The 1153433-nt window shown below is 35.1% G+C and overlaps 1 protein-coding gene and 2 pseudogenes across 5 annotated transcripts; 2 read left to right on the top strand and 1 right to left on the bottom strand.

The window, feature by feature from the left end:
* The first annotated feature begins 401603 nt into the window (after positions 1 to 401603).
* On the top strand, positions 401604 to 403047 carry LOC112321096 (tubulin alpha-1A chain-like; annotated as a pseudogene).
* Positions 403048 to 427208: 24161 nt separating this feature from the next.
* Positions 427209 to 1018894, top strand: LOC112321026 (cadherin-18). Of its 5 annotated transcripts, none has more exons than XM_053914028.1 (13): positions 427209 to 427275; positions 451623 to 451683; positions 788748 to 789232; positions 842399 to 842693; positions 862940 to 863059; positions 931521 to 931688; positions 942194 to 942381; positions 955027 to 955280; positions 966856 to 966992; positions 981731 to 981852; positions 988453 to 988570; positions 1009747 to 1009998; positions 1018226 to 1018894. In XM_053914028.1, the coding sequence occupies exons 3-13, from the start codon at positions 789005 to 789007 to the stop codon at positions 1018714 to 1018716; spliced, it is 2373 nt and encodes a 790-aa protein (XP_053770003.1). In that variant the 5' UTR covers positions 427209 to 427275; positions 451623 to 451683; positions 788748 to 789004; the 3' UTR covers positions 1018717 to 1018894. The 5 variants fall into 5 exon arrangements, with proteins under 5 accessions (XP_053770003.1, XP_053769999.1, XP_053770000.1 ...); XM_053914024.2 differs by lacking the exon at positions 427209 to 427275 and adding an exon at positions 549946 to 550087 and having other exon boundaries at positions 451629 to 451683; XM_053914025.2 differs by lacking the exons at positions 427209 to 427275; positions 451623 to 451683 and adding an exon at positions 651887 to 651979.
* Positions 1018895 to 1069006: 50112 nt separating this feature from the next.
* On the bottom strand, positions 1069007 to 1072182 carry LOC112320959 (RWD domain-containing protein 1 pseudogene; annotated as a pseudogene).
* Between the last annotated feature and the right edge of the window lie 81251 nt (positions 1072183 to 1153433).

Here is a 1153433-nt window from a genome sequence, read left to right as displayed (position 1 = left end):
CAGAATCTCTGAAAATTCTATTTGATAAAGATTGCACGGATGATGATGATGATATTCGGGATGTGTGTGTGTGTGTGTGTGTGTACAGTGTATAGTGTAGTATAGTGTAGTGTAGTGTAGAGCCCTGGGATGGCATCATTCGATGCAAAGATCTTTAGATTCTCATGTTAGTTTTAAGATAATGTATAACCCAAGTTATTTATACACACACATACACAACTTATCCATTAGGCTGTTGTAAAAAATAATATAAATATATTTATTTTTCTAAAGATCAGTCCATATCTAATAATTTCAGTCTTGTTCCTTTATTATACATAAGTCAAGATTTTTCATTAAATCTCAACAGGATATTGAAAGCTCCCAGCCCTGTATTGTGTTTTTGGCTTCATTGCCCATTCAAGTCACGTAGAATATCCTGCCATTTCCTGAAGTAATGTGTCTTCTACAGCTCCATGTTTTAGAAGGTTTGTTTTCCATTCCTGTAATACATCTACACCCTTATCTATGTATAAGCCTTCACATACTTCAAGGTGAAAAATAAACATTCTGTGTACAATTTCCTATCACACTAAGAACATTTAGCTGCTCAGCGTGCTGTTTGTCCACTACCCTGTATATCTTCACTCTGGGATGTACTATGTAATAGTGCCGTATATTTCTGGGCCTGCTTCAGTAGACACACACTACTCAAGTAAAAATGACTTTGATGAAATCATTGTGTTGTTAAAACTCTATTTTGGGAATAATTCAATGTATACAATTGTATGTACAGGTTTCAGAAAAAGTGATATAAAGTGAAAGATATAACAGGGAAAACTACATTTACAGTAAAAAAAAGAATATGTAAAAAATAAACCCATAAGGTAAAGTTTGATTTTTATAAATTTTTCAAATATTTTTTTTTCAAAAAGTGTAAGGGATCAATCTATTTTTAATGCATAGCTATAATTTTAAAATGAAATAAATCCAAGTGAATTTCCTAATTCAACTGCAAGACACATCACTTTCATAAATTTAAACTATGTTCTGTAGATAAGATGCATATTTTCAGCATTATAAGAGGGGTGTTAGAAAAGACTCAAGTCTCTTATTTTTGTAGAGGGGAAAGCCAGGGCATAGTGGAATTGTCAATATATGTGCAAAGACATTTCTAGCTAAAATAATAAAGTGCATCTTCTGTAATCTAACCCAACTATGTTGCACTTCTTCAAATAATTTGACATTGAACTTTCCTCAAAGCAACTTGACACACTTTGCAAGAATTTTCTTATTTTAAACATCTCTATCTACTACCAAAAGGAAAGAGGGTTGGGGGGGTAGAAGACAGTATATGGGGGATAAATGGTAATGAAAGGAATTTTCACTTTGTGGTGAGCACACAATATAATATACAGATGATGTATTATAGAATTGCACAGCTGAAACCTGTATAACTGGATTAACCAACATCACCCCAATAACTTTAATTAAAAAGGAAAAAATCTCAACTGGATTTTGACTCAGAAGTGTTATATACTGTAGGATATATCATGGAATGTTCCCTATTATAACCCCTTCTTTGACAATGGTGCCCTAATTATCAATAACAGTTGTGAAAGGACATTTTCAAGGTTAAATAACAATACACATCTGAATTCAGTATGTGTGGTTATTTTATGATGTATAAAAGCTATTATCCATGTCTTTGTGATATATCGTGGAGTCTTAAATTTGATTTATTTAAGGCATTCCATTTTATATGGAATTAAGGCATATTTTTAAAATCAACATAAACAAACAGAAGTGTCAAAGTTTCTGAAGACAGTGAGAAGAGAATGATTCCTGTAAGACATATCACCTGGATGTCTCACCCTGCATGTTTCTTAACCAGCAAAGCTACTCTAGACCGGGAAGTTCTGGCCAATGATTTTTCACTCCCCTCTTGAGGGAAATATCAGAAAGCTCATAGAAAGAAGCATTCCTTAATATCCACATTATAGTCCACAGCCTGATTGATCAAAAATTGGAGAAGATACAGAGATAAAGACTTCAGAACACCTACATGCTGCCTTCTAATGCTACCCCGGAAAAGAAAATTTTCAGGAAAGTGAGCGGTTGAAAAGTGTTGGCATATGAAATGGTATATGTTCACCTGATACCATCTCTCAGCAAAGTACTGATTCACATTTTAAATGAAAGTAAATAGAAAGAATGAACATCTTACAAAATTTTAATTTTTAGGCAAACATAGCAAAAACATACTGTAAGAATACATTATTATTCTTTTCCCCTAATTCATAATGGGATGCATACTAAAGCCACAGAAATGACATTAAGATTCTGAATTGTTAATTATTTGAAAGCATGATGAAAAGGACCATGTTTCATCATCTAATAGAAGTAGTTACTATATAAGGATTTTTATACCAGATGGAGATTAATAATTCTTACCTAACTAAACTTTGTTTGGATTAAATCAAATACTAATACATAATGGGCAATTGAGTAGAGTTCTTTTCATCTCTATTAGCTCTCAAGTAGAATATTTGGCCAGAGAGAGCTATAATAAGCCTGAAGTTCTAGGTGTGAATATCTTACAACCTAGTTTAACTATTATATATGCAACACACATTATCTATGCAACACACAACAAAATTTTATTTATAGGTTCATTTCCATATGATATCACAATTAAGTTTATTAGTAAGCCCTTATAACAAGTCATCAATGAGTAGAACATGGTAAACATTGTCATAAAGGAAATACCAAAATAGAAAAATTACTATTAATTTGATTGAGTTTTATAAACTCTTAAAAACATAACTTCTACTAAAAGCACATATATGCTTAATGACATAAAGAATGAATTCACAATTTGTTATTAAAAATCAGCACACTATGAAATTTTATGTCCCCAAATTTATTTTAGAATACATGCATATTTGCCTATATCTTATGCTGTATCAGTGCATAGATAAAATATTAGATAAGTCAATTATTGTATATATCTTCTTAAAAGCTAATATACATATTCCATTACCTTCTACCTCGATAACCCCCAGTGTAGAACTGCGGAGGTTTTTTTCTCATCACACCCTTCTTTTTAATTGCAGGACACTTTGCAGGACTTTACATTGCTCTCACAAAGCAGATCGTCTCCCTCGGCCTGGACTGCTGTGCCTGACTGGACATTTCTGTTGTGGGTATAGTCTTCTCACACCGGATACTGTTGTTTCCTGGACATCTCTCCAGTCTCCGTCTGCCACTCCCCTCGTGGCAACGGTGCACAGCTCTAGCTTTTCAGCAACATTATGCCACGGATGAATCTGCTGTCCTTCGTCATGACAAATTGACGAGGAAAGTATTGACACAGTTAACCACAGAAAACATTCTCATTGCTGCATAATTAGAGGCACCAATAACTAAGGTAAGAAACAGTTGAGAAAATATGTATGATCAATATTAATAATATTAGTAAAGAATTATAAAAGGCAACATAAACAGATACACACAGGAAATTCACAGATAATTAAATAACAAAAATCAATGAAAATAAAAAAGAATCATTCAACTTCAACCCAGCTAAATTTCAGGGATAGCATATTAAGAAATAAAATGTTCACGATATATTTTCTTATATTGATAGGTACAGTAAATATTTTTACAACACTCAATTAGGAGAGAATGGGGAAAAGGTTTTCCAGCTTGGTGTTAGTAATGGGAGTAATATAAATTTCTTTCAAAATAAAAATATATATGCATTGTCTATATATTTAAAAATTTAATAAGAAATAGTAAAAAGGTACAAATGTGTATATAAAGAATGTTCACTATGGTATTTCTGTAAAAGAAAAAGTGTAGAAATAGCTCTGAGTAATATAGGGATTAATATATAAAAGGTTACAAAAATATGTTCACACTAAGTATAGTATACTGACATTTCAAGAATGAGATATATTTTCATACACTACAGTTTTAAATGATAGTTTGAGCTAGATGAGTGTGTGTGTGTTTGCTATAGGAATCAATAATAACTGAAATGTAGCCTCTATTCCTTCCCAGATTTTGGTTTATCACTCTCATATATAGTTATATATGTATATTATCTCTACATATGTATTTATATACTTGTATGTATGTAAATAGTAGACATAATATCCCCTTCTTTAGTTTATTGTAATAATATAATATTAAATAAGAACTATAATAATATATAATAATACAGTATTACAAAGACCATATGTGTAATAAACTAAACAATAGAATATTAAAACTACTAATTTATACAAAATTTTTAAGACTTGACCAGTGTAGCTCAGTTGGTTGGGCATTGTCCCCAAAATACAAAGCATTGCTGGTTCAATTCCTAGTCAGGACATGTGCCTGGGCTGTGGGTTCAGTCCCTGGCCAGGCATGTATGAGAGGCAACCGATCAGTGTTTTTCTCTCCCATAGATGTTTCTCTCTGTCTCCTTCTCCCTGCCCGCCTCCCTCTCTAGAAATGAATTTAAAATCTTAAAAAAAATTAAGATATTAGGTTTACATAGAAAACACATTTGTGCCCCTTTCTTATTCACTATCATAGTAGCTATTCCTGAACTCTTTTATGTAGATTTGATTTACTGTTTGTAATAATCTTCTTTCTGCTTGAAGGATTGTTTATAGTATTTCTTGTAAGTTATGTATGTTAGTAACATACATTTATTAATGGTGACATTCCACCATTACCCGAAACCTGTATAACTTTTGAATAAATAGTTCCTTTCCTTTTTACCAAACTCTGGCCTTGAGAACCACAATTCTGATAGGGTGGGGGCAAAGAAGCACCATAGTAAAAAAAGACCCTGGGCAAAGGAGGTTTGTTTCTGTAACATTCTGATATAGATATAAATTATTTATTCAGTCAGTCTTGTCTTTTTCTTGTGCCTTTTTATTTGTACATTTTAATTTGTGGTGTTGTATTTCAGTGTTATGAGAATTATTTAGTATGTAAACATTTGTGCAGTTTTATGTATTATAGAATCTACTTGATAACATTTGAAAGTTTAATTTCTTATATTCAAATGTTTTATCCTTAAATCAACATTATTTGAGATTACTACTCCAGCTCTCCTTTCTTATACTCACAGTTTTCTGACTCATTTTTATTCTCTGTACTTCTTCAGCATGTACATATCTGAATATGGGATTTTTGGTCTTTATACCTAAATGGATCTACCTCACTACAATTATTTCTTTAAGGCGTATACTTGGTACTACTGCTATCATCTTACTTCATTCCTGTCACTTTCTTGGATTGCTACATACAATGCCATGTATTCTTCATATTCTATCTTCGATAGCATACTCATATTCTGTCTCAAGCATGTGTTCTGAGTTTCTTCTTGACTTCCTTCTCTCTCACCCCACTCACTGTGGTCCAGGTCCACTGTGTCTCTCTCTATCAGTCCTTCATTTCTCAGAAGGATTACTGGTATCTTTTGTTCTGCTTTTCTGTGTTCTGATGGCTTTGGAAAGTAGGGCTCTGCAGGCTGTTGGTAATACAAATTGTCAGATTTTCTCACTATGTTATTTTTTTTTAGTAATTGAATTGAAAGTACCGTGAAAAATTTATTCTATTCTATAAAAGAATGTTGAATAATCATGCACTTCAGGATGGACTCCTGAACCTTTGCCAGAGCAAGAAGCAATTTGATATTTATATCCTCCTGTTGTCAACATGCAACCAGAAACTTCTCTTTCCTTCTTATCCACCAAAGCAGAGGCGTGTAGAAAAAAACATATACACTGCTTTTTGGTTAGAGTGACAGTGCAAGACAACTCTATGGAGCTGGGGAGCACTTTGCTTTGAATGCCATATCCTCATTAGGATTTGTACTTTGAATTTTAGTATTCAAAGAATACTAAATTTTAGTATTCAAAACCAGAAATTGTTTCTGGTTTTTTATGAATATTCTATATTTTTTATTAGAAAAGATTGTAGGCCACATTATTATAAAAACATATTCAAAATATCTATGTATAGCTCAACAAAGTTTTATTTTCCATTCATACTTCCGTCTGTCGAAGTCCTGCCCTTTCTCCTTGGTAACATGGGAAGCAGGTCATTCTATTGTCTAGATGCAGACCCGGAACACCCAACTGCAAACTCGCTGCTGAGGGGCAAGAACAGGCAAGGAGATGTTGCACAATGGGCCAGCCCTTACAGGCCAAACTTTGAAGTGTATTATATCACAGGTGGTTATATTATACCAGTCAGAATTCAAGTACATGGTCCCTGGCCTAACTGTCAGGACGACTTGGAAGGTTAGATGTCTGTGTGCCCAAGAAGACCGTGCTTTGAATAATCTTCGTGTCTGTGACAGAGCATTTTGTTTATCAGATCATTTTATTTCTCGTTCCCACACAGATCATTCTTATCCTTCTCTGCCAAAGACAATATAAAGTCCCATCTGGTCACTGATTATTGCTCAGAGTCCCTGTCACTGGGAGCTATCAGAGCCAGATGTGACTCCCTTTTGCCTGGAGACCTACGAAGTTAAAAGGCAAATTATCTTCCCCTCTCCAGCACCCACACTATGCGTGAGGGGACAGGCATGGCTACACACAGTAATCTCTCCCATTTGGAAAGGCAAAGAATGGAATGCATATGCTATTGACAACAAAAACAATTTAAATTCCACTAGGAAGAGATTTTATTAAAGTTTCCAGGCATCACACTGAGAGTAAAGGAATTACCTTGATTAAACCCTGAATATGCTCACTTGAGGGAACTCTTTGTTTACTGTTTTTTGCAATCTCTGGGTCTGATCTCTAAGAAGTAGGTGTTTACTACTCTCCTTTTGTCATATCTGAACAGGACAAAAGGGCAATGTATTCCTTGAGGGTTTTTCTTTACAACGGGCCTTTCCTCTCTTAAAACAAAGTGGGCACCCCTATCTTCAAAAAAATCTAGAAGATTTAAAGTTTTCTTTGGATGAACTAATAGCTTCTTTGGTAAACCTGCGAAAACTGAGTAAATTTCTGATCCATTTCTCTCTACAACTAAATGCCCTTTCCAGGCACAGATCTTGATTTCACTTTACCTGCTTGTTTTCAGGCCCCGTTCTTCTCTTATTCTCTTATAGGTGAGAGGGTCATCTTTTTAATTTGATCTTTTCTTTTTCTGGGTCACCTTATTAGATCAAATTTGTTTTACAGATGTCTTTTTAAAACCCCATTTCAGAAATATTCTTACCCACTCTTGGAAAGCCTTGAGTCTCTAGAACTTATCTTTTTCTTCTTCTCATATCTTTGAAACATGTGTCAATGGCTACAAACACCTACCACATTCTTCCCTAATAAATCACATTTTGTAAGCATGACTTCTGCCTCCAATTTATCTTAGGTGACTTTTATATTTCCAGGCTTTTACATTTGTTGCCTTGCTGCACCTCTTGTAGTTGTTACTCTGCAGCCTGAGGTGTGAAAGGTAATACTGTGAGATATTGTTCAACTTTTTGGAAGTGCAGCACCCCATGTCTGTAACAATTTCTTTACTGATGATGGAATAGACTAGACCATCCTCTGGTAATACCTTGCCAAGTCCCATTGTCTTAATTCATTATGTATGACTTATTATTAAAGTTCCATTTGTACACCTACAACCTCCGAGTTGACAGTTTCGGCTTTTAAATGATGATTCTGTGAGTTCTTCATTCTTACAGCTGTGCCTTCTAACCCTGTTCTTCCACAGAACTATGGAAGGGGAAAAGGGAGAATAAGACATAGAATGTTTTGAAAGGACCAACTGGAAGTGGAATACTTCATTTTATTTTTTTACTCCATTGTTCAGAACTTAGTCCATGATCTCCATACCAACTGCAATGGAAGCTTGGGGACATTTTTTTTGTGTGTTTCCAAGAAGAGAAAACAGTGTAATGAATTCTCTTCCATACCCAATTATTGATGCACTTAGCATTGGACAGTCATCATAATTTTGTGCCCTTTTCTACTTCACTCAAAGTCAAAAATAAATAAATAAACCACCACATTCTTTCTGTCTCTAACGATCACTATTTATCCTTGTGAGAGTAGGTTTGCATCTTGTTATTGAAGTCAATTACATACCCCTTGGCCTCTATTCTATCTCTAAGCATTTTCTTAAATATGAATGAGTTTTCATAATTTCACTACCTTCTTTCATTCCTTTGTTTTCCCATTAAAATCTTTATTTTTTACCACACATTGCTTTTAGTAACATAAGCAGGATCAGTACATAGGTGTCATATTAAAGAAAATGTATAAATCTATTATTTTGCAAATTCTAAATAATCATTGACATGTAAGAAAATACATATGACATATAAAGTAAAACAGTGTAGAATTATATACTTTATTGTTCTATTTACTCAAATCTTATATATTTTTCCCCTTAGTGCCAATGATCTAAAAACCACTCAATTCTGCTGTTCACCAATAATAAAACCATGGTATTTACCCAATTCAACTCCTACTGGATTTCCTATTAACTATCCTCTAAAAACTTTTTTGGACCATAGGGGTCTAATTCAATGACATTCTTCCTGAAAACTTGACTCAGCTGGTTGAAATATATGCTTTCCCTAACTAATTAAGCCTGGCCAGTTCAGAAGCACGGTCACTTTAATTAGCTATCTGAGATAATGACCTTCTCTTCTCATTGTTACTTTCATTAGTTCTGAGATATTTCACTACTTGCATGACTTGACAGCTAATTTTTAAAAAATCTACTATATCGGCAAGAATTGCCACTTTCCTTCTTACTTTAGGAAGATAATCACACAATAAAGAACAATAAGTATGATTCTTTGAAAGTCAATCCATATTTTTCAACTTTATTCTACCGACAAATTCTCATCACTTCTCTAATAATCTTATCACACAGAGTGACACATTAAACTTTAAAACAAGATTGATTTTTGTCATAGATTTAATGACAACATCTTCACACAAATTTTTACTGTCTGTTGGGTTCCAAGGTGAGAGGAAAAGATCAACTGCCTCTTTGAGTATAAAATGTGAGTCCCTTAATGAAGATATATTTTTCTTTAGTGGGCACAGGAAAAAATTGCTTATCTTAAGGGTAAACATAAAGATAATACCGAGATACTAATTTTCTCAACACTGGCAATGATACCTTAATACAAAAAAAAAATTTCACATGGACAAAATCAAGGGGGAGGGTGGAGGTTGGGGAGGGAGGGGGGAAAAAAAAGAAAAAAAATTTCTTTGCACTGATGTTCTTATTAAGATGACATGAGCCACATCTATTAAGTAGATTTGATGACCATACAAGGAAGGTAAACACAGAATTGCTTATTGATTTCATTACCAAATGTTGAAATAAAATTAAAAACATATGGACAAATTCATCAGAAAAATATTTTAAAAATCAAGTTCCACATATAACTTCGACATATTCTTTCAAGTGACACGTTGCAATCTCATTTTGAGAAAATATTAATAAAATTTATTTAAATAGGACACTTTCTGCTATTTTAGATATTATAATTTTTAAAAGCACAAAGAAAAGTATCATTGTACTGCCTCTGTGCTTTCTAGGGAACTCTAGGAAAGTTCTATGTTTAACCTTTCTACAATAATTTCATAATAAAATCGAGTTCCTTTTAGTTTGATAAAATCTGACTTCTCTCAATTAGAAGTATATTATTTTGAATCTGTACAAACATTTTCTTCCAAGTTGTAAAATATGTTTACATGTTAATCCAGGTTCAGTTTTATAATTATCAAGGCACTATATAAAATTTTTTAAAAATGAGACTCCTTCAAAAAGTGAAAAACACAAAGAAAAATTGCCATTAAAGGTACTAAAATAGGAAGTCTGTCCAGAAAAAGTCCAGCCACTGTTAATATAACAAGAATGAATTGCAAGACACTGATGTAACCTGGCAGCCAGGGAGAGTGGACTGGAACATACATGTGTGAACAATGATGACTTCACTGTAATAGTGGGGTTGGTAGACGGCCTTGAGTGAGCATGTGTACTGTGTGGCTGTCACATTCAAAATGATTCAGCAAGTACAGCCACAAATCTGCATCAAATTTTGCATTAAGCTTGAACATTCCTCTGCAGAAATTATTCGGATGATTCAAAGGCACAGCTATGGGCAACTGGTGATTGGAAGCTTCATCACAACACGTCTGGTCGTGCATCACATCTCCTGCAGAGTTTTTCAGTGAAACATCAAATTACCCAGGTGACTCAGTCCCCCAACAGCCCAGATTTGGTGCCTGCAACTTCTGTATTTTCCCAAAACTAAAACCACCTGTGAAAGGGAAGCAATTTCAGACCATCAGTAAGATTCAGGAAAATATGATGGAGCAGCTGATGGTGTTTGAGAGAACTGTGTGAGGTCCCAAGCTGACTACTATGAAGGGGACTGAGGCATCATTGTCTTATGTAGAGGGTTTCTTGTATCTGGTGTCTTCTTCAACAAATGTCCCCATTTTTTCATATTGCATGGCTGGATACATTCTGGACAGACCTCATATAAAGTGTTTTTTTCCTTCTGCTGTCACTCAATGCTTGTAATGATGATTTAATTATCTGCTATTTAGTGTCATTCCAACTAAAGAAACTTTTTAGATTCAGTAGTAAGAACATTTCCATTCTTCTTTATATAATGCCAAATCATCTTTAAAAAAATGAATGAATTATATGAATGGTGAAAAATACTGCACAAAACTATCTCAGTTGTTTTTGGTTTTTGGTTTTTGGTTTTGTTTCTTGATAGGTGAGCATTTTACCTGCACTCTCTGCATTTGACTTACCAATAAGTAATAAAAAAACAAAGAAAATGAAAACAAACATGGGGCCACTTCTGAGTGTCTCTGAGTGCAACTGCAGAGTTGGCTTGTCTCTGAATGGAAAACAAATTGTAAAGATTATATTGTGATCAGTTATTCACTGGGTAGTATGAATGAATTTCGTTTTTCATTTCCAAGGGAATGAATCTCATAAGAGAGTAAGTAGTGATACAAAAGCAGCACTGTTTTTCGCTGAACCTACCAGGTTTAAAAACAAATTAAGTGGATAAGAATGTTCACAAGTATTTTCTAAGGCTGACCTTGTCAAACACCTCATAACTGGATTTCTGTGACAGAAACCTGCCAGAAAAAGAACTCATGGACATGGACAACAGTGCAGGGGTGGGGAGAGGGAGGATTATAAGGAGACTAAATAGTGATGAAAAAATACAATAAAGTTATTATATATAAAATTAATAGTTTCACAGTTATGTATATGTGTTTAATTTTGATTAATAGTGTAGTCAGCATGAATTCTACCCTGAATATTCAGCCTTCAGAAATGGATAATATATTAAAACTTCACTTTCATATGCCATTTACACACTGAGGCATTTTAATATTAGTTAACATAGAGTCCCATCGATTTTCTTTGGATTTCTGTGCGATTTCTGGAGAATAAGTGGTTCTGAGATAGAGGAACAATGCTGTTCTCCATGGTATTACTTGTTTCCCTCAGACATCTTTCTTCCGCACTGATGTTTAGTGATTTGTCCACACAGGGCACTGCTGATTTCCTACCCCTCTGTTCTCCTCTTTAAACCTGTGGTCTCCATGCCTTACCTCTGCCACTTCTGGGTGCATTAAAAATTGATCTTCCTTTTGACCCAGAGCCCTCACTTCTGAGAATATATCCAAAGTAACCCAAAACACTAATTCAAAAAACACAAGCACCCCTATGTTCATTGCAATATTATTTATAATCGCCAAGGTAATGGAAGCAGCCCAAGGGTCCATCAGTAGATAAGTGGATAAAACAACTAGAGGATATTTACACATGGAATACTACTCGACCATAAAAAAGAATAAAATTTTACTTTTTGTCACAGTATGGATCGACCTGGAGAACATTATGCTAAGTGAAATAAGCCATCAGAGAAAGACAAGTACCATATGATCTCACTGGTACATAGAAGCTAATGAACAAACTGAACTATGAGTCTGGAAATTGGGACAGACTCATAGGTGGAGGACAGGATGACAGCTAGGGGTTGAGGGGAGGTTAGGGGGTGGAGGAATTAAGCAAAAAAGAAGAGGGACTCCTGGACATGGATGACAGTGTGGTGACTGCTGGGGAAGGACATGGACAACAGTGTGGTGACCTCTGGGATATGAGGACTGAATGGTAGTAAAAAATACAATAAAAATTTAATTAAAAATATTCCAGTGACTTGCTCTCTTTGATCAGATCTCAGGTGTCTCTGGCCAGGCATACCGTGTAGCCATTTTCCTACTGCCATACTGATAGAAAAGTCGAGAACACTCCCAAATCTACTTTGGGGTATGGGGAGCACATGCTCTGCTCTAAGATCACCCACCTGCTTAGGCTCTGCCTCAGGAATCCACCAATGCCAAGAGTCTAGCTTGTCTCAGCACACAATGTATTTGTATCTAGACTTGGGCATATGAAAATGTATGTAACCATAACTCCTGCACATCTTTTATTTTAAGTCAAAATTTAGAATTATACAAGTCAAATCCCCAAATTGACTAATTCTATGGACTTTCCATGTCTTATTCCTCATTCTCTCTTTTCCTAGGGCCCTGAATGTTATATACAATATGTACAGGCACTAGGAATAAAAATACATAGACTGCAAAGAACAGGGTATGGGGAGACAGAAGTTACTATCTAAAAATATTTATATGTACAATAACTGCTTGGGGACATAGCTACCAGGAACCAATAAAATGGAAAATACTTTGTTTAACTTTAGTTTTTAAAATAATCAGGTAAAAGTGAGAAAAAAATGCAGCCAGTTAAATGAACAAATCTTGACTACACTCAAGGAACACGTATAAAGGACCATGGACAAGGACAACAGGGTGGGGATTGACTGTGGGAGTTGGGGTGCGCAGGGCAGGGTAGAGCAATGGGAGAAACATCGGGACAACTGTAATTGAACAATAAAAAATAACATAAAATAATAAAAAATTAAAAAATGAAATGAATAAATCTTTCTGTTTGTATGAAGATGGCAGATGTGGGGATTTGTTGTTCATTGGGTACAAAAAGTACGTTATACCAGATGAATAATTTCTAGGTGTCTGCTGTACGACATAGTGCCTATAGTTAAGATAGTGTTATGTACTTTAAAGTTTACTAAGTGGGTGTATATCATGGTGAGCATTCCCACCACTAAAACAGAACAAAATAAAAATGAAACCAATGGGATTCAAGACAACTTTGGGTGTGCTGGGTATGTCTATTACTTTGATTCTGGTGATGAAACCCTGGCTGTTGTCATAGGTCCATATTCATTAATTATGGGCACATTATATATGTGCAGTTCTTTGAATATTAACTATACCTTATTAAAGCTCTTAAAATAATCATCTGAGGAAGTTATATTGATCGTATTTTAATAACTAATATGTAAATAAAATAACTTGATATAGCCCAGACTATAGACAGATTTTGATGTGTTAGTTTTTTCTTCTTTATAAATGTGTTGCTTTGATAAAATAGAAATTTGAATTATAATTACTAGCCCCCAATTATATTCGACTTTCACATTTTATGAACATCTAAACTTAGCTTCAGGTCATACATATCTCTGCCTCTCAGATAGATGGGGTTATCTCATTTAGCTATAATAAAAGGACTTTGTTTAATTTCCCTGAGCTTTATAAAGTACAAAAAAATATTGTCATTCATGCTTGCTCTTTCTTTCAAAATAACTCAAAATTAATTGAACGTTTTGGCAATCTATTCATTATATTGGAAAATAAAGCATATGGATTAACCTTTTAAAATGTCAAACACTTTTGTTTAATTGAACCAGTTTCTTTCAAGATGTTAGTATGCAATATCAATTAATGGAAAGCACAATTTTGACCTTCCCAATGGTCAAATTAACATTTAAAATAATCTATACATATTGAGACATGACCCAATTTTTGGAAACACTATGTTACTGACTAATTCATGGAGATTAAATAATTATATTGGAAGGACAAAATGAAAATAAAACAAATTACTCATTTTGTAATTCAATATTTCAATCTTAGTTTCTAAATTACTTTTCAACATAGAAGCATATTCTTTAGATGCTATAAAAGAATGTTCAATAAATACGTCATTTAAAAATAGTCACTGATTTGTAACAGTCATATGACAATACTAACTAATTTTCTCAATTTACAACTTTTTGAGGGAGTTACTCATTATTATTGGCATATTTTAGATATGAAAGCAACTGCACACAAAACTTGAATAACTCATCAAACATTCACAGCTAGAAAGTGGTAGAAATGAGTTTTACCCTTATCCTTTGGCAACACTGAATTGTTACATGGTTAGCCAAATTTTGTTAAAGAATCTCTGATCTCTGCAAATAACCACACATGCATGCATAATGTGTGTCATTTTAAATGTTTGTGCATACACACATGTGTGTGCATGTGTTTGTGAGAGTTTGTATGGCATGTAGTATTGGTGATTCCGCAGGCCCTTTACATTTATTTCATTGTGCAATCCCAATAATTTTCCTCTTTGTCTCTATCCTTGACCCTGTTAAACAAAGGCAGTTCATCCTTCGAGTATTTCTTATTCTTACTAAAATACAAGTAAATTTTAATTATATAATAGTTCACCATATTGCTTTTCCAGCATCTCTCCTTGCTTTCCAGAAAATCCCAGGTGCAGAGGTGAGAAACAAATAAAAATGAGGTTGTGTTCATTCTATTTGAGTCAATATCTTATTTAATGCTGCAGATACTTCTTGATTTTTTACCCACATAAATATCTACATCTTTTATTTTGACACAGTGATAACTGAATGTTCTGTTATTTATAGCAAACACTGCTAACTGATACATTGTTTACCCTCCTTCTTAATCAATGTCCATTATAATGCAAACCATACTATGAGAATGTTTTTATCACCATTGCCTTCAACAATCCATGGCCCATTATAGGCCTTAAGTATATTTAAGTTAAATAGATAACAACATATCAAAAAAAGTTGAAATTCTTAGTTTATAAAATATAATTTGTAACCTACAGGAATTAATAATCTAACAAGAGTGAAAACATAATCTCCAAAATTCTAAATTAAAGCTCATTTTTTTTAGTTTATATCAATAAGCTTGTTCTAGATAAAGTATATTTTTCTCTTTAAACAATTGTTAAAAACTGAAATATAATCAATATATTTTTAAAATCCTTTGAAATGCAACACGTATCTGTCCCTGAGGATTCACATATAGCTTTTGTGGTGGGAAGAGTAGAGGAACATTGGTTGTCTGGGTAACGGAGAAAAATGAATACTCCCCAATCTCCAAATGTTCCCTGCAGTCCCTGGAAAGACTCCCCCTTCACTCCCCACTGAGATGCTGTTTCTGTCTGTGGAATGACTGTTATTGCCCTGACTCTTCCCAATACCACATTTATTTCATGCAAATATGCACCTGTTGGACGCAAACGTGAGAAGAGTGTCAAAAGCACTACAAAGAGCTCAGATATCCTCTCTGATTGACAATATAAACAGCAGATAGTCATGGCCTTTGATCACACATATAATTGTAATTTAGACAAAGAAAACAGAAAACAATTTGGACAGCATTAATCATACTATAGTACCAGTCATTAATAAAATACCTTCAGTAAGTAACACCCAAAAGTTCAAGAAAACAGTTTTGCTAAATATAATCCATTTGATTTTAATAAGACATGTAAATTTTCTTATATTATTCCCCAATTAAACCTGTCATGGAGCAGGGGTAATTTAGAATCATTCAAACACTGCAAAAAAAACCCTGAAATTACTGATTTAGTTAGGTTTATGTCATTTTCTTGATTAATTAATCTCCACTTATTCATTATACAGTAATCAAATGCCCTTGAAATGCCTTCTTAATTACTAAGTTACACATATAACTAAATTTTAATTTTTAAAGACATAATTGAATAAATATAAGAAGCAGATTCTCAATGTGACCATATTAAATATCATTTCCAAGATTTTTAGAGATATTTTCTTATAAAAAGTACACATTTTCTAGTGAAATGGGTTTATTAACTTACATGACTCCAATCATTATTTAGTTTTTACATGCCTGAGCTTTCATTGAGAAAACTAGAAGAGGTCTTGATTTTATAGATGTCTATTTGAGTATTTAAATAGACTCATAAACTATATAGTATGAAAGCTAGTTGCCTAGAAATACCTGTGTATCACATTATATGTTATCTATTCTGTTCTCCAAACCGTGGCACAAACATTGAGAATGGTGCCAGTAAATCTATGGTATAGAAGAACTTACAAATGAGAATCTGGTAAGTAGCTTCTCACTTTATTAACGTGATTTGACATTTAAGTAAATTGTGTGGGTCATGATGATGAGATTCTTGAGAGAATAACGTGTTATTTACAAGTCTCAAAAAATGTGATACAATCAAATTTGCTGTGTCATATGAAATGTATTCTACATTGCATACCTTATAAGCAAAATATTTATACTTTAGTAAATTTGTATATAATATGATCTCTTTCTTGTCTTTAACTTTGTTGAATAAATGTTTGCCAGGGCGGAGGATGCATCATTAAAAGTGTAGTTTATCCCACCTCTCTACTGTTCTGTGTATTTTCCAGACAGATAGGAAAGGCAATAGCGTCCATGGATTAGATGGGTTCACAAGTGAAGTTACTGTATAAATACAGCCAGGGTACTGTTTTAGAATGTTAAAAATTGTGTATTTTTTATTCTAAGGATTTTAGCTAAAAGTCAAAAATGGAGGACAATGAGAGATAACGGCAAGTTTCTAACGACAATATGGGACATTATTTATAGATAGCAAAACCTATCCAACATTCTTAACTCTTCAATATGTTTCCATTAAAGAATAGTACAAAATTTAAAGACATACTCATGAATGAAGGAATTTAGAGCAGTAACATGTACCACCCTAACTGGCACACTTCTTCATTAACCTAAATAAGGAATGGGGAAGACAATCACCAACACAAATTGGGGTCAGCTATGTGAGAAGAGCATGTGGCATCTCACTACCCAGAATGATAACGGGTGACTTGCAATCATTTGGAAGTTGCCAAGTACTAACATTGAGGCGGGAACTCAGATAATATTTTTTGTTTGCTTTTTGGTTGGAAGCTTCTTTTGTTTGCTCATAAGCTGCCATGACTGCCATATGAGACGTCACTAGAAGAGATGGGGAATGATCAAACGCTGTTGTTTTAGAACAGATCTTAGTGAATCTACTGTAATAACCCTAAAAGGAAGCCTCTTCAGAGAGTCTATAAAATCTCCATCCAAGAAGGCATTTTATTTTAATTTATTGGGGTGACATTAGTCAAAATTACATAGATATCAAGTTCAGATTTCTATAATACATGATCTGTATATGGCATTGTGTGCCCACCACCCAAAGTCAAATCAACTCTCACCATATATTTGGCCCCCTTTACCCTTTACTACCCTCCCAAGCCCCTTCCCTCTGGTAACTACCGTCCTCTTGTCTGTGTCTATGAGTTTCAGTTTTATATCCCACATATGAGTGAAACATGAGGCCATGTCACTTGGACCACTCTTGATCTTGTCTGACCCAGAAAGTTCTTTAAGGCTAAGGAAAAAGTTACTTGGATTCTTTGAATCAGTCTACTATGAAATAATCAGTTTTCTGAGGTTCCACATGAACTCTGGTTAAGATGGGGTTAGAGGTAAGAAAGGATGTCTTTGAAGTTTCATAGTATATCTTCTAGTCTCAGAAACATTGACAGTTTTAACCTGTGGTGGAATCATCTTTACTACACTAATGTCTGGAGAGTCTACGATTAGTGTACTGTTTTTAAGGTAAATTAGTCCTACTATGCACACTATTCATGGAATCCAGTACTTGTATCATCTTGAAGAGATTAGTTATTCATTTATCTGCAATTGATGAGTCTGAGTTATTGAAAGTAATTTGAAATTTATGAAATGCAGTCACACCAGACAATAGAAGGTACGAAAGCAGAAGGAACCCCATACTGATGGCTCCTCAGAGCTGAGGTTATTGGTCATTTGCCATATACATCCCGGTGAAGAGGTCCATGTCTCCCACCAAAGGGCCATTATGTACACTATATCCCCATTCCTCTTCTCTTTAGCTAAACAAACTTGGCACTCAGTAAATCCTATTTTGTCTCACAAGTTTGATCTTGAGTTGAAGTCTAAAACCAGAGCTGCTGGTCAAGCAGTGTTGGTCAAACATCCCCTCACTGCTCCTGGTGGTACCCTTGACTGCCTTCATGCTAATTCCCATGGAACACTCCAACTGAACCTTTTAAAGTGCATTATCATGCCACTCCTTCGCTCAGAGTCTTTGATTGTTTTCTATCTCCATAAAAACAAAAGCAACACTTGTACAATGGCCAGAAAGGCACTAAACCGTCTGACCTTCTTCCTCTCCCTCATCTTTCCCATTACTAGGTCTCACTCACTGCATGTGAGTCACATGGGCCTCAGCACTGCTGCTTCTACAGCACATCACACTCATTTCTGCCTTCCGCTCTGGCTGGCGCTCATCCATTTCCCCAGGGTGTTTCCCCAGGGTGTCCTTGGTCCAGAGACGCAAACTTCACTTCTTCCTAGCTTTTAAATATCCATATGAAAATTACCTTTTGGTGAGTATTTCCTCATTCCTCACATTAAAAATTGAACAACCTCCCCGAGTATTTTCTTTCTTTTTATTTTACTCTCCATGACATTTTTATTTTAATTGACTATATACGTTATTACTTTATCTTTTTTTTCACTTGCTAATAAGTAATGTCTACATGGGCAGGTATTGTGGAAATACCTAATGTTTCTAAAAAAATGACTCCAACAGATACTAATAAATAAGTATTATATCAAAATCTTCTTTTATATATAAAATATTTCAGCTACCTTCTGGAGTAGCTGAGACTTTAATTACAATTTATCAAAGTTATATATGAGAACAATGTATACCATATATAAAACCACTGACTTGATTTATAGCAATAAAAAATTCATGCCCTATAAATAGTTTTGTTATTCACAACTTACATGTAAGTGGGTGTTTTACAGTGAATAAACCGTTCCACATTATTTATCTATATTACTACAAAATAACCCTGAGTTAGGAAGAAAACATGCTAATATCACAAATTTAAATATTAAAGAATATTGTGTTTTAGGAAGACTAAATTCAAGCCAGAAGCCAGGTTACCTTACTCTCTGTGTTAACGGTCACAAACAAAACAGTATAATTTTCACCTTTATTGTGCTGTTTTTCAATTCTTTTTTTTCTATTCATTCTAATTTTTCTACAACAATACCTTTCACACCTATATTGACCTTGTTAATATTTATATTTCAGTAGATAGAAATATTTTTAAAGAACACTTTTGCAATTCATCAGATAATACAGATATGCTGCCTTTTATGCTTCAGTAACAGTTTATGGAGGGTTTTTTTGTTTGTTTTTGTTTGTTTGTTTGTTTGTTTTGCCATATCAGGATAAGATTTGTTCAAGAATCAGCCACCCCTGAAGCACAGTAAGCCCTTCTAAGGCAAAGACTATCTATTACATGTTCTTTAACCATAGCACTTAGCACTAAATAGCCAACCATAAACTCCTCCAAAACATTTATGGAAGTGAAGTGGCCAGACATATTTGCTTCTTTTCCCAACATATCACCTTGTTATTCTTATAAAACTAACCCATCAGAGCAAATACTTATGAAATTTATTTTCCAACAATTCTAAAAAGAAAGATTATTCTACTTTAATAAATGTTATTTGTGCCAATGTTTGGCCTAACAGTTGAAATTATAATCATAGTTCCAGTAGGACAATGCCATATTCAGATAGCGACAAATGAAATAAGAAGGTGAAATCTCTAAGAACAATGACCAGAGTTGAAGGCAAATCTTAAATTTTAAATGTATGCTTGAAAATAATTTAAACCAAAGATTGGACTAGTCATATTGGTATTTGCTGTTAGTATTCATACATACATACCAAATGTTCAGGGATATAGAAAAACCTCATAAAGATAAAGATTGCATCTTTCTTCTATTTGTATCTGGGAAGAACTGTTGATTTTTTTTCTTTTCTTTTTATCTTTGTTAAATTGTAAGAGTAAAGTAGATGGGACAGAGAACAAGAAATATATGTAAATTCTAACAGATCGTAAGGACTCACCATACAATTCTTTGATTGCATAATTGATTGTTAAGAGATAACACTAAATAAAGCATTTACTGATTCTATGCCAAATTTTGGCTTTATGTGTTAGAAACATAAATCCTCCAAATAAGACTGTACATGTATATGGGTAGGTAGATAGATAGATGGTAGATAGATAGATAGGATGTTATAAATAACTAATATAGACATTTGTGATTTTAAATGGTAGAGATAATAAAGGAAAATAGTATCCATATGAACATGACTGAACTGTTGATGACATAACCTCAATTGATTCTAAATGAAGTTAGAAAAACAAAACATTTCATTTAGAACATTTTCAGTAAACTCCTTTATGCATATGCTCTATCTTATTCTTAATTCACACTCATTTACATGCTTTAAATATTAGTTGATATGTATAAATTCTAACATATACTCATGGCATCCACCCACAATGGTAGAGGAAGGAAGCTACTTGTTTTTATGAAATGTACACATCTGGGAAATGTACTGTAATGTAAAGTATATTAGTAGTTGCCTAACCTGGGAAGACTGGAAGAATTGGGGAGTGGTAGTTAATACTATGGGGTTTTGTTATGGAATGATGGTGCCCTAAAATTAATATAGTGATTGTACAAATTTATAAATACAATAAAAGCAGTTGAACTGTACAATCTGAATGGGTGAACTATATGACACATATGAATTACATTTGTATAATGTATGGTGCAATATGAATTAAATCTCAATAAAACTTCTATTTTCTAAAACTTCCATAATATCCCAGTTTCTTTGAGAAATTAAGCACCTTCTCATGTTTTGCTTTTTTTTTTTGTAATGTATATTCACACGTGCATGTACGTGAGACTGACTTTGTAATCCGTAAGCTTATCAAGTCCAATGACTTATTTTCTCTTGCAATGACAGGGCCAAGAAAATAAGTTCTTCATCACTTCTACTACTGCTAGGTGTCAAGATTACATCTTTCAACAAATATATATATATACAGATATATAGACAGATAGATATAGATAGAAAGATCTAGATATACACATGGTCATGTTTTCTCTTTCTCTTTTCACTGAGATTGTTTTTCTTTATCTCTCTTTCTCACTTTATTCTTTCCTCCCTTCATTCCTTTTATTTTTTCTTCTTTCCTTTTTTTTCTTTTTTTTTTTTTTACTATTTGTCTATAACCTCCCATGCTTTTATCTTTCTAAGGTGTCGGGATTCTAATCCAGGGTAGTCTTTTCTTCCAGATAATTCCTAGCTTTACACTGAACCATGCACCTTCCCTTTTAGTGACATCAGCATCTATACACTGAAGTTCTATGGCAAATATTTCCTGTTAGATATAAGTCTGTGCATTATCTGACTGCATGCTGTCACACTGAGAGATGAATCACACAGTGGTTCATTTCTAAGTGACTTTTTGAATTCAGAACCTGGTCAGTGGAAGAGCAAGAAATGCCATGTGACCATGTGCTGGAGAACCGTCTGCTATGTTTTCTTTTGGGCAGTTCTGATTTTTTCATAAGAACATTACGAATAATGTCTATACATTTTATTTCAGCTACTTTCTTAAATAATTTTCTACTTTCAGAAATAAAGATGACAGTGTCTACTATATTCCCACAATTTTTAATGTTGAATTTTAATATGCATAGTTGAAAACACAGCTTTGTGTCTGGACATATTACTGAAAATTATTTTATTTTCATCAACAGCTCAAGTTCCTTGTTATTTCTAGAGAAAACTAACATTTGTTGTTTCCAATAAAAATAAGAATGTGATGTATCTAAATCTCTTTCACTAAGATTATATTTGTGAGGTGAATGGAATAACACTTTGCTTTTCCAATAAAATGTATTCTGAAATTAATTTATTGATATAGGTTGAATTTCTCTCCATAGTAAAGTTTGATTTACTTATTTTTTATTTGAAACAGAATGTCAGGATTTATCAAATATAATCAGATTTCTGGGCTCAAACCAGATATGCTGATTTAATAGTTTCAGGGTGAGGTCAGAGAATTTGCATCTCTAACAAGTTCCCAGGTGTAATGATGCCGCTCGTCCAGGCATCAGGATCTAGGAATCAGGAATTCAAAGATTTCCATAAATTACACAATTACCTCTCTAAGTAAAAAAAAAAAAATGCAAGTGTGCTAATTCTCCTTACTGAATAATTTGTTGTAAAGAATAATTTCTTATGCTGATTTATAAAATTGTAGAAAAATACTACTTTTAATTGTGCAGATTTTATTATTTAACCAATCTTTCTTTGTAGATCAATTTACAACTAAAAGTATAAATATAGATATACATATGTATAATATTTCTGCATGTATATATTTAGATAAACTCACACACTTATAGGTTTTTTAGGGTGTGAAGTTCTACTAAACACTCATCCTTTCAAAAACCTGTATTTTCTTTGTGATCCTGAAAGAGGCAGACACAAATTCTTTGACATTTAACCAAAAACTAGCGTGAACCCTTGGAATTAAAATATATTGGTGTTTAGAAATGACCTGAGATATCTGAAAAGAGGAAGCACATATAACAGAAGGAAATACAATCTTAGTGGCAGTCAGTACTTGGAAACATGTAGTCGGTGTATTTTGAACACCTGACCAACGTGAACTAGCCTATGAGGAGAAAAGAAAATATAAATGACAATCAGCAAGGACACTAGAAACAGACCTATAGGAGGTACAGACACTGGAGTTATCAATGAGATGAAATATGAGGTGAACATTTTGTTAGATGACTAAAACAGAAGATCATAGCAATATGCTAAAAGAAGCATTATTTCATTTTAATAATGAAATCAAGATTCTAATCTTGAAATAAATGTTACTTAAAAAAAGAGGAAATCTTTGAGAGCAAACTAGCACAAAAGAGAATAAATACTAAAAGCAGGTGAATATAAACAAATATAGATGATCATTGAGACAGGATCCAACCCCCCCCCAAAAAAAAACCAAACAGAAACAAGAACAATGGACATGGTAGCTATGTCAATAAATTTAAATTAATATGCCTGCATAATAATATCCTGTTCAATAAAATTGATACAGAGAATGCCAATCAAATATTAGGTTGTCCAAAAAGATTGTTTATTATTTTCTTGGTTTAAGATGGCATTAGTAATGCTTATGTGTTTTTAACTTCATTTGAAATGATTTTGTTAGATCGTATTGTGACAGTTGTCATATTAGCATGCATTTAAAAAAACTTATTAAAATTGGTGATTTTTTGTGTAGCCATTTTAATATTGAAGATGGAATAAAATATGCAACATTTTCAGTATATTATGTTTTATAATTTCAAGAAAAGTAAAAAAAAAAAAACAACTGGAACACAAACACACAAAGATCTGTGCAGCACATGGAGAAGGTGCTGTGACTAATCGAATGTGTCAAAGGCGGTATGCGAAGTTTCGTGCTGGAAATTCTCACTGGACGATGCTCCACTGTTGGGTAGACAAGTTGAGGATGATAGTGATCAACTCGAGACATGAACTGAAAACAATCAACATTGCACCACACAGGAAATAGACAAGGTACTCAAAAAATCCAGATCAGTAAATTTATTGGTGAAACTGAAAATATGTGTGTTTGATTTTATGGAAAAAAAATACAGGCTTTTTGGCCAATCCAATATAATTCAATAGATTGGACTAGATAATACATTTTATAATCCTTGCATTGTCCTGGAGAAAGTGAATCACCAAATAGCACTGGGTGTGACAAACTATGAACAACAGATAAACATGAAACACTAGAATAATAATGCAATTGTTATAAAGAAATACTCATGGTATGTTAGAAACTCTTCTTTCTAGGATACGTAGCCTCAGGCTGGGGTTAGTAACATTTATCTAACATTTGAGAGGCAATCATTTTGATCTTTCCTGTATGTGGTGGGTTGCATATTTTCATTTCCATACTAAAATGTAGTTCTCCATATATCCAAATATATGCATTAAGATGAACCAAACAAATAAAACCATATTATGTCTCACTCTAAGCCTAGGACCTCTGCTTCCTTGAATAAATATTTTCATCTTCCATGGTATAAATAAACAACAAAAACAAACAAATAGACAAGCAAAAAACTATGTTACAGCTGCCAGTATGAAGCCCCCCAAATCTTGTAATAATCCAGCCCTGTTCCTCCATTAATTTTATGTGCATCACTCTGGCCAATGTCAACAACATCCTCTATGCTTTTAGATAACGGCATTTTAGATATCTCACACCGTCTGTTTTCAGCAGCAGTCAAGAATATTCGCAGCTCTTTCCACCACAAACCATTATCTTTCCTGTGTCTTTGACAACCTAATTATCAGCTTATCTCTCTGGATGACAAAGATATTTCTCTTGTGATAAATTCATTCTCTAATGTCAATAGGACAATGCCCAGGCATACAATGTTGTAACTACATGCATACATGCATAAGTACATGCACGCAGTAATTTAGGAAGGACGATAAATAACTCTTTGACATCTACATTTGAATAGATGGCAAATATCATCAGTGAGTGCAATTCCAAAAATATCCAGTGATCATACTTTGTAATCTGCAACTTGCCTTTTCTGGAATTCCAGCATTAATGCCATTATACACTTAAATGAAGGAATCCCAAAGAAAGGAAATCAGAATCTTGAGATATACGCACTGCCAACTTCATTGCAGTATAATTCATAGTATCCAAGGATGAAGCCAAAAAAAAATAACAAATAACAAAAAAATCAAGGAATCATCTTTTATTCCTCTCTATCCTTCATGCTTCCACACTCATCTCCTATGTAGTATTATATATTCAATTTAATATACCTTATTTTTTCCAATTTGTATGTTAACATATGTGCATATTTCTTTTCTACTATAATAAGAACATTTAACATGAACTTTACACTTTTGTATAAAGTTTAATTGTATAATGCAGTATTGTTAGCTATAGGCATAACGTTGTACAAGAGATGCCTTATACATAGCGGAAATTCAACAAGAGTCACCCTGCAAACTGCAACTTTGTTGAATTCCTCCTTCTCCTTACCCCTAGATCCTGGCAACAGCCATTCTGTCTGCTTCTGTGAGTGTGAATATTTTAGATAATTTATGTAAGTGAAATCATACAATATTTGATCTTTTGTGACTCTTTCCCTTAACATAATGTCCTGTAGGTTCATCCACATTGTCTTATACTGCAAGATTCTCTTTCTTCTTTTTTAAGACTGAATATTTCCCTTTAACAATTCATATAATAAAGGCTTGGTGATTATGAACTCCTTTCACTTGACCTTATCTGGGAAGCACTTTGTCTGTCCTTCCATTCTAAATGAAAGCTTTGCTGGATAGACGGGGAGAGGTCAAAATGGTACAGGAAACAGAGAACTCAAAGAACTTGTATGTACAACCCATGGGCATGAACTAAGGGGTGGGGAATGCTGGAGGGTTGGGGGGTGCAGTGAAGAGGGTGGACAAATGGGAGAAATTAGGAAAACTATAATAGAATAATCAATAAAATATACTTTAAAAAAGACTGAATAGTTCAATGCGTGTATCCACCACATTTTCTTTATCAATTCATCTGTCGGTGAACACGTGGGTTTTTTCCTATATTTTGGCATACACGAATAATAGTGCATTAAGAAAAATTAAAACCAAAGAGATAGAAAGAATGTTGCTTATAATATGCTCTGTTTTATGACTAATCATCTGCATTTTACATGCCATTGATATTTACTCAGGTGCACCAAGCGCATTTTTAAACAGGACAACTATGTTGACTTGGTAATTTATTCAGCAGCATTTAACATGCATCCCATACCCTTGTTAAACACTAAGGATGCTGCACTGAACTACGGAGCTGTGGTCTCTGTCATCAAAGTGTTTTTTTTTTTTTTTAGACACGTTGGGCAAGAAGATATATAAGGTATGCTGATATCCAATTTTCACCAAAAACTCACCTTCAATAGCCTTAGCGGTCACGCTGTTCTTAAAGCAGACTTGAAATGATGTAGAGAAGCGGTGACAGATGAGATGTGGTTCCAGTTCACAGATGCATTATACAGTACGGAGCCATCACTGCTGCCACTGGGCCTTATGGGAAGCGCCAGAAGTCATTATCTAAAGGACTCAATTATCTCTGCTCCATGTGCTCCCAAATAATTAATGTGCATCTAACTGAAGAATCTTGTTCTTTTTCTATACCAAAAAAAAAAAAAATTAGGTACTTTTGGCAGGACAGGCTGACTACACTTATTTATTTATTTATTCATTTATTCATTTATTTTTTAGTTTATAACTGACTTCCATACTGCCAGGCAAGATATCTGGCAAATACTTTTTTATTGTTTTGTAATTACAGTTGTCCCCATTTTCCCCCATTACTCCCCCCTGCCCTATGCACCCCCACCTCCCCCCACAGATGTCTTTGTCCCTGGGTCCTGTTTGCATGTTCCTTGAGGACGCTTCACCTTCTTTCTATCCCCTTCCCCCCTCCCCTCTTGTTACTGTCAGTTTGTGCCTTGTTTCCATGTCTCTGGTTCTATTTTGCTTGTTTGTTTTGTTAGTTTCCACTTATAGGTGAGATCATATCTCGTTTGTCTTTCCCCACCTGGCAAATACTTTTAAGCGAAAAATTCCCTAATCAACATCACATAAGGAAGCCAATATTTTCCTAACTTTTCTGGCATAAAAATGTATTTGCTTTACAAAAAACACCATGTTTAAGAAAATTCTGCTGAAGACTTGTGAGTAGCTTAAATAATTGGACAGTGCTTCTCCTGATAATAGCTTCAAACACTCAGTTTGAGCCCAAGTGTTCAACTTCTATTATCTTCACTTAGTCATGGGATTTTATAATTCTGAGAAATGGATCATGTAATTTTTTCATCAACATTGTCAATGTGTCAGCACAAATATAAAATTTTGTAAATTTTGAACTTTTGATGAAAGGCTAACAACCTACAAGGAAACGTGTTGTTCCTTTAAGGGAGTCTCAAGGGGGGGCTACGTTGTTGATGCAGACACTCAGAACCAACAGGGCACAATCACGTCTATGTGATTCTTCTGACCAGCTCCTCTGAAGATGCCATGGGTTTTTGCAATGGCAATTGTTTCCATTGCTATTTTTATATAATGTTGTTAACATCCATTAATAAGATTGTATAAATTTCAGATACACAGCATTATAATTTGGGATCTGTATACTCTGTTGCGTGCTTACCGACCAAAGTCTAGTTTCCTTCCATCACCATACATTTGCCCTCTTTTACCCAGTTTAACCTCCCTGTATTCCCCTTTTTCTCTTGTAACCACCATTCTGTTCTCTGGGAAGATACTGTTTTAAACCTTCATTTTAGTGTCTAAAGTAGTAAGGAAAGGCAGAGTATAAAGATAGCCACCTTCAAAGCTTTGTCTTGCAAACTAATTTTTTTATTAGTTAATGAAAGTTCTACAACTGATTTCTCCTCATGACTCCCACTGAATTATAAGTCCTTAGACCAAGTACTATAAAAGTGGGATGAGATTATTATTACTGGCTTCAACTAATCTTGATTCATCCCCCGGGTCTCTCCTAGGGCTTTATCTTCTCTAAGATTTAGGCATCACTTGTTTTTCATGAATAAAATTGAATTGTGTTGCTTGGTATCAAAGGGAGGGCAAGTAATGATAATAGACGACGATGAATAGCACCTTTAACAAGCGAAACATACAGGAACTCCTAATACTTGGGGAATTTTTCCTCCAGGTTTACAAAAAATAAGAGTGAGTATAACGAAACACACACACTACACATAAAACCTCCAGGACTACTACTTAGGATGTGATATAATTAAGGATACTCATATGAAGACACATATTTACAATGATATATGCACTCTTCTGCTCATTGCAACATTATTCGTGGTGGCCAAGACATAACACAACCGAAGTGCCCTTCAGTAAAGATGTGCTATATATCACATATATACACACACGCTCTATGGAATACTACTCAGCCATTAGAATAAGTCAGACAGAGAAAGTCAAGAATCATATGGTGTCACTCGTATGTGAGATATAAAATTAAGGAAATCAGTGAACAGACTGGACAAATGAACATGACCTCATAGACGCAGACAATGGCATGGTGGTCACCGGGGGAAGGGGAGTGGGGGTCTGTGCGGGTAAGTGAGGTGTAATATGTGGTGACAAAGACCAATTTCACTTTAGCTGGTAAATGCACAATGAAGTATGTACGTGATGTGTCATAGAGTTGTACATTTGAAACCTATATCATTTGATTAACTAAAGCCATACCAATACATTTAATAAAATTAAACAGTAAATGTATTTTTTAAATGTATGCATGGCTATTTTTACAAAGCCATCAGTAAATCATCTGAGTGCCAGACCCTTGCCGCTGTGATCTCCCTAATTGAGTAGCACCCCTAACTCCTCATGATAATCCCAGTAAATTATTCTGTCAATATGGCAATTTCTTTTCTTTTCTTTCTTTTTTTGGGGGAACAGGGGCTTGTTGTTAGGTCACAATGGGCCAAAACATGGCCGTATGGCAGCTGTAGCTTTAATGTTACTGGGAGGTTGACTATGTACCTGGTAGGAGCATCTTCCAACTATGATCCAGAACCCTTATACTTTCAGAACATAAATTTGTACTTAATGGGGATTAAAATAGAAGAGTATGCCTTTTATCTTCATAAAGGGGTTTGGAACTTGTATAAATAATAAAGGAAAAACAATGATAATTGTGTAAATTTCTAATTCTTAACATTAGTGACTAATAATTTCCAAATTCTGCAAATGTTTATCAATTATGTATTTAAAAATTACTAACCAGAAAGAATATATGAACCCTATGTTCATAGTATCATTTTTACAATAACCAAGGTCTGGAAACAGCGCAAGTACCCATCAGCGGATGAGTGGTGCATTTACACACTGAAATTCTGTGTGGGTATAAAAAAGGAGCTCTTACCTTTTGTGACAGCATGGATGGGACCAAAAATTATTGTGCCAAGCAAAATAAGCCTGTCAGTGAAAGACAAATACTGTATGATCTCACTCACATATGGAATCTAATTAACAAAATAAACTGACAGACAAAATAAAACCAGAGACATGGAAACAAGGAACAGACTAACAGATCTCAGAGTGGAGGAGGTGGAGGAGTGCTGGAAGAAATTAGCCAATGAACATATACACATATATGCAAAGTCCATGGACACAGACAACCATGTGAAGGCCAGTGGAGAGTGCAGGGGCTGGGTGGAGGGGGAGAAAGGGGGAGAAAAAGAGGTCATCTGTAATAGTGTCAACAATAAAAAAGTCTTTAAAAAGTAACAAACAAAAAGCTTCTAGATGTGCGCCTCAGCACAGCTGCAGTAAGCAAAAGCAAGGTGATATTTTTTAAGGTAGAGCGTTATGTGTTTGTTTTGATTTACTTAAGATTTTTGAATTTACTTTTTCTACTTGCCCAACAGTGGCCATATTGTAATGTTTATATCTGTGGTTATTCACTACTCACTTGATTTTCATATATTTTGTTTATGCAAAGTAAAGACTTCCTATCATTTTTTTAAAAATGTGTAAAACATTAAAATGATTACAGTTTCCATCACTTGCTTTTTGATGAATCTGATACTCCCCTAAAACCATTTTCCCTAATGGTTTTCCCTAATGGGTTATAAAAATGATGAGTCCCCTTTTCAAGAAATACTAAATAAGAACAGTTCTTCTGTGAACACCTAACACAACTGCTTGTTTTGAAATAGGTACGCTATTAAGATTAATTATGTTTCATTGCCTTATGACACAGCCTGCTGTATCTCATATTTTAATGCAGAAAATTAAATGAGACAATTATTAGGAATATGATATCTGGGCCACCAGCAACAAAGATTTTGATTCAGCAGAACTAAGGTGACACTGTGGCATTTGGCCTCTTCAGTCAGCCTTTGAAAAGATATTGCAGTCACTTACAGGTGAGATCATATGGTATTTGTCTTTCACCGCCTGGCTTAATTCACTTAGCACAATGCGCTCCAGTTCCATCCATGCTGTCTCGAAGGGTAGAAGCTCCTTCTTTCTTTCTGTTGCCTAGTATTCTATTGTGTAAATGTAGCACAGATTTTTTTATACACTTATTTAGTAGTGGGGCATTTAGAACCTAATCAACAAAACAGACAAGCAAGCAAAATATAACCAGAAACATTGAAATAAAGAACAAACTGACAGTAACCAAGGGGAGCAGGAGGGGGATAATGGGGGAAAATAGGAGAAGGGCGATCACAGAACATGTATGAAAGACACATGGACAAAGCCGAAGGGGGTAGGTTCAAGGGTGGGAGGTGGGGATGGGTGGGGCAGGGTGAAAATGGAGATAACTATACTTGAACAACAATAAAAATAAACAAATAAACAAACAAATAAATAAATATTGAAAGTGACATTTTCATCAACCTACTGCTGAATCAAAGCTACGTAAGACTTCCTAAAGTCTTTCAGTGTCATCCCCGTTCACTTATATTTCTAGTATATCTTTGAAATATGACAATAATCACTAGTAGAGTTACTGTACATTGCTGGTCATCCAGCTAGCATTAACCCTCCTTTCCTCAGCCAAGTATATCCGCCCCTTACATATGCAGCCTATGTAAGGAGGGAAGTTCTTCACACTATGGGTCATATCACCCTACCACCCACCCTGGCCAATGTGTTTTATGACATCAGAAAAATCAAATCAATACATACCATTTCACAGGGAGTGATGTTGGTTAAACGAATGGGTCCAGAACCTTATTTCTAAAAATAAGAAATTTCCAAAAGGTTTGGGAAACAGCTTCTTTACCTTCTTAAAGATAATCATAGAAAGTAATAACTGGGCCGTCTCACATTTAGCCTGAGTATGCAGTAGGCACTCAAGTAAGGGTATGGGATTACAGAAGATCAGAGCTGGAACCCAGACTGATCACCACCACACATTGCAGTTTTTCAATACATAAAAATAAAATTCCCTTATGGTTTCTCATTTTGAATTGTTTTTTTTCACATGTGGTTAAAACCATTTTAATTGATTGAATACTCAGAAGATTCTGTAGTGTCCTCTGTGATAGCTCTTCAAAGGCCAATGTTAGATATGCAATTTACCATATAATATGTGATGCATAGCTCATAAATACTTCAAACACCATCTGTCCAAAGCTACTTGTACCTCCAAGCCTGCTCCTCCTTCTTGTCCCCATCAGGACAGCACATGACACATGAATCCACTTAGAAAATGGAGCCAGAAATCCCCAGATCATTTCTGACACTTTTTCACTTTTATTCCCTAAATCCTGTGGCATTTTAGTTAGTATTTAGCAACTAGTTTTACAGATAACGTCCTGATTTTTTATTTGCATCAGTACTATGATGTAAATACTCCTACAGTGGCTGATTTTAACTTAATAATATTGTTAACTTTCTCTTTAACCAATTCTAACCAAAAAACTTGAAGACAATTGTAGGGGTTCTCAGAGAGTAGTTCCTGGGTTAACAGCATCCAAAATGACCTGCGAACCTGTGTATGTTTTAGAAATGCAAATTAATCATCCCCTGGATGATTAATCCCCTGGATTTTTTTCCATCCAACTGGAAAAATATAAAATAAAATGAAACAAACCCACTGTGACTGAGATATGATAACCTGTGCTTTAAAATAACCCCTGGTGATTCTTCTTTGTGAACTGCTCTCTTAGGGAATGGTAAGCCCACAAAGACAGATAAAGCTGGGTTCTTTTTGAAGACAAGGAGGAAAGCTGTCATGGACCAGCAACACTTGTGTTGGATGATTATATACAAAATCAATTTCCTTTTGCAGTAACTCACTAGTAGTTTCTTTACACCAGTATATCAGTAAGTTTTCCAGGGAAGCAGAACCATCACAATACTTGTGTTTATATATGATTTGTTTTCATGGATTGGCACACATGCTTGTGGTAGTTAGAAAGTCCTAAACACATAGCTCAGGACACCAGGCTGGAAAAACAGGAAAAAAAATTGTAATGCAGTCTTGAGGCTGAATCTCTTCTTCTCTGGGAGAAAAAAAAAAAAAAAAGCTGCTGCTCTTAAGATTTTTGAACTGATTAGATGAGGCTCACCCACATTACTGAGCATAATTTCCTTTACAGACTTAGCTCATTTTATTGCTCTTTGCCTTATGCTTCATATACTTTTTTTCAAAAACTTAAGGGTAAGCCCCTCCACAGAAAAAGGTTATGCCTTACTTTACTGTGATCCTTTCTTTATTGCAGTGGTTTGGAACCGAGCTCACAGTACTTCTGAGGTATGCCTGTACCTAAAGTCAACTGATTGTCAATATTGATCATATCTACAAAATACCTTCTCAGCAACGTGTAGATTTGTTTTTGATTAAATAACCAGGACCATAGCGTAGTCAATGTGTCACATAAAATTAACCATCGCAGCCAGCTAGCACTGTCTTCATCAGTGGAATAATCTTACTCTTGCGCTCATCAAAAAAAAAATTATTATGTATAATTATATTATGTACATATGTATTTTAATTCTTATAGTGTATTAAGATCTTTTCTGCCTTAAGGCCTTATATATGGTCACCTCTACTTATGTTTATTTCTTTGCTCTTTCCCTATTTCCCATTCAATTCCTATTTCTTAAGTGTCTTTTTCTCTGAGAAGTTTTTCTAATTTTCCATTCAATTAGACACTTCATTTTATTTTTGGTAAGAATACTTTAATTATATATATACACACACACACACATTTATGTTTTTATTGTTTAATTTTACAACTACTCTGGAAGCTGAGAACAGGAAGCACATTGGTTTATATGACTTATATTTATTATTACCTTTAATTCTTATATTTAATGGGGGGATTTTTTTTGTCCTGAGGGAACTATCTTGTCTAAGACTAAGTAGTATGACTAACTGAGGTGATTGCTGAGGGCAACATGTTACAGAATGGGTTGTAGAAGAAATAGTTATGCAAGAGGGGGAAAATTGGGACAACTGTAATTGAACAACAATAAAAATATAAATAGTTGTGCATACCAGCTATAACCACATAATCAGTTACAGAAATGAGAATTGTAATTGTTATGAGTATTTTAATATATCTGTGTGTGTCTATAATAAGTAAATACCTTTACTTTCTTCTTTCTCTTTTCTCCTTATCTTATGACAGAAAATGTATTGAGTTTCTATCATGATATTTAAATATTGTTAGTACATTTTTGGTGTACACAGGATAGTTGTATATTAGATGACATGTGAACTTTATTTGGAAGCATGGCTCATATTTAGATGTTAAATATGATTTAAGAAGCTGCATTAAACTAGACAAGGAGTGGACTTAATGTTAGTTAACTTTATGTGAAACTTGACTGGACCACAGTGCTCAGATATATTTGCTCAAACATTATTCTAGATGTTTTTCTGAGGGTATTTTTAGGTGAGATTAACATTTAAATCATTGAAATACAGTAAAGTAGATTGCCCTCCATGTGGGGTGCTTCATCTAATTAGTTGAGGGCCTGAATAGAACGAAATAACCGACCTCCACCAACCTAGAAGAAATTCTGCCGTAGACGGCCTTCAGTATTGAACTGTAACGTCAGCTCTCTTGGGACTCCAGTGCGGGCTTACCTTGAAGATTTTGAACTTGCCAGTCTCCATACTTCTATGATATAATTCATTAAAATATATTGCTTTCTATCTATAATCACATCTTATTATTTCTGAATCCTTGAAGAACCATGACTAACACAGATTTTGTAATACAATGTTTTGTAAAATACCTGAAATTATTTATAGAATCAGATGTACAAATAGTTAAATTTCTTAAAAAGATTGTTCAATAATCCATTTAGATACTCAATGTGTTTGTAATCGAATGAAGTTTAAGAAACTTAGCTAGGATGCCTCTCTATGTAGCAGTCTATTAATTATAACAGTAAAAATTAAGTTGTTATGGGCTGAATTAATCCAGAATGTACAATCTCCAAGGTGTGATTTATCTATATAACTGAACCATTGGCTATAACCAGGTAGTCCCTGTGAAGTGCCAATGTATAGCAATTCTTCTTTGTGAATTTAAGAGCATGAAACCTGCATAGCCTACACCACAGTCCACTTTTGATTCTCAATTTCCTTATAGGAAGTGAACAAATTCATATATAGTTCCATTCAATTCTCAAGTATGAAAAGTATTTCACACAAAGGGTGTTAGGTAGAATTATAAAGAAAAATTCTAAATCTGCACAATTAGTGCTTGGGTGAGTTGAGTACATCTTAAAGGCAAATTATAATATTTAATCCATGAAAAATAAACATAATGGTAACAACCAACTTTCCTCTTCTTATGTTCTGCAAAAGTTACAATATAAACTCCATACGTATTCAACAAAGTTATGAAGAAAGCAATAAATAAGAAACAGATATATTTTGCTACTGCATGACTATTTTACATACCTATTACTTAAAAAAATTATAAAAAGTAACTCTAGCAGCTTTAAAGGCTCAGACCTCTTTCTATCTGAGAGCTAGAAAGTGATTTTCTTTCAAGCCACACAGCTTTCATAATGTCCCCCAAGGCAATGCCTCACATGTACCACAGACTGTACTAAGCCCTGTGGTCTAGGTTCTGTCCACCCAACTCAGTCATGCCTCTTCTTGTACAGAATCACTTCATCCCCATCACATGTTGCAAACCAATGATAATCTGTGATCTAGGGGAAACCAGCATGTCTTTTGAGACAATTTACAGTTGACAGAAATATTATTATACTTACAGTGAGGTTTGTATAAATTTTGCTCTCAAATTGTATTCATTGATACATTTCTAAAGTATGTGTTCTTGCTCTGTACACATTAGAAAAATGAATACATGCAGACAATAAGAGAGTCTGCTTTCTATGCAAAGCACTAGTGAAAGTAGTTCAGCATGTTTTTTCCACCAGTTAAAAATATACCGTTTGAAAGAAATGGTTTTCTTTTTATATAAATAATTCAAAAGAAAGCACAACTTTACAAGTATCTTCATTTACTTGCTTGTTTGACAGGCTATTATTCATCTGCACTTGTAATTTCTTGTTCTTTGTATATCTGTCACAGAGAATCCAAGAAAAGGTGACTATAGCATTACATGACTTAGTGTTTACTTAAACATAATGTCTCATAATATCAATCAATCTAGTTTATATTACTTCAAAAGTCAAAAGTCAAGATTTGTATTGAACTGAAAGAATACAAAAGAGATAAGCCAACAATAAGATTGCAAAAACAAATCTGATTATTTACTGAAATGTCTTAAGTTTTTGCATTCATGCAAATAGGCTTTCTTCTTGCCAATATAAATACCAATTCAATCTATAAATTGAGTGAACTTATTAGTCTTGGATAAACTTAAAATGTCTGTTATGCATTTCTTTAAATGTCGGGGGTCTTTAACGCAGCCCCCCAGTTCTGCCACGGATGAAGAAAAAGACTACCAAGAGGTGATCTGCTTGGGGAGGAAAGGTGGCCAATCTCTCAATGGAGAAGGGCCTTGATCCTTTCCCTCCATGGGCTTTTATTAGGTTCATTCGCATAGGAATGCAGATAAAGCTCATCAATCATTGTCAGCCAGTAAGGGTTAAACAATACAGGATTTACAGAGAACCTTGAGGGCTTATTCTGAGTTACAGCCAATTAGTTAGAGGGCCATAAAACTTTAGGTACCAGACTCACCTCATGTCTGGACCCTTATCTTTTAAGCTGAGGGTACAGATTAAGTAGGTTTCACAGGAATGTAAGTATTTTCCTTAGGCCTGATTCCCCAGGAATCTGCCCCTCCCAGCACAGGACTGCACTGCCCTCTGTTATTGCTTCAGGCTCAAGTCAGACAGGGAAGTAAAGCAGCCAAGAGATTAGGAGACTTCTTGCAGACAGAATGAGGACTCAGGCTATTTCAAAGCCGAGGGGCAAGGGTCCATCACCCCCTTTTGCCACAGCCCCCTGAGTCCTTCCCTGCGAGCTTATCCCTGGTGACCAGAGCCTGTCTTAGGTTGATCCTCCCTTGAGGATTCTTACCCGTCATTGGCTAGCTGGCCAAGCTCAGGGCCAAGCAGGGTGAAGTGGGCAGAAGTGGCACTTCTGCCAGGGAGATAAGCTTTGTCTCCTTAGTGGCTTATGGTCCCAAGTCTGACTCAGCCTTAACCATGGGGGGTTACAGCCTCTGAAACCAGGCAGGGCGGTTCCCAACATTTAAAGTCATTTTATAAGTAACATATTTATCAAGTAGTTGGTAGCCCCTTGCTGTTTATTGGAAAAAATATGACCATAAGGTTGGAAATGTGCCTTTTTATCTCTTACTTTGCTTTTATGTCAAAACCAAATAAATCTTTTTGGGGGGATTAAGAGGAAATTCTTATGGATCTCTAATTTATTTGACAAAGTGATTATGGCATCAACATAAATGTTAATTCGAGAAACCATTTAGAAAGGAGGTATTTACTTTATAATTTACATTTCTGAAATGTAAACTAAAATAAAAATACATATGTATGGGACATGTCTACATTCCTGTCAAATGTAGACAACACTTAAACTAATATATGTGGTATATAAATCTGGTGAAAGGAAATTACTGTAAATAAACTGATGGCCCCAAGTACCAATTCAATGCCATCAGGAACCCCCAATTTGGGGTGTGCTGAAGAAGAAAACTTTATTCAGTGAAAAGCAGCTCAATAATGATATAGCAGAGTTGGCTGTGAGGCAATCCTGGGGCTAGGTGGCCCTGGAGCCAGTGTCCTCTTCTCTATGAGCTCTGCTCTGCACTGGTTTGCTCCACTCTGCACTTGTCTGCTTCACTCTGGTCCTGCAAGACAGCTTAGGTGTTTCAGGTCCAGCCAAGGAAAGGCTGCATAGGTCTTTGGTAGAAATGAAAAGTCTGCTCTCTGAGTCAAAGGGGAGCTGGATTATATAGGCAGAAGTCCCTGTTTCTGGTTCCTGATTTGACCATCCTCATGCAAAGTAGAATCCCAAATCCTAGCAGTTTGATTGGTCTGAAAGGCAATGTTCTGATAGCTCAGAATGGAGCTACTCTGGTTGGTCAGGAAAGATGTTGATGGGGATATAGCTGTGCAGATTCAATTGGATGGGAAGCCTCAGTCCTATTGGTTCAAACAGGATTCCAGGAACTCCTCAAGGGCTGGCTCAGATTACAGAAGGACCGCACAGGAAGGCATTTCCATGCAGGAGGCAGGCAGTTTAGGACAGGCTTCTCCCTGAAGTGTGGTTTGTGTGAGAAGCTCCTGTTTGGAAACAGCTGCTAGGCTCTGTTTTGGTTTTGTTTTGTTTATTTTTTTTAAATTTAAACCCAATTAAGCCACCAGGAAACCTTCCTAGTAGGTATTTTCTCTCTTAGGATTCACAAAATCAAGAGAATACCAGACAATATTAAAAATAATTTAATGATTTCCTGGTTCAGTGTTTAGAACTTTCTTAAAATAATAGTAATTGTGATACTAACTATAATAAAAACTTCAATTATAATATCTTTCTATTTTACTCTCAAGTTTTAATTCTCTCAAATTTTAGTCTAAGTGTATCACAAATAAAAGGTTTAATCAATACAAATACTATCCCATCAAACTTGAGTGTTATGTATATGGGGCTACATGAATTAAATGATTTTTCTTTTTCTTTCTTACCTTATGTTTTATTTGGGAGAGTCCTAAGGTGGAAATGAGGTTTGTATTCTCATATAGAACACTTTTCTGCACCTATATTTACTCTGTCATTTAACACATAGTATTTTTATTTACTTTGTTGTTGATCAGGTTGAGCAAAACATATTCTTTAGCATGATGATGTGTTACAGTTTTGTAGAATCACCCAGTGAATCACCAAGCTTCTTAAGACACGTGCCATTTCTGTGAGGCATGACTCCTTCATGCTTTCTTTTATTTACTCTCCCCCACGTATCTATCATGATAGGTTCATTTGCTTGTATTAAAGTTTATAGCAAATGCGCCATGCAATATGTGCTGATTTCTTTTACTCTAAAGTTTTAGGGCAACAAAAAACAAGGCTTTTTCAAAACAGTTGCACAATTTTTCACTCTCACCAGGAATGTATGAGGCTTCAAGATTGACTACACCTTTCATAATACCAGTATTCCCTTCCATTTATAATTTTATACTTTTTCTTAGGTGTGTGCTGTAGAATAATATCGTGGTTGTAATTTTACTATCTGTAATAATTAACAATGTCAAGTATATTGTGTGATTGGACATTTAAATATTCTGGTTGTTTGCATGTGTTCTTTCTTTTTACTGATGTTTCTTAAATTATTTATTAAGTTGATTATTTTTTATTATTGACTTCCATGAATAATTTACCTATTCTGAGTACAAGACGCACTTCAGATATAGAAATTGCAAAATCTTTCACAAGTATGTGGCTTGTCATACACTTACTACTTTAATTTTGTTTTTTAGTAGTAGGAATTTTTTAATTTAGTTTAGCCTAACTTTATCTTTTAAAAAATTCCAGTGACATTTTAAGAGCTTGATTTCAATATAATTTACATAAAACAAAATTTATTAATTTTAAGTTTACAGCTTGTTGAGTCATCACCACATAACCCAATAATAAAACCGTATAACCCAAATCATGTAACTTAAGATCTATCATGTTTTTATCACCTCACAAAGTTACCTCAAACATCATACATCAGTCAGTCTACTCCAGACACCTACAGCCCAGGCAAAAAGTCAATCTGTTTTCTATCCCTGTAGTCTTATCTTATTTAGAAATATATGAATGTAGAATCAACAGTATTTCATCTTTTATCAGCTTCCTTCAATAAATTTAATTTAAAAAATTCATCTATGTAGCTGTGTTTATTAGTAGTTTGATCATTGTCGTGGCTGAGTAGTAATCCACTGTACCGATATACAACTTGAATTGACCATTCTCCCACTGATGGATATTTGGATTATTTCAAGTTTAGGGCCATTATGAGTGATTCTATTGAAATAAATTTTTGTAAACTTGTTGCACTCTATTTTCCCAACCATCCCCCCAAACCACATCTCCTGACAGCTGTCAGACTGCTATCTATCTATTTCTATCTATGAGTCTGTCTCTATTTTGCTTCTTAGTTTATTTTGTTCATTAGATCCCACATATGAGTGAAATCATATGGTAAGTGTCTTTCTCTCACTGGCTTAGTTCACCTAGCATAATGCTCTCCAGGTCCATTCATGCTGTTGCAAAGGGTAAGATTCCCTTCTTTTTTTTTTTTTTTTACAGCTGAGTAATATTCCATTGTGTAAATATGCACCACATCTTTTTTATTCACTCATATACTGATGGATACTCGGCTATTGTAAATAGTGTTGTGTATGGATTGAGCAAGAAAGAAAAAAAGAGTAAAAAAAAAGGTTTTGAATTGATCACTTCATTCCATTTATTCGGGAGAAATGTCACAAAGTGCAATGGTTTTATTATCAAACTGTAAATATATATTTAGCTTTCAAACTGGTTTTTATGGTGGTTGAACCATTTTGCACTCTTAGTAACAACGCATGTGATTTCTATACCTTTATCATTAATATTGTCAGTTGTTTTAATTTTAACCAGTCTTATGTTGTACAGTGATATCTCACTGATGTTCTAATTACCGTTTTCTGGGAGATTATGATACTAAACATCTTTTTACATGCCTTGTGGCTATTTGCATAGTTTCTTTGTGAAGTGTTTGTTAAAGCATTTGTTATCACTTAATTGGGTCTACCAGCTTTTATCAAGTTAAGAGCGTTGTAATATTTTTCATACTTTCTGGATTGCTTATTTTTAATTTGAACCAACCTGCTACTTCTGAGATAATGTTTAATTAGTCATGACGTGTAATTTACATTTTTAATATTGCTAAGTTCAGTGTGCTCATACCATGGTAAAGAAGACTGTATTGGTTGTGAGCGGCATTGCACAGTGGGTAGGTCTTCCCATAGTGCGTCTGCGTGCTTCTAATATCAACGTAACACACACCTTATAAAATATAGTGTGCATACCTTATAAGATATATTGGGAAGTAGTTTGACTTTCTCTGTATTCTGTAGAGTTGATATTATTTTTTCTTTAATATTTGGTAGAATTCACAAGTGAAAACACTCGGGTCTAGAGAGATTATCATGAAAAGGTGAATAATTGTAAATTCTGCTTATTTCATTGGTTTAAACCCACAGGGTGTCAAACTCATTTTCAGCGGGGTCCACATCAGCCTCACAGTTGCCTTGAAAGGGCCAAATGTGACTTTAGGACTGTATAAATGTATGTAACTGCTCCTTAACAGGGGTAAGGAGCTCGAAGCTGCCGCCAGGTAGAAACAAGGTGCAGGGCCTGATAAAACAAGATGGAGGGCCGGATTCGGCCCACAGGCCTTGTGTTTGCCTCCTGTGGTTCAAGGGAATATAAGTTCTCTATTACTTCTCTAGTCCATTTTGGGATATTATCACTGCCATTGCTTTTTGTGACTTTACATAGAATTGCACCAAATAGAGACAGAAATAGAGATACGGAGATAAAGATAGAGATATATAGACAAAGATAGAGAAGAGATAGATAGAGATGATAGATATAGATAGAGACTATAGGCTTTGATAGCCACACACTGGTTGAATGACATTTGGTTTATTTGGATTGATGTCAGTTTGCAGTAACAAACCACCACTTCTGCATATACTGTTCACGCTACAGACCGAATCTGGTAGAATATTGGAGGAGCTTAAAAGAGACTTGTGAATGCAAGGAAGTTTGAAACCACTGAATGTCTTCATAGATGCTAGCTAATAAAATACCCCTATTGTTTTGATGCAAAACTGTTTTTTGTGTGATAAAATTTCATGGAAACTTCAACTATACCCAACTAATAAATTTAAAAGATGTATTCCTGCATCTAATTCTATCAGGTTTTCCTTTCTAAATTTAGATCCCTGTCATAAGGTTATACAAAGGAAGACCAAACAAAACAGAATTATCTTCTTGAGGGTCAGCCTTGGAGTACAGGCTTCTCTGACTAGATGAGTGTTCTAGGGACCCACCTGTATCAGTGTACCAGCTGCCGATGTTATGAGAGGCTGTGTTTGGCTTCAGTGAATTTTTTGAAGACTCTTTTATTTTGTGTTTGTCCGTTTCATGATGGGTGATTTACGAGCACACCTTCCCACACCACACTGAGTGGTCAGCAGTTTTTGTCCAAAACCGGCATGACCCCCATGCCCCACCTTCCCTATTCACCCAGTCTCACCCTGAGTGACTTTAGTTTTTGTTTTCATGTTTTTGTTTGTTTAATGGATTTTAAAAAATCCTCAGAGGAAAATATTTTGCTGATGTGGAAGAGGTAAAACAAAAACTGGCAGAAGTTCAAAAACTATTTTGAGCAAAGGGAAAAAAAGTCTCAACAATTGTATTGCATCAAATGGAGAGTACTTTGAAGGTGACTGAAGTTTAAACATGTAAGAATAGCTACACAATTTTTTATAAATAGATTCCATTTTGGGGAGTCCCTTCTTGTATAATAGTTTATATATTCTTCTGTTTTGATCATTTTTATTTTTTTAAGATTTTTTTTAATTTATAGAAAGAGGGGAAGTGGGGGAGAAACGGAGGGAGAGAAACATCAATGTGTTGTTGCCTCCCATGTGTCCCCTACTTGGGAACCTGGCCCAGAACCCAGGCATGTGCCATGACTGGGAATTGAACTGGCGACCCTTTAGTTCACAGGCCCATGCTCAGTGCACTGAGCTACACCAGCCAGAGCATGTTTTGATCATTTTTATTATGAAACAACCCGTCTGTTTTTTGGTAATATTATTTGCCTTAAAAGCTGTTCTGTTGCATATGAATATACTGGATGTATGGTGGCACTGGGAGGTTTGCATGTCGTTTGCTGCGCTGCTGCAGCCTCAGTCTTAGACTGTGTCTCTGAGTTAAGAGGGAGATATCTCAGTGATTTTTAATTTAGTGTGTTTTTAGTTTTTACCATTTTCATTTGATTCTTTCTCACAGTTTCATATACGTGCTGAAATTTCCATTTTGTTATGCATGCTGTCAACCATTCTTATTTGAGCTTTTAATATAATATTCCTTAAATTTTATTTTTATTGGAAACATTTGACACACAGTGTTGTGTAAATTTATGGTGTGCCTAATGTTACTTTCATATATTAATATATTATAATGTGGTTGTCATTGTAATGATCCCATTATATATTGATCCCATTATATATTTATAGAACAATACAATTTTCTTTGTATTTTTCTTTGTATTGATTTCTTTGTATCAATGAGGAAAACATTAAACCTCTATGGCCATTTTAGTACTTGTTGCAAGTGTGTGCTCTTAAACATCATCAATTTACCCACTCTATCCCCTAGTAATTACCATTTCCTTTATTTTATCTGAAAATTACTGTCTATTATTTCCAAAATCTAACCTAATTTAGTGATGTTGATTTGTCTCTTGATATTAAATTGTTTCTTTGATTTTTTTCTATGTCCTTTTATATTAGATACTGGGCATTGTGTGTAGGATATTAATGACTGAGATAGGCATGCCTCTTTCTTCTGTGCTGTTACTGAGACAGATGCAATTAATCTAGGCGGGAGTCAATCTGGATTTTGATTTTGCTATTAATGAGATTAACTTCAGTAGAACTCTACCCTCTCATTTCTGCAGCATCACCTTGTGCATGGAGCACAGATTGGTTTGTGTTCTCAGTGTTAGAGGGTGTTTCCTCAATATTCTTGCTCCATCTTGGCTTTAGGTCTTCCCTGTATGCCCATATCTTGGAGCCTCTCTCCATGCTCTATGCTAGATGTGTCCTTATCTAGCAGGAAACCGTGAGTGCATGTTCTTTGGTGCTTGCCAGTCTAATGATGGCGGGCAGTACGCACATGGGCCCCGCCTTCCTGGTGCAGCCTCACGTTAGGCAGACTATGTCTCTGTGTCTGAAGAGGAGGGATTTCTCAGTGATTCTGCCCCATCCCCCAGTGAAAGGAGATCCCTAGATGATCTGAATTCAGAATAATTTTCTCCTTTTCTCCAGGGCCTAAAGTGTTTATTTTTTTAATTATTTACCTTCTTGGAGCTGTGTTGTCTTCATCAATGCCCTGAGAAAAACAGTGTTTACCATTTTTTGCCTTAAATTTAATCAATTATATCATATATCATAATGTATTGTGTGTCATATATAGCATAATATATTATGTACAATTATATATAAATAATATTTTTCTGGTGGCAATTGCTTATTCATATATCCTGTCAAAAATACGTATGCCAATACAGGTGTCACACCTCTCTTAGGAATTTTTGTATATCGTCAGATTGCAGGCTTATTGTTTGCCCTTCAAACTCAACTCTAACAGATTAAGGAAAGTCATTATCTTGAAAATCACCCCGATTTGTTATTGACAGAATTAATGCAATGCTCTTGTCAGCATTCTATTTCCTTGGGGGAAGCTAGAAGACCTATGTCATTATTTTTTAAATGAATGAATTTCCTGATAAATGAATGGATGACCCTTGATTTTTGCTATCTGTTTCATTCTGTCTCACTTCATTTTTTATTTTGTTTTTCATTTTCTGCCTTATTTTATTATGAATATATGTACCATTTTAATTGTATTGACTTTTAGCAATGTCGATTATATTAATTTTTAGTTGTTGATCTATAGATGACAAAATGCATCTTTATATCAACACAATACCACTCAACTTTTGGTAAAATGCAGAAAGTTTGAAATAATATACTTTTAAAAATGCATTCTATGCTAATTATGTTACATGTAATCAATATGTATGATACAAAAGTACTGTTATTTTGTTTGCTGCTTTATGTTGTTATGTTTTTACACATTTTAACAGGATTATATTTATAATATGTAGTTTTTATTTAATAAGTAACTAAAATGTGTAATTATATAAAATAACTCACGTGTGTATACTCTACCAAATATTTAGCATATCTAGTACTATTCATTTATTCCTGTATATCAAATTTATCACCTGGTGTCATTTCCCTTTGTCCTGCAGCCTTTCACCTAATTTTAACCTGAGGCTGTGGTCACAGTGAATTATAAACATGTATTGTTTCTATCCCTCATTTGAAGAATAAGTTTGCTGAATAAGAAAGTGTTTTTTGTTTCAGCATTTTGAGTATAAGGCTTTTTCTAATGAAGAAGAAGATAGTTAATAAGACCAAGATCCAAAATACTCTTGACTCATAAATAAAATTATAAAAATGATTTTAGGAAGAATTTTTACCTCCTGGAAATTTAAAGAAATATTATAACTCCTGGAAGTTATAATATTGTCTATCAATGTGTATGCTTAATTCAGATATTTTAGGAAATAACATATATACACACATACACACATACATACTCTCCCCAATTGTTTTTTTTTTCTTTTGAGGGATAGATAACAAAATATAAAATGTTTATCATAAACCAGGATACAGTTTAGAGTCTGCAATTTGCCTTTGAAACCCAAATTATGGTGTTACTGAGACACAATTATTGTGTAAAGTATGGGAATATTTGAAGGTAAGCCCAAGGGAGATACTAAAGAAAGGTCTCATTTGCATAAACAACGCTGTCTTAGAAAATGGATATAACAGACTGAGTTGCAATAAACAGGATTCACAAGCACTCTGACAAAATGACTAATTAAACAAATTTACTGTAATGAAGCAGTAGAAACAACAGCATAGATTCTACTTATACAGAAAATGGAAACTCAAGATGTGTGGCTCTTATTTTCCTTTATATATACTTTTCCAATGTCTAGAAATCACTTTCAGTCTGTTACTGTGTATAGATATATAGAAAGATCAATACATGTATATATGGTGTGGTATAAATATATGTACCCAAGTATGTGTTATGAAGTAAATGTTTGTTTGCCCACCCCAAATTTGCATGGTAAATTACTACCCAGTGTAATGGTATTAGAAGGTGTGGTCTTTGGGGTAAGATTGGAATTAGATAAGGTCGTGAAGACGGAGCTCTTGTGAATGGAATCAGTGTACTTATAAGTCACTAGAGAGCTTGATGCTCTTGTCTCTCAACCATGTAAGGAAACAACAAGAAATCAGCAGTCTGCAACTTGGAAGGAGGTCCTCACCAGAACTTGGCTGTGGGGGCAGTCTTATCTTGGACTTCCAACCTCCAAAGCCCTGAAAAATAAATGTTTGCTCTTATAAGCCAACCCATTTATAGTATTTAGTTATATCACTTTGAGTAGAATAAAACAATGTACATTAATGTACTTATAGCTTAAACTGATATATAGAAGGGGAAGAGAATTTACTAATAGCTAAGTACTTTGTAAGTATCTATTCCTTAGTCATCTATTGCCAGACTATTTTTTTTCTGACATATAGTTGACCAAGTAATTAAAAACAAAATTTTAATCAATAAAATGACAGTGGTACTAGACATTGTGCCCCAGAAATTAATTTAAATCAACCATAGGATCATATTTTTTACTAACTGATGAACAAAAGCATTCTTCAAAAAGAAATCGAATCTATAAGAAATGTATCTGTGACCAAAAACAATAAGCTCTTTTAAATTTAAATAAGATTTCAAAACTTGAAAAAAATAAATGAATAGTAGCAAATAAAATTAAACAAATATGTCATAAAATAAGAACAGTAAACATGGGAACCAAGACATTGAGTGTTGAAAGAAGGATTTCAAATTGCAGTCACTGGATTTTAAAATAGACATAGGAGTCCAAGTAAACCACAAATCAAATGTGAACATGGATAAATACATTTTCAGATATGCAAACTTTATGAAATATATCTCAAGACCCAGGCTTCATCAGGGTAATTGAATTGATGTCTTAGGTCATTCAAGCTGCTATAAAAAATACAATAGACTAGGTGGCTTAGACACAATCAACATTTGTTTCTCACATTTCTGGAGGCTGGGAAGTCCAAGGTCAAGCAGCTGACAGATTTGGTGTTTGGTAAGAACCCACTTCCTCACTGAGAGCCCTCTCCTCACTGTAACCTCACATGGCAGAAAGGGGCTAAGAACCACTCGTATTTTCTTTTATACGAGTATTAGTCTTATTCATGGTGGTTCCACTGCCATGACCAAAGGCTTTACCTCTTTTTATCATCCCCATGAGGGTTAAAATTTCAACATGGGAATTTTTGGAGCACATGGGTTGTAGCAAAATACATTGAACATTTTATTCACTAAATAAGGGAGGGATTTATTCTCTGAATAGGATACTACTCTCAATGCCCTGAGCTATCTAAGAATTTATTTTCAATGTAGACTATATAAATATATGTAATCTTAACCAAGATTATAGCTTATTGTAATCAGTGGTGTCCTATATATTTTTTTCAATTTAAAGCAATTACATTGTTACAGTAGCTAAATTTAGTTCTATATTTAAATTTCTCATGGACAAAACCAAGGGGGGGGGGGTGGAAGCAGGGGAGGGAAGTGGGGATGACTGGGGTGAGGAGAATGGTGAGGGGTAAATGCAGACAACTGTACTTGAACAACAATAAAATAATTTTTACAAGTAAAATTTGTCAATGGACAAGAATAAATGCAGCTATAATATCAGTCTTGCTTCCCACTGTGGCACTTTAGGAGGGCCCTTCAAGTATGTGATATTACTCTATGCTACAGTTCAATCATCATCCCATATTTCTCTTCTTTTCTTTGTACTGGTCCCTGGTTCTTGTCATCTTGCACGGATCGACTGTTTTCAAATCACCTATGAAATCAAAGAGTTGAAACTTCCATTCTTCCTCCCTACTTTTTCATTCATCTTCCACACACAAGTGCTGCAAAATATAGTTGGCAATGTTCATGAAAACAGATTCGTTCATGTTGCCAACTTAAACTGGACCTGTGTAGACACTAAACAACAATCACTAATTTCTATCATGTCTTCTGGAACAGTGTTATTGTCCATATAAATTAGTAGAGTTTGTCTGTTCAACTATGATTCACTGTCAATGAAAAGACATTCCTTAATCTTAAACGTTCTGCTTTCTGTCTTTTCTTTTTTTTTTTTTCATTTTCTGAGAGAGAGAGAGAGAGAGACTTATAATTTAAATCTGTACAATCTGAGCCAATGCAAAACATCTTTTCTGAGAACCTAGTCTATCATTTATTTTTGCTTCTTAGATTACCTCTCATGTTTAGTGCACCTCTCACAGGTGTCCTCAATTTCTATTAAACAAAAAATATAGCATTTCTCCACCATTGTAACTCCTTTTTTCTTCTAGTGTTAATACGAGGCTAAGAGGCCAATTTGCGTCATTTACCCAATTTTCTCTAAATCAACTTCAACCTTCTCTAATCCAACTTTATGTTTATGTCAACAGTTCTGGGTTAGTTTCTTGACATGCCTTAACCAAAACATTGATTCTTTTCTATCCATGGTTATTTATGACTGTTACATTTCTCAAATATAAGGATTTTATTTTCACACTTCTATTTTTCTTAATCACTTTATAATATATAACTGCAAGTCTTTCATAAAATCTTCTTTGAAATATTGTTTGTTTGCATTTTATTCTTTCTAAATTTACTTTTTAAAAATCTCTCTAATATACTTCCAGCTTTATCTATATTAATTACCTGTCTCTCATGATCCAGATTTAATATTATCAACTATGTGTTGCACTTCTGCTTTTATTTATTTATTAACACAGATACTTATTTGGCACTTTAGGTATTTAGTCTACAAAATAATTAAAGAAGTAGACAAAGCAGAGAACAGTCTCTACCATTGTAGTTTACATTTTAGTTCTCCACTGTCCAAGACGATAGCCACTGGTTATATGTGGCTATTTAAATTACAACTTAAAGTTGATCATTTAAATACAAATAAAGTTCATTTTCTCATTTGCTCTGTGTATACATTTCTTTTTGTCAAATCCATATGTAGTAGCACCTACTGTTGGAAACTGCCCTGTCTGGTTTCAGAAGCTATAACCCCCCATGGTTAAGGCTGAGTCAGAATTGGGACTATAAGCCACTAAGGAGACAAAGCTTATCTCCCTGGCAGGTGTGCCACCTCTGCTCACTTTACTTCACCTTGCTTGGCCCTGAGCTTGACCAGTTAGCCAATGACAGGTAAGATTCCTCAAGGGAGGATCAACCTAAGACAGGCTCTGGTCACCAGGAATAAGTTCACAGGGAAGTACTCAGGGGGCTATAGAAAAAGAGGGTGGACCCTTGCCCCTCAGCTTTGAAATAGCCTGAGTCCTCATTCTGTCTGCAAGAGGTCTCCTAATCTCTTGGCTGCTTTACTTCCCTTGCCTGACTTAAGCCTGAAACAATAACAGAGGGCAGTGCAGTCCTGTGCACTGGGGATTCCCTGGGGAATCAGGCCTAAGAAAAAATGCATACAATCCTATGAAACTTACTTAATTTATACCCTCAGCTTAAAAGATAAGGGTTCAGATCTGAGATGAGTCTGGCACCTAACATTTTATAGACCTTTAACTAATTAACCATAACTCAGAATAAACCCTCAAAGTTCTCTGTAAATCATGTATTGTTTAACCCTTACTGGCTGACAATGATTGATGAGCTTTATCTGTATTTCTGTGTGAATGAACCTAATAAAAGCCCACAGGGGAAAAGGCTCGGGGCCCTTCTCCTTTGAGAGATCTGCCACCTCTCCTCCCCAAGCAGATCATGTCTGGGTACACTTATTCTTCATCCGTGGCAGACAGGGGGTGTAGTAAAGCTCCCCGACAACTTACTATATCAGAAAGCCCAGATATAGAGTATTTCCTTCACATGGAATGTTCCTTTATATAGTACTACTCTAGCCAGAGGGGACACATAAGTAAATAAACTATTAAAAAATAATCTGTATCTTGAGGCATAATCTCTTTTATCATGGTGTTCAGGAAGAACTTTGTTGAATAAATGTTTGTGTAGAGACTTAATGAAAGAACAAGCTATGTGGATATGATAGAGAAGAGTATTCCAGATGAAGAGATTAGCAAGTGCACAGGTTTTAAGATATGAGTGTGCTTAATTTATACCACAAAGAGCATGGAGACCTGCATGTCTGAAGAAGAACAACAGGGAGAGAAGTAAAAAAAAAGAATTTTTGTATCAATAACAACAATAAGAACTGGTCAGAAGTAGAATATATTCTGAATGAAGAGTGAACAACCTATGCTGAAGGAATGGTTGGGAGGTCTGACTATTGACTTCAAGTTCATGGCCTGAGGAAGAAAAGGGTGTAGTACCTATCAATTTAAAGAAAGAAGGACTAAGATTAGCAAATTGTTATTAGAAGACTCCAATAATGAGATAGGTTTGGGTCATGTCAATTTTGAGAAATGTACTTGATATCCAAAGAAGTCAAATAGTGTTAAATATATATTGTTAGAGTTCAAGATTGAGATGAAAATGGAGGACCTGCCTTGGTCAAGTGATTCAGTTGGTGGGAACATCATCCCACACACGGAAATGTTGCAGGTTTGACTCCCGGTCAGGGCATATACCTAGGTTGTGGGTTCCAGCTCCGGTTGGAGGCACATATGTGAGGCAACTGATTGATGGTTCTCTCTAACATCTATCTCTCTTTAATATCTCTCTCTCTCTGTCTCTCTGTCTCTCTCTTTCCCTCTCATCAGTAAACAAAGACCTTCTGGTGAAAATGTTTTTTAAAAATGGAGGACCAGCTAGCTTATAGACAGATATTACATCAAGCTGTAATGGAAAATATCAACTAGGGAATTAATAAAATGGAGATATTAAAAAACTGAGCCCTGGATTTCTCCAAATTTTCCCCAAGATAACAAGAAAAAAAAAAAAGGATTCCAGTCCTTTGGACAAAATCAAGAGTGTGTGGTTTTCTGAAGCCAGATGGACAAAGGATATTAAGGAGGGAGTGAGAACCTGTACTAAATACTGCTAACAAATTTAGGAAACAGATACCGTATACCACAGATACCAACACTTGTCTACCTGTGATCCAGCTACACTGACCTTCCATCTCATACATACCCCCTCACGTACATTTAATAATCTTTTGTTCTTCTCTCACTCTACCCTTCTGAATTCAGTTTTTTAGGAAATTCTTCTTTAATCCATCTGATGTAGTTAGATTTTATATCATATATTTTTTAACACCGTATAAACTTCTCTAGTAAGGCCTTCTGAGAATCATATAGTTGTAGTCATAGATATATCCATGTAACAGTTCCCTTCATTTATATTTCTCTCTAGACTCTACTCTCCCAAGACACGGTATTTCTTGCAATATGAAGTATGGATTCTTAGTGTGTGATGCGGTATCTGGATATGATATGATTGAACTTTGCAATTTGGGGGTCATTGATGAACTTCATAAGAACAGGTGCTCTGGAATGAGTGTGAGGATGAGATTCTAATAGCAGTTACTCAACAAATCTGTAAGAATATAACTCATCTTCCTTATAAATTGTTTTGTCATCTACTTTCAGACATCAATGATTATATATTTGACATTTGCCTTTGTTTCACCTTGAGTCTATTCAGTTTCCAAGTAAAACCACTTACCAATTTCAATAGACTCTGTGTTTTCAAAACCATCACGACATTTCCCTCAGTTTTCTATTTCTATCGCTCTGCCATATGCACATCAAGTGCTCACCCTTTGCATTTCATCACCCTTTGCATTTTTTCTTGTGTCTTTCAGGAGAGCATGGACTCAGTTCATCATTTTACCTTGGCTGTATCAAAATGAAGTTTTTTATTTTGTCATTTTTATTAGAAAAAAAATTAATGTCTTAGGCCATGTCTCAAATGAAATATAATCCCATTATTCTTCAACCGCATTTTCCCATTGAATATACTCTCTAGTCCATATAAAAGTATATGCCATTTGAATTTTATGTTTTTCCAATAGTAGTAGCCCATAAACAATGGCTTCTTTTTCTCACCTGCCTCTCTCTTCTTAACCCAGAACAATCTGTTTTCTACCCCATAACTTCTCTGAAATAGCATTTCCAACATCTTCATTGATTTTTCCATCTGGAAAGCTATGGGTCAATATCCTTTTACTGGCCATCTCAGCATTTACTTCCTTTGTTGACTCTTTGGAAACAATTCTGTGACATCACAAACTGGCCTTTCTTCTAACATTCACTTATTCTTCCTTGGTCTCCTTTCGGCCTTACTCCAATCTCCTTGGGCAGGATTTTGAGGTTTATTTTTACTTTGTTGCTGCTCCCTAGGAAAGTTCCTCTACTGCTCCAACAATGATAATTGCCTTTGCAAATAGTGCACGCACTTCTATATCCAGTCTAGACTCACTCTTAGAATTGCGTAACTGCATCTTTGCTTGGATGTTTACTTCAGAAAACCTTATAGGTACCTAAAATTGAAATCATAGTCTTAAATATTCAAAGGATTTTATTTTCTGTTTTGAATTTTCTATCACAGTCAATATAACCATCCTGACACCCAATATCACAGTCCACTGACAAAGAGTAACCTTGGATAACTGTCTCTCTAATTTTGCTTCTCCACTATGTACTCTCCATTGAAAATCTTAAATGTTTCTTAAGTGAGTACATAGATACCTATCTCCAAACTACTTATTTGGAGCAATCATTAGCTCTCAACTTGTCCACTATAGTGACACTTTTATTTCCTGCCCTTTAAACCTCTTGTCCCTCCCAATTCTTCTTCACTCAACAATGTTTATTTCTGAAATAAAGCTTGGTAATAATTTTTACTTTTTATTATTATTATTTTTTTTTGCCCTGGATGGTGTGGCTGAGTGGATTGAGCACTGGCCTGTGAAACAAAAGGTAACTGGTTCAATTCCCACCCAGGGCACATGCCTGGGTTGGGCCAGGGTGGGTCTCCAGTAGGGGGCATGTGAGACCCTACCACTCACTGATGTTTCTCTCCCTCTCTCCCTCCCTTCTTTTCTCTCTAAAAATAAATAAATAAAATCTTTAAAAAATTATTTTTTTGTTCACATACATAATTCCCCTTTACTTTTACTATATAGAATAAAATAACTTAAATGACCCTCAACATCCGGGACCGGCTTATCTCTCTTATCTCCCTTACAACCTGACAGACAGCACTTGTCTATCTACCATCCAGCTGCACTGGCCTTCCATCTCATACATACCCCTTCATGTACATTTAAGGATCTTTTGATCTCCTCTCACCTTCTGAACTCTTTTTTAGGAAATTCTTTAATGCATCTGATGTAGTTAGATTTTATATCATACATTTTTAACACTATCTATCATAGCCTTCTTAGAATCATAAAGTTGCAGTCTTAAATATATCCATGTAACTGTTCCATTCATTTTTATTTCTAGGCTCTACCCTCCCAGGACCTGGTGTTTCTTATAATGGGAAATATGGATTCTTAGTGTGTGATATGGTATTGGGAATTATAGCACCACATAAATTATTTGTCCAGTTAATCAATTTATTTCTAACAACTAAATTATTACACAATATAATTCTAAACTACAATTCCTGGATTTATCAACTATATTCCCCTACAGATGCCATTTTCTCAACCTATAATAATACTGTATGACTTGCTCTTTCTGGAGATGCTTCAAGCTTCTGCACATTTTTCCTTCATTCTGTTCTATTTTTTGTTATGCCCTCTTGCCAAACTTCTATCTTTAGAAATTCTACGCAAATCTGAGAACCTAGCTTAAATGCTTTCTCATCACTATATTTCTATCCTTTTAGTTTCATAATTTAAAAAAATCTCTTTAAAGGCACTCATAGTCTATATTGTATTATGGTAACTTATTTGCTTTAGTTACTTTCTTGTAAACCCCAAAGGGTCTGTAAGCTCTTCGAGTGTAAAGACATTGATTTCCATCCTGTCCCTTTTTGTTTTCCATCCTGGCCACATCGAAGTCAGTGGTTTGATTGTAAAACCCAGCATTAAAAAAAAAATTAAATTGAAATGCTCAAGGTCAAAGAGGAAACAAAAGTATCAGAATCCAGGCCACCTCATGCCATGATATGTAGTACCTAAATCTGGCATAAAATTTTTTTTGGCAATATAATAAACCTACTCTGTTATTTAAAACCCAACTTTAGGTGGACATGAAAATTATAGGTGCATAACATTATAAGTTGTTAGTTATTTAACTTTATTTTAATTAAATTAAAAATCTAAACTCATCGTTATCTATTAACTTTCAGTTTGGCCAGTTGTCTAATACTTCTTCACTTGGGCATAATCTTGAGACCTTATATAACATAATTTTAATTAAGCTAAATAATGTTAAATGATGCAACTCTTTAGAATCATTTACAGTAAACCCTTAAAACATCAAATCCATTTACAAAATGACAGTAGTAATGCTTTTTGCATTTTACTTATCTTTACTTATCTTTTATTTATCGTTCCTAGCCATATGCAATAATGTACTTATTGACCTATATTTTCTATGATTATCAAGATTAATTATTTCTTGAATTGCCTGGCTAGAGATATATATTGTAATCAATAAAATTTAATGTTCATTTTAGAAAATCAACATCTAGTTATAAATTATGTAATTTTGGTGATACTTATAACTGAAAAAATAATCCCTTCTTTCAACTGAAAATAAGCTTTTGAAAATCCTTGTATTTGAGAAAGAAAACTTGGAAAAGATAACTATAACTTCTTGAATTGAATATAAACTATTTTTATTAATTTTTATTTGAACTCTAATATTCTTTTTTGAATCATTTAAATTATTATTATTTGGAAAATGTCTGAGAATGAGTAGAATCAATTCAAATTTTTATACAGAATAACCAGAATCTCACATACATAAGGCAACATGTCATTAGAAGACCAAAAGAATGCCAAAGAGGCTACAAGGTGATGATACATAGTTCACGGAAAATTTGTTCTCCCTGTAACATCGACTCCCCAGTAGGTGGCGAGACATCTCATTTATAGACATGGACACATATCCCAGGGGGTGAAGAAAGATTCCCTTAGGCAAAAATAAATCTGAAAGTGTATGAAATGTGAACATGATGATGTGAAGCCTACTGCTATGGAGTAAATTGTGTGCCCCCAAATTCATATGTTGAATCCTTAATGCCGAATATGACGATAATTGGATGGGACCTTTGGGAGATAATTACATTTAGATGACGTCAGGAAGGTGGGGCTTTCATGATGGAATCAGTGCCCTTACGAGAAGAAACACCAGAGAATGTGTTCCCTCCTTCTCCTTCTCAGGGGAAGACACAGCGAGAAGTTTGCCAGCTGCCAATTAGGAAGAGAGGCCTCACTAGAAAGTGACCATGCTGGCATCTTGATCTTAGAGTTGTCCTTTTTGGAACTGTGAAAAAATAAAGTATAAAGTTCTGTTGTTTAAGTCACCCGGTCCATCTTATGTTGTCATGGCAGCCTGAGGTAACTAATATAACCAAGAAGAGTCGCACACAAAAATCAGACGTGGTGTTTTATATTGCCCAAATAGTTTTAGAACCTGAGTACTGCTGACATTTTTATTAAGGATGTTTACCCATGGAAAAGCAATTTAGGTTGTATAACCAATGATCTCCCGCCAAAATTGTAAATTAAAGAAAAAAGAAATGTTAGTTTTAGTAATCAAACATCCTTTATTCTGTGGTCATTATTTGGTTGCTTCTTTAAGGTTGAAACCCACAAGTTAAAGTTATGTAATGTCTTTTTACTTACAGTAACATTTTTATTTCTTTGGAGTAGTAACATTCATTCTCATGGCAGATTCCACTGGTGGAATTTTTCAGAGTAAAAATGACCAAATAGGTTATGAAACAAAATATAACCAAAGACATTGAAATTAAGAACATTGTAACAACAGCCAGAGGGGAGTGGGGAGGGGATAGTGGGGAGAGGGGTCTATAGGAGCTACTATAAAGGACACAAGGACAAAATCAAGGGGGAGGGTAGAGGTGGGGGAGGGAGGTGGGACTGGCTGGGGTGGGGTGGAGGGATGGGGAGAAAACGCAGACAATTGTAACTGAATAAAAATAAATAAATAATTTTAATAAATAAATAAATAAATAAAATCCTTAAAAAAAAAAGAAAGAAAATGCATTGGGAATATTTCAAAATGCTAACTACTTAGAGCAAAGTTCATATAATTGTATAGCTGTAAGAGATTTCTTTATTCTTTTCCTTAATATCTTAAGATCAGAAAACTGCTTTAAAATAGTTTATAAATTGATTTAAAAATGTAGGAGAGGTAACTAGGTATTCTAATGCCCATCAAGTGTCTTTGCAGAATTACTTCTATGTATTATTTTGTAATCTTTTAAAAATTCCTGTATCATTATTCTCCTAAAATTGAATATAGACAAAAATATCTATAAAATCTTTTGCAAATAAAAACAAAAATTAGGTATACCGATTTGAATGTTAAAATGTGAAATATTTTTTAAACAATCAAAAGTAAAATAGTTGCATAGTTGTATCAGTGTTCTATCTTTTTAAGGAGGCAATCTGCTGATTATTTAATTGACAGAATATTTTAAACAATATTATGATATTTTCAAACATAATTTAAGCTAAATAAACATTATCCACCCAATTAACTACCTAATAATTTGAATAGTATGTAATACATTATCTGCCACTTAATAATGAAATCAACACTAATGAAAGCATTACTCATAGACTTTAGGAACCTGGAATATAGACATGGTCCCGTATATCTTAACTACATAAAGCATAAATAAAATGTTAAAAAACCTTATCGTGTCCAAGAACAAGATGCATGTTAATAAAAGCATTTTATATTCATACTTTAGTAAATAAATGTAAACTCATAGTATTTTAATTGTTTTCATTTTGAATGTAATTGCTCACTGAAATGCTGTATATTTCTAGGCATTTGAGATCAGTATTTGTTAATTGGAGTCTCCACTCCTCTATAGGCTGTACATAAGAGCATGGCTATCGAAAAGTTCTCATGAGAAAAAGAACTCAAAGCATAATTTTGACAGAAATAATGTAAGAAAATCTAAGCTAATAGAGATTCCCTTCTGAATTTAAAATATATATACCAGTATATATATATACATATGTGTGTATATGTATGTGTGTATGTGTATATATTATATATATATACATATATACACACACTTACTTATTCACATATCAATAAAGGTTGACTAGTGGAAATGGGACTGAAATATAGCAATTAATGCTTGTGCAATTGTGAAAGGAGACAGAAAGTGAATTTCAGAACACAGGTGTGAGAAACTCCAGAGTCACCTTCTTGTCCATCTGAGCAGCCAAACACACCCTCAACTGCAGAAGCTCAAATGCAGAGACAGAGCTGCCAGAGGAGGGCGTGTGTCTGCTGCCTCTCTGAGTCTACTTCCCAGAGCCCAGTGTGTTGTCATTATACAGGGAAGGCCAAGAAATTGAGAAGTTTAAATAAGTCAGCATACATCAGGCAAAGGAACCCTATTCAACAAAGAGAATGAACAAACCATAGCCAAATTTAATAATCTCGATGAATGTCATGTGCAAAATACTGAGCAAAAGCTAGACAGAAAGAGTACCTATAGAATGATCCTTTTTATATGACATTAAAGTGAAAAACATGTGTGTTGTGGCTGCAATGGACAAATTCACACGGACTACTGAGTCCTGTGGAGGAAAAGGGACAGCACGGCCACTCTCTCTAGAGAAGATAGACCCGACCCTTGCCTTGAGAGGTTTTTATTGCTTTCCTGGGCACATTACATTGAGGATGGTCCTCATTTACTATGCACAGATTCACTTTAGGTGGTTACAGAAAACAAAGGAGAGGATGTTGCTAATTACATAAAAAAGGAAGGATATTTGCAAATGTAAAGGGAAAAGTGGTTGAACTGGTTACACTGGTCCTTGGAAGGTTTAGCATAGATTTTAGAAAGTTGCTTTAAAGATATGCAGCTGCCTCAGTTCAGGGTGGGGAGTTTTAGCAAAAAGCAAAGCGGCCCAGGTACAAAGCAGGCTTGATTCCACACAGGAGAACCTGACCATGGGTGTGGGTCCTGTGTGCCGGACTCACTTTCTACTGGCCTGTCTGAGTGGGAGCTGGGCCCATGCCACACAGAACAGTCTCCTATAAAAACAGACAAAAATGTACATAATTTTACATGTCTGGATTGCTCTTATTCTTTTAGGGGGGGAGGGCAGCTCTAATCACAAACAAAAAAGGGATACAAAGGAGGCATTGGGGATCTGGTAACATTCTGTTTTTCCCTGTACATGTTCCCCACATGCTTGTGTTCACTTTTGGTAAATGTGCCACAGTGCAATTATATAATTGTGCACCATTCTGGATTTAGGTTATAAATTTAATTTAAACATTTAGTATTAAAGATAACCTTACAAATACCCTGAAAAGCCCTCAGAAACTACAAAACATGTAGTAAGTCTAGAACCACTAAGCATGAATTGAAAATGCACGTTTCACTAAAATTATGAATAATGTGGTGTTAATCTGCAATATAATACATGAAAATATAATTATTAGGACTCCTTGAAAGACATTTACAAATTACTATTTGAAATAAGCCTGTAGAGGAAAATATGCCTTTTTCCTTATTACAGTTATCATGACTACTTTGGGGTTCTTTGAAAAACTATTATAAATATTCAAAGCCATCTGTCTATTATCCATTTACTCAAGCATTTTGCCTCTGCAAAGTGAGAAAGGATACTTACTCTCTTTCTTAGTACCCTATGCTCTCTCTTCTTTAAAACCCTTTCTTTCTATTCTTTAGTTTGAATGCAAACTTTAATGACCCACACACTATTACCATCTAATTTAATTTAAAAAAGAGAAATCTCATAGGATCTGAACATAAACTAGGCAGAAGTCCTCTGACACAAGATTTACAGTGAACCTGTTTTCATAGAACAAATATCAACTTACCAACAGATGACCCGCCCACCCCATTCAATATCTGAGATTAAATAGAAACTTCCAGGGAAAACGTGACATTCCAAAAGTACCTTTTTGAGAATAGGTCATGAAAGCAGAAGTGGAGAAATTCAGAATCTTAGAAGAAGAAGCAGCTGTATATACACGATGTGCCTGTTTGTACATGCTTATGAGAAATGCCTTAGCAGACAATAAAAAATTGAATTTGCTCTTCTTTCTCCCTTTTTGCAAATATATAACCTGAGTGATTTAATCAGAATAGTCACCTACTAAATAAAGTGAGCTTCGAATTTCTCAAATTCTGATTGCTTAGCATGAATCTGAGTGAAGCATCTGTATTTTTACATGACTATTGGAGGTGGAATAAAAACAAAAAGTATGACCCAAGTGCACATTAGCAGAGGTTCAAACCAGTCAAATTTCTCATGTTAATGCCTTACATCTTTCTCAAATTATGTTTTAAAATTGAAGTGAGCTTTTTCCCCACATAAAACATAGAAACATCAGAAATGTATGTTCTTAAAAATGAGATCAAGTCTGATTGTTAAGAAAACAGTAAGATCATAAGGATACCTGGTAAAACAAATTTCAGTGGGTGACATGCCTTTCTTAGCAGAGATGGGACCGAGAAAGTGTTACACGTAAGAAACAATAGTGGAAAATAGACTTAACTACTATGAAATAATGTTGAACAAAAAGCTTAAATTTTATCGAATTATTAAATGTCAGTTATGGGCTAGCATAAGAGTTTAGAAGCCCTGAAAGTCCCAAGTATAAGAGCAGACTTTCAGCTACTTGTCAACCTTTTTCACAGAGCAAGTGCTCATGAGAAGGATTGGGAACAAGAAGATGGAAATACTGCACAGGATGTATTTCCTGCTGGTGATTGGAGGCAGATTGGAGACCCTAAAACAGCATGCCATTCAACAAACCCTGCGTGACTCTAAGGTATTACTTGGCTTCCCTGAGTAGCCTGCAGAGAAACCATCCACACCCATGCTGGGCCTTGATAAGATGAGAGAAGTAGTTCTCTGATTCCAGGGATGGGGCCGGAGCAGGGGTTGGGTAAAAAATAGAACCTGACCTGTCCCAGATCCTTCATTTTATGGAGCAGCAACTGTCATTGGGGACAAAAAAAAAAAAAAGTAAGAAAGAAAGAAAGAAAGAAAAAAAGATAAGTAATCAGGATCCTGATCCTATACATCAATAAAAGATCAAGACTGACTTCCACAGGGACAGTGGCAGTAAACTCTGAAGGGATGGAAGGCAAAATATTTCTGCTGCTTCTGGAAATATAGAAAATGTTTCTACCATAGACCCTTTAAATTGATTGCATTAATCTATGTACCCCTGAAGGTTGAGGAGGACACACAACAACTTCTGATTTGTGTTGGTATGAGACTTGCCACAGCTGAGAGAGTGCAGGGCAAATTCTTTGAGTAGAGACCTTACATTGAATAGGAGGAAGTGGTTGTTTGCATGGCAGGGTAGGAATGCTGAGAAGCCCAAGACCTGGGGCCCAAGGAATCAGGGCCTGCTTCAGATTGCATAGGAAGTAAGGAAACTGAAAAATCTTTCCGCTATTCTAGGTAGCAAGGAGTGCTCTGAGTCTGGGAGAGAAGCAAAAGCATAGAGAGAAAGCCATCTTCAACAGAAGTCTTCAAGGGCCTGCTGAAAGCTGAAGATGGAGCAGCAACACACAGAGTAAACCTCACACATTCTGGGCCATATAGGACACTAAAGCATTAGCGGTCTATCACAAGAGGAGTTTCAGATCTACACCTAATCCCCACCCAACTACAAAATAGGGTGATGCAACCCCTCACAGTGCGCACTGTGCTCATTTCTGGGCACACAGAGTATTTACCTCAGTTTCCCTCAATCTTATAAGACAAAAAAAAAAACAAGGATGTATGACATAGTCTGAAGTAATAGAATAGTCAATTGAACTGCACCAGATTTAAAAGTATCAGGAGCCTAAAATTAGTACAGACTTAAAATTAATTCTGACTTGTAGATAATAATAGAAAGGTGAGCAACACAAAAATGAACTGTTTCAGGGTTTCAGAAAATTGTGTGTGTGTGTGTGTGTATGATGAAGCAGGCAGGACAGAGGAAAGAATTAATGAACTTGAAGGTGTGACAATATAAACCTTATAAACAAAGCACAATTAATGAGTTGGAAAAATGAAATAAATTATTTAAAACCTATACAGCAATATCAAAAACACTCCAATATGTAAGCATTAAAGACCAAAGGGGAGAAGAGAGAGAGAGTGGGGCACAACATATATTTTAAGAGAACAGGATTGAGAATCTTACCAATGAGAGAGAGCAAAACACAAAACGTAGACTCATAAAAGAAGTTCAATAAGCTGAAGTGTAATAAATGAAATAAGAACACTTCCAGATACATCAAAATCAAAGTACTGAACACTTAAGTTTAAAAAATAATAATTTTAAAGAGAGCCGAAGAAAATAAAGACATGGCATAAAATTGGTGGTAAAAGAGGATAGTTGAATTCCCATAAAACAATGGAAGTCAGGAGACAATGAAACTAAATCTTTAACAATTAAAAAAAAAGACAACTTAGAAGTCTGTTTCCTGTGAAAACACATTTCAAAAACAAAGATAAACTAAATGACAGAAAAAAGTCTTTAAAAATTTATATCCTGTAAAATTATACTACAAAAAGTATTCAAAATTAAAATTTAAAGACAAACAGAATAATATAAAGAACAATGGAGACAATAAATTATTAGATACAAAAACTTAAAATTCTTATCTATATAGTAATATATCATTAAGTTTTCTAAAGTAAAAAATACTAATAAAAACAAGAGTGCTGGGAGTCACGGCCAGTGAAGTGTCCATTGTGCAGGTTGAAAGCTGTGGCCTCGTGGGCCCTGGTGATTTGAGGATGAGTCCTCAGTTTCCAGAGTCAATAAGACAAAGGAATAAAAGAAGGAAGTCATCTTAAAAGTATTGAGAATGAATAGATTTGAAAGTAGAATTGATTAGAGAAAGAAGATCTGAAAACCACTTTGTGATAATCAACAAATGGACCAGGGGTATTTTACTCTCAGTCTTTTGAGAATGCTCAAAGGATTGATGCTAATTGCTTGTCATCCAAGAAAAGAAGTACAGTTGAACACCAATATAAAATGATGAAAAAGTTCTCAGTCACTGATGATTTCTGAAGTCGTTATGATGCAAGTCAACAGTTTCTGAATTGTATCAAAATAGGCATTCCTTTTAGAATTGCAAGGTATTTTTGATAAAGAGGAGATATGTATTAAAGTTGAAGGTAAGAAAATAAAGTCTGTATGTCAATTTAGACTGAATAACATTCCTTCTCAGGACAGGAACACAGACTGGAAAATGCCACATTAAATATTTTCCGAAAGCAAAGAGTATCGAGGATGACAATACAGGTACTCTGTCTGCTGCCTCACTAAGTAATCTGTAACATTTCACTAAAAATACAGAACTGGTTAACCAACTGGAAAAGGATCATGTAGAAACTGTGTATTTCTCATAAGCATCAATGGCTATTCATTTTCTTCTAGGCACTGCCTGAGCTGCATCTCACAAATTTGGGGTAAGCCACATCAGAGACTTCATTGAAAATCAACATTAACAAATCAACAAACCACAAGTGCTGGCAAGTATGTAGGGAAAAGAGAACCTTAGTGCACTGTTGGTGGGAATACAGACTGGTGCAGCCACTGTGTTTGGAATTTCCTCCAAAAACTAAAGGTGGAACTGCCTTTTGATCCAGTGATCACCCTTGTGGGATTATACCATAAGAATCCTGGAAGACCAATTCAAAAGAACCTATGCACCCCAATGTTTGTAGCAGTGTTATTTACAATAGCCAAGTGTTGAATGCAACCTAAGTGTCCATCAGTAAATGTGTAAATAAAAATACTATGGTACATTTATATGATGGAATACTACACAGCAGAAAGAAAGAAGGAGCTACTACCCTTTGCCACAGCATGGATGGAACTGGAGAGCATTATGATAAGTGAAATAAACCAGGCAGTGAAAGACAAATACCATATGATCTCACCTATAAGTGGAATCTAATGAACAAAAGAAATAAATCAGTAAAATAGAACCAGAGACATGGAAAAAAGAAGCAAACTGATAGTGACCAGAGGGGAAGAGGGAGAAGGATACCAGGGAAAAGAGAGGGAAGTGTCTAGTCAAGGAACATGTATAAAGGACCTATGGCAATGGACAACAGGGTGGGGATTGACTGAGGGAGTGGGGGGTGGGTGGGGCAGCAGAGAGCAAGGGGAGGGGAATTGGGACAACTATAATTGAACAAGAATTATAAAAAAAAGAAAATAACAAGAATATTAAAGGGGCCCTCCCATTTCCTGGAAGTTCCAGTATTGCTAGATGAACTACTCACTTTGGAAAAAGCAAATTTGCAAAATACTTCAGTCATTAGAGACTCCATACAGAGCTGAGCGTTTTAGAGAAATTCCATAATTTTAATAGAATAAGTAGAAATTTGCACAGAAATGATGGTAGTAAGTGAACGTGCTGGACAAAATGGAGTAAAGAAAGGTCAGATTAACAGGATTTTTGGTCTAAGTGCTATTTTATGGTCTCCTGATGAGAAAAAAATTCTAAAAATAAGTACAATATAGCAAAATAAAATAAGACTGCAGCTGTTTTCCTGGAATTCAATACACTTTTCCAAAACATGACTAAGAGAAAAAATAGACTTTTTTGATTAGTAATTAATAAATATAAGGTATATTATAATAGCTAGATAATTAAGAATGTAATACTGTCTATATTAGTAGAATATTATTCTTTGCTGCCCTTAAATGAGCAAAAGTTTAAGTCAAGAATCTAAGAAGGACATTCCAGAAGCTTAAAGTGTCAGTTAATTAAAAAGACATATTAATGTGTATGTAACTTACAATAAAACTCCCAAATATATGAAAAGGAATCTAGAAAAATAATATAAACTTATAGTAACATAAAAAAGAAAATCAGAATAATGCTGCATAAATCAATACATAGAAGACAAAAAAGAGGAGATAAATAAATGAAAGAATCAGTAAAGTAAAAATGCTGTTTCTTCATAAAAATTAATAAAACTCATGACCCTATAGCTGAATGTTATAAAAAGAGAAAAACACAGATTACTAATGCCAGGACACCACCACATATCTTATAGATATTAAAATATTAACCAGGCCATGTTTTGAAGAACTCTGGAAAAGTATGTTAGAAGACACATACAACCAACACTTACCCAAGAAGAATGGACAGCATACTTTTAAGTATATTTAAACATTTAATTTATAAACAACTTCCCACCATATAACCAGTTTTAGATTGCCTCAGAGAAATTTAATTGAACATTTAGGAAGAAAGGATACCAATTTTACAGAAGCTTTCTCAGAAAGTAGAAAAGGAGTAAAAGCTTCCTAACTCAGTTTCTGAAGCTACTACATCTCTGATGGCAAAATCGCACAATGAATTTTCCCAAAAAAAGGAAAAAAATGAACCATATATGTTAGACAACAAAAGCAAGTCATTAAAATATTAGCTAATCGAATTCATCATTATAGTTAAATTAAGATAAAGCATTATCATGTGTTTACACCAAGGATTCAAAAATAAATTATCCTTTAAAAATTACTATTTCATAACATTAATGGATTAAGAGAGAATATTATGCAATCATTTCAATAAGGAAAGCATTGATAAGGTAAAATACTAATTTTTGATTAAATGCATTAGCAAATTATAAATGAAAGTTTTCCTCAGACTGATACAGGATACCAATAAAAATCACCTGAACAGAAATATTAGGAAGTATTTAAATTCCAAGTGATGCTGACTAAAGAAAGGTATGTTATATTTAAATACAGTATTTTTATTAGGAAATGCTATACACAGTTGAGATAAAATTTAATTTTAATATAATTTTATCAATCTATTGTCAAATTCTAACTCCTTTAGAAAAGTTTACGTATCCGTGTCCTATTTTATTTTATGGACTTATCATTTGTTTATTCAACATACTTTTGAACACTATTTTGATACTATGTATTCCAGCTGTGAATTAAAAATATAAATGGTTCCTGGATTAATCACATTAAACTCTGTTTTCAAAGTCAGTGTATTTTGGGAGAAGCTAGAATAATGTAGCATACTTCCCAAGTACAAAATATTAATACATGAAATCCTATCAATCCTGCTTAGAAACTCTATTCAAATATTTAAGGATCTAATCAAGTAATTATCTTAAATTAAGAAATTGGTATACTTAATTATTAATCTGTGGTATATTTAACAATATTCACTGTATCTTACAAGAATATATTAATTCCTACTTAAACACAATGTTTTCAAATCGATTAATATAGCCTGGCATTGTGGCTCAGTCGGCGGGACATCATCTTGCAGATTGGATGTTTGTTGGTTGGATTTCCATTCAGGGCACATGCCTGGGTTGAGGGCTCAGTCCCACTCAGGGAATATATGAGAGGCAACCAATATTTCTCTCTCATATCAATATTTCTCTCCCTTTTTCTCCTTCCTTTCCCCCCTCTCTGGTATCAATAAAAGAAAAAAACTCAAGTGGGTTATTTGAATATATGAACACAACAAAAATACTTACTTTCATAGACATTTACTATGACCCATGTTCTACATGCATTCACAAACGATCGCGGCTGTAGTCAGTAAAGCTCTGCTGACAAAGCCAGTTCCCAGGCGGGACAGTTTTGGCAAGCAGGCTCTAATTTGCAGCTCCTTGATTTAGAGTGTGTTCCCCTAATTTTCTTCACTCACTTCTTTACAGTCTGATAGTTTTATATAATACAATTTATGTGAAGTACTGGAAATTAAACATATTAAACATAAGCCCAGATTTGTATTTTAGGGTCATCAGAGAGCACGTTACTCTCCTATTTTGATGTTAACATACGTAAATGCTGACTCCCAGGCAGTCCCATGCTGCTAGGCAAAGCGTGGCAGTTCTTGGACCAGCTCTGGTCTGTGGATCATGCTTTGTGAAGGTCTGATCAGAGCCAAAGGAGTGACTCAGGTAGCTTTAGCTGAAGTCTATACGTCTACCCAACATTGAAGAAGTACTCTTTACATAGTGGGTTGTAACTTTTGTTTTTTCCTTTTTTTAATGAAACATGCTCGCAACTTAGCATATCAGCTCATTTTCAGGTATTGGTCTTCCCTTACACATTGATATTCACACTTATTAAAAAACAGCCTTGCCCAGCGATGGCAGTTTATCTTTGTCATTCATATATTTGCCATAGCTCTTATTTGTTTGTCTGCCTTCGCGCTCAGATTAATACCATCGTTCATCTGCCTGCCTCTGAACAGATTTACTTTGTACCAATATTGTAGCTTTTTCCTGAGCACAGAGCCCACACAGCCAGTCCACACAGCTGGTGCACACAGTTGTGAAGAAATTGGACTTTATATTCTTTTTTCCCTAATAAACTAATCTTAGAGGTGCCTATATATTTTTAAAATCTAATTATAAAGAATCAAACATTTAAGTTCCACTTGGTATTCCTTTCTACTTCTTTAAAATTATATTTGACTTTTGTGCTAACAATTACTCAATTGCCTGATTGGATAATTTCGATTTTTTTTCCTTTTGACCTTCAAAAACAAGACAGCCTGATTAGTGATAGCTGCAAAGAAGCATTCTCTGCAATTATGTTTTTATTAATCAAAGCATGAGCAAGACTCAATTTCCTCTTCTGTTAATATTTGGTGCCTTGTTTAAAGTGAGCAATTGTGTTATGAAATATGGTATTTTCTAGGCAGAATTAATACAATTGATTTATACTGTGATGACATAACAATGAGCGAAGTTGCAGTAAAGGGGAAGAAACTCATACAGTAAAATTATCTAAGAAAAGAAGTCTTTATTTAATTTTTATACCATTTTCAATTTTCATGAAAGTATTTAAAATGATTATTTAGAATAAAGAGTTTATACCTCCTCATAGATTGTTTTAAACAATAATTATAAAGTATGTAAAAAATTTACTGAAAAACTTTAAGGTAAATAATATGAGCACAGAATTTTAATCAGTGAGCTGTATAAGAGTTATATTTTTTAAAGTAGAAAATTACAAACAATGAGAATATAAATTTTTTTATAAACAGAAAAAAAAATTTAAAATTTACATTGAAGTCAAATTAAAATGAAACTTTACATAATTAAATTTAAAACAGAATTACTGATTTGAATTCATGTCATTAAAAATATTCTATTTTAGCTTTGTTAAGTAACACCAGCTTACCTAGTACCAATATTGTAGAATGATATTAAACACATTAGAGGGCCTACATTTTCATCAATAATTTTATTTCCATTAAAAATACCTAAATCTTCCCTGGCTGGTGTAGCTTAGTGGATTGAGCATGGGCTGTGAACCAAGGGGTCACCAGGTAGATTCCCAGTCAGGGCACATGCCTGGGTTGTGGGCCAGGTCCCCAGTGGGGGTCATATGAGAGGTAGCCACACATTGATGTTTCTCTCCCTCTTTTTCTCCTTCCCTTCCCCTCTCTCTAAACATAAGTAAATAAAATCTTAAAAAAAAAAAAAACTTCCAAAAAATATACCTAGATCTCTGTGGAGAGTACTGTTTCCATGAATTAGGATGAGGACAATACAAGATATCTCTTACATCTTTTTTTTTTAATTTTATTTATTTATTTTTAGAGAGAGGGGAAGGGAGGTAGAAAGAGAGGGAGAGGAACATCAATGTGTGGTTGCCTTTCACACACCCCCTACTAGGGACCTGGCTGGCAACCCAGGCATATTCCCTGACTGGGAATCGAATCTGGACCCCTTGGTTTCCAGGTTGTCACTCAATCCACTGAGCCACACCAGGCAGGACTCTTTCATATTTTAATACAGAAATAATATTATATCATATCTTAAACAGATAAGGTTCTCACTAACAAGGTATGGTAATTTGACTATCAAAGAGAATAATTATAGTAAGTTTAAAAATTGAGTTTTGCCCTGGCTGGTATATTATATATTAATACAATTAATATTAAAGATATCGAAAAAAAAAATCTAAAGTAAAAGACTCCAAGGGTTAATTCCTCCCCACTCCTAATTCACCTCCATTGAAAGACTTAACAACTCTTTTTGTAGTGTTCTCATATACCATAATTTTAAATTATATGCTTATACTGCAATAATGATTCATCCATTTTAAATACATATTGATTTTCTATTGTGGGAGATGAGAATTTATTTCTCTGGCCATGTAACACCCCTTTTCCTTTTCTTACTACATCAGTTGTTAAATCACCATTTTGTTAAATTAATATGCAGGGACTGTATTATTTTGATGTTAGAATTATATGTTAACACATGTTAGCTGCTCAGTATAGTGTCATTAAATTGCCTTTCATGTAAAACTTTTTATTTCTACTTTTGTGCATATTATTACTGATATTTTTGCTATATTTTCAAATGAACTCTCTACACTCTATTCAACCTCTCAGTCAAATTTGCAAACAGTCAAAATTATTGTACAACCTATAATTAGAGTTTGTTTTCTGGGGCTGACAACTCAATGCCACAATTTCTCCTGCTTGTCGTAAGGACCTGAGACTCAGTTGTTGGTATGGAAATGCTTGTCCTAGAATCCTGGAGATTCTCTTGCTTTCCCTGCTCTGAGCAGTGTCTTACTTTGAAGATGTTTTTGTTCTTCCATCCTTCATTCTGTTATTTGAATTGTCTTAGCTTCCTAACAAGGGTGCATGAGAGCTTGTGTGTTTGTGCATTGTTTTGGTTTTGTTTGTTTATTTATTAGGGTACCCATGCTGAATATCTCTTAACTTTGCTTCCAATGTGTTGGTTATATGACTGAATATAGGATAGTATAAGGTTATAGATTGAAAATTATTTTTTTCTGAGACATTATGACAACTTGATATCATATGAAATGAAAACCAATTCTTTTTTGATGCAACTTATCTTCCTTTTCCTATTGTTCTTTATTTTCCCACCCAAATGTCCATTATTCAATGAATAGATAAATAAAATATGATATACTCAGTAAATGGAATATTATTATTTTGTTCTTTCCTTGTCTTTTTATTCTTTCTTCTTTTAGTGTTATCTCTTCATTAAATCAGTGGTTTCAAAGTGTTAGAAATCAGCAAACATGAATGGCTTTTTGAGCACAATTTATGTGATCATTAGTGATAACTTGAGGGCCTTTTTATTAATTGATAAATGAATGAGAGACTATCACACCATAATGCCATAGTATTTCACACCTGAATAGGGTGTGAATAGGGTGGCTGTAATTAAAAAGACAGATGACGATATGTTGGTGAGATTGTGAGAAACTGGGACCCTCATGCTCGACTAGTGAAAATGTAAAATGATGAGGTGACTTTGCAAAAATCTGGCAGTTTCTCAAAAAATTAAATATATAAGTACCATATGACCCCACAGTTACTCTCCTAGATATTCAGGAAATAAAGATATATGTATATATATCCGAAGAAACCCAAAACATTAATTTGAAAGAATATTTTCACCCTTAAGTTCATTGCAGCATTATTTACAATAGCCAAGGTTTGGAAGCAGCTGCAGTGCTTATCGACAGACAAGAGGATAAAAGAGGTGTGGTACAAAAATATACACATATAATGGAATATAACTCAGCCATGGGAAAGAATAAAATCTTACCATTTGTGCCAGCATGGATGGACCGAGAAGCTGTGATGCTCTGTGAAGTCCATCAGTCAGAGAAGGACAAATTCCATATGATATCAATTACATGTGGAATCTAAAGAACACAATAAACAAACAAATTGAAACAGACTCATAGATGCAGGGAGCAGGCTTGTGGTTACCAGAGAAAAGGAGGTTTGGGGGAGTGGGTGAAAGAGGTGAAGGGGTTGAGAAGTATAGGGAACTGTTCCACACTTGGGAAATGTGGCCCAGCCCCACTCTGAAAAGCCAGTGGGGAGAGAGGTTTGACGGGCAGGACCCACGCCCACAGACAGGTTCTTCCGTGGGGAATCAGACCTGCATTGTACATAGGCTGTTATGAGACTTGCTTTTGCTAAAACTCCCTCACCCTGCATTAAGGCATGAAATGTTTACTGCGTATCTTTAACTTCTAAAATCTGAGCTCCCAAGTATGGAGCGTAACCAGTTCAACCACTTTCCTCTTTGATCTGTAACATCCTTCTCTTTGAAGTAATTAGCAGTATTCTGTCCTTTGTTGTCTGTAAAAGGTAATCACTTACAGTGAACCTGTACATAGTAAATGAGGACCATCCTTGATGTAATGTGCCCAGAAAAGCAATAAAAGCCTGTCCAGGCAGGGGCAGGCTCTCTCTCTCTTGGGCTCTCTCTAGCCCTCTTGCCCTCTCTCATTTAGAGAGTAGCCATGCTGAGGGCCGGGATCCGCATCAGAGAAGCACAAATTTCGTTGTTCAAAAACAACCACAAAGATGTAAATAAAGAAAGCACAGGGAATATAGTCAATAATATTACAATAGTATGTATGATGCCAGTTTGGGTACTGGAAATATTGAGGGAACACTGAAAAGCATATGATTATCTAACCACTAAGCTGTACACCTGAGTCTGATACAAAATTAAGTTGAATGGAACATAAAAGTATATACAAAGAGTTGATAGCAACATTATTTATAATAGCCAAACAGTAAAAACAAATGCCATCAAATGATGGGTAAATAAAATATTATATTTTCATACAACAGAATATTATGTATCAATAAAAACACAGTACTAATACATAAAAGAGTGTCAGTGGGCTTTGCAGACATTACACCACATGAAAGAAGTCAGTCACAAAAGGCCCATATTTTTTATGATTTTATTTATATGAAATGTCCTAATTGGCAAGACTATAGAAAGTAGATTGGTGGTTACCTAGCACTAAGCTTAAGGTCAGGGAGACTGCTAATTAGGGGGAAGTTTCCTTTTTGAGGAATAAAAATATGCTAAAATTGATTATAGTAATGATTACCCAATCCCGTGAATATACTAAAAAAATATTGAATTATACAATTGAAATGAATGAACTGTATGATATATACATTTATTTCAATTATATACATATATTTTATACAACTATAGGGATATGGTTTAATTCCAGAAATATGTCTAAAAATAACTATTTATTTGAGGTGTATTCAAACTTACTTGGAAATAACAGCTTTGTGTAATCTTGCATCACTTTTTCTAAATGTAATACATTATTTTACCTTATATGTAAATCAGTAAGTGTATCAAAAATGACCTGTTATATTTGTGCATAATTAGCCATATTAATGAACTCTCTTTTATACTTAAACACATGTGAGAACTGACCTTTCCTTCTGAGTGGCCAATTTAAACTAAACATATCACATTATTACTGAAATTCCTTGCAGTAATTAGATCAAACTTCTCATATTGATTCTACTCAGAAATGACCTGTCACCCTATCTTCATACAGTAACCTCTGCCTACGCATGACAAAAGCAACTTATATGAACTTTTGTACAGTGCCTTTTATATTGTAAAACATTATGAAAATGCCAGCGGCACCCTTTTCCACAGTGTACTTGCCAGCACCAGACGATAATTACTGAACAATAATGAGCCATAGCAACATTTATGAAGCTGTAGCATAATTAAAACAATGTTATTCAAAGCCTAGTTAGAATTTCAGAATGTTACGCCATTAACTTGACTGTGCTCTGATTACAGTGGTTTCCCCATTCAGTGTAGATTTTGAGAAATTACTAACATTTCATTGTTGTAATTGTGAGCTACAGTTTTTCATAAGTCACAGAAGCAACTGTTCCCTCCTTCTACATATAATGAGGATAAATTAATTAGGTTGAACCAAGTGGAAAACATCAATGTCTGTTTCTCGTCACCTTAGGAACTGGATTCGTATCTCAGAGTGAAATTGTTAGGGCCATGAGGAATAAATTGGCAAAGATACAACTATTGTGAAATATAAATAGAACTCACTTCTGAATGTCTTGAATGTGACATGTAAATAACTCAGCCTAAATATTGGGTAAGTCTGAGTAAACAATTTCTTTGTACATGAATTTTGACTTTTTGAGAACAAATTACTGATAAAATTCAAAAGCATGACCTTTTATATACTTGCATAGTGATTATGAGAATACAAAAGAGCCTATTTCATTGAATCTGCATGGGAAATTAAAAAAATGGTTGGAGTATTATGGGCTGAATTGGTTCCCCACCCAACAAGCTCAAATGCATATGTTGAAGCCTTAACCTCCAGTACCTCCGAATATGACTATATTTAAAGATAGGGTCTTTAAACTTGAGATTAAGTTAAAATAAGGCCGTTAGGGTGGACCCTACTCCAGTATGATTGGTGGTGTTATAAGAAGAGGGTGATAAGATACACATAGAGTCACAGGAGACACCCACACAGAGAAAAGATCTTGTGAGGACACATTGGGAAGGTGGGCATCTGCACAACGAAAGAACTCAAAGGAAACCCAACCTGTCAACACCTTGGTGTTGAACTTCCCACACCCAGAACTGTGATAAGAAAATAATAATTATCATGTTGTTTAAGCCACCTAGCTCTGGAATTTTGTTGTGGCAGACCCAGAAAACTAATATGAAAGGTGTTTGCCAAGAAGTCACAAAGTGGTTTTGCCAGGTTTGAATATATAATGGTTAGGGCATCTACCTGAGTAAAAGAGGAAGTGATGTTCAAATTTCTCACTGGAACGACATCTGTGCTGCAACATTTTACACATACTCATCATGTACCTTATTTGTTCAAGATGCTATCTGCTGACACTCATCATATATTTCCACTTCTTTCTGAAATCACTCTTGTGTTACTGAGAATGGAAGCTCAAAATCTACATTTTAGGGACTTGCATAAAGCTGGAGGTCTGGGCATAATTAAGGCTGTGTTCTTGATGCAGTTGTGTGAAATGCAGAAGGGAGAAGGACAGAGAAGGTTACATTTCACTAGCAGTGCCGATTTACAGATCATCTTGAGCGGATTACTCCCTACTAGAGCAGGAACAGCCTGTGTCTCCTAGTCCACCAGCTTCATGAGTGTGCGTGGCTCTATGTCAGTCACAGGGGTATCAATGACAACAGTAGTTTCTGGTCCTGGATTATGGCTGCAGTACTGTGTCATTATAGATGGGGTCCTGACTTCCATTCCTCTGGTCTCAGTAATGATTTGGCAAACATGAAAGTCCCTGTGTTGAATCAATTTCTTCTGGAAAAACCTATAATTATTTCTATTTGCTGCACTGAAGTCTGAATTTGTTCTGTAATTTTCTATTAACATAAGAGAAATTTTACCAGCAAAGGATTGAAGGAACTCTAAAATACTGTTTTAGCACTATCAAGCTATATTGGGAGAAAGCAGAAATATTTTAGCTGCTTCTCTCTGATTCACTGAACTTACTCTGAACGAAGGATAGATTGCTTGCTGGTTTCCTGTGGTGTTAAACATGCAGAATGTTTTCTGAGTCAGTGCCAGGAACAACGAGAGAAAACGAATGAACTAAAAGTTGAAAAAGTAAAGAAAGTGGATAATGTATTCTTTGATAATAAGACAAAAATAATATTAACAATTACTCTCCATGACGATGTGAATGTGCAGTATTGTTTACCTTCAAAGGACCAGTTTATAAAGCAAATATATTCATGTAAGAAAAACCCCTTTCCCTTCCCCAGGTGTGCTTTGCTTGTCATTTCTGCCCAGCTGGAGTGTCATTCACTGGAATTCCTAGTCCTCTTGGAATTTCCAAGATAAAGAATTCAGGAAACCATTATGCTGCTGCATTCTAGAGCACCCCCCTCAAAGTATAGGGTGCTGGGTTCCATCTTTAAGCTTCTACAGCTGAGGCAGAAGCATACTCCTTTGGTAAGCTCTTCAGGTTTTGGAAGCCTCATATACCATACTCGACAATGCTGCTCCAGCCAATTTATTATGTGGTCACAAGGCTCCCACTTTTGAAGGCCTATGTCAGAACAACAAAGGGCTCATGTCTAGCTTGCAATATAAGCAGTCCTGTTGCTGCAGCCATGTGACCTAACAGACCTATGATTTTAGAGGTATCTGTCCTGAAGACAGTGAGTAAATATTCTGGCAAACCCAATAAGAGAGATGCCATGCATGTCCCCAGTGTTTTGGAGCAAGGATATTCTATCTACAACCAAGTGTCAGTGCTATTCAGGGCATAGCACCTGGATGCTGTTGAGAACCTGAATGCCAAACCAAAGAGCATCAAGAGCCCATGTAGCCAAAATTTCCCATCCTGAGGTATCAAACCACCAAAACTGGAAAGTGGTGCATTAGCGAGAACTAACTAGTGACCCAGCAGTAATAAGGGAACATACTTCCAATGGCCAAAATTTAGTAAGGTATACATTTTTATTCCCATTCTGAGGAAAGAGGAGACAAATGATTTAAAAATGTAATATAATGAGTTTGCTAGCAGTGACAAAAAGCCTGGGTAATTGGTCAGCACCTACGAGTAGCAAGTTTGGACATCTAGTGAAAGGAGTTCTGGAGAAGAAGCATGTGGGTAGAGTAATGGGAATAGGCACAAAATGTGAGAATGTTTGCATTATATATTAATATCCATCAGAGATCATCATCTGTCAATGAGGCACTAAACAAGCCAGTGGACAAGACAACTCGGCTAGTAGATTACAGTGAGCTTCTATTCTCGATCACGTGATTGCTTTCAAAATGCACTATGAAGTAGTTAGAGATGGAGGCTATTAATAGTCCAAGGACATAAGTGAGCTCTCAACAAGGATTTGCTGGCAACTCTTGCTGCTGAAAATCTGATCTGTCTACAATAGAGATAAAAGCTGAGATTTTGATACAGAATCCTTTAAGGAGTTCAACAAGTCACTTAACCACTCTCCAGAAGCCAGTAGATGCATAGAGAGTTAAGTACCTGACTTTCCAACTTAAAACTTTGTTGTTAGCATCCTGGAGAGCTGGATTGAAGAGGCATTGAAACTGGATTGAAACATAAGAACAAGTCACAGGAAAATAATTCCCAAGCAAAACTAGCAGCTTCACAAATATTGCAAAAATTATTAGAAATCTCAAATACATGAGCATTTAGAAAAATTAATAAATATAAAAATTAGTAATATATATATCAAAAAATAAAAGAAAAATGCCATCTTTACAATAGTGTAAAATGTGTTTATAAGAGGAGATGGCTACATAAAGGAGCAATAAAAGGGTTTGTTGTGAAAATAACATGCTCTCTAACTCTTTAAATCTACAAAAAGGAAAATCTACTAAAGAGGAAATTAGAAAAATTTTATCACAGAATTAAGATGATAATCAGGAATAAAAGTCAAAACAATAAAGAGAGGGAAAGTTTTTAAAAGGTGAAATTAAGAATATGAAAACACCTTGAGGAGAAATAATGTATTGTTTGTAAGGAGTTCTAGAAGGAACAAATAAATGAAATGAGAGATACAAAGTATTTGATAAGAGAAAATGAACTCAATAAGAAGTCTTCAAAAAGTTATGATAATAAAAATTTATATATATAAAGAAAATTTAAAATATGATAATACTAAGTGAATACTGATAAAAAATGGAAAAATAAGATGATAAAGTCTATTTGAAAATTAAGGGAGAAAGATATAAAAAATATTACAATAAAAATATAATAACATATTTTTACTCTTTTACAAAATAAATTAAATGTCCAACTTCATTCACATTGTATATGTTGAGCCATAAAAATCTATTTTCACACAGGAATTTTATTATGAAGTGTTTCAAAATACAAAATGGCATGAGCATTGTAGATAATCAGAAACGTGCATTTTACTAGAAAAAGCAAAACTAAGGAGTGAACCTATTTTTTAAAGTTATTAAAATTAGTTGATTAATATTGATTTGCTTTACTTGTTTAATTAGCACAGTGAATTTTGAGGATCCATTTTGATTTATAATTTAAATATTCAAAATCTCCGGAGAAGCTTAAAGGAAAAGCCCAATGTAAGTGCAAGATAATCTCAGTAAGCCTATTAATCATGATATAATCCCATCCTCCTTAAAGTGTTCAGGGCCAGGATGTGCCAACTAATAAAGTATAGTCATTAATTAAGCATTTAAAATACTGGTTCTCTTCCAGCAAATAAGCAAGGTTTGTTGCTGTTATATAACTCTAAAATCTACAAAATTTCATATAGATAGACCTAAGGATACTTGCGTTCAAGGCTTTAAAAGAATGTTGTTATTACAGTATTCTGTCAATATTTGTCACAAGGACCCAAATGATTTATAATAAAACTCATGGAATTACAGGTGACCCTTGCACTCTGGTGTGTTGAAAATATATATATAACTTTTGACTCCTCTTAAATGTAACTACAATAGCCAACTGTATTTTTTAATTGAACTTATTGGAGTTACATTTGTTAATAAAGTCATATAGGTTTCAGGTATCTAATTCTATAATACATTATCTGTGCATCGCATTTGTGTTCACCCTTTAAATCTAGGCTCCTTCTGTCACCTTTTATCCACCATTTATCCTCTTCTCCCTACCCCTACCCCTTTTCCTTCCGGTAATCACCATACCGATGTCTGTTTCTATGAGGTGTTTGGTTTTTTTTTTCCTACTCCTTTCACCTGTTTCACCCCGTCCCCCAGCCCAATTCCACTATGGCAGTCGTCAGTCTGTTCTCTGTATTTATGAGTCTGTTTTATTTTGTTTATTTTGTTAATAGATTCCACATATCAGTAAAATCACAATAACAGTCAAATATGGACGAGAAGGAGGTCTTACAGAAAATATAAGCAGTCTATTAACACATATGTTGTATGTTATTATTTTATACTGTATTTTTATAATAAAGTAAGATAGAGAAAATAAAATGTTAAGAGAATCACAAAGAAAGGAAATAAATTACAGTATTCATTGAAAAAATTTGGATATAAGTGGACCCATGCATTTTATTTAACCTATGTTGTTCAACGGTCAGTTATATATTACAAAAATTCACCAGACACTGAATCTAGGAACTCATCTGAAAATTCACCTTCAATGAGAAATAATAGCAACTTGGTAGCAGTAACATAAGCATGTGATTGATGAAGCAAAGTTCTCTTTAAAAGAACGATTGATAATAAATGCAGGAAAAAAGTGAATTAGAAAACACAAACTTATTTATCTAACAGAAACAATGAGCCAATAGAACTAATGTCAATAAATGAAAGGTCCATGAGATGTTTGTAAGAAAGTGATCAGACAGGTCACAGTCAGCGTCACAAAAAATGGGACAAGCAGACAGGAGGCACCTTATGGCTTCACTCAGTAAAAATTATAATGTAACATTTATGAAGTTTTCTTGCCTAAAAAGGTAATTAAAATCTCATACAGCTTTTACATAGTAAGGGATAAAGCAGAAGTTACCAAAAATGATTCATCAGTGTATTGTTTTGTATAATCTGCAAAGTAAAAAAGAGAATTTTACATTTTTAAACAGTTGACAATATTAAAAGAATAATATTGTATGATGTAAAAATTACATGAAATTCAAATATCAGTGTCCATAAATACAGTTTACTGAAATACCGCCCAACATATTCAATTACTATCTAAAGTTACAAAGGCAGAGTCAGGCCTACAAAGACTAAAATGTTTATTACCTGGCTATCTCACCAGAAAGAAGTAATCAATCAAATATAAAATAAGGAGTATTCTATGGGACAAATGGTTTGGTTGGAAATATAAAATAATCAACATCACTATGGTTTGTTATCTGCACTAATAAAAGTGTTTCCCTTCTATTGAAATAATGAAATAATTAATGTATTGAAATAATAACATATAAATTACATGTATAAAAGTGAAATAAAGTTGTTACAGTTTTCAAGAGACTCATAAGATAACAAGAGCTTACCATGTGTGCCATAGCTGAGTCGTGGTTTCAACCAACGGATGTTTTTTAAAGACAGTTTTGGGTAGCAGATTAATTAAGAAATAACTGCAAATTTGGGGGGTATAATAATGACAAGGTACAATTTAAAACTACATAAAACCTCTGCAATGTTTAGACACATATAATAAAATAGGTGAAAAAGGCATAATATCTAGAATTTGCTTTAATTATCTAGTTCAAAAGGTATAACAAACAAAGAAAAATAAAAGTAGGGAAGAAGATTTAAAAAATTGAAAAAAAATTGATTAATTTTTGAAGATGGAAACTGAGTCATTAAAGTATTTACTCTCTTCCTTCATGTATGCTTTAAATTTCCATAATCATATATGTATAAAATTATATATATTCAATTAAAATAACATAGGATTGAGAGAAGTAGAATCTTATGTAAAACTCTGCTTCAGTTACAACTTTATATTTTTACTATTTTTCTCTACGACTGGGGATTTTATGAATGATCTACTTTGTGTTCTAAGTACCTAAGAATAACAGAATCAATGGTAGTCATGCCAATGGCAGACGTGAGCAAGTCTATTTAGTCTATTCTGACGAAGCTACATGGATGTCTCCTCTGGGGTAAGCTGCCAGATGCTGGAAATTAGAGTTTGTATAAAATACAAACTGTTATTGGGTTTTCATTCTTTGGCATTTAAAAGGATTTCTAGCACTTTTGGTTTTATTTATGACTCTAAATTCATCTCAAATTCTGATTCAAGAACTTTCTGCTTTCTCATGTCTTGCCATGTGTGATTTGTCTGGTGATTTTATTTTTTTTTTAATTTTAATTGTATTTTTTCATTACCATTTAGTTCCCTTATACCCCACTTCCCCCTGTAATCACTGCACAGTTTTCCATGTCCATGAGTCCTCTTTCCTTTTTGCTCAATCCCTCCAATCCCTAATTTACCCAACCCCTTAGCTGTCATTCTGCTCTCTATCTATGTCAGTCTGTCTCTATTTTGCTAGTTAGTTCAGTTTGTTCATTAGATTCCACATATGAGTGAAATGATATGGTATTTGTCTTTCTCTGACTGGCTTATTTCACTTAGCAAAATGTTCTCTTAAATATCACTCTAAAAAAACTAGAGCTTTGTACTCTTTCTCTAACACTATGAATTCTTGGAATCTTTAATTTTGAATTAACATACAATTATTTGATCTTCTTGATCACCAGTACTTCTGTTTAGATTTGTTTAACTCCCATGAAAAGATATCAGAAATCCTTCCTTTATATAAATAATGGTTTTATTCTATGTATCCCTACTCTTTCTGAGGAGATAGTTAAAAACTCAAATTCCCATAAATTTTGGAAGCACTATTTGATATACAAATTTGTGAGTAATACTACAACCCTGCTATATTTATTTAGTGAATCTTTGTAAATAGCAATATCAACTTGCAGATACTGTCAAAACTCTTTTATTATAAAATGTAGCATTATTTCCCACAAAAATTTTATATTAAAAATGGAAATTGCCATTGATATGTAGACTTTATATGAAATCTGTCTGGAAAATGTCCAGCCATTTTTAATATAATGAGAATGGTTTGTGTGACATCGTGTAAGCTGGCATAAAGAGAGTGGACTGAAATCTACATTCATGAACAATGATGGTTAGCCAACTGGAAAATGATCATGCAGAAATTTTGTATTTCTCATAAACATCTATAGCTATTCATTTTCCTCTAGGCACTGCCTGAGCTGCATCTCACAAATTTGGGGTAAACCACATCAGAGACTTCATTGAAAGCCAACATTAACAAATCAACAAACCACAAGTGCTGGCGAGGATGTGGAGAAAAGGGATTCCTAGTGCACTGTTGGTGGAAATGCAGACTGGTGCAGCCACTGTGGAAATTTCCTCCAAAAACTAAAGATGGAACTGCCTTTTGATCCAGTGATTCCCCTTGTGGGATTATACCCTAAGGATCCTGAAACACCAATTCAAAAGAACCTATGCACACCAATGTTCACAGCAGTATTATTTACAATAGCCAAGCGCTAGAAACAGCCTAAGTGTCCTTCAGTAAATGAGTGAATCAAAAAAACATGGTACATTTACACAATGGAATACTATGCAGCAGAAAGAAAGAAGGAGCTCCTACCATTCCTGACAGCATGGATGGAACTGAAGCACATTATGCTAAGCCAGTGAAAGACAAATACCATATGATCTCACCTTTAAGTGGAACCTGGTGAAAAAAAGAAACAAATGAGGAAAATAGAACCAGAGACATGGAAATAAGGAGCAAACTGACAGTGACCGAGTGGAAGAGAGAGAGGAATAACAGGGAAGAGAGAAGGAATAGTCTAGTCAAGGAACACGTATAAAGGATCCACGGCAATGGACAACACGGTGGGGATTGACTGAGGGAGTGGGGTGAGGAAGGGGAGCACAACGGGGGAAAAATTGGGGTAATGGTAACTGAATAACAATAAAAAAGAGAGAAAATAAAAAATAATAATTTAATGAATAGTAAAATTGATTTAATATTTTAACTATCCATTATAATTTATATGTCAATTATACAAATGAACTATAACATTTTATACTAATTATTAGTTACTTTCTTGATGAGAGGGAATAATACATATTAACTCTGAAAACATTATTTATTTAAACCCATCTTTATCACTTATCCGTCTTTGTCAATTGAGCCTTTTCTGTCATTTATGTGTTTATTTTCCTCCACATAGAGTTTGTAAGAAAAACAAACATTTTATTCTAGGAAATACCAATGAAAAGAATGTTTAAACTATCTTAATATGATAAGCTACAATATAAGTTGCGAACTAACAATAACTATAAAAATAATGTTATGAAGTTTTCAATTTACAGATACTAGTACTGTATGTGAAAAAGCCGAACTTCCCTTGGCAATGCAGGCGCACTTCCATTTTTCTATCTCATAAAATAACAATTAAATTCCCAAATATTTGGTCAGTGTGGGATACCCGTGCACAGACCCTATACCCAATTCTATAACTAAGTCTCAGGTACAATGTAATCACCTGCAAATTCACTTGGTTCATGTCTGCCTGCAAGTTAGAAATGCAGCAAACATCACCAGCTTCTACATCAACAAATTCCATTAACCTTTCCATGACTTGGAGCCGCCACTCATTACAAATCTGCTTCCCATAGTCTAGCCATTCTGAAGTTTATCACAAAACTCAGTCAAACTCCATAATTGCTTGCTTGCAACTTGAGAGAGTTCTATTTAAAATGCTCGTAAATGGAGAAGTTCCCATTTACCTACATTTCATTCAGGTTTCTGTTCAAATATCAAATCTAGTAAACGACTTCAGTGATAACGTTATCTAAAATTACATATTTTTTTGCAAAAATCTTAAACAATTACCCACTTTTCTTGATTTATTTTTCAATAAATCACTTGCACAGCATTATAATATCAAATGCAACATTTATTTGTTGATTATCCATGTTCTCCACTAGAATACAAAATCATTCATTGAAGACAGGGGCTTTATCTGCTTTGTGAACTTTTCTATTTTCTGAATCACAAAAGTGACTGATGAATAACAGGGGCTCTAAAAACACTTACTGAAGGAACAAATGAAAGAAACACTTAAGAGAGAGAAAAATCTTTCTACTAACCTTGGTTGACTCTGTATGATATAAAAATCTGCTTGTACTTTGTTTTATCACAGTTTAAAATTGGAGACTATCCTTCAGAAAATACTCCCACAATATGGAAACAAAGTATGTTGAAAAAGAGAGCAAAACCTGATGTTCAACTGAATAACATAAAAGAGAATTTACAGGGGGAGAAAATATAATATCATTGGCAGATAGTCACATTTATATAGATAAATGAAATAGAAAAGGTAGCATATTTACAATTAGAAATGAAATTCTTCTTATGAAGAATCCATGCAAATGTTATATTCCTGTATATAAAAATAATAATGCAAACAATTAACAGTAATGATATTATAGAGTATTAAAATGATGAAGAACCAAGGTACCATGAATCAGAAAGGCAGGTTGTGTCTGTGTCAGTGTATAGCTTGGTCAAGTCATGTAATTTTTATTTACATGTTTACATATTTGTTTGTTTACATATTTATTTATTTATTTTTAGAGAGAGGGAGAGAAGCATCAGTGCGTGGTTGCCCCTCATGCACCCCCTACTGGGGACCTGGCCCACAACCCAGGCATGTGCCCTGTTGGCAATTGAACTGGTGACCCTTTGGTTCTCAGTCCGGCACTCAGTCCACTGAGCCACACCAACCAGGGCAAGTCATATAATTTTCTGCATTTCACTTCATTTATTAACAAATCAGGGCTGTTAAAATAATTAAATGGGATCATTCACAGAAAGCACTTTTTTAAAAATTCTATACTAATTTGTTTCTTTTTTAAATATATTTTACTGATTATGCTATTAGAGTTGTTTCATTTCCCCCCTTTATTCTCCTCCACCCTGCACCCCCCACCCATCCACATTGCCCACCCTTAGTTCACGTCCGTGAGTCATAAAGTACTTTGAAAGAGACAGGTGGTAACTATTATCCAAAATCAATGATCTGCCCTTGTTACTGCCTACACAGCTTGCTTATGTTCCCAATTTCTTTTTTACTTAGATGTGGCCTTTTGACTAACTGTTAGCCAATTGAATGTCAGCCCAAATGACAAACTTCACTTCCAGCTGTGGTTCATAACATTTCCCAATACCCTTTTTCCTTTTCCACGTTGCTGGGAAGACAATGAGATGAGCCCTCGGGTAACTTCAGAAGCCAAGTATTGAAGACGGCAGGTTCTCTGTCAGCCAGAGTCCTTAAATGACTATAGGAGGAAGCTATTCTTGCAGACCCGTCCACCTCCTCACTGCTGTGATGTGAGAAAAAAATGCACTCGAAGTATTTTTAGTCCACTTCACAGTTGGGATTTTTGTTCAGGAGATAGTAAATAGCCTTAACGTAAAACTTATAAATATGGTCTACTGAACATAATAAATACTGGTCAGCTGTTGGTGTTAACAACTACTACATGCCAGAAAAGATTGCGTTTTTTTAACTAAGTTGTCCAAATAACTAGTCAGTCATTATTTATTTCATGGACTGAGATAACATCATGGAAATCTTTGTAAACAGTAACATCAATTTCCAGATACTGTCAAAAACTCTGTTATTGTAAACTGTAGCATTATTTCCCATGAAAATTTTACATTAAAATAAAAGTTCCCATTTATATGTGGATTTTATATGCTTAAATAGAATTTGGTGACTTGGTTAACTTGTCAGTTAAATGATTTATTGTTAAAAACTTCTGATTTCATGTCAGTTCACTGAGAGAGCAAAGTTTCACTTAGGTAACGTAAAGTAATTATAAATAGATTTTAAATGAATAATAAAACTAATTTAATATTGTAGCCATTCATTATAACTTATATGTCAATTATACAAATGAACTATAAAGTTTTATACTAATTATTAGTTATATTCATGATGGGAGGGAATAAGACATATTAACTCTGAAAGCATTATTTATTTAAATCCATCTTTGTCATTTTTCCAATTGAGCCTTTTCTGTCATTTACGTGCTCATTTTCCTCCACATACTTAGAGTTTGTAACAAAGAAACATTTTTTATTGTAGAAAATACCACTGAAAACAATGTTTTAGGAAAATAAGATAAAAAAGAGGCGTGTATAAAGCCCTGTGGTCAGGAGAAATTGGGACCGGGCAGCACCACCACATTTACTTATTAACTACATTTTGGTTTTCTGAAAATGATCTCAGTCTTTAATACACAAGGAAATTCACAGAGTGCCAGCGGTGTGTTTGCTGTTAGAACGCTGCACTCATTCAAGTGGAGTCGCCCTCAGTGTTTTGTGCGAGTGTCAGATGGCGTTCTGTCCTTCATGTAGCACAGCAGCTCAGAGTCACAGCTTGGTAACAAAGTTGTCAACGAGCATTAGCAGTATTAAATACATTTAGAGCAAAATGAAATTGTGCATATTCAATTATATAGCAATCAACTTGTCGATTTGTTTCAATACTTGAAAGCCAGCCCCAGCTTTCACAGATTAACAACACACCATCTGCACCCAAGTTTGGCACTAATTGACAGTAAAACAAACATTAAAGCTCATTTTCCAAACCTGCAAATTGCAACTTGTAATCAAATTCAAGGCAGTGATTTCTTGACACTTTAACACAATCCTATAAATAAGGTAAACTGAAGACTTACCATTTTTATCTTTGAGTTTTCTCCCAATTGATGGTAAACTTACTATATGGCATTTTTATTTCAAACTGTCTCCTATCTTTGTATGTGTGCATGGATGTACTAACACTGTTCTAAGTTCATCAAGAAAGAATGATGCATGTTTCTCCCATTAGTAGCAATCCCTAATTGTTCATCCCCTTGTTTCCATAAATAACCTTGAATATCTACATTGCTACTAATAGGGAAAAATGAACTATTTCCTTCTTATATTTCTATTGTGAGGGGGCTTCATTTCACCAGAATAAAAATGTGTACATCACAAGGTACAATTGAGAAAGACTAGGCATGTCATCTTTAAAATCAAGTGGTAGAACAAGTTCCTTCGCCTATGTTTCCAGGGAGGTTAGGACACCTTCAGCCAGGGCTATCCTTAACCTATGAAAACAGTAATGACAGAGGGGAGTGGGGAGGGGATGGCACGGAGAGGGGTCTAAAGGAGCTACTATAAAGGACACAAGGACAAAATCAAGGGGGAGGGTAGAGGTGGGGGAGGGAGGTGGGACTGGCTGGGATGTGATGGAGGGATGGGGAGAAAATGCAGACAATTGTAACTGAATAAAAATAAATTCATTAATTAAAAAAAAGAAAGCCAATAGAAGTTATAAAATTCAAAAAAAAAAAAAAAGAAAACAGTAATGATCATCTACTAAGTGCTAAATAAAGACACACCTAGAAGAAAAAAGAAATCTTTGGGGGTAAACAAAAAGGTGAATGCTGAAGTTCTAGACCACTGAAACAGAAAAGTCCCAAGTTATAGACTAGAAATTAGTGGGCAAGTATCAGAGTAGCCAAGCTGGGATGGGAAGCTATTGCCACATTACTTTCAAGACTCTCAACATTCCATTTGCAGGGTTAATCAAGGAGTCTTGAATCTTGGTTTGGAAGACCTCCCTGGCAGAAACAAGCTTATAGCCTATTCCTGGACTTTCTCATTTGATCAGAACGACTGACTGTAATTGAAGATTTATATCACTCAAAATGTATTTTTAAAATGCAAATGAGGCATGATAGTTAAAAGAGATCCATTGTCTGTGAATTAATTTGATCCATTTAAGTCTCTAACAGCACATACATTGCAGATGCGGTGTGTGTGGCCATTTAAATGTACAATTAAGAGAGAGAGTTGGAAGAATGAAATCTTACCATTTGTGACACCCTGGATGGACCTAGAGGGTATTGTGCTAAGTGAAATAAGTCAGTCAGAGAAAGACAAATACCATATGACTTCACGTGTACCTGCACTCTAAAGAACCATATAAATGAATAAACAAAACAGAAACAGACTTCATTGTTAGAACAGACTGAAGGTTGTCAGAAGGGAGGGAGATTAGGCAACTGGGTGGAAAAGATGATAGGATTGTGAAATACAGATTAGCAGTTACAGAACCATCATGGGCATGCCCAGTATACCATATGAAATACAATCAGTAACATTACAATAACTATGTGTGGTGCCAAATGGGCACTGGAAACCAAGGGGCATGATTTGTAAAGTATATGATTATCTACCCATTACGCTGTACACCTTAAACTAATACAAAACATTAAATTTAAAGTGTAATTGAAAAAAGTAAACTTAAAAAGAAAACAGAGAGAACTGGGAAGGAGAGAAAGGTAATTTGGAAGTCTGGGAAATTTTAAAGGGGAGAATATGCCTAAAAGCATCATAACAGAACCTGGGGCTACATGGCTTATTGTATAGTTTTAGAGGCTTTAATAAAGAAGTGAGATAATGTTAAACATAAAATGAATAAATACCTCTAAATGCATTTGGTCTCTTGAAATTTTGTCTAAAATTCAAATCGCAACGTCTCACACTGAGAGTTATAATGTGAAAGAGAGGAGATTCTGTCTGTCCAGAGGTGCTCGCCACCTTGCCACCTTGAGGAGCACCTTGGCCCACGTGTACAGGAAGAATACGACCATCGGACGGTTTGTAGCGGTCTTTATCACCACCTTGTATTTTGAGATTTCAAATTGTCTTGTATGTAAGCTAAATTGAATATGAATTATGCTAAATGTGTACAAGAATGGAAGGATCCAGCGTGAATAAAAATTAGATGAATTCTTAATATGCAGAACAGTTCTATACAAATATATAAACTGAAAGAGAAGGATTTGAAATATGAATATTGTTGAGAAGCTGAAGATTTTCAAGTGAAAGTCCTCCTAGAAAATAACTATATAAAGACAGATATCTGCCCAATAATAATTAGTTTTTGTGTTAACACAGAGATATTTTGAATAGAATATGTTATATGACAACTCAGTTTGTCCTTAAATTCCTACCATTGTCAGAGAGAGAAGGGAAACAATAGAGAAAGCACCCAATTGCTAAAACTATGAAGAGATTTTCTTCATAGTTTTACTAATTTTTTCTGTATACAGTGTTGCTTTGTTAGCTCTGCAGAAAAGATTTAATTTGAACAATGTTAACTTAAGATAGAAAAGCAGCATTGTTTAAACAATGTTGCAATAGCTTGGCATTTCTAGGTTTCCAGTTCCTTGCAAAAAAAAAAAAAAAAGTAACAGTACCTAGTAGAAGAAAATAGGAACAACAGAATGTAGAGGTAATGATGGGGCACCTGGAGGAGGAAAATGTGAAGGAAATGAAGGAAAGGTGACCCAGGTAAGGTGAAAATGTTGGTAGAATGTATATAACTCACCAGATATGAATTAATGTACCTGAAATATCTAAGTATTTACCCGACATATTATGAGATTTATATCAGAAATAGTAAGAGGTGGGCCCACAAGTAGATTTCATGGTGGGAAGGTCCCATCAGGACTTCACCCAGTAGAAAAAAGCCCAGCCTTGTGCCCCACAAAATGAACAATTAGACAGTTGTGGATGGGGCAAGAACAGCTCTGAGAGAGCCTGACATCCACTTAGAAACTTCAGAAACACAATACAACAACAGCAACAATAAAAAACCAAGAATAACTGCCCCCAAATAGAAGGAAGACAACTTTAGTTTGTCTGTGTCACCCCATCTCCCAAGCAGACACTCCTGTGCAAGGAGGGATTACTTCACCTAGACAGAGTTCCCCTCCAGTGCAAGCGGCTAGTTCCCTGCCCCCACCCTTCTGGAGAAGCACACAGTGGTTCCTCTTTGATTTCACCTAGGCTTGGTGGGGAAATGAAAGCAAGATTTTGAAGAGATATCTGCATTCCCATGCTCATTGCAGTGCTGTTCACTACAGTCAAGATGTGAAGTTCAACGAAGAGTTCTCCAAAAGATTAATGGGTAAAGATGTGAGATAGATGGATAGATAGATAGAAAGTCTGGCACAAATAATGTCCTTTGTAATTACAAACATTTTTATTACAAAATCAAATGCATGTAATTCTGTAACATAAAAATATCACAGTCAAGCACACCATTTTGGTATTTCAGGTGAAATGTTCAAAGTAAAACTACAAATTATTACACCCGTGTTACCATCCTACCATATCCTACCAACCACACTCAAGCAGGCCTTACTTCTGCTGGACCCTGGATATGTGTGTGAGATACATACATATGGTCTGTCCAGAGGTATCCAGCCATGTAATATGAAAATTATTGAAGAAGTTACAAGAAATTTGTACATAGGACAACGGAACCTCAGTTCTCTTCAAAGTAGGTACCTTGGGGCATCACACATCAGCTGCCCCACTGTATTTGCCTGAATCTTATAGATGGTCTGAAACCTCTTCCCTTTCAAAGATGGTTTTAGTTTTGGGAAAAGCCAGAAGTCACAGGGCACCAAACCTTGGCTGTAGGGAGGCTGAGTCACCTGGGTGATTTGTTGTTTTGCCAAAAAACTCTGCATGAGATGTGATGCATGAGCGGGCACGTTGTTTTGATGAAGCTGCCAATCACCAGTTGCCCCTAGCTGCAGCCTTCTGAATCATTTGAATAGTTTCTGTGGAAGAATGTTCAAGCTTAAGACAAAATTTGATGTAGGATCTGTAGCTCTACTCACTCAATTATTTTGAATGCGAGGCCACACAGAAGATATGCCCACTCAACAGCATCTACCGCCCCCAGTGACTAGTACACTGAAGTCATCTTTGTTCACACATGAACATTTCTCTCCACCTCCTTGGCTGCCAGGTTACATGGATGTCATGCAAACTGTTCTCATTATATTTGCAATTGCTGGATTTTCCCGGACAGATCTTGATGTATGTGTCGAGTTTAAAAACTGGGTTATTTTTTGTCTATAATCTATTAATCAAATTCCAATTAATAATGACCTTCTCAGAATTAAAGTTTTAGTGGAAGAAAACTATGCTTACTTAATTACTTATGCTGGGGAAACCACAGAAATGCATTTGTATGTATGTCAATGAAACATGATGTATATTTTCAATCGTCTGTCAAATAATACTTTTATAAATGGTGGGTTAAACAACCCAATTGTTCAAAGACAAAACAACATGGATAATTAGACATGTGAGCCAAGATCTTGTGTTTAGTTATCTGGAACTTCTTTATAAAAGGGACAAATAATATTGAATTTTATAGTAAATGAAAAAATCATCTTCACATACATTCTCCAGATTAAAAAGAGACTCCTTGATAATAGATACATTTATAAACACAAGAGATTAATTTATTATTTTGCATAATTGTTTTGAAAAATGCAGCTTGATAAATTAAACTCAATTATTCTTTCATAATGCTTTTTATTGTCTAGTTCCCCAAATAGAATTGTCTTGCCATCATTTTCCTAAGTACAAGTCAGAAATGAGTGTATATATTTTGACTCTCATTAGAATGTGGTTTTCCTTGGAAACACCCCTTCTACCCAAAACGTGTAATGAATTTCAAAAAGTGTAATGGAAGACTTATGGATTTTCCTTAAAACAAGTGAAATTTCTAGGTGTGCTTCAAAAAATGTATATATATATATGTATATATATATATATATATACATATATATATAAAAATAACATATATATATATATATGTTATTTTTATGACCAGAGCTTACCATATTTCTCTCATTCAGTCATTCTTTTATTTTGGTGCTGAAGATAATATCTTAGCTATGTAGAAAGCAAAGATATCTTTGTAATTTCTTTGTACAATTTCAGAGTAGGCAAGGCTTGGCTGAGTTATTTAACATTTCTGTGACATCTGATAGCTCCAGGTTTTGATGACATGTATGTTGAGGAAGATATCACATTTAATAAAACACAAACTCATTATTTCAGCATCAGCTTTTCTGACATTCATGTTAATAATGGTATTACTAAACCCCTGTAGTGACATCTCACGAAAGTTACATTTACAGTTGGTGGCCTGGCATCACCATGACAAGTCACCTTTACACAACCTTGTCAGGTTGGTATTTCCATGTTGACCTTGACAGGGCAGATATTGATAAGCACTTAACACCACCAAGTTGCAAGCTAGTCAGTGAATTCACACATGAGTCTATTCAAGCTAAACATGATTTATGGAAAGAATCACATGTTGACATGCCTTGCAGATTAGGTGACAAAAATCAGGGAAAGTGACTAGAAATGGAGTCACAAAAATGTGTTATTTTAACAAGTGTGTATAATAACACAGGGATATTCTTTAGTTAAACTAAGATATGTACTCTTTTATTTTTCCTTTAAATGTATGACTCTCTGTGTTTACTCTTACTTTTGTACTTGTAACAGAGAATAACTACAGAGAAAAAAAATCACTTCTCTTGTCTTGTAACACTACTTACCTGCAGCTGTTTTACCACACTCAGCTGTTTACCAAACTCAGAGTTTAGGTGGAACACCTGACTTGTTATTTGAAACTTCACATTTTTAAAATGTTGGTAAATAATTTTCTTTTTTAACACTGCACTGATTCTTTGAGCCAAACAAAATTCAACAACCTCTAAGGTTAAATGTTTATTTTATTAACTTTACAGATTTTTAAAATAAAATTAACCAACGCAAACGATAAAATTTAGTCCCATCAATCCTATAATTAATTCATTATCCTGTATACCAGTTTACCTCTATATGACGCATGCTGACAAGCAGGTCATTAATAATGAAAACTTGGAATTATTTTAAAATTAAGAAAAGTAGTTTCTTAACAGTTTTTGGACTTCCTTAAAGTTTTTTAAAATACATTTTTAAAGTTATAAGTGTATGTAAACAAGAAAACATAATCCTTACTTTATAGTATAATTTATAAATAATTTGGAAGTAAATCTAAGCTTTTAGTAGCCTTGAAGCTACAGTGGACAGTGTGTCCCTTTGCAGAGAAACTTTGAGATAAACCCATAATGGATCTGAGAATAGCTAAGCAACCACCTCAAGAGCAGAGGACTCCCAGCCCTGCAAGGCTTGACATTAACCTGATTACAACTATTAACGCCTCTAAAACAGAAAATGTTACTCAGAAGGTGGCTTAGCCAAATGCAGACAGATACAGTTGCAGTGTTAAATATTATAAATGTATTTTACCTCTTTCCAGGAGAGCAGATGCTTAGATATTAATTATTGACTATATGATTAGCAGAGCCAATTTTAAGGCTATACATAGTGTGAGAATAAGTGTGTTAGAGGGCAAAATTGGCATGTCTTGTTATTCGATGTTCTGGGGCTGATGCCCATTTGGTGAGTGGGTAAGAAAGACCCCGTCTTTGGTATTTGATTGGAGTCTGCTGCATGAGCTGCTGTCATACATTATTTGTTTTTTGTTTTGTTTTGTTTTGACAAAGACCCAGTGGTTCCCTTTCAACTTACCTCCACCTGACACCGGCAGTGACAGTAACCCACCCCGCAGCAGGCTGGTTGACCATCCTGCAGATTTTAGCTGAAGACCTACGGTACTGCCTCCAGTTTTGTCGCCCTCGCAAACCTTCTTGTCAGCTTGACTTCCATTCTCAGAATCTCCCCCTCTCCCCTAGGGCAGGGAAGGCCAGCTGGGTTCCTTTTGTAGTGCAGGTGAGGGTGCCTGAGAAGGGCTAACAACAGCTCTGCCCAGTGCCCCAGGCTGTTGTCCGAATATCCCAGAAATTTTCCTCTGCCATTACCCCAAACACAATCAAATGACCTTTTTCCATTTGAATTCACTTATTTTTTTAATACTTACAAGCTTTGGTTTTCTAGTTTCTCCTGTATCTTTCTACTGTTTTCTTTAAAATATCCCTCAGCCCATGTGGAATGGGCACCCCACTACATGTAGAACATGAAATAATAAAAATATAAAATAATAAAAACAGTATAATCTAGGCCACCAAACTTGGCTCTCGATATACAAAATGAGACCCAAAGCAGTTAGAAAAAAATATTTCCTCTCTGGAAAAATCTTGTTTTGAAACTGTGAAAAAAAAAAAACAAGAAATACTACTTTCTTTTATTTCTACTAAAACAGTCCTCATCTACTACCCTCCAATCACTAGAAAGTTGATCAAACACATAAAAACACAGAAGAAACATGTTATTTTTACATATTTAAAAATAGTGCTTTCATTTTATTTATTTCTTTCGATCACTTTTTTTGCTGTGTACACTTACTATCCACACATGTTATTTTAACACTCTACTTAACAGTAACATTGCTAGCTGCTCACCATGTCCAGTTACTGTGCAAAGCAGTAACATATTAGTTCAGTTAAACTTTACAATCATGATCTTATGTTTAGAAATGAGAAAAATATGGGTTAGACAGATGGATCAGCTTGCCTTAGACTGAAGAGCTTCTAAATGAGAAGCTGGTATTATTACCAGAGACAGTTAGTTGGAGCATTGGGTAGTCTGCCCCACTGGCCAAGATGGTGGCAGGGGGAGCTTCTTACACTGAACAGGTGGAAAGCGGAAAAGATGAATGGTTAGGACCTAGACAGCACAAAAAGTTTGGAGGGTAACTGGACAGAAAAAGAGTCCTTCCCTCCCTATCCTTATAAGAACCTCAGGCTTGAGCAGGAAGATGAAATGGTCTTTACGATGGGAGTCCACTATTTTCCCAGGTTCTGTGGCACCTGAATAAAACGTCTTTCCTTTTGCACCAGTACCTGCCTTGTGAGTTTGATTTTTGTGGCGGTAGACAGCTAAACTTCTGTCTTGTTCAGTTACGGTATGTAATGACAATAATTTTGGCTCCAGAGCCTGTGCTTTTCACTGTTATTCTATATCTAACATTTACATTCATATTGATCTACTATGTATCCATTAAGTATTTCCTACAGAAAAACACTTTTCTAGATATGTATGCTACAGTATCACTAAAGTTAATTTAACCAGTCTTTGAGGAGTTTTCAAAAAGCTGTTAGTCTAGAGGTCAGTAATGACATATGTAAGTGAATATACTTAAGAGCTGCAGGTGAACCATCTCCAAAGAGCTATAGATATACCACAAAATATATTTCTTCTTTTCTTCTTTTTTTTAAATTTATGATTTCTTCTTTCCTCCACTTTCTAGTATGTTTCACACATTTGACCTGAGGAAATTCACAGTCTTTGTCCTCTTCTACTAATTGCAGAAGGAGAACCAGAATTTGTCGATCAAAGTGTCCACACAGGTTTTGCAGGTGTCAGGATGTTCTGCTTCCAGGGTGATTGAGTGACACCCTTGACACCTCCTGGGTCCACCTTGTCTCAAAAATATAAACATTCACTCTCCTCCAGTTTTCTTTTCTTGACACGCAATCTGGGGATTGTTAAAGGAAAAAAAATGTTTATGACACTTGTTAAGATAGGAAGGCAGTTTTACTCGGGACTGGCATGAACAGGTACAGAGAGCACTGTGATGGGGCATGGCAGTACAGAAGGGCATTTGGGCTCAACTCTGCACACGACAAGGAGAAGCTGAAAGTTATAGGTGCGGGGCAGGGAGCAGTGGATAGAAAACTACTAAGAAGAATCATCAGAGATAAAGTTTTGGACCCTGGTTAAGTCAGCCAAAGAGAGTTATTTCTGAAGGCAGGCCAAGGTAATCAGATACCAACTAGGGGTGGTGGCAGATTAGGAATTTGGTCAATTATCAAGGGGAAACAGATGTGAGGACTAGGCAATCCTGGCTATAATGGGGCTCTTGAGGACATTCTCAAGGTTGAGACTTAGCTAAAAAAGAGCTCAAAGGAGCCTGTCTAGAGTTTTATCAAGGAGAGAATCTTCACTGGGATCATGGAGTCAATCAAGACTTGTTTTAGATGAATCTGGAATAGTGATTAAAAACACATTGTCTTTTAAGGCCCACATCTTGATTGGCCCTCCCCAGGTCATGACTGTGGGGAAGCCACCTCACCTTTCTCTGCTGGTTTCCTTACCTGTGAATGGGGATGACAGCTAACTCCTGACTGGGTCAAAACATTAAGAGAATTAATTTGTATGCTGTATGACCAGTGTTTGACATGCAGTAGGCGTGTTAGTATAATTTCACTACTATTGAAAATAAGTAACATTTTTATAATAAAATGGTAGAAAAACATGCTGTGTAACCAATAAATACATTGAGGAGATCTTATTATAATAATTATATGCATGTAAATGAACTGAAAACATATTCACATTCAGGTAAGACAGCTTATTGAAAAACTTTTTTAAAAGTTCTAATTTTGAAATAAGAATTGCTAATTGACCTTTTTTCTATTTTTTTAATATCACTGGCTTACTCTATATAGGAACATCAGTTTGATGCTTTTCTCCATGAGCTATTGTAAGATGTATCTAAATAATTCTTTCTTTTTGGCAACCAAAATTTGGATCAACAAAGAATAAGAAATGTAGGTAATAGCCCCAACATGAGCTATCAATCAGGTTCCAAATCAATTAGCAAATATCATTTGTAAATGTCCAGAGAGTTCTGAACTAATGCAGGAGAAAAAGTAGTAATAAACACACAGGAGATTTGAACTGTAAGATGAGCCTGCTATAGAACCCCGCCAATGCTATTCTGGAACAGCTGTGGGGTTTGGTTGCCCACCGCCCCAAACTATGACTTACAATGCAAGAGTTTGGCGAAAAAGGAAAGGGGTTGTTTATTTAGAGGTTATACAGATTTAGAATAATGGTGAACATCTGCCGTTAAGTCCCACTCCCTTTAAAACACTTGAAAACACATAATTCTGCTTCCTTTTGCTAAAACAGGCCAATTTCAGAATACACCAGTCAGAGATCCAATCTTTTAGAAAATCAAAAGTCTGCAGCTCAACATTCCCAGTCGTAGTTCAACTCCAAGCATCTCCCACGAATCCGTGCTTGGTGAGGCAGGCCCTCTCACAGCTCCCTCAGCTCTGCCACAGCCTTCTCCTTCCTACTCCAGACCTCATGGCCTGCTCTCACTCCAAACCGTGTGCCTTCCCCCTCACACACCAGACCTGGTAGCCGTCTCCCATCTACACCTTGTCAGACCTTGTGACTTCTTCTCTTTCAGCCCCTACTCATTTTAAACTTCCTATGTGACCTCCTATGCAGCCCCTCCTATCATGTGCCATTTCTGCCAGTTCCTCCAATCTTTTACTTTCTTTTAGCTGCCATCTTTAGTCAAGGCAAGAGTTCTTAGTGACACAGGGACATTTGGGGTGGGCATTTACCACCCCTGACAATGTCATGAGTCACTATACACTCACTCTTAAGGTCACATACACTTTTTGCCCTGGGCAGCAGTTCTCTTCTTTCCTCCAAGAAAGGCACAGCTTTTAACTTGCCAGTGTTGTGCAAAGTATCTTAAACACTATCATCCACTTCCCCCAATGGTTGTGAGTTACTTTTCCTGTTTTTAGGGGAGCCTTGCTCTGTACCCCATTACAAGCCTACTAGCATATCGCTAGAGAAAAGCAGTTCTTCTAGTCTTCATTGTTTATTTGTCATATAAGACCTGAACCTAATTCCTAAAATGCTGTTTACTAAACATTAGAATTATAAAATATCTTCAAAACTGTTAATGAAGTATGCCTAAGTATTAAGACAACATATTTTATCACATTTTATATCCTATCTAATTTCCAATTAATGATAAAAGCATAAGTAGGCCAAAATGTTAAGGATTGATTATTCAGAAACAATTGATCTCTTTTGAGTGAAATAAATTTTCATGTGGCTTGTGCTATGTCCCAGAATCATTTTTTTCTCATGTAAATAGAAATTTGAGTTACCTTGACCTTTTATAACAAGGATCAAATTATGCCAGACACACAACTGCTCCATCTGCTTCCACCTTCAGTTATAATAAGAGCTCCATTTAAATGTTTGTATCTTGGAGATTATTGTACTTCAAGGCAAAGAAACAGCACAAATAAATGAGATGTTGCTTTGCCCTTGCTGATTAAATCATGATTCAAGGTAACATTCAGGTGGCATTACAGGTTGTCAGAATAGCAGTGTGTCATACATTAGAAAGGAAAAAAAAACTTGCATGAAGGTTGTTTATTCCCCCATCCAATATAAGTGACAAGGTTAAAAGGAGAACACTGGAGTGTCTATGAAAATATATCACCATTTAAGGAATCCTATTATTAGGCACAGTGGAAGCTCTATCTTGGAGAAGCTTCCCAGACTGCGGGTAATTATCACAATCTAGCATGCTAATTGCTTTTCGATCTGCAGGCTGTGCTTTCAATGAGTCTTGTTGAGCACTCCTGGGCTACACCTAAACTGCTGCTTGATGAAAGCAACCCTTATCAAAGGACAACCTCGTCTGTGGCTATGAGTCGATAGGAAACATTATCCCGGGCTACAAAGTTTGGAAACCTTCTCGTCAAATAGACGTTTTCTCAAATACTGTATATTTCAGGGTCATTCCCAGAAATCATCTCACCCCCACGTCTATGAACAGTCAGGATACGGAGCTCAGAGGAAAGCAGTGAGCAAAGGGGAGCCGGGGTCTTTGTTTTTCTGTTGGAGGTTAATGTAAAGGCAGTTATGCTCTAAAAGCCTTTTGGAGCTTTAGCGTGCAATAAGATGTTTCCCATAACACGCTGGGCATTTGCGACAACTGAGACTGAAAATGAAGATTTTAAGAATTTATTTAGTTATATGTATGGATGTACATATTTAATGTTCACTGTGTGTGAAATGTGCTTTGCATGGCGTGAGAATCTAATTTCATACAGCAGTCCTATAGGTGTGAGATTCATAATTTTAGAATAAACTGACATTAAAAAATAAAAGAAAAGCAAATTTTCTAAAGTCACCTAGTAGGTGACAATGCCAAGGTTCCATTGCAGGTCTGTATGGCTTCAGCACTCATACTTAGTGTAAATTTTTTAAAAATTGCTATAGGAATATATATCCAATGGAGAATTATATGGAAGAGTGGTGCTGAAATGTACCAGTCTTAATGTGTCATTCAATAGTAATTATTTCCAATGTTCTCTTTATTTGACATACTGAAATTCAATTTAGAGAGAATAATCTGACTTTATCATTAAACAATAAAAACAATTAAATGTTGCTTTTAAAAATATAAGAAGAAATTTAAACATGCTATGCAATAAAATCTGTTCTAATATATAAACTTAAGGCATAGGGAGACAGAAACTATAGTATATATGTATATACTCTCTGTATAGTATATATACTAGCATTTATATAGTATATATGTACTACAGCACATATAGTATATATATACTATACAAAAATGTTATTCACTTAAGTTGCTGTGCTCATGCTAATTATGTTATATATATAATATATGTCATATATTATAAACTTAAATGAATAACATTTTTGAGTAAAGTTTGAATAAACTATAACTTTACAATGATTTTTTTCCTCTCTGGAGTAAATTTGTTTACTTAAAAATACTGGTACATAAAAACCACATGTTTACATGAAGACGTTGTGTTTATATATTTTTAGGTTAGATACTAATGCATTTTTCATCCGTGTGATGTACAGAAGGATACTGTGCTGATTGCACATTTGCTCTTATGTGTAGCACTGCTCAGTCACCACTGGCATCTGATAACCCCACCCAGCAAATGCCCGTGGTGACTTCCACTCATTAGGAGAGACAAACGTTTTCTATTCTCAAATATTTGATGAAGAATGGTGCACTATTCTCCTTACATACACATGTGTGTGTGTGTGCACAGATACAAGTTATAAAGAAGAAGGAGCCATTACATTCTCATTGGTCTGTGACAAACGTTCCATCTAATATATTTTTAAAAGCATCCCAATTCTGTAACACTCACACATCAGCCAATTTTTTAACATCTGGAGAGTATACTATGGAATGCATTACCATAATTATTTAGCCTTTTTCCCATTGGCACCTATACTATTTTTGACTTTCTATTATTATTCTATTTATTTCTGTTATTTGTGTAATACTTATTTTTATTATTTTCATCTTTCTGGTCCTACCCTTACTTTACGATTGTTTTCAGAGTCCCTGCCTCCAATTTACTGGGATTGTTGCAAAATTAATACAAATGACTTTTAATATTCTCAGCATTGGCGAGTGTATTAATAGTGGAACTTAGGGTTTGGCAAGTGTCCAATGGTGGCACCCAAACAACATAATGATCTGTGAAAATGGCTAGTTCAGTGCGGATGCACATGATTCTGGACCCCCTATCTTCCTGAAGGGTGCATTCTTCTGAGCGTAGCTGTTTGCAGACAATGTAGCCTAGTGTGTGTATTGAGATGTTCCATGACAGTGGTTTGAGAAAAGATTCACTCTTTGGAGCTTCTTCAAGGTTATAGAGATAAATGCACTTCTACTCCCCAACTGGAGAAACGCTTGCATTCCAGGATAAAGAAAGACACCTTGCCTTTGTCTTTCTGCCTCTGTGGGCAGGTCACCAGCAGCTCCATTTAAGGTCAAAGTTTCTGAAGTGGCGGTTGCCCTCCTGCATTGCACCCCACTCCATGTGTAGGTGTCTCCTGAGGCTCGCTGCACCCCCCTGCAGAGACTGGGGCTCAGGGAACTGACACAACATGTTGCTCTGATGTCTGCTTTTCCTGAGTGTGATGCACCGTCTTTGCCTCTGACCCAGAGGCCTCTTGTGTTCATGAGTGTGTGTACACACACACATATTTGTGTGTGCTATAGCAATAGAACCTAGGCCCTAGAATGGGAGAAGCAAACAAGTGCAAAGTATTTCACGATACAAAAAAGTGGATTTTTGTCGTGACCTTTAGCAAGTCCAAAAATTAGTAATGTTTTAGTTTTTGCATTTATAAAAAAAGATAAAGATGTTACCACAGGCAGATATAGTCAGAGCATGGGTCTGCCTGGTCACCTCAAAGGGACAGGTCACTCAGGAGATATGCAGAAAACGTGGGTGTACCAGGATACACGGGTCTCCCCTGATGCCAACCAGTTCCTCCAGATGTGCAGGCATTGGGTGGAACACTGGGAGGTAGGCTGGGTTGATGGCTGCTGCATCTCCAGGCTTCCTGATGGTGGGTCCTGCACCCCCTCCACCACTATAGTAGACTATCAGGGAGTCTCCCTCATTGGCCAAGATGGCACATGCAGAGGTTCTTACACCCAGCCTGCCAAAAGCTAGAAAGATGATTGGACGGGGCCTCAGTGCTCTCCGAAAGCTAGTAAAATCATTGGGTGGAAAAAAGCCCTCCCCTCCCTAACCCTATAAGAACCTCAGGCTTGAGCAGGAATGAGACACAGTCTTTGAGACTTGACACCACTATTTCACCAGGGCTGTAGCACCCAAATAGAATAAACCTCTTTCCTTTTGCACCAGCACTTGTCTCCCGAGTTTAGATTTTTTTTCTGCAGGCAGCTGACCCTACATTTTCCATTACAATTCCACAAAGTTTCTCACCTTGACATTTCGAAACAATGAATTCACACATAAAAGAAAAAGAGTGAACATGTACAATGAGTTTCTAAATAATAATGCATTATTTTGCTGCAGCTGAACAGAATAGTGACAAAAAATGTCACATCATCCAATATTGTATGCCCCACTCAAAAGACCAGAACTATTTTTAAAAAATACATTTTTAAGCAAGATGTTCTAATTCAATTGTGTAAGAAGACTTTTGGAACAATATCCAAGCAATGTCTAAGATTTTCAGTAAGAATCCTCTTAACATTTACTACTTATAAAATTAATCAGATCTCTAGATTCTGGTAATACGAAGCCAATTAAATCATCTGCTCGTGTTTGTAGGGTGTTTTACCCTCTGTCTTCTGCATTATCTTGCTGAAAGCAAAAGTCTGAGTCTTGTTTCCATATACTACTTATTTGTAGATTTTTGTCATCTTAATTTTCTTTAGGTAATTTTTTTATTCTTTCACTCATTAAATATACTTTGGAAAATATCATCAGTTGTATTCTTAAATCAAATTCAATGGGCATGACATATTCAGTGCTTACCTGTGTTGGTCTTTATGAATATTTAACACTGTTAATCAGGGAGGGAGCCATCTTCCCAGAAGGATGCTGACAAAGCTGCCTCTCAGAGAACTGTGGTTCATCAAAAGAAGAGTCTCCCGAAAGTCCATTAGATGTAATTGGGAGGTACAGCCTCTCCTACAACTTTGCCCAGCATCGATTTTGCTGTAAAAACAATGGGGCAATCCAACAGTAAAATGTATTTTCAACATGCTAATCTGTGTCACAGGAACTTCTCTAAATGCTGTGAGTCCTCTCTGCTAGAGAAAATTCAGAAGTGATTTCTGATTTCAAAAAAGGCCATATCTGTTTTTGGCAAAGCTTTTGGTAATACAGCTGTGAGCTCCAGGCTTCATGTAAATTATTTAACACCTTTAATCCATTTGAGTTTTATGAAAGATAAACTGAGTAGACTGCATTTGTACCCATGTGGAGAGTAGCAAAATACTAAGAAAAATAATTAAAGTAGGACAAACCTTATGAATGTTTTTTAGTACACAAAGAGTATATAAATTGTTAATTTTCTGCTTGCATTTCTGATTTTCAGTTGCTTTCCCCACCCCTAGTTGACAGCTTCTGTCACTTTTTTAAAAAATGGGTTCAGCATATTATGTAGACCATGTCTATATTCACCCAAGATGTTGTATCTTAAACTATCAAGGGTATCACATTGTGTGTTTTTTGTCTGAAACTTATGAAGTAGGAAGGTAAAAAATATATATAAAGGCTTATGCTGATGGATAGATATTTGGAAGCAAAGGCAATGGCTTATGGCAATATTTGGTAATAAATGTAAATACCATTTTACATATTTCCAAGAATCAGTCTTGCCTGACGTGGAGTGAAAGCTATTAGAATCCTCTCCTCATCAGAGTCCCTTTATGTCGGAGCATGATGAATTGGAAGGTATTCAGGACAGTTCCCCAGAAATGGGTATGAAATAGCAAATTTCAAATTTTGGGGCGATCTCATTAATGTTATTTTTCAGAATTATTAATCAAAGAAGGATTAAGAATGAAAATAGAAAGGGCCATGGTCACCTATAAGTTATATGTTAGAGTCGTATGGAGAGATTTAAATGAAGTGGGTAGAGAAAATGGAGACTAATGCCTGCATATTTGTTGAGCGGATGCATGAGTCATGGATGATTTGCACTCATAGGTTAATTCTTGAGACACCCCCTTGATGCTCCATCATACTTGGTTTTTATTAACCTTATTTTCTTCATTGCACTTGTCACCTGAAAAAAAAAGTTTTGTTTGTTTGGTCATTTGTATATCTCACTATTCTAAAGCATATTCAAAAACATTAGAAACTTCAACTCATTGATCACTCTATCTGCAGCACCTATGATAATATTAGGTATATAAGAAATCAACAACACTTATTGAGTGAATGAGAAAACTGAAGTAATAACAGATTTGAATAGGGCTTGCAAATTTCATTAGTCTTGGGAGCTGCAGAAATCAAATTATCTCTTGGCCTTTAAGATTGAAATGGGTAAAGTATGGGAATTAAAAGAAAATTAATATCTCAAAGCTAAAGTGATGCTTAATTAACTATATGTAATCAAGAAGATCAAGGGAAGTACAAAGATAAGAACTGAATTTGAAGGATCCTTTGTCACAAAAACTAGGAATAATTCCACAATAACTTGCAGAAACAGATTCAAGGACAGAAGATAAACAGCCATACATTCCAACTTAATAGAATGCAATTGTTGACCAAGCGAGCCTAATGTGTTGGTCCTCCTTACATATTCCATTCCTTATATACAGCACTGCTGATCTGTGTGGGCTCTGGATACCAGTAAGTTAGTGCATGGATGAAAAGTCTGACGTATGCTAGACTAATCATAGAGTGAAAGGGGTTAGCAGGAAGGCTGAGAAGACGGTGCTACAGGGTACAAATGCTAAATGGTAAGTACCTTCCCTTCTCCTAAGGGCACCAGAAACTATTAAAATTTTAACAGAAGAAATAATAAGAATGATTAACATTTTAAAAATTTATATCAAAATGTTTATATTTTGATCACAGTGTGGGGAAATAATTGGAAGTAAGCAGGCAAACAGATTAAGAGGTCATTATAGTCATCCTGGTTTGGGGTACTTATTGTTTGACCTGCAACTGTGATGTTGGGGAAGAATACAAAATATAAAATCCAAAGTAATCCTGGAGGTAAAGTTGACTGCAATTTGTAAGTGAATGGATGTTGGAGGAGATGAAGGTACTTAGGATAGGTGTTGGAGCCATTGATTAAAGTGAAATCATCCTTAAAATAAATAGATGTTATGAAGAAATGTGATGGATTTTATTTTGGACCATTGAGTTTGATTGACTCGTGTGATAACAATTTGGAACATGCCCTTGATAAAGAAGGAAAGAAGAAAGGAAGCATGAAGAAAGGCAAGCTGGCATGTAGGGTGAATATAGAATAGTTTATGACCAGTGATGGTTAAGAGGTCTGTGAATGAAAAAGGACTTTGTAATGAATCTGACAAGCTCAGTGGCTGAATGTAACCTCATCGGGTGATCTGATTACAAATGCCTGACTGGGCAGGTCCAGGTAGGTAGTCAAGCCAGGCCTATAAAAAGCTAACTGTTGGAGGGAACATGTAATCTTGTTAACTATCTTTAAAACCAATCATAGGAATTTCCTGCCTTGCTTTCTCTTCCTTAGCATTTCCTCCTTAACTCAAAATGTATAAATATATGTGAAACTCATTCTTCAGAGCAAGAGAAAGAAAATAAACAATGTAAGATGTACAATTACCCAAATGTTCTGCTTGGAATGATTTTCAAAAGCAGAAGAATATAAAGAGATGCCTATGGCTTGCAGGGTGGAGGAGAAGGAGATCGCAGTTTAAGAGCTGAAGCAGCAGGAAGTTGTAGGTTGGAATTCTCAACAGAGAGTGTAAGTAAGTTACTAAATGAATGCTGGAGCTTGATCTGAACTCAGTTGGTCTGGCTTCAGGGCCTGAGCTTTAACAAGTTGCTATGCTTTATATATACATATATACTAACCTACAGTTTGTTAGTTAGTTCAGCTTTGACAAGTACACTTTTCTCTTTCCAGTCTGTTGCTCATTTCCTAAATCCAGCCCTGTGTCATACCCAAATGCTGACAATTATGCACATCTTAAAACAAACTTACTCTGGGCCAAGTTGACTGCCCTCGTACTAGATTCATACTCTAATGATATCACAGATTAACGTCTCCAGAAGCATCCAGCTGCACCCTGTTATTAACTGACTGAAAAAGGAGCTAGACATTTGCAGGAAAAAAGAGATTTAAAGAAACTAATGTATAGCGTAAATTGAAAGATTCCTTTTGGAGAGTTACTTGTATATTTGTGGACATGCTGCCAATGATAAGCAGATTTAGAAGATAAGGAAGGATTTGGAAACTTACAGGTGATTGAGTAATGGTGAAAATAAATTAAAGATTTTAATTTCATGAGTTTCATTACATATTTTATAAACTTAGGGTATGAGAATCTGAGGAACAACATGTATTCAATGGTGTGAACAGCAATGTAATGGCCTTTAATGCCGAAACCATGAATAACTTATTTCTAACATTTTTTATTAAAGTAGACAGGACAGAGAAGTTTCATTTCATAGGCCATTTGCTCATATTCTGCTGAACTTAAAATTGAATTACAACACTTCACTGTGTTCCACATTCACCTTGAAGACCACTCAAAGCTTCGCTTGTTTTGTGATGCAAGGGCTTGCCCATATGATTTGAGGAGAGCCAGTCATTCCAATGCTTCCCTACTACTTACTGTTCAACTTGGCTAGTCCCCACTAATTTTCACCATCGACACCAATGAGGGAATGAATAAGACTTAACCACAGACAGAACTAAAGACTGGGCCTGTGGAGGGATGCTCCTGAAAAATGGATATTTATGACCCTCAGTTTCAGAGTAAACTCTCAGACTGTGCTAAGGATTTTGTTCATTTGCCTGTGCTATTTAGAGCGGTAGGCATATTGTATTTCCCCAGATGTTCTGCAGTTTGTCTCTTTTTTAAATCAACATGACTGTGTTCTACAGTAAACAAATTTTATTATTTTGAGAACCTTGAAATGAAGAAAATCTTTATAAAAATTGGGTTTATTCAATGTCATTTCCCACCCACAGCTAATGCTGTCGACGTAGTGGCATCATGCTCTTCCATCTTTTCTGTGCATCTTCACGTGTGTTGGCATGTTCACATGTTGCATTTGTATCTTCACATGTGTTTGCATGTTCATTGTTGCATTTGCACTATGTTATGTTAACTTGTTAATTGGAATTTAGCAAATATATTAGAATATTTTCTCCTACTAAATTAGCAAATCCTACTCATGTTTCCCAGATAAAAATATTGTGCAGCAGAAAGAGACTTGCAAACTAAATTACACAGGGAGAAGAAAGGAGCTTATTTATCTTTATACAGGAATCAAAATACTAATACAATTAAGTTGATAATATATAGCATATAAAGGTGGAGGGTTCAAATTCTGGAGCCAGAGTGCCTATACTGGGTTCCCCTCTACTAATGTGTGAAAGCAGACAAGTTACTCATAAGCCTCAGTTCCATCATGTGTGAAGTGGGTGTAAGCATTTCATCACCCTCTCAGTTTCATGTGAAATAAGTGAAATTATGTACATGGAAGCGCTGGGTACATTTCCTGGCATGGGGTTAATATTTAAGAAAAGTTTTCTATTATTTTTATTGTTTTCACTTACAACCTAAACAGAAACAAGCTTTCCCCTCCCCCCTGCTTTATTTCATATGCAAGCATAGTTCCATAACAGTGACACTTGGTCTAATTTACATGAGTCAGTGCATACACACAGTCCCCTCTGACCTGACCAAGCGCCTGCCTCTGGCTGGGCTGCCTTCTACTGGGAAGCCTCAGGATTCGTGCCGCCCCACCCACGTCTCTGCCTAGAACTCTACAGAATAGGTTCAGATAGTCCCCGCAAATCTTCCACATCTTTTGTCTATGTTACAAATTCTGTAGTCCACTTTGCCTGTTTCAAATCACCTTTCATGATGAGCCTCCAGAACATGCAGGTCTTCTTCCCCTTCTGGCAGATCGTGAGACTCAATAATGAGTGTTTAAAGTAACATATTCTTTGCATTCTTCCTTGCAGGCTGAAGGAGGCAAAATGTATTCTAATTATAGGAATATAAAATGCCTTTCCTCTTTCCTTTATTGTCAGATAGTATATTATTTAATGTCCATTTTTATTAATATAATGTCTGTCATAAATGTGGTCAATAAAATTCTATTTCAAAACAGATTAATTGAAGTGAAATAAATATAAATCTCTTACCATAAGCTGTAAAATTAAGTCCCCAAATCTGTTACAGTGTTTTTCTGCTGCCTGTAGAAATTGTGTTCTTTCACTAAGTCCCAAGGAAAGCATCCTGAGAGACCCACACATGGGAGGTGGTGGCATAGCAAGATTAGAAGACTTCCCCCAGGTTTCCATGTCCCATCTCTGTCCCTCCCGTGCAGTGGAGAAAGTGCAATCTTGTCTTCATTGGGGCCAGAAATAGGACTAACGTCCAGAGATTTTGTGCCATATTAAAGCTTAGTCCTTTGGAGCCTGCCGGGCTGCCCTGGGCCCCAGGAAGTGCTAGAGCCACATGGCCTGCAAAGAAAGAAGTGCACAGGGCAATCATGTGTTACCAAGCAAGAGAGAGAAGGGCCTTGTCTTTGTTTGGCTCAGGTTATATTATCGTGGGCTTGGGAAAGACCAGGAACCCTTCAAATTAACAATTAACTTTCTAAGCTTTTGTGAGCTTCTGAGGGGTCCACTTCCTAACCAATCAATCCCCTAGATCTTCTGAGGTTATATCTCATATCCAATCTGATCCTTCCCCAGGCTAGACAGACAGGCCTCTATGGTCATCATCTTGACTCCTATAGGGCATGTACTTACCTCCCCCTTTATTATTCTGTCCCCCCCCCCCCCCCCCGCCCACAATGATCTGCAGGGGATCCACCTGTGGCTCCCTGAGGAGTGTGTGAAGCTCTAACTTCCTGGGGAAGCAAGCAGGGTTCTCTGCTCCCCAGTTTATCATGCTTAATAATGTCTGGTTTCTTTTGCTCCTTTCCTAGGCAAACATATCCACACATAGCCAGCAGCAGTGTGCCACAAAATTTCACTGTTCTCTAAAAGACAAAACAATTATCATTTTTCATGTTTCATTATGATGGAAAACATTGTATCTCTTTGTGTCTCAATTTAGCTTATTTTCTTTTCACAAAAGTAAAAAATATATATGAACTTACATTGAAAATAAAGATGAAAAATGAAATATTTATTACTTTGATATTATATTAAAAATAGTGGCAGTTTGTGAGCAAATAACTTTCTGATCTTTTTTATAGATGTAGGCAGTTATATTGTCTTTTTTAAAACAATATCTCTATATTGTTAAACAATAGTAGTACAAACAATGGTAAGTAACCTACATATTTCCCACTAAATTTGACTTGATTATTTTTCCATATCAGAATTGTTCTATTGAATTAGTTAACAAAATATGAAATTTCATTCACTTTCATAATAAAATTTTAATGACCTTGTAAGCATTTAGGAGTTTTTCGATTTGTTGCCATTAAAACCACCACTATTGTGACCATTCTTTTTTTTTTAAGATTTTATTTATTTATTTATTGTTTTAGAGAGAAGGAAAGGGAAGGAAAAAGAGAGAGGGAGAAAGAGAAACATTAATGTATGGTTGCCCCTCACACTCCCCCAACTGGGGACTTGGCCTGCAACCCAGGCATGTGACCTGACTGGGAATAGAACCAATGACCCTTTGGTCACAGGCCCATGCTCAATCCACTGAGCTACACCAGCCAGGGCTTGTGGCTATTCTTGATGTAATTTTTTTCATTCTATAAGGTTCTTTGAGGGAAAAAAATACAATTAAAAATCTTAATGGACATGAAGATTTCTTTATACTCATAAATAAATACATATATATATGCATGTATAATGATATACATACATATATACATATGGGGGGGAGAAAGAACCAGAGAGTGTGAGAGCACTTTGGATGATTCAAAGAACTTTTCTCCCAAATGATGGATATTTCCTTATTTCAGTCAATGGAACTGATAGGTCTAGAATTTAGAGATAAGGAATGGTAATAAATCAGTCTTCTTCAGTTTTGTGAAAATCTATATATTTAGGATCCACTGAATTTACTTTAGTGCAGAGTACCTAGTAAATGAAATGTGGTCCAATAATGTACTTCCCACTTTTCCTCACTGATGTTGGATTGAATCAAATCTCTTCCTTTTTGAAATAATCTATTTCTAAACCTTAGCACATTATACTCTTTTCTCTATAACTTAAGTGACAGAGACAATTTTTCATATTTTTGTTTATTTTCATAAGCAATCCAAAGAATAATTTTAGTGATTTTTCACACTTGTAGGTGGATAGCCAACATCACAAAGTACATTTCATATCTTAGTAAAACTTGTTTCCATGAAATACTTGCATATTTTATCAAATGACAGTGACTACATTATATTTATAATGAAAGAAAAATCTTCCTCTACAGTATATATATATATTTTTTTACCAAATGGGATTGTGATATTTTATCCAATTTTAGTAAGGCAACTTAAAGAAAGAAAGGAAGAAAGAACTTTATAGAAATTACACTTTTCTAAATTTCCAAGGGGATTCTATTTTTCTTAGTTCCCCTTTCTCCATGATGCTAGCATTCGATTTAAGTAATTTGAAGAATATATTAAGAGTTTGTTGCCAAAGGCAGTTGGTTCTTATGGGCAATTAGGAAAATATTCTCTAATTTGATCATAAAGTATGCTACTATTATAGGAGGACAAACTATTCTAGAAACTATGGTGATTTGATGAGTGAAAGGTATACTGGACATAACATGGAGAAGTAAATGGGCTGTGAAGGGCAGAAGTAAAATTGCAAGCCACTTCCCAACTTATTAATGGCATCGCACTTTATTAAAACATAAACATCTGTAAGAGCCTGAGTTTGTGTTTAAAATGGTTCTCATAATTTCTTTTCATTTCTAGAATGGTTGTTCTATGTATCTCCAACATTTATAATACACAAAATCCAGGACAAATAACACCCCTGTTTTATTAGAAAATCTTTTACTATAAAATTATAAGCATGTATTTCTGTAGTATAAAAATATCAGACTCAAGTACACCATATGACATTTTAGGTGAAATGTTCAAATTAAGACTATAAATTATTATACCCATATTATCACCCTACCAACCACACTCAAGCAGGCCTTAGTTCTGCTGGGCCCTGTATATTTTCTTTAAAACTTTGAGATCATTCTTAATCTTCTTAACAAGTATGTAATACAACTAAAATCGTGTGAAATATGACCCAGAGTATCATAATGAAAGTAAATTAAAATTAGGGGTGGCCCAGTTACAAACTTCTAAATCAGACCAAGTTGACAGAATTTGACAGTTTCAGGTTAATTGAGGCTAGAAGACTATGCCTACCAGAATACACAAAATAAGGTTTACTTCGATGTTTGCTTTTAGTGTTAGGTTTTGTACAAAACCTAATCTGTCTTATTATAAATAATTGTGTTGTTTTACATATTTTGAATGCTGAAAGCCCTTTATGTAATGATCATATTATAGAAGGCTAAATATTTTAGAGAATTCCTTTTAACACGGGTGGCTGCTGAAGGCAATGAATGGGTATATGGGAATTTCAAGCTTTAGGGACAGTGACAGGAGATAAGCTGCGTACATTTGTGAAGAAAATGCAGGTGTGAACTCTGCCAAATGACCTCAGTGAGTGTAAAGGAAAATATTCCCACCTCATAATGCTTTCACTAAAACAAAGAAGATTACAGTGGAAATACACTTCTCTGCTTTTGGAATGGCCCTCCTTCCCCACAAGTTATGTATTTTAAATTGGGACAATTTGACTTTCACTTCTTAAGATACAGCAGTGTTATACTGCCTACATGGAATGGACATGTGGACTTTTACCCCTAATCATAATCCCCAAAGGGAAATTACTTTCGTGTTTAATTGGTCCATTAATAAACATAATAATAATGTTAATGACTATAACAATAACATTATTGTCACCAACTAACATTTTATAATTCTACTAAATCTAAAATATGATTTAGGATGTGAACAACATAGAATAAAAATCTGTAACAACAAGTTATTATAATTAAGAGAAAACAATTACAATTTGATTAGGAACAATAAGAGAGCATAATATAAGAGGATGAAGAAAGGATCTGGATAAACATTGTTACAGTAATAGATGAGTAGATGCTCTTTTAATCAACTTCCTACATTGCTTCATTGCCACAATTCACAGTCAATTTCCTCCCAGCAAATGCTCCCAGTGGCCAATTCTCCACCTCGTTACCTTATTTTTGAATGTTTCATTTCCCCACCAGCAAACAACTCTAGGGAATGGAGACTTGAGTTCATTTTTATTTTTTCATTAACCTTTGAATCTGTACCACAAGACATCAGTACAAATAACTGGCCTAAAATCCTACTAAGATTTTCCTTGTTTGCTTCCTTTTTTTTATTATTAGAGGTTAAAGTGAAGGGGGGAAAAGGGAAAGTTTCTTCCATGGCAAACCAATAAAATAGTTCACCATTGATTTTTAAATTTAGAAGATTTAGCTTAGATCTTCGCAGCATTATGTGATTTTTGTGTGTGCTGTATTGAAACACATCATATCATATCACTTCTCCACAGCCAAATTCCCTCTTTATAATTATTATTGATTTTATCTTTGTCTACCTTGGGATTTCATATACAACTGAAGTCTTTTAGAGAAAAGGCACTCTTCCATTTAAATAGACCTATGAAAATGCTTTATCATATTTGTTTTCACCTACAAACAAGAGAAAGAGACTGTTTTTACTGGACTCTTTCAGTGCTGAAAATTCAAGTTTACCTTAAGTATTCTTTTGTCAGAGTAGCTTACTTCTTCAACTACCACTTCTTAAGACAATTTTTAAAAGAAGACAAGATTTATCCTCCACCATTACAATACTTAAGAGAGAGCTAATATTTTCTCTACATCAACTATTTTCAGCATTCTATCTAGCATAAGAAAGAATGTGTCAATATGTGCTGTAGTAAACAAACATCGTCATAAAGAAAGGAGTGGAGAATGGAAAACCACTTTGGTTTCCTGAATATTATATCCAAAATAATGTAACCAAAAATCATTTAGTGAGCCTTTTCAATGAAGAACATGGGCCCAAAAATTAATAAAAGAGTCAGTCCAGTTATGGCATAAATTTTCTAAAAACATTAATTCCCAATAAATATTTTTTCATCAACAACAAGGAAAAAACATACATTCTATGGGACTATGGTAGATAAAATAATAGATTCCCAAAGATTCCATGTCTAAATGCTTGAAACCTGTAAATGTGTTGATTTATATGGTAAAGTGACTTTGAAGATATTATTGTGTTAAGAATCTTGAGTTGGGAAGACTATAATGGATTATCCAAGGAAGCCTGATACAATCAGAAGAGTGCTTATAAGAGGGAGGCAAAAGAGCAGAAAAAAATAAGTGATAACAGAAGCAGAGGTTGAAGCAAGGCAGTGTGAGTCAAGAAATGCAAGCACCCTCTAAAAACTGAGAAAATGCAAGAAAATGGGTCACTCTCCAGAGGGAATCCAGCCCTGCCAACAACTTGATTTTGAATTCCATCCTCTAGAATTGTAAGAAAATAAATTTGTGTTGTTTTAAGTACTGAGTTAGTGATGATCTGTCATAGCAGCAACAGGAATCTCATGCAAGAACAGAGATCACATTTGACATGTTCCCTATGGTTTTCTCAGCAGTAAAAATATTACTTGGTTTCTAGTAGGAGGGCAATACATATTTAATGAATGAATTAATTTGTTGACGAATAGTGGCTCTGTAATGAAATATTGTGAATCATGGAGTGTAGACTAGTACATGGGCAAAGCTCTTTCCCCCGCAACACTTGGAACAGGAGGCAGGCTTTGAAAGCTTTAATTCCTACCACTGTATTTGAGATCTCGACAGCCAGTGGTTCCAATAAGATAAACACTTGTTCTCATCCCTAAAGTTCAAGAGGAGGGAAATTGATCTAATGTAATAGGCACCTCTGCTTCACAAAATGATCCATGGTTCATATTCCTTTCTTTTTTATTCCAGCATTGCCTGTGAGGGCAAATATTGAAATAAGAATTATCTAAAGTTTTGTTCATGACAAATCTGTCAATTGATGCAGACTGTCCTCTGAGAACTTGACTGGGGCTGGTGAAAAAGTAGCAATTCGTGATCTCTCCATGTGGCCTGAACTTGCTCACGGCATGGTGGCTATCATCTGAAGTTGAACATCCAGACACAGGAAGAAAGCCAAATGGAAGTGATTTCATTTTGTATTAACTAGACTCAGAATATACATTCTGCTGGTTTTATCATACTCTACGGTAAAGATAATCACAAGTTTCTAATCAGACTCACAAGGAGGGAGAGCAGAATCTATCTAGCACACGTTGGGAATGCTAGGTTATCAGAAGAACGTGAGGGATGGGACATGTACCTATGTGCCATAAATGAAAGCTACAGTCAGAAATCCAGTGGAATGGAGGGAAAGAAAGCAAAAAGCAGGCAGTTTTTTTGGTGAAATGATATGATGTGGATGTTGAATATATCATTTTTGTGCACTTCTCTTAGAGTGGAATTGAGTGAAGTATCTATACCTATGTGACACAGGCTAGCTAAAGTCCCAAGGAAAGGGTAGTTATCACTAAAAGGAGAGATAGGAACCAATGCCTCTCATAATCTGCTGCACCGTCTCTATGCACATCTTGCCTCCTAGTGTTAGAAGACACCACTCCCTCCACCAGTGAGACAACCTACTGTCCAATTGAGTCATTACATTCAGATGAGATACTAGGATATTTGCGGGCATTTCTTTCTACCAAATAAATCATCCACCTATCATTCAGGACAACTATATAGTACTTGGAGTAAAAAAAAATTAATTATACTAAAATTTTCTATTTGGAAAAAGAAACAATGGCCAGGCATTCACTGGTCAAAGCAATAATAGTTTTCTAGACAAGAATTACAGAGTCTTCTTATCTTATGACTGGAGTATGTTTCTTGCTTAGAACTCATTTCTGCTTATTCAAATTTCTGTCCTTAGTGTTTTATTTCTGTGCTTTTTAAAAAATGTGTCCATGTATATCCTTCCTGGCCACATCTGCTTGGATATTAAAGAGATTGCTTTACTCAGGAACACAGTAGTTTTCATAGTCTGCTTCTGCTCCTACTGACTTGGGAGCTAGAGATTTTTTGAAGATAATCACACAATTTTCTTGGTAAAATCATTACTTAAAAACAAACAAACAGTGAACTTCTGGTTTAATTGCTTCAACTATACCTATGTGTTTGAAACCAGCTCCAAGGCTCTTTTCTGGAGATCATTACCAAACCTGTTCTTATGGGCCAGCTTTCTCGTTCAGCCAGTGTCATGTGCTAGTGTTTTAATCCTGGCTCTATCAGAAATATAAAACCATATAAAACAATAGGCATGTTTGGAAACAACACCCTTAATCTCATCATGGGCACAGATCATCTATAGATTTATTTGTTGGGCTGAGAATTCTTAGTGGGCACCCTTTTGAAAGGCTTCAAGCAGCCTGGTGATTTCCTACTGTTGGGATGATAAAACAACTGGCTACTCCAACCCAGTCAAATCCCATGTTTCTAAAATCCTCCTATTCTCTTCAAACTCTGATTGAAAATTGTCAATTCTTTCATGAGCTCATTATTTCTTGGAATAAGCTGGTTAAATGCAGCAATAAGCAGCTAACACATGGTAACATTCTGACTCCTTCCAATAGTCTTTTGCAGAGATGCAGGCTCTATAACCAAGTGCTTTGATCTTCCAGCATCAGAGACAGTATCTTAAATAAATCTACTACCTTCACCTTGATTGCAGTTTCAATTCCATAGATTTTTTAGGTTTTGGGAACAGGCAGGAAACTTGGGGTAATAAACACACAATACAATATATAGATGATGTATGGTAGAATTGTACACCTGAAACCTGCATAATTTTATTAACCAATGTCACCCCAATAAATTCAACTAAAAGAAAACTTTAAAAAAATAAAAAACTAAAAGAAATGTAAAAAAATCAATTTACCAATTCCTTATTGGCTAGAGGAAAGGTGAAGTTGTTAAAGCTAATAAATCCACTATTTTTGTGCCTGAACACAATACAAGCAATTGCCCAGTTACATTACAAATCCAAGAGTTCTGTGCTCCAAGAAGCAGTCCAGGGACCCAACAAACTGGCTGCGCTATCTACAACACACAGCTGTGAATGTCGTGCTCCCTCTCATTTGGGAGCAAGGTCCAGAAAGAGTGAGTCATGAGAAATCATACTTATGATGTTGTTATGTCTCTTTAGTAAAAACTTAGTCACGTGGCACACTTTGCCACAAGAGAGGCTGAAAAGTCTACTGTCTAGTTTGATGACCATGAACCTAGGCCTTGAACATAATTGATTTGGATGAGAGCCACTGGGCTGCTACTGCTGTGGATACAACCTATTATATATCATTTTTGCCAAGGAGCTGTCTCATATTATCTGCCTGAGTACATTAAATCAGAACTTCTTGAAAAGGGCACAAAATGATAACTATTTCTTCTATTATTTACAGTATATAGCAACAGTTGATTTTTCAAAAATTGCAAGGCCTCAAATGACTGGAATCACAGTCAATTAAGATTATAGGCTATAGAGGTATATTTCCTTCTATTTCTGTTTGCAAACATTACTTCTAACCAATATGATTTACCTTTTATACTCTTGTACTGAAGGAACTGAGGAGCAACCAAAACACAGCAATATTCTGATGTTTTAAAATCAGTTTTTCTAAAGCTATTGGTTTTGTATACCCAATGGACTACTTAGCAAATGGTTTTGCAATGACAGAAAATTGTCAATATTTTTCTAGCCTGCATTATCTCTCATACTGCTGGGAGTAGCCATATGATACAACCCTGTCCAGTGAAAAGTTTAAGTAGATTCCTGGTTTTCTCTTACTGGTGAAAACAACTTGGTGTGGTTTAGAACCACAACATAGTGTGGTTCTAAATCATTGCACTTAGTTGTCACTACTGGTAAATATTAGAGCATGCCTGTCTGTTCCTTGTGATTTTCACCTAAATTGCCACGTGTGCAGGATCTGTGCTTTGTGTTGTCCCTTCTGCCTGACTGTGGGCTAGCCCCAGGACTTGGGCTTACCAATGGAACATAATGGAAATGGTGTTGTGCCACTTCCTGACCTGAGCATTAAGAAGGCCTGGCCACATCAGTGTTTGTGCTTTCAGGAAATCAGAACCACCATGTGAGAGGTCGTCTGACCCTGATGGAAGGTCCCCATGGAGAAATCAGTTAGGGCTCTCATAGGGAAAGGGAGAGGACCTGAGATGACAGGGAGAGACAGAGCCTAATCGCTGTCAGCTAGCAAGAGAAACGCAGCCGTCCAAGTGACCAGTGGCAAGACAAGAAGAAGTGCCCGGGTTAGCCCAACCAGTATAGCACAATTGTGAAAAACCAGAAAGACTGTTGTTCTTTTAAGTAATTCAACTTTGTTATGGTGTGTTTTGTTATGAGAGTTAATCACAATACAGATGCCAGAAGAGAGATACTTCTGAACTAAAATAAAGAGGCATGGATTTAGAAACAGGGCAGTGCACAAATATTTGAAAGGCCTCATGGAAACTAATGCAATTATGAAAGGACGGGGAAAAATTATTGCAAACCTTAATTAAGTGGACCTGAGTTAAGCACACTATGATCAGCAGTTGCCTGCATAATGCAGAAGATAGAAAGTCTTCATATTAAACTAGAGGATATGACTTCAAAATTTGCAGACAGAATGTTGAATGTACCAAGTGGCTTTCTAGCTGCCTAGAATACAATACTGAAGGAGTGAGATGAACTGAAGAAGGAATTGTTAGTTTTTAAGATGCAATTTAGAGGCAAAAATGAAAAAACCTGGGCTTACTGGGTTCAAAAATAGTTTTTCATCTCTAGTCTCCTTGGCAAAAGAGTCTCAAAGTAAGAAATGCTATTAAGACAAATATTAAATCCAGGGCCCTGCCATTAAAAGTGGCCTCAAGTCAGGTGTGGTTCTAAGGGTCTTTGCTGATACTCAGAAAATGTCAAATGGTTATCTCATAGACTCTCTCAACAAGAACAACAAAATTACTTATAAAAATCTTAAGGATGTTCTTCCTAGACACTCCCTGCTAGATAATAGTTCTTGTGAGACTATTGATGGCATTGTACCAGAACACCCTGACTCTCAGTCCAAAGTACAAGGGCATGACTTGAAAAGAGATGTTACATGGTGTTGCTTCTGTGTAATGAAGTGAATTATTATTTAAGACCTAAGAAATACACAATTTTGTAAAGGAATTATATAAGCTTAAGAAAAAAAGTAACAGAAAAATAACCCCCAAATAAAAGAGGATTCAATTTCCCCAAATTACTCAGGCAAGAAACAGAATGAGAAAGAAACTTAGTGGAAAAAGGGGAAGATTTCTTATGAAAAAGAAAAGGGGGTTCAGAAAGTTTCAAGAAACATGGAACAGAATTGGGTCCCAATCAAGTCCCTGACAATATGTTCCTGTTTGGATTTCAAATTTTTAAATGGGCAGTTCCCACTCAGTGCCTTTTGTTTTATTCCTTTGTGAAATAAGTACCTGTTTTAGTTTTTTGGGGGGTTCTAGTCCCAGCATTGCATACTGTGTGTGTGTAGGTGAATTTGTCTACTTAGTTGAAAGCATTTAAATAAAGTAGAGTATTGTGACAGAAGACCTGTATGTGCAGTGATGATATCCCTGATCTCAAGTCTGACCTTGATTCCATAATCCAATGAGACATCTGGTGGTTTTGGGTAGGGTGGAATAAGCGAGTGTCTTTTAAATGGGGAAAATGTAAGTCATTAGGGGCAGGATGACATACCATGGCTACCTGTTAAATGATGACCCCAAATATAGTCTCCTATTTTTGAGTCTGGAGTGGGCCTGTGGTTATTTGCAGGACTAGAAAGTCAAGCTAGAACCATTAAAAGGACTGGCAGTTACTGCATTTGGGCATTTGGGCTCCTGGAAAACTTCAATGGCCGAGTAGAAATCTGCCTACCAGGAAGAAGGAATAAAGTGGTTGAGTCAGATGAATTGAGAGAAAGACAAAAGAGAGAGAGAGAGAGAGAGAGAGAGAGAGAGATAGCAAGGCCATCATGTGAGTTGAAAGCTAATCCTCCAGCTTTCAAGACCAGCATATCTTTTCATGTGACCTGAGCACAGTTGGCAACTTCTTGAGAATTAAGTCATTATTTTTATAATATAATATAATCCAATAATAATAATCAATTTTAAGACATTACATTTGAGTTAATTGGTTATGTAGCAGTAGATAACCACATCTTATTCCTTTGACCCTCTCTTTCTGGAGCCTGGATATAATACATAGTGATACAACAGCCTTCCAGTGACCAGGAGGCCACTTGAGTGAGGCTAAAGTTCAACACGTTGAGGATTGGAGGGGAGAGACCCAGAGAACCTGGGTCTGTGATATTATCATAGGGACTCTACCCCATTCTCTACTGTCTTCCTCTGAACTTCTCTTGTTTTGTAAGAGAAACTCCTCTTGATGAAGCATGTTGTCTATTTTTAGTAGATCACATTCTTAAAATGTGCCTAAACTGTTTTGTTAAAAGCTCCTGCTTTTGCCAAACATTAAGTGATGCTTGGCTTCCGCCTGTGAATATAACCTGCGTAACCTATTTCAAAAACATAGATTTCAGGATCCAGAAAGTAACCCAGCTATCAAAGCATTGCGTTAAGGCATCTGTCTTTTGAAACAGTAGCCCAGTAGTGCCAAAGAGGATAAAAATGCCTTTGTGCCCAGGCAGATTTGGTGAACATGCACATTAAATTATTACATTAGGACTCAGGTGATTAGGTGAAGCTTTGGGACTAATAATTTCTTCTTTTCTGTAGATGGAAATTAAGCTAGAACTGTATTAGTTTCACTTTGTTCCATTTTTTAACCTTATATTGTCACTTTGCTGCGTATACCAGCAGTGTAAATCCAAAAGGATTTTTAAAGTTAATGAAGCAGTATTAAATGAGTTCCAGTTAAATATGAAAAAGTTAAAATATAGTCATAAACTATTACATAGAAAAACTTTTAAAAATCATAAAGCCTAGGTTCTTTTAACATTATAGCTTAGCTTAATAACAAAAAAAAGATACCATTGAGAGCAAATATTCTATTAAAAAATTTAGGAAATTAGAACATTACTCCCCCAAAGGACTGTTTTTTTTTTTATACAGATAATATGGGTCAAGATATCTTATGTTTCTTAATTATACAACATTTTGCTTGTGACCAGATTTGGTGGAGATTGTGAAGTTGAAAACAGTTTACTAAAGTCAGGGCATCCAAATCATGATGAGAGTTAACATTCACCTGCATGTGAGAAAAACATCACTTCTCTTAGTCATATTCATATTAGGAATTATTTTGATCAGGCATTGTGATTTTCAATGAAAATTTTCAAGGCCATTGAAAAATCACACCATTTTTTTTCTGTGTCATTCTAAATTCTTCAGAGGATAAATAAGGGAAGTGAATGGCTCTGTTAGACATTTCTCAATCATCTTTAAATGGGTCATGGTTTTAAATAGGATTTGTCAAATTAGAAGGATGTGAACTAAATTATATCTAAGCTTCACTGTACCATCTGTTTAATGAATTATTTGCAGGGGGTCAGTGAGTCATGAAATTATAATTGCAATTCATCTTGGAAAGAATCGTATCAATGTATATTTTTCACTAAAGTTAAAGTCAAATACCAGCCTCAGAAAATACTGAAAAAGAGATAACTGCACCATAGCCATAGATATTCAGTGTCTATAGCAAATAAAAAATCCACTTATTAATGTCTCACATGTAGTATTGCTAAATCCATCTCATTTTTTATTTAGTTTCATGAACCTGGAGTTAGAACAAGGATATATGATTAAAATAATTAAGCCACTGAAGCATCTTTGACCTTTCAAATGGCCTGTGACATATTTTCAAATATGCATAAAACCTGTATTTCATATAGTTTTATTATAACAGAGTTGGACTTACTTATTTTATTTTGACTGGTTTATCTTATTTTTGATTTTCCATTTCTGTTTTACTCGTTACTGTTTTGAAATTGCACATTCTATTTTAAATATTCTTTAAATATACTTAAAATTTTAACATGTGTATTTGACTAAAATAATTCTTAATAATAAATTGCTGCTCTTCTTGTGAGCAATATAAACTAATGTTAATGGTTCACATTTTCTTACCCACCACTTTTCTAACACCTTTAATTACTGTATTTAATTCCATTTTTTCCATTATCAAATATTGACATTTTCTTAACCCTTTTTGAGATTCACCACCATTTTTAGAAAGTTCTAATCTCACCAATTTTTCAGATACATCACAGTATGATCTGTGCCTACTTTCCTCTGAAAGGAATTATGTTAAATAAACTTATTTTACTAAATATTTTTTTAGTGTTAAGCTCTCTGCTTTTATTTGTTTAATAATATTCTTATTTTCTTCTCAAGATTCACTTACTTGAGCTTAGGTATATAATTCACGACTGAGAGTTGTTTCCTTCCAGGATTCTTTCTAGGAAGGTATCTAGCTTTTATTCTTGAAAAGTCGGGTGCTACCTATCTGCTGTTCCTTAGCAGAAGGCTGGAATAAACACTAGATTTTAAAACATTTTCTTTATGTTTTATGCTTTATAAGTTCACCGTAGTGCATTTATATTTCTTCAACAACTGTTGAGTGTCAGCGAGGTGCTGGTCGCTATTCTAGGACCCTTGTGTATAGCAGTTTAGGGAGTCACTATGATGCCTCCACCTGAAGACTGACATCTCCCGTCAAATATGCAAATGCCTCAGCTGGGATGGCTTCATTATTGTCCCCTTTTCCACACTCTTGTCTTTCTAAACCTTTACTTAGATCTATTTTGAACATTCTCATTCTATATGCACATCTTTCAATTTCTTATTTATGTTATCCCATCCTTAACTCTCTGTGGTAAATCCTTCAATACATATCCTTATTTCTGTTATGAATTTTCTCTTTCTGATCTTAGAATGTTTTTATGATATTAATGTTAGATATTTCTTTTTTAATACAGTACTTATAGCTATAAATTTCAATCTGAGAACTACTTTAATTAGCTCTTGTGAATTGTGCCGTGTTGTATTTTCATTTTTATTCTTTTCAAAACATTTACATATGTCCATTGAAATTTCGTATTGACCCACTGGCTATTTAAGAGTCTGTTGTTTCATTTATATATATTTGCAAATTTACTTCTGACAATGATTTCTAACTTTATTGAGGATGAAGAATACTTTCAGTATAGTAGACTTAAATTGAAATCTCTCTGGTAATAAGCAAGCAACAACAGTAAAGATGGTCTCCAATTTATAATGGCCCAATGTAATTTTCCAGCTTTATGATGTTGTGACATCAATACACATTAGTAGAAACTGTACTTCAGATTTTGAGTTTGATTGCATCTAGGGCTAGTGATGTGCTGTATAGTACTCTTTCACAATCCTGGACAGCAGTGAGCCCCAGCTTCCAGTCAGCCACATTATCAAAAAGGTAAACATACGATACTCTACAGTGTGCATTCATTGTGTTAAATGATTTTTCCCAGTCGTAGGCTAATGAAAGAGTTCTGAGCATGTGGCTAGGCTAAGTTATGATGTTTGGTACGTTAGGTTTATTAAGTGAATTTTCAAAATTAAATATTTTCCATTTACAATGAGATTGTCTGGGTATAATCCAATTATAAATCAAGGTACATCTGTATGTATTGAAGAAAGTAATGCCATGGACTTGAACCAGAGGACAGTCTGTCCCAGGACTGAGCTTTGAAGGGGTCCATTATGGCTCTTCTTTTGGCCATGCTCCACCCCATAGGATAAGCATTTCATAAAATTGAGAGGAAAGAAATAGTTCAAGCTGATGACATCCATCTTTCAGATCATGCTATGGTACATAGGGACCTAGAAATTTTTCCCCAGAGGAATTTCAGCCTGCTTCCAGGGCTCGTGTTCCTCTCTTCCAGCTCAGTCTTTTAAGTGAGCCACATATACAATATGTGCAGAGGTCAAAGGGACCAAAGTGAAGCTGTTTTGCAGGGGACACAGGGGTTGACTAAGATTGGACAGGTCAACTGAGTCATCCAAATGTGTGTACACAAGGCCTCTTTGAGGACAATGTTGGGGGGCCAGATCTCCCAAAGACACAATATTCTGGTGATGACCTTTGAGGATCCAGATATTCAGTGAAAATCTGGCCATTATTAAGAAAGCATAGAGAGAGAACAAGCATATTTTATGTCACAGTTAAACTTGATTTGAAAATCTGAAGTATTGAAACACATGTTATACAAGTCTTGATTATTATTCTTGCCCTAGGCCTAAGAGTGCCCCAACCTGATTTAAATATTACATTAGATATGAGGAACAACCACATTAGATAGAAACTACAGTTTAAGCTCTACTTTTATAATAATATAATATACTCCATTTCATGTCTTATTTAGCAAGGAGCCCTTGTGGTCTTTGCTAATTCAGTTACAGTTGCTTATTCAATAGTCTCATTTTTTTTCAAAAAAAATGTATTATGTTTGCACATCAAAGATTTAGTTCTCAAAAACTGTGGAAGATGTATCTTCCTCAATATTTTTTAAAGATTTTATTTATTTATTTTTAGAGAGAGGGGAAGGGAGGGAGAATGAGAGGGAGAGAAAAATCAATGTGTGGTTACTTCTCACATGCCTTTTACTGGGGACCTGACCCGCAACTCATGCATGTGCCATGACTGGGAATTGAACTGGTGACCCATTGATGTGCAAGCTGGTGATCAATCCATTGAGCCACACCAGCCAGGGCTCTTCCTCAATATTTTTTAACTAAGTTTCTATAAATAAGACTGATTATTAACCATAAGCAAAACAAAGTTTCTGTTCAATCTATTTACAGCTATTTCATTATACCAATAAATACTTAACTCTCTCTCACTCTTTCTCTCTCTCACATACACCACATACACACACATTTCAAATGGAATCTTATCAATAACTTGATAATACAAATTTGGGTATTAATGCTAAGGTAGCTTAATTTGATTAAAAATATACAAAATCATTTTCTTTCCTCTGTCTCAATTATTTGAAACTCCTTATGGATAATCAAGCTGGTGATGTTTTATATGTGAAGTCCTGTATATTTCTACCACAGTACATTAACAGCTGTGATTCAGATGATCTTACGTATTATTAGTAAGCGACATTTTGTTAAATGGTACATGGGAAATTTCATGGAGGTACTGATCGATGTTTAGGTTTGGGGAAGCAGAGCCTAGAATAACATCTTAAGGATGTCTCAGATATGTTCATTTCCTTAGGCTGTTGGTCCATAACTGTTATGTTAACATGTAATCTGGAATGCCCGAGGTCCTTCCTTCACAGCCTTCCACAAGGGACTGAGAGTCATAATGAAACACATTCCTGAAGCCCAGTTATCATCTGATAATACTGTCATTAACACTTGTTATCACATAATTATACTGTACCTGGGCCATCTCAGACCCAATTTAAGAGAAGAAAAAATACTGCATCTCAAGGAAATATATGAAAATAAAGCACTGTAAGGAGTGCCTGAGTGATGGTATAGTGTCAGAGAGAATGATACATCTTGTCAACTGGCCTATTAGCAGTTTGGAATGGCAATAACCAAATCAGGTTCTCCCCATCCTTCCCCCATCCTTCACATATTAGTTACTTGTTAAATCTTCTACCTTCCCAAACTGGAGCAGTTGCCTCGGCAATGACATTTTTAGTGATGAGAGAAAATCATAATAGCTGTGGGTAATTGTTAGGAAGAATCGACACGACTCTGAACTTTATAGGTCATGGTATCTCTGTAGCCTGTGGGTATAGTTGCATTTTGTAAAAGATAACTGTGTCTCCCTTAGCATCTTCCTTTTTCCTATTTTTTCATCATATGTAAGTTTACAAAGGTCAGGTGTCAGTAGCATCTAGAATAAGAGCTTTTGTGGCTCACTTTGAAAGGTTACTTGAGAGAAGATCTCATGAAGCAGCAGTACCCCAAAGTGATGTGGGAATGAGGCTAACACCTCATTACATCCTAAGCCAGCTTCTAACACATTAGAAGTACAGGGTGCTGGATGTGTCTGAGGGCTTTGGTCTCTATCTACTAAATAGAAATGAAGAGGCATCTCAAGGACCCACTTGTACTTCTGAGGTCATGTGCACAGCACATCAAAACAATGTGAAGATTAATTCTGCCATAACAGTGCTATCATTGCAAAACAAGTTTCTCTGGTGTCAGGAGGAAAATAAATTTCTGAGATCCACACAAGAGAATAGGGTTCTGTGGTGAATGAACCTTAGTGATGATATAAAATTAATAGTGTTTCCTTCTTGATTTCCCCATGCCCATACATCCTTGTCTCTCACACCATGGAATGAGTCCAATCTTGTCTTAAGTAGGTCCAGTGTAAAGGCCATTGCCCAGAGGTTCTGCCCCATACTAACATACAGTCTATTCCAGCATGCAGCTAGCACAGCATATATTTCTAGCTGCAGTCCTTTGCTGGGCTGTAGTATTCAGGTTCTCTCCTGGAATCTACGTGTGGAGTCTGCATGGCCAGGGACCATGTGGCTGCTAAGTCCACATGGCTTGCAGAGAGAGGACACGTGAGTGCATGAGGCTAGTGCAGGTCACAAACAAGAGAAGGAGGGCTTCTGTCCCCATTCAATTACATTATCTTAGGTTTGACATGGACCAGGTGTTTTTTCTAATTGGCCAATGAAATTTCCAAGCTTTGGCACACTTTTGTTGGGTCCATACCTCCTAGGTAAACTGACAGGCCTCTTTGATCCTACACCTCCCTCTGCATGCCCCCCGTCCAAATCCTGTCCCAGAGGGGAAACAAGAAGACTTTTAATCACCTTGATGGATCAATGCTGTAATCTTTTTGACTGTGAAAATCTGTAGCTTCATGGCTAAGCACACAGGCTTTTGCGCTCCAGTATTTTGAGCTCAATAGCTAATTCCCTTTTCTCCCATTTTCTTACTAAATACTGATGGTAACAATACCTGAAACACATATTTAATTATTGATTAGAATAAGAACTATAATGCAAAATATTGCCTGAAACACCTATTTAATTATTGATTAGAATAATAACTATAATGCAAAATATTTGTAATAATGGAGAAAATGTCACAGAACTTACTTCTCTATTGACAATAATACTACACTTTATTGAACATTTCAAATACAGAAACTTTTAATTGGCTACTTTTTCTGTGAAACTAGAAATATTCTGGCATGTATTTTTCAAGAAAACAATGACATTCAGTGCCCTGCCAATTTTAAGATAATATTTTTATGATATCTACTTAGTTTTAAAAATGCAGTTGGCAATCTAAACTGAAGAAGTAGTTGGTTAATATAATAAACCATTTCTAGATATTTTAGCTGTGAATTACTTATGACAATTATAATTGAATCAATGTGAATGTTTATTGTTTGAATGTGAACTGATGACTCTTACTATTGCACATTTAATAAAGGAACACTTTTTAGTAAAGCATGGGCTAGATCTACTTCTGAGTTATGCTCATATTTTAGATTGTTATGATATTTGCTACAATTAATACATTTTCTTCTTTCTATTTTGTATTGTTTTACTGTTGAAACTATCCCCACCCCTTTTATCCACCTCCACGAAGCCCTTGCCCCTGCCCCTTCTCTCAGGGCGTTACCACATTGTTGTCTGTGTAAGATTTGCCCACTGAGATGCATTGCAAGCAGGGTTGTTTTCTTAATGGTGTGTTTATTGTTAGGATATGAGGATGAACATTAGATATGTTTGTAGAAGTTGTGTTCAGCAGTAGTTTCAGAGGCAAAAGCAGAAAAAGAGGCAGAGAGATACCGAGAAAGAGATACAACAACAGAAATCTGGTAGACATGCAAATGTGTTAGTAGTTTTTATATTTTAGTTTTTATTTATCTTCTTTGGGAAAACTTTAAAAGTATATCTCAAAAGAAATATTATTTATAATAATTCACTAAAAGACATGTATTGCAGATTCCAGTTTGTTATTTATCATTTAGCTGTATATCTGAAAATCATACACACACACACATATACACATACATAACTTCTCTAGCCAAATCAAAATAAACTTGAGCCTGGTAATCAATTAAGAATTTTATGAACTAAATTCTTCTCTGTAAAAAATTTCTAAGAATTTCTGCTTAACATTTGAAACATTATATTATCTATCCAGGCATTTGCTTGTTTCCTCTGCCAGAAAGTCTTATTTCACTGGTACTTCAACCAGTGAAATGTTTTTTATAGATTGTGCTGCTTTACCCACTACCGACTTTTCCCAAACAATTGGAAACAAGATGCTTCTGCCACTAATCAGAACTCAGTCTATACCTGGTTGCAATGATTAACACAAATAACTGAAAGGGCAATAAAGCCATGATATACTTATGCTGCTGGCCATGTTCCTCCCCATAGGACAAGCATCCCATAAGGCAAGGGGATAAAAATAGTTGAATCTGATGACATCCACCTTACCCCCTCTTCCAGATCATGCTTTGGTACACAGAGATCTAGAAGTCTTTCCACAAGGACTTTGAGACTGCTTTCTGGGCCATGTTCCTCTCTTCTAGCTCTGTCTTTCATGAGCTGCTACACATACGAGGTGTGCAGAAGCCAAAGCAGCCAAAGTGGAGTTGTTTGTAGAGGCCAATTGATTGACTGAGCCCAGACAGGTCAACTGAGTTACCCAAAAATGTGTACATGAAGCCTCTTCCAGGAAAATGGTGAAGGCGAGCTCCCCTAATATCCCCATATTCTGGTGCTGAAATTTGAGGAACCAAGATTTTGAATTCATATCTGGCCTTTGTTAAGAAGGCATAGTTGTCAAAGTGGGAGAACAAAGCACATTTTAATTGACAGTTGAACTTGCTATGTAAATTTTAAATATTGAAACACATGTTATATGAATCTTATCTGTTATTCTTGCCTTGGGCCTAAGAATGTTCAAGCCTGATTTAAATGCCACATTAGATATGAGAAAGCAACCACATTACATAGAAACTGCAATTTAGGCTCCACTTTTAAAATACAATGTCATATTCCATTTAATGCCTTATTTAGCAGGGAGCCCTTGTGATTCTTTGGTAATTCACTTACAGTTGCCTATTCACCAAGCTTAATTTGTCCCTGGTCTGGGGGAAAGTATTTTGTTTGCATATCAATTTTTTTTCTCAAAAAATGTGCAAGATATATCTTCCTCAATAATTTTTAAATTAGGTTATGTTAATAACACTGATGATTATTTATAAGCAAGACTTAAATATTTTATTTGATCTTATTTACAGCTATTTAGTTATCCTTATATATGCTTAAAGGCAAACACAAACATTTCAAATAGAAATAGAAATAAATGGCCTGGAAAAATCAAGAACCAAAATGGAAAATGATCAATAACTTGATAATATCCACTTGAGTATTAATGTTAATGTAGCTAAATTCAACTTGAAAATATACAAAATCATTTTCTTTCCTCTGTCTCAATTATTTGAAACTCCTTATGGATAATCAAGCTGGTGATGTATTATGTGAAGTCCTGTATATTTCTACCACAGTACATTAACAGCTGTGATTCAGATGATCTTACGTATTATTAGTAAGCGACATTATGTTAAAGGTACATGGGAAATTTCATGGAGATACTGATCGATGTTTAGGTTTGGGGAAGCAGAGCCTAGAATAACATCTTAAGGATGTCTCAGATATGTTCATTTCCTTAGGCTGTTGGTCCATAACTGTTATGTTAACATGTAATCTGGAATGCCCGAGGTCCTTCCTTCACAGCCTTCCACAAGGGACTGAGAGTCATAATGAAACACATTCCTGAAGCCCAGTTATCATCTGATAATACTGTCATTAACACTTGTTATCACATAATTATACTGTACCTGGGCCATCTCAGACCCAATTTAAGAGAAGAAAAAATACTGCATCTCAAGGAAATATATGAAAATAAAGCACTGTAAGGAGTGCCTGAGTAATGGTATAGTGTCAGAGAGAATGACACATCTTATGAACTGGCCTATTAGCAGTTTGGAATGGCAATAACCAAATCAGGTTCTCCCCATCCTTCCCCCATCCTTCACATATTAGTTACTTGTTAAATCTTCTACCTTCCCAAACTGGAGCAGTTGCCTCGGCAATGACATTTTTAGTGATGAGAGAAAATCATAATAGCTGTGGGTAATTGTTAGGAAGAATCGACACGACTCTGAACTTTATAGGTCATGGTATCTCTGTAGCCTGTGGGTATAGTTGCATTTTGTAAAAGATAACTGTGTCTCCCTTAGCATCTTCCTTTTTCCTATTTTTTCATCATATGTAAGTTTACAAAGGTCAGGTGTCAGTAGCATCTAGAATAAGAGCTTTTGTGGCTCACTTTGAAAGGTTACTTGAGAGAAGATCTCATGAAGCAGCAGTACCCCAAAGTGATGTGGGAATGAGGCTAACACCTCATTACATCCTAAGACAGCTTCTAACACATTAGAAGTACAGGGTGCTGGATTTCTGAATGTGTCTGAGGGCTTTGGTCTCTATCTACTAAATAGAAATGAAGAGGTATCTCAAGGACCCACTTGTAATCCTGAGGTCATGTTCACAGGACAACAAAACAATGTGAAGATTAATTCTGCAATAATAGCAAGGCCTAAACATCTAAATTTATTCTATTATTCTAATTTGTTATTAGAATAATAACTATAATGCAAAATATTTGTACTAATGAAGGGAATGTCACAAGCCTTATTTTTCTCTTGACAAGGCTACCATACAGTATTGGACCTTCCAAAATAGAGAAACTTTTATTTGTCTACTTGTCCCATGAAACCAGAAATATCCTAACATGTATTTTTCAGGAAAACAATGACGTCTGAGTCATGCCAAATTTAACTTAAGAATATTTTTCTCATATCTATCTATTTCTGATATGTATTTAATGCATTTGACAATCTAAACTAAGGGAGTAGTTGGTTACTACTATAAATATCTTTATGAACTAATTTCAGACATTTATCTGTGAAAGACTTAACATAATGACAACTGAATCAATGTAATCAATGTGAATGTTTCTTGTTTAAATGTGACCTTATGACTTTTAATATTACACCTTTAATGTAGTAATGTTTTTTAGTAAACCATACACTAGCTTTATCTTTGAGATATACTTTTATTTTAGATTGCAATGATATTTGCTATAATTGATGAGTATCTTTCTATTCTATATATTTTTTTAAAGATGGGGGTAGTATGTGGCCATTGCGATGGATTGTAAGCTGGGTTATTAATGGTGAGTATATTTGTAGGATATAATGATAAACATTAGATGAGCTTATAAAAGTTGTGAGTGCATTGTGTCAGAGATAGGGAAAGAGAGACATAGAAAAGGAGACACAGAAGGAGATTTCCGGTAGACATGCAAGTGTAGTTGTGTTAGCTGATTTTATATAGAAAATTACATATGTTGTAGCTTCTCCTTTTATTCATTGGAAAGATAATAAAAATATTATTGTTAATCATTATAATAAAAAAATACTTGTTACAGATTTCATTTCAAAAATTATTATGTAGGTAGTTGTATATCTGCAATTCTTGCCTTTCCATATATATATATAAAGAAGGTAAAATTTATATACATACATTATATATGTATATATATAATTTACCTTTCTATTGAAATTATAGTAAACTTGAGTTTGATAATCAATTAGCATTTTAAAAATTATAGGAAACTTGAGTTTGATAATCAATTAGCATTGTTTAAATGTGTTCTCCTCTGTGAGATGTTTCTAAGACTTTCCGCATGATAATTGCACCGTCACACTATCTACCCAGGTGTTTGGCTTCGCTCCTCTGCCCTCAAGTCTTATTTCATTGCTGCGTCAACACTTTGGGGCCAATACGTATTTTCACGGATTGCATCACACTGCCCTCTACCAAATTTTTGCCAAAATCAGACACAAGTCATTTCTTTCCCTAATCAGAACTTAACCATTTCTGTCACTAATCAGAATTTGGCTGCAAATTTTAATGTAATTTTTCTGGGAGCTGAAGACATAAGAGAGTATAATACAAAAAGTGACTACTCCCAGGGCCCAGTGGTCAAGAAAATATCAGGATTCCTGGAAGTTTTCATATGTTTAGGATCCGCTCAATCACAATCCCCAGATCATTCTGCTTTATCTTAATCCTGAGGTCTTGGTCCACAGCATTCTACAATTCTGTCCCCTGCTTCCCAGAGCTTTAATAATGAAGGCGATCCTTTTGTCATTATATCAGGACCTCCATCTGCAGTAGCAGCTTTTTACTCAGAGTCTATTTCATCCAATGTAAACATAGCTACCCCCTGTTCTCTTGTTTACAATTTGCATCTAATACCTTTACATCCCTCCCCTTACAGCCTGTGCATGTCCTTATATACAAAATGAGGATCTTGTGTATTAAAGAGTCTGAAATAATTCATCCTAAATAACCCCTTATGTGGGCCACTGGCCATCTAGTCTACCTGTATATTAAAGCAATCAATCTGTTCTTTTTGGAAGACGGCCCTCTTACAAGTACACAAATCACATGTGTTTATATTTATATGGTGTTTATATGGTGACTACATAGTTTTTGTTTTTATATATGCATACCTGTGTTGCGTGTCAATAGTTACATGTAGGAATAAGTAAATCATTTTATATTTGAATAAATGCACTACCATCCTTCCAGTTGTTCATAGTTGTTCCAGTTGTTCTCTGCCAGGAAAGAAACAGTGAGTTGTGGGTTGATCTGTGACAGCTCCTCACTCCCTCCCAGATTCATCCATTGAAGCCCTGTGCCCTCGCCTTAGAATTTAACCATATTTGGAGACAGGGTCTTTAAAGAGGTAATTAAATTTAAGTAGGATTGTTAAATGGATGTAATCTAACATTTCTGGTGTCCTTACAAGAAGAGATTAGGACACAGACAGAGAGAGACTCCACTGCACACACCCAGAGAGACAACCCCGTGAGGCCAAGAAGAGTGTGACCATCTACTAGCCAAGAAGAGAGGCCTCAGAAACAACCAAACCTGCTGATGCTTTCATCTGTTTTTTATGACCCAAAATCACATAATTTTAAGAAATATCGTACCAAATATATTGTTTCAAAAAGACCTTTAAAATGCCCAGGAAACGCTTACATAACTGGAAAAGATTCGTAACTAGTCCATGTGTCCAGCAAAAAAGCATTTCATTTGCCGACTTCCTCCACAAAAATACAGAGAACTCACAGGGACCTGGAGGCAGGCGTGTGACTGGCTCCTGGGGAGGCAAATGCCTCATGGATACCCGGCTGTTGTCAGTTCTATGCCTTCCCACTTGCTGTCCTGTTGTCCTCATTGCCCTTGCCAGGTGGTGCTAGTGGCAGTTGCTGCTCTTAGGAGGAAGTTGAGAAACCCACCACAATCCCTTCACCATGTCCTACATACTTTTCTAGCCCTGGGTAGCTGTGGATGACGGTCTAGAGGAAGTAGGTAGCTTCTCCAACAGCTATCCATTCAGTCCTGGGCATTGAATTCCCTCATCAGAGCATGGTGCAGAGCATGTGAAATATTTTACTAAGAAAATGAATGAACAGTAGACTCATGTGGATAAAACTATTATCGTATCCATAATTATTTATTAAAATCATACTTTTCTTATATCTTAAGACATAATTGGCATATAACATTGTTGACTGCCAAAAATAAATGAAATCTTACTTTTGAGATGTGAGAAAATATGAAAGACAAGCTCTGCGGTGGGAGCAGCACCTGCTGGAGGCGTGTGCCTCTCAGAGAAATGGCCCCCCGTTTCACCCCCATTTCAGAGCAAAAGAAATCCTCCTACAGTTACTTCAAATTTGATGCCCAGCTCAGGCATCCTGCTTACTGAGAAGTACAGGGAGCAAGAAGACAGGTAACAGGTAACTAATCGTGGCCTGCAGGGCCAGCAGGGCCAGGGCAGAGGGCCTCCCACTGCTGTGCGAGGTGCACAGACATCGGCTAGTTTTAGAGGTCCCTAATACAAGCGGTACATGACGTGCCCACACACCAGAATCACCTTGCTGGAAAATCTAGTTTTGTGTCTACACCCTGCACCCCAGAAAAATTAGGTATCAAGAAATGTGGAACAAAGTCAGGTAGTAGAGCTTATGCAAGTTTAAATGCTTTCCACAAATGACTTTCTATTTACATAATTTCCACTGTTACGCGTGGCATTTCTGATAAGGAAATATTTAACAGAAATATACTTCTTATGGATTTAGGCGTGACTATCAATTCCTTATCTGAACTATAACATCAGTGATTTTTTGTGTAATTATGAAAATGTCATTTGATGTAAATAATGTAAGATACTAATAGTTTTTTAAGTATAGAGTTTTTGCCAATGATTATGATTTTTTTCTTTACCCATTATGAAAGAATAGTTATATGAAATTGGAAGTTGTTATTTTCATTTTAAACATATTTTAGGAAATGGAAAGCATAACAAGTTTTTTCTCTTTCTAAATTCATCACAACATATTGAAGCTGAGATGAAGGAAGACAAATATTTGCTTATTTGTGTGTTCATTTATTCATTCACTCAACATGTTTCTAAATATTTTAACACAAGCATCAGTCCTTTCATAAGATAACAGTCTAGTGGCCAATAATCGCTGTTTCCTCTTGTTAATTGGATTAACCAAATGCTCCCTCTTGTTCTTATCTCAATATGTTAACTCTGTCTTACACCTTCAGAGGTAAAATCACTTAAAATGCCAGGAAACAGTTCTCAGTCAAATTAATCAGCCAATGACATTTTGTGATCACTGATAACTCGCTTATCTCTGTGGTGCATTCTGACCTTGATTTGTTCTCAACCTTGGTTGAACCTTTGGATAATGCCCGAAACCTACGAGGAAACACACATACAAAGACAGAGAGACAGAGAGAGAGAATGAGACTCTGAGTATTTGTATTTGTAGATATTTTTGCCAGAGTCCTCTGACAGCTGAGAACCACTTGTGTGTGGCTGGGACGATGCTGATAAACTTCACTGAACATTCTGTAGTTGCAGGTCAGGTAGCATATTGGTCCAACCGTGGACTTTCTGGTTATTATTACAGCTGTTAGTGACTGTTTTTATCCACTGAGTATGGACAACATGAGAATAACTGAAAGTCTTTTGATGTTATAACTACAGCATTTCTTTAAAATTACAAAACATAGCTTGACTACAGTAATTAAAATATTATAAAAGAGAATATTAAAAGGACTAAAAGAGAAAATATTTTTTTAACTAAGGTTTGGTCTTATAATTGGCTACATAGTAACCAACCAAATCTGTATGTCCACAGTAAAAGGCACCAGGAGAGGAGAAGGAAAAGCAGGCACTCGATCAAAGTAGCTTTAAGGAAATGCTAATACAATCCACCTGCAGATATTACACTTCTGGAGAATAAATAATCTATAAATAATCCCATTTCGAAACCATATTGTCAAGAACCTTTTGACCTTCATATCAATTCTAAAGGGAATGGAAAATTGGATTACACAGGCGGCGTGTTTACAGTAGTATTTGATCTCAACTACACAGAACACACCTCAGATATGATTTCAATATCAGAGTATCTGTGAAAGGCTTAACACAAACTCTTCTAAGAACTCTATTGAAAGAATTTCCCAGTAGAAAATTAGTTCAAAAATAAGTCAGCAGAGCATGTACTAAATCACTCTGCCTGGATTGGAAAAAAGAGAAAAAATGTGAATTATTCATAGGAGGCTTAAAAAAAAATCCAAAGTTTTGCTAAACATAAGACAGTGATAAGTTTTCATTTAATCAGCAAGTCATTAAGGAAGCTACAACTCCTGGTTCTGTCTTTTTAGATTGATATGACATAATAAGCTAAAATATTAAATTATAATAACTATATAGCTCTTAAATTACCATATTAAGACAAAAATAAGGATGAATACACTTATACATTAAATTACTGTTAAATATATGATAAAGCTTAACAAATTTAGGTTAATCTTACCTTTATGTAATTCAAAAAACTTTTAATTTCTGTGGCATTTGATTTCCAAAAGGTTGTCATGGCTCTCCACCTACCTACTATAATGGCTTTATTATACTATGCAGAACTTCATTTCTCCAAATTTTGTACTGTGATCAATCTTTTAATTACTATGTAGTTTCAACTGCACAGAGAAAAAGTTCGATTAATTCCATCACACGTCTAATACCATGTGTTTAACTGATCGCTCCCCCACGCCATATGTAATTATATGAAAGAAGTCTACAATAAAGTTTAAAGACCTACAGAAAACTGACAGAACTAACTAGACTCTAAATATTGATATTAATTTAACATATATGTTCACATATTAATGTTATATAAGTTATGTTGCTTAATAAAGTGCTTGGTAATAAATCAAAAACAAAAGGAAAACAATTGCTAGAAACTCGTGAAGAGGGCACTGAGACACGACACAAAACATGAAATACTTTCTTGGACTTAGTTACTTTTTTATGTAATTTCTTTCTTAATTGTGCGACGACTTTTCATTTCTCTCTCGGGCTGCAGTCAGAGAGAGAGGTGTGACTGTGAAGAACGGGCAGAGACATGTAAATTTGGCGGCTGTGCCTGAGGAAGGTGCAGAAGAATGCAGGTGGCCTCCAGAAGCTGGAAAAGTCGAGGAGGTAAATTCTCTTGTGTCGCCTCCAGAGTGGAGCTCAGCCCTGCCAGTGCCTCGTGTTTTGCCCAATGAGACCTATGTCAGAATTCTACAGAATTGTAAAATAAAAAATTTGTATTTGTAAGGTTGCTGTATTTATGGTAATTCATTAATGCAACAATAAAAAATGACACACATACCAGTGACTTAACTATTTAAAATTTTTGTATCTACATTCTAATTCATTATTATCTTTCAGGATCCACATTCCCAGTGGACCTCATCATCCAAACCCTCTCTATCTCCTTATACATTGTTCAGAGGAAGGAAAGTTTGGGACCTAATCCATTTAAGAGAAAGCTCAATCTGTGGAAAGCTTGATCTTGGTAATTCAGTCAAGGTCAGGACGTTTTGAAATGTAATTTTTATTATTTTTATAAATACACAGAACTTGCCCCCATGAAATTGGTATGTGATTTGAGAAAAAAAGTTTCCTATGAAGTGATTTTACTTACTAGGTGGCCATGTATGCATGAATTCACATCTTAAGTGAATTAATAATTCTGTAGTTACCTAGAGCCCATACAATATCTCTCAAAAGAATTAATTTTGAGATGACAGCTGACACATGAATAGTCATAAAACATCAAAGCTAAATTTCCCATTTTTCATGAAAATTTCTATATAAATTATTCTGACAGATTCAAGGAATAAAATATTTTATGTAAACATTCTTTGAGTTACTCTAATATAAAATAACATACACAAAAAACATGATGTATTGATACCGAACAGCAAGTGAGGTTCTGCTGCCCCCTGCACCCTTCTAGGCAAAATTCCAGGGGCGGAGGTTTGGTAAAAAAAGGAAAGGAGTCTTTATTCACGATTTTGGAATAACAGATTTCTACATGTATTAGTCACTTAAGCCTATCAAGGCTAAAATACTTTACTTTTTAGTTAGAGATCTAATCACTCAAGTTTGTAAATTAAGGTTCAAACATTTAACTCTCGAATTCCCTTATCATTACCCTTCCTAGTTTTGAATTACCTAATTACTATCAGACAAGGTTACAAACTGAAACAACATAAGAGAGAAAAGCTACACAATTTCTGAAGAATGACAGCCTTCTGCCTCAGAGCCAGTTCCCTCTAGAACATCCAAAGAAAAATAACCTTGCCACCCTATGCCAGGCCAGACCAATCCCAGGCTGCACCCAGAGTTCCTTCTGCCATTTATAATACCATACTTTGGGCCCTGGCTAGCGTGGCTCAGTGGACTGAGTGCTGGCCTTGAACCGAAAGGTCACCAATTCGATTCCTGGTCAGGGCATATGCCTGGGTTGCTGGCCAGTTCACTGGTTGGGGACTTGCTGGAGTCAACCAATTGATCTTTCTCTTGCACGTCGATGTTTCTCTCCCTCTCTCCCTCCCTCCTTCCACCTCTCTCTAAAAATAAATAAACTTTAAAAATAAAATAAAACAAAGTAAAATAAAATACTTTGGGAAATGCAGGCGGCTGCAGCAGGATCATCCAGGCGTCCTCCAGGAAGAAAAAGAGAGCAAGTCTCTGCCCTTCTGTTTTCAATCTCCGGCCAATGATTCCATGTGTTCTGGAGGTGTCCAGCTTCTCACCCAGTCCCATCCTAGACTGTTTACCATTGCTTTGGGCAACACCCTCGTACACCTCCACCCTACTCCTCACCAGTGATCGAATCAGTCTCTGTATCAGTACGGAATAATTGCATTCTTATATTTTTACCCATAAACATGGGTTTATAATGAATGTTTACCTCTCAACACTATGTTATAAGAGAAATAAAAGAAGACAGGAATTTAGGAGAAATATATATATGACACATATACATACATGAGGTCTGTCCAGAAAAATCCAGCCTTTGTTAATATAATGAAAGCAGATTGCACTACATTGATGTGACCAGGCAGCAAAGGAGAGTGGACTGGAATGCACATGTGTGCATAATGACAACATCACTGTACTAGCCAGTGGGGATGGTAGATGCCATTGAGTGAGCATGTGTACTGTGTGGCCATCACATTCAAAATGACTGAGCGAATAGAGCAACAAATCTGTACAAAATTTTGCATTAAGCTTGAACATTCCTCTTCGGAAACTATTTGGATAATTCAGAAGCCTGCAGCTGTGAGCAAACGGTGACTGGCAGCTTTATCACAACAGTGTGCCTGATCACGCATCACGTCTTGTGCAAAGTGTTTTTGTGAAACATCAAATCACCCAGATGTTTCAGCCTCCTGCAGCCCAGATTTAGCACCCTGTGAATTCTGGCTTTCCCCAAAATTAAAATCACCTTTGAAAAACAAGATACACCAGGCCATTGATGAGATTCAGGAAAATACAGTGGGGCAGCTGATGGTGATCGGGAGAACTGTGTGAGTTCCCCAGGTTCCTCCATTGAAGGGGACTGAGGCATCATTGTCCTATATACAGTGTTTCCTGTGTCTTGTATCTTCTCCAGTAAATGTCTCTATATGTCATATTACATAGCCGGATACCTTCTGGACAGACCTCATAGATACCCCTACTCAAACATGTAATTTATATATTTTTTTCATAAACATATAGTTATGTATATATAATACATATGTAATGTATAGGCAGTAGTTTATTTATTGCATTTGAACACTTCTTGATAACTCCAACCAAGTAATGCTGTGCTTTCTGTATGACTTCATAATTTTTGTTGTATGGGTTTTAGTATCAAAGTACTCTATATTTCAGTTTGAAATTATCACATCCATTGCTAGTATCTGACCATTTCTCTTAAAGAAAGAAGTCCCACACATTTGAATACCAAACCAACTGATAATCAATGTTAATATCAATTAATGCCTATTATAAAAAAGCATTTTATAATAAAAATATTTAAAAACTTGAACACAGATATGCAACTCACTCAAGAGAAATAAGTTTTATTTTTGCTAAGAAACTAATTTTTTAATATCTTCATTTTATTTGTAATGTCCTAATTTCAGCAAGGTATAAACATAACATAGAGATTTCTTCTATGTGAACATTGATAAAATAAGATGAGAAAATCGTAATTACCTCTAAACATTATGACAAGCTGCAAACAAGCATACTCATAAAAGAGGTTGTACAATTAAATTTGTAAAAATGTTCCAAACACAATTTGGCAGAAGAAAGATGTAAAGACTCCAAGAACAATTTATGATCTTCATTTAAACCTGAATTATTTCCAATAAAAGTCCAGTAATAAAATTAAAAATGTAACTTTTTAATATTTTTCTATTGCATTTGTTAAATTTTAGTATTCAAAAACAAGGAACAGACTGACAGGATTGGGGTGAGGGGAGGGGGAAGAGGGAGGAAAGAAGTATAAATGACCCAGGGACATGGACAACAGGGTGGGGTATGACTGTGGGGCTGGGGGGGGGGGGGGCAAAGGAGAGCAACACAGGGAAATTGGGACAGCTGTCATAGAACAACAATAAAAATAATACCACTGAGAAATTTGGTAACTTGCCAGGAAATATGCTGTGGTAAGTAAAAGTATTAGATTTGTCCCTGGATGAGTCTCTGTGCTTTTACATGTAAACAACCAAGAGAATACAGATATATACAAAAATTATCTAATTCATATATTAAAATTTTAGGGATTTCGATAAAATAACTAAGAGATAAAACACAAGTATAAGCATAGAAAACTATTAGAGTTCTCTTAAAAAGACTGCAATTGACACACTTAGGAATAAATTAAGATGAAGTACATAAGGTTTCTAAACAATAGACTGTTGTTATAAAAGAGAGCCAATAGGAGGAGACAAGTCCTTACTTTTGTCTAGAAAGAAGCAAACATAAATTAAGAAGAAGAAAACAATCAATGAGAGAGTAGGGAGTTCACTAGGTGACCCTACCTGCAGACCTGTGTTGATTACTTGGACTGCTAAGATTAGAACTCACCACAGATGAGAGAGGACCACAAACAAGGAACCAAGGCAATGCAGACTAAGGAGCGCCTACTATGGATTCACGAGCTGCACTAACTTGGTACATAGGTATAAAGGACAGACTGAATATGTAACAGAAGTCCTACCACTCCAATTTTTTCTTCTGTTTTTTGTTTAAAATCCTTGGGACATTTCCACAATGCCTCTGCAAAATAATTTCCCCGACATTGCATAACTGGATAACCTATACTAAATTACACAGAAGAATAAAATATATTTATATAGACTATTTCTATATGTAGAATTGTAATTTTCCAAACTGCCTTGTGACTGAAGATTAGAAATGGTGATTTGATTATCATCTAAATGGTCTACGGGGAGCTGGTGATAAGCCCAGCTGTCCAACAACACCAGAACCCCTAAATTATTAAAGGAGCTGTGTGTTTAGCAGATAAGGTTTTGGGTATTCTCTAAAGTCAGACTATCTATTCAATACATTCAAATCTAAACCCTACCATTTACCAACTACATGGCCTCCTGCAAATATCTCTATTATCTAAATTCCAGACACGCTATCATTTGAAAAAAATAAATATATGATGATACCCATCAGTTAAAATCACGGTGAGGATTATATAAAATAATCCCGGATAGAAAGGTGACAATGAATGTTACCTGAGAGAGACAAAGAAAAACTAAACAAACAATTGTAGCACATGAGAAGGAAAAACAAAAAATGCACCCCTACATCCAGTATACTGAGAACAAATGAAAAACGAGAAAAGACCTCTTAGTAAGGGCTTCCTAATTTGAGTTTCCTAGAAGCAGGGCATCAGATGCATTCACATACATACATTTTATTTGCACAGGATTCCATCAGACAAGGGCGATTACCTGAGTGAACTGGTGTCGGTCAGCACTTAGGCAGCTGGAGGTGGTCCTGTAGAGAACATCTAGGAAGAGCACCACTCGACCCTTCCCATTTTTATGTCTAAGGTGGGCTACAAAAAGTTGCCCACCTTAACTCAATAGTGAAATTTGATATATGCTCCAGAGTCTATCCTATGAAATACTTTTATATGTAATCAAACTTTCCCCTGGAGTTCAAAATAAACAGGGGGAGGAAACAGCAGGAGTTGGGGGAAGGAGCTAAACTTAAAACTAAAAACTCCAGGAGATCCTCAAATACTTTTGCTGCATTCAAAGTCATTTCATTGCAACGTCGATGAGATGCCTAGAAACTTAATTCTTGCTTCTATCAATTAGCCTATGGTAAAATTGTTTTTATTATCTCTGGTTTCCCTGAATGTCATAGAACCTATTAATGACTATTAAATTAGGAGTTACTGTATCAGATGTATAAGTAAATTGTAAATGTAATAACAGACCACTCAGAGAGGATTTTAGTGTTCAAATGAAAATTCATCTTAGTAGGATTTTTCAATCATTAAAATAAAAAATTAATTAAACTGAATTATATGTATTATATGTAAAGTATTATATGTAAGAGAAAATTACTAGTTTTCATTAGAATTAAAAGCACAAAACTCCAGTAAAATTAGTGAAAACATTCTTGATATGAATTGCACATACTGGGCTTTTTTGAAGAGTGGATGTAGTATCATTTTTTAATCAGTCTGTTTTAAAATTATATTCTTTTTCAAGTGGCCCATCTGGATGTTTACCCAGATTATGTTTCTTTGGCTTTCCTGAGGGATAATTATATGTGTGTGTGTATAGTTTTTCTTTCTATTGTTGTCTAAGTACAGTTGTCTGCATTGCTGGATCTTTCACATTAGAGTCCTGACTTAAATAAAAAAAAAATAACATGTATGAAACAACAACACATATGCAGGGTTCTATAAATAATATATAATGACAAATTAGCAATACAGCTACTGAAAATATTACTGAACAGTAGATTAGTTGATTTTCTAGTTAAATATAGTCCTAGTCAATGAGGGTTCCCAATTAATCCATAGCATAGTTGGTTCCATTTTTAATTTTCGAGGAATCTCCAACTGAAGTGCAAGTTGGTAGTTACAAAACAGTCAGAGGGATGTAAGGCACAGCTTAGAGGTTATGGTCAATAATATCGTGGTAACTATGTATAGTGCCAGGTGAGGACTAGAAATATTGGGGGAAATCACCTCATAAATTATATAAATGCCTGACTACTGTGCTGTACACCTGAAAGTAATATAAATAATATGTCAACTGAAATTGAAAAACATTAAATTTATATGTGTGTGTGTGTGTGTGTGTGTATGACCTTGGTCAGTGTGGCTCAGTTGGTTGAAGCGTTGTCTTGTGAACCGACAGCTCCTGGGTTCAATCCTCCGTCAGGGCATCTACAAAAAGACAATTGATCACTGTTTCTTTTTCATAGCAATACACAGATGATTCTTTCTCTGTCTCTCCCTTCCTCTTTCTCTTAAAGTAATAAAAAATGTCCTCTGGGAAGGCCATATATATATTTGATCCATGGTAATTTGTCTAAAATTAATTCTAATTTTAGACTCAATAATTTAAAAAGAGATAAATTACATATAGCATAAACTTTTGTACTACAGTGTTGGTGTGGTCTTAAACATAATTATGTAAAAGAAAAAAATAAGCTGGATTATAAAAATGTAAAAAAAAGTTTATTCAACTAAAAGGACTACTTCAGACGTGGGGGTAGGATGCTGGGGGTTGGCAAATGCCCACGGAGGAATCACAGGGAGTGGAGGACATTGGGGTAAAGGACGGACCCCAGAGTGCCACTGGGCAGCCATCACAGCACTAACAATAAGGTATTTAGGAAGTAGGCTAACAAGCTGTTGCCAGTGAGATGTTAAATGATATTAACTTGAAAGGGTCATGTGGAATATTATGCGCTCAAACGTGACAGTAAAGTGGCTCTTGTACTTAAGCAGCAGTGTAAAATGCCGTTCCTTTGCGTCAGCTCCTGGAGAAAATGATGTCTCAGCAAGAGTTCACAGAGAGCAGCGTTTCAGGTTTTAGGGAAAGTAAGCCGATGAAGCAAACAGGCAAGACAAGTCTATGTTTAACAAATTAAACCAGTCGTCAACATGCATCAGAGTATATTGTAGGAAAGAAAACCTTGTCCAAATTTGTCAAAGACCGCAAGTGGGGAAAGGGGTTTAACAGAAGAAGCATTGCGCATGACCTTGAGCTTGGAGCTACGGGTGTGGATAAGAGAACAAAGGGAGCTCAAGAAGAAAAGGAGCCTGGGCTGAGACAGTCCTTTGCCTTGGATACATTGGCCAAGTGTCCCTGTTATGTTTTTAAATTAAAAAAATAGAAGTTATAATTGCATACACTCATTCTTAAATGATAGTATATGAAACGCACGTTTCTTTCTTTTTTTTTTTTTATTGTTGTTCCACTACTGTTGTCCCCCATTTTTGCCCGTTGCGCTCTCCTGCCCCGCCCCCGACAGTGGATCCCCACCCTGTAGTCTATGCCCGTGTGTCCTCCTCTACACGTGCTCCTTGGCTTTCCCCCTACACGTTTCGAATCACAAGTCTGTATTCCATTAATCTCAGAAAAAAACCTCTGCCATCTCTGAAAGTCTAAAACGTAGGAGTTGCTCCAGTAAATTGTTATATGGTTTACAAAGATTTTACTGGGTTATTAGTAAAAAGAATTCAGTGCTTATATCACAATTATAAATATAGTTAAAATATTGGATAAATTCTGACATTTGTAAAGCAAAATATTAATTTAGAAAGGGCGTATGCTTTAGTGTGAAATACAGAGGTTTGATTCATGTTTTTGTGTATTTTTTAAGTTTTTATGACCCTGAATAAATACTTACATTTTTTTTGCATTCCAATTCTTCAACCATATAAAGTATGACTGATAAACTCTGACTGGCAAATATAATATTTGTATGAGATTGGATAATATACATACAATGCTGAACACAATATATGGTATAGAGAAATATTTAGTATTGAGTTATTGTAACTGTTGTCATTGATGGTCCTGTTTCAATTAATCATTCTCTAAAGATGAGATGACATTCTTTATTGCAAATTTATTTATCTTTCAAGGATAGGTTTTTAAGTGAAGAAGAGACTTTCTATGTAAGATGTCAACTTATTTACTTCAGATGTTTAAATAATATAGCTCAGAAGAAAATTTTTGACTCTTCACAGTTTTTACTGAACATATAAGAAAGTAGATTCAAAGTTTAATTGTCAAAAAAAGGCATAAAATGTATTAAAAAGTTTCATGAACATTCAGCTATGCATGCCATAAATATTTTCAGAACTAACTGGTTAGAATGGGCCCTGCAGCTGTAAAGGCAAGAATATAAAGACAACCTTTCCTCTGTTATCAATTCTCCTAACATGTTTAGTCTAACCTATCTTAACTTTTCACACATTAGAGTAGGAAGGGGTATCATGTTTAAATATTATAATTTTTTTCTCAAAACAAAGTTTGTCGGTTTAGAAAGTGTTCAAGAACATTCAAATAATAATACAAACCTTTCTATATTTCTTTGTCTTCTTATTTCTTCTCAAGATCCCATGACAATAAACATGGCTGCTTCTTTTTAATCCCAAGAAATATAAATTTTCCAAGCACAAAGGTCACAAAGTCTCCCTTCAATATTTCCCCCGGATGCTGAGTGCTAAATTGGTTTCCGAAAGAAAATTGCTGACATTAACCAAGCACCTAACTCGGTCAGTGATTGCAACATATTTCTATATGATGCTGTGAGGTGTACTAGAAAAAGGACTTTTCAGACCCTGAGATACTGTTGCTCTAGTCCCAGGGACATTGAATAAAATGAAAAATTTTATATTTGAACCCTCACTCTTGACTCATAGAACATGAGAATAGAGGAACAAGTTTCTCAGCTTCTCTACTCTTCAATAAATGCAGCACTATTATCTTTTCATCCTTTTTGTAGTCAATAAAGGTCAAAGAATAGCACACTTTGACACTTTCAAATGTTAGCCAATTGATCACAGTGCAAAGTATTTTTTATAGACAAATATTGTAGGTGTAAAGTCTCTTCCTTCTAAAATAATGCTTTACATATTTTCATCTACTTTGATTTTCCATTTATCTTCCTATAACTAACAATTTATACCCCTATTGATACTTCCTTACTGTATTAGGCTTGTGATAATATTTCCTTTGAAATGACATGATAGTTGTGTTAGGTGATATTTTCTATATGTCACAAAAGTTAGTGAAGCTTTTACAGGAAATTATATTACAGTATGAAGGGTATTACAGGAAATAAAGAACAGTAATAATTTCATGGATAAGTCAGATGACTGAATCACCCTCAGGAAAAATCAGTAGCTCTTGGTGCTCAAAAGCAATTTACAAATTGCAGCTGTATTGATGGTGTCTGTGGAGAGTGTCTTCGCATTTTCTGTATTTATTAATTTACTTTCTTTTCATCACGACCTCTTCTAGTTTAATAAAAGTAATTGCCTTTTGGAAGTGGCTAACTTACCTATTACAAGAATTATTCTCCCACCTACTTCCCCATTATTATCATGTCCTGGATATTCCCACCTTCTGTTTCCAGAACACCAGTCACCACAGTGTGACTTAACTCTCTCTTCTCTACAACTGTCCCTTACCTAGTTTATAGGGTCTTTTCACTCACGGTTTCAACTTATATACAACTTCTCTCGTGTCATGTTTCAATCTTAAATTATCATCTTAATACATTTTTCCAGCTTCTGTCCCTATTACCTGCTGATAAATCTAAGTTTCTCCCATATCTGACATCCAAATTACCCAGAATTAATAGTTATTCAGCAAATCACTACTTTTGCCAGGTATTGTTATAATACAAAAAGATATGGCCCTTAATATAGCAGTCTCTGCCTCACTGTATTTGCGATCACGGCTTTGACTAGTGCACTTAGATACCTGTCGTTGTTGTATGCAGAGCTCTGTTGCCAAACTATGCAACACCTAGTCAATAAGCTAGTGGCCCATTGAATCCAAGCACACAGGTGACCTAATAATCCTTGAGCAGAATGGCCAGTTTTTCATCCTCAGCTTTTTTCAATGGGGAGCGTGGTCATAGCCCAAACAGAAAATCTCCTATCTTACTCCCCGAACACATGCTTTGATTATAAAAGCTTGCAATAAAATATAATAAGGTGGTTGTTTCGACAAGCAATAGATTATGTGCTATTTTCTCTTAGTTTTATTTTTAAAAGTTCTGTTATTGCTTCAGAGTGGCTTTCTGCCTAAATGGATGCAAAATCAAATTACTTGACACTAGAGACTAGAAATATAAAAATTATATTTTAAGTGCATGCCCGGATATTATTCAAATGTTTAGCTTTCCCAATTCCTTTTCCCCCCTATATTTAAAATGTTTTTCAGGCATAGTACTGTTGTGACAACACTTGTCTTGTGAAGATTACAATCTGCCAGTGTTACTTTCAAATCTGTAACCCTATCACTGAATACGAATATATGCATGTCTCATTCTAATTTTACTTGTCTCATTCTCACTGCGGCACTGCAGGTTTAGAGGGGTAGCCTGGGGTGTTCAGTGAGCAGGGCTCAAAGCAGGCTTTGTCCACTGATGTTTAGTAAATTTCTTTAACCTTAAATACAGAGCTCTTTCTAAGTCTCAATCAAGTTGATTAAAATATATTATTGTAAATCCCTCATTTCAAAACTTCTAGCTTATTATTTAGTTTTCCCTGGTGATCACGTTTATATATTTCTAAGTTAAACATTCCTTTGTGTCCTGTGTATCAGGTAGAATGGACTATACTACACTGCAGTACTAAACAACCTCCAAATCCATACAACTGTATCCAGTGTAGGGGACTAAGTCACGTGTGGAGACAGCTGATGAAAACACCAGCATGACTCACGCCTGTACCACTTGTAAGTGCTTCTTTAGGGACCTTGAGCAAATCCTTTCTGCTAAAATGGCATTGGTCAAAAAATGACATAGCCTCATTTAAATTTAAACAGGGTAGGATACTGCTATCTTATTATTTTCACAAAGGGAAAAAAGTCTGAAGAATTTATGAGCAGCCCTAATATTTACATCATTGATAAAATTTCCATTTAAGATACTGCTAAAAATAGTTCCCAGAAGTATAGTATTCCTTTCAAAATACTTTTATATAAAGTGCTGGTATATTTATTCAACCAACTACAAAACATGTAATACTTCTATTTAGTTTGATTTTTTTATATTTTGTGCATCACAATGAGATTTTGTCAAATGGTATGATGAAATCAGTAAGCCCAAAGCCCTTGGCATTTCATTTTTTCAAAGGCAGTAGCCTTGAGGCGTACAGAATATAATAATACGGTCTTTAAATAACCTCTAGATCCTTTCCAAAGCTTTCAGGACCCTAATGTTCAAGTGGCTTCTCTATTCATCATGGCTACAGCTGGGGGCAAAGCACTCAGCCTCTCTGAGCCTCAGCCTTCTTCTCAGTTATTCGGTAGGAATGGTAAAAATCCCTACTGCACGAGTGATTGGAGGGTTAAATCAGGTGATTTCCATTTAGGCTAGAGCCATGTTCCCTAAAGTAGGTAATTGTACTTGACTTAGTGTCGTTCCATATGGAAAGTGGATTGAAATTGTTAGCTAATGTGCTATGAAATATGATCATTCCACAGACATTATTTTGCAAACCTCTTTCCCTTAACCAATGTCACCTCAATAAATTTCATTAAAAATTAATAAATAAAATTGTTTAAAATTAAAAGTCTTCCTTGTTACAACATGAAAGTAGTGTTGGTTCAACGTAGCTCCAGATTCATGCATGCGGATTAACTTATCTTTTTAGTAACTACAACATTTCCCATTGAAAGTATATAAAATTATTCTACCAATTCCTATTGAAAGACATCCTGATTTTGTTTTGCTCTTTTGCCACCATAACAATGCTGCAAAAAATATTTCTATATATTCAACTTTACATATTAATGCATTTATTTCTGAAGGATAAATTATTCTTGATTTCAATTGCTGGGCCATAGGGTGCATATCCTATTGAGCTTAACAGATACTTGCATTTTATTTTCTCATAATATTGCAATATATAATTACACTGTAGTATGTGAGATTCTCCAGGTTTCTGAAAATCCCTTAAGAATTGTTTTTCACTTTTATACCCAGAGACATAAAATTTTTACACTTTTGTATTTAATAAAGCAACATCATAATTTACCAGAGAGATCAACACAGTGCCTGGAATGCTATAATTACACAATGTATTTTATGAAGAACATATAATTTTATAAAACAGACAATAAATTATAAATATACTGCTTATACTATTTGAAGTCTAACCAAAAACTGGTGTGAATGTAACAAAGTCAAATAAACAAAACTATTATTATTATTAGCTAAACTTCCACTCCGTATTTACTTAAATTCTGATGCTGAGTTCACTCATTTACTGACTTGACTCAATATTCTATTTGATTCAAGATCATGGAACTATATTTTTTATTTTCTTTATTTTTTTTTACATTTATGGCACAGAGTTTAAATCAATAGAGAGAATGTATCATAAAATAATTACTATTTAAAAGCCTATATAAATGATACATATTTCTATCAGTTATCCTGCAAATTGTTAAACGGACAATTCTTATCCAGTCAAGGCTATGGCACAAAGAAAAGGAGACCCATCAATCTATCAAAAACGTAAAGTATCTCTTAAAATGGTCCATTAACTTTCTAATTCCATTTGCTATTGAAAATTCTCACATTGCAGATTTCCAGATGACAAATAATGAAAACTTTTAAATAAAGAAAAAAATTTCTATGTCTAATGATGACTTATACAATTGACTAATTCTTCTACATGGCATGTAACAAAATTTTATGAACAAAGAGAGTACATCAACTTTACAGTTATATATATATATATAAAATCTATATAACATATAATTATAATAACCATAATATACAATTGTTAACCTGAAAGTGATCTCCCACGTGTCCTACTCATCTTTTTTTTCTTCTGGCTTCTTCCTCATCCCAGTCCTGAAAGTAGCACCCACTTGATGCTGCATGCTCTTTTGTCTGCGTTATTATTATTCTTTTTTCTCCTTTCTTCTAGGTACCTCTATAATGTGAGAGGAAAAACACTCACCTCATCAAATCAATAATGAAATAAAAATAACGTAAATCAAAAATGCATTATAAATATTAAATTGCAATATTTTGTGTATATATCAGATTACACAGTTCATTCTGTTATTTAAAATGTTACTTAATATGAGCACAATATTTTATATGCATGTAAGCACTCAAAATACACAAGATTTGCTCTACAGAAAAAAAGTACAGTAAAATTTCTTCCATCCTCATCCCTACCTTTGCATTCTTTTTTCAGTCAAATGCTTCCAATAGTCATGATTATTAGACTTTGATTGTTGGTTAAATAATCAAATAATTCTAAAGATCAGTCTCTTTTTCAGTATCAGTGAATCATAAGGATCTGGCCAGCCCCACATTCTCTCCAAAAATAGGAGACTATATCAGAAAAAAGCTCACCCAAGGAAATTTCCATTAGGATATTATAAATTTGTTGATGCTGGTGAGTCAATACTTGATACAATTTTAAAGACTTAAAATTGTCTTTATTTTTTGAAGGTTTTTACTTTTATTTATTTTTTACGTAATCTTTATTGTGTTTTGTTTCCATTACCAGTTAGCCCCTTTATATCCCCTTCCCCCAGCAATCACCACACTGTTGTCCATGCAGTTAGATGTGGTTGAAACTCTCACACAAAAAGATCATTCTGAAATTAACTCAAGGCTATGTATATCACTAACTAGATGAGTTTTTGATAGAATTAAGATCAACCCAATCATGCTATTTGGTTAATTCCTTAATATGTTTAAGAATTAGTTGGAATTGAATAAGGTCAAAATAAACTATTGCAAATAACAAAACAAAATAGTGGTTAAAAAGGTAAGATGGAGTTCACATTTGATAGTGAGTGGGGCAGCAATCATAGAGCAATACCACTAACATCAAAGATCCCAACTCCTTCCACCATGTCGTTATCCTTCGCTTACAGCTGTTGCCTCCTAGTCCAAACATTTCCTTCTGTCCAAAGCCCTGCATTACATCTGCATCCACAAGGAATAAAGAACGGAGAAGGACACATAAGATCCCTTAAAAAGAAACTTCCTGAAAGTCACACATTTCACTTTGATATCATTATCATGAACTTAATTGCATGACTCAAATTATCAGTAAGGGAAGCATGGAAATTAATTTCATTCTTAAGTGGACATTTGTCAAAATAAATATTATGGATTATAACTCAGAATAAAGAGAAGAATACATGTTGAGGACTGCCAGCAGTCACTACAACAGGTGTTTAGGGGTGTCCTCCAAAATGCAATAATGTGTTGATATAAATTTTATTTTAACAATAAAACAGGAACAATAAAGGTACTTTCAGAAAGGAGTCTAAAGAAGAAGAATGACAGGATCAGAAGTGAAAATGACCTGATAAGAACATCTATTACCTGTTTCCATAGAAATCTATCCCACCAAATCCTCAAGAGAAGAAAAATAAGTCTCCAAGATTTAAGAAAACATTCAACTTAAGAGCCAATATAATTTTTTCCAAGTGGATTATTTTTCAGTGCAAAGTATATTTGAAAGCAGGATCAATTCAACTTCCCTTAATCTGTTAAGTATAACTTTACAATAAAATTTCTGAAAATAAAGCTATATTAAATTTTATAGATGTAATATTTCAAAATTACTTAAAGCAGAATATAGTTTGAATGATAAAACTATAAAGGGCTTGCTAAACAACTCAAGTAAAATGCATACTTTCCATAATTTAGGTATAGAATTTATCAACTTTCAGAAATAAAACAAGTTATTTCATTGTCTTTTCTACAGGAGTTTAATAGGTCAGTGGAACACCATTTAGCCAGGGGACCAGATTTCCTGTACCTGAGGAAAATCAGACAACAAAACAACAAAAAGTCTAGAATTGCATAAACCAAAATGGATTTTTTTCTACTTTGCCTCAGGGTGGGATGTAATAAACTGCCACTTTAATAAAGGAAGAACAATTAAATGTATAATACAGTTTTGTGATAAATAACTGTATTTTGTTGCTACTTGGCAGGAAGAAAGTCTGCTATGTATATGGGGTAGGGGATATTACTTGAGAAGATAATAAGTCTGCCATATTCTGACATTCTAAATTTGCAGGCTTTGTTTACAATTCTATAAAATCTTGATACCATTTACTCCTTAATTTTATAATCAGGTATTCCCTTTATAAACAGTAACAAAATTCAACTTAAGCCAAAGCCATTTGAAATTAAAGAGCAAGAAAAAACATGAGACTAACTGAGCTGTCTCATATATGTGAAGATGAGGCATGGGAATATCATATTCAGTAAAGACTTGAATTCAAAAAACAAAGAAATTTACAACTCAGTGAAAAGAAGGAAAACAGCTCAATATCATGTGCTGAGATGTGTATAGATATTTCAGGACAGAAGATAAGAATAATCCATATGCATGTAAAAAAAGCCCAATAAAATCCCCAAGGAAATTTAAATTAAAAATACAGTGATACATCACAGCACTACAATTATTATAACTAAAATGAAAAGCCGACTCTACTAAATCTCAGTGTAAAAATTAATTTATCACAAACTTAGTGCTGCAAAACTGAATGATCACAAACTTAGCTCAAAACAATGACCACTTATTATCTCCTGGTTTGCAGAGGTTAGAATGTGAGATTGGGTTAGCTGGGACCTATTTTCAGGATCTCACATGTTGTCAGTCCTCACCTGCAGCCCAGGCCGCTGTTCCGAGTTAATGTGGCTGTGGCAGAATTCATTTCTGAGGTTTCCATTTTCAGGCCACCTGTCAATTGGAAGTGCTCTCAGCTCCTATAAGTCACCCATATTTCTTGCCACAGAAGACCCTCCATTTTAAGAGACAGCAATGAATAATCTTTTTTGAAATAAATTCCTGTCACATTCATTAGGCCACAGAACTAGACTACATCTACTCAATATAATTTCCCCCTTTTCAAGTCAACTATGCCACAGAACATAACCTAGTCTCAGGAGTGAAATCCAAAATGTTCACAGTCCAAACATATAGGATTTGTACACAGTGAGTAAGGATCTTGAGGAAAGTCTTAGAATTTTACTTAAAACATACTATGGACTGAATGTTGTGTTCCCCAAGTGCATAGGCGGATCTCCAGTCCCCAATGTGAAGGTATTTAGAGCTCAGGCCTTTAGAAGATAATAAGGTCATGAGGGTGGAGGCTTCAGGATGGAATCAATGACCTTAAAGAAGAAACAAAAAGAACTTTCTTACTCTCTTTGTTCTCAGCCATGTGGGGATTAACTATGAATATTTGACATCTTAAATGAATTTAAAAATTGAAACTTCTATCCACAACATCAACCTTCTTCCTTTTACAACTATTCTATTTTTCAGTTAATATTAAACAATTTTAAGAATATTGTATTACATTGAAAATCACATTGTATTTATATATTTAAAGACATACTCCAATGATTGTTTTAAATACAATGTATTAAAAAATTAACAAATAGTCATTTCAAAGTAAAAGAGGAAATTTCTAATCTGTCCCTCTAGCCCAATTTCCAGAATTCATATTTTGAGACTTTATATGATACAATGAGATTATTCTTTATGGAATATTCTGTTCTTATTTATTTTTAAATAGAATATTATGGAATATTTACAAAATATAAAATTTTAAATATATTATCTCCTATTACATTAAAAAACTTTCAATATAATTTTCCTGTCTGTATTCCAATTCTATATGCAGAAAAATGTACGAGGTCAGTAGTGACCATGATTTTAAACCTAAAGGGTCATGTGATAAACAAGATAACTGCAAAGAATAATAATAAATTATAGGAAATAATGTTTAAGCCCTGACTGGTGTGGCTCAGTGGATTGAGTTCTGGCCTGTGAAACAAGTGTCGCTGGTTCGATTCCTAGTCAGGGCACATGCCACCTGGGTTGCAGGCCATGTCCCCAGTTGGGGCACGTGAGAGGTAACCACACATTAGTGGTTCTCTCTCTCTCTTTCTCCCTCTCTTCCCCTCTGTCTAAAATAAATAAATAAATAAATAAATAAATAAATAAAATATTTTTTAAAAGGGATATAGCATGATTTAAAAAAATAATGTTTAATTGCCTACTATAGGTACTGTTAGGGCAAAAATGATGTAGGAATATGCTGACATTAATTATACATGGAGAAATATTTTTTAAATCCCCCAGAAAAGGGAATCCAGTCAAATATAAGACTAGGAAGTAATTTATTTAGCCAAGGGTAATTAATACACAATAAAATCAATGATGCAAAAATAATTAACCCTCCAAAATGAATAGTTTTTACATTAAATTAAATTCTGTCATAACTCATCTATTTACAATTTGAGATATACATTCATTACCTTCAATTTGTATAATTCTTAAATACTTAAATTCTTAAATACTTAAATGTAACTTGTAGAGTTCAAACCAAATTACAAGGTCAGACTATAATCCGTGTGAGGGAAGAGAGACTTTACTTCTTTACGAGAGGACTAGCATGCGCTTACAGGGATGCGGGAATTGTTGGTCCCCACATTTTTAGGCAATACATCATCCATAACTTTAATCCCTTCTTTTCTAGTACATAGAACATTTTACAACTTTTCTGTCAGTTAGCAGTTTATTTATTTTTGTTTATTTTCACTCATTTAAGAATTCATTTAAATATGGAATGCTAAGTGATATCTTAAGTTCAAATTACATGTCAAACCTAATCTTTCTTTGTTGTTATTATTTTAATTCATTTTTAAAACTCATTTGCCTGTGCTGTGTTTAAAGCATTTTAGCCGTCTTGTGTCCCTGAGGACCATCACTTGGAGACAACCTTCCCCACTGCTTGCAGAATTGTTTCTGAAGCAAAATGTGATCAACCAATTATCGTTTAATATGTTTTAGGATGTTTCTTGATGTGAGCTTAAACTCCATTAAGTGTCACAAAGAGTCTTTATAAATCTAGTTCCAGCTAACTTTCCCCCTTTTTCTTCTCACTAAGCACTCCTTTAACATTCCACATGCCAGTTCCGAACCATTCTTTCCATTTGGTATATACCAAAATCAACAGGACTCCTTGATAGGTTGTCAACTATGGAATCTTCCAGAAAAATGTTTGTCTTCTTTTTTCAATGTGTTCACCCTTTAAATTATAGCTCCATTTTGTTTAGAAGGAGCTATCTCACTAGTTTTTTGCTAATCTCCCTACCCTGACAGACTTAAATGTCTTCTATACTTCATGTCCCCTTAGATATTCCACTATCATTGCATTTATTATGCCTTATGGTGATTTTTAATTGACCTTTCTCTCTCCTTTGAGTTCCATAATGTCATACACTGACCAGTACATAGCAATCTTCCTTGCATAGAAAATGATCAATGAACATTTGTTGCCTAATGTATGTGTTTGACTATTTTTAAATTATATAATACATTTGACTAAATATTGTAAAATATGTAATATAATTGAAAAATATGTTAAGAACATATTTTGTATTGAATGCATATTCAATATACATATATACAAAATATACATATATATGTATATATACATATATATATATACACACACACACACACACACTCATTATATTAGCCATGATTCTTTATGCATCTTTCAATTAAAATGTTAGGAATATTAAAGGCTATGCAATATGTAAAGCAATTCTACTGAAATCCTTTAGACTGAGAAAATATCAACATGGTGCTTTTGCAACAGTTTCATTCATTTTGTGAACAAGCTAAGTATGAAGAGTCTTTAGTATAATTTTTAATTCTACAAGCTGGGAACAGTACCCTAGGAGTATCCCTACTACATGAATTCTATATTTTAACTCAAGAAATGGTAAGTTACTTCTTCTCAAGATTTTGTTTTTGTTTTTTAAGCAGTTGTTATTGAGCTCACTAGACTAAAAAATGCAATAAATGTCTTCATATCACTGCCAAGCTATTCATATGTACCAGAGTGAAAAGACTGGTGTGCTGATTTTTTGATAGCCTAACCATTTTGTCAAAAAGTAGAAAGAACTGCCAAATCTGCATATCAAAATAAAACATAATTAGCCCTGATCTATTTTTTAGAGAAAATAATTTGCTTTTACAAATAATTGCATTTTAGCAAGTCTCAAAAGAAAAAGTAGTATATTCCCAGTTTACAATATCCTTTTTCCACTCATCTTGTGTTTCATCTTCAAAGCTGATCTTCAGTCCAGGCCTTTAGTGTTCTGGAATTGGATGTCATGTTGGGCTATGCAAGACTGCAGTTGACCCATGGCCCTTGACAGTGGCAGAGCAACAGGAAGTACCCTACATTTTAGAAAATGAAACCTCACAAACCATTACCTGGAAAATCAATGAAATAAATAGTCAAAAAAGGGTGAAAAACCAAGTGTGAAGAAGTGGGAAAGAAACTAGGGAACCCAATTGAATTTAGAGAATTGAAGCGGAACCAAGAGTCAAAGTTGGTAGTAATTTCCTGATGTGGTTTAAAATTGCACACAGGCCATTTATAGAAAAGATACAACTTTGAACTTGGGCAGTAAGATCATTACAAAGGGCAAAAAAATGACCAAGACAATTAATAAAGTAGTAAATACTAGCAAGAATTGAACTTTATAAAAGAGAGATGAGTCTAGGTAACATTTTAAGAGAAAAATGACTTAGATAAATGATATATCCTTTTCAAATTGAAATATAAGTAAAAGTACAATTTCTATTATGTATTCCATCAGTTTCATCTATTTCATCAATGTATTTTTCATGGCGTGAACACTTTCTTCAAATGTGTCTAGTGTTGAAAATACACATTTTAATTTATTTGAATGAAAACTAAAAACCTATCTAAATGTGATGTACACATTTGTAAAGATTTCTAACATAATTCCTAAATTTATACCATACTTTCAGCAAGTGTTAAGAAGACACTCAATGTGTTTAGTTATTTATAAGCCTAATTAGATTATACTTTAAATGTCTTCAAGAGAGTTCATTGTGAAAAATAAAATGCCAAGGGAAACAAATAGGACTCTGTCTATATTGTTAATATAAATGCTTTAAGAATTTTCCCTCCTCGCTGAGACACGTGACACTTATGAAGTTGTCAATGATACCCTCAACTTGCAAGCTCAATGCTGTTAAGTGTCTTGTGGCAAAGGAGGGCCTGGTCTCATGAACGAGTGTGGTCTGACAGTGGTGCTGTGGCCAGGGCTCCAGAACTTGCAGGCCTGTTGAGAGTTAATGGGCACTGGTTGCCCTGGAAGGCACGGTCTTTTACTAATCCAACAACCCTCAACTTAGAGTACACAGAAAGCACCTGCAAAATCCACTATAAATTCAGATACTCAGGCTTCTACTCCAGTTACTCTAATTTGATAGGTCTGGATTTTAACCTAAGAACCTGCTAATGTAAATAAGCACCTCAGGTAATTATAATGGAGTCATCTAGGGGTCATATTTACACTATGAAAACTCCTATAGTTTTTAATATTCTATAAGCTTTTAATTGTGATTCTTAATATTTCCACAAGTTTTGAAACTTGTCATTTGTATGCATAGGTCTTCTCTACAGGGAATTGAATGTACCCTTTTGTTCCCATACCTATTTGCATTGACTAAAACACCTGATACAAGTTACCACCATTTGTTTGGCTTTGCACAGGCAGTGATTGAGTAATGACGGTTTTGCATTATAGTTGGTTTCTGAGGAAAACTTTATATATCAGGATAGCTGTGTAAATCAAAACAAAATTTCCTTTAAGAAATAATAGCTGATGATAAGATTATGGCCTGTTGCTCACATTCTCAAATATCATCATTTTATAGACAATACTTACCATGATAATAAGTGCAATACACCTGTATGACAATAAAAGAACAATGTCAATCCTTCACTAGGGCTTTCTCTCTCCTAAAATTTTTTGGGGACCTGTGAGTCTAGAGAAGAGAGTGGAGTATAAGGAGGAGGGTTGCTCACGAATGAAAAAAAAAATACTGAATAGTTAATGGGAGAGATAAAGGTGGAAGGAAAACACAGAGGTGTCACCTGTGCTAGATGACACTGATTCTGGATCTTACGCAGGCTTTTACTTTATTTTTTTAAGTTGAAAGCAGCACCATAGTGGTGAGTGCGCTGCTTTGCTCTATAGATGTATGTGTAGCAGCTTTAACCCACATGAACAGCTCTGATTTTCTATCAAGGCTGCACTCTGCAATGTGCTTTTTCTATTTTATGAAATTCATTACGAAATACATTGTGAAGTTGAATATTTTTTCTACATTGTGAAAGATGACTCTCAGGTTCATCCTTTTCCAAATTTCATTGTCTTACACCAACAGATCCCTAATGCAGAGGTTGTATCACAATCAAGTGGTATGTCTGTGAATTAGTACTTTGTTAGTCGATCTGCATGGCCCATGCTGTGATGGCCCACAGTATTGAGTTATGGAATAGACTGAAAATGATGGTCGAACACAAGACTCTTATTTCTTACTAATGTGACTTCCTGTATCTTTTCAGATTGATCACCAATGGTGCTTACTGTAAATTCAGTTGTGACTAAGACATTTGATGTTAACTCTTCTTTGTTTAACTATGTCATTTGATCATAACACATTTCTTATCCAGGAGTATAAAATGTTCCTTTGATTTTTCTTATCGCCATAGCTTACCAAAGAAATAACAGGGCATTTTTCCTGATTTAAAGCAAGGCAACTTTGAAAATTGTACTGAAATATCTTGAAGTAAATGAGTTCATGGGAGTTGGTAGAAAAAAATAGAGAAATGTTAGGTTATAATATCTAGAATTACTAGATGTAAAGTGTGGATAGTAATCATATCCTGGTAGAGATTGCATACCTTATACAGCCAGGCTTAGTTTCTACTGAGTTCATGACTCAAATACCCCAAAACAGTATTTGTGTATAAGAAAGCATGGTACAAATAGAAAAACTTTCTGTTTTGACCTTATAACATCAGAAGTGCATGAAAGCAACATAAAATGAAACTTCCTTACACAAAAGCAGCAGTGCTTCAATTATCCACAGACCTACAGATGGGTGGTGTTCTTAGTCCGCATCCTCCTATTCCCCACTTCCACTGCTGATGCTCTAGACAGGTGGTCCCTGGCCCTGATCTGTGTTCTGGTGGTGGGCTTTGAATATGCTTTCACTGGTCTGCACTCAAATAAAGAAAATATGATGAGTCTCCCATAAAGATAAATTCATTCAATTTCTAAAACTTCTGGTTGTTTTGACATTTCGACTTTCTAATTTTTTCCTCAAAATTCAGGTTGATTGTTAGATAGCCTTTATGTTTATGTGTTTCTTTTGTGATTTAGCGTGATTTTGTTGCTGAGTACAGGTCAAAAATAATAATTAAATGCTATATTCAAAAATGTTTAAATTAAACTGACCCAATGAATTAAGAAATCTTAGCAGCTTTAGTTTGCTCCATCCATTGCCTTAAGCAGGGAAAGACAGTGACATAATTCCTTACACAGTTATTTATTTTCCTTTATCAAACAATCTGTTGCAAATGTGGAAAGAAAAGTGGACTCTTTTGTCTCACTTATCTTTGTGACATTTCATAGACTAATTTTAATTACAATATATTTGATTTGATGTCAAAATGCTCTGGTTCTTTTAAAATGTCAAATTTTAAAATGCTGACATTTTCTTGGAAAGAGCAAGAACTTGAATAAGTTAATTAGGAAGGAACTGGCCACTCAGAGATTCCGGTGTACAATGCAGTTCATTTCTGCAGATAAGAAAGTTGACCCTAGAGGGAGCACAGTCTTTTTTTTTCAACTCAGTGGTAGAATTACCTTCCAAGTAAAGCCTGATTTCACACTTCTTTCCTCTACTACCAGAAGACTGACCATATTTTCTGCTATGATATGAATCTATGTTAATAATCATATAAATTCTTTATAGCCATCTATAAAATTCTTGAGGATAGGAACTTGTCGTATGAAGTCTATCCAGAAAGTATCTATCAATATAATATGAAAAATGGAGACATTTATTGAAGATACAAGATACAAGGAGCATTGTAGACAGGACAACGATGCCTCAGTCCCCTTCAAAGTAGGTATCTTGAAACGACACAAAGTTCTTCCAATCACCATCAGCTTCTCTGTTGTATTTACTTAAATTTCATTGGTGGTCTGAAATCTCTTCCTTTTCAAAGGTGATTTCAGTTTTGGGAAAAGCCAGAAGTCACAGGGCACCATATCTGGGCTATAGAGGGACTGAGTCACCTGGGTACTTTGATGTTTTGCTAAAAACTCTGCAAGACATGTGATGCATGAGTGGGCATGATTTTGTGATGAAGCTACCAATCACCAGTTGCCCATAGCTTTGGCCTTCTGAATCATGTGAATAGTTTCTGCAGAAGAATGTTCAAGCTTAACACAAAATTTGATGTAGATTTGTTGTTCTACCTGCTCAGTTATTTTGAATGTGATGGCCACAGAGTACACATGCTCACTCAATGGTGTCTACCACCCCCACTGACTAGAACAGTGAAGTCATCATTGTTCATGCATGCACACTCCAGTCCACTCTCCTTTGCTGCCAGGTTACATAGGTGTCGGCAAACCATTCTCATTATATTAACAATGGCTGGACTTTTTCTGGACAGACCTCATATATACCTGTTTACCCAATACTTATTTCTGTGCTTGATACATAACCAACCTTGCACAGATATTTCTTGGTGAAGGAGGAAGGGACAAGTAAATATGGAATATTTTTATTCAAAGTAAGGGTGAGAAAGCAGTTGAGAATTTTACAGAAAATGTTTACTCAAAAAGAAATTAAGACTTGAACTTACAGAATTCATACCAGTTGAAAATATGTTCTTATAAGCAGTTTTGAAGAAAAAAATCATGTAACATTTAAAATGTAACCATTGGGAGATTATGGAGTTGTGAAGGAGGTATGGAGAGATCTGGGAGAGTCTAAAACAGCTTGCCGATGTTAATGGGATACAAATAAATAGATTGAGTGTGATCTTTATTATAGTTAGATAACAGGGTATATATTTTGCCTTTTTAAAGTGTATAAGGTTATCTTCTTAATTGTTTTACATAGTTTGTGGGGTAGCATAAGTATATAATAAAATAATTTATTTATATGATAATGAATTTATATACATTTACAAATACGAAGTGAATTAAGAGTGATAATTCCTCTTTTCTCCACACCTCCTTTATTTTCAGTGCTTTGCGGGGGGGGGGGGGGACATCAAAACATAGCTAGCAATTATACTTGTCAGAGAACTCATGAAATCAATCCACATTTGTAGCTAACTCCCAAGTAAAACAGAGGTAGGTCAAATTAAATCAACGTTAATTTTGTCTTTTTAATATAACTGATATTTAATGTGTTTTAATTGTGTATTTACATTGAATGTGTATTTAATTTTATCACCCTAATTTTTAAATGACTTGAACAGCAATAGAGAGAAAGAAAAAAAACTGTAAGAGAAAAACATTTGTTTCAAGAGCCAAGTAAAATGACCAAAATCTTATGACTGTTGACATTCTGTTAAGTGTAGGCTGTAGACATCCAGTGATCTGACACACAGAAGAATACAGAATTTGTAAGTGACATGACAAAGGATGCCTCATACTATCAAAATGTTGTGGTCAAGGCAGGAATGCAGACTAGAATTCTACCCCGTACCCTAATTCCCACCAGGTGAGGCAGATGGGAGGTGACACTGGAAAACCAGTACAACTAACAGTAAGTTTGAGATAGTTCCAGAATGACAGTACGATCATTAAATTTGGGTACAGCTTGTGACCTAACTGTGAATCTTAATATAAATGCAATCAGAGATGTGTGACGTGTTGATTTCTAAAGCTGCCGACATGCACAACCCACCCGATATCCAGTTATCACATTTTTCAAACCAGCTGGCCATCAGTGAAATTATTTTGTGTCCCTGCTGGGCCATAATGAAATGATTTTTCACTTGGTTTGAAACTCATGCAGATCCAAATGAAATTGAAACTGAAGTGAAATGTATAAGGTGTCTACCACAGGAGCCAGTGCCAATATATATTTTTTTCCTCCAGGGTGATTGCTAACTGAAACAGCAGGCTTCCCACTTGTATAATCTCAGTAGACCTATACCAGCAGTAGTTAATCTCACAGACTATTTGAAGGCGACTGGAGACCACAGTAAAAGTGAAGGGCTATTGCTAATTGTGTTGAAATGAGGGAATGTTGACTATAGATTTATTAGGTTACAATTAGTGTTGATGGTAGATATGGCTTAAATTATCCTGAGTCATATTGTCAGATTCAATTTTATTTGCTGTTGTGTTAGATGGTTGTTAAATGACAAATTAGGATCTTTGAATTAACAAACTAAAGTTACCAGGGATTTTATATTTTACTTTGAATCTGAAAAAGACACGACCTTAGAGAGTATTTGCTTTCATATATTGAAAAAGTGTGAGCAGCAGAAATTAGGAAATTTCCCTAGATATGTTAATCAGTGAGAAAATTATTTTGGACTAATGATTTATATAGTTTCTTAAATAAATGAGACAGGTATAAACAAGGATAATGACTTTAAATTATTAAAATATGTATGTTCTACATCTAACTTGCTTCCCAATTTTAAACAAAATGGTGCAGTTTACTCATCGTAACAGTCTTTCTTCCTCACCGTGACAGTTCAATAAAAAAGTATGAAGTATTTAGTTACTGTGTCTAATAACTAAAGTGTGGCTGACTTCGCCATCTCAGACTCTACAGACATTATTGGTTTGAAATGTGCCCCTGGTTTCAGTAGTTGAGGTACTCTTAGTTTTATTTTGCCAGAAGACACCAAATTTTATTCTTCACTGATAATATTGCTCCTCCTAGCAAGGGTGATGGTTTTATACAAGTACATAAACATTCTTTTCTCATCCTTTTTTATGATGAATATAATTAGGTCTGCTGTAAAACTTATTTTGAGAAACAATTTTTTTTCCTCAACAATTGATATCTTAGGGAATAATTTGAACATAACACAAATTTTGCATGCTTATGTGTGATTTCATTTCTGGGAATCAGTAAGTGGCTGCAGAAAACTGCAGACAGCTGAACCAAGACACCTAGAAATACAGAAAACAAAAATACTCACAGAAGCACACCACGTAAGGAGGAGCAGCACTCATCACATCTGGTGGTAAATTACACGCCTGATTTCACAGAACCTGCCTCCCATCACTTGGCAACAACTGTGCAGCTACGACTCTCTGGCAGCCATCTGGGGAGCCAGTCACCCTCTTCTATTTTTCCCTTCCCTCTCTGCCTCTCACACGAGGCTCCACTGTGTTCTCTCTTCTGTCTCTCTCCTTAGCTCTCTTTCTCACACTCCTTTTCTATTTACCTTCTGTTCTCTTTCTCTTGCACACAGTCAGGGCACTATTACATACACATCCACAAGCAAACTTCAATTAGTTTCAGGGTGAAGGTCATATTTATTTGCAGTCTTATCCATCTTGCATGCATATAATTGGGCTACAATTTTCATTAGGTGGCTATTTTGTTGTTGTTGCTAAGGAAATGCTGATGGCAATTTTGAATACTGTGCATCTAACCCTATTTTCCATAAACTCTGTGGCTTTTATTGCATCACTTTGTACAATGCAATGTGTTTTAAGAACACATGTGTCTTGGAAGAGTGGAAATGTTGGAAATGGTTATGTTACCCTTTGCAAACAATCTAATATTGCTTAAAACTATTCCAAATATTACCCAGGGGAGAGAAATTATTTTTATTATTCTGGTCAGGAAACAAATTTGTCCTCTGACCGAGAGGGATGCATTATCTCTATCTCCTAAGACTTTTCCTTTTAATACAAGCATCCTTGAAAGATTACTCTAGAACAGAGGTTGTCAATGCCTTTGAACAAGATGTATAGAATTGTAGACACCTGCTGAAGAAATTTCTCCCAATAATTTTCTCCCATAGGCAAGTAGAAGATATTTTCACCATGCTTTCCCTAGAAGACAAGCCGAGTACAGTGTCCCCCAGATTACAGTATCCTGCTACCCCAAGGAGAGTCTCCAGGGAAAGAGAGGTGATTGAGTGATCTTCCTGACTCATCCAAGGGTACATTTATCTTGAAAAACCAACCCTAAATTGGGTTAAGCCCCCTGCTACTGACTCAGAGGACCCATCTTGGTAGTGTCATAGAGTGTATTAGAGGTGGGCTTCTCGTATGCTAACAGGCCTCACAAGGACACTCCACTTAAGAATGTGGATTTAATCATCTGCCAGAACTATAACTCTCAGGCATACTAACAGTGGTGGCAGCTCAAAAAGGCATTTTTACTCCCTGTAGACATACTGTATGTGTTACCTAATTTGATTCATACCGTAGATTGAGTAGGGGTTCAGATTAATACGGTCTAATTTTATTTCTCCTTTATTGGCAATATCCCTGACATCTTCATGACTTGAGCTGAACACAAGACATAAACATGTCGGGCACTCAGGGCACCGTTCTATTTTGGGAGGATTTGTACTGACACCATCAAAATTGGCCGCTGTAAATTTCCTTGGCTTTTCCACAATAGTTAGGTAGCCACTCTTTACATGTAACATATAAATGTATGTGTACATATAAATGCATTCAGTACAGAGTAGCCCAGCTGTTTTCTGGGGTTTTGCTGTTACTGGGTTGTTTAAGATTAACTGCTGGGACTATATGTGTATTTTAGTTTAATAGGTGAAAGTTACCTTACTTCTCTTATGTCAGTATCTTGAGAGAATTACAGTATGTCTCCCATCACACTTCCTAAAATTAGTGGTGAATATTTACATGTTCAATTTGTTAATTTCACATTTGATTTGCACCTCTGGGTTGATAAAATTTGTTTACTTTTCTATTGGAGGGTACATTTTTTACGGACTAAATATATATTATATATGTATTTATATTAATATATATTTAAATCTGTCTTCCTACTTATATCTTAGAAATCATTCTCAGTGTGCTTTGCTTTTATGTGGATTATGTTTTATTTGATAGAAAATATATCTTCAATATTTAGTTTTCACATTTATGGTTTATTTTCTTTCTTAATGTATCTGGAACCTTATGCTGAGAAACCACTTTATGTTCAGATAACATATGAGTACCTTATACACTTGTTTTAATGCTTATCATTTAAATCAAGAATTTATTTTGGATTGGTAGTAGAGAAGTAAAAATCTCAACTAATCTTTCCATAAATATTTTAACTGAGGTCCTACCATTTATTATAAACTTATTGCTTCTTCCCATTTATTTAACAGTCTAGTAGTAAAAAAAAATTAATAACCTCCACTTCACCTAATAATTTGATGAACCACAATATATACAGTATGCATAGTATGCATGAAATAATTTGACCATTCTGGGGAAATTTTGCTTTTATCTCATATTTTACAATGACAATTTTGGCACCTCCTTTTGACCTGCAATATTTTATTACACTAGCCTTCCAGGCATTAATCTAAGTGATTCATTCAAGATACCCAGAAGTAATAAGAAGGAAACAATGTAACATAGAAATCAAAATGGAAAATTGTACAGAGAATGAAAAAGAGAGTGACTATGAAGTTGTATAAACCTCTTCAATTGCCATTTTTACATTTAAGTCATTTATCATTTTTAGCCCATCAAATACTTGAAAGTATTGAGATTGTTATTTGCATGTATAGCAGTAATATAATTTTGAAATAACTCCCAATGCATTTCTTTTCTTGGTAAACTTTTCTGTTCTGGTAGCCCTTTGGCCATTGTTGCCCAGGGCAAGCATATGGAATATGTCACTGGGGAAGGAGAAGGGTATGATGTAAGGTCTTTCCCATCAGAAAAGAAGTGAAGATAAAATGTCTTTCTGGTAGAGTTGGTGAAAAAGTGAAAATTGGAAAACCATGTAAAAAGTTCTTTTTAAAAAAAAAATCCCACATTTGCACCTACTGAGGATTTAGTGTAGTTAAGCAAAGGTGTTCAATCAGACAGCTGAGATGGCTGCGAGGAGCTGAGAAGGCCTAGAGAAGCCCCACTGACCTTATCACCCTGCTCCAGCTGACTGAAACCACTGTAGACTCTGCCTTGCAACATGCTGACCAGCTGCCTCCTGGACCCGGAACTGATCTGAACTGTTGGGACTTGGGTTTGTTATTCTTCAGTTCTCTTGTGTGATACTATTGCTAATCATTTCTCAGTGACTATTACTGTTATTGGGTTACTATAGATTTAGATTGAATCTACATTATAAAACTGGGTGAATAACATAGCCACCTGTGTTGACTCACTGTTAGTCCTTGGTGCTCGTGTTGCCTGTACTGCTGGTGGCCATATAGATGGCCTGGTACCTCCAGTCCGTGACAAAGGCTGGAGGTCGTCTTATAGGCAGGACCATAGCGCAAATACTCAAAGGTTAGAGTGTTGCTTAAGACAAAAGATGTGTTGATTTCACAGACATAGGTAGACAGATCAAAGACGGGATGGATTGTAGAAATGCAGGAATCCCAGGGCACATGTATTGTCCATGAATAATTGGTAAGTTCAGGGAAAAGAACGAACAGCCCGGGGGCTCACAACAAAGAAACAGATTATAAGATGCCCTGGAGAGGCCCTTAGTAGCAGATGGTGAGGACATAGGTCAATGCTCAGACACCACAGAGATGCGTTACAAATCAACATGCCAGTAAGAGGAAGCCGATCAGGCAGTACACCATTCAGTACGATTGTCTTTAAGACTCTCTGGAAAGAATTTAACAATCTTTAAGAGTCCCATTCTCGCTTTTCATTTTCTCCTTTAAACCTGTACTTTGATTTTCAGAGAGCTATATGTCTCAGTGTGAATAGGGTTTTCAAAAATAACACTTAAAGCAATAAAATAGTTTGTTGGAAAATGCACTTAAGGTAAAAAAAAATACTTTAGCATTTTTAGTCCTCATCCAAGGATATGTCTTTATTGATTTTAGAGAGAGAGAAAGGGAGAGAAAAAGAGAAACATCAATGTGAGAGAAACATCAATGGATTGCCTCCTGCACAGAACCCAACCGGGGAGGCCACCTGTAACCTTACTGTGTGCCCCGCCCAGGAGTCAAAGCCACAGTGTTTTGGTTTACAAGATGGCACAGCAGCCGGCAGAGCCACCTTCCCAGGGCAACTTTCCCATTATGACTGAAAGATGCAGTGCGTGTGGGCTCCCTACCATTTAAAAAATACACTGAAAATGTTAGCAATGAAAATAATGTTATAGTAGAAAAAAAGTCTATATTTAAGGAAATTTTGTTTAAAATAGTTATTGTATATTTACATTAATAAGAATATATGTAATAGATGTTATTGGTTAAATTCACTAAATGCTTAAATAATAAAGTTACCTCTCTACTTCATATTATACATACAATCAAAAAAGCTCAAATTTATTAAAATGTTAAAAACAAACACAATACGTAAGAACATTTAAAACATTATGTGTCGTTCAGGCACTCCTGCTCAGGTTATTAGACAGTTTTCAACTGTGTCTTCCCTGTCCAATCGGCTTCATAGATTGAGGTTTTTCTCCTCTTACCTTCACTTCCAGCCTCATGAGTGACCCCCATCATTTGAGGAAGGTGAGGATTTAGTATACAAAAGTAACATATAATGGTTTTGCTATGCAAATGTTATTGATCAGAGCCTAAGAAAATTGTCTGGGCAAGATTTCCTGGTCTCATCCAGTCACAATGGGCTGGATATTGATGACTGAGGATACTTATTTAATGATCTCTTGGCACTGAGTCTACTCTCACTCAGCAATTTGACCCTTAAAATGGAAAATTACTTTTTGCCCCTTAGAGATCTCTAATCACTCTATTTATTTTGCTATAGTTTCATTCATTTCTTAACCTCTTTTTTTCCTTTTAAATTCCGTATGTGTAATTGCTTAGAGAGAAAAACTCTACCTGTATTTCATGCATCTTTCTGCATAGTATTTGAGAATATTTTTAAATAATGCTGAAATTATAATTTGTAATTTTCGTAGAAGGCTAAGATTACATTTGTTTTCTTAGAGATTCGAAAATATTTCTCCATTTAATTTTGGTTTCTATATTGCATAAAAATATGAAGCATATTCAATTACAGAATGTTTGATATCATAGAATTTAAATATCAGTCTATAATAACAATAGACTTTTTTTATAATGTATTTTTTGTCATTTCTGATAAACCCAGTTACAGTATTTCATTAGAGGATTTGTATTTTTCTTTATTGAGACATGTGTTTATATCTTTTGTTTTCACGTTAATCTCCTGGAAGGCATTCTAGAATGTAGGTCATAGATTAGGCCTATTTGTTTGCTTTAGGTACCACCTTTGCTGTATATACTTCACATCTCTCAAGTCTCATATTCTGTTCTGTCAGACGTCTGACCTTGCATCTGCAAGGATGAATTGTCTCTATTGTGATATTCTGTCCTCATAAGTGAATACAGCAAAGTACCAAAATACAAGGGCACTATAAACGTAATTGTTTCCGCACAATAGCAAGTACTGTGTTGAAAATCAAATCAATAAGCCATGTTGCATACAATAGCATCAACAACATCAAATACTTAGAATAAAGTTAACAAAAGATGTGCAGAACCTGGAGATGGAAAATAGCAAACTTTACTAAAGAAGAAGGAGGCCTAAATAGAGTGATACACGATTTATATGCATAGGAAATCTCAGTATTGGTAAGGTGTCTAATTTTTAATTGATCTGTACATCCACTGCAGACCTTAATGAGTCTAAGCATATGGCAACCTGTGCTGCAGTGATCATACTTTTGGACATGCTGAAGAGAAACTAGTACATATGTCCACCTCCACCAAAATTTCAAGAATATTCATGGTTATGTTTTATGAAACAGTCAAAATTTGAATTAATCCAAATATCCATAGTACACAGAATGGGCAATTTCATTGTCATAATGTAGATGAATCTTGCATATATAATATTAATAAAATTGGTCAGAGGTGGAGGAAGCAAAGCAGTATGATTCCATTTTTATGGAATTCAAAACAATCAAAACTAACCTAACATGTAAGAAGGCAGAAGAGTAGCTAATCTTACGCTGAGGTAGGGGGAGTAACACTAACAGACAGGAGGACTAAGAAACGTTCTAGAGTTGAGGATGTTTACTGTATCTAGGTCCAGGATTGGTTATATGCTGATATTTATATGTAAAAATTTATCCATATATAAATGTAAGATGTTTACAATTAAAAACAATGAGAAAATAGTTCAGACCCTTTTTACATGCTATCATGTAAGATGAGTCTCAAAGGAGAGATTTGAAAATGTGCAATTTTCCAGGCATATTAGTTAATGAATTATAAGAACTGGTATTCAGGGTAGTACAATAAGAACCAACAAGTAATTGAGCCAGAATAAAGTATGTAAAGGATAGTGAATTAGTTCTGATTTCTAATTTAGAAAGATATTAGCAGATAATAACTAGGATTAGAAGGCATTTGAAAATATCTTATTCAACTTGGACCTTTTGCAGTGATAAAAAGTGGGAAATTTTTTTCATTAGAGAAATTTCAGGAGAATACTTGTAAGCCTCTGTTTGCACTTATAGTCAGAAAATTATCACCATCAATAGAACTATTCATTGTACATACAGAGTTTGTCCTTTATTTGCCTTCCATCTGCATTCAGTCATTAATCTGCATGTAATAATATGGCCCTTATGCTGGAACAGGATAAGTAAACTTGACATTTTTAATTATCGTACTGAAATACAAAATTAAAAAATCTTAAAACCGCAGGGAAACCATAGTAATAACACATTTGAATTCATGACATCTCACACTGAATCTCCTCCCAATAAATAGAACAACTTAGCCAATCAGTGTATCTTTACTCTCGTATTCTTCCAAATTTGTGTTGTTAATATAATTGTTAAAAAATACAACTTCGAAACCCTTTCTTCCTCACAAAACAAACCCTCCTTATCTTCTTGTACATCCATTTTTCTTACCTGGAAATGTAGAAAACTTTCCAGATAGAAGTTCAATATTCCCACACTCCAGGAATTCTCTGGCACTTCCATTAAGATAATGTTTCCAACATGCAAATATGGCCACTCTTATATTCTTTGCTGATAATTCACCTTACACATTACAATCATGTAATTGTACTTTATTTCATATAATTATATATTATTAGTGTGGTGACAGCCTGCTTTTTTGGCAGTAATAGTTCTCTGCCTTTGAGTGCTTATAGGACTGTGACCACATAGAGAGCTCATTTGGACATTTTGCTGCATGGTGGAGTCTCCTGGAGAATGTAAAAGAAGTTTGTTCTTGTTTCCCCTTACCTCTGCATCACAGGCCATGGAGATTCTGATTTCATGGGTACAAAGTAGGGCCTAGGCATCAGAGTATTTAAAAAGCCTATTGAGTTAATTCTAATATGAGAGAAAAAACAGAAATGTAGAGCATAGGAACACGTCCCAAGAGTGATATTTAAGGCCATTTAAGGTAAATTAGGGGAAACAATATAGCAATAACCTCCAAGACAGGCAAATCACTCTGAGAGGGATGAATTAATCAATCAGAATAAAGAGAACACATATTCAGGGGAAAGTAGCTCTCAGAGGAGGGAATTACAAATTGAGTAGGAAAATGAATATAAGTAATTCGAGAAATTGCAATTGTTACAATTTTTTTCTATTTACCAGTTAAGTCATGCAGTAGACTTTTATGAGACATTGTGATGATAATCAGTGATAATCAGAAGAAAATAATTTTCCTCACTTTCTCTAATTCACTTTTTGCCTAAGCTATGTCAGATAGGTTTTGGTTACTCGAAGAAAATCATTGCCTTGACCATTCCAGTGGAATTAGACAGCCAGGGAAGTACGAGAAAGTGCAGCTGAAGAATCCCGTGTGAATGTTTCTGCATGCCAAATAACAGCAGAGTTCAGGAGAAAAGGAAAGTGAACTTAGACACATCAAATTGAATGTTTCAAATAGCCAAGTTACGTTTGGGTTTATAAATTTAATGTTTTTTTTTTTAATTCAGCAGATAAAGGGCAAAAGAATGAAAATAGGAAAAATATGAGAGGGCTATTTTGCCAGGGCTGTAGGACAAATCTTAAGTCAGTTTTGAAGTTGATTTTGAGGAATGATCTGATGTAAATGTGTGTTCTAAGATGGAGTCTAACAGGATAGGGGAAGAGAAAGAAATGAATGGTTGTTTATCCTGTGTCTCGGGCTAACACTTTGGATTATAAACATCAGTGGCAGAGTTGAAGTTTAACTTGCATGCAGAACTTCTCCGGTCGGTGAGAGGCTTTAGGCTGTGTGTCTATGGGCAGTGCAGATAAAAGCGATTTTTGAGCTTTAATGACCCTCACATAGACTGAGTTCTGTTGATCGGACTGGATCACAGAACCAAGAAGTGTTAGATGTGTCTGGTTAATGTGTACACCCACTGAACATTTTATGTGCCCTCAGATGCATTTGCTTTGGGTTCTTTATCAGAAAGAAAAGCTAGTGGATTAAAAATTCTTGGAATATGCATTTGATTTCAACCCTCAGAAACACTGAACCTAAATATTGTGAGTGCACTCTGTTTATGCAATAGTGTAGGAAAAAAACAAATTGCTGCCCTACAAATTGACTCTTCCCTAAGGATATTATAATACAGGTTATTCTATTGTTTTGTTACACTATTCACTTTTTTGTTGCAACACAAATATAATTAGAATAAGAAATATAGCAAACTGTTCAAATGATTTCTTCTTCTACAAAAATAGCACATACTTTCTTTTAATGAAAATTATATAACCTTTCATTTAATACTTTGAAGAGGCATGCTGTTTTCTACCTTCCCTTAACAGTATTCCAAAGTTAACCTCTTTTAAAACTACACTGTAAAGACAATCCTCATGTTTCAAAAACTTTAAAAACATTTTAGATTTAGGCTATAATCAATATAGTCATAGATAGATGCTTTTTCCACCAGTGACTTTATTTTACTAAGGAATAGTAATGACATATGTCCACCTTATAAACTGGTACAAAATAAATATTTTCAAATGATTCAAGTTGTTTATTTTCCAGAGGTTTCCGTTAGAGCTGGTACAGTCAAACGGTATCATGTGCCCTCGCCACATAAAGTCTCGCCAGTGTGCTCTGCACTCTCACCCTCTCTTTCCAGGGGGTGGAGGGGCTGCTGCTTTCTTCAGGAAATGAATAAAGGCTTTTGTTAGTTCTGAAGGAAAACTCTTAGAAACTAGAGAGGCATTTTCTGGAATTTAAAATAAACTAGGTCAAAAGAACATTGAAGGAAAATGAAGAATAAAACCAATGCCTGAAGAACCAATGGCATGTGGAAGCTTGGTTGTAAGAAGTGGCTCTATTATTATGACTATAATACAAATAAAGAAATCGAGCTCTAAAACATTAATTTGACGAATTTCATAGACCTAGCTAGTGGTGGGGTGTTGGGAACCGCCCTGCCTGGTTTCAGAGGCTGTAACCCCCCATGGTTAAGGCTGAGTCAGAGTTGGGACCATAAGCCACTAAGGAGACAAAGCTTATCTCCCTGGCAGAAGTGCCACCTCTGCCCACTTCACCCTGCTTGGCCCTGAGCTTGGCCAGTTAGCCAATGATGGGTAAGAATCCTCAAGGGAGGATCAACCTAAGACAGACTCTGGTCACTAGGGATAAGCTCTCAGGGAAGGACTCAGGGGGGCTGTGGAAAAAGGGGGTGATGGAACCTCGCCCCTCGGCTTTGAAATAGCCTGAGTCCTCATTCAGTCTGCAAGAAATCTCCTAATCTCTTGGCTGCTTTACTTCCCTTGCCTGACTTAAACCTGAAGCAATAACAGAGGGCAGTGCAGTCCTGTGCTGGGAGGGGCGGATTCCCTGGGGAATCAGGCCTAAGGAAAATACTTACATTCCTGTGAAACCTACTTAATCTGTACCCTCAGCTTAAAAGATAAGGGTCCAGACCTGAGATGAGTCTGGCACCTAAAGTTTTATGGCCCTCTAGCTGATTGGCTGTAGCTCAGACTAAGCCCTCAAGGTTCTCTGTAAATCCTGTATTGTTTAACCCTTACTGGCTGACAATGATTGATGAGCTTTATCTGTATTCCTGTGCAAATGAACCTAATAAAAGCCCATGGAGGGAAAGGCTCTGGGCCCTTCTCCTTTGAGAGATCGGCCATCTTTCCTCCCCAAGCAGATCATGTCTTGGTAGACTTATTCTTCATCCGTGGCGGACTGGGGGGCTGCGTTAAAGCTCCCCGACAGTGGGGTCAGAATCAAGCCCTAGGCAGAATGCCTGCAGAATCTATGTCATCACACATTATGTAATTATATGTATCACATATAATGTTATATAACATTGATATGTAATATAAAATACAATACACAAGGTCTGTCCAGCCATGCAATATGAAAAATAGAGACATTTACTGAAGAAGATACAAGATATAAGAAACATTGTACATAGGACAATGATGCCTCATCCACTATAAAGTAGGCACCTTGGGACCTCGCGCAGTTCTCCCAATCACCATCAGCTGCCCAGTCGTATTTTCCTAAATCTCATCGATGATCTGAAATCTCTTCCCTTTCAACATGATTTTAGTTTTGGAAAAAGCTTTAAGTCATAGCATGCCATATATGTGCTCTAGTGGGGCTGAGTCACCTGGGTGATTTAATGTTTCACCAAAAAACTCTGCGGGAGATGAGATGCCTGTGACCAGGTGCACTGTGGTGATGAAGCTGCCAATCACCACTTGCCTATAGATGTGGCTTTCTGCATCATCCAAATAATTCCTTGGAGGAGTGCTCAAAATTAACGCAAAATTGGATGCAGTTTTGTTGCTCTGCTTGCTCTGTCACTTTGAATGCCACGGCCACCTATCCTCGCTCAACGGTGTCTAACCCCTCCCCCCTGATTAGTACCATGAAGTCTTCATTGTTCACACCTGCACAAACCATTCCCACTCCACTTCCTTGGCTGCCGGGTTGCATCAATGTCAGGCAAACTGTTCTCATTACATTAACAGTGGTTGAACTTTTTCTGGACAGACATCACATTGTGTTATATAATAATATATAATATAAATATAATGTTTTATTGACATATGACTTTAAATATATAATGTCATATAATAATATATATTATAAAGGATAATATTTAATAAATGTTTTAGGACATAGATTCTACAGATAGATTGCCTAGGGCTTGAACCCTGACTCTGCCACTAATTAGGTTTGTGATGTTGGGCAAATTACTTAACCTTTTGTCACTCAGCTTCCTTATCTGTATAAAGGCCAAAATAATAGAACTGCTTCATACAGCCATGGTAGGTACTGAGTTAATATTTCCGAAGTACTAGAATAAGCACACTCTGCTATAGTTACCATTGAAGAACATACATAGTATACAATAAAAGGCAGCTAATGTTTCAAGTGTTACAATTTCTCATCTGTTTCTCTACATTTTTTCTGTTTTAACTCTTCTCTATAGTATGGAGTTGTCTGATTTAAAAAAAAATAAGTTTTGGCCACATAGGCCATGCCAGTCATCAATAGACAGACAATATTGCTCCTGGGATAATGACTTCTTTAAAATTTAAGGTCATTGTATTTCTACTGGCTAGACTGGCCTCAAGAATCTAGCGGTGGTCTCATCAGTTACAGGTAGTGCCATGTTCTTCTACCTCTTTTCTCCATTTTACTGCAACAAACCAAGAACTCCTAAATTATAAAGCGTGGTGATTGCTGTGGGCAGGGGGCTGTGGGGGGAGGTGGAGGAAGATATAGGGGGATAATGTTTATGAAAGGGGACCTGACCTGGGGTGGTGAACACACAATGCAGTGTACAGACCATGTGTTGTAGAAGTGTGCCCCTGAAACCTGTATATGTGTGTAACTAGTGTCACCCCAACAAGTTCAATAAAAAGGGAAGAATAAATTATAAAAATAGTGGCCTGGCCCGGTAGCTCAGTGGGTTGGAGCTCATTCTCTATACCAAAAAGCTGCGAGTTCAATCCCCAGTTGGGGCACATACAGGAGGCAGTCGATATTTCTCTTCCACATGGATGTCTCTCTCTCTCTCTTTCTCTCCCTTCCTCTTTCTCTAAAAATCAATAAATATATCATTGGGTGAGGATTTAAAAATAATAATATGCAATGTGCATGTTGCTTGCAACTTATGTCCATTTTATAAAATAAATAATTAGCTATCTGCACTTAATTCTATACCTTAAAATAATGTTCTGTAATCCATCAACTTTGTATAATTTCACTAATAAATAATTTGTTAGTTCTTAAATAGCAGTACCCCAGAACACACATAACTAATAAATTGTTACTACACACACAAAATCAGTGGTCATTCATTTGTGAATTGCAATATGTAAATGTCTGACAGCCTAATTACTGGAAAATTACAGTTAAAACAATCTTTATATACATACTCATTACTGTAATGAAGTGGTTTGCCAAATAACCCACAACAAATTAGGTCTGTAAAGATAAAACTAATTTAACCGGCATTCATAAATCAAAAACAAGGATGACAAAAATTCAAGAAAACAAACAGTTCAAAACGATACTAATGATATCTTAACACTGATAATGAAGTTTCTCCCTAAAAAGTTGTGAAAATTTAAACCCTACGCAGGTGTTCATGTGTATGACCGGAACTGAGCGATGTCTCCAATGTATGTACTTCAGCAAGCATTCTCTAATATTGAGCAAATCTTCATTATTTGTGGATTCCATATTGCAAATTTGCCCACTCACTAAAATGTACATCTAATTCCAAAATTAATACTCATACTCAGGGCTTCAGAACAAGCGCGAAGCAGCAAAAAGTTTGAGTTACTCCAAGTTCTCATTACCAATAGGCAACCCCCTGCTTTCTTGTTTCAGCTCTCCCACTGTACACAATTGTTCTTTTCACAATCCACTTAATGCCATGTTTTTTTCTCCATATTTAGGGACTATTTTTTTTTTTAGTATTTTAGTGTTTAAAATGATCCCTAAACATAGTGCTGAGGTGCTGTCTAGTTTTTACTGGAACAAAAATGTTGTGATGAGCTTTATGGAGAAAATATCTGTGTTAGATAAGGGTTTTTAGGCATTAGTAATAGTGTGCTTGGCTGTGAGCTTACTGTTAATGAATCAGCAATAAGATATATCCAGAAAAGAAAAAAAAAAAAAAGAAAATGTACTGATCTGTAAATGAGATTGCTCTGGAAAGTGCTAAAATAACATCTTTCACGTGTGATAAATCTATGGGGAAGATAGAAAAAAGTTACACTTGTGAATTCGTGAGGTGATGACCAATTTAAAAATCTTAGTGCAAACCATTGCTATAAACTAAAAAGCCAAAGAAATTTTAGGTCACATTACCCAGGGTGAGGAAAATGTTAGTAGAAAAAGGATACTACTGATTTATTATTCCTGACTTTTTCCTGAATTGTATGCAGGAATTGTATGTATTCCTGCATAGAATTAGTTATCTGTAAGCACTATAAATATAATAAAAATCTCCTATAACAGAAATGCACGTAAAACGAGATTATCTATTGATCCATGATAGAAAATGTGAGCAGAAGCTTGCAGGAAATTAACTCTATATTCTCACAAGAGCACTGGCTCAGAATTTGTTAATTTTATTTACCCTTATTATTTCCTTCAACAGGATACTAGCTACTGTTAACATTTTAGAACACTATATTGTTACCCAAATCAAAAGGAACCATCATGACTGCTTGATACCAGGTATTAAAATAAGTATTTTATGTGTTTTGTTTGTCTCTAGCCACTTCCTCTTTCAACTTGTCATTGCAAATTACTAAATACCTGCTTGTGTATTTTAAAACAATTCACTGAGTATAGAGAAATACTTAAATGGATTATTCTTTTATTTAAGAACTTAAAATATTTATAAATTATCAACTCACAGGGTATAATTTTAGCTGTTTAAAATTTGTCTTTAATATTCTATATCCCATCCAATCGTTTGTGTGAGTGTATGCTTTCTCTAATCACTTATTTTGTCTTCTTGTATTTTGATAAAACTTTGTGCCTTTTCATACGTTAGATTTGTTCATGTTAAAAACATGGATGAAACTCAAGAACAAGCATCTGGGTAGAGAATAAAAAAAAGAAAAGAAAAGATCTTCCAGGTACAGTTCTGGTTCCTGTAACCTGAAGTCAGGAATTCCATGACTGAGTAAACTGAGCAGTGCAATTTCCACTTTGGTTTTTCTGAGCATCTGTTATCAAATGCTTTATACAGTTGTGCCATTAGTGATGTTTTGAGCATTTATTCCACAGACAATAGCCAGTCCTATGAACCTAACAACAGTAATCAACAGTACAGGTGGGGAGAGATACAAACTTGCTGGAATTTCAGTAGCTTGTCACATAGTCTGAACTTCAGAGAACACTCACTTCCGCAGTGTTGAGACGCAATTGGAGGGAGCACCTCAGAAACACCGAGAAGTTCAAACCTGAACTCAAAAGGAAATGACGTCATTGAGGGTCCAGGTGCAATCTAAGGCTCAGTCCAGGTCCAGGCAAATGTAGACTTTACCAGCCAGAAACCTGTTACTTTCGATATGTATATTTTATTGTTCAAAATTGTGTCAGAGAAGAAGGAATCTTGGGGCAATCGATGGAGGAAAACAACTTCAACTTTTGAGTCTATGACACACAATGATACTTTCTGTACATATCCCACAAATACTTCAGAACTTACTCCTCACGTGCAGAAAGTGGTTTGATGTATTGCCCTAATATGTGCTTACCCTAGGTGAAACCAACAGAGGCAACATATATTGAATATTAAATAATTATTTATTTACATCTTTATATTTTATACTAATTACTTTCCATTTTATAGTTAATTTATTTTACTTTCCATTTTGTAAGTAACAACAGAGTAAGATATCAATTCTACTTAAATAATAAATTACTAAGAATGCTATGTTTGTCCAAACTTTGTCTTAGATTCAAGAAGTCAAACAAATTAATCAAAGATTTGTTCAAGGACACTAAAGCTTTTAATTTTCAATAATATTTTCTTCTTAATTCTAACTAGTTTTAAGATAATAGTTATTTCCTAAACTTATAAAATTTTTAAGAATGAGACTTTTCTTAATCACCATTTATTTTTTTATAAGTACTTCAATTCTCATCACAGTTAAAACTATATCTTTGGCACTTCCTCAGAAAACTATGATTTTTGGCATGTTTTTGTACATTAGAGAGAATACTACAGAATTCAAATGTAAAGGTGTATCTTTCTCTTCATTTTCAGAATTCTGTGACAACTAGTATTTTGTGTTGCTTAGGGAACACCAAGGTGTCTCCTTATAGTTAATTCATTAATTTACTTTAAAAAATCTTTACCGAGTTAGGCAATGTACCATGCATTGCCCAAGGCTTGGAAGTCCCATCACTGAACAAAATCAATTGACAAATATCTCTGCCCTCATAGAGTTTTAATTTTGTAAATGCCACACACAGAGAAAAAAAGAGTAAACTGTGTGTTTTTTTAAAAAAAATTTAAAGTCAGGACAAGATGAAAGTCTGATTTATAGTATTCACTAGAGATCTTGAATAAATCAGTTTTTCAAAGACAATTACACTTTTTTCCTCCATGTATTGGCTATTAATGACAGTTTCATGATTTTTATATGAATGATTGTGAAATTTTCTCTTGATCACTTTCAATGTGTTGCATGTCTGGAAAAGTTTAAAACAAACTTTTTCCATAGATTCTATCAACTCATGAGTAAATCATGAATAAACATCTTCTCTTAAATAAAATACATGCACATATACATACATGTATGTTTTAAATGTACACATACATGTGTAGATATACAATAGAAAACATTTAATACTTAAAAATTGGATTTATTTTTGAATCATTACTTACAAATTATTGTCTTATGCAACTTCCTGTGCAAATACAAACATATAACTTCAATCTAATTTTTAATCAGTCACAAAACTTTTGTAACATCATGGTTTTAAAAATCTGATTATTTTTTATCTTTTCATTTACTCAAGAAATATAATTTAAATTATGTGCTATGTAAGAAATAAATATATTCTGGAAACTTCTTTTATGTGTTCACTTTTAAGAGCCTTTTTTCAGCATTGAAAACCATAATTGACAATTAATGCACTCGTAATGCTTTTCTTCAACCTCTAGTAGCATAAGTGTTCTTTTCCATGAATTATTATTGATATACAACTTACTAAAGTGGATGATGTGGGAAGGAAGACAGGAAGAAACCAAGTGAGGATAAAGTCAGAGGAACTGGTTTTAAGTATGGCAAGAAAAAAAAGTTTTTTCTTAGTCTTTATTGGCACTTAGCAGTTCGTTTTTTTTTGTTTTTTTTTACAAATGTGTCTTTGAGATTTAACACATCCAACAGTGAATACTGTATCTATTAAAAAGTTTTGATAAGTGGGAATTTTGAAAAAGACCTTCTCTGAAACACTTGGCTCCAGGTGTGTGTGAAACTGCTTATATTACACAAAAAAAGCACAATTCTACAACAAGAAAATCCCAGTGTAAGCAGAAGGAAGGAAGTAATAAAGACCAGCATGGAAATAGATGACAGAAACTGAAAAAAATAAAAATAAAAGAGATCAATGAAACCAAGAGCTGGCTCTTTGAAAAGATAAACAAGACTGATGAATCTTTATCCAAATTAATAAAGAAAAAAAAGAGAGGACCCAAACACATAAAATCAGAAATGAAAGAGGTGAAGTAACAATGGACATCACAGAAAAACATGATTGTAAGAAAATACTATAGACAACTTGGGTGAAATTTATAAAATCCTAGAAGCATACAAGCTTCCAAACTCAATCAGAAAGAATCAGAAAACCTGAATAGAACAATAGCAACTAACATAGTTGAGCAGTATTCAAAAATCTTCCAGCAAACAACAGTTCTGAACCAGATGGCTTCACAGGTGAATTTTATCAAACATTCAAAGAACTAACACCCATTCTTCATAAACTATACTAAAAAATTCAAGAGGAGGGAAGACTTCTAAGATTTTTTTTATGAGGCTACCATTATCCTAATGTCAAAACCAGATAAGGAAACTACAAAAAAAGAAAATTGTAAGCCAGTATCCCTGATGGACATGGATGTTAAAATCCTCAAGAAAATTTTAGCAAATCGAATCCAGCATTGCATTAAAAAGATCATACACCATGCCCAAATGAGATTTATTCTGAGGATGCAAGGTTGGTACAATATTCACAAATCAATGAATGTGATATATCACTAACAGATTGAAAGATAAAAAATCACATGATCATATCAATAGCCACAGAAAAAAATCAATATAATCCAGCAGCCATTTATGATAAAAACTCTCAGCAGAATGGGAATAGAACGATCATATCTCAACACAATAAAGACCATACATGAAAAAATCCTACAGCTAACATCATACCCAATGGGCAAACAGAAATTAGCATCTCTTCTTTATTATAATACATTAGTGAACACAGTACATTTCTTATTAAAAGTTCTGAAAACATGTGTATTCACAATTCTAGCACTTATTGGGTTCACTAGATTTATCAAGTCATTTAACCTTTTTTGGTCAATTTTCTCCCTTTTAATGCAGGACTTCAAAAGTATTTTCCCCACAGGGTTGTGGGTATTGAATGGGTTGGTATATGCACAAAAATTGTGAGTAGAACACGTAGCTCGAGCCTGATAAATGGGAGCTATGGTTAAGACGTTGCTCACCTATCTCTTGCCAATACTCAATGTAAAAAAAAAACATAGTGAAAATTCTTTTTAGATTAAACAGTTTAATCTTTGTTATTTCAATGCAGAAACTTTACTTTTAGGAGTAAGATTTTAGGCATTTGCTTTATTGCATACTTTATATCAACTATTATACTCATACCACAGTTTTAAAATAAACATCAGGTTAATGTCTAATAAGTCCCATGCAGTATGGAGATTTTATGTTTTTGTTTCTGTTTTTCAGTAAGCTAGAAGATTTATTGACTATGACATTAGTGTACCAACCACAATATAAAAAATATTACTATATTTTATTTGACTATAACAATAAAATTTAATTTTGTTGGCTGTTTGAAAGCTGGCTAAAATTGCTTTCAATGTGAGTTTTGGAACTTATTAGCCTCTAGAAAGAATGTGTGCAAATTTTTGTTGCTTGCATGTGATCAATCTAACAGCATTAACCATGTCTGATTCAGTGAAAATTGTTACTTAACTGATGCAAAAGTATGTGTACATTTCTTTGTCATTTCTTAATGAAAGAGTAACATTTAAGAACACAACACAATTCAACCAGTATCTTTATTAGGTTCTTGAGGTGAAGAATTGCCACTTGTCCAAAAATAATCTGAATAATTTGAGAGAGATATTGTTTTAGTATGGATCAACCAACAATCACAAGGTCAACACTTTTTGTTTAGGTGTTTCTATAGTGTAGCGGTTATCACATTATCCTCAACAGTTTTTAAACAAATACTTAAAATGTTGGCACTCAATTAAAGGAAAAAAAAACTATAATTGAAAACTAAATTTTAAAAACCTTATTGAAATGTGAATGTAAGGCTTTGAAAATGCAAAATTGTACTCTTGTAAGCTCTGATACATTAAGGAAACACTGTTATCTTTTATACTGAGTATTCTCTAGACACAAAACTTTTTAAAATTAAATTTAGTTTTTTCCAGTTATTTATGTATTTCAGTATAGTTCATAAAACACATATTTAACAAACATTTCCAGGAACTTGCTATGTCCTGAGAGTAATCTGTTTCATAAAAAGCATTTACTAAGCTCCAAACACTTATTGATTACCAGTTGAAAGACATAAGCATATTATCATAGATTTTAAGGGGAGAAATTTTCACAAGGTAAACACACAAGGAAAAATTACCCCGATCTTCAATTTCAAGGAAGCCTAAAGAGAAGATATTTCCCTATCAACAACATTTCCCCAAATGTAAAAGTTTCAATAACTGTCATTCATATGTGTTGTATGAATGTCAGCAACTTCAATTTTAGTCTTCATAATAGCCACAGCAACACTGCAAGTGTATGCAATAATATCCCTTGTTAATAGATGAGAACAATGGCATTCAAGTACACTCTGTAATTTACAAAGATCTCACATTAGTAAGTGAATGTCCAAAAATCAAATATCATGGTCTTTCTATAATTATAGTTAATATTATCAAGATTTTACTTCCTGGTGGATTTTCATACAAATGTCACCGTTGCTTCAACCCCACCAGTACTTCCCTTTTCTTAAAAGTGTTAGTTCCTTCCCCTCTCCTTTGAAGCAGAGTCCAAACAATTGATCTCCTGTAGGCCTTAGTGAGAATAATGTCTTGCTCTTAGCCTAAGAAAATTCTGGCAACCCGAACTAGAGAGTGAACACTTAGTATCTTAACTGAAAAACGTTAGTGGTGTCACAAAAAGTGTATTCTTATTGGTGATTTTCCAAAACATCATGTTCTAAGATGATCCATATAGATGGAAAGATTTCCTCAATTCAAATAATTGTTGATAAGAGCTCTCAAGTAAAAAAAAAAGCATAAGATTATTCTTCAATTTTGAATTATCAGCAATTGTTTTTCAAGTACCCTGTGTTGAATTTACATTTCTTACACAGCACCCTCTCTTATGTACACTTTAGAAAATGAATTCCCTCTAGTCATTTTTATTTAATTCTGTTCACATATTCCATTTGAGATATTAATGTATTCATGCATAGTGAATAGTACAGGTTCATGCATATTTTAAATTAAGTACCATGTCCCATTATCTTCTACACTCACTAAGCATATATTTCTTATTTTTCTCATCTTTTAAAACAGGTTGAGTCATGAGATTCCTCAACATTTATTCCATCCAATAGATAAAAGATAAAATGATCATGCATTCATTTTTTATGTAGCTGAATATTGTCATTTGAAAATTATTACCAAAGGCAACACTGAAAATGATATATGAATTTAAAATAATTAGAATTGTGAAATAAGGAGACTCCATGCCATTAAATGTAGCATATGTAGTAGCAAATAGGAAGCAAAGAATACTAAAATATATTACTAAAGTCTAGTACTAATTATCCTGCACACTATAAAATTAAATTCGGGAATCTGTTTCCTGAACATCATTTCTAAGTTATATTCTAGTCAAGAGAAGAGCACACACGGTTAGTAGTATCAGTTGCAGCCTTGTCTCCTTAATTAGGGAAGGTGTGCTGCCGATTCATTAGCATATGTAAAGGACTCCTGGCAGCAAGAAACCAAAGGAATTGTTATTGGGCAAGAAAAGGTAAAAGCACTACAACTTGAGAGGGCAGGAGACAATTTGTCAATTACAGGGAACAGCTATGAACCTGCAGGGACAGGGCAACAGCACCACGATTTGTACTGCATCACAAGGCGGGGTGGCTCATTTTGTACAAAGGCTTTAGCCTGCCTGTGGAAAGTGGCACACTTACACCCAGTGACACTTTCTCAACGTAACAATGATAGCCACCAACCACAGCAAGATGAAATGTTCTTTTGGCATGAAACATTTTTTTCTAGAATGCAATTGTTCATTCACCTCTGCCAGTATTATTGTGAAAGTTTCCAAAGCGCAGGGGGTTCCACAGGGAGAAAAATGTGTCCTTGCTTTAAACTGACTTCCTAGAGGGAGACACAGACTCATAGACTGATAAAGAACTCAAACTTCCAGTGAATATGTACGTACATGTGGTCTACTCCATACGACGGGTAACAGAAGCTTCCCCAGAGGAAGCGATAACTGGATTTTATCTAAGTGGGTTAGTAAACATTAATGAAGGGAATGTAGAGGAGAGCACTACTGATAAGGAGTATGGTGTGTACAAAATCAGAAACATGGCACTGTTTAAGCCAAATAGTAGGCTGTGAAATATTGTATTTTTCAGAGGTGTCTTGATACTACATGCATCTCCTCAGGGTATCTTTGCTGTCTTTCCCTGTCAAGAGATGGATTCTCCATCCCCAGCCCTTTGAATCTGCCTGAACCCTATAAATGTTTTATCAACAACCACTTTGCCAGGACTGGGCAGAAACTTTAATGACATCTTCCATTTTCTTCCTTGTTAAATACAGCAGCCATGCTTTGAGAAGCCATAGTCGCACAGAAAGACCCCGTGTAGATGCTCAGTAGGACCATCTCTTTACTGTTCCCCAATATCAGCTAGAACCAATTGACAGCCAGGTCAATAAGCCAGTATTTTCTGTGTCATAGAGAAAATCAAAGTAGTATGTCTTCTTACATCAAATATGGAATTTGATGTACTTTTTGTTATTTCTCTTTATTCTCCAACTCCCTATTTTCTGCTCTTTATTAATTTACTTGGGTGGATTGAGCCATTCGATATATGTATCATTTTTTAATAATAGGTCACCCTTCTGTGATAGGAACTGCATTTTTCCTACATTTGCATAATTATTAAATCCATACCAGTTTTTATTTGTTCCTAGTTTCCCCATTTTAAGTTAATTATTTTGATACATATGAGTTCATTGAAGTGATCAATCTGTCTGGAAAACCCTTGTTGTTAATATGTTACTATAATGAGAATGGTTTGCGTGGAATCGATGTAACCCGGCAGCCAAGGAGAGTGGACTCGAATGTGCACATGTGAACAATGATGACTTCACTGTACTAGTCAGTGGGGGCAGCAGACATGATTGAGTGAGCATGTGTATAATATGGCCATCGTATTCAAAGCGACTGAGAGAGTAGAACAATGAATTTTGCCTTAAGCTTGAACATTCATTTATGGAAGCTATTCCGATGGTTCAGAAGGCCACAGCTATGGGCAAATGGTGGTTGGCAGCTTCATCAGGACAATGCACCCACTCATGCATCACATCTCCTGCAGAGTTTTCTGGTGACACATCAAATCACCCAGGTAACTCAGTACCCCTGCAGCCCAGATTTGGTGCCCTGTGACTTCTAGCTTTCCCCCAAACTAAAATCACCTTTGAAAGGGAAATGATTTCAGACCATTGATGAAATTCAGGAAAATATGACAGGGCAGCTGATGGAGATTGGGAGAATAGTGTGAGGTCCCAAAGTGCCTACTATGAAGGGGACTGAGGTGCCATTGTCCTATGTACAATGTTTCTTATATCATGTGTCTTCTTCAAAAAATGTCTCTATTTTTCATATTACGTGGCTGGATACTTTCTGGACAGACTTCACATATATCTGACCTATTTATTAATTGAAATCTCTCCAAACTCACAGCACAGTGGCTTACCAAAAGTCAGCTAGCACTTGACCCTGGGCCACTGGGCTCCAGAGTTTGATCCTGTCACCACTGAGCTGAATGGCAGTGTTGTCTTAAAAACAAAACCAAAAAAAGAAAAACAAAATATAAATCAACATCTTGAGGGTCTCATCACCATTTGCACACACCCCCCCCCGTACCCTCTTCTACCTTCCAACATCCCCCTTTCCCTCTTTAAGAGGTTAGTATAATGGAAATGTAGTATTTTACATCCGGCCCTATAACAGTTATCACGAGATTTCTGAATCTCTAAGTAAGTATCTTTACTCATGATTTATTTTTCAGGTAATGATGGCAAATAATTTAATCTACATTTGCTCTCCCCTGTATAGAATTATTTTAAATGTAGTCTGATGAAGCAATTTACTGTGATACATTCAGATCCTGACACAGTCCATTGATGTTTTGCATGTGGAGGTACTTCTTTCAACAGGAAGTAAATGAAATCAGTTCCAGCTCTGGAGTTTTCTACTTAAAAAGTGCATTCACCCTATGCACTGTGGGCTCCCATTGATATATACGTAGGCCAAAGCTGTATTTCTACAACATATACGCTTGATTCCCGTATCATTTTACATAACAGAATAGGCTCTCCTGGACTTTGGATAACTCAACTGAATATTTCAGAAACCACAGGTATGTTAAAAAATAAATCTAATGAATGGTAGAAGCCAGACTAATTGAAAAGACAGTGCTACAGCATACGTTGTTTGTAGAAAAATCCAAATGGGACATATGAACTCCACCCTTCAATAACTCAGTAGAAATTCCAGTCTAGTCCCAGTGGAGGTGCAGGCCCTGTATGATGGCTCTTCACCAGGTCCCCATACTCTTACTATGATTTCAGCTCAGTGGAACCCCTAGGCCTATAGCAGCAGCTCAGGGAGTCTCTCGGTCAGAAATTCCCAAAGGTGTTGCCAGAGAAAATGAGCAAAGGACAGTTCCCCCACATAGTTCATCGGCAAATGTATTTTCTGCATTAAGAATTACAAAATTAAAGTACAAAAAGATAAAGCTTTTTAAAAATTGCTTTTGAATGTGAAAACTAATCAATGCATGTGAGCTAACAAGTGATGCAAGAAAAACATTTCAAGGTCACATATGTGGGAGAAGTTAAAGCACAGTGGCAAGACTTGTTGATGTGAAAAGAAATGATAGGCCCTCCGAGACATAGAGAGCTGGCTGGCTCTAGTAACAGCTGCCCCCAGGTCCTCACTAATCCTCCACGTATTTTATTAATTTATAAAACAAGCAGTCTGTCTTTCCAACTTCCCAACCTGTTTTCCCAGAGCTGCGCTGGGTCTGCCCCCATCCAGTCCATTTCATGAATCTTCCGGGATATTGTGCCCTTATCCTGTCTGATTCTTTTCCTAGATTTTCCCAGGCTAGGCTCTTCCCCTTTATGGTTGCCATTTTGGCTCCTCCTGTGCATGCCTCAAAGTTCTGCTTCCTCATCTGGCTTCTACTGTGCACGTGCCCGGCAAAGGGATTCCCCCCTCCAGGTTCTCCTTCCCCTTCCTGGGGTAATCTGGGCGAGTGGTCTGGGCAGTTGCCACCAGAGAGATTGGAAACTGAAGTTTCCTGCCTGCTCAGTGATTAACATCTCTTTGGCAGAGGATAAGGCTTTCCCCTAGGTGACTGTGAAGCTGTAGCTTCCTGAATTAATCGCACTTAGCCGGTTTTCTTCCTTCTTCTTTGTTAACACCTAACTAGCTACCGATGCTAACAAAGGATGTCATGGGTTACAGTTTTATAAATACAAGACTCTAGTTTATCAATAGCCAGCAGATACTGGGTGAAATTTTATAAGGTATTCAAAAGAAACAGGCTCTACGTGGCTAAAAAAATCTGCCTATTGGGACTGTTTTAGACATACTACTTGCAAACGTAAAATTTTTATTTTGGAGCCAGTGGACTTTTGAACTAATGAATCTTAGCCTGCAGTGAGAAATAAACAGCCCATAAACAGAGGTCATCTTTGGTTCATTATTGTAACAAAAGAGAATATCAACATTTAAAATCTTTTTAAAAATCTGATGATATAAGTATTTTAAATATAACAGATATTCAACAAGGAAGTAAAGTAAGGAATTAGAGGGTTTTTTTTTTAAATACTTTATAGTTGTTCAGTTACAGTGGTCTGCATTTTCTCCCACTACTCCCCCCTGCCCCTGCCAAACCTCCCTTCCTCCCCTTCCTTCCACCCTCCCCCTTGGTTTTGTCCATGTGTCCTTCATAGTAGTTCCTGAAAACCCTTCTCCCCTCTGTCACCTCCCTGCATCCCATCTGGTTATTGTTAGATTGCTCTTAATTTCAATGTCTCTGGTTACATTTTGTTTGCTTTTTCCTTTTGTTGATTAGGTTCCAGTTAAAGGTGAGATCATATGGTATTTATCCCTCACCGCCTGGCTTATTTCACTTAGCATAATGCTCTCCAGTTCCATCAGAATTAGAATTTTAAGAGTAATATAAGAAATAAATCTATTAGAGAAGTTCAGGTTATATGTTATGAATACTTTAGTAATTTTTTAATTTTCTATAAATATTAATTAGAATTATTATTTATAAAGCTTCTCTCCATACTCTGGCTCAAATATGAGCCCATATATCAGCCATCTACTTAATGTATAATGCTCAGAACACTAATTATAATTTAAACATGCATTATAAAAATTTAAGAGGGTCCATTTTTTCCTTTTGCTTTCGTTCATGCTGTATTAAAACTGAGCACAGTAAAATTAGGTAATAACTTTAGAACTGGAATAGCTGAATAAACTTATTCAAATATTAAGATTCACACATAGTATGTAATTGAGAAAAAAAGAAGATGCAATATATTGTCTCTGACATATTTTACAAATGCAAATCAAAGCCCAGTAGATCATTGAATATCACAAAATATAGTTTTTCAAATACTTAAAAGAACCAATTCAATTTGGAAATCTCTTTTTTGGACAAGCAAAAACAGCAAAATAACACATCAACAATACACAAGCCAATTTTTACACAATAGCAACAAATGTATAAGAGCAGATATAAACAGCTACTTTTCAATGAACTAACTTTGGTTTCATAGAAAACTTTGAATTTTATCCTAATTTTTATTTTCTCATGGAAAAATTTTATTTATTATCTGCCTGTATTATACATCAGATACTTAGTATGCACCAAAAGACGTTATTAGAACACTGAGCTGTTATCACTTATATTTAGTAACGAAGATGGAGCACTTCTGATTCAGCTGCACACAACTGCACTTAAGCCTTTTTAAATGACAGTGAAAAATGCTGAAATGCGAGTATTATTTGAGAAAAAAATGTACATTTCAATAGTTAATATCACTCTCAGCATCTCAAAATATTACCAATATTGAGATATAAAAAATGCTTTTGTGGCTGTCTATTTCTTATTAAATATATTTACCTATTCCTTCCTTCCTTTTCCTTCCTCCTTCCATCCTTCCTCCCTTCCTTCCTTCCTTTCACTCTCTTATCTCTTTCCCTACCTTCCTTTCTTCCTTCCTATTGTTGGGACAAAAATGTCCTCTACCCTTCTAGGTTTCTATGACTGGTATGATAATTAAATTATATGAGACAGATTAACAGAATATCAAAATTTAATTTTGTAAGTATGTGAGTTCATAGAAATATGAGAATCAAAGAAATTACCAAAGCAGTCAGCTCTTACACCTTTTAGACAAAGAAACAATAATTTTGTGAAGAACTGACAAGACAAAGAAACTCTGGTTTAGGTACTGATTAGGGAAGAAATTAAACAGAATTTGTTTACACTGCCCTCTTGGCCCTTGATTTTGCATCTATGGTGACAAGGACGTCCCTTTGCCTCCTGGTGTTAGGAGGGTAACTTTCACACCAGAGATTTATTTTCTGCTTTCAGGGGGACATAAAGGAGGGTCAGAATATCCTTCTTTTACTACTGTTTCTCAAATAACTTTAATTCAAAATAATCAATATACCAAAGCGGCATATTTTGGGATGGCCTAACCTTTACTCCATCTGTCTTTTTTCTTCCTCCTTCCCTCATTCCTTCCCTTCCTTCCTCTTTCCTTCTTTCTTCCTCTATCTTCCTGTTTTTACTTTTCTTTTGTCTTTCTTATTTTTTTAATTTTTGCAGGTGTCGACTATAAGAATTTTGTATTATATAGCAAATTAAAAATGTATTAAGATATAATAATTACCCAAAGTCCTTAATTTTTGTCTAAAAAGTCAATTAATAAAAAGGGAAATGGTTTCCCATCTGTCAAATTTACCATATATTGTAATGAAATACATATGTGAATAAAAACAAATCATTACAATCCTCTATATTGCAAAGAAATAAGCTTATGGTTCCAGAGTGAAAAAGTTTGCTTTTTTACTGAAAACATAGCAGTTACAGTATTACAGCAAAAAATGTGAAAGTAAGAAAAGAGAGAACTTTTTGTTTGTAGGTTTTTTAAATTAAGCTTTATTAGTTTATTATTACAAAGCACATGTGATAAAATCAGATCATCCATCAGATCAGAAAATAACTCTGCTCTTTCTGTTTTCTTTCATTTATTTGCCATGCATTATGCCCTTGTTCAGTACAACGCAGCATTCTCAAGATTTGCCTGTCATCTCTCTTACAACCTCCGGCGGTGGAGAGGGTGATAGATGAATGCTGTGCAATTTAGGCATTCTGATAGGATAGTGGAATAATATTGGAACAATTGGAGGGACAGAAATGATCTAGTAGAACTCATAAATTTGACAAATCTCAGACCTAACAAACAGAGAACTCTAGAATACACAGCAAAGCTGAGTCTTATGAAAAGTAAAATCACAACACCCAATCTTTTTAGCTACATTGAACTATTAAAAAACCTAAGATGACTGTTTTATAAAAACTACTGGAAGTTCTTGATTTTTTCTAAAAAATTATTTAAAAATATCTTTAGTAGCCAGATGCATATTGGCTTTATCAATCTTAATGCTCGGGTAGCATTCATACTAATATAGTACAAATAGATAAAATTCCACTACTATGTGCCTGAACTTTTTTAAGTTGGGGCACACAGTAGTGAACAAAACATTCATGTGCGTATGTATAAGTGCAATAGGTGGAAAAGAAGAATGGAAGAACATATACCAGGGATTAGATTGGATAATATTTTGTTATGGGCTATCTTGATTATAGGATCGATCTTAAATATCATCCCTGGATTCAACACACTAGAAGTCAGCAGGAACTTTCATTTCCTCCAGCTGCAGAAATGAAAAATATCTCCAACTGTATCCTGGGGCCAGCACTATCCCCAATTGTCAACAAATGATGTATTCCAACTATTGGTAGTACTTTATTTATGGAAAAGAGAGTGTTAAATAGAACAAAAAGGAAGTTGAATACATCTTTTATATCTCACATTTCTATATTAACTAGTTTGACTATTATAATTTTGAGACAATTTTCATGCATTACTCATATAATATTTAGAAATCAGCAAAAAAAAAAAAGATAAACACCAAAATGTGAGAGGTAAACTACAACCAAAAAAATGAAGTTTATTTGGCCTATATAAAACATGCAATATTATGATAACAATTTTTGAATTGGCCAAAAAGTCTATTTAGATTTTCCATAAAATAAAAGATACATTTTTCATTTTCACCAATAACTTTATTGATTTGGATGTTTTGTGTACATTGACTATTTCCCCACATGGTCGAATTTTGATGGCTCTCAATTAATGTCTCAATTTGATCACTATCAAGAACAACTGGTCTGCCTGACTGTGGAGCATCGTCCAGTGAGACATCACCAGCAAGAAACTTCACACACCACTTCTGGCGTGTTTGATACGTCACAGCACCTTCTCCATACACTGAGTAAATCTTTTTTTGTGTTTCCATTGTATTTTTTTACCTTTCTTGAAATAATAAAGCATAATATGCCAAAAATGTTGTGTATTTCTTCCATCTTCAATATTAAAATAACTATACAAAAATTAACCAATTTAGTAAGCTTTTTAAATGCATGCTGATCTGACAGCTGTCACAATACAATCTAACAAAATTGCTCCAAATAAAATTTAAGACAATTAAGTGCGACTAGAGTCAGCATACAGGAAAAACAAACAAGCTTTTTGTCCAACAAAGTATTATTTTATTGTATATCTTTTGAACACTCTTCAAATTATTTATACACTAAAGGAAGAATTCTTTCGATAGTATAATGTGTTGAAAATTTATGTGATATCATAGTGTTCTTGCCCTTTTCTAGAATGCAATCATTTAAAAGAAAAAGCCAAAACAAAGAGACAAAAAAAAAAACTAGCACAACATTGAGCCTCATTTTATGTTGTAAAAAATCTTATTAATATTGTCTTCTCCTGATTCGTCAACATTATTTACCTAAATGGTTGGGAAATGATGAATGGAGTATGAATCTCTTTCCTCTGTATAGGTACAAAGTCAACGGAAAGGAAGAAAAAATAAAAAAGATTGCCCTGGCTGGTGTGGCTCAGTAGATTGAGTGCTGGCCTGTGAACCAAAGGGTAGCCGGTTTAATTCCCAGTCAGGGCAATTGCCTGGTTTGTGGTCCATGTTCACAGAAGGGGGAGCATGAGAAGCAACCACACACTGATGTTTCTGTCCTTCTGTGTCTCCCTACCTTCTCCTCTCTCTAAAATTAATAAAGAAAAATCTTTTAAAAAAATCTGGTTAAAAAAAAGAAAAAGAATACAATAAGTTCTCCCTCATACCCCTCTGTTTTTTTTCTGTACAAAAAGTATCTTAAAATAACTGATAAATAATATTACATATGAAAATTTATTGCAAAATGGCTGGCTGTCCTAAATTAATTGATCATCTAATATTCTAAACAAATTTTAGTGTGTAAATTTGTGATATATCTTCATTATAGGAAATAGCTCAATTTATTTTATTGGATTAGTAATTCAGGTGTGGATAACCAAAAGTAAATTTGTGTTATAGATGTTTGCTATATAAATAATAAATTGTGACAGATTTTAAATTGTAAAGATAAGGTTAAGTTATATTTGTACAACTAGAAATAGTGGCTTTTTTTCTTATTTTGCTTTAGCTCTACTTTATGATAACAATGAAGCAACATAATGTGAGCAACATAAATGAATTAAACAAATGTAGCAATTTGTAATACAAAACTGGAATATGAATTTGAAATATTTACAATTGCCATTTGAGCTATAGGACATCCTTTATTATTAATGATGTTTCATGTACCAAAGACTTTCAAATTACTGAATTACTATAGATTTGTTACCATTACACAGGAACTAAAACAATGACCCTATATATATGAATCTATTTTAACTGCTAATATTCACTAAATCGGTCATCTTAACTTTGTTGATACAAGTAAGCAGTAGTTCTGATTCTTCTTTAAGTCTTTAAGTACTTCCTGAAACCTAGGGGTTAGTCTTAGCTGGAAGCAGAAATACTAATGGCTTCAAATATATAAATTTCCAAAAATTTTAATGATCTTTGGAAATTTTCCATGTATGCTATTTTGAATTCTCAGCAGTTTACCTCCCTTGTTCAGAGGAATTTTTATCCATTTGGAAGAATTAAGCCAGATGATCACATTTTAATTCAGATATTCAATGTGTTCTCCACAGATGTTTGGCAGTGAATTTATAACTAAATTGAAATTGTAATATGGGGAAATAAGCTTATGGTAATTTTATTGTTGAATAATTGTCACAGAAGCAAGAAAGTGCATAACATAAAAGGGCTGCTTCCCCAAAGAAGCAGTCAGACTGCAGCGAATGTTGGGGATACAAGTACCAACTGATGGTAAACACAGTGTCTGTCACTCATGACTTTTGTAACTTGGGTAAATTATGTTTACCTCTCGTATTAGTTTGCTATGACTGCTCTAACAAACTATTGCACCCTGGGTGCTGTAAGGGGAATTTATTTTCTTAGGTTCTGAAGTGCAGATGTCCAAGACGGAGGTCTGCAGGCGTGGCTTCTCTGGAGGCCTCTCTCCTCAGCTTTCAGGTGAAGACCTTTCACTGCATCCTCACGTGACCTTTTCTCCTGGTGCAGACAGACATCCCTGGTGTCTCTCTCATCAAACTTATTGTAAGGATCTCTATTGAAACATCATCCTTAAGTGTTATAATGTTATTTATATAAATAAATGTGATCTGTTATGGTTTATTATTTTTTTTCAAAAAGATATTGCTCTTGAAAGAAGAAAGCATAACCCATACTTGATAGTAGTTAAAGAAGAATCACTTTAAGACATCTCCTGCCAAAAGAAACTGCTATAATGCAAATTCATAAATTTGTAGCACTCCAACAGACTGTTAATCAATGATAGATGCTGTTAGAAACAGACCAATATTAGCAAATAAGATTATTGACTTAAAATGTCATGACATTAAGAGTTATTTTAAAGAAATGACATGTGTTCTAACAAAATGTCATTAACTGAAATAGTAATGTTGAATTAAACATAGCCATTGCTTTTATATAAGAAAAGTACATTATAAAAATTATAGTATTTCTTTTTCTTTTGAGTCATAACTCTTGTGATCATAACTCCTGTAAGATTAATTAAGTTGAATAATTAATATCAATTCTAGAGTTTCTCTATTCTGTGATACAGTAATACCAATATAAGGAAGAAAGCTATGGAAATATGAGAACAAATAAGAATTTTTACATATGGAATCTAAAAAGATGCAAAATACTAAAAGCATCTAAAGAGAAATTTATGTGTTTATCAAATTTTGCTCCAGTTTTGTTCTAAAATTAATAAAACCCATGGCCATCTGCTGTACGTCATGAAGCAGTGAAGTCATTTGAAAGATCACATATTCTTCCAGAGCAAATAAGTGTGCATTGCCTCCTGAGATGCAGAGCACAGGACTTCCTGCAGCAACAGACTCTAAAGTAGAAGAAAATATTCGATCAAGGAATTGTTATCTTTTGTTAAGTAACAGTTCTATATTATTTTATGTTTGTTTTATTATAATTAAAAGTATTTGCATGTCTAACTTAAAGAACTGAATTATGACAACTTGGGAAAATGTGTTCATGTAGACTTTTAAAACAGTTTTTAAAACCTGGTTAAAATTATTTTTTTTCTTTGGGAAAATTTTTCATTAATTGACATATATTATGTATAATGAAATTATATATTAATGAAAATTTTGTCCAAAAATTATATATATATGTATATATAAGGTTGGATATAAGAAATATAAATAAAATCAGGAATTTCACTCCACATTTTTATCATCTTTTGAATACATTAAAATAACTTTGTTTATGCATGATTAATACTATTCAAAGACAAAAATGGAACAGGCCAGTGAAAACAATATTGATGTGGCCTAAAATATTCTTCAATATGTTGTGTTATGGGTGTGTGTTCACTTGTCAGCTCTAAAATTTGTACTAGACACAGATTTTAGGTGTGCTCTTCAGTAACCTTGAGGTCTTTTACTTCTCTTTCACTGATCAGTCTGTGACTGGCCTGACAGAATGTCCTCACAACTGCTAGTCTCAGCTGAAATGTCCCAATTCATGCCATCAAGTTTGCTTCCTAAGCAGCCTCCATCAGGCCAATGATGGAACTCAGAAATGTGAGGGATGATAGAAGCAACATGGAAAACAAGGTGTATATTGTTTCATAAGACCGCTATAACAAAGTGCCACAAACTCAGGGACTTAAACAGGGGTTTATTTTCCCAGAGTTTTGGAGGCTACAAGTCCCAAATTAAAGTGCCTGCAGGATTGGTTCTTTCTAAGGGCTGTGACTGAGAATCTGCCCCATGCCCAGTCGGGTGGGCTGCCCACAGTCAGGTGTTCCTTGGCTTGTGATGTTACTCCCATCTCTGTCTGAGTCCTCCCTGTGTCTCTCTCTTTGTCCAAAGTTCCCCTTTTTATAAGGACAGCTAATCACATTGGATTAGTCCTTTCTCTAATGACAGCATCTTAACTTGGTCATCTACAAAGATCCTAATTCCAGATAAAGTCACATTCAGAGGTCCTGGAGGTTAGGACTTCAACAATTTGGGGGCACACAATTTAATCTATAACATAGGAAAACTGGAAAGATAATTATCCTAAGATTGGTTTGAGGTATATTTTTTCTTTCATACTTCAGAGAGAACTACTTCGTCATATTAATCATGATTTTTACGTTTTATGGTGCTTTGACATCTTGAGGTTGCCTACGTGCTGGGGAAAGAATGCACTTCCAGAGCAAAATTTTAAAGATAGTAAACAACTTTGGTAAGCCCACCTTTCATATACACAAACCAGTCAGTTCTGAATCTATACAACTTCCGCATCCATTACTATAGGGCTTGGCAAATACCACCTGAATGTGACCATTGTGTTATTCATGTGGCTACATTTCCACTTCCCAATAGTGAGTAGACTTTTTAAGAATATCTAGTATAACTAATTTCCCCTATATTGTCTCCTACTTATCAACTACCTGACTGGGTGGGTGAATTCAATAATTTGTTTTGTTGAGTTGAATTAAATAGAACTACGTCCATAACTTAGTTTAAAAATACTTACTAATTTGGAGATAAAATCACTTTTACTGAATGTCTTTCTTAACTAAGATTTTTGGGGAAATTACAAAAGAAATGGGTGAGATATTTTCCTGCGCCTCATACAACATTGCCAATATATCAGGATTATTGTCTTAATATTTTCATATGGCTCATAACCAATTAAATATTGAAATACCAGAGACATCTCAAAAAATTTTAAGCCCAGAAACCACAAACTTAAGGGGTTTTTATGTAATACTTAACTTATAATTACTATTTTTTTCCATTTCAAATCAAAGAGATGTATACACTAAAATCATCAGGAAAAAAATGGTACAAAAAATGTCATTTTGTCCCTGGCCCAGCAGCTCAGTTGGTCAGAGCACTGGCTCATTGTCCCAATATGCCAAGGTTGAGGGTTTGATCCCCGGTCAGGGTACATGCAAGAATCAGCCAATTAATACATAAGTAAGTGGAAAAACAAATTGATGACTTTCTTTCTCTTTCTCAAGTCAAAAAATTTAAAAAAACTAAATGTCATTTTGACAGACTTTACAAGAGTGAATTTATATTTTAAGAGCATCACATCTTCAAAATCCTGCATATGTATGTTTACTCAGGATCATAGTGGTGGAAAGTGCCAAATCAAGATAAATAGGCAGGAATCTTTCATGCTTTTTAGAATGAACAATCTAGAAATTTTAGATGGTATGAAAAATCTGTACTATTTTTTTAAAAAGCTTTAAAATAAAGATGTAATCAATCTAATAATAACCCAAGGATCAGCACGATCTCTGGACTAGGGTGGGAATGCGAATGAGAATCATAGGGAAAAGATGTTAGATTTTATAGGAGAGTTATACTCTGGCAGCCCCCAAATGTGTTTGTGAAAAAGATTTGTAATGTGGCCCCATGTAATATGTATGCATGTACGTGTGTGTCTACACACATATACATACAAAATAAGACATACTAAAATAAATAAATGTTAACACAAATATTATTGATAAATAAAAACGATTGTGACATATAGGTCGTTGCCACTCCTTAATATTTTTCATATTAACTAAAGATCTGCATTTCAGTGTAAATGTGACTTCACAATCATGAATACGAAATGAACACATTAAAACATAAAATCCCATCTGTAAATAATTTCTCTGCTTCCCTGCAGTTGCTCCCCACACAGCAAAGCGATGTATGACCTGAGGTGACATTTAACCCAACTCTCTGAAGGGTACTTCTGTTACCGACAGTGAGGAAAGGTAGATAAAGCCCGTTGTCAGTGGCTGAGATTAGACTTGAACTTGTTTGAGTTACCAGTTCTGGGTTTTTTCTACCATTTATTTTATAAAAGATAAGCATCCAGCTCATAGACCTTATGCTAGAACCCTCAGTTATGAGTAGCAGCTGACTGCTTGTGGGTGGTCGGGGCAATGAGTTACAGGAGGGTAATGTGTTGTCTTTATTCATTTATTTGTTGGTATTTGATAGAATTTGCAATTTGCAGAGTTGCAAATAGAAATAATGAATCATATTAATTAATAGACTTCATTTTCAAATTTATTCTCTGTGTCATGAGATTTGAGGTATCAGGAAATGTTGAAAAAGGATATATACGTACATACACATTTGTATACACATTAATCCGATGCAATATTTTCACAACATAGACTTGACTGTTTCTTTATTTTCAAAAACAAATATAAGACTACCAAGAGATAGATTATAAAACAGGTTTTAAATGTAAAGGAAATATTTCAAACCTATCATTAGCACATAAAATAAGAAGAGAAAAACAAAGATTTATTTTTGAAACATGTAAAGGTATGATCTCAACATTGATTTAATTTCTCTTGTGTCTAAAACTATAATTATTCATGTCTTTGGAATCAGTACTTTAGTCTGAAATCTGCCTATCACCAATAGAACAATAAAGTGTCATCTCACATCATGTCAACCCATAATTTTATGAACATTTGTGCACAGTTAATTTTGTTTGTATTCACTTAGAACTACCTGCTGGGTAGGGATTATCATGCCATTAAGGATATGCCTGATTTGCCAGTGTCAGAAATATCACCAACATACTAAATTCTCTCTGCAACCAAAGTACAATTAGAAATAATGAAAATGAAGCATCTTCATCGTTTCAAAGAACATACTTGGTAATTTTCAAGCACTTTATGTACCTGAAATTATGAAACCAATTTAAATATAAAACACATTGTTTTCAGTTTACCTGAATTTTGAGGGGTAGTACCAATGCAATTATGTTCACAAAGGAAGACTAAAAAAATAATAACTGATACTCAAACTCTTTTTCTATTTACTAATTTGCAAAGTGGACTAGATTTTTCAATAGATTAGATAGAATTACCACAATTCTAGGTCCTTGTTAAAGAGTTTTAAAGAAAACTGCCTAATTCTAATCTCTATTAAAAAAATTAGTTGGAGAGAACAATATTTCAGAATTATTGTCTCAAAACTATTGCTGCTGAACAAAGTGGAATTCAGCCTCTGGACACAAACATAACACAATAATTGGTGGGGAAGGAAAAAGGCTTTTATTAAAAGGTTGCTCAGTTTGAGGGGGTGGGGTGCTGAGGGTCCCCTCCTCCAAGCCATTCTCTTCTGCAAAACACAGAAATTCCTTTGTTCCCCAAAATACTGAAATCGAAACCTATGCCCAGAGACTAGCCCTCCCCCCACATTGTTATCTGTCTCTTTGGAATCCAAGGCTGCTACGCAAAGCGATCTCTGTCTCTGCAGCTCCAGGCTCCCCCTCTCTCTGGACTGTGCACTCATGGGGCCGATGTCTCCATTTCCCCCCTGCAGCTTTCTCCCTTTCCCAGGGCTGGGGGGTGCACCCCCCAGATCACTGAAGCCGGTCTCATGAGGGGCTTCTCACGCGGAGCACCAGTGTCCCAGGATGCTCGCCCCTCCGGGGCTGGTGAAAGTCCCGGCTTGTGTGAGCACCGCTCTCAGAGCAACAGAACGAGAGCAGTCCAGGACCCCGCCGTGCAGTGTGGGGCCGCAGCTCATGGGCCAGCCTCTAGCGAAGTGCAGGTCCCAAGTGAGCCCGCTCCTGACTGGGCGAGCCAGGCAAGAGACAGGAGTGGGGTCCAGTGCCCCCAGCTACTGCAAATGCTCCAGTCCCCCTTGACCAGGTGGGACAAGGGAAACACAAAAAGAGTATCTCCATACCCTAGTTTTAAATCTTTCGCCCCCAAATCCCAGATGAGGTAGAAGTATCCAAATTCCCAGCCGGTCTAGGCTGGTGTCCACCATGCTTGTCAGTCTGTGTGATGTCTCTGCCCTTCCTCCTGCCACCATGATCCAGAAGTGGATTGGAGGATTTCTAGCCTCATGCGGGGACACCACACCTCTGCCCTGGACAGGGCATCATGCATTGGCTTGTTTTTCCTCACCGAGGGGTGTGGGGTCATATGCCAGCTGCTGCTTCAGTCTGCTGCCTTGGGCACTTCCCAGCCCCACTCTGGCATTTCTTTCCTGCCCAGCTATCCCGCCAGACCTCCCTGTTACACTCTAGGTACCATATATCCACATATTGAGACAATTTACTTCTAAGAGGCTCTATGCCACCCTTGCCTGGGCCCAACATTTTAGTGTTACTCAATCAAATTGTACAGGAGGTTGCACTTGCCAAAAGAAATGAATTTTACATAATATGAGGGATGTACTGAGGACATTATTTCTTGGCTCAATGACCCACCCCACTTCCATTTGAATAGGGTTTGTACGTTTGTCTGTTTTGATAAACTTCCTCCATGTAGTAGGCTGGACGGCTCCTCAAAGATGTCCTCCCCCTTGTCCCTGGACCCACAATACCTGAGAAAAAAAAGAACTTCGCAGATATAATTAAACAGAAGGGTCTTTTAAAAAGAAAGGAACCTGGAATAAAATGGTTAGGCCCAATCAAATAACAGGAATCTTTAAAAGCAGAGAACTAACTCCGGCGGGAGCAGCAGAAATTCGGAAGAAAAGTTGGAAAGACTCAGATCTCATTACTGATTTGAAGACAGGAAAACAAAGTGACCAGGAGTGCAGGTGGTGGTAAGGAACTGACAATCTCCTGGATGACAGCCAGCAAAGATAGCATATGGATTTAAGCCAGGAAAAAAACTGCAAGAATTCTGCAAACTGAATGACCTTGGAAGTGGATTTTCCCTAAGAGCCTGGAGGCCAGGCCCGACACCTTCATTTCATCTCACGCAATCTACACGCAGCCTGCCTAGGAGCTCTGCTTACCTGTAGAGAGCTGTCTTAGTATGTTTGTGCTATTTTACATGACAAAGGCTGTGGCAATTCACTACAACAGCAATATGCGCTTCCTACTTTGCATAACAGGAGCAACAAGACCAACTACAGGCTCCTTTCTTCTGCTGGTTATAAAGATATATAATTCTAAATTGTATCATAGAAACTATGCAGACCTCTATCTGTAGTGTAACTGTCTCCTTTTTCATGTATCTTATTTTATCCCTAATTTCTTTTACAATGTAATTATGGTTATGTTTTCTTTATTAAAATTAGCTTTAAGTAGTAATGTCTTCTTTAGAAATTAGTCAAACATAAATATAAAATATAAAATTAATTTTGCTTGTATCTACTTAAAATGTCTTTCATTATGAAATATTTATATAGGTTTACAGGAATGTGCAAAATGCAAGGTAAATAAGTTAGGGTTAGACGTGATGGATGGTGATTGTCTTTCACAACCAGTATTCATTCTTTCTTTTGTGACAGTGGCCTGACAATTTCTTGGAATTTACCCTTCCTGCACTACGTGAAATCTCGGTGGTACTGTAGGAGCATATCCCTTATTACTTTAGTGAGGGGGATATCCTCTCAGCTCTCTGGCAGAATATAGATAACTACTCTTATATACTTAATTCTGTTTATTTATTTATTTACTTTCTTTTTTTTAAAAAGTTTATTTTTTATTGTATTTTTTCCATTACCATTTATCCTCCTTATGCTCTCTTCCACTTCTAGACCCCAACAACCCTCACACTGTTGTCCATGTCCAGGAGTTCTTTTTCTTTTGTTGCCTGATGCTTCCACCCTCTAACTCCACCCTCCCAGAGCTGTCAACCTGCTGTCTCTATCTATGAGTCTGTCTCTAATTTGCTTGAAAGTTCAGTTCAGTTTGCTCCTTGGATTCCAAATATGAGTGAGATCAGAGGGTCTTTGTCTTTCTCTGAATGGCTTATTTCACTTAGCTAATGCTCTCCAGGTCCATCTATTCTATCACGAAGAGTATTTTTTTAAATATGGATGGGTAGCATTCCATTGTGTAAATGCACCATAGCTCTTTTATCCACTCACCTACTGATAGGCACTTGGGCTGCTTCCAAACCTTGGCTATTATAAATAAATGTGCAATGAACATAATGGTACATATATTCTTTCAAATTAGTGTTTTAGGTTTCTTCAGATAAATTCCCAGAAATGGAATTGGTGGGTCATAAAGCAGTTCCACTTTAATTTTTTGAGGTAACACCGTACTGCTTTCCACAGGGGCTGCACCAGTCTCCATCACCGCTAACAGTGCACAAGGGTTTCCCTTTCCCCACATCCTCTCCAGCACTTGTGGTTTGTTGCTTCATTGATGATGGCCATTCTGACCTGTGTGAGGTGATGTCTCATTGTGGTTTTAATTTGCATCTCCCTGATTTTAGCACATTCTCTGACATGAGCCTTTTGAACCCATCCTCAATATTCTGCCAAGGCTGTTCTGGAAACTCCACTGAAACAGCCAGATGGGTTGGTGGGATTATCTTAGGACTTTGTGGTTGTTAATTGGCTTTACCCAAAAAATACTCATGTATCTGAATGACAGGAGGTTGTTTCATAACTTGTGCAAGGTACTCACAAAATAAAATTAGGTTCACACCTTTCCATAGAGACTGGAGAAAGGATATACCGTATATTTCGGACTATAAGATGCACCCCCAAATTTGGGAGGGAAATGGGGGTGCATCTTATAGTCCAGATGTAGCTTACCTGGCTCGCAGGTGGGGGGGGGGGGGTGCAGCAGTGGAGCAGCGTTTTTTTTCCTATTTTCCTCCTCTAAAACCTAGGTACGGCTTATGGTCCGGAAAATACAGTAGTCTTCTTTGATGATTACCGTTCAGAGTGGTGGCTCCAGATTCCAGAGAAATGCCATCCTCACTGCAATACTGACATGAAACTTTTCAAGCGATTTAAATCTCAAAGGCAAAAAGAATTTTTAACTAGTTTTTAAATGTAAATATATTAAGAAAAGATCTGTTAAAGGCCTGAATTTAGAAAGAAACCTATCTAACATTAAGTCAAGATGAGGCATTAAATTTATTTCTAAATATTTTATTCTTCTTGATGATATCTATGGTAAATGGAATTATTTTCTTAATTTCCTATTTGGATAGTTCATTCTTTGTGTATAGAAACACAAATGATTTTTCATCTTGCTTGTGGTATCCATAAACTTAGATATATGTATTAGTTCTAGCAAGTGTTTTGTTTTTGCTCTGTTTGGTGGAGTATAGGGTTTTCTTTTCTTTTTTTTTTTTAATTTTTATTGTTAATCAATTACAGTTGTATGCTTTTTCTCCCCATCCCTCCACCCCACCCCAGCTGAACCCACCTCCCTCCCCCACCTCCATCCTCCCCCTTGATTCTGTCCATGTGTCCTTTAAGGCAGTTCCTGTAAACCCCTCTCCTCACTGTCCCCTCCCCACTCCCCCCTGGCTATTGTTAGATTGTTCTTAACTTCAGTGTCTCTGGTTACATTTTGTTTGCTTTTTTCTTCTGTTGATTATGTTCCAGTTAAAGGTGAGATCATTTGGTATTTGTCCCTCACCACCTGGCTTATTTCACTTAGCATAATGCTCTCCAGTTCCATCCATGCTGTTGCAAAGGGTAGGAGCTCCTTCTTTCTCTCTGCTGTGTAGAATTCCATTGTGTAAATATACCATAGTTTTTTGATCCACTCATTTGCTAATGGGCACTTAGGTTGCTTCCAGTACTTGGCTATTGTAAATTGTGCTGCTATGATCATTGGGGTTCTTTTGGATTGGAGTTTCAGGGTTCTTAGGATATAATCCCAGCAGTGGAATTGCTGGGTCAAAGGGCAGTTCCATTTTTAGTTTTCTGAGGAAATTCCATACTGTTTTCCACAGTGACCTCACCAGTCTACACTCCCACTGGAGCATAGAGTTTTCTATATACAATATCATGTCATCTGCAAATGAAAATAATTTTGATTATTTTTTTTAATTTAATCTTTTTTTCCCTTGATTAATTGCTCTGGCTAGGACTTCCTGTATAATACCAAAGGCTTTTTTCCCAGACTTTAGGAAAAATATTTCTGTTTTTTATCTTTTAATATAATGATAGCTGTGGATTTTTCACACATGGCCACTATTATATTGAGATAAGTTCCTTCTACACCTAATTGTTTGAGAGGTTTTGCTCAAGAAAATGTGTTGAAATTTGTTAAATGCTTTTCCTGGAATCTTTTGGAGGTGTTGAATATGTTAATAGCATAGATTGTGGTTATATTTTCACAAAACTATATTTATCTCCAATATCTGATTTGTATACCTTAAATATGTACAGTTTTTGTACATCAATTATAGCACAATAAAATGGTTTACAAAAAACAGAACATTTAGTTGTCTTGGTTAACTTCAGCCGGGCATTAAAATCAGCTTCAAGTGTCTTTGACAGGATGTGAAATCTTGAATTTTGGGAGAGTTTCTCCAATGTCAATAAACTCACCCTTAATCAGTTTAAACTTCTCCTCCTCCCCTTCACTGCTCCAGAATCCTCACAGTCCATTTGCAGACATGTTCTCCTACCACTTTCAGCTACATATGCAGGTACCACAACTCCTCGGGTAAAAAAAAAAAAAAAAAAAAAAAAAATCCCTTTCTTCTTATAACAAGGACCATATTTACAGAGCTGGGCTGAGGCTTGATTATAGTTAATGTATAGGATCATATACTTATAGTAGTGTCCTTGAATCTGCACCATCATTGCTCATAAGGTTGTAAAAATGCACATTTAAACCCTATCTGACTTAACAATTGGAATTTCTGATGTTGGGGACTGGGACACATCATTTTAACCACCTTCACAGGTAACTCGTATGCACATTATAGTTTGAGAACCACTAGTTTAGTAATTTGGGCAGGTAAAGACAAATATCAAGGAGGGCAAGCATCATTTTGTTAGGTATCTACTTCAGGTGAGGTCTTTTTATCTTTTTCAGATAAAGGAAGGTCTCTTTTCTACAGGAAGAGGAAGGACAACATCTGTTACCTCTGGGGTCAAACAAATCTGTGAGTTCAGGTTTCTTAAGGACATCTACCCAGGTGTTCCCTGTCTCAGGTCTCAGGGTCTCGCTCCTTTATCATCAGAGTGGATACTTTATCATAAAATAGCCAATAGGTCTAAAAATTTACACACTTTTTTTGGCGGCTAATTTGTAAGAGAAAACTCTCTTTAAACAGGGCATTGGCATTCTCTGACTTGATGGTTGACCTACTTGAGCCTTTTTTTTGCTTTTAAGGCTTTGATTCCAATTAGAATCATCCAATTACCTCATCAATCCTTATACTTACTTATAATTGCCATTTTCAACATTCATCAACAAAATACTCATTTATTAAATGATGGCACGTGCACACGTATTCATTATATTAGCACTTTACATATCTGTTACAAATGTTGTTTTGCATGCATGGCTTATATAATGAAAAAAGTATTTTCAAAAGTGTTTGTACATCTTGCCTTCTTAGAAGTCCCTTTGAGGAATGTAGAAGCATTTTCATAATTTGCTTAAGCAATGCTCAGTGTTAGAATGAAACATTTTCATGCATGTATTTGAATTGAATATTTACTCCTCTAGATATGTAGAATATCAGTTCTAGGTCTAGACTTTAGCTTTTTCTTCAATTGGACTGTGATGTGTCACTGCCCTTCCTCTCTGATTGATGTAATAATTTTGACAATACTATCACTTGTAAATCTGAAGTTGATACTTGTTCCTAGTATCACATATAGAAAATGAAACATAGAAAACAAAATTAAAAGCACAAACATTTTAACTTTACAACTTCTTAATGTATTTCATATTGCAATTTTTGTTACCCTGTTCATTACAGAAGTAATATAAAACATCAGCCTCTCCTTGGTAAAATGTACTTTATAGTAATTAAAAAAATAACTGCATATAGTCAATGTGCTATATGTATTCTCTGTTGCAATAAAAAATGGCATTGAGTATAATTACAAGAATTAATGACTTGCTTTAGTGTAGCCTTAAATCAAGCAAAGCCCTTAAATTATTTTAATTGCAGCATCCAGTTAAAATATTTTGGTCAATGAGGCTTTACAAATTGTATTAAAATGTGCAAAAATAATTTTACTGTGATACATATCACACTAATACACATTTATGATGACTAACTTTAAAACACAATCTTCTCTTTAACCTTTTTTCTAAGTTATGCATTTATTTCTCAACTTTGAATCTAAGAAGACAACTTACTGTGAGATTCTCTTAACAATGAAGAAGTGAAAACATTGTAAACTCTTCTTTTTCATAACCTAACATGTTCTCCACTTACTGGGTCAAGCTACCTTTTCTGGAAATAGCCGCATTTAGTAGCTTTAAAAAGTACACATTTTTTATCTCGCAGTTGCCGTGGGTCAGGATTCTAGAATATTTTAACTAATCTTCCATTCGAGGTCCCACAAAGTTAAATCAAAATGCCGTCTTTCTTTATGAAGCATGGGGACCTCTTTCAGGAGCATGGATTGTTGGCAGAATTCACCTCCTTCTGGCTGTAGGACCAAAGTTCTCATTTTCTTGCTGTGGCTGTTGAATGTTCTTAGATCTTGGAGGCCTCACGTACTGACTTGCTATGTGGCCCAGAGCATGCTGGCTTACTTCTCTAAAGCCGACAGGAAAATTTCCCTCTGTAGTCAGCTGAGATGGTGTCATAGATTATATAACATAATCACAGAAGTGACTACATCATCATTTTTACAGGTCCAACTTACATTCAAGTGTGAGAACTACATACAAGGGGCAAGAATCTTGTGGATTATCTTAGAAGTCTGCCTGCCATACTGCTCCAATCTCATGTCAGCCACAAGCAGAAAATCATTTCCACTTGTCCTGAGAACGTAATTTTTGTTACAGTCCACAACCACCAAATTGGAAAATGGTCAGTTGTTACCTTTGACTAAAATTAAGATTACCAATACAAGGAGCAAGAGAGAGGCTGAATAATTTCTGAGAATTTCTAGTGATAGAACATTTGGTTTATTAAATCTCTGAATATTAAGTGTGGACCGTCCCCTGATACCGTGCTTTCTCCTGAGGAGGCTGATAGCACAGTACCGCCAGACGGTGTAGAGAGAGTCCCTTGCTGTGAATTAATGAACATGTAGTCATGGTCCAAGGTGGGTTTCAACTGTTAAAATTACAGAAATAGAATTATCAACTATTTTTATAACAATTTTAATGTCATCACTCAATCCCCAAATCTCTTTCACATATACACCTTAAAGTTGATACGTTTAGTAATCATAGAAGTTTGAGAAATATATTTAAAACTTTCACAATGCCCAATTTATCCTCCACATGAAGAAAATAGTCCCGTAGACCCACTAAATGAAAACCAGAACAGCAGACAGTCAAGGTCAAAAGCAGAGAAATGTTTCCTTCAATCTATCTTCTACTTTAATATGTAAGTCATTTGATGGTATTACAAATGTAACAAGATCTAGCCTGGGACATATTTATCAGGTGTGATAAATTGTGTTTGACCTAATACCACCCACTTAATACCTAACTTCATGCATTTCAATAACTTTTGTGATAATCAACCACCTGGGTAACAGTGGCACTCTTTCTAGCTGTCACTTTGGGGCATGAGTTAGTGTTTGTATACACATAAATCATTGCAGGAACTCAAGAAGACCTGAAGCAGAGAGCTGCTGGCCTCCAAATAGTCATATTACCAAATAAACCAAAGAAATACGTTAATTCAGTCCAAATAAAGGGATTTTACCTCTACCTTATTTGATTTTAACTGTTTTTTATTAATGTCTACCAAGACCGCCACTCCTAAAATTAAAATCACTGCTGTCAAAAGTGAAGAATTACTGTTATAAAAAAACCCCAAGGCTTATTTTAGTGAAACTAAAGAATACTACCAAATGAGGAACTAGCACCTTAGAATAAAGTATTGAAAATAGTGATTATAATTATAGGCTGATGTTGTTATATCATTCTTTATGTAATCCATTGAACCAAACATTTTAGAAATACTAGAAGTGGTTCTGAAAAGGATTAAATAGCATTTTATATATTTCAAGTCATTTCAAAAACTTGTTAAAGTCATTTTGAAATTTTTTCTCCTTTTCCGGAAGATATATATTTTTTGAAACAAAAAGTCTACATAATACCTCTAAATAACAACCTTTACTAGCTTTCTGAGAGAAGGTAAATTATATTACAAACAATAATTAGACAATTTATCTTCATAGTCATAACTTTTTCTATTCTATAATTTCTTTCTCAATAATCTATATTTCAATTTTAATTTTTATCTAGTGAAAATAAAAATATCCATTAATGACTAAAATGATCAGAATAAATACAGTTAATTTTAAAATTTTCTTTAAAAGATATAACTGGATATAAAAGTTTTTTTTACTATGTCACATTTAATTTCAGGTGACTTTTTACGAATGTTTGTTAAAAACATTTGACTATTGTTTCCACAAAACATTAGGCCTAGTTCAGTAAAACTGGATATTCAAATGTCCTTTGACATGAATTTTGATGATATTAGAAATAAGGGTATTCCATAAACAAAAGATATCATTACATCTCATACACTTAAGATGTTGTAAAGAAGATAATAACAATGATAGGTCAGAGTCAGATACACTAGATTTCTTAGAGGTAAAAATTTAGTGAAAAGGTAATAACAGCCAGATTCAAACTGGGCAGGTGCACTGAGTGCTTGGGTATATTCCTTCACCCTCTTGAGGCACGATGGACATGTAAACAGGACAAGAGAGGGCATGTCTGTAGGTGAAAAGGCAGAAAGCAGACACATGGTGACTAGCGCATCAGACACTGCTGCACTGTGTTCAGAATGTGCAAAGGACAAAACAGAAGAGAAGGGCAGTGGCTGTCACCCATGCATGGAGAATGCTGCTGAGGAGCTAGGTGGGCTCAGAGGCAGCATCGAAATGTGCAGCATAAATATGCAGACTCTGTGTTGAGGACACAGGTGAACACTTCCAGACAAACTAATGTAAAAAATGACTGGTAAAATTGATAGGAAAATGCTGGTCAATATCAAGGAATCCACAAGACATTCAGAAATAACCACACCCCATTTCCAGCTCCTGTCATGACACTGCATCACTTCTTCCAGCCCTAACAAAAATTCTGAGGACGGTCCTCTGGAAATCCTGAAAGGTGCTGGGAGGTAAATTCCTCCTACTGACATAGGTGTCCTGTTCCCCAATCGGCTTTTCATGAAGTCATCAAAGTGACTAGTGCCACCCATTTATAAAGTACTTGACCTCCAATTCATATATTTATTCATTCATGAGATAAAATGAATAAATGAATGCTAATTATAGTCCAGAATCTGTTCTAGGTGATCAAAAAATGAAGAGAAGATATCTTTTGGAACTTACATCTTGAACACTAAAACATAAAATGAACACTACACATAAAAATACAAAAATTACCTAGAAATAAGTGCTGTGAACAAAGAAAAATGTGGAGCAATTTAAGAAGAGTCAGGAGTATTGGGGAAAGTGGAATCAGTTATAATATTAATGAAAATATTCAAGGGAGATATCATTGAGAAGATAAAAGTCAAGCAATAATTTTAATGAGGTGAGCGAATTAGCCATGTGGATGTCCGAGAGCAGAGAACTCCAGGCAGAAAATAGGCAGTGCAAAAGAAACAAGGATGAGTAGATAGACTGCTGAAACAACAACAACAAGGAAGCTTCTGTGGCTTGAGAAAAATGAGGAGGAAAGTAGTTGGATATTGTAGAAAAAATGGAAATTCGATCCTGTCAACCACTATAAAGAATTTAAAATACAAATAGATTACCAAGGAATAGGATATAGAAGAAAGTGTTCCACATGAAATAGAAGACTTCGGATCTGAAATGTTACTGGGAACATCAGTGCTTTCTATGAGCAATAAAGTTCCGCTGTGTTAAGCTTTTGGAATGTTGTGATAATTCTAACCTGTGCTGACCATCTAACGAGGAATCTGGGGAGGTTATATGGAGATGGATTTAAAAGTAAAATTGGTATGGACTCGATCGGGTAAACTAAGTAGGGGAAGACTGTGGACTCGGGATAGTGGAGGGGTGGTTATTGAATGCAGGTCCTGAATGCCATTTGCAGTGCCCCACAGGTACTGCATTCCATTACGTCAGGCTGTGCTTTATTCACTACATGAAAACCCTGGCAGAAGGTGAAGTGACTGAATAGGGACTGTGGCAGGCAGGGTCACAGTCTCCCCGGGGCATCCATGTCCTAAATCCCAGAATGTATGAAAATTATAGGTTACAAGGTTAAGGAGTATTATTAAGTTTACAGGTGTAATTAGGTTGATAGTACGCTGACTTTAAAGCAGGAAAATTTTCCTGGATTATTTATCTGGGTCGGGCCAATGGCTATACTGGCTCCTTGAAAGTGAAAGGAGGATCCCTTTGTTGTATCTTCCTGTTTATGTTGGTATAGGCAGTGCTATTCTGACTGACGATTGCATTGCTTTAAACTGAGTTTTGTGAGGAACTTCACTTATAAAGTACATTTATTATTTCAGTTTTCCTGAGTCACAAGCCCAGGAATGGCCTAGCTTGCTCTCTCCTTGGGGTTTCACAGGGACACAATCAATTGGGTGACGTCACTATAGTTTAATCTAGAGACTTGACAGGGAAAGAGGACGCTTGCAGTCACATTCAGGGTGCTGGGGAATCCACTGTCTGTAGAACTCATGGCAGCTTGTTCTTGCCCCAGCAAAGAGCATCTGAACTCAGGGAAGGCTCACAGCTCTGTTTAGAGACATTCCAACTGATTAAATCATTTTGCCTCTGATAATCTGACTTTTGATTAATTTTGAATGGATAGATATGGGAACATAACCTAACCAAAGAAATGACATTCATAATATTGGCCATATAATATCACCTAAGCATGAGTACAACACCAGGAAATTAAGATCACAGGGGCCATTCAGATTATTGCCAACCACATGGTTCTGTTTTCATCTCCCAACCACGGAGGGTTTTTGGAGCTTATGTTTGTTACCGCCATTTTAAAATTCTAGGTAGCTATGTGAAAATTCATTATCCTTAACTATGTGATGTTTATAGTGAATCCTTTAAATCTAGAACTCCATTTCCTCATTTCTGAAAATTAGTTTGTAAGATTTCTCTGATAATTTCTATGCCTTCAATTTTTATTCTCTTTATTTTAGTGTCTCATATTCTTTTGTGTTCTTTAATAATCTAATGCCTTCATTTATTCTGATATCTACTATAATATTTCCAATTTCCAAAAAAGTATTTTTATTGGAATTTGACCTATTTTATAGCATCTTTGCATTGTTTCTGAAATGACCCCTTATATAACTGTAGAGATATTATTTGTAGTTTTTTATCCACTTTATTCTACATTTCTCTGAGTAACTTATTTTGCATTTGGTAGTTAGTCTCTTTTACTTAGATTTCTTCAAATGTTTAAGTTTATTTGGCTGCCCATTAATAATGTAGAGATAAACATAAAATATTTGAATCAAGGCTTTCTGATTCAGATGGAGTTTGTCAGACACTGTGCCTCACTGGAAAATTATAACTCTGTAACCTGTTTTTAACTGGATCACTTCCAATTACATGGTTTAAATTAATTTTAAAAAATTTATCTGATTTCACCTTTACTTTTTCTCATTCCTGTCAGAGAAAGTTCTGTGTTTTCAAGGATTTCTGTGATTAGACTTAGTTCATTGGGATAATCTAGTATAAGCTTCCTTTTTTAAAGGCCCTGCCTTATTTTAATCTCTAAAACCCCTTTTGTGGTGTAGTTTAACAGGTTCACTGGGTCTAGGAATCAGGGCCCAGGAATCTTTGGGAGATCATAATCTTATCAACCACAGGGTTGTTCGGCAACCTGGAAAGTAAACTTCTCATCTCGTACCTGTGTTGTACAAGATTGGCTGCCAATATTGGTGCTTTAGTGAGCAAAGAGCTTTAGAATTTTAATTAATCTCTTTGCTTTTAGTTTAATGTCTAAACCACATCCAATTTTGCCTGTTATCTCTGAATTCACACAATGTTCGAAACGATTTCTCCAACTTTCACTTTTCTGTGTTTCTGCAAGAAAGAAGCGGCCATCTGGATGTTCAGCGTTGGGCTGGAGATTCCCAAGTCTGCAGGGTTTGACAAGTTTTGCACACGCACACAGTGGCACACAATGAGCTCTCTCTGCTCTGCCAAATACTTTAGCTAGCCCTCATTTATCTTCTTTCCCGTTTCTGAAACTCTTGCTATCACTTTTCCTCTGATGTATTCTTCTTACGCACATTGTACTTATCAGTTAATGTAGCGTTATTTTACACACCTTTCTTGGTGAAGAGTTAGAGAGTGGCTATAACTGAATGTGTTTGAAGTTCAACTGAAAGTGCCCATTTGTTTTCAGATTCTCTTGATTTATTTTCATCAAGTGACATAGCTGCTCTCATAAATTTGATGTTTAGGTATGGTCCTAAATTTTATTTTTATTGTATAAGACTTATTCAGCTAAATGGTTGCTTGTAAGTATTTTGTTGTGTGTTCCTCCTGAAAATAGGAGAGATGTGTATGTATGTATGTATGTATGTATGTATGTATGTATGTGTTTGCTGTTTTTTCCTGATGCATAATAATGGAATTACATAAAAATGAATTCATAAAAACTATAGCTTATTTCTTCTTTAAATACACTGAGGATTTTTTGTGAAATTATATTTTGTTAGTGCTTATTTGAAACTTGAACTTCTATTAGTACTAGTAGTATTTCATTTATCGATTTCAAAATATATAATATGTGGTTCTTAATCACACTCCCTTTGTTTTGTAATAAGTTTCACCGTGATTATATCATATAAGTCTAGTTCCAGACTGCTAAGAATGTTTTTTCACTGGTTTCTTATAATCCTTCTGTTATACAGCCTTACATAACGTATTTTATTAATTCATCCTGGTATCACTTGGTCACATCCCACAATTGGAAATGTAGTTCAATATTAGGAACCAATTACCATAACTCATCATACTTACGGGTATAAAGAGAAAAACCACATCATCTATTCACAGTGACAAAGGGCATTCCATAACACAACAAAATATTATTTTAGCCTTAAAATCATAATTCCACTCAAAGTAGATTTTGATAAACAATATACTGATGACCGTCACAAATGTGCTTGTTTTTAATTCACCTTGTGCTTAAAAGGTAATATCCTGGTTGTGAAAATGCCTTCTTCAAAAATGTAAACATGGTATTTGAATTCCTGAAACCAACCTTATGTCTATAATGTTGGATAAGTGTCAAGCTTTGGTTATTTTGTGCATGATCATTTTTTGTCTTTGGATGATGTTTCAATTTCTTTTGTCATTGATTTTCCTAAATTTTACTGGAATATGCCTAGATTTGTGCATGCATTTTTGCAAATACTCAATTGCTTAGCAATCATTTTAATGTGATTTGATATATATTTTTTTAATTCTGTGAAATGCCCAGTTAATCTTTTATTATTTTCATTTCCTCAGGGACTCTGATTATATGAATGGCATTTTCACCTACATCTTTCTTATAACTTATTCTTTATGTCAATCTTTTTCTGTCTGCCTCTCTTATTGATGTCCTTTCCCTCTTCTGGAACAATTATATTTGTTTTTTTTTTTTTATGTACAGTCTCTTTTCTATCTATGTATTTAGCTATTTATATATCTAAATATTCTTGGGGGTGATATTAAATATTGCCACCAAAAGAGGACTCCTGTGGAAAAGATTATGAGGAAGAAAATGTAGGGTCCTCAAGGTAGGTATCACGTTAATGTCTAACCGAGATTCTCTTTAATCTTCTTCTAAAATGACCCTTCTGAAATCCTATGTCCTTCTATATTACTTTTTTGAGATTTAGTTTACTCATTAGTAATTATTACTGTCTAACATACTATATGCTTTATTCACTTACTATATTTTATTATGAGTTTCTACCTAATAGACTGCCACACCCATAAAGACAAGGTTATTTGTCTATTTGTTTGATTTTCACTGTTTTATCCCCAGCCCTTAGAATATTGATCAGCACATAGTGGGCACTCAGAAAAAAAGCTTTGCTAGTTTTAATACTTGAGTAAACAAGTTCGCTATATATAACCAAATTAACCATATGTAATGCTTTGGGACAACATTATAATGAGACTCGAGGATATGTACGGTGAAATATTTAAGACAGCTTGTGGTCAGGACTTTGGCACTCTGATAACCCTGGCTGGCATGTTGTTTCTTTTCTTGAAATAAAAGGAAAAATGAGTTAAATCAATAGGTGTTCATTTTTACATGCCAAAAGCAATACTTGGGGATATGTTCTTTTTTTAAGTGTTTTATTTATTTATTTTTAGAGAGAGGGGAAGAGAGAAAGTGAGGGAGAGAAATATTGATCGGTTGCCTTTTGTACCCAAGCAGGGACCCAACCTGCAATCCAGGCCTGTGCTCTGACCAGGACATTCAAAGTGGCATCCGGCCAACGGAGTTACACCTACCAGGGCAGGGATATGTTTTTAAAAATTATACATATTCACATTAGAAACCGATGCTCTAATCATACACACATTTACATATTTTTGTCATAAGAAATTTTATTCTTGCCTTTTCCAAATAACATTGAGATTAGAGAATAAATCTACACTCCCACTTAATTATTTCTGGTGTCAATCATTTCTCTAAATTGCTGAGACTTCCCTTTGCATGAATTTTGTTTTGTTTTGTCTTAATTTTGTGGCCAGAATTTCATTACATAGTAAGGTGAAGCAGAAAGACACTGAAAAAGGACATTATTGCTGCTGGGCATGAATTCTTTCTAAATATTAAACATACGAAAGCTTAAAATTTTAGCTTAAATATTTATCAAGCATTTTGTCATGTATTTAACTCATCTGAGGAAGACATTGAAAATGGATAAACCACCACATGTATGCTTACAATATATCTGAAAATTTTGAAGCCATATAGGGCTGCTTGAACTTACATCAGTTTTTGTTACATAGAAATTATTTAAATAAACTGATGTATGCATTCTTAGAATAATATTACAACCATGTACTGCCATAGTTTAATCAATGTAAACAGTTTTCAGGTTTACTTTATTTTTTAATTTTTAACAATGAATTATGATGAATAGTGTGAACATATCTGTGTGCCTGCTACTGGTCCTTTCTCTCAGAGGTAAGAGAATCTTGAAGTGAGTGCAATTTCTAAGTGCCCAGTGTTTTCAAATATAAATTATTTATGAAAGATTTCTGGGTTTCAAACCTGCAAATATGGCATCATATCACATACATAGGTATTGTGGGGAAAATTTTTTCTTCTTGAGGTAAGGTTATAAAAGATGTTAATAAGTTTTTGAGTAAATCTCAGGGAGTCTTTCTTTCTCTGTAGCCCTCTTTGTGATGCAAAAGACTGTCTGGGGTTGATATCCCCCTTCCCTAGCATTTTGAGACCACTGGATATTTATCCCCTGACATGCAGGGATGGTTACAACTTCACAATGACCCCCAAGGCTCTAAGTGACAGGCAGATGAGATTCATAATTCATGTAAAAAAGCACTCAAAATCGAGACCATCATGCCCATAAGCATTTCCTTGTTTTCTTCATTCAAAGACTCCTGTGGTACTAAAATAAGCAGGGAGCATGAAAAGCGGGTGGGATTTCCTCCTAGAACCAAGTCCTCTGGCTTCTATCCACCTCTCTGTGGATGAAGGAAAAATGGGGAAATCATGGTTTCTGTTCATTTTTTTGACGAGATCTTATGTTTATTTCCTTAATAAAGACTATACTTTTATCATGACATGTGTAATGATATAAAATTCATTGCTAGCTATGTTTTACAACAGGTGATGATTTCTTTTTCTTTTTTTTTAATAAAATGATTTTTCTAATATGATCGCTCACAACCAGATGGGGAAACTGTATTCCTCTCTTTTTGGAAATGGCAGAAGAGATCAATAAGGCCACCAGAGATGGAAGATATTCCCCATAGGAGCAAAGATAATCTCCTAAGAGGACTGATGATTAGGGTCTATCAGAGGTAATATGAGAGTGAGACACCAAGGAACATGGGCAGATGACCGGGAGAACATGTGACCAGGATGCCAGATACAAGAGCAGCCCTGCTCAGCTCTAGGAACAGCTGCTGGGTTAGTGGCTGTACTATTAGAATGTAAATCACAGCTTCCACTGAGCATCTGGTCATCCTGTTGCCTTCTTAATGTCACTGGGAAACACAAAATTATCTCCGGCCCATTGGCTATTAAAGTCATTCTTCTCCTAACACCTTGTGCAGCACACTATTCCCAACATGATGTCTTATCGTACACATCGCATCTTTAGAGTGGCCTTCTCGTGAGCATGTGGCCCAAAGCGGCCTCTTTCAGTTGTTTATATTCCCAGTGGACTTTCACTCCATGTTTACTTAGTTATTATTGTAATCCCTGCTATTATCTAGTGACTACCCAGTGGGCTCTCAACTCTCCTCTAACCTGCACTATACCTTATCTGTAGAAAACATAGAACATGTCCCCTTACCTATCCTAATATAACCTCTACAGATAATAAAACAAGTTGTCTATGCACAACTTCAACAATTCAATGAGGCAAAATTATAATATAAAAAAATAAAAGCAATAATACAATATGTATTTTAATGTGCAAGTGCTTTCTATTTTTTACAACAGTTGTATAATATAGTATGTAATAAGGGAGTGAGATTCCTGAACCCAATGAAAAGTCACTTGGACTGTGATGGCCGAAAGCTTATCCAAGCATGTTGTGCTGAGGTTCAAATGCTATGGCAATATGGGAAATGGTATGTGGTAATCAAATCAGAACAAATCAGAGAACAATCATTCCTCAATTTACTAAGTAACTACAATTCTAGTAAAATCTCTACAAAACATAATATATTTATTGTTTCTCTTTAAAAACGTAAATAATTTATATCCAAGAGAGAACATAAATTATTTCAAATGTTCCAGAAGCCACCTTCATGACTCTGGAGTCCACAGCACTCCAAGTGTAACAACCATTCCGATTCCTCAGAATAGTGGTGCTTGTATGAAGTGCTTGTATTTCATATAAGCACTGCTGACGTGATACCACAGATTGGTAGTACTTACATGTTCAACACTATGCCTATGTGATTTATGTATGTTGTTATGAGTAGCTGTGTTTGGTCTTTTTTATTATTATATCGTATTCCACTGTCTTTACTTATCACAATATATTAACCTGATGGATATTTTGAATTGCTTGCAGTTTTGGCTCTTATATATAAGGATGTTGTGACCATTCTTATGTCCTTATTAAATGTGTTGTGGTTCACATGAACACTTAGATGTTTTATTTGGAGAAAAGTTTCTGGTTCTGAGAGAATAAATATGTTTAACTTTAGTATATACTGCCAAAATGTTTTCCAAAATGTCTATGCCAATTTACATTACAAGCAATAATAAGAAATTCTGTTTGTTTAATACTGTGACTAACATTGGACACTGTCAGACTTTTAATTTTACCCATTCTAGTGGAGTGTTCTAGGATGTTACTGGGTTTGAGCTTTTTATGAAATATTATTTTCCAAATTGTTGCTTTTCTTTTCACTTTCTTAATATTCTTATTTGTAGGATAGGTGTTTTAAATTTTAATGCAGTTTAATTTATAATTTTAAAACATTTTACTAGTTTTCACTGTAAAATGTTAAAATTCTTTGTTCTTTAAGAAATTGCACTCAACAAATGAGTGCATCATCCGATCAATTGAGAGGGTTACGAGATTTTTCTGGAAAGACAGACATCTTTCTCAAAACTTCAGCATCAGATTCTTCCTGAGTTTCCAGTTTGCTGGTCTGCGCTACCGATTTCCAACTTGTCAGCCCTCAGGGGTGGGCAAAAGTATGTTAAATTGCCAGCCATCATTACCTAAAAAGTAAATCACATATAAGGATACAAAATGATATCAATAATAATAATAATGAAACAAATAATTCAATAATTGATTAATACTATTACAAGAATAAAATCCTGTAATAGTATTTTAAAAGTATTATAAGAGTCATGTCTTCATGGATGCAAACCTAATTTTGTCCACCTGTGTGTGTATATGTGTACACACACACACACATATCATATATATTCTGGTTCTCTGGAGAGTCCTGAGATGGATGTGTCTTGTTCCCTTGAGAGCAGAGGCTCATCACTACTCTTCTTTACCTCTGGAAGTTAATTCATTGTCATGTTCGAATAGACCACCATGACAACCTCCTCTTTTACTTTGGACTCCTTGTAATGTCAGTCTCTCTATATTTCCATTTTTCTTTTATTTGTATAATCTTAGAAATCTTAATCTCTCTCTCTCTCTGTGTGTGTGTGTGCCTCTCCCTCTCTCCTGACATTCAGCAACAAAAGCAGCTCATCACCTCTCAGCCACCCTCATTTTCCCCTGAGTTCTGTGTCACTTGTTAAAAGTGGGTGTGTGCAATGTGGAGCTAAATAACTTCTATTTTCTGTAACACTTTCTATCAAAAAAGGATAGGGCAAGGACTCACAGGTTAAGACAAGATAATTTATACTTTTTAGGAAGCATGTAGAACTGGGTCACAGTAGTTTCCTCAGCTTCTAAAAGTGATTTTCTATAAAATTTAAGATACTCTCACAAATGATGGCATTAGAAGCGAACTTTGCGTAGTTGCTGGGCAATCACAGAAAGGATACTCTGTGGAGTGATGCCGTCTTAACTGATAAAGGACAGTAGTATGAGAATGACTTAAGTTCCTATAAAAACATTGAGTCATTGTAAGATGCAGAGGTAACACTGCCAGTAAACTTAAATACTCCGGCTGCTCTTACTCACCGGAAGCTAAAAATTTTGACGGCATATTTAAAGACATCTGTAACAGAAACTATTTCTTGATTATAACTTTTGGTTGCTTTTTATATGATATAAAATATTGCTTATTTGCAATCAATGTTTTAAAATTAACATTTTATTTACTTCATAAATGCTTTAACAAAATTAATGTAAAATAATATTACTATATTTATAATCCAATTATAAACATCTTTATGTATATGTTGTTGTCAATTATTACAGATCCACAGAGGTAAAATAATTGAAAAATGCAAAGACTGCTGTGAAAAGTATCCTTAATTAAAAGTATAATTTTATTCTTCAGTTATAAATGCTTATTCCCCTTCTGAATTAAAGGTATGCAAATGAAATGTTTTGACAATTATGCCTCAAATTTCCACTGAGAAGTTTTACATCACTCTCAACTTCCTTCAACTTTCTTAGTTGAAAAACTTCCCTCAAACCTAAGGATTTGTAGCTAATTTAGGGCAGATGAAGTCTTCTGTGCACTTTAAACCTCATAGTAAACCCAATCGCATGTATTTATTTGGTTTCCTTTGTTTGTTGGTTGGCTTGTCTACTTCATTCCTCAGCTGTAGGCAATTTTCTTTCTTATTTCTTTTATATTAAAATTGTTAAATGTATGGAACAACACAGAACTAGCATTAATCATCATACACAATTCTAGCCCATGAATTTTAACTCCAGAGTGATAAGATATTTTGACCTCTTGTAGAGGTCAAACTAATCACTTTCCCCCCCAAAAAAAATCTTTTCATAGTTTAAGTGTTGGTTATAGGCTAGTGTATATATTCGTCATTCTCTTTTCATGTGTAAGTGCTGATTACAGGCAGTTGTATATATCCACCATTCACAGGTTTTAACACAAAACTCCGTAGTTTTAAAGACAGTGAGCATGATACTTCTACTTTTAATTGTTTTTTTCCCTTTAAAGAAAATACTTAAAATGGTAAATCACTCCATTGTCACTATACCGTATTTTGCTGATTATAATGCACACCTATGTTTTTGACCCAAACTTTGAAGAAAAGAAATCTTTAATTTTAATTTTTAATTCAGTTCTATTTATTTACATTCAAATATTTGCTTTTTGTATTATAAAGGGATTTTAGCATTTACTTTTGAACATATTATGGTACAACAAATTTTATGTAGCAAATAATTACAAAGCACAAGAACAGATACAAGGTACGAGAAATTTTACATTTCTGGCCAAGATAGAAGCATAGGTAGATATGTTTTTCTTCCTTGCACAACTAAAAAAGGGACAACAACAAATTTAAAAACAAAAAATTGCCAGAACTTCCATAAAATCAAACTGTATGAAAGTCCCACAACCAAGAAGTTAAAGAAGAAACATTCATCCGGGCCAGTAGGAGAGGCGGAGATGGGTAGCCTGGGTGATGAGGATGCCTGGCAAGGAGGCAACTGATGGAGTGGGCAGCCCCACATTTTCAAGAGGATAAAATGGGAAGCACAACTGGGGAGCAAGGCAGACCGTGTAAGCCAGGGTTCCAGTGTGGAGAAACTAAAGTTTCAAAACCTTTGGCTGTAAAAATCTGTGGGGGTTGCAGTGGTGAGTGAAACTCACAGAAGAGTTCATTGGAAAGACCCACAGGATCCTAGAACATACACAACCCAACCACTTGTTAATCAGCACCAGAAGGACCCTTTGGTTTGGGGTATCAGGGGAAGAGACTGAAAGCGGGGTGAAAGCCAAGCAAGTGACATTGTTCCTTCTTGGACCCCTCCTCCACATACAGTGCCACAATGCAGTAAAGAGGGTTGCCTCTCCCTGGTGAATACCTAAGGTTCCACCCCTTACAATGTAACAGGAGTGAGGAGACAAAAAATATGGTTCAAAGAACAGATTAAATCTGTACAAAAAGAACTAAATGACGAGGAGATAGACAATGTATCAGATGCAGAGTTCAGAACACTGGTAATCAGGATGCTCACAGAAATGACTGAGTATGGATGCAAAATAGAGGAAACAGTGAAGGCTATGAAAAGTGAAATAAAGGAAAATGTACAGGGAACCAATTGTGAAGGGAAGGGAACTGGGACTCAGATCAACAGTTTGGAGCAGAAGGAAGAGATAAACATTCAACCAGAACAGAATGAAGAAACAAGAATGCAAAAAATAAGGAAGGCTTAGCAACATCTGGGACAACTTTAAACGTTCCAACATCCAAATTGTAAAGGTTCCAGAAAGAGAAGAAGAAGGGCAAGACATTGAAAACTTATGTGAAAAAAACAATGAAGGAAAACTTCCCCAATATTGTAAAGGAAATAGACTTCCATGAAGACCAGAAAGTTCAGAGAGTCCCAAAGAAATTAAACCCAAAGAGGAAGACATATCATAATTAAATTACCCAGGATTGAAGATAAGGAGAGAATCTTAAAAGTTATAAGAGAAAAGGAGAGAGTTACTGTCCTGCAGCTGTTCAAGGCCAGGCAGGTTCACGCGGAATTTGGGCAGATGGAAGAATATAGGCAGAACTGTCAGGGTTTCTGGCATGCCTTTGTTCTGGGATGGGGCAATCCATGTGTGCCACAGCCTCGAGTCTCCCTGGGGGAGTCCTGACCCTATACATTAAGCGCACACAAAGCTGGCAAGGTGTTAATACTGACCTTAGTTGTATAACAGAGCTCAATTCTATGCATGCAGCCCTTACTCAAAGTTAGATGAACACTGCTGAGTTATGTTTGCCTGGAAATCCGGGTGACGGAGCCTGACTGACTTCATTTTCCCTACAGTTACCTACAAAGGAGTTCCCAGAAGACTATCAGCTGATTTCTCAAAAGACACCTTACTGTAAGAAGGGGCTGGAAAGAAGTATTCGAAGTCACAAAAGGCAAGGATCTACCTCCAAGATTACTCTATCAAGCAAAGCTATCATTTACAATGGAAGGGCAGATAAAGTGTTTTCCAGATAAGGTCAAGTTCAAGGAGTTCACCATCACCAAACCCTTATAATATGAAATGTTAAAGGGACTTATCTCAAAAAAAAGATCAAAACTATGAGCAGTAAGATCATAACAAGCACAACTATCAACAACTGAACCTAAAAAACACAAAAACAAGCCAAGCAAACAACTTGAAGAGGAGCAGAATCACAGAAATGAAGATCACATGGAGGGTTATTAGCAGGGAGGGGAATGGGGGAATGGGGTAAAGGTATGGAGAATAAGAAGAATAAATGGTAGGTACAAAATAGTCAGGGGGAGATTAAAATAGTATAGGAAATAGAGAATCAAAAAAAACTTATATGAACGACCCATGGACTGAACTAAGTGGGGGCAGGAATGCTGGGGGGAAGGGGTGTACAGGACAGAGGTAGATAAAGAGGGAAAAATGGAGCAACTGTAATAGCATAATCAATAAAATATACTTAAAAAATCAAATATCAATTGGAAAGAAATGTCATGTACCAGTAACAAATTTATAATATATACACATCATAGAAGGTAGATACAGAATTAGTACTATCCATGGATAATGTGCATCCTTAATTTTCCCTCCAAAAATTAGGCAAAAAAGTGTGCATTATACATGGCAGAATACAAGTGTGTATGTGTATATATATGTGTGTGTGTATATAATATGTATATATATATTCATAGATATATGAGCATGTGTATGTAGTATATGTAGTATAGTGAACATATAGCAGTTCACTATATGTGAGACCCCACATTTTATGAGTTTCTTGATCTTTTTCCTAGGTATGAGGTTATGATACTTGCCTCAATGTTCTCTCAGTACATTTTTCTCAGACCCTTTCTGTAACAAGTCTAAGGTATTTATTCCCTAAATGCACATTGAACATCTCATTTCCTTTCCACTTTGATAGACAGCACTGTTCATATCACAGATACTTTCTCTATCCCATGAAAGTACTGATTTTTCTTCTTACTTCTCACAATTCCAACCACTACTTCGACCTTTTAGTCTCACTTTCTCCTTCTCACATCTTGAAAGCTGTGATTTTCCCCTTTATATGTATAATTCAAGAGAAATTGAGAATGTGGAGTGAACTCTCAAAGTATATTTGAAGGGATTCTTAATAAAATGAATATGATATTAATGGTACCATCTGCTCTAAGTTCTGTAACATTTCATAACTATTTATTAGGTGGGATAGGGGGCACCATTATTTGTTTCAATGCAGGGCATTTCCAATAGTAGAAAAATCTCACTGCAGAATTACTGTAATCTTCTCCAGGAAGCAAACTAAAATAAAACATCTGAGTAAACATGGCCTTTTGGAGGAAAATTATCTACTTTTCTATAAGATAATGACATTCTCTTTATTCTCTTTTTCTATATAATAACACACAGTCAAGACACGTTCCCATAGATATTTCACACTCTCACTGAAGCCTGTGATGTTTCTAAAACCTGTGCACAATGCTGCAAATCAATCCATTTTAACATCAAGATGTTTCTTTCTTCCAGGAGAGGGAAAGGCGAGAGATGGAAGAGTAGTATGTGTTGAAGTAATTTGATGAAAACACAGACCACAGAAATGAAGCAAAGCGATTGAAGCTGCACAATGCACAGACTCACTGCAAAAACACATGCAAACCAATAACCAGATGCTTCAGCTGCTTTTAAAGCTGGTGCAAGCTGCAGCCTTTACACAATGCTCCTCTCTGGAATAATCTGATCTAACTGCACTGTGCTTCTTAGCACCATAAGCACCCCCAGTTGTATGCACCCTTTCTCCCAGCATCAGTTCACATCCATCTGTTACCTCGACTCCAGATATGTAGAGAGAAGCTCTCAGAAGAGATCAGGCCATTATGTGGAAAGACCACCTGGCTTATATTCTTCTGAAAATTGTTTGAATTTTGCAGAAAATTCCCTGATTTCCCTGTTTGATTGCAGCTCCACAGTGCACCTACAGTAGTCAACAGTTTACCTATTACTAGTATAAAGAGATATTTATGGCCAACTTTCTCTGTTCCTATAACCAGAGCTTACGAGTTATGGTTCGGGGAAATCATTGTGTCTCCTCTACTGAAACACTTACCAAGCCTTTTATAATCATTTATCTGCCGTGTCTTACTTTACCAACGGCTACTTGTAGAAGGACAGGCCTGAGAACACAAACTCAATTTTGTGTTCCATTTTAACTTTGATGTGGTAGGGGAAATTTGCCACTTCAATAGTCACGTCACAGTCTATTAAAGAGGCTTTGGGAGTTTTTCTTACTCAGTTGAGTCGAATGGCCTTTGACTTTGACTCTGTGTATGGGGGGAGTGACTCAGGAAGAGGGGGAGATATTTTGTAAATAGCATTTTAATATGCCACCAGGATTCTTGGCACTTACAGCGCCGATTCATTTCCTATCTCATTTATACTACAAACCATGTCTACTGTGGCTTGTTATGATGTATTTTCATTAATGTTTCTTCTTAGTTGGATTTTTAGTTGCATTGTTCTAATGGAAAACACCACTGCCTTTCCCTTGTAACCTAAAACAATAGGGAATACAGCCAAGAATTCTGCTTCTGCTGTCCTCTCAAAAACAGATGAACTCACTTCCATGTTGCTAGCAGACGTGGTCTGCTCTGGTCAATAATCGTTTCACTTTGCTAATCTGATTGGTGGATACAAAGATGCACAACAAGAAAATTTTCTAAAGGTAAACTAAAAAATGAAGAATATAGCTTTCAAGATTATACTACGAAAAGACCTGGAAAAGAAGTTTGAAAGGATGATTAAAGTGATTTCCACAGTAGCCTATATATCAGCTACAGTCGTCAATACTGTGAATTGTAGATAAATTTGGCTTGAATCTCCTATCCTGCAATTCAGTGAAATTCAGTGGTTGCCTAATATATATATTTTTTAATTCCTAGGGTATAAATTGTCTTGGAAAACCCTTACTTTGATATCCTGTTTCCATCAAATATCTCATCCTTATTTGAACCCACGTCCAGGAATTTCCCTTCCCTGAGCTGACCTAGAATTCAAAGTTTTAACCACCATGCATAATACCTATGATGCTTCTTCTGGTATTTTAGTATAGTAGAGGGATATTGTATAATTAGTTTAAATTAAACTTTGCTTCAGCCACCTCTACTCTCAAAAATTTATGTAATCTAGCTTCTCTTTCCTTCCGGTCTCTGATGCCATGTCATTCCTCCCAACAATCCCTGCAACTTTTTTTTTTCCTTATTCCTCACCCAACCAGACCTTCAAATCCCCACTCAATTTTACTTGCCACCATTTACCTATCTGCTTGGATAACCATAAATCATTCAAGATAAACATAGAGGACCCCTCCTTAAAACAAGATCTGTTCCAAAACTAGACAATCTCTTCTTGAAAATAATTATGTACCCATATTTTAAAGTAATAATATTTTTCCCAATATAAACATAATATATAATCATAGTTCAAAATTTTAATTCAATGATTCAAAAATCACTTGTTGAGTCTTTGCTGTGTGCTAACAATAATAATGCTTATTTTAGAAGATATAAAATATGAAACAATTTCTGCTCAAAAATTGCATATAGTCTTTTCAGAGAGTTAAAATACACATTAGGACAAGTAAATTTGCAGGGATATGTACCAGTAATACAAAACAATAAAGGTTTAAAGATACTATGTACTACTAGAGTTTAATAAAACAAAAATACAAAAATAAAAGTCAAAATAATAATACCAAAGGGATATATTTATTTATTAACTTACCCTTCCATTGTGTAGTCATTTTCTGATAAAGTGTTACTGAAGAAAATCTTTCTCCATAGATTAATGTTTCATTTATACAAACCATATTTCAAAAGAAAGAAATGTATTTTCAACAATAAATTAGTTGTATTTGATAGTTTTGATGATTCATACATAAACACATTATAACCACCTGCAATAAATTACTTATAAATGTAGAAGTATTATTACTTAATGAAATATACTTGTGAATACTCAAAAGATTAAACATATTATGAACTTTCAAAATTCAAATTCAGACATTCAAATTCATATTTCTCTACATTTGATATACTTTCTAATTATTAATAAGTGACTGTGGATCTTTTCAACATTCAAGTAGTTTAAAATAGCATATCTATTTTTTTATATAGAATTCTTTTGATCCATTACACAAGAAATGCTCACTTCATTTTTGTTATATTTGATCTTTGAACCTAGGACATTACTCATTGCACATTTGTATTTCCACATTGTGACTAGCTTTGAGTTTTGCATATAGAATTTTTCAATATAAAATTATTTAAATGATACTAAACATATGGGAGAAAATAACCAGTGGTTGAGAAAAGGAGAGAATCACATAGCTGATCTCTTGTTTTTCATTCACTGGTCATCTCCATTTTTATAATCAACCCTAACAGACCACAATGTAAAGCAAAACAATTGCTCTTTCTGACGCAGCAGTGAATCCCTGACACATTTTTTTCTGTGGCCTCTTTAAACTTCATTTTTCAGGATTCCTCGTGGTAATGCTCAGTGTCATTCAGTGGCTTATCTCCATGGATCAATTTTCAATTGTTTGCATACTGCACGTTTCTGCTTTTGTTCCTGTTACCTTTTTATTCTAAGTGTTCTTTCTTGATACTCCTGGTTGTCATAAGTGATTTTATGTGTGTGTGTGTGCATATATACACACACATATGTATATATATACATATATGTATATATATATTCTATTGAAATAAGTGTTCTAAATACCAAAAATTCAAGTAGTAAACAGTGAAATCTATACCTGTGTGTCCATCACAATTATCAACATCATTGTTTCCAAAGGAAAAAATGTAACTTTCTGCCCCTATCATCATTAAGAATAAAAATAAATCCACAATTAATCTTTGTCTTCACACTTATCCAACATTTAACAATTTATTAAGCCTTGTACATTTTATCACCTAAAACCTACTGGTTTTCCCTCATCTCCATCCCACAGCTAATACCTTTTAATATCTCCCCTATCTCTTGTTACTACTGAATATTCTTTCTAAAACATTGCTATTTTAGTACTAATATTATTTTTTATTATTATTACTTTTAAGACATTTTTTCAAAAACTATTTTGTTCTAAAATGATTATTTCTCAAGTATGATAATATAATTTTTATAATTTTAATTCTTCAATGGTTTCACAAAAGAAAGAGGAAAAGGTATAATATCAGGACTCAAACATACCCTGACCTCACTGTTTTCTCTCCTCTATCTCTTAAGAGAGAATGCAAAACCAGCCCTAATCGGCATTCCCCACCTTTGTCACCATCTGTCCAGGCATTCTTTAGCACACTCTTTGTTCTTTTTAAAACCCTGGGAGTCCACAACTAAGTTCAAATATTCTGATTGCTTTTGTTTTCCATTGAAAAAAAAATATTTTGGCTCAGGCTGGTGTGGCTCAGTGGATTGAGCACCAGACTGCCAACCAAATTATCACCCCTTCAATTTCTAGTCAGGGCACTCACGTGGGTTGTGCACTACACATGGATGTTGCTCTCCCTCTCTTCCTCCCTTCCTTTCTCTAAAACTAAATAAATAAAATCTTGTAAAAAAATAAAAATACTTTTCTTTTTCCTTTTGAAATCTTCTGACATAAGTTTTCACTCTGATCACCACGTCTGCACGTTCAACTTCTAATGTTGTGAGACTTTTCCATCATGATTCTTAGTGTTCTGAATAACATTTTATTGTAGAACTTATTCATTTAATAAATGCAATTCTATACAATTTATATAATATATATATATATTTATTACATGAGTTTATTTGAAAACAGAAGGTACCCTACTTATTTAAATACTCAGCTCCTCATAGGTTATTTAGAACATTATGGTATTTGTTATGATTTTTAGAATAAAGAAATTATTTTACCAGAATAATGTTTGTTTTAAAGTTCATTTTTTAACTTTTGTTTTCCTAGAAATAACCCCTTTTCCTTGGACAGTAATAAACCCTCCATGAAAGCTTTTGGTCCACCTTCCCATTTCCTTTGTTACCTTGATGAATTAAGCAACCGTCTCTCACTTCAATTCTCAAGTTGTATCTTTCAATCAGTTCGTTATCTTGTGTACATATTAGTATACTCCACCACCAATTATTAAAGTAACTCAAACTATGCAATATCTTACACTCTCTCCATGGCTCTCACACTTTCTCATCTCTCTCTTTTCCCATTCCTGCCAAATTTCTTGTAAAAAGAACCAATCTTTTCTTTCTACTAATCCTTTCAACCTCTCACACATCCAGGCTGCTGAGCGGAGCTCAGAAAATGTGTGCAATCTCACAGATGGATGCACCGGAAATTTATGGTTTGCAGGCTCAGCTTGGATCTCAAAATAGTTTAGCCAACCTTCTCCTTCCACTTAGTAAGGTCTCTGCTGTGCTTCACCTCAGCAGCTATTCTAATTCCACACACAATTTCCCTATTCCTTCTCCCAGTATACCCTTATAGTCCTCTTTACTCTCAGTGTATGGCTGCAGTGGTTATTAAACTTGAAAACTTCAGCTCTTTATATCTCCCATACATCCCTTTGATCCTCTAGTTTTAAAATATTTATTTTGCCTCCTCCCCCTGTTCTAATTTTATAAGCCATAAATCAAGGATCTGGGTTATTATTTTCTATTACATTACCTGCTGACTCCTGAAAACTCAACACTTACAGGCTTTAGACAGTTATTAGTTGTATGTCACTGGACAAGGTAATTAACTTCTTCAAGCTTCAATTTGCTTAGACGTAAATAGAATAATGCATATCCATAAATTATTAAATAAGATGATGTTTGTAGAATTATTAGCTTAGAACTTGTCATGTGCTGAGTACTCAATCCCTCACAAACTGGACATTATTTTATTTTCATTTACTGAATAACTAATATCCGTAGACACCATTCTGAAAAATATGAGGAAAAAGTGTTGGACAAATCCATTTTTCTTCATGGAGCTTGTATTGTTTTAGGAAATTGCATATAAAAACAATACATAATTAAGGAAGAATAGAATCTATAAGAGAAATAAAAACAAATGGAGGAAAATAAGTGTTCCATTTATCTTATCGCCCATCTTAGTTGAAAATTTAAAGTCTCACTAAGCTGCACTCTCCTTAGAAGATCACAGTGTTATTTAGAGACTTTATTTTGAAGGGATCCTCAACATTAGTTTATCCTACTCATTCCCGCCTTAGCACACTGGTTTACCCTAGAGCTCCTCACTCACTCTCAGCAGAGTCCCACTGTAGTCCCACTTACAACCTTCTGTACCATTGATTTTCTCAAAGCACAGCTCAAATTGCATTACCTACCCATTTAAAAAAAACATTGAGAAGTTTCCCAACTAACTACTTGTTCTCAGCCTAGCACCCAAGATCCTCTGTATTACTCCCTTCTTTTCGGTCATAGATACTTCCGTGCCCATGTTGCGGTCACGCAGCCCTCTTTACTCTTCCTTCAGCACTTCCCACCTCTCACTTCCTTTGATCTGTAGTAGTTTTATTCGATTCCTCTTCTCTCTGTTGCCTTTTTCCTCTTCCTTCAAAATCTTTTTTTTTAATTCTCATTGACAAAAATTTTTGCAAATGTCATGTTTCTTAACAAGGTCTTCCTGTTGTCCTACAGGAAGTCTGATCTTGCTTTTGAGTACTTGTTGCTCTTTGATCTAGGGGTAAAAAAAGTTTGTTAATCTCTCTCCTTTGTATTTTGCTTATTGGAGAACTCCTTTTCAAACCACCAGCTTGTAGCTGCTAAAAGACTAATTCTGAGGCAGTAGACTGAAGAGACCAAAGACACAAAGAAGCCTTTTTCCTCCTCTTAATTACTTCTCTATTACTGAGAGTACAAGATCTGATACAAAAAAAAAAAAATGCTCAACAAATATTTGCTGAACTGAGTCAATTAAATAAAGGAATTTAGCCTCTAATAAGTGTAACAACACTTGGCAATATGGACTCTAGTTGAGTGTAACTCCAGGGCCATACATACTTTATGGCCTTTTCCCATCTTCATCTACAAGACACGTTAGCACATGTTACAAGCTTTTATTTGTATTATATAATTTTGAAGGTTGGAGCTACAATGACTACTGACTGGAATTTAATTTCAACAGGAAATTGAGGTGTAGTTAAACATCCCTATACAATTTACTTTAATGACCACAGTAATGTTTATTATGAAGAAAAAGTAACTAAAATGTTGATCGAGCAAGCAATGTGAAAATGAGATCAGTAACCATCTCCAAATGAGTAAGTAAGAGAGACTGTATTTCTAGGGTTTGCTAAGTGTTGCAGGAGGTCATCAAGGGGATGCAGGTTGACCGTCAAGCTAGACATGGACAATCCAAGGTTCCTTACCGTGTCCCCGGTCCTTGGAATGTATGTTCTGCCCACTTTTCCCACAGTGGGAGCCATTAGCAAGAATACAGCCCCGAGAGAGCAGTGCATTATTGAGATCGTCTGGATGGTACCTGTCACTGAACCCAGTTGAGATTTCTTAATAAACTTCTAGTGCTCAGGAGGGAGTGTGTGGGGGGTGATCTATCCATCTTGCCTCACTCAAGGCAAACCTCTTCAGTTCCCTTGCTTATTACACTTGCCACCTACCAGTCTACCGTGGTCTCCCTCTCGGGTCTCTCCTTGCCCTCTGCATTGGGAGACAGTTTGAGAGAACCAACACCAAGTTGACCTCAAATGTTCTCCTCCTGGGAGCATGTGGAAAATGAAAAACTAGTTTGATTTGCAATACTTTGTGGGGGGTTTTTTAATTATGGTTTACCAGCAGTTGATCAGTGAACATGTCACTTTTAGAAGAAAATCTTAACCTTGAAAGGATGAATCAGGTGTGAAATGCTCTATTAGATACAGTGGGATCCTTTTGTAGATTTATGCTACAAAATTGAAAAAAAAATTTATACACTGAAGTCTGACTCAGGCTCTAGTTAAAAAATGTCTACAAGCATCACCCCTTTTTCCTTAAGAGAAACAAAAGCATAAATCATCATTTTTTTCTAGAATAAAATGAACAACTTATAACATCAATCAGTATAATGGGGTATTCTTTAATTGATCCAAGCCATATAGGCTACTGAAGGCATCACAGTTGCTAGCAAAAAGCTGTGCCAGTGTTTGCAGTTTGGCTCCTGAATTTCTCCTATATATATGAATTAGAGAGATTTTTATCATACATTCAACTCTGTAGTTATTTTAATTTTTGATGGATAGGAAGTGCAGGTGTGTAATTTTTAATTACTATCAACTAGGTAAGATGGGTTATATTTTTTTAAGTACAAAAATCTGCAAAAACACTAGGCTTGCTCTGTACCTCTGCTCTCTCAATCCCTATCTCAAAGGGAGATAAAATAATGAAAAATACTTGGCCAAACTGCTGGCAAAACTCTTCTTGTTTGTACCTCTCTTGGAAAAGACTCTTGGGACTAGCAGTGGAATCCTCGCTATTGATTGGCTGGTTAAATAGAGGACTATTAGCTTCAGATGGCTAGATTGATTATACAGCAGCTGCAGGAGCTGAGACTCAGAGCTGAGACAGCGTCAGGGTGAAAAGCAGAGAGAGGGAAACGCAGTGAGGAGGGAGGCAGTGCACGTTCCAGAGCATCACTCTGTGACTGCTGGTGCCGATTATCTTGCCTCGCTTCCTCCGTAGCTCCCTCAGTCAACAACTTACTGAGGTGCCTTTTCTCTGACAAGAGGATGTCAGCTCGAAGCCCCAGCCAGGAATAACAGACTTCACCTTGGAATAGTTCATCTCACTCCTGCATCAATAAAGAGGAATTTGAAAAGAAACAGAAATCAAGTCCTCCTTCCTGTCTGACTTTGATCCACAATTAAACAGAAACTGTTTCATGCTTCAGGTAAGGAGAACACATTTTTATCTCTGGATCCTTTTTAGTCATTCGTAGTAAAATGCATCCCAGCTTTGCATGGTTTGCAAACTGAGTTTGCAATGAGGTATTGAATTCAGTGTAATATGCAGGCATGTGGATTTAAAAATATGTTGATACATCTTTATATGAATATGGATATGTATTCCTTTTTATAAATATCACTACTTGATTTTAAGTTCATGAAGCAAATTCACTGTATGAAGAAGAGAAATAAAGTCCCCAGTAAAAAGAGCATTTTTGGTGACAACCTTAAAATATGTTCACATATATTGTTCTTAGCTGTTAAATAACTTTGAGAAATAATAGCATGCCATGAAATGGCCACTGCTGTGTTAATTGTCTCCTACTATATTTCATGCAGGCACAGAAGCTGCGATGGGCTTCTAAGTGATTGTCAGTGATTAACATTGTTATAAATCTGTCTTTTGATTGCGATCTTAACTCTGCAACAAAACCATGATGCGTCTTAAATAATGTAACATTGGACTGCTGTCTTCTTATGGCTAAGTTATTGATGGGTAGTATTTGGGTATAAGAAACTACTGAGCTGAGGTCAAGAAGTAGACTGGAGATATTAATCTATTCTAGAGTTTATAGCTAGAGCTGCAGTTGTATCAATTAGTGTTTCAAGTGTCATTGACACTACGTGCTGGTAAAGTGCCTGTGAATGTATAGAAACTTTGCACCTATTAAATTCTCTGCTGGGAATTTTATTTTTCTAGGAAAGCAATCGAGTGGACTGGGAATGCTGGTTTGGGCAATACAGTGCGGATGTAGTTGATTGACCTTAGGCTCCTAGGTCACAGATGTCACTTGTTAAAGAGACAACATTTGTAACAGACATAAAGGGTTTATGTCCTCTCTACTGGATTAAAATGGATTGTGGTGTGTTTAATGTTGATGTATTTGCTTTCGGGTCAGTGAGGAGGGATGTTTTATCCTACAAGCTTCTCTGGTTGTCCTCGTGACTAAAGTTTCCCGCATCACTTCTCTAATCAAAGATCATGCTGACATCTGTGCTAAATTGGCAAAACATTTTTAAATGTTACGCAATGTTTAAATAAGAACATGATTGCCAACACTCTTGGGAGCCAGTAGAGCTGAAGTTAGGAATGTCACATATTCTGAGTTGCTGTATTTGTGTATGTGTGTCACCCTTGTTGGGGATGGAATGACAACATGTTTGAAGAATGCATTTTGTGATAACGTTAATTGTTTTCTTTTAAATGTGAAACAGTGTTTTAATGCTGTATAATAATATACATAACTACTTAGATGTTTCCATTTTAATAACCCTATAAAACATAATTATTGTATTGTTATAACTTTAAAACTATAGCTGTGTAAAGGAATATAAATGTATATTAGAGAATATTGAATTTTTGTCTTTGAACTGAGTCATTTAAAAAATTAAGTATATTGTTTTTGAGTATTTTGTTTTGGGACATTCCCAATCTTAAGTGTCTATCCTATTTATACAACACAGTTTTCTTATAACATTTACTTATTGGCTATATAAGGTATATACAGTACAGAAAACTGCTTCTCAATTTCTTTGTGTGCTTTTTAAGACACATAATAGTTTGTCATGTATAGATGTAAACATCCATCCTTATTTTCTTCTATCTGTAGGAATGCTTGTTTTTCTTTAAAATATTTTAAAATAATATCTTAAATTACGTACCTCTAGCCCTTTGACATTCTTCTTAGCTCCCCCTCGATATCATTTTGATTCTCTTTTGTGTTTCCTTACAAATTCTGTCATCACTCCTGTAGGAGATGGGGGGGGGGGAAACCCAACTTCTTTAAATAATACCTCACCCTTAAAAAATATATCCCCTGCAGTTTAGATCAGGGCTCCTTAGCTCACATGCTCAAGAAAAGCGAGAGTCCTGGCCCTCACACACACAAGCATCGGGCAGAGTTTGAAATTCAGCAGCTTACTCAGTCAATTCGATTTAGGAATTGTCACTTTCCTATGCATTTCTGAAAGGGCTCCATTTGACCTGTTATTCAACCTTCCATTCAATCCCACAGTATCAGATGTCCGTCCTTATTACTCATGTTAGTCACAGTGAACCCACAAGAATTGAGGAAATGCAGCCTCTTCTGTTTCTATAGATATCTGAGCCATTAGGGGGCTCTTTCTTCCTACGTTTTACTCAACAAGCCACTGAGAGTGGTTAGAGAGCTTTCTTATTTTCCCAGTTTTTAACAAGTGGATGCTGCTTGAAGCAGCCTTCTCTACCCCCACAAAAAGAAACATTTCAGATCATTAAGAATACCTTATTTGTACAGGAAAGTACATTTATTCTATTTTCTAAATGTATCCTCTTTAAAAATTATTGTGTATCAATAGTTTTTGAAAATAACAATGGCTTGAAAAATTAAAATGACTGATTTCAGGCAAATGTAGAGATTGTAAGTTTTGCAACTAGCAACATAAGAAATGTTAAAATAAGGAGAAAAACTAAAGGGGAAAAAAAGCCCTTTACAATTGTCTGCAAATATCTTTGAACTGCACAAAGAGAATGAGTGACTCTGGGCTTACGTGCAACTTGCTTCCAGTAGAGAACAGCAGGCAAGTAAAAGAGAATATTATTGTTTTGCACAAAAATAGACATGGGCGGATTGAAAATACTAAGATAATTTCACTATCCATAAAATATACTTTTAAATTCCAATTTGTTTTTCTTCATCACATTATATGAAGTTTTCAGGAATACACACAGAGGTGATGCGAGAGGAGACTACTGGGGAAGGGGTGTTGCCTCTGTCCTTTCTGAAAGCCATGTAGATCCAAAGGTACTACAGACTCTTCAGAAACGGAGACACATTCCTCTCAACTCTGCAGGACTTGTCTGTGGATGAGTCAACATTTAATAAATTCCAAATGCAAAGGCAGTTTATTTAGTGGCTTCAAGCTTTTCATCAAATTATGCAAGCTCCATGGAATGGGAAAGGAGGGTCATACACCTTCTGAGAGAAATTTATTTAGGCAGGGCAGGGAAGGGGAGAGGTTCTGAGCAATGAATCATGGAATTTCAATATTTGGTAGAGTGGTGCATTGACTTTTCAGGGTAAAAGAATAATTGTTCAAATGAAATGGGAAAGTGAAAATGATACAGCCTGGTATTTTAAAAGTAAACATGCAAGTGTTTTAATTTTTTGTTTGAAAATTTGCATACCTTGCTAGTACTAAACTTTGAATGCAACTAGTATTATATATATATAAACATATACATAATTTATACATATGTAAATATATAAATATATACAAATTGTGTGGGAATCATCCCAAATCTACCTGGTGCAAACGGGAAGTTCTTTCTCATAAAAGTAGGTTTTGATAATATGAATTATTGAGTAATAAGACTTAAGTGGGAATACAAGTGCTACAGATTTCATTTAATCAGCCTAAAATATTTTGAGAATCCGTTGATTTAAACAGTATAAAATATTTTGAGAATGCTAATTTATTGAAACAGATATTATATTTTATGTTAAAATAGCACAGCACTGGAGATGGAAAAAGGTACTAAACTGGAAAAATAAAATAAAGCCCAGAACATGCAGTGACCATACATGAATTTTTTAATGTTGCAAAATTTTTTCCAGAACCAGATGATAAATATAACAATGTAAGTTAAATACTTATATTTTGAATTCAATGGTAAATAAGTGGAAATGCCACTGACATGGGACATTTCTCTACCTCATGTGGTATGGAGAGGTAGGCCTGTAGAGATGTAGGAAGTTGGGAAATTGGTAACATGTGGGCAAATGCTAATACAGTTGGGCTAATATCAAGTTTTCAAAAGAAACAAGGTAGCTCATTCCTACTGAAAACTCAACAGGAATGGATTCCTACTCAAGTGGATTGAGATAGTTGATGCTAATAATTGGAAAGCATAAATGTATTTACATTATAGTCACTGTCACTATTACCAATGAACAAAATTGGACTCTATTTGATCACTCATAAGCCTGTTGGTCTTTGTGAAACTGTCATTGCCTGGGTGAGAATGTGTATATATAGAGGCAGAGTTGTTTTATAGAATTTGCATAGCATAAAAACACATCAAGTCACTTACTGTGTGACATGATTTGTGCTCTATATTTTTTGGTTCTCACTTTAATAAATTATCCTCACTGTATCTAATTCCGCCCCTACCAATGACATACACACACATATACAGAGATGATGATTATTATCTCTACTTATTTTATATTAGGATCTGATCTTAGATTGATCCATATTACATGCTGCTTCTAATGGGCATTGTTCCCTGTCCATTGGAACTGTGTCTTGAGTCATGCGACTGACTCCTTAAACCTTGCTGTTTACTAAACTCCACTGAAGGAGAGGAATGTGGCACATGGTTACTGACTAATGGAAGAGAATGTATTAGACCAATTCATAGACTGGATAATGTATAAGTAGAAATAAGCATGCGTGTTAATGCTTGGTTACTAGATGTATAATGTTACTCATCTCCACTTACACTCAACCATGCTTGGCAAAAATAAAGGAAGTGGAAGATTCAGCAGTGAACCATAGCACGTAACAAATAACATTTTAGAGCAAACATGGCAGATGGGTGTTAAACAGCTATGATGTCTACAGTTTTTAAAAGAATAGAATTAAATTTTTAAATGAGTTTTAGTTTTACTGAAAAAATGAGAGGAAAAAACCCAGAATTACATATATGAATTCTGTCCAGAAGGTATCCAGCCATCAAATATGAAATAGAGACCTTGACTGAAGAAGACGCAAGATGCAAGAAACATTGTACACAGGTCAATGATGCCTAAGTCCCCTTCAAAGTAGTCACCTTGGGACCTCGCACGGTTCTCCCAGTGTCATTAGCAACTGCAGCATGATGTTCCTTCTGCTCTGGTAGCAGAAACTACAGAGTGAATTTTGCCATGACACATGTCATGCCAAAATCCTGTGTCATAATCTCAGACACGGTAGTTTTTGGAATCTCCAGATCACTGTCTAGTTTTTGCAACCATCAACCACCAATCTTTGTTGAGTGCAGCCCATATGTGTTCAACATTTTCAGGTGTTCTGCTCGTTGCAGCCCTTCCAGAATGTAGATCCCTTTCAACAGATTGTTGACCATCTCTGAAGCATTTGTGCCACACTTTTATTTGTGCTGCACTCATTACATCATCCACAAAAGCCTTCTGAATCATCTGAATAGTTTCCACAGAGGAATGTTCAAACTTAGTGTAAAATTTGATGCAGATTTGTTCTACTCACTCAGTCATTTTGAGTGCAATGGCCACACAGTACACGTGCTCACTCAGCAGCATCTACCACCCCCACTGACTAGTACAGTGAAATCGTCATTGTTCATGCATGTTCATTCCAGTCCACTCTCCTCGGCTGCCAGGTTACATTCATGTCCTGCAAACTGTGCTCATTATATTAACAATAGCTGGACTTTTTCCAGACAGACCTCATACTCCTTTACCTCTATCTCCTCCACTCTGCCAGTTCCTCCAATTATTAACATCTTGTATTAGTGTGGTATATTTGTTATGATGAATGAGCCATTAAAAATAAATTATCATTAACTAATGCCCATAGTTTGGGAAGTTTAGGGATCACTCTTTGCATTATATTTTCTATTGGTTTTGACAAATGTATCATGACATATATCCACTATTGTAATTACATATATTACAGAATAGTTTCACTACCCTAAAATTCCCATGAGCTCTACTTGAATAAGTTTTCTTCCCTCCATCTCCTTGAACCTCCATCTTCTTCTTCCTTTAAATATCTCCACTGTTTTGTCTTTACATGCATCCCGTATAGGAGGAATCATAGGGTGTGCAGTCTTTTCAGATTGGCTTCACTTAGCTATGTGCATTTAAAATTCCTCCATGTCTTTTTTTGTGTCTTGATAAGCTCATTTCTTTTTATTGCTGAATAGTATTCTATTGTATAGATGTACTGCAATTTTTTTGTTTGTTTATCTACTGAAGGAAATCTTGGTTGCTTCCAAGTTTCAGCAATAAGCAATAAAGCCATTATAAATATACTTGTGCAGGCTGTCTTGTGAACATAAGTTTTCAATTCATTAGGGTAAATAGTAATGAGCATAATTGACTATTCATATGGTAAGAGTGTGTTTAGTTTAGTAAAAAACCTGTCAACCTGTCTTCCGAAGTGGTTGTACCATTTCACATTTCTACCAGCAATGAATGAGCTCCTTTGCCCTATATCCTCACTGAAATCTGGTGTCAGTGTTTTGGAATTTAGTCATTTTAATAGGTGTGTAGCATACCTAGTTTCTGGGACATGCTTTTGATTGTTAATAGCCGTTTGTTCTACTTTGAGAATAATTATAAGGCATATTACGGATCTTCAGGAAACTTGTCCAGAACCATTTGGCAGTGTTTCCTTGACAAGTTGTTGTTTTCCCCTTTGCAGGACAGGATGCGTGTGTGTGGGTGGAGGGAAGGATGAGGCATTCCATTACTTGTAATATACATTTGTTATTCATAATACAGGTTCTGGCAGAACGAGGACATAAATTAGAGGGATCAAATAATTCACATTTGTGTAAATAGTTCACATTTGTCAATTATTTGATATTAACAATAATTTTATATTTTAAAACACTGCAATTAATTAAAGGACATAATTTAGTATATGTGGTTCCATATTGCACTTACTAACTATATTTCCCTGGGGCTAGAAATATCTGGCATTATATTGCTTGTAAGAGAAAATCCAAAATCCTTAGGCAGATAGAGATTCTTCATAATCTGGCCTTGACCAAAATTTCTGACAACATTGCTGATTGCTCCTACCTCAAGCTAAGCTGTATTTTCTCTGTCACCAAAAGTGCTTCCTCTCAGCTCTCAGTTTCTGCCTGTGATAATCGTTCTATTTTGATTAGTCTTCTTTATCGTCTCTACTATTTCAAACATTATCAATCTTTCTACAAATCCTTATTGAGAGTGATTCTACTGTTAATCACATAAGACCTTGCATTGTTAGGTGTGCATGTACTATGTCTCTTTTACATCCTTTTATTCAAACTACATAATTCAGAAAAGGAAAGAAAAATCTTCACATTTATTTTTTGAGTCCTCAAAGTATAATCAATGTTTATGCTAATTACTAATGCACATTAGTTGAAGGAATTAATCAAAACATTGATTCTTATTAATATAAAATATGTAATTTTTTTGCAAATTTTTTATGTCTACAATTTCCTTCCCCACACTTAGTTTCATTTAATAATGGCATTGCAGTTGGTGGAAGGTCTTGTGTTTCCGTCCTTACATAGAGCAGGTACTTACACAGCTTGGAGCCATGCCACTTACCTGCTCCGCATCTGCTTTCCTGTGTTGCGGCAGGTAAGCTAATATGTACATGTGCTTTAAAGATAGAAAGTGCTGTGGGTGAGCACAAGGACATTATGCAGTAGAGATTATCAAAAATCTCTCAAAACAAAATTTAAAGTATTTGGTGAAAGAAAGCATTTTAAGGCAGAAAATACAAGGTGAAGATTTTTTTATGCTCCCTATTGGGGCATTGAATTTTATTTAAAAGAGGTTGAAATAAGAGCCAAATAATTGAGCTATTTTACTAAGTAAATTTGGAAAGTCTCCTGAAGCAATACAGAGCTAAAGGTGCATCTGAAGCATAAATCAACCACCCGTCTGTGCATATATGTTCAGAGGTCCTACAAAATACCACTCAGAAAAGGTTTCTGAAGTTCTATTGTCTTCCGTCTGTCTCCTTCTCTGTGTGTTAGTATGAGCATTGACATACTTATTTCTTATAAATTCACTTACGTATATTATGTAATGCTCGTTCTTGATATTTATTTAATAATTCATATGTGCTTTTAATATTATTTTTTATAAAACTTAGTTGTTGGCTGGTAGAGGTACCCAGGGTATAATTTATACCATCTAGTTTTTGAATGCTTCTGTCATAAATCAATATAACTTTAACTTCTTTGGCTGGAACTGGAAAACTGAACAATTCATTGCTAGAAATACTGCTTGATAAACTGTTTCTTAAATCTACTGAGGGCAGAACACTGTGACCTGTAGCAGAAAAATTATCACTGAGAACATTAGAAGTTTTCCAAAATAAACCTCTGAAGCCCAATTTTGAAATTTATTTGATAGAGGAAAAAAGAGAATGGAGAGTTAAATATCAAATTCAAGTCTTTTTGTCTCTGAAGGTAGTTTTTAAAAACATTTTGTTATATTGCCTCTAGAACCTTAAAGAAAGGTTTTTTCGGGAAGGTGGTGGTGGTGGAGTTGGTGATGGTGTTTTTTGTTTTTGTGGTTGTTGCTTGTTTGTTTTTAAACATTTGTTAGCCTGAGTTTCATCCACTTTATCATAAGGAAAATAATGTTATTTATTGTACGGAGATGACCCAAGGTTTCAATGAGCTCCTAAAGGTTAAAAAGTTTAGAAGAGTGACTGATATAATCACAGGCATAAAAACAACAGCAATAATTATATTTACATTAAATTCTTCTCTATCCACAGTGCTCAGAAAACTGACCTAACATGTCTTCCTACTAACATTCATCTAGGAAACCTTTGCTGGGCAGTCCATAGGTGTGAAATTTTATTCTTATCTATTTGAGTGACTCGAAAGATGAATAAAGAGTAGATTAGGGGTTCCCAATCTAGGGCACATTGAATAAAATCATTCCTCTAATTAAAATATTGTTTTTTAATTCCAACTATCTCCCTCTATCCTCTAACATGGAGGGAGGCTGTTGAAACATTTCTCCTTCTCCACCTTGCTCCCTGTTAGGTTCTGAGAAGGAAGTAACCAGCACAGGTAGAAGGCAGGGTGATGGAAAAAGTCCTTTGTGGGGTTTTGTTAGGTCGTTTGCTGCTCTTGTCAGCACTACCTCAGTGCTCTTCACCTCAGCAGCAACAGTTGATTCAACTGGCATTTGCTTCCTGTTTGCAGCTACTTTAGTGCTCCCAGAACTGGACTCATGGTGCCCCTCACTGCGCATACCACTAAGGCAAGCTGTGCCTTTTTCCTCCTGCCAGGGGATCCTTCCCTATCCTTTAGGTTCTCATCTCTTTAATAAGCAACAGCAACTGTCATTTAGAAAACAAAATGTTTCAAACTCCTTTGCCTAAAAAAAGAAGGTGAGAAAAAATACCTTAATACAGTGTAAATTAAAGCTTTGCTCCTGTCACTGCTTTTAAAAGCATTTCTTTGAATATGAACGCTCATAGGAAAAGAACCAAGAAACTCTTCGTTCTCCTAGCATTAAGGGTGGTAACTGTTCCCAGTGTTTCCTGAAATTTTCCCCCTCAGTGTGTGCTTCTTGTATTTCCGTCTTCTGAGGTATATATTCAACTTTCCATTGAAAAATTGTGGTTTCTGTTTTCCTGACTGGATATTGACTGAGGAAAGAGTTGGTACTTAAAGTTGATACTGGAAGAATTGGTATCAAGAGGAGGTGGAATCCAATGTTGGGTGCAGGGAATTGGTTTTGTTATAGTAGGCAGTTAGTTAAATATTAACCAAAAAGAAGGGAACAGACCAATAAGAAGTAGATATCTGATTAAACCTGAGTAAGGTTTAAAGTCACCCTGGGGAGTTTGCCCTGCAAATGGGGAGGAGGAGAAATGGTGTAGAGGAATTTTCACTGAATGCTTGCACAGTAGACACTGAGATGGTGATCACAAAGGGGAGGAGCCACACCTGGGAAAATCTAGGGAAAAGGTTGGATAAGATAAGGATTTAAACCTGTGAAAAGCCAGGAACGATACTAGATAATTTGAAAGCAAGCCTGCTCTCTCCCAAGCCCATGGAAATAGAGGGCAGCTTAGCAAAGGCCCCAGTCTTTCTTTAGCAACCTTGCAGGCCAGAGCATAGTGCTGATTGTGGGCCCAATGGGAACAGAAATGAAGCTAGACTACTGGATCCTTGGATGCTAGGGTAATGGCACAGAAGGTCTGGGCCCTGCCTATTCTCCTGAGCTCAGTGGGGCAAAGTATGGGCCTGTGGCCCCAGAAACTGGATTTCTTTGGCAGTGAGACGAATCTGAACTGCCTGGTCATGGGTGAGACCTCAGGTGTGGCATATCTGGGTGCAGATGTCACAATGGCAACTGGCTTCTGCAGCTAGACCTGCCAGGGAAGTGCCTTGGGGAGCACGGTCACCTTTGCAAGAGGGCTTTAATAAATCTTGCCACTGTGGCTTAAACTCCTCCTTTCCAACTATCCCTGAAATTCCTTTCTCATGGCCCCATAACCCTATTCCCACACTGTCCCAGGGCAGACCTGCCTTGGTCCCAGCCTTTCTCTGGTGACAGTTTGGTCATGTTCTTGGCCATGAATACCTACTGAAATATTTGTTAGTGGTAAATAGGATAAAAGTACTCTATAGCCTGTATGGCTTCCCAATTAATCAAATAATGAACCGTGTTTCCTTGTGATGAAGAGCTTATTAAAGCAAAGCTCTGGAAGCCAAGTTGTAAATGTTGTTCACTATTTTTTTTTTATACTGATGATTACAGGACTATAAGACAGAATACTTGTTCTAACTGAACTTGGGAGTTTCCAGATAAAACAATCAAACATACCACACACAAAAGCTCATGACTTTAAGCTGTTCAATCAGATCATTGCAAGACCATCATAGATCTTCCAAGGCCATCTGAGTGGGTTTGAATTACGTTGAGAAATTTGATTTCCTGCATTTTGCTAAACCTCTCGTCAGCAGAAGCCATTTTTCCCTCTGTCTGAGGAGACTAGCTTCCCTTGCCTGAAGATCTCATAATAATTCATCTGATAGATTTGCCCTGCCAAGCTTGTCCATTTGCCTCAGATCGCATCCCCTCCCTTATCTCCTGACCCATAATTAGAATCAGAGCTCGTCTAGAACTCAGCATGCTCTAGAAGAATGCATGCAAAATCTGATATAAAAGGAAGCACCTTACTTCAAACTAATTGCCAGGTTTTACTAATTGCTATCAGCAAAATATGTGCGGTATCATACTCAGACAATGGATGGCAAAATGTAATTTACTTTAGGCCGAATTTATTAATATAGTTACATCTGACAGGGAGTCTGTATTTAATAGGTTTGAGTGCATATCTGAAAGTAGCACTAAAAATTTATTTTTTTAAGTTTACTGAAATGTGTATTCAATAGTGGCCTACATTCAAAAAGCTCAGAATGCCATAACTTATTTATCATAAAATAGAAAAATGCAAAGGCTTGAAGCAGTAGGATTTATTATGTGTGAACTGCCTCCCTAGGGTCTTCGCCTCATTCCCGCCGAAACTTTCAGAGGATACCCTCCTCATGAATACGCATTCAGAAACAAGTAGGAGGCGAGTGTACTGGACATTTCCCGTACCACTTGAAACGTTTCGTGGTATTGGAGATGTCACCATTCAATCTGCATTTGTCACCATTGTGTTGAGTTCCCTATATCAGATGGAAATATTCCAGACTAATAGAAGCCAGGTAAATTACTGCCAAGGCTAAGATGATGCACCACACAAACAGCAGGAATGAATTATTCATCAGGATCTTTTTACTTGAAGGGATCTTTGCCGTTAGCCAATGTATCATGCTGTTTCTACTAAAATTTTAATACATACAACAACAACAACACATTTATTGTCTTAGTGAGAAACTTGACTTGGATTTAATTATGGAGAGTCATGCATGACATCACTCCCAGTTCCCCAGATGAGGTCAGTTCACATATCTGTAACAGCTTGACGGACAGAAACGTTGGGTTCTCTTCAGTAAAGACCGGCCACCCTGCATGAAGTACACACTTTAAAATTTCCTTCGCACCTTCTTCAAAGGAACCTATAGTTACTAACTAGGGTGACCATCCAAGGAAAGTGGAAAAAAAACAAAAACAAATAAATTCCTGAGAAGTTACTTAACTGGCTGTAAAGTGATGCTAATTTCTGGTGACTCAGAATACCTGGTGACCTACCCAGTGGGAGGTTACGGTGCTCAGGTAATATGTGAAGGTTTGAACTACTTTTGAATCACAGTGGGCTCAGTTATTTTGTTATCACACTCTGTGTTTTTATTTTTTTCCCTAATTCATGAACGTATACTTAATATAATAATTAATTGGCTAATGGCAACGTTCTTGCATTAGATTTCTGACCCTTAAAGTAAAGATATGTCAGAAAGAGCCAAGTGAAAGTTTAGGAGAATTTTTTCCCTCCCAAATAGCAAACATAATACTGTATGTAGCAATGCCATTTTTTTAAAATGCAAGGCGCTGTGCAAAAGGAGAGAGGCAATGAAGAAATCAGTTAGTTTTTTGTTGTGCAATATGAAAAGGGATTCTAGAGAGCCTGACATTCACGCTGTCTCTGAAATAATGAGAAGTGCTCACAAAGGAATGTGGGGAGAGGAAGGCTTTCAGAACGACCATGGCAGTTGGAAAACGTGCGTGTGAACAGGTATGTGAGGTGTACTGTCTTTAAGAGGACTGTAATCCCTAGAGAAGAAGACAGGAACACAGATTACCAGACTACATGCACTATGCGAAGGAATACAGACTTTTTGGATAATAAATCTTCAGAGGTTATTAATCATGGAGTTAACAATCTGGTTTGCTCAAAAGTATAAGTTGTGATCATAAATATTAATAATTAGAATAAAATACACATACTTAGGGGCATTTTTACAATTGGAGAATGTTGGGAAAATAATCGGGAATAGCCTTCTCTACTAGCTTGTCCCATTTTAAATTTTAGTCTGAGTTAGGGTAGAGTTTCATTTTGTTTTGACTAACAAGAGTTTAAGGAGCTCTGCTGGGACCACTACTGTACTAAAGCTAATACAAATAAATGAGTTGCCTCAAGCAATAGAACTTCCTCAACATACCAGTTAGTTTTGGGGCATACTAAGTACAGTTTAGATCTGTCATGACCAGCTGTTCAGTTTAAACTTGTGACTGAGTATCAGAACTGCATCCGCAAAAGATACTCGAATCCAGTGAACACTAATCACAAAAATATTCACTCACATTTATAAAGTTTTCTCTTCCTCTTTATTTATTAAAAACAAATTGAAGTCATCAATAATTAAGTGGAGGAATGTTAAAGGCACATTATAGATCTAGATAGTGTATGCAAATAACAGATCTGTTCGGTGAAAGATGAAAACAGTGCTCAGAATGCTCACCCAGCAAAGAAAACGCGTGTCATAGTTTAACTTGCAAACTTTATGTATTCCCGTGTTTAGATGATGCATTTCTGTATGTGCTCTTACAAACATAACATGAGAAAATATTTCCTGCTGACACAACATGCTTTGGCCTCCCCCACCCTGCCCCGTTTTTCAGTTGTGTGGGTTTGCGGTAGAGTCACGTGCATTTTTACCGTCATACTAATAAATCCTATGCTAATGATCCACGCAGTGTGTAGTCAGACCTCGCTACTTTTGTGGTTAGGTTTTCCATGTGTTGAAGAAAACAGTGTGCTGGGTGGGAGGAGTTAGGATATCATAATAAAAACTTGCTACTCGAAGTATGACCCATGTGCCAATGGAACTGACATTAACTAGGAGCTGGTTAATAATGGTAGAAGTACTCCAGTCAACTGAACCACTATCTACATTTTCACAATATCACCAGGGGACTCCTAGGAATTGTAAAGATTGGATTGTACTAAATAAAATTAGCTATGCTATGATTTAAGCCTGTTTGTATTATTTTTATCAGGTTATACTAGTAGATCTTTCAATATTTTATATAAAGTATTCTGACTCGGATTAAATTATGGTAATTATGTCTATATGTTTCATATTATTGAAATGTTAACTAATAAGCTTATTTCACATTTTGTTTAATAATTGAGCTATTTAAAACTACTCTAAAGTATTTCCTTGAATATTCCCACAAACTGATTCTAAGAAGTTTCCTCAGGCATTTTTTTTAAAATGATATCCAGTATTCCTTGTGATAGCTGTAATTTTTGCTGCTCCTTTTCCCCAAGCAATTTTAAAATTCTTGATACTAACTTCTATTTCTCCTTCAAAATTTATTTTATATATTAACCATTTTGAGTGAAAAATCAATTTCCACTAAATTTCTTTACCCTTTAGATTTGTGAATGTTCAATGTAGGTCACCTATTTTCTATTATAGATTCTAGTTTTACATGACTGTCTTTCATCTATGAATTCTATAAACATTTTCTAAATTTTATCATAAAACATTTGGATATTGTAAAAATCATTGCCTCACCTTTTGTACATGAATGATAGACTCAGATTTGAGACTTGTCACATACAGCTTAGCATAATATAGAATCAATATTTTGAAATAAATATGTGATGTCATTTTGTTTTGAACTTTTTGAGAAAATGATAGATTTTTTGATAACTGGAATAAGTTGGTAATAAAGATATTACAAAATAAGAATAAATAATGAATTGCATACATTAACCTGTTCATCTATGAAACTGGAATTATTTATGAATTGTCTTTCACTGCATCTTTTACCTTTAAATCCTATCTGCTCCATTACTAATTCCTCCCTTCCCCCAAACCCTTGGCACCTGCTGATCTTTTTATTGTCTCCATAGTTTTGCCTTTTCAAAAATGTCATATATTTGGAATTTTACAATAGGTAGCATTTTTCAGATTGGTGTTTTCGCTAGTAATATACATTTAAGATTTTTCTATGTCTTTTATGACTTTTTAGACCATTCATTTTAGTACTAAATAATTTCATTTTCCAGACATACTAAACTTTATTTATTCCTTTACCTACTAAAGGATATCTTTGTTGCTTATAAATGTTGGCAATTATGAATAAAACTTCTATAAACATCCATGTGCAAGTTTGTATGTAGATGTATTTTTTAAATTCATTTGTTGTGTTATATGGTGAGAGTAGTTAGTTTTGTAACAAACCTCCGAACTGCCTTCCCAATGGCCTTACCGTTCTGAATTCCTGCCAGCAGTGGATGAGAGTTCCTGTTGCTCCACATCCTCGGCAGCATTTGGTGTTTTCAGTTTTCTGGACTTGGGCATTTTTAATAGGTGTGTAGTGATATCTTTTTAAAAATCGTTTTTATCTTCTTGTTTTAATTTTTCATTTCCATAACGATATATGACGTATGGATCATATGGTGTATGGATCATAGGACGTGTGGATCATTTTTACATGCTTATTTGCCATCTGTATATTTTCTTTAAGTGAAGTGTGTTAAGTGTTGGGTCCATTTTAAAATCAGATTGTTTGTTTGACAGTTGTTGAGTTTTAAGAGCTCTTTGTATACTTTGGAGAATAGTCCTTTATCAGATTTATGTTTTGTAAATATTTTCTTGAAAATTAATATAATTTTAGAATGTATTTTTTAGTTCATTTACTGACTTGACAAATTTTCATTGTGCACCTTTGACAAAAAGAAAACTTAATTCCTAATCCATCCCAAGCTTAGGCTAATGAAGGAGATATTTTCTTTAATTGTCAGCTCTAAAAGAAGAGTTATCATAAAGATCAGCTATTCCCAAGTGGGGGAATCCATCAAGACAACTTGCTGAAAGGAGCTGGTGGCAACGGAGATCTCTTTACTCCCACCTCTACTGTTGAATTACCTTTAACTCTATTTTAATAGATATTTCTGCTTTTGTTATGCAGGGTTTAAAATCATCAGATGATTCCTGAAATGTTATTTCAATCCTTAATTATTGTATGTTACATTCATCAAATTGTATTTGGCTTCAGGTTTCCACTGACATTTAATAAGTCATTACAGACGCAGTACAGCTGTGGCTGTGGATCCAGGAATTTGGCATATGGATTCTGAAAATAGAGTGCCCTCTATGACTAGCTAAAAGTCATGAAACTCCATAGGAAGATCTACTTTTCTAGGGCAGGTCCCTTTAAAAATCATGCCTGTCAAACAAGAAATTCAGAACTCTGTGACAGCCCTGGAGTCTAATGGCAGAGACAGGCTGAGTCAGTCCTTGCATTTTCCGTGATGACTTCTCACCTGCTCTTAGCAGCTGTTTACGGCTTGGTTCACTGGAGCACATGATGCTGAACCCAGCCACGGGTCAATAGAGTCATTTACAACGATCACCCCTCTGAGTGAAAAAGGTGATGAATCAACCAAAACTCCTTTAGGCAATAGACCTAGCAGGGGAATTTTGCACTTTAGGTAGTAACATATAATTAAATGAATCAGCAACCTGCACATGTCCCCGATTAATTTTACTACCTTTGGAGAAAACATGCAGCAAACTTTTAAATGTTTTCCTCCTTCATTAGGGATACTAGTAGATAGATAGCAAACTATGCAGAAAGCCTTTAAACCTTGACCTTGTAAGTATTTAGACAGTGATTTTCTTGATCTTCATATTACCAGGTTTGAGTCCAATATTACCTTTAAATCCTTCACGTGTCTATATGAAATTTTCCTGTTATATTGATCTAAGAAAATTTGCTATGTATGTAAGAAGTATGAAAAATGGAATTTTTAATACTTAAAATCATTAACTGTCTTTTGAGTGTGCACTAAGCGCCGTGAGCCATGGGCTTTATTTATACTACCTCATTTAACCTTCACAAGGAGCTGTGAAGCAGAGAATATATTTAGTCACATTTATTGAAGCTGGGTTGATAATAAGGTTAATAATGTTTTCAAAGCTGTAGAGCTCGTAGCTGGGTCAATTAAAAAGTGGAATATAGGTCTCTCAGCATTAAAGTTTGTGTTTCTAATTACTACATTATGAGCAAATAACGACATGACATTCATTGCTGGTTTTCATGAATTGAATGTATAATTTCTAAAACTAGCATTTTTAACTATTTTAAAAGTTTGCTAGATTTTATTCAGTATATTTCAAAATTGATGTATAAATGAAATAACTTACTATACTTTATTCACAAGAGTAACACTTATTATTGACCAGCAACAGTTAACATTTGGAATTCAGAGAATTCCAAATTCTCTGTGACAGTATGTTAACTGCTTATATGTATGGTCTGACTTAATCCTTATATTGACACTGAGGATGGGGTGTTATCAAGTTATAATGAGCTGTTGGCTAACAAATAATCTTCTTAAGTTTGAATATAGAAAAATGTAACCAGAATTACATGGTTTTGCTGCATGAAAACCCTATGCGTTTAATATAATGCTGATTTTTTAGAATTTTACATTACAAAATAATGTTGTATTTAGCACAATTGTGAGTGACTTCTGAGACAGTTAGGAAGGTGGAGTTTTTAGTTCTTTGTAGGTATTAATCAAATCGGCCCCTAACCAATGTTTCTAGCTTCGTGCAGAGGCTCATCAACTCATGTATTTATTCAGTGCCTATATAGACAAAGCCTGAAGGTGGTGTTGGGTGAAGTCACTATGTTTTATAAAATGGACCCTGTTCTTTTGCAGTCCATAAATATTTCTTAGACCTAATATAAGCACATTCAAATTCAAATTGTGCAGCCCTAATTAAATGAGTGTTTAGCAAAGTGCAACCCAAATTAAGGCATGATGTATGTTAAGTGAATTGAGTTTAGAGAGGAGAGAGATCACTTCAGGCTAATGTGGTCCAATAAGGCCATAACAGGCAAAACAGATGGACTATATATAAAGCAGATGTCAACTGAGATTTCCTGCTTCCTATTAATTTGATTTTGTTTGAAGTCAGCCCACTTTCCACAGTGTCAAGCAACGAGAGATGCGGTGACTTCTCTAGGAGTTCTATGAATTCCTCGAGACCCTCATTCAGTTTATGAAAAATCTCTTTGGCTCGTGGATCCTTTAGTCTTTATCTCTTTTTGAAAACTACACAACTCCTTCGCAGATTTCACAAATAAAATACAAATGTAACAACATTTTTTATGTCATGCTGTGTGGATAGTAATATTTAATGCAAACTTGAGGAGAGATTGGAGATGAGATGAATGACATATTGCAGGAACACTACAAACTAAGCATTGAATCACAGACTTTTCTCTTTGTACTGTTTTCAATCACCAAACCACAAGAAATTATACTCTGGCCCCTTCATTACATGTAATACCTGGGTTAATAATGGCTCAGAGTCTGTTCATATCTTTTGCTCTATAAATTCTCTATCTCCTTATTTCCTAATTTATTTAAAAGGATATATATATATTTTTTACTTTGTAGTTTGGAGTTATTCCTTCTTTACCACTACTCCTTGCAAGCTCTGGGCTAATCTACAATGTCTTTCAGAAGGCCAAAAAGTCTCCCATAAAACCAAATATACTTTCCTTAGAAAGCATTTGCATTTTATATCTATTATCTATCTATCATCCATCTATCGCCTTTCTATCTTTATCTGTCATCAACCTATTATCTATCTATCCATATCATCAATCATCTATCACCTAAGTTTTCCCTCTCTTTTCCCTGAGTTGAATTGTAAATGTGTCAAATCTTCCACCAAGTGACCATCCTTTCTTTTCTTTAAACAGTTCAAGTCATCGGAAACTGAATAAAGCATGTCTGATTGTTACAAAACTATTTATATGTCAAACCAAAGTCTCTGTCTCTGTACAATTCCCATTCCTTGGCCTTAGAGTAGTCCCTGGGTCCATGCAGCAAAGGTCAAAAGCTTCTATATGTTGTTTCCTCATTTGTTTAACTATCTTCATGTAAATATTTACCCTCGAACCACTCTCTTTAAACGTTCAAGCCTTCTTCCTTATGGCGCTTTTAAAATACGGTGACTAGAACTGAGCACAGTGGTCCAGGCACGGTCTTGTCGGTGAAGGATTCCCTCAGTGAAAATTTCTGAGTTATCTTTACATCTATTGCTGCTAACAGATATATCCCCAACATGTTTTTGTACAACTATTATGATATAAAATTTTCATTATTTTTTTTTTACTATCAGATTTTGCTCTTCAGTCTCTTGATGCAATTAGTTGTTAGCTGACATTGTTTGGATTTCTTTTCTTTCCAAGTCCAGTGTGTATCATTTTTACCTTCTCTATAAGATATTTCTCACTATATGCGAAGCAACGGAAAAAATAAACAGTAGGATATTTCTTGAGAAGCTGATAATCATGAGTTTTTATTTTGTGTCAACTATGGCGAGGTATATGAACATCCATGCTGTAGTTTCTTGAATTCATCTCTTATCTTTCTCACATTTTAATTCGGAAGTTCCAGTGAGTATTATTTGCCTTTCAAGATTCAAAGAAATGTGCTTGTTTTCTTTTAAGAAATAGGTTTCTGGCTCTGAGATACATTATTCATGACAATCACTCTTTTAATTATGAAGTAATATCTTATCCTGATATTCCCAAATCAGAAAAGTTACCAGAAAATGTCACCAATTGCCAGAGATAATCATATTTAAGAGAAAAAAAAACTCCAGCTATTTTAGAGAAATAGTTTTTTTTTTTACAAAATATCCTTAAAATGTCAATATTCATTAATTCTTTTACTACTCAAGAACTACTTACTTACTTTTACATTTCAGGCTCTAAAATATTCACCAAGTGCAAAATGGAATGGAGTGGGACAAACGGTGCTCTGATGCTTTTGAGGAGGCAAAAGTCCAGTGGAAGAAAAAGATGTGTAAATCTGTGATGACTTAAATACTAAGTGATGAATCTTAAGCTAGGGCTATGTAGAAGGTAATACAGGAATATATAGTAATGAGCACAAGGAAATAAGTAGGAAAAGGCAGGAATGGCATTTTTGGAAAAGGTATTTTATGTCGTTATATCCATTACAAAAGATTAGCAACCATTTGGCAGGGCAAGGGGTACCTAGAATTTGAGCTTTCCAAAGTGAATGACCCCTATGACAGACACTTAATAGCTTCATAGACTCTAGTGCCATGGTCCCTCTAACACACCTACCTTTCAAGCAAAGTCTGTCTAATTAAATGTGAGATATTGCAGGTCTTCTGAATGCTCTGATGGGTAGTTACGCATTTTCAGTTCGCAGTTTGTGAGGGCCAGATGAAGTACGTTGCGTTGTTTCTAGGTACTTCTGTGGTTTCCCTACAGAAAATGAGAGGGTCAGATTTTCTACTGAGACACAATATATTGTCTACAGCAGGGAAAGACATTTTGAAAGACACAAGGAGTCAGTGACTGATCATAATGCCAGATGATGAGATAAAGGAAAAAGAAGAGACAAGATAATTTCCCTATTTTTGGCTTGGGATATTAGATAAATGGTAGTACTATACACAGAAATTAAATATGAAAAATTTAAAAACAGTAGAGATGGTGGAATATTATGATTTTAAGATATATGCAGGCATATAAATGTGAGTTCAATAGGCCTTTGAGAATTTAGTCTGAGGCCTCAGGAGAGATTTGGGAGTAACACTCTTTATATATATAAGATGAAATCATGTGAATGGCTGATATTAACTGAAGGCAGAGCCACAGGGAACACCAAAATAAAAATGAGATTGTTCAAGAAAAATGAAATAATGTAGGCTGTGAAAAATGTTAGAAAAGCATAAGAGCATTTATAGTGGTCAATACTGGGAATCAAAAGGTAGAAAATTTGAGAATATGCCAGGTATTCACTGCTTTGTATCAAATTAGTCCAAAATATGGGTCCTTCAAATAGCACTTATTATCCCCGTTTCTTAAGGTTTCTCTGTGTTGTGCTTTTGGGAAAGGCTTGATGTGATAGAGTATGACGCAGGTGCAGTCACTCGGTGGTCAAAGCTGCAGCATCTGAGAAAGATGCTCCTTCTCTTCATTTAGTCTCACAGCCTCTCCGGAATCTCTTTGTATGAGTAGTTTGCCTTGCCTTCCTACAAGGCAGCTTCAGAAGAGTGGGCCACCTGTATAGTGGCCCAGAGTTCCAGTGATAGTATCCCAGATGCTAAGCTGCATATACTGCCTTTTATGACTTAACTTTAAAAGTCATAATACAGTGTCACTCCCATAGGACTCTATTGGTTACAGGCCCATGCTGATTCAAGTGAAGAAGATTGGATTCTACTTCTTGATGAGGGAAAAGGCAAGGTTCTAGAAGGCATTACATAGCCAAGATAAAGGTAAAAGCAGGGTTTCAGTGACTTTAGAATCGAATGGGCGGTGAGGAAGTGTGTAACAATTCCATTAATAATATGGAAGATAAAGTATAATAGGGTAGACTATTTAGAATGTTAAGCTTTCCAAAGATTAGCTTCTTAATATGAGAAGGAAAACCAGAGCTTACTTATATGTCGAAGGAAATTATGTAGAGCATGGGTTGGCAAGTTATTGCCCTGTGGTCAAATCTGGCCCACTGTTTGTGTTTGTAAATAAAGTTTTATTAAAACACAGTTACACATTTGAGCTATAGAAACAGGATTAAATAGCTGTGACAGAGACCATTTGGCCCACATAGCCCAAAATATTTACTATTTACCACTTTATAGAAAAACGAAATTCTTAGCCTTTGCAACAGCATGGATCAACCTGAAAAGTAGTATGCTAAGTGAAATAAGCCAGTCAGAAAAAGACAAGCACCAGAGGATTTCACTTATATATGGAATCTAATAAACAAAACAAATTAACAAACTGAGCAGACACAGACTTGTGCATACAAAGAACAAACTGACAGCTGTCAAAGGGAAGGAGGGATGCATGGCCTCCGTGAAAAGGTGAAGGGATCAAGCAAAACAAACAAACAAACAAACAAACAAAGCTCATAGGCACTGATAACAGTATGGTGAATAAACAATACATTATAAAAATGATGTACTACAGAATCGTATACCTGAAACTTATATTGATATAATTTTATTAACCAAAGTCACATCAATAAATTCAATAAACAAAAAAATAAAAAAGTTCTAAACCTTGATTTAGAAGAAATATAATAAAAATACATGGGAAAAATGACATGAGAATTCTGAAGGGCTGAAAAGCTGCAGGGTCCAAATAACTGTCCAAATTGTAACAGGATAACATCTGGTACACAGTAGCAACTGAAAAGTATTGTGAAATAATGAATGTGTGAATAAGAACAAGAGCATTACTGACAACTCAATCATGCTTTAGGAGGGACAGACAAAAAACATAATTACTGATTGCGATTTCTTTTCTATTGAAGTCTGGTGTAGAGGAAAATAATGGTATAAAACTGAGAGGGTGGCTATGTTATAATCCCTATTTTCCCTGTAGCTTAAGGTAAGTAATTTTATCATTTTAAGTGTGAGTAGGGACTTTATTTAGTTACACTATGAGACAGGCAACTTGAAGACAACAATGAAATTAGTGAGTTTTCCTGAAAAATATAAGAGTTTACTTTGTTCCCCTTGGGGAATTCTCACCTCAGTAGGTAGTCCGACCTTACCTGAGGCATTTAATCTGTACTATATCTTCTTATGAACCTGTTCGAAGTGGACCAAGATGAACCGATATTCATGTCATGTAGGTAGTGTTCACCTTCACAGTATGTTTTCAGAGCTAAATTACATAATTTTATACTGTGCCCAACAAATGTTAGCCATTGTTTCTGTATTTTTTTGTAATTTGTTGGAAATAGTTGATATAGCAGGTAGGCAGTATGACAGTTGAAGATTTCGAATGAAACTTTTGTCAACAAGAATGAAAAGAGGTACTGATGGAATTCCAAACAAACCTTGTTTACGGCTTGTCTTATTTAGGATAGAAGAGCAAATAAAAAGTGGAGAAAAAGCTAACAGATTGTGGAGATCATGAAAGGAAGAGGATTTGGAAATTACAGTATGTTGAGCACTGTGGATTAAAATATAACAGTTTGACATAAAATCCCTGTACATGTTACTGTTAGTCACTTACTGGAAATGATAAATCCATTCAAATAAGTAAATCCCAACTATGTTCAAGGTCAATAATAATTGAGATAAACAAATACAAATAAGTCATTTGGCAAAAATACATTTCTATACTTAATAGTCATAGGAAAATTTACTTTTAGATTATATTAACATGAAAGAAGTTCTTCTCTGAATTATTTGTCATGTTAGAACAGCCTCCAGCAAAAATGCATGATATTATTCCAATGGCTAGGAAACTGAGATTGCACTACCCCATGGAAATAAAGATTAAAAATGTGTGGGGCATCTTGTTTTGTCACAAAGATGTAAGAGTGCTCACAACATTTAGTGATGATGCCAAAAAATACTAAGAATCCTGCAGTGCCTGGGTCAGGCCTAGATAATTAAGAATTATCCTAGCAATTAGACTTGTGTTAAGAAAGACTATGTAGAGCCTATCATTATAAACATTAACATGATGTAATGCTCTTTTTAAATGAAAAAATAGACACGCCTAGATTAAATTTGAGGAATATATTCAAAATCACCATGTAATTGGAATATTTCCATAGAATAAAGATGGTTGTTTTATAAAGCCCTACAAATACAATAGCATTTTTAAAAATAAAAAAAAGTATATTGACAAGTAAAATTATCTGTAGGAAAACTGAGAGAAAGTCTTGATGGACAGAAAATATCTCCCCAAAAATAGTAAGGTAAAGGTTTCATTTTGAGAAAATAAAATTTCACTTGGAGTAAATTCCTGTGCAAAACCTTATTATCTGACATACAGATATTTTCTTAGTTAATTCCATATTTCTTTACTCTTTATCTCTTATCTTTTCATGAGATATTTCAAACCCTGATAATATTTGAGATTCTAAATGTTTTTCTTTTGTTTTAGCATTCTTTTTTTTTTTTTATTAATTTATTTATTGTTATTTAATTACAGTTGTATGCCTTTTCCCCCCATCCCTTCACCCCACCCCAGGTGAACCCACTTCCCTCCCCCCTCTCCACCCTCCCCCTTGGATTTGTTCATGTGTCCTTTATAGTAGTTCCTGTAATCCCCTCTACCCACTGTCCCCGCCCCCACCCCCCACCCCCGCCCTTGCTATTGTTACATTGTTCTTAACTTCAATGTCTCTGGTTATATTTTGTTTGCTTTTTCCTTCTATTGCTTATGTTCCAGTTAAAGGTGAGATCATATGGTATTTGTCCCTCACTTCCTGGCTTATTTCACTTAGCATAATGTTCTCCAGTTTCATCCATGCTGTTGCAAAGGGTATAAGCTCCTTCTTTCTCTCTGCTGCGTAGAATTCCATTGTGTAAATATACCATAGTTTTTGGATCCACTCGTTTGCTGATGGGCACTTCGGTTGCTTCCAGTACTTGGCTATTGTAAATTGTGCTGCTATGAACATTGGGGTGCACAGATTCTTTTGGATTGGTGTTTCAGGGTTCTTAGGGTATAATCCCAGCAGCGGAATTACTGGGTCAAAGGGCAGTTCCATTTTTAGTTTTCTGAGGAAATTCCATATTGTTTTCCACAGTGGCCTCTGTTTTAGCATTCTTAAACCCTGAATATGAAATTACAGTCAGAGGAGAAAAAAGTAAACAAATTTTGTTTGCAGGGGTTGTTTTTTATTTTGTTTTTGGTGTGTGTGTGTGTGTGTGTGTGTGTGTGTGTGTGTAGAGAGTGTGGGCAGCTGTTAGTGTGACTGCATTTTTTTCATATTTTGCTAGCAAATCTTTGACAAAGTTATGATTGTCTGATGTTCTTTGAAAACTCAGTAGGATATTTGAAGAACTCCCATTTAACTCATAAACTTACACATTTTTTTAGATCTTTAAAGCATATTAATTTTATTAGGGCTGGAATAGAATAGCACATTTTCCCCTTAAAAACCCTGAGCATAGTTCATAAATTGAAACAACTGAAAGTTTGGAGATGTGTGGAAGACACCATCTTTGGCCATAACAAGGTGGTCAGCTGTATTCAAGGGGTAAGATTCTGAGAAAGAAACAATGAGTGGTGTGTTAATATGGAGCTAAAGCAGAGGCACCTCAGGTTAGAGACAAGGATGAATGTTAGAGACAGAGCAGGTGAACTAAGCTGGGCCAGTGTCACTTTCTTTCTGTTTTCATTAACAGTGAACCGGAAGTAAGACAGGGGCTCGTGGCATAAAATGCAGAAGAGCAATTACAACCTTAACTTGGAGTAATTAGGCCAATTTCTTCCTTGGCAGGAACAGATGATATGGGATAGGGAGGCCCTTAAAGGCTTTCCCTTCAAAGGAGTAAAAACCTACTTACCAGATTTGACAACTCCTAAAAGTCAGGAGCTGGTTAAGCACCAAAGGTTATCCCTTAACAAGCTTTCTTCTAACCCAAACCTCTTAAATAAATAAAAGATTTATCTTTAGATTAAAAAACAAAACAAAGAAGGATTCCTTTAAGAATACTATTTAGATACTACTTTATCTCTTCACTAAGGGTTAATGTAAGAAAGAGATTTAAATTGTTACTAGTGTTTCTTTCATTCTTTTATTTATTCTTTCAGCATAAATTTACTGAGGCATGTATTAGTTTCCATTGTTGTTATAACTAATTACCAGAAGCTCTGAGTCTTAAAAAAGCACAAATGCGTCGGTTTATAATTCCAACATGGCTCTCACCAGATTCAAACCCAGGTAACAGCAGGACGCATTCCTCTTAGGAGACTCATTACAGGTTTGGCAGCTTACGCAGGCTTTTGGCAGAATTCAGTTCCTTGTGGTTGTAGGACTGGAGACCCCATTTCCTTTCTGTCAGTCCACTGAGAGCAGTTACTGTCATCTCTAGAGTCGGCCCACATGCCCCTCCACTGCCACCTTCCTCCACTTAACAGCCCGTGAAGGGAGGTATGGTCCTTTCACACCGTGAACCTCTCCCTCCTTCTGTTGTCACATCTTTCACCCTCCTGTCTTCCTCCTGAATTTTTAAGAGCTCATGCATTTAAATTGAACCCACCACAGTAATCAGGGATAATCTCCTTCTTTTAATGTTTGTACATTTTCTACCATCTGCAAAATACCTAATTGCCACTTAAGAGAACATATGCGCAAGTTCCAGACATTTGGACGAGGACTGCTTTGGAGACCATCCATCTGCTAACACAAGTCCCTGCTATATGCCAAGTTCTTTGCTAGGTATCACATACATCATGTGCGGGGAAAATTAAGATTTTTCACAACTAGGTGAGGCAGACAGGTATCAATGATCTGTCTCAGAAACATAAAATGGCACCTGAAATGAATCAGACAGAATAAGCTGCATTATATTTTGCTCTAATAAACTATTCTCAAATATTAGGAGCTAAAATGACAAGTTTATTCTTACTCACTCTGATTGCACGACTAGGTGCTCCACATAATGATCACTCTGGAATGCACACCGAAGCACCGTGGCAGGCACCATCCGAGCATATTGGGAAAGACAGAGTAGGGAATTGCGTATTGGCTTTTAAAGGATCTGCCTGAAGTGATGTCCGCACTTCTACTCACTTTCACTGGTCAGCCAAGTCATACATCTACACCTAGCTTCAACCTGGCGGGTAAAATGCAATCCTATTATTTGCCGGGGAGCAGAACCAAAAATACCTGGAGGTCACCATGATTTATTACTAAATAGACATAAGTAAATTCTCAAGAGCGAAGGTCCCTGTTACTAAGAGACGCTTTATTCCAGGGAGCTTACCTAATTCGATATGCCTGAGAAGCTTCCTCTAGGAGTGATGTTTTGAGCTGGGGCCAGAGGGGGCGTAGGAGTTTAGGAAATGAAAGCCTGACCGAGAGAGGAAGAAACTGCCAGTCAAAAAGGGTGAGTTCAGAGTTTCACTGGGTGGTGGGATGTGTCCTGGCAGTTATTCTAGGTGTTGGACATGCAAGCGTATAATACCTGGTATTTTGTAATAAAGATTTGTATTTTTAAGTAATATTACAAATAAGATTCTGTATTAATGTGTTAATCTAATTTAAAAATACTAACCATACATAAATCCTAATTAAATTCACTTATCACTGTTCTCCCAATATTTTGAAAAATAATATGAGACATTTTTAATAGGTTTTTAATGAAACTCTAAATTAATATTTTCTAAGGTCTCATCAGTGAATCTCTACATCAGATCACCTAGATGCCCATTTAAATGTATAACCTTGGCCAATCAATATTTGGAGTTAGATTAAGATATTAAAATTTTAGGTAGCTTTCCAAGGGATTTGTTCCACTCTAAATTTAAAAAATGCTGGTGTAACATAGGCAAATTTCCAAAATCCATAAAATATTTGCAAGATTGATTTTAGGGTGATAAATAGTTCTTTAATCTTGAGAATATACATGTGGACCGATATATGCTTTTTAATTTATGTTGGCCTGAAGAGAATTAATATGACCACATTCCAAAACATCTGGAAGACAACCTCAGTGCTGGAACTACCAAGTACCAAGTACCAAGCATTTGTTATGGACTGAATGTTGGTGCAGCCTCAAAGTCATGTGTTGAAATCTAAGCCCAACGTGATGGCATTTGGAGGGGGGATCATTCGGGGGTTACTAGGTCATCTGTAGGACCCTCACACATGGGATTAATGCCCTCACATGAAGAAACCATTCAGCACTTTTCCCCCATGTGAGGATGAGAGTGGAAGCTGGCAATGTGCAAACCGGACAGAGCTTTCTGCAGAACCCCACCATGCTGGTACCTTCATCTCAGACTTCCAGACTCCAGAGCCATGAGAGATAAGTTTCTTTTGTTTAAGTCACTCAGTCTGTGGTACATTGTTGGAGTAGCCCTGAATGCCTTAGAATGCTCACACTTACATCCTTCACAGTACTGGCCATAAAAAGTGTTGCACTAATTGTCGTAGATAATTTATATATGGCAAGATCACCTTGCCATATAAAAGGTTTATTCTTATAAAGTGAGGAGGAACAATAACAAAGAGTGAATGAGGACTCCCCAGTGGCATGAATCATTTCAAGAGGGAAAGGAACTGAGCTGGCAGCCAGCTTTGGTTGTGTAAGTATGATCTATACAAAAGTCCATGATATTTACACTTGACTTGGACTCCACAAAAACCAATTTGGGATCCACAAAACCCCATCCTTCAATTCCATTAATATTAACTTGAATTTGTTTTATAATGTTGTTGGTAAATTATTTTGTTAACATTCTGTACCATAGCATAGACAATGAGCATAATATGTTCAGATATAATTTTATATTTGAACATGGGTTATATTTAAACATAATTTAAACTAATTCTAGGACCTATGAGATTTATATTTTTCTTTCCCTTTTAAAATGGGTCTATGATAGGACAAAATTGTAAGAAATGTAGGTCTAGCATATTGTACTATTCTTTGCCTGGTTAAATGTATCTTATGTTTACTATACAAGATAAACATTTTTTTTCTATGAGTTGCTTTCGAGGACCTCGAAAGAACAGAATTAAGCACTTAAATAGAATTATTCACTACCAGTAGAGCAAGCACCTCGGAGCACTCTAATTACCTGCCTACTAGATTCTGTAGGTGCTGGGTATTATCCATTCGCTCATTGAAATCTATGCCCACACTCTCTTCCCTGTTCTTTTCCATGAAACATTGACGGGGAAGGATGTCATCAATGTACTCCAATACCCTCTTCTTTCTGGTTGGATGTGAACAATACAAAGCCCCATTACAAGAGCAGAGAGTGGGAAGTTGGGGAATTCGATGTGTTGATTTATTTGTTCTTCTACTTAGAGGTTCACCTTGGGCTGGAAGTGATTTTTGATCAAAAGGCACTGCCCTTCTTGAAGTTGTCCTGTTTCTAGAACTCTTCTTACAGAGTTCCTGTAACAGATCCCCCTCTCCTTACTCCTCCAAGCCTATGGGAGATACAGAACTGAAATTACTAACCTTGCCTAATTGTTTTGCTATACTTTTCCATGACTTTGTAAATAGTACTTTATTAAACACAAGCTCAAATTATCTTAAATTTACTTACAGGGCTTTAAATAATATACTTCCTAATGACAACCTCTTCCATTAAAACAAACAAAAACTCATAGACACAAACAACAGTATGGTGATTACGAGAGGGAAAGTAGAGTGGCAGTCAGCAGAGGGTAAAGAGTGCCAAATATATGGTGAGAGAAGGGGGTTTGATTTTGGGTGGTAAATATTCAATGTAATAAAGAGCTCATGTATCACTTGATACCTATATAATTTTATTGACCAGTATAACCCCAAATAAATTTAATTAACAAAACTATTACATTACTAGCACAGTGTGTGGAATGCATGGGCTCAGTAGATATTTCTGTGATGGATGACATCAGTATTAACTAGAGGCATTGATTAAATCAAATTTAAAATTCAGATCTAGAGAAGGACAATTCTATTAGCCACATTATTACATTAAAATATTTAACTTCAGTTTATGATTTTAACCTCTAGTTAATTCTATTATTAAAATTGTATATATTGCAATGCAAGCTGCCAAGTGGTCTTAAAAGTAATTGTGCTTTTAAGTTACTTTGCAAAGATGGTAGGTCTCTTGTTCTTTAGGTTGTGTATTCAACACTGGCATGCATTAGTAGTTTCTCAAACAAACCCTGTATGGGTTTTATTACGGTGGCAAGAACATAGCTATTTATAACTGACTTTTGATTACACATTGACATTAGTCAGATCCTTCTACTAAATTTGATGATATCTAGTGTTCAGTATTTAAACATGACCAATATAATGAATCTCAAAATAATCAAATCATTTTGTATGAAAGAATAACTGTCTTCTAAATACTTGGATTAATCAATAGACTCTAAAGGGAACTTCAAACGGTGGAAAATGTCTGTGTATTTATTCTTTATTTTTTCTCACTCAAGGGTATGTTTATTGATTGAGAGAAAGGGGAAGGGAGGGGAGAGAGAGAGGAGAGAGAGAGAGAGATTGGCTTCTTCCAATAAGCCCTCTGACCAGGGATAGAACCCGCAAGTTACATATGTGCCCTAACCAGGGATCTTACCTGCAAATTTTTGTTATATGGGGTGGCCCTCCAACCAAATAACCCATTTGGCCAGGGCATGTCTGTGCACTTTAAAGTTTGTAGATGTATAAGAAAGGTTTTGACCAAAGATGCACTAAAAAATGACATTGATATTTTATCTTCACCTCCTATATGTGTGAAGAAAATTAATCACATATGATAAATATGCTAAAGTATAATGAATATGTATTAAAAATAAAAACCTCTTCTACACAATTTTTGTGTGCTCATGAATCCTAATTAGATCTCCATAGCTCTTCATCCTGCTGATACTGTCTTAGATTAAAACAACTCGAGCTGTCTCCTGGATTACTGTAACAGCCGTTTCACTACTTTTCAGGTCTCATCCAGTCTTGCCCCGTAACACTTTTTGCTTTATGTAGTAACTAAGATAATACTTCAAAAGAACACATTTAATCTTCTTACTTTCTTGCTAAAATTATTTAATGCTTCCCCAAAGGCACAGGATAAAGTATAAACTACTTAATTTGTAAATACATAAGATTATCTGTTATTTGGCCCATGCTTACTCTGTAACCTACCATCTTTAATGTTTCTCAAGTACATTTCTGAGTGGTCCACACATACTGAAGGCCCTGCAGCTCCAAAGTAAGAGCTGACAGATGTTTTGCTATAACTATCTGGACAGAAAATAAAAATTATGAAACCCATGAACACTCAGTCTTCTAAATTGTGTATTTTACTGAGTAAGGTTATTCAATATATAGATACAGATATAGTGTAGATAATACAGATGTAGCTAGATGTATGATTATTTCACATAATAAACTTTTAACACTAAAATATGCAAACTCAAACTTTTAATAAAGCATCTAGATTTATTTAAATTTATAAAATACTTCATTTCCTTTTTTGTATTTCAACGGAACATTCACAAACTTCAGAATGGACTTAGAGCAGGTAAAAAACTTTATTTAAGTATCACTGTAAGTATTTTGCACAAATTTTATTTCTACCTGGATTTTCCTCTTTCCTCACATTACCACCACTACTACCATTATACATTACATACAGAGCGAGATCTCTTTTTCTTTTCCATTTGACCATTACATCTTAGTTGCAATTTTATTTCTCCAGTAAACTTTTCCTAAACTCCCCTAATGACTTCTCACTCTTTGCCCCATATTACTCAGTCTTACACCACTGCGGATCTGAGGCATGTTCTCGTGTTTTCCCATCTGTCTCTTTCTCCCCAGCACACTTAAGATTCTCAAGACCAGGACTGGGATCGTCATCACCAAGACAGGCTGGAGCCTACCTTGCTCATATCTAGGCACAGTGTAGTCAAAAGTAAAGGGTGACTATAAAACGTAAGGGACCAGTAACTGTATCGTAATTTCAGTTAGTAAATAAATTTCAAGAGTAGCTGAGTAGAAGGCTTTTGTTGAGCCTATTTCAGGATTCTCTAGTCACTGGACAAGCCTCAGTTGTGTTTTCCCTGGCATATTTGGAAAGAAAAGTTTCTGTGAGATGTGCATTTTTATGAAAAACTAATAAACCAAAAACTAATTTATGTTCACTGTCATAGGACTTGATGCTTGTGGCTTTTAAATAATTAAACATGAAATATTTGGGTCTATATATCTATAACATGTTCTTTCTATAATATTAGTCATTGCACAGTTTTTTTTCTTAAAAAGTATCCTTGAACATACTTTATAAATACACACACATGTGTGTGAACACATATACAGATGCACACACATAAAATATTAGTATTATACTTGACAAGCCTTATCTTCAATATATGAAATTACTATGGAAAGGGAAGTAATAGTTACTTAGATGACATTTTTATAATATGCTAAAGGCAATCTGTTTTTAAAAGAAGGTATTCATATCCATACTTATATCAAATAAAGTAATTTTCAAAAATATAGGTATTTTGAATTTTAAGCTGGTTATTTAAGAAATATAAAAAGGAAAATTAATCACTTCCTATATATTTGAATACACATTTTTTCCATCAGCTATAAAACATGCATTTAATTGGCACTGTCTACTTTTAATTAGTATATAATTTATAATTTTTACTTTATAATATCAATATATTCTAATACACATGAGTCTATTTTTCTATTTTTATATTCAATATAACAGCTTTCTTTTTCCCATTTTCTATTCTAGATCTGTTATACACAAGGAATAGAACATAATTAGGCATTAATGAAAGTGTTTGGATTCCTAAGAAGGAAATTGAATGATAGCTAACAGTAAATATGAGGTCAGAGACTGGAATTTTACTGAATTCCCCTCAGGCTTCCTGTTGGTCCAAGAGTAAGTTTAAAGACTCTGATTTGTTTGCAGCAGGGACGATCACGTCTTACCTGGGAAAATTGCCCACAACCTCTTCTCATGTTCAAAACGAAGCATCTTCACTAAGATGTTCCAGTATTCCATATTTTACCAAAATTTACACCCATTTTACAGTTAAGAGTGAAACCCTTTGCATAGAAGTTGATTCTGTGACCCTCTTAGATTTTATATTTGTTTTTAAGAATCCATTCTACGCGGCAGGCATTTTATACATAATGATCTTCCCTTTATAAATCATTTAAAATCTCACTTTCTGTTAGAAATCAAGTCAATGAGTCTAAATGTATAATCCACCAATAAATAATTTGGAAGTGTGTTGATTTTTTTTCTTCACTTTGGATAAAGGTAGGTTTCTTGTTTGTTTGTTTTGTTTCCTTATCTTTCCTCAGACTCACCTCTGTCTTTGATAGAAGGCATTTGTGGGATTCTCAGAATGCCTGCCCTCCATCAAACACTGGGAAATAACGTCAGAAAGACACGTGCCAAGGCCTAATACTTTATTCCTGTGGTTTATCAACGTCTAGCTCCTAGTACTGGCCAAGTGGGTATTCGCCTTGTAGGAGGAAGGGAAGCCTCAAACAAATAAAATGTTACCCCAATATGCTTGGTTAGAAAGGCTGGTAGCAAATCTTTACCTTTTTTTTCCTGTAATACCATTTTTTTAAACTACAGCTCATTTTGCATGTGAATTCTAGTTTTCTTTTTTAACCTGTCTACATATAATCTTTTCCAACTGTGTTGTGAGCTTGTGACAACTTCTCCAATTTGTAAATGTCCCTTTGAATTAGCATCTCCGTGTTTGTAACATGTTTGTGGGCAATCAAACCTGGCAGGACAAAGAGGGAAATTGCTTCAGCAGTAAACCTAATCACCTGTGAGCTGAAAAGTCTTGCACATGGTTGATCTTAATCATGCACAATGAAGTATTAATGCATATTTACTGAGAAATCCCAAGAATTCATTTCCTAGATATTTGAAAGAGAAGAAAACATGCTCTATATCCCTAGAGTACTTACAAAACAAACACTAGTTTTCTTATTCCAAGAATAGTTCCTTCTGAAATTTTTTTTTGCTATAATCAAGTTCTATTTTCTATTTTTATAGCTATTCATAGTAGAATCAAAGTAAATATTTAAAATATAAAAATGCATTTGTCTATGTAGATTGAGCTGTATTTAGTTGTTATATTTTCTTATTTCTAAAGGAATAAATGCTAAACTGAACCAAGAAGAGTGGAACAATAAAAGTGAACAGAATTGAGTATTGTGAAAGACATTTCTCTGAATTCTCTTCCATTAGAGAGTACACTTTTGAACCCATGTAGCAGTGACCAAGAAATGCTCATCCAAAATAGAAACTGGTGGGGGTGAAACATGAATCTGGGCACCTTTATATGATGGCCATTCTATTTCAAAGCAACATAAAATCCTTCTGTTCTATCAAAACTCAATTTTCATGTCAAAGGCATAAAAGAGTCTTCAGATTAGCAACTTTATATCCATGATTTGGGACAAGCTGTGGCAAAATAAGAAAAAATACTCAAGGAGGTATGTGAAAATAATTTTTAGTTTAGCACAAAAATTGTTTTTATAGACATATATATATTACCACAAAAGTGACATAAAACAAAATATTGGCATTGAATTGAGAAAATGCTCTTAGAATTATGGGAAAATTATAAATTTAAAAAATGTAAACTTCTAACAATAATGTGATACACAGAATAAAATGATTAATCAATTATTTTATCTATTACTCAGATTATAAGAACTACTGACTATCGGTGTAATTGTTTTGGAAACATGTTTATGAAATATGCATTTAACAAGATATATAAATTGGTATTTCTATAACAACCTGTGCTATATTTTGTAAAATTATTTACTTTATCAAAAGAGCTTAAGCTGTTAAAACAAATAACGAACAAAGTTTTTGCAGCATGTAAACATTTATTTCCCTAAGTGACTGAGTGCTGGAAAGGCCAAAAGAAGTTAAATTATCTTGCACTAAGTAATTTTTTATTCACCAGAAAAGATGATGTCACAAATATAATATTGGAACTATGAAATGTGTTTAAGGTAGAAAAGCTAAGAGCATAGATTTTCTGAAAAGTTATTAGGCATATTACAAGGGGCCCTGGCTGGTTGGCTGACTGGATTGAGCGCCGGCCTGTGAATCAAAGTGTCACTGGTTTGATTCCTGGTCAGGGCACATACCTGGGCTGGCCAGGTCTCCAGTTGGGGGCACATGAAAGGCAACCACACACTGATGTTTCTCTCCCTCTCTTTCTTACTCCCTTCCCCTGTCTCTCAAAATGAATAAATAAAATCTTTTAAAAAGAGACATACTTTGGGGGAAAGAAGGGGAAGGGTCATCAAGGAACATGTATAAAGGTCTCATGGACAAAGACAACGGGGTGGAGGAGGATTGAATGTGGTAGGTGGGGGTGGGTAGGGCAGGGAGAGTAATGGGGGGAAAGGGGGACAACTGTAATTGAACAACAATAAAAAAGAAATATTACAAATTTACAGTATTAAGAAGATAGAATTGGCATAGCAAAGCACAAATATACCGATGGAACAAATTAAAGAGCTCCGAACTAGAACCATGGAATTAGAATTGTACTATAATACCATAAATCATAATGGGATTTATGATATTGTGTTACATCATAATATAATATCATCATAAATCAATGAGGGAACCTTAAACTATTTTGAGGAAAGTATAGGAAAAAGTATCCTCTGGAGAATGATAATATTGAATCTATACCCTACATCTTATAGGAGGTTGAAATTGAGCTGGATTATGTATTTTATAGAAGGCAATTATACTTTCGTATGGTATATATTTATATAATTTTAATTATATAAACTATAATGTTAATAATAATTCTTGCCACATTACAAATACTCTCCCATTTTCTTGCCCTCTCTTATCTAATAATAATAATTGATGTTTATTTAGTATTTACTATGTACTGCTACTATTACCACTACTACTACCAAAAATATCACTGCTACTGATAATAATTGCTGTTATTTGACACTCTTTTTTGAGCATTTACTAAATTCTTATAGCCAACAAACTAACAGTGCAGTAGATACCATGAGAACTGTGTTTTGGGATAATCAGTACCTGGTCAGGGATGTAAAAATAATCAATGTGAAATCTTGAGTTTGAGGTTAGGATAAGGTCCCTGAACCTAATCACTTCACACTGTTGTTTCTCTCATGAGTCTCCTGTAAAGTAGAACAACACTTCCTGGCTGATTTATTTCTTTTAACCTGTTTACCATGGGGTGAAAGATCTATTTCTTCCTGTTTTATTTTACCTTAAAACTCACTCCAAGGAGGAGATGCTAAAATGTATTGCTTTAATTATGATACCTTCTTTTTAGAGAGAGAAAATTTTCTTATTTTATTAATATTCTGAATCAATTATTCTTAACATCAAGCTTGCTGAGTAGTCAAATTTGTTAACCACTGATAAATTCACCACAATATATATTAAGTATTCAAAAGTTCTTTCAGTCCCAAATAAAATTCAAGGCTGCAAAAATTTTATTAGTTTCTTTGATAATACTGTTGTGGTCTTCACCATCATATTTATAAATTTCCTACCTTGTTCTGATGTCAAATGGACTTTCACTCCTGATTTTGAACTTTTTATAGGAAAATAGTATTTAATCTAGTAGAGAGATTAGCATGCGCCTTGTACAAAATAACTCCTAGCCCCACTCTAAATGGCTATAAATTGGAATCAAGAATGTGAGAATAGAGTTCATTCTATCACCACTCATGCCTTTAATGATTAAAAGCTTTCATTAGGAGCCTCTGATGGGCAATAAACTCATATGACCAAGTGCCTTATTTTCTACCATGAATTGCTTTTATTGGAATGTATTTGACCTAGGCTATTAGCCATGATACTGAGGGTATCCTTAGAGTGAACGTAGCTTTATAGTTTGGCTGAATAATTTCATGGTTTAATTGCTGCTTTAAGGAACCTCAGAGCTGATTCTTCCTGGTGATCTAAATGTTCACAGTTTTGACAACGTTTGCTGTGCCACAGCTGAGTCCACTCTCTCTGTGTCAGGCTGAGCGTGGATGTGACACACTGCAAGCCCCTTTTTGTACTCATTCAAGTGTTATGTATAATGGAAGATATTTTTCCTTTTTATCACAGTGCTACTTGACTGTTTCATAGCAGCCTTAGTCTTACTTTTCTATAAAACAGAAGTAGTAATGAATGCTTCCCTTAATCTCAAATATTCACCTTAATGAGGACAGATTATTATTTCAAAATGTGATTACTGTATTGTAACAAACATATCAAAATTCTTGGACTAATAGAGAATTCTATGATATCATATGACATGATATATATCTCTTAAAACTCTTCCTGGTGCATAGTATTCAATATTAAACAGCTATGATCATGATGATGGTGATGATGATGATGATGACGATAATTACATTGAGTTTTGTTTGGTATGTGTTGACATGTAATTATAATCCCCAAGTTTTCAAGACTATTCTGCACTTTTGTTCTAAGGCTGGATTTCTTTTTTGATTTAGTACCACCTGGAATTTGATGGGTCTATTTGATATTACTTTTTCTCAGGTTAAGGAAAACAGTAAGTACCATGAGGTTAAAATCAGTGTTCTGCTACACAACACAAGTCTGTGTATGTATTTCCTCAGGTAAACATTCAAGTTTCGAGAGCCTGTCTGGCATGTCCACCACCTAATATGTTCAAACCAATGTGGGTTAATATCAGTACTAAATCTTCAGTGAAATTCAATGGATTTGTACTATTTTGGAGTACAAATAAACATAATTGGTTACAACAGTAAAATTCAGACAGTAAACATTTAGACAGTTTGATTTTTATTTTTTTATTTATTTTTATTTTTTTAGTTTGTTAGATTTTTTAATCAAATTAATGTTTAGACAGTTTAACTATTAAAATATCTAGTTTACTTCTTTCACATTTGTGATGAGGAAACAGGCTTAGGTAAGTAATTTATCTATGCTCACATATGTCATAAGGGGCAAAGTAAGGTCTCCAGTTAGAAAATTTTCAAGCTCACTCCAGTTTTCTTTCCACAAGAAATTGTTTCATCACTGTGTTTATTGTTTTACTAGTAAATGTGAGTGTGTTTGCTAATGGTGGTGGGGAATACTATATATTATATAGATTTAAAAACTATTTTTTCTGATACAACTCTTGTTTAAACACCAACAGAGTCAAACTCTTTGTTAGGTTTTTAAATGTACTTCTGCCTCTTTCCCAAAAGCTCACAAACCTAACCATCAACTTTCATTTCATTCAAATGTAAGAACAATATTCTACTGTTTTATATGAAAAGCCCATTGTCATAAGGTTTTATTACTCCTGGTCTCAATATAAAAACTCGTTTGGACTCTTTGCAAGAGACAGTATTAAGTACATTTTAGAAGCTTCAAGCTAACAATAATTGAGTGTAAGTGCAGTCAGTAATCTCACGGTTAAGATGATACTAAAATGACAGCATAAGGACCTAGAAATGAACCTGTTCTCTCTTTAGTTTTATGACAATAACTTATTTCAAATGAAGATAGATAACAGGAAAATTTATTTTGCATAAACCTTGCTCAGATGTTGGTGCTGAAAAAGTTTGATTATAAGATTGTGGCAATGTAGGTATGTATCCACTGAGTCCTAGATAGAGACTATCACACAGTAAGTATCAGCTTCACACAGTATGTTATTTCAAATTAGCTAACGCATACTATTTTTTCATCTCCACTTTCACTGAAGAGCTGATTTGAGATTTATTTATAATCAGTAAACAAAATAAAATGTCTTACTGTCACTGCTTCCATGCTCAAAGAAGGAAGTTGTGGACTTTGCTGGTCACGATTAACTCCCTGAAGGCTGTGGCTTCATGTTCCGGCGGTTACTCTGTCATTATTCTGCATGAGACACCACCAGGGCCACATATGCTCTCAGCCACAAAGCCAGGCAAGACCAAAAGGTCAAACTACTTAAGAGCTTGATAGTCCCTCATTCTGGCATGTGTACTGCCGGGAAAATCTATTGAAGTTACACGATTAAAAATGTTAACATAGATTTATTGGATTATGCAGTGGAGTTTAAGGTAAAAAAATAATAGACTGAAGTCGAGATGAAAGTGCCATTGCCTTTAAAGCATCAGCTTATCCAGGTGATAAATGTATTGACCAATAGCTTTGATTAATATGAAGTAGGAGGAGTTTTAAAATCAGTTCTCACCCCATGCTGCACCTCCATTCTTATTGTAGTTGGTTCTGTTTTGTGAATTGTGGATTTTGAATTTCTTTCCATTTCTTAAATTGACATTCATTTCCTCTGTATTGTAGGACAATGGGGCATTTAGTTCATCAATGTCTCTCTACCTCTCATTTTTATTGGCAAGTAAAGTCATAATTCAAAATGTTTATTGATCAAAAGAGGAGTATTTTCTACTATAAAATAGAATGGTCCACAAATTAAATTCTCTAAAACACAAAAACAGGACTAATTTCAATGTGCTATTGGGAAATTTCTGGACATTTAAAATAAGCCTGTTCCTAAACTTTTCTAAATTTTTCTAACGGATTTTCACTAAATATCGTGTCATGTTCCTCAGGTATAGAGGGTATGCTTGGGCTAGGATATCACACCTTTACTTTCCTGTGGCCAAAAAGGGCCAGATCTTGATAACAAAGGGCTATATATGTATTTAAAAAACTTTGAACAAACTTCCTTATATGCTTTGATTTTTTAGAAATTATTTTTTCTTAAAATTTTTTTCCACACAATGAAAAAGGATATTTGGCATTTTTTCATTTTGCCTGTTGGCTTTGGTGCCAGTTGAATTCTAAAGGGTCATTATTTGAATTATAAAGCATTTGCTTTTTAATCACTTACACATAAAACAAGTTTTACATCCTAAGGGTTTAACCCTCAATATTGCATCAGTGACATTTCTATTTATTTTAGTTCCCCTTTATAATGGTTTTATGATATATGTAAAGTATACATAATAAATAGATTTCAGTGCTTTCCAACAATAAAAACAATCCATTTTTAAAAGGATGTTAAGATTGTTATAAGAATTAATATTATAGTTATGGAACTATACCTCTGTTCTATAATCATTGTTATATTGTAGTCCCAAACATTTTACTGCAACTAAATATAAGTGCATGCATTTTTGAAAACATAAAGAAGGTATTATTTGACTCTCTATGACGTTCTCCCCACATTTCCTGGTATAAAGAAGCAGGAACTGAGAGCTAGGGTGACTGAATGGTGTGTGTGAATCATTATTCTTTATTCCGAGGTAGAAATAATGCTCAGAGTTTGAGTGAAAAGTCAGACTGAAATTTACTGAGAAGGTGCAGAGTCTGAATATTTGTGGGAGATTTGACAGTATAATGTCTAAGTTATTTAAAATGTCATAGACTTGGAGGCAAACATAACCTAAAGGATCATTCTATAGGGCTTTGTAATTCAAACTGGGCTGAGGTAAACAGTGGGGAAAATGTTTGCCAACAACTACTTGATCTCAGTAGTTAGAGCCTCTATGGGGCTGATTAAAAAAAATAGAAAGCAAACCTTAATGGTAGAATGGGCCATTTTTAGTGTTCCAGCTGTAAGGGCTTCATTCCATATGTGTCTGTGGACATTATTAAAATTTTAAATTAAATATTTAATAGTAGCTGCCCAGTAGAGTTACGTGTATGTACATACAAGTACCCACATACACACTGTAAAACAAATTAGAAAATACAGCTAAGTAAAAAATTCAAAAGGCTGCATATGTTTAAGAAAATATTAATATCTGCTAACTAACTGGACTAATTACTTGGCAATTACTAGTATCTTGTGAAATAGTAGTTGAGTTATAAAGTGGAACATCTTATTTTTTTAATTCTGTTTGAAACCTCTGTCTATTGGAGAGAGATATAATTATGATTAAAATGGGCACACTTTGTTTTTATTTCATGTTTAAACCCTCTTCACTATCTGACCAAGAATTAAGGTATGGATAAGTCTCATATAATTTCTTCCTTTTTCTCCATTATTCATCATTTCCAACATAACATTTCAGTTTGTTAGCAGTTCAGTACTCGGCTGCACTTACTGTGCTCATAACCACGAGTGAGATGGTGCATGGCTGGGTCTGTGGGCAAAGACAGAGTGTGAATGCTTCATGGGTAGCAGATGCAAAGGGTGAGGATATAATAAAAACAGACTGGTGGTGAGCCATCAATTAGCTAAATGATGAGCAGAAAACAATCTAGGCTTGCTGATGCCTTGTATTAGGTGGTAAAATGGAAAATGAACCATTGCACCATCTTGTCTCTTGAGAATCTGCAGCTATAACAAAATATATGTGTGAACACATTAGACATTTTTAAGCAAAACCGTACTGATAGTTATCAGTAGTGTTATGAGTTATTATAAGATTATGTGGGAGAATGAGAAATCCATGAGACGAGCTAAGGGTAGGTCAGTGCACAGCAGGTTCTGAGAGAGATCAGTGGTAAGGCAAAGAACAAGAGGGGGGTCAACATGTCCACCCTCCCATACAGCGTGTGACTGTTCAGGATGGAGAGGTAAGCAGCCCCCCCACCCTCCAATTCAGAGGTCATTACGTGCAGATTTAGACCCGTTTAGGCCACCCAAGGTTCCAACGCGCTGTTTTTATACAGAAGAAAGCTTTCCCATTTTCAAGCCCCTCCCCAGTATCCTCTATAGCTCCAACAATCAGAAATACATGTTCATTTGAACTGGAGTGAAGGCAAGAACCACCAGAGGCTGCCCCTGGAGTTTCCTGAACTAATAACAATCAAGTCACTCGCTCACCGCTTTGGGGGTTCTGTCAACCTCCTCTAAGCTATAAAACAGGTGACGTGCTGCCCGAACTTGCAGTGTCATAGGCTAACTCCACGGCGAACTCCCTTTATAACCGTTTCCTGCCTGTTTGTAGTAAGCACTTCATGTTCTTTCCAAACACTTCCCTTACTGTATTTTTCAGCTGTTTCGCTATTGGTATTCACTGAATTCTGAACTCTCTGCGGGATAGAGAATATGTTCATTAAACACTGAATAAGTAGATGGAAGGATTTTGCCAACAACAGTGAGATTTGAATGAGAGCGGAGAACGAGAGGCACAGGGTTCTTTCTGGGAGTTGACTGATGACAGTTTTAATTAATCTTTAATGGCAGAAAAGAAAAGGTAGAAATTTGCCAAATACCGTACAATTAAAAAATATAATTTAACATGTAATGATATTTTGGTGATTTGATTTATTTGTTCTGTTTCCTCATTGGAATTAAAGCTTAAGGGAAGTCGGTGATATTTTATTCATGAATAATATAACATTCTAAAAATTATTTAAATGTTATTGTGTTTTTACAATAATAAAAAACATATATATTATAATAAACATATGCTTTTACAAAGCAAGTCAGATATATATTATTTTGTTGAAGTATAAAATTATAGGAGAAAATAAATCCAAATAATATTCACGGCCTCTGCAACAATAAGTGAATAAACATAACTTCATGCCACAGCATTTATGAAGTCAGGAGACCATCTATGAGTGGAAAAGTGAGACTCACATAGATATTTATAATTTTAGATACTAATTTACTTGGATATTTGATTAACTTTAAGTTCCTTCTACTCAAGAAGTGGTTTATAACCCTGGGCATTTATTAGTATCATGCAGGAGGTTTTCATTTATTTATATTGTTTTTTTCTGATTAGATTAAATATCAGGGTTTTTTTTTTTTTAATTTGGAAGTGGTTCTAATATATAAGCAGGGTTGGAAAACATTGTGTTAGGAGTAAGGCAGTTTGGTTTTGTGAATAATTCAGATAAAACCACTTAGCTTTGCTCCTCTAATTGTGAATAGTACCTGTGACAGTTGTGTCCATGATTCAGTGCTTACAAAAAATGTGCAAATGAGTGAATGTGCAAATGGGCTGAATTGTACCCTCCATCATGGTTATTTGCATCTGCTTGTCCAGAGTCCATCCAAATTATCAACTATACCCGTTCTGACACAGGGCAGGTATGTCCTTCTTGAAATACAGCTTTTTAATTTATAGAAAGATAGCACTTCTCCTGAAATAGCATGCAAAATCAAAATGGTTCTTATTCATGACAACGTTTCAATTTTTAAAAAAGTGGTGCCCCAGGATTAGGTACTAGATAACTTCAAACTCAAAATGTATATTATTCCCTGAACATTTCAATTAAAGAGAATCCTCCATGCTACAAATTCAAAGCTTAAAACCTAACTAGTACTGTGCAAATCCAATATTTGCGCACTATTTGGGCAAATATTTAAGCAAATATTGCCTTTATTCAAAACTATGATAAGGTTTTTTTTTTTGGTAGTAGTTCAGGTCTTTGATATATTTAGTATTGACATCTCCATCACCTATTTTCATTAAAACAGCAGAATGGCATTCAGACTGGAAGCTAATTTTGCCCAAACATCCCTTCTAAACCAAAACTGCTACTCAAACCTTTAGATCTTGCAATCAATAAAAAACAAGGCTAACATAAATTATTTTCTCCACCTAATCAATTGGTTATTATATTATAGCAAATGTAGTATGAAAATAGCCACAGGAAAAAAATTTCAATCAGCATACATTGAAGGACATCTGTTTTTGCTTATAAAGATTAACTGTTACTAGAATTGTTCTCATGTGCTAAAATAAGTAAAAGTAGCTAACTAGACAAAATATATGAAACAATGGTTGTAGACATTGCAGGGTAAGCAGCCCAGGACACAAATAAGATGAAGTCTTTTCCAGGATACAGTGTAGAAATTGGCAAGCAAAGCACAGTCCAATTTTGTGGATGAATTAAAGAGACAGAAACTAGAATTTGGAGAAGTGAAAAAGGTTTGAATTTATGGTACGGACTTTGGAGGAAGATGATACACAGAGACTTCCAAAACTATGCACCTTGGTCTCAGAGGAAAAGATTGAAAGATTAGGAAAGAAGCATCAGAAATCAATAGGCAAAGCATTTCCTAAAGCTGGGAATAGTTTATAACCTCTGCAGTCAGAAGGGAAAGACCTCAGTTACATGGGCCATTGAAGAGACTCCTCAGGAGTCTCCTTAAAGTGAGAAGCAGACTAAAATCCCCCAAAATAATAATTCAAAGAGGGGTGGCAGCAGAGAAACAAGCAGGAGAGATGGAGAACCTGAGAGGCTTTGACCTGCCATTGATGACTTTGAAGATGAAACAAGGTGACCATTCATGAGTCAATAAATGGTGGTTGCTTCCAAAAGCTAGAAACAAACCCAACCTGGCAGATGGGAAGCAAACCAAAACCTCAGCCTTACAATGGCAAGGAACAGAATTCTGCCAACTAAATGAATGAACTGGTATATTCTCTGTGTTTTTCTCCTGTCTATTTCTGTGAGATGTAGTAATACATCCAAGGACTCGTTAATGAAGATTAATTTTTAATCTATGTACTGTGGACAGTATATTTTAAAGAAATTTTGCACCCCAAGTGGAAAAACATTCAGTGAGAGAATGCAATTTTTATCAGGGAAGTCTTATTGATCAAAAGTAGGCTATGTTCACAGCAAAGCACAAGACTTAAGGACAACACAATAAAAATGTTAATATATACTTACAGTAAACTAGTACAAAGATGTAAGAAGTTAGCCATCAATGATATACTAAATATAATTTGGTTTTTAGGTTTCATTGAGCAAAAAGGAAAGAGGACTCATGGACATGGACAACAGTATGATGATTCCTGGGAGGAAGGACATGTAAGGGGACTGAATGGTAATGGGAAAAAATACAATAAAGACAAAATAAAATATAAAATGAAATAAAAAAGGAAAAAAAGAAAAATAAAATATAATGCTGACATATATACATATACATATATATACTATGTATATATATATATATATGTGTGTGTGTATACACACAAACATACATGTAGAAGACAAAGAGAAAGAAGCATGATGTTAAATAATTAAAGGCCTGTAAGATATGGCATAAGGTTAAAAAAATCAATGCTACTTATTTATATAAATAAAGATGAATGATTGATTTTGATAAAACTTTTTTCTTCTTTCTTTCTTTCTTTCTTTCTTTCTTTCTTTCTTATTTCACTATTTTATTGTTGTTCAAGTACAGTTGTCTCCATTTTTCCCACACCACTCCCCCAACCCCAGCCAACCCCACCTCCCACCCTGGATCTTAACCTCCTTTGGTTTTGTCCATGTGTCCTTCATACATGTTCCTGAAAACTTCTCCCCCCTTCCCCCCTTTATCACCTCCCACCTCCCCTCTGGTTACTGTCAGTTTGTTCTTAGTTTCACTGTCTCTGGTTATATTTTGCTTGCTTGTTTGTTTTGTTGATTAGGTTCCACTTTGTTGATTAGGTGAGATCATATGGTATTTGTCTTTCATAGCCTAAGGTTACAACGCCTTCCTTCCTTCTTTCCTTCCTTATTTTATAAGGAGGTAAACATTTATTAAAAAACTGAATACGAATGAAGAATTTACTAATAATAATGACACTGAAATTGTACAAATCTTAATATAATTTAAATATTGACAGATCTATTTAGATCAACTGAACAATTTAATTTTCTGGTATGAAGAAAACTTTAAATTTTTTGAGAGACAAGGAAGAACATAAATGGTTTCTTCCTACTGTCCCTATGAAAACTGATAAGGACAATCATCTGTTTTCATGTTTTTGCACCTCTATTTCAGTATATAGACACAAATACCTATTTCATTTCAAAAATATATATTATTTGATTATTTCTTAGCACTTTCTCTTATGCACCTTTTACTGCCAAGCTATATTTAATCGAATAATATTTTTAACTGAAGGAACACCCATTCATATTGTAATTTTAATACATATACTAAAGGATAATCATAGCTTGCAAACCCGAGTATTAAGGCATACAAAAGTACTTCAGATGAAAAATTGTTTGAATTATTATTTTTATTTATATGTATTATTTACAAGGTTGTGTGCTGTAATCTTAGCAAGCAGGAGGAAGGAGTCAATTGAAATAATGTTTCACATATCCAGTATCCTTTACTTTATAAAAGTATGAAGACATAAATAAGGAGTTACAATTTCATGTGTGTGCCCCTGTGTGTATCACATGGATGCCCATTTCAAAATGTTAAATGGTATTTAGGACTGAAAAGTTTCTTGTATTCTATATAAAAGTCTGTGATTTTTTTAATGCAAAATTATCAAGTTTTTTTTAGAAATTGATAACATCAGCAATATACAATTTGATTCATATTAAATGCTCATTAATCATTCTTTTTCATTGTATCAACTATTACATGGATAATGCTGTGGAAAAAATTCCAAAGGTAAAAATGAAAATTAGATTAGGTCATCATGCAAATCAAAATGGCATACCTAGTTGCATGAAGAAAATAAGAAAATATTTACATCAACTTTTGCAAATTTAAAAAGGTAGTAAATAAAACATCTCAGTGAAAGGAAGGTACTCACCTCATGAATATTGTGAAAATTCATACAATGTAGATAATGCCCTAGGCTACACAACCAGAAATAGAAAACAAAATGTTTATTTAGACTTTGTTTCAATGTAGCAAACTTTTTTATTTCCTCTGCTCACTTGATATATACATTTAAATTAAGAAAATTTTATTCTGTGTAATTAAATAAAATAAATGAGTCAAAAAATACTGTTTTTCCATGCCTACCACTTTCCCTGTGAATGCAGAGTTCCATTTGTAGAAAGCCATTTTTCCTCACTTGAGGAGTTATTTATTTCCTAGGGATAATGGAATTCTCAAACTGGATGGCTTGAATGCCAGAAACATGATGTTCCACAGTTCTGGAGGATAAACTTTAAGATCAATGTGTTGGCAGGGTTGGTTCTTCTGTGGGCCATGGGAGAACGGGTTCCATCCCTTTCCCCTAGCTTTTAGTGGTTTGCTGGTGATCTTGGGATCTGACTTGTAGAAGCATCTGCCTTCATCTCCCCTGAGACCTCTCTGAATGGCTCTGTCTGCAATTCTCCCTTTATACAAAGACAACAGTCATACTGGACTGGGGCTCAACCTAATGACCTCATTTTAACTTGATTTTTTGTGTAAAAGCCCTTTCTTCAAATAAGATTGCATTCTGAGATACTTGGGTTAGCACTTCAATGCATGAAGTTGGGGATATACAACTTAACCGGTAAGATGGCATTTTAGTCTCTGATGTAAATAATTGCTTATGAAATAATATTAAAATAATACAAAAGAGTATGGGAATCTATATAATAATCTAGAACACTTGAATAGTAAGAATGAGATGATTTATTGTAACAGAGATATAAAATCTATTAGAAGACTTTCTAGAAGGCTTGAGATTTTTAGTTATTTGTTGAAGGATTTAATGGTAATAAATTGTCAAAAATTGTATTGGCAGAAAAAAGACATAGAAAGACATAGTTTGGACATACTGAAGCATGCTGTGTAAGAGACAACAAAAAGTGAGATAAAAATTATATGATCTTATTTTATGTGGAATCTAAAGAACAATTTGAACTGACAAGTGAAATAAACACAGGGGCATGGATGCATGAAACATTGACAGCTCTCAGAGGGGAACAGCGTTGGAAGACTGGATGAGAGAAGGTGAAGAAATTAAGGGAAAAATACATGTCTATATATATAACACATAGACACAGACAATGGTGCGGTGATAGCCAGAGGAAAAGAGGGAGGGGTTAGGTGGAAGTGAGCAAAGCAGAGGAAAATGGGAAGGGAAAAGATTTGCTTGGAGCCATGGGAGCAGATGTGGGATTCAGATGATGTTGTATTGATTGAGCTCTGCACTTGAATTCTGTATGGTTTTCTGAACCAATGTCACCCCAATAAACTCAATAAAAATGTAAAAATTATATTCAGATTTTCTTGGCCTTTGATCATACTCATATTCAGAAATACAGTCAAACTGCAGATCTCAAATGTTTCCCATATTGAACAATTTGGTCCTCAACCAAGTTGTTCCCAGGAAAAAAAGTCATGGTTGTTGAACAAATCTTTGCTTCTTGACCTGACAACCCTTTCATACTGACACCTGCAGGGTTAGGTGACAAACAATACGAGGAAGGTTAAATTCCTAATAAAACTACATAAATTTCCTTCAACATACCTAGTTCATACACATAGGTGTCCTCTCTCTCTTCCCCCTCCCTCCCTCCATTTTACTTCTCTCTGTGTATCTCATATACATGCAAACACCCTTTTTAAAAATTATAAGGATATTAGTATTTAAAAATTATGTTGCCTGCCTATGTTTTCATTATAACATTCTCTGATATGAGAAACCATTGTATATAAATTAATTTCCTCATTGAGATCATATTGAATAGTAGTAAACTGTAGTTCAATTTACCATTATAATAATTGTGATGTAAGGGTCCAAAAATGCATTCAGCTAAACGCAGACTTGCAGAAGGTCAGCACACAGCAGATTAGCAGAGGAAAAGAAATGACTGAAAACATGCCTTTTTCCTCAGACAGCATTTTCACAGATGTTCAAAACACTGATTAAAATGTCATTTCAGCTGATAGCAAAGAATAAGAAGACATTTGCAAAGAGAAGGCATGAGCAAACCTACTTTCACCAAACATTTTTCTAACATTAGTAAAAATTGATGTTTTCAGCAACATATCACTTGGACAGTGATCAAAACGAGATTGCAGAGAGTAACTACAGCCTGCACAAAGATGCACCATATTAAGTCACTGTGCAGAAAAATGGCCTTGACTGTATTAAACGAGGAATTTTAAGAATATTCTCAGTCAAATTTCTACATCTTGAGGTTCCATGTATAGGACTAAAAAAAAAGGCAAATTCATACATCAAAGAAGACAAAATGCAAGAACTTGATTCATTGGTAGCATACTAATAATTATCAAGTTAGAAGTCAAATATAACAGAATTATTGATGTGGCTGTGAGTGATCACATTTGTATTCCTCAGCTTGCTTTTTGAAATAGCTACAAATATGTACACATACATTAGAAATAAGATTTTTTAAAATCATGAATCATGTCTGTAATTGAAACACTTTATAAATATTTTGGACTTATCTGAGGACATCTGCTCAGATAGGAACTTTTTAAACATTAATTTATTGGTAATAAAAGGCTATGGAGATGGAGAGCAGGTGCTCTCTTGGCTTTAAGGAAGTGTACAACATTGCAGATTCACCTTATACTGTGTCACATTAATGTTATGTTCAAATTCCAGTGAAAAGAATATCCATCTGGTTCCCTTCGGAAATCCATGTATTATCTTCATCATAAATATTTGTGTATTGTTGCTTAAGAAATATGTTCAAGAGTAGTGAACTATAATTACACATAATACACACAAACCATAGTTTATTCAGTTGTTCTTACCTATATTACTTAAGTCCTATCAACATGTATTTATTAAGTAACTTGGATAGTAACTGCTGGGCAAACTAAAAGAGAGCATAAGACCTGATTTTTGGTTTGCTTAGGGCTCCTTTAAAAAAGTACCACAGCCTGACTGGCGTGAGCAACAGAAATTTATTTTCTCACATTTCTGGAGGACAGGAGTTCAATGGCAGATTTGGTTTCTGCTGAGGCCTCCCTCCTCAGCTTGCAGGCGGTTATGGCTTTGCCGTCACCTCACGTGATCATCTCTAGGTCCATGCATTTTCCTGGTGTCTCTCTTGGTGTGTCCAAATTTCATTCTCTCATAAGAACACGAGTCATTTTGAATTAGGGTCCAATCTGAAGACCTCATTTAATTTAATCACCTCTTTAAAGACCTTGTTTCCTAATATGGTTACACACTGAGGCAGTTGTAGGTTAAGATTTCAATATGAATTTTGGAGGGACAGTTCATCCCATAATACTTCTAAATTGTTCATAGGAGGAATCAACCACATTCAACATAGTCATCTATTCAAAAAGGTTCCTTTCTAGTTGTACAAGCAAAACAATGGAGTTTCATTAAAATTAAAAAGTGAGCATGCGTGTCTCTGTGTGTCTGTAGCTTACACTGTGTCCCACCCACGCTTGCCAACATAAGGACCTTGCTCCAGAAATCATCTTCTCAGGTTCCCGAGGAGTTTCTCCAACCGGTCTGTAACCTCTTGGCTCATACTTCCAGATAAGGATATTTACATTGTTGTCCATGTACCATGAGGATGTTATGTGGCCTTTGGTGGTCTCTGACTTCTAGAGACACTATAGATAAATGATTTCTGCACTGTCCCGTCTTCAACAGCCCTGATCAGCTCATGTAGACTTATGTTTATGTCTTCTTTTAGGGAATCAATCCATTTCTCATTTGGATGGCCTCTTTCCCTTCTGCCTTCTTTTTTTTTTTTCTGGCATTAGTGTCTTTCTGAAGAACCGTGTCTTGTCATGATATACCCGAAGTAGAATAGCTTCAGTTTTGTTATTTTTGCCTCCACTAATATTTCAGGCTTAATTTGCTCTAGTGCCTACTTCTTTCTTATTCTGGTTGTCCAAGATATCCACAGGGCTCTCTCCCAACACCATGTGTCAATTTTGTTTTCATTCAGCCTTCTTCATTGTTCCATTTTTGCATCTGTCCATAAATTGGCAATAAACGGGTGTTGATGGTCTCATCTTTGGTCTCTAATGACATATTTTTGTTCTTAGTGGTATTTTCTATTTCTGCCATTGCTGCCTTTCTGAATCTCAGCCTTCTGTTGATATCTCTGCTATGGTCTCCCTTTGAATGGATGACTGAACTAAGGTAAGGGGAATATTTAATGATTTTTATATTTTCATTGTCAGTATTAAAGTTGTATATTTCTTCCGTGGTCCTGATTTTTGTCTTCTTGACGTTCAAATACAATCCTGCGTTGTCACTTTCTTCTTTCTCTTTTGTTAGAAGTTGCTTCACATCATTTTTACTTTCTGACAGTAAGATGATGTGTGTCATTTGCATGTTTTAAGTTATTGACATTTCTTCACCTACTTTCCACTTTTCTTCCCTCTGAGCATAGTTCAGTTTCCAAGGGATGTATTCTGCATATGGTATATAAATAGGGAGATAAAATACACCTGTGTTTGACACCTTTGCCTATAGGAAAGCATTCTGTCCCTTTATACCCTACCCTGAGAGTGGCTTCCTGTCCACGAAGATAGGTTACCCATCAGGAAAATCAAATGCTGAGGCACGGCCATTTCTTTTAGAACAAATGATAGCTTTTCATGAGCCACACAGTCAAAGGCTGCAGTGTGGCCGATAAAACTTACCTGTATGCGCAATACCTTCCTAAATCTGTAAGTTCCTTAGAAGAAACGTACAAACAAGGATTATACTTTACATATTTTATGCCCTCAGCATGAAGGCAAAGTTAGTAATGAAGGGGATGATCATTTATTGAATATTTACCAATATTTAGACTTTCTGATTTAAATTATCTGCCTGATTTACATTTAAACATGCTTATTCATAAAAATCACTGGTCGAGGAAATTAAGTAAAATGTCTATTAATTAAATATATTCCATGAATCATGACATCTGCCTTTAGGAATAAAATGTATTGTTACGTCCGCTTTGATTGCTCACTGCCCCCTTTTCATATCTTATGTCATCTTGACCTCTTACAAAAAGGGAATCTAACCAAATACATACTTTTTAAAGCTTCATGCTTTATCTATCTATGCAAGACTTCAAACCTAATAGTTTTATACTAAACTGTTATTATTTAAGGGTATATTAAAATATAAGTGCTACTTAGTTTAGCTCCTTGTATTCTAACCCCAATCATATAGAAATTACCAAAAAGTAAATATTAGTTGTAATCAGATTATTTAGACATTGTTTCTAAAAATCACACAAAAATTTACATAATTTTTCTTACAATCAAAAATACGAATGTACTTTTTATTATATTATTTTAATTTAAATTTTATTGTTGTTCAAGTACAGTGTTCTGCCTTTTCCTTCCTCCTTCCCCCTCAACGCCAGCCGTCCCCACCTCCCTCCCCTGCTTCCACCCCTCCTTGGCTTTGTCCATGTGTCCTTTATAGTAGTTCCTGAAAACCCTCCCCCTTTTTCCCCCCATTATCCCCTCCCATCTCCCCTCTGATTACTGTCTGTTTGTTCTTAACTTCAATGTCTCTGGTTATATTTTGCTTGCTTGTTTGTTTTGTTGATTAGGTTCCAGTTAAAGATGAGATCATATGGTATTTTTCTTTCACCGCCTGGCTTATTTCATTTAGCATAATGTGAAATAAGCCAGGCAGTGAAAGACGAATATACTTTAAATTTTATACATTTTTGTTAAATTCCTACTTTTTACAAGATTACCCACTAAGCATTGAATTATACTCTGATGAACTTTCTACATACAGAATAATTATTCACAATTACATGATTTTTATTATTTAAAAATAAATAATTCATCAGCACCTTTAGGAGTAAACAACGCTGCAAATTGTGTTTCCTGTTTCTGCAGAGTTAACATGATTTTATGCCAAACTGAGAAGAAAGCAAGATAATACATCAAGATATAAATTATTATAAATACTCAAAAAACATAGACATACATTCCATATAAGTTCCTGATTTTGTGACAAGCTAATGAAAAATTAAATTAAAGAAGTACAAAGAAAATGTGACATATCAATGGTTCCGAATATGAAGTTTCTCAGTTTTAATATTGCCTTCTCCTTGCCTTGCCTTCTTTGCCCAGGTACTACCCACAAATCCCTAATGTTTCATCACTTTCTATTTCCCAGTGAAATGACAACTGCCTAATTGAAAAATGATTACTATTGTTAAGATAATGTTTCTAAGTAACTCTCTTCTGCTGTTTACAGTTTTGTTTATATTCCCTTAGAGACTTATTTTTTTCCTTGCAGTAAATTATCTCACTATATTTTTATTTGATTCTTAGCTGTATTTTCATTGTTCTTTACAATCTTTTTCAAATTATTTTTTCAATACTCTAGGATTTCTCCAAACCTGTTATACTCCAGACCATACAGATGGTCATAAAAGAAACAAATTAATGTGTTAATGAAAAGTTGCCAACAATGAATTTCCCCACAGATAATCCTACTTTTCATAATGTTCTGCAAAATGAAAGAATTTTAAATTATAAAGGAGACACCATTAGGAGTATTACAAACCTCTTAAAATTATCATTCACTGTTAAATATACAATTTTGTAGTGATATTATAATGATATCCCATATGTGAAAAATTATAAAAATGATAACTTTGCATGAGTTGAGCCCATTATGTTAAAGGACTAATGGCAAATTAACTGAAATGAACATGCTAGTAGTTAAAGTCACTCAGTGGCTATCAGTGTGGACCTCAATATGTTTAATTACTTTAATGCCAGTCAATTAGTCAGGCAACCTAGGTTCATCTATTTCCTGGCTCTAATGATGATAGAATTGTAAATATTTATATACATGAGAAAGTGAGAAGTCTGGAATGCCCATCAAAGGAAAACATGAAACTATCCTTGGTTTGCAAAGCAGAATTTCTGTGTACTTTGAGGAAACGGCTAATTTAGTATTGAAGAAGTCAATTAGCTAGTGCCCATTCTTTAAAGTATATTTGAAAAGAAGTTTTAAAGGTAGATATTCTTTAATATACTATTGGTCAATATTTTCTAGATTCATTTGATTCGCTAAATAACCCAAATGTAAAAGGTAGGACTTCCTAAGAATAAAAAAAGCTGGTAAATGGAGGTTGTTGGTTCTTATTCAACAGAATGAAATATATCATCAGTAAGAGACAAAGATGAGTATGTAGGTGGGATTTAAATTGTATCTTTCTCTGAGAAAGAGGAAAGGAAATGAAATATTGGAAAAGAAAACACAGTAAGCAGATGACTCCAACCAGTCGTCTGTTTGTAGTAAGCATGTATTAAGCTTGTGTCAAGCAGGCTTGCTTGGCACAAGGCTGATATATGACAAAAAGCTTACAGGAAAAAAATGGTCAAGTCAAAGAGTTCTACTACATTTCTTCAGCAGTTTTATGGTTTCAGATCTTACTTTTAAGACTTTGATCAATATCAAAGTAATTTTGTGATTGGTGTAAAATATGAATCACTTCATTCTTTCATATGTGAATATACAATACCCCCTGCGACATTTATTGAAAAGATTTTCATTTGTCAATTGAGTTTCTTGACTGCCTTGTCAAATACTAGTTGACCGTTTATGCTTGGGTTTATTTATGGACCTTTTATTCCATTGGTCCAGTTATCTGTTTTTATGCCAGTGTTACATTATTTTGATAATTATAACTTTATAATGTAGCTTTAAATCAGGAAGTGGGATGCCTCTAACTTTGTTCTCTCATCTCAGGATTTCTTTTGTTATTTGAGTTCCTTTGTGATTCCATATAAATTTTAGGAAAGATTTCTCTCCTTCTGTAAAAAATGTCATTGAAATCTTGATGCTAATTGCTTTGGAAGTATTGACATTTTAACAATATGTATTTTTCCAATCTATAAACACAGGATATCTTTCCATTTATTTGTGTTTACTTCAATTTCTTTCATCAATATTTTATAGTTTTCAGAGTATTGTTGTTTACTTCCTTACTTAAATTATTACTGATTATTTATTATTTTTATACTATTATATATACTGCAAAATGCTAGTGATTTTTGTATGCTGATTTTGTGTCCTGCAACTTTACTGAATTCATGGATTAGATTTAACATCTTTTTTGTTAAATATTTATGACATTCTAAATATAAAAGTATGTTGCTTGCCAATAGAGTTAAGTTTATTTCTTTCTTTCTAATTCTATCATTTTTTTCTTGCCTGATTGTTCTAGCTAGGATTTCCAGTATTATGTTGAATAGAAATGGTGAGAGTGGGTATACTTGTGTTGTTCCTAATCGTATAGGAAAAGCTTTCAAACTTTCATTGTTGAGTAAGATGTTAGCTCAGACCTTGTCAGATATGGCGTTTTTTGTGTTGAGATATATTCCTTCTTTGCCAAATTTCTTAACAGTTTTTATCTTGAATGAATATTGAATTTTTTCAAATGAATTTTTGCATCTATTGAGATGATTATGTGATTGTCCTCTTATGGTCTATTAATGTGTTGCATCACATTAACTAATTTGCATGTGTTGAACTATTCTTGTATCCCAGGGATAAATTCCACTCAATTATGGTGAATGATTGCTTTCACGTTCTGCTGAATTCAGTTTGCTGTGTTTTACTGAGGATTTTTGCTTTAAATATACTTTGTGTTCTTTTCGCTCTTCTTTTCTGGAATTCCCACAGTCCAGACACTTCTTCATATTATGATTTTTTTTTAATTTTTACTGTTGTTCAATTACAGTTGTCTGCATTTTCTCCCCACTCCTCCTCCCCACCCCAGCCAACCCCACCTCCCTCCCCACCTCCACCCTACCCCTTGATTTTGCCCAAGTGTCCTTTATAGTAGTTCCTGAAAACCCCTGTCCCCACCATGATCCTCTCCCCACTCCCCTCTGGCTATTGTTAGATTGTTCTTAACTTCAATGTCTCTGGTTATATTTTGTTTGCTTTTTTCTTTTGTTGATTATATTCCAGTTAAAGGTGAGATCATATGGTATTTGTCCCTCACCACCTGGCTTCTTTCACTTAGCATAATGCTCTCCAGTTCCATCCATGCTGTTGCAAAGGGTATAAGCTCCTTCTTTCTCTCTGCAGTGTAGAATTCCATTGTGTAAATGTACCATAGTTTTTTGATCCACTCATTTGCTGGTGGGCACTTAGGTTGCTTCCAGTGCTTGGCTATTGTAAATTGTGCTGCTATGAACATTGGGGTGCGTAGCTTCTTTTGGATTGGTGATTCAGTGTTCTTAGGACACTTCTTCATATTATTGTGTCCCATAATTTCTGTAGGCCTTTTTCATTCCTTTTTATTCTTGTTTTCTTTTTGCTTCTCCAGCTGGGTAATTTCTAATATCTTGTCATCCATGTCACTGATTCCTTTTCTGCTTTTAGCAGAAAAATAGTCTATAGATGAGTCTATATTTGAAACTCTCTACTGAAATCTTTAGTTCAGTTGGTGTATTTTTCAACTATTTTTAAAAAATTTTCTGGTGGTTCCAATTTCCACATCAAACTTCTCGTTTTGTTCATGCATATTTTCCTTAATTTTATTTAGTTCTCCGTTTTATACAAACACTGTATGCAGCAAAAAATATTTACAGACCTTAAGAAAAAAAACTCAAGAACAAGTTTTCTCTCTTTAAATGCTAATAAAATGGAGAGAAACTATAGATTCAATAGTACTTGTTAAATGTGAGAATCTGGGGCTAAGATTTTCAGTTTTATTTAGGTTACCTGACTCTACAAAACATATGAGAACATCTACATGGATTTATTGTGTACAATTCACCAAAAAATGAAAAAGTAATAAAACGGCTGAATGTGTTATGGGACGTTTTTGGAAGGAAAGATCATTTGTGACTGAACAGCAAATGCACAAGCAATCTCAGCCAAGGTCCCTTAAGGAGATGCATCTAATCTGGGCCATTCTTTTTAGCTTTTCGAACACCTTGGTTTACGATTACAGGAAGAAGGAAAGAATATAAGGGCTAATGGGGATATGCTGGGTTTTACTTTAAAATAGCTTAAATGAAATATATCAGTACATCATTATCATATCAATTATATATTTTTAGCATGCTACAGAAAAACTACAGGTGAAATTATTTTGTAAATATAGATACAAAAGTCCTGAGCAAAATGTGAACAAATGTAAGACAATGTATGGATCTTTCTCTAAGCATGAAAGTTACATTGTTTTAAGAAATCCAATGTAAGTCATTAAAATAAATGATTAAAATGGATTCACAAACATAGTAATTTAATACATAAAAATCCTTAACCACCTATAAAAATGACTTGGATCTAGTAATTAAATTGAAAAAAACTAACCAACAAAGAATATAAAATATCTAAAGCTAACCACCTTGTAGATTTGAGCACATTTAATAATAAAATGGTAAATGTATCCTTTAAATGAAAAATGAGATGAGATCTCCACAATCATCATTTCAGTGTTGCATGGGAAATCCTACCTATAATAAACAAATGGAATAAATTAATGAGAAATAAGTATAAGAAAATTATTTAAAATTACTAAATGTTGTGGTTATATTGAATAAAGAATTTTAGGAAACTTGGAACCTATAAGGTAAATACAACTTTATTCATAATTTATAATTTCACATTATTCTTCAGCTCCACCAGAGGTATACATGTAATTGTTCCTCCAGCAGTTTAAACAATGAAATATATTATGAAACTTGTTGTTTGTTTTTTTTTAGTATTGTAGGTTTTTTTAAAAAAAAGTTACTTGGAGTGTTTATTATTATTCCTTTCACTGTGAGAAAGATAACTCCATTTTTTTATGTTTTAGTACAGTTTGCATTTAGTTTCTTATAACTAGGCTATACTTTTGTCTATTGATGGGTTATGAATATTTTCTCTATTTTTAGAAGCTCTAATATATACTGGACCATTGCTGTAATATAAATATAATATAAAATGAAAGTATTTTCTCCTTGTCATTTATTATCATATGATTATGGTATTATCCATGCAAACTCCCTTAAACATAACTACATAGTTTAATCTTCTTTTTTGAATTTTGAGGACCTGAAATTCTCCTCAATCTGCCCCACCTCCAATTTAAATTCAGATCAGATTAATTTAGAATTTATGCTGGTGTAGAATATTAGAATAGATTCACTTACCTTTTTTAAGTGGCTACCCAATTATCTCAACATCACTTATTACATATATTAAGTCCTACTAATTTGAGATATTCTTTTATTTTTTTTGTTTGTTTAATTTTTATTCTTATTCAATTACAGTTGTCTGCATTTTCCCTCCATCCCTCCACCGCATCCCAGCCAAACTCATCTCCCTCCCCCACCCCAACCCTCCCCCTTGATTTTGTCCTTGTGTCCTTTATAGTAGCTCCTGTAGATCCCTCTCCCAACTATCCCCTCCCTACTATTCTTCTTTTAATCTCATAAATTGCCATGTATACTTGTTTATATTTTCATATTTTTCTATTGTCTTCCATTATATTTTATATCTATTTTAACAACACACTACACTATTTTAATACTTTTATTTACTAGCCATTATGTTCACTAATTTTTTTTCCAAGTTTTCCAGCTATTTGTGTTTTCCAACCTATTAGAGAAGAGGAACATAGTAGTCAACTTATAGAGCCTCAGGAAATAAATCCTGACTTTTTTTTTAATTTAAATTGTATTCAATTTATAACTTGACTTAAGTTATGACTTAGGGAAAATTGCTGTTGTTAAGATTTTGAGTCTTCTTATTCAAGAACACGATATTACCATGTAGTTATTTAAGACAAAATTTTGTGCTGAACCTAAAATTAATAAGTGAAGACTATCAAAGTCGGATTTCTCATTACCATGAAGAAGAAATTTCAAACAATTAGAACCACTTAGTGGGAATATATGACATTTTATAGGTACTTAGCTTTCTATTATGCAGGAAGAAATAGAATAATGCAATGACTGAATGACAATTATGAAAATTCATATATGACATTTTAGTTTATAAAGAATTCCTTAATTATGACTTTGTTTAATTGTTGAAGTAATTTTATTTTACTAAGAAAGGATCTGGGGCTTATTGAAAATAACTTACTTCCCCTAGGATGGCAGATAAAGTACTTACATAAAACTTTTGTATCTATCAACCTCATGCCCTTGCCAGAGGACCATGCTAAGTAATTCATGTTGACTTTTAAAGTACTTCTCACTTAAATATTATTTCCCAAAGCATGTACCATAGAACATGATGTCCTTATATTGTTAATAACTGTCCTTCAAATAAAATAAAGTTTGTTATAGTCAAAATATTTGAAACATACTAGGTTAGATCAGTTTCATTACTGTGGAACTTCCCAGGTAGTATAATTAAAAACACATTCATAAAACTATGTAGGTTTGGATAGTAAATTTAGAGAAATATTGAAGTAATTGGCATGTTTTGAAATTCTGAGCTTTGTGCTCATTAAAATAGTGTGTGTTCTAGGAAAACACATTATTATAACTGAGATGTAAATACATATAAGTGAACTAACTACATAAAAACTTTAGAGGAATTTTAAAGAATTTTGTGAGGCCCACTGTCCCCCTTCAGTCCCTCCACTATTTTGTTAACACTAATATGACATTGTTTTATTTCATGTTTTTTTTCCTCAGTAAGTTAAAACAGGCTTTAAGACACATGGCCAGGGAAAGTTTCCTAGTAACTTTCATAATAGCATAATGAGGCTTTATGCTATTGTCAAATGTGAGTAATACAAATTTTTATGTGTCTACATATTTTCTAAAAGAAATATAAAATGTTTAAGGTGACTAATTTAAAATTATACAATAGACTAAAATTTTCAAAATATGTATGCTCAAAATGCCTTTATAAAATAAATAAACTGTAGTGAATGTTAAACATTGGTTTAATATCTACTTTTTCTTTTGAAATAATATATATTGTTCAGCTAGAGTTTGAAAGTGCAGTGGTAAGAACCCTTTTTTTAATAATTGATGTTTATAAAAACTTCAAATATAGAATTATCTATACTTTTCTGCCAATATCAGTCATTTTTTTCAGCCTCCTTTCTTTTGCTATCTACTTTCACTACGGTGATATCTAAGCTTTCCCCAACTTAACTTTTTTCTTCTTTGAAGAAGTAATATGAATCTACAAATATAAGTATTTTCATGAAAATCTATGTCCAAGACTATATCTTCATTGAAAAGTTTTTTTAAAATGAATTTTAGATCTTCGTATTAACTTCATGTAAATCCCCCTTAATAAAAGAGACTTAATGTAACATTAAACCATTAAATAGATGTAGATAGATCTTCTATATGCCAATTACACTTATTGCGTAACCAGCCCCTGCAAAATGTAGGGGCTTAAATCAACTGAAGTCTACTTGATCTAGAGGGTGAAGTTTGCCATGCCTGCTCTCAGTGTTGTCATCAGGCCTTTGCTCACCCTGGATGGGGGGAATCCACTCCCAAGATGTCTCTCTCCTGTGGCTGGGAAAGCTGTTGCTGGCTGATGGCTGGCAGCTCAGCCAGAGCTGCTGTGGGAGCTCAGTATTTCTGTTTGTGAGGCACTTCACAAAGCTGCCTGGGCTTTCTGCAGCGTGTCTCAGCATTGTACCCTTCAGTCATATTCTATTAGTTAAACTGTCACAGGTCCAGTCTTATGCCAGTCTGCATGAAAACAAACAAACAAACAATCAAAAAGAAAATATTCACTTCCTGATGGAAAAAGTAAGGAAAATTTTGTGACCTTTTTAATCCACTTCTGATATATAGAGAACACAGAGATCTTACAAATACTTGTAAGAATCAAGTAAATAATTGTAGACAATGATAAATAAATCTCTATGTATTTGTAGACTTATGTAAGTGAGAACCATTGCTATCTTTAGGAGTATACAATAGGCTGACCCTGATATTTTTAGAAGTATGAAAAGGCATCTTCAAATACATATTTTTAAAGTAAGAAATAAAAATCTGTGGTATATTAGTTGATTTCTGTGTAACAATATTATCAGAAAATTAGCATCTTGCAACAACAAACAGTAGCTCACATTTACCCTAGGAAAAGGTTTAGGAGTAGCTTCGCTGGGTCCTCTACTGAAGGGTCTCCAAGGCAACAACAATCAAGGTGCCAGCCAGTACTGGGTTCTCATCCAGGGGTTCAGCTGTAGTAGGACCTGCATCCCCACTCACGTGATCGTTGGCAGAATTCAATTCCTTGTGGTTATATGACTCAGAGATTCCATTTTTTCTCTCTGTCAGTTTGAAGGTGCCTTCAACACCTAGAGGCCACCTCATTTCCTTTCCACAGAAGGCTTCTCGATATGGTTATTTGCATCCTCTGGTTAGGAAAGTAGTAAATCACACTAGTAAGATAGATACTAAGATCTCACAAACTTAATCACACAATTAATGATCATGTGTTTCGTACCACTTGTTTTCATACCCTTTATGCTAGAATCAAGTCACAGTTCCCACACATTCAATATGCGGGTTTCCATAAGGGAATGGGCACCACTTAGCAGGAATCATCAGGGTCACCATAAGATTATGTCCTCAAGTAAGATCCGGATGAGAATCTCAGTAATTCAACAAGTTCTTAAGGACTCTCTGTTTTGCTTGGTTGCCATGTCCTGTTGATTATTTTCCTAAATCACAGGTTGCTATTCCAAGGCCAACAGAGGCCAGCAGGTCACAAGGACTGGTAGGGTATTTCTGGTTGGAGAGTGTATTTCCAGCATGGACAGAGGATGCAGTCCATCTGCAGATCCAAATGACAGCTTTCATTCAGAAATATGGCTTTGGTGTTGCCAAAAACTTCTTTTTTTTTTTTTTTTTCAGAAGTGGAACTGTATTTGCTTGAACAATTTTGAAATGGTTTGTGGAACAATGTACAGAAAATGCATCTCCAAACCAGATTTGTTATGCTCTACTAGTTTGTAACCTCAGATTTATAAGATCTCTCAAAACTACTGCTTATTATACTACTATTTATCCATAGGCTTGTTATCTTCTGTGCAGTCTATTTCCCCATATTCTGGGTAGATATTTTTACTGATGACTTTGCTTAAAATCCCCTTTTCAGTCCATTTTTTTCTACCTGCCAGTTTCAATCTTTAAATTCAATTTAATTATACATCTTTTCCATTAAGACTTCTTGTTTTCCTTAAAATTATTTTGATCTCTATTTCTACTAAAGCTTAATTTCCATTTAAACTGTGAGGCTTATAATAATATCAATCTATTTTTTTATTATGTTCTGTATCATGTGATGTAGTTTCTATGCCTACTATAGGTGAGAAAAAATTTTGATTTCATGGAATCTATTTTAAAACTTACTCTAGGCAAATACTCAATGTATCTTTATAATTTTATTTATCACAAAGTCAATTTTAACTATATTATTCAATGTTGTATTATATGTAAACATGCATATAACTTTATGAAATGTGACCAACATTATAATATCTATACAAGTTTCATATGGCATGTTTTTAACTGATTTTTTAAAAAATCACAGCAATGAACAAGACATCAAAAGCTGAATGTTTTTATGTGAAACTTCCAGGAAATAAATAGAATCTAATTTTTGCTTTTGGTTACTTGACTGAACCAGTATTTTGACTTAGAGTGTCTCTTGTATATGAAATGAAATGATCGTATTCCACATCCAGCAACGTTGTTGTGAGGATTCAAAGTGTTTCCCATAGTTGGAGCTCAATAGTGTCAGCTATTATCATTATTATTTTAAAAGTCAATGAAAAGTGGAACATGCATTGAATTAAATATATAAGAGCCTCAAATTACTTAGTTTTAGGATTGATTTTCACTTATTTATAACATCAATATTTAAAAATATCACCGATTCATTGGTGGGGAAAATGGGAAAAAGTAATACACAAGGCTAAATCATTACATGTTTAGAATCTTGAAGTTCCTTAGTTCCCTGTTGCTCTTTCAGATATAGATACAATTAATGTGCACTTCCTTGTCACTCAGATTTGATTAATATAAAAGTAATAGTTGAGAAAGCTGATAAAAACTTCTCTTGTTGAAGCACTACCTTAACTTTAAATCTCTAATTGGCTTTCTTCGTGTGTGAATTCCTTTTTTTCCTTTTCTGAGATCTAGCATTGACCTTTTTCTCATAAAAGCCAAATTTATTCTCATTAACTTTAATTGTGTAGTTAATGTTTTTATTGAGGAGCCTATTAAGCTCCTCTCTGACATTTCTAAGATTACTTAAGGTTCTGAACTTGGCATGGAAAAATGTCAACCCATCAGAATACCCAATTTCAGTTTATATATGTATTATCCCTGACTGATTCTCTCATTTCTTTTAGGTAGTTTGTGAAACCAGTTTCCAAGACCCAGTTCAGTCATATCCTAAGATGTTTTCAAGGGTCTTTTCTGTCTTATCATATACCTTTTGCCCTAAGATCAAATTCATGAACGTAATTATCATTGAAATTTAAACACATCACAATAATTTTTGTTAGCTAATACTTGAATGCATATACATTCACAAAACGGGTTTATTCATGCTTTAAAAAACGATGTCCATAGGAAGCATGCATTTATACCAATTCCTTCCCTCTAATTATTTTTTGCCCCACTTCATTAATCTGCCCATTAAAACTAACTCATTCAAGAGTCCAGTGACTATGACTCCAACTCTGTCATCCTTGGCAGCACTGGGTTTTCTCTGGGCAGAAACTAATGGGTAAGTAAGAAGTTAAACAATGAGTCATTATGTTACACTTTCTTTTAATCATATATTTATGTTCGCTGTGTTGTGCATCTTCACCTAAAGCATCCACTTTGTTCATTTAGAAAAAGTAATTTACTGAACAATAAAACTAGTCATCCTATGAATAGTTTTTAAAAGGATTATGTGAAATATGGCAAGCAAATTTCCATTCTTTAAACATTCTGTCTTTTCTCTGGATAAGTAGTCTAATGCAAAACTACAGTTAGTAAGATTGAGGACCACCTGACAAGGGCATTTCTCCACAACAATGTCAGAAGTCTTTTCCTAAATCACATACTCCGTTTTCTCTTTTTTTCCTGCAAGGTTCATTTGAATTTCTAACTAAGGGCAAATACTATTTGTTATTTAATGTCATGATTTAATCCATTCTTTTTTTTTCTGATATGATAAGATTTGTATGTATGTATATATAAAGACACATTTTTTAAAAAAAGAAAGCTGACCTCATGATGGATGATTAATTCATATAAATTCAACTTGAGTGTTCTTTAATATTTTGTGAATGTTCATAGGTAAAATTAGGCTATTCTTATTCAATCTTTAAATAATTATATATCTATATGAATTTTTAAGTTTTTAGGTTTTGGTAACATTTCCAGATCAATTATAGAAATAGTAGATTATTTGGCAGTATAGATAAAAAGTCCAGAGCTGTATCCATCTGTACAGTGTCCCAATTTTCTATTGATATGGCAAGTAAGATAAACACAAATGAATATTTACTTTGAACACTTCTGTGATTATTTATATTTAAGAATTTTACTTATCTTAATGCTGGAGAGTATTTTGAGATCACATTTAATTCCACATTTAAAATAAAGAAACCGATACTGGAGAAATGGCTCAGGTCTCTGATCTAGCTGTTGGCACCGTTGACATTTCCGTGTGCTCTATAATGCCATGCTCACATTTGGGAAAGACTGAATTAAGTTGCCCAGAGCCTTTGAGATATGTGTGTCCTATGGTTGAATTATTACTCTAGGGAAAATTGAGTTTAGTGATGTTAAATTTATACCATACCGTTCTTCTCAAAACAAAAATATTAAAACTAGAAACTATTTCTTAGCTTAGACCTAGCTAATACTAAACATGTCTTTGTAATGTCAATGTTAATATTTAATCTACATTTGTTTAAAATTCATAATGATAATTTGTTTATATTTTATTCATTTTTCATATAGATGCCATTGGAATTGTGTCCAAATTTCATTTTATAATCGTACTACATTTGCATAGCAGTAGAGCCTTCCATTTCACTGAAGTTGTCACTACACAGTCAATTTTATTAACTGTGTGAAAATATTTACTTAATGATGCTTTAAATCCCATAAGGCATACCTTCTGAAAGAGCAGCACATGTTCAAAACATATCTCAGCCTCACAGTTCCTGGCTAATGAGTAACAAGTTTACTCTCCAGACCAGAGGCAGACCGTGCTATTTTTCCCCAGGTGTTCAAGGTAATTTAGAGGAGCCATGAGAAGCCCAGTTCCCCAGGTGCCTCTGGCCAATTTACTCCTGTAAATACTGCTAGAGTTCAGAGATGTCTGGCATTTAGAGATTATAATTTCTTTTCTTGAAGCTCAGCATTTGTTAGGAAAATGGGCAAGTGAAAACAGCTGAGTCATTGTTAGCCAATCATTTACACATGAGCATCAAAAAGCAATTTCTATTTTCCTAAAACTCATGTCATAATTTACATAATGGATGCCATCATACCTTCTAAAATGCCAAAGCAGTTCAATAGAAATAATAATATATCAACTGTTAGGAATTATTTAAATGTATTTTTCTAGAAAATTGCATCAGCACATTACTTGTGAGATTATCACACTGTGGGAAAGAATATTTATAAGCATTTTCTAGCCTTTTCTATTAAAATGTTTATTCTCTGCTTAATAAAGTCACTGAAAGAGTTCACTATAACACAGGGGTGTAAGGTCAGTATAAGTCAGGAAAATACATATCTGTATCTACTTGTATGACACTTTAAAACTCAACATATACTCACAGAAGTGACATACATAAAATAATTTGCAGCAGTATTTTTAGTACACATAAGGGGAATAAGCATGCTTATATGTTATTGGAAACATCCATGGCTCATATAAGTACACATTTCTGTAAGGGACAGACAAAAGTAGGTTTAAAGTTATAATACAAATAAACACTATGATAATAAATAATAAAAATAAAGTCTTTCATGTACTCAAAACTGTAACCCTACTTTTGCCCACCGCTGTACTTTGAGATGGTAATTTGTTAGTTTATAGCAAATTTATATTGTTTAATTTGTTGACCAATTTATCTATGAGGAGCTATTAGTTATTGAAGCAAGTAGACAGAAGGATCGGAATAGTTTGAAAGGCACCTCTACAACAGGAAGCTAGAGCATGTAATTAAACCCAGAAACTGAACTCATGCTAATAACACTCAGAAAGGAGGCCCACAGACCCAAACATTTTCAAAGATTCACACCTCCTATAAAGCCACAGCCATTTTATACTTGAAAAGAAATGAAAATTTAATGTAAACTATGTTTAGTAAACATTTTTTGTCATTTTCTAATTTTGAAAGTGTCAAGAAATCCAAATGATTATTAATTAACTTGGTTTAATATTGGCCTAAAGTCTTAAGGTTTAGTAAATATCTAGAAATTTAATTTCAGCATGTCATTTTTGATATCCACAACATTAAATGTTTTAGAAGATATCCATTATTACAAATTTAGTCAAACCTAATTTGATATATTTGTGATAACTTGTGGAAATAATGTAAACTTACCTTAGGGCTGGAATAGTTTAAAAATATAAATCATGAAAACTCAAACAAAAATCTTCTGTTAACTGAAGTATTGTGATAACATTATATTTACATGTAATAAAACTAGTGAAAATGTATAGAATTAAAGCAATAGCACTCTAATCTTTCCAGTCATCTATTTATAAGAGATAAAACATGAAAATTTTCAAGTAGTTAAGCACCTGCTTCACATATCAGAAATTATGATAAATGATCTCCAAAGTTTCCCAGAGAGGGGAAAGATCAGAGACAAATGGCAATAGACGTGAGAGGGCTTTGACTGACAGGAAATCATCACTGTGCACAGTTAATTGTCTTCCCTGTACAAGCATGCCTTGTCTTACTGTGCTTTGCTTTATTGTGCTTCACAAATGTGGATTTTACAAGTTGAAGACGAGACACTCCACCAGCAAAAAATTGTGACTCATTTTATTGTGACACTTATTGTAGTAATCTAGAATGAAACCCAAAGTATCTCCAAGGATGCCTGAAGAGTGAGGAGACATTTCTCAGAAGCAGGAAAAACCATTTTAACATACACACGCTGAGCTTGGAGGAGAGAGAGAGGATGCCAGAGTCATTGCAGCCGATGCAACAATTTAGGGCCTTGACATCTCCCTCAGGTCATGCGAGTGTAAAGCTCGTGTTTATTAATCCGCCCAGTATGGAAATAAACAATACAATTTTCCCACATTTAAATAATTCTTTTTCTTTTAGACAGATAAGACAGACTATTTTTTCATATGGTCTCTTTCATTGTTAAGCATTATTATTTTTTATATATATATTTCACCTTCACTGGGGAGGAGGGGGTGGTGTGTAAAAACACACACAGAGACAAAAACCAAAAAATGTGTTTCCAGTTTTGTATTACTATTTTGAATTTGCTCCGTATTAGTTGATTCCCTATTAGGAATATGAGAGTAAAGCTTTCACAGGGGCCTGTGTATAAGGGGAAAAATAATGTAGATCATTGCCGCCTCCCTGAGCCCTCTCTTACAAATCCCCTCTTTGCTTCCTCCCCACAGACTCACTGGACTTTACGCCATTAATTCAGACATGAGCACCAGCTTTTGCTTCTGACATTTGTTCTTCCTCCAAATTTCTGAATGGTTTACTGTCTTCATTCACCTTAAAATCTTTGTTCAGCCATCACCTCCTTCTCTGTTAGGCTAGTCAGAACAATGTCTCACCCCTGCCCAACCACCACCATCTGCAATCCCATTGTGCCTTCCGTCCTTCATTTTACCCTGTAATACTGGTCACTTCTAACATACTGTAAAGTTATTTCTTCATTGTCTTTATCACCCCCCATCCTCATTTCCACCCACAAAATGAGTCAAAACAACCTAAGGCCAGTGATACCAATTTCTGTCCCTGGAGAATAGTGTCTTCACCATAACAGGTATTGATTAGTGGATTGAAGAGCACAGATAATTTTTCTCATGCCACTCAAGAACAAATACAGGGAACAAGTTCATAATTCATCTCCTATTACTATAAAATGTTGCTCTCAAATAATACCCACAATTTTTTCTCATTTCTATATTTGATATTACCACAATTTGTCTGAATTGTATATTTTAAAGGATCACATATCCTATCATATATTTAAAATGATTAAATATTCTGCATTCTAGAGTTATTCATTTCTTGGTTGGCAGAATTTATTGCACTAGTTTTCTCCTGAAAAAGTCACCATGAGTATTTTATCAACTCACTTTTTCATGTTTTAGAAAAACAATAGAATTGTATATAAAATTTTGAATTCACACCATGTATAAGAAAACATTGTGGTTATGTCAGGTATACCTTTGTTAAAAGTAAATAAAAAGAAATGAAAAGAAAAACATCTCAGCACTATATTTTAATTTACAGTTTTTCATTGTAGAAACCTGAAGACAGACAGGTTTTTTCTCAGAGAAGTTGCATTTCTTTTTCATCTTTAAATGTACTATATCAGAAGGAAAATTCTTTGTGTTAAACATCCTACATTAATTTCTCTTGGTATTGTGTGCTCTTTTCATCATTAGATGCATATCTATTTTAAAAAATTATTTTATTGTTCAATTACAGTTGTCTGCATTTTCTCCCCACCCCAGCCAAACCCACCTCCCTCCCCTGCTTCCACCCTCCCCCTTGGTTTTGTCCATGTGTCCTTTACAGTAGTTCCTGAAAACCCTTCTCCCCACTGTTCCTTCCCCCCTCCCCTCTGGCTATTGTTAGATTGTTCTTAACTTCAATGTCTCTGGTTATATTTTGTTTGCTTTTTTCTTCTGATTTTAAAATAAATTTATTTCATTGATTAACTTTGTTTTTGCCTCTTTATTTTTATCTCATCTGAAAAATATTATTTATGCACATTTGGATCTTCTGTGTTTGTCATATTTATTTATTTCTAATGTTGATTTTATGTGTTTGTCCTTTTTAGTTTATGAATTTATATTTTGGGACTTATTTGAGTTACTTAGTCAAGTACTCTGTCCCCTAAACTTTTCAGATGTATTAGTAATTGCATTGTGGTGGTTGTTACTAATACACTTTAGTTCTATATTTTATTTCCCATAATTTTGTTTTGGTTTTTAGGTTCTGCAAGCTCAATAATCTTTCCTTTAGACACACTTATATTTTTGACACTTTTTACTAAGGAGAAATTATGTCATAAGTTTGTAACCACTATGGTGAGCTATTAGTATAAAGACTTTTTCCCTTGATAAGTTTTCTATGTGCTGTTACTTCTTATTTCTGTGGGTATATGTTATGATTGGAAGGTTTTCCAGGTTAAGCAGCATATGATCAGATACAGACATGGAAAAAATGAAGAGGTGGGATCTTGAACTCATTGGGGTTTGTCGTTCAATAGTCTGTATACTTGCAATATTATCAATTTGTCTCCGTAGCAGATATTAGGATAATCTCAATGCATGTATTCATTTAAGCTTATTTTTTCTTGTTGTTCCCAACTACTACTCTTCTGTACCATTGTCCCCTTAGTAGATGTGTGGTCACAGATAAAAGGAGTTTAAAATTTATACCATATAACTTAATTTCAAATAATCTCCTAAGTGTAAGAGAGAAGAATGGAGAGAGTGGGAGAGAACCCTGACTTTGACCAAGATTTTCCCTGGAAGAGCTTTTCAAACTGGAAGAGACAGTTGAAAAAAATTTTTCTTACGATTTTATTTATTTATTTTTAGAGAGAGGGGAAGGGAGGGAGAAAGAGAGAGAAACATCAATGTGTGGTTGTGTCTCGTGTACCCCTAGTGGGGACCTGGCGTGTAATCCTGGCATGTGACCTGACTGGGAATCCAACCAGAGACGCTTTGGTTCTCAGGCCGGCCCTCCATCCACTGAGCCACACCAGCCACAGCAATACTTATTTACTTAATTTGTTTTTTTAATCCTCATCCAAGGATATGCTTATTGATTTTAAAGAGACAGGAGAGGAGAGTAAGTAACTCCAGGCTGTTACTCGCTATGTTAACTGAAGCTCCCATCTATGTACGTATTTACTTCTTCTTGACTAATATTCAGATTTCTATCAGCTTGCCCATGATAACTGTATTCTATCTACTCAGTTTAAGGGCAGTTTTATTATCATAATTCCACTTTCTCTTGCTCTTTATTCTTTCATCATTTACCTAGTTGTCTCATCTCTTTATACTAAAGCTTTATGGTGAAACTGAATTAAATGTATACCTGGAGTTAGGAGAACTAAATTATGGAATTTCTGGGTCTCTCACTCTGGAAAGTCATATGACCTCTCTGGTTAGTCATATGACCTCTCTGGTTATCATTTATAAGAAAGAGGAAATAGTTAAAATTTATTGCCATGGAAGTCCAAGAACCTGCTATGATTTCTAAAAGTGATATGCCATGATGATCTGTGTTAATTAATCTAATGTTTTGATAATAAAAAAATATCAGGGAGGGTATATGCATGTAAGAAAGCCAAACCATTATCTTTTTGAAAAGTATTGATCTAAAAGTCTTTAGCGAGAAACAATTATATCACTAATAATATAAAGCTGTCTCAGATAGGTTGAAACATGTAGAAAAAGACCTTACTAGTTTGTGCTTAAAAACAATATTACAGTTTTCTCCTTAGACATTTCAGTAAAGTTGAGTATTTGTTGAGAAGATCACATGAATGATATAAGCATTAAGGAAGCCTAATAAAAGTTAATATTTTCAATTTCCACAGTAACCACGGTTTAGTTTGTCTTTCATGCTTTTTAGTTAGCTACAGAATTTCACATTGTTTCAAAAACAAATTGTCATGAAATATCAACCCAACTTCAATTAACTTTCAGAAAAACTGTGATTTTTTTCTTTCATGTAATCTAAGGAAAAACTATAAAATATAAAAATTATAGTCAGAAGGATCTGCAAAAATATTTTTTTTATCTTGAGCTAGGACATAGTATTGCAGATGTGTAACTGATTATTTGTAAATTGCATAAATTATTTAACAATGATGTCATGAAATATCAGTAATCCAAATGTTTGAGCTCTTACAAAGGACTATATTTATAAAGAAAGCATTCTGAATGATAAGATTATCCATCTAAAAATTTAAATAGGAATTATTTGTGTATTTGGACATTTTGCACACTCACTGTTAGAATATTCAATACCCCTACTAATTATTTTATTGTAGCCAACATACTATAATCTGCCATTTCATCAACTTTAAAAATAAATAAAATATTATTTTACAGTTGTTTTCATTTCATTTTGGGTACACAATACTATTAGCTAAAAGGAGGTGGGGATTTATCAACCAGATTTGCAAGATATGGAGTCAGTATTCAGTGATTTGACTTCTGTATACAAGAGGTAACACTGAAATAGAAACATGGAAAACAGAGTTTGTCACTAAAATTAATATAGGACACTTTAAACCACATTCTTTTTATTACTTTATGATGGCAACTACTTGCCACCTAATAAATACTTTCTGAGTGAAGGCATGTGTTCAGTCAACATCTTCCTTCTCCCCAACTGTTTTAGACTTATACAAACAGGATTTTTATTTAGAAATTAAGAACAACTAATTATACTACTTCCCTTTCCAGTTGTACTTTTAATTTGCTAAAAAATATGTATATACATATGGGTATGTGTGTATATATATTCATATATGTGTATACACATATATATACATACATACATATATTCATATTCGGGGGTACCAAATTACTTTATTTGAAGGAATGGTACAAATGAAAGGTAAAGTGGATGATTTGGTCCAAGATACAGAAAAGGTAAAGGTAACTCCAACGTGCACGTACTGCTTGGGTGACCAGGGAAGTCACCCCATGACTGTGGGAATCCAGTCTAAGGCTGTCTCCCAGGATGTGTTTGTCAAAGAGATACTCTTCCTTGTAAGATTCAGAGGTCCCCAACTGCATGAGCTGGCTACACGGTCACCCCATCCTCTGATGGATTTCACCTGCTCATCCAGGCACTGAGCTTCAATGGAGTCACGCACAAATGAGGGTCATTTTTTTTTTCCAGTGGCCAGTTTGTGTGAGTCCAGTAGTCACTGATTCACATTTTTTTCCCAAGTGTAATGCACCCTCCATTGCATTCAGCCCATTCTCCCAGTCATCATGTTCCGGTGTCTTGATATTCTGAAGGAAGATTAGGCCATCTCGCTGGTTCTGCAGCTACATCAGCTTCTCAGAGATTGGTGAAGAAAATATTTGGCAAAGTTCTTCAAAGCCACATCACCATGGTAAAATTAGTAAGACATGGACAAGTAGATGTAGGAAGCACCGAGTTCCAAGTTGATCTGGCAGTTGATGGCGACCTCTGAGTCCTAGGGGTAGTTCTTGTGCACCTGTAAAGTGGACTTGGTTGTGATCATGGGTGGCTGAGGACAGGTGGCTCGCAGCATTGGAGCAGTGGTGTGGCAGGGGCCCGGAGGCAGTCTGAGGGTGCTGTGAGGAGGCTGGAATGGGGGTTCAGCCCCCAGCAGCATTCAAGCATTTTTGAAGCAGAAAACCACGGCAACACTCACAGAAGAAAGACTGTATATACATGTATATTTAAACACACACACACACAACATAGGGATTGTATTTATTTTGTATACCAAAGCAGCGACCACAGAAAGAACACCAATGAACTTATTTAAGTTCTGAATCCAGCAGAGATGTTGTTTGTTTCAAGTAGTTTGGAGAAGAAATAGTTTTAATACATGAAAAGCCATCACAAAGTTATCTTACAATGGTTTTAATATCATCCTTTGCTCTAAATATTGAATGCTCCCATTATAAAATAAGATTCAAATTTTCTATATGTTACACATGCCAAATATATATAGCAAAAGCCTGGCTCACCTTGTCAGGAAAAAAATGTCTTAAAAAGATACATGAAAAAATTTCTATTGCTCCTCCTTGAAGCAAAGCAAAATATTTTTTTGTGTGTGTCAGAGAGAGGGGAAGGGAGGGAGAAAGAGAGGAAGAGCAACATCGTTGTGAGAGAGAAACACTGATTACCTGCCTTTTGTAAGGGTCCCAACCGAAGACTGAACTCAAAACCTAAGCATGTGCCCTGAGTGGGAGTTGAACCTGTGATCTTTCACTCTGCTGGATAATGCCCAACTGAGCCACAGCAGCCAGGGCGAGGCAAGGCCTTTTAACCTGATTGTATTATCGTATATCTATATCTATATCTATATCTATATCTATATCTATATCTATATCTATATCATCTATATCTATATCTATCTATATCTAATCGATATCTATATTTACGTCTATATATGCCTGGTTTAAATACTATTACAAACTTTAAAATTATATGTGATCCATAGTATTCAAAAATTCACCTAAGTTATTTTAATGACTATCAAAATTTAGAATCCTGTTAAAAATACTCTAACTCTGGAATATATCTTTTGAAATTATACTAACATGTTGAAATCTGAAATGGATAAAAATATCCCTTTTTCTGAAACAAAATATATGACATTTTCAGAAGTTCAAGGTAGAAGAAAGAAATGACATCTATGGAAATGACAGCCGATCAGACCACGAGAGATATGCCTTTGCTAAAGGCAAGTCTAAACCCGCTGAACTGCTACAATCTCTCACGTTCACGGTTGACATTAGAATCTTAAATTGAGTTTGAAGAAATGTATGAAAATTAAACATGCTCTATGTATCTTTATGCTATCAAATTCTGAAATATTGTCATGGAATATTGTCTGGGATATTGTCATGTGATTTTTTTAAAAAACAGTTTAGTATTTAATAAAATAGTACACATGTGGATACATAATTCATAATTTCCTATGCATAACTACTTAATGCATGATTGAATTAAATAATGGAAGCATTATGAAAATTTTCCTTAGAATAACTATTTCCACATTTTGAAGTAAAATAAGCCTTTTTATGTATTGTGGCCGTATACTGATGGAAGATGCACTAAGCTTTCAAATGCTGAAATCTGATGTTTCACGACCATGGAGAGAGTACAGCTATCTGTACATCTGTCTCTGTATCCTTGGCTATGCCTGCGTTCATGCCCATGTCCACATCATTTATACCTACTTCTGTATCAAAGTATAGGGAGGAGTTTAGATATTCAGTTCTCAAAAACACTTATATTTCTTAATCACTTATAAAATAAAGGTTATTTAAGTAGTCCTACGATGCTAATATGATATTATTTAATGTGTCAGGTACATAATTAAATATATATGCTATTACTCAGCCTCTCTTTCAGCTATTGTTTACAAGACCATAATTAATCTTCATAACATTTTTTTTACCTTTTCATACTATATTCCTTTTGCTCTTATACCTAACTGAAACTTCTCGGGATTTTTGAGTTGATGAATACTATATTCCTTTTGCTCTTATATCTAACTGAAACTTCACGGGATTTTTGAGTTGATAAAATGACTTAGAACTTCATTTTTGAAGGTCAGAGTGTTTACTATTGTAGGTTTATCTAGTCTTCCTCATTTGCCTTTACTATAGGACCTGACATTTTAAGGAGACACCAGGAGATCCCATGGGTTCTAAGAAATACACTTCTGTATAAATGATTGAGTTTTCATCAGAGATTATTTCCAAATAAAAGAAGTCATAATGTTAAGTGAAAAAAATACAATTTGTTTCAATAATAAAAAGATATTTCTCAGCAAACACTGTCTCCCCTCCACTTTACAGCAAATGGCAAATGCCCTGAAAATCTGAAGGAGCCATAGCAACTGCTCTCCCTGATTTCCTCTCTCCTTGAGACATTCAATCTACCACCGCTTCTTTTTAGGCATTTATTATATTTATTTCTTTCTCTGTAGGTCAACTGCTTCCTGTAAAATTGTTTCTTCATTCCTATGACTTCCCTAGTCAGCATTAAATAACTTCAGTAATTCCGCAAAAGCCAATTCCTAAATTCGAGGAATGGGAACTGATTGGCCAGCATCAGCCAGGTCAGGATTCCATGTGTGCTTCCCTTTCAGAAAGGCAAAGAGAAATTGTCAGCTTAGAAAAAGTGATTGAAATTCCGATTCAAGATAGCCTGCCAACAATAAGTATAAATGATTAATGATTGGAGCTGAAAGAATTACTTAGACTTACATAGAACCAAAATATTTAGCATCTGATCTAATACTTCAAAGGTAAATAAATTCTAGTTAGATTAAAGAAATACAAATAAAATTCATAAGACTATTAAAAGGAACCATTTTTTCAATCTTGCTTTAGAATTAAGAATAACTTTCTAAGAAGAAAAGTAAGACATCAAACAGATCTAGCTACACAAAAGTTAAATTCTCAATTTTATAAACCAACTTGGAGGAAAATCAAAACACAATGGTGCTTTTACAAACTTTCAGGATGAAAAGACACAAATTATGTGACAAGTAAATGGATAATATTCTTACTATTAAGTGACATTTATAAATCAATAAGGCAAAGTTTGAAGCAGATAGGAAAAAAGAAAATAACTTGTTTTGAAAAGCACAAAAAAACCCCATGAATGGCATATAATCTTATGAACAAAGTTTCCTCTTACCATTAATCTGAAACAAGTAAGTTTACCTGGTATTGAGATGCTATTATCAAGCATAAATAAGTACAGCTTCATAAAACATATTAATATGCATTTTTTAAAAAATTATATAAAATAAGAAACCGATAAGTGGAACCTAATCAACAAAACAAGTAAACAAAATATAACCAGAGACATTGAAATAAAGAACAAACTGACAGTAACCAGAGGGGAAGGTAAAGGGGATAATGGGGGGAAAGGAGAAGGTTCATCAAGGAACATGTATAAAGGACACATGGACAAAACCAAAGGGAACAGGTTCAAGGGTGGGAGACAAGGATGGGTGGGGCGGAGGGCTGTGGTGGGGTGAAAATGGAGACAATTGTATTTGAACAACAAACAAAAAAACAACAAAAGAAATTACATAGTTGTTGAAGCTAATAATTGATATATTTAACATGATACTTTAGAAATTTATTTAGAAAGCTATAGAAATATGTATGAACTGAAGAAATAATTTTAATGGTATAAAGGTGTTCTAAGATCATGAAAAGAAATGAAAGTTAAAAAGCTGTAAGAATAGTAAAAATTTACTTATAATAATAAAACAGGAAAAATTGTCAAAAACAGGAAATTAGTGAAGCTCTGGCTCATTCATGCAATGGAATGACATTAGAAAAAACCCTGAAGAGAACTATCGAATCACCTTGAAAAATTGAGGATCTTCAATTAAGTATAAAAGACCTGTCATGAAATAATATATATTATCACAATGTTATAAATTTTATAGAGTCTACCATAACTTTGAAAAGACATATATTAAAATGCAACGGTTGTTTGATTTATTGAGCATGAGTGACTTTTTTTTGTATTTTCATTGTTTTCTTTGATTTCAGTATAGTTGTATTAGGTATAACAATGCATTAAAAGCATAAAGATTCTATGGCATTAGGTAGCCTTGTTTGACTCTCTTCTTACATCACATCATACACAGAACCTTGACAGTTAATTAATGTGTTAATACCTACTTTCCTATAAAATTATAGTATTAGTGCTTACTGAGGATTCTAGTATAAATTATTATACATGGATTAAACAGTTTAAGATACACTGAATATAATGCCTATAATACAATAGGTATTTAGTACATAATATTGCTAATTTAAAAATATCATCTACATTACTTAAAAATGATGCAGATTATAAGAAGCGAAGAGCAGGATATAAAGCTCGATTCTGTACACTGCATTATACTTGTGTATTAAGAAGACACAGGCCCCTACTTAGAGATGTGTAGCACATAGAAGTACTGAGTCCAGAGGGTGTGAGTACTGCACTCTAGTTTGTGTTTATTGTCAGCAATCGTATCCCAGCAAAGGGCTGGATCCACTTCCAGGATGGAGTCTTTCTCTATGTATAAGCATATTGTACAGAAATCAAGACTCTGGTGAGAGGGTGTCGGCAACAGTACATAAGTGGAGAGAGGTTGGCTTTTGACAAATTAACAGGAGTGAGAGAGACAAGTACTATATGATTTCACTCATATGTGGAATCTAAAGACCAAATTAACTAACAAACAAAATAGAGACAGACTCATAGATAGAGAGCATGCTAACAACTAGGCAGGGTTGGCTGGTCCGGCCATGGAGCGAAAAAGCCAAAGATCTCATAAACACTGGTCACAAACAACAGTGTGGTGACTGCAGTAGGGGGTGGGTGGGGGTGAAAGAGGTATATGGGAGATAAATGGTAATGGAAAAAAAATAAAATGAACTATTTAAAAATAAAAAGTAAATAAATGTTAATGTGTACATAGATGTGAGGACAGGTGATTGGACTTTATTTCTCAGCAAATCCAGAAGTTCATCGGCTAAATGACAGTCTGAGAGAGGAGAGGAAAAATGTGTGAAAACAGCAGAAAAAGGTACAGAATAGTCACTTCACAGAATAGGAGATACTATAAAAATGACTTCCCTTAGAGTTTAGAGACAATTTCAAATGAGATTATATAGCATGGTTATGTGTTATTGTCTAGTCATGCCAATTCTCAGATTCGGGACAAAATCTATTTTTAATTCTTTGAGGAAGCTCCAAATTGTATTCTATGGTGGTTGAACAAATTTCCTCCCCCACCAAAAGTACACAAGAATTTCCCTTTAATGCTTACCAACTCTTGTTATTTTTTTTTGTCTTTTTGATCACAGCCATTTTAACAGGTGTGAAATTACATATTATTGTGCTTTTTATCTGCATCTCCTTGATGATTTGTGAAACTGAGCATTTTTGTATGCACCTATTGGCCATTTACATGTCTTTTTTTGAAAAATGTCTGTTTAGTTTGTCCATTTGTTTTACATATTTATTTTTAGAGAGAGGGCAAGGGAGGGAGAAAAAAGGGAGAGAATCATCAATGTGTGAGAGAAACATCTAGTGGCTGCCCCTTGCACACTCCTAACTGGGGACCTGGCCCATAACCCAGGCAGTTGCCCTGACCAGGAATCAAACTGGAAACGTTTGCTCTGCTGGATGAAGACCAACCAACTGAGCAACACTGGTCAGAGCTCTCTGTCCATTTTTTAATTGGACTTTGTTTTATACTTTTTAGTGAGTTGTCTGAGTTCCACATACATTTTGAATATTCACCTCTTATTCAATATATGGTTTGCAGATATTTTCTCCCACTCAGTAGGATACTTTTTCATTTTGTTATTTACTTATTTTATTGTGCAGAAACTCTTTAGTTCACAATGTCAACTAGAGAAATGTACTTTGATCTTATTTGTAATGAGAAATAGTTTTAAAACTTGAAATAAGGAAGTACCAGAAGCCAAAGGAATAAAAAGTAAATAAGGAAGAGTAATACTAGAACATTTAGTCATCACTCCCACCTAATGACAAATGTTTATTGTTCCTTATTTTAATAAATGGTGCTGATTTATAGACAGTATTCAAGCCAGACATTATTTTCCATGGCTTCCTTTCCCATCATATATATCCACTCCATCACCTATTTTTTCATTGATTTACTAAAAATGTATGTGAGAGCCAATGTTCTTGGTAGAGTAATAAAAATGACCTTGCATTCTCATGAATGGCAATTTTATCTCCTAAACATTTCTAAAACTTTTCCACTTTTTTTTCCACCTTGATACCATTACTCCAGTCCTAACCACTGAGTTTTCTCACTCAACCAACTACTATAACCTCTTGGCACCTGGTTTCCCTGCAATAACTCTTCACATTTATTTTAAAGCCACATCACAAGTTTAATTCCCAAGTCCTTCGTTTAGTTTATGAGAACTTCAAGAACTGGGGTGGATGGATCACATTTGAATATGAAGCACTTCTCAAACTTGTAGGAACAAATACAGTTTTAGTTACATGTTGAATAAAAGGTTGGCTTTAGAATTGGAGATCAAAAATTTTGGTAGCCTCTACTATATCATGCACAGTAGCCAGACTGACTTACATAATAATTGAATCAAATAACTCATAAGTGGGTTAATTATATTTCTCATTGTTTTGATAAATGACACTGAATTTTGCTTTTTTGAGTCCATAAAACTTTGCCAGGTTATTTTAATTATTTCATTTTCCATTTCACATTGTCCTACTCTTTTTCTTGCAACAAGACAAAATTACCTTTTTTACCAACCATCATTCTAGAATATTTTGAAGATATTTAATGATTATTTTATGAGAGTCAGGAAAGTAGAAAACATTCCTCTTCCCAATTTACCGGTAAGATTTTAAGTTGGATAGAAGAATAAGCCTGTTTCATCATCTGTCTATGAGAACAGGCATGATGAAAAACCTGAGCAAAGATATGCATTCTCCTAAAAAACTAAAACTCTATGCCTCACATAAGATGTAATCAAGGCAAATAATTCAATTAAGATTAGAGTCATTGATGATACATTGCTCCTTGCAGCGAAAGATAACTGACAACAATCAGAATGCCTGCGCCTATTTAGGACCAGAGAAAAGTAGAACATGGCTGTTGCTCGTATTCCCTAAGAGCTCATTGCAAAGACAATTTTAGTGATTGGAGAAACAATAAAATCCTGAAGTGTATTCCAATCATTAATCCTTATCCTGTGTGTATTTATTCAAAACTATGTAAAATAATTTGTTGGCTCTAAACATTATCTGAGATCTAATTTTATGATATCTAATGCATTATTGATATAGCAACAGAGAACTCAGATTCCAATAGCACTGTAAGTCTGCAAGACTTCATTGATTTTCTGGTAAAGATCTTCCTAAACTCATAGACTGGTAGAAATCATGCACTGCCCATTTCATTTCTGTATTATAACTTATGGCCTAATAAATCAGTTCACTTTCAATAATTACCTGGAATGCTATTTTTATTCTTGACATTCATTAGTGACTGAAAGTGAAAATGCCAAGGAAACAAATAGTGCCTAATTTAGAAGATATTTAAATCTTTATAGATTTCTAAGCATGATTAGAAAGTGGGAAACAGCCTTCCCTCCAGGACGATCAATACCAACACGTATTAGAACCCAGAAAACCAGACTTCTCATGGGCAGTGATTTAATACCGCTGCAAGTGTGACTGAAACCTCTGCTTCCTTGTATCTTTATTAGCAGATGTGGAACCCCAATTACAGAATTAAAAGCACATAGTACAATAGCAATTCACCTAGCCTGCAGTTTGTCACTTCAATTAACAATTGACATTTCAAATCATTGCTTCCAGTTTTAATTCCTCAAGTACCCTGTATTCTGCATTTTATTGTGTTATAGAGACTTGTAAAAACTGTATTTTTATTTACATAAAGGCAATATTGGAATTAAAATTAGATTCAAGACTGAAAACTGTATAGTAACTTTTTTAGTGGTATTCTATTACACTTACCCCAATTCCCCCCTCTTTTCCCTCCTCCGCCCAGCCCAACCCCACTCCCACAGTCAATTCCCACACCGGTGTCCATGGCCATCGATCATTTGTACATGTTCTTTGACTAGTCCCTTCCCCTTCTTTCCACCATTATCTCCCAGCCTCTTCTCCTCTGGCCACTGTCAGTTCCATATTTCCATGTCTTTAGTTCTCTTTTGCTCGTTAGTTTATTTTGTTCATTAGATTCCTCTTATAAGTGAAATCACATGGTATTTGTCTTTCATCAATTGGCTTATTTGAGTTAAAACAATATTCCCCAATTCCGTCTGTGCTGTTGCAAAAGGAAGGAGTTCCTTCGTTCTTGCTCCTGTGTAGTGTTCCATTGTGTAAATGTACCACAGTTTTTCGATCCACTCATCTACTGGTGGGCACTTAGTTTGTTTCCAACACTTGGCTATTGTAAACAGCACTGCTATGAACATTGGGTTCATGTGTTCTTTTGAATTGGTGGTTCAGGATTCTTAAGGTATATTCCCAGCATTGGAATTTCTGATCAAAGGCAGTTCCATTTTTAGTTTTCTGAGGAAATTCCATACTGTTTTCCACAGTGACTGAACCAGTCTGCATTCCCACCACCAGTGCATGAGGGCTTTCTTTTTATCTGCATCTTGGCCTTATTGTATAATAATTTCTCAGAAAAAAATAATTAATGATCAGAATATCAATAGTACGTTTACTCAGATTGCATAAACATAACAATATCCATAATTTGGCTTGTGGTTCAACAGAACAATATTAAAATGTTTATTAAAACTGATGAAAGAGTTCTTCACAATATTTTATTTAATTGTAAGCATCTGTAAACTATCTCTAAAAATCACATTAACCAATGATATGATTTGTTGCTTTATACATATTTAAGATGAGTATCGGCATAAAATTTTGAAAAAATGACATTATGAAGATGCCATTTACTTTTAAAGAACTATAGAAATGATCCCTGAAAGTATAGTCTTTACTTTTAAATTTGAGTTAATTTTTTAAAAACAGACATCTGTGGTTATATAATATTCAGGAATAAAATATCTCTGTATTAGTACTTATAGTTGCAGTCTTCAATAAGGAAAAGAAAAAGGAAGATAAAACTTTATTTCTGTTGGTGGCGGTGGTGTGGTTTGCAAATGTTTTGGATGTCGACTGTGCTGTGCTGATCAGAAACTGCCTCGCTTCCTTCTGCACATCTTTGGTCCTATCCCATCTCCAGAATGTACTAATCATTTCTGTTTCTCCAGGCTTTCCTTCATTTATGCCTCCCTTTGTGCCTATAAGCGTCACCGGTGGGTTTAATTTGTTCCTCTGAAATACAGTGTCCCGTTTACACTCTCTTGGCTAGTTTGTGTCACCTCGCCATTCCCACGTTCGAAAAGCGTAGCTGCACTCAGCGCTGCTGCTCTCATGGTCTGTTCTCTCATTGCCATCTGCACACCTGAGACTGCACTGTCCATTGCCACTGTACTGCAACTGCTGTCCAATACTCACCAGCGCCCAACCAATCAACGGACCTGCTGTCTCCTCTCCACTCTCCTTCCACCTTACTTGTATTATGTACAATATCAGACACCTGACTGTCTTATCTGAGTTTTATTAACTTCTTTCTTCTTCTTTGTTTGTCTTCATCCTGATTAAAGGTTTTACTTGTTCACCTTACAGTTCAGTGTAGTTATTGAAATAAAATCCCAAGGTTTTATTTCTAGCACCCTTCTTTTCCCTGTCTTCTCACTCCTTGTAGGCCTTCTGAATCATCCATGTTGTTTTGACAATCATCCCATTGTTGGCTATCTTTAAATATGTCTCCTTTTACCTGGGATTTGAAAGCAACCATATTGTGTCCATCAGATTTTGGCACATGGATGTGCCAAAACAGAACTCACAAGAACTTTAAATTCAAGATACTCTCATTATCATAATCCTCATGTATGTGTGTTCTCTGCTTCTGAGTGAGCTTCTATTATATCTTTTTATATTTTTCACTTTTCCATTCAGTTATCAATGTTCACATTTATCCTTTTGCATCCTTCATAATCACTTTAAAGGAAATAAAACACACTGACACAGCAGCTGGTTTGGTACAAATCCTCAGTGAACTAAGCTTAACTGTGTCAGATGAATGGATGATTATCTACTCATCCCCCTTCACTGATTATGTTGCAGTCACTTCCACTAGCATACATTTGACCCATTCACATACACTTCTTTAGTTGAACGCCACTGCTACTTATTTGCAAATATATTTAATGTGTGTTGCTGTGAGAGAATCACAGAGAAGGCACTACTCAAATTATGTATACTCACATGCAAATTTGGCTGTTTCTTTTCCATTCAGTTTGTTAATATCTACTTGGTCTGTTGTATACTGTTTATGCTCATAAACTTGACGTTCTTCTGTTTGAGGATCATCAGTTAGAATTCTCCATGGTAAATTAAGGGAAAACACAATTTGAACTGTTTTAAATACTGCAAAAATGTTACTGACTTTCATACATCCAAACAATTCAGCAAAAAGGTATAATGTTTGTACTAGAGTCTTATGATGCTGTCAGATTTTTCCCTTGGTTGTATAATTTCACTCATATTTGCTCTTCTCCTACCAGTGTATCCTCTGGCTGGTCTCCTTCATGTGACAGGGTAACAGCAGCCCTAGTCTCACAAACTGTAGGAGAGAGAATTCTATCACAGAAAATATAACCAAATCTGCTGCTATCTGATTAGACCAAATAGATGGCATTTCTCATTACGAAAGTTCCCTTTATTATTTCTTCTATGCCTTGAAGTGGGATCTTTCTTTACAATCTTACAAGCCTGATCTCCACAACGTCTACATTTTTCAGAATCACATCACAAAATCACATCATAGAAGCAGACAAATAAGTAAAAATAAGTTTAAATATATAATATCAGCAACAGAGAAGAAAATGTTCCCTCCTCCCCCCCCAAAAAAATAAATGAAACTTTTTAAATCATTAAACTCCTGGCTATATATATAATACATGTTTCCCTCCCCTATATTTTGAAAAGTTTTAAGTAGTGAAATTAAACTGTGTATGCCTTCTTTTTGTTTTGTCTTGTTTTGTTTGCTATATAATGTGCTTTACAACATAATCTGTGACCGGGAAAGCAGGCATTTCTTTGTTTATGAAGTTTACAAAAGCTCAAAACCAAATCAGGATGCAGTTCATTCATATGCAGATTTTTCTGGCAAAAGCCAATACTGCAGAAAATAAAATCCAAGTGTTTTTAATTCTGAGTATTAAACTGTTAATATTAAACTGTTACCACCCTCTTAAGTGTGCTCTATAGCATGTGATTCCATATAAGATTTTCCATATATTTTCAAAATGCAAATGATAACATCCCAAAATTTCAAAATCTATTTTTGGGCAGAAACAATGTAGTCATAATTTTTAGAACAATTGAGATAGAACCAGGATACTCAGTTCAAATTTTGGTTATATCCATTTCCTTGATCAAGTCTATCCAGGAAGCAGGAAGACAGGTTTGGAAAGAATGAGGACAGCATCAAGCTAAGAGAAAAAGCTTGAGATTTCAGTATTCCCCTTGCTTCAACTCTTGTGGTAACTCTAAACAGGTGTGGGAAATTTCAGTGCATTGCTTCAAGAGATTAGACCTTTCTAGAAATCCTCTCCATTCCATATTGTGCTGGACTTCCATGGCAAATAGATTTTAGCACAGCTGAAAAAATAATCATCGAAGGCACTGCTTATAGTAAACCTCTGCTCTTCTGACTTGCTCTCACACTTAGACTTGGAGACCCCTGGAACTCTCCCAAAGGACAAGGACTGCATTTCAAAGTGCAACACACCGTAACCCAGTGATGTTTAGCAAGTCCCCAGCCGACCCATAATTTGTCATTTGAAACAGAATAGCATAGTGGTTTAAAGCAAAGCTCTGTGTTCACACTGTCAGGGTTCAATGAACTTTTCTAATTAACTACTTGTGTAGCCCTCGGGGAGTTAATTAATTTCTCTGTGCCCTTTCTCATCTGTAAAATGGGATTACAATCAGTAGCAAATTGTGTGGGTGTACAGAGCATTAGATGAGTGGAAACATGTAAAGTTCTGATGACAGTGCTTGGCGCACTCAGTAAATATCAATTATCATGTTATATCATTTGAGCTTGTCTTCTTTGCCAGTCACAATTGTTGGATATAAGCAATTTTGTATGGCTAAACCCAAAATGTTTTGTTCATCTTTTTAACATGATACATTGCCTTCCTTCTAACCTGCAAGTCAAAACTTCAAAGTGTTCTTTTATAAAATAAAACCAGGGAACACTATTTCAATAAGTTGAATTTTTGATCCGTTTTGCTTTGTGATGGAACTTTAGAGTCGGTGGTCACTGTTTCATTCTCCGAGTTTGAAATCTGGCTGTATTTAAAGGGAGAGGTGTTCCCTGTGTCACAACAGTGGTATTACTTTAAGTGCTTAAAACATTGCAAATGTATTGCATTCCGCATAATGTTAGAATGTGTACACATAGTTCTACAGAAACTGTTCCAAATGTCAAGACATATCAATTTTGTAAATGTCAACCTGGCATTCACAAAAACTCAGTTCTCTCATAAAAGATTATCTTCTACTTCATAAAAAAGTTAGAGCATTTCTCCCTTTATTTCTTTCTCTACTAAGAAAAAAAATCTTAGCAGCAGCATTCTTTTTTTTTTATTGTTGTTCAATTACAGTTGTCTACATTTTCTCCCCACCCTATCCAAACCCACCTCCCTCCCTTGCTTCCACCCTCCCCCTTAGTTTTGTCCATGTGTCCTTTAGAGTAGTGCCTGAAAACCCTTCTCCCCAGTGTCCCCTCCCCCCTCCCCTCTGGCTATTGTTAGATTGTTCTTAACTTCAATGGCTCTGGTTAAATTTTGTTTGCTTTTTTCTTCTGTTGATTGTGTTCCAGTTAAAGGTGAGATCATATGGTATTTATCCCTCACTGTCTGGCTTATTTCACTTAGCATAATGCTCTCCAGTTCTATCCATGCCATTGCAAAAGGTATGAGCTCCTTCTTTCTCTCTGTTGTGTAGAAATCCATTGTGTAAATGTACCATAGTTTTTTGATCCACTCATTTGCTGATGGGCACTTAGGTTGCTTCCAGTATTTGACTATTGTAAATTGTGCTGCTATGAACATTGGGGTGCATAGGTTGTTTTGGATTGGTGTTTCAGGGCTCTTAGAGTTTAATCCCAGTGAAAAGAGAACCAACAGTATGGGAAAACACATTTGCCAGTTATACCTCAGACAAGGGTCTGATTTCCAAAATATATAAAAAACTCACATGACTCCACTCCAGGAAGACAAAGAACCCAATTAAAAAATGGGCAAAGGACTTGAACAGACACTTCTCCAAGGAAGACACACAGAGGGCCCAGAGACATATGAAAAGATGCTCAGCATCATTAGTCATCAGAGAGATGCAAATTAAAACCACAATGAGGTATCATCTCACACCAGTCAGAGCGGCCAACATAAACAAATCACCAAACAAATGCTGGAGAGGACACAGAGAAAAGGGAACCCTAGTACATTGTTGGTGGGAATGCAGACTGGTGCAGCTACTGTGGAAAACAGTATGGAATTTCCTCAGAAAACTAAAAGTAGAACTACCTTTTGACCCAGCAATTCCACTGCTGGGATTATACCCTAAGTGCAGCATTCTTTTTAGACATTCAATTTGGTATTTCAGAGACACTATCTGCAAATATATGTACTATAATGGTAAAACAATATATTTATGCCAATTTGTAATGTTTAAATGAGTCTCCTTAAATATTGATACATGAGGTCTGTCTGGAAAAGTCCCAGCCATTGTTAATATAATGAGAACGGTTTGCCTGATATTGATGTAACCTGGCAGCCAAAGAGAGTGGACTGGTATGTGCATGGATGAACAATGATGACTTCACTGTACTAGTCAGTGGGAGCTGTAGACACTCTTGAGTGAGAATGTGTACTGGGTGGCTGTCACATTCAAAATGACTGTGTGAGTAGAGCAAAAATTCTTCATCGAATTTTGTGTTAAGCTTGAACATTCTTCCATGGAAACTATTTGGATGATTCAGAAGCCCCCAACTATGGGCAAATGGTGATTGGCAGCTTCATCTCAACAACATGCCCACTCATGCATCACATCTTGTGCAGAGTTTTTTTGGCAAAACATAAAATCACCCAGATAACTCAGCCCCCCTACATCCCAGATTTGGTGCCCTGTGACTTCTGGCTTTTTCCAAAACTAAAATCACCTTTGAAAGGGAAGAGATTTTAGAGCATCCTTGAGACTCAGGAAAATACGATGGGGCAGCTGATAGTTATTAGGAAAACTCTCTGAGGTCCCAAAGTACCTAATTTGAAGGAGACTGAGGCATCATTGTCCTATGCACAGTATTTCTTGTATCTTGTATTTTCTTCAATAAATGTCTCTATTATTCATATAACATGGCTAACTACTTTCTGGACAGACCTCATAGTATCTATATGTGGTTTTTGTATAGCTCAGGGGAAAGAAGATTAAATTGTTTATAAGAGTTATAGTCAAAAGAAACAGAAATTGCCTCAGTGAATATTTTATGCATATAATTTAGGAAGTTAAGCAAAATGTTTTTGGCAATTACATGTGATGTGCTCGGTATTTTTTATGTTTTCTTAAAGTTACAATGTATTCTTCAGGTGCCTTACAACAAATGTATAATATGTCTATAAAAGAAAACTGAATGCATGTAATGATAATTCTTCTCAGTAAGTAGTATTATTAAGGAGTATCATGTTTTATTTATTTATTGTTTTTATTGTTGTTTGAGTATAGTTTTCTGTCTTTTCCTCCCACCCATCCCCACCACCCTGGCCCTCCCTGCCTCGCTCCCCTGTTTCCAACCCCCCTTGTTATTGAAAAGGGTGAAGGGATTACAGGTACAATTATAAAGAAGTATCTTATTTTAAAATATCTTTTTTTGTTTGCTCATACTGAGCAAGCATTGCCAGACACAGTAAAGAAAGCTGAATGGGAAAGTCTTGTGGGAATTAAGCCTTGGATCCACCACACACAAACAGAACAGGCACCGCCTACGGAGGAGTCAAACCCTTCTGTGGTTGATGCTGAAAAAGAGAGTCTTTTCACACAGACACAAAGCACTGTGCTTGAAGTCATTTCAGATCCTCATTGTTCTGTCAGGTGGTGATATTTGTTTTGAACCACAGAAACACAAGCTATTGTCTAAAGGCATTATGTGGTGAGTTTAAGTGTTTGTTTGTGTTGAGAATGAGAATTGGAATTTGTGACTAGGATGGACTTGTCTTTATGTACAAAGCAGTTTGATTGACATATTTGGTATAAGTCCACAGTGTTAGTTCAAAACAAATCAGGGTATATGTTTACACAGATGGAAGGAACTGCATTAAATCAAGTCTTAAAATACATTAAAATTTAACTATCTTTAAACACTTCCCATAACTCAGAATTTCTCAATTGTAATTTATTTCAGAACAAGGATTTTACTAAGGATACACATACTGCCATAATGAATCCTACGCTTTACAAATATGTAATTTGGAAAGCTCATTTGCTAACAACAGATAGCCTAATGGTAGGAAAATTAAGTTGGATCTTAAGACTTGACTCTCAGTTTAACCACAAACTGTTATATAATACATAGCTTTAACTAGATACATACCCTGCTCCCCAACCTAAAATGAGAATTATGGTATCTTCTTTTTAGGGTTTTAAGAAATATTAACAGGATTAAATTGAAACAAAACCTTATGCCCCCCCCAAAATCTTCTTCAATTCTCTCCATTTTGCCAAAATTAAAGTAGTATTATTTTTTACAGTAAATACTTTTTGTAATAAATCAGCATGGTTTTCTCTTGAAAATAAATAAATAGAAAGAAAGAAAGAAAAATAAATAAATAAATTCTGAGATGTTTTAAATTAAATTATAGTGGCCAGAGCATAAGAGACAAACAGCCGGTTCATAGCTGTGAAGCAGCTGATAAAAGACTGTCTTTTGGAATTTTGGATTAACTTCTAGGTGTTTATTTCTGCCATCATCCCCAAAAGAACATAGAAAGGCACCAACACACCTCAGGGTCCTCTGCTTCTTTACACATGAACTTTCAGGGTTTGTCCACACCCTATCCTAGGGAGCAAACACTTTTTCCTTGGACTCTGCATCTATCCCAAAGCTGCCTCATTTTCAGCTTCTGTCACCCTCTTTGTCTATAGCTAATGTGAATACTGTGGAGAACAGGACCGATAAAATAGCATTGGTCCAGTCAAGATAGCATAAAGTGGATAAAACAAAGTGGAGTCACTCATGTCAACCAAGATGGCTGCCAGTCAGCCATGACACTTTGGTTCAAGAGGGAAACTACCTAAGTCAGAGCAGACACATCTGGTGAGGAGGCACACTTAAGATACCTGCACATGTGACCAGAACAGCTGTGTCTACAGAGCAGGACCACCCATAGAGAGGCTACTGTGTAAATTCCACACTTGCCATCAAGGTTGCCAAGACAGTTATCAAGAAACCCAGAAGGTAGAGCATACCATTTTCAAGGGTGTAACTGAGGAAGGCTCCAGACCACTGCTGAGACAGCCAAGCACACACCAGAGTGCTGCTCCATGCCACAATGATCTCCCTTGTCATCTGCTGCCAGGGGCTCTGCCCTGCTGCACTGAGGGGCTTTGTCTGCCCTGCTGCCCACCTGGCTCTGGAGATCCTTCCTTGCAAGGTGCTTAGGGCTTCCTTGCTCACCATGCTATCTCCCAGACCTGCAGACTGAGACCCTGGGACTGGGGTTTGTTATCCCCCAAATCTCTCATGTGATGTTATCACTGATTGTTTCTGAGTGATTAGTATTGTTATTAGGCTAATATAGATTTGGATTTTGTCTGCATTAATAAAAGCTGAGTGAAAAGCTCAGTCACCTGTGCTAGCTCCCTGTTATTTCTCAGTGCCGGTGTCACCTAGAGGACTGGTGTTCATACAGTCATCTCAGTGCTTTCAGTTCTTAAAGCTCGGGTCAGACATCCCAGTGGGGACCAAAGCCTGGCTTATAAGAAAGACTATATTGTGAACATACATTTGGGACAAATACTTTCAGAAAGGCTTGCATCTCCCCACCCCCTTCCACTTGGTATGTAAAATCGCTCAACACCTCCAGGATGACACACATGTTTTGTTATCTCTTCACTCAGCCATGCTCCTGGTGGGTTGGATTTCATGCCCCTGGGCCTTGTCTATCTTGCTCGCAATGGCCTAATAAATCCTTTTTTTAAAGAAGACTTTCAGCCATGGTAGTTAGAATCTTTGGTTAAATCCTTAAGCCATTAAAAATATAGGAAGGTTAATTCCATTCAACTTACTTACTGGAAACTCCATATTAGTGTGAGAATATAGTAAGGTACATAAAATAAAGGACATATTAATTCTCCACTCATTAAAAAATATATGCAATGTCTGTTTAGTAAATGTTCAAAAGAATGCAAATATTTACATTTTGGGCATATTTACATGTTCCTTTTATTTAAATGCTATCTTTTCACCCTAAAATTTCACCAGATTTTGCTGAAGAAAGCTACTGAGGTTCCTAGTTCAAGTCAATGATATGTCATTTATATTTATCACTAAAGTTCACTATCTCTTTGTAACAAAAATATAAGAAAGCTGTTGGTTTTAGAAATGTAATACAAGAAGTAATTTGGCAGAACCACAATTACTAACTACATAATCATCAAAGAGTAAATTGTTTACCTCTTAAAGGGTAAGTCATATAGCTAAAGAGTTTTCTTACCTGTATAACAAAAATTTGTGCATGAACTGAAACAGATGAAAAAAGAAAGAATGTGTTTAAAACAGATCATTCAATTTTAGCTATGAATTTTTATACTCTAAGAAAGAAAACTGTCTCTATTTCTATATAGAAAGACATTTTAATAACATGTAAATTATATACAGATGTAAAATTAAACTACGTATGTATAATCTATCAATTAAAGTAGAATTTGTTTTATAAAATAAACAGATTCTTTTGATTGAATTTAAGTGTAAAAGTTCCACTATTCCTTTTGAATTTTGACTCCTGCTTAAGGCATATTCACCCAGTCTCAAGTGAGGATATAATATATCTTTTTATTCTCTACCCCTCTGCTCTCATTCCATTAAACATTAAGTCATATTGATTGTTTTTTAAATATGGCTCAAATCACTCTTAATGTTGTCATGCATGGTAATTTCCTACTTTAAACCCTAATGGACATCTCTTCCTTCTATTATGATAGCTTCTTAATTTGTCTCCTTGCCTTTGTCTTGCTACCCTTCAAATCCATCATGGAAATGAGGTCAAAGTGATTGCTCCAAAATGTAAACCTGGCTATGCTCTTTCCTTACTTACAAACTTCAGTGGTTTTTCCACTAAGTTGAAATTCCCTAATAAGATGTAGGTAGCCACATGTGATCCCCTCATGCAACTCTAAATGCAAGACCCAATGGCTGTTACTCAATTATTCAGTTATACTATCCAATATTTATTGAACTTACTCTCATTGTCTGCGCCAGTCATTGTTTCTGATGCTGAAAATAGAGAATTATTGGGATTTTTTTCTGCTTAGAGTTTTCTTCAATTTCTAAGTTTTGGCTGGTATAAGGGAGTCAACCCACAATGGGTCATCAGTTGTCTTGCATGTGTTTAGCAAGAATGCATCATTCTGACCACGGTCGACCTGAGACATTCGCCAGGGTATTCTATCAAGCAGACATAAAGAACAATAACCTTTTCACCTTGACAAAAAGTTGCTTTGCGTCTCCTTGCTATAATGCATTCAATTCCCTGAGTCAATGTTCCTCTTTAGTAACATAACCCAGTGGGTGCACAGTTGTTCTGGACTGAAAATTTATATGACCTGGAAATTCATATACTCAAGCCATAATCCTTAGTGTGAGGGTATTTGGAGGTGGGACCATTGAGAGGTAAACAGGTTGTATTAAGCCATAGAAAGTAGAGCCCACATGATAGCACTAGTGCCTTTATAAGAGGAGAAACACCAGAACTTTCTTTCTCTCTGTACCAAGAAAAGGCGTGTTAGCACGCAGTGAGATGGCAGCTGTCTACAAGGTAGGAAAAGAATTCCTCTACAAGACTTGGATCTGCTTTCACCTTTATCTGGACTTCTAACCTGCATAACTGTGAGAAAATAGATGTCTTGTTTAAGCCATCCCGTCTAGGCTATAGCAGCCCAGACTGACTAAGAAACAGTCATGTATCATGGGCCCTGTATTATCAGGGCTGCGTGGGAAAAATCACATGTGAACACGAGGCTATGCCACTGCTTTACCATGTATAATGAAGTACGTTGCTTCTGACCCAGGAGTCCCACGTCTTCTGCCACATCTGTGAAAAAGTAGCAAACTAGCCTCTTAGCTACTAAGTACTGTAATGTCACAGGCTCTGCCCAGCCCTTGACAGCAAGTTCCTCTTTGTTCTCATATTCTTCCTATGCTTGTGATAAAATAGTAGATACCTTGATCTTATTTCTGAAACATACAGAAGATGGCAAAAGTAGGTTTACAGATATTAGCAATAAATTAATACAATAATAAATAAATAATAGTACAAGAAGAATCTCTAACATCAAGTAAAATTGCTGATTGCCAAGGCACATATTAGAGCTGTAGTTTTAAAAGCTAATAAATAGATTCTTTTTATATAGGCCCAATTAACTGCCTGACAAAGCTTACCATATTTATTATTTATCACCCTCACTGCATACAAAAAGATCATAATATTCTTTTTAATAGTAGTCTGAATTTTTTGCCACATTTAAAACTTTTTTCTTCTTCAGTTAATAACTGATAATGGATACTTCTATGTATTACACACTTTTCTAAGCATTTTACAAACATTTTCTCATTAAATCTTTACAATTGCTATGGATCAGCTATTGTGTTTTTTTACATGAGAAACAGGTTTGAATAGACTATTCATTTGCCTGAGGAGACAGAAGCTGGTGACACCCAGCTGGGACCCAGCTGTGTGTGTACACACACATACACACACACATATGACTTTTTCCACAGATCATTTTATATTTATATATTTATTTATAAATATTGCAATGTATATGCAACTTTTATATATATGAATATATATATTTGTATTAGCATTCATTTTGATGGTAACTTATAAAAGGACCCTCGAGTTCCTCTTTTTCGGAGCCATTGAATTCAAATGTTTGTGTACATTAATCAGCCATTTCACCAATTGCTGGCACTTTTACTCTGCATGATCATCATTTCTCCCATTTCATTCCTCTGGCTTGCATTGTCAGAGGCAGGACCAGCTTTTCCTGTGAGGCTTCTTTCCAGCAACTGTCAATCACTGCTAGACCAATGAAAACTTGCTGAGCATCAAGTGCATTTTATTTAGTTTACTTTTTCAATTTTTTTATTATTGTTCAAGCACAGTTTTCTGCCTTTTCCCTCCACTCCTCCCCACCACCCCAACCCTCCTCACCTTCCTCCCTCATTTCCACACCCTCTTTTGTTTGTTTTATGTTTCTCCTTTTAATATTTTACGAATGATACTTTCAGAAGAGGTGACTTAATTCCATGACATAACTTGCCTTTTTCATAATGGAGCCTCCCGGACCAACTGCCATCAGATGGTGCCATTTATTACGGCATTGGACTCAACAGTAACTCATGCTCACAAATCACTCTATATCTGAGATGCAAATTTTCCAGCATCTTTCATCCAAGAGAATATGATTTCCATGATTCTTTTATTAAGATATTGGAGAGTTATGTCTTATTAACACTGTCTGCTTCTATTTTCTATCTTCACAAGTCAAGATATATGCCTTGTTTAACTTTATGTTTAGATGTTTTAATTCTGTAGTGCAAAATTATGAGAACTAACAACCAAGCAGTTTATGGCCGGTCTCCTTTCCTTGTGTTTCTGTGGTGTTGATTTCTAGAATGCCAGTAACAATGTTTTGCAGTGATGAACAAAGCACTTTACCAGGGCTACTGCATTCATTCTTTCAATCAGCAAATACCAAGGACTCCTACAATGCAGCCACTGTTCCAAGTATTGGCAACCTACTAATTAACAAGGTAGATAAAATTTCATTCACGGACCTTGTGCTCATCTCAGCTAAGATTTTGCATCAATATTCCCCTAAATTTTGGAACCTTATTATTGCAACTGGGTCTTTCATTTTAGTTATTTTTTGATGCTATGCACACAGTAAGCACCAGGAAAAAATTCACTTGATTGAATAGTACTTATGAATTGTGAACTTGTTATTGATCAAATATTTAGTTTTCTTATTTGTAATTCGTGATTCCTTAAAATCAAAATAATAGGGATAAAATAGTGCTTGATATTTGAAACTGAAGAAAATTAAGAGAATTTAGTACTCTTAGAGAATTCTCTGGACTCTGTCACAGAAGTTATAAGTTTGGAATCAGGAACAATCAATTTGGAATCAAAGTGTAACAATTTAGCCCTTTTTCATGTGAAAGATATGCTGTATTCATTCAAATCAAAGTGAAATGAATCACTTTGATTACTCATTTTGTATAATTCAAGCGCCTTGTTTGGAACTACATGCACAGGCACATACATGAACACGTTTACCATGCCTGTACTTTTTACACATATAGAAAAGTACCCAGACACACATGATAATGACAGTCTAGTTTAGACACTGATTCGGGTGCTTTTTCAGGTAATATGAATGTGAAGTCAAGTGGTTAGGGCTTTGTGTCTATTTTAATGTTAATTTTACCAATTATTTCCCACATGGATAACTACTTCCTTTTAAGTTATCTAAAGTTTTCTTTGGATTTGTAAATTAAAGGGATGGTAGATTTTGGTTTATGTATTTACACAGAGGGATAATTTTGTCAGAAGAAATAATGTTTACTTTTGTCAGGCCCCCATTTTTGTGTTTTAGGGGATCCTTTTGTTCAGACTGAGTAGCTTGACATTTATGATATTGTGTCAGAGGCTCTAACATTCCAGTTTGCTTCTCCTTTCATATCATACCAAATAAAACTTTAGAAATGTCCCAGACACACCAAACTCTTCCCTAGCTCTGCATCCTTGCCCATTTGTGTTCGTTTCCTATTTCTCCAAACTTCATTTCTTTTTAGGTTCTACTCTCTGCACAATTTCCAAAACTCTTCTACTCTGGGATTATGTTTTATCTGCAAACACACTGAAAAATACCTAACCATGCTGATGTCTTCTTGATGAAGTTTTGTTAACCAAGTCTCTGTGCAATCAGTAAAATGAAATATCTGATTTTTCAGAAAATAATATGCTTGCTTCTCCTAAATCTTGGAGGCCAGTAAAATGATAATCACCAGAGTATTATTGGAAATTAACTGGTATCAAACACAGGTATGGTAAGTTTAAGCTTTTCTATTGTGGGACTCTACCCTGAAAATTTATTTCTTAGTTCTGCAAAGTCACAGAAAAGTTGTGTAGAATGTTTGCCCCGTTATGGCTCTAAATATATCCACCTTTCTTTTCCTTCTTATGTCTCATCAAAGGGAGAATATACTGCATACATTTAGGGCAGAACCTCAGAAATGTGTCCTATCCATCAGAGATAAACATTCTGAGTCGGTCGGTGTCTTAAGGCATGACCCTAAATTTATTGATTGCTCACCCATACCCATTTACCTTTTATTATGGTTATAATCACTGTCTCACTTGTAGATATGCTCTAAATGGATTTTTATTATATTAGATTCTAAGAATTTATTCCAGTGTTTTTCCTCAAACTTAAATGGATAATTTACTCATTTTTATAATATATATTTAGACATTTATTATTTTAGCCATTAGAATATAATTATTAAGAAATATAAAATGGAAAAATAAAAGCATGTATATATTTGTAGCACTGTAATAGCAATATGTAGTAGATTCAACACTTTTGAATATTTTCACAACACTTACTGTTTTTCCATTTAATAGACAATGCCCTATGTCTTGCAGCCTGTCAAGGCCAGGCGGGTCCACTTGAGATTTGGGCAGATGGAAACAAAGTCGCAGAGCCGTGGGGATGCAAGACATCCCCATGCAAGCTGCAAGCTGTGTGTGTAGCAGGGAACCCCTAACACCTTATATACTTAAAAGAAACAAAGCCAGCAGAGAGCAAAACAGGTCGTATAACACAGCGAGTTTCTGCACACGCGAGCCCACACAAGGCTATGGGAATACTCGTCAGGCTCAATGTCAAGGCTAAGAGAACACCGCTTAGTTCCCCAGACATCTGGGTGAGGGAGCCAGATTGCCTCCGTTTACCCTACACACTATTTTTTGGAAGTATTTTTAAAGGCATATACTAATTTTCAAGTGTAATTTACCAAATTATTTTTAGTTATATCCAAGGCTTGCAATAACGAGTTGAGTCTTGAACACAGTGCACATATCAGAGTATAGTAACCAAGAAATGTAGATGGATTAGTTTATAAATCACATTGTTAAAAGAGTGTAAATTTTATATCACACCATGTTATAGCATCACATCTTAACAGTGTCACGACTGCACCATGAAAAATTAAGGGTAAAATGAAGTTGGATTATTGTAATATTTTTAGATTGTTGTTTGCAGTTCATTAAGGTTTTAAATCAATTTTATGACTTTGTCATTAATGTACTTGAAGATATTAGAAAAGACAAGGAGTAAGCTAAAAGTCAGTGCATTTCACATCACATTATGAACGTTTGTTTGGAATACGCGTGTGTGATGCATCTAAAATGTACTGTGATCTCTGACTAAGCAAGTCTGAACACACTTGATTCAGATGGCCTCCAAAATTTCTTCCAGAACAGAAGTCACAATTTGTGAAGAACATACACTTACTAAATAGTTTGCAAGAAGCTGCCGAAACACATCCTTCCCCTCATTATGGCTTTGCTTTCTTATTTATTGTAAAGATGAGGTTTGCTGATGAAAGGCTCTTGACAACTAACAAAACTACAGATATTTAGTTTGATGTACTAGTGCTGATAGATTATATGGGTTCATCAGTAGCTCCCCTAAGTTTTAGTTTTGATCAAGTATGTCTGTATTGTTAAACTTAGAAAGCTAGTACTATAGAGGGTTGTTGTTGGTCATTACTGGAAACACAATTAAAATGCACAAAATCAAGGGTTTTAATGACTTATCACCATTAGTTTAACACAATGTTGATAGAAATAGAAGATTTTAAAATGAGAGATTGCACTTAAATGCATGTCACTATTTTCACCTTATAGTTTGCTTATCTTGTTTTCCGCATTTTCACATATACCACCCCTCACACAGTAGAGGTTCATTAAATCCAGTTAAAGGAAAGCAGATTACTCTTACAAACCCATATTAGTTACAGAAACACAAATAGGCTGAGGTAAAAGGTTGAGATAAATATCAAGAGGAGAAATAGTCTAGAGCAGCAGAAAATAATGTAACAACTTCTGAGCTCAAGTTAATATCACTGACCGGAGTTCAGGACAATTGTTAAAATGGGGAACGTGAGCAATACTCTGCTTATCTATGCACTGACCTTGTAGTGACCCCATCCGGCTTTATCTTCCTGATTTTCAACTGATTTATGTTTGCTTTAATCCTGGCCCCTTGGTTTACAATACATGTCTATAAGTATGAATTTATTCGTTATCATCTTTCCCAGGTTTAATGAGAGTTTAATGCGAAGCCTTCTTTACTTTATGAAAAAATTCTGCAATTTGTGCCACTTTAACAGCTAACAAACTAGCTCTGCATTTGAGAATATTGATTGGCGATCCCTAAAGAAGTGTACCATGGATGCTGAGGCACTTGACAAATCATTCCCTACCTGTGTGTTCTACCCATTTCTTCCTTTTTCAAAGGGTGGTTCATGTTTCACAAATACAAGAAATGAGGCATTTTTTTCAACCATGAAAATATAATTGGCAAACTACATTTTGATCTATGTAATAAAACACTTAATTCATGTATAAGAACTATACATCATCATGCACTTTTGCCTGTTTGATTTGTTAATATGAAAACACTGACAGCACGACAGTGGAATTAACTGCAACTTTAAGTAAGACACTGAAAATAAATGGTCATGTCCATTTTATGTCAAGAAATACCTTCTAAACCTATTGGTATTTCAAGTGAAATGTATATTTTCCTTTTGCATTAGCATCTTTTAAATATTTTTAGAGGATAACATCTTTAATCAGATAGTTAATCAGCAACAGTATGAGAACATTCCATAGTATGTTTTTTTTTTATTATATACACAGGATTTTCAAATATATGTCAGTTTGTCTTCAAGAAATTGATGTTTTCCTGTAAGGTTATCACTTGCTCTATTAATTCTTTTTCACAAAGCATTAATCAGACTCATCATTATTTAAAAACTAGATATTTAAACTAGCTTTGATTTGCTTTGAATTGCAAAACATTAATTTCTTTTAAGCTTATTTACTAACAGAACATTGGATTCAAATGACTTCATTTTAAAGCTGATTTAATTTTGATGTAATTGATAATATCGGTTTCCATTGTAACCAAGAGACCACTAATGAGAAAATGCAAGGAAGAAACTCTTTTATTCTATATACTCTGAAGCATAAACTCACCCTACCCATACAGAAGAACATTAATTACTGTAGCAATACATTAATTATCTATTAACTTTCTCTCTTAGAATATGAAGTAATTTCTAATAATTTGTAATACAAAATAAATTATATTATTAATATTTTGTAAGTCATATACATTTTATTATTAAATCTTTTTTATTGTTTTTCTCTTACAGTTATCCCAGTTTTTCCCACTTTGCCCTCCTCTAACCATCCTGCCCCTCTGCCCACCCTGCCCCCTTCTCCCATATTTATCACATATTTTTAAAGAAAAAGTTTATCTTACTGAATTAAGTCACAGATAGTAATTATGACCAAATCATTTGTAGGGTCTCAGCAGGGAGCTATTTGGATTATAAAAATGTATTGATATCGAATGCCAGAATATATAGCCTTCATATTAAATACAGATATCTTCATTGCCATTACGTTTATCTCAGCTATTTCAATTGGGTCTTTTATTTTTCTTAAGAGATTTACTACTAGAATTTCTTGAGGTAAGAAACGTAATCTTGTCACCCTCTGAGCATCTGTCAATTTGTTAGCAAGAGGCTAAATGTAGATTTTGTGGCATCTAAGAATATTTAATTCTTGTGAGGTTTTTTTTTCTTTTTGCCTGTTCTGTATTTAGGCTTATTTTCTATAGGTCATCATTATTGCATTAGAAGTCAGTAAAATTATTATTTTTAATTTAAAATTATGTATTTCTTATGAATAATACTTTGTTACGAATTACTGTAGGGTTATAACCACTTCCATTAGTGACATATTTTGGAGATTTTGTGGTCACTCAGTTCTCTGTTACTAAATCCTGAGTAAAAAATAACAGAGGAAGATAAGCAAAGGTGACATCATAAAGCTATAAAAAATTACAAGAAAAACCCAGAAACACTTTTATTAAAGTAAACAAACGTGTGTCTAAATGTACACATTCACACGCATATATGTATATATATTTTAATAAATACTTGTAAACTATCATCTTCTTTTATTTTAGGCATCAGTTTTCAGGATCAATAAGAGTAGAGTGAAAGATCTACAGTGTGTTGCGTTCCTTTTATTGAACAATTATTTTTGCAATAATAGGTCTATTTATATGCATTGGAACAGTGAAAGGTAAGCTGTTGCACATACACATGGGCATAATAGTGGGAAGTTTGGTTTCAGTTTCAATTTAAGAATTCATGAATCAAATAATGCCTCACATTACAGTGCAAAAGGGATGGAAGGAGAGCTGTATTCCCACAACAGAATTGAATAATCTATGGAAGCAATTAACAGCAATTGTTTCAGGCAATTTGAAATGTTACTTCATTTCCTGGAAGTAGAGTGAAATGGATCTTTCTATTTCTTTCACTTCCTCTGGCCTGAAGTCCTTTATATTGATTAAATAGTACATCTGATATGGGAAAGGTATTTAAGCATCATAAATGTATATAATAAAATAGTTAAATTGTAAGGATAAAATTTCAGTTCAGTCAGTTGTAGATCATGCACTTGATCTAGAGTTGATTTAAAAATCTCTGAAAACAAAGAAAAATTTAGGCTAAACCTAACCAAAAGGCAATATTTAAAAAAGCCTCTTAAAAGGAATTTATTTTATTTTATTTTTTAAAAATTATTTATTGTTGTTCAATTCCAGTTGTCTGTATTTTCTCCCCACCCCTCCTCCCCACCCTATCCAAACCCACCTCCCTCCCTTGCTTCCACCCTCCCCCTTGTTTTTGTCCATGTGTCCTTTATAGTAGTTCCTGAAAACCCTTCTCCCCACTGTCCTCTCCCCCCTCCCTTCTGGCTATTGTTAGATTGTTCTTAACTTCAATAACTCTGGTTATATTTTGTTTGCTTTTTTCTTTTGTGGATTATGTTCCAGTTAAAGGTGAGATCATATGGTATTTGTCCCTCACTGCCTGGCTTGTTTCACTTAGCATAATGCTCTCCAGTTCCATCCATGCTGTTGCAAAGGGTATAAGCTCCTTCTTTCTCTCTGCAGTGTAGAAATCCATTGTGTAAATGTACCATAGTTTTTTGATCCACTCATTTGCTGGTGGGCACTTAGGTTGCTTCCAGTGCTTGGCTATTGTAAATTGTGCTGCTATGAACATTGGGTTCATAGATTCTTTTTGATTGGTGTTTCAGTGTTCTTAGGTTATTATCCCGGCAGTGGAATTGCTGGATCAAAGGGCAGTTCCATTTTTAGTTTTCTGAGGAAATTCCATACTGTTTTCTACAGTGGCTACACCAGTCTGCATTCCCACCAACAATGTACTAGGGTTCCCTTTTCTTCACATCCTCTCCAACATTTGTTTGTTGATTTGTTTATGTTGGCCACTCTGACTGGTGTGAGATGGTACCTCATTGTGGTTTTAATTTGCACCTCTCTGATGGCTAGTGATGTGGATCATCTTTTCATATGTCTCTGGGCCCTTTGTATGTCCTCCTTGGAGAAGTGTCTGTTCAATTCCTTTGCCCATTTTTTAATTGGGTTGTTTGTCTTTCTGGAGTGGAGTCATGTGAGTTCTTCATATATTTTGGAGATCAGACCCTTGTCTGAGGTATAATTGGGAAATATGTTTTCCCACACTGTTGGTTGTTTTGTATTTTAATGCTGTTTTCTTTAGCCATGCAGAAGCTTTTTATTTTGTTGAGATACCATTTGTTTATTCTTTCCTTTATGTCCCTTGCTTTAGGGGACATGTCTGTGAAGATGTTGCTGTGTGGAATGCCTGAGATTTTCCTGCCAATGTTTTCCTCTTTCCTGCATAAGACTTTTATGGTGTTACAACTTATATTTAAGTCTTTTATCCACCTCGAATTTATATTTGTGTATGTTGTAAGTTGGTGATCGAGTTTCATTTTTTTGCACCTAGTTGTCCAGATCTGCCAACACCATTTATTGAAGAGGCTATTTTTGCTCCATTTTATGCTCCTTCTCCCTTTGTCAAAAATTAATTGACCGTAGAGACTCGGATTTATTTCTGAGCTCTCTGTTCTGTTCCATTGGTCTATGTGCCTGTTTTCATGCCAGTACCAGGCTGTTTTGATTACAGTGGCCTTGTAATACAGTTTGATATCAGGTATTGTGATCCCTCCTGCTTTGTTCTTCTTTTTTAAAATTGCTACAGCTATTCGGGGTTGTTTATGGTTCCATATAAATTTCTGAAATGTTTGATCTGTATCTGTGAAATATGTCATGGGTACTTTAATAGGGATTGCATTGAATCTATAAATTGCTTTGGGTAGTATGGCCATTTTGATGACGTTAATTCTTCCAATCCATGAGCATGGTACACGCTTCCATTTGTGTCTTCCATAATTTCTTTCTTCAGTGTCGTATGGTTTTCTGAGTACAGGTCTTTTACCTCCTTGGTTATTTTCAAAATTCTCTCCAGTTTTTTCAAACCTGGACTCTTCACTGAGGCTCAAACTCTCACATTAACAAACACCATCAAGTAGGTTGATCTGATTTTCCCCCTAAGGCCTGTAATCTAGTCTAGTGTCTATTTTCAATAATTCAATGTGACCATCCTCTCCAAAGGTTTTAATGCACTGATTTAACCTTGTTTTTGACTGTTTTAAAGTTCAACAATTAGGCTAGATACTGGGAATAAAGTAGCTCCAAAACAAATGACCCTTCTCTCAAAAAACTGACTTCCTCATACTGATTGTTTAACCCAATGATTTTAATTAACGCTCCATGACCTTTTACTCTTCTTACATTCTTGTTTTCCTTTCTAAATCTTCTATTTGTTTATTCTCCTTCAAGTGGAATAGAATCTTGGGAGTTCTTAACTGGTCTTTCTAAATTTAAAAATCCTTACATTAAAATCCTTTTTTATCTATATTCCCTTGTCTGCCATATTTTTCCCTTCTATGTTTTATCTTTTCATTCAGACTTGCCAACTTTTTAAAATGATTAATCATAAATATATATTTAATCTTAGCTTTTCTATATTAATAGTGGTTGGATGTATCTAATTGGATATTCAATCTGAAACTTAACAGATGAAAATTTAACATGTTGAGATCTTATTTTCCATTCCTATGCCAGTCACTCTCCATCCCCTCAGACCATATGATTCATCATAAATTGTTTTGATGCTTTCTTTACAATATTTTATACTTGCTACCTCTTTCTAAATCTGCACTGTGTATGGTTTAGAGAAGGGAAACTTGGATAAAAACATTACCTGGAAAATGATGTTTGGGGTTGTATTTAACACAAACAAGAATTCAGTAGTGAAATGTGTTGCTTGGTTGGGTAAGCTAGAATGAACTAACATACAGACCTATATATACACAATGTCTCAAATACTCTGGAAGTAGCCTTCTCTCTCGTATTTGTAGGTTATCCCAGGCCAATAAATAACACTCTTCCCTGGGTAAACCAGGTCCTTGCTGGCTGCATCTGACAGATGGAAGAAAACATTTTATTTCCTTAAAAAGTCTTGATTCAGAAAGGGCTCATATCCCTTGTATTCCCATTTCCATGACTTGAATCAATGATGTATCTACATGTAGATGAAAAAGAAAAGCTGGAAAATATAGGCTAAAAAAAATTGCAACTGTAAAGAGCAGCTACGGGCCTGCCCCACACTGGAAATGGAAAAAGGCATTCATTCCAAGGTAGAGAAAATGGTGTTCAGATGAAAGTAGAAGGGATAGCGCAGGAGGGAAATAAAAGCAAATTCAGTGTTATTGAAATATTACTGGGTGGCTGTTGATTGAGAGAGATTCAGGGATTGAGAAGGTGCCATGGGATGCCACTACACTGTGAAAGGATGGAAATAATGAACTGAGACCTTAATTATTATGCTGTGCAATTGGAACCTAGCCTCTAAGTGATGGAAGCCCACTAAATAACGATATTTAAGTGAAGAAGCATAGTTGTTGTGGAAACAAAATTCTGTGGCATCTATAGAATGACGTGGTTTTAAAATAAGACTCTTGTTTGAAACAGTAATTTTCCTACAAATGTGGAAACCTCTGGAAGACTAATTCTTATTTATTTTATTTTTGTATTTAATTTAGAAATTAGCAAAGTGACTGTTACAAGTTTGCATCCCTCTAAAATTAATGTGTTAAAGACTTAAGCCCCAGAACCTCAGAAAGTGGCATTTGGAGATTAGACCTTTAAAGAGGTAATTAAGTTAAAATAGGGTCCTTATGGTGAGTCTTAATTCAATGTGACTGGTGTCCTTATTGGAACTGGTGATAAAATTCATACAGACAACATAGAAAGAAGAAAGGCCATGGGAAGACAAAAGCAGACGGTGGCCAAGTGCAAGCCAGGGAGACAGACTCCAGAATGAAACCTATAGACACCTTGACCTCAGTCTTCTAGCATCCAAAAGAATAAGAAAGTACATTTTTTCTTAGGTAAGCTGCCCAGTCTATGGTGTTTGTAATGGTAACCCTAGCACATGAATGCAGTGATATTAACTTATTATGAGTTCCACAAATATTTGTTACAGCCATTTAACCTAAATCCAATCTACATCAACTAGCTTTCCCTTTGCTCCCATCTGAGGCCCATAACAAAGGACTTTAACTTTCCTATCTATTACCGAATTATCTCTGTCTCAATGTCAAATTGGTAGTAGAGGCCAAAGAAGATCAAACACTAGGAAAAATTAATTAGTAGTTTAGGAAATTTGATTGTTAGTAATTAAGGGACTAACACCTTTTTTTTTTTCCAACACTAATTATCGCTATAACCTTCTGCCTGTTTCTTTTTTCAGTATGGTTCAGTGAGCACCACAATGACCAAGTGCGCGTAAGTGAATCAGGATGTGTCCCGAACAGCGCAGTATCGCTAAGAGAATTTAGAGCCAGTGTGTCCGGATTTTAGTTTGCCTCTATCACGTAATGGTTTCAAGTTTGAGTGCAGTTTAGGTAACCTTTGGAAGCATCCGTTTCCTTGGAACAAATGTGATTACTTTCACAGGGCTGTTATTAGAATTGAATAAAACCAGCCACTGAAAGTTTCTAGTACAGTGCCTAGTATATGAGAAGCTTTCTGGAAGACACTTTTTATCTTAAAGTTGTACTAAACTGGTTTTAAAGATTTTTCAGTAAAAATTGTTGTAAGTATATTTAGCTATTTAAAATATGAGAAATATGTAACATAGATAAATGATCACATGGCATATATTGCTTTTAAACAGGTTTCTTCATTGCTATAAACGTATAAAGAGAAGTGAATATAGAAATGTATTTTCATTAAAAAATATTTTTGTAACATTTGGTGTTTCTCCATATAGTATTTATACTTACCATGTGGTATTTCTTTTAAGTGAAAGTATAACATTATTACAAAATAGAAAATAAAAGCATCAAACAAGTTGGAAACCAAGAGAAAAAATTAACTAATAGACATGACCACAATTGCCAAGTTTAATCTCTGGAGGATCTCAACTTACATTTTGGGTGTTATTCTACTTGTCAATTTTATATTCACTTCTGGCTCTCCATCTGTTTAAGTTGGGTTTTTAATATGCTGAATGAATAAATAGATTGCTTATTCCCAATATATTGGGAATGAATTGTGTCTGGCTTCTTCACAAGCATGAGATATGAATTAAAGCTGGGTTACAGGGAGATATGTATATACTTGCAAGGTCCAAAGTACATAGATGGTACATTGTACACAGAGTGGGTAAATGGAAAAACGTACCAAGACCCATGCATGGGTGGTCACCCCTCTGCTCTCAGAGGGAGCATGATGCCCTCTTGGTTTCCCACCAGTGTTTGGGGATGGCAGCCATAGGTCAAGGTCTGCAATCGAAGACCCCGGTGCTGCAGGACAACCGCTCATCCACTGAAGCCATCTGAAACTCAATTTTACTCATTTGTAGAGGGCAATGCTGTCACACACCACAGGCCATAAATGCTGTATAAGGCAATGTAGTGCGTAATGACACGTTTGACACATAAAAGTGTCCAGTAAATTGAGTCTTTTATAATATGACAAGGATTAAGTACTAGTTTTCTTCATAGAGCACAATCAATATTTGTTCAATTTTGAGTTTAAAAAACACCTGGTGGTTTGCAACCAATTTATTGCATGCATTCTGTACACCCTTAGTTTGCTAGAATGAACCAAAAAATGTTTTTGAAACATTTTAATTACATTCTAATTACAAAATTGTTGTCTCCCTATTTATTTTTATCTCCCACATAAGGATTAAAAACACTTAAGTATTTAATTTTTCAATAAAATTCTGTGAGGAATGAAGAAATGGCACAAATAGGGAGTTCTTTATAAGAAAAAATTGTATCAAAATGTAAAAAAGAGGTTTCTTTGGAATGAGGTTTAACTATTCCCAAATTATTTGCTGAGCAAATACATACTGCTATTGTCATAACTGTTTCACATATTAGGCTTTATTTATAATATAGTAAAACATCTGTTGTACAATGTTACTTTGGTTTGTCTAATTTGCTATTTTATTTCACTGTAGTAGTTAAATAAATATCACACTTCATAAATATCCAGTTATGTTAAAGTCTGTGCAAAGTGCAGTTCTCATTAGCTCTGAGCAGTTTAGTCTTGCTCTCTTCAGCACATCAGACTGGTAGAAAAATATAAAAGCTACACTTCCCTTTGTCTCCCGTGCATATTTATGAAAGCTGAAACAGGTTTCAGAACCAGTGGAAGACAAAGGTCAAACATGACTAAACTCCTACAGTCACTCAACTTAAACCTAGTTTATCATTTCTATTAGAACTTTCCTTCATTGGATTAAATAATTAAATTGGTCAAGTTAGTGATTTAGGAAGTACATCTTGTACTATCTGTGAAAGTTGAATGCTGAATGGGTTTATATCTCAAAATAGAGGGAATACTTATCCTTCCATTTTTCTCTGCTTCCCTCTTTTCTTAAGCTACAATTCAAAGAGCGTGGTAAATTGTTTGATCTACCTTCTCCCCTTCTTAAATTGAGGCCTCCTTGGTAGGAGAGGAGCTGGGAAGCAGCCCTATAGCTTTTCTAACTTGCAGGAATGGAAGGATTTTACTGAAATTCTGAATGAAAACTGCAGCGAATCAGGGTCTGCAAAGGAGACGATCCCAGTCTCCCTGGAGAGGAAGGTTGGAGAACATGCTCAGAAAAACGAAGGGGAGTTATCAGTGAAGAGATAGAAGAGCGTTTGTATTATTTTATACTCCCCTCTAGAACATCAATATTTCATAGGCTTCTCTCTTGGGAAATGATGGAAGATTCTATCTCCACAAAGTAAAAATGTGCACAGCTCCCTTTCAGGGATTGCCTGTTAACACCTGTTGATGGTTAGGAAATTCCTAGTGCTCGCACTTTTCAAGGAGATTCTTTCTCATTAATTTTCCTTGCTTTGTTTTCCAATACATCCAAAAAACAATACAAAGGCAAAACAGCAAAACAAGTACTCAATGATTACATGTATTTGTGGTCCATTTTACATATATATATAAATATATGTAAAAAAAAAAATATATATATATATGTTCTGCATTATAGTGCATTAAGTAACAGCACTGTTTGATAGTTTCTGATTAGAAAAAGTGGTAACTTTCAATTAACAAGTTTAACACTCCAAATTAATACTAAATATTACATTGTACATACAGTTTATTCTTGAAAGACTAGGACTGGTTAAACAGTATTAATGTCTTTGAGACATGACCTTGTATACCCAACACTGGGCATTTATTAACAATTAACAGAAATTACTCATATACTTCATAAAAGTAATGTGAAAGGAACAACAGTTAAAGGATCAAGAGGAGAAAAATAGAAGAGAGCTAATTGGCAAGGGGGGGTGCTAGGTCTTGGACTTACAAATTCAAACCTTATTGAATGATATCATCATTTGGCTATATAATGGTATAGCATGACAAAATGAATTCTTTATTTCAGAGTTGTCAAGGATAATTTTATGGATTAAAAAAAATATTCTCAAGTTGTTCTCTGATTTTGCCTTGTCATACCCTTATCCCATCTAATTGTTTATAGTATCAGTACATTATGCAAAGGAGACTTGACTTTAGGTAAACGTGAAAGGCAAGGAAAGAACTTCATAGGTTCACATTTACAAGGAATGTGGTGAGATAATTATTTTTCTAAAATGGAGTTAGTTCAAAACACACATGTAAGCATTGTATAATGTTATAAAATATTAGACAAAATAAGCCTCTATACTTCTCTTTTAAGGGAATTGTATTTCTGTCCACTTGTAGTGTTATGTGGCCAAAGTTTTATAATTTTATAGTTAGCTGAGGCTTTCTTAAGAAATTTTAAAATTAAAAAATGCTAAAACATTTGCTTAATATTCATAAGGTATTTAAACTTATAGTTTTATTAAACATTACTCTGTGAAAATCTTTATGTCTATCTTTATGTAGCTTTTCAAAGATTAGGATTAAATTGTAATAGAAGAAAACAGGAATTTTTTGAAATTTTGACTTTAGTGCATTTTTCTTTTAACCTACTTAACTTGAGATAGTGAAAAAACAACAAAGGAAAGTAAATGTATGTGGACCTCACAGAAAGCTTGGCCAACCAATACGCCATCAAACTACTTTTAAAGACAAATTCTTGCTGAATTTCTGCATGAAAATTCAAGAGAAATTCAAAATAGAAAATCTCAGGCTCTCTATAAGCATACATTTGAGTGAAATTCCTCTCTTACTTTTCCTCCAAATCTTTCTGCTCTTATCCTTAATTGTAGGCAGTTATCACAATATGCCTTGTATTGAATCATCAGCTCTCTGTATATAAATCTGCCCACACAATCCAGGAAGGTAACATGCAGGAGAATATAAGTACATAAACATATTTCTATGATTTCTTTATTAGATTTACTTAAAGATGTCACTGAAAATTTGTTACTGTAGATTCACCCTTTGAGCTACCCTCTAAACCTAGAGGGTAGCCCCTATACTTTAGATGGTTCACTCAAATGCCAACGCCATTGTTCCTTAACTGGTGCCATAGACTAATTTTGATGATTTGCATTTTTAAATCAACTACTGAGTTCAGTTCCCTTTTCAGTGTAATTCGTATTAGAAGTAGGGACCCAGAACTGTGTGCAAATCTTGTACTATTCACAGCATGTGCTTACCTAAGGGAAAGGCATAGATTCTTCTTACTTAGAGAGAGAAATTCAGTAGAAAGAGCAAACTGGAAACACTCCTGTGGAGAAAATAGGCAGGATTAGAGGTTAAATGATGTCCACTCTATCTCTAATACATAACAAATTTTAAAAATTACTCATATTAGTTGTTCCAAGAAAAAACTACCAAGGATCAGTAATCACGAAATGAGTATGAGTAACACTAGTGGAAACAGAAAGTCCTAAAATTCTTGTTCGTAGTTGAAAATTTTCTTCCTTGTAGGTTCAACATAATGTATCATATTTTTAAATCTAAACTGCATTCCTCTCTATTTCCAAAATATTTCTTTGTGAACAATAAACTTTGCAAGAGTGTGTGCTGTATTCAGTCTATTCATCCTGCCTTCTCAGTGAGAGGTTTCTTTTGTAAAAGTAGGAAGCTGCATACATTCTGAGGCACGTTTTCTCTCTACTGTGAACTTTTATAAATTCTTAGGTAAACCTGTTGAACTCGATATAAATGGAACAAATTCAGAATCCTTTTAGTTATTGTACCAAAGCATCTGTAATGGCTTTTAACTTCTTTGCTTTACTGAATATAAACTGGACTATTAAATGAAAATCTTTAAAAACCTTCTGCGATATTTCATTGCTGTAGTTTTGTGGTTGCTTTACCAGTTAATGAGCAATTGCCATTGTCTGGGCACTATTCTAGTCAGTGCCAGCACTATCTCACTTAGTTACTCTCACAATTCAGTGAGATAGAATCTGTGCTAACCTCCCCCGACTGGATCCGGAAGGTGAGACTTTCAAAGAGCTAAATGATGTAATGAGATCGCAGACGGGGAGATTTTCCATGAGAACCCACACTTGAGAGTTCTGCAAATTGTTCCCAGCTTATCTCTCTGTAAGGGGTGGGGGATCCATAACATTAAAATTTATATTAGTGTTTAGTTTTATTTGAAATGGTACAGTAAAAATGCTGTATATCTCTTTAAAATGGGAATGATGGAAATTCTACCAGGAGTTAGAAAGTCAGAAAGGAAACATGTGTAACAGTTGGTGGAATTTTCTGGGAATATACTTAGGACTCACGTCATTGGCTAATTAATCCTTCAGAGTGACCTGAAATTAGGGTTTTTTTGACTTTTATAGTTTGAGTTACTATGAATCATATATATGTATACCTTTTGTTTCTTTTTAACACTTTTATTTTGTTGACAAACAATATTAATACATATTTATGAATGAATTAAAAAATTAAGTATGGAATGACAAAACATAGCAAAAATAAGAAGGATAAAAAGTGTAATAATTTCTCAAGTTGCTCTTTATCAAACTCATAAAATGCCTTGCCTGAGAATGATAATATAGCTAATAATTATTACTGCCAAGTGCAGTTCTTAGTTATTAATGTGAATTATCTAATATAATTCTCACAAAATCTATTATCTTAGTCTATTAACTTTGCTCTATTAAATAAGAGAGAAATGAGGCACACAGGCACCATGTAACTTGACCAAGGTCACACAGAAAGTGAGGGAGCTGGAATCTGAGACAACCAAGTCTGAGTTCAAAGCGAACAAAGCTCATCGCCACTAAAATACGTTGTCTAACATGTGATTAAAATGATCATGTAGCACATGGACATATCTTACAGAAATCAATACAAAAGTGAGTAGTATTATAATTATGATTGTATCCAATTTGGATTTTTGTCTCCTTGATATAAAGTCTGTGCACAACAAAATGTGTTATTTGGAGGAAAAGGCTTGTAAACAGCAGCCTAAAACCATTTTTTTTTATTGTTGTTCAAGTACAGTTGTCTCCGTTTTTCCTCCACCATTCCCTCCACCCCATCCATCCCCACTCCTCACTCTCAATCCTACCCCCCTTGGTTTTGTGCTTGTGTCCTTTATACATGTTCCTGAAAACCCTTCTGCCTTTCTCCCCCATCACCCCCTCCCACCTCCCCTCTGGTTACTGTTAGTTTGTTCTTAATATCACTGTCTCTGGTGATATTTACTTGCTTGTTTTGTTGATTATGTTCCACTTATAGGTGAGATCATATGGTATTTGTCTTTTATCACCTGGCTTATGATAAGATGCTCAGCATCATCAGTCATCAGAGAGATGCAAATTAAAACCACAATGAGATATCATTTCACACTGGTCAGAATGGCCATCATAAACAAACCAACAAACAGCAAGTGCTGGAGAGATTGTGGAGAAAAGGGAACCCTAGTGCACTATTGGAGGGAATGCAGACTAGTGCAGCCACTATGGAAAACAGTATCAAATTTACTCAGAAAAGTAAAAATGGAACTGCCTTTTGACCCAGCAATTCCACTACTGGGATTATACCCTAAAACCCCTGAAACACTTATTCAAATGAACCTATGCACCCCAATGTTCATAGCAGCACAATTTACAATATCCAAGCTTTGGAAGCAACCTAAGTGCCCATTAGTAATGAATGGATCAAACAACTGTGGTACATTTATACAATGGCATAGTACATAGCAAAAAGAAAGAAGGAACTCCTACCCTTTGGGACAGCATGGATGGATCTGGAGAGCATTATGCTAAGTGAAATAAGGCAGACAGTAAAACCATTTGTTTTTATCAAACTACTTAAAAACAAAAACAAATTAAGTCACTCTGTTCTTTAGAGTATAAAATGCCAGAACTCAAAATATTAGTAGTTAAAAATAAATTTCAAGCCAAATATGATGGATTTCATGAATTTCTTTTTTTATCAATGTAATAAAATAATATGCACGGTAAAACACAGCAGCTAAGTGTTAAAATGATAACATGAATAGCAAAAATCAGTTTTGTACTCCATCTCCAAATTGCTATACATTACAAGCAAGTACATAAATTCGTATGCTATTTATTGTATCTATTAATTTACTAATTTTAGACATCATTGGTCAACTTCTTGTGATAAATGAAGATATTAACTATCTTAACACAGATACTTTTGACTCTCATATGCTTCTCATAAATTTTCGGTTAAAGCTATATTCAAGGTTTTAATTGACCTGCCTATATAAATGGTTCCACTCTTAAGACTTGTAGCATATGTTATCATTCTTTTATCTGTAGGTTTATTTTTTATTTCTTTTATTCTGGAGTTAGTATTTACTTTATATCTTTTTCTTGATTTTCTATCATTATTAAGCTAAAGTTAAATTTTCATCTAAGGATATCTTAATACAATTTTCTTATATTACAAGCCAGTAATATTTGTCAGATGATCTGGTTTGTCTATTTCTCACATTTGTGAGTCATGGGACACACCTTCTAACTCTCTCCCACTCCTTGACCTACCCAGGATGCACTGCTACATCTGCCCATTTCACAGCAGAATTCTGGGATCCTGATGAAGAATCCCCTCCCTTTCTCCTGTTGTTTTTTCTAGTTCCTGGAACCCAAGTTTTCCTCCATCTTGATTTACTTTCTCATTTTGATGGAGCAGAACTTATAATATTTTTCTTTAAAATTGAACAAAATATCTTTTGATGTTTTGTAGCTCTGAAAAATCTTTGTTCTTTTTTCACATTTACATCATAGTGGTTCATGGAAAAGCACATGGCCTTCCTATCCCAGAGTCATTGGATAAGAGCTAACTTTTTCTCAGAGTTGCCTCTCAGAATTGTTCTTCATCTATAAAGTTCGGAAATCTCACAGTAATAAGCCTTGGCAGAGGATGTTTTTCTCAGTCCTGAAAAAAAAGTATTTTTTGAAAGATTTCATCTTTTTGTAGTTGGGCCTTTGGACTCCTCTCAGGCTGACCTTCATGGTCCATTGCCCATTGTACCTGCCGTGTTTTGTTTTCTAACTTCTGAAAGCCTAATGTCACAATCCAATCTGTTCACTGTTTTATTTGTTATTTATTTTTAAAATTTGCAGACAATTTTGGTCCTGCATTTACTACAGCTTACTATTTTTATTTTATGGATGATTTCTCTTTGTAGTACTTATACTTCTTTTAATTATTCTTTTATCTGTTTTTTTGCTATTTCTTTTGCATTGTATTTTGTGTTAGTACTTTATTTTGGTGATTATCTTTAGTGAGGGGAATTTTCCACAAATATCTGGTAATATTTGGATATTTCAATTTAATAAGAACTTCTTAAAACTTTCATTCCAAACTCTGACATTGTTTGTCCCTGTGTGAGTGTGTACAAGGCTGTATATGAGTATTTTCGAAGTGAAAGGTAGTAAATTGGTGAGCTATTTTATATGGTGACCAGGTGGCCAGCTCGACTTTTTGTTGCAAACCCCCATTTAGCAGCATCTGTGGCCTTTCCTCTCAGGTATTTTAGCTTTCATATCCAAGGATCCTTAAATGAACTATCTACTGGGTAGAAGTCTGCTGTAGAATATCCGGAGCCACATTGGAGAAAGGGGCTAAGGGTTGCATTATTCACTATTCACGATATAGTCCTCTACTCAAATTATCTGATTTTCATTTGGTATATTGCTATTCCTTTTATTTGCACTTGATGTTTCCTTGTCCAGCAATTCTCTTGTTCATCTCCTCCATTCTCTTGCAGAGATGGAAGGAGTGCAGTGGCTTCAGTGAGGGTTTGAGGTCCAATTGCTCCCATAAAATAACTTGCAAGCCAAGACCTTCCTTTGGCTTACCTACACTTCTGGTCAACATCCTGACTTTGGCTGTAAAAGGCACCTAGTCCTGGAGCTTTCTAAAGGCTCTGTGGTAGGAACTGGCAGCTTAACTCAATAGCTCTCTGCGCACACATAAGGTTAATTTTCCTCCATTGGGTTATGTTACCTTTTTTCCCCACAGAAGTTAATTCTTTCATTGTTTGCTAAATTTAATATGCCAGCAGACCTAATGTTAGAACAAAGGATGACTCCAGCATTCTTATCATTTAGGGAATTGTAAGGATTTTAAGAACTCTGTGCCAGGAGCTGGGGCAGAGACTCATATATACAATTTCTATTATTTTGCATATACCAGTATAAGTTTCAAGTCTAAAGATATTTTGCTGGTAGGATTCTCTCTTCTTCTAGGGTAGTCAGTCTTTTTCTATTAGGGCCTTCAACTGATTGAATGAGGCCCACCCACATTATGGAGGATAGTCTGTTTGTTTTTTGCTTTATTTTTATTGTTTACACTATTACAGTTATCCCAGTTTTCCTCCCTTTTTTCAGATGTTATATATTGCCATTACTGGGTCTCAAGCATTATATGTATAATTGAAGTTATGAGTACTTTATATTTTTACTAAAATGAAGTATATGTTTCAAATATTGGCTTATTTGGGGGTAAATACAAAGGAAATATGATAATAATTTTATTCTCTTGTTAAAACTTATTCCAGGTAAAGTCTCATATGAATTTGGCTGCAAAGCTACTGAATTTATAGTACACTTGCACTCTGTTTTTTTCACTCTATTTCATTATTTTGGTTATTTCCCAGTATGGAAGTCAGTTTGATATAATTAAACATTCACATTTCACTTTCATTTTAAACCAATGTCCTTATCTGTGAGGCCCCTATGGTAACACATGATTCTGCAACTTTTATTCAATTAGAATGTCCCAAGATCTCTACTAGATCACTTTAAATATTTAATCTTTAAAAGATGGTGATAATTTTGAATAGTCTAATAAAATATATGAATGGCAGAGTAGCCTTTCACAGAACTTCAGCTTCTATCTGGGAACACTCTCTATTGCTTCCTTTCAGAACTTAGTGCCAAACAAAACAATTCTTATGGGAATGATGTAGTTGACTGTGCTGACGGACATCCAAAACACATTCCTCAACCCCTCTTCCCATCCTTCCTGCCACCTTAAAAATTTAGAAGACAAAACCAAGCGAGTGCTTTCTCTGCCTCCACTGCAGTTCAAAGTGCAAAAGCATCCCCCTTCAGGTCAAGGGCATCTGCTTGCAGGCTTCAGGGAAAGCAGTTCCTTGTCTGATACTGTGAGCGAGAGAACCTATTGGCTGCTCCTTCTCCTCCTCCGCCTCCTATGGTTATGATGCATGAAGCTACATCTGCAGCCTGTACCAAGCAGATGACAGTGAGTGTGTCAAAAGCAAAGAGCTGCTACAGCACATCATAGAAAAAGGTTTGAATCATCGATAATAGTATTAAACAGTGCATGCTATCTTTAAGTTTCTTGTTATGTAGAGGAAAAAAACAGTGTTTTAGAAGATAGTATTGATGGGTTTTCTATTACTTGTTGGCAAAATATTTGAAAAGAAAGAGCAATAATGTCTCATTAAAAGAAATACACAAAAGCCCTGGCTGGTGTGGCTCAGTGGATTGAGTGCCAGCCTGCGAACTAAAGGGTCTCTGGTTCAATTCCCAGTCAGGGCACATTCCTGGGGTGCTGGCCAGATCACCAGAAGGGGGCGGTGAGAGGGAAACACACATTGATGTTTCTCTCCCTCTCTTTCTCCCTCCCTTCCCCTCTCTAAAAATAAATAAAATCTTTAAAAAGAGAATTCTCTTAAAAATACATAAAAATACATATAAGTAGTTAGAAGAGCATTTATAGTATAAATGTACATACAGAATTATTGACGTGTTATGTAGAGAGAGAAAGGAAAATATTTTTTATTGACTTACTACTGTTAGATAAAATGTGAAATAACTTATCATAGTTCTGAATTAATACATACTAAGAAAGAAACAATATTTTTACAAGGTATGGAAAGATTCCAGAGTTTCTTGTGGAGTATTTAAATGACATGAGAGAAGAAATTTAAAGTAATATTGATTTTAGTTTATGACTAAGACTAAGACATAGCACAAAGATCTCATTTATATTTTGTGAACCTCTATCATTTCAAGTAATATATTTTATTGAAGAATCATTGGATCTAAAAATCATTTTCCAAGTATTTATCAGGAAATACTATATATTTTACAGGAAAAGTTCCTGAGGGAATAAACAAAAGTTTAAGTGGTCTTATTTTTAGTATTCTAAAATCTCACTAAAATATATAAAAGAAAATAGATTTCAAACATATTGATATTTTCACTGGTTGGATCATTGCTTATTTTTGAATTAACTGTGAATATTTTATAAAGAATACATTCTAAACTCTTGTCATACCTAGTAGTTGAATTTATCCTTCAAAAAAGCAAGCACCACAAGTGTTCAAAAGGTTTCCATTTGCTTCCTGTGGGGCAGGTTAGAAAGTTCGGTGTGTTAGTAACCAAGGCTATTGAAAAGCCCCTTCAAAGGAGTCAGGTCACAGTCACCGTTTTATTGCCACCACCACTTCTCCAAGGTTCCTTTCAACAAACTGCAGCCATTGGAGGTGAGAATTCCCGGCTGATACAATCTGCTGTCTTGGATAACATTCAGTATTATTCGAAGAGTACTCAAAAATCACAAGAAACCAAGTGAAGAGAAACAGTAATTGCTGCTTTGGGGTAAAATAAAACCATATATTACAAGACAGTTTCTTGTTTAATTATCTCATTTCAGAAAGAAAGCAGATTTGTACCTTTTTTGCTGAAATACCAGTATGAGAGGTCTGTCCAGAAAAGGTCCAGCCATTGTTAATATAACGAGAACAGTTTACACAACATCCATGTAAACTGGCAGCCAAGGAGAGTGGACTGGAATGTGCATGGGTGAACAATGATGACATCACTGTACTAATCAGTGGGGGTGGTAGATGCTGTTGAGTGAGCATGTGTACTGTGTGGCCTCACATTCAAAATGACTGAGCAACTAGAGCAACGACTCAGCATTAACTTTTGTGTTAAGCTTCAGCATCCCTCCACGGAAACTATTTGGATGATTCAGAAGGCCACAGTTATGGGCAACTGGTGATCGGCAGCTTCAACATGACAACATGCCCATTCATGTATCACATCTGATGCAGAATTTTTTGGCAAAACACCAAGTCACTGTGTTGATTCATCCCCTTTACCGCCCAGATTTGGCTCTCTGTGACTTCTGGTTTTTCCCAAAGCTAAAATCACCTTGAAAGGGATGAGATTTCAGACCATCCATGAGATTCAGGAGAATACAATCGCAGCTGATGGTTATTGGGAGAACAATGTGAGGTCCCAGGGAGCCTTCTTTGAAGGGGACTGAGGCATCATTGTCTTATGTACAATGTTTCTTGTATCCTGTATCTTCTTCAATAAATGTCTCTGTTTTTCATGTTGCATGGCTGGATAACTTCTGGACAGATCTGATACACATATAAAAAATAAAAGGAGTTAAAATAGTGAATTTAAAGTGTAAGTCATGGAAGTGGATATGCTAGGACAATACATGTATACATATACATATATGCATAGTCATACCCATATGTGTGTGTGTATATATATGCATATGTGTGTATCTATGTACACTTACAGTCAAGCTTAAGTCCATGTTATAATTAGTTATTATTAGATATTTAGTTGACACCTTCATTTGTAATGGATAAACCCCTTGTGTTTTTGTAGGCTAAACAAGAAAAATAAAAGTAAAAACTCACCTGAGGGTTTTACTCAGAATTTCTGTATAAACAAATGAAGAACTATGGTCCAGTGTATTTACACAAAAACATTGTTTTCCAAATTTGTGCGCATGTGCGCATGCACATGTGTTTAACAGAAGCCTCTATGGGCCAAATACTTAAGAAGAGGCTAATATCCCAGGGAGGGGCTCCGTCACACTCTCTCGATTAAAATTAAACAAGAGCTATGTCATCTATGGAAAATTCTTAGCTTTCCTGTGTCTCTCCTTCTGTAATATGCTTCTAAGAAGATAACCTCTGTCATAAGTTTGTTGAGAAGATTAAATAAGATGACACAAGGACGGGCTTAAAAAGGAGTCTCAGATGTCATCAGCACTACTTAGAAGTCAGCTATGATTACTATTATTCTATAATTACTATTATCTAGGAGCAGCTGAACTGTGGTGTCTCTCCCTAAGTTGGAGACCTTAGTGTATCCTTTGATAAATGTTTGGTTGTTTGAGGTCAGCGTGGCCCCTCTTTCTTATCTGCAGGAACGCAATAAGATTGGGGCATAGGCAGTGCACCCTATCTAATTTCATGCTGTCTTCAGCTTTTTTGGCCAGAGAGGTTTTCATAAAACAAAACAGGCTGTGCATTCTAGGCTTCGTTTACTAAAACAGAACTTCCCTCTACTTATTAGATCTGAAGATCAAAATATGGAGTATATTCTGACTAATTGAGGTTCTACGATGGTGGAAATGGACTGCGAAGTATTATATAACTATGTTAGTGGCATAAATATACACACACACACACACACACATTAGTTTTATGGGTCACCCTCCATATTTTCTGAAATAAACTTCTTTTATTCTGAAGATTTGCTAATTACCATGGATAAAAAGAGATCGATAATTCCAAGGGAATGTGTCTAGAAAACACCATGACCGGTGTTGCCAACAAAACCAAAAATAAGTCTCTAGCTTCCTATTGTGTTTATGATATGTACTTTTGAGTACCAAAACAGCTGAATTGTTAACTATAAATTATGGCTTACAAATTATTAGCCAATTATATAGCATTGAAGAAAATCATGTAACAATGATCTACTTGTAGGCTGGCCATGTAACTAAGTTTAGGCCTTGAGTGTTGGAATTCAAATGTTTGTCATTCACACACTTCTGAGGAACTCATTTAAGATATGAACTAAAAGCTAACATATAGAATTGAATATTCTTCTCTGTTGTAACACATGTTGCATGTATAACCCTTCACTATAATGAGTATATTACTGAAAAAATTACTTTATTTTATGCCCTACCCCCTGTATGCTAAAAAACCTGAATCCCTTCAGCAGCCCTAGAATTATTTATTCATGTTTTGGAACAGGCCTCCAAATTATTTTTAAGTTTATTTTTATGTCATGAACATTGGGATGATATTACTTTATGATAAGGCTCCAATGAGTACAGAATATTTTATGCTAATATTTTATATATGGATTCTTATACCATGTGATCTACTATTATCTGTGCATATTTTAGTTTGAAAATCATTGAGATAGCCTTTTTCTTTTATATAATTTAGTGACTAAACATACTACCAAAGTCTGTGACTGGTGAACTTTATTATATTTAATTTATACAACCCTAATAAAATCCTAATAACTCTTTCATTCTACCGGACTGATTTTCATACTTGCTCTGACCTTTCTGAATATAGGAGTTTCCTATTAATTGTACATACCTTCCCTTCAATTTTCTCTTTCCCTCCAACTTCATTATTAGATCATGTGTTTTCATGAGATTTTTGAAATTTCAGAATCTTAAGATTTCCTAGAAGGAGGGTGAAATTATTAATAGTTTCATCATCTGACCAACCCTTCTCTCTACGTAGAGGTGGGTGAGACAGAGTTGTCTTTCACCAGTTGGAGGACGAATTAAGATTCATTTATAGATTTGTAAATTCACTTTTTATGATGTTACGATTTATTTTCTTACAGAAGTTACTATTCACTTCAATAAGATCCAGTCTATCCTTCCTTTCCATAATTGACATGATATTCAAGGATTCATCCATCTAAAAAAACTTCAGTATATGTACAGAAAGCATTATATATGATTGTGTTCACTTTTTAAGTTCATTTAATGCTTGATCTTTCTTATAATTTTTAAATAACCAGTTGCATTATTTCTTTTTCTACTTGGCTATTTGACAACTTATTAACATTATTTTTTGACTAAATTAAATAGCAGTTTTGAAGAATATACTTGAAAAAATAATTATTTAAAAAGAAATTCTGAATTGCCACACGAAGTGACATCTCTCATTTGCGACAACTTCAATAAAGGGAGAACATGAGCCTCTTGACTTTTATTCCAGAACTTACAATGATTAATTTGGGGGGGAGGGCTCCTTGGGGTTTTTCTTTGTTTTGTTAGTTGATTGTTTCTCCTTCATATGCATTATTTTTCCATTAACTTTTGAAAACATAGCTTTTCTTTCTAGGGATGTATTATTTACAAAACAACTCTCCTGAAACTTCTTGTTTATTACTTTTATATTACCTTTTTTTATCTCAGGCTATGTTATAACCATGAATGGTTGGGGGGAGCCATATGAGCAACAGGAATTTTATTTTAGGAGCTATAAAAATAAAATAATATTCTGTGTTGACTGTGAATTTTAAAATCAGGGTCATAATAGCAGGGTTGTTTTTTTTTTTAACAAAATCTCTAAATTCCAGTGAAAGTATGTATTGATTTTCAGGTCACTCTACAAGGAATATGTGTTTGTGTGCATGTGTGTATTTAAAACAGTTTATTTATTTTTCAATCACATTAATCCTTTGTACAAAATAGCAGGGTATTATCAGTAACAACTGGTATTTTTTCAGAAAGTAAGAATACAAATACACAGAAATACAGGCAATGACAAACGGTCTTACAAAACTATTCTTAGAAAAATCATGACATTTCAGCATTACTTCTTGTTCTAATAATTTTCTATATTTTTGAAACTTTATTTTTGAAATGAATTACTTTTTGAATCTATTCCTCTTTTATATGCTATGTCGTTGTGTAGAGTTTTAAATTATGCATATGATAAAAATTAATTTGTAAAATCCCCCAGAAACCATTTTAAGATATTGGGTGAGCTTTAGAAAATCAAACAAATGAAACTTCCCCTGAGGAACACATTTAGAAGACGCATTTCATTGGAATTACTGCGGCGTGAATCAGATAGTGGAAAATTGCATGTGAATATTAAGTAACTGAACAAAGTGCTCCCGACTGCCCAAGCCCCTGTTACTTTCATATGCCCTTGTCCCAACTTTGCAAGAATAAGTTACTTGCTTTGCTACAGCTGGGATGTTAATTTTAACTACGAAATTGAATACAATGTTTCACACCATGAATTAAACAAACCATTAATATAAGTTTTTTTATGAGTCTGTTTCTATCCATTTGAAAATATCAAGTAAAAAATAACAACTCAGTACAGAGTGCTGTACATACAATATATACTTCCATTGTAGCAGTACTTTTGTGGAGAGTTTTTTTTTTTTTTTTTTTTTTTTGCAGACATGTGTGTTTTCCTGTGTAAGAAATCTTATTCTCTGACTAAGTTTACCTTTCACATGTGAAGTAACAAGTGTGGATAGATCTCGCGTGCTGTGTGTCAGGCCCTGTTCCAAGAGCCCACGATGAAGAAGTGAGGGCAGGCTTCCTCTTCAGTCCCATTAGGGAGGCAGACGATGAAAGAATGCACAAAAGGTCATTTCACTTTGAGACATATTCTCTGAAAAAATCGGGTAGAGCTTGGATGATTAGTAAGCATAGATTGCAAATGCTTCCTGAGTAGATGACAGACACATGGTGGACAGCTGGAATTCAGGAAGAGTCTGTACAAAGTTTGTGAAAGAATTTTCCAGACATATGAGAAGTACAATCATCATGGGGGAAGGCAGAGGTGGGCAGTTTAAGAACAGAAAGCGCGTGTGAAAATACAGCATGTGAGGTGGTAAAAAGAGCAATACTAGGTAAAGATGGGGTGTACAGGCTGCGCCAGGTCAGAAGGCTTGGCAGATCAAAGCAAGCTGTGAGCATTTTGCCATTAGTACAATAGATGCCATGCTGTGTTTTAAGTAAAGGAGTAATGTGATATAATTTACCGTTTTTAATATCACTCTGGACAATATGTGAAAATGAATTTTGCAGGTCAATTCATTGAAATGTGTAGGCAGTAAGGAGGGCAATGAAATGGTCCAATTGAAAACTGATGGTTGTTCAGCTTTATTTCTTAGAAGAGAAAAAAGAAGTAGGTAATATGGACATTTCACAGATTGATCAGAACTGAACAGCAAAACAGAACAGAAAACAAAGTCTCCTAGTAGCATAATTTGATCAACTGGGTACACACATAAAAATTCTTAACAGAATTCTTGTCTGAAATATTCATGTTGGCCCATGAACATCTAGGAATCACATTGAGGAAACAGAACAGCAAACAGTGAAGACCTATTTAACCACCCTGACATCATGGAGAGCTTTTAACTACGATAAATACACCTATCTTACAAATCTGATAAGTGGACTAGGTGACAAATGCATGTATTATATACATGACAGTCATCTACTTAATTAAAGTAAGTAATGTTGACCACTTTATACAAGTGTAAACACAGGGGTGGGCAGAAATTGGCTGACCGTTTTCTATGAAACACAGTTTATTCTTCTACTATTATTTATTCTACTATTTATTTGTATTACAACTGTAAAGCTACTTTTGCCTACCTATGTATAATCTGCATTAGAAGTGTAACAACATAATTAGCATACAGTATTATTTTTAATCAATACTTCCAGCAATACTATTTCAAGGCAATTATAAATGACATTGTTTGGATATTGGCAATTCATAAACATTGTAAGAATTTTGAACACATATATTTCCCCAGAATTTTACCATAATATTTTGTTGAAAAATGTAAATAAATTCAAGGGGCACTTAACTCAAAGTCCAGTGTGAATGAGGGATAAGAACTGTGGTTGGATGGATATGGTGGCTGAAAAGAGTAAAGAATCTCACAATACCAGACTAAGTGATAAAGTATTTGTTAGTTTTGGTTTACTTACTTGTTTTTTAAAACAGTTTATTGGGGTGACATTGGTTAACAAGATAACATGTTATATATGTATAATTAAACATAACGAGATGGTATTTCAAGTGTACAATTCTATATTACATCATCTGTATATCTCATTATGTGCCCACCCCCTGAAGTCAAATTTCCTGCTCTCACCTCCATTTGACTCCCTTTACCCTTTACTCCCACTCCAGCCCCCTCACCTCCAGTAAACGCAATACTGGTGTCTGTGTGTATGAATTTTTGTTTATTTTTCTCATTTGCTCATTTGTTGCTCTCAGTTTTATATCCCACATATGAATGAAATCATAGGGATCTCAACTTTTTCTGTCTGACATTTAGATTATCGTTACCATGTTATTCTCAAGATGCATCCATGTTGGTGCAAATGACAGTGTTTCATCTTTTCTTATGGCTGAGTAGTATTCCACTGTGTATATGTAACACATCTTCCTTATCCAACCATCTATCAAAGGACTTCAGTTGTTTCCACATCTTTACTTGTTTTTGACAGAATTAGAGGTTTGTAGGAAGCTGTGTTGGTCAGTAGGAAGGCCAAAGGGCTTTCTTAGTTTTGGGTACATTGACTGTGATGCATCTACCTGGAAATATTTGTATTTAAAAAATAAAAAGAGGTAGTTGTCGATGTACTACTGGACACCAGGTTGAGTAGGAAAGTCGAGATTTGAGGTAAGGTTCTCAGGATTGTTAAGAGTGTTAAGTAATTAAATCCTAACTCTAATATCTGTTGAAATTCAGGTTCCTTCCCCCATGAAATCATGGAAATCATCAAACAAACATATGAAAATAATTTATTTTAAAATGATGATAGTTTCATAAAACAATTTAATCTTAAAATCATAAACCATTACAATAAGAAATCATCACGTGTATACCATAACATAGTTACTTGCCACCAGTGTATCCTCCCCTGTTTTCCTATTATAGACTGTGCTTTGTTTTTAATGATTCTTCTCCTTGAGCCTCTTCACAGATTTGTCATTCCTTCTGTGGAATGGACAGTGGTCATTCACTTACATCTCGATGTAACTGAACAGCCTGGGGTCTAGCTGTTTGCCACCTTATAACATGAAGCTTTGTGGGAAAAGCAGTAGATTTTTACTAACAAGTTTCCCAATTTGCTGGGGCTGTAAGCATCCTGCTCAGAGCCGACCTCATCTGCAAAGCACAGAAATTCACCTTTTCCCAGAAAAATTAAAGTCCAAATCCATGCCCTGACGTTCCCCATTATTGCTCATTTGTAGCCCAAGCTTGTTACCCAAGGGGTCTCCATGCCTCCAGCTCCAAGGTCTCTCCCTACATTGCCTTGTGTAGCTCTTCTCTCTCTCTCTCTCTCTCTCTCTCCACTGCCCCCCACCCAGGGTCTGAGGTGTGCTGCCACATCACTCCAGATGGGTGTACAAGGGAAGCTCCATCCATGGGGCCCAGGATCCAAGGCTGCCTGCACCCCTGGGGCGGAGGAAGATTCCCTGCACACCCTTCTGTGTGCTGCTCCCAGCCTCCATGTGTTGCTCTCAGGGCAAGAGAATGGAAGCAGTCCAGGACCTGGGAGGCTGCACAGGGTTCCAAGGGCTGGCACTAGGTAAGGCACACATCCCAGCACGGGACTCTGTCTCCAACAGCTGGCTTCTGACTGTGCCAGGCCTAAGCCCCAACTGCTCCCAACTGCTCAGGGCAAAGCAGAGAGAGAGAGAGGTTTCCTCCAAAGTTCTGTTTTAAAGCCCCCTCCCCAAACCCCATGCGGTATGAAGTGTCCAGCTTTTAGACCAATGTGGATCATACCGGCCATGTTTGTCTTGCCCCTCTTCTGGCCAGTGTGTTCCACAGGCGACAAAGTCTCCAGTCACACAAGCACACAAACGTCTCAGCCTGGGGTGGGAGTGTCTGCCCGCACAGCTCATGCAGGCACTGTACAACCTCTTTCACAAGCAGCATTGATGCTTTGCAGTAGCCCCAAGGTGTGTGAAGGCTATTAGACCCAGCACTGGTTTTGTTCCAGTGCCCGCCTCTCTGCCCCTCCTCCAGCTGGCTGCTCCTTTTGTTGCTAGTAGCCTGATTGGGAAAGAGTGCGGTTTGTTTGCCTCAAGCAATCTCCCTTCTCCTCTCCCTTCTTCTGGCTCCTCCCTTCTCCTGGAATGCAGGCTGCCCTGCCCCCAGCCTTCTGGGTGATGGAGGGTAGCCTCTGGTGCTAGATTGGGGTTCCTCCCACCTCTGCTCCCCAGCAGTCTGGCCAGGGAACCCCATTACATCATGATCTATTAAAACAATAAATTTAGTCTGTTTCCGGGCAGTGACCTTATCAGACTATGCAAGAAAGCGAATCTAGCACAGTGACCACCAGGTTGAAGTTGTTTGATACATATTTGCCAAGTAAGTTGAATGAATAAATGAATGAATTTCAAATGTCCATGTAAAATGACCCCCCCATTCGCAGTTTCCACCCTTTGGTTTTCTATCCTGCAATAACCTTCACATCTACTTAGTTAGGCAACCTCTGCTCTTGTCACATTTTATAACTTGTTACAATTTAAAATTTGTATGGCATTACTTGCGCTAAATCTAAAAAATTGGAAACTCTTAGAAGCTTATAGAAAACGAGTTGAATAACTGTTCTTTTAAATTAGTTTCTGTATTTATAACTCACTAAATAATAACTTCTATTGACTATTCTCAATAAGACCTGTATTTTTAGAAAGCAATATTTTCCATTATGAACCACTACAACTCAACATTTTCATTATGAATACAAGTAATTTGATTAGGAATGTTCTATAAGAAAAAAGTTATGCTATATAAATTTATAAGAAACATACATATGTAATGCATCTCTTTACAAAAATCAATATTAATATACAATTGCTTTGGTAAGTAATATCTGCATGGCTACTATAAAAGTACCTCATGGATATAATGTATGTGCTGATATACACAAATATGTGGATGAATAGATAGTAGTACTTTAATTTTATTCATTTTAGGCCATGCTTAATACAATTTAATTTAATTATTACATATAAAAATAGACATCCCTCCTGCTGTCTGAATATGAGTTTGCACTAAATTATAGCACATTGTGTATTTCACAGCAGAGTTTCTGGATTACATCTGTTTGAAGGAAGCTTTGCTCTGCAACATTATAGTTAGATAAGTTTGCTTGAAACTTACTATCTCTAAGGGTAGATTTCTTTGTCTCAAATGAAGAAAATAATTTCAATCTCATGAAATATTTGAAAAGATATGTCGGGGAGCTTTAACGCAGCCCCCCCAGTCTGCCACGGATGAAGAATAAGTCTACCAAGACATGATCTGCTTGGGGAGGAAAGGTGGCCGATCTCTCAAAGGAGAAGGGCCCAGAGCCTTTCCCTCCATGGGCTTTTATTAGGTTTATTCGCACAGGAATACAGATAAAGCTCATCAATCATTGTCAGCCAGTAAGGGTTAAACAATACATGATTTACAGAGAACTTTGAGGGCTTATTCTGAGTTACAGCCAATTAGTTAGAGGGCCATAAAACTTTAGGCGCCAGACTCCTCTCAGGTCCGGACCCTTATCTTTTAAGCCGAGGGTACAAATTAAGTAGGTTTCACAGGAATGTATGGATTTTTCTTAGGCCTGATTCCCCAGGGAATCCGCCCCTCCCAGCACAGGACTGCACTGCCCTCTGTTATTGCTTCAGGTTTAAGTCAGGCAGGGGAAGTAAGGCAGCCAAGAGATTAGGAGACTTCTCACAGACAGAATGAGGACTCAGGCTATTTCAAAGCCAAGGGGTGAGGGTCCATCACCCCCTTTTGCCACAGCCCCCCGAGTCCTTCCCTGAGAGCTTATCCCTGTTGACGAGAGCCTGTCTTAGCTTGATCCTCCCTTGAGGATTCTTACCCATCATTGGCTAACTGGCCAAGCTCAGGGCCAAGCAGGGTGAAGTGGGCAGAGGTGGCACTTCTGCCAGGGGATAAGCTTTGTCTCCTTAGTGGCTTATGGTCCCAAGTCTGACTCAGCCTTAACCATGGGGGGTTACAGCCTCTGAAACCAGGCAGGGCGGTTCCCAACAATGATATAAGAATGCACAATAAGCTTATAATTAAGGATATGTTTTCAGAGCTGAATTATTAGGACCTATTGTTATTATTAAACAGACCTGCTATTTATTGAATGGCTTTACATTATTTCTATTCCCAACATCCTAACCTTCAATTAATCTTATCTTGCGGAAGAAGAAATTGAGGGTCAGAGAGACTGATGACTTCCAGCGACTATATTAAGTAGCATTCAAATCAAAGACTGATTTGAACCAAAGAATTATTTTTTTCTCCATGTAATTTAATTTTCTGAAAGTAGTATATATCTGCATATATTATTTCATAATTTTATTAATTCTAACTTGGGCTTGAATAGTTATTTCCCACTACTTCTTCCAGTAATTCACTCTTTTTTCTCTTGTATTGCCGTTTTCAACTTCTCTCTATCTAGTACTGTTTTCCGTATGTGGAGTTAAATTAATTTAATATTTTAGCATAAATTTTGTGGCCTTTGACAAGAAGTTATATTGAATTCAGAAAAACAATAATAGAAGGGCAAAGAGAAATACTTTAATATTCACTGATTCAATTCTTAATTTTCTGTGCCCTTGGTGTTTGCATTGGTTCTTCCTTCGAGTACTGAGTTAGCTGTCTTGTTTGCTGTGATCAGTGACTTTTGTGTGGTTTGAGTGCTTTTGACGCAGCTGTCAAGCTTTTCCCCTGGAAGAATCTACTAATCTCCTTCGTAGAAAAAGCAAGGCTCCTGGTAATGTTCTCTGCTTCTGCATTTACTAGTATTGAAACTGTACTCTCTTGTTCATTGAACGTGACCATTTCATAGAATCTCTGAATGATATTTTATTAATAGATTTTAAACTGAATTATTTCAGAAATAATTTAATTAGTCACTTAAAATAGCCAGTATGTATCTGCATATATATTAAGAGAAAATGGAAGGCTATGTTGTTATCGCAGGATTATCATTCTAGTTTATAGTGGATACTAATGCATTTCCAAAACTAACATTGTGGAAATACCTTCATACACTTAGAAATAGTACATGTATTATTGTATTTTATTAAAAAATATGAAGTATTGAAGAAATAGACTCCAATTTTTTTTACATTACCTTATTTTAAACTGCACTGCCCAGTACAGTAACACATAGAAACAGTAGTGGGCACTTAATTGAAATGTGGCTAGTGCGACTGAGATAAGACATTTTTAATTTTATTTAATTTAAATAAATTTTAATGTATAAACTGAAGTCATGTAAAATATTTTTTCTGTTAATGCAGCTATTATTTTTCTAGGACTTCATTTTATTTTAGCTGTTGAAAATTTAATGTTCAAATTGAAATATGCTATAAATTTAAAATGTACATAGATTTGAATTCTTAATATAAAAACATAATGTACATTACTTTATCAACAGTTTTTATTGACTGTATATAGGGATAATAATTTTTTAAAAGATTTTATTTATTTTTAGTGAGAGGAAAGGGGAAGGAGAAAGAGAGGGAGAGAAACATCAATGTGTGGTTGTCTCTCATGTGCCCGCTACTGGGCACCTGACCAATAGCCCAGGCATGTGCCCTAACTGGGAATCAAACTGGCACCCTTTGGTTCACAGGCCTGTGCTCAATCCACTGAGCTACATCAGCTAAGGTGGGATGGTAATGTTTTGAATATTGTTAAAATTTACATAGTATCCCTATTAATTTCACCTGTTCTACTTTTGTAGTGTGCCTACTAGAGAATTTAAAATTGCTGTGGCTTGCATAATTTCTAACTAACAGATATTATACTATCATTGATATAAAGAGACCATTGATAAACCATCTCCCAACTTCAGTCAGACTTTTCAGGGCTACACATTTATACAAAAAATAATTTCTGGAAATTATCTTGTGGCCATCCTCTATGTTGAGAATTCACCCCTTAAAATAAAATAATGTATTATAGTCAAATGAAAAAGTAAATACGACCAATTCTTTCCCCTTTCCCCTGAGCCTTTCCCTATTTCTATGTCAGAACAATAATGCAAGCTTAATGAGCATGGGCTAAGGACACTTCATTATCCACTGGTTCCATGGGAATCCCACAGACATGGAGGTTGGCTAGCTTTTTAACTCATAATGCAGAAACCATTTTAAATTAATAATGGAAAATAATTGTATTCAGGTATTCACTAAAATGTAAAGAATAAACATGTTTCACAACATATCTATATCTAAATTCATTATAAAACTATAAAATATTACAGTAAATGAAAACAAGAAAAGTTATGGCAAGTTGGAAATTATTTTCAAATATATGGTGATGGCTTTATAACTATTTTTTAAAGAAAACTAAGTATTTCGCAATGATGTTTATTGAATGTATAAGGTAAACCAATCCATTAGATTATATCTACTTTAACAAGTTTGTGGACTAATTAATATGTATTTACTACATAATTTTGATAAGATGATTCATTTTATTTTTTTAAAGATTTTATTTATTATTTTGAGAGAGAGGGGAAAGGAGGGAGAAAGAGAGGGAAGGAAACATCAATGTGTGGTTGCCTCTTGTGCACCCCCTACTGGGTACCTGGTCTGCAACCCAAGCATGTGCTCTGACTGGGACTTGAACTGGCAACTCTTTGGTTCACAGCCTGGCACTCAATCACCTGAGCCATACCAGCCAGGGATGTACATTTTATATTAATATCTTTATATTAATCAGCATTTATTATGATCTGCTTTTAACTAGTAACTCTGTTAGTTATCATTGAGGCATGCTTTAGAAAATACAAATCGTATATCGGAAGCGATTTCTTTTGGCTTAATGAAAATGACCATGCTATCATTTCACCTTAAAACATGAAAAACTTTATAGTTTTGCTGCATATGCTGCAAAACTAAATTTTAAATAGACAGATTATAACTTTAATATAACAAATGATATTTAATTTTGACCTAGGATACAACGTGTAAAACTGGACGCTTGATTGAATTCTCAGGTTTGACAACTCAGTTAGCTACTGTTACAATAAATCAACTTAGTTTCAGCATCAGTAAGTGAATTTGAAATGAGCTGAAAAGAGGGAAAACACAAAGGCTCATCTCTACCTGGGGTAGAACAGCCTTCAGTTGCGAAGACCTTCCAATAACACATACTAGGCCATGGTGCACCTCATTTTGGTTTATGTACATTCTTCTGAAACATGTTATAGAATTTTATAAATAAATCATCAAGCAGATAAAAATGGGGCTTATTGAATTCATCAAATGAAATAAAATTAATTTTTACATTATTCTGTAATTAAATTTATTGGGGTGACATTGGTTAATAAGATCATACAGTTTTCAAGGGTACATTTCTATAATAATACATGATCTTTGTGCCCACCACCCAAAGTAAAAAACAAAAGCAAAACCAAAAAGAAAAAAAATCAACTCTTTTAGAAGTGTAGGGAAGAGGCGTCATCAAACAACTACCAGGCTAAACTATTTTTATGCAATGTCACTAATAAAGTTTGCCTATTCAGTTTCTTGATTATGTCGGCATAAAATGGTGAAGCACATATATCATGCCATATGCCCATTAGATCTAATATGTATCCATGTGTGTGTTTGTGTGTGTGTGTGTGTTTGTATGCATGTTTAAGATTTTCATGACTGCCTGGAGATCATTCTTGATGGTTGTTATGGTAAAAATATTGAATGTTGTACCTTTATAGGTAAATATTTTGGAGAATAATACATTGAATGGGAGGTATATGTTACTGCTCTATTTAATTGCTGTTTCAAGTGGAATGTAGAATCGAAAGTAATCAGAAACCAGAGAGGTCCTGAACCAAAACTCAGTAGATTCACTGATGTATAATTGAAATGATTTGTGTTTACTTCTCTGTAAAAGACAATATGTTATCTTTATGAATTTTTTGCAACACCCCCTGCTTGGAATAATACAAGCTGTCAACTGTATTTTTATCTAGAATAAATTTGTTACAAGAGAAACACAGTTCTTGCCAACACAATAAAAAAATTACAGATCAGCAAGTCTAGTAGCGTGCAAGCAGGGTTTATTAGTGATGCATTTTCATGGAAGAGAACAGGCCTTGTCAAAGTCAGGGACAAAGGCAAGAGCATCAGTTCCTTTGTCCTGAGGACTTACATAGTTGGCCGGATGGGGGTGAGAGTGTTACATATTGATTGGTGGGTAAAGGTGGCAGCATCTTCCCCTGGGAGAATGTGACTACCCAAACATAGTCTTGTGGGGGAGGGTCTGTTTCCCAGGATCCTTATCTTGTTCCAGGCCACATTGGGTCATCTTGTTGTAAAAAAAATACATGACAGGAGGCAATTAATTAAAGTTGAGACAGTTACCCAAAGTTATTTATGGGCTCTTTCTGTAAGCACTAGGGTTGTATTGTATGAGTAAAGTTAATATAAATAAAATTATATATATATATATATATATATATATATATATATATATATAACGATAGTGGTAGGCATGCCATTGGACAATTGTAACTTTCAGTAATGTATAAAATGTTAAAGTGAAAATCAGTATTATTAAATAAGAGTCTTCATCTAGTATGTTATATATAATTTATTTATAATATCAAATTGTTGAAAATAATTTGAATGTCATATATCATATTAGTTACATATAGTAGGTTATATACAAGAAAAATGGAATCTAAGCTCTTCCAGTTATTACCTGTGTGATCTTGAACTTATTATTTAAGCTCTTTGTGCTTCTGTTTTCTATCGTGTAAGAAGAGGTAGGTGGATATGTCAGGAACTTAATCATATGGCTTTTGTGATCCAAAAATAGTACTTTTCATTCCTTCTCTAACCAATCGCAAGATACACAGAAGGCAGAACTGAGGCCAAAATAACCTATTTATTTCTCATATGTGACATTACAGAATGAGGCTGATTTCTGTAGTCCAGTCGACAGTAATACTGAGTTTCCAATTTGGAGAGACATACCAACAATGTGGTAAATCTCAGTAGTCTCTCGGTGGGGGTCAGCTCATTCCCCCGTAAACTGATAGCATGACTGATAGGAATAGAAATGTGATCACCCCAGACTGGCTAGCTCCAAGTGGGAAGAGTGAAGTATAGACCCACTTACATTTTCACATTTTTTAAAGTTCAAGTGCACCAGTCAGGTACGTTGTACCTCCTCCCTTGGGGAATGAATGGATGATGAGCAAAACCAGTTCAGGAGTATTACTCACCTAGAACTCTCTTGTCTTGAAGGGAACATGACAGATTCAAACACACATGCATGTGTAAAATATTTCTTAGGTTATGTATAAAACCAATAATTATGGAATAAGTGAGATTTTAATTTTCCCTTAATCTTTTTCTGTATTTATAAATGATGTAAAGATGTTATTTTTATAATCATAAACAAAACACAGCCTCCACTTTGGAAAACATAAGTTAGATTGGGTGTGTACGAGATATGTATGTAGTTACAGTTTCTGCCACTTTCTATAATTATTTATAATTTTGCAGTTTCCATAATGTTTTTATTTAATATTATGGTGAGCAGTTTGCATGCACACACACACATATACATACATATCAGAAAAAGTCGGAGAGAGAAAAAACGGATTCTTTTTTACACTTTTCTAAAATATCCCACTCTTGATCTTTTGAGGTTCCACTATTGATTATCAGCAGGATGAAAGCTTGTAAAACTCTGTGAGCCATTGAATCTTCCCATCTGAATTAGCAGTAGGAGTAGAAACATGAATCATTCTGTTTCACATTCTGCAACGCCTAAGATCCTAGTTAGCATCTGGATTCTCAAAAGCCTGCCAGCTCCGCCTAAAGAGGTCCCAGGGTCCTCGTGCTCTCACAGTGCTTGTTATGAAGGTTTTGAAAATCATTCGACCTTAGTCCTTTGGAAGAGACAGAGAGAGGTGGTTACTGGAGCTGAGAACTCTTGGCTCAGGATTATTCAGAAAAACCAAGGATAGTCTCATTTTTCACAAGGGTCTTTGCGTTTGTTCCCTCTGGCAGGTGTGCTCATAGCACACTCATCGATGAGAATTCTCTTTTCTGAATGTCCATAGCATATAACTATGGGACCTTTCAAGTTTTCTGCATTTCTTGATTAAATACAATCTGAAAAATACTTTAATTGAATAAATATCAAATTACATACAATAAAAATAATGGCATTTAGTCTGGTCAAAGGAGTAATATACAATATATATGCAGCTTCTGACAGTCCTCTTCACAGTAGTAGGGTTTTTTAAAATTTTAAATACTTTTAAAATTAAAAAAAAAATTGCTAAACATTTTCAATGGAAGAATTTATCTCCCAGGTAATTGTTATTTAAATGTTCAACTGACTTTCATTTGAATTTTAGATCTATTATGTCATAGGTCAGTCCTTCCAGATGGTGACATTCTCTGTCACCTGCCTATCGGTTTCTGTAACCTAGTCCTGTGGATAGTGGTGTTATTGTTTCCCGATCTGATCAGGAAACTCATTACCTGTTCTACACAGTAGTTGAACGTTCTCATACTATCTACTGTGCTCACAAGTGTATTTCTGGTATTACAAATTACATTCTGTAATTGTGTGTCTTATCAACATATTTTCAGTAACTTGTCACTTTTCATTGATCCATAGGAAAACAAATACATCCACAAGCCCGTTGTAATACAATAGTAAATAAGGCATAGCATTTTATTTCAGTTGATCAACTAGAAACCAATTTCCATCCATGCAGAAACTACAGGAGTCTGGAAAACAGAGACGAAACAAAACAAAACACAAATTCCAGATTTCTACGTTTCTACATTCCAATAGTTTTGGAGAATCTCTAGCCATTTCCAAGTGACGCAGGGATACTTGTCAGCCTTTGAAAGCTCTGAAAAACATTCCTGAAGAAAGTGTTTTTTTGGTGTAGACTCAGGAAGTTTCCACAAAATATGGACAGTTACAAATAATGGTTAAGCTTTAATTTTTGACGTACTTCAATGACCGATGTTTAGATATCATTCTGGTTTGAACATCTTGCCCTCTAAATGGACTCAACGGTGCTAACTCAGAGAAACCAAACATAAACATGTTACAGGTATAAACTATTTCCTATCATCACACAGCATTTGCAACTTAACTCTACAACAGAAAATTGGCTATAATAGGGAGAAGGATTAATGCAACTAAATGTAGAAGAGAAAGTCATTAAATTAATAATATCCATGTGTTTAAAGAATTTTTACAGGCAAGGAAATGATAGTTCATGTGGAATGAAAGGTAAAACAAATGTACCTAGTGTGCATGGGAGAGTCCAGTTTATGCCTAATTATTGATGGATGGTCCAATATAATTGTTATTATAATTATTAATTATTATTAACTATATGACCACAGTAGCATTGATTGTGAAGGAATTGAATGCTTGTAAGAGAATGGGAAGTGAAGGGAAACTGCTAGTGTCTTGGTAGCAGTGGAGGAAAGAAGTCCCGAGTGCAGTTATAATACACAAAGCTGTGAACACACACCTGGCATTTGATTTATGAAACAGTGGAACCTGCACTGTTTGGAGGTTTGTCTTTATTGCCTGATCTTGGTGATATCCAAGGATGTTGCTCCTGCTGCTTCTCTCATGAGGTGCTCCTGATCTCACCCCTCAAACGCAGGTCCTCCCATTCACTTTTCTTTGAGGACAATTGATTTTCTTATGTATTTCCTCTGTGCTAACTTTTCTTACCGGACAATACTATTATGTTCTTCTGCCTATAATTCATTACAATGATTGCCATCCCTTAAATAAAATTCAACAATGATACATAATCTGTACTGTGGACGTTAGTGTCTTCCATGAGTTGGTCAGAAATTCTCCAGCATTTTGTACCTTTACCCACCAACAAAACCCCTTCCATCCATCTGCTGAGCATAATCCGTGTCTATTTTACCTGATATGGATTTGTCCCAGGAAAACTTTGCTAGTGCAAAGAAATCCATAACTCTCACTGCTCTGATGAGATAATTTCTAAAAGTTTAATTTGCCCACAGATAGCTCTACAACATCTAATAATTGACTAATTACTTGGTCAAGCTCTAGTAATTTCATTTTTGGTATTTCTTGTCATCTTAACTGGAATAAATTTTGGGAATGAGTGATTAAGTTTTGGGAATGCATAATATTTCACCCTAACAACGCATAGAGGCAAAAATTAACATTACTTCAACTGACATTTCTATTCCATTGTCTTCTATCTCTTATTTTTAATTATGCTAATGCAAATTCCTTTATTAGCACTTAGCATCAGAAAACTAAATTTTAAATTTATTTCTGCTAGCTAATCAGTAGAAATATTTTAAAGATAATTCTTTATTTTGAACAAGGCTTTCTTTGTGAAGTTGCTGTTGATTCTAATTTGGTTGAATTGGAAAGGTCTCTTCCAAACTACACAGTTCATTTAATTGGTTTTGATTTTCAGGGCCTCCACTGTAGTTGTTTTTCTCTCTGGACCCATTGGCCCATTCATTTGTTCTCTCTTTTCTTTCCTCTGTCTTTCTTTCTTCCATTTTTTCTTTCTTCCTTTCTTCCTTTCTTCTTTCTTTCTTTTTCTTTCTTTCCTTCCTTCTCTGCCTCCCTCTCTCTCTCTCTCACTCTCTCTTGCTTTCTCTCTTTTTTTGATATATCTTTGCATGCCAGTGTTCTAAGGGCTCAGCAAATACCATTGAAAAGAAAATAGGCTGGAAAGTAAACTAACATCCAAGTGAAACTTGCTGTTGGTGATGCAGAGGCAATAAGATAAATATAAATCCATTATGTAGTGTGTTGTAAGGTGGTCAATGATGTGAAAAGGGTACAACAGAGAGACAAGGATTCCGAGCATCATACAGGCAGAAGGGATACAATTTAAGTTGATTGATGTAATTATCCTTCCACTTTTAGACCCTCTACTCCCACCTCCACATCACCACATTCTTATTCTTCCTGAATGTTACAGTTTCTGCCCATCAGCTCCCACCTCCTTCTTTGTCTGATCTTTTGATATCATTTGGATGTTGTAGGGTAAATAGAGTCAGTGGGCTCCCACACTCAGATGTCTGAGGAACCAAGATAAGCAATGTTCTCATGGCCTTGAGATTGGGTATGATAAACGGTTCCCATAACATTGAGTGGGCTCACATGTGAAGGATCTCAATGTGTTATAAACTGTATCCTGGCTCCCTGCTGTCTTTGTCTGTATTTAGTGTATAAGGGGGAAGGGATCCCCACAGGGGGACACACAGAGAAGGGCACTCAGCTTGAAGAATAAAGGCATGTCAGACATCCCCACAGCTCTGAGACTTTTCTCCCCTCTGCCTGAATCCTGGGTCCTGTCCAGCCTTGAGAGGTCACAACACAGATGTGTACTGTATTAGTTTGCTTGGGACACTATGAGAAAATACCACAACCTTCATGGCTTACGTTATTGAAATACATTTTGTATATTTCTGGAGGCTGGAAATCCAAGATCAAGGTCTCAGCATGTTTTGTTTCTCCTGAGGCCTCTCTGCTTGGCTTAACGATGATTGCTCTCTGTGTCCTCAAAGGGTCTTTCTGCTGTGTATGAGTATTTGTTATCTTTGTGTGTCTAAAGTTTTGCTTCTTATGAGGACACCAGTGAGGTTTAATTAGAACCCACCCTAAGAACCTATTTTACCTTAATCACCTCTTTAAACAACCTATATCCAAATTCACCATTCTTTGAGGCTTTGATATACAGAGGTTTTTGGCAGTACACAGTTCAGTCCATATCTGGCCCCTTCAGTATGCCGTCAGTTGCAGGGAATTTGTGCTGGCTAGTGTGGAACCACTGTCCAGTCAATTCTCTACAGGACGAGTAGTATAGTCCCTCTGCCTTTTTGAACTAAATTATTTATCTGTGTTTTTATTCCATTATATGTTTTAACATAATTTATTTCTGTTATATTAGATAGCAGATGGATTTGTGCAAGAACCAGGAGTCGGAGGGAGGACTGGACATTTTCTACATAGACAAAATAAAAGCAATGATTAAAAAAGATACCTTTATTTCTCAACTAATAGCTGACTGTGTGTTTGGTGACTACATTTAACTCACTATAGTTTCTCTGTTTACGGTTGTTTTCATGCTTTAGGTAAAAAAGAAGCTAATACATAACATTAGCTAAAACAATACATAACAATACAATACATAACAAAACAATACATAACAATAGCTAAACACTGTGATCAAGAACACAAATTGGAATGCATTAAGATTTTATTGTGCACAAAAAGTGAGCTAATACCATACATATAAATATTTTTAATCTTCACAATAACCACAAGAAATATTTGTAAAGTGTCACTTTTCTATCAAACAATGCAGTGAGATAAATGTTATTATTTCAGTTTACAGATAGATGATGGAAGTGAAGTGTGGGATCTTAATTACCTCCAAAAATGTCATAACTTTAGATTCTTGAAAATAAATTTGAGCCCAAATGTATCTTATGTTAGAGTTTCAATACTTAGCTGTGGTGCAATGAGTTAAAAGATTAATTTCTAACACATTTTTGATTCATCCACCAAAACGTTATCAAATTGACAAATATATTTTAATAGATATCACCATGTAGATCCAATTATTTTATTTGTGTTGTTTCTTCTCTCATTTTGCAATGATATCCACTTTAGACATCACTCGGTAGAAGCCACACTCTACCTTCCACCGAAAGAAAATAATAAAACACTTGAGACAATTTATGGAGTTCAGATATTGGAACATTTTGCAAGTGTACCATCATATTACGTTGCTCTTTTCAGTATCCATCCAGGAAGGCAATTTTGCTTTAGTGATTGGGGTCACCACCTAGGGCTGGCAGGTTCTCCTCTCCCTTTTCCTCTCTACTTTTTTCATACTGACTCTTCAAAGCCAGGTATACTTTAGTGTTGATTTTCTATATTTGTATAAATACCATTAGAATACAGCTTCAATATTTTTATTCACAGATCTTTAATGGCTATATGCAGAATATGTTCTTTAAACTAAAATCCTCCATTCAGGCATGTAACTAATTTTAAAAATACATTAAAATAAATCATATTTATATGTGGCTTTATAAACATGGCATTAATCATACCTTTATTTCCAATTAACGGTAGATTGGATCTATCCGCTCACATTTTTGCTGCATATGTCTTGCTGTATATGACTGTTTTAGTATGTAAGTTCAATCTGTCTAGCATTCCCTGAAATCATAAATGTTTTATACTGTTTTGGTGAGAGAGAGACAGAGAGATGGAGACAGAGATGATGATGATAACATAATAGCTCTTTAGCAGAAGCTGAAGTTGATATTTGTCACTATTAGGAATTATTCATCTTCAAAGTGCCACAAAATGGGTAGGTAGCATATTCTTTACCAGATGATAAAAATAAGGGGCATCTATAGTTATGGGATCTAGCAATATGTTTGTAAATATCTATATTTGACAACTATAACAAAAACTAGGTAGTATTAGAAAAGTAATCCATTTTTCTCTAGAATCCTATATTGTAAGATGATTGATATTTTACAGTTTTTAGTTTTATTAAATAAATCAATATTGAATAATTTTGAACACAATCACTAGGTGTGCCCTGAGATTAATAGCATTTAATAATAGTACATTTGTGGAGAAGGCTGGAACTGGGAAGCATGTTTTATGTGTGTGTACTTGTATAAATAAGCCATTGTGGTGTTCACGAGGTCTTATTTGGAGATTTCTTAGTAAGATAATAACTTTTCTATTGTTTTTATATTAAAACAAGGTTATCTCAACCCCTTACTTAATGATTTTTTTACTAGGACGATCTCAGGCTGAATCACAGGCCCTGGTACTGAGAGCCACGTGGTCTCTCCTTGCAGATTCCGCTCCCCGCCCCCTGCCCCCCACCACCCGGCTCAGGTCTCACTCCCCTCCTGGCGGCAGGATCTCAGTTCAGTGTGAATGAATGCAGGAGGACGTTGCTGTCAGACTCTATCGCATATGCATTTTAGTGTAATTAATGCCAGAAAGTGTTAAAATTACACCCATATTGAATTCCCAGTATGTTTTATGGTTTTACAAACATTAATGGAACGTTGCAAACATTTGTTTTCTCGTTTGAAAAATTGATAAAATTATACAGAACTGCTGAGATGAATATGAAAACATAACAGAAGATAATATATGTTAAATAGCATAACCCACACCTAAATCAGTGCTTGGGCCTTATAAGGCTGCCCTGCCTCCTGTCCGGAGCCTGTGCCTTCACAGGAGAATGGTTATGTGTTTAAAAGAGTTAACGTAGAAGTGCGTTAACTTGTTGAAGGAGGATAAAGAGTTTGTGATCTCACACAAAAAAATGATGATTGCATTCTCAGTATAAGGAGCAATGGCTGCTAACTTAAAGGATTCAATTAATGATTGAGAAGTGACTATATTAGAAAGTAATAACTTGCAAACCTTAATATTAGTTGGCTCCTCTGAGTCATATAGCATCCTTTACTAGTAAGTTGGTTTTTCATGAGAAACATTCAGAACAATTTTATAAAGTCTTAATTCTCCTTTTTAATTTTTATCTTTAATTTTACTTTTCCCCATATATATTGAAAAATATAGAAAAGATAGACTATTATGTACATTGTGGTTTTTGTTGTGATATTTTTTAGCTCAAGCAAAACATTTTCTTTTATTCATTGCTCAACATCTTCGGTTGTCTTCAGTCCCAAATACAGTCCCACAAAATTGTTCTATGTAAAATAACTATTATCTTCTGTATTTATTCAATATTTTAATGATACCATTGATTTAACGTTTTAATATTTTCAGATAGCAATAACAAAGCTTGAGATATCTAAATAGAGTTCACTTTCACATTGACAGCCTACAATGAATTGATATGAAGATGTGTCTACACTAAGAAAAGAACTAACCCAGAATGATTTTTCAAGCTAAAATAATGTGTTAAATATATATTCTCAATTTTTGTTGAGAATTATATTTATACTTACGTGTCTTAGTTTGGATAAAAAGAATCAAGCAAAAATGAATAACTTACAGATTCACATGTATGAATTATTGTAGATGATGGGGCTCAGTATCTAGCATTCATATCCGAGGTGTTCTTTTTCAGTACAGTGCCAAAATTCTATTGGCAGACAAACATTATAATATGTGAAAGCTCTGCTCAGTGTGGCTCAATGTGTTAGGTGGTCATCAAGCAAAGCCAAAGTTCCCCAGCTGGATTCCCAGCCAGGGCACACGCCTGGATGGTGGGCCCAGTCTCCAGCTGGGGTGCACTGGGGAGGCAAATGATTGATGTTTCTCTCACACATCAATGTTTCTCTCCCTCTCTCTTTCCCTCTCTTCTCCTCTGTCTAAAAATAAATGCATAAAATATTTTAAATAGTAAATAAATAGTCAAAAGGTGACAGACACCTGTCACTTTCTCATAGAGGGAGCTCTGTTACACTAGGGAGGGAATTTACCATTTCAGAAAGAGCAAACTTTGTGTCTTGTTCCATGTGGCCACCACTGTAAGCACATGGCCACCAGTGATGTGCACAGACACCTAAAGGAACACTGTGCTTTCTCTTTTAGAACACCAGGGAAACATAAATAAATGCCCCTGCCGTATGCACAATTTTGCCACCCACTGTTTCAATTATGTACTGTCAACCGTGGTCTCAGAATATTAAATGGGGCATTCTACCACACTTTCTCTCATTGTGTAGGCATTGTAGTATCTCATATTATCACAGGAAGAAAAAAGGTAAGTGAAGTAGAGTAAGGTACTTTGAGAGAGAGAGAGTGAAATGAAAGAGAGAGAGAGAACCATAACATTTACATAACTTTAGTACAGTATATTGTTATAATTGTTCTATTTCCTTATCAATTATTATATAAATGAAGCTTTAAATGTTATCATGTAGGTATGTATGCTTAGGGTGAGGACACAGTATATATAAAACCACTTCCCTGAATTAACTGGTTCTTCAAACTGAAATAAGACCCATGACTTATTGACATAAAAAGTACAATACTGTGCTGAAAATTACATTGTGCACTGCTGTGATTCTTGTTAATATTTACATTTTTGCTATCAATAGTTTAAAATTACCAACAGATTAAGACATTAATGTTTTTATTCATCTCATATTTGGAGTTCATATTTTCATATTCACAATGCAATACTTTCTATTTACTGCATAAAAGTTTAGTTTCTCAGTCTTAACTAAAGATACATGTTTCTATTTATAAGTTGGGGTTATATAATGAGCAACCTGGATGAAGCTTCTTGTCACCTATTCATTGGTAACTTTTCTGCAACATAAACTATGTGAAATACATCTCAAGAAATTTGGGGAAAAGAGGAAATACACATAGACAAATAAATATTACCAAATGTATTCACTAATGTCCATGTTCTTTACTCAGACAGAGGGAATTTAGGTCCTTATTCAGTGTAAATTTGTACTCCTTTTAGACATCGTCATGATGATTATGTTTATTTAATACAAATTGAAGACAAATGTGAAAATTTAGGTTTTTAAACACAGTAGTAGAGGTACCTCTCTAGTACCTCTACAGAAAGAAAGGCTAGGAAAATAATCAGAAGAAGATTCTAAAATGATATCAAAAGAACAAGTAAGAAAGGAAATAATGGAAGGGACTAAGGGAAGGAGGAAAGAGAGGGAGAAAGGATGAGAGGGAGAGAAAGAGAAATGTTTTTAAGATAATTTTTCCCTTGTGAATTTGTGTCTTTTAAATTGTTTATGGTTTGGTTCATTAGATTAGATTTAAGTTCTTATCTGCTTTAGTCACCATTTTATAACTAGAAACTAGTACATTGTTGAAGCACAGTAGATATATACATGTAATCTGTTGAGGGTAGACAGATGGACGCCAGCTGGCTGCATGGATGAACTGCTGGACTTGCAGGTTACACTTAACTGTTTTTCTTGCTACTTTTTGTCATTCAGTGTGTGTGTGTGTGTGTGTGTGTGTACGCGTGCTTTCTTTGTCCCTGGCATAATTATCCACTGTAAGTAAAACAAGTCTCAAAAAAAGGTATGAATTTTACAAACTTTTTATGAATGTAGTTTTAGACATTGGTGTCTATTCCCAAACAATGCTGAAGCTAGCATAGCCCCTCCCTGTCCTCTCACTTCTTAGTCTAAGAGGTTTACTGGGAAACTTATGCTACTTAGAAAATTACTCCATGTTAGGACACCTAATAATATTTTTAAAAATCTGTGTATAAAGTTAATTTGATTATTAGATTAACATTGTCATTAATGTTGCTTTAGATATATTTGTTAAGTGCTATTGTTATTGATATTATCATATATGAAGTGCCCTTCAGAAGTTAATTCTTCATACAGTTTCCTCCTTCTCTGGATATTTGTTTGTTTAGTTTAACATCATCTGGGTTGATGATTCTTAGTTCTCAAAAGACTAGTTTATACTGAATTTATCTAAAGCATATTGGAAAGAACTAGAAAATTCAGGAATGTCTTCAGTGATTCCATAAGATATGTGAGAATCTTCAGTCACTGTGGTTCGTTATAAAATACCAGGGACTTCCTTGGTTGAATTCAAACCGCAGGGTGTCCCTCTAATATATTCTAGTCCAGACTTCCACTGCAGAGACCTAACTACCTTAGACCATGAGAGACCTCAACCTATAACTATTAGCCTTACGGAGCTCTGGCTAATCATTTTATTCACTCAACAGATACCTCCCTTCAAATTCAACCTCTGAATAAACTCATTCAACACTGACTTTGCTGTTTCTTTTGCAGATGCATGCAGAACTGAATCTCGGTTGAGACAATTGCATACAAAGAGAGGGAGTGCAGATTACTGAGTCAGACAGATCTTGCTTTTGAAGTAAAATACTCAAAGTAAAAATAGTACTTTTGGTGCAGTGATGGGGAAAGAGCTGGAATCTGGAGATTTATAGAGCATTTCAAACTAAGGGAACAGCATATAAAAAGGCTGCCACAAAAAAGGAGGGCGTGGATTTAGGGCCTGATGGCTAATGTGTGCTTTAGATTCTATCTTGATGGAAATGGGAAGACACTAAGTTGGTTTAGTGATGGGTGTGATATAATCAGTGTAAATTTCTAAGATATCATTTTGGCTGGAGTGAGGAAATGGATTGGAGAGTGACTAAAGTGGATGCAGGAATGAAAACAGGAGTCTAATCATAAACAATACAATATCCACAGCAATACTGCCATGTATACTTGTATTTAACGTTTGTCTTTTAAATATCACAGTGATCTACTGATGACGTTCTATTATTATTCCACTTTGACTAAATAGGCTTAACATATAAAATATCTTGTCCAAAGTCTCCTAGACACAAAAATGTTCATATGATAGAGTCCAGATATACTTTCAGACAAATTAGTTCAGAGAAAAACAAAACAGAAAAAAAGCAACAAAAAAAAATTCAAAATTTATTACTGGATTGAACTCTGTTGGGAAACCCTAAAAAAGCGAGAAAAAAAGCATATCAAAGTTACATATCACTTCGTAGTTATAAATCATAAAATTGTTGGAAATCAATTACATTTTCCATAATGTTTACAAATAACATTTCCCTAGGAAAAATATGCGGATGTATGTGTGTGTAATCACCACACAAATACGTTCATTGTTAACGGCTCAATTGAAATTCCTCCCATTACCAGCAGGCTTGATTTCTAAACCTTATTTGTGATCTTTTCATTCATGTGATTTTTTGCATTTTTTCTTAAATCACCTTGTAACTCTTCCAGAACCCAGACCTTTGCTTTTGCCACTAATAATTTTGTTTCAGGAAGCCATTTAGCTTAATGAGTGAGTGCACAGACTAGACTTAGACACTTTCAGGATATCCAGTCTTCTGATCTTGCAAACACTATCTTCTCTATACCTGCTTCTCACTGAATGACAGAAATTATCAATGCCACTGTCCTCGTGTATGTGGAAAATGCATGTAAAGTCTTTTAGAACATACCTGGTATATGCCAAGCACTCACTAAATGTTGGTTATTGAATGCTAGCTATTAGAAAATAGAAGCACTCTTGTATTCCTGTCACCTACACTCATGTGCACCTTTTCCCTCATTATTCTTCTCTTCCCACGGACATGAATCCTTTCTCCCATCAAATGCCAGGTGTGAACTCACTCCTCTGAACCCCATCACTTCTCTTGTTTACAAAAGCTCCCCTCCTTTAGGAATCTTCTGTGAACTGTACTTTCTCTCCTCTGTTTAATGGAATCTTCTTGTCATTAACATGTGAGCATGTTTATTGTCTTCTATGTTAAAACAAGCATAACATAATTCTCGACATTCTCAAGTTACCTCCTTATTTCCTGATCTTCATTTTAGGCATGTTTTAGAAAGGTTTGTTAGTAGATTATTCTCCATGTTCTTGAATCCCGGTCACAAGTGGTGCCACTCCCATCAGACTGCTTTACCCACCACTTGTCAAAACACGGTCTTCTCATTTCCGTCTTGCCAGACTCCAAGCCTGCCTCCCATTGCTCCATATTCTGGGGACTAGCAAATATGCATCTCTGCCTTACCTTTTGTCTGGTGTCTATGCTCACTTATAAGCTGTTTAATTGATATCATTACTTGGAAAGATGTCTCAAACATATTAACCTTGTGCAATAGAGAATGTCTGATCCACAATCCTCCTCCATCCTGCAGTCCATAAATTGTTCTACCCACCACATGACTCTTCAAGAAGGATCCTAGCCATTATTCTTGCTTCCATTTCCTCATGACAGCTCCTCCCACTTCTACTACCTCCACACCCTTCAGAAAGTATCCTCCTTCCTCTTTTACTCTCCAAAGAATAAACCCCTCTGATCACTACTTCTTCACCCTTCATTTAGGCCAGCATAATATGTTGCATGAATTGATACCATAGTTTTCCAATTCATTAACACTCCTGCTATCAAAGCCATTCCAAAACATTCTCCACAAATTTGGAAGAGTGATCTTAAATTATACGTCTGAACTTGTCATTCTTCTATATCTATCATAACAGTGGTTTACTGCCCTTAAGCTTCATGTATGAGTTCTCAACACATTTGGTGTGGTGTCTAGTACAAGTAGATATATTTTGTAGGTGTGAATGAGTGATTTCAATTATTTTATAATCACTTTTAGAAGTAGGGCTATGGAGAATGGTCCCATAATGCTAGATATAAACCTTAGCCCTTCTACCTACTGGTCGATTCAACTCTATGGGCTTCAGTTTCCTTATCTCTAATTCAGGGGCTTTCACCCTTTCTCATCTCACAGCACATGTAAAGTAATCACTAAAATTCCATGGCACCGAAACATTTATTACACTTTTTTGCTGATATGACAAAAATAGGATAATTTTGATTCATTCATACTAGGTGGCTATTGTGGCTCTTGTCATGTTTTTACTTGACGATCTAAGGGAAAAGAGGTCAGTGCCCCAAGTTAAACAGTCAGGCATTGCATGTGGTTAAAAATGCTTGCAGCACACTGGTTGAAAATTACTCCTCTAAGATCATAACAGTAGGTATGGCAAAGTTTGGTAAAATAATTAAAATAATTAAATTAACAGAAAAATCCATTGGCAAATGATGGTGCTGATGATAATGATGATAACGGTCCACCGATTTGTCTGGATGTAAAATTTTTATCCATGTTGTTTTAAGCAGAGACAGCATTGACTGCTTATTGAGGAAATCTTCTAATCAAATCTCAATTTTAAAAGATTTTAATAAAAATCAGAATTTTCATATCAAAATGATATTTTATTTTTCATTTAGTGCCCTAGGGCATTTATTTGCTTCTCACTTCCAACAGCAAATGATTTCAAAATCAGCGATGAGCACCGGGTTTATTATAACCACATAAGCAGACAGTACAAGAAGGTCTTGGCAACTCATGCACGGCAGAGAGTGGCGAAGTGCAGCACCTGATGAGATACTTTCGAAGTATAAACAGCCATTTTATTTGATTTCCCATCTCACCTTTTCAGATCTTTGCCCTGGACCTCTTTTCACAGTGGAATAAGGCCACGCTTGTAGTGCTTTATTCATCAGAAAAGAGGACTTAGTAACATCACATTTCACAGTAAGCAAACCAAATAAAGAAATTGGAAACTGGCATCTCCTAAGAAAAGAACAACAATTTACCTCCACAAAGATGTTAAGTGAGTCATCATTTTCCTTTTTATTGGGATAACATCTGTCTAAATTGCATTTCTTTCTTGTTGCTGGTTGCAATTAGTATAGGATATTTATAGTGACATTTGAGAGACAAATACTGCCAGCTTACCTTCCACACCCCTGCATATAACAGCCAAAATAATTTGGATTCAATTCAATAGTGACTACATTTCTTTTCTTTAGTTTTTTTTCAGCCACTTAAGCCCACATTAGGGTTCAAAAGACCCTCAGTACCTCCTCCCAGCCTCCATCCGAAAGAAAAAAAATCAATTTTCTGGTATTTCTATAGCTCTTTTTTGGTTTCCATAGCAGTCAAGGGCAAGCTGAGAAGGAGAGGGAAAAAAAAGAGATTTATTTCCAATGCTAGCAAAAGCTGAGTCCCAAGATAAAAGAAAAAGGCAAGCATAATGAGAAAAGAGAAAGTAAAAAAAAATAAAGCAAACTCCTATAGATCTGAACTAAATATGACCTTTGTTCTGAAAACCCAAAGAGTCATAAATTATAAGAGAACCAAGGACATCATCCATGTCGCTGTAGCTCTACCTACTGCTTGACTAGGGAGCTGAGTGACAATACACAGATGGAGGGCAATGAATTTATGAAGGTGCGTGCCAGATCCCAGGGTAGGGCTTGAAATGCGCGCTTGCTCTTGGCACGAGAACTGAGGTTTTGTTGCTCCGATGCCAGGACTGCACGCTCACACTCTGCCTGTTTTGTGCCAGAGTTAGAGGCTCAGATTTGAAAGCTAAAATTTATCAAGTTTTAGCACTGCCTCTCCAAAGCCGAACGGTAACAGATAAAAAGGTACATTTTTTTCCTTCAATTTAAAAGGAGGACTGCCACATTAAAAAAAAAAAAAGAAAAAAATCACTCTCCTCCAAAGACTTTGATATGAAATATTTCTTTGTCAATGAGTGCATCAAAAAGATGCTAGAAAGCTTTTTTTTATCTGCTTCATTTTTTCATCAGATTCCAAAGTCTTGTGTCAATTTCCTCAGACTTTTAGATTTAGTTATATAATTATTTTCTCTGTCCTAGACATTAGTCATATCCCTTGAACTTAAGAACTTCTTTAACATAAATAGTAAGTCATTCAAAGAAAAATTAAGGAGACTATTTAGTTTCTAGCCAGTTTTTCAGAAATGTGATTCAGTTGTAATTCAAAACCTCACTATTTCATTTTGTCTTGGTAGCACAAAACTGTTTTCTCATTTTTCGATACTGAAGCTCTAATGTGGATACATCATACTTACAGTATAAAAGGCTATAGAAACTTATTCTCTATAGTAAGAAATGCTTATAAAGTGCTCACAAGTTACATTCCTGAAGTTTTAAACTCCATGTCAGCATTTCTCATTTCCTTCTTCCACCATAGAATCATCCAAAGAACAATATAAAAAGGACTATTGCCCTGGCCAACCCCAAACCAATTAAATCAGAATCTCTGAAGGTAGTGCTTAGGCATAGATGATCTTTAAAGCTCCCCAGTTGATTCTAATGTATAGTTGGAGTTGGGAATCCTCTTGTATATAAAGGTCTATCCTTCGTTTTTGTGAAAGCAAAGCAAGGAAGTGCTGAAAAAGCAAAACCAAGTAAAGAATAATCCTAAACAAGTGATCTTAAAGAATATACATTACCTTTTATTTATTTTTATTTTATTTTATTTTTATTTATTGAATTTGTTGGGGGATATTGGTTAATGAAATAACTTAGATTTTAGGTGTACAGAATAATTCATCATCTGTATATTGTATTGTGTGTTCACCAACCCAAGTCAAGTCTCCTTCCATCACCATTTATGCCCCTCATGCCCTCTTCTACCTCAGCCCACCACCCTTTCCCTCTGGTAATCAGCATATTATTATTTGTCTAAGAGGGTTTTTGGAGGTTTTAGGGGTGTTGATTAATCCCTTTACCTTTGCACCAAACCACTCCACTCCCCTTCCTGTCTGACAGCTATCAGCCTGTTCTTTGTATCTATATTATTTTTCTATTTTGTTTATTAGTATTTTTTATTCATTAGATTTCACATATAAGTAAAATCATATGGTAATTGGCTTTCTCTGACTGGCTTATTTCACCTAGTATAATGTTCTCCAGGTCCATTCATGCCTTTGCAAAGGATAAGATTTTCCTCTTTTTTTTTTTACAGATGAGTAGTATTCCATTGTGTAAATGAAATGAAACTTTTTTATCTACTTACCTACTGATGGACACTTGGGCTTCTTTCAAATCTTTGGTATTGTAAATAACACTGAAATGGACATAGGGATGCATACATTCTTTCAACTTAGTGTTTCCAATGTCTTAGTATATATTCACAGAAGTAGAATCACTGAATCATAAGAATCATAAGGCAGTTCTATTTTTAATTTTTTGAGGTAACTCCATGCTGTGTTCCACAGTGGCTGCACCAGCCTGCATTTCCACTAACAGTGCACAAGGGTTCTTTTTCTCTGCATCCTCGCCAACACTTGTTTGTTGATTTATTAATGATGGTCATTCTGACAAGTATGAGGTGATATGTCATTGTGGTTCTAATTTGTGCTCATCTGATGATTCGCAATGTTGAGCATTTTTTCATGTAACTATTTGTCATCTGTATGTCCTCTTTGGAGAAGCATTTATTCAGGTCATTTGCCCATTTTTAAACTGGATTGTTTGCTTTTTGGTGTTGAGTTTTATGAATTCTGTATGAATTTTGGATGTTAACTCCTTATCAGATGTACCATTGGCAAATACATGCTCCCATTCATTTTATTAATGGTTTTCTTTGCTGTGCAAAATCTTTTTAGTTTGATGTAGTCCCATTTGTTTATTTTTTGCTCCCCTTGCCAAAAGAGCTATATCACAAAAAATGTTATGAGAAATGTTTGCGATTTTACTGCCTATGTTTACTTCCATGATTTATATGGCTTAGCATCTAACAGTTAAATCTTTAATCCATTTAGAATTTATTATTGGGTGTGTTGTAAGAAAGTGGTCTAGTTCATTTTTTGCATGTATCTGTCCAATTTTCCCAATATCATTTATTGAATAGAATGTCTTTACCCCATTGTATATTCTTGCCTCCTTTGTCAAGTATCAATTGACCAAAAAAGCATGGATTTAGTTTTTGGTTCTCTATTCTGTTCCATTGATATACATCTCCATTTTTAAGCCAGTACCATGCTGTTTTGATTACTATAGACTTATAGTATAATTTGATAACAGGTAGTATGATTCCTGCAACTTTGTTTTTCTTTCTGAAGATTGTTGTGGCCATTTGGGGTCTTTTGTGGTTACATATAAATTTTTGGAATATTTATTCTAGTTATGTAAAACACAAAGGACACCCAAATTGGAAAGGAAGAAGTAAAACCATCACTATTTGCAGATGACATAATACTATATATAAAGAACCCTGAAAATTCCACAAAAGATTATTAAATTGATAAAGGAATTTACTAAAGTAGCAGGATACAAAATCAACATTCAGAAATCGGTTTTATTTTTATAAAATAAAGAGAATGACCAGAAAGAGAAACTAAGAAATCCATCTCATTTATAATAGCATCAGAAAATAATACTTAGGAATAAATTTAACCATGGTTATAAAAGACATGTACTCAGAAAATTGTAAGACACTAAATAAAGAAATCTAAGAAGATGAAATAAGTGAAAGCATATACTGTGTTCATGAATAGAAAGAATTAACATCATTACAATTTCCATATTACCCAAAATAATTTGGAGATTCAACATAATTCTTATCAAAAGACTTTACCTTTTTAGTCACATGATATACTTTAGCAGCATGAGAAATAAGAATACTATAAAGAATCACCAGATTTTCTTGTTCAAACTTCACTTTGTGTTTCTTTTTTGTATATTTTTATAGGACCATTAGCATATAAAGAATATAATAACATAAGAGCTCCTTGTATGTGGAAAGGGAAACTGCATATGTGAGTATTGTCCTACAAACTCTCTACACAGTAAATCTGCAACTGGAAAATGGAATATAAAGTACCTTCTCTGCCTTGGTGTTTAACAAGGGCAGGAGGGAAACAGCACTCACTCAAATGCAGGAACAACATTCACAGGGGAAACTCAGCAGTAGGGCTCGTGTGGGTCCGTTCTGGGCAGCACACAGAGTTCCCACACAGGCATTTCAGATGGTGAGAGAGTAGCCTGCTCTGGAGCTGTGGGACTCTAAAGCTACACAATTAAGTAAATGTAGAGCTTTTCTGGTACTATCAGGGCTCTGACGTAAGAGCAGTATGGCATGGTAGATACCTGGTTCTAACCGTACCCTGACATCCCAGCACTAGAAGTTAGATAAAACACTAACCCCTCCCTTGGAATGATCAGACACGGGAGTTCAATCTTTTTGGTCAGAATATGTGATCTAGCCGACTAGTGGCAGTGTTTGCTATGTCAGAACTTGTGATGGAGAGAAATCTTGAGGTTTAGCCAGGATTGATTGTGTTAAGCCAAAGGTCATTGCTAGCTTCTCCCCCAGGCTTTATTTAATGCTCACTCTTTTCCTGGAATGCTAACTAGGAGGAGATCAATCTGAACAAGCTAACACCATCATTCAATCTACTCCTGTCATTCAAAGGAGAGCATCATGTCCACTGTGTTAGTCACTCTTACCATGTAGCTCTTGAGGGGTGTCAAGGCAATCATCAGAATCCCAAGAGACACTAGGAGCTGGTTATAATTGGCTGAGTATCACCCTGAGGGTATAGACCATACATACTTGAAGCTAGTAGAGGAGGGCGATTTTTAAGAAAAGTGTATGGGTATATATAGTCTAGTCTACGAAGTGTAACAGGAGTGTCTTTTTAGGTGAATTAGTAACTACAGCTGTGCTCCAAGTGTCCTGCAATTCTGAGGAGCCCCAAATATGCTGAAGGAAGGAAGAACCTACTTATACCACTTGTTTAGGCACAGGTACTAGGTGAATACCTTCTATAGAGTAGGCATTAAGTAAGAACACATGAGCCCAACGAAATGATGTTAGTTAATATTTATTGAGCATTTAAAATGATTAAGAAACCCTTTTAAATGTTTTCATTTAATAGCTCATTATTTCTCACTACAACCCTGTCAAAGAATTGTTATTATTATCCCACATTTAGAGCAGAAAATTGAGGAATTTGGTCACCAGGCAAAAGTTATGAGGGAAATAAATAGTAGAGCTTGATTTCAAATTATACAGCCAGGATTCAGACTCTCCACCACGGCTGGTTACCAGCAGGAGTGAACCACGTTCTCTGGACAATGAATTGTTGAGAAACACTAGTGGCAGTTGGAAAACTAGTTCGGGTGTTATTGCAATGGTGAACCTAACTTAGATAGGGATACATCGTTGGAACAGAAAAAAAGTGCACAGATTCAACATATATTTAGGAGGCTGAATCATCAAGACTTGGTGATTGAATGAATGACTTTCTATCTTGTGAAATGAGATAGGGTGCACTTCGATAAAGGAGGTGTGTATCTGACAGGTCGTGAGTTCTGTTGGACATAAGAAGTTTAAGGGGTCTATCACATGTCAGTTGGAGTAATCAAGTAGGTTGTTGTGTGTATTATTTGCATTTCCTCTGATTATCAGAGAAATTTCTTTGGCTGGATGGGTAAGTGGATATTTCAGTGAAGCTAGCAGAGGTCAATAGATTACAGCAAAGGAAAATAGAGAAAAGGTGTTTGGAGCACATCCCACATGACTGGCCATTTGGAACCCAGGCAATGGAAGGGCAACCCACAGTTCACATTGAGAAGAATGGTCTAGAGAAGTAGCAAAATGATGACTAGAACCAGGAAATCTCGAGTGTAAATGAGCTGGAACAAAGGAAAAATATATTTTTAATAATACAGAGAAATAAAAAATACAAAAATTGCTGGGATTATAGTTAGACATCATGACATTATTCTGGGATGCAAAAATACCTACATTTATAGTGTGGGTGTTATAGATAATACTGAAGTGACTGTGAAGTTTTTAAGCTGTACAGGTGAATTGATTTCGATCTGATTACTGGAAATCATTCAATTTTGCTTTAAAAAAATCAGAGACAATTAATTACTACTAATGGTAAAACAAATATGACGGAAATGGGAATACAAATTTTGGCAGCTAAACATATGTCTGTGATCTGATCATTTACATACATTTAAAGTTATGATTTGAAAAATAAAGAGTGTGTCTAAATATTTTGATGCATGTCTATAATGTTGGATTTTGTAGGCCTTTCCATAGAAAATCAGGCGTTAAGGTATATTAAGCACCAATCATAATTAATAAGGTCACTATAGATGTTCCTGAATATATCTTATAAAACTTGTTCAATTTTAGGGAGACACTTGTCTAAATGTTTATCTTCAGAAAATGTTCCCGGGTATTCTCAAGTCATTAAATACTTGCTACCTTATTCTTTACCAAGCATTTAATGTTCAGGTTTCATATAATGGAATGTTTTTTAAAATATCATTGTACTTGCACAATCGTATTATTAACATTATTATAAAGTTGTCTTTATAAATAATTACCTAGTATATATTATGGGTAATATTTCTCATTGCAGTAATAAGATCTAAATAAATGTACGTGGACTTGGTATCGATTTAGATATAGGTTGTCTATAGATAACTGTTGTCTAATAGTTAGTATTTAAAAGACACAGAGTTAAGAATTTGATACATGTGTGCTCATGTCTGGACTCCCAATTCTAAGTCCCTTAGGGAAAGCAACTCTCTCTCCTTTGTTTGCTATTCCTGTACAGACCAAGTCCATGTTAACACTGATGTTGCTCAACAGTTCTCTCAAATACGTATCCCCACCCACATGTAAAGTAAATATCCTTAAAGAAGTCCATCTATTTTTAATTATCTTTAAAGGTAAATAGTTGAACTGGGTGACCTATAGGAACCTTTCTAGGTCTAATTATTTTTTATTCCAATATATGTGCTTGCACATTCATGTAAGTCTGATGCTTGATTACTTTTCCACCATGACTAGATTATTTCAACAATTCTTTATAGAGGGCACAAAATAGATTAGTTTGTGTGTTATAAAAAATACTAAAAAATGAAGATATCTTGTAATGTCAATGATAGCCTGCTCTTTATTATGGAAGGGACAAGAAAACAGAATCTTGGAAAGAATGACTTACATGGGCTCTTAACCTCAGTACAGTGAAATATGAGCTATATTACCTTTGTGAAATTACTTAGTCTCTTTGAACCTTAGTGTCCCTATCTGCAAACTGTACATGGTAATGCCTAACTCAGGATGCTAGTAGAGACTATTTTGCAGGATAACTCAATCCTGTTCACTATCAGGTTACAAATGATGGTCACACAAAGTGATGAATGGAGCGATGTACCTACTTAACCAATGCTTCAGAAACTGAAAAAGGGAAACATTTCTTTCTGACTAAGATGAAGAAGAATCTGTCTTCAATTGGTCAGAGTTAGGCAGGCAGACAAAGGAAGGATGACTTTTCAGGCAGAAACAGCTGTCCCGCTCTGTGGAATGCAGTGGTATGAAAAGTTGGGAAGCAGAAACCATGGAGACAGCAGGGGATGATACCAGGAAAGGTAAAGTTGTAAAGCTGATCTGTTAGGCGCAATGCAGACTGTTAAACAGGACAGTGACTTAACCTGAGTTCACTGGAAATTATTTTCACAGTGGCTCTGGGACCAATCGGAAACGTTGAAATGGAAGACAACTGAAGTCATCCAGGCTAGGGGCGATGTTGGCCTAAACCATAAGGATAGCACTGGATTAAATAAAAGGTGGCCCAGGCAGACAACGTTGGACACACAAGGGAAAGCAAAGCCTCCCTTGATCACATTTCCTCAAAAAAACTGCATGGCCTAGTGTTGTAGCTCCTCTTTCCCCATGACCCTAAGCTCCCTTCTCACCCCCTTCTTTTGCCTTGTGTGACCTGCTAAAGTCCAAACCTAATCTATTCCAGAAACTTTTTATTTTTAGTTCTATGTGGAGAATGCAGGATATAAAAGAATAATTAAGATTTAAGGGAAATTTTTGAACAGTAGGTAAACATTATAATACTTGTAATATACATTATATTAATATACATTAATATACATTATAATAAACATCATAATATATAGTTAGCAGTTGACTAGGAAGGAAAAAATCCTCCTCCAGATCTGTATTTCTATTTTTGATCTGTAGTGTGTGTGTGTGTATAAAATACTTTTTACCTGGAATCACTATTGCAAATTGTGTAAAAATAAACTCACTATCTTTTCTCCCAATACATACTTTCCTTCTTTATTCTTTACCAAAGATGTATTCATCCACCCAAGTTGAAAGCAATGCCATAATACTCAACATATAATTTTCAAATCTAATTGAATGGTCCTATTCAGATAAGGCCAGAGAAGAGGAAATGATGAAAGTTTGCTATTTTGGAAGGTTTGAGTAAAAGGAAGGTAGAAAACAATAATTTTTAGCTGACTATTTAGTTCAGAAGCTTCCCTGGCAGTGTATCAATATTATGTTTGATTACTTTTTCCTCACATTATTTATCATCCACAATCTCCTTTCTATTGTTCCAATCTTATTTAACATTAGAAATGGTACTACAGTGTACTATGTACTTTGGTACAAGAAATGGTACAAATTGTACTTTGCCTTTTTTTGTTTCTTTGATTATGCTTCTATTTTGTTGTAAGTGTGGTGAATATTATGAATTATATGTACAACTCTCAAAAAGGAATCATCTCTGGACTGAAAAAGGAAATTTAAGTTAATATAAGTTTTTATTATTTTTACCTAACTTCATTACATTCTTTGATATTATTTGTGTGTGTGTGTACACACACACACATATATAGCTCATTTATTTTGGGGAAAGAAAACATAGTTGTAGTTTCCTCATTTATTAGACTATAAAATAGTAATTGATTTCCCTCATATTTTGTTGGTCTGCAGTCAACTAAATTATGTTTGAGCTACATTTGTACTAAACGTTTTGCTAGTATATTTTTACTCTATTTATTCCAGTAATATTTATTGAGTATATACTATAAGATATATTTATGTTTTAAAATTTAAACTACTTGATTATAATGTAAATAATCTAAAGCAATGCACATTAAAATAATTTGAAAAGGCTTGGCTAGATTAAGAAGTCTGTACACTGATAACATTAATGCTAAACTAGAAAATATAGATTCAGTACTAAATGCCAAAATACACCAAACCAAATCTTTCTTTTGAAGTACTTGCTTTTCTATCTGGCTTGTTTTATGAGGTAATATAAAATCAAGCGGATTTAGTTATCAGTTCTCAGTATGAAAGGGAAAATATTTCTGAATGAAACCAAATTCTTACCAAGTATAGACACCCTGGACATATTTGTTTATAGCTTTCATGTTTCAAATAAGATCATATATGAAATCAATAAATAATTACCTTAATATCTTATCTAGAAGTTTTAGCAATTATCTATTGAGGACATTAAATTTCCCCATTTAATATTTAGTGCAAGATTACTTTGCTTACCATCTTCTTTTGATTTAAAATGACTTCTTATAAGGTGCTCCTTAATAATATATTATTTTTTAGTTTTGAGTTTGATGACATACAAATTAATATTTTTATGTTAAACTAGCACAAAATACTTTTAGAATGAGTCATTCAATTTCTTACTAAAGTTCTTTTTTTGAATTGATAACATCAATAATTTTGACTTCGGAATGAACAATTTATAACCTAAGTTATACTGATGAAGAGAATTGTGGAACTAAAATTTGATGTAATTTCTCTGCTTTCTTCTATTAGTACTGATGTCTAGATCTTCAAATACATGTTCTGTACATTTGTAAACTTTAAAGTTTCTTAGTGTTTTATTGTGTGCTAATGTAGTGAAATAAATTTATTTATAATTAAATATTCTATTAGGATTTAAAAGCATCTGTCTTTGAAGGCATGTTTTGGATTTAAAATTCTTGTGGGTGGCAGGGCAAATAATATATTTGTATGTCCTGCTCTATGTTTCCTCATTTTATGTCCTATTCAGGTCTCTATACAATCTTTAGAGATATAAATGTGAAATAAAGCAATGGCAGTAATAATAATAATAATGTAAATTTCAAAGCAATCATCTCCAAAATGGCAAGCTTTCCTGACAAACAGAACTATGATGTTAGCATATTTAATCTGATAATCGTGTCATCTTGAGCATATGCCAAACGTCGTGACAAAGAGGATAAACAGGCTTTGTGCTTTGTTTGGACTCAGTTATACAGGCTATTCCACCCAGAGCGGGGATGCATCATATACACTGTCTTATTTAAAATCTTTTCGTTTGGCACCTAAGCCCTGAGGCAGAATTCCAACCAAATTGTAAGTAGGAATGATGCCAATCTAACAGATGAACATCAGGTGCCAAAGCCAAGAGTCCATGTTCACATAGCAAATGTGTTTACCCAGGGCAGGATTCCAGTTATAAATCTTTAAACAAATTCCGAAAAACTGTGCCAACCTGAAGAGGTTACCCCATTTTCAGTTCGCCCAGAACAAGGATTAACCTTGAATGTACTTTTAGAGATGCAACTTAGCCACAAATGTCTGTTATCTTATTATGTTGGAGAGAGACTAGGTAGTTTTTGATTTACATGTTTAATTGCTCAATCTCTATTGTTTATCTAGTGGCTTGCCATTAATCCAAAATCTTGTATTGATTTATTTCATACTAAATTATAGTTTATCAATAGTAAAGTGGCATAACATATGGGCTAATTTATAAAGAAAATGAGTAAGGATTTCCTAAATACTCCTGCAATATTTGCCAAAGCTATAAGTATGGCTATAAATTGGAATATCCATTTGACCTGAACAAGAGAGTAAAAATTAATATTTTATGGTTCATTTTATTCATAGAATACTATTGATGAAAAATGTCAGTGGAATAAGTTACAAATATTTTATTGCCTCACTATTGTGATTCTTAAGAGATATGAACATTTTAAAAATATATAACTAGTAAATGTTTTAAAGAAAACTATTCAGCAATCACTGTTTGATAAAATGTATTAATTTATAATCCTAGCTAAAGTTTAATGCATGCATACTAAATCCTGTTCAAATTACATCTGACTCATCAAGGTAGTTAAAACAATTAGGCATTGGTGTTCTATTTACACTAAGTTAGCAAATGAAAGGGACACCAAATTTCAAAGAATGTTCAGTATTTAAAGACTGTAGTTCGAAAAGAAAAAACATACAGAGGAGCATCATTCTTTGAGCCGTTTCCAGTGTGAGAACAAGAGCACTCAAAAGGCAGAAATCCTATATAAATAAAGCTTCCAGATGCTTAATATTCCATATGAAAGCCACATTCTAATATCTAGATTGTTTTACTAGATTGTCACAACTTAAGATATAATTCAAATGAAAACCTTTGTGATTTCACTAAATAAGCAAGCTATGCTAATTAATAGGAATATTAGACAAATATGCACAGAGAAAAATGTTTAATAATTTACTTCAAGTCTAAAATTGGGTTTTTATATTTTGTGCATATTTGTATATGTGTGTACATTGAAATGAACTCACACTAAAAGCTGAGTATTGAAATCTATTTTCTTAATTACAATATATCGGTACCCTCTTTTTATACAAAATTAATGATTTTTTTTAATGTTTACAAGAACTTGCAGTACAAAGGAGGGAATCTTCCAATTTACTGTTCATACTTGTCTATGTAATTATTCTTTACAAAGGATTGTGAAGGTTTATCCTTGGGTTTTATCCTTGGGTTTATTTTATTTTTTTACTTTTTTATCATTGTTCAAATATAGTTGTGATAAATAATATTTTCTGATTATAGTGTGTTATTTGTTTTGTGGGGAAACTCATCCTCAAGCACTGTTGGTGTGCGTTTGAATTAAAGTCAACTTTCTAGAAGGCAATTGAAAATACTGAGAAAAATGCATAACATTTGCATAACAAAAGACTTAATTAAACTATAATTCTATTGCATGAGTTTCAAATAAATAGTATATTTCAAGACATTTAGATTATTTACAATCATGTGTCTTTAAAAAAATCTTTGTAACATCCTTAATATATAGCTTAGAGCACAGCTGAATGTTTTCTGAGGTTCTGAGGCTGGAAGTGGTATGAAGTGACCAAATATTATTCATTTTCCTCAGTATTTTCAATTGCCCTCTAGAAAGTTGACTTTAATTCAAATGCACAACAACAGTGCTTGAGGATGAGGTTCCACACAAAACCATAAACACTATACTATAATCAGAAAATGTTATTATTTATCATCTGATAAGAAATAGAATGTTTTTTAAAATTTATTTTTTTTCTGTGATAATAAATAACTTTGAATTATTTGGACTACATTTAGTTTTAAAATTTGTATTATATGAATTATTATTTGAATGTAAGATTCAATGGCAGAAAGATTATTTTTGTTCAATTTTTATCAGTACCTATAACAAATTTTGTGACATAGGAGGCACTTATCTTCAACTATTTTGCATAAATTATCATTTCTTGTATGGTCATTTCTGTTCTTTATACACTTTTCTGTGAAAGTATTTGGGCTCTGTGTGTGTGTATGTGGGGCATTTAACTGTAAAGTTAACTCCTTGTCTGATATAAAAATAAAAGTTTCTTTTTCCCCAATTACCTTAAATGCATTCATGGCATTTTGCCTGCATCTTTCCTTCCTTCTCTTCCTCTCTCTCTTTCTCTCTCTCTCTCTATGTATATATCTCCACCATCTGTAATATTTTTCTGATAATATGTTAGGTAAATAGTTTCATTTTGCTTAATTTCTAACCTGTTATCTTGACACTACTTATGAGTTAGCTCTTTTTTCCACAAAATTGAGTTATGTATTTATTATATATATACACACACATAAAATATCTTGAAATTTTTGGTCATATTTCTTTTCTTTCATTTTTATTCTTTTTATTTTTTAATGTTTATGCTATTGCATGTGTTCCCACTTCTTCCTTTCCCAGCTCTTATATCAGCACTTTTTGTTCTGGTCTATTGATATGATTATTTTCCCCAAGCAGCACGTAATTTTATCTCAATTGGTAATGTACTTTAATATCTGAATGCCTAAACAGTCCTCTATACAATTGATTTCATCTAGATACTGTCTAAATCAGTAAAATTTGTAGATATTATTCATGTACCACATTTTCTTTATGCAATCCTCTATCAGAGGACACTCTGATTGTTTCCATGTCCTGGCACCATGAATAATGGTACAATGAACATAGGGGTGCATATAACTTTACAAATACATGTTTGCATAAATACCCAGGAGAGGGATTGCTTGATCATATGGTAGCTTTATTCTTAATTTTTTGAGGAATCTCCAGACTGTTTTCCATAGTGGCTATACCCACTATGGAAAAGTTTCCATTCCCATCAGCAGTGAATGAGGGTACCTTTTCTCCAGGACCTCTCCAAAATCACTTGTTTTGTTGATAATAGCCATGCTAACAGGTATTAGGTGGTAGCTGATGGTAGTTTTGATTTCCATTCCCTAATAGCTAGTGAGGTTGAACATCTTTTCAAGTATCTGTTCACCTTTAGCATTTTTTTCTTGGGAGAGTTGTAGGTTCAGGTCCTCTGTCTATTTTTCAATTGAATGGTTTGTTTCGTGTTAAGTTTTATGAGTTCTTTATATATGTTGAATACTAAACCTTTGTCAGAGCTATTTTTTGTATATATTGCCTCCCATTCAATTGGTTTCCTCTTTGTTTTGTTGTTCATTATTTTTGTTGTTAAGAAGCTTTTTAGCTTACTTTTTGCCTTTAATTCCCTTTGCATTTGGAGTCAAATTCAAAGAAGGTTCTCCATGACCAAGGTCCATAAGTTTATTACCTATGTTCTATACTATGTAATTTATTGTTTCAGATGTTATATTTAGGTCTTTGATCCACTTTGACTTAATTGTTGTACATGGGGACAAACTGTGGTCTAGTTTCATTCTTTTGTATGTTGCCTTCCAATTTTCCCAGCACCATTTATTGAAGAGGCTTTCTTTTCTCCATTGTATATTTCTGGCTCCTTTGCCAAAAATTATCTGCTCATATAAATGAGGTTTTATATCTTGGCTTCAAATTCTGTTCTTTTGATCTGTGTATCTGTTTTTCTGCCAATACTATGCTGTTTTGATTATCATAGCTCTGTAGTATAATTTGAACCCAGTTATTGTGATATGGTACATATACACAATGGAATACTACTCAGCCATAAAAACATGATTACATCCCTTAGTGACAACATGGATGAACCTTGAGAACATTATGCTAAGTAAAATAAGTCAGAAAAAGCTAAGTGTCATACAGTTTCTCTCATATGTGGGATATAAAACTGAAACTCATGAACTCAGGCAACAATGTGGTTGTCAGAGGGAAGGGGGTGAGAGGTGGGGGGTGGGGAAGGCCTAATGTATGGTTACAGGAGGTGGTTTGACTTTGGGTGGTGGGCACACGGTAAAATATACAGATCTAGTATCATTGAAATGTACACCTGAAACCTTTATGATATTATTAACCAATGCCACACTAATGAACTTACTAAAAACTATAAAAATAAAAATAAATATTTATTATAAACAAATTGTTCACCTTATTTTTCATTAAACATGTTTTGAGTTGTCTTAGCCATTTTTTCTTCCATAGAAAATGTTTAAATTCTCTACTTGTTTTTTAAACCAAAGTTAATGTTTTGGTTAGAAATTGAATGTGTTGAAATTTCTATTTTAAGTCAACACAGGGCACATTGTTTAAATGAAGTATATTTTGTACTTTGGGTAGGAAGTTAACTCTATCTATTGTGCTAGTCAACCTGGAGCATTACTTGAGTTTCACTGTTTGGACTGGGAAAGATTTAGAACATTATGTGCCTGTGTTTGCTCTGTGCTTCCCTCAATTTTCTATGTGTTTACTACATTGTAATTAAGGACTCACTGGTCATGAGTTATTTATAAGTATTAGGCTTGATGTATATCCATATACATGTATGTAAAATTCTAGATGCATAAACATTTAGCTACAAATATCTAAAAATAATTCATCTTAAGATATCATTTTCCAATAAAGAAAATGTATCATGTGGTAGATTTTTTTTCATATAACAAAAGTGATCAAAATCAAAATTAACAAGGAATAGCTACTTTTCAAAGCCTATTGTATTAGGCACAGGATAAGCAATCTTACAAAATAATTCAATGTCAAGCCAAACAAATGTAAGGTTTGTATGGCTAACCTATGCCTTTCAGACACGGGTACTATAATTGAGAGAGAAAATAGACTGCCATTCATGGACAGGACTTTTCTTCAGGGAAGAGGGGAAAGAACTGGAGAAGTCTGGAGTAGCCATTAGACCATGACGGAGGTTTGACCCTGTAAAGAAAAAGAAAGGAAGTGCAATGTGTTTCCAAGAGCATTTCAGCAAGTCTATCAGGCAGTGTTTGGGAAACGGTCCATCTTTAGTGAACCTCTCATGCTCAGTCTTTGCCTAGGAGCAGCCATAGGAAACATCAAGTGCATGTGGGAATGGGTTCTGGATCTCACAGGTCCGAAACTGGGCTGCTGGCCAAGTATGTAGGAGATCAGCTAGATATTCCATTGTGACACCCTGGGTTTTCCCTTCCAATCTTGATGTCACCACTAAATTTCATCTATGCATAATTTCTGATTCTTTACTGAAGGGTGGGTTAAAAAGCTCGAATCAACTGAGAATGAATATGTGATGATACACAACTAGAGTCCATCTACAATGTAAATAATGTATAGTTTAAATAAACTTAGCATAGATGTATTTAAAATATATTCCAAGGAAGGAGGATTCCCTCAGTTTTGATGAATGAATGTGATATTTAAAAGTAAAAGCTCTTCATGTATTTGGTTAACAAAGTGCCACAAACCATCTTTATGCTACATTTTTAAATGTTTATTTTAATGTATTATTGATAAATTTTTCTTTATCAAGGATTTAAAACTATCTCAAAAGCAATTCTGGATGTTCTGTGACAAGATATTTTAACTTCTGATAAAAATAATGTAGTTACATTCTCTTTTAAATAAGAATTCAAATTTATAACTCAAGGAAGCAGGAAATTAAGTGTTTCTCCAGAAAAATAACTATGTACAAACAATTTTTAAGCAAATTGACCAAGAAACGTTTAAGAACTAGTGAGTTCTAATCATGGTGGGCAGGGGACTCTACGCTTCCAGGGTAGGGCAACCCGTCCAGTTTCCATCCCCATTCTTCTGCCCTGTGGGAGAAGGGATGACAGGAGACAGGACTACTGGGGTGCCATTGATTCAAAGCACCAGAAAAGACAAATTATAGCTCTGAAGAGCCATGAACTAGTCACAGAAATGAATCGCCCTTGCTAAGGTGATAAGGGCTGACTGCTGTGTGATAAAAAGTTCCAGGGAGACTTTGTTGTCAAGAGCCTGAAGGTTGGGACAAACTATTAGGACAGCTTCTGACTGACAGCCTGAATTCCTGGTGAGTCTGAAGAGCACATTCTAATAAAGAACTATTTTTAATATCAAGGTGAATGAGGATGATAAACTAAATAAGATTTAACGTTAGTGTATTCCATATATGTTGTTATTTTCTTATGACCTTGTTCTAAAGTAACTGTCGTCTCTTCTCATTAATTTCCAATATGCTTAATTTAGTATATATTTTAATTAAACCACAACAAATGGTTCATAACACCCTATTGATAACTATGATAAGGGCAAATATCTGACTTACTGAAAAGCACTCTCTGAAAGGCACATACACATTTACAAACTGGAATCTCGAACACACAGAACTGTGCACTTAGAGGGGAGCTGCCAAAATCTAAAGAGAAAAATCGAATTGAAATTCTTCAGCAGAAGCTGGGCAGACTACTATGTTTGCACCACATATGTGGGACAGAAGTAGGTAAGCCAGTGATCGCGTACAAGGCCTAGATAAATTACATGACTGCTGTGTATGACCTTTTTCCCATTGATTAAGGTAAAAGAGAATGAATTGAAGGGGAAAATGACCTCATTACTCTTTGCAGTATATTTAAAGAAGAAAAGCCATGAAGGCTTATAAGAAGTTGCTCTCTCTTTAGTGTTCATAACTAGAGCTAATTTTCTGTAGTTTTATCCAAATTTGTAAATTGCAGCTCATTATAACATGAAAATATTCAAGAAGAAAAATGTTGGAACAGTGTAAAAGTATAAATTGCATCAATATAAAGAACATTAAGTTCCTATTTACATAGAGAAAAGTACAATATAAAGATAACTATGCATTTGTACACTTGAATGAAAGATTGATGTAGACTTTGATTGCATATTTTTTGATAATTGAATGCAGTGAAATATGGTGGAAAGGGCTTGGGTGTTGTAGTGACATTGATGTGGAGTTAAATTTTTTACTTACTGTGTAATTTTTATCTGGATTCTGTCAAAACTCTGTGATTCTCTAACTAAGTTTGTCCATCTCTGCAATGTGTATAATGATAACATTACTGTAAAAATTAGGGGGGATCTATGACATTTTTGAAGACATCAACAGTCATGTAGTAATTGCCCAGTAATTCTTGCCCTTCATAATGCTGAATAAGATTACATGCCTTTTTATAAGCTTATTTTAAAGTCACTCTCTTGTTAACTAAAACTTTGAACTTCAGTGCTATAAAAGGTGATGAGTCCCCTGTCACTGCTAGTCTAGTTTCTTTTAAAAAGATTACTTTATGGAACTTGTTCCATTTATTGACGTGCAGTTCTGTAAAAATTTGAAATATTATGGCAAAATAGCATCAAAAATCAATATATTATCTCACTAGTAGCCATCTAGTAGCAGCATAACTGAATAGCAGGCCAGTCACTGAGTCTCACATTCATACACCAGACCATTATATGTTGACACCACTAAATCTTATTCTACATTCACAAAAATTGAATTTTCATGCATCAGCTGGTCAAAAAAATATTTGGAGCTATTGCATAGTGATATCATCCAGCTAACATAGAACTCATAAATTTTACAATACTGGAAACAAATAAGATATGAAGCAATAATTAGGTGTGCTGAAGAGGCCAAATCCTCAGGCTCAGTGACATGCTTCGTGCTTCCATTTCTTCAGGCTCTTCAAGCCAAAATTTCTTTCCCAAGAGCCAGCTGTTGTATCAATTATTCAAACAGCTTTAGGAAAAGCTCAGAAAAATTTGTAGATGAAAGATCTGCGTAACATAATTTTAACCCTTAAGTAAACAACAGACTGCTATTGATGTTGTGATACTGCAAATACAATATTTTCTTGTAAAGGATTTTATATAATCTTATTAATTTGTTCAGCAAATGCTTATTGGAAATGTCCTGTATTCTAGGCATACATGTGATACATCAGTAAACAGTACGGATAACATCTCTGCTCTCACAGTAGAGCAGAGAAGTTCATATTCTAGTAGAGGTAGATAGAAAATAATCACAAACACCACACATATGCACAAACTCAGTAATATATGAAGTGCGCAATATTGGAAGGATATAATATCATACAATACAGAAGTGTGGTTTGGGTAAAAACTGTGTTGGGATTGCAACTTGAAATAGATTGGTCAGAGCAATCCTTACTCAGAAGTTAACATTTGAGCAAAGATTTGATGTAAATGAGCTTAAAACTCTCCATTTTTCCTTTTCCAAAATGAAAATATGTAGAAGTTCTTTGAGATAGTCTAAATTTCCTTCCTATTCTTTTATGTTCTTTCATCACATAGAAGTTAAAATTCTGCAAAGAAAGAGTACTTCTGAACCAAATACTATTTGTAATGGTTCAGGTAAATAGTTTAGTTTTGAAAACTATTAATTATTTCTCTTCTATTTTTCTTTACTTTTTCCAAATTCTAAGATAGCTGCTTATATATTATTCTTCTGTCAGTTTTGAAATGTCTGCCTCCACAGGGCTCATGCATAATAATCTATATTTTTTATGTAATCTTGTCGGGGGCGCTTTAACGTAGCCCCTGTCTGCCATGGAAGAAGAATAAGTCTACCAAGACATGATCTGCTTGGGGAGGAGAGGTGGCCAATCTCTCAAAGGAGAAGGGCTCAGAGCCTTTCCCTCCATGGGCTTTTATTAGGTTCATTTGCATAGGAATGCAGATAAAGCTCATCCATCATTGTTAGGCAGTAAGGGTTAAACAATACATAATTTACAGAGAACTTTGAGGGCTTATTCTGAGTAACAGCAAATTAGTTAGAGGGCTATAAAACTTTAGGCGCCAGACTCATCTCAGGTCTGGACCCTTATCTTTTAAACTGAGGGTACAAATTAAGTAGGTTTCACAGGAATGCATGTATTTTTCTTAGGCCTGATTCCCCAGGGAATCCACCCCTCCCAGCACAGGACTGCACTGCCCTCTGTCATTGCTTCAGGCTTAAGTCAGGCAAGGGAAGTAAGGCAGCCAAGAGATTAGGAGACTTCTTGCAGACAGAATGAGGACTCAGGCTATTTCAAAGCCGAGGGGCGAGGGTCCATCACCCCCTTTTTCCACAGCCCCCATAGTCCTTCCCTGTGAGCTTATTCCTGGTGACCAGAGACTGTCTTAGGTTGATCCTCCCTTGAGGATTCTTACCCATCATTGGCTAACTGGCCAAGCTCAGGGCCAAGCAGGGTGAAGTGGGCAGAGGTGGCACTTCTGCCAGGGAGATAAGCTTTGTCTCCTTCATGGCTTAAGGTCCCAACTCTGACTCAGCCTTAACCATGGGGGGTTACAGCCTCTGAAACCAGGCAGGGTGGTTCCCAACATAATCTCATATATCTAAGCCCATAAAAGTCATGAAATTTGGCAGGTTAACTCACAGCACATGAGGAATGCCCATAGCATGAAAACTTGCACAAGACAATTGTCCTGATTGGTTTTGTATATATTTGCAAACCGGGACAATACCTTAACAAAATATTAGCACCTTTATGAAGTGATATTATAGATAATTATTTGTTGGCATTAATAATCAGGAAGCAGAATACATTTTACATAAAAAAATGGAATGTTTGTTTCTCTTGTTTACTAACAATGATATAGTTGGAAATAAAAATATCTGGGAATTCGATTTCTCTGGATTAGATTACATGGAACATTCTAGAAATTATATGTTTTAAAATCACTATTATTTTAGCTTTTTGTTTACTTTTTACTGGGCATACCAAAATAAAGAGTTGGATGCCTTTAATGTATAATCAGTAAAAGATATTATTATGAAAAAATTATTTAACTTTAAAAGAAATTGTTTTCTAATATAAGATCAGTGTTAGAACAGATCAGTAAACAAGGAGACTCCTTTAAGGATTTTTGTTTTACCTTTTGAAAACCACTTCTCCAAATTTAAGAACCCAATGTAAGACCTCATTTTTTTTTTTTAATTTGGATCCTGATTTTACTTTCTTTTCCTAGGCTGTGTGAACTATATTGGAAGGATGTGTCAGGCTTGCTTGCTTGACCTTGGACAAACGCTCCGTGAAACTGCTGTGCATGATGCTATATGTACAAATGTGAGAATAGGATTTTGTATTTCATACTTTCAAGCTTTATTATATTGGCTTTAGCTCAAATTTCTTCAGAAAGGATCAGATGTTGAGTTGACAGTGTGCCACAAACACTATTTGTTTTATGTTAATAGTTATCTAATTTGATTTTGTAGCTTTAAGATAATGTATTCTGATTTATCTTTTCAAATTTAGACATCTGCAATGGAGTGTTACATATGAAAGAATAACATCTATTAAATTTATAGATAAGCAGCTAAACCATTGTATCTTGTAATCTTTGTATATTCCTGATGCTTGGTATACTGATATTACATCCTTTCCGTCTCTTCACTTACTAGGAATACACAGTCCAAGAACTTCTTTGCAATAATCTACTGTTTTATCTTTTATCTAATGCCTGATGGATCAAACACCTTTTTCTTCCATCAATAAGATGAAAAGATTTTCCATGTATTATACTCAATTTAAAGAAAGAAACTAGTTTATTTAGAAGATCGAGGCAAAAAAGAGATATATCCCAGAATATTCAATAAGTTCTGCATATTTAACAGAGTGCATATTACATATGAGCTTGAATAACATTTTACTAAAATTTGACCTTTTGTCTTGAGAAATGCACAATAGTATATAAAAATACTTGTCAGGTATTTTTTGACTGGTAGTGTTTGAAAGGTAGTGTTTGACTGGTGTAGATGTCTAAAATTTTGGTGAAAATATAATAATAAAAGAAATTAAAGATGACCTTTAAAGTTACTTTTGTTCTTTATGACACCACCAAACACTTCTATTCTTTTATATATAACACTAGTTATAAAATCACAATATATAAAAATATCAACTTTTAACTTTTTTCATTTTTGATAATTATATGATAGCTAATTTTAGTAACTAAGGTTTTCCTTTAAATCTCCAAAACACAATCTAACATTAGTATAGATTAAATATCTTCTGAAAAAAATCTATTTATTTATGAAAACTATATATGGTTTCTAGCATTCTAACAGTAAAATAGTTAAAGTTTCAGGGTACGTATAAATAATGAGTTTTTCTTTTGTTTGTATTTGTTTTTTGAGGATGAAGGACCACAGAGAATGGTTTCTATGCTCTCTGCCTCCAGAGAACAGTGGGCCTATGAGAGTACGTCACATTTAATGTTCTATAAAACACTTACATCCAGACACTAGCCATGCGCCGTTTAGTTCGTCTCTTTCTGTAATGGCTCCGCCCACTTTGGGTGGTCTTATACTCCATTGTGAAATCTTCACTTTGGTGAGCTGTTTTCTCACTATGGCCCACAGATTCTCTCAGTGCTTCCATTGCTCTCCAGTCACCGGTTCCCAGCTCCTTGCTGGAGCTCATTTTACATCAGGGTGGTTTCCTATGTTTGTCACAGCAAAGTGGTCTTCCCCCATACATGTGTTACCAAGCAATCTCACTCGTAAAATCCAACATATACTGATAAAGAAAAAAACATTTTGTTTTCAATGATCTCGTATGAAATGGCTTGATCATTTCATTCTTGCCAGTCTACATTTTGCATCATTATTTTCTTGTGTAGTGTAATTGTGTACAAGGCAATCATTCACCAACATGTTTATCTTTGAATATTATAATTAAACAATTAATAGATGTCTTTTGTTGTTGATGAGTTTTTTGCGGTATGCTATGTGATCTCATTTCATATTCAAACATGATGAAGAGGGAGGTTATTTGTCAAGAGAGTTATATAATTGGCCAATAGTAACACATTTATTAGTATGTCTAGTGTAGATGAAGAGTGGGTCCTTTTTTTACCATATAACACCAACAAGTTTTCATTTAAAAAAATAGTTCAAAAAGCATAACTTCATTCATTACATTCATCATTATGCTATTATATTTATTTTTTGGATCTAAAAAACACCCTTGCCTAATACAGACCTTAGAAGCACTGTGTCTCAGCTTTCTCATTTCTAAGATGGGGATTTGCTAAAAGTAAATATAATCACTTTTTAAATGTTCTTTCAAAATATAAAATAATATAGGAATGAAAGGTGATGTCAATATCTTTTTTTTAAGTCTGTTATAACATTTTTCCTGCATAAGTTTTAGTTGCTTGGTTACACACTTTAATTCTCTTTTGTTTGCTGAACAAATATTTATTGACATTCTGTACTATGTTTCAGAATAAGTTCTGGGGATATAGCAGTGAATAATACAAATAAAATTTCCTGTCCATTCTAGTGGTAAGATTCAGAAAAATAATGCAAAAAATCATTTGAAGCATGCTTATATCAAATGATAACATATGTAAAGAAAAATAAAGTGGCTAGAAGGCTTAGAGAGTGATAGGACAGTGAGATTTTAATTTTTAATAAGAAGAAACCAGAGAGGAACAGAGAGGGATCAAGAACAGTCAGGAAGCCGTTGCCCGCCGGCCAAGTGAGAAGAAATGATCTCACTGACCAAAGTGTCAGCTATGTCAGTGAGAAAGGCCAATTTTCAAAGGGTTTTGAAAATAGAGATGACAGTATGTGCTGCTGGATTTAATGCTGGCGAGAGAAGGAGAGGAGTCTGGGGTATCTATACAGCTTTAGGTCTAATAAAAAGGAAGAATGAAGCTGCCCATTACGGAGATATAGAAGGATCCGATTGTGTGCGCGTGTGTCATGGTGGTGGTGTGTGTGCGTGTGTCATGGTGGTGGTGTGTGTGTGTGTGTCATGGTGGTGGTGTGTGTGTGTCATGGTGGCGGTGTGTGCATGTGTTGTGGCGGTGGTGTGTGTGTGTTGTGGTGGTGGTGGTGTGTGCATGTATTAGAGGGGAGAATTGGTAGAGTTTCTTCTAATGATAAAATTAATCTACTTATTAGATACCCAAATGTAAAATGTGTACTGCCTTCCTTTACCCCTTAAACAGAGTTCAGGTTGTTTTTATTCCATACTTTTCATCTCTGTGGAAGCCATGACTCCTTCCTACTTTCACTGACTGAACTTACTTTTTAATATTTCTTATCTGAGTTATTAACAACTTCTAAATCGCTTTCTGCTTTTCATCATTACTCTATCCAGTTCCTCTTGAACACTAGTATCAGAATAATACTTTTGAAATGCAACAGTGATTGTGTCATTATCCCTCCCAAAGACGTTCAAAGATTGTTCTTTCCTTTCCCCACACATTTTCTGTCCTGAAACTTAATATATACCAGACCCTGACTCCCTGAAGATGAGTCTTTTAAATTCATTTGCTGTCCTTGCTCATCGCACATTACATTTTTGAAATTGAATTTTATCTTATCACAGAAATGACCGACATCATCCTTACTCTTCAATTCAGATTCATTTTACCAAACCTCATTTTATTCAGTATGTAATTCTAATTCTCTATCCTTAAAGACATTCTCTATTCCCTCTGACAATGTGAAGTAATTAATCTCTCATTTAAAAAAATTTTTCACACTAACTAGTTACATCCATAAGCTTTAAATTTTCTCCTTCCTATAAGTGACTGTTCCAGAGAAGATAATCCTCTGTACCCCTGACTGGCGTGGCTCAGCGTATTGAGTGTTGGCCTGTGAACCAAAGGGCTGCAGGTTTGATTCCCAATCAGGGCACGTGCCTCGGTTGCTGGCCAGGTCCCCAAGAGGGAGCGAGCGAGAGGCGACCACACATTAATGTTTCTCTCCCTCTCTCCCTCCCTCCCTTCCTCTCCCTCTGAAAATAAGTAAATAAAGTCTTTAAAAATTAAAGAGAATCCTTTGAGGTAGAGACGCACACTTTAGGATCAAGGCATACAAATTGCTGCTCAGAGCCGCAGCGGATATGACATGTCTGGCCGGTGCAATTATACCAGTGCAACGGATGCCGATACAGTCTTAAAATAATGAACCACTTGTCTTTTAATCTGATTGCCTCATTTGACTTGAAGAAATGATATTACATATAATATCAATAAGACAATATTACTTAAAAAATAGAATAGATATGTCAATCTCCTATGCAAGCACGTGTACTCATACAACAGAACACTATCTGTCAGTGTTGTTAACGGTTGTCTGTCTTGAGACAAGTGATCACACCTACTTTATGGAGGCAAAACCAGTTTTGGTGGCAGTTTATTTTTCTTAGATAACAGGCCTCATGGTCGAAGGGAAGCACACACTTAAGTGTTAGCCAGAAAGAACCTTTTATTACAAGAATTATTTTAAATATCTATTCTTATCACCGACGACTTAGTCTAAGAAGAGTAAAAATCAATGAACCCATCTAGGGATGGTGAAAAGACAGAGCAGATGTTATAGTTGGAGCGGTTGGGGAAGATGGAAAGACATTGTACTATTCTGAGAATAAAAAATATCCAATGCCCTGCAGTTCTAAATGTTACTAGGACCAAACGTGAAGTATGTAGCCTTTGAATTAGATTCCATGTTGAAGATTCTAACTTGAAAATATAAGAGTTCTGGGATTGATTGAGATCAAATTTGTTGGATAGAAATGAAATGTATAATCATGTTTAGAAACAAACTCAGATAATAAGAATGCCACCTAAATGGTGTGACTCAATCAAAGCAAACCTCATGCATTGCAGACTAGAACTTGTGAGCAGAAGGGCTTGCAGATGCCTGCCGTCCTCATTCTCTGGACTACAGTGGGGGCGCCCGCTTGACCTGAAGCCTAACTAGAAACCCTGCGAGGCTCGACACAGCAGGCTTCTCTGCCAGCAGGGAGACCTTATCTCTGTTTATAGAGCAATTTGACAGTATTCTCAGAAGACAAAAAATTGTGAATTTGGCACCAAATAGCCTGAACTGAGGTAGCAAATCTTTAAATGCGTTAAAGAGGATATCAGATGCATAGGACTTTGAGACCGCAGGGAAGGTGGGCTCAGCTGCAGTTCCTTCAGCAGGAGGGAGGGAGAGCTCCCAGTCTCAACTATCACATTGTCATGAAAGTGCCCCTGGAATCATTCTGGACAGTCCTGCTTGTCTGTCTAAGTGACCCGATGAATTGCAAGAGTCAAGGTCAGTGACTTGTTATCTTGACCCAGCTGCAAGAAGAAGGAGAAAACCATCGGTATGATAGAATATTTAATCTATATTAGGCCTTTCAAAGGAATCTATTTCACACCTTTATTGACCTCAACAGGTAAAAAGCCTTGCACATGGTCACACACTGATCATATCATAGTTAGAACTTTTGCCAGAAGTGAATCTTTTTGTTATTCCATAAAAGGAGAGAGAGAGAGTGAGAGCCAGTGGGAGAGTGAGAGAGAAAGAGAGAAAGAGAGAGGCAGAGAGAGAGAAAATACAAAAGAGAAGGTAGAAGGAAAGAGGAAAAGCTATTAGGGAAATGCAAATCAAAACTACAGTAATTACCATCTCACATCTGTTGGGATGACTACTATCAACAAGAAAAGTAAAAACAAGTGTTGGAGAGGTTGTGGAGAAAAAGGACCTTCAATTATGGCTGGTGGGAAAGTACAACCACTATGGAAAACAGTACGGCAGTTTCTCGAAAATTTAAGAATAGAGTTATAATATGACCCAGCAACTCCTCTTCTCCAAATCTACATACAAAAAATGGAAACATTTATTTACAAAAATATGTGCAACCTCAAGTTGACTGCAGCCTTATTCACGGTGGCAAGGCGTTGAAACAACTGAAGTGAACTTTGATAGGTGATCCGATAAAGCTCTGGTACACGTATACTCTGAAGTGACACCCAGCCATAAGAAAAGATGACATATTGCCATTTGGGACAACATGGGTGGACCGTAAGAATATCATGCTAAGCAAAGTGTCGGTCAGAAAAAGTTAACAACCACATGACTTCACTAGCATGTGCGATCTAAAACTGAAAGCAACAAAGGAACAAGAAAAACAAACAAGCACAAACTCATAGACACGGGAAGCAGTATGATGATTACCAGAGTTAAGAAGGAGTGTGGGAGAGGCAGTAAAGGGTAAAGGGGGTCAAATACATGATAACAGAAGATGATTTGACTTTGGTAGTGGGTGCAAAATGCAATACACAGACCGTGTATCATAGAAATATACACTTGAAACCTATATAATCGTACTAACCAATGCCACCCCAATAAATTTAATAAAAAGAAAAAATTGACTCTGTATAGGTACTTTTGAGAGCTAAAACATCGGCTTTTTCTCCAACCTTCCAAGGTCTTTTAGCTGGCTAATAATCTAATCACCAGACATGAATTAACAGGAAAAAATGTGTAGAGTTTATTATAGATACACATACTGCATGTATCATAAAAATAAGACCATAACACTTTGGGCAGTTGAGGTTTATGTGCCATTTTGAACAAAGAAAGGAGGGGGTGGATCTCAGAAATTTCAAAGGAAATTTATAGGTAGGTGAGGAAGAGCAGAACACATAGGGTATGTAAATTCCTGCCAGACAATCAAGAAATGAGGGGACACAGGTGATCTACTTAATAGGCCTCTGCTTGGAACCTACCTGTCTGCCATTCTAGGGTGGATGTGCTAAAATTCCTTCCTGGAGATGTTCCCTTCATGTGAATTTCTTAGACAGGAAAGGAGGAGAATCAAAAGTTCTTTCTGTGTCTCTCCTTTCTTAACAACCAGCTTAGAATCAATATCCCAAAAGGCACAGTTTCAGGGGTGATGAAACTTCGGTCCCCTTCTGTACTCTATTTTAATTATGTAGAGAAAAGACAAATAAACAGGAAGATTAGTCAGTTTCTAGAGATCCAGAATTTTATTCTGCTATGCCTGAATTTCCCAGAGTAGATAAATGTTAAAGGAAAATACTTTCTAACTTTAATCATTTCCTTATCTTTAGCTCAAACTTTTGTATCCCTAGGCCAGAATTTTCCAAAGTACACTTTGTAGAAATTGAGCTTTATGCTCTGCCAATATTAATAATACTTTCTTACTAAACACCCTGTGGAGAACTCCATAGGGAACTAATATTTTACTTATGAATTAACTGCCCAATTCTACTTATATGTCATAGCAACAATCCTCAGAACTTTACCTTTTGATTATTTAACTGTTTTATCCAAGACTATTACTTCAGCAACAGGTCTTCATTGGAAAATTCTGATAATTAATGTAAGCACTCATCAAAAACATAATATTACTTTTGGAGAGGTAATACAATTCTGGTAAAGTACAATAAAACAAATTTCTTTTATGACAAATATTGATTTATCACTTTATTTAAAAATCCTTTTTTGTTATCTTTAGTAAGCTTTTTTTTGGTTGTCCCTAATATTTATGCTATTTTCCTTTTTTTTTAAATGTTTATTTGTCTCAGCCCCTAGACTCTTCTCTACCTATCCCCACCCCTTTCCCCAGCAATCCCCACACTTGTCCATATCCAGAGGTTTTCCTCTTCTTCTCAGTCCCTTTACCCACCCCCTACTCCCAACAACTGTCAGGCTGCTCTCTATATGTCTGTCCCTGTTTTGATTGTTAGTTGATTGTTATTAGATTCCACATATGAGTGAAATCATATAGTATTTTTCTTTCTCTGACAGACTCATTTCACTTGGCATCATGTTCTCTGAGTCCATCCAAGCTGTTGCAAAGGGTAAGATTCCTTCCTTCCTTCCTTCCTTCCTTCCTTCCTTCCTTCCTTCCTTCCTTCCTTTCTTTCTTTCTCTTTCTTTCTTTCTTTCTTTCTTTCTTTCTTTCTTTCTTTCTTTCTTTCTTTCTTTCTTTCTTTCTTTCTTCTTTCTTTCTTTCTTTTCTTTATGTCCAAGTCATATACCATTGTACAATGTACTGCAGCTTTTTTATCTACACATCTACTGATGGACACTTGGTCTGCTTCCAGATCTTAACTATTGTAAATAAAGCTGCAATGAACATAGGATATTTTAAATTATTCTTGATTGTAGGATTGCTAAATTAAAATGATTTTTCATTATTTGTAACTGAATTTTAGTTGCAAGTTCTCTATTTATGAGAAATGATATTGATCTTAGCAAATATTCCTGCACAAAAATATTTAATATCTACCTTATGTCAATGGTATGTGCTATCTGAAACATGGATATATTGACTTTACAAAATGCCATTCACTACGTTTCTGAAAATATTATCGTATACGGGCAGACTCAAATTCAGTGATTGCTCTTTGTCAGCACTTTTTCCTAGATAGTATCTAGCAGGATGTTTAGGGTAATATTTGTTGAATTCCGTATCACTTATTTCTTTTAGTGCTCTCTGTATATTTTGGATGCATATATAATATGATCAAACAGAATCTTCCGTAAGTTGAAAGTTTTACGATGAAGATAGTGGAACTACCTGAAATTCAAAATGACTTCAAAAGAAATCAATCAATAATGATCTGTTATTTGAGTATTTTTGTTCATTCATTTGTTTCTGACATAAAACCCTCCGTATTCATTGTCTCTGATATGCATTATTTAAGACACACTGCATTTGTAAGCCATCACTGACTCCTTTAGGTGTGATTTCTGGCAATTAGATCCTACTTTAGAGAGTTGGAGTGGTTGCTGTAGCAGTGTAAATTTGTAGGGTTAGACATGATTTAGAGGTTAGAGGAAAGAGCTATTATGGTTTATTTTTAATAGCTATAAGATTTGTTTCATATGCCCTGGATTTACCAAAGATAAAAGCATATAATACATACTAATAACTCTGGATTTTAATTTTTTAAAGATTTTTGTGTATTTTTTAGGGGGAAGAGAGAGAAAAAGAGAGAGAGAAAAAAATCAATGTGTGGTTGCCTCATGTGCCCAACACCAGGGACCCAGCCTGCAACCCAGGCCTGTGCCTGACTGGGAATTGAACTGATGACCCCTTGCTTCTCAGTCCAGAGCTCAATCAGGGTTGAATTTTAAATTATAATTTATGTACAGCTATGCATCTATACATGTAATATAGTATACATATAACTGAGTTTCTGATTCACTCAAGTTAGTGTTGTCAATATAAATTAGGTTATGTCAATTCATACATTGTCCCAATACTCATATACAGAGAGTTATAGTTAATTTGATGGTATAATTGTCTTTTTTAACATACTCTTAGGTTCGATTTCAAAACCCAATTAATGAAAATGTATTTTTAGTCTATAAAAATACAGTTTGCATTGTGAGATGATTTGATTCTTTCAGATTTTTTTTGTTTAATCATGTATATCTTCTTGTAACAACACCGTTTGCAATTGAAGTTAAATTTGGATTTGGAGAGTTAAATGCAATATTCAAGAATATAAAGACCATTGGGACAGTCTATTTTAGAAGTGGCAAGTGGGATTATTTAATATATAAATGGTAACTCAAGCCTTCAAAGTAGATAGTGTCTCAGACTAGGGATTGAAAATTTGTTTTCGTGTAAGAATCATTTGGGGTACTTTATACAAATGTAGTTCCCTGTGTAATAGACACATGGTATCCCTGGCCTTCAAAGGACCAATCATAACTATGATGTAAAACACATCCCTGTGGATGAAGTTGAAAATCAATGACTTGGATGAGATTATATATGGTAATTGAAACTATGACTCAAAATGAGATCCTTAAATAAGAACATCTAATAAGCAGAAAGTAAAAAGGGTTTAGCAATGTTCCTGACATTTAAAGGGTGGGTGGAGGTGAATGAGCAAACACAGAGGACTAAGAGGTTCCCGTGAGGAAAGAAAATCCTTCAAAACAGCATTCAGGAACCAAGGGAGGAGTTTACAGCAGCGCTCAATGCTACAGGGGAGTGCTGTCGGTGTGCTAAATGCTGCTGAGAACCCCCATTTGTGTAACTGAATACTACCCAGCAATGAAAAGCAATTAAATTTTACCATTTGAGACAACATGGATGGTCCTAAAGTGTATTATGCTAAGTCAAACAAGTCAGACAGAGAAAGTCAAATACAGCATGGGGTCACTCATCTGCAGAACCTAAAAGAATCAAACAAACCTATAAACAAGACAAGGCAAAAGCAGACTACTAGAAATAGAAATCAAAAGCACGCTTGCCAGGAGGGATTGGGTGTGGACATGGGTGGAAAAAGTGAAGAAGGATGTAGTCAGTAATGTTGTGATGAATTTGCATGGTGACAGACGACCACTAGACAGAGCGAAGTGATCGCACTGTAAGGCATTGTATTGTACTCCCCAAACTAATATAATATTGTATACCAGACACGTAATTAAAAATAATATAATTAACAAAACATAAAATAAAATAAGGGACAATGCAGAACTTAACTGTATTGTTAGGACAAAAACCAAATTGCAAAGTGGGTGAAAGGTGATTGAATAGAGAATGTGGACAACAATGGAAAAGATTGGTTGTAAAGGGGAGGGAGTTAGCACAGGAAGTGGAGTTGTATCTTTAAAAGGTGATTTTGTTTTTAAGACAGAAAAGACAAGAATATTTCAATGTTGAAGTGAGTGATTCTCTGGATTAAGATAAAAGAGAAGGGAGGCAAGAAAGCAAAGGGGCATATGGTCATTATGGATAAAGGTGGAAGTGGAAAAATATTTATTTTTCTCTGATTATTATTTGTTACTTATTATTTATTTAATATCTAATACATGATGTATTACAGGTAGACTAAGGGAAAACTAAAAATAAAAATGAGACATTGACATAGGCCTATCCTCAAATTGGATATAATAATGTGTAAGAGATGTACCTGAATGAGTTATTTTGATATGATAGGGATTATAATATAGGGTATGGAAGAATTCAGTTCTAGATGTTGTGCAAGATGATCACAAAGAGGAAGGATTAAAGACTGGAATAATGGAGAAAGAAATGGAGTAAAGGCATTTATCAGATAAAACAAAATATTAATAAACAAAAATATACTATTTTTGAATATCTGGTCACTGTCAACTGAAAATTAGGAACTTTACATGTCTTATAAGCATTCAGTTCTTTGAACACTATGTGGTAGCTATTATTCCCCATTATAGAGAGGAAACTCAGGGTCAGAGCAAGTTATTGTTCAGGGATGTAGTATTTGAAGGAAAAATGCTAATTCTCACACAAATATAAATAATTACAAGATGAAGATTTTCTCATTAATGAGGGAACCAATGTTACAACTAGTACAAACAGAATTCAGGCAGCTTCTCTTACATCGACTGCCTAAGAGTCGCGCTGTAAGAAGCAACAACTTCTCTTTTTCCTCTCTGCCACCTGCCCGGCAGCTGCAAAACAGCAAACATGCATGAGTGCATCTGCATCCTCGTTGAGCAGGCTGGTGTCCAGATTGGCAATGCCTGCTGGGAGCTCTACTGACTGGAACATGGCATCCGGCCTGATGGCCAGATGCCAAGTAACAAGACCATTGTGGGGGGAGGAGATGACTCCTTCAACACTTTCTTCAGTGAGACAGGCACTGGCAAGCACGTGCCCAGGGCAGTGTTTGTGGACCTGGAGCCCACAGTCATTGATGAAGTTCGCACTGGTACCTACCGCCAGCTCTTCCACCCTGAGTGGCTGATCACAGGCAAGGAAGATGCTGCCAATAACTATGCCCGTGGACACTACACCATTGGCAAGGAGATCACTGACCTTATCCTGGACCGGATTCGGAAACTGGCTGACCAGTGCACAGGTCTTCAGGGCTTCTTGGTTTCCTAAAGCTATGGGGGTGGGCAACTGGTTCAGGTTCACCTCCCTGCTGATGGAGTGTCTCTCTGTCAATTATGGCAAGAAGTCCAAGCTGGAGTTCTCCATTTACGCAGCCCCCCCAGGTTTCCACAGCTGTAGTGAAGCTCCACAATTCCATCCTAACCACCCACATCACCCTGGAGCACTCTGATTGTGCCTTCACGGTTGATAAAGAGGCCATCTATGGCATCTGTTGTAGAAACCTCGGCATGGAGCACCCAACCTACACCAACCTAAACAGGTTGATAGGTCAAATGGATCCCTGAATGTCTATCTGACCAAATTCCAAACCAACCTGGTGCCCTCTCCCCGCATCCACTTCCCTCTGGCCACATACGCCCTTGTCATCTCCGCTGAGAAAGCCCACCATGAACAGCTTTCTGTAGCAGAGATCACCAACGTGTGCTTTGAGCCAGCCAACCAGATGGTGAAGTGTGACCCTTACCACAGTAAATACGTGGCCTGCTGCCTGCTGTACCATGATGATGTGGTTCCCAAAGATGTCAGTGCTGCCATTGCCACCATCAAGACCAAGCGCACCATCCAGTTTGTGGACTGGTGCCCCACTGGCTTCAAAGTTGGCATTAGTTACCAGCCTCCCACGGTGGTGCCTGGTGGAGACCTGGCCAAAGTCCAGCGAGCTATGTGCATGCTGAGCAACACCACAGCTATTGCTGAGGCCTGGGCTTGACCTGATGTATGCCAAGCATGGCTTTGTCCACTGGTACGTGGGTGAGGGCATGAAGGAAGGAGAGTTTTCTGAGGCCCGTGAGGACATGGCTGCCCTGGAGGAGGACTATGAGGAGGCTGGTGTGGATTCTGTTGAAGGAGAGGGTGAGGAAGAAGGAGAGGAACACTAAAGTTAAAATGTCACAACAGCGCTGCTTTTACAGGGAAACTTGTTCTGTTTTAGACATTGAAAAGTTGTGGTCTGATCGGTTAATTTGTATGTAGCAGTGTATACTCATATACAATTACTGGCCTGTGCTTTAAAACATGACACTTTGTTACAGACCCAACCAGTTCGTTTCTCTGATGGGTTTGAATAAAGTATTCCCTGTCTTACATGAAGGAAAAAAAAAAAGGTTCAAACTTCTGCACACATAAAGAAAGATGAAAATGTATTTATTGATGCTAAATTGGGCTTATGTGCTTATTTTTGTTTTGTTTTAGACAAATTGCTATTTTTTGTGGTAGAATGAATATCTCTTCACCAGATACAATGTGTATATCTTTGCACTATAGACAGCATGAAACCTTCCTTCCTGACCACCCCCCACCAATAGATCAGATAACTGGAAGACCTGCTTGGCAATGATTAATTTTCCTTTGTAGATCTCCAGTACTATTTTGGCTCACTTAGAAGTCTGCCACTTTTTCTCAGGGAGAATTTGACCATGTCTCCTGAAAATCTAAAATTCACAAATTCACACCGGGGCTTGAACTGACCCATTCCCTTATGCACTGAGGGGTGATGGGTTTAATTTCCCCCTGTAAAATAATGTATCGGAATATAGACAGTTAGTTTTCAACATGCAAACTTCTACTTCTAGAACTTTTGGTGCTGGCAAAACAAATAGGGCTGAGGAAGGAGCAGTGCTACCCCCTGTTTAATTAGCATGTTGCTCTGAGGGCTGTAATTGACCTACTGTCCATGAGTTTAGCTAGATAAGCATTTCTACTATGGAAGTTCATGTTATGTTTAAGTGAATTAAGATATTGAGCACAAAAATGGCAGATATTGTGAAAGAAAAATGAATTCTTTATCTATATTACATTTCTATTTAGTCCCAAGTGCTTGCAAGTAATTACAAAAAAAAGTGTTTAGAACAGCAATTGCTTACTATAGTGTTTAGAGAAAAATATAGGAAACATCTCAAATGCTTGAATACAAAAGATCTAAGCTAGTCTATTACCATAATGTTTATTGGATTTTGAGAAGAAGAGTTTCTCTCTGCACATTATGTATATCAAAAAGTCAAGGGATGAGAATGTAGTGAATTAGGTATATATATATTTTAATTTAAACAAGTCAGAAAACATTTTTTATCTGTATACTGTATTGAATGTCAAGCACATAAAGTAAACACAATAGTAATCTTGATAAAAGCAGCCCATGCACTGTTTAATGCCAAGTACATTCTCATGAAACACAACGTAACCATTTGCTTTGAAAAATTTAGCCCTGGTTGGTGTGGCTCAGTGCCGGCCTGTGAACCAAATGGTTGCTGGTTCGATTCCCAGTTCAGTGCATATGCCTGGGTTGCAGGCCACTTCCCCAGTAGGGGGCGTACAAAAGGCAACCACACATTGATGTTTCTTTCCCTCTCTTTCTCCCTCCCATCTCCTCTCTAAAAATAAATGAGTAAAATCTTTAAAAAAAGAAAAATGTACAATATTTTCTTAAAAGTAAATTCTCTATCATTTACATGAATTGTAAATGAAAGACCCAACTTAAGGACTAAAGAAAAAAACATTGAAATTGCACTCACAAATAGCACACTCTCACATAATTCTTAGCTGTACAAACCAGCAGCCCATGTAATATTAATACAAGGCACTGCATGCTGCAAACCTAAGTTTTATTCCAGTGCACAATACAGGATTAAAAATATGTCATTTTAGTGATTACAAATGGCCTTAAAACATGTGGATTTTCTCCGTGCTGGGCTTGTTTTCAAGTGCCTGATCCTTTTCATTCACCACATGAATTGCTCTGAAGTACTTACGCCCTCTGAGATTTAATACAGACGACGTGAAAAGTTTTCTGTGTCATAGCATGTCAGGCTACTTTTGTTTTGATCTATTCCGTTAATAGCATACTTCTTGTGGCACCAAAAATATTCTAAGAAAATTTTCATAGTGATCAAAATAAAGATCTACTTTTAATGTTTTGACATGCATGTTACAAAAGTCATGGGCAAATGTCTTGCAAATTGTCTCACTTACCCTATTTACTTTAAATAATTACCACAACACATGTCTTTTGAATAATTTCAAATTGTCACTATGAAAACCAAAACAAAGAAGTTAGAATTGCTCTGTCAAGCTACTTTGTCAATTCATTTGGTTGTTTGAGTAATTATTCTTGCCTCTCTGTCTCTGTTTAGAAACTCAAATTAATAACTTAGCTTTCATTTTACAAGGGAGTCTTATTTAAAATAATTGAAATTTACTGAGCGTATCTGTGCAGGGCATGATTTAGTACTTCGAATAAGCAAGTCAATTTAACCCTGACCATAACACTAGGATGGATTGCTAACACGGACACCGAGGAGGAAAATATGGAAGCTTCAAGACTTAAGGGCATTTTCCAACATTATTCATGCAGTTGTGAAGTTGCAGAGCTGGGCTTTGTTATTTACAACAAGCAATGATTTTTGTATATTAAATTACATACTATGGTATATGAGCAATTTACATAAATTGTTCTGGAAAACTTTAATTTTTGTTCCTTTTCTATTCTGGATAGCACTGGCTGTAACAGTGATTAATACTATAATAATCAGTGGTTTTAATGCATTCAGACTTCTCATGTGGACTCAGTGGAAATCAGTGGTTTCTGTTCAGTCATACCAGATACAGCACAATATCCTCAGATTCTCCTATGTCTGCAGCAGAAAGATGGAATCTACGTTTCACCCATATGATTTTTTTGTTGTTGTTGTAGGAAATGCTGTTCAGCCATGGGAACTTCATACATGCTTCCATAGTGAAAGTCTATAATCAGGCAGAATTCTTCCTAAGTCACAGAATCTCTATGTTGGAGTAAAAATAAATTTGGAGTATGGTGAGGTCTTTCTGGGAAAAGTCCAGCCATTGTTAATATAACAAGAATGGTTTGTGTGACATGGCTGTAACCTGGCAGCTAAGCAGATTAACTGGAATGCGGATGTGTGGGAAACGAGGACTTCACTGTAATAGTCAGTGGGGGCTGACTAGTTCATGTGAATGTAGATGCTGTTGAGTGGGCATGTGTACTGTGTGGCTGTCACATTCAAAATCACTGAGAGATGAACCTGCATCAAATTTTTCGTTAAGCTTAAACATTTCTCCATGGAAACTATTTGGATGATTCAGAAGGGCACAGCTATGGGCAACTGGTGATTGGCAGCTTCATCAGGACAACACACCCACTCATACATCACTTCTCATGCAGAGTTTTTTGGTGAAACATCAAATCACCTAGGTAACTAAGCCCTCCCACAGCCCAGATTTGGTGCCCTGCAACTTCTGCCTTTTCCCAAAGTTAAAAACACCTTTGAAAGGGAAGAGATATTAGACCAATGAGGAGATTCAGGAAAATACAACAGGGCAGATGATGGCAATTGGGAGAACTGTGTGAGGTACCACAGTGCCTACTTTGAAGGGGACTGTGGTTTCATTGTCCTATGTACAATGTTTCTTTTATCTTGTATCTTCAATAAATGTCTCTACTTTTAATTTTGCATGGTTGGATACCTCTGGACATACGTTGTATATGTCATATATATCAGATTAGTCTTAGAAGATAAATGTATGACACTGATGTACTTAGGATAAATTTGTGAAAACAGGGAATTATCTGTGCCATTTTGAAGACATGGGAAGAAGGTTGATAATTGATGTTGTTTGATTATAAGAAACTATTCTTTGGTCTTTTACTAAGTCTTTACTATGATTTTGAATACAACGATATACTTTCTTTTCTTCCCTTCCTCTAATGCATAGGAGACCATAACTATGATTATTTCAATAACACACCTAAAAGGAACAAAAAGAAAGAAATGAAAGGAATAAAAGAGGGAAAAAAGGAAACAAGAGAAAAGTGGATAGAGAAGAGAAAAAGGAAAAAACAAAGCAAGAGGAGATAAAGAAAGATAAGAAACAACATAGTCTTATTGTTACCATCAGTATTTAACTATACATTGATAAAAGAAAGAGAGCAAAGGAAAGTAGACATTCAGCTTAATAACATGGGAAGCATACTCCTGCTTGGTAGCCAGAAAGCTACAGCATCACATCCCAGCTTTGTGCTGCACTAAAGATTAACACTCCCCTCCTTTGCCCTCCAGTACCAGATTTCCAGGTGGGAGCAAGGGAGGGCGGGCAAATATGCAATAGAAGTCAAAATGGCATAGGAGAGGTGCTGGGCCAAAAAGACCTGTCATTCTGTCCTGGGGAAGCAAGGTATTTGTTGGGAGGTAAACCCATCCAAAGCCTGAAGTTTGGGAAGTTCATTTGTTCTTTGAAAAACACACCAAGGCCATCCTTAGCCCAAGATAATATAAGGGTAGGGGAACAGAGAAGTTGTCTCTCTTGCCCACCTGGTGATGCTCTCATCTTTTCAGTCATACACTCTCTTGCCCAAGAGCCCATGACCATGTGGTCTAGCAGCTACAAGGCCCTCAGCAAATGATAGGGCTCCAAGAGTACTAAGTTCTCTCTCCTGCTCATGACCTATACTCGCACCATGCACTTGTGCATCCTCTTTCCATAGTCATGCAGCCTTTGCAGCCACATGGCCAACAGCCACGTGGATTCTCCCCCCAGAGCAGCTAGGAATGGAAACATGTTAAGCTACCTGAATGGGGTCTGAGACTGCCTAGGAACTGCCTGTGAGTTCCAAAAAATTAAGTTTTAATATGAAACAGAAGCTCTGGAGAGGGGCTTTTGTCTTGGTCTTCCTGAGGGCTCAGTTGGTCTTTTTCTATGTCAGGACAGCAGGAGATGGGACATTGGAAACTCGGGAAATTCTTTATGCAAGAATTTCCACATACATAAACCATCTTGCCACCCCACAATCTCCCTTGTGTGGGTCCTTGGAATTCTTTCCTTGTGATCATGTGGAAGAGCCTGATTCTCACTACAGCAATGCAGGAGAAAGGAACCTTAAAATGTAAATTTTAATAATCATACAAGAAGAGAGAGAAGAGAGGAGAGAAGATTGTAATTTTTTAAAATTTTATTTATTTTCAGAGAGAAGGGAAGGGAGGGGGAATGAGAGGGAGAGAAACATCAATATGTGGATGCCTCTTGCACACCCCCCACCAGGGACCAGGCCCGCAACCCAGGCATGCACCCCAATCAGGAATCAAACCAGCGACCCTTTGGCTCACAGAGCCACACTCAATCCACTGAGCCACACCAGCCAAGGCAGATTATAATTTTTATATAACAATTAAATAAAGGCTTTTAAAAATTTTGACATATTTTCATCAGAGGGGATACATTTCTTCTCCCAAAGTTTCTTTACAGCTTTCTTTTGCATTGCCCCAAGCTAAAAGGGAGTGGGAGGCAGTTTACAGCTGAGGACAAAGACAGCAAATCCCAAGTGTTATCTTTTCCTTGGTGTCAGACAAGCTAATTCTGTGTAGAGTTGCAAAAGAAGTAGACAATTGCAAGGAATCAAAGAAAAGAAGGAGTTTGGGAAACAGTCCTTCATAAGGCACAGTTCCCTTCCCTTTCTCTACCCAGTTAGAGAAGTTTCCAGAGAAAGTCTTTCTATAACATTAAGTGTGATTCAACGCACAGAAATGAACAACCACTTGTTGACTATGCTGAACTATAGAACCTGGAGAATATGTTTGACATTTCGAGGACCAAAGACAAACCCAAGAGGAAAAAGGGGATGATAGAAATAGAGAAAATGCCAGTCTGGACTTCTGTGAAATATATACCAAACATCTCTGAGTTGCCATGGATTGCAAGTAAGCCACAGCTGGCTTCTTATGTGTCACCCCAAGCAGCTTCAAGAGGTTTCTCAGGTCACAGAGACTCACCTCCATGGTGAAGAGGGGCCTGCTGCAGTCTGCTGAATGAGATGAAACCACTCCTCATGGTATCATTGGATTGGTGGGGCGGGGGGTGGGGGGGCTAAAAATAACTTTTCTTCAATCTTTGAAATTCTAGCTGGGATAATAATGAAGTTAACAGAGTCAGATTAACAAGGGAAAATGTAGAAAGCCTATTATGTGAATGCATATTAAGGATGCCATATAACAATGAGAGCCAAAATGCGTTGCAGAGTTGAGGTTTATGTGTTGTTATGGACAAAGAAAAATGGGGGAGGGGGAGGATGTCTAAGACTTCAAAGAATGAAGGCAATTGACTTGTGGTTGAGAAAGAGCAGAACCCACAAGGCAGGCACATTCTTGCTGGATCACCTGGGATGGATGGGAACCAAGTGTGCTTTAGTCAATAAGCCCCTGCTTGGGACCTCTCTACTTACCATACTAAGGCAAACATTCTAAATTTTTGTGCTAGAGCAGGACTTTCTATCTGAACCTCTTAGGCAGGAAAGAGGAGGGTCAAACATTCTTCCCAAGTCTTTTGTTTTTTAATTACCAGCTTAAAAACCAATATCCCCAAAGACTGTTTTCAGGGTGGCAATACGGTGGTCCTCTTCAGGATCAGAGGCGCCAAATGTCTGCAGCAGGGACAGTGGACGTGACTGCGAGACAGAAGGAGGCATGGCTCAGCTCCCCTCTGCGATCTAGCAAAGATCCTCGAGGACGAAGGACCCTAGAGAAATAGAAGAATCTCAGGAGGAAGTCTGTGGACAGTGAGTGAACTAAAGATATTTGAAGTTGACTGAATTTTTACCTGAGTGAAACTTTAAAAATGAGAATGAATAGAATACCTTATATAAGTTTCCCTCTACCAAACAGAAATGGGCTCCAAAAAGTAAATTAGCTTTCTTTAGAGAAACAGAGTTTTAGGCTTCACATCTTATGTTTCTGACTATGCAATTCATCTCTGTTACAAACGTAACAGAGATGAATGTAACAAATGTAACATAGCCATTTCTTTTTGACTCATTCCAGCAATGCAAAACATAGTACTTTCTGTGTGAAAAAGCAGAAAAGATCTCATTTTTGATTTAGAGAAGAGTTGTACTTTGGTTTAACTCAATCATATGTCAACAAAAAAATCAAATAGTTTAATATTGGTAAAATATGGATGATTTTATGTGCCAAGTTAAGAAATGCAAATTTCATCTGGTAAAATAGGAATAATTGATGCATCCATCCCATGTGGAGAAATGCCATAATAAAGGATAAAATATATAACATAGCTAGAATCAGAGAAAAAACATAGCAGGACCATAAGAGAGTGCTAAAACATAGCAAATGAGTTTTCATAAGACTAACAGGTAAAGAGGGGTGTAGAATGTACAATGCTATTTCAAGGAAGGAAGCACCAAGCACAAAGGAGAATTTCCCGAGGTCCACTAGGCAGTGTGTGGAGAAGGAAGCCTGGAGGAAATAGGCTGAAAACTTGATGGTGGAAAAGCACTTTAGATACATTTTACTGCTTTAAATTCTAGTCTGGGACACTTGGATTATATATGGTCTTTTATATACAGACTTGTATGAATAAGTGCCAGTGATTGTGTTGAAAGTTTGTAAATAAAGTTTCCTTTGGGGAGAGTAAAACAGAAAGGATGAACATGATAATAAATAAAATAAAATAAAATAAAATAAAATAAAATAAAATAAAATAAAGTAAAATAAAATAAAAAACATCTATGCAACTTGTCTTTCTATTGTGCCTCTTTTGTGCTTGGTAAGGTTGAATTTTCCACTTTCTCCCTTTGAGTTAGATCACCCTTTTTCAGAAGTCTACTGGTACCACTAGAAACTAATAAGTGTCACAAAATAAAACAAATCAAACAGAACAATATTTACAATATTAATAGCACCTCCCTGGTCAATAAAGTTATAAAAATTGACTTTGAAATTAAATAGTTTTCATTATCGCACTTCTCTCAATGCCTTTAGTAAACTAATTTGCATTTTAAGGTCTAAGCAGAGACTACACCGCACAGTATTTTCCAAAATTATTTTAACATAAATTCAAACCAAATTATCTGAACATAAATAAACAATATTTTATTCATTTTGAAATAGAATGTTGAATGGGGTTATAAATTCTTGGAACATTTTCTGAAATACTATGTTGGAAACTTGCCGCCCCTTCCATCCTCCTTATAAGAGTATGTTCACATATGTAAGTCGCAATATGCTGATGAGCTGCACAATTCAGAATATGGCACATGATCCACATAATATGTAAGATTTTATTGTAACTAAAGTATGTTGTTGTCATCCAAGATCATCTTTTTGATGTATGTATAGAAACATATATTGATTGCACTCAATTTGTTTACGTTAAATTAGGCTTATTACTTGAAACACATGCTATTTCAATTGAGAAATTGTTTATAGACAATGAAGATTATCTTGTTCACGTAGATATTTGTCATGGTAAAAATAAAATATTTACCATTTAATTAGTGAATGTATAATCTTGAATTGTTCCTTTTGAAGGTCAAAACTTAGAAATGACATGCCTTTTTAAGATCGACAAACAAAAATATTATTCTCTAACATAACATTTAAATAGAGGTGTCTTCATTTTGGAATAATCACAATTACGCATCCGAGACAAGGGTGTGAAACTGCATTTACATAAATGCTTTGTTACACCCCTGTGAGCAAGGACTTATGCGTCTTTTAGAATCGGTCCTGTCTGCTCTGATGTTTGCGGAAATTGAAAGATGTGCCTAGAAATGTATTGATGATTACATGCCTCTCCAAAAAAGAAGATATTTTAAAAGCAAAAACAAAACTGTTTAATTGATTTATAATAGTATATCTCAGACAAATATAGGAGGTTAATAATTTATTATTTTATACTCTTAACAGAAAGTTCATTTTGCTGTCTAAGTATCAATTTTATTTTCTTGTTACTAAATACAGGACTGTATTCTGATGTCACCTATAGGATATTTTTGTCTCCACAAAACCTGGTGCCATTCAGAAAGAAAAAGGTTCCTCCAAGGTGTTAATAAGAAATATATGCTCAGTTCACAAACACCCAGCAATGGAAACACAGAATAGACAAAACTTTTAAGTGTTCTCTTTAAGGTAAAACACAAGCACACAAACTGAAATCTAAAAATATAAAATAAAATAAAATAAAAATGAAATTCTATTTATGCTTCTTCTCTCTCTTCTCTTTCTCTGTGCTTCTATTTGCTATCAAATTTCTTTCCTATCATCTCCTTTCTCTTTTCTCCTCTCCAAGGTCAAAATATATATAAATTTCAAAATTAAATATAAGGTTCAACTAATTCCTTAACCATTCCAAAGCCAAGAAAATTTTAATTAATTGAGATTTAATGAACTTAGTTTCTATTCAGAGAAAGAATTGCCTCATATTATTACCATGTTATTTAATTAAATTTAAGTAGTATGTGTTTTGTACAAAATAAAGTTGTTTTTCTTTTTAAGGAGATAACACTAGCCAGAAATGGAATAATTTTAATACCAAGATGTTAACATATTTATTTATAATCACAATATCATAATCATTTAGCTATAATGTGATAAGAACTAAAATTATTGTTTTCAGCTATTTCTTAACATCATCATTTTCTAGCTTTTTTAGTCACTTTCCTTGTGGTAGTGTACTTAATAGAGTTGGGAAGGGGGACATATAAGTGTGTAGGTTAAAGCAGAAACTGAGACAAATTTTATTTGTTAATTTTGTTTTTTTCTATACATGTTAAAATAATTACATATATGCACAGTGATATGGTTTCTGTCAAATTTAAAAAGCTGCTTTTATTAACAACTGTCTAGTTTTTAAGTAAATAATGTTCTATGATTAATGTTGGTTCGTGAGTAGAATATACATTACTGATGAAGAACAAGATTGTGAGATACTGTGATTTTTAATATAAATTTCTCAATGTTTATCTGTAACTTCATCTAGAAATTATTAGATTTCTGACTGCTGTGAGTATGGATTAGTTTATAAAATTCAACTTAATACACTCAGAAAGAGTGTTAAAAAGGACTAATATATATTTCTTAATATTCCCATCTATCCTAAAAGCTTAATCCCTGTGGAAATGAGAACTGTACTAAAAAAATAGGATTAATGTTGCTAGTTCTTATAAAGCACAATACCATAGAACATTTATCAGTAACATAGATAGACATATATGTTGATATCCCAAAGTTGGCAGTCCTTTAATTTACTCTTCTTAAAGATAACAGAGAATTCATAGCTATAATAGGAACTTTGCACTGAAGTTTATGTAGTATATTTTGAGATAAAAAAAAACTAAGACATAGAAAATCCAAAACCATTTATATTCTTAGTAACAAATCTAACATAGAGTCCCAGGTTTTGAATTTCAAGTCACTGGAGTCCCACAGTTCTAAAAATTAAGATAATTAATTAATAAACATATTCTCAGTCTATAACTAGTAGGGGCTCCAAACACAGCATTGTTGGGGGAGTTACACAGTACCCAGAAATCCTGTGAATTACATGTGAACAATATGACATATTTTGAAAAGATTCACATATTTCATCATATTGTCAAATGTATTCATTACACCAAGTAAGTTAAGAATTATTATCTTAAAAACAGAAAAAAAGATGGTAGATATATGACTCATATTACATCAATATTCAGGGGTAGGCTTCTTTGAATTATTAATATTACCTCAGAAAATACAAAAAATAAGTATATATATGTATATGCATACAATGAGAATATTCAGCAAGCTCTTTTATGAAATAAGCAATTTCAGCACAAATCCAATCTTCATTAATTCTTTTTTTCCTTTCCTTAATTGTTGTGCAATTACAGTTGCCCCCATGTCCCCCCCATGACTCTCACCTGCTCTTCCCATCTGCTTCTCCCACCCTCAGTCCTCCCCTCCTTCGTTGTCTGTGTCCATGGGTCCTTTATGCATGTTCCTTGATGACTCTTTCCCTTCTTCCCCCAATTATCACCCTCCCCCCTCCATTCTGGTTACTGTCAGTTTGTTCTTTATTTCCATGTCTTTGGTTATATTTTGCTCACTTGTTTGTTTTGTTGATTAGGCTCCACTTATAGGTGAGATCATATGGTATCTGTCTTTCACTACCTGGCTTATTTCACGTAGCATAATGCTCTCCAGTTCCATCCATGCTGTTGTGAAGGGTATAAGCTCCTTCTTCCTTTCTGCTGTGTAGTATTCTGTTTTGTAAATGTACCACAGTTTTGGATTCTGATTTGGATTTTGGATTCTTGTACTGATGAGCACTTAGGCTGTTTCCAGCATATGTCTCTTGTAAATTGTGCTGCTATGAACATTTGGGTGCATATGTTCTTTTGAATTGGTGTTTCAGGGTTCTTAGGGTATAATCCCAGCACTGGAATTGCTGGGTGAAAAGGCAGCACTCACACTACACTAGGAAGCCAAACAATCCAATTAAAAAATGGGCAAAGGACCTGAACAGACAGTTCTCCAAAGAGGACATACAGAGGGCCCAGAGAAATATGAAAGGATGTTCAGCATCACTAGCCATCAGAGAGATGCAAATTAAAACCACAATGAGATACCACTTCACACTAGTCAGAGTGGCCATCATAAACAAATCAACAAACAAGTGTGGTGAGGCTGTGGAGAAAGGTGAATCCTACCTAATACTCTGTTGGTGGGAATACAGATTGGTGAACCCACTGTAGAAAGCAGTATAGGTGGCAGCGGGGGGGAGCTCTGCCTGCAGGCCCCCACCCCCCAGCCGCCATGGATGAGAATAAGTCTACCAAGACATAATCTGCTTGGGGAGGGAAGGTGGCCGATCTCTCAAAGGAGAAGGGCCAAGAGCCTTTTCCTCAATGGGCTTTTATTGGGATCAATTTGCACAGGAATACAGGTAAAGCTCATCAATCATTTTCAGGCAGTAAGGATAACAAAGAACTCTGAGGGCTTATTCTGAATCAGGGCCAGTTAGCTAAAGAGCTATAAGACTTTGGGAAACAAACTCATTTCAGGCTTGGACCCTTATCATTTAAATTGAGGGTATTAGCAAAGCAGGTTTCACAGGATTTTATGTATTCTTTCTTAGGCCTGATTGCCCCAGGGAACCTGCCCTTTCCAGCACAGGGTCACACCCACCTCTGGCATTATTTCAGGCTTAAATTGAGCAGGGGAAGTCAGGCAGCCAAGAGATTAGGAGACTTCCTGCAGACAGAATGAAGACTCAGGCTATGTCAAAGCCCAGGGGCAAGGGTCTGTCACCCCCTTTTTCTATAGCCCCCCAAGTCCTTCCCTGTGGGCCTCTTTATGACCATGCCTGTCTTAGGTCGCCCCTCCTTTGAGGAATCTTACCCATCATTGGCTAACTGGTCAGGCTCAGGGCCAAGCAGGGTGAAGTAAAGTGGGCTGAGGTGGTGCCCCTGCCAGGGAGATAAGCTTTGTCTCCTTAGTGGCTTATGGTCCCAAGATCTCTGACTCAGCCTTAACCATGGGGGGTTACAGCTTCTGAAACCAGGCAGGGTGGTTCCCATCAGTATAGAATTTTCTCAAAAAAACTAAAAATGGAACTTCATTAATTCTATGTTTAAGATCTGTCAATTTACTTTACTGACTCAAGTATTAATGCAATTCAAGAACACCAGATAGATATATGGTGGTTTAGGAAAAGATGAACTAAGGCTTATTAATTTTAGAAAAGAAATGAATATGAAGATTACTTAAAACTAATCAAAAACAAAGATGCAAAAATAGGTCTCTATTACACTTGTGCCCTTAGCGTTAGACTAGCGGACAGGAGACTAGTTAAAAGAGAGATGGCCAAATGAGAACTATTTTGTGTAAGAATAACACTGGTTTAGTAAGGCAACATGTCAGGGTTGAATAAGTTTATAAAGTTAGTTGAAAACTTTTTTTTTCATAGTTAAAACTCTTTGTTATCTGATAAATGTATTAATTACATAACTTGTAGTCTAAGTATTCAAATTGAAGTCTTTTATCACGGCGTTGAAGTTAAGCAGGGCATTGTTTTATCAACACAAAATGATTGTCCAAGAATGTCAATATAATGATGCTGGCATGGCTCAGTTTGCTGGAGCATCATCCCATAACTGAAAGGAAGATTGCTGATTCGATTCCCATCAGGGCATATGTCTAGGCTGCAGGTTTGGGCCCCAGTCTCCGTGCGTACCGGAGGCAACCCATCAATGTGTCTCTCCCTTCCTGTCTCTCTATAAAAGCAATGAAAAAGTGTGTCTTCTGATAAATATATATACATATATATGCTTTATATATATATACACACACACACACATATATATATGTATATGTATATATACATATATATATATATAAATCTTCTAATCCATAGGATAAATTCATTTCTTTTGTCAACATTTTAAGTACCTGCTGTGTATAAGGCAATAGCACTGCAGATCACAACATTACATTAAACAAAATTTTATGAAAAAGAAGAGTTAAAAATGACATGAAGAATAGCTCAAATTTAGAAATATAAAAAATGGTGGTGAATAACCCTCAGATTTGGGGGAACAGCATGGTACAATTTTTAAATGGGAATGCGGTTTCTCAGGGTCATCTAGCCGTCTTCCTCACTGCAATGGAAATTATGAGTTCGGGAGTTAAATGATATGAATTTCTATTGGATCATTAATGGCCTGACAGCCACACAGAGACAGGAGTTTGACCTTGACATGGAAGACTTTGGAGAAGGCTGGAAATTGTCTGAGGAAGAGCTAATAAGGGGTATGAATGTGTGACAGCATTAGGAAGAGTAAAACTAGAGCACGTACGTTATCAAGTGCTGAATGGCTGCGGCGTCAATGAACAAGTGAGCAAGTCACACTTCCACATCCAAGTGCCAGAACCTAATAATTAGTGAAAAATGCAAAGTCAAATGATAATTCCCATGTCTTCTTGTCTCTAGTCTCTGCTTTTCTTTTAAACTCAAACAATTAAAAACAAGAAGTAATGTGGCATCTTGCCAACTTCATCATAGAAGCTATCAGAAAGAAATGAAAGAAATTCAAGTGGTGTCAGGTTATGCTGCAGAATCAAACAACTTCAAAACCTCAATGATTTATTACAATGAACATTTACCTACATAATGCTTATCACATGCCCATTGTGTTAGCTGAGAATTTAATTCCTGTGTTCTGCGGTTACCCAAGCTGAAGCACAGCCATCACCCTGTACGATGAAGTTTCTGTAACAGGAGGAAAGAGAAGAATACTGAGAATTAAGTACAAAATGCCACACCCACTCCACACACAAGGGACAAAACTAGTTGCACAGCTGCAGCTGTACACAAGGGAGTGGGGAAGGATAGTTTTACTACATGTTCAGTAAACAATGAGATAAAAATATTTCCTAGGTTTCAACAATGAGATAGACAAAACTCTTTGAAAGAAATATGACAGATAAAAGTATTTTTTAATTTCCAAGGTTCACAAATATATAAAATACTAATTTTGATTTCTGATGGATTTAGCAGCTCTCCTAAAGCAATCAAGAAAAGATGGCCTGATGTCATTATTTACATAGAAATTAGAAATTATAAAGGGGCCATGATGAATGTGTGGTTGTCACTGAATATAACTTATAAATGAACTTATTGACTGGGAATTTACTGAGGTCAAGAGAACCCAGAGAAGCCAACAGAAAGTCAAGGACAGATTGTCAGTGACCAATGTTTTGGGAATGAGGTGGAGGAATGCCAATAGCCAGAAGAGAAGAAAGAATAAACAGAAGAAAATGAGCTATACTTAGAAGCACATTGTAAATTAAAATAAGAGTTGCAAAAAGAAGTAAAGTGTCAGAGTGTCAGCCACTGAAAATGAAGTGGAACAAAGTAGAAAATGACATTGGAATTGTCATGATTATAATAATAACTAACAAGCAGTCAACACTTACTCTGTTCCAGACTTTACTTTTAGAGATTTCTAGGTATTAACTCCCCTCGCTCTAAAATTCTGTATGACAGATAAGGTACAGGGAATGAGGGGGAAAATGTTCAAGGTCTCATGAACAGTAAATTGCAGAGACAGGATTTGAACAAGGCACTCTAGCTGCAAAATCTTGTTTTGCTTTTGAATCAATGATTTATATTCTACTGTTGGTTGCTAGGCATTGCTTTTTTTTTCCCCCCAAATAAAACTGAGGAATCAAGGCTGGGTTGCAAACTAATGTTAATGGTAAATGAGGCATGAAAACAGCAAGTACAGTCATTGTGCTAGAGGAGTTTAACGATGAATTGCCACAGAGAGGTTTTGTGTTATTCAATAGAGGTTATGGTAAGGTAAGGTTGAGCTTTTTTTGGTTTTGTTTTTGTTTTTTAACCTGGATTGTTTTTTTCAGCATCACTAGCCATCAGAGAGATGCAAATTAAAACCACAATGAGGTATCATCTCACACCAGTCAGAATGGCCAACATAAACAAATCCACAAACAAATGTTGGAGAGGATGTGGAGAAAAGGGAACCCTCGTGCACTGTTGGTGGGAATGCAGACTGGTGAGGCCACTGTGGAAAACAGTATGGAATTTCCTCAGAAAACTAAAAATGGAACTGCCCTTTGACCCAGTAATCCCGCTGCTGGGATTATACCCTAAGAACACTGAAACACCAATCCAAAAGAATCTGTGCACCCCAATGTTCATAGCAGCACAATTTACAATAGCCAAGTACTGGAAGCAACCGAAGTGCCCATCAGCAAACGAGTGGATCCAAAAACTATGGTATATTTACACAATGGAATTCTACGCAGCAGAGAGAAAGAAGGAGCTTATACCCTTTGCAACAGCATGGATGAAACTGGAGGGCATTATGCTAAGTGAAATAAGCCAGGAAGTGAGGGACAAATACCATATGATCTAACCTTTAACTGGAACATAAGCAATAGAAGGAAAAAGCAAACAAAATATAACCAGAGTCATTGAAGTTAAGAACAATCTAACAATAGCCAGGGCGGGGGTGGGGGGTGGGGGGGGGGGACAGTGGGTAGAGGGGATTACAGGAACTACTATAAAGGACACATGGACAAAACCAAAGGGGAGGGTGGAGAGGGGGGAGGGAGGTGGGTTCAGCTGGGGTGGGGTGGAGGGATGGGGAGAAAAGGCATACAACTGTAATTGAATAACAGTAAAAAAAAAAAAAAGAAAGAATATACCTAAATACAATTAACAAAAAAGAAAAGATCACATTGAGGTAAACTTTGCAGAGCAACCATTATTTATCATGTACTTCATTATTAATTTACATGCATTTCCTTATTCAATTCATTGAAGTTGAATATCTTCCTCAATTTCCAGAGTAATTCATCAGAGTTCACATACAGATTCCATTAGCTTTCGAACCGATATCTTTTTTACTATGTCATGTTAGAGGGCATAGGGAGGAAAAAACTACTAGAGAATGAACACATGTATGTGTATAATATAGAAAAAAGTAGAAATAGTAGAGTAAAGCAATCAAATAATTATTTTTAATTTTTAATTATTTTCTGAAAATAAAGAAATGATACCAAGATTATGGAACTTGTGATGTGTTGAAATGGCAATGGTTATATGTGAAGATGCAAGCTAAATTAATAGCACTAATAAAACAAACACTGGCCACATTACAAAAGCATTGCAAACTTGCCTTGATTTCTTAAAGTAGATGGGGACAGCTCAGTGTGAGTTGAGGGAAATTACTACCAAGAAATGACAGAAGGAATTTCTGCTGTGCTTAAGTCTGTCATATATCGCATATGTGATGATAAGTTAATTTGTTTATATTTTATACCATAATTTGGGCAACAATATAACTGTCTTCAGCTATTGTCCAATAGGAAATATATACAGATACCATCTTCACAAAAGTTTACCAAGTCAGATGTGAGTTTTGATCTTATGTATTTTTCTCAATGTTTTCAAAATAAATATTTTTGTTGTTGTTAGTATCAAGGACACCAATTATTTTTCTATCCTTTGCAGATGTCATTTCAGTTGATGACACACCAGAGGAACTGGAACACAAGTGTTTCTTGCCTATTTAGACAGTATTTTGACCTAGATTGTAAAAGGAGTAGGGGCAGAGTTAAAGGGTCCAATGCCAAACCCCACAGGCTCTTTTCTGCCCCTTCCCTCTTTCAACCCTGAAGACACTTTCCTTTGCCAGTTGTGTGAGATGGAACATCATCCAGCAGGTCAGCCTGTCATTACAGATTTTGCCTCAGGAGCTTTGCCCCTGAGCAGTTGCAGTGTGTGTACGTACACACATGTTTAATTTTCTTATGAATGGCTATCATGCTGTGTCATTTAAATATGTATTTTATATTAGAGCCAACCCTCTCCAGTGTCAATAAATTAAATAATTACTCCAACTTTATTGTTCCTATGTATGAAAGTAATAGTAACCTCATGTGATGTATGGGGTATCCGTGATCATTGACTTCCATGTACAATGACTTTCACTGATCATTGACTTTCATATACAACCAAATGCTGGATCATAGAGAGAAAGGCATGTAATTTCCTCTGTCTGAGCACAATTGGCTGTGCATTCTAGTGGCTGAGGTACAACAGTGTTCTCACTACTCAAGGAAAAGGACTTAGTATGCCAAATTCTTCCTTTCTGATTTAGGAAAAAGATGAAAAATACAACTTTCTTGGCAAATTATTTGCTGCTTTCCAACACTTGTTTATTTAAGTATTTTCTTTCACAATATTTTAGTTATTTGTGGTGTTTTTATAGCTTATTAAATCATTGAAACCATTTCCCCTCTCCGTTTTCATTTCTATGCACAAACATAGAACAAAAATTCTCAATTTGTCCTACCAACCATTCAAACTTAACAGGTTTAAACTCTATAAATGGCTTGCTGTGAAATATAGTATGAAAATCAGCCAACAAAAGCAGCAGTCTTCAAAGATCTAAATAAACAAATACGGCCATTTATAATGGATACTGGTTTAAAAAGGGAAACATAGTCTTTTCATCCTAATATATAGTTTTTATCTAAAAAAACCCACAAAACCCTACTTAACAAAAGGCAATAGGAAGTGTTTTTACTTCCAAATTAAATAAATATGACTTTCCAGTGATGTTTATATGTTTAAAGACATGAATGTTTAAGGTTAAAATCAAATTGAGACTGATTATTGTGAAAAAGTAGTGATCAGATAAGTTGGACAACAACATCAAGGAAGACTGGCATTGTGAGGGATACACTGTGAGCGTTAGGGGAGTTTTGAATAATGACCACACTCTGTCCTATTTCTTGGTTATGGCTTGGGATATCCACAGTTTAATGTAAAAGTAAATACATATCAAGAGGAATGAATAATTGTTTAGTTCCTTTGTCACTTCCATTTCATAAACAATTTTTACCTTTCAATCGGTAAGGAATACAAGTACTTCACTTTAATATGTTAAGGCACTACTGCTTTCTAACCTTTCACACGTGTGAATTAGATAATGTCCTGTCCACACTGTTCTACTGTAATATGTATGGCCATTTAGGGTTTAGTTTCCTTTGATGTGCGAAAAATCTTCAAAAATTTTTTTGCATGCTGGGTATCTCCCATTGAGCAATTATCTCAGACCAGGCAGGCTGATATCATCTGTTTCCTGAGATACTCAGTAGACTACTTAGAGATCTTCTCACACCCTCTCTGTCCCCTGAGATATTTCTCAACACTGAAGCTCGAAATTCTTTTAAAATGTAAATCTCTTGATACCACTTTCCTACCCAAATCTCCACAATAGATTTTTCATTCCTCTTAGGATAAAGACTCCGTGTTATTTCTTACTCTCCTTAACAGTGTACTTCAGCCACACTGGTTTCCTACTTTTTTATTCATTTAAGTTGCAGTGAACCTCTTGTTTCAGAATTCATTATATTGTATGATTTAATGTATTTTAAGAGTATTCATTCCTAATCCCAAAGACAAGAATTGGACTCCTTTTTACATGTTCTCAAAACATCTTGTATTCTCCATATAAAAGTCACAATTGGTAGATGCATTGTAGGATGTTGAGTTGAGTCATTCATTTGCTGCAAGCAGGCTGTAAGCTCAATTAGGGTAACCACCTTAGTTTTTGCACATTCTTTTATTCCCAGTGTCAAACAAATTCACAGACAACAAAGTAATCTTTCTTAAATTAATAGCTCTCACACGTGCACATCATTAAACTTTATGTTCTGCAAAGTTTAACCAGAGAAAAAGTTTAGCATTTCTTATTGTGTTCAGCCTGATTTAGTAACCTGTCCATACACTGACTCTGCTCTTCCCTTATGGAGAAGTATTTTGCTTCTCAATAGAAGCTCATGGAAGGAGACGCACGAGAATAGAAAGTCCCCCGTCAGATTGTCAGAAAAACAGCAACCTGTCTCTCATAACCCATCCCTGGGTTTTCCACACATATGTCATGTTTATTTGGATATTCTCTGTTAGTGTCTTTTTTTTCTATACACTGTCTACCCTCCCTGCCACCACCCTTCACAGCTGCGGCTCAGTCAATACAGTTGCTATGTGTTGAGTCCCCTCAAACTACATGTTGAAGCCCTACCCCTCAGTATCTGTGAATGTTACCTTATTTAGAAATGGAGGGTCTTTGTGGAGGGAACCAACTTAAGGTCACAGAGTGAGCAGTAATCAAGGTAGCTGCATTCTCATAAGGACAGGAGACACAGAAATAGACAATCCTAGGGAAGATGATGGAAAGACATACAGGGAAAATGTGTGATGATAGAGGCAGAGAATAAAGTAATGCTCTACGAGATAAACAATTTTAAGGATGCTTAAAAAAAGGCATGGAACAGATTCTTCCCTAGGGCCTTCAGGGACATCATGGCCCTCTGACACCTTGATTTCAGCTTTCCAGCCTCTAGAAGTACCAGACGATAAGAGAAAATAAGTGCCCACTGTTTTTAAGCTACTCAGCGTTTTCTTTCTTTTTTGTCCTTGGAAGCCTTAGGAAATGAATATACTGCCATTGGCCTCTTCAACATGTACAATCATAATGTACGTAGAACCCTTTCGAAGGCAGTGGGAAATGAAATCACAGATGATTGTACCACAGCTTTGGAAAGGCAATCGGAGCACTTGGCGATCATTCTCTCTGTCTTTGACTAGAGCCATTTCTCTCCTTTATTGCTCTCCTTCAGCCACTTGCTCTGCTCAATTCCAATTACACTTAGTAGCAACAGTGTCTCCCTTTCTCAGACATGGGACCATCAAGTGAGAGCTCACTGCCTCAGTTTGTCCACATTCATTTGTATCTCCCATTCTCACAACCAATTGAAAGAAAGAAAAAAAACCTCATTTTCAGACAAAAGCTAATGCCTCCATCCATGTTCTGATATAATTTCTGCATCAGCATTAGTATCCAAATTTTGACCCTGGCAGAAGGTTTGGTACTAGCCTCCATATGCTTCAGCTGAGGAGGGCATTTGAGGCTTCAGAGAATTACTGAATCAAAGAGTTCTAAAAATTGGATACGATGACGTGACAGAGAGGAGGCTCCAAAAGAAACCGCAGGAGAATGGAAGTCAAATCAAGGACCTGAATTCACAAGCAACAACACTGGAAAAGCCAGTACCGCCAGAGGAGATATTCTGAACATAAGAATTTGCCCTGTGGTAAAATAAATAAAATAAAAGTTGTTCTGAAGAATGAGCACCTTGAGAAATTGCTTTGGACTCTTTTGCTTTGGGGACATAATATCATGAAAAATCAAATCCTCCTGCTTTGATGATTTGCTTTATATCTTTAATTATTTCCTCTTTCTGGAAACTAAACATGTTTCCTTTCTGCTAGGTCCTTTTGAAATAGAGCAAATCTATTTTAAATTCTCCCATCTTTTAAATAATAGATTTTAAAAACTATTCCCGCACACGAAACAAACCTTAAACAAACTCATGCTTATTCTAATATATTATGCCTTTCTATTTAGCCACATGGTTTTCTTTTATTCCTCAAACTTTTGAAGTATTTGTCCAGCTTCTTATGGCCTGCTGACTGACTTCTTTTCCTCTTCATTCTCCAAAGGTCTCTTTATTGTCAAACTCAATGCAGTTTCTGCTTCTCCCCTTTTTCTATGATTTACATAATCTTTGTCTACTTGGACACCCATCGCCACTCTCAGAGTGTCCCTCGTTCGCTTTGCCTTTCTGCCTTTCTCCCCTCCCCCCATTCTGACTTTCCACCTTCTTTCTGGTTGTCAGTCTCTGCGAATTCTCATCAAATCCTGTGGTATCAGTATTACTTATTGGCTAATGTTTCTCCAACTAATATTTCCAACACAGAATTTTCCTCTGAATTTAAAATTCATTGGTGTACTATTACCCAACAATGCCAGGAGTGGCATGCTCCAGACTAAATGTGCTTCCTTTCAAGAATATGCCTTTTTCGTAGTACAAATTGTATTCATGTATTCATGGCATGAATAAATATCTCTGAAAATCATACTTACTTCTTTATCCTTATCATCACTCTCCTAGTTCAGACCATGTTTTCAATCCTCCTTTCTAGTTCAATATTTTTCTTTGCATCTAGACTTGCCCTGAATTTATCCTATATTCTCTCCTAAAATTAGGATCTTATCAGGTTTTCACCTTCTTGAAATGTCTCAATGACTCTCATAAGCAGCACAGAGCCAAGTGTGGTTTCTTAGGATTACATACAGCTCAACGGAGCTGTGTTCGCATCTCCAATTCCTATCTCATAGCTCTTGCATCTGCTTTTCAACCTTTTTTGGCTATTGGACTTCTATCAGTTTTCCAAATTAGTCAGATTTCCTCAAGGTGTCATAGCTTTAAACATGTTACCTCTGCTTTGGCTGGCTTCCGAATTAAGCATTGTTCATTAGATTATCTGCTGAAACGAGCTTGCTTATCAAGATGCTGCTCAAATATCACCTTCCTGAGAATTATTAATTCCTCTTGGTTTGATGAGGTTTCTTGATTTGGGAACCTGAGTTATTACAGTTAATAATACTTTTGTGACTTCAGCAGTCATCTCAGGTTCAAGTCTAGAGGAGGCATTTAGATATTCATTGAATATAAAGGACCATCTCTGCTCTTCCTCGTCTCAGAGCTCCGCACACATATGGGGCTGCAGAGCTACATAATCACTATTGACACATTTCCTATTGTACCACACAACAAGCATAGTTTCTTTGATGTCAAGTCTGTGTGTTGAGCAGTGATTCTGAAACACCAGTGTGTATACAGATCACCTAGAGAGCTTGTTAACTCAGTGAACATGGACTCTGCCCCAACAGTTTTGATTCAGTAGCATGAGATGGGGCTTGCTGAGCCCTAACATGCTCACAGGGGCTTCTGTTTCGGGTGGTAACAGTGTAACTCAGAAGCACCGATGTAGAATACATTGAGAAGGAAGGAAGAGGTTATTTTGCCTTCCCTTTGGGGAACTGCCAAGCCGGACATTTGAAGTGCCTTTGTGCAATTATGTGACTTTTTGTCATCTTTAAACCCCCAGGATTAGATATGTTTATTCTAATAATCTTATGAGTATAGTAGTGATATTAGTTAGCAACAGAGTTAGCTGGTGAGCATATGAAAATAGAAACAACTACTTATGTATGCCTTCAAGCTTCTTTTTGCCTATCCTTTTTAAATGTATTGCAATTTTTTTCTCCTCTAGTGTTCTCAGTGATAGATCTTAATTGAACTTATAGGATATTGTATATCTAGTTTACAGTGTCTTCTTTTGTTGTACTACCACTATAATTTTAAAATTGAATAAATTTTAAAGTATATTGTTAAAAATATATTTTCTTCCAGATCTCATTTGATGTTACTACAACACTAGTAGTTTTAACAAGTTTGACACTTCTATGCTCATTTCACAAATGAGGGGACTAAGATGCACAGAGACAAAGATGCTACTGTGGCCCTGTGGTTAGACAGTCTTACAGTTGGTGCTGAGTCAGTGGAGGGCTGTGAAGTACACCGCTCATCAAGCATGATGGGTGTTCGTGAACATTTCTGTAGATCACAGTGGCCACAGCTCAGGCTGACACTGACACCTTTTGTGAGAACATTTCCAGTTGTGGAGAACAGAGCTTTTATAGCTGGATTGGCATCGCAGGTTTTAGCTCGACAAATTACTACTAACTGGATGTCATCAGGAGAGTGAGTTAACATCTCATAAGTAGTTCATGATTATCATCTCATAATTATCATTTGTAAAATGAAAACAAAGGCTGTCATGAATATGAAATTAATTACCATATAGATATTGTTTCCTGGAATACATCTTTTGTGCAGAAGAAAGATGAGCCAAAAATGGATAATTATGAGTAGGAAGGAAGCCAATTAATAGAGACTGGGATCTGCTAGAATGTTAAGAAAATTCGACAAGATGCAGGCTTTTGGAAAAGATATGCAATGAAATTCTTATAACATCGCTAAAAATAACATCACAAACTAAAAAACAGGCCTAATGAAACATAACACATGGCTAATATCCAGGAAAGTAAAACTGAGCTTAAGAAATGTGAAGAATCATTATTTTAAAAATATTATAGTTATTTTTAGATATAAAAGTTTCACAGAATTTACTCTGCTGAAAAACAAGCACTATCTTTGCTTTTTAAATGTAAAGAGCTATAGCATCTGCATGTATGTATGGTGTGTGTGTGTGTGTGTTTGTATATGAGTGCGTGTCTATGTCACACTAAAGGATCTGTTAAGATAAAAGTAAATGTTGCCCCTCTTACTATCCTTTGCTTACGTTTAGGTCTCTCATTCTAGATAGCGGCATTATATTGATGTCATGGCTTGCCATTCTCTGTGCCACGAAATCAGGATGGGCTTAGGCTGCACTTAGCATAAAAATAACAAAAGTGCTGATCACGAGATGGAAATGGCCCAGTGCCCATTATTTTGCATCACTGGTCACAGTGTTTTTACTCTGAATTTAGAAGGCACATACTTGTCTTTTATGAAAGAGCTTGATTTCCACTAAACTTCACCGCATTTTTACCTTGTACCTTTACTTCCACAGACACAAATGCTTGTAAATGATTTCTATTAGAGTTAAAGATTGCTGACGTCTGAAAAGATGCAGTGCAGTGAGATGCTGCAGCTGAATTGGTGCAGTTCATTCCTTTTATGTTGCAAAGTATATTCTTACAGGAATGGAATTTATGCCATCATTTTTTATGAAGGTTGCATGGCATTTGACCCACAGTGACAGAAAGAAATGATTACAGAATATCTGCAGTGTACTTCGCTGAATTTTAACAGCAGGTTCAGACGTGTTGCATTTCTGACCTTGTGAAATGCTTTCTTGCTTATGCAACGCTTCACACATCAAATGCACAAACTGCCGCGAGGGCTCCAGCTGCTTGCACAAGGATATATTTCTGAAAACAAATGTTGTTCAGGTCAGTTTCACAAATGCCATTTTTCTTCTATTATTCCATGACATGGGAAGTGCATGGTGTATTTTCTTGTATTTTAAATGTGGTACAGGGAAGTCATAACAATGATTTGTTTCATACGAATGCTTCTTATTCTATTAATGTTGAGAGAAATATCTTCCAGCTATCAAATCAGCTAACATTTGCAATCAGTTACAGACAGAATATTGCATCTATTATTAAGTTTATCGTAATTCAATATGTGTGTATGAGTCTGTGTATGTGTGTATATTAATGGTACACTATTTGAATTGAAAATCCAAGTATTTGAACATTGTAAACTCAGCAAAATTCTGAGGCTGTGAGCTTTTAATATTTGTATATGCTTGTGATATTTGCAATAGTTATATTGAGAATATATTCAAGACTTTGATAGAAACAGGAAAGTTTCCATTTATTTTCAAACACAAAAAACTAAAGCAATCATATATTAAAATCAGAGACACCTGTGGAGAATGAGGCACAGTTTTATCCTTCAATTCAAATTTGAATAAATAATTTTTAGGTCTTTCTATATGTCTAGCATTCTAAAGTGTGTGACTAAAAGACTAATCAATTGTGATCTGGTGATGATAGATCATAGATGAAGTAAGTTTTAAATATTATTTCAGAATTAGTCAAATTTTCTATAAATTAAAAAAAAGCACACCACTAATTGCATGATTTTGCCTAATACAGATACTAATCCACTTAGACACAGAAATATAGTTTATACACAATAACTCTAAGGAAATGTTCCAAAAAGAAAACAGGGTGAAAAATGAAGTCTTCATAGCTGAAATGAGATATCAGGAAGAAGTTTTGTTCCTTTAATTTTGAAAGGGACATAACTTAAGATGAGAAAATAAATCTGAAAAGCAATTTTTAAAAATATTTTATTTATTTATTTTTAGAGAGAGGAAGGGAAGTAGAAAGAAAGGGAGAGAAACATTAAAGTGTGGTTGCCTCTCACACGCCCCCTGCTGGGGACCTTGCCTGCAACCCAGGCATATGCCCTGACTGGGAATCAAACTGGCGATACTTTGGTTCACAGCCTGCATTCAATCCACTGAGCTACGCCAGCCAGGGCTTAAAAGCAATTCTTATCTAACCCAGTGATATTTAACCTTTTTCATCTCGTGGCACACACCAACTAATTATTACAATTCTGTGGCACTTCAAATATATATTGTATTTTTTTGGTCTGACAAAAATTGGTGAAATTTTGATTCATTCACATTGGAAAGCTATTGTTGTGTTGGCTGTGGTCATTTTTTAATTGGACAATCTAGGGAAAAAGAGCTCAGTGCCCCTGACTAAACAGTCAGGTATTCCATGTTTTAATAATTCTTGTGGCATGCTGGTTGAAAATTGGTGGTCTGCTCATAGAAACTATGAAGACTAATGCAGGCTTCAACCTGTGATAAACACTGTAGTGCAGGTGAACGGTTTTTATTTCATCCAATCGGCATCCTCAGTGCACAGCCACTGCAGTAGGTGTTCAGGGAATGCTCAATAGTCCCTTAACAGTTTCAATGAGCTGGATCGTGAACTTGGTCACTGGAGAGGAAGGCAAGAAATAAGGAAATATCGTGCAAGCTGGTCTGCTGAGTCACTTTTCCCCCTGGGATCCCAGGGCAGTCACTGATGTTTAGAGGAAAAGTGCCATAGATCTAGACAATTTTATTAACCCTGGGAATATTGGGAAAAGGTTAATGCACACCAAGAATTTGAACATTATCCAACTGAGCGTCCCCAAGAAAATAAGTATAACTTTTTCTAAGATAAAGTGCACCCAGAGAGGAGGTTTATATTTTATGTATTAATTTTTTGCATTGAAGTCTCATATGTTCTTTTAGCAATTGAAATATAGTGTGGTAATTTAGAGAACTAGTATCTTTGTACTTTTTTCTCACCAAGGAAACCATTATTTCTTATTTAGCATAAGTATAGAAGTAGTTATTGTATTTATCTACTATTATAAATGGCAGTTAAAAGATTTATATATCTTATTAATAACTACTACTGCCATATATTACAAATTACCTAGTTAAATGTTGAGCTGTCTTCATTAATATTAAGATTTTAATTTAAAAAAATACTTTATTGACAGTAGTGGCAAAATAAACATAGTTTAAAGATATCATCCCCCAAAACATATTTCTATTTTTAATACAGAACTGTATACCTGCGTGTAAGTGCTTGATCATGTACCTGTTTCTTTCATTAGACTTTGAGGTCCCTCAGTCCAAAAATGGTATGTAATTAATAACTATATTTTTAATACTACAGATAATATGTGGTATGTAATGGGTACTAAAAAGTAAATGTGTGTGTTAAAAATAGCAAATACAAATGTACAATGGGAAATGAAATAAATATATTAACATAACTTCATATGTTATTAAAAGCAATACCATTGAGTGTGCTCCATTGAAGAATTAAAAGAGAAAGTAATTTTCTTTATCTTAATGACCTAATTTAGTTTTCAGAATGTTCAATTTTTTAGATAGAGTGTATAAATGAAGATTCTTGGTTGTCATTGAGATTGATGCACATTAATTATAAGACAGTCTGCAAACTACCAGTAAAACTCCGTGTGAAGGCGAAAGTGCTTTTTCTCTGTGAGAAGGTCCAGCTGTAATACAAATGCACGAGATGCAGAAACACTTTACCTACAAAGAAAATCTTCTGTGATGACCTGGGTCTCTAATACAAAGTAAAATATACCACTATTCCTGCTTTATTTTCTGTATGAGTTTCTCAAGTAGCTCATAAAATTGAATTCTAGTGCAAAATTACTAACTATGTGCTGTCCGTGAGAATGAACATTGTACACCATAACCAGGAAACAGAATATGGCTCACTGGCCCCACGTGCAACTTGACTTCTAAACCTTATATTGCTCTATGAGATTCTACAATAATTAGTCTCTGATAATTGAAGTCATAAAGGTGTTAGTTAAAAATGTTAGTTAAAAAGAGAACTTGCTGGTTAGATCAGCAGGGTTTCAGAGAAGGTAGATCAAAGAGGTCGTCGGGTTGTAGCTGGTACTAAGTGTTGTAAACGCAGAACAAATTTAGTTTTCCTACAGACTAAGGTAATTGGTCTTTAGGGACTGATTGGCATAACCCACAAGAACAGTAAGACCTAACACAAATGTCAATCCTTCCTGAGGTTTCAGTGGGAAAGAAGTAATTCACAAGAGCACCATGATATGCATGTTGATTATTAATCTGCATGTTTCTGTCTCACAGAAAATCTATTATGATAAACCCAAGTTATACTCTTAATGATTTGTAATGGGCACAGAACAAGAAAATTAATTGATTAACCTCAATGGAAAATTACATCAAATGGTCCTTCTCTGATAAAGGCAAATAGAATATACATTCTGCAGTCTGAACATTTTTTTTTCCCCAAGACTTTTGCCTTGACTGTGTGGTTCAGTGCATTGAGTGTCAGCCTATGAACCAAAGAGTTGCCAGTTTGATTCCAGGTCTAGGGCACATGCCTGGGTTGGGGGCCAGGTCCCCCAGTGGGGGACATGTAACAGGCAACCACATATTGATGTTTCTCTCTGTCTCTGTCTCCTTTCCTTCCCCTCTCTAAAACTAAATAAATAAAATCCTTTAAAAAAACTTTTGTGGAAAAGCTAACTTAAAAAAATTCTTTAGAACTTTCTTTTGTTCTGGCTCCATAGTGAATCCAGTTTTCTTCAGATATTCTAACATTCATAGGGTTACACTGGTGTCTTTGCAATTGTTTTCCTTAGGAAACTATATGGAGAAACAATAATGAACTTGGCGATAATACATGACTGACGATAAAAATGTTTTGGAAAGTAGTGCAATCTGCACAGTCCTCTGTGATAATCACAATGAAGCCTATTATATGTTCATCTTTGCATTACAAGAAAAAAGACAGAAAACTTAACATTTAATGTTGTTTAATGAAGTTTTTCCAAACATTTTTCTGGAGTGTGGAAAAGTTGTTCTCCAGACACAGGATGACATCCTAAAAGTACAATGATTTTTTAGAACATTGTTCTTATAAGTCACTGAAGTTGTTTTATGCTTTTGCATTTATTAAAATATTCACATTCTGATCTTGCTAACTTTAATATCGCAAATACACATATTTGTAGATATTTATTAATAATAGTTTTATGAAAGTACAAGCAACATACTATAAACTACATACATTTAAAGTGTTCATTTTAGTGGTATCTGTGATTTGCACACATCCATGAAACCATTGTCACAAGCACATCTCTGTGCCCCTCTGTAGTCCCTGGGTCATGACCCAAGGAAACACTGCTCATATTTCTGTCACTTGATGACACTTGAATACAGTTATAAAAATTAAATTCCTGAAAAGTTTGATTGTTTTAGGGGAGGAGAGGTTCTGGTTTATTTTACTCATAATAATTGTTGTGCAATTCAAACACGATGTTTATTCATTTTCACTGCCAAGTTGTATTCTACTTTATATGTAGACATACTGCAGTTTGTACATTCATTCCTCGGTGGCCATATGTTTGGTTGGTTGTTCTAGTTTTGCACTAGTACAAACAAAATTCTAAGAACATTTGTTTATAGGTCTTCATTTAGACATATGTTTTCTTTCTTTTGGATTAATGCCCAGGAGTGAAATTTTTGAATCATACTGTAGAAATATGTTACACTTTCTAAGAAACTATTACAATCTTTTAGAATATGTTTTCACTATTTTATTTTTCTTAACAGTAGCATATCTTCACCAACACATGCCAGAACACAACTTTTTAATTTTAGTCATTCTTTGTGGGTAGTTATAGTTAGCTAATTATGATTTTAATATGCGTTGCACTAAGGATTGATGGGGATGCTCATCTTTGCATGTACTATTTTTCCATTTGCATATATAATTATGTGAACTGTCTAGTCAAATCACATGGCCATATTTTTTGCCCATAATTTGTTTTTTGATGTTCATATATTTAAGTATAAATCATTTTTTAGGTTTTTGTTTTGCAAATTTTTTCTCCAAGTTGGGTTTTTGTGTGTGTGTTCTCTTAGTGTCTTTTGAAGAGAAGAAAATTTTAATTTGTAGTCTAAGTTACCAACTTGATTGGTTGGTGTTGAACCTTTGATACACACCTACTTAGCTATATAACCTAACATCAAAAAAAGTTTTCTATTATGTTTTTTTCAAGGGATTTTATACTTTTACCTTTACCTGTAGATGTATAGTTGTCTTGAGTTAATTTTTTGTACATTTTGCAAGATATGAATTGACATTCTTGTGTGTGTGTGGATATATATATGAATTCTCAAATGTTCCAGAACCAATTGGCTAAAAGATTACCCTTTCCCACTGAACTTCCTTTTTACTTTTGTTGAAAATCTGTTTCCCTTATAAATGTAGGTCCATTAAAATTTATTTGACTTTCCTACATAAATACCACATAGTCTCTATTACTGTAGCTTTGCAGTAACACTTGAAACAGAGAGCTTTTATATCCCAAATGTGTTATTCTAATGTTGTTTGTTACTTGTGGTCCTTTGCATTTCCATATGAATTTTAGAATCATTTTGTCGATCTCTACCAGAAAAAAGCTTACTGACATTTTTACTTGGGTGAAATCTATACTCAGTTTGAGAAAGCTGGTATTGCAATAATTTTGAATCTTCTTCAACACAAACACACTATCTCCACTTACTAAGGATTTTCATTTCTCAGTAGCACCTGGAGCTTTATGCATAGATCATTCACATCTTTGTCATATTTTCCCTACATATTTCACCTTTAATGCTATAGTTAGTGGTATCGTAAATTTTTTAAATTTTGATTCTCATTTGTCCACAGCTACTATATAAAAATATGATTGAAATTGTATGTTGACCTTATGCGAAGATTTGCTAAACTTTCAGTTTCGGTAGCACTTTATATTTTCTGCAGAGAAAATCATTCCATTTGCAAATTTTTTTAAATCTGCTTCTTCCTTTCCCATTTATATAACTTTTAATTATTTCTCATCTTATTCTACTAGCTATAGTCTATAGTACCTTGTTGAATAAAAATGGTAAGTGCAAATATCCGTGCCTTGCCTGTGATTTTAATGGGAAGGCTTTCAGTCGTTTACCACTGGAATGTTGATGTTCATCTTTATTATTCTTATCCCAAATAGACACATAAAGTGTTCTTCATCAGAGATAGATGTGCTGATTTCCTAGCTCTTCCATAATAAAGTACCATAACCTCAGCAGCGTAGAACAAGACAAAGTTATTCTCTCACAGTTGTGGAAGCTAGAAGTTCCAAATCAAGGTAGCAGCAGGGCTATTCTCTCTCCAAAGGTTCTGAAGATCAATCAGCTTCATGGTTTTCAAGTTATGGTGTTGCCTACAATGCTTTGTGTCCCTTGGCTTATAGACACATCACTGAAAATCGCTGCCTTCTTAATCTAGTCACATGATGTTACTGATGCATGTCCCCATCTTTGTCTTTTTTTTTTTTTTTAAGACACTAGTCTTATTGGATTAGAACCCAGGTTAATAAATGAATCATAACTTTTTTTTTTCTATAACTTGGTTTTATCTGTAAAGATCTTATTTCCTAATAAGGTTACATTTTAGATGCAGGTGTTAGGATTTCAACTTTTTTTTTTTTTTTTGGAAAACACAATTCAATGTACAACAACCGACTTTTGCAAATGCTTCATTTAATCCACGTTATGCCCTCGTGCACCTTTAAGGTTAGCACCGTCTCAGGTTTGATAGTCCGTCATGGTAGCGACCTATTTACTCACACTGTCCATGATAGACAACTGACACCTCAAATAGATAAGCTAACAAATACTAACAGTTTATTTGTAATAACTATAGAATATGTATTTTATTGAACTTACATGGTGACTTTTACAAATTTTCACTTTTATCAAAGTTTGATAATTTGTAAACTCCACATATAAAACTAGTTGGCACCTTAAATTTGAAATATCAATGGATGAGCAATAGTGGTTCTTTATTATAGGTTTTCCCTGCTAAGTCAAAGTAGAGCATTCTTATGAAGCCTTTTCATTGGAACGATGTAAAGCAAAAAAGCAATTACCTTAGGACACATCTTGCTAACAGATGCACAAAATAAATCAAGATAAAACACAGAGGCTCACAGACACAGTTCAAAGCCGTAGTGGATTGATGCAGAGATTCTGCGTGTGGTTTCCGGGAAGATGCTCGGCCCTGCTGGGGGTGGAGGGGGGTTGTGCACCCCGCCTCTAAATGGATTGCTGCAAAATGAACACTGAATGTTATTTTCTCTTTGAGCCTTTTTTTGTAAAAGCAAAAATCTTCAGAATTCTTTTGATTAGCAAGAACAGGAACAGATGCAGGTTTTTGGCCAAAGTGAAAAGGTGCACAGCAAACTTTTGAAGAAAGCGTGGGGTATTTGTACTTAATTACATAACATCAGTTCACAGTAGTTACTGGTACTTTCAGTCAGTATCCTGGTCTCCAGTTCATTTTCTAAATATTTAGTTATATTGTTTCTTAAATTAAATTGACTTTATTTCTCTATCATTATCTGCCTCAATGGCATAGACATAAGAGCTCTTTATCCTGGGTATATTAACCCCAGAATTATTTAAATATCAAAACAACTGTATAAAACCAGTACAATAACCCACAAGGACAACAGGTTCTGAATCAGAAAGGTCTTGTTATATTAATTTTTATAAACAACATATTGCCTATCATAGGTCTGATATTTGTTGATTGGTCATGTTTTTATTTATTCATAAATAAAACATTGAGTTGTAGTTCCTCACATCTTAATACCTTGTAATTAACAAACCTTACATTAATTAATAAAACAGTTGCAAATATAACAATAGAGATGTTTATTTTCATTTTATTCTAGTAGGTGCTTTTCAAATGTACTTTTGTAAATCCCAAATGGTTATCAGTATATAGTAATTGTTTGCATTGAAATTGTTAAATTCATTCACTAGTTTATTCTTAGTATTTGTCTAGGTACCATTCACTTTATTGTACTTTCAGTAGAATTTAGGTATTATATTGAAAAAAATGGACATCAAGTACTATAAACAAAAATATTTACACCATTTATAATTTCTTGGAAATCCTTGCAATTTTTACTGTAACAAAATTATTTTATTTGCTGTAATTGTTGTTTATTCCCTATAAACAGGTCAGTTTCATGTAGGGTATGGAATATTCAGAAGTCAAATGATACAGTGAAAGAGGGAGAGAGAGAAAGAGAGAGCAAGCTTTGGAGTAAGACAGACCAAGTACTATTTCTAGTATGTTACCTTAACAAAATTATTTTACATTTCAGCTTCTTTTATCTTCTCTATAAAGAAAATAATATTATATGCGTTGTATTATTATTGTAGCATTCCATTTGATTCTACTCCAACCAACAGGACTTTGCTGCCCTGGTGATTTTCTCTTTCTTCTCTATTTTCTTTCATCCCATTGTTCTACACTATTTCCTTGAAGCATATAAAATGTTTTTCTCTCTCATCCAAGAAAATAAAATTTAAAAACTTTATCTGTCCCATCTAGATACTATGTTAAAATTTTCCCTTTAATCAAAACCATGCTATTTGAAACAAAGCAAACAAACAAAAAGGCATGTCTCCCAGTCTATTGGGGCTGCTGTAACACAGCACCAGGCACTGGGCAGCTTATCAACAAGAGAAACTTATTTCTTACAGCTATGAAGGCTGAGTCAAAGTCTGGGCCCCAGCATGGTCTGGTGAGGTCCTCTTCCTGGTTGTCGGATTCTCCTGCATTCTGGTGTGGCAGAAGGAACAAGGGATGTCTCTGGGGTCTCCTGTAAAGTCACTGATCCCATTCATGAAATGTCCACCCTCACAACTAATCACTTCTCAAAGACCTCAGCTCCTAATATCATCACCTTGAATGTTAGGTTTTCAACATAAGAATTTTGGAGAGACACAAACATTAAGACCACAGCATTCTACCCCTGTACATCTCCAAATTCTTGTGCTTCCTGCCTGCAAAATACATGAATTCCATCCAAATAGACTCAAAAGAGTTAACCCATTCTAGTATCAATTTAAAAGTCTAAGTTCAAATTTTACCTAAACATAATCTAACTCAGATATGCATGAGATGATTTATCTCAGGCAAACTGTTCTCCAACATTAAACCTGTGAACTTGAACAAGTTATGTACTTCCAAAATATGTTGATGGGACATGCATAAGAAGAAAAAAAAAAAAAAAAACCCCTCCCATTTCAAAAGAAAGTAATGGGAGAAAAAGAAGAGGATAACAGCCTGAGCAAGTTTAAAAACTTAAGCCCCACTGGAGTCAAGCTTCCTCCTTCTGGACATGCTGGAGAATCACTACTCCCAAGGCTTTGGGGGACACAGTGCTTACCAGCAGCTGCAACAAGGTGGGCTTACATACAGGTGTCCCTTCTGGTCTGGATCAAGGTGTGAGCCTGCCCCCATTCCTCCAGGAGATATTCATCTAGCAGAGGCACTTACAGTGGCCTGGCCTCCAGGTGAGACTTTTGCTTGGGTCATATGCCTGCAGCTCCCAATGGTCCATTCTTAGAAATCAAGGTGGAGGTAGCCATGCCCTTGGGCATCTCAGCTAGGGGAATGCCAGTTCCCCAAGGCTTTGGTTGCAAGCTGTCCAGCCTGCTGAAATTCACAAACACCATTGTATAAGTTCAAGGTGTACAAGGTGTTGGTCTGATATATTTATGCACTGCAGTATGATTACCTCTGTAGCACTAGCTAATACCTTTATCACATCTTATAATTACCAAGTTTTTGTACTGAGGAAATTTAAGATGAACTGTCTTAGCAACTTTTGAGTTATAATAAAGTATCATAAACTACAATCACCATAATGTATACTAGATCCCCAGAATTTATTCAATTTATAACTAGAAATGTGTACCCTTTGACCAACACTTTCTTATTTCCTCCATTCCTCACCCCTGATAACTACCCCTCTCCTCTCTGTTTCTAAGAGTTTTGCTTTTTCAAATCCCACATATAAGTGATATCACACACTATTCATTTTTCTCCGATTTTACCTCACATAATACACTTAATTATCATCCATTTTATCCCAAATGCCAGGATTTTCTTCTTTCTCATGACTGAATAATACTTCATTATATATATAAATAGCTATATATATATATATATCATATATATTATATGTATAATGTGATATGTATATATCACATCTTCTTTATCTGTTCATCCCTTGATGGACACTTAGGTTGCTTCCATATTGTGGCTGTTGTTGATAAGGCTGCAACAGACATAACATGCAGATACCCCTTTCAGAATGTGTATTCATTTACTCAGGCTATCTACTCAGCAGTGGGATTTCTGGGTCATAAAGTAGTCGTATTACTACTTTTTTGAGGAAGCTTGAAAATGTTTTCCATTGTGACAATACCAACTTACATTCCCAAAAATGGTGTACAAGAATTCCCTTTTTTCCATCTATTCCCAAACACTTATTTCTTGTGTTTTTGACAATAGCTATTCTGACAGGTATGAGGTGATATTTCATTGTCATTTTGAGTCATGTTTCCCTGATGATTAGTGGTGCCGAACCCCTTTTTATGTACCTATTGACCATTTGTATTGTTTCTTTGAAAAAATAAGTCTATTCAGCTCCTCTGTACATTTTCAATTACATTGTTTTTTTTGAAATTAAGTTGTATGAGTCCTTTATACATTTTCTGTTAACCCCTTTTCAGATATATAACTTGTAACTACCTTCTTCCATTCCCTTGGTTGCCTGTTTACATTGTTGATTTGTTCTTTTGCTGTGCAGACACTTCCGAAACTGAGGAGGTTACCCTGATGACCTCTGGACAACCTTTGGGGTCCTTCTTCCCTTGTCTTAAAGAATAGCACGCATTTGCATCCAAGTAACTCAGGGTTCCTTCCTGCAAAATCTAAGAAGTGCAACAACATTTCTGTCTCCTTCCTCTTCTACTCAAACTGGCTATTATTCTCCTAAAATGGCTAATTAAGTCTTAGGTTCACACCCAAACCAATTCCCTTATCAATTGCCCACTTGGCCACACCCTTAGTTTTCTCTTTCTAACTAAAATGCTTTCTTTCTTTCTTTCTTTTTTTGCAATATGAATAGGCTGAGAATATTCTAAAATTTTAAGCCCTGCTTACCTTTTGACTAACAGTTCCATCTTTAAGCCATTTCTCTCTTTTGGCATTTTACAAAAGCGTTCAAAAGAAGCTGAAACACACATCAACACTTAGGTATTTCCTCAGCCAAATATCCAATTTCATCACTCACAAGTTTTATCTCCCGCCAAACACTAGAACAAGAACACAGTTCAGTCATGTTCTCTACCACTTTGTAATAATGATGCCTTTTACTCCACTGCCCAATATTGCATCCCTCCTTTCGTCTGATACCTTTATTTCTCCCAACATTTTGTTCATGACAGAACAGAGTTCTCTAGGAAGACTGAAGCTCTCTGTAACTCTCCTCTTTTCCTTCTGGCCCTTCTCCAGAACTGCCTTTAAAGTCCATTTACGACAGTGTAGGCTTTTCTCTAGCATTTACCTCTGAATTCTTCCAGCCTCTGCCCATTACTCATGTCTGAAGTCCCTTCCACACCTCAGAGCTCTGTTACAGCAGGACCTCTACTTCTCAGTACCAGTTTCCTGTCTTGGTTGGTTCAGAGTAGGAGCTTGTAGGTTGATATATATGATGATCTGCTCCCAACTCTCAAACATGCCCCTCATTTTCTTCTATTGTTTTTCATTAATAAGACTTTACTTAATTATACAACAAAAATCTGAAAAGTAGTGATGGAAATCTTCCACCTTATGCTCTTTTCTATTAATTTACTTACTCTTGTATATTGTACCTCTAAATATGGCTCAAATATCTCCCTCTCTTCCTTCCAACTTTATTATTTAAAGCATTTTTGTCTGTAATATGACCATAGTCCTATTTTCCTGTCTTTATTTTTTATTTCCTGGAACTCAAATTGTTGCCAAAGGGAAATTTTCCGGCTGTAAACCCTGACTTGTTATTTTGCATAAAACATTCTCTATCCTGGCGGGTGTGGCTCGGTGAACTGAGTGCTGGCCTGCAAACCAAAGGGTCACTAGTGTGATTCCCAGTCAGGGCACGTGCCTGGGTTGCAGGTCAGGTCCCAAGGAGGGGGCATGTGAAAAGCAACCACACACTGACATTTCTCTTCCTCTCATTCTCCCTCCCTTCCCCTCTCTAAAAGTAAACAAATAAAATATTTAAAAAACAAACATTCTCTAGTGTTCTGTTTCCAAAAATAGTGATGTTGAAGGAGGGATCCATGTGCTCTGGCAGTTACTCGTGTCAAGCTATAGTGGCAGAAAGGTAAAATAATAGAATCTATCAGAATACTTATTTTCTTCTGTTAAGTTTTATTAATTATAATGCATAAATGTAATAGAAAGGTAACCTTGAATTTCTACGTAAAAGCTTTTCAAAACTAGTAAAACCCTAGAAAAATCTTGATACTTCCCTCCCAATAATGGATTAAGTCCATAGTTCTTTTGTTTTTTGTTTTTAAGAGTTTATTTATTTGTTTTTAGAGAGAAGGGAAGGGAGGGAGAGAAACATCAACATATGGTTGCCTCTTGAGCACCCCCTACTGGGGACCTGGCCCACAACCCAGGCATGTGGCCTGACTGGGATTCGATCCAGTGGTGCTTTTGTTCGCAGACCTGCACTAAATCCACTGAGCTACACTAGACAGGGCAAAGTCCATTGTTTGTAATTCCTACAGACTCTTGCATTCCTCCTGCACCTTATTGCCTTGACCAGTTTTAAATGAACTAGCATTTTGATTCTGAATGCTTCTCTGTCAAATAGAAATTGTATATGATAGTATATGTGCAGTTAATTATAACACTGAACATCTGTTCCTAAAGATATATATATATATATATTTTTTTTTTTTCTCTAGGGTGTCTGGTTTTTCTTCCCACAAAAGGCAAAACACAATTAGCATTCAAAGAGGGGAAAAATGATTTTTTTCTAATTCTTTGAACTTTTTTCTCTTGACTTTTAGGAGTATGATTGTATTACTGAACACCTGTTCTTTCTATATATTAATCAACAACAATGCCTTTCCCCCCCAAAAAAAAAACCCCAAAACAACAACCACAACAAAACAAAACAGTTGTCTTTTTTGTAGAGAAAAACAACTCTAATAGGGGACATGTTTAGAGAAAAAGAGCCAGTATAAAATATATTTATTTTTAAATTTTCCCATTACATTTCATCTAATGTAAATGACTCATACTTTTATGTTTTCTCAGCTAAATTTTGGGCATCTGTACCAATGTCTCAGACCAAACTGGTATGAGTTAGATCCTGTCTTCTAGTCACAGCAGGCTTCGGTTTTAATGTTCCAAATGCACCCTGATAGTAATCTTCCTTTCTTTATACCTTTCTTCTTATCACTAGGAAATCATTCTTGGGAGAACTAGACACCCCAATAGACTTTTCAACTACTGAAATGGAGAATTTAGACCCTGCCTGATGAATATCTCAGCTCACACCCAGGCTGAGCGTACACATACCCTTCTGCCTGTCAGACCAGCGCTTGTTGTGTGTCTCCACAAAGCCACGTGTTTTTTAATACTAAATATTTTTAATTTTTAAAATATAAAACTATTATGTTTGAGGTATTTTTAGAACAAACAGTTCATTGTTAAATATGATGAGGGATGCCCCAAGACAGAATTTATTTATAAAAAGTGTGTATTTATTCTTACATGTGTAAACTTCAATCACCTTCAAAGCACTCTCCATTTGAGGCAATAAACCTATTGACATATTTTTTCAGCTACTCAGAACAGTTTTGAACTCATTGAATTTGATGCCTTTTCATGCTTTTTTGTTTCACTTCTTCTGCATCAACAAAATGTTCCTTTTTGAGGGCTTTTTTCCGTCTGAGAAAACAAAAATAAAGTCACTTGGGACTAGATCAGGTGAATAAGAAAGAGGACATTGGGGTCATACTGTTTTTGGTCAAAAACTGCTGAACACCCAGAGTTTGGTGGGTAGGTATGCTCATAACCCACCCATCATGGAATGGGAAAAAGTGTTGAGTCTTCAAAAAAAAATTCACTGAAGCAGAACACAGCCTCTCACAGCTGGTACACTGACACAGATGGGTTCCTAGAACACTCACCTAGCAGGGCGAGCCTGTACTACCTGGGACCTACCCTCCACAATATAATTCCAGTTTTTTGGGGTCCCCCATTGTGTTCAATTCAGTTACTGAGAAAATGTTAGATAGCTAACAAGACCTCCCTATTTTATCATTTTTATTTTTCATGTCTCTTTTTAAATATGTTGTATAAATAATTAAAATAAACATATTACCAATTACCAGTTTTAATGATTTAAGGGAGGTTAACATCTTTCTTCCAGAACTGGCATAATAAAAGGTGGTGATAATTTTGATATTATAGTGACACATGTACTTTTAAATAAGTATTTTTATATTTAATTCACATCCACATTTTCCTTTAAAGACTATCATTCACAACTAAAGATTATGTGATGAAGTGGTTATATAATAATCATGTTAATATTTACAATTTTTACTCCTTGAGGTCATTTTAAAGCAGTTTTTGATAAGTACCTCTAAGACCTCTCTGTGTAAACCAAAAAAATAGGTCAAGAATATCTGTATCATCATTGGCAACATTGACTATTTCATTGAATGTGTGTTAATGCTTTGGTTGTAACAATTAAGCTGGAGAATTACCACATCTGTGATTAGCATTAAAACTTTTAAATAGCCCAAGCAAAATATATGACATTACAGTATATTAAATTAAAATATTAATGAGACTTTTATAAAGCATTATTTTAATTGATTACATTCTAGTATTTTGCTTTGTTATTAATTCTTTTTAAAAATATTTAGATTAAAAAAGAAATGGTTTAATTACTTGCCTCTGAATCAGTAGGGTTAATATACAACTGACTGTGCACAGCATTGTGTGTTTATATTTTTATAGTCAAGTAAATTAAAAGTAAAATAAAAATGACCTTTTTCTCATACAGCAGTAAATAATAAAAGACCTCAAATCTGATGGAAATGACAAAGTCCCCTTCTCTGGCATATGGGCAAACAGATGGATGTTTTTTTTCATACAGTGAAACATGAAAAATATCCAGAAAATACTAGTAACATTTATAGTAAAACTAGGATTAATTTCAAATATAACTACTATATTTATAAAATAACAGAGAATAAGAGGAAGTAACTAAGGGAGTAAGGGTGTACTTGTAATCCTTTAAAAATTATTAATTTCTGAAGAATTTTCTTGACATTTACAATTTTAATCACATAGATCACATCTTTATCTTATGTAATTCATAGAACAAGAAAACAAATACATGAATTCTTTTCTTCAAGCTGATTTATTTTTCTGGGAGTATAGTTTTCATACGTAAGGTCTCATGGCCCGAATGTCAGTGAGAAAATGTGAACATTGTGTAAATGTGGTGGAAGAGGAGGAACTGAATGGAGGGCACTCATGATGCCTTTCTATGGTCTTCATGTCAGACCCACACAGAAAGAAAAATTGGATTTAAAAGTGACTTCTGTGAACATTACTAATGTAATTCTCTACCTAATGGCATAAAATTTTTCTTATTTTCCCATCTTTTACATTCATTATCTCAATTACCTTATCTCTCCACTGAAAAGTGAGAATCAGTTTGACTAAAATATTTTGGAATTAAAATATGTTGTAAGATCTAGGGACATTTTCATGGAGAACATTGTTAACTGATTTTGTATGTACGTATGCCATCCTATTTGAACAATGAGAGTTTTAAAACATTACTTCATTTGGGTTAGTATTATATGTTCATTTTACCTTTATAGGTTATAGAAACTCAGTAAGAAAAAAAAGATAATAAGGAAAGCTATTGCCTGTCCTTTTCTTCCAGATAGAAAACAGAATCTACACAGTGTTCCTTACTAAGCAGAGAACATGCAGTTCTGGAAAGGATGCACAGTGGACCACTGCACTCCAAGATGCCTTGTTACTGTTTCTATGGCATCTTATTCCCACAGTGAGGGCACAGCCAGTGCGCCGTGCCTCAAGAAGTCAGCGTATCCATTCACTTCCAGTTATCATGAGTCTGGGCCCCCTAGAGTCTTCAAATTGAAGTCCCAAATATCTTTTGTTTACACGAATTATTTAAGCCACTCTTTACTATTTTAAAAGTAAAAACTGAGGCTTTTTTTAAAATTAATTTTTTAAATAACAGTTAAGTGTGGCATTGCTTACTTTTTCATTCAGAGATTTTTTTTAAAAGATGTTATTAATTTTTAGACAGAGGAGAAGGGAGAGAGAAAGGGAGGAAGAGAAACATCAGTGTGTGGTTGCCAATCACATGTGCCCCACCTGGGACCTGGCCAGCAACCCAGGCATGTGCCCTGATTGGGAGTTGAACCCATGACCCTTTTTGGTTCACAGTCCAGCACTCAATGCACTGAGCCACACCAGCCAGGGCTATTCAAAGAGATTTAATGTCTGGCATAATAGAAGGCATCTGCTTCTACTAGAAGCAAAGAAGAGTTATTGTATCTACTTCTTCGTTTGGTCTGTGATGACATGATGTTTAGTTGAAGCATATAAAAAAAATCTAGCCTTACTCAGATATACTGTTGAGAACGGCATTTTTAATTCTTTTTTTCAGATAATTGTGAGGGGTTTTTTTTATACTACATCAAAACTCAACAATTGAAAATTGTTTACCTATAAATGATTTTTTTAAGATTATGCATTGGTTATTTGAGAAATATTGATTTATTGAGATATGCATATCTTCTAAGTATTGGTAATTTTCATTATAAAAATAAAATTTGCTAATATTATTCATAAACACATCAATGAAGGCTATAAAAATTGAAAAGCTGTGAAATTCATTAGGATAAATACAAGCTTTCCAAAATTTTAATGTTTGCTTTGAATATCAAATCATTGGCAACAAATACTATCAGCTGTTTTTTGTTTTATTTTTTTTTGAGGTAACAGTTTCCGTTCAAAGAAATTTCTGAAGATAGTCAAATCTAACTAGTTATAGTTTGTCTGGTACTATGTCAAGTTAAAATGGTATTACATGGGGGAAAAACCTAGTTTAGTTCACAGGTCACAACTTAAACAACGACCTATAGATATTTCCTGGAAACAACCATCACACTTTAAACCCTAGCATAAATGTCTAGTGTGTCTCATGATTATGTCTTATTTCTGCACACAGAATACAAAAATGGTATGTACTCAAGGGTATACATTTATTGATATATACTTTTCTTTATCAAGATGTTTACCTACCTTGTTTTTTTACCATCAGTGCAGGGGAACGGTAAGTGTAATATTTAATTACCATGAAAATAATTTGGAACTCACACACCAAATGAGTGGGTTCTAGGGATTTCTAGAAATCTAGAGACCACACTTCAAGAGGTACAATCTTAATGAAATTCTTGTCACATTCTTAGTACCCTAATTTCTATGCAAATATATCATATAAAAAAACCATGAAATTTGGCATAACATAGACACTTTAATGAATAATATTGTACATAACATAATTAGGACTCTCAGTAATTATGTCTCTTCCAACATTGTGAAAACACATTGAAGAGCACCAGCTTAGTTATTACTTGGTGAGCCCTTTATGCCAAGGCTACTAAATCATTGTCATTTAAGAATATAATTAGCACATCTCATTAACTAACGAAGATAATGACCATTAAAATTCTTTCCCAATTTATGGTTTCTCCTTTATCACAATTTAACAACAATGTTCTTCCAGGGTAATAACAAAATTGGCTTACAAATGACCCTTATAGTAATGAACAAGCAGCACCTTGTATCAGGGAGCAAAGGATTATGTATTCATTGCACTAGTAATTATATAATATAGTGAGGTTCTATTGCTGATGACTTTCCAGTGTGACTCAGCTAAAATGTTCTTTCTAACATTATTATGTTGCAAGTACGAAGGTAAACCAGAGTATGGCTGTTTTTCTTTACCAATCTTTATTTACAAAATGAAGTCAATCTCTACATTCTGAGTGTTAAAGGATGAATTACAATGCTCGATACAAATAAACTATAGAAGTATTTCATATGTAATATGATCTTATTTATAAATTCAAATGTTCTATTCAAATGTCTTATTTTGATTTTCTAAAAATTGTTTCCTGTTTTTCTATATGAAACATTTTAAATTATCTGAAATTAAATAAAAAAAGAGTTCTACTGATAATTATTAACATTCTCAAAAGGATAACACAGAGAAGGAAAAAGATCTTTTGAGGTTGCTGAGATAAATGCATTTACATTTAGTAATACAAATCAAGCTGAGTCAGACATTCACTGATTCACTGATATCACTGTGACAGGTGGTTTGATCAGTTCTCTATTGCTGTGTAACAAAGTGCCACAGACTTAGGGAATTAAAACATCTATTTGTTTTCTCACAGCTTCTGTGGATCTGGGGCCCAGGCCTGGGTAAACTGGCTCTCAGAAGGCTGAACAATGAGTTTGGGGGGACTATAATCTCATCTGAGGCACAGGGCCGTCATATAAACTTATTCTCTTTCAGCAGAATTTAGTTCCATGAAATTGTAGGATGGAAATTTCCATCTTCTTGCTGGCCATCAGCCAAGTATCTCCCTCAGCTTCTGAAAGTGAACCGCCTGTTCTAACCAAACATGGTGGCAGAGCAAAATAAGCCTTTTTGGGATATTGATTACTTTAAGTATTTATTTTTAAGGAGCACAGACTAAAGAAGGGACTTTTACTCTCCCTTTACCTGCCTAAGAGAATTTAGATAGAAAAACCTGCTTAGGAAAAGGAGCTATCACCTTAGCACAATATACACTAAGTGTGGGAGACAGAAAGGAACCTAGCAAAGTCTCTGTATTAGATTCCCTTCTGTGATACACTGTTTCTGGATGGCCCTGCCAGAATTTGTTTACCTCGCTTGCTCTTTCTCATCTGCCTGTGAATTGTATACTTTCCCTTTGAAATCCTATACCCCTTCCTTCCTCTCCTTCATCTAGAAAGACATATAATATTCAGCTACCCAATAAGTAGTGTGTTGCATGTTCTTATAGAAACCTCACATATACATATAATGAATTTGATTATTTTCTCCTGTTAATCTCTCTCATGCCAATTTACTTCTGCAAAACCAAAAGGTGAATCAGCTTGCTATAAAGGAGTCTTACATAGCACAACATAACCGCAGACTGACTCCCATCCTGGACCTTGCCCGCACTCAGGTGGGGAGGGTTACACAGAGCCTTACTTACAGCAGGGGGCGGAACTGCCAACTCTGATGCTCAGCTACTTAAGAACTCTTGGGAACCTCCCCCGCTCCCCCAGTGTTTCTCAAGAGTTTCATTCCATTATCACATGAGCTCATAGTGCAAGATGTAAATCAGGTCCAGAGGTAGACATGAGGCCTGCATGTGATCTACTAGGCAGAGCTTGTAGGGCTTCTACAGTCTTCTTCATTTGTGGACCAGAAAACTAACAAGAAAGTCATCAGCTTTCAAAACTTACAATTTACAGTGCCAACACATGCCCAGGAAAACAGTTACAAACATGTTGATTTAGAAAATAGAAGGTAAACAAGGATAAGTGATCTATAAGAGTGTGAAGCATTGTGTGTCAAGGCCTTGGAGAAAAAGCTTTTGTGATTCTTGAGGTAGTGTCTTGGGCTTCTGGCTGAGAAAAATTTGTAAGGCGCATGTTTAATTCGTTGAAAATGACTTAGTGTGATTAAATACTCTGACATGTTGATCTCTCTGAAGTTCCAGCTTGAAGTCCCACAGTTACACCTACTATCTTTCTTTTGCATCATGCTTTCAGTAGCCACTTTATGACTTTTATCATCTTTCACCATCTGGAGAAACGGGTAACTCTCAAAGTCATCTAGTTCTGTTTCTTTGTGTTTAACAGTTCCTTCTACAATGTATCTTTCTCCTCTCACATTTTGATGTAATCAGCAGGCCAGGGTGGGGGCGGGGGAACAGGCAGAACTGTTGGTACTTAAGTTCCTCACTCACAAGCTCTATCCCCACAAAACTACAGGGCAGTTTTACTAGTCTTATGTCACTGGGTCACAGGGACCTCCCTCTGTCTAGTTTTTAGTAAAATGTTCCTCACTTCCTTCTGAACCCTCCCTGGTGGCATCTTCCAAATCCAGATAACCACCAGTCTGTTCAAGGGGATTTAGGATTTATTCTTTTCATTCCTTAAAATTCTTTAATGCACCACCTTCCTAGTTGCAAATATACTCACACTTTTTTTTCAAATAATTTTTTTGTTGTTGTTGAAGTGGCACCTCATATCCAAGTACCAAAACATGTATTAATTTGCTACGTTGTATAATAAGTCATCTCACAGACCATGGGTCAGGACTCTGGGCATGGTTTAGCTGTGTTCTCTGCTCACTGTTTCCCCAGCTAACATCAAGGTTTCAACTGGGGCTTGCTCTCAGCATTGAATGAGCTGGGGTTTACATTGATGACTAAAACCAGCTTTCTCTGAGACCTTTAGACCCCAAACCGGTCAACAGTCATCTCTTGGATATTCAAATACTTTAGTACCCTCTGTTTCTGTCTAACAGTTACGATATTGGGCATAATTTTGACAATACTAATAATCACCAGTATTTACATCACAGAGACTGGGCAGGATTTGAAATATAATTAAAAGCTAGTATAACCCTGATTACCACAGTTAATTTGTTTATGAATTGCTTACTGGATTTTTGCAGATGTGATAAAATATTTGAATTATTTATTGAGAAGTTAAACAGGGCATTAAAACACCCAAGTTATGTTCAGTCTTAGCGTTACAGACACAAGTTTTCGCGTGGCCCACTTCCCACTCTCCTATGGAAAGCTGTTGGAGTGCTGACTGAAAGCAGGGTGCTGTAGTGAAGATGGCCAACGAAGTGAAGGAGTGAATGCCTGAGGGAACAGTTGTGCCTCTCTCTTTTTCCCCTCCATCGAAAAAGGCTAGAATAAAGTGTTCTCTTGTATATGTGCTTTCTTACAATAATTTCTCATCTCCATAAAGCGCCCGTAACATGTCCTCCGCCAGCTGTTCATGCGTTGTACTCTCAGTCGCTGCTGTATCACCGTAACACTGGGATTCCCTCGGGGATGGGTACCATATTGTCTTCCTTGTGCATCCAGGTCAAGTCTTTGTGCTCATATATGTTAAGTTAAACGTAAGTGTTTGTTGGATAGACATGTGAATGAACTAAAATATATAGAAATGAATCGTTTTTAATGTTTAGAATTTAACATACTGATAAAGAACAGGGTGCTATAAATCGAAGGTAACATCTGACCTACCTGTGACCTCAAATGGACTAGTTGACTCTCAGGTTTTCTTTCCCGCAGATAAATGTGCTTATTTTATTCTCAGATTTACCATCCTGTCTCTGTCCCCCTTTAAAGGGCAATTTCACTGAAGAAAATGTTGTCAACCTCTGTTTTTACTTTCTCAAATTTTCACCCACTTCTAGAGCTGCATTAATTTAATTTGATTCACTTCTATACTTACAGCTGTATCAGCATGTATCAGTGTCACCGTTCCCTCTATAAGTGTGCATGGAGATACCTCTGTCCTGAAGTATTTCTTTCCCTTCTGCCTCTCTCTTTCTCTCTCTGTACACACACACACACACACACAAACTCATCTACTTTGCTCATTCAAGTCTCCTTCTAATCAATTGTTATTTCATGTAATTACTAGGGTTTTTCCATTTTAGGCTCCCTTGCCTAATAAAGAAGCATGTAATAGAGAACCTTTGTTAGCCGTGTGATTCTTACTCACCGTTTCCTCACCACTACCATCGCAGCCACTACAAGAAATGTAGCCATTTGTTCTCATATCTGCAACACCAATGACACATGTAACATTGGTGTCCTCTAGCTCTTTCTGCTCCCTCCCCCTCTTCCTTCATATACCCACCATGTACCTCCTTTCCACTGCCTGTGTGTATGTATATAATTCATCACCATATTTTATCCCTGAAGTAAATATATATTCTTACATATACTAAGGTGTTAAGAAGCTATAAGGATATATTATTCTAGAAAACAAATTATGAAAATAATATTTCAGAAAGAATAATCTTAAATTAATGCCCTGGCTTCAGAATAAAGACCAATCTTCTTATCACTATGCCATTTTTCCAACACTGTCTCTCATTTTTCTTTTCTGTGATGCTTCATCCATTTTTTCTCTGGCATTTTGGGAGCATTTTCCTCCTTCTATAAATATACATTTATAAGCATTAACTGTGTAATATTTATATATGCCTGCTTTATATTATGTCATAAATATTTCCCATGTTCTTAAAAATCTTCATAGACATAATTTTATTGGCTACATATGACCCTACTTTAAGTTTGAACATTTTACATATTGTTAAATTTTCTCTTTATCACCAAATATTCTCTAATGAACTAATATTCTCTAATATTCTGTGATGAATCTTTTTGTGGGTAAATATTTGCCTGAATTTCAAATCATTTCTCTGGGAAATGCCTTATGGATTAACACCAGAACACACCAATGTTTCACATTTTACTTACGTATATAACTCAACAGGCTCATACAATGCATTGTGCTGGGGGCATTCAATGTAACCTCCAGTATTTTGTCAGATATATGGGGTCCATCCAGAAGATCTCCAACCATGTAATATGAAAAATAGAGACAGCTATTGAAGAAATTATAAGATACCAAAGAAACATTGTACAGAAGACAATGATTGACCCATCAGTTTCCTTCAAAGTAGGTAACTTGGGACCTCACACAGTTCTCCCAGTTGCCACCAGCTGCCTCAGTGTATTTTCCTGAATTTCACTTATTCTCTGAAATCTTTTCCCTTTCAAGGTGATTTAAGTTTTTGGAAAAACCAGAAGTCACAGGGCACCAAATCTGGGTTGTAGGGGGGCTGAATATCCTGGGTGATTTGATGCTTTGCCAAAAAAACTCTGCAGGTGACGTGATGCATGAGCGGGTGCGTTGTTGTGATGAAGCTGCCAATCACCAGTTGCCCATAGCTGTGGCTTTTGGAATCACCCAAATAGTTTTTACAGCCATATCTCTTTTTTGTTGGTGGTGGTATTTTAAGATAGCCTGCAGAGGCCTTAGTTTTTGTGAATCATAATATGCCTGAAACTTAGAAAGTGAATCGAAATAAACTCTATTGCAGCATAACATAATTAACTTTGAAATGGTGACCATATTGTTAAAATGATATATTTCCTTTTCCAATTAATAGTGTACTTTTTATTATTTGAAGAGTGCAAATTTAATAATTGTTGAAATTATTTATAAAATAATAGTTGCATTTAAAATATTAGGCATGTAGAAATAGCTTAATATTTTTCTTACAATATTAAGACAACATGAAAGCAAAATCTATATCCTTTAGTAAGGAGAAAATATTATAAACCCTTTTGAGAAAGTACCTGACTGGATTATTTTCATATATCAGAATTTCTGCACGCAACACGGAAGATGGAGTTGTTATTCATTGGTGACCTCTCCTGGTTGACATAGCAGTTTTCAGCATGCAGTGCAAAGAACAATAGTACATTAATGAGTTTTAAAGAGTGAAGTCGGGAGTGTGTCTCATACTTAGGTCCAGGGCTGCACACATGGAGTAATAGGCTTTTTCTATGGAGCTTTTTCTATGCTAGCCATGGAAAAGAGTAGAAATGGTCAGCTGTGTGCTATTGACCATATTTCCAATAAGCCTACCTTATTTTTATTTAAAATTACTACTAATGCTTTATACTTTAACGTTAACTGTGTATTAGGCACCATGTTAAATGCTGGAAATGTATTATAACACTTAACACTCGGACCTCTTTCAAGGGCATATAATACTTCTTAGCCAGCTGAAGTAACAGTGGTTCAGAGAACGTAACTAAATTGCCCCAGATGGCACAGCTAACAACTGAGAGCTTTGAGATTCTAGTTGGGGTTTCTGTGTCAAAAGGCAATGTGCTAAACCAAAAATTTGGCAGTTCAAGCCACTCAATATTTTCTTCTTTGAAAAGTGTATTTGCTATTCATCTACCATTGTTTTCATGAGTCAGTTTCTTGATTGGTATGGAAAAATATATAATAAGTATGTTTAATATTATTTGTAACTATGCACAGTTTATATTACATGAGTTGTTGAAATTGTTTTTATGTATTTTTCCTTTTTTTTGCTTCAGAATCCGATCACATCGATATATAAGAAGAAAATATATCACCAATCATAAAGTGAATTATAAGGTAAATTTTCTGTATAATTTTGTTATGTTAAATATATAATAATATATTATAAATTGTGATTATATGGTTTAAAAAATATTCAATACTCAGATATTTAGAGGTTTGGCAAATCAATTTTCTTCTGTGTTTTGAAACCATTTTTTTAAAATATCACTATCCCAATATTTTCCATATTACATTTTGCAATTCTTTATTAAAGACACACTTTTCAAATGTCCTAGAAGCAGTAAAGTTGCATTGATATTAGGCTAATATTTATAGTTGTTTCTAAATTTTCTTTAAAAAACATGAAAGCTCAAGAACAAGACTGACTTATGCAAAATAAATTCCTCTCAATAAATATGTTATCATACTGACTTTCCATGTTTTAAAACTATTTCTAGTTGTAATTTTGTATATGTTTGTGCTTGCAATATGTATGCAGAGAAAAGTCAGATTACATATGTTTTAGTATTCACTCATACTTTTTACTAACATGGATCTCTTTCTTAGTAACGCTGATTTTGTTTTGTAACATACATGTACATTTAAACTTCCTACTCTAGAGATATAAATTTTCATGGCTATTTATCATTATTTATTTGTGTAAGTGTGTTTATAGATAAGGTTTATTAAAGTAATGATGCCTAAATTTGAATAATAGATGTAGATATTTTAAAAGTTGAGTTATAGATAAAAATGTCCTCTACCATTTGGGTGAGTGGTTAATATCATCTGATACAAAAGTGCCTTGCATTCTAAGAAACATCTTGACTACTTGAATTTCTTATGAAAAGATGAAATGTAAGAATGCAAGTGATAAGAGCAAAATTAGTATTTTTATTTATTCTGGAAATTACACTTCATTATACATATAGTATATAATTGCCTGGTATTTTAGGTAAGTGTATATATTTCTTATTAATTCTAGCTCATTTATACCCAATATCAATGAAGCTTTCTTCATTGTTGAAACTTTCTTCATTTCAATTTTGAAATATCCACATTTTCAATGTCTTCAACACTCTATATGTTCAAAGTCAAATTCTACTGTTTTGTATAGTGGGCTTATTATTTTAGAATGGCAAATCTTAATATGGATGTGTTTTTGTGATGATAAATGCAGAAACAGCAAACAAAATCTAAATGAAATTGTGTTCTATTCAATTCACTATATAAGGTAACATCATTTTCAGGGTAGGTTCCTCCTGCCTGCGCTTCACCACGTCCTTACCACCTGCATCATCCTGGGCGGGCACTCGGAACACTGCAATCTTGACTATGTTGGGCATTTTGTTCAGGAGCGACATTTTTAATCACACAAGTTCAGAATTTATTTGTGTTGCAAAGAAATTTGGTTTGAAAATGCCTTTTTTGATGCAGAAATATGCAGGAGTTTATACTGATTACATTTGTTACTTAAAGCCTAACATGTTTTCATTTGGTCTTTATATTAAATCTCATGTAAACTTTAACTCTTATAAGTCACTCTTAAGATTCTGTTATAAAATTCTGTTTCCTATTCTAATAGAAAATTCTGTTCTCTATTCTATAACATTTGAGGGCTTAAATATCAAGACAATATTTGTATATCATAAGTGAGTACAGACCTGGAATTAATATTCTTGACAAAAGACATTTTTGCTACTAATTCACTAGTATGTTAGCAATTTTCCTCTCCATCTACAATCTGCATTTTCTTAAATCTCTGGTTTAAAGCCAGAAGTGACCTACGTAAAAATATAGGATTACGTTTGGCAAGATTTCTCATATTCTACTTCTCTTCAATAATGTATAACTTTCTTCAAGCTTTTCTTAGAAAAACAATTTTTAGAAAGGCACATGTCCACTTTAAATTAAATATTTAAATGACTTTACAGTAGGATTCAAAATATACCTGTTGAATGTTTGGTGGAGTAAAACTACAAACCAAATTCTAAATTAGAAAATAATTAACAGTTGTTCCATAATTTAAAGTAAAATTATCCCAAGTTTGGTAGAGAGTCCAAGGAACTATTTTTATTTATTTAAATGAAATAAATGTGAGTAAATAATTGATGCATATTGACACTCAAGATTTATCTCATACAATTTCCCCTGGATTATTATTTTATTTTACAATTATAGAAAAATCACATAATGGATGTTTACTTGATTTAGTTATGTAATATTTATCCATCCATGTCCTACTTTCAAAAATGTGAGTACTAATGTAGGTCTATCCTATAAATTTCTATAAATGTTATTTTGTATAGTTTATATTAGAAAAATATAATCTATTTGTTGTATTTACCCAATGATACTTTAGGGGTTTTTGTATATTTCCATGTACCTTTCTTAGTACAATAAATAGTCTTATATGATTTATAACAAACCAAGTGCAGTATGCTATAGACTGTACAATTCTGTATTCATTAATATGACCACATGTTACACATTACATAGGACTAATATAGAATGCACACAATAAGTGATTGCTATCTGTCAACTCATTTACTCATCAAAATTACCTTATGATATAGGTATGATTATTACCTTCCAGAAGAACTGTGGGTAAAATAGAAATGGCATATTTTTTATAGGATTTTAGACAAGTATTTTAAAATATCAACAAAAATAAAAATAAAATGTGATTAGATTAAGTTCAAGATTTGCCTACTCTTATATTCTTAAATACAAAGGAGTAAAACTTAAATGATGCCAATCAGCTCGGGGCCTCTACCTACAATAGGTCTCCTGGGTTTGATTTACTTGTCTGTGGATTGACCTGGTGAAACCTCTGGTTTCTAATTGTAGTTGTTGAGATGCATATATTCTGGTTTGAAAAGAAGTAATTCTGGAAAAGCTCATCAGAGGCTACGCTGTTAAGAGAGAAAACTAACTTCAACATTTTCATAGCTTCTGCTTCCATTTGTTTGGACGTCAGAGTCCATGGCAAGGAGTCTGTGCTTAGATGTCTAGGATGAATTTTCCTCTTCTCAGGCAGTCATAGTAGGTTTATGGGCACTTCCCTCATCTGGAGTCTAGACTCAAGCTGACAGTTTAGAGGAGAGAATGTGATTATGTGCTTTCAAGTTTCTTTCACACATGTTGCTGAAGAGCATTATTTATGTTGCTTAGAGTCAAATGTTTGTCTCTATTGCTTACTCAAGTGTCATTAATTAAAACATCTCATAGAACAAAAAACTTTCTTCCAGTCTGCATTAAATCTATCACTTTAATATTTCAAATCTTACCAAAATCTTCAAATCCTTTAAAAAAAATAACCACATAAGGAAGATTTTTAATTCAGTGATCACACACTTGGATGCCTAACTGATATATATACCCAAGAAAAATACTTAGTATATATTTATAAATAAATAATTATATTTCCTGGAAGATAACAAAGTAAAAGAATTATTTCAAAAAATGAATGAATCTGTTGAAGTATAATGTCTTTGAGTTAACCACAAATGTCCTCAAATATTTCTTTGTTTCTTAATATTCTACTTTCTAACTTAATTAATTTCCTTTTATAATTTTTGACACTCTAACTTAAACTACGGAAATTTTTTTTCTCAAAAAGTACGTTTGATTTGCCTTTTATAAATGGCAAGTCCTTCTTGCCAAGTCTGTTGTCTTCAGAATCATAGTTAACTAACTGTATTGAGGAGGGGGCCCTTCACTCATTTGTGTTCATGTTCTACCTCTTTGCATCTAGTCTGAGTAAAGTACATGAAATATTGAGATAAAATAGGTTAGTAAATGTTAATTCAATTGAATTAAGGAATGGAAGTGGTGAACAGCTAGTTAAATAGAAGATGCCCCTTAAAAGGCACAGAAAATGTCTCAGGGAGCAGAGGTTTGCTGATAGATGAGGGAGAAACATCTGAGTTTTGACTTATTGGCATGAACTAGCTTACTGGATTAACAAATCGTGAGGCTGGAAGCATGGAAAGCATGGACTGTGAAGGAATCAGCTTTGATTGACAGGGCTTCCCTGGATGAGAGGAGAGGGAGAATACCTGAAAATGTGGGGGCTGCTGACCTGAGCTCAAGAAACAGAGCTGAACTTTCAGGTGTGGAGCAGCTGACTAACCTAACATATGATATCTCTGTAACTAAAGAGAAAGTTCCAAAATGCTGAGTATTTTCATTTTATGCATATAAACCAGATATCCAATGTAAACCAGGTATTAAGTGATTGAACTGCAATTTCATTTAATTTCATAATAATCTATCTTTATTTTCTCCATTTTATTGATGAGGACGCTAAATCTGGCTAGATTGTGAGTACTTCTGGCACAAACCCTTTGCTCTCAGCCATCGGGAACTCGGGGGCATGGACACTTTTATCCGTACAGGCACGTGCCATTGTGAAGGCGCTCTGGTACTTAGAGTCCTTGTTTGTTTGCTTTTTCCTAATTATTGTTTCATGATTCCCTTCTTTATATTTTTACTTCCTGCCTTCCTTCCAGTAAAGTGCTAGAACTTCTATTGCACAGCCCTTCAGAATATGAGCAGAATTTTGTTTCTTTCTGCATTTTTTATGCCTACAGTTTGCATACTTTTCTTGAAATTTTCAATAGATGTCTGGTTAAAAAGGGTTTCATGTGAATAAAAACAACAACAAGGGGTAGAAAAAAACCATACTGATACATAGGTCAGTTGGAAAACACATCTTCATTTGTAAGTGGTTCCCTAATCAGAGTATGCAATAACTGATATACACAATACTCAATAGTCACCTGAATGAAGTTTATAACATCTAGGAAGGGAGATTTATGACAATTTTGTAAAAGCATAATATGGCAAACTGACACATCTTCTGACTTATTTGCTGTGTTTAATTGCATATTTCGTAGAATTCACTGAAGGCCTAACTGTAGTAAGCATTTGTAATATGAAAATACCACCTTTTGTATTTAGCACCACTTTTATGATCTATGGATATTTTCATACCTCCATGTACTGCAGCTCAACCTTCTCAAAAGTTTTATAGTCATTGTCCGGTTCACCACCCAGCCACACTTCCCAACACACCACAGAAGCTCAATATCATTGCGTCCTCTCTTCTTAAATCTTGCCATGTGTGAACCAAGAACAGAGATAACGTTAGCTATTGTACATTAGCTAGCTCTTAATGCCTTCTGAATTTAATTCTGCATTGCAGTTAAGACGCAGAGCTCTCTGAAAGTAATCACCAAGAAACTACTCGAATACTGAAAAATTCTCTTCTAAAACTGACCCATGGAGGTTTTTATTGTGCTTTATATGTGTATATAGTTTTTTAAACAATTTTTCTTTTTATTTATTTACTTTTAGAGAGAGGGGGAGGGAGAAAGAGAGGGAGAGAAACATCAATGTGTGGTTTCCTCTCAGATACCCCCTACTGGGGGCCTGGCCCACAACCCAGGCATGTGTCCTGACTGGGAATCAAACCAATGACCCTTTGATCTGCAGGCTGGCACTTAATCTACTGAGCCACACCAACCAGGGCTATATGTGTATGTGTTTTTTAATGTGAGTTATGGCATGTTTAAAGAGGGGCCCATGACCGATCGCAAATCATGTTATTCAGCTTCATGAGGTTTTTTGTGTAATTACATCGCACACTGTGACGGGCACTGCAATGTAGGTTGGTTATCTCTCTGAGAGTTCACCATAATCTGATACAGTAGATACTACTATCCGCATTTCTTCAGAGAACTTATTGAACAACTCAATCTAGATCAAACGGGCATTCGCCCTTAGGTTTTCTGACTATAGTTTTAGAACTTCCTCTTATCACTCTTGGCTCTGTTTGGAATCCATTTTTTTTCATTTCTTTTTTTCTTTTTACCTTCTTTCCCCATTGCTCTGATTTCTATGTTATCTCAGAAAAATACATCGGTCTTAGACACATTTGTTTTGAGATTCAAATACTGGCATATTTATGGGGATATAAAAATATTTTAGGACATCTTTTGATATAGTTTCACTTATTCTAAACTAGAATATACTTCATCGTCATGCCATCTACTTCAACACTATTGCAAAAATAGTGCATACAGATTGTTTTGTAAAAAGTTAAAATAAAGTTGGTGGTCAATATAGCATGACTGCAAGTTTTAATTATTAAGCCTTCCCTGCCAGGAAAGCAAAAACCTTCGTTCAGAGCTGAAGACCTATCTACCAAAAAATGGGTATTTTTTTTCTGATTTAATGTCTCCCCTGGATACTGCTAAATCACCCTGTGGTATACAAAGACAAAACATAACATATTTAAGTTTTGAGGTTTCCTGTCAAACTGTTTTATGCAGTTAGACTCACACATTAAATCTGTAGCTTAAAGGCTGATTCAATTTAAAAAAGAAAAAAAAGAGTTCAGATCTCTCTCCTTTTCGGGGGCCTTCATTTGGGAGATTAACTAAGTTCTTCATTTATCCCACTGACAGAAGATTTTCCAAACTGGATGAAGAGACAATGATCTTACCAGTGACAAAATTCACTTGATGATAATGTAATGCATCATTTAAGCCATGGCGTTTCAACTAAACGCAATGAACTTTTCTTTCTTCAAAAGTTTTGAAAACCATGAAGTATCAAGAAACATCTAACATTTGCATATATTTATCTTAAGCAAACTTTATAATGTTTGCTTTTACCCAGTTCAAATCATGAAATTCTTTTTAATTTTTTATGCTTAAATTAATTTCATATATATGTTATTGTTTTACTATTTTGGTAATTGTGTGTTTGTGATCAGTCTTTTTTACATTTCATTTTTATTTTTTATGTTGTTCCTCTTTTTCTCCCTTTCCCCACCTCCTCCCAGGCCCATTCTTTCCCCTCCCCAAGCCAATCCCCGTATTGTTGTCCATGTCCATGGGTTGTCCAAAAACGTTCTTCAGTTAATGCCGTCACCGTCTTGTCTGTGACCATATGACCTGAGTGCTCCCAATCTTGTCTAATTTCTTACATGTTTTTAAAAGCATCAAAAATGGAGTTTTTCTTATTATTGTGGAAGTAGGCAATTTAGTTGAAAGCCTTTGCTTGTTCTTTTCCACTGTTGAAATGATGAAGCTGGTCCAATACAGATACATGTGCACACAGTAATACACACATACGTGGATGAGGAAACAAGACAGAACTAAACTATTGGATGATAATAATAATGTGAAGGACTCGTGTCTTAGCTTGGCTAGTCAAAACAAACTACCATAGCCTGGGTAGCTTAAACAGCAGACATTTATTTTCTCACAGTTCTAAAGGCTAGAAGTCCAAGATCAAGATGCCTCTATGGTTTCTAGCGAAGGCTCACTTAGTAACTTGCAGACAGAAAGATAGACAGCAAGCTTTCTGATGCCTCTAACCTCATCATGATGGCTCCAGCAGTTTTGTTGAAATTCATCTAACCCTAACTACCTCCCAAAGACGCTACATCCAAATACCATCACGTTGTGGGCTAGGGCTTCTCCATATGGATTTTGAGGGAATGCAGTTCAGTTCATTGCCACCAGTAAGAACGATTTGGGATAACTGGTCTCTGTCTTAAAGAGGGTAGAGACATTGATGAACTTCATGATTTTTTAAAGTCAAGTTTATTAACTCGATTTCAATGTGTTTTATAATAGTCCCATGTTCCCCAAAGTTTTTGCCCTGGCAGAGTGAATTCTTTATCTATTGCAGCATGTGTGGCTGAAGATCACTTTTTAATTACATAGAGTAAAACATGTTAAAATAATGGTTTTATTTTTGCTATCTTTTCTTCTTAAAAATATTAGTTCTCATATCCCTATAACATATCAACATAATGTATCTTTGTCTCAGGACAGTGTAGCATGTATAAACAGGTCAAAAGGAAATTACATTCCATTTAGCAAGATGACTGTTATAAAAGGACAATATTAGAGTCTTGATGGTAAAAATGGCAGAGGCTTCAGAACTATCGAAATTGCTAAAAGTATAGGCAACTTCTAAATAATATTGGGCACACACCCTAAACTAACAGAAAATAACTTTAATGACATTTTAACAAAACCCAGTAACTGTAATTTAAAGCTAACTAGACACTGATTTTGTTTCCTTTTTTAAACATATTATAGTTACATCTGTAATGAAGTTATGTTTATTTCAAATATGAAGGTTTAACTTATATTCCCAGGAATCTATTGCCTGAGGATTTCAGTTCATAAACTAATGAAACATATAGATCATTTGTGACAGTAAGAAAAATTATCAAATTCAACCCTCAAATTACTTTCTTCTTCTAGGCTCAGTCTGTGAGCAAGGGACGCCAATAGAAATTTCTTTATTAAAAAATAATGACAGATGACTCAAGTATTTTAATAAAATCATTTTTAGAATTGGTTTGTTTTGATATTTAGTCTTAATGATGGTGAATTTCTTGTGTTCATGTTTGACAAAATAAACTTTTAGAAGAGTTACTGTTACTTTTTATTAAGCTAATATTATCATTTTACTTTTTACATTCTATTACCCATTCTTTTATCACAATAGACATCTGCTGATGTGCCTTAAAAATTACTGCTATTCTTATCATTTAAATTCTCATTATAGTCATAGATATATTAAAATTAAGATATTAATAATATTTTGTCAATCTGAAATAAACAAACCGATATTTTTATTTATCCTTAATATTTTAATTTATTAAGGATAAATAAAAATATATGGAAATCAGAACAACTTTTTTTCTATTATGCAGACATTTAATTTTTTCATACTGTTCCTAGGTCTCACTTCAAAATTTGTAAATTGATGGGATTATCAAGTGAATTCTAAGGTAACTTAAACCTACTTTTATTGAGCCCTTCATGAAATTCATTGAATTTTGATTGGATACCACTAGGGGGAACTAAACTCCCTAAAGTCTTATTTATATATATTTATATATTTATATATATATATATACACACATGTATATGTGTGTGTGTATATTTGATTTAAAATTTATTACTTGTTATACAATTATGCAATTTTGATTTTAAGTTTTATATACAGGTGAGATTTTATATGTAAACGTATTTCAGCAAATTACTGCAGAGGCCATGGTGGAGCTCACTTATGCCATCAGTGCCAGAGGCACCTGAGTGCAGACCTGGTCGCTGTTGGCCCTGTGCTCCGGGTCCCTTGCTAGGTGCATGGAACTGTCATTTCACGTGAGTGACAGAGTTTTCCCACCCGTACTTTTTGTATCTCCTTTCCTTGTCTGTGTACATGTTTATCACATTTGTATCATTGGGATAATTTGTCCAATTATGCTTTAGGCTGGAAAGATTCTTTAATAATATTTTTCCTCTACTTGAATGGATAAACAAGATGAATTAAGGAAACATTTGCTCTGCGAGATTCCAGATCAACAGTGTGTAATAGAAAATAAGGCTACCAATCCCAAAAGACTTGGAATGATCAAAATAAATTTGTTAAATCGAATGAACCTGGAAATCATATAGAACATAAAATATAATATCAAAAATATAAAAACCATTTCATCCATAAGAAATGAAGGCATATGTAAGATACAACATACCAAGAAAGATCTAGTAATAGCTAAGCAGGTAACTGGGTTTAACAATATGGTCATCAGTCATCAGTGGAAAACTACAGTTTATTTTTGTTTATAATCAACAAGATGATTTAGACAGTTATAAATCCCTAAATTAGGAAGTCCAGTTTCTCTAGTCCCCGAAATAGAGATAGCAGATTATTTTTGGTTTGAACGTCAAAGGAGTCAGGAACATTTGAATCTGAGAAAGCACTTTAAAGTGTCACCAGTAATTTATAGGTCCAGACTCATCACTCTGATTTCTCTGTTTTCCAGCACCTGAGGGATGGAGAAGAACTCTGTCTCCAATGCCCTAATTCCTAGTACAGTAGACATCTTGGTATCCCACACTGATCTCCAAAGGTTTCTTTTATGCACTTATTATTTTGCAATTATTAGCAAAGATGTAAATGGAAATTCTTAGTGGATGGAACAACCTAGATCATAAAGAACTTTACTACCCAATGCATTTAGAATGACTCACCAGTTCTGTTTCATATTCTTAAAAGATATAATGGAGATGACTGATAATATCAAAGAAAAATAAATAGATGTTTATAACTGCAATGTCTGGAAACTAACAAAATTCTATCCTTATTCACAGCTAAGTACTATGAATAGTATAGTTTAAGTGTTGGATTCTACAGAAAATAAGTAATGGAAGTTAACACTGTAATTATATCATTAATTTATAGTGCTTTTCTCTAAACAAAATCTGAGACAATGAGGAATAAACAAAAATTATGTCAGTCTAGGCTCCTTGCCCAGAAATACAACCGTACAAAAAAATAGATAAGTAGTGGAGCAAACAAATTAGTCCAAAGAAAAGACAGTTGGAGAGAAAATAAGAAAAGACAAAAATTTTTACAGAATTAAGAATTAAAATGCTATCATTGTAATTGTTGGTAAATATTAATAAATGTGATGATCCCATCAGATTTACTAATGGTTTCATTTGGAAAATAAGATATGGCTACTGATATAGAAAAATAACTTTTTTAATGATAAAGTATTTCTACAAAACTCTATTAATGACCTAAATAAAGATTTTTTATATAGCATCAAAATTATCAATAATGGAGAAAATGTTGTTGAGTTCCTTGCCTTGTTGTCTGGCTGAAATGACCCCTAGTCTTAAATGGACAAGTCTGGGGAGCAGATCTTCCCAATGTGCTAATCATAACTGGTGCATATTTTTAGGGTTTCAGGGCTTTGCAGTGACTGAGAATATTCAGTGAGACAGAATATTAACTTGCCTAGGTAAGGTTTACATGAAGTTTTCAATCCAAATATAACCCTTTTCTGACTTCAGCAAGCATCTAGTTCTAAAATCTGGGCTTTTTAACCTGCAATCTGATTTTATCTACTTTTAAATAAAATTAAAGCATTAGGGCCTTGGCAGCTTTTTAATGTATTCCAGGTTTCTTTTCTCCCATAGACCATCCTCATATGGAAAATAAAAGAATATTGATCAGCTATCAGTCAGATAGTTTATCAGTGTGTGCTTGGAACCCTACATAAATACACATTGACCTCACTGACTTAAGTGCATATCCCGTGTCAGAAAATGTGGTGGTGCAGCTGATGAGAGTGGCGGGTGCCCACTCTGCTGCTGTCAGGGAGAGGGCTGTAAAGGCAGCCAAATCCATTACACTCATAGCCAGCCACACAGCTTTTCTCTTCTATTTTGAAGACCATATTTCCTAACCAAAATTAATATTCTGGGAGACAGGGGCAGATAGTGTAATAGTGTGACAACTGGAGACACAGTTAGCAAAAGGATGAATTCCAAAGGTCAATAAGAAATGACCAAAAGGTAGGAGAAAGACCAACCGAAACACAACTATTGGTATTGAAACAAGGACGGATTATTTCAAATCAGAAGATATGGTCAATTCTGTAAAATTCTGTAGGAAATCGATAAAGGCATGCTTTGATACACTGGAAATTATTGGATCTCAGATAAGCAATATCATCTAGATGATGAGGATAGTCAAATTTCAGTGCATTCATGAGTCAACTGGAAATGAAGTGGAAGGAGTGATGCTTGTCTCAAAGAAACAAAAAGCTGCAGAGAAAAATATGACTATCTTCTGTTTGCTTTTATATGGAAGAGATCTGAATACCTCTAAAGGCTGAGATGAAGAAACCAATAGAGGAAGGGTTGGACTCTTAGGAAAGAAACAAAATAATTGTTCTTTAAAAGATTTCTGAGATGTAAATGAAAAGAATTCAAAATGTAGTAGAGAATGGAGTGAAAGAAAGATTATGATAGACACTGTTGAGTGAGGATTGATTCTTAGAACCTGAAGGTTTTTATCGTCCTTGTGAAGTAGGAACTTAGCCCCATGCTGGTCATATGCTCTGGATTTGGACATTTGTGGAGAAGAGAAGAATGATGAAATAATCATTGTGAACAGTTGGCCAGAAAGCTGTCTAGGGAAGTAGAAAAACTCAGCACAGTTTAGAAAAGCCTAATTGATATTGGAAACCATAGATATTTAAATGCCCCTCTGAACTTGTATGACTTTTTAAAATTATAGTAGAAAGTTCAGATGTGTGGGAACTATATAAATAAAATGTTGACTATATCACATGCCATACAAGGAAAGAGAACAAAAGAGAACAAATATATTGACGTTGTTGGCAAGAGTAGGTTTGGATCTCACTAATTATGGTCTATGATTTGGAGAAGAGAGGGCTGCTAAATGGAGAAAGTATTGGGGTCAGGAGATTAGGAAATGAATGAATAAGAAAACAGTTGCAGAGTGAGTGAGACCTTGACAATTGCTTGTGTCTAGTCAGTGGTTTGCAAATAATGGTTTAAATCTCTTAGAGGAGGTTAAGGAAAAGAGTGTGTTTATGTGTGTGTATGGAGTAGTATAGTAGATGGATTCGGGTAAATCAGAAGAGTGACTGAGAGTGAACACATCTGAGAGTGCTGAAGAGCAGTGAATCAGACAGTGAATCAGACTAGGAAGGAACATTGGACATCACGTTTAAAGTGCCAGGTTGATAATGTGTGCTGTAAATTTATATTGAAAAATTTCCGCAGGTTCTGGGGCAGGAACAAACATGAACAGTAAATGCAAACGAAAAGACAAAATAGGTGGTGGTGGATAGAGAGGGTACAGAATGGAGAAGTAGTTTATTTGATGTACTAATTTTTTGGTGTGGAGAGTCTTAGGCTCCAGGGAAACCATCAAATGGTTACTGATGGGGAAGTTTGAATATTTAGATGACATGGCTTAACAGGTTGGACAAGGTAGTAAAGAATGCTGACCAGAAGCTTCTCAGGGCAAAGAGTGGCATTTAAAGAGAAGATGGTCTTCTGAGGAGTTCTCAAGGTCAAAGACATCATTGTACTACCTTAAAAATATCTGCACTATTTCTTTCTACAGTATATTCATAAATATACTACCACTAGTTTACTTTTGGGACTTCAAATGTTTTCATATGGGATGATTTGTGTTGTATTTCTTAAAAAAACATTAGTACAAAAATAACTTCTCTCTCCACTAACATTGTATGATGGTTGGGAAAGAATTCCAGAACTGAAAAAATTATGTAATATACAAAGTATATATTAAAGAGGCTTTACATATTAAATATTTTATAAATATTTTCTAGATTAACAGTATCAAAAATAAATAATAATTAAGCATGCATATTTGCTTGATAAATTTAATTATAAGTGCATTGTGTATGGACATAAAATGACTGTTTTAAAAAATAAAAATATTGATATTCCAAACATTGGTTACTTATTGAAATAATCACCTTAGGACTCATATTTAACTTAGTATAATTATGTGATATTTCTACATTTTTATTCCACCTATACAAGTAAAATGTACTAAATAATCATTATAAATACATAAAAATTAAATATAGGTAAGGATGCATATTCACAAAAGTTATTCTCTAATAAATTTACTAAATGTTCCATTTTTAGGTTTGAGGAAATTCCATACTGTTTTCCACAGTGTGTACACCAATCTGCATTCCCACCAACAGTGCACTAGGGTTCCCTTTCTCCCCAGCCTCACCAGCACTTGTTTGCTGATTTGTTTATGGTAACTGCTCTGACTGGTGTGAAGTGGTATCTCACTGTGGTTTTAATTTGCATCTCTCTGATGGCTAGTGATGTTGAGCATCTTTTCATATGTCTCTGGGCCCTCTGTATGTCCTCCTTGGAGAAGTGTCTGTTCAGGTCCCTTGCCCATTTCTTAATTGGATTATTTAATGTGGAATCATCTGAGATGTTTATATATTTTGAAGATCAAACCCATGTCCAAGGTACCATTGGCAAATATATTTTCCCATGTGGTCGGTTCCCTTTTCATTTGCTGATGTTTTCTTTAGCCATGAAGGAGCTTTTTAATTTGATGAGCTCCCATTTGTTTATTCTTCCCCTTATGCCTCTCTAGAGGACATATTGATGAAAATATTGCTGCATGAAATATCTGAGATTTTCCTGCCTATGTTCTCCTCTAGGACTTTTATGGTGTTGCAACTTATATTTAAGTTTTTTATCCATCTTGGATTTATTTTTGTGTATGGTGTAAATCGGTGATCAAGTTTCACTTTTTGCATATAGTTGCCTCATCTCCCAACACCATTTGTTGAAAAGGCTATTTTTACACCATTTTATGTTCCTGCTCCCTTTGTTGAATATTGATTGACTATAGAGCGTGGGTTTATTTCTGGGCTCTCTATTCTCTTCCACTGATCTACATGCCTGTTGTTATGCCAGTACCAGACTGTTTTGATTACAGTGGCCTTGTAACATAGTATGATATCAGGTATTATGACCCCTCCTACTTTGTTATGCAAGTCTTGGAATTGTCTTATTTTGTTTTTCATTTAAATGAAATAGTTGGTCAATAAGTGTCTTCACATAAGGTATTCTTAACAAATCCAGTGCTATTAAGAACTATTTAGTAGCTTGAGGTAAACCATACCATGTTTTTTTAATAAATATTTGTCTTAGGGATAGTCATTCTATTGAGGTGCTGGCTACTGGGAAAATTAGTTTATATTTCCAGTTTTCGTTTCCACAGCATTGATACGTGGCTTTAGTCAGGTAACATAATTTCTAGGAAATCATTATACATTCTCTGAAACTCACTAAAATTGCCTCAGTATACCATATTCTTTATCCCTTATTATTAGCCATTGTACCTATTAACTTTAAAATCATTCAAAGACAGAAAATAAAGAAGCTAATGTGGAGGGGAAATAAAAGATAGAGAAAGAATCTTCACAAAGATGGAGAAAGCAAGTACAAGTAGGATACAGGCAAAGACATAGTATATAAAATATGAAAATCAGGTCAATTAGAAAAATAAAACCACATAAAACTTAGAAATAATTCCAAATATAAATACAATCTTAATTAGAAAAATTTATTAAAAGTTACTAAATGTATTTCAGCACATATTCTTAATATATTCTAAAATAAAAGCATGTTTAACACTTATATAACTATAGTTCAATAAAACCCATATCTAAATTGTGTCTCTTCTACTGACATACCATAATAATTTAGGTATGTCAAGTAGCTTGAATCTAATTTTAGAACATGGTAGTAAATAATTCTCCTGGTTTATAACAAATTATAGTTTGCTATAGTTATATAAGGAGCTACAAGTAGTTATATGTTTGATATTAATTTATTGGTTTCCTGAACAGTCTAGTTTAAGGAATTAAAAAGGTCTGATACTTTTTCAAGAAGTGATTTTAGGTCTAATTTATACAGCATTTTTTCTATGTTTTTAAACTAACAATTCCTTTAAAAGGATAATGACTTCACAGTTGAAAAGATTTTCATCAATTCTATCAAGAATGAAATATTATCATTGCAATGTATCCATGGCATAAGTCACACCAATATAGAAGTGATTCATTTAAACAAATGATATATTAGTGAAGTTAACATACTGTTCATTTCCTTTTAATTATAATAATCACCAAAGATCAATTTTCAGCTGAAACTTCGATTGTCAAATATAATTTTGTTCTTATTCATGACAGCAACAGCTAATTTCAAATGTGGTTTTACACCCTTTCACTTAAAATACTTTATTTAGCAATGTGCATAAATCCAAAAATATTCTCTTAAGCATCCAATTTCTGCTTTCCAAAGACCATTGTGTTTGTGTGTATACATATGTGGAAGTAGATCTTGCTTTTTTTTCTTTAACATTTGCTTTTACTTACTTGCCTTTTGTAAAACAAATTTCAGACTCAATTGCTTTCTGTTGCAAGACATATAAAATACGTATAAAAAGAGATTATTGAATGTGTTCATTCTAGAAGATCTCAGTGTCTTTATTTTTCTCTCATCACTTTCTGCAACATTTTCTGTAATATCACTGATGGTTCTCCCTGCCTGTACCATGGGCAGATCCAATAATTTAATCACACTTCGAATTTTATTTATGGCAATAACAACTTACTTCCAGATATTTCCAAGAGCTCTTGACCACACCTTCTGTAGGCATCCATTTTGCCCACAGGTACTTCATTCATTCTTTCCACAGCAAATGCATGCTGTCCTATAGTCACAGCTTCTCTGCCACTTGACATCGCAGGAAACTCGAATGAACTGCTACTGCCTTCGGAATTCTCCATGAATGGAGCAAGCACTCAACTTCAATTCCTATCTGCTCACCATCTTTGTGGAAGACCCATGCTAAGCCCTTGCCAACACCTTGTGTTCTCCACTGCTAGGTAGTGTAGTGAACTTACAAGTCTCTATAGCTCAGCAAGGTCAGTGTGTGTCTTTGTGTGTATTTGGGGAGTATGTGGTGTTAGTTGTGGTGGAGATATTAACAGGATATAACTGAGATAATATTTAAATCATATCTCTTATCTACTATTTTCTGCATTCAGAAAGTAGATTATTCACTCATGCATCTATTCACTCAGCAAATATTTTTTGAGACTACTATATTCCAGAATCTTTCATAGACATGGGAATACAAGAGTGAACAGACCAAAGTCAATTTTGTTCTCCTTCAGTGAAGATGTTCTTCTAGTTGTGGAAAACTGTGAAGTGAAAGGTAGTGGCAGAAGCTGTTAATGAAAGACATCATAAGGTAAGAAGGCAGGTGGTGACTACATGGGGACACATTTTAATAGCATTTTCAGGGGTGATTGACTGACGAGGTGACATTTGAACAATGACCTGAAGGAAGAAGGGGATGGAGCTACCCAAGTAGGAGAGGGTTTTCTATGAGTATAAGGAGCTTTCTCCTTCAAGTAAAAGCTTTATTTTGCATGTTTAAGAAGTAGCTAGAAGAACATTGTGAGGCTGTGGACAGGGAACAAGGAGGAAAGTGAAGGGTAAAATTAGAGAGCTAGAGAACAAATGTGAATGTATGTTTATACAGTAGAGTGAGTGTTTGTGACAACAGAGTATTCAAAAACATTGCTATTTTTCTCAGTAAATGCTGTATAATCATTTCAAAACAAACTGTTGCAAATTAGGAAAATTAAACTTACAAGGGAAAATGTTTGGCAAGGTTTTATATCATAATTTGAAGCATTCATCAAATCAGTACAAACAACATTGTTTGTTGTTTAATTAAAAAAGAATGAATTTCATTATGTCAGCAAGGTTTTAACCAAAAATCATGTGTATAGAATATATTTAACACAGAAAGCAAACCAATATTAAGGATGTCTTACAAAGTACAATTTTTTGTAATAAATAAGAGCTTGAAATTAAAAAGAGGGAAAAGCTTAATGTTGCATGCTAATATGACCATTAACATCATATCTATGTTATGAATTTTGTTTAGAATATAAAACTAAAAAAAACCCAGTATGGGTATTCAAACATAAGAGTTCCTTCCACAACTAAAACTCAACTGTTCTAAATAGAATAACAATCCACAATTATTTGAACTAAAACTAATGTTACCTGCTCTACTATAAAATAACCCTAAGTTTTCTATTATCATGAAAAATATGTCTGTTAAATAAAGTTGTTCATTGATTAAACACTTGACCTATATTTCTAGAATCAAGAGTGGGGCAACTATCTGCCAAAGTAATTTCATATGTTCAAACTCAGAACTAGATTTTAAAGAATTCAAAAGTCATAAGCACCTAGTTAAAAGACTTCTCAATTTATCTCCTGTGACAGCGGAGCTCCTGCAATTTTGAAACAGAAGCAGATATGGAAAAGTTGAATAGTTTTTTCACCTTTCAAATACTTAATATGAAAGAAGAACATATCCTCTGGAATAATGATTTTGATCATTCAAATAAAAATTTGGTTAACTCTATGTTTTCATTGAGGAGTCACAGGAACAATATTTGTAATATATAACAAACAACCTTGATTAAATGATAATCAAAGGAGTTTGATTAAAACTTAATTTTTGTTCAGATGAATTATTTAGATAACCAGAATAAATCAGGGAGGAATTTACTATTTATTATTATTATTAATATTATTACAAAAGCAGCAGGCTTCTATATCATATTTCAGTTTTATATAATTTTATTTTACCTGTGAGATTTTAAAATCATCAAATTTGGGGATACATGATTATAAGGAAATCAAACTGCTGAAAGAGGTGTCATAAAAATGCACAATGCTAGTTACTTCTAGGTCATATCATTAAAGGAATAAACCTAGAAGCAAAATCATTTCTTTCGAAAATCATACTCTTAATTGTGTGATGGGCAAGCATGTTATGAAAAAAAAGGACTACCAAAATTCTTAGAAACCAAAACAGGTTAGTTTCATCTCAGTTCTAGAAAAAGTAATAATTTGTACTCCTGTTATCATGACCTTGTTTCAAGAGCTCTCCACTTCTATTTTTCTAAGTCATATTTCTAGAGACCATATTGCCTGGATGAAAACTCAGATTCTGCCCCCCACACAACATGTACAGTGTGTGGCAAAATTAGGTTTACAGTTGTTCTTATAGAAAATAATACAATAATTTATAAATAATAATATAAGAAGAAACGGTGTTTTGCAAAGTCAGAACAGTAAATCTACTTTTATCCCACCCTGTTGCTTTGGACGTGTTTTTATTAAGCTTTTTGCTTCCAATTTCTTCTGTACAATAAAGATAATCATTGTGCCCATAGCACAGAGGTGTTGTGAGGATTGAATGTGTTTATGCAGACAGTGTAGTATAATATTATATGTTACATAATTATTGTTTATGAAATGGCATTAGAATTTTTATTAGGAGTTCAGTGATCTTCTCTTTAGCAAATTCATTGGACTTGAGTTTATTTTCATCCTTTCATTGTCCTTTTAGTGCCTCTATGTCTAGATGTATGGTCTAGGCTCGTATTGAACACATCTACTTAGCATCATGGGTTTCTTATCCTATGAAAAGTGCTGCCCTGCACAAGGCCAAAGCTGCTCCCTCAAAAGTCAGTGGGTTTAGGGCAGTGCTACTCGTGACCAGCGGTAAGGCCAGTACTGGTGAAGGTAGCTTTAACTCAGTGCTGATGAGTACAAGAGAGATAATGAAGAAATAGTGAACAGTGTAAATGAAAATACTACAGTAGAGGATGACATATGTTGGGAAGCATAAATACTTCAATTTTATTTTAATTTGAGCTCCATGTGTGATAGAATATGGAAAAATGTTAGTAGGTATGTTGGGGTAAGATTAAAATAAAACTATGAATTTTTAAAAAATTATTGTTGATGATTCAGCTGCTATGATTGGTTTCCCTGATAGCAGAAGGGGAAGGTGTCTATAGGCAAGCATTGGGAATATTTGTTGGGAGAGTAAAGAAACTCAAAAAGAAAAATATTTTTAAAAGTTATGAACAATCATTGTAAGTTTATACAATTGGATGGTCACAATATTAGTGCAAAGAAGGGAAATAATGGGGACATATTTTCTTAAATATCATAATGAATGAGAATTAATTTTTTAAATCTATCCTGTTTTCTGAGAGTTACTGTTTGTCCTCAGATCCCTATTTTTAATTATGTACACTGATTTAGACAATTACCAATTGATCTTGGAATCAATAGCATTTTTTAGACTTTACATTATACTTAATCCATGAAATATGTTGTAAAAATGCAATCCTTGTCATAAATAAATTTCTATTTATCATATACATTGTCAATATTAACATAGTTACCCAGGAAACAAATAAATCAGATAGCAATATGTCATATGTATTGTAAGAAAATTGAGAGCTAAACCAAAGAACAGTAATAATTGGAACTGGTCTCAGTAAAATGGAAATAAAAATAATTTGAAGGCAGCAGCATAACGTTCATTAATGGAAAAGCAAACATAAGTGCATTGAGACAAAATGTTCTTTCCATAGCTTTTACAGTCAAAAACAACAAGGAAAAAGGGTTTGACTTGTTTTATACCAGTACGACACAAACAAAAATGTGAGTTTGTAATTAAGCGTAATCTAAAAGAAGATAAGGAAGATATCGAGGAACATATAAAATTATAGAAGCTGCAGATCAAGAAGTAAAACTATATTCTTTAAGTTAATTAATAATGCTAGAGCTTCCTGAACAGTTTTGGTTCATGGCTGTATTACTGTTTCAGTACTTTATGAAAGCAGCCCTGGGCCAAAAGCCTAATAGTTTTGTCCATTAAAGAAATGGGTCTGAACATCCTAAGAGTAGCAGACTGTTGGGTTTCTTACATATGTCCCGGGGCTTCTCTTGAAACTCAGAGTGTCTGCAAACCCGCTGCAGTGCTTCAGGAAACGTCAGCACAGAGCGCGCGCATCGGCTGGAAGCCTACAGAACTGCACGACTGCAACAGCCTCCGTGTTGCGCTTTCTGTCCTTGAGCTTTAACTCTGTCCGCGTTTGCATCCAGTGCCCTCAAAAGTATTTTTGCATCATGCTCCTGTCCTCTAGTAGTATCTGTAATGACTTCCCAAGTGCTTCTGGGATCAAATCAAAACTTGTTCCCGTTTCATTGGATTGACTCTAACCTCACTAAATGTATTTCCAATACTTATTTTTAAATGTGTACTTATGAGTCAGGCCAGCACCGTAATTTTCCCCGAAACACTTTGATTATTTTATTCTCTGCACTTTTACTGTTCCAAAAAAGTTTTCTTGTCTTTATGCCCTTCCTAGTAAAATTATGGCAAATTTAATATCAAAGTCAAGTTCTGCCTGACTTCTTGTATTGCTTACTCTCTCTACTAGAAAGAAAAGTCACTTTCATTAGTGGATTCCATGTTTATTTTTAAATTCTATAATATTTATTTGAAATTAATGTGCTTTGTACCTATTTTACATTTTGTGAAACAAAGTTAAGTATAGTGTTATACATGTACAAAGTACTGAATAAATACTGAATTGGCTAAAAAAAAACCTTTAAATCTCTGTGTTAAGTATGAGTTACCCTCCTGCATACCAAAGACTGTTTTGAATTCACTAACTAGTGTTAAGAGTTGTGTCCACCAAAAGGTATATTGAAGTCTTAACTTTGATAACTGAATGTGACCTATTTAAAACTAGTGTCTTTGCATATGTAATCAAATTAAGATGACATCATTAGAGTGAATTGTAACCGTATACGAGAGGACAGAGACACACAGGAAGAAGATGGCTATGTGACGATGGAGGCAGATTCAGTGGCAATGCACCTGCAAACCAAGGAAAGCAAAGGATAAGCTAGAAGAGACTAAGAGAGATACTCATCTGCAGGCTTCAGAATGTATGTTTATGGTTCTACTGGTGTCTCAATTTTAGATTTCTAGCCTCCAGAATTATGAAACAATAAAGTTCTGTTTTAAACCCCTCAGTTTGTGGCACTTTGTTAGAGCAGCCTTAGGAAACTAATACAATTTAGATAGAGGTAAACAGTGAAAATAAATCCAATTCACTTTGAATCATGAGAAAAAGAGTGCTTTTATGTTTTAATGAGACCCTTGTAAATATGTATGGTTTTACTTTTTGACATAAAATACCAGAAAGGAGTAACAATAATCACTTGATTCTGCATAGCACTTACTAGTTTACAAAGCACTTTCCATTACCATGTTTTTTGAGATGCTGAATATTACATGATATGTCACATATAACAAGTATTATCATATATTTTTGTATGTGAGCAGAGCCTGGGGAAATTTTAATATCCAATCACAGATATGTATATTCAGGCCACTTTTTCTTTCTGAAACTCTTAGTTTATAAGCAAAAGAGCCAGCAACTATATTCTGACTGCTGATTTAAAGCTTGATGTTTAATCCACTATACCTCAAAACCTCTTTTCTAAGGATATAGTTCATCTCTTTCACTCCTATCATTAATTTAAAAGATAATGTGTTCCCTTAATTATATTCAAGAAAGTCTGTGGGTCTGAAGAAATTTTTTTTTGATTTAATGAAATGTTTGGCATCATGTTTATCAAAAAAAAAAAAGATTTTCAGCAGAATATATGAACTAGTCATCTAGCCCTAGAATTTGGGCACTGCACTTCTAATCTTATATTTAAATGTCCCCTTCATACATTTATGTTACACCTAATACATTTTGCTTTCTAAGTATTCATATTATTTCCTCGCTTTCATATTTGCCAGAACTAAACATCATGCCAACATTTTAGGACTCAGAACTAGCAAACAGCAAGATTGGCTACAGGGCATAAGACAAAATCATGATCATTGATACTATGAGTGGCATCTGCGCAAAGAAATATTCTGTGTCTCCCAACTACAATTTCTTGAATCTGTTAAAGTTCATGTTGAGGTTATTTAGGAAGGTTGAGCTACTTAGAGTATTTGTATAACAATTAAAAGTTAATCTAGTGGAATTTTTTTTTTCTATTTGAAAAGTTAATTATTTCCTTAAGATATTTTGATTCATCATCTAGAAAGTTGGATTCATTTACTGGGAATTCTAGACATAAAAGGCTGTGCAATGCAGAGGAGGTGAAAACGGGAGACATGAATCTCACGCTTTGTTTCCATTTGTGATATTAAACCATGATCTCCCTGCACCAACATGGCTCACTTCAAGTACATAGAGTGGGATGCTGCTGAGCATCTCTATGGCTTCATGAAATCCATGTGTCAAAACTTCAGGTGACTAAACAAGTACTGCAATTCAGAGGATTTTGTGGATGAAGTTCCTGTGAGTTGAGTAAACAAGTTACCACGGTTCAGATCAGGAATGAATGTGGGATTCAAATCACCTACATTTACATTCTGATAGACTGTTCAGTACATATTCCATTGGAAATTTTCTTATGTAAGTATTGTCTTCTGTTCAGATCTATTTAATATGGATTGAATCATATACAAAAAGAATGTTGAAACCCCATTTTTGGTATGTTGCTGTTTTTAAGAATATAAAATAAGGTTGAAAGAATTGATTTAATTTTTCTAGAGCTGCACACTGAATATTCATTGAGAAACAGAACCATGTAATATGGGAGAGCAGAGGTCCCAGGATCAGATTACCTGCATTTTATTAACTAACAAAAGTAGCACATAATAGGAAGGTCCTGATATGAGGTCACGCAGGAAGTTCCAGGCCAAGCATTTAAAATAATGGTGGGCTCAGGGAAAAGGGGATTCCACCATGCAGCCAGGGGTAGTAAGGAGGAATTCCACCACGAGATCTGAAAGTTAGGAGGGATAAGCCATGCAGGAGGAGAAGTGGTAAGGAGAGAGCTGTTGGAGCTATGGAGGGACATAGCCAACCAAGCACAGATTAGAGGGAGATGCTTAGAGCCAAACTGAACAGTGACCAGGAATGCAGACTTCTGCTTCTCTGAAGGACATACAGAGAAGTCACCCATGGACTCCACCATGATCCAGTGGACACAGAACATGTTTTCCTGAATGATTACGTGGAGGCTGAGGACAACCTACCTCAGATCCTGACGGAGAGAGCTGATGCAAAAGGATGGTGACTCTGAAACCCACAAGAGCACCTTCCAGAGAGGATGGAGACTTCTTTGTGCAGCCAGCTTAAGAACAAATAAAGACATGGGGAACTTCTGGGCATGGTTGTAGTTTATAGCATTTTGGGGAGCAAGGGAAGTATTGAGTCTCATGGGAGAATAGGATTCTGAGCAGGAGTGCCCTCAGCACCTGCAAGGTTGGAATCCTGTAAATAAAAACCTGTTTCCTTCAACAGTAATTGTTGGGTCATTCATCAAGGCATCATGTGAACAGTCCTTGGTTTGCTCAGTTACCTATATATTTTTATATCTATATAAATATATAGATATATATATACATATGCATAAATATATACATATATGTATAAAACATTTGTTTATAGGTATCTTTCATCAGACTTGAAAGCAAGAAATGTGATATTTTGTGATTCTTATATTGTTTTTGGAAGAAAAACAAATTTTCAGGAAGATACATATATTTATTGACTAAAATATACTAAAATATTTCAATACACTCATCCAGAGGTATATATACAGCCAAATAATTTGGTCCTCATAATAATTTTATATAATTATTTTGCTGGCACTGATTTCATTTAATAAATTTTGCTCCCTGGGAATACAATATGTAATCTTACAGATAATTTTCTTAGACTTTTATAGTCAGTAAAATGTTAGAATATTCTGTAATCAATTACTCTGCAATGAAAGTCATCATTGACAGAAAGAAAACAGTATTTTTATTCACTGGGTACAGATATCATAGAGATATAATATGAATACTACAAATGCATTCAAATCGTGCATGAATTTATATCCTCAAAATGCTAAAATTCCTGTATTATAGTAAGAGTAAACAGCACATAATCTCAATACTGAATTTTCTAGTTCACTAAACGCTAGGCTGTTGATGAAATACAATGCTCAGGATATAGTGATAACTGTATACACATATTCCTGGTTGCTCCTGAATAAGACGTAGGCATCTGTAAGCTCTGTTTATTACCTATCTCAGAGTTTCCTTTTAGCATTGCACTTACACTTTGGGATCTCTGTATTTTCCATCATAATATAGTAGTTTGAAGTCACAACTATTAAATCTATTAACCATACCAACTACAGACTTTGAAAGCAGTGTGACAAAAATAAAAACTTGTAACTGAATCTGACAATCTTAAGTAAGGATAACAATCCTAGAGGGAAATAATTAAATCAGACTTAAAGTTTTGGTGATGAAATGCAAATCTGAAGTTGCCTTTTGATCTCTTAGGAGAACAAATGAAAGTAAGGGTGATGACAGAAGAAGAAAATTCCCTCCTAGCAACTTAGAATCAATGCTAGTTCATTCTAGATCTAACATAACACTAGTTAGATCAACTGAATCAATGCTAGAGTTCAGGGAGGTGGAAGTGTTGCAGAACTTACGTTTAAAATGCTCGAGAGGCAAATCACCCTTTTTCTTCTTTAACTTTGCTTCAAAGTTTCAGAATGGTATACAGTGCAAATGCAAAACCTTACAAAATGGAAGAGGTAATAGGTTCCATTCATAGTTTTTGCAAACTCACTCTTCTAGTCATCATCCCACTAAGAGTCATAATACTGCGTATCAGCTCAGTCTCTGTTTCTTTAGCAAACAAACTGACCCATCAGAAACTTTAGATTTTTACATGTAAATTTAAATGCTGCTTTTCTTTAGATTTAATTTGCCTGTGGTATTCTCTGCTTATAGTATTATTTTGGTAATTTTAACCATTGGTTAACCCTCAATTCAATTCAAGACAGAGATAAGAGTCTGTGAAAAGACATCAAGATGAGACAAATATAAGCAAGATATTTCATTTTATTGGAGCAAAGGGCTTGTAAGTAGCATTCCTAAAATGCTGTTACCAAGTAGAAGGTCCTGGATAGAATAACTTCTTGACATTTTGTAGGCATCAATGGTTACTCATTTTGAGAAAACATTTAATAGGAATAGGTGACCTTGAGAGCATATAAACCAAGTCAGTGTGTCACAAGTTTCCTTATTTTATTGTTTTATTTTTATTCATGATTAATTAATAAAATAACCATTAAAAGTCCTTAACTATTTAATAAACATGTCAGTACTTCAAATGTTCAATGAAGTTTCAGGCTTATAATATGTGAGCTATCCCTGCCATGAATAGTAGTGAAATATGGGTTGAAAAATGCAAAAGTATTAATTGCAATGGTAGAGATAGGGTGCTGTGGAAGCAGAGAGCATCCTGCAACTTACTCTTCTTGTGGAATGTTTCTCCTGGATCTCAAAAGATTAGTATATAGAGTAACCAAAAAAAAGGACATTTTATAGAATGCTACTATGGATGCACATATATCAGGATGTAAAGATATCACATGTAGCTGGTGATAAAAGACCTCCATGAAGTATTACCAACAGGAACTTTAAAAGAAGAACCCTTTTCTTCCCATCTAACACATTTCATCCACACTCTGTGCTTCCATTGGCCAAACCTAACAAAATATCCGAGGATAAAGGAGTGGGAGAAATTCAGTCTGCAGAGGGCCAGCCCCAGCCACCAAGAACAGTCAGTAGGGGGCAGGAGTGGAGCTGAGAGACAACACATAAATAGCTGGGTTTGGCAAAGCCCTGAGGTAAAATGAGTTTAGTCTTGGAATGGCTAATTTAAGATGAAGGATTTAGCAGACATTGGGCTTAAAAGCAGATCTATGTTTGTTTTGGTTTGTTTTATTTCATTTGTAGCCCCCTTGTCTCTCCCTCTAACTAGTGTTTGACTTCATTTCAATAACTTATTCTTTATGCCTCGGACTTCTCATTTACAACAGGGAGACAATAATAATATCTCCCCCATATAAACCTTACAGGAAGGTTAATATAGTTATCATCTGAATGGAAGCAGTGAAGATGACTTTAAAAGTATGAAAATGGATGACAGGTCCATGTAAGTCCGCTGATAATGATGAGATCACATGTCCACCAACACTTCAACTGTTGGTGTAAAGGAAAAAAAAGTATTATTAATTATCAGGAAAACAATTATCAGGTGATTATGTTGAGGGAAGTAAAGAGGTATACCTTAAGAAAAGGAGAGTTATCATTAGGCTTCAGTGATCAAGAATAGTGATTTGACAATCCAAAAAGAGTCCATGTGACTGGAAAATTATTGAATTATTTATGATATCGTTCTGAAGCTCTGTAAGTGGAATAGAAAGGCAAGTCTTTGCAATCGGCTGAATGAGAAGTTCTGGCAGTGAGAAGTTACTCAAGAGCCTTGCCCTTCTCAGGAACCTGAGAAAGGCTCCAGTGGAGAGCAAGCAGCCGATGACTCAGGAATGGAGTCCAGTGAAGCAATAGGCAAGGAGGTGGAAAGAAGGTGACTGAGAACTCTCTTGGAGAGACCAGCTTCTCAAAGTTGAAAATATTTATACGGCAGGTATTTTGGAATGTATTTAGCACAGAAAGTTGAGGCTTTTATGTGTGTGTGTGCCAAATAGGAAGTAACGCAGAGAAATAAAATGGCTGCAATAGCCTAGGTTGTAAGTTGGTTTGCAACTGGGACAAACCCATAAGCAAGGAAATGAGTGAATGGAAGTTTCAAAGATGGGCATTGTAATAAATCAGTGAGGACTGGACTTAAAAGGCAAGTCCCATTATTTACCCTCTGCCTAATTTTAAATAAGTTAGTATACACTCTCTGTGACAGTAAAAACAGAATGTTATTTTTTTCTGATGGTTATATAAAATACTTAGTACAGTATTGGACACATAGTAAATGGTCCATTTTGTAAAGGATGGAAATGAAGATGATGGGGATGATGATGGAAAAACAGATGATTAAGGAACTGAAATGGCCAACCACGATGCCAATGTGACTAGGAATACTATAGGTCTGCCGTGAGAATGATCAACATAAACAATTGGGAGTGGTCAGTGGAATGAAGACATTTCTGACATGAGAATCATTCTCTGACATTTAATTGGCTGGCTGAACGTGAATGTCAGATGTTTCTGTCTTCTGAACCACATTGTTTTTCTATGACTTTCAACTGGGATGCCCTAATTCATTACCATGCCAAGATAATTATATTTTATTAATTGGAGCACTTAGAAGATGTTACAAAATGAAGGCATATAGTATGGACAACAACGTATAAAAAGCATGTGCTTCACAATGACTTTTCAGTCAATGGCAAACCACATGTATGATGGTGGCCCCATAAGATTACAGTGGAGGTGAAAATGTCCCATTGTCTAGTGACATTGAAGCAGACCTAAAGTAGTTCAACACATTACTCAAGTGTTTGTGGTAATGCTGGTGTGAATGAACCTACGCCAGACAGCCATATAAATGTATAGCACATGCAATTATATAGAGTATGTAATATTTGCTATAGATGACTATGTTGGTGGTTTACGTGTTTGCTATACTATATTTTACATTATTTTAAAGTGTATTTACTCTTTTTACTTATACAAAAAGATTTCCGTAAAGCAGTATATTGGGTTACACTGGCAACAGCCTCATGGATCTGTTTTCTCTGTGTCTCAGTTGCATCACCCTTTATCTTGTGCTTGATGTAATCTTGCATCGTTCTGTTCAGTGACATGCTGAATAGGTTTGTAGTCTGGGAACAATAAGCTATACTATGTATAGACTAGGTATGTAGTAGGCTGTACCATCCAGGTTTCTGTAGTGCAGTCTATGATTTTCACACAATGATAAAATCAGCTAATGATGCATTTCTCAGGACAGCTCTATTATGAAGCGGTTCATCACTCTATACCAAACTGAATGCTGTAGATATTTGTTAGTTACTTCAATATGTGAAATTTTTAGCATTGCATTCTTATTTTTAATGGTTCACAGAGGATTATTAATACTTGGCATTTTTGCTGTTTTTATCCAGCTGACAATCTTTAGGTCATAAAAATTCTATATTCTAATTCTAGTTTCAAAATTTAGAATACTGGTAATTTTCATTAAGCATTGTTTCTTTTATTTTTTTTCCTTTTCAAGAAAAATCCCTAACATCTGAGGCCCAATGTATTTTATTATAAACAATCTCTTCATAAAACAATGCTAATTATTGCTATTTTGGTGTTAATATTAAAAAGTACAGTACTCTCAAGTTTTAACTTATCAGATTCTTGATCAGGGTCAAAATTAAAGAAAAAAATAAGATTTTTATGTTACTTTAAGATCGCACAGGAGCTGGTATGCGTTAGATGGTGACAGAAAAAGGACTATTTTCTTCCTTTACTTCCTGTTCATTTCAGACAAGAAAATGAATAACGATTATGGAATTTGGACCCAAAGTACATGTAGGAAGGACTCAGCCTTTTATCACTTATAAGTGTAACCCTGAGAATACCGTGTCTCAGCCCCATTTGTCTCATCTAATGTCTTAGAGACTTATGCCTTTTATAGCATGTCAGAATTTAATTTCCTTTTTTAATCTAAATTAGATTTCATTTTATGTATTTACACATTTTGTTTATCCATTTTTCCATGGACAGACACTTGGGTTTCCCCCACCTTTTTGGCTCTGTCGATAATACTGCTGTGAACAGATCATATAAATATCTGAGTCCCCACTTTCCTCTCTTTTGGATATAGACCCAGGGCAGGAATTGCTGGATCATATGGTAATACTATGCTTAACATTTGAAGGATCACCATATGTTTTTCCATAGTGGACGCACTATTTACAATCCCATGAGAAAGGCACAAATGTTTTAATTTGTCCACATCCTTGCTAACACTTGCTATTTCCCTTTGATTTAAATAGTCATTCCAGTGGATGTGATTTGTATTTCCTTGTGGTTTTGATTTGCATTTCCCTAATGATTAGTGATGTTGAACATCTTTTCATGTGCTTTTTGGATATCTGTGTATCTTCATTAGAGAAATATCCATGTTTATCATTATTTTTAATTTATTTGATTTTCTTTGTTGTTATTGTTGAGTTATGAGTTCTTTATGTGATACAAATATAAATTCCGTTTTACATAAGGAATGAGATAACATGTATGATTTGAAAACATTCAATCAATTCTGTGAGTTGCTTTTTCACTATGTTGCTAGGGCACATATTCCAAATTTGACACACAAAAGCTTTTCATTTTGATCGAATCCAATGTCTACTTTTTTTGCATTACTTGTGTCAGGTGTTATACTTAAGAAATCATTGCTGAATTCAATGTCATAAAGTTTTAGCCTTGCCTTTTCTACAAAGAACATTAATATCTGATTGAATTTAAGCTAACTTCTGGATATGGTATAAGGTAAGGGTCTAATTTCATTTTTTTGCATGTGCATTATTTTAGTTACTGTATATAAAATACACAGATAAGTTTACTACTAGCATAAGACTTAGAATTTAGTGGACGAGGGAGATGGTTAACAGAAAATGTGTATGCATGTGTGTGTAGTACGTAAGGTGGTGGATGTAATAAAATAACAAAACAGTGAATGGTATAAACAATGGCGGACACTGCTCTAACTTTTTAAAATATTTTATTATTTACGGTATTACAGTTGTCCCAACTTTTCTCCCTTTGCCCCCTCCATGTAGCCCATCCCTTACTTCCATAGCATTGGTCTAATGTATACAAAGTGGTAAGGGGTCATCTTCCCAGACTAAGTAATATTTGAACAGACACCTTAAGGAACTGAACAGTGAGCTTGAAGATACCCACAGAAGTGACTGAAAGTGTAAAAGTCCTCAGACAAGAATGTATTGGGTTGACCAAAAAGTCCATATGTTTTTTTTCCATAAAATAAAAGACGTATTTTTCATTTTCACCAATAACTTTATTTATTTAGATATTTGAGTTAGTCAGCTACCTCCCACATGATAAAATATTCTCAATTAATGTCTCGATTTGATCGCTATCAACTTCAACTGGTCTACCCAACTTTGGAGCATCTATCAATGAGAAATCTCCAGCATGAAACCTCACAAACCATTTTCGACACATTTAATCAGTCATAACACCTTCTCCGTACACTGCACAAATATTTTTTTGGCATTTCAGTTGCATTTTTTAATATAATCTTTATTATTTTTGTCCATTATCATTTATTGCCCTGAAGCTCCCCTCCCCCCCAACAATCACCACACTGTTGTCCATGTCCATGAGTCCTTTTTCCTTTTTGTTCAATCCCTCCACCCCCTAACCTCCCCTTCCCACTACCTGTCATCTTCGAAATAATAAACCATAATATGCCAAAAATGTTATTTATTTCATCTTCAATATTTAAATGGCTATAAAAAACTTCACAATTTTTGATGTTTTTTAAAAATGCATGCTAATGTGACAGCTGTCACAATAAAACCTAACAAATTGTTTTGCATGAAGTTAAAAACAACTAAGTGATACTACAGCCATATTACAGAAAAAAAACAAAGAAAAAGTTTAGCCAACCCAATAGCAGTTAGAGGACCACCAGGGGGCCCCATGTAGCTGTAGTGAAGTGAGAATGGGGGAGAATACTAAGTGATAAGGTCAAAGAACTAGAGGGTGTCAAGGTACACAGGACTTAGTAGTCATAGAGTCAACTTTGGCTTTTATACTCAGTAACAGGGCATACATTGAGCAGAGAAGTGGCATAGTATTTGTGTTTAAAAGAATCATTGAGAGTGCTATGTTTTAAATATACTAGGTGGGAGCAAGAGTGAGTATAAAATGATCACTTAGGATGTGCATGGGGTGTTGGCAGTGAAGGTGGTGTGAGACGATTTGATTCACTTCCTATTAACTTGGATATGGAGTAGGAGATCAAGAAAGGCATCAAGAATAAAACCAAGGTGTTTTACTTTGGGTGGTAGGGACACTATGCATTATATAAATCATGTATCATAGAAATGTACACTTGAAACCTATGTGACTCTGTTAACCAGTATCTCCCCAGTAAATTTAGTAAAAAAATATCTGAAAAAAAAGAAAGAAAAATAAAAGAACAAAACCAAGGTTTTGAGCCAGGGAAATTGATGGATAGTGTTGCTCTTTGTTGAGAACTTTTTAGTATCTCATGGGAAATCAAGCTGATAGAGGAATATAATAAATATACCAATAATGAAGTAAATTATGAGTAATTTGTGTTTTAAATAACCCCATTGTTGTAATTCAAATTAGTGGAGTTTGAATCTGGAGGTGAACTTGCAGTTTTAAGATCGAGTTCTTTGTTCTCAGGTAAGGGAGGCATATCTTAAAAATTCAATGAAGGACCAGAAAGCCTAAGTAAGTTGCACAAGGTCACACGCCTCTAGAGAATGGAGAACTCCTGATTCAAGGCAGTGTCTCCTCCACTAGGACACAGAGCCAGTTGCTTTTTCTAATTTAAATCCCATTGATTTGCTGACACTGTGATTTGTAAAGAGAAATTATTTTGCCGATTGACTTCAGCAACGGAAAAGAGAAAATTTAAAACCTCTTCATTAGACCAACTAATTATTAAGATGGCGAAAGTCCTCAAGATATTTGCTATATATTTAACCTATGTTCATTTCTAACAAAAATCGCCATGAGGTGTGAGTTGCTCTGACAATTATACTTGTGTCATCATTATTATACTAGCATATTATCTCTTGTGCAGAAGCAGTTTTAGCTGCCTTAAGGTTATGGAAGAGAGGATATATATATTTTTTAATTGTTGAGAAGAGATACAAAAATAAAACAAAGCAGGAGAGATTTACAGACCTGCTAATACGAGGAACAATAATGAATAAGGCAAGTACTTCATATCACCAATCACAGCAGGGAAGTTCCTTAGATGGAGAACAGTACTGACGGTGTGGATATAAATTAATAATTAAATCATGACAATTTCTTTTTTTACCTTGTGTCTCAGTACCCATCATTAAAACGCCTTCATTAAAGCTCTTGCACATAATTGGAAAATATTGTCCATATGGATTTTGAAAACTCTTGTTACTAAATTAATGTTCCCTCAAGCTAAAAGTGTGTTAGAAAGTCAGAAACTTTGAGAATATTCCATCATTACAGTGTCTTGGATTTCTGTCATCGTTTGTTCCCAAGGAAATAAGAACAACAAGCCAAGTTAAAGAGAAAACTGCATGTAAGTGAATCTTCATAAAATTCACTAACTACTATATTAAAGGAAAGCAAAGGGTCTATGGAAACACAGATAGAGAAATGGCTACTAGTGTTGGAGGATTGCACAATGAATTTTTTTCTTTTTGTTTCCATTTTTATTATTTTCCTTTTATTTCTGTTTTAATTTTTATTTCTTTTCTATTTGAAAAATATCTTTGCTCATTATGCCCAAAACTGGGATTAACTTAGAAGATAAAATATAAATATAAATGTTTCAGTTTATTAATATTATATTAATAAAATTAAATTATAATTGAAGTTATTTTTAATTCTTTCCTTTTTTATTTTTTATTGTTGTGCAATTACAGTTGTCCCCATTTCCCCCTCATTCCTCTCCCCCACCTTACCCACCCCCACCTCCCACATTCAGTCCTCCCCCTACCCCATTGTCTTTGTCCATGGGTCCTTTACACATGTTCCTTGATGACCCTTTGCCTTCTTTGCCCTATTACTCCCTTCCCACCTCCCCTCCGTTTACTGTCAGTTTGTTATTTTTTTAAACAGAAATAACACTTTATTTTGTCAGATCTGTTTTATTCACAGAAAATAGTTGTTTGAAACTAAATTTCTGACAAAATATTTAAGTAGTATTCTATCTTTGAATGCAAAGTTTTATATTTATGAAAGTGAGGTTATTTTCATTTCTAAAAAGAAATTAATAGTAATAACAATAATATCATTGTAATAACAGCTAATACTTGTACAGAATGTCACCTATTAAATAAACGTTTACATGAGTTCTTGTCTTAAGATCTGTTTCTGGAGAACAAAAGTTAAAACAAACTGGTCATAGTAAAACATAATTTATTTCCTGCTTTTTAATTTGCAATCTCTAAATACTACATTTATAACAGTGAGAAAATCAACTGAGCACTTTGCAATCTATTTAGTAATTTGAAACTTCCCCCCAAAGTTTGCTAGTTTGTTTTATCTTCACTGTAAGAACACTTCCTGGTTTGGGACATAAGGTATTCATGATGTCGCATCCTTTGGAGAGCTTGTGTAACCTCTCACTCTCAGTGTCGCCATCTATGTTAAAATGAGGTAATGGCACATTTGTTGCCAAATCATTTTTAGAACTAGCAAAAATTCCTGGAAGATTCTTACGTTTAGCATATGTTCAGTAAATGTAGGATTTGGCTACCACCCTGGTTCATATTAGTATTTTTTTCATTAACATGATTTTTGAAGCTCCTATTCCTTTAGAGTACATGCAATTAAGTACCCCTCGTATCACCTAAAATTCACCCTGCCATACATATATATTTATGTAGCTATTAGTTTCTCCAAGTTATATTATCACTTTTGCCTTTTGGAGCAGAAACGCACTAAGTCTAACTTGTCCTTTCTCTTTGGAGTGACTGTCAGCTCCCTTTTGAAAGATAGAATTGATGCTGCTGTGTCCACAGAGTCATGCAATTGTAAGAACACCTGATCTATTGTCACAAGAATCAGGTTGAAAAATTATTTCTGTCACTTACTTTTTGTCTTTAATGCCTCCATTTCCTCATCTGTAAGTGGTAAAAATACTCTCCTACCCTCTAGTTATTTTGTACAATTTGTGTGATTCCAGTCTATGTGGAAATGCTTTGAGAACTACCGATTACAATGCAGGGGAAGGTATTATTTTTATTGTCTGAACAAGCTGGCTATTTTTAAATATTTTTCACTCACAATTTGCCACCTGGTATGAAAAACATGGAACATATTTCTTTAGGACAAAAAAAAAAAGAGAGAGAGAGAAACTCTATTTACACTAATTAGTGAAGAAAGGTTTACTCTCACACCTGCTCTAGGTATTTCATGATTTTTTTTCCCTTAATTAGAACTTAAAAGAAACTACTTCATTTATCTTCAATTAGGTAACAAAGGAAAAGAAAATGGGAAAGGCTGTTGTATTAGCCAGGGTTCTCCAGTGAAGCAGAAATAACCGTACACTACATCAGATGGTGTAGCTCTAGTCCAAACCTAGAGACTAAGACCCAGGAGATCTAGGAGAGCTGATATTGGACAGTCCAGCCTGAAAGTCTATAGGCTTGAGACCTAAGAAAAGCCAATTTCTCAGGTTGAGTCTGGAAAAAAATCATCCCAGACTCGTGGTTTCCAGTTCTGTGAGTAAGGAGCATCTTCCCTGAGCACATACTCATTATTGGAAAATGCTATGGGAACCAATGCCAGAGTAGTAAAACATAAACTACAATTGCCAAATTGCTACAGCCTCAGTATGGACAAGTCTGAGAGCTAAAAAACTCCACAGTACTCACTCAAAAGTGGGCCTACACAATATCGTGAGATTTACCAGGTTTCCTCAGTAAACACTGAAGAAAAATTTCCTTATGCTTCCAATAGGGGGAGGAACCCACTCCTGCTGTTTCTCTTTCCATGGTTTCAAATGCCTGTACAGTCAACCACAATTTGGGAATATTAAGTGGAGAATTCCAGAAATAAACAATTCATAAGTTTTACGTTGCACACTATTTTGATGAAATCTTGCATGATGAAATCTTGCACCATCCTGCACTCTCCCATCGGAAATGTTCGGCATGTCCACGCCATACGTGCTACCTGCCTGTTGGTGACTTGGAAGCCATCTCAGTGATCAAATAGACTGGCATTTTATCTCAGTGTTTGTGTTGAAGTAACATTTATTCCATTTAATGATGGTCCCAGAACGCAAGAGTAGTGGCTCTGGCAATTCAGATATGTCAAAGAGAAGCCCTAAATTGTTTCCTTTAAGCGACAAAGTATATATCTATATGAGACAAAACATTGTATATGTAGGGTTCAATACTATCTTAGGTTGCAAGCATTTACGGGCATCTTGGAATACATCTCTTACAGATAGGGAGTTGGGGGGACTACTGTATGTCAAAGCACTCTCTGCTTCTTAACGGGGCCTGCCATTGGGAGAAGCTAATTAAGCAGAGCCTAATCTCTTAGGATATTATTAGAGCCTAACTCGCCTGGGGAAGGAAACTACCCCATTCCTGCAGGCTGTAGTTCCCCTACCCCAGCTAAGGGGGGGAGAAACACTTGTTTTTAATACAATATCATTACACTGGCACCCTCAGACATGGCATGCTTGGCCATAGATCTAAGAAAATATCTATAAGATCTATATGAAGAAAACTATAAAACTCAAAGACCTAAGTAAGTGGACGGATATATTATGTCCATGGATAAGGATAAATATTGTTGAGATATCAGTTCTTCTGCATACACCATGGTTCCACCTATATGACATTCTTGAAAAGGCAAAACTATTGATACAATAGAAAAATGAGTGGTTGTTGGGGGTTGCAAGTGAAGGCAGAGGGATGATTAGATCGAGCAGGTAAGATCTTCAGGGCAGGGAAAGTATTCTGTATGATACCATAACGATGCATACATATCATTATATATCTATCCAAACCCAATGAGTGAATGTACAACATCAAGAGTGGACTACAACATAAAGTGATTGTAATGTGTCAATGTAAGTTTATTAGTAAGTTCATTAGAAAGTTCCAATGTGCCATATTGATAACGTGAGAGGCTATTCATATGTGGGACATGGTACCTAGGAAATCTCTATGTCTTCTCCTCAACTTTACTCCGAACCTATAACTTCTGCTTTAAAAACTTGTATTATTTTTTTAAATGCAAAGCAATGTGCTAGCTCCATAGAGTTCTCCTCTACTTAGGGAAGCATTGGTTTTCTTTTTCTTTTTCCTATTCAGGCTTTACTTGATTGAACAAGGGTTTCCCCCACTGGGCTATCTGCTTTATTCACTCTACATATTTAAATGTTAATCTTACCCCAAAACACCCTCACAGAAATGCCCAAAACATGTCGAATGAAATATCTGGGCATCCGATGGTCCAGTCAAGTTGAACCATTGTAACAACTGTTGAGGAGAGAAAGAAAAACCAGCCATATTAATTGCAGTTGTCTACATAGAATAATAGGTTCTCATATTTTCAAGTTAACATTTTACACTAAATTGGATTAATATAGGAAACCATTGCATAACAACCCTATGATACAAACCAAATTTCCTGGTTCTCCTCTAATCCCCAGCATTCTGTCCCTAAGACACTGTGATGGTAGGACTTAGGTCAGAACAGGTGTGCCGTATATATGTCTCCTGTTACCTGCCAATGTGGGCACTGCATTTATGCTGGTGTTACGTATGTTCTGTAGGAAAATTGTGTCAATATTAACAGAATTCTAAAACTGACATAATTGTACATTTAGTACTTTTAAGCAAACAATAGAATAGACCAACCTCATGTTAAATAATTTGATGTTTCTCACAAGTCAAATATTATCCATCATGTTATTTTTTTTTATTTTAGTATGTTTATCTATTAAAATAAGAAATGGGGAGAAAATGCAAAATTAAAAAGTGAAGTACCAAAATAAATGTATTCTAAAATGATTTATTGATACTTGAAATGGCTCTTGTTAGAATAGCAGAGAAAATACAACATTTCTATTTATTTTTTATTATAAACTGATTTTTTTTCTAGGACCATGCAAACTTTTTACAAATTAATTTACGAGCACTTCTTAAGCTGAAAAGTTCATTTGTTTCCAAAAAGTAAGACAAGTTAATTTTTAGCTAGTGGAGATAGAATCCTTCTAAACTAACGAACTTTCAAGTCACCATTTCAATAACTTAATTAAAATAACCACATGAAGCAAGATAGGCCACATCTATCTTGTAAATTTATATATTGTATAAACTGCATTTAAATGTCTTCTAGGTACTTTTAACTCAGTATTTGTACTCTACCTCTCTTAGCATATATAGTTATTAATAAAGGAGGAAGCAAAGGGGGTGGAACAGTAAACTCAATATACTTGGAATCTAAATCAGATATTAGAACAGCATTCCATTAAGCTTACTAGGAGCCCATAGTATTTAAAAACACATTCACACACTCCAGGGGACTGCTGGCCCAGTACTGGATTACTGGAGAGGGGAAGAGAGCAGAATTCTGTTGGGCACAGACACAGTAGAAACCAAATGATGTAACAGAACTTTTTGACATGTGCATAGACTTCAAGATGGTTCAGGAGGAAGTATTTCTACTTTTGGACATGCAGAGCAGGCACTATAAAAGAGCAGAGCCTATCCTGGGAAAATACTGGGAAGGTAATCAGATTGGATAGAAGACCCAGAAACCCAGTAGGTCCTGGAAGGGGATTGGTCAGGGCCCAACTAATGCCTGGGATGGTGTGAATGGCTCCTTAGTCATTATTGAGAACCAAGAAAATATATGAAGGATTAATAGAAGCTTTGGAGCAGTTGCTGTTAGAGCCTGCCCACCTTCTACATCCCAAGGGTCTATTATTTCCCTTAACCACAATGAAATCTTGCCACCACATTTAAACTTCTCCACATGTGTGTAATTTGAAATTCCTTTCTCTCAGCACTGCAAAAGAACTATTTTCACCAGTAACACTTCCGTTAAATTAAAGGTAAAAAATCTGCAGAATTTACTGAAAGCCTCAGAAGGTGAAAATCCACAGTTCTATTGTAACCCTAAGGGACCATTAAAAAAGTAACTTCGGAAACAATAATTTGGTCTATGTAAGGTTCCAGAAACAACATATATTATTTCCATTAAAAAAAATCTATGCACTCTTTAGCAGCAAGGCTGATCAACAAAAATAATTTGCTTGGTAAATGAAAAATACACAAAGCAATGGTTGATTCATATCTTATGCTATAAAGGATTTTGAAAAATTGAATAGAAGAAATATACTGGTCAGAACAACATTTCTAATGGTTCTGATTATTTAGCAGATGAATCCTCAAAACTCAGTGGCTTACAATCTTGGTCTGGCCCAGAATGCTGCGGTAAAGTCAGAAGAAAGGATTAGCGTTATGGAGTCATTCAGGAATGTATGTTAAGCTTCATCCATGCTATGGCTCTTCTGTTTTCATCAGACATTAAGCTCAGTCCTGAAGCAAAGGTGGGGGCGGGTGAGAAGGGGTGGGGGGGAGGAGAGAAAAGAGAGATTAGATAAATAGGTAGGCAAATGGATAGAGATAGATAGATAGATGGATGATAGGTAGATAGATAGATACAGATAGATAAATAGATAGATGATAGATAGATAAAGGCATGTCCTCTCTTAAATTGTTTATGGAGATCAAAACCAATAAAAAAAATGGAGTCATTTTTGTAATCAAGATGGTTGCCAGTCAGCCATGCACTTTATTTTAAGGGGGGAAACTATTTAAGTCACACTAGACATACCTGGCAAGGAGACACACCCCACAAGGAGACACACCCGAGATATTTTGCACATGTGATCAGAATAGCCACGTTTTCAGATCAGGACCATGCATAGACAGGCTCCTGGGCAAATTCCACACTTGCCATCAAGGGAGCCAAGACACTAAAAGACCCAGAAGGTGGAGCACACCACTTCCAAGTTACAACTGAGGCAGGCTCCAGGCCACTGCTGAGACAGCTGAGCTCCACACACCAGGGTGCTTCTCCACTATGCTGATCTCCCTTGCCATCAGTCACTGGAGGCTCTGCCCTGCTGGACTGAGGACTTTGTCTGTCCTTCTGCCCACCTAGCTCCAGAGATCCTTCCGTGCAAGACACTGACAACCCCCTTGCCCACTCTGCTGTCTCCCAGACCTGCAGACTGAGACTCTGGGACTCGAGTTGGTTATCCCCCATCGGATAGTGTGTCTGTATGTTATATGTCTCTTAGATTGTTAGAGTGTGTGTAGGATATTAATACATGTTGATGTTCTACTTTTCATGAACCTACATTCAATAAAAGCTGAGTGAATAGCATCGTTACCTTGTGTGACTCTTCTCTATTCCTTGGTGCTGGGCAGCTCAGTAGGCAGCTAGCCAAGCAGGTGCCTGGTTGACTCATAGGAAAGACTACGTCTGACTTACAGGAAAGGCTATATTGTGAACATATGCTCATAGCATTGCCCCAGAAAGGAAGTGATATATATTTCTACTCACACTGCATTGATAAAAAATAGTCTCAAAGCCCTACAAGGATGCTAGGTGCATTGGAAAATAGACTTGTTTAGGTGTAAGCCCAGGAAAGGACTTAGGGAGGGAAACACTAACCCATCTTCACAACATTGATAAACCAGTTTGAAAGAGTTTCATATTCAATTATAACAAGAGGATCCATGTGTTTTTTGGTAATGATTAGCCTATGCCACAAATCTAAACTGGAGGGAAAAGTAACAGTATCAGTCAAAATAAGAAATTGTGTGTGACACTTTATCAAAAATAGCAGGAGGATGATGGTTGGGATCATTAGTGACACTTTTCGTGGCAGACTGATGAGTTTGTGGTTAGAGCACTTGAGCTTGAACAGGTCTCACATGGTCTCCTCCTGCTCTTCCCCCTTCCCTCTCTCCCCTCCTCTTCTTCTTCTTCATCATTCACAAGAGGACTAAAGTATATCCATAAGCCAATATTCCATTCTTAGATATATTGAACAAAAAGTGTCTAGACTATCTTGGTCACAAATATATCTTACTTTGATAGATATACAAAAATATTTTACACTGCTTTCCCAGTGCTTCATAGTTTGTAAAAATAGAGAAAACCTAATGTTATTGTAAATGCAAATCTTACTAATTGCAAAATAATAGTCAACAAAATACAAAAAATATATAAAACCATAATAAAATCATAAAAACTTCTTTAATTTCATCACTCACAGATTATTACTATTACTATTTTGACAAGCACTCATTTATATTTTCAGCATATGTTTGTTGTTGCTCAAATGGGATCATATTTTACAGAGTTTTGTACATAGATTGTTCTTCCTTACAAATTCAGATTGACATATTACTAGGTTAAGGAATTTTAATCAACATTTTTATACAGGTTCCATATTATTTCATCTCCTCAGGTCTTTAAATAAGCATATTTAATTATGTTAATATTTATTCTGTTAAAATAATTGAATAATTTAGCTTTTTCTAACTCATTTCAAATGAGTTAATTGTATATCTATTTCTTTTTTCCTGTTGTAATTTGAAGTATCTGTGGAGTGTGTGCATTTTCTTCCATGAGCTGAATCACACAAGGTGACACCATGTGTGCAGTGGTTGCTCACAATGTATGTTAGACTCAGTTAAGCCATCTGTTTATCTGACCCAGGGCTCGAGAAGGACTTCTGTAGAACTTCTTACTACAAGTCCATCTACAGATCCTTACTTAAATGAGCAATTACATGGTAATATTATTTGAAATTAAAACATGCTTTTAATAAGTATCCTGGGAAGTTGGCATTCACAGTATTGCATTTTTTAATATATTAGAATTTCATTCATAAAAAGAAAACAGCAAGTAGGACAGCAAAAGCAAATATGACTGGAAGGAAGACAACACCTACAAACAAAATGGGTGACAAGTCATTTTCATGAGCCCCCAAATATTAATGGTTTAGGATAAACACCAACAGCTATAAGATACAACTGCTAAAAACATAATTAATGAAAGGAAATCTGTGATGGCTTTGAGAGGCAGAGAACTGAAAATTGGCATGTACACTAAAAAACCCAGTGGGCAGTCCTAACACAGCATCTGAATGTGGTAATTAGTAAGAGCTGAGGCTTCAAATTCTCAATGAGAGCAATGGGACAAAGATGGTCAATACTGAAACCCTGAAAACTAATAAACCAAAGTGCTCTCCCAAGTTAAAGCTAAGGATTAGAATCCTAATGAGATAGGTTAATGACCAAATAATTAGAGATGTTCAGATAAAAGAATGAAGAACACCAGAATTTGAATCCTACCGTTTTAATCTTAGTGAAAAGAGAAATCTAGAATAGTGAAACTAGAAAAACAATATAGTTTTGGTCCTTTCTTTTTGAAGCATATAAAATTCCATCTCACTTAAAATTTAAGACACTTACAAAGGTTGTGACTTTGTTGTTTAAATTTATGGGAAAAAATAAGGAAGAAATTAATCTCCAATAAATGAGGAAAGTATTTTGGAAAGTCATGCTCACAAACAAAATAAAAATGTGTTATATTTCAAAATGAGCTAAGAAAAATAAATAAAAATAACATGTTTTGAGCCAACACAAATCAGAAAATAAAAGATCAGAAATTAGGTGACTGTAAAAATGAAATACAAGAAAACAGAAGTCAAAGAACTCAGTTAAGAATTAGACTGGGGATAAAACAAACTACATATAATAGACATTCCTAAAGAAGAAAATCAAATAAATGGAATAGAACAAATACTAAAATTATAATCCAAAACGATTTCTTGAAATTAAAAAAACAACAACAATGACAACTTGAAACTACATAATGGAATAATACTGTGAGTTCCTTGTAGATCAGGAGTGTCAAATTCATTTTCACTGGGGACCACATCAGCCTCATGATTGCCTTCAAAGGGCCCAATGTAATTTTAGGGCTGTATGAATGTAACTACTCCTTAACAATTAAGCGAGAGCTTGGCACTGTTGACGGGTAGAACCAAGGTGCTGAGCTGGATAAAACAAGGTGGAGGGCCAGATTCAGCCTTCGGGTCTTGTGATTGCCACCTCTGTTGTAAATCAAAAAAAATTTCCAACACTAGGACACAGTCTGTTAAAAAAATTAGAATTCAAAGTAAAAAAAAGTCTTTAGGGGCATCCTTAATAGGATATAAAAGGCTTTGAATTACAATTCAAACTGAGAAAGTATTAGACTAACAAAGAAAAGGAAAATATATAGTTCAATTAGAGAAATGATACAAACCCACTGAATAGGGTGGGCCTTAGGGCTAGGTAGGGTGGGTGGATGGATTAAGCAAAAAAAAAAAGAGAGAGAGAGAGAAAGCTCATGGATATGGACAATGGTGTTGTGGTCGCCAGGGGGAGATAGGGAAGGACATGGAGGCTGGCATAGGAGGGATACATGGATATGGATGGAAACTTGACTAGGAGTGATGAACATGCAATACAGTGTACATATGATGTGTTGTAGAATTGTCCATCTGAGACCTGTGTAATCTTGTTAATCAGTGTCACCCCAATAAGTTCAATAATAAGGAAAAAATCTTTTTTTTTAAGAGAAAAACATTATTTCTGTTTTGGTGGTAAGGTTATAATGGTAGTTATTATTGAAAAGAGAAGTTCTTGTAATTTAGAGATGCATACTGAAATATTCACACATAAATTAACATAATATTGTCACTTGCCTCAAACTTGCCTGCAATGGACACAAAGTGTAACTGCTGCACAGAAAAAGTAAGGTGGGACATGGGTGGAAAATTACCGAAGTTGTGTGCTAAGTCCATGGGAGTTCATTACACTCCTTTCTCTTGCAACTATTCCTAGGAGAATGATTTTGAATTATTTCATACAAAAACTTTTTTGAAACACAAATTGTTGTTTTTTCTGACTTTAAAACTAATGGTTATATCATACGTTATACTTTGATTTACTCCCCACAATGGATTATTTCTGTAGTAAATTTAATTTCCCCACAATGGATTATTTTTGTACATTTAATCATGTTGGTGGTAGTAATCCTTGATTGGATTTCTGTTCCCAAAGGTTTTAGTTACTACTAACTAAACTAATATCCTTAACAAATTGCTATTTCCTCTAAATTCAAAGTATACAAAGCTGCATGAAAATATTCTTAAAATATATCTGAATATATAACTCCATTTCTCTTAGTGAGAAAACCATGCATTATTTTTAATTTAAGTATGAGAAACCAGAAATTATTTTTGTCCAAGTCCCCATACTGTAATTAGAGTTTGTCATAATAGTCCATCGCCATGGTTTAAGCTATAGGCATATCACTGTAATTAGCGATAGTTCAAAATGCAAATCTGACCATTTCAGCTCCCTGTTTGTTTGCTGTGAGGACAGAGGTTCTTACCCTTGTTCTCCATCCTCTTCAGACTTCTCCAGACTCCCCTTCCCCACTCTTCAGCTTCAAGTCTTAAGTCGAGGTTGGTTTTTCGCCTGTGCAACAAGGGGCCTTCTGCCTGGACTGTTCCCTCCTTTCCTTCAGTTAGTTCATTCTTACACATTGGTCAACGCATAGTGTTAATATCACTTCCTAGGAAAATGATTTCTGAAATTTGGTTGGTATTTTTCTTGGTCTATACACTCATACCACCACCTTGTGATTTCGGCTTAGAGCAAATATATGCATGTCTACTAAATATCTACAAATATCTGTGACTTGCTTAGGTGATAAATTTTATGAAGGCAGAAGCAATAACTGTTTTATACTTCAATAGTTTCCTATTTTCTGAGATAACAGTCATATTAGGCATAATTTGCAGATTTGTTGCTTTAAGTATTTCTGAGTATCCCAGGTGTTTATGTTTTGTACTTCCATCAGATAACAAATGTTTCCTTAACAAAAATCATTGATGTCCCTGCTCTGTATTTCCTTTTAAAAATCTGCTTTCAGGTAACCCTTCTCACTCCTCACCACCGCCCAAACATTTCTCGTAGGAAACAGTGTCAGGTTAAGCAGAACTTACTGAATGACTTAGCTCACAAGAACACCTCTGTGGTATCATATGTCACACTTAAAATTCTGTCATTTACACTAAATGGATCCCAGGACACTCTAGAAACACAGTCTTAAAGACATTTCAAAATTGCAACCTGTAGAGTATACAACAGATTTGTTGAAGGAATAATTTAAAAACATACACGGATGCAAATAAGAATAGCTTAACAATAATGATGGAAGAGGACAAAGGCAAGCACCAGTGAAAATCTTAAACTGCTTAGTGTCTCAGAACAGAGATGAGAGATTTATACAACAGTATTGATGTAAAAGTTTCTACAGCCTTATTGGTCTTAAGTTGAAAAAGCATGTGATAATTTGAGTGGTCATGTTATGGTACAAGGTAAATGTTATAAACATTTTGATTCTTCTATATAGAGAGGAAACTCTAACTCAAATCAAAATGTTGAGAAAAATATGAATGCTTTTTGTCTTACTTTTATTGAGCTAAGACATGTTCACTGCATGCTTGATAATAGTTTCTGCTAAATTTTAGTGGGCCATTACATTTCAATTTTATGCATTTATATTTATTTAACACTTAAAAGTTTACCTGAATAGTTTAACTTGACCAAGATATAGCTGATTTAAAAGAGAAATGCATAAATGTATAATCAAAACTTGATTTAAACAGACACTAAAATAATTTATTTTTATAAATATTCATTGTTTAATGCTCAAATTATCAAACTATTGAATATAAGCAGCAGATTTTAAAGAATATGCTCCTCAATCATTTTGGATATAAAAATACTAACCAGTTTTATTTCATTCCTTACATAATTTTTCTCCAATTAGAAAGTTAATAAATTTGGAATTAGATGTTTTGCCCACTATTACTGAGTGTGATACCTCGATGATCTGTGTAGTATTTAATAACAGAGAGGATTACCTTTGGAATGGGTAAAGTGCCTGAGGCCACACTAGCTTGGAGAAGGATCAGGAGCTAAATTAACTCAAAACATTCTGAGGAATATAGAGAGAGAGTGACACTTGGGAGACCCTGTACTTCTGTAGTTGAAAGAATTTACTCCCAAGGGAAGGTTAAAAAACACTCATTATTATTATAGCTGTTTACGAAACTACTTTGTTGACATTAAACTGCATATAATTTATGGAAAAATTTTCATACACTCCATAGAGCATGAGCCAAATTAATGTTCTCTCCTTGGTTTTTCTCTCCTTGGCTTGAGAATTTATTGTAAAAATTTTAAAAATTCCTAGTTTTACCAAAAGTAGTTGAAAATACAGTGCAACTTTACATTTTATGTAGTAGTTGTGTAATTTAAAAGTAGATTATAATACCTTTCTCCTCAAAAATAAGGGTGGAGAGACAGCACCAAAGTCACTCCACTTTCTTTTGCGGTACCCTGTGTTTACATAGCATATTGCCTCACAATACAGTCTATATCATCTTCCTGAAATATCTTTTGCTGGTATTTGATCATGCACATTGAGAATTTTATATTATTTTCAATAATAATGAGTAATTTTTAAACATCTATTTCCTTGATTAGTTCATTTTAAGCCTTGATGTGATTGTAATTAGCTATATATTAAAGTATGCTACACTTCATCAAGTATGACCCATATTGACAGGCCCAGAACAAACAAATTACTAAAAATGTATAAAACTTTTGAAAAATACATCCTTGATTACTAAACTTGGAAGTCACATTGTTCATTGCTTAGCAGCCCTAAACAACATCTCTAACTGTGTCACTATGATAAAACTTCTTGCTTTGTGAAGCGATTTTACTGTTATGATCATAAAACATCATGTGAAGAAACTCACCAGTTAGCCAAGGACTTTGAAAAACAGTATAAAATAGCTCAGAAACTACCTTTAAAAATAAGTTTTGAAATAATATTGGTTCTAATTCTTGAAATAGAATATAGCAACCTATCATATCTATCATTTTATCATAATCTTGTAAGATAAGACTATAATATTTTTTTAAATTTAGGTTAGAATCCAGAAATATAAAAATGACAGCAACATAATATAAAATGCTACAAGTATAGGTAAATTATGACAATAAAATATTAAATATGGTACATTTTAGGAAGGTCTATAGGAGCTACTATAAAGGACACAAGGACAAAATCAAGGGGGAGGGTAGAGGTGGGGGAGGGAGGTGGGACTGGCTGGGGTGGGGTGGAGGGAAGGGGAGAAAATGCAGACAATTGTAACTGAATAAAAATAAATTAATTAATTAAAAAATAAAAATAAAAAATAAAGACTTATGAAACAGAAAAAAAAGAATATTATATTTTGTTTTTTTTCTTTTCCCAACTTAATTTGAACTAGCTTCATCAGAAATTTGGGATATAAATGTTGATTTTAAGTCCATTTACAAAATAGAAACTGCCATTCCTGTTTACTTGAAATGGTTGTCCCCTCAGTTATAGTTTGGTCTGAAAACTTATCTTAAAAGACATCAATCTTCCCTGAAGTAACTCCTACTTAGGGCTTGCCTTGCTCTGAATGGTAACTTTGTTATTCACGTGTTCTTTTCAGGTTTCCCTCTATTTCTGGATAGAAGTTTCAAAGATGTAAATCACTAGTGAAACTCTCTCTGTCTCTCTCATAGTATGGTTTCAAATTACATGTCAAGAATGTTTTATTACTCAAATCAGGAATGAGGTTATAAGGATATAAAGGAAGTTTAATTGTGAGACAATTTATTGCTGTATTCCATTGTTCTTTATCCACTCACTGGGAAGGGATATGGAAGGAAGAAAGGCAGCTGCATTTGAAAGATTGAAACAAGAGCTTTGTGTTGTGTTCATAAATTTAAAACAAAATGAGACAGTATATTAAACACAAGGTTTTTATTTTTAGTTCAATTAGGAATAAAACTTTTTAATGAAAACAGTTAATAATTTACACTCATTTCTTTGTGTAAAAATTACATTTAATGCTCTCAAAGAGTCACATCTAAATAAAAATTGTTCTGTGTTATCTCTGCACACTAAGAATAATTCTGCTCTTAGGCTAATTTTTCAACTCTAACTAGTTTATTTTATCTTAAAAAATGCAGATTGATATCAAGAGATAAAAAAAATACAACTTTAGTAACCATTAAGAAACAATGGGTAAATTACAAAAAGATTCTGGAAATTAACTATTTTTCAAAAAAGAAAAAAAAATCTGTTCTATATTGCAAAGGATTACTAGTATATATTTTTTAAATTGGCATGTTTCAGTATGGTAAAGACCATGGTCTTCAAAAGTAGTAGAGACATACTTTCTGCAATCTAGCCAAGGTTTAAATGCTATGTCTACCACTCAGCATCTATTCAACCCTCTATATATTCATTAACATTTGGACCTCAATATGGAGAAAATAATTATTATGTTGTTGGATTACTTATTAATATGTGTGAATCTATTAGTAGTTTTCAGCAAATGATGACCATGGCGACTTTTAGCATCATCAGTACTAAGTATTATGCATATAAAGAAACTTTTATAAATAGATAAAGACTACAGATAAATTAACCAATACCAATGATTTACATTTAGATAACTTGGTATAATTCATATAAAGCTCCATATGAAAAAAGGTAATTTTCAAAGAATATTGGCATTCTTTTTTATAAAAATATACATTTACATTTATTTAATGGTCTACTGTACAGTTGCACAGCAATCTATATAGCTGAGAAAGCTTTATTCTTCGTTTTCTACTTTGTAACTTGGCCTTCGCACTCACTTCGTGTGCTTCACTCAGAATTAGTTTCCTCTACTGGGATGATTGTTCATCAGTCTCCCCATAGGTGTCTAGTTGCTGCTGGGAGGTCAAGCGAGATGGAAATCTAGAGATGTCCCCCGGATTAGCAAAATGTGGCCTATGATATGATCTCTACATGAGCAGATATGAAGCAAGACGAAGCAGGATTGAAATTGCTTAAAATTACATGAACAAAAAGCATTACATTTTTATAGAAAAATAATTTGTCTTCATGACAAAGAAAAAACAGAGGACACAGACAGTTTTAGATTTAAAGAAATGTAAGAGACATAATACATGCCACTGTGAACATCAATTCTGATTGGAATAAGCTATAAAAAGTCACCTTTGAAATAATGAAGGAAATTAGAATACAATATCACATGATATAGTATAGTTAACTTTAATATTGTTAGGTATAGTAATGGCATTGCGGTGATGCAGGGAAAGCTCATGTGTCTATATAATGCTTATAAAAATATGGGGTAAAGTGAAATAAAGTCAGATATTTTCTTCAAAATACCTCCAAATGAATCTGTGAACAGATGAAGCAATGTCTTAAAATCTTCATAACGGTTGAATCTAAGTAAAAACTCTACAGAAGTTATTTCTCCTTTTATATTATTTAAAATATTCCTAATATCATTGAGTACAAATCATTTTTGAGGTTTGAAAATCATGCATTTCATTTTCATTTTTATCGGTCTCTATCATTTTTTAATAATTTTTATTGTTATTCTATTACGGTTGTCCCAATTTCCCCCCCTTTGCCCTCTTGAAAGAAGTAATCTTATCCTCTATCTCTAAGATAAGCCTGGAGTACATGCCATGCCCACCTTCCAATTAAAAAGTACTAAAAACATTGTGTAAAATCAAAAGAGAAAACCAAATCTTTGATTTTATCAATGAGCTGGCAAGAAAGCAAGAAATTCTGAGACCAAAAACTACTTTGAGGGAAGAAAGAAGAGAGGTAAATGGCCTTTTACGGGAACAAGCTTCTTTCCCTGGGGGCATTTAAAAATGAAACCTGAGCAAAGTTTCGTTTTTTATGTATTCGTGAAACTGGTTCAAGGCGGTCAGCTTCTCATGGGAATGCGTTTGTACCATTGGGACTTCAATTGATACTACGTCAGTGTAAGAGGGCACTAACTAAAAGGTCTTTTTCTCTCACCCCACACTAGATCAAAAATAAACTATCTACTTCAAAAGGAAGAGCAAGGTGGAAAGGAAAAAAAAATACAGTCATGAGAATTAGTAATGATGAGCTAGCTTCAATAATTCTTCCTTCTGAATCACTTGATCTGGTTAGTTAAAAACTAGTCTAAGTAAACACAAATCACCCCAAAGAGAGTCTGCATGCACAAACGTTGGATTAAGTTCCATGGAAACTGATTTCACACTTAAAAACACAAAGTACACAAAGAAATTTTTAAAATGAGAAACAGTAGAAGCAATTGAATGTTGAATCAAACTCCAATAGAAGACTGATGTTGAATTTTTAGAAAACTGAATATAAAGTAAGCATTCTCAGTATGTATAAAGAACCAAAAAGGGTAATTAAATCACAAGTAAATTGGAATTAAGCATTACAGGAGACTCTTTCACACTGCTTGCCTCAGTGTTTTATACCTCCCAGGATTCAGTCTTTGGGTAGCCATCTCTGACACTGATGCTGAGCTTGGCAATTTTCCTGCATTGTTAATGGGAAATTTGCAAATATATAAAGGCAAACATATGATAAGCACGTGAGCACTGGGTGTGCTCGCCAGGAATGTTCCCCTTTAAAATCCAGCCCCCCATGCTGTAAATAAGCTTAGGAAATACACATGAATTATGAAATGAGACACAGAAACCTTCAAAGATGCGTCAACACCAACCAAGCCTCTAGCTGAATGTCACCGTGTAGATGACCTCCACTATGTCACATGCATTGATCCCAGGCAACCCGCAGAATCGCAACAACTAATGACCAGTAGAAAAATCAATAGTTGAAAATGTTGTGAAAACCATCTGAGTCTAAGTATTGATAATATTGGTTCAACTCTCACTCTTGGGGAGAATGATTTTGGTTTAGTCCCTGAGACTAACTAAGGCTCTGATACATACTATGTCTTGGTGGTAGCCATTAAAATACAACCTTTATACTCTGATATTAAAATTTAAATAGGACATTTCTGTAGAAATAACCAATTTTAGTGTATAACAGTAATTAAATTTCTGTGTTAGAATTATGTAGCTCTTGTTTCAATATTTAATATGAGGTAATTATTTTCCTTTTCATATAGCGATTTTTTTAAAGATATCTGGAATTTCCTCAATTTTTTTTTTTAAATGGATCTGCTTTTTAACCCAGTGATTCCACTGCTGGGAGTTTACTCAACACACCAATTCAAAAGAATGTATGCACCCCTATGTTCATAGCAGCACTATTCACAATAGCCAAATGCTGAAAACAGCCTGAGTGCCCATCAGGAGCACATCAGTAGCACTGTGGTGCATTTACACACTGAAATACTAGTACTATGCGGCAGAAAGAAAGAAGGAGCTCCTACCTTTTGTGACAACATGGATGGAACTGGAGAATATTATGCAAAGTGAAATAAGCCAGTCGGTGAAAGACAAATACCACATGATCTCACCTATAAGAGGAAACTAATGAACAAAATAAACTCACAAACAAAATAGAACCAGAGACATGGAAACATGGAACAGACTGATAGTGGCCAGAGGGGAGGAGGGAGGAAGATAGTGGTGGAAAGAAGGGGAAGGGATTAGTCAAAGAACATGTACGAATGGCCCACGGACACAGACAACAGTGTAGAGGCTGACTGTGGGAGCAGGGAGTGAGCTGGGTAGAGGAGGGGGAAAAATTGGAACAACTTGAATAGAATAACAATAAAAAAGAATCAAAGTAAAACAAAAGAGTGCAACTGCAAAAAAAAGATATATGGGATTGGTTTGTTGAGACAGACATTTTTCATCCTTGTGTTATTCAGATTTTAGATAGAGCATTTTTTTTTTCCCCTGGTGTCTTACCTATAGTGGGATCTACATACCTATGAGCCTCTTACTAAAGAGTCTTTATTTTGAAATTATTTTTGTTTGCTAATACCAGTACCGCTTAAGGGTTTATCTCTAGAGTTTTTCTTATAGGTTTTTATTGAGTTTAGATGTGGCTCCTTACCAAAACTGTGAAAAGATTGTTTCAGTTGGAAGGAAACCTTTTTTTAATCTACTAAGGTGTTTCTTTGATGAATTGAACTATAAAGACTTGGTAGCAATTGTAAAAGAGAGGTCAAACTTATTCAAGATGCTATTTCTAGGTCTGCTATTAAACACAGGTTTAGAGTTATGTCAATAAAACATACACAATTATTATTTCCATGTATTTTTACAATAGGCTTTTTATGGTAGTAGCATTCATAATTTTGCTTTTACCAGTAATTATGCTCCTTTACAAGTGGTAAGTGAAATAGTTATGTATTATATGACTGCTAAATTGATGAGATTCTTGAAGAGAGGTCAGATTTAAACTGTACTGTTGCTGCCCTATGGATCTGAGACAGGAAATAGTGTTTTGGAGTTGTGAATAGGTTTGCCTTGACCATGACCAAGTTTTAGGAAGTAAAGGCAAAGTAAGTCAGAGTCATCAGAATACACAAAACAGCCTGCCAATTAAGTAATAGGGCATGTGCTTCAAGTTCATTAAAGCTGTCTTTTCACCAAATGCCCTTCAGTTTGCTTAGGTAGAATTAAATTCTTCCACTATCTTACATTTCAAAAGAAACACTGCTGAAGAATCTTATCTTTGCTAATGAAGATGTTAGCTTCCTGATCATTACACTTGGGTTATGACACAAGAGGAGACAATACAATTACTGGCAATTATTGTTCACTGATTCCACATGGGCAGAATCTAGAAAAATGTACAAAGTCATTCTTTCCATTTATTTGAATTATATTTTCTAATCCATAAGTCTTCAAATTAAAGTGAGTGTATTGGATTGGTCCATCTGTTTAATTCCAACTTTCCCACTGGTTCCTCATGTGTAGGAATTTTCATCCCAGGTCCTTCTGCTCAGAGGACAACTCTTAATCTTATTGGCAACAAATCCTATTCTCCCTGAATCCTATCTTTTACTTCCCTTAGTGGTCTTCAAACACTTTCATTCCTGTAGTATTCCCCATTCTGCTGACTTAGTCTTTTTTTCCCCCTTCAGACTTTAGTAATACCAGTCACTTTGTTCATCCAGGTTCACATTTCAAATCAGCAATAAACCAGTAGCAAACAAAGATATTAGGGATTTTAAAAAATCCCTAATACCAAAGAACTTTAATACAATCAAAACTTTTAAATATTCAGGATTGATTTTGTCATAGCAAAATTTTCATGAAGGATATTCCAATTGCTTCCTCTGCTTTGAACTGAAATGCCAAAAATTATCCCCACTGTGTTATATTACCTCTGGTCAAGCCTGGGCCCTGGATGAGGGAAAGATATTTATATCTTTGTAATTATGCATAAATATTAATAATTGCATGTTATATAATTATTTGAGTAGAAAAAAATCAGCCTTAATAATAAATTATTTTTTTTACTGTAGGATTCAACAAATGGTTTGACTAATCTGAACTATAAATTGTATATATCTGCATATAGGATTTTTAAAACTTGTTAGATTTATAAACAATTTTAATACAAACTTTTTGCTATTATTTTATGTACTTTGCTGAGAAAACTTTCACTTAGTTAATATCTCTGATGTTATTTTTACAGTTGTTACTCTTATAATCAGATTAAGACCATTTCATTTTTCTGCCCATACCCCTTCTAAAAACATAGAATATCAAATATTAATATGAGTATTCTTTATCAACATTCCTATTCTACCCATTTTAATCCTTTCCTTTTAGAAACTGCATAACTAAAACTCTGCAAAATCCAAGTAAATCATAGTTATAAAGTTATACAACCTTACATATCATTTAAAACATATAAATGATAAAGAGCAAGTCAGCAAAGTCTCCTTAAAGAAATCAACTTCTACATCAGCGAAAAAAATCATAATTATATGAGACATTCCATTTTATTTAACTGATTTTTAACCACATCACATATTAAGCAATGACAAAGCAAATGATCTGATATAAAATAGAAGCACTCAATGGAAATAGATATTTAAATGCCATTTATTATCCCTGGATTTCCCATAGGTCATTCATATCCCAGTGGGCATTATAATAATGGGGAAATAGTATTTAAATTATTCAAGGCAAAGTTTCTATTCTCCACATGCTTTTTTCTAGTTTATAGCAGTATGTATATGTTAGACTTACTGGCATTTTGAGTTTCTATAGCTATGTTTCTCCATAGCTCTATCCAAAATTTACATTGCATTGATTGTTTTTAATAGGTTATATTAAAATTAACATATAACATATAAAATTAACCTATAATGGGAAATAAAAGACAATGCAAAGTGGGTTTAAAGATACTTTAAAAGAAAAAATATATAAGCTCTAAACAAAAACAAAACTGAAAGTTAAACATGTATGTCAGTTTAATGTAAACATATCTCTCAAGATAGAATTTATCATTTCAGATATTTAGCATTTTATTAGGTTGGCTGAGAAGTCCATTTAGGTTTTTTCTGTAATTTTTTTTCATTTTCACCAATAACTTTATTGATTTGGATATTTTGAGTATGTTGGCTTTCTCCTGTTTTGGTTTCTAGTGGGTAGAGGCCAGGGATGCTGCTAAACATCTTCCAATGTGTAAGACAGCCCCACAGCAAAGAGGTATTTGGTCAAAATGTCAATAGTACCAAGAAACTTTGCAAACCACTTTTGACACATTCGATCAGTCACAGCATCTTCGCCATACATTGAACAATTTTTTTTTTTTTTGCATTACGGTAGCATTTTTACCATTCTTGAAATAATAAAGCACAGTAGGCCAAAAATGTCACTTGTTTTCTTCCATCTTCAATATTAAAGTGGCTACACAAAAATTCACCAATTTTTATAAATTTTTTTACATTCACGCTGGTATGACAGAAGCCACAATACAATCTAACAAACTTGTTTTTGAAAGATGTTAAAGACAACTAAGTCCACTTAGTACCCTTGTATGGAAAAAGCGAAATGAACTTTTTGGCCAACCCAAAACATGGAAAAAATGGGGACATAGAATCTTAAATAGCACTCAAATAATATAAATGATAAAGGGCAAGGAAGCAAAATATTCCTTCTGGAAATCAATGCCTACATGGACAGGGACTGTTAGTAAATGATCACTTTGAACACAAACCTGAAGAAAATTCAGTTGCTAGCCAAGGGGATATTTGGGTGAGAAATATTGTAGGACCAAGAAATGCAATGTCTGTGAGGCGTTCACAGATCAGCAAGAAGGCCATGATGACTGGGTGGAGTCAGCCAGGAAGAAGAAACGGAGATAGAGCGGGCTAAAGTGAAAGCAGTCATGGGTTCACATACAGAAGGACTTGGAGACCACGATAAGGACGTTGACTTTTAGCATGAACAAGAAGGAAAACTACTGTGCCATTCTTAGAAAGATGTGACATATTTGGACTGAATTTTCACAACACCATTCTTGCAGATGAAATTAGAAGCAGACAAGAGCTGAATCAAGGAGACCTGTTGAGTAAATCAGAGAAAAATGAACAGAGGCTTAGAGGGGTGGTGGGAGTAGAGGTAGCTAGAAGGTAGAAGTGATCAATTACAAATATATTTTCAAAGTAGAACCAAATGCATTTTCAGATGCATTAAATGATACTGAGGGTTTGTTTTGTTTGTTTCCAAAAGCAATAAGGAGGGAGGAGTGAGATGAAATATAGTTTTGCAGGCAGACCATTGGGTTTTTGAGTAAAAGAAAGACAGAATATTAAGTCTTGATATCTATTCCACAGTTGACTAAGATAAAAGGAAATATGATTGGTTTACTTTTAGATATACTGGTGCTAATATTTTTTTAAGTTATTAAAATGTAAAAGGCAAAAATGCTCTTGAAGGATATAGAAGGGACATACTTTACAAGGGAAGATAAAAATTTGGCAATTGATGTTAACTGATTAATAAAACAAATATTTTTGAGCATGTATTAAAAACTAGGTACTTTTCTAGGTGCCAGAGATATAACATTCAACCACTGAGAGAATATAGATTCTCTTCAGGGTGATAAGTACAAACAACAGTAGTTGTCATTCATAATAAATGTACCAGTCTATTATAGGAAGAGTGATGAAGAGGGTAAAAATGTGGTAAGAGTCTTTATACCTTTGTATTTCAGGTTGTCAGGGGGGTAGAGTAGAGTGTGTGCATCTGTGTGTGCTTGAAGCATCATATGATCTATAACATGGAAAGAAGCTATTATGGATTAAATTGTGCCCCCCACACCAAATTCCTGTGTTGAAGCCTTAACCCCAATGTTACTATATTTGAAGACATAGGGTCAACAGGGTAGAACCCTAATCTGAAAAGATCAGTGTCCTCACAAGAAGAAAAAGAGACAAGAAACCTCCCTCTCTGTCTGCAGATGCACAAAGGAAAGGCTATTTGAGGACACAGGAAAGGCAGCCTTCTGTAAGCCAGGAAAAGATGTATCACCAGAAACCAACTCTCCAGGCTCTTTGATTTTAAGCTTAACAGCCTTCAGAACTATGAAAAAATAAAATTACATTTAAAGCTTCCAAGCAGTGGAAGTATTCTGTTTGTTAGCCTGAGCAGACAAATATACAAACTCAACATTTTATATTACACTTCTACTAGTTTATTTCCTTTTACTTCTAGGTCATGTGTATCAGGCAGTATTTGATATACATAATAGAAACTAAACTGATGAATTTAGTGGATATAAAGCTAAGGCAGGAATTTAGATACTTACGCAAATATTGGAAAAGATAGAGAAGACAGATTTTAGGCTGGACTGTGTGAATACTTTCTTTCTAGCACCTAGAGTTGTTCTGCCAGAGAAGCTGTTACTTTTGAACTACTCGACACCAGAGAGTCTGGAAACCACCAATCAGAAGAGCCATGTTGGCTGCTGGTCCCCTAGCTGTCTATAATCTAGGTTCAGGAATGCCCAAGATCCCTATTAGCTCCAGGACGCTGATGCAATGCCAAATATTCTTGCTAGTAATTCGGAGGCCTAGAGCCCTCTTTCTCTCCTTAAGTTCTGAATTCAGGGTTTATGTAAATTGTTCCGATGGTCGAAAAGTACCTAGAACCTGTGTTGCAAAGGGGTCATCTAAACAAACCCTAGATGAAAAACAGCCTGAAATGCAGCTTTTGGATTTCTAGCCCTTGCAATTCACAAGGGTACATTTGAAAGTTGAAACAGAATTGGGTGTGGCATTCTATCATAACTACCTTCTAATTAGCAAAATTAAGTATTCATTATGAAATAAAAATCACTCCTGATTATTTTGTCAATTATCAGACAGAAATTTTTGGTAGATGACCTGAGGCAAGTTGATGTTTAGACTTAAAAAAAAAAAAATGTTTAGACAGGCTACTAGTAACAGTGCTCCTAATTTCAGTATTAAATATTCTCATGAGATGAGCAATAGGGTTGTCAGAATGCTGCTCTTTGTGAGGATATGTGGGGAATTCAAGTCTCTGCCTTATTTTCTACTGTTGAACTTCAAGAGAATGCCTTCTTATTAAAATCTGTTAATGTGTTAAAATTTAAGCAATTTTGTTTAATTAATCGAACTAAATAAATCACCACCTTGAGTACCTTTTCAATTGATTCCCAAGCAAATGTTGTAATTCTTCAGTAACCTTTGTGGTATTTTTGAAATAAATACTATGAATTGATTTGCCTTTCTCTAGACATGAAAATAAAACTACTGCAAGATGTTCTAATTTTGTTTTTACCTTTGTTTTTTCTCTACTGAGTGGGTTTTTTAGGGTATTCTACTCTGAATATTAAATTATAGATAACCTATGGATGGATTCCAGAGTTGTACGGATTATATTAAATTCTGTGCATTATTTAGTAGGAAGGAGGACCCCTCAGAAAGTGGAATTATCTTCTGGAGGGTGGGCGCCTTGTAGTACAGGCTTCCCCCACTACATGAGCATTCTGGGAACACATCTGTATCAGAGTACCAGGTGGCTTTGTTGCGAGAGGCTGTGTTCAGCTTCAGTGATTTTTTCTGAAAACTCTTTCAGCACATTTGCTCGTTTCATGATGGGTGATTTACAAGTACACCTCACAACACTGTGCTGAGTGTTCAGCAGTTTTTGATCAAAAAACTACATAAACTCCATGCCCCACTCTCCCTATTCACCTGATCTCGCCCTGAGTGATTTTTTTTTTAATTCCCACATGAAAAAAGTCCTCAAAGGAAAATGTTTTGCTGATATGAGAGAGGTGAAACAAAAAATGACAGAAGTACTAAAAGGCATCAAAATCAACGAGTTCAAAAACTGTTTTGAGTAGTGGCATAAACATCTCAATAGGTGCAATGCATCAAATGGAGAGTACTTTGAAGGTGACTGAAGTTTAAACGTGTAAGAATAAATGCACACTTTTTTTAAGTAAATAAATTCCTTTTGGGGGGTCACTCCTCGTATAAGTTAATTTTCTAGGAGAGGACCACCACACTTGTCAGATCATAACTTAATATCTATAATCCCAAAGATTTATACAAATAGGTAAAACTATTTCATCCCTTTTTTGCAACATAATTTTGCAATTGTTAGCTTCTTGGAAGTCAGTTAAGAGGAAACAACTTTTCTCTGAGCAAACTAATTGGTCCTTGGAGAACGACAACGGTACAACAGAACTTGGCATCGCAAGTGGCATGCTCCCACAGAGTTAACTGGAGCCTCATGCTGATCTCAATTCAGTACCAATATCTGCAGAACCGTGTTGTATTTATTAAGTGCATTTTTACATTTAATTTAATTTACATGAGAATTTCAGTAAACTAGCACTTTTTTTCAGACACTCAGAATTAGCCCTCAGTAAAGAGATAACCTCTTATCTTGTATTAACAAGCATTTTATTTTTTGTGGGACTTGAGATGGGGCGATAGATTATAAGGATTAAACAGCTGAAATTGCAACACTCACTCTGCAGCCGTAAGAGAGAAATTTAATCTTTAAGTCTACAAGGAAAGTGCTCCAAAACTCGACACAATTTATTTTATTTCTGATATCAGACTCTGTAAACAAATGTGCAATACAGCCAGTGAAAGTATACCAAATCAAGAATAAAATGTCTTAGAGGAATTTACCTGTTCATAGTGTCTTCATTTGCTCTTGAAGTTGATAAAAAAAAGTTTCACACCTACTCAAAAGGGTCCTTAGCACTAATGTTTGTTTGACTCTAATTTCTAACTTCTAGTTCCACACAATCAGTAAAATTTCCTGAATAACATTCTGAGTATATGCATAATTTAATTTCATCTGAATAGAGTCAATGGCTATTAATAAAATTGCTAACTGCTGACATATATAAAAAATATCTACTACTTAGGTTGAACTCACAAAATGCCTTATATTTTCAGGAATGATTCTACTGAAACTATCTCCGTATTGATTTATAAAAGTTAATGTCTTAAAGTACTATACATTCACTTGTATATTCGTAAACTATTAAAAGTGAGGAAACTTTCCAGATCTTTTTGAATAAGACCTCTTAGCTTTGAAGACAGGATAGAGTCTTCAAAAAAAAATGTATATGTAACAAAATAAAATTTAAAAAATCACAACCTCAGCAGAAGTAAAAGCACAACCAAATTACAATCTGTTGGGGTATTCTATCTTTAGTCAATATGATAATTTCAAACATATAACAATTTCGGACAAGCAGCCAAAGTGCAAAGCTTTAGGCATGCAATTTGGTTACTGGATCATAAACTTTCATTTAAATTTTTCCTTAGAGATGTATCTGAATCTCTCTAGTGCAGCTCTTACAAATGGCCAATCCTTCAATCTTTACATAAATTTTTTATTGTTCAAGTACTGCTGCCTCCATTTTCACCTCATCCTCGAACCTACCCCCTTTGGCTTTGTCCATGTGTCCTTTATGCATGTTCCTTGGTGGACCTTCCCCTATTTCCTCCCACTATTCCTCTCTTCCCATCCCCTCTGGTTACTGTCAGTTTGTTCTTTATTTCAATGTCTCTGGTTCTATTTTGCTTGCTTGCTTGTTTTGTTCATTAGGTTCTACTTATGGGTGAGATTATGTGGTATTTCTCCTTCACCTCCTGGCTCATTTCACTTAGCATAATGTTCTCTAGTCCCACCCATGCTGATGTGAAGGGTAAGAGCTCCTTCTTTCTTTCTGCTGTGTAGTAAGTATTCCATTGTGTAAATGAACCATAGTTTTTTATCCACTCATTTACTGGTGGGCACTTAGGTTGCTTTCAGCACCTGGCTACTGTAAATTGTGCTGCTATGAACATTGGGGTGCAATAGGTTCTTTTGAACTGGTGTTTCAGGATTCTTAGGGTATAGTCCCAGTAGTGGTATTGTTGGCTCAAAAGGCAGTTCCATTTTCAGTTTTCTGAGGACATTCCATACTATTTTCCACAGTGGCTGTGCCAGTCTGCATTCCCACCAACAGTGCACTAGGGTTCCCCTTTCTCCACATCCTCTCCAGTACTTGTTGTTTGTTCATTTGTTTATGATGGCCATTCAGACCGGTGTGAGATGGTGTCTCATTGTGGTTTTAATTTGCATCTCTCTGATGGCTAATGATGCTGAGCATCCTTTCATATGTCTCTGGGCCTTCTGTATGTCCTGCTTGGAGAAGTGTCTTTTTAAGTCTCTATGGTCAATTAATATTTGACAAAGTGGGCAGAAGCATAAAATGGAGTAAAAATAGCTTCTTCAACAAATGGTATTGGGAGGTCTGGACAGGTACACACACACCCACAAAAATGAAACTATCACCAACTTATACTGAACAAAACAATAAATTCAAGGTGGATAAAAGACTTAAATATAAATTGAGATACCATAAAAGTCCTAGAGGACAACACAGGCAGGAAAATCTCAGATATTCCACGCAGCAATATTTTCACTGATATATCCCCTAGTGCAAGGGACATAAAGGCAGGAATAAACAAATGGGACCTCATCAAAATAAAAAGCTTCTGCATGGCTGAAGAAAACAGCAGTAAAATGAAAAGGGAACCAACCATATGGGAAAATATATTTGCCAATGATACCTAGGACAAAGGTTTGCTCTCCAAAATATATAAAGAACTCACATGACACCACTCCAGGAAAACAAACAACCCAATTAAAAAATGGGCACATAAATATTTTTAATGTGCATACAAAGTCATATAACAACTGTAAAACTTAAAGAGTTATTATAAGAAGAAAACAAAGATGGTTACCCTTGTAAACACCACCTAGATCAATAAATAAAAGTATGGCAGAAAACTCTAAACATGTTCATGTGCCCATCCAAATCATAGCCCCTCTGTTTTCTCCAAATGCAAGTGCTTCCTTGACTATAATCACTTCCTATTGTTTTTTATGTCCACCCAAATTAATAGTTTAAATGTAGCTCTATTTTTTAAAGAAACCATCATCAATGTTTTCTACCTCTGATCTTAGAAGTCTGTTTCTTCTAATCATCTCCAATGCCCCTACACAGTAATGCTATGATTTGCTCTACACAGTAATGCTATGATCTGCTCTAGTATCCTAGAGATTCACAATGAAGCTATTTTTTCCCAGAACACAGGCTTTCAAGTAATTGAGGAGGTATCATAATGTTCCAATAATCTTCTGCAGATAAGATATACAATTTTTAACAATCAGTTCTTCTCAAGTTAGTCCCCAAACTATTTTCATGAAAATTACCCATATAACTCATTAAGAATATCTTTTCTTACACCTTATTCCAGATCTACTCAATTAAAACACTCTAAGGTAAGGTATAATCATTATCCTTTTTTAGCTTTTTTAACAGGTAGTTTTCACTTCTAGGCAACTAAAAATTGCATTAAAGAGCAACGATGAACAGAAAATCTATTCAGGAACTTACCTTCTTTTCATCTTAAATTTCTTTTTTCCTAATGATCTTTTCTAATCATGCTTTCTCCACTCTTTGATTTTATAATAGTTAAAGACAATGTTTCCTATATGACAAAGAAATAACTGAGAAAAATGTGAATGGGTCAGATGACATCACTTTGGTTAAAGTTTGCAGAATAGATTTTTTGAAATAGAAAAGATAATTCTTCAAATTTCTCCAACTTGTTAATGAGTATCCATCAAAAATGTGCCTGCTCACCAAGGACTCAAAAAAAGGAAATGACAGTTTTGGGGGGGATTTTCTGCACACTGAGTTTGAAATGGTTAATGGTATAAATAAATAACTCTTTCTCTGTTTCTCACCCTCATTTCTAGACATTGTTTTGTTTAAAAAGGCAGTGACTAAATTGATACAGTGTCAGTCATGTCACCTGTCGCTTAGGTGTACATCTATGCTCCTTACCCAGTGTCCCTCTTCAGGGAGTCAGACGAGGGGAAGGCATAAAGCCTCAGAGAATAGTGTCAAACAAAATGAGTATTGGGAGTGTTTCTAAAAGGACAACTGCAGTTTCAAACGCTGCTGAAAAAATCAAATAACATTAAAAGATAAAAAGTCTATAGGCTTTATTGATATGGGTATTACAGGTGTCCTGACCACAAGTTGTATTCAGATATTGATGGGGCAGTGACCACCTTAGAAAAGGACTCATGAGTCAATGGGAGATGAGGGCATTGTGGGAAATTTCAAGATAGACAACTGCTTTTAAATAGTTTTCTATGAAGATGAAGGCACAGATAATATTGCTAGATGAAAATAGATTTTATGACAATTTTTATTGTTTGTGTTGCCATCCTTATTATATTTACACTGAGAAGTATTTACTCCTTTTCAGATTTGATAGGAAGTATTATGTAGCAAGTAATCCTTTGAAGGTATTAGAAGAGATCATTGATTGTGGAAAGTTCTTTGTAGAAGTGGGGGATGGAGATATTTACATTATTGAAACTGGGAGAAACTAGGAGAAATTGAGGACAAATTCACATGGGTATTTGTGTTTGGAAACAGCAAAAAGCAAACTTTCCCAGTTAATCATTTTTTAAGATTATTTTCTCTATTAATTAGGAGGCGGAAGTGCTTCTTAAAGTGAGAAGATAGTAATAAAGAAAGGATGGATATTGAGGAGGTTGGAGGAGGTCTGAAATTGTTGTTGCAGAGTACAAGAGAGCTTCAGAATTTATTTGGAATAGAGTTTAAAAATTAGTAAATTTATAATAACAGTAATCTGTGTTGTATGACTGTTTTGTGGCAGCTTTACCATAAAGAAAGGGATGATGTGACTTATATAGATTGAGAGTTTGGATGGATTGAATAAACCACAAAATGGTGAAAACATCAAAATATTAGACAAGGACATTTATGCATAAATTTATTATTATTATTGCAACAATAAACTTCAATAGTATTTAAACAAGCAGCCTGAAAGATTGGGGGTAGAAAATGATTTTAGTGATTCATTTAGTGATTTTGCAGGTAAAATAATTTTTCCTCCAAGGTCTTTTTAATGAGGTAGAAGTTAAGGTGACTTAAACTGGGGTTGTCAGTGTTGGCTTCATCACCCATAGAGAAATTATGGTAAGGCATAAAATTGAAAATAAGAAGAAAAGCCTTTAGAAAATGAAGGAACCATGAAACAAATATGGGGGGGGAAGGTGATAAGGTCAAGTTTTAAGATTTTGTAAGATTGTTTTTTAAATGCAAGATCGGTTTCCCTTTTTTCAGTTTATTATTTGCTTACTTACTGATTCATTACCTTTGCATTATTCTCTGTTCATTCATTGCTTTACATGTGTTAAAAGAACTATAAAATGGTAATTGTCTTAAGACAAGAATGCACAAGGTTGGCAAAGACTTACTTCTTAATTCTGTGGTACAAGTCTTGAGAAAACTTAAAATTATCTGCAGAGAGGATCAAAGAGAAATCGTGTCTTCAGAAGTAAGTCAGAATTGAGTCTAAGCAAAGACATGGAGGACAGTCAGTGGGAATGTCATTATCTACCAATATTATTTTTGTGTGTGTGTCAATCTAATGCAGGGAGTTGGCTTCCCAAACCAGGGACTAGATTTAGTAGGTAGCTTTGCAATAAGTGATGGCACTGAGACAAAGTTCTCACATACGCAACAGGAGTGAAACTGGTGTGTCTCCTTCCAGACCCAGCCCAAGGCATCTCCTAGGCTTACTTTTCCATACTGTTTCCGCCTTTCGGCTGGAGTGGAGATGTTACCTGAGAACAAGTTAGAATTCATATACTGAATGTGACAGAGCTTTTGTCAGACTAGGTCCTTAAAACACTGCATGGAAGAGATCTAACACTCTTACCTATTCATTTGCCCAATATTGTTATATGGCAACAATTAAACATTAATTGTATTAGAGCAATTATAAGGTTTAGATTTAATTTTGTTAACATAGCTAACTTTATAAGTGATACAGTAGCTTTATTATATGTTTAGTTGTTTGTTTAATTGGTTAGTTGGATGGTTGGTTGATTTTAATAAAGAGTTTATTGAAGATTACAAAGCAGAATAGTTTGGGTTTCAGGGCAGAGTAAAAGACCAGACCACAAATAAGAAAGTACATACTAAAGTTTTTGTAAAGGTTACTTTCCTGAGTACTTGTCTTATACTTTCTATGTTGACTAATCAAAATGAAGGTAGGACAACTGTTAAATTAACAACACAGTTTCTGTAACCTTAGTGAAAATTGGACATAGTGTTTATGTCTCTAGGTTGTAAAATCACACACGGCCTGGTAAGTACAAGGACCCAATCACAGTTTATTTACCCAGGGAAGCTGCTAATCCCAGGACCTGTAAATCATGACATATTTTAAATTGAATGGTTTATAATTTGAAAATCAAAATAATTTTACTCTCTTTTAGTTAATAATGCCCTTTTTAAATAAAGGTAGACAATTATGTGCTTAAGCAGGACAAAGTAGAAAGGAAACCCTAAAACATTCTGAGAAATATGTGTGTGCATGTACACACACACACACACCACTCAAATACGCTCTTGCTTATTCGGCTCTCTTAGCCTGAACTATTTAACTCCGACAGCTGGCTGTTGGTCTAAGGGCCAAAAATCTCCTTTCCAAGTCGTGTACAGGAAGTTAAGAAGCTCACATTGGTAAGTTGGGGTTTTGACCTCTTATTTACTTGTTTTCAGACTTTGGTGACAACATTAAAAACAAATGTTAATTCCCCATTTTAATATCTGGTTACATATATTTGTTGGAAATCCTTCTGGACTTTGTTCCAAGTGCATAAGGAAAGTTCTAAGAGTAAATGACAAAAATTATTCCTACTCTGGGGTGAAATGCAGAAAAAGGCCTATATATAAAAAAAGAAAGAAAACAAGAACAATAACAAAAAAAGCCAAAATTTTTTAAATGTGGTTTTAAAATTTATATGTTCCCAAAACTTTAACTTTATATTAAGATGTGTATACTGTTATTACAGCTGGATTATTTCCAAATTTAAGATACTATGATACAAATGACAGAAAAAATGATTTTCAGAGGTTAAAGAGTTTTGTGATATTTAAATTTTCTTTTCTTCCATGTTTTCTTCTTTATGAATCAGTTTATCTCACCTTTAACACTGCAATCTAATACTTCTGATTGAGCTTGAGGGTATAAAACACAATCAATTTATTTCTGCTTAAAATCTGTGGCAATGCTTTGATGTAAACATTCCCTATATTTGCTTTTATACTTATGCTAAAAAATATAAGCAGAAAATAAGCAATCTTTGTAATACCATCTCCCTAAGTACTCTTCCTTTCGATCAACAGTCTTATTAAATATGCAGCATATGCAAATTATATCAAAACAATGACAACTTGTAAATATAATGCAACCATTTGTGTATATTAAAACTGAAAATGGATCAGAGGACATGTCCCTTTGGCAGTGTTTCCAAAGTCATGCTTTTTTTTTAACTTCGGATGTATCAAACTTTGTCACAAAGCCCGCAACCAGTGGCTCTTACAAGCAAGGGCTATAAAAATGTGTGCATACTTTTAGAACTAACTAACTAAGCAAATAAACAATACTTTTACTTTTCAGCTTTTCCTCAAAGAGGTCAAGAACAGTAATAATGAAGACTTAAGTTGTAGTTAACAATGCCTGAGATATAGAAATAAGAGTCTATATCAAAAGTTTAAAAAAAATATATTGCTCCTGATGACACTATTTTCAAAGAAACATTATCACTTCTTTGGAATAAATTATTAAAAATAAAACTGCTTTCAGAATATTGTAGTTAATACAGATTTAATAGTTTAACTAGCTTATCTTTTTATTTCTACCTTTACTAAAACTTTATATACACAATATTTAAATTTTAGGCTTACTAAGTAAGCTGTGGTAAATAAAATAATTTTATGTGCAGTAGAAATATTCATTTCTGTTACAGGCATTCATTTATTCATTTGTTCAACAAAATTTTTACTAAATACTTATATAATATTTTAATCACTATTTAAAGTGTTGGAAATAAAGAAAAAAATTGTTTGAAGACTTGTCTTCATAGCTTTTCTTATTGTTGCTCAGGTACAGTTGTCACCTCTTTCCCCCCCACTCTCCCATCCCCTCCTCCCACCTTTAAAGCCCCTTTGGCTTTGTCTATGTGTCCTTTATACACATTCCTTGATGCCTTAACTTCTAATGATATGCATAAAAATAAATGAGTAAAAATAATTGCTGTTATATTGTTTTAGTCAATACTGACCACATATTTGAAGGTGGTCTCATAAAATATGCAGCTGAATTTCCTGGAAGAAATGGAAGGATAGGTGGTTCAGGAAAAAAATTTTCCTTCTTCTTACTCTATCTGAACCCAAAATCGTTTTGAGAGAGAATCCATCTGTCATAATGTATATTTGCCTATTCTATGTGTTTCCACCTGTCTATTGTAATATGAGTCTTCCACATAAGTTTTGTAATTAACTGCCCAAATAATATTTTAAAATTTTACTTTTTACATTTTGCTGAAATAAATTATATAAATATATAAATACATAAATATATATATATAAATATTATATGTATATATATAAATATTATATGTATATATATAAATATTCCCCTTTGGTGACTTTAATGACATGGTATCTATTTTCTTTCCAAATTCCCCCCTTTAAATCACTGTACATGTCTCAGATATTGTCTCTAAACCCTTTTCTGTGACTGCCTACTAAACCTCAATCTATATTTTGATATTCAGGTTCCAATATTTCAAAAGGCTGGCTGGATCTTTTCAGAGGATAGCCTCAAATCTATCATCGGTCACAATCCAAACTTCCACATATAACCATTCTTTCTTCTGAATTCACTTTTAATATCAAAGTCACCTACTCAACATTAGCGTCATGCAAACTCTTCTATGTATCTTACTTTATAACTTTTATGTCATCAAGAACAATGGGTTTTTCATTGTACCTCAAATTTCAACTTCAGTTCTAGACCCATGAATAAAATGCTAATACAGGTGCCTCTTACTTGGCTATGTTAATATTCTCTTTATTTTTGTCCCTCCCTGTGGTGCACTTCAGTCCCGCCTTGTAGGGCCATCAATTCAATTAAATCAAATTTCGTAGTCTGATATATTAAGATGTCAGATACCCAGATCCAATTTCCTGTTTCTGAAAAACAAATTCTGATTGGGTGATAGGTTCATGAAATAGGTGTAATATTAATTATAAGCACTAAATTGGAAACATGCATACTTAGATTATAAATACAGGCAACTCAGAATTTCTTCCTGGAAATTCAGGATAAATTACATGGTAGAGCTGGAAATGAAAGTTGGGTGGGGATTTAAATAGTGGATAAATACATTCTAAATGCTAGAACAGTCAGGTGCAAATGCATTGTGGCATTCAAGTATGTGGACATTTAGTGAACTGTAATATGTTTGGAGTGAGGTTCAGGACAAGGTGTAGGCTCAGAAGCCCAGAAGCCCCTACTAGCTTGGCTGGGGGAAGTGGAAGCAGAGCAGGGCCATTGAGAATTACTTTGCAAATCTAAAGAACTTGGCTAGTGTTTTAGTAATGCTAATAGCTGTGCCTGCTGTGATAGGAGTCCAGGAGATGGGTGTATCTCTAACAACTGATGCAGCCAGGAAGTAGTCACCTATTGCCCCTGGGGGAGAGGCTTGGCGTCCATCCCTATGCCTCAGGGCCAAGTCTGCCTGGACTAACAGTGGTAGCTGAGAAAGGCAGGAAGAGACGAGAGTACTGGCAGAGCTAGCTGATTGAGGGAAGAGTTGGAAATGGGATTATGGAGGAAGATCCACCCCAGGATTAAAACCCAAGAGTGGGACAGCTATGCTATTTTAGCCATATGGGGATCTTGGCCATGCATCTTAGGAAGGAGACAAAAAGCAGGAGTAGCAGCTGTGCAGGGGTCTTGACCACAGTGTTTGAAAGGATGCAGAAGGACCCCCATGGGCCTACCATGAGGAACAGCCATGCCATTTTGGATTAAGAGCAGGAGCCTAGGTGAGCATGGTACTGGGAGAAGTTGAAATGTTAAAATGGAAATCTTCCTAGCTCAGCTACAGACTTCTGTTTCTTTTCCGGAGAGATTGTACTTCGTGCTGGCCTGGTTTGGCAAAGGGAGTCAGGACTGTGTGGGTGTTTCTTTTTTAAGAGACACCCTTAAATAACAGGGATATATAAGGATCCATATATTTAAGGGAGTGGGATTTAACAGAAAAATTCTGCCATTATTTTAACCTTGTACAACTTTGGAATAAATAGTTCCTTTCCTTTTCATAAGACTCTGGTGTTGGGAGTCACGGCTTTTTTTTTTTTTTGGCAGCGGGCAATAGAACCCAGTGCTTCTGTTTCAGAATGGCAGGCACTTGTCAGTGTTACAAACAAGGCAGAGTCTGAATTGGGATATACACTAATTATCTGTAAATTTGATTGAGAGATATGTTTTATCATGAGGGGATGAACAGAGTGGGAGCTGAAGGTAACAAAACTAATGCATCACAACAGGGGAGTTCCAGGTTTAGCAATGACATGTAAAGAGGTTCAAATTCATCAGTACCATCCGTAGAAGAAAAAGCTGAATATACTGCAATAATATTTGCTGGACTCATCAGAGAACTGAGGTTGCAGAGCACCATTATTCAGTATCTGGAGAGCCAGGCACATTCAGAGAGAACAGCTGAGATCTGTAGATTTGGAACAGAAGCTGCTGAAACTATTAACTATTAACTAATTGTAGTACTTAAATGGCAATGAGTTGCCGGAGGCTGCATATGGATAAACAGGAATGTGGCAAACACCTTAGGGCTCCTGATTTAGAGAAACCCACACTCTCATGGCATTTACACCCAAGGAATCACAACAGGTTTTGCTGGAGAAGATGAAAGAACAAAACTTTTGAAGATCTATGGTAGATGGGGTAGAAGGAGAATAGTCACTGTGAAATGCATCCTAAGCATCCAGCAGAACAATGACATACTGTCTAGGATAAAATATCTTATCTGAACTTTATACTTTCAGATGTAAGGGTTTTTCCCTCAATCCAACCCATTTCATGTTCCTTCCCATCCCAAAGGGAAAAACAATAAACATAATCAACAGTGGTCTCAGTTCCAAGAATATAGATAGAAAATGCCTCAGCTGGTGAGCAAAGTAGGAGACAATGGCATAAAAAGTTAAACCACCAAAGAAACCCTTGTCAAGTACATAACCCCAAGGCAAGCCCAGTAATTAGTTAAGATTTGATTGGAAGACAATAGAGCACTCCCTGTCCCCACACCTAACCACCACCCCACCCCGGACCTACTGTAATAACCAGGGATTATGGTGAAGACCTGCGAAGCACAGACTCTCAATGGGGGGAAACTAAGGAAAGCCCAAAGTGAAAAAGGTACATGAAACAATGGCAATAAATTTTAAACACCATGCGTCTATAGTTAAAGATGCAAGCTTCAACAGAGAAGTACAAGGTATGACAAAGGTGAGAAAAGCACAGTCTGAATTGACAAAGCATCCATCAAAAACAGATTCAAACAGAAAACTGATTTTAGAATCATCAAACCAATTATTTAAAAATAATAATAAGTTAGGGGTTCTAATGGGAAAAGAAAAAAAGGTCCAACAACAGATGGATAGTATAAGTAGAGAGATGGAACTTGTAACCATTAATCAAAAAGGCAATGTTAGAAATTAAAAATGTTTTAACAGACATTAAAAATACTGTAACTGATCAGTAGACTGAACATGGACAAAAAAAAAAAAAAAATCAAGGATCTTGAAGGTATGTCAGTGGAAACTTTCCAAACTGAAATGTAAAGAGAAAAAATAACAGATACACACACACACACACACATTTGATGTAGTGTTGTCTTCAACTTACTAGTATTTTGTTTAGAATTTATACATCTTTAGTCATCAGAAATACTGATCTTTAGTTTTCATTTTTTGTGTTATCTTTGCCAGGTTGTGGTATCCCGGTTCTGTTGGGCTTGGTAAGAAAGGAGAAGGGATTAAGCAAACAAAACATATCAGAACAAACAAAAAAACAACAACAACAGCAAAAGCAGACAAGGGTATGGTTGTTACCAGAAGGAAAAGGTGGTGGGCTGAGGTAGAAGACGGGAAGGGGGGCATAAACGGTGACGGCAGGAGACTCGATTGGGGTGGTGAACACACAGTACAATGTACAGATGATGTGTTATAGAACTGGACCCCTGAAATCTATAAAATTTTATTAACCAATATCACCCCAATAAATTCAATAAAATAGAATAAGAGAATGTTGGGAACATCGGTTTGTTTTGGAAAGGTATAACATAAAATTTACACTGAGGAAGATTGGTTAAGAATAAAAGAATGAAGATAAAAGAAGACAACTGAGCCTCTTCACTACATATTTCTTGATATTCACCAATTGCTTGTTTTTCTTGAATCTCTCATCATGGGCCTGCGCACTCAGAAACGTTTCATGGCTCTCAGTTATTAACTTAAGTGCACCTCGTCTTCCCCGTGATGGTTAATTTCATGGCATGGTGCCCAGATATTTGGTCTCTGTCACCATGAACATACAATTCACATGAGATTAACGTTTAAATCAGTAGAGTTTGATAAGGCATGTTAACTTCCATATGTCGTTGGGACTACTCTAATTAACTGAAAACCTTAAGAGAAAAAACATTTTTGGTTCCCCGAGGAAGAGGGATTCTGCCTGCAGACTGCCTTTCAACTGGTGCTGCCATATCAACTCTTCCTTGGGTCTGCATCTTGCCAGCCTGCCCCTAAGATTTCAAACTTGCCAGCCTTGCAATTACAGCAGGCAGTCTTTCAAAATAAATTCTCTCTCAATAGATACAGATATTTATGTCTATATATCTATCTATATCATCTATCTCTATTTATACCTATATATCTTTCTCCCCCCCCACCACGTTTTCTACTCCTTTATCTACATAACGAAGCAATACTGGATTACAGCTCTTTCCTTTTCATATCGAGTTTCCTTCAAGACAAATTCAAGACTATTTCTGAATCCCTAATTTAGACATTCAGATTTTTTTAGGACTAAAGCTCTTACTGTGTTAGCATTTCTCAGGAGTTCACTCTTGATGCAATCCACTATGACCAGTCTGTCATTTCCAAACTTGACTGTTAGGCTCTTCGCCTGCAGAAGGTCAGTTCTGAAAGAAGAGTTAATGGTCATTAGTTGGACAAGCATCCTGAAAAGTGTCCACTACGTTTTCATTGATATGATAGTCCAGCGGAAAATACTGCTGTTTCTCACAAATCTTTTAAAAATCCTTCACATTTATTTTCTAAAATTTCATACTTTTTCTTAAATTTTCTTTAAGTTAATACCATAAGTTATACTAGCAATCAGTAAGAAAACGTACTCATAATGTTTCTACGTGCTGAGTTACTGCTTGTGAGCTCGTATTTTGTTCTCATATGTTAGGAGGGTGATAAGCTGTCAAACTCTGCTTTCTTTAAGTACAGCATTTTGATTTACACTAAGGGTAGAGCAGCACATAGACAGTGAGGGTCCCCTTTAGGTGTTGGAAAAGACATGATTCATCAATACATGATAGCTTGTAAATTCATGTATATTGAAGATACATGTCCGAGCACAGCAGCACTGTAAAAATAAGCTCAGGAGTAGCCCGGATTTAGGTGGTTTAATCCTGCAGTATTTTACATATCACAGAGAAGCTCTAATTTAAATTTCCACCCTGTATATCTTATTTCTGATGAAAACATTTCTTTATAGTTCAGAGACATTTCAGTTAGGTTTTCTTAAAAATAATAGCACTGCATCTTTCTGTTGTCTTCAAAGAGCTTTTCTTCATATTATCTTTTATTTTTATTATTTTCATAATATCTTTGTAAGATGAATAGGAGAGTTATTACTATTACAGATGAAGGAAATTGAGGCTCAGAGGGATGAAAGTCTGTTTAGTGACAGACTTAGAAATGTCTTTACTAGCAAATGTATTTTACTGAGTAAATGGGGTGATGCTGAAATATATTTCAGGGAATGCCCATTGGAGAGAATAAATTGAGTTGATATTGATGTAGAAACAGCCAGTTGGAGACCATGATCATGGGGTAGAAGAGGGCAATCCCTCCTTCTCAGGAGAAGACTAAATATCCATAAATCAATTTCAGGACAGAGTGGCAACGTCAGAGATGATTTGAGCCATAGTCAATGTTTTGGCAAAGTTTTGAAGACTGGACAAAACAAATGTGATTGACCGTAGTGGTCTTTGTGAAGCGTATCCAGTACATGCTCATTGAAAAGTCTCAGGCCCAACAACGACAGAAGTTTGACCTGGTAGATTTTAACAAAAGTATATGCATGGCATGTGGGCACACGCAGCGATCTTTCTCATCCACAGAAAAGGCCATACAGAAATTTAAGGGAAAACATTCTGTAAGTAATTACAGGATAAAACAGATGTATGGTATGAGACTGTATTTTTATTTTTTCCTCCAAATAAAATATGAGTATGTAAAATTTAAATTGTGTGAAGAAAAGAGCAACCAAAAACCCACTCAAACATATTTTCTCCCTCTATACATAGTATGAATATTATTATAGTGTATGAAACTTTTATTTCAAAGAAAACATAATGTAGAAAATAGAAAATCTAGGCAACTTCAAAAAAAGTGTTGACATAATTTTAAAAAGCTATATCTAAATGCACACACACACACAGAGTTGTAGAGTTAAGCCAATACTTCATTTTCAGTTACATTTACATAGAGATTTTCTTGAACAAAAAATGCCCCCCTTCATAGCAAGCCATTTTTTAAAAGTATCTGGCACACTCCTGTGTTGCATGCAGGTGTATTGGTATGGGGAAGGTATGGGGGATAAAATTGTCATTTACTTATTTTTTGTGAGTGGAAACTCTACTAAAAGCTTACTGTTGACCAGAAGCCTTACTGGTAACATAAACAGTCCATTAACACATTTTTGGTGTTATGTACACTATACACTGTATTCTTACAATAAAGTAAGCTCCAGAATAGAAAATATGTTAATAAGATGATAAGGAAGATGAAATACATTTACAATATTTACTGAAAAAAAAGTGCATATAAGTGAACTCACACAATTCAAACCCATACTGTTCTAGGGTCACGGTATTTACATACTTGCTAACAGTGATTCATGTTAGCTCCCTTAGCAAGCAGAGTATAGGTAATAAATAATAGATTGCCAATCATTTTCTTTGTATTAACCCAATTTCTGACACCAGTGTTTTTGTTGAAAATTCCCACAAGTTACATAAATATGATCACTAGGTATCTAGCATGTATCCAGGAAAATTACAAATGGAATTTCATCTGTTATATTCTAATCTAATAATAACTTTCTCTTAAGCCTTGTATTAGATATTGCTAGGTGAGGGTAGCTATCAACCAAACTCTTCTGCTTCAAGGATATTTCCTTGTGTTTCTATTGTTTTTCTATTAATTAATTCCAAATGCATGTATTGAGCACTATCTACAGGGCAGGCACTACCCTCGATCCTTGGGATACATCGGTAAACACAGGGAACACAAATCCCTGCCTCTGCAGGTTTTACATTCTCGCATGCATTCACCAAAATGCAACTTGAATTCACACTTTTTTGTTACCATATGAACCTACTTTCAATGCAACTCTTTGTATAGATATAGCGTAACAGAGGAAAATGTATGGCTATATCTGAGCCCTAGAAGAAGCCAAGGATTTAGGAATTTTTCTGAATGCGATCTTTTTTAATCCTCATAGCAATTTTACTTTTTCCCTGAAGAAACTGGTATTCACATTATTTTGAAAAGCTTTTATTAGATTTAACAGTCAGAGCCCTTATTTTCTTAGTCCAAATCTGGTTTCCTCAGATGGAAAGACATGCTGTGGTGTTAGCACAATTATTTCTCTAAGATCACGAAGGAGCACCTCAAATATATTATTTTTCTATGTCAATTTAAAATACTCCATCTTGAACATTTCTTACGGGAAATTTATTATATAATATTATATTATATTAATTATATTCTATTATGCATTATATATATTCATTTCCATATATTCGTTTATATATTATACATAATTATATATATATTATATTCCATTTCAGCAAATAAAAATAATCTTCCTTATCATGACTGGACTTACACACTTGCTTTCAATTTCGTTCATGGGCATAAATGGGAGCTCAAAATATGTCTTGAACAATTTCCTTTTGGACAGTTCCCCCTACCAAACCTATGTTAGTTTAGATCCTTAATCATCAGGCAGCAAGATAAGACCAGACATGCAAGAGATTTCTGAGGGAAACATCTTTGAGGAGAAAAGAAGAAAGTTGGAGGTATGTGGGGAACTCCTCAGTCCAGGACACAGGTTGACACCTTGGGAAAGAGAAAGGAAGGGAGGTCAAGACTCTTAAGTTGCAGGGAGATTGTGAGGGAGCCAGAGTTTCCCACATTACTGGCCTGTTTCAGTAGCTGGCAGGTACTCAGGAAGTGCTGGAAGCAGATCAAAGACACCTTTTCCAGCCTTGTCATGGGGTGAATTTCAGATTGCAGCAGCTGAGCTGTGGACAATTAAATTCCTCACAGTGGAAGATCTGGGAGATCTTGAGGCAAGATCTGTGAAGCATCTCCACCACTCTTAACTAACTATGCACTGTAGTTTCCTTATATATGTTGTATATTTCTTACATACATGTATTACATGTATATTTCTTATACATACTTATTTTGTGGCAGTAAATTAGGCTGTCATCTCAACATATTTTATTAAAAATTCAAGTCGTATGCATATATAATAAAAATAAATATGAATACACAATGTAAATTCTATATTTGAGTATGTAAGCACAGATACAGGCATTATTTCATATAACTACAGTTAAGTTGTAAAAGCTCCTAATTTAAAAATGTTAAGGAACATAAAGTACTCTATAATAGGGGGAAGGGAAAAAAAAGTATCTATAATGATTAGACAGTAGTACATGTAATAATTTCCACAATTAAATACTTTATGGTATGAGAATAAATTCCTTTCAGATATATTGGAGGTAATACAAACCTCCTATTCATGTAGGATTAGAGGAATGTTTTGATATTCTCACAAGGCATGTTGCTATTTTTAATAGTTTAACATTTGCATTTGGTATATATTTTATATGTGGTATTTTTTGATATTTTTGGTAGAGATACCTAAAACAGTACTAATTGTAGGTGGAGATTAGTCTCTTTCATGTGTTTGTGAGGAAAGCTGTTGGGAACCACCCAGCCTGGTATCACAAGCTGTAACCCCCCACGGCTAAGGCTGAGTAAGAGACCTTGGGACCCTAAGCCACTAAGGAGACAAAGCTTATCTCCCTGGCAGGGGCACCACCTCTGCCCACTTTACTTCACCCTGCCTGGCCCACAGTGGGTGATCAGTTAGCCAATGACAGGTAAGATTCCTCCAGAGAAGGATGACCTAAGACAGGCATGGTCAGGAGGGGACCCTCAGGGAAGGACTTGGGGAGCTATAGAAAAAGGGGATGATGGACCCTCACCCCTTGGCTTTGACATAGCCTGAATCCTCATTCTGTCTGCAAGAAGTCTCTTAATCTCTTGGTTGCCTTACTTCCCCTACCTGAGTTAAGCCTGAAACAATGCCAGAGGTGAGTGGGGCCCTGTGCTGAAAAGGGCGAATTCCCCAGGGTATCAGGCCTAAGAAAGAATGCATAAAATCCTGTGAAACCTGCTTTGCTAACACCCTCAATTTAAATAAGGGTCCATGCATGAGATGAGTTTGTCTCCCCAAAGTTTTATGGGCCTTTAGCTATCTGACCCTGACTCAAAATAAACCATTAGAGTTCTTTGATGTTATCTATTGTTTGATCATTACTGCCTGACAATGATTAATGAGCTTTATGTATACTCCCTGTATTCCTGTGCAAATTAATCCCAATAAAATCCCATTGAGGAAGTTCCCTGGCCCTTCTCCTTTGAGAGATCCGCCACCTTTCCTCCCCAAGTAGATCATGTCTTGGTAGACTTATTCTCATCTGTGATGGACAGGTTGGGGGGCCCTGCAGGTGGAGCCCCCCCACAGAAAGCATTCCAAAACCCATGCATGGAGGATTGTGGGGTGGCAAAATGGTTTATTCATATGGAAGGTTGCCTTGGGTTTCCAATAGCCCATACCTGTTCATACCACCATGGAAAATCAGGGCCAGAAACAGTCAGTGTCCAGAAGTCCTGAGCCATGCCAAGGCCAGTTCAGTCTAGTCTTTCTCATTGTCCAGCTAGTGTAGCTTGTGTTCCCTGCTGTGATCTGTTGCTGTGCTGAGGTGTTCAGGCTCCCACCTGGAGCTTGTGTGTGGACACCACTCCGCTACTGGCTGAGTGTTTACTAGGGCCACACGGTTATGGAGAGAGAATCTGTGAGTGCATGGGGTGAGCGTGGGTCACAAGCGCACATGGTGGGGGCAGGGAGAGAGAGCATTTTTCCCTTGGGATAATATTAGCTTGAGTTTGTGATGAACCAGGTGCTTTTTCAAAATGAGCCATCAATTTTCCAAGTTTCTGAGGGCTTTTGATCTGCCCACCCCCTACTTAGACTGAAAGAAACTCCGCCAGTGCCTCCCCAACAATCTGGTACCAGAGGACGGAGAAGGAGGTGTATGAATCCCCATGGAGGGGCAATGGTACAATCTCCTTGGGCGTGAAGCTGGTGCTTCCTGGTGGAGCACGCAGGTTTATGTTCCTCAGTTTATTAAACTAAATATCTAATTTCCTTTGCCCCCTTTCCTTGTCAGTAGTTAACTACAGACAGTATCAGTAGTAGGGAATAAATTTAGTGAAATTCATTTAAATTCAAGCATTTAATAATTATTATTAAGCAAATAACATTTTGATATTGAACAGTCACATAGAGAAAGGATGACCATCAAGGAAACATATATCTGACACTCAAAAACTCTTTTGATTTTTAGGAAATAATTGTTTCTCTACATTTAAGGGAAGGATCTATTTGGTTTTTGATTTTTGTTTTTTTGACTACCTGATGATATAACCCGAAATATGACATTTTCTTGACCCTTACTGAAGAATCTCTATTTTTCCATGAATAGCATTCATGTATTATTCTCCAAATCCTTCATAAAGAACCGCAGTAAAACAGCAAGGCAGGCTAAAGGAAAGTGATGTTCTCAATTCTCAAAGGCATACATTTAATGACTCAGTTTAAACCAGAAGAGTGTAGATGTTGTATTTGCTGGTGACAGAGCTGCATACTTATGGATAGTGCTCCCTGAAGCTATGAAACTGGACACATGTGGAGCAGAATTGCTTTGAGAGGCTTATGCAACATGGAGAAAAGTACAAGAAATTATTTCATTCTTTCTACCTTTGCTTTTTTCTAATGAAATTCCTTTCTCTATATGCTTTGTGGTAAGAAGGGGAAGGGATAAACGATGCTGTTTCTAAGCTTTCTGGTGACAGCGCAGTTACAGTAATGACTACGGGCCCTATTTTTAGCTTGCATTTAGGGTTTTTAAAAAGTGCAATATATACTATGATAGCACTGATCTTAGCCAGATATTTTGATCTTCTGTTTAGTTGTTTTATTTTGAATTTTTAAGCTAATTTCACTTTCAATAACCTTCGGCAGCAGCTCACTAATAGAAGACAAATGGAAATTCAGCCTTGCTCTCCAGCATGAAGTTTTCAATGATTCTGTGTTCTGTATGATCATCAGAATTTTCCTCCAATTGCTGGAGACCTGCTGAAATGCGCTTTTAAGTGTAGGAGTGCAATATTATCCTTGTGTAGCAGGAAGAAAAAAGTGTAGCTTTTCATGTTTTTAGAGTCTTTTCTCTAGGGTGCTGATTGCAAGCTAATTGGTGATAATATCCTTCTGGTTGTGCTTCACACCTGCTTTACTTCCCCATTCTCATCTTTCTCTTCGAGGAGGAAGAATTTGCTGTTTTATAAGACTTGTTAATATCTATTATATGGATGCAAATAATAACAAACATTGTAACTCACATCATATTCAACAAAAGCAAGCTTGATTACAAAGCATTTGAAGTTATGAGTCTATGCTTTACACAAATTATAGTTTATTTAAATAAATATGAATAATTTTTGTGAATTGTTCATTTCACTTAATCCTTTTTAAAACATCACTTACTTGGAAACTCCTGAAACAGTTTTCAACATAGATTAAACATTAAATAAAGTTATAGTTAATTTTCTTACAAATAAATGTTTTCAGAAGCATTATAGAAACACCTGGGAGAATAATTCAAAAAATCTCAGGAATAAATCATTTTCCCCATTGCATGCACAGTGTGCTTTGCACAAATAAAACATTAAAAATCCCTGATTTTCCTTGCATATTACAGTAAATTAGGTGGTGGAGGTGGTGGGAGAGTATTTCCAGGTTTTCATTAGTGAATGCATAGACAAATTCAATGCAGTGAACATTCATGAATGTTCTGATGATATATCAACCACCTCTTTGTTTCCTGGGCAGTGACACTGAAAAATGATTCAAAATACTTTTCAAATTGTATATGAAAATCCAAATTTGCTGTATGAATGGCAATTCAGAATGGACAATGACTATAGCAGGTAAATGATTATCATTTGAACATTGCTGGTGAAATCCAAGGAAAACCAATAATACAAAAGCATTGAATAAAACATGCTTTGTTCAATTGAAAATTATATTTGCTTATAATTGCCTAAAGTTGATCTAACTACTTTTCAAGAAAAATGTAAGATATGTGAATATCATTCAAATTATTCTATGTAAAATGATCAGACAAAACATGGGCTGAGCGTGCATAGGTAATGCTAAAGGTTAGATGCTGTTATTCTGTAGTAATGAGAGACATATAACAAAAATTTCTAGCTACGTACCACTTGTGTAATTATATGATCAATAGTGGTATTTTCTCATATTATGTGACCTTTTTCTCTGCTTTATTTCCAACATCAAGCTCAGTGCCAGACATAGTAGTTGTTGAGAAATATTTAGTAAAAAGGACAAAAGTGCACTTAACATGCATCTTTTGCTTACAATAGTTCTCCTAAGTTTACAGATAGACCATTTGTATTAATGTATCTTGCCCTAGAAAAGTCAATATCTGCTCTTCTTCTCTAAACAATTACTGTACATTTTGGCTCTGATTTTCAACCCCTTCTTTAGTTCTTTTATTCATTCATTTATTCACTGGTTCTTTCAAGAAAGAAAAGTAAATGGTATATATATCATAGAGATATGATAGATGATAGATAGGCATAGATGATAGATAGGCAGATAGATAGAGAATAGATAGATAGGATAGATAAATAAATAGATAAATGTATGGAGTATTTCTATGGAGCACTGAAAGAGCCCAAACTCAAATTAGATAAGACATATAATCAGATACTTATACTGTAGTTAAGGTTCAAAGTATATTGAGTGAACCAATGATAGAATGATAAATTCAGTTGCTGAGTAGAAGGATAATTTATAGAGAAACCTATCATAGCTGTACTTAAGGTATGTTTAAGAAGGGCTAGATTGATATATGGGAGAAAATTAGGTCTTGAAGAAATCAGTGGAACAGGTAGAAAATACTTCCAGAGTGTTCCAGAGGGAAGTAGAGGCAAAAGCAAAGTGACTTCAGCAAAGGGAAGTTCTGCCTAATAATTAGATTGGTCCAAAAATACAAGATGGGGATTCAGATTTTTATGGACCCCACCATAAAATTTACAGCATCGGAATTGGGAGGTGCATGCAATAATGCTTTAGAATGAATGTGGATGAATTCAATCCTCTCCAACCTAATTTGAGATATTGGGATCCCATTTTGTAGAACAAAGCAGTGAGAAATACTCTTATGCAATATTTTAACCTTCTCTACTAATCATTTATTGATAGATTTTTTTCATTCAATAAATATACATTGCAGGTTTAGCATGAGAAAGGAGAAATTATTATTACTATTATTACAATACATATAACTGTCAATGCACTGATGAACTTGGTATATATAATTAATTCAAGCTGGCATAATTGAAAGAATAATTCTGACTGGATGATGTAGAAATATTTGCTTCCAGTATTTAAAAGATGGGTTATTAGGTAGTCTGGACCATTGGCCAAATGGTGACAAAAGTAAAGGGGAAACACATCTTTAGATACAGCTTTTTTTTTATTTTTAGCTTTATACTTTTATATTTTAACTTTTTAAATTGCTGTTCAGCTACTGTTTTCCCAATTTGTACCCCTGTTGCTTTCCCCTGTCACATGCACCACCCCGCAACCCACTCCCACAGTCAATGCCAACCCCGTTGTCCTTGTCCATGGGTCCTTTATACATGTCCTTTGACTTGACCCTTCCCCTTCTTTCCCCTGTATTCCCTCCCCTCTGCTCACTGTCAGTTTGTTCTTTATTTTCATGCCTCTGGTTCTATTTTGCTTTTTTCTTTGTTTTGTTGATTATGTTCCACTTATAGGTGAGGTCATATCGTATTGGTCTTTCACTGCCTGGCTTATTTCACTTAATATAATGCTCTCCAGTTCCATCCACACTGTCATGAAGTGTAGGAGTTCCTTCTTTCTTTCTGCTGCATAGTATTCCATTGTGTAAATGTGCCACAGCTTTTTTATCTATTCCTGTACTGCTGGGCACTTAAGCTATTTCTAGCACTTAGCTATTGTTCATAATGCTGTTATGAACATCGGGGTGCACAGGTTCTTTTGAATTGATGTTTCATAATTTTTAGTGTATAATCCCAGCAGTGGAGTCACTGGATAAAAAGGCAGTTCCATTTTTAGTTTTTTGAGGAAATTCCATACTGTTTTCCACAGTGTCTGCACCAGTCTGCATTCCCACCAACAGTGCACTAAGGTTCCCTTTTCTCCACAACCTCCACAGCACTTTTTGTTTGTTGATTTGCTAATGATGGCCATTCTGACTGGTGTGAAATGGCATCTCATTGCAGTTTTAATTTGCAGTTCTCTGATGGCTAGTGACATTGAGCATCCTTTCATATGTTTATATGTTCTTTATGTGTCCTCCTTGGAGAAGAGTCTGTTCAGGTCCTTTGTCCATTTTTTACTTGGATTGTTTGTCTTCCAGGTGTGGAGTAGCTTTATATTTTTAAACTATACCTGGATCAATATGATAGTACTTCTTGGCCATTTAGAAGTCTGGAGAGATGCACAAAATCTTTGAATGACATACTAAATTTCATTAGAATATATTCTAAAGTTGACATGGAGTTAGTTTAGGGCTCCCAAATATATTGAAAATTATATTATCATAAGAGGTATATTTAATCAATGTTTCAAAGCAACAAAACAACTCTTTTTAAAAGTTGAGATTGTAGTGTCCAAAAAATAGTATTTCTATTATAATTGTTTCTCTTTACAACTTGTAATAAACACAAGTAAAACTATTTGAATAGTTTTTAGTAGATCTATAACATTTTCGTGAACACTTTTGTTCACATTTTTAAAACTTATTTCAAACAAGAATCTGAATACAATCACATAATCACTTTCATGTCTTAAAATTATTTTTTCAAAAAAATACAATTAAATAAAAAATAAACAACTTAAAAAGTTCCCTATACTCCATTATTCTTAATGTAGTATATATTTTTCAGCTTGTCGATATACCACTGCATACAGGTGGCAATCATTTTTTTCAAATTATCTTAATACATTGATCCATTCTGGGAATTATTTGCATAATATAATAAGGCAGCATTACAGAGGAATTAGCAGAAGTTCCATTAACATAAACCCATAAACACCCACACACGCACACATCCTGTGGCCTCAAACTTAATATCAGAGGAGTAAAATTTATTTTTCCTTTGTTGCTGGTGGAGAGGGGGTCCAGGTGCTGCTGGAAGAAAAGCATTTCCGGGGACCCACATGGGAGGATGAGGTCTAGTGGTAGGGTTGTTTGGGTTTAAAATAAATGGCTGCCCTTCACTTCCCAATGTATTATCTCTGCCCCTACCACCATGTTAAAAGCCCAGCCTTGTCTTAGTCATGCACAGAAATAGGGCCAGTGTCCAGAAACTCCGTGCCATCCGTTCAGTCCCTGTGAAAGCCTACTCCAGTTCAGCCTTTTTCACCAGGCTCAGGCTTGGATCTGCACAGCTTTGAAGACTGCATGGCTGTGATGGACAGAGAGAATGCGCAAACAAGTGGTGGAGGAGAGAGAGAAAGACAGGAAACCCCTTTGTTAGGCTGATTACATCATCTCAGGCTTGGGAAGGACTAGGTAGTTTTTCAAAATAACTAATCAATATTTCCCAATCTTTCTTGGGCTAGTGCTGGTTCCTCACCCTAATCAATGCATTTCCTAAATCTTCCAGTGTTCTGTGTCTTTTATTCAATCCTATTCTTTTCCCAGGTTGAAATGACAGGCTTCTATGGTTGCCATTTGGATTTTATTGCATGTGTGCTTGCCTCCCCTTTATGGTGGTATTTCTCTCCACCCATGATTTGGGTGAGTGGACCTGTTCTACCCTGGGGAAATCAGAAAGCTGCTCCTTTCTCCTCAGGGGAGGGAGAGATGTTAATCCCCTTGCGGGGGAATGTTTCGATCCCCTTGGGAGCATCTGTAGATATAGCTTTCTAGTAGATTAGGATTTTTAATATCTGATTCCCTTTGCTCTCTTCCTTTTTTAATATCCAGCTACCTACACTAAAACTGTTACTTAAATAGCAAATGAAAAACCAAATGTAGTAGGAAAAAATGGTGATTGCTCCAATTACTTGTTTAAAGAGATTGAAATACTTTTGTCTTAAGTATTTTTACCTATTAAACCAAATCTACCTTAATGTATTTTATGAAAGGCCTTAAATTGTTATGGGATATGTATTCCAGAGCATAATCACCAGTTAATCAAAAGAAATTAGAAATATTTTAAAATTCTCAATAGCATCATATCTTACAATTCTGTTCACTACATTTCTAAAATCTCTCCCATTTTAATTTGCATTTATGTCTTCTAAGTCAACATATTTTGATCTTGTGGTAAATGTTGTTTATAACCTGAAGGTGATTTAAAAAGTACATCCTACTTATTGCTTAATAAACCTTCAATTTAGAATCTGTGCACTCACTTTACCTCCACTGGATTTAAACAAATACTCTATTATAAAGTTCAGATCTGACTGGCACAAATAAACAAGTAATCTTAATAAAATCTCTTTAAAAAAGCATTTTTTAACCTTTAGCTTTTTAGTGAAGCTGCTCCTCTGAAGTAATTGAAAAGAAATTAGTTATATTTCATTTTTCTTGGTTGTATTGTTTACTAACACAACATATTTTGTATAGAATGAGGTCAAATCAGATTACTATGATTTTAATTTGCAGGCCTATGTAGGAGAACTATGAACTGGGGGCTCCAGAGATAGATATGAGTATAAAATAGTTGTTAGTTATGGTTTAATATTATGCATATAAACTTAACTGTAAAACACATTTGATTAGGTGGTAACGTTGAAAAAAATCAAATCAAATACCTCTCACCAGTACCGTGCTAGGAAACTAAGCACTAATTATTCGTTTTCTACAAGTGAAAATGTTCTAGTAAAATCTAGGATTGTTTAAAAAAGTTTTATTTTCAGGTACAATTTAAGAGTGGTTAAACATAGTTTTCCTTTTTGAGAGGAAATATGTGGATTTCCTTGTATGTGTGTTATTATACACAGGTATAACCTTCTGGAAAAGTTCTTTGCCCTGCCAAATATGGTTTTCCAAATCTGTAGCAAAAAAAAAAAAAGAAGAAAGAAAAAAGAAAATCTTATCTTTCTATTAAATGCCAGTTTCTACCTGTGGCCTTCAGAAAACTGCAGACGTCATTGTATCTTCTTCCACTTGTTATGCCATGATGAATGTATCGTTCCTCTTTCTGCTACATTTATGCTAAGTTTTAGTCAATCATTAATTTCCTGGGATATTAGATAAGTAATTTAGAAAGCTAAAATTAAAATTCGTGAATTGTGCTTTTATTGGCAAAAATTTAAAGTGTTTTTCTTTCTTTGGGGTTTTAGTTTCATAATTCTACTTAAAAATAACAGTTTAACTGTGGTGCAGAAAGACGTGGGAGATGAAGACATCTGTACATCCAGACGTTTCTGGAAGAATTGAGTGGGTGCTTTAAAAATAATGCTTTCTCTTAGGGCTGCCCACAATTTATGAAAATATATCTGTAGTGATCTTTGAGACAGAACTCATTATTTTTTTTTCCTTTAAGACAGAAATACTACTACTCGTTGGAGTCAGTACTGGGAGAGGATGGGAAAAATGGGAGAAGTTCCCTCCACAGACTTCCAGTACTCACCTCTTTTCTTCCTCCTAATTTTTCCCAATTCTTCCTCCTAAAGAATCTAGCAGGGAGTAAGCAGTGTTTGGTCATAATATGAATAGGATTCAATCACTTAATTCAGCACCATAAGTTTTTTTTTTCTTTTTCTTCTCTGAACCAACATAAGCATCAATGGAGATTTAAAGAGTACAGCTTCAACATTTACATCACTGTACATTGTGTACACAAGGATGATTCCTTGACTCCTTTGACTCCAATAATCCTCATTTTCTTCTCACTTATCAGATTCTGTAATCTTCTTTAGGGACCCATCCCTTTCCCAATATGCAGCATAGCCCTGCCCTTCTCCTTTGCTTGAATATTTTCCCTGAAGACCTTGATGGATTTGATATATTTTTAGGTTCTGGCAGGTTCTAAGTTTGGGGGAGGATTCTGGTGCTCTATGTGCGCAGCAGGAGGAAGAGAGGGAGGCTGTGGAAGCTGCTGTTTCCCAGTTCTTTGTCTTAGTGATGGCTGCTGGTTCGCTCCTGAATTCACTATGGGCTGACACAGCCTGTCACAGGGGACGTAAATGTACTTTTGTATAACTTAGAATTTACTCACATAAGGAATGATATGTTACTGGTTAACATAATCTTTTTCTCCTCTCAGCAAAATAATTATTGAATATTTTTAGACCAAATCCAAGGCATTTAAAAAATGTCTTATTTCCTGAAAAAAAAAAAGTTGCTTTACCTTTTTGGACCTTGCCTTCATTCTAGAACAGAACCCATTCTTGGTGTCCTCAGGTACATTAGTGATTTCTTCTCGATCGCTTTTAGTGAATTTTTTCTCATTTTCTCGAATATGAACATTATATAATTCATGGTTCAGGATTCTGAATTTGTCTCATTCTTTCACTTTTTTTGGTGATCTCATACAGACGTGATTGACTTATATACCTTCTTTGTGCTGATGAATATCAGATTCTCTTTACAAAACGAGACTCATGTAATATCCCACCAAACCCCTCTGATATGTTGTCTAATAGGAATTTCAAGTGTAAACTGGCTTCCCTGCACAAATGTGAACACACACACTCTCTTTCACACACACACTTCTCTAAGCATGTAGAACATGCTTCTGTTTCCATTGTTTTCCTTCTCAGCAAGCAGCAATGGTTTCACTCCCATTACTCATGCTGAAAAGCCTGATGTTGTGTGTGAGTTATCTTTTCCCTCACACTGTCGTGGCCAATCCATCAGCAAACACTGTATGCTCTAAAATCAGAATATGTACTACCTCTTCAAGTAGTCTACACCACCATCATCCCTCAACTTGACTTTACAATAGCTACCTCATCTCCTTCCTCCAACTTGTGCCCTTCCAGGCTATTGTAGTCAGAACTCTCTTTCTAAGCTTAACCCAACTCATGTCTTTCTTTTCTAAAGCCCTGAAGGTCTCTAAGTGTGAAAGCCCTGAGTCTAGTGTACAAGACCTTGATCTCTATTCTCTGCTTCAGTTTCCTCACTTTGCATGGGCTTCCCTTCTTTCTCTACTTTCCAACTACTCTGTACTTCTTGATGTTCTTAGAACATTCCTACCTCTTGCTCTTAACTCTGTCAGAAATGACCTATGTGCAAGCATGTCTCCCTTCCTCATTTCTTCCAGTTCTCTAAATGTCCCAACTCCCTTGTCACTCTGCCCAGTACCTAACCTCTTTATACCCATAGTATCTTCCACCTTGTAACAGATTCACGTGTGCATGTATTTGTTGTTTATAATTCCTCTAATTGGAAGAAAGAAATATATTGGAAGAAAGGAACATAAAGGAATATATTCATGGAATATAAAACTTGATCTGCTCTGTTCTCTGACAAATCCAAACACCTAAGGATCTTTGTTCTTAATATTGTATTTAAATGGTTCCTGAATGCATTTTCATTAAGACCCTCTTTTTTAGTGGAAGATTTCTCTGGCTTTACCTTTGTCTGAAACTCTAATTGCACAAGTTTTTAGCAGATCTTCTAGTGGTTTTTCCTTGTTTTTCAAATTATTTTTGGTAATAGGTTAGGGTAAGAGCAAGGAGAGAAAAAATTGGTTAATGCCACCACAGGAATATTATATTGCTGGGCTGAAGGTGCAAATTAGGCTGAATTCCTATTTCTAAAGATCCTGGCAGGCTATATTTTAGGTAAATATTATGGGTCTGAATGGCTGCTGCAATTTCTACTCCTCTTGAGTTGATGAGCTAGTTGAGTATTCTGAATATGCTCGGGTCACCTTGAGCAAAGACCTCTCCACTTAGAAGTAATAATAACACACATATGCTTCTAAAACAATAAAAATCAGACAGCAACAACAAACCAATATGAAGCAATATAATTCTAAGCAGTCATCCATACTAATATAGATCTTAACCAAAGAATGGTAGGGGAAAGAATAAAGAGATTACATCAAAAACAAACACAGGAAAGTTTTCAGAAAACATTTTTAAAAAGACCTCTCTCTCTTTTCTTTTCCTGAAAGTTTTTCTCATTAACTCTGTTCTTCATAAACATCTCCCTGTTTCCCTGGATCTCCTTTCTCTACATGTCCTTAACTTCCTTTTGCACTTGGTCTTCTAGGCTACTCTCTTCAATATTTCCCTCAAAATAAATGTTATGATCATTGATATTCTTACTCAAGTTCTTCTCTCTCTTACTATTTTTATAAGAAATCTCAGGAAACCTTTTGTGCTGACCTTATTATTTTCTAGCTATCTCATGGGGTTGCAACTGCTAATAACATCTTTGAAATGCCTTTTTTGAAATACTCTGATCAAGAGCTATATAAGAAAATCATTTTCATTATTTTATTGTCATGCCTTTTGTATCACAGCTAAATTCTGAAACCAGACCCTTGGCATCAATCAGAATGCAATCAGTCTGCCAGAGACAGAATTGTGAAGTGGTTTGTTGTTTTTGTTTTGGGCCAGAAAAGAAATACTGCATTCTTGGAATACAAAATACTTTAAATAAAGTTGTAAACTGAAAGTATAGTTTCCTTAGACAGAGAAAAAGAAGAAAAATACTAAGGATGCATATGCTGACTGAGAATAAGAAGGTCCCAGCTTGGGACAAATGCGCGTAATTCCCCTTTCAGTAACTGGGAGCGCTGTGGACTTCTCACACTGAAAACAGATGCCAGTAGTTTATCTTCTAAATGATCCTATACGGTGAATTTTGACTCAGTATTTCTCAGAATAAAAATCTTTTAAAAATGTTACTATCGACTAAAACGAAAACTTTGTTAAAATATCAGTAGCATATTAGTAACATTTGTGTTCACTTCTGTTGTCAGAACAAAAGAATGAGTTCTTCATGAACAGAGAAGAAAGAAGTCCCCAGTGATTGTATGGTGTCTTATTTCAAGACAAAGCAGTTTGATTTTCATGAGAATTTTAATGAAAAAAAAAATCAATAGAGCCGAACACATTGGGGTCTCAGTCTCAGGGAAAAATTTTAAATGGTGTTTCAAATAATATTTACAGTACCTGCTCCACAGTTAAGTTTGAAATTCTTGTACAAATACAATTTTACCTTATTATAATTTCAGCTAACATTGTCTGGGGTGGAAGAGGGCAAAAGTGAAAAAATTGGGACAACTATAATACAATAACAATAAATTTTTTAAAAAAAAAGTTAAAATAAAATTTCAGCCAACACCAAAGGGTATACATGGCTATGTGCATGTTGGGAGAGAGAATATATGAATCATTGGAATTTTGATGAATGATTAACCGTTTTTAGTATTAACAACAACATAATTGAATTATACATATTTATTTACCAATGTCTATCATTATACTTTTGTCAATAAAGTAAAATTCTTCATATATTTGATGAATTACGTGACAGTGTTTGATCAAATACTACTATGTCAGTGAATAGTGTCATACCTTAAGAGAAAATATAGTTAGATAAAGTTATAGCCAATATGAATGGTTATGCATTGGCTGGTGTGGATCAGTGGATTGAGTGCTGGCCTGTGAACTGAAGGGTCACTGGTTTGATTCCTGATCAGGGCACATGCCTGAATTGTGGGCTGGATCATGCGACAGGCAACCAATTGATATATCTCTCACATATCAGTGTTTATGTCCCTCGCTTTCTCCCTCCTCTCTCTAAATAAATAAAATATTTTTAAAAGAAAGATTATAAAGTTTGAACATCTATTAAATTTTTAAGTATATATTTAATGTAAAATATATTTCCTTAGCTAAGATGATTTCTCTGACCCTAATGTATAGCTGAAACCCTTACTTGTCAGATAAAGAAGTCAGTATTAGTTATTAACTTTCCATGCAACCCCAGGTCATCATCTCTGACTTTACACTGTTAAGTAAGTAATAACTGTTATTCTATTAACTATGATCTCTACTGCTAGTGATAATAGGAAACAGAATCCTGCCTTATGAATCTGCTGATTATTTATAATGGCTACATTTTTATTTTAGCAAGGGGCACTATATAAGTCAGGTTCAGATATTAGATTGCTATTTCTGTGCTTTTGGTAATTATATTTTTTGTCATGTGTGGCTATAAAGTTCTTTAAAAAGTGGCTGTCCCAAAGTAGGTTCTTTATTAATCAGAACTAGCTGTTAAAAAATGAATCCCATATCTTTGTGGCTTACTCGACTTTAAATGTATTCCTTGCTCGCCTCTGATGGTGATGTACACAAACCTGCCTTCTCAACAGCTCTTCTCCAAGGGGTAACTCAAACATCCAGGCTTCCTTCATTGGGCACTTTCTTGACCCTGGACTTACTTCTCTGCTTTCAGCATTTGGATAGACACAGAGTGTACAAAATGATTTTAAGGGTCGGGAGTAGAGGAATTGTATATCTCTTCTGTTCACATTGCTTTGCCCAGCCCATTCTAACTCCAAAAAGGGTTGGAAATGGAATTTTCTGTTCTTGAGGAAAGAAAACTAGACTGGTACACATCAACCTAGTTCTATCAAAATAAAGGCAAAAATATTGTTGGGTGAATGAATCTACTGAGCCTGCTTCTATTTTTAAAAATGCCTATACATTAGGTAGGAGTACCTCAGAAACTTTGATTCAAGGTAGAATGTGCACTTAAGAAGAGAAAAGAAAATCTCTTATACAAAAGTAAGAAATTAGCTCTACTTTGCTTACTCCTTTCCTTTCTTTATGAAGGAAGGATAGTATTTCTGTATTAATACAATATAGGGAATTTAAAAATCACTATTATAGAAACTATAATTATGTAATAATATTCCTACTTGAATATTAACCATTTTACTAGTATTTGAGCAGTTGGAAGAAATGACTAAAAAAGATATTTTAAAAGACTGACCTAATCAAATTGTTAATTCCTAATTAATATAAACAGTAATATTTTTATCCTAAATTATGAGATATTGGTAGGAAAAATTTCTACTTACCCCTCCTGGTTATTTTGGCTGGTTAACTAAATTGACATGACAGATTAATAAGATAGAAATATGAGCCTCTTCAAAGGGACTAAAACAGGCAGCTTTTATACATATTACACAAATAAATAATAAATTTGTGAAAAACTGTCATGACAAAGATACTTAGGCATGGCTACTAATAGGTGAAAGAACTAAACAGGGTTTGTTTACACACTCTTTTCTGTCCTGAATTCCCCGTATCTGGCAATAAGGATGTCCCTCTACCTCTCAGTTCAGGGAGGTTACCATTCACATGAAATATTTATTTTCTGCTTTCATGGTGACAGAGAGGAGGGTCAGAGTGTCTTCTTTGCACAAACTTTTTCTTAAGCAACTTAAATAAAAATATGTGGTTATATCTCCTTGGGCAAGGGAAATAAAGGAAAGAATAAATAAATGGGACTATATCAAATTAAAAAAAGCTTCTGCTTGGCTAAAGAAAACATCAACAAAATGAAAAAGGAACCAACTGTATGGGAAAACATATTTGCCAATGATACATTGGATAAGGGTTTGATCTCCAAAATATGTAATGAACTCACATGACTCCGCATCAGGAAGACAAATAATCCAATTAAAAAATGGACAAGGGACCTGAACAGACACTTCTCCAAGGACATACAGAGGGCCCATAGACATACGAAAGGATGCTCAACATCATTAGCCATAGAGAGACGGACATTAAAACCACAATGAGATAACACTTCTCACCAGTCAGAATGGCCATCACAAATCAACAAGTAACAAGTGCTGGTGAGGTTGTGGAGAAAAGGGAACCCTCATGCATTGTTGGTGGGAAGGAAGAATGGCACAGCCCTATGGAGAGCAGTATGGAATTTCCTCAAAAAACTAAAAATGGAACTGCCTTTGATCCAGAGATTCCACTGCTGGGATTATACCCTAAGAATCCTGAAACACCAATTCAAAAGAACTTATGCACCCTTATGGTCATAGCTGCAATATTTATAATAGCCAAGTGCTAGAAATAGCCTAAATGCCCATCAGTAAATGAGTGGATAAAAATCTGTGGTACATTTACACAGTGTAAATTCCATTTACAATGGAATTCTATACAGCAGGGAGAAAAAACGAACTACCTTTTTTATAACAGCATGGATGGAACTGGAGAGTAGTATGTTAAGTGAAATAAGCTAGGTGGGGAAAGACAAATACCATACGATCTCACCTATAAGTGTAGCCTAATAAACAAAATAAACCAAAGAGCAAAATAGAACCAGAGGCATGGAAACAAGGAAGAGACTGACAGTGACCAGAGGGGATGGGTGAGAGGGATAAAAGGGTAAAGAAGGGGAAGGGTCTAGTCAAGGAACATGTATATAAAGGACTCATGGACATGGACAACAGGTGGGGATTGGCTGTGGAAGTAGGGGTGGGAGGTTGGCAGGGCAGGGAAGAACAATGAGGGAAAATTGGGACAATTGATTTAGAACAATAATAAAAAATTACATTAATATGCCAAAGTATCATATCTTGTAGTGGCCTGCCCAGCACACCATTAAAATCAAAATATAACAACAAAAAAATAGAAGTCAAAAGCACATGCAATTTAGTATTATATTCCAAATAACATGGTTTTCTTTATACATCTTTTTTCTCTGCTATGAATAAATAGATTTCATTAGAGAAAAGTGCAAATGCATTGTCAGTGTTCCAGATTCTTAATTCTTTTTATTACTCCACCATTACCTTGAATGTGAAGTTGAAGTAATATTAGTAGAAGTGATCGGTCTTATGTTTTATGTTCCATTCACAAAAACCCTAAGGGTCATTGAAGTAGCCCTCAAAAAGTATTTTGTGTTTTCAGAAGTGTCACTAAAATGGATTAATCACGAAAGCACGAGCTTATTAGTTAAAAGCACACATTCCTATAATTTGGTAGATCTTGTGAAATAGAAGCTCTGTTTAGACTATGTATCTATAGGTGATCCAATGTTAACAAAAATAAACAAGCATTAATTTTTGTATGTTATATACTTTGGTAGACAAATATTCAAATATGGGGTACAGGGAGGAGAAGGCCTGCCTGGCAGTTCTCAGCTTTAGTGCCGGGAAAGACATTATTCTCTTTATGTTTTCCAAAGGCATCTATATGGCAGCCCCAGACAGAGAAAGTCTGAATGCATGCAAGATCATGCTTCTTGTCATGATCTCTCTCCCCCCCTCTCTCTATCATACAATAATATTAAGAAATGTATGAAAGAAAGAGTAATTTCACTTTACTATGCTAGGTTCTTGGCTGAATGAGGCAGATTAACAGGAAAAAAAGGCAGATTAACAGAAAAAAAAACCATAACTTTAACAATATGTGTACTTCCTACATACATGGGGGATACCCAGAAAAACTGAGAAACTCACTGAAACGATGGAAGGCATCACCTTAAGTGCCATTTCCAGCTAAAGACAAGGGAAGATGTTGCAGGGTGTGGCAACCAGTTACAGAGGGACATCAGGAAATGAAAAATAAACAAGGTATGACTGTTACAAAGATTTAAGTCCGTTGCCTTCTCCATTAATAAAAGTCTTTAGTGATTTACTCATCTGTCTCTTCCTGATATACAAAGGGACACACCCTAACAAATTGAGATTGTTCTTATAAATGTAAAATTTCTCTTATGAAAAGGTAACTTCTACTCGGTTTTCAGAGTTTCTGCCAAAGAGGCATATTTTGGGGAGGCAAATTCTGCTCCCTTTCAGACACATACCAAAATGTTGCTTCATCTTCGAACACAGGTGTCTAGTTTCAAGGGACTTCACTTTGAATTTCTAAATTTCTAAAAGAAAAAAGAAGGAAGGAAGGAAGGAAGGAAGGAAGGAAGGAAGAAAGGAAGGAAGGAAGGAAGGAAGGAAGGAAGGAAGGAAGGAAGGAAGGAAGGAAGAAGGAAGGAAGGAAGAAGAAAGAAAGAAAGAGAGAGAGAGAGAGAGAAAGAGAGAAAGAAAGAAAAGGAAAGAAAGAAAGAACACTTAAACAAAGGTCTTCATTTTGTTCTAAATCTTTTTCTTAATTACCTAAAAACTTCTTGGAGGTAGAAAGGAACAAAGCAGTAAAGGAATAATCAAGTCTTCAAGAAAATAATCTGTTGTTGCAAAAACAAAACACTAAACTAACTGCTTCCTAAATTACCATACTAAGAAATAAGAAAAACTCAGCGGTCGTGCATCCTAGACTTTAGAAACAGTATAGAAGGACTCAGATCGTGGCTGGCTTGCCTGAGGGGCTCTGCAGACAAGCTGCCAAGCGAGGGGGCACTTGCCAAGTCTGCCAGCTGCTTTTGGCTGCTGGTTCAGCTCTGGCACTCACATCCTTCCTTCAGCCTCACCTTACTTTTTTTGTTCATATTGTGTGGACATTTCAGTCTATTGTTTCAAATGTATAGCTTTTATCAATTCAGCTCTTTTTTATACATAAATCTTTGCTCTTCTTGCTAGCATACCTATAACAAGAGCTCAGTTGCAAATGAAGAAATGTTTTGTTTTGTGTTTAAATATTACTATGCCTGTCCCCACAGATCATTTGTCTGTAGGAACCCTCTTTAGTCAAGAGATGTCTACTTCTAAACTCTTCAGTACCCCTGAACTCTTCCTTCAATGTTGTTTTTAGGACTAGTCTCAATAATCATTTCGAGTCAAATCTTAAAAGGCCAAGTTGTTCTATGTCTGTGTCATTATTTATTACAAACATACATACTGGATACATAGTGCATGTAAGCCCTGTTTAGGGCATTAGGGATATATCAGTGAGCACGGCAAACTCACTTCTGGACTTCATAAAGTCTATGGATGTAGATGGAAGATGAAATGAGTCATAACAGTTAATACTCACTACTTACTAAGTGCCAGATACAGTTCTAAACAATTAGTATGGTTTATATAATTTAATTCTCATTACATACATTTGTGGGCTAGAAAAAATTATTTTTCCTCCTACCACTTTCGAATTCTTCTGGCTAGACTAATAATCAAATAAACATGAGAGATAAATAGGAGAAAATGCCCAAATCTATTCTGTATCTTCACAGGGTGTTTCCATAAGAATCTGAGGCCTGAGGACAGATCAGACAATTAAGGCTTGTATGCCGTCTTCTGGAGCTAAGAAGGGAGGTGGTGGTAGGGAACTCCACAGGCAGAAAGGTTCAGATCAGCCACCCCAAGATGTGCCTCTGTGGTATGCAGATTACTTTGAGCCAAAGGCAATTTTAGCTTCAGTTTCAAGAGAAGCATTTGCCCCTCCCTTTACCTGCCTTGAAAAACTAAATTAGGGGCTTTGTCCATAATAAAAGACTATCAGAGATGACCTCTTTTAACTTATCTATAGAGCAGGGCAAACTTCTATTGTAAGGTTCTGTCCTAATCATCTGGCAATGGCCCTCTGAAGCCCCTGAGGCACATTACCTCATCCCTAGCTCAAGGGGTCTTATATACCACAATCCTCCTTCCTATCTCTGAACCTCTCCTGCTATTGGGCTCTGACTCTCTCCTGTCTGCACTGTTCCCTTACGTATATATGTACTACACTTAGTGATTTTCTCTTACTAATCTACCTCATGTCTATTTGATTATGAGACCAGCCAGAAAAACCTTGAGGGTAGAGGAGGTTTTGCTCCTCCTCAAGAGAGTAAATTCACGTGGAGGTAGGAAAACAAATGTTTGGTGAATAAATGTTTGCTGGGCCTCTTTACAATGGGGCATTGAGAGGATTGACCAAACAAGCCCTGGGAGGTTCTTCCCTATCACACTAGTTGACACCAAACTATGGTTCTCTGTGACAATAGCTTCTTTCCTGGAGCATCTTCTCTATCTAAAATTATTTTAAGCAGTTGGAGGGTGAGAGTTTTAAGACTTTTGTTTCTTAAAAATAAACCTCCCTAAAATAATCACTATCTCCACCCCCTCCCCCCAAATACCGTAGGGTGATAAATTCTGCTTGCCTTCATATTTCAGATTAATTTCCTTTACAAATGAGGAATGTGGGGCAGAGTATTTGAGTAACTTTCTTGAGGTTTGATATGTACAGAGTGGTTTTAAACCCTAGCAGTCTGAGTGCACCAACCAGAGAAGACTAGAGTATCACCTGAAAACTGAGATGTGTGATAAAGGTGATAAAGGAAGAAGTGCAGGGATTTATGAAGGTCACTAGCAGAAGGAACCAAACAATCTCATAGGGAATAGCTCCCTGGGGAAACACTGTTTAAGGGATTCACAGCAGCAGGGCCAGGTTAGCACTAGAGATGGAGACTAAAGTCAAGGGTGACTGCGGTCTGGATTGTGAGGGGGGACCAGGGATGAGTTTATGCATTTAAAATAAAGTTTTCAAAAAAGGAACTGTGACTGTTTCAGTGACTGTTTTGACATGGGGGCGATGTGTTAGGCTAAATTGCATCCTACCAAATTCATGTATTGGAGTCTTGATCCTTAATTTTTCAGAATATGTCTGCATTTGGAGACAGGTCTTTAAAATGGTGATTAACATATAATGAGGTGGCATGGGCAGGTTCTAGTCCAATATGACGGGTGCCTTTATGTGAGGAGGAGAGTAGGACACAGACACACACAGAAGGAAGACCATGTGAGGACACAGCCAAAAGGCAGCCATCTACACATCAAGTGGAGAGGACTCAGAAAAAAACTAAACCTGCCAGCACCTTGATCTTGGACTTCCAGCCTTCAGACCATTAAGGAAATAAGTTTCTGTTGTTTAAATGACTGCATCGGTGATATTTTGTTATGCCATCCATAGGTGTCTCCCTTCTGGGACTCAGAACAGAATAGAAATAGGGAAGTGAAGAAAAAAAAAGTACAACGACTTATTTATTGTGTTCCAGGCATTATTATAAGCCCTGTAGACCTAGCAAACTAATCAGACAAAAGTCTGCCCTCAGACTCAAACAGGGTCTTTTACACCAGTGTTCACAGAAGCATTGTTCATAAGAGCCGTGAGAGGGAAACCATTCAAATGTTCATCAACAGGTAAGCGGATCAACACAGGTGGTAATGCAAATAGTGGAAAATTATTCAGCCTTAAAGAAATAATATGCTGATAGATGCTACAACGTGCACCATGAAAACAAGATGCTAAGTGAAATAAGCCAGACACTAAAGTATGGACATTGCATAATGCCACTTATATGAGGTATCTAAAGTAGGCAAATTCGTAGAGACAAAGTAGAACAGAGGTTGCTAGAAGTGGAGGAGGGGGGAAGATGTGGAACTGTTATTTAACCAGTACAGAATTTCCATTTGGGACGATAAAACAGTTCGGGAGACAGATGGTGATGGCTGCACAACATTGTGTATACACTTAACGCCACTGAATTGTCCACTTAGAAATGGTTAAATGGTCACTGAATTGTACACTTCGAAATGGTTAAATAGTCATTGAATTGTACACTTCGAAATGGTTAAATGGTCACTGAATTGTACACTTAGAAATGGTTAAATGGTCAATTTCACATTATGTAAAATACCACAATGAAAAAAAAGTCTTCCCTTAAAAATGTTACTTCAAATGGGGAAAGCAGATCACAAAATACATAAGAGGAAGATAAATCTTGAGGAAACTCAAAGTAGTTAATTTTTTATAAAGTACATGTGTGTGTACGCACATGTGGGTATCAGAAGAGGGGTTGAAATTTTAGTAGAATGCCCAGGAAAGCCATTCAAAGACTTGATGTTAGTTCCCACCCTGAGGAGTTCTCTGAGTTAGTTAAAACTTGGCCCTCGACAAGGAAGGCAAGGAAAGATGGAAAAAAGAGGCAGGCCCCTCCAGATTGTCAGTATTGATGAGCAAGGGTACTTATCTACAAGGCATGCCTTGGGAAGCCACAAATGAGTAGCTCTCCATGCTGGTGCACCAGAATCCTGGGAGTTTAGGCCTTAAACAGGTTGCAATCACATATACTGCCTAGGTGGTTTCAATACTGCTCTCTCAGGGCTGAGTCCTTGAAGGGGCTCCCACATTGGGAGTAGTGGGCAGAACACACTTTCCAAGGGCAGGGGAGGGAGGTGAGGAGCCTCTGACTGCTGGGGTCCAGCTCAGGGGTCAAACTGTGCCATGTGCTCTCAATGCGCTGCTCAACAGCTGGGAAGAGTTTGCCCCAGGCATTGGAGCAGTTGTTAATGGCTCTGGGAACAGGAGAGGACAGTGCACTGTGCAGTGGAAGGAGACATGGCACAGTTAGAAATGTAACAGGGACCTAGAACACATGGGATCTTCAGAAAATTTTAGAAACATCTGTTTTTGTTTTGTTTTGTTTTACTCTGAAAGAAATGAGAAGTTATTTTGAGCAGTCATATTGCAAGAGACAATTGGAAACCCACTGATGTTATATCCTTGTATACTTCTTTACGAATGTTTGTATCCTGGTCCAGAAATGTTAATGTGTGTCCCTGTAAAGCTGGCAAGAGAGCAGGGTTGGCACTCATGTTTTCTGGGTCATGCCTATACAGTATATGCCATATTATTATTGCTCATTACATCACTCAGAGGAATTTATGCATAGCAGTCGTTCAATGAAGGTAATTTTTAATTGATTATGACTATGTCAAGCAGGTAATGTAATTTAACTTGCCTTGTGAAATTAACAGGAAACATGATTTTAAATATATCTATACCTAAATCATCTATATTTAGGTGTATGTCTATTCTATCTGTCTATATACCTATGTGTGTGTGCATATATATGTAACTCACATTTAGTAATATGTGCATACATTGTATATGCTTACCTTGTATTCATATATAGATATTTGTATCTATAGGAAAATTATAAATATGTATATAGGAAATATTAAGAGGTATATTTAAATAAATATTAACACTACAATGGTGTGCATATGTGTGTATCATACTTCCAGACTTACCTGTATGCACATTCATATATAAATATTGTCTAAGAGTGAGATCTGAGTGTTGTATAGTTTAAGGTGAGCCAGATCATTCTAGTTTGTGCATAGGGTTGTAAATACTCACCTGGGAGAAAAAAGATAGAAGAATAAAGGCTGAGGCTTTGAGAACCATAACAGAGTTAGCTATATTCAAATTAGTTTTCACTCTCCAATGAAATGTTTAATTATGTTAACATTTATTTGTCCAAGTTTTCTTTCTTTTTTGGCTCATATGTGCATAGTTACCATAATAATTTCTTCATTAAAATAGGGGACACCTTTTTTCATAAATATCTCAGTTGAAGTTTCTACCTTTCATCTACTTCCTATTGATTTTTTGTGTGTGTTCTTCTTTGAAAATGCAATCAGAAATGTTGCTTTTATAAATCCTTTAGGCCAATGATATGTGTGTCTGAATTACTTTTCAAGATCATATTTCAAAGTATTTCGGGCAAATTGTCAGTTTTGAAAAGCACTGCCATCAACTACGGCAAAAACAGAGAAGACTCAAATGATAGACAAGTTTCAGTCCATTGTGTACCCACAGGGTGGCAGTGGCTGTTGCCAGAACTCTTGTCTATACTGAACGGACTCACCACACAGCAACAAAGAAATGGGATTTGTTTCAAAGGGCCCTTTCTAAGGCATTGAATTCCTGGGATGCTCAGTCCAGGTTCTAGAATTTTGATTGAAAATATTACTAGTACCAGTTAGTGAGACAGTTTTCAGACACAAGCAGAGGTTTATGCTGATGTGTGTTGTACTCCACAACACTAAGAAAATCGTATTAGTAAGAACCAAGAGTTAGTGCTTTTTGCAGAAACCTGTTCTTAATCTTGCCCCCTTTTATTATGCTTGTCACAGGTGTTTTATAATATAATCTCTCCTTTCAGCAAAGAAAGAATTTTGACCCCTGTAAGAGTTCACCAACCATTTCCCATTCTCAATGCTTTCCCTATGGCCTTCCCTTGTTCTATTTTGGATTTTCTAGTTTCTGAACATCCACACATTTGTGTCTGCAGAGAGTCCAAAGTGAGTGCAATTAAGTTGTAAATCAAGTGAAAGAGCAGAGGAGTATCAACCTCCATTAGATCCAGGTGCAGGGCAGTTGCTGCTGACACAAACCTTATACAGTCCTGTTTCTGCTTGAGTCTGACACACGTGCTAACTTGCAGACCTTCTGGTTCTCAGGCCCTCAGCTCAACACATCACGGCCCATCCACAGAAGACACTACATTTTCTTCTGCTGGACTCCAGTGGGTGATGATGCCGTAATCTCTGTTGAGGCGTCCATTGATTTTGCTGAGAAGCCTTTTAGAAGTCAGGGAAGAAGGTAAGTCCTTGGGAACCACAGAACAAGGGCTTCAAGGGGAAGCAGAGCACATATCCAATGTCGTAAGTTATTACCACAAGTTCTTACATCCAGCTTAAATATCAACACACACACACACACACACTACAGATAATGCCTGAACACAATTCCAGTATAGTTCTTATGTTTACTTTGCCAAAAGTTTGTAAATAATGGAAGTAAAACCAATGAATCACCAAAGTAGTAATGAATAAAATTTATTGTGCACATACCACAAAGACAATTTGCAAGCCAGGAGCACCTCAACCAAAACATGGAAAGAAGCTAAGGAGTATATTGTTTTAAAGCATCTTATAGTGAAGAGGCAGTGAGTGACTCTATTCTTCACGGTAATTGCTTATAATATTAGAATCTTCTTAAATCATAGGGAATTGGTTAGTAGGTACCTGAAATCAATTCTGGGAAGCAATTTAAGTTTCTCTTATGATTTCCAGAGGCATAAACAAGAATTAACCCAGGTCAAGTTGGTCCTTGCACAATAAGCTTAATTAAGCTTTGCTTACATGACTAAACTGGTTTTGTGTGCCCAGGGAATTTGAAGGCTGGTCCGTGTCTGTTTCCTATTTTGCTAACTTCTAATTCCATTTACGAGATTGATGTAAAGTTTTATCAATACGAAGTGGAGGTTAAGCTGTTCCATTGGTAATCCCGCTCTTCTCTCATCATATTGGCTCGTTGTCTACTCCTCCTTGATCTTCATTTGTGTCTTAAATTGAACCAGCTCAGCTGTTTTTATCCATTTGGCCATTGGGATAGGAACTGCAGAAACTTCTCAGTCTTGTTTTCAATAATTAAAATTCCGCACTCATAACAGTCAGTATGGCCTGTGTTTCCATGGCTTCAGTTTGTGATTTTCCTAGCTTGTCGCTTTATGGATTATAACAACAGTGGAAATTAGGAAGGTCTCATATGTCCTTTTCAGGTTGGTTTGGGGCAGGTGCCTAAATTTACTGGGAGATTGATTCCTTTTTAAAATTTTAATTTGTTGATGTTCTGGAAGGTTTGTGAACTACCGCCAGGTTTACTAAATGAGATTATCCTTCACGTTACACAAAAGGGTTATCTCTGAGTCATTCTTGAACTGCTTGACAACAGTTCTTATTGGTTGCAGACATCTGGAATTTTATTCTTTAATGACACCAACCATATTACAGGCAGAAAGATCCTCGGATTTATATCAGCGGTCATAATCATATAAATATTATGTATACTTACTGATTTAGAATTATAATAAAATAAGTAATCAGTTCTAAATGTATTAAAGCATAGAACAAAATTCATACTAACAGATACATGACAGATATCCACACATACTTTCTTATCTCAGAGCAAATATGTGTGGCACTATGAGAGGAGCATGAGGTGCATTAGTATGTTAAGTAGCTTTGAAAGCTGGTGAATGAATAGTAACTGGAGAGAAGGAATCAGGAAATGTAGGCCAGGTGTACAGAGCCTAGGGCTAATTTTAGATGCTATGAAATTATGTTCTGACATAAACACCTAAGCAAAACTCATCATGTGACATGTGAGGAAACAGTGTTTACTAAAATCAGTATATGTAGTGGTGACAAATAATAAACTCCCAGAAGGAAAATCTTTTGTAAACATAGTTATACAGATGTAAGAAGATGAAATTAAAAATAAATCCAGCTGGCCCTGTTTATCTCAATTTCCTATGGGCCATAATTTTCCCTGATATTAGAAAAATGTTTAAGGAAGATTAATGTACTTCCAAGTAGATATACAATTTATACAGATAGAAAAATAACTCCTTCCTGAAAATAAAATTAATTTTAAAAGAATACCTTCTTATCAAGAGTGAAAAAGCTCTCAGTAGGTTGTTGTCTTTACTTTGGGTCATGTCAAAATTATAGGCACAACTGTTAAAATTTCTGCTTTCACCTAAGTCAGACTTTGTTAAAATGGCATAGGCATTGAAATGACTATTTAATACACTGTATAAATCTGTCAAAGCCAGAATTATTAATCTCTATAATCACCCAACCTGTGATTATATTCTCTCTTCAAAAAATTGAAAATCAGAGAAAAATGTCATTTTGGTATAATTGAGATTATGTTTATTCACAGAGTGTTTTGTTTTCTTATATGCTGCCAAACATCTGGATAAAGACTGAACATTTTAGCAAATAATTAGCATCTTTCTACATATCTAAATGTTGATTGCATTTCGTTTCACTCTAAATATTTGATAACATTTAGTTTTAGCTACAAAATATATATTCTGTGTCACCATTATCTTTGAAGTTATTTTGCACTCTAGCTTTAGATACTGTTAGATAAGTTAGGATCCTGTCTCTTTTGGAAAAAGAGAGTAAATATAGGATGGAATTTTAGAGTGGGAAGAAATAAAATAATGTTGGCCAACATTCATATTTGTGGCTGATAATTTTATGAATACAAATGCCATTTTAAAAAATAATGTGATACTTAATATCAAGTATAACAAGGACCTCTGCCTTCTACAATAAATGCCCTTTAACTTTTCCTCAGAAAAACAGCCCTGCCCTGGCTAGGTGGCTCAGGTGGTTGGAGCATCCTCATGTACCCCAAAAGTGTATGGGTTCAATCCCTGGCTGGGGCACGTATTAGAGGCAACCAATGGATATTTCTCCCTCACATCGATGTTTCTCTCTGTCTTTGTGTGTATGTGTCTTTCTCTCTAAAATCTATTGAAAAACATGTCCTCAAGTGAGGATTAAAAAATAATACTAAACTCTACTATCATTACAATTAAAATGAGAAATTTTACAAGGGACCAAGGGGCTACCTGTTAGTCTCATTACTGTGTAGCACATTCTTCGAAGTTCTACTGATTGGAATAGTAAAATAAAATAAATTATTGAATGTAAACATTTCAAAATGAAAGAAAATATACTTTGCTGAAGATATGACTTGTCATGCATATTATATAAAACACTTTAGAATATAGAAAAATGGAATGTGTTAGCTGCATAAAACAATTTTATATCTATTATAATTTAACCTAAAAATGAAAATGAAACATATATATCATCCCATTGATGTAGAAATAAAATAAAATAAATTGTAGTTAACTAGTTGGGATAAAATCCATATAAAATTATATAATGCAACAAAAAATTAAAAAAAGAAACACTTCATCAGAGTAAGTGAAAAGTAACTATGCAATATCAAAAAATATAAAGCTTACTATCACAAAAATTTCCCCAACTTAATATACATTTTTAATAAAATTAAAACAGTATTTTTTTCTTTAAACAAGATAATCTTAAATATATGTTAAATAATAAGTATTTGAAAACAACCCAGAAAACTTAAAAAGAAGAATGTCAATCAAGAGTTTTGTTTTATTAGTTATTGAAACATTCTACAAACCCACCTTAATGAAATGTGTACTATCTATCAAAAATCACACAAATAAAGCAAGGAAACAGAATAGAATATCCAGAAATTTATTATAATATACATAATTATATATAAGATAAAAGCCATTTTTATTTAGTGAAAATGGATAAATTGTGTAATAAAACTTGAAAACAGACTATTCAACTAGAAGTTTGCAGGCTTACATGTTACACAAAAACTGAAACAAAAATGTTAGAAAATCTAGGAGAAGGAGTCTATGTGCTATAAGGAAGCCAGTCAATCTTGAAAAATTAGGACTAAGGAATCAGGATGTCATCAATAAAAGTTATATACATGTATGTATATGTGTGAATATTTAAAATTATTTTATGACCATTTATACTATTGAAAAGTAGTATTAAGTTGGTAACATCACTGTCATACATGAGAATGAAAAGGAACTGCCATCTACAATGCACAAGAGCTCCTCTTACATTTAAAGCAACTTTAGGAAGCAGCATATACTTAATTTTTTAATCTACTATTTTTAATTTTTTTAAAGATTTTTAAAATTTACTGTAGAGAGAGGGAAAGAGAGAGAGAAAGAAGGAGAGAGCAACACCCATGTGTGGTTGGCTCTCGTGCGTCCCCTTCTGGGGACCTGGGCCCGCAAGCCAGGTATGTGCCCTGAGTGGGAATCAAACTGGCGACCTTTTCCTTCGCAGTCTGGCACTCAGTCCACTGAGCCACCCCAGCCAGGGCTGATTAATTTATTTTTAAACTAATAGATACATGCCACTTACATGTATAGTAATTGCCGATGTTGGCTTTATGCATTTTATTGTACTGTTATGTCATTTGTTTCATCAATTCATGTAAACTTTTTCTGTACTATTTTTACCTTCTTTTGAAATAACTTTATTTCTTTTATTATTTCAATAATAGATACATTTTGGTAAAAGAAAAATATAGCAGTTGAACTGGAGATACCAAAATAAATAATTAACTTCTTACAGTTATTATACATATCATTTTCAGGAAAACACTGATGTTTTAAAACAATTTATTCTATTTAGTGACTTTCAAGCTTTTTGATTATCTATTGACACGGATCCCGGCCCACAGGGTCCTGTGTTGTGACAGCAATAGACAAATACACATGGACTACCGAGTCCTGTGGAGGAAAAGGGATGGCGTGGCCACTCTCTCAAGAGGAGCACCCTGACCCTTGTCTTGACAGGCTTTTATTGCTTTTCTGGGTACATTGGGGATGATCCTCATTTACTATGCACTTTAGGCAGTTACAGAAAACAAAGGAGAGGGTGTTACTAATTACATAACAGAGGAAGGATATTTGCAAATGTAAAGGAAAAAGTGGTTGAACTGGTTACACTGGTCCTTGGAAGGTTCAGCATAGATTTTAGGAAGTTACTTTAAAGATATGCAGTAAATGTTTGCTGCCTCAATTCAGGGTGAGGGAGTTTTAGCAAGAAGCAAGTCTTAAAGCAGCCTAGGTACAATGAGGGCCTGACTCCCCACAGGAGAACCCATCCACGGGCGTGGGTCCTGCGTACCAACCTTGCTCCCCACTGGCTTTTCTAATTGGGGGATGGGCCACATTTCCCACACTTGGAACAGTTCCCCATAATCTATATATTTTAACCTCATATGTAGTCTGATAGTTTTATATAATATAAATTTATTCATATTTTTACATATATTTATGTTTTCTATTTCACTTCATTTATTGTTGCCTATCTCTACTTACTTCTGGTATACTTTTTCTTGATTCAAAGAAATTCCCCTATACTTTATAGTAATAGCTACTTTTAATTTGAAAAACATCTATATTCCATTTAACAATTAAAAATATCTGTGTTGGAAATAAAAGTATATATCGGCAGTTATTTTCTTTCAACAATTTAAAGATATTTTGGGTCTATATTCAGTTTTTTGTTTTAAATAACCTAAGGTTCTTTTGAAGAAATATGACTTTTCTGAAACTCCAAAGAAATATATATGTATATATATTTTCATATATATGTGTGTATATATATATATATATATATATATATATATAAATAAATAAACTTACCTTGAACTCTTACCTTGCTTTGGGTTTGAGCTGTATAACTAAGATACAGCCTGATGGCTTGATAACTTTGAACAGTTTTGAAGACTTCCAGCTATTTTTACTTAAATTTTTGTGTCTTTTATAGTTTACCCCACTTCATCTTGGATTCCAATATAATTATTTTTGATCTCCTCCCTTTAAAATATTGTTTTTACTCCTTTTTTTCTCTTGTTTTTAGTCTGTGCATTTTTCTTTAGTTTTTAAACAAATTTAAATTATTTTTGTTTCTGATTTGTATTGAATTTATTGATGTGGCAGTGGTTCCTTAAATCATATACGTTTCAGGTATACAATTCTATATCACATCATCTATATAGTGTATTGTGTGTATTATAGTGTATAGTGTATAATTATGACTTTATTGTTATCTATTTTTCCCTCTATGTCTTTCAAGATTTGCTTGATATATTTAGGTGCTCCTATGTTGAGTGCGCAAATGCTTACAATGGTTTTATACACTTTTTAAATTTCTCCCTTTATAAATATGTAGTGTCCTTTTGGTCTCTTACTATAGCCGTTGTTTTAAAGTTTATTTTGTCAGATATAAGTATTGCTATCCCAGCTTTTTTCATTTTTTTCCCACAAAATACTGTTTCCATTCCTTTACTTTTAGTCTGCTTGTATCTTTCATTCTGAGGTCAGTCTCTTCTAGAGAGTATACACATATATATATATCAGTCACGTCTTCTAGTGAATTCAGCTCTCCTATGTCTTTTGGTTAGAGCATTTAAGCCATTTATATTTAAAGTGATTTTTGATAGGTATTTATTTATTGCTATTTTATTCTTTTAACGGTATTCTTCTGTTTTTTCTTCTTCTTAAAGATTCTTTAAAATTCTACATCCTCTCAGAAACTTTCAAAATATTAGTCACAGTTACTTAAGGTCTATTACTAATAACTTCAATATCACAGTTCTATTTAGACCTGATTCTATTGTCTGTAAATTCTCTTGTTCTGGAATTTTTGAAAAATTACATAAGTCATGAATAATACTTCTTTCTAGTGAATATTTACTAACCACGCCTTTCTAATATTCAGCTACACTGGAGAGTCATTACTTTAATCCAATCAGGTACTGACTATTCTAACTCCAGGCAGAGCTGTAGTTCTTATAATACTTAATTTACATCTTGGCTTGATTGTTTCTTGTCCATAGAGCATGAAGTCTCAACTGAGAGCATGGGGCCTTTGTAGTTACGACTTAGAAATTCATGGGAAAATAGGGTTGCTTAGTCAGCCTCAAGGGGAGCACAGTGTTGGATATATAGTACCACAATAAAAAAAATTACAGATTTAAGTCAGTAGTCAAGAAATTAAATGTAAAATGATGTTATTACATACTCAGTACTGGATCTTATTTAAGGGTTCCCCACAGTGAATGTAATCTCAGTCAGAGTTAACATCTGTGACCATATTACATGAGCCATTCTTTCCATTTCAGTTTCATAAATATTAATTTACTTTCTTCACACGTTAGGACCTAGATATGAAAAATGCTATGTGAGTCATCAAGGGATGCCAAATGTAAATTAAACTGAATGTTATTTGCCAAATATAGTAAGCAACACAAAAATTAAAATAACTAGTTATAAATAATTCAGAGAAAGTATCTGTGGGGGAAATCATAAATGAGATAGACCTTGAAAGAAAACATAAATATTCCCATGATAATTCAGATTTTAATACAGAGAGAACTATTTACCTTCAATAATGGTATAAAAATATTTGAGTTCTTTTATTAAGTTCTTAAACATTTAAAATGTATTAGAGATATATTAATAACAGGCCATTTTGAAATTCAAAATATTTTCTTCATAGGCCACTTTTGTTAATTCACAATTTCAGCTAAAATGTTGTAAGACTTTCTCCTCCATTTATTCTTCAATGATAGTGCCTTTTGGTCTATTTTCTTGGTTCAGCAAAACATAACTTCCAAAGTCTATAAAACTACATGGGAAACAATTTTATGTCAATTTCAAGGGAAGTGTTATTTTTTCCACAATCAGAGAAAGCTAATTTTGCATTCCGTGGAGTCATGAAGAGTGACAATCTACAATACAAGGTCAATTGGGCAATATGTTTTTTAGCTCTCTGAGCATTGATACATTCTTTATGCCCCTGTTGACATATTCTTGTGGTATTTTACATGATGTAGCAACTTGCATTGAAATAGAAATGCAACCACCTTAATAAAAAAACCTTTTACAGTATGAGTATTTCAATCAAGTACAGTAGCAGAAAGAATCAATCTCTTCTTTACCTATAGTTCCAGGATTACATGGTGAAGCAGCAGAACAAAACTTCTTGATTTGACTATGTCCTTTCCCATAATTATTGAAACTTCAGCTCTTGGTCTTTTGCTTAATGTCACCAAGGAACTGTGATACTTGAATGTTACTTCTATTGAAAAGTTTTATTTTTTTAAAGAATCCCCTCCTGTCTTGATTTTAAGCAAAAACAATCAACATATTAGTCTTATAAAAGTACAAAATAGAGGATTATTACCGATTTATAAAATAATCTTTACAAGGTGAATCTAACAAAACATAGAACTATCTGAAGGTAATAAATGAATAAAGAAGTCACTGGTAGTCTCCTAATTCAAGTAAATTAGTGATTGCATAAAAAAAAGGAAGTCCAGAATTAAGGAAAAAAAAATCTCAAAGATAGTTTCAGCTAAGCAGTAATGATCTTAAACAGTCATTTTTAAGCCTTTACTTTATATTTTTTTGCATATTATAATCTAACTTTTAAAAAGTTATTTTGCCTTAATCTTTGTATTTATATTATGATCCTGAATTAATGAAGGCCATGAATATCTTTCAGTTTTTTATTTTATTTTAGAATTGGCTCCATGGCAGATTCATAAGTTTAAGAGGGAAGTTCATTCATGATTGGTCCACATCATTCCTTTTGGAATGGGTCTCCTAGAACGATTCAGACATACCTGTGTTTCAGTCCTCTGACAGATTCTTATGGTGTAACATTCACTATTTTCTATATTCACCAAGATTATTTTTATCTACTTTCCAAATACAATCATTTAATAAACACAAATTATTTTTTCCAAAGATCTAAATGAAACCTACATTGTTGTATCCTTTTATCACAGAGCCTTTTAAAAATAATTCTTTATTATTTCCTGTTTTCATATATAGATGTTTTCAAACTACCACACTCACTTAGTATCACCAGTATGTATGGTTGTACCTAAGGTCTATATTTAATGCACTGACAATTCAAATGTTTTAAGTATATATTTCAAAGGACTGTTGTTCACCAGTTACAAAAACTTTGATACTGTCCAGGTCACTTTGTTTAAGTAAACAAAGGAACATTGGAAAAAATAATGTCTCTTAAAGATTGTCTGTTAACTGCTCCAAGTCCTGATGATACTAGTAACAAGTAATGTTGCAACACTTATTTAATTTTTTAAATGATAATAAAATAAAGTGTTTACAGCCAGCAAAGTTTAATTACCATAAGTACAATATTTAGGATCCAATTAAGGATATTTGGCCACTGTTCTGCTCTAGGAAAGTTTTGTAATAATAATAATATTGCCATAAAGTAATATAATGGCAGACAATGGGGGTTTTCTCTATTGCTTACCCCAAATTCTCAATAATTCAAAAAATAAGACCAGATTGAAATGAGATACTTCTCTGGGGTTTTCATTTTTAATATTTATCTAGGTAAATAGAGATCATCCCATATGTTAGAATGAAATATTTATTCTAAATCAAAATGCCATATTTGCACACTTAAGTGCATTCATTTTCTTGGCATTTGATTTGTTGATCTTGAAAAACACTAATATTTATATAAAAGAAATATTTGTATAGGTTTTCAACTACTAAAATAAGAACCAAAGTGAGAAGAAAACGAGTGAGGTAATTTTCCAAGTTTTCCTCCCAAAAGTAGACTAAAGAATTTTGCCATTTGCCATTAGACCACGTGGTTAATATGTGGTTTAAAAAACCAGATAGAGAGATTCAGGAAAGTCTGCAAAGAAAATTCAAATGTTCTATTTTAATGTGGTACCATGTTGATTTTATACTTGAAATTATTTTAATCCTACTGTTGGGTTTGTTTTACCTGGTATATTTAGAACTAATGATTACTTGGTAATATTCTTCACTATATCATGGCTGTAAAATTTAAGATTAAAAAATAAGCATAATAGGTTGGGACATTTTTTTTCCCAAACATCTCTACAATTTTCAGAAACATATAGTAATTTGTCTCTCTTCTATGTTTTTATCTTACCAGGTTACCCAAAAAGCCAGCAATGTAAGCTGGGTTTTTGTCAAGTATTTTTACTCAAAAGCCAAGAGGTGAACCGAATCATAATAACTCTAAATGTCTCAGTGTTGGATTCAACACTACTTTTAGATCTTTGCAGAAAGGAGTGAAGGATAAGTAGTGAGCCGTGCAAGACTGGGATTAAAGAGAATAGACCAACTTCTAGCATTGTGATCACGGGCAATTTAACTCAGCTTTTGAATGTGCTTTGTTCATGTATAAAATTGAAATCGTCCTATTTGTTAGTATGCTTGCAGCTAAGTTACAGAACAGCCAGCTGAATAAAGTGTTAGCAGTAAGGAACTTTATTAACTCACAAAGAGGGAGCTTGGGGATACTCCAGACTCCTGGTTCAAGACAATCTGCATGCTGGCCTTGTTCCTCTCTAACTCTCCTGTTCTCATGCTTGCCCGTGTGCTGGGGAAGCCACTCAGCCTGGCTTCCCTCCTGGACAGAAGTTCCTGGCCAGCACCCTCCAGGACCAATGCTTCCTTAGTCACAGCCATCAAGAAAGAAAATACCTGTTTCTCTGGGTTTGCTCTTCAAGGTTGGGAAAGTATATTCAGGAAATCTGTACCAACACGCATTGCTACAGATTTTGACCAGAGCTGATTCACATAACCATTATAGAACAAGTTGCTGGAAGGGACTAGCACACCATGGTATCAGCCATACCTATCTTTTTGTCAGTTCAAAATGGGTGTTATGGAGTCCGTATTCTAATAATTATCAAAAATTAGAATATCATTTGTAATTTGTCAAGTTTAGTGCATGCCATAAATAGGTGTTCACCACATTCAGTGGTGCTAGCAGTGAGAAGGGTAATGGTCATGGTGTCGATTCAGCATTGGTTGAACTGTATTTTTCATCTATCTCTGAGTTATTTGCAAACCTTCACTCTCTTTTAGTGATACTTATTTTCTTGCCCATATATTAGAACAATCTAGTTGTGATATCTGTAACTTTGCCAAATTCCAGGCTCCTTGCATTATTATGGCAGATTACACACATAGGCTCTTTGCTCCTCATAATTATACTTAGGACACTTGCACTGTATGAATTCTATGGAAAAGACCACTATCCTGTTTACAGGGGTCTGTCCTTCATTCTTAGGTATTCATGACCTATAAGGGCTTTACTTTCTAACTTTAGCTTAATGGACCCTCACATACATTATTGCTTTCCCCTCTTTGTAAGTTTCTTATTTCCCTTAAATTTCCACCCAAAACTGAAGCAGCCTCTAATTGGACCATTTCATCTCTATGTGCTCATTGAGCATGCATGCAAAATCCTTGTTTAAATAATGTGAACCATGAATTTTCTTTGCTCATTAATTGTGTTATAATTGTATCTAGTTAGGAATTTATGACATGTTTTACTAATCAATTTGATTTATTTACCAAATTCCGACAAAGGGGGTGTATTAGTTTGCTAGAAGTGCTGCATGAAGTACAAAGAACTGGGTGCTTAAAACAACATAAATATATTGTCTCACATTTCTGGAGGCTCTAAGTCAGAAATCAAAGTTTTGGCAAGGTTAGTTCCTTCTAAGGGCTGTGAGGAAGAATCTGTTCCATGGCTTTATCCTAGCTTCTGGTAGCTTCATGCCTCCCCTGGCCAATAGATGGTGTTTCCTCAGTGTTTACACATTGTCTGTTCTCTACGTGTATCTCTCTTTACATTCAATTTAATTTCTTTTTATTGTTGTTCAAGTACAGTTGTCTCCATTTTCACCCTACCGCAGCCCCCCATCCTACTCATCCCTGCTTCTTAGCCTTGAACCTCCCCCTGATGGCTTTATCCATGTGTCCTTTATACATGTTCTTAATGGACTTTCCCCTATTTTCCCTGTTATCCCCTCTCCACCTCCCCTCGGGTTACTGTTAGTTTGCTCTTTATTCAATGTCTCTGGTTGTGTTTTGCTTTCTTGTTTGTTTTGTTGATTAGATTTAGCAATTTGATTTTTTTTATAAAGACACTAAACATAATTGCACTAGTACTAGCCTTCATGCCCTCATTTTAACTGGATTACTCTGTAAAAGCCCTATTTCCAAATAACATCACATTCCGAGATACTAGGGGTTAGATTTCAATACTGTATGTTTTTTTAAACTAGAGTTTTTAAACTTTATTTTTCAATTACAGTTGACATGCAATGTTATGTTAGTTTCAGGTGCACCACACAGTACATTTGTATACCTTATGAACTGACCGCCCCCACAAGGCTAGCACCCATCTGAGAGCACCCATAGTTATTACAATATAATTGATCACATTCCCCATGCTGTACTTTGCATCTTCAGGACTATGTGAGTAACTGGCAATTTGTTCTTTTTAATCTTTCACCTTTCTCACCCATCCTAACCCATATCGCTGGCAGTTCTCAATTTGTTATATGTATCTATATAGAGTTTTTTCAAGAGCAGGCTTAGTTTCACAGCAAGTTTGAGCATAAGGTACAGAGATTTCTCATATACCCCCTGTCCTCACACTTGCTCAGAGTCCTCCATTATCAAAATACCCCACCAGAGTGGTAAATTTATTACAAATGATGAACCCGTGTTATTGACTTATCATTGTTACCACAAATCCATAGTTTACATAAGGGGTCAGCCTTGGTGTTGGACATAGGTTTGAGAAAATTTATAATACGTGTCCATGATTAGAGTACCAAAGTATTTTCACTGCCTAAAAATCCTGTGTTCTGCTTGCAAATATATTCCTCCCCCCAAATACATCTTTTTTTGAGGAGTAGAATTCAATTCATGATAGGGGACAAATATTTAAGTTAAAAGATAAAAAATTTTGAAGAACTACTGAACTTGACATATTGTATATTATCTCATAGCATAAGTTTATGCAAAACAGATAACAATATATAGACAACTAGCCTTAAAATTGAAATGAATAGTGTTAGAAACTGCTACATGTATTTATCTTTATTTTTTATTTTTATAGATTTAAATTTTTTATTGTTATTCTATTACAGTTGTCCCAATTTTTCCCCCTTTGCCCTCCTTTGCCCAGCCCACTCCCCACTCCCACAGTCAGTCCCCACAGTGTTGTCCACATCCGTGGGTCACTCATACGTACTCTTTGACTAGCCTCTTCCCCTGCTTTCCACCATTATCTCCCTCCCCTGTCCCTTCTGGTCACTGTCAATCTGCTCCATATTTACATGCCTCTTCTATTTTGTTCATTAGCTTATTTTTGTTCATTAGGTTCCTGTTATTGGTGAGATTGCATGGTGTTTGTCTTTCACCACCTGGCTTATTTCATTTAGCATAATAATTTCCAGTTCCATCCATGCTATCATGAAAGGTAGGAATTTCTTCCTTCTTTCCACTGCATAATATTCCATTGTAAAAATATACCACAATTTTTTGATCTGCTCAATTACTGATCGGCACTTAGGCTGTTTCTAGCACTTGGCTTCTGTAAATAGCGCTGCTATGAACATAGAGTGCATAAGTTCTTTTGAACAGAACCAGGAAAGATTTCACAACTTTGCATATTAATTATAAATGATAATGTTTCTGTTACTTTTATTATCATTCATTTATATAGACACAGTGGGTAGACCTTGGGAATATCATGCTAAGTGAATTAAGTCAGTCAGATAAAGCTAAGAGCCATAAGATCTCAGTCATATGAGGGATATAAAATTGGATGTAGCAAATAAACCAACAAGAAAAATAAGCAAATAAAAACTCATAGACACAGGCAACAGTATTGTGGTTACCAGAGGGAAGGGGGATAGTAAAGGAACGAAGGGGACAAATATGTGTTGACAGAAGATTACTTGAGGCAGAGTGGGGGGCGCACACTGCCATACACAGATGATGTATCATAGAATTGCACACTTGAAACCTATATAATCTTATTAACCAATGTTGCCCCAGTCAAATTATTTTTTTTAATGTTCAATGATCTTTGAATTTTCTATTGGCCTCCTGTCCCCCACATGGGTTGCCCCACTTCCACTGCTTTTAACACCTCAGAACTCTGGTGCAGTTGCCGGGAGACACACTTTGCTGTCCACGAGCCCACAGGTGGTGCTCTTTTGGATGGACTTATGGAATGACTGTGATAAGAGCAGCGATACTTTTTCTTTGTTCTTTTGATTCCTCTGCTACCTTTTCCTCTTTTCCCTCTCCTTCTTTTCTTTTTATAAAATCTCAAAGATAGGACTTTATTTAAAACATCCACTAATATACTCATGATTTTAGTCCAAAATGCATATGTGATCTTCATAAGAAATTGCATTTATTGCTTTCAGAAATCTTCATTAGCCCTGGCTGGTGTGGCTCAGTAGATTGAGAGCCTGACTGTGAACCAAAAGGCCCCTGGTTGGATTCCCAGTCAGGCCTGCGTTGTGGGCCAGGTCCCCAGCTGGGGGCCCGTGAGAGGCAACCACACATTTGTCTTTCTCCCTCTCTTCCCCTCTCTCTAAAAATAAATAAATGAAATCTTAAAAAAAATCTTAACACTTTATTGATAACCTAAACTAGGAGAGACTATGGTGAAATCACTGCACTCTTGTTACCTTTGCGCAACCCCCTCACAACATCTGAATCTGTTGGTACCCTAGTGCTAGGGCAGCTCAGTCAACTATGTTTATGTAATCTCCAGAGCTACACCAGTGCCTCGCTCCTAATAAGTTAGCTTAATGAAATTCTGCAGGCTGCTACCAAACTAGATTACTCCACGGTTAATCATGGGATGCTTTGATTATTCAAGAAAAAGGTATTTTAAAAGCTCTTTCAACTTTTCTTTTTCAAGGAAGTTTAAAATAAAGAGAACATAATAAGTGGCTTAATGTCCAAATATTAGTAATTATTTATATAATAAAATGAAATAAAGGCCATGATTTAGAGGATAGTTTGAAGGCTGTGTGTGATTGTACAGCAAATATATATATATTTATATTATATATGTTATATATATTCCATTCATCAGATATATGCATATACACACGTACCAACACATGTTGGCTCTTAACAGCTTGTTGGACAACATTTCAGAAGGTCTAACCAACATTTTCAGACTATTGGTTTCTTCTCCAACGAATATGTTCCTTTCGCATGATGAGCCCTCATATGTGGCCACTTTGACTACACAGCAGGCGTCATTACAGCATTATAACACTACTAAATTGTAATAACATGGGCCAGTCTGGCTGCTATCTTCTTACTGACTTTCTTCCTTCATCACCTGCTCCCCGCCTTCCATGGGGAAGCTGGGGAAGCTGCCTGGGCAGGAGTGTTGTGATTAGGTGGGTCTTTCAGGTCCTCCAAATGTTTGATGAAATACAAAGAAGTGGAAGATTTTAAGTTTTGAGCCCTAATAAAAATCTACTCACAAACATGTAAATTACTGTAAGTTCTCCTGCACAGGCCCACTTTTAGTGACCAGAATAAAATATCAATCTAACAAAACCTACTATTTTAAACTGTTGAAGCAGTTTGCATCCCATATAAAATTAAATAATTGAAGAAAAAATGTAGTGACAGTGTTTTTTTTGTTTTTGTTTCTTTTGATTTTTGTGGGAAGGGATAAATATCCAAATATTTGAAGACTATTAATTTAAAAATAACTAACAATCATGTCCAGTATGGTGATAAAATATAACACTTCTAAATGCCCCGATTCAAACACATTTCCACTTAATAAGAGCTTTTGTAAACAAAGTTTTACTTTTGTAGCTTTAAAAGGCTGCCACAGTTCTATTTTTTCCTCCAAATTTTTACAAACATCTCATTCTTCCCACCAACTGTCACTTAAACTGAATTTGGATGAAAAGGTGTTTTGTTTTTTTTCTTTGACACATTCTTTCATGTTTGGAGTTGTGTCTTTGGTAAAAGCCTGTAAGTCAAAATCCTTGAGGGACTACTGCCATTCCAACCCGGGTAACTGATTTGGAGTGACCTGAAGTTCACTGAAGGGGTCCGTTCTCCTCAGCTCTGCACTGGCAGCTGGCTGTGTCATCCATCTTGTTCAGCTGAACAGCACAACAATTTGTCAGGACAACACCACAAACAGGATAGCGAGAGGTCACGGCTAGATTTTGAGGTTTTTCTGACAAGTGTAACATGCCAAGGTTTAGGTAAGTGGAAAACAGACCTTAAACTGAGGAATTGCTTTGTAAAGGGAATTTCGACCTCCGTTTTATAAAGTTTGAAGTTTCAGGGATGCAACCTGGACCACAGCAGTTTCCTACATAACCTCTTTATAAGATCCCTTACTATTATTTTAATGGACTGGGGATGCAATAGAGTGTTGATATCAACTTCAGTGTCAAAGGCACAGGAACAGGGTGTCATTATTATTAGTAGTGAAGACCTACTATACTTGAAACCACATAGGTGTTCGAGCAAGCCTGAAACTATGTACCTTCACATGTAACACTTATCTTTAATTAACCACAGTGCTTAGTTATTGCACTTGCTTTTACAACTTGGTCCAATTCATTTATTTTGGAATCCATTTGAAGACATTAATTGACTTTATTGTCTACTAATGTATTTTTAATTGCACATTATGTGAAAAGCTAAAATTTTAATATAAAATGTAATAATAGATTTTTCTATTATTATATTACATGAATTGTTAGTAACAGAGGGAAATTTGCATTAGAAAGATCAAAGACTTTTAATAGAGAAATAGAATAGGGTGTGTGACCCATATTCCCAACTGTGTATCTGTGTGTGTATATACATGAATCATTCCATTATTATTATTATTACTCTTATATTTAAGTCATTATTTGAAAAGAAGGCCTGATAAGCTGATAGCCAGTCCTCAGACTCTGACAATTTGAATACAATTTACTCAAACCAAAAAAGGCTTTATTATTTGAGGCAGAATTTAAGGTTCAGACCGTTTCTGATTTCTAAATGGTGAATTCAACCCAACAGCAATAGTCAATCCAAAAAATAGATTCTTAAGAATAATGTCTCTACTAAAGTAAAGAAATTGGTTTTACAATACGTATGGTGATACTTTTGTGGTATATAAGATAAGATTACTCAGGCATCCACCAAATCTCAGAAAAAATTCCATTTCAGTGGGCATATAGATATGCTTGAAAGTATGAGAAAAACAAATTTGTTAGTAGTATTATTTTTTCTCAGTATCTTTTCATTTTTCTCTCATTCTTTTTGTATCATTTTTACTTTTCTATTTGCAACAAATGTTGTATATTAGAAGCACGGAATACTCTGATACAAGTATTTTTGTGGCAAATATAGCTATCTTATTCTAGCATATACTGGTTTCTCTCTGCTATTCCAGACATTTCTAAATCTTATAATTAATCAAGGGGAATTACATAATCACCTGATTGCGAAGCTTGATCCCTATGACTCAGGAACATAAGGAAATCCCCTTAATTAAAAAATGAAAAAGTTTTGCTTTAAAATGCAGTTAAAATTTGCATTGAGAATACTTTGAATTGTCCTCAAGGGGGAAGTACATTTATAATAAAATTTATATGAGGACTTTTTTGATATGCGGAGCAGGATATGGTACTACATCCCTTATACCACTAGAAAAAAAGGGACAAAGAAAAGAAAGAGAAATTAATTATTTTTAGAAAAGTGAAGTAATAGGTCAGATCTCAAAATATGTTTTGCAATTAGCAAAATGTAAAAATATTAGTTTCACCTAAGAATATTTTTCTCAAATTTCAGATGACTGTGTGTATAAATTTCATGCTAGGATAGATTTAAGAAAAGTCTCAACTGACATTTCAAAAGGAGGACATATCAAAATTATCCACATAAATGTAAATGCATTGAAAAGAATCATACATATTCAGTAGTGCCAGAACCCAGAGTACGAGAACTACACAGGTATGAACTGGTAAAGATCGACATTTAGATCTGGTCCCATCTAAAATTTCTTAAGTAATAATTTTGCATTGTCTTAATTTTTAGAGCATTCTGAGGTTGATAACTAATGATTCTAAAGTCTTTTGATGTACATTTTTCCTAATAGCTTCAATAATGAGAAAAACATTGAAAACATATGTTTAAGAGCTAATGACCCAGTTTCTGTCATCCTCATATTAACAAAAGTATTAATGTCATTTCCTGACCCATCATCTGTGAAATGAGCATCCAGATGACTTCTAATGCTCTTTCAGCCATAAAAGTCTACAGATAATATGAAAATATTTTAAATCAGTTCTGCCAGTATCTCATGGAAATATGTATTTCAGTCAAAATACTAAATTATGTTACTTTTTAATAATCATAGGCCAATTTGACAAATTTCCTATTTGCTGCAAGAAATCATACTGTTTAAAGTTTGAAGATGTGTTGAATTCTCGGGAGTTCCAGATCATTTCAGAAGAACTGGGAACGGTTAACATAGCACATACACTCAAACTTCATGGTAGAGTTTGTGAGGAATGTTTACTTGGTTGAAGATCATTGGTTTGTATTAAAGTATCACTTCTCTATCATCATACCCTTCTTTCTTCTTTTCTAAATGTTTCTGAGTTCTCCGTTCTTGTGAAGTCCATTTCAGTTTTCAGTACAATTAGAGTAGTCTCAAGGAGTATTTCAAAGGTGTGAATGCTTAATCGTCCACTCTATTAAAAGTCTCATACAGTTACTGTCAACGTAACTGAATGTATCAAGCAATTTTAATCCCAATTACATGGTGGAAGAAAATAATGCCCTTTTAATTGGGGGGGGGGAACACAGGAAGATAAATCCATGGAGTGGGTCATTTAATGTGGCTAAAGCTACCTATTCTTCCAAATAGTTCCCTGATATCCATGTCTCAAACTCAGTTTTCACTTACTGGGTAGTTTTCCTTGAAGATCTTGTTGCTTCACTGTTCCCAGTTCATATTAAAATCTAAGATGGGACAGAGTACTTGAGGTAAAATCATGAGAGAAACAACCAGTAGTTGTGAGAAGTGTGGAACCTGTTATGTCACAAGTTAGGTATCCTGTATTAGTTTTGTGAAAAATATCAAGTTAATAAGGAGACATATTAGCTGGCAATTTGTTTTCTAAGGCTACTCGCAACTAAGGTATTGGCCTCAAGTTGGCAATTGACTTCTCTTTAGCATATAATAGGGAGAAAAGTATCTAAATTCTGAGAGGGTGAAATGCAGACCTGCAAGTCTTAGAAATATGCTGTCAAAAACAGCATGTGATTGTTTAAAATGTTACTGAGTATGAGAGAAAGAGATTGCAAAAGAATGTATGGCAAGTGTATGCAATTTACAAAATCAGTTTTTAACGTTCTATTTTTCCAAATAATTATAAAAGATTACAGGAACAGGACAGCATAATATTTCTCTTGCAGTTTCATATTAATAGTTATCAGGCACTCAGATTTCTAATTTAATATTAAAGTATTAGGAAAAGGTAATAATACTTTATTTTGTTGCATATCATGGGTTTGTTAATAAAGGAAAACAGCAATTCAATCATATGACTATATATGACAGGTTATAAGTCAATCAGATGGCTTTCTAGTGCTACATCACTATGCCTTCAATCCTAAGCTTATTTAAAAATGTGGGTTGGGGGGCACAAATACAATCATTTTGGGGAGTTCTATCAAAATTATAAGAAGTGAGTAACACATTTTTGTCTCAGTACCATTGGTTTAGCTTATGTCATTTGACTATTATTACTCTTGCTAATTTGGGGAGAAGGATTGTCCTCTCAGCCACCCTGAGGAAGGATACAGAACAAATTGCTTGGGATTTAAATCCTTAGCTAAATACTAATAGGATTTTTCATATTGTTTCAATAGCAACAGAGAAGAAAAGATAATATACTACATGAAGGTTAAAGATGTTTTCCAGATCTGAAATTCTGATTTGTATATAACTCCTCATTCTATTTTAAAGGGAAGATTTCATCTGATATATTTAAATGACCGAGACCAGTGATTTGCACTTTAATTTCAAATCTCAATGCATTTTGGATGTGTTTACATAGCCTCAAGAAATTATGATACCTTTATTCTCTAGACAAACCAGGATGAATAAGTCCATTACGTTTATTTACTAAGATGTTAGGAAAATGGGGTAAACGATCTCTTTAATATAGCAATTTCCAACCTTATCATCTCATGGTGCACATACATTAATTATTAGCGTTCTGCAGCACAACAAAAATATATTTTTTTGCTGACCTGACAGAAATAGGTATAATTTTGTTTCATTCATGCCAGATGTCTGTGGTCATTTTTTTTATTTGACAGTCTATGGGAAAAGAGGTCAGTGCCCTTGACTAAATAGTCAGTTATTGCATGTTTTAAAAGTTCTTTTGGCACACTGGTTGATAATTGTTGGTTTAATACCATTGTATGAGCTGGTAAGTGGTGTTTTATTAGAAGTTAGTATTAACTGCTAGACCAAAAATTGATTAAATAATTATTTTATGTTAAGTTACAGTTGTTACATGTTTTTAGGTGTTCTCCATTTCCTTCAAGATCTTAAATTATAGAATTTTATTTTTAATTTTTCCTTAATTATAGATAGCATACAATATTTTATGTTTCAGATGTATAACATAGTGATTTAACATTTACACACCTTACAAAGCGATTGCCACTGTAAATCGTATAACTGTACATAGTTAAGATATTATGGACTCTATTCCCTGTGCTATACATTACATTCACATGATTTATTTTATAACTGGAAGTTTGCACTTCTTAATACCCTTCTCCTTTTCCACCCAACCTCCCCACTTTCCTCTCCTCTACCAATTATCAGTTTGTTCTGTGTATCTATGAGTTTCATGTCTTTTTTTTTTTTAGATTCCACATGTACAATACTTATCATTCTCTGGCTGATTTATTTAACCCAATATAATACTCTCTAAGTCCATCCTGTTGTTACAAATGGCAAGATTCCTTTTTTGACTTGGTAACATTCCATTCTAAATATGCACCACCTCCTCTTTGCTGACTCATGTACTGATGCGCACCTGGGCTGCTGTGGCATCTTGGCTGTTATAACAATGCTGCAATGAAGCTAGGGGTGCACATATCTTTTCAGATTATTGTTTTTGTTTGCTTCAGATAAGTACCCAGATATGCAATTGCTGAATCCTACAGTAGTTCTATTTTTAATTTTCTGAGGAGTCTTCCATAGTCGCTGCACTAATGTCAAATCTCACCATCAATGCACAAGGATTCCCGGTTCTCCACACCTTCACCAACACTTAGTATTTGTTGTCTTTTTGATAGTAGCCATTCTGACAGGTGTGAGGTGACATCTCATCGTGGTTTTGATCTGCCTTTCCCTTATAATTTGTGATGCAGAGCATCTTTTCATGTGTCTTTTGACCACCTATACAATTTGAAAGAGGTTTAACTGGATATAAACAAAAGTAATGTTACACTATTTTCAAGTGTCTTGCTCAGTGTTTACAGTCTCTGAAAACTATTTACACATCAGAATTTGCTGCATCTGAATTTAGTTGCCTGTCACCTAAACCTCCGTGCAGACACATATTTCCCTCTTTTCCCTCCATCAAGTTAATCAGAGATAGGACCCTATCAAACTTTTGTCCACTTCTTAGCACTCGTTTTAGTGTCACACTCACTAATATCATTCTGATTAAGATTCCGGGTCAATTTTCTTTTATGATCAATGACCGTCTATTTCCCCAATACAATAGCCTCATTTTCGTTTTCCTCTAAGCTGACTTACAGTATATCCTTAAACTAGTCTTTTACTTTCTCTAGCAGAATGTCAATTTATTTCTTACCTTCTTACTCCTCAGTTTAATTTCTGACCTCAATTTTGTAATACACCTCAAAACTCTGTTCTTGACCATCTCTCCTCCTAGCTGTATAATCCCTGTGTGATCACATGTACTCCCACGGCTCGCACTAGCTTCTGCACTTGAGGACCTCTAACACTTTAACCCCTACCCGTAAGTAACCTGAAGGATCGCAGGTCAACCATTGCAAATATATATGGCTTATAATTTTCATTTCTTTTCCTGACATCAAACCTGATAAAAATTGCTAATGTACTTCCTCAAAGTTTCTCTGACTCTGATATTTGTTATTTTGGTGGATGGTATTGTATAACCAACATACCCCCACAAAACAATCTTTCTCTAACTTCATTCACCAAAATTACCTTCCTTCTTCTGCTTTCCTTTCTTCCTTCCACACCTTCCTTCCTTCCTTCTTTTTTTTTTCTTTCTGCTATATCCCTTTCATTCTAAAAACATTGGTTGATGTTAGCAGCATTTACATCTTTGAACAGAATTTTTTTGTAACTGCTATATATCATACTTAGTTCTAGACAACTGAAGCAAAAAAAATAAACTTCTTTGTCTTATTGATTTTGTTTTCATGTGAGGGAGATAAAAGTTACAACAAATGAATAAATATGCACTTAATTTTAAATAACATATGCTATGAAGATAATAAATAAAACAGTGGGTAGAGTGTGAGAAAAGTAGAGAACTTCACATAGAATAAGCAACAGGCTTTTCTGAGAAAGTGACACTTAAACCTCAGTTGTCAGAAGTGAACCAATACAAGAGTACTAGGAATAATAACATCTTAGAAGTATAGCATGTACAAAGGTCCTGAGGTAGGGTCAAACTTGGTATGTTTGGGGATAACATTTCTATTTGCCTGTTTTTAGAATGACAACCAGATTTTGCATTATCGTTCTATAACCCCTTGCAGCAGTAAAATTTAAAGCAATACTGATCAACAGGATGACAGGAACTAGAAACCAAAATTTCCTTTTGTTTTCCTTTTATTGAGCTCAAAGTCTCAATTCCATGTTATAGTTCTAGAGAATTTGCTGGGCAATTGAGTATTGAAAAGAGATTTGGAGTCCAAATTAATCGGAGTGATGAAGTTTGTTTAGTGAGCTTGGTTTCATTTCTTCATTATCATGGTTTAGCACTAAACTATCAATCAAATCAATTAACTACTATTTCTAATGAGTTATTAGACTATCAAAAACATTCCATTTGTGGCTTATAATTTTAATTATTTTAATGATGTGCTGCTCTATAAAAATATGCTGATTTGAAAAAGAGTTGTGTAATCAACCACTTGATCAGCAAGTCAAAGTAATTTCCCCAACATTCTCTTATATTTGGTAATAGATATGTAAAATATTTTAGTATTCTTTATTATACCTCTTTTGCTTTTAATTATAACAAGATTATAAACATATAAGGTTACAAAATAGTATACTTATTAACCAATTGTCACTTCTCAGACAAAAAGAGGTATTAATTTTCCAGATGTCCTTTAGACCTCTCTTTTGGAAAAATAAAAAATAGAGATAAAGCCAGACTCCATTTTTCTGCTCTTTCTTTGTCTATCATTTTCCTGGCCTTTCTTCAAAGAAATCACCATTAGAAGCTGTATTTTTTAATGCTGGACATGGTTTCAAGTCTCTGTAACACACATTTTATCCATAAACAGTATGTAGTATTGTTTTTGATTTTTATTTCTTATCCTCTGCCTTTTTCCACAGTCTTCAGTGCTTTTCAACTTGAATAATATACACTCTGTTTCATATGACCCATAACATGGGACTGAAACTTTGTAGAACGTTTGTTGTAAAGAATGATGCCTCCAAAAGCAACATCCTTTCGGACAGAAACACTGCTTTAGGGGAACCTGGCAACGTGGAAAGCACTAGGGATCTGTCTCCCCACCTAGACAGTTAACTAAACTGGCAGAACCTTGTGTAACTGTGCTGGGACTCTGGATTTCACTGCAGACTTGAAACTTCCAAAAGGAGGTGTGAAGTGTACATTTCAATTAATTCAGCTCAGTTTCAGCTCTTAGACCACTAGCACCCAAACATCCCCCACCACCCGTCCAAGGCAGACAGCTGTGCACATGTTTCTGCAGCCACGTGCTCACAGACTGTGGGTGGCAGGGTGGGTACAGAAGACGTTGTCCTCCAAATATTGGAGACGAGCGCTCTGACAACTTACTGCTGCTTTACATATTAGGCGATACAGACACAGAGGCATGCCCCCTTGCACTAGTACGTCTTCCCGTTGTTACAAGCCCCTCCCACTCTGGTTGAAATGACCTCCAGAGGATTTAAAGAACCACCACTCTCACATTTTTCGTCTTCAAGGAAAGTATCTCAAGATGCTGAAATCCACATCTGAAAATCCTACAGCAAAAATAATAACCAATGGTGAAATGCAAAGCTTTTCCTTTAAGACTAGGGGCAAGGAGAGGATTTCCAAGCTCACCACTTCTATTCTAGGTAGGATAATCAGGCAATAGATAATAATAATAAAAGTCATCCAAATTATCAATAGGAAGGCAGACCTACAATTATCTCTATTTGCAAATGATGTGATCTTTTAAATATTTTTAACATTTTATTTTGAATAATTTCACACATGGTATTTGTGAAAATAGTACAAAGAGGTCCTTGCACCCATCATCCAGATTCCCCCAGTAATCTCATATAACTACAGAACATTATCAAAGTGAGGAAACTGACATTATATGCCTTCTAAATGGAAAAGAAAGACAGACAAGAAAACCAAGCTTCAGTGTTGCTAAGAAGCTGAAATGAAGTAATCAGTGTAGAACAAATAGCTGGTACCTAGCACATGCTTGTGTTCAATTCATTTTAATTATCCTCTTCTTTTCCCCTATGTTCTTCTAGTCTACTTCCATTCATGTTATTGAGTTATAATAAGCACATATAATTATATGTAAATGTACATTGTGGTGATTTGATATACATATACATTGTGAATAGATTTCTACCCATCCAGTTAATCAACACATTTATCATGTGGTATATTTACCTTTGTTTATTTTTGGTGAGAAAACTTAACTGCTACTGTCCTAGCAAATTTCAACTATTTAATACATTATCAACTATCGTCACCATGTTGCATATAAAATTCTCAGAACTTATTTATCTTATAACTGAAAGTGTGTTTCCTTGTACCAGCTGCTCCCTATTTTCCTCACCCCCAAAGGCCCTGGCATCCACCTTTCTACTCTGTTTCTGGAAGTGTGACTTCTTTTTCAGATGTCACATAGAAGTGAGATCATGAAGCATTTTCAGTTTGGCTTATTTCATATAACATAATGCCCTCCAAGTTCATCCATGTTGTCACAAATTAAATATTTCTCTTATTATTAAGGATGAACAATATTGCATTTTACATGGGGGATATATGCACACATTCATACCTCGTGCCCTCTCACCACATTTTCTTCATTCATGCATCTGTCAATGGACACAGAGGTTATTACCTTACCTTGCCTATTGGGAATAAAGCACCAATGAACATGTGCATATAGATATCACTATGAGATCTGATTTCATTTCCTTTGGACATGTAACCAGAAGTGGGATTGATAGATCATATAGTAGTTCTGTTTTTAATTTCTTGAGGGGCCTCCATATTGTTTTATATAGCAGCTGTACCAGTTTACATTCCCACCAACAGTGCACAAGTGTTCTATTTTCTCCACATCTTAACCAGGACTGACTTTTAAAATTTTTTTAATAGCCATCTAATGAATATGCAGTGGCATCTCACAGTTGTTGTTGTTTTTTTTTAAATTTCCCTGATGATTAGTGATGTTGAGCACTTTTCCATATGCCAGTATTTGTATGTTTTCTTTAGAAAAAAATGGTTATGCAGAGGCTTTGCCCATTTTTAGTTATTTTTTGCAATATTATTCATCCTTAAAAAAGAGGAAATTCTGACATACACTACAACATGGATGAAACTTGAAGACATTATGCTAAGTGGAAAAAGCCAGGCACTAAAAGATGGACACTGTGTGACTCTACTTTTATACCTCACATAGAGTAGTCAAAATGACAGGGGCAGAAAGCACAAGGGGGGTTGAAAGGAGCTGGAGAGAAGGAACAAATGAGAAGTTATGTTTGAAGGGTCATAGAGTTTCAATTTTATAAGATAAAAAAAGGTCAGAGATGGATAATGGTGATTTTAGCACAGCGTTATGCATGTATTTAGTACCACTGAACAGTAGACTGTTAAGGTGTTAGATGTTATGTGCATTTTACAGCAAAACATATTGGTCAAAAAACAGCACTCCTTTTATGTCACGGCAGCTTTTCTTGCTTACACATTTTAGTCATTGCTTCTTCTAAGAGAACACAAGTAAGAACTTAGCTTGGATTCTGCTTTGAACGTGTGTATGAAGCAGGGGTTTACATTGTAATAAAATGTTTTCAAACCAGGTAAACGAACGCATTGAGAGGGACAAGGCTCCTATTTTGTTAGAGGCATAGTGCAGTCCTGGAAATAAACCCACAGCTTATTTTCTTCAGTTTCAGATGGTAGCAAAAAGGACCAAACGTATCAGAAAAGAAAACAAAAAATAAGAGGAAACTGTGTCAAAATAGCATCTAACATCTCTAGTTCATTTCTTATTTACTTAGAAACAAAATATATAATATATATGTGTTGATATAATGATAAAATGGGAATATTAATCATTAATGAGCATATTTTATTTAATTTATAGTCAGGTTAAAAATTAATTAGCCCTTGATCACTGGAAGACTTTCATTTAATTAAAATCACTAATGGCCTGAGCAGCTATCCTACAATACACTGTGAGGCTGAATTCACAATTAGTTTGATACTGAAAACAAGTATATAGTATCAATGTACTAACAAGTTTGTTTAAGGATTATCCATCATTAGCTGAATCTTACCAAAAAGTTCACACACAGATAAGTATGTTTATTATATTATGCTACGTGGATAGTGTTAATTTTTGATACTTATTCTGATTTTTTAAATTTTATTTTACCATTATAGTTGATGATTAATATTATTTTATATTAGTTTTCAGATATAGAGCATAGTGGTCAGACAATCATATTAATTTACAGAGTCGCCCCCTGATATATCAAGTACCCACCTGGTATCATAGATAGTTATTACAATATTATTGACTATGTTCCTTATGCTGTACTTTACACCCTGTGGCTATTTTGTAACTTCCAATCTGTACTTCTTAATCCCTTCGCCTTTTCTTCCCCAGCCCCTTAATCACTCCTTCCCTCTGGCAACTAGTTTGCCCTTTTTGTCTATGAGTCTGTTTTTGCTTCCTTGTTTGTTTTGTTCTTTAGATTCCACATATAAGTGAAATTGTATAGTATTTGTCTTTCCCTGTCTGCTTATTTCACTTAGCATAATACCCTCTAGATCCATCCATGCTGTTGCAAATGATAAGATTTCATATTTTTTATGGATGACTAATATACCATTGTGTATATGTACTGCAGATTTGTGTCCACCTGTGTATTGCTGGGTTGCTTCCCTGTCTTGGATATTGTAAATAACACTGCAGTGAATATAGGGGTGCCTACACCTTTTCAAAGTAGTGTTTGGGTTTCTTTTAATTTATACCCAGAAGTGGAATTGCTGGGTCACAGATAGTTTCTTCTTCTCCTTTTTTTTTTTTGTTTTTTGTTTTTTGTTTTAAGGAACATTCTTACTGTTTTCCACAGTGGACCACTTTGCATTTCTGTCAGGTGCACAAGGGTTCCCTTTCTTCACTCTGTGCTACAGGCCATAGTAATCAAAACAGCACAGTATGGGGTAAAAACAGACACAAAGATCGATGCAACAGGTTAGAGAGCCCAGAAATAAGCCCATGCCTATGTGGTTGATTAATATACGAAAAAGGAGTCAAGAACATACAACGGAGTAAAGACAGTCTAGTCAATAAATGGGTTGGGAAAATTAGATGGATGCATACATAAAATGAAACGAGATCACTTTCTTACACCATAAATAGGCATAAACTGAAAATAGATTAAAGACTTATTAAATACAAGATTCGAAACCACAAAACTCCGAGAAGAAAACATTTGTAATAAACTCTCTGTCATTTCTCTTAGCAATATTTTTTCTGCTGTATCTCCTTGGGTAAGAATTGGGTTTGATGGTGAGATTTTTCCCTTTATTTTTGTTGTAATTGTTTTTAATGGTATCTTCAAAACACACCATGCAAATCAGGGGGAAAAAAAAAACAACTAAATAACTATTGGGGAAAGTTTAAAGTGCCTGAAAGGTATCTAATATAAATTCAGATATTTGGTTAGGAATCGCATTGCTCCTTTCTTGTCAAATGAATTTAAAATAATGGTCAAAATATTATCGCTATGTCACTGTAACTAAAAATGCTTCTGAATATATTAGAGCACAATTACATGTAAATTTAGCCCATTTTTTGATGGACAATGTTGGTATAAACTGCCAAATTTAACTTGAGAGTATCAGAGTATATAATATTTTTTTCATATTTGACTGCTAATATTGTATTTTTGACACCAGTAAAATCAGAAAACTTTGAGAATCTCAGATGTTATCTTCCTTTCCTCATTTGCTAACTCTATATGGTTATAGTTTTTGCTGTTGCTTTTTTAAAATATGAAAAATGTAACATCATGTTTAAGTCATTGACATATTGCTAAAAAAACAAAAACAAAAATTACATTTTAGATTAAGTTTACATTCCATAGAGGGTGTTTTCTTGGTATTCTAGAGGGACTGAATTACACCAACAATCTTAATGAAAGACCCTTGAGTGTAAACTTGTCTGGGTGAATACATTTACTTTGGGTTTGTCTCATCCCTCATTTATTCTGAGGCATGAGAAGTAATTAAACATTACATAAAATAACAAATAAATTGAGCCCTGGCTGGTGTAGCTCAGTAGATTGAGTGTGGGCTGTGAACCAAAGGGTCGCCAGTTCAATTCCCAGTCAGGGCACATGCCTGGGCTGCAGGCTGGGTCGCTGGTGAGGGCCACATGAGAAGCAACCACACATTGATGTTTCTCTCCCTCTCCTACTCCCTCCCTTCTCCTCTCTCGAAAAATTAAATAAATAAAATCTTTTAAAAAATAAATAAATTGAAAGTTATGTATCAGTTACATGATTGAATAATTAGACATTGCTAAAGCTTAGTATTTTCTCTAGTGTCTATATGAGTAGTTGTCAGATGAGGCTGGACATCATAATAACTGCAGACAGGGAGAGAGAGGGTAAAAGAGAGGATGGGAGAAAGGGGGATCTCCATAACCCTTATTCCAAACCTGAGAAAAACAGGGACCCTGAGACTCTGCATTTAAAAAAAATGTCTTTATGTGCTTCAGACTAAAGAAAACCAGGGAAATGTATACTGACTCAGGACTTGAGCAATATTATAATTTATGTTTTAGTTTGGCCTTTCAGAATTAATTCTCAGTTGATGCAGATTTTGTTACAATATCTATGCTGGTCAGTTTTGTAATACTGGTTTTCCAGTATTCATCATCATAGTTTTTACATGTTTCTATAATAATGTATAAAACTACTTTGAAAATTCAATCAGTAAAATAGCTGCATTTTAAAGTCACCTCCAGTAAATTCCATGTAGTTATTTGATATATATATATATGTGTGTGTATATATATATATATATATATTTAAATAGTAAATTCATGTTAAGTACTGCAAGGATTTCCATTATATTAAATGTCTTCTGTTTAAAGCCTCAAGAAAATATAATAAATTTCTACTATCCTTCATCATTTTCAAAGAACAGAATTATGAATGTCTAATCTACTGTGCAAGTTATTTGGCATATCATTGTATATTTGGTTTAAGGAGATGACCAGAACACTATTTTTAAATTACATAGTTAAAATATTTGCAATCTTATCTTTGATTTTGCACTGAAATTTATAGACCAAATCAACTGTATCTATTTTATATAAATAGCAATAAGAAACCTCACACATTATATTTCCCAGATAAAAAGTTATTATACTCATACATGTTACTTCCTTTTTTTAATGAACAAAGACACTTAAGAATTTTTTAAAACTCATTTTTAACTTAGTAATAAAACAAATGTGAAAACTCAAATATTGATGAGGATACATTTCTCCAATATTTTGACAAAAACTAGGAACTCATAAACCTGCAGGAAGAGAGCATCATAGGTATAGCTGGGACAATAAACTACGTCATCTTCTCGATAACATTCACAGTACTGAAGTAAGGAGCGGCAATTTAAACAGGATCACAATGGAGGGACATGGGTTTAACATGGAAGAGCAAACTAGTTTCAAAACCAATCTGCAGAGTCTATTTCAAGCCTTCGGGGAAAATATAATTAGACTAAGTAAGAGAAACACAACGGAACATGAAAAAATGACTTCTGCTCATAAATGTAATATGTTCCAAAATTCGTTATATAAAAATATAATATAAAAAGTGTATTATCTGCAAGGGGATTTATTATGTGTTATTATACCTTGTATGGGTAGAAGATTTTACAATTTGCAAAAATGTTTTCATAGGAATTATCTGTGGATCCTCTCAACAGCCCAATGCATTAAGCTCAGCAGTTGAAATATATTTACACAGGTTCTGACAAAAACTAATGATCAGAGTTTCAATGGCTTTGTAAGGTTATATACCTGTAAACCTCAGGTGAGCAAAAGAATCAAGGTCTTTGGTTATGTGCTATTTTTCCTATAGTTATCTGAAAAAAAATCAAATACTAAAACTGGTAATTTTCATTTACAAAATTCTCTCAAGTAAATTGCATCTACAAATATAAAAATAAAATCACACAGAAATTTAAAGGACATATGATTTATTTCTTACTTGTAATAAATGGAATTGGGTTGTTTTGTTGTTTCATATAGAAGGTAAACCTTGGCTTCTAAAACAACAGCCCTGATTAAGAGCAAAAACCACAAAAATGGAATTGCTTTTTGACCCAGCAATCCCACTTCTGGGAATATACCCTAAAATCCCGAAACGTCACTTTGAAAGAATGTATACACCCCCACATTCATAGCAGTGTTGTTTACAGTAGCCAAGATCTGGAAACAGCCCAAGTGCCCGTCAGTAGCTGAGTGGGTAAAAAAGCTGTGGTGCATTCACACTATGCAGCCACAAAAAAGAAGGGATATCTTACCTTTTGGGACAGGTTGGATGAACCTGGAGAATTTTATGCTAAGTGAAATCAGCCAATCAGAGGAAGACAAATACCATTTGACCTCACATGTGGAATCTAATGAACAAAATAAACTGACAAACAAAATAGAAAGAGGGTCATAAACGCATGGAACAGACTGACAGTTGTCAGAGGGGATGGGGGCCGTGGGGGACTGGGCGGGAGAAGGTGAAGGGAGCAGCCAAAGAACAGATATGCAGAACCCACAGAACAGACAACAGTGCGGTGATGGCCAGAGGGAAGGTTGGGCAGGGGCTGGGTGGAAGCAGGCTACAGTTGGGGGAATGAGGACATCTTTAATAGTGTCAACAATAAAAATTATATATATATATATAAATTATATATATATATATATACACACACACACACACATATATATATGGCAGTGATGAGCCATTTTATTTGCCAGTGTTTCTTGATAAAATAAACTCATCTTTTGCACTTCAGTTTGTCCGTATATGAACTGGGAAAAATGCCATCAGGCATCTGTGTTACTTTCTAAACTCAGTAGGTAACTTCCAACCATGTGTTTTCAATTTACAAAGTCTAGAGATTGTCACTGCCACCCTTTGTGCAGTGTGGCTTCTGAGACTGTAAACAAAGGTTTAAAATAATGATGATAAGTAGTGATTGTTTTTACAATAGTACATTAAAGCCATGCTTAAGCTATAAATATGTTATTTTAAGTTATGTTTATGGATAATCGAACATACATTCTAATACAATATAAGAAGGATCCTGAACAAACCACATGCATGCTTAAAAACTGCTTTTAGTTTGTTGTAGCTATGTCTTTACTATGTATGTATGTTGGACTCTGAACTTTATGCTAAGTGCCACACTTACCACACTTGGTGAAGAGCACCAAGTCTAGTTTTAGGGACAGACAAGTGAATGAATATGCAACATGTATTCATGCTGCATGCTGACCCGGGGACAGCTTTGTGCTAGTTGAAGGATATATAAGGGATATATAAGGGAAAGTATGTGGTGTATTTGTAAATAAAGATATTTAGGGGTCGGAATGTCTAGTTCTTATGGAGACAGGGAGTTTTAGAATCTTGTTTAGTATGTAGCCCCCACACAGTGTCTGGTATGCAGAATTAACCAATGCCATTGCATATTTGGAAGACATCTCAAAACAATGGCCAAAGTGACTTTTCAACTGAGTTAGGACATCAGACCGGTTATTAAAATTCACTAGCCAAATGTGGTACTTATCATTGGCCTTGTGGCTCAAGCAAAATGTTTCTCCTTTGTGGCTCACGTCAGAATTTTGGATCCTTGGAATTTCTATTATTATATGTAATAATAAAAAATAAATGGATATGCAGAGAATGGCTGCTAACCCCACAAAAGCCTGCTTGCAGTCTGCCAGCACCATAGCTAATTCCTGACGTGCGGAGCTTATAAACTATGTTATTGCTGAAGAGACAATAAAGTATTTGCAGAATCATTTAATAAGGTGAAAATATTATGAAGAAAAGTAAAGTACTATGGGTCCTATGTTTATTTTTTTATAAGTGAATAATATTTTTCTGGTATAACTGAATAAACATTTTATGAAGCAATTGATCCAAAATGTTTATATGCTGATCAATGATACCTTGGTGAAAAATCATAAATAAAAAGTTCTTATTTGATATAGTATTAGACCAAATTCCATGGGCTTTGTACTACAAAATTATCAATTTAGAATAATATTAAATAAACAATGTTTTAAAACAATAAACTGAGAACATTGATCAGTTGTGCTTAATCTTTTGCAAAATAACATTTGGCTTAGCTATAATTTTTTTGTTTGAAGCATTTGCCCTGAGCATTCTGATTTCAATGTATTTGAAAGGATTTGGAATGTGTCAATGTGCACTATATCTATTTGTCATAAATATGTTTAAGTTAATAGGAAAACCGTTCTCTCTGTCTCCCTTTTTTTGACAATTGTCCCTATGTCATTAAAGGTCCATTTGGTTTAATCTAAAAACAAACCAAGGTTCTTTTCATTAGTTTACAAGCCAGGAAGAGGCATTTTCTCGTATGTTGGAAATTGCATATAATAAAATGTCTTCACAACCAACCTGGTTGTATGTCTCATTACTGCTTCGTAAGGCGTCTCCCAGGATGCTGCTGCACTTGCGTTTGATAGTATTTAAGAGAACCGATTCTTAGTCCCGTGTGCTTGGGCTGGATCTACTTTTTTTCAGCTATATCACATTAGGCAATTTATTTAGCGCCCAGGCCTCAGTTTTCTCACCTGTGTAATAGGGAAAATGACAGTGTCTCCATCATTGTTTTTGTGAGGATTAAATTAATGAACACACCTAATGGGTTTAGAGCAGTGATTGGCGTGTAATGAGTACGGTGACGTAACTTTATTCACTTGAATGTTCCCTCTCTCCCTCTCTCTCTCTCTCTCTCTCTCTGGTTAGTGTAGCTAAAGGTTTGTCTGTTTATCTTTAAAAAACAAAAAAACAATTCTTAGTTTCATTGATTTTTTAATTTTTTTTATTCTCAATTTTATTTATTTCTGCTCTGGTTTTTGTTCTTTCCTCCCTTCTGCTAACTTTGGCTTTAGTTTACTCTGTTTTTTCCAATTCCTTGAGGTACTTAGTTCAGTTTTTTTGGGGAGGTGAGTAATGTAAGCATGTATCACTTTGATGTCCCTCTTGGGACTGATTTTGCTGCTTCCCATAAGTTTTTCTACATTTTGTTTATATTTTCATTTGTCTCATTTGTTAAAAAAAATTATATATATATTTGTTTTTTTTCCTTTTGATTTCTTCTCTGCCTCACTGGTTGTTTGTCCAGGGGCTTATTTTTAATCTCCATTATTTATAAATTTTCCAATTTTATTTTTGTAGTAGATTTTTACTTTCAGAACTTTATGAGCAGAAAAGATGTTTGATTGACTTAAATTTTCTTAAAGTAATTTAATTTTTTTAAATGTTAGAGTAGAAGGGTTGAGCAAAAGGGAAAAAGGACTCATGGACACAGACAACCGTGTGGTGACTGCTGGGAGGAGAAGGCATAAGGGGACTGAATGGTAATGGAAAAATGCAATAACATTTTTATTCAAAAATATATTTTTTCTTAAACTTAACAATACTTTTTTTGTGGTCTAATATATGATCTATTCTGGGGAATGTTCCATGTTCACTTGAAAAGAATGTGTATTCTGACATTGTTTGATGAAATGTTCTGTAAAAAACTGTTAAGTCTAAATGGTCTAATGTATAGTTAAAATCTAATGTTTCCGCATTGATCTTTTGTCTGGATGATCTATCCATTATTAACAGTGGGGCAGTGAAGTCCCTTACTAATATTTTATTGTCAGGTATTCTTCCCTGCAATTCTGTTACTACTTACTTCTCTTATGTATTTAGGTGCTCTGAAGTTGGGTGTTACTTGTTTTATCAAAATGTATGATATTATCTATATTTTCCTGAAATCATATTCTATTTTTTCTCTTATTGAATTTATTAGAGTGACATCAGTCAGCAACTTCCACAGGTTTCAGGTGCACAATTCTCCAACACATCATCTGTACACTGTACTGTGTGTTCACCACCCAAGTCAAGTCTCCACCTGTCACCATTTATCCCCCCGTGCCCTCTCCACCATCCCCACCCTCCTCCCCCCAGCAGCCCCACAGGGCTGTCCATGTCCATGAGGCTTTTTTAAACAACTTACTATGGGTGCACTTCAATGCTACTTAAGGCAAGGTATTGAGGAGTTACATAGGTACATATTTCTTAAATGCACTATTAGCAAATGCTTTTTCACATTTAATGAGAAACAGAATCATATCAAATTCATATTTATCAAATACTGTATATTTGCCAGAACTCTGTGTATGTATAAAATAACCTAGAAATAAAATTTTGTGTGTTGAATTAATGACAAATGTGAATTAATTTTCTATTTTGAAGTACTCATTTTCTTTGTTTTACTAGGACAAAGTTAACTTTTGGAAAAAGTTATTTTTGCCAATTATTCCATAAAGCATGCCTCTTTACAGTTTTTATATTTTTAGAAACATTATTATATATTTAAAATAATATACTAAATATTACCTGTCTAGCTTTTGCTTATATAGAATTAAGCACAGAGAGTAGAACCTAAATTCCTATTAAATAAGTTTAATTTAAATAGACTAACACAGTATCTTTTTATATCAAAAAAGATCATTGAATTTTAAAAGTAACATTTTATATTTTAAACCTAATTCATTTTGCTAGAAACACATGCTTGCCTATACTGAGTTTATATTTCTATCATACATTCCATATTTTTTCAGAATTTGATAGTTAATATGAAGAATTTAATAGCATAAACTGGTATATTTCTGTAACTATGTAGTTATTAGACAAATATCAACTGCTACCTCTATTCGTGTTATTTTAATTGTGATTTTGGGAGCTTGATATGAGTTATAACAACTTCCAAGTTAAAACTGGGCAATCTTTAAGATAGTTACAACCAGTGTAGCTCTTTTGGAGTGCATTAACTCATGCTCCTGCGAACTAGACTTTGCTACAGCATATATTTTAGTTAATATAAAAAATGTTGATACGCTCACAAAAGGTTTTTTTCTGTCCTTTACAACATATTCTGTACAAGAATATTTGATTTGCATTTTTAAGGGATGTTTGGTTTTATACTATCATCCTTCGGTTAAGACAGGAAATTTGAGTATAGTATTAGAGAATGTTATTACCATGAGGAAAAATATTTACTCTCTGCCTTCCATAAATGTAGCCTTAAGTCATAAGACACATCAAGTAAACTTCAATAATAATTCTCCTAGGAAGAAAATAAACTTTTCTGCTTCATTATGAGGCCCTTATATAGGTCTACTGAGTTGGCCAAAAACTTTGTTTAGTTTTTCCATATGATGGCTCTAGTACTGTTTAGTTGTCTGTCCTTAACTTCATTTGAAACAATTCTGTTTGATTATATTGTGACATCTGTCATATCAGCATGCCTTTAAAAAAAATCAAAATGTTAAATTTGTGTGCAGCCATTTTAATATTTAAGATGGAAGAAAAGATGCAATATTTTGACATATTGTGCTTTATTAATTTTAAGAAAAGTAAAAATGCAACTGAAATGCAAAAAAAAAAAATTTGTGCAGAGTATGGATAAGGTGCTGAGATTGATGGAACATGTCAAAAGTGGTTTGCAGAAGCTTTTTAGTTTGATGTAGTCCAATTTATTCTTTCCTTCATATCCCTTGCCCTAGGGCATGTAACAGTGAAAATTTTGCTGCATGGGGTATCTGAAATTGTCCTGCCTAAGTTTTCCTCTAGGATTTTGTTGGTGTCATACCTTATATTTAAGTCTTTTATCCATCTTGAGTTTATTTTTGTTTATGGTATAAGTTTATGGTCTAGCTTCATGTCCAGATCTCACAACACCATTTATTGAGGAGGCTATTTTTACTTCATTTTATGTTCCTGCCCACTTTGTCAAATATTAACTGACCATACAGACATGGGTTTATTTCTAGGCTCTCTATTTTGTTCCATTGGTCTGTGTGTCTGTCTATTCTTATGCCAGTACCAGACTGTTTTGATTATAGTGGACTTGTTGTATAGTTTGATATCAGTGATCTCCCCTACTTTGTTCTTCTTTCTCAAAACTGCTGAAGCTTTGGGGGTCATTTTTGGTTCCATATATATTTTTGAAATATTTTTCAAAGTTTCTTGGTACTATTGATATTTTGGACAAATAATTATTTGTTGTGAGGCTGTCTTATGCACTGGGAGATGTTTAGTAGCACCCCTGGCCTCTACGCACTTGAAGCCAATAGCAGGAGATATCCAATACACTCATAATATCCAACTCAATAAAGTTACTGGTGAAAATGAAAAATATGTCTTTTTTGTATGGAAAAAAACCTTACAGACTTTTTGGCCAACCCAATAAAACTTAGAGGTTTTTTTTTTTTTTTTCATTATGATGCTCATGAAGTAACTTACGCTACTTCATCACGTTGAAGGTCATATTCCATGAGTAGTAAACTTAGGAAGTTCAAATAGGTACATACCTTTCCTGTTTTCTGTAAGATATGCCTTAAACATAGTAACTTAAAACTTAAAAATACAACTGTAATGTGCATATTTGTTTAGTAACTTGGTTGTTTGTGGAAAAAAACAGTTCTAAAACAATATTATTATTCAACATCCATATTATTTTAGGGTACAACAAATCCATCTCTGGCATTTGAGTGATAACCAAGGCAAGTGTATTAGAAACATGATTTAGGAGAAATTAGCATTATAGCCAACAGATTTCTGATTTAAGTAAATTTTTTTTGAAGATGCATATTTCTTATCTTAACAAAGTGTAGGCCACAGTTACAATAACCTCTCAATCTATTTTTTTATATCATGGCCTTCAAAAATGCTATTTATTTGAAAAAATAACTAGTCACAATAAATAATCTTAAACAAAACATTGAATTTTACTTATTTTAATTATATTACTTTGGTTTCAGGTATACATATATCTGAAATATGTTCTTACCTAAGTATCATTGTTAATAATTACTATGCTACTATAATTGACATAAGCATATTTTGAAGAATGTCTTGTCCTTTTAATTCAATCTTCACTTCATTTATAACAATACACCCACTTAAGAAAGGATATGTTTTCACTAATGAATGAGACCACTTCATTTTTATTCAATGTTGCAAGGGTTGTTAGCAGTGATAAGAAATCTATAATTAAAAAATTAAAAGGCTTAAGAATCCTGCAAGTTTGCATATATATAGTAAGCAAATGTGGTTTCAACATGTTACATTCAGAACACAAATATCATGCCTTTATCATTTAAAGAAAGCTAAGAAAAGAATATCTACCCAGAATTGCTGAAACAAATTAAGAAGATAAATAGAGTTGAGTTCCACATTCTCAAAGAATACAGGAGTCAATATAGGTGACTCTCTGTTTCTTTATGTGACATAAGATGTAATGCATGAAAGCTGTGTTATAAAAAGGTAATTAGATGTGACAAATACCATTTTATGAGAGCAGTCTTTGTTCAGGGGTTTGTAACCTCAGTGCCTAGAACTTTATTTGGCACAGTGCTTAGAACAAAGATATTGTTAATTTAACAGAGATATTTTTAAAATACATTAATGATGGGTGAATATATTAATAATTTATTAAAGAGGGTATATATTGATTCTTACATATAAATTCATAATTTTGTTACAGTAAGTTAAAACAAGAAATCTGCATAAATTATAGAATAGAATTTTTATATGAATTATTCCTAATGTACAATTTAAAAAGTATATTTACACAATGAAAGAAAGCAGAAAGAAAGAATGGGCTCCTACCCTTCACCACAGCATGGATGGAACTGGAGAGCATTATGCTAAGTGAAATAAGCCAGGTGGTGAAAGACAAATACCATATCATTTCATGTATAAATGGAACCTAATCAATGAAACAAACAAGCAAGCAAAATACAACCAGAGACTTTGAAATAAAGAACAATCTGACAGTAACCAGAGAGGAGGGGGGAGAGGGTTAATAGGGGATAATAGGGGGGGGCATCAAGAAACAGGTATAAAGGACACATGGACAAGCCAAACGGGGTGGGTTCAAGGGTGGGAGGCAGGGATAGGTGGGGCAGGGGGCATGGTGAGGTGAAAATGGAGACAATTGTATTTGAGCAACAATAAAAATAAAGTATACTAAAGAAAAAGATTTATGCTCTGTCCAAAGTTTGTAATTAATTCATGATCTTTCTTTTTTAGTTTTTAAGATTGTATGTGGGCCAGGTATTCATGGTACGAATTGATAAAGAATATAGTGATAAGTTATAATTTAATTCATGTGCCAAAGAAATGTTTTTGTTGCTTTTCATGTCTAGTGGGTTCTGTGATAAATACAGGGGATCCAGGCATTAATAAGACAAGGTGTTTTTTACCCTCATGAAGACATTTCAGTCCAGTGGCTGTCATTCACTTATGGGTAGCATCTTAGGTTTACACAAGGAAACGACAGTCAAGTATAGCCCCTACTTTATTGTTTGAGAACACGGAACTCAACTACCCTCTTTATCTTTCTGATTTGTCTCAGTAATTCTGGGCAGAGGATAATCTTTTCTTAGCTTCCTTCCTAAGAGGATTGAAGACTACCTGTATTACTAAATGAATGGGGACTCATAAAACAAAACAACAAAATGATAAATAAAGTGGAAATTTATATTGAGAGCAAAGGATTATTTCTTAAAAAACATCTCATCCATTCCTACATGTAAAAGTACCTACTAATAAATTTAGAGCATGTAAAAACCCTTTGGCCTCTAAATTTAGCATTAAGCGGAATGCTTCAACGTGCAAGCCTGGTTTAATGTTGGCAAAGATCCAGTCCCTTTCTTCCACAGCCAGCAGTGGCGATTGCTATATGATCTTAGAAGCAGGTACTTATACATTGCTGTCACTAGTATAAAGGACATTCTGTTTCAAGTCAGGCGATAAAAATGAAAGCCTAAATGTCGATTCCAATACCACCAGATTCCTTCAAAAAAGCACCTGTTTGTTATCTCAGCAGGGGATGGGTCCACACAGTTCTGTACGTTCACTGCATTCATTTTCTTCAGTCATAGGGACCCCATCTCTGAAACTGCAGTAGCTGAAATAAGGTAGGCCTTCCTGAAAGCCAATCATTGGGTTATTTTATTTAATTATTTTAGAAATGCATGCCTAGCCTGACTTTCTGAGCATGAGTGAAGAATATAAATACTTAGAGCAAGTAAAATACAACATATGCTTTTTATGTTGGAAACACTGATGTGGATGGAGTGTTTCCAAGCATCTTTCCAGAACTTATCTCATCTACCTATTGACAAAGTCATGCTTTTAAAACACTCTCTCTACCTGGCTTACATTTACACGCTGACTCCACAATTTTAAAAGTTTCATCTGAAAGAATAGATGTTTTCAGAATTCAGTGTTTGAGAATTTAGAACTCAGTTTGTGTGGCTGCCAAACTTGAACATAAAGATATTTAATAAATGAAGAATGTTTTGTGCTTGAGTTTACATGCAAATGACCTTGAACTGATCCCGGGGGGGGTTGTATATTTCTCACTGCTAATAAGTCAGAAAAAAGGTTTTTCATGTTTGTAAAATTATTATTCCCTCACATTTTAAAATATAGTTGGCTATGTAAAATAAAATCATAATTTTGTTAGGTTACAGGGAATATTAAAACAGAAAAGAAGCAGACTGTTTTCTATGTTGGTTGTTTTTCACAGAACTGTAGACGATGGTGTGGCATTTGAAGATCTTTAGAAATAAAAGTGATAGTACATGTGTCCATTGTCAGGGCTGCTATTCTAGCTGCCTCTTTGCAGGGACCTGTCTTTCCCTAAACTCTGACTTCAGATCCAGACTTAAATGGTTTACGCTTATATCACCTGGTTTGGCTCCATCTGGCCAAAGTAGATTAGATTAATACCTGACTCAAAGCGGTCAATCTATAACTAATTGATAACACATGAAAGAGCCAGACATGAACTTACCTTTTTCCCAAGGAATATAGGAATTGAGAAATTCAGACAATCTGATCATAGGAAATGCTGTATGTATTTTAAAGTACGCCACTGTCAGAGGGAGTCCTGAATGGCCATGAACAAGCTACGCTATGAGTAAGGGTGTACCGAAGCTATGAGGCAGCAAGAATTGTATGGGAGAAGAGAGATATAAAGTAGAAGAAAAGGGTCTTTAATTGGTAATATAAAAAGACCTTGAGCATATAAATCTACACACTCCTAATACAGAAATTTCTCACAAGGAAATAAAATGTCCTTGCATCAAAATAATGTTAAAGTTTGAGGCCTGCATGGCCATGCAACTGATCATGCTTCTAACACAGGGAAAAAAAGTATAAAACAGAAGCAGGAGAAAGACATTTATATATAGTAAATGCCACATACATGCCATTTTTGTGGAACATTTGAATTCATTAATCCTTTGGTGAAATATTTTCATTCTTTTATTTAGCTCCTATGTTGCACACTCCTATGTGACAGCCTTTTATTGAGCATCTACTATGTTTTCAATATTTGGAAATGTAACTTCCTGTTATTATGGAGTAAATTTTTAGGAGTGGATGATGCATAATAGACAATACATGTATTAAACACATAAAGCATATAGTACACTTCTTAGTTTCAGTTCTTCAGGCCACAGCCTCTGATATGGAAAATCATCTGTAGAAAGTGTATTTGGGTGTCCCCTTGGGCTCCACACCCACAGAGGAAGGAAGAAAGTAGGATTGGGCAAAAAGAGGAGTTGAATGGCACCAGGGGTCTCACAGGAGCTTTGGGACTTGAATGTCTCTTAGATAATTTTTCTACCTTGAAGCAATTGCCCAGACTTTTATTTCCTCACTTGACCCATGACCTGACATAGATAGAATGTGGGTGCCTTCTGGGAGGAAAAATGATCTGGAGCAAGAATATTCTCTTCAGCTCAGGACTATTTCTGTAGAATCCATCAGGGGCTATTGACAGCTGAAGAACTGGGGGATTGAGTGCTGCAGGAGGATCTGGATACCACAGCCTGAAATCCAGTACAGTATATTGCAACCTGATAAGTGCTATAAAGATAGATTGGGGTAAGGGAAGTCCAGATGACTAAGAGGTTTTTGAAATTTAAATACAGAGAACAGAGAAAGTGATGTTTGAGCAAAGAGTGGAATTAGGTGAGAGTGTTAGATGGATTGCTAGATGGAGAAAGTTTTATGCAGAAGGGACAGATAGGGCAGATACGCACCTGGCATGTTCCAGCAACACCAAGCTAGTTTGTCTAGAGAAGATGGTGGGAGGTGTTAGGAGATAACGTTAAAGGGGAAATTGGGGGAAATTCTTTGGGAATCTGTAGATAAAGGATATTGGTTGTAATAGAAATTTAAATTGAAATAGAAACACTGTAGGCTTTTGAGCAGAAGAGTGAAACAGTTTAACCTACTGTAATAACATCATTTTTCCTGTAGTGCTGAGAATGAAATGGATGGGGAGGAGATAAAAGTGACAGTGACGAGTACAAACTAAAGACCTGTTAGAACAGTAAGAATTGGTCATAGCTCATGGTGAGATTGGGTAAGAGTTGATGGTGTCTTACACTAGATCTATGCCTTTGAGTTTAGAAGGACATGGCGAGATTAAGTACACATTTTACAGTACAGGTAATAATATTTATTTTATTATTTGTGAGGAAAAGGGAAAAGAAAGGCATCAAGGTTGACTCCAAGATTCTCAATATGATTAACTGGTAAGATTCAATTAGCATTAACTGAAATAGACAAGCCTGGGAGAGTCAGGGTTATTTTCAGGAGATTGGGATGAAGATGGAGCTGAATATCCTGTAGAGCAGGGGTGTCAAACTCATTTTCACCCAGGGGCCACATCAGCCTCACTGTTGCCTTCAAAGGGCCGGATATAATTTTAGGACTGTATAAATGTAACTACTCCTTAACTAGGATCTAGGAGCTCAGTGCTGCCACCAGGTAGAATTAAGGTGCCAGGCTGGATAAAACAAGGTGGAGGGCTGGATTTGGCCCTTGGGCCTTGTGTTTGCCACCTGTGCTGTACATGATATTTCAACCATCAGACTCAGTGAATTCACCAAGCAATTACGGAATAATGTATGAGAGAGAGAGGGGGGGGGAGAGAGACCCGAAAAAGAGATAGTGATCAATGAGAGGTACATAATTTTCCTATATTTAAAATATCTCAAAAACTTGAAAATAACAGTTTAAAAATAACCAAGTGGTCTTAAATCCTCTTCTGGTTGACCATATCACCTTATTTTTCACAAGATTTTATTCTTGGAGACAATGAGAACCTGTAATGTAGACATTTATAAGTCCTATATATAATGCACTCATCTTAAAAATAAAAATCATGTACTACTGGTAAACCTATCCATAAATTATATGTATTTGTCCCCACACCATACCCAAAACAATATCTTTGCTAGTATGTCCCCTTCAAAATTATTCTCTTCTCCATGGTAGTCTCTAAAAATTTTAAACCCTGAAGCTTCTCATGGATGATGAGAAACTTCCTTATGTATCTGAGTGTGTGTGTATGTAGAAACATTACACATATCCAAGTAACATATTCAATGAGGTATATTGTTGATTTCCTGTGAAAATCATCAGGCAAAGATATTATGAGCTTTAAATATGATCACATCAATAGCTTTTCCTAGGTTTTGGATAGTAATAAACCCCTTCCCTAATCGCCTAAAGCATGAATTTTGTGAGGGCTGTAGAATTAAAGAATCTACACACTTAGTACAGGGGTATAGATACCCGTGTTACTATCATTGTTATTAATATATATTATATTTAGCATAAATAAAACTAATGATATTTGGAGCACCAAACAAATAGTACTGGCGGCACCCAAATTTCATTCTCTGGATTTTATTATGTTGTATCTTTGGGAACCTAATTTTATTCCAGCATCGATACCTACAGTGTAGGGGTCACATTAAAACTGAATTGTAGTAATAACAGCATTTTGCCCCTGATGGACACTGCAGGGCTCTGGTCTCACAGCAGTTCTGAGACACCACTTCTCTATCACTCTGGTTAAGAAATGACGAAGTTAGACAAGTTCTCTTTAAGGTTTCAGTCTGTGTAGGCTGCAGTCACTGTTCCATACGCAAGCCTGTTTAGCTGTGTCCAACTGTGCATCTCCCAGAAACTCAGGCATGGACTTGTGGACAAAAGTCCTTCATAATTTAATTCATTTTAACCTGGGAACTTGTATTGATGTGTTCAATCAACAGAAATGCTCCCCTTGTTAATGGCCCACCTAACGGAAAACCAGGAGTCAGAGCTGATTGAAGCCATGGCTCACCAATGAGCCTGAACACTATCTGGAATCTCTCTGTGGTCCACTTACCACATTTTGCTGTATATAATGGGCACACACACATTTGATCTCAAATTTCAGGAAAAAAATCTTTCATTTTAATGTTTAATTCAATTATTTATGTTTCGAAACAAAACTGATTATTGTATTCCAGGGTATTATTTTGCATACAGATATTATTGCTTTCTAGAGTTATACACTTTTAATGCATAAGCATAAGTAAAAGAATTAAAGACATTTATATAGCTATGGAATTAGTGCTACCGGTGCATAATGGCCAACCTTATTTTTCCCTCAGATATTTGGGGGGGAAAGTAAACATTTTACTTGGTAAAATATTGTACTTGTGTTTCCCCTGCATTGGGGTGGTGTTTCTCACCGTATACACTCTCTGTCAGAGACATCAAGCACGTCCCCACTTTCTACCCCTGTGATAAAAGAATTATTTCCAAAGCTGTTGATTACTCCTAGACCTGTTTTTCCAATCCAAGTTATTTTTAAATTCATACACATGTTCAGGTATTCTTTGACGTGTCTGCATCTGCATGTCTGTAATGATGCTTCACGGGATCATTCTCCTCTCCCCAAACCTGGGTTGCATACACCCTATTTTAGTGACTTGCACAACTACACATCCAGTTGTTTGAGTCATAAACTTGCAGTTTATGGTCCTATAAATTATTTTTTACTAGTAAAACACTAAAATATTTTATTTATTTATTTTTAATTGTTTTTCAAGTACAGTTGTTTCCATTTCCCCCCACCACTTTCCCTCATCCCATCCACCTCCACCTCCCACCTTCAATCCAACCCCTCTTTGGCTTTGTTCATGGGTCCTTTATACATGTACCTTGATGACCCTTCCCCTTCTTTCCCCCATTATCCCCCTCTACCCTCCCCTCTGATTACTGTTAGTTTTTTCTTTATTTCCATGTCTCTGGTTATATTTTGCTTGCTTGTTTGTTTTGTTGATTAGGTTCCACTTATAGGCGAGACCACATGGTATTTGTCTTTCACCACCTGGCTTATTTCACTTAGCATAATGTTCTCCAGTTCCATCCATGCTGTCACAAAGGGTAGGAGCTCCTTCTTTCTCTCTGCAGCATAGTATTCCATTGTGTAAGTGTACCACAGTTTTTTGATCCACTCATTCACTGATGGGCACTTAGGTTGCTTCCAACACTTGGCTACTGTAAGTTGTGCTGCTATGAATGAACATTGGGGTGCTTAGGTTCTTTTGAATTGTTTTAGGTTCCTTAGGAAAACATTAAAATATTTTAAAGAAATAAAATGAACCTTTAAAAACACTTGATAATTACATTCCTAATTTTCCTTAGAAATATATTTAGCACAGTAAAATCATAACTCAAGATATTTTCAATTATCTAGGAAAATCTTGGAAAAATTACAATGGTAGAAGTACTGTAGATGAAATATCATACAACTGACCTTGCTGTTATCAGAATTACACTGAAGAATGTCCACGTACCAGTAAACTCTTTAACCATATTGTAGAAAAATAGTAAGAAGGCATGAATAGTTCAAATTTGAATTTTTCAGCAGCTCACCACATAACCTTCATTATTGAAACACTGAGTTATGCCTTAAGTCCTATATAGAAAAGCAACTTTATTCCCTAATACATAAAAAAAGGATTTTTACCTTCCTGTAAGGAATTATGTCACATTTGCCACAATTAATAGAAGATATGTAATACATTTCGATCACATCTTTCTTTTCTAGATAATAGGTATGCATGGTAAAGGGAAAGTTCATTTTATCACAAAACTCTGTTCCTTTTCTGACTCAAGCTCTTTTAAAATTATATAGACTGCTATAAATTGCAAGAGAGTGAGCTCTAGAGAGCAAAAGCCTTGTCCCTGACACTGCTACCAAAAAAAAGTGAAACACAGGCATGGTTCCAAAGAGCTAAATGCCAGACTGTGTCCTGACTTTCACAGGTTAAAAATAAGACTGCCTTGGTGGGAGTCCATCATTATTTTGTGTTAATTTGCTTACTAAGAGACTGTCATTATTCTGCTTACTTACATTTCAGCCATACTTGAACTGACTATGGCTAAGCATCGCCCTTCTTACTGACCTTAGGAGGAAAATACAATAATCTGAAGCAGTTGGAAGTATTTTATCATGAGCGCACAAAAAATATTTATTCTCTGTCAAAATGAGCAACATTTGAATTTATTTATCTCATAAAAGTTTATAAATATATTTAATGATTCATTTAAAGCACTAAATGTACCCATTTACTTTTCTTTTTTTAATTTTTATTGTTATTCAATTACAGTTGTATGCCTTTTCTCCCCTTCCCTCCCCCCCACCCCAGCTGATCCCACCTCCCTCCCCCACCCCCACCATCCCCCCCGATTTTGTCCATGTGTCCTTTATAATAGTTCCTGCAATCCCCTCTTCCCACTGTCCCCACCCCACTCCCCCCTGGCCACTGCTAGACTGTTCCCAACCTCAATGTCTCTGGTTGTATTTTGTTTGCTTTTTTCTTTTGTTGATTATGTTCCAGTTAAAGGTGAGATCATATGGTATTTGTCCCTCACCGCCTGGCTTATTTCACTTAGCATAATGCTGTCCAGTTTCATCCATGCTGTTGCCCATTTACTTTTCAAGAATGCAATATGATCTGAAACATGTGTAAACCAATGAGTTATCCTCTCTTAACACGGCAATTAGAGTTGTCTGTTCAGAAATACAGGGCCTGCACGGTTGGTAGAACTGCTACTAATATGCTGCCTCTCGGTTATAGTGCATGCATGTGTTCTTCAAGTTATGGTGGACACAAGTGTCACAGCCATTTAGCGTTAGTATAAAGAGATGAAAAGAGCTGTGTAACAGAGTGACCACTTAGCACTAAAGAAACAAAGCAATACATGTTAAAGACAAAATGCATTCGAAACCCTTAGAAGGAAAAGATTCCCCACGCAGCAAGTTTCCCAGAGGTAACACTGATATCTGTCGTGGGGGTACAAGTTTGGTTACCTTTACATCTGTGAAGAAATTTTATGCCACTATTTTTACTTAATCAATTTTACTCATCATTTATTTACTTCCTGTTTTGATATGGAAGGAGTCGGCTTATACTCTGAACTGACTTTTCCTCAATTTCACAGTTTCAATCGTTGTCACCGTTTTTGTCTTTTCTTAGTTTTGTTTTTTAATGAACATAATGCAATTTGTTTATCTCATTCCTAATGTTTTGACAATATCTCTTCTCTTGATGTCCTATAATTTGAACATGTCAGTACTGACTTTCTATCCAATTCTCTTCTGCAAACTATAGGTTTCCTATTATGATGTCAAGATTGAAATCATTTCTATTTTTCCTGAGTTAAGTTTCATGCATGGTTTGTAGGGGTACAGATAAAATCCATTGAGCTCTATTAGTATGGCTGTAAAAATATCACATGAGTCCCAGACCAACGTGGCTCAGCTGGTTGTGCATTGTCCCACAAACTGAAAGATTGCAGGTTTGATTCCCTCAGGGCACATGCCTGGGTTGCAAGCTGGAACGGTGTGTGTGAGAGGCAACCAATTAATGTTGCCTCTCACATGGATATTTCTCTCCCTCTCTTTCTCCCTCCCTTACTCTCTTTAAAAAAAAAAAAAGAAAAAGAAAAAGTTATCACATGGAGCCAAAAAGTAGGCATGCTGCTCAAAGGAGACTGTTCTTAGGCCAACATTGAATGTGTTGTTATTTTTTATAGCAGTCATCACTTACTCTAAACTTTGCTATATTTTAGCATTTCTTGAGTTTTTGTATTTGAATCATTTATTTTTTGCAAGACTCTTTCATAGTTCTTAGAGGTTCTTATTGCTTTATTGTCTTGTTGAGACTCCAGGGCAACTTTAAAGCTCTTTAATGCCCTGGTTTCCAGCAGGCATTTTAGGAACTCTCTGCTCCATGGTATTTTGTGACTGCCTTGTAGCTATCTTTATCATTTTATTTTATCAAATTTTTTTGCTTCATTTTACTATATCTGTCACTTGTTAAATATATGTAGTTGATAATTATCAACTCATAGTACAGCTACAATGAAATAACAGATCGAGTTTTCAGCAATGCTTTGAGTACTTTACACTTTATTATCAAATAAACTACATGAATTACATTTTCTTTTTTTTTTATTGTTATTCAATTACAGTTGTATGCCTTTTCTCCCCATCCCTCCACTCCACCCCATGAATTACATTTTCATTAAAACAATATGAATACCTTGAATGGAAAATGCAGATATTACAGACAATCTTTTTTGAAATCAATTTTGCTTCCGAAATTTTGTCCTAGTGGTAACCATGTTGTATTTAAAAGGGACTGGTGAAAAAGAAAACTAAATATTTACAAATATAATAAAGAGCTTGCAAGAGTATAAATATGCCATCCATGTAGAGGGGATTCTAAGTGTTTTATGACAATAATTCAGAAGTTTTATTTCTTGTTTAACTTTTATGGACTGACAAACAGCAAGGACTGGAAATTTGAAATTCTGTATATTCTTTATCAAGTAATCACCTCTGAGTAACTAGGAGAATTTATGTAAAAAGAAGAGTCAAATAAAGTTCAGATCCTCAGTCATTTAATTACTGCTTGAGAATTCTTGCCAAGTTACTTTACAAACTCTGACTCAGATTTTACTTCTAAAAATACAGGTGCAGTAATACCTATAATTTTATATTGAATTTTAACTCTGATAAGACTTATAAATGATCAAATAAATGGTAGTGTATAGTAGGGACTCAAAATTTATGTCAAATACTCTTATTACTTAAGAGCAATTACTTCTCCCATCATGCCACATACTTTCTTTAAACCTAGGCAATTAACGAGGCAGCATCCCTCACACTGGTTTTATGATATATACTAATTCATGTGTAAGCACTTTGAGTGCATCCGGAGAGAAAGTATTAATTCATTTGACTGGTTCCTTTTTCAGCAAATAATGTACTAAAAATATAGCACGGCTTCAAATGCTAAAAAGAATATGGATTCATACCTTAATGTTTAGTTTTGTCACACCCAATTATTTTAGCCTACTTAAAAATATTGAGTAAAATTTAATAAAACTTCTATAAAATTTGTCAATAATTAAAAACTTTAAAGTTATATGAAGTTCATTAATAATAGTAAAAATTATGCTATTCACATGTAAGTTGTTACTGACCACAGAGTAGAAAAATGTTTCATGAATAATGCATTGAAATCGCTTAATACTGCAAAGGAACCCTGGAACAAAGTTTTCCTAAACATTCTAGTTAGTTTGACATAACAAGTGCCCTAAAATGCACACAATGATTTTTAAAGCTAAAAGAAATAATATGGTGCCACAGTTTGCTCAAAGTATATCAAATACTTAATAGAATACTTAGGAAGCCATTTAAATCTAATTAGAACTATATGTGGAAATGGGACTTTTCACATCTGTAAGGTTGACAGTAAATATTTATTTTCTGAGTGATATTTGCTAATTCCCTGCATCCTAATTGCTTTTCTGTGTTGAGTAGCAGACTCAAAATCAGTTTGAAGAGATTGCACTTTTCAAACATTTATTATAGACTATCTGAAAGCAAACATTTGCTCACTTGAGTGCTACAGTTCTATTTTAAATTGCTTTGGATTTGAGTTAATAAGACTGCAAACCTTTGTTTCTAACATGTTGCAGTTAACTGTGCAATTTAAAAGCATAATATTTCTCTCACCTCTTCTAAGGATTCTCTGTCTTCCAACTATGGTTATTTTTCTATTTTTGTATGTAATAATGAAAATAATGCTAAGGTGCTTTAAATTTTAAATAATACTTTTACATGTATCATTCAATGGCTCTGTATCATTTCCTATGTAAACATGCATTTATGCTGAATTATTTTGCCTTAAGGATTATAGAAGTCCATCTGATAATTTTTACCACAAAATCTACCAGCAAACATGCATCCCCATGTATGTCCTCTGCCATTTAGTTTGTTTCATTGGTTAAACATAATTCTGTCTTCCAACTTTTGGTCCTTCTTGCTTTTTTAACTTTGCTTGCTTAGCATATCATTCTCATCAACATATAAACATGCTGTCATATCTACCATTTTAAAATTTTATTTTTTCATTCCCACTCCACCTTGAGCTCCATTTTCCTCCTACTTTTTCTCATAGCAAAAATCCTTGAAAGAGTTGTTCCTCATTGTCTTCTATCATTATGTTCTGCTCCTTTTTGAACAAACAGCCATCAGGTATTCTTTTCCAGGAATATACCAAAACTGCTCTTGAAATTCACCAGTCAAGTCTTCATCATTACCGTCTTTACCTATTAAAGACATTAGGTATATGAGTTGCTTCTTCATCCTTTACATTTTTTGCTTGTCCTCTGAGACATTCTCTTCTCCCATCACTGGCTAATTTTCTCAGTCTCTCCTATGTATCTTCTTTGAAAGTCATGTTTATAAGCACTTGGTGTCCAAATACATGGTGATAGTTATCTATGACCCAAATATCTCTTCTAGTCTCATCTGCACCAATCATCTTAGATATCACGACAGAGAAGCCAAAATTAGTCCGTCCAAAACTTAATTATTTATTGCATCCATGCCTGCATCCAGGCTTCTTTCCAAGTGTTCCTCATCTCAGTAAATGCAGTAGATTTATAACACTATAAATTTAAAATAGTATTTATTTATTTATTTATTTCCAATTTTTAAATTATTTTTTGTTGTTCAATTACAGTTGTCTGCATTTTCTCCCCACCCCTCTACCCAACCTGGCCAAACCCACCTCCCTCCCCTGCTTCCACCCTCCCCCTTTGTTTTGTCCATGTGTCCTTTATAGTAGTTCCTGAAAACCCTTCTCCCCACTATCCCTTCCCCCCTCCTGTCTAGATATTAGATTGTAGAACAATATTGAAGAATGATTTTAAGAACATTTATTGCATTGGGCAGGGTAATTTTAATACAGAAAACTCCATTTTTTTTCCAGTTACTAAAGCCAAAATATGTGGTGTCATCATGAACTTCTGTATTTCTTTTATCCTTCACATTAATATATTAATAAGTCCCATTGGTTTTATCTTCAAAATATTTTCAGATTCTGACTGCTTTTTACCATCACCACAGCTATCCCCTAAGTTCAAGTTACTATAATTTCTACACAGAACTTTTAAAATAGCATGTTAGCCTTTCCAGCCTTTCCATTGCCTCCTAACTGGTCTACAATTCACACAGTAACCAGAGAAATCTTTTAAAAATTGAATTAAATTATACCCATTCCTTGTTCAGGGCCATCAAAATCCTTCTTACTGTACACATCAAATTCAGTTTCCTTAAATGGCTACAGTGGCCTACAACCTGCCTTCCATCTTGTGTTCCCACTGCTCAGGATATCCTACCCCAGGCACTCTGACTTCCTTAATTTTCCATTGACATACTAAGGATGTCTCTACCTCAGGGCCTAACATTCTCTGTTCATTCTGTTTAATTGTTTTTTCTCACATAGCTGGCTCCTTTGCTTTTTATAGCTTCTCTGTACAATTATCTTCTTCTCAAGAGAGATGATCTTGGTAATATTACCTAAAAATCATTATTCTTAGCTAGATCTGTTGCTCTCTCTTTCTTTGATTTTTTTTCATAGTAGCTACAGGATTATGTGTTTCTTTAACACATATGAATATATGTATGTATATATGTAGTGTATATATATATATATATATATATATATAGATAGATAGATAGATATACACATTTGGGTTTATTCATCTCCCAGTATTAGAAAATGAACTATCTGCTATTAGAGACCATCTCACCAATTATCTGTTAAATTAATTATAAATGAGTAATTTTTGTGATTCTATCTAGGGAGACATTACAGAAAGGGAGGCTTGTGTACAGGTCACATGGAGGAAATATTTGGTAATTGTCAATGCCGCAAAATATTTTTAAGTTTGAGGTATTGAATGTAGGGGGGCTCTGCCCGCAGGGCCCCTCTGGCTGCCACAGATGAGAATAAGTCTACCAAGACATGATCTGCTTGGGGAGAGAAGGTGGCCAATCTCTCAAAGGAGAAGGGCCAAGAGCCTTTTCCTCAATGGGCTTTTATTGGGTTCATCTGCACAGGAATACAGGTAAAGCTCATCAGTCATTGTCAGGCAGTAAGGATCAAACAATAACATACAAAGAACTCTGAGGGCTTATTCTGAGTCAGGGTCAGTTAGTTAAAGGGCTATAAAACTTTGGGAAAGAAACTCATTTCATGCTTGAACCCTTATCAGAAAATTGAGGACGTTCTTAACAAAGCAGGTTTCACAGGGTTTGATGCATTCTTTCTTAGGCCTGATCACCCCGGGGAATCTGCCCTTTCCAGCACAGGGCTGCACCACCCTCTGTCATTGTTTCAGGCTTAAGTCAGGCAGGGGAAGTAAGGCAACCAAGAGATTAGGAGACTTCTTGAAGACAGAATGAGGATTTAGGCTATGTCAGAGCCCAGGGGCAAGGGTCCACCATCCCCTTTTTCTATAGCCTCCCAAGTTCTTCCCTGAGGGCCTCTTCATGACCAAGCCTGGCTTAGGTCATCCCTCCCTTGAGGAATCTTACCCGTCATTGGCTAACCGGTTAGGCTCAGGGCCAAGCAGGGTAAAGTAAACTGGGCAGAGGTGGCACCACTGCCAAGGAGATAAGCTTTGTCTCCTTAGTGGCATAGGGTCCCAAAGTCTGTCACTCAGCCTTAGCCATGGGGGTATATAGCTTCTGAAACCAGTCAGGGAGATTCCCCAAAGTTGAAGACTCTTGGATTATGGTATTGTGTTTAAAGATAACTCAAAATTGGATTAGACAAGAAGTAATTTAATGTCCTTCTAAAGATATGGTATTTTCCTACAGGAACTATTGATATTATTAAAACAGATAAATTAGGAAGTTCTTACTACAAAAAGAGCAATCATCTAGATGTATATAAGCATAATGAAGTCTAGATTTTAAATAATCTTCAATAATGAATGCTTTAAGTTTCCTATTTTTGCCTTGACCTTAATTTCCTTTAAATATTAGGTGACCATATCTTGGACAAAGGACCTATTTTTTAATCTGCAACACAGCCTTGTCATAATCATCACTGTACACATGAATTCAGTATGTACAAATGCATAAGGGTACATTTGTGGTCTTCCCTGGGAATTATTGGATGTCACATTTCTTACATCTGCTCTTTCTGATGAAACCTGTATGTGGCACTTGGACAGACACTGATGACCATGATATGAAAAGCACTGAAAAGCCCAATAACCAAAATCACCTGCTCCAGCAGCAGCTGGGGGTGGTACCTTGAACAATTGGCAGACATGTTGTGTCTCCTTTAGTTTTAGCAAAGTATTTTATAACAGTTCTCTTTAAAGTGGTCATATAATCTTATCATGTTAATATAAATTAACCCTCTACTGAATAGGACTATGACAGTACATAGAAAAACAACAATATTGACATATGGCATTAAGAAAGTGTATAGCAGGGGATGGACCAACTTTGATAGAAGAAATCTGGACAGTCCCACTAGGCTCTCTGGTAACCACTGAACTCTTTGGTAGATTAATAAGATGGAAGAATATTTGGAATAAGAAAGGGGCTGGTCAAATGTTAAAACTTTATATATATATATCATTTTTATAAAACAGGTAATGTCTGGAATATGTTATAAAAATAGAGAGGAAGTTATCTACAGTGTATTAATTTATTAATACCTACTCAAGACATGGGAGGGCAGGACGAGGTATAAAGGGAAGGAGGAGAGGGTTGTAGACACAGAAGGTAGCAAGGTTAAGTTGGAGTGTGGAATCAGATGCTCTGACTTGAGTTTTGACTCTACATTTTCACTGCTTATGTGAATCCAGCTAACTGACCTTTTTCTAAAACACTCTTTCTTCTTCTGTTAAACAGGGATCATACTATATCCCACACCTAAGTGATTGCTAAGTGGGTAAATGGTATAAAACATTAATGATACAGAGAACATCATTGGTGTTGGCTAGTACAGAGAAAGGAATTTCAGGATTCAGTGAATTTAAGGTGTTCTCTTTGAGATCATTATTTGACAACTTACTCAAAACCTTTTTATTTGTTTTATCTATAGAACTAGGATTATTTATCTTTGTTGAAGGATTTCAGGGTACTAGAACTGACTTGGCTAAAAGTTCTATGGTTAACATTTACTATTAATAAATACACAGGCTTTATGAATCTATTGCACTCACGGGTGTTTTTGCAAAATTTTCAGATCAAACGCTCATGTCGTTGAGCAAAAGTATACATACACCTGACAGTAATAACCTTCTCCATGAACTGTGTGCTTCCCCACTCCAGGGAAATGTTTATAGCCTTAAGCCAAAGATGATCTTTAGAATTTGAAATGATTCTATTCCAGATTCCTGCTTTTTTATGACTAGCAAAACTGCCTGTATTATTTATGATTACATATCTCTTGAAATAACCAAAAACTCAATTTTAAACAGACTCTTTATCTCAAGTAAAAACGGAACAGAGTTGATCAGGCCAATGGGGATATGGTGCTCCTAGTGTCATGGACCAGGTTCCCATTCCCAGCCCAGCACACAGCTTTTACACCTGGGCTGAGGATGGTAGAAGTTACAGGTCAATAGCCCTGGATGTCGTTCCAGCCATCCCTCCTAGCCAGGCCAAAGGAGAAAGGTTTAAGAAGGGATACCACCCCCTCTGATACAGGACAGCTGCTACATATTGCATATACTATTTACGCTGAAGAATCCTTACCCAGGAATGTTCTTTTGCCTGAAGGGAGCACAGACAGTGTCTGCATTTTCAGAAGCCATCTATTTAGCTAATAAAAAGAGAATAAAAGAAAAATGCAGTGGTCATAGCTGTAGGGAGATGACAGGCTATCTGGCAATATCTACCATACACCCTAACTTTTTATTAAAAAAGACATCTATCTAAGCAGATTAATGTTCCCCAATATTAAAGAAAGTCCCAGGATTTGGCAAATTAGTCCATTTCTGGACATTTCAGATAAAAGTTGTTTCTTTTATTTCTGAGGTATTTAATAAAAATGTAAACATCATGTAAAAAAAAAACTATAAATATTTCCCCCCCTGGTGTCAGTTTAGACTAGCCTGTAGCAAAGCAAGGGATAATGTGAAGGGAACTAGAGAAATTTCCTGTAACCTAGATTTTTATTTTTTTAATGGAATACATTTAAATTCTGTGTCACTGTGTAATAATAATCTCAAAGTGTGGATTTCTGTGATGTGGCTGTTAATTTTCATAATTAAAATAAGTAAACTATTTTAGAATGAATTCCAAAAAAGAAACGATTGTATTGTACTTGCTTCCTGCAAAAATTGTAGAAGAGAAAAAAATATAGTATATAGTATTGAGTTAGAGGGATAGAGACATAAATCCAATTGAAAGTTTTCTTCTGACTCAGTCTGAGAATTTTCAAGCAAGGATAACATAACATCTTCACTATAATACAATGTTTGAAGACTACTTGTAATTTTTAGAAAGGGTTAATAAGTGACTGTAATGCTTAAATGCTTCATTTCTCTTTGGTTAAACTAATCTTCTCAATTCTGTTTTTGCATAATTAGCATATGAGAACTAAATACATGGGTGAACAGTGTATAATTAGGTCAGTCACACTTACAATGTCTACAGGAGGTGAAAAAGAGATACATAACTATTCATGTCTATTATAATTATTCACACGGCGTATCTTAATAAAGAACTTTCACCAACTAACTTTTTTTACTCCTATCATTATTTCTCTCAATTCTTCTCCAAATTTAAAAACTCCAAAGGGCATGGGTCATGTTTGGGTCAGGGTGTGGTCACCATCACACCTGATATGTTGAATTGTATGTAAATAGGCTTTTAATGTGATACTCTTTTTTTTTTAAGAGAATTAGACACAATCTTAGGTTATAAAACTATAAATGATTGTGAAAGTATGCAGTCAACAAATGTGCACTTATTAATATATTTATTAACTAATAATTATTATATACAGGGAACTGGAGTCTATAAATTACTCCTTTCACTTGCTACCTGACATTTGTCCAAATTGGATGTTTCTAAAGGCACTTATGTTTCCACGTGCAGACAATAAGCATGGGATATCTTCAGGGGATTTTTGGAAATGTAAGTTTTAGGGCATTGACAAAATGGCATAGATATATAAGGTGATACATTTTGACTTAAAGTATTTTTTATCATGCTGGATTAGAGGAAGGGAATTTAGCTGCCTTTCTGTTTTATTTCCTCTTTTGAAACTGTACATCATGGATTTCTGCGACTAGATCTCAGAATTCAAGACCGTACCATTAAGAGATTTCAACTAGTTTATGGTTAGATTGGCTTTTGAAGAAAGGCTTGAGAACACAGCCACTCATTTCATATTGTCACTGTGGAGACATTAATCTCGGACTTCCTCAGAACATATTTACAAATGTTGTATTATATTATTACAAGTAGAGCATAAGGGAAATTTGTACAGTTAGTATACAGCTCGGCTGTGCCTTGTTCAATGGGTGACCGATGGCAGAAATCTAGTCTCCATTCCCTCCCCACACTCGGAGTCCTGGTGTGGGGCCATAGTAGCAGCAGAAAGGGAGCTATTAAATCATTCCTTCAGAAAAAGTTTGGTATTTACCACAGAGGTAAAGAAATGAGAGTTAAACTATAATGAAAGTAAAAAGAATAAGGAAGAAAGTCACTGGAAAAAAGGCAAAAGGAAAAGTCTCAGCTATTATGAGGAGAGGCAGGTATAGACCATGTTGGACTTATGTCAGTGGTTCTCAACCAGAGAGAATTTCACTCCCAGGTGAACTTGGTGACACCTGCAGACGCCTGATTGTCATGAATGAGGGTCTGCAATGGCATCTAGTACATGAAGGCCAGACACTGCTAAACTTCCCGGAATGAATAGGGCACCTTCTCACATTGAAGACTTAACAAATACAAAATGGCAATAGTGCTGAGGTTGAGAAATCACACTCTAGTCTACATGAGTGCATACAGTGTTTACAAAGAGAGTAAAATGTCAGGAAGGAGCAAAGATTTACTGAAAGGAGATTGGCACTGTCAAATTTTGTCCCATCTATTGTTTTTCCCCCAAATTAAATATTTTGTTATTTTAGCCATTGTTTTATGCTTTTCAATTAGCTGCCATATAATGTGTTTATATGAAAGCAAAACAAACAAACAGCCACAGGTATCCTAGTTCCAAACTTTCTTCTTTCTCAAAAAGTAACAGATTTTATCTGATTTGACATATGACACAGAATCTAAGATTGCTGTGCAAATAAGAACTCTAAATCCCAGGAGGTTTCCCTTGCTATCTTGATTCATTCATTTTTTTTTTTTGAACAGAATTGCAACTGGACAGTCTTGACATTCTGAAATTCAAATTATGGAATTCAGAGGATGTTCTACAAAGAGATTCATTCTCAGCTATGTATACACAATAAATGTTAAAATAAAAATTATGTGGAAAATAAGTTTCATTAGTTCAGGTTGATTCCAAATTTTATTCACAGTAAAAGGATATTCCTCATCCTGATTCACTAAGCAGAAAAGGAAATTTTGGCTGGAGGGAGCATTATTTTGCTTTAGAACAGAGAAGTGTGAGGAGTGTTTCTGTGCCTTGAACTTTGGCTGACACTGCTCATAACTACACTCATATAAATGCAGGTGATGCATCCATAAATGTATCTCCAGGGAGTTCTATGTATCTGTACTTGTATTTCATAAAGCATAGCATACTTGTTACTGTTTAAATGGCAAAGGTGATATATATAAGATTACAGTTTTAGAATCCTCCATTCTAAATAACACAAATGATCTGTTAGCAAGTAATGCTACTTTGTTATGTTCAACAGAACTGTTATTCTGCCTCTTTCATCATCAAAATGCTGCTTACTATACTGGCATTGCAAACTGCTAACTCATCAGGAAGGATATGAAAGCATTATGCCAGCAGTTTAAGAGAGATTTGCTGTTTAAAAGAAAATAATTAGTTTATCCAAACATTTAAAAGTGCATTTAAACAGTACAGCAGTGCCAGGGCCAACACTGGGACACTCTGGCTTCCCCCCCAATTTCACCACACACCTCCCATGTAAACATCACCTATGTTGTTTTATCACATAAGCCAAACAGTTTAGATATGTTTTTTTTTCCTTCATAAAGGGGAAAGAAAACCACACCCTGAGGTGTTTAGTCATTTCAAAAAGCAAATTTTATATAGCTCAGTCATTTAATTAGAGGAGACAAATGAAGTATGAGATGTTAGCAGTCTGTGAGACACAACGAATAACATCTAAAATAAAGTCCCCTAAACCCTAGGCTTGACTTGCCAATCAAGTTTCTATACTTCACTTTCATAAAGATGAAAAGAAAGACAACAAAATAATGAGAACAAAGCTACACAGTCACAGATGTGCAGTGCGTCCTGGTGCACACCAGGTAACGATGACTCAGGAAATAATATGTAGTATCATCATATTGTGACACTACAAAAACGCAAGGCAGCCTGAGAAGCATGGAAAGGCTTATACACTGTTTACAGTTTAGAATAAAACGATTTGGAAATCCCAATTTTTTTTAATTTTTACCTTTTTTTTTAATAGTTGGTACAGCCAAGGGTCTATGGTAAAGAAGTGCATCTTATTTTTTTCTAATATGTTTTATTGATTATGCTATTACAGTTGTCCCAGTTTCTCCCTTTTTGCTCCCCTCCACCCAGTATCCCTATTCCTTCTGGCAATTCTGCCCGCAGTTCACATCCATGGGTCATGCACATAAATTCTATGGCTACTCCATTTCCTGTACTGTTCTTCACATCCCCCTGCCTATTCTGTACCTACCCATTTGTACTTAATCCTTTCATCTTGTCCCCCATTCTCCTCCATCTCCCTCCCAACTGGTAACCATCCAGATGAGCTCCACATCTATGATTCTGTTTCTGTTCTACTTGTTTTCTTACTTATTTTTTTTTGGTACAGTTGTTGATAGTTGTGAATTTATTGTCATTTTAATGTTCATAATTTTGATCTTCTTTTTTCTAAATTAGTGTCTTTAACATTTTATATAAGAATGGCTTGGTGATGATGAACTCCTTTAAGTTTAACTTGCCTGGGAAACACTGTAACTGCCCTTCCATTCTAAATGCTAGCTTTGCTGGACACAGTAATCTTGGATGTAGGTCCTTGCTTTTTATCACTTGGAATACTTCTTGCCAGCCCTTTCTAGCCTGCAAAGTTCCCTTTGAGACATCAGTGGACAGTCTTATGGGAACTCCTTTGTAGGTAATTATCTGCTTTTCTTTATCTGCTTTTAAGATTCTCTTTATCTCCAACCTCTGGCATTTTAATTATGATATGTCTTGGTGTGGTCCTCTTTGAGTACATCTTATTTGGGACTGCCTGTACTTGTATGTCTATTTCCTCCACCAAATTATGGAAGTTTTCTTTCATTATTTTTTAAATAAGTTTTTAATTTCTTGCTCTTCTTCCTCTCCTTCCAGCACCCTTATAATTCGGATATTGGCACATTTGAAATTGTCTCAGAGACTCTTTATCTTATCCATGGTTGTTTTTCTTTTCTTTTTTTTTCCTTATTCTTTTTTCTTCATGCTGTTTTTATTGACTTTTTTCTTCCTTGTGTTTCAAATCATTGATTTGATTCTTGGCTTCATCCATTCCACTGTTCCATTCCCTGTAATTTTTTTTTTTTTAATTTCAGTTAGTGTAACCTTTATTTCTGCCTGGATATTTTTCATGAAGTTGAGGTACCCAATGAGTTCTTTGAGCATCCTAATAACCAATGTTTTGAACCCTGCATCTGATAGATCTGCTATCTCCATTTCGTTTAGTTCTTTTTCCAGAGTTTTGCTCTGTTCTTCCATTTGGGCCATATTCTTTGTCTTCTAATGTTGTCAGCCTCCCTATATTGGCTTCTGTGTCTTAGGTAGAGCTACTTGGACTCCCTGTCTTGGTAGAATGGCCTAATGTAGTAGCATAAGTTGGATGGAGTGGAGCCTTAGGTAATAGCCAACATGGAGCAACTCCTGTGAACAAGGTTGGCAGAGTCTTGGATATGGCATGTCTACTCTGTGGCTCTGTGTGGGGGAGGGCACAGGAAAGGGATAATGGCCACTGCCTGGCCTTTGAAGTTTTGTCCAGGGGGAAGCTGTCTCCTGGCACTAGCCCTGATGCCAGACACTTCAGTTCCTCCCCATATGCCACTAGTGCCCTTCTAGTTGCTGCCCCCATGCTAGAGCCCAGAGGGAGTGTGTCTGCTTAAGTCCTAAGTCCATTGCAGACCCTTTAAGAGCAGATGCCAGAGAATCCCTATACTACACCCCCCACCAGTTTTTAAAGCCAGAAGTTATGGGAATTATTCTTCCTGGCACAGGAACCCTGGGCTGGGTAATCTGGTGTGGGACTTAGATCACTTGTTACTGAGATATCCCTCCCAATTTTTATCCACCACATGTGGGTGTGGGATGTTCCATTCTGTGTCTCCGCATCTCTGCATTTCCTCTCCTCCTAGCTGTCTGAATGAATGTGACTTCTTTAATTCCTTATTTGTTGGGCTTCCATGCAGCTCAATGTTCTGATGATTCTGGGTGATAGTTATTTTGTACATAGTTATTAATTTTGGCTGTGGTTATGCTAGTAGGTGAGCTGTGTTTACTTGTGCCTCCATCTTGACCAGAAGTAAAAACCCAAATTTTAGAATCTTTTTGCTGGGGTTCTTATACCATTTAATAGTCACATTATTTGACTTCTTCATATCTCACTTTCCTAATGTTTTTTTTTTTTAAGGTAATGTTAGCTTTCTCATAAGTTAAATGTAGAGATGAATGTATAACACCAGCTCATAATGTCGCTCTTGTAGTAAGTACTGAATAAATACTGGAAGTATATCTGAATAAAATTAAAGAGAGAGATAGAGAAAGGTAATCATTTCATAGTTTGAAGGATCCTTTGAGATCAACTTGCCAGTATCCCTGTGGATACTGATTTCTCCTTTTGCTCTCAGAAGAGGACAGAATAGCAACCTCTGAACCTACCTTTGACAAGGAATTTACCACTCCACAAGGCCGCATATTTCACGATGACTAGTTGCTGGGATTCTATTTAGATAATTCTGACATTTAAGAAATGTTTTCTTTGAATGAGCAGCAAACACCACTCTCTAAATTGTTTGTTTATTGAAACTAAAAACAGAACCTTTTCTTCAGGATCTCCTTCTTATATTGCAGGAAGACATTCATGCCCATCCTGAAGCTTGTCTTTATTTTGAAATGAAACATCTCTGTTTTCTTTTTCGTGACGAATTCCAAAACACTATGCACCTGCTTGCTTTCAGATCCAAAGCCTTCTTCAAACACAACATGCTTCAGTAGACACAGTGTTTTAGTTGTTTGTTTAGAAGCCCAATATGAGTGCCTTTTGTTTTTCTGCCTCTGGGTCTGTTTAATGCTTTCAACCTGCATCTATTTAATTTTTGTTTTCATTTGGTTTTGTTATAATTTTGCTTTGTGTATTTATCTGAGTCACATCCCCCCTTTGGATCCCTGTTAAGCTGAATACCTAAATAAACTTATTTTTAAAGTTGCACATATGTTTCCCTGGTCTGTGTGGCTTAGGCGGTTGGACTGCCATCCTGTGCACCAAAAGGGGGAGAGGTCCATTCTCAGCGAGGGCACATGCCTGCGTAGGGGGTTCCATCCCCAGTCAGGGTGCATATGGGAGGCAACCAGTCAATGTTCCTGTCTCACATCAATGTTTCTCTTTCTCTCTCATTTTCTATCTACCTTTTTCTCTCTCCCCCTTCCTCTCTCTCTAAAATCAATAAACATATTAATTTTTTTAATGTTGCAGGTGTGTGTATTTGTGAATCACCTAAAAACAACAATGTGCCACACCTTTAAGGATTCTTTCTAGTCTTTCTAAGGCTTAGAGTAAGGCAGCCCAAAGTCAGAGCTTTGTTCCTCTTCCCCCTCTTCCATCTTCTTCTCTTCCTCCTTCTCCTTTTTCCTTCTTGCTAAGCTATCATTTTAGAAATTATTGAAGTGGTATTATCTGCTAGGCTGAATAATTTACCTACATTTTCTTAATTCTTGCAACCAGTAGACAGGGTAGTTACAATTTCTTTTTTATTTTGCGAACAAAAAGGCTGATATATAGACAGGTTGTGACTTTTCCCATCCCTGGCTGTTGGACACTAAAGCTCATGAACTTTACTGGTAGAAAATTGTGGACCAGCAATTTTGGACCTACCTTTGTAAAGAGTTACACATTTAGTCTATTGCACTTTTTAAGTCTAGATGTCTCTGCTATGTTCATAACAATTTTATGAATGACTTTGTCAAATGACTTAATGACTTTCCGATATCCTGCCCTGAGGGTCGAGTAACTAAATATTGTTCATCTCTCAAGCCTCAAGAAAATATAATTACAGCCACAAAAATAAAATATTCAACCACAACATGCTGTCTTTCCTGTTATAAAGTGAAACCAGGAGCAAGAGCAAAAACAGCAAAGAATAGTTATTGGGGCAGATTAGAAAGGGCATTAAACACACCTGAACTTGGTGCCCAGTCTTGTCACCTTCAATAAGTTGCTTAATATTTCTGAAGATTAATTTGCTTAAAAAATTATCTTATGTGTTCTACTATCTGCAAAGCCACTAAAAATACAGTATCTGGCTCGTTATTATTAAAATAAACTATGAAAATTTAGCACATGAGAGATTGCACAAGCATGGCATGAATGAAGTAGTCAGCATAGGCTAGTCTATGCAGTGGTAACAAATCTCCCCCATTCAGTGGCTACCACCATGCGACTTTATATCTGACTAACCCTGCATGTCTAATGTGGACTGGCAGCAGCTTTGTACTCATTTTAATCACTGATGAACCCGGGGTGGCAGAGGCTCTCCTGACATCCCTGCCCGACTGCTGAGACAGAAAAAAGAAACTATGGCCAGTCATATGATGAATTTTAAAGTTTCTGTGTGGATGCAGTTGGTATACTTACATTCACTGGTAATTGAAATTAATCTCATTTACTTTACATGATTTAATACAAAGCCCATGGAGGGAGTAGGAGGACATGGGTACTTGACGAACTGTGCATTAGGGTTTTCCAGAGAAACAGAACCAATAACGTGTGTGTGTATCCATATGTGAATGTAAAATTATTCATTATAGGAAACTGGTTTTCATGGTTATGGAGGCAGAGAAGTCCAGACCCAGGAAAGCTGATGATATAGTTGTGGCACACATCCAAATCTGAAGGCAGAAGGGACCCATACCCGAGCTCAAAACAATCAGGCAGAGAAAGAAAAAAACACTCTTTTTAATTTAATATTATATTCCATTCAGGCCTTCGATGGTTTGAATGAGGTCCACCCACATTGAGGAGGGCAGTCTGCTTTACTCAGTTCACCAATTCAAATGTTAACTGCTTCTAGAAACATCTTTACAGACACATTCATAAATAATCTCTAAGCCAATACCTGGACACACCATGGTCAACACATAAAGTTAACCATTGCTCTCTGAATCTAACACACTGTACATTTGAAATATATGTGAGAATTTGCAGAAAAATAATCCATATAATCCAATGATTTTAAATATGCAGGAAAAAAGGAAACTTATTACAGTGGGTTTTTAAAATTTATTTATGTATGAGTAATCTCCTCCCTTGGTTTTGTTGTTAGAAAAGTTATACTTAATGGTAAATAAGTATCTGTTTCTCATGTTTTAATCTCATAGTAGAAAGGCCAGAATTCCATTGATTTATTATTTGCATATATAGTCACGATTTTTCTGCCTATACACCCCATATTTCCATCTGCATATGTGTCTAACAGACTTCAGAAATGATATCACACAGCTGCTTCTGTAGCCATCTGTTTTAATGGAAGTCCTGCTTTTCAGTTTTATGTTATTTCTGGGAATTTGTGTGAGGTTTTTCTTTTACAGTGTACCACTCCATGATCAGAGGATTTTAAGTAAATATACATAAAATTGGACACTGCATTTATGTGTTTACTTTTTCACTGGAATAACATCTAATCACCATGAAGTAGTTAGAATTCCATAGGCAATAATTGATGTTCATTCATAGAAAGTAGTTTCTATAAACCAAGGACTGTCTACACAGCTACATTTCAATTTTCTAAACATTATTAACATTGAAGGAATAGACTAGTCTTTATGTGAACTGAAATGCTCATCCGCATGGCTTGCCAATGGCATGGCAGAATATAAAGAGCCTGATTGTCAGTACAAGCAGATACTTATTGATAGATTGCAAAAAATGCTTTTTTCTGACTTCATATTTGGTTCCACCATTCCAAAATAAGGCATTTAATGTTTCATATCAAACAGAAGAAAGAAATATGAATGTGTATAACTCTAAACAAATCGGATTATTCAAACATCTAATATAGGGTGGCCTGGATCACTCAGCTGAAGGTAATCCAGAAGCAAAATATTAAGATTGAAGATACACACTTAGGTTCAAATATTGACTTAGAACCTTATAGGTAGTAAACTATGTAAATCTTGATTCCACATCTACTATATTCATCTGGCTGGTCTGGTGTGGGGGAAACAATCACGTATCTAAGCAAACGGTAGCAGTACTGCATTCAACACGAGCATCTGATGTAGAACTGGGAGATTAGCATTGGGACATTTGGGGGAGGCCATTATTCTGCTTACCACACTAACCATTTCTTTGATCGCTGCTTATTGGAATTTCCTATCCTCTCTTTAAGGCTAGTTTTATCCTTACCTTCTCTGTAAAATCAATCGTGCCCATTCCTACTGCAAAATATCTTGCTCTTTTGGGATCTTAATAGGATCTGTTATCTGAGGCATTCATTGGTTTCCTCTGTTTTTGAAATTATATGTGTGTGTGTGTGTGTGTGTGTACATATATATATATATATATATATATATATATATATATATAGAGAGAGAGAGAGAGAGAGAGAGAGAGAGAGAGAGATTTAGTAGACATTATTAAGCACTGCATTCACATCTTCTTTCCTTAAAAATCCAGAAGTGACAGTCTTCTAAAAAATCTACAGAGGAGAGAAAAGGCTGTATTCCCAGGCTCGCACTTAGAAAAAGGATTCCATTGTGCAGATTGATAGGTTGATCACGTCCCAGTCTTCCTTTCCCTCTCTTAATATCAGCTACCCACACTCCCCACATGTCACCTCTCCTTATTACGGATGTTGGACCCTGTACTTGCTGTGCAATAGATGAACTCTGCTTGTCTGGTTTATTCATGGAAAGTGAATTTACTCCATCTCTCTTCTATAGTGTCTTAACATACATTTTCATAACACATTTTTAAATGTCAATTACTTCTCTGCAGGGATATTTTGTAAATTGTGAATTTGAAATATCTATTGTTTGCCTTAAGTAATCATCCTAATCTTATTTCTCCACAAGTAAAGGTTAAATATTCTCAAGAGTTGTTTCTCTACGTTTTTGTTGTTCTTTCATTGTGTTTTTTGAAAAACACAAAATAGTTTATGCATGAGCACCCTGGATTTCCTCCACAACCAGTGTCACTAACTGACTTCCCAATTAAAGAAAATAGAAACAGGACTCAGCAGGGGTGAAACTGAGGTCTCACTTTATTAGGTGTAAGTGAGGTAGTTAACTAACTCCCTAGTGCTCTGAGAAATTGCACGAAGTCACTGGGGAACTCTTACCTCTTTTGTTACCTGCCAATTTAGATTTGCCAATCTGTTATGCATGATGCCACACCCAGACATCTGCGATGACACTGGCCCCTTCTAAGGCTCGTTAATACACAAACATTTTAAACCATTAATTTTTCAAGCCTCTTTTCTCTTTCTATTATAGGTTGAAGAATCCTGGGTCTTTGTGTTGATTATCATCATAGTAATTTAACTGTAGCGACCTTTCTTTTACAGATAAAATTAAGTCCAACATAAACCAGAATAAATAAAGATCAGAGCAGCTTACAGAATTGCAGAACTATTTCATCTACAAACCTTTGAATAAACTCAGGCAGTTCATGCACAGGTAGCAATAAGGATAGAATTGAGGTCTTTTCATGACTCTCTTGGGCTAATGTAATTTTTGTTTAAATTAAAGGAAATGTACATAAACACTTATGCCATCTGCATTAAGGAAATGAATGGTTTGAATGCCAGTTTTAGAATTTTCTATTTAACTATTTCTTCCCACTGCTAGCAAAACTTCTTCTGACAGAGCAAACGTGATTATATCAGGTCAGCCCCTTCATTTAGAAATATTTGCATAACCTTTTTATAACTGTATTTTCCATGTGTTTATGCAGGTGTACCTGGCACACAAAAGTTACAATTTTTACAATATACTAAATAGTATATTTTGTAAGGTTTACTTACTAATTCCTCATATTAGGCAACTTACATTGGTATGTAAATAAATATCTCCATCTCTTCTATGGGCCATTTACATCTCAGTATGTCCAAATTCCTATGTCCTTAATCACTATTATTACCTATATGAACATAACTCAACCTATGTTCTTTTGATCCAGTACTACTTTTCACTTTCTTCACAATGTAACATGGGCAGCCATTGCTGCTTATCTTTCATAAACTTCAATGGTAATTTTCAGTTGATCCTGACGCAAATACTCTTTGGCACATACTAGAAAAACCACAGCAATCAGATGTATGTTATCTTATGATAATGTCAGTGCCTTGACAGATATCTCAAAATTTCTTGCCATGTGCTTCTATGAAGATAACCTTGGGGTAAACACTGAACATGGAAGTTAGATTCTTTGTTCTATATTAATAGCACATACTGAGCTGTCCTCTCAGAACTCTTTCCAAAGAGTAGGGTTAGCTGACAGCCTCCAGCTATTAACAACTCAAGAATCCGCATCATCCTTTGAGCTGAAGTCATACTGTTCTTGGATGGCCCTCAGCCAATGACACAACAAGGTATTTATATAGGGTCTGGACATTTCTAACCAACATGGGGCTTCTTCGATGGCCACTTTTGGCTGGAGCTTCCTGTTGTTCTGGAAGAGTTTGACCCAAAAGTTTATCATGCCCCTTGTTAGAGTACAGGCTTATGAATTCAGAGAATAAATGGAGTTCTTGGAGTTAAACAAAAAATCAGTCAGTAATCGTTTAAGGAAATCAGTATCCTTATTTTTCTATTTCTAGAATCACACATACTCTTGCGGGGTCAGGGGGTGGGTGGGGGGAATCTACCAGAGTAGAAAGAGAAGAAAAGTTGCTAGTTTTTACTTAAAAAGTTGAGTGTTTTAATTTCACTCAAACACTCAGTTACAAGATTAAACAAATGTGTACTTTGTTTTTTAGTTATTTGCTTCTATTGCATGGTGATTAAAAAGTCACATAAAGCTATAACAAGAGGTATACACATTATTTCCATTTAGAATTTTCAAAGAGTTCCAAAACGGATGCATTTGTGAACGATTCTCCCTAGTTTTTATGTTTACAGTGGCTTCATTACAAAGATCATTTTTGAGAAGCCATAGAATTTGACAGCTCCAGAAGCCCCATGACTCACTCTCAGGTGTAGGGTTCTGAAATGCCCTCAAAGATGCCTGTCCCTTTATTGTACTGGTGCTATGTAACACCTGGGGCTGTAGAAACGATGGATTTTATTCCTATGATTTATGATTTGGTAACATTAAAAGGCACAGTTGACTTTCAGATAGGGAAGTAATCCAAGTGGGCCTGACCTTATTACATGAACTCTTAAAAAAAAGAGAGAAAAGAAAAGTAAGGTGTTTTCTTCATCTGGGGACAAAAGAGGAAGTCGTAGGTATTAAGCAAGAGAAGGATTCAAACAACTATCGCTGGCTTGAAGATAGAGAGTGCCATGTGGCAAAAAATGGAGGCAGCTTTGAGGAGTTGAGAGTGGCCCGCAGCTGGCCACAATCAAAGACAAAGAGATCTCAGCTGTGTAAGTACAGGAAAGTCAATTCTGACAATGACTGGAATGTACTAAGGAGCAGATTTATTCCAACAGCCTCCAGATGAGAATTTAGATCAGCAGGTGCTTTGATTTCAGCATTGTGATATTTGGAGCAGAGAACTCAGTCAAGCTGTGAATTTGCTTCCTACCTACATACCTGTGTAGTTATACAGCCCCAAGTTTGTGGTAACTTGTTATGTAACAATAAGAACTAATGTAGTTACATTATTTCATGCTTTGGAAATAATAGAATTAGGAAAAAAATGAACTCTCCCCATAATACATTTTTAAATTTGCTATTTTTAATAGAAAAGTAATTTTAAAATTTAGCTATTAATCATTGTAATAAATAATTAAAACTGTTAATCTCATAACCTCAGGAAAATACTCTTGTTTAAAGCTTTGATGGCAGAAAACCAATAATTTTACTGTAAATTTTGAAATTTGAATGTAACATAAATGTAAAGTGAAACCTCTAGATACAAGATTTTATCTGGATGAATGACCAAGCATTTTACATGTTCTATTGAGAATGTTACAAAGAAAGACAGTGGTGGAAATATAAAAGTGCACAGTTATCCAATTCAGAGTAAGAAATATTGTAACATCTCTGACCCTGTTTTTTTAAGGGTAGGCTTTTCTGTAGGCATCCACCTGCTTCTGATCATTTTCTTTGGGCTTGCAATAATCATCTCCCATAAATGGTAGTAATAGGAATTAATACACAATATTGTCTATACCACAAAGTTATTTTTTTCTTTATATAACCTACTTTGTTTGTGATAATTGAGGAGTTTAAGAGTTATTGATAAAAGGTTTGGAATTTCAATATATAACCTACAAACTATATAATTTAGGATAATGATTGAATAAAATAAATTAGTATTATTTTGGGTAAAAAAGATGATTTTTGAAAGGTTGAAGCAGGGATATTGAAATCTTCACTTTAAAGGGAGAAATTGATTCCATCAAGCAATGGCCAAAAGGAGCACTCATTTAGTAGTTATGAGGAATTGAAACTTATTCTTAGCCATGTAAGTAACATAATGTACTCTTGATTGAATATTTACATAACCTTTCAGAGTCTCTAAATAAAAATGGGTTGGAGCACTTCAAATTACTCAGGAGGTTGTAGATACAGACCTCACGAAGTCAACTGTAAAATACCTTTTGAGTTATATTCATATATAATCTATTATTTCAAATAAATGAGAAAATAGTAGAAAATGTTATGGAATTTCTATGTTACCTTTGTTAATTTTTTATCTTCTTTCATTTATATAATGTTTCTGGTGATTAAGCTAAATAACTTAGTCTCTCTCTCTCTCTCTCTCTCTATATATATATATATATATATAGCCTTTCTTTTTATTGGTATTATGTTGATAATTTAGAAAGTATTTTTTTCAAGGCCATAACAAGTTGGAAGAAAAATTTATGTCATGACAGTGAAGCCCAACTCCCACATAGAGGAAAGTCAAGCTGTGCAATGGAGTCAAGCAGATGAGAGAGAGTTTCAACTACACCCCTGACCACCCACATTGACAGAGGACACTGTCTGCACCTGACAGAGCTCCTTCCCTTCACTAGGAAAAGCTGTCTGCCTCAGTAGTTCTGAGAATCTGAATAATTAATGTAGAAAAAGGCACCTAGCACGTAGTTGCTCAATAAATGCTAAATCCCCTCCCACCTTTCCCACCAAACATTAATTCTTTTATATTATCATATATTTTAATATATATTTATCAAAGTGAATAAAAATAGCAGGTTATATATGTATCTTATATATTTCATTCAAATTTATTCCTCACCATCTCTGATAGTTTAACATAAAAGTATACCATGCTTATGATGTGGATGATAGGGAGTTATTTTATATATATGAACTCATGATGTAATCACACATAAAAGGGTATAGATTCACTCATTTATAAAAGCAACTTAAGTAAATTAGCATTATTGTTTTAGAAGCAAAATTCGTTTTGTTGGTATTTTTATCAAGTTTCAGATTTTATTATGTAAATCTCTACGTTTATGCTAGAACACTTTCTTTCCAGTTGAATAAGCAATGTTGATCTTATTCCTATTGTTGCCCTGTGTGCACCTCTGCCAAGTGTGGGTAAATGTATGTGCTTCATTATAACGTAAATATGACCGTTAGGTGAAAAGTTCCAAATTAGAAAATAAAGACATTTGTATTTTGCTACCTAGTGGAAAGCTGGAGTGCTATGCAGATAGACAGACAGACAGACAGATGATAGACAGATAGATGACAGACAGGTAAATAGATAGATATAATGACGATATTGGATAGGGTCGATGTTAGTAAATACTTTAGCATTAAACAAAGTTCAAAGGCTTAGTTATATATATTATTTCTGAACCTCACAGAATTTCCATGAGAAAGATACTTTTTCCACATTGGACAGTGTAACAACTAATTTTTAAAGTCAGGAATAGAAGGTAGGTCAACTCTGCCTTCTGGCCACAAATCCCCTCATATTTTCTCATACAATAAATGATTTCAATCTATTCTGTTGGAGAAAGGCAATAGTTCTTGCAATATCTGTCTAAGAAATATTTCAGGCAAGGTTACCAACACGAACCAACAATAGTAACTTACTTGAAAAAAGAATGGGACACAATTAATTTAACTTATGTGAAAGTATAAAATAGACAAGCAATATTTTAGAATGTTTTACCCTTTAACCACCTTTTATGAGGGAAATAATTTAAAATAAGGTTTGTTTTGGAGTTGGTAGTTGGTGGGTATTTAACAGAACATATGGTCTAGCAGAAGTTATTACTTCAGATGGGACCTAGTGGTAAATTTATAGTAATGTAAAGAGTATGTAAAGAAAATTGTGATTTGAAAATAATTTGTTGAGTAGGTATATTAGAAAATGGACTTGAACACTGTAGTTTTGAATTTATATTAACAATGGGGAATGTCTGAAGTGATTGAAGGAAAATGAGGCTTACAACAAAAAAAACTGATTAAAAAGACATTTTATCAGTTAATAATGATGTGGGCCTTCACCAGAGATTACTTTGTTGAAAGAAAAGAATATTATATTTGGGAAACACAAACTGGTCATATTTGGCCAAAGACTGAAATAAAATGCTGACTTGCCTTTGCTAATTAAGCAAATGATTAAATTGCAGTCATTTTTACACCTATTAGTTTGAAAGTACATGAATCTATTCTGTATGTTTATAATATTTCCTAAAGGGAAACATGTTCAATTAAGTATAAAAAAAGAATAGAGAAGTTGAAAACATTATGACATGTTAATTATCTTGGTATTTTTCTTAGGCTTCCCTATATATTCCAGAAAAAATGTGTGTACTTTACATCAATTTATATAAATGTTCCACTTCTCAAAAATCTACTACATTTCTATAAGTTAATACATAGCCTATGCCCCTTGGAAACCCATAGCCACGCAAGAATGTAGACCACGAATGAATTCTTACGGTGAATAAGGTACGTAGTTTTATTGAGAAAGGAAGCGGAAACCTCTGCACTGTGTCAGAGTGCAAAGAAAGACTTACAAAGCAAAGCCCTTGTGAGCTGGATATTGTTGGATAGAAAACTGAATAAAGAGTAATAGGTCATTCTAGGCAGAGAGAAAGAAATGGACAAAGACATGAAACAAAAGACATGGCCCCGAAAGCTAAGCTGATTAGTTCATAATCACTGGAGTGGAATATGAGAAATTACTTGTAAATAAGCCACAATAGTGAAGACCATGCAAATAAAGGGATGATATTAGTACATCCTCAATTGTTTATAAAGAAGTGGCTTTCTCCAGTACTCAAAACCACAGTGCGAGTTTGGATTTAACCCTAGAGTAATCACTTCTGAAAGTACTACATGATCTAGCCTCCCTGCTTTTCAGTCTTCCCTCACACCCTTAGGAAAAAAATACATTCTTCTCATTGTTTAAACCCCTTCAAGGGCACTCATACCCTTATAACACACAATTTAAACCCTTGTATAGAGAAAATGAGATTTTTCTTCTTTTGCTTAGTGCCTCATCCTATCAACATATAAAATTAAATTCCGTGTTTTTCCTTCAGTCATTTAGAACAAAGATGTATCACTAGAGACCAAAGTTAAATCACCTATATACCCTCACACTCCTATTTATTATGTACAGATGCAAAAGTCAAGCAATGAAGAAGACTGGTAGGAAAAAAAAAAACATTGGTTCACTTAAAATACAATGTTGGTGAAGGCTCTGTGGATACTATGAACCACTAGAAAGACAAATGGGTTCTAGAGCATACTAAGCCTAAAACATCACTGGAGGCAAAAATGACAAAAACCAAAGCTGTCCTACTTTGGGCACAAGATGAAAAGGCAGGGTTCTTTGGAATAAACAATAATGCTGAGGAAAATGGAAGGCAAATGGAGAAGAGGAAGACCAAATACGAGATGGATTGAGTCCATGAAAGTAGCGACAGGCATGAGCCTGCAGGAGCTGAGCAGGGCTGATGAGGACAGGGCATTGTGGACATCACTCATTCATAGGGTTGCTAAGAGTTGGGGCCGAGTCAATGACGTGTAACACACACACACACACACACACACACACACAAATTTACCATTCTCTAACTTTGCCGTACTCATATATTCTACATTCTCATATCTTTATGCAAGTCTGTGAATTCTGCTCTTCTCTGTTTCTCCACACTATGTTAAAAGACAATCAGGGCAACACATTTTGATGCTTCAAAAACTTGATGGACCACTTGCTCTTTGTATACTTTCTTCACATTTGCCTTTTTTTAAAGCTCATGTTATTTTTTAGGTCTAATGGGACAATTTGTGTCACTTTATTATATCATACCAGCTCACTTCCCCTACTATTTATTTTACATAACACCCTACCAATAGTTGAAACTCTTCGATAGCAGGGAGCCATATCTTATTTGAGTCTAGAAGATTGCTAAGCAAAATTGGATTATAAAGAAAGTTTTTGAGCTAATAAATGGTTATATAGAGAAAGATTAATTAGAAAGTTGTGGATTTTAACCTGTAGACAATGGTTAATTCAGACATTTTGGTAGAAGAATAATAGTCCTATGATGGAATTAGGTTTTTGTGAATATAATCTCATTGCAATATGTAATGAATATTGTGAATTTATTTGTTCAGCACTCACTCCTACTACTATTGCTCTTTTCACTGCCTTGGCTGGAAAATTAAAAACTGCATTTCCCACATCCGCTGCAACAAGAGATTAAGATAGAATCTAAGTCTCTCTAATCAGTGAGCTAACAGGAAGAGAGCTGTGTAGAAATGTGCTGGTTAGGGAGAAAGACAAAGTCATTTGTTAGACTAGAAAATAGGCAGTGTGATTCTGGCATGCTTTACTGTCATGGTCATGGGCAAAGTTGCTCCTTTGGTGGCTCCACTTCTGTGGTGAAGTTGGGGAATTTTTTCTGAAAGCTCAGCCTACAATCTATTGCTTTCGCTTCATTAAAGATTCTGTGAGTTACCCATATAACTTAATAAACCTCTTTACATTTTAGTTAGAATAGATTACTTTGTCTATAACTAAGGACCCTGGGCACTGAACAGTATAACCCATTTCATGAGGGTAGCAGAGAAAGGGGACAGCAGGTAGAGTTGCAACAGTTGAGACATAATAAATGCCTCGCAAAGGGAAAGCCGAGGCCTGTGGGTATTAGACCTTGAGATCTGATGTGAGAGGCATCTCTCTCTCTCTCTATATATATATATATATATACACACACACACACACATATATACATATATGTCTTACAAATTAATTAAATGGGGAAGTTGAATTGTAAAAAATATATAGTATCAGAATGTTATTGATATAACAAGAAATTCTAAGAAGGTTACAGATATTTGGGGAAAAGGTGCTCTATGAGTTTGAGTGTATTTTTAAAAATATCAAAAAGAAATGATTAGCAGATATTAGAGATAGATTCTGTGGAAGAAAATTTAAATATTTTTACAGAATTTAAAATTAATCCTTCACCTATCTGATATAAACTTGTAAACTACAAATATTACTGTAATGTAAGCTCTATAAGAAATGCTAAAATGTAACAGTTTTATACACCATGATAGAAATACAGACCATTGGAAAATCAAGTCAATTACTTATGCATGATATTTTTTCTCTCGAATTTTAAAATAACCTTGGATTGTGTTCCCTTGGATTAATAAACTATATAAAAAATATGAAATAAAAGCTACCTTTCATCTAAACATTAGAATCCTTTGATTTTTATTCTTAATTTTCATATTTCATTATTTTTCTTTCAAATTTGCTTACATTATTAAACTATTTTCAAAGTGAACCATTACTTTTACACTATAAAATATTTTAAGTAAAATATTTGGAAATAACTAGCTAATTGACACTTTGTACTAAAGATGTGGATCTGGTTAAACTATGTAGCAACGACTATCTTTTTATATTTGTCCTATGCTTATTGTCAAATCTTTTATATTTATTTAATACATTAAATGTTTGTAAAGGTATTAAAGATAAGTGTTCTGTAAAGATATTCCCCTCAAGAGCAGATAGTAATATTATGCATCTAAATTTTGGAGTAGAAAGAGAATCAGTTTTATTCTGATTTTATAGAAAACATGTATGGTATAATCCTTGTACTGTCAAGTTAGCTCCCAGTTCTTACCTACTTCTCCCTTATTATTATTTTCATTGAACCATTTCACTAAAACCAGCACATGAACAACATCTAGCAACAGAGAAAAAAAGGGGTCCTTGCTAAAGATGAAATAAATGGAGTAGTCAATATCCAGGGTGTTTTGTGATCAAGTTATAATAATGGAAGGTTTCCAGTGAAACAGATTACTGGAGAGTGGTGGAGGAGGACACAAATAATACAAAATAGAATAATAGATGCCTCGTAAATACTCCTTTACAAAACAGAATCGCCCTTTATGTAATCTGTTGAAAAGTCAATTGCTTTGTGAAGTTCCTAAAGTGGTTGTTTTTGGGGGGTAAAAATCCACTTATCCACACTCTTTTTATTAAGATTTAACAACTGCTGTATTTGTGGGTTCTGCTTGTTGAAAAGAAAAGTGTTCCCAAATGTCTGTGAGTAATAGTTTGTGATTCTCCACTATTCTCAGTCAATTAAAATGCTTATAGAGAAAATTTAAAACATAAAATTCTTTTAGAGATTGTTTGCCATTTTATAATGATTATATTACTACATATTATTGGTAAAATGCATATAAACTTTATTTAGTAGTAATCCCTCTATGTCACATTTCAGGCAACATTCCTTAACTTTAGCTGCTCTGTTTTCTGCTTCAAATGGCATAATAATTCTTACTTTATTGTCTAGATATAAACAGTATAATAATCACTTTTTGTTTAGTAATATTTTCTTGGTGTTTAATACTATAAAAATATAAGGCATCATTTACCTTCTCAAGTTCATTAACAGTGCCCATCCTGAGATGACTCAGTTAAGGGTCTTATAACTAACGTGCCAAAACTTTGTTTTTGCCTCATGTGAATATTCTAGTTGCTCATTTCATCCCACGGAGGAAAATTGTTTGTTCTTCTCATTTTTGGTGTTTTATTAATTGCATCTATGACCTTACCATATTATTGCTTTAGGAAACCTATTCTGTAAATAATATATGTAATGTAACATAAATACACCATCTCTTTCATTTCTTAAGATCCTTGACATTCAAATATTAAAAAATATTTATGGTACAAAATATTTTGCTTTATGTTTATAAACTCCATATTATACCTCCTCATTAGCAAAACTCAAGAAGGAAAAGATCCCCAAATGTTAATGCTTTATATGTTTACTCTATTCTAGACAGCAGAATCTTATTTCAAAAAGTCATGCCTTGGATCCTTGTATCACCAGATATCCCTAAAATTATTTCTACATGTATAATTTTGACATGGGCCCAACAGCAGAGTGTTGAAGTAAATAGACTCTGATTCCAGAATGCCTGAATTGGCCCCTTGGGCCCTCATTGCTATGACATGGGCAAGTTATTTAACCTCCCAGCACTTCTGCTCCAGCCATGAATAAAGGATAATAATAGTAATCTTCTCATCTTGATGCTATTAAAGTCAAATGGCAAATGCCGTAAACTGTTTATGCATATTCTGACACAAATTGCACACACTCATGCACACACATACGTGTGTTACTATTAGTTAAATCTTTCTCTCTTCCCCCCAGTGCCTTAATTGTTTCTCCTCTCTTGCCTTAAAATGAATCATAATGTCAAGATCTCACTGAGAATATAGAACTCATACAGTGTGTAGATACCTATACCTTCAATTAGTATATGTAGTCATGTAACTAACTCTAAATGATAAGGTGTAGAACCCAGTTTCCATTCACTATGGGGGGTGGTAATAGTAATCCTTGGCACTGTGGTTAAGAAGAAAGTTTCAGCACAATAGGTATCCTATTCTGCTTTATTTTTTCTCAGTTACATTATTAAGCCTAAGGAGAGCTTCTCACTTCTTGCTTCCACACTTAAGAATGCTTTTTTTTCCTTATCTATTTTCTCCAAACTACATTTGTTAAGTATGGTGTCTTCATTAATCTGTTTCCAAAGAAAAAACTAGTTCTTCCATATGCTATACCAATTTACCAATTGCTGGCCACTGATTTGACAACAAAGTTCTGTCCCTACAGTTGTCAGATGGCTTAAAAATAATACATATCAAAAATTCATGTGATGTGGGAATTTTAATGATTTTTTAAATTTCTAAAAATGACATTTTAGTGTTTATGTTATATGGGTTTTGCCAATGTTAGTTTTCTGCTAGTTTTCTGCAACATTTTTCTATTATTGAAACTCCATCTCTTAATGATTTTGCAAGTGGTTTGTTAAGACATCAGTCCAATGTTATCTACAAAAGTAACATTTCTTTACTCTATGAAAAAATGAAGAGAAATAGGATATCTAACCAAAAATGGTAAATTTGACTTTTTTTTTCTGGATGAGAATATGTTCTTATAAATAGAATTTGAAGATGACTTTCATTTTCCCTCCAGATTGTCAATATAAAGACATGAATTTCAGAAAAAGAAGATGCCTCTCAATTAGCCAAAACCAATTTTCTAAGGAAAAGACTTTTTTGAATATTTGACGGTTTTCTATTACTTATCTACTTCCTTCAGAAATATACTGAGCATACTTGTTTAAAAATGACTTTAAGTGAGACTTATTTTTAAAAACATCTTCAATTTCTTTCTCTAAGGAATTTTGCATTTAAAGAAATTTTTTAACAATATACAGTCTTCTATTGTTAGTGCCATTTACTTGGAATAAAAAAAAAGACAATGAAGCATGAGATAACCAATTGAAGGGCATTAGTATTAAAAATGTACACTTACAATACTCATAAACTATTCATTGTTGTTTTCTCCTTATCAGTAGGTAATTCTAATACATCATGGAAACTACCTCAAAAAACTACCTCAGGATCTTGTCTATAGAGGCAGGCCTGCATTTAGGTGCCAGTAGAACTTACGAATCAAAGGAGAAGTCTGCAACTCATGCTGAGAGTTTTATAAAAAGTCAATGACAAAAGTATTTTTATACATTCCTTCTGGAACAAAGGCTCAATACTGTACTGCATACTGAAAGTTGGACAACAGAATTCTGTCTCTCTGCCTCTCATTTCATGCCTCTGTCCCAGTCAGCACTGTGACTGACTGCCCCCATAAAGCACTGAGTTTCTGTCGATGTGAAGAATTTCTATTTTCAGAAAATCACAGCTGAAAAGGTAGAGTCTTGTACCTTCTTGTAATACTTCTCTGCTATTTATCCCTACACATTTCCATCTTCCCCAAACCCTCAATCCCTTGATTTGCTTCTCCTCTTTCCTGCACTCTCTCTCATGAGAGTGAAAATCTATAATTTTATTAAATTTTACCAACGCCAACTTCTTTGCTCTCCTGTGTTTTACCACATGAAATGGCAAAACACCAACACATTAATTATTCAAACCCTCAACCATTTGGCTGGTGGAATTCAAACTCATTATCTCTGGTTCATACTGGGCGCATTCAGTAATCCTTGGAAACATTTCATAATTTCTCTCTTTAGTGGTTTTCATGATCTCTTCAGCATTCTATCCTGCTCTGTATAACAGAGTGATAACTGACATATTAATATTCTCAAATAAATACAATTCAGTATGTGCAAATTTAATTGTTCACATTAATTTAACACTAAACTGACATTTGTTGCCACTTATGTAAAGATGGTACTCATCTTCCCATATTGCCCTAGATCAAGCACCCTTATACTCGACCAGTTTCTGCTTGGACTCTCGTACATGACTACGGCTCTAGGTGTTTTACACTCGATCCTCAGTGGGTGCTGTTTGTGCCACATCCTTCTGTGGGTGGTTTATGTCTGATCACTCTGCCTTCTGGGAGACGTGCCAACTCTGGTTCTCTCCTATTTGTCTGTGTCAAGGCACAGAGTACATATTAGATCTCCCTTTTTATCAGTTTGGGACCTATGGGAAACTTGAGCCAAGGAAGCCAGCCCATCACCTTGTGGCTTAGTATGTGCTATCACCATTTCTGAGCCAGAGTTTATAATCAACATGAAGTGCAAATCGACCATTCACAGAGAGTCTTAGATAGCGCATCAAAAACCGCATTCATTCTACCACTGCCCCCACTCTACAAGATTCCGTGCTTATTGGTGTAGACATCTCCTTTCATCTCATCTCCAACTCGAAAGAAGTCCACAGCCCCTCTGTCCACATTAGAGGAATATGTGCATCCTGGGTTGTTGAGGGAAGATCTCTACATGAAAAGAAGATACCAGAGGTCAGATTTTTCTCCTGACCAAATGATCAACAGTTGAACAGTTTATTATCACCAAATACTTCTCCAGTTGACAGGAAAACAGATACTATTCAATATTATGCTACATGACTGCCTTCCTCTGGCTCACTGGCATTACTTCTTAATGGTGCTTCCTCAGACCAAGGGTTCAACTTTCTGGATTCTCACTCCTGCTTCTACTCCACTTCCCCATCCATAACATATTTAATCTTGTCAAGTGTTTCAGACAAATGACTCTGTAATATGATGACTGAATCTTATGTTTAGCCTTTTATGTTTATCCTTATTATATGATTATCTCTTATACACCCCTCTGGTGTTAACATAATACATCTTCATTAAAAAGATGTTCCCACTCCTCTCAGACTGGGTTAAATGGCATTTTGAAGGAGTTCTCATTCTGATGTTACCCCTTCATAGCAATACTTTCCAAATTGACAGCATTAATCCTTCATCTTTCTGTGTCTCTTTTCCAACACCCCATTGGTGGCTTGCAAGCAGAAACTGTGGGTTTGTCTTCCTTGTATACTAAAATTAGAGGCAGGATTTAGCACAGAGCCTTCTAATGTAAACATTTGAAATGAAATTGAACATTCACTCTTAGACTTGACTAATCTCATTAAATTGGGAAGTGTGGTAGCTCCTTGCCTCTCTGGCATATTTGGAGAACCTCTTCTCTTATCCTAAGTATTAGAGAAAAGTTGTGAATATTCTCTTATTGACATTTTTTTTACAACCAAAGTGTTAAACATTATCTAAAATGGTCTGTTAAACAGCATGGTATCTACTGACTTAAATAAGTAATCTAAAAATATTTTGGATCTCACCATAACAACTTTCCTTGCTGTTAACAGCATTTGGGGAAAGCACATCAAAAATGCACTTGGCTGCATAGAACAAAGTGACAGTCTAATTTTAGGTCTCAAAATACACTTATAATAATGTATTTACAAAGGAATTTTTGGTTCCCTTAAGGTTTAGTATGTAAAAATAATTTGATAGTTGTGAATTTAAATATCGACGTTGTACCCTGAGGCTTGTTTGTAATATCTATGTTAAAATGTGTAAGTCTAAATTGAAGACATGATAGAATAGAAGCCTTAACTATTTTTGATATGGATTGTATCTATAAATAAAATTCATCAAGATATTAACCAATCAATATTCATATATAAATAAACAGAATCAAATACTATGAGGCATTAAAAATCTTTCTCTCCCCTAATGTTCTAGGCACAAAAATAATGTTTTGAAGGCATTCTAAAATTAGTTTGTCTTCAGTTCAGTAAGTGAATTCCTACTTTTGAGCTGCAATGCAGAATTTACCAGGGTCCTAACTATCAGCCCATTAATATAAGCTGTCCTTGAACTATAGAGAAGGCCCAGTAAGAGAGGGACTCGTTGAAAGAGGAGCGCCATGAGATGTGGGCTCAGTGGCAGCCTTCTCCACATTGAAACAGAGACCCTCTTGACTTCATTCTTCTGCATTTACATTGTCAAGTGCCCCCTCATGTAGACTGTCTTTGCAAGAGGAACAGTACTATACTTCACAGATGACAAATATGTACATGTATGTGTTATAATGTAACTGCTTATAAGTAAGTATACAGCATGTGAAAATTGAGAAATTATCAAAGCTTTCTATTTTCAGATGCATTTATTAAATATAATGACTTCTTATTAGTAGCAAATATTAATAAAGTCCTAGCATCACTCCAGAATATGGTGATCATAGGCACTTTTTTCAGAAGCTTATTTTGCATCTGTTGTCTTGTCATTCAGAAAAGGGACATATAAAGCTCTGAATACCATAGGAGTAGTTCCAAATGATTATTGTTTGCTAGTTATGGAAATGTTCAATCCACTAAAGTCTTTATGGGAAAAAATATCAATGGCTTTGAAAATTAATACCTTTTGGAACATAAAAAACAAAAATAACTAGTTTCACATAAACATTGTTTGAAATAGTGGAGGTGATCTAGATGATTCTTCAGTAATTTTTATTACCCCCAAACAATACAACTTAACTCATTGCAAAGAACTTACAAAAAATAAAGCAAAAATACTCACACAGTGGAAAAAATTAAACTCATATTACATTTTTGTTGAAAGTGCTCAGGAGTTAATGTTTTTAAATAACATTAATTACAGTGACTTTATTTTTTAAATTTTCATTATCTCCAGACTTTTAAGTAACTCAGAATGAATTCCAGTGTTCATTGTAACTGTTTAAGGAAGTCAAGCCTTAACTTCTAAAAATAAAAAGCAGAATCTGAATAAAACTAAAATCTCTTTCAAATCAGTGTTATTCTCCAAATGCAGATGGTGCCTGAAACATTGACATATCAGTGTGTCCAAACACACTTTCAGATTTCACAGAAATCACAATTATTTTTCTCTTGAAGTATTATTTTACTGCCATAAGCAAGAAATATAGAGTATATTTAATGTAGCATACATATTTTAGACTGTATAATATTTCTTACAACTACCAAAAATATTTAGTTGTTTTTGACATTGTCTTAGTAAAGTATTTACTCAAAAATTTTACCTACTTTAATAAGTAATGTAAAAATTATTATAGATTTCTTATATGAGATTAAACATATTGAAAATTCTGAATTGATTTTACTCTCCCTGATAATCTTCTTGATTTGTTTTCTAAGTAAGAGAATGAGGCAAAATCTCTTTATTTTACCTATTTTTCTGAGATCTCAATTGGTGACTACAGAGGAGTTTTGTTATATAGTTCCAAAGCAGCAGAAAGAATTTATTTCAGGGAGAGTGCTTTGGTGACAAGCATGAAAATGGTTTGATAAGAGCCCCACAAATGCGACTCTACTGGTGCTATGCCCAATTTTGATTCCTCCTAGTCCAAGCAAAATATTTTGCAATGCTAACTGTACTTTTGCTCACGTTCCTCCTTTGATAAAAATGTCCTCTCCAATTCTGTCCATAACAAAATTCTCCTTATCTTTCCTTTGCCAACTTTTCTTAGAAATCATTTTGGATTCTATTATTTAGAACTATATACCCTATCAGTGTAACTGCACAGATCCTCTTTTTAGAAGGTATATTATTCAGACAGATTTTATATATTTATTGAACAACTATAAATATTTATTCAATTTTCTCTCTTCTAGGCCTTGAATAATAAAGTATTCCTAACCTCTTTATTCTAAAAACAGTTGAAGGAATCAGAGGATGTTAATAGGATAATCAATAAGCATCAGGCTTAAGATTAAAAATGACTGTGATGTAGTGAATAGAATGATGGATCACTATCATTCTCAGTACATCACAGTGAGTAGATATGGATAGTGATTATTGTAATGTGCAGAAACCGGTTAGGAAACAATTTCTGTAATTCAGACAGAGCTGGTGATAAAATAAACAAGAAAGCTGTTTTTTGAGATAGAAGACAGTGAATGAAATCGAAATGTTATTTGTAGGGCAAAAATGATAGTGTGTGATGATACACTGGATGTATGTGGAGGGTGAGGCAAGATAGAAATAAAAAGTAATCCCTAGGTTCTTGAAATGTGTGACTAGCTCAATAATTATGCCATTCATTGAAACAGGAAATTATAGGGAGAAGGCAAGAATTAAGGGTTAAGGAGATCATTATTTTAGTTCTAAAATGCTAGGGTTTGGGTGCTTTAGAGGTATCCAAAGGAACATTCAAGTAGGCTGTTGGATATGCAAGTCAGAGCAAAGTCATTGTGACTCTCACATGTGTATCTCTAGCCTTTGACTACACATGTGAGAGTCATTGTCATGAAGAAATTGAATGAAGACCTGGTTTCTGACAAGATTGACTAGGTTTGAGTATAAGTAAGACACAAACAAGGGAGACATGAAGAATTTCAGCATTTAAACACAGAGAAAAGCAAGTCTGCAAAGGAATTTGGGAAGAAGAGAATAGAGAGATAGGGATAAAAATAGAAATAAATGTACTTTGTCTAAAAACTTAAACAAAGGACTTCTGGTCAAGATGGAGGCGAAGGTACACATGGCTTACCTCTTCACATAACCACAGGAAAAACTACAACTAACTTACAAAACAGCTATCACCCAGAATTGTCAGAAAATCGAGCTGTGTATAAGTGAGACAACCAAGAAATTAAACAAGTCACATTCATCCAGATAGGTAGGAGGGGCAGAGACATGAAACAGGAAGTCCCACACCCACATGTGATGGATAAAAATTGGGAGGGGTACCTCAAGAATGAGGTGTCCCAGCTGCACACCAGACCACCCAGCTCAGTATTCCAGTGCCAGGAAGATAAACCACCAGAGCTTCTGGCTGAAAAAAAAAAACAAAACAGTGAGGTTTGGGGCAACAGAGGAAACTGTGGGATTCTCAGATGTCTCCTTTTTAAGGGCCCGCAACAGTCTTAGGACTTACACAGACTCACTCCCTCTGGTCTCCAGCATCAGGGTAGCAGCTGGAAGGGCACCAGTGGTACACAGGGAGAAACTGAAGTATCTGGCATCAGAGCAAGGGCCATGGCACAGCTTCCTCTTAGTCAAAACTCCAGAGGATGTTCAAGGAACTCCCTGGCTACTTCAACAGCATGAAAAACACCCAAGCAGAAATAAAGGTTATACTAAAGGAAATAAATAAAAATTTACAGGGAAACAACAGTGTAGTGGATGAAGCCAAGGATCAAATTAATGATTTGGAGCACACAGAAGAAATAAAATTCAATTAGAACACCAAGAAGAAAAAAAAGAATCCAAAAAATGGATAGGGTAAGGAATCTGTGGGACAACTTCAATCATAGCAACATTTGAATCATAGGAGTGTTGGAAAGAGAACAGAAAGAGCAAGATATTGAGAACTTATTTGAAAAAGTAATGAAAGAAAAGTCCCCTTATTTGGTGAAGGAAATAGACATACAAGTCCAGGAAACACAGGGAGTCCCAAACAAAATGTACTCAAAGAGGACCACACCAAGACACATCATAATTACAATGCCAAAGGTTAAAAATAAAGAGAGAATCATAAAAGCAGCAAGAGAAGATAGTTACCTACAAAGGCATTCTCATAGGACTGTCAGCTGATTTTTCAAAAGAAACTTTGCGGGCTAGAAAAAACTGGCAACAAGTGTTCAAAGTCATGAAAAGCAAGGAACTACAACCTAGATGACTCTACCCAGAAAAGCTATCATTTAGAGTCAAAGGGCAGATAAAGTGCTTCCAAGACAATGTAAAACTAGAAGAGTTCGTCATCACCAAGGCATTAGTATATTAAATGTTAAAGGGACTTATTTAAGAAAAAGATGATCAAAATTATGAACATTAAAATGGTAATAAATTCACAAGTATCAATAATCATATTGATATAAAAACAGACTAAGCAAACAAGCACAGCAGAAACAGAATCATAAATATGGAAATCATTTGGAGGGTAATCAGGTGGGCGGGGGAAGGGGGAAGAAGGGGGAATAGATGCAGGCATTAAGAAGTACAGATCGGTAGACACAGAAGAGACAGAGGAATGTTAAGAACAGAATATGAAATGGAGTAGTCATATGCATGGACATGAACTAGAGGGGTAATTGCCAGAGGGAACGAGGGATGCTGGGTAGAGAAGGGAGCAAAGGGAGAAAAACTAGGACAACTATAATAGCATAATCAATAAAATATATTGAAAAAATACAAACAAAGGAAAAAAGTTTCCTTTTGTTTTTGGTATGGTCAATGTTACTGAAAATTCAGTTAAGAAAAGGATTAAATTATATCCATTAGAATTAATTATATATGAATCTTTGTAAAAAACATCAATTCACTTGGTAGAATGAGAATAGCAAAATCCAAATAAGAATAATCTTAAGAAGAGTTAGAAAGAATATTTTAAAAAGTATGCTCAACTTTTTTTTTATTTTTATAGTTATTCAATTACAGTTGTATGCCTTTTCTCCCCATCCTTCCACCCCACCCCAGCTGAACCCACCTCCCTCCCCCACCTCCCCCCTCCCCCCCCCCGATTTTGTCCATGTGTCCTTTATAATAGTTCCTGCAATCCCCTCTTCCCACTGTCCCCACCCCACTCCCCCCTGGCCACTGCTAGACTGTTCCCAACCTCAATGTCTCTGGTTGTATTTTGTTTGCTTTTTTCTTCTATTGATTATGTTCCAGTTAAGGGTGAGATCATATGGTGAGGCCACTGTGGAAAACAGTATGGAATTTCCTCAGAAAACTAAAAATGGAACTGCCCTTTGACCCAGCAATTCCACTGCTGGGATTATACCCTAAGAACACTGAAACACCCATCCAAAAGAACCTGTGCACCCCAATGTTCATAGCAGCACAATTTACAATAGCCAAGTACTGGAAGCAACCTAAGTGCCCATCAGCAAACGAGTGGTTCCAAAAACTATGGTATATTTACACAGTGGAATTCTATGCAGCAGAGAGAAAGAAGGAGCTTATACCCTTCTACGCAGCAGAGAGAAAGAAGGAGCTTATACCATGCAACAGCATGGATGGAACTGGAGAGCATTATGCTAAGTGAAATAAGCCAGGCGGTGAGGGACAAGTATGCTCAACTTTTCAACATGTGTGATTAAGTGAAGGTACAGACTGTTCCACCATTTATTTAGATAAGCCATTGAGGTGTTGCTGACATATCCCCCAAGGAGAGGATAGTACAACTCTCCATCCAGCAAAATGTAAATGCAACCATATTAAATTTTTTGAATTTAAAAATAATGATTGTATCTTTAAGAATGAGGTATTTACTAGTCAAAGAAACAGAATAAGAAGAAAATAACAGCAAACTATAAAGAATTCACCCTGAGCAAGAGTTACTTTTTTTTTTCAATTACCTATTTTGAAGAAACATAAATTACGTTGTTTTAGTTTGACACCATTGAATATTTGAACGGTATTATTAATTTCCTTTGCTCTCTGTTCTCACAATGCTGGCTTTACATAATGGTTGACTTCCTTTCTCAACACAGAAAGAGTATACTAGTATAAGGATTTGCTATGTTGCAACATCTCTACATAGATTAACCTATCACCATTTTGATTTCATACCTCAGGCTTGTGAGCTTGGTTAATGACAGTTTGTCTTGAGCAATGAACTTCTTAGTTTTAACAGAATCAGATTTCTGAGTATGTAGACCTAAGGACAGATTCTGGAATCTAGTTAATGTACCAAGATATAGGCCTCCAGGTGAATTGTGGTAGGAAAACATTATATGGCATATACTCCACTACGTTAATACTTGTCATCAGTTATAAAATTTTCCTATTTTCATGCTCATATTTACAACTCTGTGTCTCATGTATCTTTTTAAAAATATAAATAAATGCAGACTTTGCTACCAAGCAACTAATGCCTTGCCTATGCTTAAATTTGTATACATAAAATTATACAAACACTTAAAATTTTTATTTAATTTTTAGTAGTCAATATGTATAGAGCAATTTGCTAGGTGCTGTGAAAAAATAAATGGTATTGGCCTACAAAGAACTTATAGTTTTATTTATGTAGTTTTAGAGAGAATGGAAGGGAGAGAGAAAGAGAAGGACAGAAACATCAATGTGTGGTTGCCTCTCACACATCCCCAAGTGGGGACCTGGTCCACAACCCAGGCATGTGCTGTGACCAGGAATAGAAACAGTAACACTTTGGTTCGCAGGCCAGCACTCAATCCACTGAGCCACACCAGCCAGTGTGCAAAGTCTATATTCAATATGTGATGTTTACTTATTGAATTCTTTGGAAGTGGAAATTAAAACCCTGAGAGGTCAGGCATTATAATGTGGATATGATATGTTTTCAAGATTTTGGACTTTAACTGATAGATACTAGCTAAACATGAAAAAGTTCTGTATTGTAGTTGAGCATTTTAGTGGAATTAACATTTTTGAGAGGCATGGTGGTTATGTACCACCATGCTCTATCCCATAACACGCTCTGTTTGTGATGGGATACTAAAGACCAACTCCCATAATTTTTTACTCCACATTTATAGATTGGCATCCACTGATGGAATAGTGGAAATGTAATTAAATGTTTAGTTTAATTAAAATGGAAAATAAAGCCTTGTTTCACAGAAATTCAGTAGAGCCCAAAATATAGCAAAAGTGAGTGATCATGTATATAAAAAGCATGTCCACTGATTTTCTAAATGCATATATTTTTCTAATACTCACACATAATTATTTGTATATTACATGATCTCCAAAGACAACTGTGCAATGTCGTCACAAAAAAGATCTATATCCAGAATTCATATAAAGTATAGAGTATTATTTATATATGAATATCAAGGTTGGCTTATCAAGTTGATGGGATGCTGTATGGATTGAGAAACTCATGAAATATATGTCAACTTGGCCAGAGAGTAAATGTTTTTGGCTTCATGGGCCATATGGTGTCTGTCAAAACTACTAACTACTCTATTCTGTTGTTTAACGCAAAAGCAGCCACAAGCTATAATCACATGGGCATGACTGTGTTCCAATACATCTTTATTTATGGCACCGAAATTTGAATTTCATTTAACCCAATTTTACTATTCTGTTTTTCTTTGATTTTTAACTGCTTAAAAATGTAAAAGATAATTCTTAGCCACGTGAATGTACAAAAACAGGTGGCAGACCTAATGTGTCTTGTAAGTCTGGCTTTGCAGATGCGTGGTCTGCAGACACAATCATCTGCTTGCAGGCCCAGGCCCGTGTATACACACACAAACACCACTGCTTCCACTTAGGTGTTTCCCCTCCAACTATTAAATAAACACCTCTGGCCTCAGTCCCTGCTCCTCTCTGCTTTGCTCATTCCAGTCTATTTACTCTGTTCACTCTGGGATGTGTGTGTGTTGTGTGCATGCACATGTGTGTGTGTGTGTGTATCTTTTTCTTCCATGAACACTTACTCAACTGTGTGTCTGTATGTTGAGTCACGCTCGAAAATTCCTGCTACATTCAGAGATTTTCTGGACATTTAACTAATTATCACTTAGCATTTTTTATGTTGTTATGTCATGATATTTTTATTTATCATTCAACAAATTGGTCATGCATAAGTCAGCCCATGGAAAAATGTCTAAATCGACACTATAATTGTTAAGTATTTACTCCTGGAATATGTTGTGTGATATGTGTCAGATCAGAATCAGGAGTATTTTTTGTCCCAAATGTTTCCTCAGTTGACCTTCCATAGTTAATTAAACATTCCATCTTTCCTTAATTTTCCTTGACACTTTACTACATATTAAATCTTTATATCTTTTACTATCTATTTCTGAATTGCATTTGATTACATTGAATCATTTCTTTACTTATGTATAATATTTTAAAATTTACATTAAATGTATTTTTGATGTTTATAGGTCAATTCAATATGACTTCCCTTTACAAAATTGTTTTGGTACCTACAGTGAATCAACCTTGAAATAAAATTGACATCATCTTTCAAGTTAAAAATATTTTCCTCAAATGTTGGTTGTGTAAAGCTCTTAAAATATTTACCTGAGAATTGACATGTTTAATTTTTCATCAAAAGAAAGAAAACATATCTTTCTTTCAGGTTCTTTAAAAATTTTGTGTTTTCTTATAAGCAGACATATTTCTTTTTATGTTACAAAGTCTTTGTTGTGATTTTGAAAAGGAACTGTTTGATACATTATATTAGCATGTTTGTGTTAGGAATATGTCATGTTCATGAAATTATTCCCTTATGTAACAGATTTATCATGCAGAGAACTGCTAAGTATAGCATTTCATGGAATATGCCTAACACTATATGCTTATCTTCAGTCTAGGTGACAGTTAATCAAACATTATAGTAGTTTATGTATTAATTGATTATATTTGTTAATTGAAGAGTATGTGAAAACAATGTATAGAGAATAAATTAATATTTTATCAATCTGAGCATTACATGTATTTTCTTTCAATGTTAATTTTAGTAGATACTCAATTTGTTTTATTATAGAAATTATAGATATTCTCATGGTTTTCAATAGTTCAAAATGTTCAAATAAAAAGAAAATTTTTCCTCCAAGCCTCACTTTCCACAGTAATTCTGTTTATTTTTAATTTATTATTATAAATATATTTTTATACACAAAACTTAAGTATATTTTTTAGCATTCAATCCCTCACCATTAAAACATAAGAAATTTAACACACTTAAATCACCTATCTCCTCCAGGCCCTTTCCCACTTATCATCTCTAGTTGTTTAAGACGATGTTTTTTGTGTAAAAGACAAAAAAGTTAAAAAATTAAATTTTTCTCTTTTGGTTTTCCAAATGTAGTTGTCTCTTGATGACTTGCCTTTTATGAAGATAAAGAAATTGATATACTTATCTACCGTCCATCTTGCCTCTTCAATTTTGTTGGTCATATTATTATTTTGTGTGATACAAGGTGATTAATTATCCAGACTTCCAGGCACCTACACTGAGGAATCTGATGTAACTAGTCTAAGGAAGCCCAGATAAGTATTACAATCCGGAAAGATTAACTTAATGATTCCTTTCTCTGGCTCTACTCTGTGACCAGTATTTCAAAGTCTTTTGACATTGTTTTCCTTTTTTCCTTTGTCCATTTTTCATTCTTTCTCCTTTGGTTATAGTATGATCTCAAACTACTTTAATATATATACTTTTAAATTTTGTATATCTTTACATATTTTATATAAACATGTTTTGTCAGGTTAAAATATACTTATCTTGCCATTATTTTTGATAGATGAAATGGCAGCCCATGGAATGCTAGATTCAAGTATCTGTTCAGATTAGGCTCTGCTGTCTCCTAGTATTTATTGCTAGTGAAAAGTCTAACGTCAGTCATCTTTTCATTTCTTAATAGATAATCCATATATTTTTCTGTCAGTGTGTAGATCTTCCTACTTAAGTTCTAGCATTTTAAAATTTTACCATAAATTTTCATGTTTATTTTTTAACTTTTATTTTCAATTACAGTTTAATTACAATACTATTTGTATTGGTGTCAGGTGCACAGCATAAAGGCCAGACAAGCGTATTCTCTACAAAATGTTTTCTGCAACATTTCCACTACCTGCCTGGAGCCATACACAGTTATTGCAATGTTATTCACTATATTTGCTATGATGTATTTTACATCCATGAGTATTTTGTGACTACCAATCTGTACTCCTAAATCCCTGTACCACTTTCTCATACTCCTTCAACTCCCCTCGCCTCTTGCAACCACATCTGCTCTCTTTATGAGTCTGTTACAATTCTCTTTGCTTGTATATTTTGTTCTTTAGATTTTACATATAACTTAAATCATAAGGTATTTGTCATTCTCTGATTGACTTATTTCACTGAGCATAATACCCTTGACATGCATCCATGCTGTCACAAATGGTAAGAGTTCATTCTTTTTACGGCTGAGTAATACTCCATTGTGAATATGTACCACAGCTTTTCTATCAGTTAGTCTATTGATGGGCACCGGGGTGGCTTCCACATCTTGGCTATTGTAAATAATGCAGCAGTGAACATAGGGGTGCATATATATTTTTTGCATTCGTGATTTGGGTTTCTTTGGATAAATACCCGGAAGTGGATTTGCTGGGTCATACTGAGATGCCACTTCACCCCTGTCAGAATGCCTATCATCAGTGAACCCACAAGTGATGCAAGTACTGGCGAGGATGAGGGGAGAGGGGAACCCTTGTGCACAGTTGGCGGGAATGCAGACTGGTGCAGCCATCATGGGTATTTTTTTTTCATTATTTTCACTTAGAATTTGATGGACTATTTCAACTTAAAGATTTATATTGTTGCTGAATTAAGGGAAATTTTATTTATTTTATTCACTCTTCAAATTTATTTTCATATCATTTAAAAATTATATAGTTGGATTTAATATGCTGCCAGTTCATCTTCATACTCATATGGTCTATCTCTTTATATTACATTCTTAAATGTAATAAATTTCTCAGGTTTTTATTTTTTTCTGGATAAATAATGTGTCCTTTTGTATGACAAGTCTATTACCTAACCCATCTATTGAATTTTTGCAAATTTATAAGTGTAGGAGATATAGTACAATTACTAGGAAAAGCCATTTGTCTGCTTGCAGTCTGTTTTATTTTTAATTTAAAGACAGAATAAATTACAGAGTAGTGTGATATTTCTCTAGCACCTTAAATCTGTTTATTTTCATCTTTCATCTATAACCCTCCCTCATTCACACATACACAGACTCATGTGTTGTAATTTTCTTAAAAGTTTGAATATTTACTTGACTTTTGTGGTCTTTGCAGTACTTTCCAACTTCCTAAAAATGGAGAAACATTGAGTCCTTTAAAATGATGTTAATGCACATCAATCTTACTTTATACATCTTAAGGTATAATTGTTCTGACATGATGTAAAATCAATCAAAATTTGGTAGAAGCAACACTGATAATGTCCTAAAGTAATTAAGTTCACAGTAATGAATTTAAACATAAATAGCAACAACTTTGCAAGAAACCATTCAATAGGTGAATGGTTTCTTTTCGCTTGGGTTTCTTTCCTGACTTTTTCTCTGTCTCACATATTCACTGTTGTGCTCTGAAGGTTTTCTGATTGGCAAACCAATCCCCTTTATCTCTGGGCTCTGGTTTCTGTCCTCTGGAACTCTGAAATAGAGAAAATCTATATCTTTGCTGAGCACATTGTGGATGGCAACAGATCCCTGCTTTAGTCCTGACTTTTACTTTTCAGAGAAGCTGGGAATCACAATAGCACCAGCTGTCAACAAATGAACCATGTTGCTATCACCCTCAATCTTACCCAGTTTTTCTTTTGTAATGTATTTTCTTCTTGATGCACTGACTTTAAACTTAGTGACGGTTAGGAAGAGGCCATTTATATGCATATATTTTGGTAAAATCATAATAGTAACTGAGAGTGTCTATTTTTTATCACTGTTATTTACTGAGTATATACTGTGCACCAGATACTATAAGAGATGAATTATATAAATTAACACCTTCATTATATGTAATCACCACAACTTCTCCTCCAGAAGTGTGCTATTATATCACCAAAGATGAGCAAAGTGCAAGCCATTGCTTGTCAATGTCAACACACCAACCAAGTGACAATGTCAGAATTCGACCCAGAGTTGTCTCTCGCCGAAGTCCAAGCATTTGTTTTCAGTATTACTGGGAATGAGGACTAACATAAAGATCTTACAGTAAAGATCTCTGTTGAACAACATATTTAGTAAAGAGCTAAGGAAAGTTCAGAAATCAGTAACTAAATAAGATCAACACTGTTTTAATATGAAAGTTATATCATTGGATTCCTGTTATATAAGGAGTCAAATTCAAAACACAGTGGAAATGTACTAAAAATATTTGTGGGACTTTAGAAAGAAAAGATTGTGGCTTGAAAGAAAAGACCGTGGACTGAGAAAATCATCAGTGCCAGTAATGAGCAGTTAGCAATGACGGACAGAACATGTGGTTACTGACCGTATGTGTAAAAGTGTGATATATGAACACTGGCAGCCTGGGGGGTCTAGGTAGGCACAGAAGGGCGATGCCAGTTCTTTTCTGGACATGACTGGAGTGCTGCATATATGTTTCAGTACAACCGAAGTATTCTGGGAATAACCTAACCCTAGCTACACTTTATGTTGCTGCCCTCTGGGCCAAATATTGAGCAGGAGGGCAATGAATGTAAAGCATGAATTTTCACTGATCTCCTGAGCCCACTGTGAAATTCTTCCAGCCTATGGTAACCAAAAGGAATAGGCTTACACAGCATAAGAGCCCAGCAGAGAAATTACTTCAACACACTACAGGCAATTGACTTGCAGTAAAGAAGGAAAAGAATGATAGCATAAGGCATCCTGAGATATAAGTAAATGAATCCCTTTTGATCTAACCAATCGTCCTCGAGTCCCAAATTAACACTGGCAATATGAAATTTATTTTGAACACACTTTCTCTTTCTAGACAATACTTCAAAGGCACTGTTCTCTTTTTAGCTTGTTCTGTTCTTTATGGGGTTGGTGTCCTCTGTAATTTATTCTCTGTGTTAAATATGATCAGGCTTTATGTTATAATCCAGGTTTTATTTCAAGGTAGCAATAGAAATAACCTTTAACATAAGAGCTACCATTACTATTTTTCACTCAAACACATATACATCTAAACATTTTGGGTAAGAGAAAGCAATAATGTTTACATTTTAATTTCTTACTTTCAATATAATCTTTAATTTTATTTATAAATAATTACAAATCATTCTAACTTTTATAAAGCAACTCCAAATAAGCCAGGAAATAGTCAAGCATAGCTAATCACACCTTCTTAAAGACCAAGCTTCTCACACATTAAAATAAAAACAAAGTGTAAGATTTCATTTGTCAATTTTGCATGCTATAGAATATGCAAATCTCTACTCTAGTAAGACTTAATTTGATCTATTTTTAGTTAGACATTATTTCCCATAGTGATAAAATTTATCATTGAGTTACCACACTTTTACATTGTCAGCTTTTGCAAATATGAGAAAACTTTTGTTTACTAACCAGTAATACAACGTTCAGATTACTAAAACAATCTTTTTAAATCATTTCAATTTAGATTTTTTAAATGTTCTCTGTTCATTTCTTCTGACTTGTTTAATTACCATCTCTCTCCTCTCCATCCTTTCTTCTCTCTCTTTCCCTCTTGTCATCTAGTATGACTTTACCATTTATTCAATAGAAAATTTTATTTTGTCCATCAGCAGCTGTAACAGTTTTTACCATTAGTATCGTTGTCGGTGGTTGAATCACAAAATCATGTCCCTCACTCAAAACTATTTCTCAAGCTGCAGTTGCGTATCGTCAGATGACTCATGTATAATACCTCATAATATCTAGATAAAAACCTCAACACCAACATATTCCAATCTGAATCTATTATGTTTCCCTACCAGGTATTACTATTTTTTCCCTCTTTCTACTAATGACAGTGTCATCTTTTTCTTGGGCCACCCTTAAAAACTCTGATTCATTCTTAGCTCCATTATGTTATGGTTAATTATTTCTCTAAATAGCTAAAGTAATGTACCTTTCTTTTCCTCTATTTTTTTGTACCATGTTAAAGGCATTCATTAGCTCTTTCCAGATTTTAACTATAATATTGCCACAGTTTTTTTATCCTTCAGTTCAGCATGCAGAGTGATAATCAACCATCATGTATTCAATAAAATATGTTTTACTTATCTATTAATTCTTAGAAAATGGGGACAATGTTCCCACCAGACCTATTCTTTCTTACACTGGGCTCCTGTTCTGATTTCTTCACTTCTATACCTCAAGTGCAAGCAGTACTACAATTTCCCTAGTACCTCTTACCTGCTCACTATATAGTTTAGTAACATTATAATGATGTGAAAGTTAAGTATTCATGTTAATTGTATGTCATTCTACCTGCTTAATTACCAAAAATTCAGTCAAATAATAATGTTGGAACGTAGTAGACTTATGAAAATGGGAGAATTTGAAATAAGGATCAAAGAATGATTTGGGGATTGTGAATGAAGAAATATGAATGGAATCTGACTTACTAGACTGATGGTAGTGGCGAGTAGAGCTCATTCATGAATGTACAACCTGCATAGTCTCACAAGTTCCCACATTGAGAAAGAGCCCATGCTTTGTTTAATGCTTGCTGTGACCATCTCAAAATCCATGATAATTTTTATACCAGAATAAGAATGCTCTTATTTTTTGTCCTTTATCAAATTTTACAATTGGTCCTGACATCATCAAGGCAAGAAAAGTATCAAGGTGGCTCAGTGGATTAAGTGCTGGCCTGTGAACCAAAGGTCACCGGTTTGATTCCCAGTCAGGGTACATGCCTGGGTTGTGGGCCAGGTCCTCACTAGGGGGTGTATGAGAGCCAACCACACATTGATGTTTCTCTTCCTCTCTTTCTCCAAAAATAAATAAATAAAATCTTTAAAAAATATCATTTAAAAAAAAGTGAATGCCAGGATTTTGTCTAGACAATTGTATTTGTTTGCATGTGGATGCTTAATCAACTCCATTCACCCACCTCACCTCAAAAAAGGTGGTGATAAAAGTAACTTTTTAAAATATGAAAAGCATTGTCTATATATAGCTATAAAACTTATTGTTTTGCATTGAGTTTTAGTATTTTTTCTAGTTTTTTTTAACTGAAAGCCAGAAAATCTTCCTTACTTTTCTTTATATTCCTCAATGGAAACTATAATACTATTTTCTACGTGGTGCTCTGTATTTTCTGAATAAATCTATTCACACACACGTATACAAATATATGAATATATGTAAAGTTATGAACACATATAAAGTATATATGTACACACATTACTTTTGGATAGAAATGAGAAAAAAGTGTAGAAACTTTTATTGAACTTACATTTTTTCTAAAATGTTATTTATGTATTTTTAAAAGGGGAAGGGATGGAAAAGAGAGAGAAACATTAATGCGTGTGTTGCTGCCTCTCATGCACCCCCTACTGGGGACCTGGCCTGCAACCCAAGCATGTACCCTAGACAGGGAATCAAACTGATGACCTTTGGTTCACAGGCTGGCACTCAATCCACTGAGCCACACCAGCTGAGGCTATTGAACTCAAATTCTTTAAATGTCTTCTGATTGAGCATTAAAACAATTTAAGTCCATTATAGTTCACAAATAGCAATAACATGCAATGGGAATGGATATGGACAGAAGATTAGGAGAGAAAAACAAGGACACAATCAATAAACATTTTAGTAATCACATGAATAAAAAGTAAAACAATGAGATAATGATGTTCAGTTATTGAATAATCAAACTGAAAAAGAAATGGTCTTTCTCAGGAGTAGTGAGGAACCAATTAATCTTTTCTCTAATGGTGTTGAGGATCGTTAGGGTTTTCATGTGTTTTGTAAAATGTTCATATATTTTGCTTAGTAATTCCAGTTCCAGCAGTCTATCCAAATGCAGTAGTCAACGTCCCAGGGAAATATTTAGAAACAGAGATGTTCATAGAGGCATTATTTATATAAAAATCTCAGAAATATCATTATGTTTAGTAATAAGAGAAAGGCTAAATGAAGAATATATGTTGTCTAATATAATGCTGCTATTTTTTGGAGAATTTTGGGTATGAACTTTTAATTGCAAAATTTAAAAGACCAGATGTGTGCATCAGTTTTCAATATGTGTCATAACAGTTCTTAGGGAAAACATTAACAATATAAGTGCAGAGTTACTGTGTACCACTGTCTTCCCTGGGACGACATTAGCAAATTAAATACAAAGGATGGAGCAAAAGCAGGTTTATAGTTGTTTGTATGAGAAATAATATAATAATTAATAAATAGTAATATAAGAATCAACTCTGTGTGTCACATGCTCGCAGCTGTGTACCTACTCTTGTCCACTCTGTAGTTGTGCAAATTACTTGGTCAACCAGAAGTTCTTGTTGATTGAAAATTAATTACATAACCCTTGTTCTTAGAAATGTAGATTATAAAAACAACTTTAAATATTTCTCTATTTTTTGGTATTGTAAATATTATGTACTGTGTGTAAAATATTATTCCTTTGGTGGTTAAGAATATTACAGTTCTTTAGGCTCATCACAATGGCAATATTCGTTTTATAACACCAAAAAGTAAATACTGATAAATATGGAAGGTCAAACTTAGTAAGTGATGTCCCCAGGACATTTCCTGGACACTATATTTTCTCTTTTAATATAAAGCTCCCTGGTAAGAGTTTATTTGTGATTTGTCTTTTTCTTCTATTAAATAGAGCACAGAAGCACAAATATGATTTATTTAATGAACGCTTCCTGAGCACTTACAATTGGGATTCAACTAACCTTTATTCAAAGCCTTTTATATGCCGGCAACATGCTAGTCCCTTTTGCATGTGGATAGCTCTTTAAGTGTGGTGACGGCTCTGTAAAGTGAGCATGGGTTCCCACATTACAAGTCAGGTAGAATGTTCAGGGAATAAAACAACCTGGTTAAGCCACTCTGTGTTTCATTTGAGTGGCAGACATAGGACTTAACCCTAGATCCTCCAATTTCGATGTATAGGTATCTATGCTACATCAAGCTGCATTTAGACAAACCATGAAACAGGTACTCATTATTAGCTTGCATTTATTCAGGAAATACATAAAGATATAATATGCATGCATATGTAATGATAAAGGAAGCAAGTTGATATACAAGTTACTATATGTTTAACACTTCTCTAATTATGTTAAATATTTTAGCACACAGTATTTAATCCTCATAGAGAGTCAAAAAAATAGGTAGCATTGTTATGGACATTTTACTGAAGAAGAAACTAAGCACATATAATTTTATCTTCCAAAGTCTGTTTGGTTCTGGATTCTGTGTTAATTAGTAAGCACATTGCCTCTAACTGAATACAATTTGTTAAAATAAGATATCCGTGGACTTTTAAAAGTATTTTATGGCCTCAACAAAATGTAGGGACTAGTCAAACCTGTTGTAGCAAGGTGTTTTTCACCACAGAAGGATGGATAAGGCAGAGGGGGAGGGAAAGTAAAGGAGAGGTGGTCATGGCTGAGGGAGGGAGAGGAGCCGGTGATGATAGTAACTATGTCTACTGGATGAGTGTATCATGATATGGCTAGCAAACATGTAAGTTATTTTAAAAAGATGAAAAATAGCTATAAGCTTCTGAAAAAGCAATATTCCAGGTAAATTCTCAATATTTTGAGTTGTGTAAGATCATTGCCACTTGTATTTTGATGGTTTGCTTTTATTAGGGATGCCTGTTTACATTTACATTTTTGATGACTATATCACACAATTGATTTACACTAAAATTATTGTCAGGAGAATTCTCTAAGTCTTATTCACAAGTTTTGATTCCAAGACTTGTCTCCACTACCATGTATTTAATATACTCCTACTTTTGGACTCAGCTGTAGTATTTTTCTTGTTAGATCTGATGTAACACTCAAATATTTTAAGAGCCTTAAAATAATTCTCATTCTTCATCAAATATACTGGCTTTTTGCGATATATAAAACTTGTATGGATGGCTTCAGTGGTCATAGCAATGATAAAAGCAATGATCAGAGTGGTTTGGAATCTGAACTTTGAAGCTCACTACTAGAATCCAAGTGCTTCTGCATTTCTCAACATATGTGCATGGTGCCTTCATCAGTTTCTACACTGAATACTCTTACTAAGACGTGTCCATGTGAAGTATAAGGAAATCATGAGAGATATAATGGTGACATATGGGAAAATCATGCCATATCTATCATTTATAGTGTAGTAATTCACTATTTTACAGAAATAAAGTGTATATACAATAAAAGTTGAGGAATTTCACTTTTTTCTTTGTCAATTATCAATACTGTCCCATTAGATCCAAACAAGCTCATTGGTTCTTTGATATCTTGCAAACACTGAAAAAACAAAAAAATAACAATAAAAGTACATTCATTAATCAAATTATTATAATAAATAAGGGAGTTGCTACTTTTTAAAGTTAATCACACATACAGTTGTTTGAAATATTTGATAGATCTTTCTTTTTTATTGACCTATCAATATTTTCCAGTAATCTGCAATTCTTAATCTGAAGTGTGATAATGGAATGAGTAGAGGTGGATTTTATTAGGTCATCTTTCATCTTTTTTTAAAGATTATATTTATTTATACTTAGAGGGGAAGGGAGGGAGAAAGAGAGGGAGAGAAACATCAATCTTTGGTAGCCTCTCAGGCGCCCCCCCTGGGAACCTGGCCTGCAACTCAGGTTTATGCCCCAACTGGGAATCAGACAGACAACCCTTTGGTTTGCAGGCTGGTGCTCATTCCACTGAGCCACACCAGCCAGGGCTCATATGTCATCTTTGACCATAGTATTAGAGGTCATATTTTTATCAACATGTTTCCTCTTTTATTGTGTGTGTGTGTGTAAAATAAATAGTTTCACAGGATAACATGTATTACTTCATGTTTTTACCAGGTATACATCTTTATTAAAAAAATCAGATCATTTTTAAATTTTAATATTATTATTTCAGTAATTATTTCAATTAAAAATGAACCATGGTATCATATTGATATAGTTGCCTATTCTAAATGCTGAATTATAACAAGGGCTAGCCCTACATTTCCTTTACATTCCTTAATTATTTAGATTTTAAAATGTTGCATAACCTCCTGAACTTTCAGAGTAAAATTCAGCATGAGACGTCATCTAAAAAGAGAATTTGCCAAGTCTGTCTCTCAGGGAAAGATCACAGCTTAGCAGTATAATGTTATCTTTCCAGTTTCTATAGTCTGACCAGCATCAATCATATGTTGGATGTTTCTCTGTCACCAGCGAAAATGATTCTTATAACTCTTTCAAGGTAACAGAAGAAGGGACTCAGGATCAGAAGTGTCCATGCTTTCAGTTTCAGAGATTACCTCTGTAATAAATTCTACTGACTGGAACATTGTCCACTTTTCTGAAGAAATCTTTGACATAAGGAGAAAAAAAATAGCCTCTGCCTACTGCCTGGCTTTCCCCAAGCAGCATGATCCACACTGGTTCACTTACTTTCTTCTTTAGAACCTGCAAGTACAAAAGACACACTAAGTCCACAACAGCTTCATCTTTCTGTGGCTAGGGAAAGTTGGCACGGTGTCAGATATCAAACGTCTGAAGCCATTTAAACCCAGTGCACATTGCATCATTGGTTTTGTGGAGAATCTAGAGCCCTTAATCTGAGTTCAGTCTTGTAGACAAAAATCCCCCTTGGTGAATAGGTTCTTTCTCTAGAGCTGCATTGTATCGCTTGGCGATGCTGACAAATCCCTCTGCATGTCATGCCACGCAGGAGCAAGTACCTGTTGACTTCAATTATGACTGTCCACTGGATGTGCTTATTACAGTCTTATCCAGGGAAAACCACCAAGGAAGGCTTACAGAAACACGTGTCGTTTCCAAGTTTGTCCCTGGGATGCTCATTACCGGTGTCTCAGCAAAAACTTCAGGAACAAACTGGCAAACATTTTATTTCATTCAACTAGAGGAGGCCAAATAAAGAGTTGGTTTTCTCTAGAAAAATGCCATAATGTGAAATTTTAAAATTAAACTCTGTGACCTCTTAGAGATCAAAAGTTCTTATATTCCTTTTTTTTTAAAACAATTTCTTCACTTGTGCTCTGAGGGCCACATCAATACAAAAAGATTCAAAATGGATTCTTTTCAATTAGCAAGAATGAGTAAGAATTTATGTCTGGATACTATGCAAGGAAAATCTCATTTAAATCAGAAGTTGCAAGAGATAGGACATATAAAACATAATACAACAGTAGCTCATTACTCTGATGCTGCTATCTCTGCTCCACTTTTCCCCAAGAGTTTAGACTGTGGAGACTTCCAAATTGTAATTGACTTCTAACATCTTCTTTAGGAGTAACTACACATTTAACTGTGCAATTCCTTCACAATTAGAAACAATCCAATCCAGTGCCTCTTTCATTGTTTCTGTTGGTTTGTTTAATATACTGAAACCCCAAACCAAATTAAGTCCCTCCAGGTCTTACATCTTTCAAGTTAAATAAAGGTAGTCAAACAGAAATCTACTGTATGCAGTATCTTTGATCTTTCCATCTCTTTGATCTTTTTTTGAGGCTGGGGAAGAGAAAAGAGAGGGATGGTTAGAAATAAACTAACCTTTATTAAAAGTTTACCACATTTGCACAGACTTTTATTATTTTTTACAGAGATCTTCTGAAGTGGGGATGAGCTCAGTTTGAAAGAGAAGCCTCCTACGCTCAGAGAAGTGAAGCAGCTCGTACAGGTTCCCGTACAGAGGAAAGTCTGAGTTGGGGTTTGAGTCCACATCTCTGGGCCGAAGAGACCCTTTCCCTCTGTCACACTGCCATGCCTCTAGTCTGTCTTAAGCTTAGGTCTTTTTGTTTCTTTGAGCTTGGGGCTGCACGCATTTGTGGAACCGACTCACCCGAGCTAGTAATGCTGCTCTCTTAGTGGTTGCAATAACTGAAGGTCTTCTATAATTCTAAATATATCTGCCAAGAGATCCTTGGAATAGCCATTCAATTTAGATTAACTCCTACACATGTTTACTACACTGCTTTAATGAGGATGCCTGATGTTAATGAGTGAGTGTGGGGTGACTTTGTTCTGGGAGAAAGTGCTGAAGTTTTTTCAGCTGTTCACATCAACTTTGAATACATCCAATCAGTCCTGGAATCCCTGTTATCAAAAGCTATGTACATTACAAATTGTTTTAATTTATTCTGGAGTAATAAGAGGGGGACGTGTGTGTTCGAGTTTCCCTGGCACAAGCAAACAGGGGTAGGAGAGGCATTGCAGTTCCTATTTATCTTCACAATTACAATGCTGACCTCCAAGGGAAAGCTCTATCTCATAGAAACCCTCCATGTCTTGAGTACTTTGGGGTGAGGCATTAAAGGGCATCACTCAAGCTAAATCTCACCGTTACCACTGGACTGTGGATCACTGACGAATGAGCCAGCAGTTAAATGTTTAGCAGGCTGTGACGACTTCGCACGGGAATAGAAAAATTTATTACCAGCCTGCCACATCAGTGCCTGCCCTGCCTGCGTTTTCTCTGGTTCCCTCCTGATGTCTACTCCCACCCCATCTGACAGTGGAACCCTTTCTGGTTCCCCGGCTTCCCCCCTGCCACCCCCTCCTTCCCCCACCCCCACAGGCAGAAAGCTGAGGATCTAAACTGTCACGGAGTCCTGTTCATCATATTTCAAAAGCCTTGGTGCTCAAGATGATGCCATGGGTCCAGGTTTTTTATTTTTTTATTAGTATTATTGATGGCATTGATTTCCCCATGACCTTGCTCAGGGGACTAAAGGGTGTCGGTTCTGCATACTATAGAATTTGTGCAGACCCCAAGTACGTACAGCCGGGTGGGGGGGGTGGCGGGGAGGGCAGGAAGGAGGAGGCAGTGGGAAAGGCAGCCTCGGACAGGAGAGCCAGGGAGGAGAGGAAGGAGGAGAGACAGCGAGAGGAGAGGATCAGGCGGACAGGCTGTGCCAGCCAATCAGAGGCGCGCTCCGGAGCTGCAGAAGACCGAGCCGCGGAGCCCCGGGCTCGGAGGAGCACGGAGCCCAGTCTGGGGCTCTCGGAGGACTGGAGCTGCGTGCGGTGAGCCCTGGGAAAGTCCCCTCTTTGCTTCTCCTACATTAAGTTCCTTTCCACCAGTTAGGGCAAGTCAGCCAAAGGTAAGGCTTCAATAAATGACACTTTACTATGTAGTGACATTAATATCTTTGTGCAAAGGGGCTGCCTTATCCAGTTCTGAGTTTAAAAAAAAAAAAAAAAGCTGGTGAAATCTTCCTTTCGGATTGGTTTCAAAGGATCTGGTACCAATGGGAAAGTTGTGGCTAATGCTTTGTAAGCATTATCGCTAGCATACATTTTTCAAAAGATTTTCTTAACCAGGAATGTTGCCATAGAGCCTATGGAATGTGCCTAATAATCCAGCTGGACTCTGTTTATGTTTATCTGTGGATGTGCCCTGCCCCTGAAGAAGTTGGAAGGGTACTCTGCAAGGCGTATTTGAATAGTGATAGCATCAGAATCACTATTCTTGTCTGTCTGCTGTCATGTCTGTTTGTCTGTAAAAGTGAGGGAAAGCATTGTCAGAATAGAAACCGAGACACTGAAATTGAAATTTTGATAGTGGTTTTTAAATATTGCCTTTCCAGTACCCTTAAAATTACATGCTATCTGAGCACCGAAGCTGCAGCAAAGCAAGGCTCATTTTCCGTTTTCTTCTTTCACTCTTTTTTTTTTTGGTACGAATCACTTCCATAAATGCTTATTAAAGCTTAAGATGAAACTTTTACTTCCTTTAAAGGGCACTATAAATGATGCATGAAAAGGAATTAGGTAGGCTCCTGTGATCCATAACATACTTTATTTAGCATATGCACTTATGTTTGTTAACTCCCATTCATTCCTCCTTGTTAACTTCCCGAACCTGATTTGTTTGGGTCTGGAAATAATAATAATTTTGTCTTCATCTTCATGTCTTACAAGCAAGGTAAAATTATGCCTTACGCATGTTTATATGCCTCTGTGTGTGTGTGTCTGTTGTGCGTACAGATGTAGAACTAGGAAAACCTATCATATGTAACAGGTGAAAATAGAATTTTATTAGCTAGTTATTAAAGTGTTTCTTTATATTCATGCTTGGTGTATTTAATGAACTTTTAGATTAATCAATAGTAAATGCACCTTGCTATTTGCCTGCTAGAAATCAGGAAATACTAAAGTAAAAACCTTAGCTAAAATTATTATGGTCTTCCGTTTGCTCAGGTGATGCCATCACTGCTTTGAGCCGAGAGAGACAGATCAGAGAAAGATTTTATTATGCAGCCAAAGAGAAAAAAGGAAAGAACTACAGGCTCTGGCTGTGTCTTGGAACCTTTATTTTCCTCTCTAGGATCACCCACAGATTTTTCAAAGCAGGGGGCTTTCCTTCTGCAGTAATTGTTTCTCTCTGTTTTTGTGGACTTGTATTTTCAGAGAAAATATTCCAAATCAAGAGTTTGGGATCCAGACTAAGTCTCATATGAACCTTGTCTGATGTGGACAGAGGAAGGAGGAAGAATTTGATAATTAGTAGGAATTAGTTGTGTAGTCTTAGCACTCCGGTGCAAGTACCAGTCATCATTGCAGTTTCTTTCAAGCCTCCTGTTACGTGTGTAATTTTGGATTTCCTGATAATAAATTTACCCAGGTCAAGACATTTATGCACTTAATGAAGCATTCATTCAATGGGCCTTAGGGATAAATATTTTATAAACTATAGTGCTGATACTTTTTCACAGAGGTAGCCAATTTAAGAGGAGGTGGAAAGAAATTCATACTAATGGTCAAGTTTGATGTCCTAGCAAGACAAGAGTAAGAGGTAAAAAATGGTGATTTCCTATTTCCAATGCAACAGAAATGTCCAAATGGAAATAACCCAATTGCAAGAGAGAAAATAATAGTGGAATGAAGGTAAATGTCATAAACTCTATCTGCTAATCCTCTGTCCAGTGAATGTTGGATATAATTAGTTACAGTAGTTGCCAACATGGTCAACAGCAACCAGTGCTCGAATAAAGTCTATACATTGAGCAAATTGGAAAATATTATTCCTCCTGATGATCTGCTACAGATGGATGTAGTGGAATCATGAGTACAAATGGGTCACTTAGTCCAACTTTGTAAAATCTTTATATAAAGAGCGCTATATACAATAAATATAAAGTACCTTTCACATTTGGTTCATACAAATATCATTCTTATACTTTCTGTTGATTTTTGTGGTGTGTTGAGTACAGACACATGTTTAAAAGTTTGTCCCACTTTTCCTATATTTGGCTTGTTGATGATTAGAAGAATGTGGTATACCTTATTTCTTTGCAGCCTGACATAATTGGCATTTGGAATCTAAACATGCTCGGACACTTCAACAGATCAAGGATAAAACACTTTAACTTGTTAACCTGGAAAAATTTACCTATCTGGAATGGCTATATCAGTTGTAGTGGAGTCTAGTTAAAAGTAAGAGAGAGAGAGAGATCGAGAGATTAAAGACAGCAAGGGTATAAGGTGTTCTTTTGCTTTTCTTAATAAGGAATCCAAAGTCTTTAATGTGCTTACTTATATGCCTTTCTTATAGTTGCATTAGACACATCATAGAACTATATTCTAGATTAGAGCTTCTTAACTCTAGTTCCATTGATATTATTGGTTGTATAATTTTCATGCTAGGAGAACTAGCAGAATCAGTTTTCTACCCAAAAGATGACAGAAGCAACATCTCCAAATTGTGACAACCAAAAATATTTCAAGACATTGTTAACTATTCCCCATGGATAGGGACAAAATTGTGCCCCTCTTCTACTGAAAACTGTTGCTCTAGGGAAAAGAAAACCGAAGGATGAGCACAGAAAGGGGCCACGGATTGCACTGTTTGTGCAGACAAATGTCTGTGTATATTGTTCCGTTTGGGTGTCTACGGTAATTCCCCTTCTCTTTCTTTGAATGGATTTCAACTTGTAGGTGGTTCATTAGATTCCTAATGAAAAACTGTGGGAGAGCTTATCAGTATAATTTTTTTCTGAAAAGTGAGACACTTGTCTGTATATTATTGTATCCTACATCTGTTTATAAAGTATATATAGTATACTGTACATAATATATAGTATATTATCATAGACTAACATTTATGGGATTGAGAGGAAATAAAAATTGGAAAAAACAAAAGGTAAATGTTGAATCTGGAAACAAATTTCATTTCTAGTTTTCATTCCAGATGAGTCTTTATTATAAATAATAAATGAAAGATACTGATTCTCTATACTCCATGATTGCTTTCTCTTTGGGGAGGAAGGATATATATATATAAAATGTTTGCAGTCTCAGAAGAGATATTCACTTCAGCAATCACATATGCTTAGAGTAGTGTATGGTGTTCTAAGACTTGAGAAATAGAAGTAGAACACTTTGGTTTAAGAAGCATACTTCATAACTGGTGGTGATGTAAAGCATAATGGGGAAAAATACCAAGCCTAGTGGTTTTAAGACACAGCGGTCCTTGGATCCTGCCATGGGTTACTTGTGTCACACACATGTCACCTTTATGTAGAGGCCATTCTCCTCATCTGCAAAAGGAGATAACAGGCATGAGAACCAAACAACATGAAGTGTGGAAATGGGTTGTGATTTATAAATATCTACACCAATGTTGGTAACTTATCACAGATTCAATGTCTTTGGCAATTTATTTTATGAAAATTGACACAAGATTGTAAGTCTTCCAGGTATTTTAGGGTGGCTAAAAATCTCTAAGAAATGGTGGTATTAGCACTTAAACACTTTTCATAGATGAAGTAGTACATCTTCACTTTGAAATATGTGATTAAAATTATGGATAAACATCAATTTCCTCATATATGTCTATATTTCCCCATAATATTCGCATTTATAATTTGTTCAAAAAATGCAGCAATCTAAAACATAGAATGTACCTTGAAATACACTCTTCAACAATAACCACTATTACCGGTTTGGTATACATTACCAAATAATTTTTAAATAGATAGATTAATGTAGACAATTATATATTATTATGAAGTAAAAGTTATATAGAGATGTATGCATTCAAACAGCATATGTAGACAAACATATTTAGATAAAATAAACAATTTGATATGATTGCCAAACTAATTCGATAGCATATTCATTCTTCCATGTGATTACATCAAGAATTTGTGGATATTTAACAAGAAACCAGTAAATTGTAATGCGCAGAACTGATATTTAACTTTGGTTCAGTGTTACGGGCATACATTTGTCTGCAGCTTTCTCTTCGTCAGGTAGAGGTAATTCCAGATCGGTCAATGGCCCTGACACATGGAGTGCTCTACAGTTTGACTAGTGCATATGATTATATAGATATACTATAATTCATTTAAGTACTCCCCTGTATATTTTATTAAACGACGAGTAAGACCAACACAAATGAAATAATTTAGAATCTATTATTGCTGAGAGTGTTTAAAGAGTGGCAAGAGTTCCAGAAAAATGAGTGGACAGTGGTGAAATGTAGGAGCAGACCTAAGAGGAATATTTGCTTTAGACAAACTGTGCGAACGTAGCTTCTGTGGATACCAGAATTCTGTGTAAACTTCTGCAGTGCTGAGCCACATGCATTTAGGAAATGTATTGGTAAGGTGAGATAAAATGGACAAAGTGAGACCCCTAGAAGTATTTGAGTGAATTATATGAACAAAGCATATATTTTACTTGTCCAACCTCTGAAGAACCATGTCGTATTCAATCTTTTACTTGCACCACACAGGGTACGATAGAGGAACTGCAGACGTCTTCACTGAAGAGAGGACTTGAACTACCATTTCCTTTTCATTTTATCTTCAGATGACCATACATATCTTAAAATAGATACTGTCATTATATTTAGGGCTTTAGGGTCAACACATATGATTTATGTGTAACTATGCAGATCTGACGTGACTGGCAATTTTAATTAATCCCATTATTTTCTGTCAGTCTGATACCAAACATTTTTTTAAATAAAATATATTTATTTGGGTTAAACTCACAGTTATCAATGGGGTTGAAATGAAGACATTTAATCTATTCAACGGATAACCTATTATGTCATCATATTACTAAGAATTTTTGAAACCAATGTTGGAATTAGCAACTCTTATTAATAGTTACTCTGAATGGAAGTGAAATTGAGTGTACCAGACTTGAAAAGCAATTTTCAATCCATTTCTTGAGAAAGGAAAAAGCAAATTCACTTACATGCAACTTATGGGAATAAATCACTAGGATATAATCCAAAGTACCAAAAATGAAGAAATACCTCAAAAAGTTTAAATTAATTTAAGAATCTGAATACCTCAAGAAGTTAAAATTAATTTCAGAATTTAATTAAGAATAAGAATATATAATAAGGACTTAGTGATAATGAATTCCTTTAGCTTTCCCTTGTCTGGAAAGCCCTTTATCTGCTCTTCCATGCTAAATGATAGCTTTGCTAGATAGAATAATCTTGGATGTAGGTCCTTGCCTTTCATGACTTAGAATACTTCTTTCCAGCCCCTTCTTGCCTGCAAGGTTTCTTTTGAGAAATCAGCTGATAGTCTTATGGGAACTCCTTCATAGATAATTGTCTCCTTTTGCTGCTTTTAAGATTCTCTCCTTATCTTTTTATTTTATTTTATTTATTTTTATTTATAGATATATATTTAAAATTATTTTATTGTTGTTCAATTACAGTTGTCTGCATTTCTCCCCACCCCTCTACCCCACCCCAGCCAAACCCACCTCCCTTCCCTGCTTCCACCCTCCCCATTGGTTTTGTCCATGTGTCCTTTATAGTAGTTCCTGAAAACCCTTCTCCCTACTGTCCCTTCCCCATTCCCCTCTGGCTGTTGTTAGATTGTTCTTAACTTCCAATGCCTCTGGTTATATTTTGTTTGCTCTTTTCTTCTGTTGATTATGTTCCAGTTAAAGGTGAGATCATATGGTATTTGTCCCTCACCGCCTGGCCTATTTCACTTAGCATAATGCTCTCCAGCTCCATCCATGCTGTTGCAAAATGTAAAAGAGATTTATTTAAGAAAAAGGAGCAGGTCAAAACTATGAACAGCAAAATGACAACAAACTTACAACTATCAAAAAGTGAACCTAAAAATCAAAATCAGACTAAGCAAACAACTGGAACCGGAATAGAATCACAGAAATGGAGATCACATAGAGGTTGTCAGTGGGGAGGGGGATGGGAGAGAATAGGGGGGAAAGGTACAGGGAATAAGAAGCATAAATGGTAGGTACAAAATAGACAGGGGGAGCTTAAGAATAGTATAGGAAATGGAGAAGCCAAAGAACTTACATGTATGACCCATGGACACGAATTAATGGTGGGGGAATGCTGGTGAGGGGGATGCCGAGTGGAGGGGAATGAAGGGGAGAAAAATATGGGACACCTATAATAACATAATCAATAAAATACATTAAAAATAAATAAATATTTTTAAAAAGAATATACATAGTGATGCATTTATGAAATTTGAATGTAATATATTAAACTTGATTCAAAATTTATAAGTACTGTGATTTCAAATATTCCATTTAGTTGCATAACATATTGAGACAAGAATGTGTACCCCCCAGTCTTCTATAGTGTTTATATATATTATCTATGCATATTTAAACACACATATAGTTAGTACATTCTAGCTGCAATGTGTGATATAATTTAAATGTAGTGAAACTATAAAATAAAATTATTTTGGTAGTATGCAGTCTTGATGCTTTTATTAAGAACCTGCTTGTTGGCTGATTGTTTCAATTTAACTTAACAATAGCTGAGAAAGCCTTGTGTTATTGATTAAAACATAAACCAGTTCCTGAAGACTATTCAGAAGATTTTCAATTCTGGTGATTGCAATTCTACTGTATGGAAGGGTGAGAATTCCCCTCTTCTACCTCTTTTTCTAGTTCTTACAGCTAAGCTAGTAAAATCGACACAAGACTAGATTAATGGGGGGTGGGAGCCAGTTTAATGTGTGTGCATGGGAAAAACAGTATGATTTGTATGTGTTTCTGTCAGATCGTAGAATGAGGCTCATATAATGATCAAACTAGGCACCTTTTTGTACTGTTTAGACAAAAAAAACCCCAATACATTTGTGAGAAATTTACTGGACAGAAAAGTTAGTGATCATTAGAAAGGAGTATAAGCAAGGTTTGCACTTGGGTAGTAAATTAGTAAAGGCATTACAAGGTTTACTTACAGACATTTTAGACTCTGAATATTTCAGCTCTTGTGATCAAGGTGTCTCTCAGCCCTTCAGGAGTGGGGGAAGAGAAGACATGGACTGTGCCAGAGTGAAAGCAGTCGAGACAGAAGAGGCTGGATGATGTGCTTAACGTGAAAATAATGCTGATAGAAATTGATGTTGTATAGGACATAGAGCTGCTGGGGGAAGGGAGGGTAATGGACACATTTTGTGTGCTGTTGGAGAGAGTTGGCAGGACCAATGAGAGGAAAGAACTAGGGATAAGGGAGTCTGGCAGGGATAGGAGGTCAGGCAGTAAATAGGAAGAAATTAGATTTATACATTTTTCATTGTAGATGTCTGAGTGGGGTTGGAATGGAATTAGTTGAATTCATAAGTGTGGAATTCAGAGGAGAGCTGTCTGCTGGATATAAGAAATCAAGTGATCACACATATATCACATTTAGAGTAAAGAAACTGAGTATGAATGGAAAGACGAAAAGCACAAGGATCGGAACCCGCAGCAACCCAACACCCATTAATTGGAAAAATGAAGGAAAACCAGCACAAGCAGTTGGGAAGCAGTAGCTGGAGAGGGAGGAACAAACCCCACAAGTGAAGTAGCTTGAAAGCCAGAGGAAGACACTGTCTCGAAACACATTTTACATTATTGAAATGGGAATGACCAAGCACATATAAACAGATATTCAACACACACATTGTGGCCATTTTCACTTTATGTATAAAAATTCACCTTCATAATGTTTAAGTACATCTTTGAAGGGCTTTATTCATTATAGCTGCTTATATTTTTAAGACATCTCTCTATTTCTTTTTATCATTTTTATTGTCATTCTATTACAGTTGTCTCAATATTCCCCCTTTGCCCCTCTCCACACATCCCACTCCCCACTCCCACAGCCCATTCCCACACTGCTGTCCATGTCTGTGGGTCATCCATACATGTTCTTTGTCTATTCCTTTCCCTCCCCCCATTCTTTCCACCATTATCCCCTTCTCCCCCGTCCTCTGGTCACCTTCAGTCTGATCCATGTTTCCTTGCCTGTAGTTCTATTGTGTTCATTAGTTTATGTTGCTCAGTAGTTAATCATTTTCAAGTCAATGTGTGCCTGGCATTAGAAACAACTGGAAAGTTTCTTGATATCATAAAAGCAAATATTGACACAAAATTATTGGTTTAATTACCCATGCATTTTATTCATTAATATAGTTCTTGTTCTCTAATGTTTTTATTGACTTTATATAAAGTTTGATGTTGCATTTATTGCTTTTCGCATCTGAAAAGTTAGCAACATAAAATATGTTTTATTTATTGATAAGAAAATTTTGCTTCTTGCCAACCCCAAATTATGCAAATAATTATAATAAAGTAAAAGTAGATATGAAAACTCTCCTGTAGCCAATATTCCAATTAAGGGACTGTATTTTTTCTTCCCCATTCTACAAGTGATTTATGTCTACCCTGTGAGTGTGGGAGAAATACATTAAAAACCTAGACATAAATCCTCAGCTTCAGCTGCAGGTGTGACGTGACTTATAAAGTTATAAAACTGATCTATAAGCAAATAGGCAAGGTTACCATACCATAGATCATTCAGTGATTCCATATCAATTAAATTGTTCTTTTCATACACCTTTTCTGACACACACATACGTACACACCACCTTATGAGTTGGCAATCACACTCTTTTTCTTAATCTAAAGAGACAATAATCAGCTTCGTTAGTGCCTTATCAATTAAGCTTCACTTAAAATATTTATATTCTCAGATAAATTAGATATTACTCTGAAGCTCAGTTTTATGAGCAGAGTCACAATAATATTTTGAACAATTTTAATAATTTATAAATACTGCACATGACTACATTGAAAGCTAACATGATGGGCAAAATAATGGCCCTCAGAGATAGCCAAATCCAAATTCATGGGACCTGTGAATATGTTACTTTACATGGCAAAGGAAGATTAAGAATGTAGAAGGAATTAGGTTTGCTAATTTACTGAGCTAAACTAGAGAGATGGAAAAGAGAGACAGACAGGTGGTCAGTGTGATAACCTGTGACAAGGACTCCATCTGACTTGGCTGGGTTGGAATATGGATGAAGAGGGCTGAGTATCAAGTGCTTTGGGCAGCCTCTAGAAACTGGAAAGGGCATGGTAATGGATTGTCCCTGAAAGCCTCCTGAGAGAAATGCAGCCAGGCTGATACCTTGATTTTAGCTTCATTGTGACTCATTTCAGACTTCTGACCTGAGCCCTGCTTACTTCTGATCTCAGGAACTGTAAGACAATTTTTCATAATGAAGGAAGCCACTAAGTTTCTGGTATTAGGTTGGCCAAAATGCCTGTATTTTTCCCCCATGAAATAAAAGGCATATTTTTTATTTTCACCAATAACTTTATTAATTTGGACATTTTGAGTATGTCAGGATCTGCCACTATTGGCTTCCAGGGGGTAGGGGCCAGGGGTGGTCCTAAACATCTTCTGATGCATAAGACAGCCTCACAGCAAAGAATTATTTGGCCAATGCGTTAATAGTACCAAGAAAGTTTGCAACCACTTTTGATGTGTTCAATCTGTCACAGCCCCTTCTCCATACACTGCACAAATCTTTGTGTGTGTGTGTTTCAGTTGTGTTTCTACTTTTCTTGAAATAATAAAGCATACTATACTGAAATGTTGCATATTTTCTTCCATCTTCAACATTATATTGGCTGCACAAAAATTCACCAATTTTGATATATTTTTCTAAATGCACATTGACATGACAGCTGTCACAATACAATCTAACAAAATTGTTTCAAAGTTAAAGACAGCTAAGCACTTCTAGAGCCATTGTACAGCAAAAAACTTAAATCAACTTTTTAGCCAAACCAATATTTTGTTAGTAGCAATAGAAAACTAATATAGCTAGCATAAGGAGATATATTAAATTTTTCCTTTTTTAAATATTCTATTTATTTTCAGAGAGTGGAAAGGGAGGAAGAGAGGGAGAGAAACATCAATATGAGAGAGATACATCCATCAGTTAGTTGCCTCTCACATGCCCCCAAATGCAGACCTGGCCTAACTTAGGCATGTGCCCTGACTGGGAATCAGACTGGTGACCTTGTGGTTTACAGGCCAGCGCTCAGTCCACTGAGAAACCCCAGCTAGGGCAAGTCCTGCCTTTTTAATAAAAACACATCCCATAAATATTCTGAAAATAAAGATGTAATAATTATACCATTAACCCAAGACTTTTATTACTTGTTATTAAATTGATGAAAAATTATTATATTGAACCTGAAGGATGTTTCCTAGAAGAGAATGTAAGCTACAGTGTTTCCTAATGGAAAAATATAGTGTATCTTACCTAATCTATATTCTCTTGTCCTCAATAAGTATATTGTGCTGCTATTTATGAGTTTACTGAACTTCTGGTTTCTGTATCCAGATGTGGTTTAAAACATATTGAATTATTTATACAGCTCTTTTAGGTATATTACTAATTTATGTAACAATGCAAACATTATCAGAAAGTAAAATATAGAATGTATAGTACGACAAACAAATGAACCTCCATTTATTACACGTTTGTAGTGTAGGACATATTTATTCAAATTTGATCAATTTCATGTATAAAAAAAGCAAAGTTAATTATCATAGAACATTTTATAGCCCTCAAAGTATAAAAGATATTACCTGGCATGATTAATAAAGATAGATTTAAAGTGAGAATGTAAAACTGTATTCTTTTACTAATCTAACCACTTTATAAATAAGTACCTGGGTTGCTGCTTAACCTTCTCGAAATTTTTAAAAAGGGAAAAAGTTATTATCCTCCTCACTTGAATGGCTTTTTTAATGCTTGAAGCATAACATTTATGAAAATGTTCACAGAAAAATGTTAAGCACAATTCAGATGTATAAAAATAAAAGAATGAAGTAAGGCCAATCATCTAATATTGTTTGGGTAATTACAATTTTAATTCAGTCTTTAAAACGTCTCTTGGATATTGTTTGCTCACACCTGGATGCAAAACTCTATTTAACACATGGTCCTAAGAGTGGCGGTGTGACCTGTGCACCTGCGCACGAGCCAAACTGTGACAGGTGGGAGAACCCAATGAATACTGCAGATTAGCCTTCCCTCCACAGGCAGGTTGATGTGTTAGAGGCACGGGAACAAATTCCCCATCTGGGCCTCCAGTTCTTGATGAGTGCCGTGATCTGCTTCCCTGTCTGGGCACCCAGAAGCAGATCACTATGAGTCACATGCTATCCTTGGTACATGAGCAAGTACTATTTAATGTTCCTCAAGTATTTGGCTTTTCTGATTTATTGCATAGATTCTATTAATTTGTTAAGTAGTAAGTGTGCAGTATAACAAGCCACATGGTGAGAAATAATAATGACTTCCATTTCCCTTTCTTCAATCCCTACTCAGCTGAAATCTTCAAAAATTATAATTTTATCCAAATACACCTTTCTCTATATACCTATATGAAATGTATGTGTAAACATATACATGTATATATGCATACATATAGACTGAAGAATCATAGACTATTCACATAGACTATTTAGAGTAAATGTGTTCTTTTATTCATACTACTCATAGCACATTTTATGTGTATTAGGTCATGACAATATCTCCAAATGGATGTATCAATCTGCTTCTTCCTTGTCTTTATTGTCTCTTCTTTTACCATGTTTTCAGCCTTGTTTCCATCTTTATCTCCTACCACACTGCAACTCTTTGTCACTCTTCAATCTTATTCATCCTAATTTGTGTGTGTTCCTGTATTAATCAGCTCAGGCAAAATGAAAACTACCATTAACTGTGTGGCTTAAACAACAGGAATTTATTTCTCAGTTCTAGATTTTGGAAAGTCCAAGATTAAGGTACGAGCCGATTTGGTTTCCCTGTGAGAGCTGCCTTCCTAGCTTATAGATGGCCACCTTCTTGCTCTGTCCTCACATGGCAGAGAAAAAGCTTCCTTGTGTCTCTTTTCATAAGGGCACTAATCCCATCACGAGGGGCCCAACCTCATGACTTCTAAAACAAATTACCTAACTCAGGCCCATCTCCAAATACTATTACATTGTAGGGGCAGGGGTACAGTGTCAACATAAAAATTTGAGCAGGGACACAAATCAGTTCATAACAGTTCCATTTCCCCCAATTTGCAACTATTATTATTGTTGTTATTTTCATTATTATCTCTGAACATCCTGTTTCCTCCTGCTGCCATTTGTGATTCTCCCAAGCATTCTAACCTCTTCAGTCTCCTCCTGTCCTCTCATTCACTTTTCTCCAAAGGCACCTTACTTGACTTGTAAGGATTTTGCCTGAATACTTTAGCCAGGAATTCCCCTGAAATTCTTCAATTTTAAAGACTAAATCCACACTCCTTCCCTGTAATGTTTTGGGAAACGATCATCAATTAGGTCATTCTTCACGATAGGTTAAAGGTCCTAAATACTGCCTGGCTGCTGTGCTCAGTGCGTACTATAAAGTGCTGTCTATTCAAATGTTTTTTTTTTTTTTCTGTATTTACATAGATTTGCAAAATCTGTGATATTTTGTGTTGTCTGTGATATCTGATGACCTTTTTTTCTAGGTTTATTGAATGCACATGTAAAGTAAAATTTAAAATCATTGTCTCAGAGTTTTCAAAAAGAATTTCTGGAAAATTCTTTTTCCAGATTTTACTTTGAGCTGTTTAGCACTCACTTGAGTAATACAAGGAAAAACGTGAAATGACTAGGATCAGTAGTATATGAATATCACTTGGTCTGAAATTGCCAAGGCATGAATCACACTTTCAGATGAGCTACTCTTCCCAACTTCAAAGGAGTGACTCAGGAGATATGGAAGAGTTTGGAAGAGTTTGTTTCTCTGATAAAGCATCCCACTCCACTCCAGTTCAATGCTGAGGAGGATGTCATGGATATGCAAAGAAGGTATTTTTAACACAAATTTAGTAATAGCATGCAGGAAGTGCTGACTCTTCCAAGTGTAAAAGTGTGGCTTTCAGAAAGAAGTAAACTAGGACACTGTCAGCATCCTGGAAATGATACTCTTTTACTAAAGGAAACGGCAAACGCTCAAAATGAAAAACCAGTGCATTAACTCAATGAAAAGGCTGGACTGTTCCGACCGATAAACTCTACAAGAATGGGTGATTCTCAGCTAATGCATGTGTATGTTTCCAATTTATTAACAACAAAAAGCTTTCTTTGTAAAAATTTGATTTTCTAAGAGACATAAAATATCTAAAATAACAATTGCTTAAAATCAGATTGTATTTAATTGTTATTGATCTTTCTGCTATATCTAAATGTTCAAATCAAAGTCTCCCCTTCAGATATTTATCAAAGTACACATTTTCTTCTGAGGAACTCCACAATTCACTTCTGTGCATATTAAATTTTCATGTAATATCATTCTATTTTATCCAATTTCATTTCATTAAATTTCCTACATAGGAAAATTATATCATAATCGTAAAATATAAAAGTAGAACATTTTAGCAAAGCACATTTCAATGGACAATAAAAAGATGAATTTAGGTCTAGTTTTTATAGAGCATAGAAACTTGATATACTGAAAAAATTAAGGTACATTATTTAATGTGTACTCTGAACTCACATTTTAATTAGCTTACTGATTTATTTAAATTACAGTGACCTAATTCATAACTTAACCGTGTTTGTATAGTTAGCCCTGTTAGCTGAAAGTCCTTTCTGGAACCTCTGGATGTCAGGTAGGTATTAGTAACTTTATTTTGTATAACAGTAACTGAAACCATGGACGTTCATAGACTTGCTCACAGGAGCGCACTTCCCAGCAGCTGAATCCAAATGGGGTTTGCCCTGCCTCTTCTATCTGTTGCGGCTCTCAAACACCCAACCCCCAGACCCCATTGCCACAGGTTCTTAGCTGATGGCCTGCCTCACGTTAGTTATAAAATTTCTAAAATTTATGGGACAGTTACTGTTTCATGCCGCCTCCACCAAATCTGTACATACAATGGTACCTATACTCCATCCCTTGTCTCTGCTCAAATTATAGCAAAGGAGGATCTCTGTTATTACCTACATCCTGTTCTCAAGGTCCCCTCTCCAGGCCCTCTCTCAATCTTCCCTTAGTTGGGTGCATCATCAAGTTACCCCTTCCTAATGGATCATTCTCATAAGTGTGTTTGGATAACTTACATCTTTTTAAAAATTTTTCAGGACCCCAACACCCATTTATTCTGCTCAGATTTAACATAGTTCAGTCATTTCAGCAAGTGATAACTCTTATTTGCACAAATCTGAAAGGAGATATCCTTTATGCCTTCCTCATCCTTGTTCCTTGCATAACTATAAAGTCATAACTATTCTACCCCTGAAGTATATTTAAAATATATTTACTACTTTCATTTCTGCTGCAACCTCACAAGTTCATATCACCACGACCTCTTCTACAATGGTTTCCTCTAGTCTAATCTGCCCACAAATACCCTCCTCAAATTGTTCACCATATATAAGCCAGCAGAAACTTCTTAAAAATATATATCATTATTTGCCATTCTTTTCTTTCAAGCTTATCAATGAGCCACAATTTTATATATAATAAAAGACTAAGTTCTTGTCATGACCTCTAAAATCCTATACGACCTCACCTAGCTTTCCTCTCCAATTTGACCTCCAATTATACCCACTAAGCTATACTTTCATGCTTTCTCCTACTCAAATATGTCAAGCCTTCCCCGAGGCATTTGAACTAACTTGCTCTTACTTTTTCTGAAATGTCCTTTCCTCATATTTTTCTAAGGCTTGCTCTTTATCCTTCATGCTTAATCTCATCCTGTTAAAAATAATGCCCTCTTCCCTAAAGTAGCTCTCTATCATTCCAGCTTATTTTCTCACGCTCTTCAATGACACTTTCCATTTATTAGTTTACTCATTTCTATATTTCTCCCTTCCAAGGAGAATGTAAACCCCACTTCAGCCAGGTTCCTGCATGTTCATTTACCTTTGGATCCCCAGTGTTACTACCTGGCACATAGCCCAGAATGTAGTCCAGAAAATATAAGACAAATATATTCATAGACTAAAATGGAAACTCCAGGCTTTTTAAAGGGAAGCTTTTAAAAATTTTAATTGAAGAATACCATACATAGAAATAATGCACAAATCATCAAATCATCAGTGTAAAGATGAATACTGTAAACTGAACATACCCAGATAACTACCACTTATATAAAATAAAATAGTAGCTTTATTTCAAGAGCCTTCTGCATGTGCCTTCACTATTTCTTCTCCTCCCCTGGACACCCTTTGCTCTGAGTTCTTACATGAGAGATTCAATTTGTATGCTGCATTTTATATACAAAGAATCATACAGTATTGTTTCGTTGTTTGTCCTCTCATTATTACTTTTATAAACTGTATCCATTTTGTTGAGTGAATCAATAATTTATTCATTTTACTGCTCTTGATTAGTCTATTGTATGAATATATTACAAGTTATATAATCTACTATTGAAGGACTTCTGGGCTATTTTAGTTATTAACTTTTGGGTTGGCCAAAAAGTCTGCATGTTTTTCTCCATAAAATAAAAGACACATTGTTCATTTTCACCAATAACTATATTGATTTGGGTATTTTGAGTATGTCAGCTATCTCCCATGTGATACAACATTGATTATTTTCAGTCATGTCTCAATTTGATCACTATCAATTTCAACTGGTCTACCCAACCGTGGAGCAGGGTCCAGCAAGAAATCTCTAGCACAAAACTTAGCAAACCACTTTTGACATGTTCAATCAGTCACAGCAACTTCTCCATATACTGCACAAATATATATATTTTTTGCATTTCAGTTGTTTTTACCTTTCTTATTATGCCAAAAATGTTGCATTTTTCTTCCATCTTCAATATCAAAATGGCTACACAAAATTCACCAATTTTGGTAAGTTTTTTAAATCCACACTGATATGAGAGCTGTGGCAATACAATTTAACAAAATTGTTTCAAATGAAAAAGATAACAAAGTGCTACTAGAGCCATCTTACTGTAAAAACCAAATGGACTTTTTGGCCAACCCAATATTATAAATAATACAACTATGAACATTCTTATGCTTGAGTAGTGAACACGTGTGCCTTTTTATTGGGTATATACTGGTTCTATGTGGTGTTATAGGGCATGCGGATGGGTAGCATTAATAGATACATCCAAATACACTTCTAAAATGTCTGTCCTAATGTACAGTCCCACAGCTTTATCTGAGACTTACTATTGCCATTCTCAATCTTGTTACTGTAGTCATCCTAGCAGGATAAGATCACAATGCCTCACTGAGTTCCAGCACAAACTGAACGTTTAATCTCAAAGCTATAGAAAAATTAAAAGAATAATGCATTAGCATTTGTGTCCATCTGAATTCATCAGTTTTTGAGTCACTTTTTACCTTCTTGATAAGCAGTCATCTTTATTTTCCTGATTATTGCGAACAGTTTTTAAACATTAGATGCAGACTTTTGGAGATCAGAAACTGAAAGACTTTGCCAATTCATAGATTGGGTAATTTTGACACTTACTGAACATTTTTTTGATTTACTCTGACAATTTTTCAAGTAGAATGGCAAGATGCAACATAATTACACTGTACTAAGTATATTTATTTCAGATGCTAGAGAACCAAATCATGTTTTGCAGCTCCTGAGGATAATATATAAATGAGAAAAAAACAAAGGCTGTGCTAAAAAGAAACAAGCTCATTCATTTTGGTCATTGTATTTCAAACATGAATCTGGCTTGAAATACCACTCGGGGAGTATACCACCATAGGGACAAAAAATGATGTCACCTTTTTTTTATTACCTCTTATTAGTTAACAAAACATAGTTATTAACCACCAAAAAATAATAGTTTGGACTTCAGGAAGCAAATGTTCACATTGTTTAAAAACTTACATGCATTTTCTTTTCTGTAATGTTTGCCAGCATAATGGGAGTCACCAAACCAGTGCACCGTGCTTTCCAAGAAGGGAGCTCTAATCATATATAAACTGTTCTGCAAACAAAACCTTTGCTAGGGGCTTTGGCTTTTCTATTTCTCTGGTTAGGTTTATTGGCAATGTGTATAATTTATCCTTATGCACCAGCTCTGGGATGAATGAGAAACTACAAGCCATTTTTGTGAAACACTCGTTTAATGGTTATATTATATTAGGGAAATGTTTTTAAGTGTTTACTTATGCACAAGCATTTTGTATTTGTGTTGTATGATACATTCTGAGTATCAGAAATTTTACTTTATTTTTGTCTGATAGACTTGCATTTAATCAATAAACAAGGTTTAATTTGATGTGTATCTTAAAATCATCAGGTTAAAAGATATTTCTTTAAAAATAAAACCAAAAAACTAAGAAAGAAAATGAACGAGTGGTTGGAGATGAGATGGGACCACTGCACAAACTTCCATAAAAGAGAATCACCCATTTTCAATAGGCTTAAGTTTTTGTTATAAAAATCATCTGCTTTGCCTGTATATATAAAGAGTAGGAGCTTTAGAATCAGTCAGAGGTTTTTTTGAAGCTTGATGGCATTAACATGTGTATTTCCACAGGCACATCGTTTACGTTTCTGTTTATAAAATAAGCATGCCAGTACTGAAAGTATTGAAACGCTATGCTGGGAGCACAGAGCACAGTGCCAAGCAGTGAGAAAGCGCTCAGTGAAACGTGGATCTTCATCATTTCTCATCCACTAATTTAACTGATCTTCTGGCTTTTATTTACAACATTGGCAGCACCATTGTTCCGTTAAAGTCCAAAGTCCAAACTATTTGAATATCTCTTCTCTAATTTGTTTCCAGTTCTGTCATTTTGTCATTAACGTAACTTCTAAATAACAAATTTTATTTCAGTGACTAAACTCATTATCCTTAATCTCTTTCTTGATTTACAATAGTTCTTATTGCATTTGTTCTATTTTTCTTTAACTATATTGTTTATTCTTACCTAATTGTTGTCCTCCAAACTAAGTATTCTGCAAACTTCTTGAGGGAAAATATCACATTAATTTCTCTTGTATGTCATACTGCCTGGTAGTGACTATATTATGTGCATGGTACATACTTTAACTGTTTGCTTTGGAATTAGTACATGTAATTCATTTTAATATTTAGGACTGATGCATATTGAACATAATTAAACTATTTTGTTATCTAAGTATCTTTTTTTTAATTTTTGGTTTTAAATCAATCCTCTCAAAGTGTTAGAATATCAAAATAACTTTAAAATTTCCCCACAAACTGTGGATTAAATGCACTGCCTTTATTTTTTTCATTATTGAGTACATGAATAATTATGAATAATACTGTTGAGAATAGCTTTCAGTTTGCTAATAGAAAAGGAAGTTTATTCCAAAAAAGCCAGTTGTTGGATTTCATTTCAATAAGTAAAATGTTCAATAACTAGAATCCCTTTATTAACAAAAGTTTCTATTTATTTAACAATGTAGCAATGTGCTACTTTAAAAAGAAATTTATTTAATATGGATTTGCTAAATACATCACTTTCCATTCCTCAGGTATAATATAGAGATAAATAATTATAGTATCTAGAATAAAAAGTTACGTGTTTAATTCACATGTATTTAAACTTGATGAACTTTCCCTTTCTTATACAGATATATAAGCTCTTAATCTTTTCTCAGGTTTCCATATTATCAGTTATTAAAGATTAGAAGTCCAACTAATATCTGTAAAATAATGACATCTTTTTCTTTATGAGCAAGAGCATTATTGAGTATGTTATGTATGTGCCATCATAATTGGATTGGATAATCTCGACAGAACAACTGCCCAGATTTCAGTGTCCAGTAATGTCCAGTGACCTCTACTTATGTGTCAGGTTTCAAGTGCTCTATTGTCTTTCTTTGTAAATCAAATTAGAATGTATAGCAGTCAGTTCAAACTCACAATATAAAATTATTAGGTTTTTCTTGCTGAAAACACATTATTTTTTATAATAGACACATACCTTCTGTTCAGTATTTCCTATAGGTTGTTGTCATTGAAAAAAAAGAATGCAAAAGCGTGTGCTCCCTGCACTGCATCTGCAGCTTGGGCATGGTGTAAGCGTAGCTGAGGTGGATTTAGCTGTTTATTGACATGATGGGTCAATACATTCGTTAGTTCTGTACTCTGGTAAAACTCATTTCACAATGATGAAACAAATCTCCTGTCTTTCTAGTCTTATTCTCCTGGCTCCCCACTCCTTAAACCTGACCACATGGGGAACACGCCCTACAGGACAGTGAAACTGACGATATCCTGTGCAGTTTCCCTGCTGCCTTTGAGTAATCAGCAGAGTGAGAAACAAAAGTAAAACAGAACCCCATAATTCTAGCTTATGAGTTCAACTTTAATAAGCACTTTGCTAATACTAATGTTATTTATTTAATCTACTCATTAAAATTATTTTGGTCATGCTTATCTTTATCTGGACAGTTTTGCTTCAAAAATTTTAAATTACACTAAAATCTCACAGTTAATATGACTCCTCAAGCCAACTAAACGAATTTTGTTTACACATGGTTCATTTTAACTTTTCTCGAATGTTTGGTAGAATTCACCATTGAAGTAAGTAAGTCCTGGAGTTTTCTGTTGGGAAGCTTTTGATTACTGATTCAACATTTTTACCCATTAATGGGTCAGTTCAGATTTCCTGTTTCTTCTTTATTCAGTCTTGGAAGATTGTGTATCTATAAATGTATCCATTTCTTCTCATATTTACAATTTGTTGGGATGTAATTGTATATATTACTTTCTTACGATCCTACACATTTTCTGTGGCATCGAATGTTGGTTCCTCTTTGATTTCTAATTTGTTCGAGACTGCTCTCTTTATTTTTAGTCAGTCTAGCTAAAGGTTTGTCAATTTACCTAATTCTTTCAAAAACACCAGCTAAGATTTCTTGATCCTTTCTATTGCTTTTCTGATTTCTGCTAATGTTGTGCTTCATATATCTTTCTCCTTCTAGTTCTTCGAGTTTTATGTTTGATATATTTCTAATTTCTTAATAGTTTCTTTTGTTTGTCAGAATTGTGGAAAACCTATTATGTTGTATTGCTCCCCTTATATTTGTTATGCTGAATTCACTTATGCTCAAATAGACATTTTTTAAATTACCAGAGGACTGAAGTTTTGATTTTTAGAGAATAGCTTATAGCATTAGGATACGGTCTCATTATTTATTTTTATTTATCTCTATGTAAAGTATTACGGATTTTTTAATGCAGGTATTTTATTTTTTAATGCAGAAAGTACATAAAGTAAAAGTAAAGATCTCTTACAATCTCACTTCTAAAAGATAATCTCTGAAACACTGTGATACTCTTCAAAGCACATAAAAGTACAATCACTTTATTATGTTATGCAGTGCACATATACAGGTTTTAAATTCTTTTGTACCAAATAATACACAATTGAACGTCCCCATGGTCTTGGATATTTCAATATAATGAAATTTAATGTTTTTATCTATTGAATGGATGTATCAAGTACATTTATCCAAACCATTATGTTTGTCCCTTTAGTTTATTTCTGTTGCTACTATAACATTTCTACAGTTGTTTTTGTTCATATGTTTTTGCATTTCTAGTTATTTTTCTTAGCTTAGTTCCTATAATGAAATTATCCAGAATACATGAATATTTTTCCAGGTTATAAGCATATAGATTCATATTAGACTTCAAAACATTTGAAAATACAGTGCATTTGTTTTGTCTATCTTTCATACCACCATTATCATTTTCCAACAGCACCTTAGTTTCAGACCTGCAAGTGAAAGATAGATTGGAATGAAAAATAACTGAATAATTTTAATCCTTTAAAAAGTTTTTGGAATGTACTTAAGATAATGTATGAAAATATATTGTGAAAGCACAAAAAACAAACTAGTTTTATACAGACTTCCTGAATAGGAGCAGTGTAAACTCATCATTTTATAAGAAGAACTGGGTGATCTCAATTAATGAACAGGAATCTTGACCGTGTATACGAGGTAGACTTACCAAGCTTTGTTGTTGCACTTTCTGTTCTTGTTTTTCTTTCAAGGTTTTTAAAAGCAATAATCTGGGTCCACTAGAAACTAGATATTAAAAATAAATTGTAAAATCTAATATCCAAGCAAACACAGTGTCTTCCTTTGTCATTACAGTTGTCAGTGAGTCATAAAAGGGAGATAATAATAAGCTCAATAATGTATGTCCTGCCTTGGTGAATTAAATGGAAAGTCATATAGTTTTAAATGGATTATGTATAATGAATACTTTAAATAGTATCCTCTAAGACTTAAGCATTACACAAAGTGTCTTTAAAATCTTTACAGAAAACCCAAGATAATACCATCTGACATGGAATTTGATAACAGACCTAAATATGTCAAATAATCAGAATGGAAATAAATTTTTTGATTCTTGTAACTTATGAATTTATCATTGGGGGAATTTATTATTTATTAATAATAGATAATTAAAATATCCATTAAATATAGGTTTATTACTAGGTCTATATTATTTTTCAAATTCATTTATAAAATGTATATAAATAATAAATATGACTTGAAAATATATGATTTTATCATTAAAACTAGAATCTGACACTGATGTAAGTAGGTTAGGAGAGACAAATCAAGGCAACAGAATATTCCATAAATAAATGATTTTACACATAACCATTTATCATGCAATCATGGAGATGTTACAGGTAAAGTTAAAGAAGAAATTATGGCAGTATTGGAGAAATCAATTAAAATCTTACCTCTTCAACAAAATAGGAATGTACTGAGATTCAATTATAAGATGTAAGATAATGGAAAACCGGAAGTAATTATGATGGAATATTTATAATACCTGTAGGAGGGAAGGCTAGCATACACTTCAAAATTTTAGAAAAAATAATGCAGAGGAAAAATGGTTATGTTTAAATATATATAACTTAAAAATCTAAAGAATAAAAAAATAAACTAAATAAGGCTAATAATATATTTACTGCAACCTTGATAAAAGATCAACAATTTTATTTTGCTATAATAACAAAAATTAGAAAACCTCATGATCTATAATCATAATTTTAAAATAACATTATGATATAATCATAGAAACATTGAAATAATAAAAAAGAAAATAAGCAACATACAAAAATACCAAATTATGTACTCATGAAGAATGTAATCACTATGAACTGCCATCTTACATGGAATTAATACCATTAAAATTAATCAAAGATAACATATTTCCAAGTTTAAATGTGAAACAAATAGAAAGAACAATACAATGCTAGTGGCATTGTATTGAAGTGACCACCCTTCTGAATTGCCAAAGACACTGTTTGTTTTAACCAGTTAAAGGCAATTTAACAGCTGTATTGAAAGCAGTAAAACTCATAAATATTTTTGCTCACCTTTTCACTTTCAGTAATTCATCTCCAAAAGACAGCTCTAAATATGAAAATCTATATTTAAGTCACCTGTATTTTTTATGTTTTAACAATTTTATTTACTTATTTTTATAGAGAGGGGAAGGGAGGGAGAAAGAGAGAGACAGAAACATCCACATGTGAGAGAAACATCAATTGGTTGCCCCTTGCACACCGCCAACCAGGGACTGGCTCGGAGCCCGGGCCTGTGCCTGACTGGGAAGTGAGCTGACACCTTGCAGTCTGCAGCACTACACTCCGCCCACTGCGCCACACCAGCCAGGGTGAGACGCCTGTATTTATAACAATGAAACGATAGAAATAGTCTAAATGTGTAACAAAATTTAACATTGTTAAAGTAAGTGTTAGATGAGATGTTATAATCACAATTCATGAATAGTTTTGCTTAGGGTAATGCATGGAAAAAGCTTAGCAAGTAGGAAATAATCAAATACATATTTTACATATAATATAATTATAGCTATGTAACACATGTATAAGAAAAGCACCTACTTTCATATCAGTATCTCATTTTATTTGCATTTTAAAACTTTCCCATTACTAAATATGCATTAATATAACTATTAAGAATTTATATTCAATAAAATGTTACAAAAATCTAAGTAGAGGATATTGTTTTGATTTCATGCCCAGTACACATACACATACACAGTACACATACCCCAATATGTTTACACTCACACACTCTCACACACACACTGTAGAAAGAGCGACTGCCTGTCCTAAGAGATTCATTTCTTACTTGCTTTCTGGTTTCTCTTTCCTCCCTTCTTTACTCTGTTTTTAAATTATTTTCTTTCCTTCTTCACTCACTCTTCTCTCCCCTCTTTCTGTTTTGTCTTACCTTTTCACTCCATTATACCACGACTTTATCTTTTTTCTCCTGCATGACCACTGTATTGTACAAATATCAATAGTAGTTTGAGAACAACAAATAGAATAGAGGCAGACACCGCTGAGTTCATCAAGGAGAAATTATTTTGTGTACAGGAGGAGGGCGTGGCAGTCAGGACACATTGAATAGTCAGCAGCATCCTTCAAGGGCACTGTTGCGAGTGACCCGACAACGAGTGACGCCACATCACACCGTTTCTGAATTCCAAACATTCTTCCTAAAATAGAACACCAGAAATGGTTCCTTGCAGAGCCTCGCACGTGAGTTGTGTCTCCTTCGTTGTACTCAGCCTTCTGAAACTCACACAAACTGGCTCAGGTAAACTCCACGTAGGGTTGGAAGAATGAGTGTCTTTCAACGGGAGGTCATTCTGAAAGGTTCTTATGTGTCAGAAATATCTTACATGTGCTTTTCTTCCTTTACATTTTTATCTTTTTGCGTATTCATTCAGCCAGTATAACTGGTTATCTATCATGTTTTTGGCTGGTGCTGGGAAGTGAAGGGCTGTAAGGTAAGATTTAAGACCTAAAGTGCGATCTCAGGTAGCTTACGATTCAGATTTAAAGCCTACCTGTGGCAGGGCATAAGTCTTAGGTGTAATTACTTACGGTCTTTATTGAAAAAGCCCAAATGGTTCCAGGTCTGTGGGCGTTTGTTCATTCCCAGCCGTGTAGGGAACTAGGGCACCAGACGATCTGCCATGGTCAGTGTGTGGTTTCATTTGCCCCGGGTTCTCCATCCAGTCGGCTGAAGGGGAGATAGGGTTGAAGATCCCACACGGAAAACTTAATGGGCTGGTCAATCATTACACTGCCATTCCTCAATGCAAAGGAAGCTGACCAAAATAGTCTTCTTGTGAGCTCACAAAGATGAGAAGAAACTTTATTTCAAAAATATTTTTTCATAAAGACTTATGTGTCTTTATACTTTGTCTTAAAATGGGCTCATCAATGAGGTGTTTAAGCAACATAATTATTTGATAGAGCTTTACCCACTTTCAGCTATACACAGATCACTTTTTAATACAAAATACCCTTAATATAAAGAAATACTTTATTTTTTCAAACAAGTCCTTTAAGTCTGAAAACAAATACCCCTCCACTTCTATAAGCTCACGATTATAATTACGATGGAAGAAAAGAGAGAAAATGCACACGATACTTTAGTGGACAAAGAGTAATCATGCGGTGCCTCCTATACAACTCGCAGGCGTGTGTTTACATAAAAATCAAATACGCTGTTGGGATTTTGCTGACAATTTCTTTCTGTTTATATCCTTTTACATCCGCGAGATAAATGATAACTCAAACAAGTCCATCGATCTAAGTAGGAACACTTAGGTCATAGGTGGCTGCAATGCACATCTAAATATAAAGCTTACAAAAGGGTAAGCTTATGTAGGTATTTTTAAATTAGTCTTTATATATCCATAACAGATACACATACATAACACTTAACCAAAGTGAATAATAGATTGTCTTTTCCCCATAATTTTCCAGACCCTTATTACAACAGAATTAGTTAGAACATAATTTAAAAGGGATATGTGTACATATATGTGTGTGTATGTATTTATAATTTTATAACACATATAATTTTACAACAATATATAACTATAAAATAAAATTTGTAAATTTTATAAATAGGTCAGATTTATATTTACCTTTAGTACTTGAAGTTTTACTAAAATATTCCGAGTTCACGGTCTTGTGCTCTTGAGATTCTTCTATGAATTATGTACGGCAGCTGAAAACAGGAAGAGTTGAAGTATGAAGATGTCTGAGAGGGATTAGCACCCATGAACACTCTAAGGATAAAGCTGCATCTGATTCTCTGCTCTGCATCAATATTTATCATATTCATTGAGGTTATAAAACTATGATATTTAATGCCAAATGTGCTTCATTTAAAAATATAGCAGGTATGTGGGAAAAAGTCCTGATACCTTGTCAGTTCTGGTCTCTGTTGCACTGGAAATGAGATAGAAGGGACCTACAAACTGCCATCAGGCACATTCACTATTTTTTAAAGACAATGTTTTCATTAACATTTTCCACTTTATATTAAATCAGATAACAATTACATATAGATCACAAAATTAATAAATCAAGCATATTTTAGTTCATAATTTAGGTCAGATGTAATAGTCTCTTCACTGATTCTTTGTATGGAGAAAGGGTATTTTCATCGTCCCCCTCATTCTTAAGACTAACAACAGACTTCTTGTAATCTTTAGCTTCTTAAGTACCAAGGAGCTCTGCTTTGTTTACTTCCAGGTTTTTCTCTGTGCCTTTATTTCAGAGAAGTGTTTCCAGGATATTTTTTTCTGAGGAGCTACTTGTCCATATATACTCTTCCATGCCTGCTTCAGTCTTTTTTTTATATGTATGTATGCATGTACATATTTATGTTTTTTATTGTTCAAGTACAGCTGTCTCCATTTCCACCCCACCTTGGCCCCACCCCATCCATTCCCACCCCTCCTACCCTTCGAGACAGCATGGGTGGAACTGGAGAGCATCATCAGGCACGTTTAAAGAGAGACTGTAATCTTCCTTAGGCCAGGAGCTGTCTTATACCTTGCTGTTGTGCCCTTAACGGTTACCACATGCCAGAAACTTGACAGGCACCAAGCAAATACATAAAAGACAAACAGGTAGAAATGGAGGATGCATGAAATAATTCCTATTACATGCTAAGAGTCTGTTAGGATGACCCTAAGGATCCCCGCGTAAAAGACACTCAGCCTTTCAACTCTAAATAGAGTTTTCTTGAGCCAGTTTGTATAAATCTGGGGAGAGGGGATAATAAACAGGACGTAACTTAAACTCATGTGTGATGCTCTGTATTGAAATATACTGTGATGTTATATTGCGTGGAGAATGTGACAACTTCCAAAATAGTGTGATGTGTGGCATTACTCTGCCAGGTCACTTGTGACCATGTCCTTGAAGAATGTTGCTGATTATTCTGCTATGTGTCCTCCTGTGCCACAAAGCAATGTACCTTTTTTGATTATCTCAGTAACATTGCACCGGTTCTTTCTGTTATTCTGAAGCTCTATTGACATTTTTCAATACATCGGTTATATAGATGATATATATTTTTAATATAAAAATATTCCGCTGTCAGTCAGTATAAGATATACCATGTGCTACACACCAGACATTAGACAGTGATCATTTCTGTTACAAAAGGATTTTTAGATATATTGTTAACTACTTGATAGAGTTTAAATGGAGAATAATTTAATGCCAAATGATTTCTTAGTATTTGAAACCCAGCCAGCACTGAACATAAACTATCACTAAATGTTGCAGCACAATTTTACCATCGATGCTGTGTAGAGATTTATAGGGAGGGTCACTGTGGTATTGAATAAGTTTACTACCAGCAAATACATTTAACACTCCCTGCTGATAATTAAAAATTATTATGAACTGCTTTTCTAGCTTATGAGTTGTAATCAAAATGTTACCATTATGAATCACTAAAGAAATTACTGTGTAAACAGTGGATGATTTTAAAAATGAAATTGAACATATGTTTTTTCACTATGTGTTTCTTATTAGTAAGAGAGTCTGGTAAAAGTTGGCTAAGTTTCATTCCAGTTTTACATCTATATTACTCATAGAACTGTCTTTAAGTTAAATATAGAACACCTACATTTCCAATATCTTTTGAGTTTTCCTTTGATTTGAATAAAATGGTATAAAAGTTTATTTTTTCCTTAGAAAAAAAAGTATCCCATGGGATACTTCTAATGATACTTAGGATTCTTAAAAGTATCCCATAGTCATGTAACTAAAGATATTATATAATACATTTTAGCATATTATGACAAAATTAGCATGCTACTCTGTGTGGACATATTTTTAATTATATATTAAATGAATATTAATAATGTAGTCCAAATCTGAGGAAAAAGTAAATCCATGCTTAGATACTTGAAACTTTATATTTAAATTTGTTTATGTGATAAAATATTTCATAAAAATATATACTCACAACTGGCATATTTTCCCGGAGAGAGTCTCATCCTAGTGAGCAAGTTCATTCAGTAGATTCAAACTTGTGTACCTACCCTTATGCGTTCAGCAACTCTTTGAGGACTTGTGATTTACTATTTTTTCTATTCACTCTTAAATTTCCTATCATTCTACCCTTTTTCAACTTTGATTCTGCTATCAATATATTTATAGATATATTCATTAAATTCTTTAGCAACTGGCAAATCCCATTGTTTATGCTAAAATTCACCCTTCTGCTTCTCTTGCCTTCAAGCTTTCCTGGGCCATCGTAAAGGGTGGCGTAAAAGTAGGTTTACAGTTGTGAGTACACAAACACAGGATATATGTTTGTACTATTACTTAGTAATTATTGTATTGTTTCGTGTGAACAACTGTAAACCTGCTTTTTATCTGCCTTTATGTAAAATGAAGAGCAAGGGCTATCTGTTTAACCACCCACTTAAGGATATATGTTAATCATATAAAATCAAAACAAGCACAGATTACAATAAATTCTCAGTACAGAGGTATATAAAATTTAAATGAATTATCTCACAACTATAACCAGATAATAAAATCATTAAAATGATTAAAATGATTAGATAGGCATTTCATATTTTGGTCTTTTGTTGCTTATTTCCATAATGCCGCCGTTGATCTTGATGCCCTCATCTCTTTGCCATCTTTACGCTGACATGAAATGATGTGCACCTCCGTTCCTTATACCTCTGAACTCCGCTTCTTCGCATTTCACAGTAATATCTTTAATTCCCAAGAACTCCTTTTTCTGAGATTACTAATTTTTCCAACAGATGCTTCTTGTTTTGAGGTAGTTTTCAAGTGTGTGTGTTTGAGAAAATAAGACAATTTGAAATATATATATTCTTTCATTTCTGGAAATCTGTTCAGATTGATCATCTTGGTCTCTTCAAATGTGTGGGGATTTTTATTGTTCCTGTGTATTTATTAATTAAGGACAAATTTACTATAACCTCCATGGAGTTTTATCTATAGTTGTATTGGGCTGTTTCCTAAATTTAACAACCCAATTTGACATATTTTTTCATTGTACTATGTAAGAATTTTGTCATTTTTCAAATAGGGATAATATGTCTAGATAGACTCTACATTTTCATTGTGAATATACAATAGGGTATAAATCTTAATTGCTGCATCTTGCCACAGCCTTAAGGCATACATCTATAAACAAAACAAAAAATTCAGTGCTGCTTCCAACCTTTTCACCTATTATTTTCTTAAAGTTAAATTTATTATATTAACAAATATCAATATGCAGTTACTAATAGTTTTTTTCTTTTTTTATTTATTAAGATTTTATTTTTAGAGAGAGGAGGAGAGGAGAAAGAGAAGGAGAGAAACAGCAATGTGTGGTTGCCTCTTGCACACCCCCTGCTGGGGACCTGGCCCACAACCCAGGCATGTACCTGACTGGGAATCAAACCAGCGAGCCTTTGGTTCGCAGGCTGGCACTCAATCTTCCCACACCAGCCAGGGCTTTAGCTTTCTGAAAATAATAGCTTTCTGAAAAAATATAATATATATGTATAAATCCAGAATCATAAATAATCCAAATGCTAGATTAGGTGGTATTTTTAGAGTACTTACTAACTGCAGATAATATAATAGGGCCCAAAATGAATGCAAAGATGGTAGAATCAAATTCTATAAATTTATTGAAATAAATATTTTAAAGTGATAGCTATGATTTTAATAGTTTTCACCTTAAAATCCTCTCCAAATCTTGTGTTTAAAAGATTTCTCTTTTTCTGGAAGCAAACTAGAACTCCATAATTAAATTGATTTTTTTTTTCATTTAACGTCCCACACCCTACTTAACCAAATACTCGCAATATGCAGATAAATATTGAAGCAGTCAAACACTCCCATATTTTAACTAGACTCGAATATTCTAATTCTACTTTGGAGTCAAGACAAAAAGCTACATCAATATGATATAAAGCAACATACCGATTTTCTGTTTTCTAGTCTGCAGAATAATCTACAACATTAAATCTACTTCAGGAAACAAGCTATATATCACTATATCAAAGCTAAAGATGAACAGAAAAATGGATTCATTTTTCTGGTAGTGAAGAATATGTGTAATATTCATTAGTTATGGTGGTGTTTATAATAGTTTTAAAACCGTAACCATTTGATATTTTTTATTTGAATGAAACTCTTTTACCTACCAATAAGGCCTATCAATTAAATAAAATAAAAATTCACAGGTATAGTTAATAAGTCAGAGAAATTCTAAGGATAATTTATTGTTGCTATCCATTGCATTGAATGAAAATAATGTAAACTAGTAACAAAACTATACTATATGCCAATTAATTCATTAATTGAGTCTTTCCTATTGTGGGTATTAAACTTATTTATTCTTTGACCTTAACATACTTGGTATTGATTCTGTACACAGACTTCAAGTATTTTTATTTTTAACTGTACCCTCTAAATAATTTATGATATTTATGAATATGTTTTTATCATAGTTATTTTAGGATTTTAGGATATAGCCGAGATTTTATGATATTTGAAAGTAATCTTTGTGTATTGTACATACATTTGTGATCTGGATCTTTGGATGAAGTAGATATTTGGGATTCCATTCAAATGGTAAAATTTTTACAGCTCTATTTTCTTTTTTAGAGCTTCTAGTTTCAAGCAGTTGAACAACATTGAAATTAAATTTCATGGTTGGAATGGATCTTCATTTTTCTGTGACAGAACTCCCTTTCACATTGTTCCCCTATATGTACATATAGTAATGGGGTTTGAACGCATCTTGAATATTTGCAGCTGTGGAATTGCTAACGCTGCTGTGTAATGGTCAGGGGTAGGTACCTCAAACATGCTGACGGCTTCAAAGTGAAATACGCTACAGTGAAACACAGTTCACAATTTACTTCAGTAAAATAGTTGTTATTGAGAAGTGTATTAATGTTCGCCTATTCTATGAAGTGAGCCAAAGATATCGTGCATGCTAAAAGTGGATGTGGAATGTCATGGAGAGAGCCACATAATACACAGGATCTGTGTTTGTGCATCCGATACGTATTTTGGTTTCATATCCTCAGAAGGCAGTGGAGACTCAGAAGCAGATCGGTAAATCAGAAGTCTTGGAACACTAGTCCTGGAGGTAGAGTTATTAAGTAACAGTTCAGCCTCTGCTGCATTTGGAAATTGGAACAAAACAATCAGGATGATCATACGGGAGAATAACCAAGCCTCTTTTTAGATTCATATATATGTTTTTAACTATATCTGTTCAGATTTCATACATATATATCTCAATATCTGTTATCTATATCTGCATCTATAATATCTATATTTATATATTTTGCTTCTGTGGTTCTACATTTTCAAATAAGTGAATTGAGATATAGTGAGTTGTATTTGTATTTAGAATCATCACATTTCATGACTCTGAAATGCCTCAGACTCCTAGATATTTATAACCATCTGAGTACCTCTGAACGGCGAGATGTCAAAAGCAAAATAAGATAATGATCACAGAGCTAGAACCTCTCCTCACCCTCCCCACCCCTACTACATGTTGAAAGCCAGTGAGTACTCTCAAATGCATGGCCTCATGCAGAGTATCAAAAGCGCCTTACAAGGCAATAATTTCAGCACTTCTAGAAGACTTCTATATATAATATAAACATATATAAAGCCTGGATTTACAAATATATATACATATATATACATATACATATACACACATATATATGTATTTACAAATATATATACATGGATTTTACAAATATATATACATATATACATATACATACATATATGTATATATGTATATATATTTGTAAATCCAGGCTCCTAAGCACTATAAAATAAAGTACCATAATTAACTCAGTTTTATCATAGCAGGTCCCCAATTAAGTCTGTTTAGTTTTCTCAGATACAACGTAAACAAGCTCCAAATTAGATTATTTCTCCACACTTTCTAAATACTTGAAGATAACATTAATCATAAAATGCCCCATTTCAAATGTGTTGTCAATTACTTGTATATTTTTAAAAAGAAAAAATATGAATAAATACCCGAGAAAATACAAAGGCAGTAGCTTGTGGACTCCCAATCCTTTAACGAGGTGTTTGTATCCACTTTTATGATTTCTCCTAGTAAGTGAAATGAAGTTTACTTTGTCACGGATATACAAGCTTTCATCCTCATTTATATTCATGGCATTTAAATGTGTCACCCAAACAGAAAAAAATACTTAGCTAGTATGCCATGACACGCAGGTTCTCACACTTGGAAGAAATCTCTAATCTTCCCCTCTGAACCTTGGATTTCTTCACAAAATTGCACTCAAGACTGCCGCGGCCAATTGAATGGAGCAGACAGTGAAGTTGAAACCTATTCACCCCATTTTAATGAAATATACTTTGTGCAAGAGCATGAGTTAAACTGATTCATTCTTAAAGTAGCCAATTACTGTCACTGAACCAAAGCAATCAATAGCCTAATCCGAGTGAAGGAAATTTATCCTGCTCATTTGTTTACTGCATTGTAATAAGGTTTTAGTAGAGAATTGTTGCTTTAAAAATATTTGTCTGTAAGCTGACAAACTTGGTAAGTACTTTTATTTATTTTTTAAACATTTTCTCAAATTTTTCCGTGATCTTGCAATCACCAACCTTACATTAAATGTAATATTTACTTCCCATTCATTAATTTTATATGCACTATAAACAATGAATTAAATATTAAATATTTGTTATGTTCAATAGCTATTTGCAGCAGGGTTCTTACTTTTATGATTTAATAAACTGAATTATTTCTTGAAATCACCTTTGTATGGTTTAGCTGATAATTTAAATTCCAGACAAAAATTAACAGGGATCGTATGTAAGGAGAAAAATTTTGGTCACAAAATATTTTCACAGTTGTAAATATTTTTCACATGTCATGAAACTGAATTATAGTGCCATTTTCAAAAATTTTATAAACCTAGATTTTTGTAACTGGAGGCCTTTGGTAGACTAAAAGTAACAAAATAATTTATAACAATATTATTAAGCAAGGTTTACATATTCTGGTTTAGCCAAAAATTGTAATAATTTTTCCTACTTTCCAACAAAAGCAAAACAAGGTAATTAATTTAAAAAGGAATAATATACTGATTTAAAATATATTTTCCCCAGCCTAAATTCTAAGATGAGAGATACATTGACTTGCTTTTATTCTCTTTGGAATCTGTAGGCAATATTATTTAAATCTAAAACTTACAAATGGTTTCCAAGTGGACAAGCCTGGGCCGTGAGAATGCAGGTCTAGCTTATACATTGTTAAGCACTTTAAAATAGGAGTGAGATGTCTCGCCCATTTGCCTCTATGTCTAAGATTATGTCAGGAAGTGGGGAAGTGGCTGTAAACTCTAATCTGTCAAACACTTAGATGGATTTCTGTTATGAAGGCCTTGAAGGGGAATAAATTCATAAAGCTCGAAACTTTTTTGTTCCTTTTTCTAAACACAAGACTTGTATCTCAGTACAAGACTAAGGAAAACTCTTTTTCAGGTACAGTCTTTTAGGAAATATTATCAATCAATTAAATAATTTAATAATTAATGAAAATATTAAGCATAGACAGTGCTAGGGAAGAAACATCCTGAGAAAACATAATTTGATGACTATAGTTAATGTAATATTTAATTCTCATGTGGAGTTGTGCTTCCTTTTATTAGTAAAACACATTTTGTGATTATGAAGTAGGTCACCCATTCAATTATATGGAAAGATGGAAAGCTTAAATCAATCTATTGCTTAGATATAAGTATAATGCTATGTAGGGGGCAGTCTTTAATACAGACTACACTTTCCATAATCTGCTAGCTTTCTGTTACTTGAGTTCTTGATTACAAACCTTGGGGACATGTAATACATTTACCTTCCACATTTATTTTGAAATAAATATAGATTCACAGAAAGTCTTTAAATGTACAGGGAAGCCCTGCACAGTCTTTACCCTTTCTACCCCAACATTACTGTCTTGCATAATTATAGTACACCATGAAAGTCACATTTGTTCAATCCCCAAAGGTACTTCCAATTGCAAAAGTTATATGTGTACTCGTTTGTATAGTTCATTACAATTTTATCACTTGTAGTTTTATGTAACTACAACAGCACTCAAGATGCAGAAATGTTCTATCATCCCGGTTCCCTACTACTACTCTTTATAACCATTTCCCAAATTTAAACCCATACACATGGCAACCACCAATATGTTTTCTATGCCTATATATACTGTATTGCAAGAATGTTACAGTTAGGTTTTTCGAAGTTGTTGCATTTATCAATATGTCATTCCCTTTTACTGTGAGTAGTGTTCCATGGTATGGATAACTCACAGTTTGTTTAACCCTTTACCCATCAAAAAGACATTTGGGGTATTTTCAATTTTTCATCATTAAATTTTAAAGAACTTCAGATTCTTGTCGTGTCATTCTAAGGCCTGATTCGTGTCAGTATGGGTGTTAGTCAGTGGTCGTTTCTCATCAGATAGCGAATGTCTTCATTCTTGGCATGACTCGAGATTTTGGATTTGATCCCAGATATTTGAATAGTAAGTATGTGAGGAGAATAAATCCTATTTAAATCTACTATTTCAGCCTTTTAGGTTTATGTGCATGTTTTGGCTTGATTTGTGGTCTGTGGTTCCAATTTAATTTTCAGATCCTTTGTAATATTTTCTTATCTGCTCTGTCACTGGTATTTCTGGGTCTTTGGCTTGAGCACTGATGGTGGGGAGAGCCCGTGGGAGAAGTCACCAGGCTTGGTTTGATCTTTCTGCTGGTGGAAGGCTGGCAGATGTGAGACTGGGTGTCTTCAGGCCCCTGGGTGGGAGCCTAGAGACACCGGGCTCTGCTGCCCGGTGAAAACATCAGTGCCACTACCATCCTGGGTGTGGACAGGGGGTGAGGTCTCCTATTCTTCTCATTTGGGCTTCTTCTATTCTTGTCATCTTGTCTTCTTGGTTTGCTCTTTTTGGTTCCAGGTGGTAAGTCTCTCTGGTGCCCAAGCCAAGATTAATGGTAAATAAAAAGAAAACCCAGGCAATTCACTATTATGCTCTTCCCTGGGTCCTGAAGTCAGTTGCCAGCCAGTCACCCTTTGTCTTTCCACCTTTCAGAGTCCTGTTATAGATGTATTTGCATTATCTCCAGGGTATTTAGTTGTTTTTTTTTTCCTTTTTTTAATTGATGTTTGAATAAGTGAGTCTATTAATACATCATGTCATCCGGGTACAAGTATTATGTATTGAGGAAATGGATGTAGCATGTGTTTTTCTAGATCAACAAACATACTACCTCTGTATGCAGCTTCTAATTAAATAGGCAGTTGATTTTCAACAAAGATATTGAGTGTAATAGGTACAGGAAGGAAAAGTGAACTCTACACACACAAGCTACCATCATAAAGCACAGTGCATTTCCCGGGTGTGTACAAACTTGAAAGAGCATGGGGATTCATATATTTCTATTTTTAAACTCATCGTAACAAGTAGTCACCACTAAAAGCAAAATTTTAGTATTATAAATGATAAATCTAGTACCTTTATTCAATTATGTGCAGACTTTAATGACCCAGATTTTCCTTGAGATATATTATCACTTAAGCACCGAGTTTTGTTTTATTTTTTCCCCTTCAACCCTAAATTAAGTTTGAATACGTGGACTTCAGCTTTTTTCAATTTCTGGTCCAATATCATTCTCTTAAAAGTCATAGGGCAGTTAGACATTTAGTTATAAACAAAATGAAAGCTTGAAAACAAAGGTGTTCCTGAAAATTACTCATTAAGAGGTTTAGTGTAATACAAGAACAGTCATCTGGAGATTATAAGAAATATGTTAAAGTAGAAAAGGAAAAAGGAAAAAATGTCAAGAGGAAGTTCAATCCCCACATCTTCAACATACTTAAATCTTTAAATTATAAGTAAATAGTACTTTGTTTAATTGGTTGAAATAGTTAACCTGATTTTTATGATAGTGTTGTTGGGAATGTCTGAAGTCAGAATGAACACAAGTAACTTCTGCTTTTGTTAGAAATACAAAATACCTGGCTGATGTGTCTCAGTGGATTGAGCTCTAGCCTGCGAACCAAAGGGTCACCGGTTCGATTCCCAGTCAGGGCACATGCCTGGTTTGCAGGCAATGTCCCTAACAAGGGGCACATGAGAGGCTACCACACTTTGGTGTTTCTCTCCCTCCCTTCTCCCTCCATTCCCCTCTCTAAAATAAATAAAATCTTTAAAAAATAAATAAAATGTAAGATAAAATATCTTTTAAAAATTATTGAAGAAAACCCTGCCTAGATCTAATTTCTTACAGTTTCTTTTTTCTAGAGGTCAACAAAAAATATTTCTAGAAATAGCAAAGCATTGGATGTGTTTCTTTAAGGAAAATATTTAAATACTCATTTTACTGTTTTTTTCATGTTAATATTCAATTAAAAATAGAATATTGTGATGCTTTAAAGTGTCAGACATTAGGAAATGGTAGTGTTTTAAGAAGTATTGACTGGAACCTGTAGTTCCTCATTCTTGAAGATTCAGAGGATATCATATAAAATTTATATGTTGGCATGGAAAGGGGTTAACTTGTTTGTTTTCATTATCTCCAAAATTAGATGTTAAAATTTATGACAGATGATGGATCAGAGGACTGTTATTCAAATATGACACTTAAATTACATATCAGTTTAGAGCTTGGAATGGCTTTCATATCTTGACAAGATTGTTTATTTACAACCCGCACTCTCTCTCAGGATTCATGTGTTTGGATTCATTCTATATCTCTCAGAAGTATTCCATTTAGCCTCATGTTTCCTTTCAATTCACTTGGAGAACTGAATTACTTAGACTAATATGGGGGAGTGGAATGAAAATGGCATTTGGATTCAAGAGACCACATTTGAATTCCAGCCTCACCACACAGACACTGTATATGCTTGTGAAGCTTTTAACCTCTCTGCGGTTTGCCTCCCTCACTGAAAAATGAAGGTTACAAGTATTTCTGCACTATGTGCTTAATGGTCTTGTTATGAGGATCAAGATGACATGAGATAATGTTAATACTCTATATGAATTATTGTATTATCATTGTTTTTAAAATTTTTATTGTTATTTAATTACAATTAAATTACAATTTAATTTCTTTTATTTAATTAGTTTTCCCCCTTTTCCCTTTATTTCTCTCCCCTGCCCTGCCCACCAGCCTTCCCCATATTCAATCTCACCTCCTCCGTTTCCCTTGTCTATGGGTCCCATTACCATTGTTTATTAAATTGTCTCTTTACAATGAAGTCATGGTCATCTAAAATTAAACTTAAAAATTCATTGTGCTTTCTTTATACATAAGGGTCAGCTAGCAGAAAGAAAGTCAAAAGGCAGTCTTATCATCTGTAATGTGGGACACCCAGTCTCCAAATCCTGAATTGGGGTGTGCTAGTAATAAATTCCTACCAGTGAGGGGAAGTGCATCCCAACTGCCGCCTTGATAGCTTCTCTCTGAGAGTCGGGGCTTTTCTTGCCATGGGCTGTGCATTGAGGTTTGCCCTGACCTCTATTTTCTGCCCAAACCTTGTTCTGGCATTTGTCCTGATGTCAAATCAAAGTCTCAAAGCTTAATCTGTTTCCATCAGGCATCCGAGGGGGGAGGGCAAAAGGGGGCAAGAAGTGTTACATCTGCCCACCTCGTGGAATCTATTTGGAAAAGGATTTAGCCTGTGGGTTGACTTATTTTAGGAAGATATTAGTAAAATGGTAGATTAAGTCTAGAAGTTAAGGGTCAAATCACCCTGTAGAATGTTTCAGAATGAGCATACTTTCCTTTGCAAATTCTCATACTTTATGGATATATAGCTCCCCTGATAAAATAAAGATAGATTTAATATTTGTATAAGAATCCAGGGCCAGAGAGTCACTTCTCAATGGCATATTCTTTATTTGACTGTCAATGATTCAGTGGCTGAAGTAAATGGCATTTATTTTCAAGGGCCAAGGCATTAAGCAGTTTGAGGCTGATTTAGCTTACTCTAGGTAAGGATGAGAATCTGTTGAAGAGAAATCATGTCTGACCGGAGTCCAGAAATATGGCCCACGTGAAGTCTGCCAATTCTTCTTGTAAAATGGGGTCTGGAACCTCCTGAAAGTTCAGCACTGTTTGCATAAGGAAGCACAGATCATAACAACCTTGATCCCTGGCTTAATATTCTTCTTGATGCTGAAGCATTATTTAACTGCCTTCTATGCTTTATTACCCATTTGAAACCCGGTGTCCTGATCGTGTCTTCAAGCCCTGGACTTAAACAACTGCCATCTATAGGCTCACATGAAACTCCAGGAATTCAGCTTGAAAGGAAAATGGGGACAACTATAACTGAACAACAATAAAAAAAAAATTTAATGAAAAAAAAGGAACATGAAATGAGCATGGTTGTGAAGATAGAAGTCTTGGTCAGTTTCTCAGCTAGCTTGATATATGTCAGGGGGGCTTTAACACAGCCCCTCCCCACCCCATCCGCCATGGATGAAGAATACCAAGTCATGATCTGCTTGGGGAGGAGAGGTGGCTGATCTCTCAAAGGAGAAGGGCCCAGAGCCTCTCTCTCCAGGGGCTTTTATTAGGTTCATTCTCATAGGAATACCGATAAAGCTCATCAATCATTGTCAGCCAGTAAGGGTTAAACAATACAGGATTTACAGAGAACCTTGAGGGCTTATTCTGAGTTACAGCCAATTAGTTAGAGGGCCATAAAACTTTAGGCGCCAGACTCATCTCAGGTCTGGACCCTAATCTTTTAAACTGAGGGCACAAATTAAGTAGGTTTCACAGGAATGTATGTATTTTTCTTAGTCCTGATTCCCCAGGGAATCCGCCCCTCCCAGCACAGGACTGCACTGCCCTCTGTTATTGCTTCAGGCTTAAGTCAGGCAAGGGAAGTAAGGCAGCCAAGAGATTAGGAGACTTCTTGCAGACAGAATGAGGACTCAGGCTATTTCAAAGCCGAGGGGCGAGGGTCCATCACCCCCTTTTGCCACAGCCCCCCGAGTCCTTCCCTGCGAGCTTATCCCTGGTGACCAGAGCCTGTCTTAGATTGATCCTCCCTTGAGGATTCTTACCCGTCATTGGCTAACTGGCCAAGCTCAGGGCCAAGCAGGGTGAAGTGGGCAGAGGTGGCACACCTGCCAGGGAGATAAGCTTTGTCTCCTTAGTGGCTTATGGTCCCAACTCTGACTCAGCCTTAACCATGAGGGGTTACAGCCTCTGAAACCAGGCAGGACAGTTCCCAACAGATATATGTTCTCAGGCAAATGTGTCAGGGATGCATCTTCCTTCCTCATTTGTAAAACAAGTAGCTACACAAGATGGTTGAGGCAGTTCTTAAATATAATGAGGAGCTGGTCCAGAGCACATGTTCAGGTCATGGGCAATGAAGTAAGATCACCTGTGTTCAATCCTGTCTCAACCAAATTCTTATTTCATGATCTTTGTCAAGTTGTTTACCCACTCTAAACCTTTTTTTGCACCTCTTTATTATGAGGATGAGAGTGGGGAATATTCTGTGTCCTGTGATAAGCATTGAAAATATAAAACAAGGAAAAACATAGTCCTCCATTCTGGGACTTGCATTCATTCGACCTGGGGAAACTAAACAAATAAGATCATTGGAGAATTGTTGTTGTTGTTGTTAAAATGCTATGAGATATACATGCACATATGAGGTATTAGAGCTCAAACATGTTAGTCTATTTCAAAGGGCAGATCCACACTAGATGTAAAAATTGATGAGGCAATAATATATGTTTGTGTTTTAAACCCATGAGACTGCCTATGGTACCTTTCCTAGGTGGTACAAAATTAAAGAGGTCTAAACACTCGTCCCCTTCAAAATATGAAGGATTGGGAAATGTATCAGAAAATGAGGTGAAGAAGAGGTTCCAGGAAGATGAGAGAAAATCTAGGGACTCTAGTGTCCTGGAAGCAAAAAGAAGAAATTTGAAGTGAGAAAGAGAGATCAACTGTTAAAATGTTCCTGTTTGGCCAAGAGGCATTGCAGTGAATGTTGAACTCAACACTACGGATATCACTGATCTTGGCAAATGCTCTTTTGGTGGACTTATGATAGCAAAGTGCTGACTGAAAATGGTACAAAAGAAAAAAGGGGACAAACTGGAGTTGGTGGGCGTATGTTATTCTTTTGCAAAATTTTGCTTTCAAGGAAATAATGAAATAATGCAATAGCTCTAAAGAGAACTGAGGACAATGTTGGGTGTATTCGTATACTGGTAGAAATATCTAAAGAAAGGAGAAAAACAATGATGGAAAGGCAAGAGAGAACAACTGACAAGATGCTTTACTGAGAGTGTAAGAGATATAAAAGTTAATGCACAAGTAGATCGCTTGAAACTTGATGGGAGCACAGATGTCTGTATTGATAATACAAAATATGGCAAAGCAGAAAATATAGAAATAAATATAGTAGGCAGGGAAGTGTGGTAGAACCTTATCAACCCTCTCTTCTGGTTGTTTCTCCTCTTTGCTGTGTAAGAAGAGTAAGAAGTATAATTATGGACTGAATAGAGGGATGGGAGAAAAAGTGGTGAGAGGTCAAACTAGAAGAACATGTGAAGGTACCAGCTATCAGAGAAGGACATTGAGTGGAGAAGGATGGTCAAGTTTCTAAGGCATTGGGAGACTGTTTTAGGGTAAGGATCATGAACTTAATGAGAAGCCGGTATGGATGACTTTGTGAAATTTTTTCAGTCATATTGTGGTTGTATGGACACAGGCATAGAGAAGAGGGTCAAAGTTTACTAGTGTTAGAATTTAGTGAAATGATTCATTGAAGTGTTTGGTGAGTATTAATCAAGTGATTTGAGCATATACGCAAGGGGACACTTTTAAAAACTGTACATGGGGAAATGAAGGAAGTGAGGATGTGATGAATGTAAAGTACTGCGAAAATATGGTAGACTCACTGGACTGTAGTTTCAAGGACAGATAAAGAATTGTCAAAATTGTTATAATTAAGTCAGTGAGATGTGAAGACTGGAGATGGTGGGGAAAGAGCGACACTTGCCAAGGGAAAGAGTTAATGTTGTTGTTAACCCAAGTTCTGGCAGATGACCATTGTGGAGAGGGCTTGAAGTAGGATGCAGATCAATACCTCTGTAGAAGAGGAAGTCAAGGAATTGAGAATCCAACAGTATTGACAGGACCCTCTCTACAGATTTATATGAAATTGTTGTTAGAATGAGTGACCCAAGAATTTTTTTAAGGGGAACTTAAAATAGATAATATACATAGATAGTATACATACTTTTATACGTAGAGATTATTTCCTAAATATGCCTGCACAGGAGTCCGAAGCAGAGCTTTTCCTGTGTCAGACTTCACCCTGACTGTAACATCCTTGATGTATTCCCAACAGTCAGGGCTTATGTGCTTACTGCTTTCTCGTGCTCACGTTATCAGAGAACGAGGAGTCCAAAATATGGCATGTAGAGTGCATACTTATTGGTTTGCAAAGTGATATACTCTAGCCCTTCTTTCACTACATAAATTTTAATTCACAAATTCAATTCCCAACAAAAAATATGTAATTAACTGTGTGAAAGGCAAACTGGGGAGAGGATATAATGAGGACTTTGGAGTTATCTTTGTTTAAAGTGGAAGAAGTATGAAATAAGGCAGAGGATGGAATGAGAGAAAAGCAGGGAAATAAAATTTAAAAAAGAGAGAGGAATGTATATGTATATAGAGAAATAACTGCTCATTGCCAGTTAGATACACAGACCAAGAAAGAGATGGTTGCAACAGTTAATATAAAAACAGAGATATTTTAAAAACTTGGAGGAAGAATAAGATTTTGAATAAAATTATCTTATATGACTCTATGTTAAACAATATATCTTAGTCATGTGGCATTTTCTCATGTCTAGGCCTGACAAACTTACCAATTCTCAGGCACTTGACCCATAAATGTATATTAAAAAGATGAGTTTTATACCTGATCTGTAGTCAGACAGCACTAACAGATTTTAGAATTTCCACTTTAAAATGCTGAGTTCTGGAAACTTAAAGGAACCAGGACTATATTTAAAAGAGAAATGTTGTTATTAGGGAGTAACATCAATAGTCCTAATAACTAGGACTCAATTTTAATCACATTTATGAGGAAAATAGTCATCACAGTTTTTATAGCACATGTTAAATTCAGAGGAAAGTAGAATTTTGTTTTAGGAGTCAGAGATATTTTTTTCAATCTATTTAAGACCTATAAAACTGAGAGAGAGAGAAAGCAAGCTAGCTGTAGTTTTGTATTAGCATTTTACATAAGTTGAAGTTATTTTGACAAATAGAATCACAACTGAGATTAGATTGGGAAGACAATTATCATTGAAGAAGCCTGTAACAGAGCTAACAGGAATGATTTTATTCATCAAATATGTGAAGGACTATGATGTTCTAAAATAATCTTTAGCCATGACAAATAAACAAATCAACTTATCTAAATGCTGTACCTCATGTGACTTTACTGGTGTTGTACGCATAATACTAGCTGCCTGGCATGTCAGTATTTGAGTGCATCGTGAACCAAGTCATGGGTGGGGCATCTATTTAAATATATCTCAAGATATCATACATGACAAAGCCTTGATCACTTTTCCATTCTCAGGTTTATGTTCATTCTCGGACTTATTTTACTTCACAGATTTTTATTTTTTCCAGTGCATTATTCTCTATCAAACATCAGAAACACCTTAGGGTATGGATTTTTGGACTTGTTTTAATTTTGATTTTTGTTTTTACTTTGTAAACCATGATGGCCATGATCTTCTTTAAATATATGATGGATCTTATGTAATAGAAGCAAGCCCTGTTTTATAAGCTTAGCTGTGGATCTCCTTAGCTGGCTTGAATCCTGCTTGCTCCTTTAGCAGCACACTGGGCATCTTGTTATTGAACCACTCTGAACTCTAGCCCTGACCACCTTACTTTTTTATCTCTTCTCACGCACCGGTGTCCCTTAGAGCTTTAGGGAGCCTCTCAGATGGTAACTGCATGATCAATATTTCCTCCTTGATTGATAAGGTTATAGAACACGAAATGCCACAGTGGAAAATGTAGAGGAGCCTTCTGTATCATGTTTCACTTTTGCTAGGATGGGCGGAGTTCTTTCTTTTTAGTGCAGGTTATCTCCCACCCCCAAATCATTATCCTGCTTTCACTTCTCCTTTACTCCTATGCCGTAACTCTTGTAACTCTGCTCCTTCAGTGTGTTTCTCCTTTCTTGCTCTGCATGTATCTTTTTTTACACATCTGATACGTGGCATTTGACAGTGATTAAGGATGCATGCTTTGGCACCAGGTTCCCTGAGTTGGAATCCCAGAATTACTAATTATCAGAGTGTGAGTGTGTGGCCTTGGTAAATCACTTAGCTTCTCTGTATTCTGGTTTTTTCATCCATATGCTGGGGATGATACTTTTAGGATCTGACCCTTCAGGCTCTTTAATGCCAAATGAGCTAATCTTTGAAAGATTTTTCAATATTGTCTGGCGTATACTATAAACCTCTTCTAAGTGGATGTTAGTCCCCGTTCTTGTCTTTTATTCTGTCCCTCTCATTATGTATCTGAAAATATCTCTCATATCTAAGTTTCTATTTCAGCTACTACTCACTGTGAGAGATGGGCCTTCCTAACTAACCTACATTATCCCTGCTGCGGAAAGCCACGGGGCTTATATTTCCAGTAAATCACTGGAAATACAGGAATCCTCACATGAACATTTATGGCTATAATGTGCAAATTCAACCAATATAAGTAAGTGTGATGATTTCAAATTTTAAAAAACAGTGCAATACGAGGTAGGGGCTAGGCCACAAAACTTGGTTTATGGTGGTCACATTAGCACACCAAGATGTAAGGCTCTGATACGTCAGGATCTGCCATGATTTAAATGTCCTTGTAAGTCATGCAGGAAATACCATGCAGACGGATTCCCAGTTTCTGAGTTTCAGAACCTGAGGGGAACAATACTGAGAACTAATCAAGACATTTACTTATTCACTAATTCATTCATTCATTTATTAGTTAAGTAAAGTAACTAATGTTCACCTACTCTAAGGCAGTTAGGCAATCAGATTCCTTATAACTCAGAAACATATGCATCCTTATGGACAGCTAACATAGATGCACCAAGATGAAAAAAGGATTGACAAAATAAATTATAAGTACATTAAAAGGCTCAAACAGTATTTACAATGCCTCCTGTCTACTTTAGACTGGCAATGACTCCCAATAACCCCTGTGTACTGGCTCCCCCAGCATCCCTTTAATACTAGTATTTCTTCCTTCTTATGGCCTAATCCAATTTCCCACCGAACACCTCTGTGCCAGTCTTGTGAGTCATTCTCTTTCCTGATGCCCATTGTGTTTATGTGTGTGTATAATAGCATTCTTCTGTCCATAAGTAGCACGGAGTGTTTAGGTGTCATCAATACCTATGCCTAATGCTGAACTAAACCAAAACGGTGAAGCAATTTGACTCAAAGGCCTATTTTTTGAATTGTCTAGTAGTGATGAGAAAGAACAATCGGTGACTCATCACTATGAGAGTTTGTCACCAACATGGGCCAAGGCCCTTTTTCTTTTCATTGATCATAGAAAATATGAACAGATGTGCACTTGGCAGACTTGGGGACACCCAGTAATTAAGAAATTAGAAAATATTTTTTGTAGTATTGAAGGACAGTCCCAGGAATTTTATGGAAGATTACTTCTACTATACAATTAAGGATGGAAACCATTAGCATGTAAGGCAGAAATCTGAAAAACAGTAGAAGAAAACTGCTGAATGTTTCTTTCAAACCAGTTTCTGGAATCCCTCTGACTACATTTCTTCAGCTATAAAATGGGATAATAGTCCCCATGTACAAGGCTGTGGGAAGGATTAAAAAGGGGACATAGGAAAAGAGTTTAGCAGAACTTGACACTCAGTAAAGAGTCAAGAAGTTTACGAGTGGATAACTGTGGTCCAAGCTGCTGGACTTGCCTTCAGCTGACAGATGATGCATTGAAATTCCAGCTCTAGGCTTGTATCTTCCCGGGCCCAGTCTTGCAACTCTTCCTAGTATTTTACTCTCCTTTTCTATTCTTAGTCATTGTTTATTTCCTTCTTTAAAAATATTTTATTGTTTTCATGTAAGCTTCTGGACACACTGCATTCTATGTTCTATAAAATATTGAGGAAAATAGTTCATTTTTTTGTGTGTACTTTATATAATGTTTGGCAATTTCTAAACCTAATACAAAAGTAAATAGCTTTGACCATGCCTAGATTTTCCATAATTTATTTTGTTTAACACACTCCTATGTAGTTTTCACATGAAAGTTTCTATGTCAGGCAATGTTCTAAGTGCTTAGGAACATTAATTTATTCATATTAATAGTTTCTAGTACTGAAAACAATAATAAGGCACCGGTGAGTAGCATATTCAATAAAGCCCTGTTTCAATAATATTTGTTTTCAATATTTGAGTGCAATTTAATTCAGTTTGACTATCTCTCGACTGCAGCCATGGGAAGCCATAGGGGTTCTTTGCAGGAGATCCGGAGAAGCTTTTGTCCTCCTCACTGTGCTTGGTATTGCTTGGCCTTCTCCATGGCAATAAATCTTGCAGCGTAGGGCCTGGTGTGCTGTGTTTTTAGGAACTCTGCGTGATCAAAGAGCAAGTTGTGTAAATAAATAGATTTACCTCAAATAAACACAATAAAATAGAATGGATTTAATAGACATGAAATCTTTTGTAGGCTCAGTGGCCTAATTCTTTGTTTAAAGGCTCAGAATTACAATAAAGCGGAACTCAGAAGAGGCAGGACAGAGACAGAGCTGAGGCTTGCAGTTGGTTTATGTGCCCAAGAAATAAATGGGCACATCAGACAGCTCAGTGTTCTAGGGATAAACTGAGACTGAATTTATTACTCAAATACTTTCCTATCTATGTCAAGTTTGTAATTTTTTCAACAAAAAGAACTTTTTCATACATTGTGTTGACAACAATGAATTTCTTCATAGAATGCATCTAAGCTGAAGTGGCATTTGTCAAAATATGACTGTACTAAAATCATATATATCACAATTAATTTTATCTGTTTCCATATTTTTCAAAATTATATGTCTTTAATATTAAAGGAAGCATTTTTGAATAACAATATCTTTAATGTATTAAATCATTTTTGTTGGTATTCTGTTACAGTTTTCCCAGTTTTTCCCCCTTTGCCCTCCTCCCCACATGCCACTCCCTGTTCCTACAGTCATTTCCACATGGTTGTCCATGTCTGTGGGTCATTCGTATGTGTTCTTTGTCTAGTCACTTCCCTTTCTTTCCATCATTATCTCCCTCCCCCACTCCTCTGGTCACTTGAGTCTGTTCCATGTTTCCATGCCATCGATTCTGTTTTGTTCATTAGTTTATTTTGCTCACTAGATTCCTCTTATAGGTGACATTGTATGGTATTTGTTTTTCACTGACTGGCTTATTTGACTTAGAATAATGTTCTCCTGTTCCATCCATGCTGTAGCTAAAGGTAGGAGATCTTTTTTTCTTTCTACTGCATAGTATTACATTGTGTAAATGTACAACAGTTTTTTAATTCACTCATCTCTTGATGGGTACTTAAGCTGTTTCCAACACCTGGCTATTGTAAATAATGATGCTATGAACATAGAGGTGCATAAGTTCTTTTGAATAGGTGACTTAGGATTCTTAGTGTATATTCCCAGTGGTGGAATCACTGACTCAAAAGGCAGTTCCATTTTTAGTTTTTTAAGGAAATTTCCTGCTGTTTTTTACAGTGGCTGCACTAGTCTGCATTCCCAACAGTGCACTAGGGTTCCCTTTTCTCCACATCCTTGCCAGCACTTGTTATTTGTCGACATTAATGATGACCATTCTGAGAGGTATGAGGTGATGTCTCACTGTGGTTTTAAATTGGATCTCTCTGATGGCTAGTGATGTTGAGCATCTTTTCATATGTATATGGGCCATCTCTATGTTCTTCTTGGAGAAGTGTCTGTTCAGATCCTTTGCCTATTTTTAATTGGATTGTTTGTCTTCCTGGTGTTGAGTTGTATGAGTTCTTTATATATTTTGGAGATCAAACCCTTGTCGAAGATATCATTGACAAATATGTTGCCCCATATAGTCAGGTCCCTTATCATTTTGATGATGATTTATTTGGCTGTTCAAATGCTTTTTAATTTGATTAGTCCCATTTGTTTATTTTTTCTTTTATATCCCTTTCTCTAGGAGATATGGCAACAAAAATATTGCTTGTGGGATATCTGAACTTTCCCTGCCTGGTTTCCTATAGGACTTTTATGGTATCACTGCTTATATTTATGTCTTTTATTCATTCTGTTGTGTGGTGTGAGTTGGTGGTTGTTTCAGATTTTTGCATGTGCCAGTCCAGATCTCCCAACACCATTTATTGAAGAAGGTGTCTTTATTTCATTGTATGTTCTAGCCTCCTTTGTCAAATATTAATTGACCATAGAGACTTGGGTTTATTTTTGCATTTTCTATTCTGTTCCATTGATCTATGTGTCTATTTTTATGCCAGTACCAGACTGTTTTGATTCTAGTGGCATTATAGTGTAGTTTGATATTGGGTAATGTGATCCTTCCTATTTTATTTTTCTTTCTCAAGATTACTGAGGCTATTTGGGTTCTCTTTCAGTTACATATAAATTTTTGAAATATTTGTTCTAGATCTGTGAAATATGCTTTTTATATTTTAATAGGAACTGCATTGAATCTACAGATTACTTTGGGTAGCATGGACATTTTAATAATGTTAATTCTTCCAAATAATGAACAAGATATAGACTACCACTTATTTGTGTCTTCCTTAATTTCTTTCTTCAGTGTTACATAGTTTTCCAAGTACATGTCTTTACCACCTTGGTTAAATTTATTCCTGGATACTTTATTTTTCTTGTTGCTATAGTAAATGAGTTTTTTCCCCCTCTAGTTTCTCTTTCTGATATTTCATTGTTGGTGTCCAAAAATGCCATCGATTTCTGAATATTGACTTTGTATCTTGCTATTTTGCCCAATTCAGTTGCTAGGTCAAGTGGTTTTTAGGTGGACACTATAGGGTTTTCTATGTACATTATTATGTTGTCCACAGATAATGACAAGTTTACTGCCTCCTTTCCAATTGGATGCCTTTTATTTCTTTTTCTTTTCTGATTGCTGTGGCTGGAACTTCCAGTACTATGTTAAATAAGAGTGGTGAAAGCAGACACCCTTATCTTGCTCCTAATCTTAGAGGGAAAGCTTTTAGTTTTTGCCCAATGAGTGTAGTGTTGGCTGTAGGCTTCCTGTATATGGCTTTTATTATGTTGAAGTATGCTTTCTCTATTCCCACGTTGCTGAGTATTTTTATCATAAATGGGTGCTGGATTTTATTAAATGTTTTTTTCAGCATGATTGATATGATCATGTGATTTTTGTCCTTCAATTTGTTTATGGGGTATATTACATTTATTGATTTGCAGTTATTGTACCATCTTTGCATCCCTGGGATGAATCTCACCCAATAACTGTGCATAACTTTTTAAAATGTATTGCTGGATCCAGATTGCCAATATTTTGTTGTGGATTTAGCATCTATTTTTGTCAGAGATATTAGCCTATAGTTTTCTTTCTTTGTTGTGTCTTTACTTGGTTTTGGAATTAAGATGATATTATCCTCTTAAAAAGAGTTTGGGAGTCTTCCCTCATTCAATTTTTTTGGAATAGTTTGAGAAGGAAAGGTGTTAGTTCTTCTTTAAACGTTTGGTAAAATTTGTCTGTGCATCCATCCAGTCCAGGGCTTTGTGTGCCAGGAGTTTTTTTGATTACTGCTTCAATTTTACTTGTTTCTATTGGTCTATTCAGGCTTTTTCTTCTTGATTCAGTTTTGGAATATTGATTTTAAAGGAATTTATCTATTTCATCCAGGTTGTCCAATTTCTTGGCATATAGTTGTTCATAGTAATTTCTAACAGTCCTTTGTATTTTTGTGGTTACAATTATAACTTCTCTTTTATTACTGATTTTATATATTTGGGTGCTCTTTTTTTCTTGATGGGTCTAGGTAAAGGTTTGTCAATTCTTTTTATCTTTTCAAAGATCCAAATCCTGGATTCATTGACCATTTGAATTTCTTTTTTTTCTATTCTCTATGCCATTTAATTCTGCTCTGATTTTGATTGTTTCCTTCCCTTCTACTCACTTTGGGCTTTATTTGTTGTTGTTCCTCTTGTTCTTGTAGATATAGGTTAGGTTATTTATTTAAGAATTTTCTCTTCTTTGGGTAGGCCTTCATTGCTATGAACTTCCCTCTCAGGTTCTGCCATTGCTGTGTCCCATAGGTTTGGGGTTGCTGTGTGGTCATTTTCATTTGTTTCCAGATACTTTTAGATTTCTTCCTTGGTCTCATTGTTTACTCATTCATTGTTTAATAACATGTTATTCAGTCTCCATGAATTTGAATGTTTTTGAGTTTTTTTTCCTTGAGATTTGTTTCTAGGTTCAAGCCATTGTGATCCAAGAAGTTGCTTGATATGATTTCAATTTTCTTGAATTTGTTGAGGCTTATTTTGTGTCTTATCAGGTGGTCTATCTTTGAAAATGTTCCAAGTGCATTAGAAAAGAATGTATATTTTGCTTCTTTAGGGTAAAAAGTTCTGTATATGTCAGTTAAGTCCATTTGATCTAGAGCATCATCGTTCAGTGCCACAATATCCTTGTTGATTCCTTATTTGGAAGACCTATCCATTGTTGACAGCAGTGTATTAAAATCCCCAGTGATGACTATGTGGCTGTCAGTATGTTTCATGAAGTCCTCCAGGATTGTCCCTATATATTTTGGTGCCCCTGTGTTGGTTGCATATACATTTACAAGGGTTATATCCTCTTGTTGGACAACTGCTTTAAGTATTATGCAGTGACCTGGTTTGTCTCTTGTTAAGGCCTTTGTTTTAATGTCTATTTTAGCTAAGTATTTTTACCCCAGCTTTTTTTCATGTTTGTTTGCTTGGAATATTTTTTCCATCCCTTCACTTTCAGTCTGTGTAAATCTTTTGTTCTGTGGTGTGTCTCTTGTATACAGCATAAATGTGGGTTGTGTTGTCTTATCCATTCAGCTGCCCTATGTCTTTTTATTGGAGCATTTAATCCGTTTAAGACTATTATTGATAGGTACTTATTCATGGTCATTTCTTTCCTTTTCTATCTATGTTCCTCTTTCTCTATCTCTCTCTTTCTCTTTATCTTCTTAAAACAGTCCTTATAGCATGCCTTGCAATGCCAATTTGGTGGAGATGTACTCTTTTAGCCTTCTTTGTCTGGGAAGCTTCTTATTTTGCTTTCCATTTTAACTGAGAGACTTGCTGGGTATAGTAGTCTTGGTTGCAGGCCTTTGCTTTTTTTACTTGGAATACTTTGTGCCATTCCTTTTTGGCTTATAGCATTTCTGTTGAGAAATCAGCTAATAGCCTTATCAGAGTTCCTTTGTATGTTACTAGCTTTTTTCCCTTGCTGCATTTATGATTCTCTCATTGCCTTTAATTATGCCATTTTAATTATGATGTGTCCTGAAGAGAGCCTCTTTGTGTTCTGTTCATCTTGTTTGGGACCCTGTGTGCTTCCTGGACTTGTGTGACTTTTTCTATCACCAAGTTGTGAAATTTTCTGTCATTACTTTTTCAAACATGTTTTCCATCACTGCTCCTCTTCTTCTCCCTCTGGTATCCCTATGATACAAATATTATTACATTTCAAGTTGTCCTTCAGCTGCCTTAAACTTTGTTCTTTTTCAGTCTTGTGTTTGTTTGTTTTGTTGCTCTGATTGGGTATTTCCTTCTCCCTCATCTTCCACCTCACTGAATCAGTCCTCTGCTTCATCCAACCCGCATTTAATTCCTGCTAGTGTATTTTTCACTTCAGATATTGTAGTCTTCATTTCTTCCTTGTTCTTATTCATCGTTTCTATGTCCTTTTTCATGCTACAGTAATTCCCACTAAGTTCCTTGTAGCCTTGTTCCTTGTAGTTCTCACTGAGTTCCTTTAGCATCTTTATAACCATTATTTTGAATTCTATGTCTGATAGATTGCTTGCCTCAATTACATTTAGCTCTTTTTATCTGGGGATTCCTCCTTTCAATTCAGTTGAGGTTTATTTATTTGTTTCCCCATTTCAGGTGACTCTTTGTTGTTGTTGTTGTTGTTTCTGTGTCTCAGGTTGCTCTGCTTTGCCTGTCTGTCCTCACGGGGTGGACTTCTGTGGTGGGAGTTCTGTGGGACTCAGTGGTGAAGTTTCTTTGATCTCTTAATCTGAGTACTCTAGGATTGACTTTTATTCAGTTTATGCGGGCTCTCTTGTTGTACTTGGTCTTTGAATATTTGTGGATCATATGTTGGTAGGTTCTTCCCCGTAGCTGGAAGTCACAACAACCACCACATTGTACAGATTCTGGTTGACAAAGCAATACTACCTAGAATACCAAACCTACACCAGCAAAAATACCCCTCACCACACAGCAATATCAGTAACAATTGAGCAAAGATTGGTGATGGCAAAATGGAATAAAAAAAGGAAAGAGTGTAATATGAGGTTTTAAATAAAATTAAAAAGATAGTGAACCAAAAAGAACAAAATTGCACAAAAACCACAACAGGGTCAATAAAATGACAGCTGAGAAAAGATTAATAAAGATGGAGTGAGAATAAGAATATTTTACAAAACAGAAAAGAGAATATGAGATGCCTATAGTAAATAAAAATAATTTTGAGAGGATATGGGAGAGTAAAGAATAGTATCTGGGCTCAGAAAGGGGAAAATTAGAATTCCAAACTCAAAAAAGCAAGGGCAGGAGGAAGACAAATGGAATAAGACAGGGGGAGAGTAACCTATGAGATTTGAAATAAAAAAAAATAGTGAGCAAATAGGATACAGTTGAAGAAGAACAGCAATAACCATAATATCCATGCCAAACAAGCCATAATTTATAAAGGTGGAAAGCAAATAATATTCTAAGAAGGGGAAAAAGAATGTGAGCTGTCTAAAAGAAGGAAAAAATGCTTTTCAGAGGATAGAGGGAGGAGAAATATTAAGAGTAAGGAATAAAGACAAGGCATAGCATGGGGAAAATAAAATTTACAATGTAAATAACAAAGGGCAGGAACAAGGCAAAGGGAAGGGTGCAATGTGAGATTTGAAATAACAATAAAATAAAAATATGTATAAAATCTAAATATATAGAATAAAAAGACAAAGAATAGTGAGTTAGTTGGAATTCAATTGAAGCAAAAGAAGAAATGTTAAAAGTCTATGTGAAAGATAGAAAAAAACAAATTCTGAAGAAGAATGAAGAGAAATTTGTCTCAGCAGTTTGGCATTTGTCTTCTGACTTCTCTTTCAGGATCTGTCTCTGGCTTTTTATCAGCTCAAAGTCCCAGGGTGGGTCATCCAACTTCTTGGAGCACTGCCTGCCTCTAGAAGGAGCTTCTGTTGCTATTGGGTGGGTGGGACCTCTGGATCTCTTCTGGGAGGCACTGTTCAGTCTTCTGGTAAAATCATGGATGTATTCCCTCTGCCCCTACACCACTCATCTTGGTCTGCCACTGCTCATTTCCAATAATGTATGGTTTCTGATGAATTAGCTGTCTATTTCAAGGGAAAGGCCAACCTGTGTAAGAGGGTCAGCTCTTTCCTGCTTGGTGTTGATGGCAGCTCTGTGTGTGAGCCTATGGTAGGCAGGGCCCTGATTCCCCCTTCCTGCACCAATTTCTGATCTCCCTGCTTTGTTGGCCTTAGTGAAATAAGGCAATAGGACCTGGTGTATTTTGTCTTCCTGGGAGAAGTTCAAAATGAGCACTTTAGGCCTTCCTGTTTCCATCTTTCTCTTGTGGAGATGCACCCTGAAGGGGTTTCTTGAGACTGACCTGCCTGATCTTCCCCTTTGGTGGTGCTTGCAGACCTGCAAGAAATAGGGGCTGGGTGTGACCTTCCCTTCCTGGAGGTTTGATCTCTGAGGGAAAGGGGCCTCTGTGTTGCTATAAATAATCTCAGATGCTCAACTCCAACCCTTTCTGTTCCCAGTCCCATGCCCTCACAGCTGACAGTCCTGAACTTTCTGCTCTGCTCAGCCTCCTCCCTGCCAGCTGTATGAGGCTGGGACAGAGAAATCCCCTTGCTGTGCACTGTTCTGATCTCTCTTCCCAACTGAACACAGTGGGAGCAAACTGCGTCCTCAATCCTCTCCCCAGAGCATGTGCGCAGGGGGTCCCTGCCCAGCAACGCCTCACCTCCCCTTTCAAAAAGTCCCTTTGGGCACTCCCACTGCAGCACTGAGTCACTGTCTGGCTTTCCATACACACCACCTCTCCCAAAAGCCAAGAGTCTCTCACAGTCACAGCTGTCCATGGCCTGTCTCCTCCACCTAAGAAAGGTGCAGATGGAATCCCTCTGTCTTTCTGACACTCTCCTGGTTGGCATTGGCCACTGCAGCTGTGGGTGTGCTGCTCACTGTGTGTGTGTATAGCCTGGATCTCCCCAACTTTGTGTATCCAAGTCACTCCTGGCCGAGGTCTGGGAGTTCCCAGCTCCTGGAGGGGAGGGAGCTGCATAGCTGTGATCTCTGACCAGGCTCTCCATGGACACAGGTGTCATGCACGGGGTATTTCCCCTTCAACCTGTAAAATCTCCTTACCACCTGTTGTGAAGTGTCTTCTGTACTCCTTGACTTTCAAACTTCCTATAAGCTAAGATTCCATTGAATATTCAGTTTATTTTTCAGAAGATCAGCCAAGTGGCTGAGTTGGGGGCAAGAGCAAATGAACTCAGCTTCCACCTACTTGGCCGCCATATTTTTTCTTAAGGGAATATTTTATGTTATGATTATTATTGCTAAGTTGCTAGCTACTTTAAAGAGTTAATCCAGTGTAATGGCTTAGTATCTGTAATTAGAGAATTCTTGAGTTCAACTCAAGGTTCCACCACTGTACAGGCTTTTGACCTTGGCAATTTATTTCAACTTCTCTATAAATTTACTACAAGATTCAAAACTACCTCACAGAGCCTTGTGAAGATGAACCAAGTTATTGTCTATAAACTCTTTAGCAGGCTACCTGGGACATGTTCAGGGAGAGAATTCTCTAATAAGAGTATCTCATGTTTCTGCACATCTTCTGAGCAAGAGTTGTTGATGTCCTTCTATGAACCATGTATCAGAGACAGAAGAGAGCTAGGTAGAATCATATATCATAAAGTTCAAATCTTTCTTTAAGGAAAAGGAAAACTTTATTTCCTGACCAGTGTAATAAAGATAATGCCTCCTTCTGTGGAAATACTGATTTTCTTGGCTAGCAGTTAGCTTTAAAAGATCAGGGTTTTGTAGACTTAGGGTTCTTTAATATGTACACACTGTACAGTACGTATGTGAGCTGTTTCACATGGTTCCCATGGTCCTTGTGAGGCAAGGAGAACTCATGTGACCATGAAGCCCATGTTTCCTGCTGTGTCCTGAGTAACGACATCCTTTGTCTCTGGGTTAGGAATCCCATGTTTCATGCCACCGTTAATGAAACTGGGAAGCAGATTAACTTAGTTTACAAGAGGCGAAAATCTCAACCCCCTTCACAGTTATTGATTGCAGGATTAGCACTCCATAAATATTAGAATAATAATAATAACCAGTAGTAGTAGTCATTATATAAAGAAGTCATAACACAGGAAATACTTAGTGCAAAATTTCCAAAATAGTCAAGACCATCAGTGTGCCAATTGACTAAAACAGTCCTGTAGCAATCCATTTAATGTTAGTTTTCCTTTTTAATTTTTTTGTATAAATGACACAATGTTAATTTAATCAGACTACAATGTAGCCATTTGGATCATTCATTTAAATATGCCTTAATTGTGCAGATGCCTTCAATATTGAAAATAAAAATATTATATTATTTAAAAAATTTTATTGATTTGATTTCCACTTATCAAACTCTGAAATCCCTAGACATTTTTGCCCTAAAGAAAATAAAACAGAACCAAAACCACAAAAACACAGTAAATAAAATTTGAAAATTGGATCACAGATTTTCATTTTGTGAGCAAAAGGAATCCTCCTATTCTACTAAATTGTATACTCTTTACCTAGAAATTAAACCAAAGCAATAAAAACATACTTAAGAGTCAATTTTATTACCTATAACTTATATGGAATGATTTAATTAAAATGATTGGATTTTGAGCGATATAAATGTTGAAAACTAAGGCTTATGCATAAAAATGTTACCTTCATATTAAGTTCAGTCTCCAAAGTATCCTTTTGCTTTTATTTTTAGCATGTACAAAATTGAGAAAAATCTTGATTAACGAAGATAAGCAATTACACCTAGTCAGTGTTTTGAGCTTTTCCCAAATCATTAGGTTATAGCCTCACTATAGAACACACTCTTGTTGCCTCTTCAGCACATGGCATGACTCAGGGTGAGTTTCATGGAAGGACGATGTGGTACTTGATCTGCAGCCACTTTTCCACGAGAGGTGAGCCACAGCTTTAGGCAGTTGTTAGCATTTCTGCAGTCTAAATACGACTCTTTCAGAAGCTATTCCTTTGAGAAGAGTACACTGTGATATAATGGGAAATCCTTTAAGTACGGTTTCAGATTTTTAAAGGGTCTTGAGCATGATCTTTAGGGCTTTACAAATAACTGCATTGTTAGTTTCATATACTGTCCAGTGTGTTTATATTTATTACACTCCCCAGCATGCCACCAGTTCTCTGGCCTGAATGGGAGAAATGGTGATAAAATGTATGGGAAGCTGAAACAATCGGCTTTTTCATAACTACTTTCTGAGAATGTATTCTTAAATTTTTAGTAGAATCCAGAGAGTATAATCATAGGCTCTGCATTTCTCTGCTATATGTGTGAAGTTGAAGATGCAGTAACAAAGCGGAAAAAAATTCAACTCACCCGTAGTGACAAAAAATATTTTAGGAAACTAATGTCTTCCAGATAGCTACTGATGGGTAACAAAACAATCTATACTTACTGCTATAAAGCAACAACCATGGTTTTTATGCTCACAGTTTCCATGGATCAGGGAATCAGTGCACAAGGGCATGACTTGTCTCTGCTGTGTGTGTTTCTGGAGCCTCATAAAGGAAGACTTGAAAGATTTGGGATTACCTAACTAATTGGCTGTGGAAATCATCGTAAGACTTCTTCACTCAGGCATTTGGCATTAAAGTTGAGAAGACTTGAAAGCTGGGCTCATATGGTCCTGTCAGCTGGAAAGCCAACACATGGCTCCTTCATGTGACTTGGGGCTCCTGACAATGTGATGTCCATCCTGACTAAGGATGAACATGGTGGCTCAGGGCTCAAAGAGCTGAGAGGAGGCTGCAGAGCCTAACTGCCACCAAGTTTAAATTTTAAAAAATGAAAAGGAATATCTTATTGATGACTTAAAAATATTGCAATTTATCATTGTAGGGTGAGTAATTTTTTTCCTCTTCAAAATATCTCACAATACATCTTGGGGATTTTTAATGGTACCAAAAATGTATGTTTTGGTCCAATTTTTAACTCATTTATACTTGCCATACATTCTTCAAGAGAATAATGGCAAAATAAGTGTTTCAAAAGCTAATGAAATTAAACACAGGGCATGTGATCAAATTTCCAAGGGTGAAAGAACAATTTTTAGGTAGAGAAATAAGATTAAGTATAAATTCACTAAAGTTCATAGCATCCCACTGATTCTGTTACAAGTCAATAAGCATATTGTTAACAGACAGAAGGAGGAGCTTTGGGTCAATTTTTATATAAAAATTAGATCTGATAGAATTAAAGATATAATATTAGGCTGCATGATATCATTTGATGCTTATATGCATGACAAGGTTGATCTCCTATAATATCCACAAAATTCTTTAACTGAAGAAAGTTTGATGCTTGTGTATTTAGTATTTGTGAACATTTCAAACGTTTTTTTAAAGCACCATTTTGTAGTAATTTCAAGCTTGTTTAACCACATCACATACAACCTGATGGTGAGAAGTATTAATACTGCTTCAGCTGACTGCTCTAAAGCAGACTGCATGCAAAACAGGATTAGAACAAGAACTGTTTTTGTTTACAGCCCTCTATCAACTATTCCCACTGGCAGTTTATTTTATATGAGAGGAATGGAATTAATTACCATGATTGGAAAAAAATGCTCTCTCCTTGCAAACTGACATTACTAATTGTGACAGTTCACCAAGTGAAAAATAGTTTATCTGTAAAACTAACTGTGTTAAGTCAGAAATACTCTGCATTTTCCAGCCCTTCAACTTCACATTGCTAGAAATGGCATGACATTGGTATTTTCTTTCTTCTTAATAAAAGGCAGAGATCATGGAATAGACCTTTAATCGGTGATTTTCAAACAATTCAGTTTCAAGACCCTTTTGTTCTTTTAAAAATTATAGAAGACTCTAAGGAGCCATATCTTACATGGGTTTTATCTATTGATATTTATTGTATTAAAATGAAAACTGAGGAATTTTTGAAAGAATTTCTCTTCAACCTTGGCTGGCGTGGCTCAGTTGGTTGGAGCATTGTCCCATAACCAAAAGGTTGTGGGTTCCATTCCCAGTCATGGCACATACCTAGTCAGGCTCTGGGTTGGATCCCTGGTCTGGGCATGTATGTTGGGAACCGCCCTGCCTGGTTTCAGAGGCTGTAACCCCTCATGGTTAAGGTTGAGTCAGAGTTGGGACCATAAGCCACTAAGGAGACAAAGCTTGTCTCCCTGGCAGAAGTGCCACCTATGCCCACTTCACCCTGCTTGGCCCTGAGCTTGGCCAGTTAGCCAATGACGGGTAAGAATCCTCAAGGGAGGATCAACCTAAGACAGGTTCTGGTCACGGAAGAGGCCCACAGGGAAGGACTCGGGGGGCTGTGGCAAAAGGGGGTGATGGACCCTCGCCCCTCGGCTTTGAAATAGCCTGAGTCCTCATTCTGTCTGCAAGAAGTCTCCTAATCTCTTGGCTGCCTTACTTCTGTTGCCTGATTTAAGCCTGAAGCAATAACAGAGGGCAGTGCAGTCCTGTGCTGGGAGGGGCGGATTCCCTGGGGAATCAGGCCTAAGGAAAATACATACATTCCTGTGAAACCTACTTAATTTGTACCCTCAGCTTAAAAGATAAGGGTCCAGACCTGAGATGAGTCTGGCGCCTAAAGTTTTATGGCCCTCTAATAATTGGCTGTAACTCAGAATAAGCCCTCAAAGTTCTCTGTAAATCTTGTATTGTTTAACCCTTACTGGCTGACAATGATCAATGAGCTTTGTCTGTATTCCTATTCGAATGAACCTAATAAAAGCCCCTGGAGATAGAGGCTCTGGGCCCTTCTCCTTTGAGAGAAGCGGCCACCTTTCCTCCCCAAGCAGATCGTGTCTTGGTAGTCTTTTTCTTCGGCCGTGGTGGAACCTGGGGGGCTGCGTTAAAGCCCCCCAACACATGTACACTTCCTGATCTGGGCATGTACAGGAGGCAACTAACCACTGTTTCTCCTTCACATCGATATTCCCTTTCTTCCTTTCTCTCTCTCTAAAAGCAATGAAAAAATATCCTTGGGTGCAAATTTAAAAAAAAATAGAATTTCTCTCTTCATACCTTATTACCAATATAGTTTTAAAAATTTGTTTTTGTCAGTTTAAGAAATGAAAATTATCAGATGTTTTAATTTTAAAATTTTCTAATTGTGACCAAACTTGCATGTCTCTTTATAAAATTTTACCTTGTGTGGTATAATCTCTATATTGCACAATTTCATATTGAGTTTGAAGTTTTCCTTATTTTTTCAGGAACATATATTTCAAGATAATTAACAGTGTTCTCATTGGATGAATTTAAAATTTTTCTCACAGGTATTTTTGACTTTATGTCATTATTATTGCTTTTATGGTGTTTATATATAAGTATTTGCATGTGTTTCCCAGTTTATAATGACAATATTCTTTCTGACTTCATGTCACAAAAGTTCCTCCTAATAGTTTTTCAAGTGCAGTTTTTATGTCTAAATATTTTTGGCTCTCCAGAATTTGTTTCTGAATCATATTGAGGTTGCCATCTAATTTGATTTTTTATAGATGACTAGCCAATTGTTGCAACACCATTTTGAAATGATTTATTTTTTCCCATTGCCTTGAAATGATACCTTCACCTTGCACTAACTCTTCCCGTGGTTATGTGTGCAAATGTGTGTGTTTACTTTGTTCTCTGTTCCTTAATTTCAGAATTAAAAGAAGTAAGGCTACATATCTTGTCTAATATGCAGTGTCTGATGAAAAGCAATAGGTGTGGCTATACTCTGGACAAATGGCGCTGTTAGAGGGAGTGGCGGCAGTAACAGTGGTGATACTAACTGTGCAGCTGGGACCACAGTTGTGCCTCCTAATATCCAATCTGCAAGTCACACTGGTCCCATGCACTGCACTCAATACATCCCCATCTCTTTTGCTGTTGCTTATTCAAAATGGCATAAATTAAATGATTATTTTGCTTCTAATTTCTAGACATAGAATTATCTAATGAAAGTCAAAGGCAAAATTATATTTCCTATCAGATATCATGAATTACAACTTTTAAGTTTCAAAAATAGCAAGATTTTAACCAAAGTTTTATTGTTGCACTGAAATATTATGTTATGGAAAGTAATACTTTCCATGTGTATCTGCGGCTACTTTAAAATGGGTTTCAAGACATAAACTAGGGCCCTAAAGTGGTCTTCTAATGCAGAACTTGCCATTTATTAGGCCTTGTTGTGACCTTATGGTATTACAATGACTATTCTCAGATTGTGATATAAAAAGGAAGAGAATCAACATAAAGACACTTTAATATTCTTTATAGACTTATTTTGACCTTCACTTTTTTGTTTGTTTCCATTTATGTGTGGAAGAAAAACCCACAAAACCTATTGTAAGTCCATACTTTGTAATCAGCTCCTCACCTTGGTATTTATACCACCACATGTTGCTCATATTGGATCTGAACTTCAATCATATATTCAACATGGAAATGAGTATTGTTTCTTACATCAAACCCATTGACATTTATGAAAATTTAAATATGATAACTGATCAACCACAGGCAAAACCTTAATTTTAACTTTATTTGCATGGCGGTTTTGAGATCTCTTTAACTGTTTCAAGGACTGCTCTAACTTTGGTAAAACAGTTGTAAAAAGATTAAAACCTCTCACCTCTCACCTTGAATAACTCTTATGATTTATTTAATCACAATATTTATTTACTATAAGCTTTTGCAATTTTTGCTAATGGACATGGGTAGTGCAGCTATTAATACACTACTGAAAAAATGTGATCTTTGTGTTAACTTATGCTTATGAGTCTTCATACATTAGGATAAGACCTAAGCACTTGTCACAATGGGCTGTATTTATTAATTCACGGAGAAATTATTGTGGCACAGTGTATGTTGCCTGAATTTTTCCAAAGATTTTATGTAAGATATCAGAGGTTTTTTAAAAGATTTTATTTATTTATTTTTAGAGGGAGGGGAAGGGAAGGAGAAAGAGAGGGAGAGAAACATCAGTATGTGGTTGCCTCTCATACACCACCCACTGGGGACCTGGCCCACAACCTAGGCATGTGCTCTGGCTGAGAATCGAACTGGTGACCCTTTGGTTTGCAAGCCTGCACTCAATCCACTGAGCTACACCAGCCATGGTGATAATAGTTTTAAAGCTTTTATATTCATATATGAAAATTATGATGACAAACTTCAATAAAGTCAAATCAGTTAGTGCTGAATTATCTTTAAATATAAATATGGATTTGTATTATCTTCAAGTATATAAACTTTTTACAGTCAAATTGTCATATTGGAAGTTATTAATTTTCTATAATCACCCCATTTAAAATCAGAAATTCAGGCTGACACTGATATACATTGACAATATATGTGTGCCGCCTTAGCACATGTACAGGTTTTAATCAGTACATAAAATTCTTTTTATTTAAAAGATGATAATAGAACATTACAGCATGTAGTATTGTAAAGAATTGTAATATTGCTCACCTTCCTGTAGAAGTACAAGCTCCTAAAGACAGGATTCTCTTTTCTGTCTTTTTTTCCACATCTCCCTTTTCTCTCTTTCACTTCCAAAGGATTAATACCTATTAGTATTTGCCCATTATGGAAGCTTCATTCAAATATATTGAGTTGCATCAAAGGGCTAAATAATACAAATGGATTTTTTGTCCACATTATGTAAACCATTATAGCTCAACACATACCTTTAGAGTATCAGCCTGTATACTCTTGTAGGTATTGAGGAAATGCGACCATAAATAATGCAGTGCTCTTCCCTCAAAGAGCTCACAATAGTAAGTCCTTGCCTTAACATGACGTGTAGTAATGTGCATGTGCATCCATTAATTCTCGCTGACTCATGAGAGGTACACTGAAGGGGTATCACTTGCTGCCTTTATGTAGAAGATGTTGCACCTCAGAGACATTCTCTAAGTCTCAGAGCCATTAGCTGGGGACACAAGAATGCAAAACCAGCCTTTTAAAATCTTAACCCAAAGTCTTTTCTATCATTCTAGACTAGCTCACAGTTACAAAGCTGAGCTCTTCAGTTGCTTAAAGTAGTTTAAATCATCAGAAATTTTATTTTTATTTTTTTATTGTTATTCAGTTACATTTGTCTGCATTTTCTCCCCATCCCTCCACCCCACCCCAGACAAACCCACCTCCCTCCCCAGCCTCCACCCTCCCCCTTGGTTTTGTCCATGTGTCTTTATAGTAGTTTTAAAAGAACATGCAAATGTGATTTTGAAATCCTTACCACCCCCCATAAGAAATACAGGAGAATAAAAAGAAGCCCAGAATATACTCGACACAAAACATTTCCATTTTTAAAGCACAAGAAAAGTAGATTCTAATCAATATGTGTTAAAAGTGTTTTTAATCCACAAGTAATTTGTGAACACTTAAGACAATGATAATTTTTGGATGTTAGCATGATGCAGTTGTATCAAACTGGAAAAAAAAATGTTACTATGGAACTAGCAAAATGAAGTTAAAATGTAGACATGAAATATGTAGATACATGTCATAGAGCTGATACATTTTCCCAAAAGAGTTCAGGAATACGTTTAGGAAATGACGATTGCACTGATTATTAACGCATGCTATTTCAATATTTTGGGATACAGAATTGCTTATAGCAGTAGTGCCATCTCGATTAGCATGTGCATGTTGCACAGCTCTGTCCTTGGCCTTGCCTGTAAGGAACAGAATTTTTAGCAGCAAATTCTGTTGAAACCTGCATATAAAAATATCCAAGTTCACCAAATTTGCTGTTTATCTTATTTGTTGGATGCAAAGATAAAAAAATGAATTGCCATTCACAGACAAATGATTGAAAAACTTAATCAAAAGTAAAATCATGGAAGACTAACTGTGCAATCCTGATTTAAAAGCAAAGAAAGAAATGAACAATTGTAAATCTACTAAATTTCTGCCACTGTATCAGGGACTTGCACCTATATAGACAGCTGTGCCTGCACTCATGGATCATGGAGCTTGTACTGTAGCTGGGGGATACAGGAAACAAACAATTGTCACACCACACATCATTCTGAAGGTGAGGGATATGGGGGAAATGTAAGGAAGGGTAAAGCAGGTGAGGATTGATCCACGCATGGAGCTGCAGTTTACAGAGTTAAGTACCAGGGTCAAAAGGTGTCTCACTGAGAAGGTGGGGATTGAACAAGAACTTGGCCTAGAGGAAAGAATGATCCATAGCATATCTTAAAGAAAAGTTTTCCAGTAGAGGGAATAGCTAGAATGGGGCCTAAGAACATCGATAGCCCCAGGGTGTGCAATGAGGCATGTATGGTGGATAGGGAGCGTATGAGGTGTTTTGTACTAAGTCACGAGATCAGAGAAGTAAACTGGAGTTCGGATCCTGTGGCACCCTGAAGGCCAACATAAAGGACTTGGCTTTTGATGATGTTCGGCCAAGGTGTGATATGATCTGATTTGTGATTTAAAGGGTCCCTGTGGCCACTTATTAAGCTGAGACAGTAGAAAAGGTCGTGTTGGAAAGAGAAACATTGGTTAGGAAGCTACAGTGGGGTGTGAGAGAGAGACTGGAATCAAGGTTCCCTCTACTAGTGTTGGCCTGAGTCAATTAGCTGAAATAAAAAACAGGTGCTTATTGAGCTCTAACTCCAGCCGGGGCATTGGGCCAGATACTTAATAAATATCTCCTTTGGTAAAAATATATAATAAGAAAATTGAAATAAAAATCATAAAAGAAATTAAATGATAAAAACTTAGATATATACATATATGTATAAGATACATAGATTAAATGTTTCATGTAGTCATGCTGTCTTAAAACAATTTAAATGCTATCATTTCAATTTATTTAAAGTGATAGTTTCTTTCAAACAGTGGATTCTATAGAAAGCAGATCTGGGATACATAAGAACAGTGCTGCCCAAATGAGAATGGCCCAGGCCGGTTTGGGAAATAGTGAAATTTCAAGTGCCCTATCAAATATTAAATACCACTCTCTGGGATGTAGTAGAGAAAATGACTTGCATGCGAGAGTATGGATCATATTTCTAGGGCTGCTTCTATCACTGGTATTCAGTGATTTGTATATCTACCACTATAAGAATTTAGAAAGTATTCTGGCAACTCCTGGCCAATCTTTCGGAAATAAAAGGTGAACCGTGTGTCGCTCACACAGATCAGCCTCATTCCCCCTCCGCCGTTGGCACAGTGCAGCCAGCCTCTGCCTGAGGTCCAAGGCAGGGACCCTCCCCTGTCCCACTAAGCACTTCCCTTTACCACTGACAACCGCCGTCAGATGTGTGAAGGTTTTTCTCTGTCAGTTTCCCTCGAAACAACCCTTGGATAAGAAAGACCAAACCATCTAACTCCAATTCTGACAAAGGGCGTAACATTCTTAAAAGATGGCAGGCGTTACCATTTGAGAGTTCTGGGACATTTGGAGAACCCAAATGGCAGTAAATAGGGACAGTATTTTGGGCAACTGAAGCTTCAGAAAAGGTCAAATTTAATTGATTAAATGAAAAGAGGGTAACTGATATAGATCATGTATGCAGGAAAACGGAAACTACGCAGCCTGCGGTTTTAAACTTCGTAAGCAAAAGGAAGAATTTTAAATGCTAACGAGAGAGACAAAAAAGAGAGAGTTGAGAAATAAACTGGGGAAGACTAGTGGAAGAAATAGCATTTTGCAAATAAAAGTGAATAAAGGTATTTCTAAACAAAATCAAAAATATACTTGAATAAAAATACAATTTTTATTTATTTTCCTTAAAAGAAAGAAGTATGTTTTAGTTCAACATCAAAGCTTCCTGGAACCTTGGATTCTGTAAGAGGGTGTTCACTGTCCTTAAGCAGAAATGCTTCCTTCCTTATATTGCTCTATTACTAAATCATATAAGGGGATTTTATTAGTTCCTTCCACTAGGAAAAAAATAAGGCTGCAGTAGGGAAAAACTAATCTCAAGAATATCGCAATGGAAAGCAAAATTGGTCGTTCGTCCTACTTCTGGTACGATATTATTCATTTTTTGACTGAAAATATGATTGTGTTTGTATCCATGAAGGCTTCTTTCCTGAGGTGTTGATCCCAGCGATTAGGAACTAGTGACTTGGTACTTGTTCTTTCTTGTGGCAAAAAGTGATTCCTGAACGTTAAAGTATCCAGTATTGCTAGTTGGTCAAATAAGTATAACATTCAAGTTGTCTTCATTATTTGTGACATTCTCCGTATCTTACTAGAAGTATATTCGCATTATTAACCAAATTGCCAACAACAATCACACAAAAAAGCTAAAATATTTACTAGCATGTGTGTAGATATATTTAAGTGGATATGTATTCCTAATCTGAAAATAAGCAAACATCTTATTTCCTAACCTATCGATGTCTTCCTAATTGCATTTTCTTACTGGAGTTTGGTGGGAAGGCCACAAGACTGGGCAAAGTATGTAACTTTATACAAAGGACGTAGGCCCAGGTATTTCGTATTGCTACAAAGTGATGTAATGGGATAATTTTCTTGTTTCTGCAGTAAAAGACACTGAAAATTATGGTATTTGTGCCCTGTAGGGCATCATCAGATTTCGTTTTTAACATGCAAATGTATCATGGCCCTTCCTTCTTTTTTCTTTTTAGACAGATATTATGTTTAATCAAACTATGTTTAAATGCTTCTGAAGAATAGCTTTCTGAACTTACAGGGGCATAATCCTAACATCCTCCTAGCTTCGTGCACTACCGTTGACACATACCAGTTCTCTAATTTCAGACCCGGTTGCCACCATGGTAGAAAAAAGTATGTTTGTTTTATGACCAAATGTATAGGCATAGTCAAGGTCATTGAAAATCTAGAAAGTAGAATTCATTAACATTTTCAGTATAAGTCTCTTTCTAATCCTTTCCTGGTTCAAGTATAATGTCTGTCTCCTCCTCCCTCTCTCCCTCTCTTTCTCAGTTCCTTCTCAGAAGCATAGGAATAACCATTATTTCCATGGATACATATGCATTTTTTCTATTTATAGAATCAGAAATTTCCTAACAAAAGGAGTGTGACAAACATTACATGTTCTTTGTTATCTGACTTAAATTATTCATAATTGTACGTACGCTTGAAATAATGACTAATATAATGGCGGTCCAATTATTTTCTAGTATAAAATATAGTGTCTTATGCACACTTAATAATACATCAACTTCTGCTTTTAAAATATCAGTACCTCTTTTCTGTTCTTTTTCTTGATTTTCTCTTTCTTTCCACATTGATGGGTAAAGGAATGAACTTGCTTTAAAATACCCATATTCTTCCTCCCGCTGTCCTGACCAAATGCTTTGAATACCACCCTCTTTCTCTGAGAAATGTCTAAAACCCTTTGGCTGACTCTCAAGGTTCTTGAGAATCATCAAGATCCAGCAACTTCCTTAGGCTCAGGGTCCAATCTTCCCTTTGAGGAAACCTCATGGTCCCGTGTCGTCTCACTGTTGGAAACTTCTACTCCACTCTGACTCCTGACGCTGTTTGCTTTTAGCCTTCCGTCTTACCCACTGTGTTTCCCTTGGTGCCGTTCACTCTTTGGCTAAGCTCCAACACACCTGTGTCTTTCTGCAGTTTTTCATCATTCTTCTGTGTACACACGTTCCTTCCCACAGAATGTGCTGCCTATGAATTCATAACACAGAATAGGTTTTAGCAAAATAATTCAACTCTTCTTTCCTTATACACAAGAGAAACGATGTTTCTGGGAGGAAGAGAAGTGTTGACATGGAGATACCATGAGATGATCTCTAAGATTGGTTCCAGAGAGAAAATTGATTTTATTCTTTAAGTTGGATGCAATTTCCAGCCTAGTTTTGGCCTCATTGCTGCACTGTAATGATTCCCTGTAAGGATGGCCTTGTTCTCCAGGTGATTGAATCCCTTAATCTGTCAGAGGCCCACACTCTGATTTGTCTGCCTTCCTCAAGAAAACTTCCTGTGAAGTCATTGAATACACCTCTCCCTTTGCCTCTTCCTCTGTGGCTACTGTTTGACTCAGCTTTGCTTTTATAAAGCTTTTTAATGTTGTAGGTTGTTAATAGATGATGCTCAATCTCATGCTTTTAATTATTATCTAGAACTGATGACTCTCAAAGAGTATATCTAACCCAGACTCTGATTTCCCAGAGCTGCTAGCTGCTTAGCTGACACCACATGTCAAAATCATAAAGGCAGCTCAGGTTCCACCACATCTGACTGTGGGGTTACCACCCAACAGCCACCAACGTGAATATAGGCCGTTCCAATGCCCCTTTTTTCTGTGGTATCTATTGCTGAAGCAAGTTATCCAAAAATAACCTTTGCCAACTCACTCCTTACTCCTATATTCAGTTCATCTCTTCTATAGCATTGTTTTAATCAGCTCATTGCTATAACAGATTATAAACTAGGTGGCTTCCAAAACATTTATTTCTCGCAGTTCTGGAGACTGTCAAGATGCTAGCACATTCATTTCTAGTGAGACTTCCTGTCTTCTCTGTGTCCTCACATGGCAGATTGAGTGAGCACTGGTATTCCTTCCTCTTATAATGACACAAATCTCAGCATGGGGGCCCCATTCTCCTGATCTCATCTAAACCTCATTGTCCCCCAAAGGTCCCACTTCATATTAGGGGTTAGTGCTTCAGTATATGAATTTGGGGAGCATACAAACATTCAGTCCATACATCTTATCTCATGACCTCTGGGATCTGACCCCTTCTTTCCTTCTGGACCATCAGCACCCTTTCATGTCACTGTCCTCTATTATCTAGACTCACATCCCTTCCCCCTCCCTTGCTGCACCAAGAAAACAGACATCCTTTTAATAAGACTGTGAGTCTAATAATACTTGAGGCCAAATAACTATACATGGCGTCTATAAGATAGCCTGGAGCTAGCACCTATTTAGATCTCTAGCTTCTCTGTTCCTACTGGACTCTCTCCTTCCCAAACTTTGGCTCTTTCAACAGGCAGATACAATAGCTTTTTTTTTTTTCTGTTCCTTAATGTTTGCAGGCATCTGAAAATGCTCTATTCTCTGCCTGAAAGTTTCTTCCTACGTCTAATCTGTTTACTTAGTAGGTACCAACTTTTCTAACACATCAGCTCAGATACCACTTCTGCTTCTGGATGCATGCCTTCCCCAAGCTAGTGTAAGTCCTCCTTTATATGTTTTTACTAGGCATTTCATTCCCACAATTTGGGAATTTTTTAATGATTGTTTACAGAGTTATTGGGTTAATATCTATCTTCAGCCCACCACACAGACTGTAAGATCAAAAGAACAAGGTCTTTCTCTAGCTGCCATACTTTTCACCTACAGTTGCTAGGACACATCGTGAGCCTTACTTAAATACTTTATTTTAATTTTTATTGGTTTATATATATTTTAAAGTATATTTTATTGATTATGCTATTACAGTTTTCCCTTTTTTCTCCCCTTTATGCCCCTCCGACCTATACCCCCCTTTCCTCCAGCATTACCCCCCAGCCTTAGTTCATGTCCATGGGTTATACATATAAGTTCTTTGACTTCTCCATTTCCTATACTATTCTTAACCTCCTCCTGTCTATTTTGTGCCTACCAACTATGATTCTTATTCCCTGTACCTTTTCCCCATTCTCCTCCTCCCCCTCCCCACTGATGCCCTTCCATGTGATCTCCATTTCTGTGACTCTATTCCTATTCTAGTTGTTTACTAAGTTTTTGATTTTTAGGTGCAGAACATAAATACTTTTGATTCAGGGGTGTCCAACCCGCAGCCATGGGCTGTATGCAGGCCAGGAAGGCTATGAATGTGACCCCACGCAAAATCATAAATTTACTTAAAACCTTTTTTTTTTTTTTTTTGGCTCATCAGTTTTCCTTAGTGTTTCTGTATTTAATGTGTGACCCAAGACATCTCTTCTTCCAGTGTGGTCCACAGACGCCAGAAGGTTGGACACCCTGAATGATTTCAGTGTGGATTGCCTTTATACATGCTTGTATTTTTATTTGACTTTTGTAGTACAATCCATTCTTAGAATACTTATTTTGTCTCCCAGTTTCCTTCCCATCATGGCTGTAAAGTTTATTAATTATTCATATAAGTAAAGGAGTATTGATTGCCTAGAAATATCTTTGACCATATCCTTTTATGAATCCATAAGATGCGAATTTCTGTATGAGCACAACTGTGATAGACAAACTCTGAAGATAAGAAAAGCAAGTAAATCCCCACAACAGCAGTTCATAATACAGAGATTTGTGGAGCACCGGGCACTGCTGCTGTGTCCGCAAGGAAAAATGTGCGTGTTTGCACTCTGGAGTGATCTCAACCTGAATAGAACTGTTTTTATTTAGGTAGCTGCAACACTTTAAAAGAATGATTGTGGTGTTGCTGACTAATTTGGGCTCCAGTTCATTAGGATATATTACATAGTATATTACGTTTTCTTAGTAAATGTAAATAATACCAATTTACAAACAGCACTTTTGACATTTCCCCCTTATTACTTCCCATTTTGGCCCAGTTACTGAGCAGCACTGGGACTGATTTGTTTTCTGAGAAGAAAATAAACTCTCCACAATTTGGAGGTTAACTGATACATTAGCAGAAGAGAAAATCTATTTAGTGGAGCCCTAAAGGATGTTGCCACAGCGAAGATGAACTCACAGATAGAACCACTCAGGCTCCGTCAAAAAGAGAAGAGGGAAACAGCATGTAATTCTGCACACATATTTTGAGTGTTAAAGTGTAGCGATTATTCCTGAAGGAAAAACGAAAGCAGGCACCAGATAGCCTCACACCATAGTTATTTTACTTTGACTACTGAATCCTTTATGTATTTACTGTCACATAATATTTGCGTGTGGGAGGGGACACATGTACTTGCCAGAAGTTGTATAGATTGATGATAGTTAGAGATGATGTCCCTCTTCTGTTACAATGGTCACTTAAAGGAAGTCAGATGATAGTAAATGATAATGCAAGATAAGAATAACAACAGGCAGATATCAACGTGTTTTTCCTTTTTCATTTCACCTTCTGGGTATCTTTGGCATCAAATTTTTAATGCAATAATAATTATTAAAATAATACTAACATTCACCAAAGATTCCCAGTTGAACAGAAATGTAAAATAAACCTTTTTACTTGCATTGTTTCATTTACCCTCAAAACAACTCTGTAAAGTTGTTGTTATTTACCTAGCTGAGCTGAGACACTTAAAAAAGATTGTGGAGTTGCTGACAAATGTAGGCTCCAGTTCACTAGGATAGATGCCATCGTTTGTTGTATTTTTTCAATAAGTGTAGCAAACACCGATTTTTCTCCCCTGCACTATGATGATTCTCATTTTGTAGTCAATAAAGCCGATGTTTCTGAGGTGAAGAGATGTGCCCAAAATAACGACGTGGAGCTAATACATGGCTCAGCCAGGCTGTGGACCTAAGTGCGGCCAACTGGCGGCAGGAACTCTCTGCTCTTCCACATTCTACTGCTTTGCCTCTTAGCCTATATATCCAACCTCATAACCAGGCATTAATCTTTTTATTTTGTTTTGCATTTAGGGAAAAATGGCTTTCAGGGAGCAGCTTTAAATATTAAATTCTATGTTTGCATTTATGCCCGATAAAACATAATTAAATTTACCACTGTAAAATATCATCTGTATACCACGGCTCACTCGGGAGAAGTGGAAGTCTCAGCTCAGAGTAATCATGTGACTGAACACGGGTGACCAATGTCTTTGGCATATGCATGGACGGCCTCTCTATCAGGAAAAGCTGCCAACAACCTGGAAAGATGTGAATACATTCTAGAATTTTTGTTTTAACTTTTCAGTATTCTCCAACTGTCAGAAAGCAAAGTTAGTGAATTACACAAATTCTTTCAGAAGATTAAAATTGTACCATAACAAATATTAATTTTCTTTTGAACTATTTTAATTTCAAGTTTAACTACATTTTTCTTTATATATATTAATTATATCTAAAAGTATACATTCTCCTGACTTCTCATTGTACATATATAATTTTATGCTATGATCATGGATAATGTTCATACCATAAAGAAACCATTTTTAATTAAATGAGATTAAAGTTTTCATGTGTATGTCTAAATAAGAGGCATTGTCATCGTCACTATTAGAACTCATGAAAACTCATCCAAAAAATCTTGCTTTGAAATACACAAGTAGTTGGATTTCCCTTCACATGGAATTTTTTAATTGATTATTGTTTTAGAGAGAGAGGAAGGGGGGAAAGAGGGAGAGAGAGAGAGATTAATTGATTTGTTGTCATTCATTGGTTGCTTCTTGTATGTGCCCTGACCAGAAATGAACCCACAAAATTGGGTTCACACTTGGGATGACACTCCAGCCAACTGAGCTACCTGGCCAGAACCACATTGCACATTTAATTATATTTATTCTGTTGGCTTCTTTTTCCATCAGAGATGAGTGATCAGGTATTTCTGAACAATTTTCATAATGATTGTAAGTAAGCCTTCTGAGACAAGATTTTTATCTCCTTACCAAGAACAGAAAGAAAATAAAAGACTAGACCTTTATCGTTGCTAAGATACATCATTGAGAAATAATAACAGGAAATTATATACTAGCCAGACATTTATGATTAATACTTTCTTATCTATAAAGACTGTAAAGCTTACAGATTAGTGTCCTAATAATGCTATTTTTATATTTAAGTAAAAAAATTTAAATACTGCTCCTAAATATTTAATGAGTAGTTGATTGAAAATATGATATTTATAAAGTTCAAAGAAGTAATATAATCTTTGAACTTGGTAAATTCACTAGGTAAATTAAGTAAAGGAAGGTACAATGACATAATTTTATACCAATTCATTTTGTAATTTTGCTTTTCTTAATTTTTTAGATCCATTCTTTCTGGTGAAGAAACAAAGTTAACAGAAATTATAGGAGAGAAACAGTCAGTAAAAATATGTTTAATGTCAATTAATTTCTCTAGCTTTATAAAGTTATTTAAATGCTTATCATACTATATTTCTAACCAAACTCAAGATATATTCTTTGTCGATCTAGAGAAATGAGTTAAACAGGAGTGGCATTTCTCATACACACATAGCTGTAGGTTTTCTTCAATGGAGAGATCTTGCTGTATTGGTATTTGTAAGAACCTATTGAGGGAAAGGTTGCCACAAAGCCAGAATAAAAATCTTTCTTTTGAATCTGTGGACAATTTTGAGCAATCACCATGTTCTTTTTGAATTTCAGGCATTTTATGGTGGATAGACCACTATGATTTTATCGTTATTCACTAGACATTGGGAAGTCCCTTTCCCACTGACTTTTATTTATCTGTAAAGTGATCTATCACTATGTTTTAGTTACCAACTTCTGGCAGCTGGTTTATATGATAGTTTAAGAGAAAGCCAGCCAGCCAGACAGACAGACTGGGCAGATGATTGTTTTATTTTGATTGGTTGTTGGTTTATTTGTCATTATCTTGGTCCAACCATGGATATAATCATAGTCCCAAACATTGGTCTTTAATAATTGATATTAGAATGATGCAGTGTTAACCTTAGTTTCTGTTTGTAGAGTACTCGTGTTACTTTGAATAGGTGAATGAACTGGGTGGCTTTTCTGAATATGTTTCCCTGAATTAAATGAGTTTTAGTAATGCTTCAGAACTATCTGGTACAAGGCTTGGAATCTTAGTTACAGAGGGTAGTTCATTTTGAGATTAATCTTTACAATAAAAAAGAGTCTAAAATAAAAAGCAGCAATAAATATGTTGTCAAGATATATATCTCACTAGTAATATTATTCTATCTAGGTTAATGGGAAATATTTTATTATGGTAACTATTAGTTTATATCTTTTCTATATAGAGATATAGATATTGATATATACATTTTAATAAACTGCACATTTTATTAGGTATTTTGAATGATACATTAACTTTTAGTATATATTATACATTTGAACTCAATGGTAAAGATCAAGGGTAGACAATGTTTATTTGAAGGTTCTTTTAAATAAAGATACAGATAGTATACATGCTTATGGATTACATTTATTAATCCTATGAAATCCCTGCTGTTACATAGTTTGTATCAAGTTTCATTAGTTATTTTTAATTCTTTCACTACATATGTGAACTGTAACATCTAATTTTAATTTTTCAGATGGCTTGCTATTTATTAATTGATGAAGTCTTTCTTCCATGATCTTTATGGACTATTAAATTAAGTTTAATTTCTAAAAACACACATTGTTGAGGAGTATGTTAATGACTAGTGGAAGAAAGTATAATTTGTTAATTCTTACAGATAACTGTACTAGCTGAAGAATGTAATTTTTATTAAATTTATTGGGGTGACAAGATTATATAGTCTCCAAGTGTACATTTCTATGATACATGATTTATATATTTCATTGTGTACTCACCACCCAAAGCCAAATCTTCTTTTTAAAAATGCAAGTGGTATTATTAAGGATGACTAATCTTAGTGTTTACATCTACAATTTTTACTCATTAGGAAATATTTTTTAAATAATACCAATTGCAGTAAATGCTATATTAATCAAACTGCTACTTATCAGTTTTTCCCTGGATCCTCTGCCAGTCTTCATTTTTAATAATTTACAAATCCTGTTGATCTTAACACAGTTGTTTAATGGCCTGAGAACTCCTTGGTCTATATTAATCTCCCTTAACTGACACTATCATCACCTACAAGAGTCATTAAAAAGTTACAAGCAAGTATGTGCTCTGGGTCTGAGTATATTGTAAATAATTACTTGTTCCATTCCAATGTTTTAATGAACTATTAATAAAAATTTTAAAAATGCTGGCATTCCCAAATTGCAAACAGGTTGTACTCCAAGTGCATTTGTAAGCTTCTGTTAGAATTTGACCCCTATGTCCCCATAAAATTTGCATGATCAATGTGTAGGACACAAAGCAAACCTGAAAGATTGTACCTAAATCAAAATGTAATTAAAATGTAGCACCATTATTATTATAGTACCTGGCCATTATTTATCCAGCTACTTCTTTCGGAAGCAGTTTCTAATTTCTAACTTTAAAATTGGAACACTTGAACTTCTTCTTTATTTTCCATATCTCCAATTGTTTGCAGAATTTTCTTTCCTTTTCTTTAGCCCTATCTCTTAGGAGCTCCCACTTCAGTAACATAAACTGAGGTACTTTATCAGTATGGGGATGTGGAGAAACACCTCTCAGCAAGAAACCATTTGCAATTACTAGCTCTTCATAAATCTTGTGGTTATCTCTCACTCTTGCCTTTAAGACTATATTCTATTTTGTGATCATTTTTGGTTACTGGCATTATTCAAGAAAACAGATCCAGAATTCCCACCCTATTCTACATTTTTATAAATTCAGGAAACTAATACATATCATAGCTATATCATAATCAAATTAACTGTATCACTGTACGACAGAATTTATCATAAGATAGTTCAAGATTATAAATCCAACACTTACTTTTTAGATGAGAAAAGGAATAGCCAGAAGTGGTACTCATTTAGCCAACCTTATGTATCCTTGCTAATTTACACAGCCGATTTTAAACACAGAGCAGTGATGTATCATATTATTGGAAAATTTATGTATTAAAAAATCTATGTGTGTTTTTATTCCCCACTCAGGTAATATTTTCCTGTATACACGTGATCCTTGAATGACATGGAGTTTAGGGGCACTGAGACCCCTCCTCTGCTAACACAATAGAAAATCCACATATAACTTTGACTCACTAAAAACTTAGTTGTCCTTCAGTATTTGTGGAGGATTAGTTCCAGGACCCCTGTGAATACTGAAATTTGTGGGTACTTAAGCCTTTTATATAAAGTGGCATAAATCAAAACATATGGTCATTGCCCCCTTCAGTGGACTCCCAACCTTGCATTTAAAAAAAGGTACAGGTATTTATTGAAAAAAATTCACCCAAACACACGTAGTTCAAGCCTGTATGTTTTTCAAGGGCTCTCTGTGTACATATCTTTTGTACCCTCAAGTGCTTCCTCAGCTTCCCAATTTTAATGGGTTTGACCACTTGTGGTCACACATATACATCCCTCTGCTTTTTTATATGCTATTTCATTATGCAATTCATGGGATAAATCCCCTTATAAAATGCAACTGTTACCGGAGCTCTGTTCTTCTCCCCTCGTAGTAAAGAATTACATACAGTTCAGCCCTGGCTGGTATAGTTCAGTGGATTGTGTGCAGGCTACAAACCAAAGGGTGGCCAGTTCGATTCCCAGTCAGGGCACATGCTTGGGTTGCTGGCGAGGTCCTCAGTGGGGGCCATGTGAGAGACAACCACACACTGATCTTTCTCTCCCTCTCTTTCTCCCTCCCTTCCCCTTTCTCTAAAAGTAAATAAACAAAATCTTTTAAAAAATTAAAAAATCGGAAACAGAAAAGAAAGATGAAGACTTACATTGCTAATGATTTAAAAATTTTTTTTAATTAAACAAAAAAATTACAGTTCATCAAGACAAAAGTGGGTGAGAGGAGTTTTATTAGTACCTCCCCAAGGGAGAGAGCAGGCCTGCTGAGAGTGGTGAGAAGGGCCTGAGTCTCCCGAATCTTCTGCCTTAAGTATATTAGCATAGTATTAGCATACTATTAGCATATACTATTAGCATGACTATTAGCATAGGGGAGGAGTTCCATATGGATGGACAGTTACAACTTCAGTCTCTTCTGCCTGTGTCCTTTCCCACAATTCTCCCTGACTACTCACAGGAGGCTGTGGGGGAGGGGAGCTAAAACCACAGTGGGAATTTTGCTAGCTATTTTGTGACAAAGGCAGTTAACTGAAACTATTTCAACTATGTGCCTTGCTTGGGTCAACAAGGGTAGGGGCCCCTTCCTCCCGTCTCTAATTTTTAACTGCTGCCTAACAGAACCATTAAATTATCTAGCTGCAGAAGAATCCAGGTGTCATGCATTTCACTCAACCTGTTCAGAAAATGACAAAAGATTCTTAGGACGATTGTAACTTTCCAGAGCACGGCCCGTTTGGTTAGCATGCACTTGAAGAAATGCGAAGTGTCCTCTGAAGTAATGGGAGGAATGGGGGACATCTTTTCTCTCTCAGAGATAAGCAGAAACTTCTCCAGACGCTTGACTGAGTTCTCGCCACATTTCCTACTGTCTCATTATTTTGGGTGGTAACTACCAAAGTGTCCTATGTTGCTCTGTTTATAATAAGACAGTTAACTTTTTTTTTTCCATCTACCTTTTCAAAACCACTTAAAACCTAGGGGATAACAGAGCACACTCTTGGAGAGAGAGAGGGTGTTATTCCTAGTGGTGAGATTGCTCATCTACAAAACAAACATTCTAACCTTCTGCTATAGGATATTCCGAAGATAAAAATGTTACGACAACACTTTTCCTTTTTATTTTCAACTTGATAATGTCTAATGCTTTGTTAAGATGTTGAAATGATTTACATTTTGTGTCTGAATTTTAGCTCTTCCATAGCTTGTTCTAATTTTTTATAGGTTTGGAACATATATGAAAATTATCCAAGCCAAACCTTGGATAGGAAAAGTTGTGTAGAAATATTGAGGAATTATTTCAATTATTTTTTTAAATTTGTTCTGTTTTGAATAGTTTAACATAAAAAGAAAACATTTGAAATAATACTCCATAGAAATGATATAGTAATAATATATACTATTTATTGATTTCATTTGCCCACTTGCTTGATAAAATACTGGATGCTTGATAAGAGTTAAACATCAGAATTACTCTGAAGATACAGATAAATAAAACTTGGCTTTGAGGATGGGAAACAAAGTTCTAAGAGATGAAGTAACACTTGCCCCGTATTAAGTTTCCCCAAACTTGGCAGCTTAAAACAGCATTTATTATCTCACACAATTTCTGCAGGTTTGGAGTCTGGGAGTGGCTTAGCCGTGGGGTTCATGCTTGGGTCTCTCCTTACAGTGCAGCCGCCTACACTCATCTCAAGGCCTAACTGGGTCTAGGCAGGGGTCTGGGCCACACTGGGAGAAGAAGAGTTGTCCTGGACCACACATTAAATGCACAAACACTAATGAAAACAACAACAACAAAAATCTCATAATATTTTAAGTACATTTATGATTTTGTGCTGGGCCACATTCATAGCCATCCTGGGCCACATGCAACCATGGGGCTGTGGGTTGGACACCCCATCCACTTCCAAGTTTACTTGTAGTTGTTTGCAGGCTTCAGTTCCTCACTGGCTGTTGGACTTAGGTTCTCAGCTATTCACCACACTAGTTTCTTTCTCTGTAAGGCAGTAGCTGACTTCCCTAAGAATGAGTGATCCATGGGGAACGGAGGGAGACAGGGAAAGAAACCTCAGATGAAGCTGCAGCCTTCTTGTAACAATGCCATAATGGATATGCCATCAGTTCCGCTATATTGTCATGAGAAATCAACCACTGAGTCTAGTACGTACTCAGGGGTGGGGGATGAATCTCTATTATCTTGATGGGGGGTGGATTCGAAAATTTATGCTTTTATTTTTAATATCACTCACTACTCTTACACAGGGTTCCCTGTACATTTTATCACATGTAAAGTACCATATTTTTATGAAAGATAATGAAAATGTTAAAATTGAAGTCACGATTGCCTTAATACTTTAATAACTGTTAGAAGTGAATTAACACTGAGGGCTTAACATACTTTGTTAGAATAAAGGAAAAGTAGGTCTATGCGAAGCCATGATACTTATGAACACTTATTTAGAGTATCATAATGTTATTCTGAAACAAAGACTAATCATTCCTTTATGTTAAAATAATTTACATATTATTTACTTGGATTTTGATTCAGATTCTGGGATCTATACCTCAATCAGGTTGTATGTGAACAAAATTATTCAATGACTGAGTGATAATGACATTACTATTTATTTCACAAAATGCTATAATCTTTTAAAAAGATTTTATTTATTTATTTTTATAGAGAGTGGAAGGAAGAAAGAAAGAGAGGCAGAGAAACACCAGTATGTGAGATAAACATCGATGGTTTGCCTCTTGGCCTGTACCCAGGCATGTGCTCTGACTGCGAATCAAACTGGCGACCCTTTGGTTCACAGGCCAGCACTTAATCCACTGAGCCACAGTGGCCAGGGCAAAGTGCCATAATCTCAACTACAGAAAATGACAATGTTAACATTCTTCTTGAGCTAACATTTTATTTATAAAATATCTATATCTAATATTTCAAATTCTACCAGGCAATATATTCTGTTTACGTTTTAAATATATTTAATATTTTTATGTGAACATTTATTTTCTAGATAATGTTAAGTATATTTCAAATATGTACCACATCATACCTGAAACATTTTTGTTTCAAATTCAGTGAGAAATCCAGACTTCCAAAAAGTTTCAATTGCCCATAGCAAATTTAAGACTTATTCTCAAAAGCTCATATTGCTTTCAATGTAATTAATGTAAGGGATTCAAATGTAAGTAGATAAATTGAAGGATAATTAGTTTGACTCATTTTAAAATGAAGAAAGATTTCTTGGAAAGAGTGAACAGAAAAGATAATAAAGTAACCAAAATGAAATTATATCATCATATATTTTCTCTATTATAACTATTACCTTTATAAAATTATTCAGTTTCTTCTTCCTTAAGTGAGAAATTACATATACAACTGTTATGTAAGAGTGAAGTAAAAGATCTACTTAGAAATATAATGTGTTGGTTTGTGATTAGAGAAGGTAGTCATTAATGTATTAAAACACAATTCCCAAAGGCTCCTCCAATATCTTAATAGTAATGACAATAGTAATGATATAAACTACAATTTATTCAATACCAGACAATAATACACTGATCTTATGTGATCATTTTTTTCAAATTTTATAGAGGAGGATATAAGTGTTTACAGAAATAAAATAAATTTCCCAAGGTACGAAATGAGAGCCAAGCTAGGATTTTAATTTCATCCACTTGATTCCAATGTCTCGTTTTGATTCTGCCACTTACTCAGATGATATTTTTGGAATGCCCTTCTTACACAAAGGCTCTATGGTATTTTTAAAATGCATGCATTGTTCTCAGAAAGGAGGAAAAGGCAGATTTGCATTTAAAACCCAACAGCTTGTAGAACCTTAGTACTAAGGTAATGTATATTTTTAAAAGTCTGGAGAACAGATAATTAAAAAGAATAAAACAAAGAAATCTTAACCACAATGCTCATATATTACTATTGTCAATAACTAGTATGTATCCATTCAGATTTTTAAAAATTATATATTTAAATGGATTCAACTGATAAATTTGTAAAATTGTTCCCCTTCACAATTATTTCTCTTCATTTTCCACAAAATTAAGTGTTCATTCACCACATAATTTTTATTGACTCATTATTCTTTTACATGCTTGCACCCATTTATTTAAGCAACACTGTATTAGTAGTCATTTCCCTTAAATTTTCAATAATCACCATTGGGATGAATCTCTATCAAGTTCTATGTTTATACACATCCATGATTACTTTCATTGAAAGCATTTTGGAATTTGGAATATATTTTCTATACATCTTTATTAACCAATTAGAAAATGTGAGAAACTGAAAAGTTTCTTTTACAATAGCAATGCCGGTTGCTATACATGTGAAATTAAGAAAATTATCTGGCCCTGGCTGGTGTAGCTCAGTGGATTGAGTGTGGGCTGCAAACCAAAGAGTCACCGGTTCGATTCCCAGTCAGGGCATATGCCTGGGTTGCGGGCCAGGTCCCCAGTGGGGGCCATGTGAGAGGCAACCACACATTAATATTTCTCTTCTTCTCTTGCTTCCTCCCTTCCCCTCTCTCTAAAAATAAATAAATAAAATCTTTAAAAAAAGGAAAGAAAATTATCTGAATAATAATGTTCTAGACCTATATAAAAAAAGAAAAGAGAGACTAAAAAACTTTTCTAATGGGAATAAATACTGAACAGGTATAAAAGTATGTTCTTTGACATTATATTGCAAAATAACAAGGATAAAAATAATCCCCAACTCTGTAGAATCAGTGTAATCCTTTTTGCACATTTTCTGGAACTAGAAGAATATGTACCAAAAAAATGTTCTTTTTAAATTGAAATGTGCATACAAACACACAAATCAGAAGTGCATAGCTCAGTGAATTTTATGGGATAAATTCATGTATATTACCATTACCCATAATTTTTTAAAAATACAAATTTCATCAAAATATCAAAATAATGCTATGTCCCTACTACCTGTCCCCTTCAAAGTAACCAGTTCCTAACTATTAGTTCTATGGCTTAAATTACTCGATTTTGAACTTCATACAAATAGAATGACTTACTACATACTATAGTCTATGCACTATTTTTTTCTTCCTGTTTCTTTAACATTATTTTTGAGTGATTCATCCACAGTGGTACAACTAGTTGTATTTATTTCATTATTATTGCTCTGTAACATTGTGGGCAGTGAGTACAAGAATATTTAATCATTCAAACACGGAAAACATTTTGGTCGTTTTCAATTTGGTATTAGTATAAATATCATTGCTCTAAGCAACAGTACTTATAACAATGTGAATATATCTTTGGACAAATGTATCTGCTCATTTCTGTTGGATATGTCTGAGTATGTATAAGTGGACTTACTGGAAGATAGCATGTATGAATATTCAATTTTATCAGATGGCACAAAGCAGTTTTTATTTAATAGATGTAAGTAAACTATAATTTGCCCACAACTTCACTAGCACCTGGTATTTTCTTCTTTCTTAATGGTAACCATTTTGTTGAGTATGGCTAATTAACTGAATTATGATTTCATATGTTGATTCGTCATTTGGAAATACTCTTTTGTAAGATGTGCTATTCAAACTTTTCGCCCTTTATTTGTTTTTCATGATGGCTTCTTAAATTGTTTTGTAGGATCTCTAAATTTGAGTAATTTATCACATACTTAAATGGCAAATATTCTCCCACACTGTGGATTGTCTTTTCATTATTTTTTCCAAAATGCATTCTTGTTCAGTTGCAATTGTCCCAGCTTTTTCCCCTTTGCTCACCCCAACCCCGCCCCCCCCCACTCGTGTTATGTGTTATTGTTGTTTTTGCTTTTATTAGGACTTACATTTCTTAAATTGTAATATATTTTAATTTTATTTTCTTACTATTAACATAGTTTTTGTATTGCGTTTAAGGTAATTTAATATATTTTTCTTTTTTTTTCCTAACAGATCTCACTGAAACAATTCTATCACTTTTTTAAGTAAAATTTTAATTTTGAGATATGTGCATATTCACATGCAAAAGTAAGATAGTACAGAGAGATTCCATGTACGCTTTAACCAGTTTCCCCCAAGAGTAACACGCAAAATTATAGTGCAATCTCAAAACTGGGAAACCGATGACAATACGAGCCACCAGTCTCACTCAGATGGCCTGTTTTATATATACTCTTTTGTGTGTGTTTCTGTTTAGTTCTGCACAATTTTATGATGTGTGAAGTATGTTAGTTTTCCATGTTTGTTGTAACATTACCACAAATTCAGTGATTTCAAACAACAAAATTTTAATTCTCACAGTTCTAGAGGTCCAAAGTTAAAAATCAATATTATTTGTCCCCCCAATCAAGATTTCTGCAGGCTGTGATCGCTCTGGCCATGCTAGAACAGTCTGTTCTTGGCTCTTCCAGCTTCTGGTGGCTGGCGTCATCCCTGGACCTGTGGTAGTGATACCCCAGGCTCTGCCTCCTCCTCTTCTGTGTGTGCCCTGTCCTCTCGCTTCTCTTTGGTAAGGACACTTATGATGGCAGCATTGAGGGCTTACTCCAGTAATGCAGGATCATCTTTCTTTCATCTTCATAGCCTTCACTTAATGGCATCTCAATTTAAATAGCCTTTTTTTTGTTTTTCAAACAAGGTAATTACTGGTTTCAGGAACTGTAGCACTGATATCTTTGGGAGTCCATTTCTCAGCCAACTGCACATAGAATGTGTACTCACCACCACAGTCAAGGTACAGAACAGTTCCCTTACCACAGGGTTGCCTCTGGTTATTATGACTGGTGTTGATTTTCTTTCTTTCGTTCCATTTATTTACTTATTTTTAAAGTTATTGGGGTGCTATTAATTAACAGAATTGTATAGATTCCAAGCGCACAGCTCTATGATAACCCATCTGTATACTGCATTATGTGCCTGCCACCTAAAGGCAAGTCTTCCACCTGCATGTATTTGACCCCTTTACCCTTTGCTACCCCAGACCCCTTCCCTCTGGTAACCGCCGTAGTGTTGTCTGCGTGTGTGAGCTTGGCTTGTTTGTTTTTTGTTCATTTGTTGCTTTCAGCTGCAGTTAGACATAAAATGTCAAGAACTGTATGATTTCACTCATAAGAGGGATGTAAAATCTTATTATTTTTTATAATACCCTCATCTCTCATCTCCACCTCTCTTCCTAGTCTGTAACAACTATTATTCAGTTCTCCACCTGTACATTTTTGTTGTTTTGGTAATATTATGAGTGGAATCATATGTAACCTTTTTGGCATGGTGTCTTTTTGCGTTCAGCCTATTTCCCTGGAGATGTTTTTTAATTTAATTTTTTCCCTTTTTTAAAAAAATTGTTTATCCAAGTGTTGTGTTCATCAATAGTCCATCCTTCTTATTGATGAGTGGTTTTCCATGGTGTGGACGCACCTCAGTGTATACGACTGTTCACCTGTTGAAGGACATCTGAGTTGCTCCAGTTCTGGGCTTAACACATAACCCTGCTACAAATGTGTGTTCACATGTACTTGTTGAACATAATTTTCATTTCTCTGAAACCTCTGTGCAGCAGTGTATGTGCTAGGTTATTTGGAACCACTGGAGGTCCAGAATGTTGTCATTTAAAAAAAAAACAACTTAGGTCCCTTGCACTTTGAGACACGGGGTTTTAACGCAGAGCCAGATTCAATCATGTGCAATGCTTTCTTCAGATAAACTACTCCTGAGACTTCTTCAAGAGAAGGCTTCTTAGGCTCCACGCAGACTTTTATTGCAGGCCATTTCCATTATGTTCCATGAAAGAAATCTGTCCATTGCAACTGCATTTTTTTTTTATTAAGGAGAATCTCAGTTCTATTCTCCCATTGCTGCTTCTGCTATATTTTTTCCACAAGTTCAGCCAACATGCCTCTACTCCAGTGAACATAATCTAGACTAAGGCTGAAGAATTTACTACCTAAAATAATGTGTAAGTGAACATTTTGATTCAAGGTTTCATTAAAATAAAGATATACAGCCTTTAATACCTTTAGGCTACCTCAAGCCTAAAGATTGACGTGAGAAAGAAGATCCATACACAAATGTTCAGCAAAGAGAAACTCACCTTCAAGGATTTTCAGGGTCTAACGACTGACCTCATCATTCTTCCTGAGCTCCTTGGAAATTCTTCAGGCAAGTGTGACGGTGATAAATTATTCTTTGGTGTTCACTAGTATTGGATAATCTGAGAGAAATAGAAATGTTCAGAGATCAAATGCGACTGACTTTCTAGCCTCCAAATATTGTGTGAACAGTTGTGAAGGTAAATGGGAATCCATTTGGAAAATGTTGTACAGGAGCATACAAAAAGTTCCAGTTCTGTCAAGTTGAAGTACATATGTGATCTCTCAATTTTGTCGAATAATAGAAATATCTCCAGAGAAAGCATAAGGAATAATTTACCATATTAGGAATTTAAACATTGTATTTTAATAATTAAAAAAACAAAATATAATTGTTGAAATCCTTTATTCTTTTGTTTTTGGATGTGACCAGGTATTTACTTAAACCTTGAGACCTAATATTTTGTCATTTTCTTAGTATGTAACTTATTTTAACATATCTGTTTTTCATATTAAGTAGGTAATTAGAACACTAAGTAGACACATAAATATGTCTGTTTGACTCATTAAAGTGTACCAAAGTTTACAGAAAATCCTATATTTATATAAAATATCAGTTTCATTTGAATAATTGTATAAAAATTTCAAGTACCTATTTCATAGATATTTTATGTGCATACAAAGAGGAAGCTAATTAAAGTAATATAAATATAATTTGAAAATTTCAGTGACTTTTCTTCTAGTCATTTCTCATTCTTATGTTTTAGGATGTTAGAAGTTAAATAAACATGACATTTCCCCTTTCACTTAAAAAAAAAGATAAGTATCTATGTCACAACAATACAATCAGCCTAGAAGTCACTTCCTACCAAATTTCAAAATTAACAAACTCTGCAAAAGACAGCCAATCTAAAACAGCAACCAACTTGCAGTGAAGGGTCACAAAAACCTCAAAAAACTTCCTTCAGGTTTCTCTACCATTTCTAAATATAAAAGCCAGACTGAAGTTCCTTTACAATTTTCCTCATTTTTTCTTAAACTTTGGTGTAGCGTGTAACATAAATAACTGTGTGTGTGTCTACTACCTCTGCTTATAAACTAGGAACACTTTTTAAAGTCATTATTGTGGCACCCTGTGTGGCTCTGAATGTAAATTTGACCCTTTCTTTTTAAAGTCTGCTATGGGATTCAGCAATTTGCTGTGTTTAAGAATCACGTGACTATTTGCAAAAGCTACTCAGGGAAGAATTTTCTCATTATGACACTGATTCTGTGCACTGATTAGCATAATTCACACAAATATTTGCATATTTATACAAATTTGTATCATATCAGTTAGCTATTGCTAAACAACAAATTACTCCAAAACTCAACAGGTTAAATAATAATACTTAATATCCCAATAACTGTTATGGGCCAAGAAATCAGGAGCAGCTAAATTGGATGGTTTGGGCTCAGGCTGTATTAGGAAGTAACCTATAAGAAGTATTGGCAAGGCCTCCTATCTCATGAAAGTCACTTACCCTCCTATTGCTGGTGGCTGGCTGGAGACCTCAGCTTCTTTGCCTCTGGGCTTCTACTTGAGTGTTCACATGATGTAGTAGCTGGTTTCTCCCAGAATGAGTAATCCAAGAGAATGCAAAGTAGAAACCTTCATGAAAGTCTCACTCCATAATTTCTACAATATAGTCAAGCCCCAGTTGTCAAATGTCAACTGGGATCTGAATTTGGTTCTCGACCAAATTGTTTGTGGAAAAAAAATGTCTCTGTTGTCTAACAAAACTTCAGGTCTCCATTCTGCACCTGACAACCCTTTCGTGCTCATACCTGTATCATCTGTCGTCTCATGGCTCTCAGGTGACACAAGAGATTCAGTTGTCAAACAAATTGCTTCTTTTTAAAAATGTTTATTTATTTATTTTTTTAGAGAGAGGGGAAGGGAGGGAGGCAGAGAGGAAAGAAATATCAATGTGTGGTTGCCTCTCCTGTGCCCCCCTACTGGGGACTTGGCCTGCAGCCCAGGCATGTGCCCTGACTGGGATGGAACTGGTGACCCTCTGGTTCGCAGGCCAGCACTCAATCCACTGAGCCACACCAGCCAGGGTCAACAAATTGCTTCTTGAACAATTTTCTGGGATGAGTTAAGTTGGAGAACCGAGGTTCTGCTGTATTGTTAGTGGTTGTGCACGTTGACCCTAATCTACGTCAGATGGGACTGCACTGGTACATAAGTACTAGGAGTTAAGACTCACGGGGATGACAGATCATTGGTGACTTATCTTCACTCAAGTGCCTAATTTTCATTCAAAGAATAGTATTTAGAATCTGTGCCACATAAGTGCTTGTTTCCAACCCCTCCTTTATCCTGAAGAAGCAAAATTAAATTTTATTAATATGTATTATTTCATATGTCAGAAAGTAGTGGGTAGTTTATGTCACAGCATTTTTTTCTGAAGATAAATTAATATTAACTATAAGACTTTAAAGATAACACTGTACTTTGTCTAATAAGCAAGTAAAATTGTAGCTCTATGATTATTTTCGCTAAGTCAGGCACTGAGATAGAACTTTTGTTATGGATAGAGTTAATCACATTTCTATTATTAATGATTATATCAAATGTACAAATTAAATCTAGTTTTTATTTTGCTTTCTTATCCTTCCTAAAAATTGTACATGTACTACCCATACTCATATCCCACAAACATCTCTCTCAGGATGGAGAGAACAGAGAAGTTAGCTAAAAACACAGCCAATTAAAATGTTGGCAAGACAATCCCTTTAAGGCATTTCATCTGTGATAACTCTTCTATTTATCTTTCTTTTCTTTTATTAAGTGTCCCTTTTTCCTACTTTGCTCCTAGGAAATACATTCACAAATGAAATATGTAATTACATTCCATTCTCTTGGTGAATGTGTGAGTCAGTTACAAAGCAAGTTTAAATAAAACAGGGAGATCAGATCTGCTCAGGCTGGAGTGTGTATCTTTTCCAAAGCTGATATTTCTATTCTGAAAACAAAGCATCTCAGCTTTGGGAGAGAATCAAAGGTTATAGAAACCTCACACAAATCTGATATTAGAAGCTTCTCTATTATCCTTCTGCCAAAGATAATTCAGTTGATGCTTAAGGCCATTTAATCACAGGGAACTGAATAATTTCCTGAGGGAAGCTTGATTAATTTGGGGCTAGTATAAGTTGTTTTGTGAGGCAAAAATTATAATGTTTTTTAATATCATTTTTCATTTATGCATATAACATCTCTATAAACCCGTGGCCATACAGATTTAATGTCTGTAGTTCCCATGACGGTTTTTCATGAGAAGCCAGAATCACATTCATGGTCATGGACCTTTGATTTAGGAGTGATTTCTGCCTGCACTTCAGCCCCACCTCATTTCTCTGCCACTGCAGCTAAGAATTCTGAAATCAATGAAATTCTGCTAATATAAGTTAAGATTTTAAAGTCAACACTTTGCATAGTGGAGATATACTGTGACTTTAATGAGCTAGAAGTGTTCTCAGGCTAGTACGTGCCAGGCGTATTGAAGCTTACCTTTGGAGGGTTTGGTAAAATGGAATGACACAGAAAAGAGACCCCGAAGACAAAGTTGACTAGTGTTCATGTTGGAAATTCACAAAGGAGAAAGAATCTTCGGTAACAAACTATTAATATTGTGGTCTGTTCAGAGATATTACCCACTGCCATGGAAGTGAATGTTGTATATGTTTTTCCATAATGGTAAAGCATTCTGTCGTGCAGCTAAATCATTTTTATCTGAATCTATACTCACTCAAAAACTATGATTTAAAACATGATATGTATTGATTTGAGAGAGAGAGAGAAATGTTGATTTGTTTTTCTACTTACTTTTGCATTTACTGGTTGCTTCTTGTCTGTGTCCTTACCTGGAATTGAACCCACAGCCTTGTGTGTGGGGATGATTATCCAACCCACTGAGCTACCCAACCATGTCATAATTTTTGTTTATTGATTTTATTTATTTATTTTTTGAGGTTGAAAGAGGGGAGAGAGAGAGATAGGGAGAGGGAGAGACCAATGTGTGGTTCCACTTATTTTTGCACTTATTGGTTTCTTCTTCTATCTATGTCCACTGACTGGGGATGGAACCCACAACTTTGGTATATGGGGTCAACACTTGAAGCAACTGAACTACCTGTCCAGGTCAAAACTGTGATTTTTAAACTGTTATCTGGTGTAGGTTCATGTGTATGTAATGGTTGTAGTACTTATTCTGGAAAAAATATTGCAGTCTATATGATATTTTAAGTACGTAGATTGGTGTTCTGGTCTAACATTATCCTGAGTCAGGTTAATATTAAATGGCTGCATTTTATGTTATTTCTCAGCGAGCTAACACTCTTTTGGATGAGCTTAGCCATTGAACATTTCTATATATTCAAAAAATTCATTGGAGTAGGCTGAGTGATGATTCCCCAAAGATGTTCACATCTCAATCCCCAGGACATGTAAATGAATTCCTTTACACAGCAGAAAAGAATTTGCAGCTATGTTTAAGGATATTAAAATGGGGAGGGTGCCCTGGATAATCTAGGTGGGCCTAATGTAATCATAAGTCTCCATACAATAGAGGAGTAGGAGGATCGGAGTCAGAGACAAGATATGCAACAGTAGAAACAAAGGTTGGAGCAATGTTTTGAGATGGAAAAAGGGGCTATAAGACAGGAAATGCAGGCAGCTTCCTTTTTAACTTTGTTTTTATTGTTGACACTATTACGGATGGCAGCTCCAAATAACTAAAAACAGAAAGGAGCATATTCTCTCCAGTCTCCAGAAGGAACACAGCTCTGCCAATTAATAGGTTTTAAGCCTGTAAAACTCATTATAGACTTTTGACCTCCAGAACTGCAGAAAAATAAATTTGTGTTGCTTTAAGTGACCAAGTCCATGGTAACTTGTTACAGCAGCAGTTGGAAACTAATACAACAATTCATCTTTTGACAACTCTTAGATGGTACCCAATTGACCTTTTCTCATTAACAGCTCCATTTTTCAATGCAAGTTCTTTCGTTCTAAATGTCTACATATATATCTGATACCACACACCATTCTGTACTGAAACAAACCCAAAATGTTAGGCACAGTCTGACATCTTACATTCCTTTGTATTAGACTCTACATTGTACATGTGCATTTTCAATCACAACTACGTTGAGGTGGTCACATCAGATACTACTAAAATAATTCCCCAAAGAAAACTACAGGCCTGCTACCATCAGCTGCAAATTCTTTAAAATATTCATATTTGAAACAGCAGCATTTTGATACATTTTCCTAGAAAATAGGAAAATAAGAATGATGTATTAAGGGTCAAGTAATAATATTTCTACAAAACAAAAACATGAGCCAGCTTTTCCCAGAAACAGAAATGCAAAAATCCTAAATATGGTAGCACGGTGAGTTAAGGAATATATAAAAATAGTCAAGATGAATTTGTTTGTCAAGATGAGAATCCATTTAGCAGATGGAGTATTTAAGCTAAACAATATATTTATTGGTAAAATAATAAAAACTCCCTGTGTCTGAATGGCTTATTTCATTTAGCATGATGCAATACAGATACCATGTGATTTCAATCATATGTAGAATCTAATGAACAAACTGCACTAACAAGCAAAACCAATATAAGCTCTTAGAGAGCAGGATGACGGCTTTGGGGAGCTTAGAGGGTGGAGGGGTCGAGCACAAAGGTAAAAGGACTCATGGACGTGGGCAACAGTGTGGTGATTGTGGGGGGAGGGGAGTATATGAGGGATAAATGATAATAGAAAAATATAATTTTTTAATTGTACTTTTATTTAGTCAGGGTTCTCCAGAAAAAGAGAACTGATAGGATATATAGAGACATACAGATACTTAATAAAAGGAGACTTATTATGGGAATTGGTTCGTGCAGTTATGCCACAGTCTACTATCGGCGAGGGGAGAACCCAGAAAGCCAGTGGTATCATTCAGTGTGGGTTCAGCCCATAACCAGTCCAAAGGCTGGAGGACCGGGAGCTCCCATGTCTGGGGTGGGTATGTCCCAGTTCATAGAGCTAATTTTCTCATCCTTCACGTTTTTCTTCTACCCAGGCCTTCAGTGGATTGGATGAAGCTTGGTCACATTGGTGAGGGCAGATCTTTACTTAATCTATAGAATGAAATATTCATCTCTGTCAGAAACAACTCAGAGCCATACCCAGAAACGATGTTTTATTTTTTCAGGCAAATTGACAAATAACCATCACACACCCTCTAGAAATCAGGGGCAACCCAAGAATGACTCATCAGCACTTCTAGTTATCATTGTATAAAAGGTTCCTACCAGTACGCAGAAAATGAAATAGGAGTGTAAGGAATGGTAAAGAAAAAATAAAAATGTTATTGAAGGTAGGTAGACTATGTACATAAATAATTTAAAAGAATCTACAGATAAATAATTAAAATCAATAAATAAATTTAGCCAATTTTCTGGTAAAATGCCAAAACACAAATGTTAATTTTATATATTTCTATATACCAGCTAAAAATTAAAAATATTATTTATATGTACTTTGGATAACATTAAATACTTAGAAATATATCTAATGCAAGGTATGTAAGACTTCTAAACACAAAATCCCTCAAAACATTATGCAAAGAAAACAAAAAAAATACATAAATAAGAGGAGATAAGAGGCTGTGCTCAAGGATTAAAAAATTGTGATGTGACAATTATTTCAAAATAGATTGGCAGATTCACTGGAATCCCTGTTTAAAACAGTAGCAAGTGTGCATTTGTATGACTGTGCAAAGTGACAAGCTGAATATAAAGTTTGTGTGAAAATGCAAATATTCAAGGATAGCAAAGACAATCTTGAAGAAAAAGATGGTCGGAGGGCAACGCTATTTGGTGTCAAAACCAGTTGTAACTCTACATAGGTAAAAAGGGACAGTGTGATGTAGATTCAAGAACAAAGTACTAGATTAATGGAAAAGAGCAGAGAGACCAGAATCGTTTCACACATATACTGTCATTTGCCCTGTGACATAGGTGCCATGTCACAGGTCATGCCATGCCATGTGAAGTTATAACCACAATCTTTTTGATAAATCCTTCTTTATCAATTGAACATGCATTTCAGTAAAAAAAAACCTTGACTCTCATCTGACACCACATTCAAAATAAATTCTGTTTTAATGGACTATAGATCTAAAAGTGAATGTTAAAACAACAAAACTTTGAAAAAATATGTAGGAAAATATTGTCAAGATTTGTTTTTGAATGGACATAAAAGTCACCATTAAAGAAAACATTAGTGAATTAGGTTGCTTTTAAATTAATAACTATTCACAAAAACATACCATGAAGAGAGGGAAAAATCACAGAGGAAATGTGTGTGTGTGTGTGTGTATACACAACATATCAGAATGTGTAAAGTCCTACCATCTAATAAGAAAATGAGGGACAGCCACACTACAAAACTGGGAAAATTTTCAGCCATTCTACCCGTACCTATGTGTACACATAACAGAAATAACTCATATACATACGTGCATCCAAAGATGGATGTTAAGAGTGACTCTACTCAGTAGAGCTCCCAAATAGAAACATTGCAGTCTGCATCAACAGCAGTTTGCATAAACAAATATTGCCACCCGCATCCAGTGCGATCCTGGAGAGACTGAAAGATCTAGCCGCTGCTATATGTTATGGCATGGATGAATCTCATGTGTGCAATGTTGAGTGAAAGAAGCCACTCACAGAGGCAGTATCTCACACCATTTAATTATTGCAGGTTTATGTACAGCTGAGGTAATCTTCAGAGATGAAAGTTAAAATCTTCCTTTGGTAGGGGACCAGTTACCTGAAGGGGGAGTGGGCAAGGCATTTGGAATGCTAACTACATTTCAATTATGGAGCTGGGCAGTGGCTACACCAATCCTTTGCTTTGTAAACGTTATTACTGTGTATATTAAATCTGTATGCCCTCCTATGTATGCTATATTCCAATGAAGAGTTATTACAAAAACAGAGACATTCTCAACATAACACACATCCAAAAGAGAAAGATCGATTGGAAGGAAATAGAGACTAAATAGGATTTACCCAGCAGGGAGAGACTGGGCCTGGACGTTAGTAATCAGGTTTCCTGCTTCCTTTTTAGCAGCTGAGGTGATTGCTCTTGCTTCCGTTTCTCTCTCCACATCCTCTGGCCTGGTGCTGGTCTCAGTCTATGGGTATAAAGCGGTGTGCTGGAATGCCTGGGGGCACTCGCCTGGGTCCCTAGTGATCTTCTCACAGACACCCCTGTCCCTGAAGCATTGTTATGACTGGACCAGTCCTTGTGGTTCTTAATAAGATTGCAAGATCTACCAGGAAAATTTGAAACAAAAAAAAAAAGAGAGAGAGAGTTTATTACTTACAGTCCCTGAAGTGAGCAAGGCACATGGAGGGGTGGAGGGGACACAGTGGGGTCACTGGAGGATGGAAAAGCACCTGGGCCTGCTCTCTGCTCTCAGTGGGGTTCAGGGCAGGGGAACCTAGGTTTTGCAGGTCAGTCTTTATCGCTGAATTTAAAACATAAGACAGGTTATTTAGAGCTTGGAGGAGGGAAAAAGAAGAAAAGTTTCCCAAGTGGTCAGTTAATCAAAATCAACCAAGATCTCTTAAAACAAAGGAGCCTCAATGAGGGGAGATAGCCTGGCCCTTTAGCTTGAAATAGCCATCTCTTTGAAGTTGATGCCTCTTTGAAGTGGATGCCTTGGCCAGCAAAGCTTAAGTCAGACACCTGTCTTACAAAATGGGCATCTGTCAAGGTTTTCACTACACCTCTCCATGGTGTTGATCATTTTTGCCAACTAGCTTTCTTTGCTTATTCATGCTGTCTCCACTCCTGCATAATTGTGTTGCTTGCATGTGACCCGTGACTTTGGCTCACCATGTCCCCAATGCCAGATCATATACTAGGTGAATTTTCATTTTAAGTTCTCACAGTCATCTAATGTACTTTTTAAACTCAGAATCTAAATGCTACATTCCCAGGAGAGAATGTAATTAGGTAGCTCAATTCACATGTCTAGCTTGGGCTCAAACTTAGATGATAAAGGTTGAGGAGGCTAATAAGTAGAGCTTCCTCAACCAAGGATATGGATTAAGCGGTTTTGGTGTTGTTTTCCTTTTGAGAAGAAACATATGGTAGGGAAGAATTAATTGAAATTCCTGTTGCACTTTGCATCTGTGTGGCTGATTGAAATAAAATGGCATATAGTACAGTGGTCCTTAAAACTTTTGTTCTCCAACATTCTTAAATGTATAGAGCGTTTGTTTATTTGGATCATACCTATCAATATTTTCCATAAGAAATCAAAACTTGGAAATCAATTATGAAAATATTTAAATTATATAAAATAATAATTGTACAGCATCTTGTCACTTGTTTTATGAAAAATATATGTTTCAGGAATAAAAATATAGTAAGCAAAGTGATATTGTTTTCCATTTTGCAAATCTGTTTAATGTCTGACTTAACAGAAGGCAACTCATGGATATATCTGTGCTTTCAATCTGTTGCGATAGCACATCTCTATGGTCCCTGGAAAACTCCACGTACAGTCAGGAGGGAGTGAATGTGAAAAAGTAACATGACACCTTAGTAGACTTATGAAAACTAAGTTTGATCTCTAAGAACATTTCAAGGATCTCTAGTTTCCTGGACTAGATCCCCAAGGATCTCTAGCACCCTCATGGTTCCCTGGACACCCCAAGATCTGCTGGTGTAATGAAGGGAGGTTATTGCTGGCACCATATAGACTTGAGTTCAAATTCCAGTGGAATCAGGTATGGTTTATCTCTCTGAACCATACTTTCCTCACCTGACAAATGGTTCTGTTAATATTTCACGAAATTATTGGGAGCTGATTTGGAAGGTGACATGAGATAGGATAGGAAATTATGTACAACTGCTAATAACAGCAACACTAATCATACAGTTTCCCTTCCATTGAACCTTCACTGTACCTCAGGCTCTGTTATATTTACTTTTCGTTAAGTAAATCATAATAGGTCTGTGAGTTAAGATGCATCTTGACTCCCATTTTATAGAGAAACTGAGACAAAAACATCACTTGCCTATGATAACACAGCTAGGGAGCTGTAAAAACAAAAACAAAAGAAATTTTTAAATCTTTGTGACACTATGGATTGACCTGGAGAATTTTTTTTAAGATTTATCTTTATTTTATTTTGTTTTTTAAAAATTTGTTTTAGATTTTCTTTATTTATGTTTAGAGAGGGTAAAGGAGGGAGAAAGAAAGGGAGAGAAACATCAATGTATGGTTCTTCTTGTGCCCTCTACTGGGGACCTGGTCCATGACCTAGGCATGTGTCCTGACTGGGAATCAAACCAGTGACCCTTTGGTTCGCAGTCCCAACCTCAATCCACTGAGACACACCAGTCGGGGAACCTGGAGAATGTTATGCTAAGTGAAATAAGCCAGTGAGAGAAAGATAAATACCATATGATTTCACTTATATGTGAAATCTAATGAACAAACTGAACTGACAAGAAAAATGGAGACAGCCTCATAGATGGAGAACAGGATGATAGCTAAAGCGGGGTGGGGTTAGGAGGTAAAGGTATTGAGCAAAAAGAAAAAGGACTCATGGACATGGACAACAGTGTTGTGATTCGGCAGGGGCAGTGGAGAAAGGTATAAAAGGGATAAATGGTAATGGGAAAAATACAGTAAAAAGAATAAGATATGAACTCATATTTTAAAGCCAAAGTTCACGTTCTTAGCTATGGTAATACTAAATTTGTTTGGCAAATAAAATGTAAATGACAAATGTTAGTGCATTTTCTTAAATACATGTTTTGCTCATATAAAATCTAAAAGTTATTCTTCTTTTATTTAATCTAGTTAAGGTCAGTAATGATTTCAATTTTGTATTGTTTTGGACTCATAGGAAAGCCCATCACTACAGATGCAGGTCTGATGGGCTTGATATTAATACTTCAATAGCAGTTCAGATGAGGTGCGTAGCATTCTAATTTAATGATCACAAAACCTGCCAAAGTACATGCTGTTTTATACATTTTACAAATGGAAAAGAAGGAATTGGAGACTAATCCACTTGTCCTCCAAAAGAGTGGGGGACAGAACTAAAAATTGAATTCAGGTATTCTAGCACCAGAATTAATTCACTAAGTTATTGAGTTATAACTTCTGAAACTTCTCAGTTTACCTATAATATTGTAGAGTGGGAAAAGGAGGCAGAAATGTGCTATAAACCTGTAGCTCTTTAGTAATATTTTATTCTTTTATTTGAGCCAGCATACATCTTAAGATAGCATACTTACACAGCAGAAATACATAATGTGTTGATAATGTGGAGTATCAATTGTAAATTATCCCTTTCACCAGTTGGCTTTCAATGGTCAGTTGTCCATAGGTGATGATACCTGGTAACATTTTATTGTGCTATGTTTGTACTGTTTTTAGTGATAAAAATTCAGTGAGTAGGGGAGGGGAGAGAGAGAGGAGTAGAGAAAAAAGAGAAGAGGAAAGGAGAGGGGAGGGGAGGGGGGAAGAGGGATAGTTTGAAATCCCAAATCTGCTAGGAATAATCCATTTCTTTCAATTGGCAATGAAATGACTGAAAGACATATGAGGTCTGTGTTGGGAGAACCATTGCTGGTATGTTCAATTAAGAATATGCAGATTAAGACCTGCTGAGTGAGGAGCCATAAGCCACCTACACAGGGTGGACATGTGGCTCCCTCATCACTGGAGCTCTCACTTTAGGGAAGCAAAAACCCTAGAGTTATTCTGAATGAATGTACAGTTTCAGCACACTCACACCAAAGAAGCAAAGTCACAAGATTTGTTGCTTACAGATCCCAGAATGGACGATGCAGTGAGGTAGGGAAAGGGGCAGTCCAGTCCTCCATCCCAGACCACAGACAAGCAGTAGGTAGAGAGCCAGGGTGGGGCAGAGGCCAGTGACTTTTCCTGGTCTAACTGTAAGTGACTATTTTAAAAACTGCCCTGGGAAAAGCAAAGCAGAAACTGGTGGCAATAATGGAAGGAATCCTGAGCTCAAGTCCTTATATAAATGTCCACCCAGACTCTGGGTGTGAGCAGGGTTATCATGCTGTAAAATACTTAGGCAGCAACTCAGAATAGCTTTTCTCATCACAATGTCACCCATACACCTACTATTTTATTGAACACAAAGGTGTTATAGGTCTTTTCAAAATCATGTAAGTAGTTTAGTGTAATTATGTTATTTCCCATATTGCTTATTTAAAACAAATTATGTATGTCATTATTCTTCACATCATAAGAGTTGATGTGCAGTATTCTTATTCTACTTTGGATGGGTTGTTTCTATCTTTGTGATTTTAATATTTTCTATAGGAATTCCTATTAGTAAGAAACAAAATGATAGATTTCAAGTGAAAATAGAAACTAGCCTCAGGGGGGGAAATGGTAAGTTAGGCAGCGGGGAGTCACTTTTCCGCATTTCTGATGTCTCTTAGGACTGTTTGGGTCTCCTTCCATTGTTCCCACTCTGTTCCATTAATAGTCTTAAGTTTACCTCAGAGGCTCGACTGCCAAAATCATCAAAGGCTTAGAGAAAACAATTTTGTTAGCAGACTTTTAAATCAAGGGATGATCGGAAGCAGGCAACCTGCTGCGGATATTATTTTCAGACTTTTTAGTCAAACACAGGCTCCGACTGTAGCTATAATTTTAACTTCCCATTGACTGTTGCTTGAAACGATATAGAAAAAGGTGGGCTATTCCTGCAGAATTATTCATAAAAGGTTTAAAGATTATACACTTCAACATATTCAACTGACAATTCATGCTTTACTGCACATAAAAATAATCTCACATTGAAAACCATAAACAATTTATGAACCATAACAAAAATGAAATAAATTGTACTCTAAGTCATGTCTCAGAAAGTCAAATGAAATTTATATAGATGAAATAAATTATAGCTTAACATTATATATTATAGTGACATAGCATAACAGTAAACAAAAGAATTATTTTAACATTTTAAAGAGTAAATAAATTTCTACAGTAAACTCTTGAATATACTTATATATGTGCAAGTTGAGATTTACTTTTGCATTTAGAAACAAAATGACAATCTGCCTTTGGCCTTAAAAAGTAAACATTAAAACACTTTATTTTTCAGATTCTACTTTGATATTTTCAAATCCTAGTTAATGTTCAAAATATAATACTTATATATAAGATATGACATTGAATAAATGTAAGATAATTACTTTTAAGAAACTATACTTAAAATTGTGAAGCAAACAAAATTAAAGATTCCAAACACTGGGGTGGGGTGGAGGGATGGGGAGAAAAGGCACACAACTGTAATTGAATAACAATACAAAATTAAAATTAAAAAAAAATCCCAAACAGTAATTAAAAGAAAAATAACCTAGAATATGCAAACTATGCCTCTTGATAGAGGTATTAAAATAAAGTTTTACAATTCTGAAAGAAGAAACAAATAACTTTGAAAATATAATGCTGGACAAAACAATTATGACTTTCTAAATCATTAGAAATAATAGAAGTGCAAGATTTATATAAATCACATGCATCTGTAGTAAATGATTGGTAGTCTTTTTGTGGGATACAAAAGTCTATTACTTGGTTTTAGAATATAAACTGCTTATTAATTTTTTTAATTTTTAAATTATTTTATTTATTTTTAGAGAGAACAAGGGAGAGAGAAAGAGAGGGAGAGAAATATCGATGTGTGGTTGCCTCTCACACATCCCCAACTGGGGATCTGGCCCACAACCCAGGCATGTGCCCTGACTGGGAGTCAAACCAGGGACCCTTTGGTTTGCAGGCTGGTACTCAATCCACCGAGTCACACCAGCCAGGACTGCTTCTTAATTTTTTAAGTTTCATGAACATCTCATTCTAATGGTGTAATAGTCTTCCACAACTTGATCTCATTCAACGTGTCAAGTAATTGTTTATCCCATTCCTCAACACCAGCAACTTCAAACTTCAGCCTCCGAACATTCATAAGAATCATATGAAGAACTTGTTTAAACTATGGTTTTTGGACAATGCCCAAAGATTACGACTCTGTGCATCTATGTTGGGGCTCTAGGATCTGCATTTTGGGCCATGTGAAACATGCAGTAAACAGCGTATGTTTACTGATTATTTTTGTATGGGTTAACTAGCTTGAAAAGCCAAAGCATATGTTTTCTTTTTATAGGATTAAGTGCATTGAATAGCATGTTATTCCTATTGTCAATTCAAACATACTCTGGGTATATAAATATGATTATAGTTTTATAAAGAAAATGCATTCAGTGATATCTTTATAACTGATAAAATACAGTTAAATTTCACATTCTCCCTTCTTTCCTTTATTAGGGAAGGCTTGTGTATGGCAAAATCTACATATGCATATATGCATATGTATCTTCTGTTCTGGTACTGGCCTAGAGCATTATTTCTAAGATGGCAGAGACCACAGATTAATAAAAATTTTTTTGCTGCTTCTTCCCAAGTTTTTATGTCTTCACTCATATTGTGATGAGTATATATTTAAGAGATGCTGTCACAGTATTAATACCTCAGAGATTTTAGATACAAACTATTTTGAAACTAATGTGAAACAGCAATATTAATCTTTGCATTTTATGTTTTTAATGTCTACTTCCACCATTAATAACAATAACCCAACCTATATTCTAGTTCACAAAATACTCAAAACATTTGTAATTTTAAAAAATGTATATAAATTTCTTTGTTTTATGCTATCTATTTTATTTAATTATCCTAATAAAATTAAACTTTGTGATATGACTTTTGAAATAATACATCCACAAGAGAAGTTGGTTTATATTGTAGGCATATATTTGGTAATAAACATGTATTTATTACTAAATGTACATCTATCCTAATGTTATATACCATTAAATACCAAATATTAAATTGAATACTTTTAAAGATCAATTTGCCCTATTCAATGATTCCTGAATTAGGCAGCATCCCATCTAGTAAATAGGAAGTTGCTCTGTCAGGTTGTAGAAAAAGCAGTTTTTAAGGCAGAAAGGGGATGATAAAAGGAAATTATTAGAAAAGGATGCATTGTGTCAGGCAATGTCACCCTCCTAATAAGAAGAGAAGGGGCCTATCAGGTGGATTGTCTCATTAGTGTTAACCAGGTAATTCCAGATAGACTGGTTAAAGGGTACATTCCTGGGAAATTGACATTGTAATAGGCTAAGTATTAAATCTTGGTTTGCTGACATGGGGGGCTTGGCATAAGTGACTCCATTTTGTAAGATATCAACAGAACTCTCAGCTAGTTTCCCGTTCTCTTGGCTTTAGTAATTCTGTTGGTTCTTTCTGTGGTATCCATAGGTCATGATGTTTTGTTGTTTGAATCCCTGTAACATTCTCAAGTTATGGCTGCAGGTTCATATTCCTTAAGTCAGTCATTCTGGCATTCCGCTCTTAGAAAGGACATTTGCTTAGGGGTTGGAAGCTGCAAACATATAGTTCTTGAGACTATACAACACATTTGAAGCTTGTAATAATTATAGGCAGGATAATCCCCAATGTTTGGATTGCACTTTGAAGTCATTGTCCCCAAGACCCAAAACAATCAAAGTCAAACAGGTCACAAAAAGACCCCTCCGGAGGAGTCACCTTTTAAGCCAAGTGACTTGCTTAAGTGACCTCAAGGAACTGAGTTTCCATTTCTCCAGAAGTGCTAATCCATGTGCAGCAGGTGGTGTTGACCACAGCACAGACAGCTCCTTGCTCAGCTAAAAGATAATCAAGGGCTCCCCTATGATCAGAATCTGAGGATCTTTGTTAGGCAGCTATTGTCCTAGCAATGGATTCTACAATGTTGTCAAGAGTTAAGGAGAGGTTTCTGATCATAGCCTCGTTACATTTACTTCTAACCACGAAAATATGGCCCTGACAAAGGGAGCAAATCCTTAATCATGAATGCCCCTGTGGGTCTTTCTACTGCGATGATGTATATCCATGCAAGTTGACTAATCGTGTGTATTACTTCATTTGTGAAATTTGGGGGCACTGTCAGGTAACCCAAGAGGCATTGCCCAGCTATGCTTCTGTGATCATAAGCCCAAGGAGAATGATAAACACCACAGACAAAGGAAAATGCTGTGAGGCACAAAACACTCCTACTGGGAACTACTGTTAATGGATTTGTTCTCAAGGATTGCAGTGTTTACTGGGCAAGCTAGGGGGCAGTCATCAGTCAGGTTTTTTTTTTTTTAATTTTTATTGTTATTCAATTACAGTTGTCTGCATTTTCTCCCCATCCCTCCACCCCACCCCAGCCAAATTTACCTCCTTCCCCCACCCCCGCCCTCCCCCTTGATTTTGTCCATGTGTCCTTTATAGTAGCTCCTGTAAACCCCTCTCCCCACTGTCCCCTCCCCACTGCCCTCTGGCTCTTGTTAGATTGTTCTTAACTTCAATTTCTCTGGTTATATTTTGTTTACTTTTTCTTTTGTTGATTATGTTCCAGTTAAAGGTGAGATCATATGGTATTTTTCCCTCCCTGCCTGGCTTATTTCACTTAGCATAATGCTCTCCAGTTCCATCCATGCTGTTGCAAAGGGTGTAAGCTCCTTCTTTCTCTCTGCTGTGTAGAATTCCATTGTGTAAATGTAGGTCAGGTTTTTAGCGCATGGAGGAAGAACAGCTGCTAGCCTGCAACAAAGAGTTGTTCTCAATATCTTGCAAAGCTGTGTGCTCCTGGTGAGATCTCTCAGTGAGTGTGGACAGATCTGATCGAGATAATCATAAGAATGTGGAGATGCGAGTGTTCTAAGATTTACACAGGTATTTGTGTATAATTAGCTACATGTAGTTGTAATCGGAGAGAGGTAAGAAAGAGGCACAGGCTGTTCTGGTCGTAAAAGTGGAACTCTGTAAAAGACTTCTAAGGGGGTTATTCATAGTTTGCAGTAGCATTGGAAATAAAAGAAAAATTGTTCATGGAAGACTAGGATGTCTCTAGCATCATGAATTGACCAGAATCATTGATGGCAAATCCACAGTCTAAAATGTTGCTTCCCTGAGCAATGTCCTGAGAGATAAGGATGAGGGTGTTATGTCTCCAGGCCAATGCCAGAGTAGCAGAAAGAAGGAGAAGAAAGGATTTTATGTTTAGTTAAGATGTGAAGTCTTCATCCGGTGTCTGGGTGAGAGCTGTCTACCTTGATACCAGCTCCTTCTCTTCCTCTCCATTTACAAGAATTTGAAAGTGTCCAACATCATCTCAGACCGGATGTCAGGTGGAGCTTTCTATAGCTGCGGTGTGTGTCCCTAGCACTCAGTGCCTTCTAGTTCTGCAGCAGTGTCAGTGCTCAGGATTGCTGGGTAAGGCCCTTTCCACTAAGGCTCAAGAGCTGTTTTCCCCTGATGACATCCCAGGGTACCCAATCACCAGGTCCTAGACTGTAACCAAGAGGACCTTTGATTGACATCTAGGGAACATCTTTAACTTTTGAATGATAGGCTTTAGCATAAGACATTAAAGACTTAGAGCAGCTAGCCACACTAGCATGAGTCAACAAGGGGTAAGCAGAAAGTTGTGTGACATTATACATTGGCCTACTAGATGGTCTCATGTGGAGCAAGTTTATGTTTTCCAAAGGGTTCACTGCAAATAATCAGTAAGCCAGAGGCAACACCTTCGGCCAAGGGAGTCCAATACTTTCAGCAAAGGTAAAGATTTTAAGTGTGAAGACCCCATTAGTTTTCTCAACTTTGCCTGATGTTGGAGGGCGATAGTGACTGTGATAATTCCAAAACAATTGCAAGACTTTCTTTAAGGCTTATTTTTCCTAAAATAAGTGGGTGCCTCGATCACTGGAGATTATAGAAGGTATACCCCAAGTGAACATCTGCTTTGTGGCAGGGAAGGCTTCAACTCATTCAGAAAACATACATTCAACAAAAGCACATTGACCTATGCTAAATGGCAGTTGGCTGAAGGCCAGATGTAACCACTAAATGGGTCCAGAGGGAGGACGTTTGAGAAATCTGGGAATAAAACTAGTTTTGTTTTGTTTTTTTCAGGATAATGGACCTGATAGGACAGAAATTGATGATAAACAGTTTTCATGACTTTACAGAAGTCTCCCCCCAGTGTCTATTCATAATGTGAGTCATCACAAATGTACCATGATGGGTGAAGAAATGCAAAACCTGAAAATTAGAGTTTGCAAGGGATCTTGGAGAACCAAGTGCTTGTCTTAGGGGTCCTATAGCCCTGACTCTTTGCTTAAGTTACAGCCATCGTTTCCTATATCTGATAGAGCGGTAAACTGTTGATATATTATGAGGACCACAGGAGGACAAAATACAGCTAACAAGAGGGTCACGTTTTTTGTAGAAGCAGAATGGACGTCGTCCATGTGGGCCACGGCTGGTACAGACTCTGTAGCTATTGCCTTTCGTGAGATTCAGCTAGTGCATCTCCCTGATCAGGTGCAGTCTTTTTAGTGTGGTGCTCAATTTTGAAGACAGCGATTTCAGAAGGTGAGGAAATGGCAGGAAGAAGGTCATTTACTTGTCCCTTTTTGATTGGGGCCCCAGTGGAAATAGGGCACCTTTGTTTTCATATCTCAATCATAGATGACCTCAAAGGAATGTCAGCTATCAGTATAAATGTTAACAATCTTCCCTTTTGATAACTGGCACGCTCTGGGACAGGCATAGAGCTCTGCTGCTGGGGCCGATTTAGCTTGTGGAAGACTTCCCCTCTCAAGTAGTGTATATTTAGTGTCAATGGTATATAAGCAGCTTAAAATTTTTCCATCTCATTTTTACAGCATGATTCACCAACACACAAAATTAGATCAGGAATAGTCAGAGGAGGTGTGTCATAAATTAGGACACACTGTCGTGAAATGGGACATTGTTACCTCTAAAGACAGTATTGCTTACCCCATCTTACGGTAATAACCCCAGTATTAAGAATGCTGCAAAAACCTTAAGATGCAGATTAGGTTATGGGAATAGAAGAATCTCATAGGAGGTTATGTCTGCTTGCTGAGCAATGTTGAATCTGTTCAGTATTAAGAAGACTGGACAGCGTATGGAGTTTGTAAATAAATGTCATTGTCTAAGATTAAATCCACGGAGGCTTTTACTAAGTTTGCAGCTGCAGCTATAGCCTTGAGGCAGCTGGGACAGGCAGGGACAACTAAATCAAGTTGTACTCTATAATAGGCAATAGACCACTGGTTACTGCAGTGTTCTTACATGAGCATTTTCAGAGCTTGGTTTATCTCTTTCATGTACAAATGAGGTGAAGAGAACTGTGTAGTTAGGTGGTGCTAGGCCAGACTGCTCTCATGAGGCTTGTTTTAGTTTCATAAAGGCCTGCTCATGTTTATCTTCTAAGGACAGTTCTTAGGGACTGAAATTTTAGGCGGTTCATAGAGTGAGGAAATCAATTGAGAAGAATCAGAAAACCAAAGTCTGTAATAGCTAACTAGGCCTAGTAATTCACAAAGCCGCCATTTAGTTGTGGTCCTAGGTAATTCTTGGATTAGATTAAGTCTTTATGGAGATAGCTGGATTCTTTCAGTGCTTAGGTTAGACCTATGTAATGAACAATGTTTAAAGTTAATTGTAATTGCTCCTTAGAGACTTTATGTCTATTTTTATGTAATTGTTGCAATAAATACATGGGATTCACCCTGGCTCGTGTAGCTCAGTGGATTGAGTGTGGGCTGCAAACCAAAGGGTCGCTGTTTCGATTCCCAGTCAGGGCACATGCCTGGGTTGCAGGCTAGGTCCCCAGTAGGGAGTGGGGCAAGAGACAACCACACACTAACATTTCTCTTCCTCTCATTACCTTCCCTCCCCCCCTCTAAAAATAAATAAATAAAATCTTTTAAAAAATAAATACATGAAATCCTTATGGAATATTTACCTAATTGTAACAACTACATGGAATTCTGTATGGATGCCTCTTTGGTAACTGACCAGAGCAAGAGATCATCTAAATAGTGCAAAGGGTTGATTTCCTGGGAGCTGGCACATAACTAAATTTTGATGGAACACTTGAAGGAAATAAGAAATGGACTCAGTGACCTTTGGGACATAACTCAGTGACCTTTGGGTATGTGTACATGTGAACAATTGATTAGTTGATTACTCCGACTACAGGCAAATAGATTCTGGCTTTTGAGGTTTACAGGAATGCTAAAATAGGGTTACCAAAGGTCTATGACAGTAAACCATTTTGAGTCAGGTGTACCTGGTGACAAAAGAGTGTTCTTAGTACACCCAAACTTAGGGAAAAGCCCTGAGACTGAACATCTACCCCTGTCAATGAAGGGCAGGAAAAGACGAAAGAAAGAGGCTGGCCAGTCAAGTCTGGTAATTAATAGAGTTCATTAAGGAAAACTAACATACAAGGCATGCCTTGGGCAACTGATAGATGAAGTAGATCCCCTGGCCACTTGGCAGGTGCCAAAGAATTGTATATGGTAGAAGAAGAGAATAGTCACAGGTACTAGCATGTGAAGGCTACCAGGTACAGGAAACTACATTCTTCACAAGGTCAGGACAACAGCCTATTCCAGGAACCAGCACAAAGCAAGGGAAGGGTGCTGATTTATGTCAGAGCAAACACCAATTACAATCAGAGAGTCTCTACGCAGGGTGGGGGAGTGCAGAAAACACCCTCTGGTCTAGCCTGGGTCCAGCTGGCAGGACAGACAGTTATCACTCATGAAACAGTCTCTCCTCCAAAGGTGTTCCATTTTGAGACAACTGGGAAATGGGGAATAACTATCTTGTTAATAGCTCTGAAGTTCTGGACAAATCATCATCCGCACTTGTCAGGTTTCTGGAATGGAAAAATCAGCATGTTAAAGGGGCTGGTGTAGGGAATGCTTAACTTTGAATCATTTTATTCTGAAGAGTAACTGTTTAGTAGTCTCCTCAGAGTGAAAACGTGGTTCAGACAAAAAATTAGTAGAGCGTGAGTCCTGGTGTAAAAGAGAGAGAGAAGCCGTAGGAGTCACATCAGGCTTATTGCCTTTTGTTTTAAGTACCTCTAGTGTCTTCAATTTTTCATTAGCCTTCTGTAATGAATCTTTGAATGAAGCTATTCTGGAATCTTTGAAGCCTTTAGGAAGCTTCTGCATACCAATTAAAATGGGCATCCCATTCTGTATGTTTAATTATGGAACCTTTACTTTCAAAAGCACTTCTTAAATGATCTTGTCTAATTGGAGTGTTCCCCATAATAGACATTGTAATTCTAAGTTGTTTTAGTAAGATTTGGCCATATGTTAGATATTTATAGCTTCCAAGACCATAGCTTTTAGACATAAATTAAGCAGGTGTGCCGGAAGGTGGCATACAGTGTTTTAGAATTTAACAATCCCTTAGCTAAGATTTTGGGTTTCTCAGAGGCAAACTAATACCTGATAGGTATGTGCCACTAGCTTGGGGATTGTGCTGTGTTTTACAGTGTCACTCATTGCACAAAAATTTTCATGAGGTTGGCAGGTGACCTAATGTCTATCTAACTATTCATTGACCAACTCATTCTATCCCTGGAGCCTTCTTGAGCTGACAAATGCTCTAAAAAGCTTCTAAATATTCGCTTTGTGCACACCAACTTTTGTGGCTTTTTGCCCCCAGGATCCTCATTAGCAGTAGCCTTTATCTACTCAAAAGAAGACAAGGAAACATTTGCATTTTAACATGCCAGCAGTAACCAAAATATGCTACTAGGAACTGGCCAAGAGAATACCATTCATGCCAGGCACGGCCCCCAGCATGGACTAAACCAGCAGCCTCCAGCAAATTGAGATTGTGAACTGGAATTAGAGGAAAGGTTTACAAACAATTGGGAAATTACAAATTAAAACACGGGACTTAGGACTTCGATTTCAGATGGAGCCATCAGCTTAAGCTGATCCAACAAGCCTTAGACTGGGAAGCCAATAAGATCAGGAGCTCAATGCAAAGAGAAAGGAGCTTGGAACAGAGATAAACTTACCCATAGCCCTTAGAAATGGCAAGAACTCATAAAAAGGTCGCTGGTGCCATGTCTGTATTTCTCATTGTCCTCAAAGCCCTCAGAAGTCTCCTTCTGTTCTGCAGTTGCCAACAAATCTGTTTAACAACAAAAATGGAACTGAGTAAATTTAAAGATCAAATGGGTTTATTCAATGACTTATAAATCAGTCAGCACCCTATCTAGCAAAGAAAAAGGATCTCTGCTGAGCTATGGAAAAGAAAAAGTATTTAAAGGCAAAGGGGGGGGAGGGAGAAAATTATTAACAAGCAAAGTGTGGGGCTAAAAATATTAATACATTTCCTCCCACTATCTATGCTCTTCTGGCTGGACTAATAACAAAATTAACAGAGACAAACTAACAGGAAAAAGTAAAAGTTCAACACATCTGCATGAGGAATTCACATAAACATTGTAAGTCTATGGAAATTCCAAAAACAGTGAGGCAACACTGGGTATTAAGACACTTTTGGACACAGGGAAAAGCTGGGGACGTGGGGTGAGGAGGGAATGAATATTATTCAGAAGTAGAATAGGTAGTACAAAGATAGTTATGGAAGAGTAGGGCACCCATGGCAGGCAAACACTTGCTAGGAAACTCACAACCAACGGGACACTGGAGGTATCTAGCTAACAAGCACCTGCCTAAAGCCCTCTTCCTTACCATGCTTAATTCAAATTAGACTCTGCAGCGTTCTAAGATCTCCTTTCTGAAGCAGAGTTCTCTGTCTGAATCTCTTGTGCTGGAAAAGGGTGAGGGTCAAAGGTTCTGAGTCTTTTGTTTCTTTTTTTTAAGATTATTTATTTATTTTATTTTTAGACAGAGGGGAAGGGAAGGAGGAAGAGATGGAGAGAATCAATGTGTGGTTGCCTTTCACATGCCCCCCACTGGAGACCTGGTGCAGGCATGTGCCCTGACTGGGAATCGAACCAGCAACCCTTTGGTCTGCAGGCTGGCGGTCAATCCACTGAGCCACACCAGCCAGGGCGAGTCTTTGGTTTCTTAAGGAGTCTTTGGTTTATAAAAAGCTTAAAATCAATATCCCAAAAAGCAGCCTCAGGGTGGCAGAATTTTGATCCCTTCAAATGTATTCTTTTAGTCAAAGTTTCCCTCCTAAAGGTATTGGAAGAGTCCTATTGAGTGATTATCTCCCTACTGCTGGCCAGGTAATTCCATGTTCAATGGTTAAAGGTTACATTCCTGGGAAGCTAAAACTAAAACAGCTTAAGTATTAAATCTTGGTTTGCTAATGTGAAGCTTGGTGCAAGTGACTTCATGTTAAACCTGTTGTCTCTTTTTGAAAAATACAATGGAGAATGGAAAATAATGGAATATTCCTATGCTTAGAATATTTTGAAGCTAAAGTAATGAAACATAGATTCAAAAGAATAGCAAAGAAATGTAAATTGTGAGCACCTGTTTTGAGTGTGCAATTAGCTCCTCAAAGGTGAGTAAAATAATACTGTAAGATTTATGTAGGGTGAGGGCCACATGTGCCTTTTGAACATAAGCACTAATGGAAGTAGATCAAACATGGATAATAAGAATGTTAATATTCACAATGTTACAATGAGTGCAGAGTTAGACCTTGGTCCTTGAGTTCAGCTAAGGAATAATTCAGAACCAAGAACTCTAACACAAGAGAAGGTTTATTCAGCCAACAAAATAAAAGTACACTAGAAGGAAAGAATTGAGTGGGTGACTCAAAATGCTGCCTGGGAGTGTCAGTAAGGGCTCCTTTTCACTAGTGGGGCTGACTACACTCTTCTATAAGCTGATCTATTTACAGCTTGTCCTGTTGCCTCCTCTCCTTGAGAGGGAGTCATATGAGGCTGTTCTCTGGCCCCTTGTTCCTCCTCTAAGGGGATCTAAACCACATGATTAGCAATAAACCAGAGGAGAAAAATTGCCCTAGGGTGAGGTTCTAACCTACAGTACTTGCATTCTCAGTTTTTTGGGTTTTTTCTCCCCTTTGCTAGACACCCAGGACTGTCTGCCCTGGTGACATTCCATGCCCGGCCTATCACTGCTGTTCTGCTCATGCCTGTCTACCTGCCTACTCCAGTGATTCTTAACCTTTTTCATCTCACAGCACACATAAACTGATTACCAAAATTCTGCAGCACACCAAAAATATATTTTTTGCTATCTCAAAGAAATAGGTATAATTTTGATTCATTCACATTGAATGGTTATTATCGTGTTGGCTGTTGTAATTTGTTTTTTATTTGACAATCTAAGGGGAAAGAAGTCAGTGTCCTTGGCAAATTGCCAAGACTGCATGTTTTAAAAATTCTTGCAGCGCACTAGTGTGCCGCAGCACACCCGTTGAAAGTCACTGGCCTACTCGGTCACTATTAAGATATAACATCCTCTAAATTCAGATATTCAAAATGTATTACAAAATAGTAAAAGTGCACCGTGAAGTTTAGTCAAAAAATATCAAAAATGTAGTCACTTTTATTACTTGTCATGTACCTCTACCATGACTATCATATAAGGTATGAGCATGTACAAAATTTGAGTCAACTTATTAGTGAGGGCTACATCAGAATAATACAGGTAATTTAAGGAGAACTTCCAGATCTGCGTATTTATCAGTATTTAAAAATTGAATGTTAAACTAAAATAAAATTACTAATGTTGTCAGTGGAAATCAGGCTCTTCCACAGGATCTTCAGGAAAGCGTTCCACAGACCCACGCATGAGAGATTGTGGTGTGGCAAGGTGATTCCTTTGGGTGGAAATCAGCCCCTGGTTTCCAGTTTCTTGTCTCATTCCAGCCTGCCATGGGAAAAGTCCAACTGTGTCTTCAACAAGGCCAAAACAGAAGCCAGTGTCCAGAGTTTCCGCTTCACATCAAAGCAAACCATGATGTTTCCTGTGGGCCTGGTGGTTGTTAGATGGTCACTTGCTCCCAAGCAAGTGAGCGTGTGAACCAATGGGGCAAGTGCATTATATAGGGACAGAGATGGGGGGGTGGGTGGTGGGCGGTGGGCAGGGAGAGAGCTTCTTTGTTCCCCTGGGATTATGTTAGCTTGGGTTTGGGTTGGACCAGGTGCTTCTTCAAAAGGAGCCAACTTCCCAAGCTTTAGTGGGCTTTCCATAGGCCCATCCTCTAGTTACACTGGCAGGCCTTTTTGGTCAATCACCTCCGGCTATGCCATGTTGCCTTCTACTGTGCATGTGCCTGCTTCCTGTGTACCTACCAGGCAATCTGGTACTAGAGAGGGAAGTGAGGAATGTCAATCCCCCTGAAGCACAATGCTGTGGTCCCTGGAATGTGAAAAGCTATAGCTTCCTGGTGAAGTCAACAGACTTATGCTTCCCAGTTTATTAAGCTCAATGTCGAATCCCTTTTGCTCCCCTAAATTAATATCTAGTTAACTACCTATGGTAACACTTAAATAGAAATAAAATTGATTGATGTCCTTCAGGACAAAAAAAAAAACAAAACATAAACTTTGGTGTTATCTTTTCTAACAGAGAGAACCATTTGCATAGAACCTGACAAAAACTACAAGTAATCAAGTAACTTCACAGAGTATTGACCTTTATAACCAAAAGAAGATAGCATAGAAGACAAGGAAATATTCTTCTAGATATTTGGATAATGTTTGAGCGCTCTATTAAAATAGGGCATGGAAAGGATCTGCTGCTATCTCCCGTTATCCTTTTTGCAAATTGTAGGTGTTGGTTTAGCAACAATATTCTTATGGCATCTCCTTTTATGCGCATCTCTTCTATAATATTTCAGTCTAGTTTAAGACACCATTTCATAACCTCTTTCCCCTCTCCTTTTGCCAGAATCACACTTCCCCAGTGAGAAGGAAATAATTAACTGTGTGAAGTCAAAAAGGGCTCCCTGCAGGGCTACAGGGCTCATGCTAAGTAAGAGTAAAGAGAAATTGTTTGAGGTGTCAACAACTGGAGCACACATAGTCAATACAAATTCAGAGGGAAGATTAGCAATAGATAAGTCACTAAATAGGGAATATTCCTTTTGAGAGTTAATAGGATATTTATTTGGAAACTTTGGACATTCTTAGTGTTTCTTGGTGAGCATACAAATGTTGAAAATAGATTATTCATTCTAATTTTAGACATTATGGATGTTGCATTAAAAATGTCTTCATGATTTGAACAGATATAATTAAATGTTATTTAATGTGCCCTTCGAAATGAGACACTTCAATAATTTACTGTACTTTATTCCACAGTGCTTAAGTCCAGAGCAATGATTATCCCAAATTGATCTCTTGACATTTCTCACAGCACTTCATTTTCAAAGTAGTTGGTCTTGTACACATGAATATCATCCAAATACATCTCAATTCAGAGGAGCTCCTCAGCAAACTGTCAAACACATCTACCCTTCAATTCACTTTAATTCACTCGAAAGCTAAATCCTATAGATTTGATGGTTACCTAAACGAGTGTAATTACTCTTCATTTTAGGGCTTCTAAAAATGTTTCTTCTTGTTTAAAATTACTTGATTTGCATTCATCTCAGTATGTGTGCTTGGTATTTGTTATTTGGAAGTCTAATTTAAATAGAATTTAATTTAACATATTTAAGTGCCTAATATTGCTAAGGTTCTGCTTGTGATAGCCTGAACTTTTTTCCCTGTAATTTCTGAATTATATCATCTCTCATTTCCACCAAATGGAGGTTAAGTATCTGTTTCATGGGGCATTAGACATTAGAATAGAAAAGAGAGAAATATACATTAAGATTAATCAGAACAGGAAAACTTGTTGAATCCTTTTTTCAAAATAGGAGCTTTACTCATGCTACCCTTCGGAAAAATATCTCTGCCCTATCCAGGGTATGCGTGCAGTATCTGATGTATTCAATGCTCCCAAAAAGCAATGTGTTAGGGTTTGACTTTGTAAGTTATTTTCTTTAAGTCACCTGATAGGTCATAATGGGGTTCCAAGAAAATGATTTGTCACCTTTAAAAGATGTAAGTTTTTATTTAAGTAATTAATATGTAAACAGGCATGAAGTCAAATGAAACACAAAGGGACCATCTTAGAATAATTCAAAGCTGTTAGACCCAAACACGGAGATTCTATGTTTTTGGAAGAAACAAACTGAGCAAATTAAATATATTATGTAAATATATGTGATCTGTCTCTGATGCACACGTATTCATTTCCTAATAAAAATTTAATATTCTGGTATGTCTACTAACACTTACCAAATGTTTGCTACAGCCACAGCCTTGCTTCAATAATTAAAACTAATGCTTTGCATCTGTTGTTGTAGTTATAGCCACAACAATACGTTGCTATGTGCTCACCAAAAATACACCTTTTGCTGAACTGACAAAAAATACGTATAACTTTGATTCATTCACACCAGACAGGTATTGTTGTGTTGGCTGTTATCAGTTTTCATTTGAGAACCTAAGGGAAAAGAAGTCAGAGGTCAATGCTTCTGACTAAACAGTCAGGTATTGCATGTTTTAAAAATTCTCATAGCACACTGGTGTGCCTCTGGTGGCACGCCAGCGTGCCTTGGCACAACAGATGAAAATCATTGCCCTAAGTGTGACTGCCACAGGATGTTTTAATACAGGTGATGACCTACTTCACTTGTCAATAGAACATTGGTGGCACGCTCTTAACCAACTGTATCATATTGTTTTATTTATATTCAAATAAGACATTTCAATACATTATGGTTAATGATGAAAGTTAAATAAGTAATGCATTACTCAAATGTAAATTCTAAGAAAATATGTATGAAACAGTTTTCGTTAACCAAAAGGACTTGGCTCAATAATTTACAGTGGCAGGCAAGACTTCTCTAACATATACCTTATCTCATTTTACTTTCACTAAACCCAATTACATGATTTCTTTAGTAAAGGTAAAGGTAAGGAGGTTACAAAACAAGCACATTTTTAGGAACATAATGTGTTCTAGAAGGGAGTTTGAATTCAGGTTTATCTCTTCTGGAGTCTACGTTCAAACCTGATGCTCTATTTTATTTCTTTGTGTTGTTTGTCTTTGTGGTGAAGAAACCAAAGAGGTCCTGAGTTGAGGTTTACAGGCATTAAAAATAATGATGTGATAACTTTATGAACAGACAGATATAGACCTTAGAGTATTATACAAATTGAACTACAGAATTGTTAAACCGAAATAGGCACAGGGCCAGCTCTTGATTTGTTATTTGAATATTTACTGAGTGCTGGCTCTGTACCAGGCAGTGCTTTAGGCTCCATGACTACAAAGATGACACTCTTCTCACCAAGGGGGAATTTTTAAAGTCAGACTAAGAGCCTGGGTTTTGAATTTTGGAGCCGCATCATCCTGGGATGGAACGGCAGTTCTTCCACTTACAGATTGCAGAGCCGTGGTATGTCATTTCACCTTGCCAAGTCTGTGGGTGAAACATTAGTACTCATCTCTTAGGGTTATTAAAAAAAGAAGAAATAATTTGCAGCAAGTGTTTAGTGTCCTTCATATGAAATAATGATGGATAATGAAGATTATAATAGTAATAATAAACTCTAAATCTGAAATTTAGTGCTGTATGATAGAAACACTCAAAGGAAAGCTTACAAGTATAATGTTGATGATAAGCTGATGGCACATAGGGGTAAATCTTGCCCACAGATGTATATTTTTGGGCTAATAAAATTTCCACATTTATGCAGAGCAACAATGGGTTGAACACATTCACGCTGCTTGCTTGTTTTACTATCCATGCCTGAACCTTTAAGCATTTTGAATCATGACCTTCGAAGTAGAAGTGATTGATGATGTTTACTAGTGGCAATAGCTCAGTGAAGACACGAGCATGTCCAGGGAAAGGTATGTCTCTAATTGAAGAAATGGTATTTAATGCAAGCATTGGAAGAAGTCTCAAAATCTTATTAACACTGGTAGACTCCATAGCTAAGCTAACAGAATATCATAGTAAAATCAGTATTTATCCTGAATAAAAATCTTATATAATCAAAAGGAGATATTGAAGGTACTCATACAAATATAGAGCCATGAAAATTAATCTTTTTTTTGGAATATCTAGAAAAACTATCTTTTCTCCTTAAATTGTATTGGGATAGCACAAAATAGACCAAGTTTAGAGCAACGAAGTGTATCCATCCCTATCTATAGCTACTTAATAGCGAAAATCTTTTGTTTGTTTGTTTCTTTTTTTTAATCTTTAGTGAGGGAATGCTTATTGATTTTAGTGGTGGGGAAGGGAGGTAGAAAGAGAGGGAGAGAAACATCAATTGAGGGAGAAACATCGACTAGTTGCCTTTCACATGGCACAGATCAGGGACCCAACCCTCAACCTAAAGGACTACCACAACCCTTGGGTCTGTGGGACAATGCCCAACCAACTGAGCCACAGCACCAGGGCTTCCTGCTTTTTATTCTTTGCTTGTTTGCTTTGCTCTGTTTTTGACAAGAACTACGTGGTCTCTAAGGGACTAAAATGATGGTGACATTCCTGACAGAGTCATGAAAGCAACTCACATTTAGGGCATGGTGTGTTTAAGTTATCAAAAGGCTTTATTTGAATCAATTCATCCCTTTTAAGTATTTATGTTTTCACATAGTTGAACAGATAAGACACATTTTCTGTTATCAGTATTAATATGTTCATTTGGTTTACAAATTGCTTCTTTGTACCTATAAACTTTTATTCAGAATACCTGAGTTTAATATTAGAATATTTTGTGTGCTGCTTGAAATTGGAAGAATGACTTTCTCACATGAAAAATTCTTAGTAAAGAATATTAACAATCACTATACCCCTAAAACTGAAATATTGATGCATTACTTGTTCTAGCAATGCTTACAAGAACTGCATCAACTAGTATGAAAAGTGGTCAGAGAGCTGCCCTTTAAAAGTTAGGGAGATGGTGTAACAGATTGCCTAGAAATGCAAATTGCAATGGAAGTGCCTATTAGCAATTCCAAACCCCTTAGTCCAGGTTACGTATAGTATTGTCTAATAACAGATTGAGTGAAACTCCTAAAGTTGTTTGTGGACTACGCTGTAGTTTATGCAATGGTCGATTTCATTTAATCCTCATAGCCTGCTCTACAGATGAGTCATGAAGTGATATTGGAAACTTTATTGGGGAAATTCTGGATAGAGTTATTGTCATTATGATCAGAACAAACACATATGTTACAAAGGAAAATTCTTATTTTGGGGGTAGAGAAAATAATAAGCAATTCATTGTACATTATTTTATAATCAAAAGATACCTATGATATTCATTAGGTTTGATCGTCCCTATTGATAAAATAGTAAGACCCTCATAATTAGCTATTGATTCTCCAGAAGTTGTGGAGTGACATCAGCACTAAGTTGGCTGAGATAACTGCCTATTGTAACTGTATTGGGTGAAGAATTAATGGAAGAGAAAGAAAAGTACACATATTGTTACCCAACAACTCATTTTGTTTAAAAAACTGGCATGATGATTAATGTGTTTACTCCTTTAAAACAGGGTGACTCTATTAAGTTTTAATGTATGTGCTTAGTTATTTAATTGATGTCCTCCTTATTTTCAAAAAGAACTCAAGAATGCATACCAATGTGCAGGTGGCACAGAATAGTAAAATGAACGATACGTATTTTGATTTCCTGTATACACTGCCTTCACAACTGCTCTGCCACTAGCTGTCATATTCTGTAATGATATTTTGTTCCTATTTCATACGTTTTCTGGCTACTTTAAGTCCAATAGAAAACATTTAACTTAAAATCAAATTTAATCTATTTCTCTTTCTATCCTATCCTTTCTCCTACCATTTATTCTCTTTCCCCACCCACATTCTTCTGTCTACTGTGCTTACATGAGCTGTGCTTCTCATTCTTTGAATGAGGTATGAGGTATGGGGTGGTCTTTTACCGCCTTTTATAAACTCTGTGGCCTCCAGGGTTGAGTACTGGGGAGCGCAGGCCATAAAGCTAGGGTTAATTTATGGAAATAGGCATACATTTATGTTGAAGGCTGTTTCTAATTGTGCCGTGGTTCAAGTAGTCTTTATTCATATGACATGCATGGTTTTCATGAAGTGACGTATTTCTGCCTAACATCACACCCTGCCCCAATCTGTGGAGTCAGTGAACTAGAGGTAAGTGCTATAACCCTGGAAAGAGTCCAGTGAAATCACTTGAAAGTGTATTTGTGGGATCTGGTGTGCATTTCTCCAAGGGTCTGGATAATGACAGTTTTATAAGTGATTCCCTGCTTTTTTAAATATTATTCATGCTGGCTTCTCTAGTTCTCATCACTCGGGCCACTGTCTAGGTCAGTATAAATGGAGCCCAAGAGCAGGGCATCCAGAGATAAGAGTTGGCAGTGAATTTGGGGATGCGGTGGAGGAAACTTTGTGGATAATCATGCAGCATTAATTTTTGTCCCTGTAATACACACTACTGTTACATTTCACTTAAAATTTAATATTTACCAATATTGGTAAAACAATTAAATCATGTGGTATGGCACCAAAATATCTATTTAAATAACTGACTATTTGCAATCCGTAAATATGTGTTGGCTCTGTCATTTGTATGTATATAGCATTTAGTGTCTGACCTTCTCTCATCCTTTCTCATTAAATCACACTGATGAGGCAATATGCTATTCAAGCTTTTGCTTTACACAGAACTTTGAGCTACATTGGAAACACCACATATTTCATACTGTTTCCAAAAACAGTTTAAAAAAATACATGGGTCAATAAAAATTTAAATAGGTATTAAATCTTTTTCTCTCACTTCATTGTGTGTTCTTTTGCTTTCTGATAATCTTATATCTGTATATCTAATTCTATTCAATCCTAAAAATCTTTGCATCATATACATTCCTGGCATGTTCAGATTATGAAGATATTGGTAAGTGCATTTAGTTCCTCCTAACTAGTCCCACAGATTATTTATTTTTAAATTGTCAAATGATGACATGAAGTAAAATAAGAATGATGTTTTCAATGACATCAATTTCAATACTCTTGAAATTACTAAGTATTAAATTTTGTCATAGAAATGTTTTCTTTGAGGGGATGGATGGTGTTGGCTAAAAGTGCATTTTTCATGGGTGAAGTATATGCTTGGATCACCTACTAAGTGAAATGACTGAAGTTTACTGCCCAAACCCAGTCACTTTTAAGTGTGGAGAGCAAAGATGTTGATCACCCTGTTAGAGCTGCAGTAATAAAGTGGGACTGTCCCCAGCAAACTGGAATCTGAGTGCCATACAGAGAAATCCTGCGCCAAAACCAGGACACTCTTCTCTTCACCTTTCTCTTGGCACCTTCAATGCTGCCCTGCTTACTTGATACCAGGTCGCGTCTCCACACACCTGAGCTTTGCCCATCTTGTCTCTGTACCTGGAGTGCTCTCTTTCTTTTCTTTGTTATTGGACAAAACGAAGTTGAGAGCCCTGCTTCTTCCCCTTGTGTGACCCTTCCCCTCCCAGTGCCCTGCAGCACAAGACTGTCTTTCTTCTGCATCCAGGCTGAATTGAGCTGTCACTAAATGCCTGCTGGGTGTTCCTAGATGCTGGGTTGGATGAGGACACATTTCCTTCTTGACAGGGTAATAATTTGATTATACTGATTATGTGTTTTTCATGCACAATCCCCATTCTAGACTGATTGCTCTCAGAGTTTTATTATAGAAATGCCTCAAGGCACAGTTAGTTTTGTAGACAGAAAATGCTTTATGCATTTTAAAAGACTTGGTTTTTGTTTTCAAGACCATTACAGGAGAACTCTAATCTATAAGTTTACGTCTTAAACAGCAAGGTTTTGGTTTTTGTGTTTGGTATTGCGTTCCCCATACACCAGGATTCCAATGGTCGTGGAGAGAAGAGCAAAAGCAAAAGCATGAAGTTAGAAACTATGGCACCTCTCACAAACTGTCATAACCCCTGTTATGCTTGAACATTGTCTAGGAAATACAGCTGAAGCAGGTAGACAGATTTGGTGATTTAAAGGCAGAAAGGACGTAATCTGTTTCATAGCTGGATTCTGGGGAAACAACTTCTGGCTCTATAATATAAAATGGCAGAACTCTTTCTGAACTCGTCTTGAATATCTTTCTGTACTTGTGCCATTTTCAAAAGCTGATTAAATAGGTAGCAGGGCGTTTCCTCCCACACACCATATAAACCCTGTGTCCTTCAATATTTTCCAGTGTATGGGAACACAATTTTTCTAATCACTTAGTTCAAAAAAGTATTACAGCCATCTTAGAGTTATCTTTATTTTTCACTCTCCATATTTAACTTATCAAAAAATTCTCTTGACTTGGCATTCAAAGTATATCTAAAATCTGACCTCTTTCTCACTCTCTCAAGACCAAGCTTTCCTTTCCTCTTCCCTGGCCACTGTCCCCATATATGTATATCTGCCTTTGCCCCTCTTTATTCTGTTCTTAAGGGAGCAGCCAAAGATTTTCAGAGTAAAAGCAAACCATGACCCTCCTCTGCTTTAACAGACACCATTCAGACTCAAAGCCAGTTTCTTACTGGGATCCTGCCATGATTTACCCTCTCCTACCTCTCCAGTTTTATCTCCTATCCCACGTCTTTCGGATTTCCCCAGCCCAGCCACCTCCCTGCTCCTGCAAGCAAGTCTCAGAGCTGGGAGGAGTGGAGGAGAGTCCCTGCTGTGACTCTTCTCCCTCAGACATCCCTGCAGCATCCCCACCTCCGGAAGCACCTGGATTGATGCCAAAAGGGAAACTTAAGCTCAATAGTTAATTTATGTGCATTCTCCTTACTGCTTACAAGTTTACAAAGAAGTGCATGAGACACTGAGACCATCAGTTGCTGAGAATCTAGGCACTCTGTGGAAAGATTTAGTAACAATTTATAAACTAATGCATCTTTTTCTCTTTGAAATCCAAGGAAATAATGGTTTTATTGTTTTAGTTATGTCTTCCCACATATTGATGAACTATAAAGTTTTAGTCTTCCTTTCAGATGGAATGAGCTTTAGATTTTCATTCCCATATCCTAGCTAACCTGAGAGATAGTTAAGAGGAAAATTATGAATGAAGGATAGAGAAACAGATAATTTTGAAAATATTTTTTTGGTCCTATTATACTAAGGTTATTAAGAGATGTTTAAAAGTATATTCTGAATTATGTGTTTAGGTTCACTTTTTTCTTAGCTACGGCCACATGGGTCAGGTTCAATGGCAATCATCTGTATAAATAAGCTAATTTCTTCCTGAATTACAGTGGGCTTTTTGATAAATTAGGCTCATATATAACTAATACTCAAAAATATTTATGAGTCTAAGTCTTTCAAAACATTTTTTACTCGAAAACTGAGCCTTGAAGCATGAAATATTCTACATACCTGAAAACATGCCATGTAGTTAGAAGGACAAGCCAGACCAATATAAAAATGATCTATTTTTTGAAAAGCAAATGATAACGAACTGGACTAAAAGTACCTGCAAATATGCTGACATTGCCTAAAAATGCTGTTAAGTTTTAAAAAGGAAACTAATGAGAAATACCTGGGGAAGACAATTTGAGTTGACAGGATGTGGGATAATCTTTGAAGGATTTGAACACACACATGGACAGAAGATGATGACAGTTCATGAGCACATACGTGATAGTCGAGGTATCAAAGCTCACCTTGAAAACACCGAGTTCAATGCACCAAGCACAGCCAAAGGGCTGCTGGAGAAGTATTGGGACATAAAGCTATTCTTTGCTTGACATATTGTGGAGATTTGTGAATCAAGGCAGGAAATTTTAAATTGCTAACTGTTGAAGTCATTTAAAAATTGAATGGATAGTGGCAAACAGATTCTTATAAAGTTTAAGTAAGGAATAAAAGATGAGGGACACCTAATCTAGCATATTTAACCTTAAGAATATGTAACAAATGACAAGTGTGTTCTCATTCTGTGATATTGCAACATTTTTTTTGTTTGTTTTTAGCCAGTGTAGAGTCTTAAGTCAGAGTTTAGTTTGAAAGTTGTTTAGAAATTCCTAATTTTCTAATTTGTATACAATTCATTGCATATGAGATTAATTTCTTTTTATGGTTTTGTTTTAATTATTTTATTATTTCTCCTTAGTAATTTTATTTTTGAGTCAAGCAAAATAAGAAGTCTATTTTTCAGGATTTTAGTTTCCAGTTGGGTGACAACGTGGTTTGATTTAATATAATAAAAAAACAAATCCAAATATTCTGAAAAGTTTATCAAACTTGGATTCCACTGTCTCACAACATAGACTGTATAATTTGTGTGAATCTGCTTGTTTCTGACAAATATTTCTGATGTATCTGTGAGAAAAAATTAAAAATTTAGAGTATCCTCTGAGTTCATTACATGATCTGATGTGTAGTGATTTTGGATATCAAGACACCACTCGATTTATTACTTGATTGATCAGAAAGGTCCCTGCTAGAGTTTCTGACAAACCTAAACACCCTACTTGCGCCAGTGAGTGCTTTACACTAGTGTGAACGTTATTATGCTTTGGAAATGTAAAACCAGGAGAATTATACCAAGAATTGGTAATTTGCTGTAGATTTTAAACTCACTAACAAGGAAATTATGTGATGCTATTTTTTTCTTTTTAACAATTTTTTTTTGCTTCTGTAAAATATGAAGCAATGTTAAGTGCACACACACACTTATTTTTGGTCAGCTTTTTTGATACCTAACATGTACACTGAAGAATAGACAAACTTTAACTGAAAAACTCAATGAATTAAAAAAATATTTAGTTAACTACTGCCCAGATTAAGATATAGAATATTAATTTCCCAGACATCTTCATTGTGCTCCATCTCAGATATTGCCACCTATAAAGATAATCCATGTGATCCTATTATACTGAGATAAATATTATGACACTTAATATAGATTTTAAAGTAGTAGCATATTTATACTCTCTAAATAAATTACTCAAAATTATTTCAGACTTGAATTAGATCCCTTGATCTGAGAAAATGAAAGTGTCCCTCATATAGAAATTGTATTTTCTTAATTTAAAATATAAAAGGTGTCATTTCTTAAGGAATCTGAATTCCTAAGGTTGCTTAAGAAATATTTACATGTATTTTGGAAATTGTCTTATTAGTAAAGACTCTAATCTATTTAGTTGATTTCATTCAGCCAGTCATATTCAATTTGTGAATGATGATTGTCATAAAGAAAATCATGATTTACAGTGAAAGGTTATTTTTAAATCCTGATACTGAATATTCCTTCCCTATTAGCTTGATTGATATTTGCCATAATATTCTACCAAGCAATCATGTGCGTGAGGGCTTTTGAGCACTTCCTTGTCCCAACTATTATGCCATGTGCTTTAAAGTCATTGTTTTTTAATGATGACAACATTATGTCACTTACATGCCATTTCATGGTGATATATTTTATACTGAAGACACTGAGACAGAGAAATGAAACGGCTGGCCTAAATTCTCACCAATCGCTAAGTGGTAGACTCGCTGCACAAGCAATAATCTTAAACCACCTGGTTTAAATTTAAAGTTTTACTTATGCTTACGGTTGTGGACTATGGCAGAATTAATTGTTTCAACTTTCTAATCTGTGGCTAATGATTCTGCTACTTTTAGAGGGAAAAGTCTGAGTCGGTGGTTATATGAGTTTTGTGGGGCTGCCACAACAAAACACTATGGACCGACTAGAGGACTCTAACAACAGAACTGTATTTGCTCACATTTCTGAAAGATGAAGTTCCAAGTCCAGGTTCTGACAGGGTTTTCTTTCTTATGAGGCCTCTGTCCTTTGCATGAAGATGACTGTCCATTTGCTAGCTCATCACAGGAAAACTTTTTTTTTTTTTTTGCTTCTTGCAAGAATACCAGTCAGATCAGATTAGGGCCTACTCTGAGGATCTCACTTTAACCTACTCATCTCTTTAAAGGCTTTATTTTTAAATAAACGCACATTCTGAGGTACTGGGGGTTATAAATTTAGCATTTGAATTTGAATGGGCAAATTCAGCCCATAGCTAATGTGATTCAGAGGGAACAAGTATTGGGAATATATGCAATTTTGCATCATCAATAGTCATAATAGTACAGTTTACACATGCACCCAGTCTTGTTTGATAGGATACACTGCCCTTTCAGGAGCAAAATATTTTGGGACAGGATTTCTTAAATGTTAGTGCCTATCAGAACCACTTGTTGAAACACAGCTCCTTGGCTCCATCTCCAGATATACTAGGCCTGGGGTGGGACCTGAGAATTTGCCATTTTTTGTCAACAAACAAACATTGCTTTAAAGATTAATAAAGTAGACAATCATCTGTCAGGAGGGAAAAGAGATCATATACAAATAGATGATATTAAGGATGCAAAATGGGAACATAATTACATATGCATTTTAAGTTTGAAAGATAATAGGAGATACTATGAACAATTTTATGCCAATGAATTTGAAAACTTAGAGATGAATTTCAAATAAATAGAAAAAAAATAGAAAGCTTGCTCTGTGAAAAAAACATGAAACAGTTATTAAAAATATTCCCATGAAGAAATATCCAAACTTACGATGAGTCTTATCAAACATTTACGGAATAGAACATTCAGTTTTACATAAACTATTCCTGAGAAGATGTCTAATCAGCTCCTAGTTGAAGCTGATGCTGTGTGTGTGTAGAAAACATTTTAGTAGCATAATTGTAAGTCATGCACATTGACTCAAGTTATTTTTATGACTTTTTCTTGGGCATTTCTTGAATTCATAGAGTACATTTATTGAAACAGTGAAAGCTTCACATAATTATTGGGAAAAGTCTTTGCTTGACATTCTTTTGGCTTTAACTAAGCAAATGAAGTTCTTCTCAACAAGGAAAAAATCTTGGCTTTCTTTCCCATGACATCTAAATCCTCCCTTGTCTAAAAGCCACCTTGAAAATTTCTTAAATAAGTTATCAGTTTGAAAGGATATTTTTTCTTTTTTTACAATCTGGCTTCTCAAATACAGTAGCTTCTTCATTTACATATTAGTTGATAAGCTCTTATTTGCTTTAGTGGTGTAAATCAGCATGCCATTTTGTCTGTTGCAGTTAAAAAGAATAGTAATTATTAAAACATTACTGCTGGAAAACATATTGTGTTTTGAGGACCCAGCACAGCTGGGATCTGCATACCACCTCAAGCACCAGATGCTTCATTTGCTGTCATTTGTTCAGAATTATTTACACACAGGGATGGGTGAGCAGCAGGGTGGGAAGGCACCAAACATTCTTATCATCTCACAACTTGTTGACTTTTTCTAGATAATACATTATTATGGGTTAAAATAATATATAAAGGAAAAATAAATATACACGTGAAAATGTCTTCCCATCTAGTACGCTTGACCTGGTGTTTACTCTTTTCCAAATAGGGGATGCTGTTTATTTATCCTATATTAGTCCAAAGATGTTTTAGCACAGAGAAGTAAATATAAGTGCACATATTGTTATGATTCTTAAACACATTCTGAATATCCACAATTCAGAAATGTATCCTCCTTTAACAACTTGGAGATCATTCCAGACCCATGCATAAGGGGCTACCTAGTGTGCTGTTCCATGGACCTGTCATAATCCATTCAACTAGGCATCTGTCCAGGGACATTAACAGGTAAACTTTGTTGTACTGAACATTCCATTTAACATAGTGTTAACATGTCGAGTAAACTTCATGTCAGTAATGCCCTGTGCACGTGATTAATTCTTAAATATTCCTCATTTGACATGAAAAGAATATGCTGACTACCTTTATTCTTCTTTTCCATTTTGAATAATATTGTTTAAAACCTGTAGGGTAAATTACTGGAGTAGAATTTATTAGGCAAAAATATAAGCTTTATATTTTTATAGAAGTTGGCAAATTATCCTCACGGGGACTGGCTAATTTTATATAACCATCAGCAATGTGCAAGAGTGCACACCTCACCCCGCTGTCTTGCCAAACGAGTCAGCAGACTTGGGTTTTTAACAATCTGTTGAGTGTGAAATTGGATGTCATAGTAGTTTTAATTCCCATGTCTCTTATTACGAGTGAAGTTGATGATTTTCTTAGTATGTTTAAAAGCATTTTGATTGTTTTCTTCTCTGTGAATTGACCATTATACACATTGTTGGATTTGGAGGAGGGCTGTTATTGAGCATTTTGCCTGCTCTGTTTACTACAATCATGCCACGTAGACACTTTCATTTTTTTTAACTGTTTTCTCACAATCTTTTTCTTTAGTGATTTCATGAGTTAAAAAAAAAAGATTAAGTTTTTTCACATTACAGCCAAACACATTTGTGGGACTAACACTATAGCTATGGAGATTAGTTGGTGTATTTATGTAAGACTCTTCTTTTCTTGCTAGGGACAGATTGCTTTCAGGAATTTGCTGTCTGTGTGATTCGGGGCGCAGTCTCACCTGCCGCACTTTGCTGAGCTACAGTGGGTCCCCGAGGGCTTTTTTCTGACAACCTGACACCTTTCTCCCATCCAAAGTCCCATTGCAGATATGATTTTACTGCTGGGTGTGCACCCTCACCTTCAGAAAGTTACTTTTTGCTGAGGTTTCCTACCAATGATTTCATGTGCTTCTCCTTTCCTTGCCTCCAGTCCCTTCCATGTTGTACATGGAAAGTACTCCGTTTCACTCCTACAGTTTTTGAAAGACTCACTTATAATTTAGATTCTAGAGATTACATGTTGTCAGGGGCTAAATACTAGCATTCCCCAAATTTCTTATGTTGAAGCCCTAACACCCAGCGTGGCTGTATTTGTAGATGGGGCCTCTAAGGAAGGATTTAGGGTTGAATGAGATCCTATGGATAGTGACCCGATAGGATTGCTGTCCTTAAAAGAGAAATACTAGAGAGCTGTTCTTTTTCCTTGCTCACTCTCATTTGCATGAACCAAGGAATACAAAAAGGGGAAATCCTAAGAGGAGAATGGTTGCATTTCAGTGTAGCTATTAGAGCAGATGTGAAACAGAAGAACTATAGGATCTCGGGACCCTCCTATTTGGATGTGTGTTCTCACATGTAAAGTTCACATGGTCCAGCTCTGCGGGGCCGAGGTTTCACAACTGTATAGTTGCCCTACGCAAAGGGTAGCAATACTAATTATACCTGAGAGACTTATACAGGCCAGGCTGTTGGAGATATTATATATATCCTATGTAATAATGGTACTGTTCATACAGAACAGTTGTTATTATGCTCATTTCATGCGTATGAACTCAGAGTTCAGCAGATACTTTGGTTGGTGAGACAACACACTTTACTACTGATGAGGGGCTGGGTCAAAACTGAAACTCAGCTCAACCTGACTCCACAGGCTCCACAATGATGTTTGTGTCCCTCTCTTTCTCTTTCCCATCCCTTCTCTCTAAAAATAAATAAATACCCTGGCTGGTGTAGCTCAGTGGATTGAGCACAGGTCTGTGAGCCAAAGGGTCGCCGGTTCAATTCCCAGTCTAGGGCATATGCATGGGTTGCAGGCCAGGTCCCCAGTAGGAGGTGCACGAATGCAACCACACATTGATGTTTCTCTCCTTCTCTTTCTCCTTCCCTTCCCCTCTCTCTAAAAATAAATAAATAAAATCTTTAAAAAGAAGTATCACTGTAGTTTTCTTCATTATGCTCTGTTTGTATTACATGGATATTAATTATTGTTTTTAATATTCAGGAACTCACATGCACATTCACTTTTCATGTATGAAAGTACAACTTAGAGTCAAAGGAATAAAAGGAGGTCTTCGTTTTGCTTTGTTTTGTTTTGTTTCTTTGCTTTTTTCTTTATATGCAGCTGTATTGTTTTTATTTATTTATTTTCTAACCATGAACAGGTAACACTTTTGTAATAAGAACTAATAATAAAATATAATAATGTTTTCATGATAAAATATAGACCTGGAGAATATGTTTATTTGGAAAGTGGACATAAACACCTCCTAAATAATCCCAATACAAATAAACCAGGTGAAAAGCCTTTATTTATTTTTTTAAAGATTTTATTTATTTTTAGAGAGAGGAGGAGGGAGCAAGAAAGAGAGGGAGAGAAACATCAGTATGTAGTTGTCTCTCATGTGCCCACAACTGGGGACCTGGCCTACAACCGAAGCACGTGCCCTGACTGGGAATTGAACTGGTGACCCCTTAGTTCAAAGGCCAACATTCAATCCACCAGCCAGGACTGAAAAGCCTTTATTTTTATAAGACCACAAGGTACAGAATATATTAACAATGTGACAAATTCCCTTGGTAAACATATCTGCATGTTATCTAATAGGCAACGTAACACAGTCTTGTTGCTTTGTTTTCGCCACGATTCAACAACGTTGTACTTTAGTGGCCAATAAGACTTAACTAGAATGTCTACAGAGACTTTATTACAATCAGGAGAACTTTCCTTATCTTCAGTCTTTTGAATGATTATATTATATGAACATATTACCTACTTTATTCTCTAATTGCTAAAAACTATAAAGTTGTATAAACAGGATAACGCAGTAACTGGAAACATGAACATCAACTTGCAAATAAAAACTCAGTGAGTTTTTTGATAGTAAAACCCCAAACTTTCTAAGTTTCTTCAAAAATAAGATATTTAATGTGTCTCATTCTATTAATATGCCAAAATTTAGTAACACTTTGAAACATATTAAGGTTAGATTTTCCTATGGCTCTGAGAGACTGATAACAAAATAGACGAAGTCCCTCTACAATGTTTCTATAGCCTTTGTATTTACCATAAATCAACAATCTACAACTTAAAATTCTGTGCTATTTAAATAACCAACCTTTGTAGAGATTTTCCCTAGAGTTTATCCTAGTTTGCAGGGATAGGAGAATCAGACTCATTTGTGCTTTAAGCTCCTTATCTGATTGAATCTATTTGAAGACATTTAAATATGTATGACTTTCATTTTTCAAAGCCGATAGAAATGTAGATAATGGTAATGTGAGAGGAGAAATACACTTATTCTAAACTTTTGAATAGTTGATTATCATGATGCATAAGGTTACTTTTGAATTTTAGGATGATACACTAATAAAGAAAATGCATTCCTTATTTTTATCTTTAGACTTTGTAGGTAGAAAAAAAGGTAATATGTAATAAAAATAAATGAGTAAATTTCTGAAATGGAATATCTATATAACAAAATATACTAATATTCTTTATTAACACATTATAATTATTAGAAAGAGTCATACACATACATACACATTTTGGCTCATATAATACTAACTACAATCTATGGGGCAGGTGCTACTATCATATGAATTTTCCATCCACACAACTGAAACTTTAAGATGTCAAGTAGCTTAACCTGAAGGATCCATAGCAAGGAGACAGAAGCAAAATGATTCAAACCTATGTCTATTCAAACCTATGTCTATGTCTATTTAAGTCCAATTTTAGAGGAAGATATTGAACTCAAATAAAACTGGCTTTAAACCTCATCCCTCAGGCAAGCTATTTCAATGCTGTGAATTAGTATTTTTAAGTAGAAAATGATCATAAAATAATTTAAATAAAATAATGGTTTTAAGTATATAGCCCACTATATGGCATTTAGTCTATATGTTTAAAATGCTAATTTTTGTTAACCTCTATAAATACATATTAAGATAAATTCAATTTAAAACACAGGGTGTGGTATCTGGGTCTTGGATATATAATAACACTGATTTAAATAACAGTGTAATTATTTCTCCCTTAAAATACTTGGTTCCCTAGGTTTCTATGGAAATCCACCTACCTCCCCACCCCTACCACTGCACTTCATATTTCTTTTTTTTTTATTTTTATTGAATTTATTGGAGAGACAATGGTTAATAAAATTATATAGGTTTCAATTCTACAATTCTATAACACATCATCTGTACATTGTATTGTGTGTTCACCACCCCAATTCGTCTCCTTTCATTACCATTTATCCCCCTTTTACCTCTTCTACTTGCCCCCACCCCCCTTTCCCTCTGTTGTCTGTGTCTATGAGTTGTTGCTGTTTTTCATTTGTTTTGTTTTGTTAATCCCTTCACCTTTTCCACCCAGTCTGCCAACCCCCACCCCCTCTGACAGCTCTCAGTCTGTTTTCTCTATCTATAGGTCTGTTTCTATATGGTTTGTTTGTTTATTTTGCTCATTAGATTCCACAGATAAATGAGATCTTAGGTCTTTCTCTGACTGGCTTATTTCACTTAACATAATGTTCTTCACGTCCATCCATGCTCTTTCAAATCCTCTGCTTTTAATGCTAAATGTTGCACGCCCAGTAGTGAGCCCCATACCCTATAATACCCTTCTCTACTTCAGTCTCTTCCAATGTGACTTTATTATCCCATGGATTTAACTTACTTCAGGAGCATGCTAACTTTCATGTGGTGACACCAGTGCACAGACCTGGTTGACTGTCTTCATCATGTGATAGCATATAATGATAGTCTCAGCGTTAGTGTGTTGCCAGATAGATATAACAGGCTTACAAGTTTATGTGAGTGTCGACTATAATAGTAAGCATATGATTACAATGATGGAAAGCAAACTTGAACATAAATTGAAATATAAACTTTTATCAATCACCAGATCATGTGTGTGTATCTGTATCTATTGACAGATAGATATAGGTGTATGTACAGATATATACAGGTACAGATGGATAGATGATGATAGATAGATACAGACAGATAGAGAGATTGATACAGATATACACACACACACACACACATCCCATGCATGCTTTTCGGCCTCTTGCCTTTTCTGTTTGGGACACTTTATTAAATTTTTTCATTAATCAAATTTCAGAAGTGTACTATCTCAGAGTTAAATAATGTTATAGTTCCCACAGACTTATATGTTCTATGGAAAACTATCTGTAACACAATTTTAAATTCACAGTGGGTTTTACTCCACACTTCACATCAAAATTTGGCATATCAATAACATGCTAAAAATTTAACACTTTCTTTTCTTACAAATAGGAATCAAGAGGTGACATATTTTAATTAAGCCAACAAGCTTCTATATAAAGAAACTAAAATTCCTCAGAGAGCAAGAATCATATTCCTTCTTTTTATAGGAGAAGGTAAGCTAGTTCGCTGTAGAAGTGGTTGAAGGAAATACGTTATGGAAATCTAAATGGGTTTAGTTGTGTTGTAGGTTTATTATAGCTACCACAAAGGAACATTTTAGGTATGCATCAAATTGGAGCATTAGTGTAGTTTCTAAAATGTATTATTTTCAAAAATTGTTTAAGCATATGGAAACTTTTTTTAATTACACATATATTGTACATTATAGGAGTAGGAAACCAGAGCTCTGAGGAAACGCACACAAATATCACACATTCATTATCAAGACATTATGCAAATACTTTGTTTTTTAGTGATTAGTTGTGATATTTTTTTCAGGCAATGCAAAATCTACATTATAATTAAAATATTTTTATATTCAGACCATGCAGAATACTTTTAATCCTCTCAAATGATGCACATAATACAATATTTCATGTAAAGAGGATGCTGTTCTTACTTTTGAGAGGCATACGGTGCCTTTTTTCCCCCCAGCAATGGTGGTAGATTCTGCCTGAATCATCCAGGTCTCCTTGACTGTGTCCATCACTCTTCGAATTCTCATAGAGATGTCATGTCATGGGGTTATTAGACCTATTTCATGTATGAGAAAGTTTGGCTAAGGTAGCATGACTAATTAAGGGGACACTCGGACATGATAAAAGCACAAACCTGGTTTCGTTTAGTCACTTAACTTATTGTGAGCATAAGCTTGTGTTACCATTAAGAAAACAGAGATTAAAGTTAAGTTCTGGCAGGAGGTTGTCTTCTAGTTTGGAAGACAGACAAAGGAATGCCTAAGTCATATGGTAAATATGACTATAAAGGAGGGAAAAATTTGCCTTTTGCATTTTAGATTCTTGACTGTGGCTCTTGTAATAAGACAGATTAACAAGGAGAAAAGCATATAAGCTTATTTAATGTATTTGCATGTGTCTCAGGAACCCTCATAAGGAAAAGAAGACCCAAAGAAACAGTTAAAGCCAGACACTTATGAGTTGGACCAGACAGTAGTAAAGTGACAAAGCAAAAGGTTTGGGTTAATTACTTAAGTCGGTAAAGAAATGACTAGAAGGATTAAAGTTACATTAGCAATCTTTCTTTGTACAGATTTCTTTTGGCCTTAACCGTTGTGGGTGAAAGAATGTTTCTTCCCTCTTGCATAAGGCAAACCTCTTTTATATGGGAGTTTTAACTCCTAATTTAGGAAGGTCAGAGTGCCTTTTTGTGCCTGATATTTTTTAAGTGCTTTTAATTTAAATAATATATATGCCAAAGCAACGTATTCTAAGGTGGCATATTCAGAATTCCTTCATGATAATGAGAGAGCAGGAGACTTTGGGAATAGAGTATGGATGGGTTCCGAGGTCTTGCTTGGGAGACTGGTGACTTTTGGATCATTAAAACAGAGAAGTAGACTTTGTAGTTAGAAGAAAAAGCTTATGCAGAGGCATAACGGCTAGCAAGAGCAGAGCAAAGCCAGGAGACCGTGAGCATGTGAAAATATGAGCAGGTCATGGTGTTCCCTACATGAGGGATGTGGAAAGGTACCAAATATTGAAAAGCTATGAATTTCATGTGAAAGGTTTTTTTTAAAAGTCTATCCTGGGGATTCTGTCAAGATAGAGGAATTTCAAGCTGGGGGGTGTTATGTGTAGGTAGAGGACATACGTCAAAGGGAAAGGCATAGAAGGAGACCTTTGGACAAGCATCACCCCTTCCATTTGCATTGCATACTGTGTGTGCTGCCAATGACACAAATATAGGCATGAGGTATGGCTTCTGACTTCAGCGGAAAAGGAGAGAAAAGCAAGATGTGCACATTTTAGTATTTGTGGTGGAAGTTGCAGAGAAGACTATCAGCAAAAAATAAGTTCTCTGGAATTTATAATAGAGTGCCACCCACCATCTCCCCAAGTTTTTCACTCCAATTTCCTTTCCTCTCCTTCTTTCCCCTGTCCTTTATTTCCGAAAACCTACCTCGATAAATCCAAACCCTGGAGAATATACTGTTTCAGCTCCATGGTTGTTAAATTAGGATTAGGTTCAGCTGTGAGTAAACAGAAACCAAAATGACTGTGGCTTTAAAAAGACTGAAATGTGTTTTCTCGTAACTGAACTGAGAGGAAGGCAGCCCAGGGCTCGTCTGACAGGGCTCACAGGTCCTCCGGGACAAAGTTGCTTGGATCCTGTCTCTCCAGGCTGTGATATCAATCTCATGGTCCAAAGGGAGCTCTAGCCACGCACTCAGGATTCATGTGGCAAGATGGAGGAAGGGGGAAGGGCAGGAAAGATATGTGTCAACAGTCTTCTAGGGAAATTTGCTGGAGAGTTAATAGACAGCACTTCTGCTTGTATGCCATTTGCTAGAACTTAGCAATTGGGCAATACTAGCTACGAGCGAGGCTAGGAAATGCAGTCTTTCTTCTGGGGAGGTGGAGTATAGGGATTTACGTTTGGCAAGGGGCACAGCGTGTACAGTGACAGAAACCAGGTAGTGAGGACTATAGGAGTCTTTGCACCAGTAGGATTCCTTTAGTATTTTTTGATATTTTTAATCAAACCAAATAACCATTTTAAAATTTATTTGATGAAATCTCATACATGAAGTGAATATGTTTTCTATTCTTTGCTTATGTTATATATTTTTATTTGTTTTTATTTATTGATGAGAGAGAGAGAGAGAGAGGACACTGACAAGTTGTTTCACTTACTTATGCATTTATTGGTTGCTTCTTGTAGGTGCCCTGACCCCAGAGTGAACCTGGAACTTGTCATATTGGGATGATGCTCTAACCAACTGAGCCACCATGCAGGGCGCTTGTGTTATATTTCAACAAAAACATAAGCAAAACATAAAATAGTGTGATAGGTGGAAATGCTTTTGGAATACATGAAGAAATTCAAAATGTCTATTTGTCACTCTGACATACACAGATATGTAAGAAAACATTGCATTTGGTAGTCATTTTCTTTTTCTGTGTTTGTTTTCTAATGTTTTGAACGGTGTCCACTGGGCATTATGAAGATTGGAATCCGCAATAGGAAAATTGAAAGTAATACTGCTATTACAGCCAAATCGATCAAGATGGTGACTATCGTCTTACATTTGAATATACCACCGTCAGGGCATTGCTCTTCCTATTTATCTGTGTATCTTTAGGGACATACAAATTATTAAAATAAAACTCAACTTTACTAAATGTATTTGAGTCAATCTAATAATAGTGGAGTATATATTGAGACAAAAATAGTGACACTATGAATGTTCAGTTTTATTTTTACATATTTTACTCAACATAGCAGGAATGTTCATACACATATTTGACACTATATGTAGTGAGTAAGACATGACTCAGTGCTACAAAACATGTGCTATTGCAAAGTGTACCAATGCATATTCGCTCAATATTTAAATGGCTTCCTCAATTCCTAATTTTCTCTGTGTGAGAAATTCTTCTTGAGAAAGCAAGGTTTTATTGTTAAAATGTAATTTGGTTTTTCAGTATTTATGTTTCTTTGATTATGACAGGCTTTTAAGTGAAAAACAAAGTATAATGTTAAGCGAATTGAAGAATGCTTTATAAACAGTTTTTCTGTAACACATTCTTACAATTGAGTATTCTAATTGCAACTTGGCATTTTAACACCACTCTCGTTGCAGAAACCCTGAATTAATTTGTCTATTTCCCATTTATTTAATACTGCATTCAACAAATATTTGCTCAATGGCTACAATATGAAAGGTACTTCACTAGCCAATATAGGAGATGGAGAATACGTAGACATGGTATGAGAAGTCTAAAAAAGGTTACACAAAGGATACATTAAATAGTACCTATGTAGATAATTAGAATGCTGGTCTGCAATATAGAGAAAGAATTTGATAAATTCTATGGTAATTTAGAGGAACAAGCAGTGACATTGAACAATTTTATCCAGAACTTTAAATGAAGGATTTAAGATTTTGCCTTACTTTCAAGCTAATCACTTAAGCCGCCACAGATGAACAGGTGCTGGCAGAGACTATGAGACTCTGGAATAGAGACAAAAGACCTTCCTACCCTTAGAAGCATGTTTCCCAGTCCCCTGGGGAAGTTCGAAGGAGCCCAGGGACAGGCCACACACAGTATGTGTAGGTCCCAGTAAGGAATCCTGAATTTTGGAATGCCCAGCTTTATTTGGGGTCCGCTAGCACATTACTCTGACCTTTGTCATAGAAGAAGATAGTATCCTGTCCAGAAACAAATCTGTTCTCTGCCTTCAAGGCTGGTTCTATCTTTCTTCAAAGGCTTTTTGCCATTCACGTATCCTTGAAAAGATAGCTTGACACACACAGCTGTCAATAGGTCTTTCTTAGATGTGAAGAACACAAAATGACCAAAGAGAATTGTGTCTAAAACATAGTAGTCTTTGTGGAGAAATATCCTTTAGTCTCAGTCTCAGATGGTAGGTGTTACCAAATAGAGTTTGGACAGTAAGTCTTTTGAGACAAAAAGAACTGAATGAACCATTCAAGGAGCAACACCTGTACTGCCTATGTAGTGGTCTCATCACTGTCCCAGGAAAGTTAAATGCATATTTCCAACAGAAAAACGCAATATGCAACAGTTAATGCTTTCTAATTTATATGGTATTATTGACACATTTCATTATATATAATCAATTATATATCAATTTATATACATACATATCAATTATATATCAATTATATATATACATATATATATATATAAATATAATGCAATTATTATGTCCAAATCTTGGTGCTGTAGGAATGTCCTGAAATGATTAGACTGGAAGTCAAAATGTCCATTTGGGAATCAACCTGGGAAGAAAATTGCAACAAAATTACAACTGCATATGGTTTATGAGTATTTGGATTTTGACTGTAAGCAAGAGCTATTTAATCAACACTGATAGAGAACAGTCTAATTAATTATGAAACATGTAAATTATCAATTGAGAGAAAAAACAAAGTTATGAAGAAAATATTTAATATAAAGGGTTAAAGACAAGAAGGTAAAACAAAAAATTCAGAAGTCAAGATCATTGGAAATTGAACAAGAACTGGACTTAGAACAAGAGAATGGCTGATGTTGTCAATCACTGGATCCGAACGTGGTGGAGACCATAAACTCAGGGTCAGACGATACCCGAGAATGCAACTTACAGGCAATGGGAGTTTTGCTTCTAATCCCCGACCCAAAGGGTAACTTGAAAGTTTTGGGACACATATCCTGAATGTAAGCAAGCAAATACACACATACACACATGCATACAAACATACAGATACGTCATAAATAATTATTTATTAAATGAAAAAAATAGGTTTCTGTTAAGGATTTGCAACATTCATCTTATATAAGTACTCTAGAATTCAAACACAATTTAAATTTCTTTACTTTTAAATCTACCTGACAGTGTGATGGATTTTAATAATTCATCATGGAAAAGTTAAGTTTCATTATTTCCATGATGAGTCATCTCATGAACAGCCTTCTCATCTGATGGATTTACATATTTGACAGTTGTGCATTAAGCAACATGATTCCACTGGCAAATGCTTCTCCATACAAGAATCCTTATATATCTCACAATGAAACTAATTCCAAAAAATATGGGCTTTCCATCATACTCTATTTTCTTTTGACACTTTTATATTTAAACTAAGATGCTCTATGCGAAGTCAGATAAATTCCTACCAATAATGTATAATTCTGGGGTTGAGAAATTGGTGGCAATTATAACTCTAGGCTTCTTAAATATGGCACCCCACACATCTGGAAAATGGAACAACACAGTCAAATAGAAATGTTAAAGTACTTTTAACAAAGAAATTTTCAAAACAATAAAAGAAACAAGGAAAACTACTTTTTTTCACATCATAATTATAATGCCAAAAGTTAAAGATAAAGAGAACATCTAAAGAGCAGCAAGAGAAAAGGAGACCCTACCTATAAAGGAGTTCCCATAAGGATGTCAGCTGATTTCTTAAAAGGAACTTTGCAGGCAAGAGGGACTTGCAAGAAGTATTCAAAGTGATAAAAAGCAAGGACCTACATCCAAGATTACTCTATCCAGCAAAGCTATCATTTAGAATGGAAGGGCAGATAAAGTGCTTCCCAGACAAGGTAAAGCTAAAGGTGGTCATCATCACCAACCCCTTATTATATGAAATATTAAAGGAACTTATCTAAGAAAAGGAGAGATCAAAACTATAAACAGTAAGATGACAACAAACTCACAACTATCAAAAACTGAACCTAAAAACAAACAAACAAACTAAGCAAACAACTAAAACAGGAACAGAATCATAAAAATGGAAACCACATGGAGGGTTATCAGTGGTGAGCATGAAAGGGGAGAATGGGGGAAAAGAAACAGAATTGGCAGGTACAAAAGGCGGGGGGGGGGTTAAGAATAGTAAGGGAAATGGAGAAACCAAAAAACTTATATGTACGACCCATGGACATGAACTAAGGAGGATATTGTTGGCAAGAAGGGGTTACTGGGTGGAGGAGGTCAAAGGGGAAATAGGAACAACTACAATAGCATAATCCATAAAATATACTTAGTTAAAATAACTTTAAAAATGCAAACATAAGTTATTCTTAGACCTCTTTGGAGTCACAAGTTTATAAACTAAGAATGCATTGGTAAGAACATTCCGTCAGAGGACCAAATGACAAGCAATACCTTTGGGGTAAATGTGAGAATCATTTTCTTTGACAGTTGAGTTTCCTCAGTGCTCCCTAACAGAATGACTGACTGTACTGAGTGGCCAATAGTTAATCCTGGGAGATGTGAGTAACTCAGTGTAAGAAAGGCCATTTGTAAATGAAGAGTATTTATTAAATCATAAATTCAAAGAATTAGCTGAACATAATGATAATTAAAAAAATTGTATTCATCAGTGAGAAATGTAAAGCTCAGAGAATGAAATGCTCATAAAATATGATAGGTGATACTTTTCTATAACATGAACACTGGAGGTCATGTTTCTTGACTCAGCATAGGGTGACTAATTGTACTGCAGAAGGAACAGTTACAGAAGAAAGAGAACTAATCTCGGCAACAGTGTGGCATCACTGAGATTCAGTACTGACCAGAGGCGAGAGGTCTGCATTGAACATTATTACAAGTAATGCATTATTTGGAAATGCTTCTTTTTTGGAATATAGTGACCATAATGCTTTTTTACAGACAAGGTTCTTGTTTCCAAACAACAAAAGTCAACTTGGCCATAGAAAGCAGCAAATACATTTATTGGAACAATATTGTATAGCCATCAAAATTGCTGGGCGTCCTTAAGAATTACCTTTGTCAAGAAGTAGAAAGCAATAGGAATGAGACAGTAACAAATAATATCAAGTACTTGCCACTGAAACTGTAGCTAGAATGACTTCATTTGCACAGCTACCATTTGACCCGGTCCATTATAGCTGCGACTGACCACCACTACATCTGGACGTTGAGACCATTACTGCGGCTCTGAACACTTCTCGACTTTCTCTACTTCCATCCATCTTTTTTGCCGGGGCGTAGGAGCATGTGATTAATGTATATATGTCACTGGGGCAACTTCTAACTGAAACATTGGAAGAAGGAAGTATCTGGCCCCTTGGCGTTCAGATGTGAAAGTCAGGCCTCTTGTCGTCAGAATTCATATACTGGAGAGCTCCATGAAAACAGGAGGGGTGTTTAAATGCTGCTTAGTCAAAAAAAAAATGACAAAAGCCTACAATATATTTCTATTATGTTAGTCTCAATCAATGGTTTTATCATTTTCATTTTAATTCTTTCTAACCTATGAAGGGATGGATTTCCTGAAGTAGAGCAAAAATTTTCCTATGTGGAGTCTGTCTTCTCATGATATAATAAACAAAATTACTTTCAAAAGTACAGGAGTGATGTTTATATTTGTTCTTTTATGCCACAGAGCTGCATTTATCATTTTTCATAATTATTATAATAAAGATTCATAAACCTGTGATGTGTACCCAGATTCCAATGCCTTAGTGTGTTTTTGGAATGCCATACGATATCGTTATTGTAAAGAAAGCACTCATTCTGCATATCTGGGTTGTATTATAAAATCCACTTTCTTCACCTTCCACTCATGAATTATGCTTTGTTAAACAACTTAGCATAAAAAGCAAAGATGCTACTTTCATTTAACAGTCACACTGAGTGGTGTGAAAGTATTAAGATAACACCTTCTACATATTCATCAACTTTACTTCTAAGAAGAAAGGCTAGTTAAAGTTTCTTATTTTGAGATTTGTGACTTCAAAGTGAAGGATATTTTGACAAGTGAGAAATTAAACTTTTATATAAAATCATCCAAGAAATTTATTAGATAAACTGGAAAATATATTAAAGGTTACATACAAATTTTGGTAAATGAGAAGATTGAGACTTGAAGAAATTAGGTGATTCACATAAGTACATATAGTAAGTAAATTCTCAAAAGAAATAGGGGGAGAAGAAGTTTGGAGAGTTTTAAGTCATTTTAATTTAAGTCAGTAAAATATTTATGCTTTAAAAATTATGAAATTTAATTTATAATGCCAGATAATTAAAATGAATTCCCAGTTCTTGTTCAATACAATACTTGTGCATCCGGTTAGGTAAGCATCATTATTAACCCTAATTTAGGGGGAGACATATTGATAGAGAAAGTGCCTTGCTCTGGATCTCATATGATTTTTATTTTCATTTTCTACTCAGTATAAACATTTTTATCAGTTGTATTAAAGAATTATATTATCCCTGATTATTTATATTAAATTTTTGAAATATATTGCCATGTCAACCACATTGTGATTTATTTAGAGCCACGCTATAGTTTGTTCTGATTTACAGGGTGAATTTAATGGAATGAGAAAGTGATTCATCTAATGTTTTTGCAGGATAGGATTACTATAATCTTGAGTCAGTATAATTTTCCTAAATATATTAAAATATACATGTATAAAAAGAGAAAATAACACAAAGTTTTATGTTTTCCATAAGCTGATTGAGTCAACTTTTTCTCTACCAAATCCTGCTTTTTTGTCTACCAGAAATCTTTTAAGTTTTACTTTATTGCCCAATTGTCCTATAACCTAAGTCCAAGGCTACAACATTTTATTTGAAAATCAAAACATTTTCCCCTTCTTTTTGCCACCATTCTTTTCTTCCTTACACCTGTCTTTACAAGGCTGCTAGAATTCTGTGCAGTGTCATTCCCATGCCTGAATATCTGCCTTTCCTCTATGGGAGGACTGCACCATAGAGTATTGCCTATAAACATCCACACAAGCTACCATTGAGTCCATTGATCTTCTCACTCGTAACTGACTGTGCAATCTGATCTGTGAGCATGGAGTAACTTCCAGTTTCATACATTTTCCCAGCCATCTTCTCATCTGTTTTCTTTTATTCTACTTACCAAACAGCTTAAGTGCCTACTTGATTGTGGTGATGGTCTAGGACAATTTTTCAACCCTAGGGAAGTGTTTTGTTGAAGTTCAGTGAATCACATGTGGTAGGTAATTAATGTGCAGCCAATTTTTATTACATCTAACAAAAATACATAAGTGCAAAACATACAAAAATCTTGCACTTAGTATGAAGTTCCTAATAGATCACACATTATAAGCAGTCATGCTACACTCAGGCATGTGCACATACTCATTGTTACTGTTTGGACGTGGAAACACTCCCTCAGGCTGCTTTTCTGTTGTTTCAAGGAATATGTAAATATCCTCACTATACACTTACCCTAAATGCATATGGACAGTTAGCAGTACAGACGGGGAAGTCCATCTGAAAGTGTGTGCAATGTATAGGCTTATACATGATTATGTGCATGCATTTCCAAAAGAATTTGCACACATTCTTTGCCTATCAGCACCACACTACAAAATAGTTCAATTTATAGTCAGAGCAAATACTTAGAACTATTATGTTTTGTTATGTATATAATTTTCTCTCTTTCCATTAGGTAGAAAATGGTTGCCTGTGTTCACCTACTGTGAAGACTTAGAATCAGACAACTACAGTATTGAATCTCTAAAGTGTTTCAGGATGTAAATGCAGTCTGACCTTTCCCTGATGGACAGTTAAATTATGGACATGCTAAACAATTTACTTTGGACTGCCCTTCCAAACCATGCTTTGGCTTCTGTCTTGAATGCTCACTAAGCATTTGTAGCTGACAAGGAAAAGAAAGAAAACTGTGAATTGGAAAGTTATCTTACAATGAAAATTACGAGCACATCTTGCATCTGTCCAGTCCTCGTGTGTCTCTGTTTTGTGCAGAGGTGTTATGGAACTGCTCACCACAGCTCTGTCAAGGTGACCAGAAACCAAACCAAACACGTTGAAGGGGAAACCGAAGTCCACCATCGTCCCAAAAGGGGATGGGTTTGGAATCAGTTCTTTGTTTTAGAAGAACATATGGGACCAGATCCACAATACGTTGGAAAGGTAAGTTTTTGTTGATTGGCTTTTATCCTCTTCTGGGAAATTGTGGGATGAGATGAGAGTGAAGTGGGAGTTGGATTTGAATGGTAAGAGCCATGAATGGTAAGAAATTATGTTATATAAGCTAATGGTTATACTAACCACTTCAGAATAATGATTGTAAAAAATCACATATACCAATAATGTCATGTCCCTAAACATCAGTCCATACATAGTAGCTAGAATGTACTTTATGAACATATTACTTTTTCTGTTCTCACATGTAAAATGAAAACACTTCATTGAACACACAATTAAGTGATTTTATCTTTATTACCATGAAGGCATGTTGAAATTCATGATGTCATTTATTGATACACTCATATTTATAATTTTTAACCTATTGTAAATACATGTGGGCCTAAAAAGAAGATATTATATCACAATACTTAATATATTTCCATTGTTTTTACACAGATTGTACTTGAAATTGTCAGCCTTTCAAGTACATGGATATTTTCCAACCCTTCAAATTAATTTCCATAAATTGTTGATATATTTTCAGTATAGATTAAATACACGTAGATGTACAGATGTTGTTAAATTCCCAAAGAATAAAGTTGATAAAATGGTCAGTAAATTTAGATAAACTTTTCTTTCTCTCAAATCCACAGACAAAACAGCTTAATGGCTTATTAAACCCTTCAGGGAATTGTGTGTTCAGTAAAAGAAACAGTTTAAGTATGTGTCACATAGGTTCTAGGGTGAAGAATTGAGTGGAAAGTGGAGCAGCCTTCTTGTGATGAATTACTGATATATCCTTGGAAGTAGCAACACTTAAGTTAGCTCAGTCCCTGAGAGAGACAGCAGGCACAGAGGTCGAATCTCCACAACGACAGGCTCGATGACTTCCATTGCCCTGCTTGACTATTTATTTTCACTTTAGCAATGTTAGTACTAAAAAAAAAATGTATTCAATCCAAGCCATGGTGCTTCCCTAATGTGTAGGCAGTGCAAAATCACAGGCCATCTGTTCCACCTCTCACCCAACAGGGACTCAGCTGCAGCTGTATTTTCCATACAAGGCAGGAGCGAAGGAGTCGGAACATGAGTGCAAAAGAAGACCTGAAACAATGCTATCATTTTCTTACACGCATGTGAAAACGAGACCCAAACCACTCATTTTTATCCCACGTATTGTTTTCCCTACAAAGTATCCCTTGAAGTAAATGGAAATAAAGGTATAAAATAGAAGCATACCACATTGAATTATTAGAAAGTTATTTTTGTTATGAACTTCAAAGTCCTTTTTCTATAATCCTTAAAAAGGAGGGTGGAAAGAACATAAAAATATATATGTGTATATATATATATTTTTTTTCCTTTAGGAGTATACCTAAAAGAAAAAATATTATTAAATATTTTGTTATCTATACTTCTTATCATCTGATTTAACTAAAAAGCAAAATTTGCTAGAAAGGGAAAGAGAAAAATCAGACAACTTTGCATTTTCTCTTGAGTCACCTAATTTTAGTAAGTGATAAAGCCTCAAGAGGTAGACCAGGATAGAGAGATCTTTCTGAGCGTGGGTGCCAATGAACATATGGTTGAGAGCTTGTTACCCATCAGGAAGTAGTGCAGGTCTGTGACATTATTCAGGTTCCAAGAGGTTCTGTAGAAATTGCTATCTGTTCTACTGTTTGTAGTATCGACAGACAAATATAAAAGGTCCAGCCCAATCCTCTTATAACCTATCCAACCTGAGACCCTCACTCATACTCTACTCTCATCTGCCTTTATGTGCAGATCTAACTTAATTGTACACATATTTTCCCTCACCGGTCAACACCAAACACACGTAAATACATACATACATATGTACATGCTGTGGTAATGCAGAAAAGCCTGCAAAGCCCAATAATTCATATGTGCATAAAATAATGCCCTTCTGTCCCATTACTTTATTTGTTAAATAAGTGAATTTATATCTACAACTCATAAATACTCTCATAGTGACCAACCATGTATTTTCAAAGTGCTCTTAAATAAAACATGGAATTATTAAAATTGCTATGAACGTGAGAAAGGACACCTCCAGAGAACTGAAAAGTATCTCCTTTCCCCTCTCTGTCACAAAAATAGCAGCAGGAATTTGGTCAACAGAGACAAAATAATAATCATATAATACAGTTTTGCTAGTAAAATAATATTTTTTCTAGTTTCATTGTACAGGCTTGTTTCGAAGTATCCTTCAGTTCTTGGTTGTAATTATTTTTAATGTGTGGTTATAGTTCACATTATAAAACAGCATTTACTGTACTTTTGATAAAAATGTCAGCTTAAGTATTCTGATACAGATCAACTTCTCATATGTCATATGATAATTTTCTTAGACCTTTCTTAGTTGATTGGATTTAGAAGGGGAGAATTTATTTTGTTGACATTGGTCAAATATTATTATTCATTACTAAGATATTTATATGTGGCTAAGGTTGTGATCGTAAGGCCATTTCTAATAGTAAATAGTATAATTGTCCATATACATATGCATGGGTAATATGTATCAACTATGCATAAATATATATATAATTATACATGTATACACATATATATATAATTACACATATACATTACACAGACTATGTACACACACATATATAAGTACACATAGACATTTGCACATGTATTTGATAATTCATAATTTTTTCCAGAATGTAATGGCCATGAGAGATCAAATACCAAAATTGACATATGAATATATCTTATAAATATGAGTTCATGGATTTGTTAAAGATATTTTAAAATTATTGAGCAATTAAAGGAATGAAGATATAACAGCACATTACTAACCCTTTACTCCTGGAGCAAATTCAATGGTAAAGTCATTAATATTTTAAAACAAACAGGTTCTCTTTTTCCAAGTATTGTGTAAAAGCAGCATAGACCATCTAAGCTATTGTTTATTTTTCAAAAGTAGAACAGTGCTGAATAAATCCCATTGTAACGAAGAATATAATTTACGTAAGATGTTACACCCAACCTAAAAAGCATGCCGTGCATCACAGCTATCACGGGAGTAGACTCATGCATTCGTGAGATAATGCCGACCAGTGAGGAGAGAGCTGGGTTTGAGTTCTAGCATCTCTGCTTGTTATCTGTATTAAAACTGGCAAGTCTATTTATTTTTCTGCTTTCTGTTTCCTTACACGTAGCACTGAGAAATACTGTTTGACTTTTTTGTTACTAATTCAACGACATTAAAAGTTTGGTTATGGTTTACATCATGAGTCATTTAAACTACAGCTTGTGTGCCTAATTCAACCAGCTGCATGTTTGGGCTTTACCTGCACACTAAAGAAGTTTTGTTTTATTTTGTTTTTAGATTGTTGAAAGTATTTTCAAAGTAATATTTTGTAACAGTCAGAAATTACATGAAATCCAATTCTGTTTGCATAAATAATGCTTTATTAGAATGCAGTCACGCTCATGCATTTATGTGTTGTATATGGCATTTTTTAAGCTACAGTGGCAGAACTCAGTAGTGGCAAGAGAGAATCAGGCCCGCAGTCTGCACTATTCACTAAGGGTCATGTACAGGACATGTTTGTGAGCCTCTGGTTAAGATGTCTGCCTTGCCTAATGTACTGTGAATGCTTTCAAAGCAGGTTTGGGGTCTATATCATTTTTATTCACACAGTATGTCCATTTGATATTATAATGATCAAATATAGCAATTCATGGGGAAGTACTCCATAAACTATCACCATTTGTAGTGGTTTTGATGATTAGGGGAAATTATTGAAACAAAAATATCTCCCATCAATCATTGCTTTTATGGAGGAGATAATTTCTTGGAGGTCTGTACTTCACCAGTTTCACTGGCATTACCCTCCCCAATAGTCATTTCAATGAATGTTCACTCATTCTGGTGTTTTGATTTTATTATTGTTGGTTTTGTTATATTACATGCAGAAGTGTAATGACTGACCTGGTACACATATGAGTTAGCATGCAGGCATATCTGTGGAAGAGATTTCTAGAAGTGAGATTTTCTTTCAAAGAGCTATAAATCTTTAATTTTGGTAGACATACCTAGATCTCCTCCATAGGTGCTGCAGTTGATTGCATCTCTCTCAGTGATGTGTTAAAGAGATTATTTCTCTACAGCAATGACAGCAGATGGGATTGTAAAATATAATCAGTGAAAAATGGCATATCTGTGTAATTTGGTTTATATTTCCCTTATTATGAGTAAAACTGATAATCTTCATATTTTGGGGTTTATGAATATTTCTTTTTTTACTGACTTTTCATGGTCCTTGATTTTATATTCTTTGTTTAAAGATTTTATTTATTTATTTTTAGAGAGAGGGGAAGGGAGGAATATAGAGTGGGAGAGAAACATCAATGTGTGGTTGCCTCTCACACGGCCCTCAGTGGGGACCAGACCTACAACCCAGGCATGTGCCCTGACTGGGAATCAAACTGGAGAGCCTTTGGTTCACACCTGTGCTCAATCCACTGAGCTACACCAGCCAGGGATGATTTTATATCCTTTTGTTAGTTTCTTGAACTTAACTATTTGTTATTTATATAATAGGTGCAATAATTCTTTGCTAATAACATAAATTACTAATATTTTTAATAGTTACCATGTTTTTGAATTTATTATTTTTATTTGATATATAACTGGTAAACTTTAACTAAGGGTATGCATTGGAAATATGTCTATTAACACACAACTACTGGCAATAAGCTTCATATACTTCAAGTAGTAAATGTGATTAGCTAAATGTTGTGCTCCATATATATATATATATAGTATTATCATTTTAAAAACATTATAAGTGACTTTTTTAACTGGCTGAGCATTCTCATATAAGAAATAAAAGTGTTTTGATTAAAAATGGGTGCTGTACCTTATCAAATGCTTTTTCAGCATCTATTGATATGATCATGTGATTTTTATTTTTCCTTTTGTTTATGTGGTGCATTACATTTGTTGATTTGTGAATGTTGTACTATCCTTGCATCCCTGGGATGAATCCCACTTGATCATCGTGTATGCTCTTTTTAATGTGTTGCTGGATATGGTTTACCAATATTTTGTTGAGGATTTCATCATCTGTGTCCATCAGTGATATTGTACGTTGTCGGTGGGAATGCAGACTGGTGCAGCCACTGTGAAAACAGTATGGAATTTCCTCAGGAAACTAAAAATGGAACTGCCTTTTGATCTAGAAATTCCACTGCTGGGATTACACCCTAAGATTCCTGAAACAGCAATTCAAAAGAACCTGTGCACCCCAATGTTCATAGCACAATCTACAATAGCCAAGTGCTGGAAGCAACCTAAGTGCCATTCAGTAAATGAGTGAATCAGAAAACTATGGTACATTTACACAATGGATTACTATGTAGCAGAGAGAAAGAAGGAACTCCTACCCTTCACCACAAGCATGGATGGAACTGGAGAGCGTTATGCTAAATGAAATAAGCCAGGAGGTGAAAGACAAAAACCGTATGATCTCACCTGTAAGTGGAACCTAATCAACAAAACAAATAAGTAAGCAAAATAGAACCAGAAACATTGAAATAAAGAACAAAGTGACAGTAACCAGAGGGGAGTGAGGAGGGGGATAATGGGAGAAAGAGGGGAAGGAACATCAAGGAACATGTATAGAGGGCCCATGGACAAAGCAAAGGGGGGTAGGATTGAGGGTGGGAGGTGGGGGTGGGTGGGGTGGGTGGTGGCAGGACAATGGAGCATCTGTACTTGAACAACAATAAAAATAAATAAATAAGCATGAGTTTCTCAAAACAAACAAGAAAACAAGAAGAAATAAAGGAAACTGTTTATTCCAGGATATCTGTAAGTGGATGTTGTTCACATTGCATTATTTGATACTTAGAGACAATGTAAGACACATAATAAAACAGGTAAAAGATCAAAAAATGTGTTTCTACTTAGCAGTGTGTTTTAGGATAAGATATGTAACCTATTAACAATATTATACTAAGGTTAAGGCTGTGTTGACATTAAATATATAGCTAATAATAAAAACTCATAAAATCTTTGACATTTTCAGGACAAAAAAATGAATTATATTCTCTATTTTCACTTTCCTGCATTTACGGTCTATCTGCTGATAACTGTTCAAATTTTTTTCAATATAAACCATAACATGTGGAAGAGATTGCTTATATTTACTACAAATTTAGATCTAAAATTCTACCACTCTCCCACACCTCCCTACCTACCTCTTATGTATGTGAGGAGATACGTGTAGACTCCACATGATTATTCAAAATTTACTTTAGTGAAAAACAGCAAACATAAGGAGGATAAGCAAGGAATTCTGGCAGTAAAAAGGGACTAAGAAATCATCTTGCCAAATCCCTCAAGTAATAAAAAGCAACGATGCTTGAAACAGTTAAGTGACCTCTTCATGGGAAGAGGGATTAGTCTCGGCACTGCCAAGGCACACATTGTAACATATCCGATTCTCTAGTGAAAATTAGTTATTAGTATATAGTGCATGAAATACCTCTCTCCTCATCATTATTACTGCCTTTATTCTATACTTTTCTTTCTTTAAAAGAAAAACTTCAAATATCTTTTAATGTGGAGTACTGTAGTTTCAAATTAAATAAACTATTTTGAGGTAAAGAGGGAATGCATTATGTAAAAAGGAATGGCAAAGTTCAGTTTTTTCAGGAAAAAAGTTATAGCATGAACTCTGAATTGAAAATTAAATGTCCAGCAAAAAAAGTCCCAATTGTCATTTAATATTGTCAAGATGATAATTTACGACCATCTTTATCATAACTTCCTTAAAATGCAAAACTTCCTGTGTCAAAACATGACATTTAAATTTTATAAGGATGACAGTGTGATGACATGATGTCATATGAAATTAATTATGATACTCAGCTTTAAGTGGATATAACTTTCTCACAAGTCATCATAGAAATTTAACTATTTAGATCCAGTCCTATATTTGACTGCATAATATAATGAAATTGAAAGCATAAAAGAGAAATTTGATTTAGCATGTATTTCTTTTAATTTGCAGTGATTTAGAATCATTTGCAATAAATCTGATTTTATTAAGTTTAATTGTATTTTTAGAAATAAATTATATTTTATTTGAATCACTTAAAAATGTTTAAGTTATTATATAGCCTTAGCATTCATTATACAGGGTCCAACACAAATAACACCCCTTTTTAATTACAAAATCTTTTAATACAAAATCATAAGTATGTAATTCTGTAACATAACAATATCACACTCAAGCACACCATATGACATTTTAGGTAAAATGATTCAATTAGGACTATAAATTATTACACCCATATTATTACCCTACCAACCACACTCAAGCAGGCCTTACTTCTGTCGAATCCTGTATACAGCATTTCTTTCTTCCTTTTTTAAAATATTTATTGTTCTTCAAGTACAGTTGTCTCCATATCTCCCCCTCCACTCCTCCTGCCCCACCCATTTTGCTTTGTCCATTCTCGGGGGGCCTTTAACGCAGCACCCCGGTCTGCCATGGATGAAGAATAAGTCTACCAAGACATGATCTGCTTGGGGAGGAGAGGTGGCCGATTCTGTCAAAGGAGAAGGGCCCAGAGCCTTTCTCTCCATGGGCTTTTATTAGGTTCATTTGCAATAAAGGAATACAATAAAGCTCATCAATCATTGTCAGCCAGTAAGGGTTAAACAATACAGGATTTACAGAGAACCTTGAGGGCTTATTCTGAGTTACAGCCAATTAGTTAGAGGGCCATAAAACTTTAGGTGCCAGACTCATCTCAGGTCTGGACCCTAATCTTTTAAACTGAGGGCACAAATTAAGTAGGTTTCACAGGAATGTATGTATTTTTCTTAGGCCTGATTCCCCAGGGAATCCGCCCCTCCCAGCACAGGACTGCACTGCCCTCTGTTATTGCTTCAGGCTTAAGTCAGGCAAGGGAAGTAAGGCAGCCAAGAGATTAGGAGACTTCTTGCAGACTGAATGAGGACTCAGGCTATTTCAAAGCCGAGGGGCGTGGGTCCATCACCCCCTTTTTCCACAGCCCCCCGAGTCCTTCCCTGCGAGTTTATTCCTGGTGACCAGAGCCTGTCTTAGGTTGATCCTCCCTTGAGGATTCTTACCCCTCATTGGCTAACTGGTCAAGCTCAGGGCCAAGCAGGGTGAAGTGGGCATGGGTGGCACACCTGCCAGGGAGACAAGCTTTGTCTCCTTAGTGGCTTATGGTCCCAACTCTGACTCAGCCTTAACCATGAGGGGTTACAGCCTCTGAAACCAGGCAGGGCGGTTCCCAACAGTCCATGGCTCCTTTATACATATCCTGATGATGCTTCCCCTACTTTCCCCCATTATCCTTCTCCCCCCTCCCCTGTAGTTATTGTCACTTTGTTCTTTATTTCAATGTCTCTGGTTATATTTTGCTCATTTGTTTGTTTTGTTGATTAGGTTCCACTTATAGGTGAAATCATATGGCATTTGTCTTTCACTGACTGGCTTACTTTACTTCGTATAATGTACTCCATCCAGTTCCATCCATGCTGTGGTGAAGGGCGGAAGTTCCTTCTTTCTTTCTGCTGTGTAGTATTCCATTGTGTGAATGTACCAATCCCCATTAAAATATAAATGACACATTTCACAGATGTATATAGCATTTCTTAATGCTACACTGATAATTATCTGAAAGGTCTTCAATGCAATGTGACCCATATGTTATGGGCACATTATATGCATTTATTCACATTATACTACTATACAAATGCAATGTGTGTGTGTGTGTGTGTGTGTGTGTGAATGGTGCTACACTAGAGGTGAATTTACCCTTGGGTGCATTTGGCAACGTCTGGACACATTTTTTTTTCACCTCATCTAAATCATCTATAAGTTACCTTTGACATACATAATCATCAGGGTCAAAGATATTTAAAGGAAAAATACTTTAATTCATTTTCAAATGAGAATAAAGTATTAAAATAAATACAGTTCTATGTATATTATATCAATCTTTATATTAATAAAACTGTGAATAGAATTTATGACTTTAATTCAGAAAAAGGGCTCATCAAGGCAAAACGACTCAGTGTGCATGAAAGTTCTAAAGTGGTGTTGAGTTTTGGTTGTGACAAGTAGGAAGGTGGTGTTACTAGTGTTGTTGTTAGAGCAAGGAGTGCCGCTACACATTCTGTATTGTGTAGGACAGCACCTTCCCATACCACAACAGAGAACTAGCAGCACGAAATGGCAATAAGCGTCAGTGTTGGTCTGACGTCGATATCCTCCTAACGTGTTTCTCTTGGCTAAATGGTTTTAGTTTACTTTGTTCATACTATTTTATCACTATAATGATATTTTACGTGTTTCTTTTATGATACACATACATATGAAATTTAACTTGATGCCTGATGAAAACTTATTTTTCTAAGTGATAATTTTATTCCATTGTTTAATGTGAAGTCTATTATACAGGGAATACTTACTGCCAATTTCTTTTGTGTTTTGTGTGCACTATATCTTTATTTGTTGTTGTTTTTCTTTTTATTCTACCATATTGACATCTATTGGGATGTCTTTCTACTAGTTTAGAATTTTTATGTTGTATGTTTTGGCCTTCATATCTCTACCTACCTCCTGAACAACAAGGACATGTAATGGTCAAAATTTTATTATATTAATGTGTTTCCTACTTTTTACATGACTATCATGCCAGATTGTTTTTAAGCTACAACTTGTTTTTCTTCTTACAATTATTAGTTATTGGATTACATATATTTACTTATTTGTCTAACATATTTAACAGCATTTAACTTCTCTTTGCTTCTATATTAAACGTTTTGGGTTTCATTTACTTCATACTGAAAGATGACCATGACCCACCTCTTTTTTACAGGTGCTTTATAAAGCTTACAGTTGACGTCTTTATCCTGTTACAGTTATCCTACATGATACAACTACCTTAGAATGTTTAAACACCAATCACTTTCTCTTTTTTCATGTTGCATTTTGCTAGTATCTTGTTTTCTTATTTATAAAAGCACCTTCCAGATTTTTCATTACTATTAAAATCATTTAGACTTTTTTTTCTTGTATTTACCCACATTTTTCAATGCCTTTGTTTCTCGTTGCTTCTACCTCTCTGATTTTCTTATTACCTATATAAAGCCTTCATTCTTTATTTTTAAAATTCAAACTGTGAACAGTAAAAATTCTTTGTCTTTCTTAATTGAATCATTATTTTTTGTATATAAGATTCTACAATGTTTTTCATTTTTTTTATTAAAGATATTTGAGTTCTGGACTCGAATTTTGATAATGAGAAGTCTGCTGAAATTCCATTTTAAATTTCCTCTCTCTTTCCAGTTGATATTAGGATTATCACTGTGTTTATGAACTGTTGATCCACTAATATTTCCAGGTTCTGGAATTTTTAATTTTTGGCTTTCTATTTTTCTTGGTCTGTGTATAATTGTTGGAGCTGTCATAACAAAGTACAATAAACTAACTGTCTTAAACAACAGAAATTTATTGTCTCACAGTTCTGAGGGCTAGAAACCTGAAATCAAGATGCCCTCAGAACTGGTTGCAATGGCGGTTTCTGTGGGATGGATGTCTCTCGAGCTTCTCTTCCTGGGTTATGAGTGGCTGTCTTCATGTCCATACAGTGTTTTTGCCACACAAAGTTCAACCCAACATTTGATATCAGCAGTTTTAGTATAATTATTAGAATTTGTATGTTTTATAAAAATATATCAATGATTTCTTTGAATTTTTGTCTTTCTCATTTATTGTCCTATTCTGAAACTTCTATGTGACATAATTTTTGTCGGATTTTCTTGTACCATTCTAATGTACTCTTTGATATAAACTTGAATATTAGCTTGAATGTATTTTTAAATTTCTAGTTATTTTTTGTTCCTTTATTCTTTTTTGGATTATTTTCTCTTTTACATCTAATCATGTGTCCTTTCATTTCGACCTCTATTCTCTCATTATGTAAATGATTGCAAACCACCTCTTTAACAATTTTGTTCAATTTTTGGGGGGGTGGTTTGATGAATTTGCACATTTCTTTGTCCATTCACTATCTGTCATGGAGATTTGATTCTGGTGTGCCTTTTAAATTTTTCTTTTTACTCATTTTCAATAGTGTGTAACAGGTAAAAATGGGGATTTTGGTGAGATCCCTCCAATACAAAACTTAATAAATATCCATAGAGAGCCACTAACTTTTTTTCAGCTGGCAACAATTTGGTTTCAAAAATCTGAATAAATATTAATTCTTAACTTTTAACAACTCATTCTTGTACATGCATTTTATGTGAACAGTAACAACAAGAACACCAACAATACTAAAATTAAAACTTATATGGCTTTCATCTGTGCTGTAAGTTAGGTTTCAATATATTACAAAAAAACCTTTTTTACCATGAAGTCCTAATATCAGGAACTTCCTTCTTAATATTTTAAGGGGGTAGGTAGATAATATAACTTCAATGTCTGGAATTGTTTTCAAGTAGCCTTGCTTTCTTCAGCTATCTGTACTCTCATTCTCTACCTCGAGTAGACTGAAAGTCTAATCTTCAGGATGTATAAAACCTGATTCTTGGTATCCAGGGCCTGTATCTTGTTGAAATTCCCCCAAAGCAATATTGTGGATGCTGCAAGGAAATTACATTCCTGCTTACTAAATCCTCCTTCCTTGTTCTTTGTGAATTCTTTCACTGTTCCCAGCTCAGTTGTATTTAATTTACTTTTTAATTTTATAAACCATTTTAATTGTTTATAGTAAGAGGCTTCCTCATTAGCTTTGTCTGATATTTGTACGGTCAAATCTTGTCTCAGGTTTTTCTTTGCACAAAAGCAAAATCTGGATTAGGAAAAGTTTCCTAAATATATCTTCTAGATACAAATAGTAATATTCTTTTACCATGCTTCAATATTTTCATGCAAAAGTAGAGATGAAAGTCCAAGTGTTCTCAAAATATCAAATAGACCTATGCATTTCAAAAAATCATATTGCACTTCATAATTCTAGACAGATTTATTTCAAACAAGTATTTTTATAAGGAAATAATAGTTTTTATCATAGTAATTAGGTTATTCTCAAGATATCTGTTTAATTGTCCTATTGATTTTTATCCAATGAATATTTGAACATTTAATTGTAGTGGACCTCACATAACAAAGACATTTAATATGAAAGTTGATCCTGTAGTGTCTTCAAATATATTCAGGGTTTTTTTTGAGTTTTCATAAAGGTAATACCAGGGATTCATTATAAGAATTGTACAGTGAAATATAATTAATTTCTTTTCACTAGGATTATTTATGTTTCTTAAATATGATTTATTTGTCATCATATTCATAAAAAATAGAATAATATATGATGTGGGCTCCCTTTATACACTAAAAATAAAATGATAATATAAAACATAAATAATAAAATAATTAATATAAAAACCAAAAATACACTAACAATCATAATTTTTGGTTTGCATTGTTTACATCTATAGTTTGATCACAATTGAGTTTATTCTGGAGAAGATTGAATACTATTTAGGTCATATTCATCCATTCAAAATTTATGGAGCACCTTAGATCTGGTCAGTAGAGGAAAGAGAAAACTAGACATGCATAAAGAATTTGAAAATGAGACTCCACAAAGTAGAAACAATGGTGCAGAAGTGGAATTATGGTGGATGAGGAAGGAGAAAGTCTTCAGGAAGAGGGAGTAAACCATGAAATCTGATTCTTGAGTGAGAATAAATATACTATATTATGTATGTAAAATTGCTAAGAGGATAGAATTCATATTCTTATCAAATAATAATGATAATAATAGACAACAGGAGGAAATGTTTAGAGGTGATGGATTGGATATGTTTATGCCATATATTATGGTGGTAGTTTCATGGATTTTACATTATTTTCAAACTCATCAAGGATTTATACATTAAATACATAAAGTTTTTGTATGTTTATGATAACTCAGTAAAGTGGCTAAAAAAATAACAATAAAACTTTTAAGTTAGGAATTGTATTTTTCCCAGTTAAATTTATTTCCTTGGAAGTCATTCTTTCCTGAACAGCTACACTATGTCCAAAAGGCTGACATTCAAGAGTATTAAGTAGCGAGAGAGAAAGGCTATAAATTAATGTGAATCCATGCATTCTTTGCTTATTTGCAATAAACTTAATTATCTTCTTCCACCCTTTTAATTTTTCTCCTCTAGCCATTAATAATCCAAAGCATGTGAGAACTTTCATATTCCTAAACAAACCACTCATGCTGAACTATCCCCATCTGCTTTAGTGTCTGACGCCCTGTTTGTATTGGTTATTAATACCCTGCTGGATTTTGAAAGAAATTATATCAAAATAGTTTAATAATGAGACGTGTTTTACTAACTTGCATACATGATGAGTAGAACAGGTTCCAGGAAGAGGCAGAATTAGTGATACAAATGATGCTTTTAGGATTCTAAACAACATCCTAAACCTGTAAACTCATAAGTATGTGAGGTCCAAATCCCAAGATTGGCAGGCAACAGTTGAGTGAGTTTCTATGTTCTCTTGTAGAAAGAATATCCTTACCTACAGCTAAATATTGAGGGATTTTAAGTGCCCAAACATTTGTCAATTCCACATTTCTGGGCTGGTCTTTAAAAACCTCCCATTTCTAGGTACTTGTTTTTCTATCAAGAGAGTCATTTGGTTGAAAACAATCTACAAGGAGAAATATTAAAAATAAAAATATACATAAAATGATTATAAATTCATTTTATCAAAAAGGTATACATTCTTTCTTGATCTTCCAGGACTAACCTTCAAGAACCATTACTGATTAATGACGGAATGTGCCTAATACATTTCTGATTTAAGTGTGGGGAAAGTTAAATTATAATAATGGTTTAGATCAGCAATGTAAACTGGCACACTGGTGTACCATGATAATTTTTTAATGCATGCAATACCTGACTCTTTAGTCAGGGGTTGTGACCTGTTTTCCCTTTGACCGTCAAATAAAAAAAAATGACAACAGCCAACACAACAATAACCATGGGAACGAATCAAAATTATCCTTACTTTTTGTCAAATCAGCAAAAAAATATTTTGTGTGCTGCAGAATTTTAGTAATTAGTTCACATGTGCCATGAGATAAAAAAAAGATTGAAAATCACTGTTTGGATCAGTGCTGTTCATATACCCGCACTGTCCATCATGGCAGCTGCGACCACATGCAGCTATTGAATATGTGAACTGCGGCTAGGGCAAATAAGATACTGAATTTTACATTCTATTAATTTGAGTTTAAAAATGCACTTACAGCTATTGGCTACAATAGCTGGGCAATATAGGTTTAGACTGATCAGGAAGAAAACCGAACCTTGTATGTAAAATGTACACAAAGTATGAGTCTGTGAAGGTCACATAAAATCATAGGCATATCTGATTTTGTTTATTTGGGTCCTCTCTCTTTTTTTCTTGATGAGTCTGCTTAAAGGCTTGTTGATTTTGTTTAACTTTTCAAAGAACCAGCTCCTGTATTTATTGATCCTTAGAATTCTTCTTTTAGTCTCTATGTCATTTAATTCTGCTCTGATTTTGGTTATTTCCTTCCTTCTACTTACATTAGGCTTTGTTTGTTGTTGTTCCTCCAGTTCTTGTAGGTATAGGGTTAGGTTGTTTATTTGAAATGTTTCTATCTTTGTTAGGTAGGCCTGTATCCCTATGACCTTCCCTCTCAAGACTGCCTTCACTGTTTCCCATAAGTGTTGGACTCTTGTGAGTTCATTTCCATTTGTTTCCAGAAATTTTTGATTTATTCCTTGATCTCATTCTTAACCCATTCATTGCATAACAACATGCTATTCAATCTCCATGCATTTGAGTGTTTTTGAGATTTTTTTTCCTTGAGGTTGGTTTCTAGTTCCAGGCCCTTGTGGGCTGAGAAAGTGCTTGATATGATTTCAGTTTTCTTGAATTTGTTCAGGCTTGTTATATGTCCTATCATGTGGTCTATCTTTGAAAATGTTCCATGTGCATTTGCAAAGAATGTGTATTTTGCTTCTTTGGGATGAAATATTTTACATACATCAGTTAAGCTCAAGATAGATAAAAGATTTAAATATAAGTCATGACACTGTAAAAGTCCTAGAAGAGAACATAGGCAAGAAAATCTCAGATATTCCACGCAGCAATATTTTCATCAATACATCCCCTAAAGCAAGGGACATAAAGGAAGGAAACAAAAGGAATTTCATCAAAATAAAAAGCTTCTGCATGGCTAAAGAAGACATCAGCAAAGTGAAAAGGGAACCAACTGTGTAGGAAAATATATTTGCGAATGATACCTCAGACAAGAGTTTGATCTCCAAAATATATCAAGAACTCACACAATTCCACTCCAGGATGACAAACAACCCAATTAAAAAATGGGCAAAGGACTTTAACAGAAACTTCTCTGAGGAGGTCACAGAGAGGTCCCAGAGACATGTGAAAGTATGCTGTGTATCACTAGCCATCAGAGAGATGCAAATTAAAACCACAATGAGATACCACTTCACAATGGTCAAAATGGGCATCATTAATAAATCAACAAACAACAAGTGCTGACAAGGTTGTATAGAAAAGGGAACCCTAGTTCACTCTTGGTAGGAATGCATACTGCTGCAGCTACTGTGGAAAATAGTATGGAATTTCCTCAGGGAACTAAAAATGGAATTGCCTTTTGACCCAGCAATTCCACTATTGGGATTATACCTTAAGAATCCTGAAACACCAATTCAGAAGAACCTATGCAACCCAATGTTCATAGCAGCACAATTTACAATTGCCAAGTGCTGGATGCAACCTAAGTGCCCATCAGTAAATGAGTGGATAGAAAAATGTGGTACATTTACACAATGGAATTCTATGCAGCAGAGAGAAAGAAGGAGCTCCTACCCTTTGTGACAGCATGGATGGAACTGGAGAGCATTATGCTAAGTGAAATAAGCCAGGCAGTGAAAGACAAATACCATATGATCCCACCTATAATCAACAAAACAAACAAGCAAGCAAAATACAACCAGAGACATTGAAATTAAGAACAAACTGACAGTAACCCGAGGGGAGGGAATAATGGGGAAGGGAAGGGGAAGGGTTGTCAGAAACAACTATAAAGGATGATGGACAAAGCCAAAGGGGGTTAGGATCAAGGGTGGGAGGTGAGGATGTCTGGGCTGAAGGGGAGTGTTGAGGGGGAAATGGAGACAACTGTACTTGAACAACAATGAAAAGAGAGAAGAAGGAAAAAATGTTACTTTGTATTATAGAAAAATCAGAGGCATATAGAACACAGTTAAACCCTATGGATGTAAAAGCCTAATTGTAATGTGTAAAAATGTTATGAAGACTGGGAGGGTTCCACAATTGAGACAAAATTCTCTCTTCTACCAAAAGTCCCACTATGGGGTACTGATTTTCCAAAGTCAGGTGTGGGGTGCATAAAAGACTTACATATATGTCCATGCATGCACACATATACACAGACATGTAGTTGAAAATACTGTCCAAACTACATGGGAAAGTTTAATATTTTTGAATTTCATTTTACTTCATTTTATATTGATTTTGTCTCCAAGTTATAGTAAATATATCCCATTTTAAAATACATCAGATTTTAAAATAAATAGAAAGACTAATTAGAGGTAACTGTCATTCCTTTTTGAACTCACTCCAGTATCTACCCACTTTTTTTAAAGAAACAGATTCTTACTGTATACATATATGTATATTTATATAATGATCCATAAACTTGTTCTGAAACATCTTCTCTGGTAATTGCTTGTTCAGTTCATTAGCTGTTTTGCATGCATGAGTTCTTTCTATAGTTATATCAAAATTATGAGAAGTATTAAACATGTCTATAGTATTCAAGGCAATATAAACTACTTTTAATTAAAATAAGAGGACACTTAGCACAAAGAAAATGCTATAAGAGAGACATATTTTTTTTCCTTGGAATTACATTCCGCTCTTACATGACCTATGTTATGAGTTTATGCTGTATTTTTTCTTCCCCTGTCACTGCTATTGCTGTTCTTGTTCTTTGGACCCTGTTCTTATTGTTTCACTGAATTAAATTGACCATGAAGAGTTTGGGGTTTTATTATTATTTTATAAACATTTAGATGCAGAAGGGTAAAATAATATCTAATTATACATCAATTATCGCAGAAACATTAAGTAAATATTTATGATTCTGGAGGGAGGAGCGTCGAAAGCAGTGCAGCTGTGCAAGACTGAAGACTCTGGAGTGTTAATTTGCATGTAAGTAGTTTTATTCTTTGCTTTGCAGCTTCATTTTTCTTAGTCTGTACAAGAAAATTTGATAATAACATGGAGATAAGTATATGGTACATTAGATTAATGTATTAAGAACAAATTTTGATCTGGTATATTTTACTCTGGCACAAATATTGATGAGTTACGTAGCTGTAGTTTTCAACCTCATTTGGATGTTAGAATTTGGTAGGGAGTCCGTAAAAACCCTCAAATCCATACTGTACATTGGATCAATTAAGTGAGGAAATCTGAAAATAGGAGCTGGTAACAGTATTTTTTTAAATTACTTTATTGCTGTTCAATTACAGTTGTCTGCATTTCCCCCCTCCACTCCCCCCACCCCAGCCAAACCCACCTCCCTCCCTTGCTTCCATGTTCCCCCTTGGTTTTGTCCATGTGTCCTTTATACTAGTTCCTGAAAACCCTTCTCCCCACTGTCTGCCTCCCCCTCCCCTCTGGCTATTGTTAGATTGTTCTTAATTCCAATGTCTCTGGTTATAATTTGTTTGATTTTTTTCTTTTGTTGATTATGTTCCCATTAAAGTTGAGATCATATGGTATTTGTCCCTCACCACCTAGCTTACTTCACTTAGCATAATGCTCTCCAGTTCCATCCATGCTGTTGCAAAGGGTATAAGCTCCTTCTTTCTCTCTGCTGTGTAGAATTCCATTGTGTAAATGTACCATAGTTTTTTGATCCACTCATTTGCTGATGGGCACTTAGGTTGCTTCCAGCACTTGGATATCAGTATTTTTAAAGCTACTGACATCCTAAATTAGTATCTTTCAGAACTGCTAGTTTTTAGGCTTAGTTCAATAATGGGATACAAGGTCTGTCCGGAAAAAGTCCAACCATTATTAATATAAGGAGAACAGTTTGCATGATGTTACTGTAACCTGGCAGCCAAAGAGAGTGGACTAGAATGCACATGTGTGACCAATGATGACTTGACTGTACTAGACAGTGGGGGCAGTAGACATCATTGAGTGAACACGCATACTGTGTGGGCGTTGTATTTAAAATGACTGAATGAGTCATTTTGAACAACAAAGCTGCGTCAAATTTTGCATTAAACTTGAACATTCCTCAGCAGAAACTATTTGGACAATTCAGAAGGCCACAGCTGTGGGCGACTGCTGATTGGTAGCTTCATCACGACAATGCACCTGATCATGCATCCTGTCCATACAGTTTTTTGGCAAAACATTAAATAACCCAGGTCACTCAGCACCCTCACAGCCCAGATATGGCACCCTGTGACTTCTGGCTTTTCCCCAAACTTAAGTTACCTTTGAAAGGGAAGAGATTTCAGATTGTGGATGAGGTTCAGGAAAATAGGACTGGGCAACTAATGGTGGTTGGGAGAACTGTGTGAGGTCCCCAGGTGCCCACTTTGAAGGGAACTGCGGCATCATTGTCCTGTGTACAATGCTCCTTGTATCTTGTATCTTCAATAAATGTCTCTATTTCTCATAGTGTGTGGCTGGATACTTTCTGGACACACCTCATATCTTGTGTAAAAATACCTCGAGTTAAATGAGAAACATCTTCAACAATGTTGAAAATAGCCACTTTGTTTTAATAACTGGCACCTGAAAAATAATGATCATCATTTCTTAAGGCAGGCCAAAAAAATGTATTTTTTATTCCACCTCCATAAAATTCTAGAAAATGCAAATTAATCTAGAGTGAGTTCAGTGACTACCTGGGGATGTGGGTGGAGACAGAGCTGATTACAAAGGAAGGCAACCACACGTGTGGTGGTAATGGTTGTGGTCATCACCTTGTTTTTACTGTTGTTTGAATATCGTTGCCTCCATTTCCCCGCCACCACTTCCCCCCATGATTATCTTCCTGTAACACATTTGTGCTTAATCATTTTGCATGGTCTTGAATAATGCTGAAACTTCTAAATGAAGTAGTTTTCCTCTCTAAAAATGTATAGTTAAATGAGACTGTTTTCCCTACCTACATGTCTTCATGTTACCTTTATTATTTTATTATGTTTATTTTCATTTTTATTGATGTAATACATGTACATAAGGGGAAAGGCAAATTAGCACAAAATCAGTTATAACACAGTTATTATTCCTTTTCTTGTCTGCTCTTCCCTTCTCATAGTCCTTCTTTACAGGTAAAACAGTCTGTAATGTTTTAGTTCTTATATTTTTCCGTGGCTGGATTTCATCTTGGTTTTCTGCTTTGGTACATGAGGGTGTGTGGGTTTACTAATCCTCTCTCTTTTTACGTTCTTCCGATATCATTTTTATCATTAATTTTATAGCTTTTCCATTGATTGTCTTCTTTACATAGGTAAATAATGGCAAGTTTATTCCTCCCCGCTTTAACTATAGATGGGATACAGTTACTTACCACTTTTGGAATAAGGATACGGGAAACCCTAGCATTGACTTCATGTATCTGCACGGAGACACGTGGCAGCAGCTTGATCTACCTTCATCACTGGTTCTCTTGGTTAGTTCTCCCAGATGTCGTAATTTAAGGTTTTTAAAATTACATTGCTTTTTTCTAAGAATATGCACTATTGTTGGGAGAGGTTCATGACTGGCTTTTGAGTGTTCTGCTGAGAGCAATGAAGTACATTTTCTATAATATTTCCATTGTCTTTCAGAACTACATCTGATCTCATCCTCTATTATACTTGACATTTTTGACTCCTACCCTTTTCAGGAAGTATGTGGACAGGTCAAATCCCTATGCAGAAGAGCCCTTCTACACATTTTTAAGGATATAATTTCTTTCCTTTGTCCTTCTATATTGACCATAATTATTTCATTTGCAATTTGTCTTTGAGGAATTACTGGAATATCTTTTGTGTTGAGAGTAAACCTTATGAACTTCACTTTGCTAAGTCTTTGAATCTTTTAAATATTCTTTAAATATAAATGACTGAGGCTTCAAGGAGAAAAATCAATAAAAATTTTGAACTCAATTCTCTATTTTAAGTAGAAAGGCTTCAGTGAACCTTACAATGGAGAATGTGCATTGTCTGTATTGTAATGATTCTTGAAAGGATAGGCAGTTTGCAAACTTTACATATGCTAAATATCGGGGCTATGCAAACACATGACAGATACTGTGTAATATTAGCGTTACTATCAGCACCAGCTAAAGAGTCACCAAAACAACTAATGTATTGACTTCATTGATTTTCAATGTGTTAAATCTTAGACAATAAGATAATAAATAATTTCCTGGGGTAGTAATGAAGCAATCAAGGTATTTTTGTAAAATTTCACATTAGTAAGTAGTTATATTTCTATATGCTAGGTAATAATTCTACATTCCACTCCCTTTATCCATAATTCCTTAATATATTTTATCATACCATGTTTGCTGTGTAATATGTTTATCTGAACCTGCATATATAGAATGTAATCAACATTTGTAATTAATAAATTAGCAGAAAAAAGTGTGGCTTTAAAAGACACTAAGATTGATCTGTTAGCTTTGTAATGAGTGGAAACTGATTTTCAATATGCAATACAGTTTACACTTAATTCTTTTAAGAGCATGGTGACAATATTATAATCTTCAGAGAATTCTTCTAAACTTACTTTAAGATATGACTTAAGATGAAGAAATAAACTTTATTCATGCTAGTAAGCTTAGGCTAATTTTGTTTATACCCCTCCCCCATCCCAATTAAGCAACAAAGATGCTTATTCATTAGGATTATTTCCAAGATTCTGGAAATTTATCACAGATTATTTATGCTTTTTAACTCAGTATGCGTTTTTTGTTAATTAAAATCTTGTTGAGATAATTATAGGTATGAATGCATTTGTAAGAGAAAAAAAAACAGAGAAGTCTCTTTCAAACTGTGCGATTCCACCAGGTGTTAATATTTTGCAAAACCAGAATACACGATCACTACCAGGATATTGACATTGACATAATCTACCAATTTATTCAGGTTTCCAAAGGTCTCCTTCTACTGATGTATGCCTCTCTGTGTGTACTAGGCTCCATGAAAGGATTATCGTCTGCATAGGTCTGCGTATCCCAACCATCACAGTCATCACACTGAGCAACTCTAACCTGACAAGGATTCCTCTGTTATCCTTTTGCCCTTTGTAACCACACCAGTCTCCCTCCTGCCACCACTCCTCCATCCCCCCATCCCTAAGCCCCAGCAAACATTAACGTGTTCTTTCCTACAATTTTGCCATTCCACTTGTTATAGAAATGGAATATATATATATATATATATATATATATATACACATATACACACACATATACACACACATATAGATGTAGATATTGATAGATACAGAGATAGAGATAGAGGTATAGCTATAGGTATAGATGATATAGACATAGGAATAGATGATATAGATATAGATAGATAAAATATGTAACCACTTGGGATGGGCTGTTGTTCTTTCAGCATAAGCATAAATTTGGTGATTCACTCAATTGTTGCCTGTATCAATAATTTGCTTAATAGGACTCCATGATAGAAATGTACCACAGATTGGTTAACTATTCATCTGTTTGGGAACATCTGCTGATTCCAGTTTGGGGCTATTACAAATAACGCTCTGAGCGTTCATTTACAGGTGTTTGTATGAACATAGTCTCTTTTCTTAAGGGGAAATGCCGGGGTGTACAATTGCTGAGTTGAATAGTAGTAGCATATTTACTTTTTTAAAGTAACTGCCAAATTTTCTGGAGTGGGTGTCACATTTCACATCCTCACTGGCAATATATCAGCAATCCAATTCTTCACATTTTCCCCAGCTTTTAATGTTGCTGGTTTTTATTTAGCCATTCTGGTGTGTGAGTTGTGATATCTTAAGGAATTTTACTTTTTTAACCTAATGGCTAATGATATTTAACACCTTTCTAAATGCTTATTTGCAATGTGTATCTTGGGTGAAATGTCTTTTTAGGTCTTTTGTTCATTTTCATTTTTTTTTAACTTTTCAGTTTTGAGAGTTCTTTAAATATGCTAAACACTATGTGTCGGACATGTAGTTTGCAAATTCTTGTTCCTCGTCTCTAGGGAGCAATTAAATCATCTTATAATTCTCTTCACGTAGGCTTTTATAGAAAAAAAAAGGTTTTAATTTTAATAAGCTCCAGTTTGTCTTTCATGCATGATGATTTTGATGCGAAGTCTAAGATCTCGTCTCCTGGTACTAGGTACCAGGATGTTCTCCTTCATCCCCAGCCCCCTAAGATTGTATAGCTGTATATCTACAAGGTAGTTTGAGATAACATTTTTATACAGCGTGCAATTTAGGTCAAGGTTGATTATTTAAAACGTTGCCTATGGAAATCAAAGCATGTAGTTCCAGCATACGTTATTGAAAAGACTATCTTTCCTCCTTTGAGTTGGTTTTGCACCTTTGTTAAAATTCAGTGGAGTGTATTTGTGTGGGTGTATTTCTGGGTCATTTTCAGTTCTATTGAACTCTATTTCTCTCTCTCTCAGAAAACACTACACCTTCTTGGTTACTGCAGCTATATAAACAGCATTAATATCAAAGATAGCAATTTTTTCTTCTTTGTCAAGATGCTTTTAACTAATGTAAGGCCAGTGTCTTCCCCTAGACATTTTTGAATAAATTTGCTTATATCTATAAAACATGTTCCTTGGATTTTTATAAGCATTTCATTAAACATACGGATCAATTTGCAAAGAATTGACATTTTGCTGTGTTGAGTCTTCCAATTTGCAAACATGATACCTTCATTTATTTAGTCTTTGATTTCTTTTATCAGTATTTTGCAATTTTAGTGCATAAAATATCCTGTGCATGATTTATTACTGTGCCATTTGTAAAATATATCATTTTCCTTGCAGTGGTTGTAAATGGTTTTCTGTTTCAGTTTTAGTTTCTGTATGTTTATTGTTACTATTAATATGTGTTTCTTCATCTGTTTGCAAACTTTCTAAATTCACTTAGTTCTAGGAGTTTTTGTTTTCCCATTTGTTTTGTAGATTTCCTGTATAGATAATGGTGTTTTTTTATAAACACGGAGAACTTTAATCCTACCGTTGATCTGTATGCATTTTTATTTTCTTTATTGCCTTACTGCTTCAATGGCTAGAACACACAGTACTTGGTTGAGTAAGAGTGATGAGTGATAACATTTTTGCCTTGTTCCTAATCTTGGGTAAAGAGTATTTGGTTCTTCACTATCAGGTATGATGTTAAGTGCAGGTTTATTTTACATATTTTTTTTATCAAGGTAAGTTAATTCCTCTCTATTCCTAACTTGCTGAGAGTTTCTCCCATAAATGCATGTTTGGGTTTGCCAGATGCTTCTCTGCATCAGTTCATCTGACCATGTGTGTTTTCTTCCTTATCTTGTTGATATAGTGGATTACAATGACTGATTTTTTAAAGTCAAACCAAGCCTTGCATATGTGACCTAAATTCCACTTCCTCTTTTTATACACTGATGGTTCAGTTTGCTAAAAGTTGTTGAGGAGTGTTGCATTTAAATAATGAGAAATGTCAGTGAGGTTTTTTTTTTTTTTTTTTTCTGTCTTTCCTTTTGGTATCAAGGTAATATCGACTCATCAAATATTTAGGAAATATTACCTCTTATATTTTCTGCAAGATATCTTCAGATCATCTTTTTCACAGTGGTAGTTTGTAGTTTTTGATGAATTGATCCATTTCTCTAAATTTTTCAAATATATGAGCATAATGTTTTTCATAGTATCCCCTAATTATCATTTTAAAAGCCTCAGCATCTCTAGTGTTACTTTATTCTGAATTAGTGATTCTTGTCTTTCCTCTCCATTCTTCTAATATTGAGCAATAAAATTGTTTTTATTTTTTCTCCATCATAAATAAATATTTAGCATAATGCTTTCCAGTTCCACCCATGCTGTTAAGAAGCTCATTCTTTCTGCTAGATAGTATTCCACTGTGTAAATGTACCACAGTTTTTTGATACACTGATTTACTGATGGACACTTAGGTTGCTTCCAGCACTTGGCTATTGTGAATTGTGTTGCTGTGAACATTGGGGTGCATAGGTCTTTTGAATTAGTGTTTCAGGATTCTTAGGGTATAGTCCCAGCAGTGATATTGCTGGATCAAAAGGCAGTTCCATTTATAGAACTAGTCATTTAGAACTAGACATTTAGAATTTATTGTTCTAAATGTCATTCAATAAAGTCTATTAAAACATTGGTGAAATAAATTTCAAATATCATGCTTATACTCTGATATATTTACAAGTGTGTCTATACAGAGATGTCTAAATGACTTTCCCTTCTGTTGAAGCAGAAGTGAACTTTCTATCACAGTTAGTATGTATCTGTGGAAGAATGTAAAATGTATTTGTTCACATTAAGGCATAGTTTGTTATATTTTACATAAAAGTCTATATTCTAATGTCTATCATCATACTTTTGGTAGATACTTAACAAAGTTATACTTTAGTATTCACTTATGATCCAGGTTGCCTTGATGGAAAAATTTAGAAATATTTGCTTCGGTACAGACATTTTAAAAAACCTGTGACAGAAAACTATTTTTAGTTTCAATCTACTAAAATTCAGTCACCAAATAATGCCTACCATATAACTTTACTTGTCATATGTGGTATATACATATAAAATATGTATGTATATATAAAATATGAATATATGTGTATATCTAAGTTCCATATTTCTCCAGAAGTAGTCTGTGATGGAATGCCACAAAATAAAGGGAAGATGGAACACGAGCTGTGGAAAAGTGGGGACTGTCGCGCTGAATTCTTCAGAGTGCTGACCCTCTTCAGCTAGTGTAAATGAATGAGGAAATCTATTTCTTTTCCCCCTGTTTCTGTCATGTTTCTCGTGAGAATCTGATTCACTTTTGGAGTTTGAAATGGAAAATAAAAATAGAGCTCTGTTTGGCTTCTGCTGTGTCAGATAATTACTTTCCAACTCTGTAACTGAAAGCCAGTTGGGATGGGAACTGTGTTTCCAGTCCTGTGCAACAGGAATTCGGTCACATGCGACGGCACGATCTGACTGCTGCTGATGGAGGTTCTGTCCCACTTAGTGAGCGTGACGACTGGCCTGCCCGGTTACAAATGTCAGGAACATAGTTAAGGGAAAGGCAAATCTAGAAAGTTAGCATGTTTTTACATAATATTGTATTGGTGGGGGCAAAGTAGGTTTATAGTTGTTTATGTGGAAAATAATAGAATAGTTAATAGATAATAATACAAGTATATACTGTTTCACATATTCATTTTGAATACAAAGAACAAAGCATACAACTTTTTTTAAAGAAACATTTTTCTTTTTTCCTCTGCGGAATACGCATTAAGAGTACATGAGTGAGCTTCATGCCAAGTGAAATAAGCCAGGCGGTGAGGGACAAATACCATATGATCTCACCTTTAACTGGAACATAATCAACAGAAGAAAAGAGCAAACAAAATATAACAAGAGACACTGAAGTTAAGAACAATCTAATAATAGCCAGAGGGGAGTGGGGAGGGAACAGTGGGGAGAAGGGTTTTCAGGAACTACTATAAATGAGACATGGACCAAACCAAGGGGGAGGGTGGAGGTGGGGGAAGGAGGTGGGTTTGGCTGGGGGGTGGAGGGATGGGGAGAAAATGCAGACCACTGTAACTGAACAACAATAAAATATTTTTTAAAAAAGTACATGAGTGGGTGTGTGTGTGTTTGTAGGGGCAAAAATATCATTCAGCTCACCATCTGATGTCTGTTTTCATCGCCATGTGCCTGGCATTTTGCACATTGTAAGGTTTACTACCACAAACAGCGCCACCCTGGTTTTCAAATGAGGACACTATCTTTTGTACATGGTCTGTTTGGTGATGATTTACAGATTTATACAGCTAACCAAAACTCCTCTTCTGACTATCAGACTCTGAGAGGTAATATAAATTTCAATTATACGCTTGGAAGCTTTGTTGCCATCTCAAAATAAACCCGTAGGAAACTGAACACTAAGTCTTCCTCTTCACATCGGTCATACCTGGTTTCCCTGCAGAATGCTCTTTTCAGTAATTACACCTCCACCCACTCAAGTGCTCAGGCAACAGACCTGAGAGTCATGTTTGACACCCTTTTCACAGTTACCTCTCAGTAAACCCAGCCTGTCACTGAGGGTTGTCAGCTCCTCGTCTAAAATGGATCTCGTGTCTGTCTAGTTCTCTTCACTCCAAACCTCTCCACTCTGACTTGCCCTGCCGTTATCTTCCACCCTCCTTACTGCTGGGGCTTCCTAATTGGTATTCTGCTCCTTCTGCACCATCTACACCCGTCCTGATCTGGAAGCCAGATCGATCCTTAACAAACAGAAATCTGGCCCCATCGTTCTAGGGCTTAAAATCCTTCTGTGGTTACCAAGTGCACTTAGATTAAATTCCAATTCCATAATATGCACACTAAACAGTGTGGTCTCTGGATGCATTCCCGCCTCTTCTGCTGTGACTCCTTTTAGCTCTCTCTGCTCCACTTGCTTTTTATTTCCTCTCACAGTAACTGCTGCTGTTCCTTTAGACCTTCCAAATCGGAATGCATCAATGATCTGTGTGGGTTAACAGCTAGAATCCTCACTGGATTCTAAACTTCTTCAGTTCCGGTATGATATAACATCTTTTATTTATCATGTGCCTCCGGAGATTCAGAAGATAGTGAAGCACTGGCACATAATAGATAATCAATAGGCATTGAATAAAGGAAGGCAGGGAGAGAGCGAGGAAGGGAAGGGTTAAGGAAGGAGGAAAATTTCATAATTTCAATACATAGTAAAAGGAATAACCAGAAATGAAGCACAGACCTCCCAGTTCCCACTGTTTCTGGTTTTATATCTTATATTGACTAGAAAAGCTTAAAGTTAGATTTTGGAAAAATTAGGGATGTTTAGGGTTAAAGAAGACTAAGAAGACTCAAGAGGAAGACAGGGATATTCTGATCATAAATTCATCCCATGAATATGCCTGAAATATAGTTGAAATTAAAAACAGTGCAATTTGCCTGGTGATATGTACTTTTATGGTGTGTGTGTATATATATATTACATAAATAGAAAAGTAATAATAACAATTATATATATAATTATATATATGTAGTTGTGTCAAGTACTTTATTTTATTTAAAATTTTATTTATTTATTTACTTTTTAGAGAGAGAAGAAAAGAGGGAGAAAGAGAGGGAGAGAAGCATCAATGTGTGGTTGCCTCTCGTGTGCCCACAAATGGAGACCTGGCACACAACCCAGGCATGCGCCCTGACTGCGGATAGAACTGGCGACCCTTTGGTTTGCAGGTTGGCACTCAACCCACTGAGCCACACCAGCCAGGTGCATCAAGTACTTTGTTTGCACCTGGGATTAGCATGCTTTTTTTGTCCTTCATCTCAAGGTGCACTATATTACACTGATTGATTTACATATGTTGATCTGTCGGTGTATCCCAAACTGTTTTTATGAGGCCAGCATCAACCTGAGAATGATACCAAAGACCCCACAGAAAATGAAAGTTACAGGCCAATATCCCTGATGAACATGGATGCAAAAATCCTCAACATAATATCAGCTGAGATGATTCAGTAGTGCATTAAAGGATCAAACATCATGAACAACACTTTTTGATTACAGTAAAAAAAAAATGAGAGCAACTATTAAGAACCTAAATAGCCCTGACTGGTGTGGCTAGGTGGATTGAGCGCTGGCCTGCAAACCAAAGGGTTGCCAGTTTGATTCCCAGTCAGGTCACATGCTGGGTTGCAGGCCAGGTCCCTAGTAGAGGACATGTGAGAGACAACCACTCATTGATGTTTCTCTCTCTCTCTTTCTCCCTTCCACTCTCTAAAAATAAATAAAATATTTTTAAAAACTTAAAAAAATGAAAGAACCTAAATATATGTTTTGCATATAAGATATAGTAAAGTTTTGAACTTGGTAAATTGCCCTGGAATGTGCTTTCTAATAGTCTCCTGAGTTGAATACTTTCCAATTTACCTCTTGATTTTCTACAGACATAAATAAACTGGAATTATAAATGTATTATTGGGTTAGCCAAAAAGTTTGATTGTTTTTATCTGTAAGATGGCTCTAGTGGCCCTTAGTTGTCTTCAACATCACTTGAAACAATTTTGTTAGATTATATTGTGATAGCTGTCATATAAGCATGCATTAAAAAAATATCAAAATTAGTGAATTTTAAAGATGGAAGGAAATAAGTGACATTTTTGACATATTATGCTTTATTATTTCAAGAAAGGAAAACACAACTGAAATGAACAAAAAATATATACATATTTGTGCAGTGTTTGCAGAAGGTGCTGTGACTGATTGAACATGTCAAAAGTAGTTTGCGAAATTCCATGCTGGATGATGCTCCATGGTGTGGTAGACCAGTTGAAGTCGACAGAGATCAAATCGAGACATTAATTGAGAACAATCAACATTATAACATGTAAGAGCCAACATACTCAAAATATCCAAATCAATAAAGTTTTGGTAGAAATAAAAATATTTATTTTATTTTATTTTATTTTATGGAAAATACAAAACAATCTTTTTGGCCATTCCAGTATTGTTAATAACCACTACGATTATGACATCTGGTATTTTCCTAAGTAATTATTAATGCTAGTCATTATTTTAAATACTTTATTTGCATCCATTCATATCCACATATTGCAACACTTTGCGGGAGGTAGTGCTATTATTTTCACTTTACAGATAAAATAAGTAAAACCCAGTGAGGTTAAGTAACTTGTCCAAGATCATACAACCAAGAAATGGACAGTCAGTATTTGCAGAGGTGGCCTGGCTTCAGACCATGAGAGATTAATTTTTGTAAAGGGAATTGCCATATAACAATGGGGGAAAGAACTATCATTTTAATTTTGGAGCAGTACAGACTGCTCCCTCACATGCTTGAACTCACTTAGGACCCAGAAGGATGGAGAAAATGACAAACGTGGTTCAGATGTAGGTGACTCTTTTCCCAAAAGCAAAACCTTCACTCTTGACTGCAAATTTATTGACACTCTCCTAACTAGTACCTGGCATTAGCTGAATAGGCAAAGGAGCAGGTAAAATGCCAGATGAGGGAAGCAGGAGGGAAAGGCCTTAGCTTGGGAAATGACGAGATATAAATATAATTTTCAAATCAATCCCAAAGCATTCAAACTTCTTCCTTAACAGTAAGCCACTATTTCAGATTGTGATGAAAATATATCGGAAGTTAGAATCATTATTGCAAAGAGGGTGCATGATCCTTTATTTATTCCATTATAATTTTGATACTTTGATTATACCAAATTACATGTCTAATATCACTTGAGTAAAGGACATAAACCTTATCAATGACAAAGCACTAATATATAATCCAGTAAGAAGCTGATTTTACCAAACCCAATGTTACAGGGGAGACAGATCCCACCAGTGGAGATACTAAGTATAAATTTGAATGGGTATAAATTAAGGTAAATTAGCAACATCCATGTCACAGCCAATTGTACAAACTATACTCAGAATATATTCTTAGATGAAAATGTTTTAAAAATGGCACATTCAATGAAGTACGTATATTTATGTAACTTTTATTTTTATCATAATGTAACATAATGATGTAAATTAATTAACTGATATAAATTTTACCTAATTTTTGCAAGAATGAATTTTCCCTTTTCAGCTTGTCATCTCAATTATGGTTTTCTGAATAGTGTATATGTGTTTCTCCAAAGGAAACAAATTCCAGCCTCCGCTACAGTTGCTTGGTTACTAGTTTCAGCATCCAGAGTAACATGGAACATTTCAGGGTTTGAAAATAACACAGATTCGTTTTTTTACTGCTTACTCCATGCTTGATCATAAATAAAATGGTCAACACAACCTAACAGGTTTTTCCATGGGTATTACTTAATTGTAGGCAATGCATGGTAGAAATTAAACAAGAAGAGAGAGATTAAGATAGATTCCACAAACTGGCAAATGTTAATGGGTGCTTTATCCAATAAAAATAAATATTTATCTAATATCACTTTGGAAATAATTGCATTGGCTTTAAACTATTGTTAATGGAGGTTACTGCTCTTCATAGGGCATTTGTTAGAAATGGCGTTAAATTAAATTGATTTAATTCCTGTCACCCTACCTTGAACTTTTTTTTTTTTTTTTTGCTATTTCACTTTCTCCTTCTCTTCTCTCTTTTTTCATAACATTTTTTAAGGTCTCATGATAGACTTGTATCTTTTCTGTTGTGTTGCATTGTATGAGATCCAAGCTTGGCTCACAGTAATTCAGTCTTCATTTCGCCTTGACTCACTTTTCTCAAATCCATTTCAGTCTTGGAGACATTGCCCTGCTGTAGGGCGCCATCAGCCAGTCATTTGTGAAAAGCCACTTTAAACAGTAATCACAGGAAGAGCAGAAAGTTTACTGTTAAATAATTCTGATAAAATGTAAATCAGTGCTAAAGTACAGTGTCCCAGAATGAATATATTTTTACTTTTAAATGTTAATATGCATAATATTTATTGGTACCAATATTTTGCATGTCATAACTTGTTTAGATTTTCATCTGTAATAAAATAGTGGTTGACACTAATCTTTTAGAAGACATACATGATTTTTTTAATGTACAATTATTTTTTAGTATTTGTTATTTTAAAGTTTAAAATAGATTTATCGCATTCATAAAGTTGAAATTATAATTCATTAACTGTGGTTTCATTTCAATTTTCTGACAATATATGTATTGGCTATTTTACCTGAGGAAAGAGCTAATGTATCCTGTATGGCTACCTGGCATGCTGAGCATCTGTGTGGATTGCAGTGAGGATGTGTGGGAGTTGGAGTCTGGATATGTGATATCGGGAGAACTGAGGAGGTTATGTTAGAACTGGCAGGTGCCTATGGTATATACTCTGTTCTTCCCCTCACTTTTACTTCATTTAAGGATCATTTATTTTCCTCTTTCAGTGTTAGAGTCCATATATTTAAGGAGACTTACTGGGAATACACAGGTCAAACCAGAACATATGACTTTCATTTTAATAGACTTGCTTTTAAGAATATAGGTGACGTGGTTACTTACTCCATTTTGCTAACATCAAATACAAAGTGGACAAATGTATTATGTACAATATAGGTGACTGCAAAGGCACTCAGTGCTTGATGAGAAGCCTGTCCAGTTGATGTCTACATCAGTGTCAACGGAGCAGGGCCATCTTAATTCAGCAAGAATTGGAGGGCTTTTAAGTTATTGATAGCATTCTTCATTGATTTCTTTTTCTTTTTACTTTCTTGATTATCTAGTCTAATGCGGTCTTAAAAGGGGACCATGGGCAGAAAGCTGGGGCCAAGAGATGTTTTCTTAGCATTTGTGGTCATGGTGGTTACAAAAAATAATACTAATTAAAAAAAAAAAACTTTGTTTGACTATATGAAAGTTGTAAATCTTTCTCTTTTAAATTCATTCTAGTTCCTAATGTTTTATAAGAGCTCCACTTATAAATGAGCCAAGTATTTTACACTGCTTTTTGAAATACAAAACTGAATTAAATATTCATTATTGCTGAATTCCTGAAGTTTACTGAAAGAAGATCACAGTACATATGTAAAGATTATGTTAGTTCTCAGATGTTATGATATAGTGATTACAGATACATGTTATTCATTTTTATTCCACAGTAATCAATACATAATCAACATATTCATTGTAGAAACATTGAAAAATGCAGAAAAAAGTAAAGAGGAATGTAAAAATCATCATTTGTACTATATTTTTAAAATATTTTCCATTTACATTTGTATACCATTATAGAGATTTTTCTGTGTGTGTGTGTTCAGAAAAAAGCCAAACAATTTTTAGTATAACAAGAATGGTTTGCACAACATCATGTAACCTGGCAGCCAAAGAGAATGGACTGGAATATGCATGAGTGAACAATGATACCTTCACTGTACTAGTCAGTGGGGGTGGTGGATGCCATTGAGTGAGCATGTGGACTGTGTGGCTGTCACATTCAAAATGACTGAGTGAGTAGAGCAACGAATATTCACCCAACTGTGCAAGAAACTTGAACATTCCTCCAAGGAAACTATTCAGATGATTCAGAAGGCCACAGCTATGGGTAACTCGTGATTGACAGCTTCATCACAATAGCATCACGTCTCATGAAGAGTTTTGTGCTGAAACATGAAATTGCCTAGATGACTCAGCCCCCCTACAGCCCAGATTTGGCACCCTGGGACTTCTGGATTTTCCCAAAACTAAAATCACCTTTGAAAGGGAAGAAGAGATTTCAGACCATTGATGAGATTAAGGAAAATACAACAGGGCCACAGATGTTGATAGGGAGAACTGTGTGAGGTCCCAAGGTGCTTACTTTGAAGGGGACTGAGGTGTCATTGTCCTGTGTACAGTGTTTCTTGTATCTTGTATCTTGTCCAATAACTGGTTCTGTTTTTCATAGTGCATATCTGGTTACCTTCTGGACAGATCATAGAATATATGGTCATATATTATATATTTTATTAACTTCTTAATTTATATATATTACATATATATATTAAATGATTTTATATATATATATAATCATTTCTACCCAAATTATTTCTAGTTTTTTTTTACATTTGAAAAATTACATAATAAGATTTTCATTAATAAATAATTGGTTATTGTTCAGAAAAAGCCCAACAATTTTTAATATAACAAGAATGGTTTACACAACATCAGTGTAACCTGGCAGCCAAAGAGAATGGACTGGAATATGCATGAGTGAACAATGATACCTTCACTGTACTAGTCAGTGGGGGGTGGTGGATGCCATTGCTTTATAGTACTTTGTTTTCAAATATATCACACTTTATCTTACTAGTTATCTATTATTTAACATTTTGTTTTCAATGACTCATTATTATATAGAATATTGCAATAAATCTCTTGATACACCCAGCAGTTTAACCCAACTTTGATTTAATTTTATTTTTCATTTGACACTTTTAGTATAGCAAGGATTATATGTGACCTGAGACAATTAGGATCGATGGTAGGAGGTGGGGATGGCTGCGGTGGGGATGGCTGCGGTGGGGGGGAGTGGTGAGGATACAACTGTACTTGAACAATAAAAAAATATTTTAGAAAAACCTAAAAGAAAAGACTGCAGGTTGAGAAGTCGTGTCTCCTACACAGGAACTGCTTACTAGCTGTTACAGGCAAGTTATTTCACACTTTGCACTAATTTATAATGTGTAGTGATATCCTTTTTAAGGGTGTTGAAAGATTTATATGTTTTAATGGAGATAAAGTATTTTTTTTCTTCACAGAAAATGTAGTTATTACTCTACTTTCAATTACTGAAATTGAAGAGTGATAAGAATTTACATGCTACAGTGAAAGGACGAGGACTCCCGTAGTCTAAACTGTTGATGAGACACAAGGTAGAAGCCTAAGGCCCAAGCTATGCACAGACTTGGGGATTAGGTCCATTTAGGTCCAGAACCAATTTTAAGATCAAAAGTGAAAGAAGCAGTTGGAAATATACATGATTACTTTCAAAATTACAAATAAACAAACAAACAAAGCAGGACATGGAGGCAAGTACGTTTCTGTCAGCAGTGCTGTAAGTGACTTTGTTAGAGTAATACTGCTGGCTCGAAGGGTGTGCGTGGCTTGAGTTTTTCTACCTACTGCCCAATACGTAAGCCTTTCAGATGGGCTCAGACACGTGCACCCTGACCAAGTACAAAATTGTGTAAATAAATATACTTTCTTCTTCTTTATATCCTGGCCATTTAATCTTTTCATTGCCATGCTATTACATTCATGTTAGGTGTAGAATGTAATGATTTGATAATTGTATATTTTGTTGTTATTGATATGGAGCTATATTAATAAGTTTTTTATACTAAAGTTTTAATCCAATGGGATTTTGTGGGTATTATGTGAAGAATTTCAACTTTATTTTTCCAAGGAAGTAACAGTGATTTTTCTAACAATTTTAACCAATCACATCATTGATATCTTTCTCTCTCATTTTTTATTTTATTTTTACTGTAGTTTAAATTCTCTTATATTTATGTATCTAACTGTATATAATCTTTACTCCATTCAACTACGCAATTTTCTTTCTAGTGTTTCAATACCAAACAGTACAGTATTTTATTCACTTATTGATATATGGTTAGTATTTAATAACAGTCATACTTAAGAATACAGGCTGATGAATTTGGATGGATGGTACACCTTAGTCACCACCCCCTTAACCACGGTCTATGGCCGCATTGTTCAATACCGTAGCAAGTGTCTTGTGAGCATTTGCAGTGTTGCCAGTTTAGATCGAGATTTTCTGTAGTATGAAAGGTATATCAGTGTGAAAACAATGTAATATGTCTTCCTAATAATACTTTTAATTTTCATTATAGGAAAGATAATATTGTATATATAATAGGTTACGTGAATGTATTATTAAAAGAAGGCTTACTTATTTTTTCACACCTTTTAATGTAGTCAATAGAAAATTTCAATTGTGTATGTGGCTCATCACTTTTCAGTTGTCCACCACTGAGAGAGATCACTTCTAACTTCCCAAATACCATCATTCTCCTCCTCCTTCTGAAACACTTACCTAATTTCTGTCTATTTTTACCTATAATAGAATTTCATATACATGAAATTATTATATATATACTCTTTTGTGTCTAGATCATTTTGCACAGTTTTATATGTTTTGATGTTTTATTAATTTGTTAAGTATTGGCATAAAATATTCATTTTGTACCCTTATTGTGTTTTTAAACCCTTTACTGAGGTATGATATGCACACAAATATCTGCACGTATATACCTGTGTGAGATCATTTCCATGATCAATGCCATCAACATATCCATCAGCTCCAGAAGTTTCCTCTTTTTTAAGTTTATTTTTGTGTGTGATAAGAACACTTGACAATATCTACCCTCTTTGCAAACTTAAAAAAAAATTTTACTTATTTATTTTGTAGAGAGGGGAAAGGAGGGAGAGAAGGAGAGAAGCAACAATGTGTGTTTGCCTCTTGTGTGCCCCCTACTGGGGACCTGGCCCCCAACCCAGGCATGTGTCCTGACTGGGAATCAAACTGATGACCTTTAGATTAGCTGGCCGGCACTCAAGCACTGAGCCACACCAGCCAGGCAAGCTTTTAAGTATACAATACAATATTGCTAACCATAAGCAGTTTGCTGCACAACAGATCCCTAGGAATTATTCTTCTTGCACAACTGAATCTTTACACCCTTTGACCAATATCTCCCCACTCTACTCTCTACAACCACTATTCTACTCTCTGCTTCTGTGAATTAGGCAATTTTAGATTCCTCATATAACTACTGTCTTATAGTATTTGTTTTTTTGTGTGTCTGAGTTATTTCACTTAGCTGCAATGATTTAGGCCCCTCCCCCTAAAAAGAAAAAGTAACTTGGATCAAAAAGTAAAATAAAAAGGTGACTGCTATAGAGAGAGAAGGATATTCTTTGCTTTTGACATTCAGGTTATTCTGTATCATAACAATAATTTTAATAATTATATGGGAAAGTTGAAGTAAGGTTTTATTCCCCACTACTCTCTTGGTGAAATCTCAATTGCAGACACTTTGGCTGCATCTTTTTCCCAAAGGAGTATTCCTACTGCTACTTCAAAGTTTAATGTTGGGCTTAATTGTCCTCTAACTGGTCCAGTAGTACATGGATTTACTCTGTCACCCAAGATTAAAACACTCATTTGTTTACATTATATCATCATCTACTGTATGCCAGATGTTTAGCTCTTTAAAGGATGTTAACTTTATATGACCCATTTTGATCAAATTTATTGTTCAAAGGGTGATTTTTCTTTAACTCTTACTTAGAAACTGTTCAATCCTAATTTAGTTCTTCTTTTTTCCTCAGGTTAAATACACTTATGAAATGATAAAATGTAAGATATTTTAACTCAGCACTATTATTTGGTGATTAATGCTGAATAAGTATAAAAAGATCACTAAATCTACAATGTCTGTTCATTATAATCTGCATGATCCCTTAAATATTTGAATTTTTATTACACTTATCTTTGTGCTCACCTGAGTTCATTTGTCAGATCTTCCATCAAGAGGCATTCTTGGATTCCAGAGAATGAAAAAAAATATCTTTTCTAGATGTTTCCTATTGATCTGTACTATGAATTTTGGAAATATTCTTATACTTTAATGAATTTTACACTCTTTTAAATTTAGTTTTTGTGTGTATTTTCTCCAGTAACTATATGTTAATTTTAGACAACACAGGCTATTCCTTTTCTAAAAGCATAAATTTGCTCAAAACAATGCACAATGATACACACATGGTACATATTCAATGATTAAAATAATTATTAACAATTGTTGAATGAATAAACTAATTGTTGGACTATGAAACTCAGAAACACAACTTTTAAGATAAGTTTAAGTATAAAACATATAAGGTATGTTTTTACTCGTCTATGAAAGGAAGAAAATAATGGCTACCGGGAGGATTTTTGTATATAATGGAAACCAGATTGTGTCTGGCAACGACTAGCCACTCCATAAATAACACAGAGCATTTTAATGTTAATAATGTATACATAACTTAAAATGCATGGAAGGCACATTACTACAAAGAACTCATCATTCTCAAATTCCCCCAGTTCATGTTTTCTTCTCTTATAAGCTTCAAGTGGGATTTGATCGTTTGTACTCGACGATGTGTCATTATATTAATGTGCCAAGGCAGTCACGATACATGGGGACAGAGGACTATTCCTAACAGGCTCTAAGAAATGGAAGAGAACTGTTCCTACAAACCCGTGGAAAGAGGCAGAGATAGGACAGTGGAGGTGACACACCCGCATGTAGCCCCGCCTGGCAAATGAGCTTTGTCAGCAGAAGACCTGATTGGCTTTAACATCTAGGAATTCCTAGTTGAAATGTTATTAAGATTGGAAAGTAACAGCAACAGCCAATTCAAATGGGTTACCATGAGAAGTGAATAATTAAAATCTAATCATGTTTTTCTTTTTGCTTTCTCTTGCTCCTCTGACAGTCTAGCACACCTAATATATTAATATGCACATATATTAGTCTTATACATGTTACTTTGTGTCTTTCATGATTTTATTTTGTCTGATCCATTCTTTCCATGTCCATAGCTCTTTGTTGAACTCATCTCAGGGAGGTAAAGAGACTTCCCTAAGTGTGCCTTATTAACGAATGGTGGGGCCTGGACTGAACGGAAGCCTGTCGGATGCTCAGCCTCGTGTTCTTTCCGCCGCTGCATCCTGTTTCATGTCTCATGCAGGAATACAGCAGATTAGTTTATAATTTGGATGCAGAAACCAGCAAAACCTTTCAAAAAGGGTTTTATCAGGATTTATCCCTATTAATTAGGCAGAAACAAAGTTAATGTAGATTAGAGCAGCAAAAAACTTTCATTCAACACATTTTACATTTGTGAACCAGAAGTCACATTTAAATGTCAGGCTACACAACATTCTAAGCTGTTTCCAAAAGCAGAAAAGCATGTAGAGAAATTATTTTATATGAGCAATTATCGTTACATTATTCCTATCCACAGGCAATACAAAGTAAAAAGTCTAGTCCTTGGAAATGATCCTGAGAAGGTCCAAAGGTTTAGGATGGTTTAGGGTGGGGTTTCCATGCAGAGTATTCATCAGAACTGGAATAAAACTGATTTATGTCATTAGCAATAAAAGTCCAACCCAGCAGCACCTATGAGTTACGGATAACGTTATCCTCATTTTACGGTGGAGGAAACTGAGTCACAAGGTCATTAAGTAAAGTAACTTATTCCAGCTCATGGGCGAGCAAGTATAAGTATGCTCATGAAAACTCAAAAATTCTGCCACAAGAACTAGACTCTTGACTGTCATCCTGCTGTGTTGCCTCTGCTGTGGTGTAAATTATCCTCGACGACACGGCTTTTTCCTCACATGAGTCTGCAGTTGCTTCTCTCATCATCGCAACCATGAACCTGGACTACGCCACATGGAAGCCCATCATGTCCCCACTCAGAGCCATGGAAAGGTGTGCTCTTTTATTTTGGAGTTAATATATGCAATGCTAATGTAATACTTAAATTGATAAGAGATTTTTAAATCAGAATATGCATTTCCTTTGTAGAAAAGAGGTTAAATGAGTCAAAGCAAGAGAAAATATCTTCACTAGACAGTAGACATATAGCATGGTAATGAAGGTCGCCTTAGATGAAGCAAAGCAATGCAGAATGTAGCAAAAAATCACGAAAGTGAAAAACGATGCTGCCTCTTGCTTTTCATGTAAAACAAGGGGTCGCCACCATTCTTTTCTTCTCTGTTCTCCTCACCTTTTCATTCTCACCTACAATTCTTTCTGGACCTATTCATTTTGAGCATTTATTCGTATGCTGGAAACTAATGTAGAGAGAGAAAAAACATGGCAGATATCAAATCTTAGCAATCATTCCTTACTCTGTAAGACAACTTAACTTAAAGTGGTTTCAGAAAAACCTGATCTTATATAAAAATATAAATAATCTAACAATTTTTAAAATGTATACCTCAATACCTGTAACACATAGAGCCTGTTTTTAGAGAATTTTGGTATTGCTTACACTATCATTTTGTTATTATGACTGTTATGATGATCATAATTAATTCTTCAAGAAAATTCCTTGGGGTATGTGTATATTTCTATTTTCCAACATCATCTTTAAGAGTCAATGTACCTATTTTTATGGTCATGTGTACATTTCAAATATATTTCTTTTATGTAACTTTCAATAACATATTAATTTGTGATTTTTTTATTCTAAAGGCATTTTAAATAATGATTTTCCCAATTTAATTTTACATAATTCAATAACTAAAATACTCAGCAAACCTGATTTGATCACTTGTAGCATTGTTATCTGTCAAGAAGTACCCATTTTTTCAGTTGTGCCATAACAATCTCAGGAACAATCCTTTGTCCAAAGAAGTAAAAAATGTGACTTGTGGAAGTGGATAATGGAGGAAAGAAGGGGAAGGGTCAAGTCTAGGAACATGTGTAAGGGACCCATAGACAAAGACAATGGAAGGGGAGGATTGAATGGGGGAGGTGGCCGGTGGGTAGGACAGGGGAGAGTAATGGGGTGGAAATGCAGACAACTGTACTTAAATAGCTAATAAATTTTTTTTAAATGCTACATGATCCCATGTCCCAGATACACTGGCACGGTTAAGCCAAGATACAGTAACAAAATAGCTTTTTTTTTCAGTCTATCAACATTACAAATTTAAATCAATGTAAAATGCCACCTGCAAAAAATTATGTGACTTGAGAGTGACTGTAACCCATATTTTAAGTTAGGAAGCATCATTAACAATCTAGAATGTGTTGCCACATAGAAAATATCAAAGAAAGAAAGATTATAGTAAAGCTAGAAAGAAAAGTTAGTAAATTTTTTCTCTAGTGAATTCACAGCTGGTGATGGAAAATCCTTTTATTCTTCAGGGAACTTACTGAGCTGAAATGAAAAAAGAGTCAATATAAATCAGGCTGCTGTGTTCTGCTATTTGGGAGATTAGATAACCATGAAAACACAAACAAACAAACAAATAAAAATGTATCTAGAAACAAGGTAAAGGAGTGCCAAGATAAAGTTTTTTTTTAATTATAAGACTAAAAAGATATATTTAAATATTTTGTGAAAAATTTTAGAAGATAGTGACATGATTTAATATAGAGATAAAATCAGAATAAAACTAGCTTGCGAAAAGAGGTACTGTATTTATTTACGAAGAATGAGAAAATTGTGTTAGGAAAACTGCTGGCCTAAGAAGGATTCATTGTTACTTTTTATTGACAAGAAAACACATAGATATTAATTTCATACAGTTAAGCTCAAGATCTAATAAAGCAGGTAAGTTTGGTTTTGAAAACTATATTCGGTAATACAATGAACACTTTCTGTATTTATGAAAATGAAGGTGGTACATGAAGATGTGGTCAACTTCAATAAATAGCTAAAAATAATAACCACAAGTATGTATTGAGAATTAGGTAGAAGATTGCTATTATTATTATTTTGCTTATTTTTTTAATTGTATTTATTTATTTTTAGAGAGAGGGGACAGGAGGGAGAAAGAAAGGAAGAGAAACATCAATGTGTGGTTGCCTCTTGCACGCCCTCCGCTGGGTACCTGGCCTGCAACCCAGGCAAGTGCCCTGACTGGGAATCGAACCAGCAACCCTTTGGTTTGCAGGCCAGCACTCAATCCGTTGAGCCACACGAGCCAGGGCTGCTTACATTATTTAATTTAACTAGAATTAAAGTTATTAAGTTAAATTAACTTATTTTTCAATTTCAAAGCTGTGAAACATGCCATCAAAGGAATAAAATTACCCTTTATGTTCCCAAAGTATTTTTAATAGGTTATTGAAATAAAACTCACATACTATATAATTCACCAATTTACAATGCATAATTTAATGTTTTTAGTATAGTCACAGAGATTTGCATCTATCATCACAATCAACTTTATAACATTTTATTCATTCCAAAAAGAAATTCTGTACCCATTAGCAGAAAAAGAGGGAGACAAACATCAGTGAGTAGTTGCCTCTCGTGCACCCCCTTCTGGGGATCTGGCTCGCAACCCAGGTATGTGCCCTCGCTGGGAACAGAACTGGAGACCCTTTGGTTTGAAGGCTGGAGCTCAATCCACTGAACCACACCAGCCAGGGCATATTATTATTATTTTGAACCAGCATGGATTTGTTATCTGTTCCCTCCTCTGCTCATTTACCTTCCTAGCTTGGTAATTACAGAAAGGAATTTCTGCTAATTTACATTTCCATTATACACGTTTCCTGTTGCTGGGAACAGAGGATTTAGAGAGAATCTTAGGTTTTCTGGTTAAAGCAGGGAGGCAGACAGGGAATCTACCCTTCTGAGCTTGCTTTCAAATGCCAAAGACCCAGTCCCAACATTCTTCCCCAGAGGGAGATAACTATACAGGACTAAATAGACACTGCTTTATTTTCATCCCATAAATTGATAAGTAGCTAAAGGTCTCATTTAAGAATTTGTTAAGCTAAGAAGGTTCTATATATATACACACACACACATATAATCATTCATATAAAAACACCTGTATTGGACATGTCATGCAGAAAGAAATGGACTAATGTTTTTAGTCTGTGCCATATTGTGAGGCAAAAAGTACTTGAATTTTTAAATCAAACAAGCATTTAATTCTATGAGTCACACTCCACTGGTTATATGACTATGAGCTTAGCATGCTAGCTGTACCCTAATATATAATCCTCTGCTGTACATTTGAGTGATGTAAACATTCCTTTACCCGCCAAAAAATACTTTATCCTGGATTCTTTGTAGCATGTGTGGCCATGATTACATTTTAACATGTTGCATGTTGGTGTAAATAATATTCACAGCATTCATACAGGCCCTTTAGAAGGAAACTGCAGGCATGCTTTCTAGTGTCTCTATGTTCTCCCTTGTTTGGAACATGGCAAAAGCAAGAATGCAAATCTGGACCCAGCTGAGAAAACTGTTAATTGAGGATGGCAGAACTGCCTTGCTGGTAATATATTACCCATGGATTCAATGAGAGACAGAATTTAGCTTATACTGTATTTTACCACTATCCATTTGTTACAGTAATTTATTCTCTACTTAAAACAATGACCTTAATAAAGTTTCTTCATCTTTCTAACATTATTTCTTCCCCACTAGATAAAAAGAAAAATATGATGTACAGTGGTTTTATATGTAAATTAATGGCTAAGGGACTTATTCAACTTATATTTAGTAATAGTATCTTATAAAAGTTAAGATGATGGATTTTGATATTTTAGAATCCTTTATGTGAATCTATGTTAGCTTTTAATTTTATGTCTTATATGTTTTAGATTCATTTTCCATAGCTTAGTTTCCCCTCTATTAATAGGGTAGTACCTGCCTCAAAATATTAATCATTAAAGTACATCTGTGATTTTACTGTGAAACATGGACACCGTATTTTATTCCTAGCCACAGTGAGAACATCTTTTGTGTGCACAGCAACAAAATTTTGTTTCCCAGCCAGTGGAAGACAGCATAAGGTCCGTGGAAAGAGGAGGGATGTTTGCAGAACCCAGAAAAGAAAGAGGAGCTGGGTTCTCTCCTTATACACCCGTGACCAGGGAGGAGACACCAGCAATTGATATGAACCCATTTGGCTCTAGAGTCCCTGAGAATCACATGAAAACCGGGCACAATTAGTTCTCTGTTTGTCTTTTGCGATATCCACTGTGTCTTTTGTGTTTCCATACAAAATTGCTTGTGAATTTGACTTTCTCCACTAATGAGAGGTGACTTTTTTAATAGAGAAATTTTTCTGAGCCCAGCTTTAAGGCTGATACAGAGTAAAAGCAGAGGTTTCCATGCAAAATCAGTCTCATATAGGTGCAACCATTAATAACAATGATTTAATAATACTTATTGCAGGGTACAGAATAGCAGTTACTCAAAATACTCCCTAGTACTATACTTGGTAGTACGTGCTAGTAAACAAGTATTGTTTATCCTTAGGTAGGAAGATTATGTGAGTCTAGATTGTCTTTTGTTCAATGCAACATACTCAGAACATAAAAGACTACAGAGTAGACACTCAATATTAAGTTTCACTTAATTAATCAATATGTAATTTAATAAATAAGTAAAAATAAGTGTTATTAAGATATAATTAAATAAATGAAAGAATAGGCCAATGATGACCAATTAAATAAAAGAATGCATGGATGTTTATTAAGTTATAAGCTATATTTTTTCTTGAATGTGAGGAGTATATGGCCCCACGGACACTTGTTTTTTCTCTTTTGCTTTATAAATGTAATTTGAATATAATAAAGTCCACATGTTTAAAGCTTGAGATTTTATAAAATGTGTCACATGCGTACACAATCAAGAAGATCAAGACATTCAGTACCCCAAACGTTTGCTCGTGCCTCTCGGGACACTTTCCCCTCTGCTCTCCACCACCAACCCAGGCAACTATTTATTTGCTTCCTGTCCCATAGATACGGTGCATTTGCTAGTGTTTGGTACAAAGGGCATCATGCAGGATGGAGTCTATTTTGTCTGGCTTCTTTTGTTTATTTTTTATTTTACTTTTTCCTATCTGTCCCTGGGTTGCAAGTAAAACATTTTTTTATTTTTATTTTTGGTGTAGCCTCTTGTTAGGTTTTTTATAGTCTTTCCCTTTATGAATTAAATTCCACATTGTTTTATATTTCTACAGTTCAATTCTGCTTCAGTCATTTGGGTACTCTCTGTCTCTCTCTCTCTGTCTCTCCATCTCTCTCTCTCCCTGTCTCTCTCTCATTCCATACATTGTCTACTTTTTCCAATAAAACCTTTAAATTCTTTGCCATGCCACTCAAGGACCTGAGCTCTCCCCAGCTTCTCCTGATCTGATCTATTGTTTTCTTCTGTACACTCTAGAACTTAAGCATGAATGCCATCTTTTTGTCCTTGAATTTGGCTTATAATATATTACTTCATCCTTGGTGCTTAGTACATGTTTAATATGCAGCTGATGAAATTTGAAACGGATGCAATAGTTACTTATTTCTATTTTACAACCATATATATAGCTAAAATCTACATAAATTATGCACACTTGTGAACATGAATATCGGGAAATACAGACATATTGTATAACAATTGCTGGTATTTATGAAAAGAAATATAGTTAATGTTTAACATTAAACAAGTTTGGTGATTTAATGTATTACTATTACAGAAGATGTGAAAATTTATCTACAGTTTTGCACATTTAAACTTTTCAATAACTATGTTTAAATGTATGCAATAAGGTATTTGGCTAAAACATGATTCCAAGATCTGAAATTAAACTTAGAGGGGTTCAAATTTAACTTTTATTACTTAATAGCTTTTTGCCTCAGTAAAGTTAACTAAAAACAAGGTTCACTTTGTCCATTTAAAATATATGGGGATAATATTAATAATGTCTACCTCATAGAATTAATGTACGAAACTATGTGTTAAGCTTTTAGCAGGAGGTATGATATATGCAATTATGTCATTTTCCTAATGCTGCTATAATACATGATCATACACTTAGTGGCTTAAGTAGCACAAATTCATGAACAGCTCTGGAGTTCCCATGTCTTAAAATCAAGGTGTAAACATGGCTGCATTCATTTGGGGGCTTTAGGGGGGATACAGTTTTGTTTCCAGCTTCCAGAAACTGCCTGCTTTTCTTGGTTGTAGACAGTTCTTCAATCTTTAAATCAAACTGCATAAAATATGCAAATCTAATCAATCAAATCCTTTTCTTCTTTCCCCCTCCCTCCTTCTTTTCCTTGGTCCCTGTCGCCTCTGCTTCTATAGTCATACATTTTCTCTGACTCTCCTGCATCTCTTTTTCTCTTATAAGAACATGTGATTATATTGGGCACAAAAGGACAATCCAGAATTATTTTCCCTTAGTGCATTTCACATCAACAACATCCATTTTGTCATGTAAAATAAAGTTAATGCTGCATTACAAGGTATGGATGAGGGCCTCTGAATATAGGCCCTTTGACATAAACATGTATCCTTGAAAATAGTTCTTGGCCTGCAGTCCTGCATAGCTGCAGACATGGTATTTGTCCATGATACACACATGATAAGGTAGAGGGAAACAAATATATATTCAAGAAGGACAGAATTTGAGATGTAAAGAAGTCAATGGTCTACAGAAATTTTTTAATTCAGTCAGGTAAATTGTATAAATTCCTTGATTATTTCACAAAACCTGGGACAAGTATCATTCCCTCTCTTTTTGTTTTCTGCAGTCTGCATCATTCTTTTATTTTAAACATGAAAGTTAGGATATATTTGCACCTGAGAAGTTTTCCCAGCTTAGGTCCTTCTGTTGGAATTTTAGGGATTCATCAACCACTTTTCCTAGAATTTTTTAAAAATGTGTTTCTATTAAAGTATATCACTATATTAAATTACTGTTGTATTAGAAGTTTTGTTGAAATTCACTTAATGTCTTCTATTAAAAAATTAGCCATTCCTACAGGTGTGGCACCCTGTGGTATTGGTTTGTATATCACTAATGACTAATGGTGTTGTTGATCACTCTTTGATTTACTTATTGATTAGATTTACTTATTGGTTATTCTTATATCTTCTTTTGATAAATATGAATTTTATTCCTTGTTCATTTTCAGTTGGGCTACTCTTCATCTTATTGTTGAGTTGTATGTATATTTATAAATTCTAGATACTAGACCCTTATCAAATATGTGGTTTGTAAATATTTTTTCCCACTCTGTGATTTTTTCCCTTTATTGAAAGTAAACTTCGAAGCACAAGAGTTTAAATTCAACTTAATAAATATTTGGGTTGCTTGTTTTTGGTGTTAAAACTACAGAACATTACTTATCCTAATATTAAAAGGACTTACATCTCTGTTCATTCTAAGAATTTTCTAGTTTTAGCTCATGTATTTAGCTATTAATCCATTGTGAATTAATTTTGTATATCATGTCAGATTGGGATTCATATGAATATCCTATGGTCTCTTCTAAGTTTATTGAAAAGTTATTCCTTCTTTCATCACATTTTCTTAGAACATATTGAAATCAATTGGCAATAAAGGTATGGGTTTATTTCTGAACTTTTATTTCTATTCCATTGATCTTTACCCCAAATCCTCATGGTCTTGATCATTGTAGCTTTGTAGTTAAGTTTTGCCATCTGGAATGTACAGTCTTCTTAATTTGTTCTTTTTCACTATTGTTTTCTGCTTACTGTTTGCTGCTCCCATTGGAATAAATGTAGGCTCCACCAGGGCAGGGAGCTTTTGTTCCAGGATGTATTCAAGTGTTGAGCACCAAGAATGGGATGTGGTGGTGCTCCAAAAAGTTTTGTTAAGATGAGTAGACTTCTAAAAGTGATTGTGGGATCAAATGATAATCTTACATTTTATTGTCAGGTGAATTTCCAAAAGGATTGGAGACATTCATACTTTCTTCATCTTCTTTCCCTCTCCCTTCTACATACAATTACCACTTTCTTAATTGAAAAAAAGGCTAAAATAGGGAAGAAATCATAATATGCCTTAATTTTATGGGCAATGGTTTGGGCCAGTATTTTTCTGGAATTGTAGCAATGTTCAGTACACTCTTGAGATTTGTCTTTAAAAGTAGCTGCCAGAGGTCCCTTTTCTCTCAATGAGGCCCTGGATTGGAGATAAAAGCAAACATTAATTTTTATAGAAAATAGGTATTCTTGTTCCTTATACAGATCACTCTAACCTCAATCAATTGGTCTCTTTTTGAGGTTTCTCAACAATCAGTAGTGACTTCTCAACTATTGATTGCCTCCTCCTGTGCCCAGACATGCGACATGCCTGGTGGGGCTCTCTAAAGCAAAGCTAATGTGTATGGGATTAGGAAAACTTCACACTTGAGAGATATTTCACTTTTCATCTTATACCATCAGAGGTCAAGTCTAAGGTCATCCACACCCTTGTACTTTCAATTACTATGCATACATGCAAAAGTTTGTGATAAAAGCTGAAAGGAAAAAAATATGAGTCATTTGAAATATCGTGTTGGAAGAGAACTGTACAGATAGATACCTTGGACTGCCATGAAAGATAAACAAGTGAGTCCTAGAGCAAATTAAATCTGAAACATCGAGACATCACTGGAGGCAAAAATGACAAAACTGAAGCTGTTCAACTTTGGGCATCCAATGAGAAAGAAGGCTGGGTTCTGTGTAAAAGACAATATGGCTGAGAAAAATAGAAGGCAGCAGAAAAACAGGAAGTCCAAATGAGTGGTGGTCAATTCAAAAATAGGTGTAAGTCTAGAGGAGCTGAGCAGAGCTACTGAAAACAAGACTTTGTGGACATCACTCATTCATAAGGCTGTTGTAGTTTGGAACAACTCAGCAGCATGTAACAGAAACAAACATACTAATAATATTCCTAATCTGGGATTCAGGGGATAACAAACTTAGAAAAGTGTTGCCTCTTGCTCCTCTTTCCCTCTTCCTCCTCATTTACAAGACACTCTAGAAATACTCAAAGAGAAGTTAAAAGCTAAAAACTAAAATTCAACAAACTTTTGCAAAGACCTCTGATGTTTTTAATTAAACAATTGCATTACTTATACCCTTATATGTATGTAGTGTCCTAACCTTTTAATTGATTAACATAAGCTTTGTGGTCAAAATGCTTTATTGATACCATTTTACCATAACCTTTTACATATTAATTGTTCAAATTTAAAATGGCTGCTTATTCATGTCTTTTTTAGAACGACAAAATCAATGTTTTAGTGGCCAAGGCACTGTTATTATTTGATATGGTTTTTTTTCATCACATAAAATAATTATGAATAGTTCAATTGATTTTTGTTCCATCTGCTTATAGCTCAACTAAAATATAACACATTCTGGAATGAAGAATGTGTAAATTTTAATGATATCATCTTATAATCCTCACATTTCTCTCACCTTGAATCACTTGTATGTTATGTGTTGGAGAAAATGATAATAGTAGGAACACTATATAATATTTCTGAATTTATGTATGGCTTCCACTGGAATGTGGTCAACATAAATTCCTACTCTTAAAAATGTACATAAATTAAGGAGTCCATAGTTTACATTTAAATCAATGAGCGATCTTTTTAGCATAGCTTAAAGTCCTAGCTAAAAGCAACTTTTGAAATTAATTGCTCTACTACCATCTTCTTAACCTTTTAAAGTTACTGTTTCCCAACAGATAGAATACCATCTTGGTGAGGAATTCTCCATCAGACTGAAAGCTCTAAATTTGTAGGTCCTGATCCCAATGTGGTTCAAGATGAATAAATAGTTTTAAAGGGAATTCATGTGATTCACATGAGCTTCCTAAGTGCCACAGGTTACTAGTTAACACTAAGAAAGAGTCAATTTATTAAAGTAATGTCAGAGAAATAGTCATTTTGCTTTACTTGGGTGACTACATTTTCTTTTCATCATCTCTTCTTCATTGTCCTAAACTTTTCTGTTCTCTAAAGAGCAGGTAATTGACCTTACATTGATATGTGATCTGATATGCAGAGATTATCTGCTCGTGCTTTGCAGCACTGTAACACCTGCCCTTCAGTACAAAAATATGAGTCCTGTTGTGCAATCTCAGGACTCAGTATATTCCCATCTCGGTAGATTATGGTAAGAGCCTGCCTCTGCTGTCTCAGTAGCCCTTCCAAACTGTCTGCTAAAAAGGGCTCATTATAAATGACTAATATCAACATAATATTTTAAATATTTTCACGTAAGTCAACATAAAATAATGAAAATCTCTTGAATAATGTAGTAGCTAGTTAAACCCACCATGCAATACTTTACTGGTCACTAAATCAGCACCATATGTAATCTGGAGTAACGCAACTGCACATGCTCTACTTCCAGCCCCTTTCATTTGGTGCCTTATTACTGTTTGATTCAAGGATATACACATTTCCTTCCAATTATCTGTATTACCTCATTATCTGGACTTTGGCCCAATTCTGAAACTGCCACACTGAAATGGTTTTGCTGGGATCTTCTCAGTCCTCTGTCAGGAGACAATCAGTCACTTGCCATGAGAACACTAAGCCTTGTACCCATGACTGTGCCCAGCCAGGCCAACCTACCGCATGGCCAGAGTTTGTGTCTTCTTCTTTCAAATTTGGATGAAACATTGACTAATGGGAAAGAAAGAATTCCCTCCAAAAAGAAAAGCCTCCTCCCCATGTTTTCAATTTTTTATCTGTAATACTACCATTACTGCTCACTCATTTATTATTCATTCATTCACTCACTCACTCAACGCACTCAGCCATCATTTCTTGCCTTACAAAATCTAATATAAAACGTGCTCTTCCCAGAGCTTAACACCCACTTATTAAGCTGAGCAAGAAAATATAGCCAATGTTTCTCTCCGGCTTCACCTCTGTCGCAGACTCTGTGTTGAGAAAGAACTGAATATCTGAGAACAGGTGTGGTAGAAAGGAAGTAATCCTGAAAGTACATCACTTTGTTGCTTTACAGATACCGCATTTTGCCCTGTATCGTGCATTCCTGTGTATAATGAACACCCATGTTTTTGGCCCAAACTTTCAGGAAACAAACCTTTCATTTTTATTTTTTAATTTAAATTTTTATTTATTTGTGTTTTGAAACAAAGCCAATTATCATATTCCAGTGCAATATTTTGCATATGGACATCATTATTGCTTTCTAACATTACATTTTAATGCATAAGCATAAGTAAAATAATTTAAAATATTCATATAGATAGAGAACTAGTACTATCTATGTATAATGCACATGCTTATTTTTCCCTCAAAAGTTTGGGCAAAATAATGTGCATTATACATAGCAAAATACAGTACTTATCATCATAATCATATAAACTATTAATCCACTGACTAAATGTCCCTGTGGTGGTTTCCCACTGGTGTTACAGGAACTAATCATTTCAAGATTCAAACAGAACAGCTGAGAGTTTAAACAATCCATTAGTTAAATGGTCATCTAAAAATCATTTAAATGATTATTCAAACACTTAACCTGAGTATTATCAACAACTAATATAATCCAAATACATTTTTATAATATTTTATATAACTTTTACTATGTTAGCCAACAATAGAAATACTAAATTACAGTTAACTGATTGTATTGAACATCTATTTTCAAATTAGAAATAATTTCTGAAGCATTCAGATTATGTGATTTATTTATTCTAAATATGAATGTCAAAACAGACCCGTCTTAAATCTAAAGAAATAAAATTATTGGATTTTCTTCTTATTAGAATTACTTATTAGAATTATATGTGTATATAATTCTAATAAGGATTATATATAAGTATATATGTATATATGTATATACTCTATGCCACACATGTGTGTATATGTATACATGTATAAATACTCTGTGTCATATATGTATGTATGTATGTACACTCTATGTCATGTGTGTATACATATATGTATATATACTCTATGCCACATATGTATGTATATATACTCTATGCCATATATGTGTGTATATGTATACATGTATGTGTATATATACTCTATGTCATATATCTATATATGGCATAGAGTATATAGTTTTTTCAATAGATACTTTGGATTGACAACTTTACTATTTCTTTTAAGTACTTATGTTTCAAGTCTACATAGATAAGCCCTTTCTCCTTTAAATATAAATGTATCATTATTATTTGAACATTTAATGCAAAACTAAATCTTAGGTTAACTTCACTAAAGGCATAGAAAAGTAAGCAAATTTATCCTGAAGATGAGTCACTGGTTACCATTTTTATTTCTTTCTGAAATTAGTTGTTAGAAGGCATACCACTTTTCCCTCAAAGCGTTTTTGATTAGTTATTTTAATAATATACTGATTTATAATTTATATATAGTATAAAATAGCTAATATATTTATTTCATTTCTTAGTACTTTAATAATACGAATGTTTCAGAAAAGGTTCTAAATACGTTTGTGCAAAGATTTGTTGCTTTCCTCCACTATGTTTTAGTCATGAATTGATATAAAGTTAGAGAATATGAAACAAGCTGCCTACTGATAAAATGATTAATCTTTTAAGTGATAAAATGATGTGCAGACATAAAAAACAAACATATTTTCATATATACGCATATAACTGTCTTCATGCAACTCACTCTGCATTGTTCTCTTAGTAGTTAATTTATTAGTGAAGTGTGAATCTTTGAAAATTATGAGTTCAGAGTTTGCCAAAGTATTTTCTTTCTTTTTGTAAAAGTCCCCAAAAAGCAGTTACAAAATGATTTAATTTGTTTAATCTTGCTGAGTGATTCTTATCTGAATTTTGTCCCTATTTCTGTCTTATTTTCAAAAAGAAGCAAACTTCTTTCTGATGTACTCTTCATTTTGTTTCAGTTGGCTTTATTTTCCTAAAAAATTGTCCTTCCCTCATGTTGCATTGCCTTTTTTTTTTACATTTTATCTTTTTAAATAATGTATTCTGAAGTTCAGATGTGTTAAAATAAACCTTGAGAATTTTCACATCACTATGGCAAGAAACCAAAATGCTATGTGAACAGGTTTTTTTTTTTCAATGGTTTGAATCAGAAATGAGAAAAAATAAGTAGTAGAGATTTTGTGACCAAAACGGCTTCATATAAAGGACGACTGTTTAAGTCTCTTTGGAGAAACAATTCTTCAAGAATATGGTTGTGATTTGAGAAAATACTGCAGCTGTTCCCAGCTGGAAATGTACCAGTGGCACTCATACAAGTATTTAACCAAATTTGATGTTACAAGTTATAGTAGAATAATAAGTATGAACTATACACAATTGAAAGAATTTACCAATGTGTGAATGACAAAAAGTAGGTTAAATTGTCTTAATGTTATTTATCATTCTTATTGAAAACCTCTTCTCACCCTGGCTGGTGTGGCTCAGTGGATTGTGCACCAGACAGCAAAGCAGAGGATCACTGGTACGATTCCCAGTCAGGGCACATGCCTGGGTTGCAGGCCAGGTTCCCCCGTGCAGGGAGAATGGGAGGCAACCACACATTGATGTGTCTCTCCCTCTCTCTCTCCTTCTCTTCCCCTCTGTCTAAAAATAAATAAATAAAATACGTTTTAGAGTGAAAAGAAAATTGAAAAAAGAAAACCTCTACTAAAATATTACTTAACTAATTAATATCCTTAAAAAAATATTCAATCATTTTAATTTTATTGAATGAAACATTACTAGTGTATCTCAATTAATATCAGGGCCTACTTATTGTTTAAATCCTTACTACTATTGAAATTTCGAGTTGAATTTTTATAATCTTTACAGAAACAAAATATTCTACCATGACTTTTAACATTCAAACTGAATAATTTATCTAGAAAATATTTTAATTAAAATCAATATCCCTGTGACAAGCATGAACCTTTTGTGGTAATTTTAATAACTGAATTTAATCTCAATTTTACTACCATAGTTTTCATAATTTTAGGTTTAAAATGGAATACCAAACAAACTTAAATAAACAAAAATCATTTTTCTTCTTGTATAGAAACAGTATTCCTCCAACTAATTTACTGGTAGTTTATTTTCCCAATTATATTCCATGTAGGTATTAAAATGTTGATTTAATGGAGTAAAAGCAAGGGTTATTGTTTTTGTTGCATAAGTATTATTAATTTCTCTTAAATCAATAAGTGGATGTGTTTTAGTTTTTTTTTTCAGTTTTCTTAATGTTTTATTGAGGCCAGTATAAATCTCAGACTAAAATTGAAAAGAATAGTGAAAAAAACAGAAAAGAACATGAAAACACATAGAATTTTAAACCCCTCAGTAAAATAGCAACAAATCAAACATATCAGATGCCTATTAAAATAACATTACGACCACGGATGGTTTATTACAAAAAGTTGTATTCAATACTTAGTTTCTTTTTCATATGTTTAGTAATAATGTGGATCAAGCATTTTATTGTTTCTTGCCTTGGTAGAAACATTTTGTATATTTCAACATAATATATACAACATTTCCCATAATTGTGGATATATTTCATGGTCTTTTAGATCTTAATAAAATATCCATATTAATAGCAAGTGGAACAAATATCAGAAAAATAAATTATTGTAGTGACTTACAAGACATTGTGGAAAAATGTCATAATTAAACTAAGTATTAAATTACTGATAGATGGTTTTCAGAGAAAGCCATGTGGGTTGGACTATAATGCATGTCAATTTATTCCATTTGTATTGCAGCTGCACTCCAATTCTGACAAAGGTGATGGGTCTGTCAAGTACATCCTCACTGGAGAAGGTGCCGGGACCATATTTATCATTGATGATACCACAGGTGACATCCACTCAACCAAAAGCCTAGACAGAGAGCAGAAGACCCACTATGTGCTCCATGCCCAGGCTATTGACAGACGGACAAACAAGCCTCTTGAACCAGAGTCCGAGTTCATCATCAAAGTGCAAGATATCAATGACAATGCTCCAAAGTTCACAGATGGGCCGTACATTGTTGCTGTGCCTGAAATGTCAGATATGGGTAAGGAGCATCATCTTCATACTTTGACTTAATGTATTTTTGAGGATCCAAAAATAATCTTTGAACACCAATTTTAATTTGTGTGTGGGTGTACAAATTCTAATGGTTTTCAAAATATTTTAATACTTCCTTGTGGCCTAAAGTATTGAAGAATATTAGTTCTAGTTATTATAATTTTATTAAAATTAATTTATGAATATTTGAGTGTAAGAAATGGTCTTCTCTCAAGAAAACACTATCAGCACTTGTAACACTTGCAATTGCTGATGAATTGACATGTTTTTTGATCATGTAACTTTTTCTAGTGTAGTGTTAAGAACATACCAACACACTCGAAGTGACAATTTGTGTACATAGGGAAAGACAACATAACATTGGAAAGGTTTTGCTGTGTAGTTTAAGCTTGTAATTTATGACTCAATTATAACAGCATTTCTCAATATTAACAATACAAGTAATAGCTACATTAATTAATAAAACTTTACATATACATACAGTACTAAAGTAACTTTTCTAAATTCACATATTTAGTAATTTAATTGTCCAAGAAAAAATTAACTCCAGTTCTTCTGAATGAAAAGTTTACAGTCCAGTTAATAAATTATAATCTAGGTCTCTGGTCACCCTAACGATCTGGAGTTTTCCCGCTACTCACAAATTTCTGTGGTCTAGGTATCTCATTTTATTTCTTAAATATAACTAAAGTTCAGCGATCATAATAATGTTTGACTACTAGTGACACTTAATGCTTAGACTTAGAATATATTATTTGAGTAAAAATTATTTCCAAAATATGTACATTAGACACAGTATGGAGAAAAACAACAGACAGGTTCCAGGTAGGTATGTTTACCTCATGTTTACTGCACATATATGAATGGTATTTTAAAGAAAGGTTATTATAATCATCAATTAAATCACTGTGTATTAAATGCATATATGTTATTTTTTCAACTTGGGGAGTTTTTTCCCGTTTTATTGAGATTTCTTGACATACAACTCTGTGTAAGTTTAAGATGCATAGCATAATGACTTGACTTACAAATATTGTGAAATGATTGTCACAATAAGTTCCTTTAATCTCCTGCATCTCTTGTACATAAGGGTTTTCCAATGGAAGACTGTAATTCCTTCCCTTCCCAACTCCAGCCCATTTTAATGTTTTCTTGAGCTAGGCAGAAAGCTCCTGAAGCCATTGCAAAATCAGATTGGAAAGAGAGACTAAGTTCTCCTTCTTAATCGGAGTCTCAGTGGGGAAAGCAGTTGCCAAACTGGCTCCCCCTGGACCAGAGAAGAGTACAGACCAGGATCCAGCCTCAGGGAATCTGGGAGAAGCCCAGAGTCCCTCAGGCTCGTTGGTCTCTGAGGACAACTGTAGAGCTCAACAGTCTTAACCCTGGCAGGTGAGAGTTTGTGTGGAAACGTGAAACAGGTTTGCTCCACATGCCTTGTCAAGGACTGACAGCCCATCTGCCAACATCCTTCTGCGTGACAAAAGCTAAGGGCTCTATGACTTGTGAGAAACCACTGGTAAGACACTACCAAGGGTGACATAAGACCCCGAAAAGCACTGTAAAAAAAACAAAACAAAACAAAACATACTAAAGTGTCAACACAGTAGACAGAGAAAAATAGACAGAATAGATATTACTAAGAAAACAGTGTAGTGAGGGGTGGGTAGTAAGAGAACTAGTGTTTCAACGACATTGCAAAGAGTTTTGTGTGACTTGAAGCCAACATTTCTCTAAGTAAACAAAAATAAACCGCTGTATGGAATAGGTATGAACGGTCACTGATAAGACCCAAATTACTCTTCTGGAACTTGAGAATATACCATATGGGAAGAACTCAGTAAAAATCAGAGAGCAAAAATACAAAAATAGGGAGACTGTGGGAAAAAGGTGAAACTTGGAAAGTATGCTTATTAGAATTACTGTGTGAACACAATATGTTCCCAGAGATCAAAATAGAGCAGATGAGGAGAGGAAGAATAATATTTCCTTAGGCAAACAATATACAAGTTTATTAGATTTTCTGAGTTCCAAGAATAGGTTAATATAATAAAAAAACAAATCTAAGTAAATCTTGGCAAAATCTGTAAAACCTAAGTAAAACTTAAAAATTTTACAAATTTTCAGATTTTTAAAAATTTTCCACTAAGCAAAAATATATACTGGCATCATCATATTTATCACTTAAAATATTGGGCTATGGTTAACAACTGAACACCGTTTACAGCCTATGTCAAAACATGATTCATCTGTCAAGGGGAACATTATTTGAAAAATAAGCCAGAAACGATATCATTTTTGTACCTTACCTAGAATAATATTTGAGAAAATAGTTGAAATTAAAATAGTTAACATGAAATCAGAAGAGAAATCAGAGTCAAAGACAATGGCAAGGTCAGGAAAATGGTATCAGCAATGTACTCTGAAAATGTGTTAGTGTGTGTATATGTGTCTTTGTATGAACAGAGTTCATTGTGAATGGGTGCATTTGAGGATGCTGAAGGATGCTGTACAGTCTAGGAATCATGCAGCACAAAGAAACTGTTGCAGAAAAGGCTGTAGTTTGAGGACAAAGGACTAAGTCAGGATATTTCCAAATTCTTATCTAGGGCATGGAATGGAAGTTACAAATGGGAATCAGCCGCTATTCCCAAGATTTTTACTGAGATGAGTATGGTTGAAGGAGAAATAGTTAATACTAAAAGTAGTAGAGAAAGAAACATGAGAATAGGTTGTAAGTCTCTGTACTACTGTGGTTCTAAGCAAGATTCTTTTGAAGGACAGTGGCAAGCTATTGGCTGAACATTGGAAATTATAACGTGTGTGTGAAGTCAGTATTGTGGAAAAACAAATACATTAAAATCACGATAATAGCATCTAATGCACATTGTAATGTGAATTGTAGAATGTGATGTGAAAGTAAAAGGAGAAACTCACTTTATAGTGGGTGCTTAAGAATAGATAATACTTACATTGACTCTAACTTTAGAAATAACCAAGTGAGGGATAATGTAGAGCAGGGACCAGCCAACAGTGGCAGGGAGACGAACCCAGCTTCTATTTGTGTTTATAAATAGTGTTGTCCTGGAGCACAGTCATTTAGTCTTGTCTATGGTACTCTGGGTACTGCTGTGGCAGAGGAGTAAGTTGCAATACAGACTGACTCACAAAATGCAAAATATTTCTTGTGCTGCCTTTTACAGAAAGGAGTGCCAACCTCCACTGTAAGGGGATGAGACTGGAGGTAGGGCCAATGATTCCAGGGTGGTGTTGCAGTCCTGAGAGACAAGGAATCTGCTGATATGGGACAGTTAGTTTTCTGCCAGCCTTGCTGAATATATGCAAAAATATGGCATTTGGTGCAAATAACAGGATCAGGTTTATTGCCTTTAGGTAGACACTGTAAGACAGCTTTCCCTTCTGTGTTACTGAGATAACTCAGTTTTGATGAGGGTGACAGCATGCAGAGCTAGGCATTCATCTTCCATCACTCCCTTTCACCTAGGAGTGGCCATGCGACTTAATTCCAGCTGGTCAGATGTAAGGGGAGGCCAACGCAAGGGGAGAGCTTCCAGGAAAGACACAGGTTTCCTGACTAACAGATGTAGGTGGCGCACATATGTCAGCCACTGCCTTTTTCCTTTTTTGCTGCCTCTAATGCAGAAGTGGTTCAGAAATGCAGCAGCTGATGGAAACCACTGGAGCAGGGCCTCTTGTTAAGTGAGACGAAGCAGAAAGATAATAGGGCCTGGGAGAAGGGTGCTATGGCAGAACTAATGCTCTAGTGCTGGCCTGCCTGTCCCAAAGCCTTTCTTGAGAAAGTAAATCTCTTTCTACTTAGGTGCTTTCACTCGATCTCCGATATATGCAAGTACACTGAACCTCAACTAGTACTTGGACAAATTCTATGTTTCAGCAAATTCTATGTTTCAGCAAAGATTTGTACCTAATATTACTGAATCCAAAGGAATAGTGAGAAGGGTTTCAGCATCAGCTAAGAAACAGCGATGTCATTTTCTGTTAAGTGCCTTGATTTGCAAATAATACACAAAGTCATCACTCTTTTCCCCTCTCGCTACATAGTATGATTCTAGTTGATTTTGCTGTGGCAGCAATGTTCATTCTGCCTGTGGTGTCACTAACAGTTTGCAGATATTTAAATCGTGCTTGTCATCAACTCTAGAGACAATTGTATCCATACATGCCCCGATCTGTGCATAAAAGGAGATTGCACATTTTGAATTTAGACTTTCAGTTTTGCAGAGAATCTGAAATAGATCACCACAAACGACAACGTAGTTTTGTCAGAGTCTGAGACTGTTGGTCACCACAGCAGTGGTGATGATGTTCACTGAAATAGCTCCAAGGAATATTTAGTGAGCATGTAGCATGTGTCAGGCACTGTGTGCCATTTGCAATCATTTTGCACTTGCATCACCATGAGGGCAGCGTTAAAATGATCCTCGTTGCACAGTGGATGAAACCAATGCATAGAATTAAGTAAGTTGCCTGGGATTGCATGTTTGGTGAGAAGTGCAACTGGGAAAGATCTCTAACCTAGGCAGAGCTTTACTTTTCTGAGTTTTCATTTTTTAATTCGTTAAGAATTAAAATCTGGATCGAGCTATTTTTTGAATAATTACAACAAAAAAGTGGATGTTCCAGAAGCCATACAGTTTACTATGTGAAAGGTGAGGGTCTTCTATTTGACCCATTTAAGTAATGTGTTGCTATATGTATGTGTGTGTGTGTGTGTATCATATCTTCTGTGTCCGTTCATCTGTTGATGAACACTTAGGGTTTTTCCATATCTTGACTACTGTAAACGAGGCTGCAGTTAACATAAGGGCGCACATGTCTTTCTGAAATTAGTGCATTTATATTCTTCTGATATATTCCCAGAAGTGGGATTGCTGGATCACAAGCTAGTCCTATTTTTAATGTTTTGAAGAACCTCCACACTCTTTTCCATACTGACTGCAACAATTTATAATCTATACATTTAACAATTTATAATTCCACCAACAGTGCGTGAAGGTTCTATAAAGGGCCCTTCAAAAAAAAATACACTGCAATCAAATTAAATTGAAGAAATTGCATTTGTAGGCAATTCAAAGAAAAAAATAAACACCTTAATTATCCCCTCCACAATCTCAAATTTTACTAATAATTTAAGAAACCACAAAGGAGAGGGGAATAGGGTGTTCACCAGTGTGCAGGTTTAATAAAAACAAAATTATTAATATGCAGAACTATGAGCAGAAGGGTAGATTCTCATAGTTTTTTAAAGGAAATTTGGCAATATCTATTAACATTTTTAAAAAGAACAAATTCATTTGTTGGACAATCTCTATTATAGAGACCTCTTCTGTAAGTATACTCACACTCACATGGGTGTGGAAAGGTAGATATATGTAAAAGACTGTCCACTGTTGTACTGTTCAAAATACTCACAAATTGGAAACACATTTAAAGTACACTGATAAAAGAAGTTTTCAAATAAATGCCCCTTTAAACATGTACAGATATGCTATGAAGCCTAAAAATGAATGGATTTGTATATGTGTATGCATGGCATATCAAGATCTCTATTATTTCAGTAAGAGAAAGTTTTTAGAAGTGCATTTGGAATAGTCTTCAGTTTATTTTAGAAAGTAAGTGTGTGTTGCAGAATATGTGTGATACAAGAAATGTGTGAAAGAAACACAAAAACATATAGGTGAAGGTGATTACCTTTAAAATAGGTTGTGGCTTTATTTGTTATGAGTGAAATTATTCTTCTTTGTTAAAAACTATACATATATATGTTGCTTATAAAATAATAAAAAGTGAAATGTGGATTTGTGATAAAAGAAGAATTTTAAATACCACTAACCCTTAATGTAAAGATGTATGGGTTTCTAATGCTGATGAAAGCTGACAGTGTGGTTAGAGGACAGCAGGATTTCCCACAGCGTGATACCTTATACAATTACAGTTTTTATCATATAATCATTAATAGAGCTTTGAATAATTCAGTCATAAAAAAAAAACTTTTTTTCTCCCCTTATATCTTTCTAAGTCCTTCTGGAGAGAGGGAGGAAGATTGAAAGCGTGTCATGTGCTGAGAACTGTAATGGCAGCTAGTAACAAAATGGTAATTAAAACAAAGACTCTAAATTTGAGCAGTCTGCAGACAGAGAAACAAAAAAAAATGTCAATATGATATTTGATAAACAAAATGTAGGGAAACTATAGAGTGGACAGAGTCTAGCTGGCAGATTAGAGAAGATGTCCTCTACAAATGTAACATAATGCTTGGGGGGTTGTCAGTTGGACAAAAAAAAAAAAAAAAGAAAAGAAAAGAAAGAAAAAAAGAAAAACAAAGAAAAGGCATTTCACATAGACAGTGCAATGATGTGAAATACTCCTCTCTTCCATGTGAGTTCCATGTCTACTTAAGGGTATGTGTGTGTACATGCCTGTGCATATGTGTTGTGTTAAGGGACAATGAACAGGATCATCATACAAATGATGAATTCCCATTTATAGCTCAGCAGGATATCCTATGAAAGTCCAGAGAAGGTAGGAACAGAGACTTCCTGGGTGTGCAAGTTTTTATCGGATTATTATTTCGTGTATAGCTATAGTGCTAAGTAACAGTAACGGTCATGGATCCCTCCAAGTCATTTCTTTGTGCCATATTGCCAGGGAGAAAAGCATAATGTGGATACATATTTCTTGTCAGTGGGTAATAATACATAACCAAAATCTGCAGGCGTCTGGATGGTTTAGTAAAGAAAGATACAAAATAAACTGAAGTGGTTTTCGATGCATGTTTTAAAAAGTTTTTCTTTATATCTTTGAATTACATTGTGTAATTTCAACCACTATCTAAGGAATCATATCCCCAAGGGCGGGATTTTTTAATCTTGCCACTATTCACACCTTGAACTGGATGCTTTCTTGCTGTGGGGGCTGGTTTGTGCATTGTGGGATGTTTAAAAGCCCCCTGGTTGCCAGTAGCATCTTTCCTGCTACTGCTGTGTCATGATGTGTTCAGACAGTGCCAAATGCTCTGTGGGGCGCAAAATTGCTCTCAGTTGAGATCCACTGTGCTAGGAAACATGCAAGATAAAAGATTAAAATCATTTCAAAGTAGAATCATAAATTGGAGAATATGGTATTTATTAAATTTGCAGTCTCTTCCCAAGAGAATTCCATTGTGTTAGAACACTCAGGCCATATATTTTATGAGCAAAACTATTGTCAGCCAAGGTAGGGATTTTCATGTTTAAATATCAATTGCCATATTCAAATACACACTATGGTGAAAACAATATGTCAACATTTGAATAAGTTAAGTTCTCTGTGCTGAATGGAAGAAGAATAATGGCATGACTACTTTAAAGTTATAGCTCTCATTTAAAAAACAAATCTATCTTTTTAATTGCATTACTTTATAGAAAATAATTTAAAATATGACAGTAAGCTGCTGTCTGTCATATTGCTTATTTTTATTACTTATCTAAAATGTACTCAAATTAAACAAAGTGAACATACATGAACAGAATGGCAGTATAATGTTATGGAGGGCCCATGTAATCTGAATAGGCCCAGGGAAAGACAGGTATACATTGTATCAGTACACATTTAACACTTCTTTTCTGTGATGCGCAGCACATGATCATTCCAGCTTTGATGACTTTACCACATCCTACAAATTATACTATATAATTTCACTAAATGTCTAATTTTTCAGAACTGAGACTTAATATGAAACAAAAAGTCAATGATACTCATTGTCATATGGCACAGAAAAGAAAATAATCAGGAGATAAAATTATACCCACTCTTGGAGTCAGCATTTAAGTTCATGTGCACATTTCAGAAATGAAGATAGAAGGAGTAAAATTATGTTGTAAGTAATATTACCATTCTCAGATGAGAAGGGCATTATAAGTCCTAAGACATCTAGCAATATTGCAATGACATATAACGTTATTTTTAAAAAGCCGGCAAAGTTTTGTTGTTGTTGTTGTATGGTTAAATCTCTTCTCTTTAAAACAATAATGGCGATTTGTCTCTTCTATTTGTATGTAAGTTTACCCGGGTTTCTACAATTATAATCTTGCTTGCAAAAGGATTCAGGAATTTTAGTACAAATTTAAATTTGGTTGGATTGCAGTCACTTTAAATTTTAAAAAATGCATAATATCTAGATGTTGTTTCAAAGAAAACCATACCAGATCACAATCCAATTTTTCTGAAAATAAACGTCACATCTTCCTTGTTTTTTACAGAAACATTATTTTAAAGAAAACATATAAATCTCTACCTGTTCTCTTCTATAAATATACCTATAATTGAACATTATTTAAAAGCATTTTAAAATGATAACACATGATAGAAGTAATGAAAATTGTGTACAGCATTTAAAAACTCTAATTTCAATGGAGTGCGAAACTAAGTTTGTGATATTAAAAATATACATAAAGTTTTACTCTAATGACCCTTAAATTCTGTGAGGTTCCTTGTCTTTGGAGACGTACTGAAATGTCCCTAATCCTCCTCCTGTTCCTGTCTTCCTTTGTTCTCAACCCCACAGGCTGGTTTGCATTTTCAGCTGTGTTCTTTGTCGCACAGCAACAAGTAGAGACACCAGCTGCGCTAACTTTATTGCACTGCTTGTAGGGGGACCGATTTAGCTCAGCCTGAGCATCTTGGGAGCTTCACCCTGGATAACTTCCAGGATTCTAGTACCCGTTTTAAAATCCTCACCTTGGGGCATAATCTCCCAAAATGAAGTCATTTCAGTAATGTGAGGCTGACTCTGCACTTGTACGTGGCAAATTAGACTGCATGCGGGGAATCACAGGAGACAACTATATATCATAAATTGGACAAAAATGCCGAAGTTTCACACTTTTCCCTTCTTGGTTTTTATCGTATAACTTTTTGTCTATGTAAGTTAGCTATTGTTTTGTAACAAATCAAGCTACAACTTAGTGGCTCAAAACATCATCCATTTTACAACAGACTATCAGAAGAAGAAATTAAGAAAACGATCCCATTTGCACATCCATCAAAAACAATAAAACACTTAGGAATAATTTAACCAAAGAGGTGGAATATCTTTACAGTGAAAACTGTAATACACTGATGTAAGAAATTGAAGAAAGTTCACATAAATGGAAAGATATTTTATGCTTATGCATTGGAAGAATTAATATTGGTAAAACGTCCATACTACCCAAAGCAATCTACAGATTCAGTGCAATTCTTATCAAAATTCCAATGGCATTTTTAAAAGAAATACAAAAATCAATACTATAATTTGTGTGGAACTGCTAAAAAACCCGAGTTGAAGAAATGTTGAAAAATAGCAAAGATGGAGGCATCCCATTTCCTGATTTCACACTATTGTTTTACATGGTCGTATTAATCAAAACAGTTCAGTACTAGCATGAAAGCAAAGACATAGATCAATGGAACATGATGAAGAGCCCAGAAATAGACCCATGCATATATGGTCAGTTAATTGTTGACAAAGGAGCCAAGAATATACAGTGGGGGAAGAATAATCTCTATGATAAATGATGTTGGGAAAACTACACAGCCACGTGCAAAGCAATGAATCTGGACGCTTATTTTATACTATGCACAAAAATCAACTCAAAATGGATTATATATGTGTATGTATGACCTGGAACTATAAAACTCCTTGAAGTAAACATAGGGGTAAGCTCCTTGACATCGGTGGTGGCAATGACTTTTGGATTTGACACCAAAAGTAAAACTAACGAAATCAAAAATAAACAAGTGGGACTACACATCAGACTAAAATGTTCTGCACAGCAAAGGAAACTATCAACACAATGAAAAAGTAACCTGTGCAATGGGACAAAATATTTCTCATAGAATCTTAGGGCAGACTTTGAAGAGTACGAGAGCAGATTGTAAGGGTTTTTAAAAAGGAGGCTCAGATTCTACTACTTTACTTTTACTCTATTCTATTATTGAAAACACATCACCTGAAACAGTGTTCTGCAAATACTTACTGAATAATTACATGTTGACCACTTTAACCTATAATTTTGTCTAAAAGAAAGACTTTTAGAAATATAGGCTTTTAATCTTTTTAAGTATCATTTTTCTGCTATTGGGTAAGAGTTCATTATTGCTTCATTGGTAATGATTAATTCTATTTTCTTATTTAAGATTAAATTTGTTATTGTAACTTCAGGAAAAACACGTAAGCCAATCTAATTTTTCTCTTTTGTTTAATGGTCGATGTGATCTGCCAGATGCCATTTTATGCTACTACTGATTCCTAAGTTTCTCCACTTGCTTTTATGGAAGTAGATTTGATTTGGGATTCCCTAATAGACCTAATTAATTTATAATAGAAATTACTTCACTGGAATAAAGTCTTTCACCATCAGTTGACCCCAATTCACAAATCACTGCATTAGAGTAAAGGCTGCTGAAATTCCATCCAAAAAACTCAGATGTGCTGTAAATTCAACCTTACTTTTAGTTGAATTGGATTTCTAATTTTATTTTGACTTTCTTTTAAGATGCTATTTTAGATACTTTTCTTCATTTTCTAGGAGTTAGGTGAAGAGTGAAGGGACAGTAAGTATAGAGTGAAGGCTTACCAACAGGAATGGGGTGAATCTCAGAGAGAGATGGCACAGTGAGGAAGAGGTATGTCAATGTCATCATAGGCCACTGCTGTTATCTACCAGATGTTCACTGGTCAGTCCTTGACCGTCATAGCTGCCTGATTTCCATCCTAATTGCAAGCCCTCCCAATATCCACAAAGTTTCTGCCAGAAGATGTTTTCACCTTACTAAGCTATGGACATAAGTATAGGCCAAACAAATGAGAACAAGCAGCCAGTTCACTCAGAGTTTGCCATAGTAAGAGAATCAATCACCATTACTTTGACTTTGGCAGAGACTCAAGGGCAAGCAGAAGAGTGGGGAAGCTTTATAGTGGACAAAAGCAAAGGCTTTGAGTGTACCATGATAGAGGTTGCTGGCATAGGGAGGCTGTAGGTGGGTTAATTAGAAGCAGAGCACTCTATGTAACTGGTTAAGGATGCATATTTTGCTTTATATGATTGTTCTGAAGTTGGGAGTGGGGAAATATTTAGAAAAACTAGAAGCTACTAATCACGTCCTAGCCACTGGGGGCTGTTTGTTGTTTGGCTTCCTGGATATATGCTACTGAGAGTCATTTGACTTCTTACAAGTCTGACTTAGAGATAGTAACATGGCTCTGGAGCTGGTTATTATAGATAATGGCTCAGTTTCTTGGGCTGGTTGCTGCCAACTGTGGGTCGGAGCTCTATTTTAATGGTCTGGACATTGCTAATTTTGTATGCTGTCTCTCAAATCAAACCATAGAAAAAGCATAAAAGTCACTTTGGGGGGTAGAGGAAAACAGAATATACTAGAGAGACCTCAAATGTGTAACTGACTAAAATCAATGGTGAAATATGTATCTTCTATCATTAAACATTAGTGGTAAAATATTAGCTGTGAAAGTTAATGAAGCAGGGTATAGGGATTTAACCATTTTGGGTATAGTGCTAAATGTGGTACCACCATAACTAAAATTATTCATATAATTAAAATTGCATGGTGAGATATTAGGAGATGATTTAGATGTAGTGTATACATCATCTTTAATTATGGTGTATTTAAATATTTCTCAATTGTGATAAATCAGAACATTAAAAATCATAATGAATGAAGAAGTCAGACAAAGGAAGAGTTGCTACATTGGAATATTGGATCTGGTGAGATTAAGCATGAAAACTAAAGAGGGTGTTAATTTGCATTGATATGGTTTTGTCCTATTTTATTGTTTTTGGTAACTTTAATATATAAAGATTTTGCCATTACAATATTTTAGTAATCAAAGTTACTGGCAACTGGTCAAAATTAAATATATTAGAGTTTTTCTTAATATTGAAACCATAGATAGAATGTTAATTGTGTGTGTGTATGTATAGAACCACATATATTTACATAAATATAATGATCATATATAATATATAGAGCATATGTTAAGAATGCATATTATACCCTTTTATTAAACTCTTCTGAAATACGTTTGACAACTTTTGTAAACAAACAAGAAGTCCTAGTATTCTGCTTTGAAGTTTCTGTTTGTTTATTTGGTTTTTGGATTTATTTATACTTTTTTGTTATTGTTAAATAAAACTTCAGCTGGAACAATACAAAATTATTCAGAACAGTACTGAACTTGGTCATAATTTCTACTTTTAAAATGAAATCCTTTCTGAGTAGGGAAATTAGATTCAAGTACAGAACCTAACCATTGTATTTGGTAAAATGTAGTCAGTACTAATAAAAGCAATGGCAGATATTTGTTGAGAAACCTATCAATACCTTATGCGTTAATCAGAATGTAATCATGAGAAACAAATTCACATCTGGTGAGATCAATAGAAGAAATGGTGTGTGTGGGAAATGTTACAAAAATGATAGGAGCCATGAACAACGAAATCATGGGTTGTGCAGCCACCAGTAAAGGGGTGTAGCACCCTTCACCTAAAGCTAAGAGAAAAATACTGTGACAGTGGGGGAGGGCAGCTGAGAGCTTGTTGGAACCATTGAGGAAATGAAATCATTGCAGGGGCCCCACTTAAGGCAGAAAGAGGAGAAAATGTAGGGAAGGAGGGGGGAAGAAGAAAGGGAGGTTCTTTTTCTGTTTTCCGTTTTCCCTCTAGCACCTGTCGTTGTTCAGTTGATAAGGAAGGCTAATCAATATTAATGACAGGTGCTAGGTTCCTGAAAACAGTACAGCACAAGGTGTGATATTAATCTGAGAGCAACATGAAAATTGGTTTAGAAGATATACAAGACTGGTGGGAATGTGATCAGTCCAGTCACTTTTTAATCAACCTTTTTGCTGTGTACTGCAGTTGAGAAAATTGTGAGCAATCCGTAAGACTAATGGAAGAGCATAAAGCTGTTGTCAGTCCCTGGGGATTGCTTCCCCTAAGTATCCTACCACACATTTTCATTTGGCAAAGATATGTATATTGGCTTGAATTTTGGTGATGGGGAATGAAATATAATCTTGACTCACTCCACACAGATACATCTGGACCGCATGACATACCACCAAAGGAGCAAATAAGAAAAAGCCAAGAGATAATGTAATAGTTAAACAGGATTTGACAAATCATGTCTAAGAGGAGCAAAAGAGTATATGGGAAAGAATATCACATATCATAACAGATAGGCCCAGGCTTGAATGCTGCCTTCTCCAATTGTTAATTGTGCAGCATCTGGAACCTCAGTGCTTACATTTGTAAAATGGTGTTAAGTTTAATTTTCTCAATCGTTTAATCTCATTATGGAATTAAATGACATATAGCAGAGGGCTTCCCATATTATCGGCACTCAAAACATATTGCTTTCTTCTTTTTTTCCATTAAGGAATATAATACCAAATTTAATTGAATGATGTGAAATTTAACACTAAGTATTCCTATAAAAATATCTAATTAAAAATACACAGAGATTTACAATAGCCTTCGTATAGAAAACACAAAATAGTAACCGTTGTTTTGTTGTATAGTTGTTTCATGAGTGTTGTTGCAGACGGCGTTTTTAAATCACATGTCTCTTCGGTGAATACTCAAAGTGTTATTGAATTACACGATGACTAGAATCCTGTGCTATCGCTCTGTTTGGTGAGATTACAATCCTTCTGTGTAGCATGAAATTTAAATTGTAGCTTGATAACTATTGCTTTTTCGAAGTCCCTAGAAAAATCTTCTGAGAATTAGGCCTTAGGGGATTTCTTCAGAGAGAGATTCTCTGTCTTCATAAATCCTCAGCTTATTTTTATTCAAAGTTCTGGCTCAATGCTGATTCACTTGAGATTTTATCAGAGCTGTGAACCCTGACCAGTCATGCATACAATTTGCAATCTCAGAGAACGTTTGCTTTGTATTAAAATACTTTATTAAGTATTTCAAATTGGTCTTTAGAGACATGCACAGAAGTCCACTCTTTCGACTCCTCATTGCTGAGGGAACTTTACAAAATGTGTGCTGTTTTAAGGCTGCAGTACAAAAGGAAACCCATGAAACTATGGGAAAACATAGGGAGGTCCCCAATGGAAACAAGACTGAAGGTTATTTTGTGAAAAAAATACCTTGAAAACTTTATGTATGTACTTAAGTCTTTTCAGATTTGTATAAAGCATCGGCTGAGGGACAGTGATCCATATATGGGAACAGTTAACAGTATGCCACAGGAAACATTTACCAGGAAAAGACTGTATACTAAATAACTAATGAAACTTTAAAACGTAATGTGTCTGCGGTTATTGTTTGTAATGGAAGCAGTTGTAAACAATTAAAAAGTTTATACAGCACTTTAAGAAATTTTCATTGATGAAAACTAGATATGTAGGAAAGGGGCCATAGATTTAGTATCTATTGACCAAATCCATACAATAGCTTTCAGAGAAAATTAGATTTTCATTTTAATATTTTAGTGCAATAATTGCTTTTTTGGCATCACTTTATATATTTTCATTTGAAAATGTAGCACAGTAGAAGGCAATATTTTTTCTTTTCTACTATGCATGCAATTAGAGCACATAGCATGGATGAGGGAATTAAGTGGTCCAACGTGGGATGCTTTGCTCAGGCATAGATATGTAAATTTTGATGATTTTTTCACTTAAACTTTTAACCAAGAATAAAAGTTCATTAAAATGGCCAATAAACATAACTCATTATTTTACTTAAAAATGCCAGTGGGGTAGTTCACTAGTTGGGCCCAATGTTTTAAAAAATAAATATTATTTTTTTACCCACTTTAATAATTTTTGTACTTTGATATTAAATTCTGATTTTATCTTATTTATGATATATTTGGTATCAAATAGTATAGGAAATTGTGCATCATTTTTTCTTGACTTATAACCTCAAACTCTTGCTCAGAATCTGTTAAACAACTATGAATTCTAAGAATAAATGTCATTCTTCTCAGGGCAGTTTTAACACACTGTATTAGTTTACTAGGGCTGCTGTAACAAAGTACCACAAACTGGGGAGCTTAAACAGAAATTTATTATCTTAATATTCCTGAAGGTAGAAGTCCAAGGTCAAGATGACAGTAAGTCATGCTCCCTCTCAGATCAGTGTGGAAAGATTTGTTCTAAGACTTTTCTCTAGCTTCTTATAGTTTTCTGGACATCCTCAGCTTTCGTTGGCTTGTGGAAGTATCACCCTATTCTCTGCCTTCATCTTCACATAAACTTCACTGTGTGGGGGATGTATGTGTTTGTCTGCCTTCAAATTTGTCATTTTGATCAGGACACCCAGCCATATTGGATTAGGGGCCCACTCTACTCCAGAATGACCTGATCTAAACTAATTACACTAACAACAACCCTATGTCCAAAGAAGGTCACCCTTTGAGATAGAACTTGAACGTATAAATTTTCAAGGGAAATAATCCAACCCATAACATATACCTCAGAGACAAAATGGTGGGGATTGACTGAGGGAGCAGGGGATTGGGCAGGGCAGGGAAGAGCAATGGGGGGAAAATTGGGACAACTGTAATTGAATAACAATAAAAAAAGAAAGATTTTACTTCAGAAAAAGAGTTAACTTTTTGATTACTTATATATTTTTAATTCAAAAGAAAGCTTTTTTTTCTAATATAAAAATACTTCTGAAAGTGGTTCTTATATTTTCCCATCTGCACTTTAAATCAATTGGAGAGTATGCCATTTTATTTTGGCCTGACACTCCCTTATCAATTCTCTTTGGTAAGAAATCCTTGAACAGTTGAGCAAGTCCTTTATTTTCTCTCCCTGCCATTTATCTCTCCTGGCTGCTTTCTCCTGGGGCAGGCTGACTTTCTGTTGGCCTGTGCTTTGCATACATGCCTGCGCTGCCTTCAACCAGCAGTCAGCTTACTCAAAGTGGCAGCTCCGTACCTTCAGATGCCACCGAAGTACAGTCAGAGAGGTAATTTGCTGTTCCTTGTTTCACACAGAAATAGAACCACCTAATACCTGTGAGACCTACAGCACAGAAATAGGTTAAGGGTTGTACTTTTTGGCCATTATATTTTCATCTCTTCCCCTGAAACATGTTTCTGCTGGGTACTTTCCTCTTCTACTTTACACCATCCCTTAGTCAATACCTCCAGGCTACCATTCCTTCTTTTCTTTCTCCTCTCCCCTGTTCTCTATTTCACATGTCACTCTATTTGTGTTTCTCAGCTTTCACTTAACAAAGCTGGACTTTTATAGACACTTCAAGCCAAGCGGAACTCTCTCTTTCATCCAGCCCATCACTACAAGGAGGTGTGATCTTGCGGTGTTTGTTTTTCTCAGCTTTCTCCCTGGAATGATTTCTTGGGGACTATTTTAAGACAGTAAAAACTGTTTAGACTTAAATCATTATTGCAAGACCAAAACAAGATTAAAAACACAGGATTTTATAAGTGTGGTTTCTTAATGGCTATTATTTTACAACTTTCTATACTGTTTTCTCTTTTTTGAATCCTAGTCCTCTCTATATGTCATATACTATCAACATTTTCCCTATCAGATCAAAGATTTGACTGGTATAATTTTATAGCATTTTATCAACTTTTATAGCCTGACCTGGGAAATTACTACAGATTTTTTGCAACAAGGTACCAGTGAAAATGTCTCCTAAATCAACTTTTATTTGTAAATATGCACCTAATAGTATTCTCTGAATAAGTTGGAGAGATGACTAGTGGGTATAGACCAAGTGTCATTAATATTCTATAATAGTAATAATTATACTTAGTAGTGGAAGTGATAGTTTGCATGAACTAGCTCTAGAAAGTCATAAAGTAATAAAGCCAGAACATGTAGTGTGTAATGTGAAAATTCATGCTACACACAAATAAGGCTTTCTACAAATGGACTAACATTGAGGAAAAAATACTTTTTTACTTTTAATTTTGAGATCATAGCTTTACATGCAATCATGTGAAGTGATATAGAGAGATTCTTTATACCTGTATCCTTTACCCAGTTTTTTCCAGTGATAACATATTACAAAACTGTTAAATGATGTTGTTGGTGGTAGAAATCAGGCTCACCATGGGGTTGAAACAAAAAACAAAAACCCTTTCACAGACCCACACAGAGCAGATTATGGTGTGGCGAGTTTTATTCAGGTATACATCTGCCCCTGGGTTTCCAATGTCCAATCTCCATCCTGCCATGGCAAAATCCCAACTTTGTTTTCAGCAAAGTCAAAACAAAGGTTAATGTCCAGAGTTTCTGTTTCATATTAAAGCTTAGTCTCTTGGAACTCACGGTCTGCTGAAGGTCCACGTGGCTCCTCGACCCACATGGTTGTGTGTGTTCTGGGGCATGAGAGAATGCACAAATGAATGAGGTGAGGGCAGGTCGCCAAGTGACAGAGAGAGAAAGAGAGAAGCAGACAGAGATAATAAGGGTGGGGAGAGAAAGAGAGAGGGAGACAGAAGGATTCAACTTCCTTAGCTTTCAATGGGGCTTTTGATAGGTCCACTCCTTAGTTAGACTGACAGGCCTCTATGGACAAGCACCGCCCCCTGCCCGCCCCAACAACCAGGTGCTGGAGGGCAGACAGAGCTCCTAGGAGATTTCCTGTGCTCAGAGGATTAAGTCTCCTCAGTCTCAGGACCCTGAAGTTTGTGAATGAGTCTGCAACTGCTATGGCTTCCTGACTAAGCAAGCAGGCTATGCTCCAGAGTTTATTAAACTCAATGACTAATTCCCTTTGCTCTCTTTCTTGTTACTATCTACTTAACTACCTATGGCAATAATATTGTAATCAGGTTATTGAAATGATTTAATTTACCATTCTTATTTAGATTTTTCTAGTTTTACTTGTGTGTGTGTGTGTATGTGTGTGTTTTAGTTTTATTGAATTTCTCACCTGTGTATGTTCACAGACCTACCATCAAAAACAAAATACTGAAGAGTATCTTGAGTATACCTCAAAATCATGAGTATGCCTCATGTTGCCCTTTTACAACCAAACCAACCACCCTGCACTTCCTCTCACCTAACCACTGGCAACTACTAATCTGTTATCCATTTCTAAAACGTCATCATTTCAAGAATTTTAAGTAAATGAAATTGCATATTATATAACCTTTTGGAATTGGCTTTTTTCACTATGTATAATTCCCTGAAGATTCATTTAAGTTTTCACAAATATGAATAATCTGTTTATTTTTATTGCTAAGCAGTAAGTCATAATATGAATGTATCACAGTTTGTTTTGATTGTTTTCCCACTGAAGGCCATCTGTGTTATTTTCTTTGGGGAATAATATTACCCATGAATAATATTACCATGAATTTTATAAGCAGGCTTTTATATGAACATACATTTTTATTACTTTAATATGAATGCTCAAGAGCACAACTTGCTGGGTTGTATGGTAAATGTATGTTCTGTTTTATAGGACTCTGCTAAGCTTACATCTCCACCAGTAGTGTTTGAGTCACCTAGTTTCTCAGCATTCTCACTAAGATTTGGTGTTGCTGTTATATTTTATTTCCCATAATTAGAGATTTTTAAAAGATATAACACAGTACTCCCCGTCTGGGTATGAATAATGACTAATTATATTTCTGTTTGGATCTCAATGCAAAAATACTATTTAAACCCAGAATCATAGTGTATTATTATACATCATATACGTTTTTCATCTGCTTATAAGAATTGACAGGTGCACTTTGGCATAGTAACTCTTACAAGTTTTCTAGCATTCCTTGTAGGCAGAAAAACAAGCTTTGTTAAAGTTGTGTCTGAATTTCAACATGGAAGTGAAAATTCGTAGTTGAACAGATATTAGACCTATAATAGGTATACCATACCGACATATTTAAAGTAATTACTAAAATTACAGACTGACAATTTTCAGTACTTCTGCAGTCAATTACTAAGATGAATGCAGATTTTTATAAAGACTCACTTGATTGTGAAAATATTTTTGTTGGATATATAACCCTGATGAGTAGGTGATTTTTTTAGTTAAGAAAATTAAATATCAAGCACGCACTAGGTGATTCGTCAAATACATGTTATGAGTAAATGAGAACTCTAACCCACTAATTCTACACTGAAGTTATATAGTTCTTAATAGATGGCTGTCATGTTACACTTTGATCAGTTTTACTTGGGAACAATTGAAATAGTAGATAGATGTACGTAACCATTGACACAATGTTTCAAAGGTGTGAACATAAAGCAACTAGCATGATAGATCCACAAACATGAGCACTGAAAATGTATGTTAAAGTTTATAAATTACTTTAAAATACATTTCAATCACCAGAAATTTAGTGTGGTAAGAATATTTTGATGTCCATGTGGAAAGATAATGATATAGGTTCTGTGTAGAGTAGACTAAAAGAATGTTAACTGAACCTTGGAAACCAGTTAGGAGTCTCCTTAATCATCCACGTAAGAAATAAAAGGAGCATGAATGATGGCAAAGACTTGAATGAGCTATTTTGGTGGCATTAATAATTTAATGTCAACTCACTCACCTTCGCAGCTAATCCCAAGCCTTTCCACCATTGGTTTCTGAAGAGTCACGCAACATTCAATATACACCCTCATCACAGCTTTGATTTTGCTACATGGTTAAGCCCAGTTTGAGTCTTTTTAAAATTTTATTTATTTATTTATTTTTAGAGACAGGGGGAGGGAAGGAGAAAGAGAAGGAGAGAAACATTAATGTGTGGTTGCCTCTCATGCTGCCCGTACTGGGGACCTGGCCCAGAACCCAGACATGTGCCCTGGTCAGGAATTGAACTGGCGACCTTGGTTCATAGTCTCGTGCTCAATCCACTAAGCTACACCAGTCAAGGCTGATTTGCGTTTTGAACATCAGTCAAACCCAAAGCTGATTATATGAATGTCAAAAGAGAAATTTTTATAATGTTATCAGCACAGAGTCATATCAAAAGAGCTAAGAAAAAAATATTCTATTTTGACTTGAGTTTAGGACAGTTGATAGCAGGGAGAGAAAACCAAGGAATATGTTTGACATTCTTAGATAAATCTAAGAATAAAATTCACTGGAACATATCCATTATAGCTCTCCATAGATATTTCAGCATAACTCTTTTCTGTGTACAAAGTACTCATGTGCTAAATGCCATAACACACTAAAACTTGTTTTCCTGAATGCACAGGTACCTCTGTTCTACAGGTGACAGCTACTGATGCAGATGACCCTACCTACGGGAACAGTGCCCGGGTGGTTTACAGCATTCTCCAAGGACAGCCCTACTTCTCCGTAGATCCTAAAACAGGTTAGTTAATTTACGCATAATTTATGTTCAGGTGCATGTGCGCAAAAGAAAGGAATGTTTTTATAGTTGGACATTGAATGACATGGGTTGGAATTATGCTGGTTCTCTTATAGGAAAATTCTTTTGAATACTTACATGTAGTATTATAAATGTATTTAAATTTCTTATGATTGTCTTGGTAACATTTTCCTGTCTCTAGCATAATTTATTGCAGGAATACAATATGTAATACATGTAATATACAAAATATTTGTTCATTGTTGATGTAATTGGTAAGGCTTATGGTCAACAGTAAGCTATTAGTAGTTAAGTTTTGGGGGAGTCAAAGTTTATCATAGATTCTCGACTGTGTGGAGGGTCAGCACCCCTAATTCCCCTATTCTTTAAGGGTCAACTGTGTTTCTTTTACTCTTCTATATCAGACATTGTTATTTTAGCACATTTGAAAATGTCCTCACTTTTTAAAAACAATGTGATGGAATAACTGAAGATAAATTAACTGCTTTCCTTAATATTTTGCTTATCTACTATGTTTACATATATCAGATAATGAAATACTCTCTGCTTAAAACAAACATGGAGTATTACATAAAGTGAGATTTTCCAGTGTATTATTTATTTTGTTTACACATTAGTTTAATTCTTTCAAAATATGGTAAATGAATTATTTATATTATTTTATATCTTATTTGAATTGGCCATACAAGTTATATGTTACCTTGAAGAATTGTCTTCAAATGACTTTTTCATTGAGACAACTTTTGTCTCATTATGACAATATATGGCAATTTTTGATAATATATGACCATTTTTTGATAATATATGACAATTTTGTCTCATTATGACAATATATAACCTTGTCATACAAGGTTTTATATTACCTTATACATGTATGACAAGGTTATATATTACCTTGAAGAATTATGTCTTCAAATGACTTTTTTCATAATGAGACAAGTTTTTAGCTCTCAAATATTGCATTCATTATGAGAGATTAAGTGAGAATAAAGCCAAAGACAGATCAATATTTTCTCAGGAAAATATGAATTTTGTTTTCTTTCCTCTCTATTTTTCTGGCCAAAATAATCATATACTATCATACCATATGATGGGATGCCAAAGTGAGCATGAACGATACTCAGTACAGGGTTATGTCACAGCAGCACAACCTAAAAACCACTAAAAGCTCTGGCCCCATTAACAAAGTTTTAATAAAATCTTGGCTAAATATAAAACCCATTTTAAATGTAGCCAAATGTTTAGTACAAAACACATCTCAAGTTTACTTAATAATTTCAAGGATATGCATGATTGTGAGATATAGATGAAGCATAGAGAGAAATCCATGATGCACCCTGAGAAAGGTTAATGAGTGTGGTTTTTGAGCAAAGGGCACTGCCATGTAACTAGCACAGAGAGCCACGTTTGGTTGTACAAATCTCCACAGATCTTCATACACATGGCATGCATGGCATTTTTCTGGGAACCCTGCTCCACATGTCTATAGATGCCAGGTTTGTTCACCATTATGTTAGACAACATGGTACATCCAACTGAAAAGGTGTCATAGACATGCACACTTCCAATGGCGAATACTTTAGAGTGCCGGGAGTATTGTCATTATCATGTTTACAAGAAGATTTGACCAGGTTACTTGACCGCTTTCTTTACTTCTCATGATCTAGCACATAAGAACACTGGGTAAGGATGGATTTCAGGCACATGACTTAACCCCTTAATTCTCATGATTTATGAATAAAAGAATGAAGAATATACATGGATATAGATATGTAAATAAAGAATATAAACATGTACATATATGAGGTCTATCTAGAAGGCATCCAGCCATGTAATATGAAAGAGACATTTATTGAAGAAGATACAAGATACAAGAAACATTGTACATAGAACGATGACACCTCAGTCCCCTTTAAGGTAGGCACCTTGGGACCTCACACAGTTCTCCCAATTGTCATTAGTTGTCCTGTCATATTTTCCCAAATTTCATCCATAGTCTGAAATAACTTTCCTTTCAAAGGGGATTTTAGTTTTGGGAAAATCCAGAAGTTGTGGCACCAAATCTGGGGCATATGGGGGGTGAGTCCCCTGAATGATTTGATGATGTTTTGCCAAAAAACTCTGCATAAGAGGTGATGCATGAGCAGGCATATTGTCTTGATGAAGCTGCCAGTCACCAGTTGCCCATAGTTGTGGCCCTTTGAATCACCTGAATAGTTTCCACAAAGGAATGTTCATGCTTAATGCAAAGTTTGATGCAGATTCATTGCTCTACGCGCTCAGTCATGTTGACTGTGATGGCCACACAATACGCATGCTCACTCAGCAGCATCTACCACCCCCACTGAGTCGTACAGTGAAGTCAGAATTGTTCACACATGCGCATTGGTGTAAACCTTTCTTACTATATTAATAGTGGCTGGAATTTTTCCGACAGACCTGGTATATTCACGTATTATATTTATTATAACTATAGAACAAATTATAATATATAATTTTAAAAGTAAGAAGTAGAAATTGGAATAAATAAATAGTACAATGTTAGCAAAAATGAATATGAGATATGCAAGTTGTGTTGGTACCCAGATATTAATAAATATTGAGAATAAAAATATTTGTTAACCTGATAATGAAATTTCTGGGACAAAATATACATACATATGTGTGAACAGTGTTGCCTTGGTAGGATGATTTGAAATTAGTTTAACATATCTATTTGATTAAAAGACATTTAACCTATAATGTTTTATAAATTTAAAGTGTTTAACTTTGATGTGCTATGTTTATATATTGTACTATGATTGCCATTTTAGTGATAGAAAATCTTAACACAACTCACTGATATGCCTTGCTCATTTTGTTCTCTTTCTCAATAATCATGGTTGTTTCATATGTAAAAGGAATATATCTCATGTTAAATATTTATCTTCCTAGAGGAAGGAAACAAGAAGACTATTTTCCAATTGCCTTGCTGAGTATCTCACACAGATGCACACATGTGCAAACGCATATGGCTTCAGCCCATTAACGGTCTGATGCATAGCCAAATGCTTATTTATGAACAAATGTTGTAGTTACTTAAAAGAATATTGGTACAGAAATCATATATAAATTTTAAAAACTTTCCATGCATTTCCACTTGTTAAAAAACAAATACCAATTCTGAGTGTGTACGTGTGCCTGAATGTCTATTTGAATGTCTATGTGTGTTTGTGTGCATGTGTGAATGTGCTTTGGATGGATAAAGCAGGCCTCTGAGGAGAAGATTTGATTAGTGTTATACTCTGCTGTAGTCTGTGCATTAGTGATGCAAATATATCAATAACCCAAAATTCAAATATGGAATGTGCTTGGTTATACTTATTTATAGGATAGTTAAGTACTTCATTAAACAAAAAATAGTTATTTGAAACTTAAATAGGCTGCTAATCAAATACTGCTCTATAAAATTATCTTTACTCTTACTTTTTTATCTTTTCTTTAAGCAAAGTGATTCATTATGTGAAATGCATCCCTCCATGTTGATGTTTTAATATTATATTTGCTGAAGCATCATGGGAAAATATGGGTATACATACTACTATAAAAATTCTTTACTCAGATGTCTTAGTTGTCTGTGATAATAGGGATTATAAAACAGAATGCTTATTATTCTCCTTAAAGTTAAGACTTTTTGGTAATTTAAGCTTAAAAGGCCTATTGCTATGCAATTAAACACTCTCAGAACTAATGAATTTAGTGGAAATTGTGCATAAAATGGCAAAGTACTAGAAACAAACACACTACAAACTTAAGAATCAGTTGCTATGAAATAGCAGTATTTCAATACTGCTATTAGAGTATTGAAATAGCAGTTACTTGTAATTTTACATTTTGATACTAACACTTTCATTCTCTCCTCTAATGTGGCATGACTATATTTCAACAAGTTTCCAATTACTTTCAATGAGGACACAGTCTAATGCAGAACTTTTGTGCCTACATAAGGTTGTAAGTGCTTACGGGTAAGATCAGGACTTTGGGTGGTGTTGTTTTATTATAATATTAAAAGGTACTTTTTGGTGCTCACCATAACTTTCCAATGAGCTGTCAGTGAGGTTTTGTTTCCTATTTTATAAACAATCTCTGAATCACTGCATCCATATACCTGAAATACATAGCTCTTGAGTACTATGCTATACGTAACTGATTTAATAAGTTGTGGTGTTTGACATTGAAATCACACCAAACAACATGAAACAAATCTTGTGAATAATTTATTGTTTTAAATAAGCTCTTTCAATATAACTATTTCGTGTTGTTTGCTTAATGCATAACAATAAAACAGGAATTTCCATCAAAAGTGATATCGTAACATTACCATTTGTAAGATACAGTAGGCAATGAAAGAATAAACTATAGGAGCTGATAATAGAATATAAAAGACATATAGTATTTCTGCCTAGATATATGTAAAAATTATCTTAATGGAGGCTTAATGAGAGTAATTCTATTTGAATATATTGCTTTTACTTCAGCAAGAAAACACTTCAGAGTTATCAAAGGAAGGACCCATTTTCATGTTCATGAACACTGCTAACCCCGAACAGGGCACTTTGAGGAAGGCTGCTGAGTGAGAAAGTCATATGAAGTGGTTAGAGAACCGAAGCAAAAGAAACCTGGGCTGATACTTGTTTATTAACACAACTCAAATCTCAGTTCTAGTCTAGTTAATATAGTGCTAACTGCATTAAAAGTAAGTCATTATGTTCAAGGTTCCTATGCCTCTTTACAAAATATGGAATTTCTGTCAAGGGATGATAGCAGAAGCTGAATTATTGATTTGCAAAAAGGAACTACTTTTCCTGACTTAGGTCAAAGACGAAATCAGAAATGGACGATGCATGTTTGCAGGGTCTTAGACACAGAATGGGGGATTCGCAAGGGGCAGGTGTGCAGCTTTCAACTGAGAGTGCAACTCTGTTCATGGTCATGGCATTTACGGCCAGCCGATCATTCTCTACGTTCACCATTTCACTATCGCCAACTTGCAAATTACTTCATGTTATTTGCATGTATGTTAAATTATGGCTGTGCCTATTTCTTACAAACATGTTAAATCTTCCTGCTGGTCAATTTAGGTAGCCTAAAATTCTGCATAAAAACCAGAAATCAAGGAAAACAGAGGACAATGCTGTTTACAAAATACTAGTTAAGGTTTATTTGCAATTGTTTACAATGCTGACAATGGTGAACACCAGTTTTCTTTACATATTAATATGAAATATGCAAATCAGGAATAGTCAATAATAGTGTCAATATATATGCATAAATGGTCCTCATAGTGATCTTTAGCTACATACTTAAAAATGACTATGTAGACACTCATTTTAATATAGATGCACTTATATTTTAAACTTGTGAATGATTTTTATACAATCTTTACATATTTTACTCATGAAAGAATAAATATTTGCCTTGGCTTGTGTGGCTCAGTGGATTGAGCATGGGCCTGCAAACCAAAGGGTGACCAGTTCAATTCCCAGACAGGACACATGCCTGGGCTGCAGGCCAGGTCCCCTGTAGGGGGTGTGTGAAGGGTGACCACACATTGATATTTCTCTCCCCTTCTTTCCCCTTCCCTTTCCCTCTCTCTAAAAATAAATAAATAAAATATTTTAAAATTTTTTTAAAAAGTAAATACTTAATTGAAAATATAGCAGTGGAAACATTTCTGCTGAAAAAATCTACATTTAATATTCAGGTACAGAAAAATAAGACTAGAAAGGCTACATATTAATTATGTACAAAGATCATACCAGATGTATTTTTAACACTCAGTGTATTTGGGCACTTACCTGGTTTCTGCGATATGATGTTTAAAAGTGTAGACATTGAGTTTCAAATCTATTGGCAGCCAAACTCTCCTTCATTAATAGCATCTGGTCCACAGAGAGCAGCACACATGACATCAGAGAAAAACCCAAGGCACCTAGCGATACCTGTTGGTTCTAAAGGCACACATAGTATTATAACTTATTGTTACAAAGCATTATTATAAGTGTAATAAAGGAAGTGTTTAATTGGCCTTCTTATGAAAAGTTGCGATATTTAGTCATGTTAAAGTAACATAGTGAAATAATTCATATTTATATTTTTTAAAATATTAAGATTTATTCCAAAATAACTTGGAAATACTTCATGGTCAACTACTGAAGGGTACTTATTAGCACAGTGCATTGATTACACTACTGAAATGTTATGCTCCTGCTCTTTGCTTTTTGTTCCATGTTTCATATATAAATTTAGATTGATGACATTTGTTCCAATGAAGAAAGCAATGCAGTGCACTTGGTCTCTTTTCCTTGGGAAATCTAGGGACTCAGTAAAGTTCTCATTTTTCTCTTTCTCCTTTAAGACAGTAAAAAATTTCCAAAATTACTGCATGATGCACCATAACAAGAATTTGAAGTTTTATCTAAAGTAGAAAAAATAATTTTGTGTGGAAGGAATTTTGGTTCCAATAACTATACATATTTATAAAAAGTAAGAGCTCCACTATAAAGGTTTATTTAGTTAAAATTATTCTCAGACATTTCAAATAAAGTTTTTGTGAATATTATCAGTAAGATAAATATACATTTAGAAAATGTGGATGGTCTCATTGTTGCTTTGATTTGCATGTCCCTAATAACTACTGAAGTTCAATATCTTTTTAGATGTCTGCTGATTATTTGTATACCTTCTTGGGAGAAGTATCTCTTCAGAGCCTCTGTCCATTTTTCTATTTAGATTGTTAGGATTTCTTTTTTTTAGTTGGATGACTTCTTTACTTATTTTGAATGTTAACCCCTTATCAGAGGTATTATTATTTGCAAATATCTTCTCCCATTTGGTTGGTTGACTTTTTCTTTTGTCGATGGTTTCTTTTGTTGTACAGCCTTTTAGTTTGATGTAGTCCTATTTATTTATTTTTGTTTTTACCTCCCTTATCTTCAAGGTCAAGTTTATAAAAATCCTAAGACTAGGGTCCATAAGTATAGTACAGATGTTTTATTGTATTTAATTTACTGTTTCAAACTTGTATTTAGGTCTTTGATTAATCTGGAGTCAATTTTTGTGTGTGGTGACAAATAGCAGTCTAATTTCACTCTTTCGTATGTGGCTTTTCAATTTTTCCATCACCTTTTATTGAAGAAACTTTCTTTTCTCCATTGTATGTTTTTGGCTCCTTTGTCAAAAATTACTTATCCATGTATATGTGGGCTTATTTTGGGGCTCTCAATTTTTCCATTGTCCTGTGTGTCTCTTTTTTCTGCCAATACCATGTTGTTATGACTATCTTTGCTTTGTTGATATCACCTCAACCTATTAGAATGGCTATTATCAAGAAGACAAATAATAACAAGTATTAGGGAGATTGTGTAGAAAAAGTAAACCTAATTTAATGCTTGTGGAAATGTAAACTGATATATCCACTGTAGGAAACAGTACATAACTTTCTCAAAAAATTAATAATAAAATTACCATATGACCCAGTAATCCCCTTTCTGGGTATCTATACAAAAAAGTTGGAAACATTTATTCGCAAAGATATGTGCACCCCTATGTTCACTGCAGCATTATTCACAGTGGCCAAGGTATGGAAACCACCGAAGTGTCCTTCGATAGTGATTGGGTAAAGAAGATGAGGTAAATATAGGCAATGGGTGTACAATGGGCTACTTACTCAGCCATAAGAAAAGATGAAATACTGCCATTTGCAATAACATAGATAGATCTTGAGAATATCATGTTAAGTGAAATAAGTCAGATTTAAAAAGTCAAGAACCATAGAATTCCATTCATATGTGAGATACAAAACTTAAAGCAACAAATGAACAAAAAAAACCATACAAACAAAAAGTTCATAAACAAAGACAGCAGCATGCTGGTTACCAGAGAGGAATGGGAATGCTTGAGAGTTAGTAAGGACTAAAGGGGGTCAAATATCTGGTGACAGAAATAGATTTTGACTTTGAATGGCAAACACACACTGCAAAATACAGATGATCTATTATGTATTGGCATACTAACAATTTCTAAAATGTTATTAACAAGTATCATCCTAATACAAAATATATAGCTGCATTATATAATTTAACAACAAAAAAAGGAAATAGAAAAGGAAATGTGCATGCTGATTTAAAAGGAAGTAAGTTAGACAATAAAATTAACTAGCCTTTTACTTCGGAATTGAATGTCCCGAGATGAGGCAAAGGGCACACTGTCTGTGAAACCATTGTCATTAATTCACAGGACTTGCCCAACAATAGCTTTGATTTTCAAAAACGATCTCTCCTTGGCATTTTGCAGCAGAAGTCAATCAGCTAGGAAAATGTACTCAGTAAATGCCTCAAAGAGTTTCTTAAGATATAATTGAAAACAAGGTTTGTAACATTCTTTCTCCAGTTTTCATAATATAATTAAGTTCATCAACAATTTTGCTTCTATTCGTTCCCTTAAAATTTATTGCATCATATGGGAGGATCATATATGAGGATTACTATGTATGTTTGTATAAATAATTTAAAACATCTTTAAATGCTTTATGAATTTATTTTAACTCTGCATAAATTGTTTTTATTGAATTTATTGGGATGACATTGGTCAATAAAACTATATAGGTTTCAGGGGTATAATTCTATAATACATCATCTGTATATTATAACATGCATTCACCACCCCAAGCCAACTTTCCCTCTGTAGGCATTTATTCCCCCTTTACCCTCTCTGCTCTTTTCCCACTCCATCTTCCCTCTAGTAATCATCCATATTATTGTCTGTCTATGAGGTGGGTTTTTTTTTTTTGCTTAATCCCTTCATTTTTCTTCACCCAGCCTCCCAAACCCTCCACTCTGACAGCTGTCAGTCTGTTTTCTCTATGAGTCTGTTTCTATTTTGTTTTTTAGTTTATTGTGCTCATTAGAACCCACGTCTAAGTGAAATCACATGGCATTTGTCTTTATCTGACTGACATATTTCACTGAGCCTGATACTCTCCAGATCCATCCCTGATGTAGCAAAAGGAAAGATTCCCTTCCTTTTTACAGCTGAATGGTATAAAATTCTACTTGAAAGTAGTTTTTCTTTTCTCAAAAGCAATAGTTTATGTTTATTAATAACTAAGAAGTTAATATCAAAGAATTGGATAAAAATGAAATTTGGATAGTAGAGAAGGCTGGCAGGAGAATACCAACTCATATGCAATATGGTGTTGGAGGAGACTCTGTGGACACTCTGGACCACCAGGAAGGTGACTAAGTGGGTCCTAGAACAACTGTGCAGAGAACATTGCTGGAGGCAAAAATGAGAAAACTGCATTCTTTCACCATGGGCATGTCATGAGAAGACAGTGAGTGTCCTTAGGAGAAGAAAATAGTGCTGGTTAAGAAAAAAAAAAAAAGGCAGAAGGAACCATAAAAGGAACCAGACCCATGATCCTGCAGGAGCTGAGCTGGGCTGTGGGGTCAGGGCATCGTGAACATCACTCAATCATACATAGGCTGCCAGGACTGGGACCTGACTCCACGGCACAAAACACACACAAGAAGTTAATATATTTAAATTATGGTTCATAATATCTGCAGAAAGTGGAGTATTTTCCAGTAGAATATGTTTGTCATTGTTTTCTTTTTCATAGCTCATCCCCAACGGATATAATAACAACAATAATAATAGCATGCATAAATTAGAGATATATTTTCAAATAATTTTCCTTCACTTGACTGCATAAGCAAAAATAGTTAATTATGAACCTCAATGCTAAATAATTTTACTTCTCTTAGAGAAGAGTGAAATGCATAAATTCGAGCATGTCATATAGTCAATTTAATTAAAGAAACTTCGTCACACTTCGTCTCCTTTAGAAAGAATGTAAATGGCTCTGAACTGCAATGATGTGTATGGGGATTAACAGCATATGAAAAAGCCCATTTTATGCAGCATTTAAGAAAACGAGCTGATAAACTAGAGTAGACACCAGTTGTCCACTCAGTATCGATTTCTCATTTTGCTGATCCTATCAGAACTCTGGTTTTGTTTATTACAGCAACATACTCCGTTAAAAAGCCCGATTCTTCAGCCTCCCTGTAGCTACTGTGACAGTGTTCCACCAGTGAGGTATGCAGGAAAGACCACCAGGGACCTAGAGGAATTGTTTGATATCTCGGTATGGGTGCCAATGCTTCCTCCCCTGGTGTTTCAATTTTCAAGATTTAAACACATATGCAAACATTGGAGGACAGCAACTGTCTTGTGATTGGCTGACAACAAGCAGACAAGATGAATATCACAGACAAAAGATTGCTGAGCAAAAGTTTAGCAGGGAAGTCACTCTGGTTAGGATAATTTTATGGGTAGACACATAACATGCTGATATTTGAATCTTTGTGAAATGTACTTTCCAGACCAATAAATTACATTTTTAGCACAATGCACTGCCCAGGCAGGGGCAGAGCAGACTCCCTGAGCCCACTTTTACTCCTCTCAACCTAAAATACAGGATCTAGAGAGACCAAACTGCTCCGACTTTATGGTCCCAATCCTTTCCCTGTGCAGAGGTTGTACAGGAAGACCTCAGAAAATTAAAGTACATTCAAATATGTCATATATAAGCAGCTTTTAAAAGCTTATATATATTTAAATTATAAACTATATTTATATTATTTCTATTTCATATATATGTCAGCTTCATACAGAGTTATGGACCACAATTGACATTTTTTCACATTCTTGAAACATTTATGTATGTGTTCATTATGTGAATAAATATTCATGAGGCCTTATGTGTGGCATTTCTCCTGCTTGCTGAGCATTTATGGTTTTACAGATATCCTCTGTACACTCCAAATGCTCGGCTCCCTCTAGTATCGTCACTTGAAAACAAGTTATGCAATAACATTGTGACTGTCAGAATGGTTCATTATTGTTCACGTGCCCTCAGTCTTGCAAACACTGGTGAGCTGCTCTCCCCAGGGACTGCTTGACTGACTACTAGATGTAGCTTACTGATAGGAGTGGCAAATGCAGAGGAATAGTCTTTTGTTTAATGCACTTGATGGCTATATATAAATATAGTCGATAATATTAACACTGCAGGCTTCTCTGTGTTTACTTAAGAACCAGGCAAGTGGAACTACCCATGGCAAGATATTTGATTTTTAGAATTATTCGCTATCCAATACCTCTTAGTATAGCATTTTATATGTAGCTACAGTTCTCAATCTATATATTACCTCTTCACTTTTTTGTTTTGTTTTTTGAATTTGTAATACTTTCTCTTTAGGGATATTACAAATGCTGATTCTCAATGAGCAAAAGAGAAAATATTGAAGAATGAGGGAAGAACAGAATACTCAACAATGAAATAACTTATTGAAATCTAGAGGATAACAATTTTTTTCAATATTTGTGTCATCTATTTCTCAATGAATCTTTTATAGCTGTCAGTCTGTTCCATGAGTCTGTGCTTCTTGTACTCTTTTGCTCATTAGTTTGTTTTTTTCATTAGATTCCTCTTCTAAGTGAGATCATATGGTATTTGTCTTTCACTAACTGGTTTATTTCACTTAGCATATTTAATAGTCTTCAGTTCCATCCATGCTGGAGCGAAAAGAAGGAATTCTTTCTTTCTGCTGTGTAGTGTTCCACTGTGTAAATGGACCGCAGTTTTTTTAACCCACTCATCTACTGATGGGCACTTCGGCTATTTCCAACATTTGGCTATTGTAATAGAGCTGTTATTAACATGGGGGTGCACAATTTCTTTTGAATTGGCGTTCCAGGATTCTTCAGGTATATTCCTAACAGTGGAATTGCTGGATCGAAAGGCAGTTCTATTCTTAGTTTTCTGAGGAAATTCCATACTGTTTCCCACAGTGGCTGCACTAGTCTGCATTCCTGAAAACAGTGCACTAGGGTTCCCTTTTCTTCATGTCCTCGACAGCACTTGTTGCTTGTTGATTTATTAATGACAGTCATTCTGACCATTGTGAGGTGGTATCTCATTGTGGTTTTAATTTGTGTCTCCCTGATGGTTAGTGATGTTTAGCATTTCTATGGCTATGGGCCATCTGTATGTCCTCTTTGGAAAGAGGGCATTTGCTCATATTTTAACTGGATTATATTACAAGGGCACTGTAATCAAACCAGTGTGATGCAGGCATAAGAACAGACACATAGATCAGTGGAACAGAATAGAGAGCCCAGAAATAAACTCATGACTTTATGGACAGTTAATATTTGACAAAGGAAGCTAGTGTATGCAATGGAGTAAAGACAGTCTGTTCAACAAATGCTGTTGGGAGAACTGTACTGGTACATGCAACAAAATGAAACTAAGACCACTATGGTACACCATACACCAGAATAAACTCAAAATGGATAAAAGACCTAAATATAAGTTGTAATACTGTGAAAATCCTGGAGGAAAACACAGGCTATAAAATTTCACATATTTTGCATAGCACCTTCTTCTTCTTCTTCTTTTTTTTTACCAATATACCTCGTAAGGCAAAGGAAGTAAAGGAAAAATAAATGGGACTACATCAAATTATATAGAATCTGCACAGCTAAAAATACCATCATCAAAATGAAAAGGGCACCAACTGTACGGCAGAACATATTTGCCAATGATCCATCAGACAATGGTTTAATATCTAAGATATATAAAGAACTTAGAAAACTCAACAGCATATACTAATCTTGATAAAGCCTTTCTATCACCCATCGTGGGGGCTATTACATAAATATTTTCAGTTTTTATTTTTATACCCAGAAAATAATTATATTCTCTTATTCTAGAAATATTTAACTTCCTCTGTATATTTTATTCTTTTGTTCAGAAGCTAAGGCCTTTTATTCCAGGAGTATTCAATCATACCACTGTGTCAAATTTTCTTCTGATGATTTTCTATAGTATTGTGAGAAGGTTGTCAGACTAATGAATAAGCCTTGAATAAAATGATTCATACTGTATAGTTTGTTAGTGCCCTGACTAGAAAAACAATATTCTGTAAATCATACATTAAGAATTCAAATGTAGATCTTTTATGATAACTGATATGCCAGTAGTCAAAATAAATATATAATTAATATGCAGTTTTGCATTTAAAAATAATTTAAATGCATCAGTTTTCTGTAGTTCTAGTAACATGAGTTATGTAAAATATGTAACTGATATTGATATATAGCTCATTATTCTCTTCCAAATAAACCATGAGACTAAATCCCCCTTTGTACTTGAGAAGTCAGAAAATCACCTGTAGCAACTGCTAAATATTTGAATACATATGGGATGAGGGGTCATATTTGTAGAACATAGAAAATGATATTTTCTACTTTCCTGCAAATTTAATTTTTAACACACATTATATTTTGTGCTTCTACTGGAGCTTCCAGTTATTTCTATAACATATATAAAAGCAAAATTGCTCATTGTAAGATTCATTTCAATTGATTCATTCATTGTTAATATTTATTGCTTACTCTGTGTGTGTAATACTATATGAAATGTTCATTTTCATTCATTTAATGGAATAAAATCAGGGTATAAAGCTCTGACAACATCTTCCCTCTCAGATTTTAAAAATTTTCCAGAATACAATAACAAAATTTCCAAAGCAGCCTTCACAGTTACTTTAATGAACAATGTCCATTGTATTTTCTCAGTGACTAAGATAAATATGTTTGATGCTATTTGAAACAATGTTTATATAGTAAATATGTTTAGTCTTCTTGAGAACAACTGGGTGGCTCCTGTGATCTCTTTATAGATGATAAATCATTTTAAAGCAGGGCTCAGTTGAAAAATGTTGTCAGTGGCAACAGTCTTTAGGCAAATTAAGCCTTCTGTGTCACTAAAGCTTATGTCGGTTATGATATATCTCTGTGTGCCCTCCAGCATATCTTTGCAAATAAATATAGTAACATTTTGAAATTATTTCTAGGTTACTCATGAATATATTTTAACCTCCAAACAAGCATACACATTTTTAAAAATAGATTTTTGAAAAATTTATTTACATGAAAACTTTAGAGAGATGATAAAAATCTATACTTAAGCCAATGCTATGTACTAAAAATTAATTAAATCCCATGAAATTGTGACTACCACAACCTATTAAACCATTTTTAAATCAGAATGAAATAACAAGACTTGCTTGATCCATAAGACATTGTTATGGCACAAGGGATATGGTTGCACAAGGAATGATTCATGTATTATGGTTAATTGAAATAGTCATAAATGGTCTGTAGTTACCTAAGTTTTGAAATCTATGAAATAAAGCAATTGATTTGCTTTTACTAATCAAATGTTCTTTTTGACAAAAAATATTTAAAACTATGTTGGTTTAGCAGAACTCCCTGAAATTCCACTAAAACCTCAAGACCCAAATTTGCTTCCAGGGCTCCAATTTAAAGGATGATTACCAGAATGAGAAGTGATACTACCATTTTCTTCAAATCCAGACTTGACCTAGAAAGAAAGACGTCACTGGTGAGCTGTGGGTGGCAGAAGTTTAGAAACGAGAGAGTACCAGGCCCCAATTTGGATGATAGACATGCGTGCTGCTGAACCATACATTCCTCGCGGGGCCCACTTACATCAACACATGGCCTCGAGCTTGTTTTCTCCCCCATAAAATGGGGGTAACAATATTACCCCTAATTCCCTGTCAGTTTTGCATATTAAAAATCTTATACACACTCATATAGCTTATTTCAGGGCTATATGAGCTAATTTCAGGAAGTTGTTTATGCTGCTAACACACAGAAGGATACTTAACTTGGGTCGTAGTAGCAGTCAAAGTTGGCTCTACGCAGGGCTTACAATTTCTGACTTGGACTGTTTAGAGTTGAAGTTATCCGAAGTGTCAACTCTCGAGCACTCGCCAGTTCCTGATTGCAGCCCTAGGATGCTGATTGCGATGTGGAAACCTGTGTAAGGGAGAAGCCCATGTGTCATTGTCAGTGAATTTTAGACCGACAATTGCAAATTTCATGACTATTTTTAAAACTGATTGTATGTCAGGCAAAAGAAAAAGAACCTCATCCATTTTTAGGCTCTTCATGGGTTCTAAATTTTACATGGAGTAGAATATAGAAGAAGCATTTCTGTTGTATAAGCAGATCACTAATCTTTCATTTGGTCTTTTCTGGCTGATAAGATGATATTAAATATCAAAGAGCACCATATCCTTAGATTTAACATTGAAGAGACATTGTAAACATTATCCTTTGTAGCGCAATACAACATAACTACAGTCTATGCCTTTCATGTACACTTGGTCAATAAAAAAATCATTCGTTTAGAGACAAAAGGTCAGTGCAGACAAAGTAATACTTATGAGTGCATCCTCCCAGCTGACCGGTGCTTGTTTTCTACGCACACACACAGACCTGGAGCTATAATTCTGTCCCCCAGCCCTTTCTACATGCATGGGCCAGTGTGCGCACACAGTCACACACCAGGACAGAGGTAGTGCGTTGTCTCTCGGGCAGTCAAGTGGACTCGAAGGACAGCATTTTCAACAATGGTTATCTGAGCCCCACTCTGTTTTGGGCGCTGTTCCAGGTGCTCCCTTGCGCTGTTCTAAAGCTGTACCAAGATCTCCTTCCCTATTTTTTTCTTCTAGGCATCCTTCCCCTGAGCCTAATCTTATTACATTTTGTCATCTATCACACATAGTTGACCTTGTCATTCCTGTATCCAACAACTATTTATTAATATTCAATAAACATTCATTAGCATTCATCTCTCACACTGGGATGGAGACTCCGAGGCAATAGAGATAAAAGATAAAGATTACTGCACACACACCCAGAGCTTCATTGTGAATTAACTTGAGAAACTCTGCACCGGGAACTAGGACAAGATGATTGTTAGAGCTACTGAAATATGGATTCAACAATACTAAATACCTATCAGTACCAAAGTTCATATTTTACCTTAAGACTTTCCAGAATCATCTTTAAAATGCATCGAAATTATTTTCCTTATTTTCTTGTTGTCAGATAATTTACAAATCCAAAGTATATGGGAATATGGAAAAATACTCATCATTTTATATCATTAATTTTCATTAAATATCTTATTCAGTTTTCTAAATAGGGTTTTGGTTACCTCCTCTATATTTTTCAGTTGCTATTGCTCAGACATACTTTGAAACAGTGGACATTTGTGGTGAGAACATGCAGCTTGAGAAAATAGCCTAAAAAACTTAAAAAACGCCTTCCACTAACCACTAACTTCCACTAACCTTCCCCTAACGCCTCCACTGAGGAGTCTAGACCTACTGATACGCTGGAAATGCTTTCTTATAACTAGAGGCAGGATCTGGTTCATGTGAATGTTTTTGTGCATGAATGTATATTCGAATACTTGGGAATCTCAAGTGTGTGCAAAACAAGAATGTGGACAACTGTTCTCAAGCTGAGGTGGAGTAGATAACATTTGGAACAGAACTTAACCAAGTTTGCTCAGCTTCAACATAACCAGTAATGTTTCTTTGAGGCACCATATAATTTTATTTTAATTACTTAAAATCTGTGTTTTGGCCCTGGCTGGTATAGCTCAGTGGATTGAGCCTGTGAACCAAAGGGTCACTGGTTTGATTCCCAGTCAGGGCACATGCTGGGTTGCAGGCCAGGTGCCCAGTTGGGGGCATGTGAGAGGCAGCCACACATTGATGTTTCTCACCCTCTCTCTTTCTCTCCCTTCCTCTCACTCTAAAAACAAAATAAATATTTTTTTTAAATCTGTGTTTTATAGTCAAAATATAAATACAGTTTGGGAAATATTAAAATAAATGCCCTAAGTGAGATACCAAGATTTTTCAGGAATGGATGTGGAAGGAGGTACACCTAACTAATTTATACAGAAATAATGAAATCCTGCCAATGAAAATTTCCCAGGAAAGATACATTTTAATTATTTTAGATTATTTTAATTGTTTAGATGATTTTAATTGTTTTTTTAACTTTTTAAAACATTTAGCTTATTCCAATTCTTTTACCCAATTTTGAAAAGTATTTATTGCTTGAAATTGAAAACTACAGCTTATCTTTACTAATCTTAAAAGTGGAATATGAGCCCTGGCTATTGTGACTCAGTTGGTTGGAGCATCATCCCATAGCCCAAAGGGTCACAGGTTCAATTCCTGTTCATGGAACAAACCCAGATTACAGGTTTGATCCCTGATTTGGGTGCTTCTAGAAGATGACCAGTTGATTTTTCTCTCTCATATCAGTGGGTTTCTCTCTCTCTCTCTCAGAAAAGGACAATGAAAAAAATCCTCAGGTGGGGAAAAAAGTAATTTAAAAACTGGAGTGAGACATATTAGGAATGTAACAAACTAAGAGAATTGCTGTTAACATAATTATATATTTTGAATCTTAATTTTTAAAGTGTTGTTTATAAACTCTCTAAACTTCAAAGATAATTAAATGCCATTTTACAATGCCCACTTTTTTGCTTGTTCTTTGTATTTTCAAAAAAAAATTTACACAATGCTGAAAAAGTTTCCTGTAGCTCAGTAATCTAGACATAAACATAGATTTTATAATACTCAAGATCATGTAGTCAACTCCTCCTTCAATATCAGTGGTATAGGCTCTTCCTTTAACCCAATTATATTTAAAATAATTGTTTAAACTACCTTTGCAACAGCATGGATAGAACTGGAGAGCATTATGCTAAGTGAAATAAGCCAGACAGTGAGGGACAAATACCATATGATCCCACCTTTAACTGGAACATAATCAACAAAAGAAAAAAGCAAACAAAATATAACCAGAGAAATTGAAGTTAAGAACAATCTAACAATAGCCAGAGGGGAGAGGGGAGGGAATAGTGGGGAGAGGGTTTTCAGGAACTACTGTAAAGGACACATGGGCAGAATCAAGGGGGAGGGTGGATGCGGGGTAGGGAGGTGGGTTTGGCTGGGGTGGGGTGGAGGGATGGGGAGAAAATGCAGACAACTGTAACTGAACAACAATAAAACTTTTTTAGAAAACTACTTTTGTGAAGACTGACTCATATTTCTTCTTAGGTTATTGCCTTTGATGAATTGAAATTGGCAAGGCTTTCCAAATATAAGGGGCAGAGGATGATTTGACTTTGGGTGGTGGGCACACAATGCAATACACAGATCACGTATCATAGAAATCTACACTTGAAACCTATATAATCTTATTAACCAATGTCACCCCAATAAATTTAATTAAAATATATTACAAATTTATAGCTACTTTATTTTATATACATTTATAATGATGGCTATTAAAATCACATCATTTTCTAGATAGTCACACTGTATAATTTATTTTTCTTCATCATTTGTTATATTTTTAATTCCCTCAGAGAATGATCCCCACACATTTTCATCACTAACCTGAGATAATCCTTGATTGGATGGATAGTTGTGATGGGAAGACATTTGCGGTATCTCTAGTTGTAACTATAAATTCCTTGTTTCTCTATGCCAGTTGAACAATGGTGGTTTAAGCACTTGAAATACAGTGAGTTCAGCTATAAAACTTGTTTTGTAAACATGAATGTACTCCGAAGTGATTGATATATTAAGGAACAAGTTTTGCATAATACAAATTTTGTGTTCATTTACGCACTATTTCATCCATAAAGAATACCAGGTGAGCATAAAACTGCAACTGAATACACAAAATGTGCATGCCCACACACTCTTCACAAATGTGCGTTTAATGTCACACACCTACCCTCATAAGGTGTTACAACTTTCCACCCAATTTCAAAGAAGCCACCATCCATCACTTGGCCATAATTCAAGCTGCTTCTTTTCCAACACTCATGTTCATAAGCGAATGTCAGGTATTTTTCACTAAAGCACGATTAGAGTCAGGGGCATGACACTCAAAAATCCTCAGCCATAACAAAGCAAATGTAAATTAGGAACCAAATGAAAGCCGTTTACATCCGCTAAATGATGAAAAGGATTGCATTGATACAGTGAACGTAGTGCATGCAGAAATACTGAAAACCTCTATCTGAAGCCAAATTTTTGGAGAAAAAATTCAAACGCACTTTTGAAAATAAAAGAAAGAGAGAAATTAAACATTTCTTCTTAGGAAACAAACTTTTAGACAAATTTTGGATGAGCACCCACTGGATTTTTCTTTTTTTATCCCCTTTCTTTGGACTTGTTTTTGCAACAATGTTTCAATTATCTATTAACTCCTTTAGTAAAAATTGATTTTTGTATAGTTCATTTATTTTGCAAAGTCGACCCTTAAATGTACTGAACTCTCAAATGTGCCTATCCTTAGGAAGAACATTTTTTATTTTCTGCCCATTAAGTCAAAGTTGTTCGTCACCAATTCCCTACTGATGTAAACTTAAGAGTTTAGTATTCTCTTTCACTGTCACCTCAGGAAAAAAAATAGAAGCTGTAATTTAGAAAATTCTTCCTTTTTCTTCTTCATTTTCCATTTGGTCTGTGAGAATCCTGGGAAACCAGATTTGCTTAAATCAGTTTCCTTGTTAAAGTCGTTTGCATCATGGCTGTGATGTCAGGCTTCTTGGGCCCGCGTCTCACTTTCTTCTATGTGAATTTGGGCAAGTGATCTAAGCTATCAAATGATTGATTGTTTATGTAAATGGAAGAATACAATAGCAGCTCTCACAGCTTTATTGTAACAGTTCCATGTGTCTATAATAGGAGAGTGTGTTGCATAGAAATTTATCTTAGTGGCCTGGCTAGTGTGGCTCAGTGGATTGATTGCTGTCCCACAAACCGAAGGGTTGCTGGTTTGATTCCAAGTTGGACACATGCCAGGGTTCCAGGCCAGGTTCCCAGTGGGGGTCCTGTGAGAGGCAACCACACATTGATGTTCCTGTCCCTCTCTTTCTCTTTCTCTTCCCCTCTCTCTAAAAATAAATAAATAAAATATTGAAAAAAATTATCACAGTGTCTTAAACATTATTCTGATTATAGGGGTTAAGATATGATGTGAAATTTAAATGTGTATGAATATTTCCTCTTGTTGTTTCCCCTCAGGTAAAGTGAACATTATAAAAGATTGCACAAGCCCGGCTTGATACAATATTCTGTCCTGACAATTTAGTTATTTGACTCTCTGAGTGCCTGTATAAACAGAGTGGAAAACTGCCTGAGTACGAAAGGGATTATAGTTAATATTTCAGTTTGGGGGATATTACTTTATTCCTTATTTAAATATAGCCTCACAAGCAAGTATGGTTACATACAGGAAAATAGACTAGTCTGAAACTAATTGACATTACTAAAATATTTGTTTATATAGATGCAGTGTTAACACAGGAGACAAATATTTGTATCGGAACGAATGCTTCATGGCTGGATGCCACCCATCAGGGGCCATAATGATAGTGCATCTTGCAGTCACCCTCGTTTCTTATTTTTTACAATTAATTAAGACACATTCATTACAAGACTATTTTCAATTATTAAAAAATATCTTTCACGCAACACTTAAACATCACTGAGCTCTTTGAATTTAATTTATTTTTATTCAAAACTGAGCAAAGCTGATGTCTTTTATTATTTTATATAGTACTGACTATAATTATCTGCAGCCATTCTTGATAGACAGTTATCTCTTATTAATTAAATAGCTAGCATTTTCACTTTAAATTACTATAACAGATCTTTTGATGATGGTGGTCCTATGCCCTATAAGAATACAGAAACATTTCTAAGTGGGAGGTCATTATTATCTTATATGTTTTTACAATGCTAATGAGATTCATAGAAACAAATAGAATATTAATGAGGATTTTGTGTCAATTTTAATGTCTGGATGAAAACATTCTAACAATATAACATTCAAATATTTTCAAACATGCATACAAAGACAATACATTCACAGACTCATAGAGAATATCCAAGTATTATCTCATTCAAAGTTCACAGTGAAAATAAAATATATTGCATATAAAGGTTTTCTTTTTCTTTTTTTATTTAATCTCTATTGTATTTTTTTTCCATTACCATTTAGTCCCCTTAGACTCCCCTCCCCGCAGCAGTCACCACAGTGTTGTATGTGTCCAGGAGTCCTGTTTCCTTTTTGCTCATTCCCTGTACCCCCTGGAAACTACCCAGATATTCATTTCTGATCATTTGTCCCATCTTATGTATTTAAATTCATATTGTTACATTGGAGAAGTCCTTGCCATTATCAAAAAGAAATCAATAAACCAAATTTAATTGTGAGAGAAAATGAAAAAGCTTTTTAAAAATTTTTATTGGCTTTGTTATCATTAATAAAACTGATATCAGAAATAGGTTTAAACTAATTGAATAACAATAAAAATAAAAAAATAAAGATGTTCTAGCATATGAAAAATAAAGAAGCCAAAGCAAAAAAATAGGTTTAAACTTCGTTTTTTATTATTTTGCATATCACATGGTTAACTGCAGAGTATGAAAGGCACTAAAATGGTGATCTAGCATAGTAAGTTCCTGTTGTGGACGGCATGTGTAAGGGTGCCTGTTTGGAATACCAGCCGTTGTGGAGAGGACAATTACCAATTGGATTTTAATATGAGGTTAAAAAGATTCATCAGTTTTAAGACATGTAAATATTTAAAACTTTGTAATACAGGATGTTTGAGCACAAAGTTATGTGGATCTTATAGTAAAATAATATAAATATATTCATACATTTATTTAAGCTGGAAAATAATATATGAATGGTTCATAACTAATAATATTTAAATAGAATGTTTAATTCCTTTGAATATTATTCCTGTGTTCCTATTGATCAGGATTAGCAACTACTTTATATGTGTGTGTGTGTGGATGGGTGTACACATATTTTAAGCATGTAGATACACATATAGGCATGACAGTTATGTCTTATAAAAAATACTAGATTTTGAAATCCTCAAAGATGCTCTTGTGATTTTAGCATAAGTAAAATATAAAATCTATCTAATCTATCTTACTAATTAGCTGATTAAATATTAAGTGTATTTATTTTAAAAAATAATTTAAACAATAAACTATTGAATATTTAATTTATTAAATTATTATTTTATATTTAGTTTAAAAATTTAGTAGTAAAATTTAGTTTATCTATTTTGTACATATAAAATAGTATAAAATACTTGAATAATTTTAAATACATTCTTATCAATACTATAGAAAACATTATTTTTAACTGTATTTATTATTGTCACTTAGTTTTTGGTAATAAAATTATGTTTTCAGCAAAAATCTTACTTGCTAATTTAAAAATGGAATCATATTTACCCAAATGTAAGAGATTAAGGAACAGGGTTCTATTTCAAAACTGTAATGAAATTGATGATTCGTGTTTTTCTTTTGTTTTTTAATTACAGTTTACATTCAATATTATTTTGTATTAGTGTTGGATATACTGCATATTGGTTAGACAACTATATACTTTACAAAGTGTTCCCCTTATGTTTCCAGTAACCACCTGGCACCATAAATAGTTATTACAGTATTATTGGCTACATTCCCTAGTCTGTGCTTATCATCCTATGTCTATATTCTAGTTATCATTCTGTATTTCTTAACTATCTTCACCAAGTCCCCCACAACCCCTTCCTTCTTTCAACCATCAGTTTGTTTTCTGTATCTATGAGTCTGGTTCAATTTTATTTGTTTGTTTATTTTGCTCTTTAAAAAACATTTTATACCATAAACATATATTTGAAGACCAAGTCATATTATAATTTTACTTAATGAGTTACTTGAGACTGAATTTTATTTTGATACATCTCTCTTTGTATAACTTCCTTATCCTTCAACAGGAACTTAAAACAAGGGCACAAGTAACTTTTTATTAAATATAATGGCCTACATAAACTTTTAATTGCCTCCCTTTTTTCCAGTTTGTAATTTTACTTTTTGTGTATCTTACATCATACCTATTACAGTTATTGTGACATTGATCTATTCTAGTTCTCTTTGGATGCACGCATTTTGGCAAAAATCAATTTGCTTTTGGAATATTGGTTTGAATCAAACTGATTGTTGGAGAATTGACCTAGATTTATTTTTATTTGATTACAAAACAACTTTCTTAAATGCTTTACCAGTGCCTAAAACAGCCATAACTGCCTTTTGAAATAATTTTTAATCATATATTTTTCATTGGCTGGGGTTGTAATATTGTACCTACTGTAGCAGAACAGACACTGGAAGATGTATTTTTTCCTTTATTTGTCATCTGAGTCATCAAAACATATATATTTTGTAAAATATGTAATGAATATTTTTAAACTTCTGTTCGAGGTCATTATTACATCTTTCTTAGCTTTATTCACAAGTCTAAACAAAATGAAATTAAATTTTGACATTTTTACTCAGTTCATTCAACATAACAATGCAATGTTTTGCATACTAATCACTGTTCTATGTAATACACATTTTGTCACAATATCTTATTACTGGATATTTAAAATATAAAGTTTTATATTATATACATTTTTATTAAAGTCTCAGTACCATGATAACGATTTTTCTTGTTGTATAACCACACTTCTCTTTTTGATCTACTTCTTCACTGCTACCTTACCCAATACACCATTTCCATGACAAAATGATTTCTACTCTTAGAATAATTCATGTTTTTCATGTTAATATCCTATTCTCCCTTTTTATTTATAATTTACATTTGATAAACTTGGAAAATTTTAATGTTAAAATGACTTGCTTTTTTAATAAAAGATGACTTAATGACTTCTGTAATGACTTAATCAGTAGCACAGAATTCTATGCATGTTTGCCATGGTTGCCTACCAAATATAATTGAAAATTGCCAATAGGAAGGAACATTTATTAAAGTATTCTGTAACTGCTAGTGTTCCATCCTACAAAGAATTCCATTGGATAATTAGCAACTATAGGAATATTAATAAACTATTTTAAAGTAAATATTCTAGGCATTAAAGTATAAATGCATATTGATTATTTAACAATACAGTTCCCAGCTTATAACTCTACAGAAAAAATAATTCACTCCAGAAGACAAAAATGAATCAAAGGAATCTAGAAAACTTTTCATTTATTTTGAGATAGTTTATATATTTTCTAATGTATTTTTAATACTTCATAACATAAAATAGATACCATAATAAAATAATTTTATAGAAATTATGTCTACAACATCCCTGATGGGTGATAAAATAGTTCTAAGGTTTTCTTCTTTTTTAAATGTTTATCCTTGGAAATATGTTGAGAATACTTTCATGGAAAACTTGTATCATTTATTAATTATCAGTAATGTTATCTCTCTTGTGGAAGTTGTCTTGCTCATGTCTACATTTTCTCAACCATCCACTCTTTCAAACATATTTGCGAATACCCACCTCTGTGTCAGTCATTCTGCACATGGATACACAGTGAAAAAGTAAAATGGAAACGGTCATTTCCCTCAAGGAAAATTCCTAAATTCTCATTGCCTTAGTTTCAAGAGCTCTTAACTGGGAATAGTGGTTCCACCCTGAGGTTTGATTTGAAAAGTAACTAATTTAATGCAGTGAAGGGCAATGCATTATGTCTCATGTGTCAGAGGCGTTTAATAACTGCTAGCCTATTTCACTGCGACCTGGATGGCATCAGTATTTTTGATGGCAGGTTGCAGAAGGCACTCAGTTTTAACATGTTTTATTAAATATTCTAAGTGTCTGTGCACATATATTGGAGCCGTCTTGTAATATATGTGGTTGATTTCTTTATAGCTACATTTGGAATTCCACATTATACTTTATCCTTTCATGAATAGTCAGTATTCCTACCTAGATTGGACTTTGATTTCATGAACCTGCATTTCTTTCATTGTTGTCTCATATACTTATCAGCTTTCTACCTATGTCAGTATATTAATTGTAAATATGATAAAATTTACTGAACTAATTAATCATCCAAAGCCCTTCTAAATGCTACTAGAATTTTATGTTGAGTTTCACACTAATTTCTCCATAAGAAAATTTGATCATAGGAGGTCAATTTAAGATTCTTTGAGTGTCCCTAAATATTGTTTTCTTCGGAACACATTTCTCTATTTTTTAAAAAAGGCTGTTATGAATAATCATGTCAAATACATCATTAAAATCAAGGTCAATTCACTTTCTAAGATTCCATTGCATAGTGCGATTGCAGATACATGCCATTACTTGTTGCTAATATAAGCTACTTCACAGGGAATTTCTTCATAATTCTTCCCCACGGTTACTCAATAACTTAATCCACTCTGTTGTATGGACCGGTGTCGCATTCACCATTTATTTTATAGAATCAACCTCAGGAACTAAACTGGTCAATATATTGATTATAAATATTATATTTTAAATGTCAAAAATATTTTTTCAAAACAAATCCATAGCTATTTTCAAAATTTAAGCTATGACAGTATCTAACTTCTTTTTTCAATTTTTAAGTTTATTTTATTCAAGGCTAAATAAAATCTTCCTGAGAAAGAATTTAATTCTATAATATGCCAATTCTCAAAACATTTCCTGTGAAATATTAATCAAATAATTACCATGAATAAAATAAAAACAATTTTGCCTGGTCACACTCGGAACTGGGGTTACACAAAGGTAAACGGATTCATTCAGAGCAGGCAGTGCAGGCCATCAGGGCCTTGGTGATGCAATGCGAGCTGATGTAGTCGAGATGGAGAAGCGGTAGCATCCACTTCCTCACTCATTGAACGTACTGACTGAATCATGTTCTCATCATCTTTCCTTCAGAGAGTTTCTTTCAGGATTTGTTTCCTCCCAGATTCACTTCGAAAATTTAGGAGTCTTACCTTACAGTTGTTTCCAAGTCCACTCTTGCAGGCTAAGAATTTAAGAATTAGTTGTAGAAGAGTTCAAAGCAAAATGACCCCCTCAGTCAGTTACCGTGTCCTTTGGTCATCTTTTTGAAACTTGAAGGCACAAGAGATAATCAGGTTCATATTTATAAACATAACTTAGCATCGACATGTAGTTTGTATATTGTAAAAGATTACAAAAAGTAAAAATCTGTAAATTATGATGTGGCAGGGGCATAGAACCATTTTATTTTCTCACTAAAGCATTTGCTTCACATAAAACATTGTCATTATTGGAAAGACTCCAAAAATGTCCAAATGTCTATTAGCATGAAGGGAAACATTTTTTAAAGCATTAATTTTGTTAGCTTTAATGCATAATTGCATTATTGTAATATTTAACTATCTGCAAAAAAAATCCTGCTAGATGAGTACTTTAGTATAATTTCCAGCTTCTCAGAGTTTTAGCTGACCTTTTCTCATCTGTGTTTCAACAAGAGAGAGAATGAAAGCAGACATAGGGATTCCCCTATTTATTTTGCTAATTTTCTCAAGTTCTCCTCATTCATTTTACATTGTTTCTAAAATTATATGAGAAAAATAAGTCTATGTACTTATTATTCTCACAATATAGTATTTTATTTGTTATGGAAAATACTATGCTATAATTTTAAATACAGCTGTACTTTGTTTTATTCTCACAATTTTGCATTAATTTTATACAATATATATGTCATGGATAAAACAACACAAAATTAAATCATGGATAGAGAAAAATAAGACTGATACAGTGGTATGTTGTTTATAGTTTATCACACTGTTATCGGTTGCATAAGGAAGGTATAATAGATAGTTAATTTTTTAAAAAAGAAATTTTAAGTATTTTATCAAAAGGAATAGAGGATTCCAAGCTTCTAGAACTGAAATGTGCAGATGATACAAGCTGTGCAATTATGTACTTTTCAGATGATAAACTACATGTGCAGGGTATGGAAGTTTAAGTCGCAGCAAGAATTCTTATATGGTAATGTTTGCCTCTATTATGCACAGTAAGGAACATCACTCTAAGAGACTGGATGACCCATTTGTTCTTTTTTTTTTCCTTAAGATATCTGTGGAATTTCATTAGCACCACACCACTGTTCGTCTGGGTAGCATATGCTAGCTTGAAATAAATGCAAGCATATTCAGATAAATGCCAAAGACACAATAATCGCATCTTGAACATTCTAGGTAAACACCTGTATTTTCATGTGTAAAAGAATGACCAATTTTAAGAAAGAACATGCATCCTGTGTGGGATTAAAACACCTGTAAATATGTGGTATGTAAAAAAAATCAACATCAACACAGTAAAAAAAAAATCAGTGAAAAAGTAAGTCAAGGAAGTGAATGCATTTTATTAGATTCCATGCATTTTCAGTCACCCACTTTGTGTGGGAATCTAAACATCAATGAATTGAAATTTAAGCTGAGACCTGCTCGTTATGATTCATTTTCTTCTCCTGAGGTGAAGAAAGTGAAAAGGCTGGCTTGTATCATGCCCTCTGGGTTTTGGCTTCTCACAAACACACAATCTATCCCCAACTTCTGAAAGGGGGATCAAGCATTAGGTGATCCCCAAACTCAAGGACTCATAGTAGAGGATAAATTCATTACCCACTGTTTCCTCTGAACCTGCGCATATATGAGTCAGTCTTTTAGTAAGGTCTTAGTTTTCCTGTAGAATCCTTCTCACCTGCAAAATATGGCATTGTACTTGGTAGATTTTTTTTTCTTCCAAATCCTATTCTATAGGTGATTTTGTGTATTTCCTTTCATTTTAATTTTGCAATATATTTTCAAAAATCTAACTACCAACATGAGACTTTGCATTTGACCCTCACTTTGATAATTAACATTTTTAATCTGTTCTCCGGTTTTACTGAAAGAGAAATAAGTAAAAAATACTGCTTTATTTTAAAAGAAATATCTTCTGGTCTACCAACTATCTTTTGGAAATTTAACACATGGTATTATTTTTTTATTTTCCTGTGTACTAAGGTATGATCAATACTGTATCTTGTACTTTGTCTTTTCCACAAAAGCACCTTAATAAATAGAATTTTTCTAAACACTTCCGTCCTTCTACAGTATTAACATAAGTGAAATATAATATGTTTGGGTGTTTAATTAGAAGCTATAAATAAAAGGAATTAAAAGGGTTAGAAAATAAGCACTATTCAAATTAAATAGATGCATGAATGTAACTTTCAAACCCTAGAGGATAATAATATAGTCAATATGCTTGTCACAATTCTTACTGTTTTGTGTATAGTTTTTATTGTTATTTTTGCTCCAGCTGGATATTTCCTCTTTTTTTACCATTACTACAATATATTATTGCTAGTTTTCTATTGATTCCTAATTAATTACCAGACCCTAAGACGCTTGAGACAGTAACAACGTCTATTATCTCCCTGTCCTGAAGGTCAGCGTTCAGGTAGGCTGCCCTGGGATTTCTGCTTAGTCTCCCAAAGCTGACAGCAAGAGGCCAGCTGGCTGAACTCTTGTCAAAAAGGCTGTGTCTGGGGAGGAGCTTGTTGACAGAACCCAGGTCCAACCGTTTGTAGGACCCGGTCCCACTTATCTTGCTGGCTATGAGCCAGGGCCCACGCTCAGCTGTTACAGGCTGCTCTTGAGTCGCTTCCATCTAAAGATAGCCATTCCCTCCTCAAATCCAGAAACAAAAGACCACTCTTCTTTCAAATCTTTCTCAAATGCAAAACTTTGTTTTGACACAATCACAGCTATCAGCCAAAACAAACAAAAAAACCTCTCTGCTTTTCAGGTTGTAAGGGCTCAGATAGGTCAGGCCCATCTTGATAATCTTTCTATCAGAAGGCCAAAGGCACAGTAACCTCATTGACACTTGCAAAATATTTGTACAATGTAAAATAGCACAATCCCAGGAATAATACCAGAGAGCTAAGGCCACAGAGACTAACACAGAAAACCAGTGATTTTCCAAGTCCAAAACTTCATAGCACATGCTCTCTTGTCTCTTAACTTTTCTTGTTTTTCTAACACACATATATGTGATATATAAATGTTCGATTTATTTAAAAATCACCTACTAAAGAATTATATGTACATGGATTCACACCATAAAAAATATGCAGGGACATATAGGTGTCTCAAAATGTATTAATTCCTAGTAAACATTTAAAATGTTAGAATATTTAATATTTATAAATGGATATCTATATATTTTTCCTTAAAAATCATTCATTTTCTATTTAATATCCCATTACAAGCCAGGGGCAACATTTTTTTTATACAGTGAAATATATTTGATGAAGTTGAACTGCATTAAATTAAATCCCATAAACCGAAAATTCTAATATTTTGGGGAGCATCTATAAATAGCTTAAGAAATAAAACAAATTTACAGAATTTCCAGATAGTCCAGGTTTCCAGTGCAAAAGTTCTAGCACACCATTGGAAGAACAAAAAAATAAGTTTGGACACATTAGAGTTGTTTTGAGGAAAAATTTGATTTTATTCAAGTCATCCCTTCCACAGGGCAGTACAGCTCAGTACCAAGTGGGACAGACTTTCTAGGTCTGTGATTTCTTCTGTGGGGCAGGGGTAGGGGGTAGTGAGAGTATGTGAGTGAGTGCCTGACTGCCCCAGCTGTGTGAGACATTACCAAAGAGGTGCATTTCTCTCTCATCCCATCCAGAATACTGAGCTGTGAAACCCAAGAATCGGGGCAGTGAGAGGGTGCAGGAAGGGGCTGGAAGAGCAGCAAATAAGACTGTTGAAGAGAATTAAAAGGACATAGAGCATGATAAATGCATCGCAGACTCCATCAAGAAGCCCACCATTGAGCTGCGGGTGATGTCTTACAAGCTGATTTTCTTAAATTGCCCACAGGCATCCCCAGCACTAGAAATGTTTAACCCTCCCCATAGAACCCCACTGCGGTTGGTTCTCTGTGAGCCCTCAGAAAGCTGGCAAGAGTCCATTTTGACTGATGGCTAGGCAGTACACATGGAAAGCCAGCTGAAATCTGTGGGCCAGGAAGGGACCATGAACTTGAGTTGTAGGTTGCCCTTGGCAAAGCTAAAGGGAGGCTGTCAGCACTTGGCCTGGTATATTACAGGATCCAGAGAAGGCACACATTTAAGATTTCTGCCATAGCAAAAGCAAGAGGCATGAAACAGGCATTTCCACAGGAGTTCTGAGCAACCTCAGATTTCCTAGCAGGGCTGCCTGAAGGTATTTCTTTCCAGAAGCCCATCAGTAAAGACAGCAGGAGGTGACAAGCACTGAAAATACAACTTCACCAACAAACAGTTTTCATTGGGCCGAACCGTCATGGTGCTGGACAGATATACTTCTGGGCCTGGTTTGCACTTCAGGGCATGAGAAGTTTCTCCATGGCTGATACAGACCCTTCCCAAATTTTCTTAGTCCCCTTGCCTCCAATAAGCAGATCCCTCAACAGCTGCCATCCCTTTGGTCTTGTCCTTCAAGACTATGGTTATGGTGGAATGTGACACGCCTGACTGGTGAACAGTAACCATCACTGATTTTCTGCCTTTAGTCCTTGATCACTTCAAATAACTTTTCCTGGTCAATCACTCGATGTGGCCTCTTACTGGCAACATTAGAAGTAGAGTTTGCACACTTAGGGTACGTGATGGACAGACAAGTAGCTAGCGCTGTACATAACTGTATGTAAAATGTCAAAAGACAGGTCAGCAAGCGTATGCCTATTTAATAGAAATTTAGTGTTTTCTATATTTCATAAGTTTCTATTGTTTGATTTTTTTTCTTTAGTAACATTTGTTCTTTCCCACATGGCATTTTATATAGTCATGTATCTTTAGAAAATTCTAATTTAGTTCAAATAATGCTCTTAAATTCTTCTACATGTTTACACTGCCCAAAAGGAGGAAGAAAATGTATTTCTATGTCTATGCTTTCCTTATAGACAGCGTCAATAAAACTTGTTTAAATGGCAGCCTAATTCACCTATGTTTGGTTACTAATGATCTTAGTTTGATTTTACAATATGTTCTCTACTTTAGAACATAAAGAAACTATACTTTAAGAAAAAGCTTATTAAAAGATTTTAAATGCTTATTCTGAATTTGTTCAACTCAATTAAAGAAAAAGAGAAAAATGATACTGTCAGTACATTTTGGAAGATATAGTAAAATTATATTTAGTGTGACATATTGGCAGCAATTCCAGCTTAAATGTTAAAAAGAGTTGCATTATTTTTTTAATGTGCTCAAAAACTAAGTTACTCAGAAAAAATTTCCTGCCTACTTGCATAAAAGGTAGCTGTAAGGGAAACTGCATTCATGTTTGTTATGTCTGAATATATTGCACAACCAGAATTTCAATTACTAAGAACCTTACATTAGTGAGCCAGGAGAAATATGTCAGAAAAAAAAAAAAAGAAAGAAAGAAGTGAGTTGTCTAAAAGTATCTCTTCTCTCATGCTTCCTCTATGTATGGGAAGAATCAATTTGCTTTCATCTTAATCTCAAATAGGAGCAACTGACTTTGGGGAAATCCCATGAAATTTACTGCTGACAGCGTGTGACAGAGCACTTCCTAAGGATGACAGAACACATGAATTGATTTTGCTTCCAGTGACACCGTGATAACTGATTCTCTTAGTCTCTTAATGCAGCTCTGAAGTCTGTTGTCACTTTCCTTGCAGTCTGAAAGGTTTACATCACATATGTGGGAGGGCCATTTGAGTGAACACATCCAGTTTGGCACTTAATTAGTATGATGTATCCAATGCCATTGCCTATATACAGAGAATTAGTTTACTAAATATGTGAGAAAGGACTTGTTGAAGTTAATATAGCAACAGGTTTTAAACATTAGCAAAAATATTAATGAACAAATTAATGTATTTATTCCATAAATATTAATTGAAATAAACTTTAAGAAAGATATAATTTAGAGAGAAATGATCTGTATTTAAATATATATATTCCTTTATGCATCAGATTTAATATCTATAATAAACAAGTCACATAATAATAAAATAACAGTTGTTGATTTTGAAAGACTATTCTAAATATAATTCTTCTTGGGTAAATAATATGTCTTGTCACATTTATGAATGTGTGTACATAGATATATAGACATATAATATACACATATGCACAGCATGGTGTGCATGTACATACCTATATGTGTATATAAATTGCATTAGTATACATTGAAACCTACACACATATTCATATTCATTCACATGCATTTATATGTTCACATAAAAATATAATCTATTATATACACACATATAGTTTACATATTGTAAAGTACTTTCAAATACATATGATGTAGACAGGACAATTTTTAGTTACAGAATACAAGACAAGAAACAGAATATTGTAAATACTTTGTGACTTATTTCTTCTTCCACTTTAGGGTCCCTCCCCCCACCCCCAAACTCAGAGGCATCAAAACCAAGATAAAAATGCATGCATTTTGTCTTTAAAGGTCTCTCTGAAAGGTTGCAAATGAGCTTCATTCCATTTTCTCCCAATTTCTGCAATGCACGAAAGGAAAGCTGAGAATAAAACAAGTGTCCTGTTTCACCTTCTTCTAAAGAGAAGGTATCTACACATTACTCTCAAAGAAATGACTCAACCATCCTTTGAGAAATATTCACCAGTCATCTCCTCCTCTAAGAGAGGTGATGTTTGAAAGTATGGAAGAGGAGATATCATTAGAGAAAATTGACAGCATAAGGCCCATGAACTACTTCTTCCAACCCTTTCTTGGACAAAGGCAGGGAATACTTCCCTTTACCTTTGGACCAATATAGAAGGTTCCAAGGCAGTCACAGCAAGGGTGTATCACATGTCCACAGGGCTGGTAGCAGAGGCTGCCCAGCATAGGCTGCCAGCATAGGCTAAGGTAGCCAAGCCTTTATTTCCAGCATGATGAAATGTGGTCTGCCTACAGCAAAATAAGAGGAACTAGGGGGTCCTGATCAGAAGGACTTTCTGGAAGGTTAACTCTTGGTGAGAAAAGTTCTAGGTTCCCTTGATCTAAAGAATGAAAGAGAAGTGATAAACGAAGTGCCAGAAAAGTTTTGGATATTGCCTATGTCAACTGCCATTGCAGGTCTGTAGTGGGTGATGTCAAAGTACACAGAAATGATTCCTGAAAAAGATCAAGCAAGAGTACATTGCAGATGGGTTGGGTACCAACCCAAGATTACAGCTTTGTAATCTTGTGACCTGCCATGTATGACTGTTGTTTTTAGCAAACCCTTCCTTCCTCTGGATCACATTCTGGGGAGTTAAAATGATATGGGGGAAAGAAACCAACTAGTTCATGTCCCACTGGAGGCTTATAGGCCTTGAGTAGCTCCAAGCTTGGGTTCTGCTGTTCTGGGCTGGAATATAGTTTTGTAATGAATATTTTGGTCTGGAAATTTTAATGCCTAATCAATGAACTATTTATCAGGTATAATCTATAGAGTACCTGGAAAGCTCTAGGGCTTGTCACAGGTTTTATCCAGAAACATCAAAAAGGATAAGCCCATAAAGCAGATGGAAAGGGACGATGGGAGTAAAAATACTTTGGTTTCTGGTTACAAGACAGAATCTAAATCCAGGCATTAAGGGGTTTTCAAGGAACATGTATAAGGGGCCCACGGACAAAGCCAAAGGTGGGTAGGCTTGTGGGTCGGAGGTGAGGGTGGGTGGGTGGGAGAGAGGGGTGAGGGGAAAATGGAGGCAATTGTACTTGAACAACAATAAAAATAAGTAAGTAAATAAATAAATGTAAAGTAAGTTTTAAAAAATCCAACTAAATTCCCAAAGGCTTTTTAACATATAATATGAAGGCTTTTCACTAATTTTCAACACTTCTTGAAAAGAAATGCATTCTTTTATGTAAACTGAAGGATCATTTATTTTTCAATCTCGATTATAGACATAATTTGCCAATCCTGATATCCCCTCAGCTCACACCATCATGCCTCCATGATCCCTCCGAATAATTTTTTGCTTGTGGTCTCAGAATTCTCAGTGTTCCCCACATTCCCTCCAGTTTGCCATTTTAAAAACTCACAATGCAATAATTTCCATTTTTACTTTATAAACAATTTTTTCACCTTTCCCTTCCCAACATCTTCAGAATAGAAGCCAAACTTTTTTTTCACTGCCGCGTCAGACCCTTTTGTACTCTATTTACCCTTCAAGGATCTTTTTTTTCCCATTCCTATATAACTATTTCTTGCTGCAACATTTTCTCAAAAATATGTTGCCTGCATTCTTCTTATAAAAGGGCAGATCTACTGCCTGACCCCTTCCACCATTTTTTAACCTAAGGTCTACTTTTACTTCAAAATTGGTCTTAGAGGTAGGGCTACCCTTGGCTTCCTTGGGAGCCTTCACTAAAATTTTCCAACTGTTACTCTGAGCTAAATCTACCTCCTCTGCTATGTGAACCTTTGTCAAACTTCTGCTCTAGCACTATGTCTATCTTAAGGAAGGAATACATTAAAGGATATGGCTAATCAGATAAAAATCGCCAGTGAAATAAAACTTCTAAATGAAATTATGGTTTAATGATTTAGTTTCATCAAATGTGAATATAATAAAAAGGTTACAACAATGAAATAAAAAATTAAGTAATAAAATTTACGGTAAATTGTAACTATCAAATAAATGACTGGTAATTTTACTGTATTAAAATTATATAAAATTTAATAGTAACATGAATAACATTGTTAACTGTAATTTATTAAGTGCTTGCTTAATCCACAGTAAGTTTTATAACCTCACAAAAATCTCTATGTAAGTTAATTTAATCAAACATCAACAAATTGTGTGTTTTATTTTTCCGTTCTCTAAATGTTGAAACTGCTGTTCTGAGAGGTGAAGTAAATTCAGAGCTCACAAAAGAGCCAGACCGAATTCTACCCCTACAACTGCCTGATCGTGAAGTTCTTGCAGCTAACTTCTAAGTTTCACAAAATGATCCTCATGTCCCACAGTTTTCTGGCTATTTTATTATTTATTATTATTTTACAGTCTTTTTTTCCTTCAAATAAAAACAGAAGTGCGGGTTGAGACTTTTAGCTTAGTTCCTATGTGAGCTCAAGGGGTTCCTCATGGTTGGTTAGGAAAGCTGGGAAAAGTTTCCTTTTACAACTTTTGTGAGACTCACACAAAATTACCAGTGTAGAGAGACTTCCAGGGCGCGCCCCTGTCACTGGTTAAAGTTTTCTTCCTCTTCCTGAACTCCTTCTTTGACAGCTTGAATCCTTGTGCCACTGCTGCTGGGCGGTGGTGGGTGGGGCAGCGGCTGGCCTCTCAGTGGCTGTGACTCCCCCTCTGAGGGCCAGGTCTTTCACCTTATGATTTTCAACTACATACAAACAGCTCTGAAAATGTCTTCGATCAGCAGTTCTGTTGAAATACTTTTTTTTTTTTTAATCCAGAGATATTTTCTTCCTAAAGTTTAGGCAACTTTATTCCTAAAATATTTTCTGGGAAATATGTTCTTCACTTATCCTTCCCCCGCCCCCCACTGATTTACTAGGCGTATACTAGAGGGATAAAGGAAAAAGCGTGGTTACAATATTTGTATTAATTTTCAGTTAATCTTAGTTTGAAGTTTTGTGTTGTAATTACAAATATATTGGGAAGCAAAAGCTTCTCTATATGGATACGCAAAGATTTCTAAGAAGCTGGTTTAGTATTAATATTTATTATGTGGGATATTTTTAACATATAGGTCAAAACAAGCGATTTATAGATTTCCACACCTTGCATTGTTACATCTTGCCATAGTTGAAACTCTTGAGGAAATATGTAGATTAAGAAAATATCTGGGGCAAGAGGTAATTCACTATGAATTCTTTAGTTTCTACCTTAAAACTACTCCTGCTGGAAAAGTAAATGAAATATACAAACACCTCAAGAATACATACCTAGGTTCACAAAGCAAATATTTTGTTATATTTAAAGAAAATATATCTTTTTCTCAATTTATTTTTTAAAATCCTCCATGTACAAAATGTAATTTATTGTGAAGAGTAAGAGAGAGGAGAATTGAAGTTATAAAACTTAGTGCTATAATGTTACTCCAAAGCTAATTGTTCTTCTTTAAATCATTATTTAAATGACTGCAAAAATTCAACACCTGATTATAAAAATATCATTATCAAAATAAAGAGATTTCAGTCCAAATTGATGTGACCATTGATAGAATAGCAAAGAGGTGAAACACAAGAGGAGGACTTAACTAGGCAGAGTCTGGAATTCGATTCAAAAGTTGAATCCGAAAACAAGCAAAGAAAACAAACAACATGTGAAATTGATTAGTACTATTTAGTTATGGTACTTAAGAGACCTTACAGACTGTCAACTCTGACTCCTTCCCTCATGATTGAGTCGTAACTAAAAAGTACAAAGTAGTTGAGGTATGTTTCAACCTGGTCCTAAAATCCAAGACTATTCTTTGGAGGATATTCTTTGAAGGGCAGATTGATAGTTCTGTCCTCAGTTATCTTTAAAACTGGTTACATCATCTCATCCTACCTGCATAGTCCCTTTTTGAGTATTTTTGGGATTCAAGGCATTTCACCTACAAATGCACAGTCTAATGAGAATAGTTTATTGATTTTCTCAATTATTTCATACTGATAAGCGAAACTAGCATTTTCAGAATTGTTGGAAGGATGTCCCTTTTCCCCAGTCTCCTCTATGGCATATCATCCATGCAGCAAGAAGGCAAAGTGGTAAGTTATCAGCCTGTGGCTTGGCTGAGTTAACCCAGGTGTTCAGGCATACTGACCCTCCAGGTTTCTGGACCTGTTCCCTGTCTGAGTACAGCTGCGGAGAGGAGATTGCAGCTTCTAAATTGCCTCAGCCTGCCTGGGGCCAGCCTCCTGGACTCAGTACAAAAGCCATCCTTAAATTGCATCAATCTATAATAGCCTAGGGGATTCAAAATTTTCCATTGCTTGCCTTAATTTTTGGATGTTGGTGAGAGCCATAACTTCTCTAATTTTATCATGTGAGGCCACATTTCTCTCCTGGGGAGGTAAGTTGAAAATATAGAAAAGTCCTCAATTAAACACACACATACACACATGTACACAATTCACATCAAGGTCTTCCATTGCTCTATCCTTTTTATTATAGTTTTCATTCACAGCTAAGGGCATTTTTTATCTGAAAACCCATTATCTTCTAGTTTTCTCCTTTGTAATATCCTCACCCTGCTTATCCTCCTCCCCTCTTTGATTATTGAACATTAAATATGTTATATTTTATCATATTTAAAGACTTTGTTGCCATTTATAAGATACTGAAAACTTCCCCTTGTATCAGCTTTTCTCTTATATTTTCTGCTATGTTTCACACTTTTCTATGAGAATGTTTCAACATGTTTATTGTATTAGTTACTTGATTTGATTTTTTATTATGGAAAATTGCTTATAAATTTTTTAATTGCTTGCAACATTTTAAGTTAATTTAAATTCAGCAATTCATTTTATATTTTTTCTATGTATTTTTGCTCAAAAGGCTGTTTGCATTTATATTCCAGTCTTCCCTATCTCAGTAAATCACCAGTCCCTTTTACTAGTTGCTCACACCAAAATAAACAAAAAGTCATCCTGAGTCTTTCCTTATTTTCACATCTTACACCCAATCCACCAGCAAATCTCATCAGCTCTACCTTCAACATATCATCAGTCTAATTACTTCACCTCTCTTTCTAGTATATGAGATATTATTACTTCCATAGAATATTTCAATATCATCTTATCTCATCCCTCTGATTCTATTCTCCCATGTGCTGCATATCCCCACAAAACAACAAATGCTCATTTCAAAACTCACACAATCATGTTCACTTTAATAGATAGTGTTGTTGCTTATACTTGTCTGATCCTTCTTTTTTCTAAGGTATACATGCTTCCACCTCTGTTAAATTGAGATTCTCAGGAGAAACAGTATGCACACCCTGACCGTATCAAGAAGCTTAGATGTAAATGGCATGATATGGGCCAGTTCCCAACAGAAGCACTTCTCTCCTTCTTCCCCTCTGCCTCGGGGCATGGTCTTTCCATGTGGGTTCCAGAATGAAGGGACATGGACTAGAGCTGCAACTGACCTGCATCCATGGATGTGTACTATGTGTAACAGGTTAAGTCAGAATTCAGCCTATACAGGTTAGAGCCTTTTCTACTTTCTCCACCAGCAACTACCCAATGCTTGCCACAAAATGAGAGCCAATTCTTCTCTAAGAGCCTGCTGTGCCTTCCAAGAGTTAGTCCGCTCTATCCCTTCATTCTCATTTTATTTTACCTGTATACACTCCTGTCCAGCCACATTGACTCATAAAGTTCTTGGAATATGTCAGCTTTCTCTAGCTTTGGGTGTTTTGCATTTACTTTCACTTCTGCCTGTAAGACTCATCTTGTGTTTGTGTCCATGTGTCCTTTATAGTAGTTCCTGAAAACCCTAAAACATACACACACACAAAACAAGGGGGAGGGTGGAAGCAAGGGAGGGAAGGGGACTTGGCTGGGGTGGGGGGAAATGTAGACAATTGTAATTGAACAATTTAAAAAAAAGACATCTTTAGACAAGCCCAGGGATCATTCCCTCCCTTCTTTCATACATCACTGATCACCTTTCACAAAGGTCTTTACTAACCAGTCTCTGTAACATTCAAACAGTCAGCTTTTGTCTCATACACTGCTTATTTGTCTTCATATAAAATATTGCTTCTGTTTTTCAATACAAAAGTAATAGCAGGGGGCATTTATGAGTAGTTACACATGCAAGCACTGTTTTAAGGATTTTCTAGGTTTCATTTAATTTTATCCTCTCAATAATACTGTGAAGAAGGCACTGCTGTTATTTTATTTTACAGATCAGAAACTGAAGGACAGGTACGTAAGTAATTTAACCAAATTCACAAAAGATTAAGTGGAAGAGTATGATGCACGCCTCAGCACTCTCATTCTACAAAATAAGCTCTGAGGAGGCGTGGAAAGCCATCCTGGAATTATCTCAGGAGTATGCGTGACTTCTCCTTGGGACTGCACACTACTTATCTAAAACCTGCTGAAATCCCCTACCAAGATCAGAAATTGAAAGCTGGTTTGATGTAATCTGGCTTTTCTATTTCAGCAGACTTAGAACAGCCAAGATGTTATTGGGGCTGTAGCAAATCCCAACAAAGAAAACAGACATCTCGTTCATTTTTTCCTGTTCTTTTTTCTTTTTTTTTTCCTAAATTTTGAATAACACATCCAGATGATCTGCATTTCAGTATCTGGTTAATCACAACTTTCATGGGATCGATATATCAAAACTTCTTCCTAGCTATTGCCCACAATGTCAGAGAAGAGAAGAACCTTGAACTCCACTGTCCAGGGAGAGGGAACAGTAATCCCAATAGTCATCTGCTTTCTGATTATTGCTGCTTCGTGAGCTCTAGGCTTCTAGACATGATTTGGCTTCTAGAGTGATTTGGCATTATTTATATACACAGCCCAAGGAACAGATTTTGTTTATGTGTTTCCTGTGACACATACCACATTATTAGGAGAAATTTTATACTTCATCCCTAAGAATTTTCCTATCATTTGGTTTTCTAACCGCGTTAAAGATTGATCACTAGAAGCTCATGTCTCTTGATGGCGCTTTTACAGTGTTGAGCAGATTGCTCCCCATTAGCACATTTCTCCGGTCAATTGATCTGGGTACTAAGTAAGTGGTTTCTTCACTTTTATCTTTTTACACACATAGTAATCACTTCCTCAAAATAAAATTGGGACCTAAATAAAGAAGCTGTGTATAACTTGATCAATTGTCTTTTATCAGTCAAGCACTGTTTTAACTTGCATAGTTCATGAAAAATATATAGTCAGTACTTAAATGCACTAAAATGCTTGATCTCCATGCACTTATCCACTTGCTGTAGTCCTGATGGGAGAGAGGATGGGGAGGCATTTCTTCCTGTAAAGACGGCAAAAGAGGAAAAACTAACCAATCACCTGTATGTGCTGAATCTAGGAGAAATTGTAGTTTCTATTAGATGTGATGTAGGAGGGTTTTATGAAAATAAAAATGTAGATTCAGGTTTGGCAGGTTTGGGTCTGCATTTTTAGCCAGTTCCTAGGAGGGGCTGATGCCGGCGGTCCAAGCGGCCATGCTGCAAGTCTCAAAGGTCTAAGAACTCTGTGGGAAACTATAATGCTTTGGTGGTTAAGCCATATGCAGTGTTAATGACTACCTTGTCATTTATTCAGTTATTCTTTTATTTAACAGGTATTTACTGACAACCTGTTATATGTCAAGCATTTGTCTGAGGTGTGTGGAAGACACATATGCCAGAAAACAAAACAAACCCACATCCATGACCACCTGACTTATATTTTATTTGTTTGGGATGGCAAAGAGAAGAAAGACAATATGCAATAAAAATATAATAAAAATAAAATTACATAAATGTTAGCAGGCAGTAATTGCTATGGAATAACAAGAACAATTAAAATAAGTTATAGCGGTCAGGTGTGTGGGAACTAGTCCAAGACAAGTTTTGGTATTAAATAAAGTGTGTAAGTTGGTGTATCGCAGTGATATTAGTATGTCATATCAAAACAGGAAGAAAAACAATCTACCTGCAATTTGAAGACTTCCAAATGTTCCACTTATTTTCCCCAGAGGAGCAGAACTCTATTAAGAGAAGAGGTACAGATGGTTATTACTCAGTATTTTTTCTCAGTGTTGCTTGAGAGGAGGTGTTTTTTGTTTCATAATTTCTGGCTGAAAGAAAATCGCATTGCTTATAAAATGCAAATCCATACTTATATAAATAACTTAAAGATAAAACTAATGTTAGTGACATGCCAGTAGTAGGCAAGCTGCTAAGACTATACGTCATCATGATTTCAGCTTTTTTTTCTTTTCTTGCTACCTGAATGTTATGTTTTACTACCTTGTGAGTAACTATGAACATAGCATGAGAAAATTTTGTCAAAAGATAAAAGACATAATGCATAGAGCTGCTATTTTTAGTACCTATAAGAATTCCACAATTTTGTATGATATTTTATTTTTATGAACAAAAATAGGTTGAACGTAATTTATATTGCTAACACACCTGGGAGATTAGAAGTAACAGTGCATATGAAAATTGCTAGTCAAACTTTTTAAAGGTAAATAATTAACATTTAAATTGTAAATAAATATCCTTAAATCCACAGGCACAGCATGTGAAGTGAACATTTACAAAACATAGGAAATAAAACTTTCACCACAAGATCACTGAATAAAAAGATGTTAGGCATCTTTGGAAAAATTTTATGCATATTTCTTGAACCATTAAAAAGGGAGGTGATTGATATTTATTAATTAAGTTCTAGGACTGGATGAACTCATAAACCCACAGCTTTTAAGCCTTTTATGTAGTGTTTATTCCCTAAATGAATCAGACTATACAAAAATCAGGGATGCCTTTGTAACTTGGCAATTGAAAATCACCGATTGAATCAGATCTATTTCAGCAAATAGTGGTTTTATGGGTTATATTTCACAATTCATTAGCACTCTACTAAGAGAAAAAATCCTCTTTACCTTCAGAACACTTTCCTTTGCTGACAGCACCTATAATAAATATACATTTTGACTAAAAGTTAATGGAAATGTCTATTTTTCCTCTACCAAAGCACATAAGAAATAATTATAATTCTTCAAGGCAGTTTCATTGGAGAATTATATTCTGTACAATCATTTTAAACTTGTTAAACCTATCTTTTAACCTCCCCTTTCAAAATCATAGAAACATGCAAACCCCAAAAAAGTAAAATAGATGATAGATAGGTGGTGGATGTACACACGCACCATACATACAAACATATATACATACATACAGTCTATATGATCTGCTTTCTACTCTCTTTTGTCCAAACACATCATAATCATTTACCTTAATTATTTCATAATTTCATTTATCTTCCAATTCCTTCATATATTTCCAACCATCAAATGCATCTCCAAAGATGAAGGACTTCATTACCAATGGTTTACAAAGCTATCATCTCTCACTTCTTTTGGCCTTCCAGACTGGATCTGAATTTTTTATAGTGTTCATCCAAGCATCTTCTTTGTTTGGGGAGAATATCCCCACAAAGCTGGTTATGTTGTCTGCGCTTTTCTAGGCAGTTTCTAAGTGTTTTGCTCATGCTGTTTCATTTAATCATTCCAATAGCCTAATGGCAAGATGGGAACTCATGACCCACATTTTCTAAAGGAGGAAACTGAGACATAGAACACTAATTTCCTTGCTCCCACAGTGTTAATGAGTAAGAATAAGATTTTGCCCTCATCAGTCTGTCTGCAGAACCCACCTTATTAATTGATACACGATTTTGATTGTGGCCTTGATTTTTAGTGTGGAAATGGAAAGAAAACATCCTCTTGCTTTATTAAATAAAAATATTGTTATGTACTAAATTATAGTTATTTATTAGCTTTTTGTTTCACATAATATAAATAATTCTCAAAAATAACTTATTATGATATTAAATGAGAAAAATAGTAGCTTTTCCTTAACTTATGGTAAATCCCTACATGCAATTACAAGAATACTACAGGGAAAAGGAATTGGTCTTCAATTTAACCAGTGTTTCCAAAGTACAAGTATTACTAGACCATTATTATTATACACTGGGCCATCTCACTCATTTTTACCAGGGTCTACATGATTGGGTAGCCAGAAAACAATTGAAATGGTAATTAGAAATATCTTATACCCCAATGCCTCATTCTCTTAAAAAGAAAAGTCTGAAATAATCTGGATTGAACTAACCTAGTTATGTAATGTTTAAAAAAATCATGCTCTTTAATCTGTGAGCATATTTGTTTTGGGGCTGTTTTCTGTACTTTTTATATCCTGGGCACTTAACACATGACAATGGAATCAATGTTTCCGGAATTAATTACTCCATTAAATAAAGTAATTGAATTACGTGGTGATTTCTAATATGTTATACAGTGTTTAAACAATCAAAATACCACTGGCCCTGGCCGGTGTGACTCAGTTGGTTGGAGCATTGTCCTGTGACCAAAAATTTGCAGGTTTGATCCCTGGTCAGGGTACAACATGCTACCATAGTTTAATATTTGTTGGCATATAGAGACTGGACTCTCTGTTTCTTATTAATTTGGTTTGAAGCCAGTGTTACAATGTAAAATCAGAAGGCAATATATAATAAATACATTTTAAAGAAGTGACACAGGGATCAGAGTATACAGTAATTTTATTATTCATTTTATTTACAGTGAAAAGAGTTTAGCCCACTGGAGGCCAGTTAGTGTAGTGTGAATGGAGACACTACACTGGCCACTACTTATGATACTGCACTGTGCTCTCTGTGCTCTCTGCTTAGCAGCCTCCAAACAGTCAGAGCAGTGGCTCAGCCCGCTGGGGCCAATTGGAGAATGCATCCAAAGGCAGGGGAGCAGAGCTTCAAAGGAGGGCACACACCGACAGAACACAGGAAGGGCTGGATGCTGACAATAAGTTCATCATCTTCACCTAAACCCTGGCGCTGATTTAAAGAGGCTAAATAGTGAAAACCATGGACTTTTAAGTGTTTTTAAACCCATGTTTTGATAATTAAAAACCTGGATCACAAGGTGATTATGTGAAATTGACGCATAGAAGGTATTCTGAATTATGTAAATATATACACATATACCTACAGATATTTGGGAAATATGATAGGATAAAATAAAGATTTGCTAATATAATTGAGATTGCAGGGAACTCTAATCAAGGATATGGGGGTGGCACAAAGGTTTTAGAATCAACAAGAAGAAAATCAGAAAGAATGAAGGAAAACTAATTGTACGTTTGGATAAGAAAAGTTCAGTGTTAGAAATGTACCTCTAACTGTAACTGAAACAAACAAAAAAAGCAAACCTCTAGAATTACAGTTTGAGATATCGCCAATGCTGAGGCAAACAGAACAAATAGATCTCCATTCTAAATTCATGAGGAGAAAAGTACAAACAAGAGGACAGGGCAGGGATTGCGAAGTTTCCGACTTGAGTACTTGCTTTGTGGAAAGAAAAATGTCCATTTTGAACAAAACTGAAAAACAGAAATACACTTTTTCATAGCAGATGATAATTATATCGAGCATTTAATGTGTGGCATGCACTGCGTAAGTGTTTTCAAGAATTAACTAGTGTAATTTCACGTAGATCGAATAAAGTATGTATTATCGGTGTTCCATTTTAGAGATGAGGAAATTTAGGAAAAGAAGTGTGGAACCAGGATTTACAGGTAGGCACCTGGCCTAGAGCCCTGGGCCCTCAGCCAGCGAACAGACAAAGTGTGTATATTTTTGCAAAGTGTGTTATACTTTGTGCAAGTGTAGCTACATGAAAATCCCAAATACTAATGCTTGCAAGTAATGACTAAAAAATGGAGTTTTTTTAAAAAAAGAGTGAAGGCTTTAAAATACTAAAGGATAATCAGAGATATTTTTAAGTTAGGTAATTATATTAATTCATATGGTACTACTTCTGAATGATTTTAATTATAATATGGAATGGTAGTTTTCTATTTCTCTTCAGTATTTAAAAAGGGCAATATTATCTTTAATTTCTATAAATAAAATATAAGTTTCTTAAACACACTTCATACTCTTCAACAAATTTCTGAATGTTTTGTGGCATATCGTATACTTATTTGAGCCAGCCTATAATTTGAAAATAGCTTCAGAGCTTAAAAAATGGTTGGTTGCCAAAATTATTACAAAGGAGAGATTAAACAGTATATATATATATATATATATATATATATATATATATATATATATCAAGAACCTGAGTAAACAAATTTGTTACAAGGCAAAGAAAAAGCTTAGAAATTGAGAATCAATTTGGATCTCAAATGACATAACAAAGAAGTAAGTTTGAAAAGAGTTATATTCATATATAATGTGCTTCTTCCTCCGAATTAATTGGGAATATGTGTGGGGTGGGGAGGGAGGTGGTTGGAGGTGGACAATGTAATAGGGGGGACAAATGGTGATGAGAAAACATACAATAAAAATTAAGTACTTGATAGATAGATAAATACGTGAAATGTAAAAACCCCATTTGATACACCTTCTTGATTTACCATGTGTATGAAATATTTCAAGTTATCCATACTAACAATGATGTTCTCTCCTTAGTTAATTTTTTGTAGCATTTCTGAATTTCTGAAAGGGAAATACCACAGTGCAAGATACTTAAACTCTTGCTTAGTGAGCTCAGGCAGTAACTTTGATAAACGATGCTTGAATCTATAGAAAGACATTTATAGGTTCCCCTGAAATCTAAGAGTGAGAAGCATTAAAATAGGCAGTGAAAGGTGCTAAATCATCAAAAGCTGTATGATTTTGAGGTTTATTTTAATAGAAAACACTGCTAAATAACTAAACCAATGCCTCATTTAGTCTTTCTTCCTGAGCCATTATTTGTCAGAGCAATTTCACTCTTAGTTCAATCCTTGTTCCATACTCTGGTCTGATTATTCTCTTGTTCTCTAATATAACTCACTTTTGAAACTTAAAATTTTCTATACAAAACATTCTTAAATATTGCCAGGGAGCCAGAACTTTATACTCAGTCTGCAACACATTCATGAATGCAATTTATATATTGCAGCTATACACACACACACACATTTTTGCATACTTCATAGAATGGCATATTAGGTGCATAGTTCTGATACTGCCTGATCCCTCTACTATGAAATAAAATGAAAAAAGTATTGAATGGCAAAGAAGCAGGTGAAGAAAAACTTGATATGAGAATTAGAAAGCAACCACTCCCCAATTCCAAGATCACAGTTCACCTTACAAAACACAAGCATTCATATGTGTAGAAATAAAACAAACAAACAAACAAAAAATGGATTCCTGCTAATCCCGTATGCTACTTCTAGGAATGTAGAAATAGCATTAAAAATACAAAGCTAAAATAGGGCAGAGTTTATATATTATATTTATTATATTATATTTATTATATATTAATGATAGTATTTTCAGTTGGTAGGTATCTCATAGGATACATCTTGGCAAAGGGCCACATTGATAAATAAGTGGCAGAAGCGGGACTTGGATGGACAGTTTAAATAAAAAAATAAAGACATTAAAAGAAAATCTGCATCCATCTCAAATTAGAATTTTTTCTCTACTTGTCTACCTTTCTCACTATCTCTAAATTATTCCTATATTGTGTAAAAACAATTCTTCAAACCTAAGAACCTGAAAAATCAGTGTAGTCAAGTTGTTTTTGTACTTTCTGATTAAATTTTAATTAACGTTGCTAACATAAAGGAATAATTCAACTAATTCTGTCCTTCCAACAGTCATATTTATAGAAGAAAAGAGGTAATATTAAATTCAGTCAAAAGAGTCTTTTTTTGTGTGTGTAGTCATTAAAACCAGATCCATCGATTTTATCTTACTTTTTAATTTAATCTTTTTTTTTAATTTGCTTGATTTTTATTTTCCATTATAGACATTAGCTTAGTTCATTTTTTATCTATGGGTTAGTCAAGTGTTATAGGCAATCTAAAGATATTGTAACCTATTTTTAGATTAGAAAAATAAGCTTTTAAATGTATTCTTTTAAAATTTAAATCATTTTTAATTTTTCAGTTAATTTGACCTTCGGTATTATATTAATATCAGGTGTACACCCCAGTGATTAGACTTTATTTAACCTAGTAAGTGATCAACCCAATAAATGTAATAAGCTTCTGACACCATGCACAATTAGTAGAATATTGTTGTCTATATTCCCTGTGCTGTACTTTACATCCCCATGACTATACTGTATCAGTCAACTTGTACTTAATTCCTTCACCATTTTTACCCATCCCCTGACCCCCATTCATAATTGGCAAACATCAAAGTCTTCTCTTTCAGTCTGTTTTTGTTCTGCTTCCTGTTTATTTTTTTTAGATTCATTTGTTGATAGACATGTATTTATTGCCATTTTTCTCATATTTTTTAGTCTTTTTCTTTCTTCTTATTAAAGTAAATCCTTTAACATTTCATGTAATACTAGTTTGGTTGTGATGAACTCCCTTAGCTTTTTCTCATCTGGGAAGTTTTTTATGTGTCCTTTTATTCTAAATGATAGCTTTGCTGAGCAGGGTAATCTTGGTTGTAGGTCTTTGATTTTCCTCACTTTGAATATCTCTTTCCAATCCCTTCTGACCTGCAAAGTTTCTGTTGAGAAATCAGCTGAAAGTCTTATGGAAGCTCCCTTATAGGCAACTACTTTTCTCTTGCTGATTTTAACATTCTTCCTTTGTCTTTAACGTTTTGTATTTCAGTTATGATTTGTCTTGGTGTGAGCCTCCTTGGGTTCCTGGACTTGTATGCCTATTTCCTCCCCCAATTTAGGGAAGTTTTCTGTCATTATTTTTTCAAATAGGTTTTCAATTTCTTCCCCTCTTTACCTTCTGGCACCCCATGGCATGAATGCTGGTACACTTGAAGATGTTCCAGAGGCTCCTTACACTATCCTCAAATTCTGGATTTTTCTTTTCTGTTCTGATTAGGTAGTTTTTGCTCCCTTATATTCCAAGTCACTGATTTGATTCTTGGCTTTATCTGCTGATTCGCTGTAAATTATTCATTTTAGTTAGTGTATCTTTCATTTCTGACTGTTTCTTTTTAATTGTTCCCATACCCTTTTTTATGCTGTTAAAGTTCTCTCTGAAGTCACCTACTTTTCCCTTAAGTTCATTGAGCATCCTTGTAACCAGTGTTTTAAACCCTGAATCTAAGATATTGCTTGTTTCCATTCTGTTTGGTTCTTTTTATGAAGTTTTTCTTGTTCTTTCATTTGGGACTTGTTTCTTTGTCTCCTCATTTTGGAAGCCTCTCTGTGTTTGTTTCTATATATTATGTAGAGCTGCTATGTTTCCTAAGCATGGCACAGTGGTCTAATACAGTAGGTGTCCTGTAGGGTCCAGTGGCATAGCCTCCCTTATCACCCAAGCTGGGCACTCCAGTTGCGCTCCTCCCCACATGTGGGCAGTGCACACCCTCCTGTTGTATTTGAGCCTTGATTTCTGTTTGTTCATCAATGAGATTAACCCTCAATCCAATCACCTGCAAGGACTGGCTGTGGATACCTACCACCAACCACCATGGAGGATGAACTGTGCAGCGGCCAACCCCACGGAGCAGAACTTACTTTAGCAGGGCTCTAGTGTTCCCTGACTGTGTTGCTGTGGAGGTGATTGGGTAGTTTTTCAACGTGGTCTGAAGCTATGCACTGACGTACTGGCTCTGGGGCCCCCAGGGAGGTGCAGACTAAGGTCAGCTACTTCATGCGTTCTGCCCAGGACCATCTGTCTTGAGCTAAAAAAAATGATGTGCAGCTGGCTGGTATTTGTGCTGGGCTTGGAGGTGCCCAGGAGAGGCAAATCTGTGGACAACAGCCAGCTGCTGCTGGGGCCAGGCAAGGGAACTCCTAGCAAGAGGTACAGGGCACAATGAGGCCAGATGCTGCTTGTCTGAGTGATTTTAAGAAAGTCTGAAACATGAGCCAAGACAGGCCATTCCTATAAAAAACATGCTGGCAACAGCTTGGGTGGGCCTACAAGTTTGGTAGGTCAGGGTCTCAGGGAATCACCAGGGCAAGGAAAACAGTGACATTCAGACTGATAGAGACTTAGAAAAGGCACCTGCCTTCTGGCTTTGTGGGAGGAGGGCTCATCAAAGGAAAAATAGCCTTTGCCAACACTGTTGTCTGGTAGAAAGCCTCCTCTCAACTGATGCTAGACACTTCACTTTTTCTCCTTATGTTTCTGGTGCCTTGTGAGCTGTTATCACAGGACTAGATCTCAGAAAGAGTGAGTCAAAGTAAGTTCATGTGTGGACCCTTTAAAAGGAAATGTCTGGGACTCTAGAAACCCTCCATTTCACTCAGCCTCAAATCCTACTGGGGTTTTTTCCAGCAAGAAGTTAAGGGAATTTCTTTTCCCAACATTGGCATCCTGGGCTATGGGGCTGGGACTCCTTGCTCCTAAAAGGGGAACTCCAGTAGAGATATCTCCTTCAATCTTTATCCACCACATATGTACATGGCACCAACCAATTCCACATCTCCACCCTTCCTACTCTCTTGATGTAGCTTCATCATTAAATCCCTAGTTGGAGGAGTTCTATTCAGCTAGGTATCAGGGGTTCTGAATGATGGATATTCTGTAGTTTAGTTGTAATTTTAATATTGTGGGAGGATGCCAGTACTGCATTTACCTACATGGCCATCTTGACCTGAAGTCTCATTTTTGCCTTTTTAAAATTAAAATTGTTTGATTGCTAGTTTTAGTATCATATACGAGGAATGGAGACTTGATAGAAAGCAATTAATTGTAGTCAGTGATATTTTCTTCATTAAATTGGGCAAGAATGAGTTTGTATTCATCCATCTTTTTTTCAAAGCCTTTATTTATTTTGGGGGGGAGAGAGGAAGAAAGAGAGAAAGAAAGGGAGAGAAACATCAATGTATGGTTGCCTTTCACACGCCCCCTAGTGCAGACATGGCCTGCAACTTAGGCATGTGCCCTGAACTGGGAATAGAACCGGCCACACTTCAGTTCGCAGACTGGCACTCAGTCCACTGATCCACACCAGCCAGGGCCCATCCATCTCTTTATAACTATCACTATTCTGACTCTCCAACCCAGACCTTTCTACTGAATACTATGTGTTCAACTACCCATCATTCCATTTCAAATAGATAGCTCTTAAGCATATAAAAGTCGATATAGCCATGAATTAACACTCTCTTCACTGATCTGTATCTTACATTGTAAAGGGGTTCCCTATTGACCCAAGTCCCTCAACCAAATGCCTGAATGTCTTTGAATCACTCGTTTTCTCTCATACATCACTTTCAATCAGACCTCTTGTCCTTAAAAAGGTACTCCAAAGTACCTCACAATCTCCTCCTCTTCATTTCATATCTTCCATTAAGTGTATATGTGCTTGGCACATTTCCCATTATGATATCACTTAATCCAATTCATTTTGTATACTTTTCAGGTGACACCATGCTTGATTTAGCAACAACATTTGTCACACTGAACCAGCTTTTCTTACTTGAAATACTTTTCCAGGATACCACATCCTCTTGGTTTTCTTTGTTTATTAACAATCACTCATTACGTGTTGCTTCCACCTTTTCTCACAAATTCGTTAACATGTGGCAGTTTTCAGTGTTTGAGCCTTTTCTATAAACTCACTCCTTTGCTAACATCACCAAGCTTAGTGGTTTTGGACATTGTCTGAATGCTGACCACATTTGCAACACTACCCTGAACTACTGCTCTAAACACCAATGCCCTGTATGCCAAGTGAACGTTTCTCCCTGGATATCTAGGACACACACCACAGAGCAGGTCCAAAATCAACTTCCTGAACTCCAACCACCTCCCACACACAGTTCTCAGTCTTCTCTATCTCAGCCCAAAATCTTTGCATCATACTCTATTTCTGTCCTCCTTTCTGACTTCACATTTATTCCATCAGCAAGTGCTACCCTCAGGACATTCCCGGTGTTTGACCATTTCTGCTTATTTCTATTTTAACTAAGTTTACTGTGATTATCTCTTAAATTATCTCCTTATTTCTTCCCTTGTCCCACACAGTCTGTTCCCAAAATGGCAGCTAAAACAATCATGTTAAAACATAAAAGGCCACGTCGTTCTTTTGTTTTGAAAACCTAGCAATGGCTTTCCATCTCATTTATGGTTAAAGTCAAAAGCATTACAACAATTTAGATCTTGTAAATAATCTGGCCCAACATGCCACTCTGTTCTGATCTTCACTTCTTGTTCTTTTTGCTTTTAGAGATTCTGACCTCAAAAAATTTTCTCAAACAAGCTACAAAGCCTTCACATTAAAGCATTTGCATTTACCACTCATTTTTTTTTTTTTGGCTGGAACATTTTTCTCTCACCTCTTTCAGTCTATTTATCCTTAGTAGTCAGTGTCATATCCATAAATATTTAAGAAATGCACATGCTACTGTGTAAGTATAGAAGGGGCAAAAGGAGGTTTACGGTTTTGAGTATGTGAAACAGTTTATTTTCATGTTATTTATTAATTATTATATTATTTGCCATAAAAACAGTAAAACCTACTTTTGCCCACCCGTGTAAGTATGCATATTATAAATTTTCCTGATATAAAAGATAAGTGAGACCCAATTTTAACAATTATAAAATATGCATTACTCTTTATTGCAAAGTCCACCTAGCTTATTGATTCTTATAGAATGCTTGCATTGATTTTTGCCAAACTCTTGCATCCACATGCAACCTATTGTTGAAATACAATGGATATTGACAAAATCCTACTGCAAATAACTATTTGATTACTATTTGAATCAGCAAAGAAGTTGCTGGAGTTATTGACAAACAAGTTTAATTCTGGTTTGGGTGTTTGTTGATATTTTTGTTTACATTAACATGTAGATAAAGAAATTTGTGAGGTTTGTCCATAAAGTATCCAGCAATGTAATATGACAAATAGAGACATTTATTAAAGATGCAAGAAACATTGTACATAGGACAATGATGCCTCAGTTGCCTTCAAAGTAGGCACACTGGGGACTCACACAGTTCTCCCAATCACCATCAGCTGCCCCATAATATTTTCCTGAATCTCATCGATGGTCTTAAATCTCTTCCCGGTCAAAGATGATTTAAGTTTTGGGAACAGCCAGAAGTCACAGGGCACCAAATCTGGGCTGTAGGGGGTTGAGTCACCTGCGTGATTTGTTGTTTTGCAAAACATCTCTGCACAAGACATAATGCCTGAGCGGGCATGTTGTCGTGATGAAGCTGCCAATCATCAGTCGCCCATAGCTGTGGCCTTCTGAATCATCTGAATAGTTCTCCCAAAGGAATGTTCAAGCTTAATGCAAAATGTGATGCAATTCATTGCTCTACGTCTTCAGTCATTTTGAATGTGATGGCCACACAGTATACATGGTCACTCAAGGGCATCTACCACCCCCAATGACCAGTACAGTGAAGTTGTCATTGTACATTCTTGACCATTCCAGTCCACTCTCCTTGGCTGCCTGGTTACATTGATATTGTGCAAACCATTCTAATTATATTAAAAATAATTGGACTTTTTCCAGATAGATCTTGAATACAAACTTCACTTTTTCATCATCTATATGAGCCACCTTTGTTTCTGCTATTTTGAAAAATAGTTTTTATTAGTTCTAAGAGTACTAACTTTTTATAACTTTTTGTGTTATTCCCAATGAAATAGCTAATTTATTTTAATATGCTTTATTTATGCTTTCTCCTTTATTTTTGTAAGTCTATAAAATAATGAAATTAGTCAATTAAGCTTTGATTTAGCATTGTTTACTGACTTCCATGGTAAAAATACCCCAATACCAATTATTTCACCTCACCGAGATGGCACCACCAAGTGTGGAGTTGAGGAGAATGAGCAGTAGCCCATCATTCTATGACATTTCTACCATGGAGATAAAATAAATAATATTAAGAGCACAGATAATAGTAAAATACAGTAATTTAATTAGAACGTGATGGGTTTTCAATATTTGTTATCTTTTAAAATATGATGTCAAATGGTATAAATTTATAATAAAATTTTTAGAAATGGCCATATTTACAAACCAGCTCTCTAAATATTTGAAATTTTAACAATAGACTTGTGTGAGTTTTACTAGCTAACTTCACGAGCACACCACTATTGCATTCCTAGTTAAATTGTAAGCCCAAACCAAATGCTTCTTCCTTCTCCCCAGCAATTAATGCCACCTAATCTGCTATATATAATGTAAATAACTATCCTGCTTTTTATGGCCATAATCCGCCCTCTCTAAAATGTAAGCTTTATGAAGGCGGTCATTTTGTCTGTCCCTAAAACGGTACCTGGACTGCAGTGGGCATGCTATGACTACTAGTTGCAAAAACAAATACCTCTTTATAGCTCACAGGATAAAGGAATTCACAGGCACTCTTCATGATCATAAACTTGTATAATCTGTTCTGTTATGTCCCTCTGAATGCCTACACAAAGGTCTTTATCTTCATCTTTACTCGAAATTGTGTTCTTTCACATATTTTTGTCTACTTGTGATTTTTTTTTCCTTAAGGTGTCCTCACCAGTCACTTTTGCTCAAACTACTCTTATTTTAGTTAAAGAATTTTACCAACATAGACTCAAAGAACAGACTTATACAACATTTACATTTCTTTTTTTCTGGATATGATTTATTTTTTGCTTAGTGTCATAGTCTGAATTGTCCCTTCCCTTCTGCTTGCCAATTCATATATTGAATTCTTAACTCCCAGTGCCTCACAATGTGACCTTATTTGAAGATGTGACCTTATTTACAGAGGTCACCAAGTCAAAGGGTGTTCATCGGTTGGTGGGCCATAATATTATACAATATGACTGCTGTACTAATTAGTGTGATAGCAATACAAAAGGAAAGAAAGTAAAAAGAAAAGAAAGTGCAATTGAGAGGGTCAAAAGGTAGTCTTTGGGAAGGGTAGGAATAGTTCGTTGTATCCCCTTTGCTGGTGGTGAGATGGTAGCAGACGTTATCCAATGGATTTGGCAAAAGAACTACTGAAGGTAAGATCATGTGAGCATCTTAGGGTAGTATGTAGCATCAGTCAAGACTGGAAGGGCCTGAACTGCAAATTAGGGGAAACAAATTAGAAGTACTCTGTGGTAGACACACACGCATGTTCCTGGGCCCTCATTAAGGAGGGGTTTGCTGCCCAGCACAGGAAGTGTGTTCAGCACCCTCACTCCTAGCTGTCAGCTCCTTTAAGATCCATCTTAGATGCCGATAAACACTTTGGTAAAGTGTTCACTCTACAACTCATTTAAGCATAATTCTTCCAGACTCATTTTTTAAGGGTTAAATGCTTTCTGTTCACTCTCTTTGTAAAAAGACCAAAACTCTGTTCACATAATGATATACTTAACTTTAATGCCTTAGGTTATAGATTAATAATGTATTCTGTTTCATTCTATCATACACAGTAAAACAACAACATTTCCATTTACATAACTCAACGAGACCTCAAATGTTTTGTGACTATCATTTAAATCAGAATACAATACCCTTCTATATTGTATATTCTTTTATTACCATTTAGCTGCTAGATACTTAGGGTACCAGATGTTTAAATAACTTAATGCATTGCTTACACTTAGCCAATGCTAAAAATGTACCCAAAGTATGATTATTTCTCACTTGAATCATTCAAGAGTGTGGATAGATAAGGGTTTAACACATGAGAAAAACTCTTTCTCATAAATGAGACTTTTTCTATGCAGCTTTTATGTTTCTTTGACCTTTTTAATGTTTCTGTTACATTCTGTGACCTGCATCTGTTATTGTAAGCAAAATTCATACCTCGTTTTCCGGTTCACATGTCTCACCAATTGCTTCTCAGTGAAAATGGAGTCACAATGGGCATGTGTTAATTATTAATCAATAATGATTTCATGAGTTAATGACCATCAGACTTGTAAAACTAAATTGTTTATTGGTCAAAGTTATATAATCAGTATAATATTTCCCACTGAAACTGTTAAACATGTGTGTATCATACCATTTTTAAAGGTTCCAGGAAAATAGAGGTAGTATCATGGTTACATAATTAATTTTGTTGTTTTCATATTAGTCTTATATTTGAAAGATCAAAGGCAGTAAGAATGCATCATTAATCTTGAAAAGCCTAGGGATCACTTTACTACCCTTTTTAATTTATTTGCAATTTTCTTATGTTGTACCTTGAGTATACTACAACTATCCTGGCTACATTCTATTTCTTATTATCAAAACCTTAGGAGTCATTTTAATTCTCCACAAGTATCTTAAGGATTCAATGTTAAATTACTTGCCAAAGGTGCCTTGGTTGGCATGGCTCAGTGAACTGAGCACTGGACTGCAAAACAAAGGGTCACCAGTTCGATTCCCAGTCAGGGCACATGCCAGGGTGGCAGTCCAGGTCCCTGGTGCAGGGCATGCAAAAGGCAACTACACATCCATGTTTCTCTCCCTCTCTTTCTCCCTCCTTTCCCCTCTCTCTAAAAATAAATAAATAAAATCTTTTAAAAAATTACTTGCCAAAGGAAATACAACATATACATATGTACACCCTTGAAATCATAAAGATAATTTTAGGGATTACATGTATGAGTTTGACTCAGTGCTGCATCTGTTACATGTGACATGTATGGTATGCATATATCATATATGCATGCATACAAATTTTATATATATACACATACATGTGGTATAATGTGATAAACAGTTTATTGAAAGTGGCAATGTTGTTTAGATTATTAGAGTATAATATAATGCATTATAAAATAAAATCATACTGTAAAAGAAAATAACACTTTATTTTAAAAATAAAGAAAGTAGATGACCCCATAAGTAAACTGGTAATACAGGAGAAATTGTCAATTTTCTATTCCTTATCAGTTTATGTTGTCAACCATGCCATTACTAATAGAACTAGGCAGTCATTGGTATGTGTATATTTTTGTAAAGCAATGTTCTACTATTTTTCATTATATGACTTTAAATTTAGTTGTCTCAACAACAAATGTTCCAAATGTTTTGATGTAGTCATATTAAGTGTCCTTTCTTAAATAATAACTGATTTAAAAACCTATATAAAGCAATTAACCTTTTAAAATTCATTTTATCATATACAAAAAATTTTATCATATACAAAAATTAAAAAGAAAAAATAAATGTTAGAAAAAAAGAAGCAGAATAATAGAAAATATGCCAATATTAAAACAATGTACAATATACATATATGATAGTTTAATATTTCACATGTTTTTTATTAAATTTTGAGCCCATCAATTTTTTTTTAATTTTTTTTTATTGTTATTCAATTACAGTTGTATGCCTTTTCTCCCCATCCCTCCACCCCACCCCAGCTGAACCCACCTCCCGCCCTCCTCTCCACCCTCCCCCTTGGTTTTGTCCATGTGTCCTTTATAGTAGTTCCTGTAATCCCCTCTACCCACTGTCCCCGCCCCCACCCCCCACCCCCGCCCTGGCTATTGTTAGATTGTTCTTAACTTCAATGACTCTGGTTATATTTTGTTTGCTTTTTCCTTCTATTGCTTATGTTCCAGTTAAAGGTGAGATCATATGGTATTTGTCCCTCACTTCCTGGCTTATTTCACTTAGCATAATGCTCTCCAGTTTCATCCATGCTGTTGCAAAGGGTATAAACTCCTTCTTTCTCTCTGCTGCGTAGAATTCCATTGTGTAAATATACCATAGTTTTTGGATCCATTCGTTTGCTGATGGGCACTTCGGTTGCTTCCAGTACTTGGCTATTGTAAATTGTGCTGCTATGAACATTGGGGTGCACAGATTCTTTTGGATTGGTGTTTCAGTGTTCTTAGGGTATAATCCCAGCAGCGGAATTACTGGGTCAAAGGGCAGTTCCATTTTTAGTTTTCTGAGGAAATTCCATATTGTTTTCCACAGTGGCCTCACCAGTCTGCATTCCCACCAACAGTGCACGAGGGTTCCCTTTTCTCCACATCCTCTCCAACATTTGTTTGTGGATTTGTTTATGTTGGCCATTCTGACTGGTGTGAGATGATACCTCATTGTGGTTTTAATTTGCATCTCTCTGATGGCTAGTGATGCAGAGCCCATCAATTTTTTATAAAACACGTTCAGCATCTATTTTGGGAAAATAATAGTTTAGTTCTAGATTTCTATATTTTTTGTTATTTCATTATTATTTTCCAAGAAAATACCATTCCATTTAAGTGGAGTATATCTGTAATTATTCAGTATCTAGTAAAAAACGTATTTTATTCAATATTTTTTAAAAATAAATTATATTTCTAATTATCTTGATCAAAAAGTTCCATAAATATTATAATCTTGCTACTTTCCATGGAGTGCAATTTCTTGATAAGAATCATAATAACTTCATTATTTATAGAAGTTATATTCCATGTGTTCATTGCATAACAATTTTATGGAGATCAGTTTCATATTTCCTCTTTTATATTCCCTCCAAATACTGTGTTTACCTGGACTCATAGAATATATTTACAAGTACCATAGTTGAAATATTTGAGATATGTGTTTTTGTATACATATGTGTATATGTACTTCAGTTCTTGAGAGAAGGGTGAGGTAGAAGATGGAGAGAAAGAGAAAAAAAAGAGAGAGAAACACAGAGAGAGACGAGATGTTGGAAAGGAACATAGAAGGCCAACCCTTAATAATTTATTTTCTTATGAAGAATAAATATATGTAGGTGTGCATATATATGTTTGTGTAGTCATGTAGGTATGTATGTATATGTACCTGTGTGTTTATGTGTATATTTTAAATTCAAATGCTATTACTGTGTAACAAACTACTCCAAAACTTAGGACTTTCAAAACAACAGTGATTTTAGAAGCCCAGAAGTTGAGCAGGGATTTCCGGAGCAATTTCTTGATTCATGTGGTACTGACCTGGTTACTTGCTAGCATTCAGCTGATACCTGGACATGTGTGGAGGTTCAAAGGTGAATCCACTGACATACCTGGTGCCTCAGTGGAAACAGCTGGGGAAATGGGCTCAGGTGGATCCCTGGCCTACAACATCCCAGTGCCTTCTTACATGGTCTCTAGAGAACAGGGGGTCTTGACTATTTACATGGAAGCTCAGGGCTTGTGTAGATCAAGGTGGACATTTCCAGTTCTCTTAAGTCCAGAGCAGAAGTTGCCACAATGTCACTTTCTCTGCACTGTACTGGCCAAAGCAGTCAGAGGCCAGATTAATGGTAAGGCATTCAATTCCCTGAAAAAACAAAGCAGGTCATAAACAGCTAATGGGCACTTACAGCAAAATGAATATTTAGTTTCTTAGCTTCTCACTCTTTCATCTGTTGTAAAAAAGACTGAATCTTCAGTTTTTAGAATCTTTCAGTTACCACAGGCTATCCACCATCTTCCTGACATCTTACTGTTTAAAATGAGAACTTTGGTTCCCAGTGCTACTAGAGTCCAACTGGACCAAGAAAATCAGATCCCTTCTGAAACCACATTGCCAAGATGCAGGCATCCTTCTGAGGTCCATCTCAGGATCAGTTGCAGTATCTTCCTCAATTTTCTCACAAGGACTCAGAAACTCGGAAGGCAGTGACTGTGACAACAGACTCTGCATTCTAATTGCATGGACTGAATACTGCTCTACGCTACCTATCCACCCTTGGGCAATTTTCCTTAACCTCTCTGTCCTTGCAATCCTTCCTTGATAAAAGAGGGGGGATAAGATGAGTGGCTTTCATAGGCAGTTGATGTCAGCATTTAGGGTGATGATCAACACAAAGCATTCTTCATAATGCTTAATAAATACTTAATAACTCAGTACTTCCATTATCATCATCATCACTGTTGGATTTACTCCCAGATAAGCCTCCTTTGATATTCATATTTGTCTGGATTAAGCTGTCTCTGTACATATTTGCTGAATAGAGTTGTTATGTAAAAGTCTAAAATTCTGTAGAATATTTGGCCTTCATAAATGCCCTGGATGTCCTGTGATTTTATTGATATACTATTAAGTGTATTGACTAGAAAGACTGATCTTTTGAAATTATACACTCCATTAAAACACTAGCAACAGATATAAAGATAAACAAAATGTAAAAAGAGAAAAAAATTGAATAAGACCTTCTCAGAAGAATATTTAATGACACATCAACATGACTACAGTCTTCTTGAATCTGTCTGATTTATGCCCCAAATCTAGGAAGAAGGTAATTCCTACTGTAATGACTATACTGTTCCTGTTTAAATCCATTTTTCTCTCCCTCTTCTTCTCCTTCTCCCTCTCTCTCTCTCTCCCTCTCTCCCCCCTCCTCTCTCTCGTCTCTCTCAAATAGCCCAAGGTTCTCCTAGAGCTCTAAGAAATTCCAACAGCTTCGTGACTTGAGCTAATGCCGTTGTGGCATTAGGATTTTAATATCAGGAAGTTCTGGGTTCCATTTCAAGTTTTGCAAATTTCTGATCTTGGGAGAGTTATTTAAACTTTGACTTTTGTCTCTTGGAGTATGTGGGAGAATATATGAGATTTATACCTAAAGTCATAATCCATACTCAAAACATTGGAATCCCTTTATTTTTCCCTTCGGTTGAAATAAAATGCTTCACTATCAATTTTAATCATAGGAAGAGAAAAGTGTAAAGAATAAAAAATTGAATCTTCTTACTAAAGCATAAAAATGTCTACTTTCATGAATTTATTATTGTTAATTCCATGAGACATAACTTGAAACTGAATGTGTTGAGTTGTTTTATTTATAAATTCTGGGATGCCAGTGTCATATATAATATTCTATATTTTTATTTTAAATAAAGTAAACTGTACAGGAAAATATAAATAAAAATTTGAAGTTTATTCCATTACTCACTAGCACTTTAGAGTCTGGAGTATGCTGAATGTAACCATAGAGATAACCGTGGATCTGCTCGGCCTCAGCCAATAACAACTGACTGGTAGTGACATTTAGCCAGTGTTGGCTTTCCACAGGGCAGCAGTAGAGCTATTCAAACTTCCAGTCACTTTGTTTCTATTGGTATTCAGCTAATGAATGATGGAAAAAGGGGAGCAAAAGGGAATTAGACATTAAACTTAATAAATAGGGGAGCAGAAGCCTGTTTGCTTCACCAGGAAGCTACAGCTTTTCACACCCCTGAGGATCAGCAGCAGTGCTCTGCCAAGGGGATTAACACTCCTCCCTCTCCCTCTCTGGTACCAGATTGCAGGTTGGCAGGTGGGGGAGGCTCTGGGGGAGTGCTTAACCATAGAGGCCTGTGAGTCTAATGGGGGTGTAAGCCTATGAAAACTTGGGAAATTGATTGGTCATTCTGAGAGAGCTGGTCCATCCCAAACCCCGTCTCCTGGTTAGAACCCCAGGGAACCAAAGGGGCGCTCTCAATCTCTCTCTGTCTCTGTCGCTCTCTCTCTCTCTGGCTTGGGACCTGCACTCACCCCATGTGCTCATGAATGCTCTTTTCATAGCCACGTGGTCTTAGCAGCTGCATGGCCCATGGTCTCCAGGAGGGAGCCTGCATACTGCAGCACAACAATGGACTGCATCTGGGAACACACGCTAAACTAGCCCGATGCTGGACTGGACTGGACTGTAATATGGAGCAGAATCTCTGGGCAGTGGCCTTTACCCTGCCCCTACTGAAGATAAGACTGGACTTTTCCTGTGGTGAGACAGGTGGAGATGGGACATTGGAAAGTCAGGAGAGGAACCACCTGAATTTTATATCATTAAGTTCACTACAGAGCCCTATCCTCCTGTGTGTGTGTGTGTGTGTCAGGAAATCCCTTCCTTGTGAGACTGAAAGAACTCCACTTCCACTGTTAAGAATCTGAGGGGAAAAAAATGAAATATTTACAGAGTGTTTTAATACTCACTGAGAACCTGTTCTCTCCTCCGTTCTCATACAATTTTCTAACGACACCAGTCTTGTCCATACAGTCTTGCATTTCCAGACACACAACCTTTGTTTATGTCAGTTCACCTTTCCATGGACACCATGCTTCTCCGTCTGCCCTTCCATAGCTTACAAGCGTGCCATGCTCTCCTACAGTGCTCGTCGGTCACGCTTGTCCATTTTGATATTCTGGCCTCTGAAGTCTGGGTTTGGTTTGCCATTTAAGAAATTATAGTTTCTGTACTACTTAACTTTACAGATTTGCATATCTATTCCCCTATCAGTAAACACTTGAATCATAATATTCTAATGTCATAAGCTCTACTCGTATGTCATAAACACATTCAACATACATTGAATTGGTGATGAATGAAAGAAGAGATTTCAAGAACTATGTCACCAATGGATACATATAAATTTCATGTCTAAATCTTGTTGCTTTCAGTACAGACAAGATACTGTGGAAGTGGCATGATCTTTACAGAGTCAGTAGGGAAAATTCAGAATGTATTCTGAATAGACTAACATATAATATACTAAATGTTAAAACAAATAGAAGTTGAGTAGCTAACATAAAGAATCTCTCAGATACCTAGCTCACCACAATCAGGCAGTTGGAAAGATAAATTATTAGTGACAAAATGTTAAGTGTCATCATGTAGAAAATTATTAGTGGGGCTTATTAACATTACCAAACCTCTGCCTGTCAAGCTTAGTTACCGAAAGAGCCTTCAGCTTGTACTCCTCAGCAGGGCTTACACTCCACGGGGTGGGATGAGAAGGATTTCTCCTGGTGGAGCTATTTCTTCTCCCCAGGAGGATGCCCTGTGGAGGGAACTGCTCTGCCTGAGGAGGATGGCTGTTGCAGTATGGCTGACCCTTCAGCTTTCTCCCCAGCGTCAGCAACCCCAGACTCTCCTCACACAGCTATAGTCCACCCTGCCCTCCTTCAGCCAGAACCCAGGTTAAGTGGCTACAAATGCATCCTCCCCGTTGGAAGGCTTTGGCCCTTCAGAAGGGTAGCTGCACCCAGAGCCATCTTTCCCTGGTGGACAGAAACCCCACTGCTTTTTACAGCTGAATGTCTTTATGGGCAACTTTCCCTGTTCTGGTGTTCTAGGCTGGGGAGCCAAGCTTGGGGTTTAGACCCCACTCTTCTCAGGGTGAACACCCCACCCCATACAGCTGAGACAATCCTCTGAAACCTCAGCCACCACCCATGGGGGCCCCGTCAACCCTCATGCACCTTTGTACTGTCTACCAGTCTCAATGTGGTCTCTTCTGTAAGTCCTTGGTTGTAAGGCTTCTCTCCAGCCAGTTCTCAGTTGTCATTCAGGACGACCTTTCTAACAACTTAGTTGTAACTTCAGTTTGTTTTGGGTAGGAGGTTAGTGTAGCTTCTGCCTGCTCTGCTGCCATCTTGGATCCTCATATTATTTTAAATAAACAGATTTTCCACTGATACATGAGCACCTTGAGGCCATATTATGTGTTCTCATCTCTAGGTTGATATCTCAAATTTGACCATTCTTGAGATTCAAGAAAGGAGCTTGTCAACAATAGTGATGCTTGGGCCCACTCCCCCAGATTCTGGCTCAGTAGGTCTGAGGTGGCATCCTTGTGGCTATGTGGTAATTGATGTTCCACGTGATTTTCTTATTAACTGGACCTTGTGCCTAATTAAAGAAACACTGGAAATATAGCACCTTGTAATAGACATTACATAACGACATATTAGACATTGAATGGATGAACAATTAAGCACATAAAGGAGTAAAATAAGCATTTAAGCCAAAGTGCATATGTGTAGTTCATACATTGAAGCAAATTACCAGTTTCTTTCATAAACACACATGTGCACCTTGGAGGTTTCTGTAGGAATTCGAATGTGCATTCTTGTGTATTTGTTCTAGCCTCTTAGGGATTTCATTTTGAAGTCTTCTGTGGCAATATCTAATGAACCAAATTTGTCATTTAAATCTTAAATTCCTTTTAGTGGGTGAAAATGAAAGAAAACATTTTGGAGAATCGATTGCTGTATATGAATCTCTTCATTCAGGGAACATAAACATATGGCAGGCCTGTGAGCTGGATTCAATGGGCAATGTTTATACCACAGATGAGTTTCAATGTTATAACCTTGTATTCCGCGGAGGGTAATTCCCAGTTACAAGCTCCTACATATCAAGGTGATTGGGAAGCAGTAGTCAATAGGTAATTTGCAGGCAGCAGGGCACCTGCAATCGTTTACCAGGAAAGTAATAAGAAACAAAACAAAATAATACAAAGGTAATCACATCCTGTTGATTCAACCCAGCATCACAAGAGAATAAAAGGCAACAATTCCCTTTAACAATTTAAAAGTAAACATTGCTAGTGAAGCATGTCCCGCAAACATTCAGAACATGCCGTTACCCATTACCTAACATGTATTGAAAATAGAAGAATTTTCTTTATTTTCAAACAAATGATCAATGTAATAACTGCTGGTAATTAATATAGCTGCTTTGTGTTTTTCTTTACAAATTTATTTGATAAAATGTCTTGTGTGGTATGTTCTGATTAAGTTTATTTGGAAGACAAAATTAAGTTAGATTACGATACCATGTACATGGGCATATGTGACAGAAAAACCCAAACAAAAAAATAAAACATTTATTTGAGCTGTGTAAATATAGGTTAGCCTCATATATGAGTTTAGATTTCACAGTTTTCAAAATACATATTACCACTGTATATTATTTTTGTCTGTGTGTATGCATGTTTCCCATACATGGGTGCATTTATTGGCATGACATGATGAAGATAGAAAGTACAAAACGGTATAAATACATACTGGTAGAATTTTGTCTTTCTAATCGTGGCTTTTCAAAGGATGGTCTTGACCATCTTGCACTGGAATCACTTGTGGTCGTCATAGATGTTCAGGGAAGTCATGGAGACCAATTTATCCTCGAGATGGACCAGAGCAGCCAGAGGCTCCTCACTCATCCCCGGCCTGTTGCATTAATACTCATTGCCAAAGTTCCCATAGTGGAAGCTGTTTTGAAGCTGTCTGAGCTTTGAGAGAGCGATGTGTGGTTAGATGGTGTATGTGCCCGAACCCAGTAAGGTCTCCATGTGAACTCTTAAGGTCCTAAAGTGTGGATTTGGAGCTCTCCTGGTCCTCAGCCACCCAAAACAAGCTTTGTATGTAAGTTCCCTTGCTTATTAAAACTTCCACCTACCAATTTGGAGTGGTCTGCCTCTTTTTTTGATTTCTGTGTGAGAGGGGTGAGTTTTCAAACGATGGACAGAATATTTGTATTTCCCCAAATTCATATGTTGAAACTCTAATTCCCAATATGATGGTATTTTGAGATGGAGACTTTGGAAGGTATTTTAGGTTAGATTAGATCATGAGGGTAGAGCCCTCACAGCTGGAAATAATGGATTTACAAGGAAAGAAAGAATAGAAAAGAGCCTAGAAATAGACTGTGGTGCCTATAGTCAGTTGATATTTGACAAAGAAGGAAATATTACACAGTGGAGAAGAGAAAATCTTTCAACAAATAGTGTGGAAACAAATGAACATACACATTCTTTTGCACATTCTTGTGCAAAAACATGGCAGAGACATTCCACCCTCAAAATGGATTTCTAAATATGAATTCAAAAACAAAATTCCTAGAAGTTAACGACCTTGAGTTTAACGACTCTTAAATAAAATACACAATCATGATCTATAAAAGAAATCATTGAAAGGCTGAATTTCAAAAGACACTTACCAACTTCTGTACCATGAAAGACACCATCAGGAGAATAAGACAAGCCATAGCCTGGCAGAAAATATTTGAAAAATAGGTATTTGATAATGGGTGGTTTTCTAAAATATACAAAGAACTCTTAAACCTCAATAAGAAAACCCAATTAAACATAAACATTGATATTTTATTAGCTATATCATTTGTGAATATATTCTCCCACTCAGTGGGTTGCCTTTGTTGTTTTATTGAAGATTTCTTTCACTGTCTTGAGGTTTTTAGTTTGATTTAGTACCATTTGTTTATTTTTTCTTTTGTTTCTCTTGCTCAAGGGGAGATGTCCATAAAGATATTAGTCATATTGATGTCAGATAGCTTACTTCCTATATTTTATTCTAGGAGTCTTATGGCTTTAGGCCTTACATTTAAGACTTTACCCATTTTGAGTATATTTTGAATATGGTATAAGAGTGGTACAGTTTCATTTTTTGGTATGTGTCTGTCCAGTTTTCCAATACCACTTTTGAAGAGAGGTTTCTTATAAAACTAAACATACTTTTAACCATAAGATCTAGAAATCACACTCCTTGATATTTACTCAATGGAGTTAAAAACTTATGTCCACACAAAAACCTACACACAGGTGTTATGCCATTTATTCATAATTGCCAAGGCTTAGAAGCAACCAAACTGTCCTTCTGTAGGTGAATGTATAAATAAATTGTGTTACATCCAAACAATGGACTATTATTCAGCACTACAAAGAAATAAGCTATCAAACCATGAATGCTTATTGCTAGGTGAAGAAGCCAATCTGAAAAGGCTACATGCTGTATGATTTCAATTATATGACATTCTAGAAAAAGCAAAACTGGAGACGCTAAAAAAGATTAGTGGTTTCCAGAGGTTGAGGGGAGGGAGGATGAATCGGTGGAGCAGAGATTTTTAGGGCAGTTGAACTATACTGTGTGATATTATTATAATGCTGTATACACGTCATTGATACATCTGTCCAGGGTCATGGAATACATAACACCAAGAGTGAACCCTAAAGGAAACTATGGACTTTGGCTGAAAAGATATGTCAGTATTGATTCATTAGCTATAACAAACGAACCATTCAGATGCAGAGTGTTGATATGGGGGCAGACTGTGTGTGTATAGGCAGGAAGAGGTACCTGGTAGCTTTTTGCACTTTCTTCTCAAATTCGCTGTGGACTGATGCTCTAAAGACAGTCTACTTAAAGGGAAAAAAAGTACTGTGTATGCCAGTGTTCTAGGCCACCCTCCTCACAAGAATCTGAGCTACATGTTGGAAGGGGAATGTTGTATACTGGCATCATGTTGCTATGGCAATTTTGACTGTAACAATCCCGGTCACCTCTGTGTCCTCATGAGAGGTCATAGCCAGCCCATGCAACCAGGCCACTCTCAAGAGAGTTGTGAATTTAAATGGATCTTTAGACAATCAATCTGAAAAGTATGTGTTAATTCTGGATATGCTCTTTTCTTTCCATACGCAAATTTGACTGACAAGTTTCTCCCCATTTTGTGTCAGAAGTAGCTCTATTATAAAAAAGGGATATAATGGCAATGCAATGAAATCAATGAAGTCCACACAATGTAAAACAAGGGGCTGTGCTGACTTCTCTTCTGATTCTCTTAAATGAATAACAAATAATTTTTTAATTTTTTTATTGCCATTCAGTTACATTTGTCCTCATCCCCCCCATTATTCTCCCATGCGCTACTTACCCCCCACCTCCCACATGCAATCCTCCCCCCATGTTGTCTTTACAATTTTTATAGAATAGACATCTAGCATTTATTTTGTGATAATCGATTTTTTTACTTATGTATTTATTTTCTGCAGAATATTACTTTAATTCTTTCACCATAAAGCACTATCCTGGGCAATGATCCCATACTTCTTCTCCCCACCAGAGGCAAGCCCCACTTACAATGTGTTTTTTTACAATGTGTTCTTTTTACAATGGCGTCTTTGTTTTGTTTCAAGTACTAGAAAGTATATATTTCTTTCATTAAATATATTAAAAAATTTTTCCCTCATTCACTTGTGCATCAATTTAATTATTTCTTATATAATTATTATATGTGGTAAAATATTGTTCCTTTTTGAAAAAGGTGCTTGAGGCTTTTTATATTCATGAATTAGATTAATCATTTATTATCATAGTATTATAATTTTTGATAAGAATAATTTTCATTTGTATTTAGCTTCAGGAAAGCTTTCCTGAACTCTGCAATTATATATTCAAATGTTTTTAAAATCGTGGTGTCTGTTTTCCTGGTGCCTGAGGCTCTCCCCTCAAAGTCATTTCACGTGCCGTCAAGTCAGCTAAAAAAAAAAAAAATCAAACAGGTCAGTGTTCTATATTCAAAACAACTGATTGGCTATTCCATTCCACTTTTCAAAGACTATTTTTAACTTGAATGTACAACCAATTATCTTTCATTATATCAAGATATTGTCTGCAAGTGTGTTAAACTCTATAGTTAGCAGTTGTTATAAGTTGTCACCTTACTGTGAATTGCACTGTTAACTAATCAAGTGTGTGTTTGATTGAAGTCATTTTGGTGTCTTTCTCAAAGTAGCATGATGCAGATGTGTTAAATACAAATAAAAAGGTGGTTGTTAAATGCTGACTGATGTTTGGAGTACCACATACACTGTATATTATATGTTTGCATCCACATAATGCATATATGTATATATTTAAATATTTATTAATATATGGATGATCTACATGAGGACAGTTTTTTTTTTTTAATTTTATGACTTTGTAAATATTGCTTGGGTAAACTTGATCCTGTGGGAAATGTGTTTCATTTTTAAATTTAAGCCACTCTTAGCAAAGCTATCTAATTTATATGTGTCTGTTTACTTACATGTAATTACAAATGGATATATAATGTTTTTATTTCTTCATTGGATCCAAGTATTAATTCATGAATAAGGCTACTAAATATCTCCTTTGTCCTTGTAAGATAAACAGTATAATGTTTACATGTGATTTTTGTAAGCAACCCATCACTTTATTATGCTTATGTACTTACATATAGTTCTTGTAATTTTTATTTTTTGACAAAAGTAGTGAGTTTCTTAGTCTTGATATATAAAGGTCTGTCCATAAAGTATCCATCCATGTAACATGAAAAATAGAGACATTTACTGAAAATGATACAAGATACAAGAAACACTGTACACAAGGCAAGGATGCCTCGTCCTCCTCAAAGCAGGCACCTTGGGACCTCGTACAGTTCTCCCAATCACCATTAGCTGCCCCGTCACATTTTCCTGAAAAATCTCTTCCCTTTCAAAGGTGATTTCAGTTTTGGGAAAAGCCAGAAATCACAGTGTGCCAAATCTGGGCTGTAGGGGGGCTGAATCACCTGGGTGATTTCATGTTTGGCCTAAAAGCTCTGCATGAGACGTGATGCATGAACAGGTGTGTTGTTGCAATGAGGCTGCCAATTACCAGTTGCCCATAGTTGCGGCCTTCTGAATCATCCAAATAGTTTCCGCAGAGGAATATTCAGGCTTAACACAAAATTTGACACAGGTTTGTTGCTCTATTATTTCAGTCATTTTGAATGTGACGGTCCAACAGTACAAGTGTTCACTCAACAGTGTCTCCTGCCCCCACTGACTAGTACAGTGAAGTCGTCATTGTTCATGCATGCGCATTCCAGTCCACTCTCCTTGGCTGTCAGGTTATACCCATGTCACACAAAGCATTCTCATTATATTAACAATGGTTGGATTTTTCCAGAGACCCCGTAAATTAAAATGCCCCCACCTGTGTAATCTTTCTTCATGTATCCACACTTCCCCAATGGTTTCCACCATCAAACTTTGACAACATGTTAAGAAACTATGTAAATTGTTCTGTAGAGTGGAACTTTAACCTCAGATCATCTCAGCTGCAGAGTGAGAGTTGTGAATGTTGAACACACAACAGAACAAACAAGCTCATGCTGCAGCGTGCCTTCTGGGAGTTGCCTGCCCCGAGGGATGAGGAAATGGCTGTATTAGTTTGCCATGTATAGAATGGTTTGTGACATGTGCTTGTAATGTTCCAGTTAGACAATTTAGTAACATGATTAAGGTACTCTTTGTCTCAGAAGCCTGGCTTATCTCTCAGAAGTATTTCATTTAAAAATACATTTCTTAAAACAGAAAAAAAAGGAGAGATATTTCTATGTTAGTTCTCATTTATTGTATAACTCATAGTGGGTTGTTAAATATGTGTTACAGGAGTTATTAGAACTGCCTTACATAACATGGACCGAGAAGCCAGAGAACACTACTCGGTGGTCATTCAAGCCAAAGACATGGCTGGGCAAGTCGGAGGGCTTTCAGGGTCGACAACAGTCAACATCACCCTGACAGATGTCAACGACAATCCCCCACGGTTTCCTCAGAGTACGTACGCGTTTCTCCTCATTTGAATTTATTACTAGTCATTTATGTAAAGCAAAATGAAATACTTGAATACATAATGTCATGTTGCTGTCCTACTGTCATCTTACATGGGGATATTTTGTATTTGTGCTGTATGGTCTCCCTTCTATACTACAATTAAGACAAAGCAATCATTCTACGGATTGTCTCCTGAACCTGGTAGGTAATTGTCAAGGTGTTAAAGGTATGTGTTCCAGTAGGTTTCACAGGTAAATATTTGAAATGATGTAACTGTACTGAGTAACAATACCCTGCATTTGCTCAAGTATGTATGGGTCACTAAGTTATTCATAGAGATATTCAGAATAAACATTGATGTGAGCATTCTCATGCAAAATGATGGCATGTGTTACCTTTTTGACTGAAATTTAAAATAAATCCTTTATATTAGGAATGAATGCTTTTCACACATATACACACACCATCCAACAGCAAAGTACAGCTAATACAGAGTCGAGTCTCAGAGTAGAATATGGGCCTTGTGAATGGAGAGCATAAACTAGCTCGGAAGGAAGAGCTATTTATGATATCTTCAGAATGAGGGACAAATAATTATATTTGAGTATGTTTAATGTGGCAGGACTGTAGATGACATTTTATAGAATAATCTTTAATTACAAAAGGCCTATAGGCCCTTTTACTCTTATCTGTCCCTTATACTCTTCTTACACTTGATGTTTAAAAACTAATAAAATAGACAATGTAGTATGTCAGGAATGGCTCTTCATGAGTCAGTGCTACATGCCTTCCCCAGCTTCATCTTTTAATACTGGTCTCAGTAATCGCCAGGCCCAGCCACATGGAGTACTGCCTGTTCCTAACACATGGTCACACTTGGCTTAGCCTCAATTCAACTCAGAATTCTCCACACTCACAGTTGTCTGTTTAAAACCCCTGAAATGAGTTTTTTTGACCTTTGTTGCAGAATGAGCAAAGTTAATTAACCTTGATTTCCTGTCACACAGCACTTTCCATGGACTTTCATGTTACATTTATTACCATAGGAGCATATCTCCATGACCACCACACATCCCTCTAAGTAAGAATGATGCTTGAATTGTCTTTGTAAACTTAAGCATTCAAATCAGTGCCCAGACCTTGAAAAATGATTACTAATGAGTAAGTGAATGAGCTGAATTTAAATACTCTTGTCAAACTACCTTTGCTAAAAGTCAAGCAAGTCAAGTTCACAGTCAGGCAAAATCACTTCACAATATTGGTTCTGGGGATAAGGTTATGTCACCTGGCTCCCTGGCATTTGCCCAGTGAAGAAAGTGTGTCTGAAAGAAAATTATAAATCATACTTAGGTTCATATTATATTAAACCATACCACATGATTAAATTTCAAGCCATTTTACAAAGAACACTGTATTTTTGTATTGCTTATAGTTTAGTCCATACAATATGCATATACACACATTACTTTTACAGAAGTGCTATTATTACATAGGATGAGAAAACTCAAGTTCAAAGATTTTTAAAAAGATAGTGAGTAATAATGCCAAACTAAACTGAATACAAAATTGATTATAATTTACAATACTAACTTGTCTGTCCTATTTTCAAGTAGATTCTGCCACCCCTGTTTTTAAGATGTATATTAATAACTTAAATCTTAATCAAGTAAAAAACCCAGTTCCATGCAAAAGGGGCTCAGTGAATATTTGGCTATGCTACAAACAGCATCTCACTTTCTCTCTCTCTCCCTCCTTCTCTCTATAAACTAATTTTAAAATATACAAGGCCATTAAAGTTGATTTTAGAATTCAACAGAAATTATCATAGTGATGAGTATAGTAACAGTGTTATTTTTGAAGCATCCATTCATGGTGAAATGATCATTTTACCTGACAAGGAAATGATAAGTGTGTACTCTCTGAGTGAACTCATTATATCTAATGGATCCACCTTTTTTTAGTCGGTAACAGTCTATCCAGAAAGACTGACAGATGTCATTCCTGACACAGTGCAAGATGCACTTAGTTTTGAAACACAGTCAGCACACACTCTGACTTGTTTAAAAGGTATTTTATTTTGTCCTTGGCTGATGTGGCTTAGTGGATTGAGAGCCAGCCTGAGAACCAAAATGACTCTGGTTCGATTCCCAGTCAGGGCACGTTCCTGGATTGTGGGCCAGGTCCCCAGTTGGGGGAGTGTGAGAGGCAACCACACATCTATGTTTTGCTCTCTCTCTCTCTTTCTCCCTCCTTTTCCCTCTCGAAAAATAAATAAATAGCATCTTTTTAAAGAGAAATCTTAAAAGATATTTTATTTGGCACTCATATTGCAATAAAATATTGCTGCTTTGAAAATAATTTAGTGTCAGCAAAAGAAAAGCAGCTAGCGGTAGAGTATTTTTTATTTGCCCACATGCATTACAACTCATCAAATGGCTACTTCTATAATGGGAAATATTGCAAACTCCTGGGAGAAAAAAATGATGTAGTATGAGGACTGGTATTCTTGAAGCACCATAAAAAGCATAAATTCATATACAATTCAACTTACGTAAAGGTCTGATCCAGTTATCAAATGGATCCCATGATCTAATTGTTTCTCTTAAGATGCAGATGCAAATTTTTACATTTCTCCTGATTTCCTTCTTTCCTTACTGGTCTGAGCGAGCCATCTTTCTTACACCATTACTGTGATTGATTCTAATATAAATATCTAGCACCAAAAGTGCAAGAATATTACTCAAAGTGCTTTTATTTATTTTTCTTTCTTCTGCTGATCTACCATGGCCTGAGAAAATGAATCAAGTCAGCTTGCTATCTCTTGTATCTTAATTTAAAGCTAGCACTGTATTTTCATTTAAAGTAGATAAGCTTTGCGTAAGTGTTTGAGAGCTAGAGTGGACTAGATTTAAAATATTTCAGTGTGAAACCTCTCTCTTTAATAATGGTTATTTTCTTAAATTCCAATTTGTCTGATATTAATATAGCATACCAGACCTTTTTATCAGTTACTATGTGGATGGTGTAATGTTTTACATCTTTTTACTTTCAAACTATTATTTTCTTAGTTCTTAAAAGTTTCTATAAACCACTTAGATTTTACTGTTTTATTATTTTTTTGAATCTGCTAATATAGTTTTTTAAGAAAGGATTTTAAATGTGGAGCAATATTTTATAAAAAGCCCATTAGTATCAGTGAAGAGAATGACCTGGAATAAAAGGCTGGCCAGTTTGATGCCCAGTCAGGACCCATGCCGAGGCTGTGGGCCAGGTCCCCAGTAGGGAATACAATGGAATACTATGCAGTAGAAAGGAAGAAGGAACTCCTATCTTTTGCAACAGCATGGATGGAACTGGAGAGCATTATGTTAAGTGAAACAAGACAGTTGGTGAAAGACAAATACTTTATGATTTCACCTAGAAGAGAAATCTAATGAGCAAAATAGAACCAGAGGCATGGAAAGATGGAACAGACTGACAAAGACTGAGTCATGAATTTCTCTAATTTTAAAATCGAGTATTTTAAGTAATTTGAGGTTGTCTATTTAGAAACGTACCAGTCATAACATGTCAATCATTTTATAATTTCTTTTAAATTTATTTGGCTATATGCTAGGTCAAAAATTATAGATTTCTTTATTTTCCCTGTACTTACTCTCTTTTGTATTTATGTTTATGGTCAAAGGCAAAGATTTCCTAGAAATACTTTGTTGCTAGTTTTTATAAATCAGTTTTTAATTCTTCAAAGAATGCTGAAAATAGGAAGAATTTTTTTATTAGAATTTATAAATTTACCATCTTCTGACTTCTTTATGAGTCATGATATGATCAAAAGTGAGAGTTGTTCAAAAGTGGCCCACAGTATCTTCACTGTGAAGAAAAAACTTTTCATCAGACAACCAGCTTTGCTACAGCTGACACATTGTAAAACAGTGTGCTGTGGTAAGGAGTTTTAAAGATATTATTTCAGAGTACAGTGAAGATTCTCATATTGGACAATTGTCTTTTTAATGTGTGACATTAATTGGCTATAGTATTAGTCATTTGCTTTATTTATGTGTTAAAAACACTTCAGGCAGAGCATAATGCAATTCTTAATAATTAATATTCAACACAAGTTTCTTAGCTGCAGGAAAATTCCTGATTCTTTCTGTGTCTTCTTCATAATTTGAAAGTAGCATTTCCAATGGAGACTATGGGCATAAAGTAGTTGAAAAGAGAGATTCAGAAACTCTCTGGTCGATCCTGTCAATGTCAGGCAACCTAGATAATTCAGATATTACAGTTTGTGATCATGTATATGCCAATCAGTTTTCTCCCAGAATCGCCCATAAATAAATAGATGTCTTAAACAGCCACTTACTTTACCACATAAATACTATATGTGTAATACAATTATTAGTCTCGATAATGTAATGGTGAGATTAATTACAGGTTTGGAAGTCTGTTGCCTGAGTTTATCTTAGGAATGACTTATTTGCTCACCTGGCAAAGTTACTGAAGCAAGGAAAGGGTCTTTTAAAAAGCAATTAGAATCAATACTATCCTGGGGAAAAAAAAAGTGTGTTAAAAGGGCCAAGCTTCATTGAGCCAAATGCCTTTTTATTATTCCTGCCAAATCTTCTTTTTTTAAATGTACCTCAGCTAATCATTAGCATTTTATGATGCATTCTAAGAAATTGTGTGGAAAGGATAATATCCAGCAGTTAAAGTTGTAGCACAGAGACAAAAATATGAAATTATATTTGTAGCTCTGTGCTATGTATATTTATATAGGATCAAAACAAAAATAGGTCTATTTGAAGATAACATTAAGATTCCTAATGAGGTAGACTATAACAGAAATTATTCATATATGAGGTCTGTCCAGAAAATGGCCAGCCATTGTTAATATAACGAGAATAATTTGTGTGGCATCGATGTAACCTGGCAGCCAAGGAGAGTGGACTGGGATAAGCACGCATGAACTTCACTGCACTAGGCAGTGGGGGTGGCAGAGGCCATCAAGTGAGCATGTGAACTGCGTGCCTGTCACATTCCACATGACTGAGTGGAGCAATGAGTCCGCAGCAAATTTTGTGTGAAGCTTGAATATTCCTCTTCGAAACTATTTGGACGATTCAGAAGGCCACAGCTATGGGCAACTGCTAATTGGCAGCTTTACCACGACAACATACCCATCCATACATACATCACGTCTCGTGCAGAGTTTTCTTGTGAAACATCAAATCACCCAGGTGGTTCAGCCCCCCTACAACCCAGATTTGGTGCCCTGTGACTTCTGGCTTTTCCCAAAACTAAAACCACCTTTGAAAAAGAAGAGATTTCACACCATTGATGAGATTCAGGAAAATATGACAGGGCAGCTGATAGTGATGAGAACTGGGTGAGATCCTGAGGTGCCTGCTTTGAAGGGAACTGAGGCATCATTGTCCTGTGTACAATGTTTCTTGTATCTTGTATCTTCTTCAGTAAATGTCTCTATTTTTTGTATTACATGGCTGGATACCTTCTGGACAAACCTCATATATTCATGTGAAGAGAAAAAACAACTTTACTAATATTCTACAAGTAATTTGATATCTAAAATTCAATAATGCCCATTGCACTGACTTATTTCAGCTTCTCCATCAATGAACCAGAGCACAGTTAACATATTAGAGACTATTGTATCTTTTTGTAGTAATATTATATTTCTCATTTTTGTGGGTTTCTCCCTATCATAACGTTTTTCCTGTATTTATGATATCCCAATTTTTACCATTCTCAAGAAAGATTCAAATAGCAATTGTTCACATCTTGGCCCAACTTTTACTGTGATAAAATCTGCATAACATAAAATTTACCATCTTAATCATAATTACAGTTCATTGGTATTCATACATTTACATTGCTATTCAATCCTCAGTACCATCCATCTTTAGAACTCTCTTCATTTGCAAAACTGAAACTTGGTGCCTTTTGAACACTAACTCTGTGTGTTCCCCTCTGCTCAGTACCTTGTAACTACTATTCAACTTTCTGTCTCGGAATTTTACTTTTCTAGTTACATCATATAAGTAGAATTATACAATTTTTGCCCTCTTTTAATTTCATTTGCCATACTATTTCAAGCTTCAATTATACTGTAGTATACATCACCATTTAATTTTTAGAGCTTATAAGTATTCTATTGTATATTATGTTACATTTTGTTTAGCCATTCACTATTGAAGGATATTAGGGACGATTCCATTTTTGTCATAACAGTACCATGAAATTGCTGTGCAGATATATATTCAAGTCACTGTTTTCAATTTTTTGCATGGGTAGCCAGATGTAGGATTACTGGATAAACTGATAATTTTATGTTTAATTTTTGAGGAACCACCATACTGTTTTCCATAGAAAATTCACTATTTTACATTTGCAACAGCAATGCACAAGTATTTTAATTTTTCTACTGCTTGTTAATACTTACTATTTTCTTTTGATTTTATTTTTGATAATAACAATTCTAATTTCTTCATAAGTTAGTCTTTATAGCTTGTGTGTTTCTAAAATGTTGTCAGTTTTCTATGATTTCTCTGTCCTGTCAGTGTATGATTTTTTATAGTATTCTCTTACAATTATTTTCTTTCTACAAAATCTATGGTTATATCTCCACTTTGTTTCTGATTTTAGTAAAAGAATCTTCTCTTATTTTATTAATAGTCATTCTGGTTAAAGTCTTGTCATCTTTGTTGATTTTTTCATAAAGGGAATTGGGCACTGAGCAACACTTCCTGCAAACCACAATCTCTGTGTCCTGGGAGAGGGTGGGGCCAGAGCAAGTGACAACACCCCAAGTCCTGCTTGGTTACTATAGACCTTCGACTTTTTTCCAGAGGCCCTATAACTCATACTTTTTCAACTGGTTTCCAGTGTTTTTAATGTTTCCCTGGGAAATGATGACTTGGAGCTTCCTAACTTGCCATTTTTCTGATGTCAGTCATATCATTAATTTTAAGGCATTTAATTCACAATTGTTCCAATGTATTTAACTTTTTCAGATAAGAGAAAATTCGACCTGAAAAATAATTTAAGTCATCAAAATGCCTTAGGTTATATAGTAAACATTTGGTGTGATAGACTCCTCATTCAGGGAAAAATTATCTTCACACACTATCTAAATTTTCCACAAAAAATATTTAATGATTGCCAAGAGTGAACCGGCCTGCATTACCATTCATTAAAAAAGAAAAAGAAAGTAAATTTAAATATGTAAATGATCAGTATTTTTACTTTGACAAATATTAGGTATCTAATATGAGATAGGAACCTAAATTTAGAGGAATGAGCAGGAACAAGTTATAGTGGGCCTGGATATTGTTTCAGTAATGCATAAAACAACTGTCTCAGTAGGTATGAGTTCATTTAAGGGACTATAAGACAGCAATAGCTACCAACTCCCAAAAGCTTGCTGTTTCTATCAAAACCACTTTTTTAGTTAAAGAGCTTCCACTGGTACATGTTAGCATAGATGCTCCAGTGCCACCGGTCCCCTGACCCTGAAAATGCAGAGAACATTGCTCTCTACTGGAGCTTTATTGTGGAGCCCCAGGAAGCCCAAAGCGGCGAACAGTGGAGTAACACGAGTTCAGGGCATCATGTGTACTTGGTGCTGACATGAATGTGAGTTTTCCTTCAATAGACTTTATAGTTCCTCATGGCCCTGGTGACCCGAGTGCACCTGCACGACACGTCTGATGCTGTGGTTTACAGTTATCTGGTGTCACTCATCGTGTCAGTGGATTTTACGTGTGAGAGGCAGACAGACATTTGTGACTGCAAAGCAGACTGTGAACGAGTTGTATGATTTATTCATGATTGACTGTGTGTGTCTGACTTCATTGTGTGAAACAATGAAAGTAGAGAAAAATCGGTATCCAATGAGCAAGTTAATCCATTACATATGTAGGAGTGGTTGGAGAAGAAAACTGAAATGTTAACATTCCTTTAAAAAGAAGAACAACAAAAAGTTAACATTCTGAAAAAAATCTTTAGGACTAAAAAATAAATTCAGAACACTACCTAGAACTAAACTTATCCTGATGATATTTATTATAAACACCAAAATAAATCCAACACTTATGGATGCAAGAAAAAGAGCCCACTTAACAGCAGTAAATCAGATGGCTAATTGCAGGTTTTTCTCTTCTGACAAAATATATCTCTATTTCATAATCTTTAGTGATGTAAATGTGGACCCTTCGATTGGTTTGCGAGGAGTCTTTGTATCTCACAAACTTACATAAAATCATTACTTATTTTAGCCTTCAACAAAACAACAATTTATTTTACCATGAAGAATTTTTTTTCCAGTGATTCTTTGCAGCTACACAATTTTGGTATAATATCTTCCCATTATTGATAACTATTAACACAATACTTTTTTTCTAGTAAATGCTCTAAAAAAAGGGATGGAGCTAGGAAAACTCTCCCCTTAATTTGAGTAGGGAGAATTAAGAATTAAGTCCTGTTCCATCAAGAAGAAGAGGAAGAGGAAAAAGAGGAAGAAGAAGAATTATTAAGTGCTTACAAGCCCAATTATAAAATTTCTTCCTGAGAATTAAATACATGGTATCTTTGTTCCTCTATGTCCTTCTTTCTTTCTTTTTCTCTCTATCTCAAGCTAATACATAAGTGCAAATACTATTTAACACACAGATCTGTGTTTGTATAGATAATATGTGTGATTATATACATTTATGTGTGTGTGTGTGAAATTGCAGTCTGGGTGGTATTTTTTAATCTACTTCAATCCTCTTGAAAACTTCATAACATTCTCACCACACATAACCTTCTTGTGAACTCAAACAGAGGACCCTGAGGAATTCTTTTCACAACAGTAGAAATGCTGACTGAACTGTACCATAAAGTTATTTAGATGGATTATCCCCGGTGACCACAATACTTTTGTGTGTGTGTCTATGAGTTTGTGTTTGTTTTTTCTTGTCTGTTCATTGGTTGCTTTCAATTTTATGTCCCACATATGAGTGAAATCAAATGCTTCTTAACTTTCTCTGTCAACTTATTCTGTTTAGCAAATTATTCTCAACATCTATTGATGTTGCTGCAAATGGAAGTATTAAATCTTTTCTTATGGTTGAGTAGTATCCCGTTACATGTATGTAGGTATGTGTGTGTGTGTGTATACACACATACATACACCCCCACACAATTTCTTTATCCAATCATCTATCAAAGGACACTTAGGTTGTTTCCATGTCTTGACCTGAATAAAACTGCAATACACATTGAGTGCATATAATTTTGTGAATAAATGTTTTCAAGTTTTGTGTAGATACCCAAAAAGGGGTTGCTAGGGTATATGTTAACTCTATTCTTAATTTGTAATTTTAATAATCTATTTTTGACTTTACTATAAAATAACTTTAAAGTATGTTTAGAAGCTGACTGGAAATACATGTATAAAAATATTTATTATATTTCTTTGTCACAGCTTATATATTAAGCCAGGTATATACCAAATTATACACCAAATTAACTTTATTGATCAAAATAAAAATCACATTCATGGGTTGGGTTTTTTTTTTCCTGTTTTCACTTTGAATTTCCCATGTTATCTGGAAAAAGAAAGATTGAGGATTGCACTAATACTTGAGTGGGTATTAGGTTCATTTTGCTCGACATAAGAATGAAAACTTCCCTCATCTATCTTTCTGTTGTTTGCAGGTAAAGAGTTGATAAAATATTTTAATACTGATATCTATAAATTATTTACATGTAGGCTATTTTGCATATGTGTTAAAGTTTACTTAAATCAAGTATTTCATTACTAAGTGGTGTACTATTGGGTTGGCAAAAAAATGCATTTTTTTTTCTGTAAGATAGATCTAGTAACCCTTAGTTGTCCTTAACTTCATTTAAAACAATTTTGTTAGATTATATTGTGACAGCTGTCATATCAGCATACATTAAAAAAACATCAAAATTGATGAGTTTCTGTGTAGCTATTTTAATACTAAAGATAGAAGAAAACTGACATTTTCAGTATATTATGCTTTATTACATCAAGAAAGGTAAAAATGTAACTGAAATACAAATGTGTGCAAGTACATGGGGAGGGTGGTGTTACTGCCTGAACATGTCAAAAGTGGTTTGCAAAGTTTCGTGCTGCAGATTTCTCACTGGACGATGCTCCACAGCCAGGCTGAAGTTGATAGCAATCAAATTGAGACATTGAGAACAATCAACATTATACCACATGGGAGATGGCTGGCATACTCAAAATATCCAAATCAATAAAGTTGTTGGTGAAAATAAAAAAACGTGTCTTTCATTTTATGGAAAAAAGCATACGGACTGTTTGGCCAACCCAATAATATTTAAAATTTGAAAACAGCTTTACTTTATGCATTACTTAATTTAATGTTTATTTAAATACATTTTCTAAATAATTTAATGCATTTTCTTGTAAAATATAAACATCATCATCAAAATGTTTAATATAAAATATTTTGCAGAGCACTATCAGCTGTATGTTCCTGAGTCAGCTCAAGTTGGTTCAGCCGTTGGGAAAATCAAGGCAAATGATGCAGACACTGGTTCAAATGCTGACATGACATACTCCATCATTAATGGTGATGGCATTGGGATATTCGCCATCTCTACTGACAAAGAGACCAGAGAAGGGATCCTGTTCTTAAAGAAGGTAAAATGAAAATAATGTTATTGATTTAGGTAACCCATTTTTCCATGAATAGAAATTTTGGCAGATTATTCATATAATTCATATTTGACATTTGAATAATCCATGTTATCAGGTCATTAGGTAATATAAATATTTCCTCTTTAAAAGGTAATTACTTTCAATTATGCAGTGTGTGACTGAGTCTTTGGATACCCTCTGATAAAGTATATTTTGTATGTTGAAAAGATATGATTTAGAATACACTGTGAATGTGCCCTTCATCTTTGTTCTCAGATAACAGGTTTATCATCAATGTCAGTGCTATTAATATCACTACACTATGTTGTAGTAATCTGGTAACATTAAGAGACTCTTCTACCTAATTAAAAATTTTTCATCATGTTAATTAACACTCTTTAAGATATAGGTTGTTACTTGATGGTTTTAGATCCATCAAGCCAGCTTTGGTGAAACCATTACCCTTATCCCCCATTCATTTTGTTATTTAAAAAAAATTGTTGTTCAATCAGTTGTCCTCATTTTCCCTCCATTACTCTCCCCTGCCCCACCCACCCCCACCTCCCACATTTCAATCCTCCTCCCTCAGTTTTCTTTGTCCATGGGTCCTTTATGCATGTTCCTTAATAACACTCCCCCTTAATTTTTGCCATTGGGCTGAATCTATTGTTTCTGCTTTTAAGAGCACATAATTCTCATGTACTCATAAAAGTGAAGTGGAACTCAGAAAATTGCCAACAAACAATTTAAATGTAACTCCTAGCGCAGTGTATCTCAGTCTTTAAATGTTTAATGATTTCATCTTTAAAATCTACTACTATTCAGATCCCTAGGCACTAACTGTCACGTATTTTGATTCAGGAAGGATGAAGTGAGTAGGGCCAAGGGATTGGCCTTTTTAGCAAGTACTCCAAATTATTCTACCATAGAATATGTTCAGAATCCAGGCTGAGACATTTTACCTTCATGTGCTGTTATAGATATTAAGGTGAATATGCCGATTTTGTATACAACTATCTACCTGCACTATATAAAATCTTATTAATTCTTTTAGTAATCACAATTTTGTATTGATTTAAAATTCGAGATTGAGGTGTTTTCTGGATGCTACACAAAGTAGAAATTAAAATGTGTAAATACTTACAAAGTGGTAGACACCATTTGTCTGTGTAATAAAACGTGTATCTTCACTTAAGATATATTCTCATTTTAATCTTTTTTTTCCTGAGATTGAGTCTGGTCAAAAATGTGATAAAAGTATCAGTTTCATATCTTTATTTGGCAACTATAAGGATTCTGAGTGCCTCTTGTGTGCCTCTCGCTGTGCTCCACACAAACTATGCAAGGGAGAGCAGAGTCAGACTGTGCAGGTGACAGAACAGAGCTCTCAATCTCTGAAGGCAGACAGACATTGATCAAACATCATGTCCATTCCTAGATCAAGAATAAAACGTTTTCTATGAAGGAGTGTTATACAAAGCCATGGAGGGAAACATAGAATAGTTGACCCTGTCTGATGGTCCACAATGGTTGAACAGGGAATTGAAAGAATCTTACAAGTTATTGGTGAAGAGTCCCAGTATGAGCACTCCAGAAAGAGAAAAGAAAAAGTCCCAAGAGGCTAAGGAGGGTTGAACATAGTTCCTTAAGTAACCAAATAACATTGCTGATTCTGGAGCAGAAAGGGGGCGTGATTAAGTCAGTAGGTACAAGGGCACACAAGGCCTTGTTGAATTTTACCAATGCAGAGCCATGGAAGGTTTGTAAGCTGGTCTCATTTGATGTCAATATTTCTTATTAAATGTTGATGTAAGCTTCATGAGGACAAGACTTGTTAACTCACCTCAACATCTAGCATGTCTTCTGATACGGTGCATTCAATAAGTGTTAGATAATTGATGGACGGAAATTTGGATGAAAAGATGAGGAGGGTACTGCCTGCTTTTCATTCCTTGGATCATTGCCACTCAGGGAAACTCAGATAAATAGACCAGATCTTCCTGAAATATAAACTCTGAATCCTAAATATATCAACATAACACCAATATTTTAAAAACAAGTAGAATGCAAAGGAGAAATACAGTCTAGGAAGAAAAAATTTAAAACCATTGGCATTGAAAATTCCCAAGGGAGATAGTATAGGTGGAAACAAGTGATGGATAAAATGTGAACATTTGAGAACTTTAAATCAATTTAAGATCATAAATATTAATTGTATTTGGTAAAAGGGAAGACAGGGTGGTTGTCACTAGCAGTTTTCAGCTTAGCATCATCATCATTTTTAACATAATAGTAAGAGCAACTAGTATTTGTTGAGTGTTTTCTCAGCGTCAGGAAAGGTTTGAAGTACTTTTTGTGTCTTGATTAGCTGAGTCAGGAGACCTGTTATCATTTCTTTAAAACTCACTCAGGCATTAAATATAGAGCGTTATTAGCCTCACTAATGAAAAATAAACTGAATCACATCTAAAGAAGTAAAATCATAGCTACAGAAACTGAATCATGGAGAGAGAAAAAATTGTAGCCAAGCAGAAATTCATCAACAGAAAATTGATCTTGGGAGACTGCCTTCAGAGTCTGGACAATTACTTATTTTACATACTTGGTTGGAAAAAACTTATATTTTTCTTTGCTACAATAGAGAAAAGAACAAATGCAGCATGCTGGAGAGAAAATGTGAATAAAGGAAATGGAGAAAAAAAAGAAAAAACACGCCATCTTCTTTGGGAAACTTGATAGTGAAGCAGTGGAGAAAAGTTATGAAGCAAATTAATGAGAACATGATGAAATGAACATTTTAATTGTAAATTAAAGAACTTGAAAGTGTGTTTCTCTGTAGATATGTAAAAGGTCAATAGAAACAAGAAACTGAGAATACAAAAGAGAGGATAACTGATTTTAAGAACTGAACTAAGATAGAGATGGCCCTGCTTAGAATCTTGATCACAGTAGAAAGAAACAACCAATGGTGGTATGCCTTATTCCATGAGAAATCAGACAGGAGGGCAAAGGAAATGGCTGCAGATGAGTTTGTGATATGATGGCCTCAGTGTGCATGTGTATATACGGGGGGGTGTCCTTGCTTATGGAGCATCATTGACTTTAAAAAGTGAGGTTGATGGTGAATGGTTTGAATATACACCTGATATGAAACACAAGTATATTCTGTGGGATTGAGGATTTTACCACCCTGCATGGCTTCAATTAATTTGTTTATTTGTTTTGTAAAAATGAAGGGAAATTGACATATATGTATGTGCAGGCACATGTATTTAACATTCTTCATTCTGTATTGTGCACACACACACAGAATAGGCATTTTCAAGACGGGATGATTGTTTTACTTGTGTAAAGGGTAGTGATGACATACTAAAAGTAATCTTGACAGTTAACAAATTCAATTTGACTTTTACCTTTTCCCTGAATTTGTTTTTTAATGCAATCTAGACTGTTGCTAGGATACATTAATGTTTGCGTTCATCTAGTATTTTTATCCTTCAGATTAGCGTTACAAATCTGAGTTGCTTCATTACTATGTTTTATGTTGTAAATAATAGCAACTTAAAACCTAAACTATTTGACTCAATGGGTTTTAACCTGATTCAGAGGGCAGGATATGGATAAAAGTCCATTAAAACCTGTTCCTTATTTAATCTTTAAAGCAGCTCACATTAGCCTGAAAGTCAGAGCAGCTAATCTTCCCAAAGATCAAAACCAGCCATGCTCTATCAATCAGCTTACAAGAGTGTCTGCACTTTCCTGCCCATATCATTCCCTCATCAGAAAATTGCCAAGTTAAATTCACCAGTCCATGGTATGGTACCTTGTAAATACACTTTGATAACTTTCATTCATTGTTAAATGGAGCCTGACTGGGTGGAAAGGGGACAAGTGATAAGAATGAATGCAAGCTGAAGCACTCTTTCCTCTAATGCAAAGATCTACCTGAGGATGTGCTTCTTAGCAGCCGATTTCAAAATCTCTGCTTGGGCTCTTTACATCACTTTCTACTCTTTATAAAGTTGTTCTGTTTTTTTTTAAGTTCAAGGCTCCAACCCTGTTTGCTTTTAATGACTTTCAGTAATATTTTTGTAGCATCACTTTTCTTTTTTATGCCTATTTAATACCTTATACAATACCTGTTGATTTAAACAAAAAATCTTAAATTTATCTGCAAATCAGTGAAGGGTGGTTGAAAACATGCATTACTGGCAGACAAAATATAAATTTTGGTCCTGCCATTTGAGAAATATATGACATTGTCTGGTTAATTTATGATGACTGCACTAGTAATTCCCAAGAATGCATTCGAGGTCTGTCTGGAAAATGTCTGGCCATTGTTAATATGAGGGGAATGGTTTGCATGACCTCAATGTAACCTGGCAGCCAATGAGAGTGGACTGGAAGGCGCATGCATGAACAATGGCGACTTCACTGTACTTGTCAGTGAGGGAGGTAGGTAACATTGAGTGAGCATGTGTACTGTGTGGCCTTTGCATTCAAAATGACTAGGCGAGTAGAGCAATAAAACCCACATCAAATTTTGTTAAGCTTGAACATTACTGTTCAGAAACTACTTGGATGATTCAGAAGGGCCACAGCTATGGACAACTGGTGATCGGCAGCTTCATCATGACAATGTGCCCGTTCATGCTCAAATCTCATGTAGAGTTTTCTGGCAAAACATCAAATCACCCAGGTGACTCAGCCCCCCTACAGCCCAGATTTGGTGCCCTGAGACTTCTGGCTTTTCCCAAAACTAAAATCACCTTTGAAAGGGAAGAAATTTCAGACTATTGATGAGATTCAGGAAAATTCGATGGGGTAGCTGATGGTGATTGGGAAAACTGTGAAGTCCCAAAGTACCTACTTTGAAGGGTACTGAGGCATCATTACCCTATGTACAATGTATCTTGTATCTTGTATCTTCTTCAATAAATGTCTCTATTTTTCATATTCTATGGCTGTATACATTCTGGACAGACTGTGTGTGCGTGTGGTGTGTGTGTGTGTGTGTGCTATAAACATATTCCTGCTTATAATAGTTCTTAATCATTTTTATTACAAGGTACTTATATGTTTTTATTTTTATACAGTATAATATACAATTTTTATTATGTATTATACTATTTCACTTATGAAATGCTCCATTGAGATGGATCATAAGAGTAAACATAATGTTATAAAAGTTATATTAAAAGTTTCAGTTAATTCTAAGAAATAACAATGTGGAATGTGTTTCACTATAACAATCCTGTCTATTCCTAATAACCACATTTTGGTTTTTTAGTAGGTAATGTTCATTTGATTTTCTGGGTCATTACTTTGTGGGGCATTGAATGACAGACTGAGAATCAGGATGTTCTCTGCTATGGGATTGGAAGGCTTTGGGCCCTGGACCATAAAGAACAACAGACAGAGCATCTCAACCCGTTGTAAATACACATATAGGCAAATGCATGAGCTCACTTTGCACCTAAGAAAAAATAAGTTTCTCATTCTAGTGAGCTATTTACAAAAGCTGAATACTCATTAGGGGTTTTATTATCGAAAACCTCAGCAAACTTGAAATGTTTTATAAGGTTTTAATATTTAGAAAGTAGTTCTACTGCTCAGCCAGACACCAAAGAGAAAAGAAGCCAAGCTTCAATTCAGTGAAAGCTGTGACCGTGTTTGTAATAACTTTTGACAGAGAACTGCTCTTGGACAACTTCTGTTGTTACTGTTCATCTGCAGGCATGGCCACCAGCCTGGAACTGTAGACCAGTTGAAACACCCTGAAGTCAGCTGAAGTTTACATATACCTACATTATAATTTAGTGCACTAGGTGGATGAAAATGATCGGTCAAAATATCCTGATGAATTAAACTATTCATGTTCATGTGTTATCAGTAAGTCTTCATATGTGTGGATATATATCAACACACATATATACACATAGGTATGCTTGTATTTAATTATATATATAAATAATATGTAGTGTTAAATATACTATCTATGTATGTATATGTAATTTGGAATAAAATATCTTCATTTACTTTCCCAGTCTTCAAATGACAATAAAACATGTAATATTTGTTTGTGTTGATACACTTGGAATTATACATGTTGAATAAACATTACACTCTCCTGCATAGAGAAACTTATAACAAGAAAGCTCACACATCGTTCCAGGCTCCACGGAATGCCCATCAGTCAGGAAAAGTGTCTGACCAGGACCGCAAACACAGCGTCAGAAGGCAGTCAAGCTGAAGAAACATTGTTCACATTCATGCCATTTATCTTATGGTTTGGCGAAATCCTACTGTTTACATTACACACTCTTTTCAGGAAACAAAATTAGTGACGTTAGTCACTATCCTAGGATTTGGCCAATGTTTGCATGGTTGAAGTGATGTTTTGATGTGTTAAAATATTGATATTGAGTCCATTACCGCACTCCTATTCCTGCATTTAGACACCTGGATGATGGTGCAACATGGAAATTGAATGAAGATAGGTCAAAAAAGTTTTTTCTCTTAATATTTAGGAACACAGAATTTTAGTACCTTCCTGAACTCCAAAAAAGAATGAAGTCATAGAATAACTTGGCTTAAGGTTATTTTTAGTACCCTTTTATTTATAATGGTTATATAGTTCCAGAGGAGGAATATACTAGTGTGATTGATTGACTATTATCAGTGATTAATGAGTAACAATTAGAAAGTCTCAAATATGTAGAGCTGGCTGGAAAATGATTGATGGGAAAGAAGAGAACTACAGTAAAATTAAATGTGTTAATATTAAAGAGGGAAAAGATGGTATTTTGTAAGTTCTATTAATGATATATAAAAGCAATTACTAAGAGCAATATGATGAAGTTAAGAAACTAAAGTTTAACATAGAAGTTGGAGGTAACTCACTGATGGTGAATTACATTAGGATTCGGAGGAGTAACTAAAACAAAGGAAGAGAAGCCCCACTGACTGGGGAAGTTAAATTCCAGGAGAATAAGCACATCTAGCAGGGGCATAGTTGATAAAGAGTTTTGCATGAAAAGCATTTCAGTTGCTAAGCTCTGTGAGGCAGTGAATTAAGGGCATTATAAAAATAAGGGATCTCATAGTAAGAATTGCTTAAAGTAGAATTAAGGAAGTTATCAGTACATTTTCAATGTTATTGTAAACACAAAAGTGATACATGAATATGGCTTTTAATAATGAGGACATTATATTCCACTAAAAATATGTTCATCCTTAGTCATAAATTTGAATGTCACACTACCTTATGTATGTGCTAACTCGATTTTAAGCGGTGTACATCATACTTAAGAGGACTACTTGTAGAGTCCCAGTGCCTGCGTTCAAATCCCAATTATATATCACTACCAGGCTGTTGCCTTGTGCAAGTTAGCTACCTTTGCTGAGCCTTGAGTTCCCTTCTTGTGAACGGGAAACAATTATACCTCTCGGCGGTGTTGTGGTGATTAAATGAGTTAAAGTATGTTAATTGCTTAGGTCATAGATAGGTGGCTAACTATTCATATTTTTAAAATAATGTAGCATTTTCCATCCTTCAGATGTAAACCGTGTAAGAGCACCTTTCTATACTCTAAACACACCTAGATTTAAGATTAAGGGAGAGCTGTTAATCACCCACCATGTACTAGGAATTATGACAGGTACCCGAGATGCAAAGATGAATCAGATAATACTCCTTCTCTTAGGGAAAACTGAGGAGACATGAAACGTGGTTATAATACATGATGTTAAGTGCTGATGACGTAGGTTTATTTATCATTAAGTAAATGAAAGAGAGTCAGGGAAATCTTTGTGTGGGAGATTATTTTTAAGCATCCATCAAGCAGTATGTAGCAGATACTCAAGAAAATGAATGTGAATTAAGGGCTTTTTATCCAACGATTGATACATTGTCCTTCAAGAACAGAGATTACATGTAAGCAACTTTGAACATTAAATATGAGGAAACACAACCTTAGTCAATACATCATCGAACCAAAATAGCTGTGGGTAGTAAAGGAAAATGATAGCAAAACAAAACCAGAAACACCTAAAATACAACAGCAAAATAAAAAAAGATTAAAATAAAAGAATCACAACATAAATAAAAAGGAAAGTAAGACTTGATATTAATGCCTACCATGATGGAATCCAAACGAAAATTATAAAAAGATAAGAAAAACCTTACAATCAACAATGTGTTTACAAAAATGGTAAATATGCGGAATATTAAGACAGCAACAACATTTGCAAAACAATCTACAAATATGGTACACCAATACTGTTAAATACTAATGTTGTATTACAATATATGCAAGGAATTAATTATAGAACCAGACAAGTACTACGGTTATTTCAACCCATGACAAATAAAATGTTTTAAAAATGAAAATAACTCAATAGCAATTAATAGAAAGGTTGATATGTATTAATGTCTGTATTCTGAACATACATATCTTTTATTTCAACTTAACAACATTAAGCATACATAGTCTTCAAAAAACATATAAATACCCAGAATCCAAAATAGTACAGACAAAATGTTGTCCTCCAAATGCAATACAACTAAAAATTAATAAAATTGACCCAGAAAACAAAAACAAAAACAAAAATTTCCTCAACCTGAAAACTTAACCACAATAGCAATCTTTTCTTTAATACCATGAAAACTAAAGAATACATGTGCAACAAAATTGCACACTTTCTAGAAAAAAGATATATATGAAAATTATGAGATGCAAAATAAGTACTTCTGAAAGTGTATTCATAATCTGAAATATATTAAATATAGAAAATTAAATAATAAAATGAAATAAATATATCACTAAAATATTAAGAAAAATAAAGGGAGATAAAATAAAGACAAAAGGAGGTTAGAAATCAGAAATATAACATTAAATATAAAAACCTGATTTTTTGGAAAGAAAACAATACACTAAATAATAAAACAATAAATAAGCTTTAATCTTGTTAAGAAATGTGGAAGGAATAATAGGAAATAAATAGCTAGAAAAAAATGGAAAGTGTAACAATATTTTCTCAATTCTATACAAATAAATTTCATGTAGAGTATATTTTTGTCAAAGTTTCTAGAAAGCAATTTCAAAGAAATAGAAAATACCTATAAACAGCTTTCATATAAGAAAATTAGAAACCTGTGAAAGAACTACCTCTCCAAATACTTTAGACTCAATGATACACAAAGGAAATTCTATCAAACCTTAAGATTTGATAACATGATTCCCATGCTATTTAAGTCTTTCAGCACACTAAAAAAAAATCCACTGTGTTTTTATATGAAGCAAATAAATCTGTATTTGTTTCTAGGGCTCCTGTAACAAATTACAACAAACTGGGTGGTTTAAAACATTATCTCAGAGTTCTGAAGGTCAGGAGTTTGAAATCAAGCTAGGGGTTAGCTAGGATACAGTCCCTCCATAAACTCTAGGGGATAATACATTCCTTGCTTCTTCCAGCTTCTGCTGACCCCATGCATTCCTTGGTTTGTGGTCACATCACTTCAATCTCTGAAAGTGTTAGGACTGGAATTGATAATATAGACTTGCAGTTTTCAAAGAAAACAAATTTGTCATAGTTATGAAATGTTGTTAAATAGAAAAAACTATATTCATGTTATCAATTCCTACCCCTACACCAAATATCTTGGTCAGGCAAAATTTATAGAGTAAATAATGGGAAATATAAAATATAAATTAGACTTAGAATAATATAAAAATAATTATACTCCTAATCCAATCACTATCTACTATTGTAGTTATATTGTTTGTACAAAACAAAGAATCAACATACTTCATATTGTATACATAAACCTACATTCACTAAAAATAAATAAATGGATACAATTCCTTCTCACTTTTTCTAACTTGCAGTTCAGCACTGCTTATATTTTTCATAAATGAGGTTGTTAAAATATTTCCATGTGCATTAATTCGCCGGCTTCTATATTTCTTTCCCCACCTGAAATAATCCTCTTATTCCTTGGTGGCTCCAGATGGGTCTTCATCCATCCATCTGCCAGTCCTGGCAAACAAGTTCTGCAAAATTATTATTCCTGTCTTGAGGTAGTTAAATATATATCAGATAATCATAAACATAAAATCGTGTGTCCGTATTAACAGCCTGCTTCTTAGCAGTAGGTAGGTTAGTGCAAAGGCAAATGACACCTAAATTGCAGAGGGATCTGCTCAAAACCAGAAAAAGAGATGCTGTTAAGTTGGATACACAGCTTAATAACATCATGTGACAGGACAGAAGTGGCCAAAATTACCTCTGCAATTTCACTGAGAATTACAAAATTATGAATGCCAACACCAGTGAATAAGTGGAGATGCATGTTTTAAAATTCTGTTATCATGAGAAAGGAATGTTAACCATCCATAGTAAAATGAATTAATCCTATTTTTTCAGCTTTAAGTTCTCAAACACTCATGTTGAAAGAGAAGAACCTTAGTCATTATAAGGTCTACCAAATTCAGCAGGTTGATTCTATAAATCTTCAGCAAATGGTAAACTCGCCAAGGATGTTGCCTTCCAAGAGCAACAAGCCCAGATGGTGACGATCCATGCTCCTCTGAGCCAAGAAGGACAATACCATCCACCCAACTCCTGAGAGGCAGCAAGTTTGTACTATTGCTAGGCTAGGCTATTTAAATTTGAATACAATGTATGGAATTAAACAAAGAAAAATCCTCATGCACTAATATTAGAGAGAGAGGAGTCAAGAAAAGAAAAAGGCATGCCACCTACCAGTCCAACTAGGGATAATGCAGCTCCCAACCAGGATGGATGCTCTTTCCTTTGGCAGTTCATTTCTAGTTTAAGTTCCCTCAGCAGAAAATAGCTCCCAATTGCTGAGTGACAAACTATAGAATCAATTAACATTTCTTTAAAATATATACACTCAGAATACATGTTTATCATATGTAAATGCATATATAGTGTATATATGATCCACATTAGAGAATTTAAGTTGTCAAGATATTTAAACATTTTTATTTTGTTTTATAAAAATTTGTAAAATATTGTAGTGACTCAGTCTCATCTATGTCTCCATGACTTGAGAAGTTGTCTAGGTTTTAGATTCTTAATATAGAGTTTGAAAATTAAACAATTATTTTTCCTTCTATGCAATCACCAATCTCTGGGAAGGCCAATTATCCAAGGCAATTCAGAAGAGGTAAGGAAAATAAATGTCAGTAAGACTGATCTGTCTATTTATAAAATTCCATAAGGATAGTGTTTTTAATCAGCTTCTCCTTGGCCCTTAGGGTGAAGAAAAATATCTGAGTTCCTCCATAGGGAATAATCATTCTCTGATCTTGCCAAGAGAAAAGGCTTCAGGATCAAAGCAAGCTAGTGCAAAGTCAGTGGCAGAAATAAGGATTTAAAAAAATCTCTCATAGATATTAATAAGGAAGTTCAGCATCAGGGGATACTTCACCAGGTTGAAATTAAAAGGCTGGTCTCCAGATCATCTGCACTAATGTCACCATGGAGACTTTTGACACTGAGCTTGATTTTCTAAGCTCATAAATCTGAGCTCACTTGAGGTCACAGGGCCTATTGTGTCCATCATATTTAACACTTTCTAAGCATTCAATTCTCATCTGCAAGGTGTACTTCCTCTTAGAAACATTACCTAGCTGCTTACATGCACCTAGGTTTGTATCCTTGTTATTAATTTCCATAGTACACAGTCGTATGGCACTAAATACACAGTGCTGTAAATGTTGGTTTAGTACTTAATATTCTACGTGAGACCATAGATTCCTTGAGACAAACTGCCATGTTGGCCTCATTTATCATTATATGCTAAGTTAGATTTATAACTTTTGACATATATATTTTAATAAAAAAGTAAATATTGAACAGTTACCAAGGAAAGAAACACTAAAAAAGATTATATGAATAGTAAACTCTGAAAACTAAAACAATGATATAAACAGACAAAAGACTATAATTTAAAGAATAAAGTAGATTACACCAAAATATAATAATAAAAAGCAAATACATAAATGCATTACCAGTAAAGGATAAAATTACTTAAAAAGAATTAAAAAACAAAACTGTATAAATTTTCCATAAAATTCCAAGAGAATATCATTGCATTGAAAATTTTAAAAATTTATCAGATTTTGAAATATGATCAAAGTTTAAAATAAGCAAGGTAAAAATAAGATGATAGGTAAACATCAATGATATGAGATAAATTGTTTATAAGCAAAATGCAAAAAAATCTTCTTTAGCTTTAAAATGTAACAAACTAATAGCCGTTGTTTTTAAGTTGAATAATGCAGGTTGGCAAGGAGATAGAAAAAAAGTTATTTGAAGAGACTAAGAATGAGAGCCTCCCAAAAGCAGAATTTGTTTGCCTGCGGGTAATATTTTTATACCTAGTTATCATCATCTTCATGGCTGTAAAAAGTCACAATTGATTTTATTCTTGAGTTTCCATGATTTCTGTTTTATGTATTATTGTAAGCTAACTACATAATTTGGTTGTCAAAGAAAATAGATGGACTTAAATCTATGCATATTAGCTTGTTTACAGAATGAAAAATCATGCTGTTTGAAAGTGATCGTGACAGCAGTGATAACGCTGGACTGTTTTGTTTTCTTCCCTCACAGCCACTGAACTATGAGAAAAAGAAGTCCTACACCCTCAACATAGAAGGAGCAAATACACATCTTGATTTTCGCTTCTCTCACCTGGGCCCTTTTAAAGATGCTACCATGCTGAAGATCATTGTTGGCGATGTGGATGAACCTCCACTGTTCTCCATGCCTTCCTACGTCATGGAAGTCTATGAAAACGCCAAGGTTGGAACTGTGGTTGGCGCAGTTTTGGCACAAGATCCCGACAGCGCTAATAGTTTAGTGAGGTATGTATGGTATGCTTCAAAGTTTTGGACATATAAATATTTTGATGGCTTCATAGTATTTAAAAATGTATAAGATATATTTAAAATATGTTATTTCTAAGTCATTTTTCTATTAATGCAATTAAATTATAATACTGATTCTTTAACTGAGTAATTTAGCAGATGGGTTTCTGCCAAGTTAAGAATACATGTAGCTATCTCCATGACCACACAGAGTACTTTTTTCCATTTGACTGAATTGACTGGAGAAATTTGTAGAAATATTTCATCGCAAAGTAGAGAAGCTTCGGTCCCTTAGTGATATGAGATGTAAGTGCAGTACAAACAGGGAGGGTTTGGGAATGGTGCTTATCTTATTCCTGGTTCTGTCGCAATAGCTGTGCGCCTTTAGTAAACCATCCACCCTTACCTGTAAAAGAAGAAAACCGCTGCCTCTCGGCTGCCATGAGAAAGTGTGCAGCAATGTACTCGAAGTGCTGAGCGGAGTGGCCTTCACCTAGCGGCCACTCACTGAATGTCAGCATGTCCAACACTGCCGAGAACACGACTGGGAGACTAGACTGAAGACAGGAAGAGCAGTGGGGGGACTCTGGAGTCTTGACTGACTGGCCGTGTGACCTCGTACAGTCTTACACCCTTGGAATGCAAACTCCAAGTATATAAACAGGAAAATAACGCTGCATAAATATGTTGATAGAATTAAATTAGAGTGATATAAAGTATTTAGCACAATCAGTAAGTGTTCAGTAAATATTTTATTGTTAGTATGTCATGCAGTGACAACTCTTTTGAGAATAAAAATATTCCACACTATTAGTTTGTCATAAAGTATTTGATAAACATTGGTAAGACTTTCTTTTCAATATCAAAATGATAGTAATATACCTTTTATTTATTACTTTTTAAATTATTGCATTTTTCCATTATCATTTAGTCTCCTTATACCTCCCTCCCCCCAGCAGTCATCACACTGTTGCCCATGTCCATGAGCCCTTTTTCCTTTTTGCCCAATCCCTCCACCCCCGCTCCCCCTTAGTTGTCATCCTGCTATCTGTGAGTCTGCCTCTATTTTGCTTTTTGGTTCAGTTTGTTTATTAGATTCCACATATGAGTGAAATCATATGGTATTTATCTTTCCCTGACTGGCTTATTTCACTTAGTTCTCCAGGTCCATCCATGCTGCAGCAAAGGGTTAAACCTTATTCTTTTTTATGGCCAAGTAGTATTCCATTGTGTAAGTGTCCAATAGTTGTTTTATCCACTCACCCACTGATGGACAGTTGTGCTGCTCCCGTATCTTGGTGATTGTAAATAATGTTACAATGAACATAGGAGTGCTCATGTTCTTTTGAATTTGTGTTTTATGTTCCTTCAGATATATTCCCAGAAGTAGGATCGCTGGGTCAAAAAGATGATCCATTTTTAATTAAAAGAGGTGAAGTGGGAGGTACATTTAGTTTTAAAAGTAATATTTAAAGCACTTACCATATGTAGATATTACAATAGTCCTCATGATAAAGAAATTAACGCATGCACTCACAACAGCAGCAGCTTGAAGTCCAGTGGAGAGGTAAACTTTAAAAAAATTGCATTACTTGATAAGGGGGATAAAGATATACAGGTTTGCATGGTAAAGGTGTGCACAACATCTTCTAGAGAGAATGAGTTGAAGATTGAATTGAGGCTCAGAACCCAGGTTAAGGATGAGGCAGGTGAAAGAAAGAGAAAGAAGATGTAGTTCTTGTGCATAAAAAGAGCTTGGGTTACCTGTGTGAAAAGGGCAAGTGCTGAGACTGTAGAGAAAAGCTCCAGAGAGACCACGAAAAGGTTTTGTGCTGACACGTTTGAAATTTATCCTGGCAGCAAAAATGATTGCTGGAGAGAAGAAAGGACAGACAAGTATGAGCAATTATAATTAAAGCAATGATGGGAAGACTTGCAATTCAAAATAAGGAATAATGACGTTTTAAAATGATATGAAGGGTGGCATATATGGTCCAAAAGGGTAGGCCAAAGGAGGAAAAATTGAGATCAAGGACAAACATTTTTCACTGTTGCTCTATAGATGCCAGCATACCCCAAACACCCATTCTACACGGAACAGTGGTTCTCGCCCGAGAACAAAGTTTTCCCCTAGGAGACATTTGACAATGTCTGAAAGCAAGTTTGGTTGTCACAACTGGGGGAGGAATGTCAGTTACCATCACCTGTGGGTAAAGACCAGGGATAGTGCTCACAACAAAAACATATCTGGTCCAAAATGTCGATAGTGCTGAGGTTGAAAAACCCTGATAGATAGTAAACCAAATGGGCCGGTATATTGGTGAGACTGGAGTGCTAACTTCCTGTGGGAAATGCATACCCGTATGAATGTTTCACATGATGTGCCGTCATGTAATATTTCAACTTATGCATTTTACTTAATAAAATAAACTATTTACATGTATAATATACAAATAATTGCCTCAGTAATTGTTCCATGTTATTGAGAGCATTAATTGAACACCCATTATTTAAATGCATTTTCCTAATTGTTGGGATGCAAAGATGATTAGTGTATTGTTTCCAAATGCTAATACTGAGAAGCACAAATCCATTAGCATATGCATTATTCTTTCTCCTTTGTTTTGGTTTGACAACTAAAATAAATCCTTCTAAAGCTACCTTAAAATAATTAGTTAGATTCCATAGCTGCTGTTTCAGGGTATAATTTACATAATATTATTCTTGATTCCAATAAAAATGTGTCATTCACAGGGGCCTGTAGGTGCAAACATTGAATAAAAAACAGAAAACATTAACAAACACAAAAGAAGCCTTATACTTTCACCTTTCTCAGGGACCAAACATTTGTACTAATTAAGGAAAAGCACATTGAAAAGATGTATTTTGCAGTGCGCCATGAAATGCAATTAACTCCAAGTTTGCAGAATTGATAATGAAAGGGAGTTTTGAGTCTTACAGGCATTTGCGAAAAGCTTTCTGACTTCAGTCTTTTGTATTTCAATTTTCTAAATTATTACTAAGACTCTTCAGATTTCTAAGAGCATACTGTGCCTAGCTTTTGTCTCTTTCAACTCCAAACAAGAATGTGCAATTGGCAGCAATATAATCACCAGCATTTTAAAAAGTAAAATCAGAACCAGGCTATTTACCTGCAATGAAGAACCCTTGATTTCAACAGGCTGTGCTCACTTGCTGGCATGCTGCAAATGGAATTTGGAATCTCCCAAGTAGCTGCTGAGGGATGAACAATCTTATGCTGCACATTAAAAGCTAGAGAGTTTCTGGAAATGTCATCTTGTATCATGTGACCATAAAAATGAGTGACCATTCATGTCTTGCTATCTGTGAGCTAGAGGCTTTAGATGACATGCCAAAAATACCTTATAGGAACCCTAAAGAGTCTGTATTTTTAGTCCCATTCTACATATGAAGAAAGTAAGGCTCAAGAAGTTAATTTGGTCAAGTTTACATAGTGGTAAATAATTTAAATCCAGTTTTCCTTTACTCCAAAAACCTGTTTTTTCTGTTTTGTTTTGTTTTTTACTCTCATTCTTTTTTTTTTTAAGATTTCATTTATTTATTTTTAGAGAGAGGAGAAGGGAGGGAGAAAGTGAGGGAAAGAAACATCAATGTGTGGTTGCCTCTTGTGTGCCCCCTACTGGAGACCTGGCCCAAACCCAGGCATGTGCCCTAACTTGGGAATTGAACCGGCAACTGTTTGGTTCACAGTCCGGCACTCAATCCATTGAGGCACACCAACCAGAGCTGTTTGTTTGTTTTTAAAGCCACAATACCAGGCCTCTTATATATTTTAGCAACTACTACTAATATAATAATAACCATAAACAATTGCATTTATAGAAGTCCACTTCACAAAGTAGGCAACAGATGGATGTTTTGCAGGGTCAGAAAGCCATTTACTAATGCCAGGACCTGCATACATTTCATACACTGGAAAAAAAAGAAATGCTCAAAACAGTCGTCTCTTTTTATACTACAACATATGGTAGTAAATACAATACCAAGACATATAGGACTTGATATAGTCCAATACAAGGAAATTATTAGTGTCCTCAATTAACAATTTCTCACAGGATGCAGAGCTTTAGTGAGAATATATATATGCATATATATATTCTACCATAGTAACTTTCTTCCTCTCTGATATATAATCTGGATCTATCTATGCATTTGCTTATTATGAACATTTTAATATTTTCTTTGTATAATAACTTTAAAACAATTTAAGGGAAATAAATACTGTGCTTAATTGTCTCAAATGCTCAACATGATACCATTTGGGAAGCAATAGGCCATTTATATCTATGTTAACATAAGAAATAAAATTTTGATTAGAATTGGAAATATCTGTCAAATTAAAAAAAAACATTTTAAAATATCTTTTTAAAAGGGCTGCAAAGAATTAGAAGTGTTTAATCAGCCTATTTTGAGTTTAATTGCAGCCTCAGTGGGCAAATGTCCCTTGTATAATCACTGCATCCTCATTAGTATGTTTGTTTTTCTTATGCCTCTCTGAAATTTTCATCTAGCTCCTGATGAGATGGAGTTAGAAATACCACATTAAGGTGAATTTTATAACAACAAAATTAAGAGGTATTTAAGAATAATAACAAGGTTATATTGAAAAGTTGAAGAGTAAAAAGGGAAAAGTAATTATGGAGGTTTGAATGCAGAATTTAAACTTTAGAAAAGAAAAAAATATAACCAGAAACTGTGTCAAAATATATTCATGTTAATGGTGCCATTTGATATGGTTATTATTCTACAGATCAACTTTGCTTATAAAATTTTATCTTACTGAAATGAGGTATAGCTTAATTGGACACTTAAAATAGCAAGCTTAAATTCTCATATACCCTGATCAAAACTGTCACAGTCTTCTGATACAAAGGAGCCAACTCATTAGGGATGTTTAATACTAATCAAGTAAAGATAGGGAGAAAGCAGGCTCCTACTTAAAACCGGAAGTCTTTAGCTGTAACTTGTGTTTTATAATTGTATCACATCCCATACAGCCAAGTGAGCATGTTTACATTCAGAACTGCACTTCCGTCATGGGAACATGACTTTTGAGAATGGAGAGAAAGCTAAACATGCCTGAGACAAGCCTGTTTTTACATAGATGACGGACGGTATCTATAAACTGAGGGCAGAATGGCTGCAGGTCACGCAGCTACTGACTATAGAGACTGGTCACCATAAGATTATGGTCACTTTCCAGGTTTTAATAAAGATACAGAAAACCTCCATTTTTTTCCTATTTTTTGACTCAAATTATCTAACAGCCTAGCATATAGTGGTAACCTCCCCAAATTACAGGCCAGACCCCAGAAAGAGAACTTATTTTCTGGGCGGGCTGGTGTAATTTGCTCAGTTAGCCATAGAATGAATAGCCCACTTAGCAACATTCTATTAATCTATTGACTGGACACTAACACATCTTATGGTTTTCATGTAAATAATTCAAAGAAATAAAAAATGCTTAAAATGGCTTCATGGCATTTCTAGAACTCAGGATTATTAGAATATATGATATTTTAGTAACTTGGGAGCATAAATAAAGAGGAGGAAATGTCATTTCCTGTGCAGGGGTTGTACTTCTATTAGATCCTCTTGTTACTACATTGGATCATTTTTGTTCAGAAAATCAAAAAGGCTTTCCAAAATATTGATGTGCTCTGTGCACTGCCCATAGTATGAAGCCGGCTACACTATTTATCAAGTGACAAGATCCTTATGTTATTTGGGGGGGAGGGGAATTATATTCCAGATGAATGACTTGTGGGAAAAATTATATCTCAAAAATGAATGAAGAGAACCTTAAATTTTAAGTGCATCTGAGTTATACAGCAGGTATTATTTTTGTTGTTGTTAAAGATAAGGCCAAGCTGCTCAAGTATCCCCCAGGGTATATATTGATTAAGCTGGATCCCATCTATTAGTCAACATCAGTCAGACTTACAAAAACAGCTTTTTGGGAGGCGAATTCTCAAATAAATCTGCTTTACCACTCCCGTTCTGTGCCTGCAAGTGTCCAAGTGTGATAACTGAGAGAAATCTCCCATACTTTAAACCAACTGATGTTTCTCCAAGTAAGTCACTGTAAACATAGGTTTTCATTGCAGAAGTTTTCAATTAATGTCTTATGGCATAGTGGACAAACTATAATCAAAGTAATGAGAGCTTTTGAGGACTGACATTTTGTTATTAAAATGAAAAATAACTTTTTCAGTGCCCTTTGACATGGCTATTAATTTTCTTGAGTCCATGCCTGTATAATCAAAGAGAAATTGAGTGCCAAGTGATGAACTGGATAATTTGTTTAAAGTAGCTTCTCTTGAAGAAAATACTTGAGTAAAAATCACGACTGAGAGTGACTATTTGCTGTTGTCATAACTCCTTTTTCTATTTGTTGACCGTTATATTCCAATTTGAATATTAACCTTTTATCTTATTTCAATATAATACATTTCCTTTTCACTTTTTTCATTGAATTAATATGAACATAGTTATTCTCTGACCATCGATCATATTAGTTTACAAATACTTTATTTTCTTATTTTGCTTGTTTCCCTAACTAAATCTGTATCTAAATAATTCTCAGATTTTGCTGTTTCTTCTCTCTTCAATATTTTTCCTTCTTCACTCACTCAAAATAAATATTCCTTGAATGAATATATAAACCCTCAAATATTATCTACTTTTTTGAAAAGATTATAAATATTACATAATAGGCCTAGATCCTATTTTAATTTTTTGCACTAACGAGCTCCCTGATGTTGGATGACCTTCTCCATTCATCTGCCTGTTTTCTCCTCTGTAAAATGGGCTATAAATAGAGATCTCACACAGTTGCTTTGAGTATGTAATAAACTAATACTTAGAAAACACTTATAGTGCCATGCAGTCCATCGTAAGTGCTCTGTAATGTTAGCTTTTGTAAATAACTACTTCTGTATACATGTTCCTTCCCAGTCTCACACATCGCCCCTCTCTGGTCTGGATTAAGGAGGAAAGTAGAATATGAAGACTATCTTTAAACATCTTGTCCACTTGTACATACTCTACCTTTGATTTATACTGGTTTATTTTTGAAAGCTATGACTAGAATATAAAAATTTTTCAAAACTCTAATCTTTCACGTTTTATCATTAATCCCAATTTAGAACCTGTATCACCTAGGCAAGAGATTACTAGACATTGTATTTGCAAAATATCAAGTTCATATGCAATTTGCAATGCAAATGAAATGTGAATACATATCAAGTCATAAAGTATTAAGATGTTGTGTTTACTTTGGGAAGGTATGTAAAGAGAAATAATAGATGTTATTATGAAAATTATTTGGAAGTTACCTACTGAGAATATTGTTATCTATTTTTATTGTTTGATAAATAGCTAAATGGAGCTATGTTACTTAATTTTAAAGTAAGCATTAAATTTTTCTACATTTAATCTCCTAATACATTTTGAATTGTTTCTTTTTTCTTACATTTCTGTTTACCTTTTTCTGAGTTTTTATGTCTGTTTCTAGGCACAAACCCAAGGGTAGGTAAGCAGAAGTATTTAGTTCTCCTTGAGCTGAAATTCAGTTGCAGCTCCATGATCGAAACATTACTGATATGTTGTAGATTTTTCAATGGTGTTAGGTTGCAAAGAAAATTAAGAACTAAATAACATGAGTTTGAGGAGACATACCTAGCATTATAATTAGTTTTTAAAATATTTAAACATAGACTTTATTTTTAAATTCAAATAAAATGTTTATTATAAAAGCATTTAACCACTAATACCTGCATTTACATTAGAAAGCTTCATGTAAAATGTCTAAAAGGCATTTACCGTGATAAAAAATAAAAGAACTAGGCATTTTCATATTCTTAATTGAGCTTACAAACAGGAGAAACACCCTTTTTCTTTCAGACTGACAGTTCTGAAGTGATCAGATTTCTAAAACGAGGCATGTTGTTCCATATTTCATAGGGGTGTATTGATAGAAACAATCTGAGTTTTGCTAATAGTTGTTGCAGGAAACTTTAAGGTTGAACAATAAGTTTCCATTTCAGGTTCAACTTTCAAATCTAAAGTACCCCCAAATGGAAAGTTTCTGGAAGACTGGTTAATAGTAACTAGCTTTAGATAATAGAAGAGGGCCCAAAAGTAGGTTTACATTTGTGAGCACAGGATTTATTCTTATACCATTATTTATTTATTTATTATGTGCTATTTATTGTTATTACCAACCTACTTTTTCACAACCTTGTATAATAACCAGATTGCCAATGGATTACATTTTAAAGAATGCTATCCTTTTTTATTCAACAAAACTTCTCACACATTTTAAGCAGGTTAGCTCATTAGTTTAGCATTGGGCCTCTGTGTTAGAGATATTAGGAGAAAGATTTTTTGTGATACGAACTTAAGTCAAAGAAAAGTAAGTTAGTGTCAGTGTGCCTTGACCTTGAACGGGTTTTGGAAAGCCCGATGGCATATCTCCTTGCCAGCATTCCGTAGTGTCTGAATCGGTTGTTTCTTCTCTGAAACAAATTTGCTCTATACTTAAAATTCTTGTTTCCATTGCTTTTTCATGCTCAACTTCCTCCAAGTAACATGTAGTTGCTATTGGACAACCAGTGCACAGCAGTCAATTTCCTGTGTGGATCACACAGTTACAAGTGACATATTCTGTCCATTTTTACGTGTTATTTCACTAAATGAGCGCCTGGATTTTAGTGGGATGCTCTGCAGTCTCAATCTGCCTGGTAATTTTAATATCTTCTGCCAGGTGGTTACAAGGTTTCACACCTTAGCTATCTGTTCCATATATCTTGTTAACACATAATGCCTATGAGAGACATGGATTGTACTTCAATTATACTCCGTTCCAGGAAGTAAGATGACTTTTGTGGTATTGCCATCACCACAAGTGCCTTTTCAATATATTTACCCAAATTCTGAGATTTCCCCCATGCTAAAATGGAGAAGTATCTCTATTACTTTCAATAAAAATCCTTATATGTGTCCTCTGGAACCCAATTCTACTCACCTTTTCAGGTATTTTACTCTTTCAAAATGATTGTTTCCTTCAAATAAGTTAGTTTTTAATATTTTCCTTAACAGAAAAAAAATATTTGGTTGAACTCACTTCTCTGATGACATAAGGCATCATTTTTCGATCCCATTTCAGGTAACGATGTCCACCAAAGTGTCATGGCTTATGGGCTTCATGTGTTCATGTTCAATATACTCTTGAATTCACTGTAACAAAACTCCCATCCTTTCATATTTTTTGAGAATTTTCTTCTCAAGCTAAGGAATCATGCCCATCCCTTACTAACCTCACTCTCAACAGAGTTCACTGCAGCTGCCCTGCTTTCTTGTCCGCTCTGCCCTTCACTCTTCCAGCGTTTCTCCTCCTTGAGCTGTTTCTGTTTACTAGCACTAGAGACTCAGAAGTTTAGGTTCTGTAGTGTTCAAATCTTTCACCCCTTTCTTCTTGCAGTTCTCTCCCAAGTGGGACTATACTGTCCACGTTACCTTAAATTTAGGCTGATATATCTCAAATATATATTTTCTATTCAGAAAGCACATTTGAAATTCACACTCAAATCTAATTATCTGGTTTTTATTGCACATGCCTATCTAATTGATATCTAAGGCATAATGTGTCAAAATGATTGATTTCTCCCAAATTATTTTTCTCCCCAAAAGAGGTGTTTTTTTTCCATGTCTTTATCCAGCTCAGTAAATGGACTTATTAATACGTAGTAGATGAAACACACACAGACTGAGTTATTTGTAATGCCTACTCTTTACCATTGTCATTTCAACAAGAAGTTCCATGGGATGTATCTGATGTGTAGCATTATTTTGCACACTTGTTTCCATTTCCTTATTTTTCCCACCTTTGTCCAAAATGGTGTAATTTCTTTTCTGAATTGTTTTTGACATTTCAACAATCCAAAAAATAAAAGTAGTCACAGTGATTATTTCCAGAACATAAAATAGATTATTATTTTATTTGTTTAAAATTGTTCACATTGCTTTTTTTATTTTATTTTAATTAAACATTTTTTATTGTTCAATTACAGTTGTCTGCATTTTCTCAATGCATTGTTTTTTTAAAAAGATAAAACTCCTTACCATATGCCACAGGCTTTCTTGTACTACTGTCTGTCCATCAACCTCATTCACTCTTCTAGCTACATTGAAACACATATTTGTTTTTAAAGCAAGTTGGGCTTTCCCTTTAAGTTGGATCTTTGCACTTTGGTTTTCTATATTCAAATTTTCTTCCCTTGGCACTTTTCACATAATAGTTCACTTTTTTTTTCAGGTCTAGATCAAATGTTACTTAAGGTGAGACCAGTGAAAAGGGAAGTATGAGAGATTAAAGGAGAGAAGAACTCTTTCATCCTTAAATAGTCCTAAAAATGATTTGAAATGTTTCTAGAACATATGATTGTTTAGTATATTATTTATTCATATTTACATTAATTAACTTGTTGAGTAGTATAAAATTCACAAAACTCAGGGGTTAAAAAACATTATATATATATAGATAGATAGATATAGATATAGATATAGATATATCTCCAAAATGTATGCATCTGTGAGTTGGCTCAGTTGAGGATCGGCTGTACTAGGCTGGCGTTTGTTTGCTGGCTCTGTTTATCCCTAGTGCGTTCAGTCACGCATCTGCTGATTTACTCAGTACTTCTACCCTGTGCTGGGATCCGGAACTGGGACAACTCTGGCCATGTGTCTCTCATCTTCCTTCTGGGACTCACAGATAAATGAATACTTCTTATGGCAGTGGCAGAGTATAAGAGGAAACACACAAAGTCTCATGAAATCTCAATGCAAATATGATATTGACACCATTGCTTCCAAATCATTCTATTGCCAAAGTAAGCTAGAGGCCCCTCCTGGTGTGAGAAACATTCCAAATTACGTGAATTGGAGAGGAGAAATGTGTGGCCAGTAATGCAACCTACCTCCCATTTAATTCATTTCCCATTCTTTGACTAAAATAGGTTACTAAGAGATGAACATACAATGGTAATTAATTGGAATACTTTGTTCATTTTATATTTATTTTCAAACCTAGGCTATAATGAAATTCTAATATAAATTAATCTCTGACATCACCTTCTATCCTAAATTGTTTGTACATGTAGCCACAAGAAATTTCATTATGCATTGATTTTTTTTTTCTGCCAGTGTACTGTAGACTTCCCAGACATCATTGTTTTGTCTCTCTCTTTTTAATCACTGTATTTTTACTGTCTACTATTTATGGAATTTGGTAGGTATCTTTAAATTTAAAATTAAACTAGGCATAACACTAAGGACAAACTGAGATTAAAAAAATTGATCTCAGTTCTATGGAAATACAAAGTTTCCAGTCAAATCTTAAGGACCAAATATAAATTAAATATATACATTTAAATATTTGAATATATTTAATTTAATACTTCCTTTGTGTGAGTTCTATATTTTTATTATAATATCAAGTTAAAAGAGATTTCTTTATTTTCTTACCTAGATATTTCATCGACTACAATGATGAAGATGACCGATTTTTCAATATTGATGCTAATACGGGGTCTATTGAGACTACAAAGGTCCTTGATAGAGAAGAAACTCCATGGTACAACATCACAGTTGCTGCCTCAGAAAATGGTAAATGACCTGACTTTATGTATTATAGGAACATATGTCCCTTCTTATACAAGAAGATTTATACTGAGATTTTCTCATAAGCAGGTATCTTGCCAGTTTTATTTTTCATGCTGGGATCTAAGAGAGTGCACAGAATGTATTCGATACAATTTTACTCATTGTCAGATACAGTGAATAAATCATTTACCTTTTCCCTTACTTTAATCCTGGCATAGTGGTGAAAAATGAGCATCATGGACCCTTAGTCCTCATGCCTGAGACCAAGTAGCTAGTTCTCCTACATGTGACACTTCCTGTCAGGTGCTCATGCCTCACTTAGCATGAAGTCACCAAGGGGCTAGAAAAATGGTCCTGAACACACGTCAGTTTAGAGGGAAAAGAAATGAAAATTTGTCCTTCTTCTTGCATAATTTTCTCCATGCAACACGCCTCCTCAAGCTTTGATTAACACTGAGAAAACTTACAGTAAAAGCATTACTCTTGGAATTTCCACGGGCAGGTCTAATCCCTCTTCAAGGCAAGTTCATGAGGTGTAGCTGAGGAGGGCTCATGTTCTTTTCCCCCAAATAATGCTCTGTGTGTGCTTAACACCTAAGTTCAGGAAAAGAAACATAAATATCAATAATTGCCTGTGAGTTTAAAAAGTGGTATATGACTGTGTTCAAATAAAATTAGAATAAAACAAAGAAAATTGATCTATTGTTATAACAATGAAGTCCTTTTTTACATATCAAGTGATAAACAAAAGTCTGTATTACCCCAAATACAGACTTGTTTACAGAAAGTATGTATAGATTTAGAAAAGATTTCTAGGTGCTCATGAAAGAACTATACATATATTGAGAGTCAGAATACTCACCGTGGAAAAAAGTGCTGTGTAACATGAAATTATGCTTTCTTCTGCCCTCAGAGGGTATGCCCCTCCCTGCATGTGCCCATCCCAGGAAGTCACTAATCCAGATCAGCAACTTTCTCTAGGTCAGCAACTTTCAACCTTTTTTTTTTTTTTTATCTCACAGTACTTATAAACTAATTAGTAAAATTTTATGACACGCCAAAAATATGTATGTTGTATATTTTGCCAATCTGACCCAAAAAAGGTATAATTTTAATTCATTCAAAATGCATGGCTATTGCTGTGTTGGGTGTTGTCATTTTTTTTTCATTTGACAATCTAGGGGAAAGGAGGTCAGTGCCCCTGAGTCAGGTATTGTGTGGTTTAAAAATCTTGCAGCCCACTAGTGTGCTCAGCACACCGGTTGAAAATCACTACTCTAGATGTTTTAGTCTGTTCAGGCTGCATAACATAAGCTGGGTGCTTTGAATGACGACCACTTATTTCTCACAGTTCTGGAGGCTAGGAAGGCCAAGATCAAGATGCTGGCACATTTGGTGTCTGGTGAGGGCCCACTTCCTGTTTCACCCCTGGCTGCCTTCTACAGGTGTCTTCACAGGAGAGAAGGCAGGGAAGTCCTCTGGGGTCTCGACAATAAGAGCACTAATTCCATTTATAAAGCCTCCTCCCTTATTCCCTAATCATCTCCCAAAGTCCCTGCCTCCTAATACTATCAAGTGGGGGGTGGGGGTAGGTTTGATATATGAATTTTGAGAGGACATAAACATTTAATCTGTAGCAACCCATTTACTTGTTATTGCCATTTCATATTTTTAAAAAAGCATATAATGTGTGGTCCTTTGTGATTGGCGTATTTCATTTAGCATAATGTTTTTCAAAGTTCATCCATGTTGTAGCATGCATCATTAATTCATTTTTCTTATTGCTAAAAAATATTCCATTGTATGGGTATAGCACATTTTATTTACCCATTCACAACTTGAACAGACATTTGGGTGTTTCCCACTTTTTGCCTACTATGAAAAAAGATGCTATGACTATGAATGGGGGTGTTTTGTGCAGACATGCGTTAAGTTCTCTTGGGCAGCCCTGGCCAGTGTGGCTCAGTCGGCTGGGCTGTCCTGCATGGCAAAAGGTTGCCAGCTTGGTGTCCCTGTTGGGACACGTGCAGGAGGCAACTGATCTGTTTCTCTCTCGCATCGATGGTTCTCTCACTCTGTTTCTCCCTCCCTTCCTCTCTCTCTCAAATCAATAAGCATGTCCTCAAATGCTGTTACAAAAGTAAATTTTAAAAAAGATTGTGCAGTTGTTTTGGAACAGGCTCCATGTACAGAATATGGAAGAGGATTATCCTTGAAGAGGATGTTTGTCAGACACAATAGAAGTTTATTTTAAAATAACTTGAAGTCTAACTCCAGAGGTGTTTTGTTCAGAAACCGTACATTAGATTGCTCTAAATTTCACCTCAGCTCAAATAATATTTGTATCGAGTAGAAACTATTTTATGTCTGTGCATGAGTTCAAGGACACCATGAAAATTATGTGCAATCTTTACCAAAGGAAATGCCCATGTTTACTACAGTAGTGTCACAAATATATACTTACAAAGTTTTTTTAATACTATTTGCTAGTACTTCAAGTGGGAAATGTGTTAATACACATCTACTGAGTAAAAGAGTACAGTAAACTGTAACATCCTGAATTTTATGGATGGTAATAAAAAACCTAGAGACACCTCAGTGAGCAATAATAAAATGTAAATTAATCCTAATCATAGACAAGTATATAGAATGAGCAGTAGTTAAGATTTTATAGCCGTGTTGTAAGACTATGTTTGGAAAACTGCACATTCCAACACTGATTGCTTAGCCTAAGTGCCTGTTCAAGATCGCTGGAGGTTCTTCTGTGTACAATTGTTTGTAAGTTTTAACCTCAACATCAGCCATGTTATCAGAGTATTTTCCAGTGTATTTTGTTTTGGAAATGCATTTGATACTTTTTTGCAGGCCATCTTTTTAAAAAGCACTATGTGTCAGAACACTTTTAGGTTCACAGCAAAACTGAGAGGAAGGGACAGAGGTTTGCCACATACCCTCTGCCCTGTGCATGCTTGGCATTCTCCACCGTCAACAAACCCCACCGGGAGGACACGCTTGTTATAACTGAGGAACCTATGTGAACACATCACAGTCACCTGAAGTTGATAGTTTAACTTTGTGTTAATGCTTGGAGTTTTATGGGTTTGAAGGAATGTATAATGGCATGGATTCATCTTTATAGTGCCATACAGAGTATTTTTCTCTGTGCAAAAAAATCTTCTGTGCTCTGTGTGTTTATGTCTCTCCACTGCAACCCCTGCTAACTACTGATCTTTTTATTGGTTCCACAATTTTGCCTTCTCCAGAAAATCATATAGTGGGAAACACAGAGTATGTAGATTTTTCAAATTGATTTTTTTCACTTAGGTATATACATTTAAGTTCCCTGCATGTATTTTCATGGCTGGATAACTCAATTGTTTTTAGCACTCAATAATATTCCTTTGTCTGGATGTACCACAGTGTATTAATTTACACACTGAAGGACATCTTGGTAGCTTCCAAATTTCAGCATTGATAAATAAAGCTGCAAGAAACATCCGTGTGTAAGTTTTTGTGGGAAAGAAGTTTCAAGCTCCTTTCTATCAAGGAGTACAGTTGCTGCACCTTGTCGTCCACACATACTTCAGTTACAGGTTTCTCAAAAAGGCCGGGCTGTTTCAGTAATTTTGTAATCCTTTCATCTCTCAATGCCCTCTACTCATTTTGTTCTGCTTTGCAAGTAGCTCTGTACTTTTAATAACTATTTCAAATCACACAACATCTGTGAAATCTTTTTCAACCTCGCAGCCAAATTGTACTGCTCCTGTCTTTCTATTCTCCAACTTTATGCGTGCCTTAAACATCCTCTTATCACTTATTAGTCTTAAATGTACTACCTGTTACATTTTATGCTAATGTTTTCTCTCTCTACTAGATTTTGAACATCTCAAGCATAGGAATCAGGTCTATTTTGTGATTGGTTAATCCTAGAATTCCAAAATATTTAGCTATTTTCCTGTATAAAACTTGGTTAAGAAAATTTTGTTACATACATGAATATTCCTTGCCCCTCAATTTCTCCACCTTAACTGCCCAACCAACTTATCACGCTCTATACAATTCAGTGGTTACTCAGCTATATATTTCTCATTTCCTTAAACTGTCTTATTTCTTATTTTTCTGTACACTGAATGCAAGAATTGGATTCCACCTGCTCAATACACCACATCGCAACTGTGCCATTCATTGCTTGCATGGCAGTTGTGCTTCCAAAGGAGGAAAGTCTTGAGATGCCACATTATTCATTCATCTGATGAATCTGAAAGAGTCTCCTGCCACCAGATCTCACAAAGTAAACAATAACAACTGGACATTGTTGCATTTATGTGAACATTTGCCTGAGTTCTGTTTCACTTTTACTTTATTCCATTTATATACATTACTCAGTCCAGACACCAGTGTTTCAGGCTCCTTATTAATTCAATTTTGTTTGGGCATGTCTTTCAATTTTCAGGCAAATATGGTCAAAGATTAGGATGCACAAATTTCAAATTTAGTCCAGTTATTAGTTTCAGGTGATGAACATTAAATTTAAGATCTCATGAACTCATTCCTTGTTGCCTTTTAAACTGAGTTGAATTTTTGTTAACAGCTTCATCCAACAATACAAAACTCTGTTACTGACGAGTGGGTTGTTTGAAGTTCCTTCAGCTTCTGTACGATAATTTGCCATTGCCAGCATGCTCATTTTGTTACATGAAATTTGTCTTCCACAAATTTGTCCACATTAAGCAATTTCCCTTAGCAGACAAAGCAGCGTCACCGACACGTTTTCCTTACCACACAAAGAAATTGATATTGTTTTAATAAGCATGAACAAAAGTAATAAAATAATTTTCTAACATATTTGTTCAGACATGTATGTGTCCGTATTTTAGTTACCTACTTTTATGTAACAAATTACTAGGCAATATCCAAAAATAATTCAATTTCTTCTAAGGTAAAATAAATTTATTGGCCCATGTACCTGTAAAATTCATACATAAATTTGGATTTAGGCTTACTTTGATCTGGTCTCTATATCCATTTTTCTGAGATTTTTCCTTTTTGTATTTCTTTAGATCTCATCCTTTGCTTTAGTGTTGCTATGTTATAGTAACAAGCAACAAATATTATGTTAACTTATAAAATAGTCACAGTGTTACAGAACAGACCCGGGGGTGGTGGTGAACAATATACTATTACTGGAAGGACCCCCCCTTTCTCTCTGGGGATCCCCCCCACCTACTAGGTTTGCCTTGCCCACCGCCAGAGAAAAGACATTTCTCAATGCCAGAGATTGGTGAAAAGGAAAGGAATTATGTATTTAAAAGTTATAAAGACTTAGAGTAATGACTTAATGTCTTCATTAAAATACTAAAGTCCTTTAGAATACGCACAGATGCACAGTCCTTCCTTCTCCCTCTGCCCAGTCCGGGGTACCGTATCTCAGGAAAAGAAGTAGAAGTCCATGATTCAGGCTCCTGGCACCATCAGCTCTGTTGCCGGCACGGGGTCCCCACTCTGCCAACACTGCGTAGTCCTCTCTCCCTCTTCTCCGCCAAAGCTGTGTGGTCCTCTCTCTGATATGGCTGCTGCGCCTCAGTTTTATCCCAGTGCCCATCTTCCTCTGCAGCCCCATTTCCGACTCCTCCTACAATCAGTTACACCTGCCAGCATCCCCATATTCTTCCAGCTTTACTGGGCTGCCATAGTAAGTCTGGGCAGGTGTGGCCCCATGGCATGGAGCCCATCTTCTCCAAGCTCTCACACAGGCCCTGTAACCAGGGGGAGTTGCTTCCCAGACCCATCTTGGGTGGAAGTCACTCCCATCCCCCTGGCTCAAAGCATGGCCACAGCTATTTAACATATCTATGAAACCAGCCAGAGGTTATAGATACGTTAAATGACCAAGCCAGGGGTTAGCTGCACAGCTGTTGCTACCCAAAACAGCTCTGAATGGCCCTGCTCCATGCTTCCCATCCCCCAGCTCAGGCTTGTGGGGGTGAGGACATCCTATATATGTTTACTTTTCTAATATTTCCTTGACACCCTGAGTTCTGGACCCCATTACAAATCCCTACTTGGGGCGCCCCTCTTGGCTGCACCCTGTTACAACAGGATGAATGAATGCCACCTTAAACTGGGGTAAACTCATTCATAACCACAGTGAGATAAATTGTCACTTTGAATAATCATTAAAATGGTTGCTCCTATTAGGTCACTTTTACATTTTTATTTACTACCTTTAAAAATTGTAACACATAAAATGTGCCTATACTTTGATGAATTATTGTTGCAAAACATATGTGTTTGTCTACCTTGGCTCGAGATCATCAGGGCGCATATTTTGTCTTCACTCGCCCTCACTTACACTCAAACTTCTTGGGTTCTACACGTGAGAGAGCTTTGGTGAGGTGATTACAATATCTACACATTCTATTTTTTTGTTGTTATTTAGTTATTAACACAATGTGTTGATATATTTGAGGCCTTATCACAGTATGCCCATATCAGTAAAAGATTCTGAAAGAATTAGAACAAATGTGTTTAGTCAAAAAAGCAAAAACCTTGAATAACTGAAGCTATTATATACAATACTGCTAGATGTCTATTTTATAGTTTTCCTGTATCCTCAAATGTTTAATACCTGTCCCAATGCCCTTACATGAAACAACTAACCTTGCTTCTCTAATGACTTAAAAAATAAGAAAAATCAGCAAAATGTTTCCACAGTTTTCTGCCCTCTGGTCTACAAATATAATTACCGCTATAGGCTTCAATCCACCCAGAACCCCTTCCCGCAGGCTGCTGTGAGTAAAGTCCCCAACCGTGGTTCTGACAACCTCTCAAGTATGCCCCGGGCCCTGTCTTCTCTTGCTCACTCAGAGACATTGACCTTAACCGTTTCTCCGCTTTCCTGCATCTTCATTTTCTCTGCTCTGACGCATAATTTTCAGTCCTTATAAATAGGCTTTCACCCCTGTCTTAAAATAAAATTAACTCTCAAAATCAAGAACTAAAACCATACCTTGATCGAGTGTTTCCCTTTTAATCCAATTGTACTATTGTATATCCTCTTCCAAAAACCCCTCACAGAAGTTGCTTATAGAGTCACGCACAGCTCAATGACAGGGGTACATCCTGAGAAATTCGTCCTTAGCAGTGTATCCTTTGTGTGAACATTACAGAGCGCTTACACAGGCCTGGATAGTGTAGCCTGCTGTACCCCCAGGCTACACAGTATGGCCCCTTGCTCTCCAGGGGAGGAAAATACATTTTTCCTCTACACTTCTAGGTGCTTGGCTACAACATCCCTGTAAGAAAATATTAATAGGAGAAAAACAAACATGTTTAATAACATGTATCCCTCCTGCTGACATGGAAGAGAGCCAGGAAAACTGAGTAACTCACCTAACTGGCTGAAGCCACCTTAAATATCATTTCCAGCTGAAGACAAAAGATGTTGGGGGCGGGGGAGTCAGTTTTGGAAGGTTAAGAAGCACAGTGAAGGAGAGTAATGTTGTTGGAAAGATTTTCCTACTTGTCTTCCACTTTGCTAAGAGTTCTTAGAGATAATTCATCCTCCCCCCACCCATAGCCAGCGGGACAGTCTTACAAATGGAGATTTTCCTTGCAAATGTAAATATTTTTTTTTTACAAAAGGTAACATTTACTTGGTTTCCAGATCTTTTCTAATGTCTGCTGTTTCTTAAAACTTACCAATGAAAATAAATAAATATATTTATGCCAAGTAGACATACTTTTGGGTGAAAACCTATTCTCCTACAGCCCCTGGGCTACAAATATGTACAGCATTTTTGTGTACTCAGTCCTACCCAGGGGAGCCCAAACTTCCGGCATTCCTGCACCACCTTGGAGGAAGAGCTGTCTTGGTCCACACATTCAATATATTTCAACACGTAATCACACAAAAAATCTCACAATGTTTTAAGTAAATTTATGATTTTGTGGTGGGCCACATTCGCAGCCGTCTGGGCCGCAGGTTGGACCCCCCTGCGTGTAGGCAGTTGGAACAGGAACACAGTGTTAAGTGTTCGTGTAACGCGTTGTGCTGCATTAGGGCAGCTATGTCACTAGGCACTAGGGCTTTTTCAGCTCTGTGAGGCCCTCCTGGAACCACCCTCATACATGCAGTTCCTCTTTAAGGAAAACGCTGTCACAGAGCGCCTGACTGTATTCATGGTCTGCGCTCTCTTGCACCATGCTCTTTAAAATCCACTCTAAAAACACTCGTTTTCATTGCTTCACCAAAATTACTTTTGTTTTCCACATTGCAAAAGCTAAAGTATAACTTTCACTCAACCGTTTGTTCAACAAAGCAGCACCATTTGGCAAAATTGACAATTCCTTCAAGAAATAGGTTCTTTCAGTGGCTTAATGGCACAATATCGCTAGATTCTCTTCATCCCTCACTGGTTCTTCAATCTCAGTGTGCTGGTCCGTGTGTCTCTCTCTCTCCACTCACTGAATTGTGTAGCATGCTGATTTTCAGACCTTAGACCTGCCTGGAGTATTTGCCTAAGTAATCTCATTAAGGCTAATGGATTTCTATAACATTTATACATAGATACCTCTCAAACTTAAACCTGCAGAAACTTGGTTACTTTTCCCTTGAGTTTCACATTAGCCACCCTAATATCTCCTCTTGAAGGTCTCAAGCTCAGAGTGTGCCAAGTAAATATTTTCCTTAAAATCCATATTTTCTCTAAATGTGCTCCTCCAGAGATCTTATCCATCTCAGTAATGATGGCAATAATCTTCAGATTCCTCATGTAAATCACTCGGAACCCTGTTCAGCACCATTTTTCTCTTAAGCTCCACAATCAATTTTTTTCAGGAAACTCTGTCAGCTATACTTTGAAACATATTCATAAATCAACCACTTTATACAATTTCCATTGCTCCAATTCCTGTCCAAACAACCATCACCTCCACTGGAGTATCTGCTGTAGCTTCTTGTCTTTTAAACTTGACACTAGCCTACTTTAACCTATTACCCAGAGAACTGCTAGAGTGTTCTTTTTAAAATCATAAGCAATGCCAGTGCAGTCTCTTTTAAGTAGGATAAAACACTTGCAAATAAATTAAGGTTACAAAACACAACACTCACAATGAGCAAACCAAGGTAAAATCGCATACATCCTGCCAAACAGAGTAAAAGTAAAGGGTATCTTGATTTTGCTTTAGTTCTTGTATATGATTCTGAACATATTTTAGGTTATTTTTATGAATATAGACTGTTTGGGCTTTTGTGTTGTTTTCATTATATATACTTCTCTGTTTTTTATCCTATGTTCATAAAGGTTTTGATTTATGTCTCAATTATTATTTTATTATCAGTAAAGTCTTTACGTTATTTTAGTAGGTAATGATGTGTAATATTTAAGGATACTGAATCAGGAGTTAGGCTGAATTGAAAAATTTTTTCTATGTATTACAAGCAGCTTGGGCAAATTATTTTACAAAAAAAATTATATAATTTCTCATTTTTAACAAAGGATTTCAATGAGGATTAAGTGAAGTGTCTTAATCCAGTATTTGCCACATAGTGACATAATAAATGTCAGCTCTTCTCATTATCGTAAATATGGGCACAACATATGCTAAATTCATATTGGTCATTACTTGATATATTTCAGAAACTGAGAGACAAAATTTTAGTTTGGGTACCACTAGAAAGTTGTACACATGAAAAAATTGGGAGTACATTTTTAATAAATTATTATATATAATGATAAAATCTTGTATTATGTAGACATTGAGAAAATAATTTAACAAACCACTGTTAAAATAGATTCATTAAACTTACTCTCTTAACTATGATTTATTTCATATAAAATTTACTTACTTGATGGCCTCAATCAACTGTATGCTAATAATGAATAGGATACTCTCCGGGATGCATAAATGTTTTATTCTCCTTCACTGCTAAGGGATTTTTTTTTAATTGGATAATATCAACAAGTACTGAAATGTACAAATCTTGTTACATTTCAACAGGCTTTACAAATACACATTGCCTGGGTAATTGCCTCCCTAGCCAGGTTTTCCTAGCCTCAGAGGTGTTCTCCTTGACAGTCAATGCCCTTACTCTTTACCCCTCAGTGATAACAATATTGGCATTTTTTTGCCACTTCTAGAATGTCATATGAATGCAATTACAAAGCAATATGATTTGGGGAATTTATATATTTACTGTATAAGTATAATTTAGCTGCTTTTGAACAACAAATTTTTTTGATTTATTCACATTATTAATAACAGTAGTTTCTTGTTTATAATTAATATTACATTATAGATATATTATTACTTGTTAATGTTCCTATTGATGACTCTTTTACTTGTTTTCTGTTTAGGGCTATTATTTGTAAAGCTGCAGAAAATATGTGTACACAAGTATTTGTGTGGATATATGTTTTGATTTTTCTGGATAAATACTTAAGAGTTGAATGTTTTCCAACTAGAACAGGAAGAGAACCATAGAGATGGAGATCACATGGAGGGTTGTCAATAGGGGAGTAGGAGGGAGAGAGGGGGGGAAAGGTACAGAGAATAAGTAGCATAGATGATAGGTGAAAAATAGACAGGGGGAGAATAGTGTAGGAAATGTAGAAGCCAAAGAACTTATAAGTATGACCCATGGACATGAACTATAGGGGGGGAATGTGGGAGGGAGGGGGTGGGCAGGATGGAGTGGAGTGAGGGGGGGGAATGGGACAACCGTAATAGCATAATCAATAAATATATTTTTAAAAAAAGAGTTGAATGTTTTCATCACAAAATATCTGTATACTCAGCTTTATGAGCAGGAAACACTGGAATGCGTGCCATTAGGCCACAAGTGGCTACAAGGCTATAGTGTATTTGTAATTGTACAGGGCATATAAATAAGGCTGCTTCAACATGGAGAGAGACCGTCTCCATCTAGGAAGAAGGATTTCCTATACCCGCATTTGGACTGGGTGCAAGGCTGCTCAGTTCCAGAGAACAACATGAGCAAGACAGGGGTGGGCCGAGAAAAGAAGGTGATGGGTGAAAATAGTCAGATGCTCAGTTGTTTTTTTCTAGTCCTTCCTAAAGATGTAGTTTTTCCAGAATCTTCTTCTACAAAATGTTTTTTGGGTTTTTTTTTTTTCCTGATACATGAAGGTTACTTCTAACCCTGCCTGCTCAGAAAAGGAGCAAAGAACTATTTACTACATAGGGACAATACGGCTCCTATTACCAGTGTTAAAATGTTCTTGCCTCAGATTTATAGAACAGATTGCTTCCAACTTCTTTTAAAAGGTGAGCAAATACCCGGCTGAGAAATATTGGGTTGGCCAAAAAGTTCATTTAGCTTTTTCCATAAAAGACACATTTTTCATTTTCCCCAATAACTTTATTGATTTGGATATTTTGAATATGTCTCCTGCTGGTATAACATTGATCCTTCTCAATTGATGTCTCAATCTCATCGTTATCAACTTCAACTGGTTTACCAGACCACAGAGAAACATCCAGTGAGAAATCTCAAGCATGAATCTTTGCAAACCACTTTTCACATGTTCGAGCGACTTCCTCATACACTGCACAAATCTTTTATGTTGCATTTCATTTGCATTTTCATTTATCTTGAAATAATAGAGCATAACATGATGAAAATGTTGCATACTTTCTTATATCTTCATTATTAAAATGACTAGACAAAAATTCATCAATATTGATTTTTTTAATGCACACTGATATGACAGATGTTACGATACAGTCTAACACAATTGTTTCAAATCAAATTAAAGACAAGTGGTGCTTACTACTAGAGCCATCTTATGGAAAAAAAAAACAAATGAAACTTTTGGCCAACCCAATCTAAAAATTGATGAAAAAAATTCATGGGTAATAGATACAACAGAAGAGATATATTTATATTGTGGCAATACTAAGGCATGAGAAGTTAATGGTAACTTTGGCGTTGTCAAGATAATAATTTAAACTCAGTCAATATCAATTTTTAATTTACAAAATGGGAATTCAGAGTGAATATCCTCTTTTAGTTTTAAACATTAGAAATAAAGATCAAATAATGGCCAACATTAGCCTGTTGAAAAGCTGTAGCCATGTGTTATTTTTATAAGATGTCACTATACATAAGTAAATACTTCAGTAAGCATGTCACTAATTTTAATTCCATAAAACATGTATAATATAAAAAGTTAGTATAATGTATAATCATCACATTATCTTTTATTGTATGTAAACAAACAAGTTAATGCTAATATTATTATAAATGATACTAGTAACAAAGAATATTAGTTTTAAGATATTTTATAACATTTTGTATATTTAGTACAGTATTGAGTATTCAGTATGACAAAGATTTTCAAAGCAATGTTTTAACACATTGTTATACTTCAGAAGTAGTGTTTAAGAACATCATTCTCATTAATATATTGTTTAATTTCACATGTTTTCAGCTTTACAAAATTTACTGTGCTTGGATACAGTTTTCTGAGACATTTCTTTTTTTTTTAATTTTTATTGTTATTCAATCACAGTTCTATGCCTTTTCTCCCCATCCCTCCACCCCACCCCAGCTGAACCCACCTCCCTCCCCCACCTCCACCCTTCCCCTTGATTTTGTCCATGTGTCCTTTATAGTAGTTCCTGTAATCCCCTCTCCTCACTGTCCCCTGCCCACTCCCCCCTGAGACATTTCTGAAAAAAAATATTTTTATTGCCCCTTTGTTGCTAAAATTGATCTATTCATTGTCCTATTGTTATTTAGTTATTTTCTTTATAGTATAAATATACCACAGTTATTATAATTATCCAGACCCTTTTCAGACATTTGTAGTTTTCTGTTGTTGTTTGTCCCATTATTTGTTCTGGTGGTATATGTGTTCAAGAATTTCCCTACAGTATATAAGCCAGAGAAATTGCTGGATCCTGGGCATAAGTATATGGAACTGTACAAATTGTATTTGGGTTACTTTAATTAATAAGCATTCCCATTGGTCTCTGTCCGATCCAGCATTTGGAAAAACTTTGTCAAACTTCTTAACATTGTATCAGTCTGTTTGGTGTTAAATGGTAACTTAATTAGATTAATTTGCATTTTTAAAACTACTAATGATGTAGAAAATTTTTCATGTGTTTATTAGCAGTTTAAATCACCTAATTTGTTAAATGTTACTAATATTAGCTATTTTTATATTCTGCTGGCTCCTTTTTTCCTATTTCTTTAATTCATTGTGTTATATATTGTAGATACAGATTCTTTGTTAGCAAATACATTTACTCATTTTGTGAATTTTTCCTCTTTGTGGCATATTTGGAAGAACTGATAAATATCATACTTGAATGTAATCAATTGTATCAGTGCTTCCTTTGTGATTATTAGTGCATTCTGTGTTCTGAAAGTTTTCATGTACCTTAATATATTTTAAACTACAGTTTTTCCAAATTATGTCTAGTTTTATCTTAGTTATATAATCTCTTTATAAGTATTTAAAATATATTTTTGTGTATAGTGTAAGTATGGCCGTTTTATGATGAGATGACAAGTTTCACTAAAACCATTTTTTCATCCTAATTTCCCCACTGGCCTGAAATAACATCCTTACTGTATATAAAATCTCTATGTATAGTGACTCTGTGGTTGGTTCTTTTCCATTTCTGTTTGTCTCTCCCTTTGACACTATCACATTGTCTTAAGTTCTAATACTGCATAAGACTTGATAGATGGTAAAGTAAGTTTCCTTTTTGTGCTTCTTCATACAAGTCTGGATAATCTTTGTTCTACAAATCTTAGTATCAGCTTTCAATTTCATGAATAATTCTCATTGGGTTTGTATTAGATTATATATAATATACACATTAATTTGGACAGGCTAGCTTGATTTATGATTTGGCTCAACTTCTTTAGATCATCTTTAAATTCAATAATGTATTCTGCATATAAGTTTTACATATACTTTATTAGGTTAAGTTATAGGTTCTTATAGCTCTGTTCCTTAACTCCTGTTAGTTTTTCACCATTAAGAACCATGTATATTGTAGTTTTATTTGTTGTTGGTTGTTTAAAGTTTTCTTAATCAATTTGAGGGAGTACATTTTTATCCCTCCTTTGCTAAGATTTTTGTTTGTTTTTTTTGTTCTGTTTTGTTTAGAATGTATGAATATTGCATTTTATTTCATAGTTTTTCTGTAAGTTTTGAGATAATTACTTTGTGCTCTTTCTCCTTTTTTTAATTCATTAAATTTGTGGATAACTTTTATGCTTTTTTTATTTTTTTCCGTAAGAAGTAAATGACTCTGTGTGTGAATAACTTCACTTTCTATTTTTGCCAAGTTTATTTAGACTTGAAACCTTAAACTTTTTAAAGCTTGTGTGATTATTTTTACCAACTGCTGTGCTTTTCTTGGATTAATGATAAAACTGATTGTTCATCCCATAAGACTCTGACAGCATACAATGAATTCTGACAACTTTCTCCCACTCCAGTTCTGAATAACATGTAATTTCCTTGATATGACAAGAAATACCGTTTCAGCATTCATGTCATGCTTTGGTGTTCATTTTTCATCTTTCGCTAAGTTAATGAGTTTAGCAAAGAGCGCCATCATGAAGTTGTCTTTTGCCAAAAGTCCTGCCGCAGCAGATGGAGCCGGTGACGAGCGACAGCATTAAGGAGATTTGTTTTAAACCAAGACTCTGAAGTGTGCGTGGAAATACTAACTACACCCTGTGTGTTTTGCAGACAATCCTGGTTTGCTGAGCCATGTTACAGTGGGTATTAAAATTCTGGATGTCAACGACAATCCGCCTGAACTTGCCAGGGAATATGATATCGTTGTCTGCGAGAATTCTAAGCCCGGCCAGGTAAGTTAACTGTTCACTTCCTCTCATTTGAATAGGAAAAAAAGCACCTTTATTTCTATTACTCTTTTTCTTTACATTTTTATTGAATTTATTGGTTAATAAAATTATATGGCTTTCGGGTATGCAGCTCTATAATACATCACCTGCACATCGTGTTGTGTGCTCACCACCCCAAGACTTACGTGTACTCCTCAAAACCCCCGTGTTATTTTTGTGCTCAGTGAAAATAATTTTAGAAGCTTTATTTTAAACACCAAATAGAGTTTTTGAGAATCATAGGAAATAAGTTTTCTCCAGATCCCAACTGTAACTCAGAAACTAACTCATTCACGCAGGCATTTATCATGCCAATGACATCATGTTGAGTGCTTTGTGCGTAGCCTGGTGGTAAACGAGGAGGAAACACTGAGCATTCCTGTCCTGGCGGAGCTTTGAGACCAGACTGCGGAGAATGGACTAGTTCATCTATTTTGGAAGGCATGAGGGAGTGTGTAACCAGTGTATGATCCTCATAAAAAGAGATTATTATATTTTATCAATGTGAAGAGTGTGTATGTATTAAGAAGGTGGGAAAGCAAAGGAAGGATAGAGGACCTTGAAAATGGGACATCGGTGTCAGTATATCATGGCACCTAGTTAAAGGAGTATGGAGATTCTGAAGGGAGGCCAGGGTGGCTGAGGCACATAGAACAAGTGGGAGCTTGGAAGGGAAGTGCATTTATTTCTCTTCTCTGCTGCATGACAAACTACACAAATTTAGCAACTTAAAACACTTATCATCTCATAGTTTCCGTAAGTTACATACGTGCTCATAGCTTAGCTGGGTCTTTGCAGAGGTCTCCCAATCTCCCAGGGCTATATATAATCAAAGTCTCAGTCAGGCCAGTGTGTTTACCTGGGGCTTGGAGACCTCTTCCAAGCCTACAAGGTTGTTGGCAACATGTAGTTACTTCCTTCCATAGACTTGAGAGCTTCGGGATTTTCCTCAGCTCGTCAAGGTTCCTGAGAGTTCAGAGATGCCACCGTAGTTTCCTGCCATGTGGGTTTTCAAAATATAGACATTTACTTCACCAATCAAGTAAGAAATGTTTCTCTGGTAAAGACATTGCTAACAAACAGCTTTACAGAATGTATGTAATCAGATGAATGATGTATTAATATTTTTGCCATATTCCATTGGCCAGCAAACAGCAGGAAATAGGTTACACCACCCCTAAGAGGAAGAGATTACGTCAAGTCATGCATTCGGTGAGAATCGCCATAAGGTCTGTCTGTCACAGGTGACTCTGGAGATGTTAGAAAGGTACAGGTCCTGTTGAGTGAGATAGTTCCTTTCACTGTCATCGGTAAACCGGGATGAAGGTATCACCCCAAACACTTTAATCGTTTTGAAACTTCTGATGACATTATAATCCTGAGAAACATTATCTTATGTATTATTATCTTATGTGTATGAGGAACAATTAATATGGCTTGTTAGAGTAATAATTGATTGTGTTTTAAATACTGTGATTTGTGAGGAGGTATTTATGCATATATAAATGGATACTTTTTTACATAAAATTTTCTCATATTCATCATCCTTGAAAAATTAGATAATTTGAATGTGGATACACTTGATAAAAATTATATTTTAAAGTCAAGTTATTAAGTTATTACTTTGGTACTTAAGAATTGTCCTATATCATCATTTTAAAAGCAGTAAAGAATTGTATGGTACAGATATATAATGATTTACTTACTAAATATTACTTTAATTGTGTCAGAAATGGGGGCATGGGTCCTAACTTATTTTCTGAACATACATTATGAAAGTATAATTTTTGAGAAAAATCTTCAAAATTCAAATAAAATTTAGATTTAAAAATATAGCACTGGATGGACCTGGAGAACATTATGCTAAATTAAATAAGTCAGTCAGAGAAAGACCAGTACCATTTGATTTCACTCATATGTGAACAAACTGAACTATCCAGCAACATTGAAACAGAATCATAGAGGGGAGGGGAGGAGGTGGAGGGATTGAGCAAAAAGGAAAAAGGTCTCATGGACACAGGCAACAGTGTGGCAATTGTGGGAGGGGGATATGAAGGGACTAAATAGTAATGGAAAAGATACAATACAAGGTTAAAAAAATAAAAACACAGCAACTGAATATTTGATTTCTGTTCTTCATAGTAACAGTAGATTAGCTATAGCTGAAGACAAAATAATTTCATTGAAAAATAGATCAGAATGAAAGATCGAAAAGACAAAAAAGTGTAAATGAAAATATAAAAGGCATGGGAAATGCAGGTCTAACATACATGTTATTCAATTATCAGAGGAATTTTAAAGAAGAAATGTGGGCAGAAGTAATACTTGAGGAGATAATGTTTGAACTTTTTTTCATACTGATGATAATCATTACGTCAAATATTTAATAAGAATACAAAATAAATTAAAAAATACTGAGTGATTGACCACAAGATAATATTACATAAATGTCTTGAAATAAAATTTTTAAAAATAGTAAAAGAAAAAACTATAATTTTAGGGGAAAAGTAGATTTAGCAGTAGGCAAAAATTTTTTAGACTGAACATCAAAATCAATTCATTAAAAATTGATAAACTGAAGTTGATCAAAAGCAAAAATTTTTGCTTTGTAAAAGACCCTGTTAAGAGGATGAGAAGACAAGCCACAGCGTGGGAGGAGATATTTGCAAACCACAGCCCCCTCTGTGAGGTGCTGTCCCTGAAACCGTGGGCCCAGGACGCCTAGCCCTTACTCTTGAATCAGTTGACGCTTCTGCTGTTCATGTGAACATTGCCTCCGAAGACATTGGCCCGTGACTTTCACTTTTTGTTGTCAACTTTTCATGTTGTCCACTTCTTGCTCATGTGGACATTTCTCCAGGCACTCTCTTCACAAGAAGAGCCATTCCGTTTTCTTATTATTAGAGAGGATTAAATTAGTGAAAAGCATCATTTTTTATTTTAGGGGTCCAATTAACCATTTATATAGTATTTCTCTTCTATTCATATAATTGTTACTGTTTTCAGAAATTAATTGCTAGACTTAACACTCCTAAGTTATAATGTATTGAATATTTTGATTATATGATTAGTGCTTTTTATCCTTTAAAAAACTCCTTCATATTTAGCATCATTGTTGTCTATTAATAATATTGTATAATTTTAGCTGCCACTATAAGGTAACTGGATTCTTTATGCTGTTCAACATGTGTTTCCACTTCTTCCACGAACATGAATTTAGACTTGTCTTTGAGGGGTAAAAAGATCATTTTTAATGTATTGTTTATTGCACTTGTATTTAAACAATTCACTGCCAATCTCTGTGGTCGTTCCACAATGAACCCTAATTACAGGGGAAATGGTCTATTGTTTGATTTTGTAGTCTTTGGTTTATTTAACCTTATGTTTGCAGCATTTCTGGAGAATCATTGTGTATTTTGATGCAGACTTGGAATAGAGAACTCTATTTAAATAATGATTTGTAGATAGAGTTTCTGAAACATATTTGCATTGCCCAGTGGTACGACACTTGCTCTTCGAATTATAGACGTTTCTATTATGGATGCTACGCTTCTAAGCATAACAGCATGCCATTGGGGATTACATTATAAAGCAAATTTGATAATTAATTTGAAGAAGATACAATGTTTTTCATAGAATGCTCTTTTTAGTGTAAATGTTTAGTTAGGGCTAGTTCATTTACCAAATGAAGGACTATGTTATTTATATAAATTTGTGATATTATTTTTTCCTAAAAACTTACTCCAGAAGTAATATACTATTGAAAACACATTTAAACAAGAGGATGCATTTATTTGATTAAGAAAATCAAAATTGGTTCTAATTAGTTTATGCCAAAAGTAAAGATTTATTCATGGGCATTATAAAAATTATAATAGTAATTATTTTTAAATACCAACTATTTTTTCTCCTTTGGTAGACTAAATATGTTTCTGTTTCTCTCAGGTCTTTCAAAATAATCAAACATTTTTTCCACTAATTACATAATGTGTAAATGGTAGAGAACATCTAAGTTTCAAGGAATGAAAGTCAAAGTAGATGAATCCTAATTTGATAACTGTGTAAAAAACATCAAAGACAAAGACATGGTGTATATCTGCCAGAAGTTTAAATCTTCTGAATGTTATAAACATTAACTTCCTAGTAAAAATCTGAGGAGACAATAAAAGAAAATCTTATTTCCTAATGAAAGAGAAAAGATGATCAGTAAAATAAAAGGGTTGACATATTCTATTTCATATACAAAAAATATCTGTATCCTAGATAAAAACAGACCAACATTCCAGGCTTTTGGAAGCATTGCTGAGAAATATTATGGAAAAAAATTAAGTATGATGCATGACCAACAATTCTACAAGAGTTCAAGGTGAATGTTTAAAACAAAGGTCATGGACATCAACTCATTTGCTATGTAGATGAGACTGAGAACTCTCTCACAAAGACGTATTTGCCATAAGTGAGATTTTTGGTAAGCTCATACTTTAAATCCCTTTATAAACATGGAAAATATATTTGCTAAAAGTAACAGAAGAATAGTAAACACAATGCAACATGAATTATTTCAGAGTTTAACAAATAAAATGAGGTTAAGAAAATTTAAAATAAGTTGTAAAGTAATTTTGAAATGAGAAGAATATAATTGTCCTAAAGAAGTAATAACAGGAAACAAAATAGTTCAGTTGATTTAAATTAGTTGTTCTTCACCAACACCCTCCAAATTTACATTAGAGGATAAGAAGTGGATTTTTAAATGTGACAGTAAGTTATGAGGTATCATAGAGAAAATAGGATTTTTTCCTATTGGAGAACCACAATGAATGAAGTGTAGGGCTAAGAGGACATTTATTTTCAAAAAGAAAAACATTTATTTCATTTACCCTTTAATGCAATCTTGAAATTCAACATTTTCATTTCAGTTTTTTTAGTAAGTAGCTGATGCACAGGGAATGTAGGTATGTTGTCATATTATGTGTACTCTCAACTCTATGGAGCTTTTCATGCATTTGAGAAAAAATCTTCGCATGACTTCTGATTATTCATCAATTTATTCTATACTCAGAGTCAAGAGCCAATAATAACAAGGGAAAACAATCTAACCAGAGACTAGCTCTACTTTACATAAAATAAGAATCCATACAATGAACAAACATGTAAAAGCAGGATAGAGACTCGCTGGGAGCTGAAGGAGGAAGGGCTTTAACCTGGGTCTCTTGCTAAAATAGCAAATTGTGAGTGGCGATGGGAAGAACACAAAGGGGTAAGCTGTGTGCATGTAAGGAGGAAATTGATCACTTCTAAACTCCGAAGCACTTTCTTCACTTTCACTTCATGGAGACATGTTTTTCTCATCCAGCTCTCCCTCAGCACTCATTCTCAGTACTTTTATGTTTCCCCTCATCTCCCTGACAACATAATGGGAGATGACAACATAACGTTATACTAACGTAGAAGCAATTTGGGTTTTAACATGTAGTACATTTTGGGAATTTCTTCACTTACAAAATATTGAAGTTGGGTCAAATTGAATGAAATGTTCTAAGAAAGTTCAAATTTTGAAATGGACATACTATATTTCACATGCAGAAAATACTATTGTCATGGGTCTTTTTTGCTCTCTGTTTTTATTTTTCCTACACTGAAACACAGGGGTGGGCATAAGTCGGTTTACAATTGTTTGGATGGAAAATAATACAATTAACAAATAGTAATACAATAATGCACTCTGTGTTTCACATACTCGCAATTGTAAATCTCCTTTTGCCCACCTCTGTATAGGAATGCTTGGAAAGGGAGCACCTGAGCATAAGGACGGTAATTTTTAAAAGAGGAAAATATTATCTTATCTGTTTGGATATTTATTTATTTAAGAGTGTAATGGCTATAGCAATTGAAACTGGCATTCTGCTCTTAGGCTGCCTGTAATGTCATTTACATACGCGAACGTCCTCTGTTTCTTAATCTGCACAAAGTCCTCATTTTGGAATTGTTTTCTCTCACTAGAGATGAGAAATGTTCCATGAAGCTCTGAGTGGTCTGGTTTTGCCTCTTCCACTATTTTGCTATTTAGATTTGAGGCACATCACTCTCCTCTGGGGACTCGTCTCAATGGTCTCCTGAAACAGTTGAAAAATTAGACTCTCCTGTTTTTGCATTTGCTGACTGAAGTTACCATATACCTCAATACCTTTCTATAGTAACACTGGAATGCTTATATTTGTACAACAATACTTCATGTCTCCGCAAATAGGTGTTCATACAAAATCTCACAACTAATTGGCCCCAAGGCACTGCGGGTAGTAAAAGGAAAAAAATTATAATGTTTATGCCGTGCTGGAAAACAAATGTGAGTGATTATAAGTCGTACCATAGTGCGTTTCCAGGAATCAATGCGAGTAAGAGCAGGTTAATTGGTACTTTTACTAGATGAATGTGAAACTCTCAAGGCACATAAAAAGGTCTTTTAAAAATCCTTTTGTGTTATCAACTGAAAATGTAATATAATTAAAATCAAAGGAATAAGCCAAGTTACATTTATTAGTTACTGTTTGTTTGTTTTTTCTTTAGGTTATTCATACCATCAGTGCCACTGATAAAGATGATTTTGCCAATGGACCAAGGTTTAACTTCTTTCTTGACGAACACCTGTCTATAAACCCAAACTTCACCCTGAGGGACAATGAAGGTGAACAAAAATAAATATATTTATTGATCTATATAGAATATAGTATCACTTTTGTGTTGATATGAGATAGGCCTGAACAGTTTTTCTATATTCTCTTATACCCATGAACAGCTTGCAAATCAGTATTTAAAGTCAGTTTGATGTTAATGTGTTATGATCTGTGAATACTTGTTTAAAATTAAACCACGTGTACAAATAATGTTTATTGAATTTATTCATAAACATCCCTTTAAATGAGGAATGTACATGTAATGTGCTTTTGGGCAAATTTTAAGAGAAATCTTAGCTGACAAACATGTTTATAGAGCTGCTGCAACTGCTAGGAGTGAAAAAATTTAAATTAAGAAAAATGAAAAATATATCCTAGGGACAATTAGGAAAAGAAACACAACGTTTGAAATCACCTTGCATTAGCAAAGCTGCCAAGATGTGCTGTACAAATTATATTTTCTCTTGTTGTTATGAATATTTTCCAAAATATGGGTAGATAAATATGCATAATTGCAGAGTGGGAAATTTTTGAGTTATTTTTGTTTACCTTCTGTATTGGGAAGATTAAAAAGACTACCATAATTTAGTAATCAGAGAAGTTTTATCATGCTTCGGATTCGCTATTTGGTAGGTTCCTCAAGGTTGTGTAAAAGTCCCTCTTCTGTATAAGGGAAACATTCATTCATTCATTATGTACAATGTTCTAATTAGCATCGGCTTTCTTCTCCCCACACTTACCTTTTATCACATTTACCTGAATATGCTGTTATTTGGGATTTAACAGCCTCTGAATCACAAGAAGGAGTGGCATATACATTTCTGAAGAAACATGTAATTCCCTACTTGTACTCTTCATAGGGAAGCATTTTCAAACACAAGTGGTAAAATAATACCACTAAATGACAATACACAGAAACATTTTTGTTATCCCTAAGTTTCTTAAAATTATCACAACAAAGATGTCAAATTTTGCATGTGTCCATAACAAGGTTTATATGAAAATACAAAACGTGTTTGTTTCTCTCATTTTACCTAAGCCCTGTGGACAGCTCTGCTGATAGGAATGCATATGTGTGTATATTTGTGTATGACAAGTTGTAGTTAAGTGACTATTGTATTATATTTACATTTGCAATCCCATCCTATAACCCCAAATATGTTTAGTGTAATTAACTACACTAAACATATTAAAAATCCATTCATATTTCCACATACTGTAAGTAATGGCATTATTTCTATGGGTACTATTGTTGAGACATTAGTGACTAAAGTCCTTCCTACTAGATTAGTATATCTGGAATTAGTGAATTTAATTTATGAATATACTCAAAAGGTCTTGCTACAGTGATTTGACAGCATTGTCAATGGTAGAAACTCACATTTACAGATATAAACAATTCTGTGTTTAAAAATACATAAAATAATTTTAAAGGGTTTATAATGCTGATGTAAATGTTTCAACATTCATTTTAACCATACATGTGAACGTTTAAATCAGCTATACCATCTCAAGTGTGAGAGAACAATATGGATAGTTGTGTAGGGGTTAGATGTTTAAAGTTATTTGTAAGAGTATTTTTTAAATTTTTGAGAGTTGATAAAATTATAAACAACAGAAATAATATATTTAAGATAGAAAAAATAGCAATTTTTTTGAAACAATGGCACTAGTGCAGAGCTGAAAGCATGTGCCTGCGCAAACAGACTTGACTGGGTTACATACATGAAGCCGCCTGACCTCTCTGAGCCCCACTTTCTATATCCATAAACTGCGATTCCAAATACCCGCTTTGTGCCACTGGGAGAATTAATTATACCGTATGTGAAGATACTAGTGCCTGTATTGCCTATTCTCCACACACAAGGCCATTATGGATAATAAAATATAAAGGTAAAATTAGGAGCCCTGGCTGGTGTAGCTCAGTGGATTGAGCGTGGTCTGCAAACCAAAGTACTGCCAGTTCAGATTCCCAGTCAGGGAACATGCCTGGGTTGCAGGCCGGGTTCCCAGCATGGGGATGTCCTAGATGCAACCACACATTGATGTTTCTCTCCCTCTCTTTCTCCTTGCCTTCCCATCTCTCTAAAAATAAGTAAATAAAATCTTTTAAAAAGAGATAAAATTAAAAATGAAGAAGCCAAACTGAAATGATTATATATGCACATATGTATGTACATACATGTATATACACAAAAATACTTACCTAACAAAAAAAGAAAACAGATTCATAAAAGAGTAATTCAGCAAACCCAATCTTGCTGGATCCTGGAATCTTGGACATTATGTTATATGAGTCAGTAAACATTTACATGTCCTCAGAACATAAAGAAAGAAATCTGTAATAAAAAATTAAAACCATTATTTCTCTATACCCACTGCTTACATGAAAGTGCCTATTCAGAGAATAATAGGAATATAAATCAGACAGAGCCTCTAAGCCATGATGAGTGATCTCAAAGTCATTGGTTTAATGGCATCTCCAAAACTGCTTTCAGGTAAAGAGTGAGTGGATAGGAAAAGGTGTTTTCACAATAGGAGAGAGGGAAATGCATATTGTTTACTAGAAGCCTGAATATCAAATATTTAAAAGAAATCAGAAAATGAATTTACTCTGAATAATACAAAATTCATACATTATCAGAAAAAATACTCTAGGATTCTCAAAATTAAAAAAAAAATAAACAAAATGAGACAATGAAAAAATAAGTTTGTATAAAATAATTTTAAAATCCTCATCAAAAGCAAACTATAGTTTTTGCTTATGTAGAAAAATAAGTAGAACTATATGAGACATATGAGAGGAGCCCCAAAACCCTAGAATTTATTTATTAAAAAATGTGTATCTATTCTTACATGTTTAAACTTCAGTCACCTCAAACTCTCCCTTTGATGCAACATGGCTACTGAGACATTTTTTTCCCTGAAGAAAACAGTTTTTAAACTCGTTGGTTTTGATGCCTTTAAGTGCTACTGCCATTTTTTGTTTCTCCTCTTTCACATTGGCAAAATGTTTCTCTTTGAGAACTTTTTTTACCTGGGTAAACAAACAAGCAAAAAAGTTGCTCAAGACAAGATTGGGTGAATAGGGAGGGTGGGTCACGGGGTTCATGCCATTTTGGGTCAAAAACTGCTGAACACTCAGTGTGGTGTGGGCAGTTGAGCTCATAAATCACCCTTCATGAAATGGGCAAACACGTTGAAAGAGTCATCAAAAAAATTCACAGAAGCCAAATCCAGCCTCTCACAACACTGTCAGCTGGTAGACTGATAACAGATGAATTCCTAGCTCACCTATGGGGGAGCCTGTACTACAAGAGACCCACCCTCCAGAAGATAACTCCATTTATTTTGGTCCCACCCATATGTATTGACAGTAACTTAGTTTTACATATTATACGTAGCAATATATATACATTTATATAATATATATCCAGAAATTAAAACTTAAAATATAATTATATATACATGTGTCAATATAAGTGTGTACAAATTTCCGATAAAACTATAGTTAGTGAATAGACAGAAAAGTATATAGAACTATAAAGAGAAATATATAGAAATGCAGATATATAGAGAGAACTATGTAGATATAAACTTATGCCCATAGATTTAAATTTTAATTGTATATAAACATATATATAAACATAATGCTTTTATATGTATTCAAATATGTACAAAGATATTACTAGGACATAACATTAAAACTTAACACACAGCATTACCCCCAGACTGGACAGAAAGAGAGATATAACAAGTCAGTTGTAAAATTTATTAATTCATACAAAAAAGCCCCTCACGTAGGCCAAAACTAAAAAAAAATTGCAAGACATTTTTTCAAATTTGAAAATATATGGAACATCACCATAAAAATAAATACCAAAGGCCAAACTCAAAATTACATCTGTATTTGGATATGTCAGTTTTAACCCTCAAAGATAAAGAGAAAAAAACTAACTATCAAAAACAAAAGGCAAGATATTTTTTTAGAGTGATAATTAGATTTAAAGTAGATTGCTGGTCTAAAATTAAGAAAAAAATAGATAACAGATTTAAATAAAAATCATATACTTAAAATGCAAAAGGAAAATAATTTTCATTGTCAACCTTCTCTACACAGGGGTCAGCAAAATTAGGCTTACAGTTGTAATACAAATATATCATATAATAATTATTAAATAATAATACAAGAATATACACTATGTTTCATGTATTCACAAATGTATTCTACTTTTGGCCACCCTTGTATTTAGTTAAAAGTGATAAACTACTAGTTATTCATATGATGGTTATTAAAAACTTTTTTTCATTTATAAGAAGAAACTTTAGTTTTATCTGTTGCTATTTTTGAAAACATTCAATTAATTTGAATATTTTGAATAATCAGTTAATTCACATCAATATTATTTTATTTAATTAGTTAAAAGTTAACTAAGTTTTAGTTAAGTTTTTTAGTTAATAGGATAAAAATCTGTAATTTTCAAAGCAAGGATAAAAATTTTCATAGGTTAAATAATAAAGCTTAGTTTACCAGTAGAACACAGGTCAGAAAACATAATAAAGGTACAAAGTAGAAGCATGGGTAGTGAAAAAAAAATAAGTAGGAATTGGTTAAACTAAATCATAGTCACAATCAGATTACATATCGTTCTTAAATACATCTTATAATATTTAAAAATAGTTTTACCACATGATTGAATCAGAAACTCAAATTTTCATATTAATCTATAACCTAAATATATTTTAAATCATAAACTAATTAAATAATGTGTTAATAAAATGATAATGGTAAAGGAGTAAGAAAAGCAAGAATGTATTGAAAAAGAAGATGAATGAAGAATAGTTAGAGAAAAGGAAAGAGGCACATCCCAACAGATATTGAGATGTTATATAGAACACTATATCATAATTTCTGATAGCTGGTTTTTGTTATTATTACTGTTTTTGGAATGAAAGTGCCCAACAGTGTTTTATTGCTGAGGCATCCATCTCAAAGATGGCTTTCTGGCTGGAATCAACCACTGCCATCCCCAGGCTGCACCCCCCTCCCCCCCACCACACACACTAGTTTGTTTTAGAAATCTTGGTTAATTTCAATAACTGATCATTTGGACTGCTTGGTTTTTCTTTTTCCCACATGTATTTTTTTTAATTCATGTAAAAGGCGATCCCACAAAACCAGGAGTCCCCGCTCTCAACCCCAATAAAGGTAGAACCCCAGGCTCACTCACATGCCCCCTCTCTCCCCACAAGCTCTCTGGCCACAGGTGTGTCATGTACTTTCTTGGGCATGTCAGCAATAAACTGTTTTTCCAAGTGTTCTTGTGGTTATTGCTGAGATCACATTGCCATCATCATAAGAACCACAGAGCAGGTCCAGCCGCAACATAGGTTTATCAGCAGCGTGAGACGGGCACACAGCAATGAGGTGCTCCTTAAAGGTATAGATAGATAGATGCGAACAAATTGAGAGGGCTAAAGTAAAATGACTGAATATCTAAATCTATGTATAAATATATAAACTTGACAGAAGGCGTTTGTAACCACCATTAAATAGGTAATTCAAAGAGTACATTGAAGTGGACCAACTGGCTATAAATCTAGAGAAACTACATTAATATCTCTCAAACACATACACACAAGTAAATTATATACATAGATTAAATAACTATTTATACAATCAAAGAGCATTAGAGAAAACTATGGTGCACCACATTTTATAATTAGGGTAGGATAAAATTTCATATAGAAGAACACCACATTTATAAAAATATTGACAAATGTGATAATATTAAAATAAATTTACTTCTGCATCAAATTATTTCCAAACAAAATTTGAAAACAGGTTATAACCTGGAGTAAGATACAGCCATACATATAACCGAGTAAGGATTATTATCATGAATATGTTTAAAACTTCCCGTAAAATAAAATAAACAGTCTGAAGAGAAAACAGAAGAGTTAAAGGACAAGAAAGGATAAATAATTAACAGAAGAATAAGACCAGAATCTTAAATCAAAATATAAATATTTGTTCAAAACTATTAATAATCTTAAACAGAAAAGTGAAAATGATAATATACTCACCAATGTACCCCAGTAGCCAAAAAATAAAAACAGAAGCTGGGAATATCAATGTTTCAATCACCAAGTGTTAAAATGTGTAATAGTAGCATTCACACCTGGATGTTGAGGTTATACCCTATTCACATGCTAACTAAGTAGTCTTTGCACAATTTCCTGGATGCTGGCAGAAGGCTCTGCACTCCTGGGTGAGAGACAAACAACTTGATGTCTCCTGGCATGGGAACTGGAATGAACTTAACGTTTTCTCTTCTTTTACCCCAAAGTCTCTAGAGAGAAACATGAAGTGGCCCAAGTGCATGCTGTGTGTGCAGTGGGTTTGCTTCAAAGCAGAGGAACTAGAATCAGGAAATCCCAATATTCTATAATGGGCTGCAAGAAACTCAGGTGGGACTCTGCCCCAGAGGTGGTAATTACATGTACTTACAAGTATTATATCGGGCTCTTAGATTAACACACCTGCCTTCCATTCTGGAAGGAGACACTCTCTCTCTCGTCTAAGACTGTTCCGAATGAGAGGCCATGCTGTTTGCTGGAAGTCTAGTATCTTCTGCCAGCGTCCACAAAAGTGTAGCAGGCTAACTTGTTAACATGTGACAATGGTAAAATCCCAACTACTTTATATGCTTGACACTTCATTGAACTCATTTCTAGTAGAAACAATGGTAAAAACAGCACCTATTTTTGTTATAAGTTCTTCATATATGTACAATTAGCTTACTGTGAAAAGATGTCTTAATGGTATTTATATCTGAAGTCATATAAGCTAGCTAACATCCTCATGCCAAGATACTTTGGTGGGATTCTCCACTTTATCACCCACATTTTCTTACTAAATAATTAAATTTAAGACCATACTCCATGTCTTTCCAGACCTTTATTATCTTCATTAGATCTTTCTGTCATATGTTTTATCTCTTATAAATTTGGAGTTTGCCAATTTATCTGAACAGGAGAGAACACCTCTTTTTGAGCCTTTCACCCTATTTATATAAAAGGTATTTTTTATTTTTCTACTTTGGAACCCATTTTTATATAATTCACTGAAACATGTGATGGAAATACATGGATAGAAAACACCAGTGTGCAGCTGATAATTCTGCTCAAGAAAGCAAGAGTCCTATCAAAGAATAAGTAGTCCAAACACACTGCTTCATTTGATGGCCATTTCTTCCTTTACATCGAGATGGAAATCTCTGGTGAAATTTTCTACATATTTTTTAACTTAAAAAAATTTCCTCTATTTTTGATTTAATCTTTATTGTATTTTTCCATTACCATTTAGTCCCCTTATACCACCTCCCACAGCAATTGCCACACCATTGTCCATGTCCATGAGTCCTTTTTTCTTTTTGCACAATCCCTCCACCCCCTAACCATTCTCACTAGCTGTCATCTGGTCTCCATCCATGAGTCTGTCTCTATTTTGCTTGTTAGTTTAGTGTGTTCATTGGATTTCATGTATGAGTGAAATCGTATGGTATCAGTCTCTCTCTGACTGGCTTAATTTCACTTAGCATAATGTTCTCCAGGTCCATCAACGCTGTCACAAAGGGTAAAACTTCCTTCTTTTTTAAAGCTGAGTACTATCCCACTGTGTAAATGTCCCATAGTTGTTCTATCCATTTATCTACTGACGGACACTTGGGCCACTTCCATATCTTAGCAACTGTAAATATCACTGCAATGAACATAGATGCACTTATGTTCTTTCGAATTAATGTTTAGTGTTCTTTCAGATATATTCTCGTAAGTGGGATTGCTGGGTCAAAAAGATCCATTTTTAATTTTTTGAAGTATCCCCATACTGCTTTCCACAGTAGCTACACCAATCTGCATTCCCACCAACAGTGCAAAAGGGTTCCTGTTTCTCCACATCCTTGCCAGCACTTGCTGTTTGTTGATTTATTGATGATAGCCATTCTGACAAGTGTGAGATGATACCTGTCAGAATTAAAACTATGGTTTTAATTTGCATTTCTCTGATGGTTAGTGATATTCATCATCTTTTCATATGTCTATTGGCCTTCTGTAGATCCTCTTAGGAGAAGTGTCTATTCAGGTCATTTGCCCATCTTTTAATTGGGTTGTTTCCTTTTTTGGTGTTAAGATTTTTAAGTACTTTACAAATTTTTGATATTAACCCATTATCAGATATATCAGCTAATATGTTCTCCAATTCTGTAGGTTGTATTTGTATTTCATTGATGATTTCCTTCATTGTGCAAAAACTTTTTAATTTGATGTAGTCCTGTTTGTTTATTTTTTTAATTTTATTTCCCTTGCCTGGGGAGATATATACGATAAAAAATGTTAAGAAAATGTCTGAGATATTGCTGCCTATGTTTTCTTCTAGGATTTTTATGGATTTGAGTCTAACAGTTAAGTCATTGATCCATTTTGAATTTATTCTTGTGTGTGGCATATGAAGGTGGTCTGGTAACATTTTCTGCATGTATCTGTCCAATTTCCTCCAAACCATTTGTTGAATAAACTATCTTTAGCCTATCGTATGCATTTACTTCCTCTATTGAATATTAATTGACTATAAAGTTGTGGCTTTATTTCTGGGCTCTCTATTCTGTTCTGTTGATCTATGTGTCTGTTTTTATGATAGTACCGTGCTGCTTTAATTACTATGATCTTATAGTACAGTTTGATATTAGGTAGCTTGATTCTTCCAACTTTGTTCTTCTTTCTCAGGATTGCTGTTGCTATGTGGGGCCTTTTGTAGTTCTATCTAAATTTTTAAAAATATTTGTTCCATTTCTGTGAAATATATCATTGGAATCTTGACAGGAATTGCATCAAATCTATAGACTGCTTTGGTAATACGGACATTTTAATTATATTAATTATTTCTATGCATGAACACAGTTTGTGCTTCCATTTATTTGTGTCTTCTTCTATTTCTTTCTTCAGTGTCTTACAGTTTTCCAAGTACAGGTCTTTTACCTACTTGGTTAAATTGATTCCTAGGTATTTAATTTTTTGAAGCAATTATGAATGGGATTTTCTTAATTTCCCTTTCTGTTAGTTCATTATTAACATATAGAAATGTAACTGACTTCTGAATATTAATTTTGTGTCCTTCTATTTTGCTGAATTCATTTATCAGTTCTAGTAGTTTCTTGGTGGAATCTTTGGGGTTCTCTAAGTACATAGTCTTGTCATTGCAAATAAAGACAGTTTCACTTCTTTCCTTCCAATCTTGATGCCTTTTATTCCTTCTTCTTGTTTGATTGCTGTGGCCAGAACTTCCAGTCCTATGTTGAATAAGAGAGGTTAAAGCAGACATCCCTGCCTTGCTTCCTGATCTTAAGGGGAAGGCTTGTAGTTTTTGCCCATTGAGTATGGTGCTGACAGTGCGTTTGCTGTACATGGCCTTTGTTATGTTTAGTTACGTTCCCTCTATTCCCACTTTGCTGAGAGTTTTTATCATAAATAGATGTTGGATTCTATCAAATGCTTTTTCTGTATCTATTGTCATTTTATTGTTAGACTTTTTCCTCCATTGTTTTAAAAATCTTTTTCTTCCTCTTCTTAAAGCAAGGCCTTTAACATTTGTTGCAGTACTTGTTTGGTGTTAACCAGCTCCTTAGCTCTCTCTTGTCTGGGAAGCTCCTGATTTCTCCTATGATTTTAAATGATAGCCTTGCTGGGTAAAGTAGTCTTGGTTGTAGGTCCTTGCTTTTCATCACCTTGAATATTTCATGTCACTCCTTTCTGGCCTGAAATGTTTCTGTTGAATAATCAGATGCCAGTCTAATTGGTTCTTCTTTGTAAGTAACTGCCATATTTTGCTGTGCACAATGCACTCCAGTGTATAATGAGCACCCATGTTTTTGGCCCAAACTTTCAAGAAAAAATCCTTCATTTTAATTTTTTAATTTTTTTTTTGTTTATTTATATTTAGTATCCAAAGCCATTATTGTATTCCAAGGTATTATCTTACATACAGATATTATTATCACTTTCTAGAGTTATATTTTTAATGCACAAGCATAAATAAAAGAATTAGAAACATTTATATAGATATGAAATCAGTACTACCTATGTATAATGTGCATTATTATTTTTCCCTCAAAAATTTGGGCAAAAAGTGCTCATTATACACAGCAAAATATGGTACCTGCTTTTCTCTTGGTACTTTCAGGATTCTCTCTCCTTGTCTTTAAGCCTTGTCATTTTGATTAAAATTTGTCTCAGTGTAGACCTCTTTGGATCCAACTTGTTTGGAACTTGTGTGACTTTTTCCTTCACCACATTAAGGAAGTTTTGAGTCATTATTTCTCTGAATAGTTTCCCGATCCTTTGCTTGCTCTCTTACCCTCCTTCTGGTATTCCCATGATGCGCAGGTTACACTTTGTGTTGTCTAAAATGTTTCTTAAGTTCACATATTTTTAAATTCTTTCTTCTTTTTGTCTCTCTGCTTGGGTGTTTGTATCTCCCTTGTCTTCCATATCTCCAATTCAATCCTCTGCTTCATCTAACCTACTGTTTATTCCTTCCAGTGTATTATTTATCTCAGATAGTGCATTCTTTATTTCTAACTGGTTCTTTTTTATGGTTTCTATGTCTTTTTCATGCTGTTGGGTATCCTTATAGTCAGTACTGTAAACTCTCTGTCTGATAAATTGCTTGCCTTCATTTCATCTAGTTCTTCTTCTGGAGAATTCTCTTTTTGTTTCTTTCAGGGCCTGTTTCTTTGTCTTCCCATTTTGGCTGCTTCTTTGTATTTTCTGCCTTTGCCTTTAAACTGCTCAGCCATTAAACTGATCGGTTGTTGAACTCCTCAGGCTGTAATCAGTTCAAGTGCCACAGGGTAGGGCTGAGTAATTCCTGTGAGCAAGGCTACAGCTCCTCTCAGCTGATGCCACTTGGAGAGGGGTGCTTTCCCTGAGAAAGATGGCTTCTGCATTATGGGGAATGACTCAGCAGAAGGATCCTGGTGGCTATTACTTCAGTTCTGTCCCCAAAGCCAGCAACCCCAGATTCCTTCAAGTATCTCTAGTCCACTTTGCCCTCCCTCTGCTGGATCCCAACTTAAGTGACTGCAAACAAAATTTTGTGCACTGGCCTTTTAAGAGGCTCTCTGAGTTTCCAGCCATCTTTCCCTGGCAGACAGAAATCCTGTTGCTTTTCACAGCTGGATGTTATTTGGGTTCCTTTCCAGTTCTTGTGCTGTAGTCTGGGGAGTCCAACTTGGGGTTTAGATCCCACACTTCTCATGGGAGACCCCTGACCACTGAAACAGTTCTCATGGGAGACCCCTCTGGCCACTGAAACATCCCTCTGGAACTTCAGCCACCCATGGGAGCCCAGCCAGCCATCTCACACTTCCTCTGCACTCCCCATCAGTCTCATGGTGAGGTTGGTTTCTTCTTTCTGTCCTTGGTTATAAGGCTTCTCTCCAGCTAGTGTTCAGTTGGTTATTCACAATGATTTCTCTAAAATTTAATTGTAAATCCAGATTGGTCTTCAGAGGAAGTTAGTGTAGCTTCCACTTACTCCTCCATTTGGTTCCATCCTCTATTTTTTAAACATATTAATCTTAACAATTTTATAATCATTGTCAGTTAACTCTAATGTCCCAATAAGGTGACTAGTTTTTGTCCACCCCCCCCAACCCCATTAGGGTCACTGGAGAGGCAAGACTAGGACTCATAGTCTTATGTCCTATGTAGTAATTTTTAGTTGAATGTCACACAGTGTGTTGACCTAACAGAGTCTAAAATGACAATATATTTCCTCAAGAGAATAGTCACCATTTTCTCTGATAAGCAATGAAAGGGGGAAATTATCACTTTAATCCAGTCAGAGTTGAACTCAATCAAGGCCAATTTGCAGGTTCCTTTAGGTTCAGTCTACCTCAGGTCAGTCTATGCCCCTGGCACAGCCCTCTAGGGTTTCAGCAGAGAGCCTGTTTGTGCACCAGGGCCTTCCCCCGCCCTTCCCTAACTCCAATCATTGTGTGACAACAGGAGATGGCAGAACAAATGCACAAAAATCAAAAGGTCCTCTTTGTTTTCCAGCTTAGAGTTTCAGCTTCCTGCCAAACTTCCAAAAAAAAAAAAAAAAAGCAGCAGATACATTGTAATCAACAGTTCACCTCAACATACTTCCCCACTGCAATCTAATCCTTCTAGTTATCTTGCTTTAGCAGTTCTCTGGTGCCATTAAACAGAATTTCTTGAAAAATTCAGGCTTTTCTCTTTGTTATCAGTGGAAGTATCGGTCAATCAAAAACTAACATTTTACTCAGACCTACATTTTATAAAGCAAGAGTCATCTGGGAACAGTTTCATTCAATAGTTGAGATAGAAACTGGGCTTGGAAGAAAGGACACTGATCGATAATCATCCAATTATCATTGAGAAGCTGACTGCCTGGAAGTTCACTGATATGCAACAGATATTTTTTTCTTCAAACTTTAATTAACACTAGTTCCAGATCCTCTCCAAACTCTCTGTGTGCACACACAGCCCTACTTCCTCACCTGATATTTTACACTGGCTGTGCAGCGTGCTGTGCTCCAGCATCACACCATATTACCATTTATCACCCCTCTTCTCCCATCCTAGAACGTTTTTGCTCTAGGAAAAATTCTGCAGTCAGCTCTTAACTAAACACTGTTTTTCTCCTGCAGCTTAATGTTGAAGGTGCGATGCACTGTCCTCTGTATACAGGGCAGTGACCTTAGCTGGGCAGGATGTAAGGAATTAAAAAACCCAACTCTTGCTTTCCAGGAACTTGCCATATAATTGGGGAGATTAAGAGGGTATGTAGTGTAACTGGCCATTTTGGGTAGTGAAACGTGATTTACTTTAGAGAGATCACTAAAACAGGCATACTGTATAAGAGGTAGAACTTCATTTCACTTGAAGAATAGAGTATCACACCAAGTAGAGCCGTCAGAGAATTCTTTTCAGTTTGGTGGGGGATGAAAAGAGCAGAAAGACGACAGAATGCAGCATCAGTGAAGTCGGTCGGAAGGCTCTAACCAGGGAGATGTGACAAAGCAGAAGAGTGGGCATTTTAATTCACTATTAATAACATTAAGTCCTAACCACTGTATTATATTCTGTGCTCCAGAAATGAATAAAATATTCTGCCATGAATCCTTTACCTGCTTTGGTACCAAACTGTGATGGATAGAAAAAATTGCGATAAACAGATATATCCAATATTTATGTAAAAAGTTATGACCCCTTACCTATGAAATATTAAAGGCTTTATTTGGAAAACAACCAAGAGAAAGAAATCTTGACTTTTTTTTACAACATATATAGCACAATGTACATTGTAAATATAGTATCTATTATGTATTAGATAATCTATATTATCTATTGTATAGATAAATACCTTCTCTTATTCATTAATATATTGACAATGAAACAATTTTACTTAAAATTGAAAGTTGGGTTCAAGAGATAAACTTATGTCACAGGAGTTTTAAATTGTATTACTCTGAAACAACAACAAAAAAACCATGAAATGTTTCCTGATTAAAATGTAGTTTTTTCTTACTGTCACCTTCTCTTTAAATTGTCATATGTAAGCTTTTAATGTTAGCATTAAAAAAATCCATTGTATAATTTTGACTTCTTAACCAAATTCCTATATCAAATGAACCATAGTCACGTCACAGATCTATGAATAGAGGCTCACACCAGGATTCTGGGCAAATGATTACTCTGTTCTTTCATTTTGTAATATAGGAGAACAGCCTAATCCCCCAATACTAAATCATCATTAGTCTACAGAGTAAGTCTGTTCTGCTTCATGACCTTTTATGCTGCCTCTTGAGAGACTAGGTTTTATGTGCCGCAAGGAGATTCACTAGCCTAATTCCTAGGCTTAATATCAATTTTCAAGTGTATTTATAAATCTTATAGGTTTTAGTAGGGGGAAAAGTAATTTATAATTGTTATACACTTGCATTTCAGTTTTCAGGGTTCTAAGTACCAGTTAATGCACTTTTTAAATCTGAAAACACTTATTATAACTTCATTGATAATTTGCTATCAAGGACATCTGCTCATATTTATCTGTTTCCTTCTTATATGTGTTGTCCAGTTTTGTAGACACTTGCCTTTTAAAAAATAAATGAGCCCAAATAACACATTCTTTTAAAAATAATGAAAGAACTTCACTAAAAATTACCATTTTAATCATATGCCGCTGGTTCCAGTCAGGGAACACGCCTGGGTTGTGGGCCAGGTCCGCTGTGGGGGGCACGTGAGAGGCAACCACACCACACAGATGTTTCCTCTCTCTCTCTCCCTCCTTTCCCCTCTGTCTAAAAGTAAATAAATAAATAAGTAAATAAATAATCATTTAAAAATTAAACAACACACTTAAATAGGAAAATACTGCTTTTCCTTATGGATATATGGGTTTAGTGAAAGATTAACTTCAAGTTTGCATTGCTTGAGTTTAAGATAAGAAATATCTTAAACATTGTGTGGTTATCTTAAACTAAGGAATATCAGCTTTGACCATGTAGCTATTAAAAATGTGTCTTTTGGTGTATTTTCCTTCACATTCTTGCTCCTTTGTAGTGAAACGGTGTCATTCAGTGTGTGTGTGTGTGTGTGTGTGTGTGTATGTTGGAAACCATGGGAGATGTTAAGTTTATTTCGCATGACTGTAGCATTGTCAGATTTGTAGTAGTCAGTATTCCCATAGTTTATTTCTGTCCTTCAAACCAGAACTCACAGCTGGGGTTGTAATTTCTCTACAGAGTATAACCATTTAAAATTCCGTTTTTATCCACAGGGCTTCAAAGGACCATTTAGCGGTTCGTTCATTCCTAAGTAAAACAGCACATACAGCTTGTCCTCAGACTACAGCTGCAAATAAAGCCTCACAGTTCCCCGGTGAATGGGGGAGCAGCTGTGCCTGCCGAGTCACCCCCTACTGGTAGTGAGGAGGCTGGGTTGGTCCTGCTAATAGTCTCCTCTCTCCTCCCAGACAAATCTCACTCCGTCTTCACCTACAACACGCATCCAGTCACACGTGATAGAACCACACTTTCCTTCCTGCAAGGCAGAACCCAAAGCTTGACTGAGGGGAGACTGTGTGCGATCCTGACTCTGAATTGGGAAAGTATGACCTGCGGATGTAGTGATTTGTTTTAGTGGGCCTGTTGCTCTAGGAAGAAAAATATGCTTTTCTGGTCTACTTAATTATTTTAACCCCTGTTGATTTTTTTAACTTGTGTGTACCTTTTTTGAATAGGTTTGCCTGCCCACCCCTCCTCTCACATGCTTATGCTGTACTCCTACCCACAGTGACAGTGAAAGGACAGCTGACTCATACTCACTGAGCACAAGTAGAAAAACAAAATAAAAGTATGGCTAACTTTACCTTGTCTTGCCACTTGGTTTTGCTTTCCATTTTATTATACACTTCTCCCTAATTCTTTCCTGGCTCAGAACCACACAACGCTACGGGAGTCATCTACTCTACCCTGTGCCTGCAGGCAGGGGGAGCTCCAGAGAATTCTTAAAGTGGGATTATGTGTTATAAAGTTCTCTGAGAATTGATCCTTATAAATTCCTTCAGTGTTTATAAATTTAGTGACTCCAAATTTAATTTCTTTCATTTTGATTCATCCATTCCCTACTAAAAATAGTAATATTTATATCAGTTAAAGTTCTGTGATAATAGGTAGAGAGTTTCTCTTTTTGTTGTTGCTGTTGTTGTGTGTTGGTTCTTGGCAAACTGGTTTATATCGACATCTCTACTTTGTAAATTATGTTATTATGATATGTTTATAAATAATTTTAAATTTGGGGTTGAATTTCTATTTTTAAAAGTTCCTTTTTTATTCTTTATCCCCTTCACCTCATATTCAATACTTATTCAAATTTGTGTGATTCATGAGCAGATTTGCTGATATTCCTCAAGATTTATATATGTGTTTTGTATATATTTATGTTATTTTTAAAATGTCTTTAATATATAGAGTCATGTATGCACAGTTAGACATAATTAATATCGAAGAAGGATTGAGCAGTTTCAGCTGCGGTTTTAAGATGTCGATAATGGATGTGTACACTTCCTTACAGGGAGATGTTTTCCGGCTGTGCATGGGGCAATATGGCTCCAAAGGAAATGGCAAAATCAAATTAGAATAACTACTTTGTGGCAACTGATAAAAATGGATGTTAATAGATTGATTACTAATCTCCTCTTATGGCATCATCCAATTTCTCTATATACTTGGTGAAAGTGATTAAGATGGTTATAACTATTTCACCCACATTATTTATGAATCTGAAAGCAGGCACCTGAGACAATGGATGGTTGTGTTTATCTGGGATTTAAAAATTATCAAGGAGGAGTGCGGCAGATGGTCAAAGGAATGACATTCCAGGGTGCAAATAAGAACCTAATGACAGATTGGATCATGAATCTGTGGTTTGGCAGAAACACAAGTGAGGCCAGGAGGATATTTACAAACGTAAATGAACAGGAAGAATTAAGAGTCTAAAAATTGAGATTAGATCAATGCTACGATTAAAAGAAGGGGAAGTCAGTAAACATGAGAGAGATTAAACCTTCAGTGGAGAACATGAGGATATCATGCTGCTGAGTATTGCAAGATACATTAGTTCATTTTAGTTTTAATTTCTTAATACATGTCAACATGATAAGGACACTCTAATGGAAGACAAGTTCTTGCTGAGTATAGTTCTATTCATTACTTATCAAGTGCCTGTTGTGTGAAAGGAGCTTTGCAGCAGAGCAAAAGGGCATCATTTCATGCATGGTCTCTGATAATAGTAAAATCATAAATGGACCTTACTACTGCTGAAAGACTAGAAAAAATGGAAACAATATGAATTCTATTTATCTGTCTGGTAGAAGTTAATGACTCTATTTCTGACTTTCTCTTCAGAAGCATTCAAAGTAAGTCCAAGAAGAGATCCATATCTGGGAATCTCAATTGTTTCTGCTATGCAGATAGATTTGTAAATCCTATTTTAATAGGCTGCCTGGCTGTGCTTGAGATAAGACATACCTTCACACTTGCATTACCAAACAAGAGTTCTGTTGCAAGGACAGGGGTCTTTGAGTGTCTAATAATTTAAGAGTTTTGAAGAATACATAGTTTTAATGATTTCCAAGATGTAAGGTAATATTAAACTTTAATATAGGATTTGTTTTAGCTTCAGGAAGTGGTTTTAAAGCATGCCTTATTTTAACTTAAATTGTATTGCTGTTTGCAAAAGTAGAAATAGAAATTTCTACTTTTAGAAACAAAAAAACTCTACTTTTTTCTACTTTTCTAATAGAATCTTTCAAGATTATTCAAGGTACCAAACAAGAAAAAAAATTGGAAACAGCCTGATAGTTCCAAAAAATTGTATCTGAATTTCAGAATCAGTGGGCAACGTGTATTATCTGCAGCCTTCTGTTCCTATAGAGATAAAGATGTTGGAAGTATAACTACCCAACAATATATTTTGCTATAAATATTCTTGTGGAAGGTCCCCACAAAAATTATCATATTTACAGGAATTATAAAATTCCTGTAATTGTTATAGCTATGAAAATTATTACTGCTTTTCAAAGGACTCCAAATTTCAGTTCTTTTATGGGCATCGCAATGGTCTACACGTGTCAAATATCTACCTGCCAGTCTCCCTAATTTCTCCTATATGCACTCCTATCCTTTGCCGAACAAGCAATGGGATATGTAATAAAATAAAGAATGCATTGACATCTATTTTGAAAGATTAAAACATGTGCAAGGCTATTTCTACATTACACTGAAGATGTAGTTGCTGTAAAGTTCAGGACTATGTCGATTATATTCATAAGAAGAGTAATTACTAAGAAACTTTGCCAAATTTTTATGGACAATTTCTGAGATGCTTTGGTCACCTAAATCCCTAAGTGACATGTAGAATTCTCACATTCTGTTTTCTCAAAGATTCTTCATATGATAAAGTTTCCTCTTTTCCCATCTTGGTTAAGTTCTCCTAAATTCATACTCCATTGGGCTAAAGCCTCACTTTTAAAGTAGGAAACCCAAGAGTAAGCACAGTATTCTAATGAAGTCTTCTCAATAAAGAGATGCATAGAAATTCCATACATTTATTGAATGTTTCTGAGACTCTTTTATTTGGCCTCCCTAGGGCCATCTTCCTTATATGGTAATTTTCAAAGTTTATAATCTAATACACATCTTTATTTTATAAATTCTTGTTAATTTAAGTTCTTGTTCTGGTTTTTCCAAAGCTCCTTAAATCCTAACCCAATATATTAGCTATATTAGCTTGGCTGCCAAGTATTCTGTAAGCTTCTGTCTTCATCAAAAACTCTTGAGAATTAGAATTAAGAACCAAGCTTGTGTATACACTGTTAGAGATGGTCTTTGATTTGACATTGATGATTAGCACTTCCCATCTGCAGATGTACTAGCCTGCTACGACTTGGCTTTATTCAGCTCATATTAATTTTTTTTATCTATTTGGAAGTTATAGAATACTTGCACTAATACTTGGTTTCTTTTGTAAAACAAAGTTTAGAAATCGTTGTTGTTCTTTTCTAATTTTGCATTTTCAGCTAGGCATATTTTGTTCTCTGAGTATATTATATGCATATATATGTATACATTTATATGTGTGCATATGTTTTCTTACTCCCTTCATTTTAGTTAAAAGTTTTCTTTTCAAAGTTCAGTGACCCTTCTGCCAAGTACATTTTTTTCCACTTCTGGTGAGGTATTCAATATCCCTTGTCAAAATCTCATTATTCTGTTGTGCTAAGCCTTTCTAGGTGGGCAGCTGTTTGCTTCCTAAATCCTTTTATTTTTTAAGTGAGACTTTCTACTAGAAAAAATGAAGAACATTTTTATGACTTCAAGTCTGAAAGGTTTCTATTTGAGAACATAAAGTGAATTATAAACATGCTGTCACTTTCTTCTTCTTTCTGATCATGTTTCTGATTGCATTTCCAATAAGTATTCTGGAAGAAAATATACTTCCAAGTTAAGAATATGAATAGTACACTAGATCAGAGACAGTAAAGGAAGTCCCCATCTCCCAGCCCATGTTACCATGTCATTCCACATGCTATTGTTCATGTTTACCAAAACCAGGAACACTTGTATCTCTTCTTCAAAGGGCCAGCAATGAGATTCTTAAATATGTTTGTGCCTATGACACTTGGTTCACATCTTTTCCTTAAACTTAGGAATTGTACATGTAAGTAATTTTGTGTTAATTATGATAGAACATCCTACAACTAATGGACATGCTCCCTCAAAGCTCAGGTTTCTGGAGGCGGAGTACTTGTGACTCAATATTGTCATACAACACATAGGACGCAGTTTCTCCTGCTCTCCATTCTCTATTATGAAACCTCCTTCACAATAGACAGTTGATATATTTTTATTCCTCTTTTGTCAGGTAAAAAATGTTTTTCAATTCCTTATCAAATTATTCACTTGTGCTCTAGAACAAACCTTCAACAACTCATATAACAAGATCTGTATACACACACAGACATATATGTGTATATGACACACATGTAAATTAATTTACATGTGATACATATAGAACATATATAATTGATGTATTTTATTATTGCATGACATTAATATTTGGAAAATCTATTGTGTGTCTATTGTACAAGTTTGGCAACATGCAATCAGAAATATGTGTCTGTAGAGTTATTTTAGCACTACTATCCTGAGCATACCCATATGTCCCAGCATCCTGATTTTCAAAATAAAAAATAAATATGAGAGAATATACCCCTAAATGTAATTATCTAATGATTCATTTCACTTACTGCTTAGCAAAAAATAGTTAAGTCCCAGGCTGTGTTCTCTGGGAAGAAACTCTGAACCGAAGTTCAGAGGGTAAGATAGTTCCTGAAGGGTACCCTAGGGGTCAACGTCTGTGGACACCAGTAAAAGGAAGGAGGGGGAGGAAAGGTTGGGAAGAGTGAGGAAGTGGGCTGCCATGCAATTTTACTGCCTCCACACTGACCTTGTGGGAAAGCTTGGGAACGAAACTTGCCTTCAATATTGTCTGCATTCACAGAAAAAGGCTCAACCTTTATGACCCAGTGGTAAAGATTCATTGATTATGTGCAGAAGGCTGTTGTTGTGCCAGGACAGCAAGTCTCTCCATGCAGGGGATCTGAGCAGCACATCCACCTGTGTACCGGAAGGGTCTTTAAGCTAACACACGTGGAATGAGGAGTGACAATGCTGACATAATGGTGTACCATGGGCGCCTGAGGCTATCAATTCCAAGTGGAAGTGAACTGGCGAAGAGGCAGTATGACATTGTGACATTTTGGTTTTGAGCAAGGTTCTGGAATGTATTGCAATTGTATTCTGATCATTCACTAGCTCTGTGATTTCGACCAATTTATCCTCTGGGACTCAGTGTCTTTATTTTCAAATTATCTATAGTAAAAATAATATTCCCTAAAATGTAAGGAATTTAACATTGTCTCCCTTACAGGTTGTGTGGATTGATCAAAATATATCATGGAAGCATTTGCTGTAGTACATAGCATTTAAAAAGCATGTAAAAATACAATTAATAATTTTTCACCCTTGACATTTCTGTGATGTGCTTGCTATAACAAGAGTGTTTCAAATTACAACTAAGTCTAAAAAAGTTTATCAGTTGATCTGTTCTCTACATAAATATTTATACCAGTGGATCTTAAGCTTTTTGGTACATCAGTATAATCTAAATAGTCTGCTAAAAATGTAGATGTGCGTTCCTAGAGCTTGTATTCAAAGTCACCAGGTTTGGGTTGGGGACCACTGTCTCACCCCCAAATTTAGCATCTATTCATGTTTCCCTCTTCTGTCTTCCACTGTTTTCCTTCTCCTTTAGTTTGGACTCTATTAATGATCCTAATAGCTTCCTCAACCGGAGAACCTATATTAGTTACTGTTTAATAATTGCCCCTTCATGTTCCCTTTTCCCATTTCATAAACTAAAATAAATAACTAAGTAAATAAATAAATGGCACATACCCATTTTATCCACTAACGGAATGTGAATCGTCACTGGCCGCTTTACTAAGTGCATTTTGTTTTGCTTATGTCTGTCATAGATAACACAGCCAGCATTCTGACCAGGCGGAGGAGATTTAGTCGCACTATGCAGGATGTGTATTATCTCCCCATTATGGTCTCTGATGGTGGAATCCCCTCTCTCAGCAGCAGCAGCACCCTCACCATCAGGGTTTGTGCGTGCGAGAGAGACGGGCGCGTGCGGACCTGCCATGCTGAAGCGTTCCTGTCCTCGGCTGGTTTGAGCACAGGAGCCTTAATCGCTATTCTTCTGTGTGTTCTCATTCTCCTAGGTAAGTCGCTCTAAATCCTCACGTTGTGTGGTGGTGATTCTGAATGTCCCCTACAACGGCCGGCACTGCATTAGACAAGAGAGAAAGATGGAGGGAAGAGAGAGATTTTGGCAAAACTTAAGAAATAGAAATGCATAATGTGAATAACAAAACATGGCTTCAAAGATTTCATTTTCATTGACCTTCTCAATACCATAATTAATCTAGAAATAATCTGATTCAAAAGTGATTAAAAAGTATACGTTCTTTAATTTCACCTTATCACAACCTCATTGGTAACTGCTATTACTACAAATTTTTTAATTGCTATTTGATTCAAGAAAGCAAATCTAGATCTTTATGACAAGAAAAATAGATGTAAAAAATCTTTCTGCCTTATAGTTAAAAGAGAATTTATATTTATTTTTCCATCATGTCCTCTCCCTCCTACCTTTCTCTTAGCAACCTTATCTTTTGATCATTTTTGGTACTGTCCATACAAACAAACAAACAAACAAACAAAAACAACACTATGCTTTGGTGAGACAGAGATATTCTTGCAAGGAAAGTTTCTCATTTTCTTTCTGGGGTAGAAGACAAATTACTTGTACAAAGGGCATGGAGAGCAAAGTAGAATAAAGCTGAGAAGTAGAATGGAGATTCAGGGAGGGGTGAGAGAGTCAGGGGCTTCTTTGTTCTAGGAGAGTTAAAAGAGGTTTAAAGTAACGGAATCTCATCATGAAATTTTCATCTTGGAAAAAGATGACTGTGAACGAAGTAGAGAGCAGGTCTCATGAAGGCAAAAGAGCACATAGAAAAAGTAATTAGGAAGAAAATGAAGCATCTCGTTCAGACGTAGCGTAGTTTGGACTAGCATACTTGGAGTGAAACTAAAGAAAGGTGGGTGATGTCAAGATGCTTTAGGTGAAATCAGATGTTATCTTATCATATAATATGGTGCAGGTTCCTGAATGAAAGTATTATTATTTATCAAAATTTTAACTAAAGCACCTGAGAATCCACTTGAAAGCTACAACGTTAATAATTTCATGTCTGTGAACAGAAATTAATGTCTGTGATATAGTGTTCTTTCTTGAAACAACTTTCATGGGCAAAAAAGAAAATAGCTTATAAAAAGCGATGTTGGATAAGGTTGATATATGGCTGGAGTAGAATTGCATCAAAGAAGACCTTTTATCTTTTGCTATATGTAGATCCTCCTCTTCCCTGAGCTGGTGCACATCAGAAGTGCACTTTGGAAGAGTCACTAGAGCGAAAGAATATGAAGAGAAGATAGACTAGGGCTGATCTGTGATAAAGTCCAATGTGATCATTAAGTCAAAAAGGATGAGATAACAGAGGAAAACAAAGGAAAAATCAGAGAAGAAAGAATATGAGTAAAGTATACGTCATAAATGTCGAAGGAAGAAAATGTATCAAAGAGGACAGACCATTCATTAATGTCAAAAGTTGTTCAGAGGTTAGATAAATTTATTACCAAAAAGGATCAATTGCACCCAGCAACATGGGATACAGAGGTTTGGTGCACCATAAAAAAATCTATTTTATTGCAGTCTTTTACAGGAGATGCATGATGGAGAAGGAAATAAGAAAAATCAGGCTTTTTAGAATGTATTTATGTATTGGTCATAATATCTTAAGATATTAACTCATTACTTGGTTCTGTCTTTGAAAATTAAAACAAACAAAAAAGTCCATAAGCAAACAAAAACAGAAAATAAACTAAATGAAACAAATATAAATATTGATCCCTCTAGGGTTTCTAACTTAAGTCACAAAGTATACAACTCAGTGACTTTAAAAGAAGTTCTTCCAAAGTCTTTATTCTGAAAGTAGTTCAGTTGGGAGAGGCATGTTATCTGTAATTTTTAAAAATCATTTATCATGAAACTACTTTCCATTAGTAAGATAAGACTGTAAACAGTAATTGAAAATGTTCATACACAGGTCCATTTAAAGTGTATTATGCAAAATAACATTTTATTATTTAATGAAACAATATTTCCATTTAATTTATTTTATAAAATTTTATTTCCCCTTTGGGGTAAATAAGAGAACATTTCTAAATTTTATGCTATCCCTCAGCACTAATGGAACTCATATATTTCACTAGGCATCAGGTGCTATTTGATATGTTTACTCCTTCAATTTTTATTGAAAGTCAAATGTAGTTTTACAGTTTTACCCAAAGGTTGCAGAATAATTTCTTACATTTGAGTTTAAACAATCATTATTTGTAATGTAATTTATATTTTTCAGGACATTTTAAGGGTTTTTATTGTTATTCAGAAGATATGTAACCAACAGACTCCGAATATAATCATTTGTAATTTAAAAATAACATCAGTTAAGGTGTGAGTTTAGAATGTTTAAGGAATGTATAAGCAACACCAGAGGTAGCACTTTATTTTAGACATTGGAATTCTGAAATAACATTTAACCCTGCAAGTTAAACATATCATGCAATCAATATTTAACACTGAAATACATTTTAAGTAGTAGCTGTTTTGTTTTCTGTTTTTATTTTTTTACGGGGGAGGTGGAATGGCCTTGATTCTATAAATTTAACCATAGTTTTGTCATTAATCTACAGTATGATCTTAGGAGACCCATTCAGCCTGCTGTTTCTATTTCTGAATCTGTGAAAGTAAAATTTCAACTAGAAGGAATTTACAGCCATCAGTAAAATGTGTTGTGGTGCTTATTTATGTTTTATTGAAGGTTAAATACAATTCAATATTTTACTGTATGGTCATACTCCATCCATGTATAGATTGATGACCGGAAATGGTGCTTCAAAATAAAAGGGCCTAAATAGAGATGGTAGGTGTATATATTGTGAGCAGGGACTATATTCTGTCGGAACGACCGTTTTCAGATCTGCTTTATGGGATGGATAGGAGAGTATTAGGAATGAACCTGCACGGTGCAATCAGAGTTTGGTGCTAGAGGAAGGAGTAGCTAGAGTTCCCTTCCCTTCCTTGGATCTGACACTATTTTCCCAGCCCCACCCTGCCACTTGCCAAAGAACCAGAGCAGCTGGCAGGGCAAATTTTAATCACACTTGGCACAAGAAATCATTGAATCTGGATCTGAATCAGACCCCTATCAGCTACCCTTGCAGTCCACATATTACATATAAGCAAGAGTACACCAGCTACATTACTCCTGTTTTTGGACACAAATTTCTTGATCAACAGAGATCACAGTGGATTTGGTGTGAGGGAAGTAAGGAACTAGGAGACAGAGGTGGGATTGATAAAGGGATCGCTGTCAAACTGTCATCAGAGCTGTCTTAGAGGACTTGGTGGGCTCTCCTTGGTTTGAAAAAAGAAGTTTCACTGAGAAGTACCAATACCCGGTGTAAGTGATGACGGAAGCTAATAAAAATAATTTCTCTGATGTGGGGCTCCTCATTCTATCAAATTTAGTATTAGATATGATTGCATAAAAAGAATCAAGTGATATTTGGGGGTTAAAAAAGGCCCACTCTGAAAAGTATTTGGGGGAGGTATGTTGGAAGTCATTATACAATGTGTTCAAGTACAAGTTGTGTGACAGTTTATGTCATGAAAACTCAAAACCCCTTAAAACTGTAATCGCTGGGCTGAATATATAAAGAACAAATAAATAAGAAAAATAGAAAAAGGTTTCCCAAAGTTGAATTTGTTTTTGAATAAAATAAATTAATAAGACTTAATAAATGTATTTTAATTTTCTTAAATAAAATATAATTAAGTGGGTTTATAATTCTGGCCCAACTGAAAGACAGAAGAAGAGGAAAAAAGGAAACATAACTAAGAATAAAATAGTCATTAAAATAAAGACTTCTCAAAAATAATACCATTTTCTCATGTTTCAATCCAGCTTCTATAACCAAAATTCAAAACACCATAAATTATTTGTAATTTTGAATAAAGAAGAACTAGCTCTGTACCTCTCTCTCTTGCTCTTTCTCTCTCTTTTTCCCTCTCCCTTTCTACAACACCATGCTTTATCACATTCTCTTTTCACAGGTCATCCCCTTTAAGAGGAGCTACTATGTTTTCCATGTATGGTTTAATAGACTGGCAGTGGGGGTTATTTGAATATATTCATTTCCCTGCCAGTTTTTAAATAAGGATTTAATTCTCAAATATATATGTATAATTATTATCTTCACTCCTCTTCAGATACATTTGGTCTTGAGATTTTTAGAAAACAGTTTGATTTTCAAACATTAAAATTTCTTCCAAGTAAAAGTATATGTTTGGTATTATTAGTAACCATAAACGGATTTAAAATATATTTAAAATTATGTTCTTACTGCAGCTATTATGATGCATTGCACTTAGTGCAATGGCATATTGCCAGTTTCGCAGAGATGATTCTTTGTCATCTGCAAAGAATCTCCTGTGTGGAGTGTCTACTGTGCGGCATCCGTCCCAGAAACACCCATCAAACAACCTTGTGTGTAGTCATCAGAAGCACATCTTATCGTCCACATTTCCACTTTCCTCCTGAGTTCATCTGAATTTGCCTTTCACTAGAAGGAACATATGTTCATATTTGTCCTGATGTCCTGATGTAATTATAAACAACATCCATTTCACCTTCAAAAGTGTCTCAGATTATATGATTAATTGTGTTGATCCCTGTATCAAATACATATGTAACAAATCTAGGGATATTGTCACTGGAAAATAACTACCTATGCCTGGAAAGAGACAGATAAAAAAATATCAAAGGTCCAACTTAACTAGTATCTACATTTTTAATCAAAATATATCAGAAAAAAATTCTTAGGTTTTGAGGAGAAAGAGACTATAAACTATCGTAACAGTAAGCCCTGCATTATCTCCTATATTTCATTAGGCAAATACGGTTCTAATATTGGTGGAGGGTGCAAATTACCTCCGTACTTACACAGTAGTGTTCATCGCTTTCTCCCTGTTCTGCATGCACATAAATACCCTTGGCATCAATCACCACCTATTTCAACATAAGGGAAAATAACTTGATTTATTGACAAACATAAGGAATTTTACTATAATAAATTAAGCAGCTGCAGAGATAGCTGTTTTAATCTAGAACAGCCTCCTCACTTAATCATGAAGATGAACAGAAATATATAGTGGATGATAAATCTAAACCTCTGAATGTAATGGAGTGAGTTACTTGAGGATACTGCTTGGGCCATTGGTTGGATTTACACTAAAATAAACAATGAAGTATTGAGTGCATATTTACTAGATTCAGTGAAGTCTTTGTTTCAAAAGTAAAGTGTTATATTAGAAAATATCTTTGAAGTGTAAGTGACATGCATGGGGAATTGTTTATTCTGCAGCGTAGTATTTGTGAAGCGGGGCTGCACAGCATCAGCATTTCATTTTCAGCTTGCTGTGGTGACTGCTTTACAAACACAATGACCCAAAGCTTCCCTGTGCCTGCTACAGTCTCCCCTATTACGTTTGTCCATCACTGACTCTCAGTGTCCTTTTATTCCACACTTTTCCAGATAATTCTCTGTTTAAAAGTTCCTCCTGTTTGAAAATGCTTTGTCTCCTTTTTCCTTCACCTGCACAGTCTCCCACTTGCCTTTTCTTTGCCAAATCAGATTGTTCCCAATGTCCTTTGATCATCTCTTTTCACATATAGTAGTAGATTTCTCTCTTACACTTACCCTTTCCACTTCTGGCTTGAAAATCTATTCTTCTTTCTATTCATATTTTAAAGAATTAAACACATGTACATTATGATATCTAGTTCAAATACAGGCAAAGGTGATCTATATTGCTTTGAGGTATACATAAAATGGGCTAAATTCAAATGAGAAGCAAGGAAACAATAAAGAAAAGACTAGAAGTTAATTTTTAGAGGTAAGGGGTAAAAGGGCAGTTTCTAGAGTGCCAGATATGTTCTTAATCAAAGGATACCTAACCTGGTGGGGTTTTTTAAATTTTATTTATTTATATTTATTTATGTATTTGCTTTACAACCATTTGTTAAAGCTTGCATGTAATTAGGGTTGTCAGATAAAATACAGTATACAGATATTAAAAAGCAAATAGAAAAAATACAGGATAGATTGAAATACAAATTTCAGATTAAAATATGCATCAGTAAGTGTATAAGTGCGGGCACACAGACATATACAGTTATAGATATATTTCATGGGGCATACCCACACTATATAAATTATAGCCTAAATATACGTGTATCAATCATAATGATATTATAATATTGTATAGATAGCATAAGCATGCCCCATGCAATAATATTGAGATATATATTATAAATATATTCATTAAATATGTGCCTATGTGTGCATCCCGAATATTGCATGGGCCATAATTATATATACACACATATGATATGCATCTATATATTTCATTATAAATTTCATATTATGCATATATGAAGAGGCACCCAACACTCTGGAATTATCTTCTGGAGGTGGGACACATCTGTATCAGTCTACCAGTGGAGTTGCTGTGAGAGGCTTGATTCGGCTTCGGCGATTTTTTTTTGGAGACTCTTTCAATGTGTTTGCCCATTTTATGATGGGTGATTTACGAGCACATCTGCTCACTGAGTGCTGAGCGCTCAGCAGTTTTTGACCAAAAACCGCATGACCCCATCCATGCCCTGCCCTCCTTATTCGCTGAATCTTGCCCTGAGTGACTTACTCTTTTGTTTATTTTCCCAGATGAAAAAAGTCCTCAAAGGGATACATTTTGCCAATGTGGAAAAGGTGAAACAAAAAAATGGCAGAAGCACTAAAAGCCATCAAAATTGACTAGTTCAAAAACTGATTTAAGCAGTGAAAAAAAAATGTCTCAATAGGTGTATTGTGTCAAATGGAGAGTACTTTAAAGGTGACTGAAATTTAAAAGATGTGGGAATAAATACACAATTTTATATACATACATTCAATTTTTGGTTCCCCCCTTATGTAATAATAGACATATATTTTTTCTGTTCATCTCAAACTCACACTTAATTTGATACACTGCAGTATTTGCTCATAGATAACACAACATGCCATATGAATGTACTTCTCTGATTATTATATTGTAAAGAATGTTTAAAATACTAACAAATCTAATAGTTATTATCATAAAGTCTAGCATATCATAAGTTAAGCAAGAAGAGAACATTTTACAGAGGTGAAGTAAAGGATATTGGGCCATAGCACAAAGTAGTAGTGAGGGAATCTCTTCTATTTGGTAATGGTTTAATACTCTCAAATAGAATGACTTGAAATTACTGAAAAATAACCAAAACAAAGTACCCAAGGCATATTTCTGTGAATCTAGCTAATGGTTGCAATATTATTGGTAATAAAGACTCATCAAACCCACTGTATTTAGCAGGTTACCCTGTGACACATGTCATCTGGTCACTCAATTCCTTGTCCCATAATTTTAAAATAATGAGGCATAATAACCTTTGATGTGAGAAGTCATAGGTTAAGGTCAAAGCTGTCTCAGTAACCATTTGTGGGACCTTAGACTTAGATTGCAGTTATGCATGTAATTGCTCTTGAGTCTCAATTTATCATTTTTAAAATGAGAAAAGCCCCAGCTCTGTTGTGAAGACATTATGTAAAAAGAATGTGTAAACTGATAAAGTTCTATGAAACCTAAATCGTATACAAATAAAATTACACTTTTGCAGCTTGAGAGATAAATGTATTATTACTGCGTGATGTTTTTCCAAAGGAAAATGGACAAAAGAGATTAACATGTAAAAATATTCCTGCTTTGGTTTCCATCAAAACATCAAAAGTAAAGGATTTAGGGTAGGAATTCCACGTATTTTACAGAAATTTGAAATATCCTGCCTTTAGCGTATCTGCTCAGAAGGATTAAACATCTGTAGATAAACCCACACATACCACGATTTATCTAGTCAGAATTTCATATTGCTTTTCAATCATCAGTTTTCCTGAATGACTATACAGCAATAGAAGTCGAGAATCCCGAATGCATAAGCCTGGTACATGAGAATAGTATGGCATTCTAGAAAAGATCAGAAACTCCTCATGTTTTATACATATAATTTAAAAAAAACCTTTGCGATATTGAAGAGCCTCGAGGTGTCGTTCAGAGAGTGCAGAGATCGGGGTCATGCTGCAGGGCAAGCCTACATGGAGTGGACCTGATGACAAGGGTTGAAAACCGCTGACGTCAAATTTTCCTTCTTTTTTTTTCTAACTCTTCATCTTCTTTCCCTTTTCCCACAGCAATTGTAGTGCTTTTTATCACCCTGAGACGCAGCAAAAAAGAGCCCCTGATCATCTCAGAGGAGGATGTGCGTGAGAACGTGGTCACCTATGACGATGAAGGCGGCGGGGAGGAAGACACGGAGGCCTTTGACATCACAGCCTTGAGGAATCCGTCTGCAGCTGAGGAGCTCAAATACCGGAGAGATATCAGACCTGAAGTGAAACTCACCCCCAGACACCAGACATTGTCTACCCTGGAAAGTATAGATGTTCAGGAATTTATTAAGCAAAGACTGGCAGAAGCTGACCTAGACCCCAGTGTCCCCCCTTATGACTCTCTTCAGACTTACGCCTATGAGGGTCAGAGATCGGAAGCTGGGTCCATCAGCTCCCTGGATTCAGCCACGACGCAATCAGACCAAGATTATCACTACCTTGGAGACTGGGGACCAGAGTTTAAAAAGTTAGCTGAACTCTATGGAGAAATAGAATCTGAAAGAACAACTTAGGGGGTCAATTCTTGCAACATTCTCGAATTTGCTTCCTGAACAAGCGAAGACATAACCTCAGCCATGACAAGGAGGAAGTGTGGCCACAGGACTTGGAACTGAGCAAGCTGTACACAGCCACTGTAGAAACAAGTGCCCTTTTCATGATTGGAACTGGGTTATTTAATTGAAAGAAAGTTAAAAAAAAAAAAAGAAAAGAAAAAAACACACCAACAAACAGAAAAAGCTATTGTTCCTTGTGTATATTTTTAATTGCTCAATAAAGTCTGTGGTACTGTTTAATTAAGAATACCTGAATTCAGCCAAACAATGATATTTGTTTCAATATTTGGTGATATTTTTTCCCCAAACAAAACTAAATATAAAGGTTCAGAATCACTGATGACTGCTTTCTAGGAGCGGTATACACTGCAGAAAGAAACTCATGAAGGTAATCACGATATTTTTGTCCACTTTCCTGTGTGGACTCTTGAGACCCACACTCTGTGATCGTGACAGATCTCATTAGCTTTGTCTTATGTTTAAATGGTGTGAGGGACATCCAATCCACCGAGCCGCTCTGTCATGGACTTGTATGTACCATTTTCCTTGCCCTCCCCACTTCTTTTCTCCATAGGAAACCGATGGAGCATGGGGATTTGCTGCTTGCACTCTACTGTATGCAATTTCTGTGCACGGCTGTGCACTGCTCTGAAGCACAGGGACCACTGTCTCTGTCCCACAGGCCCCCTTTTATTTTAACACCGAAAAACCCACTTTGTATTAAATTGATGAAATGAATGGCTTAACATATTCTCAGATAATCTGATCTATCAGGGAAAGATCTAATCTAAAAAAATAGCTACAAACCTCACCCTGGACAAGACTTTGGGGAACTTTTTTCCCCCCATTGGTTTTGGTATGTTTAAATTAGTAGATTTGATCATTCCTATACCTAAAATTAGTTGTCAAAAATTTTATGATTGGTTTATACTTCACTGCACTTTGCTTATTCATAACATGGGCAGTCATCAAAAATGTGTGCTTCACAAGATAAGAATGTATCTGAAAACATTAAGTTCATCAACTTACCTTTATTCCTTACATAAGTTTAGACTTTTCCCCACCTCATCGACCGATTGGCCCTTATAGGCTTGGGATCTACAGGAAAATGGGTAGGACTAGGAGCAAACAAACAAAATAAGATATTCACATTTATTATTCTTGGCCACATCCCCAAATTCTTTGAGCTTCAGGGTCCCAAACTGTAAAAATGGCAAAAATTGATCCTCACAGGCTTGTGTGAAGATCAATAAGCATCTGTAAAAATGCTTTGCCAACTTTAAACTGTTCTGTCACATAAAGGCTTGCAAATATCATCTACTTTCCTAATTCCATTAGCTTATGAATATATAGTTATTATACATGCATTTTGAATAAAATATATTATTATAGAAAAATTACATAAAATCTTCAACAGTGAAACAGCTGCTAACTACACATACTATACATATTGAATTATTTTAATATTTTCCTAAATCAGCTAATTTTCTTAGAATTTCTAGGGGCATTGCCTCCAGATTGTTTAGATAATATTTTGAGCTGTTGCTGGTAATCTTAAATGAGTTCATAGCATAAGGGTCTTATTTGCCAAAAATGACCACATTTATGTATTAATTGAAATCCACAATTAAGATTTCAAAGGGGAGTGTTTTGTTTGCTCTTTGAATTTATTATAACCTAGTGTCCTCAAAAGTAGTATCCATATTCTGTCTGATTCTACCTATCTGCAAAACTTTGAATTTTTGCCTCAGTTTGCAACTGCCCTGTGCTATCATATTTCAGTTTTGAGGTATGGGAAGTAAGTTTAATTTGACTAATTCTCAATTTGTGTTCTAAGCTTGAGATATAAAATGCAATTTAAGTTTTTTACAACACTTTAACTTTCCAAATGCTATTTTAATATTTTTTATATCATAATAGTGTCCTTTCCAGTATAAAGCTAAATCAAAAGAGACTCTCAGGGGCTTTGGTGAGTAACCTTTGGAGGCACATGTTGGACTGCATTTATCCCGAAAGAAGGGGCAACCCTTGGAGAACCACTATGAATCCTGGTGTCTGGAACTTCCTGTGCAAAGAAGACCAAGAAGGCCAGGTTTAGGGAGTCCAGTAAGCTTTTGGATTTAGATTTTTAATAAACTGTCCACAGCTTTTGTTTGGTTTATATTGTTTTGTTCGTTTGTTTCATCTGGTAACTTTACAGGTGAGGGTCTGAGAGATGAAAATGTGTTTGTACACTTAATAACTTACATAAAAGCCAAGGACCTCTGCATGGTTTCAAGTACTAAAATATTTCCCTGCTTTTGTAGAAAAAGCAGCCAGATCCATCTAATTTTAATTACACATGCTAATGATAATAGATTGCTTCTAAGCCCTTGATTTTAAATCTAATATGGAAGCAAAATGGAGCTTCTGTAGTATTAAAATATGTTACTGTGTTGATTTATTTTTAAATTTTGTTAATAAAAGCATTCCAAGCATTATTTTTATATGAACTCTGAAACTAGGCAATTATATTATTATTACAAATATGGGTTGGATCTCATTTTTTATTCTGCTACTTTGAGTCAAAAACAATAATGATATATAAATGTTTTGCAAATGGACTGAAGTCATTTAGCATTCAATACCTTGTTTCAAAACTTCCAGTTTATGGGTGTTAGGAGAAAATTCTCAAAATGTTTAGTAAGCAAAAAGTTGGCACATAAAACTCTGAGTATTCATTAGCCACGGATAATTAGCTATGGAATCATATATGATTTCATATGGAATCAGCTGTGGAATAACTACTGTGCTCAGCACATTTTGTCATAGTTATTATTCATAGGCCTAAATAAACTATAATCTTGAAATCAATTCACTTTTTTCTAATAAGAGATTTTGTACAAATACAGTCAATACAAAATAATGACTGATAAATTAGAAGAAATATGATGTTACAATAATTTTATGCAAGGTTGTCTTTTAAGAATTCATACATTCTGAATATTCTTTGTGAAAACAGAGAAATTAATAGGTCTTGGAGAAATTACTAAAGATCTGTCATCATAAAATATTTCTATAATAAATCTGCATGAATGAAAATTTGAAGAGGAGAATGAAAAGGAAATTATCCCTATGAAGCCCCTATATGAAGTTAAATTGTGACTTTCCTAAAACATGGCACAAGGAGGAAAATATTCTGAGAGAAATTGCATTTACATAAGCACACACACATATGCATGCATACATACATCTTTTTGAAGAATATTGGAGAATAGAGCATTGTGGTCAAGAGGGAGGCATAGGTAGGCACACTTTGCCTCCTAGCATAACCACTAAAAGAATTACAACTAAATCTCAAAACAACACCAAGAATTGTCAGAAAATCTAACTCTATGGAAGTCTGACAACCAAGGATTTCAAGAAGCCATATTCATCCAGACAGGTAGGAGGGCCGGAGAGGCAAAGAGATGTTGTATGGTGTGTAGAGGCAGCAGTGCTGGCAGAATGGGCACTGGTAGTCCCACATTCACACGTGGTGGATTATAACCAGGAGAGATACCTTGGGAGCAAGAGATCTCAACCCCAGGCCAGACCTCACAGCCCAGGGTTCCAGCATTGGGAAGACAAATCCCCAAAACTCTGGCTGTAAAAACCAGTGGGGATTGGGTGGCAGAAGAAACTGCCAGATTATTAAGAAACTCCACTTAAAGGGCCTGCACAGTCTTGAAATGTATGCAAACCCATCTACTCTGGGATCCAACAATAGGTCAACAGCTGGAATGGTGCCAGTCATATTTGGGAAGTAGGTGAAGGGACTGGAAATGGGGTGAGTGCCAGGCAAACCTTCAGAAGCCAGGCAGCAGCACAGTCCCCTCTCTGAGCCCTCAGGCACACACAGCCAAAAATCAGTGATGTGGGTTGCCTAACCCTGGCAATTACCTAGGTGTCTGCTCCACAAAATTTACAGGTACCTTTTCTACTATAGGCCATGCTATATTGAGACAGGGAGTCAAAGCAGTTCTTCCTAAAACATAGAAAGAAACACGGAGGTGGCCAAATTAAGGAGATGAAATATGGTCCAAACAAAAGAACAGAAAAAAACTCCAGAAAAAGAACTAAATGAAATGGAGTTAGCCAACTTACCAGATGCAGAGTTCAAAACACTGGTTATTAGGATGCCCAAGGAACTCATTGGGTGTCTCAAAAGCATAAAATAGACCCAGGCAAAAATGAGGGTTACAGTAAGTGAAATAAGGAAAAAAAATACATGGAACCAACAGTGGAGTGGGTGAAGCCAAGAATCAAATCAATGATTTGAAACATAAGGAAGAAACATTCAATCAGAAGAGCAAGAAATTAAAAAAAAAAAAAAAAAAGAATCCAAAAATTGAGGACAGGGTAAAGGGCCTCTGGGATATCTTCAGATGTACCAACATGCAAATCATAGGGATGTCAGAAGGAGAAGAGAACTCAAAAAAAAATTGAAAATTTATACGAAAAAATAATGAAAGAAAACAACTCTAATTTGGCAAAGGAACTAGGCATGCAAGTCCAGGAAGCTCAGAGAGTTCCAAACAAGTTGGGCCTGAAGAGGACCACACCAAGACACATCACAATTAAAATGCCAAAGTTAAAGATGAAGAGAGAAACTTAAAAGCAGCAAAAGAAAAGAAGTTAGTTACCTACAGCACAGTTTCCATAAGACTGTCAGCTGATTTCTCTGAAGAAAGTTTGCAGACTAGAGGAGACTGAAAGGAGTATTCAAAGTGATACTACAACCTAGATTACTCTACACAGCAAAGCTAGCATTTAGAATGGAAAGACAGATAACGTGCTTCCCAGACAAGGTAAAGCTAAAGGAGTTCGTTATCACCAAGTCATTATTATATGAAATGTTAAAGGGACTTAAGAAAAAGAAGATCAAAACCATGAACATTAAAAAAGGTAACATTCACAACTATCAATAACTGGACCCCCCCCCCCCAAAAAAAACCCCACAGACTAAGCAAACAACCAGAACAGGATCAGAATCATAGGAGTGGAGATCATTTGGAGGGTTATCAGCTGGGAGGGAGAAGGGGGAGAATGGGGGAAAAGGTGGAATGATTAAAAAGCATAATTGGTAGGTACAAAATAAACACAGGGATGTTGAGAACAGTATAGGAAATGGAGAAGCCAAAGAACTTATATGTGTGACCCATGGACATGAACTCAAGCAGGGGATTGCTGGAGGGAAGGGGGATACCAGGTGGAGGGGGCAAAGGGGGAAGTTGGGATGACTGTTAATAACATAATCAAAAATATATACTTAAAAAAGAATGTCAGAGAGTAAAAGGATATTTATAATAGTGACTTGGATATTGATATGACTCAAACACATGAAGTATACAAAACTTTAGTACCTAATATGTGCAAGATTCAGCTAGAATTTTTTGGTCTTTGTTTTGTATCCAGCCCAGCCTAACTTTCAGTGTTACCAATGATTGAAGTTGAATCACAGATGTGATTCACAGAGCAGGTAAAATTATCAAATAGTAATAAATCATTACTGTAGAAATGATTGAATGGACCCAGTGCAGGCATTGAACACAAACAAGCGTTTTGACTTCGATACCTGATGCCTTAGTGTGATGCGCTGTAAGCAGAAGTGTGGCAGACGGAGGGAGGGAGGTGTGTTGAGGCCACCATTCTTAGCAATATAGAAAGATGATTTTGTTTCATCGTACGGATCTACACTGATGAGTAAATTTGTTTTCTCATTGCGGTGGTTTAGCAAAATATATAGGAAAAACAAGCAGAAATTTAAGCAGATTAATTCATTTCAGCCGCTTTCAAAAACTGTCACTTAAGTGAGCGTGGTAATACATCAGTGGGATGTGTGTAAAGCCCACAACTTGGCGGTCAGCCTTCCTCTGTGTATTGGTATGGACAGTACACGATCAGCTGTTCAACAAATCAGAACTTTAAAACTAAATATTTTGGAAAAAAGAAAGCATCCCAAGTTTCAAACTTAAATTATACTTAGCTTCAAGGTACAGTAATGTTCAATGAACTTACTTGGCTTTCAATTTTAACTCAGAACAGTTCTTTGGAAATATGACTCAAATTCAGATTCCCTTTATTGTTATCCTTTAAGAGTAAAGGTAATTTAAATATCTGAAAAGAGAAAACCAAAGCCATTTCAACTTCTATTTTCTACCTTACTTGCAGAAGGTAAATCTTTTTGCAATATAGGATTAGGAATCTCATAAACCCTACAACCTAAGCTAGTTCACACGCATTGGATTAGTGCAACCAGCACGGAACCCACCCACTTTTTCAAATATTCCAAATACGTAATTATAATATAAAAATGTGAATGCCAACAATTTTAACAGATGAAAAGAAGTGTACTTATTTTGACTTATGCCAATAAATTATGTAGCTTTTTTTTAATAAAGGAAGAAATGAGAGAAAAGTAGAACATCTTTTAAACAATAATACAAAAGAGAAAAGCTTTTATGTTAGTGAGAAAGCATTACATTTATCCACTTTACCGAGTCTTTGGAAATAAAAGATTTTTGCCCTTCAGTACTATAGAGACATTAAACCTATTTTAGTAATGATTTATTTTTAAAGTCGCAGGTGAAAGTAAATGGAGAAAATAGGCACTCAAGGACTCTTGAAATTATATCCTGTGAGGAAGGCATGCAATTTAAAAATTAAAATGGGTTCATTGGATGGTTTAGTCTCATTGCTCAGCAATATTAGCTTTTAAAATAAGAAAATGGGTCCCTGACCAGTGTGGCTCAGTGGTTGAGTGTCGGCCTGCCAATCAAAAGGTCACAGGTTCCATGTCTGGGTTGCAGGCCATGTCCCCAGTAGGGGGCGTGGGAGAGGTAACAACACATTGATGTTTCTCTCCCTCTCTCCCTCCCTTCCCCTTTCTAAAAATAAATGAATAAAATATTTTAAAAAATAATATCAGAAAATGGGCCACAATAGTGTCAACCTAATAATTTCATCAAGGCCCTTTTTCTTATATAAAAATGCATCAAATTCTTATTCTACATCATCTACTGTTATTTTCAAAGTGCTTTTTTAGATGCCTTAGTTTCCAACAAAATTCATCCAATTTAACATTTATTAATTAAGGTCTTCTAAATTTGTGCTGAATTTGAGATACTATCCCAGGCCTTGAGAGAGAGATTTTTTTTAAAAGTATTAGTGATAGGTCTTATCATCAATGAAACTAGTCTTGAGAATTAAGACCTACATGTAAAAACTACAGGCAATATCATAGAAAGCAACAGTGGCATGTGTTCTAAAATATGTCAGGATGCAAAGCTAGGAAAGATCCAGGGTCACCTTAAAACTGGGCAGCGCTTTTGGTACCCCACTGCAGGGAGAATGATGTAAGTGCAAAGGGATTCAGAGGCAGAGCAAGCAGTGCAAGCAAATGTCCGAAGGTAGATTATTCCATGTGCAACAGAGAATTTATGCAGCAAAATACTGTAAGTTGTTAGGAGAAGCTGAGTTTAGATTTAAGATGACTGAATGGAATTTAACTGTTTAACCAATGTTGTTGAATTTCTTTCCCCCCCAAACAGAAAAGTGACTGTGGCCAGACTGCTCTTGTAGGAATTTGAATCTTTCATCAATGTTTATTGTTCAGTAAAGGCAGATTCTAGAGTTTTCTGTGCCTACAAAAGAAATATTGAACTATTTTAATTATTTCCAAAAAGTTACTGATTTTAGGAGTCTGTCTAGAGAAGGTAAAAGAAATCATAAATACTACACATTTCAGATATGACTGTCAGAGTCACTTAATTTTATCAACTTATTCACCCTAATAAAAATAAATTAAATGAGGGCAATAGAGATACTTTTAAGAATACAATTTATTCTTAACTCTATAAATGTATCTATCTTCAGTAATCATTATGTTAAGTATAAAATATACTTGAAGTAATAAGAAATAATATTTAAATACCAAGGACCGAACTGATGCCTTATTGAAATTACATCAATTATTTTAATATATTATTTTAAAATATATTACACAAAACATGGCACATATTCTAACATTTTATTACATAAAATTTACACTTGGATTTATTTTCAGAAAGTGACTTTCATAGAACATGAAAATTCAATGATTAATATCACAGGTAGATTTAACCTGAAATCCCTACATTTTTATCTTCTGTTTCTCACTTTTTCTTCTTTGACATTTGCTCGTCTTTTTTTTTTTACATCTGTTCAAAAGCTATTGGAGCAATTTTTACATTTCATGTATTTTTCAGAACAAATACAAAAAAAATGGTTTTCAGAAATAGGAAGTAGTTACGTTGTTTTCAGCGTTTTGATTTTCAACGCATTTTCTCCCCCTCTGCCACTAACCATGCTCTTCCTCCCAAAAATGTAGTAAAAGAAAATTGCGTTCAGAAAAATGCTCTGGGAAAGGCACTTCCCTGTAAGCTTGAGGTTTCATTCCGTGATGTGGTTGGTTTTGTAGCTCTTGCAACACTGAATTTCCCGTCTCCCGTAAGCCATCCTACCTTCATTCTTCCACATACAGCTGGTGGAAGCAGTTATTTTTGTTCATGTTAACTTTATTTCAAAAGGCTTTGATGAACTGTTTCATAAACCATTAAAATTATAAGTGGAATTAAAATCGTGTTTTACTCTTCACAAAGCACTTTCAATATTATGTTTTAAAAGTTTAAAATGTAATTATGATTTTAAGTATTTTTTATTGATACGCTCTCCTTCACTTAAAAGAAAACTTAGAAAATTGGTTTTCAAGAAGAACTAACACTGAATAAAGTTCTCGGATTCCATCACTTGTTTTCTCTTTCCAATTGCACATACATTTCTTATTGATCACACACTGATAATAAACGGCAATTAGCCTTTTGAGAAAAGACCACCTTAAAAATTACATTCAACCATATGTTCTAGTTCAAGTTGAGATACAATCCATATTATTAATTAATTATTTATTTATTTATTAAGAGAGAGAGATTTGTTCTTCCACTTATTTATGCATTCATCTGTTATTTCTTACATGTGCCCTGACCAGAGATGGAACCTGCCACCTTGTTTACACCTGGACGACACTCTAACCAACTGAGCTATCTGTCCATGGCTTAATTTGTATTTCACTCGATTTTTCTCAGAATATGATTCCAAAGAATAAAAAATATATGCTTCTCCCCTGCCTGCTACTGATATTTGTCGATTCTTTCACTTGACCAAGCTAAAGTAGGTGTCCCACCCACCCGTAACTGTGTCAGTATTTATTAGTTTGAAAGAACAAGTGATACAAGGAAGTGAAACCCTTTTGGGGACAAATAATCTTGGGAGAAAAATCAAGTAAAAAATCAGCTTCCTTGATTTCTAATTAATGTTTTAAATTAAGATATGAACCTGCAAAATAGTAATGGAATATATTAATACCTAGATTAACATGGAAAAAACCCTTAGGTTTAGGAGCCAAGGACACAGGACATGCCATAAATCTGTGACTATAACTACTTGTCTAAGTTTAACTGTCAACTTAAATATTGTTTAAGTTCTCCTTTAATTTGAAATAGAATAAAATAATAATAATAATGATAATAATAAATAATACCTTCATATTCACCTCACAGAGTTGTTATGAATACCAGATGTGATTTTGTGTGTGAAACAAAAATTAGTAAAGTTCTTGGCACATTGAGTAATATTATTATGGTTTCTTTCTTGTTTTCTCAAACTTCTCAACCTCTGGACTCAGAAAAATGTGACCGGGATTATATATTATAGGTATGAAGACTTGGCAAAGTTTCAACATGGACTAAGCAATGACATATATTGTCCATCCAGGCAGGTAAACAAAAATCTAGTATTAGCTCATTCAATCCTTTTCACCATGGAGAAGGAAAAGAAAAGTATAATCTTTACTTCACTGTGTGTATTGGATTTTCTTTAATTACTTTAGTACATAAAAATCTAAATATAAGATTAGGCTAGTAAATGAATATAATGTTATGAATGACACTTATTTTTTACTTCCTCTCTGTTTCAGAATCTTTTTAATAAAACTTAGTTTCTGTTGTTGACATAATTATTTTAAGTACATGAAAGTTAATTCTTGCATTTTTTGAAAAAACTATAAATGGTTAGACTAAGACTATTATGAAGTTTATAAAACTCTTGAAATTTAAGACAGACATAACTCAGCATATCCCTAAGGCATGTTTTGTATGATATTATAAAAGAAACACACTTCAATGGGGGCAATTACAAGGGCTTTTCATGTACAATAACACCTTGCTATTAAATAATTAATAAAAGCTCAAATATCATCCAGTGCATGTAAATTCTTAAATAGAATAGCAATGATGTAGGAGAATCTGGACGAAAACCTGGCATCTACTTCAAAATCCAATTTCCCCTTCCTTCTAGCCACCACCCAGAGAAACCAGATTATTAATTTTTATTTATATATTATTGTGGTTGAGTTTTATCTAAAATGGAGAATAGAATCTATTTTCCAATTTCAATGAAAGAATATTTTATGCTCTATTTTGAGGGTACTTCCTCGTCTGACAGACAATAAAACTTCATATGGCACAAACAGGAAAAGAAACATATGACTTTGCATTGAGGAGGTTAACGCGAGTGTATTTTAGTAGCACACAGGCCTAAGAATATTAAGGCAGGAATTATGGGGAACAAAGTTTCATTTGGAGGACATTTCTGCTTTCCTCTAGATCCCAATCATATTCCAGTCCCACAATTTTATTATTTTGTTCTCTCTGTCCTTCAGATCCACTTTTTAAAACATATTTTTAAAAATATTATTGTTGTTCAAGTACAATTGTCTGCATTTTCTCCCCAACACTCCCCCCAACCCCAGTCATCCCCACCTCCCTCCCCTGATTCTATCCCCCTCAACTTTTTCCATGTGTCCTTTATAGATGTTCCTGAAAACCCTTCCCCACTTTCCCCCCATTCTCCCCCTCCCCTCCCCTCTGGTTACTGTCAGATTATTCTTAATTTCAATGTCTCTGGTTCTATCTTGCTTACTTGTTTGTTTTGTTTATTAGGCTCCACTTAAAGGTGAGATCATATGGTATTTGTCTTTCACTGCCTGGTCGAAATGTTGTGAGTTATTGTTAAGCTGATTAAACAGTCCCTCTCTTTTAAATGACAGCTTAGTCCTCTTGTTCACTGAGAAGGAAAAATTACTAATTAAAATAACAGAATTTCACACCTTTCCTTTTATCCTTCCTAAATCTTACTATGTCTCAACAAATTTGATATCTAATACACTCCCTGGGAGGTCTTCTTCAATAACTATTTACTTGTCTGTAAGTTAAAGAATACCTCCTCAAATTTTTACCTACCCTTTACTTTAAGATCATTGAAGGAGTCTCCGACCCACATCAAAAAAAAGTGACATAGAAAAAATAATATGTTGGTGAAATTGTACAATTTTTGGGACTATTACTCCCTGGCACATTTAAAAACACTTTTTTGTCAACGGTTTCTTAAAGCAACCAACAGCAGAGCCAGTTTATACTTAAGTTTTTGAGAAAAAATTACATAATTAGGGAAGTGATTTTTTTAATTCACAAATCAAGGTTATCGTGATATTATTTACTGTAGAACAGAACCTATCAAGAACATGAAATAAAAAAAAATCTTACAAAGCTCTAGTGACCGTGTCTTGAAAATTAAAGCCAGTAGTAGATAGGATAAGCTTAGAGCATCTGGAATTGGGAAGTTTTTTTAGATGGCAATGGAGGAACTCAGAACCCTTGGACAGCTTTCGAGCATAAAGACATGGATTGTATTCTGTCAGTTGTATTTTTAAATAAAAACACTTCCCTACCGCACGCTCAGGGGCTGACAGAGGTTAGATTGGGAAATAAAATTTAAAAAGTGACACAAAACGTGCCAAATCTCTGAGGAATAAAAATGGCACATATCATCCAAATTATTACAACAAAAGCCTGTAGCAAATCAGGGCAGATGACTAATGTCTGTCACTTTTTGTATGACATTTTGAAAGGACATTCTTGGTAATAGGAATCAATACTCAGTATACATCTCCTCTTAGGAAAGCCTGCAGTGGTTGAATTTCCAAATAGGACTTGGATGGAAAAATAAAGCTACCCTGATATAATATGGATGGAGGAATTATAGGAATAAAAATAAAATTATTAAAGGAGGAATAAATGATAATACTGAATACACACTATTTAGAGTTGGTCTCAGGTCTACAATCACAGCTCACAATAGACAAGATCTTACAGCAAGCACAAAAATAGTACAATGTTTACTAATTTCTTCTGAGTATTGGATGTTTGCCATGTGGAATTTCTGTGAAACATATTTTTCTGCATTCAATAGAACATTAATGTTTTCCAGGAAAGACATTTGAAAAATTTCAACCCTGAGTCATAAATACCCTATAATATTTAAAAATATTTTGAATTAAAAAAAAGGTAGAGAAGCATCAGAATTAATACTAAAAAAGTAACAACCAGGTGTCCCTAGCTTGTGAGTGGAATGAAGGGTAAAATAGAATTTGCCAGACATGCCAAGTTTTCTTCTATAGTTTGCATCATATCCATTCTACTTAAGATTTTCAAGCCCTGAATGATATCTGAGTGCTTATTATATTGAGTATTTATCAATTGTTACATAATAACATGGTATTATGATACATGATAGTGTCTCTGTAATTTGCCAGAGACCTGTGAGGTTTGAATCAAGCTCCCTGAGTGGATCAGACACATCTGTTCTCACCTTGTAGGACAGTCCAATACACCGAAGCACCAGTGCTAGTGGGTTTATCTTTGTGAGCTCCTTCACTTACTAACCATCATAGAACGAGAAAGAGACGCTTTCTTTAAGGGGGGAAAAACATTATCATTGATGGCAGTCAGATTTAATAGTTCATGGCTTACTTTTTAGTCATGAAATATATGTAGATCTTATAAATGATTATTTATAAACGTACAAATGAAGAGAAATAAAAATAGTGTGTTTAAGGCTTTCTGGAGCATACGCCCACCCACACTATCTTCTACTCTCCAAGCAGTCACTCTACCCTGACTTTGCTTTTCCTTATAAATTCAGCAATATGTATCGGTATACCTTATTAACCTATTTCAATTGAATGATGCTTTGTTCTGTGGTTTTCTCTTTCCAATATGTTATTGGAAATCTCACATATTATGATTAACCAAAATGACTGACAATAATCCTCACAGGGAGAGGGTTTCTGGGGGAAAAACCATGCCAAAGAATCGCTCCTAGGTGAGGCATCTGTTCCGGGCTCCCACACTCTGGGTTTTGTGATTTGCTGCTCAGACAGTTTTCACGTTGACCAAGGGCAATTCTGCGTAAGCGGCACTCACCGCAGCGCGGAGCTGCGCCCTTACCGGGAAAGAGGAGCTAGAGAGAGAGGGAGTTGGCAGCGCCTCCCCGGTGAATGCTCTGCTACTGTGTTCCCTGACAGTTTCTTGCTGTTCACAAGATTTTGCATTCCTAAAAATGATCCAAATTGTATACTTTATTTTTGATAAAACATGATGGAATGAATTTGCTAATCTTTCAACTTATTTTGTGTATCTCTATTCATGAATAGAATTTGCTGACTGCTTTAATTTTCCATATTGCCTTTTTGAATTATTCTAGCATCAACATAAAAACTAGAGACTTTTACTATATTCCTATTACCTAGAATGTTTTATATTAGACAGGAGAAATCTGTTCTTTAATAACTTGATTGAACACCACTGTAAAATTATCTGGGCCTACATTAGGGGAGGGAAGAGTGGAGATGAGTGAGATTTTTAATTCTTGACTCAATTGTTTAATGCTTTTAGGAATATTCAGATTTTCTAATTCTTCCTCAGTCAATTTTTGTAAAACTACACTTTTGTAGATATTTATCATTTTAAATTTTTTTTAATTTTAGCAGAAGATAGTCATTGTTATCTTATGATCATTTTAACATCTACTGAATTAGCATTTACTTGCTTTTTATCCTCAAACATTTTCCACCTCTACGGTTTTATTTTTATCATACTTGAAAGGATTTTACCAATTTTATCATTTTTAACAAATAATATTCAATTTTCATTATTTTCTACACCACCTTTTAGGTCTCTAATTTCTCCTCTTAGCTTCTTGATGTTTAAAATCCCTTCTGCTTTATTTGTTTTATTAATTGATCTTTATTGAGTATTTTAAGTTTGAAACATAATTCATTTAAATTAAGATTTTTCTTATTTTCTAATACTAGCCTTCCAACATATAAATCTCCCCCCACCAATAACTGGTTTATCCATATTTATTAGGGCTGTGCTATCTGCTATAACAGAAGAAAATTTGGTGTTTATAAGAACAGGAGTTTATTTCTTCTCTGGAAAAGTCTCAGGAAGTGTTTCAGGTTGGTATTTGGACCCCTCCCTATCAGTGACCCCTAAATCCAGTCACCTTCCGTTTCACATCTCTGGTATCCCCTAGGTCTTAGAGCCACATGCTGGTCCCTCTACATCCAGCTGGGCTTCATAGAAAAACCAGACTGATCCACTCACATTTTATTTGGTAAGAGCTGGTACTATGGCTCACCTACATGTAAAAAAGGTATGAAACATTACTGCATATGCAGCTTGTCAGATGCCAATGCCCAGGATTTTCACTGGGGACTGGTACTATATGCATTCTCTGCCTACTCAAGTCAAAATTCCAGATGTCCAGAGGTAAAAAAAAGATGTTCAGAATAAGCCATATATTTTGCATAAACAGTTTAAATATCACAAACCATGCTTACAGTTTGGTTAGGGAGCTTTAAGAAGTCCTCCAAAATCTAAGTTCTCAGATGCCAAACTGCAAGCAGGTCTTTGTAAAGAAAACAGCTTAGAGTTATTATGTTAATTCTTTTCTGCAAATTTGCCTAGTTTAGGAGTGAAAGCATCGAATGTCTAGCCATTAAATATGTTAGATTTAGGTTTTTTCATAGTTGTTCTTTATCAAGTGGAGAAAATTCCCTCTTGTTTGCCAAGGGTTTGCGTCATAAAAAGCAGTCAGGATTCTCTAGAGATATAGAACATATGAGGGGAGACACCCCCATAAACCAAAATGTATTTATTAAAAATTGTGTACTTTTTACATATTTAAACTTCAGTCACCTTCAAAGTACTCTCCGTTTGATGCAAAACTTGTATCAAGACATTTTTCCACTGTTCAAAACAGTTTTTGAACTCTGATTTTGATGCCTTTTAGTGCTTCTGTCATTTCTGTTTCACCTCTTCCACATGAGCAAAAAGTGTCCCTTTGAAGGCTTTTTTTCATCCAGGGAAACAAAAAGTATGCTAACTTGCTATGGGTCGGGTGAATACAGAGGGTGGGGCATGCAGGTCATGCTGTTTTTGGTCAAAAACTGCTAAACACTCAATGTGGTGTGGGCAGTTGTGCTTGTAAATCACCTATCATGAAATGAGCAAAAGCGTTGGAAAGGTCTTCAAAAAAATTCACTGAAGCCGAACACAGCCTCTCACAACAATGCCAGCTGGTATTCTGGTACAGGTGGGTTCCCGGAACATTCACCTAGCGGCAGAAGCCTGTACTACAAGAGGCCTGCTCTCCAGAAGAGAGATTCTCATTTTGGGGGGTCTCCTTCCTATATGCGTGTGTATAAAATCACTTGTCTATAAAATCACATATATATGTATATAAAGTCATTTATAATTATGTATAATACATAATACTTGATGATAAATGACTACATTACTGGTTTAATTATTTACTATACTATACTCTCATCATTGTTTTAGAGTGTACTCATTCTACTTAGGTAAAAAAAAAAAATTTGCTGTGAAACAGTGTGCCATGTATGCTGGCAGCAATCTCACATATCTCGTGTTTATGGGTCTCTCTTAATAACAGCATCTTCCCTGGAGTTTGACTTAATCTCATGTTTTGTTCAGTAACGTGCTCTACAGACTTGTAGCATAGGAGTAACAGGCCATAACCTAGGTGTGTAGTAGGCTATACCATCCAGGTTTGTATAAGTACATTCTGATGTTGCACAATGATGAAATAGCCTAACAATGCATTTCTCCAAATGTGTAAACATCCATAAGAGGTGAATGACTATAAAAGAGGACTTATTACAAGGAATCAGTTCAAGCCTGAGTTGAAAATCTTCACTGTGGGCGGCAGGCTGAAGACTCGGGAGAGCCGCGGACACAGATGAAGACTCGAGGCCTTCTGTTGGAGGTTTCCCTCTTGCGCTACAAGGCTGGTCTTTTCGTTTTACTCAGGCTTTCAGTTGATTGGATGAAGCCAGCCACATTGTGGAGGGAAATCTACTTACTCAAAGTTCACCAATTTAAATATTAGTCTTATTTAAAAATACACTTCGTGTTGATACATAAAATTAGCCGGCATCAGATTTTTGAGTCAAATTTTGTCAAATGCTTTTTTACCACATCACTTGATACAAGTAGATGGCCTTTCTTCTGTAGCCTGTTGATATGAAGGATTACATTAAGTGGTTTGTGAATGTTGAAACAATCTCGGAAACCAGAAATACATGCCACTTGGTCATGAGGTACAACTAATTTTTATACTCTTGCATAATAAAGACTTTGTCTAATCTTTGTCCTTGCTTCCTGGTACGCAGTTTCTAAACCTTTGGGATTTCGTGAGCGTTAGGAGTGTTTTCGTTGTTCATGGTGGGCCACCAGAACTACCCCTTGGTTTATGCTGATGGGCTAAGTGATAGTGGGACCACAAATAGTTTCAGGATGAACAAAGTTGGAAGCAGATGGCTTCAGAAAGAGCAACTATGAGGTTTGAAAATAGAAACTTTGAACCAGGTGATGTCAACTCAAACTCCGGGGATTGAATGGGGGCTGGCAATTGACTAGTCACTTAGATAATAATTCAATTTGTAATATCTACATAGTGACACCTAGTAAAATCTCAGGACACCAAACTCACTTTTGTTTTGTGAGTGGTAAACATGTCAGTGGATCGGGAGGGTGATACGTTCTGATGCAACAGGGAGAGCCCATGACAGCTCCACATTTGGGAACCTCCCGGACCTCTCCCTATAGGTGTCTTCATTTAGCATGGCCTAATTTGAATCCTCAATGATAAAGTGCTAACTGAAAGCACAGCATTTTTTGAGTTCTGTGAGTTCTTATACTAAATTATAAAATCTGATGAAGATATGGAAATTCTAGAATTTGTAGCTATTTGGTTGAAAGTGAAGATGGTATGAGACCCCTACGCTTGCAAGTAGTCTTGTTGGGGACTATGCCATTACCTGCAGAGTCCATGCTAACACTACGTAGTTAGCGCTGGAGTTGGATATCACAGGATTGCACATGCCATGTTGGACTCAATTTGCTACTTTTTTTGTTGAAGATTTCTCAACTCTGTTCATAGAATTTATTAGTCTCTACTTTTCCTTTTTTACATTATTTGATTTTGGTTTTAGAGTAATGCAGGCCTGCTTCAATGAGGTCTGAAGTGTTTCCTTGGCTTCTGTTTTTGGAATAAATTGTCAGGAAGTGCTGTCATCGACTGACCAAGTTTTCAGTAGAATTCACCAGTTAAGCCACCTGGTACTGGCTTTTTCTTTTTTGGGAGGTTGTTAAATATTATTACATTTTAACAGATACACCTATTGACATTAGCTCCTGTGTTAGTTTCAGTAGTTTATACCTTTCAAGAAATCATCCCATTATATTTAATTTGTTAAGAGCTGTTTGTAATGTACTTATATTATCCTTACAATATTCATGGATCTCTCAGCCTACATTAACTTTCTTTTCTTAAATATTAGCTACATTTTCAATAAGACCTTTGACCTATTAATTATAATATTTTATATTTCAAATACTTTGTCATATATGAATCTGATTCTGATGCTTCTTTGGTTGTTTCAGAGTGTGTGTGTGTGTTTTTCTTTTCTGCCTTTCAACATGCCTAGTTACTTTTGGTTGAAAGCCAGGTATGATTAATTGGGCAATAGAAACTCAGGTAAATAGGCCTTCTGTGTCAGTTTTTATGTTAATCTAGCTAGGAGATGGACGGAGTTTGATGTTTGTACTACCAGCACGTGCCAGAGAACTAAAAACTCTCCAGTGTCCTCTATTTTGATTTTCTTGTTATCTTAAATTTCTCCTTCAGTAAACCCTGCCTTGCAGCTCTTTCCTTTCTCTCCACTATTATTTTCCTATAGCCCTTCTGATATGATGGTATAAAGTAGAGAACTTCTATAATCTCATGACTAAATCTAAATCTATGCATTTTAGATATGCACTTAGATTTAGGTTGTGATTATTTTACAAGTGCTTCCTCAATTACCCCCTTAGCCTAGAGGTAAACAGAATCAGGTAAATGCCGTTCCCTAGGTAGATTAATGCTCTGATAAAGACCTTTTCATTTTTCTCTTGTTCTAAGGGATACTTTATGTTTATTTCTCAGTGGGTGATTTTCCCATCATCTTGCTAGACCCAGGAAGAAATCTTTCCTGATTCTTCAATGTAAGGGCCTGCCAGAGTTCCTGTAGGTAAAACTCACAAAACTGCGCCCCTCCCAACATGAAAGCCCCAAGATTTTCTCCTGCTCTTGCTAGTCCACAATCATACTCAAGCAATTTGTCAAAATTAGCATTTAAGTGTGCCTGATAGTTTTTTCTCCAACGGCTTCTAATCTAGAAATGCAAACCTTGGCTGATATTCTGTGTATTTAAAGGTCTCTCTAGATTTCTGTGTAGCAGCTTGTACTGAGGGCTCATTTCTTTGATAAACCCCAGAAAATTCATGGATTTTTAGTTTATTCATCTTTTTTCTTTCTTGTAAAAAATACAAGTGATGACTTCCAAAATTTTTACATGTTACAGCTAAAACCAAGAGTGACTGGTCATTTTTAATACACTCATTCTTCTATTGTGTATCTAATAAACCCTTTTATGTATTTAAATAAGTTGATTTGCACCTATTTTCATTAATATTGTTTACTTTCAGAATTTTTTGCCTTGCAGTGTTTGACTTGATCCTGCTGATGTCAGAAGGGCAGAAAAAAGCTGTTGTCACACATTCTGCCAAAATTGCAGATTTGTGAGGGAAGTAAGTGTTGATATTGCAAACTCCTAAGTTTAAAGTGATTCATTATGAATTCATAAAAAAATACTAGAATCGGCGATTAAGGGAAGATTCCTGTTGTTGCTGTCCTCTCTAGTGCTAGAGTTACTATTAACCAGCAACCATCTCAAACTAAATAGTCTGTTTCATGACACTTGCATTTTAGGACTTTTCCCAACCTTTGTTTATAGCTAGTACGTGTTTACCAATTCTTAGCAGAAAGTTGTTTATTTTCCTTAGTCCTTTAAGGGCCAGACCAAAAAAAAAAAAAAAAAAGTGATAGGTTCCTCCCATTTCTGTCTCCTTTTAGAGTGATTTTCTTCCTTAATTCTCACTTTCAGTGATGATTCATTTTTCTTGGATTTATAAAGAGGTTCCTAATCTAAATTCCCAACTTGCATAAACCCTTAAGCTTTTCCTCCTGTTTCCCTGTAGGGATTTAAAACCTAATTTCTAGGTCATCAGTGAGTGACAGAAGCTCATAGGACGGCTGCTGGCCGGAGGGCATGCTCACCTTTCTGAATTCGGGCTTTTTCACTGTTTGGGGCCGGGGAAGATTTCCTTTATGTCATTGTCTGCTCAACAGTGCCTTTTTAAAAGCTCATCTTTGTGTTTTTATAAAATATTACAAGTGCTTTGCACAAAGAGGTTTTTTGTTTGTTTGTTTTTTAAGATATCATATTCCCTTGTTGCCAGGAAGAGAATTAGTTTGCATTTCTACACTCTTATTTAAAGACTCTCACTTCAGAACAATTCTCTAAAGGCTACTGACCAATTACGCCAGCTGTAACTCAAGTTACACAAAAAAGTATCACTTTAATACACAGTCAATGTAAAAATTAATATGCCTTATTTTTAAAGTATTTTTAAAGATTTTATGTATTTATTTTTAAAGAGACAGAGCAGAAGAGAGACAGAGAGGGCGAAAAACATCTATGTGAGAGAGAAACATCAATTGGTTGCCTTCTGGACACTCCCCGACTGGGAACTGAACCTGCAACTTCCAAGCATGTGCCCTGACTGGGATTCAAACCAGCGACTCTTCACTTTGCCAGGGTACTCCCAACTGAGTCAAACCACGCATAGCAAGGTACCTTATTTTTTAAACTGACTGTATGCTTTACACTTAAAGCACATCACAATTCAGTCGCCAGTTTCATCAGTTAAAATGAAGTGTAGTCTCAGTCCCAGCAGCCACATTTCAAGTACTTAATAGCATATGTATCTAGTGGCTACTGTATTGGGCAATTCAATTCTAGTACTTAGACACTTTAATGTGTTGTTATTGACAATTTTTCTTATATTTAGTTTTGATTCTTATAAGACTCAGAGGTTGGAGTGCAGATTTTCAACTTGTACTATGCAAGTATTTGGACAAGGGAGACCTTAGCTGATCCATTTACTTTGTCTTCAGCTCAGGAGGCCAGGGATAATAGGGATGATAATACACAGCCAGTATCTTGGATCCCTTAAGGCCAAGGTATAAAAAGATACACCTACACGCACATGAATGATGATCTCAAAAAAGGTAATAAGGAGAATTTGATGAATTTCAGTAGTCTTTCAAGTAAAAAACTTTCAGGAAACCTATAGAAGTAATATAACTTAAAACTTTTTACTGAATGAAAGGTTGAAATTATTATATGTATCATGGAATCTATCAGGAACAAAAGTAGGACACTCATTATTGAGTCTGCTACTCTATGTATGGAAGATTTCATTAGAAAAAAGATTTAAAGAGATTTTAATGACAAGAATTACGGGAACATCAGGAACAGCTATAAAGGACACATGGACAAAACCAAGGGAGGATGGAATGGGGGGGAGGTGGGGATGGCTGGCGTGGGGGGAGTGGTGGGAAGGAAAGGCAGACAACTATACTTGAACAACAATAGAAAAAATAAAAATAAAGACTTAAGTAAGTAAGTAAGTAAATCTTAAACAAAAGAATTACAGGAACTACCTTTATTTGAGACTATTTGATTGTCTCAGTAGAACATCTGAGAAAAAACTGGAACCAATTTATTAACAAAAAACAGACATTATTAATATCCCTAAACCCCAGTATATTGGAAATAAACTGAATACTTTCATAAAAATAGTTTATAAGTAAAATGCAAATGGGAGACATTATTATTCTAAATAAAAACAAGAATTCTCAAACTTCTTTTATTACCTGAAATTTGGATTCATTTTATTCGATATATATATTCAGATTCTTCATAAATGTGAGTTTCAACAACTAATTACAATGTGTAATTATCTGCCTGTCTTCTGAACAGTTTTTCACAAAATATATTTAATGTTATATTAACATCTTTGCTATATTTCTATTCTCACTCAGCTTTTGCTATCAATTTTTGGAAACTGCCTTGGTAGAAAGACAGGGTCTATGCCTTACACTTCTTTACTTAGTGAATCAGATCACGTTTTTACTTCAAATGAATAATCTCAGATGTTCTGTTGACAATATATCACAGTAACCAAACATACTACGTCATAGTGCTGCTCAAAATAATTTTAAGCAATAATGAAAATTTCTATAGTTTATACTTTGCAATATGATAGCCACAAGCCACTTATGACTACTGTGCAACTTAGAAACTGAAAGTTTAACATTTTTTCAACTTAATTGATTTTAATTTACACAGTCGTGTTTGCGGCTAATGGCTACCATATTAAACAGTGCAGCTATACATCAACATAGCCATTAGGAAAATGTGTGCCTGCTTAGTATAGTCCATGTTTAAACATTAATATGCCCTTTAAAGTTGTGTCCTGTTTTAAACTTTATAGAGATAATTCCAGCTTTCATAAATCAAAAGACAAAGACATTTTCTTTGCAAACCAAAATACCTTGAGCTTGACTGGTACCCTCAAAGTACTCTAACACAGGCTCACTGCATAAATGAGTCATTAAACTTTTTAAGGACGAAAAAATGTTGAAAATGCAGAATCTATTTGGCCTCAGTAGAGTATACAAGATGTGTCTTATTTTATGTCGCTCCATACCTAAGTACCTATGATGTAGATCTGACCCATTTAGTAAACCTAAACTTTAGGGAAAATGAGGAAGTATAGAGCCATTCCTTTCCTTTCTTCATAGCTGGCATAAAGTTTGTGATGCATGTGTGACACAGTTTTAGGCTTACACGTAATCTAGTTTATGATTATATCCTCAAATATCCTATGAATTAAATAAATCATTTAGCTTGAAGAAAATTACATAGTTATGCTCTTTTTTTTTCTCCCAGAACTATTATAACAATCTTAGATTCACTTGGCTATATAATTCCAAATGGCTATATAATTTTTTAAAGTACAAATATATTGAGTCATAATTGACATAAAATAAAGTTTACATGCTTAAAATGTTCATTTTGGTGAGTTTTGACATCTGTATATATCTTTTAAATCATTACCACAATCAAAATGCCAAAATTCCTTACTAGATTTTAACTGTATATTAAACAGAAAAATGAACAAAACTAAGAAATCAGATATTTTACATTTTATATTCTACATGAAACAAGGTAATGAATATTTTTGCTACCAATGGAAAATATTTTCAATAAATAATGTCTGCACTATCATATTTAAGATCTAAGTTTTAGAATAAATACTAAATTACTATACCATGTACAGAAGATGGAAAGTAATCTCTTGTCTACCAATGCTAATTTCATTTAAATATAGGCACTCATCACTGTTAGCTTATGCTACACAAGCGTTTGTAGCATGGGACCCAAGGCACTTAAATTATGACAGAATAAAAAGCTTGGCTTCCTGCCCGAAGAAGACAAACTTATATAAGATGTCATTTTATATATCCCTTAGGAGCTCATGAAAATATTAACTGACAAGTGTTGGAAAATAGCCATTCTGATGGAAAGTGGAATCTCATTTTAAGAAATGAGAGTGGAAAAGTGCAATGAGAAATGTAATGTCTGTTGGAAATCTGTGTAGACTCACATATAATTCAATTAATTAGAGTTTACATCGGATAGATGGTGTGTGTGTGTGTGTGTGTTGGAGACTGTTCTCAATGTTTCACAATTCACTTGCCTTTCTAGAACTCCAGTTACTTCTAAGTACTTATAACTCTACTTATGAATTGTCATGTTATCATTATAGCAAAAATCATTACTGTCAAAAATAACATTTATCTCGCCTGTTACAACTTGTAAAATATCTCTGATTAATAGCTTCTGAGGTAAGTTGAACTTTTTTTAACTGTCAATTTTTTTAACTTTACAAGAGGATATTGAATGTCAAGTATTAAAAAAATTACAAGTTATATAACAGCATTAAAATAGAGAAAAACTCTCTTTAACTCTCAAACCATACTGTTCTCTGCATCACTAAATCAATTTAAATTTATTTTAGCTTCCAAAAATATCATAAATATGATGTTAATGTCCAAATATGTCATGACTAACAGTATCTTGTCAAATAATCGATGGTATGAAAGTGGCATAATATAATGAAAAGAATATCAAACTGAGAACAAGAACCAAGACTGCAGTCCTACCTCCCTGATGACAAGATGCAAGATGTAACATGGCTCTTAAACCTACACTTAATGTGTAGGTTTCCTCATCTTTAAAGAGATGGTTATGGCTTGTGATCACTAAATTAGTGAACATCTCAAAAATGCTATAGCTATTTTTTCATTCCCTGACTTCATTCATAGTGAAGTGTTAAAGCGTTTTATTTTTCACATTTAATCACCAGTATCATGGAATAGAATGGATATTCCTAAGAAACACACCTAGAAACCTTAGTCATTTTAATAGCATGGTCATTGCCAGATTTCTTGATATTGAATTACCCTGACAGCTGTCTCGAAAATTCATTGTTCTCACTTCACAGTCAGATGCAGGTATTTTATGTATGATCCCCACATTCTGTGAATCATTCTGAATTTTTTACATTTTTTTTTGCCATAAGGGTTTTGATTCTTCAGTATCTATGTTTACTGTTGAGGTTGGGACAAAAATGGTAAATTACTCATTGTAGTCTGTGCAATTCAATGTCAAGTATAATTTCTTAAAGTAATAAGTTCTATTTACTAATGTTTCAAATTCAATATCTTAAATGAATTATTAGAGCATTAAGAAGATAAACCTATGTGCCAGTGGGAGTTGTACTTATAGCTTTTCTCAGACTTTCCAAGGTTTTTCACAAACTTTTCATGGTAGAGTCATATGACCACAGTAGAAGAATTAAATTGGGTAAAGAAGTAAGGAGTCTGTGAACAAACATTAGGTAAATTAATAACATCATGGAAGAATTTGTTAAATTAACACAAAACTATTTATTAGTTTTAACTATTAAAACTAATAACTGTTAAAATATTAGTTTTTAACTATTTATTAAAATGCAATACACAACTTGTAATGAGGGAAAAGCAAACACCACCACAACCTTCACTTGACTTGAAACTTTCATTGCATTGATGAAGAGTTTACTGTTTCTCAGGTTGGAGCTGGTTGAAAACCTGGAGTTTAGGAAAAAGTCTGGGAAAACCTCAATTTAGTAACTCAAAGTTTGTATCTTAGATATTTTAGCTTCAGCCCCAGCTAGAGATCACTGCATGTCTTATATTAAAGATAGTATGCTTTATGTCTTTGACATTTGATATTCATTGTATATATTTTCCTCATCTGATTAATATTTATTAAACTTGGTATCACTGCAATGTTGAGAATGTAGACACAAAATCAGTGAACCTCAGTTAAAGATGCTAAACTCCATGGCATTGTAATTGTGATGTTTCAGACTTGGCAGAACTCAACACTTGCTACTACTGTTTGAAGAAAGTGACATGCTTCGAGGGTTTAAAATAAGGCAAAAATGCACATGCCAGACATAGTCTACAGTCTGAGTCATCTAGTTCCAAAATTTAATTGCAAATGATATGGGTTAGAAAGGTCATATAAGGAATTCTGCATTCAGGAAAACTAATTAAGTCCACAATAGTGTAGAAAGATTATTTCACTTAACCCTTATAATGGCTTGATGACTTAGGTATTAATATTTTCCACAGGCACTTAAACAGGTAAAAAAAAATGCCCAAGATCTCACAGCTTTTTATGGGCACAGCTGAAATTGAAGAGCTGGATTTCTGACTCGGTGGTAGTCTATAATTACATGGCTCAGCATTTATCTTAGAAAGCAAAATAATTACCGTTTCCTGAGGATAAAAATACAAACTATAAATCAGTTCATTATTCATAAAACAGGCAAGCTTTTTCAAAGACTTACTATGAGTGGTTTTTTTTGTGTGTTAGCAATTGTAGCAGGGTTTCAAGGTCATATTAAAAATACAAAACTGAATTATTAAGGCCACATTCTTTACCATTACTTTGTATTTCCTTTGTGCATACACAGAATGGTGAATATATTTCATCAAATGCTTTTCATCGTGTTCTGTTATTTGACAGAAATTATACCCAAATACAATAATTTTTTTTAATAATTTTTTCCCAGAAGGTGACATTTAAAAAATTTAGATAATTATTTGCTCTAATGAGAAACTTTTAAACTTCTATGATGGACCTCAGAATGGAAATTACCAAACACATAATTGATTATTATATTAACATCCTCCATGTAGAACATGGATGGATTTTAGTGTTCCTTTATTTTTAAATTTAACCATAAGCAAAATATATACATTCATTGTAATCTGATGTTTTTACATAGGTGGCCAAATATATGTATTTTCACTATCAAATAGAATTTAGCAAAAGAAAAATAATTCCTAAAAATGAAGTCTGGCACTAAAAGTTACATGTGGATGAGTCATGAAAATATCTTCACAGTATGATTTGTGAAAACAATTTGGCCACATAATTCTCTTAGTTACAGTCATGTACAAATACTAATCGTTACTGTGATGAGATTTTCTTTTTGAAGGTAACAATATATAGTTATGGTTAACAATTTAATGTGATAAAACATATACAGGTGAATATTTATGTATATTCACTTGTATATATATGTACAAACTGCATATATATGAAATCTGTCAAGAAAAAGTCACACCATTGTTAATGTAATGGCAGTGGTTTGCACATGTCTGTGTAAGCTGGCAGCCAAGGAGAGTGGACTGGAATGAACATGCATGAACAGAGACAACTTCACTGCACTAGTCAGTGGGGGTGGCAGACACCATTGAGTGAGCACATGTGCTGTGTAGTCGTTACATTCAAAATGACTGAGTGAATACAGAAACAATTCTGCATCGAATTTTGCACTAAGCTTGAACATTCCTTCACAGAAACTATTCAGATGATTCAGAAGGCCACAGCGATGTGCAGCTGGTGATTGGCAGCTTCATCATGACAACGTGCCTGCTCATGCATCACATCTCATGCAGTTTTTTTGGCAAAACAGCAAATCACCAAGATGATTCAGCCCCACTACAACCCATGTTTGGTATCCTGCAACTTCTGGCTTTTTGCAAAACTAAAATTACCTTTGAAAGGAAAGCAATTTCAGACCATCAATGAGATTCAGGAAAATATGATAGCTGATAGCAACTGGGAGAACTGTGTGAGGTCCCAAGGTGCCTACTTTGAAGAGGACTGAAGAGTGATTGTCCTATGTACAACGTTTCTTGTACCATGTATTCTCTTTAGTAAATGTCTCTATTTTTCATGTTACATCTGGATACCTTCTGGATGGACCTCGTATGTTCATAGATGTATGTATGTTATAGTGACATGCTACAGAACATTATCAAGAAAGAAAAACAGAGTTTATGAATTAATCTGATTAGTCAAGAAAGAATTTACATGTTTCTCTGATAGTTAATAATTTTAAATAAAAGAACTTGTGGATGAAAGAATGATTCTGGTAAAGATTATCCTAGATTTATTTATTAATTTATGCATTCGATTTTCCTGAAAATATATAAAAAATACCAGCCGTTTGAAACCATGAAGTTGTATTTCTACTGCTAACTTGAGTACCTTTGTTCTTTGCTTTTTGTCCAAGCTGTTCACATACCTTTCAATCACAATGCTTTAAGCCCTGACCCAAGAGTAGTTTTATATATATATATAATCTCCAAGCTGAAAATGAAAGAATATCATAGTTATACAGTTACATGATTGACCCCCCATTAAACACAGCTTTCCATTTTTTTCTTAATAGTAAAGAGTGTTAATATCTTACATTTTGCATAGCTATCCTAACTACAAGGAATACATAGTGTGACTGTGAAATCAAGTTCATTTTCATGCTCCTTTCATGTGTGGAATTCTTCTATCCCTAATAACACTTGAATGATTGTTCTAACCTTGTTTGAAGTCATGCTTGTCCAGTACTTTATGTTCTGTGCTACCATGTGCGAGACTGCTAGAACAATTTTAAAGGAAGTAATCATGTCTTTGAACCATTCCCTCTATATTGATTAAAGAAAAATAATATTCTCTTGATAGTTCTCACTTGATATTGCAAATGTTATTTTTTGACTCACTTTCAAATGTGTTGATTCTAGATAAAAGCAAACATATCATGGGAAACGTGCCATTTGCCCGTATAAATGGCCTTGCTAGCTCTCTGCGTGTAGTCTTAGCGCTTGTACTCCGCCGGATTTACCAAGCAGCTAGGAGAGTTATGAAGGCCGCAAGGTCATTGCCAGAGAAAGAGCAAATACATACTGAGTAAAAGCTGAAAAAAAACATCCACGTATATTCCTCACAAATATCTCTGTGGCTCATCTGTTGGTTAACCATTTTACCCCTTGTAGACAACAGCATTCCATAAAAATAAAGAGCTTAAAATTATCTTTTTTATTGACTACAAGTACCTCCATTATAATAAAGCCTAAGGACAACCAGAAATACATAATTAAAACGCTTTTGTATTTAAAAAATAGAGTGCCAGTACTTAAAGATCACAATGTAATGGAAACTACTTTGGAAAAAAAACTGCCACACATAGATTTATCCACAAGACTTCCAGGTGGTTACAGATGTTTCAATTGTATTTTATAGAATACCAAGCGTAAAACTCCAAATGGCACAACCAAATTTTAAGGGAAAGAAAATACATGTCCAAAATGTTCAAAATAATGCTCAGTCAGTTTTATGATCTCTCATTTAAAGATGATCTTATGTAAATGGATGGACTTTCTGTGAAAAAAATTCTAATCAGAATCATAAATAGTTCATATTCATAATGTTGAATTCCAAATCAGTTGTTTCACCAATGTATTGAATTTTAACTACATTTTCCAATACATTTGATATACCGTATGTAGATTCAGTCTATAAGGTCCATCTGCTTCAGAATTACTTCCAATTCTATTGGTCTAGTAAGAAAAAAAGCAAGTCAGACATGGATTATAGAAGCTTAATTTAAATTCAGAGATACAGTATGGTTTTGCCATTCCAAACTGAACAAATCAATTAGGGTTTATAGTTCTTAGATAACAGAAATATTTCCAAGGGAATCACATGGTAGATTTCAGACACATCCATTAACCACACTCTTAGGAGAATATCAAATTTCTGTGTATCAAGAAGAAATGATTGTGGCTGGTCCATGATCAATCACTTTTACTAGCTGTTTTAGTTGGAGACTGCTTTGGGGGAAAATATGGCTTTTCTCCTAGCAGACCCATTTGATAAAATATCCATTAGTGGTCAATCAGTTTCGCAACTTGAACTTTTGCAGCTGATACCCAGAAAGCCACACAGAAAATAATGATGTTGATAAAAGTGCAGGACCCAAGAAATGGCCATGCTACACCTAAGTCGCTAATAAATAAAATGTATCTGCTTTCTATTTTACTCATCATTTCTTCCCCACTCTGATTCCTCTGTTTTCTCTCATTTGAGTTTCGTGTCCTTGTTTAACCATAGCTTAGCTGGTTTTGGCTAAGACATGAACAACTTGTTTGTAATTCCCCCTCTATTTCTAATAAGTACTGTGTCTTAACAAATCTCCTGCACAGTATGGAAAAACGAGCCATGTAATCTTAAACCCAGCTACGTTTCTTGCTGCACAAAGGGGAAAAAATCAAATTGCATGTTAGAAAATAATATGCTTATCCTCATTTTGCAAACACAGAGCTAGTTAAGAAGGCAGTGTTTTTCTCCCATTATGCTTCTGGCAATATTTTGCTTCTATTTGGCATTTTAGCACTGAGAAAAAAAGTCAAAGGCATTAGAATCATTAGTTGTTAAAAATGACTACACAGCATCCATTGCCAAGCAGTTATTTAGGAATTTAAAACATATTGAGGTCATTCATGGATTTTACTGTGTGCATGCTTCTGGAATTTAGTTAAGTTCTTAAGTGTCTGAATTGAGAGAAAGCCTTCCCTCTACCTTTTAAAATTGCATTTTTCTGATCTATGAATATATTACCCACTATGGCAAAAATAAGATGTTTTGAAGCAACATCTTCTCAAGGATATTGCTCAGGTTCTTTTCCAATATTAGGCATTAGAATCTTTAAAAAAATGATTAATTAGCATTTATTTTCTACAGAACTTAGCATGGTTCTGGCTTCCAAATAGATAATAAATTATCAATAATTATTTTTAAAATAAATAAAGAACTGTGTAATAAAGAAGAAATAATGACTGAAACAATATCATAAAATGAGAATCATAGAGATTAATACAAAAACAGTAGTTACATATCAGTTATATGTAAAGCAGTTTTAATTTTAATTGCCAGCCTTCCTATCTAGATTAGATACTTAGCAAACATCATTTTAAAAGTGATATATACTAGTTATATATGCATGCTTTTCTTTTTTTAGTCATTTTATGTAGTGTCAATCAACTTTATAAGTTTTCCTATGTAATGTCACATTTTTAGATCTCAGTCAGAGAAATTTTTTCATCTCTACTTGTTCAAGCAGTGCTTTCTTATTAACGCTTTCTATAGCACACATCACACCGGCACTTAAGAAACTACTTTCTGTAAAATCATGGCTCATCTTTTTTGTGGAAATTACTTTTTTTTTTCTTGTATCTCTCCTTTTGAACTCTTTTCCCTCATTCTCTAACCTCCTTTCTCAAACTTTTTAAATTGTGGAATAATTTAATTGCTTCTGTGACAGGAGAAGATGTATTTATTAGATGAGTATGATCTGATTTAAAAATTTAAAAAGTAAAAATAAAAATTTAACCTTCTCAGTTATGCTAAGTGAAATAAGCCAGGCGGTGAGGGCCAAATACCATACGATCTCACCTTTAAATGGAACATAATCAACAAAAGAAAAAAATCAAACAAAATATAACCAGAGACATTGAAGTTAAGAGCAATCTAACAATAACCAGAGGGGAGTGGGGAGGGTACAATGGGGAGAGGGGATTACAGGAACTACTATAAAGGGCACATGGACAAAACCAAGGGGGAAGGTGGAGGTGGGGGAGGGAGGTAGGTTTGTCTGGGGTGGGATGGGGGAGGGAGGAATATGCAGACAACTGTAATTGAACAGAAATAAATATATATATATTAATTAATTTAAAAAATTAAAAAATAAAAGACAAAAAAACACCTTAACTTTCTCTTAGACATCAGCATAACCTCCTACAAATTCCTAACTGATCACTTGCACCCCGCAGTTCACAATTCTAACCTTTAACCACGCCAAGCCATCATTTCTCAAACTACAACACCATTTGAATTTTGGTTTGATTACTCCCAAACTTCAACACTACTTGAATTTTGGTTTAATTAGTTATATAGTTTAACATCAATCTGAATGGTTATATGTAAATATATATATAAATATGTATATATATATAAATATATATGTATATTTACCAGTAAATCAGAATAACAACAAGCCTACATAAAAATGATTATTTATTCATTCATGATCATACAGTTTATTGTAGTCTACTGAGCTTGTGGCTGTAGCTGGCAGATTTGAGTTTTAAAAGCAAGTATGTTGGCATGTGAAGCCCTTTGATACAGCATGCCCGACATTCCCCAGCCTCCTCACGGCAGATCTGTGCCATCCATAAAAGACTTTAACTGAAAAAAAGGAAGAGGGAAGAGGGGACTGCATCCAAATACCTGTGACATACTCCTTTATTGAGACCTCTGAGACTGTCTTTGCTACAGTTTTGAACTTGTTGAGTCTTCCTTGAAGAAAGAAATAAAGAAGCAGAAAATAGAGATTTTTATCACCACATTTTTCCTCAAGCAATTCTTCAAGCCAAAGGCATAATTCCACAGGTCTCTCATATTTTTCAATTGGTTGTTTCAAGAAGCCTTTTACATTTTACTTGACATTACATCACACATCACCAATTTCCATTAGTTGTAGTATTGTTTAAATTAAATTTCTTATGGTAATATCAGTTAATAAGATTAATTAGGTGCCAAGTGTACATTTCTATGATAGATGTTCTCTTTGTTGTATTGTGTGCCCAATACTCAAAATCAAATCATCATCTATCACCATGTATTTGGCTCCCTTACCCTTTACTATATACCCCCACCCCCTTCTGTCTGGTAGCCACCATACTGTTGTCTTTGTCTATAAGTTTCAATTTTACAGCGCCATCAAAATCCCAATGACATTTTTTAACAAAGTAGACTAAAAACATCATGAGATTTGTATGGGACCACAAAAGACCTTGAGTAGCCAAAGGAATCTCCAGAAAAAATAACAAAGTTGGGGGTATCATACTATCTGACTTCAAATTATACTACAGAGCTACAATAATCAAAACAGCATGGTATTAGCAGAAGAATAGACACACAAACCAGTGGAACAGAATTGAAAGCCCAGAAATAAAACCACAGGTACATGGACAGATCAGTTTTGACAAAAGAGCCAAAAATATGCAATGGAAAAAAGAGAGCCTCTTTAATAAATGCTGCTGGGAAAAATGGAAAAGCACATGCAAAAAAATGAAACTAGACTACAGTTTGTTCCCATGTACAAAAAATAATTTTAAAATGAATCAAATACCTAAATATAAGATCTGAAACAATAAATTACATAGAAGAAAACATATGTGCTAACCTTATGGACCTTGATCTTAGAGATGATTTTATGAATTTGACTTCCAAAGCAAGGGAAGTAAAGACAAAAATAAATTAATGAGGTTATACAAAACTAAAAGGCTTCTACACAGCAAACAAACTGCCAACAAAACAAAAGGCAGCCAACCAAATGGAAGATGATATTTGCAAACAATATTTGCAGTATTTTCCAAACTTACAACTATTCGGAAAGCTACTGATATCACTGAGTGACGTGAGATACTTATCAAGTGCTGTCTTTGTTCTGCTGAAAGGCTGAAAATTTAATTATTGTTTAAACTATTTTCCTTGACCTTTTGTAGGGCAGTTGTGTCTTTATATTAAATGTTGCCTTTCCACAGAGTGAGTGCTGCTTTGAATAGCTGGTATTCTGTTCACCTGTGTGACTTAGGAAATAGTGGTTAAATAATTTTGAATTTCAATTTTCTCATCTGGAAAATGGAGTGGCAGATCAATTTTGCTTAATATAATTGTATACATCATGCATTTGAAGGTATTCCTTTGATGAGACATCAGGTGTAGTAAATTTACATATAGTCCTACCTAAAATCTCCTGTGGAGTTCTGATTACCTAACCAATTCAAGATGGCGTTGACTGGGATCTGGATATGGGGATTACAGAGCATTCAATGGTTCTGCCTTCTTTTTTCCTCATTCTTCTGTTCATGCATTGTGTTTTTGTTTTATTGTGTTATGTGTGCAGTAATGTCTTGCTAACTTTTCCAGTTTTCTTGAATATGCTATCTTAATTAATTAATTTATTTCTATTTTCTTACCTATATAATCTGTTTTCTCCCCTTTGTAGAAAGTCCCCTCTAGTTCATTTTGCCCACTCAGCAAAAACAAACAAACAAAAAACCCTCTTTCATAAAGATGTCATTTGTGGCATTTTGTTACATCATAAATTAGAAGAGCAGACCCTCAGATATGAAAGGATTAGGAAAAGATAAATTATTAGGTGAGGGAAAATAACTGAGAAGAGGGAAAAGTCTAATCAGTGTAACAATAAATCAGAAAACATCTTAAGAGGGGGAAACTGCAAAACAAAATAAGTGAACAAAAACTGAAAGGTTACCAGTTAGACCTTAACCAATTTATATGTGTGTGTGTGTGTGTGTGTTAAAGTTAAAATCTAAAAATTACAAAAAAGTATAAATTAAAAACACAATTTTACTTACATATCTAATGACTATTTTAACTAAATACATGAAAGAGAGTGATTTGGAGACCACAAAGTAAAAGTGATTAAAGGCAAATTCTAAACCTGTATTCCTAGTATTTAATTTGAAATATTGATAAAAATCTGTGTAAAAGTCAACCATATATTAGAAAAGAAGGAGGTATAGAAATTTAAAATAGCTTGCTAGATTAGGAATAAAATAAGGAAAAATAAATGGTAATTCTAAGTAAAGCATATTAGAGAATTAACACAATAAATATTGAGGAGGAATTTGGAGGAAATAGATCATTGATAACCATAAGTAAGTTTTGGTTCCGATTAGGTTATAATAAAAAACTTAACACAATATCAAGATAGATGTTGACTGCAACAAATCTATGTTAAACAAAAAGATAGAGACATGATGCAATAGCTGAAAACAAAGTGGTAGTTTTATAAAAATATTTTAAAATTGAATGATCACCAAAACACCATATTGCTAATTGAAAAGGCGACTAGCAGTTTTGCCATATTAGTATTATGAGGAAAACATATACACACATTAACACAGACATTTGTATATAATTTAAATACCAATGTTTATAAATAAATAAATGCAAGAAATTAAAACCTTTTATTTTTAATATAGATGTATCATAAACTGTTTACAGAAATACAAGAAAGCAGATAATAGCAAGAACCATTTTTGCTTTACACACAACTGTATTCTTATTTTTATAATGAGCACATAGGCATATGTTATTTTCACATATAAAAAGTTCATTTAAACAAAAGAAATATTTACGGCATTTATAATTGTTGAAAGTATTGTTTATGTCATGGTCTTATCTAATAATACACATCTACGTGTCTGTAACCATATCGTTTGCATTTGGTTAGATATAATTTAAAGTGGTAGGTACAACACGAGTGGAAGCTCACCCACATCTATCATGTTTGTCTGGGTACTTGGTAGTTTGAGCATAGCCTGTCATGATGTGATTAAACACTTTTGAGTCAAACATGTTGCTACCTATATGGACTTGCAGCGGTAGAGAAATTCATCCCATCAGCCTCACGTGATAAAAAGAAAGGTGAGAATTATCAAATGCTCCTTGAATATGCTGGAGGTACTTTTCTAACACTTCTCCAATCTCTTCCATTGAGAAGGGCAGAACTAGATTTTTACCACCGTCCTGAGTAAAGACCATTGGGGTTAAAAGGAAACAACAGTAAACAAAACCACAAATACTTGAAACATAAGTGGTATATTTCAGCCATGAGTCAAAATACACGTGAAATAGGAGAAAAAAATAAAATAAAAAGGTTAAGCAGTTTTGGTAAAGGACCTATTTTACAAATAAAACATAATTTTCTGCTTATATGTTTAATGAATAAGTATCATATTATTCGTAAGCCCTATTTTTCAAGTCATTACACAAAACGCATATACTATATCAAGCAAAATTTACAAAAATAGTGGAACAAATAGGAATCAATGAATGGAGATATAAGTAGAATAAAGACAGAAATGTTAGTACATGGCCTATATAGTGCTATAAAAACTCAGAGTCAAAATATATGATATTTAGTTTCCAAAAGCCAAAATAAAATATAAAATCACCATTGATTTCATGAATTACATTTTCTACAAATATTTTAAAAATTCATCAAATATTTATCTTAAGACCAGAAATGTTCTTAATTCTTTTTTTAGAGATTTTTATTTATTTATTTTAGAGACAGGGGAAATGAGGGAGAAAGGGAGGGAGAGAAACATCAATGTGTAGTTACCTCTCACGCGCACCATACTGGGGACCTAGACTGCAACCCAGGCATGTGCACTGACTGGGAGTCAAACAAGCGACCCTTTGATTTGCAGGCTGTCACTCAGTCCACTGAGCCACACTAGCCAGACCCAGAAATGTTCTTAATTCTGAGTCCTTTAAATTGTGTATTAGATGGATTCTCAAGGCATCATTATACAATATTGCATAATCAGTAACTAACCTGTAAACTCCATGTAGTAAATATGACACAAATTTAAATATTTTTGTCTAGTGTAGAAAAATACCATAAAGTCAAAGCATATTCTAGGCAAAGTTGTTTTTATGGTTGGATAGAGAGAGGTGGAGGGTGCCGATGTATATGGTCCAAGTGCACAAGAGTGATGGTTCAACCTAATCTTTAGCTAAATATTCTTCTACAAACATTGTTAGGAGTTAAATATGTCCCTGAAAATTCATATTTTGAAGTCCTAACCCTCAGTATCTAGAATGTAAACTTATTTTGAAATAGGGCCATTGCAGATAAAATTAATCAAGTTAAGATGATGTTATTAGAGGAGTAATTTAATGTAATCCATATCCCCAAAAAGGGGAAATTTGGTCGTAGAAACAGTCACACATGGAGGGTAGACCATGTGAGAGAGGCCAGAATGTGATGCCAGAGGCAGATGGAACGATGTTTCTACAAGCCAAGAAACCAACCCTGCTGACACCTTGATCTTAGAGTTCTAGCCTTGAAAACTATGAAACAATACACTTTTGTTGTGTAAGATACACAATTTGTGGTCGTTTGTTACTGCTAGACACTAATGCAAACATCATTGCTCTCTACCATGCTTTTGATAAAAATGTGTTGAAGTGTTTTTCACGATATATTCTTTGAGGAATACCTGAAGATGAGTGTTCTGTGTTGCACGATAATTGTAGACACGGGTTTTTGCTTTTATTTTCTGCAACCTTACTTATGAGCTTCAAGGGTAATTTTTTAAAATCGTTTCATTTATCGATATAATCCTAGCCACCTGAATGGTGTGTTTGGCATATGGTTAGCACTCAATAAGTATTTGTTGCATGAATGACTGAATTCTCTTTGGAGAGTTGAAGGGTGTAATCATTACTTCTTCTTGAGCAGACTGCTATTCAACCATATTACAGAAGTAGACCAAGGGAGTACTCACCAACAGGTCCAAAGATTTCCTAAACAAATAATTATGGGTCAGCTCTGTAAAAAAAAAAGAAAGAAAGAAAGAAAAGAAAAGAAACACACACATAATATTATATTTAATCTCTAATTTCCCAAAGTAAACAGAATATCAAAATGTTATTTTCAAACTTGTTTCCATATATCCATCATGGAGCCCTGATATAGGAAGAGATATTGATAAATTAAGGCCACAATGGAAGGTAAATGTAGCAAATTTCTGCACAGTACCTTCTTTTAATCATTTAGAAGATACTTTAGGCAAACCTTTTACTCTGTCTCTCCCAAAAGTATAATAATGGTTGGACTTACACAGTCTGGCAAATCATCAAGAGGTACATGTTAAATCACCTGTTGTTACCTCATTCAAAAAGGAAAGCATAAATGCACCCCACTTTGGCACAATTGCTAAGCTGAAAATGAAAAGGCAATTCACATACTTACTTTTTTATTTTTATAACTGAAATTTTATTTTATTTTATTTTATTTTTAATAAATTTATTGATTATGCTATTACAGTTGTCCCATTTCCCCCCCTCACTCCACTCCATCCTGCCCACCCCCTCCCTCCCACATTCCCCCCCAATAGTTCATGTCCATGGGTCATACTTATAAGTTCTTTGCCTTCTACATTTCCTCTACTATTCTTACCCTCCCTCTGTCTATTTTCCACCTATCATTTATGCTTCTTATTCTCTGTACCTTTCCCCCCCTCTCCACCTCCCACTCCCCTGTTGATAACCCTCCATGTGAGCTCCATTTCTGTGGTTCCGTTCCTGTTCTAGTTGTTTGCTTAGGTTGCTTTTGTTTTGGTTTTAGGTGTGGTTGTTAATAACTGTGAGTTTGCTGTCATTTTTACTGTTCCTATTTTTTATCTTCTTTTTCTTAGATAAATACCTTTAACATTTCCTAGAGTAAGGGCTTGGTGATGATGAACTCCTTTAACTTGACCTTATCTGAGAAGCACTTTATCTTCCCTTCCATTCTAAATGACAGCTTTGCTAGATAGAGCAATCTTGGATGTAGGTCCTTGCCTTTCATGACTTGGAATACTTCTTGCCAGCCCCTTCTTGCCTGTAAGGTCTCTTTGGAGAAATCAGCAGACAGTCTTATTGGAATTCCTTTGTAGGTAACTGTGTTCTTTTCTCTTGCTGCTTCTAAGATTCTCTCCTGTTTAATCTTGGGGAATGTAATTATGATGTGCCTTGGTATGTTCCTCCTTGGGTCCAGCTTCTTTGGGACTCTCTGAGCTTCCTGGACTTCTTGGAAGTCTATTTCCTTTGCCAGATGAGGGAAGTTCTCCTTCATTATTTGTTCAAATAAGTTTTCAATTTTTTGTTCTTCCTCTTCTCCTTCTGGCACCCCTATAATTCAGATGTTGGAACGTTTAAAGATGTCCTGGAGGTTCCTAAGCCTCTTCATTTTTCCAAATTCTTGTTTCTTCATTCTTTTGTGGTTAGATGTTTCTGTCTTCCTTCTGGTCCACACCGTTGATTTGAGTCCCAGTTTCCTTCGCCTCACTATTGGTTCCCTGTACGTTTTCCTTTGTCTCTCTTAGCATAGCCTTCATTTTTTCATCTAGTTTTCAACCAAATTCAACCAATTCTGTGAGCTTCTTGATTACCAGTGTTTTGAACTGTGCATCTGATAGGTTCGCTATCTGTTTGCTGCTTAGTTGAATTATTTCTGGAGCTTTGAAGTGTTCTGTCATTTGGGCCATTTCTTTTTTTTTGTCTTGGTGCTTCTGTTACTTAAAGGGGCAGAGCTTTAGGTGTTCCCTGGGGTGGGGTAACACTGGTGGCTGGGCTGTGATGCTGTACATGGGGGAGGGGCCAAGAGGGAGTAATGGCGCCCGCCCCACTCTCTGCCAGATTTTAGTCACTCCCTCCGCTACTCACAATCAAATGGGCCCCTCTGGTGCTGGTTCCCAAGTGGGTGGGCTTGTGCACGCTCTAGGCCCCCATGAGTCTCTCCAATGACTTCTCCTGGGAGGCTGGGAGTTTCTCCTGCTGCCGCCTCAACCCCCACAGGTGTTTTCACTCAGAGGTTTGAGGCTTTATTTCCCTGCACTGGAGCCCTGGGTTGCACAGTTCGTCAGGTTTATCTATGTGCGAATGTGGGGCCACGGGGTGCTACCCGCCGCTCTGCCTGCCCCGTTCTCCACCACTCTGAGTCCAGCCCTCTCGGTTTATCTGTGCATGAATGTGGGGCTGCAGGGTCTGCCAGTGGTCAGACTGCCTGCCCTGTTCATCCCACACTCCACCAGTCTTGGTCCCACCACAGCCATGCGAGTCCTCTCTGCCCCGGCTGACCATCTCCGCCCCTCCAACTGGTCTGGATGTATGTTTATTTTTTATCTCCTTGGTGTCGGACCCCCTTGCCGTTCGATTTTCTGTCAGTTCTGGTTGTGCGAGGAGGCGCAGTGTGTCTACCTACACTGCCTCTTGATTCTCCTCCATACTTACTTTCTACGGTTGCACTATTGTAATAGAAACAGGGCTATAAATCTATTAATTTGACCTGCCATTGTGGGCTAGAAAAGAAACTTAAAATCAGGAATGTGATTGCCCAACTTAAGAATGCATCTAAAAGGAAGAAAACACATCCCTTCCTAAAATTTTAAAGTTGTTATCATCTAATTTTCCAATTTGTTACTCTGATTTTTCCTGATTATCCTGATTCATAACTTACTTTAGAGAAACTTTTTTAAAGAATCTATGCTCTCCAGTTCCATCCATGCTGTTGCAAAGGGTATAAGCTCCTTCTTTCTCTCTGCTGCATAGAATTCCATTGTGTAAATAAAAATTTAAAAAAATAAAAAAATTTAAAAAAGGATCTATGCTGAATTTCTATGACTTAATGCTTATTCCTAAAGACAAAGGTTTAAAAAATCAATAAATACTGATAGTAATAGTATATTATTTTAATGGTATTTTAGGTCATAATAAAAAACTAAAATGATCAGAGATAGATTAAACAAGCTTAAAACTGATCTACTTCTCAGTTAAATTAGTATAGTAATGACAATATTAGAAATGTGTTTTATTTAATTCCTGGTAAATGTTCCTAACACTTTTAAAAACTGTTCAGAACAAGAAGTAGTTTTCCCTCAATGAAAATCATCAAAAGATCTAGTTTCTGTATTAATTTGAAAAGAATTTTAAATTTGTTTAGGCCAATAGTATATAAATAGGTATTTTTCACATGAAAACATTATGATAAGTGCCAAAACATATCTGAAAAATAATTGTCAAGATTGTAGAATCTTTAAATACAAAAATAATAACAATCCTATATATATGTATATATACTTGCTCATGTTTTATGGATGAAGATAAGAATAAAGATATTAGTGGGGATCGTTATAAGGAAGTATACGATTGGAAGTCAGGCATATCTGAGAACAATTATTGGCTGACAATTACTTTAACTTGTACTGGCCATTAATTTAGCTTGATCATATTGTTTCACTTCTTGGAAATTCAGTTTTCTTATATAGACAATGGAGGTTAATGATGTTTTACTTATAGGTTTGTGCATGTGTGTGTGACCATTTGGGCCTATATACACTCCTTGGTGTCTTAAGATCTGTCTTTTTAATACCAAGGAGTTTTTCATCAGCATTAATATTAACAGTCATAGCCCAGGCCCAGGAGAGCTGGAGTTTCTTAATCCAAGTGGGTCTTCATCGTGAAATAAGGCCCTTAAAACGTGATATGGGAGCAAGCAAGATTAGCTATTCTATGGAAAAATGCAAAGTGGTATCAATATAAAGGTGGACCAAGTAAAATCTTAGTTCTTAAAGAAGCTACATAGTTGTTTATATTACATCTTTAAATGAATGAAATTACCAAATATGAATTATAAAAGAAGTTTTATTTTAACTCTATCCCTAATACACAAAATATATATAGTTTGGGATAAATTGAGTGGATAATATAAATGAAAAGAAATGGAAAGCTCCAATGATAATGGCAAATTTCAACAGGAAGCCGTAAAAGAAGTTTTTGGAGACAAAATAATAGGAAGACTATGGCTTAAGCATAAAAACCCAGCCACTCTGGCCTGTGTAGAATAGTTAGCAACTAGTATGTCTCCCAAGATGGCATACCAGAAGTCATCAGTTCATGTAGGAAAAAACACATAAATTGCTTATAAGTGGATTGGAAAATATAATTCATATTTTGAGGTCCACTAAACTAATAGAATTATTCAGCCACAGAGGAGCTTTAATACTGTAAGACTTGGCAACCAGTAGCAGGTGTGAAGCTCACAGCCAAAACTCATATTCATTGGGTTCAAATTTGGATGTGGACCAAAAACTTTAATCTGAATATATATTTAAAAACCTAACATCAATTTCCACCACATGTCTGTACCTAAAATTTTCACTGTACTCCTCCTATTAAGATACAGAAAGAGAGGAAATTAGAACATAATTTGTGACAACATTTTGTGAGCCCAGGCACCTTGCACAGCCATCTCCCACTTGGATGGATGTAGTGCAGGATTTTACAAGAAAATATATTCCTAAATGGAATGAGGTCCTGTCCGTGGCATTCTTCTGTTGTCATGTTGACCAACGAGACCTCGGGTGAAATGTGCGAGGGAGCCTATGGAAAAGCTTTCGATTTCTGATCAAAGAGGATACACAGAATCGCAGCATTTTTTCAATCCACCGCTCTTCCCCTTACTTTTACCTTAAAAATGGTTAATAGTCATTAGCAAAAATCTAGAGAATATGAGAGAAATATTATACTAGTCTGATAAAGTGAGTTAGCAAGCTTTTTCTTCTTTTATGTAAGCTAGAATAATTTTATAGGATTGGAATTATCTTTTTACTGATCATTTTATAATATTGACAGAGGACATGGATTTTTATGACTATTATTTAAACTGCTGATTCAATTTCATGAGTATTGATGAGGAAATTCAAGTTTTATAATTGTTAACAAAGTTTCACACGTGTATACATTCCTGGAATGTACCTATTTACATATTTTTAATTTACCTTCAGGAGGTACTTCCATTTACTATCTATTCAATCTCTAGTTCTATTTTATTTTTCCAACATTATGTATTTTGACTGTATTTTATTTTTAGACTGTCTTGATGTTTTAAAAATATTAATCACTTCAAAAAAACAAAATTGGTATCTCCTTCTTCCTCCTTTTCCTCCTCCCCTGCCTCCCACTCCTTCTCTTAATTCTTTTATTTTCATCACCATATTTTTGTATTACAATAATTTCTCCTCTTTAACTTTCAATACTTTTTAGTTTCTAAATTTTACATTTAAGGATAAACCTATTTCTATCTACTGTTTTATATATAGAACATTACTTTTAAGCTGTGGTGTTTTCATTGTCATTCATTAAAAATATACTAAATAACTTATTATTCCTCTTTTTATTATTTAAAAACTTATTTTTATTTTTAATAATACCTTTCACTGTTATTAATACCTTGCATTTTTAGAAATAATAGTGTTAAATCAAAAATGTCCTGTAATTTGTCTGAATTTCAATGAATCCTTTTATAGAAGTATATATAAATATGCTTTCTGCTCTGGAAGGGGATACTCTATGTTCCAAGTCTATTTCCTATACAAACATTCTTGAAATAATTTGGAACACAAACTGTCAATTCTTCTTCACAAGATTATCAGAAATGGAAGACATGCATTGAGAACTGTCTCTCAAAAAGGGCCTTTAGTATACATTTGTGCCCACTAATGGCACTCACTTTATAATTTTTTGCAAATCCTATATGTATTTTATTTGGAAAGCATAAAAAATTAATACAGATCTTATAAGGAATATTTTGAGCATTAAAAGTTTGATATTTATTTTTGTTTACCATACCAGTATGACAATCTCACATAAACGAGAAAAGAAAATCACATGATTTATGACAAAGAATGACATTTATTTTATCGTTTCCCCTATACTACATTATTTTCATCTCAAAATCAAATTATATCTTGATGACATTTCACCTCTGAGAGAGGGAGTAAAAAATAATCTAAAGGAATGTCTTCTACTTGTAAAATCTGATATCAAGTACCAGATAATATGAATTACACATTTTCACAAAGGAGTTGATGGCTTATTAAGAGCTTTTTGGACACACATAGTACATAAAAGATTAATCCACATTAAAATATAAATCACTGACAAAAGCATGTCACCAGTCAGTATAATATTGCTAATTGCCCATTTCAAGGAAGATCCAAGTATAGAAATTTCCTTGACATTTTCCTCAGGCAAAGCAATTGAGAGAATTCTATTTTGCAATATCCCTTTTATCTGAAAGAACTTCATTTACAACCTCTTTATATAGTAATCCCACTGATTCTCAAGCTGGCTTCCTTCTTTTAATATGCCGTTAGAACTTTATAATTTTGCTTTCACGAGTACACCCTGGTGACTCTATTTATTTTCATTCTTCCTAACTTCTAGTTTTGTTTGCACATGAAGAAAGAGATTCAATAAAAGTACCTAAAGAGAGAATCTTTGATATGCTTTCAGGGTATGAATCTGAGACGTTAAACTGAAAAGTAACTGGATTGAGAACAAATTCAAACTTGAATGGATTGTAGGCTTTAATTATTAGAAAAAAGGACTAATTTTGAATTGAGATTCTCGGAAATACACTATGGCATAAATGTCACCCAAAATGTTAAACTATAATTTGAATGGTAATATTGATGACTAAAAGCTATGAGAGATGTGTCTTGGGCATAATCTAAATACAGATTTATATAATTTCAAATGACATCAGTTTTGATGTGAATCTATAATTATCATTCATTAGGAGTGAGTGTTAAATTTTAAAACGAAATGTCCGTGCTCAAGAACACCATAAGCTCTTTCAATAGTGATCCTCGTAAGACAGACTTAGGACATTTACTGGCCAGGAACAATATGAGCCAACAGTGGGTTGAGAAATACAGCATATCGAACTGAAACTTATACATCGTTATTGAAAGCATCAAGTGCTGAAAAAAGAAAATGATAATCTTTGATAAATCCCCAGTGGCCACCAATTCAGAAAAATTATTGATCTCAGTTGCTAGTACTCCAACTTTACTTAAAGAAAAAATATGCAGAACAAACGTTAACTATATGAGTTCACTTATATGTGGAATATAGAGAACAAAATGAACAAACAACATAAAAACAGACTCATAGATACAAAGAAAAGACTTGTGGTTGCCAGAAAGAAGGGGATTGATGAGCTTGGTGAAAAAGGGATTAAGAAGTACTAATTGGTAATACAAAACAGTGAAGGGGATATAAGTAAAACATTAAAGAGATAGTCATAATATTGTAGCCCTGGCTGATGTGGCTGAGTGGATTGAGTGCCGGCCTGCAAAACAAAGGCTTCAATTCCCAGTCAGGGCACATGCCTGGGTTGCAGGCCAGGCCCCCAGTAAGAGGCGCACCAAAGACAACCACACATTGATGTTTCTCTCCCTCTCTTTCTCCTTCCCCTCCCCTCTCTCTAAAAATAAATAAATAAAATCTTTTAAACCATAATATTGTAATAACTATGGATTGTGCCAGGTTCGTACTCGAACATCAGGGGAGATCATTTTGTGAAGTACATTAGTGTCTATCCCTATGCTCTACATCTGAAACTAATATAAAATAATATTGAATGCCAACTCTAACTAACAAATAAGATGAAAAATAAATGAAGTATTTGAAGGCAAGGGTAAGGAAAAGACACTAGGCTTAATAAGAATCACCCTTGAGAAAAATAAGGAAGTTATACACAAATAGTTTGTGACAAAAATTTATGAAGACTATTCTAGTGATGAGAAAGCTTACCATTAAAATGATAGGATGAATTTCTTTCTGAGAATTTATCATCGGCAGGGATGTTCAATGCACGCTAAGTTGTTGCTCACCAGTATCTCATGACTGTGTCTTGCCAGAGGTGATATGTGAAAATCTCTTTTCAATGCTGATATTCTGTAATTCTGTGACAGTTAACGTGTAGCATTTAAATGTCCTTTTCCTTACTACTTTTTTTTTATTTCAACAAAAATATAAGGTAATGTTTTTTTCAAAACAAAGCTAAAATAGTTGCCATTGGTCAAAGGAGGATATTAACATGAGATTATTAAAGTAATTCACTTTTTAAAAGGTTTAAGTATTTCTTTGGGGAAGGCCACATTTCTATTCAATTAAGGGAAACATTTTTTAACAATACAGTTAATAATCTTTTTATTTTTTTAGACACGCATTGCCATGAATTCCTAGGGAATGGGTTCCAACAGCAAAGGCTCCTTTTCATTGTTTCTCACACAGTGTGCTTTTCTGGGTGGAGCAGGCTGGCCCTTCAGCTGAGCCCAGATACCTTTCTCTTTGGCTTCCTTCTTTTTCTGATCATTTTCCTTCACACATTTCAGGAAGCTATCTTAGCTCCTAGAGTGCTTAATACGCTCAATGTGTACATTGATTCTCTAAGCAACAACAATCTTGCCCTTAACTCGTTTGTATACAACAATGCCAACTGCATGCTGAGTGACATTTCAGACTCTTCCAGTTTTTCCAGGGTAACATTTGCAGGGCATGTTTTTTTTGAACAGTGCCCAATTCCTTGATGTCTACAATACCACCTTTCTTGTGGGTTCACACATATGTGGCCAAAAGAAAACCTCCACATATTCTAAAAGGCCTAGAGGACATAAATAGCGTGCTCCTCTTCTCTTATGTCGGTCACTTTGTGAGTCACTGGAAGATGGTGGTTCCAGACTAAGGGCTAAATTAATTCACTTTTTGAACTTGGATTGATATTCTTGAATGACATTGGGATTACAATAAAATAGTCAAATTTCAGTCAATATTCTTAAGAAGTGACCAAGAGAAAATTAAATTCGTGCAGGAATAAAAAATTTTAACAGTGAGTTTTACATTTTGGTGGGTAATATCACTATTATTTAGGACTAATAATCTTAAATGAAGGCTGAATTTGTAAGATTTAATCAAATTGGCCTATAATCCCTTCCTGCCTATCAAGATGTGTTCTCAGAGTGCATCTGCCTCATACCTTCAGGAGGCAGGAATTCTTCCACTGCTCTTCCCGAGGTCGATTTCCTGCTAGTCTCTGCATCACCACTTTTCATCTCACACAGCTCCTGGCTCCGTGATGATGTCAGACGTGTGCTACATAATTCTCATAGTCACTGCTTGCTATTTACCAGAGGCCTAGACAGTGAACACTGAGAAGAACAGCCTGAGCACAATCAGCATAGTTTCTCTTTTACAACACTGGTTGATATAGCAAAAATGTCTTTGTTTTAATAAATGGTTGTATTAGTTATCTATTGGTTCATAAAAAATTATCTCACAATTTAACAGCTTAAGACAGCAAACATACAGTTTCTGAGGGTCAGGAATCCAGGCGTCACTTAGTTGGTTCCCTCTGGCTCAAGAGATTGTAAGGTTTGGTTTGGTTTGGTTTTTTATATGACATCTCTTAGTTTTTAATATTGTTGTTGTGTTTTAATTATTATTATTGCTGTTCACTTATAGTTGTCTCACCTTTTTCTCCATTGCTCTGCCCTGCCCCGCCCCACCCCCAGAGTGAATCCCCCCACATTGTCTGGTGTTAGGTGATATGTGGACGTATCCTAAAGCTTGAGCAGAGAAATGTATCTGCTTCTAAACTCAGCTTCATGGTTGTGGCTGGCTTCAATTCTATGACAGGGCAGATAGCCATCCCACAATAGGACAATTGGCTCCCACCAGGGCAAACAATCCAAGAGACAATGAGAAAGGCAAACTAAGGAGAAAACCATAGATTTTTTTATAGCTTAATCTCAAAAATGATATGACATCACTTCTGCTTTGTTGTATGGGTGCTGAGTCAGTAAGCCCAGGGCACAATGAAGGGGAGAGGAGCAGACAAGGCCACGTATGACATAAAGAGGTGGGGATTAGCGATAGCCATCCTACACTCTGCTGACCAGAGTGATCTTTTAATTCGTTTTTAATCTCAAAGTCTCAGTGCCTGTGTATAAGAATATGCAGCTCTCAGTGAAATCTGTGCTTTATTAAAAACAAGGGAATTAGTATTCATGAGTTATTCTGCAAGGAGACCATGACCTTACCACAAACGGATGCATTCACACATTTCTTATTAAGAATGCCCAGTAGCCATTCTCTAACATTATTCAATAGGAAATCAAAATTGGCATTTAATAAACAAAGATTTACTTTTAATGTGAAAAAATATATATTTTGTTAACATGGGTATTTTCTTGAGTACCTATATATTTTCTATTTCCACATGACTAAAACCAACTTATACTTCATTTTCATCATCAAGTTCACTTCTCTTTTCAGAAAATTGGGAGAATTTAAAATTTGTCAGAGGAGGACAGGTCTTCATACTCTCAGTCTGGCTGCTGCTCTCGCTTTCACTTTGCTGTCTTATTCGAACGACCAGGTACCCTCATACCTTGCACCTCCTTCACGACTAAGTTCACAATAAGCTGCCCCCAAATATACCAAGCTTCTTGCTAGATTTATTACCTGCTGTTATGGTTAGCTATGAATCCTTTGCCTGCTTGTTTCAATTTCTATGTTTTGCTTTAGAGACTGACATGTTTTACTTATTCTACATGCAACTTAACAAGGAGAATACTTCTGTGTGTTTAATAACATTATTGTTAACATATGTGTAAATATTCTAACAGTTTGCAAATTTATTTCATATTTTATATTCAATGATTATAATGAAATCAATAGTTAAATATCACAATTTTATCATAACTAAAACATAAGTTTGATATCTATCTAGTACAATTGCTTAAATACAGATTTTGTCTACTGCATACCTTCAAGTCTATATAACTAAATAGCTACATTCCATAAGATTAGACTAAAACAGTTAATAAAACAGTTCTATAAGTAAAGGGAAATTATTTTTTTCCTTTTAATAAAGTATACATATCTTGAAGGAAACTGGTTTCTGAGAAAACGTGGTTTAAATGAGATATTTAAAATGACACACCTTTATAATAATTTTGGTAAGCATAATTCACACATTCGGTACTGCTAAATGCAAGAAACATGTCATTTAGGAAAGTTTCTTGATTTTTGAAACAATAGATTTTTCTCAGTGTTTGTAACACTCTTGTTGTCACACTCTGTGCCAGAAATCTTAGCATGACACCCGCTAATGACATTGCTAGAAAGAACAAAAGCTGAGGCAAGAGTCCCAGGATAAACGTTAAGGAAATTCAGCAGACAATTTAAATTGTACTAATCAATTCAGTAAAGTGGGTATCAGAATGTGGTATTTAAGCAGTAAATGAATTTTTAAAATGGTCCATGCTTTAAATGGAACTTCTTGGATGCACAGAGGATGCTAATTTATTTTCTTTAAAAAAGGAAAAAGTGTGCATCACCATTTTTATTTAACATTTTTATCCATGAAGCTTCTCATATACAAAATAGCATTACCAAAATTCCAAATCACTAATTTTATTTATATGATTACTTTCCATTAAAGGGGTTATAGTTGTGGAACATTGCACAGGGAGATAAAGGGAGTCAATTTATTATCTAATGTCTTTCTTCTCTATTTCCCCTATGTTATTATTCTCAATAACACAATATTAGAACAAGACTGATTTTTTTTAAAGAATGAATTTAACCCAACTTAATTCTATAAAGGAATGAGTAGAAAATTAACTTTATGGATGTTATACTCATTGCCAAGAGTTCTTCTATATGAGCTATTCTATATTTTCTTGGCAGGAACTTTGCCAAGTAGATATTATTTTACAGGTTAGAAAAGTAAAGTTGAGAGTGTTAAGTAATTTATTTATAACAGATGTAATAATTAGTAGAGCTGTGAGTTTAATTTCTTCGCTTAATTCTTACTTACAGTATGTAGTATACCGCAAAGAGATAGTGGTGGTCACCACACAGGAGAGTCCATTGCTTAAGTTTATTGGGAACAAAATCGTTTGCTTTTTTCCCAGTGAAATACTCAAGTTAAATAATGGATTCACCTATAAACTATATGCCATGCTAAAGTAGTTATAACACATTAACCAAATATTTGAGACTGGAAAAATTTGAACTTAAAATTGGAACTAACAGTATTTGCTGTCTTATTGTAAAATCTACCTATGAGACTGTTAACCCTATAGGACCAGGTTTGACTAATGAAATCATATAAATTAAGTACAGAATAAAATATTATATATTACTTATGTTTGAATACTTGAATTCAAACATGTATTCATTTTATAGAAGATGTTTTAATCACTCTGCCTTGGTTTCAAGTGACTGTTTTTCTCTACCTACCTACCTCCTCTACTCTTCTTTGGTATCTCTTACTAATGTTTCAAATCCCAGCATTATCAACTCGGAAACCTTTCATTCTATTCTCCAGTGAAGGTAGATTGTGCTCTTCTGTACATCTTTAGTGTCCTATGCACACGTATACTTTGATCTGTCACCTCACCAATAAAACCGTAATCTTCTCATCATTCCTGCTCAAAAAAAAAGAAAAAATATTTTTATTTTTTAAATTATTTTATCATTGTTCAATTACAGATGTCCCCATCACCCCCATTACTTTGCCTTGCCCTACCCAACCCCCACCTCCCACATTCAATCCTCCCCACCCTGTTGTCTTTGTCCATGGGCCCTTTATACATGTTCTTTGGTAACCCTTCCCCGTCTTTCCCTGATATTACCCTTCCCTGGACCCTCTGGTTACTCTCAGTTTGTTCTTTATTTAATGTCACCATTACTCTTTTTGTTCTACTCTAGTATTCATACTCAATGCTCTTGTTTTTGTGAATTATAATCTCTCTTGGTTATCACAGTATGGTCTTCAAATTATATAACACCCATATTTAGTTAAGGGAGCCCACATTTGCAAACTTCCATTTCCTCTTTTCCCATCTCTGCACTCATATTTATGTATATTTCTAAGTATGTTATATGCCTCACAATATGATTTCTATATAAATTAAGTTTCCACAGTCAATTTTCATAGACTTAAAATAAGAAAATATGTAATCTATGTTTACTCACATATTAAACCTTTCCAGGACTCCTGATGAAGAATACTCCTTTCTTTCTAAATTTTATTTTATCTGAGATGGTCTTTATTTGAATGTTCACTTGAAAAATATCATTATTGAATCATAAATAACATACAAAATTATGAATATTTAAAATTTTAAAAATTTTAAATTTTGACATACATTGCCAATGTAATTATCATCACAATAATTTTTTAAAAGCATATCCATCACCCCCATGTACTTAGATAATCACTGCTCTGCTTTCAGTCACTATTCTAAATTTCCCTTTCTTTAGTGTGTACATTTATTCCACTAACACTTATTCTTTATTCTTTTTATTAAATTTTAAGGTCAGTTTATTAAGTCCAATGATGAAAGCTATCAGAAGAAGATTCTCCTGATTGATTTTTAGTGGAAAAGAAAGGAAAATCAACCCCGTGTCAGCAGGAGCACAGATGCTGTGGCAGTCAAACCTCTCTGCACACGGGGACAGTCTACTAATCAGGCAGCCACTCTCTGGATCAGCTGGGTTGGCTGGACCACAGCATCATCCAGCTCTGCATCATCCGTTCCCTGGAACAAGGCTCATCTACCTCCACCTCATTTCCAGTATCCTCTCAGAACTCGATATCAGATATGTCAAGATAATGATCTGTTTCCAATAGCTGTTTCCCACTTATTTTTTTTATTTTTTTAAAGATTTTATTTATTTATTTAGAGAGAAGGGAAGGGAAAGAGAAAGAGAGAGAGAGAGAAACATCAATGTGTGGTTGCCCCTCATGCGTCCCCAGCTGGGGACCTGGCCTACAACCCAGGCATGTGCTCTGACTGGGAATCGAACCAGCAACCCTTCGGTTCACAGGCCCACGCTCAATCCACTGAGCTACACCAGCCAGGACATCATTCTTTTCTTTTTAATTTCTAAGAGTTCTGCATCAGACTTGGCTTTCCAACATAAGAAATTCTCAATGTAACAGTAGCGCCACACAATATTTGCTTTTCGGTTTCTTGTACTTATTTTCTTTTGTTTATTTTCTTCTTCTTTTCCAGTTTTTATTTGATCTACTATTTCATGTAATTTTTCTTGCACAGCTCTCACTGAAGTAAAGGTCATCACTATACCAAGGTTTTTCCTGTCTGTGATGCGAATGATTTTAAGATGCTCGAGACATTATTATCTTCTAGATTTTCTTGGGAGCATATTTCAGAGAAGGGATTTCATGGGGATATTTCTCAACATCTGTAAATTCGAGGGTCATCTGGGCAATTTCATCATTTTCTCCAGCCTCACATGTCACAGTGATGGTGAAGCTGTGAGAATTTTCTGCAAGTATCATGAAGGAGTCAGGGGAGATGGACTCCAGAGCCTCCAGCTGGCTGTGTTGCTCCTCACTGCATTTGTCATCCTGGCCCTCGCTGCAGTAAATGTCTGGGGAGAAATGCCAATCGTGTGTGCTGTTCCTAACTTGTCAGCCAGCCAGCCGATATTTTTCTATCTTCACCACAAAGTAAAACAAAAGAATTTTGTCTTTTTTTCTTTGTATTTTCTCTTATGCTATTACAGTTGTCCCACACTTTGTCCTATTTATTTGTTTTAATATTGGGTGATTTTTGCAAGAATTTTTGGAATAGGGACCAATACCTAATTTTTTAACAATTACCTAATTTTTTGGAAGGACTCAAAACCATTTTCATAAAACAATTTATGTCAATATTTTACCATTCCCATCAATTTTTCCTGTGTTAAATCAAAGATTGGGACTTAGTTTTGTCATTCTGTATTTTGTGCTATTTTTTTCATTCCTTGTGCTTATTCGGACATCATCAGTAGTTCTTCCAGCTGACAATTTCTGTTCCGATGTCTCTTGGACTTCTCCCCTCCCACCCTTTTTTTTCTGGACTAGAGCATTCTTAGGTATTTTTGATTATATTGGGATTGAAATCAGGACACCAAGAGATAGAGACTAATCAAAGGGTTTCCCAAATCTATTATCTTTAAACAGTAATTCTTAACAATATTCTATTATGCATTTCTTTCATCTTTTGCCTAATGATAGAAAATTCTTTTTTTTCTAATTTTCTGAAAGCTCTTAAAGATCACAGCTGCAATTTCATAATAAGCAAGATGGTGGTAGAGAAGAAAATACTGGAAGGTTGACTTTCAAGTCTACAACTTGGTTCCTTAGGTTCGCATCTGTAAAGTGAACACTCTCTGTATAGTATACAATGGGCCCACTTTCAGTACATTTTTAATTAGAAGTTTCTTTAATTTGCCAAGTATATAACATTTTAATCATCCTCATGATGAACCCATGACATGTTGCATTCACTTACATTGGTCTTAATCAACAAAGTGAAAAATAATAACAAATAGGTGCTGACTTTAAATCATGAACTCCAAACAGATTTCTCTACTAAGTCACAGATCCCACTTGTCTTCATATTTCTATCTGGAGTTCCCTATGGGTATTTCAAGTATAACATTTCTAGAATGACTCCCACTGGTCATCATCCCTCCACCTTCTTTTTTATCCTCACCTGAGGACATGCTTATTGATTTTAGAGACAAAGGAAGGCAGGGAAACATCCATGTAAAAGAGACACAGTGATCAGTTGCCTCTTGTAAGTGCTGTGACCAGGGACCGAACCAGCAACCAAGCCATGTGCCCTGACCAACAATGAAGCCCACCACATTTTGGTGTAGGAATTGAACCACACAAGCCAGGGAGATGTTCCAATCATGTGTGCTGGCATTCCTTCCCTTTTTTTCATTTTTTTTCTTTTTATTTCTACAGCTAATTCAGTGGTCAGTGTTTTCTGAATAATTTTATTTCCTTGTTCTGTTAAAAACTGTTAGGAGTATTTCATAAAAGCATGAATTTTTTATGAAGGCAGACAGTTGCATCAACTCATTAGGATTAACACCACTACTCTAAAGAATGTGCACTGCAAGCTAAATAAAGCCCATGAAAGGATACAAAAGAAGAGGGGTGACAGGGACAAGCCCAAGTGCCTCCCACCCAGAGCTTTCTCATTTAGAGGTTATTCCTGGACATCAAATGTTTTGCATGTTTTGAAATGTGATAGAGTTGATAATATTTCTCCTAGTTTAAATTCAGTATTGCATACTTCTGTCCAATGATAGCCTCAGATTTGTATATTTTTGGAAGGTTAAAATTATTCCTGAAATGGACAACAAGGTCAATTAATATGCATGTTAATGTGAGATTGTTGTATGAGAAGTTGCAGAGAAGAGAGGATGCCCTCTCCTTCACAGTATTTATGTACCTATAAATATTCCTGTAAGTGTCTCCTTGGAAGTTTATTCAGTGGGGATGGCAATAACTTGTCTACAAAACATTGCATACAACTTGATAAACAAAACGTGCAGATCCACCAAATAGAAAATCAAAACTCTCCTAGAAAGTGTTACCTTACAGTAAAGAACTTACCACAGTACAGCTAGTCTGTGTTTGAAGACTGCCATTTCTCTAAAGCCTAGCCATAACCAAATTAACTCAAACAGATGCTCCAAATGAGATGCTGTGTGTATCTGTTACGCTTAATAATGTAAGCATAATGACCTTCAGCTTTAGGTGATAACGCCCACCAGGGCAAACTCACTTCTGCCTCTGTCTTCTCAGGTACCTGAAGTATGTAACGAGAGTTTGCAAACTGATCTGAGAATGTTTATGTAAATAAACACTGCATCTTATAAATTCCTAAAATCTCCTAATTTTCTGTCATTAACATGCTAATAATGTAAATTCAGTTACTCAGGTCTTTCTGGTTATGCCATTTTATGACCTTACACAACTGCTTTCCTAAGCATTTGACAAAATTTGCAACTTACTTTGTTTTCTGCTATAAAACTTAATTTTATTATTGAATTGTAAAACTGATGTATACTTACTAAAATTTTTGCAAAGTTCAGAATCTTACTGAGAACCAAGTGTTAAATTCTTTTCAAATCAATTGACAATACATACCTCCTTTTATTACAACCTGCCCAACAGTGAGCTTTCCTGTGATTTCTCTTTGTACCGTCCACTCCCTCATCTCCCCTCCCACCCTTTTTCTTTCACTTTCTCTCTCCCCTTTCACTTTTCTTCCTTTTATATAGCTTTCTCCCGCAATCTATTCCTTTCTTGGACACTGTACTTTTCTATGTCGAACTCACTTGTCAGTGTTCTCCCACTCTGACTTCACACACGTGTGCGCACACTCCCCCACACACATTCCACATGATTATTTCTGTGTTGAGGAACTCTAGGTGCCTTCATAAGAACCCCTAACATTTTTTATTTGAACTATGTCTAGATATTTTATTTCAGTTGATGCTTTTAAGGGAATAATTTCATCCCGTGTGTCTTCCGTGATTTCTGATGTATAAGAAAACTAGTTTGGCATAAAAAATTACTCAGGTTTCTACTTTTTTATAATGCCCCAGACATTAGAGAACCTTAACAAAAGACAACTAAGAGTGATGATAGTGAGCAACTTTATTTGTTCACAACTTCAAAGATAATGCTGCCAGCATTTCACTACAATGCTGAGTATTTGTCGTTAGTTTGAAAGAATTATCTTTTTTCAGGTTAAGGGACTGGCTTCTATTATATTATTATTGTAGTCTGTTGATTAATTCATTTGTTTGTTGTTTGGCTGTGAATTTTGAATCTTATTCAATGTGCTTCACTATTATTTTATCTTTGGAAATTTTTATTAGCTGTATTATAAACATGTTCTCTTAAAACAGATAAAACTATTTTAATATAGGTTATAATTCTTTTAAAAAGTTCTGTAAAACCAACTATTACCAGATATTATTCTATGTAGATTTTTGCATATATATTCCATAGTTGTATTTTTATTTATCTCTATACTTTTCTAAATTTGTAGGGCTCTATTTCTATTTTTTTAAACTCTGGATTTACTAGTATAAAAACATTTTGAGTTAATAAAAAGGTATTAAACTATGATTTTAAAGTACAAAAGTAACATTCAGTAGAATACCATTTTGAGTTGATACTCTTTAAAATGTTTAAACCAATTAGAACTTCCTATTTAGACTAGGCAAAGTAAAGACACACACAAACACGCATATCTAATAGATAATGTATATAAAGTAGATAATATTGAATTTGTTGTGTTATAATTATTTTTACATTTTAATTTTGCATTTGCCAAAAGATTTTTTCCTCTTTTTTCATGCTGCTTTTTGTTTTAGATTGATCCAATTTTCTTTTCAAAATTAAACATTCCATTTTTCTTCCCCCAAATTACAATTTCTTAAAAATGTGTGTGTTTGTATTTTTTCATCCTACTCATAAATCATCTCTGTATTCAAATCAGAGAAGTTATCCACTGTTTATGTCTTTGAATAGTCCCACTCACTCCTTTTGTCTTCGCATTTTCCATATAAATAGGAGTTTCCAAGGATAAAAGCCACAAATTGTTTTTTGTTTGTTTTAACCTGATTTCAAGAATGGTGTTCCATCATTTCTGTAGTATAATCTTTAAAAGCTATTCAAATACATCCAGCCCACAGTCAGGGGGAGAATATGACATAAAGACATGAATCCAGGCTGCAGAGACCATTGGGGGTCATTGTAGAGGCCACCTACAAAAATAAAGTATTTATCTTTGAAATCTCTGGCCCATTCATATATTTATATGTAATACAATTGATTAGTTGTATCCTTAGCTGGTCAAAATTTGTAATGATGTTATTGTAATGGAAAAATAAATTTTAAGTGTCTTTCACATTATAAGGTTTTACATGAGTCAGGTAAACACTATCGCATAAATCATTCCCATCATATCGTTACTTGCTTTTAACAGATCTGGTCTCTCAAAGGCTGAGGGAATTTTATTATTCTTGGCAAATATCAGCTATTCACCAAGGTACACTTGTACTACTAAAAGGATTTGATTTCCTTAATGCGATATGTATTTCACTGTGGTAGAGTGTTTGTTTGATATTCATTTGAGTTCTTTTCACCAACTCCCCAAACACCTTCCATCCAATGCTCAGAAAGAGCAAGATACATAGCTGCAGCTGTTTGATGATAACTTTTAATTTTTAATGAAAGACCACAATGAAACTATTACGGAAAAAATTTTAGTTGAGTTTAACTAGTGCTCTGTGTCCAGCACTAAGGATATACAAAAACTATGCATGAGAAGATTTGCTGGAATATGAAGTGGAATGCAATTAAATGATGAAATAAATAAATGCAAAAGGATAGCTCTCAGGAGGGTGAAAGCAGAAAGGTGCCCTGATGACAGATAGCACGAAAGCACACTGGAACCAGAGCTGGACCCTGGGCCACTGAAGAGTGGCCATATCAGTTGTGATAGCTAAAACCTACCTGAGAGCCCCAAGATCTGTATATAAAATCAGGATAGGGAATAAAACCCCCTCATAAGGACTGTGATAAAGTTTTTGTGAGATTATGGGGATACGGGCACAGCATCAATTTTAAGTTTGGTTTATTTGTATGTTTTTCTCCCCATGTGCTTTTGGCACTCCTGTTTCCAGTCTAAGCATCACATGTGTTCATGCATGGAGTTTTATCTCAAATTGTAATGATTGCAAAGAATTGCATGCAGAGTACCCAATGATTCATTAAAATGGTTATGTTTTGAAAAAAAATTCATGATCCGCACAGACTTTTAATTAAAGTACCACTTTAAATATATGTCTAAATACTAAATATGTCCCTTTAAACATGTTTTGGTCTATCTTTTGCTTATTCTCTATTGTGGATTTAATAAATGCAAAAGTAGGGATAGCATCATAAGATTCTTTTAACATTTCTGGATATTCTTAAGGGTTTTATTTATTTTTAGAGAGGGGAACAGAGGGAGAAAGAGTGACAGAAAAACATTGATGTGTGAGAGATATAACAATCGGTTGCCTCTCACGTGCCCCCAACCAGGGATGCAGCCCCGCAACCCAGGGATGTGCCCCAACTGGGAAAGGAACCACAACCCAAAGGTTACTAGTCCAAACACTCAATCCACTGAGCCACACCCCTCAGGGCCTGAATAACTAATTTTGATTAAGAGAGTGTTGTAAGACCATAAAACTTAGGTGGCTGGATTAGTTCCCTAGTGCTGCTATAACAAGTTACCACCAATAAATTGGTGTCTTACAGTTCTGTAGGTTAGAAGTCTCACTGGAATGAAATTCAGACGTCAGCAGAACTTTCTTTTTGGCAGTTATCGGAGAGAGGCGCTACCTTTACTTTTTCAGGCTTTTAGAAACGACCTCCGTTCCAGGTCTAGGGGCTGTCTTTCTCCAAAGTCAACAAGTCCTCCTCCCATGACATCACTCTGCCCGCTGCCCCTCTCATCTCATCTGCCCTCACATGTCAACCACCCTCTACACTATTAGAAACGGTTGTAATCACGTTAGGCCCAGCAGGGTGACCGATGATAATCTCTCTATTTTACTTTTCTAGATAGGGCTATTTTAGGACCATGTGACACAAAACACTGAGCCTTTAACAGGGCATCCTTTCCAATGTGGGCACCAACATGTGATTATGTAGCTTCCCCACTAATCCTCATTAACTACAGTGACTTAATTTCATTATACAGATTGACCAAAGTATTCTTTCTACAACCCGCTGAGTGCTCACTTCAGTTCATTGTAGAAGCTTTTCTAAATGTACCCCATTCTTCTGGAAGGAGGAACATTTCATCTGAAAAATCTATGAATGGGGTCAGGTGCTGGTCTGACAATTAGTACCCTCCCCCATGCTGGCCAACACCTGCCCCATGTCCACGGCATCTGAGTCACTGACCAGCCAAGGAGAGACCAACCCCCCACATCTGTCTGACAGAGCCTTCCTGGAACGCTCTGCACTTCCCCCCACATGACCAGGGGAGGGGCAGTGTGCCAAGATGAGTGAAGAGTCTGAAATAAATTAAACCTAAACTCTTCCTCAGGAGTGTCTAAGGAAGCTTCAGGTGCCCCTTATAGGCAAGGTCTGCAGACCCTTAAGCTCTTCTTTCTGGCGGCATCACCTACAAACTACACCTGGGTGGAATGGGCTGCTGCGAAGAAGGGAACACAGTCAAAATGAGTTATAATGGTTATCATTAACTCTGCCCATACAGCCCTAACTCCTTTGTATAAATTAACTGATTGATTTCGCAAAATTCTAGGCTAGGTATTATCAACATCCCCATTGAGAAGCACAGAGAGATTGATTGACTAATTTGCTAAGGCTGATAAGTGGTAGATACAGGATTTGCATCCAGGTCTTCTGGATCCAGGAGTTACAGTTAAACCTCTATGGGATCAGACAGAGCTTTACGGCCAACGGAGAAAGCCAAGGCACAAGAGAGGGTGAGGAAATTTTCTCTAACCAGAAGCAGAGGCAGTGGGAGACCTGGCTCATGGCCCAGTCTCCTGGGTCCAGGCCTGAGGTCTGTGTCTGAAGAGGCCCAGGCTTTCTCTCTTTGCTGCCCATCCCGGACTCCCTCAGCCAGCTAGCTCCCCCCACCAGTTCTATTGCCCTGAGTGTCTTCTTCTCACTCCGTAGGCTCTTCCTCTCTATTCCCTTGTACTGAGCAGTCCTGAATCAACCATTTCCCAGCTCTTCACTAGTCCTCAGAGACATCTGAGCCTCCTAGTCCCCAAGCAAGGAGCATCAGCTGCCTCTTCTGGGTCAGGGGCTTCTGTGGCTGGGCTGCTGGGTTAGAGTGGCATTAATAGCTTGCCTGATCTTACATACATAAAAAATAAAAGTCAACAACCTCCTATCTCCTCACTTCCTATCTTGCTCCCACAAAGGCAACAGTTTCATCCCCTGGCAGCACCTGTGGTCTATAGCACGGTCAATGCCCACCTCCCCATCACTCTCTTTGGGGCTGGCTCTCTGCACTGATGCCCAGCTCCTGCTGCTCCAGTCTCCAGGTCAGTTCTCTGCCCACAAGCTCCACCTGTGATGGATGTGGGACAGTGGCTGTGAGAGAGAGCCAGACACTCCCTTCTCATCTTCTGTCCTGCCATAACTTCGTACATCCCCACTCCCAGACCACCTAACCTCCCTATTTTGAAGTCAGCTCATTTACTTCTATATTGTCATGCAACCAGAAATAGCCCCAGGTTTTAGGGATTAGGATATAGGCATTTTGGGGGGACTGTTATTGTTATTCTGCCTACCACAATGGTTTTCAGATAAGCTGAAATTACTCAAATATTCTTATTTAATGAAAATGGGCATTTATCCATACTATCTGTGTATTTTTTTAAATGCAAGAGATTTCATAATGATGACTTAAAAACATTAAATAGGTCTTTAATAAATGTTCATTAGTGAAAGACGGTACTGAGAATATGTTCCAAGGACTTTATTGACCACAGCTGACCCTTTGATATCATGACCTTGAACCTGATAGTTGGCATAGATAGATTTTTTCAGTCCACCATAGTTGAGCTGACTCAGGCAGTTCAATTCACCTTCACAGTTCAAACTTGCTTTATCAAGAGGGAAACACCATCATTGGGAATCTGTTTTCACCAGAGGGCCAAATGAAATTATATTTGGATTTTTGACTGGGGGGGGGGGTGCCCATTACTCCTGTGTTGTTCAAGGATTAACTGTATTATGAAAAGAAAGAAAAAATACATTTGAATTTTGAATGTGTGTGTGTCTGTGGGTGGGAGTGTATCAGGGTGTGTGGGCATGGTGTTGGAGAGAGAGCATGGAGGGAAAAAGAGGGAAAAGAACAGCAAAGGAGAAAGAGAATGTGATATTTGGTCAAATAATTTTTCATGAAATCATTTTCTGTTTAAGATAATATTTGTTCCTCTGAAATCTCTGAGGGAAATTTCTTTGGGAAAATTTGTTTAGACATTCAATCATTTATACCATTCTTTAATGGCACATTTCCTTTTCCTTAAGACCCACCTCTGCAAGTTTCTAACTAGAGATAATGACTGTGCTGAAATTATATAGCTCCCTTCTTTCTCATTGCATTTTCTCTTTCCTGTCTGTGACACCAACACACTATTGAGCTAAAAACCAATAATTTTCCTTTCCAAAAGTGCTTTTGTTGAAAAGAAAATTAACAGGAACTATTCTGTATTCTCACTTTCCTATTCAAATTGGTTTACTGTATTCCCTTTGTATTAAGTTGGCTTACATCTGCATTGCCTTTTATGTTGCTGTTGTATTTTTTAATATAATGCATGGCCACTGCGCTTCGAACACCTTTTTCAGAGGGCCCCAGTGCAAAACGACAAACGCAATATTCCTGTGCACCACTAATAACAGTCTTTCCTGTTGATAACTCATGCTTTAAACCTCTTTTTAAAATTTTATGGTGCTTACCTTACTCAGGAGAAACTCTATCCACATATTTATTAATAATGCCCTGACCTTTACCCCTTCGACATTCATTTCTTCTGTATCAGAAAGGTAGTTTATTATTCATAGTCTCTTTTCAGCTATCACCGTGAGTTGGCTACACTTTTCTGAACTTAACCTGACAAGACAGGTTTAATCGTCTCTTACCCTCCATGTACATCCTTTACATTTTATGCTAACAGAGCTGGATGTGTCCCATAATTCCTACTTTATTAATAAGGTCCTAGGGACACTATTAATCAATGTCATTTTTATTCTACTTCCAAATAGTCTATGAACTCGTGTTTAGCATTTTCACCCCAAATGTGTCAAGACTGAAAACTTCCTACCACAGAACCTTCTAGAGTTCATCCAAGGTAGCTCTGATTTATTGTATTGCCTCTTATGTTATATGATACTTACTACATTTATAACTGTACTCAAAAAATATTGTTGCTAGTATTTTTCCTCTCCTGAGACTGTGTCTATTTGTTCAACTTTGTCCTCTGAGTTTTAGCCTTGTGTCTAAAATGAAGAAAAACTCAATACGTTTTGAAAGTAGAAAAATGGAAGATGACTCTTACTTCCCTTTGCATGCTTAACCAGGCTTAGATATCAATAATAGATGTTAGATATTAATAATAGACATTAGATATAATATGAATAGATATTATGAAGGTAGAGATGAATAGCTCTTTTAATTGTTAGTTATGTTTTTTTCTAGGTTCTCTGAACCAGTATTGCTTTTAACTTTTAATATATTGCTTTTAGCTTATGTTTCCATAGGATTTTTACCCCTCATTTAGGGACAGAGTGGATATTATTGTGAAAGTTTATTTATATATATCTCATACTCAGTAGACTAAACCTTCTAAATAACAAAGATATCAAAAAGTTTACAACTAAGAAATGCAAATCTTGCTGTTTGCAGGCTTACCTCTAGAACCCATATAAAAGGTGGGACCCCAGAAAAGCGTGAATTATGTTCCAGAGGGCAGGCCCCTTGTAGTACAGGCTTCCCCTGCTAAGTGAGTGTTCTAGGAAGCCATCTGTATCAGTGTACCAGCTGGCATTGTTGTGAGAGGCTGCATTGGCTTCAGTGAATTTTTTGTGAAGACTCTTCAACGTGTTTGTCCATTTCATGATGGGTGATTTATGAGTGCACCTGCCCACACCGTGCTGAGTGTTCAGGAGTTTTTCACCAAAAACAGCATGAACCTATGTCCCACCTTCCCTACTCACCTGATCTAACCCCAGGAGATTGTTGTATGTTTATTTATTTGTTTGTTTTTGTTTTGTTTCCCTCAATGAAAAAAGTCCTCAAAAGGAAAAGTTTTGCCAATGTGGAAGAGGTGAAAGAAAAAAGCAGGAAAAGTACTAAAACACATCAAAATCAACTAGTTCAAAAACTGTTTTGAGCAGTAGAAAAAAATCTCAATAGGTGTACTACATCAAATGGAAAGTACTTTGAAGGTGACTGATGTTTAAAACATGTAAGAATAAATACACAATTTTTTATAAATAAATTCTGGGTTTTCTATATCCCCCATCATACAGTTGATATTTATAAAGAAGTGAAGGGTGTCAGAAAACATATCTGAAAAATGTAACTTGGGCACTGAAATAAAAGTCAGAATGTTGACAATCATTTTTACACAAATTAAAAAGAATACTTTCCAAATTCACATGCTGTAAAATGTCATTATGCCAGACTTAGACTGAAAATTTTTGCTTAACCTCTAAGCCTTATTATTATTATATCTAATTTGAAATCATTTATAATACACAGAGACCTGACATTAATGCATAATTCATCAGTTCTAAATGATTAAATGAGCTTTCAATGAATTAAATATAACAGTATATTTTTAAATTATTATATCTCTAAAAAGACCAATGGTTCAAAGTCCCCCTATAGTCATGATCCACATCAGATAACAAATTATCAAATATTTCAACAATATACAATATCTGAGCTAATATTTTATGTTTTGCAAAAAGAGCACTCATTTTTCCTTGAAGTAGAAAAGAATTTATGCATCATTTAAATATCAAATGATTTTCATGTCTGTTGAACCTAAAAAAATCACCTAATAATATTGTTGAATAAAGGGAAATTATACAAATTCAAAAATAAAAAGTGAATTTCTCATTGCTTTATAAAAAGTTCTCCCTCTTCAAAGCTTATTTACCATTCCCTCTATTTATTAATAGGAAACACATAATTTATATTATATATCCTAAAATGTAAATGGACATTATAATACTTTGATTAATTATATCATAAGATTTCTAAGCAATGTACCAGAGACTAATTCATATATAATTTCTATCTTACATAATAATTATGGCAGCATAATTTCAATTTTCATATGTTCTCCTTGTGTACACATTTTTCTCTGTGACCAAATTTTAAGTGATTATGGAAAGCCATTGAGCACTTTTTCATAAAATTATACATTTACTAAATTAGACTCAGTTATTTCACTCTTTGGAATCAAAAGTTTTATAAGAACACCATTTATATTAGTTAGGATTCACCCTAATGACCTCATTTTTACTCAATTACCTCTGCACATATTCTTTTTCCAAAAAGAAGTCACATTTTGGGATGCTGGAAGAAGGAGCCCAACATACTTCTTGGAGGATACACAATTTCACCTTTAACGCAGAGAATATTTACATGGTGAACATTGGCAAACATTACACATAATGGCTTTTTCTCTCCCAAAGCCGGTTACATTTACCACCACACTTACGTGTGCTTTTCGTCCAGGAAACAGACTTCACTAAGCATTGGCTTCCCTTTGGGGAAGAAACTATGAGAAACAGAGAACAGGAAAATATTAAGAATGCAAAACTACTGAACTCATGTCACATTGCTTAGCGCTCACCTCCCTATGACTATATTCTTTGGAAGTAACTGCAGCATCAAATCTCCACTGCTTAAAACATTCTCACACAATTTGCATTTACCTAGTGAACCTCTGTGCAATTTTAGATAATTAGATTTTATTTTTAAATATGCTCTTTTCCTGAATTTCAATAATTTCCTTACCTGCCTTTATTTTGTTTTGTTTTGTTCTTCTATCCTTTGCATTTGAGACAGAGTTCTATCAAGTTTATGAAGCTTGGAAATAATAATGATGGAATAGTGTGATAGAAGAGAATAGAATTAGTATACTAGAAGTCAACAGAACAATAAAGAATGACATCACTAATTAAAGTTCTATGTGTATTACTCCTCATTTTGAATGGACAAAAATGCTTTTCACTGAAATAAGTTGTTGATGTATAAGAATCAAGAAAAAATGTAATATTTCCAGGTGATTACTTGAAAAGATCTCATTTTCTTTGATTTTCTTCAACTTTTGTAGTAGTGGAAAGGTTAAACCTTTTAACATTGATCACACTAAAAAAAGGCTGCATTGCCTGGATTTCTTCGTGAGATATACATATGTACTAGTTAAGCTAGAGGGATTCTTTATTTATGAAAGTATTGACCAATCACTTTTCAAAAAGACCTCCAACTAAGAAATGATTGACATAAAGTCTATTATTTCCTGAAGTAGGAGGAAGGAAGACAGGAAAAACAAATATATCCATTCGGCCAAAATGTTTGTTCATTTTTCCCCCCATAAGATGGCTCTAAGTAGTACTTAGTTGCCTTTAACTTCACTTGAAACAATTTTGTTAGATTGCATTGTGACATCTGACATACCGGTGTGCATATAAAAAAAGCTTCATAATTGGTGATTTTTGTAGCTATTTTAATATTACAGATGGAAGAAAATAAGTGACATTTTCAGCATACTATGTTTTATTATTTCAAGAAAGGTACACAACTGAAACACACACACACACACAATGATTTGTGTAGTGTATTGAGTTGCTGAGCCTGATCGAATGTGTCAAAATTGGTTTGAGAAGTTTCATGCTGGTCAGGTAAACTGGTGGAAGTTGATGGAGATCAAATTGAGACATTAATTGAGAACAATGTTAAACCTTGTGGGAGATAGCCAACATACTCAAAAAATCCAAATCAGTAAAGTTATTGATGAAAATGAAAAATGTCTTTTATTTTATGGAAAAAAACACATGAAGTTTTTGGCTACCTCGATATACAAAATATGCATGTCAATGTTTCCTTTTGTGTGGAAAATAAAAATACTTTCCTGGTACCTGTCTCTTTCTCCATTTCATCTCTTCACATTAATATTTCTGTGGATAGTAAATATTTTTTGCATTTGGTAAAAAGTTATATTTTGAAATAATTCCCTAGAGAGTTTATGAAAATGTATTTGTAAATTTATAAATAGAAGCTATTCATTCATTCAGTAAATATTGAATAAGCACCTTGTATTTGCCAGGCCTTGTGCTAGTTCTGTACACACCAAAATGATGAATCATAAAATCATGATGAAACATAGCACCAATACACAAAAAGTAACCAAATAATTATTGTATATAAAGAAATAAATATAACAAGTCGAATCAGTTCTAAAATGTTTACATAGGAAATGAAGCAAAAGGTTCAACTTGGAGCAAAAAAACATTTTTTAAATAATGAGTCTTCACTTATGTCAAAAATAAAAATTTATGGCTATTAACATAGTGTTAATCATTACGGCACTTATTCTTCTGGAAAACATTTTAGTAAGTGATATCCTATAAAAATTATTTCCCTCAGAAGCATTTTTATTTGACTGGGGCTTCGCATTTGATCCCTGTCAACTTCCACTAGTCTGTCTGACCAGGGTGAAATGTCACAAACCAATTTTGACACATTCGATCAAATCAACTGCTTTGATCACAGCGATTTCTCAATACACTGCACAAAAAAGCCAACCCGAAGCATAAAATATTTCATAAGATGACTTTTTCTTCTAGGGAGTTTTGTAATTGCAAGAAATTATGGTAGAATCAGGCCTTGCTAAGGGAAAGATGTTTTACAAAAAGGGTATCCATATAAGGAAACTAGAAAGCCGTACTGAGAAGAAGACCTCTCTAGGAAACAGCTGAGCACTTTTTCCTTACTCTGTTCTCTCTCCTTTACTTGCCTTCTCACTTTTGTGAGATTTTCAACATTTCTCAACCGGAATTATAATTTTTTCTGTACTTTCATTTAATTGTCTTCTCTTCACTCATCTTACTGACCGCACAGTCGACACTTCTTCCTAACTGTAGCTTGCCAACCTGTAATGGCAGCTATCAAAACAGTTTCATTCCATCTCTCACTACCAGGAAACAGGAAATGCCCCCTTTATACTGCAGGTCAGATTTCACACACACACACACACACACACTCCCACACAGGGAATCACATTAATCCAGGCCTCAGCCAACCCTGCCGATTTTTTATCTTTTGTAATATTCCAGGATGCTTCTGGACTGAATAGTTTTCATTACCCCAGAATGGGGTCTGGGAGCCAGTAGATACATTCCTAACACAGTACTGCAGCATAATTGTACTCATGTGAGAAATATTTAAAAAAAAAATCCCTGGCTGGTATGGCTCAGTGGATTGAGTGCTGGCCTGCGAACCAAAGGTTCACCAGTTCGATTCCTAGTCAGGGCACATGCCTGGGTTGTGGGCCATGTCCTCAGTATGGGGTGTGTGAGAGGCAACCACACACTGATGTTTCTCTCCCTCTCTTTATCCTCCCTTTCCCTCTGTAAAAATAAATTTTCAAAATATTTTAAATGTGAATGAAGTTTTAAAAAATAAATATTTTAAAAATGTACCTATAAAACTATTACCATGGACTTAAATTTCTTTTTAAAAATTTCAAAGTATGTCTAGGGAACTTCAAAAGAGACATATTGGAGCTAGCATGTATTCCTGTATTTAAAAGTTTCAACAAGACTATTAAATCTATATCAGTGGACCTAGGTTGAGAATTGACCACACATTCATTAAGAATATAGAGGTGGCGAAGCAGCTCAGAGAAAAAGAGCTGTAATGGGATGCCTCACAACATGTCAAGAATAGTTTCCCAGGTACTTCACCAGACTGGTCCCTTCTCTTGTCAAAAAGAGAGAAGCTTGAAGCAGTCGCGGACCACTTCAGCTCAGAGAAGTCATCCCTCCACTCTCAATGTTCTAATATATCAGTTTTTTTCTTCCTTTTTTCAAAAATATTATATTTATTTATTTTTAGAGAGAGGGGAAGAGAAGGAGAAAGAGAGAGAGAGAGAGAAACACCAGTGTGTGTTTGGTTCTCGTTTGCACCCACTGGGGACCTGTGTCACAACCCAGGTATGGGAATCGAACTGATAACTCTTTGGTTTGCAGGCCAGCATTCAATCCACTGAGCCACATCAGCCAGGTCTGTGTCAGGTTTTTTCATGTGGCCTCTCTGGGCACATGTGCCAAGGCCATACTCGCCAGTGAAGCTGCCATCTCCTCAGTCAGGAGTGTCCCAGTGAAAAAATATGAAAAGCAGCTATAAACTGACAATTTTTATTCTGTATTTCATTCAGCTCACTCTGGTCTAACCCTCAGTGATTCAAGAATGAAAATCCAGGGCCATCCCAATCATCCTGGGTCTGGGGGTCAAACTTCAGACTCACAATTAACCATGTACCTAACAGGTTTCAAAACCTGTTGAAAGCATTAAACCCAGGATTCTTTAATGACACATGTATGAACTTCATGGGTTTTTCCAAACCACTGAATATGCTCATGCAAGTGTGTGAGTATGTATCCATTTACCTGGGGAAAGAATAAAATGTTTCATTCAGTTTTCAAACTGAGATGAAAGATTAAAAAAGCATAATCTTGTATGACATGCAGCAGGAGTTGACATAGCACTTGAACTAGAAGCCTCAAAGGACAAAAGAGCAAACTCAGAATTGTCAGAGCCAATGCTTAGTTCATACTGCTGTGTTCAGTGTGAATGCTATTTCATTGTGCGTCAGTCCTATCTGCCCATGGTGTAAATTTTTATTTCCATAAATCTGCCTTTGTCCTATGAAGGGAATATGTGTTTGACAGTAAATTAATCTCTTATTCACCAAAGGATCGTTAATATTTAATTCTATACTCATACTGAAGCATGATTTAATAATAATGTTTGTACCTTCAGAATTCTCTAACATCATGTCTATCTTGTTGAATTGTTTCTAATATCCACAAGTTAATGATCAGAAACACCGTAGGTGATACAATTTCTAGGATCTCCTGTTGCAAGTATTTTCACTGAAGACTATTAAGCAGCACAGATTTTGTTGATCTGAGTTGCCTGTAAACACGTAACCTTCTATTCCTCGATTGACTAAGCTCAGTTGGGAAAATGTACAAAGATAAAGCCTGGCAAAATGATTGATTGTTTTATTTTGTTTCATGGAGAAAAATATGTTGATGTACTTCACGAACAGAAGTTACAAATATTTTATAGAACACATTTGTGATTTAGAAAAGCCTTTCTGATTTTTGAATGGTATTTATATATTCTTCATTAAAGCAAATTATTAATAGCTACTGAAGCCTTAAAAAATAATTTATGTATCTAAATTTTAAATACTTCCATATGAATAGACATTTTGAGAGTATTTTATATTTTTGGATAAATTTCAGTTCAAATATGTTTATGTACATTATACATATGAGTGTTTATAGCCAAGTATAATTCACTGAGTAATTTTTATCAAAAAAATTCTATTTTATTTGACCAATATGCAGATGTAGAATTTATCTAAGTTTTTAAATGGCACATTAGAAAACACATGTACAAAAATGTGTTCAGCATATGAGAAGAAGCATCCTTAGGATGTGATTTGGTTATTTTATAAATCAACATATTTTTAATCTATTTCACCATTTAATATTTATACTTATTTTCTAAAATTTAACATACATGTATGCAATAGCAGTGACTACAAATGCATACTTCATTATATTTAATCTAAATAATTTTAAAAAGTAAAGTAATTGTTAATGTTTTCTGGCCAAGAATTGGGGCATACAATGCCATGCTTAAAGAAGAACTCTGCCACGTGGGCTTTGGCCCGAGCTAAGACAGCCAGCTTTTCAATGACATGTTCATTGAGATTTGGGGAATTTATTCTGATGATCACAAATCTTACACATATTTATGTCAACTTTTCAAGAACGTTCTCTGTTAGCCTTGATTGACTGAGCTGTGCTATGAAAATAAATAAATCTCCAAATGTATTAGCTCAAAAATTTTAAGAGCACACATATTGCATGCTCATCACAGGTCAGCAAGGGACTCAGTTTATTGAAATCACTAAGGGTCAAGACTGATGGGGCTCCACGTAAACAGAGGTTTTCACAGTCACAGAACACACAGATACCCATGTGCTCTCTTGCAATTCTTCTGCCCAGCAGTGGTATATTTTATTGCCATGTGCATTTCATTCACTAAAACAAATCAACTTGTCAGGGATACATTTCTGTAAGAGAGAAACATGCAGTAGATTTTAATAAATTAGAATACAGTCTATCTTAGATAAATTACTTCAGAGAATGTCCAAAATTCTTCTACTTAATTAAAATGGTAGGCCTTTCTTTTCCACAATTAAGAAAAAAAATCAGTGAAATGATTTTCACAAATTTTTGTAGTAAATTTGAATTGTGCTGCAAAGTACACTTATAAAAAGATTATTGAATTTTATATGTAATTCTATAGTCTGGGTCATATACATATCATGTATATATACACATCTATATGTGTATATATATATGTAATGCTGTGTAATATATATGGCATGATTTTAGAAATGACTAAAATTATTGTAATTAATAACATTCTGTATTATTATTCTGTAATTTACAGAAAGCAATTCTGTAATTATTGCTTTCTTAAAATGGTGTTACAAATTTTAAGGATGGTGATATTTTACTGTTCATATCTATATCTACATATCTATATGTATCTATTTCTATCTGTTCTTATATAAGAATAAAACCAATTTAACTTGAGAAACTTGAGAATCTTCAACTGAGTCCAATTAGAAAAATTATATGGCAAACCTCTTGCTGAAATGTACAAAAGAAAAAAAGTTTATTTGATCTGCAAAGCTGACATAGTGTGCTCTATAAATGATTGCTTTTTGTAGTATGAAACCATAACCAGCCATTATTCTATTAGCTTGTTTCTTTTCAGGGGATAAAATCCTGCTGAAAGAAGTATTCTGAATTCCATAATGGAATGATTGGAAGCCCAAAGGACTCACACTGGCAGTGAATGATAAAGAACAAAGAAACAACTGAAGCAATGAAGAAAATACTTCAGAAAATGGATGTAATATTTCTTCATGTCAGTTGATAATCACTTCAGTAAGATACATCACTTTCTTACCAGTGGAAATTCTAGGGATGATGACCAGAAAAAATAAAAGAATCCTATAAAACATTTTCAGGCATACAATATCAGAGTGAATAAATAGCCAGTTATCTTTTCAGACTAAAAATCACAGAAAGAATTTAAACTGTTTCAAAGTTCTCTGGGTGTGGGAATACAAATAATATTACATGTGTGAGACATGGTCACTGGCATCAAAGACCTTGAACTCTATATATGAGAATAAATTTTGAACATCCAAACTGAAATAAAATGCAAGACTAACCCTGAATATTTGTTTTCATGCACTACTTACTTCTACTTGAGTTGTGTATATTAGTAAAATGTATGTATACATGAGAGACATCATTGTGAAAAAGAGAATTCTTTCAATCATGCATTACTTAAAGGAATATCTTTGCACATATGCTATACAACTACCCCAGCCTTCGGATCATAAGAAGAACAGTCCAAGGCTAGTGTACAATACAGTTAAAATAAGGAATACACAAATGAGTAAAATAATTATAAGCCTGAGTAAGATTTACAACTAAAAGAAAATTAGTTTTTCCTTCAGCTGTTGCTGGTGACTCTTTGGGACTCCGAAGGGCTCTGTTAACCTTCCTTACACCCAGGTTGCGTGCACATGCTTTTTGATTCTGTGACATGCTGAAGGATTAGAATTTACCTCATGACAAAAGACAGAAACAAGAACCTGAACCAAATCGCTCAAATTTATTTAAAACTTCCTCACAGGAAAGGAGTGTATCAAGTCTATTCACATTTCGTCAGACAAGACAAATACCATGTTCAACACTAATGATCAGTGTAGAAATATAGTCTACTTATAAGGAGGCATCACAAGAAAGGAAATGAATAATATCATAACAGGGAGAAAGACAATTGGGAACAATAATGCAATTTACCCTAGAAGTACTCAAGATGAGATGTTATATGATGTGCGGAATCCAGAGGCACAGCAAATAATACATACGTAGGCTTTGAGTTTAGAATGTGCTTTATGTGCCTAACTAGTCCATAAAACACCAGTATTGCTGACAGGTACTAAGAGGGAGAGAGAAAGCAAAAGTTGAGTGAGGCTATATAAGCTATAGCCAGACCATATAGGTACGATAGGCAAAAATGATAAGTTTAAATCTTTAATCTACATGCAATAAGAATGTCTATCATTTATTTGGTAAGAGGAGAAAGCAACTATATATGTCATTTTAATATACATGTATGATGTGTTTGTTTGGGGTTTACTAGAAGCAGTTAGTCAGATAACAATTTGAGTGCAAGCAATTTCTTAAAAAATATACTTTCAAGAGGAACTAAGTCCATTTTTTAAATTTTTGAGATGTCTCCATTCTGCTTTCCACAGTGGCTTCACCAATCTGCATTCCCACCAACAAAGCACTGGGGTTTCCCTTTCTTCACATCCTCACCAGCACTTCCTGTTTGTTGATTTATTGATGATAACCATTCTGACAGGTGTGAGGTGTGAGATGATACATCACTGTGATTTGCATTTGCATCTCTCTGATGGTTAGTGATGAGCATTTTTCATATGTCTGTTGGCCTTCTATATGTCTTCTTTGGAGAAGGGTCTGTTCGGGTCTTTTGCCCAGTTTTTAGTTGGATTGTATTTGGGTTTTTGTTGTTGTTATTGTTGTTGTTGAGTATTGTATTTTATAAATTTTGGATATTAATCCCTTATTAGATGTATTACTGAAAATGTTATCTTATTCTGTGTGTTGTCTTTTTGTTTTGTTGATGTTTTCCTTTGCTGTGCAAAAACTTTATAGTTTGATGTAGTTCCATTGTTTATTTATTTATTTATTTTTGCTTTCCCTACCTGGGAGATAAATCTGACAAAATGTTGCTACAAGCAATGTCTGAGATTTTGCTGCCCATGTTTTCTTCTAGGATTTTTTATGGTTTCGGGTCTAACATTTAAGTCTTTAATGAATTTTGAATTAATTCTTGTGCATGGTATAAGAAGGTGGTCAAGTTTCGTTTTTCTACACATATCTGTCCAATTTTCCCAACTCTATTTACTGAATAAACTATCTTTTGCCCATTGCAGGTTTTTGCATCATCTTCAAATATTAATTGACTGTAAAGGTGTTAGTTTATTTTGGGGCTCTCTATTCTGTTTTTATACCAGTACCATGATGTTTTGATTACTATTGCATTATAGTATAGTTTGATATTAGGTAATGTGATTCCTCCAACTTTCTTCTTCTCTCTCAGGATCACTGTTGCTTTGTGGGGCCTTTTGTGGTCCAATATAAATTTTTGAAATATTTGTTCTAGTTCTGTGAAATGGAATCCCATTTCTCAGAATATATCTAAAGGAAACCAAAACACTAATTTGAAAGAATGTAAGCACTCCTATGTTCGTTGCAGCATTGTTTATGATCACCAAGATATGGAAGCAGCCAAAACGTCCATTGTGTGCCTAACTATCCCACAAGTAGATGAGTGGGTAAAACAACTATGGGTCATTTACACAATGGAATGCTATTTGGCCATAAAAAAGAAGAAAGTTTTACCCTTTGCAACAGTATGGATGGACCTGGAGAACATTATGCTAAGTGAAGTAAATCAGTATGAGAAACACAAATAGCATATAATTTCACTCATATGTGTAATCTAATGAATAAACTGAATCCACAAGCAAAGTAGAGACAGGTTCCTAGATACAGAGCAGGGCAACAATGAGGGGAAGGGAGGGGAGAGGGGGAGGCATTGAGCAAAAAGGAAAAAGGACTCATGGACATGGACAACAGTGTGGGGATTGCTGGAAGGAGAGGGGTGTAAGGGGACTACATGGTAATGGAAAAAAATAAACATTGAAAAAAAATTAAAAAAGAAAGAAATTAAGAAAGGGCAGAAGAAACAGGAGGGGAAAAGCCAAGCCAGGTAACCATAAACTTGATCCATCTGAAGTACGAATTAAGACTAGGAGCCATTCCTCCTCAAGACAGAGAGCTGAGTATCACACAGTGGGACCAGTCAATGATGACTTAAAGGCCACCTTCTGGATGTAATTCCCTGGCACTTCTGGCTGTCCTTGACCATGGTCCAGTAGCCTAAATGCAGCTCTCCCAAAAACAGCTGCAGGCACTGCTGTTGAAAAGAAGAGAGCACTAAAGCCAGCAAACACCCCAGGTTAGGCAAGGGGGTTGAAATAGGTGTGTCCATGAACCTAGGTGACATTTATTTACCACTATCACAGTTAATATGTACTTACGCAGTGCCTATTTCCCTGTTAGTATTTTTTTTGGTATTGTCCCTAGTTGGTGCTACATTTTGATATGAAAAATGTTTCATATCTAGACATCTCACCTTGGTACTCTTCTGGATGGCAATAATGTCATGTGAAAATGTGCTTTTTGTTGTTTTAAAATAAATTGGTAAAATTGCTGGGAGATGAGTTAGTCTTGATCTCTTTGGTCCAGATAACCATTCACCAAATGTGTAAGAAAGCATTTCCACTTCAAACTTTTTAAGATGCCTTTTTCCAAAAACATTTATTTAAAATATAGATAAGGGGAATATATGTTACATTTTAGCAAAAGTAAGGCTTTCTTATTGATAACAAAGTTAATAATACTAAGAGGAAATTTCTATGATAAATGTGGGTGTTATGTTTTTTTTAAATAACAATTTTAAAGAATGTTGAATACAATATAGACAACTAAGATTTGATATTTAACCATGGAACAATTCCTAAGAAATATTTAGGTGGCACACCTGACATAGGCAGAGACTGTGTCTTATACTTTTATATAAAAGTCATGAGGATTAAATGTCTCAGATCTTTGTATGCTTTCCAGTATTTTTTCTTCCTAAATTATTTATCTACTTACTTATGGAGAGTAAGGTGTGCAAGGAAGAAATAGAGGTTTTTAAAATGAGAAGAGAATTAGTTTCTTTACCTGAACAAGAGTTATTATTGAACAAGAAATCTAATGGTGCAAGGACCAACCCCCACAAGGCTGGTGTGTCACACTCCTTAGGGTGCCCCACCTGCTAGAGTTGTGGGGAGACTTCAGGTGCTTGGCAGAGATAATATTTAGGGAGAGAATGACATCAACTGCAGCTTCATTGATCTCAGCCTTACTTCTAATCTTGCCTACCACCAGCTCACAAATGTCTTGCCAGTGAAGCTCTCCTTCCTCTTCATAGAAAATGGTCACTGTGATCTTTCACTGGGTGCCCTGATGGAGAAAAATTATCCCCTGGCAGGGCAAACCTGCTCTCTATTCAACTTCAGATGACTTATATTGTCTTATATGCCCCAGTTCACTGATCTCAAACCAGACCAGAAGATCATGCTTGCTCATGCTCTGGCCCAGTTGTTTTTGCTCATGGTGTTGAGCTTGGTGGCTGGAAGTGACATATAGAATGGCATAGGTGGAGGCAATAATCATGGAGATGGCTGAGATAGACTGTTAAACTCATGTCCTTGTAGGTGAGGTCGGTGCTTCTGAGAATGCTGATGTAGCCCATATATGAGTCACTGATCTGCACTACAATCAGGACTTAGGCGCTCAAGACCCTCCACAAGCTACCCCAACTGACCTTCTTTTAGCTTTCAAAGTCTTCCCATCATTTTATTTCAATTGTCAGCATATGGGGTATTATAAGCAGTTATGCAATATTTGTTAAAATGAAAGAAAGGAGGAAGCAAAGAATTAAAGTAAAATGAGAAAGAAAAAATATAGAAAACAAATATACTATTGAATACAACTGACAGATTCAAAGTTTGTATGGAAAAATAAGTTAAAATAAATATTATTTTGAAAAAGTAAACATAGATTAGACTTTAGATATATTAAGGCATTATTACAACAATACAACTTAGCTAATATGGAATCAGCTAAAAACTAAACATGTTGAAAAACTAGAGTTGAGAAATTTCAAAATAATCATATTATAAAATAATTTACAATACAATAATTATATAAAGTAAAAGGTTGTCAAATTATTATTTTATCCATACAACATAATATACAATGAGTAGATATCACTGAAACTTTTTTAAAACACTTATAATTACCCTTAACTATAAAATTTGACAGATATATGTAGGAGTTAAAATTGCAAATCATAGCAAAGAATATGGAGGTGAGTAGCTCTCAAAATCATGCATGACAGGAAATTTTTAAATGACAGGACCTACAAAATAATCTAAAAACTGTAAGACAAATGAGAAGAGATGGGTATATGAAAAGAAATCAATTTTAACATTGACAAGCCTAATGTGACAACAGGTCTTCTGATCTTCATACAAATGGGTTGTTAAAACCAAATGATGAGTATTTCTGCTGCACAAGAGCAAAATTTCTGTTCTGGATAAAGCAGAATACAAGAAGGACTCAAAAGAAATTCAGAGCAACTCAAATCCCTATGGTCAGTTTCTTCTGCCAAACTTCATCTTGGTGAAGATGGAGTGGGGAAAGATTATTTGGAGTCTTCTGGAGTCTCATTCCAAGGGGAGAAAAATCACCCAACCATAAGAGCAAAAAGTTGTATTGTTAGGAAGAAAAGAATATGATGTTCAAAGAAGAAAAAAATTAGGAATTATAGAAGTGCTCCTTCTGAAACTATAAGTGTGTAAATATTAGTTGTGCTTTATCTAGTATGATAATTATCACACATCTCATATTTTCTGAATAGTGAATATATTTTAGTTATTTGTCAGTTGAAAAATACTGGTATATAAGTTCTGTCCAGAAAAAGTCCAACCATTGTTAATAGTTAATATAATGAGAATGGTTTGCACTATACCGATGTAAACTGACAGCCAAGGAGAGTGGACTGGAATGCACATGCATGAATAATAACAACTTCACTGTACTAGTCTGTGGGGGCAGTAGACACCATTCAGTGAGCATGTGTCCTGTGTGGCCATCACATTCATATGATTGGGCAAGTAAAGCAATAATGAATCTGCATCAAATTGTGTTAAGCTTGAACATTCCTCTGTGGAAAGTATTTGGATGATTTAGAAGGCCACAGCAATGGGTGACTGGTGATTGGTAGCTTCAACACAATGTACCTGCTCAGGTGTCACACCTCATGCAAAGGTTTTTGGTGAAACATCAAATCACCCAAGTGACTCAGGCCCCCTACAGCCCTGATTTGATACCCTAAAACTTCCAGCTTTTCTCACAACTAAAATCACCTTTGAAAGGGAAGCGATTTCAGTCCATCGATAAAATTCAGGAAAATAGGATGGGGCAACAGATGGTTATTGACAGAACTGTGTGAGGTCCCAAGGTGCCTACTTTGAAGGAGACTGAGGTGCCATTGTCTTATGTAAGTGTTCCTTGTATCTTCTTTAATAAATGTCTCTAATTTTCATAGTGCATGGCTGGATGCTTTCTGGACAGACCTTGTAAGTCCAGTGCATTCTAAAACTATCTTAACAGAGCTAAATATTATGTGTCATTAGATGTTCCATTTAAAAGTAAATGTGTTTGAAGATTATTAGTTGACTAAATTAAAAACTAAAACACGAAAGAACTAACAGTGCCAACTATACACACGTGGAAGTGACTTGCCATACCAGGTCCAATTTTCTTTTCTTCGATAATTTTATCTTCACATTAAAAGTCATTGTGATTTCCTTATTTTAGAAGACAGCCAAAGAAAACTAGATCACAAACTTCCTAACTTCATTGTCTTAATCATTGTTTAAGTTAAACTGAATAGCTGGAGTAAAGATTTGGAATGAGATTTAGCTGACCATAGATAGGTACTGCTATTTCTAATCCTATACAGAGAAAGAACAAAACTTATTTCCTCTTCAAATAGCTACCACTTAGGTCTTATACTTCCTTTTGTGGTATTACTCTACTGCACAAAATGTATTCAAATCTTGACATAAAATTTTCTATTGCTCTTAATTAGGACTTAATACTCAGGTTCATTAAGGGTATGTAACCACAAGATGCAGTTTGGCTTGGATTTCCGTTGCAGTTGCTATAATATAAAATCTATTATCCTGCAGTTTTGAGTTTAAAAATGACCAAGAAGGCAATGTTGTTTTCCTATTTGTCATGACTTGGTTAGGCAAACCCATTTTTATCTTGAACATTCCTAAAGATGGGTTCATATTTTAGATCTCATTAAATTAAAAATAGAAAGGCAAAAACTATCAACTAAGAATAATGATTTTTATTCTCTAGTTTCATCTTGATAATAGACATTTATTGTTTGCTTTCTGTCTTAAATTATAGTGTGCTGACTTGAAAATGGCAATAGACTTAACTTATTTGGGTTATGTATTAGCAGAGGTAACTAGAGGTTCATTTTTTATACCTACCGAGAAATTTTCTCATATGATAAAACTCATATTCCTAGATCAGTACATTATGAGCCAGGTGCTGATGCAGAGATCTTAAAACTGAAAATAAAAAAGAGAAGTTCTGACTGGAATTCAAGCAAAACCATCCTGCACAATGCTAACAGCATATAAACAGGCAAGAATATGAATGAAATATAACTGCAGCAAAGTGGGATAATTACATAAAGAAAGACTGTTCTCTTGCTGTATTGATTCCCATCGAGTCTGTCACTAGATGTTAAACTTTAACTAACGGGTGATCATTGTCAATTACTTTATTTCCTGGCCTGCATTATCATTTTCAATTAAGTTGACATTGTTTATGCTCAGGAAAACCTTTGGAGGGAGATAAATCTTGCATCTCTAATGTTGCACTTCTGGGAGTCAGGAGGTGGATTCGGGTCACGGGAGGTGCTCTATCACTGCCACGCTGAATAGGACAGAAACCTGGGGACTGCTGATTGTTGGAGAAATTTTAAGGAATTCTTGGGGTTGAAAACAATAGGTTCTTTTGTCATTGTAATATTTGCTTTAACTCAATCTCAGGGAGAAAAGTAAAGCAATAATGAAAGATTATTAAAACCCAGCACAGTGTTCTCAACTGCCTGGGGTTAAAAAATACATTGAATGTTTGCAGATATAGTAACATAAAAAAATAAACTAAGTATATGGTAGAAAACCAGTTATTTAAAATGAAGTTTAATGAAAATAAATACGTATCATTTTAAAAGCAACTCTTTTTAAGGGACTTCCAAGTTCACAAAAAAAAATACAAATGTTTCATTTTTAAATGGTAAAGCTGAGAATTTAAGACAAGCACATCGAAACTGTTTATATGCAATAGCAACATCATAGAGATGATGTTATTCTGCAGCATGTTAATCCTGGGTTTCACATTGGCCAACTATCATTTTGTGGATAAAATGATGTTTGCTTATAATGTCTTCTTTGAAAGCATATATATATATATATACACATAGTCTTCATATACCAAGGCTCTATCTTTGTACATATACATACAATGAGTCACAATATTACATTCTATTTGCCACTTACAAAATTTTCCTTCTAGTCTTTGAGCTTGGAGGGTTGGTAGTTATTTTAGGTGAATATGAAGTAGAACTTTTAGATAAGTTAGATACATTAATTTAGATAGCTAATAACATAAAAATGACCACACAGATTAAGAATCTGCCCTAGTTATATGCAAAGCCTGGAGAACAAGACACACTGCATATTAGAAGGCAGTGATTGGGTTTGGCTGGGGTGCGGTGGAGGGGTGGCGAGAAAATGCAGACAGCTGTAATTGAACAACAATAAAAAAATCTTTTTCCCATATTGTTCCACACTTAGTTCATTTTATACATTATTTATATTTCTACAGACAAAGTTAGATGGCTAGAAATAATGTTTTATGGAAATTTTCATAATAGTTGTGATTATTCGGTAAATCAATATTCTCAAAAAAGAAATATAGACATTATTTCTCTGTTCTTACTTTATAGGAAAGAGTCCCACCTGCAGTGTTGCTAAATTAGTAACTCTTATAATTACTTGAGTTCCTTGGATAATAAGGATTAATAAGCAATTTCTAAGAGAGAAAAATGGGAAAATGGTGCAGAATTCAAACTTCCATTTTGGGGGAATCTGTGAGCTGGTATAAAACAAGGGGGAAACGCAATTCTCTTTTCTCTGATCCCTGCTGTTAGGCAAATTGTTGCTTCCCCCGGGGAGTACTGTATTTTTCGGACTATATGACGCACAAGACCATAAGCGCACCTAGGTTTTAGAGGAGGGAAATAGGAAAAACAATTTTGAAGCAAAAATGTGATCCCGCTCTTGCCTCCTGTGACCCCTCTCTGCCACGCACCCCTACCCTGCGAGCCAGGTAACCTGCATTCGGACTATAAGACATACCCCCATTGTTCTCCCAAATTTGGGGGGTGCATTTTACAGTCTGAAAAATACAGTAACTCTGGAGTACAGTACCAAGTAAGAAACTGTGGTTCTGAGGGTCCAAATCAAACGTCTTTTTAAAAATTTTTGGCCAGCTTTAGGTTATCTTCATCAGGGGCCGGTCTTCAGTATCAGTCTTCTGACTCTAATAAAAAGTCCCTGACTACATCGGCATAAGTCTTTCTGTAAGCTTCATCCAAGGAGTCACATTGTTTTGGTCTGTTGGCAGTAGTTCTAGTCAAGTGTCCTGAGAAAGCAACTTGAGAATCAAGACTGTAATAATTTTAGCAATTTCCTTGCTGTATTTCCGTTCGATAAAATTTTACTTTTATTTGAGTAAAATAAAAATGCAGATTTTGTATGAAAAGTAGCAAGCTTAATACAGCCTATAGGGATTTCTACAATGACATAAATAGGTAGATTTTCAGTTGAACTTTGATTATTTTAAATTAATATACCTCTTTACAGTTTTTAGGTAAGATTTTTAAATTCATATATAATACAATAAAATATTGTTCCACATAATCATACTAAAAATTGAAAACGTGATCTGATAAATAGAATATATGTTTAAGTTTGAATTCTTTACGCATTAAATATTGAAATGTTGCTCCCAATCAACAGCATTTGTTTACACTTTTCATGATGGTTCAAATCTATGTGGGGAAGTATTTCTATAAACAGAAAAAAGACTATGAGTTTGGGAGAGTTTATTATAATTCTTCCATATTAATCTATTTCAAAAATAGACACACAAAAACTGTTTTGTAAGCATCCTTGGTCATCAGCAATGCAGTCATTTTATCTGCTGTGAATTTTCTATTTTCATTTTTGTTTATCTTAACTAGGCCTGTGCAAGCTTTTCATTATAAACAATGTGCTTTGCTGTGGGGTATTTATCTCCTGTACATACTTAAACTATGCATATTTCCACATAGTCTCCCTCTTTGTTGAAATGATTTAACCAGGTGTGTTAGAAGCTTGAATTAAATTCAACAAAGAATTCTTCCTCACTTGATAATGTATTGCTTTATTCTAATTGAAACAGACAAGCTGGCAGCACATGGAATCTGACGTAGAACACTGTCCTGGATTAACCTCTACACTCAGCTGAAGTGATGCTTTACGGGTAGAGTGGTTTTACCTAAACGCACAGTTCCATATGTCATGTAATCACAATTCTACAAATACGAGAATTGACCAGAATGACCTGTCTTCTTAATGTTTCAACACACACTGTGTTAAAAAGACCATGTCCTATTCTAGTGCCTGTAATTAATTTAACAAAGTGCTTCATTTATGCTCAGAGATTAAAATATATAGTGGCTGTTCACAGCTTTTACTCATAGATATTTAAAGAGACAAGGAGTTTGAAGAAAGGAATTTACATCACAAAAATTTCTATCTGCAAAATATAAAAGAAATACATTTTAAAGTATTATCTTAATGTAAGAGTTTTCCTAGGGTGTTCTTTTTAATTTTATTTTAAACAGTGGCTTTTTTTTAGACACTTTGTAGTAACCATGATTACTTTGGAAGCAAACTTCACATTTCTACATTATTCAGAACATTATTGTGATATATAATGTGTGTTTGTAGCTGTGTGTGTGTTTGTATGTCTATGGGGGTCTGTGAACTTGTTTATCTGGCTGTGTCTGTGTCTGTGTCTGTATAAGAATTACTTGACACAGATACTAAAAAAGGATATGCATATGCACATATAAGACAAAATATAAATTTACTGAATAAAAAAAGTACAAAAATAAATGCTAAAATGCTAAAAAAAAGTACTTTCTTTAATGTCCTTAGAATATGTCAAGTAATAATAATTTCCTCAGAATAATTTGGAAAGTAAACATTAAAATTTAGATGCTTTCTGACTATTTCTAGCACCATCGTGCAGTCATATTTTTCCTTTTCCTTCAAAATTTGAAATGTGTGTCTAGTGAAAGCTTGAAAACTAATGGGATTTGCACTATGGTTGGTACCTCAGAGCACTGCTTTTAGAATTGACAGTTGGTGGAAAATGAAACAAAAAATCATATGAAACAAATTATACAAATAAATAAAAGGTAGCAGCTGGGACTTGCAAGGATTTTATGTGAAAATCACAGCAAATATCGCTTATACTTTTTGGAATCACATTCCCAATGGATCTGTTATCTGCTGTGGAAGGCCCACAGTGGCAACTCAACCACTGTTATCATCAGGAACTTGCATTTCTGTCCTCTGTTCCCCTCAATTATGACAAAGCAGTAGAACAAATTCCTTCACTAAGGAAAAATGTATACTACCACCTGAACCTGACAATGCAAATGTAAAAGGTCTGCCCATTGTAATCTATTAGAATTTAAGCAGTGCCTTATACATGATTTTAAAACTCAAAACATTTGTTGGGAACCTCCCTGCCTGGTTTCAGAGGCTGTAACCCCCCATGGTTAAGGCTGAGTCAGAGTTGGGACCATAAGCCACTAAGGAGACAAAGCTTGTCTCCCTGGCAGGTGTGCCACCTCTGCCCACTTCACCCTGCTTGGCCCTGAGCTTGACCAGTTAGCCAATGACGGGTAAGAATCCTCAAGGGAGGATCAACCTAAGACAGGCTCTGGTCACGGAAGAGGCCCGCAGGGAAGGACTCGGGGGGCTGTGGAAAAAGGGGGTGATGGACCCTTGCCCCTCGGCTTTGAAATAGCCTGAGTCCTCATTCTGTCTGCAAGAAATCTCCTAATCTCTTGGCTGCTTTACTTCCCTTGCCTGATTTAAGCCTGAAGCGATAACAGAGGGCAGTGCAGTCCTGTGCTGGGAGGGGCGGATTCCCTGGGGAATCAGGCCTAAGAAAAATGCACACATTCCTGTGAAACCTACTTAATCTGTATCCTCAGCTTAAAAGATAAGGGTCCAGACTCTTCATCAGTGGCGGATGGGGGGAGGGGGGCTGCCTAAACCCCCCCCCCCGACAAACATTCAAGCTGTTCATTGTTAAAATGGCAGTAAAATGTGAATATTCACTTAAGATTAATTGAATGTATATAATATACACTTCATGTTTTTGCAAATATATAAATGATTGTAAATTAGCATATCTCATCAAGATACATCTGATTTGAAATATTTCATATCAATGTTATTATAAGTATTTATGTTTTCTAATAATTAAAAGATAGTATATACAATTAGATTCTGTATTTCTTGAATGAAGCTCATTCTTTTGGGGAGGAGCAACCAATATTACATTAATAATTCTTCAATTCTAAAACAAGCTTTTTGTTTTATTTTTAACATTTCTGAACTCTCAATCTGCTTGCAATCAATTGCTATTATTAATATTAATTTTTGGTGTTCCTTTTTTTCTTTCTTATCAAATAATGGTACAATGCAACCAATATTAGTACAGTTTTATTATAAAATAATGATAAAATAGTGATAACACATATTTGAAAACACTTTCATGTACATTATCCTTAATTACTTTATTGAGAAGATATTTTCTGAAATCCTAATGAATATTCTGCACACTATGGTTAGCAAAAAAAATGGCATAGGCCCAGCCTCTATGGAACCCTGGAGCTAGTGGAAAAAATTACCAATACAACTATTCAATATAATGTAATGTTGTAAGGTCATCTAAACTATTTGTGGAGAGTCAGAAAATAATTTTAGAGAAGACAAATAGAGTAGCCCTCTGAATAACTATGTTTTAATAGTTTAAAGCTTGAAAGAGTGGCAGTGTAAAGAGAAATGTAATCCAAAGGCTCAGAGGTAATAAACGACCACTTTGCTCAGAGCGGTGCTGGATACCTGAGGTGAAGGTAAAAGGAAAAACAATGCCGGGAGGGAGAGAAGAAAATATGGCACGAAGAGTGGTGCGCGTCAGGACAAAGTGCTAGGACTTACTCTACGACAACTGGGAGCTGCAAAACGAAGTTCATTCTTTAGATGGGGAAGTTTTACTGGATCTTTGTCCTTAAAGGAATTTTTCAATCTTATCTCATACTCTTTAATGGACTGGGGCAAGCAGTGATTCCAGTCTCAAAAGGCTTTCCATCTCCAGAAACTCCTTCAACTTTTGCTCAAAAACTAGCCAAATCTGCTCTGTGCTCATCTTTATCTTGTAATAACTAGTAGTCGTCACTGCACAATATTATTTTCAGTTTTTGAAATCACTTCAACAATGTCTAGAGAATTCAGTTTTACCATTTCTTTTTCAACTTTCTAATCCTAACCCCCAACATTTTAATCTACAGTTTTTTCTCTCATTTTGTTGTTGCCGTCATGGTTGCTATTGTCTTGTTCTTGTCCATCTCCCAAATCCTGTGCCATGTACATATTTTAGGTTTCTGATAAGGGATGAACTTAATACCATGCTGGTAAATATTTAACAACCAGGTAGTATGCAACAAACCAAAACAAATTTTGTAAGCCCTGATCTACAACATTTGATTATTTCTTTGATGTTCATACTTCCACCACAGATACTGAAGTCCTCAACCTTCTGTTAAGGAATGCAGAGTTGAACCATCTTGAGCCATCAATAGGAAGTCCAATACAAGATACCCCTTTCTGTATCAGTTCACTTAATCACAATAGCTAAAATTCCTAATCCAGTTTGTGTTTAATTGAACATGATCCTCTTATTTCCTTGCCCTTTTAAAATATAGCATTTTAGTTTTTCTAGTGAAGAGAGGGATCTGTTTCTCAATAGTTAGAATTCGTTTGCTTCGATCAAGAGAATGTGGTCAAAGCTACTCTGTGCCTGTTCTAAGCTGAGGTCTCAAGAGTCATTGCACACCTTCCTTTTTACTTTACCTCTCTGTCTTTGTTTTGAAAGCCAGCCCAGACCAGCCAGCTGATAGGTACTAAAGATATAAGAGGAGTTGGGTCAGCAGCCAAGAATAAGCATGAACAGCCAGGTCCCAGCAAACTCAATATCCAGAAATAATCGCAAACTTATTTGGGGCCAAACCAGACCAGATTAGCTGAAACACACAGCCACCCTATAGATAGAGCACTGAAAAATAATAGTGATTAATTTCTAGCAATTAACCCATTATAAATAGCCAGCAATCTCAAGTGTGATATCTAATTTATACAACATCGGTCCAGAACTCATGCTTAAATCTGCTTTTTCTCTTCTCTACACACACACACACACACACACACACACACAGACACATACTTCAAGCTCTTGGTTGATAATTTGAGGAGCTGTTAGGTGTCATTTGACTATCAATTACTCCTATTATTTAAAGTGTTTGAACAATGTCACTACCAGGTGTTTCTTTGCATGTATACATATATACGTATAATATTTTTCCAACTGTTAACTAAAGTAGTGACTTAACTGATGTAGTGACATAATTTCTCACCATCTTTTGGCTCCTTTCATTGCCTCGTAACCTATTTTTTTCTTATAAATTTGTCCTGAATTTGGTTTTCCAAAACATGCAAGCAAATTTATTAATGAAAACCTCTATTCTCAAATACCATTTCAGGTTCAGCTGGCAGGTGCTCAGGGAAGAAACCAATGAACAAAGGAATAAACAAGGCTCCCTTTAGAAGTTCATCTTTTGCATGATAGTTTTAGATAGGCTTTTGTCTTCACATGATTTCACCAAATTCCCTTGGTATTTAAAACTGCCACTCATTGGGGGACTGTGTAGCATATCACACTGCACTTCACTGTACAGAAATTTTCTTGACCTTTGCAGGTGATTTAGTGTCCATCTGAATTTTTCTGTGAACAACTTATCCTGACACGAGAGTCTCTGAGTTAGGTGGCAAGCACTCTAACAGCTCTTAAATGCTTGACCTGTGACCACCAATTTGTGGCTGCTTCCAGGATTCCCATTAGCAGCTGCCTTTATCTACACAAAACAAGACTGACAAACGTGCACTTTAATATACCGGTGGGAAGCAAGAGATGTTACAGCCTAGAGAAGGCCCTGAGCACATTAACAGCAATTCTCATCATGGAACTCCAGAGTGGAAAAAAGATTAAACCAGCTGACTTCAACAAATGGCAGCTGCAGACTGTGGGCTCCTCACAAATGGAGAACTGCCACTAATATGCAAGCTACCACTTGCAGCTTGGGATAGGATCAAGAACATGGGGTTTCCACCAATTAGCAAAAAATTGTAGCCTGAACTAGCAGCAGCTGCCAACATGGAACTGACTGAAAAACCAATTGCACTGGGAGCTCAAAGCAGAGTGGAGCTCAGAACCAATAGGAACTGAGAAATAAGGAGAAACACCATTAATTTGCCACTTTACTAAAGCGGGTTTGTTTGCCTGCACACATCAAAGACCAATAAAATGCAAACAGTCTACAGCAAAGAAAGCACAGGTTTATTTGGGGAAACACTCTACTCACAGGTGAACAATTTCTCTCAGACCTGGTTCTCCAATGGCTTCTAAGGAACGGGTCATGTAGGGGGAAATCATTAATCGTGGTGACTAAAGGAGTTAGGATTGTGGTTTCTCTTCATTGGTTGAACTAGGGTAGGAAGTAGTTGATCTGCAGTGATGTCAGATCATGACATTTTTGTCTAGCATCAAAGGGTGTGGTTTGTGGGGCTGTTCTGCTTCTCTGGGTTTGGAACTGAGATGCAACTAAAGCTTAGTTGTTATCTTTGGTTTGACTAAAACTCTGTTTCCATGGTCAATAGATGTGAGATTTTATACCTAAGACTGTTTGGTGCTGACCAGAACCTAATTGTCTTGAAGGCTTAATGATTAACGTATTGGACATTCAAAGAAGGAGGCAGGCAGTTGAGTCTTGGTGTTGGATGCAGCCAGTTTGAATCAAATGGAAAGAGAAGAGAGAATGTGATGTTAACGAAATGAAGTTTCTGTGAGGTTACAAACTCAAAGGGCTTGAGGGTACCATCAAATGTTTGGGATCCTGTCACTGACAGCAGATCTGTTGAGAAATAAAATTTGAGTAAATTTAAAGATCTAATTGGCTTTAATCAATAATTTCATGAATCTCACTTCATCTAGCAAATAGAAAGGAGCTCCTAGGAGCTGTACAAAATGGAAGGGTTTTATAGGCATAAAAAGGAAACTTCAAACAAAGAGCAGACTGTTTCAGGGAAGGTCACCTTAATCTGGGGAAGAGTGGGGATTTATCATGCAGATTAACACACTAATACTGGTCAAGTAATTCCTGATTGACTGATTAAAGTTCACATTTCTGGGAATGGCTGAAGTTGCAATTAGGTTACATATTGTTTAGCTTCCTCGAATGGGGCTTAACACAAGTGACCACATTGTGGGCCTGTTATTTCTTCCTTCCTTTAACAATACCCATAAAGTAGAAAAGTCCTATTGGTAAAACTGGTAGAAGATGAGAAACTTGTAACTTCCAGACAAATTTGGGGGGCCCACAAGCTATCTACAAATGTTTTAATTTAATTTTATTTGGAGGATAATTTAAATTTTACCTTGAGTGATTTTACATTATTTACATAAAATATTTACATATTTTAACCAAATGCTCTCAAGCTATCCTTGTATCCACTGATACAAATTAATTTATATTTATTCATACATATCTTGGCACCTTCAAACAGACATGTTAATAGTAAAAAAAAAGCAGACTTAATTTATAAATGAAGCTTTTGCGAAGAGTGAAATACAAGTGGTATGAGATCATGCTGCATTAATGAAAGTTTCACGTACATTTCACTAGAGAAAATAAGTAAAAATTGAAAAATTATACACTAGAATAGACTTAATTAAATCTAAATAATCTGTAACTTAACATTGACTTATCTTGAGCTAAGAAACATAAACCATCATATTAGATCATTATTTTACTTACAATTTACTGCTGTATAGTTTTTATATTAATATGATTATATACTTTAATATTACAATGTTCTGATGATTATATGGTTAAAAGTTATCACTATTATTTTGCTTAAACATATCTGAGTGATGTATACAAATAATATAGCTAAAATGGGGTCCAGTTTGAAAAATGATTTTACAGATAATGTAAACAGTTTAGACAATTCATGTATATTAAATATTAATTCAGATGATAATTATGGGCCATATAATAAGGACACATATTTTTATGTGAGTTAGAAAAGGAACCATAAGATAATTCAAACAAACTTTGTTTGGTGCATTTCATCATTATTAGCTATGTTCAAACACCTTAGGAATGCAAAAACCCTTAATGAAAGCTGTGATTAACAAGTTAGATTTTCATAACTGAGGTCTAATTATGTTTTTTAATATATTTTATTGATCATGCCATTACAGTTGTCTGAAGTTTCCCCCTCTGCCGCCTTCCACCCAATACCCCTCCATTTCCTCTGGCAATCACTCGCTTAATTCATGTGTATGGGTCATGAGTAAAAGTTCTTTAGCTACTCCATTTCCTGTACAGTTCTTAACATCCTACTGACTATTCTGTACCTACCTATTTGTACTTATTAATCTGCATACCTTTCTCCCCAATCTCCCTTCCTTCTCCCAACTGGTAACTCGATAGTTACCAGTTGGGAGAGGGAAGAGAGAGAGAGGGAAGAGGAAAGTTGTCTCCACATCCATGATTCTGTTTCTGTTCTGCTAGTTTTCTTTCTTTTTTAGATTCAATTGTTTCTAAATGTAGAAGTTTTGAAGTTGAACATAATGGTTGAGGGAGAAAAAGGAATGAAAAATGGCTCTTCTTTGCCTGAATAATTGGATGTATTCTGGCACAATTTTCAGATATTTGGCTGGTTCAAGCAAGAACAGCTTTGGGGAGAGAAGTCAGAATTTCTGCTTATATGTCTACAATGCATGACAGACATCTGCATGGAGCTACAAAGGAGAGATTTAGATGAATGAGACAGAAGCTCAGAGGGAAAGTGTGGGTGAAGGAGGTAAAATTGAAATGCATGACCATACCATGTTGATTAAAGCAACATGACACTTATTTCACCTAAAGAGAGAGTATGAAAATATAACAAAAAAGATGAAAGTTATGATCTTGGAATTAGATGTAGAAATTAAGGAAAGGGCTTCATAAAGGAAAATAAATCACACATACAAATAAAAAACTCAAGCACATTGTGTTTGGAAATGCAGGAGAGATTATTGCAAGAAATAGTCACTGAATACATTGATTGCTGTTAAAATATTTAATAAAATTAGGTGAGAGAATTTGCCAATTGATTTGGCAATAAGATACTATGAAAAACGTGGTGGAAGCTGAATGCAGCCAGTGGTGAACAGGTAAGTAAATGGCAGATTCAAAAGTTGAAAGAATGTGGATGGCCGTATTCTCAAAAAATATGCCAGTGAAGGGAACTAGAGAAATGAATATATAAGATAACAATCATTTTACTGTCAGAATGGAGGGTTATACTTATTATTGGTATAATTATTTTATTTTATTGCTAATGTCCTAGGAAGAACCTATTTTGGGGGGTGGAAAGTAGGCAACACAGAATAGGAAGGGAGAACTTGATTTAACATCTGAAAGCAAACGGCAAAATCCTTGAGAAGGTGAGAAAACTCTGAGTATGAAAACATGGACTCTTTTCAGATTGCAAGGGCACTTTGGAGTGTGAGAGTAAAAATGCACCTCACAGATCTCCATGTACAGAGTGCAAAATCGAACAACTGGCTGATAAGTGCAGAAGTGGAAAAGTGGGGGCGGGGGGGAGAACATACATGTAAAATTAAAAAAACAAAAACGTGTAATTGTCAGCATCAATAATGCATGTATTCCAGGAACCTGAAGTTGCTAAAGACTAAACATATAAATAGCTTTAAATGTGTTCTGAAGTTAATCAAAAGAGAAATTAATGTTGTCAATAAAAACAAAAAGATTTTGGGTGTCCCCAAACACTACAAGGGTTCTCAAATTATGTTGCATGTATGCGCATGTGGGTGGGTGTTGGTGGTGGTGGTAGAAGGTGAGGTACTAGTAAAAGTTAGTCAGTATAACTAACAGACTGTGACTCAAGCTAAATATCCTCAGGGACTATGTAGAAGAAGGTTTTGCATCTACCTACCAACCTACCTGTCAGTGCCCTGTTTCACCCCAGAGTGAGGTGGAAGCAGTCAATTACCTATCCATCAAGTTTTCACAAAATGAATGAGATAAACTCTCCCATAACTTATCAGAGTAATATTAACAACAAAGATGAATATTGGATATCAGCAAGCCAATTAATGTCTAAAGAAATGAATGTCCAATGTTACAGTATACCTGGAAGAAGGATAGAGTCTATGGGAATGAACAAGGTGAGAAGGAGAGCATTGTAGAATGCTTCCCAAGGAACTCAGTTATAGCCTCATTCCTTATCTCTAGACAATCTGCCACATTTTTCATTGTTTACCTCATGGAAGGCAATGATACTTTCTTATAAAGTGGCCTTATTGTCATTGTCAAAATAAATACTATACAAATGCTGCACTTACAGGGCAGAATCATTTATTTTTTAAAATTTCTGTCATATAAACAAGTACCCTAACTTAGTACCGCTTCACAAAAACTTTTGTAGAATGGTAAAAGTAATCTTTTCTTAAATGACACAGCATTGTTCCTTTAGCTAGAGTAAAAGCCACTTGTCACAAATTGATTGTGTCAGTATAGATTGGATCTGATTCAGTGGTTAAGACTGAATAAACTAGAAAATTGCAAAGTCAATTCAATTATTTTAACAATCCTAATCACTAAATTCAATTGCATGAAGTTAAGAATAATTTATTTCAAAGCAATTGGTGTTATATTTGTTCGAGATGGAAATTAATAATCTGTGGATGTTCATCATACAAACAGCCTTTTTGATGTGAATCTGGTATTGTCCAAAATTAATCATTGAATTTCTCTGGTTAAAATGTGAATACTGATAGGCAATATTGTCCATTTTTAGAAATGTTACATGCTTTTAATGACCTGCATATATGGTGTCTATAGGAGACTCACCTCAGAAAAAAAAAAAAGATCTACATAGACTAAAAGTGAAGGGATTAAAAAAATATCACAAGCAAATGGACATGAAAAAATAAACAGGGTAACAATACTTATATCTCACAAAATAGACTTCAAAACAAAGCCCATAAACAGAGATAGAGAAAAACACTTCATAATAATCGATAGAAACATTCATCAGGAAGATATAACCATTGTAAACATATATGCACCCAAAATAGGAGTACACAAATATATGAGGGAACTCTTAGAGGGCTTTCAGAAAGACATAGACAGCAACACACTTATAGTTTGGGATTTTAACTCCCCATTGTCAATAATGGATAGATCCTCCAAACAAAGAATCAGCAAGGATGTTGTGACACTGAACAACACTCTAGATGAAATAGACTTAATTGATACGTACAGAAACTTTCACCCCAAAGAAACAAAATATATAATTTTCAAATGCACATGGAATATTTTCAAAGACTGCATGGTAGGAGACAAAACAAGCCTGAACAAATTCAAGAAAATTGAAATCATATCAAGGATGTGCTCAGATCACAATGACTTGAAACTAGAAACAAACCTCAACAAAAAACTCAAAAACATTCAAATTCACGGATACTGAATGACATGCTATTAACCAATGAATGTGTTAATAATGAGATTAAGGAAGAAATCAAAAAGTTTCTGGAAACAAATGAAAATGAACACACAGCGGCCTAAAATCTTTGGGACACAGCAAAGGCAGTCCTGAGAGGCAAGTGCACAGTGAGACAGGCCTACCTAAAAAAGACAGAAAAAAAATTAAAAACAACCTTACCTTACATCTACAAAAACTAGACAAACAACAACAAACAAAGCCCAAAGCAAGCAGAAGGAAGGAAATAACCAAGATCAGGGTAGAATTAAATGACATAGAGACTAAAAGAACAATTAAAAAGATCAATAATTCCAGAATCTGCTTCTCTGAAAAGATAAACAAATATGACAAGCCTTTAGCCAGGCTCATCAAGAAAAAAGACAGAGGACCTAAATAAATAAAATCAGAAACAAAAGAGGAGAAATTGCAACTGATACCACAGAAATACAAAGGATTGTAAGAAATTACTAAACAACTATATGCCAAGAAATTTGACAACTTGGGAAAAATAGACAAATTTCTAGAAACAAAGAATCTTCCAAAATTGAAACAAAAAGAAGCAGAAAGCCTGAATTGTCAGACCAATAAAAGGAAAAACAAAAATCACATGATCATATAAATAGATGCAGAATACAGCACTCATTTATGATAAAAAAAAAAAAAAACCCACAAGGAAAGTGGGAGTAGGTGGAGCATACCTTAACATAATAAAGGCCACATATGAGAAACCTACTGGCAACATCATACTCAATGGGCAAAAACTAAAAGCTCCCCCCCTATGATCAGGCACAAGACAAGTGTGTCCTCTTTTACCACTTCTATTCATCATATTGGAAGTTTTAGCCACAGCAATCAGACAAGAAAAAGAAATTAAAGGCATCCAAATTGGAAATGAGGAAGCAAAGCTGTCAACGTTTGCAGATGGAATGCTAGCATAAGTAGAAAACCCCATAGGCTCCACCAAAAACTACTTAAAGTCAATATTCAGAAATTGATGGTTTTTTTGTACACCAACAATGAAATATCAGCATAAAAAACTAGGAAAAAATTCCATTTACTACAGAAACAAGAAAAATAAAGTACTTAGGAATAAATTTAACCAAGGAGGTAGAAGACCTGTACTCAGAAAACTACAGAACACTGAAGAAGAAATTAAGGAAGATACAAATAAATGGAAGCATATACCATGATCGTAGATTGTAAGAATTAATATCATTAAAATGTCTGTACTTTCCAAAACAATCTATAGGTTCAGTGCAATCCTTACCAAAATACCAATGATGTATTTCACAGACATGGAACAAATATTTCACAGATATGGAACAAATATTTCAAAAATTTATATGAAACAATTAATGACCCCAAATAGCCTCAGCAACTTTGAGAAAGAAGAACAAAGTAGGAGAAATCATATTACCTGATATCAAACTATTCTATAAGCCACTGTAATCAAAACAGTCTGGTACTGGCATAAGAACAGACACATGAATCAATGGAACAGAATAGAGAGCCCCAAAATAAACCCATGTCTATATGGTCAATTAATATGGTCTGGCAAAGGGGACAGGAGCATAAAATGGAGTAAAAATAGCCTCTTCAGTAAATGGTGATGGGAAAGCTAGACAGCAACATGCAAAAAAAAAAAAAAAAAAAAAAAAAAAAGGAAAAGAAAGAAAGAAAGAAAAGAAAAGAAAGAAACTAGACCACCAACTTATACCATATGCCAAAATAAGCTCAAGATGGATAAAAGACTTAAATATAAGTCAGGATTCCACAAAAGTCCTATATGAAAACATAAGCAGGAAAATTTCAGATATTCCATACAGCAATATCTTCACTGACATGTCCTAGGGCAAGGGATATAAAGAAAAGAATAAACAAATGGGACTACATCAAATTATCAATCTTATGCACAGCAAACGAAAACATCAGCAAAATGAAAATGGAGCCAACTGTGTGGGAAAACATATGTTGCCAATGATATCTCAGACAGGGATTTAATCTCCAAAATATGTAAAGAACTCATATGACTTAACACCAGGAAGGCAAACAATCCAATTAAAAAATGGGCAAAGGACCTGAACAGACACTTCTCCAAGGAGGACATACAGAGGCCCATAGACATACGAAATGATGCTCAACATCACTAGCCATCACAGAGATGCAAATTAAAACTACAATGAGATATCAGTTCACCTTGCTGAAAATGGCCATAAACCAATCAACAAATAACAAGTGTTGGTGAGGGTGTGGGGCAAAGGGAACCCTGGTGCATTGTCAGTGGGGATGCAGACTGCTGCAGCCACTGTGGAAAATGTTAATGTATTTTGAAATTCAACATAAATAATATACCTTATCTAAATACAAGCATACACACATTAAGACAAATTCTGCTTTATTTTCAAACTTTTGAAACAAATTCCCATCTCTGAGGCACAGTTTTACCAGATTACTTTTCCCCCTTCCAGTTAGGGACACACCAGTCTCGAGAAAAAGTGGAAATTCTTCAACCCAACGTAGAAGAACTTTTGTGATCCGGCCTAGGTTGGATACAAACAATTAATCCATTCCAGATTAATTGTTTGTATCACATCACATGCCAGTGTGTGACCCCTGATTCTGAATATCCTATGATTGCTTTGTATACATTATACTGTTTCTTTGACCCCAGCTTTCATCTAGAGTTCCTTTGTCTAACTTCTACCCATAATTCTCATATCACACATCACTTTCTACTAAAAGGGTTGTCAAGTTTCTTTTAGCAAAGCCTAATTATGGCCATTAACATTTTTAGTCTCTTGTATATATGCTTAAAATTTAGCACTTAACAGAATTACTACTCTAATTAAATTCAATCATTACTTCTATCGCTCCCAGGTGACTATTATAGTCTCCTTGAGTGAAACTGGTGTAGCATTGTATGAGCCTAGCCCCTAGCATAAAACCAGGCGCTCCATGGAAAAAGCATTCATGTGCTATATGAATGAATTCAATTGAGAGGAATCTTGGTGTGGTGGAAAAGCCTAAGTGCTTTGGTGCTGGAACATTCTGGACTAAAGTTTCCACTCTATCAGTTATTAGTTCTGTGATATTGGGTAAGAGAGATGATCTGGTTCACAAGTGTTTACTTATCTTTAAAACTGGATTAACAGTGAATGGAACTTTAAAAATCAGAGAAATGTGTATTAAGGTAAAAATAATGTTTAAAGCATGGAGAAAGAATAAGTATTATTTTTCTATTCCCATTACTAGAGACAAATCAATTTACTAAAATAAGAAAATAAATATAAAAAGAGGTGTGGCTCCTCAAAACTTACTAGAGAGATTTGGTAACTAGTATCTGTCTCCAGTGCATTGCATTTTGGCTATTCAGTCGTTGCTTTGAAATCAGTGAGATGACATTTATAGTTCTTCACTTAATAGAATTTCATGCATTTATAAAGTAAAAACAATTTTAAACTTCCAACCTTAAGAAATTTACTTTAAAATGCCTTTAAATGTATCATATTAAAACATCTTTAGGCCCTTTTCATTTATATACTACTTCAAGAGATTCTTCAAGAAATCAGCATTAATGTACCCAAAAAAGAGTATGTAATATGAGATTATTTTTTAAAAGTTAACTTTTAAATTGAGTTTGGTAAAAATTGATCAAGAATGTAAAATCTTTGTCACACTTTCATGATACTTTTAACATAGGTGGAGATGCAGACCTTTGGTCTAGCATGGAATATGGCTACTTAGAAATAATTCTCCTCACTGTTGGGTGACAGTAGAACCAGGGCCACTCAGCCAAAAAGTTACAAATTACTACCTTACATGATCATTTCTGCCATTTAGGTTTTCAGAAAACCTGCAGAAAGTACAAAATGCTATTTTAACAAAAATATGTGTTTGGCAGAAGCCACCATCTTAGATTTGAAACTTAGATTTTCTTAATTAATTTAATTTTATTATTTTAATTTTCCAAGTAGATTGGGATTGCTAGGAATGATAGAAAATGATGTTCTATACAATTTCTTGGAAAAATCAGTCTGCACATTTTGCAGGGAGAAAGGTTTTTCTTTTCTGCAATTTTACAGAAAGAAAATTCACTCAAAATATATTTCTATAGCAAATATGTAGTTACCATATGAGCCAGAAATTCCACTCATAAATATTTACTCAAGAGAAATAAAACCATATGTCCATATAAAACTTGCACACAAATGTCCATAGCAGCATTATTCATAATTTTCAAGGAATCAGAACAACCCAAATATTCATCAACTATTGAATGCACAAATTAAATGTGACATATACAAACAATAGGATATTATTTAACAATACTAAGAAATGGAGTAACTGAGCGGTGCTACAGCGTTATGCCCTATAAAAGGAGCCAGTCTCGCAAGAGTACATAGAGTATGATTTTATTTATGTAAAGCTTTTGGACATTATTTATTTAACATTGACAACATTATGGAGACAGAATATAAAGGCATGATTGCTAGGGATTGGGAGTTTGTGAGGAGAGAAGGAATTGACTGAAAATGGGCATGAGATTTATTTTTGGTGTCATGGAACTGTTCTAAATTAGATTGTGTTAATGTTTGTGCCAGTGTGTAAATATTTAAAAAATTGAATTATATATTTAAAACAAGTGGAATTAATGATATATAAATTATATCTCAATAAAGCTGTTTAAGTATATATATATACATGTATAAGTACAGATACATATATCTTTCAAAGATTAAAGTGGCTTCAAATACTGAGTAGTAAAATTGTTTTATATCTTTAAAATTATTAAAAATTAATATAACAGTAAGACATTTGCATAGGCATCTTTATACTAAAATATTTGAGGTTTAATAGTTTTCATGGATCTGTCCTTATGAATATTAAACAATAAGCACTAGAAATAAAAATTAAGTAATTTGAAACATACAGAAGTTTAAAAGCCTTAAACTTTGCTTACATATTCTGCTAACATACTTGGTTGCTTTTTCATTTTAATATATACCAAGGTAGTTATTAAGTAGGATTTTGCTTCATTTTAGTAATTATTAACATAAACTAATAAAATTTTTAAAAATGTAATAGGCTACCAAAGAAAGTTTCTTTGTTTTTGTTGTTGTTGTTACATGCTAAAAGAATTTGTGTCCAACCACATTTCTTTAAAGGCTTTTATTTACTCTTTAATTATTCTTTATTCAATGGCAAGCTGGTTTTGTTCACTAAAGTTTAGGGCTACATAATCACAACTTACTAGGCCTAGATCTTTTCAGTTTTAGCTGGAGGCATCTTAACATCAGTTCTGGAAGGGTCTGTGACACACTTATATTTCCTAGGAGGTCATTATTTTTGGCTACAGTTAGTTCTGATTGTCAGGTATCTGAGGGAAGCTGTTTCAAGGACACTCGATCTCAGTGCATTGTTTGGACACTGAGTGCCTTGCGTCATGCTGGTCTCCTAGTTTTCTAACCAAACCAGAGCTTTCCCTACCAACTGATTACCTTAACTCAGTCAAGTTAATGGCTCCCTTACCTTTATTTCTCTACAACCAAATGATTTATTTTTATGGACATTCCTTCTACTGTTGATTTCCTACCCAACCACTTCACTCATTTCATAACTCCTTATGCCACTGTTCACATTTTTTTTAATTTAAAATGTTTTTTACAGGTAACTGTTCTTACATCAGGACTTCTAATGGCTAAAATATCCCCCAAAAATGATATGTAGGTCTCCTAGGTTATCACAACCTTATCAAAGCTTTATGGGATTAAGCTTTACACGTAAATTCTTTCTTATGAGGTTCTTTATCCCATAAAATTACCTTGACTTTTCAAGAGAAGATATTCTGTAGTGAAATGTTAACTCTTGTTATGATTACCCCTTCGCTGAGGGTAATCAAAATTTATATGAGTATATTATAGATTTCCATATAGAATGGATTGTCAAAGAAAAAACAAAGATATTTAAATTATTTTTCTTTTTTTTCTGTAAGATTGAAAGCATAATGACTTGAAGGTAGTGGGAAATCAAGGCCAGAGAGACACATTTCTTCCTTTCTTTTCAGACTAAGCATGTCAGTTCGTTTTAATTTGCTAATACATCACCAGGGGAAAATAGTACTGATTGCTTGAGAGTTTATGCTGTGAGTATGGAAAAGCTGGTGCATACACACAGTGATTAAATGAGAGCCAGTATAGCAAGAGTCATAGGTAAGAGGAGAAGACACATTTAAGCAAAATTCACACTTTTAAAATTCATGAAATAGTTGGAAAGTAATTTTTCAGATTACATGACTTTTATTTGAAAAATAATTATCAGACTTACTCTATGGGTAGATGGTAAGATAAAATTTCATGATGACTTCAAGTCCCAGAGTCAGAAACTTGCTCTTTTAAGTGTAATTGCTGCTCTATTTTTAAACCCAAAGGCTGATATAAAGAGAGATTCATAAAAAAAAACTTGAAGAAACTGCTCTTACCTGAGAACCCTGCATTATCTATTATAATCTCAAGAGGAGAGGCTGTCTACTTTCCCAGCCCATACAAGCCATAGTGAGTTTTCATAGTATTATTGCAGCCTCTTTCAAAACACAAAGCTCTTTTGTCTTTTTTCCTTTGTTTATGACATCTGGTTATACACCAAAATTCAAGTACTCTTGTGTGATCAGGTATTATCATTTCTTGGTCACTACTATTCATTTCTTTACTTTATAAAGTGACTTCCTTTCTACCTAAATAACATATCATCTTGTATTTGGGCTTGAAGGGCTATTTGGATGATTTATCTGTTTTAATCACCTCTCGTTGAAGTAACACCTTAAAATCATGGCTATAAAACAACATTTTTGTTTTAGTTTGCTGATAAGCTATGGTTTTTCCTGGCTCTGCTGTTCCGCAAGGAGTTATTATTCTTGACCTCAGACCAAAAGAACTGCCCACATCCAAGGTGTGCTGTTCTCATGGTCAAGTGCAGGAACAGAATGAAACAAAGCTAAATCACTCAAGTGCACCGAAGGATGGCAAAGTACACTTAGCCCTCAGAGAAACATGGCAAGGGTGGGGAGAGAATAAAGAACTGGGAACAACTCACGCTTCCTACTACAGTCCACTTCCTTGGTCAAAAATACTTATTTTCTTTTAATACAATTAAACCCATCTCCTCAGAGGTTTCAAATGTCTCACCCAATTATTCTAACAGACTTAAAATGTGAGGCTGCATGATCAATATCAGGTCAGGATGCAGTTCTGCTTAATCCACTACCTATGAACCGAGAGGATAAACTATGGCTTTTTTCTAATATACATGCACATGCACACACCATAGAATGGTGAAACCATGATAAGACAACTAGAGAATTTACCAATCTGGAAAGGGTGAAAGAGCAGATCCATACCAGTCACTGGTCAAGAGCGGTTTTGAAGACCAGACAAAAGATGAGTAACCCCTCTATTATTTTTTTAAAGAGTTTATTTATTTATTTTCAGAGAGGGGAAGGGAAGGAAAAAGAGAGGGAAACATCAATGTGTGGTTGCCTCTCGAGCACCCCCTACTGGGGATCTGGCCCACAAGCCAGGCACATGCCCTGACTGGGAATCGAACAGTGCCCCTTTGGTTTGGAAGCTTGTGCTCAATCCACTGAGCCACACCAGCCAAGGCTGTATTCTTGAAATAAAGAAAAAGCCCTCCTTAGGTTTTTGGTCACCCTAGGAGAGGGTCTCAGAGGCACTGCTCTCCATAGCTCTTATTCTGTCCTATTGCAAGTTATTCCTTTTTTTAGCCTCCATAGATGACTTGCAGAAAAATGACAAATATTCACTTTAGGAGGGATTAAACAGTTTTCTAAGCATGCTTACTGTACCCAGTAATTTGAGATCCTAAGGCTCATATCTTTTTTTTTTTTTTTTTTGCTTTTCTCTTGCTTTATTTGTGGTGCTGTGGTAGGCTCTCTTCTCTGCTCGCAGTAATGGGCCCTCCCAGGGAGGGTCCCTGCAATGGCAGACCTTCTGTCTCATGAAGGTGGATGTGCAATAATCAATAACTAAACTGCTAGCATATATAATTTTAGATATTGAGAGTTGTCTTAATCTTGAATAGTCACAATATTTCTTAATCTAAACTGGTAGGATTTTAGGCAATACAGCAAACAACATTTCTAAAAATAGTTTAGTCATTGATTTTAGGGAGGTCTGTGGACATATGCCTCTCTATCTGATTAGAGAACAATACCTTGATTTTCACAGGCTTCCATGGAATAACATCTTTTTTCTCTTTCCTAGAGTCATTCCCTATAATTGACTGGACTTTCTAGCTGCAACATTAACCTGATCAGATATTTTAACAAAGGCTGTTATGACGGCATTCCTTTTTTTTTTTTTTTTAATTCTTTCACTGGTTAGAATTGAGAAGAAATTTTCTTCAAATCCTTATCTATCTGATATCTGAATTATCTTATTTTCTCTTTTTAATCCTAATTATAAGCAGGTCTTTCTTTAGCCAATTTATTTTTTGTGATATTTATTAAATGAACCTAGTAATAAACAATTCATGCTACCAATATTCTCTCTTGGATAAAACCTCATTTCCCAAAGCCAAATGTTTATTTGACAATTTTTTTCCTTCCAAGTTATTATAGTTGATAGCCATCCCCAATGTTTTTTTCTGAAGTTGCAAATTTTAATAGCATTTTCCCCACACGATGGGACCCAGAACAAAAGCTTAGGCCATATATTTTAGGCATTTGCTGTGGCAGGCCACTATTTTTGAACATATTTCTTTTGCAGTCAGTTCTTGCTATGGAAACAAAACACTAATATTTTAAGACATACACAAACAAACCATTTTTATTGTTCATAGTAAATGATGGATGTTGCTCAGCTGGGTTCTGCTGGTGATGTTTGGTTTCACCTGCCTTCTCATTGCAGAATGCATGCTGAGAGGGAAATCCTTGTTCAGGATGTTTTGTGGATATGACAGAGGGCAGAATTTCAAGAGTCCAAGGCAGAGAACAGGAGTGCACTGAGAGGGGCTGCTTTGGCAGGCATAGGTGTATTTCATCTGCATGCATTCCATGGACCCGCGCAGTCACATGGTTAAAGCCCATTGGTAATAGATCCCACTTATAGGGGAACATGATGTGATATAGGGGGAAAAATAATTGTGAATCATAATACAGTATTTCTCACCATCTGTTATAGGCCAAATTGTTTCTTCCAAAAATTCATGTTTATATCCAAACCCCCAGAAGCTCAAAATGTGATGGTATTAGGAGATAGGCTTGTTAAAGAGGTAATTCAGCTAAAATGAGGTCATTAGGGTGGGCCTTAATCCAATATGAATGGTATCTGTACACAAAAGGAAATTTAGACACACGCATGAGTACAGGAGACTGCCATGTATTAGTTTGCTTATGTTGCCATGGCAAAGTACCACGGACTGGGTGGTGGGTGGCTTAGACAACAGAAACTTCTAGTCTCACAGTTCTGGAGGCTAGAAGTGCCAGATCAAGGTGTCAGCCAATTTAGTTCCTGTGTGGTTTGCAGTTAGTTCCCTCTTGGGGGATTCCCACATGACCTTTCCTCTGAGAGAGCTGTGGTGTCCCCTCCACTTATCACCAGTCCAATTGGATTGGAGCACCAACTTATGACCACATCTAATTTTAAAATTATATCCTTAAAGGCCTATCTCCAATTATGTCATATTGGAGCTTAGGACCTCAAAGATAAATTTTAAAGGAGAGGCACGATTCAATCTACAACATGACGTAGGAAGACACAGAGAGAAGAGAGCCAGAATCTATAAGGCAAAGAGAGCAGCCTGGAACGGATCCCTGCTGGCACCTTGATCCAGGACTTCTGGTTTCCTGACTGGGAGTAAGTAACTGTCTTTGCTTAAGCCATCCACTCTGCTGTACTTTTCTGTGGCAGCCCCAGCAAACTAATATGCCACCCAAACCTCCCCCTCCCTTCTTCGGTCAGTCCTTACGCTTTGTGCACAGCCAGGACATCGTCACTAAGGAAACATCTCGGATAGGTGATACTGCGTTTCCTGGCACAGCCTCTAACAGCAGGCTGAGTTACCTCCAGCTCTGTTTCTCCCTCACTCTCACTACCCTGTACCTGTTTGGTTCTTTCTTACTGGATAGAAAACACGGAATGCTCATTAACTTTCTTTCCTAATAAAGAAAATTACTTTGAGTGCAACATCAACCTCGATGAAAGAAAGCATTTGGTTTCTTCCTTCTTTGCTCTTTCATTGAATTCGTTTTTAATATGTGGCTTAATTATTAGTTAGTGATTAAATATTTTTAAGACTAGAATTCTACTTGATTTAAATAATAGTGAAGATTAAAGGAACTTGATGTAATATAACAAGTACACTACTACCTTCCTCAGACTGAAGATGGTATCTAGTCATCTGAACTAGAATTATCATATGTTCCCCACCAACCCATATTTTCTTCCTCTTATTATTATTGCTTTTTCTCTTAATCCAGTAAGATGAATTAAATAGGAGGCCATTGGACTGGGTGGCCATATTTCCATGGTGGCTTATGTAAGCAAACCCAAATCAAAGCCTGTTAATACTTCAAGGTTACAAAATTGACACCTACAGATGACTGACCATCCAAATAGCCAATTAGGCTTTAATTTATAGTCAGTAAATAATCTCCTACTGTTGCTTCTACTTTTTATCTCTAAAAGTGTACCCTAGCTCCTGTCAATGGCTTACATGTATCCATTTCTGGTTTGGTGCTGCCCAATGCCAATTATTGTTTTACTCAAATAAACTTTCAAAATTTTAATACGCCTCAGTTTGTCTTTAAAATCTATCTGAGCATCTGAAATTGAAATATCAGTTTCATCAAAGCATATTTTGCCTGCTCATTACTGTTGTGTCCCTTTTGCGTAGAGTCTATAAATAAGATGGTAGAAGCTAAATATAAAGGAATACAAGGACTGAAGAATGCAGGACTAGAGAGAGGTGTGGCCCATAACAAATATAACTCCAAGTTTTCTGAGAAAAATATCAGCACTGACCATAGAGCCCAAAGCCATCTTTCTGGTGGACATACCAGGCAATGACTTCTGATTCACTGTATTGCTTCCCTTGCTCTTGCCTTGCAGTTAACAGCTGAAAAAGGAAGACAAACTCTAGGGTACAGAGAAAAGGATATTCACTAACCTTTCCCCAGTGCAATGGGCCAGTGTATAGTGTTGGGGAAGCAGAATGTCAAACACACTCTGCTCTTAGCTCGGAGAGCTTCCCCACCAAGTAGAAGAGGTATTGAATTAGGCTTAAACAAAAATGTGATGCACACCACAGGCCATCTGCTAAAAGACTTCAAAGGTCAAATAAAATTGTACCCATTTCTGTAGCCAAGCAGATACACTTTCATAGATGTTATTAGTACTTAACAGCTCCATTTGTTACACACAGGTCATCTAAAATCACATGGTAATTGGAGTGGGTCATTAATTAGCTTTAAACTTCTCATATTTTTACAGCAAGAAATATGTTTGCAGCATAAACAAGGTCCCCCTAGAAGTTAGGCTCCTCCCCTTGCATAGAAATTGGGGTTTTATCTTCCTTGATGATGGCGTTTCAAAGAGCTGGTGCCCAGGTCCTTGAGAAAGATATTCTTGAGTCATGAAGCTGATGAGAGTCTTAATGAACTTTTAGAAAGATTTATATACATTCCAAAGAGATAGAATAAGATCTTATGGTTACAAGTTTCCTAAAGTAAACAGTCTAGGAAAAATGAGGGAAAAGGTCCTCTCCTTATTTTCAACAGGACTAACTAAGCCTCTTACTTTTAATTTGTGTTTACCATTAAGGAGAACAGGTCCAAGTTGTGAAAAGGGTTGAGTGGATGGATATGTTAGGCTGAGTTCAGTCACAGTTTCAACTGATGGCCTGAAACTGTTCACTTTAGGTTACAGTTCCTATGATCCAAAGTTACTGTATAATATTTCATTTCCTAAGAATAATCCAAGATATTATGGGGTTTGCTGGAGTTTTCATGTGTTAGAAGAAAGAGTATTACCACAGAACAGATTTGAAGGGACAGTGCTTGAAAAATAAAGCTGCTATTTATTTATCTATTTATTTATCTATTTATCTATCTATCTTTTTACTTTTAAAATTTTGGAATTTTATTTTTAATGTATTTTATTAAATCTTGAGGGTGACATTGGTTTAATCCAATTATATAAGTTTCAGGTGTATGATTCTATGACACCTCATCTGTATATTGTATGAAGGGTTCTCCACCCTAATTCTAGTCTCCTTCTATCTCCATTTATCCCCCCTTTACTCTCTCCTACCCCCACCTCCTTTCTCTCTGGTGATAACTCCTTATTAAATACAGTACACTTACTAATGTGTGTATACGCACACACATCAATGTATTCTCAAAACCTGACAAAATGTTTGTTATCCTTGGAAACTTAGTTTTGTATTTTAAGTGCTTCAGATTTCACCAAGGGCAGTTATTTTTCATTATGCTACCGTATTGAAAACCAGGTGAAATGTATATACATATAAAGGGAAATAGAAATAATGTGTGTCAGTAGTAAATCACATATAGGCTATTTCCTCTCTAACATTAAGGAGAATGAATCTGTCCTTTTCCAGAAAGGAGAAGCTATGTTTGCTTCTTGTCCCACCCTGGTCCCAGGCACCTCTCCACGAAGACATTCATTCCCACTCAAAGAGGGAAAGCAGATACCATATGTTTGACAACGACACTAGATATCTTCATTTTGTTGACCCATAATATACACATATTAATCCCTCACCATGTATTTCTGTGTAATAACAGTAAAGTTGACACACACGTACACACGGGGTTGTAATACCCAGATTTTCAGTGTTAAGGTAGGAGTTGGCATATTTTCTCTGTGAGATCAAGCCACATGAAATGCTAAATATACTTGGTTGAAAGGCTCATTATCTACTCGAGGATGTAGACAAGTAGAAGCTGACTTTTGGGATCTCAATAAAACTTTCAAAACCCAGGTTAGAAACTGGTGGCTGTGGTTGGAAATCAGGTGACTTAATAGTCCCTTGCAGTAGAAAAACAGTGGCAAGCAGGTAAGCAATGATAAAGGAAGGTAAGAAGAGGGAGCCTCGATCCCTAGCTTAGTTTTTCTTTAAAATGCTCATTTCCTCAGTCACTGTTATCATTATCACAACTCAGCTTCTATGTTCTGTATCAAAAATTTGATTCTTACAGTTTGTCTCTACTTGTAGTTTCCTAATTACATCAGTCCTCAAACTCTTAGTTGCTTTGTGCTCCATCTGCAACTGTAACAATAATAGTTCCACACTAAACAGGTGCTTCAAGAAAGAAACAACAGTTTTGAACATCATCTGCTTTAATTAGAAGGATATTATCTCTTCCTCCAAGGACAATTTTATTTGCATGATAATGTCTTGGAATTATAAGGGATGGGAGCTATCATCTAATTGCATCTCCTGTTCAATGCAGGCCCTATTTATCTTCTGGCTGTTCCCGATGTAAGAACAATGTCCAAACTTTCCAGCCTCCCTTACATAGAGATTATGTACGTTTCAGCATAGAGGTAATATATTTTGGGGAGTTTTCTCTGACTCCTCCAAGTGAATATATAAGCCTCTCACAAATGTTTTCTGCTACATTTTTTCAGTAAAATGTTTGCTTCACAACTGACTCTTTACTTGTGTTGCCTGCTAGACTGATTTTAGGTTCTTTAATTAAGGACCTTTGTTGATCTTGTTCTTTGTGCTAATCAGCACCCGGGACAGTGTTTCTCCTATAGTACATGATTGATAAATATTTTGACTCGGTGAATGAATAGTTCTATAATATTGATGTCATCAAATCTAAAGATATTTTTGAAGTTACTATGAAGATCTAAGAATCAAATTTCATTCTGAATTGTGTACCAAGATGACAGTGTTCATGCAGTTGGCAAGACTAATTCTGTAATAAAGTTTTTTTTTTAATTTTAGGGTTCTTTTTTTTAATTTTAGGTTGGAAGAATCAACATTTGATTCTCAAATAAAATATGATTACATCCACCTTACCAAATGACCCATTTTAATGTTGTCCTTGCTTATTTTTCTTTTTATTTTTTTCTTCTATGTATGACTACCTCCTAGTTCTCTTCCCTACCCAAGAGGAATAAATTTCAGCCTTCATTGTAAACACACACACACAAATTTTCTTCAAAATTTTCATATTCCTCATAGTTTAGTTAGTTTGACATTAATAAATATTACACATTACCACAAAGCATATGGCATTCATTTTGAAATAAACACAGACTGTAGTTAATAAATTTAGAGAAAACACACCCAGTCTCTTTTCTTTTAAGAATTCAAATCACTTATGAGGGCTTTTACACTATCATAAGGCATCCTATCTTAGACTTTCAAAATATATTACAGTTTCCAGGTATCACTTGTGTGTAAATGCAAGATTAGCTGCTATTAGACTAGTTGATTCTTTGGTTGTGTGGAGGGAAATATTGAAATTAAAGCTGAATAAAAGTGAAAACTGACTTTTATTAAAGACATGGACTAATTACAGATGGTTAACACAATGGAAAAAATATCCTGTTTTATAACTCAAGAAATTCTTTAGATATAAGCTGAATGTGAAAATCTTACCTGGCAACAGAAAATGTATTAACCTATTATTAATACATGTGTTCATATGAATATCCTTAACTTAACTAGCAAACCAAGTTTTAAATTTTTTTTTTTAAAAAAAGAACATAGCGACATAAAAATAAAAAGTGCCAAGTTTAGCTAATGGACTAGACAGATAAAGTCCCATTTATTTAAATAAAGAATCACTTTATGTTGTAGAAGCAGTTTTCATATTCCACTAACTTGTGTAACAGCAGTGTTATAGTAACAGTTTGTTGGGATGACTCTATTAAACACTTATCAGACACACTAAAGGCAAACCTAACTTTAGGACCAACCATCTGCTACAATTTGAACAGTGTATTCCCAAATTCAAATATTAGCATCCTAACCTCTGGTAACAGACAGAATGCGACCTTGTTTGAACATAAGATCACTGCGGATGTAATCGGTTAAGATGAAGTCATACTGAAATAGTGTGCACCCCAAATCCAATATGACCAGTGTCCTTACAAAAAAATGGAAATTTGGACACAGATACCCATGCAGAATCCCATACTGAGAGAATATCATGTAAACATAAAGGCAGAGATTGGGGCAATTCATCAATAAGTCAAGGATGCCAAAAAGATTGCCAGCACACCACGGAAGGCTAGGGGAGAGGCATGTGATTCTTCAGCGCTCAAAAGTAGCCCCACCTTCAACTTGGACATGTAGCTTCCAAAAGTGTGAGTCACTAAAATTCTGGTGTTTAAGCTACTGTTTACTCTTTTATGATAGTTCTCGAAAATGAATGATCAATGATGAATTTCCTCCCATTGACTCAGTCAAGTCACTGTCTACGAACAAAACGCCACTACACGTTGATGATGTCTTTCCCATTATGTTTGTTATGATGAATTGATAATCCTATATGGCCATGCTTTGGTGTGCATTGGGTTTAGAACTCACCAAACCTTGACTTGCTGCATTTTGAGGAGAAAAAATACTTCATCAGTCACTGCTTGCTCCATACTGGTCAGTTTCAGCTCTTGTCATGAGTTCAGAACAAGTTAAAGACAAGTACAGAGGTAACACTGTACTGTGTTTGTATAGTTTCACCTTATTTTCTCAAAGTGTCATGTGGGGGTGGGGAAGGAAGGTAACTTAGCATCCTGAGTAGTAAGTGATGTATTTAAATGGACCAGTGATACTGTGCAGAGCATATACATGCTCAATGTTAATATTCGTGAGACAAAAAACTATATGCATATTATTATTTTTATTATTTCAAACTTGTTTCTCTTTTACTTTAAAAAATGTAATAATATAATTTGTTAAGTAATCACTGATATTGCTATTAAACTTGAAACATTAATATAGCAGCGTACATTTGTGTTTTTTGTGTGCATATTATTTTTAACCTGAAATGTTTTACCAGTCGTGGTAACATTTATTGATTTAATCATTTCTGGTACAGTTTCTCCCACTCTTTTATTAAAATTACATCTGATTGAGTACGGAGTGCTTCTTAGAAGATGTCAAGATGATCTTTCTGTGCTAGAATATCCTGTACCGTCATCTAAAAAATAGAAAACACTACTGGTAACAAGTAAACAATGTTTTGTTATAAATTTATTGTATAATAAGAAATGGTTCTATTATGTTATTAAAACTTTGGGAGAAATTTAAAGTTTAAAGTGATAGATAGTATGTGCATGTGTACATATATATATCCCTGTGGGTAATTTATGTATATAAATATATATGTATGTATATAATTCTTGAATATTTTATACATATGTATTTTTTTCATATGTCATAAGTCACTCAAGTACTTAGGTCTCACTAATCTATGTTGGACCATAGAGTTTGCCTGCATTGGGGGGAAAATAAAGTGTGAAACTTATGGTCTTTCAGGCTGAAAGTGTTTTTGTAATTTAAAACAAAAAGAAAAAAAGAAAGTCATCTCATTGCCTAATTGCTATGGAAAACAAAGTATCAAAAATCAGTGACATTATACAACATCACCTAGTATACATTCATAATAATAGATCTATTCTTCGTATAAAATATCTATCTGACTATATTGGGTTAAAACCATCACATAATGTATTATTGTTCTCAATTGTGTAATAAAAATGCCTGAACAATGAATGATGTTCCCAGTAGCAATGAGCAAGACCCATGTCCAAATTTTAGGTTGTAACACCATTCCTCAGTGATGGAGCTAGTGGTCCCTGAAGAAGATAACTGATTCTTAGACAGGAGCAGGAAATACACAAGATGAGTCTAGAATGTCTTGTAATTGTTGAGCCTGTTGGTACGTAAGCAAACGGTATTTGTGATACTAGTCATGGAAGAGAACCAATCCCAGGGTGAGAAAGGCATCAGCGCTCCGTTTCTTTGTCTTGAGGACTTACATAGATTGTGGGTGGGGTGAGGGAATTACGTACCAATTCGGTGGGAGAAGGTGGTGCATATTCTTCCACGGGAGGGTGTGACCTCCTAAGCATAAGTATGGGTTGAGGTCTTTTAACTGAGGATTTTATCTTGCTCCAGAACATCCCTCATCATCCTGTTAAAAACAGATGCTTGGCCTGAAGCAGTTAGAGTTATGAGCTTTTCAGTAAGTGCTACGGACCCTCTCTTCCCGGTCCTAAACTTCTACCTAATATAATGGCCATCGCTAAGAAAGTGCCCAAACACACACAGACAGACACACACACACACAGGGTTATGTCAGAGAGATGCAAGAGCACACTGAAAGCGGTCCCCATGGTAAAAAGTGAATAATTTTAGCATTCTAACTGATAAAATATATTTGATTAACTCAAAATATAAAATAAATACTCAAGTGTATATTGATCATGATTGTTGAATAAGTGAACAAATAACAGGGGAGAGAGGACCATAACCCTCTACTACGGTAGTGTGGGCTGTGCATAGCAGTTTCCTTTCGATAACATCGTGGAGAGAAAAAAGAAGACGTAACTCTAGAGTGGAGAAAGCTGACAAACAGGACCTCGGCAAGGTGATAATGTAACAACGCAGTGAAAATCCGTGCTGATAGTGTGCACTTACGGTGCGAGGAGAATGGCATTTTCTGTTGCGGTTTTCCTCATCATAATGTTATAACCACAGGGTAATCATGAAAACAATAACAAACAAATCCCAAATGAGTGATATTCTATAAAATCACTGACTGGTACTCCTCGAAACTTTCCAAATCATACAAAAATAAGCTAAATCTGAGAGACAATTGCTTCCAACATGACCCTAAGGAGAAATAGTGACTCCGTGTGTTGTGGTGTGATGGATGAGATCCTGGGAGAGAAACAGGACTTTAGGTTAAAAGTAACAAAATACAGACCTGGCTGCTGTAGCTCAGTGGATTTAGCACATGCTTGTGAAGCAAAGGGTGTCTGGTTCAATTCCCAGTCAGGGAACATGCCTGCATTGCAGGCCAGGTCCTCAGTAGGATGCTGGAGAGGCAACCACACACTGATGTTTCTCTCCCTCTCTAACTTCCTCCCTTCCCCTCTCTAAAAAAATAAATAGATAAATTTTTTAAAAAGTTGCAAAATTTGAATAAAACATGGACTTTAGTAAATAAAAAAATGTATTGTGTTGGTTAATTAGTTGTGTCCGATGTACCATACTAATGTATGATATTAATAATAGAGGAAACTGGGTGTTTGGTATCAAGGAACTTTTTTTGTTAATTTGAAATTTTTTCTATGAATCTAAAAATACTTCAAAATAAAAATTTAAAAGATAAATAAAACAACATTTAGATTTAAACATTGTGTGTTGATGTCTTAGATTGCTTGTCATGGACTGAGGGAAAGCAGGTATTTTCCATATGACATATTTTGGTTTTATTTAGAGTTAAAATTATTAACAGAATAAAAATGAAATGTTCAAAATGACACTATCTACACTAGAGATAAAATTTGTAATGATAATATTTGTCAAATTTTAGATGAAAGGGATTTTTTACATCCATTTTTAAAAACACAGAACATAGATTATATAACCACTCTCAAACTGGATTTGTTAATATTAGTTCATGAAATATTTTTATACACCCTAGACTGAATATAAGACAAAGTCTAGGTAAACCTAGTAAATTTTTGACATCAAATTTTTATAAAAAATCAATTTTACAAAAATTGCCATTTTGTAAAAAAAAAACAAAAAACTTTACAGAGCAGGACCATAGTAACAGACACAAACTGAGTAAGAAGGGGGACTCTACACCCAGAAAGCAAGGTGTCTTAGTAACTAGATCCAGCCAAGGACAAACAAACAAGCAAGCAAACAGCCAAATAAAAACATTTGTTCCCTTCACAGAGAATTGTGGAGAAAATATTAATGGCAAAAGAGAGCAGCAGAGGAGATAGACAAGCAGACAGGCTGTCTCTGATCCTTTTAGAAGACATCAGAGCCTTCTGGACCGACTAAAGTTCAGGCTGAGAGACAAGCCATAGTAGCGCCACACAAAAGGGAAGTAACATAGAGAAATGGAACTTCAGACAAAGAAGCCTGGTGACTTCATACTGTGTTTTTATCCTGAAATTCTTCTTCGCACCTTTGTGATTAGCTCCAAATTATAACAAAATCATGCTAGATTCTTGAAAAACGAAAGAGTAGAATTTTAACATTTAAAACAAACTGCATGGTTTATAGAAATCTCTATGCAGAAAGAAGCTATGACTGAAGACTATGTCTGTTTTCTTTGTTTTTTTGCTTACTGATACGAGGTAACTAACTGAAAAACATTGTTTTAAATTTAGTCAGAAATTTTTATTGCCATGATAAAATGTGGCATCTAGGCCTGGTGAAGAAGGGAAAGAGTGGGTAGGAATATTTTGGGAAGTGAGGAAGCAAGACTCCGAAAGCAGATCAATTCAGGTCTGTACCAGCTGTTTAAAAAAGAAAAAAGATGGTACAATTTTCAGGAGAAATAAAAAGTGGGGCACAGCTCGAAGTGACATTGAATATATTAGGTGGTTTATTTCTTGGAAGGAAGCTTCTAGAATTCATTCCAGTTACACTATCTCCTCTGGGTAACCTCTGAATTAGATAATGTATTAGTTTACATGTGTGATACCAAAACAGGAGGCCAGAACAAGCACTGCAAGTATCAAGAACTCTCCCAGGCAGTTATAAAAGAGTTAACACTTCTTTAGGCTCCTCTGTTTTCTAGACATTGTCTCACTGACTTAATGCACATTTTATTTACTATTAAATAAATCTAATCTTATCAACTTCATGCACACCTTTTAAGAGCAACAATTGAGCTTTATATTTCCTCCACAGTTTATTGAACATAATAGGACCTCATTAAACTTTTCTGAAAGGCAATTTATTTTTATCTCTATAATGCTCTCTATAAATAACAACTAGATTACTGCTATTTGATACAATATTGACATTAATTATAGCAAGAAGTTTACTTTATGTTATTGATAAATAGTTACAAGGTTCTTGAAAAGTAAAGTAACAGATTCTAGTGCTCTTCAAGAGACTTGAATATTGGTGAACATTCAGCAAGTTTTTTGGAATTCTAATACTTTCTTACATCATTTATCTTCATCCTACTTCATGCAAATTATGCATCAAGGTGATTATAGGTACTAGAGGCAATTACATGTGCCTAATCTATTAAGAAGGTTCTAAATTCCACATAAATTAAAATGGTTTCCAAGTGTTAACTAAATGTATGAAAACTTGATTATGGCCTCTGGTATTTTAAAAATTATAAAACCCCTTAAATTATCTTCCTTATTGCTCCCCTTTTACAGAAATTCTCTCAATACAGTAAAATTACATCACATCACCAAAATGACAGTTTGCCTCTCCTCAATTTGAAAATCACACAGTGCTTTCAACTAATAATATTGGTGATCCAAGAAAATCTTTAATGTCCAAAAGCCCAAATTTTGGGAAAGCGGATTCTGAGGTGTAAAACCAGAAATTACTTTTGCCAAAAAGGAAGCGCTGTTTTGTCTACTCATGTATTGATGTTCGCCTGGGCTGTTTCCAGATCTTGGCTGTTGCAAATAATTCTGCAATACATATTGTTTTGAATTGGTGTTTCAGGATTCTTATGATATATTCCCAGAAGTGGGATTACTGCATCAAAAAGCAGTTCCATTTTTAATTTTTTGAGGAAACTCCATACTGTTTTTTTTTTAAGTGGCTACCAGTCTGCATTCCCACCAACACTGCACTAAGGTTCTCTTTTCTCCACAACCTCTCCAGCATTTGTTTGTTGATTTATTGATGGTAGCCATTCTGGCAGGTGTAAGGTGATATCTCACAAATGTATTTCATAATTTATCTTTTCATTTAATTTTGATGGCTGAGAGGTCATATCTTAAAATCTTTATTATAACCTCAGAAAACATAACATCACTAAATTATTTGTAAAAAGCTCTACAAAGGATCGAATAAGGTTATATTTGGTAGTCTCAGAAAAATTATGGGTAGACATAAAAAAGAATTTCTATGCCTGTTCTGGAAAGCGAGAATTTTCTATTTAATTTTATGTTAGTGAGTCTGAAAGGTCATATTTAACCTTTCAGATAAATTCAGTTCTCATGCCTGATTTGTACAAACTAACTGAAAGAGAAAATGGGATTATTTTGATAGTTCTTTTTTTCCTGCCTAGAAAACGTGAATCATTCAAAATATGAGAGAAAAAAGATAAATATTGAAAGTAGAATTTATAAAAAATAGAAATAATAGGGACATTTTTTCCATAAAGAAGTGACAAATGTTCTTTTTAAATGTGCAGTTCTTAGTGGTTTTAAAAATAAAGTGAAAACTAAATCATGTTGACTTCATAGCCTGCAGTGGAAACACAGTGAGTTTTAAATAATAACATTTGGTGCCATTTCTTGTCCTATTAATGTTACGATGAAAACCAACTTCAACTAATCTATCTTCTCACAGCTCAATTTCACAGTATAATTCCAGGCAAATGGAATAAAATCCACTAAATATTCTGTACATGAACTTCTCAGCAATAATTTATTTTCCTAATAAAAAAGTAAACAGTATTTTCTATTTTGAACAAGAATGATATGAATTATAAAGTATACAAAATTTAAAAAAATAAAATGGACCAACATATTACACATATATAGGAAATGAGTTTTGTATCATAGTTTTAAGAGTCTGAGGACCCAAAGTTCATTCCAATCTACACTGGGGTGAACTATTCCAAGAACCCTGGGGATAAAACAAAAACTTAATATTGCTAGGAAGTGGAATTGGCTGCACTATGGTATTTTAGTGCCAGTGTGTTAGACATGACAAACTATACATCAGAAACAACTGTGCCATCCGGATTATCAAGTCTGTAGTTTTGCTCTTTTATAAAACTTCAAAACAAACAGAATTATGTATTTTTTCAATTCAGTAATGGTTTTATTATAAAATAATATTAAATATGTACTATCCTCAGAAAAGTTTGCATTACCTCTTTTTTTTTTTTTGGTCACACATTCCTGCTTCAGGTTAAACATCTTATGAAAATAAGAGACACCATTAAATCATTTAATACCTGATATACGAGGTCTATCTAGAAGGTATCCAGCAATGTCATATGAAAAATAGGGGCATTTATGGAAGAAGGTATAAGATATGGGAAACATTATATGTAAGACAATGATGCTTTAGTCCCTTTCTAAGTGGGCACCTTGAGAATTCACACAGTTCTCCCAATCATCATCAGCTACACTATTATATTTTCCCCAATATTATCAATGGTATGAAATCTCTTCCCTTTCAAAGGTGATTTTAGTTTTCGGAAAAGTCAGAAGTTTCATGGCATCAAATCTGGGCTTTAGAGGGGCTAAGTTACTTGGGTGATTTGATGTTTCACCAAGATACTATGCATGAGATGTGATGCATGAGCAGTCACATTGTTGTGATGAAGCTGTCAATCACCAGTTGTCCATAGCTCAAGTCTTCTTAATCATCTAAATAGTTTCCAAGGAGGAATTTTCAATCTTAACACACAATTTGATGCAGATTAATTGCTCTACTTGCTCAGTCATTTTGAATATGACGGCCACACAGTATACATGCTCACTCAATGGCGTCCCCCACTGACTAGTACAGTGAAGCCGTCATTCTTCACATGTGGGCATTCCAGTCCACTCTCCTTGGCTTCAAGGTTACATCAATGCCACGCAAACTGTTCTCATTATATTAACAATGGCTGGAATTTTTGCAGACAGACCTCATATACATTTATACAGGTCATGGAGAAAGAGAGTGGGACAGCTCATTTTGGGTCATGGACTACTAAAAAGGTGTTAAAAGTGTGTGACTAGTTCAAGGGACAATTGTAATGGAAGTGTCTTTGATGAGACTTTGTACCAGCTGTGCCACACCATGCTTGTTTCCATCCTATTCTGGTACAGATGTGTTTGTACTCAGGGATGTCTCTGAGGAATCGAGATGGGTCCCCAAGGGTTTAATTGCTCATTGGTTAGACTTAGTGATTTCCAGTCTCTTTTATGTCTCTTTTTATGAGGATCATAATACTTTAAATTGAGGAATCAATCTTGGTTTCTACATAGATGTCGGATTTGTAGCTGAGAGCACCATATACTTTTTGCAGACGGCAATTTCTATCTTTTCCTTTATCACTATTTGGGCCCAATGAAATTGAGTATCCTGCATAATCCGACCCTAATTTGACCCAATGGAGTAGCATGTGTTCTGAAAATGTTTAATTTGAACAGACCTTAGTTTGAGACCATAGAGAAGAAAAATTTTCTGCTTACCCCTCATGCCCCTGATAGGATGTCTTTATGATTCTTTTCCATTGATATCTATGTCAGTATTCTTATCATAGCCCATCTGGACTAGTCACTGTTGCAATTTCTTCTCAAGTATTTGAAAGCTGAATGGATAACTACTTTTCTAGACATTTTCCTAATGAGCAGGGAGATATATACATAAAATTTTCCTTTAGCTGACTCAGTTTTGTAATTTCACAGCTTCATTTCATAGTCTTTTCTAGCAGGTAGAGGCATAAATCAGCATAACAGAGGGACGCATACAGCTGATGGATGGATGACTTCAAGGGGATTTTACTTTTATCTTTCCAAAGGGTAGAATTTACCCATTCATCAGCGGCTAAATTTTGTACATTTACTATGAAAATATGTTTAGCTGGTAAACCTAAGTAATGAGATTCATATTTCAAAATCTGGGGAAACTGGGTGTAGTTTAAAGTAAAAGAATCCAACAATTTACTCATTCCAACTCACTTTGGCTGATCAATATCCAAGGTTAAGGTCATCTTTATTACTATCTCTTTTGTGAAAAATAAACAAAGTTGAAGAGTTTACTGTTTGTTCACCATCTAGCAATAGCACACTAAAATTATTAGTGCTTCTCCCTGGTGATTATTCATCTCGAGTTAAATACGTGGCTGAGTAGCAAAGTTGACCTCTGCTACAAAAATCATATATACATCACAAACAGGACAGCTGTGAAAAGCATATAATATAGAATCAAAATGACTGGGTTCGAGCCTGGCGTCTCTCCGTATGGACACAGGACTCGGCACATGTCACTTACTCTCCTTAGTTTCTTCATCTATAAAATGGTGAGAATAATAGAAATGGAATGAGAATTGAATTAAATAATTGACAGGAAGTTCACAACACAGTGCTTGGTGCAGAAAAATGCACAATACTTATAGAAATTTATGATTTATCCCATGAGTTTTAAAACAGAATTAAACTTTGATAGGGAAAAAAAGAAAATATTGAATCTAATCTGCCTAATCTTCCAATATATATTGTAATGTGACATCTTCTTTAAAATGTCTGTTATTTCCAGTTTTCCTAGTAAGAACCAAACACCCACTGATAGAAAATGTCTGTGTAATATCTTTTAAAGTAAAAAACAAATCTTATTGATGGTGGTATAATTTGGGGATTATAAGTAAATTGGCTATACTGTCTCTTTAATAGAATTTAGATTTATATTTGTTGTCATGGTGTAATAATTAATGGCACCTTTTAATGTTCTCAAAATCATTTAGTTTTGACAACAAATTATACGGTCACACCAACTTTAAAAGACATGGGGTCATAAGCATTCTTCGGGCTCTCAATTAATTTTCTTTTCATTCAATCACACATGACACAGATTAAAACAAAGTATAAGAACATCATGTATTTATTCACTAATCAACAGTTCTGTTGGTCTCTGTAACTATTTAGGTTTAGTTGTCTACAGATTATGATCTATTACATTATTATTAATCTTATTTCCATGCAAAGATTTTATTTTTTATCAGAAGATTTTAAAACAAATATTCAGAATCAACACACCTCCACCTCATGAACCCACAATGTACAACAAAAATTTCATTGAATTTTAAAGCTATTCTACTGATAAGGGAAACAATTTAAAAAAATAATAATGACCTCAGATAGAGGTAGATTTTCCAAAAGTGTGGCAGACTCCGGCCAGCAGAGTCTGCGTGTGGTGGCTGAAGACGAGAACAAGTGCACAGGCTCAGCCGTCCTGTGGACAAAAAGGGACGGTACGGGACTCTCTGAAGATGAGAGTCCTGCGGCCACTTCTCTCAAGGGGAGAGCGCCTTGGCCACTCTCTCAGGGGGAGAGCACACCGACCCCTGCCTGGAGAGGCTTTTATTGTTTTTCTGGGGTCTTACACCAAAGAAGGATTTATTATCTACTACATAGAATATTGTTGTCATATTCTATGTTGTCATACTCATTTTAGGTACAATCCAAGAAATGAAAATAACAATTGCAGAAGGAAAAGGTGGCGAGCTGATTAGCTCCGTCCTTGGGAAAATTCACACGGGCCTTGGAAGTTACCTTGAAGATCGGCAACGCCCACCTACTGTTTCAGACCCGGGTGAGGGATAGTAGCAAGAGCAAGCCACGACAGTCGGAATGCATTTCTAGGCCTGATTCCCACGGGAAACCCGGTTTGAGGGTCTGGCTCCTGCCCACCTCTTCGCTCCTGGAGGTTTTCCATACAGGGCTGAGTCACATTTGCCAGATTTAAAACAAACCGGTTCCCTACACAAAAGTACCTTTTTATGGTAATGAAACTAAACATACTAATTTAATGTGAAAAGCCCAACAATAGTCCATGGTTATTTTTAAATACATAAGTTATACTGTTATTGCACTGTTATCAAATCCTCATGTTTTTTAGAAAATTAAGTGAATATATTATGTACTTATCTGTATGAACATGTATGTTTTATGTTTTAAACTGAAAAATAAGACAACTATAATCTACTTTGGGACACGATTCTCCATGGACCTCTTGCATTTCTGCACATCATTGGACCGGAGGCACGGAGAGGCTTTGGTTGAGCACATTTCCATGGTACTTGGAGAACAAGTGGCAGTGTAAGACAGACGGACTGTCTCTCTCCAGAGCAGAAGACAAGTGTGTTACAGTTAAATAAAGATAGTATCTACCCTCTGGGCAAAATTTGGTCAGATTTGCTGGCATCTTATTATAAAAGTGTAATATTTACTGCATTTAGGGGTATTCAGCTGTGGTGCAAATCCATCACGGCATCCATCTTAGGCCCACTTGCCTTGCATCCGTGGGATTTGTGGACGTGGAGAACCATGAGAATATGAAGTGGATGTATTTGCTCTGATGTAATAATAAAGGCCTTTGTCTCTGACCCAGGAGTCCTGCATCTCCTGCCCGCATTTTTGTAACAGTGGTAGGCTCACTGGTTAGCTTGCCAGTTAGTACATTTGTCTTCATTAAATCATAATAAGAAACACATTGGTACTATGTATGCCGCATGTACTTGTTTTGTGCATAGGCATGCACATAAAGATTTCCAAGAATACTAAGCACATCTGTGTCTATTCACTTCAAGATCTAAACGGAGTTTTCACAGGTTCAATATTGTCATCCGTTCTGATGCAATCATTCCCACTTTTTCCTCATTTAACCCAACAAGGATATAAAAATATAGAATTTTTTTACAAGTTAAAAATGCTTTCACAGTGGCACAGGCAATTTTTGAAGGCTAAATAAGAAAAAGAATGTATAGTTCTAACAGATTTCTTTTAAACTATAATACTGAATCTCATCCTCCCACCAATTTTCAACCAAGACTTTCCTCTTTTGATGCAGACATTTCTGATATAGTTTACAAAATATCAGCAGTAGGTGCCACTACATTTTCACTTGTCCTCTTTTATATGCTATTTCTGTTAATGACATCACCATCTTTGACTTGCTCAAGCTAGAAACATAAGGATTATCTTCAATATTTCCATTTTTCTACACTCAAGTTATTATCTTTCAAACAAATATGAATCATAGTTATTGCTCTTCTTTATCCCAGCTGCCAGTGAATGTTATTGAATTGTTCATTCTCTATGAACTGAATTCTTCACATATATTATCTCTGGCCATCAAAGTAGATGCAACAGAAAAATTCATGGGAACTTACCTGAAATTTTTTAATGTTAGTAAATGGAAATCCCAATACTCATATATTAGACATGACTAACTATATATTGATTAGATTAGATCCCTTGCATACAGAAAACTTTTTTTTCACTTTCTCTTTCTATTTTTATAACTTCAGAGTCTATATTTCAACTCTTTGCATAACTCACCATGTTCCTAACATCATTCAGGAATTCCTTAGATATCCGACAATGGCAACCATTTTTGTTGTTGTTGTTCTATTACTTAATCAACTTTCTCTAGACAAAATTATAAAATACTACATGTTAGTGTCTCCCAGTCTGCAAATTCATCCTCTTTAAGATATCTCTCATGCTAATTGTCTTTTTAATGTTTAGATATTATCCAGGCACCACTTACAACAAATCCTGTTTCCTGAAATAAAAAGTGCTACTCTGTAGCAGAAAACAGATGATTTTTCTTGAGCTTTCCCCAAACTAGCTTTACAATGAAATCTTTCACTCTCCTCCTGTGATTCCACAAACTATAATTAACTCTTCAAAATACCTCAAGGGAGGCATTGTGTTTCAGTCTACACCAGTCTTCGCACATGCTGAATCCTTCTTGTGCAGCGATTCCCGTGCCCTTTTCCCTGTTTGTCCAATTCGAACAGTTCAGTCTAAATTTCAGCTCCTTTTGAAATCTGCCAAGACATAGGAGCAGAATTAGTTGTTCCATCTGCCTTGTTTCCACAAAAACATTCCCATGTCTTATATAAACTCTAGACTCTGATTAGGTTTTTATTTCTTGAGGAAAATGGCAGCGTAATACTTACAGATCCTTGCACTTAATAATATTCACAGGTTTTCTTTCTCTGTAGAAGAGCATCTTTTTCAAATATCAACTTGCCTTGGTCAAATTGTTCAAGAATTACACTGATTCTTATTAATGTCCTACAAAGGAGGAATCAAAAAATACAAATATTTTTCCATTAAAGTGAAAATAAAAATAAGAAAATATGAGGTAACATACTCAAGCACTCTCCTCACAAAAATTGTGTTTCATTAATGAATATCAAATGTTCCACAAAATTACTTTATATCCTCAAACTTAATCAGATTTCATTTGACATCACTAACTAGCTCTATGGTGGTTGTTACTTGTTAATAAAAAAATCACAGTGTTACTGTGAATCAATTATCTCCATACTGTAGTAGTGAGATTTCTAAGATGCCCTCTGGCATTTCTGCCCCCTGGTGGTACACACTCCTCTTGAGTGTGGGTGGAATCTGTGACGTGCTTCCAACAATAATATGGCAAACATGATGGGTTATCACACCCATGATTTTGTCTTACACTCTACAAGACTCTGTGTTAGCAGAAGAGAGACATTGAGAGTCTCTTGCTGCCTTTAAGAAGTAACCCTCCATGCTTATATTTGCCCATGCAGATGGTCACATGGCAAAGAACTGCGGTCACCCATTAATTGCTGAATACCACAGTCATACAGCACAGGAAAGTTTGTGAACAGCCAGAGTGAACCTGGAAACAGATTATTTTCCAGTTGAGCCTTTGATAACAATGCAGCATAGCGAACAATTAAACTATGTCACCCTGGGTGTGGGGAACACTAAACTGCCTGGGTTTCTTACCCGCAAAAGTAGGGTTTACAGTTGTTCATATGGAAAATAATACAATAATCACAACTAATAATACAAGAATAAACTGTATGTCGCATGCTCACAGTTGTAAACCTACTTTTGTCCCACCCTGTACATTGTGAGATAATGAATGTGTATTGTTTCAGGTAACTAAGTTATTTCAGTAGTTTTTACCACAGCTTTAGAAAACTAATATAGAACAATAGAATTCTAATACACATACTTCTGGCTGCTAAAGTCAGATGCAATCTCACTTTGGGAATTTCAGCTTATGTTGAATTCTTTTAGATTAAATATTGCTGTAATGTTTTTCAGGATTCAAAGAATCTTAGAGACGACTCAAGGGTTGCTCTAATGACATTAATCCCGGATCAAAATACTACTTAAATAAATTCAAATTTGATCACATTCATTTCAGTCTCCTACTTACAAGATTTCTCCAACTTTCTTTTCTTATTATTCTTGACCATTCCCTAAAGCTCATTTACTCTAAAGCTAAGTGATCATAACAATGGATTCACATATGTATATTTATATAGTATATATAAATGTAAAGACTATAATCATGATTGTTTAAGAATGCTGCCTCTTTAAATTTTGGCTTCTAGTCTGCACACTGCCCATCTTGTGGGTAAATTTGGACGGTTACAGTTATTTTGGGAATCTAGCTATGGAAAGGTGATTTGGGACACAGTTAGTTATAACTTGGCCTGATACATTTATATGCAGAGTAACTTTAAAATATTTTTAAGTTATTGCTAACCTTCCTAGTGTCTTCCAGAAACATTTCTTCAACTTGAACTGTTGACTTATACAGAGGTGTGAAACCAGTGATTTGTATACCTGTGCTACAGCACACATTCTTTTAATCTAATCAGAGAAAAAGCTGCTTTCCCAGTACCTAAATTTGGCTCTTGCTACCTTACAATTTTTTATGTATTTCTTATTTCAAGTTCATTTAGGTGCCAGTTTGATATTTTTATGTGTAATGAGATTATCAGCCCACTCCACAGCTGCTCCGGTTTTGTAATACAGAAGTACAACCATTTTAATCATTCTAAAGCATATGTTAAAAATCAGAAATTAAACCCAAGCACATAATGCAAAACTTTATTCAAAATGTAGGTATGGCTCAAATATGTTATTCAAATGCAATTCTAAAACACATTTTGGAATATTTTAATAAAACATCTGAGAAATAACAGATGTCTGATTGGGACACTTAAGGGACATATTTGTTTTGTTGGATGAATATTTATTTATTGAATTGAGAAAATTAGATTAAAATAAGTGAAATGTGAAGCAATAATGACAAATAGATGTGATGTAACCAATAGAAAATATTTTGACATCAAGACTTAAATTGTAACAAAAAATGTATGTTATATTAAATGCAGTGATTTATTTAGAAGACATGAATTTCAGAAAATTAAGGTCTAAGTTTTGTGAATCCATTTATATAAAGAATTAAGCATAAAACATATACCAAAAATTTTAATATATTGTTCATTTTACATAAAGACCAATATCAATGGAGGTAACATAAAATTAATAAAATGTTATATACACAAAGATATTAAAGATAATGGCCTTAATGAATGAATACTTTAGTCACTGAAGAAAAACTGTGAAGCATCTTGAAATTTTACAGGTCATGTATTGAAATTATTTGATAAGGATTTCCCCAAATTTAACAATTCTGAATTTATATGGCAATATATAAACTTAATTCATGAGATTTGAAGTTACTTTTCTAAACAACCAATAATAAAAAAATAAAAACAGATCCCTTATATTAAAGGTAATGCTAAAATATTTTACTCACTCCTTTAAAGAAAAAAATTATAAAATGTTTTAATGTTACAGAGTGATCACAGTATGAAGCCAAAAATACTACAGAAAAAGTAATATAGAGAGGCATGTCAGGCAGTTAATAAAAGTATGCTACTTTTTTTTAGCTCTTGAATTTGTAGGCCTTCCAAAATTGTAATGCACTGTGATTTGTTCTCTCATTATAACTATATAGTCATTTGTATAATTTTATATTTTTTCTTAAAATGTGCACCTTTTACTCTATACTTCTGAATCTATCCCATCTTTGGTATGGGGAGTGGAGCGAGTGTTTTCCTTGTGACTACATGTTTTGTGGTGGGAGGCAGTGGGTGTTTTACTACTGATCTTCGAGCTCATAGAGTTAGCAGTAAGGACATCCGGTCAGGGATGCGTTCCCTTCCTCCAGACAGGTAGACTGTTCTCCAACAGACACTTTGCACAAAAAGACTGGAACAATTTTTGAACAGAGGATTCTCGAGGGATCTTAGCAAATTTTTAATGTTTCATCAGTTGCAAAAATGCAAAAAAAAAAAGGGGGGGATGGGTAGCCGGGTGTGACAATTATTTATTTGAGCATAGTATTTAACAGTTACTGTTGGAGGGTTATTTATATTCTCTCTCTCTCTCTCGCTCTCGCTCTCTCTCATTAGTGGTAAAAGATACCATGAGAGAGGCTTCTGTGAAACTCATACCATTAGAGGAGTCAATTTCTGCAAAGGCTTTTGTCTCATGAATTCTTGGAAAATGGAGAAAGTGACAGCGTGTCAGTGTTGACTGATCTCACGGTACTCATTAGTTCATTCAGACTTCAGTTCAAAGGGAAATATTTACAATTATTTTTTCAACATCATCATTGATATACACATATGATAAAGTTCACCTGCTGAGGTGTACAGCACACTGATTTTTATGTATATTTACAGATGATGTAACCACCACGATGCTGTCCCCATTACACCTACTGCCCCCTGTCTCCATAAAGCCTCGGCGTCCATCCGCTCTGTGCAATCACCAATCTACTTTCTTTCCTGCTATGTTCTCTTATCTCGGATATTTCATTTATACAATCACAGATTGTCATCTTCTGTGACTTTTTGTTTACTTACAGTGATTTTCCACTAATTTAATCCCATGGCAGACATAAACTAATTGCTAACATTCTGCAACACACCAAACTATATATTGCACTTTTGCCAATCTTACAAAAAATAGGTATAATTTTGATTGATTTACAAAAAAAATAATAGTAATTACCTGCCTTTTTTTCCCTCCAAAATGGCTTTTTAAAAAATCAGGTGCCTATACTTATATATAAGGGACTTCTGTTACCAAGAATTAACCAATGAGATGCAACCTTATTATACTATGTGACCAGTAAGGTGCACTCTATATATGGCCTATATATTTATGGTTCAAGACGAGGCCCTCACACTCAACGGCTGTTGTTGTGTTGGCTGTTGTCATTCTTTTATTGGACAATCTAAAGGAAAAACGGTTAGTGCCTCTGACGAAATAGTCAGGTATGGAATGTTTTAAAGATTCTTGTGGCACACTGGTTGAAAATCACTGCCCTAACATAATGTTCATCTTTATTGTAACATGTATCCATACTGCATTCTTTCTATTGCCAAATTATATTCCCATTTATTGATATACACATTTTGTTTAACAGTTCATCAGTTAGTGGACATTTGGGTTGTTTTAAGTTTTTTATTCTTTAGAAATAATGTTGATGTGGTCATTAATATACATGTTTTTGTGTGGATATATGTTTTCTTGTCTCTTGGGTAGATGTTTAGGAGAGGAATTACCTGGAATGTGTGGAAACTGAATTTTTAAACTGCCAAACAATTTTCCAAAGTAGCTGCACCAATTTACTTTTCTGCCTGCAGTGTATGTGGGTTCCAGTTCCTCCACATCCATGTCAATACTTCTTGCTGCCTGAATTAAGGTTCTCTAGAGAAACAGAGCCAAAGGATATAAAGGGAGATTTACTAAGAGGAATTGGCTGATGCAATTATGGGTGCTGAAAATCCCGTGATCTGTTGTTGCAAACTGGAGACCTAGGAAAGCTGGGGATATAATTCAGGGCCAGTCCCAAAACATGAAAACCAGGATAGCTCACGGTGCAGATCCCACTCAGGGGCAGAAGATGAGCTGGCCCTGCTCAAATGGTGAGGTAAGAAAGAAGGGGGAAATCCCAACTCCCTCAGCCTGTTAGGGTTCAGGCCGTGTTAGGGTTAGAGTATTCCCACTCACATTGAGGGCAGCTGCTTTGCTCAGTTCATTGATTCAATCTCAACCACAAGCATCCTCACAGACACACCCAGAAATAATGTTTATCCCGCTATCTGGGCCTCACTGACCTAGTTGAAGAGGCACATAAAAGTTACTACTACATTGTCTCATTATAATCATTCTGTTGAATGTGAAGTGGTATATTATTCTGGTTTTGATTTTTATCACCTTAACTAATGTTGGGTACCTTTTCATGTGTACACTGGCCTTTTGCCCATCTTTAGAGAAATAACTAGTCAAATACCTTGACATTTTAAATTGAATTACTTGTCTTTTCATTTTTGAATACAATTACTTTAATAATTTTATTAATAGGTTATATTTTTAGAACAGTTGTTGATTTACAGAAAAAATTGAGCAGACAGTACAGTGTTCTTATATATTTTCACTCCCCATATATATTTTCTGTTATTAACACCTAACCTTAGTATGGTTGTTTTGCTACAATTAAGAAAGCAATACTGATACTTTATAATTCACTGAAGTTCATAGTGTATTCAGGTTTTCTTTTAGTATTTGCCTAATGTCTGCAATTTTGACACCAATGAAAATATGACTTTTTCAACCATTTATTGTTTATGCAAATCCCTAGAACTTTATTACAAAGAAGGAAGCAGAAGTGTTTGCAAAGATAATGCCAGGAGGACTTTTAATATGTTTGGTGACACGTCTATAGCTAATGATGTTTTTGAACTCCATCCTCATTTCCATCGCCCCCTTCCAATGCTTCCTAGCAATGTGTTTATAAGATAAATTTTTAACTTAGAAAAATTACACTTTGTCTATGTAAAAGCTTTAGACCCCCAAAGCTTGAATTAGTCCCAAATACTCTTTATTTTTCTATAAAGTAAATCAACAACAAATAGGTTTGGCATCAAATTTTTCACTGTGCATTGAAGATTTCAAGTTATCTATATTTTAACTGGCAATAAAGTTAAGAGGTACCAACCAGAGGAAACCCATTTTGGGCATTCAAACAAGAATCAGAAAAATACAACTCTTAGCCTATTTTGTACCTAAGGAGAAATGTCATATCCTTAGGAGAAAATGAAGGGCAAAACAGCATTAAATGCATTCTACTTATTGGGATCATATCAGCTCTGAAAATGATCACTTATCATGCCAGCCTTTGATAGAATGAAAGCACTTCATGTTCAGTTTTCCTCAACACATTTATTTTCATGTCTTTTGAGCAGGATGTTTCTTACATTATTCATGTCTGCTTGAAGATTTTTTTGAGATATATTTTCTGTGTTAGTTTAAAAGAATATAATGTTACAAGGCAAATAATTTCAGTTTTTGTCTTACAAATGTGGTGAATTCTATGAAATATAAAATGTCTGAGATGGTTACTAGAATGCCTAGCATTAAGATATTTTTCTGCTGAATGTGTCTGAGTCTGCCTAGACCTATATATTATACCTTTTCAGCCCACACTGTCCTAACACTTATTTGCCCACCTTTTCCTGCTCTTAGTTTTGGGACATGCCATTTTATTATATATGATACGTTCTTGAAGTCACTTTAAATTTTATTTTAGTACATGCCATGCTATAAATATAACTTTATGTAATAATCCATTAAAGAATACAAGTAAAATTGCATCATGAAGTAAAACTAGATTTGTGGGTAAATACTTTCTTGGTATAGATTGCAAGCTGAGAAAATGTACATTGAGTCCATTTTGTCCTTAGAAAAAATGGTTTCTCTAGTACTTCCTCTTAAAATTTTATTATAATGTTTTTTTATTGTTGTTCAAGTACAGGTGTCTCCATTTTTCCCCCACCACTCCCCCCCAACCTCACCCATCTCTGCCTCCCACCCTCCAACCTACCCCCTTTGGCTTTGTCCATGTGTCCTTTAAACATGTTCCTTGCTGATCCTTCCCCTATTTTCCCCCATTATCCCACTCCCCCCACCTGTGGTTACTGTCTGTTTGTTCTTTATTTCAATGTCTCTGGCTGTATTTTGCTTGCTTGTTTGTGTTGTTGATTAGGTTCCACTTAGAGATGAGATCAGATGGTATTTGTATTTCACTGCCTGGCTTATTTCACTTAGCATAATGCTCTCCAGTTCCATCCATGCTGCCTCAAAGGGTAGGAGCTCCTTCCTTCTTTCTGCTGCATAGTATTCCATCATGTAAATGTACCATAGTTTATGACCCGTTCATTTACTGATGGGCACTTAGGTTGCTTCCAGCACTTGGCTATTGTAAATTGTGCCGTTATGAACATTGGTTAGAAATCCCATGCTACTGTATACTCTGGTGTTTAACTCCACTTTACCCATCAATGTTTACAACCCAGATTTTTAAAAACCTTAATGGTTTGATTGATTGTGTAATTGTTACAAGTGTTAAGATCTTCTCTCTGTACACTCAACACTCACCTACCTAGCACTAATCTTGAATCAGTCCTGAGAAGTACTTTAAGGATGTGGCTTACATTTGTGGAATGTATGGATTTAATTTATTATTTCAAAGATCTATCAATATATCTAATGTTGCTATGTTAACGCTTTAATATCTGTTTTATTTTGTTACTCAACACCAACCCTCCAAAATAATCCAATTAAAAAATAGGCAGAGAACCCAAATAGACACTTCTCCAAAGAGGACATACAGATGGCCAATAGACATGGAAAAGGTGCTCAGTGTCACTAATCATCAGAGAGATGCAAATGAAAACCACACTGAGATATCACCTCACACCTGTCAGAATGGCCCTCATCGATAAATCCACAAACGACGGGTGTGGGTAAGAACATGGAGAAAAGGGAGCCCTTGTGCACTGTTATAGGGAATGCAGATTGGTGCAGTCATTGTGGAAAACATATAGAGGTTCCTCAAAAACTAAAAAGGGAACTGCCTTATGACCCAGTGATTCCACTTCTGTGTACGTATCTAAACTAAACAAAACTCAAAACATTAATTCAAAAGAATATATGCACCCCCATGTTCACTGTAGCATTATTTACAATAGCCAAGGTATGGAAGCAACCCAACTGCCCCTCATTGGACAAGTGGATAAAAAATATTGATAACAGTCCTGTCTGGTGTGGCTCAGTGGATTGACAGCAGGCCTGCAAACCAAAGGGTGGCCAGTTCAATTCCCAGTCTAGGGCACATGCCTGGGTTGTGGGCCAGGTCCCCAGTAGGGGGCGCACAAGGAGCAACCACACATTGATGTTTCTTTCCCTCTCTTCCTCCCTCTTCCTCTCTAAAAATAAGTAAATAAAATCTTAAACATAGTGAGACTTATGTACAACTGACTATTCTTCAGCCATAAAAATGAGTTAAATCTTACTATTTGCAACAGTATAGATGGACTTAGAGGGTATTATGCTCAGTGAAATATGCCAGTCAGAAAAAAAGGCAAATACCATATGATTTTACTTATATGTGGAATCTAAAGAAACAAACAATAACGAAACACTCATAGACACAGAGAGCAGCCTGGTGATTCACAGAGGAGAAGGGTTTGGCGGACTAGATGAAAGAAGTGAAGGGATTAAGAAGTACAAACTGATAGTTACAAAATAGTCACGGTGTGTAAAGTACAGCAGAGGAAGTATCATTAACAATGTCGCGACAACTCTGTGTGGTGCCAGTTGAGTACTGGCACTACCCGGGGGACACTTTGTAATGTACATGACTTTCTAACCACTCTGCTGCACACCTGAAGCCAATACAAAAATATTGGAAGTAAACTACAATTTAAAAACTTTTTAAAACAAAAAATAAATGTTTTATTTTCAGTCATAATTTTGCTTGATTTTCTAATTCAGTCAATGTACATGAAAATTAAAGCCATTTCATTAACTCAACCCTTCTTGGCAACCTGTTCTGCTCTTGCCAAACAACTCACTCTAAACTAAATTATGTCCCCTGTAATCTTAGAAGTGAGATGGTTTCCACAATATGGAAGAACCACACCTAACCACATGCATAATTCCAAGAGTTTGCTCATTTTTAGAAAACTTTTTTTGCCCTGTCCAAACACAGTTGGTTGTCTTAGGTTCATTGAGTCCCCATAGTTACTTACTTAAAGACCCCTTACTTAGGGCCTCTAAACACTTACTTAATAATGAATTAGTGATGTTAGCTCCATATCTGGCCTGCTATAACTGCCTTTCCACTCTCCATTAAGCCAGTCCACTGAGGTTACAGCAAGTCCACAGAATGATGACACAGTCACCTCCTTATTTTCCCTCCTGTGGGGAGAATGAGCAAACATGTAATTTATCTTATTCACACAGATTTACATTTTGAATAAAGAGCCAGTATTTCCATGCAAGATGGGCAAGGAACATTCACTAGCTTTTCCGGTTACGGGGACACAGAATCTACCAAATAACAGGGCTCATTCTGACGATCCTTTTCTCATTGGTTTTGTTTTTCCCATAACTGTGGACAAAGGATGATGACAAATATTTCTCTGAAAAATCTTGCATGCTCTCTCTCTCTCTCTCTCTCTCTCTCTCTCTCTCTCTCTCTCTGTGTCCCTGAACTCACTGTTCAAAACATAAAACCATAACCATAAGACTCTTGTCCAAGGTCTTATCTTTCCTGTAAAAAAAGGCACATTTGTTCAATGCCAGTTCTGCTTTTCCGGAATCTCTGTATATTACACAAGAACGCTGAAAACACTCTCACCACCAAATATTTCCACAATTTAGTCACTGCTAAATTCTTTATCAAACATTGATTTTTCAGAGAGAAAATAGCCTCGCCAGAGGCATACTTGTTACCGTCAAGTTGGATTTGTGTGTTTTTACACTAATAGCTGAAAATCAGGGCCCTGTGCTTTAGAGCTGAACAGTGAGTACTAGGAATAGATATGCTTCTTCCCATGAAAGCAGATATGCTACAAGTAATGGATGACAATATTTCAAGAGCTGAGCGAATAACATGAGAGGAGATTGATAGATACAGAACCTGTAACAGACAGATGCTTTAGACAGTTTATCTATTGAACATTCCATAGCATTTTTGTACTATGGATCACCGAAATCATCCTATTAGTCTGCTGCTATTATAAAAACCTTTCATGATTAATGATGTGAAACCCTCCCAATACATACAGGAATAGAGAAGGATATTCTATTCAAGGTTGTGGAATATATTATAGTTCAGTTAGTACTGGAGTGGCCACAGACTAGAAAATAAGCTTGTGTCATGACCGTAATTTGTTCTGGATGTTCCATCATAAACATTGTCCTTTATAAACAGTGGGCCTTTGTGAGGGCTCTGCTTTGTACAATGTACTTTCAGTAACAAAATGAGTATTTGTTGTGACACGTTAAATCTCAGCACATTGAGGGCCAAAGGTATACAAAACAAATTGTAAGGCTAAAATAAATATGTTGGCAATGGCCCATTTGGTTAGTCAAGATAGACCAGGTCATATTGCAAAAGAAAATATTAAATAGCTTTATTCAACAGGGGTGTATTTCTTGCTCACGTCAAATACAGTTTGAGTTTGGTAACATTTTGTACACTTGTCTTCCATGTGGTGCCTCAGTAATTCAGGTCCTTCCACTGTGTTGACCCTCCTCAAAATATGGACTTTTGCACACCACTGATTCCTAAGAGAAAACATGGGGAGCTCACACTTTTTCTTAAATACCTCATTCTAAAAATGACACAGGTCTTTTGCTTACAGCCCTCTGGTGAGTACTGGGCAAGAGCCCCACTAACTACAATGGGGCTGGGAAATGTGAGTCACCAAGGACTTCCAGAGAACTAAACATGTCTGTAACATGACTGGTTTTCTAAATGAGGTCTTGTTGGTGATGTAATACTGATTCCATCTAAATTGTTGTTACTTTGGTTATCATGTTTTTACATTTTATTTTGTATCATAAAGCATTTTTGAGTCAAGCCTTTTTAGTCACTAAGTGTAGAGAAATGTATGTATTCATAGAAGCAAATCATGAGATTACACACAGATGTACTAAATAGTTATCTAGATGTCCAGGCATCCTCTGGTCTCCACAGCACCCACATTCTGGCACTGTTTTTTCCCCACCGTTACATTTCACAGAGATGGGAAAGAATTAAGCCTCTAATAAAGAAGCATTGATGAACAAAACTGAGAACCAGTAGAAGGAAACTCATTTCTCTCAGTGGTATTGTTTCCTCTCCTGCCCACCACCACAATAGGCTGCTAAAAATCAGCAACTCTGCACTTCTCGGTTCCATATATTAACTATGGACTCCATGAGGACCGATCTCCAACTTTCTGAGCCAAATTTCTGCTTTCCTGATCAGCATCACTGGTCAGTCATTATCACTGAACATGAAATAAAAAAGATTTAACATTTATTTACCCCATCAAGGGTCATATAACTTTCATTCTTCTTGAACTGAATACCTTTATAGTAACTAACATTGGGAATCTACATGGTTTTTTAAATTCCATAAAATTCGTTTGGGGGAAGGGAACATCTGTGTATATTTGTTTAGTTCATGACTATAATATTAAGATTAAACTCAATTAGTTCAAAGCTCATAAATATTTATTTCTACTTAATTAGAGCATAAACATTTTAGGCTTACTAATGTTTTTAGGATTTAAAACTGTTTAAGGCTTTTACTTTTAAAATTATTCAATATTAATTTAGAGCTATTTCTTTTTGAAGGAAAGTTTATTTTTTAACTTGATGTGTAAAATTTTGCTACTAAAAGCATACATTGAATCATGTGCTCATGTCAAATTAGATAGCTTTGGGAAAGTTTTGGACAACAAATATCAATATTATAAGTGATTCTTTTTAGTGAAATTTTAAAACAAATATGTTCCATTATAACTGTATTTTGCTAAGTAAATTTTGGAGCCAGAATAATTGTATTGCATATTATCTGGCATATTCTTACAAGGGGGGCCCCCCTCCCAAAATGGAATTATCTTCATGTTTAAGAATAAACACAAATTATCTTCATGTTTATCCTTAAATGTGTAAGAATAAATGCACAGTTTTTATAAATAATTTTTTTTGTTTGAGATCACCCCTCATATATGTTTTATTCTCCTGTATGGCTTCTAATTTTCTAATCTCGCCTATAAGTTTAAAAATAATGAAATCAAGACTGGTATAATATTTTGGCATTTTTGTTTGTACTGACTGATACCTTTTGTATTTATTTGCCTTATAACTTACATATTTTTTGTGTAAAAGTTCTGAGAGGACTTGGACTTTAAAATACAACCTGGAGTGTGCCAAGGTTCTTAATTTTATCAGTAAAATAATGGTTTGTCATTTGCTGATTTGGCAAAACTAGTTGCTAATACAATTTATCAAGCTCAATTATAAAGCAGGATGATGCAAACAACTGCTGTTTGTGGTAGTACGCATGGAAGTGGCATATTGTCATCCCAGTCTTTGTGTCCTTGAAGAAGCATTTTTTAAAAAGTTAATGATGATTTCTCACACATGTTTTTCAAATGAGAAAGTGTTTGTTTTGATCACCAGATCTGTTGGGCAGAAATCAGAAGGCAGATCAATTTCAGTGGTATTTACACTCCTGAAGAAAACAAGCTCTCTTTTTCTTTTAATTCCTTAGGCAGTAAATAATAAGGGGGCAGGCCTCAGGAAATCTCTGTGGTCCTTCAAATCTGCTTCTAACAAAAAGCTTAAGATTAGTATCAGTAAACCCAATTACCTCCTTCTGACATAGTCTAAAAATAATAAAGCTGACCCTTTGGCGTGGACCTTAGAAATATCTCTATTGATTACAAACTTGAATAAGGATTTTTCTTTGAAAAACAGATTTATGTTTGAAATTTAGAAGCTTATTTACTTATTAATTCTCATATGAAAATATTAATAATTAAGTTTAATAAAGGCATTTTTGAGAACATTATTTGAATGACATTTTGACTGATAACAATTATAGAATATTTTTTTCATGGAAGATTTTAAGATATAAATGAAATTTATAAACTCATTGAACACAACTCAGGTTTTATATAATTTGTGAAAGTTATTTCAAATGTTGCATTCACTGAAACTTGTAAGTTAAGCAATGACTATTAAATTTGTGAAATTCTATAACATTATTAAGAATGTAATACACATATTTTCTTTTACAAATATACTGATGTATAAATATAGATATGAATGTCTAAATATATTGTGTTTCCTGAGATTTCATTATACAAGGTTATTTCCACATAAATATTTTAAGAATAAGAATATTAGCACACATGTTAATGAGCAAATATTTAAATAACTTTTCCAAAGATAGAAAACTGAATCATATACAAGGAAATACAAGGTTATTTACACATAAATATTTTAAGAATAAGAATATTAGCACACACATCAATGAGCAAATATTTAAATAACTTTTCCAAAGATAGAAAACTGAAACATATACCTTCATTCACAAGTTGTATCAGTAGTATCAAAAGATTGTTGTTAAGCCAACCCTGTGGATATATTAAACTGGGTTAAAATGTACTAAACTTTGAATATATTGTTGAATTTATTTTGCTGACTTTTTCAGAGTTTATTTTCACATTTGTTCTTGAATGCTATCATATGATAATTTTCTTACATCAAAATGTCTTTTCAGTTTCTGGTGTAAGGATTTTTGCTACCTTTTTAAAATGTCAAAGAACATGATTTCTCTTCTTTAACTATCTAGGGTGATTATAAAATGTTGAAATTACTTGTACCTTAAGTGGTTGAACAAATTTAGTGATCAGATCATCTAAGCCCATGTGTTTGGTTATATTGAATAATAATGTAATTTTTTCCATTTTAATAGGCCTGCCATATTGAGGTTTCTGTTTCTTCTTTCACTTGTTTTTCTTTAATTTTTCTTTTATTGTATTTTGTCCATTACCTTTTTTTATCCCTCTCACACCCTTTTCCACCTCCACCCATCCCTGCCCACCCCCCTGCAATCACCATTGTTGCCCAGGTACATGAGTCCTTTTTCTTTTTTGCTCATATCTCTACCGCCTAATGACCCACCCAGAGCTGTCAGCCTGCTCTGGATGAGGCATTCGTTTTTGAAGGTTAATTTTTCATAGATATCTATATACGAGATCTATCCAAAAAAAGTCCAGCCATTGTTAATATAATAAGAATGGTTTGCACAACATCCATGTAACCTGGCACTCAAGAAGAGTGGACTGGACTGCACATGTGTGAACAATGAGGACTTCACTCTACTAGTCAGTGGAGGCAGTAGATGCTGCTGAGTGAACATGTGTACTGTGTGGCCTTCACATTCAAAATGACTGAGCAAGTAGAGCAACAAATCTGCACCAAATTTTGCATTAAGCTTGAACATTCCTCCATGGAAACTATTCAGATGATGAAGAAGGCTGCAACTATGGACAACTGGTGATTGGCAACTTCACCACGACAATTTGCCTGCTCATGCATCACATCTTGTGCAGAGTTTTTTGGTGAAACATCAAATCACTGATGTGACTCAGTTCCCAAACAACCCAAATTTTTCACCCTGCAACTTCTGGCTTTTCCCAAAACTAAAATCACCTTTGAAAGGGAATAAATTTCAGACCGTCAACGAGATTAGGAAAATACAACAGAGAAGCTGATGGTGACTGGGAGAACTGTGTGAGGTCCCAAGATGCCTACTTTGATGGGGACTGAGGCTTCATTGTCCTGTGTACAGCTTCTTGTATCTTGTAGCTTCTTCAGTAAGTGTCTCCACTTTTCATATTACATGGCTGGATACTTTCTAGACACACCTCATATATTCTATTCAAATTTTCAAATGTGTCATACTTTGTTTATATTCTCATTTTTATTCAACTTGGTTTTTTATCTTTGTTCTCTGTGTTTCCATATTGGTCTGTATCACCATCTTTAATCTCATAAATTTACCTTAACTCACCTCCATTTTCTGTATTAGAATAATATATAAGGATAACATTGGCCAACAGATATTTATTTTATAGAAATTTGTGAGACAATAGATAAAGGTTCAAGCAAAATCTGAGAATAAAAGATGGAGGTAAATCTCATGTGAATTGTTAATCTTATATATCAGTGATTTTCTCTACTGCGCCGAGCACACTGGTGCGCTGCAAGAACAATGAAAATGTGCAGCACCTGGCTATTTATTTACAGACACCGACCTCTCTTCCCGTTGACTGTCAAATTTAAAAAGGACAACAGCCAACACAGCAATGGCTATTTGATGTGAATGAATCAAAATTATACTTATTTTTTTAGTCTGAACTGCAAAAACTATAATATATGTTTGGTGTGCCACAGAACTTAGTAATTAGTTTGTGTGTGCCATGAGATAAAAATGGTTGAAAATTTGCTGATTTAAACAGTTGTATAAGTAAAAGAGGAGTTTAAGTTGTATTTCGAAAATGTAAGCATTTAGTTCATCAATATGTTGGCCTTATAAAAAGAGAACACTATTTTAAAATTGAAAAAGTAAGTTTATTTCCTAAATCTTAATGATGGGAAGGTCAATAAAATATTTTTCCATATGATACCATATTTTTCCACTATGATGCCATAGTGAAAGTGCCTTAGTAAAACAGCACTGTCAGGCAAACAAATATTTTAGGAAATCCCCAAGATTGAAAGAAAGGAGAGAATAAAGAAAGCCAGTAAGGCGGAGACAAAGTCTTCAGACAAGGAAACTGTCCTCATTATTGATTTAAAAATATTTAAAATATATTTTTGTAAGATGAACTATAGCATTTTGAGCATAGCCATTCCATTTCTATTGAGAACCATCTCTACATTTTCTTACTTTTTTAATTTTAAAATTTGCCTTATTTCTCAAGGAAATCTGAAAGTCTGTTTTCTTCCTTGCTGACATCTGACAGGTAAAGCACGCTGCTTGCTTTACTGTGCTTCCCCGATCCTGTCGTTTCAGGTTTGGGATGACTTCTCGTGACATTTGTTGACAGCACATAGTCTGTCTGGAAGTTTTGCTTCTATTAGTTGCTACATTTTTAAGAAAAGTATATTGAGCTGTCAATCATTTCAATTATTCATCAATAAATGTAGTTTGGGGGAAAGCCATATACTTGTTTTAGGGTTCTTCAGAAAACTGGGCAGAATGACTTTGAATAATTATCATAAATTAAAGAGAAACCATGCTTTTCATCCATCTTCACTCCTTCTCATTAAATCCAGACACTTTAATTAATTTTTTTTAAAGCTGACACACTAAGATTTTTATGAGCCAGTTGATTTTTAGCATAGGTCACTAGGTGAAACACAGTCTTTAGTCTCGTTCTAGATCTGTTCTTACCAGGAAGGTAGTGGAAACATCTATTTACCCAAAGAAAGTACCTCCAACTTAACTATGGAAAGATGAAATTCCACATATTAATGATAGAACTTATTTTTAAGAAAAACAGCATTCATTTATCTTTGCTGTTGCTTTTATGATATAGGAGTGAGTTCCATGTAAAATATCCATAACTGTCTTAGTAAAGGTATATTAAGATAATTATCCTAAAATTCTGATTGAAAACAGCTTGAAACTATTATTCTAACTTCAAGTGGATTATATTTTGAATGTTTTCCTTCACTTTATCTATCTATCTATCTATCTATCTATCTATCTATCTATCTATCTATCATCTGTCTATCATCTATCTTTTCATGTATTAATGATGCATGGCATTACATATTGGAATTCCTTGTGAAAATTAACTACATGTATCTAAGTATGTGATTGCTTCATTGTTTTCACTCATGTGAAAACAAGATGTTGATTTTTACTGAATCTCCCTTGATATCAAATCTTTAACATAAATAAATAAAATTGCTTGTCATCTAATACAGCTTACTCTATAATACATGAGATACTCTGTTGTGTTAAAATAATGTGATCTAATAAACGGTATAGACATCTCTTTTTTAATTAAACTATG

The sequence above is a fragment of the Desmodus rotundus genome, chromosome 1, assembly GCF_022682495.2.
Source record: "Desmodus rotundus isolate HL8 chromosome 1, HLdesRot8A.1, whole genome shotgun sequence".
Taxonomy (NCBI): Eukaryota; Metazoa; Chordata; class Mammalia; order Chiroptera; family Phyllostomidae; genus Desmodus; species Desmodus rotundus.
Note: the sequence above shows the minus strand (reverse complement) of the source record. Positions and strands in the feature narration are given on the sequence as shown.

Excerpts from the sequence above, each read along its gene's own strand:
- LOC112321026 (XM_053914028.1), top strand. The coding sequence starts at position 789,005 with ATGAAAATTACGAGCACATCTTGCATCTGTCCAGTCCTCGTGTGTCTC. Across the intron at positions 931,689-942,193 it reads TCCCCCACGGTTTCCTCAGA|AGCACTATCAGCTGTATGTT; the intron begins GTACGTACGCGT and ends AATATTTTGCAG. Across the intron at positions 942,382-955,026 it reads GGATCCTGTTCTTAAAGAAG|CCACTGAACTATGAGAAAAA; the intron begins GTAAAATGAAAA and ends CTTCCCTCACAG.